At 35.8% G+C, this 1,153,433-nt stretch overlaps 5 protein-coding genes across 9 annotated transcripts; 4 read left to right on the top strand and 1 right to left on the bottom strand.

The window, feature by feature from the left end:
* Positions 1 to 54,588: 54,588 nt before the first annotated feature.
* LOC145687649 (uncharacterized) lies at positions 54,589 to 169,795 on the bottom strand. The gene is made up of 3 exons (XM_081761111.1): positions 169,657 to 169,795; positions 86,625 to 86,769; positions 54,589 to 56,151 (listed from the first exon to the last, which is right to left on the bottom strand). Exon 3 carries the CDS (start codon positions 56,148 to 56,150, stop codon positions 55,362 to 55,364), a length of 789 nt encoding a protein of 262 aa, XP_081617237.1. The 5' UTR covers position 56,151; positions 86,625 to 86,769; positions 169,657 to 169,795; the 3' UTR covers positions 54,589 to 55,361.
* Positions 169,796 to 370,009: 200,214 nt separating this feature from the next.
* On the top strand, positions 370,010 to 930,159 carry LOC145687895 (solute carrier family 4 member 11-like). The gene is made up of 14 exons (XM_081761438.1): positions 370,010 to 371,825; positions 729,508 to 729,592; positions 775,995 to 776,118; positions 806,746 to 806,955; positions 817,545 to 817,752; positions 850,753 to 850,866; positions 869,984 to 870,190; positions 875,309 to 875,501; positions 886,078 to 886,184; positions 889,619 to 889,784; positions 904,207 to 904,380; positions 911,792 to 911,987; positions 915,213 to 915,382; positions 921,873 to 930,159. Exons 1-14 carry the CDS (start codon positions 370,370 to 370,372, stop codon positions 921,937 to 921,939), a joined length of 3,477 nt encoding a protein of 1,158 aa, XP_081617564.1. The 5' UTR covers positions 370,010 to 370,369; the 3' UTR covers positions 921,940 to 930,159.
* Positions 930,160 to 1,015,554: 85,395 nt separating this feature from the next.
* On the top strand, positions 1,015,555 to 1,118,794 carry Sur-8 (leucine-rich repeat protein shoc-2). Of its 5 annotated transcripts, none has more exons than XM_081761432.1 (12): positions 1,015,555 to 1,015,603; positions 1,062,560 to 1,062,831; positions 1,071,626 to 1,071,757; positions 1,074,812 to 1,074,880; positions 1,076,421 to 1,076,636; positions 1,082,602 to 1,082,697; positions 1,088,326 to 1,088,555; positions 1,093,493 to 1,093,806; positions 1,100,620 to 1,100,744; positions 1,101,366 to 1,101,523; positions 1,110,532 to 1,110,769; positions 1,117,378 to 1,118,794. In XM_081761432.1, the coding sequence occupies exons 1-12, from the start codon at positions 1,015,570 to 1,015,572 to the stop codon at positions 1,117,411 to 1,117,413; spliced, it is 1,920 nt and encodes a 639-aa protein (XP_081617558.1). In that variant the 5' UTR covers positions 1,015,555 to 1,015,569; the 3' UTR covers positions 1,117,414 to 1,118,794. The 5 variants fall into 5 exon arrangements, with proteins under 5 accessions (XP_081617558.1, XP_081617561.1, XP_081617562.1 ...); XM_081761435.1 differs by lacking the exon at positions 1,015,555 to 1,015,603 and adding an exon at positions 1,035,054 to 1,035,211; XM_081761436.1 differs by lacking the exon at positions 1,015,555 to 1,015,603 and adding an exon at positions 1,035,108 to 1,035,288.
* Positions 1,118,795 to 1,140,211: 21,417 nt separating this feature from the next.
* On the top strand, positions 1,140,212 to 1,141,165 carry LOC145687143 (E3 SUMO-protein ligase KIAA1586-like). The gene has a single exon (XM_081760604.1). The coding sequence runs from the start codon at positions 1,140,212 to 1,140,214 to the stop codon at positions 1,141,163 to 1,141,165; it is 954 nt and encodes a 317-aa protein (XP_081616730.1).
* A 140-nt stretch (positions 1,141,166 to 1,141,305) lies between these two features.
* LOC145687142 (E3 SUMO-protein ligase KIAA1586-like) lies at positions 1,141,306 to 1,142,259 on the top strand. Its single transcript, XM_081760602.1, has one exon. It carries the CDS (start codon positions 1,141,306 to 1,141,308, stop codon positions 1,142,257 to 1,142,259), a length of 954 nt encoding a protein of 317 aa, XP_081616728.1.
* Positions 1,142,260 to 1,153,433: the final 11,174 nt, after the last annotated feature.

The raw sequence follows: 1,153,433 nt of genomic DNA, 5'->3' as shown, positions 1-1,153,433 counted from the left end.
TTTTGATAGTATTATCAGAAATTGAACTAAACATTTTACGCTCCAGAGGTTACAATCAAACACTAAATAATTTTAAGTTTATCGTCATACGATTATGCATGTTAAGATAACTTGTATTAGAACACTTTGTGGTGACTTTCCCTTTTAAGATGAATGAAACGATGGAATGAGAATGTAGGAGGAAACGGTAGAACCATGAGAAAATTTTATATGTATGATGTTTGTCCATTACAAACATACATGGTCCAGAATTGAACCAAGAATATTGACGATATTAACTACGAAGTGTGTTCACTATAAGTAAGAATAGAAGGTATACCATTGTTTGAAGCGAATTTAATGGGAAATTGTTGAGGGGTAAAAGTTATTCACTTTATGTGATAGATAGTGTTGCAGAACTATTTATATATTATGTGGACTTACAATGAATACAGTACCGGGACTATTGATTTAGGCGAAGATTATAGTTGATGCCTTTTATAGGGAGTTTTTTTTTTTAGTTTAAGCTTGCTGAGGACTGTATTATTATACTTTGAAGGAAATGTACTACGGATATTTAATCTTGTACTTACAAGTGGGCTTGATTCACAAGCCTTCTGGTTAACACTTGGACGTGGTAGCTGATTATTTATTTTCTATGCTGCACATCAATATTTTAATGTATATGGTTTCATTTGACTCATTTTATGCACATTTAAATCACTGACAGAATTATTATAGGTAAAAATTGCTTTTGTCTCGAAATTTTATGTTGTGTTTCGGTTGCTTACCGTAAAAATATTTTATGGAGTATATGTGAATTTTACTAGAACTTGCAATGGTTTTAAGCTGTTTTGTTTGCATGAAATTAATATTAGCGGTTTGATTTACATTGGAGTTATTTGAATTATGCTTTGAGATTAGATTTTTTTCTTTATAATGGGAAACTTTATAGTTGAATTTACTTAGAAATCCTGTTGCAGCGTTTGAATTATATCTAAGACTAGAATATATTGTTATTGACATAGTATTTGACATAGGTTTAATTGAAGTTGGGAATCCGAGATTCACAAATTGACATGTGACGCATATATGGCACATTGATATTTAGTATAGTGTAGATATATTTAAATTTACAATGCATGATAATATTAGAATTTGACATAGCTTGTATTGTGGTAAAGGATTACCCTATAGAATCATCATATGAAGATTTGATTGATTACACTTTATATTTTGCTGAACTAGGTCCTTTACGAGATTAGTTTTGTATAGAGATACAGATTAACTACACGCTATTACTGTATGACGGTGAAAATGATTGATACTTTATTGTTCGGATATTAGATATACAGGTTATTGGTTTTTAGAAAAGAATTCACGGAAACTTGTGTCCATTAAGATTTTGGAATTTTAGATTGCAAGATAGAACTTTGTTGATGTTATTTGGTTTATTTATGGATGTTGATTTAAATTTGTTGAATTATAATTACACTATTCAAACTTGAAACCTGTTTAATATATTATATTTATGTGACATTACCAGAAATAACTACAAATTAGTTTGTTATATCACATTAGGCCATATTAGAAACTATTTATCACAATTGGTAACTATATTTGAAATAAGATTGAAGACAAAGAACTATGCTTGAATTTAACGATGAATAATATTTATTTATTATACTGATTAGAACTTTAATTATGTGTTATGGTACCACCACTAATTTACTACTTTACTGTTTACATATTACATACATTTTAGGATAAATTAGTTTTTTATGACTATTTGTAGATATTACAGTAAGATTAGAATTTATTTTATATTGAAATATGACACAATATTAAGTATGAACTATTGATAACTAATACTAATTACGGCTTACTAGGAACACAAGTTCACACTATACTTTGTAGGTTTGAAATTACTAGTCTTTTAAGAAATAGATGGTTACTATGTTTTAAGAGCAAGAACAATTGATTTGTACAATAGTGACAGCTATTATACTGGATTGGAGATACTCTATTTATATAACTTTAATTTATTAGTATTGCAATTAGCAGATAGAAGTACATTATTTACAAATATTGATGATACCGACTCTTTTAATAATTTATAAATGGTATGTTTATTAATGTCATTTGGATTTGTTTAACTGGAATCAACTAAAGTAACAGTCTTAACTATGACTAATATTATGATCCACTGGAGAATGTTTTTTGAGTTGATATCAGTGAAAATGTACGGTAGAGACTTATTATATCCTTGGAATTATAGTTTTTACTAAGAAATGCTACGATTATGAATTATTATGATCTTGAGAGATATATTGATATGTATTGCTTTAATAATAAGAATTAATTGATTTAGAATATTAGGATTGACAGATGATTCCTGAAATATTGTTATTTATTTATTTATTTTAGATACAAACCACCACAGCTAGTGACAAGCATTATCCTCTTGAACTACTAAGCACATAATTGACAGATTGCCACATAGTACTTTATAACATAAATGCATAGCAATTACATGTAATGCTAACTGAAGAGGGCACTATCGACATTTAATTAATAGATAGCCAGGCCACCATAAATACTGACAACTATTGTTTTGTTTAAAGATATTTAAATATAATTGACAGATGGGTATGTTTTGCTTTTATAATAAGACATATTTGGTTTACATTTATGGAGACACTTTTGTTTTCGGCATTAGTCACTTATTTTAGATATGAGACAGCGCAACTAACGACAGTTATTATTTTATTTGAAGTATTAAATACGTGAATGCTAGCGTGATTTGTTTTTGTCATAAGATGTATTTGCTTTACATTAAAGTTGGATATTTTTATTATTACAATACTGAAATCTATATATGTTAGATAGAGGACAATACAACTAGTGACATCTATTAATTTATTTGAATTATTAGAATGTGTGAATGCCAGTTTGATTTGTTTTCTTTTCATTATAAGATATATTAGGTTTACATTTAAGGATTGATATTTGATTAGTATGATACCAAGACTATTCATGTTAGATAGATGGTAGCACAACTAGCGACATCTGTTGACTTATTTGAGTTATTAACTGCATGAATGTCAGATTGAATTGTTTTACTTCAAATATTCATTTATTAAACCATAAATATTTTAAAATGATTGCATAGTAACAAGGTATATTGATGCTAAATACGACTCAGTATACGCCATTACCATGTACTACTTCGTATTTAAATTATTAGATTTTGAATGATACACTAGGACGTTTTGCTGTTATACTAAAAGACTAATTATTTTGAATATTTATTCATTCAATCAATAAATACTAATGGATATGCATTATATTTTCTTTTACATAACTTTATATTTCAATCATTTTGCTGCTTATATTAACTTGTTATTGTAGACAGTTTCTTTTGTTAAAGAAATTTGATAAGATAAATATAATTGTATAAACACAGTTAAATTGAAATTATATATTTATAGCCTACATATTGAATAAGTACTGGTTTGATTTACGAGTTGATGATGAAGAGTTGAACAAACACACTGTGAATTTTATACTTGTATATCGGTAAGCATAACATTAAGGATAACTTTCTACGAATATGGAATAATTTTCTTGTACTGAAGAACACTGTATCCTTATTGAACAGAAATTTTTCATATACATGAAGTTTAAAGAATCATAAGAAATATCTACAAGTAATTGGTAAAAACTAAAATGATGAGACCTGACTTTATGATGTGGAGATATATCAGGATAATATGATGGATAAGAAAATAGCAATGTTTACTTATGAAGACTCTTTATGTAATTTTTTGTTTAATAGTGACATCAAGTATTTTTATTTCAGATTGATTACAGATAAAAATTATATACTATTTTCACTACTGATGAATTACATGATAATTTAATTGAATTATAGAATATGACATTTACAGTATTAAGTGCTTTGAAAGTTTGAAATCCTCCCAAGACAATGTTTGTGAATAGATGAATGTTATGTCCATTTATAAATGCTATAATCAGGGGCTCATCACATTGTAGGATTTGTTCATAGTTTCAGCACATACAAAGAATAATTTAATTATTAGTAACTATAAGCGATTGTTTATTTTAGGTGACAGTTTGACACTGTATTGACTTTAACAATTGCATAGAATTGTTTTCATTATAATGATCCCTTTATTTTCTGCAAGATATGTTTTATGTTACGTTTATTGATTTTATCTCTTCAGTATAGTGACAAATGTTTTAACTGTATTGTGATATTTGAATGAAAATGATAAAATGATAATAACCAATTTGTTTATTATTAGAGGTTCATTTTGCCGAAAAGTATGAAAGATATGAGGGTGTAATGAAGGAGAAGATGGATTGATTGTGTCGACTGGATGTCTATAGAAATATGTGCGAGTGAGTGGTGTGAAGATGTCTTGAAGGAAATCAGCAAAAGCATCAGCTTTGGAGTAGTCTCTCTATATAGGTAAGGCATCATTTGATAGTTGATATGCTGTTTTACTATGTTTTTTCGCAAAGAGCATTGAAATGTTTTCAATACTTGTTAGGACGAGTGACGTTAGAGAGTATTACAGATTTTAATTCAACACCGTAGCTTGTAACCACAGATGTAATTTTGACCATTTTTTGAAGTTGTTGATGATGACGGAGTGATTTTGGATTTTTCTTTTTGTACGTTGATAGTTACGCTAAAATTGTTGAGAGCGAGTGATAAATGTGAGATATTTAGTTGGCAATGTTGGTCAATAAGGCGTTGATGTAGTTACTGGTATGTAAAGTGAATTAGCCTCTTGGATTGAAGATATGTAGGTATGAATGTTATGATACAGTGCGTCCATTGATGTACGGTTGTAATGGGTCTACTGCTGCCGATAAATGTGTTTTGTATTGTTTACAGTTGAATTTGTTAATGGATGCTAGTTCTTTGAAATTCTGTAGATTGAGTTGTATGATGAGTACTAAGTTGTAATTTGATTGGAAGAGGCTCACTTCCTATTGGATCGAGATCATTAATTTGGATCTGTGAAATGTGATTAACAGAAGTAATGACAATATCCGGTATGCTTTGTGATACAGGCCTTGTGGGTTTGGAAGACTTTGATTGATACCAGGTATGTAAGTTATGACAAAGGTTTGAAAGGTAGATTTGTCTCTTTCTGATCTGCTGTACATTTTGAACTTTTTTCATAATTATGAATTTATTATAATTATCGGAAATGTGTTGCACGATTACAGTAGGTAGCGGTTTTACAGGTCTGATATAAACTGTAGCAACGATTATAGTTATATTACGGAAGTATAAAGTAATGATGGGATATTCAGGAAGATCTGGCAGCCTACAAAATGTTGCCGTGATGGAATACGTGGAGAAAATTCCACAACTGTTTATCCATTTGTGCGTCTCCTATGAAGGTGCTACCCTGTAGAATTATTGTATATTCAGAAAATGACAAATGATGGACGGAGTGAGAAAGGTTTCGTTAAGTATAAACACTACAGCTCTTTTTTACCACCAACAGCGCTTTGAATAAAACTTTATTTTGATGAATGGATCTAATATTGATAAATATAAAGACTATATCCATGACCAGTAGGTTAGACACTAGTTTCCAAAGATAGTGTATAAAAATAGATATTTTGACCAGAATAAGTAGTATGAAATGTAACATGGAATATTTCTTTTGCTGCATGTGTGATTTGTTTTAAGTCGTGTGAACGATGAATTGGTTGAATGTTTTGAAGAGTAAGCGTTAGAAAGGCAACAATATATTGCGTACTGTTATAGAAGACTCAACTGATTGTAGAACGTTTGCAGAATAATTGTATATACGTACTGGTACCACATACTCAGGGTGAACTTTGGTATGAATGGATTTGCCTTTACACTTGTAACTATATGTTGGGTGTTGTTCATGGCAAGTATAACAATTTTGGCGGATTGTAGATTGGGGATATGAATGACCGGACCGATCACCAGATCAATAGCTGCAGACAGACGTATTTGGACATATTGCGGTAGAGTGTTGATTATATGTATAGCATTTTTCGCATTGAAGTGTTAGGGGAAAATGAAATCTTTGAGTTTTACGTCCCACGGTTATGCTGGTTAGGCTAAAGGAGACGGTGATGATGAATAATGGCTGAAATGGTGGAATGAAGAAAGTCGGAGGAAACGGGAGAATCCTGAGAATAACCACGCACACGTTGTTTGTTTACCACAAAGTTCACTTGACGGGGAGCTGGGATCGAACCTGGGACCCCCAAGCACCAGAGGTGAACGCTCTGCCACCGAGCCACCGTGCCCCCTGAAGTGTTAGGGGTGCTGGTGATCGTGAAAGTTTAACTTTTTTTTGTTATAAATGTATACCTCCAATAGTTAGAAGAGAATCATTAGTGGTTTGAGAAGGTGTTAGTACTTGAACAATGTACGTGGGATATGTAACATTTATAATTTGCATAACCTTCAGGAGTGTGTGTCCTTCGTAGCTAAGTTCCCCCCCCTGAATTTCTTTATTGGTATAAGGATCAACACACCGATTCATCATGGAAAGGAGAGGAGGACGGCGAGGTGGGGGCATTTGCTTGCCTTGAGATGTATTATGGTTAGTAAGTTTAGCATTTTGTCGAAGGTTTCTATATGTACTTTTTTTTTATAATGCTGACCAAGTTTGCATTTTTTCTGTTTGAAAATAAAACCGTTCCTAGTTTGCTAATTTCTTTTGTCCACCACCACAAAGTTCTTACGGATTTGATTAATACAGAAGAACTTTGTGGTGGACAATCACCGTGTGCGTGGGTTTTCTCGGGGTTCTCCCGTTTCCTCCCACATTCTTCATTCCACTTTTTTCATTCGTTACTCATCATTACCGTCTTCTTTAGCCTAACCGGCATAACCGTGGGACGTAAAACTCAAAGATTTCGTTTCATTTTTTCATTAATCCAAAAAATTCATAAACTATATCTTATTTTACAAGCTAAATTAGCAACTATCATGTGTGGTTGTCATATTTCAAATAATATACTTATTGATACTAGGTACTCTATGGTGTATCTATTGCATATGAATAACACTAATATACCAATCAAATATTGTTCTGTAATATTATAAATCAAATAGTTCTTATCAGAAAACAAAACATATTAACGTGTCAATTAAACTCTACATATTTCATAACATATCAATGTTTATTGTTCATTATAATATGTTGCATCTATCGATAATAAAAAATTCTCTACCATACCTTTCTTGATGCCAACTCCCAAGTATAAACTGCCAAAATGTATCAAAGTATCAAACGTAACCTTACTCGCTAGCAATAATTAGCGTAAACTTTCTGGTTGCTCCACTAAAGTGGAAGAAATGCATGTGCAGTCACAAACTATATCTGATAATACCACAAGCTCTGTTATGTCTATGGCTTCCCGTTCTTCAATCATACCAACTTATTCTAACCGCTTGCAATTCTCACCAGCTGCAAAGAAAGCACACGTTACACCAAATATAGTGGACAATACTATGGAAATGTAAACAAATTCTACTATAGCTCCAACTTTACCTCAAACTTTATCTCAATCAATGTACTCGTTTCTGTTAACCCTTTTCAAATCATGTTTCTCAACTGTGAAACAAGTTAAATTGTTCTACAACTGTACAAGTACTTTCCTCGTGCGTCACTCAAAGAAATTAGCAAACTAGGAACGGCTTTATTTTCAAACAGAAAAAATGCAAACTTGGTCAGCATTATAAAAAAAAAGTACATATAGAAACCTTCGACAAAATGCTAAACTTACTAACCATAATACATCTCAAGGCAAGCAAATGCCCCCACCTCGCCGTCCTCCTCTCCTTTCCATGATGAATCGGTGTGTTGATCCTTATACCAATAAAGAAATTCAGGGGGGGGGGAACTTAGCTACGAAGGACACACACTCCTGAAGGTTATGCAAATTATAAATGTTACATATCCCACGTACATTGTTCAAGTACTAACACCTTCTCAAACCACTAATGATTCTCTTCTAACTATTGGAGGTATACATTTATAACAAAAAAAAGTTAAACTTTCACGATCACCAGCACCCCTAACACTTCAGGGGGCACGGTGGCTCGGTGGCAGAGCGTTCACCTCTGGTGCTTGGGGGTCCCAGGTTCGATCCCAGCTCCCCGTCAAGTGAACTTTGTGGTAAACAAACAACGTGTGCGTGGTTATTCTCAGGATTCTCCCGTTTCCTCCGACTTTCTTCATTCCACCATTTCAGCCATTATTCATCATCACCGTCTCCTTTAGCCTAACCAGCATAACCGTGGGACGTAAAACTCAAAGATTTCATTTTCCCCTAACACTTCAATGCGAAAAATGCTATACATATAATCAACACTCTACCGCAATATGTCCAAATACGTCTGTCTGCAGCTATTGATCTGGTGATCGGTCCGGTCATTCATATCCCCAATCTACAATCCGCCAAAATTGTTATACTTGCCATGAACAACACCCAACATATAGTTACAAGTGTAAAGGCAAATCCATTCATACCAAAGTTCACCCTGAGTATGTGGTACCAGTACGTATATACAATTATTCTGCAAACGTTCTACAATCAGTTGAGTCTTCTATAACAGTACGCAATATATTGTTGCCTTTCTAACGCTTACTCTTCAAAACATTCAACCAATTCATCGTTCACACGACTTAAAACAAATCACACATGCAGCAAAAGAAATATTCCATGTTACATTTCATACTACTTATTCTGGTCAAAATATCTATTTTTATACACTATCTTTGGAAACTAGTGTCTAACCTACTGGTCATGGATATAGTCTTTATATTTATCAATATTAGATCCATTCATCAAAATAAAGTTTTATTCAAAGCGCTGTTGGTGGTAAAAAAGAGCTGTAGTGTTTATACTTAACGAAACCTTTCTCACTCCGTCCATCATTTGTCATTTTCTGAATATACAATAATTCTACAGGGTAGCACCTTCATAGGAGACGCACAAATGGATAAACAGTTGTGGAATTTTCTCCACGTATTCCATCACGGCAACATTTTGTAGGCTGCCAGATCTTCCTGAATATCCCATCATTACTTTATACTTCCGTAATATAACTATAATCGTTGCTACAGTTTATATCAGACCTGTAAAACCGCTACCTACTGTAATCGTGCAACACATTTCCGATAATTATAATAAATTCATAATTATGAAAAAGTTCAAAATGTACAGCAGATCAGAAAGAGACAAATCTACCTTTCAAACCTTTGTCATAACTTACATACCTGGTATCAATCAAAGTCTTCCAAACCCACAAGGCCTGTATCACAAAGCATACCGGATATTGTCATTACTTCTGTTAATCACATTTCACAGATCCAAATTAATGATCTCGATCCAATAGGAAGTGAGCCTCTTCCAATCAAATTACAACTTAGTACTCATCATACAACTCAATCTACAGAATTTCAAAGAACTAGCATCCATTAACAAATTCAACTGTAAACAATACAAAACACATTTATCGGCAGCAGTAGACCCATTACAACCGTACATCAATGGACGCACTGTATCATAACATTCATACCTACATATCTTCAATCCAAGAGGCTAATTCACTTTACATACCAGTAACTACATCAACGCCTTATTGACCAACATTGCCAACTAAATATCTCACATTTATCACTCGCTCTCAACAATTTTAGCGTAACTATCAACGTACAAAAAGAAAAATCCAAAATCACTCCGTCATCACCAACAACTTCAAAAAATGGTCAAAATTACATCTGTGGTTACAAGCTACGGTGTTGAATTAAAATCTGTAATACTCTCTAACGTCACTCGTCCTAACAAGTATTGAAAACATTTCAATGCTCTTTGCGAAAAAACATAGTAAAACAGCATATCAACTATCAAATGATGCCTTACCTATATAGAGAGACTACTCCAAAGCTGATGCTTTTGCTGATTTCCTTCAAGACATCTTCACACCACTCACTCGCACATATTTCTATAGACATCCAGTCGACACAATCAATCCATCTTCTCCTTCATTACACCCTCATATCTTTCATACTTTTCGGCAAAATGAACCTCTAATAATAAACAAATTGGTTATTATCATTTTATCATTTTCATTCAAATATCACAATACAGTTAAAACATTTGTCACTATACTGAAGAGATAAAATCAATAAACGTAACATAAAACATATCTTGCAGAAAATAAAGGGATCATTATAATGAAAACAATTCTATGCAATTGTTAAAGTCAATATAGTGTCAAACTGTCACCTAAAATAAACAATCGCTTATAGTTACTAATAATTAAATTATTCTTTGTATGTGCTGAAACTATGAACAAATCCTACAATGTGATGAGCCCCTGATTATAGCATTTATAAATGGACATAACATTCATCTATTCACAAACATTGTCTTGGGAGGATTTCAAACTTTCAAAGCACTTAATACTGTAAATGTCATATTCTATAATTCAATTAAATTATCATGTAATTCATCAGTAGTGAAAATAGTATATAATTTTTATCTGTAATCAATCTGAAATAAAAATACTTGATGTCACTATTAAACAAAAAATTACATAAAGAGTCTTCATAAGTAAACATTGCTATTTTCTTATCCATCATATTATCCTGATATATCTCCACATCATAAAGTCAGGTCTCATCATTTTAGTTTTTACCAATTACTTGTAGATATTTCTTATGATTCTTTAAACTTCATGTATTTGAAAAATTTCTGTTCAATAAGGATACAGTGTTCTTCAGTACAAGAAAATTATTCCATATTCGTAGAAAGTTATCCTTAATGTTATGCTTACCGATATACAAATATAAAATTCACAGTGTGTTTGTTCAACTCTTCATCATCAACTCGTAAATCAAACCAGTACTTATTCAATATGTAGGTTATAAATATATAATTTCAATTTAACTGTGTTTATACAATTATATTTATCTTATCAAATTTCTTTAACAAAAGAAACTGTCTACAATAACAAGTTAATATAAGCAGCAAAATGATTGAAATATAAAGTTATGTAAAAGAAAATATAATGCATATCCATTAGTATTTATTGATTGAATGAATAAATATTCAAAATAATTAGTCTTTTAGTATAACAGCAAAACGTCCTAGTGTATCATTCAAAATCTAATAATTTAAATACGAAGTAGTACATGGTAATGGCGTATACTGAGTCGTATTTAGCATCAATATACCTTGTTACTATGCAATCATTTTAAAATATTTATGGTTTAATAAATGAATATTTGAAGTAAAACAATTCAATCTGACATTCATGCAGTTAATAACTCAAATAAGTCAACAGATGTCGCTAGTTGTGCTACCTTCTATCTAACATGAATAGTCTTGGTATCATACTAATCAAATATCAATCCTTAAATGTAAACCTAATATATCTTATAATGAAAAGAAAACAAATCAAACTGGCATTCACACATTCTAATAATTCAAATAAATTAATAGATGTCACTAGTTGTATTGTCCTCTATCTAACATATATAGATTTCAGTATTGTAATAATAAAAATATCCAACTTTAATGTAAAGCAAATACATCTTATGACAAAAACAAATCACGCTAGCATTCACGTATTTAATACTTCAAATAAAATAATAACTGTCGTTAGTTGCGCTGTCTCATATCTAAAATAAGTGACTAATGCCGAAAACAAAAGTGTCTCCATAAATGTAAACCAAATATGTCTTATTATAAAAGCAAAACATACCCATCTGTCAATTATATTTAAATATCTTTAAACAAAACAATAGTTGTCAGTATTTATGGTGGCCTGGCTATCTATTAATTAAATGTCGATAGTGCCCTCTTCAGTTAGCATTACATGTAATTGCTATGCATTTATGTTATAAAGTACTATGTGGCAATCTGTCAATTATGTGCTTAGTAGTTCAAGAGGATAATGCTTGTCACTAGCTGTGGTGGTTTGTATCTAAAATAAATAAATAAATAACAATATTTCAGGAATCATCTGTCAATCCTAATATTCTAAATCAATTAATTCTTATTATTAAAGCAATACATATCAATATATCTCTCAAGATCATAATAATTCATAATCGTAGCATTTCTTAGTAAAAACTATAATTCCAAGGATATAATAAGTCTCTACCGTACATTTTCACTGATATCAACTCAAAAAACATTCTCCAGTGGATCATAATATTAGTCATAGTTAAGACTGTTACTTTAGTTGATTCCAGTTAAACAAATCTAAATGACATTAATAAACATACCATTTATAAATTATTAAAAGAGTCGGTATCATCAATATTTGTAAATAATGTACTTCTATCTGCTAATTGCAATACTAATAAATTAAAGTTATATAAATAGAGTATCTCCAATCCAGTATAATAGCTGTCACTATTGTACAAATCAATTGTTCTTGCTCTTAAAACATAGTAACCATCTATTTCTTAAAAGACTAGTAATTTCAAACCTACAAAGTATAGTGTGAACTTGTGTTCCTAGTAAGCCGTAATTAGTATTAGTTATCAATAGTTCATACTTAATATTGTGTCATATTTCAATATAAAATAAATTCTAATCTTACTGTAATATCTACAAATAGTCATAAAAAACTAATTTATCCTAAAATGTATGTAATATGTAAACAGTAAAGTAGTAAATTAGTGGTGGTACCATAACACATAATTAAAGTTCTAATCAGTATAATAAATAAATATTATTCATCGTTAAATTCAAGCATAGTTCTTTGTCTTCAATCTTATTTCAAACATAGTTACCAATTGTGATAAATAGTTTCTAATATGGCCTAATGTGATATAACAAACTAATTTGTAGTTATTTCTGGTAATGTCACATAAATATAATATATTAAACAGGTTTCAAGTTTGAATAGTGTAATTATAATTCAACAAATTTAAATCAACATCCATAAATAAACCAAATAACATCAACAAAGTTCTATCTTGCAATCTAAAATTCCAAAATCTTAATGGACACAAGTTTCCGTGAATTCTTTTCTAAAAACCAATAACCTGTATATCTAATATCCGAACAATAAAGTATCAATCATTTTCACCGTCATACAGTAATAGCGTGTAGTTAATCTGTATCTCTATACAAAACTAATCTCGTAAAGGACCTAGTTCAGCAAAATATAAAGTGTAATCAATCAAATCTTCATATGATGATTCTATAGGGTAATCCTTTACCACAATACAAGCTATGTCAAATTCTAATATTATCATGCATTGTAAATTTAAATATATCTACACTATACTAAATATCAATGTGCCATATATGCGTCACATGTCAATTTGTGAATCTCGGATTCCCAACTTCAATTAAACCTATGTCAAATACTATGTCAATAACAATATATTCTAGTCTTAGATATAATTCAAACGCTGCAACAGGATTTCTAAGTAAATTCAACTATAAAGTTTCCCATTATAAAGAAAAAAATCTAATCTCAAAGCATAATTCAAATAACTCCAATGTAAATCAAACCGCTAATATTAATTTCATGCAAACAAAACAGCTTAAAACCATTGCAAGTTCTAGTAAAATTCACATATACTCCATAAAATATTTTTACGGTAAGCAACCGAAACACAACATAAAATTTCGAGACAAAAGCAATTTTTACCTATAATAATTCTGTCAGTGACTTAAATGTGCATAAAATGAGTCAAATAAAACCATATACATTAAAATATTGATGTGCAGCATAGAAAATAAATAATCAGCTACCACATCCAAGTGTTAACCAGAAGGCTTGTGAATCAAGCCCACTTGTAAGTACAAGATTAAATATCCGTAGTACATTTCCTTCAAAGTATAATAATACAGTCCTCAGCAAGCTTAAACTAAAAAAAAAACTCCCTATAAAAGGCATCAACTATAATCTTCGCCTAAATCAATAGTCCCGGTACTGTATTCATTGTAAGTCCACATAATATATAAATAGTTCTGCAACACTATCTATCACATAAAGTGAATAACTTTTACCCCTCAACAATTTCCCATTAAATTCGCTTCAAACAATGGTATACCTTCTATTCTTACTTATAGTGAACACACTTCGTAGTTAATATCGTCAATATTCTTGGTTCAATTCTGGACCATGTATGTTTGTAATGGACAAACATCATACATATAAAATTTTCTCATGGTTCTACCGTTTCCTCCTACATTCTCATTCCATCGTTTCATTCATCTTAAAAGGGAAAGTCACCACAAAGTGTTCTAATACAAGTTATCTTAACATGCATAATCGTATGACGATAAACTTAAAATTATTTAGTGTTTGATTGTAACCTCTGGAGCGTAAAATGTTTAGTTCAATTTCTGATAATACTATCAAAATCAAATATTTCTGTAATCATATCTTCATTCAGTAAACAAATATGCATTTCACCTACAAAAACAATAACTATCATGCTATAAACGTATATACCATTCAAACGCTGCAACAGGATTTCTAAGTAAATTCAACTATAAAGTTTCCCATTATAAAGAAAAAAATCTAATCTCAAAGCATAATTCAAATAACTCCAATGTAAATCAAACCGCTAATATTAATTTCATGCAAACAAAACAGCTTAAAACCATTGCAAGTTCTAGTAAAATTACTGCCATACGTAGTAAGTATAGTTTAATTAGTAAATTCACGCTTGACTTGACAATCCATAATCTCACCATTATTTTGAATACAAGCTGTATTAAATTAGTAATAAAATTATTAAATTCGGGTCTTATATCTTGAATGTCTATGCATTAATATTGTAAATAAAAATGCAGCACCCTAAATAAAAGAATAAGTTTCTAACAAAACAAAAAAAAAATGGTTATCCTTAAAATCCACCCTCCAAAATATCTAAAATACAATTTCAGTTTCAACCTATGTATGGAATGTCTATTCTTATGCATATGTAATATAAATCTAAACAGCACAAAATTAGGTTGGTAAACAAGACTTCTACGCATTTTCAAATTGTTTGTTCGATCTTACCGAATACATAACTGATAGGATACACACACTAAACATTAAAATTTGAATATCACAATCCAAAAGTAAACTAAAATCATATGGCCTCCGCAATTAGTAACAAAATAATAACTGTATTACACATATCAAATAATTATAACGTGCAATTTCATATTTAAATAATAGGGGCATACAATAAAACAATCGTATCTACATGTTATGTACTGTTATTTCTATATCCAATTTCATATACTAAAACGTAATCACATGCTTATAATAATTTCCTGCAACATACAAAACTAACTTTCTTCCAGTCATATATATCCTAACATAACGGAATATTAATTCAGAACCCAAGTGACAATTCTATTTACGTAAGATAATACTTATTTTCATACTTCAAATAATAATAATAATAATAATAATAATAATAATAATAATAATAATAAATAGTAATAACCAAAAAAAAAATCCAATTGAAACTGTATTATCAATCCAAATGTGTAAAAGAACATAGTTCTGACTTGCAAGGTACAACAAATATCCTACAATCAAATGCTATACCTGCAATCAGTGTCATATAAGCCATGCTTCCGGAAAAAAGCAACATAAAAGTACCAACATACAACGTTAGCTTGTAAACATAGCTAGTTTCGGATAGTGTACGTGTAAGCGCCATAAAAATATCGCCACTCCAATAATGTATAGTTTCTCGTACTTTTTTAAAAATTCTTCAATACATAAGTGCACAATAATTATGTTTTTCATAAAATTACAATATCAAATTTATATATTCAGCCAATTAATTATTATTTTATTAAATTCAAAAATAGCCTGAATCAAATAGTCAACCGAGGTTATAAATATACCTAAAACCGAAAATACAATGGCGGTATCGCAATATTTGTTTGCTTTCGGTTCGCGCAACAAGTTCTTCTACGTCATAAGGAAAATGGTCAACATCAATGAACCACCAACCGCAACCAGGAAATAAACAGCGGAATAGCGGGCGTGTCATCAAAGGTAAGTAAACTTTCTCTTCTTACTTAAGTTACAATATTAAATAAACATACAAAGTGTGCCGGAAAATACCATTAGCGTCCACGGCTACCGAGCGGCATATATACAAAGCGGGCGGGGCTGAAAACTCGCGACGGTAATGGCGCCAGCGGAAAGCTAACGTTCAATACAGTGCGGCAGTCGGTAATATGCAAAGTGGACGGGCGGAAAAAGTATAAAGGGAAGTCAAAACATAACCAGACAGTACGGGCGCCAACGGAACCATCTTACACGCGTCATAAGGTAAATAAAAAACAAACAGTGCTTCTGAGCACTGTTAAAAAATGAACAGGGCTTTCTGCGGACTGATAAAAAATGAACAGGGCTTTTGTGGGCTGATAAAAAATGAATAGGGATTTCTAATGCCTAATAAAAAATGAGCAGGGCTTTCTGTGGAATAATAAAAAATGAATAGGGGTTTCTGTGGACTAATAAAAAATGAATAGGGGTTTTTGTAGAGTAATAAAAAATGAATTGTGTTTATTTAATGGAAAATCAGGTGAATTATGGGTAAAATTACGTCATTATCGGTCCACAAACAGGTAAAAAGTCCCTCTAACCATATAAAAAACTATCGTAAGCCCGTATATACCTATATACCTGTTTCAGGTGTAAGGTCAGATTTTACTGCAATACTACTAGCGAGAGGTCTTTTCCTTATAAACTCGGTGTCTTTCTGTTCTGCCTAAGGACCCTCTAGCACTTTGTAAAAAATATTATAAATATTCTTATCTTTAGGCAGAACGGGAATTCCCGTTCTACTTAATCTTTGAAGGTGCGAATTCTGTACAGGGAGAGATTTCTCCTAGGAATGTTTTTTTTTCTTAATTGTAAGAGATTCTGTAAGAAGAATAACTATTTTTTCAGGTTTCATCATAAATTTTAAATGTTATTCTACCTGTTCTTCTCGGAAAAATGAGTAGATACAGTTTTGCTATTAGCAGTATTATTCATATCTATTTTAGTAAAAATGAATGTGATTTATTTAAATATCTGCAGAGAAATGGAAAAATTGATTGACTCAGTTGCAAGAAAGTCGTTTGACATTGCAACTGAAACAAACATAAATCAAACTTAATTCGGTCTAATATAAAGTCATTTCAAAACAAAATATTTCTCAGATTTCCAGTAATTCATGCCCAACATGCTATTAGCAGTAAATAAAAGGTATCACATTTCACATCCCCAAGATATGTTTGGCCATACATTAAACAAATAATCCAAGAGGGTGCATAAGACGGCCCTTATCCCCGATTATCTGACCTTTTGATTTGGTTGGAACTCTATAAAAACATACAAGTATTTGAAAGTATTATGTTGATATTTTGAATTGGTGCTATTTACAAGCTTGTACATTGACAATATAAATATGAGAACAGAAGTGTTATTGCATATAGTATAGATTTATGTATAGAAGACAAATAAGCTGATAAGGTGATGCCGAAAAAGAAGTTGTGATGTACAGGAGCAAGACTCTTTCTGAAGGTACTCCTTATGCGTTCTCTTGCATTGCTTACTTAATATGTGGCCAAACATCTCTTGAGGATGTGAACTGTGACACATTTTGCGTACTGAGAGCCCTAGCACGTTGGAAATGAACTTCTGGAAAATTGAATAAAATTTTGATGTGAAATGACTTGATATTAGGCCGCATTAGGTATGTTTGATGTTCGTTTAAGTCACAATTACAGACGGCTTTCCTGCAACTGGATCAATCGATTTTCCACTTCCCTGCAGGTGTTAAAAAATTACATTCATTTGTACTAAAGTGATGTGAATAACACTGCTAATAACAGAACTGTATCCTAGTCATTTTTCCGAAAAGAACAAGTAGAATAACATCTAAAATTTATGATGAAACTTGAAGATATGGTTATTCTTCTTACAGACTTCGTTAGAATTACTAAACAGATGATTATGAATGCAAGACAAAATCCAAGAGGATAAGACCTTGAAAATTCTTACAAAATGAACTAAAACCAAGGGACAGAATCATAGGCGCAGCCTAATAGAAGGATGATTATTCTTTTCTACAACTGTCACGCACCTTTGACAGAGGGAGGGGCGAAGAAGACTACAATTGATGGACGATATCAAAACATAAAAATCGTACGTGAAGAGAAAGAGGTTAGCAGAAGACCGTGGAGCATGGAAGCTTCTCAGTTGTAGCAACTGACCTGCCAATAATGGCAGAACACCTATGATGATAATGATGTCATGCACCTAAAATGTTATCTGTAATTCTTCACTTAATAAGTAACCTGTTCAAAATACTGAAAACTCAATAAAACACGTACGACAGTTGTACAGACGTGTTCAAATTATTAGATTCACTCTCGAAAAATGCGAAATTGATGTTGCAGTCCTAATTTCGGAGTTCTTGAACATGTAATTTAATTGTTTAAACCACCAATATAGGATTCTTTATTTGTTTATTGTAGACTTGAAGTTGTGATATCACCGTTGAACAGCAGATGGCATTAGTAGAGGGGAGAGAGTTTTGAAAGTGGTATTTCAGCTTAGACAGCTGTTGTGATTTCGAACAACAAGTTAGAATCTGAAGTATTGTGTCGTAAGCGGTTACGACATTCAAAGCGTTCAACAGTTCGTATGGGTCAGTTCGAAGTGATCTTGACGTGTTTTGTGTATTAATCTTTTATTCTATGAAGTCCTGCAATCGCGGCATAATTTGAAAAGCCAGAGACCTTTCTTCCCGTAAAGTGGAAGTTGTCAAAACACTTCTGGTGAAAGGAAGATATACACGACAAATTGCTATTAGAGTTGGGGTAGGGCAAAAATCTGTGAGTAAAATCTCCGTTGCGATGAGCAAGGAGCAAATGTGTCAGCAAAATAGGCTTTGGAAGTGTTGGTGAGATCCAAAGCTATCGCTAAGAGGTATCAAAAAACTTAAAAAGATTGGCTCTGGGAAACAGAAACGCAACTTCTAGAGACTTAAGCATAAAAATGGCTGAGTATGGTGTAGACATTTTGCCTGAAAATGTTCGAAGGGTTCTTTGTATTAAGGGAATAAAAGCACTCAGGCCAAGAAAGAAAGCAAAAATTACTCCAATCATTGAAAAGAAGCGCCTCGAATAGGCACGAGGCAAAGAACATTGCACTGCTGATGATTGGAGAATAGGAGTTTTAGTGATGAATCATGTATCTTCGTGTCTGATGAGTGTTCACAATATGTGCGACTAGTGTTGCAAAGGTCTAGAAAAAAAAACGGAAATTTTGGGTTTAAAAAAAACAGTTTTTTACCGTTTTTCCCGAACCTGAAAAACACGAAAAGATTGGGGAAAATTGAAATTTTCGAATGTTTCACATATTATGCCTTTAAAATGAAAACTATTTTATATTTACTACTTTACAGTTAAAATCATTGAGTAGTTATGTTTCTTGCATTAGAATAGGGAAATTTTATGGTAATAAATATATTTACACCATTCCTTTAAAGTTAGCACCGTGATAGAATGGAGTTATGGCTACAAAAAATACTGAAATATAATCGAAGTTAGATTAAATAATATAGACGCATTTAAATTATCTTAAGTAATCTTATAAAGTTACCGTTTTATGGCAGGGAAGTGTTAAAATAACAGGGCCAGAATCATTTTAGTTAATACCAGTATGTTAAAATCGAGTATTTATTTTATGGGGACACGTATCTTCCTTGTCCTGTGTAAATTTTTGTAAATTTTGAACCCATTAGAAAAAATCTTTTGTTCGGAAATATTGGCAAAACCCGGATAATGTAATTTAAAAACTATATATTCGCCTGATGCTAATCTTATTTCCTGTAACGTGTCTGCAGCATCTATACATACAACGTATTTCGCTAGCAGGAAAAATAGTTAAAGCAACATCTTTTAATTTTACTTTTTAGATTGCTGATATAAATACCTCTTTATTATTTGTATATTTTTCGAAGAACTCAAAAAGAGAGAGGATTTTCCTTAAATATACACACATACACCGAATAAGTGCTTAAATTTGAGCAGCGACAAATATATTAAAGAATTTAACATGTGAAACTTCCGTTAGTTATTCTTAAAGACTAGCAGAATACCCGTTCTTCACACGAGGAGAATAGTTTCATTTTCGGTATAAGGAGCATCAAAACTGTCACCAGTGAACTTAGAGACCCCAAAACTATAAGTTTGACACTAGTATTAGTCATTTTCACTTACTATTACATGTCATCCTCTCCCTTTAGGAGTAATAATGGGGGCTGAATTTGGATTTAAACGGCATCAGAAGTGTCACTGTTCACGTCAGCAACCTCAAAAACTATGGATTCACACTAATATCAATTATTTTGCATCATTTTTATGTACCTCCCTCAATTTGCGGGAGTAAATTTGAATTTAAACGGCATCGAAAGTGTAAATGTTTACCTCAGCGACCGCAAAAACTATGGATTCGACACTTATAGCAGTCATTTTCGATCATTTTATACATCTTCCTCTCCTTCCCAAGTTGCAGTGCTGAATTAGAATTTAAGCTTCATCGGAAATGTCAGTGTTCATCTCAGCAACCCCGAAAACTATGGGTTCGGCACTAAGATCGATAATTTTTAATATGTATCCGCACTTCCTTCCTCCAAGTTGCACCTTCAAAGTGAAATGATAAAACCTTTTCAGGCCCGAACCTCATTTGTGTTGAAAGTTTTTGTCGAGATCAGTCTGGTGGTTTAAGTGTTGTTAAGTTACAAATATAGTTACTTTCATATATATATATATATATATATATATATATATATATATATAGTGGCGGATCCAGGATATGATCAAGGGAGGGACTAAGCCATAGTTTGCCCGTTTTATCCAGTGTAAAGCAGGATTGAAGTCCATTTTATCCAGTGTAAACCTGAGCGTCAAAGGGGGGGGGGGGCTATAGCCCCTTAGCCCCCTTGGATCCGCCCTTCTATATATATATATATATATATATATATATATATATATATATATATATATATATATATATATATATATAGTTACATTCTTTCATTTCTAGTATAGTTAGTTACATTCTAGTATACTTTCATTTATATAAAAAACTCAACTATTTCTTCTGCACTATTTCAATGGTTCGTTCTTTAATACATCCCTTCCTCAACAATGGTTGCGGAATTGATTACACGTAATGTTCTTGTATTAAATAAATTTATTTAAAATATATCTTTATCATTAATTTCAATTAAGTTCCTCTAAAATTTCAGTGACGCACTATGGGCTATAAGCCATTAACTTCTATGGCCACCCTGCTACAAACTACAGACTTAAATATTCGATAAAGCATTTCAGTAGTAAGTAGTTGCGCAATACCAATATGAACGTATTTAATTCCAACGGTAACAACTATGTTAGTAACACTAAAATTATTATTAATAATGATAACGAATAGGGAGTAGTTAATTACGAGTATGACAATTATTTGCTACGGAAAGACTTTTGTACAAGAAATATATGTGTAAAAATAATTTACTTCAAAACAACGCAAGGAAAGCAAAATTTATGACGTACATAACTAAAACACAATATTATGTTACTAATATGAGGTCAATGGTGTGGAAATAGAGAAAAACAGACATTATGAAAGATCTGGGAATTACATTTGGTAGGAAGTTAAAATTTTGTCAACATAGAAATATATCATGGAAAGAGCAAGAAAGGACAATAGGCTTCATTTATTTATTTATTATTTCAGAACGATATAATATGTATTTATACAAATATCTTTTAAGAACTAAGGTTCTGTAATTTGAAACAGTATATCTAAAACTTTGACTAACAGATTGACAGTACTCTTCTTACGGACGCGATGGTAGCGCCACAAGAGATTTTTAGGACTTCTGCCTTTTAGGACTTCTGTCTTTTAGGACTTCTGCCGTTAGGATTTCTGCCGTTTAGGACTTCTGCCTTTTAGGACTTCTGCCATTTAGGACTTGTGCCGCGAAATAATTTTTAGGACTTGTGCATTTTAGGTCTAATGCCGTTTATGTCTTGTGCCTTTTAGGACTTCTGCCGCGTCCCCGTAAAAATTAATCGGTTTCATTACCTTTCTAACAAATCTCTACTATTATACAGAGTGTTTCAAAACAAGACTGACAACGTTTGGGAGGCGATTCCTGACACCAAGATAGAACAAAATGTATAGATCAACCTGGGTGCACAGATGATTCTTTTCGGAGTTATAGGCTGCCGAAAACATAAAAAAATTAACTTTAAAGGTTCATAGCTCCAATACTCTGGGAGCTACCTTAATCAGGTCAAGACTTCAATGAGGAATTAATATGTGCCCTATCCAGATATCTAAGTTTCAGAATCCTACGGTACTCACACAATATTTTTTTATATATAGAAAATAGTTAGTGAATACTTCAAATTATATGCCCGAAGCCAAACTCGCTCTACAAAAAAATGTTGTGTGAGTACCTTAGGATTCTGAAACATGTATTTTTGGATAGCGCACATGTTAGTTTCTAAGTGAAGTCTTGACTCGAAATGAAAGCTTACAGTTTAATGTCTCACGATTATGTTCTTTAGGCTAAGTGATACGATGATTAAAGCAAGTGAATGATGGCGAAAGAGATGATGGAATGAGAAAGTAGGAGGAAACGGTAGTATCCCGAAGAAACCCACGGACACGATATTGTTCACCACAAACTTACTTGGCTTGGGATAGAAGCAAGAACGCCATGCATCAGCGGCAAGCACTCTACCACTAAACCACCGTGCCCCCATCGAAACGAAATTTAATTTAATTTAAATTTCGCATATAAATCCTTTAGGTTAAGACGATTTTTTGATCCTGTAATAGAAAAGTGGTACAACTAAAACATGACTTTATTAAGAGGCCTCATCCCGGTGAAATTAAAATACCGCTAATTTTACAGTAATTATGTGATATCTTTAAATAGATAAAAATATAATCGAAATGTGTAACAAGAGCGCCCTAGACAATATCATTTTACATGAGAAACCGTTATCACGACTCACTTATCTGCTTTCGATTTCGAGCCATTTTGAAAATCGGTATTTATTTTCGCGTTTCAAAACGGCTGAAAACGGAAAGCCACTAGGTGACTTGTGATAACGGTACCTCACTCAAAATAATATTGTCTAGGGCGCTCTTGTTACACATTTCAATTGTCTTTTGTCGTGAAGATATCACATAAGTACTGTAAAATTAGCGGTATTTTAATTTCGCCGGGGTGAGGCCTCGTAAGATATGATGTTGAAAGTGATTCTAAAGACTTAAGACTTAAGACTTAAAGAGTTTTGTGTGAAAACAATGCAGATGGAGGTACACATTCTCGCCCAGAGAGCAATTGCATTATTTGTTCGCCCCTGTTAGCTATATAAGTTCAAATGTTTAAACCATTCTCTTGAAAAGTTGATTATTTTGAGTTCTATTAGTTTTCTATGTATTAAAGAAGCGAAATGGTAAATGATGTAAGATAATGAAGGAATAGCTTGTTCTGTGAAGAGTGTGGGATGTTACAGGAGACTTCTGGAAAACAGTCACAGTCTCTGTGTGTGATTGTGACTGTACTGTACAAACTTATTTGGACGGGCCTCGTACTAATGACCCCACGCACCAGAGGTAAGAGCCACCGTACCCCTGAAAAGTAATCTGTACCGTGAAAAATTTTCTTTCCACTTCACTTGACGTCACATGTTCATGTGGAAAGCAACAGAGTTCTTCGTTGAATTCCTCTTCAATATTTGTTTCTTCGCTGGAAAGTTTTCCAGAAATTTTGCGCAGTGTTTTGTAACTAGGATTTTTTTAGTAATCTTGACTAAGCTTGACAAATGCAATTTTAGCAATAGCAAAGAGAAAGTGAATGTTGTGAGGAATTATTTCGTGCTTTTAACTGTTTTATAAAATCGGATAGGTTGGAGAAAAGTGGTTATGGATATAACGCGGGAAATACGAAATTAGTTATAATAACAACAGTGCATAGGAGTGTAATCTGCATTTTTAATGCAATATTTTTTGGGTGAACTATGCAATTTTAATTGCAAATCGTAAAATAAGTAAGCAAAATATTTTTTTAAACAGAATAAGCATTTCCAAGCGCTATCAACCATAGTTAAAATTGCTTTTCAGGATGTATATTACGAAGTAGAACATTTCTTCATATGTTGAGAAGTGTAAAAAGAAAAATGAAAATTAAATGAATTTTTTGAGTTTAACGTCCTACGATTATGTCCTTGAGGCTAAGGGAGACGGATGATTAAAGCAAGTGAATGATAAGGAAAGAATTGGTGGAGTGAGGATGTGGGGGAAAAAAGGGAGTATCCCGAGCAAATCCTCGGATACGATGTTGTCCACCACAACCTTACTTGGCCGAGGGTCGAATCAGGGACCCCATGCACAAGAAATAAGCGCTTTACCACTGAGCCGCGGTGTTCAGTTTGAGATACGAAAGAACGGAAGCAAAGGGCTGAAATATGAGGTGCGAGGCCGTAGACCGAGAAAATGGTGAAATCTGGTTGCAAAGTTCCCAACTAACCGAAAGTTCGTTTACCAATAACTGTACTCAGAATCCATTGGGAGGTTTTTGCATAAATATAGTATGTCAGTGGGGGTGAACTTGGACATTGAATTCGGAACCATCAAATTAAAAATTGGATATGTGTTCAGTTCATTATTTCATGGTATATGCCATTCTCGTATCGTTATTTGTAGGGGACAAGGTAGCTCCGTGATAAAGATTTCAACTCTCTTCTCTGCGGTTCGTGGTTCGATTTAACGGCATGTCTGTTTGATGTCATCCACATCGTTGAGCTGAGTTAGAGTTAAGCGTCCTTTTCAGCAGCGAGGCTGCAAGAGACCTGAACTTACAGCTTAACGTAGAATCCGAATCATATGAACTCCTGTTGGGAATCAAACTCTGTTCTACCATGCAAGAAACGTGTACGTGATCTACATCATGGACGAGAGTTTTCTCGCGAGGGTCTTATTATTTATATACCTCCTTTAGACCACAGGACATAACCGACAGATATTAAACTTTATTTCTGTCTCTGTAGTACCTAGTATAAAAGTGTTATTGTTTTTATTAAGCATTAAAAAAGAAAAATAATCAGGTGCTTTATGCATTTTGTCATGTTTTGACTGTTTCAAAATAGAATTAAATAAAAAATGGTTTATCATCCCGCGGTTATGCTCCTTAGGTTAAAGATGGCAGATGATTATTGTTGAGAGAATTATCATGGAAATATTGACGAAATGAGAATGTGTCAGAAATCGGGGAAACCTCAAGAACCTTCAGACACAATATTACCCAGGACCGCCGTGGCTCAGTTGTAGAGCGTTCTCCTCTGGTGCATGGAGTCCTTGGTTCGATCCCAACTCGCGCCAAGTCAACTATGTGCTAGACAAACACTGTGTGCGTGGGTTTCCTCGGGGATCTCCCGTTTCCTTCCACTTTTTCATTTCACCATTTCATTAATTTCTCATCATTATCATCTCATTTAGTATAGCCAGCATAACTGTGGGACGTAAAACTGAAAGATTTAATTTCATTTTTTTCAATATTATTCACCATAAACTCAAACGAGCTGTGATTAAACCAGAGATCACTCACTCCCTTGATTCCAATCAAATCACTGTTACTCCAATAATCAAGCTAGTGAGGCATGGGAGATAAAGACAATGAAAGTTACGTTTGATTGCATGATATCAGCCAAGGTATTTGAACCCATTCACGTGCATGTCTATTGCTATAAATTATAAAGTCCCTCAATATATATATTCATTCCTAGTTTATGCCATTGAACCATGTATTTTAAGAACAGCTGTCACGCGTTAGTCAAATTGTGGAAATGCACTCGGCAACGTGTCGACTGGTCTCGCGTGCGACGTCTTGTTAATATGGAAGAACAAAATGGCCTAGTTACTTCAATTGATTTTTCTTCTACTCCCAATGGATTCTTGGTCTGACTAACAAATCGTTTTCCATGTAAATGCATTGGGCGTGAACCTACTTGAATCCGGTTTCCTTTTTCTCATAATAGGAACGTCATAAGATCTTAGAACGTCAGAGAACATTACGTGATGTATTGTGTTTCTCTTTCTTGGTGAGCGTTCAGGAACTTGCATAAGGAGGACATCCGAACACTGCAGCAACACCAGAGCATGTTTTTTTCTTTATACACTTCATATATACGTATAATCTTGATCAAGAAAACTTGGACACCCATCTCTGTACTCCATTCACAAAAGAGTTTGCATCAAAGATTTAAACAAACAAACAAACAAACAAACAAAAAAAAAAAAGAATGATGCAAGAAAATTACCAGGACGAACTTAAGAATGGAGAGATGGAACCGGAAGGATAACTGTCATTGTTCCTAAATGTAAAAGTAAATATTTTTATCCGCACCTTCTTCTCTTTCTCGCAAAAAATAGCAAAATATCATCTCTCTATGACTCACAGTTCTCGAAATATGGCTACATAAATATCTAGTAATTCGAACTTTATTGGCCAATATCTGGGTAACCGTGGCCAGTTGGCCAGTAGAAAGTTAATCAATGGCTACCGGTTACGATTTGGTACCAAAATGTTCACCATACTCTTAGATATTGATCAACACCAGCATGATCTCTGTGGGAATTACGGTTCCCGAGATTTGGTTCATTAAATCTCCCGAAATCGGAACTATTTTTTGTCCAATATCACGGAAACAGTAAGCCATAGAGAGACGATATTGGTGTTAATCAACACCTAAGAAGATGATAAACATTTTGGTACCGATATTAATTGGTGGCCACTGGCCAACTGGACATTGCCCTAACAACACAAGATGTGCTAGGAATGTGCCATCTAGGTGTCCCAGCTACGTTCTAGGTGCATACACTTAGTACATATGGTATTCATATGGTATGTACTTCAGCTACCTAAAGTTTTAGGTGCTTGTTACACTTAATTGATATTTGCGACTATGTACCACAAATGTAGCATTTATATACCTGGCTGAGTTTTGCACTGTGATAGTCATTTGTTTTTATGTCGTCTATCGGATTCGATTAAAAAGAACTTCAAATAGAGACCACGTGGAATTCATTTATTGACTAAGCCAGAACTTCTGATAAGGATACAACTATGATTTTATACTATTATTATTATTATTATTATTATTATTATTATTATTATTATTATTATTATTATTATTATTATTTAAAGTACGAAGTTTAAAATGAGGCGATGCAGCATTTACGTAAACTAAATGATAATTTATTTGATAATATTCACTAGTCTACTATACATTTGCGAGAGTTTGCTTTGGGAGATGAAGTATATACAACATGGAATAGTAAAAATATGACAATAAAAATACATTGAAAATATTGATTAAGTAATTGGAGTTAAACATACCTTTCAAGTAAGGATTGTATATAGGGAGAATTTACTTTAACATGCAATCCACACGGATATTCGAGTTTTAATCCGACTAGAAGTCGATAACTTACACGATAATATTTACTTCATTACTTCTATAATTCTTTATTCTTTTATGTATTATAATTCTCCTCTAGTTATGATTTTGCAATTTCAAAACGTCTAACAGAAATGAATGTAATATTCTATTTGTTAAGAAAACCTTTGAAACAGCGATGATTTCAGGGTGTGACCTGAGGGAGAATTTGAGACCCAGTCAACCTAAAAATTTCCCCCCTTCAGGGCCATACCTTCGATCATGCTCAAAGTGGACTAATAGTGTTTAGCTGTCTGTAATGTGCCATTAGAGTTAAGGTAATGAAATTTTTGTTTGGAGGTATCCAATACTTTCCGAACACACCTCGTTCTGTAGATTCTTAATACATAATTTTCGGTCCATATAGTAAATTCAGTTCTTCTTTGCTCGAATCAAAATTAATGTGGGAGCTTCAGAATAATCTAATTGAAATTATATTTTGGGGAATAATGTATTTATTTATACATTATTTTTTTGTAAACTATGCATATGGGCATTTCAAACCTATGAGTATTGAAATTATACACTTTAATGCTATACGAAACCATTGGACAGAAATTCTTGAAATTATCCACCAATCTGATATTTGGCAGAATAATTTAGACCCCCTTCACCCTCTGAGATGCCCATATCCTCCCAAAATCCGGTTTCATCCAGTTTTTGCTATTTACCATTCGTTTTATATTTTCCGCCGCCAAAATTCTTTGCTCTGATTGGAACTATTTCTGACGCTCTAGTATTATGGCGCGTCTCTTGTCATTCTCTACCTGAGAAAAGCATCAAGCAAAACCACGCTAGTTTTACTCCGAATATGTATTCGGATTTTTCAACGAGAATGCAGTAGTATAAGGTAAAATCAGTTTCAATTAATAAATAAATCCGTTGGAAGCATACAGAGTCCCAAGAATATTGGATTTTCATTTTAAAACAGCAAGAAAATTAGTGAGACATTGACTTCAACTCAGCCGACACCATGTCGGTAAACGTTGCTAATGATAGACAGGATTCATCGTAGTTTGTGATCTTTGCAAAAACAGTTTTGAAGATTAGTGTTTCCCTGATAACTCCCGTTATACTTAAAATTTCCTGTTACGTTATGATAGCTTTTGTCTGTGTATGTAGTATATGTGATCTTTTTTTGATAACATAACAGTAGGTGTGGGTTTCTTCGTTTTTGAATTTATTACTATAATGTCAGTGTAAGTTAGCATAGGAACTCTCATTTACTCCTAAATTGACCAAAGCTCTAACGGAAATGGGTTGAATGACTTTTTGTGAGGGTTCTGTTCCCATCAGGAAAGGGACCTATCTTTCTTTCTCATTTATACTAATTGAAAACATGATTTAATTAATAGTAGGGCTCTGATTATTCCGTGTCCTTTTCACAGTGCATAGAGCCGGTTTAGGATGGTGAAGTTCAGCAATTTATTTGATTTACGTATAGTTGAGCTGTGTGATAAGATGATTTAACCCTTTGGGGATCCCATGGTACAATGTGTACCATACGGGTGTTTCATGGTACATTGCGTTATAACTCTCCTATTTGAGCTTTTTCGTCCGTTTTTTTTTTTTCAAGTCCAAAGGCATTGTAGAAGACCTTACGTATGGTTTCACACCTTCCTGCGTCGAGACATAGGAGGTGATGACGTCATAAGTCTAACATTTATATTTTCGTGTAATACTTTTTTGGGGGGGTTTATGTAAAGTATTTTTGGCGGGCTTAGTTTTGCACGTAGAAGATTGAAATTTTGCCCAAACATGCAGTCCAGCGAGTAGTATTTACCAGATTTTTTTTCAGATTTCTGCGTTAAAACAGGGGGGATCCAGGGGGTCAAAAATTTGAAAAAAGGGAAATTTTTACCCAAAAATCCCGTTTTTCCTTATTTTCCCGCCTTAGATACATGATGGAGACAAGTGAATGGTACCGCCTGAAAGGCAGTTCTATTCTGAAGAGAATGATGTGCGACACATGGCCCTAGGGTAATTAGGGAAGTATCAGGGAATTTTTACCAAAATATACTTCTGTATAGGGGAATTTTGGACATTTTCGGTATTATTTTTTGCGGGCTTATTTTTGCATGTAGAAGATTGAAATTGTGCACAAACATTCAGTCCACCGAGTAGTATCTATCAGATTTTTTTCAGATTTCTGCGTTAAAACAGAGGGTACAGAGGGGCTAAAAATTGAAAAAGGGAAATTTTTACCAAAAAATACCTTTCACGGGATTTTACCACCTTACATACATGATGGGGACAAGTGAATGGTACTGCCTGAAAGGCAGTTCTATTCTGAAGTGAATGATGGGCGAAACATGACCCTAGGGTAATTAGGGATGTCTCGGGGACTGTTTAAAAATTTCCCTCTGTATACGGGAATATGGGACATTGTCGGTATATTTTTTTTGGGGGCGGGATTACTTTTGCACCTGGAAAATTGGAAATGAAATGAAATCTTTGAGTTTTACGTCCCACGGTTATGCCGGTTAGGCTAAAGGAGACGGTGATTATGAGAGATGAGTGAAATGGTGGAATGAAGAAAGTGGGAGGAAACGGGAGAACCCCGAGAAAACCCACGAGCACGGTGTTTGTCCACCACAAAGTTCACTTGGCGGGGGCTGGGATCGAACCCGGGACCCCAAGCACCAGAGGTGAACGCTCTACCACTGAGCCACCGCGCCCCCCCTGGAAAATTGGAATTGTGCATAAACATTCAGCCCACCGAGTAGTATTTACCAGATTTTTTCAGATCTCTGCGTTAAAACAGGGGGGTCCAGGGGGAGCTAAAATTTGAAAAAAGGATATTTAGATCCAAAAAATCCTGTTTTTCCTCATTTTCCCGCCTTAGATACATGATGGAGACACGTGAGTCATACCGCCTGAAAGGCAGTTCTAAGGTGAAGAGGATGATGGGCGAAACATGACCCTAGGGTAATTAGAGATATCTCAGGATTTTTTTTACCTGAGATCATGGTGTTTTACGGTAATTTGGGGCATGGTGGGAATTCCTGATAAAATTTCTCCCGCCCTTGGTATTCAAGATAGAAAATTGAAATTTGACACACACATTCAGTATACCAAGTACTATTTATCCGATTTTTTTATATGTCTACGTTCAGACAGAGCCGCTCCAGAGGGGCCAAAGTGCGAGAAAAAAATTTTCCTCCGAAATTTTCCCTTTGACATCATTTTTCCCGCTCCTGGTATATGGTATGAGCATGCAGGTGGTATCATTTGAAAGCCAGCTTTATTCTGAAGAGAAAGAGGTATGAACCATGATCCTAGGATAAATAGTAACGATGCAGTAGCTGCTTGACTGAACGTCTAAAAAATAGCCCAAAAAACCAGGTGCCGGAAAGGGTTAACAGGTGTAGTGATATGTATTAATATTTGTTTCCTTGGTGTATGTGGGATGTAGCATGTGTGTGTGTGTGTGTGTGTAATTTAGTCCTTTGACAGTAGAAGTAATGTGTGAGTGAAAGTATGATTCATTTATTTACGGACAGTGTATTGTTTAACTAGTCATTTTTGTTGTCAGTTTATACGGATAAATTAATTCGCAACGCAAATTCATAGTAATCCTGTACTATAATTACATAGTAGATTGCTTATAGTTGACGATGACAGAGTGCAAAGTTTATTTAATAGTGCAAAGTTTGATTTCGTACTATCAATGCCATCTCGTGTCGGGTTGAGAACTATTCGCCGCTAGTTTTTTGTTACTCGGAAACCTAATGATTTAGTCAACACAAAAAGTACCCTTCTTTTATAATTTTTGATGAGTAAATATTAGTTCTTGTCCATATGAATAAATATGTAGACAAGTTACATTATAATTCGGTATCTGTGAAAAGCATAATTATTTATATAGTCCAGTAATCGAATTATCAATAATAGTAGACTTTGCATTTTCCCTTAAACTGAAGCTTGTCTATATGGCATTTTCTGTTGTCAGGCTGCAGTTTCAAATTTTCTCTTCGTTATGTTCGGTGAACGATCGCATTGTTGACATTTTCCGAAAATATAATTGCATGTAGTTAAGAGGATAGTTAATGATATTCAATTTTCATTGCATACAAAATAATTCGAAGCCGCAAAAAGTGAAATATACTGTAGTCTGTATTGAAAGAATCTAGTATAGAGAGCGTGAATAAATAATAGGACACCCATGCATAAATTGCCCAGTTGTAAATTTTGCTACAAGGTATTAATTGTGTTTATGTAATATAAATATTTAGTACACTAACCATTACTCCGAAATTTTGTGTGAGGGTAGTGTGTCGTGTAAAATTGATGGATTGTATTTTCACTTCGTCGCTTGACATTTAATAGTAATCGGACATACTAACTGATCATCCAGCCTGACGATACAAATGGTAGTCATGTAGCAAATGATTCCGGATATTTTTCCAGTTAATCACAGAACAGAATAACTATATTCAGAATTATTATAATTTAAATATACGCGTTCAGCTTACGTTTGCGTCACTACTCTGCAACTTTGTTTTTTCCATGTCACATGATTAAGCCAAGTTCATTATAGTTCGCAGAGACTACGAAGTGGATAAGATCGATTAACCTAGTAGATTTATTACAGTAGTTTCTCGTATTACCGTACCAGAGAGTCCAAAACCTCGATGTCTATGAATTTTCGTTTCTTTTATTTCTAGTATATACTGTTTGAAATTAGTTGACCCCTCAAGGTTAGCGCCCTTGCTTACTGTTAGTGACTAAGAAGATTTGGCAGACAACTTAATAGCACAAAATTCTCTTTTATATATTTTTTATTTCATCAAATCCCTGTTAGAATCTCTTCTGTTTTATTGACTTTAGTCTAGTTTTCCATACTTCACTCGTAACTCTTCTCAGTTTCTGAGGGGTCGGATTTTTTTTTATAAATTCTAAATTAAGAGACTACACCAACCTTCCTGCTGGACCGGCCGTAATTTTAGTGAATTGGTACCGGAAACAGTTAATAGTCAATCATTCCACAGGGCTTATTCCTTGTGAGATGGTTGCCTAGAAGGCACGGACTCGTACTTAGGCACTCAGAGACCACGTTGGGCCACGCATTTTAGTAGGGCACCGTTTTCGGCATTTGAAAGTATATTTGGCTGTGGATTGTTTTATGTCGAAATTCGGCCACTTATCTTTGTAGTCCTAGCTTATTCTTTTGTCTTTCGCGCGCTGCTCTTTTATTTCTCGTCTCAATCTATCGCCCTATTCTCTTCTTCGATTTTTTAATTTTTCAACCTTCCCCAGTTTTGAACTTGACATATATCAACCATTTAACATATATCTTTTGAACCTGAATTACCAACTGAGATGTCGCGAGACACGATTCATGGAGGTATTCGTTGATGTTGAATAGCAAGTTACGGTTTACCATCATATTTTGACCCATTGCATTAGTGAGCGATGGTTCAGTATACCATTAAATTTTACGAATATTATCATTATCCGTTCAGAATTCTCCGTTAGACTGTCATTTCTACTTTTGTTTCCATTGGTAACCATAAATGTGAATGTTGTCATAGTTGTTTGGGACCAAAGTAGTATTAACATTTTAGAGTCATATATTTATATATTTATACATATTCTGTTTTTACGTGCTTGCCTAACATATTAAATACCCACTATTTTAAACGGAATGCTTGAGAATATTAATTTTATCATTATGTGCGGTAGATTAGTTAAAATTGTGATATAGTCGAATTTTCTTATGTGAAGTGTTGCAACCTAAAAAAAAATATTTGTCGGGGTTATTGATTTGAAGATTAAACGATGATTTAGTATATTTGTATGTTGAGATATAAATGGGAATTGAATACAAATATGATATTAAAGTAAAATGTATAATGGTTAATTGAGTAGATAAATATGTGTAAAGAATCTTGGTACCTACCCCGAACGATCATGGTTGGTTGTCATGATTCAGAAATATCCAACGAACGTAAAATGTGAATTTTAGAAAATACCGCAGCATGATAGATATTCTCTTTAATCTTTGTAATATTACTAAGTAACATGTGTAACTGTTAACATCGTCTGTATTACACTAACTGCATGTAGCATGAAATTAAAGCAGGTCGTAGTAACTCTAATGTATTATTAAATATACTCTGAAGTTAGTGAACTGAAATCCCTCTGTAAAATCACATCTCAATTCCGTCCCTCATATACGAATCTCCAAACCTGAGCAGTGTTTCCACCTCAGTAATCGTGCTCTCGATACAGAAGAAAAATCCTTTTGAACTTGGAAAATTATCATTTCTTTATACGTTGTGTGAATCTCACAGCAAATGTGTGCACCTGGAGACACCAGATGATAGCAATTTAAAGATAGTGAATGGAATATTAAATGGAATGACAGGATAAGTGACGTAGTCACCGTGATATTAGTGAAAAAACTTTGTTATCTTAACCGTGAAAATGGGAGAAATATATCGATAAATACTTCTACAGACCGAATATGTGTTGGTTACGATTAATAAACATGATCTCATGTGTACATTAAAATAAACCTATCAAAGCACCCTTTCTGCATGGACACCAGAAAGGGTGCTTTGATAATACATGTAATATTATAGCTTGTCTAGAAGTATGAGAGAGGACTCGTGTAATTACTTAAACTTTTTCATATATGGGATACAGACTCATCCTAACCCTCATCTAAGTTTTTTCTTTATATATATATATATACTAGGGCCGGCCCTGAACGTGTATACAGGGTGTTTCAAAACAGCACCGACAACGCTTGGGAGGTGATTCCTGACACCAAGATAAGACAAAAAGTATAGACCAACCTGGGTGCACAAACGCTTCCTTTCGGAGTTATAGGCTGCCGAAAACACGAGCAAATGAACTTTAAAGCTCCATAGCTCCAAAACTGGAACTTACCGTAGTCGGATCGAGACTTCACTTAGGAACTAGCATGTACCCTATCCAAATATCCAAGTTTGAGAATTCTGTGATACTTCCACAACAATTTTTATAGGGGTAATTGGTGAGTACTTCAAATTATATGCCCGTAGCCAAACTTCCTTTCTAAAAAATTGTTACAGAAGTACCGCGGGATTCTGAATCATGTATTTTTGTGTCGCTTCTCATATTAGTTCCTAAGTGAAGTCTTGACCAGATTACATTAAGTCCCATAGTTTTGTAGCTATGGAGCTTTAAAGTTAATTTTTTTCACGTTTTCGGCAGCCTATAACTCCGAAACGAAGCATTTGTGCACCCAGGTTGGTCTATACTTTTTGTCTTATCTTGGTGTCAGGAATCACCTCCCAGACGTTGTCGGTGTTGTTTTGAAACACCCTGTATAAGAATAAATACTTTAGGCAAGGTTTCTTCCCTTAACTTGTAGCAATAAAAAAATTCTAACGTAACTTCCTTCAAGAGACGCCTTCACATGATGTAATAGCATTGTCAAACTTCTTTAGGTATCGTCATAGGTATTCTGGCACTATTGACAGTCCACTTGTTGGTAACTGAGAAGCTTCATGGTGTTCAGCTAACCTTTTCATCTTCACGTACGCATTTCCTGATTTAATACCGTCTATCAATAATAGTCTCCTTCGTCCCCTTCCTTTTTCCGTTGCCACTGGACCTTCTATCTCATCTCCTGTGACATAATTCCTTTCCAGCTAATGTCCCAACCAGTTTCCCTTCCTCTCTTCAGTAAAATTTAAACTGTTGTTTTCTCCCTACTATTTCTAGTACTTTCTCATTCATTTTTCCTTTGACTCAGATAATTCAATCCAGTCTTCTCCATACCTATATTTCAAAAAAGGACAGTTTTTTTCGTTCCTTTTGCATAATGCCAATGTTTCTGCCCCATACAATACAATATGAAACATAAAACACGTTATATATCTTATAATTAACTCTTTTATCAAGGAGGCACAAAATAGACTTGTATATTCCTTCTTAATGCTTCCAGTGGCGGATCTAGCCCGAGGCCGGGGGGCCTAGGCCAACTCAGATTTTTCACTGACAATAAATAATTGAAGCTATTATTTACATATTTTTGAAAGTTTGTAGTAAATTCATGATATGCCTTTCATAGTCTGGATTCTGGCTACACCCTCCCCAGTTATACCATCTACAGCCGCCACTGACTGCTTCTTTCTCAATTACTATATTTACTTTCACTTCACGTTCACTCTTCATGTCCTCATTATTAATAATAACCGAGCGAAGTAGCTGAAGCGGTAGAGCGTTGGCTTCGCATTTGGGAGGTCGCGGGTTCGATTCCCGCTGCCTGATTGGGGTTTTCCAGGGTTTCCTTCAATCCTACCAGGCAAATGCCGGGATGGTACCTACTAAAACAGGCCCTGGACGATACCTTCCCAAATCCTTTCCATTGTTGTTTTTATCCAGTATAAAATGAATGGCCTCAGAGCTGTATCTGGTAATTGTTAAATAAAATAAATTAATAATACTATCGAGGTATTAAAAAGTAATCATCCCTTCTTCTTTATCCCCTCATTTTTGGCATCGACCGCAAGAAATAAATAAATTTATTTAAAGAAAGAAGAAGTACTGTTAAATATATTTGAAGCCCCATTCAAATCTGGGAAAAGGTGAGAGGTTAGTATTTGCAATTTGTAATGTCAAAAATTGTATCGTGTAGGAGTACAAATGTTTTGATTTACTGAAGAAAATTCTGAATTTCGAGAATTGTAAAATATAGTCTTGTTTTTATTTTTTATTAAAAAAATCTCTTTTCTCTCATTTATTTGAAAAGTTCCCTCTTACTAGTCGTTGATGGAACTGAATCAACCAAAGGGTACCTTCTGTTCCCAATTCTGTGAAACCAAAGGTTTGAAATCTTTCCGTACTTAATGCAAGAATATAATCATTTACAGAAATGTGAATGGCCAAGTTTCCTTGAAACAATGCTCTTCACTTGATATGTATACTGAGAAAAACAACGTCAAACAAAAGTTGTTTTGAGGAAAGTAAGATTCTGTCATGGTAATTCCAATATGGTTTGGGGGGCGCGGTGGCTCAGTGGTAGAGCGTTCACCTCCGGTGCTTGGGGTCCCTGGTTCGATCCCAGCTCGCGCCGTGTGGACTTTGTGGTGGACAAACACCGTGCTCGTGGGTTTTCTCGGGGTTCTCCCGTTTCCTCCCACGTTCTTCATTCCACCATTTCATTCATTTCTCATTATCACCGTCTCCTTTAGCCTAACCGGCATAACCGTGGGACGTTAAACTTAAAGATTTCATTTTTTCCAATATTGTTCTTCAGATGTACTGGTTTTAGACCTTTTTTTAAAAAAAATATGATATTAATGTAAGTAACAATTAATATATTCATCCAAATTGATATAAACACAATAAAGTATAAGGAATAAAAAGATTAGATAACATTAAGTATCTCAGAATTATAAAATTTGTAACTTTATTTTTTTATTTTTTTATTTTTTTTTTTTTTTACACTCTTCAATTGTATTGAGGCTCTCTTCCAATGAATGATCCGCTGTATCAACATAATGACTAAAAGTTAATATTCATATCTAAAATTGTTCAAGCAATGATAACCAAATGTTTATACAAATACGGGATACAAAGAGGCGACACTCACTTAATTCTACATATACAGGGTGTTTCAAAACAACACAGATAATTTCTGGCAGGTGATTCCTGACACTAAGATAAGACAAAACGTGTAGACCAACCTGGGTGCAGAAATTCGTCATTTCGGAGTTATAGGCTGCAAATAACACAGAAGAAAAAGTTATTTAAAAGGTAAATAGCTCCAACACTTTGGTGCCTACCGCAATAGGATCAAGACTTCATTGAGGAACTAATATGTGCGCTATCCAAAGATACACGTTTCAGAATCCCAAGGTACTTATTTTTATAGAGGAAGTTTGCTTACGGGTATTTATTTTCTTAAAAAATGAAAGGAAATATTTGAGCTTTACGTGGCACGGTTACGCCGGCTAGGCTAAAGGAGACGGCGATGATGGGAAATGAATGAATGGTGGAATGAAGAAAGTGGGAGGAAACCGGAGAACCCCGAGGAAACCCACGCACACTGCGTTTGTCTATCACAAAGTTCACTTGGCGCGAAGCGGGATCGAACTAGGGACCCCATGAACCAGAGGTGAACGCTCTGCCATTGAGCCACCGCGAACCGCATTTAATTTGAAGTACTCACCAAATGCCTCTATAAAAATTGTGTGAAAGTAACGCAGGATTCTGAAACATGGATATTTGAATAGGGCACATACTATTTCCTAAGTGAAGTCTTGACCCGACTACGATCGATCCCATAATTTTGGAGCTATGGACCTTTAAAGTTGATTTTTTAATGTTTTCGACAGCTTATAACTCCGAAAGGAATCATTTCTGCACACAGGTTGATCTATATTTTTTTTCATCTTATCTTGGTGTCAGGAATCACCTCCCAAACGTTGTCGGTTTTCCTTTTGAAACACTCTGTATATTACGTAATGGGTCTGTGGCTCGTGTCTGTCTGTCTTCTCTAGCAGACATATTGAAGTCCCTTGTAATTATATGGTAGCGTACACACCCTTATTCGAAGGCTCGTATTGGTTTCCTGGTGGGAACCCGTGTGGTTCGGATCCCACGCTAAGCTGTAGATGCACCTCTCATATAGCATCTGTGCTGAAAGGGACTTCATACTCCAACAACCCAACTCTTTCTGACATATTCTTGCCTCTAATAGTACTGGAATATAATTTATAGTGTAAATATTCAAGTACTGTTAGGTGATTTGCTTGTAAGTAACTGAACTCAATAGCAAAAGTGCTTTTGTACTTGATATGCACGTCAATGTGATACATTCGATAATGTGGATATTTTCAAATATCTTATTATCAATATTAACGGACGAAAACCATATTCACGAAGAAATTAAATGTCGACTAAAAACAAGGAAGTCGCGTTATTATTCAGTTCAAAATCTTTTGTTGTCACGAATTCTGTCGAGGAATTTGGAGCTTAAAATATATAAAACGATAAACATTCCTGTTGTTCTGTATGGCTGCGAAACATGTTCGCTTACTTTGAGGGAAGAACAACGCAGACTGACAGTAGTTGAGCATAAAATCCTGAGACGAATATTCAAACTCAGGAGGAACGGGATTGGGGAATGGCGGAAACTTCATAACGAGGAGGTGCATAATTTATATAGTTTACCAAACATTGTTAGGGTCTTTAAACCTAAGAGGCTCAGGTGGGCAGGTCAAGTAGCCAGAATGGAAGAAAGTAGGAACGGTTTAAAAGTTTTAACGGGAAATGCAATCGGGTGACGACCATTAGGAACACATAGGCGCAGATCGGAGAACAATATTAACATGGGTTTTGCAGAAATAGGATTACAAAGTAGAAACTAGATCCAGTGTTGTCTAAGGATAGAACTCAATGGAGAGATTTTGTGAACGCAGCATTGAACCTCCAGGTTCCATGGGCCATAGAGTGAGTTCGTTAGTAAGACGTAAATGTGAAGATTCTAGTGAAAAAAAATGCGGATTGCTGACTCAGGGAATATGTGATTCTGGTGATGCTACTGATATGGTGAAAAAAAAATGAAATCTTTGAGTTTTACGTCCCACGGTTATGCCGGTTAGGCTAAAGGAGACGGTGATGATGAGAGATGAGTGAAATGAAGAAAATGGGAGAACCCCGAGAAAACCCACGAGCACGGTGTTTGTCCACCACAAAGTTCACTTGGCGGGGGCTAGGATCGAACCCGGAACCCTAAGCACCAGAGGTGAACGCTCTACCACTGAGACACCGCGCCCCCACTGATATTGTGGAGTTGCATAGATTATTGTTGGTGCAAATACTATGGAAACTGTTAAAGTTTCAATCTTCTTTATCCCATACGGCTTGATTTTTTAAATATCAAGGTTTCTTCTGAACAGTACCAGACTATTCATGCACGCTGGAACTAAATTCAAATATTTAGTTCGATTGGTATCTATATAAAATACTTTTCTGTGCATTTGAAACGGAACTGTTTACGTTTAAATATGGCTAAGGGAGAGATGTGTTTTAGGAACTACTACATCCTATCTCTTCGTCGGATCTGCCCATCTTCCGACAAATATATATATTAGTTCTTAAGTTTACTATTTTTAAATATAATTTATAATGATTAAGATTTCCTTAAATATTATTCTTGTCTGCCTTAGTGCAATTAATTGTCCTACTATAACCGTGGTTCCCAAACTATTTTGACTGACGACACACTCACACGATCGCGATACACTAGTTTATTTTTTATTATTAATAATATAAATTATAATAATGTAATTCTACAAGCTTCTACACCGAGGAAAAAATCGTATGTAGCGTACGTTAAGTCGTAGGTTACATATGCAAATCCTGTAGTTTTTACATTTAACGTACAGCAAACCTATAACTGAAAACGTATATTTTAAACGTACTTTCCGTATAAGTGTTCCGATTAAACATACTTTCCGTACGAACGAAAGAATTGCATATAAGCGGTCAAAATCCCACATATAGATGGACGTATGTAACATATCGCTGACGTATGTAATATACGTATTCGTATGTAATATATAAGACTGTTAGATGTCATACATATTGCATCGGCACGATGTAACATCTAAGCGAGAAAAGTATGTAGCATATGGATAACGTATGCACCGAACTGATTTCCATAGTAAACATAAGTATTCCGTATATTTATACAACATACTTCTGTCGGATAATGGATTTTTTCTCAGTGTATAAAGTAGCTAGTGACTCTATGTTTTATTGAGCATTGTTGATGCATTTGGAGGCATTGACTAGTACAGTATGTATCAAAAATACTTTTAACTGAATATTGAATGATTCTTGATTTTAAATTCTAAACTTTCGCGACACATCGTATGTGACTGTGTGACACAGTGGTATGTCGCGACATACTTGTTGTATCTATTATTATTATTATTATTATTATTATTATTATTATTATTATTATTATTATTATTATTATTATTATTATTATTATTATTATTATTATTATTCCCTTTCTAAGGTCTGAGACTATAGAGGTTTTTTTTTTTAAGGATTGGACCTAGAAATGTTTCTTCCACTTTCCTCGATCTTTATCTTCCTCTTTTAACTCCCAATCTTTTCTTCTATTTTTCGAATCATCGATCAGTTGTGTTCTTCCTATTCCTCTCATTTCCCCATCTTTCCTTCTATAGCGGTATGAAGAAGACAATTTCTACGCAAGATATGTCCAATACAATTTTCCTTCCTACGAAGGATGCTGGCTATAAGTGTCCTCTTCTCTCCTATCCGTTTCTAAACGTCTTCGTTTGTTATTCTCTCTGTCCATTCTATCTTCTCCATCTACCTCCAACACCACATTTGGAAGCTCTTTAAAATGTAAATATTTCTTCTCTAACTTCCGTAATGTCCAAGTCTCTGAACCAGAGTCAAATACTCCATATATAGCACTTGACCAACTTCTTCTTTACCTCAATTTTAAGCCTGTTGGTTAGGAGTGATCTTTTCTTGTTGAATGCTTGTTTGGCTATGACAATTCTCGACCTGATCTCTTTGGTGCAGTAAGGATCTTTCGTCAAAATATTTCCCAGATACTTGAAATCATCGACCTTTTCAAGTTCTCTTTGTTCTACCCTGACCTGTTCTACAGATTTAAAAAATGTAGAATTCGATTTGAAAATCTTTTGAGTTTTACGTCCCACGCTTATGCCGGTGAGGCTAAAGGAGACGGTGATGATGAGTAATGAATGAAATGGTGGAATGAAGGAAGTGGGAGGAAACGGGAGAACCCCGAGTAAACCCACGCACACGGTGTTTGTCCACCACAAAGTTCACTTGGCAAGGGCAGGGATCGAACCCGGGACCCCAAGCACCAGAGGTGAACGCTCTACCCCTGAGCCACCGCGGCCCCAGAATTCGATTTGATTTTCCTTAAATGGAGTTCTAGCATCGCTTTCTAGGAGCGAGGCTATGTACGAAATTTGGACCTGCTGTTGAAAGTGAGATAGGAATCGAGTTGTCCTACACCAAACATGAGAATACCACAAAGGAGCTCTAATTAGTAACAACAGTTAATTTTATTAACATGAAGTTCTCAGTAGTAACGTCTGTTAGTCAGGGGTAAAAGTGGATCTGAAAAGGTAGGGGGACGGTAGATAGCGGCATGACGTCACACCGTCCTCCTGCCTATCTTTGCCCATTATAGCTTTTTAGGAACTGGGGGGACGTCGTACACATTTCTTTTGGAAGTGGGAGGACGACGTCCTTCCGCGTTCCCCTTAACTTTTCCCCTGCTGTGAGTGACAAATTTGTAGGTTCGATTTTTTTACCCCTTTCCATCACCAAATGTATGTAGATAGCTTCATAATATCCGGAAACTTGAATAAAGATTCAAGTATACAAAAAAAAAAAAAAAAAAAAACTTATTATGCATTTTCCCCGAAGAGACGTTCTGTTCCTCTGACCGACTTGGATATTGCTTGTGGAGATAACTCATGGTATGCTTTGACTCTTAACTGTTGACTGTTGAGAGAGTAAGTTATAAACAGTAATTATACGTTTTAAGCTTTCGGTTTCGGTGTCATTGAGCCATTGTAATGGTATATCGATGTTGTAAAATCGCTCCCAATATCTAATTTCTATTACATCGTAAATACCACTTAGTTGCATCAATAAGCTCTTACTATTATGTAATAACGGAATTCTTTCCTATTGTTTGCATCATTGATTACGGAAATGATGCAAACGTTATTACTCTTCTTTAAAGAAAGAAAGAAAAAAAAACGTGGAAGATGAGAAGAATGTGTTATAAGTGTACGACTCCCGAATATGTGTTTTATAGAGTGGAACGGTCATTTTTGTTGTTCTTTTTTATATACAAGATATTTTCTTTGTAAGTTAGTTGTTGCGTTGCTTCTGAATAAGTGAGCCATAACAACATGATAAAAGAGCTTGTTTTTGTGTCGTGGATGTTAAATGGAAGCAGTCAACAATAAGAAATCGTTTTAAGTTAAAGGAAGATTGACTATTTGTGTGTTCGAATATTAGGATACATCTCACTTTGTAATTACAGAGAGTACAATAAATTATTCCTACAAGATGGGTTCCCTTGTAAGACACTTGTTAGTATGTCTTACATTGGCTAATTGGTGCGATCAATGTGCCAGGGAATCAAGTCCACCTTTTGGCTATTTTGATTTTTTTTTTATCTTCAATATCTCTATCTAAAGATTATTCCGGAGCTTAAGATATTCATGTTGAAGTGTTGCAAATAACTCTTTGTAACGCTAAAAACAGTGTTAACTTTTAAAATATACTAAAGTCTACTGTACAAATTTTATTGGCCATATTCAGAAGCGATTTTGCATGTGTTTAACGTTGTACTAAGGATCTGACTAACGTGTGATTATATTTTCCATGAAATGAAAAATGAAATTAAATCTTTCATTTTAACGACTCCCACGTTATGCCTTTTAGGTTAAGAGAGACGATAATTAAGGCAATTGAATAATGATGGAAGAATTGATGGAATGGGAAAGTGGGAGAAAACGGGAGTACCCCGAGAAAACACACGGACACGATGTTGTTCAAAACAAACTTACTTGGGCGGGTATAGATCGAATGACCCCATGCACCAGAGGTAAGCACTCTACCACTGAGCAACACTGCTTCCTTTTTTTTTTGAGGAACATTCTGATTATGTTATCCACGGCTGATGACTATACCAATAGAGGCAGGACACATTTCCGCAGGACTATCCAAACACGTTAGCATCAACAAAGTAATAGATAATATTAAATGTCTGTCTCTCTTACCTTTTTTTCTCATAATGTATTCAGACAACTCTCGTGGCTTACATTCAAGGATGTTATAAAATATAGGATCTGCTCATACGTATCTTCATCATATTAATTCAATGAAGCCAAAAAAAAAAAAAAAAAAAAAAAAGAGCATCGTCTAAACCGGCACGTCTGATTGGTTGCTCTCGCTTCCGCCATGATTGTTGGCTTGAAACATTGCAATCTTAGTGGCGCGGAGTGGGCAGAGTAGGTGTGACGAAGCTGTGACGTATGGCTTCACAATCTTGTTGTATGGGCTGATCCTCTATTTTATAACATCCTTGCTTACATTCGACAAAACTAACTAACTCTATGGCGTATGGAACCCGGAAGTTTAATGCCGTGTTCACAAAAGTTCTCCACTGACTTCTATCCTTAGCTAACTGGATCCACTGTCTACTTTGTATTATTATTTCTGAGACATCCATTTTAATATTGTCCTGCCATCTGCATCTAGGTCTTCCTAATGGTCGTTTTCCAATTGGTCTTCCAGTTAAAACTTTGAAAGTGTTCCTACTTTCTTTCTTTTTGGCTACATGACCTGATCTTCTAGACGAATGGTTCTCAAACTTTCGATAACGCGGACTCCCTGTTCATTCGGAAAGTGAACTGCGCCCCCCCCCCCCTTGCATGCTATCTGAAATTTCACATGGTATTACAAAAATATACTAATTTGAATTACCACTGAGAAGAAAAAGATAAAGAAAAATAACGCAATAAGTAATTTATTCTAAAGATACATGATTGTTTCGTAGTAAATGAAATTTCAATTGAAAATACAGTAACTTTAAAAACTGAAAAATATTTTTTAAAAAATGAAAGAAATCCACTTGATAAACAATGTTCTAAAATGTTTTCTAATCGTTTATTTATTTTTTTTTTAAATTCAGAATTGGGGGAGGCTTGATGTTCATAAGCATAGAAATTGCTAACATTTACTTTTAAAAAAAATCTTGAGGGTAGTGGTGGGTGCTTTCCGCCACTTAAAGGCGAAATACATGCAATTCCGAGGCGTCGTGCAGTTAAAATGCTTCTGCTTTTGGAAAAGTGTCTTAAGGAAGAAGGAATTTCTCTCACTAGAAGTAGTCCTATATAATGGTTGACTGGCTTCAGAGCAGAAGTTTATTAAAGCAGGATAGCATTGAAATTTACAAACATACGTATAATTTCTAATTGCTTTATTTTTAGTAACTGAAAAAATACTTCTTGCATAACAGCTATGAGTTCCATTTTATTACAACACGTTTCAATTTTTAGGCGTCACGGACCCCCTAGTTAAGTCCCACGGACCCTCAGGGGTCCGTGGACTCTACTTTGAGAAATACTGTTCTAGACTTCATGCCCCTAACGATGTTCGGTAAACAGTACAAATTACGCATGAAATTTGCGCCATTTCTTTTCTTTTTTTTTTTTTTTTTCGTTTCTCTTGAGTCGGAATATTCATGTCAGAATTTCATTCTCAAGTAGGGCCTACTTTTAGTCTGCGTTCTTCCCTCAGAGTAACCGAGAATGTTTCGCAACCAATCAGCACAGGAGATATTATTATTGTTTTTTTATATTTTAAGCTTCAAATTCCTCGACAGAATTCGCGACGACAAAAGATTTTGAATTGAATATTAGCGCGGATCCCTTGCATTGAGTAGACATTTAATTTCTTCTCGGATAGGGTTTTGATCTGTTAATATTGATCCTAGATATTTGAAAGTATCTACTTTGTCGGAACTATTATTTGATATTTTAACGAATCCATATTTTGCAGTATTGCAATCCGGTCAAACTTCCATGTATTAAGTTTTCTCAGAATTTACTTTTAAACACATGTCCCTGCAAGCGTTTAGTAAGACCTCTGCATTTCTTTCTATTGTTCTCCTATCACCACGTATTAAATTTACATCATGAGCATATGCCATATCCTGATGAAGATATCGTGCTTGCTCTTTGATTTTCCTTAAAGCGTACACAGTAAAAAATGGTTGTGTTAATTCAACTCAATTTTAACACAGGGAAGTGGTTCCAGCGTGACTACCACTATGCGGTGTTAGTTCACACATACAACGCGGTGTTGGCGTTTAACACAAGAGGTGTGTTACGTCTTTAACACACAAACGGTGTTGAGCCGTGCCGTAAGCGTTAATGAACCACACAATTACTGACCCAAAATATGTTAAATCGCCTATATGCTTAATGTGTTCACATTATGCTGAATCTAAAAAAAAAACACTTTAAAAAACTAAAAAAATGTACTCCAGTGAACTGGGAGGCACGAACCAACAGCCTTTCAATTACTAGCCGCGTGCTCTTTCGACTTGGCCAAGGAGGCGATTAAGAAAACGTCGCTTGTAGAGGGATAAATTGTTGAGGTTATTAGAATTTGGATAATCAGAGTGTTCCTTTAAGCCGCGTATATTCGACGATAACCGTTCGGAATAAGATAAAATCTGCTCGCCATGTAGACTTAATTTTATAACAAAATGACGACTGTCTATTTACTTTATTTTATAGTTCTTCCACATTCACTTTCAAATGATCGGCGCCAGTTGCCATCTAATAAAGTTGATGCGTTTGTTGCTTCTAGTGCATAATCGCTTAGAAAAAGAAGCAATAAATGCATCAAATGTGGGAGATGAATTTAGAACACCTAAATGGCACATGCTTAGCACATCTTGTGCTGTTAGGGTTTCTTCAGAAACATTATGTAAAACAATTGAAAACACATCGCTCGGTTTGAATTTTGAAATTTTGCGTATACCTGGATTTGTTTAAGTATTTCTTTCTACTGTGTTTATCTGTAGCTTTAATTCATAAGCCTTTATAATTAGATGCCCAACATATTTGGCAATCACACAGAAAACAATACCGAAGATTCTACACTTGTGTTAATTTAACACACAGGCTGTATGTCATTTCAACTACCGGCATTTGACACACACCTCCAAATGGAGAGTGAGTTGTTCTAACCACCTGTTTGTGTTATATTTTAACACATTCGTGTTAACACATAGGCATGTTGTTGAAATAACACAACGATTTTTTACAGTGTAGTCCAGTACAAAGCTAAATAATGATGGCGACAACGTATCTCTTTATTCGAGGCTATTCTTACCATGAAAGCTCGTGAACAATATTTTTCCTACTCGGACAATATTTTTTCTACTCGGCCAACAAATGTCAAATTATATGCATACTAGATTCCATGTCTACTAATGACGGTGAATCTACACAAGATGCCTTATTATAAATAGGTGATTCATACCTACCTACAATTTCTGACAGTCCATCCAATTTATCCGAGAAGTCATCATGTAGTCCTACTCTGAAAAATATACCTGGTACTCCATCAACAGCTGAAGGTGAACGTCACATTGTCTCTAACCAAGAATTTTCCCCGCTTCCACCTACATCCGTATTAAACCCAAAATGATTGGTTCGTGAGCAAAGAAGCACAACAAGTCTAACATGTAGTCCATTTGTCAAGAAACAGAAAGACAAAATAGAAGAAGAGGAGGCTATTGAAAGACGCCAGTTTTTACGAGTGTGCAAAAAACAAATGCTACAAGAGCCCTCAGACACTAAAAGCGTGAGTGACGTAGATGTTGATGACAATGAAAGTAATTGTGCCTGAATTTTTGGAACGATTTGTACTCTAATTCAAAACCTGAGGAGCAGTGGGTTCAATGTGAATTGTGTGGATACTGGGTTCATACGGAATGTGCAGGTGTCAGCAAGCCCGAAGCACATTTCAAACGTGATATTTGTCTCGTGTTACTTTCTTGAGTGTACATTGTTGCTGTATAAGCCTCTTACTTCAGGTAGTTTATGTATGTCATTTTACCACAGTTCAATATGCCATTTTAACCTTATGTTTTCCTTCCTTATAAAATGTGGCACTAAATTTATTCATTTACTGTCATTAAATCTTAACACTTAGATCCTATGGGCCATATGCATAGTCGTTCTGACACGTGATTAGTGCCATACTAAAGAGTACGACTTTCATATGTCTCCTGTAGTAGTGAGGCCTTTAGAATGACGCTAATCATTCGTCAAAACGACTCAGCATAAGGCGGTATGTAGCTAACTAGGATTTCATGTTGCAGGTTCTACTATTGTACTGAACAAACTTTGGAGCTCTGAGTTGTTTATTAATAAAGTTATATTCATTTTAGAAAAAGTGTCATTTTTACCGAGTCCCCCCTAAATGACTTGATTCCCTTGTGTTCTGAACGCCCCAATTGTCGACATAGTTTGAAATTGGCCTACCAAAAATTTTCTATCACTTATTCGACTGTTTCAACCTCACCCTCCTAATCGCGATTTTAATAGTTTCGTAGGATATTATTGGCTATTGGAAAATGCTCATCATAGAGATCAGCTGCAACGCAGGGCTAACGTTAGCCGTTGGTTAGTTTAACGTTTCCCACTGTGTTGGTCCTCTTGTATGCTGCTAGGGGTCGGTGCTCCAGACGCATGAGGTCTTATGCAGAGTTGTTTTGACATATGATTAGCGTCATACTAAAGCCTGACTACTGTAGGGAACACATGTTGCCGAACGCTTTAGTATGGTATTAACAAAGCGTCAGAAAGACTCTGCATAAGGTCCATTATGTCCAGGAAACCTCATTCCGTAGTAGTTCGCGTCAATGCAACGCAACGTTGCATTTTAGTTCACGATAGTCGGTATAGTAGTTATAATTACGTGTTGCATCGTTCGCATTACGCTTGGCTGCGATTCTCAAAGTTTGCGAACATCGTTACGGAATGAGTCCCGAGTAATGGATTTATCCTATTAAAACTGTTTTTTTTTTTTCATTCATGATCTTCTTCAATCCATGGCAACTACTGAGCTTCGATTGTTAACATCGAATAATCTCGCATCTAGTAGCGGAGTAGAATAGATCCTTCTTACTCCACAGGATATTGGTTGTAAGTGAAATGAAACGAAATTTCGAGTTTTATATTCCACAATTATCTACATTAGGATAAAGAACATGCATTATTAATAATAGCAACCAGGGCCTAGAGTTGAACGGTATTCACCAGGTTATGGCATATGCTGATGATGTAAATTTAAGAGGGGATAATAGGGGAACAATAGAAAGAAATGCAGAGATCTTATTAAACGCTTGCAGGGACATGGGTTTAGAAGTAAATGCAGAGAAAACTAAATACATGGAAGTGCGTCGGGACCGTAATACAGCAAATTATGGATGCGTTAAAATATTAAATAATGCTTGTGATGAAGTGGATAGTTTCAAATATCTAGGATCAATATTAACAGAGAAAAATCATACTCACGAAGAAATTAAATGTCGACTAAAAGTAGGGAGTTCGTGTTACTATTCGGTTCAAAATTTCTTGTCGTCGCGAATTCTGTCGAGGAATTTGAAGCTTAAAATATACAAAACGATAATTATGCCTGTTGTTCTGTATGGCTGTGAAACATGGCCACTTACTCTGAGGGAAGAACATAGATTGAAAGTATTTGAGAACAAGATCCTGAGACGAATATTCGGACCCAAGAGGAACGGGAATGGGGAATGGCAGAAGCTTCATAACGAGGAACTACATAATCTATGCGGTTTACCCAACATTGTTAGGGTCGTCAAGTCTAGAAGGCTTAGGTGGGCGGGTCATGTAGCTAGAATGGAAGAAAGTAGAAACGCTTTCAAAGTCTTGACTGGAAGACCAATCGGAAAACGACCATTAGGAAGACCTAGGCGCAGATGGGAGGACAATGTTAAGATGGATCTCACAGAGATAGGAATACAAAGTAGGAACTGGATCCAATTAGCTAAAGATAGAAGTCAGTGGAGAGCTTTTGTGAACGCGGCATTGAACCTCCGGGTTCCATAGGCCATAGAGTTAGTTAGTTAGTTAGTTATTATTAATAATGGACAATAAAACGATTAGTGGAGTGAGAAAGTGGAAGAAAAGCAGGAGGGTACTTGCAAACCCATAGGTACAATGTTGTCCACCAAAAACTGACTTGGTCTCTGAGAGCGAACCAGGGACCTCTAGCACCAGAGGTGAGCGCTGAGTTACTATTCCTCCTGTTGGCTTTAAAAATATAATTTTCAGACAAAAAGTCAAAGTTAGCTTTCATTTCTGATTCTACAAGCCTCAGCAAATTAAGAGGTTGCAGTACAGGCTCCTGTTTTGCGAAAGAGAATAATTGTTTTTACTATAGTAACTTATACAACTGTCTTATTCTAGAAATACATGCTTGCTGCTGGTATAGTTCTTTAACCCATAGTTTCAGGGCTCACATTGTCTCAGGAGCTCTAATTATATAAATTTTGACTATTATGTTAATGTGCGTACGCTATAGTTGAACTATTTCGTATTTTCTCTTAATTTAAAAACTACAAGAATCAACTCTAGAATAAATAACGACAATTCGTATGTTTAAATATACGTTTTATGTGGAATTACTTTTTCCTTTAACAATGATAGATTCGTGAAATTTACAACATCCAAAAACCTATCGTGAAGAGAACAAAATTCCCACATCGCGACGTTCATAAATACACTTGGACCTCACCAGACGGAAAAACAAGTAATCAAATTGATTACGTTTTAGTAGATAGAAGAAGGCAATCTAGCATAATTGATGTCCGGTCGTTTAGAGGGGCTGATTGTGACACTGATCATTACCAAGTAGCAGCGATAATAAGAGAGAAATTATCGTTGAATAAAGGAAATATTCAATGTTCGAAAACGGAGATATTTAATTTACAGAAATTAGAAGAGAGCTAGGTAAGAGAGTAATACCAGATTGAAGTTTCGAATAGATTCTCGGCTTTAGAAAATTCGGAGTGCACTAGCGTTGAGGATACTTGGATTGAAATGAGAGATAGCATCAAAATATCAGAAAAAAAAATGGGACACGAGGAAATACGTAGGAACAAACTATGGTTCGAACAGGAATGCATTAAACTAGCAGAGAAGAGAAAACAGTCAAAATTACGTTGGCTACAAAATCCGAATGAAATAACTACACAAAATTTCGCAAACATCCGGCGGGAAACTTCCAAAACTTGCAGTACAAAGAAACACGATTTTTTTGAAAGCTAAAATTAAGAAACTTATAGATAATAGTAAAAATAAAAACATTCGGGACATGTATAAGGGGATCAACGAATTTAAGAAAGGCTATCAACCTCGTTCATATATATTAAAGGAAGCTGACGGAACAGTTCTCACTGATACGGATAGCATCTTAAATAGATGGAAAGATTTCTTTGACGATTTACTGAACACGCAACCGAAAACTAGGGTGCGTGGAGAAAAGGAGATACACACCACAGAACCGTATATTCCAGAACCCAACCGAATAGAAGTAGAAACCGCTATAAAGAAATTAAAGAAACACAAATCTCCGGGTGTAGATGAAATTATGGCTGAGTTAATTTTAGCTGGAGACGAAAAATTGTGGAACAAGATACATAAACTCATTCTACTATCTGGAAAAAGGGAGAATTGCCACAAGAGTGGAAAGAATCAATCATTGTTTCAATTCACAAGAAAGGCGACAAAACTGACTGTAATAATTATCGAGGCATTTCTCTTCTGTCAACATCCTATAAAATCCTTTCAAATATTCTATTAGCAAGATTGACCTCATACGCAGATGAAATTATTGGAGATTATCAGTGTGGATTTATACGAAATCGATCAACTATCGACCAAATATTTACCATTCGCCAAATATTCGAAAAAAAGTGGGAATACAATACCCCCGGTACATCAACTATTTATTGATTTTAGAAAGGCGTACGACTCGGTTAGAAGAGAATCGTTATACAACGTTCTTACAGAACTTGAAATACCGAGAAAGCTAACTAGATTAATTAAGATATGTTTAAATGAATTCCAAAGTAAAGTCCGGGTAGGAACATTTTTATCCACGAGCTTTCACGTCGAAAATGGCCTGAAACAAGGAGATGCGTTGTCGCCATTATTATTTAGCTTTGCTCTGGAATACGCTAAAAGGAAAATCAAAGATAGCAACCAGGGCCTACAGTTGAACGGTATTCACCAGGTTACGGCATATGCTGATGTAAATTTAATAGTGGATGATAGGAGAACAATAGAAAGAAATGCAGAGATCTTATTAAACGCTTGCAGGGATATGGGTTTAGAAGTAAATGCAGAGAAAACTAAATACATGAAAGTTCGTCGGGACCGTAATATGGCAAGTCATGGATGCATTAAAATATTAAACAATACTTTTGATAAAGTGGATAGTTTCAAATATCTAAGATCAATATTAACAGACGAAAATCATATTCACGAAGAAATTAAATGTCGACTAAAAGTAGGGAATTCGTGTTACTATTCGGTTCAAAATCTCCTGTCGTCGCGAATTCTGTCGAGGAATTTGAAGCTTAAAATATATAAAACGATAATCATTCCTGTTGTTCTGTATGGCTGCAAAACATGGTCACTTACTCTGAGGTAGACTGAAAGTATTTGAGAACAAGATCCTAAGACGAATATTCGGACCCAAGAGGAACGGGAATGGGGAATGGCGGAAACTTCAGAACGAGGAACTACATAATTTATACGGTTATACCCAATATTGTTAGGGTCGTCAAGTCTAGGAGGCTTAGGTGGGCAGGTCAAGTAGCTAGAATAGAAGAAAGTAGAAACGCTTTTAAAGTCTTGACTGAAGAACAGTCGGAAAACGACCATTAGGAAGACCTAGGCGCAGATGGGAGGACAATATTAAGATGGATCTCGCAGAGTTAGGAATACAAAGTAGAAACTGGATCCAATTAGCTAAGGATAGAAGTCAGTGGAGAGCTTTTGTGAACACGGCATTGAACCCCTGGGTTCCATAGGCCATAGAGTTAGTTAGTTAGTTAGATCTGATAGGTTCGAGTCTCTCTGAAGACCATCGTCGTTTTCAACTATTCTATAAGTTCCTGTATTTGTGTTCCTAACGTGCTGAATTAAGTACGATTTTTTAAAAAAGTGACACTTTTAGGATTATCACTTTGTGAGGTATATTTTAGACTTTCACTCAAACAGCTACTGCTTCCTTAGTGTTAATCTTAGGATCATGGCTTAGACCTCGTTTCTTTCATGATAGAGCATACTTCCCAACGGTACCACTCGTTTGTCCGCATTATACACCAGAAACGGGAGAATCGAAAAAACGGGAGATTTTTCGAAAAGAATTTTTTTCAAGATTTTTCCGTCTCTGGACCGGGCCTGGGTTCACGTATTGATATGATTTTTTTTAAAAAAAAAAAACGTTGTTATGTTCATAATATGTGTGCAAAATTTCAATCTCGCATCTTGAAAACTAAGGTCGGGAGAAATTTTTGAATGTCTGAAGGTGACCAATTTTTTTATATGTATAGTGTATATATACATATATATATAATGTCCGATCCAAGTTGGGGTTATAGGGGCTATAGTCCCCCCCCCTTGTCGCTCAGGTATAGACTGGAAAAAATTTGCTTCAATCCTGCTTTACACTGGATAAAACGGCAAAAATATGGTTTAGCCGCTTCCTTGGTCATATCCTGGATCCGCCCATATATATATATATATATATATATATATATATATATATATATATATACTTCAAAAATGTACTGTGTCATTTCTATTTGACCTAGAATCATGGCTCAAATGCCATTTTCTTCAGTATGCAAAGTTTCAATCTGATATCTAGGAAACGAAAGGTGTGGAAAATTTTTGAAACTTACCTTAACAAAAATAAAGTCACGTCTCTCCGCCCCCACTTGGCGCTGCCAAGTTGACCATCCGGTTCCAAAACGCATCTGGGGTGTTCTTTGGTCTTAACCAATAAAAAAAGCGGCTTAAATACCTGTTATAGTACCTAAATAAGCGGACAAAGTCAATACTACGCCATGGTAACAAAAGTTACTAAAAATTATAAAAGGATTAATTAGATAACTGTGAAGAGAAGTGTCATGGTTGGGACAAATTTTTAAAAAAGCGGTCAAGCGTTTACCTTTTGTGCAAGAGGTTCCTGATTAGATCACAAATTTCGTGAGTTTATGGGTGGCAAGATCGTGTCAATGACTTTTCTCTGATTCTCTCTCCCACATTCTCATTCCATTAACTCTTGCATTGTCATTCATTTCGCGAATGATCTTATCTTCTGTTCTAGGATTTGCTGTAACATGGCGTATATTCTTTCTGAAAACTTTCCGTCATCTCCACTCCTTCAAATTGAATAAGGAGCTAATTAACCTTCCACGTGTCATAAAAATACATTTCCTAAACATTTTGCTTAAGAGTCTTCATCCCGGCGAAATTAAAATACCGCTAATTTTACCCTAAATTATGTGATATCTTCAAATAGATAAAAGATAATTGAAATGGGGAACAAGAGCGCCCTAGACAATATCATTTTACATGAGAAACCGTTACCACGACTCACTTATCTGCTTTCGATTTCGAGCCATTTTGAAAATCGGCATTTATTTTCGCGTTTCTAAACAGCTGAAAACGGAAAGCCACTAGGTGACTTGTGATAACGGTACCTCACGCAAAATAATATTGTTTAGGGCGCTCTTGTTCCATATTTCAATTATCTTTTATCTATTTGAAGATATCACATAATTACTGTAAAATTAGCGGTATTTTAATTTCGCCGGGATGAAGACTCTTAAGAAAAAATAACAAGAATTTTGGGATTTCCGTATTAATTTGAGATTAGAGACCTACTTTTATTCTTTGTATTAGAAGTACTGAGACGAAAGACGTTGAGTTTAGATTTATCCCGCTTATAAACTAGTGTTAACCATAACTTTTCTTTTTAAAAAAATCGATTTTAATGAAACATCGCGTACACTTTGTTTCAAGCTTCCTAATGGGCATATTGCTTTTTATTGATATCGCTCAAGGACAAAAGCACCTAAACATCAGAATTCAATGGATTTATATCCAACGATAATATAACACTTGTACAGTAACAAATAACCTTAATTACCTTCACTGGCGTCTCTGGTATATAAAATTTGGAGGGGACATCAAAGAAAGTGATTTAAATGGTAACCTAACCCAACCCGTGTATTATCTATTATATAGTATTATATAGTATTCGAAATAAACATAATTATTATTATTTATATGTTATTCTGTCTTTAATATATAAATTAAATTAGAATAAAAATATTCAATATTTTGTCCTTCAAAATATTGGGGGGACGCGTCCCCCTCGTCCCCCTCGCCAGAGACGCCCGTGATTCCCTTCACCCTTCTGGAGAAGAATCTCCAAAGTTTTCGGAAGGAAATAGTTCATTCGTATTGCATGCATAAAGAACATTTATTTACCAAAATTCTTACCTCTACTTTTAGTGGTTCAATAGAAATTTGTAATGATAATAATAGCAATAAATCATTGTAAATTGAACTCCCAACTCAATTTTTTTTTCTTTTTTCTTCTTTTCTTTTCTTTTCTTTCTTTTTTGTAAAGCTGTCTTAAACGCAGAGTAAGATTTAATTGAAACGTTTGTGCAAAATATTACGTTGCTAGGCTCAAGACTTTTGGAGATCTGGTAGTTATTCAGTCAATGAATTATTCTTTTATATATAGAAACTACAAAACTTACCTTTTGGAGCACTGACACTTAACAGTGCTACTAATAAATTTCTAAATACATTTTCTCCACACATAGTATGTATTAAGAGGTATTTTATTTGTAAAATAAATTATTAATAAATATATGTACACATTTAACAATGAATAAATTACACGGATTATGATCCACGTTTTGTCTTCCATTGTTTGATAAGTTTACGCACATTTCTGTGTCCATAAAGACATATACTTGAACAACTCAATTGTTCACACAAAGGGAATATTTATATTTTACACTTGCTATATCAGTCACTTTTAAATTATATTTAGTTGTTCTGATAGCAACAATATAAACTAGAAAATCCACTGCTTCAACAATTCTTCTTTTGCATACACTGAATCGATTTGTGAAGCAATTGCAAATAGTAATCTAAATCTTCCGCTTTAAAATTTCGGGTCATATCCCTTCGTCGCCGGTGCAAATATGTGTACATGAAACCAATTGCTGGAATGCTTATTCCAAGAAGAACCAACGGCACAAGAAGAGCGTACAATGGATTCGAATGACTTACTCCTGTTTCGTCTGGAGGCATCACATCCTGTTTACTGATCGGAGAACGATAATCTAAGAAATCAAGGCTATCCAGGAATGACGGGGTGGAAGCAGGAGGTCGTGTTGTTTGGTAACGGGCTGGGTACAGGTTATTTCGATGATAAGCGGGCGCAACATTTCGGCGATAAGTAGGCATTTGGTAAAACGTAGATTGGTAACTCGGGGACACTGTGCCATAATATGTAGAAGGAAGAAATGGTGCCCCATTACTTTGTTGAGGATATGTATTTCCTGCTGCTGCTGCTGATTGATATAATGTTCCAACTGGGTTATATTGAGGTAACGCAGCAGCATATTTGTTCCAGTCTGTATAGCGGTGAACCGTTTGTTGGCTGTTATCCAAGGAATTGTCCACCGTTTGATAGGCTGTATTCGCTGCAGCTACTTGATAGGATGTGCTGAGCGTGTCATACGAAGAACTTTGCGGAGCCGACAGCATGGAGTATTGCACAGGGATTGAAAACGACAAATTCTGGTCTTTGTTGTTCGCAGCAACCACTAGAAGAAGACTTGCGATCGTCACCAACCTTCCAGTTATCCAATCCATCCTGGAAAGAAAGAAATGGACATATTTTAATTTAGTTTTGTATAAGGAAGAAAATAAATCAAATTTTCAAAGTAAAAAAAAGTACACACAGTGACGGCGATTGGACGTTAATAGTGGGGGGAGGGGGAATACATTATTTGAATATTTGTATATCAATGTTAGTTTTCCTGGTTGTTTCTAACACTTCGTTTGACGAAAGGTTGTATAAGTAATATGATACTATCTTTTTCAGTTAAAATATTGTATATCGTATTTCATATTTTATTAAGTAAATTGACAAAAGCAACGCAAGTAGGTACTAGCCCTTTGTACTCTTAAACAATGAAAGAGTAAGAAGAGATTTGATTCCTTGCTCGTCACCAACTTAAAATTCTTTCTGGAAAATTGTATGATCAGAGTATTTAATAACAAATCTGCAAAACGAATAAATAGAAAGGATAATATCAATCATAGTAATGAACAACGAGACTTGTTTTGTAGAAGTTATATTGAAACTAGAGATTAATGAACAACTTATATTTATAATTCCACATATGTCATTAAATTTATGTTATTATTACTCTTAGAAATTGAAAGACAATAAATACTACAAGCATATGCTACGGCATTTAAAGAAATACAGTATTTGTTGCTTTCAATTGCAATTAAAACGTAATTCCGGTAGCTTTCTTAACTCCACAGTAAGACAAATAACCAATATGTACTCACGCAACGGCAAATATTATATGGCACCGTTTTTCTATGAACCAGTAATACATACAAAAACTTTACATTTCCAAACGAAACTATGTACACTCATGTCCAAAATGATTGTCGCATGTCTATAACTGTCTTCTTGTAAGAATATAATTTGATAATGATTTCGAAGGGTACTTTTAATACGGATACTATGTGTATAATCGGGAAATGTATATTTGTGGTAAATTTCATAGGAAAAGAATTATAAATATAAAAATTAGAATGAGTAAAACAAAATGTTGCTAAATGAACAAGAAAGTTTTATTTTCGTTTTATTGTTCTTATTTACTACTCTTTTGACATGAAATTTGCCACATACATGTCTTTGCCGATTATACACATACTAACATTATAAGAAATACCGGGCGAATTCTTTATCAAATTATATTCCTACAACAACATATTTATAGACATGCGACAATAATTTTGGACATGAGTGTACATTAAGGGGTCACTTCAAAAAAGTGGGGGACAACTGCCCCTGTTGTCCCCAATCGCTGTCCAAAGAAGCATTGTAAATCGTAGTATTTCAACAATTAGAACTATATTAGTTTTTCGGGGCACAGTAGCATAGTGGTAGATTGCTTGATTATTTCTGGTGTGTGTGGCCCCTAGTTCGATCCCCGGTGCAAGTGACACTTTTGGATCACTTGCTGGTTTTTATGTTTAAATAATGCTTTTAATTTATATATTGTTTTATATCAGTATGTTGGTATTGATTTATATATTTTAAGTTATTATTATTATTAGGTTAAGAAATCCAGATCTGGTCATTGGCGACTAATTATTGTTATTATTAATTGTATGTAAATGTAATTGTTGTATTTACTATGTATATTTATATTATTTCTATTTTCAGCTATTACAAAAAATACCTCTAGTAAAAAGAATAGTTAGATAGCAACTCTGTTTCAGGGAATAACAGTCAGTTTCAAAGCATTCAGAGAACTCTTCTTTTTGGTAGGAGGACACCCTCCTCCCCACCATTCGTTTTTTCTACATAGCTTTGATACGATAGCTTTCCTATATAAACGGAAGATTTTTACAGGGAAGGGATCAGTTGACCGTCAGTCTTGGAGAAGACTTCGAACAGTCTCCAAAATGTAGTCTATAGGACGGACTCGGCTCTGTGAGCCGAGTGGGAACTTTTTTCTCCCCGTAAGAGAATATTAGTTCTTCAAGTAAATGAAGGGGGAGTATTACGGTGGTCTTGCTTAGACTCGTCAGGTTCTCCGAGTCTTAAATAGGGCAGAAGGCATGAGCTATATTAGGTTCTACCTTCTAGTAGGTTTTTATTTGTAAGGGACTTTCTTTCTTGGACTAAAATGAGGTCCTGTAAGAAGAAGGGATATAGAAATACAATTCTTATATTAATTCAAGAAACAGATTTTTGCTAGGGAATTAGGCCCTGTTGAATAGGGACAGGATTTGATCCTTGAAATGCTACATTCCATATTTAGGTGGATATGGCATTTAGATTAACAATTCCCAGATACTAGAATTTTTGAGTACGTGTTCAAAACTGAAGCTGTATACGGCTTTGGTCGGTTATAAGGTAATTTGTTCCTCTTGCAGGACGCAATAGGTTTTTACGAATACTCTGAACACAGATTCCTGGGTTCGATTCCTCGAAGTAGACTCGTAAGAGGCTACTGATAGAGTTCTTAGATTTTTTTTTTTGAATCACATCTCCTAATTCAGGGAGTATGGTTCTTAACTAACCTTTACCTGCCAGATCTATTTAAGGATCTTTCGCTACTTTAAGGCGAACTCATTCTCCTTACCTACCTATCCCTATAATAAGTTTTTAGATAGATATCCTTCTAGTGCATCTCCTATTTAAGGGAGTACACGAAATAGGGTCGTAGGCCAGGGCTTTTGATGTAGTGAGTCAATGCCCTTTATAAGTTAAGGTTGACAGAGGACGCTTTTAGTGAGGGCTAACCCTTCTGTCTGCCACAGGCACATAATTAGAGAAACCTTAGCTTTATTAAGTTTACTAAAACTAGAGAATAATTAAAGAATTAGAGAAGAGAATACCCAACAGTATTTCTCATGCAATTTTAAAGAAAGATATTTCATAGAATTATCAACTTTTTCTGAATAAACTTTTAATAGAGGTAACTCATGTGTTATGATTTCATATGTAGATAAGATCCTGAGTTATAAATCTGTTAATTAAGTTAATTACCCTAGACATTACATATTTTATTTTAAGATACGAGTCAGAATATAATTTATTATATTCTGATTTATTTTTTAAAGTTTGTCGAAAATTTTGTGATAGAGACACGAATAGCTATAGCTCACAGTCTGACGGATTTCAGTGTTACATATAAAAGTAACATAACCATTTAATTTTTTTTTTCGACAAACACCGGCTAAGTAAGTTTGTGATGGACAACATTGTGTTCTTAGGTTTTCTCGGTGTACTCCTATTTCCTCCCATAATATAATCCCACCAATTCTGCTATTGTCATTCACTTGCCTTAGTCATCGTCTTCCTTAGCCTAACAAGTATAATCGTGGGACATTAAAGTGAAAGAAGAATATTAATTGTTTTTGTTTTATGTCCTTATGTAATATCTCGATTATAAAGAGTGGGGCCTACTATTGACGTATGCTTCTAAATATAACCTGGGATTGAATTAAGATGATGGATGCACAGATCATCATGCATGATCAACATTTACATTACAAGCCGTTCCTCATCCCCTGTCTAGCCTACAGCAGAGTTGGATCACAGAACCACGCCACCGATTCCAGCTAGAATTATTTTAGGAAATCTCACTAATTCGTAGTAGTAAGGTTGGTTGACCCATCCTTGAGGATTGAGCGGGATTTGGTCAAAACGGTGGGTGATGGTCGGTGCGAGCCTATAGCGGAAAAACTTACGTCGGCCCAACGTTGGTTAAATGTATGACTGGCCAACCAACTATTCTCCCGACCTTCACGCAACGATACTAGAATTGACTATTTTCACAACCAAGAAATACGTTACTTTAGCGTTGGCTAAATGTCGGGAACCGCTCTTTTGGTTAGGAAATGGGTGGGAAATAGATGGGCCAACGTCGGTATGTCGCATCGTCACCATTTTCTCAACGTTGTGCCAACCGATTTTGCTACTAGGGATGAGATCCATATTTGTTCACACAACTGAAGCTACATAAATGATAATAATGATCATAATGACGTCAACATGTTTTGAAATAACAAGTTATTTTTCTTGAAATAATTGCTGAGTGGGTGCAAGGTAGTATTTTGCATTCTTGTATCACAATTAAGAGGTTCTATTTTCAACTCCAATAACTGGTCATAGAGTTTTTTTTCTACTCTTTATCAGTTCCACTAGGCAAATGCCGGGATAGTGACTCTGAATATATATCCTGGACGACTTTTTTCTATTATTGTTGTTGATGTGAGTGATTCTAGGTAGTGCAAAATGGTCTAGCAAGCTGTGTGTAGAAGTTTTTAAATATATAAATACACATTTAGGTATGAAGACAACATCACAGCGCAATTGTAACTTATTTAGGTGTAGAATATTTTCATCTCAAAGAAATTTGAGCTATAAAACAACTTTTCTATTAGGGAATAGAGTAATAGGACAAGTAACAACTATTTTGACAATGAGCTTCAGACTTTAACTATTTCATAGAACTGTCACCCAAGTGAAGCTATAGTATTATACAAACTGTAGATGAACGACCGCTGAGGTGAACCATTTGAGGGCTATGGATTGTAAAATGTATTTATCATTGAAAACTTACATTGTTCCAATCTTTTTGAAGAGCGTAATATCTGAAGTTATAATAGCTATTCAGAATCATACTCTTCAAGACCTGTATCAGAAATTCCAGTTTACGATACAAAGAAAACAAGAATAACAAGTTAGTGAACAAGGAAATTTCAATTGATTCATTTTGAGAAGAAATAACATATTACCGTCAAAATGGGCGACATGTCATTACTCATTACTACCAATAGGTAATTTACGCAAATGTATCTGTACAGCAATTCTATTAAATATTTATATTTTGTCTAAAGTTGTTAATCTAGGATTATTTGTGATATTACTCAATATAATCAATTATTTTCTCAAGCGTTTTATGTATTGTGATAAACTACCAATGGACGTATTAGGAAATAAATAACTCGTCATCAGCATTGGGTTCAATATGTCACCAAGGTCAAGTGTGATATAATGCAACTTCCAACACACTTCCTACTCTCGTCCAAGGAATGGAAAAACCTGTCACTCCCAAGAATGCTTTCCGAACTGGTTTTTCGTCATTATCTGTGACACATTTGTGCTACTTCCTGGTACCGTAATTCTTTATGATAGGTAGTGTATTAGTAATCAAACTGACGTCAATTCTTACCACCTGCTTATTTTGTATTTGCTTTCAGCTTCTCCATTAACATAAAGGGTTATTCAATGTGAAACACTGCGCCGTTTTCCTTCTTCCAGGAAATAATTAAAACAAAAAGCAATTGTAATTTGGACAATACAGGGAGTATTTTGAAATACTACTACTACTACTACTACTACTACTACTACTACTACTACTACTACTACTACTACTACTACTACTACTACTACTAATAATAATAATAATAATAATAATAATAATAATAATAATAATACCATATTTCGCAGGCACTACTATTGTCAGATAACCTCTTGCTATTAACGTAGCAATTATGGACCATACTCTTGAGTCGTTCTTACGTATGATTAGCATCGTACTAAGCGTTTGAGTAAAGCGAGCCATACTCCCTGTGATGTAGACAACCCACAAGTTTTGACAGTGTTTATAGGTTGCATAGCTATCGAAGCGTCGAATTATTTTTCATTAACCATATGTTTCTGCGCGAAAAGCGGGCATGTCGTCTGGCCCAAGAGTCGATAGGGCTAATGCAAGGCATTGCTAGTAAAAATAAGCGGAAACGTGTCTTAATGTTTTCCAAAATTCCACATTTCAAGGGAAGTAGCTAAACCTGCGTTCTCTACACAACGCATCCTTCACATACGAGCATAAAATCTCCTTGTCATTCCTCACAACATCTGTATATGTCTCTTTAGAGACACAAGTGAAAGACGTCTTGATAATAATCGGCTGGGGTACCATAAAGGGGAGATTTTTTCGATTGATTTTATCATATCTCGCACCGTTTGCAAGATTGATCCTTTTTCCGGTTGGAGTTTCTAATTCATGTATGATCAGTATTTTCTGTCTTCTTGCATGCAATATGTAATAAGCAAATACATTACACACACAATTAATTACAATGTCAGTGATATATGGTGTTCATTGGACAAAACACTCCAAACAAGAAAGATTCATCTTAGACAGGAGAAATTGCTATCCTTCGTTTTTCATTTGGCCAAGAAACAAACGCCTGAGAGATATACAGCCCCTGCATAAAAATATGTTGTGTTGGAATGTATAACTCATAGGATATGATGCTTTACATTTTTGAAAAATTTCAACACTTCCAGTGTACCCCTAAAAATGTAATACAGAAATAGCGGCCACATTTTTTTTTAAATATTCAATTAGAACTGGACAATCTACACAAAATTTGGAATCGACCAGCGAAAACGGCAGGTTTTCGAAGTGTTGTCGAAAGAAATGGAGAAAAACGCATAAATAGCATTTTAATACATAGGTGATTTTTTTTATTGTATTAAAAGCAACCTTATATGTTGTTTGGGATCATATCACTGAAAGAGAGCTTAATAATTTGAAATAAATTTTGGATCATAGTTACTAACCACCTTATGCTGGGATTTTATCATGTTACTTCGGTTAACGAGCGTATTCTAAGGGGGTAACGGGAGTTAAAATTTTATGATAACAATAAGTCATCTTGTACGATTTAATAATTACAATTTCACTCAAATGCGTATCGGAAGTGAATTGATTCCAAAATTATCCTCGTGCGAGAAACGAGTATATCAGCAAGTTCGAAATAAAAATAGAAAAGAAAGATAAATCTGTCTTTAAAATGAAATATTTTAGTTTAACGTCCCACGATTATTAAGCTAAGGGAGACGGATCATTAAAGCACATGAATGATGATGGAAGAGTCTGTGAAATGAGAATGTGGGAGGAAATGGGAGAACCCCGAGAAAATCCATGATGTTGTCCGACACAAACTTACTTCGAACCACCTACTGAGCTATCATGCCCGCCCTAAAATCTGACTTTAGATATCTTACCAAACATTACTCACGTGTAGAGATGCGCGACGAGACAAGATTTGTGCCTGTCTCGTCTCGAAAATGTGCTGTAAAAGTGATGTCTCGGCTCGAATTTTGTCAGGAAAATCCTGTCTCGACTCGTCTCGTGCGCATCCCTATTCACGTGCTTTAACAATATCCTTTCAAAATATGCTTAATTATTGATGAACTAATTAAAAGTTGGTGAAACTAAATAAGTAACCCATATAATGGTAAGTAATAATAGGAGAAAGTAAATCGATCAATTCGCTTAACGATACGTTAAAAAAATCAAGATTATCTTAATTTTGATCTTAAAATTTTGATACAATCTGACTGTAAACGACAAAAGTAATTTATCATGGTCTAGAGCCTTATTCCATATCAGCCTTTTAACACAACGCAAAACATGCAAAGAAAAAAAGTAATGATTCAAAAAATAGATAAAAAGATTTTGATCTTGGCCAGTAGTTAGTTTTTTGGATCAGGGGCCATAAAATTATTTTCTACGGAGTAAGCACATCATATTCAGTTAAGTAAAGGGTTTGGTAGCAATATATGTAGTTTTCCAGATATAAGGTGTACAAGGAAATTTTTGATAGAAATATATTGGATCTTGGATCAGGGTCTATACAATTTTTGAACGGCCTCTAAATCGAGTTTTCGTATTTTATACGGAATAAGCACATTATTCTGACAAGGAACGAACATGCACATGTTATCTGGACATCCGAATCAAACCTAGTCTATTCGACAAACATAACAAAGATATGTTCATGTACAAAAAAATTAAGTGCCATGTACGACGGAGTAAGTCCCTGGGGTCCATTATCCCTGTTAGTATAAAGAAAATCAAAGACTCGCAGTGAGATAGCTATTGCATCAACACTATTCATTGGAAAGTCATGGTTTATAATTCATTCTCTTCAGCATGAAACAAACTTTTCAGAGGTGTTATGTATTGGGGCCCATAATGTATTTGAACAGTGAAAATTGGGAGAATGTTGGGAAAATTCCCTCTAAAAATCCCTACCATCAACTTTGGACCCCTCTGGAGTGATCCGGGTAAAAGCACACAATCCAAATGTGTCTCTAAACTTACTATAGGGGTTAGGAAATGAATGTACCAAGTTTTGTATTCATAGACGGAATAGATATGATGAAAAAATATGTTTTTGTTATACAAGCTTTTCTCTCGCCTCAGCGATTTCCTGTTTCCTTTTTCGTTCCACCATTTTGTTCATTAGAATTATTACCATCTCTTTAGCTTCAAGGGTATAGTCGTGGAGATATAAAATTAAAAGATTTTATTTAATTTTTGAAGACCATAGACTTTATGAACTACAGGAGTGTAGAATAAAGTAATGGTGGGCACCAAAAAAAACTGTTTTTCGGTTTTTAGAAAAACCTAAACCGGTTTTTGAAAATTCCCAAAAAGCGGCTTCAGTTTTCTCCAAAACCGGTTCGGTTTTACACCGAAACCGGTTTTGGTTTTCTTCAAAACCGGTTCGGTTTTCCAGCGGATCCGGTTTCGGTTTTCTTCAAAACCGGTTCCGGTTTTTTCCAAAATTTGTTTTATTTTTGACCAGAATAGTGTTTCATTGTTCTCCGGAAACCGAATCCGTTTCCACAGAAACAGTTTTATGTGTTTTCCAAAGGTTTTCACAGAAAGCAGTTTCGGTGAAAACCGAACCGGTTTTGAAGAAAATCGAAATCGGTTTCGGTGAAAAACCTGTTTTTGGATAAAACCGAAACCGGTTTTGGTGAAAAACCGAACCGGTTTTGGAGAAAACCGAAATGTCGGTTTTTCTGTTTTTCTAGAAACCGGTTTTGCCCATCCCTAGAATAAACACAATGTTGATAGTTTTCTTTAGAACTCTTGCTCTTCTCAATTGATTATTTAATTCATTTTATCATCATAGACTTGTAGCCAACTTTCGTTTGGCACAACTCATAGCACTTTAAATTAAATAATTAACCACATGACTAAATATTCCATTTCAACACAAATGTGTTACTTTATTTATTTCATTTGTTAATTTATGCACCAAAGAGAGAAGAAAGCCAAGAAACTACTAAAACAAGGAACTAGCGTGCCTGCAAGGTATCCGCAATATATATATATACGTTTTGTCGTTTCTGTAGCGTCACTATGGGAATGACAATCTTTCCAACTCATTTACACATGGATTTTTCTTTAACTGTGTAATTATCTTGCTCATATTAGCGTTGACCGGATATGGAATGGATGTTTTTTTCTTTCCTATATTTCTAAGTCTATACAGAAGTTTCTTTAACTACACACCTTTGAAAAAAAAGAAAAGAAAAAAGAAAGAAAGAAAGAAAGAAAAAAAGACATTGTACCGGTCAATTTGCAATGAAACTAGGCTTGAAAGGTGTATATTAAACGAAATAAGATCGAATAATTTAAGATGGTTACGACACTTCAGCCAGAGGCGACTCCAGTCAAGTCAAGACTCGGTTTTGAGTTATTTCTGCAGATTTTTACAGGTCTTACAGAGAGAAAAATATGTGCTTACTTAACCCTTAATTGGTGACGTGAGGTCCCACGGACACCGAACACCTTTTTTTCTTCTCAATCTAGCAGACGATTGACCTTGAATACGTGCCACTCCCAGTACCTTTCTCGCTCGCAATTGGTTATAAGTAGCTGTTGAGTTCGGATGTCTAAGCGTCACTGTTACGTTTCCTTGCAGTTAGTGGAATCCCAGGGACCACACGTCACTAATTGTGTTACTATTTTGTTTGAGGGCAGTGTTCATGAATTGAGTTGAATTCTTTTACGTCCCCTTGAGCAGCGAGGCTATATGAGACGGGACCTACTGATCAACGTGGAGCCCGAACCATATGAGTTCCTGTCGGGAATCGAACCCAGGTCCCTGACGCCAAAAACGCGTACGCTAACCGCTTAGCCACGAAGGGGCTCGGCATTGTTCACATTGTATACATTTTGAAAAAAAAAAATTCACTTTTTCTCGTACAATATGGTTCACAAACCCGGCCCATCTAGTGTGAATGTATATAATTCTGAATTTACAGAAAAAGGTTAATTACATGTTACATGTTTCATGTCAGAAAGTGACAGTGATGCAGTGAGAAGTAAGGTAGAACAAACCTTTGCAGAATTGGCGAAACTAATATATAGTTAAAAAAAATCACAAATTTGTAAATGCCTTGCCTTCCATTGACAATAGTTTTGAGGAGTTCGTTTATTATAATTTCCCTACCAGTGTCAGTGTCGCCATATATAAAGATATCTTTATTTACATTAGAAAACTTATACCAGACTGGTTTGAGTATGTTATATCCATGCATATTGCTATATTTCTTTATTATATTTATAGTGCGTTATGCCCTATAGCTACAATGTATAATTAAAACGAGCTTGTCTTTCAAAAGTAATTGTGCTCCTTTTAATATTTATAATTAATAAGGTGTCCCAGGGATCTCACGTCACTAACTATGCACTAAAAATTCATTACACCAGTTGAGGGTTAATACTCCAAACGGAAAGCAAAACTATAGCTCAATAGTTACATATGAACAACTCGAGAAACAATTGTGTGTCACATTTTCCAACTTTCGAGAAGCCTGGAAAAATAGATCCAGGATTCCCATGTAGTTCAACGCAATGACACACACCAAACAAGCTACCCCTGTCATCTGTAGGTACATTTCGGAAATGAAATTACCTACATATTGTTCTGTGGCTTGATTCCAACCCATTTCATCTCAACTCAATTTCACTGGAGGTGAAGTTTCCCATTATGTTCAATCACACATTTAAATTACACAACTGATCGGTGTATCAATATAATTCACCAAGTGATATATTTTAATATACGGTACAAAACGGGGTTGTATATACCTACATACACTGAGAGAAATCCGTTATCAGGACGTCGGTATATTGTACAAATATACGGAAATCGTAAGTTTACTACGGAAATCTGTACGAAGCATACATTATCCACATGCTACATACGTACTGCCTATTTCCTGCTTAGATGTTACAGCATTCAGCTACATGATGTCTGACATTTAACAGTCTTCCGTATATTACATGTGTATACGTATGCTACGTCATACGTATGCTACGTATGCTACGTCATACGTATGCTACGTATGCATACGTCAGCTATATGTTACATACGTCCATCTGTATATGACATCCTTACCGCCTATATACAGCCATATAGAAAGAACGTATAGATGGAACACTTATACGGACAATATTATAAAACATACGTTTTTGGTTATACGTTTGCTGAAGAACGTTAAATCTAGTCGTACTTTAAGTCCAAGAACTACAGAATTTACGCATGTAACGTACGTTTTTACGTATGCTACATACGTTTTTCTCTGTGTATATGTATCATAGTATAAGCTCCAGTTTTAATTCAGATTAAAATAATGCAATCTTAGCTTTTACATTAAAATTTGTATCTTTTATTTTAGTGTGAAATAATAGCATACATCTAATCGTAAGTATAATTTCAAACATTCTTAGAGAGGGGGAGAAGAGTAAGTATTTGCAATACTGGAACAAGTGATTACTTACGTCTATAATTATATTATTATTATTATTGCTGTATATCGGTTTGAACCGGTTTCAGCTTCGTAATCTGACGGCCGTCTCTGGCAAGAGCAGATTATTTGAATTCCTCTTCTCCAAAGAACTTTCTGACCATATGACATGTGTCTAGTATTACTGATTTTTGTAGATTTGTTCGGAGATGTTTTGCGTTTATCTGTTCAAGTTTTGTCGCAGTACTTTTAGTGACAATTGCCTGTGGATGAAATAATGATTGGTCTTACTGTAACTTTCTGACATTTCCATAACTTATTCTTCCTGTTACAGTTACGTTGGCTGAACGTTCATTTTCGAAAGTAAAACTTTTAAAGAATTAACTACAAAATGATATGACTAGTATTGAATGCGATGTTTCAGTATTGATTGGGAAAGAGCTAAACCTATTTATATTAATGAAACAATCAGTGCCTTTGCGTACCTACAAAGCATGCCACATGGTTCAGCTTTATTAGAGGTCCATGTGAGTACTGTTTTATAAATATTTAAAACTAGCTGAAATACCCATTCTTCGCATGGGTCAGATAAAATATCTGCGCAAACCAAACTGAGAAATGAAAGAAGAAAATATCGGTCATTTTCTACTACTTTTACATATCCTGGTATAATCCCCCTGAGACACCCTTGTTTAAATTTTGAAAAGAAAACGCCTCTGGTGCTCAGCCCATGGGGGACGTATTTAGAAGTCAACGTCTGTGACAGTATCACCATTCATCTCAGCGACCACACAAACTATGGATTTGACACTAATATAGGTCATTTTGGATTATTTTTACATGTCTCGGTACCCCCCTCCCCGCAGGTGACCCCCGGCCCGCATACAATGGTAGCTGAATTTGAAAGTCATTGCCAATGGAAGTGTTATAATTGATCTCAGCGACCGCGAAAACTATCGGTCATTTTCTACTACTTCTACATGTCTCGATATCCCCCCGGTGACCACCGGCCCACAGCCGAATGGGGTAAATTTGGAAGTTAATGCGATCGTAGTTTCACCATTAATCTCAGCGATCGCGAAAACTATGAATTAGACACTTATATCGGTCATTTTCTACTAGTTTTACGTCCCGGTAATCCCCCCCCCTTCCTGAGACACCCCTGGCTCGAATTAAAAAAAAAACAAACTCTTCGTCTTGTTCTGGGGACTGGACCAAGGTACCTGTGACAAAACTTGGGCAACTCTCGGTCCACACGTCTGGTCCCCAGGCTGCACAGGAATACGCGACAAAACGTACTAGCGACAAAACGTACCACTTACCCTGAGGGATGCTTGTGAAGGGTTTTCTAAAAACACTTTAAATAATGACAAGCGACAAAACGTACCACTTGACTGGAGGGCTACTTGCGAAGAGTCTTCCAATCAGCCATCAAATAATGACAGGCGACAAAACGTACCACTTGATAGGACAGCATATAAGTATATATATATCGGCCAAAATAAGGTTAAAAGTTGAACAGATTGGTGGTGGGAAAAGTACCGATGCAAGACCAAGACTACGACTAAGGCTAAGACTAAGACCATGCCTGCAAGATTCATGCAACACCAAGACCATACCTGCAAGATTCTCGCCAGATCAAGACCAGCAAGAATCTTGTATATGCAATATTTAAATATTTGCTGATTTCCATCACACTTTATCTAGGCATTGGACCAGGAACGGATAGGTATTATTAGAGGGGCGCGGGCGCTTTCTCCCACAAGGGTCACCAGCATCTCAATGTCACAAATCAAGTTGCACAGTTTTCTTTCTACAGTAAGTCAATAGTATTAACAATTGGCAATTAAAACCTGATATTCTTCATCAGTATATTATTCTGAATTGTTCAAAATATTATATGAAGTTCAAGGAGAACCTATACTATATTACAAAATTAGCAGATGTTTTAGTGTACTAGTTTTTGATGCTACTGTATCTATCACTTTTGCATTCGAAATATTTTTTAATAAATCTTTTTCAATAGACATCAACATAAATGTTTTCAAATGTTCCTGAGACATGGTACTCGTTAGCCTATTTTTAATGTATTTCAGTTTATTTCAGTTTTGAAAAAAAATCTTTTACATGTTACCTGAGTTACGGGAAAGTCAACAAAAATTTGTATGCTGGAAACCTGGATAAGTATTACTGCAAAATTTACAATTCTGCAAATTTAAAAAGCAGCACATTGGACAATTTTGCAACATGTTTTGCATTCGCTTTCCTTGTAAACAAATGTATTTTCTCCTAATTCTGAATCACTTGCACCATCAGGACAGTCATTTTTTCTCGGTTGTGCTCGTCATCAAGACTGACTTTCAAGGATATCCACGTCCTTCAAAAGTCCAAGAGAATACCTTTGTAGTATCCTTGGAAACTTCTTAACTGAAGTTTTTCAGAAAATATGTAAGTTTATCGAAATGCACGTCTGGAAGTTCTGTTACTTGGTTGAAGTGTCTAGGGTCCAAATAATCCATAAAGTACATTGCTTCTTGAATCTTGAAGAAATACTCGAAACTACCATGTCCAATATTGTGTTGAATGCTTCGATGCAGTACCTGGTCATTGGGTAGAAGCAGCTTCATCTTCATATTCACAGGAAAATCTTTGTCCATCTCTGAAGGCGAATTGTCGACAGGTCAATAGAAGAATAAAAAAAAGAAATCACGTTCTAAGTCTTCAAATTTGTTATTGGCCCATTTTGCAAAGCTTAATGCTGCATTCTTAACGGATTCAAAATAATATCTCTACTCTTTCACTTGAAACAGAGCAGTCTGCACCATCCGATAGGACTACACTAGCAGCACCATCTATTTGGAGATAGTTTGACAGAGAGGTCATCACTTGAAATATCTTAAGGAACATTTGTGCTGTCCGAGTTGTTTTGAACTTGAGAAGATCTTTTATATATCCTTTCGCTTTACACCTAGCTTTTGGTTTGATATTTTCTGTAGAAGCAATTTTCTTAATTACTATGGTCAACTCTATATACAAAGCACTTTCTGGGTTCGAAAAATGACCAAACTTTTTCTGAAAAACAGTGTGTTTTCTACCATCTTATTTCCGCAATAACTGTAAGACGCCTTTGTTAACATTTGATCTTCCAAATGTCCATTCGCTGATAAGACTCACGCATAAATATCGCACAGTCATTCAGCAGAACAATGACACAGAATCAATGCAATTTTTTGTCAGATCACATATGACATGATTGAGTATATGAGCGTAACACCACACGTGTAACTGAGTTTCTTAGTGGTTAAGCGGTTAGCGTATGTGCCTTTGTCGTGGGAGACCTGGGTTCGATTCCTGGCTGGAGCTCATGTGCTTCAGATTTCCCGTAAATCAGTATGTCCCGTCTCATATAGCCTCGCTGCTAAAAGGGCCGTTAAAATCAAAATCAACTGAATCACACGTGTAACTGATCATAGATGAATTGAATAAATCCGAATATTGTCCTTGCATGTTACTTGAGCCATCGGTTGAATTTCCAATCCACTTTTTAATATCAAGATTCAACTTCTGCAGAATTTCCAGCAGTAAACCGCAAGGACACTGGCCTGTGGTAGATATGCATTTTACAATGACAACAATACTTTGTTTAACAACCATTTTAACAACATACCGTAAAACAACAGAGCACTGGCCTGAAACTACTATATCTTGAGTAGTGTCTAATAGAACAGAAAATATTGAAGCTTGAGAGACTTCTTTCAAAATATCTTCTCTCATAAGTGTGTTGATAGCATTCAAAACAAAATTCACCGTGTTTAGTAAAAGTTATGCGACCACTATCCTGCTTACTTCCTCGTATATGACTCTTCTCGGTGACCTTATCTAAATTACTTTTAAGCGGAAAATCAAATTTGCTTAAGAAAGGAATAATATCCAAAACGTTTCCATGACCTATAGCTGTGTCTTTCAGTTTATAGGCTGCTACATTTCCTCTGTAAATGAGCCCTCTGTTACCAATGAGTTTCTGCACTTTGACAACTCGATACATTACCTGTCTGTTCTTCTCAACCTTATACTGCCGTTGTTTTACCTGTTCATGAGGAAGTAGTTTCTTAACATTATGTTCTCTTTTGTTAGATATGTAAGCACCCACATTGGTCTAATGTGTTTTGGAAGACTCGTGTTCTCTTACTCGCTGATAAACGTGTTTAATGTTACGTTTGTCACGTACAGAATCTTTAAGAGAAGTTTGTTTGATCTGGAGAATAATCTGTGAACACGCTGTAAAAAAAAAATACTTGAAGTGGTACGTTTTGTCGCGGATTAAATATCCGAAATGTTTTAATTAGTCCAAGACAGGTTGTAATTTATATAAGTGGTACGTTTTGTCGTGGAATAAATATCAGAAATGCTTTAATTAATCCATGACAGGTTGTCATTTATGACAGGTCGTCAAAAGTGGTACGTTTTGTCGCGAAAATTCAAGTGGTACGTTTTGTCGCTGGTACGTTTTGTCGGGACACCGGCTGCACAGACACACAGACAGACAGACAAACAAACAAACAAACTCTTTATTTTATTTATATCAGATATACATGACAGATAAATATATATGGTGAACGAAAATTGAATTTCTGTCATGACCGTAAAAAAAAAAAAAATTTATCTGCTAAATAATTGAAAGAGTGCCACGGATAATTGTCTAGAATCTAGTAGCGATAATCAGTGTATTAAATTTCATGTGGTCTGCTGCAATATGCCATAACTAATTGTAATTCATTTAGTTCCTGTAAGGCTTATTACATTTTAGTAAACTCAAAGCTTACTTTTGCAGGTGGAAATTTGTTATCATTACGCCATTGCGTCACTTCAAAATGTATTTATCCGATTTAAGAATTTTCGAATTGTCTTTGTCAAAGATGTGGAAATACGGACAATGAGAAAGTAAGTATTACGGAAGGGAAATAATACGAAACATTATTATTTCCAGCTGGTCATGAACCAGAACATTATATGCGTTCGTCAAGATAGAGAATGGTTTATATTATACTTTACTAGTATATCAGTGTATGAAGATGTTCGGCCAACGGTAAAGGTCTAGGTCACACATTTTTTTTTCACTTTTACAATTGAGTAAAAAATTGTTGCAGTAGTGGTTTAGTATAGTGATTTTCTAACAGTTTACGATGGAGAGTACACTTGTATTTTAACCCTGACGAATAAAATAATAATAATAATAATAAAGGTCAAAGAAACGGCATATTTGTGGGGAATAAATTTTCGTAAAACCAGTGCATTCGTGTAAGAAATTTAGAGCGATGCCTCGTGAAATATACGAGGTGTGATCAAAAAGTACGGTGAATAATTTTATTACAAACAAAGCAATAAGCTTACATGAAATTTGATTTAATCTCCTTCAAAACATTGTCCTTGGCAAGCAATGCACTTATCTCAATGTTGAATTCATGACTGGAAGCATTTCTAGAAGGCTTCTTTTGGAAGGGCGTTCAGTTACTCTATCGTGTCCCTCTCAATGTGTCAGGAATGGTGTCCAAACGTTTTCCTTTAGCCGCGGTTTTAATTTTTGGGAAGAACCAGAAGTCGGATGGTGCTATATCTGGAGAGTACAGTGAATGTGGACAGACAGGAATATTTTTTGGCCCGCCCAAAACTCACGGATCAAAGGCAAGGTGTGAAATGACGCGTTTTCGTGGTAAAGAAGGAAGCTATTTGTCCATTTAATCTGCGGTTAAAATACTTTTCACCTACCCATACGAGATGTATAGTTCTTCGGAAAACTCCGGAATACTCATTTGCCTGTTTAAGCAAATCATTGTGGCACTTTTTGCACGTTTTCATCTGTTTTGTGACGTCGAAGGACGCCTCGACCGTTGCTCGTTTTCAACCGACTCAATTCCGCTTTCAAATCGCTCATACTACTTGCAAACAATATTTAATGCCACCGCTTCATCGCCATACGATGATTCTGACATTTTGGGAGTTTCTTTGGCATTTGTTTACAGCTTAGAACAAAACTTAAATTTGGCGCGCGACAGACACTCTTAATACGTCCTCACTCTTCTGCCTCTGGAAGCCAACTAACATGTCACAACTCGTTCAAACTCGACACTGACTGTACCAAAGGTTTAGGCTACCGGTCTTACTAGTTGAAATTGATACAGTATTTGTAGATGGCACTCTGCAACGACATTCACCGTACTAAACACTAAAAAAAGAACAAATGTAGCACTGTAGAGAGAATCATGTTAAGGTACCAATCAACAAAGCTATGTTTCTTTTGACATTTATACTTCGAGACTTACGTTCGACTACTGATGGGTAAACAAGCAGTTCAAATCATTGCCTATATTTAACAATAGGCCAACGTATAATTTAGTCTCGGTGCTGAAATTGACAAACAAGCAAAAATGCAACCACTTCTACTCCCTCTAGATGTGCTAAGGGTTTTTATCTTCACTGAGGGAGTGAAATTGGATTTCAATGCCATTGAAACTGGCACCAATCAGCTCATGGATCCCGGAAACTGGATTCGACACTAACCTAAGTCTGGAGAAGGAATTAAACAATATACTGAACTTCCTAAAGAATATATTTGGATGGATAATGTTGGAAAATTAATAGATAGGTTATTAATAAATGAAGAAGATAAAGCTGGTGATAATAGTTTTCACAATGAGAAAGTAGGTATAGTAAGTATGATTAATAATAAGCTTTCACAATTTATTCCTAATGATTCAAAAGGTATAGGTTATTTAATTAAGATATTAAACACACTACCACCAAGATTTTGGAATGATGAGAAACTTAGTAAAAGGCTAATAGATGACTTGATTAATAAAATTCCATTTGATTTGATTTGATTTGATTTTAACGTCCCGTTCAGCAGCGAGGCTATATGAGACGTGGACCTACTGATTAACGTGGAATCCGAACCACATGAGCTCCCACCGGGAATCGAACCCGGGTCTCCCACGCCAAAGGCGCGTACGCTAACCGAAATTCCATTTGAGTTACATTTTACAGGATTTTCGTACTGCGGTCAACTTTGGGTAATATAGGTCACTTTCAATGACTTTATATGTCTCCTGTCCCCTCCTTCCTAAGAGTACTAGAATGTCTTACCCCGACAGTGCTTGTTTTCCCAAACTGTTTTAAATATGTATTCCAAGTTTGGTTAAAATTTCTCCAAGCATTCCATACTTATGCTGGAACATACACACATACATCCATTTTTATATGTATAATGATTTTAACCTGTCGCTGTTTTTTTTTTTTTTTTTTTTTTTTCTTGTCAAGTGGGACTCGATATTTAATTTTGTCCATCGAGTCACGCTCGACATGCTTTTTGCAGTTGATTCTGTTCAGTGTCGAGCTGCATGATGTTTTTGTTACTACATCTAGTGGGCAATCTTTAAACTATGATGTTCACTCCTGTTTTAATAGATGGGGTTAATGTAATAGATTTTAACTTTGAAAACCTACCATTATATACAAAACACTGTAATTTGGCATTAATTGAAACCAGTTGAGATAAACTTGGGAAATATAAAAGAACTACAATGGGTTAAGGTTTCTAGTAAACGGTATCCGTTAAGAAAAATGAAGAAAGAAAGAAAAGTTTTTAAACGAATCTACAGTTAAACGTTTATTAAGAAAGCTATAATTGCTAGGCTTTATGTATTCCGGTACATTTTAGACAACATGCGAAAAATGAATTTTAAAAAATTACGAGAGTTATCATTTATTGTTTTTTATTCTTCGAACGATTAATTCAGTCATCTTTATTAATAATAGCCCTCTGCTGGTCTAGTGGTTAGCGAGTATGCTTTGGTGCCCATTGCACCGGGTTCAATTCCCAATGGAGGAGCATAAAAATGCGATTTCACAATTAATCATCCGTCTCCTCTTGCTTAAAACTAACGTGAAACAACAACAACAACAAAAAAAAAAAAACATTATTATTAGACTAATATTGGCGATTAATTATGCACTATACACAGGGTAAGCCAGAAAGACCTGACATTTTCGAAAATAAAATATTACTTCATGAAAAGGGCAAATATTTATCCTCACAACATATTCTTCTTATCATGGAGAATTAAATTGTACCGTTATTGGTTGAAAATACAAGAAAAAAAGACGATAATGCGCTTGAAGGAAATAGCACATTATACTGTTTCTTTTGCGCTTTGCATAGGACGCTACGTCAATTGACATGAGTTGTTTACGGTCCAGAAACGACACTTCTGATTCATCGTAGTGCTGAGCCAGTGGAAAGGGGCCTCATCTGACATCAGTAACTTGTCCACATTGTCATGTTCAATTTGAAGAAGCTCCAAGAAGTCATTGCAAAATTGAAGTTGCTTCGTCTTGTCCCGTCTGCACAAATATTTTCAATATCGTCCTTAAAAGAAATTAAACTACCGCTAATTTTAGAGTTTTTCTGTAATATCTACAAAACAAATAAAAATATTCGAAAAGCTAAAACGTAGTGAACTAGACAATACGATTTTGCATGTGATACCGTTATCACAACTCATCTATCTGCTTTCGATTTGCAACTGTACATAGATTTAGCATTTTTTGCGGATTCTGTATATTGCGGCATACCAAAAGCAGATAGGTGAATTGTGATAAAGGTATCACATACAAAATCGTATTGTCTAGTTCACTACGTTTCTGCTTTTCGAATATTTTTATTTGTTTTGAAGATATTACAGAAAAAACAAAACAAAATTAGCGGTAGTTTAATTTCGCTGTAGTGAAGACTCTTAACAGGAAGGGTACCATCCAAATATTGCAATGACATCAACCTTGACGATTTTGTTCTTATGTGACAGAAAAATGGTGCAAAATATAAAAGACTGAAATAATAATAATAATAATAATAATAATAATAATAATAATAATAATAATAATAATAATAATAATAATAATAATAATAATAATAAAAATCAACTCCAATGCGATTCATGGAAAACGCACAGGAATGTTAGATTGATAAAAAAACAATCATACTTATGTACTGATACTTCCTCAACGATTTTTCAATCAATCTCTCGACAAATTTATAAAAAATCTATCGACATTTAAATGAGTTAAGAAACGACCATAATTCGCAGAATGTCTTCTAGATATTTCGTTCAACATTCTTCCCCGTTGTTTTTGTTGTTTTTTTCCCTATTTCCAGAACAGTTTTGAGCTAATGTTGTATCTTGATGATATTTTATAAGATGGCTTTCTTTTTCTTCTCCACCTGAAGGCTAATATGCTTGTAACGCTTCTTGTACCAGTGCAGACTTTTTTTTATTAGAAAAAGCAAGGTCAACCATGTTTAAAAATTCTGAATGTATACATGGAAATCAAGTAATGCTGACTATGATCAAAATATGTTAATCGTTTATAACGGACTATTAATACAGGTTGCGCGTGGCAAAAGTAACCAAACACGAATGTTTCATTAGCTGTGAGCTGGGTGTGTTTGTTGAACAATTTGCATTCTTTAAAATACACTCTTACATAGAACTCTATGATCTTCAAATATTGATTTGTTACATTATTTGATATTTTGAGTAGCTACATTCAAAAATGATATACAATGAAGAAAAAATGTTTTTATTGCTACTACTGTAGAAATAAGAGATAAAATTAATTCCTTTGAACGTTCAGTTTTTTGCTTGTAACTTGGTAGTGGTGCCTAGTTATGCGAAATCAAGTTGAACAAGTTTACAACCAATTCTCGCGCCATCTGTAAAGTCCAGTTAGTTTATCCTAAGTTCATTGGAAGAATCACTGACTACTAGGGCCTTCTCATCAAGAACCCCGTTGATGCTTAGAATTGCCAGATTTCTGAAGCTCCGAACTAGGAAATTGTTGATGTCAATATTTTATATATATAAAAAAATCTCTTTCGATAAATTCTCAACTTAACAAGACACATGCACAATGAATATTCCTAGTGCATGTCTTTAAAAATTCTAATATAAGATCTATTCTTACACACCACTCAGAATTCAAATAAGTTTAAACTACACAAATATTAGTATGCACAACAAAAACAGTATTTTGATTTGTAGCACCAAATAATAATAATAATAATAATAATAATAATAATAATAATAATAATAATAATAATAATAATAATAATACTTATGTCAAGTCATACTACAAATACCAGCCAAGTCCAGTACTTGAAAATGATAAATGCTAAGTCTACTGGAATCCAGAAATCAGAACAGTTGTAACAGTACCTGCAAACAGACCTGACGTTACTATTATCAGTAATAAGGACCAAGAAGTAAGCCTCATAGATGTAGCAGTACTGTTGACTCATAACATACGTACAACATTCAGTACGAAAAAAAGCAAATATAAAGACCTGGCTGACGAAATGGAAATGTTATGGAAATGTCAGAAAGTTACAGTAAGACTAATCATTATCTCAATTACAGCAATATTGTCCCTAAAGGTGCTGTGACACAACTTGAACGAATAAACGCTAAACGTCTCCTAAGAGAGAATAATAATGCAGAAGTCAGTCTGGGCATTGTAGTCTCAAAATTTGCTGTTCGGTAGGTCAAATTTGATGTTCTAATTTCTCAAGCAGTTCAATTTCTTTGAAGACTTGTTTTTACTGAAATCTATCTCTCTATAAACCAGACCCTCAAAACCGGGATTGTTCCGGTCAAACCAGGACGTCTGGCAAGCCAATTGACCCTTCATATCTCGATTTAGCTAAAAGATACGGACTTCCACACAAAACTTTCTAGCTTCAATTTCTTAAACTAAATCATGTTATGGTTGTTAACAGTGAAAAATTTATTTATGAAATACAAATAAAATTCGGAGAACTTCCTTCGTAGAAAATTTCGCTTAATGGATTCTTTCTAACTGCAGTATTTTTCCAACTCCAGCACCAACTCCATATTACGCTGTTACGCACTATCTACATAGAAATAGTTACGACAATTATCGTAACAGGGTATATATACTGCTATTGCGTTGTTCTTACTCGACACTTCTCGTCTTTCCTCTATTAAAATATGGAACTCAAAAGAAAAAGTTTTTTTTTTATCTACCTTATATGTATTCTATAATTAACCAATTCATGTGGATTTATATTGACTCGAGTACAACTAAATATAGCCGTTTCACATGGCCTCAAACGGCGTGTCTATCTAAATGTATTTTTGCAGTTAAGAAGAAAATCCCGTCAATGGCCACACCTAGTAGGTACACTTAATTAGGAATTTTCTCCATGGTACTTTTGAAATGAAATTAAATGAAATATTTGGTTTAACGTCCCATAATTCTCTACTGTAAACCAAAGAAAGAGATTTGAGCAACTCTTACTTGACTGAGAATCGAACCAAAAGCCCTACACAATAAGAATTATAGTGTTCTCCTATTTGAGTAAGCGCGCCCTCTATGGTCATTCTTTGGATTCCATGCATGCAGTTACACGTAAATGGAGATGATTTTCGCAAATTTTACTTCAAACGAGGAAGTGAAATATAATTTACTTTCCCATAAGCTGCTGAAATCTATGTAAAAAAAAGAAGAACACAAAAAAAAACTAATGACCATCCATAAAATATAATCCTCAGAAAACAATAGCAGAAAATTTGAATACCGTTACGCGATTGGGTATTGCGGTAGGTAGCGTTCAAGTTACTTCAATTCCGGGAACGTGACGATCAAACCACAAATCTTGCACTTCAAGCCAAATGATTAAGCATTTCCTGGCCACAACGCGTAGAATGTAGCTTGCAAGAAGCATTTTTTTTATGCTATTCGGTGTACTATAATTAATGTTCCATTAGCTTTTATCATTGGTTACAATTTTATCCATATTTTACAGCTAAGTTCAGAGTTGAGTTCATGGGATAGAAACTAAAACCTTCTGAATTTCCTTATTCTCACATATTCATTACATTGGTTAACGGTTGATAGGTATGTAATTTGGTTATGCTTATAAAAAATTAATTTACTTTATGCTTACATGTAACTACAATGAACTATGAAACAATGAACAATGAGCTTTTACAATGAACTATGAAACGAGTTGTGATTTTAGGGGTGGCCCGGGGGAAAATATCCACGGGGTAACGAAGTTTCCTATTTTACTCAAACTGGATTTCCAATATTATCACAGTAATAACTTTCGTCCCCAGCATATTGAAATAACATTTCCCCTTCCCAGCAAAGGTTCCGAAATCATCGCTCTATGAAACATCTTTGATTAAGCAATACTACCAGGGTCGACTCTAGGCAATTTGCCTCCCCGTGCAACTGCATCATTTGCCACTCCCTTTCTGCAGAAAAAAATCTTAAAAGCCACGGCTTTAAGTATGCTATCCCATCATGAACAACAGAGAAGAGGGAAAGGCACTGACACGCAGAAAGGCATAAACTGTACAAATGTAATCTCACCGTGTCTGTTTTTTTTAAAGATAATAATGTATTATGTTAGTGAAAGATAAAGCAAACACAAATGCAGAGGAAAGATGCATTAATATAAAATTTAACCTTTATATAAAATATAATATATATAACCTTTATATATATATAAAGGTTATATAACCTTTATATATAACCTTTATATATAATCCTTTATATAAAATTTAACTATTCTATCAGGCCTTGTTTCCATTTTGTACTAATATACAATAACACACTGAGCAAGGCTATGTGATAATATGTAAAAAACAGTATCACGTAACAGTTTCAACACAATAACTGTGTCTTCATCAGACTTCCACTCCTTCTCATAAAATTTAATATATATTTATATAAAATATATATAATTAATATATATATAATATATAATATATATATATATATATATATATATATATATATATATATATATATATATATATATATATATATATATATATATATATATATATAATTTAATATCCAGCCTCTATCTCAATATATCAGTTTGCAATTCCAGTGCAACTAGCTCTTTTATCTTTATTCTTGATTTTACTTCTACATCTATTAATTTAAAAAAAACTTGTTTCCACCTTCAATGATAAGGAACTGGTTTGTGACAAAAACAGGACTAGTTTTCATATCAAAACTGTGATAACTAAATGGAACAGGTGTTCGCTACTGTTCGAGAATTGAGTTCTTGTGTTTGACAACAATCAAGCAATTCATGCTGGGATTTGTTTGACAAATTTGCTTTATCACTGTCCATAGGATCTTAAAGTAGTGCGACCTAAAAATGATTTATGAATAGAGTATTCAAATAGGCCAACTTAGTAAATTTAACTATCATCGTCATGAAGTATGTCTCCAACTAGAAATATTTATTTCAAATAATATAGTTATGAGAGATTTTGCTGCCCCTCGAAACTTGGCATCCCGTGCAAATATACGTAGGTGTTGCACATATGGTAGAGCCGACCCTGGTCACATAATCTAAAACAGAAGACACAAATCCAGTTTTTAAATTCGCTGTACAGTTCTTTCTTGAGTATAGTTTCAAACTAAATACACTGTTCATTACAATTGACCTAGAGAGAAATTTCATTAGCTAGTTACACAGTGTGTTCTCTTCGTAATTTTACTTATATTAAAATTGTTATCCTAATCGAGCTATTATTGAGAATATAATTTCGATCAGGATTCCATTCCATAGATTGTGAAGTATCATGTGTATTCCTGCTCGGGCTCAATATCATATATCCGTCAGGAATTGAGAAATAAACTAGATTGAAATAACCAAAATGTCAAATGTATGCGTAGGGTCCAGTTAAGAGAACTTTGCCAAATAGAATTCAGAACTTCAATGTCTTCGCTCTAATAAGTTTGAAGCTGGACTACTCTGACTCTCAAACGGTTCATATGACCCTTTTGTTTTAAGCTTCAGGCACACGGACCTGACGTAAGCGGTAAAGCAGTGAATGTGATAAAGTTACAAAAAATGCAGATAATTCTTTTTATTTGCTCATTTTGCCTCTAAACTATTCAAATTTACATGTTTAATAAAGTACAGTTGTCAGCCTCGTCCTTACTCGTATATTTTCAAGGTGAATATTATATATTTTTGTAAGTTAATGGTCCAACGAATGAGACAAAAAATAATACACTGCGCACCGTTGTTTTCGTTTCCTTTCTACCATCATAGAACCTTATAGAATTATACTCGAATATGTAAGTATTTGGGTCTGGCAACGCTGCATCTAAGTAGCTTGATCTTGTGTCTTTTTTCTTTTGTTACGAAACTTAAGTAAACGTGCTTTGGAAAGAACAAATCAAATTTACAATGAGTGGCCCTTATCGCTTTTTCTACATGGAGATTTTTTCTGCATTACAACCAATCTCTTCTGTTTGTTATTGGTATTATTATTATTATTATTATTCACAGTTAATTGGGAATTGGAATCACTAACTTGAAGAGCGGTTTTCGTTCTTTGATTAGGTCAGATATGATATTCTGCTAAGATGGAGTTGGCTCAATTCAATATGGATTCTAAATAATTACTGACTTTTTGTAATCACTTAGTAATAATTATCAGAGCATAATAATATAATAATAGTATAATAATTTATTCCTTTATGTGGAATAAATTATAATATTATTAGTTTATAACAAAAAATATATATAAAAACTCAATTATTGTTCAAAGATGAGACACATCAATAGATACTTGTCATCCAGCTCAACACAATGATACATGAGTGCAGGCTCGTAGCTGGGGGCAGACACGCACCCAGAAATTTTTGTTGGGAGGGGTTCAAGGGGCGTATTTAATTCTACAAGGCACTACGTCTATGTGGTATTGAAAGGCTATTGTTCTGATCCGGAAAGACGGTAAATGATTGTAAAATACTTCTACCCATATTTTCAGAAAAAAAAATGATATAGCTCCTAACTAGATCGTTTTATAAGACAAAGAGTATTCTATAGATGAAGTTTAAGATCAAATTTTCATGTTTTATCAATCATTTCCCCGTGAAACAAGTAGAGTTTTATTGAGAAAATGTGCAAATGTGTTGAGTTAGGAAGTTTTTGGAGGATCCAGACCAGGTGGAATTCCCCATCTAAGAGGTGATGGGGGCGAGGGGCTAAGTTTCCCCTGGAACTTCTTTTAGCCACCCAGAAACTTGTTGGTGTTAATGGAAGAAAATAAATGTTTAAAAAAATGATTGAAAACTATCAAAAATATTTTATAATAATACATGAATCGAACGTATTACATTATTATAATTTATCATTTGTATAGCCTATTTCCGAGATTCTCAATTATAATTTATGATAAATGATTCGCATGAATTTTGTTCTACATTTTTACTAATGCTCAATTTAAGAGGATCAGAAGGGCAAATCTTGAGGACCATAGTTTGACAAACGCTAGTTTATGGTGAAGATGCATCTTATACATAGTAATGTTCTTAAGCAGTTGAATAATGGGTAAAACATTAAGGGCAGAAGATTGATTAAAAAAAAAAACTTATTGAATGACGTAATAGGGTAGATGGATTATTTTAAGTAAGTTTTTGAGTAGGGGTAGATATAAAGTGTAGGGAAACCATAAATCGAAACAGGTTGTTGGTAGGTAATTGTTATGAAGCATTTGTTTTACAGTTAACTGTGTTCGTAATGCATTGGAGAGTAAAACAAAAACTTTAAAAAAATAAGAAAAGAAAAAGGAAGCTTGTACTTTGTGTCCGGGATGAGGTCGAAGGTAATGGACTTATTTACAGCTTCAGTAAAAACTGCAACAGTTAAGAAAGATACAATTAAACGAAAGAGAAGAAATTGAGCAATGATATATGCTCTATTAAAGAAGACTAGCTGTTGTCCCTGAGCCTTCGGTCCGCTGTACACCATAGGTTAAGATTGAGCTTAATTAAAAACTATAACTGATCACATGTAACAATTATTTTTTCAGTTTGCACACCAACTACCGTAAACTCCATACCATATTCATTTATGCAATTATTCAAGGATTTAGTTACTCAGTCAAGCTATAGCACAGGTACCGACATCAACTGCGCGACTGTTTTTTATTATTAGGATTAGCGGGACGCACAAACTGTGAAGTTCGCGGTTTATTATAAGGAATTATCACTGTGTTCCCTATCTTTCTCATTACAAAGCTCTACAAGGTTGTACAACATTGCAGGATAGCGTGACGCATAGACCGACATGTTTTCTTTTATAATTAGACTAGCTGAAATACCCATTCTTCGCATGAGGGCTGTACTTGGAATGAACGCATGTGAGAGTATCACCATTCATCTCAGCGACCGCGAAAACTATGGATTTGGCACTAATATCGGTTATTTTGGATTATTTTTTCATGTCTCGGTACTCCACCTCGCAGGTGATCCCCCGGCCCGCATACAATGGTAACTGAATTTGAAAGTTATCGCTAATGGAAATGTTATCATTGATCTCAGCAACAGCGAAAACTATGAATTCGACACTAATATCGGTCATTTTCTACTACTTTTACATGTCCCGGTAAACGCCTCCCTGAGACCCTCCTGGTTCGAATAATAATAATAATAATAATAATAATAATAATAATAATAATAATAATAATAATAATAATAATAATAATAATAATAATAAAAAAACGCTTCGAATTGGTCTGGGGCCTGGACCAAGGTACTCGTGACCAAAATTTGGTAACTCTCGGTCCACTTGTCTGGTCCCCAAGCCGCACAGACAAACATACATACAAACAATCTCTTTACTTTATTTATATTAGATTACATACGCTATGCTACTTATAATACAAAAACGTGTCGTTTTGTGAACAGTGCTAATTCCTAATAGTACACACTCAAGCTAATAGGTGGCTCTACCCTCGGTACCTTCGTGCCTGCTGCCAATAGATGCCACTAGCGTTCACGCAATTTGCAGATTTAAAGCTATAGTTACGATTTAATTATACATAAAAACTGCATTATTTCAATTTAATTACTTCAGAATAGGACAAAAGTCAACCACATTTAGATTTGACCATTAATAATTGTGTATTTCTACGGTGTGAAGATTTAATTGCAACTTCAACTGTTATTTTTTTCAATATAATTAATGATCATACTGAACATGAACACACTTTGCTGTTTATTAGTGAGACAAGTAAATAATTACAACTTTTAGCTAAGGACGATTTTAACTTACAGAGGGCCTTAGTATAACAACTACTAAGGTTTTAAGAGAAAGGATTAGTAATAGGAAATGTGCTGGCATGATACTGCTGTTAAATTACAGTAAAGCGTAATATAATAAATATGATTGATTAACTGATGTTAAAAATAACAAGCATTATTATATGTAGTTCATTAATTTATTTCAAGTTCACAGTCCTCAATAAGGCTTATGCAAGACTAGAAATCTTTTGTTCGTACGGGTTTTTGGCACGGGAGATCCGGGTTCGATTCATGGCGGGAGCTCATGTGGTTCGGATCTCATGTTAAACTGTAGGTTTAAGTCTCATGTAGTTTTACTGATAAAAGGGACGCTAGATTTTAATTCAACCAAATCAAGATAGACTTGATTTGCATTCATTTCGGTTTCCTATACTTAGTGCGGCACGTGTGTGCTTGATATTACTTACTAACTAAGAACTTGGGCTTGCTATCTTTGTTAGTACTTTTGACTCTATTGAGCTCGTGTTCACTAATCACATCAAATCTCAAGGTACAGGAAATTAGCCCCATCAGGATCCTGCCGCCTACAGTCGGACAATTTGTCCATGCCGACCAGATGCCGCAGTCGGATTGCCGGCGCCGAACACCGACCGCGACGAATAGTTGCCTTGCCGAGCAGTCAGCAGACAGCCGGAAATGAGCATTAAATGCGTCGGCGCCGCCGTCGAAAAGAGGCCGGCATAATGAGTCGACAGAGGGTCGGAAAGAAGCCTTTCCGATTGTTTTACCGACTCTGACGGTCGGCAACAGTCGGCAAAGGGCATTTTATTTTACGATTTTCGACTGCTTGCCACCTCGGCAAAAGGTCGGCAACTTTGAACAAGTAGATCGTCGTGCCTCCGCGGAAGGGTGTCGGCTGCCTCTTTCCAACCGCGACTTCCTGATGTGGAGGACTTGCGAGCTCGGGAGCTCTGCTGCTACTTACAACACGAAGTAGAGGGAGTGTGAATCTTTATTAATGCCTCACTGTCCTTAAACTCTCACTGCCCTGTCACTTTTTTTTATATACGTAATAGAGGACAACAATTACCTAGGGCCTACATAGACATGTTTTGGAATTATTTTGCTCATCTTTCAACCCTCCTTGATACTCAGGGCCAAAAGGTTTCATTGATACAGACAACATTAACTTTCTGCATTTTAACAATGCAGCATTTACTGTCCGTCATATTACGTTTTCCGTGCCGCCGTTACACCGCATATCACTACTGAGATTATGTCAAATCTATAGATACTTCATTCGTATAATTCTACCAAACCGATGAGGCTCTATGCGGAACTATAATCATTTCCAAATGTAAACACAATCTATACTTAGATGTGAAACAATAGAGGATTACTGCAGTCCTCACTAACCAACTTAAGTGTCTACCTGACAGATCAAATTCTGCTAACAGCTTCAAAACAAGTGATCTAACAAGTGATCAAAACAAGTGTACTATAAATTACAAAGAAGTGCGTCAAATGAAACTATCAAATTAATGTGTATACTCCAATATTATGACAAGACTCAGAAGAAACTTTCAACAAATTTTTTGTCAATAATAATAATAATAATAATAATAATAATAATAATAATAATAATAATAATAATAATAATAATAATAATAATAATAATAATAATAATAATAATAATAATAAAGTACAACTAAAAGAATTCGTGTATTATCAGTTTTGAACATGAGAGTGTAGAAAGTTTAGACCTCAACATAAATATTCGGTTGGACATTTCAAAATGTTTTAAATGTAAATATTGGCCTTACCTGAACAATATTTCGTACTGTAAGTACCACTTTTGCTGTGTTGCTCTGTGTTTCTATTTCAGAGCTGTTGATTTAATCTAAATGCTTTCTTCAAAAACAGTTGTGCATGGGCAGTACAAATGAATCGATGGCCATGCATGGCGACCTATAAAAAATAAATTAGGTAAGTTAATATGAACTTAGACTGGTATTAAAATAATAATTTTCACTTTATGAAAGACACGATCAGTTTTTCTAGTACTGTAGACTGTATATTGAGGTAAAAAGTCATAAATATAATTGCTTTTTCGATAAAAAAAATCCAATATATTTCAGTCAAAAATGTTATTTCACGCCTTATACCTGGAGAACTACATATTGTGTAGCCAAACCCAAACTGTCACTTAACTCAGTATGATGTGCTTTTTTCGTAAATAATACAAAAACGGGATTTAGGGGCCGTTCAAAAATTTTGTGAACCCTGTTTCAGAAACTGTAATATATTTCAATCACAAATTTTCTTGTAGACCTTATATCTTGGGAACTACATATAGTGAAGCCAAACCCAAACTATCACTTAACTCAGTATGTTGTGCTTATTCCGCTAAAAAAAAAAAAAAAAAAAAAAAAAAAAAAAAAGATTTAGGTTCCGTTCAAAAATGTTGTGCCCTGATCCGAAAACTAATTATTGGTCAAGATGGCAATTTTTTGATCGATTTTTTTGGGGTCATTCCTAAAATTCTTGTTTAAATACCAAAGAAAAAATTTATGCAATGGAAAGATGTCGTAAAGCAGGACTAACTTTGGTACAATTTTTATATACTTAAAAAACTACGAAAAAAGTAAGTAAATTTGTTCCGAAAATGTCTAAGCACAATAGGACCAATCTTATACTTTATAAATATAAGCAAAATTTTACTATCCAGACACTATGTACTGAAATATCTCTCCTTATTTCTGTTCTAATGTTACCCCATGAACTGAGGTAACTTTGGAATAAATGTTTTCAAGGAAGTACGCAATAAACAATCGATAGGTACCAATGTTAGGCTTCTAAAAGGAATATTTATTACCAATTATATGCTCAATAATCTTGTTCAGCAGGTTTATATATTTGTTTAAAAATAATTATTTAGAAAAAACGTTTGAGCATATTTCTTTGAGAAACCCAGCAACAAGAATAAATTAACAATAATTTAAACTCAGACAGTACAATGAAGTAAAAATGAACAAAAAATTATGGTGTACAAATACAACAATTGAAGGAAAGCGTGTCCAATTTGCACACAAAATAGGCTAAACAAGAAAATATTTGTTACACAAAACCTTTTGTTCACACTGAAGATTATTTGGCGGCCTCTTTTTGCGCGTGTTTTATCTCATCTTGCATGTAATTTAAGACGTCTTCATTGTTCGATCATTTTCAATAATTACATATTGGATTTTTGTATGGTGTTAGAATTTAAATTAGAATTTTGAACATTTAAATTTCCTGAACAGAAACGATTAAATCATTTATTATCTGTTGCTTTGATAATGCATATTGTCCATAAACAACATAAATTTCTCCATTGACCTGTGCAGAATTTGCGTCTTTATCGAAATAAATTGAGCAACCTATCACAATTTTGAGGAAAATTCCGTCATTTTTACGGCGCAATACCTTACGTCTCATCATAATAATTAATCCACTTTTAGTACGTCTACTAAGTTCAACTGTCTGCTGCCAAACGACGTTAAGCCTAATCCACTACAACGCATATACCTTAGAATTTGGGACACCAACGCCATCTAGTGTTTAAAAGGCTCAATATTTTAAAATCAAAAGATCCAATATATTTCAATCAAAAATTTTCTTTTATGCCTTATATTTGTAGAACTACCTATGGTGTAGCCAAACTCAAACTATCACTTAACTCAGTATGACGTGCTTATTCCGTAGAAAATATGCAAACCCGATTTAGGGGATGTACGCGACTTTGGCGTGGGAGACCCGGGTTTGATTCCCTGCGGGAGCTCATGTGGCTCGGACTCCACGTTAATCAGTAGGTCCACGTCTCATATAGCCTTGCTGCTGAAAGGGATGCTAAACTAAAATCAACTCAACTCAACTCGATTTAGGGTCTGCTCAAAGATTTTGTGGCCCCTGATCCAAAATCCAATTATTGGCCAAAATTACAATCTTTTGATGCTTTTTTTTATCATTACTAAAATTCTTGGCCAAGATCGCAATCTTTAGATCCAGTTTTTAGTAAAATTATTGTTTTGTAGCTAAACTAAACTCGCTTTGCTGCTCACTATCTAAACAAAAACAGTTTGTTACTTTACAATTTACTCCGCCTTCACCTTCATAGGGCTAAAAAAACTGACTGCCTTTGTGTACAATTGGAAAGAAACATTTGTGCTACTTTTATCATATCCACTTTATCTAACATTGTTTTGTGAATGTAGCAAACTGCTACATGGTTGTGCCCCTTTCGGGTAACAGTTGACCTAAGATACTGGGAATATTGGGCGGGGGACGAAAACGGTTTCACAAATATTGGGGAAGACACGTCCCCGGTGGGATTGACGCCCGTGCTAGTAAGCGAATTTTTGAATTCTGTTTCTTGCTACATATAGCTAAAGCGATTACCTCAACGGAGTTTGTTGATGGAGTCAACCCCGTGTCATATTAATGAATAAGAGCGTATCTCTTCACGAGAATTCTGTTTCGTCTTGTCTCGTGGTTAACCCTAGTTTTAGAAGAAGAACTCAAGGATTCTCCAGTAAGACGAGGATTGCAATATTGAAGAATAGTAACATGTACACTCATGTCCAAAATTATTGTCGCATGTCTATAAATATGTTGTTCTAGGAATATAATTTGATAACGAATTCGTCCGGTAATTCTTATGTTAGTATATGGATAATCATCAAAGACATGTATGTGGCAAATTTAATGTCAAAAGAGCAGTAAATAAGAACAATAAAACGAAAATAAAACTTTCTTGTCCATTTAGAAACATTTTGTTTTACACATTCTAATTTTCGTATTTATAATTGTTTTCCTATGAAATTTACCACAAATATACTTTTCCCAATTATACACACAGTATCAGTACTAAAAGTACCCTGCGAAATCGTCATCAAATTATATTCTTACAAGAAGACAATTATATATATGCGACAATCATTTTGGACATGAGTATACCTGAAAGTTACTACTTCAGGAAACGATACTAGTTTACTATAAAATAAACTTGAAAAATATACAAATTTGCTTAACTTAAGAATATCACTGTCTTATGATTCATAGAAATAAAGATTAACACAAACAGTGATTTCTGTGGTAATGCTTTGCTTATTGCCCGTTCGATAGTCTGATAAGTTAGAAAATATTACCTAACATTTTGTTCAGTATCTTCGATGACTTTTTCTCTTTTAAAAAAATCGTGCTGTGCTGGGTCGCCCCGAAAGCAAATGTCACGATCTTTTTCGAGATCAATGGGTATGAAGTCATGTGAAACATTCTTTCATTTCGTGTGGGAACCAATTGTAGTTAACGGTGAACGGTGTTAAGTGGCTTTGAGTAGCAGGAGAAGCCGATTAACATGTTGGACATGTTCCAATAATTTTGGTTCAACCTAGAAATATGAAATGAAATTGCATTGCAATTGATATTCCTGCCATACATTTCATTCTGAACAAAAGTGGCTAAAAAAATGCAGAAATATTTTTAGGTTACAAAATCTTATTATTTTGGTATTAAATATTATTGATTATGACCCTCTTCGGTGAAAATAGTGGTTGGCGCCTGTGCGTTTAGTCCACGAAATCCCATGTTCGATTCATAGTCTTGTCTCACAGATCTTGTCCTCTATTGCAGTGGTTACAAACCGGTGTATAGCACATTCTAATAGGAATATCGAGAAATTTTAGAATTTAAAAATCATGAATGCTTTAATACTTGGTCAAAAATCATTTTTAAACATACTGTAGCAGTAAATCCTTCCAGTGACAGCAACAACATTCTGTACTACTTAGAATCACTACCTTACTCGTATAGCAACTTAGAGTGCTGCACCTGTGGGGTATGCAGAATCTTATTAAGGCGCGTTCAAATATTCAATCTTATATTCTTGCAGAACCAGGCCCGGCTCTACAATATGTGCAACACATGCATTTGCACGGGAGGACAACTTTCGAGGGCTGGCAAAATCTGTCATAACTATATTATTTAAAATAAATATTTCTTGTCGGAAACAGACTTCATGATGATAGTAGTTAAATTTACTAAGCCGACCTTGTATTTGAATACTACGTTCGTAAATCATGTTTAGTCGCATTAGTTTAAGGTCACATGGACAGTGCTAAAGCAAATAGCCAAACAAATCCCAGCATAAATTGCTTGACTGTTGTCAAATACAAGAACTCAATTCTCGAACAGTAGCGAACACCTGTTCCATTTAGTTAGTTATCACAATTTTGATGAAAACTAGTCTTGCCTTTGCCACAAACAAGTTCATTATCATTGAAGATGGAAACAAGTTCTTTTTATTAATTTTTTAACAGATGTAGAAGAAAAAAATCAAGAAATAGAGATAAAAGAGCTAGTTGCACTGGAATTCCAAATTAATATTTAATGTTGTTATTGAGATTTAATGTTATTATTGAATTCTATAAAAAGAATTACCGCCTTTCTTCTGCAGGTGTGTTTGCATTATCTTTCACTTACATAATAGATTATTATTTAAAGAAAAAATAAAACAGACACAATGAGGTTGTATTTGTAGTGTTTAGGCCTTTTTGAGTGCGAGTACTTTTCCCTCTCCTTCGTTGTTCATGATAAAATCATGGCTTTTAATTTTTTTTAAAGTTGACGTGGTAAATGGTGCCATTTCAGGGGCGACAAATTTCCTAGGGCCGGCTCTGTTGAGGACAAACGTGGTTTTTGTATATCTTAGTATAGTAAATGTTTACATTTCCATAATATTTTTTTTCAACTAGGGTTAAACACCGAATTCGCCCTAAGTACATCGCTGGCTTGAATTATTATAATTTATGTTATTATTAATTAAAAATCAAACAAGTGTATCATGATGTTGTGGATGTAAGACAATGTAATAGTCATACACGCTCATACGTAATTGCTTACGTCAAATATCCAAGTATACTAACATTATGAGATTCTATACGAGGCTACTATGTGAAGAGTAGAACCAATGGCGATTGGGTGCAGGACCATATTTAACAATTCTGTCATCCCAGAGAAATAAAGTTTAGAACCCGTCAAAATTGATAAAAAAAAGAAACGATGTAGGAAACAAGGGATACGGAAGCAAATAATTATTACTTAAGTGGATATGTTTATACAATGAATAAAATAATAGATAAATGATAATATACCTTATAATTAGATATTTTCTGGGATAATACTTGGTGCGAGGTGATTTGCCGCCCGGACTATGGACCGCAGTGGCTCAGTGGTAGAGCGTTCTCCTCTGGTGCATGGAGTCCCTGGTTAGATCCCAGCTCATGGTAGATGAGCTTTCTGGTGGACAAACAACATGTGCGTGGGCTTTCTCCGGGTTCTCCCATTTCCTCCCACTTTCTTCATTCCACCATTTTATTCACTTCTCATCATCATCGTTTTCTTTAGCCTATCTGACATAAAAGAGAGATGTAAAACTTAAAGATTTCATTTCATTTCATGTGTACCACAGGCATTTAGTACGAAATCATTTCAACTCACTTTCATGATAGATATCACACTAGTTGCCTCATGTATGCTTTATACTTATATCTGGTGATAGAAAGCAATGCACCAGTTATTTTGAATAACTAAAAAGATTAAAAAAAACAAAACATGAAACCAGTTTCGGTTAAAAATCGAACCGCTTTTTGAAGAAAACCATAATGTCGGTTTTTATCTTTCACCTTTTCTATAAAACGGTTTCTTTTTTCTTTTTTAAAAAAACTGGTTTTGACCATCCCTAATTATAACCAATCCGTTTTTACATTTTGAGCCTAAGAATTTTTTTTCTCTAATTGCTAGATATAATAAAGGGAGAAATATTAGTGCCGCCAGAGGGGTAACTAGGAAGGGGGAGCGCACGGGGGATAATTTTGAATTCCTTCCTTTCTCTATTTAAGATCTTCAAGATGCCAAACCTAAGTATGTTGTGTCAAGTTAAACTTCAAGTTAAGCATAAAATATTAAGAGCAGGGGCGGATCTAGGAGGGACTTCTGGGGAGGCAGTGGGTTGTAATACGGCTACTTAGAGCTACTTTTAAGAGCTCCAAACTCTTGGATGGGTTTTATTTATGTATATAAAATAAAAAAGTTTCCTCCTTTGGGGGGTGGCGATCGGGGCGATTGTCCCCCTGGATTCGCTACTGATTAAGAGGTTCTGCTCTGATGGACCGACCAAAATATCTCGATGGGCAAATGTTTAGCACCCAAGCTTGAGTTGATCATCGTTGGCCCAGGGTATAGTCGGTGCAGCACAACTTTCCAGAAACATATTTTTTTTTTTGTTTATGTTTAGCGACGAGGTGTAACTGTTAAACGTTGTAGGGAACACCACGGTATGTCTGTGGTAAAGTACTCATCTCTTGTGCTAGAGATTCCTGGTTCGACCAATGCGCATTTGTCGTGGACAACATCGTGTTCGTAGGTTTTCTCTAGATTCTCCCATTTCCTCCTGCATCCTCATTCCAGCCATTCTTTCATAATTATACAAGAAAGAAACGTATCTGGCGTACGTGAAAACGTAGGTTACATGCGTAAATCATGTAATTTTTGGACTTAACGTACGACTACATGTAACATCTTGCAGCAAACATATAACTGAAAACGTATGTTTTATACGTACTTTCCGTATAACTGTTCCGAATACACATACTTTCCGTATGAAAGGAAGAACTGCATATAGGCGGTAGGGATGTCACATACAGATGGGCGTATATAACATACAGCTGACGTATGTAACAAACGTATGTGTATGTAATATAGGGAAGACTGTTAGATGTCAGACATCCTACAGTGGCAGTACGTATGTAGCATATGAATAACGTATACTCCGTACAGATTTCCGTAGTAAACATATGAATTCCGTATATTTGTACAATGTATCGTTGTCCGGATAACCGATTTTTTTGTGGATTAAAGAGCAAATCCCGTAGAGCCCAGAAATGTTCCACAAAAAAGCCTCCGGGAAGTTCCGTTTCTTAGACATAAGCGGACGTTTGAATGTTCACGGGAGAATTTCCACATGACGTCCAGGAACGTCCAGATATCAAATGACGCCTTTATTCTATGTAGGACTGGAAAAATTCCCAGGAAAAATTTGGGCACAATTTCTACTCTTCACTGGTTAACGAAGTTAAGAAGTTCGTTACTGAATTTTCTATTTCTGTGTGTCTGTTATTTGCGATTTTTTTCCATCTTGAGCCCTTCATTCAATTGAATATCAAAAACTATCTGGAAGAAATGATTGATTTTTTCGCGTCACTCTTACCGTTCCCGAGACATTGGCCAAAAAGTTCCGATTTCGGGAGATTTCTATTCCGAGAAGGAGCCATATCTCGGGAAGCGTAAGTCATAGAGAGATGATATTGATGTTGATCAATAGGGCCTACCAAAGAGGATGGTGAACATTTTGGTACCAAACAGTAAACTGTGGCCACTGGTTATATCTGCATTTTCAGTATATATACGGTGATAAAAAATGGCAGCTCAATATAACTAGTTCAATAGATCCCCTAGTACGCAGGTTCCAAGTATGTAAGTGTATTATCTATTGAATTTAATCAAATACATTTAATATACAATTTTAAATAAATCTGAAAACAATTAATTATTTTGAAGTTCGTTCTGGTACTGCTCTTCGAGTATTCTTAACCGATTTTAAGTTTGAGCTTTTTTGTCTTTCGATCTCATAATAAATGAAATCAAAATTAATTTATATTTGAATTCTCTACCAACATAATAAATACTATAAAAGTAAGTTTTGTATCCCACAGTTTAGTAGAATTCGTAGTCATGTTTTAAAAACATTTTATTGCCCATAAACCGTTGGAACAAACACTTATGATGTTTTCTATCCTACTTACGTTTTTGCTTTATATTTTAACATCCATTATTAAAGACAGAACACCCTTTTAAAAAAAATGCATTTAAAAACTAAGTGATTGACATACTGACATAAAAACTGGGAACTCTTCAAGTACTGTCCGATCTCAATATCCTGGGCGGTGCATCTAACACTGATTTAAAAACACACCTTCATCCGCTTGTAAATATCAGCTCCTGCGAGCGTGTTTCTAGTTTTGTTAATTACTTAATGACACCGTTGCATGAGGACTACCGCTTCCTGTAAATCAAAGGAATTTTCTGCTAGCATATTTAACAACAAAAGAAAATAATGTTGTTGTTTTTTTAAATACAAAATGAAACAAAACAAAGAAAACTGTACAATTTTGTTTCATAGAAGCTCATGATAGGTTACATCCCGTTTTAGATAACGGAAAGTAGTAACTGAAGATGTGATAATAAAATTTAGATTCACTTTTAAAATGTCTGACAAGTAAACTGTGTTCGTCGTGGGAAGTTTTCCCAATTTCGTTCGTGATAAAGATCCAGATTAATTATCCGGGGATGTATACTTTATACAATACAAAAGTAAAGAAAAGTAAATGCAAATCAGCAATAATTAACGGGGTTATTTTGATCCTTCTTAAAGTCTCATTAATGTAATAGCTCTTAGGAAAAATGAATGGTAAATCACAAAATGAAAGTTTTATTACACTAAAAGTGTCTTAGGGACGCGGAGACAGTGGCTCATGGAGTTCGTCGTGGACAACATCGTGTATGTGAGTTTTCTTGAGGTTTTCCCGTTTCCTCTCAAATGTTTGATTCAGCGATTCTTATATAATCATTCACTTTCATTAATCAAATTCTTTCTTAATCATTATTGTACTGCTTTAAGCTAAAGGGCATCAGCAAAAATGAAATTTTTGAGTTTAACATCTCTTGATTATGCCCTGTTAGACTAAGGGAGACGATGATTAAAGCAAGTGAATAATGATTGAAGAAGTGGTGAAATGAGAAAGTGGGAGGAAACGGGAGTACCCTGAGAAAACGCACGAGCACATTGTTGCGCACCACAAACTTACATGGTGGGGGATCGAACAAGGGACCCTACGCACCAGAGGGTAAGCGCTCTACCAGTGAACCACCGTGCCCCCTCCTAAAGAGTATAAGCGTAAGCGCGGGATCTTAAAAAGCAACCTTAAGGGACCTTAAAGGACCTTTACGAGGGACCTTAAGTTCTTGGTAGCAACTGGCAACAAATTTCCAAATTATTTATTGGAAATATGTTTCGCACGCACATTTTATGGTCGTGTTTATAGGTTTACAAGGAACTGAACAATGAAACAAAGATTATCATGTTTTGCACCTCAACGCCTTATCCCTGGAGTACACACAGGGGTGCTGTGGTACCCCATCAGCTCTTTGTTTGTCTACAGACGTTGCATCGAAGGTTCTGTCGTGATTTTCTTTCTTATATTCTTAGTTGAAGTCATAATGTAATACTGTGCTGACATATTTTTTGTAGAATACAAGTTTCAGTTGATTTTTTACGACTTATTCTTATTTTGGGGTTCTCTACCACCATATCCGTATATTTGTACAATATACCGCTGTCCTGATAAAGGATTTTTCTCTGTGCGTGGCCTGAGTTCGAACCAGTACTTCTCGTATCAGAGGAGAGCGTTTTAACACTGAGCCACGGTAATTGTCTAATTTCTAGATCATGATGATGTTGGGTGAGAAAAATGACACGTGGAATCTTCTTAATTTTTAGCAAATGATCTCTTAAGGATGAAATAATAGATATGATAACGTTCACTATATGTTATGATGAGTGATGTGATTAGACGTTAAATAGACATTATTTATTACGTCAAATTGTTTTTTTTTTTTTTTAAATACATGTCTGCATGATTGTCAGTCTTAATACAGGAGAGGAATCAACCATTTAAATTTCAGAAAAGTATGGCGTTAATTTCTGAGTTTTAAGAGACAACTTATTTTGATTTGTTATAAGTATTTTCATACCATGACACTATATATTGTTTAAACAAGTTTGAAAATCTTTTAAGGTATTTATGGAAATTGTCCACAAGGTCGCATTTTTTAAATTGAATATTCATGGCACGAAGGTGAACAGAAAAAAATGAAAATTGCACGGTATGAATTCCATTCATCTGTGGCTAGTTTGTGACGTTGAAAAAATATGAAACATGCTGTTATTTATTTATTGTTATTATAATTACCATCTACATTTTTAAGGAGATATTAAATATTTAATAAGATAAAAGCTCTATAAAACTCATAACTCAGTATCTTATAATTTAAAACCTTACTTAATTCTAACTAATTGAATATTGTTTAACTTATACAAAACCAAAAATTTATTTTTAGATTTATGAAATGTGAATGAAGAAATTTAAAATAACGTATTTTTTGATAAATATATTTTGATTACAACTAATTAACATGATTTACAGCTTAAGTGGAATATAGGTACTATTTATTTAAAGTTTTATATTTTTCTCACGAACCCGGTATATTTAATATTTACATACAATGCTTCGGCAGCAAGTTGGACCACCATTGTCCCTTGTGTTCAGAATATCGTATGCTGCAATGTTTTGTTGCATGCTTATACGTGAAAAAAAGTGAAATACACCGTGACAAAATAGCTACATCACAGCATGTGGTATTTCCAGCACGATAAACCGTGGAGCTGGCGGTTTCTAACTCTTCCGACTTCCCGCCGATGCATTCCGTGTCCACTGTTGTCAAAACTTACCTTTTGTTTACTTTGGACACGCCTTGGAATTAGAGTATATCTGAGAATTCTGTTGAGAGGACGGACGTCTGGGAATTCTATATTGTAGTGAATCCTTTGAACACATATTGCATATTGAAATATGCATTTTTGGATTGCGTATGTATGACTTCCATTACACTGATATAAATTGCCACTCCACATTTTTTTTCGAATTCAGAACATCGTGTTTTGAAATTGAGCATTTTCACGATTTTGGACAGCCCTAGCTCTGAAACTGTGTACTTTTCCTCACAGGTCCATATGAACTTTTTACCTCTTACAGTTTGTTGGTATAGTTGATTAACACCCTATATAATTGTCTAAGACGTGAGAAACTATTTTTCGTAGTGGAATCTTTACTGACTGATGTGATTTGAATTCTGAAACTTCTTCAATTATTCTTGTTTGCAGGAAACAGATCACTTGTTGTTCCTTTGAACGTATGTCAAAGAGAGGTGAAATAACGGAATAATCAAAGTCAACACTCTGTCCACCTTTTATCGTTTCCGTGGACGAGTTGTCCCGTTTATTCTTTTAACTTCCAAGCATTTACCTTGTTGTCGAAACAAGACTGGCAAGTAGGTTTTATCCTAAGAAATACAATATTTACGTTTCTCAATATTTGTTCAGGTAAAAGTACTTAATGCGTGCGCTGAAGGAAACCTCGAACTTGCAGCATGCATATATATATTATGTGCAACAAGTAGGACAAAAATGCATTTGTTGGCCTTCCTAGGTTTAAGTGTCAACAACCAAACCTCCTCTGTTGTTATAGCTCGCAAACTGTATTGTAAAGATCAAATAATATTTATAAATTATTGCAATTTAATTATTTTTTAAGTTCAGCAAAAGAGTCTTAAAAGTAACAACCTAACAATTTTACCTTTGTTCTAAATAGTTTAATCTATGTCTTGAAATAAATTCCGATAAGAAAATGTAAACCTACAGGATACTATTGGCTAATCAAAACAATATATATGGCACTTTGGTAATGGAAATGGGTATGACACTTTGGGCTAAACAATATTCCATATAAAAGTTTTGATTAAATAAAAATTAACATACAACTTTTTGGATAAGATGATAATTTACATGAAATTGTTGACGTAATAGAATTCTACAAAGCACGTCAGCTGAACGGACAGTTTTGTGAAACTCTCCTCTAAACAGAAATCTACATACCTACCACTCTCTTTAGATGGAAATCTAGATGAAAACTTCAAACTATAGTGAAATTTAGAAGAAACTTTTGGGTAAACGAAAAGTTTAAAAATTACATGATTGATCAAACAGATAAATTTGAGATTGTAATGTTGGATTAGTCAAAATTTATTCACAAGATTGGTCAAATGACATAATGATTACGATGACATTCAGAGCTAAACAATATTGCATAACAAAATGAAAACATAGATTATGTAATAAAATTTCAAATTACGATTTCACAAGTATCTAGTTCAAGAAAATCATTGTTTCCATGGGAAACAGAGTCAACGAATTTGATATGAACAAATAGAACCGTTTTTTATTGAAACGGTGTTTTCTTCAAAAAACCAACTCACAAGAATTATAACTTTTGGTAACTTTGAGTTTTTTCTCCCTTACCCACCCTAAAAGTAATTCAAATTCTCTTTCGACGGTGAGTCAAAGTGAGTGAAGCGACGGCGCAATGATTTCAGGATACCCAGCAGTTTCTGGGAAAAAATGGCGCAAGAAAATGTTTAAAGAAGGAACAGAAAATAAAAAGAAAACAAAACGAAGAATTCAATCTATAAAGAAGAGAGCCTGATAGATAGAAAGATACTCAAAATTCAGAATAAATACTTATTTTTGCACTTTTCTGGCAAGTAATCTTTACAGAAATTGAATACGGTAAAAGTTTATGTGGAGTTTTACGGAACGGAACAAAATGAATTTAGAAACACCCTAGGTAATATTCATTTCCTGCTTTGTGATAATTGATTTTCGCAGTAATAAATAGTGGCGGAGACTGGACATGATCTGAATATTTGTATATAAATGTTAGTTTCTTTGGTTGTTTCTAACACTTTGTTTGTCGAAAGCGTGCAGTTTTACTATACGGATCCATAATATAAGTAGTAGTAGAAGTAGGAGTAAGAGTAGGGGTAGCAGTAGAAGTAGGAATGGGTTAGAAACCCCGCAGGGGTTCGTTGGGTTCTGTTCTCGACATAAAATGGACAAATAAAAGACTTCCCAACATTTTTCCGTGCATTTTACAATCTATGGATCCGTATAGTAAAACTGCACCGTCGAAAGGTTGTATAACTATATTTTTCAGTTAAAATACCGTATATCATATTTTATTAAGTAAATTAACAAGAACAACGCAAGTAGGTACTAGCGTTTTGTACTCTTAAAAAATTAAAGTGTAAGAAGAGATTTGATTCCTTGCTCATGAACATCTTATTGTAAAGTTCTGTCTGGAAAAATGTGTGATCAGATTATTTAATAACAAATTTGCAAAACAAATTAATAAAAAGGATAGTATTATTCATAGTAATGAATAATGAGGCTTGTTTTGTAGAAGTTACTGTATATTGAAACTGGGGATTAATGAACAACTTATATTTTTAATTCCACATATGTCATTAAATGTATGTTATATTACCCTTAGAAAATGAAAAACAGTAAATACTACAAGCATATGTTACGACATTTAAAGCAATATGCAACTGCAATATTAATTGCTTTGAATTGCAATTAAAACGCAATTCCTGTAGCTTTCTTAACTCCACGGGAAGACAAATAACCAATACGTACTCACGCAACGGCAAATATTATATAGCACCATTTTTTTTTCTATGAACCAGAAATACATACAAAAAATTAAAATTTCCAAATGAAACTATATACATTAAGGGGTCATTTCAAAAAAGTAGGGGACAATCTTACCGCTCTAATCGCCGCCCCTGGTAATAGTTCTTTAAATATCAATAGATGTGACCTTCATGTCTGGTTATCGGTTTTAATAGCACCAACAAGCATGGGTAGAATACTTTCGCTGTGTTTAAGATAGTAATCTCTTTTAATGTTGCGTAAACATTCTTAAAATATACACCGGTTGTTTTTTTTTTTTAAACGGCGGTTTTTTTTACAGACATATCTATGACAAATCGTAATAAGAAAACAAATATATTAATTACTCAAATATGTACATTTATAGAATGGGAGAAATAATTTGGTGACTTATCTGTTATTCTAAACCACCTCGATTAAATCTTCTTGATTGGAAATGCTAATACAGAACCTGTAATTCATTCGAATTCATTTTCTGATCATTTTTTTACTCGCTATATATATATATATAAAAATAACTGGTTAAGGACAAATGATAAGCCTTGAGTTGACATTAAGTCAAGGTCAAGGTCACTTCTTTCGATCCATAACCGAAGTTGGACGGTCCTTTCCTTCTTTTCTAACGAAGACATCCTAACATGGTCAAATGTATCCGCTTTCAGTGCAATGTTTCCAGTGAAGGTTACCAAAGTGTAAACAAGTATTGCGTAACTTGAATGATTCTTGAAAGAACAAAAACCATTGCAGTCCCGTTAGCAGGTAGCGGCACTTGAAGACAACTTCTCAACGTCGTTGGTCACCAGAGATGAAAAATGATCTGGATTTAAAGCGAAAAGCATCCAATCACCTTCGGGCACCGAACTGTGGATGATTACCCAGTAACAAGAATGTATATAAGTGACCGCGTAACGTATCATCCTGTTTGCCAATTTTATCGAAATGAAGAATGTTTGATGATTATTAACCAAACTAAACAGAAGTTTCTTCTTCAGAGTTTTCAGAAAGTCCCTTTTCAGGGATTATATAGGGCAGTTGCAGTTACCAGCGGTATATACATATGGGTTATATCAAACAGAGTTACTAGTGACTTTCCCTATTGTGCAAAAGTCCGTATTTCATTGAATTTTGAAAGCAAAACTTTATTCTAAGTGCGCAGTAAACATGGCTACGTGAATTCAACACTATGACTCCGTGTTTCCTGAGGTGTTTAAATTTTGACACACGAGTGGAACTACTTCGACTAAATCGTTCTTATTTAAGTAAATTGTAAAAATGAGAAAATGAAATTTTTAAGTTGGTCACGGTTGGGTGAGTTCCATTGACCGCGTAAGGTATATATTATTTTTGGATCAAAGAATCCAGTATATTTCAATAAAAATTTTCTTGTACGCCTTATATCTGGAGAACTACATATAGTGCAGCCAAACACAAACTATCACTTAACTCAGTATGATGTGCTTATTCCGTAAAAAAAAAAAAAAAAAAAAAAAAAAAAAAAAAAATCGATTTAGGGGTAGAGATGCAAAAAAGCCGGCTTTTTTGAATCGATAGTTTTTTTCACATAAAAAGCCGGCTTTTTTGGGAAAAAACCGAGAATTTTGGAAATTTTGGCTTTTTTCATTTTCATGATTTTTCTATCCAAATAGCTTTCTTATAGTATATTCTATAGTTAGATACGATTTCCACGACCTGAATGCCATATTTAGCTCTGTAATTCACCATCAAGATGGATGGAGCACATATTTTACGAATTAAAGCTAACATGAAGAATGTAGTATTTGAGGGCAATTTTACAGGTTATTTAACTTTATTTTAACTTTTGAGTTATCGACATTTTTTTTCCTTCTCTAGATCATTTTAGTTTGTCATCCGTGTTTCATTTCTAAGAGCTTAGTACTCCAGCTTCTAGCACGAAAGTTAAACTTACGCTTTTCTATATATCCGTCAAAGCATACGTTTTTCAATATGTCCGTCAAACCGTGTTTCCACATTTCTGTTATACTGTAGTTGTGCAATGATTTAGCAATAATTTTCCAGATACAACCTTGAATACCAATTTATACAAATAATCAATAACGGATTTAGAAAAGTACTTTAGGAGGGGTTTCTCTGATTGTTTCGTTTTCTAAAAAGTCCTAATTTTATTTGGGAGCAGCTTGAAGTTTATGAGTACAGACATAACTAATATTTCGTTTCGTTTATATGTTTAGCAATAATCTTCCGGAAACAACCTTGAAGATCATTTTATACTGAGAATCAGTGGCGAATTTAAAAAAGTGTTTTGGGAGGGGTTTTCTTACTACTAATGTTTAGTTTTTCTAAACATTCGTAATTTTTATTTGACGGGAGCTTAAAGTTTATGAGTAAAGGCATAACTAATAGATATTTCGTTCGTTTTAGACATTCCACAACTTTGGAGAACAGGCTTCAGTCCGAAAGACCGATCCTCTAACCTTCGCAAAACCGTCACTGCTGGTAATTAGTAATAATAACGATTTAAAAACAATAAGAAAGGAAGTCGGCCAACTCCTACACTCCTAGTCGGCCAGTACATGCACTATTTCTACATTCTCAGATGGAATGAAGGAAGGCTTTGTCAGAATGGTCGAATGCTGGGTTGAATCCCGGACTTCCCGATAGAAGCGCAAAAGCCAACCACTCAGTCACGTTTGTTGTGCAGTTGTATTTAGCTTAACTTAAATATATTCCGTAGTCTTTTTTTTTCCGTAATGATATGTTGAATCCCTCTTGTTAAAAATTCAGAAAACTTGAGGACTGGGTAAACCGTGATGGTGGTCAAGGGCGCCCATGTTGTGGTTTCCAAGGAGGGGCAAGTATAAGCGACGTTTCAAAAATAGTTTCAAATTTTGCTGTAACTAATGTAAAAATCCTATTGGATTTTCAATATTCTAAAGTACATTTTCCTCTAGGGGGGACAAGCGCCCCCTTAACCCCCCTGATGGGCGCCCTTGATGGTGGTTATAAAAAACTTGACTGTAGAATTTCAAGAATATACAGAACCATGTGCAGCCTTTAATTGTATCATACAAATCTAAGTGTTTCTCTTATGTTTTATTTTAATTTTATTTTGTTTCAAAAAGAGGGTATGGAATATTTTGAAGTAAAAATACTACATACAATTCTGCTAGTTATTTGTGTATTTTTTGAAAGAAGTTTTTACTCTTAGGGTTGGCTCGTTTACACCAGCTGTTTTTTTTAAATAACTGGTTTAAACTAAAAAAATTAAAAGAACAAAAATGCGAATCGTGTGAACTTCATGGTGACGTTTCACATGTCAAACCATCTGCATTAGTCTTATTTCCTTTTCACCTTTTAATCAAGGTGTCCCATGTTCAATTCTCGGTCGAACCACAACCCTTCTTTCATGGGTAAACCAAGTACTCTTTCGGATGTCAGTTTAAGCGAAAGTCTTCTCCTTGATAACCTCGGTATTACGTAAGGATGTTAAGTCTAAACATACAAAACGAAACCAAATTATATATTTCTGCATGCCTGTTGTTTTATAAAGAAGCGAAGGTTGCTTAAATATATTGATTAAAATTGGTAAAATTTATCGATTGCCTACTTAGCTTCCAACATTAGCTTGGATTGGACTTTCAATGATACCTACATACTAAATTTGTAATTTAATACCTCAGTTTTAGAAAAATAAACACACTGCTGAACAAGACTGCACTTATTTAATATAAAAACACATTTACACGTGACGTTTCGATCTTCTATCCAAGATCCTCATCAGACGTACACCCACATCTGATGAGGATCTTGGATAGAAGATCGAAACGTCACGTGTAAATGTGTTTTTATATTAAATAAGTGCAGTCTTGTTCAGCAGTGTGTTTATTTTTTGATTTTATTCGTAAGACGTTGACTATGATTGTGTGTCACTCAGTTTTAGCGTACTGATTATAATACGTTGACCTTTAAATTTTACAGGATTTTCCCGTTATTGTTTTACATTTAAAAAAATGACGGGATTTTCCCGATGGCTAGGGCGGGAGTTTCTCAATTTAAGAAATTTACTGACCGGACTTCTTTAAGCTTATGGGACCTCTTCCAGCATAACCCCGTTGTTGAATAATAACACCAAGGCGAAACAAACTTATTTCTGTGAATATGTAATATAAATACATAAAGCAAAATATCTAAATCAAAAAACCTGGTTTAAACCCCAAAAAAGCCTGGTTTAAACTGCCACCCCAAAACGGGTTTTTGGCATTTTCAGAAACAACCATGGTTCTTGCCAGCTCTGCTTACTTTTGTATATAGGAGGTTAAAATGTGTTTATTATATACATTGGTTAATCCTTTGGAATTCTTAATGTAAAAATGTTGAAGTAAAATTGTTTAAAATATCTTTTCGAAATTCATGGTTTATTTTCGAGGTTTTATATTATTATCGGCATCAACCACTAATTAAATGACTTTCTGTGTTATAGAGAAGCGAAACAAAGTCTGCTTTATCGATTTAAAGCAGAATTTTGAAAAAAGCCCAAAATTTCCCAAGCAAAAAAGCAAAGCAGAAAAAACCGAGTTTTTTTCCAAAAAAGCCGGTTTTTTTCCGAGCCCTTGCATCTCTATTTAGGGGTAGGGATGCGCACGAGACAAGATTTTTGGCTGTCTCGTCTCGAAAATGTGCTGTAAAAGTGATGATTCGAAAAATGTATATGTCTCTATTGGTAGAGCCATGTCTCGACTTGAATTTTGTCAGGAAAATCATGTCTCGACTCGTCTCGTGAGCATTCCTATTTAGGGGCCGTTCAAAAATTGTGGCCCCTGATCCAAGGTAAAATATATTTCAGTCAAAAATTTTTTGTAGATCTTAAATCTGGAGAACTACATATAATGTAGCCAAACCCAAATTATCACTTAATTCAGTATGATGACCTTGTTCCGTAAAAATTATGAAAACTCGATTTACGGGCCGTTCAAAAATTTTGTGGCTTCTGATCCAAAAACTAATTATTGGCCAAGATCATTATCTTTTGATCCATTTTTTTGGATCATTCCTAAAATTCTTGTTCTAATTTACTTTTCAAGAAGAGTCAAACTGTACATTCCGTGCACAATGGAACCAAGTTCATTTCTGGTCATTTTGGTATATTTCGTCTTTAAGATTTCAATCTGAAGCTCCTTTCAGAACTTAAAAGATTCGTATTTGAATATTGTAAGTGACTTTTGTAATGTATAAAGTAGTTTTAACTTTTCCATGTATTTAAGTATACCGTACGAACTTTATGTCTGTTTTTCTCACAACCTTGGTGATTGGATTTGAATTCCTTGTGCTCTGAATGCCGGAAATGAAGAACGATAAAGTTACGTTATCGAACAAAAGACAAAGATGAAGAAGAACGTAAGAACATTGTGTTTGCCACAAGTAACTGACCGCCAAATTAAAATGTGTTGTGATCAGCGGCGTATTTAGGATTTTGTTTCGGGAGGCTATGCACAACGCGGGGAAGCGGGGGAGGAGGACAATTAACTGATTTCATTTTAGAAGAAAAATGGAAATATTCAGTTTTATGTGTGTACCTTTCTACCTGAAAGAAAATGTTGAGACAAGCTGAAACTGAAATATATTGATTGCAGTTTCAATGGCAAAAGTTGCAGACTGGTAAATTTTATGTGATATGATACACCTAAACATATAACTAAACGATGTGACTATTCCTTTGCTATAATACCCTACGTTATGTTGATATCCGTGCAAGTTGGTGTGGGACACCAGTTTCGCTTATCAGCTCCTCTTAGTTTTGGTGTTACTGTTGATGGTCGAAAGTATGATAGGAGAAACGAAAGAAACAACTAAGAAAAAGAAACAGAAGAATAGAATGGGCAAAAGAAAGGAAAAAGAGAACGCAACTCTTACATGGAATGAAATTTGACAAATACATTATTCTGAACAAAGAGCATAAGAAAATGGATATTTATGAAATTCTCAGAAATGGTAAGAAGGATTATTCTTATACGAGGAATGCGAAAAACTAACAAATTTATTTCGGGGGGAGGGGTTGAATACGATAACTCCCCCCTAAATACACCACTGGTAGCTATTATATAATATCTTCGAATTATAAGCGCATTTATAATAAAGTTCATTACTTTCTTGTTAGATTGTATTTGACTTCTTCAATATTACGTTCTCCTGTTGTAAGTTTTATATGTTCTCCTATAATTTATATGTTCCCTTGTTATATTTATATGTTCCCAATATTATGTTCCTCTACAATTTGTAAGATTTAGTTCTTTTTTTTTTTTTTTTTTTTTTTTTGCTTTCGAGTGACGAAAGGAGAAAAAGAAAGTATCGTGGAAAAAATCGAATTCAAGATTTCAACAGACTTTCAAGTTTAATAACCGCTACATACCGAAAAAAAGTGGTTTTTCAATGTTTGCCCGCCTATTTGTCCGTTCGTCACTATGTTAATGTGTTCGCTCACCTTGAGGCCATACTGTTCAACTTATCCGCACCAAATTTTAAACTTAAGATTTTTATAAGATTTGCTACTGTTTTTTTTTAATTTTCTTGATACCCCTAAAATTAAGGGCAGCTTACTGAAGAATTACAATTGAAAATTGCGATTTTCTGGAAAATGGCTCTAACGATTTTGTATAAATTTCATATATTAATATTTTATTAACAACCCAATACTGTGGTAAAAGTCATTCTTTCTTATAAAAACTCCAGAAGAGATAGTTTACTTTTAGAGGTGTTTTTGTTTTTTTTAGAACGATTTTCTCAAAAATACCTCCAGTGATTTTGTTCATACTTTATGAATAAATATTTCATTAAAAACCTGTTAATTTGTTATAATTTATTTTTCCTTAAAATATTCAGAGAAGTTGTTTACTTTTGGGGGTGTATTTTTTTTCTCGGACCATATTCTCAAAAAAAGACTGAGTCGATTTTGTTCTAGCTCAAGTGGTAGAGCGTTGGCTTTGCATTCGGGAGGTCGCGGGTTCGACTCCCGCTGCCGACCATCCTGACCGAGGTTTTCCAGGATCTTCCTCAGTCCTACCATTCAAATGTCGGGATGGTACCTACTAACCAGGCCCTGGTCGATACCTTCCCAAATCCTTTCCAATGTTGTTGTTAAAGATACAGTATAAAATGGCCTCTGAGCTGTATCTGGTGATTGTTAAATAAATAAATATTTCACTACTACCCTGATAATGCGGCATAAACCATCTATTGTAAAAAAAAAAAAAAATACAAAGGTAGTTTACTCTTGGGGTGATTTTTTCCTGACATTTTTTTCCACAAATGAATGAGGCAATTTTGTTCGTAATAAAGAAATATACACTGCTCCACAAAACTTAAGCAACCCGAGAGAACGTAGTATAAGCGACGTGTGGGGCCCACTCAACACTGGTTAGTGGCATGCACATACACAGAGACGCGTCAGAGACACACAGGCAAGGCGAACACACGTTCTATTGCATAAGCAACACCGTTTCAAGCGCGGTGAACAAATTATGCCATGAGGCGTACACCACAGCCTAGTAGTGTCCGAGGCTCCAAGCATTGTGTTAGTGGTTCTTGTGTGGGGTACACACCTTGCAATGACTGATAGACGACATTTGAGTGACTTTGACCGCGAGCGAATAATTGGGCGGTTGGAATTGGGTCGATCGCAAGTGGAAGTGGCGCAGGAATTCAACGTGAACAAAAGCGTTGTGTCAAGGCTGTGGAGTCGCTTCCAAAATGGAGATGAAGTCAGTAGACGTCATGGAGGAGGCCGTCCGAAGAAGACGTCGGCCGTCGATGACGCATTTCTCACAATTTCTGCCAAACGTAACCGGCAAGAGTCACGCTCTCAACTGGCCAATGAGTTGTTTCAGGCTACATAACAACGCGTGAGTCGTGAAACTGTTCGTCGTCGGCTCAACAGAGCAGGACTCTATGCAGGAAGGCCTGTGCTGTGTGCGCCATTGAAAGTGGAGCACAAACGTGCGCGTTACACATGGTGTCAGGTACATGTTGCATGGGGGAACACCAGTGGGCGCGTGTCATGTTCTCCGATGAGTCGAGATTCAGTTTGTCGTATGATTCTGGTCGGACTTTAGTGTGGAGAGAGCCAGGAACACGCTATCATTCAAACTTCATTGCTGAACGGCCTTCCTATGGCGGTGGTTCCATTATGGTGTGGGGTGGAATTATGCTGAATGGGAAAATGGACCTCCATATTGTGCAACATGGCACTTTAACAGCACAACGGTACCGGGATGAAATTCTGAATGCACATGTGCGCAATTTCCGCGGAGCATTTGGCCCAGACTTCCTGTTCATGGATGACAATGCCCGCCCACACCGTGCACATCTTGTTTCCGACTATTTGGAGAGCGAAGACATTACGCGTATTGCATAGCCTGCATATTCGCTGGACTTGAATCCCATCAAGCATGTGTTGGATGCTCTTGGACGGCGAATAGTGCAGTACAGTTCATCACCAGGCACTCTCCCTCACCTGGGAGCAGCTCTCCTGGAGGAGTGGCAACATCTGCCACAAGACTTGATCAACACTCTGATTTGCAGCATGGAGGCCAGATGTCGTGCCTATAGCTGTTCGTGGTGGTCACATAGAGCATGGAGGCCATATTGACTGAATATGCCCTCGCACAATCCAGCTTCACATGTTGAGGTATTGTTGTGCTGATCTTTTTGGTTACTCTGTACATCCTAACTGTATTGTTCGTCTTCACTTGTGTTGCATTGTGCATCTAGACCGTCGGTTTCTTCATTATACTTGGTGCAGTGATGGTGTCGTTTTATTTTCTGCCACTTTCTTCGAGTTGCTTAAGTTTTGTGGAGCAGTGTATATTTCATTACTAACCTAACAATAAGACATAAATCGTTTCTCGTGAATTTTTTTCGGGGGATTTTCTTAAAAGCGACTCAGGGAATTTTATTCATATTTCATAAATTAGTATTTCATTAGTAACATGACTACTGATTTCTCTTTTAAAAATTCACAAGGGGTAGTTTACTCTTCACACTGAGAAAAATCCGTTCTCCGGGCAGCGGTATATTGTACAAATATACGGAATCCTCTTGCTTACTACATAAATCAGTACGAAGCATACATTATCCTATGCTATATAGGCACTGGCCTTAGATGTTTCATCGTGCCCTTTCAGGATGCCCATTCTAACAGTCTTCCTTATGTCAGCACTTCTTAAAAAAAATGTTTCATTATAAACTTTACAATACACCATGTCATTTCTTATGAAGAAATCAACAAGGAGTAAAGTATGTCCAAGGTAACTCACGTTAGGTAATGACATATATTTTGAAGGATACTAACCAGGATAAACTTAAAAGCTCCGTTTTTTTTAAAAAAAAAGGAAAGCTGTCATATTTATACAGATAATTACCAAATATCGTCATTTTATATGATACAGCAAACCTAGGAGAAAAGAAAATATTATAGTAACTCACGTTACAAATTTTTTCCCTACATTCAGAACCTGTGATTTTTTAGTACATTTTCTTTTGTCCTGGCATAACTATGTGCATGAAATTACTATGTAAGATAGGGACACATATAATTTAATTATGACAAAAATATTAAATGTTTATTTACATTTTATGACTACTTATTTTAGTGGAATATGCACAGAGTCGGGTAACTCACGTTACATTTGTCAACGGTCTTTTATTATTAAGTATAAGCAACATACATTTATAATAATTTGAATTAAGCACAGTTTAATTAAGTTGAACATTGAACTTTACTTTAAGAAAAGGTTTCATCAGTTATATAAAATTTTATTTGGGATACAGACAGAAAAAAGTAAGACCTATGTAATAATAAATAAGGCTTTTATAATATAATCAACATTAAAACTTAGTGCATGAAAGGTAACCTACGTGAAAAATAAGAAAATAGTAATTCTCTGAAAAAAATTTAATGATGCTAGCTACATACAACTATATATATATATATATATATATATATATATATATATATATATATATATATATATATATATATTTTTATCAAAAGAACAACTTGACTAAAAATTATAACTATACTTCTTTCATGAATTTTTGTCTCTATTTCCGTGGACATACCCAGTAGTTTAGTATTGGAAGTGAGTTCCTTTCCAGACGATTCTTTTCTTTTCCTTTTTTATCAAAAACGACTCAGACAATTTCCATAAATAAATATTTCATTGATAACTTATATGCTGTGTAAATTATTTCTTATGAACATATCTGCAAGGAATATTTTATTCTTCGGGATGAGTTTTCCTCAGTTGAAGTATCCTGACGCGAATTAGTTTAAGAGATTGGAACAAAAAAGTTTAGTGTAGTGGCCCGTACCTTTTATTTCTAATATGTACTTTTTTTTTAACTACTGACATTCTTGTACCAATCACATTATGGCATTACCTTGTTCCATTGTACGTTTCACACTTATGTCGCAAAAAAAAAAAAAAAGTCTGTTGTAATTGGAACAAGGAATAAGAACTTTGTAACAGGCAGTAAATACATATACAAATAGCGGAACCTAACTTTATTTTTTTAACAAGATATTTGAAATACTTGAACAATTTAAATACATTTATATATATATATACATATACAAAAATTGAAAGAATGTTGTCAAGAAACACTTCAAGAGTTAGTATCGTCAATTTGACGTTACCGATGAAAGGAAATGTTATTTCCCACTATAAAAGAACTATATATTATTGCACTATCATTTATTATTATTATTATTATTATTATTTGCACATTATTATTTTTTTACTTCCTATGAGAAACATGTTTGCACGTGTTGAGTTTCACTGCTAGTAAGACAACTACTGCTATTTTATCAGACATTCCCGTTGTGTAAGTCATAATGTAAATGGAAAACATACAAGACATTCGTAGAATTATTAGCTAACAGTTAAGATACGATTAAGCATTCCTCTTCAGCAATTTTCCTGCATTCAAGGTCAAGAAGCAAGACTGCGTTTTATTCATTTTTGTGAAACAATAAATAAACAAGGCAATATTCTTTTTAATTCCTGTCGATGTTCAGTAATTCTGAGGGGAATGAATAAAAATCAGGGAAAAGGTAACTCTGGGTTAATATTAGGATTAAATGAAATGAAATCTATCACTTTAACGTCCCACAAATATGTCCTTTAGGCTAAGAGAGACGGTCATATTACGAGTAGAATGCAAGACTTCGTTAGTATAATAAATTATTATATATACGTATGTCAATTACCCCCTAAGTAAAATGGGCTTAAAAGTTTCAATGTATACTCGTATATCGTGTTCAAGAGAGAATGGTGGGGTTCCTTGGGTCTCGTGTTCAGAAGTGATGGCACTTCAGTGATTGAATGACACACTGTTTTGTTTGGCATTTCAAATAGTTTATTTAGTGGAAAAACAAAATGCAATGTTTCCAGAAGCCACTATATTGTAAATAAATAAACAAATAAAAAATGCGTTTTCATGTAAGTATGTTTGTTGTGGGGTCTTTTCTTGCGAGGTTTTACCAAAGACGTTGTATATACTATGTTAAAATCGATCCAAACATGCTCGACAGGTGCAGGTGTAAAATTGATTATCAGCTGGACAGGTGTCGTGCTGTGAATGGTGCGCACATATAAATATACTGACATCAGGGTCAGCCCTAAGCAATTTGCTGCCCCGTGCAATAGCATCGTTTGCGCCCTCCCTTCTCTGGAAGGAACATATCTTAAAAGCCAAGATTTTAAGTATGCTAGCCCAACATGAACAACGAAGAGTAGGGAAAGTGCACTCGCACTCAGACAGGCCTAAACACTACAAATACAATCTTGTTATGCCTGTTTTTCTTTAAATAGTAATATCTATTATATTAGTGAAAGATAAAGCAAACACACCTGCAGAGGAAAGATCGTAATCCTTTTTATAGAATCCAATATTGAGATTCAATCTCAATATATCAGTTTGCAATTCCAGTGCAACTAGCTCTTTTATCTTTATTTTTTATTTCCCTTTTGCATCTATTAAACTATTAAAGAAAAAAAATGTTTCCAACTTCATTGATAAGGAAATTGTTTGTGAAAAAGATAAGGCTAGTTTTCAGATCAAAACTGTGATAACTAGCTAACTAAATGGAACAGGTTTTCGCTACTGTTCTTGTATTTGACAACAATCAAGCAATTCATGCTGGGATTCATTTGACCATTTGCTTTAACAATGTCCATGTGACCTTAAACTAATGCAACCTAAACATGATTTATGAATGTAGTATTCAAATAGAAGGTCAGCTTAGTAAATTTAACTACCATCATCGTGAAGTCTGTTCCGAACAAGAAATATTTATTTTAAATAATATAGTTATCACAGATTTTGCTTTCCCCTCGAAACTTGCTGCCTCGTATAAATGCACTACCTGGAGTACACTACCCGTAGATCTAACAAGAAATGTAGTTGGCCTATATTGTTAGAACGTAAGACGCTTTATATTTATGTACAGGTTTTAAACAATCTTTAGAGTTTTAGACTTAAAAAAATATCCTAATTAACTAAATTACTAACACGTAAAAGAAGTCATAAATAAATAAATAAATAAATAAATAAATAAATAAATAAATAAATAAATAAATAAATAAATAAATAAATAAATATTTTACTGTACTTTTATAAAGAAAAACACAATATAAGTATGTGAAGCAGACAAACAATTCTTTTTTCCACAACTGTTGCCGACCAACAGTCATTTATCAATGTAGTTTTTCTCCAAGTACCGTATTGAAAAGTTGTTATTCATTTGTCACAAGATAGTACTTTTGTGGTAAGCACAGTTGAAGCTGGTTATCATAGAGACAGGTAAATCAAACGGTAATTACTCTTAACAAATTCGGTTAATGTACCTAGCTAGAGAAAGAACAGCTCTGTAGATAGCAAGAAAAGATCAGTACTAGAAAAAAAAAGACTTCCTTATGTGGCGACGTAACCTTGAACGTGATAACGATTTCGGGGGATATGAGTTTTCAGGCTTTTATAGACAAAAGAGAATGATGCTTTCAATCTTGATATATATAAATGACACTCTCATTTTAACAGTAATCAGTACTCAAAATTTTAACAATTTATGGACGGCTATCAGTCTATGTTCAGGGATGCAATAAATAAATAAATAAATAAAAATGGACGCTCTATGATTAGGTACTGAATAACTTATTTGATAAATTAAATGCAAATGAGGTTTATAAACCACACCTGTCCTCTCCATCCAGATGTTGAATGCAATGTGGCTCAGTGGTAGCGCGCTTACCTTTGGTGCGTGGTGTCCCTCGTTCGATTCCCGGCCAAGTAAGTTTGTGGTGGACAATATCGTTTCTGTGGGTTTTCTTGGGGTATTCCCATTTCGTCCCAAACTTTTCATTCTATCAATTTTTCGTCATCATTCAGTTGCCTTAATCATCGTCTCCCTTACCCTAAAGGGTTATAATCCGGGTACGTTAAATTGAAAGATTTCATTTCTATCCAAATGTTGTTTATATACCACACTTGTTTCCAGCGAAACGATGGACTGTGTTTATGTCCCACACCTGCCTCTAAAGGTTTTAAGGACGGCTATCAGTCTATTTTCAGAGATGCAAAATAATAATAATAATAATAATATTATTATTAATATTATTAATAATAATAATAATAATAATAATAATAATAATAATAATAATAATAATAATAATAATAATAAAATGGACAACCTAAATATTGTCTAAACCTATCATTTAGCATTCAATGACTTATTTGAGAAATTAAACGTAAAAGGGGCTTATCAATTATACTCATGCTCTCCATCCAGATGTAGTGTTAATATACCATACATGTCTCCAATGAAACGATCGACTGGGTGTTCATATGCCACGCTCGTCTCTAAAATGTTAAAAAAAATGAAACAAATGGACGCCTTGAAAGCCGTCCAAGCCTATGATTGGATTCTGAATGACTTATTTGACAAATTAAACGCAAACGAGTCTTATAAACCACATTCGTCCCCTCCGTCTAGATGTTGTGTTTATATACCACACGATCGTCTATGCGTCCATATGATACGCCCGCCTCTAAACCGTTAAAAATCTGTGCATCCACACATGGACGGGAGGAGAAAATGTTAGTATTTATCTCTTGGTAATAATAGTTTGTTCTCAATCTCTATTCCAAAAGTACTTCTTAAAGCAACTCGGTTACTAGCAACCGAATTTCATTTTTCTTTAATTCTACAATTTCTCTCACAATGTACATTTTCGAAGTATCCCCGCGGGATTCGTGTATAATTGACTGAAATGCAAAGTTCTTCGCGGCCCAATGCGTATTGTACTAATCTTAGCGGACCATACCGGTAATTTGCATATTTATCTACCTTCATATATCCGGAATTCAATCATACACTACTATAAAGCTGGGACACATAACGTCGATAGCGTCACAAAGTGTCGTATCTCAAAAAAATCGAAAATTGAGATATTTTACTATGTGGTTGCATACGCTGACTTCTACAATTTCTCAAAACGACACATCTGTAATGTGCGTCGTTTTGACGATGGTGATGACGTCACTATGTCGTATCTTAAGATGAAGCATATAAACCATTTTCACAAACAGTCGTATCATGAGTTACGACAGTTTGTGAGCATCAGATCTTTCGCAACTGGACAGATACGCCTATATTCAAAGCAATTTGTTTATATATACAAAGTGGCCTAAAAGTAGGTATACAGTCCCGTACTGATAAACTCATTGCTTTTTATATCATTTCTTATTGTTATCCATCAGGTAGACTTAGGCCTACCGCTCACTGGCGACAAAACAGTTGCGCAACTATCTCGTCGCTGTCGCCTGCAGTCAGCAACTTTACGGAGACAAAACAGTTTTGTTGCCATACCCTCGCTCACTGGCGACGGCAACAGAAAAGTTGCCGAGCATTTGATATCACAATTTACATAATCGGCAACCGGAACAGTTCATATATCGCTGGTTTCGGGCATTTAAAAAACTATAGCCCATTCCAATTGTTAAATAAATAAAATAAGACCTGCTTGGATAAATTTCACAGTCCTTTTCTATTAATTTCAAGACGCTCAATCCACTGGAACTATTTTCTTAAGATGTCCCTCTCTGGGGTCTCGAGAAAAATAATCTCAAAATTGGGTGGATTGAGCGTCCTCAAATTAGTACGAAAGGTCAATTAGACATGTACCCTATCGTGGGCACCTTTACCATTTGCTTTTTTTTTTTTTTTTTTTTTTTTTTTTTTTTTTTACCAATTCACACACGGAGTTAGCGTGCACAGGTTTTCGAGCGTGTTAAAGGTCTATAAGTTGAAAAAAAGTCATGAGTGGAACTAACAATGCGGAACTAAATAATTTGAAAAGATTAACAATGAGGACGGAGGATGGACTCAGACGACATATATAGCATTATTATAACAAGATCTTCTAAAATGTTCTTGCAATTTTTAGAAGTAAGGGGCCATGGCTCCCCAGCAAATTATCCTAATTACACCAATGCTATCAAATTTTGGAAGGTAGCGTCAACAGGGGCGTCATTTCAAACTTTGCTTGAGGGGGGCAAGAGCACTACCGACATAAGATTTTCACGTTTTGTAGTAGTATATTAATAGACAATATATTAGAGTATTTATATATATATTTCTCAAACTCTTGGAGGCAATTGCCCCCCTAAATGACGTCCCTGAGCGTCAATGAGTGACAAAAATAACAGCATTATGTAAGCTAATACGAACGGGGACAATTATTCGAATCAAAAGACAACAATAATAACGAACATATAAAACGACTGGAAATAACTAACAGAACGAAACTAACAAAAGCGGCAATCCGACAACACTGTGCCGTAACTATACTCTCAGATGTTCTATTTTATAGTTATAAAATAAAAATTGGCTTTCTTCGTTTTTCCTGCATATTCTTCACGTTTTAAAATCCGTTACTTTTATACTGTACGTTTTTTTTTTTATTTGAAATGAAAAGAAAATTGATAATGATAATTTTATCTCTAGTTTTCTAGTTGTGGGAAATTAATGAAAGTAGTAGTGTGTAGTACGACAGCGATATGTCATTATCGATTAATGTACGCTCATGTCCAAAATGATTGTGGCATATCTATAACTGTCTTCTTGTAAGAATATAATTTGATATTGATTTTGCGGGTACTTTTAATACTGATAATATGTGTATAATCGGGAAATGTATATTTGTGGAAAATTTCATACGAAAAGAATTATAAATACGAAAATTAGAATGAGTAAAACAAAATGTTGCTAAATGGACAATAAAGTTTTATTTTCGTTTTATTGTTCTTACTCTTTTGACATGAAATTTTCCACATACATGTTTTTGCTGATTATACACATACTAACATTATGAGAAATACCGGGCGAATTCGTTATCAAATTATATTCTTACAAAAAAACATTTTTACAGACAATAATTTTGGACATGATTGTACCTATCTGTGTTGTTTTTTCTTGGATGGAAAGCTCATTCTAGTTTCTTACAACAGCAAAACACACTTCCTTCAATATTCTTTTCTTTATATATATTTCTTCTTTAACGTTGGGCGTTTCTCTATTTCCTCAATTATTTTTTCATAGTCTTTATCACTAATTAAAGACATGCTAGTCACTAATCAAAGAATGTGTTAGTTTCCATTGCGAACACTTCTTTTCATACTCTACACACGGAGCGAACTGTTATGTGAAAAAACTTGTAAAAAACATCCATATTTTTTCTCTCTCTGCTTGGAGGTACCTCGGCAACTTTTCTGTCGCCGTCGCCTCAGTGAGCGGACTCCCATAAGACTCAATGCATTTTTAGATGTTGCGCAACTGTTCCGTCGCCGAGCAGTTGCCCTGCTGTCGCCCTGCTTGGCGACACCTCGGCAACATTTCTGTCGCCGTCGCCTCAGTGAGCGGACTCCCATAAGACTCAATGCATTTAGCCAGAGCAACAAGATAGTTGCCCGACAAAATGTTGCCAGTGAGCGGTAGGCCTTAGTTTCTTTATCATTTGTTACAAATGCATTTTTACTTATATCTTAAGCTCGGAAGAGCCGAAGCAAATAAACTTATAAGCTAGAATGTTATACTTGATCAATGCGGGGCTGTATACATATATATTTATATGGCATGGGGCGTCCTCAGGTTGCGGATCGACATGACATGACATTTTTGAGTTTTACGTCCCACGGTTATGCCGGTTAGGCTAAAGGAGACGGTGATTATGAGAAATGAATGAAATAATGGAATTAAGAAAGTGGGAGGAAACGGGAGAACCTCGAGGAAACCCACGCACACGCTGTTTGTCCACCACAAAGTTCACTTGGCGGGAGCAGGGTTGGAACCCGCGACCCCATGAACCAGAGGTGAACGCTCTACCTCTGAGCCACCGCGGCCCCAGGTTGCGGATCGAGGAGAAGGCCTTTAGATATAGAGCTTAGCTGCGAAGATACTGAATAAGCAGTCGCGGGCAGACAACGAGTGGCCCTCTAGCTTGGGGGTTTGGGTGAGCCTAACAAACTCATCCTGTAATAGAAAAAAAGGGACACTTTTTCAGAAACAATCACAGAAGCCTCGGACCAAGACTGATAACTTGGCACGACATCAGCAAAAGAAAGTGGACATGAGATTTGGAACATGGAATATTAGAATTCTTTATAGGGAGGCGCGTTAAAATCCGTAACGAATGAGTTAGAGAAATAAAGGATGGACCTAGTAGGAGTTCAGGTTGGTTGCTATGATGGGGTATGCGGTGCAAACACGTGAGAACATCAGAGAAATTTCTCTCCGATTCTTTGAATCTAGGCATGGACAAAATGAGGGAGATTCAGTCCACAGTGTATATAAGCACATCTATTAAGCACTGTGGCAGCAATTTTGTACCCTCGCAACTTGAACCGATTGTTAAACTGGCAAGGAAAAAGTACCCATATACCGTTCATTGTGTTGACAGAAGCGATGTATGAGACTAGATCTCTGTCCCAATGTCGTTGTATTCTGTCAGTTAGACGTGACGAAAATGGAGATCCAATCAAGTGGACGGAAATGCGCGAAGTGAAAGTGAACAAAGACTATCCAAACTGCATTCAGTTTAAGACAAGTCATTTTGAGGAGACTTACATAACTATTTCCTTGAAAAGAACGCAGATTGAATCCACCAGATAGAAGTTCCTACTTTGCAGACTTGTCAAAAATTATCGCTCCAGAGAAGTACGAGGACTCGTTTTGATTGATTGATTGATTGATTTTTAACGTCCCTTTCAGCAGAGAGGCTATATGAGACGTGGACCTACTGATTGACGTGGAATCCGAACCACATGAGCCCCTGCCGGGAATCGAACCCGGGTCTCCCACGCCTACGAGGACTCGTTATCATTGTGTCCGGGCCCAACTCCAATCATTCGAAACCCTGAACATGTTCAATTTTACAGAAACTTACCACATTAGCCATCCTTCTCAAGGGCAATATCAAAGCATGCAATTTGAAATTACTTTGCAAGATTTTATATTCTGACAATGACAACTTGATAGCATTATTTTATGTTATGGTTAGTATGCTCTTAATATTGTGTTTCTTGTGTGTTTTCAGGAATTTCGTTTTACTCTCAAGAATCTCAGGAAGCATTTGTTAAATTATTTTGTGTAATAAACACGAAGTTTTTCAATAAAAGTGCAATATATTCCGATTATCCATCCATTAATGTAGTTCCCAGTATAAAAAATATGCGTCGTATCTTTCATACAAGAGAGGATTACCATCGTCACAAACTGTCGTATCTTTTTCCCACCAAATTTTCCACAAGCTTTTACAGGCAAATTCCATAAAACTTTCTACACTGATTTCTTATGATTTAAGTTATAATTTGGTAAATTTTCTCTCCTTTCGGTAAAATAGATTTTGAGTTATGGCTGTTCAAAGTTGTGTGAAAACCTAAAAATCACTCTCCTGAAAAGTTTAGAAAACTGAGATACGACAGTTTGTGACGCTGTCGACGAGTAACTGGATATGAAGAGGTGGGCATACGCAAAATAAATAGGATCAAGTACTGCCCTCCCGACACATGTTACCCAGCCGCTATCTTGAATCTGCCATATTGGATTGAACTTTTGTTTTTTTCAAATGGGAATAGATGCAAGTGATACATCAAATTCATATATAATTTTCTCCGAAATTCTTCGGTGTAGTGAGTTTTATCGTAGCTTGTATCATTTGTAAGGTATTGAATGCTAAATGTCAGGGACTTCACAAATATTGAACCAAATAGAAAGTTGTGCAGGGCTCAGTGTGTATATGCAATCTTTTACATGATTTATCGTTGACAAAATATACTCTGAACCTACATACATACAGACACACAGACGTCAATACAAAAATGGTAGGTCTTTACCCAAATCTGGTCCTATCTGGATTTACATTACGCATTTTGACCGCAATACAATACTTTCTCGTTATAGTATCACATGAAAGTAATAACAATCACTCACAGAAACGTAATAAGATTATGATACCAATGTTGTAAATAATTTATTTATACCTACAGCATTTTTCCAGTTAGAATTTATTTTCATTGTCAACATCAAAAACGTAAACGTAACTGATATTACTCTACAATGTCTATTCGTGAAGTGCCTGGAGGGATTTAACATGCGATATCTTCCAAAAGGTACAAGGTACTCGAAAATTCCCTACACCAGAGAATTTCTGAGAAGATTGTACATGAATTTGATGTATTACTTGCACCTATTTCCATTTGAAAACCGAAAGTTGCATTCAATATGGCGGATCCACGATGGCGGCCGAGGTGGGTAACATATGTCAGAGAAGCAGTACTTCGTGCAATTTATTTTGCATATGCCCACACTCATATCCAGTTACATGTAACGAAACTAAAAGCAATTTTGTGTCCGAGCGTTATAGTGTATGATTGAATTCTGGAGATATGAAGGCCCATAAGTATGCAAATTACCACTAAGGGCCGCTAAAATTAGTACAATACACATTGGGTTGCGGAGAACTTTGCTAATGAATCAATTTTACACGAATTCCGAGGGGACACTTCGCGAAAGTGTTTTGTAAGTGTAACCTTGCTACTGACAAAGGCCTAAATACAAAAATAATAATAGCAAATGCAAGAATGACATACGTCATTTCCTACTAGACTGAAATTAGTTATAGAGTCAGTAACTTACTTACACTTTCTAGCATTCCAATATTCCAATTATCTCAACTAAAACTTCCGTTCATATATGGAATGCTTGAAATTTGCTGAAGAGTAACTAACATTTATGGAACAATTAATTAATAAACCCACGAATCACATTTTTTTGTTTCTCACTTCCAATTATACTTAGTAAGGTGGATCATCCGTTATACAATTGTTGCAAAACTTGTTTTAATTGTTTCCATAATTTAGTTATTTTGAAGTTATTGATTACTGAAAAATGTAAAATTATATTTTATTATTTTTGGGGTGGATATCACTATTAAGAAACTGCAGAAATTCAGATATAGATAATGATAGGTTATTTGGGGTAACATTTCTTTTTCAGAACATCATTGTTCCAATTCACAAGAAATGCGGCAAAATTGACTGTAATAATTATCGAGCCATTGCTCTTCTGTCAACATCCTATAAAATCCTTTCAAATATTCTATTAGCAAGATTGACCCCATACACAGATGAAATTATTGGAGATTATCAGTGCATATTTAGGCAAAATTGATCAACTATCGACCAAATATTTACCATTCGACAAATACTCGAAAAGAAGTGGGAATACAATACTCCGGTACATCAACTATTTACTGATTTTAGAAAGGATTATGACTCAGTTAGGAGATAAACATTGTATATACAACATTCTTACACAATTTGGAATACCGAAAAAGCGAATTAGATTAATTAAGGTATGTTTGAATGAATCCCAAAGTAAAATCCGGGTAGGAAAATACTTGTTCACAGGCTTTCACATTAAGAATGGCCTGAAACAAGGAGATGCGTTGTCGCCATTATTATTCTACTTTGTACTGGAATACGCTATAAGGAAAATCAAAGATAACAACCAGGGCTTGGAGTTGAATGGGGTTCACCAGGTTACGGCATATGCTGATGATGTAAATTTAATAGGGAATACTAGGAGAACAATAGAAAGAAATGTAGAGGTCCTATTAAACGCTTGCAGGGACATGGGTTTAGAAGTAAATGCAGAGGAAACTAAATACATGGAAGTTCGTAGGGATCGTAATACGGCAAATAATGAATGCCTTAAAATAGCAAATAATACTTTTGATAAAATGAATACTTTCAAATACCTAGAATCAATATTAACAGACGGAAACCATATTTACAATGAAATTAAATGTCGACTAAAAGCAGGGAATTCTTGTCATTATCCATTTCAAATTCTGCTGTCGTCGCGAATTTTGTCGAGGAATTTCGAGCTTAAAATATATAAAATGATAATCATGACTGTTGTGCTGTATAGTTGCGAAATATGGTGACTTACTTTGAGGGGAGAACATAGACTGAAAGTATTTGAGAACAAGATCCTGAGACGAATATTCGGACCCAAGAAGAAGGGGAATGAGGAATGGCGGAAACTTCATAACGAGGTACTACATATTTTATATGGTTTGCCAAAGATTGTTAGGGTCGTCAAGTCTAGGAGGCTGAGGTGGGGAGGTCATGTACTGTAGCTAAGATAGAAGAAAGTAGGAATGCTTTCAAAGTTTTAACTAGAAGTCCAATCGGAAAACGATCATTAGGAAGACCCGGCGCAGATGGGAGGATAATATTAAGATGGATCTCGCATAAATAGGAATACAAAGTAGAAACTGAATCCAGGTGTGGCTAAGGATAGAAGTCAAAGTAGAGCTTTTGAGAATGCGGCATTGAACCTCCGGGTTTCCATAGGCCATAGAATTAGGTAGTTTTAAGTGTGTGGAAGGAAACGAGAGGACCCCAAGAAAATCTGCAGACAGAAAGATTTCCACCACATGGACTGGGATCCAATCTGAAACTGCTAACACTAAATGCTACTGCTGTCCCACAAGCCACTACGCTTCCTTCCAGATTCGAAAAGATGGTTTATGAAGTTATAGTTCGAACTTCAAAGACGAATAGTCCTCAACGAAATTCGAACTCAGGACCATGCCCACAGAAAAGTACGCATATTATCGAGTGACAATGAAGACCTCGTATGCTATATTCATAAGTGAAACCTGTTACAGACATTTGTGAGGAAAGTTGAAACGAAACAAAAGCAATACTTTTCTTATTCCCCAGTATTTAATTTCATATACAGTACTAAAGTTAAAATGTCTCTAAGAATGAAATACACTTGCTTCTCTGTAATAAATTCCTATTAATTAGTAAGTGTTTTAACTGCTATCCATAGGACCGGCTCTATTATATGTGCAACACATGCATTTGCACGGAACGGCAAGTTTCGAAGAGCGGTAAAATCTGTTATTATTATATTATTTAAAATAGATATTTCTTGTTGGAAACACACTCCATGCTGATGGTAGTTAAATTTACTAAGTTGGCCTATTTGAATACTACATTCATAAATCATGTTTAAGGTCGCACTACTTTAAGGTCACATGGACAGTGTTAAAGCAAAGGTTCAAACATATTCCAGCATGAATTGCTTGATTGTTGTCAAATACAAGAACTCAATTCTCGAATAGTAACGAACACCTGTTGGATTTAGTAAGTTATTACAGTTTTCATATGAAAACTAGCCTCGTCTTCGTTACAAACATGTTCCTTATCATTGGTGGAAACATTTCTTTTTTAAAAACTTTTTGTAACAGATGTAGAAGGAAAATCAAGAAATAAAGACAAAAGAGCTAGTTGCACTGGAATTGCAAACTGATATATTGAGATTGAAGCTCGATATTGAATTCTATAAAAAGGATTAAAATCTTCCCTCTGCGGGTGTATTTGCTTTATCTCTCACTAACATAATACAGTAGATTATTATTTAAAGAAAGAAAAAAAACACAACGAGATTTGTCGTGTTTAGGCCTTTCTGAGTGCGAGTGTCTCTCCATTCCCTTCGTTGTTCATGATGGGGTAGCATACTTAAAATTGTGGGTTATAAGGTTTTTTTCTGGGGAAAGAAGGGGGCGGCAATTGCCTAGGACCAACACTGGCTGTCCATTGCTATTCCCGTTATATTAATAAATAACTATGCTAACGAATAGTAATTAGACATTTTGTAGAATTATAAAGCGCAAGGCTAATTACAGTATTCAATAAATTAATTAAACGGCCACTCACGATGCTAGTTCACGAACAAACCATTAGAATGTAGCACTGACTGGTAAAGACATTCTTAAAGTCAACGTCTCGCTAGTAACACATTATCTATATATATAAAAGAGAACGTACAAATCCTTTGTCCGCTCATCACGCTAATACGGCTGAACCAATTTCTTTTATTTTTGGGGGGTTATTAGGATTTGGACCCTAGATGGTTTTTATCATATCACTTTAATTTTCAATTACCAGTGTCTTGAGATAATTGACCATTCAGGTGTCCATTACGTACAAATCCTTTGTTAGTTCATCATAGGTATAAAAATAAACGTATTTATATGCAACCCGCATGACCGTGTCACTCGGCGGGTTAACATACATGACAGGCGTTATAATGGTTTTTATCATATCACTTGAAAGCGAAAAAGTAAAAATTATCTAAGTAACAAAGTTTATTGCGTTCGGGGGTGACCGCAGCGAAGCGGGGCGGGTTAACATAAATGACAGGCGATATAATGTTAACATTTACTGCAATCTTCTATGGTTTTTATCATATCACTTGAAAGCGAAAAAGTAAAAATTATCTAAGTAACAAAGTTTATTGCGTTCCGGGGTGACCGCAGCGAAGCGGGGTGAACGCTGCTAGTACCTCATACAAAAATATTACAGTTCACATATTTGGTACGTTTCATGTGTGTCTCTTAATTTGTTAATTCATATTTCCTTCTCGGGCACTAACATTTTGGCAACGAATTTTCGTGCTTCTACTTGACACGCAATTGCGTACCGATGTTACGCAGTTCATATTTCAGTATTCTTATTATCCTCTGGTGCCACGTACCTAAACCAGAAGTACTGTTATTGACAAGATGTATACATTTTGTATTTAAAGTTGCCGATTTCAAATTAATACGTTAAATATACTTGAAGGATAAGAACGAAGAAATCACAGATAATAATATATTATTTCTTTGCGTGATAGCCCATTCTCGTGCTGTCTGAGCGTGCTGTCTAAGGTTCTTTTAAATATTTTATGTTTATAGGATCTGAGTTTTAAGAGTCTATTATTATTATTATTATTATTATTATTATTATTATTATTATTATTATTATTATTATTATTATTATTATTATTATTATTATTATTATTATTATATCCAGAGCACGTCGTACGTCATTAAGCACAAACAGGGCAAGTCAAAATGATGGACCTGATTTCAGAAATGTGTTCTATGACATCTAATAAACATATGTTATTGTGGGACATGTGCTTCGAAAGGTTGTCAAACACCTATGTAATTTTAGGGTAAAGGGTTATAATTAGGAATTAGATTTCTGAACTTTCGGTATCTATGGCCATGTTAGCCTGTTACTAGGATTAGGATTAGGAATTAGATTTCTGGGCTTTCGGCATCTATTCCCATGTTAACCCGTCACTAAGATTAGGATTAGGATGTAGATTTCTGGGCTTTCGGCATCTATTCCCATGTTAACCCGTCACTAGGGTTAGGATTAGGATGTAGATTTCTGGGCTTTCCGCATCTATTCCCATGTTAGCCCGTCACTAGGATTAGGATTACGAATTAGATTTCAGGGCTTTCGGCATCTATGGCCATGTTAGCCCGTCACTAGGATTAGGATTAGGAATTAGATTTCTGGGCTTTCAGCATGTATGGCCATGTTAGCCCGTCACTAGGATTAGGATTAGGAATTAGATTTCTGAACTTTCGGTATCTATGGCCATGTTAGCCCGTCACTCTTATACGAGGGATGACGTTCATCTTTGATCACACTGCCCGGGCAATTGGAGAGGAAGAAAGGAATGGAGAAGGAAAGAAGCGGCCTAGGACAATTATGTTAGGTACCATGCCAGCATTTGCCTAATGTAAATGAGGAAATCCCAGGAAAAATCGCACTCGGGATTACTGGTCTGAAAAAAGCAGTTACATCATTCCGACCGAGTGTTTCCACCGGGAATCGAACTCGGGATCTCTCGCTTCTAAGGGCATAGAAAACATATGACAAAGAAAACTGAACGATTATGAAAGAAGTGGTGGAATGAGAATGTGAGAGGAAATGGGAGAACCCCGAGTAAACCCATGGATACGAGGGGCGTCCAATAAGTTATCTACCTAGATAGGATGGGAGGGGCGGAGCATAATGAAGCCTGACACGCACACCAAAGCCACTGTGGGGAACCCCGCTGCGCAATTTGAGATCAGTCGGAGCAAGGAAGTAGCCGTGAGTAGAGTGACTGTGTTACGCCACGTAGCGAATGTGTGTGTAACGGTTCAGGCTGTAATTGCTGACTGTGGTTTCCGAGTGTTGAATCATCCTTCCTGCAGTCCAGACATGGCTCCTAGTGATTATTTCCTCTTCCGAGACATGAAGAAACACCTACAGGGACACCGTTTTTCGTTGGACGACGAGGTCCAACAGGCTGTTTTCCAGTGGTTTGCAGACCATAACAAAGACTATTTTTTTTCTCTGGAATTTCTTCGCTGCCCACAAAGTAGCTACGGTGTATACACCTCCGTGGGAACTACATCTAAAAACAGTGATAACTGGATGAACCTATCTGCATTTCTTCCTGTCTATGTAGATAAGTTATTGGACGCCCCTCGTACCATGTTGTCCACAACAAATTCATTCTGAGATCGAACAGGGCCCTTCCGCATTAGGTACGAGTAGTGTTGTAAATAGAAAAAAAACCGTTCGTATTTTTTCAGAAATGTACGTTTTTTTTAGAAAAAAAACATTGCCTCTCGTTTTTTTTCTAAATTTCGTTTTTTTTCAAACAGTCATTTCTAATGCATTTTACGTATATTTAAGTATTAAAAATTTTTATATAGTGATAATCACCGTAAAATGCAACATAAATTAAACGCTAGATACTGATACGCTACAAATATTTTACAATTTACATGAATGCCATACCTATTAACAATTCGGGTTTCAGCAGTTTTCATCAATATCAACTAAGAAATAAAAGTAGAAATGAAATTTTGTTTTTTCGTGAAAGCAGGCCTTTAATAAGTACGAAAATAATGTCACGAACAGTATAAAATTCCAATAAGTTGTCTAAAGGTAAAAACTAATACTAATTTGCCTAATAGTATTTTTCTAAATGTCATATATAAATAATTTGTCGCCTAGATATATATGATATGCAGGCTCTACCATATATGCAACACGTGCATTTGCGTGGAGCGGCAAGTTTGGATGGTCCGGCAAAATCTGTCATAAGTATATTATTTAAATTAAATATTTCTTGTTGGAAACAGACTTCATGATGGTAGTTACATTTACTAAGTTGACCTTCTATTTGAATACTACATTCATAAATTATGTTTAGGTTGCATTAGTTTAAGGCCACATGGACAATGCTAAAGCAAATGGTCGAATAAATCCGAGCACAAATTGCTTGATTGTTGCCAAATGCAAGAATTCAGTTCTCGAATAGTAGTGAATATCTGTTCCATTTAGTAAGTTATCACAGTTTTGATATGACAACTAGTCTTGTTTTTGTCAGAAACAAGTTCCTTATCATTGAAGATAGAAACAAGCTTTTTAAAAAATATTAACAGATATAGAAGGGAAATAAAGAAATAAAGAAAAAAGAGCTAGTTGCACTGGAATTGCAAACTGATACATTGAGATTGAAGCTCGATAGTGAATTCTATAAAAAGGATTACCATTTTTCCTCTGCAGGTGTGTTTGCTTTATCTTTCACTAACGTAATAGATTAATATATTTTTTTTTAAAAAAAAAGACACAACGGGATTGCATTTTTAGTAAGTATTTAAGCCTTTCTGAGTTCAACTGCACTTACCCTCACCTTTGTTGTTCATGCTGGAGTAGCATACTTAAAATCGTGACTTTTAAGATTTCTTTTTTCTAGAGAAAGGGGGAGGCGGCAAATTATGCCATTGCATGGAGCGACAAATTGACTAGGACCGGCCCTGATGACATGTATATAAAAGACATGAATATAGGATGACACAATTTGAAGTAATGCAGGGTGTTTCAAAATTAATATTTGGGTTTTGAAACTTTGTAGTATCTATTACAATTAACTTACAATTATAAATATTATATCAAATGAAAGAGCAACTTAAACAATTTTGTACGCAGGCATGTACATGCATTGTTTCTTCTGTCTGCCGTTAGAAAGAGCAAGCAGCAAAGATGTAGACTAGAGAGCAGAAAGTTTTTTGTGTTTTAATAAAGACTGAATCTGTACAGTGCAACGGTCTGTGTGAAGAATTTAAGGAGACGCTTGCAACTTCGTCCTTATCGTTTGCAGTTGCTACAGGTCTAAAGCCTACAGACTACTCCCCTAAATTGAATGTGTTTTGTGCCATATGGCGGAAAGTTTATGGGCCTTTCTTGCCTATCGACTAGATGTGTGCCGTGTGACAAATGAATCTCACATTGAACACTTGTAGCAAAGACTGTTTGAGGTGCTCTTTTACTTGATGCATTGCTTATAATTGTACGTAAAATGTAATAAGTACTACGAAGACTTAAAACCCCAAAATTCATTTTGAAACACTCTGCATTTCTCACCAACAGTGTTGGAACTAAGATGTAAAAAGGAGAGAAAATTTTCCTTATAAAGTTATTGTTTACAACAACGATATTATTATTAGTCGAGACTATAACTACAACAACAACACGAGTTAGTAGTCAAAAAATGTAATCAAATGTATACTGGGTGGCCCAGGTAGCCAAAGTGGCACACACGGGTGTCATTTGTTTAATCCGCTCCTATGTGGACACTAATTAAGATATCGGGATATTATTCTTGCAAAATATGGTTGGACCATAGTTTATCATATTAATTTATTTTCCTTCTGGTGTCGAATTTCCTTTTCAAATTTCACCCCAGTCAAAAATTCGAGAATTTTCTAATTTCGAATTTCCTTTACTTCTTTTTTCCCTGTAGCTTCCTTCGTTGTAGAAAGACCTCCTTATACTTGCCAGGTAGATACCTCAGATGGATACCTAACTGTTGACATCAATTGGACAGGCCTGCGCGCAGTGTTGCCAATTAGGGAAATTAAAATTTTCCTAAATTTGGGGAAAAAATAGAAATTTTTGTTTATAAATCCGTACCTATACATTCGAGTGCAAGTCAACTTACGCCAATCGAACATTTGTCCTTACTTAACAAACGCAAGTACAGATCGTTACAATGGGGTAATTAGGGAACGCACGAAAAATTCGTATTTAGGTTCTAACCCTTGATTTTTCTAGTTTTTTCCCTACTTTTCTGTTTACAGTGATATATTTTTGGTAATTAGAAGTTTTGTTCCTTAAATATCGTCGTGTACCAATGTTTAATTTAAGATAGTTTGCGTCTGTCTGGTACCAGCTACAGAAAATTTTAATTCCAGATTTTAGGGGGAAATTTTGGAAAATTATCTGTTTTGTCTCTATTATTTCCCTCTTGTTGGCTATATCGAACCAAACGTACCAGTATCTGGAAGTCTCGTCTTTGCTCTACACAACGCATTATAGAAAGTTTCAATAGGATAATTAGGGGAAGTACAGTAGACCTTGTTCTCTAATTGGGAAGATAACTGTGATTTTTTTTAAAGGTAGAATGAGATATTATTTATTGACATGCTTACTTTATTAGATATCGTCACAATACTTTTAGGATATATTAGAGGGATACCAAAGCTTATTTTAAGATAGTTTGTGTGTGTCTGATAGTAGTGTTGCCAGCTACAGAAAATTTTAATTCCAGATTTTAGGGCAAATTTTAGAAAAAAAATCCCTTTTTTATTTCTATTACTTCCGTCTTGTTGGCTATATTCGAACAAACTTACCAGTGTCTAACAACCTCATTCTTAGCCTACACAGCGCACCATAAAAAGTTTCACTAGAATAATTAGGGAAAGTACAGTTGAGGTTTATAATAAACCATGTTTTGTAAGTGGTAAGAAAATGGTGAATTTCTGAGGTAGAATGAGATTTTTTTTAAAATTTCATGCTTACTTTGTTATATATCGCCATGATACTTGTAGAATATATTCTTGGAGTACTAAGGGCTATTTTCAGGTAGCTTTTGTCTGCCTGATGGCAGTGTTTCTAGCTAAAAGAATTAATTCCCGCTTTTAGGTGAAAAATTCGGAAAATTTCCCTTTTCCCCTCTATTATTATCCTCTTACTGGCTACATTGAAACAAACGTACCACTACCTGAAAGCTTCCTCTTTGCCCTACAGAACGCACCATAAAAAGTTTCAATAGGATAATTAGAGAAGCTATTTGATTTTTGCTTGTGAGGCGTAAAAAAGTGTCAAAATTTCACGTGTATGACAATTTTTTCTTTCCCTCTTTGAATGGAAGCAAGCGACTTCAGGATTTCACTGTACCTTGTAAACACACCAAAGATTTTTTTAGGTTACTTGAATCCATATAGCAGCAGTGGTACTAGATACAAAAAAAAAAAAAATGAAATTCGGTTAGGGAATTTTTTGTAAATTTTCACCCCTACATTTCCCTCAATAATTTCCCGCCCATTGGCAACACTGCAATGCAACTTACACCAAAAGATAGCCACATTCATTTTCTAAAAAACAAGGCCTTAATCATATCAATCAAATGAATGGTTTTTGAGCAATAAGTCACTAACTGGAAATGTAGGAAAACGCCTTAAATGACCTGGGGACGAAAGGAATAATCTCACAATTTTGCTAGTGTATAGGTACAAAGAAACAAAAGATTTGTAAGTTACGAGGGCTTCAACTCAAGTTCTGTTGATTATTTCAATAATCTGCGACGTAAATCAATAAATAATAGTTGCCAGAAAAAAAACAGATATTTCAAAAAAAACATGAAAAAGAACGATGTTTTTTATTGAAAAAAAACTTCACAGAAAAAAAAACCGTTTTTTTACAACACTAGGTACGAGCACTCTACCATTGAACTACCGTATCTACAGAAAACAGATTGGAAAATAAAGAAATATGCACGTATTGGAGAGAGAGAAAATGACCATAATTAAAGTAAAGTTAACGATAGTGCAGTCAATATATGTCGTTCTAAGTTCCCAAGGAAATAATGTTTTAATAATTATTATTTAGAATGTTGTTCAGGCTCTAGTGCACCATAACATTCTTTCCAAAACTATCATTATGCTCCATTACGAAGGTTAATTATTGCAACATCACAAGACAAAAAGAAAACAAAACAGTTTGGTAAACAGTAAGATTTTTTCCCGTCACGGGAACTGCAGAGGAAATTTTCTTCAGCATCTTCGCTTCGAGCTTTTTTGTCTTTGCCCCCTGCAGAATGAACTTCAGGACAAAAGCAAAATCATGAAACAATGTCCGTTTCTGAACAAGAATAGGCATTTACTATAACTAACGGAAATATGAATTTATGCCGTACTAAATGAATTGAATTAATAAGTGCGTGTTCCACGTTTTTGTCCTGTACGTTGCTTGATATTTCCGTGAAATCATAACAAAATAGAGCCGCATTCCTTTCCTTGTTCTTTAAATTAGAACGGAAAATAACATTATTCCATCTTGGAGGTTATAGCCATGTTCGAAATACAACAAGGAGAGCATGTTACAATTTCGATTCCAAATTGATATGTTCTGCTTTTTTTTTTTTTTTTTTTTTTCACAGCAAGGAATTTCTAACCTAATTCCCCTTCTGAATAATCTTATTATAAAAGCCAAATGTCTCACAAATAAAGGGTCCAAATGGATAAATCGAGTTGCGGGATGAGACATGGTGCGCTTGATAGAGGATGTGAAAATGTGTATATGCGCAACGTTACAGCGGCTGACCGCCATAGGAAACGGAAGGGGAGGGGCTCAAAGTTGGTGGGAGAAGGGCTATGCTACATTATAGAAATACATCAAATAAACTGTTGAATCATGGAAATAGTGAAAGATATACAACACAAACGGTGGTAGTTGCACATATTGGCAAAAGAAGAATGGGCAAAGTAGATCACGAACCTACGCCGCCATCTTTAAATCCACCATTTTGAAATCTGTGATATTTTTTGAAATGGAAAAGTAGTCATGTGATATACCAATTAGGGCCAGTTTGTTCTCAGAAAGTGAATTATGAACTTTAGCGATCGATGTCTGTAATTATTTGGAAGATTTAGGATCATCTTTATAGTTATTTACGAGAATCTAGGAGGCTGACACTCTTATGTTGAAATTTTGGATTATCACTAAAACACATGTAAGTTAAACATATCTACAAGCCAAGAATACTAACAAAGAAATTTAACATCCAACATTAAATTTGGTCATAATAATGTAATAATATACAACTTGGATAACAAATTTCACTATTAGTTTTCTTGGCTTGTAGATATGTTTAACTTACATGTGTTTTCATGATAATCCAAACTGTCAATATACAAGTATCAGTCTCATAGATTTTTGTAAATAACTAAAAGGTGATCCTAAATCTTCTAAATAAGTACAGATAACGATAATCAGTGGCGTATTTAGGAGGACATCAATCGGGATCAAGCCCCCTTTTGAAATAAATTCGTTATATGCAGACCTTCATTAAAATTTGTCGGCACCTAAATGGAAAAATATATGTGCTTATTCACGTGTTGTGCATAGACACCCTCGAAACAAAATCCTAAATATGACACTGACGATTACTAAAGTTCATAATTGACTTTTTGAGAAATGCTGGCCATAATTGGTACATCACATATCTTTCCATTAAAAAAAAAAAAAAAATCACAGATTTCAAAATGGTGGATTTCAAGGTGGCGGCGGAGGTTCGTGATCTACTCTGTCCATTTTTCATTTGCTGATATGTGAAACTGCTACCGTTTGCGTTGTCTATCTTTCACTATTTTCACGATCCAACAGTTTATTTGATGTATTTCTATAACATAGCATAGTCCTTCTCCAACAACTTTTCTCCTTCTCCCTCCGTTTCTTATGGCGCTCAGCCGCTATAACTTTGCACATATAAATATTTTCACACCCTCTATCAAGTGCACTATGTCTCATCCCGCAACTCGATTCATCCATTTGGACCCTTTACTTGTTAGTGTTCACGCTAATTCATAATAGTAAACAACCACGCTAATAGATGACAATACCGGCGATATCGCTTTGCTGCCTGACGCTTATAGATGTTGCTACCTTCAACATCGCTTGCCTGCCTGACTAATAGATGTTGCTACCTGCAATATTACATGCCTGCATGACTCTAATAGATGTTGCTACTTGCAATATTACATGCCTGTCTGTCTCTAATAGATGTTGCCACCTGCAATATTACATGCCTGCATGACTAATAGATGTTGCTACTTGCAATATCGCTTGCCTGCCTAACGCTAATAGATGTTGCTACTTGCAATATCGCTTGCCTGCCTGACGCTTATAGATGTTGCTACCTTCAACATCGCTTGCCTGCCTGACTCTATATAGTATATGTTGCTACCTGCAATATTACATGCCTGCCTGACTCTAATAGATGTTGCTACCTGCAATATTACATGCCTGCATGACTCTAATAGATGTTGCTACTTGCAATATCGCTTGCCTGCCTGACGCTAATAGAAGTTGCTACTTGCAATATCGATTGCCTGCCTAACACTAATAGATTTTGCTACTTGCAATATCGCTTGCCTGCCTGACGCTTATAGATGTTGCTACCTCCAACATCGCTTGCCTGCCTGACTCTATATATGTTGCTACCTGCAATATCGCTTGCCTGCCTGACGCTAATAGAAGTTGCTACTTGCAATATTGCTCGCCTGCATGATGCTAATAGAAGTTGCTACTTGCAATATCGATTACCTGCCTAACGCTAATAGATGTTGCTACTTGCAATATCACTTGGATGCCTGATGCTAATGGATGTTACTTGATTTCGGTCAATTTGCTAATTTAAAACTCTGTTACGGTTTAATTGCAAATTAAGCTGCATTGTTTCGACTGAGTTTTTTCAAAGTGGATGATGCAGCTGAACACAAACGTGCTTTGCGTTTATGGTTACGATAACGCAACAACCATGTTCACATTTGAGCAATGGTGTTTGTGTAACAGCATATTTATTGGTAAATTTATTTAAAAATGTTAAATGTAAACAATTAAGCACGATTTTAAGCTACAAATTACGGCTGGCCAAAGGCTCGGGCACAACAATTACTTCGTAAGGAATATACTTTCTCGTGAATCATATTCTTTGAGATCATTACTCGTAGTTTTGATCTTAAGTTAAAAATGCATTAAAAAGAAGCTGAATCCACTGTAGATGACTCATAAATTGTTGGATGAGAATTTCACGTATGAACGGATAAGCTTCTATTGTCAGAGTTTTTAAGAGAGGAGAAAGTAAGAGTACATGCATGTATTGACGTGCAAAATTCACATGGTTGCAAATGGCAGTGAATTGCGTTTGCTGAATCTGGTAAGACAAACTCGTAACTTCCTTTTAAAAAGGGTAATAAAAAAACTTAACTGCACGATTTAAAATAATACACTTTTATTCGCGAGAAAAATGTATGTAATTATCATATGTATGTATATACAAAAAAAAATAATTTAACAAATGAGGAATTCTTCGTAAGAAGGGTATGTTTATCTGTCATTTTAACCGATAATTACAACTTTGAAGTGAAGAAAACTATTTGCGAAATAAAGGTAATTAGAATGATATTTTATATTTAATAACAGTAACAGTGTCTGTCATTTCAATCTCCTCTGCAAATAACCAAGCGAGATAGTTTAGTGATAATGAGTTCTTTCCCTAATTAATGAATTGAAATTAAAGTTAATTACACCAACGATGTTGACTTCGCGCGATTCTGAAATGGTTGATTAGAATATATTGTTATTTTACTTTTCATTCCATAAATACACAAGACAGAGCTTTTTTCTTTTAGAGGCAAGAATGTGTGGTGGGAAAGGGTATATTCTAGTGAGGCGATCTTTCGTCATGACATATGAATGCACCCATTAACTGCAGCGAATTCAAGTTTCGGTGGGGAGCCAGGATGGTTCTGTGGTAGAACGCTTATCTCTAGTGCGTGCGGTCTCTGGTTCGAACTCCGGCCATGTAAGTTTCTGGTGGAAAACGTCGTGTCCATGGGTTTACTTGGAAACCCGTTTCCTCTCATTATGAAAATTCTTCTCTCACCATTCACTTGCTTTAATAATTGTCTCCATTGACCTTAAAGAGTATAATTATGAGAGGTTAATGTGAAAGATTTCATTTCATCTTCAAGTTTCGATGTGGCTCGGAGCCAACATAAACAGTAGATACCGTCCTTGACAATCTCGTTGTTGCATAACGGAGTAAGCTAAAAAAAAAAAAAAACTAGTCTATCTTTGAAAACCTGAATAAATATAAAATAAGTTACTATATCGCTGAGGGTGCTCAAAAATAAATTCTGTTAATATATATATATATATATATATATATATATATATATATATATATATATACGAGGGTTGGGGCAAAAGTCATGGCAACTATTTTTTGTCTTGAAGATACCAATCCGGTTGGAAAATCTGACATATACATACGAAAAGACAAGGTGTTAACTACATGTGTGGACAATGAATACCACTAAAATATCGTAACACACTAATTTATTACGGTAGTATACAGGGCTATATGGCCTTCTCGGTGCAAAAGAATGATGACACAGTACGCATACAGTTGACATGACAAACCTGAGCATAGAAACCCTCAAAGTAGTCCCCTGCTACTTGCACCACGCGCTGCCAACGATGTGGGAGGCGTTGAATACCATCCGCCTCAGCATTTGCCACACCATGTGTGAATCGGGTCACCTGTTCGCGCACAGCATTAGCAATGTCCTCGCGTGTTGTAAACCACCTACCACATAGTGGTTCCTTAATCTTTCGAATGAGATCAAAGTCACCGGACGATATGTCAGGAGAGTACGGTGGGTGGATGACGACACGTGCCACGTCAGTCCGCACACTGACAGGTCGTCCCGAACATTGCTCATCACTGATTGACACAAGTCCTTGCTGAAACTTTCCTACCCACTGCGCTACTGTCCGGTATGGTAGGGCATTATTACCAAGCGCTTCCACTAATTCACTGTGACATTCCATCTCATTTCACCCTCGGAGAACGGCTATTTTGACGGAAGTGCAATGTTCAACACGGGTTACTTCCATCTTGCACGACACTCACCAACTGACTGATTTCACAGGCCTCGCTGTGCTACTACCAGCTATCACAGAGCCATCTGTTGTTCTGCATACACACTATGCTTGCAGAACTTCCACACGACACATAGAAGTTTGTGATCCGCTCACGTATCTGCAAGAAAAAAAATAGTTGCCATGACTTTTGCCCCAACCCTCGTATATATATATATATATATATATATATATATATATATATATATATATATATATATATATATATATTGGGATGAAGTTGCAGAAAAAGAGAACAGGGATTGTTATACAGTATAACGTTAATAATACTGTTAACAATCAAGTAGCTTTGCTAGATGTGCACGCCTGAAGGAGTTTGATTTCTAAGGCGTGATATTTCCTGAATTAATATTGAAAGTAAGTAAATAAGGTAAACTAAGTAACTGGAAAAATAAAGTACTGGTATATTTATATCACTTCAGGTTTTAGTAGAACGGTTAAGATGTAGATGGAATATATTCTAGGAACACTTAATTGACTTGGAACGCTTCTTGTTATCTATTACCATTTTCGTTCTATGGCGATCAATGATTGATTTCTCCCACTTGAAGTTTGAATGCTGGTTAAAAGAGGAGATTATACTTAATCCTAGAACACCAAAAATGGAGAAAAAAAACTCTTTATGCTCTCTTATAGCTTTTGCTCTATGTAAATCAATATTGAAACCGGAAATTGTATTAAATTTCTAACTCTTCCGGTTTTAGTAGGGAGTTAACGATGGAGAGGAAATGTAGTGTTTGGACACTTAATCATTTGCAGAAAAGCGCTTATGTCTACCTATTATTGTATTTTTGCTCTATGCTAATGAACGTAAAATCCGGAAATGGTTGATTTATACCACTTCCGGTTTCAATAGCACATACAAAATCAAACTTGATTCCTATTTTCTTGACTTTCTACATCCTGATCAAATTTAGCGTCGGTCCATTAAGTAGTTCTTGAGACTTTTTTTATTCTCCGGACATTTGGATAGTAAATATTCAAAGGATCTTTGGTAAATCAAACTCCCTCAAAATACTTGCACTTGTATTGCAGTACTTATTTCTCAAGAAGTAACTGAGCCACTTCGTTCAAATCTCTAAACTGTAATTGCGTAATAAAATGCGTGAAATATTTGTCTATACTTACATATAAAATAAAGTGTTTGTATGTGTGTCATCACGTTTTCGCAGAGAAAAGAGTGATCTAGTGGGACCAAACTTGTTACACAAATAGATTTCCACGAGATCTAATTCTGTACGAAGCTTGTTTTCAATTTTCGGTTTTAAGGGTCGGGTTTGAGGGGTGAAAATGTATGCACGTTTCTAACAGTTTCTCAGAATGCCTTGTGTATATGCAACTCCCATCACACCATGTTGTGCGGGCTTACATAAGAGCAGTAGATAAACACGGAGGAATAGAGTAAAAACATTTTTTCCTCTCTTTTGATTGATTTTCAGTTTAGCGTCCCTTTCAGCAGCGCGACTACATGAGACGTGCACCTACAACTTGCCAGGAATCGAAGCCGGGTCTCCCATGTCAAAGACATGTAAATTAACCACTCAGCCACAAAGAAGCTGTTATCCTCTCTTTTAATCGATGTTCTGGATTAAGAGTCGGCAACAATGGGTGCCAGTCCTTTTATCCAGGTTCTGAATTCGGACTCTGACAGCGATGGGTGTTTATAGCTAGTGCATAGTAAAGTGTCTAGAAATTACTTTAAAGTCATTTAAACACTACGCTCAAATGTTTCGCTTTTGTATGTAACTAAGAGTTGGTCTGAAATCAGTGTCTATGCTTAAAGCTTCTCACACGAGTAACCATAAATGAATCATAATATGATACGAATGTGTTAGAACTTATACTTTCATTATCATAGCTGAAATGAGGCATAAGTTACACTTTAACGTGGGACCTACAGTGTCTAATCCAGGACCCAATGTACAGAAAGCATGTGAAAGAACCATTTGGCTATACGAGATTTCATAACGCAAGAGACGAGTTCAGATGTTGAATCTAAGAAAGTGCACTAGAAAACTTACGATTTTCTGCATTAGGGATGGCCTAGTAAGGATATAAGAATATACGCTTGCTAGACGTCTGCACATACAGGAAATGATATCCTTAGCACAATGCTTCTTATATATTAAAAAAAAAGTGTTAATTTCCTGCATAGTGTCCATTGCAAGTAATATTGTATATTATCAACATTTTGACGAATAGAAAATAATACACGCAGATAATATATGAGAAAGAGAGAGAGAGAGAGAGAGAGAGATCATATTAAAGATCTTAAATCAAGTGATGTCGAAGACTTTTATACAAAAAGTTACAGATTTATGTAAATAAAAGTGAAAGTGACTATGTCTGTGACTTAACTCTTGAACCACCCGACCGATCTCAATTAAATTTTCCACATATATGAGGTTCGGGACTGGGATGCGTTTTTATGATTTCACTTTGACGGTGCAACGTAGGGTAGGGGTAAAGGAAGATATATATATAAAAGTGATCGAAAATAACTGACATTAGTGTCGAATCCATTTTCGGGGTCGCTAAGATGAACAGTGACACTTCCGATGCCGTTTGAATCCAAATTTAGCCCTGCAACTTGGAGGTGGAGGCGATATATAACAATGATCGAAAATGACCGATATCAGAGAGTGATGCTTCAGTAATAGTAAAAAGTGACTGACTAACGGAACACATTCTAGTTTGTCTTGCTTTAACCGAGCGAAGCGGGTAATTAACGCTAGTAATATCTATAAACAAGCAGTACAAATATCAAGCAGTTTTAATGTACGAAGACGATTAGAATAAAGAAAGGTGTACGACACAGTGAAACCATTTCTGCAAAGCTTTTTACTAAATACTTCAGTATGTGCTTCGATTTTTCAATTGGAAGAATAAAGGAATACATTGTAAATGGGAATACCTTGCAAATCTTACTTTTGCTAATTGCATCGTTCACTTCGCAAACAACAACACATATCTCAGTGGTGCCCCCCCCCTTATGTCCACGACGCCCCCCAATTGTCTATGCATAGGTGTTCTTCCATGAAAAAAAAATCTTTTCGATTAATTTTTACATCTCCTCAAGCATATTTATATAGATTTTTACCCCTCCCAAATATTTCAATGACGCAGTTTGCGTCATAGGCCCCTTTTCTGGGCACCCCTGCATATCTGCAAGACATGATAGAAGGATTTAATATCAAGAGTAAGAACATCGGATTGATAATAGACTTGGAAAAGACTAAGGTGATTTTCAACTACTTCACACTGAGAAAAATCTGTTTTCCGGACAGCGGTATATCGTACAAATATACGGAATCTTCTTGTTTACTATGGAAATCAGTATGGAGTATATGTTATCCATATGCTACATACACACTGCCCTTAGATGTTACATCATGCCGTTGCAGAATGTCTGATATCTAACAGTTTTCTGTATATCATATGCAAAAAACTTATGTTATATTCCTCAGCTATATGTTACATACGTCCATTTGTATGTGAGATCCTGAACGCCTATATTGCTTCATACGGTAAGTACGTATAGGTGGAAAACTTATATAGAAAGTATTATAAAACATGCGTTTTCAGTTACACGTCAGCTGTACGTTAAGTTCAAAAACTTCAGGAATTAAGCATGTAACCTGTCTTTTTAAGTACGCAACCTACATTTTTTTTTCTCAGTGCACAAGGAAGTCAAAGATAGAAGTTGAAAATATAGTAGAAGATGTAAATGTCTATATTTATCTGGGACAAAATATTTCCTTTGATGGCTTCATTAAAGAAGAAATGAACCGACGTACTAAGTTAAGCTGGAGTGTATTCGTCCAGAACAGTGTTTCACATTGAGGAGCCAAAGGCCAATATGTCTATAGCGTAACATTTTCAATGAATGTATTCTACCTGTTTTGACATATGGGTCGGAAACATGGACACTAACAAAATCAGACGTCACCGCAAACTACACAATGAAGTATGAAGAGAAGTATGTTATGAATTACCTGCTAAATAATAATAATAATAAAAAAATGTGGATCAGAGAGATGACAGGAGTGACGGATATTATCATGGAAACAAAGACACTGAATTGACAGTGGGATAGACATATTGCAAGAAGAAATGATGAACGACTGGTGCGGGCAATTCTTCACCCGATACCAAAAGACAAGAAACGACCTAGGATATGTCCCAATAGAAGGTGGTGTGGCAAAATCAAGAAGTACAGAGGAGTAATATGGAAAATAATTGCCCAAAATAGGTGGTATAGAGAAGAGTTAGAGGGATCCTCATCCAGTAGTGGATTGACGATGGTTGACTATGATTATGTATTTTGTTTGAAGACATGCATTCTTTGTTTTTTTATTATTATTTTACATCCCACAGTTATGGCTTGTAGGCAAAGGAGACAGTAATGATGAGAATAAACAAAACCGTGGAATGGATAAAGTGGGAGGAAACGGGAGAACCCCGAGAAAGCTCATGAACCGATGTTTGTTCACCGCAGAGCCCGCTTGAAGATAACATATCCACACTACAGTAAATTGATTATTATTATCAAGAAAACATTAAATGTATGCAACTAAGTAATCTTAACAAGGCATCACATTTGTTTAGTGCATAGGAAAATAATAATATATACATATATTCAGGTCAGAAAATATTACCTGGAATGTGAACTCACCCTAATGAGGCAGACAAACTATTCCTGAAACTTAACAACTTTTGGTAAACAATGTATAGAGGATGGAGTCAAACAGATACATATGTGTAAAGCATCAATTGAAGGGCGAGGCAATTCTATTCGGTGTGTTGACAAAGTATATTAGCGGAGAACTTGACTCAATATTCTTATTCAAGTCTTCCTTGTTTTGAGCAAAATGGTTTTTATACTTTTACTGAGCAACAGAATTTCCAAGAACATGACTTTCCTATGATTACCAAAAACTGAAGCACCGGGTAACATTCAATTGCACGACTAGATTTAGGTTACCGGAAAAACCCACGTAGTTCCACTGTTTTTGTATGCAGGTAAACACATACGTTCATCACACACGCGCAAAGGAAGGAAAACATAAGAGAATGGCTCGACGTCATCAGAGTGTATGTGGACACCTTTTACATCACAGCTTGAAACCACTTTTTGAGGCAGCTAAAGATGTTTGCTCCGAAGATTGGTATGGAGGTCAAGTTTACGGTACTTGTCTTGAAATCAGGACGTAAGCTAGCTGATCACGTTGCATATGGTTTGCGCAATATCGTAAATACTAGACAATTGCCAAAGTTAATTGCTTTTGAGTTATTCGATACTTGAAGAAAGTCAAAGAACTGAAATTACAATGACAATCTTAGGTATCAGCTGAATTACTTTTTCTTTTCTCATTGGATGGTAAGTTCATACAAGTTTAAGATCAACTTGGGATGTTCGGAGACTGGTGAAAAATACGTGAAATTACTTACAATATGGGCAGGAACATTAAGTGAAATTATAAGTTAGAAAGAGTATTAAAAAACGAAAGTAAAGGTTTTAAAAACACTTGAAGAAGACAATATTAAAGAAGATTCTCTGTACTGTTGCAACTAGTGGCGTACGCAAGGGATTTTCAGGGTTTGAATACTCTCCCTTGAGCAAGATATTATGATAAGATAAAATGTTACCATCTCAAATTAAAAAAAATCACATGTAGGGCCGATTTTTGGGAAAAGATATATAGAACTGAAGTAAATTCGAACTCGTGTCTACGATCCTTCTCCAGAAGCAAAAAAAAAAAAAAGTTTTAGGTGTTCGAAATATTTTCCGTTGAAGAACACGCACTTAAGCTAGTTAACAATAATTGTCGCTTAATTCTTTTAAAAATGAAATGAACTACTTAATTTAACATTGCACGTTTGTACCATTTAGGCTAAATAAGATAAATGATAATGAAAGTGAATTTTATAGATAATTGGCGGAACAAGGATGTTGGAGGAAAACGGAAGAGCCCACAAACATAGCGTCGTCTACAACAAAATCTCATGACGTGGGATCGGATCAATTATATACCAGACCAGACATGAACACTCTTTTACACATTTCTCTTAAATTCATCCCAACAAGGACACTATTCTGCGTGGTCATGTAATGAATCATTTTCAAATATTTTACTACTAGCAGGAAACTTGAAAACTTGTATGCTCTTCAGTAGGTTGCGGCTCGTGATCTAGAGCCAAACACCAGAGACTACTCGGCTATTCTCATTGAAATACCGTGCTCCCGTACAAAACACCAAACTTACAGCATGGTTTTGACCACTATTAAATTCATTTTTTAAAAAGTCAATAATGAAATGCCTACCACTAGACGGGGAATTGAAAGTTGCGGTATGCTGTAGAGATGAAAGATTATCAAAAAGAATGTTAATTGCTAACCAACGAAAACTGAACTTTGACCTACAGAGAATTAAGAGAAAAATGCTGGCCTTCAACACTGTGTCCTGGCAGAACAAGGAGCTAGTTTAGACAAATTGAAGTTCAGATTCGTCTTCACTTCCTTAAGGTCAAGTTCACTCAAGAATTAGACATTTTTTTTTTTCAACGTAAAAGAAGGTAAACTATGCCTTCCGAGGTTTGATTTGGTTTGAATCCAGCTACTATATTATAGATATAACAAGGAAACCCAAACACACAGAATACAAAAATGGCGAACTCTTCTTCCTTTTTTTAAAAAAAAAGAATAGATTCCTTAAGTATAAAAATCGGTCTGCTGAAATAATGAGAGACGAAAATAAATCCACCAATCTGAAGAAAAAAGTTGAACATATAATTAAACCATTGGAAATAGGAAACATTACCGATTCTACCATCACGGAAGTGCGAGGTAGACTCACACAATAATTAGTTATATATGCAGGAAAGCTCCACAGATACAAGAAAACGACTGTTCGAAAAAAAAAAAAAAAAAAAAAAAAAAACAGAATAATTTTCAACAAAACCCTAAACAACTCTACGGGAAACTCAGAAACAACAAACCGATCAAATAGATCTACCAACGACTAATGAAATCATAAGTTACTGGTCTCAGATCTGCGAACGAGCCTGAACACATGACACACAAAACTGGTACCCTTAAAGAAGAAGCAATTAGATCTCAACCAATTCAAGATATGAAACTACTTTATGTAAGAAAAACAGACGTCAAACAAACAACTAGAAAATCAGCAAATTGGAACTTTCCAGGTCTTGATGATATTCAATATTTCTGGGAAAAATAGTTCACAACGCAACACAACAACATCGCTATGTATTATAACCACATTCTTAAGAACATAGGGAACATTTTAGCTTTCAAACAACCATAAAGATATTTATTCTATCAGAAAAGACTCTAAGAACCCTACAAATTACAGCCCGATCACATACTTTCTTGCAATGCAAAAACACATGCTGAAGTACTAACTTTAAATATATATATATATATATATATATATATATATATATATATATATATATATATATATATATATATATATATATATATATATATATATATATATATATATATATATATATATACTCTCACCTACAAAAATCAGGACTATGGCAGAAGGAGAAAAAAGATGGTACAGAGAAAGTGAGGGATGCAAGGACCAGATAATAGTTGATACAATGCTTACTTCACGAGCTAAACTGCAGAAAATACGGTGTAAATCTAAGTTTAGAATTTATAGACTACCAGAAAGTCTTCGATTTAATCCCACATTCACATCTAATAGACGTACTACAAATGTATAAAATACATTCTGCATTTATCGAATTTTATGAAGCAACCATGAAACAATAATTCACAAATCTTTCTGTCTCCAGTAAACAGAACATGTTAGTATCTTGAAAAATAAAGATAAATAGGCTTAATTCAAGGTGATTCTCTCAGTGCTCTATGGTTCTGCATAGCTCTTAATTCTCTCAATAGATCATTAGCGAATACATCATTAGTATTAATTAATTACTATATGTGCATGACCTAAAGCTCTACGCCAACTTTCCAAGTCAACTACAGGGTTACTGATAAAAGTAACATTTTTTTGACGTTACATTTGTATACCAATAAACAAATGCAAGTCAGTACATCTGCAAAGAAGGAAAGTAACAGACACCGCAGGATTTTCAATTGATGAACACCACAAAGAAGAAAAATTGAAAGAAAGAAAGCACTCAAATACTCAGGAATAATACAGCTTCTAGGCATTGAACAGAATACAATGAAACATACATTGCAGAAACATTTCCAGTCAAGAATTAAAGCGATACTCAGAAATCAGTTTACTAATGCTAACGAAGTTAAAGTCATCAACACTTTGTAGTACCCCTCATTGCATATTAATTTTGTTTAATTTATTTAGATATTTTTATTACATTTACCTATTATACACTTAACACAATGATCCAAATTTTAATGACAGAATTCAGAATGAAACACTAAAAAGTTGCAATAGAGCGTGTGAGACAGAAAAAGACACTGGAATCGCAGATATACCCAAACTCCACCAAAAACAGGTTGAAGACCTTCGCCAATATTTGGAACATTTCACTAACAGAAAAGAAACAAATCATTTATTTCACGTAATATACGATGTAGACAAAAACTACACTACTCCATCTAGCCATGACAGAATTCACCACAAACTATGAATCAGATTAACAAAACCATAGCAAATGGAGAGCAAAAGAATGCCACGGAACTTTTAAGAATCACCTAGAAGACAGTAATACAGATAAAGATAATCAAAGAAACTGGAATCTTTGACAAAACAGTAGGTTACATGGCCAGGAAAAAAGTGATATCAACTCGAACTATTGTAAATAGATATTAAAGCAATAAATATTAGATGAAAAATGCGGATACACATGAGAAACAATTGAACACATCACAGATTCATGTTGCATAATGGCCCTCACAGACTATTTGAAAAGACACAACTAACTAAACTAACTATATGAGTTATGGAACCCGGAGATAAAATGCGGCGTCCACAAAAGCTCTCCATTGGCTTCTATTCTTAGCCAACTGGATCCAGTTTCTACTTTCTATTCCTATTTCTGCGAGATCCATCTTAATATTGTCCCTCCATCTGCACCTAAGTCTCCTTAATGGTCATTTTCCGATTGGGCTTCCAGTTAAAACTTTGAAAGCGTTCCTACTTTTTCCATTCTGCATACATGACCTGCTCACCTAAGCCTCCTAGATTTGATGACCAAAACAATGTTTGTTGAACGGTATAGATTATGTAGTTCCATGTTATGAAGTTTCCGTCATTCCCCATTCCCGTTCCTCTTGGGTCCGAATATTCGTCTCAGGATCTTGTTCTCAAATACTTTCAGTCTACGTCCTGCCCTCAGAGTAAGTAATCACTGATATCAAACCATACTACAAATATCAACCAAACCCAGTACTTGAAAACAATAAACACCAACTTTACTGGGACAAAGAAATCAGAACGGAGGGAATCTGCAAACAGTACCTGCAAACAGACCCAACATCAGCATTATCAATAAAATGGACCAAGAAGCAACTGTCAAAGATGTAGCACTTCCATTGACACACAACGTGTCTACAACATTTAGTACCAAAATGAGCAAATATAAAGACCTATCAAGTGAAATCTAAAAGAAATGGAAATGTCGGAAAATTACAGTAAGGACAGATAGAACGAGAGACCCCACGCACCAGAGCTAAGCACTCTACCACTGAGCAACGTACCCCCAAATCCACATTATTATTATTATTATTATTATTATTATTATTATTATTATTATTATTATTATTATTATTATTATTATTATTATTATTATTATTTAACATCTTTAGTTTTTTCTTTTTTAATATTTCTCAGCAAGCATCTACAAGAACAATAATTGTGCCAAATTCTATTTCACTGGTCCAACAAGTTCTAAGGAAGTAGTAATAAGTCAGTTAATTAGCCAGTGGTATTGTATACAGTTTATACCTTCTGTTGGCTTTGAATTTACTGAATGGATATCATACAAACTCACTGCCATTTCTTGGAATCGTCACTTGATCTTTTACCTAATCATTCTGCTCTGAATTTTTTTCTATACGTAACTCTTACTCAAACAGTTGCGGATGCTGGGAGGATAGCAATGCCATCGAGACCTAGAAATCCTTTTAGGTAGGAGAGAGGTGACGCTGCAATTTCTAGAACACGTGAGTGGTAAAAGAATATTCTTTCTTTCTTTCCTTCTTGAAATCTAAACAGAATGAACTGATACGTACAGTTTTCAGCAAAAGTTCAGTTCTCCTAAGTTCTTGTCAATAATTGTAGTTTCCAGTGAAATGATATTTGTTTCTGTTTCAAATAAAATCTATCAAATACTATCATTTTCAAGATAATCAGATGAGCATATGCACTTGAGAAGTATTATTTTTTTCTGGCAGTTGTACTGATATTATATCATTAAAAAATATTAACAACCACTCGCACCTAGAGGCAGCGGTGTTTCAGTGGTACGGCGCTCACGTCTAGTGTGAAAGGTCCCTGGTTCTCCACTTTCTTCCAACCTTCTTCATTCCGCCATTTCATTCATTATCGTCCCTCTGTCATTGTGCATAGTCGTGAGCCTTAAACAAGAAATTTCATGGTGGGTACGATGGATCAGTGGTACAGCGCTTACCTTTGGTGTGTGGGGTCTCTGGTTCGATCCTCGGTCAAGTAAGTTAGTGGTGGACAACATCGTGTCCGTGGGTTTTCTCGAGGTACTCCCATTTCTTTCCACTTTCTAATTGTAACAATTCTTCCATCATCATTCACTTGCTCTAGTCATTGTTTCCATTAGCCTAAAGGGAAAATGAAATGAAATCTTTCAGTTTTACGTCCCACGGTTATGCCAGTTAGGCTAAAGGAGACGACGATGATGAATAATGTTTGAAATGGTGGAATGAAGAAAGTGGGATGAAACGGGAGAACCCGGAGAAAACCTACGCACACGGTGTTTTTCCACCACAAAGTTCACTTCGCAGGGGCTGGAATCAAACTCGGAAGCACCAGAGGTGAACTCTTTACCACTGAGCCTCCGCGACACTAGCCTAAAGGGCATAATCGTGAGATGTTAAACTTAAAATTTAGAAATTTTATTTAATTTTACCCATTAGTAGTTGACAATGATCTAGATTATTGACGCTATAGGAAGTAAGGATGTCATGTATCGGAAGAAGTCCTTCTCTTTGATCTAGAGCAATCGTATTGGTCTGCGGTTTAGATTTACGAACGTGATGCAAAACCCATTGGAGTTCGAGTTCCTCTCAAGAGCATGGACATTTCTTTTAACTCTCCTCGAAGTTCCTAGGTTTGTGTCCCTTTCCTACTCAATTAAGTTTAAAATTGATTAAATAGAATATCATGGAGACAAATGTTCCGGTTGGGGAGAATTAAATAAATAAGGAACACTGACTAGAGCGTGCGACTTGGATGTAAGTCATTTCAGATTGGATTCCCGATGAAAGAGCATTCAACTCCAACCTGAACATTGTCTTTTTGTTTTTTCTTTATAGAATCTCCTTTATTTATTATACAGACATCCCTGATAACAAATTAAATATTATACAGGGGTGTTTCAAAACAACACTGACAACATTCGGAAGGTGATTCCCGACACCAAGGTAAGGCAAAAAATATAGACCAACCTGGGTGCACAAATGCTTCATTTTGGAGTTATAGGCTGCCGAAAATACGAAAAAAATAACTTTAAATGTCCATAGCTCCAAAACTATGGGACCTACCGTATAGTGCTTGGGGTCTAGAAGCCTTGATTTTATAAGAGAGGTATCCAGACACATTTCTATTGCTTCTGAAGGCGTTCTTTCAACATTTTTCTTAATTCAACGCATAGCTATTGCGATCCAACGTGGCGATGTGTCGTCAATTCTTGGCACCTCACCACATGGATAGGAACTAGATGAGGTGTTTCTTTTCTAATATAAAGGACAATAAAGGACAACACTGAACATCTAACAATTGAACGACATACAGTACAAATAAGGTCAATAAATGAAGGAAACCGAAGAACAGTTGAGGAACTCTTGAGAGGTGGAAGCAGTGGCGTAACTAAGGGCTTGGGGGCCTCTCCGCAAACAGCGTGGAATGGGGCCCCCTTCTCTACGTCGCACTTCATGATTTGGAGACCCATAATTGCTTGGGGTTCCCCCGCAATTTGGGGTCTGCGGGGGCCTTATTTACGCCCCTGGGTGGAAGACTGCTTGACTAATTTAATGTAAGTGCAGGATGAAATCCATTTCATTCTTAAAACATTAATTTGAAGTTTATTAGAAACATCGTTAGTAACGTATGTCTTTTGCTAGCCTATCTTAATGAAATAATTGTTGTGTTTTACCTTTCTATGTCTTCATGTTTGTTTCCTCACCATTTGTCACATCACATATGAAAATATTATTTACGATAGTAACAAGTCATTTATTGAAACAAACGTTACGTTATGTTGGTCGTGGAAGATAAATTTTACTGTGTTGTTTCAATGTGGAAAAATATTTTATAATAATATTGATTGTAAAATTTGTAATCATTTTCCTGTAATATTTTTTTTTCAAAAAACTAAAATTTATTTTAAGCAATGATTAAATTATATTTTCTTTATTATTGCTTAATAGTAAGTATGATGATTTTTTCAAGTGCTCTCAACATTTTTTCCCCTTACATAACCGCTTGCGGCATATTTTGAATGTTATCATATTGCGATAACCTTCACTGCATTATACATCAATCAATATTACTATGCATGCCTCTAAGTTAGTTAACACGATACAAAACCAATTTACAAGCAGCTTCATATAACTGATAACTGTTTCTGTTATCTTTCAAAAGTTTGATCATGCTTGAAATGGGTTTGAACAGAGGAAGTCTTTGTTGCGTAGCAAAAAAAGTTAAGAGTCTTCATCCCGGCGAAATTAAAATACCGCTAATTTTACATTAATTATGTGATATCTTCAAATAGATAAAAGGTAATCGAAATATGGAACAAGTGCTCCCTAGACAATATCATTTTATATGAGGAACCGTTATCACGACTCACTTATCTGCTTTCGATTTCGAGCCAATTTGTAAAATCAGCATTTATTTTCGCGTTTCTAAACAGCTGAAAACATAAAGCCACTAGGTGACTTATGATAACGGTACCTCACGCAAAATAATATTGTCTAGGGCGCACTTGTTCCATATTTCAATTACCTTTTACCTACTTGAAGATATCACATAATTACTGTAAAATTAGCGGTATTTTAATTTCGCCGGGATGAAGACTCTTAAGTCACTCATCTCCCCTGTATAGTGGCAAGAACGTGCACATTTGGTCCGAGGTTAGATTCCCGGGGCAGGAACATTAAATACATTCCGGTCGTTTGGATTCAAGTTACATATAGCCTCAAACACCGGAAGGAAACATTAATTGCAGAACAGCTAGACACATAGGCCTCAGTAGTAGTTGGGTTATTGGAATTTTATCGCGATCTTTTCCCGTAAATTTTCTCTTAGCGTTCTATAGAATTGGAATTTCAGTATCCATGTAAACCTATACTATTATACAAAAGAGTAAAAACGGGTGAATCCTCATCGCACTGGCCATATCATTATAGGTGAAAACGTAAAACTTTTTTACTTTGACTAAGACATAAAATTTACTTTGTTACGAAAGCAATGGATAAGGAAAGATTTTTGGAAATGAATACCCTAAGAAGATAAACTGAGGTTCATTTTATTGCCAAGAAGTGTATCTTACGAAACTCATTAAGTTAGTAAGATGGAGCTCGGCGTATTACCATCATCATAGGTACTCTGCCATTATTGGCAGAAGCCATTATTGCAGCGACTGAGAAGCTTCCACGTTCCACGGTATTCTGCTAACCTCTTCGCCTTCACGTACGATTTTTACTGTTTTGATATGGTACATTAATTGTAATTTTCTTCGCCCCTCCTTCTCTTTCCTGTCACTATACCCTCTACCACGTACCTCGTGATAGGATTCCTTCTTAGCCAGTGTCCCAAACAGTTTCTCTTTCTCTTATTTAACCATATCTAAAATTGTTCTTTCTCCCCACCATTTTAAAATCCTCTTATTTGTTTTCCATTCGACCTAGCTAATTCTCTTCATTCTTCTCCACACCAACATTTCGAACGATTCCAGTCGTTTTTCAACATTTTTGCGTAATGATCATATTTCTGCTCCACACATTACAATAGTCCACACGAAACATTAAAAATAACTGAACACGTGTTTTGGAGTCTTTGAAAATTCTGCACCTAGCAAGGTAAGGGAAGAAATTTATACAATATTCGAAGAGCCTTACTATTCTTCAGCAAATGGACAATGTAAGGAGTCACTTGAGTTTAGGATGTGCAATTTGGCATTTTAACTCTTTACCTAAAAAAAAAAAAAGACAATAGGTTTTCAGCGATTTCGAAGATTTCCCTCGAAAGAAGAGAAAAGATGCAATTTCTAATGTGTTAAACTTCTTTCATTATTTATTCAGAAAATGACCAATATGTCGTTGTCTTTAAATTGGAGATCTAAAATTCGGTATTTAAACTATTAATTAAAGAGAGTTTTAAAGTAGAGAAATACACGCCGCAGCGTTTCCAGAAATTCATACTCTCGAAGAGGAAGGGGTTCAACTTCTATAGCAATAAAATTTGCGGGTTTATATTAATTAAATCTCCTTCTATCTGTTCAAGGAATGCACTTTTGGTAATGGTGCTATAATGGTGTTGGTAAAAATGAAATATCATTGACTAAGAGCACAATTGGTAACTGTATATAGGGTGTTCCAAAAGTAGGTATAAACCTCTGCATTGGCCAAGTATATCATTCTAGTTCATGGGTTTATTTGCTTCGACTCTTCCGAGCCCAAGATGTAAGTAAAACACATTAACAACAAATAATAAAGAAACTAAGTCTACCTGATGGATAATAATAAGAAATTATATAAAATGCAATGAGCTGAACATTGCGGTATTGTGTATAAGACAGAAAAATCATTTCACATGATAAATCTAAACTTATTAAAGTATACAGGGTGTTCGAAACAACACCGACAACGTTTGGGAGATGATTCTTGACACCAAGATAAGACGAAAAGTATAGACGAACCTGGGTGCACAAATGCTTCCTTTCGGAGTTTTAGGCTGTCGAAAACATGAAAAAATGAACTTTAAATGTTCATAGCTCCAGAACTATGGGACCTACCGCAGTCTGGTCAAGACTTCACTTAGGAACTAGCATGTGACTTATCCAAATATACAAGTTTCAGAATCCTGCGGTACTTCCGCAACAATTTTTATAAAGATAGTTGCTGAGTGCTTCAAACTATATGCCCGTAGCCAAACTCCCTCTATAAAAATTGTTGCGTGAGTACCTTAGAATTCTGAAACATGTATTTTTGGATAGTGTACATATTAGTTCTTAAGTGAAGTCTTGACTCGACTACGGTAGGTCCCATAGTTTTGGAACTATAGACCTATAAAGTTCAGTTTTTCATGTTTCCGGCAGCCTATAACTCCGAAAGGAAGCATTTGTGCACCCAGATTGCTCTATACTTTTTGTGTGACCTTGGTGTCAGGAATCACCTCCCAAAGTTGTTGGTGTTGTTTCGAAACACCCTGTATAATTTATTAGACACTTGCTATTCTTCCTATTTTCATTTTAAACACACACTAACCGAAATAAAATAGTATTAATAGGTTTATGCAGTTTCATAAAACACTACTCTTATTATTTTTAAATTGCTCATTTCTTGATAGTCTCAGCATCTGCAATCTACACAATACTTCAAAGAGCATTATATCCAACGATCGTATGGAATATAGAAAACATATGCTATAGTGTTAATAATACGTTTCAATTTACATTATATAAATATGTATAGATAGTTTAGTGAATGGATTTCTCCGAAAAAAAAAAGAACGGGATATAAAACTGAAGTATGCCTAATCAATAAACACATTTTACTACATATAATCTAGGACCTCGTAACAGATGAAGTTTATTCATGGTGAAGAATGGTGTTTCTGAATGTTGTAACCTAAATAATAAACTATGTTTAAGACTCTGTGCTTGAGAACTACTTTATAATTAAGTCTTCTTTTGTTTATTTTATATGTACATTTCTTTACCTTTTGAGTCTTTTTTCATTACAATACTGTTTCATAATATACAATGTTTTCGTGTTATATCATAAAACAGTAGCAGAGAAAAGTAGCACACTTTCTTCTTATGATTTCTTAGATTAGAAGAAAAATGGATTCCTTGATGCTTAGTTAAACGATTACGAATTGTTATAATTAAGTTCCTTTATGAAAGATTTTTGTATATTATCGATAGTTTCAAGCAAACTTATCGCTACAAGTATTCTGTCTGCCATCGTTGGCAGGTATGGCACTTGTGAATAGTTCATAAACTCTCTATGAGTTGTTAAAGCACAAGCGGTTTAAAATGCAATTACCAAAGTTTGTGAGAAAAAGAGACGTACAGTTTGCACGCTCCGTTTACATGCATGAAAAAGACAACATTTTTATTTTTATTTTTATACAAGAGCTATATGAAATATCTTTTAAGCACTGAAATTAATTTCAGGTAGAGATCTTAAATATGAAGTATGTCCAAAATCAGCAAAAGTTGACGAATCCTTTAGGATTATGATTTAGATTTTTGAGCTTTCGGCATCTAAGCCCATCTAGCCCGTCACGTTTGAGGGATGACGTCCCTCGGCGAGCGTACTATCCAGGGAAAGGGAAGGGAGAAAGGATTGAGGAAGGAAGGAAGCGGCCTGGGACCTATAAGTTAGGTACCACCCCGGCATTTGCCTGGTATGAATGAGGAAAACCCAGCAAAACCTCATTCACGATGGCTGGCCAGAAAAAAAAAACATTTTACACTTTTTCGTCCGGGTGCCTCCACCGGGAATCGAATCCAGGACCACTCGCACCGAAGGCAAGAGCGTTAGCAACTACGCTACGCGGGGCCATGAATTAAATCCTTCATGCACCAAGTACCTCATATGTAGTGTTGCGCACACGAGATCAAACATTTTCGTGATGTTATAAAACATGGGAGAGAGCTCTTGCAGTAGAAATATACGAGGCACAACTTTAAAAAAAAAAAAGCTTATAATTTTTTATCACGCAGAGTTGGCAGCACTGATGAAATTGAGTATGCACAGAGATCGAATTGTCTGAGTGAACTTGCGTATGCACGAGTAGCAGTAAGCTGAAATGGCGCGAGTAGCAGTAAGATTTTTCTTTTCTCTTTAGTGTACAATATTCCAATACTCTCTACTGTATGAATTGGTATTGCCAAAAGCCTCTTGATGTTTTCAAAACGCAATAAACTCTTTATAAAGTAGAGTATAACAAATCATTATGCATATCAGTAAAACATTTACGTATCAGTAAAATCCAACATCGTATCTAATAGGCTACATAACATAATAAAAATGTTTCAGGTTTGACCACACACCAAGGAATTTTTCCCTTTTACCTGTATCTTACCCGTGATAAGTTACTATCGTAATACTAGCGTCAATTACCTGATTCGCTGGGTTAAAATAAGAAAAAAAATATTAATAGACGCGCATTAATAGACTTATAATAAGGATTAAATATAGAGAAATATTTTTGTCTAGATATTTATGCTACCTGCAACGCTGAAATGTTTTGAGGGTTGTGTATTAAGCGTTATGTGAAACGTATATTTATGAATGAATAGTGTATAGATATCACCGTTAACGTCACCGTTATCCGTGAAAATGTGAACGGATACACTTCATTAACAAACTTCGCCGAGATAATCACTCTAGCTATCTGTTAAAATAGAATAAGAAAAAAATATTTTAAAATTTGCATTTGCTCAAGATTTTTGTGTGGAATAACGAACAGACGGACTTGTTCATGTTGTAATTTTATTAGGCCCACTACCTTGATCCTAATAAAAAATATTTTAAACCAAATTATGTTATTAGTAGATATATAACTGTATCTAGTAGAATGTATTAGTTGCACAAATTATACGTAAATAGAGGAACACATACTATATATTGGGTGTTCTTAAAATAGCGGCCACGAACAACAGACAGCTATGCTTCAAGTCAAAATGAAACGAAAGTCCTATATAATGTAATACCCTCCAGGGCCTCTATCAGCCGCTATAGGAAAACAGAATTTCACTTTGTGGCAATGTCGGAGATTAACTTGCAATCATTAGCACTTCTCTACACATCCATCAAGCAGTTGCATCGATTATTATGCTAATAGGTGGTGCTAGTGTCATCGACTTTAGCTGTCATCTGGAAAGAATCGATGTAACTATTTGATAGATTGGTAGATCTCTGTGGTCCTTTACCTGCGACGTTGCTACACAGTATAATTCGCGTCTGCAGACAAGGACCCGAAAGGTATAAAATTATATATACTTTTCGCTTTAATTTGACATGTGGAATAGTGCTCTTTAGTTCGTGGGAACCATTTTTAGAACATCCGATATATACATGTATGTGTAAAGAACCTAAAATTGAAGCCTATTTTATCCAGTGTATACCTGAGCGTCAAAGGAAGGCTATAGCCAATATAGCCCTTCCATTGATAAGCGCCTATTGTAAAGCCGTGAACAAGATGTACACTCATGTCCAAAATTATTGCCGCAAGTCTATAAATATGCTGTTGTAGGAATATATTTTGGTAACGAATTTGCCCGGTATTTCTTATAATGTTAGTATGTGTATAATCGGCAAAGACATGTATGTGACAATTTCATGTCAAAAGAGCAGTAAATAAGAACAATAAAACGAAAATGAAACTTTCGTGTCCATTTAGCAAAATTTTGTTTTACTCACTCCAATTTTCATATTTATAATTCTTTTCCTATGAAATTTACCACAAATATACATTCCCCGATTATACACATATTATCAGTATTAAAATTATCCTGCAAAATCATTATAAAATTATATTCTTATTAGAAGACAATTATAGATGTGACAATCATTTTGGACATGAGTGTACATATAATAAGGTGTATATAACATTTTTTGGTGAATAAATTTTAAGAGAATGGATAAATTTGTCTGATGTAGAGAGAATAAATCCTGTTAAGTCACCGTAGCACACACGTGAATTGGTAAGTAATTTTAAATTTCATAAACATTGTAAAGTGAGTAAATGATTTTAATGATTAGGCCTACTAAATAGGGTGACCAGACATACTCTTTTTAAGAGTATTATACTCTTTTCGAGATTCATATACTCTATACTCTTTTTTCTTCCCAAAAATATCGAATTATACTCTTTTGTGGTATTTTCAATTTCATTTAACGTTTAATGCATTTTCCCATTGAAAATCGCATTTTTTTTCCTGTAAAAACTTGGACGTTGATAACACTGTTTAGTACTTCGTAGTAGCAGACCCGCTGCGCTGTGCTGCGTTTCTCGTCCTCGTTGCATTGTAAGGTTGCCAGATTTTCTTTTTGCAAAAGAAAAAAAATAATATAACTAAACTGTTTTTATTAGTTAGTACTAAAACTATAGTAAAGACGGCAAAATTAAAGTGATAGATTTATCCAAACTTTCAACGTTTTAATTATTAAATTGTTAATTAAATTAATTGAGTACCTGGAATGATTTATATTTTTGTAATTTATATCTGGTACCGGTATTCCTACAGTTCATGGCACGGGGTTTTGTTTTCCCTTCAAAGTGAATCAGTTCTTGGTAGTGGGAATCGCACAGTGATTATTATTCTAATTAACGTGCGTACGTACACTCAATCAATTATATTATTCGAAGATTGGAAGGATTTATTTTATTAACAATGTCGCGAGGAAAATGTCAGTATAATCAAGCGTTTGAAATAAGCTATCCTTGCATTAAAAGGGCCCGCAGTAACTATGTTTACAAAGCATGGTGCACGGTATGTAAGAAGGAGTTCTCTATAAAAAAAATAAAGGGAAATATGATATAGAACAACATATAAAATCTAAGTCGCACACTGAATGCTCATCAACTTCCGAAGCAGGTAAGTTGGATAGTTTTTTCACCACAGAATCTTCAGAAGAGCTAGATTTAATTCGACTAGAACTTGTGTGGTCATACCATAATCTTAAACATAACCACTCTTTTAGAAGCATGGACTGTACTAGCAAACTTTTGAAATCAACAGTGAATAAAAAAATTGCATGTGCGAGAACGAAAACGAAGGCTTTGTTAACAAATGTAGTGGGAGTGTGGTCAGAAAATATTTTAAGTAATAGTGTTAAAAAGGCTCATTTCGTTGTTGTTGCTTGTGATGCTTCCAATCGTAAAGTAACCAAACTCATGCCTGTTTTAGTGCGGTACTGTGAAGTAGATACTGATATTAATATAAAAACATGTCTTCTAAAAATTCATAGCATATGAAACCTCGGAAACTGTGTCGAACGTATTAATGGGTATATTACGTCAGTTTTGTTTGGAAAATAAGGTCATCGGTTTTGTAGCTGATAATGCACCAGTAAATTTTGGAAGCATAAAAAATAAAACAACAGGGAACGTGCATAGCGAACTAGAGTGCAGGTTGAAGAAAAATGTTTTGCTTATCGGGTGTGGGGCTCATATCCTTCACAATGGAATTTCTGTGGCGTGTTCGAGAGTAATACCGCTCAATGTTGAGAATTTGGTTCTTAAAATATACAACTATTTCAGTATTTTTACTGTAAGGATAGAAAATTTGATAAACTTTTGTGAGTTCATTGGCGGGGTCTTTTGTATCACTCAAAGACGAGATTCTTGTCTCTGCTTCCGTGTGTAGAAAAAATTATACGTCAGTATGAACCACTTATGGGGTACTTTTTGAGTGATGAAAATACTCCAATAGCTATAGTCAATTTCTTTCGAGACGAAACAAGTGAGTTGTGGCTGTATTTCCTGCGTGCTCAGCTAATCTTGTTCATTGAAACAATTACAAAACTTGAAAGGGAGGATATAACAGCGACTGATGTTTCTATGGAATATTTTGAACTTCTGAGGAAATACAAAGATAGAATTGAACAAAACTTTTTTTCCGTTTTCTGCTAGAAATTTACTAATGAAGCTTATAAAAGAAGGGAATATAAAAGAGGAATATGCCTACACAGTGTCAAGAAGGTTTTACTTTCAAGTGATAACATACTTAGAGATGTGGTCACAATGTTTTTTCGAAAAAGTAAAGAAGATGAAACATTTACTACTTGACACATCAGTTACCTATGAAGAATTTCAGAAGTCGTTTGCATATTTCTATGAGCAGGTAAAACATGTAGACAGTTCATTGGAATTCAGTGATAATGATATTTTTGACATTTACTGTGCAATATCCAGATGTGTTAAAGAACACCTTGAAAAATGGGGAGAGAAAAGAGAGGCAATGATGTGCAAATGGAAAATAGTGTACAAAGATTTAGTGCGGGCTGAGTCAAATTTAAAAGTGATTGTGCCACTCGTGCAATTCTTGTTTACTTTACCGGGCACTAATATTGATTGTGAGAGGCTCTTCAGTGTTATTAACACTTACTGGAGCGAGTAAAAAAGTCAACTCACAGTGTCGACACTGGAACAAGTGATGAAAGTGAAGTTCAATGTAAGCATGACCTGTGAAGGGTTCAGACTGGCAATAAAGGATGACATTAACTTACTCAAGAAAGCAAGATCGTCGCAAAAGTATGAATGATGGTGAGTAAAACTGTTTTAAGTATTTAACTCATTTGGATGTGCATTGGATAAAATACTGTAATTCATCTTGTCTTCATACATAGTCAATTTTTTTGGATATACTCTTTTGGATTTAAAAAAATCTGGTCACCCTACTACTAAATGGATAGTCACTTAGAGTCATGAACAATTTCCTTGTATAAAACCTAGAGGGAATTTAGATCAATTCCTAGTTCAGTGATTTATGGGTGGAAACGTTACGATTGACATTGCTGTCTCTGTATGACAGTCACTTCTTCAGAAACATGTGACGAGAATCTTAACATATGTATGCCTACACATTTCCTAACGTTCAACTGTTTCTGCATACGAAAAAACACACACATACACAAACATAGCCAGACACACGTTCCTCAAAGGCCAGGTCACATAGCAAAGGAGTTAGGTAAGAGCACAGGAGGTCACTAGTGGAAGCGAGGAAGAAAAAGTTAAATTAAAAAAAAAAACTGGTTTCTGAATTTAGTGTTCTAAGCATTACTGTTGGTTTCAACCGGCTTGGCTAACGTCCCATGCAAACTATACCAATATTAATAAAAGTAACTTTTGCTTAGAGACCAGTGGGTAATGAACTTGAGTCAAAGATTCCGTTACAGCTTGTCTTTTCTCATGCCGAAAACTTTAGATGGAAGACATTACAACCAGAAACTGCATTCCAATAAACACACATAATTCCCCTCTCTTTCTCTCTCTCTCTTACACACATGGACATGTAATGAATTGAAAATCAAGACAGCTTATGTAATGATTCATTATCATTGTTGTTATAATAGTTTATTAATGTTTTCGAACAGTAATGGCCAAATGGTGGCCCGCGGGCCGGATCTGACCCACGAGTTTGTATCATACAGCCCGCGACAAAAAATGTATGGTTTGTTCCTTTTTTTTTTTTGACTTCGTGTGTAACGGAAAGTGTGTGCAGGTGGTCCCCATAATATCCCTCAATCGAGTAAAATTTTTACTGTGACTATATTTTCTTAAAAACTGTTGGTTATGAAGCACATTTAGCGTGTTTTTTGGTGTTTGCAAAGATAAAGGAAGTTAGTTTTTTTTTTTTAAGTAGAAATGATTATTTATACTTGATCGTTCCTTTTTTTTTAGCCTGGGTACTACAAATGGTTTTCAAAATAAGAGCAACTCTTGAAAAAAGTGAAATGGCGTTGGACCACTTTTCGCCCTATGAATAACTCTGATGCAACGTGGAATACAGTCATAGATGTCAAGAGTGGTAGCAAGTAGAGTATGATAGAATTCCACGCGCAGTGAAATACCCTGTTGCGTTACACAGTGTGGAGGCGGATTCGTGTCTTCAAAACGGACCACAGATTTTCAATAATGTTGAGACCTAGGAATTGTATTGGTTAAGGGTTGTTTGAAACTTCATATCGATGTTCCTCATACCACACAAAAACAGTTCCAGCTGTGTAAATGAATGTATTATCAAACTAGTATATCGCAACATTGCCCGGAAACAATATCTGGATCATAGGATGCACATGTCTTCTAAAGTGGAGACATAATGACGGACAGTGACACGATCGGTAAGCGTCAGCACAAAACACACTGAACCAGGATATTGCTGCCGACAGCATCCCAGAACCGCTGTCATGTTTCGTGTTTGGACGGAGATGCTGCGATTCATACTTCTCTTTGGGCGTTTGCCACATATAAACATGCCCGTTGTTTGAAATAAGGCGAAGGATAGCCCATTAAAACATATCACGTAGTTCCACTCATCAGCAGGCCACGTTGCATGTTTGCTGTGCTATTGGTGCAGTGCTAAATACCACTATGGTTCCTCATGAACGGTTTCTCCCGTGCAATCCGACTCTGTATGTTTTATCGAGTAACTCGCGATGTACTATGATTGTTGACGCAGACTGTGGGAAGTGCTGCGAGAGTTCCTCCGTCACTTGCATTGCAGTCCCACGACGCACGTTGCTGAATGTCAATTCGCATTAATGGTTGCCGTGCCTTGTTACTGAAGGGTTGTTCCAACCACTGTTCCTCTTTGCGGATGTGGTTTTGCTGTTTGTTTTGTATACCGTCATCACGTAGTAGCTTCCTTTGCGACACACACAACACATTTGCCACTTTTTTCAGGCTTGCATTACGTAACCAAGCGCCAACAATTTTTCTTCTTTGGATATCTAAGGAACTCCCATTTTACACCATCACTATCTTCTCAGTTCTGTCGTTCTACTGCTTTTCATGCAGTACGGAGTTTGTGCTAACATGCCATTACCAAGAACCCAGCACTGGTGTCGCAACCTGATCATTAACAACTCAGGCATCTGAATTGTTTCAAACTCCAGATGTTTCTCTTATTTTGATAACCATCTGTTTAAGAGACAGCTTAAAATTAGAACCATACTACATGTATTCTTATTGAGAATCGAAGCCGGTCCCCTTACTCCAAAGCCCAAAGTCACAACTATTTAGTAAAAAGTCCGTTAAGGAGAATTGAGTATATACTTCCTATAATATGAAAAAGGTATTGAAAAAATAATGATCTTAAAATTCTGTAGAAAATAATGCATTTTGTTGAAATAGCCCACTGAATTAATTTATAAACATTTTTACATACAAGAAATAGGCAAAAAATAAAGTTCGTTTAGTGGATTTTTTTTTACAAAAAAAAAATGTATTTTAATTACAAAACACGTGTAGATATAATTTAAACCAATTGAGAATGCTCCAAGAGCATTGCCAGAACGAACTTAAAAAAATGGAGAGATGGAGCGGGAAGGATAAATGTGATTGTTCTTACATGCAGACTACAAGTAAATCTTTTTATACGCACCTTCTTCTGTTTCTCGCAAAAATTCGCAAAATATCATTTCTCTATGACTTAAAGTTCTGGAGTTATGGCTCCTTAAATCTCCCGAAATTCGAATTTTTTTGGCCAATATCTGGGGAATGTTGGCTAGTTGGCCAGTAGCCAGTTGATCACTGGCCATCAGTTACTATTTAGTACCAAAATGTTCACCATCCTCTTAAGCACTGACCAACAGCAATATAATCTCTCTATAACTTATGGTTCCCGAGATATGGCTCCTTAAATATATGAAAATCCGCAATTTTTGGTCAATCTCACGAGAACGGTAAGTCATAGAGAGAAGATATTGGTGTTAATCAATACCTAAGAGGATGGCAAACATTCTGGTACCGATATTTATTGGTGGCCACTGGCCAAACCAGTGGCCAGTTGAACAGTGGCCATCGGTTAATATTTGCTACCAAAATATTTACCATCGTATTCAGTATTGATCAACACCAATATCATCTCTCTATGATTTACGGTTCCCAAGATATCTCTTCTTAAATTTCTGGAAATCGGCCGTTTTTTGGCCAATATCTCGGGAACGGTAAGAGTGACGCGAAAAATTTAATCACGTTCTTATATAGTTGTTGATGCTCTATCAAATGCAAAGATCAAAATTAAAAAAAAAATCACAAATAACAAGCAGACGGATAGACAGACACACAGACACACAGATATAGAGAATTGAGTAACGAACTTTTTAAGTTCATTGAAAAAATGAATACACTAAGTGTGATATTTGCATTTTAGTTTGTGCCAATACATCTGCCTTATCATGCAAATATTTTGCAGCAAACATGTGATTTATACACAAAGAATAGACTTTTGAACAAACGGATGAGTTATTCGCACAATTATTATAATTTTGCCCAAGGTCAAAGTTGGACATTAAAGTGAACAAGTGTGGTGAGTACTATATTGAGAATAATGGGGTATTATACGAACCTATTACACTGAAAAACTAAAAGGAAAAAGAAGAAACTTCGAAAGATTCATAAAAATAAAGTATAATTCGAGGGTAGTTCAACACTAAGGTAACGCCAACATGTAATTTTCATCCTATTGTCTTTTGTTTCTAAAAAATGTGATTTCTCCACAATTACGGCACATATCTGAGTAAAACGATCTCGAAGATGAACAGTTGAATTAAGTACACGCGAGTTTTACATTTACCATACACCAGCTTCAGAAAAGAAATTGGTGCTGGTATGTCCAAACAAGTAATTGGATAGCATTCTTCATTTTATCATCCCATGCCCAATCAATTGCTGGAATACCTTGCTCTAGCCAAGTTTTCTCCTGATGGTACACCTTCAATATTGTTGTCTGCTGGCACTTGCTCTCATGGGTAAAACTGAAGGATGAGTGACTGGTGTAAAATAAGTTTTATGGATATGAAATATATACAGAAAGCCAGTGCGTTACCACCATGCGATGCCTAAAACTGTAATTAGAAATATTATCCCACTTTTACTAGTTCTTCAGGAGTCGTAGTAAATTTGTTGAATATACTCACAACCTGTTGCTTTCAACTGTCTATCTCCCGAGTAATTTCTAAGTACATATCCTACATACATACCAAGTATGTATTCTTCTCTTTCTGGAACAGAGACAAAGTCGTGACACTTCCTGAATGTAAAAACAGTATCATATCATTCATGTTTCCTCCTGTATTTTCATGTATTTAAACATTTTGACTGGTTGATGAAATCTGTATTCTTTATGAAAGATTCATAAAATCAGAAAAATACGCTTGAAAGGAACAGATAAAAGATTAAGCGACATAAGCCTACTTTATCATTTGTAACTTTATATCTATATAACCTACAGAGATGCATTATATATGAAACGAAAGAATATTTTATTTACAAAATATTTTGTTGTAAGTTCCAAGACCGTAGAATTGAACCTGAGGTAAGAGCTCAAAGAAAACATGATTCTTTTATAGACGGCGGCCGCCAAACTAGGTATGGCAGCTACATCGGATGAAGCTTAAGGTATCGGTAGATATCTGGGCATTTTTAGGATATGCCTATACTTGATGGAAAGAAGCAGTCCTGCAAGTTTCATCAAGTTACTGTTTTTTTCCTGGTTCTGGCCCCTACATACTGAACTAGAAGGTTTGCACTTAATTAAAAATTAACATTTCTAATGTCGATGCTCAACGTCAAGGTTATACTATCTATTCATACCGCAATTGTGATTCTATTGATTCTTGGTGCTTTGTTTAATTTTATTTTGATTTATGTAAACTCTCGTAGAATTCATGTTACTTCATTTTATGTTTTCCGTAATACATGTCAAAGATATAATATCTTGTCATATACTGTAATTGTGCTTGTACTGTTTTAATTAGGGATGGCCAGAACCAGTTCCTGATGGAACCGATTTTCGGGTCTGAACGGATTCGGTTCTAGAAGATCAGGTTCCTGAAACGGTTTTCCGGATCCAGGTATGGAACCGGTTCCTAAGATCCGGTTCTGGAACCGAGTTTTCGGATCCAGGTCTGGAACCGGTTCCTAAGATCGGGTTCTGGAGCCGTGTTTTCGGATCCAGGTATGGAACCGGTTCCTAAGATCCGGTTCTGGAACTGGGTTTTCGGATCCAGGTACAGAACCGGGTTTTCGGATCCAGGTCCAGAACCGGTTCTGAAAACAGGATCTCCGAGAACCGGTTCCTCTCGGAACCGGAACTTTGTGGCCATCCCTAGTTTTAATATGTGCTTTATATATATATATGTATACATTTGGAAACTACAAATTTTTGAGTCATTTCTTGCCAGTACTACCAACATAATTTTACATTAGGCAAATCTTGAATTCAAGATTCGCCTACACTTTCTCTTGAGTTAACATCTGTAAATTCCATTGCCTGAGGTTACTAGGCGAATCTCGAATAGGCGAAAGTTGAAGTCACCATTTGTGCAGCAAGAAATGATTTTTTTACCCTCATTAACTTAAGAATAAAATAATTCAAGAAATTCCTAACCTATGAACAGCGAAAAACCGGGCCTACAGAGAGAAAGACAGTGACTTTTGATTGTAATTATCATCTAAATTCTCTAGTTACTTGTTAAGGAGTCTTAGAAAGTTTCAGATTAATATATATATATATATATATATATATATATATATATATATATATATATATATATATATATATATATATATATATATCATTGCACTGGAATTTCTTTTGGACACCTTATACACAACTGAAATTTTACGAGCTCAGTATGACAGTTTCAATTGGAAAGTTTACAACTATCTATGTGTATAACTGTGCTATACTCCCACGAATATTGTTTCGCTCTCTGAAAATCATAGCCCTAGCTTTCTCATGGGAACTTGAGAGGATATGGAAAACGGTGGATTAGCTGATTGGTTTCGGACGTTCGGCTCCGGATCACGAGTTGCACTTCATCAAGGGTTCGAGTCATCCGAAAGAGTATAGACATCTTTAACTGTCCTCGATGCTTCTGTGTTCGTGTCTCTATCGAATCTGGTGATCATGAAAACTGCAAGAAAGTTAGGAGTAGGTAAAAAGGGTTTAAAAAGTGGTAGAGTTTTAATTTGTGACGGGTCTTTGGTTTGATCCCAGTTATGTGAGTTTGTAGTGAGTAACTCTGTTTCCGTGTGTTTTTTTTCCGGGGTTGCCTGCCATATTTTTAATTCAAATTATATCATAATAATTTACTTTCATTAACGGGGCCTGCCCTAGGCAATTTGTCGTTCCATGCAATGGCATCATTTACCGCCCCCTTTGTCTAGAAGGCACAAATCTTAAAAGCCACGATTTTAAGTACGCTATGTTACCCTATCATGAACAACAAAGAGGATGGAAAGTGCACTCGCACTCAGAAAGGCCTAAACACTACAAATACAATCTCGTTGTGTCTGTTTTCTCTTTACATAATAATTTATTATATTAGTGAAAGATTAAACAAATGTACCTGCAGAGAAATATTACAATCATTTATATAGAATTCAACATCGAGCTTCAATCTCAATATCTCAGTTTGTAATTTCAATGCAACTAGCACTTTTATCTTTATTTCTTGATTTTCCTTCTACATCTGTCAAAAATTTAAAAAAAAGCTTTTTTCCATCTTCAATAATAAGGAACTTTTTGTGACAAAGACAAGACTAGTTTTCATATCAAAACTGTGATAAGCTGTTAATCAGCTGATAAATGGAACAGGTGTTCGATACTGTTCGAGAATTTTGTTCTAGCATTTGACAACCATCAAGCCAGTCATGTTGGGATTTGTTTGACCATTTGCTTTAGCATTGTTCATGTGATCTTAAACTAATGCGACTTAAACACTGTCTATGAATGTAGTATTCAAATAGGTCAGCTTAGTAAATTTAACTACCATCATTATAAAGCCTGTTTCCAACAAGAAGTATTTATTTTAAATAATATAGTTATGACAGATTTTAGCGCCTCGTGCAAATGCACGTGTTGCACATATGGTAGAGCCGGCTCTGCTCCCTTCCACCCACATTTTAAATCCACCAACTGTGTCATAACAATTTACTTACATTAATTAATTGTATTTTTATCTCACAGGGCACAAGCATGAAGCATTAAAGATCTCACTTTCTGCTCACTCATATTGCTGAGACTACAGCCGTTTTCGAAACATTTTTCTTCGTGATGCCCACATTTCTACTATGTATAAGTGTACAACAACAATCTACACGACATATTTCATGAATAATTGTTATATAATTAACAATTATATATATATATATATATAAACAACATCAAAGTCTCGTTATGCTGAATATTATAAGTTGTCATTATGATGAGTAATACTATAAATTAATTTTATCAGATGTTAATGAATACAATGACTTATTTTTTTACACTTCATAAAAGTAGGAAAGCTGAACCACAGAAATCAACACAAAAGCCATGAATAACGCAACATTTAGACCAACCGCAATTTACTTGTGTTGCAACCATACTTGTATACTGTTACAAAACAAACAAACAAAAAATGGCCTCCAGTTTGCCTGCTATGCTAAAGAGTTTTCCATCAATAGGAGGTTTTATTTTCTCATTCTTTATCACAATTTTGGTGTTACGCTTGAATTCTGAAATCTTGTTGAACAACTTTTTTTTTTCTTCACCTCAAGTGCAATGTTCTGCATGAATGACTACCAAGAAGTTTTATAGATTAAAATTGGTACAAAACAAATGTATGCAATGTTACAAATGTCATCGTTTTTCATTTTTTGGTAAGAACACAGGTTAAGCTGAAATTGGTACGCAGTGGCGTATTTACGATTTTGTTTCGGGAGGGGGAGGGGCTTCGTTAACTTTAGTCCTGGAAATTGAAAATTCTGCAAGATATTTCATTTACTTTAATATAGTAAATAAAATTTCGGGGGGTAAGCCCGTAAGCCTCCCCTTAAATACACCCCTGTTGGTACGTATTTAAATCCAATATATAACACTGGTTACCTACGTATGTAGATATTTTGTTTGAATCAGGAAACAAACAAGAAACGTAGTGGTGTGATTCTGGATTCGTAAATGAAATTCAAGCCAAATATCCTCATTGGAGTTTTCCTCAGTCCTACGTGGCGGAACCTTTTAATATATCGGTTCAGGTTGAATTGCTTTCAGCTATTTATTTTCACTTTGTTAATGTGTTAATTGTCCATTGTAAATTATTCCAAAGCAAAATAACATTTAGATTGGTTATTTTAAGTAATGTAATATTCAGAAGATCTAAAAGTTACTCTATAACTACTCTTAATGGACCACAAAGGACGTTCTAAATGAGGACAGACAGAATTTTTACTCCACACCTGTCCAATTTGTTATTCTGCATATACTCGCCAAAAAAGTGAGGTGCTTATATTTGAGTAAATACGACGTATATGTTGATATAGTAAATATTTATTATTTTTCATAACTTCTTGTTTAAGGGGAGTTTAAACCCTGAATTTCTTTTATGTACCCCGCTGCCAACAAAGACATTACAGTTTTTCCAAGGTTACTCCCATGTGACTCTTCTAGGTTTCCACACTTCACTTAGATCACCGTTCTTGCACCTGAAAACGATAGATCTACACCAGTTCGTTATGATAACAGTTTACAACCGAAGAACCCAAGTAATGAAAATATATAACAGCATAAGAGCATGTGATTTAGTTATTTATAAAATTATGCTGATTTTGACGTTATTGATTCGGAAAAGGAAGGAAATCTAAAGAACTAAAAAAAAGTATTGGCCTTATGCAGAGTCGTTCTGAAGCACGATTAGTGCAATACTAAAGAGTTCGACTAACATAAGTCTCCTGCAGTAGTCAGTGCTTTAGTATGATGTTAATCATACGTCGAAACGATTCTGCATAAGGCGGTATGTGTTCAGAAACATTTAAGATTAAGTTGTCACTTGATTCTTTTTCCTTCTCTTTTCTTGGAAAAAAATAAACAGTCCTTGTAGTTGGGTGCTTGTAGGAAATGCTAAAGTGTCTTTGCTTTATATGAGGTCACTAGATTATAATAATACCGTTTGACCTTAAATGTATGCATGTATAAACACAATCACTTAACTGTCATCGTGGTTTGTTTTGCAATTACTGTGGTTCTAGGTTTAAAGGAAAACTGTAAGTGCGAATTAAAGGAATTGATTTACGAAATTAGCTGACGTTCATATGTCATTTTCTTTTCCACAGTTATACGGTTTATTACAGTGGTTTTCAACCTTTTTTTTTTTTTTTTTTGACTGAGGACCTGCGACATCGCGACACGCTTGTTGGATATATTAAAATTATATTAAAATGATATATTAAAATTAAAATTTGTGTCAGTGTAATTACGCAAAGTTTCATTAAGCGGATGTCAAACATTCAATCTGATTCCCTTTCAGGACATATATATGATAAATGTTTCTTTTACAATATCTTGCGCAAGCGGTTTAAAATCCCGGAACCCTCCTTGTGATATACAACAGTGCTATTCAACCGAGGTACGCGTTCCCCTGGGGGGGACGTCCGCGGTGGCTCAGTGGTAGAGCGTTCACCTCTGGTGCTAGGGGTCTCGGGTTCAAACCCTGCTCCCGCCAAGTGAAATTTGTCGTGGACAAACACCGTGTGTGTGGGTTTTCTCGGGGTTCTCCCGTTTCCTCCCACTTACTTCATTCCACCATTTCCTTCATCTCTCATCATCACCGTCTACTTTAGCCTAACCGGCGTAAGCGTGGGACGTAAAACTCAACAATTTCATTTCATTTTTTCCCCTGGGGGTATGCAAAGATGTTTCTGGAGTACGTAATTCTACAATAAGCATATTTCCGATATTTCTTGAATGATCATAATTGAAGAAAATTTTGAAGTTTCCCATGCTAATTTTTTTCGGATGAGCAATTTATCCCCCTATAAATAGTTTTTTTGATTGACACACTGTTCGTCTTTTATTGGGTCTCTATTTGTCCCCCTTTTTAATCAACAGAACATATGTACTAAGTTTAATAAGTTCATTTCGATTTAATTTCTTTGAAAGCTTAAGGGTACACAATTAATTGGCGAACTGTTTCTAGGAGTACGCGAGAAAAAAAAAGTTTGAATAGCACTGATATACACCATTGATATTAGTGTAAAACTATAGGTTTCTAAAAAGTAGTGACTCCATATAGTACTGAGAATTTTACTACCGTTGAAGACGCTGACTGTTACAGTTTGCCTATAAATTGATTCTAACTAATTGGCTCGGGACTGCGCGAAACATCAATGTGTCACGACACAACGGTTGAGAACCACTTGTTTAGTCAATAGAATGGTAATATAGATGATATACTGAGTATTAACAACTATTTTCCATTCTTGTATGTATTTAGATTACAGTAAACAAACAGGCATGAGCTTGAGTTTATCCAACATCTGTAGTGACTTCAGTATATAATTGAGTGGTTTGGACGAACATAATGATAAACGCCAACGGGAATCGAACCCGGGACCATGTGAACCAAAAGCACATGTGCTAGCCACTACACCATTACGGGAAGGCACTTCGTTTAAATTTATTACGCACTAGAAACGCACAGGATGTAAAGCAGGTAAGACTCCGAAGTATTTTTTTTTTCTAATTGAGAGGTATACATGAGTGTTTTTAACGTTCGAAATTATCGGTTTAATCCCAGGAGAGAAACATATATGCTTCCTTGTCCACAGTAAAGTGTGAGACCGTGTATCGTATAGCTTTGATGCTAAAGGTGGACTTTGAACTGAAATCAAAACACATGGTATGGGGGCAAAATGGTTGAGCGCTTACCTTTGCTGCGTGGGGTTCCTGTTTCGACCCTCGTGCAAGTAAGTTTGTGGCGGACAACATCGTGCTCGTAGGTTTTCCCGTTTCCTTCCATCTTATCATTCCACCAATTCTTCCCATCATCATTCACTTGCTTTAATTATCGTCTCGATTAGCCTAAAGAGCTTAATCATGGGACGTTGAACTCAAAGATTTAATTTTCATTTTGCAATCAAACACACGTAAAAAAAAAAAAACGAATCAAAATTTGTTGTTGTGTGACAGATGAATGTTTCTTTTGGCTCCAGTACACGTTGAAATAAATATAATCAAAGGAATATGCAGAGAAATATTTCAATATGCAGAGTACATTAGTAGTAACTAATCAAACAATGAGCTCCTTGTAAACTAAATATTGTCTTATGTCTTATGAATAAATATGCAATATTGCATTTATGTTAAAATGCGGGTGGTTTAGTTAAAACAGATTTTATGTTTAGTCGGTGCATTTTTATCTTTCTTAAAAGTCTGTATAGATCAACCCAACACAAAACAACAATCAAATATAATTTTCTGTAAATTTTTGATTATTAGAAATAATGAATAAACTGTATTTTTTTTCAATTAATGGAAATAAAGGATATTCAGGAGAATAATGTTTCCCAGGAAGCAATATACTTGGTATTAATAGTGTAGTTAAGAAAAAAAGATATCCTTCAATGTCATCCGAATTAGATTTTTTACTTCGTCACATGTAAGGAAGAATGTTCCCTACATTACGATACTGACACTCAAGAAGAATAAAAAAAAGAAATCGTGAACTTTTCTTTTGCATACTTCGACGTCACTGATAAAATAAAAATTATGTAATTCCTGCTAAAATCACAAGTAAACACATTTCATCATCATCATCACACACACACACACATATCGTAAATAAATATTTAGCGTTTTACACTTATAGAAAGTAATAACATCCGATTCACCTGACTTGGTTTCTTGCAAGAGACAGCGGTTGTCGGAATCTTCCGGAACTAACACAGTTGCGTCAAAGGTAGCAAGTGGCTTCCAAAAGATCACGGAAGATGATCGCACCGCATGATTCAGTGACCAACTGGACTGCTACGGCTCACTCTACCTTGGTTTGCCTTGAACTTGGCCGACGGGGATCATGTCACGTGATTTGGAAGGATCAGAAAAACGGAGGGAAGGCGAGGTTACTTAACGTGCGTGACCTAGACAAGAGAAACCAACATAAAAAAAAAAAAGAATCTTCAGTATCTGCCGTAAGCGATGCACTTCCAAGAGGATCTTGGCACATACACATACATCCAAGGCGGAGAGAGAAGACGTATTATTTCAGGAAACCTTATTGGCACAAAATTGTTACAAAGAGTGTAATTATTACTAACATCCATATAATTTTGTAAATACACCTACATTTTTTTTTCACTTACATTTCCAAACCAAGTCAGAAAAAGTGTTTATGTTTCATCAGTGGCGTACGCAGAATTTGGTCAGAAGGGTATGGTTCGCAACGATGAGTTTACCTATTCCGGGACAAATATTTGACGATAAGCTTGTAAATACTAATTTGTCTCGAGTAATTTACGAGGAGAGGAACATACCTGTTAACAGACACATTTGTAATTAAATAAATAAATAAAAATATAAAAAGGAAATAAAATAAAACTTTATACTACAACTTCAACATCGATAATAGTTATATTTCTAAACATTACATGATTATATATATAGTGGCGGATGCAAGGGGGCTATAGCCCCCCTTGACGCTCAGGTATACACTGGATAAAACGGGCTGCAATCCTGCTTTACATTGGATAAAACGCCAAAATATGCTTTAGCCCCTCTCTTGATCATATCCTGGGTCCACCACTATATATATATATATATATATATATATATATATATATATATCTATATATATATTACAACATCCAAGCTCGTGATATCCATTTTCAGAGCATATAATTGATTGAGATGCATACTGTTATGAAAAATTAAATTTCCTATTTCTGAAAAGTTCACTGAGAAAAATCCGTTATCTGGACAGATCTGTACGGAGCATACCTTATCCATATGCTACATACATACTGTCTTTTTTTCCTTTTAGAAGTTACATCATGATGTTGCAGGATGTATGACATCTAACAGTCTTCCGTATATTACATACGTATAGGGGAAGGTCGTCTGATATCGGACAGCAGGCGGTATCGGACAAAAGTAGTTTTCGTTATTTCCCGCTTAGGACTGCACCTGATAAGCTTATAGTGAGTTGATCGGAATGAATTAACCAAGCCCACAATATAGTGGATTTGTTGTCACAACATTTATTAAAATGTATATATTATAATGTAGGCGTATAGTTGCATTCGTGTTGTTACAATTTGGTAGGTAGCCATTCATACGTTCCAAGTCGTTCGGCTGGTATTGGACAAAGTGGAATCGGGTGGTATCGGACATTGCATTGGTAAATAAACATGACGTTTCTGGCTTTTTCAGGAAACCATTGGGAAAATACATGGCAATTGGGATGAAGAAAATATAAGGTTGGTCATGAATAAAGTTATTTCCGAATAAATTACACTACTTGGAACCGGTGTTAGATATAGTTTTCATTAGGAGATTGTGTCAAAAAATAAAAATCTGTTGAAAGGGAAAGAAGTAATAGTCTTGCTTCTCGAATAAGAAAGGCACGTTTAGTAGAACGTTTGATCGCGACCAAGAGGAAATACTATATAATCATGTAAAGGCTTTGAATAGTCAATTAATGCCACTAAGCAAACCAGAATTATTAAAACTAACTTACAAACTTGCTGAAAACTAAACATCATAATCTGAGAGGAGTCTTTTGATGAAGATTGGATATAGTGTAACATATATAAAGACTGAGTCCATGAACAATATGCCAATGTTGATGACAAACTGTTTTATCATTGTGATTTGTGTCACAATAAAAAGTAAGTGGAGATGAGACTAAGAAGTTTAAAATCTGTTTTACTTTTATTTTAGGTTGCATTTCAAAGCCTAATAAAACTGTATTTTGTGTGTAAGAAATCCTCAAAGTAAACAGCTAGCAATTGTAAGTTGTTTTGTTATTAAATTACGTCAAAAGATCGATTATCTATAGTTTTATGTTTGTCCGATACCACCCTCCACTTTTTAAGGACGCTAATTTCTATTATCTTTGATTTTTCAAAAAATAAATATTATTTGTTTTTACCTATCAAATCACCTTTAACATGTTGTGTATAAGATACCAACATATCATTTTGTACATTAAGTAATTGGATATAGGTATTCTTCAGCCTGACAGGCTAAAAAAAGCTAAGGTGTCCGATACCAGACGACCTTCCCCTACATACGTATGTTATGAAATGAAATCTTTAAGTTTTACATCCCACGATTATGCTGCATAGGCTAAAGGAGACGACGATGATGAGAAATGAATGAAATGATGTAATGAATAAAGTGGTAGGAGACGGGAAAACCCCGAGAAAAGCCACTCACACGGTATTTATCTACCACACAAAGCTCACTTGGCGTGAGCTGTTATCGAAGCAAGAACCCCATCCACCAGATGTGAATGCTCTATGACTGAGCCACCACGACCCTTATAGGTATGTTACATATGTCAGTTATATGTTATATACGTCCATTTGTACGTGAGACCCTGACTGCCTACGTGCATTCCTTTGTTACATATGGAAAGTGCCTATAGATGGAACACTTATACGAAAAGTATTATAAAATATACGTTTTCAGTTATACATTTACTACAGTCATACATTTACTCTAGTTGTATGTTAAGTCCAAGGACTACAGGCTTTACGTATGTAACCTACGTTCTTACGTACTAAGCATACGTTTATTTCTTTGTGTAGACTATCATTGTCATCACCACAAAAAATGCTTTTAGTTATGGTATATCCCAGTAAAAGGGGGAAAAAAAGAAATTAACAATCAGTATTTACTAGGATAGAAAAAGATTAATATTTTGGTCCTACTGACAAGTGAGAAAAAACATGAAACCAAGTCAATATCGTTTAGAATGACTTATTTTTATAGAATTTTCAGTGCAGAGAAGAAGGGAAACTCCACAAGCATACACGGAATAGACAGGCAAACCAATTGTTTTTCTTACTTATAACCACTGCTGCTGAAAAAAGATAAGAAACAGTTTCGTCACCTGAAATTTTTAAATCGGAATTTTTTTTCGTTAGATTGCAATAAACATTGCGATTGTAATATATGCTAATTTGAATTTCAATTAAAATATTTATTTGTAACTATCGTATCCTGTATCAAGTGCTACTATATTAAGCATAGGACTATATGGTTCATAGACTTGGACATTACGGAAGTTCGAGAAGAAACATTTAGAGCGCTTCGAAATATGGTATTGAAGGAAGATGGAGAAGATCAAATGAACAGAGAGAGAGAGTAACAAACGAAGATGTTTTGAAACGGATAGGAGAGAAGAAGACGCTTTTGACGAGCATCCTTCGTAGGAAGGCCAATTGGATTGGACTCATCTTGCGAAGAAATTGTCTTCTTCAAACTGCCATAGAAGGAAAGATGGAAGGAAAGCGAAGAATGGGAAGAAGAAGAACACAACTGATCGATGATTTGAAAAATCGAAGAAAATATTGGGAGCTAAAAGAGGAAGTTGAAAATCGAGAAATATGGAATAAACATTTCCAGGTCCAAACCTAATTTTTTTAAAAAAGAGAGAATAGTCCCAGGACCTCTCAAAAGTCAGAATACTTAATAATAATAATAATAATAATAATAATAATAATAATAATAATAATAATAATAATAATAATAATAATAATAATAATAATAATAATAATAATAATAATATTCGTATCATACATTAATTATTCAAGAAACGGAAGATTGGATTCTGTGATTTTAACCATCCCAGTAAAAAAAAATCCTTTGGGACAGACAGAGAGAATTCCTGGCTAATCCCATCTAAACTGGAACAATTTGGAACTCTACAGCTGAAGGCGGGAGGAATTCAAGCTCCCAAGTTCAATAAGAATAAAAGTTAAAATAGCGAAGTGATGTGTACACAGCAAACAAAATTGGCTACACATTGAAATCATTTCAGGTGTTTGTGTACATGTCTTAATTCTATTAAATGTTTAATGTTGCATAATATCTTGCTCAAAGCGGTGGAAGGTTAAGATCCAGATCCCCCCTTGCCACTGTATTTAATGTAAAATAGTGCTCTTAATTTGTTCAATTAGCATACATTACTCATGAGTGAGTTTTAAATTCCTTAATATTTATGGACTTCATCCATATTGTAAAGGCCTGGATTAACGCTTAAACCGCATAGGCTGGAGCCTAGGTGGTGTGTTCATCCATATTGTAAAGGCCTGGATTAAAGCTTAGACCGCATAGGCTGGAGCCTAGGTGATGTGTTCATCCATATTGTAAAGGTCTGGATTAACGCTTAGACCGCATAGGCTGGAGCCTAGGTGGTGTGTTCATCCATATTGTAAAGGCCTGGGTTAACGCTTAGACCGCATAGGCTGGAGCCTAGGTGGCATGTTCATCCATATTGTAAAGGCCAGATTTAATGCCTAGACTATGTAGACTGGAAGCCTGCCTAGATTAATGCTAGACTGAATAAACTGGGGCCTACGATGGCGTGCAGCTTAGTGGCAGCATATTTGGATTCCTCTCCCCTACCTTCTATACAACTAGGGGTGCGCACGAGTCGAGACACGTCTCGAATCTGGACTTGACTCGACTCGAATTCGAGTCGAGACACACATTGCAAAATTCGAGACGAGTCGAGACAAACGTATTTTCCGAGACGAGACACGAGTCGAGTGGAGACTACTCGTAAAAATCTCGACTCGACTCGAATGTCTTGAATTTTTCTATAACTTTTAATATTATTTTGAAGAAAGTATTTACTTAGAAACAGTCTTGAAACCAATTCCAGCATTTATTACTTTAGAAAGGTACAGAACGCATAAAATTAATAGTTAATCTTTCGAGATCAAGATTTAATTTTCAGCCTTATTCAGTTAATCAAAACTAATAATTAATGTCGTGATATTTGATTGTACTTCAAATATAATAATGATAATATTTGATTATCTAGTTTGTATAAAAGTAGGCCTATTATCTGTTGCCTATATCTAGTTTGTATAAAACTATTGCGATACAGTGAACTTCATAAATTCTCTGAATGAGCAATTGTCTATAGTAATTTAGGATAGTTATAATTATTGTGTTTTCGTTCCCATGAACGCAATAGGGCTACATAACTTCTGGATTATTTGCTTTCCCAACTATTTTGAGGCTTTAATGTGTTGCAGCATATCACGAGTTACAAATAATATATAATGTAACATTTGTTGTACATCACATATTATTTTTCGACAAGATAATGCATTTTTCGACAAGATAATGCATTTTTCGATATTTTTCGACAAGATAATGCACCATGTCACAAGGCCAGGAGTGTGATGGAATGGTTCGAGGAACACAGAGGCGAGTTCCAAGTGATGTGCCGGTCCCCCAACTCGCCGGATCTGAACCCAATAGAACACATCTGGAATGTGATTGAACGTGACGCAGAGCGCATCAGTCCCCTCCCCGGAATTTACGGGAATTAGGTGACTTGTGTGTGCACATCTGGTGCCAACTCTCTACAGTAACCTACTAAAGATCATTGGGTCCATGCCAAGACGCGTCGCCGTTGTTATCCGTGCCAAAGGTGGACATACTGACAATTAGGTAGGTAGTGATAATGTTCGGGTTGATGTCTGCGTATATTTTAACTCGTATATTTTGTGTAGACTCGAATTTCGAGACGTTTCGTCTCGAATTCGAGTCGAGTCAAGACAGAAACATATTTTCGAGTCGAGACACGAGTCGAGACAACATTTTCTCAAGACGACTCGAGACAGGCTTAAATCTCGACTCCATTCGATTTGTGCGCATTCCTATATACAAGACAATATTTTTTTTTCGTAGTAGACCTTTTCCACGTGTTAGTTTCAGCATTACATATTATAATTTGTTTTTCCATCTTTGAGTGATCCTGCATACACACGTTAATTGAAGAAGATGAGCCTTTGTGTAGCCGCGACTGAATCCATTGCGACAACATTTGGTCCTTACAACTTACCACAAATTCCAAAACTTGATCTAAATATGAAATTTTCCTAATCCATTAATGCAGAATGGCCAAGAGCAGCAATTGCCCCTTCAATTCGGTAAGTAGACCTATATATATATATATATATATATATATATATATATATATATATATATATATATATATATATATATATATATATATAAAGATGCTGGGAGAAGGAGTTCAGTAATCATAGCCTAGAGCAGAAGAGTGTGTTTTTTAATCCGGCTATAATATTATGTTCTCTTTGGATACAATGAGTAGCTTAATACACTCAATTAGAGAATAAATCGAACTTTTTATTCTTATTATCCTATTATTTCAAAGTCTTTCCTAAATTCCGGGGATGGGGTCGATGCGCTCTGACGTCACGTCCAATCACATTCCAGATGTGTTCAATTGGGTTTAGATCCGGCGAGTTGGGGGACCAGCACATCACTTGGAACTCAGGTCAGAAAGTTTTAGCGGGTTTGAATGTGAGCGTAATTATGTTACGAAAAAAAATGTTATTGGGTACAAAGCAATAGTTTACTATAACAGAAACCAGTTTTGTGTTTCAAAAGTTAAAACATATCCATATGAAGCGTTCATTTCACATAGGAATCAAGTCCATTTTTGGGTAATTTTAGAGAATGGTCTCTCTTTAAGATGCCTTTCAGAGATTAAAATGTTTGTGTACAAATATTCTAAATACTCTTAAAATGTAAAAAAAAATAATCAAATAAAAAGTAAATAAAAAACAGTAAAAGAAAATAAAATAATAAAATAAAACATTGATAACTTTTTCATATAGAAATACTTAGGCGCACCGAACGAAACTTTGTATCTTTTTTGATTACAATTTCGGTTATTGGACTTAATCCTCTCGTGCTTTGAGCCCCTCACATGATCCCCCTCCATATTATAATCTATTGCTGAAAATCCGTAGCAGACTTCAAAGAACACGATAAGCATTTATGTTCCTTGTTTTATAGAGTTCTTGTGTTATTTACGTAATGGAAATTTTATTGAATATATATATATATATATATATATATATATATATATATATATATATATATATATATATATTATTTATAAGAGTATGTTAGAAGTCAAATCTTCAAACTTCTCTTCGGGGAACGAAAAGAAAATGAAATAACAGAGTGGAAATGGATTTGGGTAAGCGAAAGAAAAAAAAGGAGCAATGAAAGTAGAATTTGTACATGACAGTAATGGTAAAGCCAGGGGTAAAATGAGGAGGGGGGGTCGCGGGCGGACGTCGTTATTCCACTTCCAAAAAATATCTATAGTGCCCCCAGCACTTTCTAAAATAATACAATGGGCAAAGATAGGCACGGGGTACAGAGTGACGTCAAGCGCAAGGGCGGATCCAGGACCGACTTCTGGGGGGGCGGTGGGTTGTCATACTGCTACTTTTAAGGGCTCCAAACTTTTAGATGGGTTATATATATATATATAATAAGAAAGTTTCCTCTTCTGGGGCGAGGGGCGATTGCCCCCCTGGATCCGCTCCTGGTCAAGCGTCCCCCTACCTTTTCAGATTCACTTTTATACCTGGGTAAAATTAAAGGAAGAGAAGAATGATCTACTGTCTATAGCCATAAAAACAAAAATAGAAGATATTTATGAGAAAACAAACGAAAACAAGAGGAAAGCAATACACACGAAATTGTAATGGATGATTTACATTTATCATAGTCATTATTTCATGACTGAACTGCACGATAAAGTTTTAAAAAGTTCTGTAAGCTAGTGCCTTTCTATTTCAACTGTGCCCCCTGCTGGTGCTGCTGTCGATATGTGTTTTCCCGTACCTCCCTCGAAAGAGGAGGGACAAGTTTCTGCGGCCGATTTTTCAATTGTTGGATGCGGAAGCGTTGTCACAATGAATTATATCACGGATTTCACAGCGCTGTGTCTTGTTGTTTATTCTAAGTAGCCTATGATCTTCGCTCATCAAGAACAAACAAGTGAATAACAAATTGGCAACAGAGCTGAGGTCATTCTCATCTTTTCCCTAAGTAAAGAGAGAGTTTCCTCCCTGAGAGGGTGCCGGGGGGACCGAGGTATGTTTTGCATATTTTCTGTGGGCATACCTGAAACAGACAGGATCTATTAAAGATATACCACATTGACTTGATACCTAGTCTTCCCTTCCGAGCGCTGCTATCGGCTGAAGGAATTCCACTCCCTTTCGTCATCCGCTCTCTCACTTAGCAACAACGGGACCCTTATTGGCTCAACGCGTGAGTGTGAGCTTTAGTTCGCATTTTTGCCACGGCTTAAGACATTTTGGCAGCACTATAGTATTCTTCTTTTGTAATCTGGATGTTGCGTGTTTGAATAACTATTTAACCATACTGACTTATTTCATCCAAACCTGCCTCTTTTGCTCTATCAGTTGAATGCTGGGACAATACCTTAAACATTGGGTCCCTGAAGGTCTTCCTTCTCAAAATTCTTTTTCATTCTTTGAGGGGAAAATCCATCTACAAGAACATTATTCAAGGAAGAGTAGATCAGTTTTTCATATGCTTCTTGGTGAAAATTGCAATTGGTTAACTCTTTATACTCCGGTGCCAACGCTCAACGCACTGACAATCTGCAAGTGCTCGTTAAATCCTGTTTGATGAGTTTATTACCGATAAGAAACACTGGCTTAGTATTTAATTTCATAATACATTTTTAAGGCCAACCTGTCGACGTCAGAACTCCTCCCTAACACCGAAGATGTCTGTCGTTTCCTTCCCGTTGGCGAAAGTACCGTGCAATTTGGTGGAATAGTTTTCAGTATGGTGCATGCAAATATGTTGCATAAATTAAGTACCAGTATCGCAAATGTCTGATACATGACATTCTACATATACTTATGGAAATATTTTTAGGCTACTGTTTCATTCACGTTTGGCTATTTTCTAAAAAAAAAAGCACAAACCAGGTAATTTAGAAATGCATCAGTCGAGACTTAAAAAAAGTAACAAAAATGTGCTGTATTATCATTAAAGAACGGAAAGATGTAATTATCACAAAACATGGATATAACAATTAGTCTTCAAAATCGTGCGTCATAAAATAGCGTCTTCGTTTCTGAATCAATGCCAGAACTCTTTACAGCATACTTTGAAGTGCGTGTGCATCCTTAGGCGCCATTTTCTTTCTGCATTTTAACAACAACAATGATGTATCTGGTTAGTTTGTAAATACAGTATATGGAGAACATTAATAACTTCTAAACTGTGCAAGATAGAAAAAAAAAACAAAAACAAATTACACCACTAAATTCCTGAGCTCAAGCTAGTGTTATTTGATTTCTCATACACCCCCTTCCCATTTACAAAAAATGACTTGAATCCAAAATGGCGGATTTCAAGATGGCGGCCATGAATAACATACACTCCAAAAGTTGCGGCCCCTCATCAAACCTCTGTTCCCATCATCACTTTTTACTTTTCCCGTCGATTTTGAAACTTATGCAGGCGTTCAAGGACTTTTGACTCACCCTGGGCTATGAAAAAGTGCTTGACTTTTATATCATTTCTTGTCAAACAAAGTTTCGTAAACATGGTACGGTTAACTTTTTTCTCTCTTTACGGGGGCCACGATGAATCAGTGGTAAAGTGCATACCTCTGGTGCATGCTGTCCAGTGCACTATAAATAAAATTTCGTTCACTATAAATAGGAAACAATCATGTATTTATAGAATAGATTACCTATTGCATTATTTTTTTGATCTTTTTCTTGTCAGTGGTAATTTTAATTAGTATATTTTTAAATACTATGTTAAATTTCAGATAGCATTGCAAGGGGATCCGCAGGATTACTTTCGGAATGAACAGGGGTGTCCGCGTTATCGGAAAGTTTAAAACCACTGCTATAGGCAGTGCCACCAATTTACTTAAGGAAACCGAAAACTATAGATTCGATAGTAATATCGGTCGCCTTTGATTATTATTTTTTCATCATGACACCATTCCCACATGGGGTTGCTAACGGGGGCTGAACTTATAATCAAAAGGCATCGGGTGGCCGCTATTCATCTCAGTGATCCCGAAAACTATGGAATCGATACTAATATCGATTGTTTTCTATCATTTTATATGTTAAACCGTTCCACTTTCTCTTGGTGTTCTGGAGATGTTATCCCTACTGGAGGCTAAACTTGAACTTAAAGGTAATCGAAACTGGCGCCAATCAACTTAGGGATCCCGAAAACTATGGATTAGACACTAATATCCGTTATTTTCAATTACTTTTACGTATGTCACCAACCCCCTTCAGGAATACTAATGGGGGCTGAATTTGTATTTGAGCGGAATCAGAATTATCATTGTTCGTCTCGGCGATTCCGAAAACTTTGGAATCGACACTAATATGATATTTTGTCGATTATTCTGATATGCATTCCTCTCCCCTTCCTCCTAGGTTTGCAAGTAGGTCTTACCTTCATTGGGTGGCTGAACTTGAGTTTTCAGGGCATCGAAACTGTCATTAATCAGCTCATGGATTCCGAAAACTATGGATTTGCAACTAATATCGGTTGTTTACGATCGTTTTTATATGTCTGTGCGAGGTGGTCTTGCCCTCACTGAGGAAGTCAACTTGGACTTATAGGATATTGAAACTGTCACCAATCAACTTATGGACACCGAAAACTATGCATTTGACACCGGTCATTTTCTATCATTTTAATATGTTTCTCCATTCACCCCTTCCCCCCGTAGGTGTGCTACGGGTGATCTTACCCCAACAGTACTCTTTTCCAGATTGCAAATATTATATGTATCAAGTTTGGTTAAAATTGCTTCAGGCATTCAAAGTCATTGTGGAACACACACACACACACACACACACACATATATATATATATATATATATATATATATATATATATATATATATATATATATATATATATATATATATATATATATAAAGAAAAGCTGTACGCGTATATGTATATTGCATAGCACAATAAATGAATTGTTGATTCGGACAATTGCTGAAACATATAATTATCTAAAGAAATAACTTCACTAAAACTGAAGTGGTTGAAAGGGGGACTTAAGCCCTCTCTTACCACCCCCTATTTAAGGGTCTGTACCACAGCCGCAAAATCAAAGTATAAATGAGTGGTCAATTTAACTAGTTTCGTCGTAAATTACCTTGTTGTTCTTTCTTTCGTTGTGTTAAATAAATAAATAAATTCCCTTCAGCAAACGTAATAACTCAATTTGACCACAAGGCTAAACATCAAGAAGCAACTACTCTACTTCCCTGCCATTCATTCTTGATTGGAAAATAGGTTGGCATTACTCGTACAACTTCCATTTACTCTGCGCGAGTGCTGACTGAAGAGCCATCCAGTGAGAAAAATATCAACTACTGATATCCCGATGATGCCTCTAGTTCACTCATCTGCCGCATAGATGGACACAGTTGCTTGTATTCGCGTCACTGCGATGTACTCCTCTAGCGACAATTAATGAAACTATGTTATGAAGTTAAGAGAATTTTAGGAGAAGTTTCTTAACTATCTGATCTATGATTAATTAACGAAATGTCTTCTTGACACATATCCCTGGAGTTACACTTGTCCGCAGTACAAATGATCACAAGTGTTTTTCTCACAAACGAACACGAAAATACTTGCTCAGTGAAGAATTTAAAGAAAAACAAAATAGTTCCCAAGCTGAAAGTCATAGCAGACATAATTAACATTAAATTGCAAACTTAATTCTACCCAAGAGCTTATAAGATTGTTTGTTTAGCATTGTAGTTAGATTATATCTGTAGAGTATCTTACTGAAATTACAACGGAATGTTTGTATTACTTTTAATATTTTCCCATAATAGCAACACACATCAGAAGCAAGCGGCCACGTTTCTCAGCTACACTAACGCAAATTTCTGGGACTATCATTTAGAACCATCGGTACATTATTCTGTATTTTTACAATGTAACGAAAGAAAATACTTTATTATTATTATTATTATTATTATTATTATTATTATTATTATTATTATTATTATTATTATTATTATTATTATTATTATTCAAATAACATGCAGAGTGTTTTCAAAACAACACCGACAACCTTTGGGAGGTGATTCCTGACACAAAGATAAGATAAAAAGCATAGACCAACTTGGGTGTATAAATGCTTCCTTTTGGAGTTATATGCTGCCGAAAACATGAGAAAATGAACTTTGAAGGTTCATAGCTTCAAAACTATGGAAAACCTACCGCAGTTGGGTTAACATTTTATTTAGGAACTAGTATATACCCTATCTAAATATTTATGTTTCAGAATCCTGCGGTACTTCCACAACAATTTTTATAGTGGTTCTTGGTAAGTACTTCCAATCATATGTCTGTAGGCAAACTGCCTGTATAAAAATTGTTGCGTGAGTACCTTAGGATTCTGAAACATATATTTTTGGATAGCGAACATATTAGTTCTTAAGTGAAGTCTTGACCCGACTACGGCAGGTCCCATGGTTTTGGAGCTATGGTCATTTAAACGCCATTTTTAAAATGTTTTCGTTAGCCTATAACTCCGAAAGCAAGCATTTGTGCATCTAGGTTGGTCTATAGTTTTCGTCTTATCTTGGTGTGAGGAATCATCTCTCAAATGTTGTCGGCGTTGTTTTGAAACACTCTGTATAATGCGTTCAAAAACTTACTCCGCAGATGATTATGACAAATAGCTTCATAGAAACAGTTTACTAAAGTAAATGCTGAAAACAGTTCATCTTAACTTATTCTTGCTACACATTTTTGCGAACACTTGAAATAAAGATTGGTGATCGACACCCTTGATTTGATTTGCTTTTTTGTTTAGCGTCCGTTGCAGCAACGATGCTATATGAGACGTGGACGTACAGTTTAACGCGGAATTCGAACCACATGAGCTTCCGTTCGGAATCGAAGCTATGCCGGGTCTTCCACGCCAAAGGCACGTACGCTAACAGCTTAACCACAAAGGAGCTCGTGATCGATAAATTGTTTATCCTCTTTTGTGTGACAGTGTTCTTAAGAGGCCTTATCACTGCGAAATTAAAATACCGCTAATTTTACAGTAATTATGTGATATCATCAAATATATAAAAGATAATCAAAATATGGAACAAGATCTCCCTAGACAATATTATTTTGCATGAGGTACCGTTATCACGAGTCACCTAGTAGCTTTCTGTTTGCAGCCATTTAGAAACGCGAAAATAAATGCCGATTTTCTAAATGGCTGGAAATTGAAAGCAGATAAGTGGATCATGATAACGGTATCTCACGTAAAATAATATTGTCTAGGGAGGTCTTGTTCCACTTTTCCATTATCTTTTTATCTATTTGAAGATATCACATAATTACTGTAAAATTAGCGGTATTTTAATTTCGCCGTGATAGGGCCTCTTAAGTATTTTAATAGTTTTAAGGTCAATCCTTATACTCTTCAACGAAGATTGTTGAACAAATTTCCTACGAATAGTGTTTCACATGTTGTCTGTAGTTGCCATTCGCACGAAATACGTGTTCAACCGTTGTTACTCTATTGTTAACATCGTAACATACAGCTGTGATACTCGATAATTAACAGAATTCTAACCGATGTTTGAGCACAACAACTGGTTACAATGTAAACTTAAACCGTCTTTATTGTACAGTAAGGGACACTTCTGGATGGTAAGTACAGTATACGTGTTTGTTGTGTTTAGTTTCGTTCGGACATTTGCGTAACGTAATATACACGTACACAAGGAGAAAAGTGAATGTTTCAATTCTCTTTTCACAATAACAAATACCTATATCCACTGTAGAGCGACTTTTTGAAAGCACTGTATATGAAGTTAAGATGAAGGTCAAACTTTGGTGCTATAGTGGAATTGGCCAATTAAATTATCATTACAATGATTTCTACTGCTTATGAATTGAACAAGAAACCTTGTACACCAAACGTAGCCAAGTCAGTCATACTTAAAATAATATATATTATGTGTTAACATTAATAATGGTATAACCTAAACAACTACTTTTACAGAAGTTCAATAATTGCTTTAAAATAATCTTTTCGACTTTTTTGTTTTTCTTTTGGATTTATGATCCAAATGAAATTGATTTGGTGTGTAATCTCAAATCCTAAAAACACCACGTTCTTTATGTGTAAGGGTATTTCTTTGCTTGCCTATTTTTTTCCCTCTTTGTTCTAGTCAATTGTAGAGTCAATAAATAGCACAAGTACCTTCTCCTTGGCTGCTATAAATCCATTAGGTTGTGTTCAGCACTTTTGCTGCTATTACAAACGCCTGGACAGATGCAACTCAATTTAGACCTAACACTCAAACAAGTAGAGGATAGTTGATAAGCCAGTGGGGCACTGAAACAGACTTTTTCTTTGGAATTGACACACGAAAAGAAAAAAATCCCATTTAACATTAATCTCTGTTGTTTGGAGTATGATGTCCAATGTGAATGCTACCTATCAACGAGATTATAATTCGTTGTGTATATAAGGTATTGTTTCACTACATTTTATATCTGAGAAGAAAGAAAAAATACTGATCATACATGAGTTAGAAAATTGTTAAAATTAACTGAAAACATCAAATCTTGAGCGATTGAAGGAATTAAACTTTGTAAATCTTTGTCTCTATTCATAGACCTACTCCAATTTCCCACCATTCTTGTCGTTCGAATGTGGTTTTCGTTCGTTTGAACTTTTAAGATCTTTCATGCATCGTATGTAAATTTTCCAGCTCTGTTTCCTGCTATTCTCACAATGATTTGCTTTATATTTTGATATGTTTTTTCTTTGCAGTAGCTATGCCGATCAAACCTCAAGTTGAAATAATCTTTGAAGTGTTTCCAATGACAATGGTAAGTAATGATAATACAGTGAAACCTCTCTAAAGCGGACAGCCATGGGGAATCAATTATTGTCCGCTATAGAGGAGAGGTGTCCGCCTTAGAGAGGTTTTGATATTTTCTTACGTAAAGTAGTAAAGAAGGTAATATGCAATCAGTAACAATATTTTTGGATGAATCATGTATTTACGAATATTACCAAAATGTTACTGTACCTGTGTTGTCTTCTGCTGTCCAATACTCTATGTTCGAGGCACAAGATGGAAATAAGATGTTATAGTTCTCTCCACTTTACACTTACGTTTTCAGCATGTCGCTTTAATTGGTGGGTTAATTGCAGTCCAGTAGTGTCTTTTTTGTGACAATATGTGTACCCGCGGGCAAAAACTACCGAACTTGTCTTCTGCTTGGTTAGAGACTCCAGCAGGACAGTAGAATAACGTGTTATTCCAAACGGCGGGCAACTGTCAATCACTTTCGTGTCTAAAACAGCTTGGGTGGGAGTGGAATGCAAGCGAAGGACATGAGAGTGTTGTTAAACAGAGACTCTTCATCTGAATTGCTGAGTAGACAGTTCAGGAGACAAAATATCACAATGCTTTCTTGACACATGTATGAATTACTAAAAATGTATTTTTACAATATTTTTCAACTTATTTATAGAGAAAGTGTCCGTAATACGGAGGTAAATAATACCTAAAAAGGACATAAAAGACTGTCCGTGTCCGTACTAGAGAGTGTCCGCTTTAGAGAGGTTTGCCAATATGTTTTATCCTATTACAGTATTTGGGAATTACAAAATATGTCCGTTACGGGAGGTGTCCGCTTTATAGAGGTGTCCGTTAGTAGAGGTTTCACTGTATCAGTATACTCATCTTTAAAGAACGAGCATAGTTTCAATGCAGAAAGCGCATCTGAGAGATATTCAGCAACACCGGAAGAACAATGTGCTTCTTTTGCAGGAAATTAATTCACTTATATGAAGATGAAATTTCAGAAGTTTCTCCCCGGTATCTCCTTAGGACAGCATTGGTTTCCCTGTTGTTCCTGTGAAATCTAACTTGCAATGAGGACATTATAAATGCAGGGCCGGCTCTACCACATGTGCAACACATGCATTTTGAACGGGGCGGTAAGTTTCAAGGGGCGGGAAAATTTGTCATAATTATATTATTTAAAATAAATATTTCTTGTTGGAAGCAAACTTCATGATGATGGTAGTTAAAATTGCTAAACTGACCTTCTATTTGAATAATACATTCATGAATCATATTTAGATTGTATTAGTTTAAGGTCACATGATCACTGCTAATGCAAATGTCAAACAAATCCCAGCAGGATTGCTTGATTGTTGTCAAACACTGGAACTCAATTCTCGAACAGTAGCGACCACCTGTTCTATTTAGTAAGTTATCACAATTTTCATATGAAAATTAGTCTTGTCTTTGTCACAAACAAGTTCTTTGTCATTGAAGGTGGACATTTGTTTCTTCTTTTCTTAAAAAAAATAACATATGTATAAGGAAAATCAAAAGATAGAAGAGCTAGTTGCACTGGAATTGCAAACTGATGTATTAATATTGAAGTTCGATATTGAATTCTATAAAAAGGGTTACCATCTTTCCTCTGCAGGTGTGTTTGCTTTATCTTTCACTATATAATTGATTACTATTAAAAAAAAAAAAAAAAAAAAAAAAACAGACACAACGAGATTATATTTGTAGTTTAGGCCTTTCTGGGTGCGATTATGCTTTCCGTTCCCTTCGTTGTCCATGATGTTAACTAACTAACTAACTAACTCTATGGCCTATGGAACCCGGAGGTTCAATGCCGCTTTCACAAAAGCTCTCCACTGACATCTATCCTTAGCTAACTTCATCCAGTTTCTACTTTGCAATCCAATCTCTGCGAGATCCATCTTAATATTGTCCTCCCATCTGCGCCTAGGTCTTCCTAATGGTCGTTTTCCGATTGGTCTTCCTGTGGTTGCTCAAAATCGTGTCTTTGAAGATTTGTTCTTTCTGGAGAAAAGAGAGTGGCAAATGATACCATTGCACGTGGCGACAAATTGCGCAGAATGATGTTTCTGCATGGATTTTACTATTGACGATAGCCGATGCAGTTTGAAATCTATTGTCGTCGACTACGATAGATCAATTATCGAGAACAGAGTTAATTTACCGTTATAGTCGGCTATCTTTTATACTAAATCTTTAGTTGTTTGTCTTGTTTTTCTGCACGTAGGTAGCGGTAGTTCCAGGGTCTGACTTGTGTGTGGTATTCTTCTAGTATGCGTTGAAATCTCGAATTCGATTTTTTTTCAAGATCACCACACTTTCTTCTTTGCTTTCGACAGTTGAAAGTCACGTGGGTAAACCTTCAGATACACTAATAACTTCCTCGAATTCCGAGAAAATCCTCTGCAAATGCAACGCTTGAACTTGGTATGATCAACTTTTGAGTTGTAATTGCAAAAGAAGGACACACTTTTCAGGTACATTACTAACTTCCTCAAATTCTGAGAAACACCTCTGCAAATGCAACGCTTGAACATAATATCCTAGAAGCTGTTCAACAAAACAAACATGTGAGTATAACAGGTTGCATTTGCTTCAGGCGTCAGGAATTTAATTAGCATATGCAATATTCAAATATCTATAATATCAATCCAGACAAAACAATGTGGAGCTTATTGTGTCTAAGCTGTGAATAATTCTTTGAAAGGCTCATCAAAGGAAGTGCTTAATTAAGAAAACGGGTATCGTCACACTTTTGCCTATAATGCAGAAGTTATTCATAATAAGAATAATTACATATGGAAGTTACGATATTATGAACATAACTATTATACAATTGGAAAGTTTTTCTATTGTGGAAAAGGATCGCGTTTTAATGATTTTTTTAAAGCATATGTTAATTTAAAGTACACAGTGCATTAACAATATAGATAATGGACTGTTACACTATTTGCATTGTTATGCCTCAACTTAAAGTTCAACCGCTTGACTACCACTACGTACCTGGTTTCAACGGCTGGAGAGTAAATAATAATAATAATAATAATAATAATAATAATAATAATAATAATAATAATAATAATATTTACATGGAAAGAAAAGTAGTGAGTTTGTGCTTCAGTTGAAAATAGTGTGGTATTTAAGTTTTTTCATGCGTACTGAATAATTTTGGCCCATGCACACATCTATGCCAGAAATTTTGTTAAACAAATCAAATACTGTACCTATAGAAGGGTGGAAGGCAAAAGAGGGTGAGACAGAAGGGATTAACTTTTCCGATAGGAACTTCAAGCACAAAAGCTTGCAGTTAAAATGACCTTCGTGTTACTTTATGCATCTCGTTGTCGGGTATAAAAGTTGGTCAGACTTCAGTGGCTTATGCCGAACAGATTGTTTCGATGTTTCTTTTAAACTACCCTTCATGGAATCTCCGTGGTGCTAACTTTACTACTGCTTGGGCCGACGTAGGTTGGGTTATATTTGCTCTGATGCCTCGGAGGGTTGCTTGGTTCTTCTTCACATCCACATCTTTGTATCTCTTGGTATCACTTGATGGTCATCGTCCTAGCACCTCTGAATGGTCCTTCAAGTTTTCCCTTCTATCGGACTCTCGAGTTTCACATGCACTTCCTCAGTATCCTTCCAGAATCATCCTCTCCTGTGGTTTCCCTTTATCCGGAAGTATAACGCTGACGTAAGGATCTGGCTACTGTGTTATGAAGAAGAGACGACACACTTATGTGTGTCAGGAATGGGAAATAATGAGCTTGTTTGTTCTTTAATTCCATTAGTTACAGAATTATTAAGAAATGAAATGAAATGAAATCTTTGAGTTTTACGTCCCACGGTTATGCCGGTTAGGCTAAATGAGACGGTGATGATGAGAGATGAGTGAAATGGTGGAATGAAGAAAGTGGGAGGAAACGGGAGATCCCCGAGAAAACCCACGAGCACGGTGTTTGTCCACCACAAAGTTCACTTGGCGGGGGCTGGGATCGAACCTGGGACCCCAAGCACCAGAGGTGAAGCCACCGCGCCCCCCCCTATTAAGAAATGAATTTACAAAGTTCATCGAGTTTTCTTGTCTTCACGTTGATGATGACGAAGTGTTTGCAGTGACGACATTACAGATAGCTTCTTTCACAGTTGGTAAGTGTGTAGGGCAGGGACGTACGCAAGGGGTGGGTCCTGGGGGTCCGGATCCCTCGAAATGTTGACTTTTGTGTAAATTTAACCTAATTTTAGAGGCAACTTTAGGAATTTTAATATAAACCACCCTCATATTGAGTTTGGACTCTCCCCGAAATAAATTTGTGCGTACGCTACTGGTATAGGGCGTTTCAAATAGATGTGGGTGGCCATGCATTTTTCTTTAATGAAGTGAAATCTTTCAATTAACGTCCTACGATTATGCCGGTTAGGCTAAAGGAGACGGATAATTAATGTCAAGTGAATACTGATGAAAAAATTGGTGGAATAAAAAGGAGAGGAAACGGAACTAATCCGATAAAACCCACAAAGACAATGATTTCCATCACAGACTTACTTGGATGAAAATATAACCAGGGACTTCATGCACCCGAGTATCGCTGAGCCACCGTATGTTTTTTTTTGAACAAGACTGTACTTTTCTACAACATTCCGAAATAATTTTGCTTGGGGTTGAAATTCGTTTCAAATAAGATGCTAAAGCGATTAAAATCTACTTCCTATCGCAAGTTTGCGCATTAACATGCAAAGAAATTTGAGTATGAACCACGTAAAAACATATTCAATTAAGGGAAACAATATATTGTGTATTTATAAAGAGTACCTTGGTTATCCATCCCCTTTCCTTGTTATAAAATCGATCATAAATAAGCGGATAATGAAAATAAACTGCTTCAAACTCTGAAGTTCCTTATTTAAATAATATGATTTGAAGACGAATATTTTCCTCGATAACTTTTACCAAATTTATTGGATTTTAATGTAGTATGGCATATACATATATATTTGGCAGTTCCAAATAATCCCGCTGTTTTGTGTTAAAACCTATATATATCAGCGTTTCCGTTTTTCTACAATTTACATTTTGTGTAGCAAATTTCGATACATATTGAAATTTGTATTGCAATTTGTAAATTTTGTATTGTATTTTCTGTACTATAATTAGGAACTATAGATTCACATTTGGAATTCCAATAGATACGAAAGAAGTCCAATAAATACGAAAGTACTTCACAATTCAATTGAATATGAATGGAATTGTCAATTACTATAGTATTTATTGAATTTCTTTTATGAATTATTATTATTATTACTATTATTATTATTATTATTATTATTATTATTATGATTTTGGTTGGGATGTTTTTTGATTTGGGTTCGTGCCGTCTCGCAAGGAGAAATCTTGCAAATACTGTATGTGGGCTTTCACAAGAGGCGTAATGAGCATCCGGTATACCGGTTGGTATATAAGTACTTCAAAAGAAACGTAAAAAAGAAAAGAGAAAGACGAGTGTATTTTTATATATTTTTCGCTGAAGAATGCCGTTACTATTTCAGTGATCTAGTGTACGCATTTCTGTGTTTTACTAACCATATCGAAGCCCCATTCATGCTACACCATATAGGTCCAATATAGTTTGAACTTGTTATCTCTGCTGCCAATGCATCTTTTCTTCAAGGGACATTTTTTTTATTACACACTCAGAAAAACGGATAGGATGACCCGAAACCTGAGAATGTCTGGAGGATGACCCAGTAGTAACAAACTGACGAAGAACAGGGAAGACAGAGTGGAAAACTGCTTTGTAACTCAAAGTCTATTGATTTTTTCTTCCAGCAACAGACCCTTCAAAGAAAAAGTTTTTTTTTTTTTTTTTTTTTTTTTAATAATGTAATACTTTTTTCTAGAATCAGTCGAGAATGAGGAGATATACATGTTTTCAATTAACGCCGCTCTTTAGTAATTTAGTCCATAACAGCTTTCGTAAAAAAATAATAAAATTATCTCATATAAATAAAATAAAAAGTTTGTGTGTTTGTTTGTCTGTCTGTCTCTGTGTGGCCTGGGGACCAGACGAGTGGACTGAGAGTCAAAGGCGCAAATCTGTCTTCAACATTGGGGGGGACGGGTAAGATGGTCCCGTATATATATATATATATATATATATATATATATATATATATATATATATATATATAAGCGATGTTCAAAATATTTATGAAGTTGAAAAACAATGCTGTGAAGGATCAGGGGAGCAGAATTGTCTTCAGTGACGAATTTAGGAGGCTATCGGGCTCATTCTCCCCTCGAAATAATTTGTTAGTTTTACGCATTCCACGTACAACAATAATCCTTCTTACCATTTCTAAGAATGTCATTGACTTTCCATTTTCTTATGCTTTTTGTTTAGAAATAATACTGTATTTGTCAAATTTCATTCCATGTAAGAACCGCGTCCTTAATTGTTCTTTCTGTCATCCTTTCTATTTTTCTGTTTCTTTTTCTTGACGTTACTACTTTCATTTCGCCTATCATACTTTATCGACCGTTGTCAGTTGTGATTCAAGTTGGCCGTCATCAGTAACACCAAAACTAAGAGGAGTTGATAAGCGAAACTAGTGTTCCACACCAACATGCGCGGATATCAACATGACAGGACTTTAGTTATTATAACAAAGGAACAATTATATCGTTTAGTTATTTTTAAAAGAAGGAAATGTTTGAATTAAAGAAAATCAAAACGGGGGAATAATTAGCCCGGGAAATTAGGACGGCCAAGAGGATGCTTTCTTTTTCTTGTATGAATAGAATAAAGGGTTAGATTCACTTTTAAATTTTTGTGTCATATCATATAGGATTTATCGATCTGTAATTCTTGTCATTATAACTTCAATTTATGCATAAATTAAAATATATTTAATTCTCAAACTCAGGTGGGCAATTGCCCACTTCCTTCCTTGTATTGGGCATAGCCCTCAAAAGAAAATCCTAAATACGCCATTGGTTGTCTTCAACATTGGAAGGTGGGCAGATTTGAGGCTTATTCTAGATAAGGGAGATGAAACTCATATTACGGTAGATGAATCTGATCAACTGTTGTAGAGTATATTATATATTAGGTGATGTAGATGAAGTAGTAGTACATATCAGTATTACAAATCACTGCCGTGAAAACATTCTGAAATCTGAATACATGCATATTTATAATTGGTATGTTTCTAATTAGGCATCCACAAAGATCCACGTTAAAATTGTTTTATAGTAATATAATAATATAAATGACGACTTCCCCAAAACTATGAAGAAAGAATATCAATTATGTGTGACGCAACAATACTCTTTGAGCAAAATGATTATAATCTCAATAACATTACAGGAAGCGTTTCAGAAATCTGACGCAGAAATCTTTACTTAACAGATGTAACCTTAAGATTAGAGAGAAAAATATTCCAGCAATTGAATTCTTTTCTTTGCTTACGAAACATCCTCTCTCAAAAGAAAAATTGGGACACGCGGAAATAATACGTAGGAACAAACCATGGTTCGAACTAGCAGAGAAGAGAAAACAGGCAAAATTACGTTGGCTACAAAATCCGAATGAAGTAACTACACAAAATTTCGTAGACATCAGGCGAGGAACTTCCAAAACTTTTAGAACAAAAAAAACGCGATATTTTGAAAGCTAAAAGTTAGGAACTTGAAGATAGTAAAAATAAAAACATTCGGGACATGTATAAAGGGGTCAACGAATTTAAGAAAGGCTATCAACCTCGTTCTTATATATGAAAGAAAGCTGATGGAACAGTTCTCACTGATACAGATAGCATTTTAAATAGATGGAAAGATTTCTTTGACGATTTGCTTAACACGCAGCCAAAAACTAATGTGCGTGGAGAAAGAAAGATACACACGGCAGAATCATATATTCCAGAACCCAATCGAATAGAAGTAAAACTCGCTATAAAGAAATTAAAGAAACACAAATCTCGGGTGCAAACGAAATTCCGGCTGAGTTAATTTTAGCTGGAGGCAAAAAATTGTGGAACAAGATACACAAACTCATTCTCCTTATCTACAACAAGGAAGAATTGCCACAAGAGTGGGAAGAATCAATCATTGTTCCAATTCACAAGAAAGGCGACAAAACTGACTGTAATAATTATCGAGGCATCTCTCTTCTGTTAACATCCTATAAAATCCTTTCAAACATTCTATTAGCAAGAATGAGCCCATACGCAGATGAAATGTTTGGAGATTATCAGTGTGGATTTAGACGAAATCGATCAACTATCGACCAAATATTTACCATTCGCCAAATACTCGAAAATAAGCGGGAATACAGTAGACCGGTACATCAACTATTTATTGATTTTAGAAAGGCTTATAACTCGGTTAGGAGAGAAACATTGTACAACGTTCTTACAGAATTTGGAATACCGAAAAAGCTAATTAGATTAATTAATATATGTTTAAATGAATCCCAAAGTAAAGTCCGGGTAGGAAAAGTTTTGGCCACGAGCTTTCACAATAAGAATGGCCTGAAACAAGAAGATGCGTTGTCGTCATTATTATTCAACTTTGTCCTGGAATACGCTATAAGGAAGATGAAGGATAGCAACCAGGGCCTAGAGCTGAACGGTGTTCACCAGGTTATGCGTACGCTGATTACGTAAGTTTAGTAGGGGTTGATATGAGAAAAATAGAAAGAAATGCAGAGGTCTTATTAGACACGCTTGCATGGACATGAGTTTAGAAGTAAATGCAGAGAAAACTAAATACATGGAAGTGCGTCGGGACCGTAATACGGCAAATTATGTATGTGTTAAAATATTAAATAATACTTTTGATAAAGTGGATACTTTCAAACATCTAGGATCAATATTAACAGACGAAAATCATATTCACGAAGAAATTAAATGTCGACTAAAAACAGGGAATTCTTGTTATTATTCAGTTCAAAACCTCTTGTCGTCGCGAATTCTGTCGAGGGATTTGAAGTTTAAAATGTATAAAACGATAATCATACGCTTACTGAGTACAGAGCATAGACTGAAAATATTTGAGAACAAGATCCCGAGAGAAATATTCGGACCAAGAGGAACGGGAATGGGGAATGATGGAAACTTCATAACGATGAACTACGTAAATTATATGGCTTACCAAACATTGTTAAGGTCATCAAGTCTAGGAGGCTTAGGTGGGCAGGACATGTAGCCAGGATGGAAGAAAGTAGGAACGCTTTCAAAGTGTTAGCGGTAAGACCAATCGGAAAACGACTATTAAGAAGACCTAGGCGCAGATGGGAAGACAATATTAAGATGAATCTCGCAGAGATAGGAATACAAAGTAGAAACTGGATCCAGTTGGCTAAGAATAGAAGTCAGTGGAGAGCTTTTGTGAACGCGGCATTGAACCTCCGAGTTCCATAGGCTATAGAGTTTGTTAGCTTACGAAGCATGAGTAGATGCCTAGGCTGATACTACAAATAGATTAAATGCGCATTTACTGAAAAGATGGGTTCTACTGACATTGGATAGTCTATATACTCTTCGTGTGCTAGGGCCTAGGGGAGAGGAGGAGATAAGATTTCATATGAGGTTACGTCACGCACAGTCGCACGCCTTCATTTTCATTATAAATGGAAAAGCCAAGAGAAACAAATTTCATCTAACTTTCCTTTGTGACAGTCGGACACAACTCATCACAGTTATCTGCAAAATGCACTTTTCAAATCGGATTATTGGGAGAGCCTCTAGTTCCAATGTTGGGGGGACATGTCTCCCCATTTCTCCGGAATTTGTGCCCGTACCTACAGCTGAGACAACTTTCCAGCATGAGGAGAGGGGCATATCCTCCTCTGGCATTTATTGCAATTTGTGCCCAAATAGCGGAAGTGGAATTAATACATATTGATGAGACTACTAAACTCACTACAGCACGAAGTTCAGTTTGAAATACTACAGAATACGATTCTTTTTTTAAAAAAATGGAAAAGCCAAGAGAAATCAATTTCATCTTACATTCTTTGGGGCAGTCGGACACAAATCCGAAAAAGCGCTTTTTAAATCAGATTATTGGGGGGGACAGTCCCCCCCAGGTCCAACATTGGGGGGGACATGTCCCCCTCGTCCCCCCGGGATTTGCGCCAGTGCTGAGAGTTACCAAAATTTGGTCAGGAGTACCTTGGTTCAGGCCCCAGACCAAGACGAAGCGTTTTTTTAAATTTTAAAGATCAATGGTGACTTCTATTAGCGATGACTTGCAAATTCAGCTACCATTGTATGCGGGCCGGGGGTCAGCGAGGGGGGCATACCGAGACATGTAAAAATAGCCCAAAATGACCGATATTAGTATCAAATCTATGGTTTTCGCGATTGCTGAAATGAATGGTGATACTCCCACAGACATTGACTTTCAAATACAGCCCTAATGCAAAGAATGCGTACATTCAGTTAGTATAAAATAGAATAACCCAGTTTTAATAGAATATGGAACTTCTTCACAATCCTTACCGGTTGTAGTTTGAAATCAGTTGTGAAATTACACCTTCAATTAATAAACGAGTTCCTTGAAAATTTTGTAAGAAAAAAAAAGGAAAAAAATATTTTTATGAAACATAATGAAATTGATAAAGAATAAGGCAATAAAGATATCCAATTATAAATAAAATATAATAATAACAACTCTCTCACTCCTCAACACATCATCATCAGCAGTAAATCGCATTATTTTTAGTGATACTGTTTGTTGCTTGTGGTGATTATAAAGAAACCTATGTTTCAACTTTGACCTTTCACTTTTTTTTCTTCCAGTGTTGAAACAACGAGTTCCGAGTCACATGGCATGGACGTCTTTAGCGGAGAAACAATTTGTGCGTTATCTTGAAGATATTGAAGTTGATAATAGCAGAAAATGGAAGAAAGTCTTTCGACAATTTTCAACAAAACTAAGGGAAGAGATCGAGCATTCTCGATAGCCTTGCAGGAAAAGGTTCGATGTCACTTCAAGCAATATAGAACATTAAGGTATGCGATTATATCTTAGTTGTTTTTCGTCGACTTACTGACATATAGGTCTACGAGGTGCAGAACGTTATTCAAATCAAACATAATAACTCAGAATTATATACTTGTTTTTGGGGAAAACGAATTTGTGTCCATCTTGTATATACACCAACAGTTGCCTGCGACTGCACTAGTTTACATCTCAGGACAAAGTCGGCTCTATTATACATGCAACAATTGCATCTCTATGGAGCGGCAAAAGCTGTTATAACCAGGGCCCGGATCTTGTTGACCTAAAATGTTCTAAAATGTGATCTATAAAATGACACTAAAATTCCTGTAAAATGACCCTAAAATTCACAAAAATTGACCTTAAAACTTGCGTTTTCTTAAACGTTTATTTCGTTAAACATTGACATTTTTTTAAAAATATTCATTGGTTTTTAATTAACATTTCTCAATCATATTCAGAAAGTTTTGTTTCAGTTAGTTGCAGTCCATTGATCGTTTATGTCTGCTGATCAGTGCATTGTACGGCATTTTAGGTACTGAAAGCGTCAATTCATTCCCAAGTTGAAACTAGGAAGCACTCTTAAACAATAAAAGTTCGCTAGTGTCGACTTCATGAGAATAATAGATAAAAACCCTGTTTGAAATCTGTTTACGCCTTCTAATCCATTTTTAGTTATTAACGTGATAACATCCTTTGTGATCAACATCCCAAAACTATCTGTTTGGCCACCTACCAACACCCACTTTTCGTCAACCAGTTACAGCTTAGTTTTCATTAGTTTGTTAAGAATGCAGTTTTTCCACCCTAATAGTCAGGAAGCATGAAAATAGATTATTTAGCTTTCTCTTTTTCACCGTAAACAGTGTTCATTTTAAGATTTCCTTATGTAGAAGAAAAACAATAAAAAGACCCTAAGTGACCTAAAAGTTACCTTAAAATATTAAAAAATGACCTGGAACTTCAAAACGGCAAAAAGTGACCAAAAGTTGACCCTAATAAAATATATTTTTAGAACCTAGAGTTGATGGATAACGTTTTTGTTTGAACTTGCCTTGTCCTATGCGTAACAGAAAAAAATTGACTTGTCAACAAGATCCGGGCCTTGGTTATAACTATATTATTTAAAATATATATATTTCTTGTTGGAAACACACTTCATGATGATGGTAGTTAAATTTACTAATTTGACCTTCTATTTGAACACAACATTCATAAATCATTGTATTAGTTTAAGGTCACATGTCGAGTTTTGTCAAACAAGTCCGAGCATGAATCGCTTTATTGCCGTCAAATAAAAGAACTCAAGTATCGAACAGTAGCCTGTTCCATTTAGGCCTAGTTAATTATCACAGTATTGATATGAAAGCTAGTCTTTGTCACAAACAAGTTCCTTATCATTGAAAGTAGAAACAAGTTATTTATTTTTTTTAAATTGACAGATGTTGAAAGAAAATCAAGAAATAAGGATAAGAATCTAGTTGCACTGGAATTGCAAACTGACATTTTGAGATTGAAACGCTATAGAAACGATTACCATCTTTCCTCTGCAGCTGTTTGCTTTATCTTTCACTAAGATAATAGATTATTATTTAGCGAAAAAATAGAACTTCGAAATTGTATTAATAGTGGTTAGGTCTTTCTGAATGCGAGTACACTTTCCCTCCCTTACGTTGTTCATGATCGGGTAGCATATTTAAAATCGCGGTTTTAATGATTTGTTCTTTTTGAGATGCCCTTGCACAGGGCGACAAATTGCCTAGAGCCGGCCCTGCTTCGGGAATTGGCACAGATAATCCCTCTTCAATATATCGTTAATGTGTTTAATGTTTACTTTTCTCTGATATTTTAAATGAAAGAGTTTACTTGTTGGCTTGTTTGACTATTTTATTGTAACAATGGAAAATCCATCCTTTCCTTCCAGTCTTTTACCCTCTTCTAAGGAAAACACAAAGAAACGCTGAACCACCTTTTCCATTATTTCAAATAGAAGGTCTAAATAGCAAATTTCATGTCTCTAAGCTTAAAAGATTTCGAAATACGCTAATCCTTTCACAATTTTAACTTTATCGTTTTTCTTTCCGCCTTCGCACCTCTCTTTTAGGGGAAATATCAAAAAGCGGTTAAATGCATGCGTAATTATTTTAACTGGGAAGTTCATGAACAAATTTCATTCATCTACCTTTCTGAGATTCGGAGATATGGAGATTTGACTATAAAAATTGTCATATTCTCTTCGTTTCTTTTCCGTCGAATTTCCAAGTCTTCTCTTAATGATATTTTAGGTCACAATCCTATGCACTATGAAAGTTTCAAGTTTCTAGCTTAAGCGATTTGACATTGGCATTGGTCAGTCAGTCAGGATTAGGGTGGCCCTTACTTTTCGATTTCCGCTCTTTTTTTTTTTTTTTTTTTTTGATTCCCACTCACTAAAATGGTTCGATATCAGACCAAGATAATCCATGAGAAAAATTAGTTCAATTGAATAATATTAAATGGTACCCCAACCGACTTCAAATTTTGAATGCGTTTATAATGTACAGTGAGCAGCATAAGTAGCTCTCCCTGAGTGTTCTAATTGCATTACATGGTGTCCAGATAATTTGCTGTTTGTAAAACGCCTAAACAAATGCAACCAAACTTACACGAAACATTTCCTCACAAGGACAGCAGTTGCTAGCACTAACAAGGAGACTTACAGAAGTGTAACTCACCGATTTGAATGAAACTTTGCATATTTACCTTCTTTCTCACCTTAACCAAAGGTTGGTGGGTAATATGGAAATTTTAAAACTTTTCTCTCCCTTGGGAGAGTTGTTTTATACGTTCCTAATGTCTCTTCTTCGTAACTGCATCTAAATATTATATCCTTGGTCTTCCTCTTCCTGGTTTTCCTTCTGCCTTTCCCTCTATCAGCACAGTGATTCAATTGGAGTGCCTAACAAGATGGCCTGGCATGTTGTTTCTTCTTTTTCTATTATCTTCATGATCTGTCATCCTTCATTAGCTTCCTTTATTCCTTTTCCTTTCGGTCCATCATACGCGCAGCATTCGGTGCCACTTCAAATGCTTCCAGATTGAATATTTTAGCTTTTCTCAATGTCCACGTCTCTGATCCGTAAAGAGCCACGCTCCATACCAGGGTATTAGTTTTCGAACGTCCAAAGACACATTTCATGATGTTAGCAGTCTTCTTTTCCTAGTAAATGCTTGTTTAGTCTGCACTATTATTGAACTTACATCTTTTTCGAACAGTGAGAGATGCAGAGACTCACTTTAATCAAGCATCCGGTTAAAATGACCACAGAAAGAGGTTTTAAATCGGTCTACAACCTTCTTGCGGTAACCCCTTCCAACTATAATTGCTCTTGGCTAACTTCAGAGCATTTCAAACATGAAGACTGTTCGTAGTTGTAATCACCATGTTGGATCTGTCATTTTGAATTTTGTAATTTTGACGTCAGATTCAGACTTAGCTTTTCTAAACCCCCATGGCAGTATGCTTTATTCTACATTAAATAACTGTTTTCTGTCTATGCTTGGACACCACACATAACATTCAAAAAGTGGTTGCTGCCTTTAAGCCTGCACGATTGCCGAAATAAATAAATAAAATGTACGAGTCTATCGTTTTTCAATGTTCTACAAGTATACAAAGTTTTATTCAAATCGGTGAGTTACATTTCCGTATAAGTCTCCTTGTAAGTCTAGCCTTTAGCCAACTAAAATTGAGAGTAGATGGCGCATCAAACAGTTCTTTACTCTGAAATATAAACTCGACCGAGATAATCGATCTAATCTAGTTTTCTATTGCGAAAAACAGAATTTAAAAAAAAAACACTTCCGTTCAAGAGTTATCGTGTGGACTAACGGACGGACGGCGGATGCACTAATATTACTTTTTTTTTTATAAGGTCCACTAGTGAGATCCTAATAATTATTGTTAAGTACGTAAAAATAATTTAATGTAATGGCTAATAAAACTGATTTATTTATTTTTTTCTACTATTCCTTGATATTATCAAGTTCACAGGAATTATACAGAATGGCCCAAAAGTAGTTATACATTATGCATCAATCAAGCATGATATTTTAATTTACTAAGATAATGAATTTATTTGCTTTGGTTTGTTCCGAGATTAAGGTGTAAGTGAAAATAAATTAAGAATAGATCAGGAAGAAACAAAGTAAATATCTGTATGGACAACAATAAGTAAATGATATAAAATCATGGCCGATCAGTATAGGAATGTATACCTACTTTTGGGCCACCCTGTATTTTAATACTAGCTGAAATTCCCATTCTTCGCATGGGTCAGATAAAATATTTTAAACAGTCCCTGGATCCCAGTCGATGAGGACTGTATTTGGAAGTCAACTTCGGTGGAAGTATCACCATTCATCTCAGCGACCGCGAAAACTATGGATTTGACACTAATATCGGTCATTTTCTACTACTTTTACATCTCCCATAAACGCCCCCTGATGCCCCTTGTTTGGATTTAAAACACCGCTACGTCTTGGTCTGGGGCCTGGAAAAAAGTACCCGTGAACAAAATTTGGTAACTCTCAGTCCACTCGTCTGGTCCCCAGGCCGCACAAAGACACTCAGATTGGCAGGCAGACACACACACAAATTCTTTATTTTATTTATATTAGATAATGTCATGACAAGGTCAACAAGGTGGTGTAACCACTGACCATCAAAGAATTCTTAGAATTTGCGAGGAATACATAAAACATCTGTATGATCAGAAGAACCGCCCCAAAGATATTGCGATCGAAGCAGAAAAAGAGGTGATGAAAAAGGAACCTGTATATTGAAAAGTAAAATAATACGAGCAATCAAAGACATGCGAAGGAGAAAGGCCACTGGAGAAGACGACATATCAGTCGATTTGCTCAAGGGATTAGGAGACAACACAATGAAAGTACTGACTTCACTTATTAACAAGGTCTACTAGAGTGGAAAATGGCCAAAGGATTTTCTTGATGTTACAATGATTGCATTGCCCAAGAAAAAGCAAGCAAAGAAGTGCGACGATCACAGAACCATTAGCCTGATTTCCCACACTGGAAATATCATTGCACGCATACTGAACAGGCGGTTGGAAAGGAAGATAGATGAGAGGTTAGAAGAAGATCAATTTGGATTCCGGAAAGGAAAAGGCACCAGAGATGCTATTGGATTGATGAGAATTATATGATAAAGAATTCTTGATGTAAAGGAAGAGTTGCGTTTGTGCTTCATCGATTGGCAAAAAGCTTTCGACCGAGTCAATTGGACCAAACTTCTGAAAATACTTAAAGAAATCGGAGTCAACTGGAGAGGTCGATGACTCATTCAAAACATGTACACAGGACAACGAGTGAAGTTGCGCTTGAATGAAGGAAAAACCAATAGTGTGGAGATTGGAAGAGGAGTCAAACAAGGATGTAATCTGTCGTCCCAATTATTCAACATTTACAGTGAATGCTTAATGAAGGAAGCATTAATGGGAATTGGAGATTTCAAGATTGGAGGACAAATCATTAACAAGATCAGGTATGCAGATGATACGGTTATAATAGCTAATACCGAAAGAGGACTACAGGAGATGATTGACAAAATAGTTGACACTGGAAAACTAATGAAATTAACATCGAAAAATCGAAAGTCATGAGAACATCCCGTAGAAATACGCCCTTATGGATCAGAGTAGAATCAAAAGAACTTGAAGAGGTCGATAATTTCAAGTATCTGGGAAGTATTTTGACGAGAGACGCTTACTGCACCAAAGAGATCAGGTCAAGAATTGCCACAGCTAAAGAAGCATTCAACAAGAAAAGATGACTCTTAACTAGCAGGCTCAATATTGGACTTAAGAAGAAGTTGGTCAAGTGCTATATATGGAGCATTGGACTGTATGGTTCAGGGAGTTGGACATTGCGGAAGTTAGAGAAGAAATATTTAGAGAGCTTCGAAATGTGGTGTTGGAGAAGGATGTAGAAGATAAAATAGACAGAGAAAGCAATAAACGAAGATGTTTTAAAACGAATAGGAGAGAAGAGGACATTTCTAGCCAGCATCCTTCGTAGGAAGGCCAATTGGATTGGACACATCTTGAGAAGAAAATGTCTTCTTCACACCGCCATAGAAGGAAAGATGGAAGGGAATCGAGGAATAGGAAGAAGAAGAACACAGCTGATCGATGATTTGAAAAATAGAAAATATTGGGAGTTAAAAGAGGAATCTGGTGATTGACAAAAGTGGAAAAAAAAAACATTTCCAGGCCCAAATCTAAAATTGAAAAAAAAATCATCATTAGTCCCAGGACCTGCCGAAAGGGAGAATACTTAATAATAATATAGTAATAATGTCATTCGATGTACGTTTATGGTTATAGAAGATTATACTTGTAAATATGGAAATTATATTTTCAATTTGGTCTCGAAATAAAAAAAAATGATAATGATAGTCTATCACACGCGGTCACACACACATACAAATATGCATATCACGCATAAGTGTGTTCCCACATGGGATAAATCTCTGCATTATCACAAAGCTTAGGTTAACTACCTTTAATCTTCCTGACTATGCATAATCTTTCAGAGAGCCTATTCATATCGATTAACAACTTATCTTCAAACTCATACCGTTCTCTTCATTTTCCATTACATTCATAATGCGTTTAGGTTTCACTGTCTATCCCCCCCTTCTCCGCATCCCCTTCCTTTCGTAGTAATTGTTAGCGAAATTCATCAACTGGTATTAATGCCTATCAAAATGAAGAGTAAAAAAAAAAAAATGAATCCATTTTCATACTAAAAGATTTTGACAGTGCCACTGTTATAATTTATCATTTTTAACTAGCGATGCTTGTCAGGCAGTTCAAATGGAAACAAACTGCTCTGTAAAGGTGTCAAGTTGCAAATGTTGGGTTAAGCAACGTTTTATGAGTCGATAACTTCTTTTATGGAGGTGACGACGCTTTAATCAGTAACACACGGAATAAATATTACAAATTATATGCAATGCTCCTCATCACATATTACGTTGATTGTACAGTAAACTTCATCCAGAACTTGTACTGCAATAGCTTAATGATTAGGCGAAACAAAATACAAATATTAGAATCTACCAGTATTTATTTTTCAAAACCCAAAATAGGAAATCATAATAATAGTAATAATAATAATAATAATAATTAAATTTAATGACATATTTAAAGTGCTAAGAACAGCGTTAGCCAAGTATAGCACTGTACAAGGTAATTGAATGTTTTGTACATAATACAATTGAAGATTCAGAATTCAATGTAAGTACCATAGAAGAGTACAACTGTAACATTCCGCAGTTTAAAACTAAGTAATATAAAGTAAAACATAACAAAGTAAAACCACTAAAATAGACCCAACCTTAATGATTAGATTATCTATTAAAATATAAATATACATATCTATATATAAAAAATGCTAGGTTTATATGTTTGTCTCCAAACAAAAGTTTATATGTTTGTCTGCAATCTTTTCGACAATGAGATCTCGAAAACCACAAGTGATAGAAACGTGTAATTTTCACTGGTCGATTCCAAATTTTGTGTAGATTGTCCACTTCTAACTGGATATAAAAAAAGACAAGGCCGTTATTTCTTTATCACATTTTTTAGGGGTACACTGGAAGTGTTGAAATTTTAAGAAAAAGTCAACCAACATACCCTACGAGTTATACATTCCAACACCACACATTTGTATACATGGGTTATATAACTTCCAGTCGTTTGTTCCGTGGCCAAACGATAATGAAAAACGAAGGATAACCATTTATCCAATCTAAGATGATTTTTTATTGTTTGGAGTATTTTGCCCAATGAACACCACAGTCAGTATGTCAGTGTTTTGCCGTATATCACTGGCATTATAATTAATTGTGTATGTAATGTATTTGCTTATTACATATTGCATGCAAGAAGAAAGAAAACAATGACGATACATGAATTAGAAACTCCAACCGGAAGTAGGGTCAAATCTTGCGAGATATTGAACAGTGCGAGATATTGAACAAATAAACGAAAAAAAAATCTCCCCTTTATGGCACCCCTTGTCTATTTTTATCAAAACCTCTTCCACTTTTGTCCGTAAAGGTACATATACACTCATGTCCAAAATGATTGTCGCATATCTATAACTGTTTTCTTCTAAGAATATAATTTGATAATGATTTTGCAGGGTACTTTCAATACTGATACTATGTGTGTAATCGGGAAATGTATATTTGAGGTAAATTTCTTAGGAAAAGAATTATATATACGAAAATTAGAGTGAGTAAAACAAAATATTGCCAAATGGACAAGGAAGTTTTATTTTCGTTTTATTGTTCTTATTTACTGCTCTTTTGACATGAAATTTGCCACATGCATGTCTTTGCCGATTATACACATAGTAACATTATAAGAAATACCGGGCGAATTCGTTATCTAATTATATTCCTACAACAACATATTTATAGACATGCGACAATAATTTTGGACATGAGTGTACGTTGTGAGGAATAACAAGGAGATTCATGCTGATATATTAATGCTGCGCTGTGTAGAGAGAGCAGGTTCAGTTAGTTTATAAAATAAATTCATGTATGAATTGTTATTATACCAGGATAAAAATATTATAAAAGTACCAAAACCTCAATACAACCCTAATCTCTAAGAGTCCTGTCTTCTTTTCTTAAACATAGTAAGTAAGATTCTTAATACAAAGTTCTTTGTACCGTTCTAACACAATGTGTTTATTTTCAACACTTAGTGAGTTGGTACTCTGTATGAGATATTATTTACAAAGTACTCACTGCATATTTTCTAGAATGGACTCTAAAACTCTTAACGTTGTAGTTCACTTCTTTGCGATGAAAGACCTAAATTTAAAAGCTTCTAATAACCTCTCGTAGTCACAATAGTATTGGTACAAATGTAAATGAAAATATACATATTTTAATAACCTTTTTGGTCACTTTGTGTTTTATCCTTATTTTTTGCTAATATTTGGCCAATAATAATAATAATAATAATAACTAGCTTAACCTGCGCTCTCTACACAGCGCATTTTTCGCATATGAGTGCTTTCTCCTTGTAATTAATCACAACATCTGTACATGTCCCTTTACAGACACAAGTGAAAGACGTCTTGATAAAAATCGGCAAGGGGTACCATAAAGACTTTTTCGATTATTTTTTCAATATCTCGCATCGTTTTCAAGATTAAGAATGCTACCGGTTGGAATTTTTAATTTATGTATCATCAGCGTTTTCTTTCTTCTTATGCAGTAGGTAATAAGCAAATACATTACATAAGAAGCTATAATACAACTGATATATGATGTTCATTGGGCAAAACACTACAAAGAATAGAGATTCATCTTAGACTGGAGAAATAGTTATCCTTCGTTTTTTTTTATAATTTGGCCATGGAAGAAACGCCTGAGAGATATACAACCCTATACACAAATGTGTTGTGTTGGAATGTATAACTTGTAGGATGTGATGCTTTGTTAAAATTTCAATACTTTAGTGTACCCCTAAAAATGTAATAAAGAAATAACGGCCATGTTTTTTTTTTAAATATTCAATTAGAACTGGACAATCTACACAAAATTTGGTATCGGCCAGTGAAAACGACACGTTTCTAGCACTTGTGGTTTTCGAGATCTCACTGTCGAAAGGATTGGGAACAAACATATAAATCTAAAATATTAATATGTAGACAAGCTGAACCTGCGCTCTCTACACAGCGCATCATTCGCATATGAGCATAAATGTCCTTCTCATTCCTCACAACATCTGTACGTGTCCCTTTACAGACACAAGTGAAAGAAGTCTTGAAAAAAGTCGGCAAGGCGTATCATAGGGGAGATTTTCTCAATATCTCACATTGTTTGCAAGATTTTAGCCTACTTTTGGTTGGTGTTTCTAATTCATGTATGACCAGTGTTTTCTTTCATCTTTCATGCAGTATATAATAAACAAATACGTTACATACACAATTAATTATAATGGCATTTATATATCGTGTTAATTGGGCAAAACACTCCAAAAATAAAGATTCATCTTAGACTGGAGAAATTGTTATCCTTCCTTTTTCATTATTTGGCCATGAAACAAACAGCTGAAACATATGCAACCCCATGTACAACAGTGTGGTGTTGGAATGCATAATGCGTAGGATATGATGCTTTAGTTTTTTTAATTTCAACGTTTCCAGTGTATCCTAAAAAATGTAATAAAGAAATAATGGCCATGTTTTTTTTTAATATTCAGTTAGAGCTGGACAATCTACGCAAAATGTCCAATCGATGAGTGAAAACGTTATCTTTCTAGAGCCTGTAGTTTCCGAGATCTCATTGTCGAAAGTATTGACAACAAATATATAAACGTCCACAACACATAGGTTAAAATAACTTGGAAGATGGAAGCACAATTCAGGTGCATTGATTTTAGAGAAGGCTTATTAAAATACAAAAGGTTTTGAACAATAATTTTATATCATAAACATTATGAAAAAGATATAGTTAACTAATTTATTTGAAGTACACATACTTAAAATGTTTGTCTCTGTGAAACGTGAAATCACACATAACCGTAAATGAAAGATTTGAATGCCAAAGTTATAGGTTGGAGTTCAGGCGCTTTTAACATATTTTTTCAGAGGTTTTGCCTCTGAAGCGCCACCTACGTAGAACGGTGAAGATTTTTGAAAAACCTTCCTACTCCTGATCCTGGACTTTTCTCTGCGTTTTTTACAGGAGCTGTTCATCAGACTTATCTCAGCTAAGGGTCTACAGTGTCACTGCATTAATAGGGGAACTGTCTTACCTGGGCTACTATCCAAACGGGTAGTCCTACCTTGCTATAAGATCATTACATTTCATCACATCACATCACATCACATACACGGCATCTACCCACCGCATAGACTTCATTATGGCGGATCATGGCACGAAACCTGGTAAACGAACTAGCGGTCGACATACAAATCTACCTACTGTTGTCGATGGACCATCTGTTTGTCCTACGAAGGTGGGGCCACGGAAGGGACCATCAAAGACACAACCGAATGTTTCTGGCTCTCGCCAATGGAAAGACTATCAGACCTCTTTGCACATTTGTCGAATCTTCTACATCAGTCAGATCCAGGTCGCCTCAATCAAAGGCTAGCTATGCTGCCCGAGTTCAAGACTCACCGCCGAAGAAAAAGCACCATACTGAATTCTCTATCAATGACGCCATGGATATAGGACCACCAGCAGATTCTACTCCTCCACCTGTTCAATCATCTTTTTCCACCCTCCTACGCAATTACGATACCAAGTTCTAAAATGAGAAATTTGTTGCACTTTAGCTAAGGAAGTATCTTCCACGTGCTGCCATCAAGGAAATTGTGCGCACAAGAAATGGTTATATCTTTAAAACGTCTGACCCTGATCTATACGTGACGATTCGAAATAAAGTGCCTATTGATACTATTCGAGCAAAGGCCGAAATCACCAATCTTACTAATTCGACACGCAAGCAACCCCCTCCACCACGGAGACCCTTGCTTCTTTCTATAGTCATCCGCGGTGTCGACCCGTCTTACACAGACGAGGAGGTTCATGATGAACTAAGACTCGAAGGCTACACCATTACTAAGGTACTTAGAATTCGCAATGATCGTGGGCCCACCTTCATGGTTCGCATCCTCACACTCCATCAAGAGACAATCGACGATTTGCTTGCTCATGGAGCTTTCATATACAATCGCAAACATCGAGTCGAACCATCGCGTTCAATGGCACCATTACCAGTTCGATGCGAACGCTGCCAAGAATATAATACGCATAATACAGCTAATTGTAAGAATGACTTCAAATGCGGTTACTGTGCAGGACCACACTCAACTCGTTTATGCTCTAATTTGCACCAACCAGCAAAATGCTCTACATGTCCGGACAGCCACCCTACTTATAGCTACAAATGTAAAGCAAAACCGGACCCAACGCCGCAACATCCAGAACTGGTTGTACCCTTGCGTACTACATCTCTTGTTACCACCCCTCCGCCTACAGTAGATACCCCAGTCACAATAAATCAACTCCTTACTTTTCTTACTCTTGCACTGCAAAATATCCATCCTTTCATCCCGCCACACATCTTACAGCAAATCACCCTTGCAGCCAAAGCAACATTTCACATTCACTTCACAGCAACGTATTCTGGAACTTCAGTGCATTTTCATGCATCTCCAGCAACTCAAACCGGTTGAATTTCATTTCATCATGGCTCTAAACTTTCTTTATCTGAACATCAGATCCTTTACTAAAAACACACTTTTGTTTCAAACCCTGCTACTCGAGGAACATATAACAGTCTTTCTCTTAAACGAAATATTCTTAACCAAAGCAACTCCATGTCGCCTACCGGGATATACCATTTTACGTGCAGACAATCTACAGCCCGCACAGCGAGCTAATGGGGGCGTAGCGGTTGGTTTCTCTCCTTACTTGCCTTATCGCCAGTCCTATTGTGCTAATACACCATTACCCGAATATATCATTACCACTGTCTATTTCAAATCTATTATCATTACCATAGCAACAATCTACGTCCGGCTTGGCCATCCCCTCCCAATACAATTTGTACAACATATTTCAAACACCTATCGCCACTATATCATCATGGCAGATTTTAATATGCACAGTCGCTCAGATCACGATCGTACCGATTTCGCAGCATTTCACCACACACACCGCTGGAACCATTCATCAGTTACCAAAACCCACTCGGCCAGTCTCTGACACAACACCGGACATCGTTATTACGTCTAGCAATCTAATAACTCATAGCACTATTTCAATACTTGATACCCTGGGAAGTGACCTTGCTCCTGTTAAACTCACAATAAACCTTCACTCTTCTGCTTCCCTTTGTCCTCAATTGCCTTCACGCATCTGTTTTCGGTTTGATAAAGCTAACTGGATCTGCTATCGCTCTTATCTTACTAAACGCACTCAACACCTTTCATCACCACTTCAGAAGACGACCTCTACAGCACTGTTGATACACTCAGTTCTACTATACAGGAAGCTAGCACTCTATACATTCCCACCACCAAAAATATTCCATATCAACCTCGACTGTCACCACATTACCTGACTATGATCACACGTTCTCGCCAACTTTATCGAGATTACATTCGCACCCGAAATCCTGATGCCTTACATCATCATCAACAATTGCAGAGAACTGTGCACAACTACATCCGGGCCTATAAACTTCGGTGTTGGGTAAAGACCTGTACTAATCTGTCTACCACCAGTCATCCTACCAAATTTTGGAAAAAGTTCCACGCTTTATGCGGCAAGTTCACAAAAACTCCCTACCCCATTCTGATCGGCAACTCCGCAGCTCACACAGATACGGAGAAAGCAAATGCCTTTGCAGATCATTTTCAGAACATTTTTACGCCGCCACCACCTGGAACTACACCCCATGTTGCAGACAAAGCCGACACTTCTCCATTCTTGAACCCAATACCATGCATGAACTCAGTGTCGATCAACATGTTACTGCACCCATCACTGTCCAAGAGGTCACAGATACCATCAAATGTAAACGAAACACAGCGCCAGGATTCGATAATATCACCTATCGTCAGATCAGGGAGTGTCCACCTACACTACTCATCCTCATCGCCAATCTCTTCACCTTTATACTTCGTACAGGCTACTTTCCTATGTCTTGGAAAACATCTAAAACACTTATGTTTCCAAAACCACATAAGCCTCCTCATGAGATCTCTTCTTACAGACCAATACAACTCACAACCACATTCAGTAAAATCTTTGAACGCATTCTCGTCAAACGCCTTCATATCTACCTCAACACAAGAAATATCATTCCTCTCACTCAAGCAGGTTTCCGTCCTTCTTTCTCTATAAACGATCAACTCTTATGACTCACAAGCCTTATCACCACACACTATAATAGAGTGAAACCATCACGTCTTCCTATTCTATTTCGAGAAAGCGTTCGATAAAGTGTGGCATCTCGGACTTATTCATAAACTAATCAGGCTCCAGATTCCTACAACATACATCCGGCTTATCTTTAACTTTTTCTCAGGTCGTACAACTTATGTTGCCATCAACGAACATCTATCTCATCCCGTATTCTTACTATCCGGAGTTCCACAGGGTTCTGCCCTCTCCCGGCTGTTATACATTCTGCTTGTTGCTGACATGCCACGTCTCCCAGAACAAGTCTATTCTTTCCAGTACGCAGATGATACTGCCTTTCTCGGTCTAGGAACATCCATCCAGCACATAAATAATACCCCCAAACAGCTATCACAGATTTCAGCTTTTGGTGCCAGAACTGGAAACTCACCATCAACGCTACAAAAACACAGGCCGCCAAAGAAAACAACTAAGGTTCGCCGCAATCGCCGTTACCTATCTCTTCACGTGGACCAGGTTCCACTACGGGCTACTAAGGCAGTCACCTACCTAGGCATCACATTCGACACACACCTTACCTGGATGCAACATCTTAAAACAGTTGTGACCAAAGCGCATAATCGTCTCAACTTACTTAAACGTCTCGTGGGAACGACATGGGGTCTCAAACCACACAGTCTTACACACCTATAAAGTCTTCCTCCGTCCTAGTCTCACCTATGGTTTCACAGCTTGGATTGCAGCATCAGACAAATTCTACAACAAACTTCTTATTTTCGAAAGTCATGCCCTCCGCATTGCATTTCGCATAAAATTACCTAGCCTCACACAAGACTTGTACGAACGCATTACTCTTCCTACCTTGCAGTACCATCTTGAATCCCTTCGACTCTCCTACATACGACGCCAATTTCAAACCCAACATCCACTACTTTTCGATACAATGCACTACATAGTCCTACATCCCACTCCCACACGGTGTCTTCACACGTCATTATCTCTTCTACTTACATTATACCATTACACGCCTCCCCCTGATCATCCCTCACTCTTGCTTCTGAACGATTACGTCACTCATGTTCATTTACCTCTCATTTTTCCATCATTTCATGCACAGTAATTTTCTCATACTAACTTGGGTGCATCATGTGTTTCATCATAGCCTAGGGTCCCCCTAGGCAAGAAGATAAGTGCATTCGTCCACTAATATGGTACTATGTGTTGTCCTGTGATTGCTCCTCATCTCAAAATTCATCCTCATTAATTATTATTATAGTAATTGTATTATTCTCCTACTACGTTATTATCACCTAGTTTCTATTCTCCTGATTATGTTTATTGGATATGTTACATCAATAGTGTTTCTCATTTATTGTACTGTTGATCTTTGTTCCTATTCACCTTTCATAACTGCTATGTGTGTATGTTTATGTTGTCTATATGTATTTGTCTATTTTCTCCACCTAATGTTAAGGAACGCAAAGTTCCTTAAGTCCATTACTGCTATGAATGAAATTCAATAAAGCACTTAGACAAACCAGAGATCTCACAACTCTCAATCCCTTCACATCACTTCTCTAAAAGAGGGCGTAACCCTCTCAAAGGTATCTAGCCTCAGCTAGCAATGTAAGAAAAGCACGTTTAATTGTCATTGTAGCATTTTAATAGATAGACTAGATTAACATGTACAGAGTGCATTATTCACGCATGAACATGCATCTCCTTGTCATTCCTAACAACATATGTACTTGCCCCTTTACAGACACAAGTGAAAAAGGGCTTGATAAAAATCTGTAAGGGGTTCCATAAAGGGGGAGATTTTTTAGATTATTTTTTCGATATCTCGCACCATTTGCAAGATTTAAGCCTATTTCTAATTCATGTATTATCAGTGTTTTCTTTCTTCTTGCATGCAGTATGTAATAAGCAAACACATCACACACACACAATTAATTATATTGAGCGGTCCCGGGTTCGATTCCCGATGGGGGCATTCTGTCGAAAAAGTATAAAAAAGCTTTTTCAGGCCAGCCATTCTGAATGAGGTTTTCCTGGATTTTCCTCATTCACACCAGACGAATGCCGGGGTGGTACCTAACTTAGAGGTCCCAGGAAGCTTCCTTCCCTCCCCAATCCTTTCTTCCTTCCCTTTCCTCGGATAGTGTGCTCGTCGAGGGACGTCATCCCTCAAACGTGACGGGCTAAATGGCCATAGATGCTGAAAGCCCAGAAATCTAAATCCTAAAATCCTAAACAATTAATTATAATGACAGTGTTATATGGTGTTCATTGAAAAAAAAACCCTCCAAACAATAAAGATTCATCTTAGACTGGAGAAATGGTTATGCTTCGTTTTTCATCATCATTTGGGCATGAAACAAACGCCTGAGAGATATGCTACTCCCGTACACAATTATGTGGTCTTGTAATCTATAACTCAAAGGATATGATGCTTTATTTTTTAAAAAATTTCAACACTTCCTGTGTACCCGTAAAAATGCAAGAAGAAATAACGGCCATGCTTTTTAAAAATTCAATTAGAACTGAACAATTGACACAAAATTTGGAACCGATCAGTGAAAACGGCATGATTCTAGCACTTGTGGTTTTCGAGATCTCATTGTCGAAAGGATTGGAGACAAACTTATAAATTTTCTTTGAAGACAAATATATAAACCTGCATTTTATACATAGATAATAATAATAATAATAATAATAATAATAATAATAATAATAATAATAATAATAATAATAATAATAATATTTTGAAATATTTATAAAATATGAACAAAATTATGTGTCTTTTTTGACAAAATCGCCTGGAAAAAACTCACTTCCAAAAGTAAACTACCTCCTGTGAACATTTTCACGACAAATTAGTTATGCCATATTGTCAGGTTACTAACGGAATGTTCATTTATGAAATATGAACGAAACAGCTTGAGTTGTTTCTTGAGAAAATCGTTCAAAAAGAACTCATTCTTAAGAGTAATGTAACCCTTCTGAACTTTTTTCCCAGAGAAATAACTTATACCAAAGTAACATTTTGATAATGAAATATTGTTGTATACAGATGTGGGGCAAAAAGATGTTAACATTAAATGGAGATTTACTCACGTGAAATTACAAGGCTAGGATTTGGTTACAGAGTTTCAATTTGGCACCCATCCCGCTCAATGCACTCACGGAGTCTGTCTTTATTGTTGATTTTGTGATCGTGAACCTCCTGTGGGTGTTCGGTAGTCCAGACAACACATTTGTGTTTGTTCACACGGCCGCTGATGTGGATTGATACTTCGTCAGAAAACATGAACACAATGTCCGGCACCATGCGCACCATTTCTAAGATAATTTGTGAAGCATTCACAGGTGCTTGCTTGTCCTTGTTTTTACGATTCTGCACAATATGCAAGTGGCATGGTTTCATTCCTAAATCACGGTGTAAAATTCTAACCAGTGACCTTCGAGAAACGTTAGTCTCTGGAGAAAATCTGCTTGAAGACTTATTTGGGTTGACTATCGTCGCTCCCTGGACGAGGATGATATTCTCTTTAGTTCGTAAAGATCTCTTTCTACCACTGTTTCCCTTGCAATCGTCTTGAACGGACCCCGTCCTTACAAACTTCTCGTAGATCCTACGAATTGTCAGACGCGAAGGTTCATCCCGTCTGATCTAGGCCATGAATTTTTATTGTACGATGCTCGGGGACTGAAAAACCTTCATCCAGGCAGCTATTTTCTTTCGTTGCTCACTGGAATATCGGCACGCCATGGTATAGTCTGCAAAACAAAAACAACAACAACAACAAAAAAAGAACACTCATTTACTGTTAACATATTTTTGCCTCACCCTGTATAATTTAATAAAATCTTGTCTTGCTTAGTACGCTTGTGAGATATTGTTCTGTGTAGAACTTTGATTTAAAGTTATTAGACATGAAACTTGGGGTAAAATCTCTCACCCCTGAAATTTACTAGTTGCTGCTTTGAATGAGAATTAAAGAGTAACTGCATGGAACAACAGAGGATGGTCTAGAAGGTAAGAACTAGTTGCAACTAGAACCCAGACTATGCTAGGTATATCATGATTTTACTATAAACTTTCAAAAAAATATAAATAATAGCTTAAATTATTTATGTCACTCAAATCAGTGGGGCCTACGCCCCTGCCCGCTCTGGGCTAGATACGCCACTGTGGAACAACGTCAAATAAATGTGCTTAGAATAAAAATGGCTAAAATTAATAAACTGATATTTCGTTTCGAAATAGGCAGATACATTATTAATTTCTTTTGTAATAAGACAAACACATTTTTTTCTTTTTAACATAGTTAGGTCTGAATATATATTTTTAAACGAAGGAAACTGCCCAGTTTATTTTTCGACAACATTGTACAATGTTGCAGTTTACATCAAACGTAGAACTGCGATTGTATTGCACCTATTAAAGTACTTTTTATGTTCGGTAGATGAATAGAATGTGGAAAAATAAGTTCGAACACAATAATATACATTCCCAAGTACAACACATAATCATGGCAGTACCATGGGTATCTCACTATTCTACAACGTCTACCAACGTTTATGAGTAGAATTTTTTTTTCAACGATTTAACATACAGGGCACGCTAATTACACCCTGTACCAGTTAAAGCTAATGAACGTGGGTGGAAGGCTCAAACATGGTTTTCACTGGAAAACGAGGCGCCGACTCTTGCACGTAATAATTATTAATTACTAGGTATCACCTTTTGGGTTTGTCGATGTCGGTTTACGACTGTATATTTTGTTTTGTTTATTTTATTTGTTTCGCTGCTGTTGTTTCGTTACTAATATTTTTAATTTTTCTTGGTTGTAAATGTGAGTTCAGTAAAATCAATAGCATGCATGTATTTGTACGTGTTTTATAACTCCGAAGTCCCCTGAGTTAAATATTAAAAAAAAAATGTTTCTAGTACCTTTTACCACATTTACAAAAACTGCCGTCTCCATGGATACGTGTTTTCAATTTCGTTCTTAGTCGTATGTGAATGAAATATTTTCTTCCCCACTTTTTCTGTTCTTAAAAATATGCCTTTCAAAAATCACAGAAGCATATAATTAGTAATGTGTCTATTATACGAGGAGTTTCAAGGTTTTTATGAACTTTTGACTAACATACTGTACTCCCTCAACTTTTTTCAGTAACTGCCAATATATATATATATATATATATATATATATATATATATATATATATATATATATATACAAACTCTTAAGAAAAATCAAGCAAACTACTCAATAACAAGAATTTATTTCACTTTTCAAAATATTGAACATTTTAATTCTGGTTTCTTACTCACTTGGAATAGGCCTATCATCTTAATGATTCCAAGCTAATTTTGATCAAGTTTGTCAGGTTTATACTAGACATGAAATAAGTAAAAAACGCGTTTCTTAATTTTTTTCTCAAAAAAAGAAAAAGAAAAAGAAAAAGATCTATTATTGGAAACAAAAGTCCCTGCCCCAAAAGTTGAAATTTGAGACCAAGAGCGCAAGAAGAAGTAGGCTGAAGCGAATTAAATTGAGCACGGATACAACACATGCAAAGTAAAGGAGTATACCCTATGTTTTCTGTATATTCCTTGACAAAACGGTTTGGAGGAGCAGAGGCCTCTTCAAACTTATGGCCACGAAATGTCAAAAGTACCTAAAGTACAGACAAGATTGAGACGAAATCGCGTACGGAGACAGTACACATAAAATCGGCGAATACGTGATTTTATTTTCTACGGAAGACTGTTCTTGGTTCCATGAGCCCTCGCCGGAGAAACATGTCAGCGAGCGTCAAAAACGAGAACAGAGAAAAAATAACCAATGAAATGTGTATCGAGGGATAAGAGGGAAAATATGTAAAGACGTGGCTTGTAGTGCAGCATACACACCTAACCAGAGACCGTTTTAATTACTGTACTATATGAGAAATTCATATGTCATTATTGGTTCGGATTCTCCACTTTTCCTATGTACATTAACCCCTGCAGTCAGAGGGCCTACATTGAACATTCATTTAAGCTTCTTGCAGTCCGTTGGGAGATCCCTTGCCCAAGACTAAGATCCTTAACCCGTCACGTATATCAGCGATGACGTTCCTCGGCAAGCACACTATCCGGGGAAAGGGAAGGAAGAAAGCGGCCTGGTACCTGTAAGTTAGGTACCACCCCAGCATTTGCCTGGTGTGAATGAGGAAAACCCAGGAAAACCTCGTTCAGGGTGGCTGGCCTGAAAAAGCGTTTTTGCAGTCTTTCGACCAAGTGCCCCCACCGGGAATCGAACCCGGGAAAGAGTTTTCAGCAGATAATAATAATAATAATAACTTGTTCGCTTATTTTATGCGTACACTCTCAGTACGCAGTTTTCTTACAATTCTTTATACTCCATAGGCACTTCTGAACTACTCTCATTACCAATTTTGACATTTCGTGGCCTTAAGTTTGAAGGGGTCTCTGACTCATCCAACCTTTTACCAAGGAAAATACGAAACACGTACTCCCTTATTTTACGCCTGCTGTATCTGTGGGTAATGCCATTTGCTTCCGACTACTTTTCCCTGCACTCTCATAGTAGAAAATAATGTATTGTTAGGATTTCTAATCAGTAAGCTAATGTAATTTAAATTCTTTTGAATTTACCAGCTGAACCTGTGCTATTTACACGGCGCACAGTTATAATATGAGCGTGAATCTCCTTCCCACTTTTCACTATATCTGTGCAAATCCCTTTACGATCACAAGTAAAGGACACGAAGACTTTCAAAGGGAGTGAATTGCTATAGACAAACATATAAACGTAGTATTTTAATATATAGAATGTTGGATAAGTTTGTGACAAACTTGGATAAGTAATAGATGATACCAAATGCAAATATTTTTTCCCTTATGATTCCATATCCGAGTTACGCTTCGTTGTGGGTCCACAAGCCTTCGAAGTTGCCAGCTTCCAATAGGTTTTGTCACTCAGGCTAAAACAAAGCGCCTGAAATGTCCGTCAACCTACTGTACGTAGCTCCTGTACCGGTTACCTTTCAAAAAGTTATCAACCTAGTAGCAATATTAAACTAATAGGGTCAAAACGACGCCTAAAATGTGGAATTGAAAAATAAGACAAGCTTTTTTTTTAAAAAAAAAAATCAATGAGAACTGGACAATCTATACAAAATTTAGAATCGATCAGTGAAAACGGTACGTTTCTAGCGCTTGTCGTGTTCGAGGTCTCATTGTCGAAAGGATATTAGACAAACATATAACCCTAGCATTTTAATAAATAGCCTGAATCTGCGCTGTCTACTCAGCGCATTGTTCTGTTATGAGCATGAATCTCCTACCAACTATGCATATCTCCTTACTCACTCAAGTAAAGGATAGGAGACTCACAAAGGAAGTGAATTGCTATGTATACATGTTGGACCGAGTTTGTAGCAAATTTGTAGAAGTAACACGATATCGACGTCTGGCAAGATAGCCCCCGATTTTAGAAAATTGAAACAAGACTAGGTCATTCGTTTGTACTACGTTTGTACCGTTTGTACCGAAAATATTTCCGTTTGTACCATTTTCCTTATAGGGTTACTTGAGAGGTCAGTACGGGGGGCTATCTTGGCGCCAAGATAGCCCCCCTGTTTCACAGCACAAAAAATTGAAATACACCATTCGAAAGCAAATCATTTGTACCGTTTGTACCGAAGAAGGTTTTGTTTGTACCCTGATGGTTTTCGAGAAACAGGGGATGACACTTTTTTTGGAGGGGGGGCTATCTTGGCGCCCATTAATAAGTATTATGTGTCTATTCATGTGAATTTATGTGTATTTAGAATTCTGGTTGTTCATATCCAAATAAATAAATAAAACTTTTCGGAAATAACTCAACGTTAGAATTGAATTGGCGAGTGGGAAAACAGCGTGAGTCCAAAGTAAGTCATTACCTCAAAATGGCTTATTTTGGACTCACACTGTTTTCCCACTCGCCAATTCAATTTTAACGTTGAGTTATTTCCGAAAGGCTTTTTTTTTTTTTAAATTTGGATATGAACAACCAGAATTCCAAATACACATAAATTCAAATGAAAAAAAAAAAAACACATAATACTTATTAATGGGCATGGAAAAAATACATATTACGAGTCCTATCTTGCGTACAAGATAGTCCTCCAAATGTCATCCCCTCTTTCTTGAAAACTATCAGGGTACGAACAAAACTTTTTCGGTACAAACGGTACAAAGGATTTGCTTTCTAATGCTGTATTCTCGAAAAGTATCAGGGTACAAACAAAACTTTTCTCGGTACAAACGGTACCAACGATTTGCTTTCGGATGGTGTATTTCAATTTTTTGTGCTGTGATACGGGGGGCTATCTTGACGCCAAGATAGCCCTCCCAATGTCATCCCCTCTTTCTAGGAAACTACCAGGGTACAAACAAAACTTTTTCGGTACAAACGGTACAAACGATTTGCTTTCGAATGGTTTATTTCAATCTTTTGTGCTGTGATACGGGGGGCTTATATTGGCGCCAAGATAGCCCTCCCCCAGTTGACCTCTCAAGTAACCCTATAAGAAAAATGGTACAAATGAAAATATTTTCGGTACAAACGGTACAAACATAGTACAAACGAATGACCTAGTCATTGTTTCAATTTTCTAAAGTGTGTGTGTGGGGGGGGGGGTATCTTGCCATACGTCGATATCAAGTGGAAATATTTTTTTCTAATAAATCCATATCCGTCAGGTACGCTTAATTGCGTCCCTAGAGGTCTTTCAAGTTACCAGCATGCAATAGGTTTTTCCGTTAAGATTTAAGAAAAGCGCCTGCAATGTCAGTCAATCCGCCATATGTAACTTCTCTACTGGTTGCCTAACACCGTAGTTTCGATCTGCAACAATGTTAATCTTATGGGCTCAAAACGGCCCCTAAAATGTGAATAGAAAAATAACGACACGGTTTTTGAAAATTTGAATGAGAACTGGACATTCTACACCAAATGTGTAATCTACCAGCAAAAACGGCATGTTTCTAGCATTTGTGGTTTTCGAGATATCATTGTCGAAAAGATAGGAGACAAATATATAACCCTAGCATTTTAATAAATAGACTAGCTGAACCTGCGCTCTCTACATAGTGCATCACTCACATATGAGCATGAATCTCCTTCTCATTCGTCACAACATCTGTACATGTTCCTTTACAGACACAAGTGAAAGACGTGATAAAGAAATAACGGCCATGTATTTTAAATATTCAATTAGAACTGGACAATCTGCACACAATTTGGAATCGACCAGCGTAAACGGCACGTTTCTAGCATTTGTGGTTTTCGAAATCTGATTGCCGAAAGAATTGAAGACAAATATATAAGCGTTTCTTTGGAGACAAATATATAAACCTACCATTTTAATAAATAGACTAGCTGGACCTACGCTCTCTACGCAGTGCATCACTCACATACTAGCATGAATCTCGTTTTCATTCCTCAAAATATCTGTGTATGTCCCTTTATAGACACAAGTGAAAGAAAGACGTCTTGGTAAAAATCGACAAGGGGTACCATACAGGGGAGATTTTTTTTGATTATTTGTTCAATATCTCGCAGCGTTTGCAAGATTGAACCTTCGTCGGATCGGGGTTTCTAATTTATATATGATCAGTGTTTTCTTTCTTCTTACATGCAGTATGTAATAAGCAAATACATTACATATACTGTCAGTGATATATATGGTGTTCATTGGTCAAAACACTCCAACCAATAAAGATTCATCTTAGCCTGGAGAAACGGTTATCCTTCTTTTTTCATTATCATTTATCATTTATCTTCGTTACCTGAGAGATATGCAACCCCTATATACAGCTATGTTGCATTGAGGCGTATAACTCATAGGATATGACCCTTTTTTTAAAAATAAATTTCAACACTTCCTGTGTACCCCGAAAAATGTAATAAAGATATAACAGCAAGGTTTTTTAAAAATATTCGATTAGAACTGGACAATCTACTAAAATTTGGAATCGACCAGCAAAAACGGCACGTTTCTAGCACTTGTCGTTTTCGAGATCTCATTGTAGAAAGGATTGGAGACAAACATATAAAGTTTTCTTTGGAGACAAACATATAAAGCAAGCCTTTTAATGTATAGATTCATAATGATTGCTAAACTTTTTATAAAATTGTAAAACCCCGTTAAGCTAAACAAATATCCACTGGGAATCAGCAACTATAGAGGATGTGGGAACGGTCAATTTCCTTTATGTTGAGTCTAAATTATAATTGTAATACATCTTTGGTCAAACCTGTGCTAAATAAGCATTTTTTTGCAGGTCCTAAATTATTTTCGGAAACGACGTTCTGGGATAAAGATCTTTTGCAAGTATTAATATCCACAACCGGCAATATTGAGGTTTTGTGAACCAGCAGTTACTATTGGCAATAAGCGTGAAATTTGTACGTGATTCTGTGTAGAGTAGCAAAAGCAAATATAGGGGTGATTTTGTAACTTAACAATACCAATGCCATGTAGCTGTTAACCAACGCAATCTGATTCGCTTCTGTTGTAGAAGTTCATTGATTTTCGGTAGCAGAAATGTCAAAGAGATAACCTCACTGTTGACTGTTTTGTACAGGGGACAGAGGGGTGTATGGTGTTTTGTTTTATTTTCGATGAAAACCACAGCTTGTACAAGGAAACGAATCAAGCGAACGGAATGAATCAGGACATTCTCCCGATCGATGGTTCACGCTCTAGTCCCGAGACCACATTTATACATTGGGAGCTGTTTCCACAGATCTAAGTGAAAGTTTTCGAGTTTCATCAGTTTCTTGTACGTAATGGACACCTCAGGAGTGTAGTCAGGAAGTTGTTGTAGGGGAAGGGGTATGACTTTCAGGGGGAATTGGCTTTTTATATACTAATAGAGAACCAAAAGTTTTCGCTCAAATTATTAAAATTATTTATACCACTCACCATACTCACCATACATACAACATATTAAACATACTATAAACATATTATTATTATTATTATTTGAATTTAACGTCCCACGATTATGTTCCTAGGCTAAGGGAGAGGTGATGATGATACTGAATGAAATGCAGGAAACGGGAGGGCACCGAAATAAACACCCACACACAATATTTTCTTCTTCTTCTTCTTCTTCTTCTTCTTCTTATTATTATTATTATTATTATTATTATTATTATTATTATTATTATTATTATTATTATATTTTCAGTGTACTATCTTATTGTAGGATAATAAACAATTTATAAGGAAACAAATATTTTTATATGGAATTGCATTTCTTTGACTTTGAATTTAAATGGGTTTAAATGATTATATACTATTAGTGCTGCCATATACCACGTATCTTCCCAATCGTTCATTCTTACAAACCCACTCCTCCTCCTCACTATCTTTCGTTTATCAAACATTCCCGGACACATTAATAGAGACTTGACTGGCACTGGTAGCCTCGAGTCTCTTCGCCTCCACTGCCAGTAAAAACGTACTGTCGGTAATTACCTTGTTGCTTATAGGGTATAAACGCTGTCACTGGATCGCTATCTGCAATGATCTTTCCACCACTACTCATCCCACTTTCACCAACTAACTAGCCAATCATCTTGCATAATTTATCATCTGTTAGATGAAGACAAACCTCTTGCTGATGATACTGATAAACCAAACACCTTTGCTTATTATCTTCAAGGAATCTTCACTCCTCTTTCACCTGATCTGTCTCTACGTCGTCATTCAGCAGATAATTTCCATCTCTCCCTCCACCAGATCCTGAATCCAGTCAGAATCACCGTTTACCTGCAAACAATCTTCTCGCTGCTCCTATTACGGTTGACGATATTCACAGCACAGTCACCAGCAAACTCGGGTTCATCCAACGTTGTGAGGACAGTTGGGAAGCTATTTGAAAGAAAGACTAGCGAACTCCAGTGTAGGAAGCCAGCATTAACGACGAAGCGAATCGATGTGCTGATCACACATCCTGTCAAAGACATAAGTGTCACAAGTCGGTTGGTGGGCCCTGAAGCTCCAAAAGATGTTACGCCAGGAATTTAGTTTACTTCTTTAGGTTAGTACTTTCGTTAAATAGTGTTTTTATAATTTCTTTTTCATTGATATACTTATCAGAACGCGGAAAAGGGGTTTCGAATGTACCTTTCCAATATTTTTCATAAATCATATTCTTTCCGTGCGAAAGACAGCTACCTTAGCTAGTTTTAGCTAACCACTAAGAATTGCAAACGCATTGGAAATTCAGAGATATTTTTAGAAGAAAATGAGATAGAAAGAACTTTAAAACAGCTTCAACAGTTCATGATGCACAATACCATTCCAATCCCACTGATTACACAACATAACCTTCCTAGGCGTCAGTATGAGCTATGTGGCATACATTATTTTGGAGCGTCTTCTCGCTTCGTCCACAATTTCTTCAGCATATTGTTGTCGTTGGTTATGCAATGTTCATTATTTGTGATCAACTGCTTCAAGAATAGCTCGAGTTCGTTACGTTTCAGTAGAGATTTGCATATATCTGTATAAATTCGATCGAGTAAATGATTTGGAGTCAGAACATGTGGCACAAAAACGTCCAACTTCCTTTCGTAACCAGCTTTCTCCACTGTTTGGTGATGGATGATCAGGTCATTGGAAATGTCATTAATTCTGACATGATGGTTTTGCTAGACTGTTTCCAGAATATCAGCTATTTTAGCTGTGATTGGTCGACCAGCAAGAGAAGCATCTTTAACATCAAAATTTCCAGAACGAAAGCGACTGAACCATTTTTAGTCTATTGCTCTTTATAACCCATCTTACTCACAAACAATATAAATATCATAATCTCCAACTTTTAAAGAGTTGCGGATAGTTCACTCATTTTCACGGCGCAATAGTTTAAATGTATTTCGTGGGTCGCGGTGATTCAATGGTAGAGCGTTCTCTCTGGTCCGTGGGGTCCGTGGTTCTATCCCTGCTCGCGCCAAGTGGCCCTTGTGTGGTGGACAAACATCGTGTACATTACACATGTAAACCACCATGCTTCATCTGTTGTGCTCTATCGACATTCCAGATGTCTTTCCAGAGCATTTGAGTACAAATTCGCTACACTTAATACTCAGAACGTCACTGTTGGCCAGCATCCGTACCTGGCGATTATGCAACCACACACAACGGTAATGAAGTTGTCCGCCATTTTGTATTTGTTCAAGATATCGACTTAATACAAACGTATTATTGTTATCTGGTAGAAAACCTATCAATTCATATCCATTTAAACCGTTTTTCATTTGGCAGATTATCCGGAACTCCCTACTTTTCTTTGGGGAATCCCTTTCTCGTGCATGGTAGGATTGTGAAACATGCATAATTCAATACAGCAGGTATGAGGTCTTCAGTGAATTTTTTACCCGCCCCCTTTACGTTGGATAGTTTCCGAACTATTGGCGTCCGAAAGTGATTTTCCCACGCTTTTGGCACCTTGTAAGTCCGAAACTGTGTCGTATAGTGGAAAGTTCAAGAGGACTTTTTTCTTGTGTCAGTGGCAGGCGTCACCTCCCAAGAGCTGTAACAGTTATTTTGCAATACTCCAGATATATACGAGGGGTATCCAAAGTTTTAATTATCATAGTAAAAAGTCAGGATACAGGGACTGTTGTAATTTGTAGTTATTAACCCCTCTGTATGTAGTCACACCCAGATTTACACATGTCTCCCAGCGTTCCTTCAGTTTAAGAATACCGCTATTGTACAAATCTGCACATTGTGTTTTAAGCCCCTCTTCCATCTCATATGAATGACGTCATCTGTGTTGTCAAAATGGCGACCACGCAACGGATTCTTCATTTAGAGAAACAAGAAAAAGTCACTGGGTGCGAGGCCGGGAGAATAAGGCGGATGCTGCCATTACCTTGAAGCCACACGCCCTTGCTTGGTCAACAGCAACTTGAGATGAATAAGCTGGTGGTTCTGAAAAGGTATCAGCAAACAAGGATACCAGTGTACAGTTACCTTAGACATATAAAGTTCGTCATGGATAATTTTCCACACGCTGCCATAACTACGACCAGTCTCATTTATAATTGTTTGGATGGTTACAAGTCTGTCTTCCAGGATTAAACACTTCATTTTCTTCACTATGGCAAGATCATCCTTGGTTGAGGGTCTCCCTGCTCGTGACTCTCGGGTTGCAGCGAAATTCTTGTTGGCACCACTCAGCGACTCAACGACTGGATTTCACAACGAAAGAATGTACGATGAAGTGGAAGATGCAGAGAGAGTTGGTAACCGCTGGGACAGACGTCAGGGAAATACGATGGATGAGCAAGTGTTTCGACCTCGATTCGTGGGGAGTTTTAATCGTCCCTTGGCCGATATGTGGATGTATACTGTCGTGCAAAATAAGCACACTAAGTGTGTTTATCATTGTTAGGTGTTTGCGAACAAGTCTGCGACGCATTTCATGAAATTCAGTATTTTAACAATCTGTAGTGAAAGTAGCACCTTAGGGAAGAAAGATATTATGAATCACTCCGTAATATAACATCATAGCAGAAATGAAACCTTCTGCGGGGTGGAGTAGAAACAATTAAGATGATTGTATCAAGATCCATTTTTCATCAGAAGTGAAAATCAAATTCGGGGATACCTTCACTTTTATTCTGTACCCTTACTGATCTGCATAGATTCAAAAGGTACTTATTTCTGGCCGGTGTCAACTCATTAATGTAACTTTTTCACCTTGACTGCTGCACTTATCCGCCGAACGACAGTGACATTCCATTTTGTATGCCGAACTTGACTGCAATTGCATGAACACTTTTGAGTGGGGCAACGTCCATTATGTGGCTGGGGAACTCATCAAAATATGCTGTTGGTCGGTAGTGACGGATTTTATTTGTCAAAATTGTGTCCTCTACATGTTATAACTAACGTTCATGCCTCTCTCTCTCTCGCTCTCCACCTATGGCCTATGGAATTCGGAGGTTCAGGGGATCCACAATATATCCCTATTTGATTTCTGTCCTTAGAGAATTGGATCCACTTTCTACTTCATATTCCTATTTCTGCTAGATTCATACCTGATGTCCATTTTGCTTTGTTGAAGTCGTGCCAAGTTATCAGTCCTGATGCAAGGCTACTGTGAATATTTCTAAGTGTTTTTTTTTTCTCTTAAAGGATAAGGTTGTTAGCCTCACACCGAAACGCCCAAGCTGTAAAACCATCCCTTGTCGTCTATTCGTGATTGCTCACTCAATATATTTACAGCTAACCTCTATATCTAGAGGTCTTCTCCCCGATCCACAACCTGAGGACGTGCCATACCATGGTAACAAAATCCCACATAGCAAAAAACAGCCCGCGCTTCAACAAGTTTCTAATTTAAGAGTGCTGAATCCATTGGAAATATTTTAAAACATATCCGTCCGGGGGATGACTGGAAAAGTGATGTGAAATTTGAGATGCAAATAAATATAGCTGCCGCAACTTTGAGGATAATTTTCTCGTGAATCCATGGATAGGTATTTGTAAATATAGTTCTGTTGTATTCAGGATCCTTAAATTATCAGAAAAAGCACGATTAAAATGTATCAAAGTTTGAAAAGTTTTACTATTGGCACCAGAGATACCTGTTCAGCTCAGAAACCTGTTTCGGCCCTACACCGTTTCAGTTCTATGCCGTTTCCCCTATATATATCATCAAGAAAATGATTGTTACTTCATGTTGTATGATTATAAGATATAGTTGTTTATTATTATGATTATTTCGATCGTATGCAGGTAACTGCTTTCGATCCTATGCAGTTTCGGTCCTGTGCCGTTTCGAATCTACGATGTGTCGGTCCTACACATGTAACCCCTCACTTCCTCCTGGCTCACTGTTCCTTCCAGCCTGCTTACTGAATATGTACGAAGTTTGTGATGTCGTACATTGATTTCGGTCCATCCATTGGTTGCTTTACAGAACATGGCTTCCTACTAGACGTAAAATTGGACATTGCAATCACAACAGCCCAATGGAAGACTATCTTTTTGGCGTGTGAAAGTGAATGTCTGTATACTGAAGTAATACGAATCACAATCAACTACAGTAGAGTCCCTAAAACTCAGCACTCGATAACCCGGCCACACCTTGGGAAGGCGAAAAAAGAAAACAAGTGGTAAAACCCGTTCAAGGTCATTGCCTGCGCCCCTATTACATTACACTTTCTTAAGAAAAAAGGAGCTAGTTTTTGCAAAGTTGGCTAGTTAATTTTCACGATAGACAGCTTTATGCCTTCATGAAGTATTTTTCTGAGGTATGTCTTATCAGGTAAATTACTGTACAGTGCGTATTTATTAACTTTCATTTTCATATCTAGTAAAGAATCATAAGTACGTACTTTCCCTTTGTATAAAGGTTTTTGGGCAGTTTATTCTCTGTTGTATTCTCAAGCAATCAATACATACATGTTCAGTACTATATTTTCTGAGGAAACACCCGTATTTATTCTTTTTAAACTCCATTCCGGATAACAAACTCAGCCACCGTCCGGTCCACATTACGCCGTGTTTTCGAGACTTTACTGTATATCCAGATGTAGCACACGCCCGATTCTTTTCAAAATTTGTAGGATGAATACTATCAACATTTTACATATGAAAGCTTGAAAAAATTGTATTCATGAAATACGTAAGCTACTAAATAAACACAATTGAGTTTGTTTAGATCACTATCTTTCTGATCATTAAGTGCTTTTACATGCTGAAACGAAAATTGCTGAAAGTGGTTTATTTCTCTTAGGAGCTGGTAACGATATATATCTTGATTTCTTGGAGAATAAAAAAAAAAAATAAATAAATAAAAAAATAAGAGTCATCTTTTGAGTAAACATATATACACCACGTATATATATATATATATATATATATATATATATATATATATATATATATATATATATATATATATATATATATATATATATATATATATATATATAATGCTCCTTCAGAAAACGCAAACCAACTGGATGGTACTACAAAAAGCTGGCATAGAATCAAGCTGCCAACGATCTTTTTAGAAAGGATTTATAGAAAGAAGAAACTATTTTTTGTTCTTGCTGCTGTTATTGTTGGTGTTAAGAATTCGCTAAACCACACAAAAAACAAAAGATTTTTTTTTCTGAAGAATAGGGTGTTTGCTTTTCTTTATTAAAATTGTAGCTGTAATAAAAGTTACCGCTACATAAACAGCATTCATGTAAAGAAATATTTAATTAACAAAGATATTGAAGGTTTGATGGTTACAGTGCTTACTCCGTTAAAGCGTAAAGAATGCTTTGGTCGTTTATACAGTTTGTAGGAGCCTAAAGTTATTTATGTTCAATATTTTAAAGGTAGTTAGACTGTACTATGTTTAGGAGTACTCATGAGACAATTGAATTGAATTGATTTTGACTTTAACGTCCCGTTAAGCAACGAGGCTATATGAGACGTGGACCTGCTGATTAACGTGGAATCCGAACCACATGAGCTCCCGCCGGGAATCGAACCCGGGCCTCCCACGCCAAAGCCGTGTACGCTAACCGCTTAGCCACGGAGGAGCTCTACTCATGAGACAAAAGTTGAAGCAGTCTCTTATCGGAAAATATATATTTTTTTTTAAATTGGAAAACCTCTATCCTTTCTCGTATCTGATCACGAATGTTGTAAAATTGTATCTTTCTAGGATAGAACAAAGAGTGACACACGGGAATTTTTGGACTTTCCAAACCACCTTTCATTATAAAAAAAAATACTTTTTATGTACAGTAGTAAGAATAATTACAGTTCAAATGCAAGTTTTTCTTGGATATTTAGTGGTTTGTTGGTGAGTTTGTAGGAACCCAGAGACCATGCGTCCTAGGATGACAGGATCCAAGGCACTTTCTGGCTCAGGAGTGTGCATCTCAGAGACCTGTGTCTCAGAGATCAGGTGTCCTAGAGAGGGGGATAAAACTCAGAAACCAGATGTCCTAGAGAGGTGGATAAAACTCAGAGACCATATGTCCTAGAGATGGGGATAAAACTCAGAGACCATATGTCCTAGAGAGGATAATAAAACTCAGAAACCAGATGCCCTAGAGAGGGGGATTAAACTCAGAGACCAGATGTCCTAGAGAGGGGGATAAAACTCAGAAACCAGTTGTCCTAACTCAGAGACCAGGCATTCTAGTAGACGAGATTGAATATTGTAAGGTTCTACTCATGTTCCCAAGATAACGTCCAACAAAAGGCACTCTTAGAGACCAGGGTCCTAGAGAGTGGTGGTGATGATCAATTGGTGGATATTGATACCTTCTGTGGTGTATTGGCTTCTTTTATCCTGAAACATCAGATGACTTCGTTAATCTTCGTTATTTGGCGATTTTTGACGATGATTGACGACGTCTTCTTCGTGATTGTCGTCTGAAGCTGTTTACAGCCAGCACATGGTGTTGGGAGAACATAAAGAAACTTTCAATATTCAATTTCGTTTCATCTCGTAGGCATCATAAGTAATTGAGAAGGTGGCTGGAGGGGGGAGGAGCATACAGAGCGATATATCCTCTTTTGATAAAATGCTTCGAATGATTGGCAATAAGGTTAAATTTCATTTTGATAATATGATCTTTTCACACCCAGTACATGATTTACTGAAGCTAGCACGCTTATTACGAGTTTAGAACTGATATTAATACCTTGTGTCCTGTACGTTAGTTCCATGTTTGGACTGCAGACATTAACTAATTTACCTACTTGTACATGCTCTTTCATGAGCAGATAAAATATATATTCTCCAAATGACATTTTTATATTAAAGAAAAAATCTTTTCTTTATATATTTGAAACGTTTGAAGGTTTCAAGAGGAGAAAATATTACTGGCAAATATATTTTCAATCTGAATACCGCTCATTCTAACTTTGGAATTGATTGCCTTAAGTAAAATTAAAATCTGAAAATAAATAAATAAATAAATAAATATTTTTGTCAGATATTCAGCGTCTCAGGGACAAGCTTTGTTTCAACCTATATCTATCTCTCAAACCGGAGATAGTAAAAAATTACTATTTCCAGTTACAAAACTGAATGCATAATGGGTAAAACGGAATTAGATATTTAAAAGTTCTTTGTTTTTAACATTGATTCAGTGTCGCAAGAATGTGTTTCACCTCTGTTTATTTGCCTACTGCAACCGGAAGTGATAAATATCAATTAGAACTTCCGAAGGTTAGATTAAATGAATTGTACGTATTTAAATGATTACCTAAGTAAACTCCGCGTAGGAAAATTCTTGTCTACGGGCTTTCACGTCCAGAATGGCCTGAAACAAGGAGATGTGTTGTCGCCATTATTATTAAACTGTGTCCTGGAATATGCTATAAGGAAAATCAAAGACAGCAACCAGGGCCTAGATTTGAATGGTATTCACCAGGTTATAGCATATGCTGATGATGTAAATTTAATAGGGCATGATAGGAGAACAATAGAAAGAAATGCAGAGGTCTTGTTAAATGCTTGCAGGGACATGGGTTTGGAAGTAAATGCAGAGAAAACTAACAACATGGGAGTTCGTCGGGATCGTAATAGGCCCTACTGCAAATTATAATAATTATTAATGCGTCAAAATATCAAATAATACTTTCGACAAATTAGATGCTTTCAAATATCTAGGATGAATATTAACAGACCGAAACCATATCCACGGTGTGCTATTATTCAGTTCAAAATGTTTTTTTCGTCGCGAACTCTGTCGAGGAACTTTAAGCTTAAAATATATAAAATGATAATAATGCGTGTTGTTCTGTATGGTTGCAAAATATGGTCGCTTATTCCAGTGGCGGCGTAAGGGCGGGGCGAGCGGTGCCCTCGCCCCGGGCCCCACTTTCTGGGGGCCCCCGGCGGTAGGTAAAAAATAATTACTAAGGAACTGTGTTAGCATGAGCCGTACAAGGGTTGTCAAGGTTTATAATCCACACCTTCCCTAAAAGGAAACGCAATTAATTGTCAATCAATATTACACCAAATGACGGATGAAACAACAGAAATATCTGTCTAATAAAGCTAATCAGTGCCAGATTTCCGTATAAGCTATACAAGCTATAAGCTTCGGGCCTCACTCTCTTGGAGACGCGAAAGAAATTTAAAGAAAAAAAAAAAAAACTGAATGTAGATTAAAAATAAATAAAATAAAAGTTTCATTATCTTGGAGGCTCCCAAAGAAATTTAAAGGAGAAAGCTCTGAATATAGGTGAAAAATAAACGTTTCACTTTCTTGGAACCCCCAAGAAAATCAAAGAAAAAAGTTGAATGTAGGTGAAAAATAAATAAAATAAAAGTTTCATTATCTTGGGGCCCCAAAGAAATTTAAAGGAAAAAATGTATGTGGATTAAAATATGAATAAAATAAGTTTCCCTTTGTTCAATAACCTCGGAGAAATTTAAAGGAAAAAGCTGTGTAGATTAAAATATAATAAAAGAAAAAGTCAAAGTATATTGTGTTGTTTAAATTCTAAGGTCTTATGATGCAAGTAATGGGGCCCTATCTGCTAGCCTGCTTCCTAAAACATCACTGTTTATTTATTTATTTATTTATTCACATATCAGTTCAGAAAGAAGGGATGAACGTAACGCTTTATTAGGGTACTAGCATTCTGCTGGTAACTGAAAGCTCTTTGATGCAGACGCTATAGTCGCAGATTCACTTGTTCTGTCTTTTTCTTTTGTCCTTTACAAGTCGAATTTTCAGCGAGCGAAACCCTTTTCCTTAGCTGGATTCCCCATTTCTGCTCTTGTTTTTTGGCTACATTTCAGCCCACAAATTTAGAGTGAAGAAACTGTTCAATAAGAAAACAAGTGTTCAAATATTCAAAATACTGCAGCATTATATTTAATTCAACTCCTGATTGTTCTTATGTGGAACAGTTGTCACAAATCATTCGATTTGTTGACATACAACGTGATTCTGTTCAAGTTCGGGAAGCGTTTATTGATTTATCTCCGTCAAAGGAAAGACTGTTGAGAGTATTTCTGCTGAAATACTGAAGTAACTACAACGTGATAGACTTGATATTAAGATAGCAGAGGCCAACCTTGTGATAAAATCAGCCTACAATGACCGGGCAATATTCTGGAGTTCAAACTTTGATACAGAGTATAAGTCCTTTGGCTATTTTCATTCCTTGTAACAATAATTCATTGAACCTTGCGGCTTACATGCTGCGCCCGTTAACGTTCTGGCGAACATTTTGTTTGGAGCAATGGAACGTTTTTTGTATTATTCTCTAGATCTACTCACCGATGGAATATGCTGCAAAATCACGTAAAGATTGGTCTGAAATGTAATACTAACGCTAGATGGAGTTCAAAAGCAGAACATAACTGTGGATACACGCAGAAGAAAGAAATGCATGTCTGGAGAAGCAAAGAATGAACCCCCGAGTTCACAGGCCAAAGTGAAGGGCTCTATCAATGAAATTCTAGATGAGATGGGACAACAAATGATCATTTTACTCAGATGCATGACCTGAACGTCAGATTTGGATTCCTGTGTTCTATTGCCAACTTTGTACAGCAGCTAGATGATGAGAGCGAGGAAAGGCTAAAAGCAGGTTGGTCTGATTTGGCTTTGTTCTACCCGAATGACCTGGATGGTTTAGAATTATTTCAGGATTGTAAGGATATAATCCGTTCACTAAGGTGTGCTCAGAAAGCTAAAGAACAGCTTGACTTTTCACCACAAGGCACCCTGGAAATATGTATCTTTAATGGAGCTTGAAATTTACTACAGTTCGCCAACCGCTCTTCAGATTTTGATAACACTGCACGTATCTATCGCATCGTGTGAAAAGTCTTTCAGCAAAATGAAATTGATAAAATCATACTTGCGTTCCACAATGAGTCAAGAAAGATGCACGAATCTGGACATTCTTTCTATCAAAAATGAACGAGCATCCACTTTGGATTTTGATAATATAGTTGAGACTTTCGCTGCTACAACAGAAAGGAAGGTATCATTCTGAATGTTGGTGGAACACAAGCTAATATGATAGTGGAACTACTTTCGAAAGTAGTTTTAGGTTTCAAGTAAAGGCAATAAAAATACAAAAGTACCAAAAGAGCAATAAAAAGCCGTTAAGATGTGTCAATTGACTGGTGATAGCTGGTAATGAAAAGTAGGATGATGTAACCCGTAGTAGAATTCTGTGCTTACATATTTAATTTATAATATATCCCCAATTATTCAATACATTCAGGATTTTTTGTTATATTCTAATACTATGTTAGTAAGAGGTAGAGACCTGCACGGGCCAGGCCTGGCCCGAGGCCCGAAGCCCGGCCCGGCCCGCGGGCCGGGCTTGGGCGGGCCGACTCTGTTATTTCTTTGGGCCGGGCCGGGCTTGGGCGGGCCGACACTGTTATTTCTTTGGGCCGGGCCGGGCTTGGGCTGGCCGACACTGATTTCTCTTCAGGTCGGGCCGGGCTGGGGCCGATCAATTGCAATTCTTTAATAATTATTGACTCTCGTTAAACGATAATTGGAATAAAACCAAACGTTGAAGAAGTGTGTCCGTGAAAAATGTTACAAAGAATGCAATAGCTATTTACAGTTTGTGTTGCTCCACTTTCACTATAGAGGATTGCAGGCATTATGCGGTAAATTGAGCTCTGACCTTGACCTTCACTGAACTCAAAATATAACAAGAAGGGGTGGGAATGTTTTGCCTGTCGCTAAACAATATTGCCATCTTCACTATATGCTAAAAATCAATTAAGTTAGATTTTTGTTACAGGGAGTGGAGTTTTTGTTCTCTCGATGACAGGCAAAGTTCTAGGAGGCAATGATACCAGGTTGCAAGCGTCAGGTTGTAAACCAGAGTTTAGTAAATGTTTCTGAGGTTAGGTCAAATTTAGTACTAAATTTTGAGAAAGATTGGGGCTCGAGCTAATATTTTTTTAAAAAAATATCGGGCCGGGGTCGGGCCAAAAACTTTTAAAATTTATCGGGCCCGGGCCGGGCTTGGGCCAAGAATTTTAAAATACTTATCGGGCCTGGCCGGGCTCGGGCCGAAAATCTCCAAAACTTTTCGGGCCCGGGCTGGGTCGGGCCTAGGTACGTTCGGGCTGGATTGGGCTCGGGCCGAAAAATTCGGCCCGTGCAGGTCTCTAGTAAGAGGTAATGGAAATAGTCATAATATAAACATGACTGAATTATTGAATACAAAATAATATAATCATAAAACAAGTGTGAAATCTGGAAACAATAGTAAAATAGACAAGCAGGAGAGAAATATTCTAGTGCTTAACTATTCCTTGATACTTCAACAAAAGTAGTGGAACTAAGTAGATCGTACATTATCACTGGAGAGAAACCTAGTGAAAGATAAATGAAGAAGACACGCAGCAGATAAATCTATTCTAGCCACTATTTACTGATAGTTCGGTTTTTTAAAAAAAGTGTTTAAGTATTGTGTGTGATCACTGGAGGAACCTAATGTTGAAGTGAGTGGGGCTAATTGTAGAAGAAAAATCTAATCAAATAAAACCCACCAAATAAATACCTTTTTGTAGGTAAATTTGTCGCTAAATGTATCATTAGGAGCATTACTTCCACCATTCCGTCTAATTACAGTACGCGTTGATACTAGGATAGTATAGGTGTAGCATAAATTCTGGATTCTTGATAAGTTTTTAAGATTATGTTATTTCTGTCGTGAGTTGTAGTTTCCGTTACACTTGTATGCCTAATCCTTTTTCTATCGTTTCCTTTGTTTAAAAATGAATAAAAAAAGAAAACATATGCAATGATAGCCCTGGTCCAGTTTTATTTTTAGATACCAGCCTGAAGGCGATTCTAAGTATTAAAAAAATAGACAGGGATGCTGAATGTCACTCCATTTGTTTATTATATATATATATATATATATATATATATATATATATATATATATATATATATATATATATATATATATGATTAAAATTATCTAAACACACACACCAACGGGAAAGGGGGAGGAGTAAACAGAAAAGATGATTATGTTAATGAATGTCAAAAATAGAAGTGTATAAATCACGATTGTTCCAAAAGGGGGGCCCCGATCTACTTCACTGGCCCCGGGCCCCAGTTTGCCTTGCGCCGCCACTGGCTTATTCTGAGGGAATTACGCAGACTGAAAGTATTTGAGAATACAATCCTGAGGCAAATATTCGGACCCAAGAGAAACGCGAATGGGGTATGGCGGAAGCTTCATATCGAGGAACTACATAATTTATACCGTTTATCAAACATTTTTAAGATCATAAAGTCTAGGAGGCTCAGGTGGGCAGGTCAGGTAGCCAGAATGGAAAAAAAAGTAGGAACCCCTTTCAAAGTTCTGGAAATCCAATCTCTAAAAGCCTATTAGGAAGACCCAGACAGATGACTGGACAATATTAAGAATATCTCGCAAGAAATAGGAATACAAAATAGAAACTAGGTCCAGTTGGCTAAGGATAGAAGTCAGTGGAGAGCTTTCGTGTACGCGGGATTGAACCTTCGGGTTCCATAGGCCATGGAGTTAGTTAATTAGAACAAAAAGTGTAACTAAAGCGAGCAATGGCTTTTTGATGTGGGTTTAGCGTCCGAGGAACAGTTTTTTTTTTTAATCTTATTCCTCTACTGCAACCAGTAGTTATGGATATACTATTTCAAATTTCAGTATTGGGCTCCCTCGTGGCTATGCGGTTAGCGTACACGCCTTTGGCGTAGAAGACCCGGGTTTGATTCAAGGTGAGAGTTCATGTGGCTCGGATCCTACGTTAAGCTACAGGTTCACGTCTGATATAGCCTCGTTGTTGGAAGGAATACTAAAACGAAAATTAAATCAAATCAAAAATAAAAAAAAATCAGTACTGAATTCGGATAGATTTAAATCTACCTTAGTTTCACACACGAAAAGAAAATTCACTTGTTAGAATTCGGTTTCTTTTCTCGTATTATCGATTTTATTTTTTATGAGCTGGCCACTTTGACTTGCGACAGACGTCCATTATGGTATGTTTTCGCAATTAACAAGATTTAAAGCTTGACTTGATTATTTCAATACACGAGTAAATTGTAATTCCGAATGTACAGTCAGAGACAAAAGTTCTTTTCGTTTGATGAAATTAGTTTCGTCAATAATTTCAGAATGGAAGGACAATTTGAGTACAGTTTTCAGTAAATTAAAAATAATGTAATTATCTGTACGTTCCAATGATACTACCTTTATTTATTTATTTATTTCGACTTGTTTGACATGTCGAGGTTAAGGCTATAAGAAGCCTTAACTACTACCTAAACATGATACAAAATTCAAAATTCAGAGAATATAGTTTCCAATAACAAAAAAAAAAAAAAAAGTTAGAAAATAAGAAAAATATACAAGAAACAGACGCTCACTTACACACACATAGACACATATCACACACAAGTTTTATAGTGCTACACTATAGTGTTACAATATATAATACATGTTAAATTTTATTTCCTTATGACGTGCTTCTCTATTGGCTCTTCTGTCTCTGTGTCCATTCAACACTGCTTCGATAACAATCAATTGTAAACTACTCTTCTGAAAGATGCTAAGGAGTTTGACTCACGTACCGAGGTTTGCAAACCATCCCAAAATAAATTTTACCAAACGGAAAGAACATTTTGTCTCTGACTGTACAAGTGAAGAAAGAAGCAGAAAAAATGCCATTTCTATAGAATGTCATTAGGGATTAACGCAAAATGTGTTTCGTTGCTTTTTTTCATTCTTTATTATTATTATTATTATTATTATTATTATTATTATTATTATTATTATTATTATTATTATTATTATTATTATTATTATTATTATTATTTCTCTTTGCTATCAAATGAGGTCTGTGTGCTACCAAAAAATAAATGCGTTAAACAGAAACGAAATATAAGATTGTTCTTAATTGTTATTAGGTTAATTGACTTCCGTAAGATCAATTGATAGAACTTAATCAAATGTAACTAAGGTGTGTCGGGCGACCGTTTACCATAGAAACCATTTGGTAATAAATTTCATTTACTTCTAAGAATTCTGCTATTGAGTTCCAATTCTGGGAATGAAAAAAAAAGTTTCTGTTGTCGATTTTGCATAGAAAATGCAACTTTACTGTACTGTCTTGTTGAGTTTCTCAGAATTCGCAAGATGTAATTTTAAATTGTTCACGTGTTTGGAGAACAATTTGGTGCTGAGATACAACATAATATGTGGATTGTTATTATTTTTGAAACGCAAAATGTTTTAAAAATTCGACATTGAACTTTTTAAAAAATATATCTTCTTCTACCTTCTCATACTACTGTAGGTCAATAATATTAACCTTCAACCCATAATAAGCGTAGAGCGTTTACCTCTGGTGCCTGGGGTCCCTGGTTCGATTCTTGCTCGCGCCAAGTGAACTTTGTGGTGGACAAACACCGTGTACGTGGGTTTTCTCAGGGTTCTCTCGTTTCCTCCCACTTTCTTCATTCCACTATTTCATTCATTTCTCATCATTACCGTCTCCTATTACATAGCCGGCATAATCGTGTGACGTAAAACTCAAAGATTTCAAAACATAATACGCGTTTTACTACATAACCTGTAATCACTGGTCTGACAGACTGGTTGACGTTTTATGCGTTATATTTAATCATCGGTCTGAAATACCGGTATAATTTCCTTGTCATGGGTGTTCTAAAATAGCATAACGTATTTAGATGTACCAGAATTTGCGTGAACCTCTTTTTATTGTATTTTCGTTTTATCTAACAATTTTAATGTTGTGCAAATAGATGACAATTGATAAACGATAATCTAATATCTAATAACTCACACATAATACTGTAAATGTATAGCAACTATGATTATACTTCATTGTCGCTCTTTTTTAATTTATATATATATATCCTACAGGGTGACCACAAAGTCCCGTTACCTATGAAAATAAGTAACAAACCTCTAAAGTACGTAAATAACTACACGGAAAGAACTACATGACATGAACAACAATGCTTTCGAGAAGTTTTACTGAGATAGAAAACATTAAATGTCCAAAGGATCAGTTTGTCGACCGCCATTCTCATGACAAAGGATAATACGCCGCCGGGTTCTGTGCGACATTTTATGGAGCATTGCAGATGTAACTTGAGTGAAAGCTTGTTTCACAGCTTCTGTCAGCTCGAGAGTGGTATCGTAACGGTTTTGTACAACGATGCCCTTTATGAACTCCCATAGCGCATTATCACAGGTGGTGGGGTCTGGGCTTCGTGGTGGCCAGGTATGTAGTGCGGGCAGAGCCGGACTACCACGACCAATGGAAGTATCAGCCGTCGTTCACAATGGTAAACCTTACATTAGCGTTTATAAAGGGGTAACGAGAAAACTTATATTTGCATTTATCAAGGGGTAACGGGAAAACTTACATTAGCATTTATCAAGGGGTAACGGGAAAACTTACATTAGCATTTATCAAGGGGTAACGGGAAAACTTACATTAGCATTTATCAAGGGGTAACGGGAAAACTTACATTAGCATTTATCAAGGGGTAACGGGAAAACTTACATTAGCATTTATCAAGGGGTAACGGGAAAACTTACATTAGCATTATCAAGCGGTAACGGAACTTTGTGACCACCCTGTACATATTATATTACTTTATTAAATTATGCTATTATACATTTGGACATCACAAAGATAATTCACTTTCATGCTTCTTTGTTGCGCCTTATAATGTAGTCCGCAGGGATAATACCAAGTTATGATTTGAAACGTCAACTTGGAGTAAAATTTAGCTGCACTGAAATAGTTCTTTCTGACTATTTCCTTTGGAGCACATCAAGTACATATTGATAAGTACTCGTATTATAAAATGCAGCATCCGTGAAAAGTACAAATGTAAATATTTATTTAAAAAAGCAAAGCATAATAAACACTACAAAACATTTCATGTAAAATTACACATTCGTACATGCTTATTCTCATGCTATGTCTGTAGTCGATACTTCATAGACGTAGTGTCTTGTAGCATTGGATTTCCTGAACTTTGAGCCCCTACCAACAAAAAATTCTGGGGGCGCGCCTCCACTGAAGACCGAATCCGTGAACACACTCGTATAAAGCAAGAGCGTTCCCCACTTAAATATGAAGGAATACGTGATTTACAACAATTCCCCAGCCAATAATGAAGTGGGAAAAAGGTGCAAAGAACACGCTGCAAGATGATCTTACTTTCACATTTTTAATTTTCATACAATCTATTTCGAGGTGAGATTGAGACTCGGATCTCGAAACCGACAACGAGATCGAGACAAGCATATATGTTAATCAAGACGGTGATTTTCAACTCGAGACGAGACAGCTATTTGTCAATCGAGACGAGACCTTACTGGAATAATATCGTCTTGATACCATCCCTAACAAGCAAGGGGCGCCATATCGAGAATCGAATTGCGCAATAATAGTTACATATGCTGAAAGAGCATCAGGTAGTTAGTAAGTTACCAAATTATTAGCTGCAGTCCGCCAGTAGGGAAAAAGTTATGGGACTGTAAAGTTCAGAGCCTGGCGTACGAAAACCACACCAAACTTAGAAATTGGCTTGTTCCTCTTTGTATTGACAAGAGATAATGAACTCTAACGTATTCCCATCACAGAACATGATGTTTGACATAAAAAAATCTGTATGAGAAGAATTGTCAGTGTTGCCATCCATAGAAATTACAGTGTTGCTCGAATAAAAATACCGCGGAAAGCTTGGTTTGCAGCGAATGAAAGAGTGAACACAACGGTGTTTTGTGATGTCATGTTATCGTGGTTCGCACGGAACTACGTTTTACATAATACGTTATTTAGTTTGTAAGAATCAAAGTAGTTATAATATACTTGTATTAACATTACAGAATATTATTTAAACAGAAGTGCAGAAGCTACCAAGAGAACACTAGTATGGAGCTGCTTCGCAAAGTAGGCCTCACGATAAACTTGTGAAAATGTCATTCGGGTTCGAATCGGTTTGTTCGTTGGGCATTTATCGTGAGGCATACCGACAGACAGACAACACAAATGCCGAGCATAGCGAATCGTAAAACTCGGTTCGTGTTGTCAGTGGTATATCATCCAACGCCGTTGAATTCATTCTTGTAGTCCGTGCCTTAACGAAGAGTGTAGAGTATTCTAGCAACACTGTAATGTCTATAGATGACACCAATGGCAATTCTCCCAGAGCGCTGTTTTGACTCCCTTACCATTGACTCTGACTCCCATACAGATTTTTTTATGTCAAACATCATGTTCTGTGATGGGAATACGTTAGAGTTCATTATCTCTTGTCAATACAAAGAGGAACAAGCCAATTTCTAAGTTTGGTGTGGTTTTCGTACGCCAGGCTCTGAACTTTACAGTCCCATAACTTTTTCCCTACTGGCGGACTGCAGCTAATAATTTGGTAACTTACTAACTACCTGATGCTCTTTCAGCATATGTAACTATTATTGCGCAATTCGATTCTCGATATGGCGCCCCTTGCTTGTTAGGGATGGTATCAAGACGATATTATTCCAGTAAGGTCTCGTCTCGATTGACAAATAGCTGTCTCGTCTCGAGTTGAAAATCACCGTCTTGATTAACATATATGCTTGTCTCGATCTCGTTGTCGGTTTCGAGATCCGAGTCTCAATCTCACCTCGAAATAGATTGTATGAAAATTAAAAATGTGAAAGTAAGATCATCTTGCAGCGTGTTCTTTGCACCTTTTTCCCACTTCATTATTGGCTGGGGAATTGTTGTAAATCACGTATTCCTTCATATTTAAGTGGGGAACGCTCTTGCTTTATACGAGTGTGTTCACGGATTCGGTCTTCAGTGGAGGCGCGCCCCCAGAATTTTTTGTTGGTAGGGGTTCAAAGTTCAGGAAATCCAATGCTACAAGACACTACGTCTATGAAGTATCGAACCGGTGTTATTCTACACTCCAAAAGACAATAAGTAACTGTTAAGTAATAATTGGTAAGTACCGCCACGTATATTCTCAGAATATAATGATAGAACTACGTTATTTTTAATAGAAAAGAGTACAAATGAAGTGCAAAATCAAATTTTTAGGCTATAGCAATCCTTTCTGCACTAAGCAATTTTTGGTTTCTGTGCTCTCTGCGCTAGTCTCATAAAATCTCAGTATTGGTTACACAATTAAATTCTAACTAGCTGAACCTGCGCTCTCTACACAACACATCATTCAGCATGGCTCTCATTGTCATTCCTCACAACATCTGTTCATGTCACTTTACAGACACAAGTAAAATACGTCTTGATAAAAATTGGCAAGTGGTACCATAAATGGGAGATTTTTTCAATTTTTTTTCAATATCTCGCATCGTTTGCAAGATTGAGCCTACTTCCGGGTGAAGTTTCTAATTCATGTATGACCAGTGTTTTCTTTCTTCTTGCATGCAATATGTAACAAGGAAATATATTACATACGCTATTAACTGTGTCACTGATGTATAGTGTTCATTGAGCAAAACGCTTCAAACAATAAAGATTCATCTTAGCCTGGAGAAATGGTTATCCTTCGTTTTACAATACATTATCATTATATCCATGAAGCAAAGGGCTGTGCGAAATACAATCCCTATATACAACTACGTTGTGTTAGAATGTATAACTCGTAGGATATGATGCTTTACTTTTTTAAAATTTCAACACTTCCAATGTACTCCTTCAAAAATATAATAATGAAATAAAGGTCACGTTTTTTTTTCAAAAATATTTAATTAAAACTAAACAATCTACACAAAATTTGGAATCGACCAGTAAAAACGGAACGTTTCTACCAGTTGTGGTTTTCGAAATGTTGTCGAAAGGATTGGAGACAAACATATAAACCGAACATTTTAATATATAGATTACTCAAGAGCATAAACGTAGTCTGTAAAACTTAAAGATTTCATTGATATTTCCGTTGATATGTGGTTTCCCGACTGATGCTTCAGGGCCTTCTTTGCACGAGGCACCTAGGTCACTCCTGCTGAGAGCCACAAACGTGTAACACCAGTAAAAGAAATATGTCAAATTAGAAGAACTACCGATTTCAACATAGACGTATTACACATAATTTATTATGATACATTGATGATCATCTTCGCCTTTGTTTCAGTAACGCATTTGCTATTCTACATTCAAAGGTCCAAACTTAGCTGGTTACCTGCAAGATATTGCGTATTGCAGAAACGAACGATATTAGTTGTTTTAATATTTATTATTTTTTTTTTAACAATGAGATAGGGAATCTGTAATATGCCACGGAAATGTTCACGATCCAGTGAATTATTTAGTTTTCAATTTCTTATCTATTTCATAATGTTTCAGTTTAGTTAACCCTTTTCGTAACAGTGACATGCATGTGGTTGTCATAAAATACTCCTTTACCAAATACCGGTGACATCCATGTGAATGTCATGAAAACGTATCCCTTATTAAGGATCGTATTAATCATGGCGATGATGAAATTTTTTAGTGGATGCAAGGCACGAGCTAGTTCTACTATTTCTCCCTAGGTGGCAAGAAACGAAAACAAAAAAAAATGAAATAAATAACGTTTTGTCTCAGTAGATGGCAGCCTTAAAGGAGCATTCGAGTACGACACATTTATATATATTCAAACATTAATTCAAACTCGACCCGGCTCAAAACAGACATCATTGAACTCGACTCGAGAACTCGGCTCGAAAAAAGAACTTGACTAGAATTTCGAGTCGAGTCGAGCCAAAACGTGCCAAATCGAGCCAAATAGTGTGCAATTCCAACTACTTTCTTTCAGTATCTTACATAGACATAATTATTACCAATGATACAACTATTACAACTTCTTCTTCATCTTCTTCTTCGTTTACTTCTTCTTCTTATTATTATTATTGTAGAAACACCGTGTATAAAACCGAGTAAAAACATCGTAGTTAAAAGTTAAAGGGCGCCAGCCAAACATGTTCAAGTCTGTGTTTAGAGTTGTCAACGGCTCAAGCGGCTCGGCTCACAGCTCATTCACTATCGAGTCGAGCCAACAGCTCACTCAACCGAGCCGGATCGAGGCGAAACGAACCGAGCTGATGGCTCACTCCAACGGAGCCGGCTCGAGCCAATGGCTCACCTGAGATGAGTCGGTGTCTCATCCCAACCGAGCCGGCTCGAGCTGTTCGCTCAGTTGAACCGAGCGGAGTCGCTTGACATCACTACCCAGTTTGGACTTCTGCTTGGTCTCAAAACTTTCCTAGTAGCAGAGACAACTTGCAAACCGCTTGTTGCAAGCTTGAATTGCAAGTCAGCCAGACTTGCATCCAGCTTGGTTGGAAAACGTGCAAGCATGCCGCAAGCTGGATTCCAGTAATGAAGTTACATGGGGCAACCTTGCATTTAGTATTTCATTCAAGCTTGACTCAAGTATTTTACAAGTCAAGTCAAGTCACTAGCCAATGAACGGGCAGTGATGCTATGACGCTCTAAGACACCGCTTGCAAGTACAACGAAAGAAAGATGGTATGAAAACATGCGTTTCAAGTGCAAGCGTAAAAATTCAAAAGCTAACACGCTTCAACTGGCCGAGAGCTTTCTTACTTCTAGAGCTCTACCTTGCAGGTCTCAGCCTTGATGATAAAAACTACAGTATATACTTATATCGGTGCTCACGATATTTGATGCTGTTTCGTTACAAAAATCCATTGTCGTCTCGTCAATCGAGACGAGACGAGATGCGGGCAGTATCCCATGTCGTGAGGAACACTAAAAATATTCCACATTGCTGCTTACATTTCTTATGACTTACGCTTCCCAGTCTAATCAGGCAATAATTTCATAACGAGTTAAAACGAACTGAACGAGCGAATCATTTATCAAACTCGACTCGACTCGGAACTCGACTTCAAAACAGTGACTCGGCTCGGAGCTCGACTCGAGAAAATTACCTTTGACTCGACCCAAAACTCGACAGGAATTCTCTTCGAGTTTCGAGTCGAGTCGAGTTTTTAGCTCGACTCGTGTCCAACATTATTCAGAACATCAAAATTTCTCTTTTTCAGTCAAAATGTTCTACAATGCTAATATTTAAAAAAAAAACAAAAAAAAAAAAAAACAGTATCAGTAATATTAATGCTTTCCACAGCGCGTGCACAATAACTATGCCCTTTATAACGACCTAGACAGTCTTTTAGCAGTAAATGAAAAACTGGTATTACAGCACGCACATAAGAAAACCACACTTAGAATGCAAGAGGTTAACATTTATTAGTATTTAATGTTGTTTGGAACTTTGTGATGTCAACTGCTGATACGTACCGAAGATATTAAAATGTTAAAAAATGATACTGAAAAGAAGGAAAACTATTTAAAGGGTCTTTCCTAGTAAGATAATGAAATCCGCCTTTGGTCCAAATTGGGTCGCTATTGACCCAAAAGGTTACCCTTGACCTAAAACTACCCCCCGAAAATTTTTGATCCCCTCCCCGCTCCCCTTACCGAATTATCGTATCATACATGCTCAAAATTGAATATTTTTTTTAAATTTTGGTGGGGGTGGTCGAAAAATTTTGAAAGTTTCACAGATTGTAGATACTATCTAGATGTAAATGTTCAATTTTTTTTTTCAAAACCATCGATGCGTCTTTTCTTTATTTTTTTGCGTGTTGAAAATTTTAAGAAATGTAGAAAAAAAATTGGGGTAAGACATCGCTGATTTTTTGGTTAAAAAATTTGTTATATCTTTCGGTACAACATATATTTTTTTTGGGGGGGGGTCTGAAAGTGATTGCTACATTGTCAAAAAGAAATAAAACTGAAAACAAACGTGTTTTTTTGCACAGTTTTCGCACCATTTTAGAGCCCTCAAGGTGAGTGCCCCTTAGGGTAAATTACTTAGTCTTCTAGAAACATATCTCAGTAATAGAACACAACGAGTTTCACTTTCAGGTTACTTTTCTGACTTTATTCCCGTAACTTCTGGAGTTTCGCAAGGCAGTGTTCTGGGTCCACTTCTATTTTTATTATACATGGACGATCTGCCTTCTTTGTTCACAAATAGCTCTACCAATGTTCTTCTATTTGCTGATGATTGCAAACCCTACAGACAAGTTAGATCAGAGTACGATGCTCTTGCTCTTCAGCATGATGTTTCAATTCTTCTCAACTGGTCTAACTCTTGGAAACTTAGGTTAAAATCGAAAAATGCGCTTCTCTTACGATTTCTCTAAAAAAAGGAACCTATAAACCACATCTACAAAATTGGTCATCAGAACATAAATCCTGTCACCTCTTTCAGACATTTTGCTGCTATTGGCAGTAAGCTTACGTTTGTGGATCATATAAGCACAATATCTTGTACTGCTATGAGAAAACTAGGGCTCCTTTATCGCTTCACTGACATAAAAAAATCCTAATTCCTTAAGCTTGTTCTATAAGTCATATGTTTCTCCCAGTATTGAGTACTGCCCTACTCATCTGAAAAAAATAAATTCTGTAATTAATTTCTTTTTAGCCATTGTGTCCTACTGAGTACCTCACCTCCGAACACTTCCAAAAAATGATGTTTTAACATTTCTCAATCTCAAACTTCCCCTAGTGAGAAACAAAATTTCCGACCTAATATTTTTGCATAAAATTGTAAATGTCCATATATCATGTGAACAGTTATTAAGTCAGATCAATTTTCGCATACCCGTTAGAACAACACGGTCTAGTGATCTCTTACACTCGAGCTGCGAGAGTTAATATTGTCCAAAGGTCCCTTCTAAACCGAATTGTTAGCACGTATATTCAGTTACCAGAAACTGTATACGTTTTTTTTTTTTTCAAATGAGCGTACCTTCAGATCATCTACAAATAAACTATCTTCGTAATGTTGCTATTGTACTGTACCACCTTGATTTCAAATTGTTATTCTATTGTTATGTTACATAATTGTTAAAACGTTTCAGTGTAAAATGGCCTACTGCTGTGTCTGAAACCTATTATAAATAAAATAAATAAATAAATAAATAATCCTTTGCCAAAGTTTGCAATTTTCATTTCTCTTGCGTCCCTTCCGCTTCTATCGTTCTTTTACTGCTTCGATTGTGTCCATTTCGGAGTAGAAACACCAAATATATCACCGTAACAGTGGTTCCACTTCAACCGACTCTTGCACAACAAAATTACACAGCTCGCGGTAGAGAGCGCCACTGTGTGAGGCCAGTGAAGCAAACACTGATAGATACGAGGAACCGACGCTAGGTATGTGTAACTTCGTTGTGCAAGAGTCGGTTGCAGTGGAAACACTGTTAAGGAGGTTTGGTGTTTCTGTTCCGAAACGGACACAATCGAAGCAGCCGAAGAACGATAGAAGTGGAAGGGACACAAGATAAATGAAAATTGTGAACTTTGTCAAAGGTTTGTTTGAAGGGGCACTCACCTTGAGGGCCCTAAAATGGTGGGAAAACTGTGCGAAAAACACGTTTGTTTTCTGTTTTATTTCTTTTGTCAATGTTGCCATCACTTTCAGCCCCCCCCCCCCAAATTATGTTGTACCTAAGAGTATAACAATTTTTTAACCAAAAAATAAGCGACGTGTCCCCACAAAATTTTTTGCTACATGTTTTTTTGAAATTTTCAACACGCAAAAAATAAAGAAAAGACGCATCCATTGTTTTTTAAAAAAAATGCACATTTACATCTAGATAGTATCTACTATCTGTGAAACTTTCAAAATTTTTCGAACACCCCCACCAAAATTTTTAAAAAAAATATTCAATTTTGAGCATGTATGATACGATAATTCGATAATCTGGACGGGGGAGGGGATCATTTTTTTTTGGAGGTAGTTTTAGGTCAAGGGTAACATTTTGGGTCAATAGCGACCCAATTTGGATCAAGGGCCGATTTCACTATCTTACTAGGCAAGACCCTTTAAAGAAAAAAAAGGAAAAAGAAATAAAATAGAAAAAAACTCGCCATTTTGTTGTTAATTAGGAGACATCGTTTAAAGTTTATGTTATGTGAAAGTATTCTAGGAGAACAAATAATATTGTTGAAATCCAAAAATTGTCTCCGAAGAATTTCTAAGATTACACTTATGTAGTACATTAATAACAAAGGTTTCATTAATAAGTAAATAAGATAATATCGAATAATACTGTCAAGCTAATTTTATACAGGGTGTTTCAAAACAACACCGACAACGTGTGGGAGGTGATTTCTGACACCAAGACAAAAAAGTATAAACCAATATGTATGCACAACTACTTCCTTTCGGAGTCATAGGCTGCCGAAAACATAAAAATGAATTTTAAAGACGCATAGCTCCAAAACTATGATACGTTGCGTAGGCGGGTCAAGACTTCAGTTAGGAACTAATTATGTGCGCTATCCAAAAACGCATGTTTCAGAATCCTAAGGTATTCACGAAACATTTTATTTTATAGAGGTAGTTTGGCTACGGGCATATAATTTTGAAGTGCTCACCAACTACTTCCATAAAAATTGTTGCGGAAGTACCGCAGGATTCTGACACGTGGATATTTCAAAAGTGCACATACTAGTTCATAAGTGAAGTCTTGGCCTGACTATGAGAGGTTCCAAAATTTTGGAACTATGAACCTTTAAAGTTTTCGGCAGCCTATAACTCCAAAAGGAAGCATTTGTGCCCCCAAATTCTTCTATACTTTTTGTGTTATCTTGGTGTCAGGAATCACCTCCCAAGGGTTGTCGATGTTGTTTTGAATCACCCTGTATTTCGTTATACGTAAGATTACTTTGGTTTTTGAAGGAAATATGGTTTTAAAAAATATGCGTAGCTAATTGGCTGTAAGCAGGGAAGATTCCTCCTTCTCTGTAAGCCACCGCCGTTCCGCTGAAGTGTAATAATAAGCAATAACAGGGCCAATTACATCTAAATTCTTGTAATTATCTCAATTTTCGAAATGAGAGTCTTAGGTTGAATTATGTATTTAATAATTCTCCTTGACGGCTACTAAATATCAGAATTTAAATAAAGTAACAAAAGCTGAAACACTTAATTGGACGATAACATATATTAATATTTTGAAGCTGTGGTAAATAACTTTAGTATTGAATATCTCGTAATCCTGTTATTTGATTTAAAATAATTACAGATAATTATTTAATCACATTTTAAGAAATAGGTGATACCATATCGCCTGAAGGAATGATTTTATGCAAATAGAAGTTTCATAGAAGATAAAAATATTATATACAATAAAAAACATGCATAGTGATACGGTATGTTCGATTATTGGCATTACATAGTCGATAAATTGTTACTATGAGTGTTTTACGAGAAATAAGATGATTCAAATACGTTGCACTTTACTAGCTAAAAGAAATACAAAAGCTCAATTTATTACTATTGCTATCAATAATTAGTGTATTGTGTACACGTTCACTTCGAGATTCATAAATACGAAGGCCGTTTGGAAAGTAAGTTCCGATTGATTAAAAAAGAAACACAAAGTAAATAGGAAGAATTTATTACATACATTCTAAAAACTATAATTATGGTTGAATGGAACTATACAGTATTGTTAATATAGCGCCAACAAGAATTATGACTCGAAGTACAATATTATGTTGTTAAAAATCTCTAGCTTGGTCAACAAAAATTATGGTTGTGCTATACATATTTATAATATTAACAACTATGCCAATTATTGTACTTGCAACTATACAGCTGCTATATAGTTGGAAATACCATATGGAATGGTTGTCGAGACCATCACAAGATTTATTATGGCTGTCCCAACAATATAAGACATGTTGCTTTAACCATACTTAAAATGTCAAAATGGCTGCTGTAACGTATCCACTTGCTGTGGAACTTGCTATGGTAATAATCCATTTGTTGCTGCGATTACCACGAGCTTCGAACTCAAAAAGTATCCTGAGGCTGGTATTGTCTCTTTATGAGCAAGCAAAAAAGATTGTGCTACAACACTTCTAAGGTTATCATTATTTATAAATTTGCAATACTCCTTGTATTCATACCAGAAATATCTCATAAGTAACAGTGATAATCTAAGTTGGTCGTACCTTTTTGTTATAAGCAAAACTTTATGAGATTTTATAAAATATACAATGGAAGATAAAACGTGTTATATTTCTTGTAATCATTTTGAAAGAAACGTTATGAAGTGAACTTTTGAGCAGCATTTACAAGAGTAGCAATGCTGTCATCTAATGTGCTTATTTCTACTAGAAACATGGGTCGTTATATTACAGTCATTTACATGCCAGAAAATGCACAAACTTCCGTAAATAAACTTTCCTTCACATTTCTCTATTAGTTCATGTAGAGTCTGTGTTCTATAACGAGATTTTCGTTATATTTTATATTACTCAGTTCGAGGATTAAAATAAATAACACACCACCATTAGCAAATTTAGTTTTTATATATATTTTTGCAAGAACCATCTATTATCATACTTTAAAATTATACACAGCACAACTTACTTTTATTCTCAAATTTCCATGAAAAACTTTCTGTTGTCATAGCAACACGAAACTGTTACTATCATTATATAAAAATCTATCTATCTCAACATATATTCTACATGTTTTTCTTCTTCTTCACAACAGATTGTGCACTATTAAGCACCGTTGCCCAAAATAGCTACAATTAAAATGGAAGTAATTCACAGATATCAGATATACAATATCGTTATATATATATATGACTCCTGACTAGGACTTCTTAAATTGTTTACAATTGAAGAAAGAATCCTGGACCGTTACATATCTTACATACGTGGTCACCTTACTTTCCGAATAGCCCTCACATATATAAATTATAACACATATATATTAATTTCATTTTGTCTCAATAATATACTTACAGTCATTTAATAATATATTCCATTTTAATTCTATAAAATTATCGACGAAGAGGACTTATCCAAAATGCGACCCTTTTGCTAATTATTTAGGTTCTAAAATAAATTCTTTTAATTCAATGCCATTTATACTCGTTAACAATAAAGTTGGTATAAGCTGAAATACAACACAACCTATTCCAATTATTCGGGCATAGTTAGCATAACTTTGATAGATAATAGTTGCATCGATGCATAGATGTAATTACATTGAATTCAGAAGAAGTATGAATTACAAAGTAATTATAACAATATTCAAAGTGAAACAAACCAATAACTAATTGAAAATATTTTATCGGACGCCATAACTTTAGCTCAAGTTACATGACAAAAGGATTCAATTAGTTTGCATTGAACCGCACAGTCTTGAATACAGTCCTGTATATTATGAATTCCTCCAGTTCTTTCGTTTCTATTTTGAGAATTTCTGCCACCTATGAAATTACTACGAAATCCAGTTCGAGAAAAATTAGATATACTGTTTGCCTGATTTCTAAATGTTGTATGATTATTATTTCTGTTTCTTCTGAAATTGGGTTCGGTTCTATCACCGGTATAATTGAATCTATCATTACTTTTTACGTCAGGACTACACTCTTCCCCCACATTGATATTTCGGATCGGAATATGATTGGGTTGGTTTCGGTTATCATTAATTTGGTTTCAATTAATATTACTTTGCACCATTGATTGATTTTCGAAATTTTCACTATCATAATTAGATGATTGAAGTTAATACATTGTGCAGAAATCACTATTTGCTGCAACCTAAAAGGTAACAATATCCGGATCGACACTATAATTCGGGATTCCTGTTGGTATGGATTAATTAATTTCAACTCATTATAGACGGAAATCACAAAATCAGTAACATTCTTATCAATTTTTGGACCATAACGTCTGTTTAGAACCAAAGCGTCTCGGTTTGCCAACGTAAAATAATTTTCAAAATTTGAAAGCAGAGCATTCTTGAAATCTAAATAATTACGTAAACTCCCCCTGATCGCTTTGAAACAAACAGAGCAAGGTGGTAGTAAAACGTGTGGCAAAAATTTAAGAAATTTTGATTTACCTACAATTAAGTCGCATTCTTCTTCGAATTTTTTCAAAAATATCCTTGCTGGTATGTGTTCCAACCTTCCACTAAATTTGGTTAACGATTTTATTTCGCTAAATCGGAAATGATAATTATTATTAGACTGTTTCAAATGTTTAGACTTTACATATTCGGTTTTCCTGCCATATGATGAATGTAGTCTTCTCTCTTCTTTCCCGACACTAGAGGCGCTGTCACCCCTCTCAGAATAGCTTTCAGGTATATCACTTTCTTCTATAGTTAGTCTGGGTTCAATTGGCATACGGTCTCTCTTGATGATCGGATCAGGATAACCATTTACGGTGATAATCTTTTCCTTGATAGTATTTATTTCTTCCTGTAATTCTCTAATCTGATTGCAATGTTCGTTAAGTTGAGTTTCAACCGCGTCCACCGAAATTTGTACAATCGTAAATCTGTGCAAAATTTGTTCCATCCTACAGTCTGTTCGTTCTAGTTTAGAGTTTATTTGCTGTGTTATTTACTCGAATTTATTATTCGTTTGCTGTGTCATAGACTGTGTAATTTGTTCTAACTTTTGCTCAAATTTAGTATCCATTTGCTGTGTTTGCTGTGTCAATTGCTCTTTACTATTCATTTGCTGACCTAGCTGTTTTATAAGGTCAGCCACATTCGTTGATGTATCTGATTCTGGTGTTTTTCTACATCACCAACTTCAACACTTTCAATTCTGTGTATATCCATTTTAAGGTTACAATAAATTTTCCTTTTCCTTCTTAATAAAGTGTACTCCGTGTTGACGGTTATTTATGAGATTTATTACTTTGCTTCAACCAAATCTCAAGGTATCTCCTCGGCGGAAAACACCATTTATTATATAACGAGATTTTCGTTATATTTCATATTACCCAGTTCGAAGATTAAAATAAATAACACACCATCATTAGCACATTTAGTTTTTATATATAAATTTGCAAGAAACATCTATTATCACACATTAAAATTATACACAACACAACTTACTTTTATTCTCAAATCTCCATGAAAAAACTTTCTGTTGTCATATCAACACGAAACTGTAACTATCATTATATAAAAATCTATCTATCTCAACATACGTATATTCTACATGTTTTTCTTCTTCTTCTTCACAGCAGATTGTGCACTTTTAAACACCGTTGCCCAAAATAGCTACAATTAAAAGTGGAAGTAATTCACAGATATCAGATATACAATATCGTTGTAGTTCTTATTATATGCTTGTTATTCCTTTGGACATATACATAATTGGTAAGACTCTTCGTTCTTGAAATTGCAAATGGCGTCTTTGTTCGTGTTTCGCTTTGGTCAGCGCATGCGCGCCACGGAATGACACATACAACCATGTATATTGTTCACACAATTATGTGTATTATGCGTGCAACTATAAACGCAACAACAATATGGTATGTTTTATGCACCACAAAAGAATTTCCTCACATGATTCTGGTAACATAGGAGGTAATGTTAATATTGTTTTTGTAACAAGAAATATTTTTCCAAATGCCATACCATGTTTAACTATATTTTTATGGTTCTCATAACCAGGGTTGAAAAAAAACATGTTTTTTTTTTAAATCATAAAAAACGTTTTTTTATGTTTAAAACATGTTTTTTTTTGTTTAAAACGTTTTTAACGTTTAAAACAAAGTACTTTGTTTTAAACAAGAAAAAAACATGTTTAAAACGTTTATTTTGTTTAAAACAATAATCTACATAAGCATATATATTACATTTTTACACTCTTAGGTACTGCTTGCCATCTATATTCAACCGCTATATCAAATTTCGGGAACTTCCCTAATCTCGATCCGCCCAAATGTTCAATTCCGGAGAAAAAATCGGGATTTTCCCGATCTCCGTTCACAGAATATGTAGTTTAGTTTCTTTGTGTTACGTTCTACTGGTCGTCTGCATTCTTCATCTTTAAACTCCCATTGACGCAACTGCTGTGTCAGGGCTTTAAACCTCAATGGCTCAGTCTTAAACCTCAAATTAAGGCTGGAAGATGGTTTTGGTACTAATTTATTCCTCAAAGATGCAACTTTCCTGGTGTGTATTTTATGTATGTGGGAGGAGGGTAAATATCGTGTTTTTTTTTTTTTTGTTTTCAACAGTTTTTTTGGGGCCGTTCCCCCTCTTGGGGGATAGATTCATAAAAATTGTTACATGAAGCAATGAAGTAGGTTACTACATGGTAATATCGTGTTTTTGTACCAGGGTTGGCTGGTTTAAACCAAAAAACGAAAAATGTTCCTAAAAGTGTAAGTATTTGTAAAATCTTGATGAACACACGTTTGTGGGTTATCACGTTTCACTCCCGTATATTATTCGTATTATATTCAGACATAAATTCCCCATTCATTACTCAAAAAGATTATATAAGTTTATAAATGTTTGTTTTGTGATTTTTTTGTAGTTGTTATTATTGTTTTTATTTAATTGCAATCAAAGAAAAATTCTAAATATTGTTTCGTTTTAATGTTTACTATTGATAAAATACATCGAAATGCCGTACTTTTTGTGTGGGGGGAGGGGGGTCAGACCCCACGAGAGACATTTAGTGAAATGAGAAGTCTCTTTGGTATTTATTTATGTATAAATGAGTCTGAGCCAAAGTGGACTCAAATAATTCGTATCTTTATTCACTTTTCTTACTAATATGCAAATTAAGTCGTTGTATTTCTTTAATTTGGACCAATAAAAGTTGCTGTTAACTAACTCGAACTAAATTAGTTCTTCTGTACTCCGTAGTACTTTGAAATTGTCCATATGTAATTCTGTATAATGCTTTCACTTGTGCAACTGTTTATCTTTTTGTCCTTCTGAAATGACTCTTGACAGTTATATTAAGAAGCATGTAAAGATCAGTACAACGTATTTTTATCAGGATTCCTTCGTGAGTGAGTCGGCAGACGTATCGCATTTGTGGCCAATTAGTCCTGGTTCCGAGTTCAAATGGAGGACAATTTCTCTCGGATGTAACTCGAGAAACGATTTTTATTCCGCTTTAAGCTTATGTGATCCCTTCCAGCATAACCCGGTAGTTGCATAATAACATCAAGGCGAAACAAACTTATTTCTGTCCATATATGATATGAATATATAGAGCAAATTATTTAAACCAAAAGAACCTGGTTTAAACCAAAAAAACGTTTTCTTTTTGTTTTTTCAATAAAAACCATGGTTTTTGCCAACCCTGATTTGTATTTCTTGCTTATTATGGGGAGCAGGGAGGGGACAAAGTTAGCCAATTTTTGGAGTTTCAGTTTTTTGACGTAAATTACATTTATTTTTACAACAAACATCAATAGCTCAGTCCTTAATTAAGCTAGAAAGGTGATTTGGTACCAAAGTATTTTTGAGAGATAAAGCTTTCCGTCACTTGCATTTTATGTATATACGGGGTACGTATGTACGGCCGAGAGAGGGAGGATGAATTTTTTTTCATCAATTTTTTTTCATCAGGTTTTGGCGGGTATTCTTCCCCTCTGTGTGGTACATCCATAAAAATTGGTATGTGAAGCAATGAAGTAGTCCCCTACATGATAGTAACCTGTATGTGTACTTGTTGTTTATAGAGGAAGAGGGGGTCAAATTTGGTTAATTTACATTTATTTTCGGGACGGTCCCGTATAACACAAGATATATTTCACTGAAGTGGTCTAGAAGCATAATTCTTGTTCGTATACATGATGTGTGCAGCAAAAATGATTTGCATATGGACGTGGTACTATAGTGGGGGAGGGGAGAGAATGTCTAATTCAATGAATGTTTTTCTGCGCATATTTTTTAAAAAAAATATTTCCTACATAAAACGAATTCATTACGCAATGGCAGCAATGGCTACCATTTCTTATATTATTGTCACAAGTATGTGGCCTACACATTAGCATCATTTTGTCAGCGCAGGTAACTGCAAGGGTTGCCAGGGCCCCACAAAGTCAATATTTTCATATTTTTAATGATTTTTTATGTCTGTTCTTTTTCTACGAATACGGCGGGAATTTGACGCATATTATCTCGTTGGAAGTTGTGGTCTATAAGCTTTTCAATGGTGTATATCTCATGAAATGTTCAAATACTTCACTTGAACTTCTGTTGGTTTAGTTATAAGCACACTGATGTGCAGAATTTCGTTCAGTAATTGCTGTTATAATAAGAATATAACTCTGCTTGTAATTTACTCCATGCACAAACCCTGCGGAGGATGGGTTGTTTGTTAGAAAATTAAATTAGCTTCTTCAATCTGATATTTTAGTTGTTTTAAACATGTCCAACCAGCATCGAAAAAAAACACGTTTAAAACAATTTGTTTAAAACGTTTAAAACAAACTGAATAAAACAACAGCCCTCGTTTTAAACATGTTTTAAACACTTGTTTTAAACATTTTGTTTTAAACATATCAACCCTGCTCATAACCCTACTCGTTTTTAGAGTGCACATCTGAAAACTGCTTCTTTGCTTTATTTTTCAACATAGTCTTCATAAACATTCAAACACTCAGAAGCGTATATAGAATTATTACAGCAGTTTTGAAAAAAAAAAAAAAAAGAAATATTTACTTCCCACGGTTATGCCGGCTAGGCTAAAGGAGACGATGATGATGAGAAATAAATGAAATGGTGGAATGAAAAAAGTGGGAGGAAACGGGAAAACTCCGAAGAAACCCACGCACACGGTATTTATTAAAAAAAAAATCATTTGGCACGAGCTGGGATCGAACCAAGGACCCCACGTACCAGAGGTGAATGCTCTACCACTGATCCTCAGCGATACTGAAATAAAGACAAGAGTACAAGGCTATTTAAGGAGAGGTAAGCGATTAGAACTTTTGAAACAGGTCTGTATTGCTAACGTTAAGTAATTGTGTGTGTTTTACGCTCATTGATTACAGGCCTGGTAATGTTTGCAAAACGTTACTATCTAACAAATGTGAAACTGAATGATTCTCGAGTAAAATATAGATCATACCTTCATTTACAACATATATAGACATAATTTAATTTTTCATTCTAAATTGTAGAAATAATGCCTCTAAAAGTGTATTACAAAAAACAAAAAAAAAAAATGAAGTAAGAGTTATACTAGCTAATCAATTTTCATGTGAGAAGGAGAAATAATTAGGTTCTAAACTTGAAACAAGTTAGTTTTGTTTCAGTCTGTAAATTACGATAGACTTCTAAACTATGCAAGTTCAATACTCAAACTTGAAGTTCATCTATAGCTCGTGGTTACAATAGAGGAATAAGATCAAAGATATATCCTTTTCCTCGGTCGCAGAACCTATATCAAAAACACATTACTCACTATATCTTACATTTTTGTTCTATGAACGTTAATATTAAAACCGGAAGTGATAATACGTCACTTCCGGTTGCTATAAAGAAATAAAATCAAAGATGAAACGTATTCCTGGTATTGAATCCATATACAGGGCGTTTCAAAACAACATTGACAACGTTTGAGAGGTGATTCCTCCTGACGCTAAGATAAGACGAAAAGTATAGACCAACATGGTGCACAAATGCTTCTTTTCGGAGTTATAGGCTGCCGAAAACATGAAAAAAAATGAACTTTAAAGGTCCACAGCTCCAAAACCATGGGAACTACCGTAGTCGGATCAAGACTTCACTTAGGAACTAGTACGTGTCCTAGCCAAATATCCAAGTTTCAGAATCCTGCGATATTTCCGCAACAATTTTTATAGAGGTAATTAGTGAGTACTTCAAATTATATGCCCGTATCCAAACTGCCTCTATAAAAAATATTGTGTGAGTACCCTTGTATTCTGAAACCTTTATTTTTGGATAGCACATATATAGTTCTTAAATAAAGTTTTGACTCGACTGCGGTAGGTCCCACAGTTTTGGAGCTATGCACCTTTCAACTTGACTTTTTCATGTTCTCGGCAGCATATAACTCCAAAAGGAAGCTTTTGTACATGCAGGTTAGTCTATACTTTTCGTTTTATCTTTGTTTCAGGTATCACCTCCCGAACGTTGTCGGTGTTGTTTTGAAACACCCTGTATAAAAGCTGCTTGTCATTAACTACATTTTCCGTTGCATCCATTATGTGATCAGTGGTGTAACTAAGAAATCGTAGATTTTCACCACTCCCGGACGCTGAATCTGCCTCAAAAAGAGTTTTTTTGATATCCCTGAACGTTTTTGGTCTGTGGAAATGAGTGTAGGAACCATACGTATTGGCAAATTCCAACCAATTTCGATTTTGGTAGAGTTAGGCGAGTGGTGATGATTATGTTCTGTTGTAAAACGTTGAATCAATTGTTGAAAACCATTTGTCGTTTTCTATATGGTTCCTCAAATTTATAACCAAAAGCTTTCGGTTTCTACCAATTTCAGTGTCGACAAGGATTAACAGAGGAGATGAAACCTATCTGAGGGACGCCGAATCCAGTGCAAACAAATAAATAAAACTCATCGTTACTTGCTACTTTTTTTTTTTTTTTTTTTGCTCTATGAGAAATCAATATTGAAACTACAAGTCCCAGTAAATTTCAATGACTTTCGATTTCCACAGAGTATTGCAGATGATGATGGTAGTCTGTTCTCCTTAAAATGCTGAATCAATTCAAAATAAATAAATAAATAAAAAATGTTTGTCGCTATCTATTACTACTTCTGAACGTTGAAATGGAAAACGGTTAATTTCTACCACTTCCTATTTGAATACAGTGTTAACGGAGTAAATGGAACACAGTCTTTGGATGTCAGATCGATTGCTTAAATGAAACAAACTTTTCGATATCGTTTACCGTTTCTGCTGTACGGAAATCAATATTGAAACCGGAAGTACTTGTAAATTTTAACCACTTTCCGTATTGGCAGAGTATTACGGATGGAGGCGATATGTTACCTTAAAAAGCTGACTATAGAAAAGAAACTTGCTTCTAGATATTACCGTTTTTGCTTTACGGCGTAAACTTTGAAATCGGCTAATTTCAACAGCTTCCGGTTTGAATATTGGATTAACGATAATGATAAAACCTATTCTTGGGACGCTGAATTGATTGCAAATATTTGCTTCTCGATATAACGTATCACTTTTGCTCTGATACAGTCGACAGTCGGACAGACAGACAAAGTCGTTCTATAAGACTTTTGACACTTATGCATAGTACAGTTTGGAAGTCTAATAATTAAGCCTTCCGTAAATGAATAGGCTTGTATACATCTTTAATTGCAAGAAAAAAAAATCTTATTTTCTTTCAGTATGTTTATTTGTGTGTGTATGTTGAAGGTGGAAGGGACTGGTGAGTGAGTGAATGCAGTTCCTGCCAGCAATAAGTTGTAAATTCACAACTGTATTTATTTACTTATTTATTAACACAACAGATAGATTCCCAATTAGAAATTTGAAATATCACAATATATTTTTACAATAGTTTTTTTTAAAGTCTTCATCCCGGCGAAATTAAAATACCGCTAATTTTACAGTAATTATCAGATATCTTCAAATAGATAAAAGATAATCAAAATGTGGAACAAGAGCGCCCTAGACAATATTATTTTACATGAGAAACCGTTATCACGACTCACTTATCTGCTTTCGATTTCGAGCCATTTAGTAAATCAGCATTTATTTTCGCGTTTCTAAACAGCTGAAAACGGAAAGCCACTAGGTGACTTGTGATAACGGTACCTCACGCAAAATAATATTGTCTAGGGCGCTCTTGTTCCATATTTCAATTATCTTTTATCTATTTGAAGATATCACATAATTACTATAAAATTAGCGGTATTTTAATTTCGATGGGATGAAGACTCTTAAGTATCTTACAGGACATTGTGAATATATCAATTGTATCATGTTTCTGTCATAATTTGTTGCAGACAGAACATGTTCTCCTGATTGGTGACTTCAGCATTATATTCGTGCAAGCCTTTTAGCAATTGAAGAGACCTGTATTATTAGTTCTGTTTCTAACTGAAGGAATATGGAAGTTTAATTATGAGATAAAGTTTAAGCAATCGAATTAATTTTGAACTAGTTTTTGGAGGAATACCAGATCGACAATATTACGCTTTTGCTCTAATGAATGCACATTAAAATTGTTTACCAGTCTACTATGGTTTTCAAGTGAGGGATAAATTCCAGTTACTTTGTATCTCAAATAACAAAAAAAAAAAAAAAAAAAAAAAGATTGAACTTTTTCAATTTGTTGACGATACTATTGTGATTTGTTGACGTAGGAGTATGCACCAGAAACAGGATATTATATAAAACTAGTTACTTAAACTTAGTTTAGTAACAAGTATGCAACACACTACTGCCAAAATAAATACTTAATAGAATTGTTCATGATTGTTTTTTTCTCCGTTTTTCCTAGGCTTGGTAGAAATGGTAAACAACAGTTTTGTCATTTGAAAAATTTTCATTTTCTTCCACCCCTTTACAACACTAGATAGGCATCACCCCTATAGAATTCCCTTTCCAATTGCACTCTCCTTTCGATCCCAGCTCGCGCTTTGTGAACTTTGTGGTGGACAAACACCGTGCTCGTGAGTTTTCTCGGGGTTCTCCCGTTTCCTGCTACATTCTTCATTCCACCATTTCATTCATTTTCTCATAATCACCGTCTTCTTTAGCCTAACCAGCATAACCGTGGGACGTAAAACCCAAAGATTTCATTTCATTTTTGCACTCTCCTTTGCACTCCATCCCCTATTCTAACTCCTGCTTGATAGGGGAAAATATTAAAATAAATAAAACAAATTAACTAAAAAGTATATGGTTTTATATAACAGATTTTAGATTTGATTTGTTTTTGTGCAAGGCTTCAAAATATGGCTTGAATTTAAATAAATTACTGTAAAAATTGTGGCTTGAAAATTACTTTGGAAAAAATATTGCACGCGGCATTACTGCTAGTTATTGACAATTTAGCACTCTGCATGTTCGCTTGAAATTGTCAATTTACGCAATTATTAACAAAGTTTTAGGTTCATTTTCATAAAGCATTATATGTTGGAAACATCCTTAATGGGAACTGGGGAATAAGTAAGCGAAAATATTTTATATATATTTAAATGTACATACATGTACAACTGAGGACAAAATCCTGTAAAATGGAGTGAAAAGTGGTGGACCGCAATGAGCTCAGGACCTTCGGATGATGAAAATTAACACTTAGAACTCAGAGAGGCACCTTTTAGTATAATAATTAATTCTAAACCCAGAAGATTTTATTGCTCTAGGTGAAATTCAATAGAAGTGGGCACTCAACAGTGATGTTATAAATTAAGAGCATAAGGTAACAATAAGTATGTGAAAAATATGACCCAGATTTCAAATAGGTCTGGTACGCTAAACTTGTGAATAAAGTTAAGAGCCGCCAATTACAAGGAACGGTCAGTTAAGGTGCTGAAGTTACAATAGGCTATGTGTATATTATTTGAAAATGAGCATAGAGCACGGAAAGCGTGCGTACCAAGTGGCAAGTGCCTCAAATGGGAAGGAATCATGTACATTGAAGCAGTGTGGAGAAGAGCTCAGGCAAAGCCTCTATTACACAAAGTTCCAGCTGGGCTTCTGGATCAATACTGGAAGCAGACACCCCGTTTTGATCATTCCACCGCAATGGAAAAACCTTAAGAGATGAAACACTTTCACTCCGAGGAATATTACATCCACACACTTGGTGCTTCATCCGCACTGTCTTTTGCGTTTAAACATGCCTTTATGTATCTATTATGCAGCAACGGTTTATATATGTGTCAACGTAGGCCCCGGACCTGCCGACCTTGAATCCGCTGAATGAGAAAAGGGGGACGTTTCCATGGTAACTCATCTGTGTTCGACGGCTGCAAAGGGTGCAGGGCGGGGGAGCCGAAGCTGGCCCGGACAGAGCTGCCAAGGGGCGACCAAACACGCTTGCAGATGTCGAGAGCACATCCGAACAGGAATGAATGTGCCATTTCTTTGAGCGGTGCACTCAAATTCAGCAATGAAATACAACGATTTTTCTTTTTCTTTTCTTTTCTTTTTTTCAAAAAATAAAAATCTCATTTGCTCAGTGCCCACTCCTCTCTTGATCCTATATGCGAAATCTTTTACATTTTTGTTAAGTATCTTCTCAGACGTTTCGTCGCTATTACCTACCTGATTCTCTCAGTTTTCTCTTACCGCAATTCGAAAGCAAGATTCCGATTAAAAAAAAAAAAAAAATCAAAGTACATCGCTCTTGAGTATTCAAAAATATATGGGCAGGCAGATGTCTCATATTCACCTGACCGATACATGGTCAGCACAACTTCCCATCCTTTTTTGTTTGTAATTTTTAGGCTGAAGTTTGCTTTTCCTTGGCTGATGCATCTCACCAAATTTCGACGCGATTGTAGGATCAACTCGAAGATTCTCCGGTAATCAATCCCAGTGATACTTACATCAAAGGTGATGCCAATTGATTATTCACTGAACACTATCCCATTTACTGTTATTATTATAATTATTATTATGCTTTTCGGCAGGCTCCGGGACTAATGATTTTTTTTTAAATTTTAGATTTAAACGTGGAAATGTTTTTTCCACGTTTTACGATTTTCAGCTTCTTCTTTCAACTCCCAATATTTTCTTCTGTTTCTCAGATCATCGATCAATTGTGTTCTTCTTCTTCCTATTTCTCGCTTTCCTTCCACCTTTCCTGCTATAGCGGTATGAAGAAGAATTTTTTTTTTTTTTTGCAAAATGTGTCCAATCCAATTGGCCTTCCTACAAAGGCTAGAAATATCCTCTTCTCTCCTATCCGTTTCAAAACATCTTCGTTTGTTGCTCTCCATGTACATTTTATCTTCTCCATCTTCCTAAAATATCACATTTCGATGCTCCTTTACTGCTATATTAAAAATAATATTTAAAGGAAATTTTGTAACGTGCATGCACTGCAGGTCAATAGGAAATCGTTTTGTTCCCAGTGTAGAAGGGTTTTGGTTCGGTCCAAAACTCTGCAAGTCATATAAAAAAAAATATAATGTCCACGAGATTTGTGTTCCTACTTTCATGCATATTTTCTCATAAAAGAAGGATTTTAATCCAGATTCACAGTCATTTATTACTGTAATTTTAATTTAGAAATTATGACTACAGAAAGTTACAGTAAGATTGCATTGAAATTTTAACAATTTATTGAAGTTATTTCTTGGTTAAATACGATATAATCATTCAATATATATATATATATATCACTAGAATATATAGTATTAATGAATAAATATAGAAGTGAAATGAAATGAAATCTTTGAATTTTACGTAACACGATTATGCTTGCTAGATTAAAGGAGACAGCGATGATAAGAAATGAATGAATGGATGAAATGGTGGAATGAACAAAGTGTGTGGAAGCGGGAGAACCCCGTGGAAACCCATGCACACGGTGTTTGTCCACCACAAAAATTAACTTGGCGCGAGCTGGGATCGAAAGAGAGACCCCATGCACCAGAGGTGAACGCTCTACCACTGAGCCACCGCGAATGAACGAATAATTCGCAATATAAACTAAGGACTTCTCATTTGGCACACCACGGGTTCAAATTTCGACTATAAAAGTGTAAGCGAAATAAGTTTGTTAGTAACTTTGTGGCAAGAGAGAAATTTCCTAAGTTATTTTTTGTAAGATGCGCTATTTCTGCAATAAGCAAAGAAAAACATTAATTAATTAATTAAGGCAAAATAGCAAAAAGTAAATAAATAGTAAAACTAATAGAGGATGATAGGAGAACAATAGAAAGAAATGCAGAGGTCTTACTAAACGCTTGCAGAGATATGGGTTTGGAAGTAAATGCAGAGAAAAGTAAATAAATGGAAGTTCGTCGGGATCATAATACTGCATATTATAGATGCGTTAAAATATCAATAGTTTTGATAAAGTGGATACTTTAACATATCTGGGATCAATATTAGCAGACGAAAACCATATTCACTAAGAAGTTTAATGTCGACTAATCGCAGGGAATTCGTGTTACTATTCGGTTCAAAATCTCTTGTTGCGAAGTCTGTCGAGGAATTTGAAGCTTAAAATATATAAAACGATAATCATGCCTGTTGTTCTGTATGGTTGCGAAACATGTTCACTTGCTCTGAGGGAAGAACATAGACTGAAAATATTTGAGAACAAGATCTTGACACGAATATTCGGACCCAAGAGGAACGGGAATGGGGAATGGCGGAAACTTCATAACGAGGAACTACATAATTTATATGGTTTACCCAACATTGTTAGGGTCGTGAAGTCTAGGAGGCTTAGGTGGGCAGGTCATGTAGCTAGAATGGAAGAAAGTAGAAACGCTTTCAAAGTCTTGACTGGAAGACCAATCGGAAAACGACCATTAGGATACCTAGGCGCAGATGGGAGGACAATATTAAGATGGATCTCGTAGAAATAGGAATACAAAGTAGAAACTGAATCCAGTTGGTTAGGGATAGAAGTCAGTGGAGAGCTTTTGTGAACGCGGCATTGAACCTCTGGGTTCCGTATTCCATAGAGTTAGTTAGTTAGTCAATTAAAATTAATATTTAAAGGGAATTTTGTAACGAAGGCATGCACTGCAGCTAAATAGAAAATCGCTTTGTTTCCAGTGTAGAAGGACTTCGTTTCGATCCAAAACTCTACAAGCCATATATAAAAATAAATAAATAAATAAAATGCCGAAGAGATTTTCTACTTGCATTTTGCTCCTTGCTACTTTCATGCAAATTTTCTCATTAAGGTTAGTTTAAAGGGACAAGTTTTGCCAATAGATGTCACTACAGTCTTCGTATCTCTCTCATGTATTCTTTACCTTTCACGAAAATTCACGATTTCTCTTACAAATTTCAACCTAGAGATTCCAAATTTTTAGAGAAGAAACTTCATAACCTATCGAAGGCAACAATTCGTGCCGATTTTTTATTTAGAATTTTCTTCATGGTTGAAATGGCTTGTTTGTTGAAAGGGATATCCAAACCTTTAACAATATAACTGTTTCAACAATGAAGAAAATTCTAAATAAGAAATCGGCACGGATTGTTCCCTTCGATAGGTTATGAAGTTCCTTCTCCAAAAATTTGAAGTCTGTACGTTAAAATTTGTAAGAGAAATCGTGAATATTCGTGAAAACTAAAAAATGCATGAGAGAGATACGAAGACTGTTGTGACATCTATTGGCAAAACTTGTCCCTTTACACTAACCTTAAAGAATGATTTTAATCCAGATCCACAGTCATTCATAACTGTAGTTTTAAATTAAATATTATGACTACGGAAAGTTAAAGTAAGATTTCATTGAAGTTATAACAATTTATTGAAGTTATTACTTGACTAAGTGCAGTCTAATCATTCAATGTTCTTTTGTTTTATTTTAGTAGAGAATATAGTGTCAATGAATGAACGAATAATTCGCAATATAAAATAAGGACTTTTCCTTTGGTACATCTCGGGTTCAAGTTTGAACAACAAAAATGTAAATGGAATAATTTTGTTAATAATGTTATCGCAAGAGAGAAATTTTGTCCATTATTTTATTCTAAGATGCGTTATTTCCATAATAAGCAAAGAAAGGTATTAATTAATTAATCAATTAAGGCAAAAAAAAAAAATCTTTCAAGTTTTTGGACACAATTTTTAAATTGGAACTCTCCAATATATTGAAATAATTTAACATGGTTTATTTTTGATATTATTGATTAATACATTATCTATTTGAAAAGTTGAAATGATTTATTTGTAATATTGAGAGAAAGTAAAATTATTGACAATATTTTCTCAATGTTCTTTCTTCTTATTTATAGTTAACGATTAGCAATAACAAACAGTGAAGATTATATTTTTTCCTCATCACTGTTGAACAATAAATATTTTGCTAGACTATTATTTTTATTTCATCTTCATGGTTCAATACAGAATGGCCTCAAATTGGCTCTATTTTTTTTAATGAAGTTATTTTTTTTGGATCAAAAGATCCAATATATTTGAGGCAAGAACTTTCTTGTACTCCTTATATCTGGAGAACTACGTATAGTGTAGCCAAAACCAAGCTATCACTTAACTCAGTATGATGTACTTATTCCGAAAAAAAAAAAAACAAACAAACAAACGAAAACTCGATTTCGGAGCCGTTCAAAATTCTTGTGACCCCTGATCCAAAAATGTATCAAAAGAGCCAAAATATTTCAATCACAAATTTTCTTGTACGCCCTATATCTGGAGAACTATTACATATAATGTAGAAAAACCCTATCACTTAACTCAGTATGATGTGCTTATTCCATTAAAAAAAAAAATGAAAATTTGATTTAGAGACCGTTCAAAATTCTTGTGGCTCGTGATCCAAAAATACATCAAAAGATCCAATGTATTCCAATTACAAATTTTCTTGTACGCCTTATATCTGGAGAATTACATATAGTGTAGCCAAAACCAATCTATCACTTAATTGAGTATGATGCCTTATTCCGAAAAAAAAAAAAAAACGAACATTCGATTTCGGGGCCGTTCAAAAATTTCTATGACCCCTGATCCGAAAACTAATTATTGGCCAAGGTCACAATATCTTGATGCATTTTTTAAAATCATTCCTAATATTCTTGTTTTATGTTTAACTTCTCACGATGACACTCTTTAGGTTAAAGGATATTATCGTTAATGGAAACGAATGATAGTGAAAGTAAATGTTTGTGCTCTCCGACCAGGAATCGAATCCGGGAGCACGTGTACCAGAGGTGTACGTACTAGCCACTAGACAAGCGGTCTGACTCGAACAATCTCTAGTATATTGTTCAATAATGAGACAAATAAAATCAGTTTCCTAGCACGAATATTCCTGTTATAAATTAATTTGTCTACAGACTATTGGAAAATCGCTCACTGATAATTGGAAACACAACTTTTTTTTTTTTCATTATTATTATTAAGTATTCTGCCTTTTTGGCAGGTCCTGGAACTAATGAAGTAAATTTTCTTAATTTTAGGTTTGGATCTGGAAATGTTAGATATATTGAAAGGAAATAATATATTAAAAGGCTCTTGTTAAATGATCGAGGAGAAACAGAAGTATTTAAAATTGAAAGAGATAAAATTGTACCATATATACAAGATGAAGAAACGGAAGTTGAACGAGTAACTCTTTTGGTCAACGCAAAACAAAATTTGAGATTTAGTTTGCGATAATCGGCGTAACAATTATAGTGGTATTTTGCATTCTTTACGTTGTGTTCCTGCACGAAAATTTTGCTAAGACCGGTACGGAATGACCTCCTCAAGTTTTGATAGCAACGTACCACTGATAAATCCAGAGATGGCCGGAGGTAAATCTACTTCTTTACAACCAAAACTACTCATGTAATACTATGTTACACTTACATTGTTAGATGTTACGTTCCTAGAGGCTGAATTTTTACGGAATGCACACTACATCAAAGAAAATCAGCATTTTCCCACCTTCTGTAGGACTAAGCTTACACAGTGGTATATTTGGAGGTTATTGATAGGTTTGTGTCCAATTATAGTGCAAATAAATCTCCTGATTCTCTATAAAAAATCAAATCTTTCCACAAACCGAAATTTCTATACTGTATGCACACACAATGGGCTCCACTATTTTTCAGGCTGTTTCTGTAATACATTTACATACTTCGTGATTTGTAAAAATACTTCTTTTCCAATTATCCTGATCTTTCTCTCTCTTCTAGCTACATTTGAACTTTGAAAAATGATTTTCTAAAATATTACATTAACACAAGTAACACCACCCTAGGTTACTACGAAAAACGCAAACAAGAACGGCATAAATATCAAGCTTTACAGCAAAAATGAAACACGTAGAAATGTTGACGATGCATTGACCTGTTACAGTGCTTTTGGATGGTATAAATAATTCCAGAATTTTAGGCTTATAACGGTAACGGTAACGAATTGTAATGGTAACAAACACACACGGTGCAACGCTTAAGTAACATCAAAGAACAAATCGAAATAAACACGCCAATATTTGCAGGTTTCTGCCATGTGTCTGTCAGTTTAATCGAAGATCTTAGTGGATAATCCGAAAATCATTATTAATCGTATTTTAGAACAAGATCTAGGTAAATGAATGTTTTGTACACAATTTGTTCTACATGCTTCTACAAGTGACCGCAAAATCAAAGGATTCATTATTCCCGAGATCTGATCTGACAAAACCTGATTCCAATTTCTTGAAAACTATCATCAGCTGTGTAAACACGTGGTCTTTCGGTATAAGTTCCTACCATAGCGCCAGTGTTCAGTGTGGAAGAGTTTCTCTGCAAAAGTCCTGCACAAACACGTTCTTCAACTAGATGGGCAGAATTCCTAGAAAATCGGTTTCCAATAGACAGACGGGAACAGGAAAGTTTTACCATGTAGTTTGCAAGCGTCTATGGGTATAATTTTGACGGCTATGCACAGGGCCGGATTCAGGAGTTTCTGGGGGGGGGCACCAAATAACAGAAAATACACTCGAATTAAATTTGAGTTTTTAAAAATGCTTTTAGGCATCTGTAATGTGAATGAGGAATTGCCCTGAAAATCCTAAGTATCTGCTCTCGATGAATCCTTTTCCTTCAACCTTCAGAAAATTGACTGAAACTATTGATTTTGCAAAACTCACTGCTAGCTTCTCACTTTAGGTAGTGTATATTTATAACGAAGGGGGGGGGGGTGCATGTGCACCTTTGCACTCCCTAGATCCAACCCTGACTATGCACAGATACCGAGAGCAGTTCTTCCTTTGAGTTGAGTTGATTTTGAGTTTAACGTCTCTTTCAGCAGCGAGGCTATATGAGACGGGACCTACTCATTAGCGTAGAATCCAAACCACATGAGCTCCCGCCAGGAATCGAACCCGGGTCTCCTACGCTAAAGGCACGTACGCTATCCGCTTAGCCACGAAGGAGCTCCAGTGCTCCTTTTGATTCAGAATTATTCAATAGGGTGGGCCGGAAAACAGTGCAAAATTGTTTTTTCAAGTCGTAATACCGCGCTAAATTGCGAATAGGGAAGACTAGAAAGGAGTAAAATATTAAAAAAATAAAAAAAAATCGGTTTACTTCTTCCAGTCGCGCATGTGTTCTAAAGTTTGACAAATTTGAAAAAAAAAAACACACACATTTCTACGATACCTTTTATCTTAATGTAGTATCTCTAGTCAAATCTTAAAACCGATAATGATTTAGAAAGAAAGGTTCAAATCAGCCACGGCATTCCGCTAGAGCAACAGTTGTCAATTCTAAGAAATCTGGACGCTCGTTGTAAGAATTGACAGCCATTGCGCGAGCGGAGTATATTGACAGATTTGAACAATTGTTTTTTTTTTTTAAATTATTATTGGTTTCTTAAATACATTAAAACATTCTTAAATCATACTCTATATCACGCATAAAAAATCTGTTAAGTTGAATACGAAATATTTCTAGAACCGAAGTAAAAGAAAGCAAGCAAGGTGTGGGCAATGTGGAATACTAATGGCGGGTACTGTTTAATAGTATTGCGTTTTATCCACCAATAAAATAGGGATATTTTTGCTTAGGAAATAGAATGTTCTTCTTTATGAATGTGGCGAAACTGTTAAAATCACTAAATTTCCATTACACACTATGATTGAAGTTAACATTGCTTAAGAATCTGCTCTATCGCGAAATGAAACTACGACAAATTTTAGGATTTTTTTTTTTTTGGGTAAACATCTTACAAATCAAATCAATTAACCAAATGCAATTATAGAGAAATGTAGACAATGTTGTTCTGCATCAAATGACACTCGCATCACTTAGTCTAGAAGCTTTTGTTTTGCAGCCATTTGAAAGAGAAACGCTATTTTCCTAATGGGCGCAAAATGAAATTGTGTATAAAGATCGTTCACAATTCACATCCACATCCGAAGGTCAACGAAGAAACTTCTGGCTATGCAAGCAACCAGATTCAAATCGCAAGATGGTCCACATGGATGTACGTCTACCACATTTATATCGCCTTAAGATATAATTCAATTTCCAACTTTCAAAAAAAAAAAAAAAAAAAAAAAAAAAAAAGTGTCTCCGCCACAAATCGTCAGAAAGGTTCACTACCGTCATAACTTCTCATTCATGCAAAGCTAACTTTAGCTTTCGAATGATTCTCAGAAGAAATGTACATTTTTAAAGCAGTTGCTGTACAAAGAGAAACGACGCTATCCTCAGAAACAGAATGTGGATCATCAAAAGAATGAAACAGCTGAAGATTCCAGTGAAGATGCAGAATATGCTTATTATCGTGGAACATATAGTGAAGACAGCGGTGGCAAAGTTTGGGCTTGATGTGAGAGCTGCAGTGATTGGAGTCATGCAGAGTGCATTGGTGTAGAAGCGATTTGTGAAAAGTTTGTGTGCGATTTTTTGTAAAGAATAAACGAATACTTGAAAACGAAATGAAATCTTTAAGTTTTACGTCCCACAGTTATGCCAGTTAGGCTATAGGAGACGGTGATGACGAGAGATGAGTGAATGGTGGAATGAAGAAGGTGGGAGGAAACGGGAGAACCCCGAGGGTTAAAGAGATACTATATTTCCACTACAAAATAAATACAACATATAAATAAAAAATGATTTGTAAGAAAATAAATAACAAAATCATTTATTGAGTTTCATTGGCAATGCGCGTTAGCAGTAGGGAATTATTTTAAATTACGTTTCAGACAGTTAATAGTGGATATTGATGAGGACTGTTTGATAGATATGTACGTGATTAATACTTCATCTCTTGTAATAGTATTCAACAAACGAAATCGATTATATCAAGCATTTTGTGAAAGTCGACAGAACAAGCTGAAAACTAAGTGCAGAGTCACCAAACAGTGGTTGAGTAATTGCAGCTAATGATGTTAACTGCAATTTTACCCTCTGCCGAGAAAGAGCTCATGAAATAGAGAATCAACTACGAAGTGGGAACGCGGCCAGGAAATCCGTCCTCACTGTCATTAGCGGTACCTCGCCACGAACGCCGAAGTATCTGGATCGTGGTTCCACTTACATGCGCTTTTACATGGATGGAAAATTATAATACTGTTAAGTTTGCAGCTTTCAAGTCAAAAAGAGAATTCAAGAACATTTCTTTTTCTAACACACTTTGTTCTTTTTAAAAAAATGATTAAGATATATGTTTTTCTCTCTGTCATCTTTTTCTTGTAGTTTAACGTTCCATGATAATGCTTCAAGGCTAAGAAAAGCAGTGATGATGATGGTAACAAATGAAATGATTCATTGAAGAAATGGGATAACCCCCTACACAATGCATGCAGTATTGAAGCCGTCTTTGTTTCTAATACTGAATAATTAATCTAACACAATAAATTTTTGTTTAAATCGCAGATTTGAAATGTCGAATAATCTGACTTAATGCTATTAGCAAATAAACTTTGTGTTGGGATGTCACCACTGTTAATTTAGTGGTATTTCAGAGTAGGTCAAACAATGTCTCCCTACCGATATTTGCATTCTGAAATATTTCTCTATCTTCTATGTATTAGTAAAAATTACAATGATGTTTCAAGATAATTGGTTCACCTTGTATAGGCCTACCTATATATCACATGAGTTTCATAAAACTGCGAGGGCGAATCAGAAACTAAGGTTGCAAGGTCGATGTTTCTGGAGTTTCGTCTGTTATAGGTGAATGAGGAGTCTGTGGTAATTTTACTACATGGAGTTGGCAACTGTGCAGAGTTTTACCCACCTGCCGCCTACGGCGCTAGTTTCGGTAAACACAAATGGCGTCTCATTTGGAAAACTGGTCTTGCGAATAAGTTCGCTCAGTTATTCGATTTCTGTGGGCGAAATATGTAACTGCGGCTGAAATTCACCGGCAGCTGGTAGAGGTTTACGGAAAGGGCTTCTCACCGAGAGTGTTATCTTCCTTCACGACAACACGCGTCCGCATACAGCATACGGATCACACACGCTAGTTGAAGCAGTTTCGCTGTGATACCATTGGCCACCCTTCCTACAGCCCGGACCTCTCTCCAAGCGATTTTCACTTGTTTCAGCACTTGAAGGAGCACCTAGGACTCATTCCGCGATGCGATACGTACCTCAACCCACGTGGAAACTATGTCCAAAAGTAATCCAATGTATGGGGCCGCGGTGGCTCAATGATAGAGCGTTCATCAATGGTGCATGGAGTCCTTGGTTCGATCCCAGCTTGCGCTACGTGAGCTTTGTCATCGACAAATATCGCGTGCGTGGGTTTTCTCGGGGTTCAACCGTTTCCTACAACTTTCATCATTCCACCATTTCATTCATTTCTCATCACCGTCTCCTTTACCCTAGCCGGCATAAACGTGGGACGTAAAACTTAAAGATTTAAAGATTTTAACCCAATATGTGTGCCATCTATTGGCTGACTTGGTTGTATGAAATAATATGTACAAGTTTCACTGCAGCGTTTGTAACTTTACTTTCTGGTTACTCCTCGTAATTATGTTTATCACCTTCTATTGCACTGCTGTGAAACAGTAGATGACTACTTTCATTTCCAAGACCAATTATCAAATTCTAGACATTCATTTTCCTCTTACAACCTGACACACTTAGCAGGGTAATCACAAAATGTTATCACATTTTATAATAATGTAATATATACTTATGTTTACCTATTGGTATTTTGAGACACAAGTTTCAGGAAAGAATTACAACATAGGGTTTCAAATTTTATCAACTAAAACCAGTGTGGCTGGTAATGTGTTTTAATGAGCTGTATAATTTCAGTGTTTCCTTTGATTTATAGAACGCAAACGCAAAATAGAGACACTATTATTAAAGATAAAAAAAAAAAAAAATAAATCATAATCATTCTGAAATTTATTTAGTCATGTATCACGTAATTCAAACAGTAAATGACATTTTTTGACAAGGAAATAAAAGGAAACGTACATATCAGGCCAAAGCCACATTCCAAACAACGTGAATCATTTCTATATAGAAATATGCATTAACAGTCATTTCAATAAGAATACCTAAATAAACATGTCATAAACTCAAAGGAGTTAGCTATACCGGAAAGAAACGCAACCTGAGAAACCTCAAAGGGGTTTGAAACGTGTTAGAACGAAGATACTTGAAGAAGGTCAAGCACATAAAATAAGTGAATTTTACTTACTTACAAGTAACACTTCCCAAGTGTAACAGTCTGATTTTGATATAATTTGGCAGGTAGATACTACACATAAAATAAACAAATACGTCATTTTTTTATTTTCTGCAAAAAAATAAACGGTTTCAGGGCACAAAAGCCCCCACCCAAAATTTCGAAAGTTGACGCCCGAAAGGGAAAAATAAGTGGACCCAAGTGAACGAACTTGTACACAGATATTTCAGACTTAAAATGAGGGAATACGTGCTTCGTATTTTCCTGAAAAAAAAAAAATTAGGTGGGGCACGGACCCCTCCAAACCTTTGATCACGAAATATCAGAAGTGCTAACAACACTAGGTCAGAAGTGCCTAAACGGCATGAATAATTGGAACAAAACTTTGTGTAGGGACAATAAGCAAAAAATAAACGAATAAGTTTTTTTTATTTTTTGCGAAAAAACGGTTTTAAGGGGCAAAAGCCCTACGCAAAATTTTGAAAGATGACGCCCAAAAGGCAAGAAGAAGTGAACCGAAGTGAATGAAATTGTGCACATATATTCTAGACGTAAAATGAGGGAATACGGGCTTCGTGTTTTCCTAAAAAAAATAAATAAAAATAAAAAATAAAAAAATGTTGGGTGGGGCACGGACCCCTCCAAACCTTTGATCATGAAATTTAAAAAGTGATAGTAACAGTATGTCAGAAGTGCCTAAAAGACATAACTTGCAACAAAACTTTGTATAGTGACAATATGTAAAAAAAGAAAAAAAAACTAACATGCTTTTTTATTTTCTGCGGAAAAACTGTTTTAGGAGCAAAAGTCCCGGCCCAAAATTTTTAAAGTTGTCGTCCGAAAACCGAGAAGAAGTGGAGCGAAGTGAATGAAATTGTGCACAAATATGTAGAAGTAAGATGAGGGAATACGTGCTTCGTATTTTCCTGAAAAAAAAAAAAAAAAAAAAAAAAATGGGTGGACCGAAGCGCTGGGTGGCAGAAGCAGTGGATCGAAGCGAATGAAATTGAGTGTAGATATTGGATATGTAAAATAAGGCCTTTCGTATTTCATATGTGTTTCCATTCGATTTCTTCAAATTAGGCAGATCAACAGTAAGCACAGACAGTATAGCGTATTTTATAGTATTTCAGGAGAAGCCTTTAACACCTAACATTTTCTCTGCATAGACAAAAACACGTGTCGATTTATTTCCTGTTTACTGTTGATGTATCAAATTTGAAACAAAACGGATAGGGACACTTGAGAAACACGGAAGGCCTTATTTTACATATACGATATTTACAAACAATTTCATTTGCTTCGGTCCACCCCTTCCTGCGCTATTACGGTAGCATTTACTTATTTCGGAGGGGGTCTAGGACCCAACACGGTTTTTCCTCACAAATAAAAACACGTTTCGATTATTGTTTTGCAAATTGTTCCTATACGAAGTTTCGTTGCAATTTTCCATATTCTTTAGGAAATTCTGTATTTGCATTTTTGATATTTCGTAATCAACGGTTCAGAAAATCCGTGCCTCACACAACCGTTTTTTTTCCATTTACGTCTACAATATCTGTGCACAATGTCATTCACTTCGGTGCACTTCTTCTTGCCTTTCGGACGCCAAATTTAAAAATTTGGGGTGGAGGCTTTTCCCCCAAAAAAGTTTTCCCGCAGAACATTAAAAAAGTATTAGTTTACTGTATTTTTTGCGTATTATCATTACACAAAGTTTCGTTCCAGTTCTTCATGTCCTGTTATTAGTACTTTTGATATTTCATGATCAAAGATTTTTAGGAGTCCATACCCCTTCCAACCGTTGTTTCCAGGAAAATACGAAACCCGTGTTCCCTCATTTTACGTCTACAATATCTGTGCACAGTTTCATTCACTTCGGTCTACTTCTTCTTGCCATTCGGGCTTCAATTTTCAAAATTTTGGGTGGGACTTTTGTCCCCTAAAACCGTTTTTCCGCAGAAAAATAGAAAACCTGTATTCGTTTTTTTTTTTTTTTTTTTTTTTTTTGCACGTTATACCTATACAAAATATCGTTCCAATTCTTCACGTCCTTTAAGCACTTCTGACATACTGTTATTAGCACTTTTGGTATTTCATGTTGAAAGTTTTGGAAGGGTCTGTGCCCCATCCAAACGTCACTTTTTTTTCAGAAAAATACGGAACCCGTATTCCCTCATTTTATGTCTACAATACCTGTGCACAATTTCATTGACTTCGCTCTACTTCTTCTAGGTTTTCGAACGACAACTTTCAAAATTTTCGTGGTCCTTTTGCCCCCTAAAACAGTTTTTCCGCAGAAAAAAAAAACTTATTCGTTTTTTATGCTTATTTTCCCTACATAAAGTTTTGTTCCAATTTTTCATGTCATTTAGGTACTCCTGACATACTGTTATTAACACTTCTGATATTTCGTGATCAAAGGTTTGGAGGGGTCCGTGCCCCACCCAACAGTTTTTTTTTTTTTTTTAGAAAAATCCGAAACATTTATTCCCTCATTTTTCGTGTACAGTATTTGTGCACAATTTCGTTAAATTCGGTCCACTTGTTTTATCCTTTCGTGCGTCAAATTCCAAAATATTTTGGGGGGCTTTTGCCACTTAAAACCGATTCTCCGCAGACAATAAAAAAATCACGTATTTTTTTATTTCATGTGTAGTAACTACCTGCCAAATTTTATCAAAATCGGAGTGTTGCACTTGGGAAGTGTTACTCGTTAGCAGGGGTTAAAAAGTTATTATCTTGCGTTATCTTTACTTATACTGAAGAAGGGTGAAAAAGGGAGTACCTTGCATTATCTTTGTTTACTTAGAAAGGATAGAATGTTAGTATCTTATATTATCTTTACGTACTTAGGAAGGGTGAAAATGGGAATACTTTTCATTAGTTTTGCATACATAGGAAAATGAAAAAAATGGCCAAGTCCGTACAACAATAATAGACCAAAGCATTGTAGTCGACTGAATATAATATAGGCAGTATAGAATGGTGTTTGTATGATTTTAAAAACACCAAAAGCATTTTTCTCCATAAATTTCTATTGGGTAATTTTGACGTTTTCTTTGCTCAGTTATAGTTTAAATTTCAGTTTAGCTGCTCACACTACCTCGTTGCAGGTTGATTTTAATAAAACAAAAATCAGATTAAAATGTACTATCCACAGCTGTGAACGAACTTAATCTGAAAGACATGCTACTATTATAATAAATAATGACAGTGTCAATTTCAACCATTCTTAATAATATGATTGAGAGATAATAAAAAATAAATAATACATGAGAAATCCGTAAACATAAAAATGAAAGTCAATGTATTTGTGACTTCATATTGCTTGAACCTCCCGACTGATCTCGATCAAATATTGATTATAGATGAGGTTCGGGCCTGGGATAGATTTAATCATTTCACATTGATGGTGCGACTTAGGAAAAAAGAAGAGGGATATTTTAAAACAAATGATAGAAAATGGCCCATATTATTGTCGAATCCATAGTTTTCGGGGTCACTTAGATGAACAATGACACTTCTGAAGCCATTTAAATCCAAATTCAGCCCCGCAACTTGGGGAAGGGTGAGGAAAGCTATATATATTTAAAAATGATAAAAATGACCGATATTGGTGTTGAATCCATAGTTTTCGAGGTCCCTGAGACGAACAGTGACACTTCCGATGCCGTTTAAATCCAAATTTAGTGCTTTATGTCCATAACGAAACGTATTCTTCCCGTGCGAGGAACGGGTATTCTGCTAGTATCGGATAAAGTTATCACGAAAGTTACATATTAAATACGGATAAGAGTTAAATTATAATAAGGAATCGATCTCAAAACCTTCTAGCTACATTTACTATTCTTTACGTCGGTGTAGACACTCTCAGGGTGTTAAGTGTTAATGAATACCGCTGTTAATATATGTACTAGAGTCGGAAGTGTGAATGAAAATCCATTAAAATCCTAACAGCTCTTCTGAAGCCGCACTGGCACGAGAATCACTTAAAATGCAAAACTTGACACATTATAAAGACTAATGCCTTCCACGATATCTATCGGTAAGTTTTCTTAACATGTTGCGCTTCTTAATTGCCGGAGGCAAAATATTGACGTTCTCTCGTGGATCAGTGGAGGCAAATTGAATGAAACCTTCGTTAGATGCTTGTCTTAACGAGCTCCGTGGACTTCTCGAAGAATCATCTCAAACTGCGGTGCCAACTAACAGATATCTATCTATCTTTTAATTACGATGTCTTACGTGAGAATGAGGCACCGACTTGCTGGCTATAGTTTCATCAATATTCTTGCAAGAGCGTCTGGGAATTCACTAATTACTTTCACATTGTTACCAAGAAATAAATAATGAATCCCAACTTTTTTGTTTCTTATGTTTTTTTTTAATATATCATTAATTCTGTCTTTCCAAACATGTTCAGAAATTATCTTAGATCATTTACATTATAATTTTTCCACACACAACGCAATTTAATGAATATTTAACTCTGATTTCAGAAGTCACATATGCTGGTAAAAATGTGAGGATGAGTAAATTTTAAGTAATTTATAAATGTAAGTATGATCGTAGTTCAAATGAACAGTAGTGGGGAAAATCTTACACACAATCTTTAGAAACCTTATTTCCAAAACTATGATTTGGTAGTTACAGCTAATACAATATTGTCAACCCTTTTTTTTGTGTTTTAATAGCAATAGCGTAGCTTTATAATGAGGGAGATTGTTTTTTGAACATTTTAAAAAATGTTTAGGATACATTTAGTAAATTTGTTTTAAGGGAAACAAATATAATGCCAAGTTTTATTTTTGAAAATTTGTATTTTTATTAAAGTGATTGTTATTGACGTGTAAGTGTATGGTGTGTATGGGATAGGCAAAACATTACTAGATTACAACTTACAAAGCCTGATTATTTTTTTTATTTGATAACGATGATTAGATAGCAAACACATACCTTTTAAATGGAAGTTAAGTTTTTTTTTTTTGAATAAGGTGTAGTTTAGTAAAAAAATTTAAGACTTGTATATTCAAAACTATTGAGAGTTAAAACTTTAAAACAATCGAAAACTTAATAATTGAAAATAGTTTAATATGATTTGTAAGAACTTGTTGTTTAGCTTTTTTTTGATTCGAACTGACTTTTTTTACTAATTGCTTGCTTTGATTAATTTTATTTTTATTTTTGGTTGAGTATTTATTTTCACAACGTTAATTTTTAAATTGCTATTTTGATTCACGTTACTACACGTGTTTGCTTATTTCATTGCCGAAATTTACATTTCTGCAATGATCATTAAATAGATAAAATTTTTAGATGTTTATTTTCGTAATTTGACAATTTTGTTATATTTTAAAAATTGTGTTGATGTTAACAAACAAATTTTACAATAACTTTTATAATAATTTTTACATTGCAATTTGCTTATTTGTTTTTTTTATTATAACATTACAAATCATAACATTACAAATTTACATGTTTGTGTTTACAATTTACAAAACAAAAATAATAACTTAGATAACATTACGATTTTATTACAATTTTAAAATTACTTATTAATGTTTTTTTTACCTAATTTTAATTTTTTAGTGTTTTGTTTTTAATTTTGTAATATCTTTTTGTTTTTATTTTCAATTAATTTTAATAAATTTTTGGAATTATAACTTTATTTAAACCTAACTCCTCATCAATATTAAGATAGAATAAAATTGATTTTACATTTTTATAACACATCAAATTTTGCAGTGTAAAAAAAAAAAAAGAATTAAATTCCGGAACAAACATACTTTTTAGAGTATTTTTGAAAATAAAGATGAAATGAAGTTTCTAGTTTAACACAAGCCCGGCCCTAGACAATTTGCCGCCCCGTGGAATGGCATCATTTGACACTTCTTCCTTTTTTTCCAGAAAAAACAAATTTTAAAAGCCATGATTTTAAGTATGCTTCCGTATCCTGAACAACGAAAGAGAGGGAAATAGAACTCGCACTCAGAAAGGACAAAACACTGCAAATAAAATCTCGTTGTCTGTTTTTTTTAAATAATAATAATTTATTACGTTAGTGAAAGATAAAGCAGATGCACCTCCAGTGGAAATATGGTAATCATTTTTATAGAACTCAATATCTATCTTCAATCTCAATACATCAGTTTGCAATTTCAGTTTAACTAACTATTTTATCTTTATTTTTTTTTTATTTTCTTACTACATCTGTTAAAAATATAACATTGTTTCCACCTTCAGTGATAAGGAACTTATTTGCAACAAAGACAAGACTAGTTTTCATATCAAAACTATGATAACTAACTAAACGGAACAGATGTTCGCTATTGTTCGAGAATTGAGTTCTTGATTTGACAGTAGTCAAGAAATTCTTGCTGGGATTTGTTTGATTTAGCATTCTCAATGTGACTTTAAACTAATGCGACCTAAACATGATTTATGAATGTAGTATTCAAGCATAAGGTCAGCTTAGTAAATTTAACTACCCATTATCATGAAATCTATTCCCAACAATAAATATTTACTTTAAATAGTATAGTTAAGACAGCTTTTGTCGCCCCTCGAAATTTAGCTCTCCGTGCAAATACACGTGTTGCACATATGGTAAAGCCGGCCGTGGTTTAACGTTACACGATTATGTCCTTCACGTTAAAAGAAATTAGTGATTAATAAAGGTAAATGATAACAAAAGACTTGTTGAAATGAAAATGTAGAGGAAAACGGGAGAACCTCAATAAAATCCGCCACACAATGTTGTCTACCAAAGTGTTTGCGAGGCAAATATGTAATTTTATCAATGTTCTTGTCAATCTAGTAATGTTTGCATCAATATCAGCTGAAAAAAATGTTTAAAATGTTTTTCGTATTCAAAGAAGATAATACAAATATATGCATATGATTTTAACGAAGACATAACTAAATTTTCCTAATTTCTAATGTGAAAGTTCTATAAATTTATTAAACTAAACCTATTAACTGGAATTATAGCTTAGGAAAGGCTCTGCTTTTCAGACTAATTTTATTTCAGTGATGTGAAGTCTGTGTATATAGACCCAAAGTTAATTCAAGTTTCTCTACATTGGTTTGACGACACCGTATCATTGAAAATATCTGATCTCTTCCGGAAATCGAAGCTCGAACTATACTCTTACAATGCAATCATTTGTTAATATGCTACTAGTATATTTTCCATTAATTAAATTTTGAGATCAATTAGGCCTGAATGTCAATTAACAATATTATAATCTACCTTGTATATATAGAAATGAAAATGATTATGTTTGTGACTTAATAACTCTTGAACCACTGATCTTGATCAAATTTTCAACGTACATGAGGATCGGGCCTGGACGTGTTTTTATTATTTCACTTTGAGGGTGCAGCTTAGGAGAGGGGTATAGGGGAGATATACATAAAAATGATCGAACATGACCGAGATTAGTGCCGAATTCATAGTTTTTCGGGTCGCTGAGATGGACAGTGACACTTCCAATGCCGTTTAAATCTAAATTCAGCCCCGCAACCTCGGGGAGGGGAGGGAAGAAATATAAAAATGATCGAAACTGACCGGTATCAGGGAGCGCTTTTATAATAGTAAAACGTGACTGACTAACGAAACATATTACTCATTTTTCTTATTTTAACAATAGTACTAATATATAACAGAATAAAGGGGTGGCTCATCATCGCCCAGGACATGCTAATGCTGATATTAACGTACAATTTGGAAACAACACTTCTTTTTTCACGTAAGTAAGGATCAAGAAAGAATTTTTGGAAATTCCTCTTTCTGAGAGGGGTAAAGGGCATTAATATTTCTACCAATAATAGTGTATCTAACGAATTTATGAAGTTAGAGAGATGAAACTCGGCGTACGAGATCTTCAGTAAAAATAGAAGAACACGTCCTTTAGCGTTTTCCACAATTCCGCTCTAAAGAAAGTAAAAATGGGACATTTGTAAAATAGTCAAATTTCTCTTTGTTTAATCTAAAAGTGCCGAATGTGAGTTTTCGCTTAAGTTGCAGTTTTTTTTTTTTTAATTCCATATATAGACCTTCAATTAAAGAAAAAAGGAAACACGTATTTCAACGTTTCTAAAATTTTCGCTTCAAGGGAAAAGTAGGACAAATTCAATCATATCGAAATTTCCAATTACTTATTCACAAAGTGCCGAATGTAAGGATTCACTTAAGTTGTTGTTAAATTTAGTGTGCAACCTCTTAAACAAAAATAACGGAATATGTTTTCTTTTAGCATTTTCCAAAATTCCGCTTCTAAGTGGAAAAATTGTGTCATATTTATAATATCCAAATTTCCCTTCCTTTATTGAGATAATGAGGATTCACTTAAGTTGATGATGTAAAATTAGATATATCATATAAAATCTTAAAAAATAAACTAATAGAATATGTGCTTGCTTTTTCAAAAATTTTGCTTCTAATGGATGAAAGGGGGCTTATTTCTTCAATATTGAAATTTCTCTTTATTTTGTCGGAAGGTACCAATTGTGGTGATTTACTTAAGTTGAAGATGTGAAATTCGGTACATAAACTCATATAAAAAAATAAGAAAAATATATTTGTGAGTTTGCCAAAGCTAAAGCTGGTAAAGCGGACACTTTCTTAAGAGGTATAACTGGTGGTCAATTTTATAACAGTCCAATTTTCCCATTATTTATTAAAAAAGTGTCCGATGTGATGATTTGATTAAGTTGCAGGTGTGAAATTTAATTTATAAAGTCCTAAGTAAAAAAAGAAATAATAGAACACATGTTTCAGCAGTTTTGAAAATTCTGTTCCTAAGGAAGAAAGAGAAGATGTTTCTATAGAGTGTTCCAAAACAAATATAACCGAAATTTTGATGAAGTTAACTTTTTGAAGTAAGAATGGCAGAGTCATGATTTTTGTGACAAAAGTTAAGTATTTTGAGAATAAAACCAATGAGACAAATCGTAACGTTGTAGTTTAGTAATTGTTTAAATGACCAGAAGTGTAATTTAAAAAAATGAAAATTGCTTATAATAATCAAATGCGAGGAACAGAAGAAAAAAAAAATTAATCTCGGTAATTCTTAATATAAATGTTTAGCACGCATCAATATTTATCGGATGGGACAACAACTGCATGTTGTTTTGCACCTATGACAGTTATAAAGGCTGTTCTTTTTTTTACATATTTAAAAAAAAAAATAAAATACGGCATTCTGGCAACAACATTCCAGAAAAAATGCTACCACAGTGTAACTTATCCTCACACATGTTGAGCAATGTGATTTATAATTTTTTTGGCAAAAGATACGCTAAAAATTATTACTCACCTGCACCTGCATATGATCTTGAATTTTCTTTTTAATTATTCACAAAGTACCATATGTATTAATTTGTTTAAGTTAGAGACGTAAAATTTGGTATATAACTTGTTAAATACATATCATAGGACACATATTTCAGCATTTTAGAAAATTCCTCTCCTTAGGGAATAGAGGGTGCATGTTACTATATTAAAATTTCTCTTTCTTTATTGAAAAAATACCCATTGTGAGAATTTGCTAAAGTTGGAGATGTGAAAGTAAGTGTATAAACTCTTAACCACACAAGACGGTTTGACGTACACGTGAACGAACCCACATAGTGCTTCAAGAGGCGCTTCGACGTACACGTATACGTCCCGTGTAGTAGTGACGAAATGATATATGTTCTGCCATCCGTTGTTTTCCCACATGAATAAAAACGCGTATCATTCAAAAGTAGATTGCAATGTACTGCCAACTGTTGTTTTTCCTTCTTATTACATGAAATTGTGTTCAATTTTCTGACATTATACGAAAATTGTTGTTTTGGTGTTTTAAAATTTCTGCCTCGCGTAACGACTTATGGGTATTTAAGTCCCGGCTGGAGGGGTTAATAAAAATAGTTAAACATGAACTACAGTGTCAGCGAAAATTTCACTTCTGAAAAAGGTAAAGGTGACAATTTCTATTATAGTAAGATTTCCCATTATTTATTCAGGAAATACTTAATGTAAGGATTTACTTACGTTGTAGATGTGAAATTCGATATATACAGTCTTAGTTAAAAATAAGGGAAATATGTATTTCAACGTTTTCGAAACTGTCACTCTTGGAAGGGAACCGGGGAGGTTGGGGCTCAATATATACGATTATACGCGAAAGTGATTCACAAAAAATTCAGGCGAAACTGATATAACTAGAACCCGTGAGATTTGAACAAAAAAAAGAACAAAAAAACTTGTTGTTGCGAGAGCAATAAATAGTATATTTTAATACGCCTGCTAAGGAGATAAAGACGATTTAAGTGTTGTACCAGAATAAAGTACCAAATAAATCCCTGAAGCTAGGTAAATGTAATTCGGCATGTAAACTCCCGGACACTAAAATAAGCGGACATGTGTCCGAGCATTTTTAAATATTTTCCTCTTAAAAGGAAAGGGACATTTTCTATTTTTTTTTCTCCGCATTGAAAATTATATATGTTGTTTATGGACGGATTTTAAACCAATTTTATTACATATACTTAGTATCTGTCTCGAGCTAGGCTTAAGTCACCATTTCGATTAATGGGAATCTCCTAAAAGAGTATGCGGTTCACAATGAATAAGTAAATTAGGGTATCTCATAAAGACTACGAGGTTAGGAAGATTAAAATGTGTATATAAACTCCTCATTACATTTAAGCGTACATGTGACCCAGTATTTTCCAAAATTCCAGTTTTAAAGGAAGAAAGGTGCATTATCTATTTTTTTGGAGGAGAGGAATTAGAATAAACGGTTTTTGTTGTTTGTAATCAGATCACGGAAAACGGCTCAGCAATTTTAAATGAGTCTTGGAACATAGTTCATAGTTGAAGGTTTTCAACGTGTCGTATTAATTAAAGGGTGTATCCTAAGGGGTAGGAAAGTTCAAAATTTACGCCAAAAAAGAGTATTTTATGGGTTTTTAAAATTACACTTTCATTAAAAAGCCTATCATAAGAGGTGCGGAGGTTAAAATAAACCTATTCTCTCCGTGCAAAGAACGGACACTTCATCTTGTGTTCTACTTAAATATCTCACCTTGACTCTTTTCTACCTAGTTTCATTCTGAAGGGATTATCGAACTTCCAGAAGTCGAAGAATGAGTTTTGTATGAAACGTTAATGATGATTGAAATCAGTATATAAATGATTCAAAAGTTGTGATTCTACCTTTCTCTCCTTGGCAGATGAAACCCATTAGCTTTCGCCGTTGTTAATTTCAGGCCCATTTTGCTGTGCTCTAAAACCTGTCAGTCGTATTCCTTCCTCTTAATCGCTATTGGATTGATTCACAAAAGTTTATAGCCTGGAAGGTGTTTTAGTGTTGTTTTATATGTTACGGTTATTTAAGATGTGATATCATGTCAAATTCATCATACAGTTGTGAGGAACTTTTTTTTTTTTTTGATTCTCTTTTGTGATGTGACACAAAACAATTAAATCAACAAAGCAGCTTTGAAAAATATTCATAAAGGGCTCTTGCTCAGCAATAATGCAGTGAATTGAAACGTGTGTGAATGAAAAGAGTCACATTTGGAAATTTCATAAACAGGGAACTTAAACATCAAACATAATATTTTCTGATGTTTTATTATGTGAATCCCCCATTATGAATAATACAATCCCTTAACTCTTTAACACAAACTACGTAAGCAATCCAAACTAGACACAAATTAATCCTGTTGTTACTGACTAATAGTTGAAAGTATATAACGATAAAATGACGTTTATATTTTATTTCATTATATATGCCCACAGTCCGAATTGCAATATAAGTCAACACGGCTAAACACCTTAATTTTATTCACCTGTACTTGTAAAAACTACTGATTGCATGTATTGAGAATTAGACACATCAAATGCAGAACACTATTAACTTTTTATTCTCAAAACCTATATGAAAATTATTATTATGTTGTCATAGCAACCAATCAAAATAGCTATCTTCTTTTTACAGCTCACATTACCTGATTATCAATATAAAGTCAACATATATTCTACATTTCTTCTTCTTCTTCTTCTTATCAACAAATTGTGCACTTTTAAGCACCGTTGTCCAAAATAACTACAACAAAATGGAAGTAATTTATCGCATAGATATACAATATCGTTGTAAGTATCTACGGTCAAATCTCATATACAGTGAATATTTTCTCCCCTGATTTTCGTTTCAGTCTTACAAGATGTACCTACCCTACGTTACACTCAAAAATATAATTATTTCTGTATCTATGCAGGTGTTTTTAAGTGCCTATATCTTCGTTTTTACACTCAACAATGAAAGTAAGCTGCAGTATGTGCAAGGCTTTGTCTAAAATGTATCAGACGTTCTTTCTTCTCGGGAAAGCTAGATTACGCAGATTGGCCACACAGACCATAGTAGAAGGGAGCAGTGATGCCAACCCGTGGGAAAAATCCCATATTGTTGGATTTCTTAACAATGATTTCTCGAAGTAGGATAAAGGGAATTTTCGTAAAAATTGGCAGGATTTATGGGATTTTTCATATATCTGTTCCATTGACGCCAACAAACTTGTCTATGGGCGAGGTCTAGACAAATTAGGCTTCAATAAACTTCAAAGTAATGCTAATTGTTAAATTTTGTTACTACAAAATGCGTGTTAGTGTTAAATATGTTTATATACACTTGACAATCTCAAAAATCAAGGGCCTAAGAACGTTAATTGTACTTTGATATTTAAAAAGAAAGAAAAACGAAAGAAAGAACAGAATTAACAGGAGAAGATAAAACGAGAAACATCAACTTTCAAAACATTCCGTACGAAATGATTGAAGGATGAAATTTATCTAGTTGTATTACGTTCAGTGGAAGACCTAGGCACAAAAAGGTGATGGAAATACTAAACTCAACAGAAATATACTTGTTCTCATCAGCATTTGCAAATGTCTCTTTCAGTTAAGGAAAATGCATGTTCATAAGTTGTTTGATAAAGGTAGACGATCGAAATTTTTGAATCATTCACTTATATATTCAAGAAAATGACTCATATATACTGTTTTCACTCTTGATAGCGTGGGCTGGGAAGTTCAAGACCAAAATGGGAATTTTTCCCTCAAGAAATGAGATTTTACAACTTTTCAGGTTGGCATCACTGGAAGCGAATGACTTTATGATGTATTTAGCCTGCAGATGGCACCACTTTAGCTTGCGTCTGCTATCATGGAGGAGTGGTTATGCCAAGTGCTGTTGCGTAATGTAGGCACGGGTTTAAAATAATGAGCATATAGATGTAAGAGTACAACCCGAAAATAAAGGCACAAGCAACTTAGTGGAAACATGCCACTTTGCCAAGGCCAGTGAAGACCCAGAAAAGCTTGCCAGATTCGTATCAAAATCAATGTCACGTTAATTGTGACCTTCGACTGTTGTAGCAGTTTTTATCATGAGTACGTAAGGGAAGGATGCATAGTAGTAAATGACTACTCTTCAGACGTTTCTCTTTGTCTATGTGACGCTTTCAGTCGAAGATGACTACACTGAAGAACTTAAAGTCCAGACAAATGCACCAGAATATTGCCCTGGTTCATATGACTCATGTGCATGGGCGGCGATTAGGGGGAGCAAAGGGGGGCAGGTGCCCCCCACTTTTCTGAAATGGCCTATTAACGTATATAGTTTCAACCAGGGAAATTTGTATATTAACATTGATATGCAGATATTCAGATCATGTCTTGCCCCCCAACTTTTAACGTCCAGTCGCCGCCACTGCTCATGTGATTGTCTTTCTCGGCACAGCACAACATTCCGATGGTTCATGAATCCCCATAATCCTTTGAACGACTATTCACTGTTCCGTAAAATCAAATGGCGCCTGAAATAACCGTGTTTATACACCTGAGAAAACATGTAGTAAAATGCGACGGTTGATCTAACAACACTTTCCAAGGAGGGGCTCTAGGTCTCTCCGTGTTAGAACAAGCAGTGACTAGGCCACTGAACTCGGTATGCGGAAATAGTTTCAGAAACTAGCACTAGTTTGAACTAGTTTGAAGGGGACTAGGACGACGAAAACACCCGGTGAGTATGTTACTTTTCTGGGTCTATGGTCAAATACTTCTGGGTCTATGGTCAAAACAGACCTTGCAAGTCGGCTTATTTTGAGTTCTGAGTTATGCCTGGAAACTTAAGAAAGTAGGGTAATTCATTGGCATTGAGTTATTCAATGAAGACGAGCTGCCAAAAGACGAGACCAAATATATATTTGAACATGGAGGCCATGTTGCAGATTAAGTACAGAGAGTATGATTACAATATATGCGTGTATAGGCCTATATACATACATAATCCATCATAAAAATGTATACACGCTTGAACATTGGATGACTCTATATCCTGTGTTAGTGCTAAACTTGCTTATACATCTTAGTTACACTTTTAACTTAACTGTGCTTTATATAAATTGCAATGAAGCAGAATACAAACTTTTTACACCTGTACAGCTAATGATGTTGCTCAAAATGGTTGGGTTAGCAACCATACGCGTATCACAACAGTTGTTTCAGTAGTTTTGTGCGTTGAGTTGAGTTTAGCATACCTTTCAGCAGCGAGGCTACATGAGACGGGATCTACTGATTAACGTGGAATCCTAACCCTATGAGCTCTCACGACAAAGGCGCGTACGCTAACCGCTTAGGCACGAAGGAGCTCAGTAGTTTTGGGCGATACGCGACTTCCTTCAAAGTCCCTAAAAGGAAAATTGGAGATTTGTTAAGTCTAACGCACATGCTAGGAGGCGGGTAACAAATTCTCTTTCAAACGTTGAAGTTTACAACCATTTTGAAACTTGAAATATGTAAAATCCTCTATTTCAAAATGGGCTTACGTTCCTTAAGTATCAATCGTACACCAGCCATTTTGTTTCACTCTCATACGCCATACATCACGTGTTAAAACCACGAATGTATCGACATCTGTTGAGAAAACTTCATATTACCTATTCTACTGATAATTCAGTTTAACTGCAAACAATACGTAGATATTACCTATAACATTGTGTAGCCATCTAAACACTTATTTGACCGTTTGTGTATATATGCTTTTTCTTCTTCGTTACATAAATAAATAAATAGACCCTTAAATAAACATAGCAAAATTTTAACATATTACTAATTGAACCTGCGTTCTCTACACACAGCGCATCATTCACATATGTAAATGAATCTCCTTGTCATTCCTCACAACATTTGTATGATACATGTCCCTTTACAGACACAACTGAAAGACGCCTTGATAAAAATCGACAAGGGGTACCATAAAGGGGAGATTTGTTCAATTATTTATTCAATATCTCGCACCGTTTGCAAGATTGAGCCTACTTCCGGTAGTTGGAGTTGATAATTCATGTATAATCAGTGTTCTCTTTCTTCTTGCATACGGTATGTAATAAGCAAATACATTACACACACAATTAATTATAATGTCAGTGATAGATGGTGTTCATTGGTGAAAACACTCCAAAGAACGAAGATTCAATTTGCTGGAGTGGACAAACGTCGTGCTCGTAGGTTTTCTCGGGGTTCTCCCGTTTCCTCCCCCTTTCTTCATTCCACCATTTCACTCATTTCTCATTATCACCGTCTCCTTTAGCCTAACCGGCATAAACGTGGGACGTTAAACTTAAAGATTTCATTTCATTCTTGAATTGGCGAAATGGTTATCCTTCGTTTTTCATTATCATTTAGCCAGGAAGAAAACTCCTGAGAAATATACAACCCCTGTATACAACTATGTTGTGTTGGAATGTATAACTCATCGGATATGCTGTTTTACTTTTTTTTTTTTTTTTTTAAGAATTTCAACGCTTCCAGTGTACCCCTGAAAATGTAATAAATAAATAACGGCCACGTTTCTTTTAAATATTCAATTAGAACTGGACAAGCTACACAAAATTTGGAACCGACCTGCGTAAACAGGACGTTTCTAGCATGTGTGATTTTCGAGATCACATTGTCGAAAGGATTGCGGACAAACATATAAACTTAGCATTTTAATATATAGATTAGTTGTCATTATTTAATTTAAAAATATAATAATGTGCGTATCTGTCTGTGGACAGGAATCTGCTTAGAAAGTAGCAGCCAGTAAACTTGGTAAAGGTAAAGTTCTTCACTAGATCTAATTGCGTACGAAGCCCTCTTTTCGATTTTCGCCTCGGGAAAACTTTCAGAGAGATAAACATGTATTCACACACTTTTATACTGTTCTCTAAGAACGCCTGATCTGTACGCAAATAGCAATATGTTTTGGTGTTACTGGATTACGTAACAGGAAGGTATAAAAATCCTAATAATGGAATGATTGTGGACACATTCTTCTTACTCCCATTTTTCCAGGTTCTGAGTTAAGACATTGAAACGACAGCTATAATGATGAGTCGTGAAGCTTGACCTAGGTTTATCGATTTCACCACCCTATAGAATGCGAGGATGTGTCCCAGTCGTGAATTCCCTCCAATCAATTTTTGTCAGTTTCACTTGAGAACATCCCGTAAGGTGCAGTATTGTCGGATTGCAGTTAAATTTTGTTTTGTTGTTATTGTTGTCGTTAACTTATATTTTTTGTATTATTATTGTGACCATTTAAATCGAATAATCTTTAGTGTTCGTGTTATAGCTCTTTACGTTTTTTTTTTTTTTTTAAACTCTCGTTGGCCATATCTTATAAGTTTTGACATTATTGGTGCACTTCTGCTCTTTCACCTTTTTCTCAAGTATACGTTCGCGACTCAGTTCCATAAATCGTACCGAATTCTTCCGATGCGTCACACTTTACGGAAACTAGTTTTATGAATCGTGTACATCCCAGGCTTCATGACTAGTCGTGGTCACTATAGTATATATATTATTGACTGTTAGAATTAGCATTGACTAATGCAGTGTATGCGTTTTCTCTCGTTATGTTCAAAACATTTCAGGCATTTGAAACATACAACCAAGAGAAAAACGTTTTGAAAGTACATGCAAATAATGACGCGTGCTGGATATTTTGGATTAACCTGGTTTAATGGATAAACTGGATACGTGTGTAGGTGCAACGTGTTAACGTGAGTGGTTACCTGTGTCCTGGTTGATGACACCACTGGAGTGACCAAAACCCTTTAAAACAACCAAATAGTGTCAAGCAATGACAATAAAGCTCAAATAAACTTTGCATTACAGTATCAGAGAAGAGTTTATCTACATTACTTTTTTTTGAAAATTTACTTAGCAGATTGAAAGGTTTGTAAATTTATGATACTTTTTTTCTGTTTGATAAAAAAGTGAATGCTAGCTCAAAATATGTTTTCCTTCCATTGTCAAACAAAATGTTAAGTATATCAGATCTTTAGGTTGAAAATTCAGCAATGCTATTACGCTAAAGCGAAAAAAAAGGCCCAAAGATGAACAGTACAGCAAAGAACTCATTGAGATAAAGAAACTGACAATTGAGAGAGTTTTTAAAAATTAAAAAGATATTTTTTGTAAACTTAAAATTGATGTTTATTTAGTTTAAGCTCTCATGACTATGCATAGGGTTAGGGGAGACATTTGAATAAAATGGTGGAATGAACAAGTGGAAGAAACCCGAGAAAACCCATGCACATGGTATTCATCCACCACAAGGACCACTTGGCTCGAGCTGGGATTGAACCAGAAAATCTATAGACACCAGAGGTGAACGCTCTACTACGAAGCCACCGCGGTGAAGAAATAGCTTTGAAATGAAAAAAAATACAAATAAATATTTCAGTTTTACGTCCCACGATTATGCAGGTTAGGCTAAAGGAGACGGTGATGATGAGAGATGAATGAAATGATGGAATGTAGAAAGTGGGCGGAAACAGGAGAACACCGAGAAAACCCACGCACACGGTGTTTGTCCACCAAAATACACTTGACGCGAGCTAAGGTTGAACCAGGGACCCCATGTACTAGAGGTGAACGCTCTATCACTTAGCTACCGCGGGCCCGCAAATATTTTTGAGTAACAGTATATGTTAAGGGGGAAGATTGGAAATTACTAGTAGATAATTATTTTTCTGTTTAATTACTATTCGTATATTCTTTAAAAAAAACGCATTATGATATTCAGAGTATTACTTCTAACAAAGAATCTATCATGAACAGCAACTAGGTTGCTATTATTTAATTCAAAATGAACAAACAAAATTGTTTTTGAAAATATGAAGTGACATAAATAGGAACTGATACTGAATTCATAGTGCCTTGTTGTATAAAGTCACGTTTCATGGAAAATGTTTCCCTTTATCCTTTAACAAGGAAATCTTTCATTTCAAGGGAACCAGGAGACTCCTACTGTGTGTGTGTATGTGTGTGTGTGTGTGTGTGTGTGGCGATGAAACATCACCGGCCTCGAGAAGTTGATGAAGTTTTTCAGAGAAAGCTTTAGTATTATCCCTTGGTTCTCCATGCACAACTTTCGTCCGGAAACTTTCTACTTCAAAATTGGTTCGTTTCCTCCGAATATCTAGGCCTACGGCTTTCAAACGAGAAAACTTTCGACTTCCACTCGAAAATCAATAAGTACACGACGTTGATAATCAAACCAAGCTGTTTGCACAAAATTTCAGCCAAAAGAAACAACTATTGTTTTTCTTCTTTTTTTTTCTACGCTGACACTTGTATAAACGACTTCGTAAATATTTAATGCGTGCATTTTTTAACATTACATTCAACTAACTTAAAAATGTTTTTTTTTTTACTGAATTCCTTACTTATATCCGTGTGTGGTTGTTTGTTTGTATGTGTATATGTGTCTGTTATTTGCGATTTTTCAATTTTGAGCCCCCCATTCTATGGACCATCAAAAACCATCTGAGAAAGTGATGGAGTGTTTTGCGTCACTCTTACTGTTCCCGGGATATTGGCCAAAAATAGTCGATTTCCGAGGGTTTAAGGAACCATTATCCCCGGAACCGTAAGTTATAGAGATATTGTATTGGCATTGATCAATACTTAAAAGGATGGTGAACATTTTGGTAGCAAAAAGTAACCGGCGGCCACTGCCCAACTGGCCACTGGTTTGGCCAGTGGCTACCAGTTAATATCAGTACCAAAACCGACAATCTTCTGTAACTGGAGTTTTATACAATGTTGAGGGTACAAATAAATAAATAAAGTGTTTACCATCCTTTTAGGTGTTGATTAACACCAATATCATCTATCTATGACATACATTCCAGAAATATTGGCCAAAAATAGTTCCGATTTCGGGAGATTTAAGGAGGCATATCTCAGGAACCGTAGGTCATAGAGATGTGGTAACTTGCGATTTTTTTGCGAGAAGCAGAAGAAAGTGCGGATAAAAAGATACACTTTTACATGTAGGAAAAATCACAGTTATCCTTCTTGCTCCATCTCTCCATTCTTTCTAAGTTCTGGCAATGCTTTTCGAGCATTCTCAACTGGTTTTATGACTGCAGCGTGATGTTGTACAGTGCATTCAAAATATTTCCGATTCCATTCTGTCTATAGTTTTACGTGAGTTTTCTGGTCTCAGATAATTCGAGCCAATTTATTAGTTTATTAACACGATACGACTAAGTCACTAAAGAATGGTCGACTAATAATCTATACAAAAACTAAGCAAATATGACTTCATGACGTGTCTATCTCTCTACATAAAAGAAGTTCTGAGAGATTGACGGAATGACTGATCAACGCCTGGACTAAACGACTTAACTCGTTCGCTACCACTTGACGCCATATGGCGTCATTCATACCTATTGCTGCGTGCCATTGACGCTATTTGGCGTCAAGAGGCAGTTCGCATTCTAGACATTCTCTGTAAAATGACACGCAGGTATTAGAGGTCTGTACGGGCTAAGTACGAGCGCGCGGGCCGGACTCGGGCCTACAAAGCATATATCACTTTTGGCCAGGGCCGGGCTCGGGCAGTAAATCTTTAAATATGCAACCGTATTTCTCGGTCATAACTTTGTAAACATACTGTACAAAGATAATTATTCGGCCGTTCTTTCTGGAGAACTTTTAAAGCACAACTGCAAATTTAAATTTGTAATTGCTGTAAATAAAAAATGCAATTTTGCGTTAATGATTAAGTTTCTGTAATTCGGGCTTATTTTGGGCTCATTTGATTATCACACGAGCTCAGGCCGGGCTCGCGTCTAAATGGTAAAACATGTTTCGGACTTGGGTCGGGCCTCACATTATAAATTTACGGGCCGGCCGGGGTCGGGCTAAAAATTCCGGACCGTGCAGACCTCTAGCAGGTATAGAGCTTTCATACTCTGGTGGCACATAGTGTTTGCCTGGTCATTTTCTGTACTGTGCTTGGTTCTCGCTAGATGTAGCTAGTTTGTTGCAAAAGGCTAAATATTGCAACAGTGTAGGTGGCATATTGGATTGGGATACTGAAATCAAAGTGGCAGCGAAAGAGTTTAGCTAGAAACTTGAAAGTTGGACAGCCGATTCAAGTTATGACGAAAGATACCACTAAGAAATTATAATTTCGAAATTCGACGAGGAAGCGGGAAACAGGAATCTTTGAAGATTGGAAACATAAAATTTGCTATATGGACTTACCTTTTAAAATAATTAGACACGTCTTTATGTGTTTTTGACGTTTGAAGTGGAAGGGAAGAAAGTATATGGGAAGATAAAAAGGGTGGTGATTACAATTAGTATAATAAGATTTGTTACAAACATGAAGTTCTGTATTTAAACTAATTTAGCGTGTGTTTCAGCGTTTTTATATATTTTTCTTACGAGGGGATAAAGGATGTGGTAAAAAAAGAGGCCTGAAGTTGTAATTATTATTATTATTATTATTATTATTATTATTATTATTATTATTATTATTATTATTATTATTATTATTATTATTATTATTATTATTATTATTTATTACAATATAATGCCCACATTTCGGAATACCTTAAGGTTAGGGGAATTAAATTTGATGTTAGACCTAGAATGAAAGAAACAGGGTTGGAGGATGCTTCCATAAGATGCTTATACAACATGCTTGAATTTTGTGCAAGATTTTTTGAGTTCAGACAAAGACTATATGCAAAATACAGAAATAAGACTGCAATATATTGTTCACAGCAACAAATGGGTGCATTTGCTAGTATACATATATGTGCCCCTATCCATTTGGCCGAGCTTCGGCCTTGTAGATATGTATGAAACACATTAGTAGTGAATATATTTATTTAATACTTTGATTCTATAAAAGAAACTTGCTATTTAAAAAAATATCTTATGCAACAAGAAAATTATTGATTATATGAAGTACAGTATATTGAATTTTGTAATTCAGGGGCAACACAATTTTTTAACGGTCCCTAAATCAAGTTTTCATATATATATATATATATATATATATATATATATATATATATATATATATATATATATATATATATTACGGAATAAGCACATCATACTGAGTAAATTGTTAGTTTTGGTTTGGCTACACTATTTGTAGTTCTCAAAATATGGGGCGTGCAAGAAAATGTTCGATTGTATGAAATATATTGAATTTTGTGGATCAGAGGCCACAAAATTTTCAAACGATACCTAAATTAAGTTTTCGTATTTTTTTTTTACGGAATAAGCACATCATACTGAGTAAATTTTTAGTTTTGGTTTGGCTACGCTATATGTAGTTCTCGAGATATAAGACCTACAAGAAAATTTTTGCCTAAAATATATTGGATCTTTTGATACAAAAATGAAATTGACATTTTTGTGACCGATTGATTTTTTTTTGGGGGGGAGGGTTATAGTTATCACCTATCTCGAACTGGGATTTATCACCCTACTTTAATTAAAATGCACATAATAAGAGGATCAGGAGGTTTTTATTTATGCGAAAAGTTGAGCTTCTCACGAATTTATCAACCTAGGAATATGAATCTCGATATCTAAGAGCCGTTTCACGATTAGGGTCGGAATTGATGTCCCTTATAAAATTTCCTTTTTAAAATAGAACTACAATTTGGTTTTTGTTTACAAAAGTAGCTAATGTCACACTAATTTACGGTACATACTTAAATATGAATTATTCATTTTTATTCTTTTAAAATAATATATCCTTTTATTCCTAAATGTCACTACCATAACATGTCCCCAGCAACAATTACGTAACATTCATTGTATTTTATTGTACTTACAAGTGCGAATTTTGTCTTGTTTCTTTACGTGTTTAGAGAAAATAAGCCTATTTATACAAATGCATAAATGTTCCTTTCTTTTCTCTTTATTTAAGAGGACTTTTTTGTTACGAAAGTGGTGTCCCTAGCTTTTTACTGTCACTACCGTTGCTAGTTACTCTTTCGTTCTTAAATGTTTTCGGTTTCGTAATATTGCACCCGAAACAAATTTTCAGCATGTCTTGTATCCTTTGCATGTGTTGTAGGCACAGGAGATCAGACGAACAGGGTTCTGAAGAATTTTATAACTACTTTGGTCTACAGGTGAGTTGAGTTATGTTTTCTCATAGTCACTACTGTCACACAGATTTCTGCTATAAAAATAATGCATAACTGAAATATTTATCTTCTGTTTTGTAACCCTTTTAGATTAGGTTCTTCCTTCATTCGTTTCGACTTGTCACATATCCAATATTTTCTAGAAATTTTTGTAATACGAAGAAGTCTCACTACCATAATGGTCATTACCGTTACGTGAAATTTCGTTACGTTTCTTAACGTTACGCTTAAACAGACACACAAACATAACTAAATTTTTTGTCATGTCACTTTCGTGATGTCAATACTTTTTGGCCTAATACAACTGCATACTGCTGATCTGTTTCGGCAGCAAAACTAGATAATTATAATAATAATAATAATAATAATATTATTATTATTATTATTAATAATAATAATAATAATAATAATAATAATAATAATAATAATAATAATAATAATAATTATTATTATTATTATTATTATTATTATTATTATTATTATTATGTTATTCACCACAGAATACAGTGATACATATTTATAATATAGTATTCTTATATCAGGGGGTTGGTGCAGAAATGGTGTAATTCATAAATAAGATCAGGAGCTACTTCAGTATTTGTTCCCTTCATAATAGTACTTATAATTCCAAACATTTTGTACGCTTCTCAGGTACCAGATAAGAATACAAACATGTCTGGGTATAAGAATACTATAATGAAATGACAAAAATACAAAAAAATAGTAGGAAATTTTATTTGTGTGTTACACCATTTCTGCACCAAGCCCTATTCTGTCAAAAATATTCCTATAATTGTCATCCTTTGTGTCATTAGTCATTATCGTTGCATTTACAGAGCTCCTTCGTGGCTAAGCGGTTAGCGTACGCGCCTTTGGCGTGGGAGATCCGGGTGCTCATGTGGTTCGGATTCACGTTAATCAGTAGGTCCACGTCTCATATAGCCTCGCTGCTGAACGGGACGTTAAACTCAAAATCAGCTCAGCTCGTTGCATTTACGTCAGTACCGTTACGATAATGTATTTTTTGCTAAAATAACCTACCAACAAATACTAATACTTTTATATTTTTGTTGCAAAATACTTTACATGCAGGTTTGTCAATTTGTAACATAATATGCCTTTAAACAGAGAAAAATAAACAATGAAACTAAAATTTGAAAAGCGTTACGGTAATGACAAATAAATCTAATGGGTTTAGGAACTTTGTCGCTTATTTCAGAAAATATAAACGTTCCTACGCTCCCCTGCATAAGGTATATTTGCCATATAGTATGAGACATACTTGCGGAAAAAAAATCATTCAAAATATTATTTTCAGATTTTGCATCTTCAAGTTCGACCTTAACCTTGAAACGGCCCATAAGTGGACATGGTCACAACTTTTCTTTTATATTTTTGATGTAAGGAGCTGCGGCCATATATGTATTAAAGAATCGATGTGTATATATGTGTGCATGTTCTAGCATACCTTTGGAACGCTTGAAGTAACTTCACGAGCTTGGTACACATGTGACTTACAATACGGAAAGACACCCCTAGCATCTCCATCACCCCTAAAAATGTAGAAGGGGTGACATGTAAAGATAATAAAAAAATCACGGATATTATTGTCGAATCAATGGATTTTGGGATCGCTGAGATGAATTGTAACACTCTCGATGCCATTTAAGTACAAGCTCAGCACCCATTGAGGTAAATAACCCTAGCACTCCTAGGAGGTAGGTAGGAGGGGTAAGATTGTTGAAAACAATATGTAGTGGCGAAACCATAGTTTTCGGGGCTGCTAAAGGTAAACAGTGACACTCAGAAATCCGTTTACATATAGCCACCAGTGACGTTAAACATTCCTACGGGACGGGAAGAAAGTGACATATAATTAAAATTTTCATCGACTAATATTAGTGTCGAATTCATTATTTTTGAGGCCACTGAGATGAATAATGACATTCTGAATGCCGTTGAAGTTCAAGTTGAGAAGGGATTCAAATGTCCAAAATGACTTAGATTAGTGTCAAATTCATAGTTTCTAGGGTCTGGAAAACGACTGTCCCTTTTGAAACAACTTTTGGAATAGAGTTAGTACCCATCTCAAGCTGTGATTTTATCACGTAACTTTGATTAAAAGGCGTATATTTTGGGTTGAAAGGGAGGGTGTCTGAAACGTCGCGTCATTTCCCTTACTACCTATCACCGACAATAAATTTTAAAAGCTGATTTATTTTTCGGCCCATCTGAAGATACAAGCATACAAGGTAAAAATAAAAATAGTTAAAAGTTTTAAAAATGTGAATGTGTTCTTGTTAAACAATGCAAATTTATACATGACATGTAACCTAATTAACTATGTACTGTGGATAAGAAAGAAAAAGAAAATGGTTAATGAGGCGTAATTCTAATCAAGAAACTTTGAGTTGAACTCCGAAAACAATTAATGTTTCATTATTATTATTTCCTCATAATAAGACATTCTTACCTACTTTCCAGATTAGACTTAGCGAGAGTCATTTTCCGTCTCATGAATCAAATAATATCCAGGTTTCAGAATCCTGTGCTACTTCCGCAAGAATTTTTATAGAGGTAGTTAGTGAATACTTCAAATTATATGCCCGTAGCCAAAGTCCCTCTATAAAAATTGTTGCATAAATACCACCTTAGGAATCTGAAACATGCACTGAGAAAAATCCATTATCCGGACAGCGGTATATTGTACAAATACAAGGATTCGTTATGTTTACTAAGGAAATCTGTACGGAGCGTACTTTATCCATATACTACATAGGTACTGCCTTTTACCCGCTTAGATATTACATCATGTCTCTGCAGGATGTCTGATATCTAACAATCTTCTGTATTTTACATACGTATACGTATGTTAAATACTTCAGCTATACGTTATATACGTCCATCTGTGTGTAAGATCCAGACCGCCTATAGACACTCTTTCTTTCGCCATGGCTGACGTCATTGAACTACCGTCTTTTGCTTGCGAAACGAGGTTGTTTACAAACGGAACAGAAGAGAGGAAGGAAACCTGGGAAGCCTGGGTAAGTACAATAGTTAACTATTACTTTAGTTAAATATTCCCATTAATTATATATTCTTTTAGTGTAACTTGCTTTAATATAGTACTAAGTAAGTAATGTAGTTTATGACTACAATTCTTACTATTGTAACTCGTAAATGATTGAGGAGAATGGAATGGGTGAATCTGAATTTTGAAAAAACTTTGAATATTAATGTTTTGAAACATATTATGTTTCAAGGTAGCAAAATGAATGTTATGTGTTTATTCATTCCATTTTATATGTGACGATTTATTACTTGGTGCAGATTTACTACAGGACTGCTTAACATAATTGCTAATAAACCGTTTTCAGCGCGGAAATTTCCTTGTGTAGTGAAGATTTAGGATTTAGATTTCTGGGCTTTCGGCATCAATGGCCTTGTTACCCCATATGAGGGATGACTTTCCTCGGCGAGTACACTATCCGGGGAAAGGAAGGGAAGAAAGGATTGGGGAAGGAAGAAAACGGCCTGGGACCTATATGTTAGGTACCACTCCGGCATTTGCCTGCTGTGAATGAGGAAAACCCAAGGAAACCTCATTCAGGATGGCTGGACTTAAAATCTTTTGATACTTTTTCGACCGAGTTCTCCCCCGGGATCGAACCCGGAACCGTTCGCACCGAAGGCGAGAGCGCTAGCGACTACCCTACGCGGGGCCACTTGTGTAGTCTAGAAAACTCATTTTTACTAGGATATTTGCAAAATTTTTTTTTTTTTTTTTTTTTTTTTGCTTTTAGTTTAACGCCCCATGATTGTACATCAATGTAAGAGAGAAGGTGACAATGAGATACATGATAATGGTGGAATCAAGAAAATGTAAGGAAACTGGAAAGTCTTAAGAATAACCACACCTACAGTGTTCACCAAAAGGCTATTTGTCGGGAGCAGGAATCGAACCAGGGACCTAACGCGTCAGAGGTAAGCGCTCTACTACAAAGCTTTCTTTTGTTTAAAGAACTTGTTTACATTGAAATATATATATTTTACGAAGATACTAACATATTTTACAGCCTCACTGAAATTAAAAAAAAAAAAAAAAGTAGTCAGGGAGAGTTTACTTGTCAGATTTTTATTTTTTAATTTAATTTATTTTTATTTTTATTTATTTTTGCTTTGTTATGTTCCCTAGTTAATTAATGTTTGGGTTACTGAAAATTAAAACCTTTTTAGTATTATTGTTATGTCATCACTTTGGAACCAAAAAAGTTAGATTTTTTTTCTTGTGTTTTCATATAGGAAGTTGGTAAGTTTGTGCCTTAGCATTGGTTTGGTTTCTAGAACGTAATTGAAGGTCATGTTGAGTTGAGTCTTGGCGGGTTTAGAGTTCGTGAAGTGTCAGGCACTGCTTGTGCCCCTGTCTTCTGTCTGTGATGTTTCCTGGCTTTGGGCTGTGAGGTATTTATGTTGAGGAGTACCAACGCAGGCCGCGTGATATACAGGTAGCTTCAACAGCTACGAGTGCCAGATGTTCATCTTTCGTTACGGCGTGACTAATGCAGTATAGTACTAGGTTCAAATTCTATGGGTGGTAAAAATGGTCGTGGTGTGGTAAGAAATACAACGTAATTGTTATTAGTTTATTAGTGTTTCTTCATAGTATAGTTTCACTATTTCTAGAAGGAATTAAGTATTAACGAAGTAATAAATAAGCAAAGGCACACTTTGATTGGCGTTAACTATTTCTCATACTCCATTGAGAATGTTTTGATCCTCAGTTGCGCAAACATCCAGTGTGCGTTTTTTTGTTTGCTTACACTGCCTTATAGATGAGCTCCCTCGTGGCTAAGTGGTTAGTGAACACGCCTTTGGCGTGGGACACCCGGGTTCGATTCCCGGCCGGGGGCCGCGGTGGCTCAGTGGTAGAAGGTTCACCTCTGGTGCTTGGGGTCCCGGGTTCGATCCCAGCCCCGCCAAGTGAACCTTGTGGTGGACAAACACCGTGTGCGTGGGTTTTCTCGGGGTTCTCCCGTTTCCTCCCACTTTCTTCATTCCACTATTTAATTCATTACTCATCACCGTCTCCATTAGCCTAACCATCATAACCGTAGGACATAAAACTCAAAGATTTCATTTCATTTTTTCGATTCCCGGCCGGAGCTTATGTGGTTCGGATTCCACGTTAATCTGTAGGTCCACGTCTCATACAGCCTTGCTGCTGAAAGGAACGTTAAAATCAAATCAGCACTGTTTTACAGATGCAATTGTTCGATTCCGAGTTCGAATGAAGCTTTTTACGGGCAGGGGGCGACTTTTATATATACAATCCAAGGATTTTAGTTATTAGTCAGTGATGCAATATATAGACCTATATATATTACAAAATTGAAAGTGACTATGTTTGTGACTCTTAATCTCTTAAGAGCTGCGGTGGCTCAGTGGTAGAGCGTTCACCTCCGGTACTTGGGGTCCCGGGTTCGATCCCAGCCCCCGTCAAATGAACTTTGTGATGGACAAACACCTTGTGCGTGGGTTTCCTCGGGGTTCTCCCGTTTCCTTCCACTTTCTTCATTCCACCTTTCATTCATTGCTTATCATCAGCGTCTCCTTTAGCCTAACCGGCATAACTGTGGGACGTAAAACTCAAAGGTTTCATTTCATTTTTTCTTAATCTCTTTGGAATCTTGTACTTAGGTTCACAGCGGAAGCGACGAAATAACTCGACTCATCCATTGTAGCTCTCTTCGCAACCAGTTTCCAAAATGTTGGCAATAAGTTTGCGAAACGGGATATGACGACTCCAATTTTGGGTGAAAAGTCGCTATAAAAAATAATAGAGAAATTCATTGTCTATAAGCATTGTTTTAAAGTTGTAGATGTAAACTAAACAATATGTTCTACTCACTGGCGCAAATCCGTGGGGGGGGGGATGACGGATACATGTCCCCTCCAATCTTGGAACTGAGGGGGACTTCTCCCCAATAATCCGATTTGAAATGTGTTTTTTGGGAGAAATTTGATTATTTTTGTCCGATTGCTACAAAGGAACGTGAGATAAAATAGATGTCCCCCAGATAAGCCTCAAATCTGCAGCCTCCCAACGCTGAAAACAACTCTGATCCTCCACAACATTGTTTTTCAACTTCATAAGTATTTTGGACATCGTCAAAAAAAAGTATGGTAACGGTCTTACCCCCCCCCCCTCCCAATGTTGAAGACAGATTTGCGCCGCTGGTTCTACTCACATCTTTGTAAATAGGGCGCAACCAATCCTTTAATTCAGGGATCATTTTTTTGTAAAAGAAAAAGTGCAGAATAATTAAAAGACCCCAAAGGACAAATATAACAAACATCTTCTTCGCCTTTATTCACGCAATCTATAGCTAATCTTGTTGCTATCGGTAATGATGTATTACGTGTGTTTCTCAACGGAAACTCTGCGAACTAAAGGACATCAAGTTTGTAGTTGTTCTTCGTTAGAGGGCAAGGGTAACATAACAATGCAGGATTGTGGGGCAGTGAGTATGCTGTATTTCCAAAGTCTTCATCAGTTGCGCTGATTAAAACAAACAAACAGAAAAAAAGAACGTAAAAACTGTTTTGAACTAATAATGCTTCTCTACAGATGAACATTTTGTTTGGAGCAGAAAGTCGCTAAATGTGTAAGTAGGTAAATCGTCATTTAAAAATCACCCAAAAAAGTCTCCAATCGGAAAAAAATATTTTTTGTCGCTATCGTAGGGCGACCATGCGTCCCGTTTTGACCGGGACAGTCCCGTTTTAGTGGCGTGTCCCGGCCGTCCCGTCAGTAGATGGAAAAAGTAGTATTCGTCCCGTTCTATGTAAATGAAAGAAGTAAATAACAAACCCAGTATCTTTACTCCTTTTAAAAGTGTTAATAATTAATAATAACAAAGAGGCAAAAATTGAACTGAAATTCCCTATATTATACATACTCTATAGTTCGCAGTACTGCTCGAAAGGCAGCAGAGGTTTTAGCAGTTGGTTGTGTGTTGAACAAATTTCAACGTGTCTTTCCTTTTTCATAAGTACCCGTTCTGTAACAAAGAGAGAGAGGAGGAAATCTGATATCAAGGCACTGATAAGAACAAAGGTAGATCTAAAAGTCTAGGGTTGCAAGAACCTGTCCCGTTTTTAACTGAAAATTTTATGGTCAACCTACGCTATCGTTGAGGTCGAATTCCCCTTATTTAGCGACTTTACCCAAAATTGGCAACATTGACCCCCACCGAACAACCAGGGTTGAATTCAGGGGGTAGCCCGGGGGGAATCTCCCCCCGAAGAAAATTCATTCCCCCCCGGAGAAACTCCCAAAATTTCAGTCACAAAATGTAGAAATTACTTCACCCAATTATTTGCTTTTCTGTCCGTGTACGTGCAGACGAAATCCGATCTCTCAATATACATATAAATGACGCAGACCCATTCTATATAAATGTTAACATGTAACATCTAAGATAGAATACCAAATAGTGAATAAAACTTGTATTTCTTAACGCTATGACTGAGTTTGGCAGAACATGAAATTGTTAACTGTTGAAGAAAGGTTTGTATTTTAGTAGGTACTATACTCTCGCCCTATATTATATATTAGTAGGTAGCACTAGCACAGGTTGAGATACGAAAGGAAAGATAGGGAAGATCTTTCGATCATTCCATATAATCTCTCATGTCAGCAGACTTCAGTTCTTGAAAATATACAGTTCCTACATTATTTGAAATAGGGCGCCTAAATCCCATTTCTCGCATCGGAAGTAACAGACGTAAATGTGTTTTACGATTGTTAAAGTAAACACATCTTTCTTTAATTAAAAATAATTCAGTTAAAGGGTGAGATTCAGTGGGCGTCATTTAGAGGGATCAGGGAGGAACAGTTATCCCTCCTTGATTAGAGACTTATATAGAATTTATCAATATGATAATAGTATATAAGTGAAAGATTGCTATTGAAGGTGGCCAAGATCCTGCTCAGTGCCGTTCCATGGGGGAGGGGCAAGCGGGGCGACGGCCCCGGGCGCCGAAGTAAGGGGTGAAAAATTCGGGAGGGAAAAAGAAAAAAGAAGGAAAGAAAAACAGAGGAATGAAATACATGTGGACATATATAAAATGAAAGGAAAAAAGTAATGAAAAGTGCTCAAAATCAAGGAAAAGCAGGGTTTACTTTTTAAAATTTTCCCACCTTTGGCGGCTGGTCTGTCGACCTCACTCATATATACGGGGATGCCGTCGTATACTCTCGCGCCAAGCGCTGATTTTCCACGACACGGCACTAATCCTACTGAAGATTTCGTCAACTAAACTATTGATGTATATGCAGTGAAGAAACCAAGGCTAATATGTTTGATTTAGAATCAGAAGTGTGAGAAAGAATGATAACTTTTTATTAAGATATTCCTAAGTATGTTTGTTTTAGGAGAAAAAATATTTCAGTTAATTTAAATCTTTTTAAAAATTTTTACATTAGTAACAAACAGTAATTACTGAATATAGGAAATAATAAAAATAGTTACTGTAAATAGCAGTTAAAGTTTAGTCTAAACTATTTTTGCCAGTCTTTATTTAATGTTTTAGATGAAATCAAACGATTGTTTTCTTAAAATTATAATCTCATTGAATATTTATCAGCAATTAGTCTCAATATTAGGTAAGATGTGTATGTGAATTGAATTGTTAAATATGCTGCTTTCTTGAAAAAAATACAGAAAAATAACCCTCCCCCGAGCAGTTGACATTCCCCCCCGGGTGTAAATGTCTGAATTCAACACTGCGAACAACACCCCGTTATCTTTAGCCTAGCCAGCATAATAGTGGGACGTAAAACTTAAAGATTTCATTTCGAACAACACTCCCAGAAACCTATTGTTATACCATTCCCAAAACACCCTTTTGGACAGTTCTCCCTATTCGAAAAAAAAATTGTAAATAGCAGTGTTCATATATAAATATGGAACTCAATTTCCCTGAATTTTCCAGGTTTTCCAGGCATTAATTTTTCAATTTCCAGGTCTAGTGGAAGAAACTAATAGTACGAGAACACATAAATTTTAAGAATACTATATTTATATATTTGAGAATGGCCACCCTTCTCCCCAATGAACGATTGCAATTAAATATTGAGTCACAAGAAAATAATTAAAATAAATAAAATTTAAGTTGAAAAATATGAAGTTGAGAAACCTACTAAGGGAATTATATAATACTTTTGTTCCATACTTGAATACATTCAAAATATACAAAAATATTGGCTTGGGGAAGAAAAAAGGGCCCGCGAGATTTTAACTGATTCTTATAGTACTCGACAACAGAAATAAATTACTGAAAGAATTTTCAAAATCGGCGCAGGTAAACATGCAGAAAATTGCATTTTCATGTACCGGTTCAAAATGGGGAAGAAAAGACGACCGCGAGATTTTAATTGATTCTTGTAGTACTCGTCGAGAGAAATCGATTAGTGAAGGAATTTTCAAAATCGGCGCAGGCAAACATAGAGAAAATCTCATTTTCATTTTCCGGTTCAAAGTGGGGAAGAAAAAAGGGCCGCAAGATTTTAACTGATTCTTGTAATACTCGACGAGAGAAATCGATTAGTGAAGGAATTTTCAAAATCGGCGCAGGCAAACATGGAGAAAATGGCATTTTCATGTACCCGTTCAAAATGGGGAAGGAAAAAGGTTCCGCGAGATTTTAACTGATTCTTGTAGTACTCGTCGAGAGAAATCGATTAGTGAAGGAATTTTCAAAATCGGCGCAGGCAAACATAGAGAAAATCTCATTTTCATTTTCCGGTTCAAAGTGGGGAAGAAAAAAGGGCCGCAAGATTTTAACTGATTCTTGTAATACTCGACGAGAGAAATCGACTAGTGAAGGAATTGTCAAAATCGGCGCAGGCAAGCATGAAGAAAATGGCATTTTCATGTATCAGTTCAAAATGGGGAAGAAAAAAGGGCCCGCGAGATTTTAACTGTTTCTTGTAGTACTCGACGAGAGAAATCGATTAGTGAAGGAATTTTCAAAATCGGCGCAGGCAAACATGGAGAAAATGGCATTTTCATGTACCGGTTCAAAATGGGGAAGGAAAAAGGTTCCGCGAGTTTGAACCGCTACGATGTATGTTCACGAATGTCCCCGTCTTCTCAAATTTAGTTAATTACTGTGACACTGAAACATGTGACACAGAGTCACATTGTGGATGACTGCAATCGGCAACCACTGCACATATACTCCTCCCGCCCCACAGTTTGATTATTTCGATCCATTCCTCACGTGCTAACGGCATGGTTCAACATCTGCAAGAAAGAGGTAAATGTAACGTTCAATTGGCAATAGCTTTTCACCAAATTAAGCTGCATGAAATCTGATTGCATATTTGACATACTGAGAAAATTCTAGTCCGTGGCCATATGTATCACATATCCCATCAATTCATAAAAATTTTGAACACAAAATTACGGTCGTCCGTGTGACGTACTCCCAAAAGGCCTAATGTGTATCACCCACCTCACATTCAATGAAACCACATCCGTGTAGAATTTAGAAAGGAACTTCTTATGATGTATACAGGATGTCTCAAACGTTCCCTGACATAGGATAACTCTGTTATTATCAGAGTTACAACAAAATGTAAGAGGAAAAACATCTCGAAATATGACGTTTTCAATCTAAAGTGAACACTTTTTAAAAAAAATCGGACGAGATGTTTGTGCTGTATACTCTTTATGCACCCAATTTTAAATGAAAATGCAACGTTGTCATTTACCTGGACCCACAACATAAGTGAATGAAGTTACTGTTTGAAACGGGGGCTGGCCATCGACATGTTAGCGTAAAAGACAGTAACTTCACTCACTTACGTTGTGGGTCCAGGTAAATGGCAATGTTGCATTTTCATTTCACATTGGACGCATAGCGAGTGTTCAGCGCAAACGGGTCATCCGATTTTAAAAATTCCTTCACTTTAGAATGAAAACATTATATTTGGAGACGCTTTCCAAAGTAGTATAATTTAGTTTGTTTAAATTTACAATTTAATACAAGTAGATTCGGATTTATATGCGTAGGATTTTGTATGCATCTAACTAATGAATTCTTTATTTTCATGCTTAACTTAGTGACTTGGCTTTGGACTGCAACTGATTATTGTAACCCATTATTGCTTGAGAAGAAACAAGATATCCGAATCTTCATTTGGAGAAATCAAACGTCTATTGGAAAGCTGGGGATTACAATCATTAATTTCTACATTTCAAGGTGCGTAAATTATATATTCTGTGTTTGTTGTTAAATTACTATTACTATTATTGGGTTTAGAATCAATCAAGCACTTCATGATATTTTATGGGGATCAAGATGGGTGCCGGATAGATAAGTATTTGAGCGTCAGGCTCTTATTTCTTTTCAATTTAATATTTAATCAATGATTATTTTTCTCCCTCATTATTCCACCAAATCATATTCCAAGATCATATATCCATTTTTGATCGATATATCCATATTTTTGATCTCTTTCATATTTCTATATTTTCGATTTTTGATATTGTTTATATTTCGATATTGCTGTATTTTTCGATATTTCGAACAAGTTTCGATAGTTTGTCAATATCGATTATCTATATCTAAATTCGGATATCCCAAAGCCCTATCGAACCCCCTCCGAAATGAAGTTTTTGGCTATGGACCTGATTAGGGATGCGCACGAGACAAGACGAGACAGAATTTTTGTTACGAAATTCGAGACGAGATAGAGCTCTTCCAATAGAAACGGATCCAGTTTTCGAGACGAGACATAACTTTCGCGGCACCTTTTCGAGAGGAGACAATCTCAAATCTTTTCTCTTGCGCATCCCTACACTTGATCATGAGGTATCAAAAAAAAAAAAAAAAAAGTTAATGAGAAATACCGGTAACATGTAAATACAATATAGGTAGCTAAAACATTTTTGTTTTCATTCTTCAGTAATGCATTATTATTAATCTCAGGGGGGCGCGGTGGCTCAGTGGTAGAGTGTTAACCTCCGGTGTTTGGGGTCCCTGGTTCGATCCCAACTCGCGCCGTGTGGACTTTGTAGTGGACAAACACCGTGCTCGTGGGTTTTCTCGGGGTTCTCCCGTTTCCTCCCACTTTCTTCATTCCACCATTTCACTCATTTCTCATTATCTCCGTCTCCTGTAGCCTAACCGGCATAATCGTGGGACGTTAAACTTAAAGATTTCATTTTTTATTAATCTCTGTATTTTATAGTGTATTCTCAAGCTTAAGGTGATGTATAATTAAATTTTGAATTCAGTTAACTTATTTTGTTTCTCAGATTGTTTTTAAAATGTATGTACAAACGTTTATTTTCATTCTTGAGAATTTAAAGTGACGTATAGTTATTAAACATAGTATTTAATATTGTACTCTTAACGTGGAAGTGATATACAGTTAACTTTTGAATTCAGTTAACATTTTTCTCTCTGAAATTGCTTTAAAAAGTATGTAAAAACGTTTTTATTTTATTTCTTGAGTGCTAAAAGTGATGCAAAGTTATTAAGCTTACTACTTTATATTGTATTCTTAACCCTAAACTGATACACAGTGCGTTTTTGAATAAATTATGTCAAGTTATTTGAGTGACGAACACTGGTAGAAAATCCTGACTACTACTGGAACATTTTGATTTTAAGGTGACGACTACTGGTGCAAGGATTTTAAAATATTGTTTTTCCTCCAACGGCTACTCCTTTTTTAATTCTAACTACATGGTCATTATAGGAAGGATCAGTGAGTCTTTCCAACTATGGTACAGCTCCGACAGATTCACGATGCTCAGAGAAGAGACAAAATAGTATGTTTTCAACCTTAAAGTGAGAACCACTGGCGTTTTTACCCTGCTATGCAAAAGTAAGTGAGTACTCCAATGGAGTTCCAATGCGGTACTTAATTTCTGCGTTTTAGATATATGGAAATACATGTCTCTAAAATGTAAAGAACTGATTTTTTTTTTTTTTTTTACTGAAAACTGCAACTCGGTAAGCCTTATGGATACCGAGGTATGGGAAAATAAACTATAGGTATGTGGGGCTTGCATACTTGACGCTACAATTCGGAAATTGAATTAAAATATGACTAACGGCTATCAAGATGTTGTCAAATAAAGGGAGGACCAACACAGTTAAGGGGTTTTCGTGTTAGATGCTAAAATTTCCGAAATCGGTCATGGAAAGTTAATAAACACCAGTAGCAATTTCATCTTAAAGTAATTAGATATCTTCATGGGGTGTTAGAACATCATGGAGTCTACCAAAATTAAATTTTAAAAGCTTTTGAAAATATAATCTGACATTTGTAAACAGTATTTGAAATATGTATTTACCCAAAACTTCCAGCTAGTACATCTAACATCTGGAGAAACACTGTGAAATAAAAGCTTGAAATTTCGGAAACAATTATTGGTCGCAACAAAATTAAATAAGATGGTACTTCTATGGGTTAAATCAGTACCTCAGTACAATTTCGATCGAAAGATTAGTTCAGTCCTAGGTTTTCTTCAGGCAATTCCAAGGGTTCATCGAGCTGTGCAAAAGAATGAAAATTCGCTGTCAATATCTAAGATAGTAAATAAGATATAAGGAATTATATATTTTATGACGTGAAAATAGAGATCTTTATGGATTTGTACTTTTGGGTCTTTCCTAAAAGAAAAAAAATTCAGAAAACTACTGTATATACCTTAATAGACAATTCAGTGGGCGGGGACACAGTAGCTTAGTGGTAGGGTATTTAACTAATCTTTTTTTTTTTTTTGCAGAAACTATTGGAGTATTCACTTAACCCATAGAAATACGATCATACTTAACTCCCTATTTAATTTTAAAATTAAATAAAAGGAAATATTTCAGTGTAGCGACCCACGATTATGCATTTTAGTCTCAGGGAGATTATGATTAAAGCAAGTGAATGTTGTTGACAGAATTGATGGAATGCAAAGGTGGGAGGAGAGTACCCCGAGAAAACCCACGAATACGATGTCCACTACAAACTGACTTGGCCGTGGATCGAACCAAGAACCCAATACACCAGAGGTAAGCACTCTACCACTAAGCCACTGTGCCCCCGCCCATTTAATTGTCTATTAAGGTATATACGGTTGTTTTCTGAAATTTCTTCTTCTTACAGCAAATACTCAAAAGTACAAATCCATGTGGGTCTCTATTTTTACGACGTCATAAAATACATAATTCCTTATATCTCGCTTGCTATATTAGATATTGACAAAAAATGTTCACTTTATTTCAGAGCCCGATGAACGCTTGGAATTGTCCAAAGAAAATTTAGAGCTGAATTAATCTTTCGATCGAAATTGTACTGACGAGTCTGAGGTTCTCACTTAACCCATATAAGTACCATCTTATTTAACTTTTGTTAGGATCAATAATTGTTTTCTGAAATTTCAAGATCTAATACGCTTTTATTGTATGGTGTCTCTCTAGCTGCTAGATGTACTAGCTGGAACTTTTAGGTAAATACATATTTCTAATACTCTTTACAAATGTCAAAATATATTTTACAAAACTTTTAAAATTTAATCTTGGTAGACCCCATGATGTTCTTAAACTCCATGGAAATACCTAATTATTTTAAGATGAAATTGCTACTGATGCTTATTAACTTTACATGACCGGTTTCGGAAATTTTACCACCTAACACGAAAACCCCATAACTATATGGATCCTCCCTTTATTTGACAATATCTTGATAGTCATATTTTAATTAATTTTCTAAATTGTACTGTCTAATATGCAAGCTCCACGTACCTATGGTGTCGCTTTTTATTTCACCATATTTCGGTAACTGTTAGGCGTACCGACTTGCGGTTTCGGTAAACACACACCTCTAACGTTCTTTAAAACGTTATTAAGACATATTTTAGAATATTTAGAAATGAGAGTTCTGGGAATATCATGGTACCCGAAAACCCCCATCAGGGCGTGTGTGTAGTGTATTTAATTGAAACTACTTTTGAGGTTGTTGTAAGCCCTCGTAATTACGTTTCCGAAACTGCACCATCTAGTACGCAAACTCCACAGTTCTGTAGTGTCGCTCTTTATTTTCCCATATCTCGATATCCATAAGGCTTACCGAGTTGAGGTTTTCGGTAAACAGATGTCAGTTCCTTACATTTTAGAGACATATATTTTCATATATCTAAAAAATACAGACATTAGGTACCCCATGGTAGCCCGAACACCATTGAGGTACCCACTTACTTTTGAATGGTAATACATTTTGAGTTGTTGTTCAGCATCAATAAACACTTCATAGTTTTTCTACGTGCAACCCAAAAGTCCATACCTGACCTAACAGATTTTGTCCATTTAATCTCAAAAATGTTAAGATACTTTGTATTGTTAAGTACAACCAAATTAAGCACACTGAATATAACATTTTAAATATTTTCTGATTTTTGTTGCAGGTATTTCGTGCATCAAACCAGGATTCTGCTTGAAAGACAGTCAAAAGAAGCAGTGTAGGTTGTGGCTAAAAGTACGCCCTTTCTGAAGACAGACTCAGTTGTACTTACATTATTTTGTACGAATATATAACCCTAATAAAGATACTGTACTACAAATTATTTCTTTCTTCCATAAATTATAATAAAATATTATCTCTGTTTAAAGAAAATGATTGTTAATGTTAAGTCATTTTAATTCTTTTTCTCTGTAATAAGAACATTATCCCTAGCAATATTTTTTATCTTTGTGCTATTGCGATTGGATGAAGTAAAATTCTATACGAAGCACTATTATTTCAGACATGCATTAATAACTAATGTATTGTTCTGTATGTAAGACAATGTGTATACTGAACATGTCTAGCGAAGGTGTTGTTTTAATACAGAATCTATAACTCAGCTTTTCAGTAGTCAACTTTATTGGGAATCCGAAGAAAGAAGTTAAAAAAAAAAAATGTTGGACTTACCAGCGTGTGTGTGTTCGAATTCTGGACTAATCCAAATTATCCAGAGAAATCATTATATATTTCTTTGTTGCTATTTCAGATGTATCCTTTATCCAAGTCGGAGACTTCATACATCGCTATACTTTGTATGAACTATGTTCCGTATTTACTTAATCACTTTGTAACTTTCTCTAGTGTTGACAAGGCCGCAGGTGTCAATCGAATAGTTTAGTGTTTCACTCATGTCACCTTGTGACTAAGGTACGTCCTGTCGGTATATATATGGTACTGGGTTCAATTAGCGATAAAATACATTTTTAGCGTTAAACAAATGCAAAAATCTATACGAAATGAGATACCGTGATCTCTGACTTACGGATAACACCAAGCAACTAATGGTACTGAGTGTGATTGAGTTTACTAATTACTATTTGGCTAAAATCAGTGTTCCTTTATCTATAGTTCTTTTCGTGCTTTGAATTGCAAAGTTTGAAATAACCGTTTTAAATTATTGTGTATATATATCTTCCGAGTAATTCTGAGAATCATTGCTCTTTCTTTAAGCAATGTATGAGACTGTTAAATTGCTCTTTCCTTAAAATGTTGCACTAAGAAGGATGCATCCAGGAAAGTCCAAATTTGCAGAATGTCTATAGCAGGGAAGAATAAATATGTTTAGTCGATGGCTGCACAACGCCTCCGCTGTCACCACGTTGTCACACAGCGAATACAGCGAACGTTTAAGAGTATTCTGCACTTACTATTAGGTATCGGCCTGGGAACTTTGGCGCATCTACCCAGTCTCCTTCTTGGTGTTTCATTTTTAATGGCGAGTACTGAGTAGGAATAATATTGTAAGCGAATGCGTTTCCGGCTGACACCACACTTTTAATTATTGCGACATTTAAAAAAAAAAAAAAAAAAACCTGTTAATTAAAATGTACAGAGAAGTTATTTCTGGAAAATTCTATTCAGGCCTCTTGTGGTAACAACTGCACTTTAGTAGAAGATACTATTAAGGAAAAGAATGAGGTAAAATAATCTTTATATCGTACAAGCAATGGATGATAACAGCTTAATAAATGATTGTACGTAAATCTTGTTTGAGTTTGAATATAGGATTGTATAAGGCTGTGCATTTTGCATTATTATTGAGGTGCTGCAACTAACTAACTGCAAACCATATGATAAATTCTTACAGTAATATATCACATATTGATTTACTCTGTATGGAAACGAAAATAGTTTAATATATGGTTAACCTCCTTTGTGCCAGGGGCGGATCCAGAGGGGGGCGATCGGGGCGATCGCCCCCCCCCCACAAGAGGAAACTTTCTTATTTTATATATAAATAAACCCATCCATAACAAGTTTGGAGCTCTTAAAAGTAGCAGTATTACCGCCGACCGCCCCCCCCCAGAAGTCCGTCCTGGATCCGCCCCTGCTTTGTGCCCATAATTTTAAAATTAACGCTTGTGTCACTTTTCAACACTTGACTTTGCAGTAGCTTTCCAACGAATTAGCAGGAAGCCCAAACTTATAGGACACCCTGCAGGTAAATACATTTCTTTGGACAGTTTCACTGCTCCAAACTAAGATTTGAAAAGTGTAGTATTGTTAATTTTATTATTATTGGCACAAAGGAGATCAACCATATTTTAAGCTATTTTTGTTTTCATACAGAGTAAAACAATATTTGACAACATTACAGTAAGAATGTATCATGCACTTTGCAGTATGTTGCAGCACTTTAATAATGGTGCACTATACGTACACTCTAGATCCTGCATATGTCCGATCCATACATTACAAGAAGGCAATACGTATTCGATACAGGTAAAATCCGTATATTTCATATGGACAACCTATTAGCTATATACATCCAATCTATACATTACATATGGCCAACCTGTACGCGACATACGTATAATCTATATGCTGCATGCAGACAGTCTGTAAGCTACATATATGCACTCTGTATGGTGCATACGGATATTCTGTATGCTGTATCTGGACAAGCTGTGTACGACATAAGGAAAATCTGTATAATACATACGTACAATACGTATACTGTATCTAGTCGTACGTATGGGGCACAAGTACAATATAGATGCTGTCTCGGGGTTGAACGCAAGAAACATACGTACAGAACGTATATTGCATACTTCTTGAAATCATGCTCCGTCCTGATAGTCAGTGTATGTCGTCATTATTAACCCACATGCTACATACGACCCTGACGTCACAAAGCTAGATATTACCTCCGTATATACTTGTTACTGCAGATAACGTCACACGAATGACGTCATTGCACTTGTGCAGACAGTACGTATAATACATACTTTTTCAGCTATACGTTTGCTGCAGGATGTTATATACGGTTGTACGTTAAGTCCAGAAACTACAGGAATTACGAATGTAACCTACGTTTTTAAGTATGCCACCTACATTTTTTTTTCTCAGTGTGGATATTTGGATAGGGCACACACTAGTTTCTGAGCGAAGTCTTGAACCAACTATGGAAGGTCCGATAGTTTTGAAGCTATGGACCTTTAAAGTTCATTTTTTCATGTTTTCGGCAGCCTATAGGTCCGAAAGGAAGCATTTGCGCACACAGGTTGGTCTATACTTTTTGTCTTATCTTGGTGTCAGGAATCACCTCCGAAACGTTATCGGTGTTGTTTTGAAACACCCTGTATATAGATTAAGATATGCCTTTAAGATCACAACTTACTCAAATTTAGTGTTTTCCATAATACTATGTAAATAAAAAGAAATAATGGAAATTGAATTTGACACTAAATAGACCTACATTATTTTTCGGACTAGAAATACTGAGTACTTAAACTATTATTCAACACAAAAGTGCAAATATTTTAAATAATAAAAAAAAACTTTGGAAATAACAACGTTCTAATATTTACGCTCAACACTGTTAGAGAATCTTTCTAGGAAATGTAGTAAACAATAACGTGTTTATAAAGCGCGATAGGTAACGAAGAAGATTTTAGGTATTTATTCTTTTGTGTTAGCAATAAATGCAAGTAAAAGATTCCAATCGCGTGTTTCTGCATTAATTGAAAGAAGCCCAAGTTTGTTTTTAATGAAAACAAAGTTATATCGATTTTGCACATACATCGTTTATATTGCGTACAAGAGAAATGAAAAAAAATATTAAATGCAATGGAAAATGTGCAGGGCAAAACTAATTGGAGCTCAGATTTCCGTCGGTGAATGTACTGCACATACAGTATATCCTTATAATAACGCAATGTTTCAATTTCTGGTCGTGTCAAATTTTGTTTATATCTTAGCCTGCACTGAAAGTTTTACACATGTCATGTTAAATATGTTGAGATAAGTGTGCTAGGTTGTCGCAGAAACAAACAACACATATGGGAAAATTATATATATATATATATATATATATATATATATATATATAAAAGGAAACAATTTGTAAACAGCAAGGCAAACTTTTGAGAGGAGCAAATATCCTTGCTACTTACACAGATAAAAAAACGGTATAAAAATGTAGTTTACATGCATAAATCCTCTAGTTTTGAGATTTAACGTACGACTGTATGTAAATGTGTAACTGAAAACGTATTGTTTTATAATACTTTCGGTATAGGTTTTCCATCTATACGTATTTTCCGTATGGAACAAAGAAATGCATATAAGCAGTCAGGATCTCACATACAGATGAACGTATATAACATACAGCTGACTTATGTAACATACGTATATATATATACGTAATATACAAAAAATTGTTAGATGTCAAACAACCTGCAGCGGCATAATGTAACATCTAAGCGGCAAGAAGGCAGTACGTATGTAGCACATCGATAACGTATGCTCCGTAGAAATTTCCGTAGTAAACATAAGTATTCTGAATATTTGTACAATATACCGCAGTCCGGAAAATGGATTTTTTCTGAGTGTACATCTCTATTAAACAACCAATAATGTATGAATCAATACGTGGGAATCAGAATTGGCCACAAGGGATGTGCGATTTGAATCCCTTCAAAGTCTTTCTATGAAGATCTATTAACTCTCGCGCCATATGTACAGGATGTTAACGAACTAAGTGTTATAAATTTAAGAGGTGATTCCCTATCTAAAATGGAAGAAAAAAATGAAAATCATCTTCTTTTAGAGTTAGAAACCATTGAAAATGCGAAACATCACATTTTAAAATATATTGGCTTGAAAAAATTGAGATCTACCGGAAGCAGTTCAAATTGTTACAAAGGAACCATTATGCGCTCTATCTAAATATTCATGTTTCACAATCCTCTGGTACCCAAGCAACGAGTGTTCAATTAGTATTTAAAAATGTGCCTCAGTACCTCAAATAACTTTATAGAATTCCTTTCCCCTGTACCGGTGTTTTCGGGAATGTCAAGGTATGGGGAGTGTCAAAATTCACCTAAGAGATCTAAAAAAACTTTTGATTAGACACTGATATTTTGCTTTTGATCATTTTTATAAGTCCTCCCCTTCCACTTCCCCTTGGGTTTCCTAAAGATCTTTTAGCTCACTCGTGGGTAAACGGTTAGCATACAAACTTGATGTGAACACCTTCATAACATACACTGATCAGCAGTTGAATTAGAGACACCTATTACCGTGTAACACCAATTTTAACTCCAATAACGACGACTACTCGCCATGGCATGGACTCCAGGAGGCGCCTGAAGTGTTGTTGTTGCATCCCAATCCATATATGCTGAAAAGTCACCCACAGAGCCCGGAGGTTGGTCGGAAGAGGGTCCACAGCCCGAAGGTGTCATTCCATGGCGCCCCAGATGTGTTCGATAGAATTGAGCTCCTGTGACCGTGATGGCCAGGGAAGTGTTGCTAGATCAGAAGATTGCTCATGAAAGCAGTCCGCTGCCATCCTAGAGAGGTGGACCGTGTATTGTAACGCTGAAAGATGAGGTCACAATCTGGATATTGCAGCCGAGCAAATGAAAAGACATGGACACCCAAAAGATCGCGGTAGCACTCACCTGTGAGGGACCGTGCCACACGTGTTTAGGGGACCCATTTCAGTCCACGTAAACATGCCACAGATTCGAATACCAACATCAGCCTGCACAGTTCCCTGCTCACACGATGGATTCTTTTGCCTCATGCGGTTGGCGACACTCCCACATCCGTCCATCGGCATGTACCACTGTGAAACTTAGCTGTCTAGACAACCTTTTCCCACATTTCCCCCGGCTCAGTGGCAGTGTTCCTTTGTCCATGCTGGACGTTGTTTCCTGTGTTGTACGGTTAGAAGAAGTACTCGCGTGGGTCGATGGCTTCTATACCCCATGGCGAGTAGGTCGTTGTGGATTGTGGGGCTGCTAACATAGTGTTGTTGTCCTGCATCGAATCTCTCCACGATTTGACGCACTCTGGAACGTCTATCGGTTGTTACGATGCCGGACAGTCGGCGCCTACCCCTGTCGTCGAACGGGAGTTTGCCCGTGTGGATGCAGTTTTACCGGAATCCAGGTTCTCACGATACAGCATTGACACAGTTGCCTTTGAAAATCCGAGTGCCGCAGCCGCTTCTGAAATCGAGCCACCCTGTCGTCTGGCCCCTACGATTTGACCATGGTCAAATGCACTCAGGTCCTTCGTCTTGCCTATCATACACTGCACTGACACGGATACCGAGAGAGGAAGTACACACCAGCAGTACACGTGCGATGCGTTTCATTCACATGCACTGGTGGAACCTCTGCAGGGCGGTTCCTGCAACTGTCCTGCTGTTTTTAATTCAACTGGTGATCAGCGTATAATAATATTCTTTCCCTTGCCAGGGAACCGCTGTACTGACCGCTGTACGACTATAAGTTTTTACAGTTGTGTCATCTGCTTTGTTACTGTGTGTGGGGGGATTATAACTTACAGGTAAATTGGGTTTAATCGAAGTAGAATATAGTGGGTTTAATAGAAGTGGCGGATCCAGGATATGATCAAGGGAGGTGCTAAACCATAATTTGCCGTTTTATCCAGTGTAAAGCAGAATTTGAGTCCATTTTATGCAGTGTAAACCTGAGCGTCAAGGGGGGGGCTATAGCCCCGTAGCTCCCCTTGGATCCACCCTTATATATATATATATATATATATATATATATATATATATATATATATATATATATATATATGTGTGTGTGTGTGTGTGTGTGTGCATATTTAACAGACGAAGAAAAGCGAGCATAGGTATATAGCAATATAGCAACACAAAACTTACTAAAAATAGAAGGAAACGCCACATACAAGTCAATTTTGTATGTATTGACTAAACGCCTACAAACGCCACATTTGTCAATTAAATAAACAAAGGTTACAATGATTAATGATGCAGTATCTCCTTGAAAGTACATTTAAGGACTCAAGTGTGCACTCCTTTCCAGAAAGTTCCAGTGATGTACCGGACGGTCAGGAGAGGGATATTCATAAAGACGTAGCTACCATGGAGAAACGGTACGAAGGAAAATTGATGCCCACAATTGAGTTGAGTTGATTCTGAGTTTAACGTTCTGTTCAGCAGCGAGGCTACATGAGACATGGATCATCTGATTAACGTGGAATCCGAACCACATGAGCTCCCGCCGGGAATCAGAGGCCCACAATTTTAACAATGTTAACATATTATTCGGGACAAGAAGGACGCACAATATGAAAGGGTGAAATAAGATATTCCCCTAGTAGCAAGAAAGCTTTCGGCCAATTGGATTGGTGCTTGGCTTTTGGCTTTTTACGCTTGCACTTGAAACGTATTTTTTCATACAACCTGCCTTTTGCTGTGCTTGCAAGCGATGCTTTAGACCCTTAGCAGAGCGTCATAGCATCACTGGTCTTTCGTTGGCTATTGACTTGACTTGACTTAAGAAATGCTTGCGTTAAGCTTGAATGGAACACTAAATGCAAGGTTGCCCCCATGTAGCTTCATTACTGGAATCCAGCTTGCGGCATGCTTGCATGTTTTCCAATCAAGCTGGATTCAAACTTCGCTGACTTGCAATTCAAGCTTGCAGCAAGCGGTTTGCAAGTTGTCTCTGCTACTGGAGTCTGTTCCAATTTTGTATATTCTTTATAAGTATTCCTTAGATTAACTGCTACAAATTGACCACCTCGTAAAAAAGTAAAATGAAATGAAGTCTTTCAGTTTAACGTCCAACGATTACGCTAAGGAAGATGGATGATTAAAGCAAGTGAATCATGATGGAATGAAAATGGGGGAGGAAATGGGAGGACCCTGAGAAAACCTATGGAGACGACGTGGTCCACCATAAGCTTACTTGGCCAGAGATCGAAGCAGGGCCCCAATGCACCAAAGGCAAGCGCTCCATACTAAGCACCTCGTATGTGAACACTATGTCAAATATTACCTTCTGCTACTCCCTTGATATCATTGGCTTTTCCTTGTATTTCATTAAGTATATCTATCACTATATGAAGACAATGTCTAGAATTATCTGAAAATATTCAAATAAATTAAAAACCTGATTACTCTTAAAGTATATGTGACATAAAAAAAATAACCATATACCTAGGTACAGTATTTGAATTAAATGGCTATAAGAATCACAGCTTGTTTTCTCCAGATATAGATTGTTTTTGTATCACAATGTTATCTGTGATACAAGTTTCAATAAATAGGGCTTTCTTACGGTGGATTAGTAGTAGTGCTCTCACATCTGTTGCCAGGAGTCTCTGGTTCGTTCCCAGACCATGTGAGTTTGATCGTAAAATTATTGAATTTTGAGAGAATTCTCTGAGTCTTCCTCACAATCTCCAATGACTGTGGTTGATATTATTCAAGAATGGGGGCTGAATTATTCCGAATCTTCAAGATTTCAGATTAACTTACGAAAACATTGATTATGGTGGAATATATCGTATATTTTTTCTAAGGACTTCCAATCGATTTCACTTTTGAAGCTGAAATAGGTCAAAACAAGGAGACAATAAATGTATCATTACGCATTAAAACAAACAAGTTTTGCCAAAAATGTATCTATTTCTTTACATGGACTAAAAAAATATAAATTCGGAGATTTAAATGGTAGGTAAAGTACATGTGATTTTAATGAAGGAACACGAAACAAATTACGCTGTACATTTTGTGAAGTACGTTTTAAACACAATGTAAGTAACATCTTACACTGAAAAGTGTTGGGATAAGAATATGGTAAATAACGGCACTTCTGTGGGTAAGGGTAGAAAGAGATTTCGATTAAGAAATTAGCTGTTGTTTGATATTTGATGCTTGTCTCCTATAGCAATTTGTAGTGTTGAGTACATATTTGTAGAGGTTTCGGAAAAGAATACAAGAAAAAAAGAAACAAATCCATGGAAGAGGAATATGTCCCTTTCTAAGTAAATGACATGTATTAGAAAGTATATTTGTCTCCGTTGTAAGCTTTGTATGCTGGAGACATAAGATGAATAAAAATAGTAATAGGTTTGTTATTACAGTTCTGGGGATGGCACGCTAATGATGCAACCTATGATAATATAGTTGTGTGGTCACACTATATATATATATATATATATATATATATATATATATATAATATGGAGATTTACAAAATCCTACAGATATATTATATTCATCTGTAAGTGGAGAATAAGTAGGTATGCTACCTTGATCAAAAAGTTCCCGGAATCACCACCGTGATGCGCTCTCAGTCACCTGACTTGATTTTTTCTGTTTTTATGGGTTGCCACACATGTCAGCGATATGCTCTCCCAATTTGAACATCCTAGTTTGCCATTTGTGAAAGTGACACAGTGTTGAGTACATCTGTTTGGGTACATGTTTCAATATTTTGTAATGGAGTTAATTTTGCAATACGATTGTGTGTTAATTTCCGCGTTAAGAACGGATTCAATAATGATAAGACTTTGGAAATGTTGGAAAAGTGTTTCTTCAATGACGCTCTAATAAAAAAAAAAAAAAAAAAAGTTGAGAATGCTCCATGAGCACAGCCAGAACGAACTTAAAAAGAATGGAGAGATGGAGCAGGAAGGATGGCTGTCATTGTTCCTAGATGTAAAAGTAAGTCTTTTTATCCGCACCTTGTTCTCTTTCTCGCAAAAATTAGCAAAATATCCTCTCTATGACTTACAGTTCTCGAGATATGGCTGCTTAAATATCTAGAAATTTGAACTTTTTGGGCCAATATCTGGAGAACGGTGGCCAGTTGGCCAGTAGACAGTTAATCAGTGGGCATTGGTTACTATTTGATATTAAAATGTTTACCATCCTCTTAGGTATTGATCAACACCAATATGATCTCTCTACAACTTTTGGTTCCCAAACTATGGCTCGTTAAATATCTAGAAATTGGCCATTTTTGGCCAATATCACGGGAACGGTAAGTCATAGAGAGATTATATTGGTGTTAATCAATACCTAAGAGGATAATAAAAATTTTGGCGCTTGTCAAGTTCACATTGTTTGACACGAGAAATCTATTTTTACTTTCATTAGCAGAAAACTGTGTTGTTGTATTTACTAGTTGCAGTTCCTGGAAACCTGTTTCTCACCGATTGAAATTCGAGTTCCGCTGTTTGGATCGGCTCCTCCCTGGGGTAGTGAAGGGGGAGTACTTCTGTGCACACTGACATCTTCGTCCAGACCTGACTCAGGCTCTTCGGCGGCAGAAGGATTGTTTGGCACGTTGGAAATATTTTAATTGCTATTTGTCATTTCCTGTAGTGAAAACTTCTTCCCATCGATGCACGCATGACGGAATTGCAAATAAGCATAACTCCCTCTTTGTCTAGCTTCGTTAACATACGTTTTAAGGGCTTTGCGTTCTTGTCTAACTTTATAAGAGAAATCCTAACTAATATAAATTTTGGTGCCCCTCAATTTATTCCTAGATTTAAGTATTGCTTCCTTCGTTTTATCTCGAAAGAACTTGCACACTATAGGACGACTTTGCCCACTGGCTTTTCTTCCTACACGGTGACTTCTTTGAATGTCATAATCCGCCAAATCAATTTCTAATCTATATTTAATCACACTTCGCACTTTGCTTTCAGTTTTGTCCCACGATTTACTTGTACTTTCCTCGACACCATAGAACACTAAGTTCACTCTTCGAGGTCTATTTTCCAAATCTTCGATTCTTTCTTCCAAATGACTTGAGTAGGCCTGCAATTGATTTATCTCACTCGACAATTTGTCAATGTTGTTCTCGAACCTTTCAAACCTTTCAATCACTTTAGAAACAGATTCTTTCACTTCACGTATTTCTTTCTCAAGTGATTTATGAGAATCTTGCAAGCCATGCAAAATTTCTTTAATCTCCACAATATCGTTTTTCTGAGATCTGGGGTCGGGACCTGGATTTCTTTCGACACGTTCTGCGGAAGAAGGATCTTATCCGCAGTGTCTGTTATTGAACAGACCGATGGAGGCCCGCCAGAAACTTAGCGAGACACCCATTTCACGCTTCAGTACACACAGGAGCTGCTTGCACGTACGTCTTCACTCAACGAACGGCTCTTGAAATTATGTAGCATTGCGAATATATTGAAAACGAATTGTCCAAGATAGATGGTTGTTAAAAGGTATTGGAAAGACCTTCATCCAGCAATAGCTCTGTAATTGACGATAAAGGTAAATACGTGTTTCAAATATAAATAACCTTCACCACATCACTCATATAACTCTACTTCCCATTCTTGATATGTTAAGAAAAAAAACGCTTATACCTTGTTCTGAGAGATCATATGTTCAACTCTAGAGCTATAAGAATTTCTAAAAGCAAAGAAAATTTACCGTTCCCTCAGCCCGCCATTAATCTTATGGTATGAACAGAGCAAAGCAACGTTCTTTAAATAGGTCAATTGTGTTTGGCTGCGAAAAATTTGTATTCAACAAGCACTCCTTTCTAGCTGCCTGCATGAGTAGGTGTGTTTATGATTCAGTATAACAAGTGGTTCTGCAAACTCAAAATATTTTAACAACCGGTTCTAGCGAACCGATGCGAACCACCAGCTGAATAGCACCACTGATTGTAGCCTTCCGGGACTAACCCATAGGAAAATTGCCAAAACTGAACATTTTGAATTCTTAAGGGTCTAAAAGGGGGATGAAGAAGTTCCTACGTTATTTGCATGGGTACCGTAAAACGGGGCTACTTTGACAGGTTTTGGACTAGTTTAGATGTGTACACGGGACACTTTCTGCAACCAATGAATGATACTATTCTCATCATAACAATAGGTATCTAGGCTATCACATGCACTACTAAACCTAAGCCTCTACAAGTAAGTTTAGGCGGGAATAAATTAAGAAATACCGGTCAAAGTAGCCCCGGGGGTGGGGCTACTTTGACATCTTATGTATTTGCTGCATAAGGTCAAAGTTACTCAACGTATGGAGTTATTTTGACATGGAATTTATGTAAAGTGTATAAAACACGGTTTTGGTCATGTGTAAGGTACGGTTTGCTGTATACTTGATAAGCACGAAATCTTTATTTTGTTGTGGTACATCATTATACACCACTATACAAGTTTTTCTAAAGCTTTACTTTTAACATCTTTTACTTTGAACATCGCGGTGCTTTACCTTGCATTCTTACTTTATTTTTTACTCTACTTTACTTTTAACATAATTACATATGTACCGGTATGTTATCTTTACATGCAACAATGGAAAGAAAAACCTTAGTCGTCAACATCACAGTCGTAACAAGCATATTGAGGATTTTTTGATCCACCATTACAAAACCCATACACCCATTTTTTGCACAGGACACATTGAATCCACTCTCTATATCGTCAGAGTGCGAATTAGATTATTCATTTTTGGGGGGAATAAACAGTGGCGGATCTAGAAGTCCTTATATTACATATTGGGGGACAGGAACGATATTGAGAGGGGGTAGAAATACAATGGGAGAAATCCCTCATCCCCTCCGGCAATTCGCACCATGGACACCATATCAGCCTTTATCTATGAAAGTATATGCAACAATTCACACAAGAAGCACGAATTGCTCATCTGTCAAAGTAGCCCCGCTCTATGTCAAAGTAACCCTAAATGTCAAAGTAGCCCCGTTTTACGGTATTTTCTTGGGATAAAAAAATATATTTTAGATAGATGAAATACGAAAATAAATTTGAAATTTGGTAGAATTGTGAGTTTAAAAGGTGCGAGGCTCTAGGCTGAGTAAATGCGGGGGTCTTGGAGCGGAGAATCCAGCTAACCAAAGGCTAGTCGTATTCTAGAAACTGTCGAAAACTCGTTTCAGTTCTTCACAAAATTAACTTAATGTAATTTTTAGTTTACTCTGTAGGTTTATGCTTATTTGTGACATAGATACCGCTCTTCAATTTGGTATACTACATTTTATGGTCAAATAAATTAAACCTTCTTCTCACTAAATGATTCCGTTCCTGAGCTAGAAGTACAGGTTTCGTATGAGTGAAACGTGAATTGGTATGACGTATCAAAATGCTATCGCCTTTACCTTGTTCATCTAACTTAATTAATATCATGTACCGTAGGACGGGGTTATTTTGCATATAAGGGGTAACTTTGCACAAAATATGAGAAGAGTTGCCCAGTCCTCTGTCGGTAAAACCATGAACTGCAAAGAGAAAGTTTCAACTGCCACAGTATGATAGAACATCTAACTGTATTTTGGCTATAATATTGCGGTTAACTGAAGTTCTAATTACCCGGAGGGTTTGTTGTTGTGGAGGTATGGAAAGCAGTCACTATAGACTCCGGCAAAATTTGAAAGGTATCACCTACAAATTTCCGTCAAGGTTAAGTCAGTTTGGTAGAATGCTACTGTGTATAATGGGAGATTGAAGCAGTAGTTGAAATTGAACTGTGATAGTCAGAAAAGAAATAAAACTGGAAGAAGGCGGTTTCAGCCTCTAATCGGGATTACTTTGTATCCATCCAAAGTAACCCCTTAGATAGGAAATTACTACTGCTGGTACCTTCTGCCTTCTAATTTTAGGTAAATTTCCTATTAAGGTAGATGCCGGAATGGATCTTGTTGGAAAATAAATTACGAACAGTGGCGCATCCAGAAAATTAGTTTGGGAAGGTCTTCACTCAGAAAAGCTTAGTTTCTTTTTAGAAATCACTAGACATTTTTTGGTGGGGGGGGGACCTTGAAGCTTATACTCATAGGAATGACTAACATTAGATTAAAAACGTAAGTCATGCAATTTTGGTGAGCTTCAGCCTGAAAGCCCCCAAACCCTGTAAATATTCCACTGATTACGTTTGTGATGATATTCTTGGACATAAAGAGTAACCAAGGCAAATCAGTTCACTGTTTTTTTTTTTCTGTTCCTGAGTTGGCATTTTTGTGGGGCACATGCTAAACTATCAGAATGTGGTTTCTGTGCCTTTCCCAGAAAATACATAATTTTCTTTACAAATCGATAATTCATACTAAGTACTAATACCAGTACCATCATTCTAATATCAATATTTTTGCACTGCATGCAGTTTTGTGCAGGAAGTGGAATGTACAAATACTGAAGGACAAAGATTGCACAGAAACATTATGTTCGTATGTTGAACATACTCTTTTGTATATTGTGCAAAGTAACCGCACTTATGGAGTTACTTTGCACCAAAGTTTATATTTCAATAACTATGGTCATACTGAATGTTTACTAATGAACTTGTACTAATGCTTTCCTTGTATATTTAGCTATTAGGCTATATGTTTAAAATGCAGTGTTCTAAATCATTACATTTGTAAGTTACATGCGATTTTCTTTAACATTCCTTAATTCTGATGCAAAGTAACTCCGTCTTACGGTATAGCTGCGTTAAAGGTTTTTTTAATATTTTTTTAATACCTGAAATTACCCTGCTTTTCACAGACTGTCCACGTTCTACATTCCACATGATTTCTTTCCTAATTTTGTTCTTTAGATGTCTTGTGGTAGTCTCGCCCAAAGAGATCAAATTATTTTACTTCCAGAATATGTTATCACACAATGATGAATACAACACACTTTGCTTCTTGTTTCTTGAAATCTTTCTCTTAGCGGAACGGAAGAGTCAATCCTACTCTTAAATCTGAACAAAAAATTGCATTTCCTGTGGTCAGAAGGTCCGTTGAACGTACAGTACCTGGAAGAACCACCGACTGGGATAATGAGATTCACATACTTTTCCCATATCCAACACCTCTGAGAAATACCTGCAGGAGAGTATATTTTCATCATTCATCGCATATCACAAATATAGTAAATATTTAATTAACAACTTTCGTGATACAGCATAATTAATTTCTTCGAAAAAAAAATCTGGGATAGTATTTTTTTTTTTTTTTTTTTGGTTTAGGTGAGTTATTCTTTTACTTTCCGAAAACTTGAATGTTGTTAATATTTCACAAATATTTTATTATTGGCTGAAACATCCGTTCTTCACACTTGGGAAATAGTTGAATACTCTTCCCCTTTAGGATACGAATTTCAATGAAAGAATAACGATGCTAATCCGTAAGATATTCTACTTTTGGCATAAATTTTGAAATACTCTACCCCATAGAATATAAACTTCAATAAAAGCGACATGAAAAAAAAATACTTTGACGTATGGACTATGTTCCAAAAGCTTTTTGAAATGGGCCAGCCGTTTTCCCCCCACCCCGAATGCTAAAAAGGAACGGACATGAACGTATCATCCGAACATCCCAATCAAACCTGGTCCTTTCGATAAACACAACAAAGATATGTTCATGCACAAAAAAAAAAAAAAAAAAAAAAATAGGTGCCAAGGACAATGGAGTAAGTCCCTAGGGCCTATTATCCTGTTAGTATAAAGAAAATCGTAGACTCGCAGTGAAATAACTATTGCATCAGCACTGTTCATTAAAAAATCACTGTTTATGGTTCGTTCTCTTCAGCATGAAACAAACTTTCCAGGGGTATTGGGGCCCATAACGTACTTGAACAGGATAAATTGGGAGAAGGTAGGGGAAATTCCCTGCAAAAATCCCTGTAATTAACTTTGTCCTCCCTCTGGAGTGGCTCCGTGTAAACGCACATAATGCAAATGTTTCTCGAAAAATATTATAGGAATTAGGAAATGGGTGTAAAAAGTTTCTTTTGATATGCGGAATAGGTATGAGGGGAAAGGATGTATACCAATGCTCTCTGTACATACGATACCGAACCTATTACCTGATCTATAAAGAGAACATAATATAAAAATATAAACGCAGTACTATTCATCCTGATATCAAGATTTGTACCATACTCTCTATATAATAAAGCAAGCATTTTAAACACCAACTGTGCCACAGTGTATTGGGCTAAACCCACGTTACCCACCAACACATTCACCCATGCCGTTTTACTCTATATTCTGTTCTTACGGCGTCATATTATATCTTCTCCCTTGTTTTAAGGATATACCTTCTATCCGTATATCTTCTAGTATTTTTCAAGGTACATTTTAATTGCGTATTCCTACCAGTGTGCGACTTACCAGGGTAGATGAGGGGAAATCCCCCTCTGAAAAATTTGATGTATCCCATAATTTTTGAACTTCATGTTAAATTTCTCAAATGTGCACTTTATGACCAACTGGAAAATGCCCTTTAATTCACACACGGACTCCTACTGTCTCCGGTGACGCTTAAGAGAATGCACAACTTCACAATAGAGCTATTTTGGAAGACATTTTTGTACTTATTCCCAACTTTCCTCTCCACATATCACGGAACAATATGCGTGATAACTATTCAAACGTTTGATAAAGTTCTTCTCGGGCAATCAGCCAGGTGAAAACTGGTGGATAGGCCAACGTTTCGAGAGCTGTCATCATTCTCATCATCAGGGCAATTATGTAGATTGGCTGAGGGTTATCTGGATCAGTACCACGGACTACGGAACATAGCCAGCCAATCACAGCTCCAGTTTTCAGATTGAATCAGCCAATCAGGAACCAGCATTTTCGCCAGTCCAGAGTATATATTACTTATATCCGCTGAACTCTACATAATTGCCCTGATGATGAGAACGATGACAGCTCTCGAAACGTTGGCCTATCCACCAGTTTTCACCTGGCTGATTGCCCGAGAAGAACTTTATCATATACGCCGCCAGGAAAGCTTCAAATTTTATTCAAACGTTTGCTTCATTCTACAGAGAATGTGGTACGATTTATAATATTAGGATAAATAAAACTTGGCACACCTATTTCTTATCCACCATAGTATTTTTCGAGATGCACTTGGATTGTGTGCTTTTACCCAGGACCACTCCAGAGGTTTTCAAAGTTGATGGCAGGGATTTTTGGAGGGAATTTTACCCATATTCTCCCGATTTTCATTGTTCAAGTACGTTATGGGCCCCAAAACATAGCACCTCTGGAAGGTTTGTTTTGTGCTAAAGAGAATGAACTATAAACCATGACTTTCTAAAGATCAGTGTTGATGCAATAGCTATTTCACTGCGGGTCTACGATTTTCTTTGTACTAACAACGTTAATTTGCCCCAGAACTTACTCCGTTGTCCATGGCACCTAATTTTGTTGTGCATGTACATATCTTTGTTTTGTTTATCGAATGGACTAGGCTTGGTTCGGATGTCCGGATGACACGTTCATGTCCGTTCCTTCGGTCATTTTGGATATTCAATTTTCACTCTTTTTTATTTACCATGCTGATGAGAGCTGAATGTGGACCTTAACAGCATCAAAGGTGACAGTATTTATCTTAGCGATCCCGAAAACTACGGATTTGACATTAAAATATGTCGTTTTTGAATACTTTTACATATCAGCCCATTCCGACTTCCCCTTGGTTGCTAGTGATGTCTTGATATTTCATTACTTAGACCTAAGAGTGTCAACAGTGTCAGTGTTCATACCAGCGGCCCTGAAAATTATTTATTCGTCATTAATAGATCCCATTTTTGACAATTTTTACGTTACTTCTATGTGTGTCCATTTCTAGTAAAGCTAAGAATGCCTTACTCCATAACAATATTTTTCAGGTTGTAAATCATACCCCAAGGTTGATTAAAATAATTCCATGCGTTTCAGAATTATATATATATATATATATATATATATATATATATATATATATATATATATATATATATATATATATATACACATCGATGCAGGAGCAACGCCTTGGTCTTTGGATTTGTCAGAGAATATAGAACTGAGTAGAACAAGTAACAAAATGCAACGCCTTTGGCGTTGCATGTATCATAAAGTGAAGGACAAAGTAGAATAAATAACGACAGGCAACTCCTTCGACGTTGCTCCTGTAAATTTCTAAGCTAGCTGGCATGCCCGTTCTTACCTACCTTTGGGCTTAAATTAAATCGAGATTGGCACCCAACTGCTAACAACTCCGAAAACACAATAAATGACGATGGGCACCGATTAATTCAAAAGTAATTTCAGTCATATCAGACATTTTATTCTTCACTTCTTTTGGCCGCATATCAATGGGTATTGAATTTTGACTTTAATGATACTTGAAGTGTAACTATTCATCCCAGCGACAAGGAAAGCTATAGATTTGACACGAATATCAGTTGTTTTCCATCATTTTTGCATATCACTCTCCCATAAGGGTACTAATGGGACTGAAAGTTAACTTAAATGACATCGAAACTGTCACAATTCATCTCAGCGATCCCGAAAGTTAAGGATGAAACACTAATATAGATCTTTTTTATTATCATATTTACACGCTTCCCCTTTCCACAGCCCTTCCGGGCACTAAATGGCCTTACCCACATTGGGAGCTAAACTTGAACTTAAACGGTGTTGGGACTATCATTAATTAACTTAGTGATCCCGAAAACCGTTGACTCAACACTATTATCAGCCTTTTTCTATTAGTTTACGAATTACCTTTCCCTCTCCCCTAGCGTGCAGATGGAGGTTGAACCTCCACATTGGAAGTCCCACATTTCACTTCAGCGACTCTGAAAATTATGGATTCGACATTAATATTGATAATTTTTAATTATTGTTAAAATCACCCCTCCCACTCACTCCTAGGTGCGCTAGGGATCTTTCTTCCAGTGGGAGCAAAATTTGTACTTGAAAGGCACCGAAACTGTCACCAATCAAATTAAGCACCCCATAAACTGTTGATGCGACACTGATATCATTTGTATTCGATTATTTTATATGGCACCATTCTCCCCGCAAGGTGCTAATACAGTAGCGTTTCCCAACCGGTGTGCCGCGAATCGGCCGCTGGTATGCTGCGAGGAGATCAAAACAAAATTATTAATTCTATAGCAATCAAATTGTAAGACATTGGAAAAAATGTATATTTGTATTTCACATTACTATGAACTACTATAAATCTACAATTTTAAATTTCATGCTGTGTTACTTTTCTGTACATTTTTAATGTGGAAAAAAGTATTTGTTATCATTGCTATGACCATTATCGCTTTTTTTATTATTGCAGACTATTTCGTACCTTAAAATTTTAAAATATCATTCAATCCTTTTTCAAACCAAACATGCATACAAACTACCTACATTTGTGTTTTAAAAGTAAAAGAGATTTGTTTGTTCGTTCCTTATTTAGTGATCTTTGTTCTTAGTGAAAGGTTGGATACAGTTTTCGAAAAAGAAAGTGTATTTTTTAAAAACCTGAGTCTTTTTATTTCATTGCAATTGTTTTCTATTTTTAAATTAGAAAGAAAAATAAGCATAATGATTTACCACGGGGGTAAAAAGAGTGATAGAGCTTTCTTCTCTGTGAAAAGGATATCAGTAATCACAGAAAAAAATACCACTGTATTTTATATTTAATAATAATAATAATAATAATAATAATAATAATAATAATAATAATAATAATAATAATAATAATAATAATAATAATATATATGAGTGTGCCGCGAGAATTCAAGTTACACCTGCAGTGTGCCGCAAGTCGAGAAAGGTTGGGAAATGCTGTAATAGAGACTGGTTTTGGACTTAAACAGAATCTGAACATCACTATTTATCTTAGCGGTCCCAAAAATTATGGATTTGACACTAATATCGGTCATTTTCCATCATTTTATATGTCTTCCCCTCCCCTCCCTCTAGGGATGGTAAAAAGTATTACCCCAGCTGCGAACTGGCCTTGGATCTAAAGGGCGTCGAACATCGCCAATCTACTTAGGGATCCCAAAAATTATGGATTCGACACTCATATCAGTCGTTTTAGATCATATTTATATATCTCCTCTTTCCCTGTCACCTAGTTATGCTAGGGGATCTTACCATCATTGGAGGCTGAAACTGGACTTAAATGGAATCGGAACTGTCACCAATCAGCTCATGCATCCCGAAGGCTATGTATTCGATGCTAATTTTGATTATTTTCGATCATTTCATATGTCTTTCTTTCCGCTCCCTCTATGTGTGCTAGAGGGTTTTATCCCAATAGTGTTCTTTTACGGACTGCACATAATATGTGTATTAAGTTTAGTTGAATTTGCTACAGGCGTTCCAGACTTATGGTGGAATATATACAAACAAACATCCATTTATACATGTACTAGCAGCGTTCACCCCGCTTCGCTGCGGTCACCCCGGAACGCAATAAACTTTGTTACTTAGATAATTTTTACTTTTTCGCTTTCAAGTGATATGATAAAAACCATAGAAGATTGCAGTAAATGTTAACATTATATCGCCTGTCATTTATGTTAACCCGCCCCGCTTCGCTGCGGTCACCCCGGAACGCAATAAACTTTGTTACTTAGATAATTTTTACTTTTTCGCTTTCAAATTGCAGTAAATGTTAAAATTATAGCGCCTGTCATTTATGTTAACCCGCCGAGTCACATGGTCATGCGGGTTGCATATAAATACGTTTATTTTTACCTATGATGAACTAATAACAAAGGATTTGTACGTATGGACACTTGAATGGTCAATTATCTCAAGACACTGGTAATTAAAAATTAAAGTGATATGATAAAAACCATCTAGGGTCCAAATCCTAATAACCCCCCAAAAATGAAAGAAATTGGTTCAGCCGTATTAGCGTGATGAGTTCACAAAGGATTTGTGCGTTCTCTTTTATATATATAGATATAAAAGGAAGTTGCATTTCAGTTGGGAAGCCACGGCTGATGTGAGTGGTTGCACAAACAACTACGCAAAGACAAACAACGACAAAGTGAGTAACTGCGATTAAAAATCACCTTGACAAGGACTCATATCGTAAAGTAATCCTGTTTGATGGGAAGAAACGTGTGCTTGCTTCAGGATGCATCAATGACATGCCTGGTAGTGGACGTAAGAAGATGTAAAAGAAATATGTGCTCCAGTCTCTCGGTCAGTTGTGACATCTTCAACTAAACTGCTTCGCAAATCAACACATCAACTGAATACATCGCGTTGAGGGGCGTGATTTTCTTAATGAAAAATTTCCAGGCGGACGTGATTCTCCAACATACTGTGTCCATCCGCATTGAAATGTTCCCCAAAAAAGCTCTGGCCTTACAATAGCAAAAAACTCATTGTGGGGAATAATCAAGTCTCTTTTTTCTCATCACTTATCATTACTAAAGAACATATGAAGAATTGCGCAAAAATGTGGTTGAAGCCTTTCGAACGATAACTCATCAGACACTCCACAACATATCAAGGAAAACATGACGCATGCATCTGTGTGTACAGTTTAGATGAAGCACAAGTCTACTCGATACTTAATTCATATATGTAAGTACTCAGATATAGTATGCAGTGAATAAATTAATAAATATTACACTAACACTTTTCTCTGTGATCAAACCTAGGGGTACGGTGACTTCTCGGACAACTTGTACAGTATTGTATGATTCATGAGTGGTTCCTTTTTATAAAGTGAGATTATATTCAATGTATGCACATTGCTACTCGTAAAATCTGCAATACTAAGAAGGAATGACGAGTATTCATCCGAGCTTACAGTACCTGTAAGGCTAGTAAAGTATAGAAATAAACAGAATTTCAGTGAAATTGTATACGTCTGACCATACCATCTCCCTTGGTTAATTCATCGCAGAAGTACTGCAAGAGGACAGTTAACCCAGCACTCAGTTAATGGAGGATACACAAGGGAACTGGAAACACATGGGGAAGCATCACCACGCCTCGATGCCAAAGGAAACAATATAAAAACGTCTGCGTTCGAATGGGACCTATAGGAAGACTAGTTTTCGTACAGTAAAATTAGTGCATGTTTAGGGCGCGCTGCCACGACAACGATGTCTGTGTGGAAGCAATGAGCAGAAGGAAACATTATGAAGTGATGATCGCAGCGTAAACTGACCACAGCATAGAAAGAAATGCATATTTTCATCATGGCTGTGACAACATTTTCTGCAAGTCGCTGGAAAACAAAATCGAGTTTTAATTTATCCGCATTGACTGTTCAATGATATATGCAGAATGTTGAGATGGTGGTACGCATACCCTTACGTCGGTTTTCATTGACAAAAAGACAAAATGACTCAGGGTAAAATGTTGTGCTGAATGCTGGACGGTCATGTTTCGGAAGAGTTTTGCCTAAACCTGTTTTAACGTGAAGGCAGGATGCGGGTTAGATACAACCATGGTGTGTGCATTGTCAAGAGTCACGCAACAGGTGCAGGAGTGTGAGGCACTGCTTCATACAACACGAGATTTCAGTTGCTGACGCACTAAAGGCAGTTGCTACGTTAAGAAAATTCCGGAGACCAAGGTTAATACTCTTCATTTAGATAACTCCAAACGACATATTTAGTAGACACAAACATTTATGAATATGCAAACCTTTTTGAAGCTACGACGGGTACCAGAGTTTTTTCTGGCCTGCACTGTTGTTTGACATATTGTGGCCCATCTAACTAGTGTGCAATAGTTGGTCAAGCAGGTCTATAGGAACAAATCCAATGCCTGTTAAATTCAATGGCACGACATATAGAGACTCTGCAGCACATGGATATTTCACCCAATACTAACTTATCAATATTAAATGTGTTTTACAGTTCTAAAACAGTAACAATTTTTGTATAATAATGAAACAAATCTGTGAAATGTAAATTTCACTCTACTTACACGTGTCTTTCTTGGTGTGCCAACTTTCAGATGAAGCAATGCATACGTTTATAAGATCAAATTTATCTACACTAGTTGATCTAAATTTGGTTGTTTTCTTTAGATACGGTTAACCAATTCCAACTGGAAGATAAAGTTAGTGCAGGAGAATTTGTAGCTTTCATTGCGTTTCTAATTTCATCAGATTTATCTTCGTAAGAAACAGGAGAAAGTAAGATGATTGTGGTATAACTTGAAGACGATCTGTTGATTTTTTTTCCTGAACTAAATGGTAATTAAATGAAAAATCTCGTTCTATTTGGGCATGTGCCAAAGCACTTTCTTCTGGAACCGAATAATATTCTCAAGAAGAACAAGTCTTTTAACAGCCAACTTGGAATGAGGATTTTAAACACTCAGTTGACATGATTTATTAGTGTAAAGTTCTACACTTTTGTGGATAATTAGAATACAGTGTTTTTTACAACCAATCTAATATTATTTTAGCACATCATTTGTTTGTCTATAGAAAAATATTTTAAAGTTGTTTTTCACACTACTCTTCATGATTGAAGTGCACGAAAGTGAGGTTCTATCACATGGAAAACACAGTTTTCTTGATACAGGTTTACATTAAAGAAATGCCAACCTCCAAATGTAAGGAATGCTGGAATGTCGAAAGTGCTAGATTTTGGATGATTATATGCGCTGTCAACATAAAATGATTACCAGTACAGTCCTTTAAAGAAAGGATATTCAGAAAATAAATGATAAAATGGAAAGGAATGAGTACGAATGGCCGTTAGCAAGTGCAAGCAGGAAACTTATTATCAACTACAGAGCCATATAAATATAAACGGCACTTGCAGGAAACAATACCACGCAAACGCGGGAAACTTGAAAATATGCCGCGAAATCCATGCCCTAAATCAGAAGGAAGCAGATTACCAATGGTCAGATTTTTTAATGTTACTTTTTTCTATATACTTACGACATTTGTGATATTTGCTCTATCCCATTTCTGGTGTGCTTACAGGGAGAGAAGAAACCTTTGGCATGCCACACAGAACAAATTGCACGGGCTTGGTGAGATTAAGATGAGAATCCAAGCAGTAGTCATCTTAGCTTTTAGCCATCCTTAATTCCACGCCCGATACATCTCTGTGATACACAATGGTTCAAAAATGTAATGATCTATATGTGAAAATGAGAAGGAGAGCTCCGTTCTGTATCAGTTAGAAGTCATCGATGTGTTCACTAGGTTGGGCAGATTACTTTACTCTTTCAATGAGGTATCCCTACGATTTCTTCCGATAAGTTGTCTTACCTCATCTACTTATTCTTTACATACATACCTTATTTCCAGGAACTACACATACTACCTCCGAATTAAATTGTCTGACAGCGAATCGTTTCTGTACTAAGTGTAGAAGTTCCCTTGGACACTGGCAACTCAGCAACTTTAAGGAAACTTTGAAAATACCTGGTTTGCTGTAATCTTGGAAAACTTGTTTGTTAACAATCAAATCCACAACTACTGTACACAGCTTAAAAAATCCTCTATCAATATACGTGGATATACACGTGACATTTGTACACCTTTTTCTTTTTCTATCTCCCTCTCTCTATATATATAAATGGAAGTGACTATGTTTGTGACTTTGTACCTCTTGAACCACTCGACCGATCTCGGTCAAATTTTGAACATGGATTAGGTTCGGGCCTGGGATGGTTTTTATCATTTTACTTCCTGTTACAATGGGTTATTATCAACCTGAACCCACACAAGTTATTTATGTATCAATGAATATCAAATCAACAGAATACTTTCAATAAAACTGCTTTAGATGTTTCAATTTTGTTTTTGACATGTTCACGTGGTACACTTAACTTTATATTCTTATTTTAGATACCACCTGTATGAGCATAACATCAAAATAAGTTCTCTCACTTCCGAATTTGATCATGTTGTACTTACTCTTTCGTCACCTGCTGCTCAATTTTGTAGTTTTTGAAGTTACTATCAGATGCAAAAGTGGTTGGGCATCAACCTTGATCCGTGTACCTGGGGATGGCAACTTTAAAGATGACATTATGTACCAGTAATGGGAAGATTGCAAGTTGATTCCAATTGGATTATATTCTAAATTTTCTTTAACTATATATATGCACTTACTATACCACAATATACTGTATATAAACTTATGGTTCCATATGCTCTTGCAAACGTTGAGGGCTTTACTGCTCGCAAGGATGTACATTTAGCTTGACAGAAAACTTCTGTTGTAACAAACTGCAAGACGAAGTTCTTGAAGACAGTTGACACTGGCTGAAGAGAGACAATGACGCAAAATATTTGAAATAATTGATTTTTATTTTGTAAAACGATACGTCAGAAAAAAAAACAACTTTTGAGAAAAATGAGAAAAAAACTATACTGGACAGTATAGTTTGTCAAAAAAACTATTTATTTATAATATACAAAGCGTAGGCAACAGCTTGACAGCTGCAGATATCTCACCAAATTTCCGTATATACGCTAGCAAACACGATATTTTCGTTAATTTCGTGTCTGACTAAGATACGCGCCTAATACCACTAATATGAAAGCGGTTGGAGATAAATGGACAGAACAAAAAGTGAAGCAGGAAAATTACATAAAGCACGTCGAATGATGTCGTGGTGACTCCCAGGACCGCCTTTGATGGGATCCCAGGGCCTAACTTCAAAATTGTCAATGGAAAAAAACATAGGTCAAGTGATATCTCGTTCGATAGATCTTTAAAAACTAAAAGGTGTTATGGCAAGAAATTTTTCATATCGATCACCGTATTCAAAAAGGCCGACAAGACATGGAGCCTGTATCAGATAAAACTTCCAGCACCACTAACAGGAAAAAGGTTGGAGATAAATGAACAGGGTAAAACTCATAGGAAATCACAGAGGGTATTTATCATTCCACGCCTCGAGAATAATAAAATGGAGAAAAATATTATTAAAGTATAAGTGACATAATGTTAAAGAGGAAATCTAATGCTTAGAAAATTATCTATCCGATCCCCCTCCATAAGTGGGTGAAGCATAAATGAATGGTAAAATCTCAAATGAAAACCACACTTTTACCTGCAATAGGTATGGTTTGTCTGAAACACTTGGGTGTACAAGTGACTGGTACTGTAATGAACCAATATTGTGCAGACGACTTTTGAGGAATACCAACGTTTCTACACGTTATTCTAAAATTGCATTGTTCGACAAATTGGTTTCGCATTTCAGTTGATTAATTTTTGCACAAATCATTCACCCACTTACGGAGGACGTTGGAACGATGATTTTCTAGAAACTAGATTTCCTCCTTTGCATTATGGCACTTTTACTCGAGTCATCTTCTCCTCTGATGCAATATTTTCGAGCCCTGGAATGATAAATACCCTCTGTGATTTTCTATAGGAGTTTTATTCTGTTCATCCGTTAATATCTTCAACTGCTTTCATATTAATGGTACTGGACATCTTATCTGATACAGGCACCATGTCTTGGCAGCCATTTTGAAAACGGTGACCGGTATGAACAATATTTTGCCACAACGCTGTTTAGTGTATGAAAATCTATCGAACAAGGTATATCACTTGTTCGATCACTTATATCACTTGACTCATATTTTCGTTTAAAATTTTAAAGTTGGGCTCCGGGTCCCCTTGAAGAGCGGCTCTGGGGAGCACCGCGAAAACATCACTCGATTTGCCCTATGGCTTTCCTATTTGAGTTTTTGTTTGGTTCATTTATGTTCAACCATTTCATATTAGTGCTACTAGACGTTTATCTGATACATGTAACATATCTTGGCGACCATTTTGAATACGGTGACCGACATGAAAAATCTTTTGTCACATCGCTTTTTACATTTAAAGATCTATCAAACGAGGTGTCACTCCTCCATGTTTCCATTTAAAATTTTAAAGTTGGGCCCCGGGCCCCCTTGAAAAGCAGTCCTGGGGGCACCGCTATATCACCATTCGATTTGCCCTATGATATTTCCTATTTTGGTTTTTGTTTTTGTTTATTTCAGTTATGTTTAACCGTTTTCGAGATATTTCCGTGGAAAGATTAAAATGGACCACCCTACATATATATATATATATATATATATATATATATATATATATATATATATATATATATATACTATTTCATGTAATTAAGCATATCCTACGGCATTTATATATCTTTCTGTGACAACTTTAGCAATTGGAGGGGTCGCCGTGGCTCAGTGGTTGAGTGTTCACCTCCGGTACATGAGATCCTTGGTTCTACCCCAGTTTGTGCTAAATGAACTTTGGGTGGACAAAGATCGTATTTGTCGTTTTTCTAGGGATTCTCCCGATTCCTTCCACTTTCTTCGTTGCACCATTTCATTCATTTCACATCATCATCGTCTCCTTTAGCCTAGCCGACATAATCATAAACTTAAATATTTCGTTTCATTTCATTTTAGTAACTGGACTTGAATCCCTTGTGGTCTGAACGCCCCAAATGTTTCTCGAATATCGTATGGAAATTTTCGGCTTTACACCTACTCGGTTTTAGTTGGTAAAAATGCACGAGTCGACAAATACAGTCCTGAACTAACATCCCATGCTAGTAAACGGAACACCATACACAAATGTGTTCCGGTATGTTAAATAGATGTCAGGCCATTCTTCCGTTTCATGTTTTCCTACGAATTCGTACGAGTTACCTCGTGGTTAAATGGTTAGCGTAAGCGTTTTGGCGTGAAAGACACAGGTTCGAATCTCGGTGGAAGCTCATGTGCTTTGAATTCCACAATAAGTTGTAGGTTTAAGTGTCACATAACCTCGCTGCTGAAAGGAATACTAAACACTAATCAACCAACGGAACAATCAACGGTTTTTAATCAAGTCTACACTATTTGCACTAGTTTTTTTTTTTTAATTACTCATGCCAATGACGATTGTTTGAATTCATTCTTGAATATAATTGACCCTTAATCCTCTTGCTTACTGCAGAAATCAGTACGGAGCATACGTTATCCGTATGCTACATAGGCACTGCCCTTAGATGTTACATCATGCCGTTACAGTACCTCTAATATCGAACAGTCTTCCTTATATTACATACACATAGGCATGTTACCTTCGTCAGCTATATGTTACATACGTCCATTTGTATGTGAGATCTTGACCTCCTATATTGTTTCATACGGAAAATGGGAACAGATAGAACACTTATATCCTACAGAAAGTATTATAAAAAATGCGTTTTCAGTTATACGTTTGCTGTACGTTAAGTCCAAAAACTACAGGATTTACAAATGTAAGAAGATTTTACGCACCCCATATATTATTTCTCAGTGCGCAAGGCTTCAACCATGCGAAATTTTAATTAGGCGTTTTTGTGTCTACGAAGTTTTAACCAAGGGAGACTTTTATACACACGTTGATGTGTTCTGAAACGTTTTGATCGAGCAAAATTTTGGGTGCCAAGGTTTCGCCTTTGTATCCTAGGAAACATGTGTCCTCCTCGTACTTTATCTGCGACTATAGATAAATCTTTGATCACATTTTCCTTATTTTGTTTAGCAATTAAACGAAATTATAACTGATTTTCCAGGTTATGGAAAGTTCTCAAAATAACATTGCGTTAAGATTTTTTGAATCAGAAACTATGACAGTCATAACTGTATACACATCTGATGAAACCTTTCCATCACGTTACACAACCTTTTTTACTCCATAGTACAGAGAACGGTCCGAAGTAACTTGTTAGCCGCGTCTAATGGATTCCTGGATATTGATGCAACTTCCCCAATGAACCTCGAGTAAAGGTAGTCCTGTTGCTAACAAATGCGACAAATAGTTATTGTTGACTTGGATTTTCTCTCTGTAAGAAGACCAAGCGAGCGGAGGCGGGCGGTCAATACCAGTCGGTAGCTGAAAATCTGGAATGGAGGCTCCAGCTGGAGGCACAGTTAGCTAATGAGAGCTTCGACACTGTAAATAGAGCATGACAAATCCATTTCTCTTCTCTCAGCTGTTTGTCAAAGGTTACATAGCTTGTGTTTTTCAGACTCTCTTTTATATTGTCGCTTCTCATTGGTTTAGAATACAGAATATTATATTTGTTTAGTTCTTTTAATTAACGTTATAATAGAGCTCATGTATTCTAAGGGCGGTGTCTACAAATTCAAATTATTTTCCATTCATTTATCTTCTACCTCTCTACAGTTCTCGAGAAAATAAATAGCTCTATTTCTCTGAATCAACAAGAAGAAAAAAGAAACCTATCGCTAAGAAAATCGTTTTATAGAGAATTCTAAATACTTTTTGGTAATTTCTGTCCACAATGATATGCTCAACCTGTTAGCAAATAGCTATGAGGTAAATTTAACACGGACCGACTTTTATGGAAAAACGAAATGAAATCTTTGAATTTAACGTCCCACGGTTATGCCGGTTAGGCTAAAGGAGACGGTGATGATGAGAAATGAATGAAATGGTGGAATGAAGAAAGAAGGGAGGAAACGGGAAAACCCCGAGGAAACCCATGCACACGGTTTTTGTCCACCACATGGTTCACTTAGCGGGGGCTGGAATCGAACCAGGGACTCCAAACACCAGAGGTGAACGCTCTACCACTGAGCCACCGCGGCCCCTCAGGGCAGCTATAATGGAGAACAGATCGTATACTGGGAAAGAATGCGCCCTATGTTAATTAGTCTTATATAATGATCTATGTGTCACAAACTGCAGCGGACTCAAGTACCTTCTCGTTCACAGTACATAGAAATAATGAGGTGTGACCTTCATAACTTAGGTGATGCACACGAAGGAGAAATAAAATCAAAGGACCGTTCCTGAACCTTTAAACCCCAATTGAGGCAACTGCTGCATCGAGGTTTTAAACCTAAATAACTCATCCTTTAATAAAGCTGAAAATATGATTTTGCTATCAATATATTTATGAATAACGAAGCTTTCTGCCAATATACATTTTATGTATGTGGGTGGCACCACGGCGGAGTTTTTTCTTGGATCAGGCTATTTTGGGGGGCCATTCTCCCTTGGGGGCACACTCTTAAAAATTGATACGTTAGGAAATGAAATAGTCCACTAGATGACAATAAACTCTATGTGTATTTGTTGCTTATATGGGGAGAAGCGGGGTAAAGTTGACCAAAGACCAAGTTTTTAAGGTAAATTACATTTTTTTGTTTCTTCTTCTACAAATAGAGCGGAAATTGCATAAACGTACCTCGTTGGAATCTAAGTTTTGTAAGCTTTCCAACGATGTATTAATTATGACACTGTGATAATTAGGGCCCCCAATGTGAGAGTCTAGAATTTCGTTCAAGTTCCTAGTGGGCGTAGAAATGTTAAAACAGGTACACAGACTAAGTAAATACGACGGTGTCAAATCAACAAAATGACTATATGTTTCCCGAGTTGTCTTAAGTTTTGACGTAAGGCATACATTAGTTCAATTCTATCGCACTTTGGAGTAAATTGTTAAAAGTTATTGGTTTAAATTTACAATCTGACGTTGTTATCTAGAGTACGGAGTGATTTTAGTAACATCATTGGTATTGTTCTGTGTACAGTTGCCAAACAGCTACGTTTACACAAAACATATCCCTTCTTTAATAAGAACAAAAACTTTCAGCCCACATCCAGAATGGAACCCGGACCTCCAAGTTAGTAGCCACATCTATTACTGACTACGCTACTACATTCCTTTCAAGACGTAAGTTGTGTGGTTTCTTAGAAAATAACTTATTATTGTTCGTGGGAATGGTAGTTGATGAACTGTAAGCCAAAGATAGTTTAAAAAATTTTTACTAAAATCTCTGTACTGAAGCCACGGTCAAGCCTCGATTTTCACCCCTCCACAAAGAAAAAAAAATCTTGGATAGGAAGTTTAGAGAGTTCAACGTTTTACGTAAGACTGAAACTAAGATTCAGGCACTAATAAATGTTTAGAACGTTTCTCAGATTCATCCAATGCTTTCTTGCTATTCTCACAATATTTGGCTTTGGATTTTGGTGTGTTGTTTCACGCAGCAGCAGTATGTCTCTCAACCTGTGATCTAAAAAACCGTCAAGTTAAAATTATCTGTAAAGTGTTTCTGATGAGAATGGTAAGTAATAGTAGTATCAGCACCTTATTTTTAAACATTGCATACAGCTTCAACACAAAAAGCATATATCAAAGATAGTTTATTGTATCGGACGTTCAGTGTGCCTCTTTTAGAGAGAATTCATTAATACAAAGTACCAGAAGTTCCTCTCTGACCTCTTCAAAGGAGAGGGTTGCTTTTTCTGTTGGTCCTGTGGAATGTTACTTGCTACAAGCACTTTACGAATGTGTGCAGAAATAAGACTTATATCAGGCAGCATTGTCCTGAACACAATAACATATGAAGGTAAATGTGCATAGTATTCGAGAAAATTGGTAAAAACTAATTTTTGAGGCCTTAAAAGAGCATATCTGTTATTGTCATTTAATAATTGAAGGGCTCGTGGGAAAACATTGTAACCGAAAGTAGTTTTGAGTTATAAGTAGAACTGTATACTTCAGCATAACTAGAGTCAATCGGTGGAGAAAATTCGTCACTTCACCAATATATGGCAGAGCAATATGCGTTGAAACGTATGGTATCTACAAGCTCTTGTAAGTAAAACGTGGTAACTAGCAAAGATGGCAGCAAGACGGGAGCTGGTATTTCCGAGCACGTCAGAAAAAAGTGAAAATAATAAGAGTAGTAGCAACGTAGGCAGTTTTTCAGAAGATGATTCCGATATGATTCCGATAAGGATCCAGAATATATACCAGAGCAGAGCAAGTTTCAAAATAAAGGAGATTCTGATTTTGAGGTGAGTACAAATAGGTGCCAAAAAAGCTTACTTTCATGTACATAGAATGTGGTATCTACTGTAGATACGATTGTTTACGTGCAGCAGTGTGCACAATAATAGTTGAGAGCGAAACGCTATTGTTGTAAGTAGGTAGCAGTCGTTATTGGAAAGGGGAGGAAATATTTCCGATCTTATTGCCACAAATCAGTGTAAATAATGTTAATTTGTTTTAGTTAATTTCGTTACACGCTAAAATGAACGTTTGTAGATAACACTTTTTTACGTGCAGATATTAATTTTATTGGACAGATATTCCATCATGTCGATCCTAAGGCCACGTCAGAAGAGGAAAACCTTCCATGTGTACCACATACAAACATGACTTTTTTTAGAAATTAGCATGATGCTTGAAGATATTAACATTAGTGCCCTCTTAGAAACTTCAAGAGCTAAATTTGGAATAAGATCTACAGTACAAATGAAGTTGTCGAGAGAAAACTTGTATGCATTGGGTGTCTCTTCTTCCTACAATGGAATAATGGAAACTGTATCGTTGAGGAATAAAGGACGATCAGCTTCGTTCCTGCAAAAGTTCAACAGGAAGCTACCAGTAAAATGCAGCGAATTTCGTCCAGTTAATGCTTCGAAAATTCGTGATGTACTGTCGTGCCTTGAGTGGATACTTTCTGTGTACCGTAACTTCTATAACAGCCTGCGAGATCATTATGTCATGTAGATTTCTTTCAGTTACGAACTCAGGGTCACCAATTTTGCATAGCACATTACACTGTTTAATAGCACAGCTTCACACACAAAAATCGAAAGTACGCTTCCATCAAGTTTCTGGTGTTGCTGAATCCGAATCTGATGTCTATTTTACCTCATCACGTCAGTTTTAAAAAAAATGGGCCCTCGAAATTTCGGGCTCGGGTCCTCTTTTTCACCTTTTAAACATGGAGTTGTCTGTTGGACATGGATGGTGGCTTTGGAAATGTGTCAGGGATCATTTCTAAGGCTACCAACAGTAGCCAATAACTTCATATTTACAAGGGAAAGGAAGGACCCGAACTCGATATTTCGAGGTCCCAGTTCTGGAGCCTCTGGGTCGGGGTCCAATTTTTTACATTACTACTGTGCGAAGGGATCCACGACATTAATTTTTCAAACCCAGTACTCGTGTCTAACAACTTTATGTTTAAAAGGCGGAAAAGAAGGCACGGACCCGAGATTTCAGAGCTCCATTATATATATATATATATATATATATATATATATATATATATATATATATATATATATATATATATATATATATATATATATAAACTGACGTCATGGGGCTAAATGAACCTCGGATTCGAATTCAATGACTATTATAGTAAAGTTGTTCTCGTTGCGGAGAAAGTCGCTCTCGTACTTTCGATGAGTTATGTAATATTCACAATTGCATATAAAACATGGTAAGTAAAAAAAAAAAAAGAAAGAAACACAATTTGCACATTATCTTTTAATGTGTTATGTAGCATTGAAAAAAAAAATACCTAGATTAAACATTTGTGTCACTGTAGTTTGAAAAGGTTAGGAGAAAATTATTTCATACACCTTATGTGTCATTTTGTATTACCTACTTTGCAGGATTTTTTTTTGAAAATATACAATCTCCTTATCTCGAAGCATATTTTTTTTTCAGTTACCATTGTCCCCCCCCAAGCACTTCAATTGGCAGCTTTCATCTTGCTGGAATTGATTGTTCATGTGTGTACTCTATAGGCCCTATTTTTTAAAAAAAAAATGCGCTGTTAACTAGAATATCCTATGTATTGTTGATTATTCTTTTATCGGTGACACATAAAATCCTAACAATGACACAGATATTCCTAACCACAACACATCCATACACATTACTTGGAATCATAAAAGATCGGGCAATAAGAGAGATTGAGGTCAAAATTATTAAAATTGACTTCCTTTAGCCGTTATTGACGTTTTCTGGTGGTTAGCTTACCGAACTTCCATGCGTTAGACTAGAGTTTGAATCTTATGTACACCAATATTTTTTTTTTTTTACCTTTTTGCTACTCGGAAACACTATTGAAGAACAGTACGCATGCATGATATCGTGAAATGCTAATATCAGACAAGTATTGCTAAACTAAAGTAATAACTTTGATATGTTGTTACGTAAGTAAAGGTATAATGTATATAGACCCCTACACTTATGTTTTGAATAAGTTACACAAAACAATATATTCCAACAGTAGGAACTACACCTGACAGGTAGTGTGTCAACTGTCAGGTGTAGTTGATGTAAACCAAGGTAACAACTTAATTTTTCGTTTATACATTTTATACATTTTTTCCTGCAACATAGTAGGTAATGCGCTTCAATACATTGATATCTCATTAAAACGAATATTCTAGTAGCTGTATGGTGGGAGTGGAAATCTCTGAGAGTTATAGTTTTGGTTTCTTGAAGACTTTTAGTGAAATACGTTCCCTAATCTCCTTATTCGATGGTCTAGTCTTTATTCTATAGCCATGAATCAAAAAGAAGGAGATACTATTGTGTTTCCATTTACACAGGAATTCGTGAAATCCTGTGCCACTTACAAACTTAGGGACAACTCAGAGTCTAACGTCATTGGTATAAAAATTTAGGACTTGGAAAATGAAATCTTTAAGGTTTACGTTCCACGCTTATGCCGGCTAGACTTAGGCAGACGGTGATAATGAGGAATGAATGAAATAGTGGAATGAAGAAAGTGAGAGGAAACGGGAGAACCCCGAGGAAACCCACGCACACGATATTTGTCCACCACAAAGCTCACTTGGCGCGAGCTAAGATCGAATCAGGGACCCCATGCACCAGAGGTGAACGCTCTACTTCTCACTTGGAATTTTTAGTTGCAATTCATAGTCTAAGGACTAACTAACTAACTAACTAACTCTATGGCCTATGGAACCCGGAGGTTCAATGCCGCGTTCACAAAAGCTCTCCACTGACTTCTATCCTTAGCTAATTGCATCCAGTTTCTACTTTGTATTCCTATCTCTGCGAGATCCATCCTAATATTGTCCTCCCATCTGCGCCTAGGTCTTCCTAATGGTCGTTTTCCGATTGGTCTTCCAGTCAAGACTTTGAAAGCGTTTCTACTTTCTTCCATTCTAGCTACATGACCCGCCCACCTAAGCCTCCTAGACTTGACGACCCTAACAATGTTGGGTAAACCGTATAAACTATGTAGTTCCTCGTTATGAAGCTTCCGCCATTCCCCATTCTCGTTCCTCTTGGGTCCGAATATTCTTCTCAGGATCCTGTTCTCAAATACTTTCAGTCTATGTTCTTCCCTCAGAGTAAGCGACCATGTTTCACAACCATACAGAACAACAGGCATGATTATCGTTTTATATATTTTAAGCTTCAAATTCCTCGACAGAATTCGCGACGACAAGAGATTTTGAACCGAATAGTAACACGAATTCCCTGCTTTTAGTCGACATTTAATTTCTTCGTGAATATGATTTTCGTCTGTTAAAATTGATCCTAAATATTTGAAAGTATCCACTTTATCAAAAGCATTATTCAATATTTTAACGCCTTCACAATTTGCCGTATTACGGTCCCGACGCACTTCCATGTATTTAGTTTTCTCTGCATTTACTTCTAAACCCATGTCCCTGCAAGCGTTTAATAATATCTCTGCATTTATTTCTACTGTTCTCCTATCATCCCCTATTAAATTTACATCATCAGCATATGCCATAACCTGGTGAATGCCGTTCAACTCTAGGCCCTGGTTGCTATCTTTGATTTTCCTTATGGCGTATTCCAGCACAAAGTTAAATAATAATGGCGACAACGCATCTCCTTGTTTCAGGCCATTTTCGACGTGGAAGCTCGTGGACAAAAATTTTCCTACCCGGACTTTACTTTGGGATTCACTTAAACATATCTTAATTAATCTAATTAGCTTTCTCGGTATTCCAAGTTCTCTAAGAACGTTGTATAATGTTTCTCTCCTAACCGAGTCGTAAGCCTTTCTAAAATCAATAAATAGTTGATGTACCGGGGTATTGTATTCCCACTTCTTTTCGAGTATTTGGCGAATGGTAAATATTTGGTCGATAGTTGATCGATTTCGTCTAAATCCGCACTGATAATCTCCAATAATTTCATCTGCGTATGGGGTCAATCTTGCTAACAGAATATTTGAAAGGATTTTATAGGATGTTGACAGAAGAGAAATGCCTCGATAATTATTACAGTCAGTTTTGTCGCCTTTCTTGTGAATTGGAACAATGATTGATTCTTTCCACTCTTGTGGCAATTCTTCCTTGTTCCAGATAAGGAGAATGAGTTTGTGTATCTTGTTCCACAATTTTTCGCCTCCAGCTAAAATTAACTCAGCCGGAATTTCATCTACACCCGGAGATTTGTGTTTCTTCAATTTCTTTATAGCGGCTTCCACTTCTATTCGATTGGGTTCTGGAATATACGGTTCTGCGGTGTGTATCTCCTTTTCTCCACGCACATTAGTTTTTGGCTGCGTGTTCAGCAAATCGTCAAAGAAATCTTTCCATCTATTTAAGAGGCTATCCGTGTCGGTGAGAACTGTTCCGTCAGATTTCTTTAATATATAAGCACGAGGTTGATAGCCTTTCTTAAATTCGCTGATCCCCTTATACATGTCCCGAATATTTTTATTTTTACTATTATCTTCAAGTTCCTTAATTTTAGCTTTCAAAAAATCCCGTTTCTTTGTTCTAAAAGTTTTGGAAGTTTCCCGCCTGATATCTGCGAAATTTTGTGTAGTTGTTTCATTCGGATTTTGTAGCCACCGTAATTTTGCCTGTTTTCTCTTCTCTGCTAGTTTAATGCATTCTTGGTCGAACCATGGTTTGTTCCTACGTATTTCCGCGTGTCCCAATTTTTCTATTGCTGAACTTTTAATGCTATCTCTAATTTCAATCCAAGTATCCTCAACACTAGTGCACTCCGAGTCTTCTAAAACCGCGAATCTATTCGAAACTTCAGTCTGGTATTCCTCTCTTACCTGGCTCTCTTCTAATTTCTTTAAATTAAATCTCTCCGTTTTCGGACATTGAATATTACCTTTATTCAACGATAATCTTTCCCGTATTATCGCTACTACCAGGTAGTGATCAGTGTCACAATCAGCCCCTCTAAACGACCGGACGTCAATTATGCTAGATTGTCTTCTTCTATCTACTAAAACGTGATCAATTTGATTATGTGTTTTTCCGTCTGGTGATGTCCAAGTGTATTTATGAACGTCGCGATGTGGGAATTTTGTACTCTTCACGATTAGGTTTTTGGATGTTGCAAAGTTCACGAGTCTAACACCGTTGTCATTACTTTCCTTATGCAAACTTTCGTTCCCTATAATCGGTTTGAAAATATCCTCTCGTCCTACCTTCGCATTGAAATCCCCTAATAGAATCTTCATATGGTATCGCGGGAGTTGGTCAAATATCCGTTCCACTTCTTCGTAAAAACTATCTTTTATATCGTCACCCTTATCTTCAGTTGGAGCATGTACATTTAAAACAATAATATCACACCACCGTCCCTTAAGAGTAATAAAAGAAAGTCTGTCAGTAACAAATTCAACCCGTTTAATTGCTGGTAATATTCGTGTGTGAACGAAAAACCCTGTTCCTAACTGGTGGTTTTTATTTCCTTCCCCGTAAAAGAACGTAAAATTTCCGGAATTCTCAGATCCATTTCCTTCCCACCTAACTTCCTGAACTCCTACTAAGTCCATCCTGTATTTCTCTAACTCACTCGTTACAGATTTTAACGCGCCTGCCCTATAAAGACTTCTAATATTCCATGTTCCAAATCTCATGTCCATTTTCTTTTGCTGATGTCGTGCCAAGTTATCAGTCCTTGTCCGAGGCTTTTGTGAATGTTTCTGAACAAGTACCTTTTTTTACAGGATGAGGGTGTTAGCCTTACCCAAACCCCCAAGCTGGAGGACCACTCCTAGTCGTCTGTCCGCGACTGCTTATTCAGTATATTCGCAGCTAACCTCTATATCTAGAGGCCTTCTCCTCGATCCGCAACCTGAGGACGCGCCATGCCGTGGTGACAGGAACCCACGTTACACGGATAGTCTAAGGACATTGTTGGAAATTAATTCTTTATCTAATCTGATTGGCTGATTACTTTCAAACTATTATTTTTTTTTCTTTTCAAAAGTTTTTGAAGTTTTTTAAGTTTTAATTTTCTTCAATTGTTTTAAATTCTAGTTCCATACTTTTTGAACCCTAGTATTATAGTTACGTCTTATAGTCTGCTGTTTGTGTAAAGTTATTCTTGGTACAATCTGATTGGATATTCACTTTCAAATTTTTTGTTTAAAATGTTTAAAATATATCAAAATTTTGGCTTACCATTGTTCGACAACTGTTAAAATTTTAGTTCGAATTTTTTGAACCTCAGGGTTGTAAGTCTCCGGTCATTAGTGAAAAATTAGGACTTGAATCCTGATAGGTAATTATTAATACCTTTTGATGAGAACAATTTCACATTTCACAATGTGACAACAGTTTCACATTTTAAACTTAGTCATATATCATAGTCTAAGGCTACGGTTGATGGTCATAAGTCATAGTCTCATTAACGTTAAGCAAAAGAATATTAGCATCTCTTTTCATATACTTCTACAATGAATATATATTTCGCAGATTAAAGTTCTTATTTTTATTGAAAAACAATGCTTCATCCATGTACAGTATTATCTATATCATTCTTTTGGAACATTTTACTCAATAACGTAATTACCTTCCAAGGTACATTTTGACTTCTACGGTGAACCGTATCTTTGCCTACTTTGTGTCTACACACATTACAGTGATAATACTTTTGCATGATTGTACTAACATGTGTAACGGAAACATTGTAAGCTGAACGAGTAGAAGTTTCGTTATGTTTTCAACTCGAAAACAGCGACATTATTTCTTTTTTTTTTCGTTGTGAGCCAGAAGGGTTGAATGTAAAAGGAAATGCAAATGTCTAAGACCAGTTTGCTTTACACTAAAGCAAGAAGAGAAAATGTTAGCTTCGTCTTTTTATGGGACTTTATTACATCAGTTTCTAAGCGATGGATTTGTGAGGAGAACAAAAGGAAAATTATATCCTTCTTAGTTTCAAATCAACACGGCTAATAATAGTGCTAGCAGTAGTCTGTTTATTTCGTAAATGAAGTACAGATTTTTGTACGTTCAAAATACTATGATATTATTCGTATTTAACGAGAAAGTGTTCCAAGATTAGCCATATAGCAATCGATATGTTTGATTGACATGGATAAAATGATATGGGTGAGTATAGTATATCTACATGTGTAGTTTTCGACAAAACAGTGCAAGATTTTGGCTCAAGTATTGAAAGTCACTGAATGGTATGCAACCAATCTGGCGAATACTAAAGAAGGGTTGCATACTACCTGAGGACAACTTATCTACTATGGGAATACATAGAGTGAGGGACATCAATTGGGTGAATCACCTTCATCAGCGAACACGTTTCCTACCTTTTGGCCTTCTATGTACACTCATGTCCAAAATTATTGTCGCATGTCTATAAATATATTGTTGTAGGAATATAATTTGATAACGAATTCGCCCGGTAATTTCTTATAATGCTAGTATGTGTATAATCGGCAAAGACATGTATGTGCCAAATTTCATGTCAACAGAGCTGTAAATAAGAACAATTAAACGAAAATAAAACTTGCTTGTATATTTAGCAACATTTTGTTTTACTCATTCTAATTTTCGTGTATGAAATTTACCACAAATGTACATTTCGCGATTATACACATAGTATCAGTATTAAAGGTACTCTGCAAAATGATTATCAAATTATATTCTTACAAGAAGACAGTTATAGATATGCGACAATCATTTTGGACATGAGTGTACATCATGACCAAAATTGATGGTCATCCATAAACTAGTTCTTGAAGTTGTTTTGTCTCCCGGTCGACAAAAGTCCTTTGCGATAACCACGCCACCTATTAAGTACACTAATATATGTCGTATGTACTCATGAAGCTTTCCATTAGGACACTAATAAGACAACAATATACACTGTGGTTAATGCAATGTACGCGAAAATTATGTTTAAATCTTAAAATTATTATTTTTATTTAACTGTAATAGTGTCGAAGCATGACCATCTCGTACCAGGTCGTTGGATGGCATTGACTTGAATCAAATTAGATGCTAACTAACTAACTAACTAACTAACTAACTAACTAACTAACTAACTCTGTGACCTACGGAAATTGGGGGTTGAGCGCCGCGCTCACGAAAGCTCTTCATTGGCTTCTGCCCTTAGCCAACTGGATCAAATTTCTACTTTGTTTCCTATTTCTGAGAGATCCATCATAATATTGTCCTCGCATTTGCACTGAGGTCTTCCTAATGGTCGTTTTCCGATTGGATTTCCAGTAAAAACTTTGGAGAGGTTCCTACTTTCTTCCATTTTGCTACAAGACTCCTAGACTTGATGACCCTAACAATGTTTGGTAAACAGTATAAATTATGTAGTTCCTCGTTATGAAGTTCCCGCGATTCAACATTCCCGTTCAACTCGGGTACGAATATTCGTTCTAGGATCTTGTTCTCGAATACTTTCAATCTACGTTCTTCCCTAAGAGTAAGCGACCATGTTCAACAACCATACAGAACAACAGGCATGATTATCGTTTTATATATTTTAAAGCTTCGAATTCCTCGACAATATTTGCGACGACAAGAGATTTTGAACTGAATAATAACACGAATTTCTTGCTTTCAGTCGACATCTAAATTCTTCATGGATATGAAATGCTACAGATTATATTTTTTTTTTAATGAAAATGAACCAAAACAAATGTTTATGGCCGTAAAAGATATATTGCTTTCGTTGCAAATGATAATTGATAACTTCTGTTTTGCTGGATCATATTGTTTATTGGAATCACTTAAGTGGGACTTAAACGATGGCGTTGTTAGTACGTACGTTACTCCATACGTTAACTCTTGAACAAATTGAAGCTTTTTTATATCATATAGCTAGTTCAATTACGCTCGAGTTTATTAATGGAGTCTATCAGCTAACATCTTAGTGGGTAACGGTGACTTTAAACTAGTCCGTTACTCCACAAGTTAAATCTTGATCTAAGCAATTATTTTTGATTCCTCTTCTTCACTAGGAATATAGAGTGATCATCTCGGCCAAGTTTGTTAAAAGAGTCACTCCGATAACATTTTAAACGGGTAACGGTCACTTTAACAGTAGTTATTTATGTTCCATTTTCTACTATTGAAACAACGGTAGTAGAAGTTCCACATTTCACCGTTAGATGACAGCACATGTCATCCATCGGTTGACATCTACTGGATAAAATTGAAATTTCTAGTAAGTGATCGTTTCTAATCTCTTCCAGACTTTATTAGGAACACGCAGCCAAAGATACAGATTGTGCTGTTTGTCCGTCTATCCCTCCATCCAATATTTCACATGACCTCTCTTGAACGAATGCATTCTCCTGAACGAACTTTTAAAATTCTGTTTCTTGTAAAGGATAATTAGAGCAATTATCTTGGTAATGTTCATTAATAGAGTCAATTCATTAAAGAATTAATTCATAACGTCTATTTTAGAAATGGCTGTCTATAGCTAAGTTCTCGTAGATGTAACCAAATTTTCTCGAACTATTTCTGAAGTGCTTGATCACGAGCGATAAAAAAATGCATAACCTACGATACCAATGTGCGAAAAGACCACGATCCAAGCGAGGAGATTCTTAGCAGTCTGTGGTAAAGCCCACACTGAAGCCTAGAAGGCTTATGCTGTGCGTTTAGTGAGATTGGATGGGCATCGTGCATTACAAGCTACTGCCGCCGGCCAGAATGTTAGGCTCGGACCTGAGCTGTTGACTATTAACGCTAGAGCACCTAGCAAATCAAGAGGAAGTGCTGGGAGTGGTCAACAGAAAAAAGTATCGTATACTACGTTGACAACGTCAGATCGCATACACCTTCAACGATCCACCAGAATTTGAAAGAATTAGACTGGGAGGCTATAAAGCTCCGTTAGATTGTAATTTGTTTTGGTATTTGCAGAACTCTCTGATCAAATGTGGCCCATGTAAACCATGTTCCCACCAGAAACCGCATACGTTCTATAACGACGGGGTTGTTGTTTTGCTCGAGAAATGGCAGGTCATCGAACAAAATGGCGGATATGTGATTCCATAATGTTGCTTTCAAATTGCAATAAATCTCTTCTCAAGTTTGTCCTCCAAAGGTTCAAAACCTTTTAGATAATTTGGTATAGAAGAAAGTTTACACAGGGTCGAATCAGTTTTCTAGGAATTGAATTACTGATGCTGATGAATAAAAAATCGTTCGAAAACATTTAAGACAAGTGAAACGCGTATGGCCGTAAAGAGTCGTCCTTTGTTTGATTTACATATACAGGGTGGAACAAAAAGTTACAGCAAAATTTCAGAGGTGGATTTCTTACGGGTAGACAAGCAAAAAAGCTCCTATGACCATATGTCGGGAAATACATAGTTACAGATTTACGGCCATTGAACCGCCTGACGTAAAATAGTCACATTCTGATCCCTCCTTAATGTGACTCAATTTAAACCTCAATAACTCAGTTCCTAATTAAGCCAGGAATATAGTTTTTGTATCTATGTGTTCCTGAAGAACAATGCTTTTCGTCTATATATATATATATATATATATATGTTATATATGTGGGAGATACCACGGCGGACTGGGAAGGTAATTAAGTGTTTTTTTTTTTGCATCAGGATTTTAAGGATGACATTCCTCCCCCCTTGGGGGACAGTCATAAAATGCATATCGACGGAAAGCTTCGTCCTTCAGAAAAACATTGCTACCAAAACTATCTTTCTAGCTTAATTAGGGGCTTAGTTATTTAGTTTTAAATTGAGTTACATTGAGGGGCGACCAGAATGTGACTATTTCACACCGTCAGGCGGCTCAATGGATGTAACTCTGTAACAATGCATTTCCCGATATATGGCCATATGAACTGTTTTGCTTGTCTACCCATAACGAATCCACCCCTTTAATTTTGCCTTACCTTTTGTTACGACATATATATACATTACGAACAAGGACTGCCCTTTAATATGAAATTTAACATCATTTGTTACGTTTATATTAAATCCTATCCATCTAAACTTTGATTGCTCATAGTTTAGGCACAAACCGTGCACAGTATAATCTTTAACATGTTATATAACAGATAAAGATCTACAAAACATGTCAAGTTTCACCTTGATCAAAATAGTTCGGTGTATGAGGTTTTTGTTTTGTTTTGAAAACTCTGACACAAAATTTGATAGTCCGTAACTTGTGAACGAAAAGCCGATACAACATAATGTTAGATGCGCTTACATAGGAGGCCAAGATCGTTTGATTCTGCTCAGATGATTTCGTTGTTCTCCTGCGATGCTTAATTGATTGTAGAAAACCACTTGAGGCTTATATATTACTGTTTTTATTCTACAGAGATCAACGTATAAACCGGAAGTGATTATTTTTGCAACTTTCGATTTGAATAAATGGTTAAGAGCAATCATGGTATATATATTCTTGGATATTTACTGAGAAAAGAAGAAAAAGAAAAGGAAAGATACTTCCGGCTATCTATTATTGCTTTTGTTCTTTCTAGCTCAATATTGAAACCGGAAGTTGTAGTAGATTCCTATAACTTCCGGTTTCAGTAGAGATTTAAGGATGGGAAGGATGTGTATTCTTGAGATACTTAATCAATTGCAGGAATACGCTTAAAGCTATCTGTTACAGTTTTTGCTGAACAGTGGTCAACTTGAAAAACGGAAATGGTTGATTTCTACCACATCCGGTGTATGAATAATCTCCATCTACGAGCTCCATACATAACTTTTGACCTTCTAAAATATAGCCAAAATTGATAATGATAAATCTAGTAAATTCTTGAGATATTTTTGTCTCACTGACAGACACACGGACAGAGAAACCAAAGGTGGATCGAAAAGTAATACCTCCTCACTATAACTTTTTTTTTTCTATTACAGCTACTGATCAATCTATGCATGATATTATAGTTAATTTTGCTCTACTAATGTAGTCTCTTCTTTTTCAGGTCGAATGATTAGAACCAAGGATCTGAAGCTAAAAGAAAGAGTCGTCATCGGGTTTCTGGTAAAGGAAGGTTGTCTATCTAAGGAAATCGATATCACTTGAAATATGCTTATGAGAACGTTGTAATGGAATTCAACAATGCGCAGCTCTAGGTTATGAAGTTTAGAAACTGATAAGCAAAAATTGCAGATAAACGGAGAAGCGACCGGCCGACATCAGTGACATATGTAAATCGAGAACGTGTTGAAGTATTGATTAGAGGAGACAGGTGCATTATAGTTCAGAGTGTTGCTGATACTCTGCCCAAGGAATAATTGCTGACTTGGAATATCACAAAGTCACAGATTCAATGACTTGGACAAAGTTAAAAGAGCTTTAAAATCATGGCTCAAGAAGCAAATCCCTGAATTATTTCAAAATGGTTTTGTTACTTGGGCTCGGTGATGGTGCAAATGTGTTAAAAATCATGGAGAAAACTATGTTGAATGGTAGTTTTCTGTAGAGGACAGTTCAGGATATGATCTGTAATACCTTTGGCTGTTATACGTTCATTAATACATTATTTATGCCACAGGAAGTATTACTTTTTCATCTACCCTCGTACATAAAGTAAGCCAAATTCCTTAAATACTAAATTTTTAAATTTCGAAGCAATGCACAAGAAGTATGCTAACAGTTTAATATGACTTTTTAATGTAGGAAACTATCAGACGTGTTTCCAATGAAGAAAAGAGCAAATTCAACTGAAATCTTTCAGTTTTACTTTTATGGCTTGTAGGGTAAAAAAAAAAAAAAAAAACTTTGAGTTTAATCCCAAGATTATGCCCTGTATTGTAAAGGAAACGGATGATTAAGGTAGGGATGGGCAAAACCGGTTTTTATAAAAACCGAAACCCGAAAAACCGACATTTCGGTTCTCTCCAAAACCGGTTCGGTTTTCTCCAAAACCGGTTTGGTTTTCTCCAAAACCGGTTCGGTTTTCACCGAAACTGGTTTCGGTGAAAACTTTTCGAAAACACACAAAACTATTTCTGTGGAAATGGATTCGGTTTCCGGAGAACAACGAAACACCATTCTGGTCAGAAATAGAACACATTTTGAAAAAAAAACGGAATCGGTTTTGAAGAAAACCGAAACCGGACCAGGTAAAAAACCGAACCGGTTTTGGAGAAAAGCAATAACCGGTTTCGGTGAAAAACAGAAACGGGTTTTGAAGAAAACCGAAACAGTTTTTTGAAATTTTTTTGAAAACCGGTTTTTGTGCCCAGCACCAGATTAAGGCAAGTGCATGATGAAGGGAAAATTAGTGGAACGAGAATGTGGGAGATAATGGGAAAAGCTGAGAAAACTCACTGACACGACGTTGTCCAACACAAATTTGATTGGTCGGGGATCAAATCCATGACTCACGCGCCAATGGCATAGGCTGAAAGAGATGAAACGTAAATGATTGTGAAAATATAGTGGAATGAGAGTGTGGGAACAAACGACAGAACATCGAGAAAGCTCTCGGACACGATGTTGTTCACCACAAACTCACATGGCTTGAAATCAAAAGAGAGATACCTCGCACTAGTACTGAGTGGCCTACGTCTGAGACACGGTGAACGCTCTACCACATATAATTACGTGAGGAATTCTCTCCGTTTATCCACCAGCTTGACCAAAGATTTAAGCGGTTACAAGCAACAAACCTAGCGGCACTATTGCAGTACGGACTTTGTTACGTCATGGAGAGCTCTGTCCAACTGGAAAGCTTCACAAAGTTTTCAGCTACAGACTTATATCTCAATATGTACTAGAATTTCATTTTCATTTATTTTGTTGCCCAATATGCAACAAAGATAAAAGTCGAATCTCGTAGTGTAGTGTAAGTTTCCACTTTCACTGTCATTTCTGAGAATTACATATCCTTGAAATTGTCTCTAATTATCTGGAAAACAAATTTACTTTTCATACCTTTGGTTAAAATTAGAAGTGCTGAGGCATGTTGTCTGTAAGTTATTACACTTGTTTCTAAAATAAGTTTCCCACTAAAATGTTTCAAGTTGTTCATCTTTTCCTAACTCGAGAAATTATAAGACATCCATTTCTCTGTTAAGTGTATTGACTAATTAGAAGAGTTGTAAACTACGTGTATGAAAACGAAGATGAGACGTTCCGTTCTTTGAAGCTAGTCTTACTTAGAGTGTAATTGTAGTCATAATAAGAGTTTCCGTGTAGGGAAGTGCTATTTTTGGATAAAAAGAGCTTATATCTGGAGAACAAAATATAGCGTCGTCAAACCCAAACTACTACTTAGCTCAGTATGATGTGCTTCTTCCGTAAAGAAAGAAAAAAAAACGAAAACCCGTTCAAAAATTGTGTGGCCTCTGATTGATCCTAAAACTAATTATTGGTCAAAATCGCAATCTTTTGATGCATTTTTTATAATTCCTAAAATTCTTGTTAGAGTAGTGATTCTGATGTTGGTTTGCAGTGGAGGGACAGCATTTTTCATGTTCACTCAGCACCATAAGAAAATTGAGGTAGAACTTGAACTAAAACGGAAACTAAAAAAATCTTTAAAATGAAATCTTATCATCTCACAGTTATTCCTGTTAGAATAAGGGAGACGACAATTAAAGCAAGTGAATTATGATGGAATAATTGGTGGAATGAAAAAGTAGCAGGAAGCGGGAGTACCCCGAGAAGACCCGCGGACACGATGTTGTCCACCACATATTTATTTGACTGGGGATAGAACCAGGGACCCCAAGTACCAGAGGAAAACGTTCTAACACTGAGCCACCGTGCCTCCCCCGTAAAAGGCAGGAAAGTCCGGATAGAAAGTCAATTAGAAATAATGAATTATGTTCCTGTGCATTTGGCACCTATAGCCACTTATGTTATGTGCATTCATGAAAATGGAATGAGAAAGAAATCCTTGTAACCCTTGTACTGCATACGCATTCCAAGACACATATTTATTAATTTAAATTCTCCATATATTCAGCTAGCATAACAATATTTGTGAGGACCGTCTTACCCCACATGGCTTATTCACAGACAAGGCCGCCTTACCCCAACACCTATAATGCAGCGAAAACATCGAAGGACACGCTTGTACGTTGTTGCATTGAAACCAAGAAGCAGTGTTGTACGTTCGACACCTCATCTAATACTTCTATATACCTGACTTTTATGTAACTACATATTCGCTTGTTTATCTCGAGTTTTTCATTAAGCAGAGAGTTATATCAACCATTTTGATAGTGGTCTTCTTATCACTTACATTTGTATTTACGAATATGCAGCTGAGTGCTTCCTTTTACCAACACGGCGCTAGTGTCAATCTATTTCAGAAAGCCACACTGCGTGTTGGAAGAGGAACCGTTAGCTCCAAGTTTCACCACGCGAGGCGCTGCGAAACATAACTTTCAGGTAGACCGTCTTTAACAAGTGGCCGTCTTTGAACAAATGACCCTAATACGTTTCCGGCCAAGTGTCCCTACCGGGAATCGAAACCTGGATCACTGGCTTGAAAAGCGAGAATTGCCTCGACAGCCATTGAGACATTTCACAATTAAGAGCTGCCAATTGATCATAGACCCAAGGTGTTTAATAAAAATAAACTATAAAACATACTAACCAAACTCTTATCCGGAATGGGTTTATTATGTTAAATTGATAAGCTCAGATATATATGCGAAGATTTTCTTCTAAATAACAAGAGTGTACTCTAGTATTTTAGAGAAAGCAATGAAAATTCGTTGTAACCTCTCTTAACAATTTGTGTTTGAACCTGTACGATAACATCAACTTTCTTATCCGTTCTGTTGGCTGTGAATTATTGCTTAGTGAGTTTTGTTTTCTGTTGTGCTAAGCAGTTTGAAAGTGGAACTTTTCTTACCACAACGCAATGATTTTAAAGATTTCCTGAAGCTTATGGGGAAGTACAAGTGTGCAAGTGAGAGCACAGTGGGTTAATGGTAGAGTGCTTACCTCTGAATGCATAGGGTTCCTCTTCGATCCCCGGCTTCGCCCTATTTCTAATGCTGAAAATTATATTTCCCATTGTTTACAATGAGAATTCATGTGTCAAATGATTTCCCAAGCTTAAGTCTATGGATGCACCGTTTTTCGGTGATTATTGCTCATTGGTATGTCCAATAGAAGTATGCGTCCCCTAACGCTTTCAAATAACCGTATCAAATTTGGTTACAAAGGGTTCAAGAATCTCAGAGGAGTATCATGACAAGCGAACGCCTAAATCGAGTAAAGAGACGCTTCGTTCCAAAGAACACCTCTTCACTGATCATAACAGCTGGTATAATGTCACGGTTCTCAATGATGCATTTTATGCGACGTTCAATGGCATTTTTCTTTGATGTGTTGCAACAATTGGATCTTATATTAGTTCGATTGTATTTTATTTTCAGTTTAGCATCCCTTTCAGCAGCAAGGCTCCATGTGACGTGGACCTACAGCTTAAAGGCAAATCCGAACCACGTGTCCTCCCGCCAGGAATCGAAACCGGGTCTCCCACACCAAAGGTGTGCACGATAATTGCTTGGCCACGAGAGAGCTCGATTTTATACAGGGCTGTTATAAAGCCCGTGCTATAAAACAAATGCTTATAACTTTTAAAAATTAATAATATTTCAGTGAAATAAGTGATAAGATCTTTATTGATATTTACGTCTTGTATCACCATCCATAGAAATACCGCCGCAATCATTACCACACCTCCAGCTGGGCTCCGTTGACATCCATATATTCCTGCAACCTCCGGTGAAATCCGTGAATGCTATTCCGTCAGAAATGTCATGGATCACTTCACTAATCTTAGCTTACAGATCCAACGGGTCCTTTGTATTTTCCGCATATATCTGTGTCTTAAACCCCATGTCCAAAACATCACAGGCTATCAAATCGAGGCACCTGGATGCCAAGAGGTGGGGCTTCTGCGCCCAATACACCTGCCAGGTAGCTGACGGTTAAGGTAGTCCCTGACAACTTGTGCAAAATGTGGGGGTGGGGTGCTCCGTTTTGCTGGTTTTGGATGCGATCCTTAATTCCCAACTTAAAGAATTTGAGCATCAGGTAATTTGTAATCATTTTAAAGTATGTCTCCGTTGTCACAGTGTTTTTGTCGAAGAAAAGCGGACCTATGATGTGGTCCACTGATACGGCACAACACACATTCACTGTCGGGCTGTCTCTTTCATGCGTTTCATGTTCACGAGAGTTTTCAGATCCCCAAATAAGACGGTTTTGTCTGTTTACCCTTCCTAAAACATGGAAATTTGCTTCATCTGAGAACATGAGTAACTGCAGAAGTTTACTGTCATCATCCAGTGGTTTCAACATCAGTTCACAGAACTACAGTCTCGTGTCTTGATTTTCTTCTGCCAATTCATGCACAAATTTAATCTTGTACGGTTTGGATTTCAAATGCTTAAGTATTATTTCGCACGTTGTTGATAGAGAGATTCCTAACTCCAGCGACAGCCGCGGAATCAATGTTCTTGGACTTCTCTTCAGGGTTTCGACAAGCCTTCGCACTGTGTTTGGCCTCACTGGCGGTCGATCATTTCTTTGCATATCACAAACACTCCCGGTTGCCAGAAACTTGCTGTGCCAACTCTTTATACTACTGACATCAGGAGATATTCGTCTAAAGTTTCGCTGCACCAACACACCTGATTTCAGTTCTTCATGTCAACACACACACTGTGCTTTTCCATGTACCGGCGCCATTTTCACGATCTTTGCTTCTGCCAGTATTGACAATCTCATTATTGTGATAGTGTTGCAAACCAAAATTTTACAGATCATTGCACAATTTAAAATGTATTTCATTGCAATATCATTTTAAAAATATATATAGTTATAAGCATTTGTTTTATAGCAAGGACTTTATAAAATACCTTGTATTAGTGCGTTTCGGTTTTAGTTTAACTGGATGGGCCACATTTTACCATATATTTCAATCTTCAATAAGAGAGCAAAAAGTCTTCCCTGTAGTCATCCAACCGAGAAATGTCTGGAAGTAATCAGATAAGGAATTTTGCAGGTGTCCTCTCAGCCGTGCCCTGCAGACCAAAAAAAGAAAGATGATTATAAAAGAATAAGTAAAGTGATCATGTGGAAGGAAACGGAAGAATCCTGAGAAAACTCAAGGACATGTGTTGTCCACCACAAATTCACATGGCATGCAATCAAACCAGAGATCCCTTGCATTAGACGTGGGCGCTCTACCACTGAGCCACCATACTCACACAACAGCTTCAAGGAAGAATACTGGTAACATAAGTTGTCCATAGTATAACTATTTCTAGTATCTAATTCTGAGATATGAACAATTTTGCTTATTAAAAAGATTAATGAGAATAAAGAAAATACATAAAAATATAATTTTTTTTTTCATTTTAAGTTCGTGATTTATAGAAAGGCTATGCTAAAATAATATCTTACAAGCTATTTTTGAAAGACTGTTTTCTTTTTCTTCTAACTGCATAAAGTTAAGAATAAGCAGAAATTTTTTCTTGAATTATTTTCCACGGATCTGGATAATAAGGAGAGATTGAAAGACCGACGTCGAAGTTTTTTTTCTGTTTAAGTTGAAAAAAATGCTCCACGAGACGCGAGTCAAAAAAATGAAGCACTCATTCTCGGACGTCTGCACTTCTCCATATTTGCCTGAATGCTCCTGACCCATCGCCAATCGTCCATAGTACGCTCGTCACATTTTCTACTTCGCTGAGACACTTTTATTATTATTATTATTACAATGGACTGGGGGTACATTTTTTGAATATTTTGTGACTGAATATTTTTTTTCCTTCTCTTAGTGTACTTGTCAGAGCAAAACTTAGTTTTAGCTCTCGTAAGTCTGGAAGTTGAAAAAGAAAAAAGAAAGTTAAAAATGAAAGTTAGATAGCTAGAGTGGATTATTTGCACGTGTAATTGAAGCTGAGATAACATTGTATTAGTACTGTGTCTTGACAATATCCATCAACTGTAAAAGTAGGCCTATTATCCTGACTTGCTCAAAAAATGAAAATACTTTTTAATTATGAATAACGCAAATGGATTGACGAAAACGTCTCATTTTTGGTAGTGTTATTGTGTAATGTTCTGTTATTACATTGCAATTAGTGATAAATATATTATATTAAATTTTGTGTTCAAAATGTTGGCTATTAACATCCATACTTTGGCGATGCTGTCGAACTGCTGCACAAAGTACCGAATGCTACGGGACAAGTTTCATGGCTGCTCGTAGGTCATGTATATTTTCATTGAGAAACAACGCCAAAGTGATGGTTGTCGGGTGAGGCACCATCTTGTTGGAGACAAAACCTTTCGTCTCCATAGAGTTCTCTGATGGGAGACAACTCAATGTCTCTTTCATCTGCAGGTTCTCCTCACCGGTAACTGTGCCGGGAAAGAAGAACAACCCAATCAAATCACGATAAGACAACCCACTCCGTACATTCATTCACGGCTTTGTCCACGTGGGTTTTTTGGATTTAAAGTGGATAAGTAGGCATAATTGTCCCCGTTTACTGTGAAATTGAGTTTGAATTTACACTCATCTGGCACATGATCATTTCTGCAAATGTTTTGTCGTTGTCCACCTGTTACGAATGCAACTGCAATATTCCAATCTACAACTTGGTCGTCCTCGCTCATTGCGTGCAGCAATCTTAGAATGTAGGCCTTCTAGCTTGCAACCCTCAAAATGCGACGAACACCTGCGTAACTTATACCGGCACACTGTTTCACAGATTTCTGTGTGAGCAAGTGAAGTGTTCTAACACAGTGCAGGGGTTATCAGGACTTTTTGCTTTGACAGGTCGTCCAGAATGCTTTACGTGCACATTTGCAACACAACCATTGACATTTATCACGAATTCAGGCAATTGTTAAACGTGTCGGTGATTGTGCTCGAAATTTCTTCCTCCATTGTCTTTGCCCCATACTAATGTTTTCTTACCTCATGTTCTGCCTCAAGACCGCCTTCGTTTCATCAAATATCACCATTGCAGCCATGTTGTTTCATTCACGACATCTAGACAAAAGATGTAAGCTAAACAATTATCAACATGACGTAGTATTACTATTTGGAAATAAATAAGTCTGTAGCGAATTGGCAACATTGCAACATTGCATTACTCGGATAGTTGAGGGGGCGCGGTGGCTCAGTGGTAGAGCGTTCACCTCCGGTGCTTGGGGTCACTGGTTCGATCCCAGCTCGCCCCGTGTGGACTTTGTGGTGGACAAACACCGTGCTCGTGGGTTTTCTCGGGGTTCTCCCGTTTCCTCCCACTTTCTTCATTCCACCATTTCACTCATTTCTCATTATCACCGTCTCCTTTAGCCTAACCGACAGAACCCTGGGACGTTAAACTTAAAGATTTCATTTTTTTTCGGATAGTTGATATTGCTTGTTGATTGATTGGTTGAAGGGAAGATGGATATTGCCTTTCCCAGTAAAAAACAAAAATGCTTATTTTTCGAGGTATAGTATCGTTTTCCCCTTACTATGAGAATGAAACCGCTGCGCATACTTTTCTACCACCTCGCGATTTAATGAATTGTTTTAAAGGTCTTAAAGGCCTAGTACCTAACTAAATAGATACACGTACTATCTTTCTCTTTGCAGTGCATACAAGACACTAAACAAATATTATAAAACTTAATAAAAAGAATAAAATAAAACTACTTTCTTTCACAACTTGAAACTTACGGCTATTAGTCATATACTGTACTATTTACAGAGTACACGAGCTCTGCTTATATGTTGTTCCGTGGCTCATTGGATCCGATGTTTCATTATTCGTTGCACCTTGCTTTTGTTTTCTCATTGATTAGATAGGACAACAAAAAGAAGTGCAATATGATTGCAATTTTATGTGTGATTCAACTTTCTGCAGTTTTTTTTATTTATTTTTTTTTGTCAAGCGAAGAACATGAAGTAGGATTATACAAACATAAAGACCGTTCTAGTTTTTTTTTCTATTAATAAAACTAGGAGTATATTTACAACTAAAAACTATACCGACAGCACCAATACTATTAATCTATACCTACATTATACAAATGTAAAAGACGTTGTTTATGATAACAAGAAACAATTGAACTGTTTGAAATGATTTTTAAGATAGCTAATACGTACAGTCATGTCCAAAATGATTGTCGCATATCTATAACTGTCTTCCTGTAAGAATATAATTTGGTAATGATTTTGCAGGATACTTTTAATAGTGATATTAGTGTATAATCAGGAAATGTAGACTTGTAAATTTCATAGGAAAAAAATTATAAATACGAAAACTAGAATGAATAAAATAAAATGTTGCTAAATAGACAAGAAAGTTTTATTTTCGTTTTATTGTTCTTATTTACTGCTCTTCTGACATGAAATTTGCCACATACATGTCTTTGCCAATTATACACATACTAACATTATAAGAAATACCGGGTGAATTCGTTATCAAATTATGTTTCTACAACAACATATTTATAGACATGCGACAATAATTTTGGACATGAGTGTACCTCAAACTGGGTTCAGTGGCAAATTTAACCCAGGGCCAAGAGCCCTAGACCCCTCAGTTTTTTGAAGCACAAAAATAATTTAAGCTATTGTTTTTTTAAATGTATTTTTGAAAGTTTATATTAAACTCATGATATACTAAATCATCGTTTGTGTTCTGGCTACCCCCCAGTTTTTACCATCTAAATCCGCCACTGACTGGGTTGTGGTCACGTCATTTTTTTTTTTGTTAAAATGTGTATCCTAAGGAAGGAGAGGGGGTTCAAAACCCACTCCAAAATAGAGTGTATCACGTTAGGGAGATGAAACTTTGTATATAAATTCTTCATTAAAAATTGGTGGGCATATGTCCAAGTATTTTTTAGAAAGTTCGCTTTTTAGAGGGAAGAAGGGCAGTTTCTACAACTGTTTCTCAGTATTTAACAATCACATTGAGGTTGTCTCTTCACTACAGCTAAACGTTCTTAATTTAAATAATTTATTTGAGATAGTGTATTTAGCATTTGGCCCCAGTTTGTTTTTATTAAGTTACATTCCTTAACATAATAAGGGGAAGAAAGGTTTAAAAGATATGCCAAAAATAGCGTATCTCACGACCCCTCGTGCTAGAGAGGTAAAACTTGATATGTAAAAACCTTATTGCTTTAAAAAAAAAAGTGAACACATAGTCCATCATCTTCAAAAATTCCGCTTTTAAGAGGAAAAGGGAGTAAGTTCCAAATATTTGGTCAATGTATAATAGTGACATCGAGGTTGCTTGTCACGTGATCATCACGGAAAGATGGCTGCAACTTTTGCAATGAATTTTTGAACATATTTAGTACTTAGTATGAAATGATCAGCAAGCGCCCACTGGGAATCTGATATAACTTGGACACAATTTAAAGGCTGGTCAACTAAGCCTAAATATAATTTCGGGTGGAAGTGCAAACGCGGAGAGAAATGATGAAGGTTTTAAATTCAGTATTGGAAATCAATCAGAAGTATAACTCGATTTACTTGCTAGTCTAAAAAGAAAAAAAAACTTAACTTGTTACAGGACTTGAACATATGAACACCTAATTAACAGATTATTCACCCAAACTGTTCATCATTGAACGATTAAAGCTGCATCAAAATCTGTTCTCATTTATTTGCATGTGCCGACTAACATCTTTTCGAGTTCACATGAAACGAATACTGGAAAATCTCTGCATTGTTATACCTACGTAGTTATTAACCTTATTTTTTCTTCCAATTAAGCAATGTCCATTAGGTTTAGGAATTATATTTGTGGGTTTTCGGCAGCTATAGCTCTTTTAGCCCGTGACGTATGAGCGATGACGTCTCTTGGCGATTATACTACCCAAGAAAGTGAATAAGTAAGGAAGTTTCCTGAGATCTTTATGTTAGACCCTTCCCGCTTTTTGTCTGGTGTTTGCCGGTAATGAGGAAAACCCTGGAAAAATCTTACTTAGGATGTCTGGCCCGAAAATGAAATGAATATTTCAGTTTTACCTCCCTCGATTATGACGCATAGACTAAAGGAGCCGGTGATGATAAGAAATGAATGTAATTGTGGAATGAGTAAGTGGAAGGAAACGGGAGATCTGCGAGAAAATCCACGCAGAGGCTGTTTGTCCACCAGAAATTTACCTGGAGCGAGCTAGAACCAAACAAGTGACTCCACGTACCAAAAGTGAATGTTCTACCACTGAGCCACCGTTTTTCCCTTGTCTGGAAAGACCTTTATATATTTCCGATCGAGCGTTCCATCTGGAATCGAACCCGGGACCGTTCATTCGTATCAAAGAGAAGAACGTTAGCGACTACACTATGCGAGACCATTCAAGTAATGTCCAGTCCTACCACTTAAAACAAGACAAGTTAGGCCATTTTGACTTGACTCTCCGTTAGCGTGGTTGACTTTCTTACGCGAAGTACCGAGATCGATTCCTGATTCAAACACAGATATTTCACTTGATTTGGTCGAGTTTTTAGTCCCTTTCGAACAGTGATGCTATGTGAGAAGTGGACCTACATTTTCAGTCATAATCCGAACAACGTAATCTATATATATAAAAGAGAACGCACAAATCCTTTGTAAACTCATCACGCTAATACGGCTGAACCAATTTCTTTCATTTTTGGGGGGTTATTAGGATTTGGACCCTAGATGGTTTTTATCATATCACTTTAATTTTTAATTACCAGTGTCTTGAGATAATTGACCATTCAAGTGTCCATACGTACAAATCCTTTGTTATTAGTTCATCATAGGTAAAAATAAACGTATTTATATGCAACCCGCATGACCATGTGACTCGGCGGGTTAACATAAATGACAGGCGATATAATGTTAACATTTACTGGAATCTACTATGGTTTTTATCATATCACTTGAAAGCGAAAAAGTAAAAATTATCTAATTAACAAGGTTTATTGCGTTCCGGGGTGACCGCAGCGAAGCGGGGTGAACGCTGCTAGTGCCAAATAACTTGAAATTTCAAGGCCCTTCCACTAAAACTAAAACTAAAAGGGATGACGGCCATAATTGACCTTCTCACTGGTCTAGTGGCTAGCGCGCACCTTTGATGCATGTGTCTCCCGATTCACTCCTGGTGATGGTGATTCGGATTCTACCTTATAGGTTCACGTTTAATATAGTCTGAGTATTGAAAAGGGACGCAATAAATAACCAAACGTCCATAGTGGTATGAGGCTGTCTGGATTCATATATTTTTAAGGGGTTTTCAGTGTTAGAATAGAGTAATTCGGAGGGAAGTAACCATAGGGGTGAAGTGAATAGAATTAAGGTTAATGATATGTGGCAACAAAGCATGATCGGCGATGACCTTGGAAAGCCCCTGTATGTTCAGTCTTGAGTCTGGGCTGACGAAGAAGGTAATTTACAGAGGAAAGAAGTGAACTAGCTGTGAATACAGCGAGCATGAACAGCAGGGAAGGTGAGTAGATTTGTAGCCTTTTTTGTTGCTATTGTAATATGGAATAGTAAGAAACTAGGGCAATTCTTTACTGAAGTAATCGCGTTGTATGTAACACTTCCAGAGTAGCATGAGACGGTTATAAGGTACGCATGTATATAGATATACCTTAATATATTGCGAACATAAATATACAAAATATGTTTTGAAAAAAAGAAAAAAAAAAGACGACGAGGTGGGGTGAAGTGATTAACCTATTTTGGGATGATGTGAATAGTCCTGTTAACCATTCCATGTATCATTAATCATTCCATGTATACAATATGGACCAAATAAAATATTTACATCTATTTCGTATCTGTCCTTCAAACCACAGTCTCGTATAGGAGAAACCTGGGTTCAAGACTTATTGGAAACTCAAATACTGTGCCCTTTCTTGTAAGGTCTAACAACTCAATACTCCCAGACGGTTCTTTGGACACGATCTCGGGTTGGTATGTCTATTTGCGTCTTAAGCATTTCTACAACAATAGGTTATGTACCTGTACATCATGTAGGTGTTCTTCGTGAACTGTATACTCACTATTTAGCAGTTTATATCTTGTTGTTTATATTAAGTCAAGGACACTTCTCACCACTTCACCCCATATGTATATTCACTTCACCGCCAGGTACGGGGTGAAGTGAATAATTTACTTTGTATGATTCATTTGTTTCTGTGCACGTTACTTCAGACATTATATGAACCATACTTTATTTTCAGAATATAGAAGGTCTGTCCTATTCATATATAATTGTCAATCAGCTGTGCTACCATTTCTGTGTAAGATTCTTTTTCCCTTTCATGTTCACTTCCCCCCGAATTACTCTATATGAATTTAGTAAATAATGGACACTAAAGGGTTAAATTAGCAACAATAAGACATCAGAACATAATTTATTCCCTTATTAGCTTGTTGTCTTTGCTAAAAGATAATTCCAATATGCTCATGTTATTTTTTAGTTTAACGTTCCACGTTTATGAACCAACGCTAAAGGAGACATTGACGATGAGATTAGTGATATTTGTGGAATGACGAAAATGGGAGGAAACAGGGGAACCCCGAGAAAACATAAACACAGGGTGTCTATCTATAAAAAAAACACACACACTTGGAGGGAGCTGAGATCGAATGAGGGACCCCACGCGCAAGAGATAAGCGCTCTACCCGCGGCTCTGTATCGAATTTATTTGTGTTGGTTCCCGGCGTAAGCATACATGTACTTATAGTTTTACTCCAAGTGTACGTGTTTGTGTATGTTTGTATGTGTGTGCGTGTGGCACATAATTTTTGGTAGTTACTGACCGGATCAGAACCAAATTTGGTGGCCAAATAGCCCATAGCCAAATAAAATAAAAAAAAATAGTATATTTGGTGGTCGGGCTCGGCTAGGAGCATAGAAGATGCTCCCCCTTGTCAACCTTTGAAACAGAATTTTTTTTAAAAAAAAGCACTTGCACACTTGGATTATTATTTTAAATGAAGAATGCATGTACCAAGTTTTACATTCCTCAGTTGAGAGGATCCTGATGTACTTAATTTTCACATAAATTTTGAACCCCTCTCTTAATCAAAACAACACGATAAATATACGAGATAAGCTGTGGCCCAGTCATTTACCAAAAAATGTCAAAATCCTCCCAAAATTTCTTCATCCCCCTTTAGGCCCCTTGAATACTCAAAATGTTCAGTTTTGTGAATTATCCTCTGGGCTAGTCCCAGAAGGCTACAATCATGCTAAATCCTGACAGAGGTGCCTAAACATTTTGGGGTGTAGAAGATAACTCATAAAAATAACATGGGAAAGATTTTTCAGTTTTGGGTATAAAAGGTGTCCTATATAAATAGCATGGAGATTTTTCAGTTCCCCATAAAGCAACTCTAAAGTTGAAAATCTTTATTTTTAGTGATTTATATTGGTAACGGTAACGAAAACGTACAAGCATACCGAATTTCAGGTTTTTATTCCAGTTCCAAGTGCAAAAACATGAGATTATATTCTCTTTCCAGCCTTAGAAAAAAGTAGATGTAAACAAACCCACCTGACTACCAGTTTGTCGAAGAGCAATGATTGGTAGTGGGTCTCAGTGCACTAGCATCCTACCGCAATATAATCCCTACTAAAATAATTTGAAATAAAAATATCTGAATTTATCCTACATTTTGTGATAATAAGCGCAATACATATAATATTTAACAACAGATGTAGCTTTATTTCAACCTCCCCGCATCTGGACATATAGTATTTACTGAGCATGCGTATGCATTCACGCGCCTTCCCCACTCATTTAAAATTATTGTAGAATGCAGAGTTTCATGGCGACGATGTGTGGCAATAACCCATTTTCGTCTTGTGTTATACAACACAAAAGAAAACAGGAATAGAAACAATCTCGTTTATATGAGGATTTAAGAAAATATATATTTCCAACATACCAGTGGTCAGTGTCAGTCCGTTAATTATTTACCAACAAACTGTAGCCTTATAGTCTGGAAATTATGCAACGACAGTAAGTAAGCAGACGATCTTGCTGTTCACGTCTCTCACTGCCGAAGCACGTGTGAGCCGCGGAGTAATTCATTTCGCTTTGTTTGCGCCTACTTTGTTCTAAGGCTGGAAAGACTTTAGGTCAAAAAGGCCCAGATGAGAATGTGGGAAGAAACGAGAGTACCCAGAGAAAGCCCACGGACACGATGTTGTCCGCCACAGACTTACATGGGCGCGGATCGAACTAGGGACGTCACGCATTAGAGATAAGTGATTTACCAGTAAGCCACCGCGCCCCCACTTAATGTAACATGACAAAAACAGCAGTTGGACTATGACCCAGTCATGCACTAAAAACAATCAAAATTGCTTCAAAATGACAGCGGTGATGAGACGTGAATGAACTTGTGTGATGAAGAAAATGGAAGAAAATAGGATAATAACGAAGAGAACCTACGAACACAGTGTTTTTTTTTCACCACATAGTCTACTTGGCGCAAACTGGGATTGAACCAGGGACCCCATGCAAATTATTATATTTGATGGCCAGGTTTGGCTAGGGACAGTCTCGCTTCGGCTCGGTTCCTATTGTATGTGGTACTTTATTTCTAGATACTTTTGGCCGGATCTCAACGAAATTTGGTGGACAAATAGCCATTTGACAAGGTAATGAAAGTTTGTATCTGGTGACCAGGGAAAGGCTCGTCTCGACAACAGAGTTCGTGCTCTACAGTTTTGCATGCCGGAAGCTTCTGACTTTGGTTCACCTCTGCTTGTTATATAAATAGATAGATGTAACGCGACTTGACAGATAGCACAACTGATAATTATTCATTTCAGTAAGGTGTAGTTAATTCGAACTCAGGTGGAGATGGATCATTTTGGATCTCATCTCTACATTGTTTTAATTTTAGTCATCCTCTTTGTAAGAGGTTATATGGCACAGGGTATTAATTTTGAGTTCGAATCATACGTTTATTGAAGTTTAGCGTCCTGTTTGAGAACCGAGGCTAAAAGAGACGTGAACCTATAATTTATGGTGGAAACTTAAATATGGTAATGCGTTCTACCGAATCAAATTTTAATGCTATCCCACCAGGAATTCAGTTGAGTTGAGTTGATTTTAATTTAGCGTTCCTTTCAGCAACGAGGCTATATGAGACGTGGACCTACTGATTAACGTGGAATCCGGACAACATGTGCTCCCGCCGGGCCACCAGGGATTGAATCCGGGACGACGTGCACCAAAGAAACACGTGATAACCATTAGAACAACGAGAACGGGACATTCCTAGTAGAGATCAAATTCGTTAACACAGACACAAAAAGTACGAATGGCCGTTATCTTAACGTCCCACGATTATGCTCCGAGCTACAAGAGACGGTGTTAATGATAACGAACAAAACAGTGAAACGAAGAAACGGACAGGGAGCGGAAACACTAAGATTGAACCAGGTATCCTATGCACCAGAGGTGAGCGCTTTACCACTGAGCCACTAGGCACTACTTTGGCACTAGGCAAGAATGCTACACAATCTTCCAATCATGAATTGCATTTCTGATTCTTTACGCTTAGGGTGCTAGATGTAAAATTGAAATTTACTAATTATGCATTCATAGTTTAATTACTCCTTAAAAGAATAAAAGTTGAGAGCATTTTAAAATCTGTAAATATCCGTCTCGTTCAAATTTGTGCCAAATAATTTCAAAACGAAATCTTTAAGTTTTACGGCCCACAGTTATGCCAACTAGGCTAAAGGAGACGGTAATGATGAGAAATGAATGAAATGGTAGAATGAAGAAAGTGGGAAGAAACGGGAGAACCCTGAGAAATCCCACTACACGGTGATTGTCCACCACAAAGTTCACTTAGCGCTAGCTGGGATCGAACCAGGAACCCCATGCACCAGAGATGAACGCTCTACCATTGAGCCACCCAAATAATTTCAGTAAAATGTGAATGCTTCCAAGGATAAAAGAATATATTTTATATACTGAAGAAGCACGATTAGTACTTGTGTTGTTCAAACACTAACTGTTTTTTGTCCGTTCAAATAGTATCAACAACAATTAAAATGCGTTACATTATAGTATTTCTTCACGAATTTAGATTGTTGTGTATTATTAGTACATTGCTCTTTTTAATTGCATTATTTTTTTTAATTGTTTTCGAATAAAAACAAGTAACAATGAAAATCGGAATACTTTATTATATATATTTGTTTTACTGCAGTTGCACCTTCAGACTTTCTTTTTTTAATTGCCGTAGGAAAATCAGCGAAAGGAAAAAAAAAGAGGAATTGTAGTTATAAAAATCAGTGTTTTTATTTACAACTATGTGATGTTTAATACTTCATTCTTAAGCGACTGCGTCTATGAAATATCTTGAAGCATGCGTAGAATTTTTGAGAGCATTTGAAGTTGAGATATTTATTGAGCTAAAGTTGTCAAGCAAAGTCTGTGTCCTGGCCGAATCGAGCGAGCTAGGTTTAGCTGAGCTGAGAGCGCAGGAGCACTCCGGCTCGTTGTGATCCCACAGTCTCCTGCAAGCGCGCTCTGGAGACGGATCGCTCAGTTGACAAACAAACTTCCACGCGTCACGACCTGCAGTAGTCCGCTTCCTTTGACCGTCCGTGATGTGATTACAAGCAGTGTGCTTTTTTCCGCGTGCACAGCTGTGATTTCGTTTCTTTTCTCATGTTTTCGTTTCATTGTTCTAGCGAAAAGAAAGGTTATGTTTTGTGGAGATATGGTGCTGTGGAAGTTCCCTGGATATAATTTACAAGCTTCTGGTGAACGGTTCATTATTATCTAGCTCGTTTGTTAGCATTCTTATTCAACTATGGAGTCTCATCAACAGCAACAAAAGCAGCTACAACAACAACAGCAGCAACAACAACAACAGCAGCAACAACTACAACAAAAACAAGTTCTGCAGCAACAAGTTCAACAACAACAACAACAGCAGCAACAACAACAACAAAAACAAGTATTGCAGCAACAAGTTCAACAGCAACAATTACAAATTCAACAACAATTACATCAGCAGCAACAACAACTCCAACAACTGCAACAACAGCAACAACAACAACAACAACGCTCTCCGGCCAGAAAAGAAGCCGGCGAGTCAAGCGTAAAGAAGACACCCCCGAAAACTTTGGATGTGAAGCCGGCGGCGCGGGTGGACACAGAACAGAAGTGCTGTGATGTTAATATACAGGAGAAAAAGCCGTCCCCGAGTGTTTCCGGTGAGGCGACCGAATCGCATTATTCGGTAGCTGAGACGGGGTCTTTGGCCTCCTTGAAACGACCAGGGAAGGCCTCTTATGTAGGGTCCTCTTCCTCGTTACCCCTTCCCGTTTCACCCCAACGAGAAGCCGAAACGCCAACGTCGAAACCGTTTGTGCAACACGGGCAAATGAAGCCCCTCTCTCCGGTTCGGAGCAAAGCTTTTGATAAATCCAAAGGACCACCGGTGGATCCAGTGCTAGAGGAAGAAGGCTCTGAGTCCGATACAACGGGAAGCCAAACACTTAGACGGCAACAGCAGACCAGAACCTCTTTGCACCATTTTCATGAGCGGCGGCGTCTTTCTCGACGCTCGTCTTTCCACACGGACATGACCACAACTACTGCTTGTCAGTCGTGCCCTTTGCATCATGTTGCACCAGTAAAGCCAGAACCTGTACCGCCCCCCAATGTACCCCAAACCAGAAGATGTTCCCTAACTCTACCCTACCCTAATCTCTATGGCTCTTGGCAAACTGCTGTGGCGCCTATTGTTAAGAGTAGTAGCAACGAAATACCATTAAACACATGTCCGCCACCACTTCTTAAAAGAAGAAGTATGGTGCATCTTGATTTATCGCGGGTCAATTCAGGATCAAGTACTAGCACTGCCCAGCCGGTTTCCTCTGAACCCGTTGTGACAACAAGTAGCACGACTACAACTAATTCCCAAAAGCCTGCCGCCAACATTGCTCCAATTACTCCCTCGCCTGTGACACCATCTTATCCTGCCGACCACCCTTTACTTCCCTGTAAAACCCAAAGTTCCGCGGTCGAAGTGGACTTAATTTATTGCTCGTTACAAAAAGTTCCCATGAAAGATTTTTGCTCGGAAGTGCGAGCAAGCATGGACGTTGCTCATTTCATGAATCAAGCTGTTCTTCTTCTTGACGTGACTGAAACCTCTTTAGAAGGAGTCGTGGAACTGATGCTGCACAAAATGCTTGACGCTGAGGAACCTCACTGTTCAGTAGAGGAGGCAAAATCTGTTCTTTTTACCAACGATTCAGGTAAGTTGGTTTTTCATTGATAAAGTGCAATTTTAGCAGAGTGAAGTGTGTTTTTTTTTCTATTTACTTAGAGCAAAGTAAACCTTACGTTAAACGAGAAACCCATCATCAAAATTATGATCTTTCGGAGAAAACTGTGCCGCATGATTTAATTTCAACATATTTCTTAGTTAAAATGCATACCAAACAAAATTATTTTTTTTTGCCTCATACACACATGCATTAATTAACTTTTCTTAATAGTATAGCAACGACCAATTGAAGTACTACCCGACACAAATTATGATGTAATACGTGACCACTACTGCGCCATCAGCCGGTTACGAACGAAAACAATAACACCGCAGTGTCGCTATACTAAAACTCCCTATTGTGTCCTTAAAATATGGCGATTTGTAATACAACAGCAAGGAAACCGAAAATGGAGCTCTCCCAATTGAGAAATGCCATAGTATGTGTGTCAAACTACGAACTAATCGTTTTAAATGCATAAGGAACAAATGTTCTACATACAGGGTGATTTACTTCTTGGTTGGGAAAAAAATAACTTATTCATTTTTTACAATAAAATATTTGCATAAAGATATAATTAAAATATAGAAAGCTCGCAGTATATTTTTTTTAATTCGATAAATTGTTTACGAAACAAAGAGTTATCGTTGAAATTAAAAGTTTATGTGAAATAATTTTTTTAAGAACTTTATTTTAAACTAACATTTTTAGCTGTAATGTTTTATTCATTCAACTTTAGTTTACTTGAAGAAAATGAACACATGCTGCTTTTTAAGCTTCCGTAAAAAAAAATGTTAATTATGTTACAGGTTTTAGTGTACACATTTTGATCTTTATAATCAATTAATATAAACATTGTGACATAGTATTTATTAGAAATTTTTTCTAGTACTATCTTGATGCAACTGTATTCATTCAATTTGTACTAAATTAAAAAAAAAATGTCCAATTTTAAGTCACAAGTCAAATAAAAACCAATAAGCTATTCATTTTGGTAACAAAATATCGAATATGGAATAGCTCTTTTTAGTTTGTTTTATTAAGTTGTTCTAAATTTAGTGCTGAAAGTATAGTATCTTGTCTGTTATGTTTAAATGAAATGTAAATTAAATCTTTGAATTTTACGTTCCACGGTTATGCCTTGTAGGATAAAGGAGACGATGATGATGGGAAACGAATGAAATGGTGAAATGAAGGAAAGTGGAAGGAAAAGGGATGACCCCGAAAAAAACACGCACACGGTGTTTGTCTACCACAAAGCCCAATTGGCGCGAGCTGGGATCGAACCAGGGACCCCGTGCACAAGAAGTGAACGCTTCTCTGTTAAGTTTAGTAGGTATCTGTGTTATTAATATTCTTTTTTTAAGAAATAATATTGTTTCGTACAATCACTGTAAAAAATATTATATTTACAAATATTAATTATTAATAGTTCGATCACCGAAAAGGAAATAGAGAAACTACCCAAGATATCCAACCGTCTTATTAATATTATTCTTCGGTTAGCATAGTGCATTCTTTAAAGTAGCAATTTGATCTTGATCGCTATAAAACGTATATGCAGTAAGCTTTAAAAAAATAAATAAAACTTAAACCTTATACTTCGTTGCATTGGAGTTTAGCATCCCGTTCAGCATGGATACTATATGAGACGTGGACCTTAAGCTTAACGTGAGATTCGAATCACACGAGCTGCGCCGGGAATCGAACCCGGGTCGTCCGCGCTGAAGACGTGCTAAGCACAAAAGCACGAAGGAGCTCTCGAACCTTGTACTTAGAACTTTTTGCACTTCCAAATAAAGTAGTTAAAATAGTATATGTAATGGACATATTTTCTCCTGGCAATTAAGTTTAGAGCAAACGAATGCATAGGCCTATGACATTTTTTTTTTCTTTTTTGATAATATTAGTACATAAAGTAACAATTTCTTTACGTCAAAGGAGACTATAGTAACATTGATCCCACTTGTTAGAAACTTACAATATACTTTATATCGGGTTGTACATCCTTTTGCTTATGACTGTACGCTCATTTTTGAATAACGCTTAGTACATTCAGCTACCGTTTATAAGTTTCTTTTTTATACTATGGGAATTGTGGTGTGCATTCTGATACATAGGTTTTCGAGAGAGGGAGAAAAAACATATTTTCCCATACTGCAAGAATGTTAATTGGAATCACAACCAATTATTAACATGAAGCGAGATGAAATTACTAGGGGCCGCGGTGGCTCAGTGGTAGAGCGTTCATCTTTGGTGCGTGGATTATTTTGTCCGATCCCAGCTCGAGCCAAGCGGACTTTGTGAGGGCAAACAACATGTGCGTGGGCTTTCTCGGGATTCTCCCATTTTCTACCACTTTATTCATCCCATCAGTCCATTCATTTCTCATTATCAACGTCTCCTTTAGCCTAGCCGGCATAATCGTGGGACGTAAAACTTCAAGTTTCCATTTCATGCAATTTTTAATTTTACGCCTCATGGTTACCCCTTTGTTAGGCTGAAGGGGGCGAATGACTAATGACTGAATGACCATGAAGTACCGTAAGTGGTGAAATGAGAATATAGGAGAAAACGGGAGAACCTCGAGAAAAGCCACGGGCACGATGTTGTAAACCACAAACTCGCGTAGCCGGTGTTTGAACCAGAGACCCTTCCCACAAGAGGTGAGCGCTCTACCACTGAGGCATTCGCTGCAACAACACATTACGAGCAAATAATCTTCTATGATTATCTAGTAATTAAAATCAATTTATAGATTTTTTAATGACATGAAATGAAATCTTTGAGTTTAACGTACCACGTTTATGCCCTTGAAGCTAAGGGAGAAGACGGATGATTAAGGCAATTGAATGATGATGGAAGAATTTGTGGAATGAAAAAGTGGGAGGAAACGGGAGTACCTCGAGAAAACTCACAGACACGATGTTGTTCACCATAAATTTACTTGGTCGAGAATCGAACCAGGTACCACACACACACACACACACACCGGACGTAAGCGCTCTACCACTGAGCCACCGTGTCCTCCAATTGTTATTTATGAAGTTCAAACTAGTGGTGAGCACAGAAACCGGTTTTTCGGTTTTTAGAAAAACCGAAACCGTTTTTTTGAAAATTTTCAAAAAAAACGATATCGGTTTTCCCCAAACACCGGTTCGATTTTTTTGTACCGAAACCGGTTTCCTTTTTTTTGAAAAGCGGTTTCGGTTTTCTTCAAAACCGGTTTCGGTTTTCTCCAAAACAGGTTCGGTTTTTCACCGGATCCGGTTTCGGTTTTCTTCAAAACCGGTTCTGTGTTTTTAAATTTGTTTTATTTCTGACCAGAAGAGTGTTTCATTGTTCGGAAACCGAATCCGTTTCCACAGAAATAGTTTTATGTATTTTCCAAAGGTTTTCACCGAAACCAGTTTCGGTGAAAACCGAACCGGTTTTGATGAAAACCGAAATGTCGGTTTTTCTGCTTTCGGTTTTTCTAGAAACCGGTTTACGTTTTTTATAAAAAACGGTTTTGCCCATCCCTAGTTCAAACCAATACATCTCCAGCTATGGTTGATTATATTGCAGTAATTTGATAAATAATTCAGCAATTTTACTTTTAAAAAAATGTAATTATCTGCATTTGCAGACAATACAGAGTGCAATTTGTAGACAAGAAATAGTGCAATTCAATTTATGAACAAGATTTTAAAAAAATACGCTATACGATTTGTAAAGTTATTTTTTAAAACTATTTCACATACTAAAAAGATGTGTGATCGAACATAGATGCGATTATACAGCTATTAATGAAATTTATGATAATATTTCTAAATCCTCCAACACAACAAATAAAACCAAAAAAATACAACTTACATCAATAATAATTAGGATCTTTCCATAGTCAGATAATGTACAACATTTACATTCCACATAGTTTGCACGGAGATGTTTGCAATTCAATAAATAAAGCTTTTTATATTCCGAATGTGTTTTATATTATTTTCCCTAACACTTAAAAGACATTTGACGAATTTTATCATCATAATGCATTAATAGTACAACTGTGATAATTAAGAGTCTTCATCCCGGCGAAATTAAAATACCGCTAATTTTACAGTAATTATGTTATATCTTCAAATAGATAAAATATAATTGAAATATGGAACAAGAGTGCCCTAGACAATATTATTTTGCATGAGGTACCGTTACCACAAGCCATTTAGTAGCTTTCCGTTTTCAGCCGTTTAGAAACGCGAAAATAAATGCCGATTTTCAAAATGGCTCGAAATCGAAAGCAGATAAGTGAGTCGTGATAACGGTTTCTCATGTAAAATAATATTGCCTAGGGCGCTCTTGTTCCACATTTCGATTATATTTTATCTATTTGAAGATGCCACATAATTACTGTAAAATTAGCGGTATTTTAATTTTGCCGGGATGAAGACTCTTAACGCAGCCAGATGCTTCTGAAACGTTCTAATAAAATAAATCACGTATGAAATACACACTTAGTTGACGAAACACTTTGGTTTTGAGTAGTAATCATCTATCCTGAATGATTGGCCAACAATTCCGTGGCGTTTCGCATAATATCGAGCAAAGTGTCCATGTCCCTATAGATACATAAACTGTAAGATTTCTCCGTAAAACTAAAACAAATATCTAAAATAAATAAATAAATAAATGTGATCCCACAGCATGGTTGGTTAATGAAGCGTATCATAACAGATGTTGTTGATTGATACCAATATAAAAAAAAACAATTGTTTGGTATTATTAGTTTAATATTAACTGTTCTTCTCCAATTACGTAATGTAACAATTATTTTATTTAACCATGTTTGATCGTGGATGTTTGTAATATTGCGGAGAAATTTCACGGTGCATAAACATAAATTTGTCTGTTATGTTTACTTAAATTCGATTCAAGCTTAGATTTATACAGTTCTTGTAAATAGTGAATTCTAAATTAATAACTAGTCCGAAAATAGTAACAAATATGTGTATACAATTAAATAAAGAAATTGTAAAAACACGAATATCGGAACTCGCACCTTTAACCTGAGAACCTACATACAGAGGTTTATGCATAAATTTAATACATTTTTTTCTTTGCGTGTCTGTCCACACTGTTCGTACGAATTTACCTTTTTTATTGTTTTCGATGTTTCTTTTTTTTCTTCTACTGCTAACAATCATCTGTGGCAGTCAGATGAATGTGTAATGTGTGTAATGTCTTCGAACAAAAGAGGAATGCTCCAGGAAGCTCAAAAGGAAATATTTATTTTAGGGTTTTATACGAGCTGGAAATTAACAATATATCTTTTGTTTGTTCTTTGATTTATTAGTTTTAATCCTATCTAATTATTTTCTTTCCAAATTGCGATTCGTGTAAAATATGAAATATTTCAGTTTAACGTCCCACGATTAAGTCCGTTAACCTAAAACATGGTTAAAACAAGTGAATGATAATGGAAAAATCGGTAGAATGGTAATGTGGGAGAAAAGGGTAGTACGCGTAAAAACCCATGATCACGATGCTTTGCACAACAAAACTACTTATCTGGATATCAAACCAGGAACCTTACACAGCAGAAGTAAGCGCTCTATCACTAAGCCAGCGTGACCTCACGTTTCTTCTATGTCACGGTAGAATTTCTGCTAATGTAGGATCCTATTTACATCGGACATTAACTCGTTAATGGAACGTTCTGTTCTAGGTGTCTATCCGATCAAGAGTCACAAAGTAACTACAATTTGAAATAAATGAAATTGACAAAATTTCATTAAGGTGTTCACGATTTAGAAGGAATTTAACATTTTCAAATTAATTTATTCCTATTTTATATAAAATTAGCATTAAACCACGATTCTTTTTCTGTTTGATCGATTTGCAAGATTTCAAGCAAAGACAACGAGTGTATTTAAGAAACAGGACTAAACCAGGACATTCCATCACGAACTGGATCCCTCATGTGTACGTGAAATACTATTCAGTGACAAGGCCTGTGTCTGTTTGAATTGGAAAGTCAATCGGCATAATTGTCAGAAGCTAGTGTGATAGTAATCGAATTGGATTGACCCGAGTAAGGAACATAGTCCTGTTAATGACAGGATGTGGCCTGAGGCACCAGCACCAGTAACCTAGTTTTTGTTGTCACTACCTGAGCGGTATCACAGTATCTGGCTCTCATGCAGAAGCATTCATGTCATTCTATTCTGAACCCAGACGACAACTTTTTCTTTTTTTTTTTTACAACATGATGAGGCCTTTTCGCACTATAGATTTTGTGTGCGTCAACTCCGAGAAAACTGGATTTCGGCGTAGAGTGGCCGTCTAGGTTACCTCATCTCACGCTCCTTGATTTCCATATATAAGGAAATCGGAAGATCAGGTATAGTGAGATGTCACGTATGGCAAGATAGCCCCCCCACTTTAGAAAATTGAAACAATGACTAGGTCATTCGTTTGTACTACGTTTGTACCGTTTGTACCGAAAATATTTTCGTTTGTACCATTTTCCTTATAGGGTTACTTGAGAGGTCGACTGGGGGGCTATCTTGGCGCCAAGATAGCCCCCCCGTATCACAGCACAAAAAATTGGAATACACCATTCGAAAGCAAATCGTTTGTACCGTTTGTACCGAAAAAAGTTTTGTTTGTACCCTGATAGTTTTCGAGAAACAGGGCATGACATTTGGGGGGGCTATCTTGGCGCCAAGATAGCCCCCCCGTATCACAGCACAAAAAATTGGAATACACCATTCGAAAGCAAATCGTTTGTACCGTTTGTACCGAAAAAAGTTTTGTTTGTACCCTGATAGTTTTCGAGAAACAGGGCATGACATTTGGGGGGGCTATCTTGGCGCCAAGATAGCCCCCCGTATCACAGCATAAAAAATTGGAATACACCATTCGAAAGCAAATCGATTGTACCGTTTGTACCGAAAAAAGTTTTGTTTGTACCCTGATAGTTTTCGAGAAACAGGGGATGAGATTTGGGGGCTATCTTGTACGCAAGATAGGCCCCCTAATGTGTACTTTTTCCATGTCCATTAATAATTATTATTTGTTTATCCATGTGAATTGATGTGTATTTAGAATACTGGTTGTGCATATCAAAATAAAAAAAATGATTTTCTCAGTAATAATTCAACGTTAGAATTGAATCGGCGAGTGGGAAAACAGTGTGATTCCAAAATAAACCATTTTGAAGTAAAGGCAAAAATAACACTAAAGATGTAGAACTACAAGTTGTAATGAAGAGCAGTGCAATTTGCAAGACCTTGCACGTTATAACAGAATGCTATAATGTCGACTGTACATTTGTGGCATTAACAAACGAAAGTTATTTTTTCAAATATCTCAAAATGCGTTTTGTGGACTAGTAGTGGTTTTCCACTCACCGATTCAATTAAATTTTCTCTATTTCTGCCCTTTTCCTTAAGTAAATACGTATTATTCAGCAATGGCCTATTTGCTTACGTCTATTGTCTATGAAAGCGGCCAGCTAATTTTTTCAGTTGGCGTAAAGCTGAAACGTGGAAGGACGCAGTTTAGGTTAGCAAACATTTCATCTTTTAGTTTTCTTTGTTTAAGATTATTTCTGTAAATCCAGTTTCTTTCTGAATTTGTACACACTTCGTTATTCTTTTTATGGTATTTATTTACGGAAAAGGGTACAAAGAGAAAAATTAATTGAATCGTTCAGCGGAAAAACACTACTAGTGCACAAAACGCATTTTGAGATATTTGAAGAAAGAACTTTTGTTTGTTAATGCCACAAATGTACAGTCGACATTATAGCATTCTGTTATAACGTGCGAGGTCTTCCAAATTGTACTGCTCTTCATTACAACTTGTAGTTCTATATCTTTAGTGTTATTTTCGCCTTTAACTCAAAATGGCTTATTTTGAACTCACACTATTTTCCCACTCGCCAATTCAATTTTAACGTTGCTTTATTCCCAACAAGTCCTTTTTTTATTTGGATATGTACAACAAGAGTTCTAAATACACATAAATTAACATGAATACACACATAATACTTATTAATGGGCATGGAAAAAGTACATATTAGGGGGCCTATCTTCCGTACAAGATAGCCCACCAAACGCCATCCACTCTTTCTTGAAAATTATCAGGGTACAAACAAAACATTTTTCGGTACAAACGGTACAAACGATAAGCTTTCGAATGGTGTATTCCAATTTTTTGTGCAGTGATACGGGGGGCACATCATACGCCAAGATAGCCTCCCGCCCCAAAATATCATCCCCTGTTTCTCGAAAACTATCAGGGTACAAACAAAACTTTTTTCGGTACAAACGGTACAAACGATTTGCTTTCGAATGGTGTATTCCAATTTTTTGTGATGTGATACGGGGGGGCTATCTTGGCGCCAAGATAGCCCCCCGCCCAAAATATCATGCCCTGTTTCTCGAAAACTATCAGGGTACAAACAAAACTTTTTTTGGTACAAACGGTACAAACGATTTGCTTTCGAATGGTGTATTCCAATTTTTTGTGATGTGATACGGGGGGGCTATCTTGGCGCCAAGATAGCCCCCCGCCCAAAATATCATGCCCTGTTTCTCGAAAACTATCAGGGTACAAACAAAACTCTTTTCGGTACAAACGGTACAAACGATTTGCTTTCGAATGGTGTATTCCAATTTTTTGTGCTGTGATACGGGGGGGGGCTATCTTGGCGCCAAGATAGCCCCCCGCCCAAAATATCATGCCCTGTTTCTCGAAAACTATCAGGGTACAAATAAAACTTTTTTCGGTACAAACGGTACAAACGATTTGCTTTCGAATGGTGTATTCCAATTTTTTGTGATGTGATACGGGGGGGCTATCTTGGCGCCAAGATAGCCCCCCGCCCAAAATATCATGCCGTGTTTCTCGAAAACTATCAGGGTACAAACAAAACTTTTTTCGGTACAAACGGTACAAACGATTTGCTTTCGAATGGTGTATTCCAATTTTTTGTGATGTGATACGGGGGGGCTATCTTGGCGCCAAGATAGCCCCCCGCCCAAAATATCATGCCCTGTTTCTCGAAAACTATCAGGGTACAAACAAAACTTTTTTCGGTACAAACGGTACAAACGATTTGCTTTCGAATGGTGTATTCCAATTTTTTGTGCTGTGATACGGGGGGGCTATCTTGGCGCCAAGATAGCCCCCCCAAATTTCATCCCCTGTTTCTCGAAAACTATCAGGGTACAAACAAAACTCTTTTCGGTACAAACGGTACAAACGATTTGCTTTCGAATGGTGTATTCCAATTTTTTGTGCTGTGATACGGGGGGGCTATCTTGGCGCCAAGATAGCCCCCCCCAAATGTCATGCCCTGTTTCTCGAAAACTATCAGGGTACAAACAAAACTTTTTTCGGTACAAACGGTACAAACGATTTGCTTTCGAATGGTGTATTCCAATTTTTTGAGCTGTGATACGGGGGGGCTATCTTGGCGCCAAGATAGCCCCCCCAAATGTCATGCCCTGTTTCTCGAAAACTATCAGGGTACAAACAAAACTTTTTTCGGTACAAACGGTACAAACGATTTGCTTTCGAATGGTGTATTCCAATTTTTTGTGCTGTGATACGGGGGGGCTATCTTGGCGCCAAGATAGCCCCCCGCCCAAAATATCATCCCCTGTTTCTCGAAAACTATCAGGGTACAAACAAAACTTTTTTCGGTACAAACGGTACAAACGATTTGCTTTCGAATGGTGTATTCCATTTTTTTGTGCTGTGATATGGGGGGGGGGCTATCTTGGCGCCAAGATAGCCCCACCAGTCGACCTCTCAAGTAACCTTATAAGGAAAATGGTACAAACGAAAATATTTTCGGTACAAACGGTACAAACGTAGTACAAACGAATGACCTAGTCATTGTTTCAATTTTCTAATGTGGGGGGGCTATCTTGCCATACGTGAGATGTCCCGTGATATAAAGAGCCTACAGAAATGCATTCAGTACGAGTATGGCCACATTTCACAGGATTTTCTCCTGCCCGTGCAGTCAGAATGTCCATTTACATGTGATCGCATGCTATCCTTCTATTGAATGTCATCTAGAAGAAGGGAATTGACGGTATGATTGTGTTTTCTGTTAGACATAAATAAATATAAAAGATAATGGTCCAGAAGTAAAACTTCATTAAAATTTCATATTAGATGTCCTGTTAAAGTCATATACCTATTATGTAATGCGTACGTCTTTGAAGCACATGATCTCTGGTTCAATTCCCTGTGGAAGAGCAATAAATATTCCATCTTAAATTTCAAGTTCAACGTCCTATATAGAAGCGCTACTGGAAAGGAACGCTGAAATTCAAAGAATTGAATACAAATATTGGATTGAGTTAAGGCAAGATTGAAATTTGTCCTTCCTGTGACACCATAGTGTACCATGTCGTTCTTAACACAATCTACCCAGTTCTTTGACCGGCCTCGTGATCATTTCCCATTGTCTTCTATAGTAGCCGTTCAGTGAGATAACGTATTCCAAAGGTCTACTTTCTTGACAATCTGAGTCTACTTTCTTGACAATCTGAGTCTACTTTCTTGAAAATCTGAGTTTACTTTCTTGATAACCTGAGTCTACTTTCTTCACAATCTGAGTCTACTTTCTTCACAATCTGAGTTTACTTTCTTGACAACCTGAGTTTACTTTCTTGACGATCTGAGTTTACTTTCTTGACAATCTGAGTCTACTTTCTTGACAACCTGAGTCTACTTTCTTGACAATCTGAGCCTACTTTCTTGACAATCTGAGCCTACTTTCTTGCAGTTTTCTACTGCTTGTATCATCTTTATTTCATTTTTAATTATGTTGTACCGCGTCATTCCACACATCCAGCACAGCATCTTAATCTCTGCCACATGCAACTTCTGCTTCTCTCTCCTCTCCGTCGTCCAACATTCTGCTCCGTATAATCCGATATCTCTTACCATTTTTGTTCTATGGAAGTTAGTATAGAAACCGGAAGTAGCATTAAATTTCAACCATTTGCGGTTTTGGTAGAGCGTTTCGCATTATGATGGCATGTTTCTTTGCCACTACAAGTCGATTGCAGAAAACTGTTTATCGCTGTCTATATATTACCATTTTTGATCTATGGCGATTAATGTTAAAAGCGGAAATGGTTAATTTGAATCGCTTCTGGATTTAACAAAGGATAAATGGAAGAGAAGGAACCTATACCTGAGAAGCTGAGTCGATTCCAAGAAATCACATCTCGACATCTTCTACTGTTTTTTTTTCTGTGGAAATAAATATTGTAACCGGAAATAATATCAATTTTTAACAATTTCCGGTTATGGTAGAGTGTTGCAGATAAGTAATCACATGTTGTATTGAGACGATAAATCATTTGCAAGATACCGCTTTTACGCTATATGTTACTTTTTTTTTCATTTTGTGGCAGATAAACCGAAAATGGCTAATTTGAATTCCTTCCGGTTTTAATAAAGGGTTAACAGAGAAGGTGGAATCTATTCTTGGCACGCTGAATCGATTATAATAACCGCTTATCGATATCTCCTGCAGGCTTTGTTCTGATATCTGTCGACAGACGGACGGACGAACAGAGAAAGCCTTTCTATAAGACTTCAGACAATTATCAACAGCACAGTTTGGAAGTCGAAAATGTGATGTGCAAAGAGCAGTCACATAGAAAATCCTAAAGAAAAAGTTAATCTAAAAATTGCTGTTGCATAATAATTACGCCACTAATTGAGATGAAATTGATAATGGAGTATGCCGTCATTAAGCCTTTCATTATAACATTAGCAAGATGATGAAATATAATATTGTTAATGAGATGTAGTAAAAAAAGATATGATTAATTCTCGAAGGATGAGGCTCATTTCTAATAGGCCATGCCTCCAGCAGATAACCCAATGAAATATATACGTATTAAAGTACTACGTAAGTTAATATAACAACCATATTAGTTTGTACAAAGTTAAAACAGAAGTGCGAAAATTCAATTTGAAATTAACATTATCGTCCACGATAAAAGTAAAAAAAAAAGAAAAAAGAAAGAGAGTATATATATATATATATATATATATATATATATATATATATATATATATATATAAATCACAATGTTTGCGTCTTAATTATATATTTCAATAGTACTTGATAAGATTTTTAAAATGAGTTCATACTCGCCTTGGAGAAATGTACACTCATGTCCAAAATGATTGTCGCGTATCTATAACTGTCTTCTTCCGTGCTCGTGGGTTTTCTCGAGGTTCTCCCGTTTCCTCCCACTTTCTTCATTCCACCATTTCATTAATTTTTCATAATCACCGTCTCTTTTAGCCTAACCGGCATAACCGTGGGACGTAAAACTCAAAGATTTCATTTTCATTTCATAACTGTCTTCTTGTAAGAATATAATTTGATAATCATTTTGCAGGGTACTTTTATTAATGATACTATGTGTATAATCGGGAAATGTATATTTGTGGTAACTTTCATAGGGAAAAAAATTATAAATACGAAAATTAGAATGAGTAAAACAAAATGTTGCTAAATGGACAAGAAAGTTTTATTTTCGTTTTATTTGTTCTTATTTACTGTTCTTTTGACATGAAATTTGCCACACACATGTCTTTGCCGATTATACACTTACTAACATTATAAGAACTACCGAGTGAATTCGTTATCAAATTATATTCCTACAACAATATATTTATAGACATGCGACAACAATTTTCAACATGAGTGTGGTCAATCAAATTTACAGGAAATTGAATTTTAACCATGAAAACCCAGTAACTTGCCACTTATTACATGAAACAGATGGTCAAGTGGTTAGACAAGTTGGACTGCATGCCAACGCTCTTAAACTTTTGCTTGTAAATGAGTTATTTTTATACAAATTACTACGTTCTTTTGTTTGTATAAGAGACCACAGTTTAATGTCATATAGAAAATAATTGAAGTTCAACCCTTATGTTTTGATTTAACATACTTAGCCAAAGGTATATTTTTCCAAAGCAAGTGTAGACTCATTTTAAAGATGTTACTATTACTTATTTTTTTTTTAGGGTAAAAGGTCAGGGAGTTGTAGGTTGTACTTTATTCATCAATTTTCATTTTTATTTTCAAAATTAGATGGTTTTGTGTATGACTCCTGGCCCTAGCCATTAGAGGGTTACGCCCTCTCTTTGGCACAGAATTGTAGACACTGTAGTTTTAAATTATGTATGATGGTCTAAACTGAAATAATTAATAAAAATATACACATTGTGTGTGTGTGTGTGTGTGTGTGTGTGTGTTTAGAGGATTTATACCTATTTTTTTGCTTTCCCTATAGACAATAATGTTAATTCCAAATTGAATTTTCGCATCTCTGATTGACCTTTAGCCAAAATAATATGGCTTTACGTATTAATTCACGTAGTACTTTAACGTATGTAAGTAGCAGTGCTGCCAACCTGTCGAAAACAATCCCATTTCGTGGCATTTTTTTAACGCTAACTTTTCAAAGAGGGATAAAGGGTAACGCATATGGGAATTTTCAGATATGCACATATACATGAAATTGACGTAAAGAAAATTCTCTACAGGCTGAAATTATTCATAATGAGTCACCAATAATGTTGATTCTCAAATTTGAAGTCTTTGCTTTGCTACCGGCAAAGTACATGCTTAGTGTGGAAGTAGTTTGTGAAGTGAGTTAATCGCATACCATGATCAAAATCCAAGCGCCAAGGAACATAATTTGAGCTCGGACATCACCAACTACAACTCATGTATTTAAGAAGTGAAAAAAAAAATAAAGGAAAAGTAAAATACCAAACGAGATCCAATCAACTTTCAAGACATTTCTCACAAATGTGCAGAAAGATTTTTTTTTGTAGGGTTACGCTCAGGACAAGATGATGGCACAAAATCGTGATGTAACACAGCATTTCTAACAACAAATATATCTGTTTCCGATTATCGAAAAATTTATTCATACACTATTTAAAAAAAATCAATATTTATGAATATTTCATTATGATATTGTAAAAAGTATCACACAAAAGTTTTTTTTTCATATTGCAGTTGATTCGCGATTATCCGAGGTAATTGGGTTCGAGTCTACCCTGGATACGCAGAAAGCTGGATAATACGGAGATCAGCTATAGATACAGTAATACTACTATAAATGACAAAATATTTTTAAATACAGGAACTGATTGTTACAATTCACTAAAACTTACAAAAAGCTCAACACACAAAACTTACTTTTTTAAAAAATGTTAGTTATTGTTTCCTGAGACATCTTTGATGCAGCCATGTTATACAAGATGACAGACTGCTGACTCCGAAGATTTGGAGCTTAAGGGTTTGTCAACAGTCAATATGCGTGCCATCTCTTTTACCAACTCTAATCTGAATTTTTCAAGGACCTCGTTTAATCCAGAGACTCGTTTAACAGAGACTCGGGTAATCGCAAGTCTACCATAATCATTTTTGTAACCAGTATACAACTTGGGAAATTCAAAGGTAAAATGGGGCTTTTTTTTTTTTTTTTTTTGTCTCTCTAGATGAAATTTTGTAGTGCTTCAGGATGTGATCATTGGTTTCATTGTATATGGCCTATGGGAAATGAGTCTCATCCTTTGTTCTTCGCCTAACTCTAATGTTGCATAAAAGAAAAATAAACATGTAGGAATCGATTAGACGATATACAGTACAACAAAATTATGGGTAAATTGCTCCAAGGTAAATTATCATAAATAATTTTGGACAGAATAAAATAAAACGAATATTTTTCATGTTAAAAAAGCACATCATTTTTGTCAATCTGATGCAGTTAAAAGTCTTATTCTTTTTTCTGCTACAGTAGTTTATTCTGTTATTTATGTAGTAGAACAAAAGCCATGGTGATTGGAACGAGGCAGTTGGTGTCAAAGACAGGAAAGGAGAAAATAGAATAAGTGACTAGTTTTCGATACCCGGGTAGTATTATTAGTGATGATATGAAGTATGAACGTGAAATGAAAGCAAGTATAGGGATGGCGAAAGAAGTCTTTAGGATGAAGAAAATACTATTTTGTGGGACCTTGAATAAATAGTTGAGAAAAAGACTCATAAAATACTTCGTGTGGAGTATTGTGCTGTATGAGGCAGAAACATGAGCATTATGCAAAAAACGATAAAAAAGACTGAAGCTGAAGACTTGTTATGGGCTATATTTCGCATGGATAAAATAATTCGAACCAGACATTATTTGACCAAGACCAAGAAATAATAAAAACAAAATACATCTACCTCAAGTTAACGAGACATTCTGATTGAAAAGACGCGGGAACACGTGTGTGAAGGACTTCGTTTAGTTCAGAAATCTATTATAACATATTCTATTTTAGCTTAACTCGAATTACAAAAGACAGCTGTACGTAATGAAAAATTATATTTTTATTATTATTGCATCCGAACAACTGCATTATGGCTGTAGCTATCAAGTTTTTTTCTTTTAGCTATTTTTATTGTTACTCCACTAGCAGATGTGTGCGCTGCTTTATTATGTATTTCATTTTGAAAAAAAGGAAAAAAAAAAACATTGATAATGTCATTTTAAACTCGCCATAAAATTTAGTTGTTGATTCGTATTTACGTCACCTATCAGCTGCGATGAAATTTAAGACGATGCACGCAGTTTGAAGTGTGGTCTAAACCATTGTAATGTGTTTGATATTCTTTAACTGAGAATCAACCCGAGATCTCAAGCTCTCCCACTACCCACAACACCAGCAAAGTTAGCAAAAATGAGCTGTTCCAAGAATGCCCACTTTTCCCGTTTGTGTTGCTCGCATACAATTTGGTGTGAGAAGAGGTCGTGGCTTAAGAGCTTCACATATAAACAATGGTGACCATAGGTCAGTGGGAATATGACCACAAATGGGTCAATAACACAATGGAAAATGCCCATAAGGCGTGCATTTGTTTGATTTTTTTTTCGTATGTCGCCCAAAAGAGGAAACACGCTCCATTGAGGTTTGATGGAAGTGAGACTACATATTGAGCTCTACAAGTGCTGTGAATTTCATCGTTCTCGAGTCTGCGGAACAGGAAAATAAATCAGGTCAAAGTCAGGTTACATACAATCTCCGATGCTCAGACTGGCTTGATATGAGGCTAACCTGTCGGAAGAAAATACCGCAACCGTGTGTCGTATTTCCGCTGAGTGGCATTGCTATAGATGAAATAAATGAAATTCAATTGTCTTTAGGATTTCGCACATTGTGTATTATATCTAGAAAGAAAGAAAGAAAGAAAGAAAGAAAGAAAGAAAGAAAAAGAAAAAAGGATGTTCCCAGAAAGAAACTGATCATTGCACTAGTGTAGGCCTAACACGTGGTATTGAAAGGAACAAAATGATTGATGTGTTACCTGAGCTGAACAACAAGGTTTCCCTTACTCTCAGTACCGCTCAGACAGTTGAGATGATTATTATGTGCGATACAATGTGTTATACATAAGTACGCAATAGAGTTCAATTGTCGATTTCCTCATTCTCTGATAGGAGCGCTTCATCGTTATCGCCCAACAGCCTAGATTCGTCTCCTCGTGAGTAAAATAAATCATCCAGGAATGCAGATGTCTTCGGACGTAGTGCAATTGCTTTGCCCATTCCTAAGTACCAAATAATGAGCATAACATGGGCACAACATCCAACTGTCCGTGCTCCATTTGCACAATGACAAAAATATCCTGTAATGCAATCGTCCCCTTCCCGAGCAAGATCGTGTAAAAGAAAATTGCAGTACTTTACTCTGCGCGTTGAGTGGATATGTGCACGAACAAGGTAAGGTCTTGACCTCTATCAAGCCAGTCTGAGCATCGGAGATGGTACGTCCCCTGATTTTGACCCAATTTATTTGCCTGTTCCTCAGGCTCGAGTACGATGAAACTCATAGTGCTTGTAGAGCTCAATATGTAGTCTCACTTTAATCAAACCTCAACGGAGTGTGCTCCCTCTTTTGGGCGATGTACGAAAATTGTGTCAAAAACATGCGTGCCGTATGAGCATTTCCATTGTATTGTTGACCCATTTTTGGCCATACTTCCACTGAGCTATGGCCACCATTGTTTATATGTGAAGGTCTTAGGTCGCAACCTCTTCTCACACCAAATTGTATGTGCGCAACACAAACGGGAAAATTGGTCATTTTTGGAACAACTCCCTTGTTGTATTAAGAGGCTTAATCATTATGAAATTAAAATACCGCTAATTTTACAGTAATTATGTGATATCTTCGAACAGATAAAATATAATCAAAATGTGAAACAGGAGCGTGCTAGACAATATTTTGCACGAGGTACCGTTTATCACGAGTCACCTAGTAGCTTTCCGTTTGCAGCCATTTATAAACGCGAAAATAAATGCCGAATTTCTAAATGACTGGAAATCGAAAGCAGATAAGTGAGTCGTGATAACGGTATCTCATGTAAAGTAATATTGTCTAGAGAGGTCTTGTTTCACTTTTCGATTACCTTTTATGTATTTGAAGATATCAAATAATTACTGTAAAATTAGCAGTATTTTAATTTCGCAGTGATGGGGCCCTCTTAAACACTTAGAGACGTCATACAAATATAAGCAAAACCATATCGAATCATATTAATAAGATACAGTAGGTCTACGCAATTTCACCTAGCTAAACTTTGAAACCTCACTGTAAAATTGTGTATATGCACATGGTGAACATAATGGTTGCATTACAAAACTTGATATTACTGGTGTGTTTAATTGGAATGTTTATTTCATAGTCTAACAAACGGGGGCGCACTTACGGAAGGGGGGGTCCACTGGGTCCGTCCCTCAAAACTTCCTAACTCAACATGCATTTGAACGTTTTCTCAATAAAATGATACTTGTTTAACATTAATGATTAATGTTGAATGAAATTTTGATCTTTCACTTCGTCAGTATTCTTTCTCTTATAAAAGCAGTCCAGTTCTATCATTTTTTTTCTGAAAATATAAGTGGAAGTATCTTACAATTACTTATCGTGTTTTCGAGTGCAGAATAATACCTGTTCAATATTACATAGACGTAGTGATTTGTGGTATTTCTCCCCCCTTTCCAAAGTTTTGATACCTACCAACAAATGCCCTTCAAATGAGAGAACCAAAAACCTTGGAAGTGGTGAAGTTGGCAGACAGGGAATAAGCAATTTTGTCAATCCACTCCACTTCAATAATAGCGGAAGAGAATAATGTTTGCTGTAAAATTATTTTATAGTTTACACAGTGTATGCATGTAAATTTAATAGTTTTCACACAATATAATAAATAAATTTATATGAATAATTATTTCTTCATCATATTTTAATCAATATAAACGTATCTATTATTGCATTAATAAGTATGCTATTTCTTGCGTTATTCTTGACTCTCCAGAATGAGAATATTATGCCTTTGCTATTGCAATGACCTCTGAGGTGAAATGAAATCTTTCAGTTTAACGTCCCACGATTATGTCCCTAGGTTAAAGGAAACGATGATGATGAGTCATGAATGCAATGGTGAAATAAAGAAAGTAGGAGGAAACGGGAGAACCTCGCGAAAACCCGCGAACACGGTGTTTGTCCACCACAAAGCCCACTTGGCGCGAGCTGGGATCAAACTAGGGACACACCATGTACGAGATATGAACGCTCTACCACAGAGTCACCGTGTCCCAAATACTAAACCAGCGTTTCCCAACCGGTGTGCCGCGGCACACTGGTGTGCAGCGAACGGGCCGCTGGTATGCCGCGAGGAGATGGAAACAAAATTATTAATTCTATAGCAATCAAATTGCAAGACTTTGGAAAAATGTATATTTTTATTTCACATTACTATAAACCTCTACTATAAATCTACAATTTTAAGTTTCATGCTGTGTTACTTTTCTGTACATTTTTAATGTTGAATAAAGTATTTGCTATCATTGTTATGACCATTATCGCTTTTTTATTGTTGCAGACTATTTCGTAACTTGAAATTTTAAAATATAATTCAATCCTTTTGCAAAACAAACATGCATACAAATTACCTACATTTGAGTTTTAAAAGTAAAAGAGATTTGTTTGTTCGTTCCTTATTTAGTGATCTTCGTTCTTAGTGAAAGGTTAGATACAGTTTTCGAAAAAGAAAGTGTACTTTTAAAAACTGAGTGCTATATTTCATTGCAATTGTTTTCTATTTTTAAATTAGAAAGAAAAATGAGCATAATGATTTACCACGGGAGAAAATCAGTGATCGAGCTTTCTTCTCTGTGAAAAGGATATCAGTTATCACAGAAAAAAATACCACTGTATTTTATATTTACAAATAATAATAATAATAATAATAATAATAATAATAATAATAATAATAATAATAATAATAATAATAATAATAATAATAATAATAATAATATCTATATGTGTGTGCCGCGAGAATTCAAGCAACACCTGCAGTGTGCCGCAAGTTGAGAAAGGTTGGGAAATGCTGTGCTAAACAATGAAATGGAGCTCTCAAATAGCTTGAGTCAAATGGAGTGTCCAGGAGGGAAAAAAAATAAAATATAAATTACTGAAACGGAGACAATTTTTAAAGTTGAAAACCATATCAAAACCCGTACTATTTGTGTTTTTCTAATTTGATTGTTCTAGTTTAGCGTACCTTTCAGCAGCGAGGTTATATGAGACGTGGACCTACAGTTTTAATGTGGAATCCGAACCACATGAGCTCCCGCTGGGAATCGAACCCGGGTCTCCCACGCCAAAGGCGCGTACGCTAATCGCTTAACCACGAAGGAGCTTTTGTGTATCTCTGTTGTGCATGGAAAATATACAAACCATGAAGTTTTTCTCTTGCTATTATATAAACATTGATTTAAATACCGGTTCAAAATGTTCAAAAATCTGTTATCCCAGTTGTCTTTGTTGAAACACCTGAAAATATTTCGCACAATTGCCTCTGGACTTTGGACTCTTCAAACCAACAACAACAACAAAAATAACAAACCACATAATAAAAACATCACAGTTTAAAGTTTCGCTATCGTATTTTCACCATGGCGAAATTGCATACAGCATCTTACGCCACTACAATCAGGTGAAAACACTCGCATCAAATGCGAGTCAATTTAATTGTTTACAGTAATATGTGCTGAAGGATAGATGTTGACCGTGCTTTAGTTACCTTACAGACAAACTTAGACGCGACTAGTAAACGAATTTCCAACTCACAATATTAGATCAACGTCATGCATAAGCAAAGAATGATTACTCTTTATTTAGCTTAGTTCCTTCCCCTGGTCAAGTGCTTCAATGTAGTTAACAGGCGCTGAAGAACGAAATAATGATGCCGTTTGACTTTTGCAATAGAGGTGGGGAACGAAATTATGCATACCTATCTTATTTATTCTTGAGTATGCACTAGAGTATTTACTACGAGGTAATATATGAGATCATAATTAACGGACCTAAATTACTGCGTATTATTAAAATGTTTGAAAATAAGTGTTAGTATACTTAAATGCATTTTTTAAGGATGGAATTACGCATTTTCCAAAATCTTATTCGTTACTATAGTGGTATTTGATTTATTTATTTAGTTATTCCATAAGTACAACAGAATAGGTTTAATGCCCAGTTATACTGCCGTGTACCTAATTATCTAACATATACTATTATACATGCATAAACATACGTCGTTTAATTATGCAGAAGCTGACAATTGTTTTGAGCTTGTTTTCGGACATACTAAAAACATCTACTACATTAAATCTAATAATTTCGTTATATGAAGCACACATTCTCCACAGAAGAGACTTATGTAATATGTTAGTTTTTACTTTTCGACAATAGAATGTCCTAGTATTTGCTGTTCTAGTCTTACCTGTTGGGACACCTAATAATACTTCTGAAACTAATTCTGGACAATCAATTTTACCGTTTAATAATGTATGTACGAACAACAAATCAAAAACCTATCTCCTTTTTTCTAATGTTTGGAAACTAAAATTCGTTAATAAATCTTCATAAGGGACATATTTTGTGTAGAAATCGGTTTTCTTCTATGCAAGGATTAACAAATAATAATAATAATAATAATAATAATAATAATAATAATAATAATAATAATAATAATAATAATAATAAACCAAAAATAAATAAACTGTATATTTTCTATTGCGTCAGAGTATTTAGTGACATTTGTTGTCCGAGCAGTACAACAGAGTTCTGACCTCACACACAAAAAAGTGTGATCTTACAAATGTTGATTCTTTGTGGAAATCCTGCCCAGGAAATTGAGAAAGAGAGATGGAAATCGCAACAAGAATACTAAAAATACGAACATTTTTAATTCCGTATATTCGCTGCTCGAAAGTAAACTTCATCCATTTTTTTAAGTGAATTTATACCGCCTTGTTTTGTAACGTTCCACATGCTATAGTATGTTAGATACGGTAAACAACTGAATTAAACAACTGAACGTTGTATCCCTTGACAGCAGAATAATGTTCGGTTACTCTGCCTTCTTTCGGTAAACAACAAAATCCAAGTGCCGCAATTACTTGAACTTCTGAAATTTAAAGTTCCCAACATCAGAAGACGTCCAAAAGCTGACTTATTTCACAGTAGAACTTTCAAAACCAATATAATGAGAAACTCACCTATTTGGAGCATGTGTGACCTCTACAACAAACTTTGTGTGCTTGATACATGGATTAGTATATATTTAGAATGTCCTACACTATTTTTTTTAAAGCAGTATTTTTTTTAAGTGCCAGAATCCATAATTAACCAGTCATTAAAATTATCATTTGTATATTTATCCTTCTGTTACATGTTTATTTGTTGTTTTGAGTACTGTAAATGAGTATCATTAGCTGCAGTATTCTCTACAAATAAATAAATAAATTAATATTTTGATTCTGAATTTCATTACCTTGCACGTTGATTTTTTGTAATGAAAAGGAAAAAGAAAACAAAATAATCGTTCCTCAGTAACACATTACGTCACAAATTTGCAGTGACCACATTTGAAGTTTCTAACTCAAACACTTTGCCCTATACGCTGATCAGCTACTCAGCCAGGACTTTTTCTATCGTGTATAGAGATTATCTATCGAACTATATGTTGAATTCTATAAAATCCAAATATGTTTACGTTTATTGGTATACTCCATTATACTCTATCCTTAACGAAATCAATCCTATTTTGCTAATCCAACTCGCATGCTTTTTTTATTATTTCATGCGCATTTTTTTTTTGCCGATTTGCACCTCTGACCAATTAGAGCAATATGTGTCGACTTGTTTGCAATTGATATAATGCACACGCTTTCGTCGTTAAGTGTAAAATCTTGTCTGTTGTGACGCATTTGTCTTCTGCATGATTAACTGTGTATCTAGGTTGTCAGAGGGAAGATCACTTATCGTAGCTCTCATTCTATCTTGCATTAGTAATATAGTAATTATGTAGTATTAAGTTAATGCTTTGAAGCTAACCTCTCTCCGGATGTATTTACTGATTGTTTTTCCAATGCGTGAATAATATGTGAGTGAGTGAATCAAGGTGATATTTATGTTGACAGAAGTTTCGTTTTGTATTGTATTTAAAAAACATGGTTACCAAATCTCAAATCTCACCATTAGTTTCTTTTTAGGAGTTTAATTTACCAAGACGTATTTATTTATCTGCTCTGTCTGTCTGCCAGGAAGACAAGATATAAATCTTAAGAGTCTTCATCCCGGCGAAATTAAAATACCGCTAATTTTACATTAATTGTGTGATATCTTCAAATAGATAAAAGATATTTGTAATATGAAAAAAGAGCGCCCTAGACAATATCATTTTACATGAGAAACCGTTATCACGACTCGTTTATCTGCTTTCGATTTCGAGCCATTTTGAAAATCGGCATTTATTTTCGCGTTTCTAAACAGCTGAAGACGGAAAGCTACTAGGTGACTTGTGATAACGCCACCTCACGCAAAATAATATTGTCTAGGGCGCTCTTGTTCCATATTACAATTATCTTTTATCTATTTGAAGATATCACACAATTACTGTAAAATTAGCGGTATTTTAATTTCGCCGGGATGAAGACTCTTAAGAACTACTTGATTGGATCACCGTAAATTTTGGCCAGAATGTAGAGGCAGGCGCGCGCACAGATTTTTTTTTCTTGGGAACGGTCCAAGCTTTGAGTGAAATCCAATACTACCATCCACTATGTCTATGAAGTAATTGAACAGGTATTATTCTGTCCCCGAAATGATGATGAGAAACTGGAAAATGCTTTCACTTATATTTTCAGAAAAAAATATATGATAGAACTAGATTGTTTTTGTAAGAGAAAGAATAAAGATGAAGTGCAAAGATCAAATTTTCATGCTACATCAATTATTTCCCTGTTAGATAAGTATAGTTTTATTGTGAAAGTGTACAAATGTATGTTGAATTAGAAATTTTTTTGGGGGTGTAATTAGGACCCGGTGGATCCTCCCGTGGTGACCCCCTGTGTAGAGTTCAAACGTCAGGAATAATGTTCGTAGATGAAGATGACATACAAGCTTTAAATGAAAAGAAATCAACTATTTCCGGGTGTATGTTGATCACTGAACATCGAAAACGGTGATAGATAGCAAGAAGAGATTTTCTGCAATCAATTAAGAGTCCGAGGAATGTATTCAATCTCCACTCGAGCATCTGTACTAAAATTGGAGGTAGTAGAAATATACTGCTACTCTCAGTTTCAATATTGGGCGTCAGGGTGGATCAGTGGTAGAGCGATTATCTCTAATACGTGGGGTCCCTTGTTCGATTTCGGAACGATAAGTGTTGGTGGACAACACGGTATTCGTGGGTTTTCACGGAGTATTCCCATTTCCTTAATGGGGCAACGGTGGCTCAGTGGCAAAGAGTTCGCCTCTGGTGCGTGGGGTCCCTGGTTCGATCCCAGCTCGCGCCAAGTGAAGTTTGTGGTGGACAAATGCCGTGTGCATGGGTTTCTTCGGGTTCTCCCGTTTCCTCTCACTCTCTTCATTCCACCATTTCATTCATTTCTCATCATCACCGTCTTCTTTAGCCTAGCCAGCATAATCGTGGGACGTTAAACTCAAAGACTTCATTTCCATTTCAATTTCCTTCCACTTTCTCATTTCACCAATTCCTCCGTCATCATTCACTTGCCTTAATTATCGTCTCTCTTAGCCCAATGGTGGGACGTTAATCTAAAATATTTCATTTCATTATATTTCAGTTTCAACATTAAGTCAGAAAATATCATGCCCTGCAAAACAACCTCCTTCATGTGGTTTGTGGTAAACGTCACACTATCACTTATTACTAGAAAGTTTACTAGTGTAACATATAAGTTAAAATTATTTTATTTTCAACCAGAGTGAATTACCCACTTCGTTGGGTAAAAATTGGAAATATTAGTAATATATTCCGTTAGTCACTCATTTTTCCTACTACTGAAGCGCTCTCTGATATCCGTCATTTTCGATCTTATATATCCCCCTTCCCAAGTTGTGTGGCCGAATTTGGATTTAAACGTCATCGGAAGTGTCACTGTTCATCTCAGAGACCCCGCAAACTGTGGATTCGGTACTAATATCGATCATTTATATATATATATATATATATATATATATATATATATATATATATATATATATATATATATATATATATATATATATATATATATATATATATATATATATATATCCCCTCTCTCCCTCCCTAAGTTGCACCGTAGAAGTAAAATGATAAGAAAAAACATTCCAGGCTCAAACCTAAACTATATTGAAAATTTGATCGAGATCGGTCGGACGGCTCAAGAATTATTAAGTCACAAACATAGTCATTTTCATTTTCAACGGAGCTCCTCCGTAGCTAAGCGGTTAGCGTACGCGCCTTTGGCGTGGGAGACCGGGGTTCGATTCCCGGCGGGAGCTTATGTGGTTCGGATTCCACGTTAATCAGTAGGTCCACGTCTCATATAGCCTCGCTGCTGAACGGGACGTTAAACTCAAAATCAAATCAATTCATTTTCAACGAACTTATAAAGTGTGTTACTAAATTCTCTATGTCTGTTTCTGTGTGTGTGTGTCTATTATTTGAGATTGTTTTCAACTTTGAACCCTCCATTCGATAGAACATCAAAAACAATCTGAGAAAGTGATGGAAATTTTCGCGTCACTCTTACCGTTCCCGAGATATTGGCCAAAAAATGGTCAATTTCCGGAGATTTAAGGAGCCATATATCGGGGACAATAAGTCATAGAGAGATAACATTGGTGTTGATCAATACCTAAGAGGATGGTGAATATTTTGGTACCAAATAGTAACCGGTGACCACTGGCCAACGGTCCCCATTAATAATCAGTACCAAAATGTTTACCATTCTCTTAGGTATTGATTAACACCAATATCATCTCTCTATGACTTATAGTTCCCCAGATAATGGCCAAAAAAGTTCGAATTTCGGGAGATTTAAGGAGTCATATTTCGGGAACCGTAAGTCATGGAGAGATGACATTTTGTGAATTTTTGCGAGAAAGAGGAGAATGTGCAGATAAAAATATTTACTTTAACATGTAGGAATAATAAGTTATCGTTCCCTCTCCATTCTTTTTAAGTTCTTTCTGGCAATGCTCTTGGAGCATTCTCAACTGGTTACTTATATAGATTCATTCCTCAGTACGTGCTGATGACGTGGACTTAATCTAGCTCTGTTGGAGGCGAGTTAGTTAGGTGGGAAACGGTATGTACTGTAAGGATTGATAATAGTTTGTGTATCCATAACCTTCATCAGATTGAAGTCTCGGTTCATGGGTCGCAGCCAGTGTTAATAGTAGTTCTCGTTCGGTGTAGCATGAGAACACGAAACACACAGACTCGATATCAATTTGTGAATATCATTTTTAAACAATGCTTTCTCAGTCAGGATTTTAAATGAACACCACAAAGGGGAAACACTAGGAATGTCACTAAAAACTGGGGCTCACAAACAAAAAGGAACTGATAACACTTATTTAGAGATCAATACTTTTTTCGTTTTTTGTTTAACGCCAAGTGATTATGCTCCAAGGTTAAATAAGGCGGGAATGTTGATAAAGAACGAAATTGTGGCATAAACAAAGTGGGAACAAACGGGAGATTTAAAAAAATGCATTACATATGCACCACACAGTACGTTTGGCTTGAACTGGTATGAAACCAGCGTCTCAATTCACCAGAGTTGAATTCTCTATCACTGAGTTAACAAATACTCTACTAGTTTTCACATCTTTATATCATAACGAACTAGAAAAGGTCAACACAAGATTTCAAAATTATCTGCTTCTTTTTCGTAATTGAATCGATTGTTGTTAAAAGGTGATATTTGTAAAATATATCAAATGGAACATATCCTCTTTTCAAATTAACCGATTGAATTGTGTGGTAGATTTCATTTTTCATTCTGGTCTTCGTTTAATAGTTAATAGCTGAGGGTTCTTCTTCTGAATGATAAGACTGGAACCATTGATTTAATTCTGACTGAAACATGTATTTCTCTATAGCACACATATTAGTTTCTGAGTGAAGTCTTGGCCCGAGTACGGCAGGTACCATAGTTTTAGAGTTATGGACCTTTAAACTTCAAGGTTTCATGTTTTCGGTAGCCTATAACTCCGAAAGAAAGCATTTGTTCACCCATGTTGGTCTATGCTTTTTGTCTTATTTTGGTGTCAGGAATCACCTTGCAAACGTTGTCGGTGTTGTTTTAAAACACAATGTACTATTTATAATAGTAAAACATATCAGTTAATAAATAAAACTAATTCCTAATAGTAAACAGTTAAGCTAATAGATGTCGCTACTTGGGCTGCCTTTCCTGATACCAGTATATGCCGCTAGTATGGAGGCAATTTGCACGTTTAGACGCAACAACTATCATATCCAAAATGCCATTCCCTTATTACCAGACCTCCTATACCAGTTATGATTTCAGGGGTGGCCCAGGGAGAAATTCCACCTCCTGGGAATATATTCGGTCGTGCTAATTGCAGGTTACCAGTATTCTTGCAGTACTACTTTTACCTTCCGTATATATAGTATCCCCTACCCGATGGAAATCGAAATCATCACTTTACAAAACTATTAAGACATATAACCTTGATATTTTGTATAGATGACTTATTGCCTTTGCACCGTAAACTACAGACAAAATGGGATTTTTCGAAATGAGACCTCTAAGGGAGGAAAATTGGCTTCCATTTTTTCCTTCCCCATATCTCTGAAACTATTATATGTATATTCTTTGAAGTTTTGTATAAGCAATCTTCAGATAGCTTTGACTGTATATAAGGTGAGAGTTTGGTAAATGCGACATATAAGAGAGAAAAGGTGGTTGAAAGTTTTTGTTTTATTTTTATTTATTTATTTATTTATTTATTTATTTATTTGCCGTTCTTCAGAACTCTGAAGTTATTAAGTGAAGCTACAATCTTGAGATGATGTATAAATATTCCATGCACCCCTAGCGAACGGAAGTGTGACTTATAAATTTGTTTATATAGGCCTATGTGATTTTGCATACATATTTATCGGGTGTTCTAAACATGGCGTCCACGCACTACAGCAAGGATGTTATAAAACAGAGGATCTGCCCATACAACAAAATTTGAAGCCATACGCCACAGTTCCGCCACACCTACTCTGCCCGCTCCGTGCCACTAAGATCGCAATGTTTCGAGCCAACAAACACGGCGGAAACGAGAGTAGACAATCAGACGTACCAGCTCAGACGATGCTCAGTTGTGTTTCGGCTTCACTGAGTTCATAGGATGAAGATACGTATTGGCAGATCTTCTATTCTATAACATCCTTGCACTACAGACTATACGTCAAAATATAGCAAAAAACATGTATAATTTTATACCTTTTGGGTTCTCGTCTGGAGACGAAAATTGCACTATGTAACGAAGTCGTAGATAAAGAACTATAGAGTAGACCTACCAATCCATCAAATCGTTACCTCGATTCGTTCCAGGTGGCAGTTAAAGTCGATTGACGGTGAGTGACCACCACTTATTAACGTAACAATCGATGTATCCCCTTGATGAATTCATAGAGCAATGCTAATAATTCCAGGTTAATCTACCAAGAAATTTCTTGCACTGTAGGGATTGCAGAAAAATCGGGATTTTGCGAAGTGCGAGCAATGGAGAAGAAATGGGGGTTTGAAAATTATTGCGCTATTTCCCAGATCTCTCCAAATATTAGACGTAGAATGTTGATATTTTGTATAAATATTCCTCAAGTACCTTAGACTAACGATAAGATGAGGTTTTACGAAATATGATCACTTAGGAAGAAATGAGGGTGAGGTTTCACGTAACTCCACTAACATGCATCAACAAGTACTTTGAAACAAGAAGAAATGTTTCCATAAAACTTATTCTCTCAGTGCAAAGAATGGGCATTATTTTAATTTATATAGGCCATTTATAAAGATCACTTACAACGTTTCGAAGATTGTTTTACTCATAGAAACAAGCAAAAATCCCGTAAACATTTCCAGTAACAGCTTTGTTTCACAGGTACAGGCTACCGAAAGTGTGGGAGAATAAAGTCTGAAACTAAATATCTCCAAAACTACTTGCCGTACAACTGTGGCAACGTGTTTTTGTGTTAAATTGGATAGGATTGAATTAAATTTAGCGTTCCTTTTTAGCAGCGAGGCTATATGAGACGTGGACCTATAGCTTGACGTGGGATCCAAACCACATGAGCCAGCACCAGGAATCAAACCCGGGTTTCCCACGCCAATGGCGCGTACGCGATCCACATAGCTACAAGACACCTCGTTAATGTTTTGAAATTGTAATATGCTGTACTTTTAACAAAAATACTTAATATAGGACCCTTAATTGGCGGTGCAAAGGGTTCTTTAAAGGAAGTGAGAGATTCCTGGATCCTTTAAGGAACGGCAGGTCCTGTTGATGACATGGGCAGCTATGATTCAGCAATTAACATATATTCGTAGCCGGACGTCATCACAAACAGAATTAAAATAGAGTCGAATATTTTGTTTGTTGTTAGTGATTACGTAACTACAATAGTGAATGAGTGTAACGAACAAAATGAAAGTAAATTAAAACTTTAGTTTAATGTAATACGATTTTTCCTCTGTGGGCTGAAGGAAACGAGTGGCTAATGAAAGTGAGTTATTATAAGTATGAAATAATTGATGGAAAAAAATGTGGAAGGAAACTGGAATCCCCTCAAAATAATCATGGACACGATGTTGTCCAACATTCACTCATTTGGCTTGGGATCAAAGGTGAAACTCATGGCACGAGGACAGAAGTGACATAAAGTTTCGCCTCTTCAATACACCCCTGATAACCTCTGGCAATGGAATTTACATACGGAAGTTTCCGTTGTAACATCAACACATAGTGATTGTGTTATTCTTTGATGTACATCATATATATAAACATAAACAAAAAGAGAAATAATTAAAGTATATTTACCATAATTAACTTTAGCACTCTGTTGCAAAAGAACAATTATGTGACAATTTTACAGGATTTTTAAGGTACAGGCACATACATAGGAAATTTGGTCATTTTGTATAGGTAAAGCGTACGTTGTTACGTATAGTTCTGAGTAAAATTGCAGGTGAGAGAAAATTAATTGGAAGAGCCTGGTCATATGCTTAATGCCTTAAGACAAATTTAAAATTTCTTTTTTGAACGCAGAAACTACAAAAGACGTGAGATTCACACCACATGTATTATTTTGGGAATCAAAGCTGCGCCTCCCGTACAAATCATAATAATTCTATTTAGGCTTAAAGGTGGTTTGGAATGTTTATCTCCTACTTTCAGGCGTTTCCACAACTTAGCTCATGACTAGAATGTGAAATAAATAATAATAATAATAATAATAATAAAACTTACAAATTAAAAATTAAAACTCCACACAATTATTTAAATTAATTTTAACACTTCAGTATGAAAACTTTGTGTTAATGAAATAGTTCTGGAAGGTATTTTATCATGATAAATAATGAAATACTTTTTATCTCCTTTTATTTTACGTATTCCAAGATACATTCCATGCTGTTTCTGCTTTGAAAGTTGAATGCAGGTGTTTTAAAGTATTGCTGTGAGTGAAATGCTTGACCCGAATCTAAAGTTTCTTTTGCGAAAGTGTTAGTAGTAGCAATGTTGAAGCGAAAAGGGTCGAACCTGTCTTCTCAATCGCCTTTTCTCGATTCCCTTTGCAGCTCCTTTGAGTAGAAGGTGCAACCATAAAATATGCAGAAACTGCATCCTCCACGTGAATTGCTGTTATGCCCAGAGATAGAAAGACACCCGTTGAGACTAACAGCGTTTGTTTACCAACGAGAGGTAGAACTCTCGACTGCCTGTGACATGTGTTTTGCACTGTGATGAACTACAAAGACACGTATTTGGAGGGAGATGGGCTGTAGTTTCAAATGAATATTTAGAAGCCAGCAAAATAACATACACAGAGTTCCATTGTACCAAGTGAATTCGCACATAATGTGCTCAGCAGATGCAAAAATTGATGATGTTAATTGAATAAAATGAACAACAAGGTTAAGAATTTTATTCCATATTGCTATTATGTTCAACTAGCGTCAATTACGCGCTTTGCTGGGTTAAAATAAAAAGAAATAGCAATATGTTCCGTTAGACAGTCTTTTTTTAATATTACTGAAGCGCTCTATGATAGACTATGTTTTTGTCTTGCATTCTACAACCAGAACATATAAATTTTCGGGATTTATAACTCGAGACATTGCCACATAAAGTTGACCGTGTGAGAGGCAAGGGATTATATCCCCATCTCCAAAGTTGCGGGGCTGAATTTGGATTTAAGCGGCATCGGAGGTGTCACTATTCATCACAGCGACCCCGTAAACTATGGATTCGACTCTAATATCGGTTATTTTCGATCATTTTTATTTATATCCACCTCCCCTAAATTGCGGAGCTGAATCTTGACTTAAGCTACATCTGAATTGCCACTGTTTTCATCTCAGCGACTTCGGCAAATATGGATTCGGCACTAATATCGGTCACTTTTGACTGTTTTAAAATATCTCTCCACTCCTCCCCCTAAGCTGCACGGTTAAAATAAAATAACAAAAACCATCCAAGGCTCAAACCTCATCTATGTTGAAAATTTGATCGAGATCGATCGGGTGGTTCAAAAATTATTTAGTCACAAACATACTTACTTTCATTTATATATATATATATATATATATATATATATATATATATATATATATATATATATATATATATATATATATATATATATATATAAAACAAATTTTTGTTATGTGAAATAGGGAGGCAAAATATCACTTTTCCAATAATTGGAAGTTGTAGCTACGTAGTCTGGATAAAATAGTTTACTGGAACTGTTTTTTCCAATACCAGCTGAACCTGCGCTTTCCACACAGCGCGTCATTCACATATGAGCATGAACGTCCTTATCATTCCTGACAGCATCTCTCCATGTCCCTTTATAGGCGCCGCGCAAGTGGAAGACGTCTTGATAAAAATCGGCAAGGGGTACCATCTATGGGAAAGTTTTTAAATTATTTTTTCAATATCTCGCACCGTTTGCAAGATTTGAGCCTACTTCCGGTTGGAGTTTCTAATTCATGTATGATCAGTGTTTTTTTTTTCCTTCTTGCATGCAGTATGTAATAAACAAATATATTACACACACAATTAATTATCATGTCAGTGATATATGGTGTTCATTTTGCAAAACTCTCCAAACAATAAAGATTCATCTTACAATGTACATGAAAAATTTATTCAAATGCAAAGTTCTTCACGGTCCAATGTGTATTATACTAATTTTAGCGGCCAATACCGGTAATTTGCATATTTATGGGCCTTCATATATCTGGAATTTAATCATACACTACTATAATGTCCCAATATAAAATTGCTTTTAGTTTCTCTAGATGTAACTGGACATGAATGTGGGCATACGCAAAACAAATTGGATCAAGTAGTGCTTCTCTGACACATATTACTCATCCAGTCGCCATCTTGGATCCGCCATATTGAATTAAACTTTTGGTTTTTCAAATGGGAATATATGCATGTGATACATGAAATTCATGTACAATTTTCTCGGAAGTTCATTTGTGTAGTGAGTTTTATAGTTGTTCATGCAGTTTGAAAGGTATTGCATGTTAAGTGTCAGAATACATGTTAAGCGAAATCGAACCAGGGATCTCACACACCAGAGGTAAATCTATTATTGAGTTGCATGAATTAAATATAGATATATAGGGACATGGTGGCTCTGTCTTCAAGCGCTTAAATCTGGCGCATTGGGTTCCTGGTTCGAACCCCGGCCAAGTAAATTTGTGGTGTACAACGTCTAATATGTGGATTTTCTCAGGGTACTCCCGTTTCCTCCCAGTTTCTGATTCCACCAATTCTTCCATCATCAGTCACTTGCCTTAATCATCGTCTCCCTTAGCTTAAAGGTCGTAACCGTGGGATGTTACTCTGATATACTTCATTATGTTTATTTATTTTTTCAATATCTATAACGAAAATAATGTGGACGCAAGGGAAATGCCCTCAAAACACTGACTGCCGCGGAAATCGCAGATGAGATGGGTAGTGGTTTTATAAAGGAGTATATACGAGGTAATAATAAAATAACAAAGTAGGCGGAAATGGTACTAGCCTCAGGAAACCTATGCGTGCGATGTTTAACTTACTCATGTAAACTTATGATATACATGTCATAGTCTGAGTTCTGGCTGTCTTCCCAGTTTTTGACTTCTAGATACGCCACAGGACTCAAATCTTATAAGTCACGGTGCTGAAAAGGATTAGATTTAGGAATTAGATTTATGGACTCTCGGGGCCTTATGCAGAGTCATTTTGACGCGTGCTTAGTGTCATACTGAAGAGTTCGACTAACATATGTTTCGTGCAGTAGTCAGACGTTTAGTATGACGTTAATCATACGTGAAAACGACTCTGCATAAGGCGGTCGTTATCTTTGGCCATTCTAGCCCGCCATGTACGAGGGTTGACATCCCTTGGCGATCACACTATTCGAGCAAAGGAAAAGAAGCGGCCTGGAACTTATATGCTAAGTACCATCCCGGTATTTGCCTGATGCGAATGAAGAGTACCTCACTCAGGATGACTGGTATGAAAAAGCGTTTACACCTTTTCGATCGAGTGTCCCCAGTGGGAATCGAACCCGTGACAGCTCGCACCAAAGACAAGAGCGTTAATGACTACGCTACGAGGGATCACCTGCTGGAAAAGGACACCGACTAATGAACAAACATAATGTTTGGTGAGAGATAAGTGCGTTTCTACCGTTCTAGGAGCAATGGACAACTCATATTTTGTTAGAATGCCATTTTACTGTACACTCATGTCCAAAATGATTGTCGCATATCTATAACTGTCTTCTTGTAAGAATATAATTTGATAATGGTTTTTCAGGGTACTTTTAATACTGATACTATTTGTATAATCGGAAAATGTATATTTGTGGTAAATTTCATAGGAAAAAGAATTATAAATACGAAAATTAGAATGAGTAAAACAAAATGTTGCTAAATGGACAAGAAAGTTTTATTTTCGTTTTATTGTTCTTATTTACTGCTCTTTTGACATGAAATTTGCCACATACGTGTCTCTTCCGATTATACACATACTAACATTGTAAGAAATACCGGGCGAATTCGTTATCAAATTATATTCCTACAACAACATATTTATAGACATGCGACAATAATTTTGGACATGAGTGTACATTAACAATTCAGTTGCGAAGAAACTACGGTTGCTCTTTATCAATATTTGTTTCCGCGTTATTAAATTAGAATTCAAATCTTAACATAGATAAAGTTGTGAAATTGTAACACAAGTTATTGTGTGCTCTGCTTAGATTTTATTATTATTTAAGTTATATGTAGTCCCAAAGCTACAATAAGCAGAACTCTTTTTTGTGTATGTGTGTTTTACTTTGAATTTAGAATTCTTCAATTACAAGACAAAAGTAACGCATGCCATTTTCGTGATATTCCCTCAGAATACCCCGAATGAGAAAGCAAGTGAAAAATGAGTTGCTCTGGAAGTGTGTAGTGCAAAGGCACTTTGTTCTCTGCAGGAGGCAGTGACTATAGCCTTTATCCCGAGAACGACCATCTCTGAGCTCACAGTCACGTTTGTCAAACAAATCGAATGAAGCTTGGGGGGCAATTTGCTCATGCAGGCACATTCGTCTCTAATCCTGTTTTTCTCGGCAACTTTCCTCTAAGAAAATACACCACCAAAGTTCTTTATTAAAAATGTTTTTTTTTTCTTTTTTTTATTTGTTACGGGAATGAATCGAGTAAATAGCGAGTTCTGTTCACAACAAAGTTAATTTACTTTGTTGGCATGTTTAATTCAATTAGATTATTGATACACGTAATTTTCCCTACGAATGTAATTTCATACATAATGAAAGAAAGCTAACTCTGAATATACTAACCTGTAGCTTAGGGTTTAAGAAATGAAAATCGTTTATATATATATATATATATATATATATATATATATATATATATATATATATATATATATACAGGGTGTTTATGAACTATACCGACAAACTGTAAGAGGTGATTCCTCACATCAAAATAAGATAAAAAGTTCATATGGACCTATGGCGAAAAGTGCATAGTTTCAGACCTAGGGCTGCCCAAATTCGCGAAAAAGCTAAATTTCAACAGGGCCTATTTCGAATGCCAGAAACTGTGGATGGTGGTCCGATTCACCGTAATGGAAGCCACGCGTGCACAATTCAAGAGCGCATGTTTCATCAACTTTCAATAGGTGTACAGGGTATTCCTTACAGGGTGTAATTCTCAGATATGCTCTCAATAAAGTTTCAGATATACCCTGATTTCAAGGGGGTCCAAAGTAGGCAGGATGTAAGCCTTGACAACAATGGACATCCAGCGCTTCGGAGGGAAGTCGGAAGTGTTAGGAACAGGCAGCTCCATGTTTTTTTTTTTTTTGTGTGTGTGTGTGTGTGTTCAGAATAAAGTATGAAACGATGTATTTCGTCACGGTATATATATATATATATATATATATATATATATATATATATATATATATATATATATATATCACGTTTTCTTCAGTTATAAGCGTGAAAGAAAACATCGCAGCATGCGTTTTTCCGAATACGAGAGACAGTGCTGCTGACGATCCTTAACACTTCCGACATCGCGCCAAAGAATTCCGTGTTCATTGCCGTCACAGCTTATTGTTTGCCTACTTTGGACCAATCATAAAGTCAGAGCATATCTCAAAATTCGGTTGATGGCACGTCTAGGAATCTCACCTTACAGGAAATACTTTGTACACCCATTGAACATTAATGAAATGTGAAGTTTTAGAACGCGTATGCACGACTTCCTTTACGCTGATAAGGACTACCATCCATAGTTTCTCGAATTCGAAATAGGGCTTCTTGAAATTTGGCTTTTTCGCGATTTTGGACAGCCCTAGCTTTGAAACTATGCACTTTTCTCCGCAGGTTCATATGAACTTATTCTCTTGTTTTGATGTAAGGAATCACCTCTTAAAGTTTGTCGGTTTAGTTCATTAACACCCTGCTTATATATATTCTGGTGCAACTATAAACAACAGCAAATAAAATGGGAATGCAAATTTTCTCATTTTATGTGAAAACTATGGATAAATTGTCATTGGGAATACTAGTCCATATCCCGTATTTTTTAAATATCATCGATTATGTAAAAAAATATTAACTTGTAAACAAACCAAAACAACGAAGTGGAAGTCGGATAAAATAACGTGCAAATTGCAATGCTTTCTTGATGTCTTGCGTAAAATTAATCATTAACGCTTAAAATAGAAACTTATCTTAAACTTACAATAATTAGATCCAAGTAGCTGCACTAAAACATTTTAAACTGACGGCGGTTGAAGTTCGGTAACCAGCATAATTTGGCAATATATTTGACGAATCTTGTAATGGCTATGAGTTGTATTGCTTCCTAATCTGGCCAGTTATAATTTAATTTTGATACTTTTTTTTCTGGCCAACAAGTATGTTTTACCATATTTTAACTATTTATTTAATACTGTCTGGGATGAATAAGTTGGAAGGATAATATTTCTCAACGATTTCAAGTCAAAATAAATATTTAAAAATTAGTTGTTGTAGAATATATCCCTTTCTCTACACAACGACACACACACACAATATATATATATATATATATATATATATATATATATATATATATATATATATATATATATACAGAGAGAGAGAGAGAGAGAGGGTGGTCCTTATTTCTCGATTTAGGATATCTTTTGCAGTCTCACAAAATGGTTCTAAATTAGGTCATAGTAACCGATGACAAAAGTTAAACGGCGTGACAAACATCTTGGCATTTGAAGGCGGCGCTCCAAGTTCCCTTTAAATGCTGCTAGCAAATGAGAAGCCAGGGGTATTGCCAAGTTTGTTTTGTACACATCTACGTCTATCCCCTGCCACCTGATCGCGCTGTAGTTCGTCTGGTTAGCAAATAGCCACACCCCTTAGCACTCGACAACGTCGAGTCAGATCTTGCGTTTTATTCGTTTAGCTGAAATGCCAAGATGTTTGTCACAGGCTTTAGTTCAATTGAATAATATTGTTGTTGTTGTTGTTGTTTTATATTATTTGCTATTATTATTGTTACCATTTAGCTCCAATAATTCTTAGCGTTCGTGTTATAGTTTTTAATTCTTTTTTTGGTCGCTTGTTTGCCATGTCTTCTAAGTTCGACAACATTCTTAGTGCACCTCTGTTGTTTCTCGTTTTCTTACGTGTGCGTTCGGAAGGCAGCTCCACGAATCGTATCGAATTCTTCCGATGCATCACGCGTGAAGGAATGGAGTTCTGTGATTGATGTTGAGCCCAAGCTTCACGAGTTCTCGCGATCACTATAATCATTGATTAAAGTGTCTTGTTAGTTGAATTTCAATTAACATATATACACACTGAGAAAATATGTATATGGCATACGTAAAATCGTATGTTACATTTGTAAATCCTGTAGTTTTTGGACTTAACGTACAGTAAACGTATAGCTGAAAACTTATGTTTAATAATAATTTCTGTATAAGTGTTTAGTCTGCACGTACTTTCGGTATGAAACAATATAGACGGTCAGGATCTTACGTACAAATGGAGGTATATAACATATAGCTGACGAAGGTAACATACATATATGTATGTAATATGAGGAAGACTGTTAGATATAAGACATTTTCCAACGGCATGGTGTAACATCTAAGAGCAGTGCCTATGTAGCATACAGATAATATATGATTTGTACTGATTTCTGTAGTAAGCAAGAGGATTCCGTATATTCGTACAATATACGCTGTCTGGTGAACATATTTTTCTCAGTGTAAATTAAAAGGCATTTGAGAGAGCAAAGTTTATCATTGTAACTGGAAAGATGAAACTGATAGTAGGAAAGTTATAGTGATCGTATATATCATAAATATATAATTAATTATCAATTGTTACTTTATGTACTTATGCAACATAGATGTATGAATGACGCGAGTAATTGTTTACTGAGCTACGAACCACCGATCCACGACGGGACTGCTGCATTCTCGGTTGTACAACTTATCATGGAGGATCATATTCCGCAGAGAATGAAGTTTCCCACCGTGTCATCTCGCCTGCAAATAAAGTAATTTACTGAACAATCTTACGGGATAAATATTTACTTCCACACTTTATATGGACGTACACAGTACAGAATCACTTTGGAAGTAACGTAAAATAAACCTCTAAAATTCTTAATTATTAAGCCTTCTATCTTGAGTAATGTTTGCTCATATTTGTTTAAACAGGCAGCACAAAACGATCATAGTGAATATGAAATATTTCTTTTTAATTTTGATGGCAAACAAACTGCAATGTTGACGTGATATCCTATGTAACATGTAATACGTTCATGGTGTCACACGCGCGTGTATAATCCTATTTGACAGAGTATTAATTTCATGCTCATGTCCTATAGAATGTGTTTTTGTTCAAATATTGTATCATCCCATTTAACAAAACAAAGATATATTTCTCTGCCACATAGATTCTAAAAATGCAACACGTTTGAAAATATAAATTGTACTACATGTTACTAACATAGAAAAATTACTACATGTAGTCTGGAAATTAATGGGCATAAGCAAAACACGTGGACTTCTCGCTTTTGCAATACGTGACATTAATTTGTTACAAAATATATTATATAGGGTAACTGTCCCAATAATTGACAGTATAAGAACAGTGTTTGACAAATTGCAAGTTTCTTCACCCTTTAAATGAGCCTTGCTTACTAATCTCTCGTAGAAGTACGAAGGCATCCTTCCTTCATCTATATAGACCATCATAAAAATAATAAGACTAATAATTATTATTTACAATATGTATACGAAAAGTTGATCATTGTACCAGTAATTGACACCAAGATTTGTGAGTTTCACCAGTAATTGACACCTTGTGACCCGGTAATTGACATCTCCTAATATCTTATTCTAATGAACCATATAATTTTCTACCAACTTATCAAGCTGATTTATAAGTTTCCACCTGGATAAACATGTTTATTTCTTTCGCTAATATAGCTATTATAGTACTATTTTGTACTGTCCATCGATTTTCTGTTTTCTTTGGAGAACTACTACTTACAAGGGAACCTTCCGAAAATGATAGTTGCAGTAAAAGATTTGACCTATGCTAAGTGAGAGAGCTGTAACAGAGATGTTCATTCCCAAAAAATTAGCTGCCCATAGCAATAGGTTCAAGAAATATAAGGGGTGGAAGTTCGGGAAACAGCAAGGTTGGACAAGGGGGAAAAAGTGCAAATTCCGCAAAAAAGGGGCACGGCAAAATACAATGCTGACAAGTGATGCATAGAAAGAGACTTGCCACAATAGGAAACATATGAAGGCCACAGTGGGGTTAACAGTGTTGCCAATTGCAATGAAAAGTACATGTTTTGCAAAGAGCACTATATGAAGTGAGTGCAATATTCAGTGTCAACCTGTCATATAGAACATAAGATATGGCGTGTATAGTCAGTGGTACAATCTAACAAAAGAGAACACAATAAACAGAAGTACGAAAAATACGGAAAAGGCGAAGTTGGCCATAATGCGCCACATTCGATCACGAGCTGTGCATATTAGAATGAACAAAACAAGAAAGCACCAACTATGCAGGAAACCGACGTACCTAGAGTCGAAAAGAAAAACGAGTTCCAAAGTTGGCAACACTGGCCATGAACATCCAGACAAGTCTAATATAGTTAGGCCACTCGCTTCACAAAAAGAAAATTCCGGCAACAGGCATTAGCCTTTGCATCATTTGTACATGCTCGTCTACATTGTACATACAATTGTTCGATGAGACAATGGTCCAACAGAAGATACATTTGCAGTGAGCACAGCGGAATACTGCCAATCCGTCACACATGGTACAATGATCGTCTGTGAATGTCTCGAAACAGTACTCTAGAGGTGTCGGAACCTTTGGTGGTCTTTCTATCACATATCCACACATGTAGAAAGCAAACATAATCAAAGGCTTGATCTGCTGTGTGTTGCTGTCTGCAGTACTATCACCGCCTATATGATATATCCAGAGTGTCCCACCTAACTCTGCGACTGAAATAGTTTCAAAGCGAAAAAAAATGTGACACATCCAGTTGTGCAGGAATGTACTCATGTCAGCGGGCGTCAAACTTCTGTGAGACGCAAGTGCCTCCAAGTCCCCCATCATAGGGTCCCAGGGGCAAACTTCAAAAATTCAAATAGCACGATCGGTCGAGTTATATTTCTTTCGATAAATCTTGGAATATGCAACAACGCATATCAGAAATATTTACTATATGGGATTTCAAAATGGCCGCCAAAAATATCTGCTCGGTGACAAGAACAACGTGCATTTTTGGCGGCCATTTTGAAACACGTGCTTCATATAGCAAATGTTTTTTATAGGCGGTGTTGTATCTATCCAGAGAAATATCATCCGCTCTTGTTCCCATTTGAAATGTTGCGGTTGACCCCTCGAGCCTTATGATGGGGGCCCTGGGGGACTTGCTTCTTACAAAGTTTTCTTGGCCCTCGACATGAGTACATTCCTGTGCAATTGGATTTGCAACATCTCTTTTCGCTTCGCAGCAATTTGAGATCACAATGTTCGATGCCATGTTAAGACATAACACATATTTGTGGCGGCCATTTTGAAAAACACGCTTCATATAGCAAATGTTTCCTATAGGTGTAGTTGCACATTCCATGATCTATCGAGAGAGGTACCACTCGGTCCCTGTTGCCATTTGAAATTTTGAAGTTGGCTCCTGGGGCCCTATGATGGGGATCCTGGGTGCACTTGCTTCTCACAGACTTTTATCACCCCCTGACATTGGTACATTCCTGCACAACTGGATCCGTCACATTTTTGTTCGTTTCGCAAATCTTTCAGATCACAAAGTTTAGTGGGACACCCTGTATATTCCCACATACGACCCAACCATAACATAATGTTCACTACTTCTATTATCGGTTGTTGGCTCAACCCAACCATTTCATGTTCCCCGGCTTGACATTGATGCATTCCCCGGCTCAATCACTCTAGCATTGATGCATTCCGAGTGATGCCTGTTGCCGGAATTTTCTTTTTGTGAAGCGAGTGGCCTAACTATATTAGACTTGTCTGGATGTTCATGGCCAGTGTTGCCAACTTTGGAACTCGTTTTTCTCTTCGACTCTAGGTACGTCGGTTTCCTGCATAGTTGGTGCTTTCTTGTTTTGTTCATTCTAATATGCACAGCTCGTGATCGAATGTGGCGCATTATGGCCAACTTCGCCTTTTCCGTATTTTTCGTACTTCTGTTTATTGTGTTCTCTTTTGTTAGATTGTACCACTGACTATATACGCCATATCTTATGTTCTATATGACAGGTTGACACTGAATATTGCACTCACTTCATATAGTGCTCTTTGCAAAACATGTACTTTGCATTGCAATTGGCAACACTGTTAACCCCACTGTGGCCTTCATATGTTTCCTATTGTGGCAAGTCTCTTTCTATGCATCACTTGTCAGCATTGTATTTTGCCGTGCCCCTTTTTTGCGGAATTTGCACTTTCCCCCCCTTGTCCAACCTTGCTGTTTCCCGAACTTCCACCCCTTATATTTCTTGAACCTATTGCTATGGGCAGCTAATTTTTTGGGAATGAACATCTCTGTTACAGCTCTTTCAATTGGCATAGATCACATCTTTTACTGCAACTATCATTTTCGGAAGGTTCCCTTGTTAGAGGCAAATATTAACAATGGTGTGGGATTAACAACACCGCAAAGGAAGAAAAGGTGGCAGCATTTGCTTGTACCTAGTCCCTCAGTCTTGTTGCGTCGGAAAAAAGACGACAGTGTCAATTGCTGGTACACTGTCAATTATTGGGACAGTTACCCTCCATCTATATGCAAGGTATATGATAACAACAAAAAAAAAACTGATTTTCGATTGACTGATTGATTTGTGTCAACAACAAGGCTATAAAGGATCAGACTTATAGTCTAAAGAGAGATCTCAACCACTTGGAATGCGTTCCATGCACTTTCACCAGAAATCAAACCACGTTGTACCTTTCAATCTATGCACCAAAGTCACATGCTGTAAAAAGTATTATCTTTGTAGTTATTATTATTATTATTATTATTATTTTGTAAAACTATTGATAAGTGTAAATCGAGTGATTATACTTTGTTTTGTTTCATACAATACATGCTTGAGTCCCGTTTAAGGTAACCATGGATTGAATATAAATCAAGTGTTAACACTTGACACATTTTGTGTATTTAAAAATCCCATATTTATCAATAAAAGTTTCTTGACTTTGTTTATCTTAGAATAAATAAAACCTTAGAAAGTTTCTTCTACTTAGACCACTGGGAAATCATAAATTGTGTATATTCCATTCTTTCTTTATTTGATTGTGAATGATGAATTGCTAGGAATGTCTTCATAATTATGTATCTGTTTCTAGTTGCATTGATGTTAAGATTATTTCCAGGTCAATCAAGCATAAAAGTCTCATTGTATTGAGATAATTTCTTGAACTTTAATATATGAAAAAAGAAACGAAAATACCTACCCTGCTACTCATGCACCGAGTACAAGCTTCTAGTAACCTTAATACTAATTGGTCGATTTTAATGAAAAAAAAAGTACATAGAACGTAAAATGATTAAAGTTTACTACAGTTTTGAAATTTCACACACACACTCACACACACACACACACACACACACATACACACAAGTAATACAATTCTACAAAGGCATCAACATTATCCATCACTTTTTTTTTGTAGATTTTACAGTCGCCTCCTACTGGGTGTCGAGGGACGGCAGCGTCTGCGACTATCTGCCACATATCCTGTTGTTATGAATTTGAAATGGTTGTTTTCGATAGTCATGGCATCAACTGAAGCACGAGATCTGTGGAACACTGCTCCACTATGTTTGCACATACTTAAAAGAATGTCATATTTTGTAACGGCATGGGATCTGAACATGATTACACACTGTCTGGTGCTGGGGCATTTTGGGCTGATGTTATTACTCCAGCAAAACGTAACAATACAATTCTATCACTTTAAGCATCGTAATATTTTCTTTTTCTCATGCCAATTTTATGTAAAAAAAATATTAACATATTTTAATAGGGAATTAATTTTCACCCTCACTGTACATATAGTACAAAATTATATCCCAACAGGATAATGGGATAATACGGTAAGTAAAATTGTAAGACTATTTTCTATCGTTCAATTGAGAATCATAGAGATTCTCACACTTTGGAGACAAAATGTTATGTCAAATGAGTTTTCCTAGTCATTATCGACTTTTAGATGCCCAGATCTAAGTGAAGAGATGATCCAATGCTTAAGAATCGATAGCCTACCATGTTTTCAATAAAATGTCTAAACCACTCTCAACAGGATCTGATGAACATGCACTGAATTTACTGACTGCACTAAAAATAGTGTTTTGTAGACATCAAGCCAGCCCTGAAAGTTATTTATTTATTTATTTATTTATTTAATTGTCGTCAACATAAAAAGCATAAGTCTAGTTATAATATTGGTGTATTGCAAAATAAATTTACAATAGATTTCTTAAACATATAGTTCATGTTACAGATGCCAATTTCTTTGTACCCGACACATATTTTGTTATAGGAAGAGCATATTCTACAAATTCGCGAGTTCAATAATACGTTGATCCTTACTTGTTTGCAATACAACAGGCCTTAGTTGTCAGCACGAGTTTTAAGTATCGGGGCATGAAAATTTAGTGTCAATATCAGAACTGTACAATTAAACTCGTTTTGCACTATTTTATGGCGAACAATCAGACCATATCACGTTTCACCTTTCTTCAAGTGTAGAGATACAGAAGTTTTGTGTTAACCCTTTTCTTGGCAAGGAGACTTGTGTTGCTCAGAAAAAAATACTGTTGCGACTTCCGTGTCATAAAATAATACATAATTGCACATTTTAGTTACATGTTTTATTTAGACAAGGCTGTGACGTAATGTATCCCATAGGATACATTGCCAAGAATAGGTAGTCAAAGAAGGAAAAAAAGTTCAAAAACATTATGTATCTCAAAGGATACAGTGTCAAGAAGAGGGTTAATGTTAAATAGTTTTCATATGATGGATGGATTACAGTTCTTTTGTATGCCAAGTAGTATTTGGTAAATTTAAATGGGAATTTCTTAATTAGTGTCGGTATTGCTGTTGCGGTGGTTTCCAGATCACAGAAGCATATTCCAGTTTTGATCGGGCATAGGAATAACACGTTTTTGTTAGTGTAATAATATTGTTAAACTCCTTTCAAGTTCTATGAACCCTAACATATTGAGAGATTCAGTAACTATGTTCGCTGTATTGTAATTAAGCCGGATTGAATTAACTGATTTTAACACATATATACATAAACTAATATTGTTTCACATGTACCAACTGTATAGAGATAAAACAGCCATTTTACATAGCACCGGCGTCCATTGGAGTTATGTGCTTCCCGGTGCTCTAGTTTAAGGAAATTTAATTTACACAAAATACTGACAGATGGATCGCTACGAGGTAAAACATCTTAATTTAATGTGAAAATTAACTTAAATCTTAAGAAAAATAACAAAGATAAAAAACACACAATTTTGTTGACAAATATTAGAGACTAGTAAAAATCAAAGAATTTTACTTTAACAAAAAAAATGTAAGTTTATGGTCAGGAAGTCTTGTTTTTTTTACCATATTCTTTCCAATTTTACGCAAGTGAGTGCGAAAACTCTTAAGCTCCAAAAGGATGGAGTTAGATATGCCCTATTAATCAACAATCTACGGTTCCCCAGACGCTCATATACTAAAGCTGGAAGACCAGATGAGAAGAAGGTTTGCAGAGTGGTCCACTATCAACAGTTCCTTTCGTTTAATAATAAGTGTATTCTACGAATTAAAAGTGACGCTGGTCCCAGAAGTGTGATACATTCCCAAACCAGTTGAGTTCATAAACTTTCTCAAAGAAAGACGCTTTTATTTTAATTAGATGAAATAATGGATGTATCCTTCATAGTCATCGAGATTTTTCTTACTTTTCAAAATCTAAAGTGCTATTTACATCAGTATAACATGTTATTTTCTTCAAAAACTATAGGGAAACTTGTATGCCGTAGGTGCTCTTTAATTCGGGACTATATGGTTTGGCATATTTTGTTAAGTGCCTGTATACTTAATAAAAAGCATTTTCTGTACACAAATAGTGTATAGAATTGGATTTTTTTTCTATTTCAAAAGAGATCAGCTAACCATAATTGAAAAAGGCCTACCTGCAGTGTTGTATACGACTGTTTGACCCACAAGAAAAGGCCAGATACAACAATATATTAACGTGTTACGGGAATTTCTTATTTTCATCACGGACTCTGGACGCTACTTATGGTCTTAGTCACTTTAAAATTCTTGTGAGTAGCTGGGATACGTCTAGGATCAAAAAAAAAAAAAAAATGTTCGTTTATTTTAAGTTAAGATCTTTCCCTATCATGTTCAGTTATAATGTGTCTGATTGTGTTTAGCAATATGCTCAGTGTCACATCTAAATGAGTATTTTCCCAAAGTGACAGTAACTGTAAATTCTGTGATTCAAAAATAACAGTCTTTTAAAATTAGATCTTAAATATAAATATTTCATGATGATAATTTAACGAAGTACATATATTTTATTTAGCTTCATTTAGTCCTTTGATAATAATTCAATTATGATTTTACAATGGTACCGGTTAATCTGTAAGATTACTTGTTCTCCTAACAATATGTGGTCAACGAACGGAAAAAAGTTGCTGAACGAGTTCTCTCTGTGTGTGTATGTGCGTGTCTTAGTTGCGTTTTTTTTTTTTTTTTTTAATTGAGCACTCTATTCGATATAGCATCCAGAACTAACTGAAAGAAGTGATGGAATTTTTTGTGTCACTCTTACTGTTCCCGAGATATTGGCCAAGAAAGTTCCGATTTCCAGAGATTTAAAGATCTATATTGTTGGAACCGTAAGCCATAGAGAGATGATATTTTGGTGTTGATAAATACTAATATTGAAAAAAAAAATGAAATGAAATCTTTGAGTTTTACGTCCCACGGTTATGCCGGTTAGGCTAAAGAAGACGGTGATGATGAGTAATGAAAGGATTGGTGGAATGGAGAAAGTGGAAGGAAACGGGAGAACCCGGAGAAAACCCACGCACACGGTGTTTGTCCACCACAAAGTTCACTTGGCGGGGACTGGGAAATACTAATATTGATTCAATAATTATTGCGTCATTAATTATTGATTCAAAACTAATTCTTTTTAAGTTCGTTCTGGCAATGCTCTTCGTGCATTTTCAAGTGTTTTTCATTTATGTTTGCTCTCTCATTGTTTTCATGCAACAAACATTAGAAACGCATTATAGTTTATACATTGTATTTTATCAGGATGTTTGCATTAATTAGCTCACAACATTGTTGAATTGTGTTGCTTAACATCACGCGGCATGATGATATTTATGATATTGACACTCACTCACCTTCAGGTGGGGATGGTACAACATTGTATCATTGAGAGAGAATAATACGTACAGGATTGGCACAGGAAATACAGCAACAATTGATTTTTTTTCTGTGAATTCCCTCATCCATAGTTACGAGGGTAGTTCTAAAAGTTTCTGGTCTGACACTGAAATACCGAGTTACTGATAGTAAGCCGCTTACGACACACAGCGCCATCTATGAAAGGAACATTGTATCAATTTGAACTGTCTAGGTGCGTCAGTTCCTTGAAGGGAGCTATTTGAATCATCCACCATGAGTTGAGTTCGCATAAAGCATGACAATGCTCCATTTCACACGGCTGCCGTTGTCAAGGCCGCATTGCTAAATTTGGATTGCAGGGTGTGTGTTGAATTTCCTCGAAGCCACTGTCTCTCACCGCAGCCTTTGCAACTACAGCTGTGCGGACTGGAAAATGTCATGCTGTATACAAGATCAATGCACAGCAGCTGATTCAAATTAGTCCCTTCAACGCACTGGCATATCTAGACTGTTGAAATTGATACATTATTTCTTCCATAGATGTCACTATACGCCACGAACGGCTTATTACCAGTGGCCAAATATTTCAGTGTCAAGCTGAAATTTTTTGGAAAGACCCTCGTATTTAATTAACATGTCTATCATTTCTTAATAACGATTGAAAACAATACTTCTTAGGGAACAGAACAAGGGCAACTAAGCACATAACCAGGATAGTCTATGGTTTGGGTATGTTGAAAGATATGGCCTATACAAAAGTGTGCGTACATAGCAACGCATGAGTGGGTAGATGAACAGATAGGCGGACATCAATTTTTTTCGGTATATAGAGGATATGAAATGTGACATATTTTCGGTACGTAGAGGATATGAAGTATGACATATTTTCCGTATATAGAGAATATGAAATGTGGCATTTTTCGTCCTTTCTTACTTCCCTTTCCTCAGATAGTGTGGTCGTCGAGGGTCATCATCTCTCACACGTGAAGGACTAACATAGCCATAGATGATGGAAGCCCAGAGGAATCTAATTCCTAATTCTAATTATGAAACCTTATATGCACCATTTGATTCCATGACCTGCCAGTTTTACAGCAACCTGTAATTCCGTTGCTATATAACTTCCGTGGTTTGCGGGCAAAAGATTGTGAAACCTGGTTTTTACAGGCCTCTTTTCAAACTAGCATAACACCATACAATCTTCAATCCAATCGAAACCGCATCGATAGGGTAAAACAATAAACGGCCTACATAGACGTAAATTAATAATACTAAAGTGTCCAAAGAAAATTCGCACATGTTTAGCTTAAACTATGGACATGAATGGGCAAACTTTTGAAACGAAGGTTAGACACAATTTTGTTTTACAACAATATATTTTATAAAGTATATAGAAAATTTTCATGCATCACATTGACATCTGTAAGATCCGGCGGTGGAGCACTGCATTTTGTTCGCGATAAAAACAAAAGAAAGCAAATATGTCTGTACCAGTGTATTTCATAACGAAATCAACTAACAGAACTACTATAATAATCGTGACCGATATAAGCCAGTTATACTTCCGTGATACTTCCGGTTAAGATATCGGTATCCAATAAGTACAATATCGACAGTAATCAGGGGCGTCCATCAGAAGGGGCAAGGTGGGCGCTTGCCCCCTAGAGGAAATTGTACTTCGGAATATCGAAAACCCAATATAATTTTTAGAATAGTTACAGCAAAATTTGAAAATATATTTGAATTGTCGCTTTTGCTTTCCCCCCTTGGAAACCACAATATGGGCGCCGTTGACAATACTCGGTATTTTTTTCTCAAAATAATGAATTTGCAAACATAATTCCATTCTTCTTTTCACTAGATTTATAATGCAAAAAAACAAATTTAAACATATTTTTTTCAAGAATTTGGTTTCAAGATCTGTTTTAATTGGTTCGTTTATCAAGAATTTATTGGCAAATTGTCATATGTGTGCTGGGTATACATTTTTGCCAGATAGTGTACAAAAACAGAGGAGAAGAGTTCAACATACTAATAAGGCTTGCCAACTATACGATAATTTCTCGTGATATATGATAATTTAAGCCTTACTACTATATACGATAATGCCCTGGCGATAATATGCGAACATACGATAATTTTAGAACGTACACTTTGTTTTTGTCACTTTTTGACTGTGCAAATAAATTGAAGGTGTGCATTAAATAATTATAAAACACACAAACACTGAAGTTTTAAAGTCATTGCCAATTTGAGAATTGGCAAATGACAACACTACATCCATTCTTTAAATTCAATTACGTTTAGGACGGGATGGAAATATTGCTGTTGTCAGGGTAATGTTAATAAGGATTTTTTTTTTTAATGGCGAGGACAGTGGCGCCGATTTGCAGTTCAAAACTGAAAATTACTTGATAAGTTTATTATACCTAGGTATATTATTCCTATTATTATTACTTGTATTATATTTGTATTATACTTGTTTCTACACGATAATATATATATATATATATATATATATATATATATATATATATATATATATATATATATATATATATATATATATATATATATATTGTAATATACGATAATTTTAAAGACGAAAATCGATAATTTTGTTCTCTGAGGTTGGCACTTCTGATACACATAGGCAACTAGAGAACCCTTTCTCTACCCTCATCATAGCAAGTGACCCACCACTCAATCTGTAAGTTCTCAGAGCCTCGTCTGTCAATCAGAGAGTAGCATTACCACAATTACTAATTCATAAAGGCTATACGTTTGCTAACAGTTACTGCGGCACAGTAAAATCATTGAATGATAGTTATTATCACGTCTGCTCTTAATGTGTATGCTCCTGGGTTCAATTCTGATAGACTTTCAGTCAGCCTTAGTGTTGGCTTTTGAGAAAAGTCAAATCGGCAGAAATGTACATCGTACCGCTACAAGCTAAGAGAAAAATACTTGGTACAGCTTCAGGAAGCTGTATGCAATAACTTATAAGTTTTTCCCCCTTAGCTACTAGCAATATGTTTTTTCTATCGATGTCGCTTCTCTCAAGAAACACCACCAGTCAGCATTAACATAAACAATATTATGATATTTGATATCAGAAATTGAGCTAATTGCAATATTATTTTTTCTTATCTGTAGAGCTGTTGATTTTGGGTGTAGCAAATAGCCAGTGTACTCTGTGTGCAATGTTTAAATATAATTAATAGCACCGTGAAGTCGTAAGAAATAGTATTTTTGCCAGCACCTGACTGCATATGCAATCCAAAAATACACTTACGTATTGTGTGGTTGCATATCGCAATATACCCTCACACTCGTAAACAACATGTACTTCTCCACAAAGATCATCAAGCAGCCGACAAAAGCCACCTACAAAAATATAAAGAAGTACAAAAATAGACACAGATAATCACAAAAATAACTCCAAAAGCACCTCCACAGACTTTCGGTCCAAAGAATGGCTAAAAGAGAGCACGCCAAAGACCAAAAAATCATCAGTTCCAGCGGATCATTTTTACCTTTCTCTTTGCGCTGCTCTGGACAGGAGAGACTCCTTTAGCTTACTTCTGTGCTGCTAGGGCAAGAGATTCTCAACGTATCTCCGCGCTGCACTGGTCAGGAGGTTCCTTTTTTCTAAGCGCTGCACTGAAAAGGAAACAATAATCCCCTCCACGCTGCTTCGGGCAAGAGGTTCCTCTCGTCTCCGCGCTGCACTGGGCAGGAAACACCAACACACCTCCGCGCTACTTCGTCCAGTAGGTCCAACTTCTTATTAAACAAACTATTGTGTAAAAAATATACTTTATAGCATATTACTTATATAAAACTTTTGTAATAAAAAAGTGAAGGGCAAGAAACAAACCGTATACCGTCTCTACCATTACATTACAATATACATGAGAGAAACAATTCAAATTTCACTGTCAGGTGATGTGATGTGATTTGAGTTTAGCGCCCATTTCAGTAGTGAGGCTATATGGGACAATAGTTAATGTGAAATTAGAACCACATGAGATCCCTCTGGGATTCGAACCAGGGTCTACCGTGCTAAAGGCAAGCACTCTATCTACATAATCACAAGGAAGCTTCAAATTTCACTGTTATAGAAAGATTCGTTGGCTACATTTACTAAAGAACAAGGTTAATGGGAGATTTGATGCAAGTGATCCCGGGTTCGATTCCCGCTGGGAGAACATTGAAGGCATTAAGGTGGTTCGGATTCCATCTTACAAGGGAAGGTCACGAACTGCTGATATCCGAACGAGACCATTGTGTTTGCATTTGATAAGTTATAACTAAACGAATCCCAAAGTTTTACGTGCCACCGGGCGGGATATCGTGAATTAGAAAATAGTTTGTAATGTAAAAAATATTAGCTGATAGCAGGGGCGGATCCAGGACGGACTTCTGGGGGGGGCGCTCGGTAGTAATACTGCTACTTAGAGCTACTTTTAAGAGCTCCAAACTTTTTTATGGATGGGTTTATTTATATATAAAATCAGAAAGTTTCATCTTCTGGGGGGGCGATCGCCCCGATCTCCCCCCCCCTGGATCCGCCCCTGGCTGATAGAATAGTTTGAACCCGGTCATTTGTTTGGAAACGGTTGGGTAAATGGAAAACTCGACGAACACGTACCCCATCATTTTAAGGGGCATATTTTTTGGGATAAAAATGTATGTCCCAGGGTCTCCCACAAGGTCCCACACGGGGTCCAACTCAAACGTTTTATATGGCAAGGAAGGTTAAGTAGCACATCACTTGAAAACTGTTCTGAAATGAAAGAAAATGGAGTAAGTTTCGACTCTCTACGGCAATCCTATGCAAAATGGCGCCGTTTCAAGATGTAAACAAAAAACTTAATTAAAAAGAGCGTTTCCACCCGTATAAATCAGAAATGGTGATACAAATGTAAAACCAAGGAAGCAGGTGTGGAATTATTTTCAAAGTACATCGATTTAAACTAAAAGCGTATTGTCGCAGGGCCCTCGCACGGTCCCAGGTGGGATCCAATTGAAAAGTTTCGAAGTCAAGTAGTGCATCGTTTGAAAGATGTTGTGAAATGAAACAAGATGAATTCACAGTAATGGACTAATTTATATGCGATACAAACAGGATAGAAAATGAAATTGAGAATAACAAAGAAATAAGAAAGAATCGAAATTGTAAATAAATAAGTAAAACAATAGTAGTCTCCATTCTATGATGCTTCCAATCGTCTGCTGCTGCGGTTAGAGCTGCCGCCTGTTGGCAACAACTTCTGTACTTCGTTCGGGTCACTCGCAGATCTGTTTATTTCAACGGGTCGAATGAATGAAGACGGAATATAACTGTGATTGTCAGATGCAACATAATTGTCAGCATTTATATGCAAAGTCATTTTCAAGATGGCAGCCATATTGGATTACAGATGATACGTCTTTGACTCCTTGTGGATATCTACTATCGACAATAAACGTAATACCACATTTCGTCTTTCCAGCTCCAGTGGTTTGAGCTCGACATCCGTGTGATATATAGTGTGGCATTTTGAGCTCAAGATGTCACGTTTTTGAACATTTCGTATCTTTTCTTCATCTGCGCTTACTGATCAACATTCACTCCAAATTTGGTTTTCCTAGTTTCAGCAGTTTGGAGTGCATATACTTTCGACATAGGTTTTAAGCGGCCATCTTGGATTCAAGGTAGCCATAATTGGACTTTTCAATTAAGTTTGTGTTTACATTTGATCCTCTGTCATTTTGCACAGGGTTGTCGTAAAGTCGAGATTCGTTCTATCTTCTTTCCTTTAACAACAGCTTTCCGACTATGTGCTACTTAATTCCCTTGCCATTTGAAAACTGAGTTGGACCCCACCTGGGACCATACGGGGGCCCTGGGACAAGACTTTCTACTTTAAATCGTTTTACTTTGAAAATAATCCCACACGTGCTTTCATGTTTTCACACTTGTCTTGCCATTTCCGATTTATTGGAGTGGTCATGGTCTTTTTAATTAAGTTTTTGTTTACATTTTAACCTACCGCCATGTTGCATAGGGTTGTCGTAGAGAGTCGAGATTTGTTCCATCTTCCTTCATTACACAAGAGCTTTCAGGTTATACTTAACCCCTTTACCATTTAAAACTTTTGATTTGGACCCCGTCTGGGACCCTGTGGTGGGCCCTAGGACAAACATTTTAACCCCAAAAAGTGTGGCCTTAAAATGATGGAATACGTGCTCGTCGAGTTTTCCATCTACCCAAACGTTTCCGAACAAATGACTCGGTTCAAACTATTCTGCCAGCTAATATTCTTAACATGACTAAATAATGTATGTTCTAACTTACGATATCCCTCTCATTGGACGTATAACTTTGGGATTCGTCTAGTTATAACATATCAGATGCAAACACAATTGTTTCAGTCGGATCTCAGCAGAGCCAGTTCGTCATCTTCCCTTGTTAGTCTGGAGATTCGCGTTTTATGTAGTTTCGGTGGTGAAACGGGACGCTGAACTTGAAGAAACAGACACCTGCATCCATAAGATTTCCCAAGATATCTCTTTAGTAGAGGCTGGCTGTTGGACAAGGGTAGGACGAGACCATGAATCCTACCCTCAGTAGGGGTCAGAATCGAAGTCGCGCCGTCTGGTCAGTAGGTTAATGATTTGCCGACTAAGCCACTTTGGCTTTGAATCCTGTCATCTATATGTCCATTATCATTCAAACTGAATGCATAAAAGGCTATCTTCGCTCACTCAATTATCAATCGAAATAAATAATGAAGGGAGTTCATTAAAATTTCTAAATACATTGGCAGTTATTCCCAAAGAGTTGCATCTCTATTCTTTTTTTTTTCCTTTTTAAGAGATATCGGTTACTCAAGGGCTAAACATATGTACTACGCAACGTTAGTTAAATACTCTTTTAGAATTTCAAATTATGCTATACCAATAATGAAAAATATTACACAATGTTCTGCCTGGCCATCGATCGATAGGTATGAGAAAACAAAAAGCCAGTCACAAATTGGTTCTTGATGCGTATTTAGTATTACCGAGAATGCATTGCATCCTCACTTTTTCCATTTCTGGTTTTAGTATAAAAGTTTCACAGAACAATAATAGTCAGAAAAAATGAAATGAAATATTTAAGTTTTACGTCCCACGATTACGCCGGCTAGGCTAAAGGAGACAGTGATGATGAAAAAGGAACGAAATAGTGTAATAAAGAAAATGGGAGGAAACGGGGGAACTCCGAGAAAATCCATATACATGATGTTTATCCACCACAAATTTCATTTGGCGCGACCTGGAACTGAATCAAAAACCCCATGCACAAGAGGTAAACGCCCTACCATTGAACTACCGCGGTCCTAACAATAATGGTAAGAAATACCGCTCCTTTAGCTTAAATTGAGCGTCCTAAAGATAAGTTCCGTTTTGTCTGTTATTCATAACTCTCTCTCCTGGTGCGGGTACCCGTCTTCGATCCCAGTAGGAACCGATGTGCTTCGGATCCCACTTTGCAGTGTAGGTCCGCATTCATTCAGCCTCGATGCTGAACGGGACACTCAATTCCAAATCAACCAACTAACCGTTCCTCCGTTATCCGTATATTGGAATCAAAAGCAGTAAATCTATTTGATTCCTATTGGCTGCATTTTTGTCTTTTGTAATTTCACAATGTCAAACAACACTCAAGGTGAAATGGTGGCTCAGTGGTGGAGCGCTCACCTCTATTGCTTAGGGTCCCTGATTCACTGCCCGGTCTAGTATGTTTGTGGTGGACAACATCGTGTCCGTGAGTTTTCTCGGGGTACTCTCATTATCTCCCCCTTTCTCATTTCACCAATTCTTTCATCCTTATTGACTTGCCTTAATTATCCATCTTCCTTAGCCTAAGGGTCATCATTGTAGGACGTTAAACAGAAATATTTCATTTCATTTAAAAAAAAAAAGAAAAAGACTCACTGTTTTAAATAATGGGACATGCTTTTGTATAGTTTCAAGTTAATTATCTTAAATGCAGAGCCAAAAATATCCTTGCATCGCGGTTCTTACTTATAAACTATTCAGAAGTCACTTCAAAATCTCCACCGTAGTTTCATTTGTTTTCGTACATTTATTTATTTACTTTAAGCTAAAATCAACTATTCAAATCTTGGACAAGTCAGCTTTCTCTATATAGGCATCCACAGCCTACGTCCCACATATTCACCAATGTTAAACCGCATTTATTCTTTATTTAGTCCACAGGTGCGTATATTATCCGTCTCACTTAGCTTATCACTCATAATCGTGGGACGTTAAACTAAAATATTTTTGCATCCCATGTCTCATATAGCTTTGGTGCTACTCGAACGAATAGTCAATTTCAAACAGAGTAACAAAATTTACTTTAAAGAAAATAACATAACTGAAAATAAATTCACATAACCAGAAAAAAAATATAGATTTCACTTCCATTAAATTAATTTCCCACATATGTTCATATACCTTAAAAATAAGCTATTTTATATTCGAAAGAATATTCTATAATATGAAGTAGTTCTATTCTATAATATGAACAAGAGTTAAACAATGTTGAGGTCTCTAAAACAAATCATTTTAATTTCTGTTGATTGCATTCTATAAATTAAACTGTCGGTTCTGAGCCAATTTCTGTTAGCACACATTAAAAAAAAATAGAAAACATTAAAGAATAGACAGTATCTTGTAACAACTACCTTCCGCTATCTTCATGATATTTCTCGGAATCACCTTCCCACAAACGTATTAGTTTCTTCGTGCTTTTACAACAGGACGTGTCTGTCATAAACTCGATGTTATGGGTTGCACTTTGTCTTCTGGCAACTTGGTGTGATACATTGTCTGTGAGATTATGAGGCTTCTGAAAGCAACTTTTCCATATTAAATGGAGGCGCCATTGTTTACAGATGCTTGTATTCTTATCTTGATTTTGATACCTTCCATTTCGTAGCAGAAAGTGCTCTTAAATCTCATAATAAGCTTTCACAATGATGCATGGGTACTTAAAAGACGCATCTATATCAATTTTTTAATCAACATGTTACTTATATTCGTCCAAATTTAAAGACTTTTTCTCCAAGTAATATTTGCGACAGTGTTACAAGAAGAAAAACGATACACGCAATTTACTAGTTAACACGTGTTTATATAAGTGTGTGTACGTGTATAATATGTGTGTACATGTTATCAAATATTCGTATATAAAGGAGTGATCTAGAGTAACAACTTGGATACATTAATATATTTTCACCGTATCTCATTCTGTACGAAGCCCTCTTTTTCGATTTTTGGTTCAGGGGGTTGGATTTGGATAATGGGTGCAAATGTATGCAAAAACTTATGCACCTTTCTAGCAGTTTATCAGAATGCCTTTCGTGTACGCAACCCTCAATATCTTATGATCGTGCGGGTTACATAGGAAGACGGAGACTAAACACAGGGGAATGGAGTAAAAACATTTTTTCCCTCTTTTTTAGTCGATGTTCTGAATTAATATCCTACAAGGACGCCTGCTTGGATCTACTAAATAAGTAAGTGATTATTATTTCAAGCACAATTGAAACTAGAAATTACGTATTGGCAACGAAATCCATGGTTATTAACGCTAGAAAGAATATAATTTTGCTTGATTTTTTTAAAACGAAAAACCTTAGAGTTTCATTTCAGTTTGAAACTACGGTAAACTTTTAAACTAAGGGAATTCAATACTCAAACTTGAAGTAGTACAGCTATAGCTACTGGTTGCAATAGATTAATAAGGTAAAAAATAGAATCTGCCCCACGGACTCTGAATCCATACCTGAAAGCCATCACTCGCTATGCCGTACTACTTTTGTTCTATAGCAATAAAGATTAAAACCGGAAATCGTTAATTTGAATTTCTTCCGATTTTGAGTAGATGCTTAACAGAGACGATAGAACGCACTTTGGAAAACTGAATCCCTATATCTCTCCCATTTGTGTTCTATGGAAATCACTGAAATCGGAAGTAGTAGTAAATTTCAATCACTTCCGATTTTGGTACACTTTTCCTGGTTTTGATGGTACGTTGTCCTGGCATCATAAATTCTTTGCATAATACTCTTCTGCCTATCTAATAGTCATTATGTTCTATGACAATAAATTTTGAAACCGAATGTGGTTAATTTTATTCACGTCCAGTTTGAATAAAATGTTGACAGAGGAGAATAAAAACTATACCTGTGACGCTGAATTAATTGCATAAAACTGCATCGCGATCTTCCAGTTTCTGCTTTATGAAAACTAGTATTGAAGCCGGTAGTAATAGTAAATTTCAATCATTTTCGGTTTCGGCAGAGTGTGCGGAATTGTCGTGGTACGTTACTTCGAGAAACTGAACCGTTGAAAAAAAAAAGATTCCCGATAACCGTTACCGTTTTTGCTCTATGGTGGTAAACATTGAAACAGGAAGTGGAAAATTTTGAACCATTTCCGGTTTTGACAGAGATTTCGAGATATTTATAGTGAGTTTTTTTTCAGTCGCTAAACTGTTCACAAAAAGACACTTCTTCTTATATATTACCGTTTTTCTTTTATGGCAATAAACGTTGGAAACAGAAATATCAAATTTGAACCGCTTCCGGTTTGAATAGAAGGTTAATGAGAAGATAGGATCTATTCTTGGGAAGCTGAATCGATTGGATAAAACCGCATCTCGATATCTTTTACTGCGTTTGCTTTTATACATGTTGACAGACGGACGGCCGTTCTATGGGCTTTAGTAATAATAATAATAATAATAATAATAATAATAATAATAATAATAATAATATCAATGAAAGCTTACCCTGAGTCATGTCATTTAGTTTAGTTCAATGTGGTTAATTAACACTTTCAGCCCCAACCCTGTTTGAGTAAATATCATCCCGGGACCAGACTACAGTTTGCTATGAACACTGTCAGCCAATGTGTATCTATTTGATACACGTGGTCCATCAGTAAACCCTCACTGTGTATCAAAAAGATACACATGGGGCTGAAAGTGTTAATAAATACATGTCTCTGCCTTGGGCTTAGGAGACCCGCTTTCGATTCCCGGTGGCAGCTAATGTGGTTCGGATTCCACGTTAGTCAGTAGGTCCCGTCTCATATAGCCTCGCTGCTGAAAGGGACGTTAAAATCAACTCATTAATACATGTCTAATCTTTCGACAGCATTATACTTAAAGAAAATAATGATAATTTCCAGCTATATTGTGCGCTGTCAGATTCTTAGTGTCAGAGTGAAATGCTTGAGAGTATACATCAGTAAACGTTTTATCTTCACAGATGGCGTGCTTGTCGTACAACATCAAATTGTGGGTTAACGAAGATTCATGCGTATGATTTTGTTGAGATCAATTAACTTATATCGATTTGTAAATGTCTCAATCCTTGGACATTATTTTATCGTTATACACTAACAATGTTGCACAATTCCAGTCTTCAGTGTTTGATACACCAACTCTAAAAATCGTTAAAATGTAACTTTACAGAACCGGAAAGTTAAACCGGAGAATGGAGTAAATACGGACTTGCAAATGAACTTAAAGTTTGTTTCTTTCTTTTGTTTTTTTTTACAATAAAATAAAATAAAATAAAAATAAAACGCTTTGACGTCGCTTATCAAATAAACAACTCGTAAATTAATTATAGGCAGGGATTTATTCTCTTATTTTTTCCTCGTTCCAATACTGCTCAAAGATTCACTCAGTTAATAAATGGGCACTTGGGAAAAAGTTTGGTTAAAGATGGCAAAAGCATGGTGCTAAGCCCATAATCTCTTCTATGTGTCAAGACCATAGACACACTTCACATGTTTCATGTTATGCGAAAAATGTATATATAAAACTAACTAACTATATTTAATATTAACCTATAAATATTTTTGTATGATCTCAGAATTATGTATGTATATGAACTCTAGTTTGGAATTGATTGGCATACACTATGATTCGTCCCTGAGGCGTTTAGCCTGTGTAGACTTATTGAATTAACAGAGATAATTAATTAGGTGCTTTAATTTGAAATTATTATAACAAAAACTGCAATACTAAGTAAAGAACTATCAATGTTACAAATATTTTTGGGTTTTGGGGAAATTTATGATTTTGTTTCCAGACGATTATATCTAAAAAAAAAAAAAAATAATAAAAACTATATTTATTTCGGATTTCAGAAACTTGATTTAAAAAATAGTGAAAATTAAAAGTAGGCTCAAATAAGTGTTACAATTTTCCCCTTCTGCTGAACTTCAATACATTTGTATCTAAATAAATGATTATCTTGCTTGTTCACACCTATAAGTTTTAAGTAGCCTGGAAGGTCTATCCAGTGAACGAGATATCACGTGACTCTTCCGTACTATCACGTGATCACCTGTAACCTTTCACGTTACTAGATTACTTGAGATGCGTTTCCGTATTTCCAAGTTCTCTTTCTTTCCATTGGTGAACTAGCTCCCGGATTTATAAAACTGATTGTCTCTGTTGTTTATTTAGACAGTTTACTAATGAATGAGGGTGATTCAAAAAGTTAAATAAAAAGAGATCGTATGGGCGGACTTTATTCCATAGGAGGATACGAGGGTATTTTCAAAAGTTTCCGCCCAACCCTGAAATATAGCGCCACTGGTAAAAAGCCGTTTATGTCATACAGTGCCATCTATGGAAGAAATAATGTACGAGTTTCAACTGTCCAGCTGCGTCAGTTCGTAAGAGCGGGTCACTTGAACCAGTCGCTTGCTGTGCATTGAGCTCGGTAACTGCATGACAATGATCCAGTCCACCCAGCAGTTGACGCAAAGCCTACAATGCTAAATGTGAGATCTAGGGTGAGTGCTGAATTTTCTCGAAGCTCCCGTCTTTCACTGCAGCCTGACTTGTTCCAAATGTACTGTCTTTTTTTCAATGAGTTCTACAAAAAGCATTTCAGGTGGGGATAATGTGTTTTCACGCTTTGGCAACCCTTTGTTGCCCTTTTTGCATAATTGATCTCAGTGTTTCAAACCCATGCCTAACAGGATATTAGTGAGATACACGTCAAAAAATTGTCAATAAATTTCTCTTCGTGAGATTCCCTTCAAATGCGAAAGATCTGATTATACTACACATTTTCACGTGCGGCTATGTATTCGTGAGCATAATCATCTTACAACTGATGTTGCAATTGTATGGCATAACATATAAATCATCGAGCAACTTGTGAGAGATCAGTGGTCACCTCCTTCCGTCTGGTGGAAAAATCGAACAAAAGGACGAACATAACACCCATGAAAAGTTTTCTTACCTTACTTTTTGAATCGTCTTCGTATACATTTACGATAACTCCCGTGTTCTCTCCCCTGGTTATAGATGAATACAAAAGTGTATATTGTATTCAAATGACGAGTATAACCTAAGAGTTACGGTAGGTCTGATTTCGCAATCTTACAATGTGAACTAAAAAAAAAAAAAAAAAAAGCTAAGTTAGCGGAAAGCTCTACCCTCGGTTCTGAAGATCGATGTAGGACTGCGATAGGGAACCAGTTCTACGCTTTACTGAAACGGGCTTATCTATTAGGTCCGTGCACATGAAACGTTCGACTTCAGAAATAAATAATTTACATCATTTCAAACACTGCCAGATAGTGTCAGTGCATTGGAAATTGAGCAGTACACATTATTGCATATAGGAAATAAATTAGCTGAGTATTAGTGTACTTTGTTATGTTTAAACTCCTAAAAAAATGAAGACGTATTTGTCTTATGCCCACTTTGTTTATACGATCACAAAGAGCATTTCTGGAGAGGCAACAAGAAGAACATTTCCACCTGACACACAATCAATACAACGATGGTACAAAAATGTTCGACAGACACGCTTCAATAGTCATTAGTAACGATGAACTGTAATCGCTAGTAAATATGAGCCTCACCTAACTGTAGTATTATGGTTGTGATATTGAGTATACACAATCTCAGTGTCCTGGCATTTGCAAAAACTTTGAATAAATCAAGAGGTTTGATAAGTAGATTCTTCATGATCACAATGAACATCGTATGACCCCTCACCTGGAAGTATGCCCTTCCTTGATTTTTTCGGAACCGAAACTTCGTCTCTTGCACAGAACAACGACATGTGACGAAACGTGAATATTATACGATGATCGTCGTCTCTCCACACAATGGTTAGATCGTAATAGGGCTCCAAATTATAGGCAAAGAAATCTGAGAAAGATGATGGCGACTATTTGGTAGTATTATTTACTATTCGTTCCTGAAATGCTGGATGTTCAAAAGTATTGCACCCAGCTTGATAAGATTAGTTAATAATGCGACTGTCAAACAAACCTTCCCGGAATTTATTCAGTCCAGAACACCGAACTTCTATGAAAGTGGCAACACTACAAATATATCTTTTCATAAGAGTTCACTAATAATACATATCTTTTGTGTAGAATGGGAAAGGTCGGTGATATATTAGAGTTTGATAGCTATCAGATTATGATGGTCGGACATCTGGGAACAAGCATCTCAAAAATTGCGTGACTTATCGGTGTTTGCAAGCTGACGTGGTTAGTGTCTTCCCGAGGTAAGAAAGGGACGGTGAAATCTGCACCTAACGACAAGGCGTAGAATCACCATACCTCATTAAAGACGTCGGAAGGTGTAGACTGTCAAAGTTCGTGAAACAGTTAGGGTGCAAACTATATCATAATCAACAGCAGATTTTAACAGTGGATTTTAGCAGAAAGATCTTCTCTCAGTTCTGAAGATCTATGTAAGATTGTGATAGGAAACCAGTTCTACGCGTTATGCTCGCTTTAGAGAGTAGCACAAGTCTTTTGGTTTTGTAAATTTCACTAACATCTGTACATACAGAAATTTTATATAAAAAATAATCATAAAAAATGTATCTTTCAATAACATGTACGATATTATGCATAATTCTTGTGGAAATTCTCGCATAAGCGGTAACAAATGTTTATAAATATTAATGAACAAATACAGGATTATATTAATATCTGTTCTATGATTCTGTAGGCACGTTTATGGAAATATTGTTCTGTTTTTCAATATAATTTAAAACATGCGCATTCAGAACGCCTAGATCTTTAAGCTCCACTTTCAAAATATGTTTCATAAAAATGATTGGCATTTTCTGTTACATGATTTTCTGAGTGGTTTTAAAATCGTAATATTCCTTTACTACTTTTTATTTTGTTAAAAATACCGCGCATTATATAAGTATTGTGAACGGTCTGACAGAAGTGGTTAATGACCAATTGAAAGGCCACAATTTAAAACAGAAACAGAAAAGAAAATTTTATGAAGCAAACACTATGATTTCTGACCTGCTATGATTTTGGAGAGCTTCCAGTCGCTTTTCTCTTCTTATTCGTTAAAAGTCACATTTCAATTATTTCCCAAGCAAAATAATTTTCTTTTAAATCTGTAGTCTAAGCAGACGTGTAGCCTATATTGGTTTCTGCCTCTTGTAAGTACAGATTTGGCTTCTATTCTGAAGTGAAATCGTGCCTGGGGACTTGGTTCAAACACCGGCTAAGTAAGTTTGTTGTGGATAACATCGTGTCCGTGGGTTTTCTCGGCGTACTCCCGTTTCCTCCCACTTTCTCATTCAGGCCCGGGTTCGATTCCCGGCGGGAGCTCATGTGGTTCGGATTCCACGTTAATCAGTAGGTCCACGTCTCATATAGCCTCGCTGCTGAACGGGACGGTAAACTCAAAATCAACTCAACCACTTTCTCTTTCTACCAATTCTTCCATCATCATTCACTTACCTTTAATCATTCATCTCCCTTAGCCTAATGGGCATGATCATTGGAACTTAAATTGATGGAAAAGATTTGTAAAGTGAAATATCGGTATTTTAGTGTGTTGATGCATGTTCGTGAGAGAAGTGAGAAAAGCTACTTCAATTACTTGAACCTTAGATTACAAAGCCTAAACGGCTATGAGAACAGTCGTATTAACTACGTATCACTCAAAACCACCTGACCGACACAGCTATTCTTGGGAAGAATATCAGAGAGTTTAGCTTTGTGTATAATGTGGGAACCGTGTAACGTGGGTTCTTGTCACTACGGCATGGCGCGTCCTCAGGTTGCGGATCGAAGAGAAGGCCTCTAGATATAGATGTTAGCTGTAAAAATACTGAATAAACAGTCGCGGACAGACGACTAGGATTGATCCTCCAGATTGGGGGTTTGGGTAAGGCTAACAACCTCATCCTGTAAAAAAGCACTTGTTCAGAAATATTCACAAAAGCCTCGGACAAGGACTAATAAGTTGGCACTACCTCAGCAAAAGAAAATGGACATGAGATTTGGAACATGGAATATTAGAAATCTTTATAGAGAAGGCGCGTTAAAATCCGTAACGAGTGAGTTAGAGAAATACAGGATGGACCTAGTAGGAGTTCAGAAACTTAGGTAGGAAGGACATGGATCTGTGAGTTCCGGGAATTTTACGTTCTTTTACGGGGAAGGAAATAAAAATCACCAGTTAGGAACAGCGTTTTGCGTTCACAAACGAATATTACCAGCAATTAAACGGGTTGAATTTGTTACTGACAGACTTCTTTTTATTACTCTTAAGGGACGATGGTGTGATATTATTGTTTTAAATGTATATACATGCCCCAACTGAAGATAAGGATGACGATATAAAAGACAGATTTTACGAAGAAGTGGAACGGATATTTGACCAACTCCCGCGATACCATTGAAAATTCTATTAGGGAATTTCAATGTGAAGGTAGGTCGGGAGAGTACTTTCAAACGGATTATAGGGAACGAAAGTCTGCATAAGGAAAGTAATGACAATTTTGTTAGAATCGTGAACTTTGCAACATCCATAAATCTAATCGTGAAGAGTACAAAATTCCCACATCGCGACGTTCATAAATACACTTGCACATCACCAGACGAAAAAAACACATAATCAAATTGATCACATTTTAGTAGAAGAAGGCAACCAAGCATAATTGATGTCCGGTCGTTTAGAGGGGCTGATTGTGACACTGGTCACTACCTGGTAGCAGCGATAATACTAGACAGATTATCGTTGAATAAAGGTAATATTCATTGTCCGAAAACGAGGAGATTTAATTTCAAGAAATTAAAAGAGAGCCAGGTAAGAGAAGAAAACCAGATTGAAGTTTGGAATGGATTCTCGGTTTTAGAAGATTCTGAGTGTATTAGTGTTGAGAATACTTGGATTGAAATTAGATATAACATTAAAATTTCAGCAAAAGAAAAATTCGGACACGCGGAAATACGTAGGAATAAACCATGGTTCGACCAGGAATGCATTCAACTAGCAGAGAAGAGAAAACAGGCAAAATTACGCTAGCTACAATATCCGAGAGAAATAACTACACAAAATTTCGCATATACCAGACGGGAAACTTCCAAAACTTTTAGAACAAAGAAACGCGATTTTTTTGAAAGGTAAAATTAAGGAACTTAAGATAATTGTAAAAATAAAAACATTCGGGACATGTATAAGGGCATCAACGAATTTAAGAAAGGCTATCAACCTCGTGCTTATATATTAAAGAAAGCTGACGGTACAGTTGTCACTGATACGGATAGCATCTTAAGTAGATGAAAAGATTTCTTTGACGAATTGCTGAACACGCAGCGAAAAACTAATATCCGTGGAGAAAAAGAGATACACACCGCAGAACCGTATGTTCCAGAGCCCAACGGAATAGAAATAGAAACCGCTATAAAGAAATTAAAGAAACACAAATCTCCGGGTGTAGATGAAATTCCGACTGAGTTAATTTTAGCTGGTGGCGAAAAATTATGGAACAAGATACACAAACTCATTCACTTATCTGGAACAAGGAAGAATTGTCACAAGAGTGGAAAGAATCAATCGTTCTTCCAATTCACAAGAAAGGCGTCAAAACTCACTGTAATAATTATCGAGACATTTCTCTTCTGTCAACATCCTATAAAATCCTTTCAAATATTCTATTAGCAAGATTGACCATATACGCAGATGAAATTATGGGAGATTATCAGTGCGGATTTAGAAGAAATCGATCAACTATCGACCAAATATTTGCCATTAGCCAAATACCCAAAAAAAGTGGGAATACAATACCCCGGTACATAAACTATTTATTGATTTTAGAAAGGCGTACGACTCGATTAGGAGAGAAACATTATAACACGTTCTTACAGAACTTGGAATACCGAGTAAGCTAATTAGATTAATTAAGATATGTTTAAATGAATCCCAAAGTAAAGTCCGGGTAGGAAAATTTTTGTCCACGAGCTTTCACGTCGAAAATGGCCTAAAACAAGGAGATGCGTTGTCGCCATTATTATTTAACTTCGTTCTGGAATACGCTATATGGAAAATCAAAGATAGCAACCAGGGCCTACAGTTGAACGGCATTCACCAGGTTATGGCAATGCTGATGATGTAAATTTAATAGGGGATGGTAGGGGAACAATAGAAAGAAATGCAGAGATCTTATTAAACGCTTGCAGGGACATGGGTTTAGAAGTAAATGTAGAGAAAACTAAATACATGGAAGTTCGTCGGGACCGTAATATGGCAAATTATGGATGCATTAAAATATTAAATAATAGTTTTGATAAAGTGAATACTTTGAAATATCTAGGATCAATATTAACAGACAAAAATCAAATTCATGAAGAAATTGAATGTCGACTAAAAGCAGGGAATTCGTGTTACTAATCGTTTCAAAATCTCTTGTCGTCGCGAATTCTGTCGAGGAATTTGAAGCTTAAAAAATATATAAAACGAATCATACCTGTTGTTCTGTATGGGTGCGAAACTTGGTCGCTTACTCTGAGGGAAGAACATAGACTGAAAGGGTTTGAGAACAAGATCCTGAGACGAATATTCGGACCTAAGAGGAACGGGAATGGGGAATGGCTAAAACTTCATAACGAGGAACTACATAATTTATATGATTTACCCAACATTGTTAGGGTCGTCAAGTCTAGGAGGTTTAGGAGGGCAGGTCATTTAGCTAGAATGGAAGAAAGTAGAAACGCTTTCAAAGTCTTGACTGGAAGACCAATCGGAAAACGACCATTAGAAAGTCCTAGGCGCAGATGGGAGGACAATAATAAGATGGATCTCGCAGAGGTAGGAATACAAAATAGAAACTCGATCCAATTGGCTAAGGATAGAAGTCAGTGGAGAGCTTTTGTGAACGCGGCATTGAACCTCCAGGTTCCATAAGCCATAGAGTTAGTTAGTTAGTATAGTGTGGGAAGACGTTTTGTACCCGCAAACTTTAAATTCCTTAATGAACATACATCTCTCTCTTTATATATATATAAAAAAACCTGACAAACAGTCTAATCAACGTCTAGGCCAAGCTAAAAACGTGAAATTTGCTGCCCCATGCAATGACATCATTTGCCGACCTCCGGTTTCTCCAGGAGGAACAAATCTTGAATGCGCGATTTTAAGTATGGTATTCCATCATGAACAACGAAGGGGGAGGAAAGAGCATTTCCACTCAGAAAGACCTAAACACTACAAATACAATCTCGTTATTTTCTTTTTCTTTAAATAATAATCTATTATGTTAGTGAAAGATAAACCAAACACACCTGCAGATGAAATATGGCAGTCCTTTTTATAGAATTCAATATCGAGCTTCAATCTCAATATACCAGGTTGCAATCCCAATGCAACTAGCTCTTTTATCTTTATTTCTTCAGTTTCCTTCTGCATCTATTAAACTATTAAAGAAAAAAAAACTTGTTTCCAACTTCAATAATAAGGAACTTGTTTGTGACAAAGACAAAATTAGTTTTCATACCAAAACTCTGATAACTAAGTAAATGAAGCAGGTGTTCGCTACTCTTCGAGAATTGCGTTTTTGTATTTGACAACAATCAAGCAATTCATGCTGGGATTTGAGTATTTGCTTTAGCACTGTCAATGTGGCCTTAAACTAATGCGACCTAAGCACGATTTATGTATGTAGTATTCAAATAGAAGGCCAGCTTAGTAAATTTAACTACTTATCATGAAGTCTGTTTCCAACGAGAAATATTTATGTTAAATAATATAGTTATGACAGACTTCGCCGGTCCTCGAAACTTGCCACCACGTGGAAATGTACGTGTTGCACATATGGTGGAGCCAGCCCTGGATATATCACTAGAGAAAGATTTCTGGAAAATCGACGTGGAAAGGGAAAAATGAATGTTGCATTTGGTATAATAAGATGTTCAAATTTGAGAATCACACAAAGTTAGAGAAATAGCATTTGATATTTATGTTTTTCGTTTAAAAAAATGAAACAAATGTTTTGAGTTTCTTTTTTGGCATTTGACGTAAAAGGGCAGAAAAAAATTGTATGTAGCAAAGCTTTGAGTTCACACAAATTCTATATTAAAAATGCAGAAGGAAGAACATCCCCCCCAAAAAAATAGTGCCTACAGTAACACATAGGGGCATTTAGTACTATATTCTATGTTAATATAATTGCAAATATTTTGAATACACTACTTTTACTTTTTCCATTTAATAAAATTCAAAAGTAGTTGTATGCGTACGAAAAGAAAACACTTGTTAATTTTCATCTGCTAAACTAATGTGAATAGAATAAAAATCAACATAATTAGTTTGTGATGAAACGTACAAAAAGAAATGCATCAATGAGCTTATTGTGAGTTTCTCAATTCTAAATCCGACAACTGTTCCAATTGAGGTTGAAATCAGTCTGTTTCTTCCTTAGGGTGTTCTGTAGCTGAGTTGTCAGATGAAACAAGCCATAATTTATCACACATGCTCCAAATGGAGAATGGCGCCACTGAAAACCCCTTTTCGGCGCTCCAACCAGTCGCCTCCTTCTAAACCCAGCCCGGAGCACAAACCAATAATTCCGCGCCAGCGCTTCTATCCGATACTCTTCCACCAGCCTGCAAGCTGTTTTCACCTGCTCTGATGCGAGGCCACTTTGTTCTTCCCAGAAGCTCTTCCAGCTGCACAATGAGTCATATTTTTTTTTCTAATAACTAAAATGAGAGGATGTTTGGTGCTGAAGATGGAGTTGAATTACACTGGACAACAAATTTTAACTTTTTTCATGCTTCGGAAAAGAAAAGTACATTTGCTTATGCAAATGAGGATGCTGAACACGAAAATAAAAATAAAAACGATGAATTGGTTCGAGTTTAAGTGTAATCAATGAAATGTGTGTTATGTAGTGTTGACACTTAGATTCTTGAATTTTCTATTTGGTCTTTCACTTAAGTAGCTATTCCTTCAATTGTTCATCCGATTATCTTGGTTCATATGTCATTCACTTCAGAATAAACCAAACTTGCAAATTTAAGGTAAAATTGGGAAATTCCCGTCCAAAAATCCTTTTTTTTTTAAATGCAAGACCCCTGGTACGGCCCCGACTAAAGGCACCCAAATATAATATACCTTTAAAACTACTGTAGTTTATAAGTAATTCATGTGCCAAGTTTCATTGTAATATCTACAATAGTTGTAACGGAAAAATATTTCTCAGTTCTGCTGGACAATACCAAACTTCATATAGGAAAAAGTGAGATAACTATAAAATCAAATGAATCCGAACAGTATTATTTATTTGAGTATCATGACTTATACGTCATTCTCTTCAGAATAAAACAGGCTTTCAAATGGTATCATGATAATATGTGTGTTTGTGTGTGTGTCTCCGTGTGTGTGTGTGTGTTGTACGAGAAAAGGGGAAATTAGGAATTTTCCGTCCAACAACAATCGGCAAGAGCAGAGTTGTTCCAGTAGCCCTGATATCGTTTCTCCATCGTAGATATAACTTGGTAGAAATGTTTCCCATGTTCATCAATGACTGTTCCGCAATTTTCTGGGAAGAAATCTATGTGGGAGTGCAGCATATGCATTTTTAGTGATACATTACACCCTATTGCTTGGTAGAAGGTATTAGGTGCACCTCTACTTCCTTATAGTTCTGAGACCGCTCGTTTCTTAAAACATTCGTCACCACTTTTCGGAAAGAATCATGCAATCCTCTTCTCATTTTCTAATACTGCATCAAATTCAGGATCATTGAGGAGTTAGTGAATTTGAGTGCCAACAAGAGTTCTTACCTGATTTTAGTTTCAGAAATTTGTGGAAGTTTATGCAAAATACATTTGAAGAATAGTTTTGATGCGTCTATGAATAGCCACCATTCATCGAGATTATCGTCTATGTTAAGTTTACTCATAAGAGCAGTTAGGTTTACTTTGTTACAACGTAATATGTCACTTTCCACTGAAAATACTGTTTAGGGATTCTGACGTGTTCAAAACACGAACACTTTTAGATCTTCAGAATAAGCTCCCCACTTCTTGAGTTTGGATGCCAGCAGTTTTGCGACACTTTTGACAACCCCAGGTAATTTAATTCAGGTTGAGTATCACATGGTGAATAGATAATGATATTTTGGTTTTGTGAAGTTAGGATCGGTGGAGGACGATGAATCTGCAGCAGAATTTGACAATGTGGGTCGACGTTGTTCGTCTTGTGCTCTTCATCGGGTGAAACACTGGAGTAAGGTACGGGAAGTTGTGGAACCTTTAGTTCTTCAGAGTGTGGCCAATGACGAACATTTCAAGGAATATTTGAATAAGTAGCAGTCCACTTTTTTTCTTTTTTGGATAGGCCTTTAATTGGAAGAACTACGTAAAAATAGCAGTTTGAAGTATGATCTGTCGGTTCTCTCCATATCAGTGGAACTGCAAATGGCACGCATGGCCTTTTTCCGTATAGCCAGTCCCGCAAATTTGTAGAACAAGTATTACAACATATATGTGGTGCTCACTTCTTGTCCACATCTCCCACCTTACAGCCAAGGTACAAGTGATAGGCTTTCTTTATGATAGGAGCGAAATTCCACTTTTCGCTTCACTTCGTTAAAAATAACAATTTGCTCTGCACTGCAAACACATTTACGCAACATGTTTCTGCTTAGTATAGTCATATAACGATAAATAATAATAATAATAATAATAATAATAATAATAATAATAATAATAATAATAATAATAATAATAATAATATAATAATAATAATAATAATAATAATAATAATAATAATAATAACAGCACCCACCTACCCACCCAGTATCTCACCACGACTACGTCCGAGATGGCAAATTGTAACTACAAAAGAACGTTACACAATATGTTTTCTCTGGCAAACTTTTCAATACAAACTAAACCGTGAAGTGGTTGATATTTCTTTGTTAGCGATGAAGTGCGAGCAAAATGCATAGCCAAGACTACGCAGGAATTTATTCCGGGAGGGGTGCTAAGCTTTTCGGGGGTCCAAATACAATTTGAAGCTAAATTATATTAAAATTTGTAAAATTGCACCTGAAATTAGACTAAATTTACAAACAAGTCGGGGTGTCAAGACCCGCAGGACCCACACATGCGTATGTCCCTAAGGATAGCAATGAAACTAACCGTCAAACAATGGAAGTTTGTTGAAATAAGTAGACAGCTCCTGTTGCAACGAACCCTTAATTTGCTCAGCAGAGCACATCGGGTGATAACGTATTTCTTCGAAATCCGTGATAACATGTAGCCATATAGATAACGTGATACCATCGATTCCGGTTGGGTGTGCAACTTACATGAAAGAAACATATGATAACAATTGTTATTGCGATTGAACTATGACAAGTTTAAATGGCAGACTTCCATTGAGTTGAAAGTCATAGACATATTACTTGGGTTACAACAGGGATACACAAAATTATGTTGTTAACTGTGCCTGTAGAATAGCCGCGCCAAAACACTTCCTATAAAAAGAAAGATAGGCCTAAGCGTCAACCACTTGAACCAAAACCTTATAATGTTATACACGAAGTACTTATCGAATCCATCAACATAATTCTCCTTGCTCTTCATGTAAAATTGGGCCTAATGAAAAACTTCGTTAAGGCCATGGACAAAAATGGGAAAGCATTTCTCTATTTGTCCGAGAAATTTCCATCTCAGCGAGGCAAAAATAAAATAGGGGATTTTTGCGGCTGCCCAGATACGCAAACTGTACAAAGATGAGAATTTCAACACCATCCTGACAGGCGATGAAAAGTTAGCTTGGGATGCCTTTGTTCAAGTGTCAACAAACATTTTAGGAAATAAGAGGATAGAAAACTATAAGGATCTTGTGGCTTATCTTCTGCATTGTTATGATTGACTGGATGCAACATGTCCTTAAAATTACGTTTCTTGGATTCGCACTTAGACTTATTTCCTGACAACTGTGGTGCTGCAAGCGATGAACACGGGAAACGCTTCCACCAGCAAATTTCGGGCATGGAAATGAGATACCAGGGAAAGTGGAATGCATCAATGTTAGCCGATTACTGCTGGACACTAATCAGGGTATCACCAGCTGAAAATTACAAACGTCAAACAAAGCGGTTGCGTCTTCAGTGACCTTCCTGCGAGGGATAACAACAAGGTAAATACATGCATAAGCTTATATAGGCAATAACGTAAATTAACTTCAAAACGAGAGCTAATCTTGCATTTTCATTAACGTTTTTGTTACCAGCACACCCGAAAACGTAAAGACTAGCTGTTGTCATGCCAGTTACAGAAAAAAGTAAAATTTTGTTGGCTAGTTTAATTCACGTTTCTGACTTAAGTGAATCCTCACATTCAACATTATGTGCTTATATGATCTGAAGTTAGAGCAGTATAGGAATTACCGTTTCTTACTTCATGAGCGAAGTATTTGCATCCTGGATTTCACACCTCCATCTCAGGCCTCCAACAATAACTTAAAACAGAGGAGGTTAAGATAATTTTGGGTGGCTAACTCAAAATGAAAATCTTTCATTATTACTTCACGTCGCACGATTTTGCCGTGTAAGCTAAAAAAAAAAAAAAAAAAAAAAAAAACAGTGACGTTGAGAATGAATGAAATGGTGGAATGAAGTAAGTGGGAGCAAACTAGAGACCCACGAGAAAGTCCACACACACGGTGTTTTTGTGTCATAAAGCCCACTTGGCACCAAATGGGATCGAATCAGAGTCCTCATACACCAAGGGTGAAAGCTGTGCAACTGAGTCACAGCGGCCCCGGAGCTACGTCGAGTCCACTTTACGTTCATAGTTTCGTAGTACATAAATGTTACGATTATGAAACCTTCGAAATGCATTGAACAATTAGCTCGATTTGATTGTGAACTTATATTAATGGTTTCTGTAAATTTAAAACTGATTACAGAATGAATCCGTAATTTTATTAGGTGAGTATAAAATATACTCCCAGCACAAAACAAAACTATTTGGAATTGTCATAAAAAAAGAAAGAAAGAAAAAAGGAAATAGCACTGCAATCAGAAGAGTAAAGTAGGGAGTGTATTTATCTTACAGTGAACTGCTTTGATGACAAGTGGTCTAACTCAAAAGTTAAACTTTCCAGGAGTGAAAGTTGAAGTTCAATATCTCATGAACAATCCATATTTTTAAATTATTCATTGTAGCTTCGGGAAATTCAAGATTACTAATAAAACTCCAACTGACCAAAGCAGTATATAATTAACTAACTAACTCTATGGCCTATGGAACCCGGAGGTTCAATGCCGCGTTCACAAAAGCTCTCCACTGACTTCTATCCTTAGCTAACTGCATCCAGTTTCTACTCTGTATTCCACACTCTGCGAGATCTATCTTAATATTGTCCTCCCATCTGCGCCTAGATCTTCCTAATGGTCGTTTTCCGATTGGTCTTCCAGTCAAGACTTTGAAAGCGTTTCTACTTTCTTCCATCCTAGCTACATGACCCGCCCATCTAAGCCTCCTAGACTTGACGACTGTTGGGTAAATCATATAAATTATGTAATTCCTCGTTATGAAGTTTCTGCCATTCTCCATTCCCGTTCCTCTTCGGTCCGAATATTCGTCTCAGAATCTTGTTGTGAAATACTTTCAGTCTACGTTCTTCCCTCAGAGAAAGTGGCCATGTTTCGCAACCGTACAGAACAACAGGCATGATTATCGTTTTGTATATTTTAAGCTTCAAGTGCCTCGACAGAATTCGCGACGGCAAGAGATTTTGAACCGAATAGTAACACGAATTCCCTGTTTTGAGTCGACATTTAATTTCTCCGTGAATATGATTTTCCTCTGTTAATATTGATACTAGATATTTGAAACTATACACTTTATCAAAGGTATTATTTAATATTTTAACGCATGCATAATTTGCCGTATTACGGTCCCGACTCACTTCCATGTATTTAGTTTTCTCTGCATTTAAAAGCAGTATATATAATCTTAAAATATATATACTACTTTGGTCAGTGAGAGTTTTATTAGTTATCCATATTTCTTTTATGTTGGGAACCAAAACCATAACTACTGTATGTAGTTTATTGTTTTATTAAGTGTTTACAAAACTCCTTAAAAATACTTATATATAGAAGTGAAAGGTACCTGTACTGATTCTTGCCATCCAAGCAGTCCACTTATTGTAATATACTATGTAAAATAGTCTTGTATCGTAATAATGTCATGTACAACAAAGGTTACATTATATATTATCCGTAACACGTGCTGCAATACATTAAAACCTCAAAATAGTTGGGGAAGCGAATAATCCAGAAGTTATGTAGCCCTATTGCGTTCATGGAAATGAAAACACAATAGTTATAACTATGCTAAATTACTATAGACTGCCAATTGGCCATTCAGAGAACTTATTATGTTCACTTTATTGCAATGGTTTTATACAAACTAGATAATCAAATATTATTATTATTATTATTATTATTATTATTATTATTATTATTATTATTATTATTATTATTATTATTATTATTATTATTATTATTATTATTATATTTGAAGTACAATCAAATATCACAACATTAATTATTAGTTTTAATTAACTGAATTGAGCTGAAAATTAAATTTTGAACTCGAAAGATTAACTAGTAAGTTTATGCGTTCTGTGCCTTTCTAAAGCAATAAATGCTGGAACTGGTTTCAAGGCTGTTCCTGAGTGAATACTTTCTTCAAAATAATATTAAAAATTATAGAAAAAAAAATCCAGACATTCGAGTCGAGTCGAGATTTTTACGTGCACTCTCGACTCGACTCGTGTCTCGACTCGAAAATTCGAGTCGAGAAATACTTTTGTTCGACTCGTCTCGAATTTTACAAAGTGTGCCTCGACTCGAATTCGAGTCGAATCGAGTCGAGATTCGAGACATGTCTCGACTCGTGCGCATCCCTAATCCGATCAATGTCATTGAGAAGTCTCAAAGATAGCACATGCCGTCTTGGATGAAAATAGGATGATTTTAAATTAAAGAAAAGACGATAATCATGTTTTATTTTCTTTTGGAGGTATGGCTTATTTGAATACCAAACAATAGAATCTTAAATTTTCAACAGAACACACTCTACACTTGAAAAACATAAACATAAAGTTGTATACAAAATTTATCTTTACAATTGGGATTTGAAGTCAGCCTGCCATTCTTGAGCGATTCGAATTCATAAACAGCCAGAACGATTGAATTTGTGTCTTGCACTGACTGGTGTTAACAATAAGCAGTATACTTCATTGGAAAGCCTCGAAGGGAACTCAAGCTGTGATGAATTCAACCCTTGCTTTTAATTTCAAACTTCAATATATGTCTCACACATACGTTGCAAATTCTAAACTACAAGAAAAACATTTGCTATTTACTAAACTTTTTTTTTTTTCTAAGAAGTGAAATGAAATGAAGTCTTTCAGTTTAACATCCTATGTTTAGGTCCTTTAGGGTAAGGGAAACGGATGATTAAGAGAATTCAATGATGATGGAATAATTTGTGGAATGCTAATGTGGGAGGAAAAGTGATTACCCTGAGAAAGCCCACAGGCGCGATGTTGTTTAACAAAAACTTAGTTGGCCGGGGATAGAAACTGAAACCCCATGCACTGTAAACGTTCTACCACTGAACTACCATGACCCCAGTTTTTCTCAGAGCCAATGAAAGAACTAAAAGAAATATTTATAAATTTTCACTTAAAACAAATAGGAAAAGATTAATCCAGCTCCACAGAAACCTTGTGTTCTTGCTAGAGAAATCCAATTTTGTTAGATCTTAACTGAATATGCTTCTGACAAAACTCCGCTGTCCAAATAGGAACGAAAACTTCTGCATAACAATATGACAAACTTTAAGTCCTTAGATCGGGAAGTGATAACATTTATATCTGTAGTAGTATTTCTATTTCTATGGGCACGAAACTTTACAGATCTCATTATAATGTTTTCATTACACTACGACTCTGTTTCAAATTTCTTAGAATTTCACAAGTTTCATGCTATAATTTTATTGAAGTTTGTTAGGTTTACGGTTTCCAAATAACATGTATTTAATATATATATTATCGCCGTAGATGTAACTGCCTCACCACACCATAATTAGTTTCTCGCAATACATTTTTGTTGTCATGGCAGCACTTCCAAGTTGCCTGACAAAATATTCCCAATTACCCAAAAACACCTCAAGACTTCATGAACACAAACTCTAAACAACTAGTTCAGTTCAACAACCAGAAATTTACATTATCGTATAATTACCATTACCTGTTCTTTCTTCAGGAAAAACATTTAATCAATGTACTCCTTTCTACTTATATCCGAGCTCCCTCATGGCTAAGTGGTTAGCGAACGCACATTTCGCGTGCTGACCCGGGTTCGATTCCGGGCGAGAGCTCATGTGGTTAGCAACCCACGTTAAGTTGTTATTCAACGTCTCGTATAGCCTCGGTGCCGAAAGGGACGCTAAACTGAAATTCAAATCAAATCAGAGATCTACTTATTATTCCACAACACAAAGTTCATTAGTAGAAGACAAACCTCTACTAGCAACGCCTACTTACGGCCATAACTTGCGGGTGGGGGCAGGGGCAACTATTCCCAAGGAAGCTCCTCGCCGTTTGAGGGGAAGACAAAATTTTCTTACTCTATAGACCAGCGTTTCCCAACCGGTGTGTCCTCAATGGGTCTCTGGTGTACCGCGAGTAAATCGATACAAAATTATAATTTTATAGCAATTAAATTGCAGGACATAGGGGAAAATGTATATTTGCATTTCACATTACTATAAACATCTAATATGAATCTACAATTTAAAGTTTCATCCCGCGTTACTTTTCTGTACATTTTTAATATTGAAAAAGGTATTTGTTATCATTGTTATGACGTTATGACCATTATTGCTTCTTTATTGTTGCAGACTATTTCGTAACTTCAAATTTTAAAATATTCAATCATTTCGACAAAACAAACATGCATACAAATTACCTACATCTGTGTTTTAAAAGTAAAAGAGATTTGTTTGCTCGTTCGTTATTTAGTGATTTTGCTTGTTAGTGAAAGTTTGGATGCAGTTTTCGAAGCCTATTTTTAAAAACCTAAGTCCAATATTTCATTGCAATTGTTTTCTATTTTTAAATTAGAATGAAAAATAAGCATAATGATTTACTATGGTGGAAAACCAGTGATCGAGCTTTCTTCTCTGTGAGGAGATCAGTAATCACAGAAAAAGATACCATGGTATTTTATATTTAAATATAATAAAATCTATGAGTGTGCCGCGAGAATTCAAGTTACACCCATAGTGCGCCTCAAGTTGAAAAAGGTTGGGAAACGCTGCTATAGACGATACGAACATGAAATTATAAATGAACCATCAAACAGGTTCACTACATTTGCACATAAGCAAAACAGTATACAAAAGGTAAATGAAATAAAAATATGTCATGGGCCCATTTCAGTAAAAAATATCTACTATTAGGAGCACTATAAATAATATTTATTCGTATGGCTTTGAGATTTGTCAATATTGTTCCCTTAATTTCTCATGTATGAAAATGGCCCAGGGGCATGCGGGAGGCCCCACAGGCTCTGGGGGACCACAAAGAGAAACAGAAAGATGGAAAGAAGGGAGCTATTTTCGAATTTTGCGGGATGGCCCAAAACAACCTTTTCTAGTGGGCCCAAATATTAATGCTTGTACCACAGAAAAAATCTAAATTAAGGCGCTGGGACTACTACTGTGCATTATTACCACATACTCCAACAAATCACAGCTTGCACTATTGTCACATAGTCTCAAGGAAAATACAACTTCAATTTCATAAAAATCTTCTTTTTACGCAATTTATCATCAAACATCCTTTTTTAATTAAAAATGATTAATTTGCTCACCATTTTTGGCGAATTTCATGTCTAGGGAGTGCGAATAGCTTGTAAAGCTGAAAGAAACTGTGAAATGTATTTCGTCAAATTTGAAAATTTTCTTATACGAAATTTTTAATGAAAACATGCTAATTTCTAAGAAAAAGAACATATTTAGTATCTTATTTAACAATGAGGCAGATTTATCCCTTTCTTCTGTGTAATTGTAACCCTTAACAATAGGATTAAATCTTAGGTCTTCAAGAAAGAACCCAGTACATTCAAAGAAAAATATCAGGTTTTCCATTCCTTTATTTTATTTTATTTTATTTTATTTTATCTTTTTTACAATACTTGCCATAAATTATGTCTAATTAAAAAATGACTTATTCCATCCCCGCTATCTTACCAATTAGAATACCAAACACTGCAGATGATTTGCAAAGTTAAGGTCAGTCAAATTTTCCATTGTATTTTTGAAAGCAAAAACACATACACTGAACTCATCCCATTGGAATCAGACTCTACAGGCTTTTAGAACTTGATTTATAATAAAAACGTATACACTATTTTCCTGTACACCCAGCCGCAAAAGTATCTTCCCCCTAAGTGCTCTAATTCCATTACTTGGGGTCCAGGTCTTTTGCAGTTATGAGAACGCCTAGAAAGATGCAACCCAACTTACACGTAACTTTTCTCGGGACTAACAGCAGTTGGTAGCACTGAGTCAAGTCTGTATGACAGTAAAATTGTGAGTAGATGACGCATGAAACATTTCTTCATTCTGAAATCAATCTCTCTGGTTCAGAGCGTGTTGTCCAATGAACACAATATATTAATCTCAATATTACTGTGTAAGTAACGTATTTTATCATTATATGCTGTATATTCAAACAAATAAAAACACTGATCACATATGAATCAGAAAATGCTTGAAAGTAGCTAAATTATCAAATGTAGAACAACTGCTGGAAATAACTTTGTAAATGATTGCCTCCATTGAGAGACCTTCTCCAATTCGCCTCATTCCAACATCTTTTCCTTTATGGAGGAAAGAAGATCTTGCTTGTCACACTGTGTATGCATTGAAATTGTAATTGAAACAGAAACACTTGAAAGAGTTTCAGCTTGGCCGGGATTTGAACCCGGGTCCACCAAATAGAAGTTCAATGCGCTGACCACACACCTACCGCGCCATTTGAACTTCTACCCAAACTAATATCTAGTTAAAGTCGTTTTATGGAAAAGTATAAACAAGATACTGAAATATAACAAAAACAAACAAATATAAACAAAATATAAATAAAATATAAACAAGAAAATATAAGCAACTTGTGTGAGTCTCTTAATGACTTATTCTAGATTTATTTGTTTAACTCAAAAACAATTTATATAGACGTTCCTTAATGAGGAAAATATCATGAAACGTTCAAGTTGAGGCTACGCTATCGGCAGAACCAGAACTTGTGGGGGGCAGGGGCCAACTGCCCCCCAGAGAAGCTCCCCGCCGTTCGAGGGGGCCCATTTTCAGACAGAATTTTCTTACTCCAAATACGAAAGGAACATGACATTAGAAATGAAGCATCAAATGGGGTCGCTATATTACATAAACAAAACAGCACACAAAAAGTAAATAGAACAAAAATGAGTCGTGGACCCATTTCAACAAAAATGTCTACTATTAGGGGCTCTTGAAATAATATTTATTCGTATGGCTTTGAGATTTATCAATATTGTCCGCTTAATAATTTTGTCATGTATGGAATGGGCCCAGGGAGTGACTAACGCAACCGCAGACCTTCCCGTGCGGGAGGGCCCACAGGCTGTCGGGGGCCCATAAAGATTAAGAGAAAGTTGGAAAGAGGGTCCCAAGAACTAGAAGAACTTTTTCTAGGGGGAATACGTCGAAAGGATATGAGGTGCCAGTAGCGAACTATACTCCGGTTGGGGCGTTTTGTTTAAAAAAATGTGAAAGCAATAAACTCCAATTGCTGCTATCTGGGTTCAAATCACGTCGTGGCAATTATTAATTTTTCTGAATGGGAAGATAATGTTTATGTAATTGGTGTTGTAATTATGCCATTTCTTTATTATTATTATTATTATTATTATTATTATTATTATTATTATTATTATTATTATTATCACAGAAGGAAAGAAAAAGTAACATAGTCGAATGTATTCGTAGAAACAGAAAAAAATATACAGTGTGTAAGATGTTTCTTAGGTTTTCTCATGAACGCAACAATATTATTACGATTATGAATTTACAGATAGAATTATCATTTTATGACAACAAGAAATAGAATATAAATATTTGTTACCTGATAACAGCAATGCATTTTGTTTCGATCTTCTTCTAGGTAGAAAGGTGAGGTGACATCTTAAATAGGATCATTCCTGTGACTAGCGTTGTAAGTTCGATCACTATTTGCAATTTCTGCGCAACTACGAACAATATCCTTGGAACTCATTTTTGGCCCATACTACAGCAGTAAGGACGTGTTTAGCCCTTATGTATTCATCTATTCTTGCCCAAACACGTTACTTTTCAGACAGTTACGAACTAAGTTGATACGAATGACGTAATTTTGTGTTGTCGGCATTTCAACTGTGAAGGAGGTCGTCTCTACTCTTAGACCCAGATAAAGTGAATAGCTTTCATGTTAGTATACATCAGAAGTATCAGTTTTTTAGATTATAAACATTTAGTGAATTGCCACACCCGGAATCGAACTCGCGTCCCCAACATTACTAAACTAACGCTTAAGCACTTCTCTAAGACATCACTGTTCTGCGAGAAGGGAAAAATGAAGCTGCAGTAAATTTAGTAATTACACACTTTTACGATTCCAGTGTAATAATGATAAACTTTCTGATTTCAGTCATGATAAAATAGTAAAGTATTATGCAGAAAGAATAGTCGAGAGAATTCAACTTTAAATTGACAACTCATATGTACAGAGGCGCTGCCATATGCTCTCGCCTCGGGCCCTGATTTTTCACGGCGCGGCATTGGACAAATACTTATATTGATTTTAATCTGGTTTTTCAGGGTACTGGATTATTTTTTTAAAGTTAACTAATTTAATGAACCTTCGTCAGTACATTGTTTCCTATTTTTACGCGTTTTACTTACTTTTACAGTTTTCCCACTATCTCTTTAAGAACAGGGACAAAAACACAGAAACGATGAGGGCAGTAAAAATCACAAACACTATTCGCGCGTTCTTCAATTGCCTGAAGTAAGCAATAAAATATGGTGAACATGCAATTTTTGGTCTTCCATCTTCTATGTGGTGTCAAATTCAGAGTTTGAGTGGGTCAGTGAGTCAAATGGATCGAGTTTTCTGAGTGAGTGAGTGAATCGTGGGTAAACAGCATTTGACCCACTGCGACCCACCACTGACTATGACCCACTACGACCCACCGACTCACTCTGCTCACTGCATTGTAGACAGCATCTTCTGAGCAGCATATTTTTTCACCCTCGACCCTAGCTATAGAAACTAAAAACACGTTTCTGATTGGTTGCAGGTTGCGATTGTCCAAGCATTCTTGTGTCTGTATTGTGTATTATAGTAATAACATTGTCACTTTGTTGGAATTGAAGACGAAAATTGAAGAAGTCAAGTTTTAACAAAACGAGCCCTGTGGGGCTTCTAACCCGATCCTCTTCCTTCTCCTCCTCCTCCTACTACTACCACTTACACTGTATATTCGTATAGCAAAACTGCACACATAACGTAATCATTTTTTGAGTATCATTTTCATCTTATTTTAATGAAAAAATGTTTTGAAAATTGTAAAAAAATACCCACACGAAAATCAAGTATAATTACTAGCACATTGCGCTAATACTTTCGGCCACGAAGACCGCCAGTAACAGACACATCATTTCTGCTGTATTTGTGGTACGTGGCGAGAAACAGATAAATCCAAGTTACAAGAACCGCGTATTTAGCTCCTATGAGTGGGGTCGAGTGTGATTTAAAAATATGCTTCTGAACACTAGTCAATTTGTGTATGTTTTACTTTCAAGGCTTCCATTTCCCTTTTTTATTTCCTCATTCATGAGTATCTCTAAGTGAAGAAAGAACTTGATGCATTTTTGGTTATTGATATTTGTAAAAAATGAAAATGAAATGAAATTTTGAGTTTTACGTCCCACGGTTATGCCGGTTAGGCTAAAAGAGACGGTGATAATGAGTAATGAATGAAATGGTGGAATGAAGAAAGTGGGAGGAAACGGGAGAACCCCGAGAAAACCCACGCACACGGTGTTTGTCCACCACAAAGTTTACTTCGCGGGAGCAGGGTTTGAACCCGAGACCCCTAGCACCAGAGGTGAACGCTCTACCACTGAGCCACCGCGGCCCCTTATTGATGTTTGTAATTGTAGTAATAGCAATAGGACGTATACTACTACTTGGCTTTCGGGACACAGCCTGCGAGCTTTAGAGTTGCTAACTACTGGAAACAATACATTTTTGAATCACTGTAATATATAAATTGTTATATAAAAAAATTGAATGTAACTATGTGTGCCTAATCATCACGGCCAAATTGTATTCTGTTTATTGAAAATGAACAGAATGTCTCCTAGCATTTTTTAACATTCTCCTTTATGGGGAGGGGTGCACTTTCTACATATGGTAAATAGATAGTGGGTTAGTTTGTAAAAATAATCGAAAACGGTTGGCCGAGTTCGATTCCCGGCGGAAACTCATATGGTTCGGATTCACGTTAATCCGTACTTCATGCCGTAAGCGTTGGTGGACCACCGATGGGCAACTAGCGACATCTAGCCAAAAAATGGCAGCTGCGTTTCTACGATCCGCGGTGGCCCCTCTTCTGTTTAGAAAATTATACCACCAGTGGCAGAGACGAGACAAAACGCCAATGAACCACAAAATTACTCTCCCAAAATATATTAAATCGCCTATATGTGTAATTTTTACATTAAGGTGAGTCTAAAAGACACTAAAAAGTACCAAAAAATTACCCCGGAGAAGGCACGAACTACCAACCTTATGATTACTGGGTGCTTGTTCTTCCGACTTCGCCACGGAGGCGGTGAATGAAACGTCGCTTGTAAAGGAACAAATCGTTGAGATCTTTTTAATTTGGTCAATCAGAGTGCTCCTTTATCCGTGTATATGAGACGATAACTGTTTGCGATAAGATAAAATGCGTTCGCCATGTAATTTTATAACAAAATGGCGCGTGTCTATATACTTTATTTCATAGTTCTCCCATACTCACTTTCTAATGGTCGACGACAGTTGCCATCTAAATTCATACAATTATCGCATTTATCTCAAGATTTTTCACTTCATGATGTTGAGGCAGAGGTTATTCTTGACCCCCGGAGCTAACTTTAGGAATAATTCGTCGGGAAAAAATAATATATCATAATAAACGCATGCACATGACTGGCGATAGTTCGTGTTGGTCCCTTTGCGATTCTCCGCGACGAATCGAAGGAGCACTGACGAAAACGAAGTCATCGCTGCTACGCAGTGGTAACTTCAACACCCTGACTCGAGATATCTATTTCGACTCGACAAAATCCTGCTGCCAGGGAAACACTAGCGGCAATCCTTCGACTCGTCGCTATATTGACGATCGACGTTTACCCGCAAGTGGGCTACTAGGTGTTGGCGACTTTTACGGCTTGGGGTAGGTCCACCTTTCATATAGCCTTGCTGCTGAAAAGGACGGTAAACTCAAAATCAACTCAACAAAAAATACAGTGCTTCGCATATATATCCATACATACTTACTATGCGCTTTATAAGAATTGTTGAAGCTTGTTTATTATATAGAGCGCTTCGAGCACAGGACAATCAAGGATAATATTTCCCTCCCCCAAGCCCCCTAAAGTGGAGTGTGTTGATTATTAAACAAAATGACTTGAAATCCAATCAGAAAATTCATAAAATATAAAATATGCAGCCAAGTCTCGACTTTGCAATAATAATAATAATAATAATAATAATAATAATAATAATAATAATAATAATAATAATAATAATAATAATAATAATAATAATAATAATAAATGAATAACAGAATTACAAAATCAATTACGCAAACGATACCTTCCATTTAAAAACAAATGATTGCCATGAACCAGGGCCGTAACTTGAAACCGGCACTGCCCCCAGGGAAGCTCCACGCCGTTCGAGGGGGGACATTTGTCTTACTCCATATACGATAAGAACATGAAATTATAAGTGAAGCATCAAACAAGTTCACTACATTACATAAACAGAACAGCGGACAAAAGGTAAATAAGAATGAGTCGTGGGCCCATTTCAGTAAAAAAAATGTCTATTATTAGGGACCCTAGAAATAATATATATTTGTATAGTATTGTCAGATTTGTCAATATTGTCCCATAATTAATTTGTCGTGTATGGAACGGGTCTAGAGGCATAACTAACGACCGCGCAGACCTCCGGGAACCATAAAGGGTAAGAGAAGGGTGGAAAGAGGAGGCCCAATAATTAATAAAACGACTTTTTCTAGGGGGCGGAAATACGTGTATTAATGCTTGCCTCCTCCCCAGAAAAAAATCTAAGTTACGGCTTTGCCACGACGGAATTCGAACCCGTGTCTCCGCCATACGAGTTTCATAATTTGCCAATCTACCACAAATTCCTCACACAAAGATAAAACAATAAACTAGTAGTTATGGAAGATAAAAATATAACTTTATTTTTCTACACGTGTTGATGCAATTTGAAGAATGCGAAAATAATGTCTGCCGCAGGCACGTAGCCAAGGGGTGGATCAGGGGGTCCGTGCTCCCTCTTCGAGACCAGAAATGAAAAAAAAACATTAAGGAAAGATGAAACAAAAAGAAACGAGAAAAATAAGAACCAGTGTTAAAAATATATAGCTACAGCAAGCGTTTGGTTACTCTTTCTTATGAGGTGCTTTGTGTGGGGGAAACGGGGAGGGGGTCAAGTTAAAAATGGATATTATTGTAACGGAGCATTCTGAATTGCATCTAGCTCTATGCTAATCCTATGGACTACAAATGACGATCACATACAGTCTCAGGTAGAACTTAAGAAATACCAATAATCCCCAATAATATGAGCCTGCCAACATAGGTTCCAGTGACAGTTGTTAAATAAATTTTCAATTTCGCGGCAACACTAATCCATTTCGCGACAGGATGTTTTCACTGCCGAAATAGATCTCGTTGCTATCCATAACGGCATTAAACGAAGACAAGAAAAAGAAGAAAAGGCAAGAAGAACCGAGTTCGAAAGACCTCGGAAGATTATATCTTTTTCATTTTTTTATATATCCTTTTACTCGAGATTTCTTCATAGTTTGTTACTAAAATACTTACTAACATATCCTCATTTTATTGTCCTAACAAACCAATATGGGTACGTTGTCAGTAAAATAGTTTAGATTGATCGAGGTTTTTGTGGGTAACCACAATATTTCATGTCACGCCCCCTCATTACAAAATCCTGGCTACAGGAACCAAAATATTTTACCAGTAAAATAGTTTAGAATGACCCAGCCCGTGGTGTGATAACCTCAATATTTCATCACGGATTCCTGCTATTACGAAATCCTGGCTACGTGCCTGTCTGCCGGCTTGCATTTTTGCGAATTCCAAGAATTCCAGATATCCTCTTATCTTGTTGGGCGATACAGATAAGACATCAAGAGTCATGACCTACATATAGCGGAAATTATGGCTAACTGCTGTCAGCCTTCGTGGCCGAGCGTAGTAGGACAACACTCTTATAATGAAAATAGTTATGTGTGGGTTCAAACCCTGCCCAAGATTTTTTTTTAAATTTTCGTAACACTTTTTCCATTAAAAAAAGCTTGCAGTTTTACTATACGGATCCATAGCAATAATAATAATAATAATAATAATAATAATAATAATAATAATAATAATAATAATAATAATAATAATAATAATAATAGCAGAACTGGTTAGAATCCCCGCATTGGTTGGTTAAATTTTGTTCTCTTGCTCAAATTTTTCTGTACATTTTATATGACCAACTTCAAAAAGCTGGCTAGGGTAGCGCTCGAATACTGAAACTCTTGTGATCGGCGTAAATGCTCACGGCTCTTCTTCTTTGGAAATTAGAAGTTACGATGAGGAGGAACAGTAGTAATGTAAATCAGGAGAAGTTAAAAGCGATGACATTGTCTCAACTTGAAGAACGTTTCGTGATATTTTCCTCATTGACGAAGGTCTATATAACTTGTTTTTGAGTTAAAGAAGAAAATCGCGAGTAAGTCATTGTGACATTCATAAGGAACGTCTTCTTATTATAGTATTTGTATAGTCTTACATGCAACGATTGTAACTAGCTAAATGTTTAGTTAAAAGGTGAAGTAGTGTGGTGGGTAAGTGGTTAGAGTATTGAACTTCTGTTCGGCGGACCCAGGTTCGAATCCCGGCTAGGCTGATACTTTTTCAAATGTTTCTATTTAAATTTCAATACATACTCAATGTGACAAGAAATATCTTCTCTTCTCCAGAAAGAAAATGATGTTGGAATGAGGAGAATTGGAGAAGGTCTTTCAATGGAGGCTATCATTTAGAAACTTATTTCCAACAGTTGCTCTAGAGTTGATATTTTTAGCTACTTTCAAGCATTTCCTGATAAATGAATGGTCAGTATTTATATTTCTGTAAACATGCAGTATATAAAGAAATAACATTACATACACAGCAATATTGAGATTAGTATATGATGTTCTTTGTAAAACACGATCCGAACCATACAGATTCATCTTAGAATGGAGAACTGATTCGTTAGTCACCTACTTTACAATTTTACCTGAATAAATACCTGGATCAGGTCTACCAACTGCTGTCAGTGCCGCGAACAGTTACGTGTAAGTTGGGTTGCATCTTTCTAGGCGTTCTCACAACTGCAAATTACCTGGACCCCAAGTAATGGAATTAGAGCGCTACGGGGGGGGATACTTTTGTGGCTGAGTGTACAAGCTTACAGTTTCCAAGTTAAGGGTGGTCAAATTCATACTTTCGAAAGATAAAAAAGATATATATATATATATATATATATATATATATATATATATATATATATGTAAATCATCCGATCAGAATGAAATTTGGCATGGTAAAAGACCTATACCTGCTATATTATCGAAGTGTGTTAAATATTATGTCCTGCAGGCTTTCAGTTCTCGGCTTTCTCACACTTGAATTTCTAAGCCATTGAGCCTGATAAAAACACACTAAATACGGTTTAAATATCAATTAACAGTCAGAAATGGAAAGACAATTATATATATATATATATATATATATATATATATATATATATATATATATATATATATATATATAGATAGATAGATAGATAGATAGATAGATAGATAGATAGATAGATATAGATATAGATATATATTTAATTCTACAAATATTCGTATTTCACTTGTGACAATGACCGACTGAATAATTGAGTAATTAACACATTTCTTCAATATTCTTCAATATCCATGTTTTGTCGATCTCGCCAAATGTTTTATATTGCGTTACTCAGTGTATGTTTTGTCATTTGCATTATTGTGTGTAGCAGTTTTTATAATACCATAACCAACTCTAAAAAACACCGAACATTCAAATTTATTTTGTAAACTTTCGTGAAAGATTGGAACAAACAATTTATTGATTCAACATTAACAATTAAAATTCAAACATGAGATAATTGATACTTTGTATAATCTCCTAGTTGAAGGCAATTTTTCTTTGTTACGTTAACAACTTTATAAATTTTAGCTTCACATATTTTTTACTAATTCTAATAAAGAACATTATTTTTAGAATATAATATTATTGTGTTAAACTCATCTAAAGAGGTAAAAAATATCTGCCAAGGTTGGTCAGTACGAAAATACAGATTAGTAAAACATTATGGCATAACTCTATCAAAAACACTAACAGTCAAAGAATTCGAATATCCAGTATAAATACATGTTTACGACATAAGCATCTATCTATATTTTTTTTTTAAATCAAAAGATCCAATATATTTCAGTGAAAAATTTTCTTGTAAGCCTTATATCTGGAGAACTACATATACCGTAGCCAAACCCAAACTATCACTTAACTCAGTATGGTGTGCTTATTCCGTAAAAAATACGAAAACTCGATTTAGGAGCCGTTCAAAAATTTTGTGACCCTTGATCCGCAAACTAATTATTGGCCAAGATCGCAATATTTGATACATTTTTTGGTCCATTCCTAAAATTCTTAGCCAAGATCTCAATCTTTTGATTCATTTTTTGGTCCATTCCTAAAATTTTTGTTAAACAGTCAAAGATTTTTCACTACCATTCTTTAAAGTACTTAGTCCTATATCTATAATTGTATATACAATGCAATAATCTATTGAATAATTCTAACACCAATTATTTATTCATTTGAATCTTGTTTTGTTTAATTATTATTCTCAGAAGCAGGTACGTTATTCCGTATTCGATCCTCAATAGATTCATTATGTCTGCAATAAAAGTCAACTAGTCTTTGAGATCTTACTAGTGGTCGGCGCAAAAAGCGGTTTTTCGGTTTTCGGTTTTTAGGAAAACCGTTTTTCGAAAATAAAAAACGATTTTAAACAGAAGCCGTTTTTCGCCGAAACCGGTTTCGGTTTTCTCAAAACCCGGTTTGTTTTTCAGCGAAACCTGTTATCGATTTTCTTCTAAACCGGTACGGTTTTTCAACGGATGCGGTTTCGGTTTTCTTCAAAACCCGTTCCTTTTTTTTTTAAATTGTTTCTATTTCATACGAGAATAGTGTTTCATTGTTCTCCGGAAACCGATTCCGTTTCCACAGAAATAGTTTTACGTGTTTTTCAAAAAAGGGAATCGGTTTTGGAGAAAACCGAAACCGGTTTTCGAATTAAACCGAAACCGATTTCGGAGAAAACCAGTTTCGAAGTCAACCGAAATGTCGGTTTTCGGATTTCGTTTTTTTAGAAATCGGTTTCCGGTTTTTTTTAAAAAAAATCGGTTTTGCCCATCCCTAGATCTTACTTTATCCAATACGTAGTATTTATGTATTCCTTTGTAGCAACAAGAGATGTAAACAAAGAGCCTAATTTAGTTCCTTTACCCTGTCGCCCAGAAAGATCTATAGAGAATTTAAATTAGATGAAGATGTAAACAGAGAATTAGGAATACCATATGTACACAAGAGCAAAGGTCGCATTAGTCAGGCATTCACGTCCATACGAGGGTATTTCCAAAAGTTTCTGACCTGACACTGAAATATCACGCCTCTGGCAATAATCTGTTCGCAGCATATAGTGCCATCTATGAGAGAAGTAATGTATTAGTTTCAACTGCCCACCTGCCTCAGTTCATTGAAAGTAGTCATTTGAATCAGTCACGATGAGTTAACACTGAAATATCGTGCCACTGATAATAAGCCGTTCATGGCATGTAGTGCCATCTATGGATGAAATAATGTCTTAAGTGTCTATCAGCGCCAGTTCATTGGAGGCATTGATTTGAATCAATCAGTAAAAGACTAACTTTGAGAAGATTCATCGCCCACCCTACAGCCCAGATTTAGTGCTGGAGCCGGGCAATAAAGCAATATGTACTGGAGCATTGTCATGCTGAATGCGAGCTCAAACGTACAGCGATTAATTCCAATGACGACATCCAACGAACTGACGCAGATAAACAGTTGAAACTGATTAACCATTTCTTCACTATGTGCCACGAACAGTTATTAGCAGTGACACGATATTTCAGTGTCACACGGAAAACTTTTGGAAACACCCTCGTACATAAATCAATATTCTTCCGATATTAAACGACTTGGCTTTCTATAGTGTCCAGAGAGCAGATAATTTGCAAGTGCCCATTTAGATGTTCTTTCTTTACGAACTAATGAAAGAAATGAGAATCATTGTGAACAATGAGAAACAATGCGAAAACAATCATTGTGAAAAAAGTGAAACAATACAAACCTATGATATATTTTCAAACTGTGCGATTTAATAATAAAACCGAAAGTTTCGTAGATTTACCACTTCCGGTTTCAATGGAGGCATAAGGACTGGGATGGAGCTGATTTTTGTGATGCTGAATCCATATCAGAAAACAAGTTCTCGCTTCTTCTGAGCGTTTTTTTTTTTCGATGAAAGGATAAAGGCGGACCTCAAATCTCTTCCTGGAACACTGAAGCTGAATATTAAATCAAATCTTGGTAGCTCTGACCTATTTTCCTATATGGAAAGCGGATTTTAAAACCGAAAGTGGTACATTTTATCAGTTCTCACTTAAATGGAGTAAAATAACATTGAAGATGGAATCTCTTTTTGGAGACACTGAATTCACACATACATGCTACCGTAGACACGTAGTTTCATGGACACAGCCCATGTTTATCAATAGGGAAATATAATCCAAAATCAATCCTGGTTTCCTGTTGCGTGATTGGACATCTGATTCCTTCTGAATACAATATATGTAAAACTGCCCGTTGTGAATGTTTTCAACACAAAATGACAAGGTGACTATAGACCCCTTGAAATATTTAAAGAGAACCCTGTTCTGAGCGGATTTTATAAAATTAATTCAAGAATTGTCTTTATAAAAGAAAGAAAAAAAATAATTCCCCGTACTGCGATATATTTGAGTTGATATTTTACTCATAATTTGGGAGAAAAATAATCACTTGTATGCAATAAACAAATGATTGTTCAACAGAACCTGCTTTAAGATCTCTTCATCCAGTATTACGCAGTTTATTATGTTAAAATTGTGGAAGAGTTTATGTACTTTTTTGCACCTGTTATGCAACAATAACAATATATTTCTCTCGTGAAAAACTGGGAGGTTAAGCACAACGGTTGGAGTCGTGACGAATCATTTAGTCAGCGGATTAGTCTAGATGGTTCATTAGTTTTATTCCTTTTTCAGCTACAAGCTGACAATTCTGATGTATGTACTATGCTTTACGAGGAATTTACATCTGTAATTGGAATCAAATCCTTGGTTACTCTTTGATATGAGATAAAGCTTTCTTCACGTCGTGAACTAAAAGTTTCGTCAATGCGTTTGAAAAGTTCGTAAGAATGAAACATCCCCACCATTAAGTTTTTTTTTTCAAAGAACTTAAAAAGTTTGTTACCGAGTTCAATATGTCTATCTGTGTGTGTGTGTGTGTGTGTGTGTGTGTGTGTGTCTGTCTGTCTGTCTGTCTGTTATTTGTGATTTTGTTTTCAATTTTGAGCCCTTCATTCGATAGAGTATCAAAAATTATCTGAGAAACTGATCGAAGTTTTCGAGTAACTCTTACCGTTCCCGAGATATTGACAAAAAATGGCCGATTTCCATAGATTTAAGGAGGCCTATCACGGGAACCGTAAGTTATAGAAAGACGATATTGGAGATGATCAACATCTAAGAGGATGGGGAATATTTTGGTATCAAATAGTAATCGGTGACCACTGATTAGCTGGCCACCGTTCCCCAGATATTGGTAGAAAAAAAAAAGTTCGAATTTCAGGAGATTTAAGGAGTCATACCTCGGGAACTGTAAGTCATAGAGAGATGATATTTTGCGAGAAACAGAAGAAGTTGCGGATAAAAAGATTTACTTTTACATCTAGAAACAATCACAGTTATCCTTCCCCCTCTATTTCTACATTCTTTTAAACTTCGTTCTGGCAATGTTGTTGAAGCATTCTCAACTGGTTATGTTTGTAATATCTAAGATATGAGGTGCTGAATTTTCTTAGTTATCATCCACATTTTGATTAGTAGCTACAGATAACCACAGAAAATATTGATATTTATTAGATGTAAAAAGAGTATTAAGATTTGCAGAATGAGTTTGTAAATTTCATGGTGACTATAAATGAAATGATATCTTTCAGTTTAACGTCCCACGCTTATTCCCTTTACACTAAATGGAAATGGTAATTAAGGCAAGTGAATGATGATGGAAGAATTTCTGAAATGAGAAAATGGAAGGAAATGGGAGTATTCTGATAAAACCCACGATATTGTTCACCACAAATTTACTTGATCGGGGATCGAACCAGGGACTCAACGCACATGAGGTACCCGTTCTACCACTGAACTACCGTGCCCCCGTCCCACGTGTTGAACAAAATTGTTCACCATCATCATTGATTTATTGATTTATGGACATATAACACAACAGGCACAGGCCTAATTACAGTGTTACATCGTATACACGTTATATAGATTATATAGGTTAATGAAACTATTGGTAATAATTACATTCGGCTTACAGAATTAATAGACTTCTTAAAACTACTTACATCCATTGCCAGTACATCAAGGTTGGAATTTTCTTTAACTAACCTGTTGTAGGTTGCACTAACTCTTCATATAGGAATCTGCTTAAGACGTTTGTTTTCGCTGTCATATAAAAAAAATGTATTTTTCGAAGCAGTGCGCAATTTAGTGGATGGTACTTGGATACATATTTGTTCGCTAAGATGAGGACAGTCTATTTTGCTATGAAAGAGTTTGTGTAAAAATAATAAACCAAAATTTATTCTCCTGAGTTCTAATGTTTCAAATTTAAAATTTTGGTTAATGTAGCTTTCACATTTTGGGTAGAATTTTGTTTTCTTAAGTGTAAGAAGCTTTAAAAACTTATTTTGAGTACTCTCAATCAAGAATGAGTATTTCTGTATATTAGGGTTCCATATATTACTATAATATTCTAATTTAGACCTGACGTATGCATAATACAGTACAATTAAAGTTTGGTCATTTTGGAAATCTTTACTGACTCGAAAAATATATCCAAGATTTTTGTAGGCTTCTTTGCAAATAGTTTCAATATGTTGAATAAAGGGTAATTTTGAATCACAAATAACTCCCAAATCCCTTATAAAATCAAGCGTTTTCAGTTTCCCCCTAATATTGAATAATTACATTGAATATATTTTTCTTTTCTAGTGAATGTTAAATAGCTGCATTTACGAACATTTAACTTAAATTTAATGTTTTTACACCAAATTTCAAGATTTTGTAAGTCATTCTGAAGTTCTAAACAGCCCTGAATTGTTTTAATTCTGTTGAATATTTTATGGTCATCAGCAAAGAGTAGATTTCTAGAAAATTGAAAGCACTCAGGAAGATCATTTACCAGAAAAATGAAAAGTAGAGGTCCCAGATTCGAGCCTTGAGGGACTCCACATATTGCATGAAAGATTTGAGATTTATAATTACGATACAGTAGTTTGTTTACGATTTTGAAGGTAGGAAGCAAAGTATTGCAGAGTTGATTTCGAGAAGTTAAAGGATATGATACCGAGCGATTTATTTCTTTGGATTTTTGTGGTCTCGCATATAGTATGAAGAAGAAGTAGTGTTTTGTTCGGATTTATTAGTGGGTTACTCCCAAAGTTCTGGAACTGCCCCTAAAGATTTTGAACATATAAGTATATCGTGTATGGGTGACAAAATGGTGCCTCCCTAGAACTTTAGATTCCCCCTCCAAAATCAAGGAGACGAGATAAAGAACTAAAGAAGATGCAATAACCTACTTAGACGGAAAATTAAATTCGGAAAAATTAAGCTGCCATTATGCAGAAACGGATTTTTTTTTAAACTGATCGACAGTTGTTCTGGTGAAACTACAGTAGAATTATGATTTTATAATATGTAATTTAGATGAGCGTACTTTATACTTATAATAAAAGATAACCAAGCAGTTTTGGAACACTTTATCGGTGTTATTTAAAACTAGATGAAATTACCCGTTCTTTGCCTGAAAAGTATGGAACAATGGAATAGCAATTGGGTTGCCTACCGTAAAGGCAGTATAGTGCACTGTGTATATACTGTATATATACTGTATATATACTGTATATATTTTGCAGACCCATGTTATCCCTTAATCCCCACTCGAATTGATTTTTTTTAAAAATGGCTTCGTACGAAATTAGATCTAGTAAAATGTTATCTATGTACAAAATTTGGTGGCACTAAATGATTCATTTTCTGCGCAAATCTGATGACACACACACGCACACACATTCGTTGATATATTAGTTAAGATGAAATCTTACACTCTTATTGGAACAGTTTCTTGCTCTCGGGAAAGGGGTAGTTCCTATGATATGTAAATTAATACGCACGTAGACACAATGTACTAACTACCTAGGTACAATGAAAAGAGATGTAATCAGTGTTACCAAATACAAAAATAGACTAAAAGAAAAAGAGAAAAGAAAAAATAAAGCTTACAAAATTCCTCTATTTCTTATTATAGAATGTGAAACACACACAAAAAAGACCCAACAAAAGAAAATTCCCAGTAAAGTTTCCTTCGAATAGCATCACCTGATGCTCGCTTTTCAGAAACATGAAGTTCGTTAAATTTAATTTGCTTGTTACGCATCCGTTTTCATTCATTTGCGGATTTTTTTTTGCTTTTTTCTTTGTCATTTATGAAGATATTTGCTGTTTTTTTACCTTTTTTTTCTTTACTAGCTTCTCACATATATGCGCAAGTATCTGAAAGAAAACGCATTTTTTTAACATATGAAAGAGAAATAAATAATCTGTCTCGAAATGAAACAATCTTTTATGAGTTGGAAGAGAATTTGTTTCCAAGAATTAAACCGAAACATTTGCTTTCTTTTGTTTCGCGTCTTATTTTCATCTTCTTATACAATATAACAGCCTATGTAAAAAAAAGAAAAGAAAAAAAGAAAAAAAGAAAAAGAAAAAATAAAGAAGTATGACAATGAATGACATTCTTTGTTAATAAAAGTCATGATTGCAATGCAATTTTGGTCACTTTATGAGGGGCATGGTGACTCACTTGCAGAATGATTACTTCTAGTTCTAGGGTTAGCAGATTCAATCCTAGGTCTTGTGAGTTAGTGGTGAACAACTTTATTTCCATCGGTTATTTTGAGGGGAGAAACACCTCAAACCTGTTTCCCCGCCCACATTTTTATTGCACTGATTGTACTATAATCACTTTTACTTTTATTTTATAGTCTATTTTAATTTTACAACAATGTAGCACACTTACGGCAATTTATTATAATTTGACAAGAAACCTTTACTATGTGCTGTTAAAACTTCTCACACAAGGTGTGATCAAAAGGTACGGTGAATGTAGTTATACAGCGCCATCTGTGGCTATTGTACCCATTTGAACTAGTGAGCGCAATAGCCTAAACCATGGGTACAGTCAGTGTTGAGTTTCAACAAGTTGTGACATGTTAGTTGGTTTCCAGAGGCAGAAGAGTGAGGACGTGTTAACATTGTATGCTTCGCACCAACATTAAGTTTTGTTCTAAGCTGAAACAAAAGTGGCAAAGAAGCTCAGAATGTGTTAATTATGGTGGTGAAGCAGTGTCATTGAAGACTGTTTACAAGTGGTATGAGCGATTCGAAAGTGGAAAGGAGTCGGTTGAAAACGCGTAACGATCGAGACGTCCTTTGACGTCAACAACAGATGGAAACGCTCAAAAAGTGGCACAAATGATTTGTTCAAACAGGTGAATGAGTATTTGAGAGTTTTCCGAAGAACTGAACGTCTCGTATGGGTCCATATAGAGCATTTTAACTGTCGATTAAATGGGCGAATGGCTTTCTTGTTCACCACGAAAACACGCCGTGCCACACCTTGCATTTGATCCGCCAGATTTTAGCCAAAAAGAATATTCCTGTCTGTCCGCATTCACTCTGTTCTCCAGATATAGCACCATGTGACTTTGGCTCTTCCCACAAATTAAAAACGTGCTTAAAGAAAAACGTTCTGACACCATTCCTGACATTGATAGGACCACGACAGAGCAGCTGAACGACCTTCCGGAAATACTTTCAGCCATGAATTTAACGTTGGGATAAGTGCATAGCTAGACCAAGACACTACTTTGAAGGAGATTAATTAAATTCCTTATAAGATTATTACTTTGCTTCTAATAAAATTATTCACCATATTTTTTGATCCTACATCGTAAATGGCGATAGTCAATTTTCAATGTAAGTATCAATAAATCATTTATTTTGAAGAAATGGCACGATTGAGATGGCGCATTGTAGTTCTTCGTCATATTCTGTAGTTACGTAATATATATAAGGAAGAAACACCTAATGGATAATGCAAAATATATTTCCCATATCATGAGATTTTTCGTTTATTTTTCTTCATAACAAAATGCAACCCAGTCGTAGTTGTAGTTAGCCAAAATTTTCAATTACTTTTTTTTAAAGTAAAAATGATACATTGTTTATTTTAATCAGTAACTTGCTTGTATAATGTATTCACCATTTTGTTTCACTGCATCCTCTCGTCTGTCAGGCAGTTTCCTAATTCTAATCTTCCCGTAAGTTTTGATCCTTTATCAGTAAAGAGCTGTTTAGCTTGCCGTTTTCCTCTTCTCGCTGCATCATTTTTATTTTTGTCATTAACATTTTGTATATTAAAAAAAAACTAAAATAAATGTAAATCTAATGGTTTGACATACAAATAACTAACTAACTAACTCTATGGCCTATGGAACCCGGAGGTTCAATGCCGCGTTCACAAAAGCTCTCCACTGACTTCTATCCTTAGCTAACTGCATCCAGTTTCTACTCTGTATTCCAATCTCTGCGAGATCCATCTTAATATTGTCCTCCCATCTGCGCCTAGGTCTTCCTAATGGTCGTTTTCCGATTGGTCTTCCAATCAAAACTTTGAAAGCGTCTCTACTTTCTTCCATTCTAGCTACATGACCCGCCCATCTAAGCCTCCTAGACTTGACGACCCTAACAATGTTGGGTAAACCATATAAATTATGTAGTTCCTCGTTATGAAGTTTCCGCCATTCCCCATTCCCGTTCCTCTTGGGTCCGAATATTTGTCTCAAAATCTTGTTCTCAAATACTTTCAGTCTATGTTCTTCCCTCAGAGTAAGTGACCATGTTTCGCAGCCATACAGAACAACAGGCATGATTATCGTTTTGTATATTTTAAGTTTCAAATTCCTCGACAGAATTCGCGACGACAAGAGATTTTGAACCGAATAGTGACACGAATTCCCTGCTTTTAGTCGACATTTAATTTCTCCGTGAATATGATTTTCCTCTGTTAATATTGATCCTAGATATTTGAAAGTATCCACTTTATCAAAAGTATTATTTAGTATTTTAACGCATCCATAATTTGCTGTATTCCGGTCCCGACGCACTTCCATGTATTTAGTTTTCTCTGCATTTACTTCTAATACTGAAGTTAAATCAGTTCTTCCCAGCCGAACAAAAATAATTTCTGTCTGGTCATGAAATAAATATGTGGCTTTGTGTTGTTTTAGTAGAAGACTATGTGCGTTCTGTAAACTAAAAGAATAATAACAGACTCATTACGTCAAATGCTGTTTATAGGTGGTCCAACCGGGAAGTAGTTCTGTCGACTTATTCGTTTGATAGTTTCGGAAGGAACTAAAATGGAGGAGACAGTTTAATTTCATCACGGCGGCGTTTGGTGTGGCTGTTTGCGGTTCATTTCACTTGACCCGAGATCACTTGTGTTGCATTTAATTGTACGCTGAGCACAATGATTCGATCCCCGGACAAGCAAGTTTGTGGTGGACAACATTGTATATGTGGATTTTTCTCTGGGCACTCCTGTTTTCTCCCTAAATATCATTCCACGAATTCTTCCATCATCATCATTCACTTGCCTTTGATCACCCGTTTCCCATAGCCTACAGGCCGTAATTGTAGGACGTTATGCTCAAAGATTTAATTCCACTTTCAAGCCAGCTGAGCAAAGTGGAAGTTTACATTTAACTACGTCGTTTATTCTTTGCCCGGTAACACATAAAATAAACGGGAAACATATGAAACATGCATATTCACCCTGCTTCTGGTCCAGGAAATTGCTTAACACAAGCTCAACTAAATTGACGTTTCGACTCTTTTTCCGCAAGCCTTTATGTTTTTTTTTTTTTTAAAGCCAATACCTAAGTTAACATAAAAACTACAACGTCACCAGTTTTAACCAAATTACTAGACAAAGTATATGATTTAATAATTAATTTTATTCATATTGTTGCACCTGTTACGGTATCAGTCAGTTCCCTGCAATCTAAGTATAGATATTGATTGGTTAACTTTGTACATCCTTTCTGATATTCCAGTGAAACATATTGCTGAAGGATTCACTAACTCTGGCCCTAACATTCAAACTTTATCACAGTTTAGTGTTTTATAGAATAGTATAGTCCAGTTACATCCAACAGGATGCTGTGTGATGTAGAATAATACTTCTACCGTAGGGAAAAAAGGACAATATCGGTATAGAGGAGGGGAGGAGAATGCGGAATGGAATACACTACTTTCACTTTTGGGAGTGTACGGGCATAGTCATGAATTAGCAAGCTGTATACGCGTAAAATCATTTATGTTGTTGTTTGCCTGTGACCACTGCTATTATTAACTGGAAAACTTTAGTTTTGCTCCTTGTTCTCTCTATGTGGTTCACTAAGAATATGAGCATTAAACTGTGACGTTACAGAGCATCTAGTAGAAAATGAGTGGCATAGACTAACAGCAACAAATACCTACAATAGAATCGTGTAACTAAATGAAGTTTACCTTTCAACGAAATTTAGACTTCAAAAATATTGGTTTCAGTAACAATGCTAATACGATATTAAATTCAGACTCACTAGAAATGAAATAGAAATGTTTAATATTAAATTAGCAGAGGATATCACTACTTCAAACATGTGGTGTTGTTTTCCGTTGTACGTGATAATAGTTATTTGGACAGAAATATGCTTAAGGGTGAGGAAACCAATAGTTGCCCTGAGTATATTTGGTATTGTCAGACCATTACGACTTGTGTAGTTCAGTGGAAGTTGTAAGTTGAGCGAGTACATGCATCGAAAGCGTGTTTAACAATTTCGTTAATAGCTGAATAACTTAAGTGTCTATTGAAAAAAAAAAAAAAAACATGAAATAAAATCTTTCAATATTTTGTCAAGGAAAACTTTTGATCTTCAACAAATCCCTATTTTGAACTAATAAAGTCTTTTAATGAACGAACACGATTATAATTTTTTCATCAGTTGTATTTGTCTTAGAACAAAGTATTGGATTTTCCGATAGTAAAAAAAAAAAAAAAAAAAATCTGAGTGTTTACATCTGTTAAACACGTTTTCCATCAGCTAGTGAAGAAATGTGTGCAGATGAAAGTTTAAAAAAAAGTTAACTACGAAATTGGTTAGAGCGTAAACATGTGAAAATCGCTTACTTTTTATTAGGATGGTCAAGTGCTATATATGAAGTACATTAGACTGTATGGTTCAGAGACTTGGACATTATGGAAGATAGAGAAGAAATATTTAGAGAGCTTCGAAATGTGGTGTTGGAGGAAGATGGAGAAGATAAAATGGACAGAAAGAGTAACAAACCGAGATGTTTTAAAAATGATAAGAGAGAAGAGGACACTTTTACCAGCATCCTTCGTAGGAAGACTAATTGGATTGGACCTATTTTGCAAATAAATTGTCTTCTTCATACCGCCATAGAGGGGAAGATGGTGGTAAAGCGAAGAGTAGTAGAACACAAATGCTCGATGATTTTAAAAAGAGAAGAATATTGGGAATTAAAAGAGGAATATGAAGATGAAGAAACATGGAAGAAAACTTTCAAGGCCCAAACTTAAAAAAAAATCATTAGACCCAGGACATGCCAAAAGGAAGACTTTACTACTACTACTACTACTACTACTACTACTACTACTATTACTACTACTACTACTACTAATAATAATAATAATAATAATAATAATAGTAATAATAATAATAATAATAATAATAATCACCATCATCATCATCATCAAAATACAATTTAACGAGCCTCTAAAAACTGTATTATATACTTAACAGTTACCACTGAGTCGAAAGAGTTTTTAGTAAATTTCTTGTACAGTATGCGTTCAAAAATCACTGCCTTATTTCCAGTATGGAGGGACTAATATACTTGAAATAGTCAAAACGTGGTACTTTGATTACGAAATGTCGCACCGAAAGTCAAACTCGATCGATCAGTACTCGATCTCCGCTAGTGGACACTATTAACTCAGTGTAAAATTCTGAAGTAAAACTGTGGAGATGGTATATTTCGGCTGATTCTGTATTATCAGATCTGTCCAGGTCAGTCCGGGTCAGTCCGGTTCACCAGGTCAGATCGGGTCTGGGGAGCGAGAACTATACCTGGATGACTCGGACAAAAGTTGCGACCCTGAAACCCTCTGTCAGTTCTAACCGTAACGAACTCTATCAGTGCTAGTAGCTATTTAAGCTAGTCTTTCGTGCATGAGCCCGCTGGTTCGATTCCCGATAAGATAGCATTGAACTTAGTACAGTGTTTGAATCCCACTTTAAACTGTAAGTGTCGTCTTATACATATAGCCTCGCGTTTGACAAAGGACATAAACAGAAATCAAGCGAGTAAGTATTGATGTTTGTGAAAATTTCTTTCGATAGAAATTGACTGTATATTTCAAACTTAAAATTTCTAAAACGATACAAGCCTGCTGCACTGCATGGTTGCGAAACATGGTCGCTTACTCTGGGGGAAGAATGCAGACTGAAAGTATTTGAGTAAATTCTTAGACGAATATTTGGACCCGAAAGGATCAGGAATGGAGAATAGCGGAAACTTCATAACAAGGAACTGCATAATTTGTAATGTTTATCAAACGTTGTTAGGGACATTAATTTCGTAGGATCAGTTGGGCAGGGTATGTAGTTTTCAAAGTTTTCACTCGAAATTCAATCGGCAAGATGCCATTAGAAAGACCTAGATGCAGATGGGCGGACAATATACATGGATCTCTTAGAAATAGTAATACAAAGTAGAAACTGGATCCAATTGGCTAATGGTAGAAGTCAATGGAGAGCTTTTGTGAACGTAGCATTGAACCATTGGGTTCCATAATCCATAGAGTTAGTTAGTTAGTTAGTTAGTGTATATTTGAGGGTTCAAAGGCTCGTAGGTAAAAGTTGAAATTTCCTGTAAAAATGTTGTGCTTCAGACTAAAATATTGTGATACCCAATGGAAGTATTTGCCTATACCCTTGTGTGTGGTAATGGAATTAAAAAGACGTATATGCGTTACTGTTAGGTAGATCGGTGTTTGTAATGTTCTATAAACAATTAAAAATACATAATGTATTAAACCCCTTTCATTTTTATACGAATTTCAAATACTGCCACTTATTACTTTTATAATGTTTTACAGTATAAATCTAAACGTATCAAAACGAAATTCGCTTTCACTTTATACAGTAATTGATAGATATAACCTTACATTTGGTTATATCGAAATGTTATAAAAAAAGAAAGATATTAATTTGGATTAACAAAGCAACGGAAATATTTATGAAGCTTTAATAACTCTTTTGATGACGAAAAAAAATGCAATGAAGGCAAATAACATACTCAGTTCCTATCACCATAAAATAATCATGTTGTATCCTATATCCACATGTGATTGTGAACTCAATTTAGGCACAAAATTGGTTTTAAACTCACTTCATCAAGGAAGAACACCGTTTCATTAAAGTATTTGAATTTGCTATAGAGGTTGTTAATGTCATCTATATTGAAAGCTCATATGAACATTTTTCTTCCGTTGTTCATTCAAGCACAGGTTAACCATTATTTTCTGTTTATCACAATATTTTACTACAATGCTAATTCAACGAAAATACAAGTGTCAGATTTAGCAACTCAATTCAAGAAAATAGTATTTATTGGAGTAACGAAGATTGTCTGAACAATACAAAATGCACATAAAAATTAACTGTCACAATAGGCATCTCCAGCCATAAGTACAATTAAAATAATACTTCTGTCTTGATGCTGTGGTGTCAATTATAGGAAAACTATATATCGAGAAAGATTTCTTATAGATGTATTAAATTACACTAATAAGTTATTTAATTAAGTAGAATATTCTTTTATATGTGAGTTAAAATCCTTCTTTAACGGATATATATATATATATATATATATATATATATATATATATATATATATATATATATATAAGAGGATCTCTGTTTGACCTGCATGTATGTTTGTTTGTAGGGTTGTTAGACAATTATACCGTGAACTTTGACATATTTCGATGCAGTTTTCACTAACTGCATAATCTATTCCTCAAAAATGTTCTTACGTATAAAATATTTGAAACAAAATAATAATTATTTCTTTTTAAAAATACTCAAGTAATTCCTGCAACGTCTGAGAAAAAAAAAATAACCTTATTCTAAAACATGGAACTAAAAGTTCAACGTAATAAGGTGGGTTGCATATGACCAAGGGGTTAAGAAAGTTTTTTTTTTTTTTTTTGTAGCCAGTTTTCACTAAATGGTTTAACACTGTTTGTTTATGGTTATTTACATAGTAAGGAATGTCGTGACTGTTTACATACCGGTCTTACTCAAACTTTTACCAGAATATCATCTACTTTTTCTATGATTGGCCGCCTACTGTGAGGAGCATCTCGGACATCAAAATTTCCAGACCAAAAGCCAATGAACTAACTTTTGTCTGTTGCTTGTGACATGCTCATAAACAATACAAAAATCTTTATTGGTCTGTGCAACATTTGCGTCTTTATCGAGATAAAATTGTAAAATGTAGGACAGTTTCGCGAAAAGTTCACTCATATTTACAACACAATACCTTACGTCTAATTGTGAGAATTCCTACACGTTTTATACATCTATCAACCTCCAATTATCAGCTGTAAAACAATGTTAGATTCGTCACTCTGCGACTGACGTACTGTGCTATTTGGGATACTAACACCATATCTTGGGTAAAAGAGTAATAATAATAATAATAATAACAATTATTTTAATAATGTTGGTTGTTAATTAGTACGCATTTCTTCACACATGTTTCTTAGGGATACCCATTTATAGGAAATTAGCGTCTCATCTTAGTTTAAGTATCCAACTAAACTACGGGACAATTAAAAAATAAAAATAAAATTTTAAAGAAACATATTATGACTTCAAAAATTCACTAAAAGCAGAAAATAAGCACTTATAATAATTATCGATTTCAAATTTCACACACACACAAAAAAAAAATTTGAAAATATGAATCTACTTCAAAAAGGCACTAAGATCTGAAAATAACAAAAGCGGTAAGCAACAGAGAATAATAGTAATAAATTTCTTAAAAGCGGAAAATAATGTATTTGTATTATGTATATTTTTTCTTGAAGTCGTCCCAAGCGAAACATCTTATATTAGGTATTAATTTGTTCCGCTTGTCATGACTTCAAATATATATTTTATACTTTTAGATGCTTGATATTATTATTGTCCGCTTCCTACCTCTTTTATTTCTTACTGCTTTCTAGTGCCTTTTCTGAAGTCGGCTTATATATATATATATATATATATATATATATATATATATATATATATATATATATATATAAGAAAAACAGTTTTTATGTAATACTTTATATTTTTATGTGTTCATGTATCACAACATAATATATGCACATGGTTCAGTGTTTGGAGACGGAAGGAGAGCATTCACCTAAGGTGCTTGGGGTCACTGGTTCGATCGCAGCTGGCGCCGTGTGGACTTTGTGGTGGACAAACACCATGCTCGTGGGTTTTTTCTGGGTTCTCCCGTTTCCTCCCACTTTCTTCATTCCACCATTTCATTCATATCCTAACCGGCATAACTGTAGGACGTAAAACTTCAAGATTTCATTTCATTTCAGTGTTTGGAGACGGCTACAGAGCCTTAACTTTGTCACGTAAAAGAAATCGTAAATAAATAAATAAATAAATAAATAAATAAATATGAAAATTCGAAGTGCCATGTTCTCATTGAGTGGAGTCCGCGATTTTTTGTTCTCATAAAAATGGACATGACCCACTCTGGCTCTCAACTTTTCAACTGCAACTCCTTATATGATCAAGATTACTATAGTATTGTCTCTCCCTGTATAAGATTCATACGTTCAAGAACGTTTCCTGCTAATATGTCATGATATGACTATTTCAGGCGAAATGAAGTCTATAAATAAAAGTGAACAGTCTCCTAAATGCTGAATAAGTTTACGTAAAGATCTAAATAAGAAGAATGAATGAATGAATGAATGAATAATAATAATAATAATAATAATAATAATAATAATAATAATAATAATAATAATAATAATAATAATAATAATAATAATAATAGTGACATTGAAAGATATGTATTTAATTTTGGTATGGTATCAAATTGAATACAACATCAATTCTAATTGTGTGTCAGTAGTACGTGCATATATAATAATCAATGCTTTTCTGACCAGGTTACATAGACCCTACTTATTTATTGAAATTAAAAAGACGTAACAGTTAACTTAACGTTATTTTCATCAGACGTTACTTGGAAGAGATATCTTTATAACACTATTATTGTTTTATAATTCTAATTGGAATATGTAGTATTACGTATAAAACCCGCAACAATTAGAATTATAAATAATAATTATTTTATTTTATTGTTATAAATATATCTTTTCCAAGTAGCGTCTGGTGAAGATAAACTTAAGTTTTTGAAACTGTTACTCCTAATTTTAGTTCCAATAAATAAATATATACTTTGGTCAGAAAATTATTAATTATTGATGTAGCAATTCCAGAGTCGAGGAATGGATGGAGTTACATGTGCATATGTTCTTGAAAATTTAATTTGTACAATGTACACTTATGTCCAAAATTGCTGTCACATATCTATAAATATTGTTGTAGGAATATAATTTGATAATTGATTCGCCCGGGATTTCTTACAATGTTAGTAAATTTATAATAGGCAAAGACATACATGTGGCGAATTTTATGTCAAAAGAGCAGTAAATACGAACAATAAAACGAAAATAAAACTTTCTGTCCATTTCCCGATTATGCACAGTATCAGTATTAAAAGTACCCTGCGAAATCATTGTCAAATTATATTCTTACAGGAAGACAGTTACACATATGCGACAATCATTTTGGACACGAGTGTACACTTCGCCTCTAACGTTGTCCTTGAGTTGTTTACTCTCAGTACGTATGTTATAATTTGGTCGAAATTAATATGTTTAATCAATATATGCTTATGTTTTCAAAATGTAAAAATAAAAGTGTTTTAAACACAAAAAGGATTACTGTACTGAATACATGCTACCATTCATAAAAATGCTTATTGGTATTATTTAAACCTCTAAAGATGTTCGTAACGAGAAATCTGAACCTTAGAAGAAATAAAATGGATTGAAATCACAATATGAACCAGGGAATTCCGGTTGACGTAGAAAGTTGGCCATTAAAAATCTTGTAGCTGATTTGATGTAATGAGCAAAGGCTTTATAATATATCATATATATATATTGTCATAATGTAGAAAAGTACAGTAATTCAGCCGATTATTTACATTTACAGTTGCCTATAGGAAAGAGCAATCATAACTAAATAAAAAAATCTACATGCACTGACATAAAATAAAGGGGTACTTCCGGTTGACATGGAAAGTTGAAATTTGGGATGATCGTAGCTTTTTGGGACTAACGAACAGGAAAATTGCCAAAAGTGAATATTTTTTAGTTTTTTTAGGGAATCTAAAGGGGTAATGAAGAAATTCCCTAAAATGCTAGATTTATATGTTTGTCCCCAATCCTTTCGACAATGAGATCTCGAAAACCACGTGCCGTTTTCACTGATCGATTCCAAATTTTTAGCAGATTGTCCAGTTCTCATTCAAATTTTCAAAAACAGTGTTGTTATTGTTCTATTCAACATTTTAGGGGCCGTTTTGAGCCCATACGATTAACATTGTTAAAGGCCGAAACCACGGTGTTATTCAACCAGTAGAGAAGTTAAGTATGGCGGGTTGACGGACTTAAGGCCCTTTGCTTACAAGGGACATCACCCAATTGTCCTGCTCCGATTTCAATGAAATTTTTCTAGCAGATAGAGTACATATATGTATTATTTTTAATGACAGAAATTTTTGCCATGGTGCATGTTTTCTATTTTTTAAATAATTTTTAAAAGTTGTGATGTGGTTATTAGAGATTACTGCAGAAGTCCCTTACTAACCTTTGTAAACGGAGCGTTAATGAAAGAACAACCATGGAGATACATATAAGGTCTAGGGGAAAGTTGTATGATAGTTATGACCTTGACGGCAGCTATCTTGAAATCCGCAATTTTGAATTAAGGTCAAGTTTTTTAAATGGGAATAGGGTAATGTGATACATAATTGCGGGCTAGAATTTAATCAGGAAGACAATGGTGAAGCTAGTTTTGAGATGCATCCATTTGGGGAAAAGTTACTGGCATTTGATTGTTCACTTACTGCGTGCAAAAGTCCCTTACCTCCGCTTCTAACCCGCGTATTAATGATAATAAGTGGATAAAAGCTTCTGTAATACATAAGGCCTCGAGGGAAGTGATAGGGTAAGGGTAACCTTGACGGATGCCATCTTGAAATCCGCCATTTGGAATTAAAGTGAAGTTTGAAAAATAAAAACCACAGCATGTGACACCCCATTTTAATAGCAAATTTTCCCAAACAGCCAATGATATGCTTATTTCTGTTCTATTGAATTTCGATCCATTATTCGATCCTTCAAATTGGCAACCAGTAACGTCCATTATTCGATCCTTCAAATTGGCAAATAATCCCAATTTTCACCGCACGTTTTAAGATTCCAACTGGCACTTTTCAATTGTTGTCATGGCTCATGTTTTCTAAATTTATTACATTTTTTAAGAGTTGCGATTTGTCAGTTCTTGAATAATGTTGGAATAAGCATCCAGCAATCTTTTTGAATTTTGAAGACTTGCCATGTAATTATTTATTTCCAATACCTGCCCTTCAAAAACTCGTTTTCTGACATGAATCATCGCACAACGAAAGAACTCCAACTTTTTTCAGGTAATGCCGAAAACGTAGCTTGTATCGTAGATGAGACGAAAAATCAAATGAAAATTCACTTCAAAAATGAAAACGAAATATGATTGTTGTGTAAATCAAGGGTCTTGTGTTGTGTTTTATATTTATTTCTTTATTGTATATTTATTTATTTTATGTATATTTATTTATTTTATGTATATTTATTTATTTATTTTCTATGGAATTTTCTGCAGCTACTAAGACCAAAAAAAGTCATTCGTTTTCTAGTGATTGTTGTCGATGATTCATGTTTGTAAGATTTATAATCAGTATTGATCTGGAACTCAATTAAGTTACACTTCTTTATATACAAGTTACCAGTTTTCATATTATGGTCATGATACAAGCAATGTTTTGGGAACAGTCATATTATGCCTCTTTGATATTTTCTATCATTGCTACTATTCCTTTAAAGTTGTATTTATTAAAAATATTTTATTGTTTGTCGTTTGCGCAACCTGTATGCTACATTTCCTGATAATTTTCTGTTCGTATAACAGCAATTTGTTATAATTTCATTTGTATTTCTTTTCGTCACATGGGTCCATAGGTTCTTCATGTATTTTCGTTTAAAATAAATAATTACATTGCAAGTCTTCAAAATTCATAAAGATTGCTGGATGCTTTTCCTAACATTATTCAAGAACTGACAAATCGCAACTCTTAAAAACTGTAATAAATTTAGAAAACATGAGCCACGGCAACAATTGCAAAGTGCAGTTGGAATCTTAAAACATGCGGTGAAAATTAGGAGTGTTGCCAATTTGAAGGATCGAATAATGGACGTTTGGTGCACATTAGAAGCAGTCCTAAATTAATACTGGTTAACTATAGAACCGAAATAAGCATACCATTGGCTGTTTGGGAAAATTTGCTATTAAAATGAGGTGTCACATGCTATGGTTTTCATTTTTCAAACTTCACTTTAATTCAAAATGGCGGATTTCAAGATGGCATCCGTCAAGGTTACCCTTACCCTATCACTTCCCTCGAGGCATAACATGTATTACAGAAGGTTTTATCCACTTATTATCATTAATACGCGGGTTAGATGCGGAGGTAAGGGACTTTCGCACGTAGTAAGTGAACAATCAAATGCCAGTAACTTTTCCCCAAATGGATGTATCTCAAAACTAGCTTCACCATTGTCTTCCTGATTAAATTCTAGCCCGAAATTATGTATCATTATACCCTATTCTCATTTAAAAAACGATCTTAATTCAAAATGGCGGATTTCAAGATGGCTGCCATCGAGATCATACCTAACATACAACTTCCCCCTAGGCCTTACATGTATCTATATGGTTGTTGTTTCATTAATGTTTCGTTTACAAAGGTTAGTAAGGGACTTCTGCAGTAAACTCTAATAACCACATCACAACTTTTAAAAAGTTTAAAAAAAATAGAAAACATGCACCATGGCAAAAATTTCTGTCATCACAAATAATACATATATGTTCTCTATCAGCTAGAAACATTTCATTGAAATCGGAGCCGGACAATTGGGTGATGTCCCTTGTTAACTCTGAATAGCAAAACCTATTGCATGCTGGCAACTTCAAAAGCCTCAAGAGACGCAATGAGGCGTACTCGGACGGATATGCATTTATTAGAAAATATTCCACTTGATATCTGGGGTCTGGAGGCGGAGCCCTTAGCTATCCGAAGGCTAGTCTTTCTTATATAACTTTCAATATTTACAAAATTTTAACTTGGATTGGACATGGGCGAACGCCAACGATTTTAACTATTTAGGTATTGACAAACGTATCTCCTAATTATTTATAATTAAATATCACCCTGAAATATATACAATGCAATATAACGTCAATATATTGTTCAGTCCATCATGCTGCAAATAAAAATTAACTAGATTATTCAGCATACCAGAGACCAAAAAAAAAAAAAAAAAATTGAAAAGTACGTTACTAGATTTTTCACCTGGATAATACTTTGATTATCTATGAATTAAAAAAAAATACATAATTAAATGTCAAAGGCCTGAAAGGGCGAAATCTATATAATGTAGGTTTTACCTCTGTTAATTGGAAGGTGCAAATGTGTAATTTCTATGCATCAGTACACACATTCACCTGACAGTGCAGCAATTAGTAATAATTGCTTTTCCAAAGTCCTTTATGGATAATGAATTCAGGAGAAGCCATTTACATTCCAGATGCAAACTCCAGCACTTGGGATCTCTTTAGAAGAGAAACGTCTCCTGTTGATTGCTTCTCATTTTGTACGCCTGTCCGCAGGTTGAATTCAGAATTTTCAAGAACAATCACGGAGACTGTTATTTCACTTAATGCATGTATTTTACTTGTATTTTTTGCATCATGATTGAACTATGCTATTTCTCTACTTTACAAGGGAGGATAAGAACAACATTAATAACCTTAAAGCTTATTTGTTTGTTTGTTTGTTTATTGAGATTTAGCATTCCGTTTCAACACCAAGATATCATGAGACGTGACTTTAAAGTTTAAGGGTAGAATCCGAATCACTGTAATGCGTTCAAATTTTATGCTTTTGTCCACTGAGAATCGAATTCTGCTACTAGACCAGCGGGAAGGGCTACCTAGGATCTTGTTCCGATGTTTCATTATATATAAGTATAGTGATATGTACGTACATATATGAGATTTTATTCATATATAAATAGTTTGTTTGTCTATCAGTCTGTGTGCGGCCTGGGGACCAGACGAGTGGACCGAGAGTTACCAAATTTTGGTGACGGGTACCTTAGTCCAGGCTCCAGACCAAAACGAAGCGTTTTTTTAATTTAAATTCGAACCAGGAGGGTCTCAGGAGGGCGTTTACCTAGACAAGAAAAAGTGGTAGAAAATGACCGGTATTAGTGTCAAATTCATAGTTTTCGCGACCGCTGAGATCAATCACTGTAACGTCGAAATTCACCCCATTCAGCTGAGAGCCTGAGGTCACTAGGTGGGGAGTTATCGAGACATGTAAAAATAATCCAAAATGACCAATATTAGTGTCAAAACCATAATTTTCCCGATCTTTAAAATGAATGGTGATACTCCTAGAGACTTTGACTTGCAAATACAGTTCCCATTGTATTCAAGCCGGGCGTCTCCTGCTGGGGTACCGAGACTTCTAAAAGTAGTAGTAAATAACCGATATTTTCTCTTTCGTGGTTCAATTTGTTTACATAGATATTTTATCTGACCATCCAGTTCGGACTTGGCCGACATGATTCTGTTCCGGATTGAAAAATTATTCAAGTTTAGGTATTAAACTTTAGATGAACGGGTTTTGCACTGAGAAAAAAATTCGCCTGGACGACCTTGGACCGTAACAACGCCAGAAAATTTGGTGCGTGTGACAGTGTCCATCCAGCAATCTCCAAAGCTGTAACATATACGAAGGGATGCGAAGTGCCCAGTAAGTAGTTATCACAGAACCACCATCACGAATATACTCCTCCACAACAAACGCACGATCGTCACCGCGCCACGCCATTTCGATTATTTAAAACTGGTACGTATACCGCTATCGATCGATGTCCAGTATCCCCAAAACAACTCACACAGCCGCCTCTCAAAATGCACGAGGTCTTTTTGCCGGACCCTGTATATATATACATAAGGTGTATAAAAAGTCCAGGGCCAAATACTAACTTTGATATGAGTAAATATATGAAAAATGGAAAGAGAGGATAGTTGTTCGAAGTAGGCAGTTTCCAATCTAAAATGGTGGAAATTTCCAGTTACACCAGCTATTTGGGCTCCATACCTTCAACCAAGTATGTTAAATGAAAAAGTACCTTTGTCGGTTCAGGAGGCCGTTCCCTTGGGCCTTTAAGGTAACAGTAACACACTAGTGTTGAAACGTGGGTCAAATTGTTCTAGATTATCTCACACAACAATGTGCACTTTCTTCGTGCAATTTTTGCGTGTCCTTATGTTCCATTCGAACAGCCTGCTCAACTGGAAATATTGTTTGTTTCTTTTTTTTTTTAATTTAAAATAGTGCGCCTTATCACTGTGGAGTCACACGGCTGGTGTGATTTAATAAATTCCACCATTTTAGACTAAAAATTATCAATTTACAACTTTCCTCTTTTTCTTTGTTGTTTCGTATATTTACTCACAATGGAGTTTACCAGTGGTCTTGGACTTTTGACACATCCGGTACACACCATAAAACATCCTTTATTTGATGCACTACATGAAAAGTAGCTTTCTGAGTTAACTAGAACTTGTGTGACTAAAACTTAGTCTTGCAATCCTCATAGAAAATGTTATTTCAGTTAATATTACGTAAAAAAGTAAAATAAAGTAATTGTGGTTTTGAAATGCTTTATGTTTTATCATATGTTTTCTCTTCTATTATTTAACCTTAATTTCCAGTAATTATATCTTAACATCTTTATTTTAGTCAAAATTTTGAAAGAATATACACTTGGGTCCAAAACTTAAGAGAGTGTGTGGATATCAGTAAGAATGTAAGCAATTGATGCAAAAATGTTTTTGCTCGCTCAGAAACATGGAACAGACACCTGTGTACAAACCAAACGCTTCCAGTAGCACACGAACACTAATGCATCTGATTGATTACATTAAATTAGTGTTAACCCCTCTCTATTCGACTCTCGTGGTAGCCCCGACAACTAAGATATCAGATGTTATCGATATCTAAAAAGTATTAAGTTATTGAAAATAAAATTCCGAAATCTCACATGCAACATTTTGTTTGATGGATTTCTGTCATTTTTTCGGAGCAAAATCATAACCCGTCAATAGAGAACTTCCCTTCTTTCTGGTCAAAAAACTTTGTGGCACGTTATTTCTGCAGGCCTCTTTAGAAACTAACTCAAGACCATTTAGAAAGTTCTGCAGAGACCAAAACGAATAATAGTGTGATGATGACAGATCCGGGCTATACGTTGCATGTATTAAAATGTCCTCTATTTCTGACGAGTACTTCAAGATGTGTGTCAGAGTGGTATACGACACCTCTTTTGTTGACCAGTTCCGGTCATTTTTTTTTTTAATTGCTAGATATACTCGCGCTAGTTTTTGATAGTACAAGTCTGATTTTATCACTTTCCAGTCAGAAGCAGATCGCGATAAATGATGTTCTTTCAATCTACCAAACGCCCACCATAACCTTCCTGTAGTCAGTATGGACTTTGCCGCAGACTGCGGAGCACATCCTCACTTCGACAATAATCTTTCTCGCACATTGTTGATGTAAGTTATCCACTTTTCATCAGTCGTGATCAACCGATTCAGAAATAACTCAAGTTCGGTACGTTTCAGGAGATTCTCAGATAGATCTTTTTCTTTCCATTTTTTTTTTTTAGTCAGGACATGTGACACCCAAACGTAGAGATTCGTTTTTAAACAGCTTTCTCCAAATGTCTTCACACTGTTTTATTATCGATGTTTAGGTCGTTGGCGATATCATGACACCTTACATGCCAGTATTGCTTGACTTTTGCCACGCTATCAACCGTTTATGTTGTATTTGGGCCCCCACTGCGAAGAACATCTTATACATCGAAATTTCCAGAACGAAAGTGAGTTAACTATTTTTTGGCTGTTGCTTTTGATAGCATACCTCACCCATAAACAGTACAAATTTATTCACTGACCTGCACAGCACATGTACTTTTTTATATATAAAATTATAAAATATAGGACAGTTTTACAGATAGGTCACCCATCTTCACTGCTCAACATCTTACATCTGACTCTTAGAATTCCGACATTCTTTGCACATCTATTAGCCTCAAATGTAAGCTGTCAAATAACTTTACGATGAACCCGCTGTGACTGATTTATCCTGCTATTTGGGACACTAATCTTGTGGGAAAACGGTTGTACTACGCAATATTTTGATGCGGTTTTCACTAATGTAATCGTATTACCAAGAAAGCTTCGTACCTACATAACAACAAAAACAACAACAACAACAATAATAAATAATAATAATAATGATGATAATAATAATAATAATAATAATAATAATAATAATAATAATAATAATAATAATAATAATAATAACCATATCTCAATAATTCTGGTAATTCGTTATTATTACACATTTCTTCACGCATGTGCCGTACGAAGACCTATTTTATAGGTAGCTAGTGTCTTACCTTTAGTTTAAGCACATAACTAAACTAGCGGGGTAATGAAAAAATGAAAAAAATAAAATAAAACTTAAAACAAGAATAAGTGACTTCGAAAACGCACTACAAAGCAGAATTTTTTGAAGAGAAATGTACCTGACTTCAAAACGCAACAAAAGACAAAAATAGATAAATAAAATACAATAAAAAACTTTTAGAGAAAATAGAAACCGACTTCAATAAAGAGCACTAAAAAGCAGAAATTAATAAAATATTTAAAAACAGAGAATAATTCATTACTATTATATATATATATATATATATATATATATATATATATATATATATATATATATATATTTCAAATTCATGCCAAGCCTAACAGTAATAATGCTTAATACAATTACTACCGAAATAATGTTATATTAGGTATTAACTTGTCTATCTCTTGTCACGTCTTGTCTACCTCATTAAAGCAGCGAACGAGATATATCTGCCAACTGCTCATTTGTTCCCACTGTAGTGTCTCTGCTTAGCCACATCAGTTTACCAAAGTTGCATTACAGACTTCGTTTCATTTGCTTACCCTCACGCCATCGAAGGTGTCCAACAATTTAGCCCTGTATGACCTGAATTATGATCTTCAGTGGCAACAGAACAAAATTTTGCACCTCGCGCCAAGCCTCTATACTTCGAACAAAGTCCACTAGAGGCGCTCCAAATCACAAAGGCTGTTTGATAACTTCGAGTAACAACAGGCCGTTATGACTTGCGTTATGCTATGGTGAATGAGGGGGATGATGTAGTACGTTGCTTCAGGTTAACAATATGTCATACAGGGTTAAGTTAAATTTTCGTGTCTATCTGAACTGCAGAACTTAACAGCTTTGCATCATTGAAGGATTGTAATCTTCAGATAGTTCGTAGTTAGCAATACTTGCAGTTAATATGACGATAGGTCGTCGTGAGGTGCCAGGAAAACATCCTTTTAGGTACGTAATTACTGATAGGAGTTGCTGGATGTGACCACAAATTAAAAGTTGAGTGCCGTAAGGTTCAAGGGACTTTCCCATAGCTTCATAGAAATCGTTACAATGATACGTGGTTAGTGGGCGGTTGTGCCTTCTCCACGAGAGATCAGATTCGCTTTGCGGTGGGGTCACATATGGTTTGCACTGCTCGTTAAGCTATAGGTGCACGTCTCACATAGTTCTGATGCTGAAAAGAGGCACTAAACAAACAAACAAACAAACAAACAAACAAAAGATATGAAAAATGTAAAATGTGCAAGTGAATGATAATTCGTATTCGATGAAAGAGAAAGCTGTTAGATTTCAGATTTTAGTACCGCAATATCAGGGAGTAAAAATCTATATTCTATTAGTTTAAATAAGCATCCTTTTCCGCTTGTGCTCTCTGCGTTAACACATAAGAAATGCATGTGAATCAACAACAGATTCGTATTATTTTTTTTCTATTTTATGTTTTATTTTAAACAAAGAAAAGCAGCTCTCTGATATCAAATTTGGTGCCGTTCCAAGTAGATCTAGAGGTTCAACGATTGCTTTTGGTAAATTAAAATAAGTTTTTCCGCTTTCTGAATTATCACCTATACCCAATTTGTGCAGGTGAATGACAGTTGTATTCTCTGAAACATAATTTTCATTTACAAACTTTCGTAGTGTTGTGTTCGGTTTAATGTTATGTTCGGAGTTTTTTTTTTCTTTCTTTTTTTGAAAAATATACTTTATTAGCGAGTACTTATGAGTTAAAACCAACAACTCTTTCACGTGGGAGTCAATACCTTGTACAGCGGTGGACACTTCTAAATGGTACACCTTAGCCGTAAATCTCCATATGGCTGTACCATTTAGAAGTGTCCACCGCTGTACCACCATCTTCGTATGTGCTAACTTCGGACCAGTTTCGTAATTCCAATGAGATGTTCTTAAGTGCATAAATTTTCATAAATTAAATTCTCATAAATTTTGTTGCGCTGCAGTTATTAATAACATTTTATTCTGAAATTCAAAGAAAATTACGACGCGTTTTCGGAAAATTTTAAATAAATAAAAATTAGCCCCAAAACTAAACTACCCCTTGTACAATCCGCGGCAAAAAACCTGCAACATGAGGATGTAAGTTTATTGTGAAACTACGCCTAAATGCACAGGGAATGAACATAACGTCTAAGTGGAACGAATCACGCCAGGATAAACCTCGGCCTCCTCCCGTACACACTTATTTTGGAGCAAAAGACTTCGTCATTTCACAATAAACTTATATGCTCATGTTGCAGGTTTTTTGCCGCGGAATGTACAATGTTACATAACAAATAAGTTACGCTGTAGGGTTAGTATGTTAGGGTTAGTAATGAAATATTTGTTTATAAAATATTAACTAATTAATATGAGTCGTTTTTCACAAATCTGTCAAAAAAAAAAAAAGAAAAGAAAATTTACCCCAATAGTAAATTACCCATTATGGATATTTTCATGAAAGTCATTTACGGAATATTATCGGAATATAAATAAAATATTTATTCATGAGATATGAACAAAATCCCCTGAGTCATTTTTGAGAAAATTGTCCGAAAAAAGAAAATTACCCCAAGATTAAAATACCCCTTCTCGTTTTTCCCAGATAAACTATTTATGGTATAGTATTGGGTTGTTATTAAAAGATTCATTTATGAAATGTATATGAACTCTTTTGAGCCGTTTTTGAAGAAATTTCATTTATTTGTTTTCACTTTTCAATAAAATATCCTTATTTTTTAAAAAAAGGATAGGAAGATCATTCGAAACTTTTCCTGGAAAATCAAATAAGAACCTCAAATTTAAAATTTGTAATTAACTATCTTTAAGCAAGTGTACATCAAGGTGAATGGACGTAATGAACGAAATTATGAATAGACGGATACGGAGAAAAAAACATTTTTCGGTTTCTATGGGTCATGAAACGTGTAAATCCGTTGAAATCTCGAATTCAATTATTTTCACAATCACAATACCTCTTCTTTCGTCGCTCGAAAGTAAAAAATGAATGATTACATTTTATGTGACAAGATTTTGATATTTCTGGTTGAAAATTCTGTAATTGTCTAGGGTTTTTCATACTTATACTAAATTAAAATTATTGGCTCCTGAATTTGAATTAAGAGCCTGGCTCTTACAAAATGATCATCTTACAGCTATTAACTATTAATGATTTAAGTTATGTATAACCACTGAAGAAGTTGTGGACTGATTAAACAATTTATCACGCTCATTATTCCATGTATTTAGTTCACAGCTCCATGAGGTATTATAAGTATACCAGAGGGACCTTCTCTGCGGTACCTGCATTTGATCCCACAGGCTTTCCAGAGGGTACGGCGTTGAATTACCCAACCACACAGTAGAAATGATGAGTCAGATATCAAGAGAATTGTTAATTACTGCAGTATACACAATTCATTGCACAGCACTGCATAAATATTCTGAACACTTTTCTCTTCCAGCCATGTTCAAGAAAGTTTAAATATGGGAAAGTATAATATCAATTCATTAAAATACGGTCATATGCGTAGTTTTCTGTACTTTTGAAGCCTTTTATCCAATGCTATGTTTTCAAATGTATTACGTGTAGTAGTCCGTGAGGAATTTTTAAATAGAAAATGTGTTGAAGTTATTCCAGTCGCTAGTGAAATTTATATTTTAGATAATTTTTTGAATAAATAAACTAATCTAAGTAGTACTTAGTTGTAACTTAGATGAAAACTACCCTCTTTTAAGTTACAGAAATATTTACTCAAATCGTTTTACACTCTTTTCTAGTTCTTAATTGTATAGCGGTATTGAATATTGTTTTCAATTATTCAGTGTGAGTTAGCATTGCAAATTAACAGTATAATTGTATTATTTTTATACTTATTCGAAGTGTTTATTATAAAAAGTAAATTTCAGGGGAGCGCTGTCTTTATCCTTAGTAACTAATAAAGTCTACGACTTGCAGAGCTCGGAGGTCCAGTGCCGCAGAAACAAAATAGTCCCATTGCAACTTCTCCTAGGCCAAACCAATCCAGACGAGACTGGTACACCTTACTTCAAACAGATCTTGATTCATGTGCATTTGACCATGAGATCATAGCTATTATTATTATTATTTTAATTTAGAAATCCAACAATCCAAATCCGGAGGATCAATGTCGCATTCACAAAAGCAAAGCTCTCCGTTGACATCTGTCCTTAGCCAACTGGATCCAGCTTCTACTTTGTATTCCGATTTCTGCAAGATTCGTCTTATTATTGTCCTCCCATCTCTGCCTAGGTCTTTCTAATGGTCGTTTTCCGATTGAGTTTCCAGTAATAATTTGAAAGCTTTCCTACTTTCTTCCATTCTGGCTACATGACCTGCCCACCTGAGCCTATATTTGATGACCCCTAACAATGTATGTTATATCGTATAAATTATGTAGTTCCCCATTATGAAGTTTCCGCCATTCCCTGTTTTCGTTCCTCTTGATCTGAATATTCCCCTTACGATTTTATTTTCAAATACTTTCAGTCTGCGTTCTTTCCTTAAAATAAACGACTATATTTCGCAACCGTACGGTACATGATTCATGAAGACTAACAATTTAGGACTAAATAATAACACGAATACCTGGTTTCAGTCGACCATTCGTGGATATGGTTTGGGAATGTTAATGTTGTTCCTAGACATTTGAAAGTATCCACTTTGTCGAAAGGTTTATTTTATATTTTAATGCCTCCATAATTTGCAGCATTACGGTCACAGTGAACTTCCATGTATTTAGTTTTCTCTTATTTACTTGTAAACCAATATCTCCACAGCCATTTATTACGATCTATGCTTTTCTTTCTAGTGTCTTCACATTATTCCCTAGCAGATTTACATAATCAACATAAGCCGTAATATGATGTATGCCGTGGTTCTATCTTTGATTTCCCTTATAATGTATTCTAGAATAAAGTTTAATAATAATGGAAACAATCCATTTCCTTATTTCACGCCAGTTTCGGCGTTAAAGTTCGTGGAAAAAGTATTTTACTACTCGGACTTTAATTTGGAATTTATTTAACCACATCTTAATTAATCTAACTAGCTTTTCCAACGCATGTTCGAGATCCAACGCAAAACTCTCAATCCGGTATTGTGATAAATCCATTTCAATATATTGTAAAGTAAAGATTCATATTAGAACTCAACTAAAATTTTAGTTTTATTACTAGCTGAACCTGCGCTCTCTACATAGCGCATCATTCACATATGAGCATGAGTCTCCTTGTCGTTCCTCACAACATCTGCACATGTCTCTTTACAGGCACAAGTGAAGGACGTCTTGATAAAAATCGGCAAGCAGTATCATAAAGGGGAGGAAATAATCGATTATTTTTTCAATATCTCGCACCGTTTGCAAGATTGAGCCTACTTCCGGTTGTAGTTCTAATTCATGTATGATCGGTGATATCTTTTTCTTACATGCAGTATGCAATAAGCAAATATACATTATATACATACAATGAAGTACAATGGCAATGATATATGTCATAAATTGGCAAAACACTCCAAACAATAATGATTCACCTTAGCTTGGAGAACTTGTTATCCTTCGTCTTTCATTATCATTTGCCTCAAAACAAACACCTGAGAGATATGCAACCCCTATATACAACAATATCGTGTTGGAATGTATAACTCATAGGATATGATGCTTTACTTTAAAAAAAAAATCAACACTTCTAGTGTACCCTAAAAAATGTAATAAAGAAATAACGGCCATGTGTTTTAAATATTCCATTAGAACTGAACAATCTACACAAAATTTGAAACCGACCTGCGAAAACGTCACGTTCTAGCACTTGTACTTTTCGGGATGTTATTGTCGAAAGGATTGTAGACAAACATATAAACTTTTCTTTGGAGACAAACATATGAACCTAGCATTTTAATATATATATATATATGTTTTTTGAAGCTTTTCTTTAATTTTCCCGATTTTAGAATAAGTTGAGGTTTTCTGCTAATTAGTAGATGTATAATATCGAAATAGAATTACAACTTACATCCCTCCTGAAAGTAAACTAAATATAAAAGTATATCTTTGAGATACGTCATATCTGAGTATTCTAACGTAAATAAAGTTTTAGCCCACCTACACTATCGTACTAAGCCACTAAGCTTGTACGACGAAGTTGGTGTAGTAATTTCAGTTTCAATGATATATAAAGATTGGGAAAAAGTATAATTTATAATTTAATAATTAGGAATAGGTCTATCTCAAATTCCAGAACATTTCTTCCACTTGATTTGTTGTAGTCTCAGAAAGCCAGATCTTTCACTGACGATTCGAGACCTGAGGAAGCATGTAAATTTTGTACCGTATGTTTTGCGAACCCGACAACTTGTATTCTTTCAAAGTTGTTTGTTTCAAAGTTTCAGCAAGAAATAAGTATCACTTGTTTCTCGTTTAAACTGTCAGTAATTTCATACTTTCACTTACTTAAGTTACCAAGATCTATGTTTAGTAATGCATTTTTACGTCCTTTTGAAAATCTTAGCTAGAACCTCTAAAATATAAGCAGCATTCAAATTATGAATAACAGAAATTATGAGAGTTTAAATAAGCATTTTGTGGTTTTTAAAATATTTTTTTATACTTTCCTGTTCCTGTTTTCGAATAATACGTATACAGGGTGTTAACTAATTATACCGACAAATTTTAAGAGGAAATGCCTCTCATCCGAAAAGAAAAAAAATATTCATGTGAGGACGTCTGGGAATTATATCCTGTAGGGAACCCATCTGCCGTGTCACAACAAAACGCTGTAGCTTGAGTTACATTGTTTTGTCGCTATAAGCATTTTTGAATTTCCCGCCACCGATATTTGTGTTCACCAGGCCCAGTATTGAGCTGGGTCAAATACTTTCGAAAATACAGCAAAGAAAATTTCGATGTAAGTAGGAAATTAGCCTGTCTGTAGCGACAAAACGATGCAAATCGAGTTACATTGTTTTGTCGCTACTGAACGACTGCGTAACTGAAATTACATTGTTCTGTCAATGTTATTGTAAGTAGTAAATGTGCATTTTGTAGCGACAAAACGAGGTAACCGTTGTATAAACCAATCAATGGTTCAATCTGAATCAAAGTGGCGTGACCAACGCCCCGAATCATGGGAACAAACCGGCCAAATAGGCTCGAGATGATGAACCCGCTGGTATCACATTACAATTTAGAGCATGCTCCAAACAGGAGATATCTCCCCTGCGGCTACACTGCGTCGAAAGCGTACGAAGAGTACCTCGAAGATTGCAAGGAAAAAGAAAGAAGGAAATGCAGCTGGCCAATTTTCTACGAGGTGATGAAATATCTCCACTTCAAGACCCACCCAGGATGCCTGTTCCAGATGCGAGGAACATCGTTTGGCCGTTCACAACGACAACGACGGGCCGCAGCAGGAGCACTCCTGCGAAGCCTGTGGGTGCGCGTTGTGCAAACAACAGATCTCCCACCTGAAGAACCGTGATCTGGCCCGGGGGCACATGCACGACTTTCAAAGCAATGAAGAAGCTCGTGTGTCAGTCTATACTGTCGATATGCAGAAAGTGCTCTCGATGCCAAAACTGTCTATCAAAGACAGCTTCTTCTTGCGAAAACTTGTACTGTTCAATGAGACGTTTGCTCAGGTTGGCCAAGGCGCGGAGGCAGTTTGCGTGCTGTGGCACGAAGCGGAAGGCGGGGGAAGGGCAAGCAACATTGCGTCTGCCTACGTGGCTTTCATTCAAGGTCATGCCAGGGATTTGGAAAACATCTACCTGTTTGCAGACAACTGCGGCGCCCAAAATAAGAACCGAATCCTCTTCGGGGCGCTGTTACGAGTCGTCAACGATTGCACTGTTCCAGGATCCGACTGGAATATCTGGAGCCAGGTCACACCTACATGAGTGCCGACAGCGTGCATGCGTGCATCAGCACCAAAATTCGACTAAAAGACCTGTACGACATGGATGACTTTGTGTCGACGATACAGGCCAGTCGAAAGAACCTCAAGACGGTAACGCTGTCCCACAAAGAGATGATATTGTTCCGGGATGAAACGAAAGCCAAACTCCCGAAAGGGTGGTCCTTCAGCAACATGAAGATTGTGGAATTTCGGAGAGGTAGTTTGGCAGTCTACGTGAAAAAGGACTACGATGCAGAAGATTTTCGCGAGATTTCAATTCTTAAGCAAGCCACGAAGAGAGTCCTTGCTAAGGAGTTGGGGAAACAGAGCCCAGATCTGCTGTCAGCACTGCCGAGGCAGGAATCCCCAAGAGGCATCAGTGCGGAGAAAAAGGAGGATCTCCTCAAGCTCTGTCAGTATGCCTCAAACCAGACGAGGGTTTTTTCAGAAGCTTCCTGTCACGAGCGGAGTTTTCAATCTCGACAGGGTCGTTGACGTCGATTTTTGAAGTGACATTTGACGTTGATACATCAAAGAACTGTCTAGTGTGTAAATTCTGGTAAATAAGTTTTTCAAAGCACAGACTAATTTGTGACAGTAATTTGGTCACTTGTATGTCATTTTCCCTTTTTTTCGCTATTATGTGAAGGAATAGTTTGTGATCGACAAGTACGTTTTTCAAAGAACAGCTTCGGTTTTCGTTTTATATTCTTCTTAAGGTTCTTCACCACATCGAAATTTAACTGCAGCTAATTTCAGAGTTTTTTGTAATACTGTATCTTCAAAACAAATAACAGTACAAAAAGTGCATCCGCAGTTTGCTAGACAATCTCATTTTGCGTGACTTACTTCTCTCTGCTTCCGTTTTGTAGCTACTCATAGATTTGTCATTTATTTGCGATTTTTCTAGCTGCACAGCGAAAGCAGACAGGTGAGCCGCGACAACGATATGACATGTAAAATAATATTGTCTAGTAAGCTGCGGATCCATTATCCTATACTGCTATTTATTTTGAAGACATTACAAAAAAAGGTGAAATTAGCGGCAGTTAAATTTCGATGTAGCAAAGAGCCTTAAATGTTTTATTTAATAATGTTAAAGGAATGTAACGAAAATATGTTCATACCGAGCGAAATATTAAAAAGGGGTACAAAACTAAATCAACATGCATGGTCGTTCAAATTACGTATTAGCAAATATAGCATACTCAATTCTTCAGCTCTGGTGCTAGGGGTCTCGGGTTCAAACCCTGCTCCCGCCAAGTGAAGTTTGTGGTGGACAAACACCGTGTGCGTGGGTTTTCTCGGGGTTCTCCCGTTTCCTCCCACTTTCTTCATTCCACCATTTCATTCATTACTCATCATCACCGTCTCCTTTAGCCTAACCGGCATAACCGTGGGACGTAAAACTCAAAATTTCATTTCATTTTTTCAATTCTTCAGCAATTTTATTTTGTGTATCTATTTATGGGCTTTCTTTGGTTATTTGCAGTTTTCCCCACAATTTTGCAATAAACATTCAGTTACCATTTAACAGTGAATTTTGTGTATGCCATGAGCTGCCAATACGAACGAAGGAAAACATATGTGATATTCATGGGTATCTTAAGTTGTGTATAGAAAGCCGACTTGGTTATACTTGGTGAATGGAACATGACCAACACATTGAACACAAAATATGTTGTATATATCATAGGCAAATTCGATTAGGCCTATTACAATAAACGAAACAAAGAATCTGTGCGAGCTCGCTATTATTTAACATAGGAATTGCCTCTATACCGTACGACTTTCCCGGTGTGGAAAAGTGGGGTTCTTAACAAGTCCCTATGCCTAAATTACAATTACGTACTCCTAACGCCTGGGTATTTAAGTTCTTTCATTTATTAAATAGGTACTATTTGCTATTAAAATGAATTCAATTTCAAATAATGCTGCTAAATCGTGTACACTGTAGCCACAAAATGATGTAACTGTAGATACATAGTAGATGCTGTAGCCACAGATTGATGTAAGTCTAAATACAAGCTCAGCGCTATAGCGACAAAACGATGTAACTAGGCAATAATAGTCAACCAATCAATTTTCACCAAATTTAATCACACAACATGTATTTACATAACATTACATGCAACCACGTGTTTCCAAAGTCAAGATACACCGGCCCTACACGATACAAATCAAATTTTCGGATGAAAACTTTACGGCTCTTTTTCTCAAAACTGCTCCGCCAAAGTTACAGCGTTTTGTCACGACACGGCAGCCATTGCATTGCATATGCATTTTTGGATGGCGAATGCTTGGCTTCCATTGCGTAGGTATGAACTGCTACTCCATGGTTCCTAATAGCGCGTGTTGCAATTATTTTCACACTCTTGTACAGTCAGCAACAAATGTTCTTTCCGTTTGATGAAGTTAGTTTCGTAAATAACTACAAAATGGAAGGACAATTTGAATACAGAGTTCAGTGAATTAAAAATAATATAATTTTCTGTACGTTCCATCCATACCAGCGTTATACATTCCAGCTACACCACTGTTATTACCAAACTAAATTTTACCAAACGGAAAGAGCTTCTGTCCCTGACTGTACAACCCTAGATCGAAAACTATGCAGTTTTCCACAAGGGTCAAACGAACTTTTCTTATTTTGATAGGATCATCTCTTACAGTTTGTCAGTACAGTTTATTGATATTATATACAGGGTGTTTCAAATAAATGTCAAATTACTCATAAATCATATACGGTTGAAAATTAAACGATTAAACAACAAATCCGGTAGGGAAATGTCATAGGGCACATTGGATTGAATATGATATTTGCTCCACAGAGCTCCCTATCATGGGGCACTTGGGTTCACTCAAAAATTTAAGTGGGAAGGTATGTCATTTGATATATCGTTAAAAAGATCATTAAAAAAACTTAGTAGGATTTTCTTTGTATGGCGTACCGTTTCACGACTTGGCCACTAGTTAATTGAGTTCATGTAGTGAGATAAAACGTCCAATGCGTCCAGTAAATCAGAAACGGCTAGAGGTAAGAAAATAAAACAAGAACTGAGATAGAGAAATGTCATAGGGTACATTGAATGCAGTGTGTTGCTTTTTTCAACAGACCTCCTATCATGAGGCACTGGGGTGTCACTCAAATATTTTAAATGGGAAATTATGTGGTCGGATGTGTCATTAAAAATAATCACAATTGAGGTAACAAAAGTTTCTTACTATTTCATCTTCGTACCTTCAGCTGTTTGTGATTTATAAGCATTGGAGGTTTTATCTGACTGTGCAAAAACTCACTTAAATGGTGACTATTTCGTAAACGGCGCTAAACACGAAAAATATTCTACAAAAGTTGTTTGCTTTTTTTAACGATCTTTTCTAGTGATACATCAAATGACATACATTCCCATTTAAAATTATCGAGTGATCTTTCAGTGTCCCATGATAAGGTAACTTGTGCGAAAAACATCACGTCCCATTCATTGCACCCTATAACTTTTCTCTATCTCAATTTTTCGTTTCATCGCTTTATCTTCATATATAAATTAGTGTGGCGGCATATAATCAAGGGCGCCGATTTCTTTGTACATTTCGAGTGCATTAGATGTGTGTTTGGTTACAGGCAAGAGTCTAAGAAGGCATATATGAGGATTTTAAGACATATTGAATTCAATTTATGCCAATATATTCATAAAAATACATTTAACAATGCATATAACAATAGAGTATACATATAAAAAGTACATATTCATATAAATACATGGGGCCCAAATGAGCATTGGAGGAGCTCAGGGCCCCCGCTCCCCAGGATCGACGACCTTGCGCATAGTGGTATGTCATATTTTCTAACTTTTAGCAACCAGGGAAAGAGATTTTTAACATTTTCACGTCATTAAATACAATGACACATACTAAACAAGCTTTTCCTGTCTTTTGCAGGTACCTTTCGAAATTAAACTACTACATACTGTTTTGTGCTTCGATCCCAACCTATTTTACAACTCAATTTCAATGGAAGTGGCTTACCATTATGTTCTACCAAGCCGCTCATATATATATATATATATATATATATATATATATATATATATATATATATATATAATATCCCAGACATGGACAAATTGTTAGCATAATTAACTTTTTCAAAATAAGATAGAATATTGGCTCCATTATAAACATGACTATAGCATCTATTGCGTTTCGTTTATACTTCATGACCTTCCTCAGGTTTGTTTTCAATTCTATGAATCAAGCTAATTTTTGAACACTTATGCTTTTGGTACTATGTAATAAGTACATCCTTTAAATTAATTTGCTTTACTTCAAACTAGGAGTTACGTTAATTTGTACTTGCATGTTTAGTCTCCTAGTAGACTAGAGTCATTGTAAATAATAGGGTCATTGTAAATAACACTGATCACCTGGAAACAGTCTCCCAGATCACAGTCGCTTAAAGGAGGATTGGGTAGACTGTTATAAAAGGGGTGAGGTTAAATTTACATTGAAGTTGGACTACTCGGTCGTGATGTAATGTTACGTGGTATTAGTCCACTTTGCACACACAACTTTATTGATAAAAACAGTGGTTTACTTACGCTACGAAACATAGCTGAGCGAGCGTCAGCGAGCGAAGGGGTTTAGAAGCCCCACAGAACTTGTTTCATTTCACCTTTATTACAATTCACAGGAAAACAGCTTTTTCTACACAGTCCTCATGCCGCCATGATAATGTTACGTGACATTACGTCACGATCGGGCGGTGCGAATCAAAGTAAATTTAACCTCATCCGTTATCAAAGTTAGGAGTTGCAAAGGTATGGAAACAGATAGCAGTGACTTCCACCATTGGACAGGACAAAATCTTGTAAAAATAGGTAACGCAACTTCTTCGAAACGGGCAGATGTTACTCACGTCTACAAATAATATACAGATTGAATTATAGTCAACATTTTGGAGATAGTGTGTAAGGATTGAAAGAACCAAAGAATCTATAAGCTCGGCGGAAGAGAAAACGTGGTCTAAAGCAAGTTACAATAGAAGTTCCTGATCGACTTTTGTTAAGGAAAGCACTTGAGAACAAGGAATTCAGCTTAAACAAAAGAAGAAGAAGAAGAAGAAGTGCTGTGAATGAGCATGACGCCAAAATTTCATCAAAGAATGTGAGGAGGATATTTGAAAGAGGCTTGAAGGCATGGCGGTCCCCTCACGGACAAAAAAAAAAAAAAAAAATCTCAGCAATGAGGAAGAAATGGCTTCACGAGCTACGTTATACAGAGACTAACAAATATACTACATTAACTTTGAAATTATTATAACAAAATTTATATAATAATAATAATAATAATAATAATAATAATAATAATAATAATAATAATAATAATAATAATAATAATAATAGGAAACAATTCATTGAAATGCGTATTTCACATAACTCTTTCTTATTTTTTTTAAATTTAACAAATATACAAAGCAAATATCACTTATCGTTTCTTTGGTGCTGTTACGGGATAGAACTATAATTTATGCAGAGGGAAAAGACCAGAATATACAGGGTCTTTTAAAATAACACCGACAACGTTTCGGAGGTGATTTCTGACACCAAGATAAGACAAAAAGTAGAGACCAATCTGGGTGCACAAACGTTTCCTTTCGGAGTTATAGGCTGTCGAAAACGCAAAAATGAACTTCAAAGATCCATAGTTCCAAAACTATTTGATCTACCGTAGTCTGTCAAGACTTCACTTAGGAACTAATATGTGCACTATCCAAAAATACATGTTTCAGAACCCTAAAGTACTCATGCAACAATTTTTATAGAGAGAGTTTAGACACGGGCGTATAATTTGAAGTACTCACCAACTACTTCTATAAAAAATGTTGCGAATGTACCGCAAGATTGTCTAACTTGGATATTTATATAGGGCATATACTAGTTCCTAAGTGAAGTCTTGACCCGACTACGGTAGGTCCCGTAGGTTTGGAGCTATGGATCTTGAAGGTTCATTTTTTTCATGTTGTTGGCAGCCTATAACTCCAAAAGGAAGCATTTGTGCATCCAGATTGGTCCATACTTTTTGTCTTATCTTGGTATAGGGAATCACATCCCAGACGTTGTCAGTGTTGTTTCGAAACACCCTGTATAAGGCGAACTCCTGCAGAAACTTTGGAAACAGCATACATCTCTAAAATATTCTATTAAAATGGAGATTTGGATTGCTATTTGGGAGTTTGAACGAAGGAAAGTCCATGTTGTGTTTGAAATGTGAACATTGATAAATATAAGGAGTCATCTGTGCCAAGAAATAAATGAACGGTTTCATTGTGGTAATCAATAGTATTTACACAAGGTGGCATACCATCTCAGACGAACACTCAGATCATTTTGTTGGGAGGAGTCCAAAATTTGGAGGGGGATCCAATATCACAAAACCACTACGTCTATGGAGTATTGAACGGGTATTAGTCTGCACCCAAAAAGACGATAAGTAATTGTAAAATACTTCCACCTGTTTTCAGAATAAGAAATGACAGAACTAGAAAGTTTTTATAGGCCTAAGCGAAAGAGTACAGATGAAGTATAAGGTCAAATTTTCGCGCCCCTACACCTTTTCATATATTACAAACGGTGAATTCAGAACTCGTGCCGAGACGCAGCCAACAACAGGACAGCATTCCATACATGAACACTAACGGTCCGGAAACAGTCTAAAACCTACTAAGTTATTGTGGCACGTACTGATACCAAAATCAAAGTTATATTATTTACAAAAAGAAAAAAAAATATTTGGTAGCTCAGATCCTTATCATTCAGAGAAGGGGGACGTTGAATTTTCAGACATGCGCAAAACACTGACTGAAATAGCGTCAAAAAGATGTCTTAGTTGCACACAAAGCATGGGCTGTACCAAGTACTGATGTATAATATGATATCAATAACTAGTTCCATACGTACTTAGATCTAGACAAATACGTTTGTTTTCGAAAATACATTGAAATTATTCACTTTGCTAATAATTTGTCCTTGTCTGTGACGTTGCTTTGCTGTCAAATGTCCTGAAGAGACATTTAGATGATATCTGGACACATAACTTGAAATAAGATGCCTTCCGCATTGGTATAGTACTATCAACCGCACCTTTGATACACGAGGTCCTGGGTTTGATTTCCAGTGGGAGAGTACTGGACGTATTACTCTGGGTTTGCGTTATACTTTGAACTCTAAGTTAACGTTTCATATGGCCTCAATACTGAAATAGAACGCTATATTTCACCAAACCAACAAAAAATGTAATATAAAGTGTATTACAAGTATATCTTGTATGTGCATAAAGCCAGAGTGAAGTTTTTTTTTTTTATGAAAAAGAAAACCTTTAAAATTATCTCAATGGAAAAAAAATTAGATGAACGTTCACTGGAATAAATAGGGCTATATTAATAGGGCTATATGAACGTTCACTATATATTTTCAGTTCAAATTATATGCTTTATTATATGGTTAATGATCTGTATGGGTCAGAAGGATGAACATTACCCAAAAGTGATGGAAAAGCAACTGGAAGCTTTCAAAATGTGAGTGTGGAGAAGAATGGGGATAATTAGCTGGATCGAGCGAAAAACAAATGAGAGGGCGTTAGAAATAATGGGAGGAAAAGAACAATTTTAGATATTATTATGTAAAAATGGGAAGAGAAACTGGTTGGGACATTGGCTAAAAAGGAACTGTATCATGAGGGACGTGCTAGAGGGTAATTTGGCAGGAAAGAGAGGGAGAGGGCGAAGAAGACTGTAACTAATGGACAATATCAAAACAGAAAAATCGTCCGTGAAGACGAAGAGCTTAGCGAAAGACCGTGGAGCATGGAAGCTTCTCAGTTGCAGCAAATGATCTGCCAATAATTGCTGAAAATATCTATGATAACGTGACATGAATGGTTTAGTAAAGCACTATATTAGTCATACGCACAAGTATATTCTCAAAATATTTCTTCGTATGTTATTATAAAATCAATTTTAAAACTCAGTATGTGTTATCTAACCATTTATCAGAAATCAAAAATAATTACTTCATGTTATTCGTTCCTCTTGAACTTTATCATTCCATGTTTGCGGCTGGACACCATTGGTTTCAGCCATAACAAACTGATTGCACATGATAAATCGCCGTTCCCTTGAGATAATCTTTATTTGATACCCGTCTGTTGAATAATTCACTGAAGATCGGAATCTCTGGCAGTATATGATGGAGGGGAAGCGCCGCACACTTGCTTCCCAGGAGAATCAATATGAAACTGCAAAACGACAATGCAGCTTCGCTCAGTTGTGGTGGTGTACTGGAAAATATAGGGTCACCCATTCATAATCACTTCAATTCCATATCTTTGACTGAGTTATTACATGCGAACGGTTTGTTTCAATTGTCACAAATAACGGCTGGATTGGCAAAGAGCCCAAACCAACATAATCGCTGTTCATTTCTTTTCTAATATTATATATATATATCCTACTGGATCTACATAACTTATCTGATTTTGACGAATGCTGAGGTTTATACTTACAAGTAAAATTTTCGCAAACAATATTTAACTAATTAGTATTTTGAACAAGAAGTCAGATCAAATTAGCACCTAGGCTCAGTAGGCTAGAGCCTGGGGCGACAAGCAGTATACAGATGAAATATTTGTCCCTCGTTATATACTGTATAAGAGATAGTGTTACCAATTAGATGAGAAATTTCTCGACTCCTCTCGTTTCTCTTCTCGAAAACGAGACAAGAAGTATCTTTTTAAATTCGAAAAAATGAAAAAAAAAAAAAAACAAGACCAGGTATTTCAAGAGTATTGTGGCAACAATACCTCTCCAGAGTCTTTGATCTCGACGATAACTAAAACTTGAAATTCACTAAAGCTTATAGATTCAAATATTGGACTACAGAAACAAAATACATAGGGAGAAACAGTTTTTTGTTTTACTCGATTTAGCGTTCTAAGAAGAGATGTCATCTTCTATCTTAACAATATATTCAAACCTGAAGGGGAAGGGGGAGCAAATCAATCAGTTCTGATTTGAACTTGACGTCATAGAACAAGAACCGTAATAGATAGCAAAGAAACAGCTTTGTATAACCAATTAAGTGTTCCAGGAATATATTACATCTCCACTATAAACAATGTTTAAAAGGGGAGGTTGCAGAAACCAACCACTTCCGGTTTTAACGTTGATCGTTCTAGAGTGAAAACGTTAGTATATAGCGGGAAGTGGTTTTCTTCAATCAATTAAGCCTCTCAAGATATATTTCAGCTCCACTGTTATCATTGTATTAAAACCAGAAATGATATAAATCAAACACTTCCAGTTTTAACGTAGATCGTCATAGAATAAAAACGGTAACAGCTAACGAAAAGCGGTTTTCTGAAATGCATTAAGCTTCATACGAATATTATTTCATGTCCACTCCAATATTTTTATTAAAACTGGAAGTGACAAAAATAGGCTACTTCCGGTTTCAATGTTGATCATTCGAAGTAAAAACAGTACAGACAGCTAGAAGCGTTTTTCTGCAATCAATTAAAAGTCCCAAGAATATATTTAAGTTCTACTCTAGTATATCTACTAAAACCGTAAGTAGTATACAACCACTTCCTGTGTCAATAATGATGAAAAATATCACGCCATGAAAGACCAAACTCCTTCCCGTGGTGTACACGTGCACTGCTACATCTTTAGTTACAAAAATGATAAATTTTTGCTAGTGTCAATATTTTTTTATGAGGATCTGACTACAGTCTTTGGAGTTAGAGCCTGATACTCTTAAACAGATAATAGTGTTAATAACGTGATTATGTTCACATATAATCCTGTCACACCTAGACCGATTAAGATATACTGTATATTTCACAGTCATGTTTCGGGAGCTGACCCATTTTAAAGGAAGCTACTGCCTTTTTAGCTAAGGTATCTAACTAAACTACTGGAGTACATTGTCACTCATTTTAGGACACCGCCTTCCCAGAAAAGTGAGTCATCTCCCTCTGTAATTCATTTTGGGCGGATACGACGGATATCCCGAGCTGATACGTTTCGGAATACTTTCCTCCAACTCACATAAAATTACATTCCATATGACGAATAGCGTTAACGTAGTCAATGGGGCATCTTCTCACCAGGTGGGAAATCCAGGTTAGATCCCAATAGGTGGGTTTTATTTCCCGTTGCATCATTCTTCCGAAGTGTCCCAAAGGTTCACCCAATTTTTAGTATGGGTAACTTGAGGAAACCTAATAAATAAAGAAATCTTAGAATGTAATTTTGAATTTTTGTGTCCCACGTGTATGCCGGCTACGCTAAAGGAGATAGCGATGATGAGAAATGAAGGCAATGATGAAATGAATAAAGTGAGAGGAAACGGGAGAACCCCGAGAAAACCCACGCAGACGGTGTTTGTCCAGCACAAAGTCCACGTGGCACGAGCTGGAATCGATCCAGGGACTACGCACACCAGATGTGAACGATCTACCACCTTAATACATAAAGAAGACCGGTTCATGATGTTGAGTATCTTACCTCTAGTACGTGCTTCCATATCGACCGTGTGTTAACCAGACTTGTATCGATGAAAAACACTTTTTTCTCCTCTTTTGCATTATATATAAAGTACCCCTATTTAAATTGAATTAGAAGCTCCTTTGTGGATAAGTGGTTAGTGTACGAGGCTTTGCCATGGGAGACCCGGATTCGATTCCCGGCGGGAGCTTATGTGGCTCGTTTTCCACGTTAATCAGTAGGTCCCGTCTCATATTGCATCGCTGCTGAAAGGGACGTTAAACTCAAAATCAACTCAAATTAATTTAGAAAATGTTTTGACTTGTTTATAATTTGACGTTCTTTTTCAGTATTAAGACAGTATGAAACATAGGTATACAGTTTGGTACCAGATCCCAAACATATGCACTTCCACTGGGAATTGAACTCAAGAGTCCAGAACTGAAAATAAAAACGATAACCATTGAGTAAAGAGAGATGTGATGTCTGAAATTGCGTAAGGGTTTTGTTTCTGCTCAATCGAAACTTTTAGTTTAATATTTGTGTAAGTACAACTACGAAATGTTGAGCAATATAGCACGGGCCAGAGAGAGCATAAATGTTTTCAGTATTGGAACAGAACGTTACCTTGACGAGGCCCGGTATGCGCTGAGTCAAGTCGTCTCCTACGACGTGAGCGATCGATCAGCTACATTCATCCTCCATATCCCGGCCAAAGCGGGGGACTTGGTTGCCGAAAGAGAAGCAGCCTAGTTCTTTCATCCTGTAAATGGTCCAGAGAGAGAGAGAGAGAGAGACAGAGAGAGAGAGAGAGAAAGAGAGAGAGAGAGATTCAAAGGAGGCTGTTTCTCACACATAAAACGTTCGATGACAAGAGACGAGGTGTGAACGAAGTCAATCATTTGTCTTCACTATCTAATTATTTTGTGAAGTTTGCAACATTGTTCTATTTACATAAACAGAACTAATTTACTCCTTGATTTAATTATTCATAGCGCATCGCAGAAGATCGAAAAATAAGCTCAACAGGTCACTTTCCTTTCCTGTTTGACATCGGGAAAGACTCGAAGAACAAGATTTGATAAATCCTGAATATTGCCATTAACATTATGGACAGTAGCTAAGAATGAAGCTGATTTTGAGTTTAACGTCCCTTTCAGCGGCGAGGTTATATGAGACGGGATCTACTGATTAACATGTAATCGGAACAACATGAGCTCCCGCCTGGAATCAAACCCAGGTCTCCCACGAAGGGTAGCGGATTATGAGCTTAATTTATAGTTATGTTAATTCAGAGTTAGAAAGTTAACTAGAAAAAAGTAAGAATAATATTACAGTGAGAAGAATCCGTTATCCAAATAGAGGTGTCGTACTAATATACGGAATCCATAATTTCACTACGAAAATCTGTTCGGAACTTACAGATTTCCATATGCTACATACTTGCTGCCTTTTCTCGCTTAGATGCTACATTATGCCCATGCAGGATGTCTGACATCTAACAGTCTTCCATATATTACATACGTAAGCTATATGTTACATACGTCCATCTGTATGTTGAGAACTTTACCGCCTATATGCAGGTCTTTGTTTCATACGGAAAGTACGTATAGATGGAAAACTTATACGGATAATATTATAAAACGCACATTTTCAGTTATAAATTTGCTGCAATGTGTTATATATAGTCGTACGTTAAGAGTCTTCATCCCGGCAAAATTAAAATACCGCTAATTTTACAGTAATTATGTGATATCTTCAAATAGATAAAAGATAATCGAAATGTGGAACAAGAGCGCCCTACACAATATCATTTTACATGAGAAACCGTTATCACGACTCACTTATCTGCTTTCGATTTCGAGCCATTTGGAAAATCGGCATTTATTTTCGCGTTTCTAAACAGCTGAAAACGGAAAGCCACTAGATGACTTGTGATAACGGTATCTCACGCAAAATAATATTGTCTAGGGCGCTCTTGTTCCACATTTCAATTATCTTTTATCTATTTGAAGATATCACATAATTACTGTAAAATTAGCGGTATTTTAATTTCGCCGGGATGAAGACTCTTAAGTTCAGAAGCAACAGAAACTACGTTGTTTACTTACGTTACATACGTTTCTTTTGTGTGTGTGCGTGTGTAATTTCGAAGGCATTTAGATCCACTGTAAAATTAGAGAAGGGAAAGAATAATATCCAGTGGTTTTAGTGAACCAATCGTAGAATACGTTCTGATGTTATTATTATTATTATTATTATTATTATTATTATTATTATTATTATTATTATTATTATTATTATTATTATTTCAGATATTTACTTAATCCTTCCAGGCAAATGCAGAAATGATGAATAATTGTAAAAGAAATAAATTTCATTTTAAAATTCCCTCCAACATTTTTGTCTTTGCTTCCAGTACAAAATGGCTGTAAAATATATTTTTTCTACATTTCTGAAAATAAATTTTTAAAAAGTGAGTTTCGTTTCACAATGTAAAACTATAGTAAAATTTCGATCTATTGAGGATTCCCTGGAAATGGTAGAATTACTACTTTTGGCTTTAGCAACGAGATAAGAGTAAAAACAGAAGTTATTTTTGGGACGCTCAATCCCTATCAAAGGCTGTTTCTCGCTGACCATTATTGTGTTTGCTCTAAAGGTCGCCACACACGTTCCAGAAATCCGGAGAAGAATAACCCTACAGTTATTCGTTTCAGGATTTCTGAATTCAATCGAAAAAAAAAAAAAAATATTGTCCACACATAATCAGGAAATCCGTAGAAAAATATCTGTACAGTGGGAACCCTGTAACACGCAATGTTCTATTTTATTGAATACAGGACAACCAAATTTAGAGTTCAATAATCTATAAATTCTTATCTAGTACGCATGACTTTTCTAACACACTTTCACATTGTTAGAAATTTAAATTTGATATGCATGACAATTTGCTTTTAACGTAGTCTATATTAACTTTGATAATGAAAATCTTTAAGTTTAATGTCCCACACTTAAAGGAGTTGAGTTGAGTTGAGTTTGAGTTTAACGCCCCTTTCAGCAGCAAGGCTATATGAGACGTGAACCTACTGATTAACGTGGAATCCGAACCACATGAGCTCCCGCCGGGAATCGAACCCGGGTCTCCCACGCCAAAGGCGCGTATGCTAACCGCTTAGGCTAAAGGAGACGATGATGATGAGATATGAATGAAATGGTGGAATGCAGAAGGTAAGAGCAAACGGGAGAGCCCGAGAAAGCCCGCCTACATGGTGTTCGTCCACTACAAGCTCATTTGGCACGAGCTGGAATCAAGCCAGGGACCTTATGCACCAGAGGTGAACGCTCTACCATTGAGCCACCGCAGTGTCTTTATGTTAACTTAGAGTACGTTACGTGATTTTTAACAGTATGATGATTCATCATCTCTAAACATTTGTATTTACAAGAATGAATCAGAAAGAGTGAATTGTTACTTTTCTTAAACAACTATTTCTTCCTATAGCGTCGGACCCATATAGTTCAGGGTTTGGGACAAATGCTCCCTTTGGTGCACCACGGGACAGCTCTGTCTAGTCAAATTACACTTTTTTAGGACCTGTAAAACACTATCAACAGATGAAATTAGTTCTGGTACCAGCTTTTCCAAAAGAGATCCTTCAAGAACCGCAAACGATTTTGTTTGCTGACGACCTAGAAATCAATTAGGTTCATTTTTAGTATATTAGATATCTCTGCAGTCTTAAAAGAGTACCAATAATACGGAGGTCTTTGGCAAGATTTTACCACTGATCAAAATCAGGACATAAGTCTATCTAGTGCATGGTATGAGTTTTATGAGTTTAAATTTAAAAAAAAAATAAGAGAACAGTAGTTACAATCAATAAATTCTTTGTGTCACAAATATTAATTATAAGTGTATAAGTATATCATTGAATAATTCGCAGTGTCTATTGAAATTTGTCAGGAAATAGCGACACAAAGTTCACGAACAACTGATTTAAACTGAACCACTGCAGCAGCAGTGACAGTAGGACTGAAACGTGAAAAAGAACGAGAGAAATATGAAAAACTTACTGGAAGATCAACTGTTTTATATAACGTCCGAGTATTTAAAAAGGAAGGAGAATCAGTGTCGAATTAAATTTTTTTCCTAGGGAGAATGAATTCACACATACACACCTAGCCATCACATTTATATATATATCATCACAAACCACCCCTTCGTGACGTACACCTGTAACTACTATTTTGTAATGTATGGTTGTACTGAATTCGATTGGCAAACACTCACTTCTTTGAGTTGAGTTGAGTTGATTTTAGTTTAGCGTCCCTTTCAGCAGCGAGGCTATATGAGACGTGGACCTACTGATTAACGTGGAATCCGAACCACATGAGCTCCCACCAGGAATCGGACCCGGATCTCCCACGCCAAAGGCGCGTACGCTAACCGCTTAGTACGGAGAAGCTCCTCACTTATTTGATCTATATATATATATATATATATATATATATATATAGTGAAACGTGTACACCACGTGAAGAAGTTGTTTATTTGGCGCGATATTTTCTCAATTAATATTCTAACCGGAAGTGGTAGTTGATTTCTACGATTTCCGGTTGTAATAGAGAGATTATAAAGGAGATAGACTACATTCTTGGGACTCTAAATTGATTACAAAAAAAAATCTTGCTATCTGTGACCTCTTTTATTTTATAGCGATCACCGTTAAAATTGGAACTGGTAGATTTTCTGCCACAATTATTTGTCAGGGGGAAATCCCAAGCATCCTCCCGTCAATAGGCACACTGGGAAGAATAAACGCTCTTATTAGTAAAAACTTATCAGCATCTATGTACTGCATAAGAAAAGAAAAATACTGCTCAGATTATTCATTTCCTTGGTGTTTGGGTAATTATCGGATACAAACGCAAATCAATGGCGACTTTCTAAAGCATGACTTCCCCTGAAAAAAGAACAAAATGAATCAAACTGTAAACTATGAACAGCCATTTTAAAAAATAATAATAGCCAGTGGGTTTCGAACCAAGTTCCAAAGTTTGGAATTCCAAAAGAAAGAAAGAATTAAGCACGCATAAGTACCGAAACACACAATAAAAGCTCCTTCAGTTGTATTGAAAGTGAGGAAATTCTTTAAGTCCTCGTTGTTTTATTTTACAATTTTCTGTATGATAAAAAGCGTGTGCGTTTTCTGCAATAAAACAGAGTTTTATTCATTTGTCAAGTACTATTTTGTTCTGTAACTAACATTGCGTTAAGTAATGAAATAAGACGTAAAAATGTCAAACAGAAACAGCAAGGTGTGTTGGGAAGGCTTCACTACTCTTTTTCTTCTTACGACTTTCCCTTCTATTACTTCGAGTGCGTTGTTATCAAACTTACAATTTTAAAGGAATTAAAAGAATTCAGGTATATTTTGGAGAAGTGTACATAGTGACATATTGTAAGTTAACCTTTTGTCACTCGCGCTGTTGGAAAAAAGCAAACAGGTGAATAAAAACTAATGATTTTTATGAACGGTCGCATTAGAGAAACCACCCTCACTGCTATTCCTCAAGTGGTTCCTCCCCCTCTTCCTACCAAAAGCTCGGTGACGTGCTCTAATTGTAGTAGCTTCCAGTACAGGTTGAGAAAATAGTTTCGTCTGTGTTTGCTTTTTTCAAACGCGCGAGTAGTTCCGTGATTACAGTAGCAACCGTATATTTTTATGGAGTTTGAAATTTTCCAACGCGCGATCGTTAATGTGATAATTACTGTTTATGAGTGAAGTTTTGTTTTTCTAAGCAATCTCGCTTCTTGAGTACAAGGAGATACAGAAGTGGCTTCAGACCCGTATCCACGGGGGGAGGGGGTCGCCCCCCTAAACCTCGGCTGGCCCCCATAAAATTTCACGGTAGGCTTGCAAATTAACTATAATATGGTGATGAAGTATAATATGATTGGGTCGGCCCCCTAACTTCTACCGCCCCCCCCCCCCTAAATTTTTGGGCTGGCTACGGGCCTGAGTGGCTTGACAATATTAATGCAAACGATATGGATGTGAATTACAGTTACAATGAAAATAGTGAAGATTTTTTCATTGGGAAAGACAGAAAAACAAAATGGAAGAAGTGACTGGCAGCACCGGCAAAGACAAAGTGTAAAAATATTGTGAAAAATATGCTAGGACCGAAACTTAGTCATGTCTCTCTCGTTCAGCAACAGCAGAACCATTATTGGCTCAACGCGTGGATGTGTCAATGGTTTGAGTTTTAGTTCGCATTTTTGCCACGGATCAAGACGTTTTGACAGCACTATAGCAACAACACGAAATGTTCTAAGTAATTTACTCAACAATTGCATGCATTACTTCCAATAAATGTTACTAAATATATTAGTGTACCTCAAAATGTCAATGTTGGAAAAAAGCAAACGCGCGAGTAGTTATGTTACTAAATTTGGCGCGAGTGACAAAAGGTTAAATAATTGAACATATTCAAACGGTGCCTGCACCAAGATTAAAGGTAACTTATTTTTTGTGTAAGTGCTTGTTAAGTAAAAAAAAAATGTAGTGAACATTTACTTCTGAACATTTAGAAATATACCTGGTGGTGAGATATTGTAAAATAAATAATGAAATATACAGGTGTTTCAAAACAACACCGACAACGTTCGGGATGTGATTCTTGATATCAAGGTAAGACAAAAAGTATAGACCAATCTGGGTGCACAAATGCTTCCTTCCGGAGTTATAGATTGCCGAAAACATGAAAAAAATGAATGTTAAAAGTCCATAGCTCTCAAACTATAGGACCTACCGTAGTCGGGTCAAGACTTCACTTAGGTACTAATATGTTCCCTATTTAAAAATTATGTTTCAGAATTCCAAGATGCTTCCACAACAATTTTTATAGAGTGAGTTTGGCTACGAGCATATAATTTGAAGTAGTCACAAACTACCTCTATAAAAGTTGTTGCGGAAATACAGCAGGATTTTGAAACATGCATTTTTGGATAAGGTACACTCATGTCAAAAATTATTGTCCCATGTCTATAAATATGCTGTTGTAGGAATATAATTTGATAACGAGTTCGCCCAGTATTTCTTATAAAGTTAGTATGTGTGTAATCGGAAAAGACATGTATGTGGCAAATTTAATGTCAAAAGAGCAGTAAATAACAACAAGAAAACGAAAATAAAACTTTCTTGTCAATGTAGCAACATTTTGTTCTACCCATTCTAGTTTTTGTATTTATAATTATTTTCCTATGAAATTTACCACAAATATGCATTTCCCGATTATTCACATAGTATCAGTATTAAAAGTATCCTGCAAAATCATTATCAAATTATATTCTTACAAGAAGACAGTTATAGATATGCGACAGTCATTTTGGACATGAGTGTACATATTGGTTCCTAAGTAAAGTTTTGACTCAACTACGGTAGGCCCCATAGTTTTGAGAGCTATGGACCTTTAAATTTCATTTTCTCATGTTTTCGGCAGCTTATATCTCCAAAAGAAAGCATTTGTGCACGCAGGTTGTTCTATACTTTTTGTCTTATCTTGAAGTCAAGAATCACCCCCAAAAGTTGTCGGTATTGTTTTGAAACACCCTGTATATTGAAACTGTGGTTAATATCTGAATGTAATTACGTTGCAGAAGACAAAGAATACTTAATAATATAATGAACTACATTCTAATATTGCAACTTGAATTCAGTCTTTTTAAAAGAGACATGTTCCTTTGTGACGAAAGAAATTTACAAGAAAATAAAATTTGACGTTAAAACTAAATATTTATAAGCTTCTTTCGCTGAGTAATAGTGAGCAAACCCCACTAGTAAGTGGGGGATAGTGTCTTAGTGAAGAATGCTACTAAGACACTATTTTTCTTTCTCTCACATCCCTTTCATTAAAACTACTGAGTTTTTAACTAATTTAAGTTACCTTTTATCTGATAAGATTTTGCAAGTAATGCTCAAGGGCTACTCCATTCTGTGGTAGTGGCTCCAGACTTTCTTTTTCTTTCTTTTCTTTTTCTTTTTCTTTTTTTTTCTTTTTTCTTTTTTCTTTTTTTTTGTCTAGAAACAAAATTTGATTCCATTTACCTGATCGGGTTTTCATGTCATCAATCGATTCTTGCTTGAAATTTACGCTACTCCTGCATTTTCCCACTTTTGCTATTTTTACCTCGAAACATTAGGATAGATTAAAGCAACTTTCAGATTTGCCCGTCATATGGGGCGATTCTTCCGAAAAGTTCTAATATTTAGTGATTTCCCAATTTACCTGATATTATTGGATGCAATAACATGACGACTAAATTAATTGGACAGTTATATGTCTAAATGTAGTATCTAAATCAACCAGGTATTTGCCACCTTTTATGTTCAAGTTTATTTCTATTTAGAACTATTGTTTGCAAATTACAAGTTTCAAATTGTAAAATGTAAACTGTTCACTTCCGTATTTTGTGAATATTTCAACATGAAGCTATGAAGCAGTCACTTCCAACTGCATGCTTCACGATTTCACACTTTACTTTTTGGCTTCTGGCAGGGGCGGACTGGCAACTATAGGGCCCACCCTGCTAAACTGAAATGAGGGCCCACTGTATAAAAATGTAAAAAATGTACTTGGCATTCCACTTACTTCAGTCGGGAGTCTGCTCGTGAATGTGCCGCAATCTCTCTCTGTACCTGTCTTTTTGGCAAGAAGAAAATGTTGTAACCCACATACACAAACTCGTCTAAATATTGCTGCATAATCTCGAGGAAGTACGCCCCGCTCTTAGCAGACAACTCCCCCCCCCCAAGCGTGTCAGGTGAGACAACAGACATGGCGTCAGTATTGGAAACTTGAACAAGCTGTAACTTTGTGGCCTCAATGAAACACAAAGAATGCGATTGCAGGTAAAATTGCGACAGATTTCGAAACGCAAGATTTTCCTTGACATAAGTAAGTCATAATATCATATCTTCATGTCGCAGAAAGATTAGATATCGTCTATCGTCTAGTGTAGTCCGTCCATTCCTCGGCTGGCCCCAACTTCTCTTTTCATATGAATACCTACTTTGCACATCACAAATAAATTTTACATTTTACTACACTTTTATTTTAAATTAACTTTAAATAACTAAAGGGAAGTTAACATTTACACGATATACACACTGATTTGATTGACAGCATAAGTGTTCAGCACTTGTAGAAGTTACACCAACGCTTACTGAGCCCAGTGCCGGCAGCTAGTGATCTCAAATGGGTCAGGTCAGGCTTCATCGGGTCAGGGCTCGAGTCGAACCTCCTTGGGTCACAGGTCGGATCAGGGCTGCTCTAGCCACGGGTCGGCTCGGGTCAACTTTCTTATGCGTCGTTTCGGCTAAAACCTATTCGGGTCATGAGTCGGGCCGAGTCGACGTTCAACTCGACCCGACCCTCTCGACCCGAGAAGGATTTAGCCGAAACGGTGCATAAGAAAGTTGACCCGAGCCGACCCGTGGCTAGAGCAGCCCTGACCCTAGCGTAGGTGACCTGACCCGACCCGTGTCTCAAGCAGGCTTGACTCGACCCCTGACCCATGAAAGCCTGATCTGACCCGTTTGAAAGCACTACGCGGCAGCAAACAGTTCAATTAATTTCGTGTTCGCCTGTTAAAGTTGTGTAATTTCAAGTAAAAATAGCCATAAAAGATAAGCTACAATTGACTGAAATCATCCAAAGACGTGGTGTATATCATCCAAAGACGTCATTATAATTTATAAACACCTTAGACAGAAAAACAAAAAAATACCTGGCAACTGTCCTGCAGTACTCGAATGAGTCACATCACGCTTATTTGTTTCTTGGGGCTTCACAGATTCAAATAGCCTACGTTATTTTGGGTCAGATGCAGCTTTTTGTATATCATATCTTCGTTTGTGTTCTCGCTTTTTAGCACCACTTTTATATTTTTTCTTTACAGTAATGTTACAATCACTCCTACCATCCATACTGACACAACCACATCTATCTTCGACGACAAACGACACGTAACTGGTGTTCCAATAATTGAATTGCTGCTATCGGATTTGCTCTTCAATGTAATATACAAATAAAACACGAGCCGAGGGCAGCAACTTCATAGTAATTGTTTGAGGTTTGTATAAAATAATCGTTGATAGTGGCGACTAACTTCTTTCCGCTTTACCACACTGAAAAAAAAACAAAAAACAAAAGAAAAAAAACGAAGCCTGATCCGATTTCTTTCTTCGAAGCTTGATCTGAGAACAATGCAGTTCAAAAGCGTTCCGGCTCCACCTCCACTTTCCACAATAACAATATCTACAAAACTATCGTTTCTTTAAAACATCGCCACTCGCCGGCTTGTAAAAGGACCGGAGTAGGCAATGGTATCCAAATCCAATAACAGCCTGAAATCTACTGTGTTTCTTATATTTAAAAAAGCAGTAGTTAACGTGCTCGTTTTTAACTGCTGCTGTATCACAAACCCCGCAATGTTTTAGGGCCTGATTGTCTCATAGACGGAACATTTTCAAGTCGATAAACGTGAAGAAGAATAAGGTCTGTTCATGAAAGTTTAACTTTACGTCTTTTTTTTTTATGCAAAACACAAGTTTACCAGAGTTACCCTGCCATATTTTTGATGCTGGTAGGTTTAATTGAGCACATATTTTTAAAATTGGTGGAGGGGGCCCACCTGTTTGGGGGGCCCACCCTGCATTTGCAGGGTAGCAGGGTGGGCCAGTCCGCCCCTGCTGGCAAGGAAGGAACATGAACGGTCGTCCGGACGTCCCAATCAAACCTAGTCCATTCGATAAACATAACGAAGATATGTTCATGCACAAAAACTTAGATGCCATAGACAACGGAGTAAGTCCCTGGAGCCCATTAACCCTGATAGTATAAAGAAAGTCGTAGACTCGCAGTGAAATAACTATTGTCTTAATAGTGTCCATTGGAAAGTAATGGTTTATAGTTCATTCTCTTCAGTATGAAACGAGCTATCCAGAGGTGGTATGTATTGTCGCTCGTAGCGTAACTGAAGAGGGAAAATTGGGATAATGTCTAGAAAATTCCCTGCAAAAATCCATCCCATCAACTTTGTCCTCTCTCTGGAGTAAGTCCGGGTAAAACCACACAATCCAAATCTATCTCTAAAAAATACTACGAGTATATAAACTAGGAAATGAGTGTACCAAGTTTCGTTTTGGTAGACGGAATAGATATGAAGGGGATGGTTGTATACCAATATTCTCTGTACATACAAAACCGAAGCTTTAACTTGACCTATAAAGATAACATAATACAAAAGATATATACGCAGTACTAAATGTCATGATATCAAGAATTCTACTACATTTTCTGTAGAATGAAGCAAGCGTTTCAATAGTTATCACGCATATTGTTCCTTGACATGTGTACAGCGAAACTGGGAATAAGTCGCAAATATGTCTTCCAAAATAGCTCTGACAACACAACATAGCTGCACGTCTTGCAAATAAGAACATGAATAAAACACTGAATTGCGGAACAAGACTGTACTATTCATAAAAAAATAAACACTTTACATGTTTCGTTTCGATTTTCTAAGCAAGATCCTCAACAGACGTACACTTACTAAATAACTCTATTGTGAAGTTGTGTCCCCTGAAGCGACACTGGAGCCGGTAGGAGTCAGTGTGCGAATTAAAGGACATTTTAAGGGGGGAAGTGTATATTAAGACAGGGAAGTTCAAAACCTATAGGAGGCACAGAGGGAGATTTCCTCCTCATCCATCCTGGTAAGTCTCACACTGGTAGGAGTACACAATTAAAATATACCTTGAAAAATATCAGGAGGTATATGGATAGAAGGTATATCCTTAAAACAAGGGATAAGATATAGTATGACACTGTAAGAAGGAATAGAGAACAAAAGGACATGGGTGGGGTGTTGGTGGATAACGTGGATTTATCCCCATACAATTGTAGCACAGTTGCTGTCTAGAACGTTGCTTCATTCTACAGAGAATGTGGTAGAAATCTTGATATCAGGATAAATAGTACTGCGTTTATATTTTTATATTATGTTTATACTTTTATTTCTCTTTATAGGTCAGGCCATAGGTTCATTTTTTTATGTAGAGAGCGTATTGGTATACAACCTTCCCCCACATACCCATCGCGTTTTATCAAAAACATCCATTTCCTAACCCTATAGTATTTTTCAAACTACATTTTGATCATGTGCTTTTGCCCTGAGACACTCCAGAGAGAAGCCAAAGTTCATGGGAAGGATTTTTCGAGGGAATTTTCCTTAAATTATCTCGATTTTCCCTGTTCAGGTACGTCATCGGTCCCAATATATAGCACCTCTGGAAAGCTTGTTCATGTTGAAGATAATGAACTATAAACCATAACTTTCTAAAGAGCAGTGTTGATGCAGTGGCTATTTCGCTGCGAATCCACGATTTTCTTAACACACTAACAGATTAATGGGCCCCAGGGACTTACTCCGTTGTCCATGGCACCTAATGTTTTGTGCATGAGCATACCTTTGTGATGTTTATCGAACGGACTAGGTTTGATTAGGAAGTCCCGTTGACAAGTTAATGTCCCTTCCTTATCAGTAAGAAAGATAGGAGCTGGCTGGTAATCTGTCGTTGTCAAAAGATAGTGGTGATAAATGAACAAAAACATCGATTGAATAGACGATGGTTTTGCAGAGATACTACTATTGAACTCATGACTGTGCGTACTTCCAATATTTGTTCTCCTACATCACCATCTCCCCTTCTCTCATCATTGTGTTTATCTCTCCTTTCCCCAGATTGTTTAACAACTCTCCTACTTCATCTCATACCTTTTGTTCCTGGTTTTGTTTATCTCTCCTTTTCTCAGATTGTTTAACCACTCTCCTACCTCATCCCATGCCTTTCGATCATAATTGTGCTTATCTCGCCTTTTCTCAGATTTGTTAATAACTTTCCTACTTCATCCCATATCTTTTGTTCCTCATTGTGTTTATCTCTCCTTTTCTCAGATTGTTTAACCATTCTCCTACCTTATCCCCTACCTTTATTTTCCTCATTCTGTTTATCTCTTCTTTTCTCAGAATGTTTAATCACTCTCCTACATCATTCCCTAGTTTTTTCCCCTCATTGTGTTTATCCGTTTCTCAGATTGTAAAATCTAGTTCCTACGACACACATTGGCGAGATGAAAATTATTGTTGTCGAGTAATATTTGGTCGGAGATGTAAAAAAAGAATAAGAAATTTGTTACAGAAGTATGTTGATTGGATAGCAGCTCAACATTCTATTTACCATGAAGGTTATGCAAGACGTGGACCTACAACATAACCAGGAATTCAAAATACCACTAATATACCGTGTCTCCCAACTATTATGCATCCCATGTTCCCAATGTCCCCCATTGTGAACACTATTGCGCATAGTAAAAAAAAAAGTTTACGAGTAGACCACTATGGCGTCATCAACTAAGCCTAAGTGTTTATGAACTATCTAATCTTCTAATATTCTACATAAATAAAATAAAGAGTTTGTTTGTTTGTTTGTCTATCTGTCTTTGTGCGGCCTGGGGACCAGACAAGTGGACCGAAAGTTACCAAATTTTGGTCGCTGGTACTTTGGTCCAGGACCCAGACCAAGACAAAGCGTTTTCTTTTAAATTCGAACCAGGAGATTTCAGGGAGGGGCGTTTACCGGGATATGAAAAGTAGTAGAAAATGATTGATATTAGTGTTGAATTCATAGTTTTCGAGGTCGCTGAGATCAATGGTGAAATTCCGATCGCGTTTACTCCCAAATTCACCCCATTCGGCTGCAAACTGCGGGCCACTGGGGGATACCGAATCATGTAAAAATAATCCAAAATGACCGATATTAGTGTGAAATCTATAGTTTTCGCGGTCATTGAGATGAATGTAATACTCCAACAGGCATTGACTTCCAAATACAGCCCCATCAGCTGGAGCCCAGAGGCTTTTTTTAAAATCAAACCAGTGGGTCTCAGCGGGCGTTCACCGAGATATGTAAAAGTGGCAGAAAATGAAAGATATTTTTTTATTTTCATTGTTCAGTTTGTTTACACAGATATTTTATATGACCCATGCAAAGAATGGGTATTTCAGCTAGTATATAAATAAAGGCTTGGAACTATTTGTTAGTTTTTCTAGTTGCACCGTAATGACAGTTTTATATGCTATGCGACTTATTTTCTAAATTGTCCATATTCATCATTGTTTTTAGTATTCTAGAAAATTTAAAATTGCGTGGAAACCGTGTGCACATATAAACCCTCAACAAAAATCGAACCGGGATCTTTTGGATAAAAGGCAAGAATATCAGTCATTTAATCAACAAAATCAGAAATGCTATTGATATGCTTAGAAGTATTCTCTGCTATCATTTTTTATCGTCTTCTTTCACTTAAAGGGTCGACCTGTGTGATGTGAAACTCGTAAATAAAATAATAAATTTAAGGTATAAATATTTTCAAATCAAGAAGAATATTGCATTTCTTGGTTGCTTTTTGGTTTAATGGTGTTGATGTTCTGTTTTCAACAACTAAATTGTATTCAAAAGGGGCCAAGTGTTTAAAATGTGATCCAAACCAGTATTTGGGTGTGTTTCACTGGATATCTAGTTCGGAATCCTTATATCAAACATTTACATTAGCCACCTGGTCATATCAAACTTCGAAAAAAAACATACAGATGGTTCACTATTTTTCCTAACACAAGAGATTGATGAACCTTATCTTCGGACGTAATGTCTACATTTGTCATATTGAACTAAGGATACATATCATGATTATCATGTCATATTGGCAACATCCTGGCATGACGTTACTGCCCAATAACTACGGTGTTCACAGATTTTAAACCGTGAGATAAACTTGATGGCGTTTGAAGATGGCGTGCTCCGAGTTCCCTTTAAACAATGTTAGCAAATGAGAAGGCTGCGGAATTGCCAAATTTGTATGCATTCACGTCAATCTATATACCGTTGGGCACCTGCTCTCACTGTAGTCTGTCTGCTTAGACACTTCCCTTTGCCACATGGCAACATCGCGTCACAGCTTTCATTTTATTGGCTAAGACTACACACCACTAAATATGTCCCACGCTTTGATTGGGTGAGGCATGATCAGAACATCTGCAATCAGTGCTCTTAATTCTGATTTATTTTTACTTTCTAATTTGTGATGCCAATATTTTTCAACTACCTCTCGATGATAAACCAAAATTTAAGAAAATATATATTGTGTTATCACCTTGGACTGGAACTTAGGACCATCCGAGAGAATCTGCCGACTACACGTGGCACTACATTCTCTAAAAATAGAAAGCAAAATTCATTTGATTGCTAGTTGAGACCTTAACGCTTGTAATACATGTTGAAAAAATCTGGAATTGAGATTCGTGCGGAAACCACGTTCTCTGATTTGCATGGGAGTCGAAACCAAGTAATTCCATCATTATTTAATTAAAGTCTAATTCTCTCTAAAACTACATCTCAAGAATCTAAAGTGTTGCTGCTACTTTTCCCATCACATCAAGTTCTCAAGGACTTGAACTCTGGTCGTAACCAGCTTTCTAAATAAGAACAAGGTTTACTGAAACCAAAGCAAAATAGTCGATCAATTCCTGGCCGCTTGCTTTGCATAAGAAAAAACTGTGATTGGGTATAGTGGCGCCGGAGTAGGAAGAAGAAGAATTGGGAGATATCACTGTATCTCACTTATTAAGTAGACATTATCACGACACATTTTTAATTAATCAAAATCACATAACGTGTGCTATGGCAAGAAAAGTATTCTCTCACTTTTATATTTTCTTCTGTCAATAACTTCAGATCAGAGCCAGACATACGAATCCATACATGTTAACGTACATAAAATTACGTTCTCTCTACGTAGGAAAAAAAATTAACATGATTCTACAGTGGCAGAAATATTGACTAAATAACATATGAAAGATTTTTATTTTTGACTGTACAATTATGTAATTACACAATACAATTAATTCTCGCCGCAGATACGCTTAGTAAGAAATATTAACGGCATCTACTGAAGATGAGAAACTACAAATTATAAACTAACTAACTAACTCTATGGCCTATGGAACCCGCAGGTTCAGTGCCGCGTTCACAAAAGCTCTCCACTGACTTCTATCCTTAGCTAATTGCATCCAGTTTCTACTTTGTATTCCTATCTCTGCGAGATCCATCTTAATATTATCCTCCCATCTGCGCCTAGGTCTTCCTAATGGTCGTTTTCCTATGGGTCTTCCAGTCAAGGCTTTGAAAGCGTTTCTACTTTCTTCCATTCTAGCTACATGACCTGCCCACCTAAGCCTCCTAGACTTGACGACCCTAACAATGTTGGGTAAACCGTATAAACTATGTAGTTCCTCGTTATGAAGTTTCCGCCATTCCCCATTCTCGTTCCTCTTGGGTCCGAATATTCTTCTCAGGATCCTGTTCTCAAATACTTTCAGTCTATGTTCTTCCCTCAGAGTAAGTGACCATGTTTCGCAACCATACAGAACAACAGGCATGATTATCGTTTTATATATTTTAAGCTTCAAATTTTTCGACAGAATTCGCGACGACAAGAGATTTTACAAATGATACCGGTGTTAAAAATATGCATGGTACCTTAAAAGCAAATAACTGTATCTAATGAGCGTAGAATGTGAAACCCCTCGTCCAAAACTATTATATTCCAGTTTAACGTCCTACGATTATGCCCATTAGCCTAATGAAGACAATGATTAAAGCAAGCGAATAATGATGGAAGAATTGGTAGCATGAAAATGTGAAAGGAAACAGAAGTACCCTGAAAAAAGTCACGGGCACTATATTGTCCATTACAAACTTACTTGGGCGGGTATAGAATCAGGAACTCCACACACCAGAGATACGTGCTCTACCACTGAGCTACCACGTCCCCCTTCAAAACAATTATCTGCCTAAAAGGACGGAAAAATTGAGTTTAAAGTTAGATAGTTTGAAAATTATAATACTTATCACAAATGGTGTAGGAATTAATTATACAGATTCAGCCTAAGTCAATGTTCGGAATTCTCCGCACCAGTGCTACAAATTTTATAAATTATATCCAATTGGTTCGTTGGAGCTGAGCGTCCTTTTTCAGAATCTAAGCCATATGAGATGTGAATCTACAGTTTAAGGTGGTACCGGAACCAACATGATGCGTTCAAATTACAAGACTCTCCCACCGAGAATCGAACCCGGGGCCTTGTGCACCAAAAACGTGCGTGAAAATGAATATGCCAACGCCTAAGGAAGTGCGTTTAACAGAGAATTAATTAGGCATACATTATAAGTTTGTGCCAGGTAGTACTTAAAGGTCATTTCACTGTGAGTGATCACAAGTGAAAAATAATTACTTTAGCTTGTGTGTAAAAATAAAAATGGATTTGTGGGTTATGCAACCACGCGCAACTACAGTGCTGCCAAAATATCTTGGTCTGCGGCAAAATGCGAACTAAAGCTCACACCCACGCGTTGAGCCAATAATGTTCAGCTGCTGCTAAGCGAGATAGCGGATGACGAAAGGGAGTGGAATTCCTTCAGCCGATAGCAGAGCTTGGCACGGAAGATTAGGTGTCAGTCAATGTGGTATATCTATAATTTCCTCCGCAAGGAAACAACTATAATTGTTTAATATAAAACGAAAGATTGTACGCAAAGAAAAAGTTGAAAGTACTGTATTTTTTTACAAGAAGAAACATCTTATCGTTGGATTCACAACAAACTAAGTTCTGATCTTTCTGTTGACGATGGTTGCTCGATCACTGTGTTACAAATTACACATATAAGCATTCGTAAGAAACCCAGGGAGAAGAAACTTTCCTTAGGCCCAGTTCCTTTCTAATTATTCTTTCTACTGTTGCCATTGTTAGCTCCAGTATATCACAAATATCCTGGACGATGACACGCCTATAATCCATGGTGAAATGTTCAATATGGGCCAGTGGCGTAACTAAAGGCTTAGGGGCCCTCCCGCAGACAGCGTGGAGTGGGGCCCCTACCCTACTTCCCACTTCACGATTTGGGGGCTCTTGATGGCTTGAGGCCCCCCCCACAATGCCGGGTCTGCGGGGCCCTTATTTACGCCCCTGATGCGGGCAATGTTCGCGTCAGTTGATGCTGTTTTTGGACGTTCAGACCTCTGCTCATCTTTCACACTCGTTCGCCCTGCTTTGAACTCAGGCACCAACTTCCTAACAGTGTGTTCTGCAAGAACACTATTCCCACACACACACACCTCAAAGTTGGCAAAGAACTTTGGCTGCATGAGGTCCAGCAGCAGTGGGAAATTTCACAATTATTCGTTGTTCTTCAACCGATAATTCTACGTTCCCGAGCAGTCTCAGAAACACGTCTTACTTGTTCAGGGAGTGCGATTCAAAAAATAAAAAATCTTGCACTGCTTGGAGATGAAGGATGGACTCTCCGATGCCGCAGTTGCTTTCCCGAAATGACATGCTGATGGACCATTTATCTTGATACATATATCAGCAGACAATCAAATAACAAATCTGTAAATTTTGCTTTCTTGCTCATTATTTGTATTGAATATATATAGCAGTGGGAACAATATACTACATGACACATTGAAAAAATGAAATGAAATCTTTGAGTTTTACGTCCTACGATTATGCCGGTTAGGCTAAAGATGACGGTGAAGATGAGAAATGAATGAAATGGTGGAATGAAGAAAGTGGGAGGAAACGGGAGAACCCCGAGAAAACCCACACACACGGTGTTTACATGACACATTGAGAAATCTTTATTTCAAGTATATTCTTTGTTAGTAAGTGAGTCTCGACGTAGTATTGTATTTGATATTTTTAGAATTGAATGCGTGTCTAGTGCGTAAACTATTTTTCCTAGTATTAAAGTACAACTGTCATAACTAAAACATCATTAAATGAGTTTTTTTTATTAACTTGCGGTAAATTGTGTGAAAACAAAAACAACAACAATAATAAATTTCGTTTTGTACTTATGTAACAATAGCTAGAGAACAGTGATAGGATAGTATATAAAAATCTGAACGCTCGACTGGTGGGAACTCATACTATGTTCTCGCGTTTGCTGGGCAGTTATTTGTTCGTATTGCACGTTTAAAAAAAATAAAAGAAAATTTATTACTCCGTATGCACCACAGGATGGTTGGTTACCTGTACAAAATAACCTCCAGTAGGTGTCTGTTGCCGGCATTTACAACTTAATTATATTTAGAAGAAACATGTTCTTAAAATTAATTGAAGGTTTTCTCTAATTAACTCTAATTAACCCGGAGATTCAATGCTGCATTCACAAAAGCTCTCCATTGACTTCTGTCCTTATCCAACTAGACACAGTTTCTACTTTGTATTTCCATTTCTGCGAGATCCATCTTAATATTGTCCTCCCATCTGCTCCTAGATCTTTCCAATGGTCGTTTTCCACTTGGACTTTCAGTTAAAACTTTGAAAGCGTTCCTACTTTCTTCCATTCTAGCTACATGACCTGCCCACCTAAACCTCCTAGACTTGACGACCCTAACAATGTTTGGCAAACCGTATAAAATATGTAGTTCCTCGCTATGAAGTTTCCGCCATTCCCCATTTCCGTTCCTCCAAGGTCTGATCGTTCTTCTCAGGAAGATTCTCCCTACAATAATATTACTGCGATCATGCCACTGGTTTTATGGACTGAGGGATTGAAACCAGTGATGATGTCAGAGGAAGGGAAACGGGGCTAGCGCTCTTTTCGTTCGCTTCCTCACATAATAATTTGCAGCAACAGTGCAAAATACTATATGACCCGAGACATGCTGTCTTGTATAGTAGGTCAAATAATATAAAAAGTATTTTTTTTTTCGGTATGCAAAGAAATAGCTGACTTCTGAAAGTTGTTGTCGCTTTGCACTTACTCCTCCTCTTAAGGAATTAAGTATGGGGTAGCCACTTGCAGAAAGCACTATGTTTTCACCAAATTGGCACTTACAGTTCGTCAGAACAATGAGGTACACAAATGAAATTATCGATAATGGAGGTCTATCAAAAAGAAAAGAAAATATTTGGTTTCTTGAAAGGAAAATACTACTCTTGTGTTGACTTGTTTTTGCCCTCTTTATGAGCAGCGATGGTATATGAAAGAATACCTATTATGTAGTTTAAAGTGAAATCTATTGAAAATTACTAGACCAGCAAAGAGGGGCATTCTGTTTTTGTAGTTTCAACATTTGAGAAAATATGTATTGTGTTTAATAAAACAAATCTTGCCGATTTTTATAATAAATAATACAATATTTATGATACAGCTTCCTTTCATATCATCTGCACAGGACACCAGAAGCTAATAATCGTGTCCTCAAGATGGCACAATGAAAGCATGTTTATCAACGTTGTCGCTTTCAACTTCTTCCTGCAACACGTCTCACAAACGAATCTTTATATTTATGTGCTTAGAAGCACAATCTTATCTCCACTGGTATTGACTTGTACGGTTGCTTTCAACGACAAAATCTTATCTCCCAACGAACGCTGTGTTTCGTATTTTGCATGAATAGACGTTCCTTTATTCTTTATTTTGCTTCATAAAGAGAAAATTTAAGAGATTGTGAAAAAAGAACCGTGAGTGTGAAACGTGCAGTGAGGCCTTAAGTAATGAAAGGCAAGATTTAATTTAACTTGCACTTGCAGTTCAAGGTCTCAAATATGATCAATGGTTCACGTCCTTATTTTAACCCCTTTCGTACCAGTGACATCCATGTGGATGCCATGATAACGTATTCCTTATTAATGGTCGTATTGATCCTGGAGTTGATGAAATTTGTTAGTGGATGCAAGACAAGACTTAGTTCTACTATTTATCCTTAGATGGCAGCACCTTACTGAGAGAAACAAACAAAAAGAATTGTTATCTTAGTAGATGACAGGCCTAAGGGAGCATTATAGCAGACATGCCTTTGTTTTAACGACAAACAATAAACAACTTTGAGATCTATTTCGAGACTGGAAAAGGAAATCATTTGTCTTTGATCTCCAGTCAGTGTTGCTACCTGAAGCAGCATAAAATCCCTTCAGAACATCAAAATTTTCCTTTTCCAGTCCAAATGTTCCACAGTGCAAATATATATATATTGTTTTATCAGTAATGCGAATGCTCTCCTCAAGTGCGCACAAGAACTATGTCCTATATTATGGTCTAGACAGTATTTTAACAATACATGAAACCAGTATTGCAGCACGCACATACGAAAATGACACCTGGAACGTAAGGGACTAAAGGGTGCTAATGATGGAAATGGGACAGTAAAGGCTTCATATCATGCTTGTTTAGGCATATTGTAACGAAGATCTAAGAAACTAATTATAAAGTAGTTTCCTGTTTGAAACAAGATGGCTGCTAATTTTTTTTTTTTTTTTTTTTTTTTTTTTTTTTTTTTTTAGGGAGTTCATGTTTTAATGAGAAATATTTACTCTGTCTGGTCATGTGTGTCCAACTGTCTGGGAGACAAAAAATAACAAAAACTACTCAAAGGATCACCATCAATCTATAACAGATTATGGAGGCTACATTAACACCGGAAGTTGTATAAATGAACCAATATCCGGTTATGTTAATGCTCATCAATATAGAGCAAAAACGGTAATAGTTAACGAGAGGTGATTTCCTGTAATCGATTAGGCAACCCAAGGACACATTTCATCTATCCTTAACTCTGTTCTAAAACAGGAAGTGATAGGAATATACTATAACTTCCGGTTTCAATATTGATCTCCATAGAGCAAAAAAGGTTATTACAGGTAACAAGAAGTTTTTTTTTCGTATGAATTTAGCGTTCTAAGAATAGGTACCATATTCTCTCTTGAAACCGGAAGCGGCAGAAGTCAACTGTTTCCAATGTCAACGATCTTCATTGTAGAGTTACAACGGTACTAAATACTGGGAATCGGTTTTCTGCAAACAATTAAGGAATCCAGGAATATATTTCATCTCCGCTCTAACCTATCTATTAAAACCAGAAGTTTGAGGAATCTACTATCACTTCGAGTTTCAATACTGAAAAAAGTATCACGCCATACAAACAAAAACAGTTCACCTGGTGTACATGTGACACTGTTACTTGTTACTACTATGCTTTATTTAACTTGGAAAATACTTATAGGTCGAAATTTTGTAATCAATTGTTCATCTGCCTGTCACTGCCAATTAACTCGGAATTTTGTGTATGTTTAATGACAGATATATAAAGAAATGAAGTAAATTATTATAAGTAAATAAATTAAAGAGTCAACTGTCAAAAAAAAAAAATTGCCGTAGTATACATTTTGTCTTGAAAATGAAATGAAATATTTCAGTTGTACGTCAAACGATAATGTCAGCTAGGCTAAGGAGACGGTAGTGATGAAAAATGGATGAAAGAAGTGGGAGGAAACGGGAGAACCCGAAAGAAACCAAACACATAGTGTTTGTCCGCCACAAGTCTCATTTGGTGCGCGCTGAGATCGAGCCAAGGAACCCATGCACCAAAGGTCAATACTCTACCACTGACCCACCGCGACCCCCACTTGAAACCGAGTCTAAGGAGACAAAATAGAGTGAGTTCAGATTGTTTTCTGGTGAAAAAAAAACTTCTCATCATGTTTCTATTTAAGGGAATTTCAATTTTAGAGCGCTCTTGAGAAAATAAATCTCATTCAGTGATGAAGTACAAAAATACTAATTCAATAAAAGGTATGACATATTGTATTAAAATTTGTCGATTACCATTTACTATATTAAATCATGACTTATGAATAGCAACATGGTTGCTTCGGTTACTTGGGGGAAAAAACCGACGAACTCTAGCCCCCAAATTTTTCATGTCAAAATACTTATGTTATATTTTAGGTTTCCTAATGAATTATTTATTTCCCAAATACAAACAAAATTGCATAATCGTTTTTGGGAAAATTATATATATATATATATATATATATATATATATATATATATATATATATATATATATATATATATATATATATATATATATATATATATAAAGCTTACAGCAAAGACTAAACTTCATAGCCATTCTATAAGGTTACGCATAGGTTAGTTTTGAATTCCTGAAAAATAAGGAACAAAAAATTGGCTTTTGAATTGGACTCCAAAGTTTTTAATTTTGACAAAATAGTTAGATATCGAGTTTGAAAAAGTGATTTCGAAGCTTCTATTGAAAAGAGCCTAGAACTCCAATAAACTCCTAATTTTCGTGTACGAGTTAATAGGGTAAGCAACTTCAGAGAGTTGCACAGTCACTGACAAAAGTAACTAACATATTCTATATGCAATATGTGTACCAAACATCCAAGTTCATTTTTGCGACGATTGCATATATTTCAAATATTTGTTATTAACGAAGATATGTCGCAATTATTTATTCATGTGTTTTACAAAAAACAAAAAAATGATTGTCCACTTCGTTTTCGAGAGCCCTCTGTTTTCAGTAAGTTTCACTTTAATGGGAATTTTCGTTAGACAATTTTAGAGCACCTTCGTGGCTAAGCGGTTAGCGTACGCGCTTTTGGCGTCGGAGACCCCGGTTTGATTCCCGGCGGGAGTTCATGTAGTTCGGATTCCACGTTAATCAGTAGGTCCACGTCTCATATAGCCTCGCTGCTGAAAGGAATGTTGAACTCAAAATCAATTCAATTCCTCAGCCAATTGATGTTTCTTTCAGCACCAAGGCTATAGAAGACGTGGATCTACAGTTTTGGATGCAATCCAAACTATCGCAATGTTTTTAAATATCAAGGCTCTTTCGTCGGGAAACGAACCCAGGGTCCCGTTCAGCAATGGCGCTTCCGTGAGTCACTAGATCAGCGAGGTAGCAAATACAGCCTTTTAAAGAGAATTCGGTGGTTGGTTCAGTTATTTTGTAGAAGGCACATACCGTTTTTATTTATTTATTTATTTATTTATTTTTGTAAATTTCCTTTAGCTTGTACGATAACATTGCTGAATATTTTAAGCAGTCTATCTCTTTTCCATGCTACAATCTTATTTTTATAAGTCGAACAATATCAACGTTGAGAGCAAACACTTCATATATATATATACGAGGAGCAGTCAAAAATTTCCAGGAATGTTGTTCTAGTTTTGGCGTTGTTCTAGTGGCGGAAAACAACACCGATACCCGTTTCGTCACGTAGAAGACATCAAAACCAACGCTGCGGCTGAACTTCGAAAGATACCAGGATGGGACATCACTCGGTGTTTTCAGCAATTGCAGGAAGGGAGGAGGAGGTATGCATGTTCCGAAAGTGCCTACTTTGAAGATGATTAAATAAATGTGTACTTTATTGCGGTAATAAAGAGCCACAATAAAATCCCGAGAACTTTTTTGACACACATGTATATGTATGTTTGTGTGTGTGTGTGTGTTTTGAATTAATTCTACTTCAACAAATACCTTTAATTAAGTGAGACTAGACTAGATATTCTTAATTGATAATATTCTTTTTTTGTAAGTAGGAATATTAAAACATTTCCCAAGAAAGGTGTTCCAATTCAGAAAATCACAGATATAGGATAACTTAAGTGTTCACATCTCGTCACTGTTTGCCATGCCATATCCATATAGCTCGTATTTTGTGTGTAACTTGCAAACTGTTAACAAACTCCCAAAGGAAATATCTCAGTGAGAAGAACAGACGATCAGTAGTCAACCTGTTAGCACAGACAATATACAAATTTTGTACCCTGTTTTAATAAGTCATCATTAAACAGCTGGTCAAATAAAGTATGAATTTATGTTTGTTATTAAGTTTATAGGTAAAGAAATAAACAATTTATTAGCTTGAGCCTTCTAGTGTAAATTGTGCTGTCGCTGTGTTTTGATGTGGTTTGTTTGTGCATTCCCTTCTCAGAAAAAAAAAAGTATTAATGGAAACTCAGTGTGTAACGTGGAATGTGGGCCACTCCCACTGAGAATCAAAGTAGGTAGAAATGAGAAAAGCAGTTGTAAAATTAAGGTTATCTGTATACACTTGAGCCTAAACGGAGAACAGAAACTAGGTTAAACTAATGTTTTATTCGCCATTATGTATCTGTAAATACGAATTTACAGTATACCTTGATTGTTATGAGAAAGTATTAGTGAAGCAAGATTTTAAAATTGAAGATTTCTGCTTACCGTATACAGTGACATATTGCAACCTGAACTTAATATGTCCCATAATCCAGTTCGATTTCCAAGATATTTTTGCTTTTAAAATTATAGAAACTGGATTGACCCATTTCTGGGCCCGACAAATTCAAATTTTCAAAATGATTTTAATAGTAAATTGACTGTTTTTTAAGGAAAAATATTAACCAATAATAATAATAATAATAATAATAATAATAATAATAATAATAATAATAATAATAATAATAATAATAATAATAATAATAATAATAATAATAATAATAATGAAATTAAACTGTAAATTAGTGCAATTAGAAATATAAAAGTAGGGGTAAAAATCACACAAGATGATTTCACTACACCTTCCTACAACGTGCTAAACGACAAAGCATATGGGTAGCCCGACCGATAGGGAGAGCTCCTTTTATGGCTGAGCGGTTAACGTACGGGTCTTTGGCGTGGGAGACCCGGATTTGATTCCCGGTAGGAGCTCATGTGGTTCGGATTCCAAGTTATTCCGTAGGTGTACATCTCTATAACTTCGCTCCTGAAAAAGACGCTAAACTCAACTCGACCGCTGGGAAGAGGCACGCGCAAAGAATACTTCTCCTTATGTTTGTTTAACGTCCCACAATTATGTTCCAAGTCTAAAGGAGACGACTGTGATAATGATTAAATATGAGCTTAGCGTCCCACTCAGCAGCGAGGCTATATGAGCCGTGGACCCACAGATGAACGAGGATCTTTCGCCGGGAATGGAACCCGGTTCTACTTTGCCCAATAAAGTGATTATGATCATGAATGAAATAGTGGAATGAAGAAGGTGGGAGAAAACGGAAGAGCCTAGAGAAAACCCAACTCACACACACGGTGTTTTTCCACAACAAAACCCAATCTGGCGCTTCCTGAGATCGAACCAGGGACCTCACGCAGTAAAGATAAGCGTTCTACTACTGAGACACTGCAGTCCTACAAACACACATGTGCAACATATTTGGTGTTCGGACTCTAAAGGGGATCGAATTTTTCATTCAGATTCCAAGTTTTTCGAATTCTGAGGCATTCGGATTACGGAGACAATAATTTATTCCGTAGTTGTTATTTATTTTTGGTGAGCAATAGATTGACGGATTGCTTGTAATTATCCTACAGAATTAAAGTGAAAGCATAAATATGTAATCACATCATGATTTTACTATATATTTAGGTTACATAATTTAATTAAAGTATTTTTGTTCATTTGCAATATCATCATTATTTGCACGTCTTCTCTCTGCTATTTTACTACTAGGACAAGCACGAATACAACACATGATCACCAAATCACATCAAAACACGTGGCTTACCGAGAAACATAAAATAGTACAATATGAGCTATCTGTTAATGGCAATTCGTATTACATGAGGGGATGTGTCGGAGAGGCTCCGAGAGAGAAGCGGGAAAACATAAGAAAAAGTGTGTCGGACGCCTCCCGACATCGAAGTTGAATTGATATATCACGTTGTTGAAAGAGGCCTAGCGCGAGATGGAAAGAGTCTAATATTCTTGGATATTCAGTTAAGCAAACGTTCAATGTTGTTTGAAATATCAAGTCAGCACAGTTACTTTTGTCTAGAAAAAATGTGGAAAACAATATACTAAATTTGACAATCTACTTCTAAATTTGACTCAAATTTATGGATGTGTAACAGTGATCTGATTAAACCCGTCTACTTGTAGTAATTGTTCAAATTTGAGTCAACTTTCTCCATCCAGTGGTTAGAAGATTTAACTATTTGTTAAAATAGCTTTACCGGTGTGGTATCTTAAGTATGGTACTTAGAACTAGCAATTTGGTTAGAGTTTCAAATTTGATTTCTAGTTGTTTAACAATGTTTATGATTAGTCTCTAGATCGTAACGATAGTGTGTGTACCTAAATTTACAAACTGAGTAAGAATTTAGAAGTCAAAGTGCACAAACAACTGTATTCTAAATCATATTGCTTTTGATTTTTGTTTTTTGTTTCAGCGGCATTCGAAAAAAAATAGCCTCTGGTTTAGGAATGTTTTGGCTGAATTACTTCTTTCAATATCGGAATACAAACACCTTGAGTTACTTCCCATTATTTTGTCTCGATAGAAGTGCACACGATATTTAAAGTACTTGAAAAAAAAGATGAAATCTTTCAGTTTAACGATTATGTCCATTAGGCTAAGGGAGATTGATGATTAAGGCAAGGAAATGATGACGCAATGGTTGGTGGAATAAGAATATGGGAGAAAACGGGAGTATCCTTATTCTCTTCAGAACTTATCTCACTTTGTACACATTAATAATGGCCAATTCCGGAATTTTTACTTCCGGATTCCGGAAAGTAAAATCGAAAAAAATCCGGATTTCGGAAAAGTTCCGATGTCGGAATTAAGAAATTCCAATTTCGGAATTTTTCCGACCATCGGAATTTTTCCAAAATTCGGAAAGTGAAATTTCCGATTCCGGAAAATATTTTTTTCCGAAATTCGGATTTCGTAATATTTTGGCCATCCGTAATACACATCAAAGACCACATCACTATATGAATTTCCTGCAGACAGAATGCTCTCTAGGCTATGATTTTGTTATCCCTAGAGACTACTTTTGAGAATTTCAGCTGTTTTTTATTACTAAGAGTATATATGATAATATATTTTATTATTCGTAGATATTAGTTACTTTTGAAAGGTAAATCGATTGACAACGATAGGTAGGTAATTGTAAACCAAGTTACAGAAATGTTCCAGTAGGCAATATACGAACTCCCAAAACATTGCTGTATATATAGTTTAACACTAGTACATTTTTATTTTAAAAATTAATTCAATACTGGAAAGCATTGTATATATGACAGTATTTTCAGCTATCATTATCCCGCCCTAAATGGCCATCCTTAAGACTTCTTGGCATTTTATTTTCTTTTTGATCCTGTATTGATTCTTTTCGCATATCCCAAATCTCACTCTACCATGAGAACTTTTGAGTAATACATAAACGTTAACCTTTTCTGCACAATTAATCCATTCTTTAAATGCACAAATATGATCCATAAATTACGAGCCAGCAATTAAAAATATAGATAAAATAGAATCATAATTGCTGCGTGAATAGTGTTCAACTAGGTTCACTTGATGAGTGCGGTTTGCTTGAAAATTGTTGAAAATAAAACAGCCATTTCGCACAAGTGATCGCGTTATATAATTGGTCATTTTGGCTTAGATATTCTAGCACGCACCATTTATAACTTTTATGGCGGTGCAGGTGGAGATGCGGATTTAAACACAAATATGGCCCGCAATCCATCCAAATAAATGAATATACTTTTTTTAAATGTGGTAAAGTAGTAGGCAAACTTAGCAAACCATTCCTGGCCCACAAAATGTTCATCTTTTATTACAAGTACAACATGTATCGGTGTCAAGTACATTCTTTTGTTTTCTCAAATGTGTTTTGTTTCTTAAGTGGCAACATAGCATTTTTAACCCAGTAGAGGAAATGCGAACTCCTTCTCTGGAATATCTTTTTTGTGTTAATTATTTTATATGATTATTTTTTTTAAGTGTTTTAGTTTAGAATTTAATATTTTATTATTTGAGCCCCGTAATTTATATGTTAGGAACCATTTACTCTTGACCATTTGCAAGCATTACATGAAGGTGTTGATATAGCTATCCTCTTCACTGATCTTCTGTCCGTTTTTAAATCAACCTTATTAATTAATTAATTTAACTTATCCATTGATTCTCACTTGATTTGCTTACATTTTTCTTAAAATTTTGATCCTAAAATAGATTCTTTAATAGTTGCTAAAAGATGAAAGCTAATGTAAGGTTTGAAAAAAAATAACATTAACGAGAAATTGTGCATATTCTACTAAGAGTAATGCATACTTTAATTTCTTTTCTTATTTTTAACTTTTATTTTATTTATTCAGTTGGTACACTTCATGTAAATAATACTCAGTCCATAAAGAACACTTCTTTCTACAGAAATCCGTCTAATTTCCAGTTACACATTTTGAATCACACTTTTGACTTTAATGCATTCTCTTCGTATTCACTTTTTTCTCTTATCGTCAGTTTTACCAGCAGTCCAAATATGTCACATTAATTCAAGCAAAGGTTCCTGAATGTTTGATTTCATAAGAATAACCTACCAGGACTCAGGATGAATAAGAAAAGAACAAAAAAAGTTGATTCGGGTCAATTAATTCTTGCGCGTTGTTCAAACACTGTAACCATGTGAAACAGAGAAATATACATTACTGGTGTTAGCGAAAATTTAATGGAACACTTAGTAGACAAAAGGACCACAGTAGGATATTTGACGATTCACGCCAAGTGTCTTTCTGTTCTGCGTATTATCTTTAACACGCTGTAATGACTAATAAAAATGAACTTATTTCGAGGAAGAAGAAGATATATTTTTTAATTAATTAGAGCAGTGTTTCCCAACCAATTTACCACAACATACTTGTGTGCCACGGATTTTCATAGGGTGTTTCGCGAAATTGTAGGATTTAGAAATCCCAACATATTTAATAATTAATTAAAGTCAATTTGAAGACAGACTGTACCAGTCAAAGCCCTCAGCGACAGCAAAAGAGTTACTACTTCATAGAAACTTACTGTGTTACACTCTCATAATATAGGTTATTATTAACAAAAATTCAAACAAATGTGTACCAGTGTCATGGACACTCAGTAAAGTGTGCCGCTAGTCAAAAACGGTTGGAACCCACGGTATTGGAGCATCAAATTCGTGTTAATGTCACGACTATACACATGCATGTACTGTGCGTCCAGCAGAACCTTGTCATTTACAGACTATCTTAAAACCTTCAGGAAAGTGAAAAGTACAGAAGACTCCGATCTACTTCAAAGTGACACAGATAATTTTTCCTCTTGGTGTAAAACATGGCTTTTGAAAGTGAATCCCGATAAGAGGAGATCCATAACATTTTCCCTAAAGAAATATATTGTACATACCTCATATAACATAAATGGTTTGCCCATCACGAGAGTCAATAAGTCATAAAAATCTCGGAGTTACTTTTGACACAAAACTTCTTTACAGAACATATAAACACTATCACTAAGCAATCGATGTGTTTTCTAGGACTTCTGTGCAGGTTAACAGAAATACGGAACCTCTCTTCCTTAGCTATGTTTTACAAGACAATTATTTCTGCTAAAATGAAATATTGTTCACCTATCTGGACAATGCCAGCTCCTACAAACCTATCCAGGCTAAACTCAGTTATAAACGTCTTTCTGGCAATAGTAGGTTTCAGAGTACTTCGAACACGTGCGACGACAGAAAATACGAATTGTTACGAACACTAAATATCCAACTATAAAATCAGTGATCTCAAATATCTGTACGAACTCACGCATGGCCAACTCAGGTCCGAAATGCTACTCTCAGAATTGTATTTCCGAATTCTATTCTGACAAACACTCATCTTTTTCATATAGTACGACCTAGGCTTTCAATAGTTCAGCGTTCTCTGTTCTAAAGTATCTCCAAGTTATACAATGAAATATTGTATACAACTGTAGATTTATTTAATTCTGAAGCTGCATGTAACTCTCCACTACGACGTCACTTTAATGGATAAATTCTAGTCAGTTATTATCAAGCTCTCTTGTTACTACTTAGATTTTATTATTATTATTATTATTATTATTATTATTATTATTATTATTATTATTATTATTATTATTATTATTATTATTATTATTATTATTATTATTATTATTATTGTTACATTATCATCTCTTACTGTAGATGTGTTACATATTCCAGTGTAAATTGGTGTTCAGCTGTATCTGCAATTACGTTTGTAAATAAAAAGTCTCGTATTGACATTTCTCAATTGAGCCCTTAGTAGTCCTAAAAGCAACCTATTATGATCAATACGTTGTTGAGAAGGAGAAAATCATGGGGAACTAACAATAGCGCCATATTATTACCTTCAATACATCCCTCAAGAATAGGTAATAGTCCATTTAGTCCACACTATGTTACCTAAATACTAAACGTTGACCGAAGCATCACATTGTTGACTGTACTATTGTGAAAAGTACTAAAATTTATTTTCAGGTTCTTTCATTTTTTTGAATCCTATTTTCGTTTGTTTCATTAGTTGTTTCACAAAGTTACAAAACGCAGATGTCTTAGATAAAGAAGAACAGCGCTTAATATGGATAGAAACAAAAATGAGAATTTTCTGACAGTAAATCACCCTGTATGTCATTTCGAAATAATACACATCTTAACTACAAAGAAAAAAGTCTTGGTATATACGTCCCTGAAGATCTATCGAGAGGAGAAAGCAATGCGTTAAAGCGTGATAAATCCTAAAGCAGACTCGGTATGCCATATTGGGTTCGAGGGTGTTATTGACAAGTAAGACATACAAAATGTGAAATTGAACATATGATACCCATAAATAATGAATAAACATTTTGGATATAATGCACCCATAAGTGTATTTAATTCACTTCAACATTTTAATAACATGTACAATTTTGTTCAGAAAATCTTGGTAATCCACCATACTCTGATGCATTCTAGTCTGTAACCTAAAGCAAACATTGGAAATTTTGTTTGATTGTTCAAGATTTCAACCTCGCCTAAGCTTGATTGTGAGAGTATGTTCTGTAAAAAAGACACGAGGCCACATCTTTGAACAAAATTATACATATGGATCTAGATTAAAACTAGATTAGCATATCTAAATTCTCTAAAACCACTGTACTAGTAATTGATCAATTAGTTTGACTAAAGAGATGTATTGTTTAATACGAACAACACCATTTTTTCAGAGATATATTTGTCAAGATTGTGTTTGGAGATAAGCCACTGTTGAAAACTACAGTATGCATAACTTGCATTATTATCTTTTGGGTCCCGTATAAATATACAAAGCGTAACAATTCATACAAGCAAGTTTGGTATGTGTTTATTATCCGTTTTGATATGAACGAATTATATATATTCTGTTTTCCGATTATATATCAATTATGTTTCACAATACTTGAATTTTATTAAAATAACGTGTCCATTATATGCTAAGCTGTAGTGGTGTTAAGCAATTCTTGTAAAATAGACAAGGACACTCCTCAAATGCCAATTTTGCTTTTAAAAATATCTTTATGGTAATTATTTGTGTTGTGATAGAAGGTAAGTGAATTTTAGTGTTTCCTGACATGAAAAAAAATATCAATTTCAAGATGGATAAAGTTACTCCTAAGGCAAAGCACGGTCTTTCTAGGGATTCCTAAACTATTGATACACGTTAAAGGTACGAATAAAATATTTTCAATTACCTAACATGGTTATAAGCTCTTGAATGATGATTGCAAGGACTTCATGATCCCACCTAAGCCAATTCTACTATATTATCACTACTTCATAGTTTCTACTGATATTTGATCCTGCAATCACTAACTGGGTAGTAAGTAGGGTTGTCAACTGGCCAGTATTTCACCGACCTGGCTTGAAATATTGCTGTTATTTTGATTAAGACCAGTGGCCGGTAGAAACTTCTTATCAGCCCCTTTATGACTGATATTTTGAAACCTGTAATACAGAATAAAACATCGACAATCGAAAATCGAAATTTTTCAACAGTGCCTTTACAAATACAAATTTCAGTTGTATTATACGTTAAACGACATTTTTTCAACTCTGTGGCAGTTTTTTTTCATTTATTTAACATAAGAAATTTGATAGCAATTGTATTTTATTATGAAACATTATTTTCAACAACAGAGGTAGAAGTGTATAATTTGTCATAATTGTGCGGCATAAATACATCGATAAATTTAAAAAGTTCATCAATTGTTGGCAAATTACTCTTAGGTATTTCGTTACTACAACACTAGTTGCATTGTTTAGTTTCACATCCCTAGCTGCTGCATATGATAACTTTGCTTAAACTTCCAACTTCTTTCCTTAGGACTTCTCAAAGCTATTTTCTGTACTTGAAGTACAAATTTAAAGAGTAAATTTCATTTTGTAAATCCAGAATTGTCACGTAAACATTAATATATTTTTGTTCATCTTTTTCGATAATTTTAAAGAAGTTACAGTTACTGGTAGATACAATAAAATGATCAATACTGACTTCAGTTTTTCAGTTTTAACACAATGTAACTATTAAGCTTATTAGTGAATGTGCTAAGGATATACGAAATACAGGTGCTAATGCATTTTTGTCCACGATAGTACGTTTCTTTTCCATGGATGAGTACGAACAGAGATACTTCACATTTAGGCCTATATAAAAGGGTATTTTGAGGGGGCGTCGGAAATTTTATTTTTCAGAGTTGGCAACCCTATTGGTAAGATATTGTTTGATACAGGATTGGAATCCTACCGGGCTACCAAGTGAGTGAAAAAAAAATACTGAGTGGTTTGGATTGGGCGATTACGACATTTCAACTTACAAATCATACTATCAGGATCCAAAGTAAATTTCTGTCGTGCAAACTGGATGTCATTCGTGAAAACCTGTACACGCATTGACATCCTGATGTGGAAACGTCAACACTTACAAAAAAGTGAAACTTATTACCTGTATATATATTTGAATCTTTCGGAAGAAATAAAAAAGAAACGCTCCTCTTTTCTCCATTCTTACGTGAATAAACTTTTGTTTTTGCTTCATAAACACTTTTCACAGTTTTGGAAGTAGGAGTAGTAGTAAGCAATCCACTGACGAACTAGCGATTCCTCCACTGAGTGAAATCTTTCGAAATGTGTAGATACCAATGTTAATTCCGTATATCTAGGTATAAATGAAGAATGTTTGTAAACAAAACGTTGGAGAAAATATCCGAGATGAATAAACGTAAAATGAAACGTCTATTACTCGCCCATGTGAAATACTGTGTTTGGTCAGCTTTAACCACGTGTAACATGTCCAGGTTATACCCTTTATGTTTGGAGATAACTAACGTGACCCAGCCTCGAGAAAATGCCTATGTCCACAGAACAAATCGTACAAGTTTTCCCTCTTTCCTATCAAAAATTGTATTTCATTATTAGCATCGGTTACAAATGATTCAATGCTTTATTTTTACAATCTTTCAAACTTTATGGAAGGAAGGACTTTCTGCTGAATATAATTCCAAAGAGTAATTCCGCATCTGAATGAAAGTATGTTTTACGTCCATGATCCTATAATTGTACAAAATTTGGTCTATGGCTCTATGAAAGATAGGAGTTTTCTGTGATTTATTCCTCCGTGGCGCTTGCTATTCACAATCAAGTCACGCTGTGTCCTCGACTAAAATTTGGGCAGGATTGATTGGTGAGTGCAAATGTGGTGTCGGCACAACCAATTTCCATGAGTTGGGCAAGAATACAGCTACGATTGCTGATGCTATCTTTGTTCAAATAAAAGTTATTCTATAAAACAACACTTTTCATGGAGCAAAAGGCTTAGATGTGGAAAAAGAACGTGTTTTCTTTTCACTACTGTACTGTACATTTCTCCATATTGAATTTTATCCAAGAAGTTACGAGTTGTTAACACCTATCTAGTGGTTCTCACTGAGGCAATTTCTTCTTTCATTTGCTCTTTTTGTTTCCTTCCCAGTTCATTCGTGGAAATTTCCATTCACCTGGATATATGGTTGTGAGTAGACTCCCAGTCTGTTTGCCAAGGTTACTGCTCACCTGGAGGCTCCACGACTAGAAATAAATAAGATCTTTTCAAATTCTTGTAGGATGAAGAAAATAACAATTTGCTGTCATTCAAAACTTAAAAATTGTTTCGTTTAGAAAACATTGTGAGTCAAATTCAATCATTCGTTCACATTTCTTGATTGATATTTTGAAGATTGGTTTGAACATATACGAAGAAAATTTTAATATATGTTTGAAAGTTTAGGTTAATTGGAAAAAAAATACCAATTGAAGAAAGTTGAAATGAAACTTACATGTACAACTAAAATTTCTTAGAAACAAAAGTATTTCTTTATTAGCTTCCGGCATTTGCATACGGGAGCTTATAGTTTCACTCCCGGTAAATATGTATTTTTGTGTGGTACTTTATTTCTCGGTAACTACTAACCGGATTTGAACCAAATTTGGTGTGTGTGAATAGCTCATGACCAAATAAATAAACAAAATGATATATTCGGTGGCTGGTCTCCGCCAGAAACAAGCTCAGTTCTTCCCGACTCGCCTTGCATGTGGGTACTTTACTTCTTGATAACTACTGGCCGAATCTAAACGAAATTCCGTTTATAATTAGCCTATTGTCTAGGATATAAAGATCGCTATAATTCGTTTCCTGGCTCGACCTGGGATAGGCTCAGTTTGGCATGACTCGGATCGCATTGTATCCGCTACTTTATTTCCCAGATTACTGACCAGATTTGAACCAAATATGGTGAGCAAATAGCCCATGGCCAAGTTTATAAAACATACTATATTTTGTGGTCAGAGACAGGCCTGGATCGATTCGCCTCGCATGTGGTACCATATTTCTCGATAACTACTGGTCAAATCTGAACGAAATTCGGTTAATAGCTACCCTATCGTGTAAGGAATAGAGATTACTATATTTGGTAGCCAAGCTTGTCCAGGTACATGTTAGGCTAGTCAACAGAATCTGTGTTCCAAAGATTTGCACGCCGGGAGCTTCTGATCTCAGTTCACTTCGGCTTCTTACTCTTTTATTGCAGTTCTTTCACCTTCATATACGTAGTATATAATAACATAGAAAGAAGTTTACTTTTGTAAAAGTAGAAAAATAAAGAAAGCTAAACGTTATGTGTCAAAAGATAATTTGTAACTCTGTAAATAAGTTTTGAACTTTTCAATTTTATGTTACCGAAAGGCTACAAAACTCAAGAGGAACACAGGATTTTAATGTAGGTCTCCAATGCTGAGAAACAAATATGTCCTAGTACAAATCGTGCATGCGATTTGGAACAAATGTAATAAAACTGGCACCAATTGAAACTTAAGTCCAAAAAGTTTTGTTGCAATACGTTAGAAATGTTCCGTATGAAACATCTTCGTAATTCTGAAATACAACCAAGCTGTAATGGAGTTTAGACTTGATACGTTCTGCCATTCCACAAGTAATTGCCAGGATATATATATATATATATATATATATATATATATATATATATATATATATATATATATATATATATATATATATATAGACAGAGAGAGAGAGAGAGGGAGAGGTCTATAGTTCAATGTCTCACATTTAGCCTAAAAAAGACGATGATGATGGCATTAATGATACGGTAACGGTGGAATGAAATGATTGAAAAGGAATGGAAAAACTCCTAGAAACCCACGTACACGGTCTTTGTCGACCACAAAGTTCACTTGACGCGGGATAGGATTGAACAAGATGCCTCACGAGCTAGAGGTGAACGCTCTACCACTGAGCCACCACGGCTCCCAGAATGATTTATGTAGCACAATGTAACACAATAAAATATTTTCTTCTAAGAATATCACTGAATAATATATCATTAAGGCGGGTCCGCTGCATAATTGTCACATAACAACGTTGTTGTGGAGACTTGGAGTACACCGAAAAGATCTTAATATCTGAGAAACTAGGACGACAGTGAACAAATTCGCTTTTGCCACAAATCAACACAGATTTCTCAATTAGTGCTCGCCAGTTGATTAGCACATTTACTTCCGCTATAGATGGCGTTAATCCACTTCAGGAAACAAATTCCAACTATGCATAAAGCTAGATAGTATAACCTAAGTAACATATCATAGAGAAAGAGATCCGTTTCATGAAGACTTTAGGGAAAATATATAAAGGAAAACTTGAGTACCATCATAGTTGGTGGCATCTGTTGAACATTAAATCTCAGTACAACTAACATCTTTTCAAAATTAAACAAAGAACTTCGCTACGGAGCTAAACAAGTAAGATATAGCACTTAGAAAAGATTGGCAGGAACTCCAGTATTACAAGATCAGAGCAAGAAACCTAACTTAATGGTAGGGCAACAAGGACTCTGTGCCGGTGTAGATTCTTTTAGATACTTCTCTCATGGATCCGTAACTATCAACATTTCTTTACGTCTTTATTTTCCTCAGTCCTCCTCTTTCACTCCGTCTGCAGCAAAGAAACGTCGCTCAACAACTTCCTCAAAGATATTGGAATAAAGCAGGATGATTTTTTTTTCTTGAGTATGGTCACCAGTGACGAAAGCTGGTTTCATCGTTGTGAACCAGGAACAAAGTGGTAGAGAACGAACTGCACTGAGAAAAATCCGTTTTCCGGACAGCGGTATATTGTACAAATATACGGAATCCTCTTGCTTACTACAAAAATCAGTATGGAGCGTACGCTATCCATATGCTACATACCCCCTGACCTTATATGTTACACCATGTCGTTGAAGGATGTCTGACATCTAACAGTTTTCCGTATATCACATGCATATACTTATGTTACATACGTTGCTATAAGTTATATACGTCCATTTGTATGTGAGATCCTGACTGCCTCATACGGGAAGTACATATAGATGGAACACTTATCCGGAAAATATTTTAAAACATGCGTTTTCAATTATAGTCTGATGTACGTTAAGTCCAAAACTACAAGAATTATGCATGTAACCTACATTTTTTAAGTACGCCACCTACAATTGTTTTCTCAATGTGGGACCATTCTACTTCACCGGCTGAAAACAAAGCAAAAATATTGCTGTCTGCTAACAAAGTTATGGGCTTCATTTTCTGGAGTAAATATGGTTCAATTCTGGTTATTTCTCTTGAACCTGTAGAAATCATAAATTTTCGCCGTTATGTCCAAACACTCCCTATTCTCGATCGTCTATTGCGGGATAAATACTGAAAAAAAATAAAACTTCTTCAACAGGATAATACATGGCCCGCATTAGGCACAGATTATAAAGTAGAAAATTGGGAAAATGAGATCGGAAATTCTGCTTCACCCTACCTACAACCCCGATATTGCGCCATCTGACTATAATCTGTGGTCTGAAAGTTAAAAAGTGATATACGAGTAAGATTCTTTTAAAGTAGAAAGTTTACGCACAGAAATATGTACTGTGCGTAATTATTAAGGATATTATCTTCGTTATATGTTCGAAGTCGTTTTCAAGACACGTGGCCGAAGCTCTCCCCTGGTCTTCAATAGCGCAACAGCCAGATTATAGTGAAATTTTATTGATCGCCACTGATACAAATATATGTGTTTTTTGTTGTTAATTGCAAACATTGTATTGTCTGAAAATTCCTCGAGAGCTACTACACGCACGGATTCCCTAATCGCACACCTTGAACACGTAATTCCATCCCCACCCATTTAGCTACTATCATTTTGAACCTCCAGGAGTGTCGGTGAGAGAACTCGTCCACTTTTATTCTGCCGACGACGCCATTGCAAAGCGAAGCACGTACCTCTCGGCACTTTATTTAACCTCAGGAGAAGCAAAGAAATGGCATTATCTCAACGAGAAATTGGATTACCTGACACGGACAAGATGATTGTGTTATTGCGTTCGCCATCACGAAGGACAGAGGGACTTTCACTCACTTTTAAAGCTAAAGTGCAGATTATGAACACGAAAGAAAGAAAAAAATAAGTAAAAGTGAAATGTTTTAATTTCATGCTTCTCAACATACTTAAATATGTATATATAGAGAGAGTTCTTCAGAAACAATAACAATAAATATTTCCATAAATGTAATTCAGGAAATTGCCGAAGAAAAATTGTTCATATCCTAATAATCTATATTAATATATTAATATATATATTGATAACTTATCAAACTGTTAGGACACTAGGTGACAAAGAATTTTAATTTTAGGAAGTGCCACTAGAGGCATTAGTAGTAATAGACTGAGCAAGAGTCCTAATTCCAAACATACACACACACACACACACATATATATATATAATATATATATATATATATATATATATATATATATATATATATATATATATATTCGCAGTTAGGTAATGATTAAAACTACTATCCATTTCATAAAGATAGGTCCCTGACTTCGCGGTGCTGCCCTGACGTTCACTCAAAACTTACATTGCACTGCCATACCTTGTTAGAATTGTTGGGATGTTGTCTTTGCAATACTTCAGACATAAAAATTTTCTTTGTACTGTGTAGGAGAAACAAATAGGAATTAATGTAAATGTGCGTATTTTATCATACTTTTTTGGTTGACTAATGTTTATAGGACTATTTCTCGGACTGGAAATCACGTGAAATAATTTCCTGTGCACGATATGTAGGTGTATCTATTACCTGTAAGTTCTGAAAATTTTATTACTCAATACGTAGTAATTTTCTTGTTGTTTAGTAGAAACTGAGACACCATTATCTCTGAATTGCTGCGGTGTATTATCAAGATCTTAAAATACCTTTTTCAACCAAACTGTTTCGATTTGTTTTAAAAGATAAACAATAACAAATATGACATTATGGTTCTCTCTGCTCTGCGCCTTTCGCTATCGCAGGTTATTCGGAGTACCACGTTGCCACATTTTCCTGACGCGTATACACTCTCAGTCCGACGGGTATTTAAACTTGTCACTCACACTGTCCAGCACTTTGCAGAAGTATTTTTAAAATTTCGTATCGCCAAAGATTTCAAACTAATTTCTGAGAAATTAATAGGGTATACAGTAAACATACCTATTGCTTAAAATTAGAGAAACGAACTATCTACCTTGTTTAGATTTGCATGTGATGGTCCTCGAAAATTTGTTGTTTTTTGTCGTTTTTTTCACTTGCAGTACAAAATACATTTGCACCGAAAAAAAAAATACACTCACGAAGTTTATGGTACGATATATGATCTTAGTTGATACATAATATTGAGTTTACACTTCACAGAAAATCTATTTTCAGACCTAGGAGTCCCAGTATTTCTCTTTAATGTTGTACATTTCGAAGCACTTCCGCACACAAAGTTAAGCTTCATATATCAGACAATAAACGCTAATATTTTATTAAAAACCTCTTTCACCGTGCGGATGCTACGCACTTTGTATCTTCTTTGTCCTACTCCATTAGGATTTGCGGATATTAGGAGAACTTCTTTATGGGTAATGGCCCCTTGCTACCAGTCTTCCATGGGTGAAGACTGGGATAGTCCTTGCAGTTCAGTGCCTGCTAAGTGCAGCAGTTTTTCTGCTACGTTCACATAGAAAGTTCAAAGTGCGATTTGTTTTCCTGCTTTCTTCCTGTACAGTATGTGAGCACTGACAGTGATAAGTCAAACAGCAGAAAAAACATCTTCCATCATTTGATAGACATACTAATAGCTCTTACGTGGTTGATTTGTAGAAATCGCGTAAAGTTGACTAAAAAGCACATGTGAATAACCAATGTAGAAGATTTCTTGTTTTCAATTGAAGTAACATGCTTTTACTTAGAAAACAAAGATTTTTGTTTCAGTATTTTTTTCTTTTTCTCAATCTGCTGTTTTGCGTATTTATTCATTTATTTTTCTACTATTCCCGGCAGGAGTTAATGTGGGTTGGATTGCACGTTTATCAGTAGGTCCACGTCGCATATCGCCTCGACTGAACGGGACGTTAAACTCAAAATCAACTCTACTTTTTTACTATAAAACTTCATCAGTGAAAATAGCTGAAACACTTTATATGGGGAATACTCTGTAGATAGCCTAGCATTTTGATTAATTCCCGTGACACCACTAAACAGGGGTTTTGCATTTACTTGAGTTTTATCGCTTCAAACTACATCAGAATCTGCCTTCAAATAGGAACGACGCGATTCCTTTTCTACTTTCGGTGCGCAACTTCAGGTTCACTTGAAACAGAGTTACTATCTTGTTCACTTCCGGATATGCCACCACTGAGCACAGAATAATCAAAGCCATTACTATTTAACTCATAACAATCTGTGTCGGAGTCATTCATCAGTTCTGCAATTTCATTATCGCTCAAAATTTTGCCACTTCCTTCTGTAATGCCGCCACTCGTAGAAGGAATATTCATAGTTTTTTTTTTTTAATAAGAAAGCACGAGAAATACTTAAGAAAAATCTAAATGCACGTTCGCCCGTCTCACTCCAATGAGCACATATAATGTGTGTGTGTGTAAGTTTTTGACGTCTACGAACTGAAGGGAAGTGTTGAAAACGTAATCAGTGCGACGTAATTAGACGCAAAAACAGTCCTCGTCAACTACATATTGCATAGTTTCCTTTCGTTGAAATAAAACAAAGGACCCATGTTTCTCTATTACATTCAGCAGGGGAATTGATCACAGAACAACTTGGGTAAACATGTGATTGCCAAGGCTACATTTCTTTTTTCCCTTTAACATGTTCGTAAGCTGATAAGTGTGTATACTGATAGATCTTGAGGTAGAAATGGAGCCATGGTTAATAAGTGTCCAGGAAGATAGCAGGAGCTATGATAAGTCAACAAGTGACGAAAGTGAATGAGATAAGTAGATTAAGAGATTAGTTTTTGGATGTGTTACTTCAACGTTTTATTTCGATTACATTGAGATACGTACATGCATTGTTATTATTATTAAGATGTTGTGAAAGGTTATGAGATCTTAAATATTTTTTCCTATTACAGTCTTATGAAGTAGGCTTCGCGCTGCAAGCTTTCTGAACGCGACAACACAGCACAACACCGTTGCCACACTTCCAGTTACTGTATGCTGTTTCTTCATATAAGCACGGGAAATTTAAAGGCTAGACTGCAACATGGCTCTCCGCTTAACGCATAGAATATGTTCGAATAAACACTTTTATTTAAAAAAATACTCTACCAACTAAACCCTTTTTCGTTAAAAGTTTCAAATAGCCTATTTGGAATACTAGAGTTCCAAATTTTCGAACTGTGTTTTGTACGTTTCTCTACCTACCACGGAAAAGGAGATCATAGCGTCATACATTTATTTTAATTACACAAAAAGTATCAAGTGATGAAAATTGAACTTTTCACAACTCACAGTTAATAGACTCATCTACATATCGTACACAGAAAATTATTTTAAGTGATCTCGTTTTCGAGATATAGTCCTATGAACATTGATTTATCAAAAAAGTACTATAAAATACACACTTTTTTATTAATTTATATTTTTTCTTATTACACAGTACAAAGAAATGTTTTTGTCTTAAGTATTGAAAAAATAGCATTCCAACAATTCTAAGGAGGTACGACAATGCAATATAAGTCTCGAGTGAACGTCAGGGCAGCACCGCGAAGTCAGGGGCCTATCTTTATGAAGTGGATAGTAGGTTTACAATTTATTTCCGTTTATGTGTCGATTACGTTATAACTTAATCTTAACTTTCATTTTTAGATTACTTTAATTTTCGTTTCAGTGGTACAAGTTTACAAAACATCAAAAACTACGGTACTGAATGCATTTACAAATTATTGTATGTAAGGGAATTTGTAACACGTTGTAAATAATTGTTATACAATCACACAGTAGACTCCCGAGTATTCGGCCTAATGGCGAATGGACAGGCTGGATAACAAAAAAAAGCCAGATAGGCCGGAGTTCTATGAACTCATTTCTTTATCCCACCAATACCAGAAGACAAAGTTTTTTTTTTTTTAATACCAACACTCACTTAGTACGTATTATCTCATTTCTTATTTGCCTCTGTGCTGGTAGTTTATAAATGTTTATGTACTGCACTGCATGTTTCAAGAATTAATTAGAGACAAAGTAAGTTAAAGAATACGTACAGTACAATGAACAAGGAGCAGAACGCTGCTCTTTTCCTGTCACAACTTGTATTTTCACAAGATACGTAGGAGGATCGTAGCAGACGCCCGCTTCCAATGCATTGGCAATGTTGCCAATGCAACGCCTTGCTTTCCTCATTTAATTACGATGAAAAAAAAACTAGGCCAGATAGTACGAAGGCCAAATACTTACGAGCCGAATACTCGGGAGTCCAGTGTATGTGAATTCGTCTGATGTGTTGACAATGCCTTTGCTTACATAATAAGTGTTTTTATTATAGACGACTGGCACAGACATATTTCTTTCTTATTTCCTAAATCCTGAAAATCGTTCTGGAACTTCTGGAACCAGGATTCGAAATAGTTGTCTTTCTTTCTTCACGTGGCTTTACGTCATCAACTTAAGATATTTTAAGGATAAATGACCAGTATAATTTAGTGGCCTGACGATGCTTTTAATATGAGGGTTGTGACAAAAATTCTAAGCATATCTATGAACGGAGCAGAAGAGAGTTTATGGATGGTGTTACTTTTTAACATAGTCACCTCACAAGTCAACATATTTTCGCCAATCGATGTTAAAGTGCGTTAAATCGCTGGTAAAAAAAAAAAAAAAATGATTTGTCTACAGGACGTAAAATTTCATCTACGGCATGCATGACGTTATAATCAGTGTCAGAATGAACACCTTCCATCTTCTTTTTAAGTTTTGGAAAGCGACGAAGGTCAGAAGGCGCCAAGTCAGGCGAATGAGGTGAGTGGGGGACCGATCCGTAGACGCAAACGTGAATTACTGCCATTACCATGTTTGACTTGTGGATAGGGTAATTGTCTTGATGGAAAAGTATACCAGCTGTCAGTTTCCCACTACGCTTCTGCCGAATATTATCACGCAGTTGTTTAGAATACCTGCATAGTACTCCTCAGTTACTGTTTGCCCTTTGGGAAGACAATCCACCATCACTATCCTGTCCGAACCCCAGAAAAATGTAGTCATCACTTGTGTCTGGTGAACTTTCGATCAGGTGTCAAAAGTTTTGGCACCCAGCTCGCGGAAACCTTGTTCATTCCCATATGCTGGGTGATAGTTCGACCAACGCTTGCAGTAGATAAGCCTACTGTCTCAGCAATCTGTCTGATAGTCGTTCGCTGATCATTCGTGATGATTTCATGCACTTTGTCTATGTTCTCCTGAGTTAGTGCTTCCACTTGCCTTCCTCATCGAGTGTCATCTTCAACGGAAGTTCTCCCCTTCTTAAATTCTGTTGCCCATCTCTTCACTGTGGCATGCGAAAGGACACTATTGCCTATAGTAGTAACGATATCGACGTGGATTTCCTGCGAATTTAAAACTTTCTTCTGCAGATATTCAATTACAACTTAACTAAAATGTTAACCTGTTGCCTGGGAACGGAGTAAGCATTATCGATAACTTTCAGGTATGCAAATGATAAATCTTTTTTGCATTTAAAATATCACTCAGTGAATAAAACAAATTCACAGACATACACACTAACACATTCATTCAACTTTCAATTCTATTAGAGATTTCTCCAGATCAAACAATGCGACTTTCTATACGTACCTCTCGCAAGCATTCCGAAAGTAAAACGTAAATGTATAATAATTTCCGTGGAGCACGATTGCTCAGCGGTAGAGCGCTTACCTCTGGTGCGTAAGGTACTTGGTTTGATCCCCGGACAAATAAGTTTATGGTAGAAAACATCGTGTCCGTGGATTTTCCCGGGTATGCCCATTTTCTCCTACATTCTCATTCTACTAATTCTTCCATCATCATTCACTTCCTTTAATCATCGTCTACCTTATCCTAAAGGGCATACTCATGAGACGTTAAACTGAAAATATATATATGATATAAGACAACAATGAAAGTTCTGCCGCTTTTTGTGGAGGTCTGTGTTTCATTGGTCCCACACCTTGAGTTGAGTGCGAATGGAAATAAGGCGAAGGTCAGTTGTTGGCGTGGGTATATCCAACATGCTACCTGGTTGTGGCAATTCAGTTACACCGTGAACTTGCGTAAGGACAGAGTGAACATGGGACCTCCAAAGAGCGTCATAAGAGCGTGTATGCTGTACGAGTTCAAACTGGAGTCAAACGCCGCAACAGCAGGGCGAAAGATATGCCAGGCCTTTGGTGATAGTGTCGTGATTACGTGGACAGCGCAGTGGTGGTTTAACAAGTTTAAGTACGGTGACGAAACACTCGAAGACGCACCACGTGTCACAAGACCAACACATGTACAAAATGAAGATCTTCAGCCAGCAATTGAGGCGAACAGTGACCAGACATGTGGGGAACTGGGACTACAATCCAGTGTGAGTGGAGAAACCATTCGGTAGCACCTCCATCAACTTGGGAAGCACTACAAGTTGGGTCGATGGGTCCCGCATGATTTGACTCCGGGCCAGAAGGCAACGCGAGCAGAACCCTGTATTTCTTTGCTGTCTCGTCTGCGGAGGGAGCCATTTCTGGACAGGGTGTTGACATGTAAGGAGAAGGGGGTCCTATACGAAGCTCCACGTTGCTGTCATCATTCGTTAACATCCCATGAACAGGTTCCAAAACAGGCGAAATCAGCACTGCATCACAAGAAGGTCCTTCAGTGTGTTTGGTGGACTGCTCGCGGCATCGTGCATTGGGAACTGCTACCAGTTGGTCAAAGCATCAATACAACTGTGTACTGTCAGCAGTTGAGCTGTGTTCAAGAAAAACTCAAAACTCTGGATCCAGCATTTGTGAATCGGAAAGGGGTTCTTCTGTTACAGGACAACGCTAAGCTCCAAGTGGCTAGGATGACTCGGGGCACCATCCTAGCCAAGGGCGGGAAACTCTATTGCATACGCCATACTCCCCACACGTCTTGGAGGACTCTAATTCAAATCCCTAGTAGAGGTGTAAGATGCACTTGATACTTTCTTCGCTTCACGGCCCACCAAGTTCTAGCGCGATGGAATCCATGGCATTCCAGAACGTTGGTAGAAGTTCGTCAATGCTGATGGAGACTATTTTTCATCTGTCAGGTACGTCTTAGGTGACATATCGATGTTCGAAGGTGGTGGCTGATAAAGCGACAGAACTTTCTTGGTTACCTTTATAGTATATTTTGATATACATTTCCAAAAACTGAAAAACTTTCGAAAATTTAGAGGAGGCAGCTGGTTCCTTGCTCGCTCTGCAGACAGCCATACTTCTTCGCAAAATAGATTCGAGTTCTTACAATCCTCGACAAGATTTTATCTATTAAACTAATCACTTTGAACATACATTTTTTATTTCGAACTGAAATGAAGTAAATATATGTAGGGGAAAGCGGGGCGGAACGGGGTAATTAACAAAAATGGCTATGCAAAGTTTATAAAAATGGCAAGATAATACTGAAATAACGTTAATATATTATTTGAAGTTTTAGGTTACGAAAAGCACCTTTAGTTGGTTAATATGTGTCTAAACCTAAGGACGCGCATGTGTTTATCGAAAGTAATGTTTTTTCGCATTCACGTGAGCTCACCGGGCACAATAAGGTACACTGAATTTCGGCTAGCAGTACTTACAAACGTAAACGTCTTCGTCGTCGTCACTATCTACACCTGCACACACATTATGTGACCGCAGTTTTCACAGCATACACGCAATCCATCCCTCATTAGATTGGGAATACAACCGAGCAAAATAAAGGCATGCAGCGTCTTCTGATGATCTACCACTCAATTTCTTCTTTCTTGTTACTGCTCTCAGCTCTTCTGCATACTCAAGTGCGTAATCTGTCCTCTTCGCCAGGTTCTCTTTTCCCTGCTGCTTCGTTTTCTTTCTTCCACCTTTTGCTTCCTCTTCCTTGGCTCTTGTTTCTAATGCTGCTTTATACGGCGATGATGTCAATATTGCTGTTTTTTCCTCGTATTTGGTCAGTCTTGTGCCACCAGTCTAAACTCTGAGGAAAGGTAAATTATCCTTCCTCGACACGTGTAAAAATGTGATCACGTCCGGAATGTCTGTTCTTGTGTTTGGCGTCGAAGGTCCTGGAATCGGTTCGTCAGAAGGTCTACTTCCTGAAACCGTGGTCACATCTGGGAGATATGGTTCTGCGGATGACGATGACGGTTCTGGCTTCGATGCTGCAAGAGAACAATTTTCTGAAATATTTTGTAGACATTTCTCACTGGTCTGGCTTTCTTCTGTTGGTTGTAATGTGAGACATGGAGAAATCACGCTATTACCTATAGACAGAATGGCAGGATGAAAATATCCCTAAAGAAGGGACGTGATTGAAATATACATACCAAGTATTGCAAGATGTAGAGAAGAAAAAGTTCAGAAAAATGAAAACTCCGACTCAGAATAGGAATAAATGGTAATCACCATCAAACTAATTAAGATATCTCTGATCCAGGAATATGTTTTCTATCAATATTTGAAGTATGTTCTAACAAAACGCGCATAAAGATGAAAATTCGTATCAAGATGATTTTACGCAATTCACATAATTAGATTAACTAGCTGAATCTACGCTCTCTACACAGCACATCATTCACATATGAGCATGAATCTCCTAGTCATTCCTCACAACATCTGTACATGTCCTTTTACAGACAGAAGTGAAAGACGTCTTGATAAAAAAAAAGTCGGTAAGGGACACCATAAACGGGACACTTTTTTTGCGATTATTTTTTTAAATGTCTCACCATTTGCAAGATTTAAGCCTACTTCCGGCTGGAGTTTCTACTTCATGTATGACCGGTGTTTCCTTTCTTCTTGCATGTAGTTTGTAATAAGCAAATACATTACACACACAATTAATTATAATGTCAGTGATGTTTGGTGTTCATTTGGCAAATACTTCAAACAATAAAGATTCATCTTATACTGCAGAAATGGTTATCCTTCGTTTTTCATTATTGTTTGACCATGAAACAAACGCCTGAGATATGAAACCCCTATATACAACTATGCTGTGTTAAAATGTATAACTCGTAGGATACGATTTTTTTTAATTTCAACACTTCTAGTGTAACCCTAAAAAGTGTAATAAAGAAATAACGGTCATGTTTTTTTAATATTCAATTAGAACTGGACAATCTACACAAAATTTGGAATCGACCTGTAATAACGGCACGTTTCTAGCACTTGTGGTTTTTGAGATCTCAATGTCGAAATGAATGGAGACAAACATAGAGATTTTTCTTTGGAGACAAACTTATAAACCTAGCATTTTAATATATAGATGATGGGGATACAATTAGATAGCACTTCATCCTATATGTCATATTGTTTCCTTACAACGTAATTCCTTCTAAACATGAAACGATATATTTTTTTCTTAATGCCAAGTAAGTTTTGTCACATAAAGCATGAGATAAATATCACATCAAAAGTTTTCTCAATCCATTCAGAAATAACAAGGTTAAAATTGGTTCGAATCAAAATAACGAATTGATGAACCACATACGATATGACGCAATTCAGATCTTGTCTTACCTCGAAGCAGAATTATAGTGTATAAGTTCAATAGAAGCCATAATGAGATGATTACTTCAATTTTCCTTACCTTTCAGCTACCAGGTATTCTTTTCGCAATTAGATTCGACATTATTTATTGACAAATGAATAATATTTAGAATAATAAGCCTCCAATTTGCTTATTAGTCATGATTCAGTATTTGTTTATGCGTCTACGTGCTTGAGATGAAAGATCGTATGAATAAGGAACAAGAAAACAAAGATCTAAAAAAATAGAATAAATTAAACACCATTCAATCATTTCTTTCAACATTTCGTTCTCGTCCTTGCTTTTAAAAAGCAAACAGCAAATTGATAATTATCAACTTATAGTTGCAGTCACAATAATACAAATTCAAATCATGCATGATTAAATCAGAATAATGCAAGCACTACTGACTCGGGAAAGAAATTCACAATTTACATGTTTTAGTAAATACAATTCTTAAAAATAACTTTGCTTAGGTGTTACTGTAGCGAAATTGAAGGTAACCGCAAATTGAAAACACTTAGGTTTAGTGATGATATTCCAACACCGAACATCATGTTCGAAACAAACAACATATTTGGGGTTAACAAAGTTCCAGAGACAGCACCTGTGAGTTTCTTTAAACATTGACAATGGAATCAGAAGGAAAGTTTGGAAGGTGTATAGTGCTAATATACAATCTAGGGATGCATTACCACAGGAACTGCTGGGTGGCGTCATCCACAATATACAAACGCGCTGTGAAATTTGTTTAGCTGCTTAGGGTGATCACATCTTATACTGAACATTTCTGGAGATGTCAACTGACATCATTATACAATCGACGGGCGAAACAATAAGAGATAGATGCTCTATAGTCGCCATTTGTTTTTTTATCACTTGTTCTTTAGTATGGTCTCTGAGTATTTCTTCCACACGTCGAATCTTCAGATCCAACGTCAACCCCTAACTTTATTCGTGCATCACTTTCCCATGTTGTCCCTTAACTTCTAGACACGAGTGTAGTTGAAGAAGCAAGAAGCGTATGGTATGCTTATATTATATCTATACGTAAAAACCGATTGTCTTCCGCGTAAACAAAGTTGATTTTTTTTAAAAAGAATCCGCTCATTCTAGCTGCTTCTCAGATGTAATTTGGTCTCAGTAGCTAAGCAGCACGACCATATAAACAACTACAGTAGACAAAGGTTGTAGACGAACTTCAGTTGTCTATTGCCAACACTTGAAAGTTTTAACATAAACCTAGGAATACCAACAGGTGTTTGTCTAGTGGAAATGTTCATTCTTAACGGTTAGAACAAAATTTAATGAATGTAAAACCAGAAATTTGAATATCATGAAAACTACCTCTATTTCTCTCTCTAGAAAAAGAGTTTTCAAACACTCGTAATTCTTGCTCACTAACTTCTAATGAAGAGTTTGGATACCAAATTTTATACTTCAATATCCTAATTCCTCCAACGATTTTTTAAACTTTGAAAAACGTGTTTAATTATTTACAAAAAGGAGTTTATGTGCAGAGTTTTATTCTCTACCTTCGCGGATTCGTAAGATAGTCTATTCTTTCCAAAAAAGTCGAAATACCTTAGTCATGTAGCCAGAATGGAAGAAACTAGAAACGCTTTCAAAGTTTTAACTGGGAATACATACGGAAAACGACCATTAGGAAGACGTAAGCAAAAATGGGAAGATAATATTAAGATGAATTTCGCAAAAATGGGAATACAAAGTAGAAACTGGGACCAGTTGGCTTAGGACAGAAGTTTATGGAGAGCTTTTGTGAATCCGGCATCGAACCTTCGGGTTCCATAGGCCATAGAGTTAGTTAATATTTGTTTTTCAGTTGAACCTCTCTTTCTCTTAGCTATTTTGTATTAATCCTGTATTCCAGAACCCTAATTTACACATAAACGAATGAAAACTTGCGCCAGTGTCATTAAATAGTGCTGTCGTACTCTTTTAGGAAGAAAGACGAATTCCTTTACTGGAACATCGATTCACTTAACCGCGTCAAATTGTTTCTCTTCACACAAAACGCGTCGAAGTTTCCAGGCTGGTAGCTGGTAGAGGACACGCAAGTAGTTTGTTTCGATTGGCTGGTAACACAAACACACACACACAAATACACACACGTACACACACACACACGCATCCTTTCCTCTTATCTGTTTTGTTTCAATTCAACCTGTTTCGGTTTTTGTCCACTAACAATAGTAAATTCTACGTGCTTTAATTTTGTTCGCAATGTTATGATTAACTCAGTGAATACAACAATGGGTTTCATTAAATAGAGGAACAGTCCTTTTTTTGAACATTCCATTCTGCCAAGTTCCATTCAGGGAATTTTAGGTACTTGGACGTTACTGAATCACTTTAAGCAGAACAATGAATAAGGCAATATGTTTTAATTAGTATTAATATAGTAAACAAGATGTTTAAAAAATATGAATCCTATTACAGAGTTCGTCATATAAGAGACGCAGAAATGTATGCTTCAATACACGTAGGTGCTGAAGGCGTAAACAAGAATATTAATGTCTGTTAAATAGTAAAGCGAGGTTTCGTGAGATATTACAATCAGTTTCTTACTGGGGTATCTAGGCGTCCTTCTTCACCTGAACATGCTCTCTTTTTGTGGCTCTAAAAATGATTTGAGCAAGTTCTTAGGAAAATAAGAAAATGTAATCTTTTTTTGGGTACTGACAATTGCTTCAGGTTCAAGATAAAACATTTCAGTTTAACGTCCCACGATTATGCCATTTAGACTAAGGGAGACAGATGAGTAAAGCAAGAGAAAGATGGTGGAAAAACTGGCAAAATGAGTATGTGAAAGGAAATGGGAGTACTCCGAGAAAAAGACAAGAACACGATGTTGTCCACCAAGAAATTACTTGGCTGGGTTCGAACCAGAGACCCCACGCACCACAAGTAAACGCTTTACTATTTGTTTTAAAGTTAACTGACTCACTGAAAGTGTCTCAGTAACTAACTTGAACTACTTATTACTAGTTTTACTTGCTTTACTCGTTTACTGGCTTTTCCAATCTCCTCGAACTACAGGGACACAAACACAGAAACATCGAGAAAGTTAAAATCCCAAAGGCTCTCCCATCGGGAATCGAACCCAGGACCCTGTGCACCAAAGGTATAGTGCTAGCCATTAGACCAGAGAGGAGGGCAACCCCTGAACCACCGTTTCCCCGTCAGGTTCAAGATAGTTGTTAATATCAACTGTTGTAGTGTTCAGTTTCCAAGGAAATATCACACAACATCTTCAGATGTAAGCTCGAAGAAAAGTGTCAGGGGACGTTTATGAGGGTTTCGTTAGTGGCTTGTTTGTCGATGCAACCTGGTTAACCCTCGCAGGACCGAGGGGGAGGGGGTTACAAAGTGCCACTGTTTCGAAATTAGACATTTTAATCGTGAATATGTGTGACCTCATACTCAATAATTTTATTTTGTGTCAACAAGTTTATAAAATATTTATTTCCACGGGACAAAACTTTCTCTTCTGTTTCCTTGGTGGACAATAACAGTTCAAAAATGGTATCTCAGAATGTGCTGAGGGCTTGGTCCTGCGACGGTTAAATATTAGGCATTTAATGATTACTGTGAAGTTTGTTATACACATGCAAATGTTGATCGCTGTATCATATGCAATATGTTTGATAGATGTATGGATCTTGTACGACTTTGGAGGAAATAAGAGAAAATTTAGAGTAAGAAGCACTGCGTAAAGGTATTATAGTACCATAGTTAAATAGTATCAGAGTAGAGGTCCATATTTGTGGGTATTTGACAAGGGCTGAGTTTGAAGGTATAAGAACAGACATTATGTTATTCAATTAGAGTCTACTCACGTATAAAGTTGCAAAAGTAAAGTAATGCATACCTAATAGAAAGCATCAACAGAAAGGAACTTAGTATTTCCGTAGTAGTTATTTTAAAATGTATGTTTTAATATATTCTTTTATGCTAATATAACACAATATGTTAAGTGAATTATGTTGTTCGCTGTGTCATTAGGAAATTTGTTGAGTTATAGACCTATACGTGAAATCTAAACACGTCTGTCATGTGATAACTACATTCCTTTCTTTCTAATCACTACCACCATCAGATATTCTTGTCGATTTTTTCCCCGAGAGTTTTCTATACACTTACTAAACAAATGTCCAAATAGTACAAAACTGCTTTTTAAAAAATCCACTGCTTTCATTGCTACTGCTTAAAGCAAGTCACAACCTGTGAAGCTTTGACAATGACATTTTTTTTTTTCAAAAACGATTCGAATATGGTGTTTGATCTGTGAGCATCATTATTAAATCCAATTTGTTGTTCCTTCTAAATCTATACGCTAATTCCCAACCAAAGTTGTTTACGAACTATATTTACGAGGTGTGATCAAAAAATGCTGGGAATAATTTTATTACAAGCAACGTAATAAGCTTACATGGAATTTGATTTAATCTCCTTCAAAGTACTGTCCTTGGCTAGTATAATGCACTTATTCCAACGTTGAAATCAGGACTGGAATCACTTCTGTGTGGACAATGAATAATGCATAGGACAAACAGGAATATTGTTTTTTCGGCAAAAAAAGAAAACCTCACGGATTAAAAGCAACGTGTAGCACAGCGCGTTTTTGTGGTGAACAAGGAAGCCATTTGGCCATTTTATCGTCGGTTAAAATGTTTTTCACGGACTCATAGGAGATGTTAGTTCTTCGAAAAGCTCTCGAATAGTCATTCGTCTGTATGAAAAAATCATTTCTTCTACTTTTTGCACCTTATATCTGTTTTTGTCGTCGAAGGACGTCTCGATCGTTGCTCGCTTTCAACCGACTCCTTGCTGCTTTTGTATCGCTCATAGCCTATCATTTGTAAACAGTCTTCAATGCCACCGTTTCATCGCCATACGCTGATTTTGATATTTCGTCAGCTTCTTTCGTACTTTTTTGTAGCTTAGAACAAAACTTAATGTTGGCGCGCAACACTCTTTAACACATCTTCACTCTTTTACCTGTGGAAGCCAACTAACATGTCACAACTCGTTCAAACTCGACACCGACTATACCAAAGGCTTAGGCTACTGGACTTACTAATTGAAACGGATATAACACCAAAAGATGGCACTGTACAACTACATTCACCGTGCGTTTTCATCACACCTTGAATTAAAACTCCTAATTTGTGTATCTCTAAGTTTGCAGTTTAATTATTCGTGTTTAGTCTTTGATTTTTCTAAAGAAAAAGTCAATCACAAGAATAGAATGTATGACACACAATCCACGAAACTCGTCTGATGTTGATGAAACTTAGCGCAGTGGTAGACATTAAAGAACTTAGTAAGTTGGGTTTAGACTTAGTTAAATTTTAGTAAAAAGAGTGGACCATCAAATTTGGGGTTGGACTTAGTCAAGTTTTAGTAAAAAACAAAAAAGAATGCAACAACAAAGTTGGGGTTGAACTAAGTCAAGTTTTCGTAAAAAGGATGGACTATGAAAATTGGGGATGGACTTTGAAAATTGGGTCAAGTTTTAGTAAAAAGAATGGATAATCAAAGTTGGGTTTAGATTTAATCAAGTTTTAGTAAAACGAATGGACCATCGAAGTTGGGTTTGGATTTAGTCAAGGCTTACTAAAAAAGAATGGACCATCAAAGTTTGGTTTGGACTTAGTCAAGCAGTAATAAAAAGAGTGGACCATCAAAGTTTGGTTTGGACTGAGTCAATTTTAGCTAAAAGAATGGACTGTCACTGTTGGGTTTGGACTTTGCCAAGTTTTAGTAAAAAGAATGGATCATCAAAGTTGGGTTTGGACTTAGTCAAATTTTAGTAAAAAGAAAATCTATAACTATTATTTACAACAATAAGAGATTGCACAAATCTGTTAATTTGAGACAAAAGAAAATATGAAACCGTTGGTAATCATACTGTCAATTAATTTTGCAATTGTGTTGCTTTAAAAAAAATAAAGAAGTATAATTTTGTCTACAATAAGAAAGCTCACAAGTTATTTTGGCATGTATACATTTCAAATGTCGTATTGTTATAACTTCAACTATGAATGAGGCGATAATCATACATATGTAACTAGCTTATAAAAATGTTTTCAAAATGAATGAAAGGTTGTAAGAAAAGATTGAATGGTGTTTAATTTATTCCAATTTCTTTTTCAATCTCTGTTTTTTTATATTTCCATATTTATTCAATCTTTTTTTCCCAAGCACGTAATCACATAAATAAATACTGTTATGATGTAACAAACAAATTAAAGATTTATTCATCAAAACATGATTCTTTTGTCGGAAGATAATGTCAAATGTAATTGCGGGAAAGTTATTCCTAGTTGAAAGATAAGGAAAATGAAGTAATCATCTCATTATGGCCTCTATTGAATTTGAAAAATATAATTCTTTCAGTAACTACGTTTCAGGGTAAGACACGATCTAATTTGCATCACATCCTATTGCGATTTGGTCTATATTTTAATGTGGTTAGGTGATTTGGATAATTTGGAGATTTTGTGAGACGTTTGTGGAGTTCTATTGAATTTGGTGAGTATCTACAAACAAGCACAAATAAAACTTACATTGTGATATGCAAAAAGTTTATCTTTAGGGGGAAAAGTAATCCTTCATTTACTTTTAGCAAATTTCGATTACAAATACACATGACCCTTATTTCTCTTAACAAGCTTGTTAAGTCCGAATCGAAAATTTGACGGTCATTACCTCGAGAATAAACACTTTCTACTACACTAAATTTGACATGACTATAGACTTGAACAAGATAAATACGCAATCGGCATATCGTGGTTTGTAGATCTCTGATTCTCGAGTTATTGACCATTAAACTTCTAGTTTGTACTCAAATCAGTCAAACCACAACGTTAGTGGCAAATATCTCCAGATCCAAAGATCTAAACACCACAATATTTAATTTGAGAAAGGTTTCTAGATATAGGCCAAATTTGGTCAAGGGCGGATGAGTAGCATTGATCGAGTCTATATATGCTCCATACAAATTTCCTAGTAAACACAAGCATTCCATATACTTGTATATACAACATACTGCTGTCCGGATAACGCATTTTTCTAAGTGTAGTGAATATTTTTCTTTTTTAAAATATTTGGGTACGTTCGAATCTCAAATTTGATGCCCAATAACAGAAGGGCAAAAGTTCTCTACTTGAATATATATAAAATAATGGTAGACTTCGATTAGCTGAGTAGTTATAGACATTCTTACTTTGAGCAGGCTTTTGGTTTGGGATTTATTGGCCATCTGAGGTGAGGTTAAGCAAGGAAACGTTTCCCAAGCTTTTAGATGTTGAATTTCATGAAAACCCATTTTACTTGTAATCTAAATGAAAAGAAGATATTTAAGACGGCAAAGGCCCAAGCCATTCTTCCCCTTAGGAAGCAAAATTCATAAAAATTCACGCGATCCTCAACCTAGAGTTTTATCAGAACATTTACAAGTATATATAATTTGAAATTTCTATAACAATTTCGAGGACCTGGTGAACAATAAAACAAAATGTATTTCCTTGTTGGTTGTATTTCCTGAAACCCGTCATATCGACAGCCCAGGATTCAAGGAAAGCATTTGTACTAAATTTGAAGTTCCTAAGTCGAACGGTTTTGGTGATAAATAATTTGCAACTAAAGCTCTTTAATATTATCCGGTATATGTTTGGTTTCAATGATGAGAACTGTGGTACCAATTTGTTCAGCGCCTAAAATGGTTCTGCTTTGGAGGTAGAATAGAATTTAACGTTTCAATACGAAATTGAAGTACAGTATTTACTGACATCATTTTCATCCAATAGTATTTTTCAAATTCCTTGTTGAACCTTGTTTTTGCTCATGTACTGATACTTTAATTAATTGCGAGCAAATACATCTTAGATAATTATTCTAAATTGTAACAAGATTCTAATTTACCAACATCCCATAAGTATTGAAGTTTGCGTTTATAAGGGATTATTATTCTTCTTTTTATAAAAAGGGTGAAATTAATTACAAGAAAACGTTTCTACACAGCTGGCATCCTTGCGTAGTAGGCAACTCATCATTACTGTAAAATGGGTTGCATAAGAGAAAGGCGTTATCCACCGATAAATAGTACTCTTTATAATGCTTTAGATCAGCGTTTTCCAACCGGTGTGCCGTGAATGGGCCGCTGGTGTGCCGCGAGGAAATCGAAACAAAATTACTAATTCTATAGCAATCAAATTGCAAAACATAGGGAAAAATGTATATTTGTATTTCCCATTACTAGGAACCTCCACTATGAATCTACAATTTTAAGTTTCATACCGTGTTACTTTTCTGTACATTTTTTAATGTTGAAAAAGTATTTATCATTGTTATGACCATTATTGCTTCATTGTTGCAGACTATTTCGTAACTTCAAATGTTAAAATATCATTCAATCTTGTGGACAAAGCAAACATGCATACAAATTATTTATATTTGTGTTTTAAAAGTAAAAGATTTGTTTGTTCGTTCGTTATTTAGTGATCTTCCATCTTAGTGAAAGGTTGGATACAGTTTTTAAAAAAGAAAGCGTATTTTTAAACACCCGAGCCCAAGATTTCATTGCTATTGTTTTCTATTTTTAAATGAGTGTGCCGCGAGAATTCAAGTTACACCCGTAGTGTGCCGCAAGTTGAAACTGGTTGGGAAACGCTGCTTTAGATATTGACAATAAGTCTTTGAAAAATAAATGAAGAAAATCTTTAGAATAACGTACCATATGCACATCTTGTAGATCTAAGGAGGTGGATGATAAACTAAAGATAAGGTGATTAAATAAATATACTTGAACAATTTGGATAAACTCCAAGAAAATTGCGGATATACTGTTGTTTATAACGATATGTCACTGTCTTGAGTTGAACTTGCAGTGGTATATTTGTCTGACAGAATATATATAAGAAGAAAGAAGAATGTTTGAAATGATATATTTATATTATTCACCTTTCTATTCAAGGCACAGTATCGTCTAATTATTGACCAAGAATCAACATGTAAAGTTTCTCTAGCACATTCAGGACTAATGGCGGGCTCTGCCCCTTGTGTAACTAATGTTCAGTAAGACGTACAATGGGCATAGACTTTGCTTTGTTTTGCTTTGCTTTATATTTTTTGCACAACAGTTTTTCAACATGTCTAAAATAAAATCAAATAAACCGAGACTTTTCTACGATTAAAAAAAGGCTTGTGGCTGCTCAAAAAGGAAAAATGTTCGCTCACAAGAGCTAGAAGAGATTTTGTTGAATGAAATTATACTGTAACGATTAATAATACCGAAATTCAGAAATTACAATACAAAACTATTGACAAAGCATTGTAGAAATGGCAGCAAAAGTGAAAACTGAATTTCGAACAATGGTCATTCTTAATAATAATCGACTATGCACGATAGCTCAGTGGTAGCGTGCTTACCTCTTGCGCACAGGGTCCCCGGTTTGATCTCAGCTCACCTTTTTGTGATGTGGGTTCTGTTGATGTTCTTCCGTTTCCTTCATTCCAATCATCATCACAATCATCTTCCTTAGCTTCAGTGCATGATCGTAGGACGTTAAACTAAAAAAAAAGTTAACCATAATCACTAATTAACTTGGAGAAATGAGTAAAAGTAAATAGAATTTATTCTTGGAAAACATCTTAAGAATACATAAGACGCATGTTTGTCTGGTTCAAGATTATAAAGAAGTAAGAATCTATAGAAAAAATGTTTGTTAGTAGGCTGATATGTTGATGAAACACAGTGAGATGTAGAAGAATGACTTCCAATGCATCGCCACCGTTCGATCCCATATACTTCAAGCGTGATTTTGTTTCATTCTCAAGAAGCGATAAAAGACAAGAAGTGTGGAGATCGTTACAAAAATCTTGAGTTTCAGATTTCAACGAATTTACCATTTTTCTTTTCTTTTCTTTTTTCTTTTCTATTTCTTTCTTTTTTTGAACATTTTCAAGTACGATTCTGGCGATATTGTTCATTAAACAACATTATGATGTGGTGGCAGTGATTTTTCATTAAAAACACAGAAATGATCGTTTACTTTTGGAAGTCAGGTTTCTTCGGACGATATTTTCTAAGAACACACAATTTTATTAATTTCTTTGAAAAAACGTTTCAGTATTAGCAGAAGCATGACATATTTTAAGAGATAAGAGAGAGAAAGTATAGTGCAATAGTCCTTTTATTTACATAACTGCATTTGATTCAAGAAAAGACATTGAAATTCGTTTAAGTCAAATACCTGACATTGTGTTTCAAGACCTAAAGTTCGTATTGAATTAAGGTTGGCAAATACAGGCTCTATGTCGAAGTGTTATTATATTAATTTGTATGATACGTTCACTGAACAAGGAAGACAAGCCCAGTTTTGATCATTTTGGACGTGTTTAATCTTTAAAATTTCTATCTATTCCTCCTTTCGGAGCTTAAAAGGTTTATATCGATTATAATTTAAAAAACACAACTTTTTCCACGTATTCAAGTGTACTGTACAAATTGTATGTCTCTTTTTCCACGTACTCAAACGTACCATACAAACTTTATATCTCGTTTGCCATGTATACTTAAGCGTAGAGTACAAACTTTAAGTCTCTTTTTCCATGTACTTAAGCGTACCGTACAAAATTTTTCTCTTTTTCCATGCACTTAAGCGTACCGTACAAAATTTATATTTCTTTTTCCATGCAGTTAAGTGTACCATACAAAATTTATATCTATTTTTCCATGCACTTAAGCATACCGTACAAAATTTATCTCTTTTTCCATGCACTTAAGCGTACCGTACAAAATTTATCCCTCTTTTCCATACACTTAAGCGTACCGTACAAAATTTATATCTCTTTTTCCATACACTTAAGCGTACCGTGCAAAATTTATATCTCTTTTTTTCCATACACTTAAGCGTACCGTACAAAATTTATCTTTTTTTCCATGCACTTAAGCGTACCGTACAAACTTTATGTCTCTTTTTCTCACAACTTTGGTAATTGGACTTGATTGCCTTGTGCTCTGAAAGCACTATTTGAGGCACTACTTTCCTTTTAACACTGAAATGGCTGCACACTTTTAACATTCACATCTTATACATTTATTCTACATAGTTACGTGAGCGTCTCTTCTTTAGTAAAAGTGAAGCAATCTATAAAAACGAAAAAGTCGCTAGCTAATTCATTCATCAATGTCTCTTCATAATCCTTCGCTTTAGAGACATATAATTAGTAGACTTGTTATTCAAAAGTCATGAGTACTTCCTAAGAAAGGAATTAAAGTGCCTCAGTTCTTAAGGGGTCTCAAAAGAAGTTTGAATCCGAGACGCATATCCTTTTAATTTATCTGATGCTTTTCGTTTCAGAGAGTACTTATTTTATCAATTTAATCGAACTCAATATAGATTACACAAGGGGTGAAAATAAAGCACAAATATAGACCACAATGAAACGTGGCTGATTTGCCAAATTAAGAGTGTCGCTTTTCGACTGAGCGCAACAGTGTAGTGTTTCCTATATCCAAAGGGCACAGTGGATCACTGGCAGAGCGCTAACCTCCTGTGCGTGGGATTCCTGGTTCGGTTCCCGGTCAAGTAATTTTCCGGTGGACAACGTTGTGTCTGTGGGTATTCTCAGGGTACTCCTGTTTCCTCCAACATTCTCATTCTATAAATTCTTCCATCATCATTCCCTTGTCTTAATCATCCGTCTCTCTTAGCCTAAAGGGAATAACGTGGGACTTTAAACTGAAAGATTGCATTTCATCTCATTTCACTGTAGCTAGAGGATGGATGCGGAGGGACAGGAGATAAGGACGACTCGCTATTTTCTGTACATAACTGACCTCCAAAGCTGCTGCTTAGATGTTGTAAGAAGCTTGATTTCATTTTGCTTATTAAAGAACATCAAAAGTTATTGTAACGTCATTCACCGTAGCACTCCTGTTCAACTCACTGATATATGACGTAGGAGTACGCATTAACAATCAGAGCCAGGGAAGAGAGAAAAGGTTGAGCAAGCAAGGAGGAGAAATGAGATGTGTGGAATGGAATAAAAGAGGGTTGGATCAGCCATGAATCCACAAGCAGTGTATCTTCAAAATCATTTAGCATATATTCTTTGCCTATTATCACCGTGTTATATCAAAGCTAGGTTTTGCTGCCTTCTCTTTGCTCTCTATGAGTGTCTCACTGAGGACACAACCAGGTAACTGTAACGTCATAGAGCACACAGTTTAAAATATTGAAAAAGAGCGTTTTTACAGTGAAGAGGAAGTATTGTGAGCAGCAATATACGAATTGAAATAACTAATGTAAGACATATATAATAGGGTAATAGTGTCTCTCAAAATAGCGCAATCAACAATTCTCTACGCTTTTACGGTGTCGTTAAGAACTGTGAAAGAAGGACAACTTATAAATCACTGAAATGACAATTGTCAGTGATTATTAGACGAATTTGAAGTGGATAATTTAGGAAATTGTCCCTTGTTCTTTTTTTTTTAAAAAAAAACAAATATTAAAAATTAAATTATGGGTTGTAATATGTTGCTTGAAACTTGAAGAACACTAAAGCTATCATAATTGTTATTCTAGGTTAATTTCTACCAAATAACATCTCTATTTTATTATTTTCAAGTTCAGCCAGAAGAATTTTGACATATTCACCACCAAACTTGTTGGCGTTTTTTTTTTCATAAAATACATAGAAAAGTCTAGCATTATATGATTTTATTTCAAATATATGTACAAAAACTATTGCTACAAAAAGTTAAAGCAAAGCAAAGTCTATGCCTGATGTTTGTTGCACAAGAAGCAGAGCCCGCCACTCGTCTTGTGTGTGCTAGAGAAACTTAACACGTTGATTCTTGCACAGTAATAAGATGATGATACTGTGCCTTGGATCGAAGAGATCAATAATCTAGATATATCATCTCAAAAACTGTTATATACATTCTGTCTGACGAATATTTCACTGCAGGTTCTGGTCAAGGTAGTGACAACGTTGTAAACAACAGCATATCCACAATTTTCTTGGAGTTTAACTTAATCGTTCCAGCATATCCGTTTAATCAGTTTATCTTTAGTTTATCATCCACCTCCTTAGGTCTTCAAAGAATGCATACGGTACATTATTCATAATAATTATCTGCATTTAACTTTCAAAAACAAATTTTCATTAGCTAAAACATGGATAAAAGTATTTCATCATTGGATAACGCCTGTCTCATGTGCAACCCATTTTACAGTAAGGAAGGGTTGCCGAGGATGCAAGGATGTCAGCTCCGAAGAAAGGGTTTCTTGTAATTAATTTCAATCTTTAAGCTTTACGTCCCACGAATATGCCGGTTAGGCTATAGGAGACGGTGATTATGAGAAATGGATGAAATGGTGGAATGAGGAAAGTGGGAGGAAACGGGAGAGCCCCGGGAAAACCCACGAGCACGATGTTTGTCCACCACAAAGTTTACACGGTGCGAGCTGGGATCGAACGAGGGACCCCAAGCACCGGAGGTGAACGCTCTACCACTGAGACACCGCGCCCCCCTTTATAATTAATTCCACAAATTTTATAATAAGGAGAATAATAATCCGTCCTAAAAGCAAACTTCAATACTTATGTGGTGTTGGTAAATTAGAAGCTTGTTATAATTTAGAATAATTATCTAAGACTATTTGTACTCAATTGGTTAAGCTGTCAGTACATGAGCAAAAACAAGGTTGAACAAGTAAATTGATAAAGGTTACTGGGTAAAAATGATGTCAGTAAATACTTCAATTTCGTGTTTAAATCAACATAGTTCCATTGCTTGCAAATATTTATTATAATTGTTAAGCTAAGTAACTGTTTTAAGGAAGGATAATAGTCCCTTTGAGTTTGAGGTGTATTTATGTTTTAATAAATAATATTCTAATGAAACACGTGAAAATTCTTCTATCGGAGTCTTTCCCTTCTCTTCCAAAGCAAAACCTGAAACGAGATGCTGAACTGCAGATTGGTGCTACGGTTCTCATCATTGAAGCCAAACATATAACGCGTAATATTAACTCTTGTTGTAAATGATTTATCCCTGAAACCGTTTGGTTTCGAAACTTCAAATTTTATACAAATATTTTCTTTGAATCCTGGACTGTCGATATGACGAGGTTTCGTAAAACACGACCCACAAGGAAATATACTGTATATTTTTTGTTCTGTTCACCAGATCTTCGACACTGTTAGTCATACAAATTTAAAATTATGTATACGTGTAAATGTTCTGATTGAACCCTAGGTTGAGGATCAGGTGAATGTTTATGAAGTGTTACTCCCTAAGGGGAAAAAAACATGGCTTGGGCTTTCCTCGCCATTACAAAACTTCTCCTTATTTAGATTACAAGTAAGACGAGGTTTTGTGAAATTCAACAACTAAAATCGTGGGAAAAGTTTTCCCGATCTGGTAAATTAAGATTTTGTAGAGACCGTTTGGTTGGAAATTCACGTACGTTTTACGCATCAATGTTATATAAGACTGATAAGAGTAGATCCCAAGCTACTATTTGTGTTTGCATCATCTGGGACATGCACTACCACCACGAATCGAACCCAGCACCACGCGTCCAGAAAGTACTCGCAAAGTAGCACAAATTGCACACAAATGTCATGTATGCTCTTCATGCTATGGGTAGGAGAAGTTTTAGGTAGTTCTAGTACATAAGGTGGGTAATAATATTAAGGGTTTATTCTTCATATTATAGCATGAGCATTTGCGACATTGGGCACAGAGCCAGAAAATTTGTATTAATGCTTTTTAGTATGCAAAATATCGTCAAGTCGTTCAAAAAGTCAAATTGGCTAAGATTTGAAACTGGGAAAGATGTTGGGAGTTAGTTTTGGAAAATTCATAAATGATAATAGGAATTTCTTATAATAATTTCCATGAAATGGGAAGAATCTTCGGAAAGAAGGAAGTAATTTATCTTGTTCTCAGCTTTGACCAAGCAGATTTGAAATGAAATCTTTCAGTTTTACGTCCCACGCATATGCGGGCTAGGTTAAAGGAGACGGTAATGATGAGAAATGTATGCAATGGCGGAATGAAGAAAGTGGGGGCGCTTTTCGTAAAAATGGTTTTCAGGGTAATTAGGATAGACTAAATGTCTTTTCTATTGATTACTGTATTGTGTCTTAAAAAAGATTTGATTCATCCCTGACCTTGCAAAATATTGTTTAAGAATATTTACGTAAGCAAAATCGAGCTTGCATCTGAATGTATTCTAAAAGCAGGAAAAGTTTGTTTATTTATCCCTGAAATGTTTTTCATAAACGTTATTTCTTCCGTGTGAAGGACGATCACTTCCGGTAGTTTATCAATAATACGCAACAACAACAAAATGAAATAAATAAATAAAAAATAAAAGGGAACCAACTTGGAAATTCAGAATGCCAACAATGAAATACCTTCGTTGTACGTGTATTATCACGATGCACAGAAGAAAGAATAATTGAATTAATAACGAAAGTAGATAAATAAATCCAATGTGGTGTCTTTATTATAAAGTTAACTAATGTAATAAACAAAGCCAGATTGAATAGATAATTCTACATTTATCTGGGCTCTAAAAGAGAAACGATTCATACGATTTTTTGTCTGTACAATAAATTATAACTTCTGGGCACAATGAAAGGTTTAAACTTCTTAATATTTTACCTCGTAATGACAGAAGAGATCATTGATTAACTCTTGTTCTATTATGTAGAGAATTTTATCTGTCTGGAGAGGATATGTGGACAACGAAAACGTGTGTGAATATGTTGCCCATATCTTGCATCCTGTGTCGGACTGCTTCGTGCGATAAAATTCTCAGATGACATGTAGCATACTTCTCGGCAAGGAAAAATAATCAAAAGTAGAGTCTCTGGGAGAGGAAGAGGAGTGATACAAATTCAAATTATTAGTTCGAGGGAGAATCAGAAACCAAAATTACAAGGCCGATGTTTTCTGAGTTTCATTTGTTACAGAGCGATGAGAAGTGTGCGGTAATTTTAATACATCGAGATATTAGCTGTGCAGAGTTTCAGCCACTCGCCACCTACAGCTAGTTATAGGTAAACACAAATGGCGACTCGTTTGGAAAACTGGTCTCCGGAGGAAGTCCGTTCAGTTATTCGATTTCTGCGAAACAAGTATCCGCAGCTGAAATTCACTGGCAACTGGTAGAGGTCTACGGAGACTATAATGTCTCGTCAGCATCCATGATCATATCTCATGTCGCCCGCGTACACTCTAGAAGACACCCGCGCGGTTGAAGCAGTTTTGCTGGGACATCATCGACCACCCTCCTTATAGCGCAGACCTTGCTCCAAACGACTTTCATGTGTTCCCGTACTTGATGTAGCACCTAGGAGGCTGTCGCTTTCCTCCAGACGAGAGATGAAACACTTCGTGACAACGTGGCTAGGAACACGCAAGGACAGGATTTTTATCAGGAGGAGATCTTCAAACTCATGTCACGATGCAACAAGTGCCCCAAACGAAATGGAGGCTACGTCGCAAAATAACCTAATGATCTCTGTATGAAATAATATATACACATTTCACTGCAGGTTTTGTAACCTTACTTTTTGATCATTCCTCGTATATATATATATATATATATATATATATATAGATGTAGATGAAGTTCATATATAGATGTAGTTCAACAAATTCACAAAAACAGTATTTACCGTATATCTTGCTTTTATCCTAATTTACAAATAATTGACTGGTACACTTTTTATTTTCGTCTGGTGGCAGACATTATTTGAAACATACGCAACCTCGTTTCTTCTAGCATTAAGGATATGCCTGAAGAGAAATATTCCGGAAGTCACTCTTGAATGACTTTTCTCCGAATTAGGTAAATTGGTTATAAGTTTTGTGTATCAAAAATTGTATATGTATTAGGAGAAAGCGTTGTGCTATGGAAATAATTAACCCTCTTTTTACCAAACTGGGTAACTCAATTACCCCACGTCTCGTTTTCTGAAAATTTGTAATGAAAATATTTTTTTGAAGAAAATGGGTCTCCTATATTTGTTTATTATATCGATAAAGATAATGGACCAGCATAGTATTATTATTATTAATATAATAGCTTTTGCACTAGTTATTGCTCAGTTTAGATCAAGATATATGGTATGCGATAACTCAGTTACCTCTGTTGGTATATTATGGTTTATGATTGGATAATTACGGAATATTATTGTTGGTGCATTACATATTATACACACAAAGTTGTGAAAAAAGCGTAGGATGTGTAACTTGCAAAATAACTAAAACGTGTTACAAAACTAAGAAAAATTATAAGAAGAATAGTGTTTTATGACAGGTTATGATAATTTAAAATCTTATTTTGATTTTTTTTAAATTTAGTTTTCAACGGTTTCTGAATCTTGTATGCAACCGGAAACGTTTTGGGTAGAAATCGCAATGTAAAGTTAGACAACATCCACCTAGTTCATCCACTTCGGTATTTTTCATTTAAAAGGGAACAGAATTAATCGGTTTTCGTATGTATACTCATGTCCAAAATGATTGTCTCATATCTATAACTGTTTTCTTGTAAAAGTATAATTTGATAATGATTTTGCAGGGTACTTTTAATATTGATACTATGTGTATAATCGGGAAATGTATATTTGTGGCTATTTTCATAGTAAAAGAATTATAAATACGAAAATTAGAATGAGTGAAACAAAATGTTGCTAAATGGACAAGAAAGTTTTATTTTCGTTTTATTGTTCTTATTTGCTGCTCTTTTGACATGAAATTTGATACATACATGTCTTTGCCGATTATACACATACTAACATTGTAACAAATACCAGGCGAATTCGTTTTCAAATTATATTCCTACAACAACATATTTATAGACATTCGACGATAATTTTGGACATCAGTGTACATTAAGGATTTTTTCTTCAAAACGCCACATTTTCAGAAATGCTTTAAAGTCAAACTTCTCCCCCTTTCTACTGTAAAATTATTTATTGTGCAAATATTCCTTTTTTTTTTTTTTTAATAAACTTCTCAGTTATGATTAGGTTGAAAGTGTTCAAAGTTTTCATTTTAATAAAAGTGAAACTAAAAGTTGTCCACTTCATCACTTGTGCACTGCTGTAATGACTTTCTATTTACTATTAATTGAACACAGTACCAAGAAACCAAACACATTTTAACAGAATGTTACATTTATGAAATTATGTCTTCCGAAAACAAAATGCCTGTTAGGTAACTAAGTTACTTTCCACTCCCTAGGTAGAAAGTTTTACATTTTATTCTTTGGTAAAGTCTTAAATGAAAGTAAAATCTGAATATACGGACAGACACAGGTCAGACAATGTGTCTGACTAAGTCCATGACACATTACCAAAGCTGTAGCAGTGTTATTTATTAAAAGTGCTTCGGTCAGATTTCACTTTAAAACAACACAGTTTCAAAGCTAGAATGACCCGCGTTTGATAAAGGAATGGCTAAACGATTAAACGTGAATTATTATGTGTTTTTTCACAGCCTTACCGCATTGTTTGCAATATCTTCCAGTTGACTTGAAATTAAATGTGATAAAATATGCGTCCTAACCACTCTGAGGTTCCAATGAAAATATTGGAAAAGGTTTCATAAACTTCCACTTGTTTTTATATTATATAAATGCATATACTCAGCACGTAGTACGTATAACACATGTAAAAAAAATTGATTTATTGATTTGCGCTGCGTCCTTTCTGTCAGCAGCAAGGAATTTGGGCCACTGTAATATGTCCGAGTCACTTCCACCGGGAATTGAACCCTGAGTCAAAGATCACACTCGCTAAGAACAAGACTAATGAGTAGGGCTATTACACCTAAGAATATTATACATTGGCATAGATATGTAGAAAATTTGATTTAAATGAGAAGATGATACATTAAGATTAGGATTAGAATTTAGATTCCTGGGCCTTCGGCATCTATGGCTATGCTAGCCAGTCACATATGAGGGGGGGGGGCGTACCTCGGCTATCACACTCTCCGTGAAATGGAATGAAAAGGCGTTAGGGAAGGAAGAAAGCGGTCTGGGACCTATACGCTAGGTACCATCCTGGCATTTACCTGGTGCGAATGAGGAAGACCCAGTTAAACCTCAGTGAGGATGGCTGGCCTGAGAAAACTTTAAAGCTTTTACACCTTTTCGACCTAGTGTCCCACCGCGAATCAAACCTGGTACCGCTCCCACCAAAGATGAGCGGTAGCGACTACGCTACGCAGGCCCACACATGGTACATCAGTAAAAGAACATACATCTCTGAGCGTTTGTTTGTTCCCAGGAGGCACTCGTGGCTTAAAATTTGAATAACATCGATTATTCTATATCTTCGAGCTTTTCTATTTTGTTATTTACTTGCTGCTACTACCTTTCTATAATCAAGTAATGCTAAATATTTACATCTATATATTAAATTATTATTATTACTAGCTGTATCGACAGAGTAGCGGTGGCTTAGTGGTTGTGAAGTCACATTTACTGCGCCGAATCCCTGCTGACGTCCCAGCTCGCGTCAACTAAGGTTTTACAATGAACACACACCATTTTTCTCGGGGTTCTTCCATTCCTTTTCCCTCATTTGATTCCATCATTTAATTCATTATCATCCTCATCGTTTTCCTTACTTTCGGTGCATAACTTTGGAACGTTAAACTAAAACCAAATAGTGTGGTCAGCACTGTACGACAGAGTGCAAGATATTGAAGTTGGAGGTTTTAAACACTTTAAATTTAACACACTAACCAATAAGGTAGTTCTTAAGCCCGCCAAGAAAACTCACACTATTCGCATTTCAATCAGCTTATTTACTTATATATTTATTTATTTTCTTGTTGTTGTTTACTTCTGAAAAGTTGCACTGAAACAGGTTCTTAAAGGTGGAGTTAGGTCTGGACTCTTCTTCCCAGATTGATGTCAAACAAGCATCACACTATATTATGAAGCCTCAAACTATACGCTATGTTTTATATAGATCTGAAAATCTCTAGGAAAGATATATTAAAACATGTTCTTTTCTCAAAGTGCAGTGAATGCATCCCTTTTTCCTATTTCATTCTAACTTCAAACGATATGTCATATATACAGGGAGGTAGGTAACTCCACCGACAAACTTTGGGAGGTGATTCCTTATATGAAATGAAGGAAAAAAGTTCTTATAAACATAGGTCGAGAAACGTCTCATTTCAGAGTTATGAACCGCCGAAAATTCGAAAAATCATGTTTCGAAACGCTCTGCCTTAGAAACTACAGGACCGATCCCAAGCGGTTTAAGGAATTACAAAGGAACTAGTATGCGAACCATCTAAATATCCATATTTTACCATCCTCTGTCATCGGCGAAACGAGCTGTAAAATAAAATTGAGGTATAGGGATACTCCTTTAAGTACTAATAACGCGTTCGTTTCGTTATTATGCTTGCTTATAATCATATTTTTTTTCGGTATAGTCAAGTCAGTCCTCTCACTAATTTCAGCCACAAATAAAAGAGGAATTAATTCTGCAAAACAAAACTACATGTAATAAAACAATGGATAACTGCTATACAAATTTAATCGTAGAACATACAATCTCGTAATTTATTTTAAAAATGGAGTTGAATTTGCAATGTACTCTTACCGATTTCAATCATAAACACACAGTTATTAACCCCATTTGTCTTGACTTATGTCTACACCAAGCAATCAGGTTTCATTTGGAATCGAACACTAAGCTTCATAAAAAAGAAACTAATAGTTTCTAGGAAAGGTATAGTTTAAAATGGATTTTGAAGATGGCGTGAATTTCCTCCTTACTTCTGAATTATTTCAATCCCAAATAACAGATTAAGTTTGTGAAATTCCAAACAAAATTTATGCCAAAATTTCACAGAATTTAGAAAAGACGTAATAAATTTATTATGCAATATATATTTTTATCGGAATATCTAACTTTCGAGTAAACTGGGAAACAAGGATAACCATTCCCATGCAACTGTAAACTAATACCACTTGAGACAAACATAAAAGGGGTTTCAAATAAAGTCATCATATTGAAGCACGTCACCATTATTGATTTCAAAATTGGCAACACTGTTTTTTCTGATTAAAATTGTAGGACAGAGTTACTTTAACCCTATTTTGGGGGATGATTTGCCAGAACAATTACATGCTAAAATTGATTTGGAAACCAACGATTACTGCTGTGCAAACACTTCTAAGACATGAAGAGATCCTTTTGCCTGACCATTTTCCAGATTTATACTTGAGCTCAACACTCCCTTGGACTGTGATTGCAATTGTTTTAATCATTATCTTACTGCTAACCGGAATTGGCATTTGTCTGTGTTATTTACATATTTACATAAACATCTTATGAACAATAGTTACTAAAACAGTAAGAGGGACAGTAAATAGTGGTTTTACCTTTTGCAGTACAGGGTGGTCCGGAAGAGGGGCGTATCCCCCCCGTTAGTTTCAACAGTATAGTGTTAGTTATGGTAGAATGTCTGTACACAGTTGCCTTGAAGTCTCAAGATTCTTAAGAGTCATAAACATCGGTATGATCACCATCCATGTCGTAACACAGCTGAATTCTGCGTCAAGTTCTCGCAGGTGTTTTGCTGAGTTACTCCGGAGTCACTAGGGTGAAGGCGTCTTCCACAGCTGCTCGTAATTCCTGCGTTGTGTGATATCCAGTGTTTCTTACTTGTTGCTTTATAAAACCCCAGGGAGCATTGTCTGGTGTCATCAGATCAGAAATTCTTGAAGGCCAGGCAAGGAGAGCTGATGAAGATGCACAACCTCTTCCAATCCAACGGCCATGGGTACGCCCACTTCCGGACAACGTTGTATGTATAAACTGATCATATTAATTGCTTTGGCGATCCTGATAGTTATTCTATTTTTTTGTTTGTTTATTTGTTTGTTTTTGTACATAATGTATCATCCACCCTGTAACGTGCCCGTTACAAGTCACAGGAAAAAAAAAAAGAAGAAATTATAAAAATAAAAAATGTAAAATCTTCGATAAGAAAAATGGTAAAATTACTATTATTGTATTTAATGTTATGTGTTACAGCAGGAGACATAAGCTTATATAAAAGAAATATCATCTTCGAAATTTTTTTAAAATTAAGAGAGAAAGAATTAAATGTAAATATAACGTTTGTGAGAAGATTTCCTTTGCCTTTCGTAACCGAGAAATAACAAGGTCTTGGCTTATGCGCTGGTCGTTGACTGCGCATGGTCACGGCTTTGCGGCCGTAAGTAGCTGGCCTCGGCTAGCTGACTTGGGCTGTGTTGTATGAACGGGTAACATCTGGAGGGATTAAGCTGTTCGAATGGATTATGAATCTAAATGGACGTTTCGTGTTGGTTCACGTTTCTTGTATTGAAGTTCGTTTGTAGAAGAGTGTGTTATAGAAGGAAATAAGAATATCCATTACAAGTGAGGATTATGATTATAGTGATATTTCATTTTCTGCAATATTTAGTGTATTTGCGTATTTTTGAAAAATTAATGAAAATAGTGTTGCTTGGAAATTCGATAAAAGTGTTGGAAGGGAGGCTTGGTTTAGTTCTCTCTGCTTCTATTAGCAAGCAAATTGCAGAAAGGTGCATGAGTAATAATCAGAATCACGTAATTATAATTGTGTATATATTTTTTTCTCGATTTCGTGAATGTGGGAAATTGTGGATCTACGTCCCATTTTCTCAATTGAGTTTCTAATTGAATTGGGATCATTTAAAGTTAATCCTGAGCATAACCTCACGTTAAAGTCGAATATTCTTGTTTTGATAAGAGAGTCCGAGGCAATTGAGGGCAGAGAAACTACTGAAAGTTGAGGTAAAAACTTGGATTTTCAGAGGTGGGTTAATTTTCAATTTTTCTATTAGATTGTCTGTCTACGTCTTTTATATGTATTCTGTGGGTTGTCTTGTTGGCTCCATTTGGTTAGGTTTTCAGCGGAATAATTATCGCGAATAAGCTCGGCAAATCCAGGGGAACAAAGGTGGAGGGATTTGTACCCAAAACCTATGAAATATGCTATTTATCCTATGTTCGTTACAGGTCTAAATTACATGTATTTGAATTCGAAGAATAAAATCCGAAAGGCTTATTAATGCTGTTTTTGAATGCTGGAGAATTGATAGTAAATTTTGATTTTTTTTTTTAAAAAAAAAAAAGAAAACTTCGTTTGACTTGTTCGTGCTGTTTGAAGTATGTTTGATCGGTTTGTGTTTCAGATGTTTCGATGTTGGAACGCATTCAATTGAGTATAGCAAAGTTGTTTGCGGTTGTTTTTCGTCGGGAATTTTCTTTTTTCAAACTAAATTGCGACAAATTAATGAAAAAAAAAATAATTTCTTTTTATGATAAGAATTTATGAAACTTTTTCTTCGGTTTGAGAGAAAGGGAAATCTTCACTCGATTAAAGGTACAAATTTATTTCTTATTTTTAAAGAAAGGAATATATTAGTACTAGACTAGAGAGAGAGAGAGGTCCTAGACTGGCCTTGAGTGTTCACATTACAGTTAAGTGTGAGAGGTCCTTGACTGGCCTCGAATATTTGCGTCAAACTTCAGAGGTTCCTGACTTGACTGGAGATTTTGCTTTATTATTCAATTTTTGAAGATTTACAATTCTGCGAACAATTCTTTGAATTACATTAAATATTTTTTTCTTTTCTCAAACTGAGAAATAAAATATTTATTGAATCCAGATTTTGACTTGGCAGCGAGAAGACAGATTAATTATTGTAATTTATTTGTAATAAACATTTATTCCTGAATTGGTTGTGTTGTTATTTGTTTATATATATATATTTACTGTTAATTTATGAACTATCACTCCTCTGGATTTCCGAATTGAAACAACAGCCTGAGCTATCCGGATGCTTGCTCGTGTAAAGCCCCTTCTGAGGCCAGGCTGGATTGGTTTTTCCCACCTTGTCTGCTAGGCTACGGATGGGGGCGTTACAAATTTGAACACAGCCCAAGTCCTTTTCTAAAATTTTTGGGTTTGTATTGTTAGCCAAGTCCTTTTCTAAAATTTTTGGGTTTGTATTGTAAGTCCGTCCTTTTCTAAAATTTTTTGGGTTTGTATTGTAAGTATTTCATGTCCGTTATTAATTTTGTTGTTGTAAGTATTTCAAGTCCGTTGGTTATTACTTTTGATATACTTATTAAACTCATAATTATTTTTGGAATTTCGCATTTGCTTTTGCATTTCAGAATTAAATTCGATTGCTAATTGAAACTTATTGTTCATTTATAAATTACTAGTATCTTTGATAAATTAAATTAAGGTGAAGCAAGGTATTATTAGGATTATTTCCATTTGGTCAAAAAAAAAAAAGTCTGGGTCGCAGTAGTGTTCGTAGTTAGTATTGTATTTTGTATGTATTATAATTATATTATTTATGTTCTATTTATACTTGTATTGTTCTATAATAATACTTATGTGTAATCCGATGGAGTATGTCAGTATTGATATTCCGGAGCAATATTCCGAATTGATAACGGTAGATAGAACCGGCAATCTTGAAACAGATAATAGATCTGATTTTGGACAGTTGAATATGTCACTGACTCCGCCAACTCAAGGGAGTTTTCATATTAGACAACCATCTATGAGAGCTAATAATTTGGAATGTGGGGGTAGTTCGCAGTCACCTGCGGATGAATACAATTTTAGTAGATTTGTTAATATTGGGAGTTTGAACGAATCGTTTCGAGATCAGAGGCAAGTCACTTTTAATGAGCCTTTAATGAGTTCTGGTTCAAATAATGATAGGAATTCGATAAATTTTGGAAAGTCAGGTCCTGATAAGAATGAGGTTCCTTCTAGGTATTTGAATCTTAGAGATTATTACCGAAGGGTTTCTCAAATTAGGAATTCCACTCCCAAGACTTCGTTACATCCGCGGTATGGTGCTACACCTAGGAGAACTCAGATGGGTGAAAATGTATTAACAGGGTTGCCAACTTTGCATAGTATTAATGAATCTTCAAATGTTGAGCATAATCTCCTGATGAAGTATACATTTAAAAGAACTAGTGATTTTCTAGAGTTAAAATTTAAGGAATTGAAAACAACTGATGGCAGTAATAGTTTGCTAGTTTTTGTGATATTAGCCAAAATTGAGGAAACTTTAATGGATACAAGCTACTCTTTGAGTATGATTCTTTCAGTTCTTGTCGGGAAATGTGAAGGTTCATTATTAAAAGAAATTTTGTTAGCATTAAATCATCAAATAGCTTGGAATGAATTAAAATCTAGGCTTGTTAACAATTTTATTACGCCTGTTGCATTGCATTCCCTTATTTCTGATAGAATTTATAGACGTCAACGCTTGTCTGAATCAGTTACTCAGTATGTAAGATCTATAGTAATTGCCATGAATGTATTAAATTTTACGGATAATGAGTCAGACATGGTAAATATCATTGTATGTGGCATGAATCCAAACCATAGATATAAAATGCTGAATTATTACATCCCAGCTACCCGATCCGAGTTAATGGATATTGCTGATAAGCATGAATTAAACTTTCGAAATCAATTGGAATATAATAAGGAAATGGGTTTTTCTCGGAAAAAGACTAATTTAGTAATGTTAAATCCTGATCAAGGTTTTAAAAATAGAAAATTTCCAGTGGGTGATAAAAATTTTTTTTTGAATAAAGGATTAAATAATTCTTACCCTACTAATGTAAAGAATCGTTTGAAAGTAGAATCTCAGGTTCATGGAAAAATCAAGATTCCGAATGAACGGTCTGATCAATTCAAAGCACCTAATGCTTCAGTTAACACAATTCCTAGTGAATTGGATAATACCGTCGCTTCATTTGTGGTTGGTAAATTACATAATTATTTAACAGACATTTGTGTGGATGGAGGTTCAAGCTTTAACATCGTTCGACTGGACTTAGTGCGGTTTTGTGGATTGGAGAAATTTATTAGATTGACTCCTGAAAAGGTGGTGAATGCTCCGTCCGGGTTAAATTTTTCAACAAACCGGGAGATAATATTGACTTTGAATCTCTCCGGTCATTTTGAGAGAATATCATTTAAGATAGTGGAACAGTTGCCTTGCATGTGTCTTCTGGGAACGCCTTTCTTACGATCGACAAACTCAGTTATAGATTATGCTAGAAACTGTTTGATTCTACGCGGTGGAAAGAAACGGGTTAGGTTAAATTATAAGAAGGTGATTCAACATAACAAACATCTTAGCGGATTTAAATCTGGTGATGAGTCTGGCCAAAGGGATGTAATGATAACTGATCATCACTCTACTAAACATGATGTTTCTTCTGTTTCGAACTTTATGGTATCGATTTTTATTTGTGAAGATGGATTTAATTTTCGGAAAAAAGATGCGTGTATTCAGTGTGATTTGGATTATTTAGATTTTGAATCCAAATTATTAGAAATTCCAGCACCTAGTGCTATCCAGCTGAATCATCTGAGATCTATGATTGATTCAGAAGTTGGAGACGTTCGAAAAATCGAAGATTCCATTGAATCCATGTGGAAGGATGAAAGTCGTACGAATTTTGGGAAAACACTGGGTGGTGCGATTGAAAGGTCCGAAGTTATAAATCCAGTTGGGACTCAGTATAATAATTCATCTTCAGAGGGCAGTTGTGTCTCAGTTATTGATAATTTTCATGGAAATCAGAGTGGTGAAAATGAAATATCCGAAATTAACTTGGAGAATTCGGGACAGTGCATTGCGAATTCTCGGTTAATGGACAAATTAGGAAATAGTAGTTCAATAGAAAATTCGGGTCAACCTTTAGTTGTCGATTTAACATCTGCAGTTCTTAATGTTGAACTTGGTCAGAGTGAACATTCGGCGAGCAATGCTAGGTTGCCAGATAAGGATCAAGATAGTGTTGTGAAACCCGATGCAAATACTAGTGGAAAGAAAAGCAAGCGTAGGAATCGTAGGAAGAAAGGATTAAAGAATAAATCTTTAGTGGTAACTCCGGATACTAACTTAGCTGAAAAGAAAGTGGAGCTTAGTCATAGCAGTGGTCCAGTGAATAAAGTGGATAAACTGAATTCTTTAGATGGTAGCAGCGGCTCTGAAGTTTCAGATATTGATATAGATCAAGCTGAAAACTTTCACAAGTTGATTCAGAGAAATAAAAAGTTTATTTCGGACGAGCCTCGTACATCCGATAGTTTACATGATCAGACTACCATGCAGGTGAAAAATCCGGAATGCACACAGTTAATAAACCAAAATGATAATCGGGATTCTTGGAGATTCAATGAACCAGAGGTGATCTCTTTCATTGATTCTATAAAGGCAAAATATAAAGACGTGATATCAGATAGAGTAGGGTGTATAAAAAACTTTATTGGTAGATTGTTATATATGTTGTTTATATATGTTTGTTTAAAATTTGTGTCTTATAATCTTTTTGTATTCCGTAGCTTGCCAAGAAGAAGACGTCGAAAAATTCTTGATTTGAGAATTTTTCTTTTCCAGGGCGGCGAGTTTGTAACGTGCCCGTTACAAGTCACAGGAAAAAAAAAAAAAGAAGAAATTATAAAAATAAAAAATGTAAAATCTTCGATAAGAAAAATGGTAAAATTACTATTATTGTATTTAATGTTATGTGTTACAGCAGGAGACATAAGCTTATATAAAAGAAATATCATCTTCGAAATTTTTTTAAAATTAAGAGAGAAAGAATTAAATGTAAATATAACGTTTGTGAGAAGATTTCCTTTGCCTTTCGTAACCGAGAAATAACAAGGTCTTGGCTTATGCGCTGGTCGTTGACTGCGCATGGTCACGGCTTTGCGGCCGTAAGTAGCTGGCCTCGGCTAGCTGACTTGGGCTGTGTTGTATGAACGGGTAACATCTGGAGGGATTAAGCTGTTCGAATGGATTATGAATCTAAATGGACGTTTCGTGTTGGTTCACGTTTCTTGTATTGAAGTTCGTTTGTAGAAGAGTGTGTTATAGAAGGAAATAAGAATATCCATTACAAGTGAGGATTATGATTATAGTGATATTTCATTTTCTGCAATATTTAGTGTATTTGCGTAATTTTGAAAAATTAATGAAAATAGTGTTGCTTGGAAATTCGATAAAAGTGTTGGAAGGGAGGCTTGGTTTAGTTCTCTCTGCTTCTATTAGCAAGCAAATTGCAGAAAGGTGCATGAGTAATAATCAGAATCACGTAATTATAATTGTGTATATATTTTTTTCTCGATTTCGTGAATGTGGGAAATTGTGGATCTACGTCCCATTTTCTCAATTGAGTTTCTAATTGAATTGGGATCATTTAAAGTTAATCCTGAGCATAACCTCACGTTAAAGTGGAATATTCTTGTTTTGATAAGAGAGTCCGAGGCAATTGAGGGCAGAGAAACTACTGAAAGTTGAGGTAAAAACTTGGATTTTCAGAGGTGGGTTAATTTTCAATTTTTCTATTAGATTGTCTGTCTACGTCTTTTATATGTATTCTGTGGGTTGTCTTGTTGGCTCCATTTGGTTAGGTTTTCAGCGGAATAATTATCGCGAATAAGCTCGGCAAATCCAGGGGAACAAAGGTGGAGGGATTTGTACCCAAAACCTATGAAATATGCTATTTATCCTATGTTCGTTACAGGTCTAAATTACATGTATTTGAATTCGAAGAATAAAATCCGAAAGGCTTATTAATGCTGTTTTTGAATGCTGGAGAATTGATAGTAAATTTTGATTTTTTTTTTAAAAAAAAAAAGAAAACTTCGTTTGACTTGTTCGTGCTGTTTGAAGTATGTTTGATCGGTTTGTGTTTCAGATGTTTCGATGTTGGAACGCATTCAATTGAGTATAGCAAAGTTGTTTGCGGTTGTTTTTCGTCGGGAATTTTCTTTTTTCAAACTAAATTGCGACAAATTAATGAAAAAAAAAAATAATTTCTTTTTATGATAAGAATTTATGAAACTTTTTCTTCGGTTTGAGAGAAAGGGAAATCTTCACTCGATTAAAGGTACAAATTTATTTCTTATTTTTAAAGAAAGGAATATATTAGTACTAGACTAGAGAGAGAGAGAGGTCCTAGACTGGCCTTGAGTGTTCACATTACAGTTAAGTGTGAGAGGTCCTTGACTGGCCTCGAATATTTGCGTCAAACTTCAGAGGTTCCTGACTTGACTGGAGATTTTGCTTTATTATTCAATTTTTGAAGATTTACAATTCTGCGAACAATTCTTTGAATTACATTAAATATTTTTTTCTTTTCTCAAACTGAGAAATAAAATATTTATTGAATCCAGATTTTGACTTGGCAGCGAGAAGACAGATTAATTATTGTAATTTATTTGTAATAAACATTTATTCCTGAATTGGTTGTGTTGTTATTTGTTTATATATATATATTTACTGTTAATTTATGAACTATCACTCCTCTGGATTTCCGAATTGAAACAACAGCCTGAGCTATCCGGATGCTTGCTCGTGTAAAGCCCCTTCTGAGGCCAGGCTGGATTGGTTTTTCCCACCTTGTCTGCTAGGCTACGGATGGGGGCGTTACAACCCCCCTCATGATCCACAAATCAATGTCTCAAATTTGATATATCTAAACCATTCCAACTGGAACTGAGTCACTCGAATACCTCTACAGAATTGCAAACTTTACCTCCTTTAGCTTCATCCGTCATCCTCAGTGATTTGGTAAATAAATATTAATTCTACACGCCGAAGCTTTTGCTTTCTCTCCCTTGAGGAAGATGATGTAGCAATATTGATCCTGCCTTGGACAGAGAAAAAGCTATCAGAAACTCACTTTAATTTCACTTGATCTCCACATCTCTTACAATTATTTAAAGCCATGGTGTATGTTTCCAGTGTTGTAAGGCTATAGAGGTTAGTGTTTTTTTTAATGCTTTTTCATGAATCATATTGCTCCACTCTAGTACAAATTAAAAAAAAAACACCTCAGGCTTATTTTTACACCCACCAGGGGTGTATAATATCGTCTGTATGTGACGACACTCCACGTGCTCATTCACAACAATAACACCCAACAAACGACGAACATCATCGCCAAGGACGATCTATGAGGACTCATGAGGAACGGATATAAAGGACGCAGCAGCGTCTTGAAAATACAGTTTTGTCTTCAACTGACGGTCTGAGTCATCTGTATCGATCACTGTTAATGTTTTCTGATTCCTTCTGGCGAGCTAGTGAACAAATACGTACACCGCCACTGGGTTCCCAATAGCAGCCCTCAAACTTACAAAGGTTGACCACCCTTGGTTGAAGAGCAACCATATCCAACTGGATGTTGGTTCCCGTCAGAGAGAAATATGTGGTTGTCCCGTATTGGAAAGGAGTCGTGAATGTAATGTCTTTGATCGCAAAGTGTAGAAAACCCTAGAGTATGCCTTTACGCTCGGAGTAACAGCAGAGAGAAACAGATAGAGCCAATCGCGGTCAGAGAAAGGCAGTGATAAGCGATAGCAGTTTACGAGTAGCCATGGATCCACAAGTGTTATATCTGCAAAAGCATTAACTTCAATAATTACGTTCTTGCATACCTGTCACCACTAGTTTTATTTATGGCCTATTGCTCAATCTATTCCCTATGTATGTACTACTGGATTACTGAGAATGTTAGAAGTACATTGTGATGCCACAGAACATTGAGTTCACACTTAGAAAGTGCTGCCATCTTTGATCGTAATATCTTTTAGGTACGCATAATAGTACTTGTTCTCCCCAAGCATTTAATTCGTCTGCAAATTACTTGGATGATAGCGACATCTTTGACAGTGCAGTTAGCGACAATCATTAACCTGACGGTCAATTATTATGAGCGTGACTGACAGGCTGAGACGTATTGCCTTTATTTTAAGGATTATCATCATCATAGATATGTTGGCACTATTGGCAGGTCACTTCCTTTAACTGAGAAGCTTCCATCCTCCACAGTATTCCGCTAACCTCTTCATGCTCCCGTACAATTTTCTGTTTTGATACTGTCAATCAATTGTAGCCTTCTTCGCCCTCTCCCTGTCTTTCCTGTCATCATACCCTCTAGTATGTCCCTCATAATACAGTTCCTTCTTATACAATGTTCCAACCAATTTCTCTTCCTCTTCTTAATAATATCTAAAAAGTTATTTTCTCCTCCACCATTTCTAATACCTCCTCATTCGTTTTCCGCTAGACCCACCTAATTCTTTTCAATTCTTCCCACACCCACATTTCAAAAGCTTCCAGTCGTTTTTAATCGCTTTTGCGTAATGCCCATGGTAGTGACCCACACAGCACAATATTCACACTAAGCATTTTATGAATCTTTTCCTCAGCTCTTTATTCAAAGTTCCACAAAATAGTATTTTCTTCCCCCCTAAAGGCTTCTTTCGCCATTCCTATCCTTGCTTTTATTTAAAGTTCATACTTCATATCATCACTAATAATCAGGGCCCGGATCTTGTTGACCTAAAATTTTCTAAAAAGTGACCTATAAAATGACACTAAAATTCCTGTAAAATGACCCTAAAATTCACAAAAATTGACCTTAAAATTTGTTTTTTAAACGTTTATTTCGTTAAACATTATCAGTTTTGAAAATCTATTAGATTTTAATTACCATTTCTTACTCATTCTCAAAAGTTTTATTTCGTTTAGTTGCACTCTATTGATCAGTCCATTGTACGGCATTGTACGTACTGAAAGCGTCAATTCACTCCCGGATTGAAACTAAGAGGACACTTAAAGAATAGAAGTTCGCAAGTGTAGGCTGAATACATGAGAATAATAGATAAAAAAAACTGTTTAAAAACTCTGTAAGTCTTCTAATCCACTGTTAGTTATTATCGTGATCACATCCTTTGTGGTCAATAATCCAAAGCCATCTGCTTAGACACCTACCAATCCTTACCCTAATCAACCAGCTACAGCTTAGTGTTCAATAGCTTTTCAGAAATGCAGTTTTCCACCCCAATAGTCAGGAAGCAGGAAAGATATAACTTCGTATTTTTCAAATCCGTAAACAGTGTTCATTTTAAGAGTTTCTTATGTAGAAGAAGAAAGATTAAAAAGACCATAAGTGACCTGAAAGTTACCTTAAAATATTAAAAAATGACCTGAAAGTTCAAAAAGGCAAAAAGTGACCAAAAGTTGACCCTAAAACAATACACTTTTAGAACCTTGAGTTGACGGATAATGTTTTTATTTGAAGTTGCCTTGTCCTACGCGTAACAGAAAAAAGTTGACTTGTCAACAAGATCCGGGCCCTGCTAATAATACTATCCAGGTATCGAGAAACTAGGATACACAGTGCCAAATCTATGCATTTTTTTTTAGAAACACAAGAGATATAATTACTTGGCCACAATAAAACAAAAAAGCAAGGTTTTGATCTGAAATGCAACCGGTATTATTAGGGGATTTCTCATTTTCTAATTAAAACAAAGGAGGTCAGTTATCATGAATATTTGAAATTCTAATAAATAGAATGTACATGTTTTTAAACATAGTTTCTAGAAGATTAATGATAACCAGTGGCGTATTTACAATTTTGTTTCGGGGGGAGTGCTTTGCTAATTTTATTCCTAGAAATGTGGAAATTCTGCAAGATATTACTTTAATATAGTAACTAAAATTTCGGGTGGTTAAGCCCGGAAGCCCCCTAAATACTTCACTGATGATAAAAACAATAATATAGGTATATTATGTGTTTTGAAGAAGTATTAAGATAAAAGTCAGGCATCGCAGCCTTACTGACTTCTACGAGATAGCGAATTACAGTACATACGCCTTTTCTGTTACCCGGCTTGTCCTTCCGCCACATTAGATCAGAAAGGACCAAGGTGTCTCAGTGGTACAGTGTTCACCTCTTGTATGTGGGGTCCCGGGATCGATCCCCGTTCTCGACTGGTGAGGTTTGTGGTGGGCAAATACCGTGTACGTAGGGTTTCTCTGAGTTCCCCCGTTTCCTAACGCTTTCCTCATTCCATCAATTCATCCATTTCTCGTCACCGTCGTCACCTTTAGCCTGCACGGAATAAGCGTGGAACGTAAAACCGAAAGATTCTCGGATAATCGCGAGTCTGCTATGATTTATTTATGAGCGACTATCAGCCGGATCTGACCAAGATTTTGTGGAAAAGTTGCCCATATTATAAGGAACAAAGATAACTATATTTGGATGCTCCGAACTCGAAGAGGGACAGGCTGGGCTAGGTAACACAGACTCTATTCCACTGCTGTGAGTTTCTGAGTTCGGTTACCGACTTCATTCCACTTGTTTTAGAATTTACTATATTGGGATTGCAGTGAACTTTTCAAAATAAATTGCATTCTTCAACTTTTGCAAATTTATCCTAATTTTTATCGAGCAAAATTGTGAGTAACAACACACATTTTTCTATTTATCAATAACTATTTACCCTATAAACAAACAAAAAAATACTTCCTCTGAAAAAGATTTAGGTGTAATATTAATTTATTAAATTAAAAACGTGATTTCTATTAAATCTGAAAATATGAACTTAAATCTTTCAATTCCACGTCCCATGATGACGCCTTTTAGGCTAAGGGAGACGATAATTAAAACAAGTGAGTGATAATGGAATAATGGGTGGAATGAGAAACTGAGAAAAAACAGAGGTACCTCGAAAACGGAGACGATGTTGTCCACCAGAAGCTTACTTAGTTGGGAATAGAATCAGGGGCCCCACGCACCAGAGGTAAGCGCTCTACCACTGAGCCAACCTGCCTTTGTTATATCTGGAATTGCACACCAAATACATTTGCATTAACCCATTTAAGTTGTTTCTTCTACCTTTCTATTATAACCAATATCTACCACCAAATGTTATTAATGTCTATCAGGAATAATTCCTGTAGTCACAATTTTGTTACTTTTTTGCTTGTTTTTTTCCCTTCCTTTTTTCCTAGTAGCCTTCATATATGCTACTTGATAATATAAAAATATGATATATATTCAACAAAGTTAGAAAGTTCGTTACTGAATTCTCTATGTCTGTGTGTCTGTCTGTCCATCTGTCTGTTATTTGCAATGTTTTTTTTTGTTTTTTTTTTAATTTTGAACACTCCATTCGATAGAGCATCAAAACCTATCTGAGAAAGTGATGGATTTTTTTTTTTTTTTTTTTGCTTCACTCTTACCGTTCTCGAGATATTGGCCAAAAATGGCTCATTTCTGGAGATTTAAGGTGCCATATATCGGGGACCGTAAGCCATAGAGATGATGTTGATCAATACCTAAGAGGATGGTGAACATTTTGGTACCAAATAGTAACCGGTGGTCACTGGCCACACCGTTCCCCAAATATTTTCCAAAAAAGTTCGAATTTTGGGAGATTTAAGGAGCCATATCTCGGGAAACTTAGGTCATAAAGAGATTATATTTTACGATTTTTTTAAAGAGAAACAGAAGAAAGTGCGGATAAAAAGATTTACTTTTACATGTAGGAACAATCACAGTTATCCTTTCCGCTCCATCTTTCCAATCTTTTTAAGTTCGTTCTGGCAATGTTCTTGGAGCATTCTCAACTCTTTTAGTATATGAATAGTATAATCATTTGCGAAGTCAGATAAACGTTTTTCCGGAAAACAACAACCTCTATTTAACAGCTGAGTGCATCTAAATTCGCAACAAGCTCGGTTAAATGAAGAGATATTTTAACTCGAGTGCTAGTAAATTGTTGTTTATAACTTTTTATTTTGTGAATATGGCATTTTATTATGTTGCTAGCGGTGAAGTACATATTAGATATATACGTTTGTATCTCTCCAATTTGTAGCAAACAGTAAACTGCAGCTTTGATACTTTTTTCCTTTAAAAAAAGCTCAGGATTTTAATGTAACCAATTTATTCTTTTTCTCAAATTTTTAACACGAAGAAATGTTGAACGATGCATGATTGAGTTAGATTCAATAAACGTGAAGGTTAAAAACGAGTGGCGGCATTTGCTTTGAGAAGTGTTAGAGGAAGAAAGGGTTCTTCATGTGTGTGTGGGAGAAACCTCGATGTATCCTAACATCTCCATGGTAACCTCATCCGTAGTGACATATTGAGGTGCATTTTCTCGATAGCGTTTTACATGCAAACAGTATCCATTTTACTGATATCCGGTGAAATATGATGCCGGATACCAATGGTGATAGTGAGAAATAATAGGATAACTTCACAAAGATTCTATGGCAGATTATATTTCAGATATATTTTTTTACATTTTCATCACACATGATGACTACATAGAGAGATAGGTATTGATGTATTGATAGACAGATACGAATGTATAAGTTCTTATTTATGACCAAGGGAGTAACGCGCAAATTTTCAATTCGTGAATTCTAGGGTTCAACTTTTTGTGAGGTCAATGTTGTTTACAGGAGGTGGCTTGCGTTGTATATTCTACTCCGGAGCTTTAAAAATCACCCCAGCTCAATATATCCGTTCGTGATCAAAGTGAGTTATCTGTATTCGAATGGTATCATTTTTTTTTTTTTACTTCTCGTGTATTGAAAATCTCCCCCTCCTCAACATTCTGCTTAAATCTGAAGTAGGGGTGCACCCACATGTCCACCGGCTCTTGTCCCCCCTAAAACTTCCTACCTCATCATACATTTGCACACTGCCTCAATAAAACTACGATTTATGTAGCATGGAATTTGGTCTTTACACTTTATCTGTACTCTGGGAAACCCGGGTTCGATTCCCGGCGGGAGCTCATGTGGTTCGGATTTCACGTTTATCAGTAGGTCCAGGTCCCATACAGCCTCGCTCCTGAAAAGAGATGTTAAACTCAAAATCAACTCAACTTTATCTGTATTATCTTTCATATTAAAAATACAATCTAGTTCACCCATTATTTAAAATATATTTGGGAGTATTTTACCATTATTTATCATGTTTTCAGGTGCAAAATAATTCTTGTTTAATACTACATAGACGTAGTAGCTTGTAGTATCGGCCCCCTCCTTTAACAAAGTTTCTGAGTGCGCGCCCGATCTGAAGTCACCATCATGTGGGTAAGATTTCCTCCGAGATAAGAATTGTAGATGTCTCGGACCGAAAGTATGTCATGAAGTTGTAATCTCGTCTCGAAAATACAATGAAAGAATCCTGTTTCGCCTCATGGACATCCTTATGTGTGTTGTGCTCTTATTCACGAATATTCGAGTAGAGGTTCAAATTTTAGATTTAGCTATAATTTCTATCACTTTCGTTTTATATATCTTATCCACGTATCTAATTCTCAACATTTTCCACATTACCAAAGGTTTATTTCTCCGTTTCTCCATCTACACAACGCTATACTTCATACGTGTGCCTTTGTGAGGCTTCTATTCAGCCCTACTTTGAAATTTTACGCCACGAGCTTTTATTTTCTTTTATCAAACGCCTCCCTCATCCAGCGCCGGCCCTAGGCAATTTATCGCCCCATGCAATGGCATAATTTGCCGCCCCCTTTCTCCAGAAAGAATAAATATTATAAGCCATGATTGTAAGTATGCTACGCCATCTTGAAGAACGAAGGGGAGGGAAAGGGCACTCAGAAAGGTCTAAACGCTACTTATACAATCTCGTTGTGTTTTTCCCCCTTTAAATGACAATCTATTATGCCAGTGAAAATTAAAGGAAACACACCTGCAGAGGAAAGATGATAATCATTTTTATACAATTCTATATCGAGCTTCAATCTTAATATATCACTACGCAATTCTAGTGCAACTAGTTCTTTAACCTTTATTTCTTGATTTTCCTTCTACATCTGTTAAAAAAAATAAAACTTGTTTCCACCTTCAATGATAAGGAACTTGTTTGTGACAAAGACAAGACTAGTTTTCATATCAAAACTGTGATAACTAACTAAATGGAATAGGTGTTTGCTACTGTTCGAGAATCGAGTTCTTGTATTTGACAACAATTAAGCAAATTCATAGTGGGAATTGTTTGACCATTTGCTTTAGCACTGTCCATGTGGCCTTAAGCTAATGCATCTTAATCATGATTTATGAATTTAGTATTCAAATAGAAGGTCAGATTAGTAAATTTAACTACCATCATTATGAAGTATGTTTCTAACATGAAATATTTATTTTAATTAATATATTTATGACAAATTTTGTCGCCCCTCGAAACTTACGTCGTGTGTAAATGCACGTGTTGCACGTATGGTAGAGCCGGCCCTATTTTCACCTGAGTTAATCTGGATTTTATAATTTGATTGTTTCCATTACCGCTCGTTAATTTACTCCGTAAGTAACCCAATTAGTGTACCTCTTCTATCAGGTGAACTAATGTGTTCTACACTAGTGTAGTTGTTTCCCCATGCCGTAAACGTCGCCAATACCTAGTGGCCCACTTGCCGGTAAATGTCGATCGTCAATATGGTGAAACGTCAAAGGATTGCCACCGCGGATCGTTCCTGCGGGGCCACCAATTTTTGGCGAGATGTCGCTAGTTGCCCATCGGTGGTCCACTGACGTTTACGGCATGGAGTCTCTTCTTGCACATCTCACAACCTTTGTTTTCCTCTTTTAAAACTTTCACGTTTCTTTCCGTATGCATGTGTGCATAGATAATGCGCATGAATACACATTTAATGTTTCTGTCGGGGCTTGTACGTTGCCAGACAAATGGAAGAAAGTTTAATTTGCCCAATATCAAATCTGGAAACAGGAAAGAAATACAGAACTTCAGACTAACAGCTATTCTGTCGCTCTTTGAAAAATGTTCTTGAAATGATATTAATGTATATGCGGGTACTTATATTGACATGTTCTATTGATTATCAACACAGTTTCCTACGTAATAGATCTAATTACCTGAAGTACCCGTTTCTCGCACGGGGGAAATGTGTTTATGGAAAATATTCCTCGCGATGAGATCACAAACAACAGGAAACGCTGGTTTTGGACAATGTTTATTTTTCACTTCTTCTGAACTCCATGCTGATTGTTGCTGAACTTGGATTTAAACGGCATCTAGATCCGCGATCCCGTAAAATATCGATTGGATACTAATATTGATCGTTGTCAAGTACAAGGTAACCAAAAACGTTATTGCCGTTTATGACATTCGCCCACAGAAACAAATCGGAATTACGCACGTGTTTGCTAACTAGGAAAGTACATGAAGTGGTACGCGGGGATCTGCATGTGTTATATATCGTTGGAAAGGTCACACCAAGTATACCTTACATGTAAAATATCTCGCTTGAATAGGGCCTATAGGGGTCGTGGCGACCATATGAAAATCAGAAAAATTCACGCTCCGATACACCAGAAAACATGAACAAACTAGGAAGTTATGATTTAATTGTTTTGAGACGTGGTATATATAGGTTTGAAAGATAGCTGAATACGAATCTGACATCAAATGTTTACAAATCAAAATGGCGAATCCAACATGGCGGACACAAATTACAAAAAAAAAAATAAGCTATGGATCTGAAATTGGATATATAAAGACACTGTATGTCGCTATGTATGAATAGGATACCAAAATGTAAAATTCAAAATGGCAGATCCAATATGGCGGACAAAATGCAAAACACTGTTGGAACTGAAAGCAGGTTGGTAGAGGTTTTCGTGGTCGCGGTGTATGAATTCAATGTCAAAAGTGCAAAATGCAATATGACGCATCCAATATGGTGGACAAAATATAAAAAAGTATAGAATGGACGTACGCTTATCAAGATGAGCCTGGGCTCCGTTTCGATCTCGTCTCTATTTGGAAAAGCACATTAGAGACGAGACCGAGACAAGATCGAAACTACTCTCGGTGTCAGTACCATCACTACTACGAAGAGTAGACATTTGTCATATATATTGCTCACAAGTGTATACGACATAGTGTGAAACTGGAAAGACAGTTATGCAAGCATAACGACGTTTTAAACGCGCACTTTTCACTGTTATTGTTCGGATCTTCAGATAGTATCTGCAAATAATCGCAACGTACCCTACAGATGCCATTCAAGCGAGATGCTACAGATGTAAAGTATAGTCGATGCAGCTTTTCAGCGATATATGACATATGCCTATCCCCGTGTATCTCTTCTGATGCGGGGCAGGGAGTTGATAGCAAAATAATTATGGTCGATGATTCCAATCTGTTCGTATCTTAAAACTTTCATGTGCGCTACAAAACCTGTCCTGCATTGTATGCCTCAATTTTGGCATAATTGTATAGCAAAACACGTTCCCTGTTTACTGTAAAACATCACCTACCCCTATTTGCCCCCTTATTCACTATAGGTATTTTTCTACTACATGCGTAAGAAAAAATGAAAGAAAAACGGTTATGCCGGTTGGGTTAAAGGAGACGGTGATGATGAGTAATGAATGAAATGATGGAATTGAGAAAGTGGGAGGAAACGGGAGAACCCCGTTAAAACCCACGCACTCGGTGTTTGTCCACCATAAAGTACATGCGTAAGAATAACATATCCCCGTTCCTTACATATTTTTCTTATTTTTCGTCCGTCACATTGGATCCATCATATTACGTTTTGTACTTTTAACATTGAATTCGTATTCAGCGAAAACGAAGGCCTCTACCTACACGCTTTCAGTTCCATAGCAGTGTTTTGCATTTTGTCTGCCATATTGGATACGCCATTTTGAATTTAACACTTTTGGCATCCGATTCATACATAGCGACGTCGAATAGCTCTATATACCTAATTTCAGATCCGCAGCATGTTTCTTTGCAATTTGTGTCCGCCATACTGGATGCGCCATTTTGTAAACATGTGATGCCAAATTCGTATTCAGCTACCTTTCAAACCTATATATACCACGTATCAAAACAATTACGTCATAGCTTCTTATTTTGGCCAAGTTTTCTGATGTTTCGGAGCTTGCCTTGTTCTGATCTACAAATGGTCGCCACGCCCCCTACAGCTTTCATTCAAGCGAGATATTTCACATGTGAGGTACACTCGATGTGATCTTTCCAGCGATATGTAACACATGCAGATCCACGAGTACCATTTCTAGTACTTCCCTAGTAAGCGATTGGGAGTTAATCTGACCATTGATCTTCAGTACTACAGGCATATTGTGCACGTATACCAGTCATAGTTCGTCCAGTGTCGATAAGAAATGGAGATATCGAAGCAGTTTTTCGTGTGTGTTTGTTGTGTGGTTTTAAAGTGACCCTGTCAGCTGCCGATTCAAGTCGTGGCATACCAGAGATTTGAAGAGAAAACAGTGAACGAACGCACCGCCAAGCATTGGTTCCAGAAATTCCGTTCGGAAGATGTGAGTATTTTGGATGAACCTCACAGAGTACGACCACATGTGTTCGATAAGAGACGTAGTCTGATAGCGCCGAAACTGAGCAGATTCTGGGAGAGGTTCATTGGTGCTCTTTCAGACGCTAAGTTTACGACGTCGTTAGAAATGTGTAAAGTGCGTAATTTCCATGTAGAATATGCCACTGTCAATTGTATTATACGGAAATATGTGACACAGAGTCTTGGGCCCACCATACCAACGCGACCAACTAGAAACAGCCTTCCGTGAAGAAAGCCCCGTTGCTACTACGCGTGGTTCGGCGTATGGTGACCTCCGAAAATCCTTCCACACAGTGTGCAATGGCCAGTAAATACCATACATTGCAGGTGACAATCAAACGCCCCATTCACAGGGATTTGCTCCTCACGGTCGTTCGCAAGAGCAGTGTGCACGCTCTGAAACCATGTCTGTGGCTGAGCAAAAAAAAATGAACTGCAGGAAGCTGTATGAATATTATCTCGCGAGTGATTTCTGTTAGTTTGTTGTTACACTTGATACGGCGTAAATTTATCTCACAGACCATGGTAAAGTCCGTGCCATTACGTAGAGAGTGTTTCCCATAAGGCTTCATGATAGTGGCCGGTTTCCCGCACAGGAGCACTTGTTTATTCTCTCCGAAAGGTGGAGCAATATATCAAAATCGTACACGTACAATGCTGCGTACCACCAGACTGATGTCCTGGCTGAAATGTGCCAGCATGAAATCCCAGTATTGTACTATCAAGACGTGAACCATGTTGAGCTGCACCAAGACAAGACAACCAGCGACACGGCGAAAACATCACCGGAATTATTTCGCCGTACGGAACAGTAAAAAGTAATTGTGGTAGTTTCCTTCTCTGACACCACTGTCAAGAATCCTGATGACAGTCTAATGCTTTGGGACTTCTCAAGCGGCGACTGTTCCATCGTCGTGTCGGCATCGCCTCTGGCCTGTGGAAAGCCTGTAAAGAGGGGGGATTAAATACCCATAGTTCAGCTGGAAGACAGTCTTTTGCGATGGAAACTTTGATGCCGTTCAATAGTCAGTAGAAGGGGCTTGTAGATCAAACACAACTGGTGGTGGAAACACAGCATTTACTAGGTAAGAGATAAATTCAAATACGGATCAATATAACTAACTCAACCACTCTATCCCAAAATAAATTCTACTACTGACCATAACGATAACAACATCTAAAGAGAGATCAAGTATGGTGTAGTAATAGCAAGAAATGCGTTCAAATATAAATCTGTTTCGTTGACAAGGAAAGAAAATCCTATTAATTTTATCTACACAGTAAATAAAACTGCTTATCGAAATCAAACAGTATCAACGACCTAGGATTTATTTTTCACAGCAAATTAACCTTCACTCAGAATTATTAGCTAAAATAATGAATAGCGCATATAGAACCCTTTGATTTATTTACAGGGCACGACAAGACTTCTGAAAAGGATCAATATTTATAAAACTATATTCCAGTACAATAATATTCCAATTTTGACCTCACATGTGTACAATATTTATGAAACTATATTGTACATATGTGAGGTCAAAATTGGAATATTGTTGTACTGTTTGAACACAAAATGTCACTAAACACTTCGAAACAATAGAAGAGATCCCATTTAAATTCTTAAAAATGCTTGCATATAAGAAAACTAGTTTCTACCCAAAATGTCTTAGACTTAGTAACCAATACAATTTTCAAACATTAAAAAAAAGGGGGATGAGTATTTTATATGATGTTTTTACATAAATTATTAAACGTCAAAATTGACTATCCAGAATTAGTTTCAGATTTGTTTTTGTTATATTCTAACAGGAAAAACTAGACTAGCAAACGCTGGGATGCTTTATAATAAGAAAACAAATGTCGACATGTTATATACTAAATGTTTCGTGTATAGGACGTGTGCTTCATGTAACGAAGTTATTAAATTTAATGTATTAGATATATTCAGTATGTCAAAAAAACATGTTCAAAACAAATGTCAAAGAAGAATTTCTTCACACTTAAAGGAACATTCTACATATGCTTGTAGTTATGTATACGATACTATAACTGGTCATTATGCATGTTCTGTTGTCTTTATGAAGTAAATAAGTAAATTAATATGGCCGTTGTACTATGGATGTAAATGTTGGGTGTTATTTCACAGTAATAGTCATGGGTTAATGATTTTCAGAGACAAAGTCTTAAGGATGACAAATAGTTAATGGACTTTTGATTGAAGTTGAACTCCTCAGTTCAGAAACTATGTACAATCAGCGACAAAAGTTTTTTTTCCCGTTTGATAAAATTTATTTTGGAAATAACGGTGGTATGGATGGAACGTACAGAAAATTACGTTCTTTTTAATTTACTGAAAACTGTACTCAAATCGTCCTTCTTTTCTGAAGTTATTTACGAAGCTAATTTCATCAAACGATGAAAACTTTTTGTTGCTGACTGTACCTACGTATAGGGTATATTAAACCTAATAAGATACGGTATTAAATGCTATTTTTTTTAAATCTAGAATGAAAAGAGTTTTAGCATCAGAAGAATTGTATTAAGCTCCAAGATACTCCTTGCACTAAAAGCAAACTATTATTTACGTTCTTTCCTTTGGTTCTTCTGACGACCATAAATCCGTAAATGTGATTTATCTTTCACTTTTCTTTATTCAATAAAGGGTAATATCATTGCATAAAAATAACCATTTTCCGTAGCAACGTGGTAAAACGTGTGGTTAATGACAGACTACAAAACAGAATTTATTATCAGCATAAAATATTTTGTGTTACCTTCCGACGGAAGTTTATTTATTATTTTTTTTCAGCATCTTCAGAGATATTGAGTTAATGCATTACTGTGGATTCAACTTTATTTCTTTTCTACTGTGTCAAAGAAGAAAATTACTAGAACTTTTCCTCGTACCATAATGCCTCTTCAAAAACCTGTAGTAGTTTGAAGGAAAAAGGGTGTCATATTTCCTCCAGAACAAAATCATTTTATGAGGAGAATCAAACATTAGCAAATCGCTTAGAGATCTGTGCAGCCTCTTTCACACAGTATCCACGGAGAAATCAATACGATCAGAGAGAGCGAGAGAGAGAAAGCGATAGAGTGAGAGAGACGAAAGAAAAACAAGATGCGCAGCCCGTAGAACTAGGACCTTTGACTCCCTGTTCTGACCGCTATTCCCTGGGATTTGAACTCGCACGAGAATTCCTGTCAAAACCATCGCCAAAAGCAACGCCGGGAAACAACCTCGAATATCTACTCTTCCTATTGTTACTTTAAAGCTAAACAATGAAATGAAACACAGTAGTTGAAGTCAACTAATTCTAATAGAAAAAAAAGCCCGTGCAAACGCTCTAGAATTTGTTGGTTTTGAGTATTGTTATTTTAAAACTGGAATCTGCATTACTTTGTATGCTTTCACCATCTTAGTCTTTGATTACACTCACTAATATCAGACAGCGTTTTCCTTGGTTTCTTTAAAGGAAAATATATTGATTGATTTGATTTTAACGTCCCTTTCTGCAGCGAGGCTATGTGAGACGTGGTCCTAGAGCTTAACGTGTTATCCGAACCACATGAGCTCCCGCCAGGAATCGAACCCGGGTCTCCCACAACAAAGCCGCCTACTCTAATCGCTTAGCCACGACGGAGCCCAGAAGAAAATAAAATAAAATGAAATCTTTAAGATTTACATCCTACGGTTATGCCGGCTAGGCTAAAGGGCACGATGGTGAGGAATGAATGAAATGGTGAAATGAGGAAAGTAGGAGGAAACGGTAGAACCCCGAGAAAACCCACGAACACGGTGTTTGTCCACCACACACCTCACTTGACGCGAGCTGGGAACGAACCAAAGACCCTATGCACCAGAGGTGAACGCTCTAGCACTCAGCCACGGTGGCTCCGGGCTGACGCAATGCATCGAATAAGTCTACTGTGCATTACGTTGACCAAACATTCTACGGAGTTTGCGAACAGTTTTTTTTTTTTTTATATACAACGACATTCGCCACATTTGTAATTACTTTTCAATATGATAACACGCCGTTCCGTCGAGATGCGCTCCATTCCTACCCGTACAGAAAACAAACGACAATCATGTGTTGTTCGGGGCTCCGTGACTACTACCACAAAGACAACAGATGAAAATCGTTACTAAAAAGTAAAGTACCCATACAACTCGAACTGAGCTGAGCCAAGCCTGTCCCTGGTCGAGCCCGGGCAACAAATATAACAATTTTTTTTCTTATACCATAAACTATTTGCCTACCAGATGTGTGTGTTTGCGTGCGTAGTAAAATCTATTTTATTAAGCCTGTCATATCGTAACCGTACATTAGAACAGCAAGGGAGATCTATAAGCAAGTTTCGTGCCTATACTTAAGGAATAGGCATGTGTGATTCTGCTTGAATTTTGAAATTAATTTTGCACTTGTGTTTTAGTCGTGATATATTGTGTGGTAGAAGTATTGATTCTCAAATTCGCTCCTTTCAAATGACCCGCTAAACGCATCACTAAACAAATTTCACCCCAACATTTCGTATTGTTGCTTTGAAATTAATATTTTAAAGAAATCAATACAGATACAGAGCATTCAAAATACAGTGAAACCTCTCTAAAGCGGACAACTGTGGGGAATCAAAAATTGTCCGCTATAGAGAGGTGTCCGCCTTACAGAGGTTTCAATATTTTCTTACGTAAATTAATAAATAAGGTAATATGCAACTAGAAAAAAAATATTTTTGCATGAATCACGTATTTATGAATATTATCAAAATGTTACTGTATCTGCATTATCTTGCGTCATCCAATTCCCTGTGTTCGAGGCACAACATGAGAATAAGATGTTGTAGATCTTTGCAATTTACATTTATCGCTACTTACTACGTATTAGGTGTGTTGCTTTAATTTGTGAGTTAATTGCAGTCCAGTAATGACTTTTTTAAAGACAATATGCGTACCCGTGGTCAAAAATACCAAACTTGTCTTCTGTTTGGTTAGAGATTCCAGCGGAACAGTAGAATGATGTGTCATCCCAAACAGTGGCCATCTGTCAATCACTTTTGTTTCTGAAGCAGGTTGGGTGGGAGTGGAATGCAAGCAAATGATATAAGGGTGTTGTGAAACAGAGACCATTCCTCAGGGTTGCTGAACGGACAGTTGAGGAGGCAAAATGTTGCCACACTCTCATGTTCTTTCTTGGTGACATAGTATGAATTACTAAAAGTGTATTTATACTGTACTTTTCAACTTGTTTTTAGAGAAAATGTCCGTAATAGGAGGTAAATAATACCTATAATAGACAAGAAAGACTGTCCGTGTCCGTACTAGAGAGTGTCCGATTTAGAGAGGTTTGCCAATATGTTTTTCCTATTACGGTATTTGGGGATTAAAAATATGTCCGTTACGGGAGGTGTCCGCTTTATAGAGGTGTCCGTTAGTAGAGGTTTCACTGTATTTACCTTAGTCGTTAACTTAAGAGCATTAGGTGTGTCTATTTTGCACAACACTGAAATTACATGCATATTATTTTATTAAACATATTTCTGTGTGCAAATCATAAATAAATAAACAAAAATCCGTAAACGCAGGTTATTGAAGCTTAAATGCACCGAATAAATTTATGCTGACTGGATGAGAGCTGTGCGACCAACACAAATAAAACTTTCACTGGAATGCTTGGATCCGGGCTGTACTGCAACCTGGAGGCCCAAAAGAAGGATATTTTCTAGGAGGACTACTCACATGTAAGTACTGCCTCCTCTCCTGACAATATAAGGATGTCCGGGAATGTCACTCGGATCAAGTATGTTGAAAAGTCTTAAAATGAGACTTTAAACATTTTCGGGCAGTAATTTCTCTCCTGACACTGACTGATCTGACGTAATCTCATATTCTTCTCTTGCAACTGTACAATCATCTGCACAAGCACTATTCCTTTACAAAATTATGATACTGGCAGTACGCACAACTCAAAGCAAATGTATAGTATTGTATTATACTTATTTCGCACAAGCCAAAACCATGGACATACAAATGACTTATTTCATACTGAACGACACAGTTGTTAGGAAAACTCATACATAGGTAGGTCATTTTAAAGTAAGCTATGAATGAATAAATTTTATTTATTTCCTTTAAGCATTGTTTGCTAAACAGAAAGAAAGCTGACTAAATTTGCATTTGCACAAGGACCCTTATTATACCCTTAACACTCGTTTTAAAATACATTGTTTAAGAAAGCTACTTATCTGCAATATAGTGATTGCTCCTGTGATTTTCCTCTAAAAATATAAATATTTTCTTTTTTAAAAAAAGAAAAAAAAAACAGTAGAGTTTTCACTTTTTGTTCCCGGACCCTGTGGTCAAGAGGTCCCCAAAAGTTTTCAAATTTATTGAAAATATTTTCGCCATAAAAGTAGAAAAAGCCGAGATGAGTCACTCCTATATAATTCATGGATCATTTTGAATATGTTGAGAGAGAACCCATCATAAATTTTTTGATAGAACCCTCTTCTATTTTTCCACTCCAGGGCCCCCAATGGTTTTAATCCAGTCCTGTATATTTTCCATACGGAAAACAACAGTGATGTAAAATGTAAATTACTATTTAGTTTCAAGTTATGGCATCATTTGAGATTTCAATTTAGCGGAATACTTCAATATTAGCAAAATTGTAGAGTGGGAAATTAGGAATCTTTCAAGGGTTGAATTACGAAAACTGTGAAAGGCTGTTTTCGCAACATCATGAACTGGCAACGATGGTGTGAGATTAGCTGACTGTATTGCCGGTACTCGACGTGTTATCATCCTCCGTTCACTTACTCCCATATGCGAATAGTGCGTGACATGTCCCTATTTGTACAAGTACCGCTACTTACGGTACAAGGCGAAGGGCCCACTAAAAAATACGTCCTGGGCCAACCGGGAAATTTCCCATCTAGCCAGCACGGTCCTGGCTTGGATTACTTTCTATCAGTAATAAACTTTTAACAAGATATGTTTCGTTTTAATGACGTCATCGTTTTTTACTATTTGGGACATGTTTTAAACCGAGAAAACTTTGCGGATGAAGAAAGCAAAAAATTTAAACAAATCTCCTTTGAAAAGGTATTTCCATATTTACTTAAATTGCTCTATATGTTAAACAGAGTATACTGTATTTGGAAAATATATTCAGAACGTTCTCTGATAGAAAACATATTTAACCAACGGTATAATTATTTCAGGTACGAGTAAGGCCCGTGGACTGTCAATTCAAACATTCTGGTATAAATAGAAATAATGTTTCCATTAAACGCAAAGCTCAGCCTAAAAGTGTTGCGCTCTTCGTCAGTTAAATGAATGTAAATGTGATGATTGGACATTCTCCGGTTTCAATGAAGATATTGAAATAATCATTCAAATTGATTTTGTAAGCTTAGATTTCCAACTTGTTGTGGATAATAACTGTGGGATCTCTTATTGAACAACTATACTTGTCCGTCCGATCTTTTGTGCGTCTTCGGACACGGATTAGAGTGAATGGTAGTAAGACGCCGACAAAAAATGTTTTCTTAATAAGCAGCCAGCGTAGCAACAGTAGGTTCCACCTCCCCAATCTCTCTATTACAACAGATTATGTGAAATCTAGTGTCATTCCCAGTTTAAAAGTGGCAGTGTCACGAGTACACTACGGGGGTGTGGGGTGTGGCACGGTGTCTCAATGGTAGAGCGCTAATCTGTAATACTTGGGGTTCCTGGTTCGATCCAAGTAATTTTGAGGTAAACAGCATTGTGTACGTAGGATTTCTCGGAGTACTCCCATTTCCTCAAAAATTATTATTCCACTAAATCTTCCATCATCAGTTACTTGACTTAATCATTTCCCTTAGTGTAAAGAGCATAATAGTGTGACGTTAAACTGAAAGATGTTACGAATACACCACTAAAGAAGTCTGTTTTCTATGATAGTAGATATCTACTACTCGGTGATGGCCTCAATTTCAACAAACACATGCTATACATGAAAGTTTAATAACTATCATATTAATAGTAAGTTGGTGACTCATTCGATATTCTGCGTTCAACGACCCAACGTCTCTCTATCTGCGAAATATAATACCGGTATATTGTACGTACAATCCGAACTCTTTTTAATCGTTTTATTTTTTCTTTTTTGTTAGTTTGGAAACTATTTTGATTTCAACAATGGACGCTATGGATCGAAACAAATTTGCTACTAATCTGAAATTTTATGTATATAAAGTACATATAATGAATAACATGATAATTTAAGTACTCAGTAAAACGTAATATAAAAAAATAGGATGTAGGTACTCTTTCATCCGGAGGCCACGATGCGTTGTACAGCTTAGATCGCCGATTGTTAAGCCTCTGGTTGGAGGTAATCAGTTTTATTTGTACTCTAACCCGATGTCAATCCTGCAGAAAGTATACAAATTATCTACTTTGTCACGAACGGCTTCGAAGGTGAAAATGTGCATGCCAATGAATGTATTATATGTGGATGTTAAGGCCCAAGTCTTGAATGGATATGAAGTTGTTGTTTGATTGTAGTTAATACCCATTTATTACAAGCTATATGAAACGTGGGCCATGAGACGTGGGCCTACAGCTTAACATGGGATCCCAACCAAATGCATTCTAGTAGGAATCAAACTTCGAGCTCCCATCTAGAGGTTAACCATATAACCACGAAGGATCTTAGTTTTTGGTAAAGCTGTGATTGAATTTCATTGAAACGAGATGGAAAAGATGGTTTCTCAGGCAGTAAATATACAAATTTCGAAAATAATTAAGGGGATGTGTATAGATATACATTGATCAACCAGAACATTCTGATCAACTAATTTGATTTTAAGTTTAGCGTCCCTTTCAGCAGCGAGGCTACATGAGACGTGGATCTACAGTTTAACGTGGGTCCGAATCACATGAGCTTTCGTCGGGAATCGAACTCGAGTCTTCCACGCTAATGACATTTTATGATCACCTACTTAATATCTGGATGGACGACTTTTGTCTCGCAGAACAGCAGCAATGCCATTTGGCATGGAAGCAATGAGGTCTTGGTAGGTGGCTGGAGACATGGCACACCATATCTGCAGACAAAAGTCATTAATCCCTATAAATTCCACGGAGGGGGTCAATTATCTTGAATCTGATGTTCAATGGTATTTCAAATCTTATCAAATGATTTAAGATTGAATGCTATTGTAGCAATTAAAATTCACTACCATAGTCCTCAAAACACTACAGAACAATATTGGCCTTGCGACTTTGAGCATTGTTTTGCTGAGAGATAACATTTCCAGCCGGAAATATGGCAGAGATGAATGAGTGTACATGATCAGTAATGCCGATAGTTAGAAGCCGCCATGCTGCCCTCCACACGCAGTGCTGGGCCCATGGATGACCATGTGAAGGTTCCCCCAAAATCACAACGGAGCCATCATCGGCCTCTTGTCGTCCTACTGTGTACGCTTCGGGCAGCTATTCGCCTGAAAGATAACGTTAACCTAGCGATCTATGTGATGAAAGCAATATCGTGATTCATCGAACTATGACGATGGGCACATGTCTATTTCAGTCATAATAAGCGAAGTCGTGCGATTACCATTGGTACACAAGTGGGATGCCGGCTGTGGTCTGATATATAACCACGTACAATGAACTGTGCGCTCAGACACTCGTACTTTATCCACTGTTAAAGCCTGTTGTTAATTTCGCCATAATTTTCACCCTATTATACTATTGTACTAATCTTAACAATCAACGCCGTCTTATATTTATAATGAGGTGTAGCTTTCCCACTTCTTGTAGTTTGGTGCTAATTTTACCGTCGTTTCCCTACGCTTAGAAGACACTTACAAGGTAGCTCGCGAACACAGGACAAGTTGCGCTGTTTTCGAGATGTTTGTTCCCAGCCATCTGGCCATTACAATCTGGCCGTTATCAAACAATGTACAGACTTCCCCATTCTAGGCATAAACATTATACTCATTGGTCGGGTGAGATCTCTGTCTTTGTCTAGCGAACGGTTCTGCTGGCACCGTACCTCTTACGTATAGCAAACGACTTCGTTCCAAAATTGGTCATAATATTTTGGCTGGTGAGTGTATATATTGTTTGCAATTCTTGTTGGTTAATTGAATAGTTTATATTTAAATACCGAAGCGACTTTTACTGTTGACCATTCTATACTGCCATTCTTAAAGCTAGTTGACGTTGAGAATCCATTGAGAAATATGTGGTTTCTCTTGAGCTTCCCTCAAACCAATTTATGAGAAGACACCTAGCATATGAACAAGCAGAACGATCGACGCTTTTCAACGTTCAGTACAAAAGAATAGGATTTAAGGATCAATTCAAACGCCAATAAAATTTCGTGTGACAGGTGTTCGTAGGCTAATTAGCTTAATAAAAGTCTACCTGTGATTTATGATGATTTTAGTCAAATCACCTTCTCTCTCAACTTCTTCCGCTTTTAACTCACACACTGATGTCTGCATCTGCCTTTCTACAGAATATCACTTCCATTTATTCCCTGCAATAAAATTCCTTTATTTTTCATTGTATATAGTGCGTTAAAGGTGCAACATTCTTAACATTGTATTTTAAATTACAGTTTTATATGTAACATAAATTACATTTTAAAACAAAATACGAACTCAAACGTGTGTCATGGTTTGAGAACATTTAAGATTTGGCTTCCGTTAATTTTCTCCTGTTGAAAATCTACTTCCATGTATTGACATGGGTTGGTAATGATCTTAAAAGCCATGTATTTTGTACGTACAGGGTCGGATTTATGACTATGATAGGTCAGATAAGTGGTGCAACCAGAAGGAAACACTCATTCGTTTACAAGCAGGGATATTCTCATTAACAGGGCTATGGTACAGATATTGGGAGAGTGCCATACCAGTTTGTAGAAGAAGAGAGTATTATGCCATGTTTAGATATAGTTGCTATAGACATACAATGATTTGTCTATTACAGCGTATGAATTTATTTATAACGTAAGAAATAATTTTGAAATAAAAAAAAATGTTTCAAGCAAAAACTGCCGTTTTACTTTGTTGTTTAATTGTAGAAGACAGCCGCAGTACCCCGGTAGTACAGCTATAACTTTAGGATAGCCAATCTTAAAAAGTTATTACCAACAAAAAGTCACAAAATACGCGAACAATTTTGTGTGTCATTCCAGAGAAAGTATGTGAATATTTCACGGAAATTTAATAATTTCATTTTCGTCATTGAATAGACTTTGGGAGATGGGGCGCTATAAAGAAGAGGGCGCAAAAGACGTTTGCCCGGTTGCCGGCGAGCTAATCCATCCAGTTCCCATCAAACGACTTTTACCCAGGAATGTGATGAGGCATATACCCAGTTATATATATTTTTACATATAAATAGACTAACGCATACTCACCTTAAGTTTGCGAAAGAGCTAGTGTATATGGGGCTCGGTATTCGCTACATTTTCTTGAAAACGGTCAAGCGAATACCTTCCAAAATTTCTATCGCTACCTACTGCTTTTATCCAACCATTATAATTTCCATTGTGAGACTTTTCGAAAAGAAAAACTTTTGGTTCTACCGTTCAATTATGCCTATTTTGATACTAGTTTTTAGTTTGAAATTATAATTCATTTTTTACAATATTCGCAATAAAAATGGCTGAATGTGTTCGCACACACTAAACGTTCTACCACTAAGCCACCGCGACCTCCTTTTACAATTTTTGAAAGCATTCTCTCCGGGAATCTAACCCAGGACCAGGCGAACAGAAACTACGAACATTAGGCAACTGCTACGCTAAGATACAAATGAGTTTCGTATTTACTGAGGGAGTAAATGGAATAGAGCTAATAGTGATTGGGTTTCTAGTACAGTAGAAGCTAAAATTGTATTATTTATTTAGATTAGAGCGAAACAAACAAGTATTACTTATAATTTGTACATTTTTTTTCATTTTCTGTTCTTATAATGGTCATTATAAGTTGGAAGGATAAAGGGATCATGTTTTATGTCATTGAAAGTTATGCTTGTTTAACTCTTGCAATTTTCCAAATAAAATTTGTAATTACTGTATTATTTTCTCCAAGAAATTCTATCAGAAAAGTATTAAATTATGTGATTTTTTTTTCACCGAATATATATTCATACATCATTTCGTTCTATTTGATGATTTTTGTTCTTTTTTTAAAATAAAATATTATTGTATTGTATTTGAGTGATATTCTCTGTGTGTCTTATATAGCCTCGCTGTTGAAAGGAACACTACACTATAATCAATCAACAACAAATCTCTATAAAATTGTTTTCGTTGTGTTGCAATCTGCAAATTTTGTGAAGGTTGATACGGAATGAGGTCTTTTGTTGTTTAACCGTACGAAGCCACAGTTATTGTCCTGCCTTTTAGGCTTACAAACAAATATTCTGTAATCACTCTACTTTATAGCAAAAATGCTCACATTTTTTAAAGTAGCATTTTATTTTCTGCTAGATGGCACTCAACATCGCTCAGCAGAGCAAATGGAATTTGTATGAGTAACGATGACCCATTCTCCAGTCGATTTCCAGATATTACCTAAATGATTTTTATGTCATTACTCATATATCTTCCATTCATTCTGTCGATCATTCGACTTCCGAAAAGAATGAAGAAATATTATTTGATTCTTGATTCACACTCAAGGATTCCGATAAACTCAGAGGCAACTAGATCTGCATGCCAGCAGTAGTAAGGGGGTTACTTCAGGAAACTTTTTGGCCCCTGGGTCCCTGCCTCAGGACCCATGGTCCCTGGCCGGGGTCAATGACCTAGGGGTACATAGGACCACCCCCTCTAAATTTTGGCAGGGGTACCATGGCCCACCCCCTAAATTTTGGCAGGGGTACATAGGACCACCCCTCTTAAATTTTGGAAATTGCCAAATCTAAAAATTTGGTGTGGTAGCGTAGGACCATAGTATGTACCTCTATCAGTATTGGGTGTCTATGTCGTTCCCTTTCATGGGTAAAAAATTGCCAAAAATTCAAATTTCGGGGGGTTTTGACCTAATTTATCCCCTTGGATGAGGTGTTATTACCCTATATAGTTATATGGGCGTATACAGGGGTCCATTCCCTTTCATAAGACATGGGTATATTAATGCACCCCTTGAAAAATTTGGGAGGGGTACCTTGGCCCACCCCTTAAATTTTGGAAATTGACCAAATTAAACATTGGGTATTATAGTACAGGACCCTAATATGTATCATGATAAATTTGGGTGGTCCACCTCGTTCCCTTTTAGGGGTACAAAATTGCCAAAATATAAACGTAAGCAATACGTTATACCACGTGTTTGGTTTTTGGTCGATTTTATCCCCTTTGATGAGGTGTTATTATCCTATATAGTTATATGGTCATGTATAGGGGTCCATTACCTTTCATAAGATATGGGTATATTTGTGCACCCCGGGAGGGGTACTTTGGCCCACCCCTTAAATTTTGGAAATTGCTCATTTTATATATTTGGTATTATAGTATTGGACCCAGGTCCCTGGCCGGGGTCAATGACCTAGGGGTACATAGAACTACCCCCTCTGAATTTTGGCAGGGGTACCATGGCCCACCCCCTAAATTTTGGCAGGGGTACATAGGACCACCCCCCTTAAATTTTGGAAATTGCCAAATCTAAAAATTTGGTATGGTAGCCTAGGACCACAGTATGTACCTCTATCAGTATTGGGTGTCTATGTCGTTCCCTTTCATGGGTAAAAAATTGCCAAAAAGTCAAATTTCGGGGGTTTTTGACCTAATTTATCCCCTTGGATGAGGTGTTATTACCCTATATGGTTATATGGGCGTATACAGGGGTCCATTCCCTTTCATAAGACATGGGTATATTAATGCACCTCGGGAGGGGTACCTTGGCCCACCCCTTAAATTTTGGAAATTGCTCATTTTATATATTTGGTATTATAGTATTGGACCCTAACATGTATTATAATAAATTTGGGTGGTCCACCTCGTTCACTTCTAGGGCTACAAAATTGCCAAAATATAAACGTAAGCAATACGTTGTACCACGTGTTTGTTCTTTTGGCCCAATTTATCCTCTTGGATGAGGTTCTATTACCTTATATGGTTATGTATAGGGGTCTATTCCCTATCATAAGACATAGGTACATTTGTGCACTCCGGGAGGGGTACTTTGGCCCACCCCTTAAATTTTAGAAATTGCTCATTTTTATATATGTGGTATTATAGTACTGGACCCTAACATGTATTATGATAAATTTGGGTGGTCCACCTCGTTCCCTTTTAGGAGTACAAAATTGCCAAAATATAAACGTAAGCAATACGTTGTACCAGTGTTTGGTTTTGACCTCCATTCCCTATTATAAGACATGGGTATATTGATGCACCCTTTAAAAATTTTGGGAGGGGTACCTTGGCCCACCTCTTTATTTTGGAAATTGCCCAATTTAAACATTTGGTATAATAGTATAAGACCCTAATATATATATATATATTACTATAAATTTGGGTGGTCCATCTAGTTCCCTTTTATGGGTACGAAATTGCCAAATTTTAGTACAACCACGTGTTTCGTTTTTCACCTAATTTATTCACTTGGATGAGGTCCTATTACCTAATATGATTATATGGTCATGTATAGGGGTCCATTTTCTATCATAAGACATAGGTACATTGATGCACCCCGGGAGGGGTACCATAGCCAATCCCTTAAATTTTGGAAAATTTTTCAATTTAAGCATTCGCTATCATAGTACATGACCTCAATATGTATCATGATAAATTTGGGTGGTCCACCTTGTTCCCTTTCATGAGTAAAAAAAAAATGCCAAAATATAAACATAAGCAATATGTTGTATCACGTGTTTGGCTTTTGGCCCAATTTATCCCGTTTGATGCGGTCTTATTACCGTATATGGTCATATGGTCATGTATATAGGTTCATTCCCTATCATAAGACATGAGTACATTGATGCACCCTTTAAAAATTTGGGAGGGGTATCTTGACTCATCCACTCAGTTTTAGAAATTGTTTAATATAAGCATTTGGTATCATAGTACAAGACTTCAATATGTACCACTATAAATTTGGATGGTCCACATCGTTCCCTTTCATGGGTAAAGAACTACCAAAAATCAAATTTCGGAGGTTATTGACCCTTTGATAAGTATTTAGCACGTTATATGGTTTATTACCTTTATATGTTTTTGTTCTCTTTTAAATTTGGGAATTATAAAATAACATAATTTGGTAAACGTTTTCTAGAACCCATTGTAGATGTTGGTGTTCCTCTTATGGCCAAATATTCAAAATTTAAAGGTTATTGACTGGCTTTATTATTGAATAACTACAGGATTTATTACTTTTTCATAAGACACAGGTGTATTTGTGTACCAATCTTAAATTTTGGGAGGGGTACATTTCTTATTGTCATATCAATAATTGGTAATTGGATAGTATCTCATTCATTGGGTAAATCATTATGATCACGTGATCAGTTATTGACCTATGATGGGATTAGGAGTCCTTGAAACTTTGTAGGATAATTTGAGAATGCGTCATTGGTATTGATTATTACAGCCAAATATAAACGTAAGCAATACGATGTACCACGTGATTGACCTTGATGAGGTAGTGTACAGGGATACATAGCTAACCTTATTGAATCTTATGACTCATAGTCTTAAGGGAATACATGCTACAACACTGGCAAAGTTATTGTTGATGCAATTTGATTGGTTGATCACTATCTTTCGTGCAATCTGATTGGCTGATCACTATCTTTCGTGCAATCTGATTGGTTGATGAGTTTCAAATCTTTGCTGCATTCAGTTTTGTTTTAACATTTAAAAAGTTTGAAACTTTGGTTTGACATTTTTTCGTTTGATATTTTTAGTTTAAAAATTTTTGTTTCGAAATTTTTTGTTCGAAAATTTTGTTTCAAAATTTTGTTTGAAACTTTTCGTTTGAAATTTTTGTTTGAAAAATTTTTGTTTGAAAATTTTGTTTGAAAATTTTTTGTTTGTAATTTTTTTTGTTTAAAATTTTTTCGTTTGAAATTTTTCGTTTCCAAAATTTTTTTTCTGTTTAAAAATTTTTGTTTGAACAGTTTTGTTTGGAAAATTTTGTTTCAATTTTTTTTGTTTGAAAATTTTTGTTTGAAAATTTTTTGTTTGAAATTTTTGTTTGACATTTTTAAAAGTTTGTGCACTCATTAGTAATGAACCGGAACTGTTTAGAACTAAAACCTCTGGCAACATTGTGGTGCAATAGTACACGTCAGAACATGGGGTTGTACTTGAAATGAAAAAAACACAATTCATTGAAATGGATCATTTTATTACACTCCACATACATCCATACCAGATAGTGGTTCTGGATATTGTCGATACAATGTATTTTGAACTTCTTGCACTAGTTTTTCTTTAGCATATAATTTTAATTCCAATTCAAGTCTTTTAAGGTCTAATGCATTATCAATTGGTGGAAACTCAATGTCCATTTGATCACAAATAAACTGTTTATCAATACAGGTATGCACCCAAGAACGATGTTGACAACCATCACAATATCTAGATACATGTTGTACAATATGCATAACACATTTTTCAAAATAGTACTTTTTCAGGAATATACTTGTTTTGTTGCACACTTCCACTGCATGTTTCACACACTGAAATACGCTGATGAATTTGTTCCATTCCGTTTGTGTTAGATACACCATGTTGCGAGGGACATGAAATGTACTCTTTTTACGTAACAGCACCATCTTCTCTTCGAGGACTGTACGCAGCACCACTTCATGATTTGAGCCTAATGATTTGACTATGGTCACATTTAGCTCATCATGAAAATAATCGTTCATTTGGTCGATTCGTGAACATAATATTTGCCATTCTTCACAAGTCAGTTGTACACCAAATTGTTCTGCTTTGCCCAATCGAATCACAGGTTCAAATGTTCTAGCACTGATACCAATCATCACATGTTTTGTTTGAAATATATTTATTGGATAATAGCTTGCGAAGATGAACTCTTTATCGTTAGAAGTACACATCTTTCCTCCTGAAAAGCACTTGCTCAAATGATTTCGTGGGATGACAGTGTATTGGTTGATTTATAGTTATTACTGACGTCATAGGAAAGGAATGTGCTGACATTTGAATTCATGATTTCATCACAGTTACTGACGTCATGCTGACCAACCAAATTCATACAACTATGTCTGATGTGCTGACGTTTGAATTCATGATTTCATCACAGTTGCTGACGAATCTGGCTGTGTACTAAATTCAAATTGATGACTTCGACCCAAGAATCCTTTGTAACATAAAGATACAGATCCAGTATTTAAGAAACGCAGCAGTTCTTCTTGTTTTGATGCTTCCATGGGTAAATATCTTGCTGGTAAAATTATATTCTTATCATTTTCAAGCTTCACTACGATTCTTAATCCAAACTTTGTAGGGATTTTTTGGCTAGCTAAGATTCTATAAGGTACATTCTGTTGTAAATCAGTAATCTTGGTAAATGATTTCATCACATCACGTGTGTTTAGAAACTGCAGACAAGTAGCCATGATGACGTTATCATGAATACTAACTCGAACGATACTTATATATGATGCAAAACTGATGACGTTGCATTATGATGTTCTGACGTGTACTATTGCACCACAATGTTGCCAGAGTTTTTTTTCTAAACAGTTCCGGTTCTTTACTAATGAGTGCACAAACTTTTAAAAATGTCAAACCAAACTTTGAAACAAAATTTTTGAAACGAAAAAATTTTGAAACAAAAAATTTCAAACAAAAAATTTGGAAACGAAAAATTTCAAACAAAAAATTTTAAACAAAATTTTCGAACAAAAATTTTCAAACAAAAAATTTCAAACGAAAAAATTTTCAAACAAAAATTTCAAACGAAAAAAATCTCAAACAAAATTTTGAAAATTTTCAAACAAAAAATTTTAAACAAAAAATTTGGAAACGAAAAAATGTCAAACCAAAGTTTCAAACAAAAAAAAATTCAAAAACTTTTTAAATGTTAAAAGAAAACTGAATGCAGAAAAAGATTTAAAACTCATCAACCTATCAGATTGCACGAAAGATAGTGATCAACCAATCAGATTGCAGGAAAGATAGTGATCATCCAATCAAATTGCATTAACAATAACTTTGCTAGTGTCAGATTACATCACCTTATGATTAAATTTTAAACTGTTGTAGCATGTATTGTCTTTCGTCTATGAGTCATAAGATTCAATAAGGTTAGCTATCAGATTTCTAAAGCTCAAGGTCAAATCAATGACCACCAATGATCTTAGACTATGAGCTGTGACTAAAGTTCAATGTATTGTTTCAAATTTCGCACCTTATGTTAAAATTCTGTTTATCACCATTCCCAAATTTAAAGAATACTTCTCTTGATATACCTAAGTCTTAGAGTTAATCATATCATTATATGTTCAATAAGGTCAATAATGTCCGTTAATTGTTTACCTGAGTAGAACCAACTGTTTTCTAGAAGTGTGTGTGTGTACTCAAACTTAAGAAGTACCACAACAAAGGAAATGAATCCCTGTACACTACCTCATCAAGGACAATCACGTGGTACAACGTCTTGCTTACGTTTATATTTGGCGGGAATAATCAAAACCAATGACGCATTCTCAAATTATCCTACAAAGTTTCAATGTACCAATGTTCTGGACTCCTAATCCCATCATAGGTTAATAACTGATCACGTGATCACAATGATTTACCCAAAGAACAATTACCAATTATTGATATGACAATAAGAAATGTACCTCCTCCCAAAATTTAAGATTGGTACACAAATACACCTGTGTCTTATGAAAAAGTAATAAATCCTGTACTTATTCAATAATAAAGCCGGTCAATAACCTTTAAATTTTGAATATTTGGTCATAAGAGGAACACCAATGGGTCCTAGAAAACGTTTACCGAATTTTGTTATTTGATAATTCCCAAATTTAAAAGGGAACATAAACATATAAAGGTAATAAACCTCTGTACATACCCATATAACGTGCTAAATAGGTGTCAATAACCTCCGAAATTTGATTTTTTGGTAGTTCTTTACCCATGAAAGGGAACGATGTGGACCATCCAAATTTATAGTGGTACATATTGAAGTCTTGTACTATGATACCAAATGCTTATATTAAACAATTTCTAAAACTGAGTGGATGAGTCAAGATACCCCTCCCAAATTTTTAAAGGGTGCATCAATGTACTCATGTCTTATGATAGGGAATGAACCTATATACATGACCATATGACCATATACGGTAATAAGACCGCATCAAACGGGATAAATTGGGCCAAAAGCCAAACACGTGATACAACATATTGCTTATGTTTATATTTTGGCATTTTTTTTTACTCATGAAAGGGAACAAGGTGGACCACCCAAATTTATCATGATACATATTGAGGTCATGTACTATGATAGCGAATGCTTAAATTGAAAAAATTTTCCAAAATTTAAGGGATTGGCTATGGTACCCCTCCCGGGGTGCATCAATGTACCTATGTCTTATGATAGAAAATGGACCCCTATACATGACCATATAATCATATTAGGTAATAGGACCTCATCCAAGTGAATAAATTAGGTGAAAAACGAAACACGTGGTTGTACTAAAATTTGGCAATTTCGTACCCATGAAAGGGAACTAGATGGACCACCCAAATTTATAGTAATATATATTAGGGTCTTATACTATTATACCAAATGTTTAAATTGGGCAATTTCCAAAATAAAGAGGTGGGCCAAGGTACCCCTCCCAAAATTTTTAAAGGGTGCATCAATATACCCATGTCTTATAATAGGGAATGGAGGTCAAAACCAAACACTGGTACAACGTATTGCTTACGTTTATATTTTGGCAATTTTGTACTCCTAAAAGGGAACGAGGTGGACCACCCAAATTTATCATAATACATGTTAGGGTCCAGTACTATAATACCACATATATAAAAATGAGCAATTTCTAAAATTTAAGGGGTGGGCCAAAGTACCCCTCCCGGAGTGCACAAATGTACCTATGTCTTATGATAGAGAATAGACCCCTATACATAACCATATAAGGTAATAGAACCTCATCCAAGAGGATAAATTGGGCCAAAAGAACAAACACGTGGTACAACGTATTGCTTACGTTTATATTTTGGCAATTTTGTAGCCCTAGAAGTGAACGAGGTGGACCACCCAAATTTATTATAATACATGTTAGGGTCCAATACTATAATACCAAATATATAAAATGAGCAATTTCCAAAATTTAAGGGGTGGGCCAAGGTACCCCTCCCGAGGTGCATTAATATACCCATGTCTTATGAAAGGGAATGGACCCCTGTATACGCCCATATAACCATATAGGGTAATAACACCTCATCCAAGGGGATAAATTAGGTCAAAAACCTCCGAAATTTGACTTTTTGGCAATTTTTTACCCATGAAAGGGAACGACATAGACACCCAATACTGATAGAGGTACATACTGTGGTCCTAGGCTACCATACCAAATTTTTAGATTTGGCAATTTCCAAAATTTAAGGGGGATGGTCCTATGTACCCCTGCCAAAATTTAGGGGGTGGGCCATGGTACCCCTGCCAAAATTTAGAGGGGGTAGTCCTATGTACCCCTAGGTCATTGACCCCGGCCAGGGACCTGGGTCCAATACTATAATACCAAATATATAAAATGAGCAATTTCCAAAATTTAAGGGGTGGGCCAAAGTACCCCTCCCGGGGTGCACAAATATACCCATATCTTATGAAAGGTAATGGACCCCTATACATGACCATATAACTATATAGGATAATAACACCTCATCAAAGGGGATAAAATCGACCAAAAACCAAACACGTGGTATAACGTATTGCTTACGTTTATATTTTGGCAATTTTGTACCCCTAAAAGGGAACGAGGTGGACCACCCAAATTTATCATGATACATATTAGGGTCCTGTACTATAATACCCAATGTTTAATTTGGTCAATTTCCAAAATTTAAGGGGTGGGCCAAGGTACCCCTCCCAAATTTTTCAAGGGGTGCATTAATATACCCATGTCTTATGAAAGGGAATGGACCCCTGTATACGCCCATATAACTATATAGGGTAATAACACCTCATCCAAGGGGATAAATTAGGTCAAAAACCCCCGAAATTTGAATTTTTGGCAATTTTTTACCCATGAAAGGGAACGACATAGACACCCAATACTGATAGAGGTACATACTATGGTCCTACGCTACCACACCAAATTTTTAGATTTGGCAATTTCCAAAATTTAAGAGGGGTGGTCCTATGTACCCCTGCCAAAATTTAGGGGGTGGGCCATGGTACCCCTGCCAAAATTTAGAGGGGGTGGTCCTAGGTACCCCTAGGTCATTGACCCTGGGCCAAGGTCATTGACCTTTGACCTATGACGTCACAAAGGTCGGGGTCAAAGTCCAAAGTGTCCTATAGTGGGGCCAATACTACTCCAGCCCGTTTGTGAACTGTTACGGCGGACCAGATGAATATACACAAGCGATAAATACTTGCTGTGGATACTCATCAGAGGTTTATGCAATGTTGCAAGGTAATGAATCTCGTGTGAAAGCAAGACGGACTGCACATAGGACTGAAACGGCTGTACCTTAGTACGTACTCGTGTTTCCAAATGATTAGACGAACTTGTACCACTCAAGGAATATAATAAATTATTTATTGAGGTAAATTCGTTTATTGTGTTACATTGACTTTCTTTTTGTAATGTTGTAGGGCTACTACAGGTTTTCCCGCTGGGCTACAATATACGCCACTGATTGTAGGAATTTTATTTGGATTTTATACAGAACTTTTCTTGTATATTATTATAAAGCAGTATAATTTAAGAAACAATATATACTTGTGTTCAGAAAGTACAATGTTTAATTTGTTATTTATTTATGTTAATATTGTTGTACTCTGCATTTGATGTGATTGAAAGTTTTACTTTCTTATTTCTTCTGAAAATAATGAAGCTGAAAAGCTTTTGTCAACATGACTCAGTGAAATTATCATTAACCTTGAAAGTTACAACCGGTTTTTGTTTTGAGATAATAAACATTTCCTCGAAAACTAGTTTTTATCGTAATGTTTCCTTTATAAGGCGTGCTTTCGAAGGGAACATGGTGGACTGTAATTTACATGTTGTGTTGTTTTGGATACGGAATGAAATGTGTGTAATTTAATGACTTTCTGAGAAGAACGAAGCTGCTCATTCACGATGGTACACATCCGTCAGTGTGTTCTCAGTGAAGTTAAACTGAAACAATTCACAAAGATGCTGTTCAATGAATATTGTGGATTTGTGATTCAAAACAGTGGATAGATCTATTAAAGCTACTTTATGTTTACATAGGATTGGTATTCAAATACTATCTAGTTGCTATGGCTTCCTGATGTTGTCATATTCTTTGGCACAACAGCGGATTTTATAATAGCACAAAAGAAAACAACAATACCTTTAATAACGCCGAATCATCCACTGGATTTGTGGACTTCAGTGTGTAGCATGATTGTTCGCTTACAAAAGCAACAATGCCCAACAAAACAAGGATAATACCTGTACCGAGATAGATTTTCTATTTGTGATAAACATAACTGAGTTCTGAATCAGAGAACATTTCGGCTGAAGAATAGCAAACGCCTCAGCGGAAAATCCACACGTGAATGAGCTGCTTAAAGTGTAACGCACGGAGACAGCTTGCAGTAAACTTTTTTGTAGAGAGGTAGAAATTAACATGCAAACACTGTGTAAGTTTCCTGCAAGTATAGTTCATACATACTGAAAGAAATTCATTGGAAGTTATGGATTGCTATCTTCATGACAAGCTTGCTACAAGAATGCAACCATGCAAGCTATCTTTGTAGTCTTTAGTGAGTGTTCAAGATAGTTTGCTACCACGCGCCAAGAACTTGCATCAAGCTTGCCAAATTGCAAAACTCATCTTGCTGCAAGCTTGCATTGACACGGGAGATGAACATCAACAAGTTTGGTCCTTCATGTGAGAAAGGAAACACCCATCATTTTTAGTTTAGTTTGTGCTTTTGTATGATCTTTGAAAGAGTTGAGCCGTTTTTTGATTGATTTGCTTCCTTCTTTATTTACCCTCAGCTTATTCGTCAACGGGGCTAGTGGGAGGTGAGCAACAGCTGAATGGGGCATCCGAAGGAGAACTAATACTACGGCCGAACACGCTAGAGCAGGGTCAAAGATCAGGGCCAGAGCAGACGCTCCCATCGTCCGCCCAAACAAGACAAAGAAAATTCAGTGCGTAGAAACTTTTATTCATCTTAGGGAGTGTTCCAATAGTAACCCTGGCTGTCGTAGTAACTCTGTACCTTACATATCCCTACTACACTCCAAGATCTCAGTCCTGTTGTTTAAGCACTTTTACACACTCACCTCTTCTTGGTTGTTTAGTACCAATATATTACTCTCGTTATTTCATTTTATTTTATTATTTTTCTTACATTTTTCATTTTATGATACTTCTTTTTTGTTTGCTAACAGTAATTTGTTTTAATTGGACAAAGAATACACATAGCAATCCTATGAGTGTGCAGATAAAAGGACATTCTGTCGCATTCAGTTCCCGTTTTTTTTTAATGTTGGTTTTCGATTTACTAATGAACTTTATTGCAGCTTGACGGATATTTGATGTAATCACAAAACCATAATCATATTAGTATCCATGTAGATGAATAGAAATCTATGCAATTATTATCATGCTATATACTACGTAACGGATTTACACACATGACTGTTTAAAATTTTCTTTCAGGTACAAAGTTACAAAACTAATTACCAAAAATTTGCAACAAGAAAGGAAGATTCGTGATTGTTGGCAAAGTATTACTCCATAATTAGAATTTTTCATTATGAGAAACACAGTACAAAACTTAGATCAAGAATTTTGCATAGGAAACCTTTGAAGCACTATGTACAGCGTGCTCCGGAACTGAACGTACCCCTAATTGGTGTTTCCTGACGGTTTTAGGTTTCATCCACATTTATTTTGTAACATTGCTTCGCATTGTCTGACAACATTGCTACCCATGTTCATTTGTGTTCGCGATTCACTTGCGCAGTTACCTGAATCAGACGTTTCCTGGTCGCTTTATTGGAAGAGGTTGTGTATCTTCACCAGTTCCGTTTGTCTGGCCTCCAAAAAGTCCCGATTTGACAACACCAGACAATGTTCTCTGGGGTTTCATAAATCAACAAGTAAGAAACACTCGATATCACACAGCGCAGGAATTACGAGCAGCTGTGGAACACGCCTTCACCCTCGTGACTCCGGAGTATCTCCGCAAAACATCTGCAGGAAGTTGGTACAGAATTCAGCTGTGTTGCGACATGGATGGTGATCATACCGATGCTTATGACTCTTAAGAATCTTAAGACTTCAAGGTAACTGTGTACAGACATTCTACCATAACTAACACTATACTGTTGGAACTAAAGGTGGGGTACGCCCACTTCCGGATCACCCTGCATATTATAAATGAGCGTGCGGATGGTAAACTTAGAAGTGATTGGCGTTGTTTATTTTTATCTCAGTAGAAATATAACTAACTTAATTGTGCATACCGTGCTATCGGCGAAGTTATTTTGAGCTGCAGAACAATTTATTCCTTATAGGAAGAAAGTCTTCATTAGTAGATATAGAAATTAAATCAAAATGTTCTTCTCGCGGTAACTCGAATTTACACAGACCTCAAGACACTTCTGCTTTACAAAACTCAAGTGTACAGATCTTCAAGGTGACATTTCTGGACATTCAAGGTTGAGTACCACTTCAGTTTAATTCTAAGTGTACACATTAATTCAAAGTTGATAACTTGCAGTACAACTTGTAAGGCGTTTAACGTTTCTTAAACCGAGCAAAAGTTTCACATTAGTAAATTATCTTAATTAAAGGAACGAGCAATATCTATATACTTAAGGATAACAAATTGGCTAAATTCAATGATACTAGTAAACTTTGAGATTATTTGTATGTTGTTATTTTACTATTATTTTGTAAAGAGCTTCGATCGATCAGATAACGCTGCACATCTTTGTTCAAACAATCAATATTTTTATGTATCCAATAAACACTAACTAACTAACCAACTATATGGCATATGGAACCGGAAGGTTCAATGCCATGTTCATGAAAGCTCTCCATTGACTTCTGTCCTTAGCCAACTAGATCCAGTTTCTATCCAATAAATACTTCGACCACTAATTGATAAACTTCAGTAAAATTGCACGTAATGCATTTCATTCGAGTAATCCCTAAGGGAAATCCCATAAAACCTTAACATTTAGTCTCTATACGTTGAATGACATATCTACTAGGTTTCTATACGTCCGATGGATATACGAACAGAGAAATATGAACAGGTAAACGGTCGAAAGAAAAGGACATCCATTGACTTTTTCGACCCATATAAAATCACGAATTGTCTAGACCCGTTCCAGTCTCGAATTTTATGATTTTCACCATTGCAATACTTTCATAATTTCTATCGCCTCTTGAAAGTGAAAATGCATTACTATTTTTAATTTAATTTTCAGCGGTTACGCAGAGGCTTAGCAGTTCCATCGAAACAAATTACAGTTGTTGCTTTCCTAAGGTGGTCGTGATAGTGGTCACTACTATGGATTATTTGAACGACTTCGCATTTTCCACTGCAGCAGACTTCGTTCCAACTGTGCGACGTATATTATCCCACTCCTGTTCGAAGGCTTTCCAGAGGCTATTTACAGTATGAATCCATTTGAGGAGTCCAAATCACAGTACATTGAAAGCCCAGTACAGTTTAATGGGAATTACCTTCGAACGGAATAGCATGGATACTATTTCCAAGTGCCGTGCGTCGGTAGGAGGCCAGTGATCTTTTGACAGTGTGACTTGAAGTTGTGCTCTGATGGAATTTCGTACGATGGATGTCATTCACACACAATGCTGGAATTTTGCCTATGTAAACTAGGAATAGGACATGTTCTTAGTAATAAACAGCATTTATTGAATCAGTCTGTCTACTTTTCGAATCTTAACCTTCCCTCTGTAGCAAAATCTTTCGAGAATTTTTAAAGGCAAAAGTTGCATCTGTCATTTTCATGGCCATCATTGTAGGTGAAGGTCCGAGCTTGTCCACAGTCGCTGAGATAGATCCATACCTTGTCTACGTTCACAACAAATTTCCAGCGGTTACCAGTTAAATGTCGTTCGTACAGCCTTCAGTCATTACTCTTTTGCTTCGTGATATGCAGTGATGTCAAATCATACATGCGGGCCTTAGGGATTTGGTATTTTGTGATCGATTATACGATTCATTGTTGATTGGGCTATTTGACTATAACACGCTATGGTAATGGATGCTCACAGCATACTATATCCCGGATCTTTTCTAGCACAGGTATTGTCGGTTTAGTATTTCGATAGTAATGTGGGCCGTGGAAGTGTCTGTTGTTCAAAATGTTTGGTTATGGCACTAACAGTAGCCCGTCCTACCACAAAGCCATTCCGAACGCTATGGAGGAAGTGCTAAAGTTTGCATGGGAGAGAGCCATAATGTACCCTTCTAAAAAGTGTTTCTTCCACTGCATTTCCCTACTACATTATCAGCAATTTTGACATAACCTTCTTACATTGGTCATACTGATTTCTGTCCTCGTGTATTGTATTGTTATGCTGTTGTGGTCATGCTAGAGAGTTTGATCATAATTCCTCCGTTTGTCTTCCTTTTGTTGCAGATAGATCATGGCCGCTCCATGAGAAACCAAAGAGGAATAACAAGCAGTGATCCGGATTTTGTGGTTGGAAGTTGTATCAGGGTCCGCAATCCATCAAATACTTTCGGCACAGTAGTCAATAGTCACTCGTCTGTCTAACAGAACCATCGTCACGTGCACGGTCAATGCTGTCATCATTTGTGGCCATAGATGGTTGTCTGGCTCCTTCCTCGTGCGCAACACTTGTGTGATCATTTTTGAATTTTTCGATCCACTCGTACATATTTCACTGTGGCAAGACAGTGTTCTCGTATTGTGCCGAAAGTCTTTGATGAACTGCGACCCCCAATGCACCACCCGACCACAAAAAACAAATCACTGCTCAGTGTTTCTCTTTGGTGCGAACTTCTAATGGAGCGGCCATGATATATCTGCAACAAAAGAAAGACAAATGGAGGAATTAGGATCAAACTTTCATATCATAACCACAACAGCATGGCAATAGAATACATTTGTTTTAAAAAAGTGTGAGCATGTTTGTTGGAGAAACAAGTGCACAGAATAAGATAACTCCTATTGTAATAATAGAAACTAACACGAGAGGGTCCCACAAGTTTTCGCTAAAATTTGATTGCCACATAGCACATCTGATAGAGCATCATGAGAAATGAACATGAACGAAATTTAAGGTGCTATGGAACAGAAGGGTAGGAGCTACTGGGCTTCAAAATTTGAATATGCAAAAAATTATATCATGGAATTATGTACGTTTAAAGTATATATCTTCAAAACCGTTAAAGCAATCAAAACAAAAGTTGCACAATATAATGAGAACAAAATGCGTTATCCAAAAACCATAAACAATGTTGCCATAGGTGAAGCAGTGTTGCCAACTCAGCATAAAATATTTTGTTTGAAATCTCACCATATACAAGTGTGCACAGATTTAAAATGCACTATTATCACTAAACATAACAGTGAAGTGTAGTGGTACAGTATTGCTCACAATTGGAGCTACATATGCTGAAAATGTACAATGAAGAAGTCTGATATGTAGCAACAGATGATAACAAAGGAATCTGGGTTTCATACTATGAATTTAGTTCAAATGCATAATACAAGTAGTATAACATAGCAAAATGTCAGCAGTGTCACAAAATATTGATGTATTTGAAAAACGAAATTAAGTGATGTCATTTTTATGTCCTGTGTCAGCTCCGAATCTATATGGGAGTGTAAAGTGGGATCCGAATCACTATGAAAGAGAAAGATTACAATAAAGTGTAAGGTGAAAAGTACAACAAAAACATGTCCGAGGCGAGATTGTAACCCGCGATGGCTAATATGACGGTTGCCTAGCCTTTTAGACCACACAGCTATCCTGGCCGACTAAAAACGAAATGAGGTAGTAATAAAATAATTATATTTCCAATGTGAATATGGTAATATTACAGTGTACAAACATAATCATATTGTGTGTAGGAGAAGAAGTAAAAGAATATGTCACTTAAAATGAAAGACAGAAACCAAGAAAGTACTCTTCCAAATGTTGGTAAGATAACCAAGAACCAGTTTTCAGAATTACAAAACACGTGTTTATTTCCTCGGGTGTATCATTTTGTTTTCGCGAGTTGTCTGCTTATTAATCGGAGCTACAGAAGTATAATTGAAAATCCTCACTTGTTTCTAGTGCATTACTTTATTACCCTTTGTTACCACATATCAGAGTTCTCTATTGTACATTTTCAGCACATGTAGCTCCAATAGTGTGCAACACTATGCCACTACACTTCACTGTTATGTTTAGTGATAATAGTGCATTATAAATCTGTGCACATTTATATATTGTGCTATTTCAAACAAAATATTTATGCTGAGTTGGCAACACTGCTTCACCTATGACAACATTGTTTATGGTTTTCGATAGCGCATTTTGTTCTCATTATATTGTGCAACTTTTGTTTTGATTGCTTTAACGGTTTTTCAGATATTTACTTTAAACGTACATAATTCCATGATATAATTTTTTGGATATCCAAATTTTGAAACCCCGTAGCTCCTATCCTTCTGGTCTATAACACCTTAAATTTCGTTCATGTTCATTTCTCATGATGCTCTATCAAATGTGCTATGCGGCAATCAGATTTTAGCGACAACTTGTGGGACCCTCCCGTGTAAGAAAGTAAAAATATAAAAAGAAAGCTCGCAAGTAAAAGGAAAAGAAAGCCATGGTGTACAAATGCAGCAATTGAAACGAAGAGAAACGTGTGCAAACTGCCCACAAAGGAAAGTAACCAGTAAATATTTGTTATACAAAACTAGCTTGTTCACACTGAACATTCTTCGGATTCTTCTTATGTGGTAACATATTACTGAAAAAGCTATCCGATCATTTCCACTAATTATTGAATTTTTGAATAGTATTGAGAATAATAATAATAATAATTTGGCTAATTTGTCCGGGATACAGCCCATCTTTATACAAAGATGAACTGGTTCTCACACAAATGAGACATGGCTTTGTTAGGATTGGCTGAAATTACAGAGAAAACCATGGAATCAATGTAGTGTTCTTGAGAGCTCAGAAGGAACTGTCATCATACTTTGCATAAGGAAGTGCTGAGGATGATAATGGACTTCCAATATCTCTGGTTTCCGCCTCAGTATTTTGTCTTTATATCTCCCTTTCTCTCAGAAGAAGCTCACCGTGCAGCAGATGCGCAGTGTACCAATAATTATGCATTTTACCAGTGCTGGAGGATTCGCTTCTCACATATCCTCAGTGGATAGCATGAATTTTCTCAGAATAGATGCTTCGTCCAGCGGAAACATTCGTTCACGTGTTTCGTTGAGGTTAAGTCATCGCTGTTCTTTTCTAAGAGAGATGTTTCGAGAAGGTTTCTTCTGCCATAGTCAGCTTATCTTGCCATCACGGACGATGGCCTCTCTAGAACTACATGACAAGTGTCACAAACTTCCCCCGCCAATGTTTCCATTTAGTAAAGTTTACCACCACAATACTATTTTTCGATTGAGGTATTCAATATTAATTTTAGGTACCAGTTTTCATACTAGCATCTCTATTCTCTGCACACGCGATAAAATGTGCCAAAACTAGTTCCTTCTATATTTAGCAACCACATGCTGAAGACTGCTGTGCTACCAACAAGGCGCTTTCCAGTGGTTTCGAACCGTTAGAGAGCAGCGCATACTTACCTTTCTGGCAGGACCATGGAATTCCGCTTCCAACTGATAACGGGTGCAGAAAAGTTACACCACACCATACAAAAGTGTGGGTCCCATAATTACTCCCGGAGTTTGAAAGTAACCCTGTTTTCCGGTATTTTGCTGCGAGTTCAAATCTCTACATGTATATGTTTGGCTCAACAACGAAAGTATATGTAAAGCAAAAATAAATACTTTCACATGCTATCTTTTAAGTCTCGTTTCCGGTGTTCTTCAATGTAAATTGACTTGTGATTATTTTCGTAATGCGCGTTAAATTGTGCACTTACTAATTCTGCTAGGGTGATGAATTTTCGGTAATTTAATAATAAAATAATAACTTATCAAATATTCTGTACGTCTCAAAACTGAAGAAACACGGCATTGAGACTGTCTTCAGAAGTTAAACAACAGTGCCAATTATATTTTCAATGAATGGTTCAGACAACTGATGATTTTCGTGTGAAAATTCGATTGCAGTTCGTCTCTTATTAGGAACTAGCAGAATACCCGTTCTTTACACGGCGAAAGTACGTTACATTTTGGACAAAAAAAAGGAATTAATTTGAACTTAAATGGCATAGGAAGTTTCACTGTTCGTCACGGAAACTATAGATTCGACATTAATAGAGGTCATTTTCGATCATTTTTAAATATCTCCCCCTCCCTCCCTTAAGTTGCATCATCAGAGAGAAATGATAAAAGACATCCCAGATCCGAATCTCATCTGTGTGGAAAATTTGATTGTGATCGGTCGGGTGGTTTAAGTGTTAATGTAATCACTAACATAGTGATTTTCATTTAAAGGGCACTAGGAAAATTTTGCAATAGAACAAAACGGATCATCACAGGTGTTTGAAACTTACCACGTGTTTAGACATGTCCAAATCTGCACTGCAGAAGCTCTAGTCATTGTCTCAGTGTCAGCTGATTTTCAGTCATGTTAGTGAAAAGAGGTGGAAATGTTGTCGTGGTCAAAAACTAAATACCAGGTAATTTTGCGCTATAATTTTGCACTTTGTTTAAGTCTTGGTAAGTATTGAGAGGAAATGAGTCCTGTGCTTAGAGAGGATTGTCATCATCGTACAACGATATTTAGGTGGTACCTAGAGTTTAAAAAGTAAATTTAGCCTTGAAGACGCTCCAAGGTCATGTCGACCATATTCGCCTGTGACTGATCAAAACATTGCTGCAGTAAGGAAAATGCTTGAGAAGGATAGACGGGTTACATACAATCAAATAGAGGTATACTTGGGCACTAATGGAATAGCAGTTCGTACGATTTTCCGCGACAACCTTCAAGTTAAAAAGTTTTGTACCCTTTGGGTAAAACATGGCTTGACCGACTAACAGATGCACAACGTGTTTCATGATACCGTGAAACGTTCAAGGATGAGGACAATCCTCTCCAAGCACAAGAGAGGAAATTATTCCTGTGCTTGGAGAGGATTGTCCTCATCGTACGACGATATTTAGGTGGTACCGAGAGTTTCAAAAAGGAAATTTCAGCCTTGAGGACGCTCCAAGGTCAGGTCGGCCACCTTCGCCTGTGACTGAACAAAACATTGCTGCAGTAAGGAAAATGCTTGAGACAAGTTAAAAAGTTTTTTTTCCCTTTGGGTGCCACATGACTTGACCGACAAACAGATGCACACCGTGTTTCATGGTGCCGTGAAATGTTGAAAAAACTTAAAAGTGGAAAAGTTTCCTCTGTGAACAGTGTTGTGACAGGTGAAGAATCTTGGCTCTATTACTATGGCGTCGCGACCAAGGCTCAAAACAAAGTGAGGGTTTTCGAAGATAAGTCCCCGTGGCTGTTCGAAAGTCCACATCAGTGAAGAAGAGAATGGTGGCGGTATTTTTAGTGTGTGAGCAACTGTCGAGCGAGTTGTCTCAGAAGCACAGAAGACAGTCACAGGGAAGTGGTATACCGAGGAATGTCTGCCGAAAGTTCTTATAACTCTCAAACAGTTGGCCCAAATTCAAGGATGGACACATGATTTCTTCACCACAATAACGCTGCAGCGCACCGTTCAAAAGTTTGCACAGAATATTTGACCAGTACTGGACTAAAACTGTTAGAGAAGCCTCCGTACAGTCCATATTTTGCTCCCTGTGACTTCGCGCTGTTTCCCCTATGTGAAGACCAGACTGAAAGGAAGGCGTCTTACAAGCGATGACGCCCTACTAAAGACTTGAGACGATGAGTGTGCCCAGATCTCTGCCGAAAGATGGCACAGTTTCTTCGACGACTGGTTTCGAAGAATGAAAAAATATGTAATTAGTGGTGGAAATTACTTTGAGAAAGTATAAGAAATAATTTTGTATTGCAAAACTTTCCTAGTGCCTAAGACTTATCAATTGAACTAATCCAATAATCAGGGAACTAAACTGTAATCGCTTTATTTATATGGCAAGCAGTTCCCTGATGTTTTAATTTTACTAAACTTAAATCACTCTAGGGACCGAGATGACTCAATGCTAGTCACGTCTCTTTCACGTGGAATCACCTGGTTAGATCTCATCTTCAGTCAAGTGGACTCTGTGACGGACAAACACCGTGTACATGGGTTTTCTTGGAGTTTTCTCTTTTCTTCATACTTTCTTCATCTACGATTATTATTCATTTTCATTAACGTCGGTGCATAACCCTGTTAAACTAAAAATAATAAGTCTAGTTTTATGGGCATCATATTCGTCCCATTCACTATGATCACACCAGCAAACCATTTCGTCCTCATTACAAACAAGTGGAATATAATGCTTACTAAATATTGATGAACACAGAGCTATGTAACGATCCTGTTACTATTATGTACACAAACCAAATAGTAACTGTTTATTGCTAATTATCAAAGCAATTACCTACAGATGTATTAAAGCTATGTATAATCGTACTTGGTGTGAACTTTATCTCTAACGTTTATTGAAATTGCAGGACAAACAAAGATCGTGTTTTGCATTATGTTTTGCTCGTAATAAAGCAACAAGGCAAAGTATTAGAACAACCACTTGAAGTTTTTTGGTCATCTTTCGTGCACAACCGTTGGAAGATTTATCACATAAGCACTTGCACAAAACTTTATAAGATTTACTTTTATCTTTAATGTTTATTCCGTGCGATATGACATAAAATATGTTTTAATTTTAAAATAATGTGTGTATAATATTTAAGTTGTTCATATCCCAAAATAAATTCAGTATAATTCTGAAAAAAAGTTTTAAATGTTTGTCGCTAATACACGTAAACATGAAATAAGTTTTTGGTACATTGTTAATAAGTTTAATTCTTCTTTTTCCGCCACTCTACATCTCTCCAAGGCTTGAGAACTGTTTCCGGAACTTAAATATAGAGAGCAGCATTTAGGAATATTCTTCTGTCACTAACATACTTGCTAGTAATGTATTACGCTCATTCAGTGGCTATACAAACATACCACAAGGTCACTCCAAGTAATTAGTGTAATCACAACTTAAAAACTAAATTCAATGAAGCTATATTATTACATTTGACAACACGAATTACCCTTTAACATTCATAATTTCTGCACAAACTAACTAATTCTTTATATTTCTTTTCCCACTACAAAGAACTACTTAACACTTTAAACATTCCGCCATAATGAAAATCTCTCCCATACACAAATCACCCGCTACATGCTTACGTAAGAGCAGCAAAAGGTAAACAAGCAACATGGCGACTTGCCGTCAAATTTTATTACACAAGATCTCTAGTAATATTTAAATGAAATTTATGGTTACTTATAGGTAAGTCATAGATCTCATAACGAGGATAGTAAATCCACAATGTCTGTTAATGAAAGTAAAAAAAAAGAGTGCATCAGTAATGTTTGTACCATCGGTAAATAACACAATGGGTACGTAAAATATTAGTCAATGTTCTCCTGCCGGGAATCGAACCTGGAAACTAGTTCAACAGTGGTGAGAGCGCTAGCCACTAGATCAGACGGAAGGGAATATGAGATTATAATGAAGATAAAATACAAACTGTTATCAAAGTTACTGATTGTGTACAGTATCAAGGCATTCGTTCTTAACTGATCTATTAACACATACATAACATGTGAGCGCTTTTGAAGTGGTGGTATTGTTACGGAAAAAGAACAACACGAATATTGTTGAGATTTTCCTATTAAACTTTGTCAATAACATTGTCAGTTGCTGAGGAAGATGTTCCTGATCGAGATATTTTCACTCAGATAAACTTGTGAACTTGAATACCTTATCATTCGTAGAATTAAGTAATTCAAAAAAGTTGACTTTTGGACGGTTCTCACAATGCATTTTGTGTAATTGATTTCAGAACTAGTTTCAGGTTTCATTTGAACAACTAGTTCATACTCTCAAAGTTTCCCAACATTGCTCCTGACATTCTTACTTACGAAAAAAAAAAAAAAAAACGTCACTGTTTATATATGTTCGACAGGACAAACAATTTTATGTTATCATGTGCTCTGTATAAAACTTTACACAATAACATGAAAGTTGTTCTTCTTAATTACTTTAGTTCTTGCGCTGTATGCTATGTACACTCATGTCCAAAATTATTATCGCATGTCTACAAATATGTTGTTGTAGGAATATAATTTGATAACGAATTCGCTCGGTACTTCTTATAATGTTAGTACGTGTATAATCAGAAAAGACATGAATGTGGTAAATTTCATGTCAAAAGAGCAGTAAATAATAACAATAAAACGAAAATAAAATTTTCTTGTCTATTTGGCAACATTTTGTTTTACTCATTCTAATTTTCGTATTTATAATTCTGTTCCTATGAACTTTACCACAAATATACGTTTCCTGGTTATACACATAGGTTTCCTGTTACGAAGCACATTATTTTCATAAGCTATTCGCTATTCTTAACAAATATTCAGTTTATTTGGACAGGGAAACCTTTTATGAAAGGAAAAAGTCGGAGATTACACGTGTTAAAAATGAAAATAAATTGAAATGAAATTTTATTCTGTGTCAACAATTGTTAACCTCCCATTTCCCTCTGTAAGACCTCGAAAAGTCGTAATTTTGTTGGTTTCGTTAGTTTATTTTTATTATAAGAAACTGAGACAAAAATAAATTTAAATAACTGATTGTGAGAATGAGTTATATACTACTATATTCTTCTATATTCGATTGCAAAAGTTTATTCGTTGATTCTGTTTAAAGTGTTACGTTACTGGAAATTAGTCAATAACAGTTGTCAAACACTTCACGTTCAAAATCTTTTGAACGCCTGGAGACCATAATTTATCCGCTCTGCTGCTGCCGCTTTCCCTCTGTACTACATACAGAGTAGCTCATCACGTTTGTAACTTTTGTGAACATAACGTGATGCTGAAACGCATATATGCAAAGGGAAGAATCTATTTAAATGTTAAAGAATATTTCTGATGATTGTAATGCCACAGGAAAGATTTTCTTTAAAGAAAGAACACGGTAATATAATACACTAAATATTATTTAATAAGACACAATAAACAATGTACAATATTTGGTTGTTCACGTGCCATTGTGAACTGCATAAAGCGACGCAACTGGTACAAACGATGAACCTAAGATAGTTAACTAAAGTTCAACAGTTCCTTCGGTGAACGTTTCCAATTATTCTCTTACAACCTAGGGTTTTAACAGAGATAAACGCACTTTTCTTTCTGTTAGAAAAAAAGACAAACTCGTCACAACAACGAAATGCCTTCAAAATGTAACGCACACACACACTACACTGTATATATACACACACTAAATACACTAGCCTTTGGCTAGGTGGGGGCTTAGCCTCCAGACCCCCGCGTTTGCTAGCCTTATGGACTCAGAACCTTCTGAAACCCACAAATCTACCGAATTTCAACTTTATTTTCCTGTTTGCAATATCTAGGAGACAAGATTCTGTAACCCAAGAAAATACCCATTTAAATAACATGGAATTTTCTTCATCCCTCTTCAGACTCCTTAAAATCAAAAAAAAAAAAAAAAAAAAATCACTTTTGGCAATTTTTCCTGTGGGTCAGTACCGGAAAGCTACAATCATGCCGAATGTCAACATTGTAATCCATTATAACTAACATGGGAAAGATTTCCCAGGTCCCCATAAAACCAGTCTATAGTTGGAAATTTTCATTTTTGGTGATTTACTTAGATGACGCTAACGAAAACGAATTACAAGTTTTTGTTCTAATTCCAAGTACTTAAAACATGATATTATAGGTCTAAAAAAGACCCATTTAAATAACATGGGGATTTTCTTCATCCCCCTTTAGACTCCCTAAAAATTAAGAATATTCACTTTTGACAATTTTCCTGTCGATTAGTCTCGGAAAGCTACTACAAACATGCCAAATTTCAACTTTCCATGTCAATCGGAAGTCCCCCTTTAATTTATGTCAGTTCATGTAGTTTTATATATAGTTAGGATATAGTGTATATTCACATTGGTACTATTACGTAAAATGTGAACATATTATAATCTAGTAAAATAGATAAAATCCAATGTAATTTTCTTTAAGTTATACAATCAGATTTTAACTTTGTCGGTAAGCTTATGTTCGAAGGATGGGCTACAGTACACCTTTGGTTCGCCCCGTGTTAGTAGCAACGCTTATTAACTACGCGGTTGACCCGGGTTTGATTCCCAATGGGAGCTCATTTGGTTCAGATATCACATTAAGCTCTAGATTTACGTATCACACAGCCTCAGTACTGGAAAGGAACATTAAACTCCAAAAGAACAGGTCTTATTGCCCTATACATACGTATTTGTTCTGTCTTGTTGTTTGCATACCGAGAGCATTTTTTTACGATATTCCCTTCACATATATATTCGTCCGTGGTGAGAAAGAAGATGGATACTTCACACTAAGCAGAAGAGAAGTCATTCTGTATTTTGAGGATATGTGCAACGAGTAGAAAATAAACCAATATTGGTTTCCGTGATGCTCTCTTACTTAGCGAAACGCTCATAAAAAGAGGAAAGCTGGTCAAATGTGTAAGAGTGATAGAGATATAGAGAGAAAGATAAAGAGAAAGAGAGAGAGAGAGAGAGAAAAGTCGAAGATGTCTCGTGGGAGTTCTAGCTGTGAAGATATGTAAATTTGTTTATATCAGTGTGCAGGCAAGATTTTATTTGGGACTTGGATGTAGCAAATCGGGTGTTCTGAGATTGGGAACTTCGATCACAACTTAAGCAGTCTCCATTCGTTGTCGTGTTCAACGTGTTAAATCCATCCTTTTCCCCTCTCTTCCCCTCCCCAAGAAAAGGAACTGTATTCTGCTCCTCTCTTCCTGCACTTGAGATTTCAGTACTTGGAGTTTTAGTGTTTGTATTCTATGTTCTTTCAAGAAAGAAAACAAACTGCACTAAAGCAACTCGATAGTTAAAATAGTCTTCTGTACTACACTCAAGATACTGACATGCTTTCCTTATGATGCTAAGCAATGTTAACGTGTCATCATTTTGAAGCTCCAACAACGTATGTGATGTTGCTCAATTCATATGTATTCTTATATTCCAGTGATTGCCAAACTGTCAATCGCGAGGTACTAGTAGCTCGCGGGGACATTTTCGGTAGATCACGTTAACCCTCCGGTTGACTAACCTTGATTCTTCCACTGAGCTGACGCTAATGACAGGGGGCGCTGACGACAGAAAGGTTGGTAGTTGTTTCAGTTGTTAGCTCACAGTAGGATTTAAAAGCGGTACGGTATCCCAGAATCTTCATAAATTTGTCGATCACTGCTGTTCGGCATTACACGGTACTATTTTTAGCTCCCGTCTTAAGCATACGAACACTCTGGGTGTATGTGTGACTGTGTATACATCTGGTACTTTACTTTTCGGCAACGACTGACCGAATCTGAACCGAATTTTGTGGGCTAGTAGCCCACCGTTTAAGACAGTGATGACCAAACCGTCGATCGCGAGCTACTAGTAGCTCTCGGGGATATGTTCAGTAGATCACGTTAACTCTCCGGTTGGCTAACCTTGATTCCTCTACTGAGCTGACGCTGATGACAAGTGCTTGTTTCTCACGCGCAACTGCCTTGTGAGAATCATCTCAAAGTTGATTGTATACGCGTGAGGTAATGCACGTTATATTTTTCGTGTATATTAGACACTTGCTAACTTGGATAGTTTGATGTCACATTTACTAGAAATGCAAGTTTAAAGACAATAAACGAATGTAAGATTTTAAAAAAATAAATGGTAGTTCTTTCGATTGGTAGTTCACAGTAGGATTTAAAATCGGTACGGTAGCTCAGACGTTTATCACAAAGATATTCTTTTAAGTTATTGTCGTAGAAGTTATCTTTTTACTGGTTGCTGCTTGTCATCGTTAAACCTTTTCCAATATTTTTAACTTCAGAATCATAATGTAGATTCATAAACTTCTCCATTATTATAAACTGAATGCAATGGTAATTTGACAATTTGCTCGGTTCTCGTACACATTTAAAAGGTCAAAAGCAGTTGTCGAAGTGAGACGGTATGCGGTGGTATGCCATACCGTCTCTGGCTTTTCAGTGATCAAGACATACCGTCACTGGAGAGTGGATAATAATTACCTCTAATAAATCCGTTTTTATACACAATAATTGATGAAGAGCTTTGCACGTAAAAAGATTTTATTTCATATGTAGTCGACAACACCGACATTTTGTTATCTTTTTCCTATCTTTTGTTTTTAAAATGAGGTGTCTTCAAAGAAGTTCATCTAGTTTATATCTTGATGTGTCATATTGAATTCATATTGAATTGTTTTTTTCCCATATGTGTGTGTGTGTGTTCTTGCCTTAATGCATATGAATGTTGTGTTTTGAGCATGGGTGGATTTAGGGGTTGTCAGCCATGGGGGGCGGATATTCCAGGGATTTGGAATATTCCTCAGTCAAGCGGGGGTCCTGGAGTTTTCCCACAATAAATTATTAATACTAAAACTCAGTTTTTGACCATTTTCGTGTATAATTTTCTATAATACAACATAAGGATATATTTTTTTCCAGAAAGTTGTAGGCAGGGGATCAAAGTTTCTCCATACCCCCTCCCCCCACGTAACTAAAGAGAAGCTCTCCAATGGTTTTCAGTCATTATGTGAACATAAGTACAATCTTTTAGACAACATACCCTTACTGTATTTCAACATTTAGATAGCCGGTATGTCAAGTCAAAATCGTAATAAAACATACCACATCTCCCTTTTTCTCCACTTTGAACATTGGCTCCAAAGAACTTGAAAATTAGTCTGGTACGATTTGTAAGAATAATTTCACTGCAGACTTGCAGAAAATAACTTGCTATAACTTTAAAATGAAGAAGCAATTCTGTTCGCAGCATTGGTTTTAATCATTAAACTACGAGAAGAAACAGTTACTCGGTAACCACAAATTGCATGATCGTATTCTGATTCTCAACCGCTGTAGAACAAACTTTCCTATGTTTTCGTGATTCGTGGTTTTCAGCTCCACGAACAAGACTCCTACTCAAATTAGTGTGTGGATCATAAAGGCAGCCTTAATGTGTTAGCACTTCATCTTTGCTCCGTATATATAGATAAAGCATATTTTAGTATGTTATGTTTTTACTTAATAGCTTCTACAATTTGAAACAGATGCAATATTTGCATTTAGCTTTCTCTGAAATAGGACGAAAATCTCCAGCAAGTTGCAACATAAATGGTCTCCACCAGAGGTATTTCTCATAATCAGAATACTTTTCTTTTTTATTATTTTAATGTATCGAATAATTCTAACATTTTTCAGCACCATTTTCTCGTGGCAATGCGGTTAACGTACGTTTCTTGCTGCTAAATGGGCCGCGAAACTCAAATCCATTACACTACCAGTGTAGCCAGATTAGGGAATTTTTAAGAGTCCTCGCTACCAAAATTTTAAATTGAGCGACAAGCTACTTTTTGGGCTACCTTTAATTATTTGCAGGCTATAACGCTTAAGGGTACGCTACTTTCTTATTTTCATTTATGACAACTTATTTGTTTTTATATAATGCAATGAAACCTTTATTTGTTAAGTATTCTGTTCACAATGAAGAATAGTTTTTTTTTTTTTTTTTGTAAAAGTAACATTTTAAATACTAGTTCAATTCTTGTTTTAGTACTTTATAATACCTAGATCTGACAACATCAGACTTTTGTTGAGTATGCGCTCTATCAGTATCACTAACTGTCTCAGTTAATGGACATACCTCATAGAGCGGAGCTGTGTATAGGTGAAAATTGCAAATTTAATTGTGTTACTGTATTATTGATATTAACGTAATGAATAAGTGCAGTTACAACAAAAACTTCAAAAATTTACAACTTTTAGATAAAAATATAGCAAATTCATTGTGAGGAGTAACTGTGAAAAAATGAAATGAAATTTTTGAGTTTTAAGTCCCACGGTCATGCCGGTTAGGCTAAAGGAGACGGTGATGATGAGAAATGAATGAAATGATGGAATGAAGAAAGTGGGAGAAAACGGGAGAACCCCGAGGAAACCCATGCACACGGTGTTCGTCCACCCAAAACTCACTTGCTGCGAGCTGTGATCGAACCACGGACCCCATGCACTATAGATGAACGATCTACCACTAAGGCACGGCGGCCCCCAACTGTGAAAAACATACTATAAACGTCCAAAAATATATTTTAGACCCCACAAAACTGACTTAAGCAAACATGTCTCCTTTCAAACCAGAATGGTCGCCCACTTTATGCTATCACAATCTGCCCAGTTCATTGCACACTCCAGTTCTAAAAATGTATAGCTGCAAAATAAATCATTTTTATGTTTCGGCTACAAGTAGTTCAAATCCGCTATTTTTGGACATCAACCTCGCTACTTTTTAATCTGGCAACACTGTCCACTACAATTTTAGATAAACATATTTTCTTCATATTTTCATTTTACACAACGTTATTCAGCACCACTTGTTGACCTATCTGATTCAGCTTTGTCATCAAGTTTTCACCCAATTGATTTCTATTATTTTGTGTTCTGGACTATTTCTATCTCAAGCCCAAGATCTATACATTATTTACTTGAAAAATATTTAAAAGAAATGGAATACAATCCCGAAATTAGAACGTCTTTATGAATTATTGTTACAGAAATAGTACTTATCCCTTGCAAGAAATGTGGTTTTAATAGTTCTTATATGGCTAACAAACTAAGCTCTACTTTTGAATTTTGAAAAAAAAAAAAATGAAAATGTCTTTTATAAAATTCATTTTTTTGATAAGAAAGATGACAAATAAAAATGGATGCAAAAATATTAACATGTGAAATGGATAAGGACGTAGGAGTTGTCCTTCTTTATGTAGCAACCCCGAACTAGATTCATCTTTGTCTCATCCCTCTTTTACCTTCTATAATATATGGTAATCGTTTGTCTTTTATTTTCATGGACTTAAAAAGTTCGTTACTGAATTCTCTACGTGTGTGTGTGTGTGTGTGTTTATTTTGCAATTTTTCTTTTTCAATTTTGAGCCCTCCATTCGATAAAGCATCAAAGACTATCTGAGAAAGTGATGGAATTTTTCGCTTTACTCTTACTGTTCCCGATATATTGGCTAAAAAAGTTCGAATTTCGGGATATTTAAGGAGACATAGCTCAAGAACTCTAAGTCATAGAAATATGATATGCGATTTTTTTATTTTTTTATTTTTTATTTTATTTTATTTTATTTTATTTTATTTTATTTTATTTTAAGTTTTTTTAGAGAAAGATAAGAAGTGTGGATAAAAAGATTTACTGTTACAAGCAGGAACAATCACAGTTATCCTTCCTGCTCCATTCTCTTTAAATTCGTTCCGGCAATGCCCTTGTAGCATTCTCAACTGGTTTCTAAATATATTTTACACATACAATGCAAACACTAAATGTGTAATATGCGTTACATTTCAGGAATTCAATGTAACTTGTGTAACTTACAATTTATAGTTCTATTTTACTTCTTTATCCTAACGGAGGCAAATAGCCTCGCTGTTGACGTTTCCATCAAACTTTAACCAACCAGGGGGCAGCGGTGGCTCAGTGGTGTAATATGTGAGATGCAAAGAAAACCTAAAGAGAATTTAACACGTTGAAAATAAAATATATGTTTCATTTATAAAGCATCTGATAAAACAGTATAAATTTAAATTCAAACCAGAACAGGGCAGGTTAAATCCGTTAGTCGTTTTCTGAATGATGCATTGCTCAGGGAAATAACAGGATTTGTAACAAGCGAGATAGTGGCGTGCTTGTTTGCCTAGTTTTAATCAAAGTATGCGGGGACAATTGTATAGTTGTTATTGAACGCATTTATTATGTAACATTGAAACAGCTTCTACGGTTATGTTCGCTAAGTTGTGCGACAAAAATAAAATATGTATGTTCCACAGTACCTCAGCAATAACATTCATGAAAATTATCGTAAATTTGGTGAACAAGATAATCCGATAAATTCAAGCACCACTAAAACAACCTTCAATTTATTCTTGTAATGTGCATTGCATCGCCACTACATACAAACCAGAGGCGTATTTATGGAGGATATCAGGATCAAGCCCCCCTTCCCGAAATAAATTTGTTACTTTTTCGCATTCCACGTACAACAATAATCCTTCTTACCATTTCTAAGAATTTCATTGACTTTCCATTTTCTTATGCTCTTTGTTCAGAAATAATACTGTATTTATCAAATTTCATTACATGTAAGAACTGAGATCTTTTTTCTTTCTTTCGTCCATTCTACTCTTCTGTTTGTTTTTCTTAGTTGTTACTTTCTTTCGTTTCTCCTATCATATTTTGGATCGTTGTTAGTTGTGATTCAAGTCGGCTGTCGTCAGTAACACCAAAACTAAGAGGAGATGATAAGCGAAAGTGGTGTTTCACACCAACTTGTACGGATATCAACATAACGGGACTTTAGTTATTATAGCAAAGGAATATTTACATTGTTTAGTCATAAAGAAAGATAAATGTTTGAATTAAAGAAAATCAATAGGGGCGAATAAGTAGCCCGGAAAATTGGGTAGATTAGGAGGATGCTTCCTGTTTGATTCAGTGCTAAATTTTTGTGTGTATCATATCACATAGCATTCATCAGTCTGCAGTGCTTGCCATTAAAACTGCAATCAGTATATTTCAGCTCAACTTGCCTCAACATTTTCTTTCAGGTGAAAACGTACGCAGATAAAACTGAACATTTTCATTTTTTCCTTAAATAAAATCAGTTAATTTGAAATGATACTACAAATATTCAACGTGTGTTTGCAAAAGCGTCTTTTCAGATTTGCCTTGGGTGGCGGGTAAGATCCGCCATCGACGTACGAGTTTCACGTTTTTTTCTTAGTTTATTAGTAGACAATCGATTAAAATATATTTAATTCTCAAACTCAGGTAGGCAATTGCCCCATCCAACTTCCCTTTGTTGTGAATGACTCCCCGAAACAAAAATTCTACATACACCACTGATACAAACCAATTCAAAATGAATGGTATATACAAGGAGAAATGTTACATGTAACGACTGTAATAAATTAATTGTGAAAATACCGGTGTAACATAAAACGTAAACTGTCCAAATTTTCTTCTTCTTAACGGAAATTCACACTTAACCACATACATTCACATATATTGATATGGGCTCCCTTTGTTACGCAGCAAATTTCTTAAACAACAATGAAGTTGTTCTCGCGCGCACAATAATACGGCATTATCAATGGTTTGGATTGTTTCATATATTCACCGCTGTAACTGTCTTAAGTCTATGGAAGTGAAGCACCAAATTCTTTTCTAGACATGCCTTTATACAACGTTTACCTATAAAACTCTAGTGTATTCGAGCACACAGTAAGCTTTTCAGTCGCTAATGTCGCCATTTCGCAAACCAACGCTACTAATGGGCAATTTCGGAAATGACGAGTTCCTCAGTACTACGAAATGGAACTTAGAGGGTTTATCTTTCATGAGGGTTCGATATTTTAAGAATACATTTATTACACCAGTCACAAGTAAGATTTCTATCTGTGTTGTCACTTTGACTTGCTCTCAATATCACTTGGACACTTCATTAATAAATGAAACTAATTTTATCAAAGTGAAACAAAATAAAAAAAGAAAGAAATGATGCAGAATGTCGAAAAGAAATTCTGTAATATTTACTTGATGCACTTTCAAGATTTGTAATTACTGATGAGCGCACAGGTCGTTTGAGAAAAAAAATAACCGTAAATGTATTTTCTTTTATGAAAAAATAGGGCAATTTTAAAATTTTAATTTTGTATGACAATTACATTTTTGTCGTAACTCTTTATTGACGCACATTCAATGTTGAAGTTGCATTAGCGTAGTAGAATTCTAGGATAATAATAGTGACAATATTCTCACAACTAAAGCGTCACTTGTATTGAAGAAGCATCGAAGCTGAGCAAGTGTCCATGTAACATATGAATTATATATAAGGGATGGGAGAGTTTGGTGGTCAGACCCTGCTACACGTAATGGCACTTCATACGAATACTAAACCTCGGATACAAACTCATATTTCAGCGCTTCCCAAGATGTATGACGATGCTTTCCTTTATGTCATATGTATTTTCTCTCGCCGGATACAACCATAATCCATTTCCATAAGCACGTGTTGGTGCGTTGTTTACTTTAGAAGTCGACCCAATATCCTGCAGACACAGTTCCAGCAAGATATATTCGTCCTATTGACAGCTTTCGTCCAACTGAACTTTGATGAAAATAAGTACAAATTTTGATTCAATTTTAAAAGTTTTACATTACTTTTACGTCTGCAATTGTATTATAATTATTCCTGAAGGAAAAAAAACGAGTAAATATCTCAGTCTGTGCTACGCGCTAACTTAAACAATAAAGAGTCACGCTACTAGATCCTTCCATCTTGGCCCACCCATTAAATTTAAGAATTGCCAAAAAAATTGATAAATGTTTTATAGAACCCAAATATATACCGCTGTATGTTTGGATGGTCCTGTTTATTCCCTTTTGTGGGTTAAAAAATTGACAAATATGTATATCCTTAAATTTTAGGACAGGTGTATTAGCCCAACTTATATTTAGGAATTGAACACTTTGGAGCAAAAAATCGTCAAGTCTAAAAGTGAAAGTGAAAAGGAGATAGCTTCACAAGAGTTTCTCTTTATCCGAGTTTCTTCAAACTTGCCACATATGTACTAGACCGAAAATAAATCGACACGTCTTTTTTTGTTTCTTTTGGAAAATAGGTTAAGGGGGACAAAGGGCCCCTTTTCAAAAAAAAGTCCCCTTGCTTGAAAGGGCCACTTTAAAGAAACGAAACTCTGCCGATGCAAAGATGACTTCAAAGTAGGAAATACGGGTTTTGTCGTTTTTGCGAGAAAAGCGTTGCAGAGGCAATGCCCCCTTCGAAATGACAAAGGATCCCGCACAATCCTTACGGAAATTGGATTGCGGTGGAATTGCTTGAAACCTTGATATGTTATAGATATTGCGTTCCTGATAAAAAGTCTCATGTGCACAACTACAAATCACTGACCGTTTTGCCACTACAGGGCCACATTTTTGAAAGCAGCCGAAGATAGTGATATACTGGATTTCGATGAAAATGACTGAAACTGTGATATGTTGCAGAGGTCGTGATTCTGAGAAAAAGTCTCAATAAGCACAATCACCAATCACTGACCGTTTGACCAATACAGGGTCACATTTTTGAAATAAGCAGAAGGTAACGTTATTCTGGATTTCGGTGGAATTGCTTGGAACCGTGATATGTTGAAGATATTCTGATCCTGAGAAAAGGTCTCAATAGGTACAACCACCCATCACTTATCATTTGGCCACTACACAGCCACTTTTTAAAGAGAGCTGAAGGTAACGGTATTCTGGATTTCGGTAGAATTGCTTGAAACCTGATATGTTGTCGATATTGTGATCCGGAGAAAAGGTCTCAATAGGCACAACCACCCATCACTTATCATTTGGCCACTACAGGGCCACTTTTTTAAAAACAGCAGAAGGTAAGGATACTCTGGAAGGTAAGGATACTTTTGGTATAATTATTTGAAACCTTGAAAGTCCTATCCCACAACCCGGAAAATGGATGGGGAGAGTATTGACCAACATCATTTAAGCATAGAAAACATTCAGATGTTTATCTTGCAGGACAAAGGAAAACCGTGGAAAGCCCTAGACAATTTTTCTCAGGATCACGACATGTACAACATATCACAGTTTCATTCATTTACACCGAAATAAAAAATACCGTTATACCCGGCTGTTTTTAAAAATCTGGACCTGTAATGGTCAAACAGCCATAATTCGATGGTTGTGTCCATTAAGGCTTTTTCTCATGATGAGAAGAACTGCAACTTATCTTAGTTTTACTCGAGCTTACCAAAATCCAGAACATCGTTATACTCGGCTGTTTTCAAGAATGCAGCCCTATAGAGACCAAACGATTAGTGATTTGTGGTTGTGTCCGTTGAGACCTTTTCTCAGGATGACAATATCTACAACATACCAAGATTTCTGTGTTTTTGAACGAAATCCAAAATATCCTTACCTCCGACTCGACTGCTTTCAAAAAAGTGACCTCGTAGTTGCCAAATGGTCAGTGATTAGCGGTTGCGCCATTAAGACCTTTTCTCTGGATAACAATATCTACAACATATCTCAGTTTCAGTCATTTTCACCGAAATCCAGAATATCACTATCTTCGGCTGCTTTCAAAAAAGTGGCCCTGTAGTGGCAAAACGATCAGTGATTGGTGGTTATGCCTATTAAGACTGTTTATCAGGATCACAATATCTACAACATATCACGGGTTTAGTCATTTGTTAACGAAATCCCATTTATATATCCAACAACGAAATCCGATATATATCCCCTCCCCTAAGTTGTATCCACAAAATTCATTCCAGGCCCGAACCGCATCTATGTTGAAACTTTGATCGAGATCGGTCGGGTGGTTCAAGAGTTATTAAGTCACAAACATAGTTAACTTCATTTATATATAGATTACGAATTCGAAAATTTGAGGAAAAATCAAAACAATAATGAAGGAAAAACTTTAGAAGTGTAGATATAAAAAATAACTTTCTATATTGTATTATTCTATTGACAAGTGCTCTAAGAAGTTAAAAAAAGATAATTTATGTTTGATGTTCCATAAATCAATGATCATATTTGACTAAAACAAAAATCGAGGGATCCCTTAAAATAATAGTTTAATACAGGTAAATCCGTAATTTTTTGTCCCTTGTCGCGATTTTTTTAATTTTCTTTTTTTTTTTTATCACGAAAAGCATTACGTAACATGCCTTTTTTCTACTTTATAATGGAGACTTCTAAAACAAGTCTAAGTTTCAAAATTATTTAAATATTTTATTTTTATATCAACGAAGTTTAACAATAGTGTAATGAGAGAAAAGTCTAAGTAATATTTATTCAATTGAACTATACGATTTATATTTAAGGTTAGCCATTTGAGGACAAATATACTTTACATTTGCGCGTCAATTTCACTTAATCCTCTCTAACTTAATCTTTCTTCTAGGTTTATAACAACGACTAAACTAAAAGCTTCGTCGTCTCTTGATGCACACTTTGTATACACTAACGGTAATTTAGCCCTTATCCACGACCAGTTTCCTAATATAACCATTGAGTAGCTCAACCATTTCATTATACCACAAACGGAAGACGCTCACAAAGCGATCCTCCATATTCCAACATGCGTAGGGCGTCTTTGATAATCCCTGCAAAGGCACGTTTCTAAAAGCCAATACGGTGTTGTTGTAGCATCTGCGCTCTTGCTAGTTGTCAATAATGACTTTGTAACACGGTAGAATCAAAATCTCCCGAATGCAGATTTATTCTTTTACCCACAACGACAACATATAGAGAGTTCCTTCAGTTCTAGAAAAGCGTCCGAGAAGATAAACTTTTCTTTTATTTTTGTATAGCTATCTAAAAGGTGCTGCAAGTTTCAAACCCGTGACTCAAAGACTACGAAAATACCTGAAAATCTTATCTGGGGAGCTTTCAGAAAAAAAATCTTCTTCTGACCATAGGCATTAGATTTTCGAATTTCCCTGCAAATAGAGGCATTATGCAATAGATAATATAGGCTATTTATTACCACTACTATTACTACTACTAATATTATTATTATCCAATTATGAGACTTTGCAAAAATGCTTGAAGAATATTTGTATCTAGAACTGATAATTGCAAAACTGCACCGTTTGTTCATAGCACAAAACATCTCTTTTTTCGTAACATTTTCATGGGTATTGTTTTCTTCCACTCATTTTGATAGTCACGGGGGTACGGTGACTTAAGAGTTAGAACGTTTACCTCTGGAACGTGGGGTCTCCGGTTCGATGCACGGCCAAGTAAACTTGCGGTGAACAACATCGTGTCCGTGGGTTTTCTCGGGGGTACTCCCGTTTCTTCCCACTTCCTTCATTCCACCATTTCATTCATTTCTCATCATCAGCGTCATTTTTAGCGTAGCTGGCATAACCGTGGGACGTAAAACTTAAAAAAGATTTTTCATCTCTGATTTTCCCTCGGACAGGTAAAAACAGAAAAAAATGAATAGTTTGTCACTCAATAGAATAAAAATAAATGATAATGCACTTGTAATATTGACGTGTTCTATGAACTTCGTATTAACCTAAATTCCAATTTTCAGCACGAGAGCTTTAGAAATGGAAACAAAACGTTAAATGAATACGGCAAGTAATTTTCTTCTATAAATTATGAAGAATTGTGTTCATTTAATGTTCTGCTTTCATTTTTATGACTCTTGAATGAATTGTGTGATGTGAAAAAGAGGGCAACGCTTACTGTTTAGTAGTCCGATGTTGAACTCGGACAACACCGATAAAGCTACGAGGGGTCGTAACAATGAGTGGCATAGCTGTAGTTAACTGACAGACAGGGCTCCTATCTTTACGGCCTTTCATGTAGAGACTCCAAGCCATTAATGGAGCAGGGATGCCCATAACTTCAACTGTTACAACATTCAACAAGGAGCTGTATATACAAATCTCGATGTAATTTACTTGCATATACGCTGTTGGAAGTTATTATACCAATGATTCGTCTTGTCTACAAATAAGCTTTTGTATGGATTCTTATATGAGTTTTTGCTATAAGAGCTATCAAGATAAAGTACAATTGTTTCCTAAGATAAACAGGAACATTCTCTTATCTGATGATGCAATATTATTTTTATCAGCATATTTCTTTTGTAGCTTGATACTTTTGTCAATAAAAAAAGTATGACATAGCTGTAGTTAACTAAAAAAACCCCTTAAAACCTAGTAAATATGAGAGCAAAAACTGCAATTAATTTCGATAAAACAATACATTTAACTAGATTTGAGGTATATATCAAAATCGTCGCTCATTTCAAATGACTCAATGTAAGTCAATGACTTGAATAACAGAGAAGGCGAATACACTCTACAAGAACAATGAATATAGCCGTTCTCGAGCAGTCAGCCAGGTGAATTACACTCGTCCAACGTTTCGAGAACTGGCAATATTGTTCTCGTCTTCAGGGTAAAGTATGAGAGACCAAACAACAAAAACAACATAATTTAATTTTAATCTGCGTTAAGGAGAGAAGGACCTCTACCATATGTTTGGTATTTTGTTCGGGACATGAAGTTTTTATAGAATGTTGTAGTGGAACGAAGTTAGTTTGGTTGTGCATTTCTTCTTTGTGCGAAGCCGATGTTCTCTGGCCCTACTGTGCTGTGGAGTGCGTGTGGTCCATCACTGTTAGTGGTCTCTTCTGGTCTTGAGGACATTCATTGTTCTTTTGTGTTGTGTTATCCGTGAATAATAGTGTTCCAGCCAAGAAATCATGACATTTAACTCGAAAAGTCTTATTGAGTGGTATGTTTACTTGCAGTGTGTGTAAGTGTTCTTTTGCGTGGTGTTCTTCCTTGTAGTGAGCTTGTGGTGGAAGTGTGTGTCTCCTGTGGTAGTTCTGACCGCTCTAAGGTGGGATTGGAACACAATTCTTGATGCTTTTTCTATGGCTTCAGAGAGGGTTCTCTGGTGTTGTAGCTATGTTATTATGTTAAGTATAGATGCAACCCAAGTCATGATTTTCCGTTTTTCTTCTCCTATTGCTGAGTTTATTGTGTGGTCTATTGTTCCGTTTGTTCAGCGTGCATGCTTCTCTTCTTCTTTCTCTGTGGTTTTTGGCTCCGGGGAAAGGAGTTGGTGATTTGGATCTTGAAAGGGCAGGTGATTCCAGAGCTGGTCGTTGATCTCTTCACTATGATATTGGGCATCTTTCGGGACTGCTCCCTTGGTCTCTCGGGGCAGCTACTGCTTCCAGTGCGGTGTCCTTGCAGCTTGCATGTAGCGCAGAAGAAACGGTCGATGGGCTTGTTGCAATGGTTGGTGTGGCTTCCTCCGCATCTGTAGCACACTCTAAGGGCGGTGCACTGGAATTTGGTGTGTCTGTAAGAGTAACAGTACGAGCAGTGTTGAGGCCGGGAACTATTGTGGGAGGCTTCGACTCGATGTCTTCTTCCTTGTATATATACTTCTCATTGTATGATGTCGCTGATGGTAGTGAGTTCCTTGGAGAAGAGCCGAATCGGAGGGAGCGGCCATTCGTTGGACTGTATGAGAGTGATGTTTGTGTGAGGGACGTTTTGTGTTCTGAGGTCGGTGCGAATGTCGTTTAGATTTGTTCGAGTGTTCACTCCTTTGATGACACAGGTGTATAACAGCTGGCTTTTGTTGCGTGGGGTTGCTGTCTCTTCTGGTTGTGGTGTTACTTTCTTCTTTTTGTGCTCCTGTACGTTTTTTTCTGTGTCTTGCTGTACTGCTTCGTTGTCTCTGCGGTGGATTTCTGTTCTTCCGGGACCGAGGTACTGCGCTGGTTGTATCGTCTGCTGCTGCGTGTTGTCTTCTTCCTGGATGGGAGTGCTGCTCCTCTGAGGATATTGCTCTGTGTTGATGGGGTTCATTGAATGGAACGCTTCCGGACCGAAGTCTTCCGCGTTCCATACGTGGAAGTGGGTGCGTTCTACTTCTGTGTGGAAGAATATATTCACACTGTTTGGGTGTCCGATCTTCTTCAGCTTGATGGACACTGCATGCTCTATTCTTGTGTTGAGTAGGGTGGCGAACACTCGGATATCGACATTTTCTTCTATGTTGTGTACGTAGACCCTAGTAGCATGAAATCTTTCGGCCAGTTGGCGCGTGCTTGGCTTTGGCTTTCTACGCTTGCACTCGAAACACATGCTTTCATACAATCTGCCTTTTGTTGTACTTGCAAACGATATTTTAGACCCTTTGCAGAGCGCCATAGCATCACTCGATGTGAATTGGTTATTGACTTGACTTGACTTGCAAAACGCTTACGTCAAGCTTGAATGTGACACTTAATGCAAGGTTGCCCCCATCTAACTTCGCTGCTGGAATCCAACTTGCGGCATGATTGCATATTTTTCAATCAAGTTGGATGCAAGCTTGGCCGACTTGCAAATTCAAGCTCACAGCAAGTGGTTTCCAAGTTGTCTCTGCTATTAGAGGATAGATTTGAATTATGTGGTGAGCGGAGGGGGCCACTTCTCGCCGTGGGAGTTTCTTCTTGGTGTTTTTCTTCTTCAGCATGTTCTCGTCTCGAGAGATGGCTCTGAAAAGTTTGCTCTTCTTGCTTTTGGTTTGTGTAATGAGGTTGGCAGGGTTATACTTCACTAACTTTAGTGTATATTGCCGCTCTAATGTTATCCCAAGGAGATAGTATTGCGTTCCCATCAGCCGACTGTAGCCGAAGATTGTAGAACCTATATTGCCAGAGCGAATCTTGATTCACAATAGGGGGTCCAACCGATGGAAAACAATGACTATTTCTTCAGGAAGCGATGTGTGTAGTGTTGTGACAGAAATCTTTATTCCGTAGAATACTATCTCTTTTGCAAAGGAGAATCAATCCTCCGTTCTTCATGGTTATTCATTGCTAACACCGAGAGGTCCTTCCGGAATGCCTATCTTCTTACTTGACACTACAAGATCTTTCTGCACTTGAAGTTCGAATCCGTTGCTCTCCTGCACATTAACTCTTCTGTCTGTGATATGACGTTGAATGATGTTGATGAAATGGATGCGAATGGTGGGAGACTAGAAGCAGAAGCCTTTATTATATAGATTTTCTCAAGAAGGATTCGGAGTTTGATTGGACAATGGCAACTTTCAATCAGCGTCAGTCTGTGTCATTCATATTCATTACGGCACCAGGAAAGTTTCAGTTCTTATTCCAAGAACAAAGCGAATTCGTGTTATCTTTCTAAATTATGACCAGAAAGTTTAATGTTTATAAATGTATAGTCATGGTTTATGAAATGTATAACGAACTGAAATATATTTATTTATTTAACAAAGATAACAGCATAATTTTCCCATTTTATACAGGGAAATATCAACAACAATAACAACAACAGTGCAAAGAGTGTGAATAAAGAGTGCAAAAGTAATATTATTTGGTCAACATGCGTTTAATTACTGTCAAACACCAGATAGCTCGTAAAACAATATCCACATTAGTTATTAGATGATTATAATAGGTCGGTAATCTGTGAAAAAGAGATCTCTGTATAATTGACAACCTAGAGTGGGCACGATGGGATAGGTAGGTGTTCAAGATTATGCGGGAAGAGACATTTAAAGGTAGTTCCTGAAGTATTTGAAGAGAAAAGTTAAACAAAAAGTTAAAATGGCTTCTTAAGTAAACGTTGTATGATAAAGATCATCCGTAAGTGATGCATGTAACACACAATCTTACGTTGTGGTATTAGCTTTGAATTTATAACGGATAATTGACTAACGTGTTCAATTTTGTTTTCTTTGGGAGTTTATTATAATTCACTCTTTGTCAGAAACCTGAACAAAATGGATAACTATAGAAAAAGCTAATGATACTTCACTTTGCACTCTTCGTGTGACACGTTCAAGTATTTACCCCTTAATGTCACGATAAAAATATCATTTTTATTAACATCTGATTCGTTGAAGCATCTATTGAACTACAATACAAAGTGTGCGTAACGCTTCAACTGGGATCAAATACATGGTTTGTCAACTGCCGTAGTGTTCGATGTTTACCGCTCCAGTATTATTGCCTAAAGATGATCACCTGCCACCATAGGTCTGCATTTATGAAAACTATTTGTAAATCAAATCTGGTTCTAGAAATTGTATGACGATACATTAAAACATGTGTATCAGTTATCTCTTTCCCATTCTTACTTTGGTGCAAGGAAAGAAGGAAATACGGTGATCGTAAAAAAAATCGAATTCGAGATTGCAACGAATTTATAGGTCTACGTTTTGTAGCCCATACATACCAAAAAGTGATTTTTCTAGATGTCCTTCCCTTCGTCCGTTCTGCCAGTTTGGACTAAGGCACATTCGCCTACTAGAGGCCAGTAGTAGTGGTCCCGTTATGGCCGATTTGACCTTGATGACGTCATAGGTCAAAGGTCAATGACCTTGGCCCGGGGTCAATGACCTAGGGGTACCTAGGACCACCCCCTCTAAATTTTGGCAGGGGTACCTTGGCCCACCCCCTAAATTTTGGCAGGGGTACATAGGACCACCCCGCTTAAATTTTGGAAATTGCCAAATCTAAAAATTGGGTATGGAATTTCTAAAAATGAAGGGGTGGGCCAAGGTACCCCTCCCAAATTTTTCAAGGGCCACCAAAGTGCATGCCGTAGTTAATTTATTCGTTGATCTGGAGACAATTTAGTGCCCATTAATAAACTAAATATTATACAATGGAGTAAAATTACAGAAATGATATCGTATTATACAGTAATTTCGCCGTGCAAGTTCAATAGTATAATAATAATAATAATAATAATAATAATAATAATAATAATAATAATAATAATAATAATAAAACATTTTCATCGGTCGTGCGCGGAAAGTGAGAATTAAATCAATCACATGTGAAGTCAATGTAAGAAGAAAAGCCTAAACTGAATAAGACATTGAAGCGGGTCACAAGCTGGGAATAAGAATTGTGCATGGTGTTAATAAAGGACGACACCGACAGAGAAATCCAGAAACAATAGGTAAACGAAGAAAAAAAAGAGTAGAAATTGTTGAAGTGGAAACAAAATACAAATACGAATAGGGATGAGCAGGAGTCGAGCCAAAATTCGACTCGACTCGAGTTCAATCCGAGTCGAGTCAAATGTATTTTTCTTGTAGTACTTAAAATTATACTGTAGTTCTTAAAATTAAGGCTGAGACCTGCACGGTCGAATTCTTGAGCCCAAGCAGAAGACCAACTCGGGTAGTGATATCAACCGGCTCGGCTCGTATCAACTGAGCGAAGTTGTTGTATTACTATACATCTGCTTCCGCCCCTGTCAAATCTGGTCGATCTCGTTGACGCGACATATTTGCTTTGCGAATTTTTTGCGACAAAACGGTTGACCACAGAAGCGATACAAAATGTTTTTCGGAAAGCGGGTAACTAGGTCTTACCAACCGTGAAAACAGAATTTTAAAATTCGAACCGGAAGTGCTCGAAAAAAATTCGCAAACTTCGACTTTTCAGATAAATTGACGTTCATTTGTTAATTTATGTACAAAAAGATACGCATGCGCAATCTTTCATCATTATCCACTAGGCTTAATTATCTGTCTCCCTTAGCCTAATAGGCATAATCGTGGGACGTTAAACTGAAAGAACTCCAATGAAACAAGGGCGCGCTCCCTGGATCGCAACAATGAAATGTTTCTCTCGTGATTCGTATAATAATTGCTATTATGATGTTTAGTAAGAATGCTACCCAGGAAATGATCAGATTTTGGACGTAGTACGAAGGAGAACTAATAAGATACATTAGTAAGTTGCCCATATTTGATTGGAGCGAAAACTTATTTATTTCAATCAGTGGCGTACGCACGAGCAGGAGATTCCGTCTTTTAACAATCTTCTTGAATAGGGATGCGCACGAGTCAATGACCTAGGGGTACCTAGGACCACCCCCTCTAAATTTTGGCAGGGGTACCTTGGCCCACCCCCTAAATTTTGGGAGGGGTACATAGGACCACCCCCCTTAAATTTTGGAAATTGCCAAATCTAAAAATTTGGTATGGTAGCCTAGGACCATAGTATGTACCTCTATCAGTATTGGGTGTCTATGTCGTTCCCTTTCATGGGTAAAAAATTGCCAAAAATTGAATTTTCGGAGGTTTTTGACCTAATTTATCCCCTTGGATGAGGTGTTATTACCTTATATAGTTATATGGGCGTATACAGGGGTCCATTCCCTTTCATAAGACATAGGTATATTAATGCACCCCTTGAAAAATTTGGGAGGGGTACCTTGGCCCACCCCTTAAATTTTGGAAATTGCCAAATCTAAAAATTGGGTGTGGTAGCCTAGGACCATAGTATGTACCTCTATCAGTATTGGGGGTCTATGTCGTTCCCTTTCATGGGTAAAAAATTGCCAAAAATTCAAATTTCGGGGGGTTTTGACCTAATTTATCCCCTTTGATGAAGTGTTATTACCCTATATGGTTATATGTGCGTATACAGGGGTTCATTAGCTTTCATAACATATGGGTATATTAATGCACCCCTTGAAAAATTTGGGAGGGGTACCTTGGCCCACCCCTTAAGTTTTGGAAATTGCCCAATTTAAACATTGGGTATTATAGTACAGGACCCTAATATGTATCATGATAAATTTGGGTGGTCCACCTTGTTCCCTTCTAGGGGTACAAAATTGCCAAAATATAAACGTAAGCAATACGTTGTACCACGTGTTTGGTTTTTGGTCGATTTTATCTCCTTGGATGAGGTCCTATTACCTTATATGGTTATATGGTCATGTATAGGGGTCCATTACCTTTCATAAGATATGGGTATATTAATGCACCCCTTGAAAAATTTGGGAGGGGTACCTTGGCCCACCCCTTAAGTTTTGGAAATTGCCCAATTTAAACATTGGGTATTATAGTACAGGACCCTAATATGTATCATGATAAATTTGGGTGGTCCACTTCGTTCCCTTTTAGGGGTACAAAATTGCCAAAATATAAACGTAAGCAATACGTTGTACCACGTGTTTGGTTTCGACCCAAGTTATCCCCTTGGATGAGGTCCTATTACCTTATATGGTTATATGGTCATGTATAGGGGTCCATTCCCTTTCATAACATATGGGTATGTTTGTGCACCCCCGGGAGGGGTACATTGGCCCACCCCTTAAATTTTAGAAATTGACCATTTTACATATTTGGTATAATAGTATAGGACCCTAATATATATATATATATATATATATATATATATATATATATATATATATATATATTACTATAAATTTGGGTGGTCCACCTCGTTCCCTTTCATGGGTACGAAATTGCCAAATTGTTAGTACAACCACGTGTTTCGTTTTTGACCTAATTTATTCCCTTGGATGAGGTCCTATTACCTTATATGGTTATATGGTCATGTATAGGGGTCTATTACCTATCATAAGACATAGGTACATTTGTGCACCCCTTTAAATTTTTGGGAGGGGTACTTTGGCCCACCCCTTTAATTTTGGAAATTGCCCATTTAATATATTTGGTATTATAATATAGGACCCTAATAGAGATTACTATAAATTTGGGTGGTCCACCTCGTTCCCTTCTAGGGGTACAAAATTGCCAAAATATAAACGTAAGCAATACGTTATACCACGTGTTTGGTTTTTGGTCGATTTTATCCCCTTTGATGAGGTGTTATTACCCTATATAGTTATATGGGCGTATACAGGGGTCCATTACCTTTCATAAGACATGGGTATATTAATGCACCCCTTGAAAAATTTGGGAGGGGTACTTTGGCCCACCCCTTAAATTTTGGAAATTGCCCAATTTAAACATTTGGTATTATAGTACTGGACCCTAACATGTATTATGATAAATTTGTGTGGTCCACCTCGTTCCCTTCTAGGGGTACAAAATTGCCAAAATATAAACGTAAGCATTACGTTGTACCACGTGTTTGGTTTTTGACCTAATTTATTCCTTTGGATGAGGTCCTATTACCTTATATGGTAATGTATAGGTGTTCATTCCCTATCATAAGACATAGGTACATTGATGCACCCCGGGAGGGGATTCGGTATCATAGTACAGGCCTCAACATGTATTATGATAAATTTGGGTGGTCCACATCGTTCTCTTTTAGGGGTACAAAATTGCTAAAATATAAACATAAGCAATATGTTGTACCATGTGTTTGGTTTTTGGCCCAATTTCTTCCCTTTGATGAGGTTCTATTACCTTATATGGTTATATGGTCATGTATATAGGTTCATTTCCTATCATAAGATATGGGTACGTTGATGCATCCTTTAAAAATTTGGGAGGTGTATCTTGACACATCCACTCGGTTTTAGAAATTGTTTAATATAAGCATTTGGTATCATAGTACAGGTCTTCAATATGTACCACTATAAATTTGGATGGTCCACATCGTTCCCTTTTCATAGGTAAAGAACTACCAAAAATCAAATTTCGGAGGTTATTGACCCCTATTTAGCACGTTATATGGTTTATTACCTTTATATGTTTATGTTCCCTTTTAAATTTGGGAATTATCGAATAACAAAATTCGGTAAACGTTTTCTAGGACCCGTTGGTATTCCTCTTATGGCCAAATATTCAAAATTTAAAGGTTATTGACCGGCTTTATTATTGAATAAGTACAGGATTTATTACTTTTTTCATAAGACACAGGTGTATTTGTGTACCAATCTTAAATTTTGGGAGGGGGTACATTTCTTATTGTCATATCAATAATTGGTAAATGTTCTTTGGGTAAATCATTGTGATCACGTGATCAGTTATTGACCTATGATGGGATTAGGAGTCCAGGACATTGGTACATTGAAACTTTGTAGGATAATTTGAGAATGCGTCATTGGTATTGATTATTACAGCCAAATATAAACGGAAGCAAGACGTTGTACCACGTGATTGACCTTGATGAGGTAGTGTACAGGGATACATAGCTAACCTTATTGAAACTTATGACTCATAGTCTTAAGGGAATACATGCTACAACACTGGCAAAGTTATTGTTGATGCAATTTGATTGGCTGATCACTATCTTTCGTGCAATCTGATTGGTTGATCACTATCTTTCGTGCAATCTGATTGGTTGATGAGTTTTAAATCTTTGCTGTATTCAGTTTTTAAGTTTTGTTTTACATTTAAAAATCTTGTTTTTGTTCAACATTTTGCACTCAATGATAAATATGATCAAAACCGTTTATTTGTTAATCGAATAGTTAAAAACCGGATAAAGTTTGACGGTTAACCGTGAAACGTAAAATTTTTTTAGTTTGAAATTTTTTTTGCTTGAAACATTTTGTTTGAAAATTCTTGCTTTCAAATTTTTTGTTTGAAATTTTGTTTGAGAATTTTGTTTGAAATTTTTTTTGACAACTTTTGTTTCAAAATTTTTTGTTTAAAATTTTTTTGTTTGAAATTTTTTTCGTTTCAAAATTTTGTTTAAAATTTTTGTTTGAAATTTTTTCGTTTCCAAATTTTTTGTTTGAAAAAATTTTTGTTTGAAATTTTTTTGTTTCAAAATTTTGTTTCAAAATTTTGTTTGAATTTTTTCGTTTGAAATTTTTTGTTTAAAAATTTTTCGTTTGAAATTTTTTCGTTTCAAAATTTTGTTTAAAATTTTTTTCGTTTCAAAATTTTGTTTGGAAAATTTTGTTTGAATTTTTTTCGTTTGAATTTTTTTTTCGTTTCAAAATTTTGTTTCAAAGATTTTTGTTTGAAATTTTTGTTTCAAAGTTTGAGTTGACATTTTTAAAAGTTTGTGCACCTATTAGTAAAGAACCGGAACTGTTTAGAACAAAAACCTTTGACAACATTGTGGTGCAATAGTACACGTCAGAACCTGGGGTTGTACTTGAAATGAAAAAACACAATTCATTGAAATGGATCATTTTATTACACTCCACATACATCCATACCAGATAGTGGTTCTGGATATTGTCGATACAATGTATTTTGAACTTCTTGCACTAGTTTGTCTTTAGCATATAATTTTAATTCCAATTGAAGTCTTTTAAGGTCTAATGCAATATCAATTGGTGGAAACTCAATGTCCATTTGATCACAAATAAACTGTTTATCAATACAGGTATGCACCCACGAACGCTGTTGACAACCATCACAATATCTAGATACATGTTGTACAATATGCATAACACATTTTTCAAAATAGTACTTTTTCAGGAATATACTAGTTTTGTTGCACACTTCCACTGCATGTTTCACACACTGAAATACGCTGATGAATTTGTTCCATTCAGTTTGTGTTAGATACACCATGTTACGAGGGACATGGAATGTACTCTTTTTACGTAACAACACCATCTTCTCTTCGAGGACCACTTCATGATTTGAGCCTAATGATTTGACTATGGTCACATTTAGCTCATCGTTCATTTGGTCGATTCGTGCCATTCTTCACAGGTCAGTTGTACACCAAATTGTTCTGCTTTGCCCAATCGAATCACTGGTTCAAATGTTCTAGCACTGATACCAATCATCACATGTTTTGTTTATTGGATAATAGCTTGCGAAGATGAACTCTTTATCGTTAGAAGTACACATCTTTCCTCCTGAAAAGCACTTGCTCAAATGATTTCGTGGGATGACACTGTATTTGCTGGTTTATAGTTATTGCTGATGTCGAATGTGCTAATTCATGATTTCATCACAGTTACAGACGTCATGCCGACCAACCAAATTCATACAACTATGTCTAATGTGCTGACGTTTGAATCACAATTGCTGACGAATCCGGCTGTGTACTGATGACTTCGACCCAAGAATCCTTTGTAACATAAAGATACAGATCCAGTATTTAAGAAACGCAGCAGTTCTTCTTGTTTTGATGCCTCCATGGGTAAATATCTTGCTGGTAAAATTATATTCTTATCATTTTCAAGCTTCACTACGATTCTTACTCCAAACTTTGTAGGGATCATTTGGCTAGCTAAGATTCTATAAGGTACATTTTGTTGTAAATCAGTAATCTTGGTAAATGATTTCATCACATCACGTGTGTTTAGAAACTGCAGACAAGTAGCCATGATGACGTTATCATGAATACTAACTCGAATGATGATGCAAAACTGATGACGTTGCATTATCATGTTCTGACGTGCACCACAACGTTGCCAGATGTTTTTGTTCTAAACAGTTCCGGCTAGTGCATACCTGTATTGATAAACAGTTTATTTGTGATCAAATGGACATTGAGTTTCCACCAATTGATATTGCATTAGACCTTAAAAGACTTCAATTGGAATTAAAATTATATGCTAAAGACAAACTAGTGCAAGAAGTTCAAAATACATTGTATCGACAATATCCAGAACCACTATCTGGTATGGATGTATGTGGAGTGTAATAAAATGATCCATTTCAATGAATTGTGTTTTTTCATTTCAAGTACAACCCCAGGTTCTGACGTGTACTATTGCACCACAATGTTGTCAAAGGTTTTTGTTCTAAACAGTTCCGGTTCTTTACTAATAGGTGCACAAACTTTTAAAAATGTCAACTCAAACTTTGAAACAAAAATTTCAAACAAAAATCTTTGAAACAAAATTTTGAAACGAAAAAAAAATTCAAACAAAAAAAATTCAAACAAAATTTTACAAACAAAATTTTGAAACGAAAAAAATTTTAAACAAAATTTTGAAACGAAAAAATTTCAAACGAAAAATTTTTAAACAAAAAATTTCAAACGAAAAAATTCAAACAAAATTTTGAAACAAAATTTTGAAACAAAAAAATTTCAAACAAAAATTTTTTCAAACAAAAAATTTGGAAACGAAAAAATTTCAAACAAAAATTTTAAACAAAATTTTGAAACGAAAAAAATTTCAAACAAAAAAATTTTAAACAAAAAATTTTGAAACAAAAGTTGTCAAAAAAAATTTCAAACAAAATTCTCAAACAAAATTTCAAACAAAAAATTTGAAAGCAAGAATTTTCAAACAAAATGTTTCAAGCAAAAAAAATTTCAAACTAAAAAATTTTTACGTTTCACGGTTAACCGTCAAACTTTATCCGGTTTTTAACTATTCGATTAACAAATAAACGGTTTTGATCATATTTATCATTGAGTGCAAAATGTTGAACAAAAACAAGATTTTTAAATGTAAAACAAAACTTAAAAACTGAATACAGCAAAGATTTAAAACTCATCAACCAATCAGATTGCACGAAAGATAGTGATCAACCAATCAGATTGCACGAAAGATAGTGATCAGCCAATCAAATTGCATCAACAATAACTTTGCCAGTGTTGTAGCATGTATTCCCTTAAGACTATGAGTCATAAGTTTCAATAAGGTTAGCTATGTATCCCTGTACACTACCTCATCAAGGTCAATCACGTGGTACAACGTCTTGCTTCCGTTTATATTTGGCTGTAATAATCAATACCAATGACGCATTCTCAAATTATCCTACAAAGTTTCAATGTACCAATGTCCTGGACTCCTAATCCCATCATAGGTCAATAACTGATCACGTGATCACAATGATTTACCCAAAGAACATTTACCAATTATTGATATGACAATAAGAAATGTACCCCCTCCCAAAATTTAAGATTGGTACACAAATACACCTGTGTCTTATGAAAAAAGTAATAAATCCTGTACTTATTCAATAATAAAGCCGGTCAATAACCTTTAAATTTTGAATATTTGGCCATAAGAGGAATACCAACGGGTCCTAGAAAACGTTTACCGAATTTTGTTATTCGATAATTCCCAAATTTAAAAGGGAACATAAACATATAAAGGTAATAAACCATATAACGTGCTAAATAGGGGTCAATAACCTCCGAAATTTGATTTTTGGTAGTTCTTTACCTATGAAAAGGGAACGATGTGGACCATCCAAATTTATAGTGGTACATATTGAAGACCTGTACTATGATACCAAATGCTTATATTAAACAATTTCTAAAACCGAGTGGATGTGTCAAGATACCCCTCCCAAATTTTTAAAGGATGCATCAACGTACCCATATCTTATGATAGGAAATGAACCTATATACATGACCATATAACCATATAAGGTAATAGAACCTCATCAAAGGGAAGAAATTGGGCCAAAAACCAAACACATGGTACAACATATTGCTTATGTTTATATTTTAGCAATTTTGTACCCCTAAAAGAGAACGATGTGGACCACCCAAATTTATCATAATACATGTTGAGGCCTGTACTATGATACCGAATCCCCTCCCGGGGTGCATCAATGTACCTATGTCTTATGATAGGGAATGAACACCTATTCATTACCATATAAGGTAATAGGACCTCATCCAAAGGAATAAATTAGGTCAAAAACCAAACACGTGGTACAACGTAATGCTTACGTTTATATTTTGGCAATTTTGTACCCCTAGAAGGGAACGAGGTGGACCACACAAATTTATCATAATACATGTTAGGGTCCAGTACTATAATACCAAATGTTTAAATTGGGCAATTTCCAAAATTTAAGGGGTGGGCCAAAGTACCCCTCCCAAATTTTTAAAGGAGTGCACAAACATACCCATATCTTATGAAATGTAATGGACCCCTATACATGACCATATAACTATATAGGATAATAACACCTCATCAAAGGAAATAAAATCGACAAAAAAAAACCAAACACGTGGTACTACGTATTGCTTACGTTTATATTTTGACAATTTTGTACCCCTAGAAGGGAACGAGGTGGACCACACAAATTTATCATAATACATGTTAGGGTCCAGTACTATAATACCAAATGTTTAAATTGGGCAATTTCCAAAATTTAAGGGGTGGGCCAAAGTACCCCTCCCAAATTTTTAAAGGAGTGCACAAACATACCCATATCTTATGAAATGTAATGGACCCCTATACATGACCATATAACTATATAGGATAATAACACCTCATCAAAGGAAATAAAATCGACAAAAAAAAAAACCAAACACGTGGTACTACGTATTGCTTACGTTTATATTTTGACAATTTTGTACCCCTAGAAGGGAACGAGGTGGACCACCCAAATTTATCATAATACATGTTAGGGTCCAGTACTATAATACCAAATGTTTAAATTGGACAATTTCCAAAATTTAAGGGGTGGGCCAAGGTACCCCTCCCAAATTTTTCAAGGGGTGCATTAATATACCCATGTCTTATGAAAGGTAATGGACCCCTGTATACGCCCATATAACTATATAGGATAATAACACCTCATCAAAGGGGATAAAATCGACCAAAAACCAAACACGTGGTATAACGTATTGCTTACGTTTATATTTTGGCAATTTTGTACCCCTAGAAGGGAACGAGGTGGACCACCCAAATTTATAGTAATCTCTATTAGGGTCCTATACTATAATACCAAATATATTAAATGGGCAATTTCCAAAATTAAAGGGGTGGGCCAAAGTACCCCTCCCAAAAATTTAAAGGGGTGCACAAATGTACCTATGTCTTATGATAGGTAATAGACCCCTATACACGACCATATAACCATATAAGGTAATAGGACCTCATCCAAGGGAATAAATTAGGTCAAAAACGAAACACGTGGTTGTACTAACAATTTGGCAATTTCGTACCCATGAAAGGGAACGAGGTGGACCACCCAAATTTATAGTAATATATATATATATATATATTAGGGTCCTATACTATTATACCAAATATGTAAAATGGTCAATTTCTAAAATTTAAGGGGTGGGCCAATGTACCCCTCCCGGGGGTGCACAAACATGCCCATATGTTATGAAAGGGAATGGACCCCTATACATGACCATATAACCATATAAGGTAATAGGACCTCATCCAAGGGGATAACTTGGGTCGAAACCAAACACGTGGTACAACGTATTGCTTACGTTTATATTTTGGCAATTTTGTACCCCTAAAAGGGAACGAAGTGGACCACCCAAATTTATTATAATACATGTTAGGGTCCAGTACTATAATACCAAATATATAAAATGAGCAATTTCCAAAATTTAAGGGGTGGGCCAAAGTACCCCTCCCAAATTTTTAAAGGAGTGCACAAATATACCCATATCTTATGAAAGGTAATGGACCCCTATACATGACCATATAACCATATAAGGTAATAGGACCTCATCCAAGGAGATAAAATCGACCAAAAACCAAACACGTGGTACAACGTATTGCTTACGTTTATATTTTGGCAATTTTGTACCCCTAGAAGGGAACAAGGTGGACCACCCAAATTTATCATGATACATATTAGGGTCCTGTACTATAATACCCAATGTTTAAATTGGGCAATTTCCAAAACTTAAGGGGTGGGCCAAGGTACCCCTCCCAAATTTTTCAAGGGGTGCATTAATATACCCATATGTTATGAAAGCTAATGAACCCCTGTATACGCACATATAACCATATAGGGTAATAACACTTCATCAAAGGGGATAAATTAGGTCAAAAACCCCCGAAATTTGAATTTTTGGCAATTTTTTTACACATGAAAGGGAACGACATAGACCCCCAATACTGATAGAGGTACATACTATGGTCCTAGGCTACCACACCCAATTTTTAGATTTGGCAATTTCCAAAATTTAAGGGGTGGGCCAAGGTACCCCTCCCAAATTTTTCAAGGGGTGCATTAATATACCTATGTCTTATGAAAGGGAATGGACCCCTGTATACGCCCATATAACTATATAAGGTAATAACACCTCATCCAAGGGGATAAATTAGGTCAAAAACCTCCGAAAATTCAATTTTTGGCAATTTTTTACCCATGAAAGGGAACGACATAGACACCCAATACTGATAGAGGTACATACTATGGTCCTAGGCTACCATACCAAATTTTTAGATTTGGCAATTTCCAAAATTTAAGGGGGGTGGTCCTATGTACCCCTGCCAAAATTTAGGGGGTGGGCCAAGGTACCCCTGCCAAAATTTAGAGGGGGTGGTCCTAGGTACCCCTAGGTCATTGACCCCGGGCCAAGGTCATTGACCTTTGACCTATGACGTCATCAAGGTCAAATCGGCCATAACGGGACCACTACTACTAGGCCACACCATTCAACGAATCGAGATCAAATTTTAAACTTAAGTTTCTTATGTGATTCCTCAAGAGAATTTGTCGAATTTTCTTCCTACCACTAAAAACTAGGATAGGTTACCGAAGGGTGAAAATCAAAATTTGCAGTTTTCTCAAAAAATGGCTCTAACGATTTTGTTACTTTTCATAAATTTATTTTTCACTAAGAACCCCATACTGAGGTCAAGTTATTTCTCTAGAAAAATGTCAAGAAACGGTAGCTTACTCCTATTTGGCTCATAGTTCATAAATAAATATTTAATTAATAACCGGAGAATATAGCATACCTTATTTCTCTTGGATAGTGTACGTGGGGTAGTTTATTCTTGGGGTGAGCTTTTCCAAACGATTTCCTCAAGAACAAATCATGTTTCAAAAATAAATGTGTCATTAATACCCTGACAATATACCATAACTCGTATGTCCTGAAAAAAATATGTTAGAGGCAGTTTATTTTCGGGGATATGTTTTTTTTTTGGGGGGGGAGGATGATTTTCTCAAAGACGACTCAGGTAGTATTTTTCATTTTTCCAAATAAATATTTCATGAATAACTCGCCAATACAGGTTAATTCATTTGTCCTGTAAAATGTACGAGGGGTAGTTTATTTTTGGGGCGAGTTTTTCTCAGCCAATTTTCTAGAAAATAACTCAGGCGATTTTCTTCATATTTCATAAATAAATATCTTATTAATATTCTTATAATATTAATTAAACAACTGCTATGCAAATATTCACGTATTTTACTCTTGTGGTGACATTTTTGCTAGTTCTGTGAAATGTGATTTCTTCGATGATGTTATTTGATATACAAGCATTTCATTAATAACTCTAACATATGGCATAAGTCATTTTGTTATGGAAAAATAGACAAGAGGTAGCTTACTCTTAGGTTTCTTTTTTTTTTCTTTGGACAAAATTTCCCGAACATGTCTTGTGATTTTGTTCGCATTTCACAAGTAAATATTTCATTAATAAATGATACGGCCATTCTTGATTGCTCTCTTTGGCGTAGTGAGCGTCTCTTGTCAAAATATTTCCCAGATATTTGAAATGATCGACCTCTTCAAGTTCTCTTTGTTCTACGTTTACTCGCAAGGGAGCGTTTCCACGGGATATTTGGATGAGTTTCGATTTGCCGACGTTCTTTTTTTTTAATTTCCTTTCCATATTATTTCCCAGAGCCAATTATTTTATTCATCATCTCCTGTAGTTCTTCTTCGGCTTTAGCTATAATAACCGTGTCATTCGCACACCTGACCTTCTTAATGATCTGCCCTACAATCTTAAAATCTCCAATTCCCATTAATGCTTATTCACTATTTTATGCCTAGAGTTTTTCAATAACATTTTCCTCTAATACATAAACTAGAACAAATTGTAAATTTTATTGGTTTTGTTTTTTACGATTTTCCACTTTTCTGCAAGTAGTATGTGCGTTATTGTTAGGAGAATACAAAAATACAACAGATGCGTCTGTTATTTAAGAGTGTATTTTATGTAATTAATTAAACAATCTGTTTCAGCAAAATAAAAGCTACCAATTATTGTTGGCAGCAAATGACATAATATTAACGCCATAAATATTCGCTTTTCATAATTTTCTCGAAGTATAATTTTCTCAAGGAGTATAACATTGTTTCCGTTGATGTCATCCATGGATTTATATAACGGTATCTCATCTTTCGACAATATTACAGATAAAAATCATAAAAATAAAAGTCATAATTATTAGATAATAAAAATCAAAATCATATGTCTCAGTATTAATAGTTGATACAAGTATTATTCAGTATCAATTTAATCTTAATTGGTTTGTATACATCAAATTTTAGGTTTACACAAAAATACTTATCTCGACTTTTTTTTTTCGAAAGCTACATATGAGGATATTGTAACCATCCATATACCCTCACACTGCAAGCTGCAAGTTTTCATTACAAACACGGCTTTTACAATCATAAACAAACAGTGGCAGACGATATAAGGAGAGACCACGCAACAAAGAAGATACGAAGAAGACTCGAGAACCTACGAAGACGACCGACTATCCCTCTCTAGGTCCTCCCTCCAAGAAGATGCCTATAAAAGAAGGTGACGAGACGAAGAAGTTATCAGTTCAATGCTGATCGCTCAACTACCAAAACCTTCTCGCGAGGCAGCCATGGGCTACGGAGATTCCTTCTAATACCAACTCTTGGGGATGCAATGAACTATGGAGTTCTCCTTTAAAACCTATCTCCTGGGCTGCTATGAGCGAAAGAGATACCTTCTAACACCTACTCTTGGGGCTACTATCAGCTACGGAGTAATACTGATCCCCGTCTGAGGCCGCTATGGGCTAGGAGAATTATTCTATTCCAAGGCCATGTTGGGTGTCCAGGAATATCAAACATATTGTACACTGAAAACATTTTAGAGAAAAGACTTACAGGAACTTTGTAAAATGTTTTATAAGACAATTCTTTTCATAATCCAAGGTGAAGAGTTAAAACTCAGTTTTCATTATTTTAGACACTCTATTAAGCACAACATTGCAATATACACATATCTATATAATTTTGCTCAGCTACGATTTTTTAATACCAAAATGCATGTAATATTTTACTTGGAAAGTAAAGAATGAAATACTCTTTCTACCGAAGTTGCGAAAAATCATGTGAGTACGTGACATTCCCTTGTAAGAGTTAAAAAATACATTCTGGACAAGGAGCAAATGTTGATACATCTAGATTAAGTAGAAAATGGAGTGACCACTAGCAGCGTCGTTTCTCTGTCCGCATAAAGGCTTGTTCTCTCTCTTTTCACGTTTCTTTGAAGTGGCTTTCACAGACGTACACGCTACGTTTACAAATTGCTCGAAAGCACATATTTGGAAGAGAGCGTGTGCGAAAAGAGCACTTTTCTTCAGACTGACCTCTTACGCACACATATTATCGTGTTCCTAAAAATACCCTTATGCATGTACATTATGAGGAAATACTTACATACGCACATTAACCTGGACATTAAAGGTATAATTCTCTTCCATAGTGGGTACTTATTAAGTCTCATCTAATCATTCTTTTTTTAAGATTTTACCTAGTTTTTTTTTTCTTTTCTGATACAGGGTAGCCCACGATAAAGTAGACCAAGAGTGGAAAAAACTGTATGACTACTATCACTACAATAAAAAGAAATTGGTAACGTACTCATGTGCCAGAAAAAGTGCGGTTCATTTTAATACCCTTCTGGGCACGTTGTAGTATGTTGATCAATCTTGTCTTAGTTTTTCTACGTTGGTGCTCAGAATAGTGTTCGGTTTCTCCGTTTCTTGGCATTGCTAAGAAAGCCGTTTTCAAGTAATTTCTTTATCAGGCTCTTATCTTATCATACTCTTATCAGACTGTTTTTTTTTAATTCATGGTATACATAAATCGATGTGAAAACCTTTTGAGTTTCCTCGATCGATAACATGGGGCTTGATCAGAATAACGTAAACGTGCCAGGAACAAGTAAAAACAATACAAGATATGGTATAGAACCGCATAATGCATCCAAAATAGCCTGGATTCAACAATGAATGGACGAATATAGGTCCTGTGTCGTAGATTTTCGGATGTTCCGCCGTTGTTTCGGCAAAACACGACCCAGTTCCTTCAGAGACGTTAATGAACGGAAACGAAACCACACACGCGATTTCTTAAAACAGACCAGAATGACTCGATCATATTAGGATTTTGCGATTGAGGAATCCAATGAAAATGTGAAAATTTCTGATAATGCTCCGTAAACCATACTGTAACTGTTCTATCCGTGCGACAGAGAGACAAATCATCTTGAAAGATGTCATACCCAGGAATAAACAGTATTTGTGCAATGGCGTTGGACGTGGTTCCCAAAAATTTGTTCATTAGATCAAGCAGTCATCTTACTATAGAAGGGAACAATGACCCCATCGCTTCCGGTATAAATGAGTTATTAGGTGTAACTGATTTGGATCAGACCACAGACCAGTACGTCGTAAGTTTAATTCCGAACTGTACCTGAAGGTAGCAGGGAAATCTTGTTTGTTATGTGTCATTGCATTGCATTACATGGAAATGTTGAACTTTCTTTAAGAGCTAGCAAACATAATCACACCGATAGACAACTTGCCATCAAAATTGGACAAAGTGGACAATTTGACCCGTTTCTACAAAGATGGACAATTCACTACAAATATATTATGGGTTTAACATCAATTACTGCAGTATCAGTTGCTTACAAATTTTGAACTCTGCAAATTAAGACTTCGGGAATAACAGTGCTTAAAAGGACACTCAATATACATTCCATACTCAGTGTTGTTTGCTGCTTCAATGCGTTTGTGAAAATGAAATGAAATCTTTGAGTTTTACGTCCCACGGTTATGCCGGTTAGGCTAAAGGAGACGGTGATGATGAGTAATGAATGAAATGGTGGAATGAAAAAGTAGGGGGAAACGGGAGAACCCCGAGGAAACCCACGCACACGGTGTTTGTCCACCACAAAGTTCACTTGGCGGGGGCTGGGATCGAACCCTGGACTCCAAGCACCAGAGTTGAACGCTCTACCACTGAGCCACCGTGGCCCCTTCAATGCGTTTGTGTCTAGTGGTATGATCTCTCAGGAAAGTAAATGTACACCTATTTTTCGAGTCTGGCATTCCTGCGCTCCATCCGTGGAGAGTATGAGAATTAAATCAATCAAATGTTTACTGAGGGGCAAAAAGAAAAGCTTAATCTGAATAAGACATTGCAGAGGGGCACAAGCTGTGAATACGAATAGTGCATTGTGTAAATAAAGGACGACACCGAAACAGAAAGCCAGAAACAGCTGTTAAACTTACAAAAAAAGAGTAAAAATTGTCGAAGTGGGAACATAAAACACAAATACAACAAATACGCCGACTACTAAACGATCACCATGCCATGATCTTGGTGTAGTGGTTAAGGTGCTGGCTTACAAATGCAAAGGTCGCCAGTTCGAATCTTAAGTGAGGACATTTTAAAAATTTTTGTTAATAATACATACAACTCATGAGAGATGGTAAAAGAGGTCGTATTTAGTTTTTCGTAGCAATTATTATTGGTAATGTTTAGTACTGATAATACTTTTTGTCCTTGCGTATTGCTTTTATTCTTTTCTTCATTTCCAAAGAGAAGAATATCCGAACAAATGCCACCAAAATTCCTCATATTTTGAATGTAAACGCCATTTGCAATTAGTGAAGAATAAAAATTGAACGTTCCGATGTAGCTGCAAAAAGTAAAAGGAAAAACATGGAAGTCGACCATACCCATGGTTATTAAAAATACAATTTCTACATGCCTTACACCTCCCGACCACGTTTCTACGTTAGCAAGTAAGAGGTTTGTGTTTAGGTTAGGTTGGTCAATACGTTTTGCAAAGGGGCCCGATTTAGCTCTGACGCACCACAGGTGCGAGAAGGGAGAAAAACACTTTTTCTCTCTCCCTCTGTGTGTCTACTTATCTATCTATTTGTATATATATAACGCTATTTGTGAATGCCATAACCACCCTAATTTTCAGCGGATTGAGACGAAACTTGGCACAAACATTAATTGTTGCAATATCTTGATGAGTTCGTTAACCAGAATAATCATATGAAAATGTTCAAAATGGTGGCCCTTCAAACTCTAAAAAAGTACCAAGGGAACCAAATTTCGCCCATAAATAGGTATTCAGAAAGTTTGAATAAATTTTCCTCTTTTACTGAAATATTTGTGTGCAGAAACTTATTGAAATATTGGACCCGATTAATCGCCTAAAGAAGGTTCACGCCCTTTCGCTACGGTCAGTTTTTTTTTTTTTTTTTTTTTTTTGCAGGAGGGGGTTATTTTTCTATCGAAGCAAGATGATTGTTAGTGATGATATGAAATTACACATTGAAAGTGAAGTAACTTGTGACACGTGTTATTTGAAAGAGTAATATAATAAATGTGCATTCCTCTAACACAGAGAACTGTAAATCATGTATTTCGAGTTCGAGAGCCTGAATGGCGAGGAGTGTTATTTGATTTGCTTTTTATTAACACATTGCATTGCAAATAAAGGTAGGCAACATTAGTAGTAAGTAAAACAATAATAATAATAATAATAATAATAATAATAATAATAATAATAATAATAATAATAATAATAATAATAATAATAATAAGTGTTGTTTTTGGCAAGGCAATATCTTCCTCAGTTCTTCTTCAAACGTAATGATTGTAACGCCATATCTCCCTTACAAACAAAATATTAGCAATTTATATCGAGAGAACGAGAAACTGTAGAGCGATGGGAGCAACGTTGGACAGTATGCACTCATAGTACTCAGAAAAGTAAGCGATTTCAATGCAAAAGGAACGAAGAGTCATTGTCATGGGTACTCATGGGGCCACGGCAGAGCCCTCTTTAGGCAAAGTGTCAATAACTTATATCGAGAGGTGATACTGGGATGGGACCAACTTTGGACACCGTGGACCCATAAAGCGCATCGAAAAAAATAGCGGGGGGGGGGGGGCGCCAGCCAGCCTTACTTATTTCCACATAATAATATAAAATTATGTTGTCGAAATACACACATAGTTAGCTACTAATATTTCATATTATTATTATTATTATTATTATCGACAGCGTCTTTTCATTACGTGTGCGTGTTTGACATGAAGCCAAAGAGAAGATCCATCATTCGTAGAAAGAATAATAGTCAGTTACTTTAACTGTGAACGACAGCGAAAAATACGAAAAGAGTGGACTACCTGTAGCATAAAGAAACAATATTTTCTCTCAAATGGATAAAAAATCAAGCCGAGATTGATTCGAACTCGCATGGACGGCGCGAAAAGCCAGTGCTTTGTCCACTATTTTTTTAACTGACTCACCGAACGCGTTTCAGTAACTTACTTATTGCTAATTTTACTTGCTTCACTCGTTTAACTTGCTTTTTCTAATAACTTATAACGACAGGGACACGAACACAGAAACATTGAGAACAGTTAAAAATGATAGATACTCTCCCGCCGAGAATCGAACCCGAGACTCCATACACCCAAGGCTCACGTGCTAGCCTCTAGACCAGCGGCGATGGCAACGCTCACTTCCTGTGTCGTTAGGGATTACGACCACTGTATTGCCAGCTATCACTTCTGTGGGTTGTATACTATGATCACATGTTTCTTCTTTGCTGGAAGAGTAAAACCTACATTATATGTAATACATGAGGTATTTAGACCTACATGCTCTTCATATAATGTAATAAAAGGGTCATGCTGGGAATAAGAAAAAGAACATTCCTTGGACAAAACGGAAACTATTGGCATCAGAAATATTTATCTATGAGGCATGCGCAGTAGTATATTTCAGAATAGTTACTGTTTTGTTCAGTAAACGAAGAAAGGGGTATAAAAAAGCAAATATGTCGCATCAACGAGATCGACCAGATTTGACAGGGGCGGAAGCAGATGTATAGTAATACAACAACTTCGCTCAGTTGATACGAGCCGAGCCGGTTGATATCACTACCCGAGTTGGTCTTCTGCTTGGGCTCAAGAATTCGACCGTGCAGGTCTCAGCCTTAATTTTAAGAACTACAGTATATACTTATATTGGTGATTACGACATTTGAGGCTGTCTCGTAATAATAATAAAAGAACTCTTGTCTTCTCGTTATCTAGACGAGACGAGATACACTAAAATTGCCCCACGAGATGCACCAAAATTACGAGAGGAGACGCACCCTTGCCGTGAGCAACACTAAAAGTATCCCACATTACTGCCTACATTTCTCATGGCTTTCGGTTTCCAGTCTAATCAGGCCATTATTTCAAAACGAGTTAAAACGAGCTGAACGAGCGAGAGAGCCATTATAAAACTCGACTCAACTCGAAACTCGACCTCGAAAACAGCGCCTTGGCTTGGAACTCAACTCAAGAAAAATATCTTTGACTCGACTGGGATTGAACTCGAGTCGAGTCGAATTTTGGCTCGACTCCTGCTCATCCCTATTCGTATTTGTATTTTGTTTCCACTTCAACAATTTCTACTCTTTTTTTCTTCGTTTACCTATTGTTTCTGGATTTCTCTGTCGGTGTCGTCCTTTATTAACACCATGCACTATTCTTATTCCCAGCTTGTGACCCGCTTCAATGTCTTATTCAGTTTAGGCTTTTCTCCTTACATTGACTTGACATGTGATTGATTTGATTCTCACTTTCCGCGCACGACCGATGAAAATGTTTTATTATTATTATTATTATTATTAATAATATATAATTCCGCTCCCGCCTCCCCTTATGGGTCCACGGTGTCCAACGTTGGTCCCATCCCAGTATCACCTCCTGTTTTCTCGATATAAGCTATCGACATTTTGCCTAAAGAGGGCTCTGCCGTGGCCCCATGAGTACCCATGACAATGACTCTTCGTTCATTTTGCATTGAAATCGCTTACTTTTCTGAGTACTATGAGTGCATACTGTCCAACGTTGGTCCCATCGCTCTACAGTTTCCCGTTCTCTCGATATAAATTGCTAATATTTTGTTTGTAAGGGAGATATGGCGTTACAATCATTACGTTTGAAGAAGAACTGAGGAAGATATTGCCTTGCCACAAACAACACCTATTATTATTATTATTATTATTATTATTATTATTATTATTATTATTATTATTATTATTATTATTATTATTATTATTATTATTATTATTATTATTGTTTTACTTACCACTAATGTTGCCTACCTTTATTTGCAATGCAATGTGTTACTAAAAAGCAAATCAAATAACACTCCTCGCCATTCAGGCTCCCGAACTCGAAATACATGATTTACAGTTTTCTGTGTTAGAGGAATGCACATTTATTATATTATTCTTTCAAATAACACGTTACACAAGTTACTTCACTTTCAATGTGTAATTTCATATCATCACTAACAATCATCTTGTTCCAATAGAAAAATAACCCCCTCCTGCAAAAAAAAAAAAAAAAAAAAAAAAACCTGACCGTAGCGAAAGGGCGTGAACCTTCTTTAGGCGATTAATCGGGTCCAATATTTCAATAAGTTTCTGCACACAAATATTTCAGTAAAAGAGGAAAATTTATTCAAACTTTCTGAATACCTATTTATGGGCGAAATTTGGTTCCCTTGGAACTTTTTAAGAGTTTGAAGGGCCACCATTTTGAACATTTTCATATGATTATTCTGGTTAACGAACTCATCAAGATATTGCAACAATTAATGTTTGTGCCAAGTTTCGTCTCAATCCGCTGCAAATTAGGGTGGTTATGGCATTCACAAATAGCGTTATATATATATACAAATAGATAGATAAATAGACACACAGAGGGAGAGAAACAAAGTTTTTTTCTCCCTTCTCGCACCTGTCGTGCGTCAGAGCTAAACCGGGCCCCTTTGCAAAACGTATTGACCAACCTAACCTAAACACAAGCCTCTTACTTGCTAACGTAGAAACGTGGTCGGGAGGTGTAAGGCATGTAGAAATTGTATTTTTAGTAATCATGAGTATGGTCGACTTCCATGTTTTTCCTTTTACTTTTTGCAGCTACTTCGGAACGTTCAATTTTTATTCTTCACTAATTGCAAATGGCGTTTACATTCAAAATATGAGGAATTTTGGTGGCATTTGTTCGGATATTCTTCTCTTTGGAAATGAAGAAAAGAATAAAAGCAATACGCAAGGACAAAAAGTATTATCAGTACTAAACATTACCAATAATAATTGCTACGAAAAACTAAATACGACCTCTTTTACCATCTCTCATGAGTTGTATGTATTATTAACAAAAATTTTTTAAAATGTACTCACATAAGATTCGAACTGGCGACCTTTGCATTTGTAAGCCAGCACCTTAACTACTACACCACGATCATGGCATGGTGACCGTTTAGTTGTCGGCGTATTTGTTGTATTTGTGTTTTATGTTCCCACTTCGACAATTTTTACTCTTTTTTTGTAAGTTTAACAGCTGTTTCTGGCTTTCTGTTTCGGTGTCGTCCTTTATTTACACAATGCACTATTCGTATTCACAGCTTGTGGCCCTCTGCAATGTCTTATTCAGATTAAGCTTTTCTTTTTGCCCCTCAGTAAACATTTGATTGATTTAATTCTCATACTCTCCACGGATGGAGCGCAGGAATGCCAGACTCGAAAAATAGGTGTACATTTACTTTCCTGACAGGTCATACCGTGCTCGTACTCTGTACTCTTTCTTCGCAGTTCACATTTCGGAGGTATAAAAAACCTCACAATAAACTTATCAACAAATTAACTGCAAATTCACCACAATTTCCAGTCGTCCTTTAACATATACTACACATTCCATAAAACATTATACATTGCATACACAACACAACCACATAGGATTCTATAATAATAATCAGCTCATCCTTTGACATATCATATTTCACACATTTCACAACACATGAGGTTCAATAATAAGAAAGCCACTTGAACATCAAGAAGTCAATCGTTCTATGTCTCTTATTGTGCGCATTACACCCCAAAATTACAGCCTTATGTAATGACCAATTCCCCTCGGACAATGGACGAGCGTGGTGTTCCCTCGAGAATAGTTTATCACTAAGTTGAAGAAGCAACTTTGAAGGCTAGCCGTCTTCCTTTCTAACCTCTTGTCCGGTAATTCGACTCGTGGCCTTCGTTCGACTGCAGTTGAAACTAGTGGTGAGCACAAAACCTTTTTTTCGGTTTTCTCCTAAAACCGGTTCGGCTTTCATCGAAGCCGGTTATTGGTTTTATCCAAAACCGGTTCGGTTTTTCACCGGATTCAGTTTCGTTTTTTTTCAAAACCGGTTCCGTTTTTTTTTAATTTGTCGTATTTCTGAACATAATAGTGTTTCGTTGTTCTCCGGAAACCGAATCCGTTTCCACAGAAATAGTTTTAAGTGTTTTTCAAAAAGTTTTTACCGAAACCAGTTTCGGTGAGAACCGAACCGGTTTTGAAAAAAACAGAAACCGGTTTTGCAGAAAACCGAACCGGTTTTGGAGAAAACAGAAATATCGGTTTTTCGGGTTTCGGTTTTTCTAGAAACCGGTTTCCGGTTTTTATAAAACCGGTTTTGCCCATCCCTAGTTGAAACTATGGTTTCATCTTTTTGAAGTAAAAACAAAGTCTACTGGGAAGAATGTCCATGTCTAACACTGTTATGAAATTTCAAGTTCTATGCTTCCGTGAAGTTGTTGGTTCGTGCCTCACCCTGTACTGTTGCATCATAAATAAACAACATTTTGGGGGAAACAAAGGGTTGAGCGACGAAATCGAATTATAATATTACCAAAAGATAAAAGTTGCACACGTTACATACTTTCCAATACTAATTTTGGTCAAAATAAGTTATACTGTAAATTCTTTAATTTCTTCTGGTACAATTTAAATAATTCATCCCTTCTGTCACTATGTCAAGGGGGAATAGCAAGTCCGTCCACCATTCTACGCAAGTGTCGGGGTTCTTCATTCTCTCTGTCGGAATACGACTATTCTATAGTGACCGCAACGACTCGTGAAGCCTGTGCGATACACGAATGATAGAGCTGCTTCCAGCCACGTGCGATGCATCGGAAGAATTCGGTACGATTCGCGGAGCTGCCTTCCGAACGCACACTTGAGAAAAAGTGAAACAGAAGTGCACGGACAACATTGCTAAACTTAGAAGACATGGCAAACGAGCCACAAAAACAGCACTTAAAGAACTATAGCACGAACACTGACAATTATTCAAGGTAAACTGTAAAAATAATAATAGCAAAATATAAAACAGCAAAACAAAACGAAACTTATAGGCAATTCGACAACTCTGCACTCTCAATAGATGTTCTCCGTACAGCGCGCGAAACAATACTGGCACAATTTCATGGGTAGGGTTGACGACCGGGACACACCCTCGCGTTCTGTTGGGTAATGAAATTGGTAGATCTAAGTCAAGCTTTACGACTCGTTGCGACCAATCTAGTTCTTGTGTCTTCCTTCATGAACTTCGCATTAGATGGAAGAAACAACTCCATTAGTCGATATGAGCACCCAGTAGAGAAGAAAAGGTGTTCAAGGAAGACTTCTGACACAACAGATTGTGGATCAGGAAATATATATCGATCTCATCAGAATGATTCAAAAACTGAATGAAATCTTTCAGTTTAACGCTCCACGTTTATCCCCTTTAGTAGCGTAATGATCACGTAGGATCAGGAAAACACACCCTGGAAGAATTAAAAAAATATATAAAAACTTTACTTCTAATATTAAACAAAATAAACCTGTGTTTTCCTACAAGTCAAAAAGAAACCATTGGAAAAGTTTCCGTGGCTGCATTAAGACACGGAACACAAGCTAAAAATTGACTTCCTAAGTAAAATTTAGTTACAGAAAGTAGTTCGTGACCTGAAAAACCCAGAACAGTAAGCAGTATTTAAACTTCGGGTTTTGAGGTCACGAGGGTCGTTCTCGGAGGGTAGGCCAAGGTGCTGCACGTTTGCCGAAGAGTTCTTGATTAACAGGCTGCCTCGATTTCGGAAGAGAGAGGCCCAGAGTTCAACCCAGTTATATCCAGCTTCATAAGCCACGCAAAGAGGTTTGCTGTGGGCTACCACTGATGCTATCCTTAGAGGTCCAAAGTTCGATCCCGACTCCGTAGCCACACCAAGAGGTTTGCTGTGGGCTTGCATTCTGATCGCTCTTCTGGGCTTGGAAGAGGAAGACGTGATGCATCCAGTGAACTACAGTGCCTATACTTAGTGCGTGATTAAACTCATTATCGTGTGGTATGAATATGAGACCAGAAGCTGACTTGCAAGACGAGGCCGAAACATGTAAGTAGCCAGTAATTGAATTCAATGCATAAATGACAGATTCACTCTTAAGACAGTTCTAAGCAATATAGCCCGAGGCTTAACTTATGCCTGGCGTATTACTTCAAATCACTTTGCTAATATGATGATCTTTGTAAGTCAGACATAATCTAAATGATTAAATTAAACTCTGTTAAACTAACTTTTATAACATACAGATATAGCAGATAAGCAGTAGTGACCAACAGATTCCCTTTTGTTGTATGTATAGCTTTTGTAAATAAACAATCATCGTCATTATATGTTTTCCCTCTTATTCCATTTTGCAATTCTTAAATAAGGTTAACGAAAGGTTGTAAGAACTAGTAGCATTATATTAGCGAATGTTCACCAAATAGTTTATAAAATAATTACGTCGTTATTTATGATGGAGTTGCAAGGGCTTATCGCCCAGCCTCGTTAGGAAGAAGAAGCATATTCCGTTTATTGCATTGCAGATAGCATACCCTACAGGGGAATCGAATCATAGGGCACACACATTCTATCACTGTACTGCCACACCGACACTAATAAGAATAGCAGTATTCTAAGACAAGAACCATTGTCTTGTTCTAGTAGGATAGTCTATATGGATGATTAAGGCAATTGAATGATGAAGGAAGAATTGGTGGGAGATCGCGGGAGGAAACGGGGATACCCCGAGAAATCCCACGGACAATATGTTGTCCAACATAAATTTCCTTGGTTGAGGATCGAACGAGAGACCCTACGCACCAGAGGTATGAGCTCCACCACCAATTTCCTCCCTATCACATCGATTCAAAACTGCCATTAAAAACTCATAAATTGCTTGTGTCTTGTCAGTTAATAAACTACTATATAAACACACGTTACAGCAAATTGCACAAGAGATACACGCATTACAAACAACTGTATGAAAAGTGGAGGGCTCATTGCAAAGTTCAAGCCAATATACCAGACTTCACTTTGGACAATATATGTGGTTGAAACTGAAAAAAAAAAGTCGTATATTAAGAAACTTGATGGAACATTACCTACAGCTTATCTCTACCTTTCAGAAATATCATACAAATTATTCAAGTTAACAACGTTAAACACGTTGAAAAATGCATTAATAAATAAATCGGTGAGAAACGTAGTGTAAACGGTCATGCACATGTAATATAAACAACCTGTATGCATTTTCAAAATACAATATAGTGGTGGAAAATGGTTCATCTTCGTGAAAACTAGCAAATTACTCGGTGTTACATTGTCCTACACCCATAAAATTACTACGAAATTGATGTATTACAATCTGCATTTCAAATAAAAACAATTTTATACAGATCCAAGATGACGTCACTTAAGACGACCGCCAAGATCATCATCTGCCGTGTTAGGTTTATCTGCTTCTTCAATTATATTACTTTGAAAGATTTCAGTTTTATTTAGAGTGTTTTGCTATTCCAATTTTGGACTCCTTGCATTTAAGGATGGAATAACTTACTGAGTTCTGTATTGTCATATATATGGCGTATACTAATTTTAAAGTTGATTGGCTGGTGAGAAGTAAGTGAAAAATTGATTCGAAATCTGACCAAGACTGACATATAAATGTTTTAAGAAGTTTTACATATAAAAATAACGTTCGTTCAGACAAAATCATTGAAGATAAAACCAGTGCGACACATTTCTTTAATTACGTACAGGCATTCCCCGTTCGGGTGAAAAATAAAGTTCAATGACAGAAATACGAGGTGTGTTTAAAAAGTATCAAACCTTTGGTTGGTAATAATACACTTATAGATTTGAAAATCCGAAACACTAATCCCCTTCAAAGTAGTCTCCTTTGTAATGCACACACTTTTCCCGGCGTTCCAGCCATTGTTGAAAATACTTCTGGAATGCAGCATCTGGAACGATGGGCAACCTTGTCGCATTCCGCATGATGACTTCTCTTGACTCAAATCAGGTCCCTCTTAGTGGCATTTTCAGCTTGCGAAATAACCAAAAGTCACACGGAGCCATGTCGGGTGAGTAGGGAGTCTGACGTCACATAGGAACGTTGTGTTTGATGAAACCCTGAATCAAATTTCGCGAACACTCTCCGCATGCCCAAATTCACGTTCAAATTTGAATGTACGATCCGGTTGAATGGTTTCTGCTTGGGTATCGCCAAGCTTTTGAAAGACGTGTTACAATATTACTGCTAAAGTTTTTCTGTAATTTTACAAAAAACTGAAATCCGTAGACCGCTCACTACACGTCTTCACTTGTTGGCCAACTGCCAGAGACTAACACTCTCAGCGGACGGGGAAAAATTCACGACTGCGCATGAGTGTCTCCTCTACATCTGTACTGAAGAAAGTCTCTCGCAATTCATTGGTTTGCGCGGGAAAAATATAAGGTTCGATACTTTTTGAACACACCTCGTATATTGGAAATAGTTTCTCTCTCTCCCTCTTTCTTTCTTTCTTTCTTTCTTTCTCTTTTTTAACCCAAGTAAGAGTTTCGTTTTAATATTATATTCAACTCATAATTTCCGATCGAAGAAACGTGCAAATGAGACGTCATCCTCTCTTCTGCAGCTAGCCGGAAGCCAGAATTTTTGTCTCACAAGCTAAAAAAGATTGATATGATGAGGATAGCGCACATCAGCCATACTGTTTATCTCTCTCTATCTCCTGCCTTTGCAGAATGGAGTGACAGGAGACAGGTCTCTCGTTGGGAATCCACAACGCGTAAACGACACGAAACCCAGCATTTAACCTTTCCAGAGAAGTTGATGTTTGGTTCTTTTTTCTTTGTCTTCTTCTTTGTAAAATTTTAATGTTCTCTGTTTTTTTCTTCTCATAGCTTCTTTATCAGTGTCACGTTGAAACTAGAAAGTTTCCAGAGAGTTTATTTCATAATATGTCTAACAAATCTTCAGATAATTGCAGTGTACTAATTATGATTAATTCAATTCCACTACACAACAAAATTGAATTATAATGATTGGTACGACAACTTGGACATTTAGTCCCAGGCGTAGACAGAGTGACTTTAACGGCAGGGATACTGCGGGGTCGAAGGAAACGGGATACCGCCACTCTATTTCCCCTAGTTTGCTGGCAGCAAAAAGAGAACATATGTACAATGATCTTTCGGAAGTCAAAATATAGTTCGGAGGTAAAATATTCCCCCATTCGGATCTCCGGGAGGGGGATAGCTTGGGAAGGGCTATTGGACGAAAAAGTAATAAGGGGGAAGAGAGACAGAGTAAAAAGACAGGGAAGAGCAAAAGGTTTAGGATGGGGACATGGAACGTACGTACTATGTTACAAGGAGGAAAATCAGAAAATCTTAAAGAAGAAATTAAACAAAATAACCTAGATTTGGCAGGAGTTTCTGAAGTTAGACGGGGAGGTATTGGGATGTTGAACAGCGAAGGGCATAAAATGTTTTACTCAGGTAATGAAAAGGGCGGTCATAATGGCGTAGGAATAATCCTTGGAAAGCGTTTAAAAGAGAAGGTAGTGAAAGTACAATTTATTGAAGGTAGAGTTATGATATTAAGACTTAAGGGGAAAACGAAGGATCTAGTGGTGATACAGGCATATGCACCGACGACTTCGCATGCAACTAAAGAAGTAGACGAAAATTTTGAGAAAATAGAAGAAATTATAGATAGGGAGAAGAGGGGTGCATGCGTAATTGTAATGGGAGATTTCAATGCGGTTTTGGGAGAAAAATAGGAAAGTAGTATCGTAGGCAAATATAGTTTAGGCGAAAGAAATGAAAGGGGAGAGGGACCAATGAATTTCTGTAGACAGTATTCACTAGTAATTGGGAACACTTGGTTCAGTCAGCACAACAGAAGAAGGTATACATGGAAATCACCAATAGACGGTGGAAGATATCAAATAGACTATCTTATGATTCAGGACAGGTACTGAAATAGCTTAAAGAACGCGAAGACCCTTCCCGGGGCCGATATTTTCTCTGATTATAATCTTGTGCTGGCCGAAGTAGATATTCAACTGAAAAATGTAGACAGAAGAAAAGTAGGTAACAAAGTGTTGAATACTGAAAAGTTGAAAAACGAGGAAATAAGAAGACTTTTCGTTGAAAAATTTGAAGAAAAATATTCAAACCAGAAAAGAATACACGCAGATAGTAACGCACAGTGGGAATACATTAAACTTTGCTTACAGCAGGCTGCAGAAGAAGCAGTAGGTTACCGCGAACACAAAACATCTAAGAAACCATGGGTTACAGAGCAGATGTTGCAGAAAATGAGGGAATGGAAAGACGTGGAAACAGGTTGATACAGAAGAGGATGGAAAGATGTACAGAAAGTTGAATAATGAGTTAAGGAGAGAAACAGACAGAGCGAGGGAAGAGTTTTACAAAAGAAAATGCGAGGACATAGAAGAATTAGAAAGAGTTGGGAAATATGAGGAAATGTATAAGGAGGTGAAATCTGTGGAATTTCGGAGGAAACAAGAGGGTATTATGATGGCAGTAGAAAATAAGAATGGGAAGGTAGTCAGCGAGAGAAATGAGGTCATAGGAATGTGGAAAGAATACGTTGAAGACTTATATGAGAGTAGGGAGAGGCGGTGTAACATAAATGTTGAAGTAGGAAATGAAGTAGGCGAGTATGATAAAGGATTTAGTATTCTTCGGGATGAGTTTGAAAAGGCTACATCTGAGATTGGGAATGGAAAGGCAACCGGGTTAGACAATATACCAATCGAATTAATTAAAACTATAGGAGACAAGGGAAAGAAAGAATTGTTCCGACTATGCAATGAAATACATGAGACAGGGGAGTGGCCAAAAGACTTCCTGAAGATGATCATGATACCGATGGCTAAGAAATCGAACCCAAAGAGATGTGAGGATTATAGAACTATTAGTCTCATATCTCATGCAGCTAAAATTTTGTTCCGAATACTGAACAGAAGGTTATATGGAAGAACAAATGAAGAAGTTGAGGAGGAACAGTTCGGGTTCAGAAGAGGAAAGGGCAGAAGAGATGCTATTGGATTATTAAGAGCGATCGGTGAAAGATTTATAGAAAAAGGGAAAGAGGTGTATATTGTATTTATCGATCTAGAAAAGGCTTTTGACCGCGTGAATTGGGAATTGTTGTTGGGAATTCTAAAGAAGATAGGGTTGGAATGGAAAGATCGAAGACTCATTAGAAACTTATACATGAACCAACAACTAAGTGTTAGGATAGGGGAAGAACTGACGGAAGAGAGTGCAATTGGAGAGGGAGTTCGACAAGGATGCTGCCTCTCGTCAACACTATTTAATGTCCATCTAGAAGAAAGAGTGAAAAAGAGTTTACATGATGATGACGGCATTTCGGTAGGAGGTAGAATGATTAGATGCATAAAATTTGCAGACTATATGGCGCTTGTTGCAGAATCTGAAAAGGAAATGAATAAAATGTTAGAAAACCTGAGGATGGACTCTGAAGAATATAGGATGAAAATAAATGTTAGAAAGACAAAAAACATGGTGATTGGAACGAAGAGGTCTGTGTCAAATATAAAAGTGGGAGGGGAGCAAATAGAACAAAAATAGTTTTCGATATCTGGGTTGTATTCTTAGTAATGACATGAAGTGAAACGTGAAATAAAATCAAGGATAGTAATGGCGAAAGAAGCCTTTAGGAGGAAGAAAAGTCTGTTTTGTGGGACATTGAATAGAGAGTTGAGAAAAAGACTCATAAAATGCTTCGTGTGGAGTGTTGTACTGTATCGGGCGGAAACGTGGATATTACGTAAAAGTGATGAAAAACGACAGGAAGCATTCAATATGTGGGTGTGGAGAAGGATGGAAAGAATTTAGTGGGTCGAGCGGAAAACGAATGAGTGGGTGTTAGAAATGGTGGGGGAGAAAAGAATACTTGTAGATATTGTTAAGAAGAGGAAGAGAAAGTGGTTGGGACATTGCCTAAGAAGAAATTGTATCATGAGGGTCGTCATAGAGGGTATGGTGGCGGGAAAGAGAGGCAGAGGGCGAAGGAGACTACAATTAATGGATGATATAAAAACAGAAAGATCATATGGGAAGACGAAGAGGTTAGCGGAGGACCATGGAGCATGGAAGCTTCTCAGCTGCTGCAAGTGATCTGCCAGTAAGGGCATAATACAGATGATGACACAACAAAATTGAATAAGCTTAGGTTGGAATCGAATTTCGATTATATCAAGTTCGTAGTTGAAAATTCGAATGGACTGAGTGGCAGTATTGGCAGTGAAATTGACAAATTAAACTTGTTAGTAACGGAAAAATTAATAATAAAAATGTAAACATTCTAACTATATATAAAACTACATCAACTGACATAAAATGAAAGGGTACTTCCGGTTGACGTGAAAAGTTTAAAGTTGGTATGATTGTAGTTTTTTTGGGACAAACCCACAGGAAAAATGCCAAAAGTGAATATTTTATTTATTTTATTTATTTATTTATTTATTTTTAATTTTTAGGGGATCTAAAGGAGGAATGAAGAAAGTTCCCATGTTATTTAAATGGGCGTTTTTTGGACCTATAATCTCATATTTTAGGTACGTGGAATTCGAATAAAACTTGAAATTACGTATTCTTGTACGTTTTTGTTATCATTACCTAAGTAGATCACTGACAATAATAAATTCCAACTTAAGAGTGGTTTTATGGACGACTGAAAAACTAATCTTTCCCATGTTATTTATGTGGGACATCTACGTTCCAAAATTATTGGGCACTTCCTATAGCGGTACAATGATGAAATTTAGCATGATTGTAGCTTTTCGGGACTAACCCACATGAAAATTGCCAAAAGTGACTTTAAAAAAAAAATATTTAGTCTAAAGGAGGGTGAAGAATTTCTCATGTTATTTAAATGGGCCTTTTTTTAGACCTATAGCCTCATGTTTTACGAACTTGGAATTGGAACAAAAATTTGAAATTCGGTATACGTGTACGTTTTTGTTAGCGTTACTCAAGTAAACCACCAAAATAAAAATTTCCAACTTTAGAGTGGTCTTATGAGGAACTGAAAAATCTTTCTCATGTTATTTATAGGGGACATCTTCTACACCCCAAATTGTTTCCGACAGGATTAGAATGATAGAATTTGGTATGATTGTAGCATACCAGGACTCACCTACAGGAAAATATCCAAAAGTGTACATTTTTAGTTTCTAAGGAGTCTAGAGGGGGATGAAGAAATTCTCATGTTATTTAAATGGGTGTTTTCTTGGAATACAAAATATTACCTTTTAGATAGTTGAAATAGGAAAAGAAACTTGAAATTCCGTACAATTATAGATTTAAGAGGTAGCCACTAGGTAGCTAGGTTGAGCAAACACGGGGGTCTGGGGGCGGAGCCTCCAGCTGGCTAAAGACTAGTTAATCAGACAAAACTTGAAGGCAGTCTCGTAAACTTGTCTAACCAACTTCATAATTTTACTAGCTAAATGATTGTTAGTTTTTTCAAGTAGCACATTCCAATTATCTCACCTATGAGTATATTTCCAGAATGTGTGCTGAATTTTCTTAATTATGCACATCTGAAACATTATCAGTAACTTACATAAATTTAACCTATGATTTGCACATCTATCATTTCCACAACTGAAAAGAGGAGAATATATCTCTTAATTGTATATACATTGCTACAGGATTAACAATTATTTACACATAGTTAATGTCTTTTTTTCTTTTCTCTTTTTTAACAAATTGTTGTAGAAATATTTATAGCCGTTTAACTACTTACAACCAAGGGTTCACCCACGAGGGGTCTATGGGACCGGACCCCAAAAAATCTTCGTAAATCGACTAAATTTGTACACTTTCTTAACATAAATAAACCTCTTTAGCGGATAATGATTTATGTAGCCTAAAAGTTTGATTCTAGACTTCATAGGTATCCTTTTCCTTATAAAAAATATTCTATTTCTATCAGATTATCTGAGAAAATAGGTGACAATAATTAACAATTTACTTATCATCTTTTAGGATTCAGAATAACATGTTTAATACTGCATAGACGTATTGGACCCCCGACATCAGAAAAAAAGCCTTGGACTTCTCCCAACCAAAAATTTTGGGTCCATGCCTATTCACAACCATGCAATATTATGGTTAAAGCACTTGCTGTAAATCTCAAGCAAAAAGAAACAATTTCCTTATATTTCTCAGAAGTCGAGCTGACAAATTTTGGGTCCTCTCCCCCAAAAAGAAATGTTAGAATTAAAAAAAGACGTCTGTTTTCAGCTCCGAGACTATGTGAATCGTATATGAACAGCTTAACGTGGGGTATGGGGACCGACTCTACGCTTCTTTCAGAAAAGACTAATGCTTACTATTTTATCTATAAAGCAGTTCAAGCATAGAAATTGATGCCGGAAATATGATAACCAGGGCCCGGATTTTGTTGACCAAAAATTTTCTAAAATGTGACCTATAAAATGACACCAAAATCCCTGTAAAATTACCCCAAAATTCACAAAAATTGACCTTAAAACTTGCGTTTTTTAAACGTTTATTTCGTTAAGCATTGACATTTTTAAAACATCGATTGGATTTTAATTACTATTTCTCATTCATTTTCAAAAGTTTTGTTTCAGTTAGTTGCAGTCCATTGATCATTTGTGTCCATTCTACGACATGGTACGTACTGAAAGCGCCAATTCACTCCCGGGTTGAAACTAATTGGGAATCACACTCAAATAAAAGTTCGCAAGTGTAGACTGTATACATGAGAATAATAGATAAAAAATCCTGTTCAAAATCTTTGTACCATTTTTAATCTATTTTTAGTTACTCACGTAATCATATTATTTGTGCTCAACTACCCAAAATTATCTGTTTGGCCACCTACCAACCCCCGCCCCTCGTGTTCAGGTTTGTGTTCACCTATCAACCCCAGCTACAGCTTAGTGTTCATTAACTTGTTAGGAATGCAGTTTTTCACCCTAATAGTCAGGAACAGGAAAATATGTAATTTAACTTCGTGTTTTCCAAATTCGTAAACAGTGTTCCTTTTAAAATTTCCTTATGTAGAAGAAAAAGAATAAAAAGACCATAAGTGACCTAAAAGTTACCTTAAGATATTTTAAAACATGACCTGAAACTTTAAAATAGCAAAAAGTGACCAAAAATTGGCCCTAATAATATATATTTTTAGAACCTAGAGTTGATGGATAAGATTTTTATTTGAACTTACCCTGTCCTATGCGTAACAGAAAAAAAAGTTGACTTGTCAACAAGATCCGGCCCTGATGATAACTAACAAAAGCTTTTTCACGCTGTCGCAAGAAACAAAACTCCAATTCGGATATAGTGTTTCTACAGTACAAACCATTGAAGTCTTCACTGTTCCAAAAAGAAATAAAACACGAGATGTGTCTTCAGGCATTTAGTGAAAGAGATCAAGTAGTCAATCTACATGAGTTAATGAAAATAATATTAAGTAGGAAGAAAGATTAATACTTCTAAAGCTATAATAAGATTTAGAAGATGGTTATTCAATATCTTCCAGCAGTTTTCACAAATTTAGTATCTTCTCCTTTTCTTTCAGATAAGGCTAGAAGTGAGAACTGTTTAATGATAGGTATTATAATGTAATGCTTAAGCGATGCCTGCCATCTATAGATCAACGAAACGAATGCAACACATCTTTGAATATAAATTGAAATGTTATTAATAATTTTTGCGCCTCTGGTGCGAGTAGTCCTGATCATAATAGCGAGTTTCTAATAACTGAAAACAAAGTTATAAGAGATTGAAAATTTGATTTTATCGAAATGTTTTATTTCGAAGCTAATTACTTGTGTGGTTTGCAATGGACGCATAAACAATTTTGCCGATTAGAACACTCTGATATCCGAAACCACTCCGTAGATATGGTAAGTACAGTACTGCTTAAGTTAGCAACAATGCTTAAAATTATGTAATTGCAAGAACTTTTAATCACAGGTACTAACAGCTATTGTTGCGGATTCGATTCCCGGTTGGAACACTCAGTTGGAAACGTATAAAATCATTTTTCGGGTCAACTATCCTGAGACAGTTTCTTCTTTTGTTCTTCATTCATACTGTGCAAATACCGGGATGGTATCTAACTAAAGACCTTCAAATGGCGTACTTTTGGACAATATTTAAAGTGATTGAAGTTTTTCTTTGCTTTTATATAAAGGTACCCAAGAAAGTTCTGTTGTTTTTCTGGAGGTCTGTGTTCAACTTGAACCCCACACACCTTCCTCGCACTAATGTATGTTGCTACTTGTGCTATTGCTTTCCTTCCTCACACTAATAGATGTCGCTACTTGTGATATTACTTTCCCTCTTCACACTAATAGATGTCGCTACTTGTGATATTACTTTCCCTCTTCACACTAATAGATGTCGCTACTTGTGATATTACTTTCCTTTCTCACACTAATAGTTGTCGCTACATGTGATATTGCTTTCCTTCCTCACACTAATAGATGTCGCTAATTGTGATATTACTTACCCTCTTCACACTAATAGATGTCGCTACTTGTGATATTACTTTCCTTTCTCACACTAATAGATGTCGCTACTTGTGATATTACTTTCCTTTCTCACACTAATAGATGTCGCTACTTGTGATATTACTTTCCTTTCTCACACTAATAGTTGTCCCTACTTGTGATATTGCTTTCCTTCCTCACACTAATAGATGTCGCTACTTGTGATATTACTTTCCCTCTTCACACTAATAGATGTCGCTACTTGTGATATTACTTTCCTTTCTCACACTAATAGATGTCGCTACTTGTGATATTACTTTCCTTTCTCACACTAATAGATGTCGCTACTTGTGATATTGCTTTCCTTCCTCACACTAATAGGTGTCGCCACTTGTGATATTGCTTTCCTTCCTCACATTAGTAGATGTCGCTACTTGTGCAATTACTTTCCTTCCTCACACTAGAGCTGTCGCTACTTGTGATATTACTTTCCTTCCTTGCACTAATAGATATCGCTACTTGTGATATTACTTTCCTTTCTCACACTAATAGATGTCGCTACTTGTGATATTACTTTCCTTTCTCACACTAGTAGATGTCGCTACTTGTGCTATTGCTTTCCTGCCTCACACTAGTAGATGTCGCCACTTGTAATATTACTTTCTTTCCTCACATTAATAGATGTCGCTACTTGTGATATTACATTCCTTCCTCGCACTAATAGATGTCGCTACTTGTGATATTGCTTTCCTTCCTCACACTAATAGATGTCGCTACTTGTGATATTGCTTTCCTTCCACACACTAATAGGTGTCGCTACTTGTGCTATTGCTTTCCTTCCTCACATTAGTAGATGTCGCTACTTGTGCAATTACTTTCCTTCCTCGCACTAAAGCTGTCGCTACTTGTGATATTACTTTCCTTCCTTGCACTAATAGATGTCGCTAATTGTGCTATTACTTTCCTTCCTCACACTAATAGATATCTACTTGCGATATTAGTTTCCTTCCTCACACTAATAGATGTCGCTACTTGTGCTATTACTTTCCTTCCTTGCACTAATAGATGTCGCTTCTTGTGCTATTGCTTTCCTTTCCCAGAGCTCGTTCGTGGCTAAGCGGTTAGAGTACGCGCTATTGGCGTAAGAGACCCGGGTCCAATTCCCATCGGGAGCTAATGTGGTTCGGATTCCACGTTAATCAGTAGGTCCTGACACATATAGCCTTACTGCTGAAAGGGACGTAATACTCAAAGTCAACTCAACTCAACCTTAATCACATAGTAACTTAATTTTATAGAAATGATGTATTTTTTTTTTTTTTTTGTTTCATTAAGTTGATTTACTGAATCATTGAATTCCACTAATCGCTCGTCTCTTTTAGCCACAGTACGTAACTGTAAGACGTAAAAAGTAATAAATAAATAAATAAATAAAAATGAGTAGTAATTTTAACATTAATAGAAGTTTCTATAATTCGACTCGGAATGTATTCATATATCTTCTTTTACATTCCATGATAACTATCGTAAAATACACGAGATTTTGATGAGTCTTAAAACATAAGCATGTTTTCCTTAAGGCTTTTTAAATTCACTATTTACTTGTGGTTCAAATCAGGCACGATGAAGGAACAGAAAGATGTAAATTCAGCTTTAATTTTTGAGTTTACGGATATAGATACCTTGATAAGAATACAATTTTCAACAGCAATTTAACGTAAAAAGTTCCTGAGCGATGGAATGACACATATTTAATCCTTAAGGTTTCTCATTCATCGTAAGCCTCGGTGGACCACTGATCAGCAACTAGCGACATCTCGCCAGAAATTGGAGGTCCCGCAGCGACGATCCGCGGTGGGCCACTTCTGTTTTGAAAATTATACAGCAGTGGCAGAGACGCGGCGAAACACCAATGAACAACAAAATTACTCTCCTAAAATACATTAAAACGCCTATATGGGTAATTTGTTAACATTAAGATGAGTCTAAAAACACGTAAAACAAAAAAGTAAGAAGAAAGTACCTCGGGGTGGACGCGAACCATCAACTTTAGGATTACTATGGACGTGTGAACTTGGCCAGGGGGGTGATAAAGAAAGTGCCTCTTGTAGAGGGATAAATCGTTGAGGTCTTTTTAATTTGACTAATCAGAGTGCTCCTTTAACCGTATATATTTGACGATGACCGTTTGGGATCAGGAAAATGTGTTCGTCATGTATTTTGTAATAAAATGACGCGCGTCTATTTACTTTCTTTCATAGTTCTCTCATATTCACTTTCAAATGATCGGTGACGGTTACCATTAAATTCATACACTTATACACCGTACGCACACATCTTAAGATTTTTCACTTCATGATGTTGAGGCTGGAGTTACTCTTGACCCCTGGAGCTCACTTTAGGAAGAATTCGTCAGGAAAAAATAGTATATAATAATAACCGCATACACATGACTGGCGATAGTTTTTGTTGCTCCCTTCGCAATTCTCTGCAACGAATCAAAGGAGCGTGGACCAAAATGAAGTCCTCGCTGCTACGCGGTGGTAACTTCAACACCCCGACACTAGATATCTCTTCCGAGTCGACGAAACCCTGCCGCCAATGGCACACTAGCAGCAGTTTTTCGACGCGTCGCTATATCGAAGATTGACATTTACTGGCAAGTGGGCCACTAGGTGTTGGCGACGTTTACGGCATGGGAATCCTTATTGTTTGCAATTGAAGTCGATTAAGAATAGAGGACCAAATCTACCCCTATTACAATTATATTATTATTATTATTATTATTATTATTATTATTATTATTATTATTATTATTATTATTATTATTATTAAGTATTCTACCTTTTTGCAGGTCCTGAGACTAATGAATTTTAATTTAGGTTTGGACCAGGAAAAGTTTCTTCGGTGTTTCTCGATCTACAGCTTCCTCTTTTAACTCCCAATATTTTCTTCATTTTTTTTTTCAAATAATCAATCAGCTCTGTTCTTCTTCTTCCTATTCCTCGCTTTCCTTCCATATTTTCTTCTATAGCGGTATGAAGAAGACAATTTCTTTCGTAAGAGTATCCAATCTAATTGGCCTACCTACGAAAGATGCTGGCTGCAAGCGTCCCCTTCTCTCCATCCTTTCTAAAACATCTTCGTTTCTCGCGCTTTCTGTCCACTTTATAATCTCCATCTTCCTCCAACACCACATTTCGAAGCATTTAAGATATTTCTTCCCTGACTTCGGTAGTGCCCAAGTCTCTAAACTATGCAGTTCAAACTCCGTATATAGAGAGCTCTTGACCAATTTCTTCCTTAGTGACCTATATATTTTAATTATATGTTTTCTGTTTCCAATAAATGTGTCATTTGTTTGCTCCAAGAAGAAACGAATATCCTCATTGGTTTACGTTGAAATGTATCGGAGGCAAGAACATAAATTAACGCTTTCTTTAAATAATATCATGTATATAAAAGTAGGTTTATCTTTCCTTTAAAAAAAAACACTACTATGAAATATGCTGTGAGCTCTCTTTGAAGCCATCCTTTGGAACTTTTTGTTGAAATTAGACTCTGGCAAGGAGATGAAACTTGACACAGGATAAAAGGAGAATCATGTAACTTAAAAAAAAAAAAAATGTTTTTCAGTCGACTACCTCTGTGCATGTCCTTACTAGTCAACGAACTTATAAAGTTCATTACTGAATTATCTATGTTTGTGTGTGTGTCTGTAATTTGCTATTTTTTTCAATTTTGAGTCCTCCATTGGATAGAGCTTCAAAAACTATCTGGAAAAAAGTGATGGAATTTTTCGCGTCACTCTTACCTTTACCTAGATTTTGGCCAAAAAGTTCGGATCTCGGGAGATTTAAGAAGCCTTATCTCGGGAACCGTAAGTCATAGAGACATGATATTTTGTGAATTTTTCAATTTTGAGCCCTCCGTGTCTTCGGCAAACAACATATCGTAGAAGGTTTTAACGGAACTCTTAAACAAAACATGAAAAAAATTAGTACTCAAGAAAATTATAAACGGATAGATATATTACAAAAAATGTTTAATGAGTATAATAACAAAGTACATAGAACAATTGGTATAAAGCCTATGGAAGTTAATAAGAAAAACAAATATTAAAGTTCGTTTTGGCAATACTCTTGAAGCATTCTCAACTGGTTCTTATTTTTACATTAACCCTTATCCGGGCAAGACGTTTTTGTAGCGTAAACGGGCAACCGGGGCCTGTGAGGCCCAGTATATATTTTAAGTGCAGAATACACAAAATCAATGCCTATTGTCACTTACTGTTTAGACTAGTCTAGAATGTACCGGTATATATTTTTGTCAAGTAGCGAAACTTCGTGTCACGCTTTTGTAAGCCAAGCAGAATAGCAAATCCGTTCCAGACATTTTTGTAACGTAAACGAGCAACCGGGGCCTGTCAGGCCCAGTATATATTTTAAGTGCAGAACACTCAAAATTCAATGTCTGTTGCCGCATACTGTTCCGACTAAAGGTTACAATAGTCACGTGTTCAATATATAATTATGTGACAATTTGATCTAATATTTGACAGGAATTTCACTAAAGTTATACGGGGCCTCCTAGGCCCCGGTTGCCCGGTTACGTCAGGAAAAGATTTTCAAATTAAAAAAAAAAAAAAAACATTAGCTTTACCAACTCGATATGTTCATGATTTTAACTTCGACGAAAGATAGAAGAATTCAATATTTTATGTCTTCGAAATATGTATGGTTGAGAAATTTTAAAAAAAAAATGAAGCTACTGGGCCTGGGAGGTCCCGGTTGCCCGGATAAGGGTTAAAACAATTTCATGTGCTTCCACTTTTACAACCATTTCCGTCAGTACATTTGTATGCTAATGCTAGCAAATCGTACAGTGAATACACCTTTGTAGAAAAAGTATTTGCAACATTAATCATTAAGATTTTTCCTTTCCTGTTTCCGTCAGACATATTTGTCCTTCTCTACTTAACAATGATAATTTCCTGTTTGCTGAAAAAAAGAAGAAGAAGAAGAAAGTAACACGTCGTAATCCTTCGCCTATCGCTTAGAAGGCATCGAACGGAATAATAATGAGACGGTTTCTAGATAATCTTGTTTTGCAAGTTAACGTTCGTGCATTGCGTTGCATATAACAATAGCAAACTTTGAAAGTTCCAAATGTATGAATAATTATTTCGGAAAGGCAATTAGTATGCAATTAACTCACTTGTTAATTGGATAGTTTACTAAATTCAATCCAAGATGGTATTATAGTCTAAAGTTACGGAGAATTCATACTGAAAACTGGTTTCAAGAAGGTAATGTGTTATCGTTAGTCGGATGATGCTAGTTCAAAACAGTATGTTTTAATGCTTCCTCGTTATCCGGAGCGTTTTGTTGAAATGTTTGCCAGAAAAAAGAGCATCAAAACAGATTTCCATGCCATATCATTAACTTTATCATCATAAGTAATGTCATATCTGGCAGGTTACGTATCTTTAACTATAGAGGCAACCAGAATTGGCAGATTTATTAGGTTCGCTTTGAATATCCAGATAAGAAGGGAGTTGAAATATGAATATCTATGTCTTGTATGTACAGTAGAACCCCTCTCGTCCGGTCTCGGCTGGTTCACCACTCCGGTTGACCCCATCGTGATCGAGCCGAACTTGTCCCCACTCATCGGTGATTCACGAGACCCATATATCCGCTTTAGTGTTCCTGCATCTCTTGAATCATTTCTTTCACTGCGCTTTTTTCTGTACTGTACTGTGCAGGTTTAGTGCTTACTGTTCGTTTGATTTTACTGTAGAGAACAATGCAGTCATTTTTTAGTTCAGAGATTATTTATGTTACTGTAAATCCATATTTTTCTGTATTTTCTGATAATCCGAACTCTTTTGCGTTCCGACCATACCCCCAGTCCCAAAGGTAACAGATTAAAGGGGTTCTACTGTATATAACGCAATAGGAGCTACTAAGAGGAGCTACTTTTAGAACAACCGATATACATACATAAATACATCTGGACTTCCGGTTTCAATTTTAATATACATAGAAGAAAAACGATTAAACGTTCTAAGAGCAGGTACCATTTTCTCCCTTAACCCTTTATTCAAACCGGAAATGGCACAAATCAACCACTTCTGTTTTTAAAATTGATCATCATGGAACAAAAACAGTAAGAGACAACAAGAGGTATTTTACTGTAATCAGCTAAGCGTCCCAAGAATGTATTCCATCTCTAATATGTGTACTAAAACCGGAAGTGGCAGAAATAAGCTACTTCCGGTTTTAAAGTTGATTTTTGTAAAATTGTAAACAGTATGGATAGCGAGAATCGGTCTTCTGGAATCGATCAAGCGTTCCAACCGGAAGTGTTATAAATATACTACTACTTCCAGTTTCAATAATACTTGAGAGAATATCACATCATAAAAATCGAACTCCTTTACGTGGTATTATGCATTGCATTACTACTTCTCTTTATTTCTATTCATATATTGGTTATCGTTCATAAGAACTATTTGCTTACAAGCAACGTACAGAACGAGGCAGGATCAGATCCGACTCAAACTTCGCCCAGAGGACACATAATAAAAAAGAAGAAAAAATGCCAAATTTTAGCTCCCCATATTCAGAAACACCGGAGATATGTTCCACAACATAACGCACCACGCGACAATATAAGGTAAACGTCGCAAGATACCCATTTATGTCGAAAACGAAAAGGACGGGCAGCACCAAAATGATATCAAGATATTTCATATGCTATAACACTGACTTGGCAGCCATCTTGAAAACCGCGATCTTGGATATAGCGTAAGGTATTGAAATGAGAAGCGGGATGTGTGATATATCAATGTAAGGTAAAATGCAAAAGGAAAACCAATGATGTAACCGCTAAAAACATATGTATAATGTTGTGGACGGGACGAAGTGTGGAAGATTCGGGCAAAACAAACGTGTTATCGAAGGACATAATAATAGGGCAAGAGCCCCACGACAATGATACGCTACAAGTAACTGCAACAGTGTCTGTGCATGAAAGTGCATCCGCCTTGACAGATTATGTTTTTCGAGGATATTCGGATTCCGTTTGGGACTTAGCTCTAGAACGTCTCGAGCAATTTCAATCAAACTTGGCTATGATTCCCACACATATGACTTACAAGCTGGAAAACTACCTTCAGGGTAGGACATACCTATCACTTCTACGGAATTGGGAAGGGGGCATATGTAAAAATAATCAAGAACGACTTATAGTCGAATTTATAGTTTCCGAGATCGTTAAGATGAATAATAACATCCCCAATGCCAAAATCGACCAAGTTCAGCCTTTAGTGTGGGTAATATACCACTAGCACTCCTAGAATTGGGGATAAGGAGGTAGATTGTAAAAATAATCGAAAACGACGAATATTAGTGTCGAATCCATATTTTCGGGGTCACTTCTGATGCTGTATAAGTTCGAGTTAAGACCCCATCGGTATGGGTGAGAGGCAGTGAAAAATAAAATGTTGAAAATGACTAAGATTACTGTCGGGTTCATGATTTCTGGAGTCGAGAAAACTGTTGACCTGTTTGAAATGATTTTTGAAGCATAGTATATACTCAGTTAGAGGTGAGTTTTTACCGTGCTACTGTAATGAACGGGCATATTCTAAGGGGATAGGATGTTTCAAAACAGTGCCAAATTTAAGAATCCTATAATGTTTTATCTATTAGATTTTTATCGTTAGATTTTTATCATTAATTTTTAACCAAAGAAAAAGGGATTCATTTTTTTCATTAACCTCCTATCCCCTTGCAAAGAACGCACATGTCAGCTAGTATATGTATATGGACGGATGTAAACCAAAGTGATGTAAATTACTTTGCCAAGAAATGACTGGAAATGACTTAGATACAAAAATAGAACTAGATAAATCAATATGTTAACAGAACGCAAGAGATTCATTCTGAAAGGTTTCAGTTTTTAACAGATGACTCTTGAAGTTCTAGTGATAAAGAAAATAGCTGTTTTATCTAGCTCTAGATAAGTCAATATGTTAACAGAAAACGTGAAGTTAATCAGAGCTTCATTCTGAAATGTTTCAATTTTCAACAGGTGACTGCTAAAGTTCAAGTGATAAAGGAAACAGGTGTTTTGTTTACCAGAAAAGTGGTGTTATATAGACAAGAAAATATGACTTAGACACAAAAAACAGATCTAGATAAGTCAATAGATTAATAGGAAATGTGAAGTAAGTCAAAGATTCTTTCTGAACGATTACAGTTTTCAGCAGATGGCTGTTAAAGTTTCAGAGATAAAGGAAACAGCGGTTATAAGAAAAGTGGTGTTAGTCAGACAAAATATGACTTAGACATTAAAATAAGATTTAGATAAGTCAATCTATTAATAGAGTATGTAAAGTAAGTCTGAAGTTCATTCTGAAAAACTGTAGATTTTAACAGATGGCTGTGAAAGTTCTAGTGATAACGGAAACAACTGTTTTGTTTGTCACAAAAAATGTTGTTAGACAATAAAATATGAGCTACAACACTGAAACTTTCATCCGTCCATATATAGGTACAAGTGCCCATATATATATACGTATATATCAACAATTTCTCTCACTCTGTTATCAATTTTGCTCTAATAAACGAGTATTAAAATCTAAAGCGACATATTTCTACAACTTAAGGTTTCAGTAGAGAATTTATAGCCAAGGTTGAGCATATTCTTAAGATACAAAATTCATATCAGAGAAGCCATTTCTGAAGACAAGTATTGAAACCGGAAGTTGCATTGGATTTAACCACTTCCGATTACAGTAGAGCGATAAGGACAGGTAATAAGTTTTTTCTTCAGATTCTGTCCATGAAGATCAGACGGACGTCGGACGATTGTTCTATAAACTAATTAACAAACTAACTAACTCTATTGCTATGGAACCCGGAGGTTCAACGCCGCGTTCACAAAAGTTCTCCACTGACTTCTATTCTTAGCTAACTGGGTCCAGTTTCTACTTTGTATTCCTATCTCTGCGAGATCCATTTTAATATTGTCCTCCCATCTGCACCTAGGTCTTCCTAATGGTCATTTTCCGATTGGTCTTCCAGTCAAGACTTTGAAAGCGTTTCTACTTTCTTCTATTCTAGCTACATGACCTGCCCACCTAAGTTTCCTAGACTTGACGACCCTAGGTTGGGTAAACCGTATAAATTATGTAGTTCCTCGTTATGAAGTTCCCACCATTCTCCATTCCCGTTCCTCTTGGGTCCGAATATTCGTCTCATGATTTTGTTCTCAAAACTTCCGATAATTTTACACAAAATATTTTGGAAGTCTACACGAAATGTAAATGAAGAATTAATTGCGGAATTTGATTGTAAGTCGAATAAATTGGAGAAAAAGAATTTTTTTTTACTACTTGAAAAAAGTAATATCATAATTTATTATTTTTCTAAACGAAGTTGTTGGACTATAGTGTCAATAGTATCAATATTTGGCCCAGAATCATTCTACGAAAAAGTCATTTGTTACTATACAATAGCATCTGCATATAGAAAATACCTAGTACAAAATAATATACACAATACATTGCGTAACAAAATGTTCTTTCTATAAATTGCTTATTCACCATTCCAGTCTACTTTTCTGGAAATTGTTTCTTCCCGCCTGGAAGAGAAAAAGTTCTCGGGGAAGCGTGAAGTAAACAAAGTGTTCACTGAGGATCATTTTCTCCTGGAAGAAAGCTCTCTTCGTTCATTTCACAGGGACTAATCAATTCTCGTATGAAAAGGCAACGAGAATACAAAAGGGTACGGTTCCACTCATTGTTCGCAGTTTAATTTGAACACTTACAAATTCTTGTTTGAGAGATTGTTTTTTCTCTTTTTTTTCTTCCTTTCTTTTTTTCCCCATTTCAGAGTGACTGTATTCAACTTATAGACAATACTTTGAATTTCAACACTATCCTAAAATATTGGCATCAATATCATAAAATATGAAACATGAATTCCATTGAATTTGATCGTATAACATACTAGCAGAATTCTCATTCTTTGCACGAGAGAAATAAGATTTAATAATAAAAAAAATCTAAAAAGTGTGTATGAACCATTTTTTTCGGGGGGTGGGCGGTTTCGAAGGTAGTATTCTGGCTTCATGGAACTTTGATTTCACTCGAGTTGCACAAACCCTAACACAATTGTGTCCTTTAAAAAATGAAAAAAAAAAAAAACTTTTATGACAAGGCCAAATCAAATCGTTTTCTCACGCACGAAAACTATGGATTTACCCAATTCAGGCGAGATATTTATAATTACAAATTTGTTCAGAATACTACAAAAAAATATATATATTTTTCTATAGAAAATGAACTTATCTAAAGCTTTGAAACATGTGGTTAGTTATTCTTAATTAAGAATCTATTTGACGAGTTTCATCTCCCTATCTTAAACGAGTCGTGAGATAGGATACTCAATTTTTGGCAAACAACTTAAACCTCCGACTCCTTTAGAAATGAAAACGAAACGAAATTTGTCAGTTTAACGTCCCACGATTATGCTCTTTAGGCTAAGGAAGATGGATGACTAAGGCAAGTGGATGATGATGGAAGAATGTGGGAGGAGATGGGAGTACCCCGAGAAATCTCACGGACATTATGTTGTCCATCACAAACTTACTTGGCCGCAGATCGAACAAGGGACTTCACGCACAGAGATAGAGATCTGCACGGGTCGGAATTTTTAGCCCGGGCCCGGCCCGGCCCGTGAATTTACAACATGAGGCCCGACCCGAATCCAAAATATGTTTTAGCGTTTAGGCCCGAGCCCGGCTCGAGCTCGTGTGATAATCAAATGAGCCCGAAATAAGCCCGGATTACAGAAACTTAATAATTAACGCAAAATTATATTTTTTATTTACAGTAATTAGAGGGTTAATTTTGCAGTTGTACTTTAAAAGTTCTCCAGAAAGAACGGTGCAATATATGTCGTTGTACAGTATTTACAAAGTTAGACCCGAAAAGGCCCGAAAAATGTGGTTGTATATTTAAAAATTGACGGCCCGAGCCCGGCCCGGGCTTGAAGTGATATATGCTTTACAGACCCGAGGCCAGCCCGCGGGCTAAGCCCGAGCCCGTGCAGACCTCTAACCAGATGTAATAGTTCTACCACTGAGTCACGGTGACAATAAATATATGAAAGTAACGAAGTAATACGTTAAAGGAGAAATATCTGATATGTAGGCAAGTGACGCATATCACATATGAGGTATGAAAAAGTGCCGGAACCGATGCAGGAACCGGCTGTTGCACATGGATGCTCTAAATGGCATATTACTTGATTTCTATATTAACTAGTTTTATGTATAGGTTGGGTTCAGCTCTCACGCAAATTTGGTTGGGTTCAGCTTATAGTTTTCGTATGGTTGCAAAAATGATGCAGACGGAAGAAATCTCACATAGAAGTAGCATCTATGAGAACATTCCCATATGACACATTTTGAAAATAGCAAAATTAGTTCTCAAAGTTGAAACTTGAACAAATATATCTGTGAAAATGACAGCTTTATTTTTTTACTACTTGGGTCAAACAAAAAGGCAGATATATTTTCGAGGGGGCAGCTGCTTTTGTATGCTGAAAATATTATTATCGGTATATATTATATTACTTGAATATATTACAATACAATATGCCTGGGCGGCACTCAGGGAAAGACAATGTTACTACGTGAGCACCCGCTCGTTTACCCCTCTGTAGTAGACGCGCAATATTTTCTTTATACCACCTTTAGCTATGATAAAAGTAAGGCTCTTGAATATATATTTTAATTCCAATCGAAGCGTGGAAGAACAATACAGTTTATTTCTTTTTTTTCTCATTCACAACCTAAATGTGTTACCTTTCTACACTTAATAAGTAGTGTATTTGATATAACTAACTCTATGGCCTATGGAACCCGGAGGTTTAATATTGTTCACATTAGTTCTCCATTGACTTCTCTCCTTAGCCAACTGGATCCAGTTTCTACTTTGTACTCCTATTTCTGCGAGATCTATCTTAATATTGTCCTTCCATCTACACCTAGGTCTTCCTAGTGATCGTTTGCCGATTGGTCTTGCAGTCAAAACTTTGAAAGCGTTCCTACTTTCTTTCATTCTGGCTACATGACCTGCCCACCTGAACCTCCTAGACTTGATGACAGTAACAATGTTTCGAATACCGTATAAAATGTGCAGTTCCTCGTTATGAAATTTGCGATATTCCCCATTCCCCTTCCTCTTAGGTCCTAATATTCGTCTCAGAATCGCGTTGTCAAATACTTTCAGTCTACGTTCTTCCTTCAGATTGGTCGACCATGTTTCGTAACCATACAGCACAACAGTCTTGATTATATCCTTTCATGTATTTTACGCTTCAAATTTCTCGACAGAATTCGTAACGAAAAAAAAAAAAAAGAATTGAACTGAGTAATAACATGAATTCCTTGCTTTTAGTCGACATTTAATTTCATCGTAGACCTGATTTTGGTTTGTTAATATTGATCCTAGAAATTTGAAAGTACAGTGAAACCTCCCTTAACGGACACCTCTCAATAACGGACACCTCTATAATACGGACAGATTTTTTTGTCCCGGCAAAAATATATGTTCTCTTACGGAACAAAACCCTTCCTTTTACGGACACTCTCAGATACGGACGCGGACAGTCCTTTTTCCCCAAAAACGTTTCGATAACCTCTTCATAACGGACAGGAATTATTCTCGGTTCTGCGATATATTACAGTAGACAGAAAAGAATTTTCCCCACAGGTGTATCTATCATGAGTCTAGACCGGTGAACCATCAAACAGAACAGCTTCAAGCTGAACTTGAAATTATTTTTTTCTGCCCTCAATAAACTACTTTCTGGTGGAAATAATAGAAAACCTTCAATAAGTAATAACACTCATGTAGGGTCAGTCGTGTGGCCAAGAATTCTATACGAAAGATCTTCCCTTCCCTAACAAATTTAGTCCTTTTTTCTCTGGGCCTTGAATTTTTCCCGACAATTTCATAGATAACAAAACAAACGCTGTTTGTTTTACAATAACATTTTCAGCGAACAATATTTCCTCTTACTTTTTTTGGAAAAGTAACATTTTTCTTTTACTTATGATACTGGAACAAGTCTGGGTTGGAGTTTTCCAGGCATCCTTTTTCACTTTTTCTAAGAAGATATTCTTTGTGATTGGGGCTGAGTCAATAAACATATGTAATCACAATAACTTGCTTTTTCATCCATTCCTCCAGTACACAAACATACATACATATACACACATATTTTTTTCCGCAACTGTACTGAGAATTTTCAGAGGACACTTGCTAATGAGTTTAACCGGGTAGTTGATTCCTAACGCATCGTTTGAGAAGGTCCTGAGAATTCAAAATACATTAAAAAAACGCTTTCCCTCCCACTTTCCCCTCCTATGTAGGAATAAAATTATTACCATACACGCATTATCTTTTGCAATATACGAATATGTTAACACATCCCCAGCAATAATACTATTTAACAGAAATCAATTTCTTCTTAATCCCTCCCAGTAATTCAAATACATACTGAATAGAATATTTTCATATTGAATTTTACGTAGTTATGCTCATACATAATGTATGTACTGTATATTACTGCATACAGTTACCGTTGCGAGAAATTAAATTACTGTAACTTCTCTGTAACGGACAACTCTCAGTAACGGACAAAAATTAATGTCCCATTGGTGTCCGTTATTGAGAGGTTTCACTGTATTCACTTTGTCGAAAGTATTATTTGATATTTTGACTCATATGTAATTTGTTCATTTTTGATCCCGTGAACTTCCATGTATTTAGTTTTCTCTGCATGGAAACATTATTATATTAAGCTCGATCATCGCTTGGAATATTAGGTCTGAAAACAGTTATTTTACGTTATCAGTCTTTCGGTTTTGAATGTCACTTTTCTGTGGCAGACCTGATTCAGATAGAACGAAGAAAATAACGAAGGAATTAAAAAAAAAACTGTCCTTTTTAAACAATCAGTTAAACATTTCTAGGCATGATGTTATTCCACAAATATAATATTAGTTAGTTTCATTTTCCTTATGATAGAGAAAATATGTCAGTGTTATGAATTTCTCGTTTCAGTGTTTTCGAATTATAAAAGACATATCATAATTTTTGGGTTCTTGAAACTGCTCAAACCGATAAAAAGTCAGTGCGGCAGCATAAATGCAACGACGATAAAATTATTAGTGACACGAAAGAGGGTTTTCTCTGATATTCGATCTGGTTTGGCAGACTGCCAGAGTCCACTCCCGTATTTCTCTCCAAGGATTAAAGTCTGGCTTTGGTGGAATATTGTGACAAATTTTACCCACACTAGCAAAAGTGATCATAAAGGCTGACAGTGTAGTCACAGTAATCAAAATCTACTTTTGAGTTCTTTATGAAGTGTTTGAAGTTAAAATTAATTAGTCGTTGCTTGTATTTCTGACTTTACTTTCACCTTAACTAAGAGAAGTAACCAGAGTTAATGACAACAAGCTTTAACGAACGGAAAATAACTAACTAACTCTATGGCCTATGGAACCTGGAGGTTCAATGCCGCGTTCACTCTCTATTGACTGGATCATTAGACAAACTGGATCTAGTTTCTATTATTTATTCCTATTTCTTGAGATCCATCTTAGTATTGTCCTCCCATCTGCTCCTAGATCTTCCTAATGGTCGTTTTCCGATTGGACTTCCAATTAAAATCTACTTTTTTTTTTCATTCTGGCTACACGACCAACCCACACTGTAAAAAATAAAACACAATTAAACACCTTTAGTGCAGATATTGGGAAGAAATTGATGAAATAGTGTTTATAAATTGTGCTTCCCGTGTCCAAAAGCGTTAATTCTCAGAGAAATAGTATCTAGTATGTCATATTCAAAACACTTCTCGACAAACAGTTCGAAAACAAAGCTATGACACATTTTGCAAATACATCTGGGACATACTTGGAAAACACAGTGTCTAAAAGGGGTGAATATGTGCAATCTGGAAGTGTTCCAAGAGTGTCGATCATGTGTAAAGTGTCCTACTGTGTCTAAAAGTAGTTTCTTTATTTTTTGCAGTGCACCTAAGCCTCTTACATTTGATGACCCTAAATTATGTAGTTCCTCGTTATGAAGTTTCCACCATTCCCCAATCCCGTTCCTCTTGAGTCCGAATATTCGTCTCTGAATCTTGTTCTCAAATACTTTCAGTCTATATTCTTTCCTCAGAGTAAGCGACCATGTTTGCAGTCATACAGAACAACAGGCATGATTATCGTTTTATATATTTTAAGCTTCGAATTCCTCGACCAAATCGCGACAGCAAAAGAATTTGAACTGAATAACAACACAAATTCCATGTTTTTAGCCGACATTCAATTTCTTCGTGAATATGATTTTGGTCTGTTAATAGGGATCGTAGATTTTTGAAAGTATGCACTTTGTCGAAAGTATTATTTGATATTTTAACGCATCTATGATTTTCAATATTATGGTCCCGACGAACTTCCATACATTTAGTTTTCTTAACGATGGAATAATAAGCCATTTAATTGCATTTAATTCGATTCCAGAAAGTATTACGTATCATGAATGTTACACCTAATACCTACGATATCACATCACTAATGTAACTATTACTAATTCTCAGGGTAACCAAGCATAACAGTAGCAGCGTAAACAATACATATACCATGGTTCGCTGTTACAGATTAACAGAACCAAAGACTAACTTTTAATAAAGATATAGCCTTTTCTTCATAAATATAATTGAAATGTCGATTCTTCCCACGGGGAAAAATATGTTTATGGAAAATCACTTTTCACCAATTCCAACCAAATCTAACTTATACTCAAAAAAAAAGTATGTGGTAGGGATGGCCAAAATTGATTGGAACGCGGATTCCGGAGTTCGCAAAAATTCTCCTTCGTCTTCATGTCCGATTTTTTTTTTTTTTGATATCTTCCATTAATTGTAGTCTTCTTCGCCTCTCCCTCCCTTTCCTGTCACCATACATTCTAGCATGTCCGTCATCTTAAAGTTCCTCTTTAGCCAATATCGCAAACAATCTCTCTTCCTCTTCTTAATAATATTGTTCTTTTCTTTCCCTCCCCCATTTCTAACATTTTCTCATTCATTTTCCGTTCGACCCAGCTATTTTTTTCCATTCCTCCTCACACCCACATTTCTAAAGCTTCCAGTCACCTTTCATCGGTTTTGCGAATGTTTCAGCGCCATAGAGTATAGTACTCCACAAAAAGCACCTCATGAGGCTTTTTCTCAATTCTTTATTCAAGGTCCCACAAAATAGACTTTTCTTCCTCCTAAAGTCTTCTTTCTCCATTCCTATCCTTGCTTTTATTTCACGTTCGCGCTTCAAATCATCACTAATATTATCACCCAGATATTAGACACTAGTCATGTGTTCTATTTTCTCCTTTCCTGCTTGTATATTTGACACAAATCGCTTCGTTCTAGTCACCATGTTTTTTTTTTTTTTTTTGTATTTATGAGAAGTATCAATTATATATATATATATATATATATATATATATATATATATATATATCATTTATCTGTAAATCTTCTTTTGTATGTAATTTTAAGGTATTGAGTACTTGAATGCATATACAAATCCAGAGAAACTCACTTTTAATTTCAAAATATGAAGTCGAATACTTTTACAAGCTTGAGTATTAATTTACCTTCAGTACCGGAAAATGGTACTCACAATGGGTTGATTTCAGCTTCAACGATCAAAGGAAGTGTATTAATGAGAAATGAAATTCTATTAGAAAAATAAAAGTGATAACTAGAAACAAAATTTAAAAAGTTAAAAATATTGCTCTCTTGTTTCATTCATTCGTTGGGTATCAAATGTTGCACTCCAAAAACAAACTCACCAAAACACCACATCTTGTGAATCGAATCTATTCTGTCACGGGTTCGATTACCGGTGGGGACACTCGGTCGAAGAATTGTAAAAGCTTATACAGGCCAGTCATGCTGAGTGAGGCTTTCTTAGATTTTCCTTATTCACATGAGGCAAATACCGGGATGGTAACTAACATATAGGTCCCACACGCTTCCTTCCCTTTCTTCGGATAGTGTGATCGCCAAAGGACGCCCTCCCTCATACGTGACGAGCTAACATGCCGAAAGCCCAGAAATCTAATTCTTAATTCCTTTCCTTTTGTGGAGCTGAAAGAGAATTCAAAACCTATATGTGGAAAATCGTATTAGGCTTGGGTACACTGAACTCTAGGCGAGTCTCTCTCTTTTTAAGTTTTACGTCGCACGGTTATGCCGGCTAGGCTAAAGGAGACGGTGGTGATGAGAAATGAATGGAAATGGTGGAATGAAGAAAGTGGAAGGAAGCGGCATAACCCCGAGAAAACCCACGTACACGGTATTTGTACACCACAAAGCTCACTTGGCGCGAGCTGGGATCGAACCAAGGACCCTATGTGTCAGATGTGAACGCTCTACCACTGAGCCACCGTGGCTCCTCTAGGCTAGTGTTGGGGGTATGAGGGCTCAGTAGTAGAGCGCTTACCTATGGTGCGTGGGGTCGCTGGTTCAATCTCTGACCAATTAGTTGTACTGGACAACATCGTGTCCCTGGGTTTTCTCGGGGTACCCCCGTTTCCTCTCGCATTTCCATTGTACCAATTATTTCCTTATCATTTTCACTTGTCTTAATCGTCCGTCTCCTTAGCCTAGCTGGCATAATCGTGGGACGTTAGACTGAACTATTTCGTTTCATTTTCAGTTTCAAGGCGAATGTACCTACTGTAGGTACCTAAATAGTGACGGACAAACAGACACAGATACAGGCACCCACGAATCACTTTCTTGATATATAGATGCTATGAAACATAAATACGTTGCAACCTCGAATTGACTTTCTTTTGAAAAATAAAGATCGCCATACTTTATTCTTTCCTATCGTCTCTGGAAAGAATAAAACTTACAAATTTAGGACTCTAGCTTACTGTTGAAATTACTAAATGCATATGACGTCATTTAAGAATAACATTTGTAAAATGGCATTGAATTTAAAGGCAAATAAACATGCAGTATACATTCATCATTAAACACATATAGTTTTGTCAGTCAACGCAACTCACAATACCGTAAGAAGAGGATTACGTTGCACAAGATATAAGGAATTTTTAAAAAATCGCATGTAACTTACAAATGTAATGATTTAGAACACTGCATTTTAAACATATAATAGCTAGATATATAAGGAAAACATTCGTGCAAGTGCGTTAGTAAACATTCAGTATGACCATAGTTATTGAAATATAAACTTTGGTGCAAAGTAACCCCAAAGTAAGTATAGGTGGGGTTACTTTGCACACCATACATAAAAGTATGTTCAACATACGAACATAAAGTTTCTGTGGAATGTTTTCCCTTCAGTATTTATACATTTCACTTCCTACACAAAACTGCATGCAGTCTACAATTATTCACATTAGAATGATGGTACCAGTATCAATACTTAGTATCTATTATCAATATTTCTAAAGAAACTTATGTTATTTTCTGCTACCGGCACAGGAACAACATTCAGATACTATAACATATGCCCCACAGATATGCCAACTCAGGAACAGAAAAAAAATCCCCGTGAACTGATTTGCCGTGGTTACTCTTTATGTCCAAGAATATCACCCCAAATATAAAATCAGTATAATACTTACGGGGTTTGGGGCCTTCAGGCTGAAGTCCACCGAAATTGTATGATTCCTTTTCTTAAAAAAAAAGTATAATGTTAGTCATTCCTATGCTTCAACCCCCCCCCCCCAAAAAAAAAGTCTAGTGATTTTTATTTTAAAAAAACTAAGCTTCTTCTGAGTGAAGCCCCCATCAAATTATCTTCTATATTCGCCACTGTTCGTAATTTACTTTCCAACGAGAAATCCATTCCGGCATCTACCTCGATAGGAAATTTAGCTAAACTAGAAGACAGAAGATACGAGCAATAGTAATTTCTTATCTAAGGGGTTACTTTGAACCGGTGCAAAGTAACCCCGATTAGAGGCTGAAACCGCCTTCTCCCAGTTTTAATTTTTTTTTATGACTAAAATGTTTCACACGTCAATTTCAATTATTGATTCAAAGCCCCATTATACACAGCAGTATTCTACGAAACTGACTTTACTTTGACGGAAATTCTTGTACGTGATATCTTTCAAATTTTGTCGACCTTTACACTGACTGCTGTCCATGCCTTAACAACAACAAACCCTCCGGGTAATTATAACTTATGTTAACCGCAAAAATTATAGCCAAAATATAGCTAGATGTTCTACCTTACGGTGGCAGTTGAAACTTTGTCTTTACAGTTCATGGTTTTACCGACAGAGGACTCTGCAACTATTTTCATATTTTGTGCAAAGTTAGCCCTGATGTGCACAGTAACCCCGTCTTACGGTATGCACGTATTACAGATTATAGTCGCAGTACTTTCTTCTTCTTCTTTTTTTTGTTATTTTTGGTTTGCGGAAATATAATAGTGTTCAATTATAAAATGGGTATTTACTTGAATTCTTTATTGTTTAACATAAACCAGAACAAGAACAAACGATCAATAAATTTTCCATTGGCTTCCATATCTTGTTTCCTATTCCAGTGATTCATGCATGATTTATCTGTGAAATCGTTCCAGCCGAAATTTCCAAAGGGACATATTTTAATATTACCATTATTGGATATTACCTGGATTGCGGCAGTTTATTTAACGCCTTTCTCTCATCGACAGAAGTTAATTGAGTGTGAAAGATAATTCAGCGAAATGGCGCATAATAAACACAGAACACAGTATACTTTCATATTTATACACATTTTGGATCAACTAAAATTTCCATTGTTTTATTTGCATACGATTTATTGGAATGCATCAGAAGTTAGTATTGCAAGCGGTTTTCTATGTGATTCTGCGCTTTAAGAACGAACTGTGTGCAGTTTTGTCAGAGATTTTCTTTCTTAAAGGCTGCTTTCTGAGTACCAAAGAGTTCTTACCGGTTTATAATTCTCAGTGTAATACAATGTTCTATAAGGACTCCATGTTTCTGTATTAAAAATACATGGATTCTGCTTCCCCAACAAGAGAACGAGTTGTGGGAAAGCTAATAGGTTACAGTTCATCAAATAGTATACAAAAATAATTTAACTCACAAAGTATTAGAAATACAAGGTATAATCAAAAAGTACGCTGAAAGTAGTTCACAGTGCCATCTATCGATGTTGTAGACATTTCAACTAGTAAGCTCGGTAGCTCAAACCTTTAGTACAGTCAGTGTCGAGTTTGAACGAGTTATGACATATTATTTGGATTCTAGAGGCAAAAGAGTGAGGACGTGTTAAGAGTGTTTGTCGTGTGCCAACATTAAGTTTTGATCTAATCTGCAAAAAAAGTGAAAAAGAAGCTCACAAAATGTCAAACTCAGTGTATGGCGATGAAGCGGTTGCATTAAAGATTGTTTACAAGCAGGACCGGCCTTAAGCCGATTGGACCGATTGCTCCCAATCGGGCCCCGCGCTAGTACCGTCTACTCAACTCTCCAGTGCCATTTTAATAGCATATTAGGCTCTAGAGCAAACAAGTGTGTTGTGGTCCCTATGACTAAATTTTGTTCCTATTACACGTAATTAATACATTCCATTTCACTCGTGGTGTTCCCATTACTTGCGGGGCCTTCGGCCAAATGGCTGTAATACCGCTAAGTACACACAACATATTGCACTCGCGGTTATCAAGTACACACAACATATCGCAATAAAGGTACATCCATGGACTCCACAAGGAAGGGTATGGCCTCTCCCTAAGAAGTAAAGGAATAGTTTGTATTAAGTTTCTCGGCATAAGCAAATACTTTCTGAATTTAATGCTGCAGTAGTTTCTTTATTTTCGGATCAAAAGATCCAATATATTTCAGAAAAAAAAAATCGTGTGGGCCTTATACCTGGAGAACTACATACTGTATATAATGTAGCGACATCCAACTATCACTTAACTCAGTATGATGTGTTTATTCACAAGGAAACTCGATTTAGGGGCCGTTTAAAAATTTTGTGGCCCTAGATCCAAAAACTAATTATTGGCCGAGCTCTTGTGATGCATTTTTTTGGATCACGCCTAAAATTTTTGGCCAAGATCGCAATCTTCTGATCCTTTTTTTTTTATCATTCCTAAAATTCTTCTTTTACGTTTATAACTTCTGTTGTAAAAATATATATTATGTCCAAGAAGTATTCTGCACATTCCAACACCCGTAACACTCCCCCAAATTTCCTTACACTCACCCTTGAGTGTAAAAATATTGTTTTCTTTGAGTTTGTGTAAAAATGTAAATCATTGTTCTGGGTGAACACCATTTTTTTTTTTAATTTTGAATACCCTACTAAGTAAAAGTACCTGTCGTTCTTACTGATTATGTCATGTAATACTACTGTGAATACCGAAATGGTATCAAATAAATCAGCCTCAGTGCGACTTCTTTGCATATTCTTTCTCTTATTATAGCTATATTAAAAATACAAAACCAGAGGATAAACTTTGCCCTCTCCTGCGAAAAATCCCGCGGATGCATTTTTTAAAAAATAAAACTGAAGTAAAGAAAACCGAATGTATACTAGTGTATACTGAATAAATGGCTGCTTAAGAAGGTTTGTGTCTTTTAACTCGAATTACCCAATTTGGAATATCCATCTTCCATCAATTCCTTAAAATGTGTGATCGTCTCATCACCATTTCATTTTGTCTGCAGTCGATAACAATTTCAAGCTGATTATACCTTTCATTAGTAGCTACTTACGATGTTCTCACTAGCGTACATTAAGTTTTCCTGACTTGAATCATTTTCAAAAACATACAGCTGTTAGGAACTCTTTGTACCAATGTATTCATATGAATGTGCATTTCATTATGTCTTTACGGAAACGTAGACTTCACCATTGTATTTCTCGTAAAATTTAACCCAATTTTATATATTACATGATCATCTTCCTATTTAAAACAGTCGAGCGAGATACAAGATGGTCGACTTCAAGATTGCGACCATGATAAACATACTCTCAAATAAATGTATACTTCTTCCTAATGTAGGTTAATGTGTTATTATTTTTCATCCCTTTACCCGTTTTACAAATAAAATTAAATTTTGAAACTTGAAACACATTATGGCTTATTCTGATCAATGTGGTTTTTGGTCAGTGCGGCCGTCTTTGCTTACGCTCGTTTCTTGATATTCCACACTTCTCTGCAAAGTTTGGTCAAGGCACTAGATTTTGGCGTCGATAGGTTTACTTGTAATAGAAGAAAGCTACGAAATTCTGGTACAGAACCTTATTAAAAAGTTGCGATTCACAAAAGTGAAATATGCATTCTAAAATTCGTTCATTGTCTGCATTTCCATTTGAATTATATCTATATAAAAAATGTTATAAGCAATAAACTGAGAGAGCGTTTTCACCGAAACATTTTGCAGACGGAAAAACGTTATAAAAGGAAATTGGACCCATCCATGATGAGAGATTACTGTTAGTTCCCACAACATAGAAACGGGAAAACGTTTCGCAACTATCATTTTTCTTAATCATTTTTCCTAATCAAACTTATTATAAATAGTAAACATGCAGTTTGTTCCGGGGGTAAACTGACAAATTTGTATGTGTTCAGGATCCCAATACACCAAAAATGTTTCTCTGTGACTTTTGTCGGAAACGCTTAATTGTGGAGAGAGAGGGAGCTAATTAAAGCGATTTCTGGAATTGGTCATTTCTCTTACCCTTTTATTATCCTCATCTCCGTACTTAAGCGTTTTCGATCAAAGTTGCAGATATTTTTTCTTGTACTGAGGTTCTGAACACATATACCTATGCGAAGTTTGTCGGCTTTTCGTATATAAAATAAGGTTATTTATGTGTATAAAATAACGATATACACATAAGTTTGTGAATGATGTATTTACAATGTTTAGTATCACGTACATGTATTTCTTTCATTAAAACTTAGAATTTGTCTTCATAAACACATTTTATTTTATATCTCAAATTACATTTACTCCTGTCAGCAGTTAATCACCATCATTATCATGGCAGAAAATCTGAGGGTGGTACGAAAAAACTGACTGCATTTTCGTTTTCAGAACTATGATTTAGAACAATTGCATTGTTTTATCTCTGCACATTTTTAAAAGTTGAAATTTGCAGTTCTGTGTTATCAGCGCTACGAAGTTTATTACTGAAACTATATGTAAAAATAAATAAGTAAATAAATATATAAATAAATGTAATCCGTGTCAGTTATTATTTATGTTATCGTTAGTTTTAAATCAAGGTGCAATAGATTTCGCCCTTCACCAAACTTTCTAACCAACAAAAATAATCGAAAGAGGGCGCTAGTGTAACCTATGTGCGAGAGAGTACTGAAGTGCACTCTTCGCGTCGACATATTTATGTTTATTTTTTCACACAAAAAAGAGGGTGTGACTCGTCTGCGTTTTTGTGCTGTCAACACAGTTGATTGGAATTTACACAGTTGATTAGTATATCATTGAAATATAATTAAGGTAAGTTTCAGTGATCAATATATAAACAATGTATCTCAAATACGAAGTCATTGATTTTTGAAAGAATAGCATCAAGAGCAATAGGAAAGTCAATAAGACATCAGGTAAAAGATTGTCGTATATTATTGAGTGTGACTAAAACAATCATGTTATTGTATGTGGCTCATTCACCTCTGGTGCATAGAGTCCTTGTTTCGATCCCAGCTCGCGCCAAGTGAACCTTGTGGTGCACAATCACCGCGTGCGTGGGTTTTTTCACGTTTCCTCCCACTTTCTTCATTCCACCATTTCATTCATTTCTCATCATCACCGTCTCCTTTAGCCTAGCCGGCATAACCGTGGGACGTAAAACACAAAGATTTCATTTCTTGTTCAAAAAATCTGACTAACCTACCCTCCCCCCCGTGAATAAAGCCGTGTACTTTTACACACCGGTGGAAATAGAACAAATGACGGTGTACTTTCTTTGCACAATTCAAACTTTCATTTAGAACCAAAGTATTAGTATTTTCTACATGTGGATGTTAGTATAAGGTCTCCTGAAGCAAGATGGAAGGCAAACTTTGTTTGAACAAGACTGTACATAACTATCAAACAATATTGGTCAAAGCCAACATCCTTAAACTTTTCTTTTTCAACTTAATCTTCTTCTTCTATTTGTTCTTTTATTCTTACGCTTATTACTTAATTTGTACTATGAGTTTTTAACAGGGATGGAAAAAGAACCGGTTCTGACCCGCCTTTAAACTAGTTCAGACACCAAGAACCCATGTTAAAGATAAGAAGCTGTTCGGAACCTTTTCACAAGAACCGGTTCGTTTACCCTCTCTGGGTTTAAGTTTCGTATTAACCCTTAACGCACCAAGCCTAAATCGTCAACGTTGTTTACCAACCTGGGGTCTTCTGGGACCCCAAGTATTATTTTAATTTCTCAACTTATTTTTTGTACTTTTTAACGAACGCATCATTGAACTAATTATGAAATGGATATGCCAAACGGATGCAGGACACATATAAAAATGGAGAATAAATTGGCTCTTATAGTTGCAACAGTTTCACCAAATATTATCCTCTGTGGTCCCTAGAGTAGTGTTATTCAAGCTTTTTCTTTCCCGCGTACCCCTAGACACAGCTCGCCATCCAACTGTGTACCCCTGAAGCTGTTTAAACGAAATTAAATCGAAATGAACTTATTAAACTTAATACACATGTTCTGTTAATTAAAAAGGGGGCAAATAGAGACCAAACAGAGAATCAGTGTGCCAACCAAAAGACTATTTACAAGGGATAAAGTACACATCAGAAAAAAATAACATGGGAACTTTCAAAACATATGGGAGACATCGAGTTTTACTGAGGGGGATTCCCTCCCCATCCTCCCTGATAATTCTCTCACTGAAGACAATGTTAAAATTCTAAAACTAAAAGTAACTAAAAGAACTAACCTTTTAATGAGATGACTGATACTGTTTCCGGGACGACAACTACTCGATTCTTGGTCGAATCTTTGAGAGTGCGAGAATCAGAGCTGATTCTGGATTCAAGCAATTTCTGTGCTTCATTTATATTGATTGTAACGCAGAGAAACCATTAGAAAGAAAAAAAATAATAAGCATATTTCCAATATTTATTGAGCTACCTCCAACTCTGATAATAAATATTGATCATATGCTTATTTTAGGATTATGTGCACTTCCAAAACATCTTCTCGTACCCCCAGGGGTACACGTACCCCCGGTTGAATAGCACTACCCTACAGGACCCCGCTTGCTATGTTAAGGGTTAAGTTTCTTATGAGTCTTCTATGCTCTATGGGTTCATTCCAACCGCACCGTCTTTAGTCCTTCCATCAGAATCGTTCGTTCAGTCTTCCAAAGACGAAATAAATTAATCTACTGATCAAGAAATTCGAAGAAAGTTATTTTCTTATCTTGCTGGATAATAATAACAACATGAAACACATCGGTATGTAATAATCTATACGAATATACTTATTTCCGCCTTTTCAAATCGAAATGAAATTTGCTAATTTATTTTTTTTTTTATCAAAAGATCCTCAATCATTTTTTTTTATCTGCTTTATATCTGGAGAGCTACATACAGTGTAGCCAAACCCAAAGTATCACTTACCTTAGTATAATGTGTTTATTCCGTTAAAAAAAACTTGATTTAGGTGCAGTTCAAAAATTTTGTGGCCCCTGATTCAAAAACTAACTATTAGCCATGATCTTTTGATGCATTTTTTTTTTTTTTTTTTTTTTGTATCATTCCTAAAATTATTGTTTTCTTTCTTCAGTTAAATGAGTGATTCAACGTGGCCGTTAACGTCCCTCGAGGGCGTTTTCGTCTCCAAATGGGCGCTGCAACAAAAAGGGGCGATGGAGGGGAGATAGACTGTTTAGAATACGTTGAGATTTTATGACCTAATAGGCTTTTACTTGTTATTGGACGAAAGGCATTAAGCATTTTACAAATTATTAAAAGTTCAAACATTTTTTTTCTGCAAATAATAATGCAGATTCTTGCTGGTTGATTTTACGAATTGAAGCAATTTGATTGCTTCGCCCAAGTCAATACATTCAACTTTGTGCATGTATAGATTAGATGAAGACGACGAGTGGCTTTCAGGACAATAACATTGACCCAAGCACGCGCTAGGCTCAAAATGGTTGATAACCTCTGAGATAGGTTGTTATATTCAATATGAACACTAGAACAAAAATTTACGATATTTTCACTAGATAATTATTATTTCGTTCTATCTCATTTTATTTCTCCTCGTATATTGTTACATGAATAATGATAAAAGAAGAAAAAAATACACTGTTTAAAAGTAAGAGATCTACAAAACTTAATTTCCATTATATTAAGTTTATTTTTTTAAAAAAAAATCTGATGTGATCGTATTTCTCTCTTAATGTAACATATGGAGATTTTATTTGTTTTCTCTTCCTCTTTCTCTCTCTGTGTGTATTTTAAATCGACTGTTCATTTCTTGTGGTCATTATGAAGAATGTTTTCTCTGTCCATTAACTCTTAGGCTTAAATACATTTTGCTTCTAGACGAGTACGCAAGAGCTCCAATTTCATGGTTGGAGATCCCTCTACAAACTTCAGCTTGCGCGAAGCTTTCGTTATTGATTGAATGTTGAAGCTTCAAATCCGGATTGCTCTCTCTCTCTCATACACTAACTAATACATGTTCACCTTGCGCTTGATAAACTGCAGAGTGCTCTTCATCCAACTTGAGACACACACACTTTGATATATATATATATATATATATATATATATATATATATATATATATATATATATATATATATATATATATATATATATATATACAGGGTTCAGAAAAGTTCCGGAACTGTCCAATATCTCGCGAAATATACAGATCAGCAAAACAAACAAAGACATGTTAAATAGTTCTAAAAATGCTATCCAGTTACCAAACGCAATTCCCTATTTCCACCCTCTTTGGGGGGTAAAGGGTAACTTTAAAATTTTAAATGGAGCTCTCATTTCTTATTGCACATTTGAATTCTCCAGAAAAGTGCACAGTGATTTGACCAGAATTGAAAACATTGCCTTCACAGATGACACTTAAATCGACACACCAAAAGAGGCTATCAGAACGTTATGAAAATGCTATTTGTCAGTCCCGTACTCTATGGTCATTTGGTTAATGTAGTGGACTGCGGGGAAAGAGGTCCTGAGTTCGATTCTCACTCAAGCCAACTTTTTTTCCTTATATGACTTCCCAAATAATAAGTCCATATATTTTAAGTTCAATTAGTACTTTATTTAAGTTTGATACAGTACAAATTCTGATAATTGTTCTGTAAACTAGCTTTATAAAGTGGTTCTTAGTGATAAGGATATTAGGGTCAGTGTTCATAGGGTTATTTACGACAAAAACAAACTATTTGTGTCCAAATTCGTATTTTCTTGCAAATTAATAAATTATGGACAAATAAATTGCTTTATCGAAGTTAAAATGCTTGAATTCGTTATTTGGATACAAAAAAATCCACATAAAAATGTTATTTTATCGTATGGCCACAAAGTACGGGACCGACAATTTGCATTTTCATAATGTTTTCGTACCACCCTTTTGTGTGTGTGTGTCGATTCAAACACAATCCGTGAAGGCACTGTTTTCAATTTTGGGTGAAATCAGTGTCATTTTCTTTTCTTTTCTGGAGAATCCAAATGTGCAATAGGTAACAGGGGCTTCCATTTAAAATTTTAAAGATACCCACAAGTACCCTTTGGGACCTGGGGATAGGAGTTTGCGTTTGATATCGTTGGATAGCTTCTTAAAAAACTATTTAACATGTGTTTTTGTTTGTTTTACCGATTTATATATTTCGCGAGATATTAGACCATTGCGGGACTTTTCCTCACCCTATATATATTTAGGGTTCTAAAAATGGTGCCCACGAAAATGCTATATAATATTATGCCCTGCAGGATCTACTTCAGCCGGTATAGGGAATCAAAAATAAAATGTTTTATGGTCAATCGGTACTTTCTAGCAACTGCGTTTAAATTTAATCAATTTCAAGTTGCAAATGCATCTGTTTCTTACTGAAGATGTTTGTGCTCTCCTCGTCTGTTTTCTCCATACTTAATCCATGGAAGTGAAACACATATTCATATTATGTACATCAGCGAGAGTAAAATGTCGCGCCTTTATTCATAGGCATTCAAATCAAATAAATTTAAGTGATAATAGTAACATTTTTCACCGCTACATAACTTCGAGATGAAATTCCACAAATATAGATAAAACCAGTTGATAATGCTCCAAGAGCAATGCCAGAACGAAATTTAAAAGAATGGAGAGATGGAGCGGGAAGGGTAACTGTGATTGTTCCTACATGTAAAAGTTTTTTTTTTTTTTTTTATCCGCACCTTCTTCTCTTTCTCGCAAAAATTCGCAAAATATCTTCTCTCTATGACTTACGGTTCCCTAGATATGATTCCTGAAATCTCCCAAAATCGGAAATATTTTTTGGTCAATATCTCGGGAAGGTAAGTCATAGAGAGATGATATTGGTGTTGATCAATACCTAAGAGGATGGTAAACATTTTTATACCGATATTAACTGGTGGCCACAGGCCAAACGAGTGGCCAGTTGGATAGTGGCCATCGGTTACTATTTTGTACCAAACTGTTATCATCTACTTAGGTATTGATCAACACCAATATCATCTCTCTATAACTTACAGTTCCAGAGATTTAGCTCCTTAAGTCCTCCGAAATCGGCCATTTTTGGGGTATCTCTGGAACCGTGTTAAGAGGGACGCTAAAAATTCCATCACTTTCTCCGACAGTTTTTGATGTTCTATCGAATGGATGGTTTAGAAATGAAAAATTCGCAAATAACACACACACACACACACACACAAACACACACACACAGACGTAGAGAATTTTGTGATGAACTTTTAAAGTTCGTTGAATATGTCGCACGTTATGACATTATATCCTATAAAAATATATTCTAATAGTAACATCATGCGTGATGACAGAGTTTTGTTTTAATTTGAACATCCCAAAATCTAATTTTCGTATTATGCAGTTTAATAAGGCTAAAGTACAGAAAAGCACGGAAGATTGTAATGGGAAGCAAGAGAAGTTAATAAATGTGTGTGTGTGATAGGAATGCATTGTCGATAGTGTAAAAAAGTTGCAAGTAAGTTACATCACGAAGGGAAGATGGATTCTTGTGAAAACAAAACAACAAACTAGTACGAAGTTACATAATATAAGGATTGTGTTTATGACGACCTTTCAAGGGGAAAAAAGTGGTCTGATTCATAACATTCGAGTCGTGTTTGATACCATCATCCAAAGGGGGCTTTGTTGATTACATGAAGCCTTCATTAGTCCGATAACCCTCTGTGCTGATGAGCAAGATAATTATTTTGTGCATTTCTTGTAAACAAACAAGTTTCATCCAAACAACATCTACATCAGCTGTTTTCCTCTTTGCTTTCCGAGTTCCTGAACATCAGTAAGCTTGTGTATATTCATGGGTTACACAGGGAGGAGCAATGTAAAACGGTTATAAAATACCTGCCCCATCTTCTGCTTTATATGTATGTTTCTTGCTGCAAACTATCATAAGTAAAAATTCACTTCTCAAAGCCTAGTACATAGACAACTCATCTCCATGATTGATTTTAAAGTGAATCACCCTAAATTTATATGTTGCACCAAAAGGAATAAGATTTATAGTAAATATTTGGAATGCACCATATAAACTTCAAGTTCCCGGACACTCGTTGAGGCAAACTCAAATTCATCCAAGACCTCCAAACCACTCACAAAATTCTCTCTAAATGTCTGTCAAATCTGATGTAAACTAGATGTCAAATCGTTTACTTGCTTCAGAAAATAATACATTCACATGTCATTCTATAGGAGTTGTTGGATTCTGCCACCCGGAATTACTTTATTTCGAATGTGATCTTAAACAACTCTCACTAATGTGAAAGCCTGGCTAAATCGTCTTCGCGAACCTGTAAGCGGAAGATACTTTCAATTTCCTCACAATTATATATATATATATATATATATATATATATATATATATATATATATATATATATATATATATATATATATATATATATACTAGCCCTTGGCTAGCTGGGAGCTCCGCCCCCAGATTCCCCGGGTCTGTTCGGCCTACGGCCTCGCATTTCTTATCTATCAGCCTTTGCATCAACAGTGAATTTCGTGAACTTGCTTTTTATATTTCCTGAACTTGCTCTTTATATTTTCTGAATCTGCCCATCCGGGGGCTTCGCCCCTCTTGAGCCCACAATTCTATCGTGTCTTTTTTTCCTATTTCAACTATCTAAAAGTTAAGATTTTGTATCCTAAGAAAGCGACAATGCATTTAAATAGCATGGGAATTTCTTCATCTCCGTTTAGTCACTTTTGGCAATTTTTCTGTCAGTTAGCCTGGAAGGCTACAATCATGCCAAATTTCATCATTCTAATACTGCTGGAAGTGTCTAAACATTTTTGGTTGTAGAAGACATGAGAAACATTATTCAATTCCCTATAAAACAACTCTAAAGTTGGAATATTTTATTTTTACTGATTTACTTAGGTAGTTCTAACGAAAGCGTACAAGCATACCGAATTTCAAGTTTTTATTCCAATTTTAAGTACCTAAAACATGAGATTGTAAGTTTAAAAAAGGCCCATTTAAATAGCATAGGAAAATTCTTCATATTTGTAATTGTCCTCTGAAATAAAATATGTTACTAAAACTTGAACTTTAAATTCACAAATAAGTGTGATACCCGTGGTTAAAATGCATAAATGAAAGAAGTAGTTGAACTGAGCTTGCGAAGGACTTCGTGATTTTTTTTTTCTTTTTATTATCACTAAATGTGACATATTAGAGGTGTTCCGGAAAATAATTTTAAACAGAGATTATTTAGTCAAACGCATTCTTAAGAAATAGAAAAGATCTCTTATATCTACTATTCAAGTGTACATGTTGCAGTTTTTGTCGTCGAATCTACGAGTTATTTCAATATTTTCTTACAAAGGAACACTTTCTGTATCAATTACTTTGTGCTAACTTGCGACGAAATTATCAACTTTGTTCATCATGATACTGCCCAAGGCCGCGGTGACTCAGTAGTAGAGCCTTCACCTCTAACGCGTGGAGTCCTTGGTTCCATATCAGCTTGTGTTAAGTGGTATTTGTTGTTGTACAAACACCGAATGCGTGGGTTTTCTCCTGGTTCTCTCATTTTCATCATTCCACAATTTCATTCTTTCTCATCATCGCCGTCTCGTTTAGTCTACACGGAACATACGTGGGACGGAAAACTAAAATATTTTATTTTCGTGACACTATGAGTTATTTCATAATCTTTCCACTAGAGAACACTATTTGCATCAGTTGCTTTGCGTTACCTTGCGATGAAATTATCAACTTTATGCTTTGTCAAGGTTGGCACCTTTGATAAAGATTCCTGAATGCGCTGATTGTGCATTAATGTTTATTTTCAGATAGAGTGAACAGTACTGTGATAACCCATGTTGTTTAAATTTTGAATGTATGTATAACGGTACATTCAAACAGATCAAGTGCCCCCAAACGTCGGACTTCCGAATATGCCGTCAATTGCCCAGAAGACATGAAGAGAGATTTGTGCGCCCCACAGCGCATAAACTCAAACATCTTCATGTCGGAAAACCTATGAACTCTATTCATTTTCTTATTGCACGGTGGGATATTAACGTCCAATCTTGTTCTTGAGAAAATGTGGGTGGTGAGTGATCCCTTCGGGCGCTATGTGCATTTATGGATAGCTCACTCAGCTTAATTTTGTGTTTGAAATGGTGCTATTGTGACTTGTACAGCTCACAGATGACGAGAAGAACCCTAAAACAGGGGCAGCGGGGAAAGGTCAACGACACGGTCAAGTCAATTTTCGGTTTTTGAGGTGTGGTCTATACTTAGATGTCATCTGCTACTCCGGGCAGTTATCTGTGTGCTATTCCGTGCTGTCATTTGAAACCCCCGTGCGAAAAGTGGGCGAGCCCATACCTACCTCACACTACTTCTGATAGGGTTCTTCTTGTCATCTGTGAGCTGACACTTTCTGCATTTTGATAAATGTTAGCACTGTAATGAAAAACCAATTGCTGAATTAGTTTTTAAACGTTTTAACTATAATTTATGCCCAAATAATGGAAAATAAGCTTTCTTAAGATAGAAGGGATATTGTACTTAGTAAGTCATCTGCGAGAGCCATAACGGATGATTTAGGAACCAGGCGGAAGAGAGAGGTTAGGTGAAAACTGCCCTGCGGAGACTATACGGTTTCAACGGAATCGTAACCGACCAACCAAGCATACATTTTTAATGGCTGTTGTTAAAAAATGCAAAAGAAGACATGAGCCCTCGGAAGTGACCGTGTTCTGACGTTTATCATAACCACAACTTCCACTGAATGAAAAAAGCATCACTAAAAGCACATAACACTCGAGCTTGGAAGATTCTGTTGTTTCTTGAAAGCAGCAGAACTTTCTCAGAATATAAATTCTGTACTGTTATAACTAATGGAAGTGCTAGCTTTAATTAAATATAACATTGCTAATGATACATTAAATTGATAAGTACGACAAGCATAATGAATATTTTTAATGTTGTTCATGGATCTAACCAATGTTTTTCACTGCTTCGAAATATAAAATTGTTTGGATTAACACTGTACATGCAGCACTGAACTACCAGGGAAGTCAAAAAGTTTCTGGAATTTTGTTGCAGCTCTTTATTGTCACAATATAAATACACATTTATTTAATCGTCTTTAAAGTAGGCATCTTCGGAACACATACACTTGCTCAACTGCTCATGTCATTGCTTGAAATACAGACGAAATTCTCTTTTAATATCTTCCGCAGTTCAGCCGTCGTGTTGGTTTTGATCGTCTTCTACGGTAGCTAAGCGTCTGACTTTGAAGCCAATTTTTCCTTAAACCATTGTCACAGTGTAGTCTGTTTTTAAGGCTATCGAAGTCTCTGAAGCTGACTTTTTCCAATTTGCAGACGAACTTGATGTTTGCGTGTTGCTAAACCTTCGACATTGCGCCAACTAATCACCGCAGCTACACTACTCGTACACTTCCTGTTATGACATGTTCACACTTGTCAAATTCAAAATTAGACAATCTAAGGAGTTTACTGTACAAAATTCATTGTGATTGCATCAAAAATGCCAAATCGAACGACATATCGGGAACTTTTTGACTTCCTTGGTATATCGTGTTTAGATGTTCTGCTCAAAGGCAGGTTTTAGACCATTTATCAAAAATACGAGCCATAAAAGCAGTAAACATGGTATGTTACTTTTTGAACCTCTGAGTTGTAGGTGCTTTAAAAAGTTAATATGGAAAACAAACAAACAAAAAAAAGGACCTGGAGTGCAGACTTAGACTGATAAGTAAGTTTAAAGACACAAGAACTAACTAATAATTTTTGTATTGCAAATACATTCAATATATTCAATACACGCGTTAAGAATCCTTTCCGAGCAAAATTAACATTTTTTTGAAAACTAGAAAGATGTAATTACTATTATTTTTCGTCCGAAATAAGCTATTTCTTATTGTATGGCTATAATTATACTTTAAAGGAAAATAACTCATATAAAATACTATAAAACCATATATTACTATAACCCACTTTACAAGAGTTTCGTTTCTTTGTTACTCCATTATTCAGTTAACTTTTACGGCCTGCTCTTTACTAGCTATTTCCTGGTGTTGCATTATCGTGGGCGTATAACTATAGATACATTAGGTTAGTGTGAGAAAAATGTTTGACTCTGGTGGGAAACTGACCTGAGCAATACAACGCAGTAATTAACTAATGTTACGCGTCTAACGTCTCAAACCCAGTACACGTTTAGCAAATAGACTGGAGCACACAGGCAGTAGTGCACTGAACATTCCACAACTCTCTTGTACTACTTCTGTGTTAGGTGGCAGCAAGCAGTGCCTGATACGTTTTTGTACAGATTCGTTGTGTGCAACACGACAAATGTTGGTGGAGCAAAATAAGAAACATTTCCGATTTTTAAAGAGGGAAAACTGTCTGTGTGAGATTATTTATGGCAAGTATATCTGAGACTATCAGTATGTTAGTCAAAACATCATTAGAGAAAGGGAAAAGTGGACATAAGTCAAAATAAGACGAAAGACATTGGCAAACATTGAAAGTATTGTCACAAAGATCCGTATAGCTAATGAGGCACAAATAACTGAGAAACTCAATCAGCACCTGGAATGATATACAGTGTATTTCTACAATCACAACCCAACGAGAGTTGAATGACTTCAACATCAACGGTCGAGCTACTGTTTCAAAAATCTCTTATCATTGCCATTAGCGTTGACCACCAGGTGGGACGAGACGAACAATAAGGTTTTCTCGTCTGTCCTCATGAATTTTGTAGAAGTCTCTCCTCCTCTTGATCCCCGAAAAACGTTATTCGTCTCATCTCGTTTTAGAAATGTATGTACAAAATTTATGCTTGATTTTTTTTCTTAATTTTATCTATGCTCTATCGAATGGAGAACCTCATAATTGAAAAAGTCGGAAATAGCAGACAGACGGACAGACAGATAGACACACAGACATAGAGAATTCAGTAAGGAACTTTTTAAGTTCATTGAAAAACTTTTTAAGTCGTATATGATGGTTTTATGACAAAGCACTAGCACCAAGGTTTATTTTGCCTATAAATGTTTAATTGAACGTTAGATCCTATTTTTGCCTATTTTGCGGAAAGTAAACATGTAAAAATTTTCGGAAGGTTAAACACGAGAAAACCACCAAAAAATTTAGTGGTGGATGCTTATAGCGCTACTGGTGCCAAAGAGTTGATGAATGATTCTTCTATTCCTACTGATTTGTCATATGTCCGACCCCACTACACATTTCTTGTTCGGATTATTGCAGAATTAGAAGGCTTGGGAATACCACTTTCTAAGAATATTGAGCTTACTCAGGAAGTGAAGCAAAATATCGTGAAAGTGCCCGGTGAAGTTGGAGAGAAAGTAGAGGTAAAACTTGAAAAAAATTGGGACTCAAGAGTTTGTGTGCAGCGGTAGATATTTTGGCTGGGAAACAAAGTGAATACAAATGCGAGATACCAATCGAACATGTACCCAAGTTAAAATTTGCCCCCATTACGTCAGTTGATGTGGAACGTCCATTATCTGTGTATAAGCTCATCCTCACCGGCAAACGCCACCGTTTCACCGTGGAAAACATGGAAAAAGTGCTTGCCATTTGCTGTGAGTCAAATTACGGTTTATGTGGTGCAGAAACGTGAAGGTGTTGTGTTTTGTACTGAAGTTTTATCTACAAATATATAGGTTTATTAAAAATTCTTAATTTCAGCAATATTTCAATATTAAGCAGGTTAAAATGTAAGGTAGCATGACCGTGTATGCGTGCATTTCTGTATCTTAAAGTTTGTATTCAGATCGTAATGCATTATTCCATTCAAAAATTAATATTTTTTATAAGAACAGATTATTTTTTACATTTTTAATGCCTACTTTAGTATTTTTGGCACATATTTTAGAACCTAAAAAATCCGATGTCTGATGGAAAATGCTCTTCATTGTGTTTGTACAATCACTTTATCAATTTTTTGTTTTACCTAGGTATAGTAGTAAGGTAAGTATACATCAGGTAACCCTAAAAGAGTGTTTGAGATCTAACACTTGAATTAACTAGTGTTGCCCACAAGGCTTATAAAATTTCTCGTCCCGAATTTTAAAAGGGGCTTCTCATCTCTCGAAAACTAGATGAGACGAGAAATGTCTCGTCTCGTGAGGGAACACAACTTGGAAGAGAGTAATATTATCTAATGTACCAACAATAGGCCAGGTTTATGTATGGTGGACACCCTATAAGGCGGATGCTCTGAACTCCCTACGTCATTTTGTTACGCAAGATTGTGGACCGCAATTTCTCTTGTATTTCGTTAGTTCATGATATTCCGTTAGGCCATGGTGTTCTTAAAGTACGAATTATTTTCAATGATTAAGTAGGCATTCCCGCATAGAATTAGATCCAGAACAACTGGAAGCAGCTTCTTCATCAATTGACTTCTCACACTGCCTGAAATATGCCACAATCATAAAGTTTAAAGAAATTCCATAATTCTACCGTATAGGCAAAGTAGCAAAAGCTGGAGTCCTTCTCCACCTTATTCGGGGAATAAGTTAACGGTTTTAATGATGATCTGATTGTGATCTTCTAGATCTTAAGGTACAGGTGTTCCTTAACAAGGATCAAATTGTCCAAGATGACAATGTACCAATATTTACCACATATCTAATTCTGACACAACCAAAACTTATTCAGGCGTTATTTGGGAAACTTCAGGTCATCCTCTGAATCGTCCGAACGTTATTAAGGTTGGTTTAAAGGGACAAGTTTTGCCGATAGATGGCACTACAGTCCTCCTATGTATTTATTTGCCCCATGTATTTATTTGCCTTTCACAAAAATTCACGATTCATTTTACAAATTTCAACATAGAGACTTCAAATTTTTAGAAAAGGAAATTCATAACCTATTAAAGGGAACAATCCGTGTCGATTTTTTTTATTTAGAATTTTCTTCATTGTTGAAATGGCTTTGTTGTTGAAATGGATATCCAAACCTTTAACAATGGAACTGTTGCAACAACGAAGACAATTCTAAATAAAAATCGGCAAGGATTGTTCCCTTTAATTGGTTATGAAGTCCCTTCTCTAAAAATTTGAAGTCTCTAGGTTGAAATTTGTAAGAGAAATTGTAAATTTTCGTGAAAGGTAAAAAATACATGGGAGAGATACGAAGACTGTAGTGACACCTATCGTCAAAACTTGTCCCTCTACACTAGCCTTAATCACCTATGATGAGTCAGAGAGCAGCAAATCAGATGAAGATTTCTACTATACCATCGTTTATGCATTATAGTGCTTTATTTCATAAAGCATGATCCAGTACGCAACTGGAAATTAATCATGAATTATATTCCTGCATTTCGCGTCAAACTACACTATAGACAAGTGCTCGAGAAAATTATTAAGCTTCTGAGGTCCGTACAATTTTTAAATCCTACTGTGAGCAGTTGCGCGGGGAAAACAAGCAGTTATTGACATCAGCGCCCCTGTCGTTAGCATCAGCTCAGTGGAGAAATCAAGGTTAATCAACGGGAGCGTTAACGCGATCCACCGAAAATGTCCTCCCGAGCTACTAGTAGCTCGCGATGGACGGTTTGGGGATTAATGCTATAGACTAAAGTTGTCCAATGCCGTATTAGTCAGGTATGTTTCTATTATATTGATAACTATAAAGGTAATCAAGAAAGTTTTGTCGCCTTTTCACCCACCAACTTCAAATATCAATATGTCACCTAAGAAACATCTAGAAATCAAAAGTAGTTCTCATCAGCATCGACGACCTTCTGCCGGTGTCCAGGAAGGCCATGTATTCCATCGCGCTAGAACTTGATGGGACTTAAATCGAAGAAGGTATCAAGTACAAACTGCGAGAAACTGGAGTCCCCATTTTGCACCTCTACTAGGGATTTTAACTGGCGTCCTCTAAGGTGATGATTATCCAAGGAATGGAACAAGTGGTAATCGAACGGTGCAATGTCCGGGGACTACGGCTGATGCAATAGTGTTTCCCATCCAAGGCGTAGAATGGCGTCCCAGGTCATCCTAGCCACGTGGAGCTTGGCGTTGTCCTGTAACAGGAGGACCCCTTTGCGATTCAGAAGTGCTGGATGCAGAGTCTTGAGTTTTTCTTGAACATGGCTCAACTGCTGGCAGTAAGCAGTTGCATTGATACTCTGACCAGCTGGTAAGAGTTTTCGATGCACGATGCCGCGAGCAGGCCACCAAACACACCGGAGGACCTTCTTCTGGTACAGTGCTGGTTTGGGCTGTTTTGGATCCTGTTCATGGGATGCTAACCAATGATGCCGTGTGTAAAGGAATCAATGTGTCTTTGCTTCAATTCACAAAGACTGTTATTAATAATGCATTAAGTTATGCAAACAATAATGTTGGTGACAGGTTTCTATTAATTTTATTTGTGTTTTGTAAAATTTCTGTATAAAGTGCTTGCGTTCTAAACTGTCAACAGCCAACTGGTTGTTGTTTTGCTACATCAGCAATTTATAAATATTATATATTTATTGTAATAAAGTTACGAAAAACACCTTCCTAACTTCTCCCAACACCTACAACCACACCTCCTATGACGTCTGGGACTCGCTTTCAATATCAACCAAAATAATCACCAAGCCTGGGGGCCCTCCTTAAATAGCCCCAGTTACTTCCGTCTCGAGGAGTAGCAATATAAATTTGAAGCCGGAAGTAACAGTGCAAAATAAAAGCTAATCTCAAACTTCTCCTACAAACTGGCAAATGCCCGCAATATCCCGCCAATAGTCCAGGACCAGATCCATAACAAAATACCAAAAAACCAAAAAAAACCAACGCACGCCCGGACATCATAAAAATACACCTACCCTAACCAATAATCCTAACCCTAGCCCTGTCTCTCTTCTTTCATAAAATTTCTTCATTATTAACTCTAATATCCCAATAATCTTTTACTTTAAAAAACAGCCATCCAAATCCAATACCTATAAACTAAGCTAAATTCCCCACTTTAATTCTTCTAACAGCTTGTATATAAATAAAGTTTCCTTTCGTTTTTCCTCCCCCACACACCCTTTAAATGGCTCCTTCCTCAGACAAGATAGCAAAGAAACACAGGTGTCTGCTCAAGTTGCCTTCTGGCACTGAGTCAAATCATGTGGGACCCATCGACCCAACTTGTAGTGCTTCCCAAGTTGATGGAGGTGCTGCCTAATGGTTTCTCCACTCACACTGAATTGTGGTCGCAATTCCTCGCATGTCTGACCACGGTTCGCCTCAATTGCTGCCTGAAGGTCTTCATTTTGTACACGTGTTGGTCTTCCGGCACGTAGTGCATCTTCGGCTGTTTCATCATCGTCCTTAAACTTGTTAAATCACCGCTGCACTGTCCGTGTAGTCACGACACCCTCACCAAAGGCCTGGCATATCTTCCGACCCGCTGCAGCGGACTTTGACCCCAGTTTGTACTCGCAAAGCATACAGCCCTTATGACGCTTTGTGGAGGCCCCATGTTCACTCTGTCCTTACGCAAGTTCACAATGTAACTAAACTGCCACAACCAGGTAGCATTATGTTGGATATACCCAGACCAACAACTAACCTTCGTCTCCATTCGCATTCAACTCACAGTGTGAGGGCCAATTGAACACAGTCCTCCACAAAAAGCGACATAACTTTCTTGGTTGTCATTATACGATATTGTGGTTAAAAGTAACATGTCGTGTGTTTAAATTAAATTTTTAAATATGTTAATTGCTATGCTATTAATTATAAAATGGAGTAAGTTATATCTAATTAAGCATTTCAAATCTCTTAATCATTTTATGAAAGTTCGATAAGCTTTGAATGGTTAATTTGAACTAGCACAGGAGTTCCTGTAAATGGACGTCGAAGTATCACAAATTATTAGTGTAAATTTATTAAACACAATGTATGCCTTTGTTTCTATATTGAAATAAATATTCGATACCCCCTGTTCAGCACCAAGGCTATATGAGACGTGGGACCTACAGTTTTATGGTGGAATCCGACCCACCCTAGTACGTTTAAATTCCAATGCTCTTCCCCTGGGTATCGAACCCGGAACCACATGCACCAAACACTTGTGTTAGCTATTGGTCTAACAGAGAGGGCTGAGTAAGTAAAGAAAAAAGATCATTACTCAATATTTAAAATCAATTTCTCTATTTCACCAGGTAAAATTTGTCTTGATAAGATTTCATACTCATCAGTCCACTAACTGATATTACAGAGAGAGAGAGAGAGAGAGAGAGAGAGAGAGAGAGAGAGAGAGAGAGAGATTTCATTATTTCTTTTCAAAATAATTACTGCCTAATGATCGATAAGGGAACAAGATATTTTACAGCGAGAACTTTCAAATTAATTAATCTCTAAGTTCATTACCTAAAATCAGTTCACTTTCATCATTTTAATTGGAGGTTTCATTACAGCCGCGTACCACAGACAATCAGTAGCTGCTTCCCTTCTGTTTACAGAGTGCTGTAAATTTGTAGGTGTACTTCAGCTACAGTGTGAGCGAAGGAGTGAAACATGTTCCTTCCATTAACAATACAATTACTAGAAGCATAACCTGCATTCTCACTTTACAAACTTAAGTTTACACACAACAGTAGGATTTTATTTCGAACACAGGGTGTTTCAAAATGTTACGACTAAGTTGAGAAATGAACACTACAGTTATGTTATTTATGCTCGACGCTATAATAATGTATAACCTAACGAAACACAATTGCTTAATATTTGTTTCTTTTACGGGTTATATTTTGTACCGTGTTACTTTTAAGTAACAGCATGAAAAGACAGTTGACTCAAAATGTAGACCTAATTCTAAGTGAATGTTGTAACACATTCTTTCAACTTTCTTGTGTACAGCATGTTTATCTAAAGATAGATAAACTAAACATTTAGAGACTTTTTTTAGAACAAAAAGTAAGAGCTGTGATCTGTGCTGCAAGAGAATCCCAGCGGAGATTCATATAGTCCGAATCACACTTGAAACCGTAGTTCTGTGTCTCTATCCGATCTTATAAGGAACAGAATGCTCCTAGTGGAACCAAACCTTTAAGGAGCAAACAATTAAGTTTATTAAACGCAGACTCCATATATGATTTTTAGGCTCTTAATCAACCATCGACCAAATTGACCCTATTTACCATTCGCCAAATACTCGAAAAGAAGTGGGAATACAATACGCCGGTACATCAACTAATCATTGATTTTAGAAAGGCATACGACTCGGTTAGGATAGAAACATTGTACACCATCCTTGCAGAATTTGGAATATCAAAAAAGCTAATTAGATTAATTAAGGTATGTTTAAATGAATCCCAAAGTAAAGTCCGGGTAGAAAAATTTTTGTCCACCAGCTTTTAAGTCGAAAATGGCCTGAAACAGGGAGTTGCGTTGTCGCCATTATTATTCAACTTTGTCCTGGAATAGGCTATAAGTAAATTGAAAGAGAGCAACTAGGGCCTAGAGTTGAACGGTGTTCACCAGGTTATGGTGTATGCTGATGATGTAAATTTAATAGGGGATGATAGAAGAATAATAGAAAGAAATGCAGAGGTCCTATTAAACGCTTGTAGTGACTTGGGTTTAGAAGTAAATGCAGAGAAAACTAAATAGCTACATGGAAGTGCGTCAGGACAGTAAATTATGGATACGTAAAAATATTAAATAATACTTTTGATGAAGTGGATAGTTTCAAATATCTAGAATCAATATTAATAGACGAAAATCATATTCACGAAGAAATTAAATGTCGATAAAAGCAGGGAATTCTTGTTATTATTCAGTTCAGCATCTGTCGTAGTGAATTCTGTCGAGGAATTTGAAGTTTAAAATATATAAAACGATAATCATGCCTGTTGTTCTGTGTGGTTGCGAAACATGGTCGCTTACTCTGAGGGAAGAACACAGACTGAAAGTATTTGAGAACAAGATCCTGAGACGAATATTCGGACCCAAGAGGAACGGGAATGGGGAATGGCGGAAACTTCATAACGAGGAACTACATAATTTATACGGTTTACCAAAAATTGTTAGGGTCATCAAGTCTACGAGGCTTAGGTGGGCAGGCCATGTAGCTGGAATGGAAGAAAGCAGAAACGCTTTCAGAGTCTTAACTGGAAGACCAATCTGAAAACGACTATTCGGAAGACCTAGGCACAAATAGTAGGAGAATATTAAGATAGATCTCGCAGAGATAGAAATACAAAGTAGAAACTAGACCCAGTTAGCTAAAAACAGAAGTCAGTGGAGAGCTTTTGTGAACGCGGCATTGAACCTCCGGGTTCCAAAGGCCTTAGAAAAATGAAATGAAATCTTTAAGTTTTACATCCCATGGTTATGTCGGTTAGACTAAAGAAGATGGTGATGATGAGAGACGAGTGAAATGGTGGAATGAAGAAAGTAGGAGGAAACAGGAGAACTCCGAGAAAACCTACGAGCACGGTGTTTGTCCACCACACGGCGCGAGCTGGGATCGAACCGGGGACCCCAAGCACCGGAGGTGAACGCTCCATCACTGAGTCACTCCATAGGGTTAGTTACATTTACATGGGAAAATATTTATTGTATTTCGTTTGAAATATACCTATGTAAAGAGATTATATTCCTACGATTTTCTTTCCTTCTTAAATATAACTACTTGACCATGTTCGGTCACATTTTCTTTCTAAAGCGTTTATTTTACCATACTTGCAAACACTACAACATACCTGTTTGTCTAGTGTCTAGCGCGCACGCCTTTGGTGCACATGGTCATGGGTTCGATCCCAGTTTGGAAAGACTTAAAATTTGAACACATTTCGATGATTCGAATTCTACCTTAAACTGCACAGTCGATCCACGTCTTCAATAGCCCCAGTTTTGAAAAAAGACGCTAAACTTAAAAAAAAAGCTTATAAAATCTACGCAACACGCGTAATCTATCTATACACATAAAAATGAAAGTCATTATGTTTGTAACTTTATAACTATTGAATCGCCCGACTGATCTCGATCAGATTTTCAATATACTAGGTAGATGAGATTCGGGTCTGGGATGATTTTTATTATTTCACTTCGAAGGTGAAACTTAGGGGAGAGGAAGACACAAAACAATCATCGAAAATGACTGATATTAGTGTCGAATCCATAGTTTTTAGGGTCGCTGAGATGATCAGTGACACTTCCGATGCCGTTTAAATCCGAATTCAGCGTAGTGGTGGGTCAGCGATAGGGGATTTACCTCTGATGCATGAGATTCTTGGTTCTATCCCTGGCGAAGTACGTTTGTGGTGGAAAATGTCGGGTCCGTGGGTTATATCCGGGGTACCCAAGTTTACTTCCACTTTCCCATTCGACCAATTCTTCCATCATCATTCATTTGCTTTAATCATCGTCCCCATTAACCTAAAGGACCATTTCTGTGGGATATTAAAATGAAAGAAAAAAAGCACTAACTTTGAAAAATTCTTTGGTGCAATTCACCATGAACTACTATGTCTATCAACATTTTATAAAATAAGGATTTGAAAGTTCGAAAAAGTAATAAAGAAAATCATGATATTTTTGAAAGTTCAATTTCTATTTACACTTAGCTAAACAAATTAGTTAGAAATATAATTCTGATCTACTTATGAACTAACCTTTTGAGTATGAAGCATAGAAAAAAAAATATGAAAATTTTGAAATCGATAATCAAAAATGGCGTTAACAATGTACGATCTTACCACAAAATTATAGTAAGCTACAATTCTTAGATATCCATAACACCTGCCAATTAGCATTCTTCTGGTGTTATATGTTCTGACTTTAGTATTAAGAAGCCACAGTCTTGACAGAGGAAACTTAGAAGCTGAAATTCTGAAATATCAATTTTGCGAACTATTTTCTTATAGTTGAGAATGAAATTCAGATTTTTTTTTTCATTTCTAAACTAGAAATTTATTCATAACTACATTTTGTAAATTAGTTATTCATCAGAAATGTGTTATATGGTGGATTTTGCTATTATTATTAGTTCACTATTATATTCTTTTGTGTTCTCACTACATACAAGAGAAACCAATATTTGCAGATGCTGGCAAGCTCGAAGAAACCGTTGTGGGGATGAAACAAAACAAAACATTGGAGTTCTCAATAGAAAAGAGTATTTGGTAATTTCTTCTGGTTGCCTGTATCTGACGCTCGTTCCAGGAAAAAAAATGATGATTAATTAGCTGTAGAGAGAGTCATAAAACTGACGACGTTAATTTATTTTCATTATATTAATCTTGGGGGAAGACGTATTATTAGCCTGTTCGCTATCAACTCGGCCGCGTATCTTCTCCACACCACTCCAATCGATACTAGGAGTCCCGGTAGAGAAGCTCGCTACAGGACGAAATGACAATAATAATAAAAAAGTAGACAATGGGGTTTAAGAAAAGAAAAAAAAGATGTACATTTTGTGCTATACTTTCTAGATACTAACTAACAATCTTCTAATATTAATTAATTTGTTGTCATATATTTTAAAAAATATATAACAAAGAAGTTTATTAACCCTTTGCGTTCCAGGTATCATTTTGCTATATGCGTACTGTAATACCAAATTTTCATTTACTGTTGAAAGACGGTCTAGACCGTTATGTAGGGCATAGTTATTGTGCAAGCACGAGGACGGCATTCATATTATTGATTTATACCCCAAAAAGGAAAAAAAATGCATTATGGAACATTTGGGCTGAAAAGGGAAATTTTGATGTTCTGAAGGGATTTTATGCTGCTTCAGGTTGGGAGCACTGACCAGATATCAGAGACAAAGTCTTTTTTTTTTTCGATCTTGAAATATGGCATTGAAGTTGCCAATTGTTTGTCGTCAAAACAAACACATGTGTCGTAATTGAACACATGTGTTGTCAATTGTTTATGGTAAAAACAAAAACATAGGCCTGCCATCTACTGAGAGAACACTTCTTTGTCTTTTCTGTCAGTAAGGTGCTGTCACCTAAGGAGAAATAGTAGAACTAACTCGTGCCTTGCATTCACTAACAAATTTCATCATCTCCAGGATTAACACGACCCATAATAAAGGATACGTTTTCATGGTATTTTGCAACGAAGTTATATATATAACATTCACATGGATGTTACTGGAACCCAAGGGGTTAAAGGAAAGGAATACAATAAGCTACACATTGGACCTCTAACAGTACTAAATTACTAAATGTCTCGTAATGGCGAAACACGGGTGGTGTAAATAGAACACAACACACAAGTGAAGTATACATAGTCATTAAAAAATCCCTCCTTGATTTAATTTTTCTTCCCAAGACCAATCTTTAATTGCTATTTAAACAGTACTTATTACGTTTTTATTAAGCTTAATCTAGGTCTCTTAACTAGCAGCTTTAGTATTGGACTAAGGAAGAAATTAGTCAAGTGCTATACATGGAGTATTAGAGTGAATGGTTCAGAGATTTAGACACTACGGAAGTTAGAGAAGAAATCTTTAGAGAGCTTCGAAGTGTGGTTTTTGAGGAAGTAATAAGCGATGATGATTTTGAACGGATAGGAGAGAAGAGGACGCTTTTACCCAGCAAACTTCGTAGAAAGGCCAATTGAAGTGGACACATCTTGCAAAGAAATTGTCTTCTTCATACCGCCATAGAAGGAAAGATGGAAGGCATGCGAGGAATAAAAAGAAGAATACAGCTAATCGATGATTTGAAAAATAGAAGAAAAATATTGGGAATTAAAAGAGGAAATTGAAGATCAAGATACGTGAAGGAAACATTTGCAGGCCCAATCCTAAAATTAAAAAAAAAATGTTATTAGTTCCAGAACCTGGCAACAGGCAGAATACTTTATAATAATAATAATAATAATAATAATAATAATAATAATAATAATAATAATAATAATAATAATAATAATAATAATAATAATAATAATAATAATAATAGTTCTACTGATTTACAGCTTTGTACGTAACTTAGGAATCAAGAGTCTGCACAACATAATATGCATACGCTTATAAAGCAGATCAAGTCCAAGTAAACGAAAATATGACTCAAACTTTGACCGCCTCTAACTCGAGAAACGAAAGCCTGTACAACATTTTATTGCACATTCAATCAATTGAACTTCGAACCAGGGACCCCACACACCAGACGTGAACGCTCTACCACTGCGGCCCAACAGAGACCTTCGGGTATCTTCGTCAAAGTTTATTTTATTTGTGTATTTTCTTATTATTTATTTATTTATTTTAAATATTTTTCTTTCTGGCTAAATACAAAATATTTCATTGTGCCAATGCAAATGAAAACTTTCTTTTTACACTGCAACGTAAGAAATTATTCTCACAATGAGAAAGTACTAGAAAATGAATACACAATATTCATCACAAAATCAGTATGGTGCGTGATCGAACTTATTATTTCTCTTACCATGATGAATACTCTACCACTGAACCACGGTGGCATTATAATTATATTTACCATTAGAGCTCCTTCGTGGTTAAGCGGTTAGCGTACGCGTCTTTGGCGTGGGAGAGCCGGGATCGATTGCCGGCGGGTACTCATGTGGTTAAGATTCCACGTTAGTCAGTAGGTCCCGTCTGATATAGCCTCGCTGCTGAAAGGGACCTTAAACTCAACTCAAATAAAATCTATTTACCATTAGACTCTTGTCGGCTGACATTGTCAAGTAATCTATGGCACTATACTTCCACTAGCAACAGTCGTCTATTCGAATCCCGTTCAAGGTATTATTATGAATTGTCATTTTAACGTGATTCAATTCTTATCCTCTCATTTAGCCTAAAGAATAGAACCGAAAACGCGAAAATTTTTTAATGAGAAAATTAATTTTTAAAAATTAAAACACCTTATGTCCTAGAGAGTAAGGACATCACCTCGAAACAACAATGAAATGTTCTCATTTCATTTTAATACCTAATATCTATTAGATATTACCTCCCATTAAAATAATATGTCCATAATCATAAAACTTACCTCTTAACTTATAGCAGGTAACAGTAATTAACTTTTTCCAATTTCACCTGCTCTGAATTTTGTGTCTCTCTCATCGACCCATCTGGTTAAGTTTTCAGTTCTGCCCATTCTGATAGTTTTGTCACGTTTGACAACATATTCCTGTCGTTTTCACTACTGTTTTCTTCCATTCGTAACGTAAATTGAGTTTAGAGCAAGGCACATCTTATCTCGATGGAGAATCAAATTTTCTTGGAGAACATGAAACGATGGGGGTTGGTTGTAAACGCTCTTTGCTATCCACCCTAAATTCTACAGAGACAAACGTTCAAAAGCTATACAGTCTCAAGATTTCTTTTAAATTTTATTTCTGATTTTATTCTCAGGAATGTATTTGAATGTTAGAAAACATGTATTATTTGAATGTTAGGACTCAAGGAATACAACAAACAGGTATTTCATGTCGAAATTCATGACAATGGGAATGACTTCAGATCCGCTGACTTACAGAAAGAAAATAATACGTCTATACACTCATCTTGGAGTTTTATTCTCGCAACGAAACATTTAACGAATATATCAGAAACTGCTTTATTCGACTCAAGTTTATCTGAGATGATCAGTTGCTTAGTTTGAATTTAACGTTCTTTCCCAAAGTTAAACATAACGTTACAGCGTAAAGTGAACGTGAATATATGTATCGATATTTCTGCTAGGGATGGGCAAAACCGTTTTTATATAAAAACCGGAAACCGGTTTCTAGAAAAACCGAAACCCAAAAAAAAACGGTGTATTCCCACTTGCGACAGTCCTATTAGCGACAGAAACTGTTAACTGTCCTATGAGCGACCGATTCGATCTGTTAACTGCCCTATGAGTCACCGATTCGTTCATACTAAGATAATGGAAGAAGATAAGGTTCTCTCTTCTTTAACTTGTTTTATGCTTATGTGATTTAGAACCTAACAAAATGTACTATGAAAAATTTCGCTCTACCTGAATTTAATACGGGAGAATGCTCTCATTACATTAACAATCTTTTATACGTTTTCCTAATATTATATTTTTGAATTAATTTCTATGAATACATTGACTCTATCAAGGCGAAAACTAACTAAATATTTAGAGCAGCTCCGCCTTTGTCTATGTTTCTAATATAATTAAAAAAAATATATGTTAAAATGATACGGAGCATAAGTTTAGATTGAATATGTTTATGGCATAAGAAAGAAATCAGAAAGAGGAAGGGGCGACCGAAGAAAATTTTCTAGGGAGGGGCCTCTCCATGGTTGCTGTATCACGTCTAGTATATCTGTTATTTAATATACGTGGTTTACATGGTGTTACATTTTGTTAGCCAGTGGGGTGACCCCTGCCTTCCCCTCGGGCGCCCATGGAAAAAAGTTGTTCACCATTTGAGGATATCAAAGAAATCTAAAAAACACGGTATATTCGAAAAAAAATATTACACAAGTTACAAATCTCTCGCAGGACTTAACAGTTCGTCTAGTTATAATCTAAGGAATTATTTCAGATTGCTACACAATAAGCTTTTATGTATAAGTCAAAACAAGGAAGGAAGACAAATTCAGCAATTAGTTTACGTTTTAGTAGCTTACAATAGAGGGGAAGGTAGTTTAAAGAGTTTGTTTACCTTTTGGATTGTGTAGAATGAACTGCATTGTAATTGGTGGGATTAGTTGAGAATAGCCAATCAGATGTAAGGGATCTCAAGAGCTGTCTTTTATCATTGACATTTTTTTATTTTATTCAAAGAGTCTTAGGAAGTCTAAAAAGTAGATAGTTGGCGAAACTGTTACACGTTTAAGTTTTTCAAAATAAAATATATTACTGTGCTTAGTGAGTAACTAGATTTGAATCAAGTACAGAAAACAGAGCTTTTGAAGAAAGGGGATATTACAACTGGATTTTCAATAATTACATAGGAATATACTTTTAATGGAAATATCCCTGTTGTCTCGTTAAGTTATTTGTTATGTTTTATGTCAAATCTAACTCAAAATTAAAATGTTTTATTTGCACTCACAGTAGAGGAAAAATATATTTGACGAACAGTATCACTGGCACGTACATGTTTCATACCAAGGTTGTTCGGGCGCTAATAACGCCAGAGGCAAACATATTTTACGAGATGGAATCATATCATCTTCCATCATCTCAATGTAAATGAATCGGTCGCTCATAGGGCAGATAACAGTTCCTGTCGCTAATAGGACTGTCGCTTCTGGGACTAATTCAAAAAAACGACATTTCGATTTTCTCCAAAAACCGGTTCGGTTTTTCGCCAAAACCGGTTTAGATTTTCTTCTAAATCGGTTCGGTTCTCTTCAAAACCCGTTCGGTCTTCACCGAAACTGGTTTCGGCGAAAAATTTTGGAAAACACAAAACTATTTATGTGGAAACGGAATCGGTTTCCGGAGAACAACGAAACACTATTCTGGTCAGAAATAGATCAAATTTTGAAAAAAAAAAACGAAACCGGTTTTGAAAAACCGAAACCGGTTTCGGTGAAAAACCGAATCGTTTTTTTGAAAGAGCCGAAACCGTTTTTTTTGAAAATTTTCAAAACCGGTTTCGTTTTTTTCTAAAAACCGAAAAACAGTTTTTGTGCCCACCAATAATTTCTACTGGGAATCTACTGGTCTACAACACAAGGGTGCAGTTGTTGATGGTAAGCACCATGGCTCCGTGATAGAGCTCTTACCGCTGGTGCGAGGGGTTCCTTGGTTTTGATGCCCGGTCAAGTAAGTTTGTAGTGGAAAACATCGTGTCCACGGGTTTTCTCAGGGTACTCCCATTTTCTCTCACGTTTTCATTCTACCAGTTCTTAAATTATCACTCACTTCCCTTAATCATCGTCTCCATTAGCCTAAAGGGCATAATCGTGAAACGTTAAACTGAAAGATTTCATTTCATTTTATTTTATTTACATTTATTGGTAACCGTACAGATATTTGTGGGGCTGAGTATAAGTCATAAAATATTAATTTCACAGGAGAAGTGAAAAAGTGTTCCAGTTGTCCACATCTCAAAACGTTCCTAGTGTCCCTCGTACTAATGTAAGTAACGAAAAATACGATAATTTTGGCCAAAAAGTAACTTGGCATAGTTTACCTCTCAGCCCCAGATTTAGAAAATGTTTTAAATTAGAATAAATAAAGGTACAAAAGAGAAATAGCAGTAAAAATTTTTGTTGTTTGTGATTCCTTTGACAATAACTTTTAATGTATCATATGATATATTTGTTTCTTACTTAAATTTGAAATTGTTTTATGTATTTATATTAATAATGTTTTCTCTTGTATTTTCAGTTCATTTACTGGCACGAACTATGCAGGGAACGTGCAGTAGAGAGGGTGGCAATTTTGATTACGATCAGTCTTGGATATGTGCTTTGTAAGTACTAAATATTTCTTTATTTTTAATCATTTCACACGAGCAAAACATCCATTTTGTATTCAAAGAATTCTAGTTCTATATCTGTTCCAATATACAGGGCTGAAGTCTTCCCTTTCCCTATAATTGAGATAGAGTGCACATATTAACCCTTAAATCGCGCGCGCTTGAAAACCCTGTGTCTCGTAAATTACGAAGCCATTTAAAGCGATTTCGTAAGTTTGAAGAAAGAAACGAACTTTTAATCTTTAGTTTAGCTGGAGTCAAGTATTTAGGTCTCTTTGTTCTTCCTATTCTTCAAAGGTGATATCAGAAGCCATTCGAGCTCTTTACGTGTGATAATAAACAGGATTGAAAGTGGTACAAAATTTATTGTGGTCGTATTTCGAAAATGAAATATCCGTAGTTGGATCTCTGCATTAAGAAAAGGAAATGTTCGTGATTTAACGGTTAAACATTCCGACTACTACAAGTGAACCAAGAATGAAAACGCTTGTTTCCTGAAAATGCACATTGGACAGTCAAAATACTCAGCCATTTATTTTGAAACTTGTTTTCTAAGAGAAATAATAACGATTTCCAGAAACAATGCATGTTTACAAAAGAACTGTCTGCCACAGAGTAGTTTGGTATTAACTATTCGAACAGCTCAAATGCAATTTTAGAGCGTTCAGATTCCACAACTGAGTTCACCTTACTACCCGGAATGTTTCATACGTGTATGCATATGTGCTTATATATAATCCTATATAATAATAATATAAACTTTAGCGTGAGGTTCGGAGTCATCCGCTGTGCCTTTCTCCTTAAAATAAATTCTGCTTATGCAACTTAGATTTGATTTGATTTGATTTTTACTTTAGCGTTCCTTTCAGCAGCGAGGCTATATGAGACGTGGACCTACAAAAATGAGCTCCCGCCGGGTATCGAACTCAAAAGCCCGTACACTAACCGCTTAGCTACAAGCGAGCTCTTATGTCACTTAGAATATGCATGTAATACACTCTTCAGAATATTAAGAATATGACTCCATGTATCATGTTTTACAAACAAATATGGAAGAAAAATAATTATGCTGATATTGTTACACTACCTTTTTAGTTTCGTGTTGTAGCTAAATTTTGAGAAACAAGAACCAAAACGAAAACTGCAATTAAATATTTAAAAGTTCTGGTTGTTTAAAAAGAAAACAAATAAAGATTCTCATTGTATTATAACTAGCTGAAATACTCATTTTTCCCATGGCTCAGATAAAATGTCTATGTAAACAAACTGAACAACGAAAGGAAGAAATATCGGTCATTTTCTACTACTTGTACATATCCCGGTAAACGCCCCCTAAGACCCAATGCTTCGAAAGTGCCTCTGGCCCCCAGCTGATGCGGGCTATATTTAGAAATCTACGCCTGTGGTAGTATCACCATTCATCTCAACGATCGTGAAAACTATGGATTTGGCACTAATATTGCCCATTTTTGATTATTTTTACATGTCTCGGTAATCCCCAACGCATGTGCCCCCGACCCGCATACAGTGGTAGCTGAATTTGAAAGCCATTGTCAATGGGAGTGTCAGCATTGATCTCAGCGACCGCGAAAACTATGGATTTGACACTAATATCGATCATTTTTGATTATTATTTTTACATGTCTCTGTATCCGCCTGTGAACCCCCGCGGCCCGCAGCCAAATGGAGAGAATTTGGAAGTTAATGCGATCGGAGTTTCACCATTGATATCAGCGACCGCGAAAATTATGAATTCGCCATTACTATCGGTCATTTTCTATTACTTTTACATGTCCCGGTAAACGCCCCCCCGCGGAGACCTCTTTGGTTCGAATTTTTTAAAAAAAAAGAAAGAAAAGAAACTCTTCGTCGTGTCTGGGGCGTGCACTAAGGTACCCGTGACCAAAATTTGGTAACTGTCGGTCCACTCGTCTGGTCCTCAAGCCGCACACAGACAGACACACAAACTATTTTATTCATATTAAATTTACAGCACGTGTTTATGAATTTTACTGATATATTATTCTCAAAGCCTTCCCTTTTGGTGGCTCAGTGGTAGAGTGTTCAGCTCTGATGCGTAGGGTTTCTAGTTTGATCACTTTTTACCATTACTAAAGCGCTTTTTGATATTAGTCATTTTCGATTATCTTTATATATATCCCCCTTCCTTCCCCATGTTGCGGGGCACGACATCTGAAGTGTCATTGTTCATCTCAGCGACCCCGAAAATTATGAATTTGACACTGATATTGGACATTTCGATCATTTTTATATGTATATTTCCCCCTCCCCCAAGTTGCGGGTCTGAATTTGGATTTAAATGGCATCAGAAGTGTCACTGTCCGTCTTAGCGACCCCGAAAACTACGGATTCGACACGAATATCGGTCATTTTTAAATGTCCCCCATCTTTAACTTACACCGTGAAAGTGATATGACTAAAACCATCTCAAGTTTAAAGTTCATCTAGGTTGTAAGTTTGATCGAGATCGGTCCGACCGTTCAAGAGTTCTTAAGTTTTATTTATTTTTTATGCATATCTCCTCCACCTATCCCCCATCCCTAAATTCTACCGTCAAAGTGCAATGATAAAAAGAAGAAAAAAGATATCTCAGGCCCGAACCTCACCTATGTTGAAAGTTTGATCGAGATCAGTCGAGTGGTTCAAGAGATTAAGAATCATAAACATAGTCACTTTCAATTTTATAATATAACTAGCAGCGTTCACCCTGCTTCGCTGCGGTCACCCCGGAACGCAATAAACTTTGTTACTTAGATAATTTTTACTTTTTCGCTTTCAAGTGATATGATAAAAACCATAGAAGATTGCAGTAAATGTTAACATTATATCGCCTGTCATTTATGTTAACCCGCCCCGCTTCGCTGCGGTCACCCCCGAACGCAATAAACTTTGTTACTTAGATAATTTTTACTTTTTCGCTTTCAATTGATATGATAAAAACCATAGAAGATTGCAGTAAATGTTAACATTATATCGCCTGTCATTTATGTTAACCCGCCCCGCTTCGCTGCGGTCACCCCCGAACGCAATAAACTTTGTTACTTAGATAATTTTTACTTTTTCGCTTTCAATTGATATGATAAAAACCATAGAAGATTGCAGTAAATGTTAACATTATATCGCCTGTCATTTATGTTAACCCGCCCCGCTTCGCTGCGGTCACCCCCGAACGCAATAAACTTTGTTACTTAGATAATTTTTACTTTTTCGCTTTCAATTGATATGATAAAAACCATAGAAGATTGCAGTAAATGTTAACATTATATCGCCTGTCATTTATGTTAACCCGCCCCGCTTCGCTGCGGTCACCCCCGAACGCAATAAACTTTGTTACTTAGATAATTTTTACTTTTTCGCTTTCAAGTGATATGATAAAAACCATTATAACGCCTGTCATGTATGTTAACCCGCCGAGTGACACGGTCATGCGGGTTGCATATAAATACGTTTATTTTTATACCTATGATGAACTAACAAAGGATTTGTACGTAATGGACACCTGAATGGTCAATTATCTCAAGACACTGGTAATTGAAAATTAAAGTGATATGATAAAAACCATCTAGGGTCCAAATCCTAATAACCCCCCAAAAATAAAAGAAATTGGTTCAGCCGTATTAGCGTGATGAGCGGACAAAGGATTTGTACGTTCTCTTTTATATATATAGATTATATAATTAATGTACGTACCAAACTCCTACGATGGAATTCTAAGCAACAGGCTCCCTTATCTTCTCAAGATGACCTAGTTCTGTTCTGTGCTCTCTTCAAGCAATCGAGTTTCGCACTTTCTATCTCACACTTCCACTGCCCTTGAGTTCATTTCTCCAGGTTTATAAGGAAAAGGTATTTTGTTGTTTACGGAAACAAAATGGAAAAGGATCACGTTATAGACGTGATCGGAAAGATACACAAATGTAAACAAGGATAAGTGCGAGTTGTAGCGATTCATTAAATAATCGTTTCTTTGAGGAAAATCGTGGCATTTAACCGCTTTAAAAGGATGCCACAAGAAATGTTCCTTATAAGAACGCTCTTTACAAGAACAGGTGAACAAGTAATCTCATAACAGAGTGTCGGAGACTATTAACTAACTCTATGGCCTATGGAACCCGGAGGTTCAATGCCGCGTTCACAAAACCTCTCCATTGACTTCTATCCTTAGCCAATTGGATCCAGTTTCTACTTTGTATTCCTATCTCTGCGAGATCCATCTTAATATTATCCTCCCATCTGCGCCTAGGTCTTCCTAATGGTCGTTTTCCGATTGGTCTTCCAGTCAAGACTTTGAAAGCGTTTCTACGTTCTTCCATTCTAGCTACATGACCTGCCCACCTAAGCCTCCTAGACTTGACGGCCCTAACAATGTTGGGTAAACCGTATAAATTATGTAGTTCCTCGTTATCAAGTTTCCACCATTCCCCATTCCCGTTCTTCTTGGGTCCGAATATTCGTCTCAGGATCTTGTTCTCAAATACTTTCAGTCTATGTTCTTCCCTCAGCGTAAGCGACCATGTTTCGCAACCATGCAGGACAACAGGCATGATTATCGTTATGTATATTGTTGAGGAACTAGAGTTAAATGAATTTATATTTTAAAGATCTATAATAATTGGCTCAAATAAAGACAAATAGATGTAACAAAATTGAAGACAAAATTAAAGATAAAATTAAAGACAAGAAATTGCAAAATGCAAAATTAAGTAAAAGAAAATACATTTCAAAATTATGATGAGATTGTACTGTTGTCAAAGTTATTGTTTTGTTTTATGTAAGATGTAAATACAGACATGTGAATGTGTAATGTTTTGATGACGAAGGACAACAAATGAGTAATGCAGAGTAAGAACTATTGTGAGGGTCATTGTAAAATTTATTTGTTATTTGTTATTTGTTAACATCAACACAATTTTAGGATGTGACAAAAATGTTAGATTACGGAGATAGACGTCTGGAGATTTTGTCTATTTGATGATCATTGCAGAAATGTGAATTTCGGCAATGAAATAAGCAAACGACGTAAAGTGAAATGACGTAGAGTCAAGGTGGCAGTTTGGAAATTGACATGTTCGAAATAAATACCCTACCAAGATTGGAAGGAGATCATTCGAAGAACAGCATTCTAAGACGTTCATTCGAAGAAGAGTATTCCAAGAAGTTCATTCGACGGAGAGCATTCTAAGTCAGAGAGAGTTAGTAGTTTAAGCTTCAAATTTCTCGACAGAATTCGCGACGACATGAGATTTTGAACCGAATAGTAACACAAATTTCCTGATTTTAGTCGAAATTTAATTTCTTCGTGAATATGATTTTTGTCTGTTAATATTGATCCTAGATATTTGAAAGTATCCACTTTATCAAAAGTATTGTTTAATATTTTAACGCATCTAATATTTGCCGTATTACAGTCCCGACGCACTTCCATGTATTTAGTTTTCTCTGCAATTTACTTCTAAACCCAAGTCCCTGCAAGCGTTTAATAAGATCTCTGCATTTCTATCTATTGTTCTCCTATCATCCCCTATTAAATTTACATCATCAGCATATGCCATAACCTGGTGAATACCGTTCAACTGTAGGCCCTGGTTGCTATCTTTGGTTTTCCTTATAGCGTATTCCAGAACAAAGTTAAATAATAATGGCGACAACGCATCTCCTTGTTTTAGGCCATTTTCGACGTGAAAGCTCGTGGACAAAAATTTCCTACCCGGACTTTACTTTGGGATTCATTGAAACATATCTTAATTAATCTAATTAGCTTTCTCGGTATTCCAAGTTCTGTAAGAACGTTGTATAATGTTTCTCTCCTAACTGAGTCGTACGCCTTTCTAAAATCAATAAATAGTTTATGTACCGGGGTGTTGTATTCCCACTTTTTTTCGTGTATCTGGCGAACGGTAAATATTTGGTCGATAGTTGATCGATTTCGTCTAAATCAGCACTGATAATCTCCAATAATTTCATCTGCGTAGGGGGTCAATCTTGCTAATAGAATATTTGAAAGGATTTTATAGGATGTTGACAGAAGAGAAATGCCTCGATAATTATTACAGTCAGTTTTGTCGCCTTTCTTGTGAATTGGAACAATGATTGACTCTTTCCACTCTTGTGGCAATTCTTCCTTGTTCCAGATAAGGAGAATGAGTTTGTGTATCTTGTTCCACAATTTTTCGCCACCAGCTAAAATTAACTCACCCGGAATTTCATCTACACCCAGAGATTTGTGTTTCTTTAATTTCTTTATAGCGGTTTCTACTTCTATTCGCTAGGGTTCTGGAATATACGGTTCTGCGGTGTGTATCTCTTTTTCTCCACGCACATTAGGTTTTGTCTGCGTATTCAGCAAGTCGTCAAAGAAATCTTTCCATCTATTTAAGATGCTATCCGTATCAGTGAGAACTGTACCGTCAGCTTTCTTTAATATATAAGGACGAGGTTGATAGCCTTTCTTAAATTCGTAGATGCCCTTATACATGTCCCGAATGTTCTTATTTTTACTATTATATTCAAGTTCCTTAATTTTAGCTTTCAAAAAAGTCGCGTTTCTTTGTTCTAAAAGCTTTGGAGGTTTCCGCCTGATATCTGCGAAATTTTGTGTAGTAATTTCATTCGGATTTTGTAGCCAGCGTAATTTGCCTGTTTTCTCTTCTCTGCTAGTTTAATGCATTCCTGATCGAGCCATGGTTTGTTCCTACTTATTTCCGCATGTCCCAATTTTTCTATTGCTGAAATTTTAATGCTATCTCTAATTTCAATCCAAGTATCCTGAACACTAGTGCACTCCGAATCTTCTAAAGCCGAGAATCTATTCAAAACTTCAATCTGGTATTTCTCTCTTACCTTGCTCTTTTCTAATTTCTTTAAATTGAATCTTTCCGTTATCGGACAATGAATATTACTTTATTCAACGATAACCTCTCTCTATTATCGCTACTACCAGGTAGTGGTCAGTGTCACAATCAGCACCTCTAAACGACCGGACATCAATTATATTAGATTGCCTTCTTCTATCTACTAAAACGTGATCAATTTGATTATGTGTTTTCCAGTCTGGTGAAGTATTTATGAATGTCGCGATATGGGAATTTTGTACTCTTCACTATTAGGTTTTTGGATGTTGCAAGGTTCACGAGTCTAACACCATTGTCATTACTTTCCTTATCCAGAATTTCGTTACCTATAATCAGTTTGAAAATATTCTCTCGTCTTACCTTCGCATTGAAATCCCCGAGTAGAATTTTCATATGGTAACGCAGGATTTGGTCAAATATTCGTTCCAATTCTTCATAAAAACTGTCTTTTATATCGTCATCCTTATCTTCTGTTGGGGCATGTACATTTAAAACAATAATATCACACCACCGTCCCTTAAGAGTAATAAAAGAAAGTCTGTCAGTAACAAATTCAATCCGTTTAATTGCTGGTAATATTCGTTTATGAACGAAAAATCATGTTCCTAACTGGCGATTTTTATTTCCTTCCCCGTAAAAGAACATAAAATTTCGAGAATTCACAGTTCCATTTCCTTCCCACCTAATTTCTTGAACTCCTACTAGGTCCATCCTGTATTTCTCTAACTCACTGGTTACGGATTTTAACGCTCCTGCCCTATAAACACTTCTAATATTCCATGTTCCACATCTCATGTCCATTTTCTTTTGCTGAGGTCGTGCCAAGCTATCGGTCCTTGTCCGAGGCTCTTGTGAATATTTCTGAACAAGTGCTTTTTATTTACAGGATGAGGTTGTTAGCCTTACCCAAACACCCAAGCTGGAAAACCAATCCTAGTCATCTATCCGCGACAGATTATTCAGTATATTCGCAGCTAACCTCTATATCTAGAGGCCTTCTCCTCGATCCGCAACCTGAGGACGCGCCATGCCGTGTTTGTCTGTTATTTGTGAATTTTTCCATTTTCAGCCCTCCAGGCCTAAATCCAGGCCTAGATATTCCAGGCCTAAATCTCATCAATGTTGAAAATTTGATCGAGATCGGTCGTGTGATTCAAGAGGTAGAAAGTCACAAACATAGTGATTATCATATAAATATAATAATCTTGTCCCCTCCCTCTAAATATAATCATCTAAACGTAATAATCTTAGTTACCTTGCTCCTTCCCTCTATACTGTGTTCGTATATATTGGCATAAAAAGAAACAATTCATTCTGTAAATAATGCACTTTAGTAACGTTAAACTAAGATTATACACAGAATGCCTGTTAATGGTTTTAATTTTTGTAACTCGAACTTTGATTTAATTACGAGCTTGAGATTCTAATAAAATATGTCAAGCTCATAATAAATTATTTCACGAATGGAGAACGAGATGTGGGTAAAATCTATACCAAAATAAATATGGCTTTGTATCTGTTTCTTTGTTTACCATATTTTTCTTGTCTGCCAGCTTGAAGTAAGTTGATCCGCTCAACACACATGAGAAGATGTATAACTTCCAGGAACTTGATAAGGTGCTTAGGCAACCAACACGACTCTTCTGATATGTTGCGTTGTATATCTCACATTTGCTGGCCACCTATTAAATATCAGTTCGAAAATCAATAAAGATAGCTAGCACCGGACAGAACATAGAACTCATAAATATGAGAGTTGTAAAAGCATTTTTTTTAGAAAAATGAAAAAAAAAACTACTACAGGAAAACAAAGATGACATTTCAACAAGAACATAAAAGAACCTAAAATTCCACTTTCCCCAACCCCAGAAAAAGTCGGCTTCTTTGCATTTCTACTTATATATATTATATCAACATACGTTTTTTTAACTTCATTTCTTTTAACCTAAAGATTAGAACCAAGGAACATAAAACTCAAAAATACAATGCAAAAATTCCACTGTGAGAATATTGATGAAACTAATTGCGAATATCGACTGATATGATTTTTAATGCGAGGAAAAAGTATGTGGTTCGCATATCCTGCGCATACATGGGAGTATAAATGTAGCAAATTGATAGCAACAAATGTTATAATGTTTCGCATAATTGGGTTGTTGTGAGGTAATTGAGTCTTGACAGATGTCATCGTTAGTTTTGCAACTGTTGTCCATACTTATAAATTTTGACCAGTGAATTGTTAGCCTCCTCACGGAAGTAAAATTGATCGGAATTGGACCAGATCGTTCGATTTTCTTTTGATCGTGTTTGATCTCCAAGAATTAGCGTTTGATCGCTACATGTATAACGTAATACGCATAAATTTGCCTCCCCTCTTGCCCCCCTACTATTACGAGTCTATGGCCGCTACTGAACTAACACTTTTACCCGTTAGCGCCCCCATAGAAGCAAAATTTATCAAGATTAGGCTAGATTGTTTGATCGTCGTTTCATCGGGCGTTTGATGGCCAACAAGCAGCGTTTGATCCCCGCCCGTAGTGACGTAATACACATATTTTTTTAGGGGAGAGCTAACTTGTTCGCCCTTATGAAAAGAAAAATATATCGGAATTGAGTCAGGTTGTTTGACCGCGTTGGATCGCCATTTGTTTAACCAAAACTAATCATGGAACATGATATTTAATTCAGTGAAGCGTTTACCCGCACTTCATAAAGAGGATTAAGTTCCCCATTAGGGACGAGACAAGATTTGTGGCTATTTCATCTCGAAAATATGCTGTAAAAGTGATGTCTCGACTCGAAAAATGTATATGGTGCCTTCCATTTCAACTCAGGCAAAAAAATATAAAATTGTACCATCACCATCTCAGATATTGTTGAAACTTTTTCTATAGCAACTAGACATATTTTTAAGAGACCCATATTTTTTTGTTTTGTCGAAAAAAATTTTCCCGCCAAGTAATGGGCCATCAAAGACGGGGAGTACAATTTATGAATTGTAGAAGACATGGAAAATGGTCAATTTCGGAGCCTCACCATTCGGCTATGGAGACAGGTAGAGTTATAATTCTTGTTGTGGTATGTACATAGGGATATAAATAAACTATATTTTATTATAGTTTGGTTTGCGCATGCGTATCTTTTTGTACATAAATTAACAAATGAACGTCAATTTATCTGAAAAGTCGAAGTTTGCGAATTTTTTTCGAGCACTTCCGGTTCGAATTTTAAAATTCTGTTTTCACGGTTGGTAAGACCTGGTTACCCGCTTTCCGAAACAAATTTTGTATCGCTTCTGTGGTCAACCGTTTTGTCGCAAAAAATTCGAGAAATTGTAAAATTTTCAAAAATCGCCATTTTTGGGCGCCATTTTCTCGAAAACACCATTTTTTAAAATTCTGAAATTTTGTCAGATGGTTCAACTTTACCTGAATAATAAACACACCAAATACCATTCTCGACCAATGCTTCATGGATTAACTGCAGCCTTTTAAAGTTAGCGAAGTTTCGCTAATTTTGATGTCACAGTTAGCAACACTGGGAACAATGAAAGTGCAATGATTTGATGATGTTTGTGGTTCACATTCATTAAATGGTTTTCTTGGCTGTTTTTTTTTTATTATTTTGATTAAAAAGGCTCTCTGAAATAGTAAAATGAGCCTCCATTTACTCCTCCGTTTTCTTAAACTGAAGTAATTGGAGGTGGAAATTACGATTACGAAACACACAAATTTCAAGTTCACTTACTTAAAATGGTCTTCGGAAACAAAATTTCACTGATTTTTTTTTTTTTTTTTTTTTTTTTTTTTACATGGACCAATCATTTGCTTGGTGGTTGTCTTCTTTGCTAATAGCATATAACCGTGCAGATGCTCCGATAGATGTTGGTTCACTCATAACTCATCCAGGAGTGGATCTAGGGGGACGATTGCCGCCCCCCCCAGAAGAAGAAACTTTCTTATTTACATATAAATAAAACCCATCCCAGAGTTTGGAGCTCTAAGTAGCAGTATTACAATCCCCCCCCCCAGAAGTCTGTCCTGGATCCGCCCCTGCGTAGCACATTGTCGATAGTCACAAAACACTTATTTTCACTTCTCTTATGCTCTTCTGGAAACCTGTACCCTGCTGAAGGTTCATGTGGAAGCATAAACAGCACTTAAACTTCACGTAATTCATGATTTATTCATAATATTTCTGCTACGCACCACTGGTTATCATACATATATGTATATAACAAAAGTTCCTTTCTGCAGATTTCTTAAATCTACACTTTGAATTGCAAAAGTTCGATTTTGGGGGAAGTATGAAGTTAGTTCATGGTGACCCGTTACTGCCATAAAAACTTCGCAATTTTCCGAAAGCCAAAGATAACTTCGTTGAATACCAGTTACCGGTCGCATACTTTCCCTTTTTTCTTCCGGAAGTCGTCGAATTCAGTTCCAGGTAACAAAACGAGAGTAATACCCGGAGTTTGTACTTGCACTATACTCACGAATTCTCCTGCGGTTTTAGTGGGGACGCGGTGGCTCAGTGGTAGAGCGTTCACTTCCGGTGCTTGGGGTCCGTGGTTCAATCCCAGCTCGTGCTGTTCTGCATTCCACCATTTCATTCATTTGTCATAATCATCGTCTCCTTTAGCGTAACCGGCATAACCGTGGAACGTAAAACTTAAAGATTTCATTTTTTTTCTTCTGCGGTTTTAATACTTTGTATCTGTTTTAGCCTAAGGCTATGGCGCGTTGCCACATTCTTTGCTCCCCCCCCCCACTTCCCCACTACCGTCGCAGAGACCCTTGCATGGCCGGTTTCACTGCAAAAACACTGCTTTATCGGACCTGTCTGTATCTCGAACATCTGAAAGCGATTTTTAAAGTGGGATGCAGCACCATCAGAAATCACTGACACGGTTTGGGAAATTGTAGACACCTATTTTCACGTATTCAAACCTTTTTCTTTAAAATATATTTTCGCTTTTCTTCGAGTATGTTTAGAATCTTGTCTATGACTATGAGTACATGAGCCGAATCGTGTGTTTTATCGTCGTTTATTACAACAAAACTGTCAATTGTTTCATATTTCGGTGATAACTCTGAATTTCACTTTGCAGAATAACAGTTCAGTTTTCAACGAAGTCCACATGAAGTAAAATAGAATTTGTATCTTGAAATCTTATACGGTGGTTTTCGGTAGCAATTGATTCTCTTTGGATTTTCTTGATGTAGTCATGAATTACAATTCTTACAGTTAAACCGGCAATGTACGATACGAAAACAGAAAGTGGCTTTTTTCTTTTTTCTTTTTCTTTTCTTTTTTTTTTGTAACGAGATCATTATTCTCCCATATGGCATACGTAACCACTTTCATTTTCATCAGGATCAATAATTAAAGACACCACACTTATTTCTTCTACTCCAGGACATTCACCACATTCTTGAAGAAGACAGCTGTCATTTTCTACGGATCATACTACTAAAGGAAATTGGTCACTCATGACAGCTTCAATACAGGTTGCACCTTTGATTTCTAGCAACGCAGTAGCAGCTAACTTAAAATTTGCACAATACACACACACACACACACACTTCCCTCTCAGGTTGCGGACTAACACACTTTAGTCGAATACTATAAAATTTCGAGTGACTCATTTTTATGCTGGGAATGTTCTGTTTAAAAATTCAGTAAATTTCTTTGGAACGCGTAAGAAAACGTTTCGATTTTTTTTTAACTTTTTGTCATTTTTCGATCACTGTAAAGACATCGCACTTAATTGAGAATTTGTCTGCAGCATTCCAAATCATACTGAGGTAATAGTTTAGGCCTTTTATAGATCATCAGAATTCATTGGATGGCCATTTCAAGTAAACTTAAAATTTGTGTGTTTCGTAATCGTAATTTCCACCTCCAATTACTTCAGTTTAAGAAAACGGAGGAGTAAATGGAGGCTCATTTTACTATTTCAGAGAGCCTTTTTAATCAAAATAATAAAAAAAAACAGCCAAGAAAACCATTTAATGAATGTGAACCACAAACATCATCAAATCATTGCACTTTCATTGTTCCCAGTGTTGCTAACTGTGACATCAAAATTAGCGAAACTTCGCTAACTTTAAAAGGCTGCAGTTAATCCATGAAGCATTGGTCGAGAATGGTATTTGGTGTGTTTATTATTCAGGTAAAGTTGAACCATCTGACAAAATTTCAGAATTTTAAAAAATGGTGTTTTCGAGAAAATGGCGCCCAAAAATGGCGATTTTTGAAAATTTTACAATTTCTCGAATTTTTTGCGACAAAACGGTTGACCACAGAAGCGATACAAAATTTGTTTCGGAAAGCGGGTAACCAGGTCTTACCAACCGTGAAAACAGAATTTTAAAATTCGAACCGGAAGTGCTCGAAAAAAATTCGCAAACTTCGACTTTTCAGATAAATTGACGTTCATTTGTTAATTTATGTACAAAAAGATACGCATGCGCAAACCAAACTATAATAAAATATAGTTTATTTATATCCCTATGTACATACCACAACAAGAATTATAACTCTACCTGTCTCCATAGCCGAATGGTGAGGCTCCGAAATTGACCATTTTCCATGTCTTCTACAATTCATAAATTGTACTCCCCGTCTTTGATGGCCCATTACTTGGCGGGAAAATTTTTTTCGACAAAACAAAAAAATATGGGTCTCTTAAAAACATGTCTAGTTGCTATAAAAAAAGTTTCAACAATATCTAAGATGGTGATGGTACATGCTCTGCCTGAATTGAAATGGAAGGCACCATATTTCTCTATTGGAAGAGGCATGTCTCGACTCGAATTTTGTCAGGAAAATCCTGTCTCGACTTGTCTCGTGCGCATCCCTATTCCCCATTCATTCTTTGTTGATTTTAGTCGCTGATTGTTGGTGAACAAACGCGATCAAATGATAATCAAACGACCTTGCCCAATTCCGGACAAATTGCTTTCATGGGGACTAACAGATTAACATGTAGGTCTCCTATAAAATTGTCCATATTACGTCACTACACTTGCGATCAAACTAAATCAAATGACGATTAAGCGATCTGATCTAATATCGATCAATTTTGCTTCCATGAGGGAGCAAACAGGTAAACGTTTTAGTCTCATCTACAAAATTATGCGTACTACGTCATACAGCGCTCGAAAATTACTGAGCTGCCAGTGTTGAGAGTATAATTGTCCAAAAGGCGAAACATATTGCTAAAACCTTAGAAATAGGTTTGTAATCTACCTTAAACGTGACCGGTTTTGTGACGTAAAAGGCAGTTAGAAACTTCTGGAGGAATGTAGAACGGAGACCTCTTGTCTGGGTCGCGAACCCCAAACAATTCTCATACATGAAAACTACTGGATGTCCTTAACATCCACCCAGTTCCTCCAAGAAGTAATTTAAATTAATGCAAGTCTTGGGGGCGTAGATAGCGTAGCTCAAAATTAATTAGAAACATGGGAGTTGAATTTCAAAGATAAAATTCGATAATACAGAAATAATTTAGAATAAGAATTTAATGAACTGATCTTGAATAACTGAATAACTACAGAGCATGATGTGGGCTGGTATGACTTAAATACTAGAGAAGACAATGCATAATCACTTACTTTGGTAACGATGACGAGCAGAACTTCTGATGGACAGAATGACGGAGTGACAAAACTAATTATGAATAATCTGACTCGCAGAGTTTCGACGTCAAAATAGAACTTCTCATATCCGGAAGAGAATCCGGTAGTATTTATATGATTTTCCCGTCATGTCAACATTCTTGCACATTATTTCTGAGTCTTCCTAGTTCTAGAAGTCATAGCATTGTAGAAGTCAAGGTACTCTAAATTTTTCATTGGATTATGAATCCTAAAGAATATTCAAACTGCCTCCACTTCATACATTGCCTGTTTTATACATATTTTAAAATTCAATTAAATATTTTGTTTCATTACATTGTGGTACACAATATTCCCTGTGCTTTAATTATTGGAAATTATTTTGTATTGGTACACTTATTCTTAATCTGCACGGAAGCAATATCTGGTTACAAATAAATGTATAAAGTTTCGTGAATTGAAATAATCATTTTTGATTCTAGAGTATGTAATTAATTAAAAGCTTAAAGGCACGTTGTGTTTAACCTTTTTAGGATTTTTGGTAACATTTGTTACTATGACCTAGTATCGTCTTTGACCGCTTATTCTGGTTCTATAACAGGTATTTAAGCCGGGATTTCTTATTAGTCAAGTCAAGCATGGATCAAAGATAACTCCAAATGCATTTTGGAACCGGATGGTCAACTTGGCGGCGCCAAGTGTGAGCGAAGGGGCATGACTTTGCTTATTTTTTTCTTAAGGCAAATTTAAAAAAAAAAAACATTTTCCCGCCTTTAGTTTCCACGATATCAGATTGGAACTTTGCATGTGGATTGTTTGTATCTTTGGATATTTATCAATTTCTTCTGAGATCCATACGTATAACCGGGGACGGGCAAGTGTTCCGAGGGGGTGCTTTTTCAGAAAAAAAAATCCGGTTTTGTTTCAATTTTTCCGGTTCGAGTATATGATACGGACATGTGACTGATACCGTTAGAAATGGCTTGTTATACTGAAGAAAATTGAGTTTAAACCATGACACTAGGTCAAATAGGAATGAAGCAATACACTTTTGAAGTATATACCTATATATATGTATTGTATATACATATATGAAAAAAAAAAATGGGTTACCTTCAGGCTTTCAAAAATTTCTCAAGACCTCAGTTTTCAAGATATAGGAGTGAAATTTTGCACACATATTATGAACATGACATCGTATTTCCTATATAAAAAAGATCCCTATGTAAACCCAGGCTTAGGTCAGAGGGGCGCAAAAGTTCATTAAAAAAAAAAACTTTTTTTTTCGATTTTCCAGTTTTTGGTGTACAATACGGACAAGCTAGGATACCGTTAGAAAGTACGACCTATTTTAAAAAAACGAGATATGAACCATGATCCTACGATAAATAGTAAAGAAGCAGTAGCTGTTTGAGTGAAAGTCTAAAATGTATTTCAAAAAGTGGAAATTCTAAAAGGGTTAATACACAACTTTCTGTAGTTTATACACTGTGTTCATTTTACTTAGTTATTAAATTATATTCTGCTTGAAATAGAATAAGTGCTTATAGATTTTACACTCTTCACTCTTCGCGGGTTACACTCTTCTTGCAGCCCTCATTAGTTACCTTGCCCCCTCCTTCTATCTTTGCTTAGTTTCCTTTCTCAATGATTTACAGTTTGGTATTTATGCAAATCACTACAATTCTAGTACGACATGAACATACAAATACTGGGTTGTCGTATTCGTATGTTCATACTCGTATTTCCACAAATCCTACATAAATCAATTGACCGCAATAACGATTATGTAGAAAAATAGCTAAATGCATAGTCTTGAAAATAATGTAAACATTATGGAAAATAGCCGTTTCTTTGTATTTCTAAAAAAAAAAAAAAAAACATAGGAAACCTTACTTTCGGGATCACCCTCGTATTTAATTTCGCTCTCTTTACTCATAAATATCATACATTGAAAGGATTAACTGAATAGTTGTTAATAGCGGTAGTTAACGGGCTTTGGAAGAATGTAATTTAATAATTATTTTTTTTTAATCATTAAAACTAAATTAGCAAGAGGAATACAAATTTTCTAGTCATATGAAATGTACAGATAAGTCTATTAATATCACAAATTTATCTTATATACTTCATTAATTCTGTAAGGTTCAAATGTTGAACACTTAAAAAAAAAATAATAACATATAAGTCTTCGAGATCTGCTGCTTTTAAATGTATCCATACAAGTTTGTTAGTAATCTTTATATCGGTTTCTCTCTACAAATACCCTGTGATATCGTACTGCAAATCTTTGTTTTAACAAGATAAAGCTTGGAAAGGTCCTCTCGGCACTTGTAATTGTCGCAAGAATGGTCGGAAAAGCCTTGAAAATTTCCTTTAATGTTTAGTAAACAGTGGCTGTTGAAGCGTCGTTAAGGCACGATGCTAGTTAATGTATATTTGGAATCTCCTTGAAAGATAAATCTTCCCTTATGAGGGAGGAGTCTCCAATGATGTCATGCGCTTCGATACCACACACACATACAGACGCTACTTTCTTGATATTGTTTTCGAGGATGTCGGACGTATCAACAATTCTTGGAATGCTTGTAATACACAGACAACCTTCGGAGAAAATCTATTCCAGAGTCCACTCAAAATCTTGTCAAGGACCGCGTGAAATGCTATACGTTTCTCCCTCTTCATCAAATTCACATATCTGGTTTTGGGATGACCATCCACGTGAAAATTATCATGACGTATTTTCTTAAAAAGAATTTAGTGGAAATAGGACACTTGGCACTTAACCATTTACGACTTTTTTTTTTTATAATTGAGAAGTACATCCTGAGTGCAATTGAATTATTTGGTAAACGCACGACGTACACACTAGTTACTATATACCTAGTCTATACGTCCAGTCCAGTTTCAACCATGGATGACATAGGCAAGCAACTAAGACTTTAAGATTTTAGTAGGGGGCCTCGAAAGCTATAATATTCATGTATATTATGGACAAGAAATTAAAACAAATAATAAGACAAAAAGGCGAAACTAGCACATACCCCTTCCTTTCCTACAATGTGCCGTGTTCGGTATTGATCGCCGAAGGTGCTGAGGCAGGTGCTATAAACTTCTATATTCTGATAAATAGCCACTCCTGTGGCAAGATTCGCTCCCGTAAACTTAAAGAGTGCTACAAAAATAAAGAGGACTCATAAGACATGATACAATGAAAACAGACTCGTAGCCAGGGAAAGGCTAGGCGCTTATAAAACATTTTTTCTTGTAATAATAACTACTACATAGAAAAGGTAATAGTTGATAAATATAATGGTAATAGTAACTTCCATTTCATCCTGTCAATGTTTGAAGAAAGATCCTAAGTTTTATTTCCGACTACAGGATCATATTTCAAACAAGCCTACGTGAACCGAACTTAAAAGCTCCCGGCGTGTAAAATTGTGGAACATATGTTCTGATATTCAATCGAGCCTGTTCTTGGCCCAGCTCGACCACAAAATATAACGATCTTTATTCATTAGACGATGAGGTACTTTCCCACCGAATTTCGTTGAGATACGGTCAGTAGTTACTGAGAAATAAAGTAGCACATAAGAGGCGAGCCAAGGCTGTTTCTAGAAGAACCCAACAACCATGCATAGAAATTTGTATTCTCTAGCTCATGAACTACTCGCTCATTAAATTTAATATAGGTTCGTTTAGTAGTTACCGAAAAATAAAATACCACATATAATTCTAGACGAGCCGAACCCAACCCAAACAAGCCGAGCAAAAATGTATCGAGCTTTACTTAAATTTTGCTCACATCCGGCCACATGCATCTCCTCCCTCATCCACATATACCTGGATTGAAACTATAAGCTGCGTAGAGAGCTACGAAAGGAACCCACAGAAATAAATGAACACTCAGACTGGTGCTCTTTATAAAAATTATTGCTTAAAAGGTGACAAAGTTGTATTCTAAATATTTGTTCCTATTTCTTAACTGGAAGTAAGGAACACAAGAACGGTACATATTCCATCTGCTGAGATTCGACTGTATTTCAATGAAGCGAATCTTTACCAGTACACTCATAACGCGCTGATTTAAATTTCTGAGCATAATGACAAGGAAATGGGGCACAATCTTGAGAAAACCAGAAAATAAACATTTTACTACTAAATTTCTGGATGCAGTGAGTTGCTGCGCTTTGGTTCACTTTCCCATGACAAATTATTTTGGTTGCTGCCGCAGCGTTATGCTTGAGTTCGAACTCACACAGTAACAGTTCACGTGTCAGACATTGTTGAGCACTCATCGTTGCTGCCACTAAAAATTGAATGAAGATACTGAAGGAGTAATGGCTTCCGTGTAAAATAGTTCGAACTCATGTAGTAACAGTTCACGCATCAGACATTGTTAAGCACTCATCGTTACTGCCACTAAAACTGAATGAAGATACTGACGGAGTGGCGGTCTCCGTGTTAAATAATCCGCTTACCACACTACTTATTAGATACGTTTGACCTTGTACTTTCGATGGATCACGGCGCATACACGCGTCTGCTGTTTGAGTGATGGAAATATTGCATGATTTATGACTCAACCTTGTACTTAACGCCATGCATTATGCCCAAACAACTAAGTTTGAGTATTTCTGAAAAATTGCCCCTGATTCAATAGGTTCTATGCCTTCCCCTAGTGGAGCCGCCAGTGACTTAAAATCATCAAGAATGATATACAGCTAGATATAGAGTCAATCCATTCTGTGATCAAGCATGTGCCGCTCGACCATCTAAAAAAAAAAAAAAAATATCATGAATGTTTACCCTATATCAGGGTACTTCAAAACCACAATTAATTATTTTTTACAACATCTCATGGCGACACAGGGGCTGACACCATTTTTTGCTTTTTTTCTCGATTTTAGGCGTTTACGTTGTTTAGAATATCTCAGCATGCATTTGTCCTACCAAATTGAAAATTGCTGGACGTCTCCAGCTTGTGCAATGCTAAAACTTTGATCTCTTAACATTTTTGCATAAAACCACTTGAAGGGGGTGAAATCAGGGTCTGCAATAGCAACATTTTTGGACGTTGAAAACATGTTTGGGAAGAGGAAACAACTGACGTAGAGGTCTGAATTTGTGTGTGCATGTAGTCTGGAGACATAAGTTAATACACAAAAATTTACAGACCTGTAGCTGCTCCCAAGGGACTGAAAAAATCGTAAAGTTGGGGAATTATGCCAATTTAGCATATTTCACTGTCCAATATCTCCAATGGGCCTGGATAGAAAAATCTGAAATTTTGGGAATAGTTAGTCCTTTAGTATACCATAACACACAACAAAGCGCGTTTTGTGTTTTTGAGCAGAAGGGGGTCAAAGTACTAAGTAATGACGTTATATTCTAGGAGGTGTTTTGTTCATAAAATCTACTGGAAATTTGACAGTGTTTACAGCGAGTAAGTGTTCACTGATTTGAGAATGTAGATCAAAATAAAGGACAACAGTCTCCTGCATGAGTTTACAGTTAAAACAAGAATAAACATGATTGAGTATCATTGATATAGCAAGCAGCAAGAGCAAGGAATACTTATGGACTTTTTCGTCAAGGGTGCATTTTGGCTTTCCTTGCCTTCTGCTGATAGCGGCATTCTTCACCAGTGCTGCTGTGAGTCTGATAAGACAGTGTTACAACTAGAGGAAATAAACGAGCTTGAGAGCCTTGATTGGACTAACCACTCATCCTACTTTATTTTACTTCACAACAACAAATTTACAGTAGATTTTATGGAAAAAACACCTCCTAGAGTATGACATTACTTAATACTTTGAAATCCTTCTGCTAAAAAACATAAAACGCGCTTTGTTGTGTGTTATGGTATAGCCTACTAAAGGACTAACTACTCCCAAAATATCAGATATTTTTATTCAGACCCATTGAAGATATTGGCCAGGGAAATATGCTAAATTGTCATAATTTATATGGGGAATATGGGAGATTTAAGAAGCCATATCTCGGGAACCATAAGTTAAAGAGAGATTATATTGGCGTTAATCAATAGCTAAGAGGACGGTGAACATTTTGGTAATAAACAGTACCAGGTGACTACTGTCCAACTGGCCACTGGTGTGTCCAGTGGCCACCATTTAATATTGGTACCAAAAAGTTTAGCACCTTCTTACGTATTGATCAACACCAATATAATCTCTCTATGGTTTTACCATTCCCGAGATATCGGACAAAAAATAGTTCCAGTTTCGGGAGATTTAGGAAGTCATATTTGGGAACCGTAAGCTATAGAGAACTGATATTTTGCGAAAGGTGCGGATAAAAGGATTTACTTTCACAAGTACGAAAAATAACAATTATCCTTCCCACTCTATCTCTCCATTCTTTTTAAGTTCGTTCTGACAATGCTCTTGGAACATTCTCAACTGGTTTATTCTTAGATAATAGCAGATTATATATATGGGTAGATGGATGAATTAATCTATGTATAGACAAGCATCATTCTGGAACGCTTGAATAAATTTCAACTAAACTTGTCACACGTATGACTTACAGTTTGGAAACAAACACTGCGGGAGCAAGACATTCCTAGCACTCCTAAGTAACGTACGCAGGAATTTATTTCGGGAGGGGGGGTCCAAACTCAATATGTGGGTATTTTATATTAAAATTCCTAAAATTGCCCCTAAAATTATGCTAAATTTACACAAATGTCGAAATTTCGGGAGGGATCCAGACTTCCAGGACCCATCCTCCGCGTACGTCCCTGCCTAAGGGTGTGAGTGGGAAGAGGTGGCATGTAAAAATAATTTAAAACGGCATATATTAGTTTCGAGTCCATAGTTTTCAGTGCTTCTGAGACGAAAACTAACAGCGCCAATGCCTCTTAAGTACAAGTTAATCCCTCATCTGCATGAAGTGTAAGAAAGAGTGAAAATAACTTGTCCGAAATTGTCAAGGTTAGTGTCGAAGAGTTTTGGAGATTGGGAAATCGGGTGATCCGTTTGAAACTACTTTTGGACAGGGTTGATATCTTTAAAACAAAATGTTTAAAACAAGTGTTAAAAACATGTTTAAAACGAGGGCTGTTGTTTTATTCAGTTTGTTTTAAACGTTTTAAACAAATTGTTTTAAACGTGTTTTTTTTATGGTGGTTGAACTTGTTTAACACAACTAAAATATCAGATTGAGTAAGTTAATTTAATTTTCTAACAAACAACCCATCCTCCGCAGGATTTGCGCATGGAGTAAATTACAAGCAGAGTTATATTCTTATTATAACAGCAATTACTGAATGAAATTCTGCACATCAGTGTGCGTATAACTAAACCAACAGAAATTCAAGTGAAGTATTTGAACATTTCTTAATTTCCAAGAATAACGGAGGTTAAACACACTATACACTATTCTAAGATCCAAATTCACTAATTCAAAACTTGGGTATTTTTTGATCACTATCATTTCCATAATAATGAACAGTTCTCACATCATAAGCTAGAAGAAATGCTCTGACAAATACAATACAACTCAGAAAAGAGCAGTGACTAGCGTACAAGGAGCAAATGACATACTCGTATTTTAACTAAACAGTTTTCAAGATACATCTCTATCTGCAACATGGGTAGCTAATAATGACAAATGTTTACGGCATAACAACACAATTAACTCGAGACGCCCGCCAGGGATTTTAACAAAATGGTAGACTCTCACGTTCGGGGCTCTGGTGACCCCCTAATTATCACAGAATCATGAGTTATACACCATTGGGAAGTTTATAGACCACAAATTCCAATGAGGTAACATTCGTAAAATTTCCGCCGTATTCGTAGAAAAAGAACAGACATAAAAAATCATTAAAAAAATGAAAATATTGACTTTGCGGGGCCCTGGCAACCCTTGCAGCCACCCTACGCTGACAAAACGATGAATATGTAGGCCACATACTTGTGACAATAATGTAAAAAACGGTTGCCATTGCGTAATGAATTCGTTTTATGTAGGAAATATTTTCAAAAAAATATATGCACAGAAAACATTCATTGAATTAGATATTCTCTCTCCCCCCCCCCCCACTAGTACCACGTCCATATGCAAATCATTTTTCTTCACACATGTATACGAACAAGAATTATGCTTCTAGACCACTTCAGTGAAATATATCTTGTGTTATATGGGACCGTCCCGAAAATAAATGTAAAATAACCAAATTTGACCCCCTCTTCCTCTATAAACAACAAGTACACATACAGGTTACTATGATGTAGTGGACTACCTCATTGCTTCACATACCAATTTTTATGGATGCATCTCACAGAGGGGGAGGAACACCCGCCAAAACTGAAAAAAAATTGATGAAAAATTAAAAAAACGAACATCATCCTCCCTTTCATTTTATGTATACGTACCCCCTATATACATAAAATGCAACTGACGGAAAGCTTCATCCCTCAAAAATACTTTGGTACCAAATCATCTTTCTACCTTAATTAAAAACTGAGCTATTGATGTTTGTTGTAAACATAAATGTAATTTACGTAAAAAAAAACTCCAAAAATTGGCTAACTTTGCTCCCTCCTTTCTCCCCCATATAAGCAAGAAGTACAAATACACGATATTACCTTGTAGTGGCCTACTTCATTGCTTCACGTAACAATTTTTATGAATCTATCCCTCAAGCGGTGGAATAGCCCCCCAAAAATCTGTTGAAAAAAAAAACACGATATTTACCCTCCTCACATATACATAAAATGCATACCAGCAAAGCTGCATCTTTCAGGAATAAATTGATACCAAAACCATCTTCCAGCCTTAATTTGAGGTTTAAGACTGAGCCATTGAGGTTTAAAGCCCTGACACGCAGTTGCGTCAATGGGCGTTTAAAGATTAAGAATGTAGACGACCAGTAGAACGTAACAAAGAAACTAAACTACATATTCCGTGAACGGAGATCGGGAAAATCCCGATTTCTTTCTCCGGAATTGAACATTTGAGCGGATCGAGATTAGGGAAGTTCCCGAAATTTAATCTAGCACTTGAATATAGATGGCAAGCAATACCTAAGAGAGTAAAAATGTAATATATATGCCTATTTAGATTATTGTTTTAAACAAAATAAACATGTTAAACATTTTAAACATTTTTTTTGTTTAAAACAAAGTACTTTGTTTTAAATGTTTAAAACGTTTTAAACAAAAAATGTTTTAAACATAAAAAACGTTCTTTTTTTTTAAAAAAAAAACATGTTTTTTTCAACCCTGCTTTTGGAACATAGTAATTACCAACCTGAAGCTGGGTGTTCATAATGCAACTTTTATTAAAGGGCGTGCATTCTAGAGGAAAAGGGTGTTTTAGAATTTATGCCAAAAGTAATTATCGTATGAATTTTCATCATCACATTTTCATTGAAATGTGTTTCCTAAGGAAAAACGGGTCTCAAATATCTTCCACAAACCTAAACCAGGAAGAACGGGCATTTCAGCTCGTATTAATAACGTCAACTGACTCCCTGTGATCCATCTATACTTTAGCAAAATTAATTTTTGCTTGAAATTTGTTTTTGTTTGTTACAATATAAGGCAAATTTTATCAGTAACACAGATTTTCAGTATAAAGCCAAATACTACACACGTGTAACGGAAAAATTGACTCACGACCTTGTAAAAAAACAAACATATAAGTGATCATTTAATTATAAAATGTAACCAACTTGTAACCAATACGAAAATATTGAACATATTTTCATGTATATGTTTCCTATTGTAATTCTCTCCAGGTTTTAAAAGGCTATTAAGATAGCTAATATATAACAAAGACAATGCCAATTTTCAGATCCCCTTCGGCTGCAGTACCTTCCTCCTTTTGGACACAAATGTCCATAGATTAACGAAATTGGTTGGTGAACCACACAGGTGTTCTCTACAGAATGAATTGATTTTTAAGGTTTTTAGAAAAAAAAACATAACTGGAGAGTTTTAATATTGAAACTTTCTTCTTTTTTTCATCTGAACACACGAATGTTGCAGTTTGTTTTGTACTAGAGAACTCCATAGGAATGATGAAGTTTTGAAATTACATTGAACAAAAAATAAGTGGATGTCTTTATAAGCTTCTGTCTCTCTTTTCTTTGATTCTTTTCCGGATGAATACGAAGAAACAAAATCAATGACTGGATGACAGAATGTCCCAATTATTAGAAAGGAAGGAAGCATTCCAAGACACATTGTGACACAAATACACAGAATACAATTAAACATATTGAAACATATTTTTATGGTATAGCAAAAACAGGGAGATTATTGGTTAGCTGTTTTAAATTTTTGCGTTCCTACCTCAGCAATGGTTCTATATGCAGGGATGGTTCTACTATGTGCGCAAAACGGGGCGGTAAGTTTCGAGGGGCGGCAAAGTCTATCATAACTATACCTTTTTAAAACATATAAGCATTTCTGGTTGGAAACAGACTTCATGATAATTAATGGTAGTTAAATTTACTAAGCTGGCCTTCTATTTGAATACTTCATTCATAAATCATGTTTAATTCGCATTAGTTTAAGATCACACATGGACAGTGCTAAAACAAATGGTTAAACAATTCCCAGCATGAATTGCTTGATTGATCTTAAATACAAGAACTCAATTTTCGAACAGTAGTGAACACCTGTTCCATTTAGTTAGTTACCACAGTTTTGATATGAAAACTAGTCTTGTGTTTGTCACAAACAAGTTCCTTATCATTGAAGGCCGAAGCAAGTCTTTAAAGAAAATGAAAGATGTAGAAATAAAATCAAGAAATAAAGATAAAAGAGCTAGTTGCGCTGGGACTGGAAACTAATATATTGAGGTTGAAGCTCGATATTGAATTCTATAAAAATGATTACCATATTTCCTTTACAGGTTTGTTTGTTTTATTTTTCACTAACATAATAGATTGTTATTTAAAGAAAAAAAGACACAACGAGACTGTATTTGTAGTGTTTAGGCCTTTCAAAGTTCGAGTGCACTTTCATTCCTCTTTGTTATTCATGATGGGGAAGCATACTTAGAATTGTAGCTTTTAAGATTTGTACTTTCTGAGAAAGGGGGCAGCAAATGATGGCATTGTACAGGGCAGCAAATTGCCTAGGGCCGCCCCTGGCTATGTGTAATGTAGACCTACAATTTAACGTGAAATACGAAGCACATGAGAGTTCATCTCCGATGCAAAGAGTTCCGGGTTTCAACCCAGGTAATGTGAGGTAGTAATGGTGGGCAACAATCTCACTATTAGTTTATCGGAGCTTTTCGAATTGCATCATTTTTTTCGTGTTCATTTAGCCTACAAGGCATAGGTATGGGTCACAAACCTAATACTTTTTCTTAAACTTAGTAGCAAATTAGTTTTTTCTGCAATAATAATAGAGCTTACCCAAAGTTTTATTAGTATTATTATTATTGGGCTAGCTACTGTTACCGTAGTTAATAGTACGCATTAAAAGAGACTGTTAGCTTGGATGCAAATCAAAACTCTGCGTTCGAACTCTATGGTAGTCGAGGATACGTGCGTGATAATATCGATCAGGGTTCAAGGAGAGCAAATGCGGCCAAATCTCCTCTGGATGAATGAGCTCTTTTTCAACTATTTGATCATTCATGCAACATCGTGGATGACACAAAAGTACAAATTAGGAAATATTCTCAGATGTTTATTATTATTATTATTATTATTATTATTGATTTTGTTGAGATGAAAGATTTACTCTGCATCATACCATCTACACATTTTCAAGTTTTTTTTAAAATTTATTTTATATTTATTTTGTGTTGCATTGCTTGTTGTCTATTAAGATTACGTTGTTACGCATGCACTGAATTTGGCCAATTCGTCAATACTAGTAATCTCTTTTAAATTCCGTGTCATTATTAGCTCATCGGCTCCTTTGCCGTCTTTCTATTCTTTTTCTTAAAATATAATTATTCATTATCATTACCCAGGGCCGGTTATACTATATATGCAACACATGCATTTGCAAGGAGCGGTAAGTTGCGAGGGGCCGCAAAATCTGTCACAACTATATAATTTAAAATAAATATTTCTTGTTGGAAACACACTTCATGATGATGGTATTTAAATTCACTAGGCTGACCTTCTATTTGAATATTACATTCATAAATCATGGTTAGGATGCATTAGTTTAAGGCCACATGGACAGCGCTAAAGCAAATGGTCAAACAAATCCCAGCACGAATTGCTTGATTGTTGTCAAATACAAGAACTCAATTCTCGAGCAGTAGCGAACATCTGTTCCATTTAGTTATTTATCACAGTTTTGATATGAAAACTAGTCTTATCTTTGTCACAGACAAGTTCCTTATCATTGAAGGTGGAAACAGATGTAGAAGGAAAACCAAGAAATAAACATAAAAGAGCTAGTTACACTGGAATTACAAACTGATATATTAAGATTGAGAGCTCGATATAGAATTCTGTAAAAAGGATTATCATATTTCCTCTACAAGTTTGTTTGATTTATCTTTCACTAACATCATAGATTATTATTTAAAGATAAAAGACATAACGAGACTCTATCTGTAGTGTTTAGGCCTTCCTGAGTGCGAGTGCACTTTCCATTCTCTTCGTTGTTCATGATAGGGTATCATACTTAAAATCATGGCCTGTTTAAGATTTGTTCTTTCTGGAGAAAGAAATGAGGCAGAAAATGATGACATTGCACGGGGCGACAAAATTTCGTAGGGTCGGCCCTGTCATTAGTATAAGGATTCTACCATTATTGGCAGGTTACTTGGCCGAAATTTCCATTTGCCATGGTTCTAAGTTCACTTTTTCCTCTTTTCTTGCTTTTTGTTGATGTTTATCGTCTCTTTTCAGCATGAAGGCTGTATAATACGTAGACCTAGAGTTTAAAGTAGAGTTCAAATCGTCGCAATGGGTTCAATGCTCTCTCACCTGGAATCAGTACCAGGGACCATTGCATCAACGCCACACACACACTGGCCACTAAACTAGTGGGGAGAACAACTTCTTCCTCTTGATATTACTAATTTTCTGTTTCAATTCCGTCCAATAATGGTAGTCTGTTTTCCCTCCCTCTTTTTCCTTCCATTATCCCATTACTGAACTGAACTAACGATATTATAGTGTGATTCATTTGAGATAAATTGCCCCAAACGTACAGAGATAAATTGCCCAAACATGGGAACAGCAAAATGTTTGATGCGACTATGTCCACATATGAAAAAATGAAATGAAATCTTTCAGTTTCACGTTCCACGTTTATGCCGGTGATGATGAGAAATGAATGAAATGGCGGAATGAAGAAAGTGAGAGAACCCGAGAAAACCCACGAGCACAGTGTTCGTCCACCACAAAGTCCACACGGCGCAAGCTGGGATCGAACCAGGGACCCCAAGCACCGGAGGTGAACACTCAACCACTGAGACAGCGCGCCGACTACCTAAATAAGATGCTATTTAAGAATCTAGCAGACGATAAAAAATCATGAACCTACAGCGTCCTGCATAGACACACTAATACGCGATCTAGAATGACACAAGAAAATTAAATATTCTTACAATAATAATAATAATAATAATAATAATAATAATAATAATAATAATAATAATAATAATTTTTCTCATATATTGTACGAAATATAATTTCCGTTTCTTAAATACTAAACGTTACATCTTGCTGATATCTATAAGCTGATATTGAGGGCAGATATGGGACGGACTAAAATACGGGACATTTTCCTGTCCCGACTAAATTGGCTGGGACACGGAACACTCGGGTTCAAAATCGGGACTGTCCTGTATTTTACGGGACGTATGGCAGGCTTAAGAGTAGAAGTTCCGCAACAATCCAGCTGTAGAAACATAGGTCAACATCTTCGAATCGTTCATTGTGAGTGAATGATTGTTGTTGTTTCTGTAGTGAGTACTTGTGAGTGTAGTTGCTTCTGTCAATCACACAGCTGTTTAAAATTACAACGAAAGCGACTTCGAATCTCATGGAAAGAAATATATAGATTCATTTTTGAATAGCTGAGCACTGTTTTTCAGACAGCTTTTTTTTTTCCTTCCTTTTCAAAGGGAAAATATAATTTTATTTCAATCTGTTTTATCAGAGATAATTCGTTTACAGAGACAACCAAACACCAAGTAACTTGTTCTTGAAGCAAAAACAACGAAAAGGCCAAAACAAAGGCAAAATCTCTAAGACATTCGGCACTCTCCTTTTAAAGACTGTTCCACTTGAAGTGTCTCCGCTCTGGCAATATTCTTCGTTTCCTCAAGATGCTTTTTTTTTTCGTCCGTCGTCACACAATTTCCTGAGTTCCATTCAATCATTTCTAACTACATTGCTCTTTCCCGCCTTTGTTTCCTCTTCATCTGCCCACCATTCCCAGAGATGCTCATCCTCTTGCATTTCAAATGATCTTTAACACATTTCCACTTTATTTCCAGGTAAATTATTTTTATTCCAAGATGATTCAACTATGCTGATGAAATAAAGTGAATGAAAAACCCCTGTATCCCATCTTATTTTGACACTTTCTCTATCGTGAAAAACTACAAAACGCATTTTTATGAGTATATATAGTGCCGTGGTTCCCAGTCGGTGTGTCGCGCAGTCCTGTAAGATGTGTCGTGAAATTTTAGAATTTAAATATCTTGAAGGTTTTAATAATTAGTTAAAACTAATTTTAAGACTTGCTATAACATTCAGCACCTCCGGCGACAGTATCAATGCTTCGTTGAAAATAGAATCACTACTCGATAGAAATTTATAGTTTTTACACTATTATAATTTAAATTATTATTAATAGAAATATCAAATAACTGTGCCCTTAGTCAAAAGTAGTTGGAAATGTTGATCTAGTACATAGGCATTGGAATATTATTATAGCTCATTCGTAATGAATAATACATTTTAGACCTTAAAGTCCGGCTCAAAGCTCTTGACATCTGCTGATAGCCAGTGATGTGCAGGTGCGATGTTGTCAGATTTCGTTTCCTTTCGTGCACAAGCATAGCGTGAAACATTAACGCGAGGATTTAAGATAATGTAAAACAAATTCTTTCTTACAAATTTATTAACGCTATAGTGACATACCGTATATCATAAGGATATACCTTTGTAATTACTTCCTTCTAATTCAGGAACAAATCTATTAGACAACGTCGCCCACCTTTGCATTGGATATTGTTAAAAGGACACACTTTAAACGTCAGGAGGTTTGAGCCGGATTGTAAATGTAAGTACTATTCAGCATTTTCTACTGTCATATATTCGAAGAATGTGTGTGTTTTCTCCTCATTATATGACCTTGGAACTAATACCTGATTTATCAACTCAGTCAGTAACAGCCAACTAGAGGCTTTGTGTCCCAGTGTTGCAAAATGTGATACTTTCTGGGTCCCAGTTTCTATTTCATATCATTATAACAATTTGTACGGAATCTAAGCTACTACTTTAGACTCAATGAAATGTTCACTTTCAGTAGCCTTATTTCTAATTTCAATATTACGTCCACACAATATCACAAATCTAGAGATCTAAATATTTTATTGTTAATGAGTATATCAGAGTTGCCAACCTCAGAGAAAGAAGTTATCGATTTTCACCTTTAAAAATTATCGTATATACAAATTATTATCGTATATTCTTTACACTCGTGATAATTGTAGAAACAAGTATAATACTACTAATCATAACAATAATTTATAACAAACTTATCTAGTAATCTTCAGTTCCGAACTCCAAATCGGCGTCACTGTCCTCATCATTAAAAAAAATATATATATATTAACACTATTCTGATCAACAACAATATTTCCACCCTCAGCGTAATTGGATTGAAAGAACGAATTCAGTGTTGCCATTTGCCAATTCTTAAATTGTCATTGATTTATTTTAGCAGAAATGAATATTAAAAACCTCGGTGTGTGTGTTTTATCATTATTTAATGTATATCTACATTTTTTTTGCAAACTGAAATATAATGTGCGTTCTAAAATTATTGAATATTCGCCTATTATCGCAAGACCATTATCAAATATAGCATTAAGGCTTAAATTATCGTATATCAGGATAAATTACCGTATGGTTGGCAATTCTGGAATATATTAACCTCTTGAAAGAATAATGTTATTGTCTTTGGAAGCATTTTTAAAATAGCGTGTAAGGATTTAATATTCAACATAACACCCAACATTATGGCTGTTACGGTATAGGAGACTGGTGATCAATAAAAGTGTACAATTACGAAACAATTAGTGGAATGAAAACATGAGAGGAAACGGGATTACTATGCAAAATCCCACGAACATCATGTTGTCCATCACAAACTTAATCCGTCTTTCGATACCAGAAGTGAGTGCTCAACCACTGAGACACCGTGTTCTCTTGATGTGCATTTATATTGAAAACTCTTCATCACAACTTCGTTGTGACTCGATGTTTTCAGCCATAAAAGAAATTAAAGCAAGCATCCTTGAATGCTCTTTCTTACAGGGCTTTTATAAAGTCCTTGCTGTAAAACAAATGCTTATATTTAAAAAAAATAATGATATTGCAGTGAAATAAATGTTAAGATCTTTACTGAGGCTTACATTCTGTATCATCATCCATAGATACACCGCCGCTATCATCCCTACACCTCCAGCTGGGCTCCGTTGACATCCATACATTCCTGCAACCTCCGCCAAAATCCTTGAATGCTATTCCGTCTGGCGTCATCAGAAATGTCATGGATCACTTCACTAATCTTAGCTTTCAGGTCCTGCAAATCCATTGGTTTATCCACTTACGCATGTGTCGTAGCGTGACTCCATAACCAAGAATCACAGGTTTAAAATCGGAGGACCTGGGAGGCCAAGGTATGGGACCTCTGCGCCCAATTCACCTGTCAGATAGCTCACGGTCAAGGTAATCCCTGACGACTTGTGCAAAATGCGAGGTGTGGGCGGTTTATCTTGCTGGTAGTGGATGAGATCCTTGATTCCCAACCTAACCAATTCGGGTATCAGGAAATTTGTAAAAATTTGAAGAAGATATGTCTCACCTGTCACACTGTTTTCGGCGAAGAAAAGCGGGTCTACGAGGTGGTCCGTTAATACGGCACACCCCACATTCACTTTCGGACTGTCTCTTTCGTGGGTTTCATATTCATGATTGTTTTCAGTTCCCCAAACAACACAACTGTGCCTGTTTACTTTCCTTGAAACATGGAAAATTGCCTCATCTGAGAACATGAGTAACTGCAGAAGTTTCCTGTCATCATCCAGTCCTTTCAGCACCAGTTCACAGAACTTCAGTCTTGTGTCTTGATTTTCTTCTGTCAGTTCATGCACAAATTAATCTTGTACGGTTTGGCTTTCAAATGTTTACGCACTATCTTGCGCGTTTTGACTGAGGGATTCCCAACTGCGGCGACTGCCAGTAAACCGATTTTCTTGGACTTCTCTCCAGGCTGTTGGCAACCCTTCGCACCGTGTTAGGCCTCTGGTGGCCAACTAGTCCTTTGCATATCATAAACACTCCCGGTTGCCAGAAACTTGCTGTGTCAACTCTTTATACTCCTGGCATTAGGAGATACTCGTCTGAAGTTTCACTGCACCAACACACCTGATTTCAGTTCTTCATACCAACACACATACTGTGCATTCTCTTGTACCGTCGCCATTCTCATGACCTTTGATGTCACAAGTGTTGTCAAGTTCATCATTGTGATAGCTAGTGTTGCCAACCAAACATTTACAGATCATCGTGCAATTTAAAATGTATTTTACTGCAATAACATTAATTTAAAAAATGTCATAAGCATTTGTTTTATCGCAAGGACTTTACAACAGCTCTGTATTTTACATTTTTATTTCAAAGCAGCATTTTTTAAACTATTAATAGTATAAGTAATTTTAAACAACGCTGAATAATGAATGTATTTTAGCAGAAGCTTTTGGTCGTAGGTAAAGTCGTGAGTTGTTAACTTCACTCAAGAAAAGAAAAAAGAAGTTTGCTTTACCGAAGTACTCTGCTATTTAGATAAAACATTCAGTTTAATAAAGAGTGGTTTCTTTGTACATGTCTGAAAGTATGGATTAACTATGGTGTGGAATAAAATCCATCACGCTTCTTTCGTGTGTAAGGGACACTTCTGGATGGTACACCCATATGGAAATTTACGGCAAAGGTGTACCATCCAGAAGTGTCCCATAATGTACTATTCTCGACACCGACAGGTCTGGAGCCTACCTTCGTGTAAAAAAAGAAAAGTGGTTTCTCTCCTGCTATAAAGCGTCTAGAACGAAGAAAAATTTTTTTTTCACTTGAATAGAGTATTAGTTACAATTACTTTTATCAATTTTCCTGGAACAGACTAATACCCGTTCAACACTACATAGATTAAGTGGCTAGTAGCATTGAATCCCACCCCTCAACACTTGGACTCCTCCTAACAAAAATTTCTCGGTGCGCGCCTGCTATAGCATGATGCTTTTATCCCAAGGGAAGTCAAGAAGTCTACGTAACCAATGGGAAGGGATTATAGAAGCTAGCTCTTCCCCCTATAGACATTTTTCGTGCATATCGCAGAAAATTTGCGAGAAAAACGCGAACCATTATGGTGTTGCGCTTGTAATTAGACTTGAGTCGTATATGCATTTATTTAAATTAAATAACAAAGACTACCTTCAAAAATTGCTGACATCTATACAATTGATTATTTTTATCACTGTTTGCATAGCTCAAACCAAAGTATGCACACTGAGAAAAAAATGTAGGTGGCGTACTTAAAAAGGTAGGTTATATGCGTAATGCCTGTAGTTTTTGGACTTAACGTACAGCAGACGAATACCTGAAAACGCATGTTTCATAATAATTTCCGTATAAGCATTCCATCTATATGTACTTTCCGTATTATACAATATAGGCGGTCAGAATTCCACATACAAATGGACGTACATAACATATAGCTCAGGAATGTAACATAAGTATATGCATGTGATATACGGAAAACTGTTAGATGTCAGACATCCTGCAAGGACATGATGTAACATCTAAGGGCAGTGCGTATGTAGCATATTTCTGTAGTAAGCAAGAGGATTCTGCAAATTAGTACAATGTACCGATGCCCGGAGAACAGATTTTTCTCAGTGCAAGCTATGACATCAGATGATGTCTTCACAAAAATAGCTTTGACAATCTCCGCAAGAATGTAACATAAAACAGAGCATATAAACTGTTATTTTTCAATCCCATACACTGAGCGAAATCCTTTATCCGGACAGTGATATATTGTACAAATATACGGAACCTTTATGTTTACTACAGAAATCAGTACAGAGCGCACGTCATCCATATGCTAGTACGCACTGCCCTTAGATCTTACATTTTGCCGTTGCAATATGTCTGACATCTAAAATTCTTTAGTATGTTACATGTCTATACGTATGTTATATGTCAGCTGTATGTTTCATACGTTCATGTGTATGTGAGATCCTGACAACCTATAAACAATTCTTTCGTTCGTATGGAAAGTACGTTTATTCGGAAAGTATGTATAAGAGCTGAGCTCAGCTTGGGTTTTTTCAGTTATACGTTTGCTGTACGTTAAGTCCAAAAACTGCAGGATTTGCACATGTAACCTACGTTTTTACATACGCCACATACGTTTTTTTTTCTGACTGTATATATGGACACAATTAATTAAGATGTATTAAAATGCTAAAATTGAAAAGCCCAAGCTGAGCTGAAACATGTCTTTCATGTAACATTATCTACTAGCTCAGTATACCCATTCTTCGCATGGGGGCTGTATTTGGAAGTCAACGTCTGTGAGAGTATCATCATTCATTTCAGCGACCGCGAAAACTATGGATTTGACACTAATATCGGTCATTTTGAGCTATTTTTATATTTCTCGGTATCCTCCTCTCGCTGATCCCCGGCCCGCATACAATGGTAGCTAAATTTGCAAGTCATCGCTAATGAAAGTGTCACCATTGATCTCAGCGACCGCGGAAATTATGGATTTGACACTAATATCGGTCATTTTGGATTATTTTTACATATTTCGTCACCCTCCGCTTCCCCCTTATACCCGGCTCAGAGCCGAATAGGATGAATTTGGAAGTTAATGCGATTGGAGTTTCACTATTGATCTCGGCGACCGCGAAAACTATGAATTTGACACTAATATCGGTCATTTTTTACCACATTTACATGTCCCGGTAAACGCCTCGCAGAGACCCCCTGGTTCGAATTTTGACAAAAAAAGCTTCTTCTTAGTCTGTCGCCTGGACCAAGGTATCCGTGAACACAAGTTGGTTACTCTCGGTCAACTTGTCTGGTCCCCAGGCAGGTCCCGTTAAACGTCCCCCTGAGACCCCTTGGTTCGAAATTTGAAAGAAGTGCTTCGTCTTGATCTGGACCTGGACAAGGTACCCGTGACCAAATTTTGGTAACTCTCGGTCCACTCATCTGGTCCCCAGGCCACACACAGACAGACAGACAAACACACAAACAAACTCTATATTTTATTTATATTAGATTAGAAAAGTGTCACTTCTAAATCCAAGCCAACTTTTTTACAGAAAATAAATACGCTTTTGTTTGCATTAATTTCACTAGTGCTTAAACATACACTATTTTAGTAATTACTTTTGTCGCCTAGCGAGAGCGAGAAAATATTTCTCTCCTTTTTTCTGCACAGTATGTCATATATATAAATATCTTTTATTTAATCACTCTGGCCCTGAACATTTCTTCGAATTCGTTTTGCTGCATTGCTGTATACCGAATTCGTTGTGCTGAACTTCTTTTCCGCGTAAATGGCAATCAAATAGAAAAATGTTATATTTACTAATGTATTAATATAACATTTCAAATGACATAGCTAGTTACCTCCACTTTTAAATGAATGGAAAAATTGAACTGTACCTCCATAGAGTGAATATTTAACTAAATGCTTTCATATTTTAGTAGTGCAGTCCTGGATTCGATTCCCGGGGTGGACATTCGGTTGGAAATGGGTAAAACCTTTTTTAGGCCCTCATCCATACTAGACAAATGCTGGAGATGGTACTAACATAAAAGTCCCAGGCCGTTGTCTTTCTTAGTTATTCCGCTGCTTTAGCCTAAAGAGCAATTGTGTGACGTATAGTTAAAAGATTCCTTATGTGCGTTTTAAATTTAAATTAATTCCCATCAACTCCTTCATTTGTTCTTCCATACAACTTTCATTTCATTATTCAAAGCATAATCGTTCCTGCAGTTGACATGTTCCTTATTAAACCAGTTGAGAATGCTCCAAGAACATTGCCAGAACGAACCTAAAAAGAATGGAGAGATGGAGGGGGAAGGATAACTGACATTGTTCTTAGATGTAATTTTTTTTTTTTAATCCGAACCTTCTTCTCTTTCTCGCAAACTATCATCTCTCTATGACTTACGGTTCCCGAGATATGGATCCTTAAATCTCCCGAAATTCGAACTTTTTTTGTCCAATATCTGAAGAGAGGTGGCCTCTTGACCAGTGGCCACCGCTTACTATTTGGTAGCAAAATGTTTACCATTCTGTTACATATTGATTACCACCAATATGATCTCTCTATGATTTACAGTTTCGGAGATATGACTTCTTAAATCTCCGGAAATTGGCCTTTTTTTTTTATCAATGCCTCGGGAACTCTAAGAGTGACGCGAAAAATTCCATCACTTTCTCAGTTTTTGATGCTCTATCCAATGGGAGGCTCAAAATTGAAAATATCGCAAATAACAGATAGATAGACAGACACACACACACACACACACACACACACACACAAACACACACACAAACAGAGAGAGAGAGAGAATTCAGTAGCGAACGTTTTTAAAGTTCGTTGAACAGAAAGAGTCGTGTGATTGCATATGATCATCTGTTATTCCAAGAGTAGGTCTCAACACAAGAATTCGGGAAGAAAGAAACATAAAAATCCACAGAATATGAAGACGAGATCTCACAATAATTTATTGATACATAGTTAACTTCTGAACCACAGTTGTCATAATTATTAAAACACAAAAGCTTCCTTCAAAATTCAACCAAATATAAACAAATATATATATACATCTGAATAAAAGCACGAAGTGAAGGTGAATTATGAACTTCGCAGTTTCCATCATTTGTCTCTGTTTGTGTAGACGGATGAAGCAGCCATAAAGATTTTTACCGCCACTTCTTATGTCCCAAAAGCCATAACAAAGATGCACTCAAAATATGAAGAGCGTTTCTAAGTTAGAGCACATAACCTCTGCTTTTATATTTGTGTTAAGACCAGAGGAAAACTGTTGCATGTTTCTTGATTATTTCTTCTCGTCATTTCAATTTTTATCTCGATGATGAATCGCAATTTCGGAAGAATCATGGCAACGATCGTTGTATAAGTGTGTATGACGGAAGTATACACAATAAATGACTTTAAAATACATTCTTCATGGTTATAGATATTTATATTTGTTTCAGCTTCTCCCCTGCGACCATTATTCTCAATTGTTATACAGTAATCTTACATTTTAGCATGGGAACTTCTTACATGCCCTAAAATAACATGTATATTCTACTTGCAAATAAAAAACGAACAACTCAATACAGCACATCAATGGAAAAGTCCACCAACCAGGAACTTAAGAGGCCTCATCACTGCGAAATTAAAATACCGCTAATTTTACAGTAATTATGTGATATCTTGAAATAGATAAAATATAATCGAAAAGTGGAACAAGACCTTCCTAGACAGTATTATTTTGCGTGAGATACCGTTATCATGACTCATTTATCTACTTTCGATTTCCATCCATTTAGAAAATCGGCATTTATTTTCGCGTTTCTAAATAACAGTAAACGAAAACCTACTAAGTGACTCGTGATAATGTTACCTCATGCAAAATAATATCGTCTAGGGAGGCCATGGATCAAGACGTTTTGACAGCACTATAGCAGCAATACGAAATGTTCTAAGTAATTTACTCAACAATTGCATGCATTACTTCAAAAAAATGTTACTAAATATATTATTGTACCTCAAAATGTCAATGTTGGAAAAAAGCAAACGCGCGAGTAGTTTTGTTACTAAATTTGGCGCGAGTGACAAAAGGTTAACCTTCTTCTTCAAGTATATCCTTTTCTCGTCAAATATGACCTTCTCCGCTTCTATGTCCATTTTCTATCGAGTGGAGTGGAGTGGATTTTGAGTTTAACGTCCCTTTCATCAGCGAGGCTATATGAGACGGGACCTACTGATTAATGTGGAATCCGAACCACATGAGCTCCCGGCGGGAATCGAACCCGGGTCTCCACGCCAAAGGCACGTACGCTAACCACTTAGCCACGAATGAGTTCACCATTTTCTATCGAATATGTGCTTCTTCAAGTAGATCATTTTCACTATTTTCTTTTTCTGCTAATGTATATACTTCTTTCGTCGAGTATGTCTTTCTGCTGTCACTATATCATTTTTGTTTCGAGTATGTCATTCGTTTTCAAGCAAGTTCTTCTTTTTACTATATTCTTCTTCCGTCAAACTGTATCCTTCTTCTGTCAAGTATATCCCCCGCCTTCAAGTATGTCTTTCTTGTCACTATATCCTTCTTCTGTCAAGTATATTATTCTTTAGTTAAGCATGTCTTTCTTGTATCATTACGATTTTCTCCTTTTGTTATGTGCTTCTTCAGTAGATCCTTCTTTTCACTTTATCCCTCTTCTATCAAGCATATCGTTTTCTCATCAAATATGTCCTTGCCTCTATGTTCTTCTTCTATTGAGTATGTGCTTCTTCAAGTAGATCATTTTTTTACTATTTTCTTCTTCTGCTAATATGATTCATTCCCGTTCTGCCTAAAGGCCCTCCAGCAATTTGTAGAAAATATTTTAAATTGTCTTATCTTTAGGCAGAACGGGAATTCCTTTTCTGCCTAGTCTTCGGAGACAGGGAATTTTATGAACGGAGAATTTTTTAAGGAAAATTCTGCACCGTAATGCTTGTCTCCTAGCATGTTTTTGTGCTGATCGGAACTCATGTAGGTAAAAAAATGGCTGTAGTAACGAGGGCGGGGTCATGATCCAAGCGGTCAAAATCCAAGAAAATTCTGTCGAAGTGCACAAAATCCAACGGACAGAATCATAGGAGTATATATTTGATGTACCAGTACACACACTATATGATTATTTTTTCCTTCAATTGTCATATATTCTAAAATGTTATCTGTACTTTTTTTCAAATTGCTGATATATTTTTTTTTCTTTCTTTTAAAATACGGAAAACCCAATAAAACTTTAAAACTTTAAAAGGATTGGTTTTAATTACTTTTACACACACCTATATGAAAAACGCTGGATAATCCTATTTGTTATACATTTAATACATTTGAAATATGTTCAGCATGTTACTACAAGACCATTCATTTTAATTACGAAAAGCAACTGTGATGTTATTTGATTTTTTTAAAAATGTTCATCCTTATGAGGTAGCATATAGCAGTCTTTTATTTTGAGTGTTGTATAAATATTTATTTATTTTAATTCTGAAATGCTGATCAAGATTTTTTTAGTAAAGATCAAAATGTGAAACATACGCTTACTATAACACTCTTACACATTTTATTATGTTTTCAAAATGAAGACTTACAGATAACATTTTAGATGCACAACAGTGAAGAAAAAAATAATCACTATTTTATTAGGTTGTATCTATGATTCTGTCTCTTGATTTTAGTTCATTTTTTTTCAGAAATTTCCTTGGGTTTTCCCCTCTTGGATTTTGTCCTGCATTCGTAATGATCTGCTTAGTCTTCAAGAAGAATATATCTTCAAGTTTCATCATAAATTTTTGATATTGTTCTACTTTTCTTTTCGGAAAAATGACTATGATACAATTCTATTATTAACAGTGTTATTCACATCTACTTTAGTAAAGATGAATGCAATTTTTTTTAGTACCTGCAGGGAAATGGAAAATTGATTCAGTTACAGGAAAGCCGTTTAGCATTGTAACTGAAACGAACATAAAACAAACTTAATTCGGTGTAATATCAAGTTATTTTACATCAAAATTTTATTCAGATTTCTAGTAATCTTCAATATGCCAAGGCTCGCAGTATGTAAAAGGTGTCACAGTTCACATACTCAAGATATATTTGGCCATATATTAAGTAAACAAAGCAAGAGGATGCATTAGGCGGACCTTAAGAACGAGTCTTAGTCTTGTACATCACAACTCCTTTTTCCGCATCAGCTAATTTGTCTTCTATACGTAATTCTATACTATATGCAATGGTATCATATATACTTTATTTTTCATATTTATACTATCAATGTAAATAGCAGCAATATAAAATATCAAAATCAAATATTAAAATACTTGTATGTTTTTGTAGAGTTTCAATAAAATCAAAAGGTCAGATGATTATAATCAGAGATAAGAGCCACCTTATGCATCCTCTTGCATTGTTTGTTTAATGTGTGGCCAAATATGTCTTGAGGATGTCAACTGTGGCACCTCTTACGTATTGCAAGGCATAGCATGTTGGAGATGAACTACGGGAAAACTAAATAAAATGTTGTTGTGAAACGACAAATTAAGTTTGTTTTATGTTTGTTTCAGTTACATTATAAAACAGCTTTCTTGCAACTGAGTCAATCAACTTTCCATTTCTCTGCAGGTATTTAAAAAAATACATTCATTTTTACTAAAGTAGATGTAAATAACACTGCTAATAACAGAACTGTATTATAGTCATTTTTCCGAGAACAACAAGTAGGATAACATCTAAAATTTATGATAAAACTTGAAGAAATAGTTATTCTTCTCATAGAATCTGTTACAATTACTAAAGAAAATGTTCCTTGAAGAAATCCTTCCTTGCACAGAATTTCCCGTCTCCAAAGATTAAGTAGAACCGGAATTAGTCAGAACGGGAATTCCCATTCTGTCTAAAGATAAGGGTCATTTAAAATATTTTATACAAAGTACTGGAGGGCCTTTAGGCAGAACGGGAATTAGGCAGAACGGGAAGATACCGCTAATATATATACTTCTTTCGTCGAGTAATATCTTTCTCCTCTCACTATATTATTCTTGTTTCATGTATGTAATTCGTTTTCAAGCAGGTCATTCTTTTCACTATATCTTTCTTCCGTCAAACTGTATCCTTCTTCTGTCGAGTATATTCTTCTTTACCCAAGTGTGTCCTTATATCACTAATGTTTCTTCTTTCGAGTATGTTTCTTCAAATAGATTTTTCTTTCCACTATATATTTAATCTGTCAAGTATATTGTTATTTTGTCAAGTATGTCATTCTGCTGTCACTATGTCTTTATTTTGTCAAATATATCATTGTTCTCTTTATAGCATGAATGCCCTTCTCCCAGCACTTAAACATCATCTTGCACAAGCACAGTCAGTCCACTAAAGTATATTTTATCAAGGCTAAAAGGAATCACTAGAACATGTGCTAGTGTAGACTACATTGAACTATAAATACAAATAAGATTGATAACAATAAAGAAATCAAATAATAATGATCATCTTAACATGAACAATATTCATTATCTTTGTACGACTTAAATATAACAATAAAGATGCTGCAGTAAATACGGATGATTGCTGTTGTTCTACTGAAAAATCTACACCATAGAAGACAGAATCAGTTAGAACGAATTTCTATCAAGTTTAAACGTTTGTTCCATATTAATAATGAGTGTTACGTTTTAACAATTCATCAAAAAACGTTGTTATGTTCAAATGAATAATTCACAGGATATAACATTAAACATTCAGACTTGTTCATACTGAACAGAGACAGAGGGAGACATAGGGGGACAAGAAAGATAAATCATTAGCGACTGTTTTGTATAGCTTTTAATATGACGTCCTGTGACGCGTTTAATGAATTTCTCTTTAATGGTCAATTTTTAAATCGCAGTTTAATTGGTGATACACGCTTTAATGATTAGCGGATCACTTCCGGACAAAATGTAATGCTTTTAATAACACAAAAAATATGTATAAAAATACAGATTTACAAGAAAGCAATTCAAGAATCAAAAAATATTTAATTTTTCATTTATTATATTTTATTTTGTTTCATCTATTTCCTTCGCTTGGTCCAATCTTAACTTATTCACTAGTATGATACTACTGTCTATCAATCTCATACATACAAATCACAATTTTAACAAAAAATATAAATGTCTATAACCATCCTGTTTATAATTAATATGTCCCATACCAGCCTCGAATGTATTACAATTCGAGTATTTGAATAAATATATTCGAAAAAAAATGTTAATTAAAATAATGGAATATTTATTTAAATAAACGAGTAAGTTTATGCGATAATTTAATATCCATAAAACAATTTATTCAATTATCCATAATTGGTTAAATATCGATGCTTGACGGGTATTTTCATTTAGTTTTTAGTTTTTTGTCAATCATTTAATTTCCTAACTATATATAAAACTACGTCAACTGATATAAAATAAAGGGGTGCTTCCGGTTTATGTAGAAAGTTGAAATTTCGCATGATTGTAGCTTTGGAAAATTGCCAAAACGTGAATATTTTTAATTTTTAGGATGTCTAAAGAGGGAAGAAGAAATTCCCCATTTAAAAGGACCTGTTTATATACCTATAATCTCATATTTTAGGTACTTGGAAATGGAATAAAAAATTGAAATTCAGTATGCTTGTGCGTTTTCGTTAGTGTTACCCAAGTAAATCGCCAAAAATAAAAATTTTCAACTTTGGAATGGCCTTGTGGGGAACTGAAAAATCTTTACCATGTTATTTATATGTGACGTAATCTACACCCCAAATTGTATAAGCACTTCCGGCAGGATTAGAATGATGAAATTTGGTATTAGAAGAACTAATCTACAGGAAAATTTCCAAAAGTGAATATTTTTAGTTTTTAAGGGGTCTGAGTGGGGGTGAAGAAATTGCCATGTTATTTAAATGGGCGTTTTCTTGGGATACAAAATCTTACCTTGTAGATAGTTGAAATAGGAAAAGAAACTTGAAATTCCGTAGAATTGTGAGCTTAAGAGGCACAAGGCCGTAAGCCGAGCAAACGTGGAAGTCTGGGGGCAGAGCTCCAGCTAGCCAAAGGCTAGTTTCTTTATAAAAGTCAATCACAAGCCTATATGTAATGTACGAACAACTAGAGAACTCAAATACTTTTGACCAAAGTTTGCATAGAGATTGATATTTTGATTTTAAGCACACTTGAAGAATATTTTTGTGTGTATAATTTTTATTCCCGCGTTATGCACTATCAAAGATAGAGTTTTGGTTGTCAAATTTCCGAAAATAAAAAAAAAACATTATTTGCTATTTTTAACAAGAATGAAGGAAAAAGAGCAAGTCGCTTAATGGTTAATTTGAGATTAAAAGTTTGGTAAATGCAATGTAAACTTATCACAAAGACTTAATCAACTCGATGAAGAACTTTTTTTTTTTTTTTTGGCAATGGGGGTTGTATAATGTTAGTTTTCCTAATTTAAGATAATGGGATGGAAAGCTGACCAACATAACGTCCCAATGGAGGAACAGAATGTGATTTTCGTAGATGGAAACAAAGACAAACCGTGGTCAACCTACACTGAGAAATATCCGTTCTCCGGACAGCGGTATATTGTACAAATATTCGGAATCCTTTTGCTTACTACAGAAAACAGTATGGAGCATACGTTATCCATATGCTATATACATACTGCCCTTAGGTGTTACATCATGCCGTTGCAGGATATCTGACATCTAACAGTTTTCCCTGTATCACATGCATGTGCTTATGTCACATTCCTCAGCCCTATGTTATAGTAGTTGAATATACCCATTCTTCGCATGGGTCAGATAAAATATCTATAAACAAACTGAAAAACGAAAAAAATATCGGTCATTTTCTACTACTTTTACATATCCCAGTAAACGCCCCCCTGAGACCCCCTGGTCCGAATTTAAAAAAACACTCCTCTGGCATTCAGCCGATGGGGGCTGTATGTGGAAGTCAATGCCTGTGGGGGTATCACCATTCATCTCAGAGGCAGCGAAAACTATGGATTTGACACTAATATAGGTCATTTTGGATTATTTTTACGTGTCTCGATGGCTCCTCTATTATGGCCACAATTCTTTAGCTGATAGGGGCTAAATTTCAAAGTAAACGCGATCTTGAGTTTCACCATTGACCTCAGCGACCCCGAAAACTATGGATTTGACACTAATAATGATCATTTTGGATTATTTTTACATGTCTCGGTAACCCCCACCCGCAAATGAGCCCTGGCCCGCATACAATGGTAGGTAAAGTTGCAAGTTATCGCTAATGGAAGTGTCAGCAATGATCTCAGCGACCGCAAAAGCTATGGATTTGACATAAATATCGGTCATATTGGATTGTTTTTACATGTCTCGGTATCAGAGCCGGTGATCCCTGGTCGGAAGCCGAATGGGGTGAATGCGATCGAAATTTCACCATTGATTTCAGCGACCACGAAAACTATGAATTCGACAATAACATAAGCCATTTTCTACTACTTTTACATGACCCGGTAAACGCCCCCCCCCCTGAGACCCTCCTGGTTCGAATTTTGTAAAATACGCTTCGTCTTGGTCTGGAGCCTAGACCAAGGAACCAGTGACCAAAATTTGATAATTCTCGGGTCACTCTTCTGGTCCCCAGGTCGCACGCAGAGAAACAGATAGACAAACACACAAACAAACTCTTTATTTTATTTATATTAGATACGTCCATTTGTTTGTGAGATCCTGACCGCCTACATTATTTCATACGGAAAGTACGTATAGATGGATCACTTATGCGTAAAATATTATAAAACATACGTTTTCAGTTATACGTCTGCTGTACGTTAAGTCCAAAAACTACAGGAATTACGCATGCAATCTACCTTTCTAAGTACGCTACCTACAACGTTTTTCTCAGTGTAGCCAAGCGATTATATGTAATACTGTATCTATTTTATCCATATGTCTGAACCGTCACTGAGTTCAGGTTGACTTTTCAACTTTGTGAAGATAGACACACCGTGCATTACTTAAAAGTTAAAAAACCGAAACAATGTCCAGACAAAACACCACCTATAAGTTGGCGGAATTTTTGCGGACCATACAGTATTAGTTCCAAATACTTTGAAAGCTTTCAAATTAATTTGTGAGATGTCTTCTGCAGTATGAAAAACTCAATCAATGTCATTCTAAAAAAAAAAAATCATGTCAAAGTCGAACAGAAAAATAGTCCAACAAGTGAAGAATTATTTCTCTAGAATACTCTTAATTGAAGACAGAAAGTTTATACCCCAACACTGATGGTCTGCCTTACGTACGCAACAAGATATAAGCATGATTTGATTGATTTGAAATATCAAATGTTTTGAAATCAAGAATACTAAACATAGAATAGCCTCCTATCCGTGTTGCATGAATGAGTACTTAAAATTAAGTCTTGGAAGTAAATAGTAAGAGTTTCATTTTCTATTTATTGTTTTATATAGAAACTAGCAGATAGCCCATTTTTCGCACGGGGAGAATATGTTTCATTTTTTACTTAACGGCAATGGGGGCTGAATTTGGATTTAAACGGCATTGGAAGTGTCATTGTTCATCTCAGAGACCCCGAAAACTATGGTTTCGACACTAATATCAGTAATTTTTGATCATTTATATATAACTTTCCCTCCCCAAATTGTGGGACTGAATTTGGATTTAAACGGCATTGGAAATGCCACTATTCATTTGAGTGACCCCGACAACTATGGATTTGACACTAACATCGGTTACTTTCGATCATTTTTAAAAATTTTCACTCCTCCTCGCTTAAGTTGCACCATCAAAGTGAAACGATAAAAGCCATCCCAGTTCCAAATTTCATCTATGTTGAAAATTTCATCGAGATCGGTTGGGTGGTTCAAGAGTTATTAAGTTTTATTTATTTTTATATATCTTCCCTCTTCCCCTCTCCTCTGGGTTCTACCGCCAAAGTGAAATGATAAAAACTATTGCAGGCCCCAACTTCATCTATGCTGAAAATTTAATCGACGTAAGTCAGGTGGTTCTAGAGTTAAAAGGTCACAAACATAGTCATTTTCAATTTTGCATATTACCGCCAAATCCATTTTTTAAAAAACCGAAATTGAGTTATAAATCGCTTGTTATATGTTTGATCTAAAGGAATTCCATGGAAACAAAATTTTGTTTAAAAGTTTAATATTTCATCCTAAAAAACTGGTTCAAATATGAGACTTTGTACGAGTGTATATGGAGCTTCATTGTACGTTTTACGAGATTATTCGAAACTAAACGAAATGCATGTGGGTGATTTTGATACGAGGCGCCTCAAATATCAGTTTTTTGCGTTGATTTCTGAGTTGATTGAATAGATCTTTAGTTTAACGTCCCTTTCAACAGCGAGGCTATATGAGACGGAATCCCACTGGTTAATGTGGAATCCAAACCACATGAGCTCCCGCCGGGAATCGAACCCGGGTCTCCACAGCCCAAGGCGCATACGCTAACCACTTAGCCACGAAAGAGCTCTGCGTTGATTTCTGTATAGTACTATATTAAGTGTTCTCACGATAGTTTCTTTACCTGACCTACGCAGCTAAGCAAATTTGTGACAAACAATAGATAAAATGAATTTGGGAACAGTGTCTAGCTTGGAAAGATGTGTAGAACAGCCATATGCCAAATAGACAAACAGTATTTCACTATAGGAGAAGCCAAAGCCTTGTAAATAAGTGGCTAGGGATGTTTTTCTGTTCTTGTAAAACTGCACATTCCTCACATTGTGACGTTCCATGAAGAAATGTCAGGTATTAGTAACATTTTCTCTTCTTTTCAGGTGTAATCTACCTACGTTGCAGCGTAGACACGTTGCAATTGCGAGACTGAAGCACCCTGCGAATTTTGGTAGCACAAGTCACGAAGTTAAGCTCTTTGTTCTAGTTCTTTGTCCAAGTAAAGAAGTAAGTTTACGTTTTCAAATTCTCTGAAGTAGTTGACCATTCAAAGTTTAGAAATGATATTGTTAGATTAAGTTATAGTAATTGGGTTTCGGTCTAATACGATTTTAGTTTTCGTTATATATATATATATACTTTTCAGATTATTTTTTCTCCTTTAATATCACATTCATGTCTCTTGTGTATAAACGAAACAATTTCAAATTTGGTACGAACACATCGTCGCATGAGAACCAGATAAACGTAACTCCATTTTCGTAGGTTTACAGGCGAGAGGACAAAAATATTATTTTCTTAGAAAGATGTGCTTTTAGTAAGATGGTAATTGAACTACATTACAACAGATGATCGACAAGGAGAAGAGATGACGTTACGTTTCATTTACAGCAAGTGGGGCTTTCAAAATTATGTCCAAACATGAAGAAAATAAAAACTGCATTTTTGGAGTTACGTTCCTCTGGTTCTCATGCGAAGACATAATCTTGTAATTTCTATGTAGCTAGGGATATTTCCAAAAGTTCCCGGTCTTACGCTTTTAGGGTTGCCAGCTCTGGAAAATAAAAAAACGGTACCCCTTCAAAATCCGCTGTGATATAGGTCTAAGTGTGAAGTATCTCTGTTCAGATCCATTCATGGGAAGAAAATGTACTATCGTGAACAAAAGTGCATTAGCACCTGTGATCTGCATATCCTTAGTACATTCACTAATAAGCTTAATAGATGCATTGTTCTATAAATGAGAAACTGAAATCGGCATTGATAATTTTATTGCATTTACCAGTAACTGCCACTTCTTTAAAATTATCGAAACAGATGAAGAAAAGTATATTAATCCTTACGTAACAATTTTCGATTTGGAAAACGAAATTTGTTCTTTAAACTTGTACTTCATCTACAGGAAATTGCTTTAAGACCTTTTTCACAATCAATAAATATGTAGAATTCCTTATATGATAATTTCAAATTCAACCTGATACAGTCCCTGTCCTCTCTTTAAAATTATCTAGACAGATGATGGTGAAAGAAGATAGTTTGGATTTACACAATAAAAGTTACTTCTTAAATCTATGCTTCGAAGTAGATGGAATTTCTTCGAACTAGATACAAATTTGAAAAAAACGATTATAAAGGGACTGGTAAGAAGTTTGTCCGGTCACCGGATTTAATCAAAATAATAGCAAAATTTTCTGGCCAGGCCGGTCAAGAACCGGCCAGTTGGTAACCCTAGCATACAGTGAGATGTATGGAAGATATAATGTGTCAGTTGCAACTGTTTAGCTGCGTCAATTAGTTGGAGGTAGTCATTTGACTCAGTTCCTCTGCGTTGAGTATACATGCTACATAACAATGTTTCAATCCACGTTTGTTGCTGCCAAGGCTGCCATAGTAAATCTCGGCTGTAGGGTGAGTACAGTTTCTCGATCCCACGGTCTTTCACTATGGCTTCGGCAACTACAGTCCGTGTGAACTGGTAGCATTGTCATGCAGTATGCGAACTCAACGCACAACTGATTAAAATGACTGCCTCAAACGAACTGGCGCAGCTAGGTAGTTGCAACTGATACATTATTTTTTCCATAGATGGCACTATATACCATGGACAGCTTATTATCAGTGGCACGATATTTGAGTGTCAGGCGGGGGACTTTTGTGAACAGTCTCGTACCTATTATTCAAACGGTTAATAAGAGTAGTCATTAGTTTCGATTTCATGTTGTGCACAGAATTTTCATTGTTGACCGGGTATTGTAAAGTTATTGAGGAGATACTTGAATAAAAAACCAAGGGACAATTTGCAGAGTGCTGTGGGGGGAAATTTGTTCACCAAGGAATCAAATTCTTCCCTAAGTAAATTTTCAACAGTTCAATTAGAACAGTCATTTCTCATTGGCTGATATATCCCGTACGAGAACGTATTTAGGGTCAGAGAAACGACAGGAAGAACGGTTAAATCAAAGAAAGCAAGGTGGACAAAGTAGGGGAATGGAATGAAACAAGTGTTGGCAGTGTTCGATTAGTCAAGCATCCACGAGTAGGGTATCTACAAAACCATCGACTACGCCACTTTTTTTTTAATTGCTACTCGATTTATCAACGCCGGTTTGTATCTGCTCCTTGTTCTCTCGTGTGGTTTACTCAGAATAGGATTACCAATATATTGCCATCACAGTGTACCCAGTTGAAAATTATTAACTAGGGAAGGTCGCGAGGTATTACTCTGACTTCATATTGATACTATGCTCAATCGACTCGTTTTTTTTTACATATGGAACAATTAGGCAAACGGAGAACTCCTCGATCGGAAGCGTCTTTGAATTACGAGCGTTAAAAGTTCAAAATTGAATAGTTTTTGCAAAAACTTGGAAGTAATCATTTCTTGAGATAGGCGCTTCGTTTTTGGTATCGAGGGATTTTCTTAAATGCCCAGCACAGTGATGAAGTCAAAACATCCTCAGTTTGCAAGCACTTATTGAGGAGAAAGTGAAGGGTAATAGTGTCTTATAACTTGCAAATTGACTTTTGTTTAGCACACCGAGTCGATAAGCTAATAAAATGTATTTGCTACCCCTATTCTACTGTAGTGTCACTCAAATATCAGTTTCCTGTGTGACCATGTTCAAATTGAACAATACCATTTATTCCCGAAACGCTTTGCCAGGCGTGCGAAATTCAATTAAGAACGTCATATTATTCATAATTAATCTTGTGATAACCTATATTGTGATGTTCTTGCATTCTGTAGGTAGAATTTTGGCTAATATTTTCTAAAAAGGCTCTGTCACTAATGTGTTGTTTTGCCGGATCAGCTGTCTATCAAGAATTTGGCACTTTGCACACTGCAACATAGTATCATATGTGCAAAATAAAAATCAGTTTATTGTTAAAATGAAGATAAACCAAATAAATTATCCTCCACAGGCTGCACTGACAGTAAATATATCAGTTTACACCATCGAAATTTCATGTATAATCAATCGAGCGAAATTGGCGCTTCAAACAGATCGCAGAAATATCCTAAGCGGGTTTCCAAACTCTGTCGGCCTATGCTTATGCATTGCGGAAGACGGTGTTTCACTACACAATCGCTTGCCATGCTTTAAAAAAGAGAGAGAGAGAGAAGAAAAAGAAAAAGTTTTCAGCGAATTGACGTGCCGATTATGGGAGAATATTTGTCAAACTTCAGAGAATATTTAAAGATATCCAGCGACAAAACAGGCAGAAAACTTTTTTTTAAAAAAATGCTTAGCGGGAATGTGCGCTCAAGACTGCGAACAAAGTGTCTTTTATTCTGGACAAAACCGAAGTTTTTCATACGTCATCTCTAACCGATTCTTTTTTAGTCATATTTATCGATGAGTACCGTAAAATATTCCCTGAAATCTAGCCACTCTTTAAAAACAATTTCCACTAAAATCCGTTGATTTTTTAAAAAATTGCTAGCGATGAGATATTGAAACACCGTCTTCCACTCTTCCACAATGCATAAGCAGAGACAAACTGGGTTCGGAGTCCCGTTCACGTTGGTTCCTCGGCCAAGCGTTCCGGAGACAAATGCCATTGTTCAATTTGAAAGTGTCCACATAGGAAAGTGACATTTGAATGGCAATATAGTCGAATAGGGGTAGCAAATACGTTTTATTAGCTTATCGACCAGGTGTACCACACAGAAGTCAATTTGGAAGTTGTAAGACGCTATTACCCTTCCTCTCCTCCCTAATAAGTGTCCTATCTTGCGAAATGCGTACATTTTGACCTCACCACTCTGCTGGGTACTCAATCCCCCCCGTCGATACTAAAAATTTGTCGATACCAAAAGTATGTTTCAAAAAAATAGTTGCTTCAAATTTTTGCAAAATCTGTTCAATTTTAAACTTTTAACGCTCGTAATTCAAACACGCTTGTGATTGAGAATTTCTCCGTTTGCGTAATTGTTTCATATGTAAAACGGAGTCGATTAAACAAAGTGTCGATCTGAAGTCAGAGTGACACCCCACGACCTTCTAAACTATTTTAGTTTCACACCTGACAAACCTTCGCCCCCAGACCCTTCGTTTGCTCGGCCTATGGTCTCGTACCTCTTAAACGCATAATTCTATCAAATTTCAAGTCTCTTTTCTTATGTCAAGATTTTGTATTCCAAGAAAACGCCCATTTAAATAACATGAGAATTTCTTCATATGTCCTTTAGACCCCTTAAAAACTAAAAATATCCACTTTCAGCAATTTGCCTGTGGGTTAGAACTGTAAGGTTACAATCATGCTAAATTGCATCGTTCTGATCCTGCCGAAAGTGCCTAAACATTTTGGGCTGTAGATATTCCATATAACATGGGAAAGATTTTTCAGTTCCCCATAAAACCACTCCAAATTTAGAATTTTTTATCTTTGGTGATTTACATAGGTAACGCTAATGAAAATGTACATGTATACCGAATTTCAAGTTTTTATTCCAATTCCAAGTACATAAAATATGAAATTATAGGTAAAAAAAAAAAGGTCAATTTAAATAGCATGGGGAATTTCTTCATCCTTCTTTAGACCCTCTAAACATTAAAAGTATTCACTTTTTAGCAATTTTTCTGTCGGTTAGTTTTGAAAAGCTACAATCATGCCAAATATCAACTTTCCGCTTCAACCGGAAGTACCCCTTTATTTTATGTCAGTTCATGTAGTATTATATATAGTTCGGATATGCAATTTGAAATGCGATACCATTACACAATCAAATTCTTGGACACACCCACGACATCATGTGCCTTTGTTCACGTGAGAAACTAGAAATCTGAGACATGATTCAACACAAAATATAATTTGATCTATTGCACGCTTAACTGAGAGCGAATAGTGGTTTGGTAATGAAAGTAATTTCATAGTGCACCGGTAACTAGAAGATCATTAATTAATTAACTACTGTTTAAATTAATTATTTCACAAAATTTAAAATCTGTTCTCTGAATATGGTACTTTTTATGCGCAGAAAAAATGTTTAACTTCCCATTAGAACACTCAGAAAATCATATAAATACAGTACAAATGGAACTGTTGAGAAAGTATAGGTGAAGAAATGTCCAAATTCGCCATATGTATCACTAGCATACAAGTATTACAAATGCTTCTGTAGTCATTGAAGCCAATGCCTTTATGTAATTGTGACAAAATTATTGTAGAATTCTTATGTTGTAAGTGTTTAATTTAAATTTTTCCTAACTACTTCAAACAAATATTAACAGGTTGACTGCCATGAGCATAATATGTGGTGTTCACCTTATTTTCTGTGGGGCCATAAGCACCATACATGATGCCCATGTTTGATATCACAAATTACTAACCTATCCAGGTTCTTGAGCATCATATATGATGCTCATTGTCACACATTACTGACAGAGGCCATGAGCATCACATATGGTGCTCGGCTCCCATTGGTACATTTTCGGGAGAAACAAAATATCGCGACAAAAATGTGATATAACTATCCATAATCGTGCCAAAAGTAAGAAGAAATAGTATTGGCCTCGTGGGACAAGTAACCTCAAACCACTTTGGTATTACGTTGATCATACAGTATTTTCAGAATTCATGGTCATTTTCTCTGTCAGGTACACTCATGTTTAAAATTATTGTCGCATGTCTATAAATGTGTTGTTGTAGGAATATAATTTGATAATGAATTCGCCCGGTATTTCTTATAATGTTAGTGTGTGTGTATATAATCGGCAAAGACATGTTTGTGGCAAATTTCATGTCAAAAGAGCAGTAAATAAGAACAATAAAACGAAAATAAAACTTTTTTTCCATTTAGCAACATTTTGTTTTACTCGTTCTTATTTTTGTATTTATAATTCTTTTCCTATCAAATTCACCACAAATATACATTTCCCTATTATACACATAGTATCAGTATTAAAAATACCCTGCAAAATCATTATCTAATTATATTCTTGCAAGAAGATAGTTATAGATATGTGACAATCATTTTGGACATAGCTGAAAACGAAGCTGTAAAATTCACCTGAATGTTTATAGTATATGATAAAATACAATGAGAAAACTTGTTATTCAATGATTTGCATCTGGAATCAAACACAAGATTGCGCATACTGTGACATGTATGGTAATAGCCAACGAGGAAGACGGGGCCGCGGTGGCTCAGTGGTAGAGCGTTTACCTCTGGTGCATGGAGTCCCTGGTTCGATCTCAGCTCACGTCAAGTGAGCTTTGTGGCCGACAAACACCATCTTCATGTGTTTTCTCGGGGTTCTCCTGTTTCCTCCCACTTTCTTCATTCCATCATTTCATTAATTTCTCATAATCACCTTCTCCTTTCGCCTACACGGCATAACTGTGGGACGTAAAACTCAAAGATTTCATTTCATTTCAACGAGGAATACACAGTGATCATACGAACTAATAAAAATGTATGAGCCACAGCACTAAAACTTTTTCGCTCTAATTTCTTAAACTAAATTACGTTATACTATAGTTATATGAGGCGCCTAGTATCAACAGCCGCTGTCTTTTTTCTAAAACCAAAATTGAGTTATATATCACTTGTTATATGTTAGATCCAAAGGTATTCCATGGAAACTGAAATGTGTTTAAAAGCTTATTATTTCTTACTAAAAGTATAAAATATAAACTAGTTCAAATATGGGACTTTGTACGCGTTTATATGGAGCTTCACTGAACGTTTTACGAGATTACTCGAAACTAAGCAACATAGATATGGCGGATTTTGATACTAACTAACTAACTAACTAACTCTATGGCCTATGGAACCCGCAGGTTCAATGCCGCGTTCACAAAAGCTCTCCACTGACTTCTATCCTTAGCTAAATGCATCCAGTTTCTACATTGGATTCCAATCTCTGCGAGATCCATCTTAATATTGTCCTCCCATCTGCGCCTAGGTCTTCCTAATGGTCGTTTTCCGATTGGTCTTCCAGTCAAGACTTTGAAAGCGTTTCTACTTTCTTCCATTCTAGTTACATGACCCGCCCACCTAAGCCTCCTAGACTTGACCACCCTAACAATGTTGGGTAGACCATATAAATTATGTAGTTCCTCGTTATGAAGTTTGCGCCATTCCCCATTCCCGTTCCTCTTGGGTCCGAATATTCGTCTCAAGATCTTGTTCTCAAATACTTTTAGTCTATGTTCTTCCCTCAGAGTAAGTGACCATGTTTCGCAGCCATACAGAACAACAGGCATAATTATCGTTTTGGGATTTTGATACTAGGCGCCTCATATCTCTGAAACATTTATTAGTGAGATACAAACAAAATTATAGTCGTTTTGGTGGGAAGCTTCCACCAAAGGAAACTCATGCCCAAAAGTAAATTACCCCTTGGGATTATTTTAATATGAAATATTTTAAGTAGCATTATACGTTATTAATGAAGTATTTATTTATGAAATATAAATAAAACCCTTTGAGTCGTTCTTACAAAAACGTACGTAAAGGAACTCAGCCCCAAAAGAGTAGACTATCCTTGTTGATTGCTTCATGAGAAATGACATGTCGTCAATTGTGAAGATATTAATGAAACATGTATTTAAAAAAAAAATATGAACATAATTGACTGAGACGTTTTTCACAAAATCCACTGAAAAAAAAAGTACAAGAGTAAAGTACCTCTTGTGTATTTCTCAGGGTGAATGATTTATTCCATACTAGCATATATTACCCGCTTCGCTGGGTTGAAATGAAAATTTAAATGCACAACTCCGTATCTCACATTTGAATAAATGATGTTCTTTCTGGTCTTACAAGGAAGGGTCACGCAGTGGCTCCGCTGAGATCCGAACGAGACAATTGTGTTTGCATTTGAAATGTTATAACTAGATGAATCCCAAAGTTATACGTGCCACCGGGAGGAATATCGTGAGTTACAATATATTTTGTAATGTAAAAACTACAAAAAAATTACATGGCAGAATAGTTTGAACCGAGTCATTTGTTCGGAAACCGTTGGGTAAGTGGAAAACTCGACCAACACGTATCCCATCATTTTCAACGACAACCTTTTTGGGGTAAAAAACTTTGTCCCAGGGTCCCCCGCAGGGTCCCAGACGGGGTCCAACTCAAAATTTTCAAATGGCAAGAGGGGTTAAGTGGCACATCATTTGAAAGCTGTTGTAAAATGAAAGAAAATGCAGCAAGTCTCGACTCTCTACAACAACCCTGCGCAAAATGACGGAGGGTCAAAATGTAAACAAAAACTTAATTGAAAAGTCCATGGTCACCCCTATAAATCGGAAATGGTGAGACTTGAAAATAGGAAGGGAGTCTGGCATTATGTTCAAAGTACAACAATTTAAGTGAAAACGTCTTGTCCTAGGGTACCCACAGGGTCCCAGGTGGGGTCCAACTAAAAAGTTTCAAATGGCAAGAGAGGTTAAGAAGCTCATCGTTTGCAATATCCTGTTAAATGAAAGTAGATGGAGCAAGTCTTGACTTTCTACGACAACCCTGTCCAAAATTGTGGCGGGTCAAAATGTAAATAAAAGCTTAATTGAAAAATATGGCCATCTTGAATCCAAGGTGCTTAAAACCTGTCATTCATAACATTACAATTCTAAATCTCTATTTTTCTCTATTATGTATTTAGAAATACTAGGAAGATTAAACAACAATTGAATTTCGATTCACTTCAACTATTATTTCATTCGGTAACAACATATATATGGTTTCTTCTTAATGCACGTTCGTCACGGTTGTCTCGGCATTATTTACTTGAATATAACGAATATGCGATGAACACACAACTATGACTTCCTACTCATAGTTAAAAAAAAGGCTGAATACCTTCGGGTATTTTTCAAATTTTGTCATACGTAGTTCATACAGAAAGAACTTGCTGCACCAGTAAGTTGGGGGCTCTATTGTAACCTATTCGTGATGGTTACATTTGTATGTCATTCGTTGGTTTGATCTCAATACTTCAAACAATACCAAATAAAAAAAATCATTTGCAAGATTGGCAAGTAGTACCAAACATATTTAAGTCATTTCAGTACATCGAACTGCGTCAAACTTTGTTGGCTTGGTCACAGTATTCCAAGAAATAACATGTTTATATACAAACTCATTTTTCACGCTGGCAGCCATATTGGATTACAGATTATACTCTTTGATATTTTGTGGACTATTAACCATAAACGTTCACTTCTCCAACACCAGTGGTGTAAGCTGGATATGCGTTAGATACATAGTGCGGCATTTTGAACTCAAGATGTCGCGTTTTTGAACATTTTGCATATTTTAGTCACTTACTAATCAACATTAATGCCAAATTTGTTTTCCCAGCTTCAGCAGTTTGGTATGCTTATCCTTTCGACATAGGTTTTAAGCGGCCATCTTGGATTGTTTTCCAATTTGTTTACATTTTGACTCACCGCAATTTTGGACAGGGTTGTCGTAGAAAGTCGAGACGTGCTCCATCTTCTTTCACTTAACAAGAGCTTTCAAACGATGTCCTACCTCTCTTGCCATTTGAAATTTTTTAGTTGGACCCCACCTGGGACCATGTGGGAACCCTGGGACAAGACGTTTTCACTTAAATCGTTATACTTTGAAAATAATACCACACATCCTTTTCTGTTTTCACATTTGTCTCACCATTTCAGATTTATAGGGGTGACCATGGACTTTTCAATCAAGTTTTTGTTTACACTTTGGCCCGTCGCCATTTTGCACAGGGTTGTTGTAGAGAGTCGAGACCTGCTGCATTTTCTTTCATTTTACAACAGCTTTCAAATGATGTGCCACTTAACCCCCCTTGCCATTTGAAAATTTTGAGTTGGACCCCGTCTGGGACCCTGCGGGGGACCCTGGGACAAAGTTTTTTTACCCCAAAAAGGTTGTCGTTGAAAATGAATACGTGTTGGTTGAGTTTTCCACTTACCCAACCGTTTCCGAACAAATGACTCGGTTCAAACTATTCTGCCATGTAATTTTTTTTGTAGTTCTTACATTACAAAATATGTTGTAACTCACGATATTCCTCCCGGTGGCACGTATAACTTTGGGATTCATCTAGTTATAGCATTTCAAATGCAAACACAATTGTCTTGTTCGGATCTCAGCGGAGCCACTGCGTGACCCTTCCTTGTTAGTATTGAAACCGTAAACACTGCTTTAACTAAAGTAACAATCAGCACTGTGATTTTGTGGCTCGCTCCAGACCATCGGAACGATAAATCTGAAAGTCTATTATTCCCCGTTGACCACTGTCCTTGTCCTTCAACACACGTATAGCAAATATAGTGGAATGCCCAAGTTTTGTCTTGATGTCCTACTTGTACACCGAAATACGTGAGATACACTTGCAGCATGAACGTTGTTATCTGTCTTTTATCCCTTGTCAATATAAACTCAACACAAACACAACAAAAGGAATCTGCAAATATTTTACAGACTCTTGACGCCATGTCGAACACTATGTTTGCTACTCCGTCGACACACTCACGTTTGAATGTGGAGGATACGTATGAATGGGTTGAACCAGCACTTAAAGTTGCAGGGTACATCACGTTTAATGACGCAAGCGCTGTCATCTACCGGTTTATGCTACCAACGATTCGTTCTCATTGTAAATAAACAGATGGCAACATTTCCTGTCGCCTGATATCTGTCCGTACGTCTCCTATTTGTAATGTTTTTAGGCATATAACACATTGTGACATATTGCGATTTGCAAACAATTCTGACGTGATAGACACAAACTACGGTAATTTTTATATTAAGCGCACTAAGATACATAGAAATCCATCATCCCATGTTGAAAAGCATGACCCCGAAAACCATGAATTCGACACTAATATTGGCCATTTTCGATCATTTTATTATCCCCCCCTCTCCCAAGTTGCGGGACTGAATTTGGTTTTAAACGGGCTCGGAAGTGTCACCAGTCATCTCAGCGACCCCGGAAACTATGGATTCGACACTAATACGGGTTATTTATGATCAGTTTTATGTATTTCCCAAGTGGTGGGGCTGATTTTGGATTTTGACCGGATCGGAAATGTCACTGTTTATCTGAATGATTCCGGGAAGTATGGATTAGACACTAATATTAGTCATTTTCAATCATTATTATATATAGAGCTACTCCTCCCCATGCTGCGGCACACGGCATCAGAATTGTCGCTGTTAATCTCAGCTACTCCTAAAACTATGGATTCGACACTAATATTAGTCATTTCCGATCATTTAAATGTTTATCCCCTTCCCCTACGTTGTACCTTCCCCCTCCCCAACCATCGGGGCTGAACTTGGAATGAAATAGCATCAGAAGTGTCACTGTTTCTCTCATCGACCCTGAAAACTATGGATTCAACATTAATATCGGTCATTTTTGATAATTTTTAAATTTCTCTCCCCCCCCTCTCCTCCCCTACTTGCATCGTCAAAGTTAATATGCTAAAGTAATTCCTGCCCCTAAACTCATGTATATTGAAAATTTGATTGAGATCGGTCGGGTGATTCAAGAATAATGAAGTCATAAAGGCAGTAATTTTATTTTAATTTTTTACGTATATCTCTCCCTCCCCCTCCTCTACGTTGGCTCGTCAAAGTGAAACGATAAAAAAAAAACCAAGGCCCGACCCTTATATATGTTGAAAATGTGATCGAGATCGGTTGGGTGGTTCAAAAGTTATAAGGTTTTATTAGCTATTATTTATACGTCCCCCTCCCCTAGGATCTACCGTTAAAGTGAAATTACAAAAATGTTTCCAGATCCGAACCTTATGTATCTTGAAAATTTGATTGAGATATATCGGATAGTTCAAGAGTTATTAAGTTACAAAAATAGTCGCTTTCAGTCTTATATAAATTGATTTTCATATATCTCCCCCTCCTTCTCCTCCCCTACGTTGCTCCGTCAAATTTAAATCCTAAAAACGATCCCAGGCCTGAACCTCATCTATAGACCCCTATTGAAAATTTGATCAAGATTGGTCGACTGGTTCAGCAGTCATTAAGTTTTATTTACATTTTTATACCCCGTCCCCTCCCCCCTCAGTTCTACCATCAAAATGAATGACCTAAAACCAACCCAGCCTCGAACCTCACTCATGTGACAAATTTAATCGAGATCGGTCTGTCGGTTCAGGAGATTTAGAGTCACAAACATAGTGATTTTCAATTTTATATATATAGATTGTCCGGCTAGTAATGAAATACTCATTTATGAAATATGAACAAAATTACCTGAGTCTCTTTTGAGAAAATGACCCGGAAAGAAAAGTTACCCCCAAGAACAAGTATATCCCTTGTGAAAATTTTCAGAACAAATGAATAATGCCAAATTATCCGGTTACTAAGGAAATATTTATTTGTGAATTTTGAACAAAATCAATTGAGTTGTTTTTTCTTTTAAGAAAATCGTTCTAAAAGAACTTATCCCTGCGAGTAAACTATCCCTTCTGGATTTTTCCCAGAGAAATGAATTATACCATAATATAGGGTTGTTAATGAAATATTGACGTATGCAATTTATACAAAATCATTAGAGCCATTTTCGAGAAAATAGCAAATTTCCACCCTTAAGTAAACTACTGCTAATTTTGGGGCCAGGAAGATAATTTTTAAAAAATGCCGCTAGGGAATCTTATAAAACTCTAAGTTTAAAGTTTGGTGCAGATACATTGATCAGTTCGGGCTCTGAACACATTTGCATCGGGACGACCAGACGAACAGGTATCAAAGAATCATTTTTTCGGTATGTCGAGTTTATAGAACGTGCAAATCCATTGAAAACTCGATTATTATTATTATTATTATTATTATTATTATTATTATTATTATTATTATTATTATTATTATTATTATTATTATTATTATTGTTGTTGTTGTTATTATTATTATTAACACCTTACTTTCTTCTCATCTATCGTCGCTCGAAAGTAAGAAGGCAAAAACAGGTTTAAAAAAAATGGAAATTGAATCTATAATTTAGCCTATGCAGTACAGAAGGTGTTTCTAAAGATGCATGCACCTCTGATGCATGGGATCTCTGGTTCGATCCCAGCACGCGCCAACTGAACTTTGTAATGGACAAATACCGTGTGCTTGGGTTTCCTCGGGGTTCTCCCGTTTCCTCCCACTTTCTTCATTCCTCATCATCACCGTCTCATTTAGCCTAGCCGGCATAACCGCGGGACGTAAAACTCAAATATTTCATTTCATTTATTTTTCATTAGCAGGTCGTCGACATCTAGAACACAATGAAAATGGCAGACGGTGTTTGAGATATCTGGTATGTTGTGTGCGGTTGCATAACTATAGCCGTGAACCAGTGTAACGGACGAAAGCAAATTCAGCGAACTCTGTATTTTAACGTTCCACTTTAAACTCTATGGGTTAAAGAGACATGTTGTTAATGAAAGAGGTTGGTTATGGGAAAATGAGTGAAATGACAATGTGGAAGAAAATGAGAATATCTCATAAAACGGAGAAGATGTTGCCGAAAAACAAACATACCTTGTCTATCATCGAACCTGGGATCACTTACACCAGAGGTGAGCATTATACAGTTTAACCATTGTGCTCTTTTCTTGCCCGTAAATTAAACAAAAGATCGTCAGCAAAGCGTAGGGGTTATTACAAATGAAATCAAACAAAAACAACTATGTAACAACAATTCGGAAGCGACAGTGTTGAAGAGGTAGACAGCCTGGAAAGCATCGAACAATTTAATAATGCTAAGATTATTCAAAAACTGTATAAATATTACATTTGTACCAAACTTTAATACGCAGGCATTGTCTGGAAGCTACATTCAGAAATGGATATAACCGAATTAGAAATATTTCGGAAAATATTTTTGAGACATTAAACTTACAGGGAAATATTACTGTATCCAATAACATAAGAAAAAAGTCTTTACACTTGAACTTCGATATTAAAGTAAATGAACTTTCCTTGTGAGTTGTGGTAAAACGACAAAACTACAGAAGTGCGGTGGCAGAAGAAGGAACATAACATGAGGTTTTCACAGATGTAGAGATCGAAAGTGTAGAACGAGCTCACCCTGTGCCTCCGTGCCTACAGCCGCATGAACATTGTTCGCTAGTGGTCTACTATGCCACGCTTAGTTGCATGCATGGAGAGCATGCCCGCGACCGTTCGGTCTATTTAATGGACGGGTACCGCTAAAATGTGTCGCGCCCCGCCCGTAATTTCTCAATACGCTATATATTCTCGTGCATGAGGTGCACCGTCAGAATTTGTCCCCTAATTCTGACTCGCCGAAGCGATGTAACCCCCATTCTCTGCAGGCATGGCGCCCGAGCGTTTCAAGGCAAGTTCACCTCCTCCATACATTCACCGTTACCCAGATTCCTGGGATTAGCTCCCGCATGGTACCGAATCCCACGGTATTACCACAGTCCGGCAGAGTCCAACCCAAATCCGGGGCCCCAAATGCTCGGGGGGCTTGTTCAATCCCGGCCCTGCCTACCTCTATCGTTCAACTGGCAACCGCCTTGTCGTGTAGAGGTACCACGCACACGTCGAGATACTCCCGTATCTCATTCCGGACCCAATGGTACGTTTTAAGTCACCATTTGAGTTTGGTGCCGGCCCATATCCCACTAGTTCCCTCCCTTTAGCGGGATCAGAACCATTACCAAGATTCCTGGGGTTGGCCCCTCCCCCAACTCTGTTTGGTCCCTCCACAGGCTGGAATCCGACTGCCCCCCGGTAGGGTCGTCCAAGCAATACGGGACTTCCTCTAGTTAGGGTAAAGGTACACCGTACATTACCAGAGCCAATGACTGATGTAGACCGTTTGCTCAAGGCAAACATTGTCATTTGAGAGCCGTGTCTCCCCTGGTAGGCCCGCCCAAACAATACGGGGCTACCTATCTTTTACGTGTTTAGGTACCACGTACACGTTGTAGCAAAGCTGCTTGTCCGAAATCCAATGGTACGTGTAGGCTACCATTAGAAGGGACACCCACGACCCTTCCTCGGTAGGGTCGTTCAAGCAATACGGAACTACCTCTTATTACGGTAGAGGTACTCCGTACATTACCAGACCCAATGGCTGATGTAGACTGTCTACCTTTAAAGACAATGGCCATTTCCGAGCGGCGGCTCCCCTGGTAAGGTCGTGTGTCCCTGCACCCAGTGAATGTGTAAACCTGGGACGAAGGAGCGACCCACTTCCTCAGCACTCTTGAGGTACGAGTATGCGTTAGGATACTGAGTATCCCATCCCGGACCCAAGAGAACGCATAGCACTCTCTTTGAACGCATAGCTAGATCATCCTCCCGGTAGGATCCGCCCACACTCTTGGACACACCAGCTACCCGCTCTTTCATACGTGTTAGGGCACCACGTAGCCTTACTGCCGTGTCGTGACAAAACGCTGTAACTTTGGCGGAGAAGTTTTGCGAAAATGAGCCTTAAAGTTTTCATTCGAAAATGTGATCTTTATCGTGTAGAACCAGTGTATCTTGACTTTGGAAACACGTAGTTACATGTAATGTTACGTAAATGCATGTTGTGTGATTAAATTTGGTGAAAACTGATTGGTTGACCATTATTGCCTAGTTACACTGGTTCTACACGATACAGATCACATTTTCGAATGAAAACTTTACGGCTCATTTTCGCAAAACTTCTCCGCCAAAGTTACAGCGTTTTGTCACGACACGGCAGCTTATCTCCCGGACCCAAGGGCACGGCCTAGTTGGCCATTTCGGAGGATACCCAAGGCCTCACCTCCGCCGGTAGGTACGGCAGTCAAAGACCACCTACCTCACTGAGGAAGTGATGAGGTCACACGTACTCTCCCAGATCCAATGGCATGAGTTAGTCGCCTATTTCGGAGGATAACCGAAGCGTCACCTCCGCCGGTAGGTTGTTATCCTGATTTGCACCGACAACTAAATAATCGTTGCCAGCTTTTAGCACAGGATAGACAAGAGTGAAGCGTGTTTCCACGCTGCTCCCGAAACCCTATCTCCCCCAGTTGGTTACCGGGCCACCACAAGGCATGTGACCAGGCCATACACAGGGGGTCCCTCCCCCTTTATCAGCACGGGCTTGGGACCGGCCACGGCGGGTTTAGCCGAATGAACAGGACACCTTGGGAATCCTCTCTACTTAGCCCTTCTATGATATTGCAAAATTACTTGCCTGTACAAGAAAGGCGAAATGAGAAACGCCTCAGAACGATATTGAAACTATCCACCATTGGCCTCATTACACAGGTGACATCGCCAAAACTAAGGTTGCCTGATACTATGAACCCCTTTCTGCATGATTTTTTTCTTTTAATGAAAAAAATAATCAGTATTGAAAATCCTCATATGGGAACTTGAAAAATGAATTAAAACTTGAATTTTAGAGTTTTTACTTAAGTCCGACGAGAAATAAGTAAGTGTCATATATGACACACTTACAACTCACAAAGAAGATGCCAGATGACACCAAAATCTCTTATTCATACACATTAATATCTCACACAGCAGACAAAACAGTCATTTGATGCCTTTGATAAATCACAAAAAAATTAAAGTGAAAAAAGAGTATGTGCCATATATAGCTCGGCATGCGGTAAGGGGTTAAACATATCTGGAATTTCTGCGGTCACCGCACTAGCTGCAATGATACAGGTAAAGATCGTCCCCACTGTTGGAAGAGGGGTTTCGTACACTAAACATTTTATCTCATGGAACAGAAGTAAGTTCAACGCAGAGCATATTCACTGATTTCATTTTCTTGTTTCGGTGAATAGAAAGCTTTGCAAACGATCTTTAAAAACACCCTGTATATCAGGCAAGAACTGAAACTGCAAGAGAGTATTTTTTTCTTCAGATTAAACCTCTGATACCTATATATACACTATGTGTTCAAAAGTATCCTGACACCTGGCTGAAAATTACTTACAAATTCGTGGCGCCCTCCATCGGTACTGCTGGAATTCAATATGGTGTTAGCCCACCGTTAGCCTTGATGACAGCTTCCACTCTCGCAGGCATACTTCCAATCATTTGCTGGAAGGTTTGTTGGGGAATGGCCGCCCATTCTTCACGGAGTGCTGAACTGAGGGGAGGTATCAATGTAGGTCGATGAGGCCTGACACGAAGTCGGCGTTCTAAAACATCCAAAAGGTGCTCTATAGGATTTAAGTCAGGACTCTGTGCAGGCCAGTCCATTACAGGATTGTTATGGTCGTGTAACCACTCCGCCACAGGCCGTGCAGTATGAACAGGTGTCCGATCGTATTGAAAAATGCAATCGCCATCCCCGAATTGTTCTTCAACAGTGGGAAGCAAGAAGGTGCTTAAAACATCAATGTACGCCTGCGCTGTGAGAGTGCCACGGAAAACAAGGGCTGCAAGCCCCCTCCAAGAAAAACACGACAACACCATAACACCACCACCTTCGAATTTTAGTGTTGTCACTACACACGCTGACAGATGACGTTCACCGGGCATTCGCCATATCCACACCCTGCCATCGGATATCCAAATTGTGTACCGTGATTCATCACTCCACACAACGTTTTTCCACTGTTCAATTGTCCAATGTTTACGCTCCTTACACCAAGCGAGGCGTCGTTTGGCATTTACCTTCGTGATGTGTGGCTTATGAGCAGCCGCTCGACCATGAAATTCAAGTTTTCTCACCTCACGCCTAACTGTCATACTACTTGAAGTGTATCCTGATGCAGTTTGGAATTCCTGTGTGATGGTCTGGATAGATGTCTGCCTATTACACTTTACGACACTCGTCAACTGTCGGTGGTCTCTGTCAGTCAACAGAGTAGGTTGGCCTGTACGCTTTTGTGCTGTAGTGTCCCTTCACGTTTCCGCTTCACTATCACATCAGACACAGTGGACCTAGGGATGTTTAGGGGTGTGGAAATCTCGCGTACAGACTTCTGACACAAGTGACACCCAATCACGTGACCACGTTCGAAATCCGTGAGTTCCGTGGAGCGCCCCATTCTGCTTTCTCACAATGTCTAATGACTACTGAGGTCGCTAATAATGAGTACCTGGCAGTAGGTGGCAGCACAGTGCACCTAATATGAAAAACCCCAGTGTGCCTTTGGGGGTGCCCGAATACTTTTGATCACATAGTGTATGTGTATCATGTAAAACCATTTGTGCATGAAAGTATGAAATATTTTGTTTTAGCTGAGGTGTTAACATTATAAAAATTGAGATCTAATGTGAACTGCTAATGTGTAAACGCATATACGTAGATGTATCAATCTATTAATTAGTGAGCGAACATTAACATTTAACGACCGTGCAGAAAAGAACATTACTTAATTGATCATCACAAGTTCAAATCATAATAACTAATAAGATAAAATATTAAGTCGCGGTAACATCCAGTGCATATTTTCTTAATGTTCTTGCGTGGTTTTGCATGGCTCACTTAATAACGAGAAAGCCAAATATTCAATTCACAGGACGAGTTTCTTTCCCACTCTTCCGTAAAAAAAAATCGTCCTGTTAATTGAATATTTACCTTTATGGCAGTTTCATCGTGGCTATATTGTTGGTGTACTTGCCCTTGGTGCGAGAGACCTGGGTTAAATTCTCGATGGAAGCTCATGTGGTTTGGATAATATGTTAAGAGTCTTCATCCCGGCGAAATTAAAATACCGTTAATTTTACAGTAATTATGTGATATCTTCAAATAGATAAAAGATAATTGAAATATGGAACAAGAGCGCCTTAGACAATATTATTTTGCGTGAGGTACCGTTATCACAAGTCACCTAGTGGCTTTCCATTTTCAGCTGTTTAGAAACGCGAAAATAAATGCCGATTTTCAAAATGGCTCGAAATCAAAAAGCAGATAAGTGAGTCGTGATAACGGTTGTCCAGGGCGCTCTTGTTCCATATTTCAAATATCTTTTATCTATTTGAAGATATCACATAATTAATGTAAAATTAGCGGTATTTTAAATTCGCCGGTATGAAGACTCTTAAGCTTTCGGGCCTGTTCTTGTGTAGGGTAAGTCTCATACGCCCCGTGCTAAAGGTACGCAAAACTCTAATCCAACAAACCAAAATCAAAGAAAAACGTGTTTGGAAGTCACACAAGTCATTTTCCACTGAATAGTCCGTGACGTAATATCGTTTTGCTCGTTTTCTCTGAAAACCACACAGAAAGTAGAAGAAGCAAGAAATCATCTGGTGTTACGAAAACATAATGGTGACACGATACACTGTTCGGTGATCCATGACTACGCATGCGCTGTGAACACTTGTTTGTTTCATTTCACCTACCTCATGCTCCGGTTTCTTTTGTTTCCCTCTCTGCTTCTTCTCTGTAAAATTGTGTCCCTCCGCCATACAACAGAAAGATGTGAATGACTGTACTATGATAACCATGAGCAAGCAATGTATTAAAGTCACTCTACCTTCAATAATCTTGGAGAAATTAATATTACTGTAGAGGTAGTTTTCCTGTCACTATTCCTCAAAATCATAAACAACTACTTTTACTAAAAAGCTTGCAATGTATTATTCGTACTCCTAACATAAAATTGTGATCCCACGCAGATTAGTTGGCAACGCTCTCTCCTTTGGTGCGAGCGGTCCTGGTTTCGATTCCCGTTGGGGACATTAGGTCGAAAAAGTGTAAAAGATTTTTCAGGCCAGTCATCCTGAGTGAGGTTTCCCTCATTCTCACCAGGCAAATACCGAGTTGGTACTTAACATGCAGGTTCGAACCCGCTTCCCTCTCTCTCTTTCCTCGGATAGTGTGATCGTCTAGTGACGTTATCGCTCATACGTGAAGGGCTAATGTGGTCATATGTGCCGAAAGCCCAGAAATTTAAAAGTCCTAAAAATCTAACAAAACTTGATTTGAATCTATCTTTGATAATTTCTTTTCAACTACAATACTAAAGAGAAGTACAGTAGACTTCCGAGTATCCGATCTAATGTGCGGAGGGGAAGGCAGGATAACAAAAAAGTGGATAGGCCGGAGTTCTATGAATAGCCTCCTCCCCAAACAGCACAATTACATAGCATGCATATGCCTATCATGTTCCCTCAGGTACTTGGGAATGTGTCCAGTATGTGCCTTATGTAACTCTGAGAGAGAAATCACATGGATGGCAAGTGATAGTCACAGTCTATGTCCGCCCCTAGGCACATGCCTGACATGTACCAGGGGAATGTACCTAGTATGTTTCCCATGCCGTAAGCGTCAATGAACCACAAAATAACTCACCCAAAATATGTTATATCGTCTATATGCGTAATGTGCTTACGTTAAGGTGAGTCTTAAAAACACTTTAAACAAGTTTAAAAAAATGTATCCCAGCGTGAGCGCGAACCACCAACCATTGGATTGCTAGCCGCATACTCTTCCGACTTGACCACGGAGGCGATGAAAAGAACGTCGCTTGTAGAGGGATAACTTGTTGAGGTCTTTTGAATTTGGCTAATCAGACTGCGCGTATATTTGACGATAACCGTTTGGGATAAGATAAAATATGCTCGTCATGTAATTTTATAACAAAATTACGAGTGTCAATTTACTTTATTTAATGGTTCTTCCATATTCACTTTCAAATGATCGGCGTCAGTTGCCATCTAATAAAGTTGACGTATTTGTTGCTTTAGTACACAATCGCTTAGAAAAAGAAGCAACAAATGATTCAAATGTGGGAGATGAATTTAGAACACTTAAATGGCGAATGCCTAGCACATCTTGTGCTGTTATGGTATCTGAAACAGTATGTACTTAAAGGACGTACCTAGAACATGACAGATATATGTCCCAAGTGACGACTTAAAAACAAATGACGGTTATAGTGCGAAACTGAGCCAAGTATATAAATGCTACATGTGTGGTACATAGTTCCAAATATCAATTAGGTGTAACAAGTACCTAAAAGTGTAGGTAGCTGAAGTACATACTTAACACATGAATATCGTATGTGTCAAGTGTCGGGTACCTAAAAAGTAGCTGGGACACCTAAATGGAACATGCCTAGCACATCTTGTGTTGTTAGGGTCCATAGTCACTACAATCTTATTTTTCCTATCGCCCATATTTAAATCTTCACTGTAGTACACTTTTAAAAAATAAGCATACCCCAAGAAGAATTTACGAATACAGTACTTTACAGTTATAATCAGGAACAGCGGCAAGCGAACTATATTGGGTCCGTTACACACTGACGAAACAATGAACAAGGAGCAGGACGCTGCTCTATTCCTGTCATAACTTGTATTTTGCACACGGCACGTAGAAGGATCGTAGCAGACTCTCACCTTCAATGCCTTGGCAATGTTGCCAATGCAACGCCTTGCGATTTTAATTTAATTACGATAAAAGAATATTAGGCCGGATAGTCGTGAGTCGGGTCCTTGGAAGTCTACTCTAATTGCGAATCATAGATATGAATCTTTCACCTGTAGTGTTTCTCATGAGACTAGATTTTGGACTATCTCGTCTCAAAAAGATGCAAAGAAAGTACCATATCGTCTCAAAAACTATAGATACTTCTAATGGAAGAATTCAGTCTCGTCTCGTCTCAGGGGAAACACTGATTTGAATTAAATTCGAGATAATACGCGCCGAAATTACCTGTCACCCAGTGTTACTTCCAGGAACATTTCCGGGTAGGGCACCTTAACTACTTGGAATAGGCCAAACTCCTTTCCTTGCTCTCCAAGCCTAGAAATCACAAGCCACCCTTTTGCAGACCTAGTCCTTTAGCAAATAGCTTTCCAGTACAGTCCTCATGTTTTTTACGAGGGTAAGTCAAAAATTGTCCTCAATGTAGCTATACTTTCCTTACATTGTTTATACTTACCTCTGTCCTCGTTTATTTATTTATTTAATTTATTTTTTGTTATGCTGTTGTGGTCATGCTATGAAAGTTTGATCCAAATTCCTCGATTTATCTTCCTTTTGTTTCCGATAGAACATGGCTGTTCCATTAGAAGTTTGCATCAAAGAGGAACAACGAGCAGTGTGATACGGTTTTTGTGCTCGGAAGGTGTACTGGTGCCGCAATCTATCAAAGACTTTCGGCACAATACGGGAACAGTGTCTTGCCAAACGGAGTGTCTACGATTGGATTGAAAAATTCAAAAGTGATCGCACAAGTATTACACATGTGGAAGGAGCGGGAGGACTATCTACAGCCACAAATAATGACTACATTGAGCGTGCACTTGACATGGTTCTGATAAATAGACGAGTGACTATTGAGGTGGCAGAGCCGTGACTAATTTCTAGACAATGTGCTACTGCTCGTTGTTCCTCTTTGGTGCAAAAGTCTAATGGAGCGGCCATATTATATTGGAAACAAAAGGAAGACAAATGGAAGAATCAAACTTTCACAGCATTACCATAACAGCATAAAAATAAAATAATTGAGTTGATTTAGAGTTTAACGCCCTTTTCAGCAGCGAGGCTATATGAGACAGGACCTACTGATTAACGTGTAATCCGAACCAAATACGCTCCCGCCGGGAATCGAACCCTGGTCACCCACGCCAAAGACGTGTACGCTAACCGCTTAGCCACGGAGGAGCTCAACAATAAAGTAAACAAGGACAGATATCAGTATAAACAATATAAGAAAAGTTATAGCTACATTGAGGATATTTTTTGACTTACCCTCGTAATTCTCCCCCAACCCCTCCTCCAACTCTGGCATTTTCTTTTCTAGAAGAAAGTTTGGTTCAACTACTTAGCTGTTTGAGAGTCACTCACTTTATTTGTATTTAACTTATCTATGAATTCAAATAACAAAGCTTAGGAAGGAAAATGCAACACGTTGAAACTGTGGTAATATGGTGTAATATTAATTAAATTTTACAATTTGTAATCATAGCAAATGACTCAACATATATGTTCATTCATGAGAAACGATAAAGATGCATATCTGTCTAGCAGAAACGGACGAAATAACAACTAACACAATAAAACAGCATTCGAACAAAGAACGTCTATTGTTTTTTTTTTAATAAATATATAATTATTTTACTTTTTAAGTGTCGGCACAGTCACATCTTCTAATTAGCATAAGAAACATTCACTAACGTTAGATTTAATTGCAGGAAGTAATTAACCACACACTTTGATCAACTATCTCTAAACCTATACTCGGAATAGGCAGTTTTCCTTCTACATGTTGTAATGAAGTTAATTATCCACGCTACTAATTAGATAACTATTTCTGCAGGTATAATTTCTACGTATGTTTTTGTAAACCCAGTTTTTGTCCTGCTTTGTTTTTTTAAACATTGCCCTCATACAAGGTGCATCAAATCAGCAGAATTTCACTGATTGAGTTTTTCTAAGCCAATGGTATTTTGGAATCTGACTTGAATTCATTTGACCAAGAAGTTACCAAATGTTAGACTACTGATGGGACTTTTTATCAAGAATTCATCAATCATAATTGTTTCACTGTCAATCCATTAACAATAGTATATTACTTTGCGAAGTTTGCTTGACGTAATTCAAATCGTTTCAGAATAGTTTAATTGGAAGGAAAATGATAAAGTGCTAAGAAGAAAATATAGTTTTCCGATCACTATTCCTCCACTCCTTGACCTATCATAACCATGTAACTTTAGTAATAATTTACTCTATACTCTCTACTACACTGAAATGTGGTCTCAAGTTGGATCTTACTGTCTCGAACTAGCATTATAAGAAAATAACAGAAATATTTTCATCCTGTTAAGTACGAGGTTGTTCAAGAATTATTCTCCCTGATATAGAAGGAAATTTATTTTTCCACAAAGTCAGCCACTGCAGGAATATATTTCGTCATCTATGTACTAGAGCTGTGATGTCTTGTAAAAATAATGGTGGTTGGTCAGTAAGTCATTCTTCTCCAGCTTGCTGCAACGGAATTCACATGATTTTTTATAATTTGTAGAAGGCACAATCATCCAGCACAGTAACCACATCAGCGTGTATCTCTGTCGGTATTAAACTTTCCAGTTTGAAGTATTTATCACGGTACGCATTTAAAGTTTCTTCATTTTCACAACCCGGACGCACTTGCTGCTTTTAAAACACAGAAACCACAACCCTATTAACGACATTGCCCTGTACGTTGGAACACATAATCGTGCTTTAGAGTACAACATATTACAAGCATAATATTCTTGTTCAACTCCTTCTATATCAGATATCTGTTGAACAACCATTGTACCTAAGACAGTTTTGAAGACGATTGTCGTGAGTGGGAAATGTGTTCGCTGACTTATTTTTTTAAAAACTAAATCTTGTAATTATGATAATTTAGCCAAATATGAAATAAAAAAAAATGAATTTCGAAATTCTTGCTTCATATGTATGTTTTAGGATTAACTAATTCATATCGACTTCCGAAGATGAACATCAAAGCAATTTAATGACCGTGTCTATAGCAACAACTCCCACTCACGACCCCTCTTCAGTTTTATTAGAAAGAGGAAAAGAAAGAGTGAGAAAGAAGAGAAGAAGGTAGGGGAACTGTCTTCCTTCTACAACTTTTCCCAGTCAACTTTATCTTGGTTTTAGCTCCTATTTATCAAATAGAAAACAAAAAGTTGTCACTAATAACATATGTTCCAATACGAAACTTGTCCCATGTGGAGTCCCGCAGGACAGCGTCCTAGGACCTCTTCTGTTTTCCTTATACATCAACGATTTACCTGAGCACATCACCCATTGTAAATGTCACTTATATGCAGATGATATGCAATGCTATTTAACCACTAATCCCCTAAATTTAACCACCGCGATTGATCACTTAAACAGTGACATTGAAAGTATCTGCACATGGGCACGTAACAATGGACTGCAAGTGAACCCAACCAAATCAAAATTTATCATGCTTGGTTCTCGTAAACTACTGTCCACAATCAATATTACAAGCCTACCAAATGTTCTTGTAAACAACGTAGCCATTCCTGTAAGCGATAGCGTCAATAGCCTAGGACTCCAGATCGACAAATTCTTAAATTGGACAGATCATATTAATAGAATATGCAAGAAAGCTTGCGGCTCTCTTCATTCTCTTCAGCGTTTAAAAAACCTTCTTCCGGAATCCATTAAAGCGTCCCTGGTTCAATCATTGGTAAGCTCTCATTTAGATTATTGTGATAAAGAATATGTTGACTTAACCGAAGATCTGGCAAAACGTTTACAGTGCATTCGGAATGCCTGCATTCGCTTCATATTTAATAAAAAGCGCTTCGACCACATCTCCCATTCTTATCAGCAACTAGGATGGTGCAACCCAAGCAACCGCCGCCGCATTCATTCTCTAACACTTTTATATAAAATAATTAATTGTAAAAAACCTACTTATCTATCTCTAAATTTAAATTTCTCGGCGATACTCACCCACTAAATACCCGTTCTAAAGGAAATACAACACTCGCTGTTCAAACGCACAAATCTAATTTCTTTTCCAAATCTTTCACACTATTTGCCACCAAAGCTTGGAATGACAGCCGTGAAAGCATCAGAAACTCTGGTTCAGTGTTGGCTTTTAAACGTTGGCTTAAAGGATATCTTTCTAATGAAGGTCTTCAGTAAACAAACAAACAAAAAAAAAAAAAAAAGTTGTTACACACGAAACTATTCCTTGCGTTACCATGCAGTCGTTCGTTTTTACTTTTTTCTCTCTTTCTATTTCTTCTCATTTTGTTTTCTATTCCGTTCTGATACATGTGTATGAAGGTATATATTATACACAATCACTTAAGTATGTGCATCATTTTATCTATACATACTCAATCAAAGGAAGGTATTTTACATGTTATATATAATCAAGATTGATTTCTTTGTTTCTCTCTCATTGTATAATTTAACATGTCTTCAACATTGTCGCTTGTTTATTTTAGTGTTTAGTTTATATGTAATAAGTTTCATTTTCACTTTTCATGTTTTATTTTCTGTATTGTTCTGTATGTCTGTAACTCTTTAACGTGCCTAAGTGTATATCCTTTTTATTCTCGTTGTAAAAAAAAAAAAAAAAAAAAAAAAAAAAAACTATTATGAGATTCGACTGTAAAAGAAAAAATTTAAATGATTGAGTGGAAGAAAAGGTTATGCCTTAATTCCGCCATTTTAAATAAGAAATAACTAAATAAATAATATTAATAATAATAATAATAATAATAATAATAATAATAACGATGAAATATATGTATTTGGAATGCTTAATTGATTGTAGAAAAAAGCTTGTAGTTATCTGTACCACTTTTATTCTGTGATGATCAACGTTAAAACCGGACGTGGCTGATAGAAATAAAAATCATCCCTATAACAGTGCCATTACGGCATGTTGTCAGAATGGAAGTGACATATAATCTTGAGCCAATTAACTGATTCCAGATTCTGCTTCTTGCTATTACGGCTTTTATTACATAGCGATAGCAAAGAGAAGAAAGTATATATTCTTAGAACACTAAATTGATTCCAGAAATGCCCACTTTTCTATATCTCTGATTGTTTTCGTTCTATATACGAGAGCATCATTGTAACTCAAAATTGTAGGAAATTTCTACGATTTATGGTTTTAGTAAAGGGTTAAACACGGAGATTAAATGTAGGTCCTATTCTTGGTATACTGAATCCGTTGCAAAAAAAAAAAAAAAAAAAACGTATCTCTTAATGCTTTCGCTCTGATACGTGTCGATAAACAGAAAGACAAACATAGACTGAACATGCTCGTTCTATGACTTTTCTCATTTTCGTACATAGCACAGTTTCAACGTATAAAACGGATTTTTTTTTCAACTTTAGCTGTTAGAAGACTTCGAGTAAAAAGGTCAACTATGGTTTATGACTAAGTAAACTACCTTCATCTCTTAAAAAATCCCGATCATTTCATATATTAAGTGAATTAAGTCCCCAATGTTGTTAGACATTTTCCAAAAACCTTATTGGATCAAAATATCCAATATATTTCAGGCAAAAAAAAATCTTGTAGGCCTTATATCTGAAGAACTACATAAAATCCAAACTATCACTTAACTCAATATGATGTGCTAATTCTGTAAAAATATGAAAACTCGATTTAAGGGCTATTCAAAAATTTTGTGGGCCCTGATCCAAAAACTCCAATATATTTCAATCAAAAATTTTCTTGTAGGCCTTATATCTGAATAACTATAGGAAAGGTGCCGAATATCGGATACTGTTTCCAAAAAAGAAAAAGAAAAGAAAAAAAGAAATAAAAATTTTACCAACAGATATTTCATTGATATAGCCTCTTCTACATAAAGGCTGTAAATGTTCTGTTATCTTTGCAAATTATAATTTAAACGTTTCGAAGCAATAAGGAAATATTAAGGGACAGATACATACACTTTGGTACAAAGTGGCACTTTTCTTAGTTCGGAAAAAGGTTGCCTAATATCGTATAGTAAGGGGTCTAACATCAGACAGAAATTAAATAAGAAGGGTTTATGGAAAACCACAATTGGAGAAGGTGCATTATTTTAATTATATTACACCTAAAGTTACAAAACATGTAAATTTAACAAAACGTTGTTCTACAAAATAAACTACTTTCCAAATATATAAATTTATCTTAACTAAACATTGTTCTATCAAACAAACAACTTTCCAAATATGCAGATTTTCTGCTTCTTAAACATTGTTCAAGAAAAGAGGCTGCTTTCTAATAATGTTGATTTATTTGAATGTTGATAATGAACTAAACGTCGTTCTACTCATCTGTAGTAGGATCTACCAAGAAGTTAAATTACTGCCAAAAATCAGAAAGAAATTATTCCATGTCTTTGGATCAGTGCCTGCAAATAGCTCGTGTGCCCATTTAGGACATTGGATACACCGTATCCATTGTTCACCACCTTTGTCAAGCTTATACGGCTGTGAACAAAATATTGAAGATTTTGGATGCCTTGAGGAACCTCATTTTCTTTCCCTTGAAGGCAGCAACAGCCAGGAGCGTAGCCAAAGGATCCCACTTATTCCTTCGAGCGATTCCTATCATCTGTAATAATCGAAGAATGGCATCAGCAATACCGTTCCCTAATATCAGATATCCGATATTTGTAACCTCTGTACTATCCGATGTTTGGCAATGTAGGTCTTGTGTCAACTTTCAACTATATACACCATGTAAGCAGAAACGAACTACCAATACATCATGTAGTTTCAAACTACTCTTCTTAGCCTATATTATAATCATAGTATGAACATGATTAGGTTGCCTTTATAGACGACATAACGCAATCAACTGCAGTATTGGAAATATTTCATAAAGTCAAAATCAAAAAGCACTTCGCCACGCAAATAAACATTTTGCGAGAGATATAGTAACTCAGGTGTCTAATGGCCCACCGATTGATGTGCAGTTACGATAACGGCTGCTAGGCTGCACCATCTTAAATGGAATATTTCTCGGTATCCGTTTTCGATATTCGGCATCTTGACTGTACATATAGTGTAGAGAAACCCAAACTATCACTTAACTCAGTATGATCTGCTTATTCCGTAAAAAATACGAAAACTCGATTTAGGGACCGTTCAAAAATTTTGTGGCCCCTGATTCAAAAACTACAATATATTTCAATCAAAAATTTTCTTGTAGGCCTCATATCTGAAAAGCTACATATCGTGTAGGCAAATCCAAACTATCACTTAACTCAGTATGATGTGCTTATTCCGTAAAAAAAAAAAGTAAAAATAAAAAAAACGAAAACTTCATTTAGGGTCCGTTAAAAAAGTTTGTGATCCCTGAATCAAGAACTAATTATTGGACAAGATCTTAATCTTTCGATGCACTTTTTTTTTTGAATCATTCCTAAAATTCTTATCCAAGATCGCAATCTTTCGATCCATTTTTTGAATCATTCCTAAAATTCTTGTTTTACAATATCCTTCCATTTCTTACTTGGACAGTATATTTCTCAAAATCTTCCGAACTGTAATTCCATGTATCCTTAAGTATTTCCCACCTGAACGATCCACCCATCTAAAGGATATCAGTATTTATTATCCGTATGATATTAAGTTACGAGTGCATATTGTTAAGCTCTGTATTGTGTAACTTCCTCCATTACCTGCAACTTCCATTTAAATGACATCTTCCGCCCATTTGAAACGTTACAATCTTATGTCCGCACGATACTCAGTAATTAATGCATATTGTAAAGATCCCACTGTGTAACTTCCTCCATTCACCTTTATATTCCCTCCAAGGTAACGTCTCTCGCTCATTTTACACGTCTCGTTCTTATCCATATGGTACTTGGTGACGAGTACAGGGTGTACCAGAAGTAGTGACTCACCTTTTGAGTGATCAGTACATTTTTTATTATAAAGAAGAATGGCATGAAACAAAATTGTAGGAACAGATGAATGATATAAAAACCAAGTGCTCTACAGAATGTAATTCCTATTCTCCATTTGGACATCCACCTGATAACTATTGACATCGATGTATGTCTGCATCCAGAGACGCACATTTCTGCACGCTTCTGGGTACATCTGAACATGAATGTTGTTGAATTCCTCGTTGAATTCCAGGACGCTACAACACACAGTTGTGACGGCTCTCTGACCCTGACACATAGAACTTTGTCTCGTCGGTCCAGGCTATGTGGTTTCCGAAGTTGGGATTTTTTCACCCTCCGCAGATACCACTCAGCAAACTCGATACGGCAATCGGGATTATCCACATTGAGTGCGTGCAGCAGGCAAGGATGATATAGGCGCAGTTTCATATCCTTGAGAACCCTAGAAACCGATGACCTCGGGATATTCAGAGTGCCGGACAACCGTCGAATCAATTTTGACTTCTGCGGTGACCTTGCAAGTTCCACCTGTACCCACACCGCATTTGCAGATTGTTGACGGACCTATGCGTTCCCGGCCTCTTGGCGTCAATTCCACTACCAGTGGTATCGAGGACTTGTTATTGTCTTCCGCTGTTCCGCACGATCACCGTACAGCTCCTTCACTCGTCGCTGGACTTCCGTAACGTTGTGTGTCTCGGAAAATAGGGGAACGCATTCGATACGTTTCTCAAGCATCAGGCGATCTGTAATCCTGCAGTGTTGCCAACTGCAAAAATACAAAACAACATTACACCACAACACAAACAAAACAAGAAACAAATAAACAACAACATAACTCATACAGTCTAACCTACAGCACCTAACAAGTGAGTCTCTACTTCTGGGATACCCGGTATATTCTGAAATTCTACATTGTGTAGCTTCCTCCATTTACCTGCATCTTCAGTCTAAGTGACATCATCTTCCCATTTTAAACGTATCAATTTTATCCGTACGGTATTCGGTGATAAATGCGTATTCTAAAGTTCTGCGTTGGTTTTCTTTTTCTGTTTTATCAGTTTGTTTGTATTTTTAGGCACCAATTATTTGACTCAAACCTTTGCTACGAAAAGCTTTATTACTTTTATTTGAGTTATGAGGATGAAATAGAAATATTAGTCCATGAATCCACGACTCTTGCCCCTCTAATACATCTCTCTTTACTTTGTCGTTCATGTATTAGATCAGTAAGAACTGTTTGATTTATCGTTGCTCAATTTATGGCTCTACACGATAACAGAATCGATTTACGACACTTTCAACAACAATTTATTCTTTTATTTCGACTTCTTTTTTTCTTGCAGAAGGGAACGAAGAATGCCTTGGAGACCGGTCGCACATTTTGTACCATTCTGGCCGACATGGACTTTAGACAGCGCTTACTGGAAGTTCACACGGAGGAAGAGTTCAAGAAACTTGTTTACAAACAAACTCAAGAATTGGCTGAGGAAACGTGTGATATAGACAAGACCATTGTTGACAACCATGCAGTCTCGTCCTCCGAATATGAATACGTAAGTCTTGGGATTAATTCTAGACATTACATTACGTTTTCGAACGTACAGTAAGTAGATTGTTCGTAAAGATGTTATGGGTTTCTTAACGTAACATCCATATCCATAAGAGGTACGAAAGGAATATGTAATTACAGACAATTAGGTAAATGCACTAAATGCCCATGTAAGGTAGCCATAGTGTGACCCATTGGAATGCGTGTGAATGTAAGTGAAAACACAAATACTCGAAGTCTTAGAATATTTCTAATTTTTGTATTCTGAGGTGCCATTAACAATGTAGGAACGGGAATGAGGTCAAAATCGGGCAAAATTAACCTGGTTTCTATTTTAGCTGTGCAATATTGAAACTGTGCTACAGTACAAGGCAGTGTAATATATACTGGGAATCGCAGGGCGGCTCTAGGCATCTCTCCCTACGACAAATTTGGAAACATGGGAAAGCGGAACAGGGCCAATATTAGACAACATAAAGCTGGTGGTCTGTAATATATGCCTTTACTTATTGGGTTTTCCCTTTCTAACTCATACGGTCTCACTCACTAGAGATGATTTCATACCGGGACCAAGTATAATACCTGGGTAAAACTTATATATATCGTCTGAGAGCTCTTGCCATGGGAAGTACGAAACCGTTTTCAAATCACGGGCAAACCCGAAACCTGATCCTATAAGAGGCCCGTTTGTTGGTGTTTGTGACCCTACGTATGGCATATTCGACAGAAATAAAAATGAATGTTACGTTATTTGTATATCACGCGTAAGCGCCTGATCCCATCATGTTCTTTTTTGGCTCATTGCTAGAACAAGATTTGGGCAAGGGTTTGATAATATCACTTTCCACCCAGACGTACCATTTGGTCAGTGTTGCCAACGAATTGTAAATACAATGTGGCAGATGGTTTCTCTACCACTGGTTGTATATCCATGTAACGTGGCGTAATCATCATTCGCCTCTAGAAAAAATATACTGTGGATGTATTCCTCTCTCAAGGGCCCCAGTTTGTTAGTGTTGTCAACCAATTGTAAAAATGAGAAGATGTAAAACAGGTTCCATACGATAAGAAGTTTCTACACCGAGCTTGGCAGAAACATCACACAACACTATAGCAATAAGACGTTGAATGTGACAATCTCCCAACCATTCTAGGTTGTCAGTGTTGCCAACCAAGTGTAAACATCACAATGTTGCAATTGGCGTGCATGCCACTGAACGGAAATATAACCAATCTAACATAAGAAGCATTGGACAATGGAAAACGTAGTATGAGTGTCCCCGTCTCACAAGCACCCCAGTTGAGCAGTATTGCTAATCAATGCGAACATTCAAGATTTTTGCATGAAGTCTAGAGCATTGGTGGACATAATTACACTATAACCCGTGCTTGATTGGCAACACTGAGAACCTAGAATGGTTGGGAGATGGTCACACTCAACGTCTTTTTGCTACAGTGTTGTGTGATGTTTCTGCCAAGCTTGGTGTAGAAACGTCTCATCCTACGAACCTGTTTTACACCTTCTCATTTTGCAATTAGTTGGCAACACTGACAAACTGGGATCCTTTAGAGAGGAATACGTCCACAGTATATTTTCTCTAGTGACGAATGATGATTACGCCACGTTACATGGATATACATCCAGTGGTAGAGAAATCATCTGCCACATTGTATTTACAATTCATTGCAACACTGACCAAATGGGTAGGTCTGGGTACAAAGAGATATTGGGTGATATCAATAAAAATAAGTAACTACTCCTGAGAAGTCCTGCTCGTGAATCGGAGTAACTACACCTGGAGTAATTTCCTCCCTCAATTTCGTGTCAATAAAACAAGCCACTACTCAGGTCTAGGCTGCTCCAGATTTATGAACGTTCACTCGCGTTTCCTCTGCGCGTAGCAGTGAGTCGTATCAATAAAAGGAGTGATTACTCATTTCTCCCATCCGTCGCGCGGTCATTTCGTTGTTTTTAACCTATGGTGTAGTATCCTAAACGTCATGAAAGGGGTAAGTAGCAACGACAGTTTCAATCAAAGTGCATTTGTGGAAATTATAAAAGAGTTTCCAGTGGTACTTTCAAAGTCACAGTTACCAGAAAGTAAACGAAGGAAAACCGAAGCTTTGAAGGCAATTACAGTGAAATGCAACGAAATATCAAATACATCTACGACTGAGACACAAATCCAAAATAGAATCTTTAATATTCGAGCGAGAATAAAATAAAAAAGAAAAGAAAAGAAAAAAGGGAAACAATAAAGTAATACTGAAACCATGGGAACGAACCTATTGGAGCTGATGGATGGTGATTCGAATCCAGCAATATCAATATTAACACGACAAGCACATATCATGTTCTGTCCAAGGTCTTTGTAGATTGTTTGGCTTTAAGAACAAAATCATACACTTGGCCCATTTGTTTCCTTTTTTTAAAGAAAAAGGCGAGCCAGTCACATCATAAAGCACGTCCATCTGATTGCGTTTTCGACACCATACGTGCCCCCTTTCGCCTTGACATAAACAAAATACGTTCTCATGGTACACCCTTCCTATCAGCGTTGAGTTGAGTTGATTTTAACGTTCTTTTCAGTAGCGACGCTATATGAGACGGGATCCACTGATTAACGTGGAATCCGAACCACATCAGCTCCCGCCAGGAATCGAACGGGGCTCTCCCATGCCAAAGGCATGAACGCTAAACGCTTAGCCACGAAGGAGCTCTTCGTATAACGTATTCGTCTCCAAAATAGTTGGTTTCTTCATTGCCACGTGTGTATAGTCAAGTGATCCGATACCACCCGGAAATGTATATTGTTCTTACCACTCTGCCTTTGCTGTTTACATATCAGGCACACTTCCGGAAACAATCCATTTTCAGATTTCGCAATAATCGCATCCATTACACTTGTAGTAGTCATAGACACAGTACTTTGAGCCACACCAGAATCCTCAGACGTTCCGACCTGGAATCCCGGATCACTCACGTAACGCAAGAAAACCCGCATCTTTTCGTCATTACGTAGTGTATCATTCCGAATTTCGATTGATTCTCCTAAAAAAATATATTGTGCCTACCACTCTACATTTTCTTTCTTGAACCTACAGTGTTTTTTTTTTTTTTTTTTTTTTTTTGTAATCCCGATTTGCAAAATTTCTTTGCAGTTTATAAGTTTTTCTACGTAGCAAAACAATCATATACTCTGCCATATTTCGCACGGAGTCACCTATTGAGCTTGCTCTACAAATTTGGAGAAGTTACTAGCATCATAGAAGAGTCTCTTATTTTTATTGATATCAAACGCGGAGTACTTACTCGGCTCGAGAATAGAGGCGTGGTTACTCCAAAGGGGCAGACCTTCTCCGAGGTCAGCCGAGACGAGTAGTGCTCTGTTCTCTTTATGTTGATACCAATGCGAGTAACTACTACAAAATTGAGAATAATGAGCAACTTCTCCATTTTATTGATATCGCCCATTGTCAAGTCCTTACCCGAGTCACGTTCTAGCAATGAGCCAAAAAGGGACATGATGGTCTCAGGTGCTTACCCGTGATGTAATGTAACATTCATTTTTATTTCTGTCGAATATGCCATAAGTAGGGTCACAAACACCAACAAACTGGCCTCTTATAGGATCAGGATTCGGGTTTGCCCATGATTTGAAAACGGTTTCGTATTTCTCATGCCAAGAGGTTTCAAACAATATATAGGTTTTATCCAGGTACTTGGTCCCGGTGTGGAATTATCCCTAGTCAGTAGCAGTTCGAATCAACTCAATGCAACAAATTGCATTTTAATTTATTATAATCTCCATAGTAGTTATAGTTGCTTGTTGCATTTTTGAGTTGAGTTGCATTCCTAAAATTTTCTGAAGACTTATGGAATGTGGGCCATAATGTGTTCCAAGATAGTGACCATGAAATTTTAAGGTTGGTATTGTGTAGAAACAAGAGCTCTGTCTGGAGAGGCCAAACACACACACAAAAAAAATAATAATAACCATTGCATATCTCGAGAATGATATGGTCCTGAGATTCGATCTGATTACGTAGTGGCATTTCAATATGTGATTTAATCATAAATGTTATTGAGATCTTGTAATTTTAATAACATAAAGGTAACCAAGAAAGTTCTGTCGCTTTTTGTGGAGGTCTGTGTTCCGTTGGCCATCACACCGTGAGTTGAATGCAAATAGAGATAAGGCGAAAGTCAGTTGTTGTTGTGGGCATATACAACATACGTGGGCAGTTCAGTTACACCATGAACTTGCGAAAGGACAGAGAGAACATGGGATCTCAACAGAGCGTCAGAAGGGCGTATATACTATACGAGATCGAACTGGGGTTAAACGCCGCTGCAGTAGGATGGAAGATATGCCAGGCCATTGGTGAAGGTGTCGTGACTAAGCGGGAAGTGCAGCGGTGGTTTAACAAGTTTAAAGACGGTGACGAAACACTCGAGTCCATACGCACTACATACCGTAAGATCAACACGTGTACAAAATTAAGATCTGTAGTCATCAATTGAGGCGAACAGTACCCAGACTTGTAGTCCCCACTGGGACTACAACTTAGTGTGAGTGGAGAAACCATTCGGCAGCACCTTCATCAACTTGGGAAGCACTACAAGTTGGGTCGATGGGTCCCACATGATTTGACTCCAGGCCAGAAGGCAACGCGAGCAGATACTTGTGTTTCTTTGCTGTCTCGTCTGAGGAAGGAGACATTTGTGGACAATGTGTTGACATGTGGGACCTGTACGAACCTCCACGGGGATGTCATCATCAGTTAGCATCCTATGAAACGGTTCTAAAACAGCCGAAACCAGCATTGCACGAGGAAAAGGCCCTCCTGTGTGTTTGGCGGACTGTTCGCGGCATCGTATATCGCGAACTGCTACCAGCTTTTTAGAGCATCAATGCAACTGTGTACTGTCAACAATTCAGCTATGTTCAAGGAAAATTCAAAACTCTGGAGCCAGATGTTTTCAATCGCAAAGGGGTCCTCCTGTTACATGACAACGCTAAACCCACGTGGTTAGGATGACCCGGGACACCATTCTATGCCTCGGATGGGAAACACTAGTGCATCCGCCATACTCTCCGGACGTTGCACCGTACGATTATCACATGTTCTATTCCTTTTACAATCACCTTAGAGGACTCCGGTTCAAATCCTTAATAGAGGTGCAAAATGTATTTGATACCTTCTTTGCTTCAAAACCCACCACGTTCAACCGTGATTGAATCTACGGCTTTCCAGAACGTTGTCAGAAGGTCGCAGATGCTGATGGGTAATATTTTTGTTCTTTCAATTAGTCTTAGGTGATATATTGATGCTCGAAGATGGTGGGTGAAAAAGAGAGAGAACTTTCTTGGTTACCTGTATAAAATTAGACAGTTCATTTTGATTATGTTAGGGTTTATATATATATCGGGTGTTCTAAAATGGTGCCCACGTACCAAAGAGCATTATTCTACTAGTCAAAACAAAGCAGAAAATATATATCTGTATACGTTTCGAGTTCTCGCCTGGAGACACAAATTGCACTATGTGACAACATCGCAAATGAGACGTAGATTAGGTCTACCAACCTATCAAATAGTTATATCGATTCTATCCAGATGGCAGGTAAAGTCGATATTGATTGACACTAGCATCACTTATTAAAATAGTAATCGATTCAACTGCTTGTTGTATTCGCAGAGTAATGCTAATGGCTCCAAGTTAATCTGCGACGTTGCCACATTGTGAAATTTTGATTCCTCATAGCAGCTGAAGGAAGCCCCGGAGGGCATATCATCATATTACATTTTCGCTTCATTTTGGCCTGTGGAATAGTGCTCTGTTGCCCGTGAGCGCCAGTTTTAGAACACCCGATATATAATATGCGTCATGATTTTTGGTATCACGAAATATAGTTTTCTTATCTGGTTTTCTGAAACTTATTTTAACACATTGACAATTCACTGAATTTCTTTCTTGGAAATAATAGTTACGAGAACACAATTACTAAAAACACAACTCTCAGAAGTATAACACGTTTGAGTACTTTTGAGGACTTTTGACCGACTGTTTAGTTCTGCTTACAGTTTTCTGCAATACACATCTTACAGACATAAATTTACTGTGTTATTATGAAGAGGCAATGTCCTTGATTTACTTGAGGTTAGTTCATTCTTTTCCCCATGTGCTCTTGTTTGTTGCAGTATTCAGCCCAAACGATACGCTTTTCAACGAACTTAAAATACTCGTTACTGAATTGTCTATGTCTCTGTGTCTGTCTGTCTGTTATTTGCTTCTTCTTTTTTTCTTTTTTTTTAATTTTGAGACCTCCATTGGAAAGGGCATCAAAAACTACCTGAGGAAGTGACTGGATTTCTTCGCGTCACTCTGAAACTTCCCAAGATATTGGCCAAAAATGGCCGATTTCCAAAGATTTAAGGAGCCCTATCTCAAAAACCGTAAGAAATAGAGAGATGATATTAGTGTCGATCAATACCTAAGAGGATAGTGAACATTTTGGTACCAAATAGTAACAGGTGGTCACTGTCTAACTGGCCACTGGTTTGACCAGTGGCCACAAGTAAATATCAGTTCCAAAATATTTACCATACTCTTAGGTATTGATTAACATAATCTCTGTGTGACTTACCGTTCCCGAGATATTGGCCAAAAAAGTAGTTCAGATTTCGGGAGATTTAAGGAGCCATATCTCGGGGACTGTAAGTCATAGAGAGATGATATTTTGCTAGAAACAGAAGAAGGTGCGGATAAAAAGATTTACTTTTACATGTAGGAACAATGACAGTTATCCTTCCAGCTCCATCTCTCCATTCTTTTTAAGTTCGTTCTGGCAATGCTCTTGGAGCATTTTCAGCTGGTTTATTCTTTAAACTCCGAAAAGGGTGTCAATTTCCTATATATTATTCACACACATATTTGTGCGTATGGTTCTGATATTATATTGTTATGTTAATAAAGATATATATATACGCATTCAAGTGCTTCTGTCTCAGCTTACTGAATCCGACATAGAAAATTACATCGAATTGGTGTTACATCCATAAATTTGGGTTATTTTTTTTCGCCTTTTACCAAATTAATCATTTTCATATCATTCATACAGATCACGTGTGCCTATATCCTTCTCTACACAGTAGTAGAGATTTGTTAACCAGATTTGGCTACTGAAAAGTATATAAGTGCCAGTGGTAATAGTAATAATAGCACTAGTAGTAGTAGTAGTAGTGTAAACAAAACTGAGACAAATGCAATGAAAGAAAGTATTATTTAAATATATTTATTTATTGTATCTGGTTTTATAATTAGATTTTACGAACCTTTCGATAATTCTTTTTACTTTTAGAAATACGTCTTTGTTTAAATTGGAATAAAATTATGATTATACTTTATTTAAGGCATGAACTAACCAGTTAAATAAATTATTCAAAATATCTAGAATACTACATAAAGAGAAGGTGCATCAAAAGACATATTCAAAAGAATTAAACAAAAAGGATCCCTGAATTCGTTGAATATTGTTTGCTCTACCGTGAATGGAACATAATGGCTTTCGAATAGTGTTGTTATTCTCATAATTTTATCCTTCTCTTCTTCATTTTCAGCAACCGAAACACATTGCAGAGTCTCAGCATCCATCGTTGATCCCTTTATCGACTCGGCAGTTAAAAACTTTTTTTTTATATACACAGTGCAGGAGTTTATGGGCGCCGCCTGACTTTCCTTCAGCGCCATGTTTATTGCAGCTCTCCATGACTGCAGCTGTACAAAATACTGTCCCTCATGTTTCGGTTATAATGCACTGCACAATTTATTTTATAATAAAGAGTTTTTAAAACCTGATAGAAAGAAAATTGTGAAATAGATTAATATCACTAAAGACAATTCGTTGAGTTTATATATTTCTTATTTCACAAACAATTCAATACTAATTTTGAGCTCTCTTATGCCTATATGGTTAACGGGTGCGTTTTTGACGCGGAAGACCCGTGTTCAATTCCTGGTGGGAAATGTGTGGTTCGGATTGCACCTTAAGCTGTAGATTCATATCTCTAATAACCAGGGCAGGCCCTAGGAAATTTGCCGCCCCGTGAAATGACATGGTTTGTCGCCTCCTGGTTTCTCCAGAAAGAACAAGTCTTAAAAGCCATGATTTTATGTTTCCCTATGATGAACAACGAAGGGCAGGGAAAAATTACTCGCACTCACAAACGCCTAAACACTACAAATACAATCTCGTTGTGTATGTTTTCTTAAAAGTAATAATCTATTATGTTATTGAAAGATAAAGCAAATACACCTGTAGAGGAAGAAGGTGTATTCATCATCATCTTCTTTTTTATAAAATTCAATATCGAGCTTCAATCTCAACATATGAGTTTGTAATTTCAGTGCAACTAGCTCTTTTATCTTTATTTCTCGATTTTCCTTCTACATCTCTAAAAAAAATAAATAAAAACTTGTTTCCAGCTTCAATGATAAGGAACTTGTTTGTGACAAAGACAAGGCTAGTTTTCGTTTCAAAACTGTGATAACTAATTTATTGAAACAGGTGATCGCTACTGTTTGAGAATTGAGTTCTTACATTTGACAATAGTCAACCAATTCATGCTGGGATTTGTTTGACCATTTGCTTTAGCACTGTCCATGCGACCTTGAACTAATGAGACTTATTATTATTATTTATTAACGTAGTATTCAAATAGGTCAGTTTAGTAAATTTAACTACCATCATCCTGAAGTCAGTTTGCAACAAGAAATGTTTATTTTAAATAATATTGTTATGACAGATATTGCCGCTCCGTGCAAATGCACGTGTTGCACATTTAGTAGAGCCTGCCCTTCATATAACCTCACTACTGAAAGGGAAGCTAAGATCAAATCCAACTAATTGAGAACAACTTTGACCTTATCCTACATTGATGGGGTATGTCTGAATGCTTTCAGAATATCAAAATATATTCTTCTCTCACTATCTACGTGGATCGCAACTGGATATTTTATTTGATAGTATATACGATCAACTGCTTTTCCAACACGGCGATCTCGTGCATCATTAGTACTAAGTAAGAGACTGGATATGGAATTCTATCGTAATTGTAATTATAAAGAAGAAAATAAGTTTCCACGTTTTCTTCAGAATCTATCCAGCCTCAACTTTACATGCTGACTATGAAGGTTAGGTCATAAAAAAAGTACCCAGTGTAGAAAGAAAATTAACAATTGTTAATTATTGGAAATCATTGAGGTGTGAACGCAAATAATAACGCGAGAGCCTGATGAAATTAGTAACTGAACTATTGCTCCTGCAACCTCCACTAGTATGGTGGGAGGACATGTTCATGGTACTTGGTAAGTGATTCTTGATCAAGTGTCAAAATATTTTAATTTTGTATTTTTGTTTAATAAGAAACGAATTATCAATTTAACTGAAATGGTCCTTCTACTTCACTATTGGATTAATTGAAGAAAAAGTAGCGTGACTTATTTGTCACCCTGTAGTTACAATATGTAACATCACCGTGTTTTCCACAGTAAATACAAAAAAATAGAAAGGAACTTGTATAAATATTTCATTTCCCACTGTAAAACCCATTGACATGCGCTTCGTACATTTGGTATACAAATCATTTAAATAAGCAATCCTTAATTTAATGTTAATTGTGAAAACAATGGTTTGGGATAGACTGGGACAACGGCGTCTCGTGACATAATCTTTTGGTAGTTCACAGCCGTTAGAAAATTCTCGGGAAGAGTTCTAAACATCCCATTCTCTACCGTACGACCTCGGAAAGTCGTAGTTTTGTTTGTTCTATTAGTTTATTTTTACTGTAAGAAATTAAAACAAAAAGAAATCAGATAACTGATTTGAGAGAATATCTTATGTACTACTATATTCTTCTATTTTCAATTGCAAAATTTTATTCTTTGATTCTGTTTAAACGGTCATACTAATTGACGGAAATTAGTGAACAATGGCTAACACTGTGTGTTCAAATCTTTTTTGAACGTCGAGAGAGCGTAATTCCTCCGCTCAGCTGCCCCGCTTTCCCTTCTTTACTACACACAAAGAAGTTCATCACACTCACAGCACTCTTGTGAACGTGATGTGATGCTGGAATGCATATACTCAAGGGAGAAAGCAAGCAGAGAGTCCATTTAATATTTAAAGAAAATTTCTTATGTTTGCAATGTTACAGGAAAGAAAATAAACGAAAGAAACGACACGATAATATAATATTGTGAATATTAATAAATATATTAAGGAACAATGAACAATGCACAATATTCGGTGGTGCACGTGCTCTTGTGAACTGCATAAGGCGACGAAGCTGGACTGAGACTAAATTATTGATGTAAAATTTCTGAGTTATATTTTACCATAATGCAGCTTGAGAAACAGTAATATACTGAAACGAAATATACTACAACAACAATCAAAATTATCGGATCTCAACATAGTAACCGAACTTTTATTCAATATCTATTTTAAAACATCGTTTTAATGTCAATTCTGAAACTCATTACTAATACAATTTTTCACCTAATTCATGTTGTGTATTCCTCTTTCAGCAAGAACGATTCTGTCAGTTCGGGAGAGGCATCCGAGAAGACACAAAGCGTCGAATTCCACACTACTTGTCAGATTACAGGGATGGATTTACAGGTCCTCGAACTATCCACAAGGTTGTCTCTACCACTCTGTTCCTCTACTTTGCCTGCATCCTTCCAGCAATAGCATTTGGGGTACTCAATGATCACAACACGCGCGGAAAAATTGGTAAGTACGATATTGTTACAGGAACCAGATTAGTCAGTGCTAGATCTGATATTATTAGAGATTAACGAAATAAAAGATTATTTTGATTATATTATACAAGCGACATACGCATATTCTTCTCAAAGATGAGGGGTTCAAACAGCCAAGTTCATATCGATGATATTTTATTATTATTATTATTATTATTATTATTATTATTATTATTATTATTATTATTATTATTATTATTATTATTATTATTATTATTATTATTATTATTATTATTATTATTGATAATCTTCTCAATACTTCTAGAAGTTGGAACACGCTTCATTTTCCAGGACAACTTCTGTGTCATTATCTTAATAATATTGTACAAATATTTTCCTGAAGTAGTAGGTAGAGCAATTACCATACGAAATTTTGGACTTTTATACAACCTTTTATTACAAAAAATGTTATATAGAAATGTAATAATAATCACTATAATTGAGGTTTGAAGACTAATACAAAGTTTCCTATGTAGATTTTTGGTAGACGGGTGATTTTAACGCTTAGGAAACCAAATTAAAGATACTTTAGTACTTTAGCTAAGATAAGGAGTGCAGTTAGGAAACCACAGAACTCTAGGCAAGTTAAGTGGTTGTTTTTAAGATCTTTCGGCGCTCTAGGCAAGCAAAGATAGGAATTAGGTATTACAGAGATCCAGATAAGGTAAGTGATTGTTGTTAGGATTCCTTAGTGGTCTAGGCAAGCAAAGAGAGTGGCCAGGGTCCCACAGAGCTCCACGCAAGTTAGGTGGGCAAGGAACCACATAGCTCTAGGCAAGCTAAGTGGTTGTTATTAGGATTTCTTAGTGATCCAGGCAAATAAAGAGAGTGTTCTAGGCAAAATCCCATGTAGCTTCATTAAAACTAGGTGTGAAATGAATCGCGAAGTTTTACTCAAGCTAAGAGGCTTGAGTTACCTAAATTTTTAGAGCTCCAGGCAAGCTAAGAGAGGGTAATTGCTGCTGAAACTAAGATATAGCAAAATATATTTATTTGTACGTAATATCTTGCAGATGGGAGGTTAAAATTTGTTAAGCCCTTCAAGTACGCCACTGGCTGATTGATTGAATGATTGATGTATAATGGGAACGCCAGCATTGAAGTAATTTGTCCCAATCAACGTCACTGATTGAAACCATCATCTTTAGACCCACGATTACTGAACTTAATGTTAAGTAAAACAAATTTTTTATCCAAATTTAAACTATCTTTAATAAAAGTGTCTTCCTATTACGTGCAGAACATTTTTTTACTATTACACTTTGCTGCGATATTTAATAAATAATATTAAAGCATTATTTAAGTACAAATTCTATAAAATAAGTCACGCTGGGTTAATTGTGTGGCGTTCGGATCTAGTTAAAGGGTATCTTGGTTCAATCCAAGGTAACACATATTTATGTTGGAAAACATCAATCATTGGATGTTCTACGGATTCTCTCGTTTGTTCTCGGGTTTCTCATTCCACCAAATATTATCATTCCTTTATTATTCACATTCAGTAATCATATGTCTTCCTTGAAGGAGGATGACAATCATAAAGAGTAATGACTAGATTACGGATCGATTTGCACCGTAAAACGTCAAAATATGCACGCAACTATGCACTTAAAATTACGAAAATATACACTCAAATAAGCAGTAAAGAGATAGATATGCATTAAATTATGAAGCACAGAGGTAAATATCTAAGAATCCTATTCTACCTTTCATCGAGCAAGTTTATTGCATCTGCTACTGTTGATTGTTTGGAGTTGAGCGACTCTTTCGGCACCGAAATTACATGACTCGTGAACCTACACCGCTTAACGTGGAATTTGATCCGCAGGAGATTCCAGCGGAAATCAAACCCAGTCCTCTCACACTTAATGCTCGTACGCTAAGTATATAGACAAGAGGGAGCTCTATTTTCTAATATACGTAGAAATGAACAAGATGAGTGTGCTACAGTACATGAAACTAGTGTATCGTAGAAGAAACTAATGAAAGGACTGTGATCTTATCTAATATAAATAAAATAAAGAGTTTGTTTGTCTGCCTGTCTGTCTGTGTGCGACCTGGGAACCACACGAGTGGACCGAAAGTTACCAAATTTTGGTCACGGATAGCTTGGTCCAGGCCCCAGAATGAGACGAAGCGAACCAGGAGGGTTTTTACCGGGAGATGTAAAAGTAGTAGAAAATGACCGATATTAGTGTCGAATTCATAGTTTTCGTGGTTGCTGAGATCAGCGGTGAAACTCCGATCGTATTAATTTCCTAATTCACACCATTCGGCTGCGGGCCGGGGGTCAACAGGGGGATACCGAAAAATGTAAAAATAATCCAAAATGACCTATATTAGTGTCAAATCCATAGTTTTCGCGGGATATTTTATCTGACCCATGTAAAGAATGGGTATTTCAGCTAGCTTATAATAAAACAATGATTGTACTTCAAACTCACGTGCATATTTACTAAATTTTTAGCTGCAATAAACGACCATACAGTTTTCGACATTTGCTGGTATTTTCTCCCCCACGCGTAACATACTTTTATAGATACTAAATGTTCTGTCTGACAAGTTGTTAGAGGGCAATATTTCAATGATGAAAGGACACTTGCTAAGAGATTGGGAAATTAGTGGTTCATTGTATTTACACCTCATATATATTTTTTATAACTCGAATGTTATACAACAATTGATTCTTCCTTTCGCACAAATGCTTTCCAACTGTCCAAGAAGGAATTTTGTCATTACTGATCGGAACAGGTGCAATACATTGGTGCTTTGTAAGCCACATTATTTCAATTGTGTTACTTGTGAACAATACTTGAAGTTCTACAATGAAACGCATCCCTCTCAAAATTTTAGGTTCAAAGTGGTCCTAAAAAGCACTTTCTCTTAAATTTTGCAGGAGAATCTTGGCTCATGGGTGTGTCACAAATTTTCAGAAATAATCTTCGACCATCAAGAAATTTGCGAAAGTTGGTACATGATGATATTTGACTCTCAAGAATATGAGACATGCCCACCGGCAAGTTTTGTTTGAACTCAGCAAATGATTCATACACCATTTCCTCTTCACATAACAGAGGTATTTTAATTAATACAGTACTAATATAACTTCTAATCAAGGTCAGTAAGTAACTAAGAACTCCAAGTTCTTCTCTTGTAGAAACCAACTTTATTGAAAAAAAAGTTTCAAAAATGGGCGAACGCAATTCTGTGAATTATGTACTTATATACAGTGATGACACAAATAAGCATTAACCAACCGAACATGCATTATATGCAATACAAAGTTGGTTATTTCATTTGTAAATCAGCTGGAACGGATATATATCAAGACAGCATATTGATATAACGTTAGAAAAAATCCAAGTATGCAAATACTGGCGCAAAGTGTTGGGTATGGATGGAAAGTCACTGAAACATTTAAACAAGTTAAGAACTAAAAACAATTGAGTCATTAAAAGCAGTTGAAAATCTATAATTCAAAGAATGAAAGCAATTAGCAACTAAGACAAGTGAGTTTTCTTTACAAGTATGAACCTACGATACACTTCCAAATTATGTGAATTCAATGCTCAAACTTGAAGTACTACATCTATAGCTACTGGTTTCAATAGAGGAAAAAGATCAAAGACAGAACCTGTTGCTCGGACGCTGAATCCATACTAAGAACCTATTGCTCGGTCTCTTACTGTTTTTGTTCTATGACGATAAATTTTGAAACCGGAACTGCTAGTTCACGACTGTCACTTGCTGTTGTAATCTAATATAAAAAAATAAAGAATTTGTTTGTGTGTGTGTGTCTGTATACGGCCTGGGGACCAGACGAGTACACCGAGAGTTACCAAATTTGGATCACGGGTACCTTGGTCCAAGCCCCAGATCAAGGCGAAGCGTTTGTTTCAAAATTCGAACCAGGGTGGTCTCAGAGGGTGTTTACCTGGACATGTAAAAGTAGTAGAAAATTACCGATATTAGTGCCGAACTCATAGTTTTCGCGCTCGCTGAGATCAATGGTGAAACTCTGATCGCATTAACTGCCAAATTCACCCTATTCCGCTGCGGGCCGGGGATTACTTGGGGGTAGAGATGCAAGGGCTCGGAAAAAAACCGGCTTTTTTGGAAAAAAACTCGGTTTTTTCTGCTTCGCTTTTTTGCTTGGGAAATTTTGGGCTTTTTTCAAAATTCTGCTTTAAATTGATAAACCAGATTTTGTTTTGCTTCTCTATAACACAAAAAGTCATTTAATTAGTGGTTGATGACGATAATAATATAAAACCTCGAAAATAAACCATGAATTTCGAAAAGTTATTTCACACAGTTTTACTTCTCATCATATTTACATTATGAATTCCAAAGGATTAACCAATGTATATAATAAGATTTTTTTTTAACCTCTTACATGCAAAAGTAAGCAGGGTTGGCAAGAACCATGGTTGTTTTTGAAAATGCCAAAAAACACGTTTTTTGGGGGGGGGGTTAAACTAGGCTTTTTTGGTTTAAACCAGGTTTTTTTGAATTTAGATATTTTGCTTTATGTATTTATATTACATATTGACAGAAATAAGTTTGTTTCGCCTTGGTGTTATTATGCAACAACGGGATTATGCTGGAAGAGGTCACATAAGCTTAAAGAAGTCCGACCAGTAAATTTCTTAAATTGGGAAACTCCCGTCTTAGCCATCGGGAAAATCCCGTCATTATTCTAAATGTAAAACAATAAGGGAAAAATCCTGTTATTGCTTTGCATGTAAAATTTAAAGGTCAAATTCATAATCAGTACACTAAAACTGAGGTTTTAAATTACAAATTTAGTACGTACATATCATTGAAAGTCCAATCCAAGCTAATGTTGGAAGCTACGTAGGCAATCGATAAATTTTGCCAATTTCTATCAATATATTTAAGCAACCTTGGCTTCTTTATAAAACAACAGGCATTCAGGCATTCAGAAATATACAATTTGGTTTCGTTTTGTATGTTCAGGCTTAACATCATTACGTAATACCGAGGTTATCAAGGAGAAGACTTTCGCTTACATCCGAACAGCTACTTTGTTTACGTATGAAAGAAGGGTTGTGGTTCGACCGAGAATTGAACATGGGACACCTTGATTAAAAGGTGAAAAGGAAATAAAACTAATGCAGATGGTTTGATGTTGGGAAACGTCAGCATGAAGTTCACACGATTCGCATTTTTCGTTCTTTTTATTTATTTTTTGGTTTAAACCAGTTGTTTATTTAAAAAAAAGAAAAAAACAGCGGGTGTAAAACAGCCAACCCTAAAAGTAAATACTTCTTTTAAAAAATACGCAAATAACTAGCAAAATTCTATGTAGTATTTTTCAAAATATTCCATACCCTCTTTTTGGAACAAAATAAAATTAAAATAAAACATAAGAAAAATACTTAGATTTATATGATACACTTAAAGGCTGCACATCTAGAGCTTTTGGTTTTGTATATTCTTGAAATTCTAGAGTTTTATATAACCACCATCACGGTTTACTCAGTCCTCAAGGTTTCTGAATTTTTAACAAGAGGATTCAACATATGAAGGGTGTGAGGCAAGAACATGGTAACCCACAATTTTATTATTTTAAGAAATTAGAGATTTTCTGCTGCACAATCCATTTTGAAAATTGAAAAGCTGATTTTTCATATAAGACTATACATGAATAATTAAACTAAGTGGAATGCGTTGCTGTCTATCTGGCTGCATAACTCAGCAATTGAAAATTTGTTAATTACCATGTTCTTGGCTCATACCCTTCATATCATTATGGAACTCTCCCGACCCCACCAGCACAAAAAAAAAAAGACTATGGAATATATTTAAGTTAAGATAAATACAACTGCACAACAAACATGACCGAGTGGAGCTTTTGCGCTTCTATCGGGAAATCAGGGATTCAACTCAGCATTCGACCATTCTGACAAAGCTTTTCTTCATTCCATCTGTGAAGTAGAAATACTGCGTGTACTGTGAGTTGGTCGACTTCATTCTTTATTGTTTTTAAATCGTTATTACTAATTACCAGCAGTAACGGTTTTGCGAAGGTTAGGGGGGCAGTCTTTCGGACTGAAGCCTGTTCTCCAAAATTACGGAATGTCTAAAACAAACGAAATATCTATTAGTCATGCCTTTACTCATAAACTTTAAACTCCCGTCAAATAAAAATCACGAATGTTTAGAAAAACTAAACATTAGTAAGAAAAAAAAAGTCCCAAAATACTTTTCTAAATCCGTCACTGATTCTCAGTATAAAATGATCGTCAAGGTTGTATCCGGAAGATTATTGATAATATATAAACGAAACGAAATATTAGTTACGCTTGTACTCATAAACTTCAAGCTCCTCCCAAATAAAATTAGGACATTTTAGAAAACGAAACAATCAGAGAAACCCCTCCCAAATTACTTTTCTAAATCCGCTACTGATTATTTGTATAAATTAGTATTCAAGGTTGTATCCGGAAAATTATTGCTAAATCGTTGCACAGCTACAGTATAACAGAAATGTGGAAGTACGCTTTGACGGATATATAGAGAAACGTAAGTTTAACTTCTGCGCTAGAAGCTAGAGTACTAAGCTCTTAGAAATGAAACATGGATGACAAACTGAAATGATCCCGAGAAGAAAAAATGTCGATAACTCAAAAGTTAAAATAAAGTTAAATAGCCCCTAAAATTGCCCTCAAATACTACATTCTTCATGTTAGCTTTAATTTGTAAAACACGTGCTCCATCCATCTTGATGGTGAATTTTAGAGCGAAATATGGCATTCAGGTCATGAAATTCTTATCTACACTGAGAAAAAAAAATTGTAGGTGGCGTACTTAAAAAGATAGGTTACATGCGTAATTCCTGTAGTTTTTGGACTTAACGTACAACAGACGTATAACTGAAACCGCATGTTTTATAATACTTTCCGTATAAGTGTTCCATTTATACGTACTTTCCATATGAAACAATACAGGCGGTCAGGATCTCTCATACAAATGGATGTATATAACATATAGCTGGCGAAGGTAACATAAGTATAAGCATGTGATATACGGAAAACTGTTAGATGCCATACATCCTGCAACGGCATGATATAACATCTAAGGGCAGTGCCTATATTGCATACGGATAACGTATGCTCCGTGCTGATTTCTATAGTAAGCAAGAGGATACCGTATGTTCGTACAATATACCGCTGTCCGGAGAACGGATTTTTCTCTGTGTAACTATAGAATATACTATAAGAAAGCTATTTAGATAGAAAAATCATGAAAATGAAAAAAGCCAAAATTTCCAAAATTCTCGTTTTTTTTCCCTAAAAAGCCGGCTTTTTTGTGAAAAAAACCATCGATTCAAAAAAGCCGGCTTTTTTGCATCTCTACTTGGGGGATACCGGGACATGTAAAAGTAATCCAAAATGACCGATATTAGTGTCAAATCCATAGTTTTCGCGTCAACTGAAATGAACATTGATACTTCCACAGGCGTTGACTTCCAAATACAGCCCCCATGCGAAGAATGAGTATATTCAGCAAGTAAAGGAATAAAATCAGAGATGAAAAATCCTTGCGATATTGAAGGGTATCAAAAGTTACTTGTCGCTATCTGTTTCCATTTAGTACATTCTACAATCGCTGTTGTAACTGACAATCGCAAATTTCCACCACTCCTGGTTTGAAGAGATAAAAGTAGTAAAAAATAATTCTTGTCACGCTGAATCTGTGTCAAAAGAATTGCTTTTTGATATCTTTTAAACGTTTAATTGCTCTATGAAAATAAGTTGAAGCCAGATGTACTCATAAATTTCAACCAATTATGGTTCTGACAGGCTGTTGCGAGTACTAGCTACTGTATATGCTCTCTTGAGATGCTGAATCGATTGCAAAAAAACCGCTTCTTGTTATATATTACCGTCCTTATTCCATGGAGACCAATGTTGAAGCAGCAAAAGAGTTTATTTCTCTCACTTCCGGTTTGAATAGAAGGTTAGTGGACAAGATGGAAGCTATTCTTGAGATGTTGAATCGATTAAAAAAATATTTATCGATATTTCTGACCGTTTTTGCTCCACGGAAACCAGTATTGAAACCTGAAGTAAAAATAAATTTGAATCACTTTCGATTTTGTTAGTGTGTTGCGGATAGCCATAATACGTTGCATTGATACGATAAACCGTTTGCAAGAAACCGCTTCTCGTTATATGTTATCGCTTTTGTTCTATACCGACAAATATTGAAAGAAGAAATGGTTATTTTGAACCACTTCCGGTTTGAATAGGGGGTTAACGAAGGAGATGGAATATGTTCTTGGAATGCCAAATCCATTGCAAAATCTGCTTCTCGATATCTATTACCTCCTTTGCTCTGATATCTATCAACAGATGGACGGACGGTCATAGCCGTTCTGTAAGACTTCGGACACTTATGCATAGCATAGTTTGGAAGTGTAATAATCAGGAAATTAAAACCAATTAGCTGTTATAAGAATTCAAATACTTAAACCAGCTATCAATGAAAAAAAAAACTGGTATGTTAAAACAGTTTTAAGAGGCACTGAAACCAATTAACAAGCAAATATAATTCAGACATTAAAAGCAGTTAGCTAAATAAATAAATAAAGAAATAAATAAATAAATAAATAAATAAATAAATAAATAAATAAATAATAATAATAATAATAATAATAATAATAATAATAATAATAATAATAATAATAGGAACACTTAAAGCAGTAGCTACTAAAATGTTTAAAAACTGTATTATTACAAAAGAAACGCATGCTTTTATTTATTTATTTATTTATTTATTTATTTATTTATTAGACTTCTAAACTATGCTATGCTTAAGTGTCGAAAGTATTATAGAACGGCTTTGTCCGTCTGTCGGCAGGTATTAGAACAAAAACGGGTAATAGATATCGAGAAACATTTCTCTGTAATTAATTCGGTGTTCCAGAAATAGGTTTCAAATCCTTTGGTAAACCACTATTCAAACCAGAATTGGTTCAAAGTGACCAGCTTCCGGTTTCCAGCTACTCGCTATAGAACAGAAACGCCAACTGATAATAAAAATCAATTTCTTACAAATGTTTTAGCATCTGAAGGCAACATAGCATGAGTATCTGCAACACCTAACAAAACCGGAAGAGACTCAAATTTAGTATTACTTCCAGCTTCAATACTGATTTTTATAGAGTAAAAACAACAACAAAAAAGTCAAGAAGCGATTCAGAGGCAATTCAGAGTCCCAGAAGTAGGTTCTATCTCTTCAGTTAACTCTGTATTCAAACCGGAAGTGGTAGAAATCAACTCTTTTAGTATTTCAACGTTGGTCTTCATAGAACAAGACCTGTAATATAAAGGGAGTTTTTTATATTATTATTATTATTCAGCTTCTGAACGTAACACATCATGACTATCCACACAACACTCTACGAAAACTGGAATTGTAGGAAATTTAATTTAATATTACTTCCGGTTTCAATTCTTACTTTCATAGAGCAAAAGCTGTAAAAGACATCGGAAATATTTTCTTTTACATACATTCAGCGTCACAAGAATGATTTTTTTCTACTTTTATCTATGTGTTCAAACCAGAAATGGTGAAAATCTAAGATCTCGAGTTACAACACTGATCGTAACTTATAATGAATAAAACAGAAATATTTAGCAACAAGCATATATATGGATTCAGTACAAGTATATATATTTGACCTCTGGGTGTATGTCTCTATTACAACCGAAACTGATAAAAGTGGGATGCAACCCAGTGTCCTGCAATGGAAATATCGATGCCGAGCAATGGTCAGTAGGGAATGGCTGCAAATCGAACGCAACTGATGGTGAAAATACGGCACTTCCTAGGTAAGTGACACATTCCAATTCGACTCAATGTAAATGAATCAACCTCTGTACTTCAAGTTTCAATATTGTGTTCCCTTAATTCGTAAGTATACCTGAGAAACGAAAATGAAATGAAATATTTGAGTTTTAGGTCCCACGGTTATGCCGACAAGACTAAAGAAGACGGTGATGATGAAATAATGAGTGAAATGGTGGAATGAAGAAAGTGGGAGGAAACGGTAGAACCCCGAGAAAACCCACGCACATAGTGTTTGACCACTATAAATTTCACTTGGCGCGAGCTGGGATCGAACCAGGGACCCCAAGCCCAGAGGTGAACGCTCTACCACTTTTTTGAGTTTGTTTTAACTGACTCACCGAACGTGTCTCAGTAACTTACTTGAACTACTTATTACTAATTTTACTTGCTTTACTTGTTTAACTTGCTATTTCAATCACCTAGAACGGCAGGGATACGAACACAGAAATATCAAGGACAGTTAAAATCACAAAGGCTCTTCCACCGGGAATCGAACCCGGGACATCACTGAGCCACCGCGGCCCGCGAAAGGCTACCTTAGTTTCACACTGTGCAACGAAACTCATTTGTTTCTTTTTTTTAAATTTTAAACCACTTAATACTACTTGTTCATATATATTTATGTGCATTACCGGTATCTATGGCCTTAAGTCCCTCACGCAGGAGAGATGACTTTTCTCTGCAAGCACAATATCCGGGTAAGGGGGTAGCTGCCTGGGACCTATGTGTTAATCACCATCCCGAAAGTGTGACCACTGCTAGTACTTTCGTACTAGATCTTGTACCGTTTATAATATTTTAGTGTTTTAGTACATTCAGTAAGAAATCTAGTATCTTTCTCCTCCTCTTCTTTTCTTACAAATACATTTGGGAGAGAAAACGGAATCTCATGAAAATTTATTTATTTATTTATTTATTTATTTATTTAATATACAACACAACAGTCTTAATACCCAATTACAGTGTTGTGTACATACAGCAAATGTTACATATATAAATTTCTTAATTATTTCTACAGAAAATTTCTTGTTTCACATATGATCTGAACCTGTTTTCTGAAAGACTAAATACATCCACTTTATCAAGCTTATTTACAATATCATTGTATGATTTACACAGCCTCTACATAGGGGATTTATATAATATATTGCTCCTGGCTTTTGCACAATAAAATGTCCCTGTATTCTCTACTCTGGTTTTGCAAGTGGGAATCCGCAATGATATTTTCGAGACCAACTCCATACAATCAATCTTATTATTTAATAACTTGTATAAGAATAACAAGTCCAACATCCATCTTCTTTTTTTCTAGAGTTTGAAAATTAAAGTTGTTTACTAGATCATTGTAGGGAAAATATTTGGAATAATAATTAGTTTTTTTTGTATGTAAGCATTTTTAGGAATTTTGTTTGGATCTTTTCTATTTCTTGAGAGTATTTTTTATTATTGGGGGTCCATATAGTAGAACAATATTCTAATTTTGATCTAACATATGTAAAATAAAGTGTTGTAAACGTTGTCTCACTGAAGAAATCTTGCCCTATTCTGTAAATTAAATCTAAGTTTCTATATGCGCTGTTTGTTATTATATCTATGTATTGATTGAAATTTAGTTCAGGATCAACAATAACGCCTAAATCTTTGACAGTACTTGGTTTAGAATTTAGTTTTTTTTAGTGTATAGTCAAAGATGATATGATTTCTTTTTCTCGTAAAAGACAGAGATTTACACTTGGATACATTTATTACTAATTTGTTGTCATCGCACCATGTTTGAACTCGATTTGGCAATATACAAACATTTCACAGTTTCTGGTAATTATTTTCTCAACAGTGGTATTTACAAGAGCGGAAATAGTACATACAGTAGGTGCCGTCCGGTCGCCTCCTCCAACTAATAAATGACCACAGTAAACAATATTACATATTTGGTGATCCGTTTAAACAGTAGGCTATTAAGGAATTAAAACTCGATTTTCTCAATAAGCCCATTTTATGGTATTTCTCCCAACATCCTATATTTGTCATACTTGTGTTACTTTAGTGGTTCCACAGTGAGTTCTAATACGACAATTAAGCAGTGTTTCTGCCAGAAGTTTTGTTTTGAGGGTCTAAAGCAAAAATTGGGAGGTTGTGAGTGGTTTGCACGGTTTGTATCAAATTTTGTCTGAAAAAACTTTAAAGTTAGCGGTTCTCTCAAGAATATGAGAGATCACTTCCCCACCCACAGGGAAGGGGGATCTGCTGGAAACCTTCTATTAAGATATTAATATCGTAAAATGTCATAAATAGGGTGAAACGGGAGCAGATAAAAATTTTAGTATTTTTTTCCCCAGATCTTGTACTTTTTCTGCATAGGTTAGTCGAAATATTTTGCTCGTTGGTCACACTCCAGCCCGGCATTTGCCTAGTATGAAGAAAGCTTAGAAAAAGACCTCACCCAAGATGGCTGACCTGAAACTGCTGTTATACCTTTTCGACTGAATGAAGAAATCGATTTAATTAACGCTGTACACAAGAGAATGGGATATTAGAAGTCAGAAAAATGAAATTTAAAACTGAGTTCTTTCGTGGCTAAGCGGTTAGCGTGCGCGCCTTTGGCGTGGGAGATCTGGCTTCTATTCCAGGGGGAGCTCATGTTGTTCGGTTTCCACGTTAATCAGTAGGTTTCACCTCATATATCCCCGCTGCTGAAAAGGACGTTAAAACTCAAAATCAACTCGATATGTAAAACTGACACAGTTTTGGGGAGCCGACAAGTTAGTAGAGTTTATTAGGCTTTGTTATGGACCATTCAGTGATCAGGAGTTCTGTCTTCCACCTGCAGGGCATGGCAATGAAACGCCAAATAAAAGTTTTGTTTCATTTTCTAATTTCTCTCAATTTCAGTTTTTCCATCTAATGGCATTACAGTTTAAAAATTAAAGAAACCTTCCAAAGAATAATAGCTGTACATTTTTTAGTTTTTTTTTTATACGTCACGTTAATCAATGCGACGAAGAACAGGAGAGCCATTGAAACAGTTATAAGCTATTGATTCACTCGAGATTCTAGGACTTTCACCTGCCTTCTTTTCAAAACTTCCTCTTGAGGGTACCTGGAGAAAAATCTTCACTCAAGAATTTGGAAGCTATACAATAAGGATTATATATGTGTTACACTTAGTTCATTGTATAGTATAGAGTACATAGAGAAATAGACAGTTAAATTACCGTAGTATACATTGCAATAGATAATATTAGTACTTAAACTAGTTGTCCAAACATACACTTAGCAAAACTGTATGTGGCGTACGTAAAAACGTAGGTTACATGTGTAAATCCTGTAGATTTTGGACAACGTACAGCGAACGTATAACTGAAAAAGTATATTTTATGCGTACTTTCCGTACAATTGATACCTTTCTGAAGAAAGTCAGTTGGAATGTTGCCATTAACCTTAGGATTCTTGTCTAATATTCCTCCACTTTGCAAGTTGCACATCTGCTCCTTAGTCTAACCCCACAATAAAAAATCACAGGGATTTCGTCTTGGCTATTTGTGAGGTCCACACCGTCCAATCCAACGTTCAAAATGCCCGCTCAAAAAAAAAAAAAGATAAGTGTTCCGCCAATTTCGTTTACATTGCGCGTGCTGCTTCCAGTGGTCAATGATTGAAGTAAATGAAGCAGAAAATGTAAAATCTTAATAAACACCTTATTACGGGGCTTTTCCCAACATAAAATCAGTACTATTATGATGTTCTAAAATATTAAAAATAACTAATTACTTTACACCTCCCCAGTATTTGAAACAACTAAATCTGCTTTGTTAAAGTGGCCAGATTATTCACACGTGTTCATCTATTTCGAAATCCGATATGGCGAATATACTTGTATCGGTTTTACAAAAACTAGGTTAGAGCGCTTACGTCTACTGAGCGGGGTCCTTGGTTCGATCCCCGACCAAGTAAGTTTGTGGTGGACATGATCGTATCCGTGGGTTTCCTCGGGACACTCCCGTTTCCTCCCACTTTCTCATTCCACTAGTTCTTCCATCATCATTCACTTGCCTAAATCATCCGTATCTTTTAGCCCAACAGGCGTAATCATGGGACGTTAAACTGAAAGATGAGAAAAAACTACACTAGCAATTCAAATTAGCTAGCAAAAAACTAGCTAGCAATTCAATGTAAACAAAACAGAATCACCCATAAACACATACGCTCGTGGCACATTTATGTACCAACAATTGTGATATATAACTTACTGTTTTAATGCATCGTAAAAAGAATTGACTGTTTCTCGAAATCGTCTTTTACTTGTTGCAACAAAATCATACTTTACCTTAAAAAGTCTTGAACATGATATAGAACAGTTGGCTAAAACAATCGTTAAGTTATTTGTGGTGTTGGATGGAAAAGTGGCGTAACTCAGTTTTGAGACGTTGTGCGATGTTGATACTTTTATTAGAAACGATATAGAAACAGCGGACAAAGTCGGTTCTTTGTGCTGCCATCTTTTGGTCTATGGCCTTGTCTTTTAACTGTGAGATACGCAACTTTGCCATCCAATAGGTTATGGTTTCAAGTTCACGTAAATGACTTATTCTGATTTTTTTAAAAATGAGTTACACCACTTTCCCATCCAACGCCTCATTTAATGAATATTGGGACACCAAGCTAACACCTTTTAAAATAATAATAATAATAATAATAATAATAATAATAATAATAATAATAATAATAATAATAATAATAATAATAATAATAATAATAATAATAATAAAGACAGCAATGTGCGAAAAATCTCGAGTTCCACTTTTAGGAGTTCCAAGTCATCTAATTTCCTTCTTGTCCTATATTTAGAACTCAAATGAACCAAAACATTGAATCTTCTTTCAAACTGTGTTCAACACTGAATTGATATATCAAAATGAAAATATATAAATTATAAACAACAAAGATGATAAATCAAACTGAGTATAATACCTGTTGTGTTCTATTTCATTAAATAAATAAATAAATTTGAAACTTGCAATTCCGAAAGAGATTTTATCTATGTTCGAGAGAGTTGGTAAAATCATGTCGAAATTCTTGCAAATGTATCTATATTCTACACGTGATCTATATTTGTAAACAACACATGGTTCTTATTTGGAAACAAAACCACTTGTTCTCTTACTACAACTACTACAAGTAAGCAGATGACAGGAATCACTATCATCAAATCGTGTGATAGAAGAGGAACACTAGCACCGCCGCTGTCTAGAAAACGGTATAAAACACACTCTAAGACCTTCATCGGCATTGCTTTATGCTGGTCATCCCCTCTCTTAGCTTGTCTGGAGCTCAGATAAACCTAACCTTACCCAAGCCTTTTAGCTTACCTGGAGCGCTAAAATCTCCTGCCAATTTAGCTTGCCTGGAGCTATGTGGGAACTCAACCCCTCTCTTTGCTTACCTGGAGCACTGGAAGATCCTAACTGCAACCACCAAGCTTGCCTGGAGCTATGTGGTTTTCCTGCTTGCTTAGCTTGCCTGAAGGTCTGCGGAACCTCAAACTCTCTTTGCTTGCCTGGAGCTCTATGGTATTCTTCCCTTGGCTACTTGGACCTTGGGACGCGTATTTACTCAGACATACTAAATAGAGAACATTGTATTGGTCCTAGGACTACAAATATAGTGATTGTGTGTATTATACTTGTATATAACAAGAATTTTATAATAAGAAGCTTGTGGTAAATATCCCGTTTGCTAAATTGCTGTACCTACTACCTTTGCAAAATAATTTTTCAATATATAAATTCTCATCATCACTGATGAGAATCCTGAGTATAATACCTGATGTGTTCTATTTCAGTAAATAAGTAAAGAAATCTGTAACTTGCAATAGCGAAAGGCATTTCGTTATGTTTGAGAGTTGTTAAATTCATGTTAAATTTTTTTCAAACATATCGAGTTTGATTTTACTTGTCTTTGATAGCCTAAAAAGTGTTCTTTTTCTTGTCAGGAAAATTTGTAATCAAGACAATCCATCGATATTTTCAAATCTTTGCCGTTACTTGTTAAACAGTTCCTCGTTTAAGGCACTAACATACGGGAAATAATAGGAAATATTTTGAGTAAATAATATAGTGTTTTGTAAGTATCACTTCAAGAAATAACAAATAGAGATAAACGAAAATAAAAGAGGTATAATAGTTCCTTACCACTACAAGCAAAATGAATCATTTACACAGTAAACTTTTCGAATGAACTAAAAGAGCTGACGTTTGCTTGTGGGGCAGTAATCGGCAATAAGGTAAAACAAGCATTCTGCGGAGCTGGAAAATGTATACTAACTTCCACGGATATCTGAATTTAAAAAAAACGCTCAGCTTGATGACCTCTCTGAGATGTTATCATGGGTATTTGACGCTAGTAGAACAGAAGAATTCCCTGTTTTTCTTATGTTCAAATTCAAACTTCCTTGCCAATATGGTTGTAAATTCTTTTGTTTGTTTCTTACTTTTAACAGAACATAAATGTTTCATATAACAAGGTATCGCATATGTATGAAATTCCGACACCCTTCTGCTTCTGATAAATTGTTTCTTTGAAGAAAAGATTTTTTTTTGTGAACCGGAGGTACGTATATAAGACCTTTAGCTTCATTTGAAAATCGAACCCACACAAAAACATAGAAAGTCAACATTTAATCAAGTAACCCCATATTTATATTGCATGTTACAGGTGTGTGCAAGAAAACAATAGTCCACATAGTTATTGGTTGAAACCCTAATGGTCTTGCGCCTATACTACACACTCATTGAGTGCTCACTGATTTGCGACCACGTACCTAATATTTTGTTTGTCCACCTTTTGCTCAGAGGACAGCCTGGACACGGTGTGCTATATGGATTATAGTATTTGCCGATACGTTTCCACGGGGATCTGACACCATATATCCCTGATGACATCCCACAGTTAGCCCACAGATGTCAGTGCAGGAGTCATAGTGCGAAGAGTTCGTTCCACAACATCTCATAAATGTTCTATAGGATTAAGATCCGGTGAGTTAGGGAGTCAATTCATATGCTGAATCTCCGTGGAACGTTCCGTAAGTCAAGCAAGTGCAGTCCTGGCTTTGTGGTACCGTGCATTATCGTCCTGGAAATGCCGTCTTCGTGTGGGTAGAAGTGTTGCACTATAGGGTGTGCGCGATCCTTTAACACTTGTAGGTATACAACGGATGTATCACTGTGTTCCATGCACACCAACGGTACCAGTCCACACCAATACAAGCATCCCCAAACTATACAGCCACCCTCCGCCTGCCTGTACAGTACGCACCATGCACGAGGGGTCCAGAGTTTCATGCTGTTGGTCCCACACATGACGCGCCCGTCCGAGAGGAGTACCACAAACCGTGATTTATCGGACCAACACACCCTTTTCTAATCATCCGTGGTCCAACTAGCGTGTTCATGTGCCCATGCGCGACGAAGTCAGCGGTGACAAGTAGTGAGGAGTGGGTGACGAATGGGTCGTCTGTTGTAGAACTTCATGCATACCAGTGTACGCCATATAGTTGCTTGGGATATGGTTTTTGTGCATTCAGCATTGTATTGGTCACGTAATCCCCGGACACTGACCGTTCGTTTGGCTGTTACGAGCTGTTTGACGCGACACTCGCCCCACGTTTTGAACTACCGTACGCCCCTGCAGTACCGTCTCTTGGAGTACGGTATCCCATTTTCTTCCCACTCCTTGCACACTATCACTACACAGAAACGGGTGCATCCGACAAGTATCGCTGTCTGGGTTATTGACGCACCTATTGCTCGGGTATCCACAATCATGCCCTACTGGAATGCGGATAAATCCTGCCCAACTCCCATTATAATAGTGTGCTGTCTGCCAACATGTAGCGTCTAGTGTGTTCTTTCTCTGCACTACTACAAATCGGGGAGGTCATGTAACCAGCGCGGCTGCTGGCCACACTTTCCTTTTTGAGGGGTGGTTTCAATTTAGTGAGCACTCAGTGAAGATGAAAATGATATAGAAAGGGACACATTCGTTCAGAAACCATTGATATAAGATCAATTGTGATGAGGCCACTAAGCAATTTTAGTGTCTGTTCTTAGCATCAGGATTACATGAGGCATCGACTTACAGCTTAACACGGTGGTACCAAACCGGTGTGTCGCGACATACTAGTTTGCCACTCAATTCCATGGGGTATGTCGCGAAATAATTAAATTTTAAAATATTGAAGCATGTAATAACTTTGAGACAGAATATACCAGTCAGTGTTTCGAGCTGCAATGAGTCCCCACATTACAGAAACTTATAATCTTACAATATTATAATTGATAGTATTATTAATTAGGAAAATCAGACAAGTGTGTCGTGTCGCAATGCCGTGGGTGTTCCCTAAAGTGTGTCGTTACTCAAACAAAGGTTGAGAACCATTGGTTTAACGGGACATTGAGTCGCATGCACTTCTACACGAAATTAAGCTCGAGTTTTCCAAATGGAAGGCAACAATGTTATCCATTTAAATATGATGTAGCCCGTCACATGTGACTCGAATACCAGTAAAACTATAGAATGAAAAGAGATGTTCAGTTATAAATAGACAGAGAAAAAAAAACTGCCAACAGTTTATGAATCAACACGTTTTCAATTTATAGGTTTTATACTATGAATTATGTAATATTAAAACAGTGTTTCGAGTTCTAATACTTGTATGAACTACGGTTGTGTCGTCGAGACTCTCGAATTTCTCGTCTCTAAATTTCAACTAGAGAAATTTCTCGTCTCGTCTCAAATTGAACTTTAAAAATGTTCATCTCGTCCGTACTCTCGTCTCGTGGACAACACTAAATCCGGCACGAAGCTTTTCAGACAAGAAGTTCAGTTAAACTTTATGTGCTCTCCCTACATTATAATAAGACTTTAAGATCTAGCAAAATAATCCGCACATCACTGGTGTAACATGTAGAGAATTCCGTAACACGTCTTGTAACATCTGCATCTACAGTTGTATTGGAGTAACGATTACCTGTTTTGGGGTGATATTTAACTCATGCACTACTTATGGTGCCATCACTCCAATACACTTCGAGTCAGGAACAATACAAATACGGACATATTGCTTTTGAATCATTTATTTCGGGAGATTCTGGTATACTATTTGTCGTGCAAGAAGTTTAAGTACACAGATAAACATATATTTGTTTCTTAACGCATTAGATTTTAAAAAATGCTGGCTCACCTAACAAAAACGCCTTTTATTTTGTTCATCATACCTTTGACTATATTCCACATGTATTAATAGAACACACACTGGCTAAAACATTAAATAAGCATTTGTGTGACAGTTTCGGAAAAGTGCAGTATCATTGCCTTGTTTGATGAAGACGATGATGATACTTTCAGTGTGTCTTTTAGAAAAAGTGTTCCGGGGGGGGTACACTTAATATTGGAGAGACATACTGATGGTACCATTCTATTTATTTTCAGACGGTACTGTTATATTTATTATTGGGGCCGTGGTGGCTCAGTGGTAGAGAGTTCACATCTGGTGCATGGTGTTCCTGGTTCGATCCTAGTTTGTGCAAGGTGGGCTTTGTGGTGAACAAAGACCTTGTGCGTGGGATTTCTCAGATTCTCCCGTTTCCTCCTACTTTTTTCGTTCCACCATTTCCTTCTTTTCTCATCATCACCGTTTCCTTTAGCCTTCCAGCATAATCATGGGACGTAAAACTCAAAAATTGCATTTCATTTCCTTATATTTATTATTATATTAGAAACGTATTATTTTGGTCTCCTCCGGGGAGCACTCTCAGAGCTCCGGGTAGAGAGTGCCCCACAAAAGTGGGCAGTGCAGGTCCGAAAGGCACACTGAATACATTGCGGAAGCAGTTATACAAGTGTTTTAAATATATTTAAAGCATTCTCAACACAAGTACATTCAATCCAATAATAAACCATCCTCATTTTACAAAAATCTTTAAAATCTAATACGTAAGGGAAAAAAAAAAACAAAAGAAACATGACGAGATTACATACTTTTCATTTCTCAGCAATATTTAATCTTCCAAGTAATAGTTCAGCGTTCTCAACAAATTAAATAAATATGCATTTATAGTTTTCTGCTCTATCGTTACCAAAGTTATTATTACATTGTTTCATTCTATCTCTGTTCTTTCAATTTACACGAAATTGAATATCGGCAAAACTTACGAATTCATTTGCAAATTCAATGCCAACACAAATGATTGTCAAGTGTAGTACAACCACCGATTATAGAGTGAGTTTCTAAATCTGATTTATTACCACCGACTAATGCATAGCTGAATAAAAGCAAGAATAGAAATGGCGAAAGAAGCCTTTAAGAGGGAGAAAAGTCTGTTTTGTGGGACCTTGAATAAAGAGTTGAGAAAAAGACTCATAAAATGCTTCGTCTGGAGTATTGTAGTGTATGGGGCAGGGACATAGACATTACGTAAAAGTGATTAAAAATGAATGGAAGCATTCGAAACGTGGGTGTGGAGAAGAATGGAAAGAATAACTTGGGTTGAGCGGAAAACAAATGAGAGGGTGTTAGAAATGATGGAAGAGAAAAAAAAATAATTTTAGGTATTATTGAAAAATGGAAGAGAAACTGGTTGGGACATTGGATAAGAAGGAATTGTATTATGAGAGACGTGTTAGATGGTATTGGGGCAGGAAAGAGAAGGAGGGGGCGAAGGAGACTACAATTAATGGATGATATCAAAACAGAAAGATCATACGTGAAGACGAAGAGGTTAGTCAAAGAATGCAGAGCATGGTATTTTCTCAGCTGCGGCAAGTGACCTGCCAATAAGGGCAGAATACCTATGATGATGGTGAATGCATAGGTATTATAAGACGCCTAAAGAGGGTGAAGATGAAAACAGAATTTAAAACATTATATAGATATATATATATTAATTTAATGTCCTGTTCATTTGCTTTTTAAGCTAAAAAAAGACGGATTGCAAATCAAAGTGCGTATATATATAACTGGTGGAATGAGAATGCTAGAGGAAAGGAAATAGCCCGGTGAAAACCCACGAGCAAGATGATGTCCACTACATGCTCGTATGACATTGAATCGAACCATTGACCTCTCGCACAAGGACGTCTACCACTGAATCACGTAGATTCAGCGTTTATGTTAAAGTTTGTAATTCAATGGAATTGTTTGTCATTTTTTTTAAATGAATACAATGTTAATAATGCAGAAAATTTTCTGCAACCCTACAATTTATAAATCTAAAATATTTCAGTTTAACGTCTCACGATTATGCACTTTTTTATTCTAAAGGAAACGATGATTAAAGCAAGTGAATGATAGTAGATTTTGGTGGAATGGGAAAGTGGGAGGAAATGGAATTTCCCCAAGAAAACCCTCGGACACGATGTTGTCCACCACAAACTTACTTGGCCACGGATCGAACATGGACCCCAGGAACTAGAGGTAAATGCTATACCACCGAACAAACCGTGCCAACTCATTTAAGTCTACTTACGATCAGCCAAGACCAATTAAGAAAGATTTACACAATAGGGGTTCACAATTTTCGAGAAGAATACAAGGCGAATATAGGTTTGGAAAAATTTCTGGAACCATACGTGGAACGAATTAAACTCCGAAAGATCTTCAATGTTCTCCATACGTAATCTTATCTGCTTAATGTTTGGACTTGAAAACTGAACGAAACTGTGAACGTGTAAATACAGAGAAATTGAGTTGAGTTGAGTTGATTTTGATTTTAACGTTCCTTTCAACAGCTTGGCCATATAGAGACGGGCCCTATTGATTAACGTGGAATCCGAACCACATGAGCTCCTCCCGGGAATCGAACGCGAGTCTCCCACGCCAAAGGCGCGTACGCTAACCGCTTAGCCACGAAGGAGCTGACAGAGCAATTGAATCGATGAGCGGAAAAATATAATTCTACGAAACGTCTACGAAAATTCTACGAAAAAAAAATTCTACGAAAAAAACCGCCGGAAATGCCGTTATTTATACAAAAATATTTGTATGATGCCTTTACAGCATATGTTAAGATTATTCGTTTCCCAAAATACCGAAAACACAATGAGATTAGATATTTACTTATACACAAATCTGCTAGTGCGGAATGTTTTCGTTAATTTTTGGAATATTTTCATTTTCCTGCTCCCCGATTCAATTTAGCTCCGCTTTCCTTTTCTACAGCCCAACCATGGCCACTTGAACACAATCATTCGTCTTTCCTTTGGTATTCGCAGTCCGTGCACATGTGTTGTAAATGTTGCGAGAAATTCAGCTTGTGCTCTGTATTCTCAGTAGCTTTTCGCCTGGCTTTAATCGTCTTCTAATTTTCATTAATTATTCACACTATTACTTTTAGGAAACTTGAGTTTGCCGGCAGTTAACATTTACTTTGCACATGCTTTAGGGACTGTGAACAACTTCAGCTCTTGTACGAATGCTCACATTTTTTTTTTCTTTTTTTACTTTGGTCAAATAAGAAAAAACTAAGAGAGTATGGTGGCTCAATGGTAGATCGCTCACTTCTGGTACGTGAGTTTCTTGCTTCGATTCCCGGTCCGATTCCTGGTTTGGTTTCCTTTGTTTATTGATTTTCTGATTCCTTTGCTATACAGGGTTATTACAAATGACTGACCCGATTTCATAAATTCACTGTAGCTTCATTATTACATATGTCACAAAACTTTGCAGTCGTAATGAAAAACTATAAGTGCTCCCCACCTATTCTGCAAATATCAAGTTCTTCCCACACTCAGTGCAGCATATCTCTATCGATCCGCTGGAGAGCACTGTTGAAGCGAGCTCTTAGTTCTGTTAGTTTTGTTTGTAGAGGAGACATAAATACTATATCTTTCATATAACCCCACAAAAAATCTCGTGAGATTAGGTCCGGAGAACGTGGAGGCCATGACAAGAATTGCTGATCATCATCCCCACCACAACCGATCCATCGGTTTCTAATTCATCAGAAGCAATAAGCTGACTACTTGATTTCCCCTACAGAGGTATCCAAAAGCTGTTTACTGTCCATATCATCGCCGAATGGACTTAGCACTTGGTGGATCTTTACTGAACTCCGTTCGGAAGTGTCGCACTGTTAGGACAGACTGATGTGAATTAAACTTGAGAACAACATACCTTTCTCTGTGCCATCTTGAATAAATGCTTACTGTTATGCTCTTGTGGCAGAAATCTGTAGGCAACCTGCAACACACAAAAAGAAAACGTTTTGAGTTATTTTTTTAATACGTCTGTAACGTTATGTGACAATCTTGTTCAATAATAAAGGTACAGTGAATTTATGAAATCGGGTCAATCATTTGTAATAACCCGGATATCTATCTATCTATCTACCTATCTATATCTATCTATATCTATCTATCTATCTATCTATATATATATATATATATATATATATATATATATATATATATATATATATATATAGCCGGGTTTAAGGGGATGCAAAGGTGCACGTGCAGCCCCCCTTCGTTGTAAATATACACTACCTAAAGTGAGAAGCTAGCAGTGAAAATTTTCCGAAAATTTCTGCTGTCGTGTTTCCGTTTGGGCTTAAAACACTAAGGAGTTTTGCAAAATCATTAGTTTAAGTCAATTTTCTAAAAGTTGAAAGAAAAGGATTCACCGAGAACAGACACAGCATTTCCAGGGCATTTTCTCATTTACATCACAGATGCCTAAAGGCATTTAAAGAAAATCCCAATTCAATTCAAATGTACTGATAGTTATTGGTGCACCCCCCTTCAGAAAATCCTGGATCCGACCATATCTATATATATATATATATATATATATATATATTCCAAGGCCGCCCATCCTAGGGGTCGGGGACAAGGACCCTCCATGTATTTTATGAATATGCATTTTATATGTATATTTCAATGTTATATGTATTGCTATATGAATTTTTTTTTATGAATATACAATATTTGGTATAATTTGAATTCAATTTGTCTTAAAATCTTCATATGTATCTACTTAGATGTTTGTCTGTAACCAAACACACATCTGAATGCCCCCCCTCCCCCTCCCCAAATCGGCGTCCTAGACATATTCCGTAATTACAAGATGATTACGTACCTAGCTACAAAATATTATTGGTATAAGTTGTCATATTAAGTAATTGATAATTATATAATTATATTGTTACATTTACACATATTTTGTAGTGTTATCACTTATGGGCTCATTTCCTTCAGAACTTGTTGAAGATGGCTAAAAGATCTGTTTCGATATTCATGACCGTTACACGCTTAAGAATGAGAAAATTAGTCACAATTTAAAGTGAGATAAATATTCCGCTTTATTTGGCAACGCAGACGTATAACCTTGACATGGATACGTAATGACGTAATCGACCTCAGAGGCCATTAAGAAAGAGAACCTCTGCAACTTGTGCATCCTTCGTTCGAATTACAACCACAGAGTAGGAGCGCTTAAAGTCGCATTACAGATGATCAAAATTAATCGCAAAAGACTGTGACGAGAAAAAAAAGAGGGAGAGATTAGCCGATGCCTAGACACGCAGTTAGGATTAGGAGGGAGAGAAACACATCGGCCTAAACATTCTATTCCCTTTGGTTTCTCTTAGGAAAATGGGAAGACAAAGCCAACGTTACTTGAGTAATCCCTTCGGTCGCGGCTTCTTCCCCATTCCAGCTGAGCTCTCGTAGCAAGATCACTACGGCCCCGGATCGATAACGCAATGTCACTGCTCCTCGGAACACGACCCTGGAAATTTTGGGGGGCTATTGCATAGTCCACTGGTACACAACTGAAGTAAAATTGATCTCACCACCAAATGAAGGTAGAGCTACAATAAACCTGTGTTAAATTTCACTCACGTTTAGGAAAACATTTTTACATGTCTCTCAAATTTCGTTGCATTAAGTAAAGGAAAATGAAAACTCGTATGAATTAGTACATGTGTTTCATAGCTTTTTTTCATGTGAAGTTACTCAAACTATTAAGTTAGAACTGTATCTTGATCAGTTAAACTGTATCTTGATTATAATTATTATTTTGCACGAACAAATTACACTTTCTCGTCGCCAATTGTCAAATAAGAAAATAACGACAAAGAACTATTTTCTGTTCTTAGCTTTTTAACACGTTAAATTACGTATAATATCTATGTTATAATAATGGATAAGAATCGAAGTTAACTTGTTCCCAAGGTATCGACCAAGGACACACACACAGGGGTTCACCAGGTTCGGACCTCCCTCCCCCAGAACTTCGTAACTCAACATATTTTTACATTTCCTCAAAAATATTTGTTTGACAGGAAAATAATTGATGTAGCATGAAAACTAAGTCTTACTCTTCTGTACTCTTATAAAAACAAGCTAGTTCTACCATTTTTTTTCAGAAAATATAGGTGGAAATATTTTACAATTACTTTTCGTCTTTTGGGGGGGCAGAATAATACCCGTTCAATACTACATAGGCTTAGTAGCTTTCTTCAACCAACTTAAAAACTGCGTTACTGAATTCTCTGTCTCTCTCTGTCTGTCTGTTATTTGCATTTTTTTTTTCAATTTTGAACCCTGCATTCGACAGAGCATCAAAAACTATGTGAGAAAGTGATTAAATTTATCGCGTCAGTCTTACCGTTCCCAAAATGTATACCAAAAAATGGCCAATTTCCAGAGACTTAAGAAGCTGTTCCTCGGGAACCGTAAGTCATAGAGAGATGATATTGTTGTTGATCAATACCCAAGAAGATGGTGAACATTTTGGTGCCAAATTGTAACCAGTGGCCACTGATCAACTTGCTACTGGTCAACTGGCTACCGTTCCCCAGATATTGGTCAACAAATTTCGAATTTCGGGAGATTTAAGGAACCATATTTCGGGAACCGTAAGTCATACAGAGATGATATTTTGCGATTTTTGCGAGCAAGAGAATAAGGTACGGGTAAAACGATTTCCTTTTACACGTAGGAACAATGACAGTTATCCTTCCCGCTCCATCTCTCCATTCTTTTTAAGTTCGTTCTGACAATGCTCTTGGAGCATTCTCAATTGGTTTAGTATTGGAACCCCCCACCCAAAGTTTGAACCCGTTTCAACAAAAGTTTCTGCATGCACGTCTGATCCCTACATTCATATGGTGTCATTAACGAGACATTGGTAAGATCCAGTGAGAAAAAAACTGGGAATTTAACTTTGGCCCTTCCTTTTACAAGAAAAAAAAATCGCCTTCTTTCCTAATTTGCGTTTCGTGATACTCTTTAGATGTTAATAAACACTTGACGCCTTGTGTTTAACAGAATCTGGCATTCACATATTTAACATAAACTCAATATAATCATTATCGGGAGATTTTAATTTTTCGGGGGGAAAAGTGTCAATATCTTGACTGATTTTTTTATTGTTGTCCAGCTAGTGGTATTTAACATTTTTCGCATAAGTCTACGACATTTTTCCCATTCACAGCATATACCCACTGATTTAATATATCGGTAATTCAAATTGTAAGTAAATATCAAAAATAAATTATCAATATCTGTCTCTCTCTTTATATATATATATATATAATGTAAAAATCTTTTATGGTTAACTCCTCCTATACCATTGAACCGGTTTTGATTATTATTAGTACATAGATGGACCCTAGCCTACCTTAGGCTTTTATTCCATTAATTTTTCCGAACCCCTGTACCTTAAGGTGGTACAGGGATTCAAGAAATTACACCAAAAATACAGTATCTTACGAAACCCTCAAGTTAGAAGGACGAAATTTGGTATACGAACTTCTTATTTAAAATTAAGGGACAAATTTAACAGCGTTTTTAAAAATTTCCGTTTGAAGGAAGGCAGGATGTTATTTTCCATATACTTGTAAATAAAAGTGAATATAGCAATATTTGGTGGCCAACTTCTTCTAGATCGTTGAACCGAATTGAATGATTTTTAGGACATGACCTGGCTTAGTCTTTTATCGTATTATCGGCATACGGGTGGGAAATATAAGCGGAAACAACCGACATTAGTATCTGATCCATAGACTTAGGAGTAACTAAGACGAAAAGTGACACTCCAGATGCCACGTAAGTTCAAACTTATCCCCATTGGCATGGGGGCGGGGTAGGAGCGGGAAGGGGTGACATGTGGCAAAACTCAATAACGATCGATATTGGTGTTCAATCCATAGTTTTCGGGATCCTTAAGAGAATTGTGGCATGCCCGATTGCGCTTATGTCCAAGTTCAACCCCATTGGTATAGGAGGGTGAGAAGGGGTGGCATCCTATGGGCGGAGGGGTTCAAATTATTTTCATAAATCTATTCTCCCTATACGAAGAACGGGCATTTCGGTTTAGTTTAATTATTGTGTCGATGCATAACTTCGTGCGGTTCTTATATTTTATTCTGCTGTTCTGTTAATTCAAATACAAATACAACATAGACATAACATTAATATATTCCACGAGTAGAACAATGCATTGCATACATTTTACTGACACTCACATTAACTCACAATCACTCAGTGATGTATTCACCTCCACTATCTATGAGCTTCTGCCAACGTTCAGGTAGCAGTTCAATGCCTCGCCTGTAGAACTGTTTTGGTTTTGACTGCAAGAAATCTGTTAGCCATTGATCAAGAGAAGTTTTTCTGTGCTGTTCTTTCAGAAGGTGACGAATTCATGATGAAAACATCCAAATAAAAACGTTTTCCCTACTATTTCGTAAATATCTGAAAATCACACTTCGCAAAAGTACTGACATATATCTTCTCCATAGAGAGAGGAGTCCATGCCAAATGCTAGTGAAATAAAACAAAGAAAGACAATAGAAAACCATCGTGTTCATACTTAACTTTGCATCTGCGTTGGCGTGAATAGTGATTAACTTGAAGAACTTTCCATGTTTCTTGCATATTCAACGTTCCACTTATAGCTTATATACACTGAGAAAAAAAATGTAGGTGGCGTACTTAAAAAGGTAGGTTACATGCGTAATTCCTGTAGTTTTTGGGCTTAACGTACAGCAGACGTATAACTGAAAACGCATGTTTTATAATACTTTCTGTATAAGTGTTCCATCTATACGTACTTTCCGGATGAAACAATATAAGCGGTCAGGATCTCACATACAAATGGACGTATATAGCATATAGCTGAGGAATGTAACATAAGTATATGCATGTGATATACGGAAAACTGTTAGATGTCAGACATCCTGCAACGGCATGATGTAACATCTAAGGGCAGTGCCTATGTAGCATACGGATAACATATGCTTCGTACTGATTTCTGTAGTAAGCAAGAGGATACCGTATATTTGTACAATATACCGCTGTCCGGAGAACGGATTTTTCTCTGTGTTCACCATAAAATACAGATAACAAATTGAAATATGTTAGTTTGAAACTTAGGTACAGTATATATGCATTTAGAGATTTTTTTTTTAAGTTTTGTTATGATTGAATGTTCATATACGAGTATTGAGTTTCTTTTTAATTGGATTAGATTCACGTCCGTATAAACCTATCGGGTAGAACACGAAAAATGACTCAATACTGACGTAACTTTATTAGTTGCCTATAAACCTGTTTAAGCTATGTCCAGACACATTCAGCATTCATAGTTGATTTGGAAGGAAATTGAACTCACCATTTCTCTTCTTGACATCGCGCACCAAACGGCATTTTTTTAGTGGTGTAATGGCTCTTTATGAGTCAAATGAATATTTTCAGAAGACTAGTAGCTACATAATCCGACAGGTGGAATCAGACTTTATCGTCATAAAGTACAACAATGGGTCCGAAAGTTCTCCGGTAACTGAACCCTGTATAGTATCGTACGCGTTTAGCTTTGTCGAACTCCTTCAATTGCTGAACACATAATCCAGTACGGCTTCAAAATGTACAAATTAAACAAGTACTTTTTAAAATCAACTCTTGTGATATAAAACCCTCACCTCTCACCGTGCAACGATAATGAAGATTGTAACACGAGCACAACAATGAACAGGAAACAATTTGTCTGGGAGATCAACCATGAATGATCTATAAAACGTGATTAAGCTGAGATGGGTTATCTATACGTGGCACACTCTGTATAATATAAACTGTTACGTGTGGGTATTACATATGCAAACATGACTTTATTTAACTTAGTAGCTATTGAATTGATTTCAGTGAAAACTTCACAAATGTCTTCACTGGAATCTGAGCATAGTTATTACGTATATATTCATATCATAATATTGAAATTCAAAAGCTGTGACTTGTAACACACAAAGCGTAACAAGATGTATGAAAATCATGTATTGTTTTCACTATATTTACACTAAAATTGCACTGCAATTTTTTTTCGCAATTTTATTGCCGAATTCTGTCGAGGAATGTGAAACTTAAAATATATAAAACTATAATCATGCCTGTTGTACTGTATGGCTGCGAAACATGGTCGCATGGAGGGAATAACGTAGACTGGAAGCATTTGAGAACAAGATCCTAAGACGAATATTCAGACCAAGTGGAACGGGAATGGGAATGGCAGGAACTTTATAACGAGGAACTACATAATTTAGACAGTTTACCAAACATTGTTAGGGTCATCAAATCTAGGAGGCTCAGATGGGCAGGTCATGTAGCCAGGATGGAAGAGAGGAACGCTTTCAAAGTCTTAACTGTAAGACCAATCGGGAAACAACCAATAGAAAGACAGAGGCGCAGATGGGAGAACAATATTAAGATGGATCTCACAGAAATAGGAATACAAAGTAGAAACTGGATCTAGTTGGCTAAGAATAGAAGTCAAAGGAAAGCTTTTGTGAACGTGGCATTGAACCTCCGGGTTTCATAGGCCATAGAGTTAGTTAGTTAATTAGTAAATTAGGACTTTCGTCCACAAATTTTCTAATTAAGTTTGAGAATACCACAATGTTTTCCACATTTCTTATACGGTAAATGAGCCAATAATCGTTACGTTTCGATGACATGTCTACTTTTTCATCATCACTTCTAAACTATTGATATCAGATTTCTGATACTATACTAAATAAAAATTCAAAATATGCATTCCTGTCAGCAAACAAGAATAATGTAAAATTTCTTAATAGTATTGATTCTACAATTTAATGCCCCAAAACTGTGCCAAACACCAGTACTCGTCAGTGAAAACCCAGTGCTTATCGCTCATCAACCGTAGTCTTCGCATCACAAAAAAATAATAAAATAAAATAAAAATAAAAAATAAAACCCTAGGCTGCATTGTGGGATCCACAGATGCCATTGTCTTTAGGAAAGAGTATATTTAGTTTGTTTAGTTTTGTTTGCATTTTCCACATAAATAAAATTATATTTAAGAAGAAAATCTACTTCAACAGAAGAAAATATTGTTATAAATAATGTGAGCTAAAAATACATTAAAGTTGGTGTCTCTTTTAACAAATTTAAGTAATGCTTAATTTCTAGGTCCTGTAGGTCCGATCGTAACAGAAAATGGTCATAGTAAGACAATGAGAGATGACGTTTTCTCATTTTCACGTCAAATAAAATGCATCTTATTTATCACGTGTGTGGCTTGTATCAATATGGGAATCGTTGTCCTATACAGCAAAACAGATCCCCTTCAGAAACTTCATCGGAATCATAATCTTCTAAGATAAAAAAAAAATCCTAATGTTTACTTATTCAACTAATATGAATCACTTTTTTCTAACAATTTGAAACACAAGAGTGACTTTGATTTGGTGAAACTTTTCCACATATAGCGTGCATTTACTACAACAACAGTACGTCAAGTTCCATACAAGTTAATGTACTGTATCCTTAAAATCCAAGCATTCCGTAGCTTCTATGCAACCTGTACATCAGCAAAGTATTGTTGGTTGCCTATGACAGAATGATATGTAGCTTTTATTAATGCAAAAATTCTCTACTGTCTTTACCAGATTTTTTTTTTTTTTTTTTGTCTTATTTGTAAATTGAATCAGTCATTTGAGAAACACCTCATGTCCATTTTTGGCCAAAATTGAGTTAGACATATTAAATTGTTGGTTAAGGCTAGACAAATCCAATACGCATAGAACAACTCATCTCCACTTAGTAACCATGGTGATCGCGCATTAGAAAATATCCATTCCTTTGAGAAACACCTCATCTCCTGGAAATGTGTTGTTGTTTCTCAAATGACAAATGCTCCAGGGAAAAATGCTCCATGGAACGCTAAACCAGGTCATATCATAAAGGCTATTGACGAACACACAGCCTATTTTTTCCAGAAAGAAGCCCATTACACCAGCAGGTCTTACAAATACTTGAACGCTAACCTTAATGTAAGAATTATGTGGCCACTTTTCAAAGAAAAACATCCATACTTAAGTGTTGCTTACAAGTTTGATTTGAAAATATTTCATGAGCATTTTGTCCTAACCTTTGGGAGGCCTCAGATTGATTCTTGTTGTAAATGTGAGGAACTGTCTGTCAAAATAAAAAGTCCATCTTTAAATGATGTAGCTAAAAGAGTTTATGTTGCGGAACTCCTTGTGCACAAAAGGAGATCAAACAAGTTTTTCAAAGCCATTGAAAATATTAGAAAAAGTGTTTAACGGATGAAAAAGTAGGTGGGATCTGCATGGACTTTATGCAAAACCTTCAACTTCTTCAAATACCAGTTCAAGAAATATTTTACTTACGGCAGTTAACAGTGAATGCTTTTAATATTCATGATGTTGCAACCAATAAAGCCAAGTTTTATGTATATCATGAGGGCTTAGCTAAGAAAGGGCCGAATGAAATTTGTTCATTTTTAGTTGATTATATCAATGAAGTTCTTGATGCTGGTGTTAGGCATCTTCATGTTTTTTCCAATGGTGCACCTGCGCAAAACAAAAAAAAAGCACCGTGATTATGCAGTTTTTTCTTGCCCTAATAGAAACTGGCCGATTAGACAGTATTCATCACTATTTTGCTATTCGAGGTCATTTGTACCTTCCGTGTGACCGCGACTTTAGTGTAATCAAACAAAAAATTAAAACAACTGACAGGATTTACACAGCAAAACAGTATGCTGAACTTATGTTGCACTCTGCTGCTATTCAGGACAAGTTCCTGGTGGAAATAATAGAAAGAGAAAAAGTGAAGGATTTTAAATCATGGTGTGGTCAATTTTATTTTAAAAAAGAGTAATATCTACGGAGACTCAAGCAAGGAACATCCCAAGGGAAAACAAAATAAAATTCAACATTTCAACTTTTATGGAGTTTCATTACTCTAATAAACATGTAGGCCAAGTTAAAGTACAAAACTTTATTGGTGGACCCAATGAATAAATTTTGACTTGAAAAAACCGGGAATTGGTTTACCAGAGCTTCCAAAAATCAGTGCCGACCCGCAAAAATGTGTACCTATCAATATCAACAAAATCAATGACCTCAAGAAAGTCGAAGCCTATATACCTGCAGACATTGTTGGTAAATTTTATTCAAAAATTTATCACTGGCCAACTATCGATATGGATGACATTGAACTGTTTTAAGAAACAATGTTTGGAAAATGTGTATATATTATTTGAAAAATAAAATACTGATTTTTATTAATAATTTGAATTGTTTTACCTTTTATTTCATACCTGATAACATATCGTTTAGTCAGTCATTTGAGAAACAACACATCTCCAACAAAGTTTATAATTTTTTTTAATGTCAAAATAAAAATAATAACATTTTATTTTGGTAGAATTAGCTTATCAAACTCCTGTAGAAACATTTAAAAAAATCAAAAAATATGTGATGTTAAATTATGGAAATTTTTTTTCTTTTTTTTTTTTTAGATTTCCCGAAAGTTTACTTTTTTGGATATGAGGTGTTTCTCAAATGACCGATTCAATTATATCTTGTTTTTGTCTCCTGAACTAGGAAATCACTGAGAACTTTCAACTAATGCAATAAATAAGTGCAATGGATATTAGAAACAATTTAAGCTTGCAAAATACGTATAGGCCTATAAAACAAATTGTTCTTTATTTTTAACGCAACAAGAAAACGCTCATTTACAAATGTGTTTCTGTATTTGCTTTCAGACGTGAAGAAGGCGATAATTGGCCAGACGATAGGTGGTTTATTTTATGTTGTGTTCAGCGGTCAACCTCTGCTCATTCTTTTAACGACAGCTCCTCTTGCCCTGTACATCAAAAGTAAGTAGTTTTCAAGTATTTTGTTTTGGTTCATGGTAGATGTTTCTTATTACTTCGTTCGTTGATTTCCTACTAGTAAAATTAAAGTTAAAAAACATTAATAACTAATATATATTATGTATTTGGCAGAATGTCAATGCTGTTCATCAACTTATGCATACCTGTAATATGTATATGGATCAAAAAATAAGAACAAGATTCAATCAATATTGATCGTTGAGTTTTTTAAAATGAAAACTGCTTTCTAAAATTATTGCATGTATCAATGAATGTTTGACGACAAAATTGTTACACAATAACCATAGCATCTTCTGGTACACGAGTCATGCCTGGGTGGATCTTATGATGGACGCATAGGAAGGGAGTGGCAGTATTTTTCTTCATATAACTGAATGGAGTTCGCAATTAGAACCACCCACCAAGAATTTCTATTTTAGTGTATTCTACTTTTGTATTTTCCTGCTTTTATCTTCAAATCTAAATATATAAATTGGAAAGATTCAGAGATGCTCATTAAAAAAATCTTAAAAGACTCAATATTTCAGAAATAGTAGACCCAAAACGGGCTTTAAAAAAAGTTAACGATGCTAACGACTTTTTGTTATTCTGTGTGTGTTATAACATGAAATGTTTCATCTGCGCCATTTTCTATTCACCGGATAATTTACATTGCTGAATACGTCGTGTTACTGAAAACCATGTAGTACTCATTTTTTTACGTGCATATAAGGCCTCCATTCTAACATTTATTGTAGTGTAACGGACAGTTTATGTTTGTTTAACTTGTTCATTTTCTCGCATTTACCTAAAGTAGTTGTAATACTTAAGTGGTTATAATATTTTATACTTCCGCACATGTTAACGCTCTACTTCGTGTGTGCTTTTGATAGACCTTACATCGGGTTCGACTCTCGTTGGAGCACAGAATTTCTCGAATTGACAAGTCGTCATGATGCAATTATGGAGTTACTTCCCACATAGCACAAGTACGTCCACGGGATGTCCGAGACTGAGCCCGCAACGGACGACGGGACATCCCGGGATTATCCGAATGTGCTCCCGGGACATCCACAGGATTTCCGCGGGAGATCCAGATGTCCGCTAATATCCCGGGATACTGGATATTCAACAGGACCACGAAGGGATATATATTGGTTTTCCCTCGGACCTCCTGTCCCATCTGGGACGTCCCGTGGACATCCTACATGGGAATCCTTCAGGACGTCCCATGCCGGACGTCCATGGGATGTATTCTCATTGTCCCGATAATCCCGGGAACCGAATGGGATGATTGGGATCAAAATGGGACATCCCAGGGACGTAGTGTGCTATGTGGGTTGAATTAAGAAGTAGCTATGAACAGAAATTCAATATTAATTGCAATGGCAGCCAGTATGTTTACCAAACCTCGCGCAATTCAAAAGAGCCCTGTGTCCGCCTAGTTCTTCATGGACTCTAAAATAAGAAGTTCAACATTAGACTCCAATGCTTTGGTAGGGAATAACATTTGGTCGAGCTGCGGATTATTGTACAGCCATTCACGCTTTAGTTTCAATCTGAAATATCCGCTCCTGGTATAAATAATCTCAGCCGTATCCAAAGACATTTTAAAGTGTGGTTAGCGTCGTATTGACAGTGTGACTAACGCGCGATGCTAACTTTCGTATTTAGAAAACAAGATAAGCAATACCAATTCTCTCGTAATATGTGTGGACCACCCTGTGTAGAAGCCGTGGCTGGCCTTTTTCCATATAAATCGTGGATAACATAACCAATATTTTATTGAACACAGAGGTTAACATCACGCGTTAGTCGCACTTTAAGTACGGCGCTAATCACACGTGAAAACGTTTCTGAACACATCTGTATATGTTTTTTTTTCAAATGTTCTAGTTAGTGGCAGCTCTTGTCCGTAAAAGTGAAACTTTATCATTTCAAACAATGAAATGAAAATTTACTTACTGTTGTAATTCTTGTAAGTGTTTTAAACTTTAAATGTTTGCATCAATTTGGTGTTTGATTCAAACAAACTGTTGAACGAAGAATGAAGAAATTATTAATTGAACATAGTTGTCGTCGGACCATCATCCAGGTGAATTCCACGTTGTCCAATGTTTCGAAAACAATGTTGTCAGTTCTCGAAACGTTGCACGATGTGGAATTCACCTGGCTGATTTACCGAGAACAACTATATTCATTATGACATAATAAGAACGAATAACTATGTACAGTCTTGTTCAAAAGTGGGCAGCACCTATCTTTGAAAACCCTTGTACTCTAACCTATTGTTTGGGAGACCCGGGTTTGATTCCCGACGGTAGCTCATATAGTTCGGATCCCACGTTAAACTGTAGGCCCACGTCTCATATAGCCTCGCTGCTCGCCTCGCAAAATCTGACCTATTGTTGGAATTAATTCAAACAAATTCTGCTTTTCTTATGCCAATTGAGATCTTTGAACTAATATATTTTCATTTCCTAGGTGCGGTTGCCAGAATGCCCTTATAAAGCAAGATGAGTGGCTAAATCTCTTTGAACAAGACTGTACCAAGCATAGTAATTTAAATACACTTTTTTTTCAAAAGTTTCCTATCATAATTAAGTTACAACTAAATGAATATTTGGACTACGAAATGTGTAGCTTTGCATCCATTGAAACATTAAATTCCTTCGAGAATCAGGGAACTTTTCCCATTTCATATATTTCTAAGGGTAGTGATCGCTATTTGAGTATTACATAATACCTTCATTTGCAATGTGGTCGTCATTGTGTGAATGTTCTTATGTTTTCTCCCTACCTTCAATTGTTTTCATATATTACGAGTAATCGTTAGTTTTTGCTTCGTGTATTTTCGATTGTTTTCATGCCTCGAAAATCGTCGTTAGTTTTCCTTGATTTAGTGTAGCAAGCTCTGCTACTGAGCGTCCTAGTTCTTCGAATTCTACTGGATCCATCGGATACAACCTGACAAGTCTATCTAAAGGGAAGCATCCTCTCTGGTCGCTTCACAATGGTCGTTTCCATTGAAGATGCATTAACTGTTTGAACGTCAAGGAATTCGAGGATGTGAAGAAGAAGTGTGTTGGAGAGAATCTGTTTTTGTATGAGAGAGAAAAGAGAAAGAGAGAGTGAGAGAGAATAGAAGCTGATCGATGTGCTGTCGCATCAGAAGAGATTTTTCCCAATAGAACATAATAGTAACACTCTTTGCTCACAGATATGTGCACATTCTGATAGAAATCTTGTTTTCGTCAATGTCATAATTTCCTTCATCAATGGAGTATAACTTCAGTTTACCATCCAGAACCTAAATCCCACACTTTCATTTCTAAAAAAAAAAAAAAAAAAAAAAAAAAAAAAAAAACAACGATACGCATTCCTGTTCCTCAAGATAGATACTGGTTATTTTCGTCCTTCATTGCGTTTTTGCTGAAAAATCAAAGAGTATATATTTGTACCATTCATAATTTGTAAGCTAGTGCTAAAAAGTTGACGATTTTCTGCCGTACAACAGACTTTGATCTACGAGGTTCCAGGTTTGATTTCGGATGGGAGACCATCGAACAGTACAGTGGTTCAGATCGCAATTTAACTGTCGGACTACCAACGAGGTTACTTTGTGCCCAATACAGTATTTTTTTGTAATTACTCTTCTAATTTATTCTTTAAAGTTGTAAGAACATAGGTTATTGCTCAACATGTTTGGCTAAAGCGAATAACTTACGGTGGTTTAATTTCAACGTTAGTGTGTGTCCTAAAATTTGCTATTTTAAGTTAGTGGGTACAAACCCTCCCCCCCCCTTTGGTAGGAGATGTGACTGACATTTTGCGGTATCATTCCTAGATGGCAGTATAGTAAATAGATGTATCCCGCCTTTTCTGAATTTGGCGGTTAACCTCATCCCGTGTACTGTTCATTTAGAGAGTTTCACGTTATAGTGTGTCTCATAAATTTGATATTTTAAGTTGGTGGGCGCAAAGTAACCCCCCCTGTTGGTAGGAGATGTGACTGACGTTTAGAAGTGTCACTCCTAGATGGCAGCATAATGAGTTGAGTTGATTTTGAGTTTAACGTCCCGTCCAGCAACGTGGCTATATGAGAAGTGGATCTACTGGTTAACGTAGAATCCGAACCACATGAGTTCCCGCTGATAATAGAAACCCGGGTCTCCCGCGTCAAAGACGCTTACGCTAACCGCTTAGCCACGAAGGAGCTCGGAAGCATAATGAATAGCTGTCAGTCTTGTGCTGTGTACTGTTCACTTCAATCTGTAGATTTTTGTGAGAGTTTCTAATTAGTTTCTTTTGCGAGATATAATTAATCTTAACAAGTGGGCATAAATGATCCCCCCCCCTTGGTAGTCCGCGTTACAAAAAAAAATGTGTAGATAGTGCGAGGGTTAATCTATAATATCTCGTCGTTTGTAATCTCGCTTCTGACAAAGGACGTTAATGCAAATGAACTAATCAATGAATTTCTGATGATCGGTAATTTATACTGGAGCACAATGCATGAAATATTTCTAATTTGTAGGCGGGAGCGGTAGTGGGGTTCTATAATTCACCTCTCTTGGAGGTGAGATAGTGAAGTGTGGAACGGCTTTTACTGTGAGCGTTGACCATGCATCTATGTTGTGTGCATAGCAGATTCAAGTTCTAGTTATGGTGGTGGACCAAGTTAACAGTAGATCCGTCCTTTGTAACCTCTGTATTAGATAAGAACGCAGAACACAAAAACTTAAATTCTTCAGTGTGCGAAGGGACAGAATGTTAGACATTCAAATTAAATTAGAGAGCATGTGGGAAAGCCGTTCCTAACATTTAATGCCATCTATGGAAGAAATACTGTAGGAGTTGTAACTGTTTAGCTGCGTCAGTTTCTTGGAGACAGGTGTCTGAATCAGTCGCTGTGCGTTGAGCTTGCATACTGCATGACAATGCTCCAGCGCATATGGCTGTTGTTGGCAATCCTCAAGTGGTAAATCTGGCCTGTAAGGTGGATATATGGTATGTGCTGAATCTCCTCAAAGTCACCATTTTTCACTGCAGCCTTTTAAAACAATGGCCATGTAAAGTGGAGAATTATCATGCAGTATGCGAGCGTAATGCATACTGACTAATTCAAGCAACTGCCTCCAACGAATTGACGCAGTTAAAGAGTTACAACTAATACATTATTTCTTTCATAGATGGCACTGTATATCATCAACGTCTTAGTAGTAGTGTCGCGATCAGTGTCAGGCTAAAAACTTTGAAAAACACTTTCGTAAGAGCACAGATTGGTGTATCCTGAATGCATATCGAAAACCAATTTCTCACTAATAGTATATTTTTCAATGTTAAAACCGGAAATGATAGATTTCCAGCACTTCCGGTTTGATTACGGTAGAATTACTGTAGGAGATGGAATACATTCTTGAGACTCTGAACCCACATATAAAAAACGCTTCTCAATCTATCTTACCATTTTTGCTCTGATACGTGTCAACAGACAAACAGACATAGCCTTTGCCGTAGATAAGACAAGATTTCTCGTTGCTTAGCATAGTTTCGAAAGGGAATAAAGATTACGTACCATTGCACTAACCTTTCTCGCTCCCATTTCTTCTGTTAAATCAGGTTATGCTGCAGTTATTACTGAAACATATCCTTATTAACTACAGTAAATAAACTATAGCACTATAGTGCTTATACAGGTTGTATCAAAAAGGACTTTACAACTTTGGAAACTTATATTGATTTATTCATTTATATTGTAGACATGGTTTGGTGCCATTTTGTAACAAAATAGGCCTACATCAAGTTTTGACTCACGTAGTACACTAGTTCCGAAACAAGCCACCGCAAGCGCTAGTGGCAGTTGCAGCAAAGATGACTGCTTTTACCAGTCCCGGGCGTGAAAGCTGTGTGTTCTGATTTGAAGAATCCAAGTCTGCGACAACTGTCCAGCGCAAATTTTCGTACAAAGTATGGTACAGATCCTGCCAGTAGTCCTACTATTTGTCAGTAGGATAAGCGTTTTATTGAAACTGGATGTTTGGTAAGACACAATAAATCTTCAAGTCGTCCCTGTACGTCTGAAAACGTTGTAGAGCAAGTGTGACTTCACATGGGATGTGAGCAGCGTCACCAATGATAGCCACGTTGAACCTCTTTTGCTATAAGGTAAAAAAAAAAAAAAAAACTTGATGTATTTTGCTACAAAAGACGGCAAAACCATGTCTGTAAACTAGTTAAATAAATCAATATGAACTTACAAATTTGTAAAGTAATATTTGATACCTCCTGTATCAATATGCTAACAGTAAGCACTATAGTATCTGAGAGCAAACTAATATGTTTTGACATGTATTAAGAACTGAAACACTTCAAAAATCCAGGGGTCCAAGTAACCCGGACGGCCATATATGGGAATGATATGTATTTTAAGAAATGAGAACGATAAAGTTTACTGTGGTGGCCCGTAACCTTTCATTTAAGATTATATTATACCGTACAATTGATGCTGAGAATCGATCAATTAACACCAACGGTTTATGTAACTGGTGTCGTGAGTGTGTTTCCAAACTTTATAGTTCAGAGAAAGGGGAAAAAAATGCGACTGCTTTTAGAACTACAAATATTTTTTTTCTACTTGTTAATAAATTTGTATTTTCAATACTGCACATAACATAGCGGAAGTTTCCACTGGTCAAAAGATATAGACAGATTGAAATAAAGTTTTAAATGGCGAAAATATGCTCATCACTTGTTTTTAAATATTTTATATTTTACTTCATCCTTTACTTAGAAAAGTGGAGGTCATTGTTCTTCTCAAAATAGTGGAAAATCCCACTGCTCACCCTGTCTCTCATATTATTCCAGTACTCTTGTAAGCCATGGTATATCTAATAGCTTGTCCCGCTGTCACCATGTTTTCAATTTCCTTTCAATTAAGCATAAAATTGTAATATCATGAATGCAGCATATTGTATTCACCTTTTGTATTTGTTTGGATTTGCAGTTATGGATTGGTTTGCATTTGTGTATTAAATTTCCAACAAGGAATATTAATATAATTCCAGATTCAAAACAAAAAAAAACTGCATTTTTTTTTTCCTCAAGTATTTTCAATAATATGATATGCCTGTAATGATAATAATAAGAAGGAGAAAATAAATAGAAGAAAGAAGAAGAATGAGAAGAAGGAAAACTGAAATATCAGGTTTAATTCAATTAACCATTTGGATTGGAGAGAAATGTAATGACATATTTAATATAACGTAATTTTTATTGATATGCTTTAACCTATTACAAAGCCTCTTAAGCCTGAGAAATGGTGTATCTTCATAATACAGGGTGACTGATAATTCGATGCATTCCTTGCAAGGGGATATTTTACAAGTATTTTGGAACATTTTCACCCATATGAACCGGGGTTCGAAAGTCAATAGTTTCTGAGTAATTTGCACATGTATGATTTCCTTGAAAGGGTCTTTCCTCGTAAGATAGTGAAATCGGCCCTTGATCCAAATTGGGTCGCTATTTACCCAAAACGTTACCCTTGAACTAAAACCACCTCAAAAAAATTGATCCCCTACCCCCTCCCCTTACTAAATTATCGTATCATATATGCTCAAAATTGAATATTTTTTTAAAAAGTTTGGTGGGGGAGGTCCAAAAATTTCGAAAGTTTCACAGATTGTAGATACTATCTAGATGGAAATATGCATTTTTTTCAAAACCATAGATGCGTATTTTCTTTATTTTTTGTGTATTGAAAATTTCAAAAAAAAAATGTAGAAAAAATTGGGGGGTACACGTGGCTGATTTTTCGGTTTAAAAAATGGTTATGCCCTTAGGTACAACATATATTTTTTTCGGGGCCTGAAAGTGATGGTAACACTGTCGACAAGAACTAAAACTGAAAACAAACGTGTTTTTCGCGCAGTTTTCTCACTGAGGGCCCCTTCAAACAATCCTTTGCCAGAGTTCACAATTTTCCTTTCTCTTGCGTCCCTACCGATTCTGTCGTTCTTGGGCTGCTTCGATTGCGTCCGTTTCGGAATAGAAACGCCAAATATATCTCCGTAACAGTGCTTCTACTACAACCGACTCTTGCACAACGAAAGTTTCACACACCTCGCGTCGGCTCCTCGTATCTGTCAGTGCTTGCTTCACTGGCCATACACAGTGGCACTATCGATAGCGCTCTCTGCCCGGATAAGGGTTAAGTAAATCTAACGAGTATCTATAATCAAGATTACCAAAAATCAATGAAGGACTATTGTTTTTCGCAACCAAAAAGCTTACTACTGGATGTAAATATTACTTTCTATCTACATACTCCCTTCGAATCTGGAGTTAAATACGTAGCAGTCGTTGCGATAGGTTTTAATTTTAAATCACCAAAATAGCGATTTTCGTATAATGTCACAAAATTGAATATAGGTATATTAAAAACCATTTACTCAATTACAATGAAATTTGCTTATTATTTATTCCATAATAACAAAAATTATAATAAAAATAAAAAAAAATACATGTTGCACTTACAAACTATTCCTTCTGTCGTGTCTTCTTGTTCGTTTAGAAGTCCAATTTTGTGTGGTGCAGTCTGGAAAATCTACAGATGGCAGCACATTACTGTCTACTCTTGAGTGACATTTGTTTCCGTTTATGTGGGAAAACAATAGATTGCAGAATATGCATTATTTCGTCACCGCTAAACGGACGTATACGTGTATGTCGAACCGCCTCTAGAAACACTATAATGGTCCGTACATGGGTACGTCGAACAAGCTTGAAGAGTTAAAGACTGATATTCTAATTGCACTTTCGAAGTATGACAAAATCTAATGATATATTCAAGCAAGTTCACACTATACTAGCTCATCAACATTCAATTGACAAGAACTTGGTAGAAAGGGATCTCCAGAAATATTTTACACCTCTTTGGACGCCCATATCTGTATATATATCTGTAAAAATATATATCTGTAAAAATACGTGTTGCGGTTTACAAAATAAACACTCTACAAAAATGCAGATCTTCCTACAGAATGCTAACAGAACCTTCCTCCTACATGAATAATTTCAAAATTTTGTACCTCTTGAAGATTAACAGAATAGCAGTAGATAATTCCCACTTGTCATTCTTAATTACAGGTACTTCATGATACAGAAGTAATAACTACTTATCTAAACTTTTTTCTCGTTTTCATCATGTATGTTTTTTCTCCTTAACGGTGAAGTGAATTGCGTCTAGCTTGCGGAATTAATAAATTTCAAATAAAACTCTCTCTATCTTGAAAACTCAGCATACACAAATATGGCTATTTTCACAGACGGACTCCCTCGAGCAAAAAGCCATCTAGAACCCTCCCCCTTGCTTTGTTTGCCTTGTGTGAAATTATGTGTTACATTCATACATTTCTCTGGGTTAAAATTAACCGAATTGAGTAGCTTGTATAGTCTGCAACAGTGTAACTATGTCGTTTTTCAACATGAAAAATGTTATATAGATGAGGAGTGTAAAACAGAAAAAGTAGTATTACTGAAATATTATGATTATAATTATATTGATAATTTATTCATTTATGCTAATGACTTAACATTAAGCAGTTCTGCTTTTTAATATCAGTTTTAACGTCACAGATCTTACCAGGAAGTAAATTTAAAATTTCCAATATGACAAAAAATTCTAATCGAGAAGATACACCAATGATCTATCATCTTTCAGTGAAAATTTGTAACAAAGTTGTCATACATTTAGTTTTATTAACATACTGCCTTTATTTAAATATAATTCATATTTATTGTTGTAGTAACTTGAAAAAAATATTGAAATGATTTGTTTTCCAATTAGAACACAATCTATAATATTACTATTTGTAATCCATAAATATTGTATATACAATAATTTGATTGTGGCACGGAATTCAAGTTAGGAATTCGTATTGCGCAAGCTGGAAAATGATACAAAAGATTGATAGACGAGAAAAATATTGATCTGACCTCAAAGGAAAAAAAAATCACCTCCAAAGCAACAGACAGTGCAAACATCTTGATTTTCATGTAAGATCAAATTATACTGCTGTTGTTCTGACAACCTCAATTTCATTGAATGTAAATACCTATGAAAAAAAAAGATGTACTAAGGTCTAATAAATTGAATTTATCATTATTACAGATAGTTTGCCATTATAGTCCTCAACGGTCTTCAGCTAACCTATTCGCCTTCAAGTACGATTTTTCTGTTTTGATACCGTCCAACAATTGTATATACAAAATTAGAATTAGTTAAAACTTTACGAAAACAAAATGATTGTTCAAATTACGTAATTTTGAGAACAGGCCGAAGAATGATGTAAGTAGTTCTCCATAATAAATTCTAAAATTGACTACCTTGAAGATAAATTCATTTCTCTGAAGATTTTTCACCTGTAACATACTCTTCTTTCTGTCAAATTTTCTCCCCTTAAGCTTTATGGTGTTTTTTTTTTTCTCGAAACGCGATTATTCAATTAATACCATCTCTTTTAAGAGAACTTAAATTTTAGGTCTTCCTGCTTCTCTTTTTCTTCTTGCTTCCTTCCTTTGTCCTGTTCTTTCGATTTTCACTCATATTTCTTCAATTTCTAATGAATTTATTTCTATTCCAAGGAGGCAATCGTTTATTTATTTATTTATTTATTTCAAGGAAATCAGTAATGAGCTCTGTCAGATGTTCATTTTCTATTTTTCTATTTTTGTTCTTGAAACCGAGAACATGGCAGAAAATAATAAACCTTAAAAGCTAGTTATAGCGAGAAGACGATTAAGTGCACAGTGCAAACTAACTTTGTGGCTAAGATCAGTGGTTCTATTCAGCCGGTTCGCTGAAACCGCTTGTTAAAATATTTCCAGTTCGCAGAACCGTTTGTTATACTCAGACATAACAGTAAATTTTACCCAGTGATACCCAGGAACAGTAAATTTTAGTTTAACTGTCTTTGCTTTTTAGAAATTCTTACATCTACAGGGTTAAACATCTCTCTCAAAACAAGATATAAGCGTTTATTTCTTAATCTCAAATACTCGTATATCAAGAATGAGAACTAGGATCACATGAGTGTAGTGGTGACGGTTATTTATATTTAAACTTGAAACGCATGCATACCATTAACAACAATTATCGATCCATTGATGGATTAAGGTCTTTCCAATACTTTTGACAACCTTCTATCTTGGATAATTTCCAGGACATTCACAGTGATCCCTAATTTCGTGACAGCATCTTGTATTAGGATGTTGTGTCAGTCTCTACTTGTCACTTGTGGTATCCAGTAAAAATTTTGCTTTCTTCTACCTTGTGTGGTTTGTTTCCTAAGAGAGCTATATCCATCTACTCTCTCTCTCTCTCTCTATATATATATATATATATATATATATATAGAGAGAGAGAGAGAGAGAGAGAGAGAGAGAGAGAGCGAGAGAGAGAGAGAGAGATCAAGGTTTATCCCTACAGAAGCAAACCTTTGCTATTGAATTATTGTTACCCATCTCCCTAACATTCTACTACCGCCTTCTTGGCCTGACTAAAGTTCCCTTTCCACTAGGCTTACCGAAAAGGCTTTTGTGTAGCGGACGATCTGTGTATTTTATCTTACTGTTAGTCGTACTCTGGTCTCAAATAACTTATGCGTATATACATGATATACAGGGTGTTTCAAAACAACACCAACAACGTTTAGGAGGTGATTCCTGATACCAAGATAAGACAAAAAATATAGACCAACCTGTGTATAAAAATGCTTCCTTTCGGAGTTATAGGATGTCGAAAAGATGAAAAAATGAATTTTAAAAGTCCATAGCTACGAAACTATGGGACCTACCGTAGTCGGGTCAAGACTTCGCATAGGAACTAATATGTGCGCTATTCAAAAATACATGTTTCAGAATCCTAAGGTAATTTTTATAGAGAGAGTTTGGCTACGGGCATACAATCTGAAGTACCCACCAACTACCTCTACAAAAATTGTTACGGAAGTACCACAGGATTATGAAACATGTATTTTTGAAAAGTGCACATATTAGTACCTATACGAAGTCTTGACCCGACTACGGTAGGTCCCACAGTTTTGGAGCTATGGACCTTTAAAGTTCATTTTTTTTCATGTTTTCGACACCTTGTAACTCCGAAAAGGTAACATTTGTGCACCCAGGTTGGTATATATTTTATGTCCTATTTTGGTGTCAGGAATCACCTCTCAAACGTTGATCGTGTTGTTTTGAAACACCCTGTATAATGTGTCGCATTGCAGGCTCGTATCTAAAATGTTGAAAATCCGGATAACTGGATAATAGGATATCAAAAAAAGGTTTTATTATATAAAGCAGTTGGAGACGAACACAGTCTGAAACAATTCCATCTGTTGACTACCCAGACAATTAGTTAGATATGAGAAATGCAAAAATTGAACAGTTTCTATTACGTGTTGCTGGTGAAAAGATCTGTATGGTAAAAAAAACAAAAAAAACGCTGCCTCAACGTTTTCCCATAATAACTAACACGATCGGCAAATTTACAGTGTAAAATATATTTCTCAGATAGCAGACAGGCGTATTTATTTTTAGTTAAATTCAAATAATAAGAATAATAGTTTAAAATGTTTAAACTCATCCACCTTAATTGCATGTCCAGAAAGTTGACACTGACGCAAACTAAAAAAAAAGAAAAAGATACCTCTCCAATACTGAATTTCTACAACACTATTGCTGCGTGACAACGTTACAATTCCTCACCGAACTCGGTTGCTAACACCTTGGAAAGCAACTTGATTCTTGCTTGACTAGTTTGAACCGCTCAATTATCAAGAAGCATATCTAATCTTGCGGTGATTAGTGGAAAAACTTCCTTCCACTGACATTCTATAACTCATAATTACCTTCAGATGGGAAAAGGGAACTTTGAAAAACTTTAGCCAGTTATCTCTCAAGTTAAAATGAATTAGCTTTGCTCTTACCAGGTCGTGTGTTTACAAGGCCTTGGTCGTTGTCAAGGGAAGACACATCACCGTACTAACATGAGAATTTCTCTGTTCAATTCGCGTAACTTTTCCAAACTTGTGGTTTTAATTCTGCTTCGAGAAGGAGCAGAAACACACAATTCAAGAAGAAGCTGAAATAGGAAAGTTTCTATGCAAGGAATAATTGTTGTTGGAAAATTTCAGTTTCAAGGAAACTGTGTTTGTTAAAACTGTTTTCTTTTACAGTTGAGAAAAATGTGTTTCTTAAATAAATAATTGGTTTATTCCTTAATTAACAAAATCGTCGTGACATTATCAGGTTCCAGTTTTAAAGAGCGGAGCATATTTGACAAGTAGTAGGGGCACCTAGAAATAGGACACTTCCGCTGAACTTAGGTCAAGTTACAAGTAGATCTCCGCTGAACTATTCAAGAAACGAGTATAAACTTTATTATAAATATGTTTATCTATCAATCTTGCAATATCTTGCTCAGAACTGATGACCACTTATATGCGAGGGTGATTTAGAAAGTAATTCCTTCAAGGCGATACCTTTATTTGTGTTTGACAAGTAGCATCAATACAGGTATCAATGGAAAGCTTGCAACGTCAGCTACAAATGGTTGTATCATTTTTCGACATAGTCCCCATTACGGACAACACACTTGCTCTAACTCGAAACAGGGGCTTTCATGCCGTCGGCGAAGAATCGTGGTTGGTGCTGGCAACACCATTATCGAACTGCCTCTTCTACATCCGCGTCATAACTGTAACGTTGGCCCTTAAGGTGATCCCTAAGTTTGAAGAAGAGCTAAAAGTTGCAGGGCGCAAGATCCGGACTATAGGCACTATGAGATAGAATATCTGTAAACTTCAGACGTTGCAGTGCTGCCTGAGTTTTGTGGCTTGTATGCGGACAAGCACTGTCGTGCTGCAAATTATATGTTTATTTGCGAGTGCGTTGCAATCTGACCCGTAGTCGCTTTAGGATGTCACCGTATCAATCTGTGTTTATTGTCTGACCGTTTCCCAGAAATTCAGTATGCACGACACCATTCCAATCCTAGAAGAGAGTCAACAACACTTTACCAGCAGATGGGACAACTTTGAATTTTTTGGTGGAGTTGAGGATGTGTGACAGTACTCCATCGACTGACAGTGTTGACATCAACACAGGCATCCCAGTAAACTGGAGTCATACAGCAATGAATGGTCCTGGGCGCACAATCTTCCACAGTTAAAAATTCAATGACAACCTGCTGTTTCAACAGGACGTCAACACTGGATTACATGGACTGCTCCATTACTCTGGAACGAGAAGAGATAGGAAGGTGAAACAAGTGGCATTCTATAGCTTAGACATTGGTGCATTTATGATAAACAGTTCAGAATGTTTGCAATACTATTAGCCAAGTAGTGAGCTTGGAGACATTTCCTTCTGAATGCTCCTCGTATGTTTCCACCCACTATTACCTGAAGTACACAGAAATGTTTCTTTTATATTTCAGCTTTCACATTTGTTTAGAAGGCTACCTGTATATTTGTGAAGCTTAATCTATCTCACGCGTGAGGACCGATCTCTCATTTGGGGTTGTGGCTTAGACAAATAAAATCAATCCTATTCAAACACCAAGGACCCTGTAAAGATAACTAATTCTATGTTGAACTTAGTCATGCAAGATGATGCCCATAGATTGTTCTATATCTTAGCAATTTCTGTAAATTATGTATCTAGGGTCCCAATAGTGACTAACACAAGTCATCTTCTTCACCGTATTACAGCCCGGTTAGGTTCAATTTTATATGTTGCTATTCTCTAGTTAGAACAAGTGTGTAGTTTTGAAGAAATTCAGTAGAAATGTCTAGAAGTTACAATGACAGTACGTCCTCTCTGCCAAAACCAGTTAACTGTGAAAACTGATTTGTTTGGAGTTAACGTTCTATATTAGTACTGTGGATACGGGAGACAAGACCTTTTTTCTTCGAAAAGGAATCCAATCTATTTCTTGGGTTGGTATCCAAGGCAAACACGCGCGTTAGTCTCAGTACTCAAGAACTACATGCAGCTGGCATGCAATCAGAACTGAAATTTGGAGGACGAATCTTCTCTCAACTATCCCCATTTTGTTCTAGTAGTATCAAGATCTACAATATTTCATACTCAAAATTTCATACCCGTTATCATCGGATCTCGGAATCAAGGAAATATAAATCAACGCAAATTTGATCAATCTTATCTTAACTATATATAAAACTACATGAGCTGACATAAATTATTGAGCACTTCCTGTAGGGTTACAATGATTAAATTTGGCATGATTGTAGCTTTCGAGAACTAACCGACAGGAAAATTGCCAAAAGTAATTTTTATTTTTAGGGGGTCTAAAGAGGGGATGAAAAATTTCCCCATGTTATTTAAATGGACCCTTTTTTTTTACCTATAATCTCTGTTTTGGGTACTTAGAATTGGAATAAAATCTTGAAATTCGATCATTTCCTAAGTGAATTATCAGAAATAAAAATTTCCAACCGTAGAGTGGTTAAAGTATGAAAAATCTTTCCCATGTTATTTATATGGGACGTCTCCTACACTTCAAAATGTTTAGGCACTTCCGGCAAGATTAGAATGATGTAATTTGGCATGATTGTAGCCTTCCAGGATTAACCGACAGAAAAATTGCCAAAATTGAATATTTTTAATTTTTAGGGGTCTAAAGGGGGCTGAAAAAATTTCCATACTATTTAAATGGGCGTTTTCTTTGGATACAAAATCTTATCTTTTAGATAGTTGAAATAGGAAAAGAAACGATAGAATTGTGAGGTCAAGGGGTGCGAAGCCGTAGGCCGACCAAATACAGTGTGTGGGGGCGAAGCCCCCGAATGGGCAGATTCAGGAAATATGAAGAGCAAATTCACGAAATTCACTGTTGATTCAAAGGCCGATAAAGGAATGTAAGGCGTAGGTCGAGCAGACTCAGGGGTCTGGGGGCAGAGCCCCCCACATAGCCAAAGGCTAGTCTATATTATAAAATTGAAAGTGACTAAGTTTGTGACTCTTAATCTCTTGAAACGCCCGATCGATCCCAATAAAATTTTCAACATTCATGAGGTTCGGGCCTGGAAGCGTTTTTAACTATTCACTTTGATGGTGTAACTTAGGGGAGGAAGAGGAGGGGGAGATATAAAAAATGAATACAACTTAATAACTCTTGAACCAAATGACCTATATCGATCAAATTTTCGGCATAGATGAGGTTCGTGCCTGGGATGTTTTTCATTATTTCACTTCGACGGCAGAACTTCGGGGAGGGGAGGGAGGAGGGAAATATATAAAAATGAATAAAACTAAGTAAGTACCGACTAATCACGATCAAACTTTCCACATAGATAAGATTCAGACGTGGGTTGTTTTCGTTATTTCACTTTCACAGTCCAACATATATATAATGAAAAATGAAAGTGACTGTCTTTGTGACTTCATCACTCTTAAACCACTCGACCGATCTCGATCAAATTGTGAAAATAGATATGCTTCAGACCTTTCATGATTTTTATCATATTTCTTTGTAGGTGCAACTTAGGGGAGGGGAGGGGAAGATATTTAAAAATGATTAAAAAGAACCGATATTAGTCTCGAATCTATAGTCCTTGGGGTCACTGAGAAGAACAGTGACACTCTCGATGCTGTTTAAATTCAAATTCAGCCTCGAAACTTGGGGGAGGGGGAGAGAAAAATATATAAAAATGATCGACAATGACCAATATTGGTGTCGAATCCATAGATTTCGGGGTCGCGGGTTCGCAGAGATGAACAGTGACACTTTCAATGCCCTGCCCCGCAACCTGGGGAGGGGATATATATATATATATATATACAGGCGAGGATCCAAGGGGGCTATAGTTCCCCCTGACGCTTATGTTTACACTGGATGAAATGGGCTTCAATCCTACTTTCTTTACACTGGATAACAAAGCGGCAATCCTGAATTATTCAAATCCTGATATCCTAAATCATTGATATATATATATATATATATATATATATATATATATATATATATATATATATATATATATATATATATATATATATATATATATAAATCATTAAAAATGATGAATATTAGTGACGAATACGTAATTTTCGGGGTCGCTGTGATGAAAACGCTTTAGTAGTAGTAGTAAAAAAGTGACTGACTAACGGAACATATTACCTTTTTTAAAATTTAACCCAGAGAGGCGGGTAGTTGATGCTATAGTACTCGCGCCGAGTCGTAAAGCTTAGGCTCTAAACCAATCATTGCTTGAGCTTTGGTACATCGGAAAACTTCGGTACAATTCGTGGAGCCGCTTCCCGAGCGCACACTTGGGGAAACGTCAAACAACTGAAATTCGTCAACAATGTTGCCAAATTTTGAAGATAGTGTAAAAGAGTTTAAAAAGAATAACATTTAAAAATAACCAATAATAACACTGAACAACAATAACCACAGAAACAATTATTCTAAAACGGTAACAAAAACACGAATAGTAACAATGAGAATATAAGGCAACAACAACAACAAAAACAATTAAGAAAACGGAACTTCGCGCCAATCCGACAACACTGTACTCTCGGGACATGTTTTCTGTGTAGCGTGAGAGACGACACTGACAAAACGTGATGGGTGGGGGTTGACGACCGGAACACACCCTCGCGTTCTATTGGGTGGTGAAGTCGGTAGATCTAGGTCAAGCATCACGACTCTGCGCGAATACTATAGTATATACATAAAAATGATGGTGACTACGTTTGTCACTTCATACCTCTTGAACTACACGACCGATGCCGATCAAATTTTCAACATAGATAAGGTTTCGTCCTGGGATGTTTTTATTATTATTATTATTTCACTTTAACGGTGCAACTTAGGGGAGGGGAGAGATATATATAAACATAAATAAAAGTGAAAGTGACTACGTTTGTAAGTTAATAACTCTTCAACCACGAGACCGATCTACATCAAATTTTCAACATAGATCAGGTTCGGGCCTGGAATGTTTTCTGTCATTTCATTTTGACGGTACAACTTATGGAAGGGGGAGGACTAGATTTTTAAAAATGATCGAAAATGACCGAAATTAGTGTGGAAAATTTTCGGAGTCGCTGAGATGAGCAGTGACACTCTCGATGACGTTTAAATCCAAATTTACCCCCATAAATTGGGGAGGGGAGGGACATATATATATATATATATACAAATGATCGAAAATGACAGATATTACTGCCGAATCCATAGTTTTCAGCGTAGCAGAGATGAACAGTGATACCTCCGATCCAGTTTAAATCCAAAATCAGCCCTTTTTGTCCAAAGTGAAAAGTATTCTCCCCGTGTGAAAAAACGGGTATTTTGCTAGTTTGAACCAAATATAAGAGGGTTTATACATTTATTTTTATTTTCATTATAAATGGGTAGAGGAAAGTGTCTTCTCAATAGCTAGTGGTACTTAAGTTGGTTTAGGTTCTTTTACTTTGGATCACAGGAATGCAATACTATATGGATACAGATATATGATAATAATTGTTCTTTAACCCATTGGTATATGTTTTTTTCTTACTACCACATATAGATACTTCTATTGTGTACTTACTAAACAATTCAATCGATTGTTTCTTAACTTACAACACGCTCATACCAGTCATCTCTTAGCGAATAATGCAACGATTAAGAAATGTAATGTTCCAGCACATCTAATAGATGGTTGCATAAATCGAAAAATGAAAATGAAGTGAAATCTTTGAGTTTTACGTCCCACAGTTATGCCGGTTAGGCTAAAGGAGACGGTGAAGATGAGAAAAGAATGAAATTGTGCGAGGAAACGGGAGAACCCGAGAAAACCCACGAGCACGGTGTTTGTTTACCACCACAAAGTCCACGTGACTCGAGCTGGGATCGAACCAGGGACCCCAAGCACCGGAGGTGAACGCTCTACTACTGAGCTACCAAGCCCCTCTGCATAAATCGACTTCGTAAAGTTCGTCGCATGTTAAAAGATTATGCATGTCAATGGGTTACTTTATTTTAAATATATATGAACACCTTATACTGCTTATACTGACTCTATTTTCTTCTTTTAATATTTTTCAGTAATTTACAACATCTGTGAAGACTTCAAATTGGACTTTCATGCCATGTATTGTTGCGTTGGATTATGGAACAGTTTCTTTCTCATTCTCTACTCGTTATTTGATGTCTCCCGTCTCATGCGTTGGTCCACTCGCTCTACAGAAGAAATTTTCGCCCTTTTCATCTCCATAGCATTCTTCGTAGACGCTATAAGGGATATGATAAAAAGTAAGTGAATGTGGTAAAAATTAACTTAATATATCAGGTACCGGTATATTGTTCTTTTATTTTCATATGATAGTACTTCACACACTCAGAAAAGTAACTGCATTAGAGAATATTTCCTCTTGTAGCCTACTGGTTGAATGGTTACATTTAAATGGGTACCTCAGGAAGTACAACGTTGGTTTAACAACAGAGTGCAACGTTCTTTTAACAGCAGGAAGTACAACGTTGGTTTAACAACATAAAGTACAACTTTGGTTAAGCAGCAGAGACTACAACGTTGGTTTAACAGCAGGGGAAAACATTGGTTTAACAGCAAGAAGTACAGCAAGAAATCCTTTTACACTCAATATTACATTATATGATCAAATTATACAAAGGTTAATGAATATATTTGTTATTAATATTAAACTAGTAGTATTTTTTTTTTTTTTTGCTTTATTTCATAATGCGATTGGCACTACTGACTTCATTTTTGTCCTTTGGTGGAAGAAAAAAACGCTCAAACAATTTAGTCCAGTGAGTCCTGATAGCGGAATAAGCATTTCCTCAGTGGAGGAGTGTTTAGTGGTTTGTGTGTGGAATCGCAAGCAAAACACCGGAAGAAATAATGAAAAACTTTGTGATCATTTTGTAAAAGCTGGACCTTCACGACCAACGGTATTGGACTGGAAAAAGTAAGCATTTGAAACAGGAAGTTTTCTTGATGTTTGTCTAAGTGAGAGGCCGATTACTCGCCGCGAAACTTGGGCCGCTTCCATTGAATGATAGCCTATGAAATCGATGGTCATGAGTCAAAACGACTTCTGATTCCATTTCCTTTATCCAAAAGAAGCCCGGACATCGCCACACCTGGCAATGCATTCTAGGGTATTGTGAAAGAAGAGGTGTGAAAAACCCAGTACACAGATAACGACCAGCTGAAAGACACAGTTCGTTCAAGATTTCAAAAAGTCACCCCTGTGGATAAACAATTGCATATGGAGACACATAAGGCTATGATGCTACGAACATGGAAGAACCTTCACAGATTTTTTTTTTTTTTTTTTTTTTTTTTTTGGATCCATAGAAGGTAGAAAAACATATAATTACAAAGTGATTGTACAGGGAGTTCCCGGCGAGGCTGTACAACATTAGTTTAACAGCAGGAACTACAACGTTGGCTTAATAGCAGGAAGTACAAAATTCGCTTAACAGCAGAAAACGTTGGTTTAACAGCAATGAAGTACAACATTGGTTTAACAAATTTACGATCGCTTCATTGATTCCTCCAGGACGCACCACAGACAACGAAATACTCAAGGTGGCTATCAATGCTGAGTGGACCAACATTTGGGTCATTGGATGAAGCATTCGATTGCACTGCAGAAACCATTCATCGAAACCTTCGTCAACTGCAGAAACATTATTAAGTGGGACATGTTTCTCACACGAGCTGACTGTGGCTTAGAAAGAGGTATGAGCAAATGCCATTGTTTATTTGTTTTTGTCGTCAGAAGAAGGATCCATTCGTGAGCAGATTACCGATGTGTGATGAAAAGCTGATTATTATTTATGATATTCCATGGCGCCACATAAACTCACTCTGAAACAACCAAAATAACTACTGCATTGACAAAAAGTTATGGTGTGTCTTTGATGGACTGCCTGGGATATCATAAATCATGAACTGATGTTCCTTAACTAGATAATTAATACAACTTTGTTCCTGCGGCAAGTGGAATGTATGAACAAAAAGTTGAAAATTATGAAGCAAGTGCTTGTGGATCACAAAGTCGCTGTTCCGTTTTAGGCCAATACAAAGTCAGGTGTAGCTAAGATCACCTACTACGTCGCTTTGTAAGTTTCAATGTATCATTAAGATGAATTATTCACACAAAGGTAATGATAAATTACATTGGTGTCAAATTTCATTTTTAACTTTAAGTCCATTCCATAGCGCATGAACTAACTACTTAATGGACATCGTTTGGCACATTATGCCAAACAACTGAATTGTTAGCAGATAATTGTTTTGCCATCTAAAATGCTTGCTTTATGAGATATACCTAAACGGTCTCCTGTAACACCTACTGTTCGTAGATTATTACTGTCTCCCATGAAACTATCTAATCTGTTCGCTTTATGTGTCTTTATTACGTTCTTGTAGATTTAGGTATTTTAGGTACTTTTACGTCTAATTGTAAGTATCATTAATCTTAAAAAGTTAGGTACACTCATGTCCAAAATTATTGTCGCATGTCTATAAATATGTTGTTGTATGAATATTATTTGATAATGAATTCGCCCGGTATTTCTTATAATGTTAATATGCGTATAACTGACAAAGACATGTATATGGCAAATTTCATGTCAAAAGAGCAGTAAATAAGAAAAATGAAACGAAAATAAAACTTTCTTCTCCATTTAGCAATATTTTGTTCTATTCATTCTAATTTTCGTATTTATAATTCTTTTCCTATGAAATTTACTACAAATATACATTTCTCGATTATACACATAGTATCAGTATTAAAAGCAAACTGCAGAATCATTATCAAATTATATTCTTACAAGAAGATAGTTATAGATATGCGACTATAATTTTGGACATGAGTGTACATTCGGATACCTTACTTACTTCGGATTTCTTTTTTCGGATACCTTACTTAGATATTATGAGATTTATACCTAAGTTTTTTCTCGATGCAAGTCTTCTGTAATTAGAGACGGCATTTACTGTTAATAACAATTTAATAAATAAGCAAACAGACACTTACTTGTCATACAATAGATCGAAACAAGACGAGCAGCATATTTAGTTTCACTGGCATTTATCGAAGTCATTGAAAATCAATTTTATTTATAATCACTAACAATAAATTTTATGACTCCTGTCTGTACTAACTGCAATGTGTCTGCTTGCATTTATTTTTATCTTATTATTATTGTTATTATATTTATTTATTTGAGGAGCTTATTCTCAAAAGGGAACGTTCTCATATACATTACTTTGCAAAATTGACCTTTAATTGTTTCTCAATATTTGATATGAAATGCTGCACAATTGTTAATTTTTAAAGTAGAAGTGAATGAACAAGCTGTACATATTGCTTTTATATAGATACGACTAACTTTACATTGTAATTTTTACCAAAAACTTTTCTGTTTGGATAAATCATATTTCGTAATCCAACACAGTTCATCCCATAGATTCAAAAATGAACTAAAATCTTGCAGTTCAATGTCCCATTATTGTGCTCTTTAGGCTAAGTGAGATCCCCCCTTCCCTATAGATTCAGAAATCTTAAAGACCAATTTAGCAAAAAACTTGAGGTGGAAATATTCCCTTTTAAAAATAAGGGCCTCCATTTATATGTTACATTAATAGCTTACGCTTATTAATAGAAATTAAGGTGATAAAACAAATATATACGCAAAAGTTAGAAAGGGAAAAAACGTAAAGATTGATTGCTGTCAATACAGTTCTTATTGTTTTATTTTTTCTGCTACTTTGACACTTTACGCTTACGCTGTGTGCGCTAATAGAGTTCCTACCGAGAAACAAGCTGGAATCATTTATATCAAATGCAGTTGTTGTAACCTCCTACTCGGAAACTTGATTCTTTAACATAAATGAAGAGTAGAAAAATTGTCTCTAGCAAATGACAAATATTCCTGCACATAAGTTTATTATTAAAGTATGTAACATTAATGTAATTTGCTGCTATTACTGAGTATAAAGCGCACATTAACAGTTTGTGTGATCTTATGTTCCAGCATAAAGTTGGATAAAAATCTCGTAGTTAATTATTGTTCATATTGTTAAATAAGTCTGCTATATATCTATGTTTCAAAAATATAAATGCTGTAAATTAATCCGAATGATTTAAAGCAATACAATGTTTTACAACGTGACAAATATAGTTATCACTAAAAATTACAATAAATTACTTGTTAATGGAAGTATGACATTAGACAAATTTCCCAATGGCAACTAATAACAATATTACAGCATTGACACTTAAAATTGTGAAATAAAAATATACATGATATAAAATAAAACGAACGTAATTAGAATAGCTGATAAATATCGTGTATTGAACAAAACACAATTTTTCTTACTGAAGATTTTTTAAAGTGTCTGGAAAGTCAGGTAAATCACTTTAAGTGGTTTTTGAAAACAAACTGGTCGATTTTAATTGAAGATACAAGTGCTCGTTCCAAACAAATAAATAAATAAAATCGAAAAATGATGTAATATTTACATGTTGAGCAAACCCTTTATCATTTTTCAGCTGAAGTGCCTACTTACTGGCAGAAAAAGATAAATTGTATGTTTTAGTGTTTGAATGCTAATACAGTAAAAACCTTTCTTCAACGGACCCTTTATTAAACAGAAACTTGTGTTAAACGGAAATATTTCATGGTCCCATAAATTTACTGGCGAAAATCGTGTCAAGTCCCCTTCATTAAACGGAAACTGTATTAGTACGTGTACAACGGAAATCAAAACAAGCCTCTTAATGGGAAATTTCAAATTTCGGAGTGCAGCATTTAGAAAGTTTTTAGACATCCTACGGAAAGTGTGAAAGTAGAATAGGAGGTGGAGAAAAAAGAGAAATAAGGCATTGAGTTGGAAGAAGAGTGCAGGTTAAAGATTTTGTCAAAAGTTTAAAGGAATTGCAACTTTTGACTTATGTCGAAATGACACTGATATGCTTAGTGTGGTATCTCAGGCTGAAGTCTGTGTAGAAAGTTGAGCAGACAAACAGCGATATATACAGAAAACCCTTGTTGACTATTGGAAAAATTAAGCCAACTTATGTACAGTATCTTTTTTATGTTCATTGTAAATTTTGCGTGTATTAATTCATAGTAGAAATAAAACTGTAAATTGACTTATTATATCTCAGTATGTCCATTATATGTTTTTTTTCTTCTTTTTGCATAACCTTCGCTAACCGGAAACCTATCTTTAACGGAAATTTTTGCGAGTCCCGTTTGATTCCGCTAAAAACAAGTTTTACTGTATTATGTAATGAGTGTGATAAATAACAAATTTACTTTTCAATGAGTACTATGTATTATGAATTTTGTCACACATTGACCATTACATATTTTTTTTTCTTTGAATTTCAGACTTTGAAGAGAACTACAATACTGAAGCATGCAAAGGTTATTCTTCAGCGTCAGGAAACATTACGGATTTGAATATAAGCTGTGTTTCTACAGGACGGGTTGATGGTTGTAATCGTGAAAGCAGTGTTTTGTTCTTATTGCTCATGCTGGGGACTCTGTGGTTGGGTGTGTCTTTATATAATTTTAACAAAACGTAAGTGTACATAACAGAATCTGATAGTGTCTTTTCATATAGTCGGTGCAGTAATTAGTTAAATAGTGCAAAAATATTTATTTTCCATTATTTCACAAAAACTTGAGTGTGTTGACAATGTATGAAAAGAAAGAAGAACTTGGATAATGAGGAAAAGAATTAATTGTTAAAATAATATGATGCTAACTAAATTTACAACTTAAGAAGCCAGAACATTTATTGCTAAATAAAGGATCACTAGATCTTATCCCATATTAACACAATTCAATGAGGATTGTTGTCATCGACCTCAAGTAAGATTTATACTCCGTATATAATGTCAAATTGCTACCCATATTTGCTCCGAACATATTGTTTGTTAATCAGTTTGGAGAACGTAATATTCTGCAAGATATTGAAAATTGTACTCAAATAGGTTAAATATTTCCGAAGTTAACTCCTTGCGGAAGGATTTTAACGTATCGTTTTTTTTTTTTTTTTTTGTTTTTTTTTTCAGCAGATGGAAGATTTTTGTATTTATATATTGTTTTTTTAATTCATAGAAAACAATTCTTTTAAGTTCCCTTTATTTGAAAGGCATTTATGAAAACTATAAAGATTGTTCTTTCAAAATATGTATACGCCTCGTAACTTGTTATATTTAGAATAATTGTTCTAACATTTTCATTTTTTTAAAAATACTTCTTGGGAAGGAAAAAGAGATATGACATTGTATTAGATGTTAATGTACAGGTATTGGCAACAAATAAATTATCTATTTATTACCAAATTATGAGAACAGAAATCCTCGTGAAGAAGTTTCAAAATCTGATCAGCATCAAAATTGCATTATTCCATTCACAACAACATAAGCGTGAACACGACACGTGTTCAAGAAAGCTTACCTTGTGACGAATAAATGTATCCATGCTCTCTAGCAGCTCAAATTCGAATACAGTGGTGCCAGTAAATGTGGAAAGAAGACACGCTGCGATTATAGTTTGTAGTTCATTCGCAATAACAATGTAAAGTAAAGGGAATGCTATGCCCGTCGTTATTCCTACTGGACATTAGATACACGATTAGGTATACGCCGTCGCTCGTCCGAAAAGTGTTAATAGAAAAAAATGAAGGGTAGGTATGCAGCTTTACTGGTCATTGTATATATGAATATATGAATATATGAATATATGAATTAGACTGTCATTGTCAAACCAATGTGGTACGGTATTTGTTAAAACCGGTTCAAATTTCTCTATTGTTAAATTTTGATATCCTAGTATTCATATTGTTTAAAAAATCGGAATGCTATAACCCAGTTACATTTCTTGAATACTCAGTGGCAATGTATTTTCGTAATTACTGCATCATTAACATAATACACGATGCGCCATGAGAAACTAAACTGTCTCTTGTATACAATATCACACTCAAGAATACTAACCATTTGCTATTGTATGGCAATTTCTGAACGTAATAACTACAGCTCATTGGTATAAGATACTTCAAGCACTTACTTCGACGAGAGTATAATGGAATGCACGCTTATTATCTTTTAGAATTCAGTTATTTTTGTTTTCGTAAGCCACAAAGTACAATAATAAAATTTATATTGAAATTATTATGGAAATCTGCAAAACAAGTAAGGAGTTATTATATAGCGTCCTCCTTTTCTCTTTAACGTTGTTCAGCTAAATTCCGTAGTTCAGGTACCTCTCCACACTGGTAAGTTATCGGCAAAAGAAAGTGGCATGTTTCATACAAAAACTGTACCTGCAATATAATATTTTCTTTCCCACAGAGTGAGAAAAATTTCCTGAAGTTGAGTGAAGCATTTATTTATATAGTAGGCTCCCGAGTATCCGGCTCGCGACTATCCGGCTTTTTTGGTATCCGCCACATTAGGCCGGATATTTGGGAGTCTACTATATATATATCTAAACTCCTAATCTCTGTATCCTGGTCCTTTGACGTCCTCTTCCGAAGAAAATGGAAAGCTGTTTTACTGTTGATATTATAAAATCGATATCAAAGAAATTGATCTTACTACTGAATAGTGTCCTGTGTAGTAAGTAAATTTAGTTTAAAAGTAACGTCTTGTCATCACATTATATTTTTTATCTTTTCATTTTGTTTAGTGTTGCTTTTAAAAGCAGTGAACATTATTTTTGAGATTACATGTACAAAATTTCATCTTTTGTCTAGTCCCGTTATTTATCGCACTTATTCGAACCATTTATGCCGTCTATAAAATTTTAAGTACTAAATACAAAATTACATTGTTAACTAAGCATCAATTCGTTTCTGCAAAAATGGCTACATCATATTAACAACTGAGTATACTTATCATGGTTCAGTTCACTTCAGAGAAAGTAGTAGGAAGAAAGTACATAACAAGTTTGATAGTAATAGTAAAACACTAATTTTATCTACAATCCATATTTCATCGCCATTTGGAACTTCACAACATTCATTTACTTAGAGGTATTCTGAAAGAGAAGTGTGAAGCAGTGAGACCTTTTACTCCGATATTTCATGGGATACTGTGGTCTAGTTTCAGAAAAAAAGTTAAACATGCAAATTGTTTTCTGCCATTCCAGTGAGATGATTTTCATTATGTTATTAGCAGTGTATAATTAATTGTTTTCTGCATAGTGAGAATGAATAAATAAAAACTGAGTAAACTGTTACTAGATCAAAAGAAGATGATAACCCCTCGATTTACTGAAGTTGAATGTTATGGGAAATCGTCAGATATTTTTCATTTCTCAAAATCTACGATACTGCATTTCTACACAGATCCAATCTTCGTGCTCTGCAATAATACATGAAGTACGGCATATATTTATAGGTGGTGTATCTAGCCCGGGGCCGGGATCCTACGCCCCTCAGTTTTTTGAGTATCAAACATAATTTAAGGTATTATTTATATTTTTTCCAAAGTTTATAGTAAACTCATGATATACCTATCATAGTCTGAGTTCTGGCTGTCCCCCTCCCCAGTTTTTACCTTCTAGATCCGCTATGATATTTATGGAAACATTTCACCCAATCTATCAATAATATGTTACAGTTAGGTACAATATATTATAATATAAATGTACTGTTAGAAAAAAATTTTTCCTGTACCTTCGATACTTCTAAATTGGATACTTGTCGACGCTACCAGGTGTCCGCCTTAGAGGGATATTGCTGTACTTCTTTAGTAAACCATCGTTTTCTAGAGCAACTGTTGTTAATAATTCCTCAATAAAACCTATAATCTATGGAGAAGACATTAAGAACTTTTGATAGATGTTACTTGTAACCAAATAAACGTGGAGTATTATCTTTTAGCCCACGCTACTTTAAAACTAGTATCATTTTGATTTCTTTCAGATAATAAATGAACAGATTTTAAACAGTTAGTCTGTTCATTTGACTTTTCTTCTTAAAAAAAAAAAAAAAAAAAATGATACTGAATTTTCTTTCTAATGTATCAAATTATAAACACTATTTTTTGCCATCACACGTGTTTCCATTTTGAATATCACTCATTTGAATGCAGCAATGAAGCTGATTGAGTAATTGATTGGATCTTTATGTTCATTTTCTACATGGGATTAAGCAAGACAGGGCGTAAATCTGTAAGTAGAATCATTACTCGGGCTTTTACTAGAGGTTTACCAACTCTATAAGGGAATCAAACCTAAAACCATGACTATAAATCATAGATTTTAAATACTTAGCCACAAAAGGGCACCAGGAACGAAACTTATCATTTAAAAATAAAACAATAAGTGTATTTTCAATATACTTATTAAAAGTTTTTTTATTTATTTATTTATTTATTTATTTATTTTATCCTAGTTACGACAAATGGCAATTAATTTACCATTTTCAACTTAAATTAATAGCTAAAAACTTGAAAGAACTCGCAAAGGAAAAGTTAGACACTAGAAATTTCATCCATTTCTATGAGCATTTTCAGATGATGCATTCGTTTTAAACAACCATAAATGATAGGGGAGAAGAGAAGAATTTTAGATAATATTAAGAGGAGGAAGATAAACTGGTTGGGACATTGGATAAGAAGAAACTGTATAATGAGGGACGTGCTACAGGGCATGAAAGAGAGGGAGGGGCGAAGAAGACTACAATTAATGGACGATATCAAAACAAAAAAATGGTACGTGAAAACGAAGAGGCTAACGGAAGACAGTGGAGTATGGAAACTTCTCACTTGCAGCAAGTGATCTACCAATAATGGACAGAATATCTGTGATGATGATGATCATAATATTTAAAAAAAATGTTCTGAATATTATTAAAGTCTTATGAGTAATCAGTAACAGAGAAAAGAAAGTATTTATTTCCTGTGGCCAAGGACAATACATGAACATAAATAACATCACAAGGACACACAACATTCACCACATTAATTGAAAACTTTAAATATATATATTTATATTTATTTATATAAAAGAAAATCATTCTTAGAGTGCGGTCTCTGACACATGTGTGCCTTTTAATGACGAAATATTAACTTTATCCTAGTTGAATAGCGTAAATATCTTACCATATAAGCTATTTTTGGTATTTTTTTAAACATATTTATTTTTAGATTGTACGTTCCCTCATGTTCGTTATGGGTAAATCATACGTTTGCACGAACCTCTATTCTGTTATTTGCTTTCCTCGTACTGTTAATTTTAAGTTTGTGAACACGAAACTACCCTAAATAACCAAAGCCTGTATCTTATTTCTTCGAAAAAAAAAAAGCTTCTCTACAACCCAAAAACTCACGAATGTTTTAAAGAATGCAAACGTATTATATTGAATTCATTGCATATCAAATATCTAGATGTTTAATAGTTCTCAAATGCGGGAAGTGATAGGTGGATTAAGATTGAAAAGAATACCAAGCAGACAAAGAAATTTCTTTTTTATCCATCAACTGAAAAATTTTGGAGCCCACCTGTGCTCTAACACTGTACATTGTTTATGTAATGATTTTTTTTCTTTCTTAAAGTCATTTCGAATTGTTGATAATATTCGATGCAGTTCACATAAAATGTGCTTTTCGAATGAAGAAGGCTGACAATGTTTCAGTTAATACAATTTTTTTAAAAAATTCTTTTAACACAATATTGTTTCCAGGTGTAGACATAATTCAGAACTGTACGTCAAAATGTATTCGATGTTCAACGACTGAACAAGTAAGTAAAAGAGTTGCTATGTTCCGTAACATGAAACTTAACCCCACAGTGCATGATTTTTTGTATTTAAGTGAAAAAATATACAGGCATATGATAAGACACTTCTATTTAATATCCGAATAGAAAAATGTCCTAAAGTAATTTTTCGTGCTAAAATATAAAAATACTTTGTATCACTTATGATACATAATGCATTAACAGTTCATGTTCCTCTCTCGTACAAAATCTAATTATAGAATACATAAAAACAATTAGGAAACTTACTTCATGAACCTGGAATTTTTGCAACTTCGAAACTATTCTTTGTCCTTCAGAGTAGACGACCCATAATAAACTCTTCTATTTTCTCCTTCGCTAAGCACGCGTGCACGACTTCTTTCTCTCTGTACTGAAGCAACATTTTCCTGACTTCTACCGGATATATGGTGAATTGTGTGCTCAGGAGAAATATCAGATATGGTACAATATGTATTTGTGAAACAGATCAAGACCTGAACACTAATACTAGCCATAATTTATTTGTATCAAATATGATACAATATGCATTGTAGGGTTAAACACTGTTATTAACCACACATTCAAATATTATTATGATCATAAATAATATTCAAGCTAATTTGAGCTGATACATTATGTCTCAAGTAAAATAAACGAAAGTTGTGAAAGAAACTATTAATTTTTTCACAAAATTTATGGGAATAAAGAACTCTCTCTCTCTCTCACTCACACACACACACACACACACATATATATATATATATATATATATATATATATATATATATGAAAGTGACCATGTTTGTGACTTAATAACTCTTGAACTACCCGACTGATCTTCATCAGACCATAATAATGTCTTAGTAACATATAAAAACGGTTCTCATTTTCCATTCTTTTCATTACTTTCCTTCTGAAACATGACAACTACACTATTTATATTGAAATGGTGTCAGTATGTGCAAATAAGAGCAGAGGTTTCTTTCCATCCGAATTATCGCCCATGAAACAATCCACATAATACTCAGAGCGAGTGGTAAGCGACTGAAACATTGTGCGTGTGTTTTGTTTGTGTTAGCAAACCTGTTCACAAAAACTTCAAATTGTTAATGTAGAATTTGATCTTGTAAACTCCTCATAGTATCAAAAGAAGACATATTTTAAAACACTAAAATATTTATATGAAGTTTCTACGTTTATGTCCAGATTTTAAGTCCTTTAGGCTAAAGGAGATTGATAATAATTAACGAAGATGAATGATAATGAAAGAATTGGAGGTGGGAGGAAACGAGAGAACTCCGAGCCGATTTGTGTCCGAGAAGACGATGTTGTTCACCACAAACTCACTTGACATGAATCCAACCAGGGGAACCCAAACACCAGAGGTAGTCCATCAACCACTGAGTTACCACGTCCGTGTTAAAAACATTGGAGTTTAGCAAGTTAGCGTATTATTAGAACAATCTGTTTAAAACAATAAACAGCTTGGGTCTAGCTTATTTATTAGGAACAAAGAAGAAGATACATTGTTTTATACTTTGATTGTTTAGCATTTATAAAACGTTCAGGAGAAAAGTTTCTGAGATTATATAAAATTTGTTTTAAAATGCAAAGGCTTACGTAGTGAAACAAGGAAAGATTGCTATTCTAACGGTAGAAAGAAAAATGAGCCTACAGAGCCAAAGGCATGAAAGTTAGGAAAATAATTATGTAATACTTTGTTCTTTCGTATCGCTGATAAAGTACAAAATCAATTTAAATCGTTGTGTATCGATTTTACGTTAATATTTTATTTTAGGTAAGAGGGACAGCATTTTTATAATTACCCATCATCGTAATACGAACTCTGTCATTACTTGTATGTTACTTGCTATAACTTACAACTTTCCATGTAATACAATTCTCCACTAGTTTCTTCATTTTGACCTAATTGGCCTTTATAATATTAATAACCAATCGTCCTTTCAATATCTTCTTCTTCCTCTCCTTATTACCATTTACAATCACATCATTAACAAGACAATTACTTCTGAAATGATATCCTAGAAGCTTCTCTCTAGTTTATTAACAATTCATATTACCGGATTTAGGTTCCTCAACCGTCGTATACATTTCCTCATTGGTGTTCCGTTTCACTCAGTCATTTTTAATTCTTCTCCACACGTATACTGCGAATTAGATGAAATGAATGTTCTTCGCACGGGGAGGGTAAGGTTAACGCAAAAGATTTTCAAGTAATGAAATGAGTGAAATGAATAAGAAAGGTTAACAGTCAACATCGATCATATCCTTTTATATAGATGAGCCGCATAACAACCAGGTATTGCTGATATCATGCAAGCAAGACGTGTAGGGGAGAATTATGCAAAAAATACTCATTTTTTTTACATATCTTTTGAGCACCTCCCAGGCCGCCCCTAGGTCGAAAATTAAAATAAAATGGCTTCGTAAGCGATTAGATGTGGTGAAGAAATATCCATGTACAAAATTTGGAAGTTCTAGGCAACTCCTTTATATGCGCAAAGCCAATGATACACACACATATATTGTTTTATCATTATCAAAGATGCTTCCAATTGTTTCAAATACATAAAAGTACGACGGGACCGTAATACTGCAAATTATGGATGTGTTAAAATATTGACTAATACTTTTGATAAAGTGGATACTTCAAATATCTAGGATCAATATTAACAGACGAAAATCATATTCACGAAGAAATTAAATGTCGACTAAAAGCAGGGAATTTGTGTTACTATTTAGTTCAAAATCTCTTGTCATCGCGAATTCTGTTGAGGAATTTGAAGCTTAAAATATATAAAACGATAATAATGCCTGTTGTTCTGTATGGTTGCAAAACATGGTCGCTTACTCTGAGGGAAGAACATAGACTGAAAGTATTTGAGAACAAGATCCTAAGACGAATATTCGGACCCAAGATGAATGGGAATGGAGAATGGCGGAAACTTCATAACGAAGAACTACATAATTTTTACGATTTACTCAACATTGTTAGGGTCATCAAGTCTAGGAGGCTCAGGTGGGCAGGTCATGTAGCTAGGATGAAAGAAAGTAGAAACCCTTTCAAAGTTTTGACTGGAAGACCAATCGGAAAACGACCATTAGGAAGACCTAGGCGCAGATGGGAGGACAATATTAAAATGGATCTCGCAGAGATAGGAATACAAAGTAGAAACTGGATCCAATTGGCTAAGGATAGAAGTCAGTGGAGAGCTTTTGTGAACGCGGCATTGAACCTCCGGGTTCCATAGACCATAGAGTTAGTTAGTTAGTTCCAATCGTTTCCCATTAGTCCCTTGTAATAAATATGTTTCTGTCTCGTATATTAAATACTTGACGGATCTATTGCATTACCTTCCATTTATTTAATGCTTCTCTTCCTTCTGATAGTTTTATTCACTACTCTAATTCTTGCTTTTATATTCTGTTCACATTTTAGATCTTCACCGATAATGCTACCTAGATATTTATAACTATGGTAATCATCTGTTCTATTTTTTTCCTCTCCACTTTCCACGTCTGACACAAATTGTTTTGTTCAAATCACCATTGCTTCCTTTGATTTTCCTGTTTTAACATCTATTTTCATCCAATATTTGTTTTATCTTTCCTCTTGAATCATCTAACTTTCTATTAATTTTCGTTTCCGATTCCGCTGTAAGAGCCAAATCATCTGTAAAGCGAATATGCTTAACTCTCTCTCTACCTCCTATCAAAATCACAAATTGTTATGTAAAACTTTCTAATCTACTTACCTAATATGCTGAATCATGTTCGGGACAGGCGATACAATACCCTTATCGGGACTCTTTTTCAATTTCACTTTCTTCTGTAATTTGCTTTCCTACTCTAACTCTTATCAATTTGTTGAAAAGTATGTTTGGTATAATTTTTCGATTCTTCCAGTCAAACCCAACTTTTTAATTAAAAGAAAAATCTTTTATTTGTTTATTTTTATTTATGTATGTATTTATTAGCCAAAGCACCAATATATCGATGCTCACTCAGGCAAAACCTTTTTCTAAATTAGTAAATACTACATATACTTCCTTTCCTTCTTCGAGAAATTTTCCAACAATCACTCTAGATAAACCAGTGTACATTTTGTGTCCTTTTCTCCTTTTAGAAATGAAATGTTTCTTCTCGATCTCCTTACTTCTTCTGGCATATGGTCTCTTGTTCAATATTACAGTTCAGTATTTTAAGGATCGGGTCTGTCCTTAAAGAATGGAGGCAAGTGACCCCTTCAATTGATTTAACATTAGGAACACACAAAGAGCGAAAAGGTAACTGACTGGACCGAGATTCAAACCCGGGCATCGGCATACCGTGCTGATGAGTAAGACACAGGATTGTCCAATCACAGCAGGGGTCTGTGGTACAACCCACGTGATCCGAGGTGAGAGCACCGACCTCGAGAGTTAGAGAGTGAGTGGCTATTCTGGGAAACGAACTGGGTGGTGTACTGGTTAAACCATCGTCACGGTATGCGGGAGTCCCAGGTTCGAGTCTGGGTCCCGTCAGTCACCTTTTCGCTCTTTGTGTGTTCCTAATGTTAAATCGATTGAAGGGGTCACTTGCCTCCATTCTTTAAGGACAGATCCGATCCTTGAAATACTGAACTGTAATATTGAACGCATAGGCACGGTATGCCGGAGGTCCCAGGTTCGAGTTGCAATGCATTCAGTTACTCTTTCACTCTTTGTGTGTTATAGAATTCCCATCTATAGAGGATCTGGTATGTAAAAAGAAGTCGGTTCTTTCCTCCTTTCATTAATACATACGACATTAGGAAGTTGTGGTTTGTTTATTACATAAGCATCAGCAGCGTAGCCATGATGTGTGTTTGGGGGGGGGACAAGTGCTGTTATAGGTACATATAGAAAAATTACAAACAAAAAAATATATAAACATAAAAATATATAAAAAATTACAAACATCAAAGTACCAAAGTACATGGTCACCTCTTTGGTGGGGCGGCCCTCTTCCCCTCCCCTTCCCTACGCCACTGAAAGCATTACTGGTAAGCTAATACTATGTTTAACAATGAAGTTTTTGCAATCTAATTCATTGTTTTGCTGTTCGATATTTAGTGAGGACGCCAGTAGCGAGGCTACTTGTTTCTGTTACATTCTAATTAAAAGATTAGTATTACTAAGATAAGAGTTCCAATATTCGTTTTAAAAAAAGAAAAAAAAACTTTTAATACATACTCACAACTTTACATAGACGAAAACTTCAAATAAGAATCAATTTCAATTGTAAAGCAATACTTCTAAATTCGTTTATTTAAAATATGTTTATAATTCAACAAACGTACAAGGAAAAAAATTGTTTTTGCATATTAATTATAGTACTGTTAATGTTTTGTTTGTTCGCAGGCCATATCTTCAAGCAAGTAAGCGTGAAGCGTTGGCAGATTATTCTTTACCAGTTGCTGTGTTAGTGCTGAGCTTCATAGGATCATACTTTTTTGGTGATATTGAATGTAAGTACAACTTAGAAACTGTCTATTTAAATCAGACAGACCGTGTTAACCCACTAGGGTGAAAGTTATACACGGCGTTTTTTTTTATTAATTTAAGTGTTTTTTCAAGAGAAGACACGAGATGTTTAGTAATATTTTGTGTCTGAAAAGTTGAGACACAAGCTTGAAAGGTTGAGAAGTCTAATCACTGTGAAATTAAAATAACGCTAATTTTACAGTACTTATGTGATATCTTCAAATAGGTAAAATACAATCGAAGTGTGCAACAAGAGCGCGCTAAATAATATTATCTTGCAAGCGGCACCGTTTGCACGAGTCACCTAGTAGCTTTCCGTTTTAGGCATTTATAAACTCGAAAATAAATGCTGATTTTGTACATGGTTGGAAAACGAAAGCAGATAAGTGAGTCGTGATAACGGTATCTCATGTAAAATAATATTGTCTAGGGCACTCTTGTTCGACATTTCGATTATCTTTTATCTATTTGAAGATATCACATAATTACTGTAAAATTAGCGGTATTTTAATTTCGCCGTGATGGGGCCTCTTAATGTACAAGAGCCATCAAGATGAAAGAATTGATAGGCCGATAGATTTAATTATCATAGTCACATCTAAACGAAGAATGTTTATTGACAAACATAATTAAAACAACACAAAAATTTCACACTATAGTCATATTAAAAGATATGGAAGTATGACTATGGATATAAGGAAGATATATATTTATTCTTGTTATTGAATTTGTAATTCTCTTCATTTCCATATTTCAGTTTTCAGTCCATACCTTCTTCAAGTTGTTATCAAAACATAAAGCTCGTGAATTGTTCTCTTTATAATATTCTTACTTCTGTCACTATATGATTACATATTTTTTTTTATTTATTTATTTTCTAAAGTTGTGTATCACCAATATGTTGAAATTTTCACTATGTTTATGAATGCGGTATTTTCTCCTTTTAAAAGCCTGATACCATATTAGATTCCCGTCCTTCATTTGATTTTCCCTGAAAAATCAAGGAAATTATATATCGTACTTACAAAATGGCGTAAACAATTTATCATGAAAAATCCATAAGGGATAGTTTACTTTTAGTGAGTGAGTTCTTTCTAAACACTTTTCCCAAAAACTTCTCGGTTGATCTTGTTCATATTTCATAAATGAATATTTCTTTAACTACCCAGCAATATGGCATAAGTGATTTCTCCTGGAACCACATAGCGTAGTCGTAGCAAGCGGTCCTGGTATCGATTCCTGGTGAAGACACTCGGTCGAAAAAGTGTAAAACCTTCCTGAGTGATCCTGAGTGAGATTTTTCTCATTCACAGCAGGCAAATGATGGGCTGGTACCTATCATAATGGTCCCAGGCTTCTTCCTTCCTTCCCAGTTCATTTCTTCCTTTCCGATTCCCCAGGAAGTGTGATCACCGAGGGACGTCATTCCTCATACATGACGGGCTAACATGGCCATAGATTCCGAAAGTCCATAAATCTAATTCCTAATCCTAATAAGCGATTTCTTTAGCAAAAGTACACAAGAGGAAGAATGTTCTTGGGAGGTGAGTTGTTGTACCCGTACAAAGTTTTCCGAAAACGTCTATTACAATTTTCTTCATATTTTATAAATAAACTAACCTTTGGCTAGCTGGGGACTCCGCCCCCAGGCCCTAGTCTTTGCTCGGCCTACGGCCTCGCACCTCTTGAACCCATAATTCTATCGTTTCTTTTCCTATTTCAACTATCTAAAAGATAAGACTTTGTATCCCAAGAAAACGCCCATTTCTTCAGCCCCCTTTAGACCCCTAAAAATTTAAAAATATTCACTTTTGGCAATTTTTCTGTCGGTTAATCCCGGAAGGCTACAATCATGCCAAATTCCATCATTCTAATCCTGCCGGAAGTGCCTAAACATTTTGGGGTGTAGAAGACGTCCCATATAAATAACATGGGAAAGATTTTCCAGTTCCCTATAAAACCACTCTACGGTTGGAAATTTTTATTTCTAATGATTCACTTAGGTAAAACTAACGAAAACGTACAAGCATATCGAATTTCAAGTTTTTATTCCAATTCTAAGTACCTAAAACATGAGATTATAGGCCCCCAAAAACGCCTATTTAAATAATATGGGGAAATTCCTCATCCCCTCTTTAAACCCCCTAAAAATTAAAAATATTCACTTTTGGCAATTTTCCTAAGGGTTAGTTCCTGAAAGCTACAACCATGCCAAATTTAATCATTGTAGCCCTACATGAAGTGTTCAATAATTTATGTCAGCTCATGTAGTTTTATATATAGTTAAGATATTTCCATAATACCTACAGCATGGTATTTTCAATTTACGAAGTGAGAGCGCGAAAGTTTAGTGCTATGGCCCGTACCTTTTATTCTCTTATATCAAATTCTTTACTTATGTAAAATACAGGGTTAGCATAAATGATACATTCAATTTGAAAAGGCTATATTTTCAAAACTATTACAATTACACACACGAAACTCGAAAGATATATCAAAAGAACCACAAGCTCACCAAGTTCGTACTGTGTGACAGCACGAGTCTATTATCTTTCCGATTGGGTGTGGCAGGGTGAGGTTAGTACCTGTCGAAAATGGAGGAAAAGCAGGAAGAAAGTTTTTTTGTGTGCTTGAATATGCCAGATGTTCGTTTGTTATAGCTGTGTAATAATGCGCTTTCAGAAGAGAGTATGGAAAAGAACCGCGGTGGTATCGGCGGTATCGGCAAACATTTTGCGGTGGTATCGGCAATTCAAGGACACTGGTTGCTTGTGTAAAGGGAAAACCGCCTGGCCTGCCAGATCTCCTGATTTAATGCCCTGTGACTTTTTCCTGTGAAGGTACGTTAAGGACCTTGTTTACGTACTCCCACTACCACAATCCTTAGTGGAGTTAAATGAACGTATCAGCGCTGCAGTACAGACAATTGACAGGACTATGCTACAAAATGTATGAAATGATCTCGAGTATCGTCTGGACGTGTGTCGTGTCACCAAAGAGGCACGTATTGAACGTTTGTAGAGGGTGTATAAACTTGGTGAGTTTTATTTTTATATATATATCTTTCATGTGTGTACGTATGTGTATTACTTTTGAAAATATAGCCTTTTCAAAATGAATGAATCATTTATGCTAGCCCTGTATAACTTTAGCCGGAAATTAAGAAAAGTCGTTCATTAAAATATAACATTCCCTCATTTAGTTGTTCATAGGTAGAAAATATTGTGTGTGAACTTCACATTAATCAATGTGCTATCGGATTTAAGCATATTTTGAAATGAAGAATAAAACTTTACTGTCTGTTTATAATCTAATTCTTTGTTAAATTTCAATCCGTAAAAAGAACAGGGACAAAGTATAGGGCATTAGTATAAAACACACGAAATTCTTGTGAACATTCTCATTTTTCTTCTTTCAGTGGAGCATTTCAAGTACGACGACAAGGAAGTTTTTCATGTTCCTCCTCTACACGAACTTACTTTAGGTGCTGTTTTTGGTGCAATGGGCCTTGGTTTTTCTCTTTCATTATTATTTTTCATGGATCAGAATATTACCAGTGCCATGGTGAATAATCCATGTAACAAGTAAGTGAAGATAAATTGACACTTTCACAAATTTATTTTATGTCAACTTCTGTACCAGTATATAAGTAATTTCTGTTGTCTTTAGCTGTTATTTCATGAACCAACATAAAATTCAAAAGAAAGAAATAAAAAAATGTATAATTTTGGTATAGTTGTTGCAGTTGTAATTATTAAAATATCTCTATTACATTTTCTTGTAATTGAACTACTGAAAATTCAAGTTATCAAAATAGTTTGTATTGTTTAAACAATTCTTACTTAGATTTTCTAGAAAAATCTCAGGTCACAAATTTGAGTGTTGTGTAGCATTGTCACAACATCTTTATGTCGTAAATAACTAAGAAAATGGTTTAAAGCCAAGTATCTTGCCTTTATATTTAATTGTCTATCAACGAATTTTTAGCCTTTCAACAAAACTTGCTCAAAGGTTATGTTCGGTTAGGATGAAATAACATGTTGCTCTATATTATTCGTTGTTGTTGATACTATGTTTATATTAGTCAGTCATATAATGTTATATTGTTCACCTTATTGATTCTTCTGTTAAAAACTATCGTCGTCGAAGTTCATCACCAGACTATTAATTAGTTTATATTTAATATGAGTGAGATCAATCAACCATTATTTTAAAATTGACTATCAACTAATTATTCCAGAATATATTAAATATTTTTCTTATATGTAGAAAACATTCTGATATAAATTTTTTGTTGTTACAGTTCGCTCACTTCATAATTTTATTCCAGATAAAAGCATTGCTTCAGAAAGTGAGTATGGAAAAATTCAAGTTAATATCACACTAAAAGCAAATGTAAACTCACAGCACTTCAAGTATATTGATTAAGTTTCACTTAGGAAGCACAGAATATTCAGAAAATAGAAATGGTTGCTTTCAATTTCGTTTTACAAAATTATCTAGATATGAGTTTAATAATTTTTACCAGAACGTTATGAGTTTACTATTAAACTTTGCTTCGTTTTTACTTCGTGCAAACTCAACAAAGTTATTTTAGATGAAATTAATGATAGATAAAAAATAATTTTTAAGTCAGAATGCAATTTTAGTTGTGTTATTCTGACACAAAAGATGAAAAAAAAAATATCATTTTGTAATTGCGATGAAATACGAAAACATTTCTTAAAAATGTATCTTATAATAGATTCTTTCTTGTTGTTAGATATAACATGAAAACTTCCCATGCAAGCAGAACTGCTTAAGAGTTGGCCTTTTCAACTCTGGTAATGTTCGATATCTTCGACTTCATATTGTCATATTCTTTTTTTACTTTGACGGCTATTTTCAGAATCAGCAGTTTCGTTTTGTACTTGCTAAATCTGGCAATAATCACTATTGTTTGATGATAATTTGCACAATTCGTGCATGTAAAAAGACGCATGCACTGCATGACAATCAAATCTTTCATGGAAAACAAATTATCTACTATAAAGAATGAATCAAATTACGGTAATAAATCTTTATTTTTATTTCTTAAGAAGTGCTTGTTATTGCTTGATTTATAATCTTGAGGCTGGCTATACAATACAGATATGAAATTCAATTTAAATATGTATATTATTATACTACACATAGCAGCAATGCATGATTTTTCATGTATGGTAAAACTATTCATAAATCTTCAAATTAACGTGATTCGGGTGGCTTGATATTCGCGAACTCAATTGGCATGTTAATTACTTATGTACTAGCTTAAATAACAACAACTGTTAATTTGAATTTTGAAGGAATTGCTACTGTACAGTAATTAACAAAGATAGGTACACACATCTCTACATGTATTTTGGTCACTTACTGTAACTTACGAATGAATTGTTCAATTAGAGTATGATTTTCAGAATTGGACATGGAATTACTATCAGTCTACGTCAAAGAAAACTAAATAACATAGTTTCAAAGTTATTACAAATAAACATGTAGGGTGTGTATACCAATTTTTGACCCTGACTATACATTAAAATTGGACATTAGCATCAAATGTTCATATTTGCACCACTAAAATTCTATATGTATTACTTTTTGTTTATATGCTCCAAGTTAAGTCACTCAACTGGATAACAAAACACAGCTATTTCGTTATGTATATCAGATAGTTCATGCGAAATAATAATAATAATAATAATAATAATAATAATAATAATAATAATAATAATAATAATAATAATAATAATAATAATAATAAACTTTTAAATAGAATACTAACGTAAATCACTAGAAACAGAGCTATTAACTGTTTCGTAACTCGCATGTAACTTCTGTCTCCTCTCAGACTGTCATCTTTCACTAATTACGTGTACCTACTTAATAATAATAAATTGAAACTCTAATAATATAAATCCCTTGTACTCGAACGACAGCTCAACTTCTACTAAAGCTGGTCCTACATTCCATTTGCCGTTACTAAAGTTCTAGTGCAAAGTGTTTATAGTAGTAGAGAAAAGAAAAAGAAACCATTGAAAAGAAGAATTGTTCGAGTACAAGAGATTTACATTAGCAACAGTGTTAATCATTGTTCAATTAAGCACACACAATAAGTGCAAGATGATATTCTGAGAGGAGTCAGGCGTTATATGTGAATTACCCAGAATTACCGATAAAAGCGATGGTATATGCTGAAACAATGTGGTACAACTACGGACGAATTAGATGTAGTAAGCAATTATTTTTATAAATTGTACAAAAATGCGTCGAGTTTTATATTTCAGTAAATATATTGTTTCGTATTTAATAACGAATTTAACGTATTAATTTCACTGACGTGCATTATGTTTTAGTAAGTTCACAATAATTCTGTAGTGTTTTGTAATCAATAACATAGAAATCTCGTGTTCCAGGCGAGATGTAAATCTAGTACAGTAGAATGTGTCCAAATAAAATTTATATATTCTTCTTTAAAACACTGTATGCAATTGGTGACACGTGCTGTTAATTAAAATTATAATGGTAATTCTGTCGCACGCATAAAACTTGTACAGTTTTGTAGAATAAGACCTGGTCTACCAATGTAATCCAGGAATGAGTAAAAGAGATTATATAATCAAAAGGCGTTTCTGTTTAGTATGTTCGGTTGCTTTAAGGTTCAATTTCGTTTTCTGTGCTAGTATATGAGCTCGGAAGGAGAAAAATAAGTTTTAATAAATGAAATACCGTATGTCCGATTATCTTAGAATTTTCATAATTAATCTTGAAAGTAAAATGTGAAAGTCATGTTTACAACACAATTCTAATGTATCCATATCAGGTAGTTGACGTGTCGTGTACAGATATCGAAAAATCAGAATAATTTCGGTCTTATTGTTCATATATATTTATTCGTGAAAACAGTATAATCTAAGTGTACGCATATTTCTACCAATCTTACCATAAATACTGCCCCAAAGCTTTAAGTACATTGACACAGAATGATTAGAGATAATTTAATGTACTAATAACATGAGTTACATAGATGTATTATGAACCAAAATCACAAATAATTATTCAAAATGGCCACCATTAGCATGCACACAGTCCTTAAGTCTTTGTGGCCACTCACCATTTACATTACGCAACACATCAACTGGAAAATCAGCAGCTGCCTTTCGAAGAGACCGTTTTAAACACTTAATATTGGGATTTCTCTTCTTGCAAGCCATCTCCTGAAGCTTGGACCATAATTTGTAGTCAAAAGGGTTTAGATCCGGATTTGGAGAAGGCCAATCTGAAGTAGAAATAAAGTCCGGAACATCTGCCTCCAGTCACTGCTGGGTTGTCTGTAACTTGTATGCTGGGGCTGAGTCCTTCTGGAAGCTCAGTTCTGTCCATGGAAGAAGGTGTTGGTGAGATTCTTGACTAGCTTGTCAAGCACTGTCGCCTGGTACACTTTAGCTGACGTTTTGACCTCCTTTTCACAGAAATGGAGCTCCGTTGTGCCCTCGTAGCTCACACCCCACCACGCCATGACTGAGGCAGGATGCTGACCACTCTGGATTCTTGGAGCCTTTTCACCATCTTTTCTAGAGGATGTGGCATATATCCTGTCATTTTTGGTATTGAAGGTCTCCTCAACACTGAAAATCTTTTCATCAGTCAAAAGGATTCGACGATCGACGATGTTCATTAGCTCCGTAACGCTTAAGATTCACGTTTATGAATAATTTGTTGTGCACTGAGCTGTTCATAAGAAGGGGTTCTTTCCAACAAGTGTCAGGGGGCGGACCTTTGAGAAGCCCGTCAATAAATTATCTTTATTTAAGTTTTCTTCGTTCAATTGATTTATTCATGTTTGATTTGAGACGTAAGGTACCGCTACGGAAGGGTTTTTGGAACTTCGACGTGGAAGGGGGAAAATGATGGTTGCAATTATTATAATAATATTCTCATATCTCGGAATACTTAAGCCAAGGTGCTAAATCCTAAGAGGTTGCGGGGACTTCCCTCCACTTAATTTTTTTAATAACTGAAACTACTGCACTAATAACTTACTGAGGGTTAATGAAGTGATAGTATTATCAGAAGTTTGTATATGAATGACAGGAATTCATACACGATTAACATGTATTTTATTTTAATTAATGGGTGGAGTAGTAATTAGCATTATCTCTAATCTTACATACTTGAATATCGGTAAAATATTGACGTTAAAATGTGTGAACTCTCTATGCAGAAACATTAGAGTGTGAAGAGCTTTTTTTTTATTCATGTCTCCCCCCCCCCCAAATTTGACAGTTATCATCCTGTTTTTCATCCTGTCTTAAGGTTAGAAACATGAAGTTCGGTTTTTAAACTTTTTATTTAAAACTCGGAATTAATTAAATTCAGAGAAATGAAATTATATTTTTCGTTTAAGACTCGGAATTCCTTAGCTTTAGTTAAATGAAATTTAATACTAAAACTTTTCATTTAAAATAATTAAACACATGTTTCTGCGTTTCTTGATACCTGACATAGAAAGAGAGAGAAAGAGGTGGAGGGCAAGTCGAAGGCACAAATGTATTATTCATTAAATCTCATTCTCCCCGTACGAAGAACGGGTACTTCCACTATTTCAAATGTACCGTGTTATGCAAAAGTGAACTAAGCGCCAAATTTTGAAAATCCACGTAAATGCGACGATTGGTTCCTGATAAGCATTAGAACGTTTTGCACAATCGAAAAAAGAGGAAAACCAACACCTTTCCAGAAAAAGAAACATAATTTCACTTTTGATTACGGCTACATTAATGCTGGACATCAACCTTTAAACGTAATTTTCTTAAAAGTATGAAAGTGGCGCTTAGTTCGCTTTCGCAGGACACGGTACAAATATAATGTAACTTTCAATGTTTGCCTTTACTTTTAAAATTAATGTTATTAGCTTACCTTGTTCATGGAAGTTTACAATTCGTTATTGATTGGCATCACAAACTTTCTCATTACCGAAATATGAGTAGTGTTGCCAAATTGTTTTATTTTAAAGCCTCTCATATATTATAATGGACTAATTTTTAATAAAGGTATTAATTTGCATTTTTAACAACATCGAACTATTTACGTTTGGAGGTTATTCACTTATAACAGGACATTAACTTAGATAAGGAGAAATCGGACGATTTCAAAACACGAATTTATAAACAAAGATTTCATTGTTAGATGTGTTCAAACATCAACAATCAGCGTCAGTACAAAATTCTACAGTTGGTAGATCATTGTCTTTCTCTGAGAATAGTTTAGAGTAAAATCGGAATTATTATTTATTGTTGCCGGTATATTTCCCCATCTCTCAGATAGTATCCATTTCCGTTTAGTATGGTCAAAAGTAAAGTAGAAATAATTAAACACAGAGAAGGTAAGTGTAAGGAACTGCTTCACGTAACAATTCTTGTCATCTTACGAAGAAACATACAGTGATATATACAGTGAATATAGCAACATCCCATCCAACACAAGTACATGCTAGGCATGTGGAAAGAATGTTCTTCGAGGTACATTGGAATATACATGATAGGTACTTGAATAGAGAAATCATGTGAAATTCGTATGAAGGAAATAAAGTTACTTCCGCCCTTAAGTACGTGCCTAATACATATCGAGGAATGCACCTGCTATGTGCATATCACGTACTGAGTATGTACTTGACACATTTACTAGCATGTGCCAGGACTGTACTAGGCATATGTCAGCGACTTTACCAGCTGTTACAAAGGTTAGAGCGGAATCAAGCCGCAGGCTAATTATATTATAGACCATAACAATTATACATAATTTGATATATTTTTTTTTCTAGTGAACATCTACTGTAATATGCAAAAGTTTGAACGTGTAAATGGTATGGAGAAAACATGTGAAATGAAAACACGTCACATACATACATTAACAAATATATAAAACAATAGTCGTTGGACTTTCATACGTAACTTATTTCGAAAAAGAAGAAATTTTGTAGACGATGTTCCAAAAAGTATAGACCAATCTGGGTGCAAAAATGCTTTCTTTCGGAGTTATGGGCTGCCGAAAACATGAAAATATGAACCTTAAAGGTCCATAGCTCTAAAACTACGGGGCCTACCGTAGTCGGGTCAAGATTTCACTTAGAAACTGATATGTGCTCTATCCAAATATCCAAGTTTCAGAATCCTGAGGTACTTCTGCAACAATTTTTATAGAGGTAGTTGGTGAGTATTTCAAATGATATGCCCATAGCCAAACTCACTCTATAAAAATTGTTGCATGAGTACCTTAGGATTCTGAAACATGTATTTTTTATAGCGCACATACTAGTTTCTATATGAAGTCTTGACACGACTACGGTAGGTCTCATAGTTTTGGAGCTATGGATCTTTCAAGTTCTTTTTTTTTTTTTTTTTTCATATTTCTTGGAACTTATAACTCCGAAAGGGAGCATCTGTGCACCCAGGTTGGTCTATACTTTTTTTGGCTTATCTTGGTATCAGGAATCACCTCCCAAACATTGTTGGTGTTGTTTTGAGACACCTTGTATATTTTAAGATTGTAATTTAATATTGTCTGCATGCTGGATGAAAAAATGTATTCCTCCAGTACGCAATAAACATCCAACAAGTAGTGGTAGAAGTACGTATTTAGCATACGTATACCTTTAAGTACAAAACTTCTTGAACTGGCAAACTACAATTTTAAGAGTAGACAAATTTGAGGAGAAAACTAAATTAGCAACACTAAAAATGAGCAGGAATTAACAAAAAAAAAAAAAAAAAAAAAAAAATCACAAGAATTTCTCTAAGTTAAAAATGTTTCATGTCCCTAGTTTTGCAAATACGTTGTAGTCTCTACAGGTGAGTAGTACTGGAAACACCATGGATTACAGTCGCTGGCACTTTCGAATCAAATACCAAACTTGCTATAACTGTACTCGAGATTCTTATTCAGGTACTTAAAAAAGATAGGTACAACTGAATTAAAACTAATCATTAAGTTTGTTTTTTATCTTATAACAGAAACCCAACTGGATATTATATCAAATGTATCAATACAGTTGGAAACGTACTTGGTTCCATTTTATTCAATTTCAAAATATATTTACATTATGTACACTTCAGTGTTAAAGAGGGGAGCTCTTCGAGTTAGCATTTTAATTGGAAATTAAATGTAATAATTTCAGACATCTACTGATTAAATTCAATCATGAGAATATTACTCAATAAAATACTAGCTTTATGATTTAGTTATAGTAAAATTTATGAGTCACAGATACAGTTAGATATATCAATAAATAATAAACAAAATAGCAAGTTATTTTGCCAAAGTTAGTTTAGTAACAAATGAACTAATGTCATATTGTAGGAAAATGGCATCAATCAGTTCAGGTAATAGTTAAGTAGCCAGCCATTTTTATATATTACTATTTTCAAAAGTTTACTGCTTCTTACAAAACACACAGTATGAAAAAAAAAATTCATTGAGCTTAATTACAGATGTTACACTGAATCAAGCGATTATATTGTTAACATTAATCTATTTCTGGAATTACGCAACTTGTAAATAGTAACATTAATGATTATAAGGTAGTTTATTTGAAACAAATTTCTTCACTGCTTTCTAAGCTTTCTGCTTTCACTTACTGCTCACTTTTTAAATGCTATATTCTAAATAATGGAAATAATATTGTAATAATATTTACTGCTTACAAAAAAAGTATTCTCAAGCTATTGAATTGAATATTTTTTTCTCAAAGAAAGTAACATTATGTGCATGGATATATTTTTTTTTTAAATCAACCAACATTTACAATTGATACGTTTGTAGGTCTAGCTATCGCTCTTCTGCATTTAATCTCTCTTTCAATTGTAGGATTTGCATGGTTGATTATAAAAAAAATTATAAATTTATTCTTGTAAGTTTTAAATATATATTTCATAATTGCTTTAAGCGCATGTTGTTTTCTCTTTCAGGGAAACATACTCTCTCTATATATTCTTTTCTTTTCTGATGCTTGTTAAAACATGAATTTTTTAATATTTGGTGTAATTTAAATTTAATTACAGAAAATACATTTAAGTGTTGTATTTTGGTGTTACCATAATGGATCTTGTAAGAGAAAATAAGTTTTTCTTAATGGGGCAGACTACCGAAAATGATAGAAAAGCTAATCGTTCGCCCGTTTTTCGTAAGTGAAAAGAGATAATAAAATGTAACTGACCACAATAATAGATAAAGTTATTCTAAACCCAAAAATGCGAATCAAAAGAATTTTCAGTGTTGCCATCCATAGATATAACAATGTGGCCAGAATATGAATTACCCAAAAATCTAGGTTAAGGCAGCAACTAGAAAAATGAACTCAACGGTAATTGATGACTTATCATGTTGTCTTGGTTCCTTGTTAACTACTTTTTAAATAATATTTGTATTTATTTTGTACTGTTTATTACAAAATTATTTATTTTACACTGTTTATTACAGTAATCGATGACTAATCATGTTGTCTTGGCTTCTAGTTAATTATTTTTTAAATAATATTTGTATTCGTTTTGTAGTGTTCATTACAAAATTATTTATTTTATACTGTTTATCACAGTAATTGATGACTTATTATGTTGTCTTGGCTTCTTGTTAACTACTTTTTAAATAAAATTTGTATTTATTTTATAATAAACAGTAAAAAATAAATAATTTTGTAATAAACAATACAAAATAAATACAAATATTATTTAAAAACTAGTTACTAAGGAAACAATACAACATGACAAGTCATCAATTACCGTTGAGCTCATTTTTCTACTTGAGCTCATCCGTGGCCAAGCGGATAGCGGACGCGCCTTTATCGTGGGAGATCCGGGTTCGATTCCCGGCGGGAGCACGTGTGGTTCGGATTCCACGTTAATCAGTAGGTCCACGTCTCATATAGCCTCGCTGCTGAAAGGGACGTTAAACTCAAAATCAACTCAACTCATTTTTCTACTTGCTGCCTTAACCTAGATTTTTGGGTAATTCATATTCTGGCCACACTGTAATTTCTATGGATGGTAACACTGAAAATTCTTTTGATTCGCATTTTCGGGTTTAGAATAACTTTATCTATTATATTATCTATTATCTGTTGTAAGTTACATTTCATTATCTCTTTTCACTTGTGAAAAACGGGCAAAAGAAAAATGGTTACCTTTTGTATTATTTTTAGTAGTCTGCTCCCTTAAAGATCACTTTATGTAATTTTTCCTTAATATCAAGTGAGTTTGTTTCTTAACTGCTATTAAGAGTTATTAATGATTACATTCTTGTATATTCTAGTTTAAAGAAACGGGATTATTTTTAATTTGAGTACTTGGGTGGCTTTATGTTCATATCATATTATTTCACGGTAGCAATTTCAAGTACGAAGCATTGAAAAAGTTACTAATTAATTTAATTTTTTTTTTTTTTTTTTAAGTTTTGCATTTAATGAACATTTCTCGGTTTAAAATGAATATATATTGACTTCGGTATAAATATTCATAACCAAACAAGACTGAATATATTTTATATTCATATATATATATATATATATATATATATATATATATATATATATTTCCTTCTTCTAATTATCTTGTTTGTTATGTCACAACTGTTTGTAAAATCGAGTTCGAAAATTATTCATAGAAGAAGATACGATAAAATAAACTATAATAATTACACTAATATAAATTATGTTAGAGATTATCTCAATCAAATCCACAAATAATATTTCTGTATAAATAAAGAGTAAAATTGTTGTATAAAACATTGTAAGTCGATAAATTTATGTGAAAGGTGCCTTGTTCCAAAGTTCTTCTATCATCATTGGTATGTAATATTGTTCCGCTCTTTTTCAGTTTTACATACTGTACACAGCGTGACCACTCAACAATATATTGTCACGCAGTACGTTCGTAACCTAATAACGAAATTGAAAAAATTCTGAAAGGAATAGTAGAACCATTTTATTGATTATCCTTTTGTTTTATGTTACGAAAAAAAATGTAAAAACGAAACATCAGTTTGTTCACTCGAAACCAAACATTAATTATGTTAATCAGTGCAATTTTGTGATATAAACTCTCCTAAATTTTGACAAAAACATGTATATGCATCTGATAATGAAACATGATAAACAAAATAAAGGGCATTAAATTACTGTACATTCAGATTTATGATATCATGACTGTGGAAGAACAACGTTAGAATGTTAGTGTACGCTGTACAAGGAGAGAAATGATGCCTATACTCTACAAAAGTTCTATAGAAGCACAATCCTAAAGTAAAAGTATGATAAGCATCAGTATTATTTCATTTTCCGTTACTCATTTTATGCTTCGTAATTGCGTACCCACATGCTGTGTACATAGCAGTGGTAGTCGAAATGCCAATGTTGTAATGAATATCATTTGAGATGTTATTTCTCAAGAATATCTTTAGAGTTGACTTTTTGCACAAGCCTCGTTGTTACCAATGTCCACTATTAATGAGAATTTAGACAGCAAATCTTTTTTGGTTTACAATATCTAGTCGGTGAATGAAGCGCAAAGTAAACTTTCTTCCATAATTTTTAACCTTCTTCATTTACAAATTACATTCATTTGGTAATTTTTCAAAAATATCTTCCGGAGTTGTCACGTACTTTCGCGCTCAGCTCCCCTGAAATTAGCCTTGAGATAAAACCTGTCAAAAAGGCTGACCAATTTTACTAATCAGAAAAGATGAGGGTGATGTAAAACAACGAAAAACTATATATATATATATATATATATATATATGGAATGCTCTGGAACTTGTATTTTGCAATTCGTTACGTGTTTTGTTGGACGAACTGAAAGAAAATACTAAGAAATTATGCTCTCTCAGACCAAATTCAATACACATAGAATAGAATTAACCTAAGTTGGATAATCAGGGATTAATTAGAAATAAAAATTATATTTAAAATTGACTATTTAATGAGAGATTAATAGAATTATAAGTTACAAGATTTGTCTCTAACAAATCAGAAAGATTTTCAAAATTTTCCAATGAATCATAATTAACGAATTGTTTGAAAGAAACGATACTAAATAGAAAATCTTATCCAAACTCAGTTTTTGATCGATGTCACTAATTCACATGTTTCGCCTTTGGAAAAATTTGACACTAGAATGTAAAGTTCCAATCTCTAAATAACCTTTGAATTTACTGAACACATCCACTAAACAATGTAATGTGGGATGGAGGAATACGTATCATCAAAAATTTTAGTTCAATATTGAAACGCTAACTTTGAGTTGGTTAATTTTAGCACTCCCTGTACCAGAAGTACTACTAATACTGTGTTAAATCTAATTAGGGTACTTATCAAGTACCATTAATATAAGTTCCATTAGAAAAGTGAGAGATTCAACTCTGTTATCAATATTCTTCAGAATTCCGTATGTGAAATGTTCTATCCAATCAACTACTGAAATAACTATGATGCTATTTATTTCCAAATTTTAATTATCACTTTGTTTAGAACAAGAACTTTAAATTTTTATTTCATGTTGTTTATATTTCAATTTTAAGATTGCTTTAGAACGTATAAGCTTCTGTGTTTAAACTCAAGATACCAGATCCCTTCAAGACTTGGAAAACTAACTCTACTCAAATGTTATTTCAATAAGATAAATTTTACTGTCAAACAAGTAAGATATTGAATGAAATTATGAACAGAAATCTAATAATTACTTATCCGACCATTGTTCAATTAATAGAATTACTAAGTTTATTCTTTAACGCATCCTTCACAGATTTACTACTTTATTTTATTTGACAACTGATAATCATCGAAACGTTACTCAAACCAATATTCTGAATGCAACTTACGAATTTAGTGTAACTTTTGGCAATGATCCCAGACCAATTCCCAGATCAAAATTAATTTTTCAATGTTTTAGTCTTTTTACAATATTTATTTTTAATGGAAAAATATTTAAACCTTCACTAAGCAAAACACGTTATTTGAAACAAATTCACTAGAATATTCCACAAGCTCGGTTATAGATTTATTACACTAATTCTTTTGACTTTTAATACACTTTTTACGTAATCCACTATTTTTGTTTATAATTGTAATCATTTTTATAACAGAATTATGTATATATTCAACTATTTTTCACGTATTTAACTTAAATATATTATTTCAGATTAAACTGAGCACTGAAAAAAGAAAGAAGGAAAAAATAAACTGCTCCACATCTGCAATTCAACTCTTCGTGCAGATTGCAGATACGTATCAAAAAAAAAAAAAAAAAAGTGTTAAAGGTACCGCCAACAACTAAATGATGTTACCAGCTCAAACATTTTGTTTATTGTGAAAGTTCTCTTTACGTCGAACGTAAGACTGGTCTACAGCGCCATTCGTGAACAATACTTAAAGTTTGATTGAAACTTCAAGAAGATTCACGATTAGTGATCTCTTACATAACTCAACCTATCAAATAACTTACACATATAAATGGCATTTCTCTTTTCACAAAGAAAAACGAAAGGAAAGGACAAAATTAAAACAAAAATATAAACTCTACAGAACATAAACGACTTAAAATAAACTCTAATACGAATAAATAATCGTAACGGGATTATCGCATATTACAGAGTGAAGGCTAATTATAATTAACGAAGTGGAATTAAATATCTCGGACGATGATAATAGTTGTAATTTTTGTAAATTCATTTGAAATGAAATAAAACACTGACGTAAAAGTCCGAAACAATCTCAACTAATGTATTACGTAGTTTCAGCTTTATCAGTATGAATTTTCTTTATGTATAAAAGTAAAAGTCAAGCTATTTCTATAAACGTTCAGTGAGAATGGAAGAAACTAAAAGTTGTACGAACAAACTCTTTTATGCAATCATTTTCTCTGATGTTTGGTAACAAAGAGGCCTTCTGATTTTATCATAACATTTTTGTCCTTTTATTTCGGAGACATTTGCTCATTTAATGTCGAAACAATAACAGAATATAAAGATTGAAACGTTATCAGAAGTGGAAGAAAGGATATTCAGTCAATTTTTAGATTTTTATATTAAGGCTTTCTACTTACCATTTTTTAAACCATAGAGTATCCTTTATCTTAATACAGAGAAAAAGCGAGTTTTCCTTACTCGTAATATTTTAATTTGTAAATTATTAATTACAGCTTTGGAAAATTCAACATTGTTCATAAAACTCCAACTGACCAAAGCAGTATATATGTATTTTAAGATTACATATATATATATACTGCTTTGGTCAGTTGGAGTTTTATTAGCAATATTTTAATATATGAAAACCCTTCCGCAATAAATTTTAGTGATAGGTAATTTATCTCGTTGTAGAATACTTAATAAACTGTACAACTTAAAATTATTTATTTGATAAAATGAATTAATGCATTATGTAAATAGTTAGCCATACTATGAAACACTGTTTTTCTTTATTTGTTTTATTTTTATTAATTAAAATCTCTAATATACTTTTAATAATCACTCCCCACAACTTAAATATTGCTTCAACCTGCTAGAAATTTAAAATAAAGTAGACACAGGAACATTTAACACGATATAACATTTATATCTATCCGTATATTGATAATCTAAATTAAATTACTAGAAATGCAGTAAGTAGCAAAAGTTTCTTCTGTATCAAACAAAAAAAAAAATGCTTCCTTGTATTGCATAAATAACATATTACTTCAGGGATCTACCGGAAAACATCGTATTTTGTCAAGTTTTCATAGAAGTTATTGTAATATTTTGAAAATTAAACAAAACTTTTGTTTTCGATTGTACATAAAATAAACATTATCACACGTGTTTCATACGTAACTTCTTAACGATTCATGTAACTATTTCTCTTTCTAGATCTTTATTTTGATAACATTATATCCTTCATACACGAATGTCAAAATTTTCTGAACTTTGTGGAAGCATATATATATTCTTCATTGTTGTTTGTTTCAGATTGAAGAAAGGTCCTGCTTATCACCTGGATTTGTTTGTGGTAGCTCTCCTTAATGGGTTCCTATCAGTGTTTGGTTTGCCCTGGATGCATGCTACCTTGCCTCATTCCCCACTCCACGTAAGGGGTTTAGCTGACGTTGAGGAAAGAGTGGATCAAGGCCACGTTTATGAGATGTTAGTCATTATTTCATTCTCAAGTAGATAGAAATAAGGGCGAATAGTTTTAACCCCTAAGTAGCTAAATCAACAGTGTTCAGTCAGGTACATTTTATTTATACAGTACCTAGGTATAGGTATTCAACGTACCATATAAAAATATAAGCAGATATACAGCTGCAATAGACTTTTAAAAATGTGTTTAAGTGTAACTACAGGCAGTGGTGCTTCACCTGTATTTCTCAAGTTTGTTTTGCAACCATCGCTAGTCACATTGCTTATTTTTGTAATTTAAAATATTATTTATAATTCTCTTGTGTGAACTTTTTTCTCATTTATTTCCAAGTGAAACGAAGTATTTTCTGTTCAGGTTGCTTACAACAAATGCATTTAGAGTATAGAAATGTCAGAGGAAGATTATTAACGAGAAAATACGAAGTAAACTTTGCTTCCTGCCTATAGTAAGTTAGAAATCTCAACACAAACATATATATTACGTGATTTTGCCTGAAACCGTGAAGTAAGCTTCGCACCTGTTTGCAATAAGTTAGCAAACTCCGTTCAAATTATATACGCTATGTGATTTTGTTGAAAATTTCAACGTGAGTCAACATGTGCCATTATGTCTGTGGAACCATGTAGGCATTCCATTTACTAAATGCATTGGTCATTTGTATGTTGTTTATTATTTTAATTCGTTTTTTATTTATTTATTCTGTATGGAGCAAAGGGTATATTACTAACATTTTGTAGTTGGTTTTGTAAAGTTTAGCATGACTCGTTTCACCACCGAGTCTATAGAAAACGTGGAATCCTAGCCACAGTAATGCGTTTGAATTCCAATGCTCTTCCACTGGAAATGGAAGCCGAAATCCCGTGCACCAGAGGCACTCGTGCTAACAACTGGACGAATCAGTAGAGTTATAGTGAAATGGGTGCCATTGTATGGGTAAAATGAGCAGATATCAAATAAGGTTTCTCCGAATTTGTATCAACACTCCTCAATGATATTAATAAAATTCAATAACTATTCTATCAGGTCTTGTTTTCATATTGTTAAACTAAATACAACACAATGAGAAAGACTATGTGGTAATATATAAACAAAACACAATCACATAACAATTTCAACACAATAACTTTGTCTTCATCTGACTTCCAATTCTTCTGGCTACTTGGGAAGTGGTCATCTCTTATATACTTTCCGGAGATCAATTTTTAATTAGGCTCCACCCCTTCATTAAAAAGTAACACTTGTATTATTCGCTTTCACTTGTACAGTTGCGCACTTGTCCAATGAAAAATATAGTTTTTGCTGAATACATTCTGTCCTCTAATTATCCTTGTTATGTTCCCTTGTTAATTTGTTTGGTGAGAAAATGGAAAGAAGTCAGAGAAATTATGAAGACAGGAGACAAGGTGATGAATTAGAATGCCGGATTCGCGATAAACAAAGAATGGGAGAAGAGTCTACTTAAAGAAGAAGAAAGGAAAAGGAAGAAGAAAGAAAGAGAACAAATTAATAAGAGAACATAACACGGATAATTAGAGGACAAGGATGTATCAAGCAAAAACGTATCTTTAAAAATAAAACCTAGCAATAACTTTAATAACACAATATTAAAATGCTAGGTTTATGTCCCCAATCTTTTCGACAATGAGATCTCAAAAACCACAAGTGCTAGAGACGTGCCGCTTTCGCTGGTCAATTCCAAATTTTGTGTAGATTGTTCAATTCTAATTGAATATTTAAAAAACATGGCCATTACTTCTTTATTACATTTTTTAGGGATACACTGGAAGTGTTGAAATCTTTAAAAATAATAATATCCTATGATCTATACATTCCAACATAACACAGTTGTATATAGGGGTTGTATATCTCTTAGGCGTTTTCATCTCCAAATGATAATGAAAAACGAAGGATAACTGTTTCTCCAGGCTAAGATGAATCTTTATTGTTTCGAGTGTTTTGCCCAACGAACACCGTATATCACTGACATTATAATTAATTGTGTATGTAATGTATTTGCTTATTACATACTGCATGCAAGAAGAAAGAAACTACTGACCATACATAAATTAGAAACTCCAACCGAAAGTAGGCTCAATCTTGCAAACGGTGCGAGATATTGAAAAAAATCTCCTCTTTATGGTATCCCTTGCCGATTTTTATCAAGACGTTTTTCATTTGTGTCTGTAAAGGGACATGAACAGATGTTGTGAGGAGTGACAAGGAAATTCATGCTCACGTGTGAATGATGCGCTGTGTAGAGAGCGCACGTTCTGCTAGTATATATATATATATTTTTTTTAATTGGACAAGTGCAGATGAACAAGTGAAAGTGAAAAACATGAGTATTACTTTTTAATGAAGGGGCGGAGCCTAATTAAAAATTGATCTCCAGGAAGTGTATAAGAGACGACCACTTCCCAAGTAGCCAGAAGAAGTGGAAATCTGATGACGACAGAATTATTGTGTTGAAACTGTTATGTGATTGTATTTTCTTACATACGTATTGTCACATAACATTGCTCAGTGTGTTGTTGTATTTAGTTTAATAAAATTCAGTATCCTGATAGAATTTACGATGTCAAATAATGTGGTAACAGATATTCTTCTAAAAATAACAAGAACCAGAAGACGGAAAAACACACTTTTTTATACCGAAAAATATGTTTTCTTCATGATTTCACTACAAGGTACAGAGTTTAGCAGAACATTCTGTAAATAAATTAAATATACTTTCAAATAAGTTTACTAGTAATTTTTAAAACGTCTGATTCAAAAGAACAAGTTTGAATTGATGATTTTTCTTCGTTATTTACAAGTTTTGGTTATTTTCATTTGCCCTTCTTTTTTCTTTCTTGTTCATTTTCGCTTTCAGCCTAAGTAAATTTACATTTATTTACAAGATCACATCTACTTTTCTGCTATTCATGTCATTTTCATTGGAGGTATTCCAGTTGTACGTAACATATTTTTGACTTCAATGATAACGTAAGTCTACATGGAAATAAAACAAGCAAAGAAATTTTGTTAGATGGCGCATTGATTTCTTTTTCCTGTTTTTTTTTCCTTTTGTGTCTCTCTACAACTGACGTCTTCGACGTTTTCCAAAATTGTGAGTGAAGCGATTCCGATGATCAAAGGTAGTTCTAAATTATAGAAGTACAAACTTGAACAGTTGTACTAATCACTATAACAAGTAAAATAAAGTGCTTTATATTCACCGCAATAATTCCAAGAAGTGAAGAACAATTTTGAGGAACCATGTTCTCATCATAGCTTACTTAAATCTGAAACAGGTTTAAAAGGTAAATGCATGAGGGAAAGATAAAAATGACTCGAAGTAAATATATCACTTCACATTAGAAAATACTATGGTAAATACTAGCATATTATATTGATAAATGTAGAAAACAGTCGATTTTTGAGACACCAATTGAACCACTGATTGGAAAAAGGGAATAAGTACATTTTTTTGCGATTTTAACCTGAGATAGCAGATGTGTTCCTTTGAGATAGTTATATCGTTGAGTAGAAAATAGGAATGTTTGGGCAACTCTATATGACCAATGTAGAAGACAAAATATCTCGCTGATTAGAAAAAGGGAATAACTACGTTTCTTATTTCATTCTTCCAATCACTATAGAATACCACCACAACTGTGAGACTGTGTGTATGTAGACAACCATTAGAGCCCTCTGCTGACGTTACGATACTTCGCATTGTCTTCGCATTGCACAATCTATAGAGAAATATTTGGCCCAATCAGTTACAGATTTACGTGTTTTCAGTGAAACAAGTGGTGATCATACAATACCAAAACTGGAATCATACAATGACATTAATGCTTTTCAGTCTGATCGTGTCATAACGCTTTACCACTGTACAGCAATATTTGTCAATCAGAGGTCACAGTTTTTACCATGTGACCGAAATTTTGTTATAATCAAACGAGAACTCAAACGACACAATCGCATTTATTTACCAGCACAGTATAACCACATGATTACGAATGCAAGAAATACTGATACTCCATTTCAGGTTTACGAAGTTGTCAATGAAGAAATCTTAGATTTTAAACATTGGTGGTAACCGTTTCACAAGAAATCTTCAGGTAGCATTGTGGACAAAACAGTGAAATTCCAAGTAAGTAAATAGAGACACTGTTTATAAAGCAGAATCTCTAGGTTATGTGCAAGCTCATAAGTTTATCAATGAACTAAGAACTGATATTTTTCGATTACTCAAAAGTAATGTCACAAACGTTCCACTGCCAATGTCAAAGGCATACGATTAGCAAGTCCCGATCAATTAGAAAAAGATAAACGATTCTTCACAAATCATCAAATGCATACCTGACCAATACAAAAAGTTTTATAGGATGATTTGTTCATGGAACACCACTGACAAAGAAACTGCAGAAGACGAAGATGCAGACGGATAGGACCCTATGTAAAGTCATTCTATTTTGACAACGTATTTTGCTACGTATTTTTCCAGCTGTCTATTGTATTACTTTTCTTGCTGTACGAATAACATGTGCTTTACAAAAAAAAAAAAAAAAAAAAACGAATGTTGACAATAACAGTGTTAGAAGCCTAACATACGTGATAGTTTGGATACATATATCCAAGATTAACATACAACATTGTATTCAGCATGTATATTTTCATAGCTTTCTATCATAAACTGCACATTACATGCCCTACACACAATTACAATTGCGTCCAACTCTAATTGATTGGAAAAAGGGAATATTTTTTCCATTTTTAAGCTTATTTAACCAATTGCAGTGCTACAATACAAGATTCTCCTTCTTGTCTTAGTGTTTGTTAGTTCTTTTGCTACAAGTAATCAATTATACACTTTTTGCAACAAGTACAAACAACGCCTCGGGAAGGTTTTTTTTAGCGTTTTTGAAAACTTAGGTCTGATGCACTTATTCCCTTTTTCCAATGAGTGATTCAATTCCTCTGAAGGTGCAAATTCAATGGTACATAAAGAGTGGTAAAATGCACGACTGGGTTGAAACTCGAATCCGGAATCTTTGATGTGCCGTGCCGATGCGCTACCGAGTCCTCTTCCTGAACAGCTATATATCCGCTCATTCTTGAAGTTGGTGTTCTTTTACTCAGACCACATGCTTTGGACAGCAACTCTTGTTGTGCCTGGACAATCCAGTGTCCACATTCAGAACATCTCTGACGGATGTATCATACATTATATTGATAAATGGAGGGAAACATTGAACTCGTGTATCATTAAATTTGGACCTATAAAGGAAATCGTGTGTCGAAAATTGATAATATTGGAGTTCTTTACCCTTACTTACTTCTTACAATGATCACAAACACTGGTGCTATTCAGCCGGTCCTCACCGGTTTGCTAGAACTGGTAGTTAAAATATTTCGAGTTCGCAGAACCGTTTGTTATATCCAGATATAATAGTAAATTTTACCCAGTTATACCCAGGAACAGTAAATTTTAGTTTAATTATCTTTGTTTTTAGAAATTCTTACAGTTATAGGGTTAAACATACGATCTCTCAGAACAAAGTAACTTATAAGCATTTATAATAGCGGTGTCTGTGAACAAAAATCTTCAGATCCAAATTCAATGTGAGTATGTTTGTGACTCTAAATCTCTTGAACCACCAGACCGATCTCAATCAAATTTTTGACGTAGATGCAGTTCTGGCCTGGGAGTGTTTTTAGCTATTCACTTTGACGGTAGAACTTAGGGGAGGAGGGGAATTAAAAAAAATAAATAAAACTTAATACTCTTGAACCAACGACCAATCTCGATCAAATTTTCACCATAAATAAAGTTCAAACCTGGAAAGTTCTTTATTATTTCATTTTGATGCTAGAACTTTGGGGTAGGGGAGGGGAGGAGGGTAAATATATGAAAATTAATAAAACTTTATAACTCTTGAACCACTCAACCGATCTCGATCAAACTTTGAACATAGATACGATTCGGACCTCGGATGTTTTTATCGTTTCACTTTGATGACACAACGTAGGAGAGGGTAACGGGGGACATATATGTAAAAAAAAAAAAAAAAAAAAACAAAGAAAAAAGTGACTTCAGGTGCCACATGCATCAAATTTTCAGGAGCTAGTAGGTACCTCAATAGAAGAATATCGAAACCAAAATAAAATTTGTAGCTCACCCCTGAGCTGAGGTGAGGGGGTACCGACTTCAGAAATTTCAGGAGTGCAATGTTGCAAAATAAATAAATAAATAAATAAATAAAAAATAAATTTCTCTCATAAAAAAACATTGTAAATAAAATCGAATGTTGTGAAAAAATAAATAAAAACTATAAAATATAAAAAAAGATTTGCGGTTATAGGATGGAAACATGTTTAAATTTAAATATATATATATATATATATATATATATATATATTTTTTTTTAAAAAAATCGGTTGAGTACAATACTTTTTGATAAACGTTGGATAATCGTTTCCAAGACATTTGCAGTGGTATCTAATTTTGTCACACCACCTTGTGTTAGGATGTAGTGTAGGCTTCTGCGTTTCACTCGTATCCAGTAAAATATTTGCTTTTGTCTATCCTGTATGGTTTGTTCCCTAAGAGAGTTATATATATATTAGAATAACATAACACCATTGTTCACAGGTATAATCTTCCCTTATGGTTTTATTGGTGATAGCAAGTAAATGGTGAGAAACGTTATTACATATAATTCAGGAATATTATCTTCATATTTTATCATGTTTCTGCAGTACATTTCAAGAATTTTACTTTCAATACAATTAAAAAGCCTAGATATACATATTAAATATAACGTAGGAGGAAGAAAAAGAGACTGACTATGCAATACAAACATGTATGCTTTAACTTAATTTTCGGAAAGTATAAAGCTTCATTGTTTCATTGTTTCGAAGAAAGTGACATCAAACTCTGAGATGTCCCCAAATCATTTAACAACCGGTTGTATGATTAGTATTTAATAACCGGTTGTGTGATCAGAATAGCAAGTTGCATTAGTATCAATATTAGTAGTATATGATTATATTATTACTTATTTCAATGATACCGGTAATAATGACTGGGATTAAATCATATAGTATTTTATATTGATGTTTTGTATATTGAATTTTTTAAAATACTACTTGACAATTACTTTTTTTCGTAAGTACTGGATCTACTTTTAACAACCACTTCCTGGAATCTAAGAAATTATAAGTGGTTCGAGCGAACTGGCTGAATGACACCACTGATTAAACTTTATGTACTGTGTATATATAGTGTTCAAGATAGGAAGTTTTATATGAAAAAAGTAACCAGTGCGATTGCTCGTGATACATATGCTATAACGTGATTTTGTTTATTTATTGTTATTCATTCAATGTACTTTAAAGCATATTTTACATTTCTATTTGCAGTATTGTAAAAGTGAGGGAAACAAGACTGACGGGGATGTTATCTCACATTCTCATTGGTTTGTCAATCTTTCTCTTGCCCTACCCAATGGCTTATATACCAACTGCAGTTCTCGACGGGCTATTTCTTTATATGGCTGTCACCTCACTCAACGGAAATCAAATGTTTGAGCGAATAACACTTTTATTCATGGAACAGGTATGGCATCTGTTTCGTCATAATCTCATTTTCATATTACTATAGAAGATGTTTTACATTATTTTAATTTCTTATGTTATTTTGGATCAAATCAGTAATGTTCTCATAAGGCTCTCTTAATATTTATTAGCGTTTCACATTACTCACAAAACTGTTCCTACAGTTATGTTCTATTAATAGTCTGCATTTATAGATTTATTTACCTCTACATTTACAATTGACAAAATATTTCCTTGGATCTGTAGACTTGTTTGAACAAATTATAAAGGTAACCAAGAAAGTTTCTGTCGCTTTTTCACTCACCACCTTCAAACATCGATGTCTCAGCTAAAACGTAAATGGAAGATCAAAAATAGTCCCCATCAGCATCGACAACCTGCCAACGTTCTGGAAGGCTATGGATTCCACCGCAGTAAAACTTGGTGGGTCGTAAAGCGACGAAGGTATCAAGTGCATTTTCCACCTCTACTAGGGATTTGAACTGCCGTCCTCTAAAGTGATTGTCCAAGAAGTTCAACAGATTATACTCGGACGGTGCAATTTCCGGGTAGTATGGCTGATGCAATAGTGTTTCCCATCCAAGGGGTAGGATAGTGTCCCGGGTCATCCTAGCCACGTGGGGCTTAGCGTTGTCCTATAACAGAAGGACCCGTTTGCAGTTCAGAAGTGCTGGCTCCAGAGTTTTGAGTTTTTCTTGAACACGGCTCAACTGCTGACAGTACACAGTTGCATTGATGCTCTGGCCAGTTGGTAACAGTTCCAGATGCATGATGCCACGAGCAGACCACCAAACACACAGGAGGATCTTCTTCTGGTGGAGTACTGGTTTCGGCTGTTTTGGAACCGGTTCATGGAATGCTAACCATGATGACGGCGACGTGGAGCTTTGCACAGGACTCACGTCTCATCACATGTCAACATCTTGTCCAGAAATGGCTCCTTCCTCAGACGAGACAGCAAAGAAACACAGGTGTCTGCCCGCGTTACCTTCTGGCCCGGAGTCAAATCATATGGGACCCATCGACCTAACTTGTAGTTCTCCAAGTTGGTGGAGGTGCTGCCAAATGGTTTCCCCACTCACACTGAATTGTAGTTCCAGTTCCTCATATGTTTGACCACTGTTCGCCTTAATTGCTTCCTGAAGATCTTAATTTTGTACATGTGTCGGTCTTCCGGCACGTGGTGCGTCTTCGAGTATTTCGTCACCGTCTTTAAACTTGTTAAACCACCGCTGCACTGTCCGCGTAGTAACGATACCCTCACCAAAAGCCTGGCATATCTTCCGCCCCGCTGCAGCGGTGTTTGACCCCAGTTTCAACTCGTACAGCAGACACGCCCTTATGACGCTCTGTGGAGGCCCTGGCGCAAGTTCACGGTGTAACTTAACTGCCGCAACCAGGTAGTATGTTAGATATGCCCACACCAACAGCCAACCTTCGCCTTATCTCCATTTACATTCAACTCACGGTGTGAGGGCCAATTGAACACAGAACTCCACAGAAAGCGACAGAACTTTCTTGATTACCATTATACAATGTACAAAAATTTTCATTACATTAATTCGTAAACTACTTAAATATACAATAAACAGCAAACAGCAAGTTACTTATAGACACATACAGGCAAGTACACAAGAATTAAATACACAAACCATTTATAAATTTAAAAAAAAAAAATAGTGTAATTAAATAATTTGCAATTGTTTATTTTATTTAAAGCTATGTGAGACGTGAATTTGCACTTTGACATGGGTGTTAACTCACACAGTCAGAAATCTTCTGCGCTAAGTGTGGAAATATTAATTATTAACTACAAAGAAGTTTTATGTAGCAAAACTTCGATTTCTAAGCACCCGAAAGATAACATTTACGGGCCTCTCATTTTATATATAATTACTGCTTATGAACGAAATAAGAATAATGTAACATTAAGTAGACAAGGTCAAAAACGGTAAAAATGAAGATCATAAACCCTCCGAAAATGACCAGTAGTATTCCATAATTTCCAAGGTGTTTCATTCTTTTCTTTCTCAAAACACGCTCCTCCGAAAAGTAAATTCTTTTTTGAAAAACACAAAGAAGAAAGAAAAAAAAAGAGAAAACACGAATTATCCCAAAATGTAAGTCTACGTATCACGTTGAGTATGAAAATAACCTTCTGAGACCGAGGAAAATTCAACTTTATGAATTATGCGTATTTTTATGATAAATGTTGTATAATTTTAATGCTTACCGCCCTTTGATTAGTGAACGAAAATATTTGGGAAACATTTTTGCACGCATGCGCAGTAATACCATGTAGAGCTATCTCTACACTCGGAATCAACGATTAAAACTTAGAAGATAAATAGTTTAAAAATATTGGGCCTTATGCAGTCATTCTGGCGCGTGATTAGTGCCATACTAAAGAGTTCGACTAACTATGTTTCCTGCAGTAGTCAGGCCTTTAGTATGACTCTAATCATACGTCAAAACAACTCTGCATAAGGCCTATTATTTCTTGTTGTTACATTATCATGTGTTTACGAAAATAATCTTCTAAATTGCATAATTTTTACTTATCGTTGAGTAAACAAGCATGAAAATAATGTCATATTCTGTAGAGCCCTCTCTACGCCAGGCCTCAGGAGGATAAATAAAAGCATAAACAGAATAGCAATATAATAGAACTGACAACTCACCGCTTTAGTGATCTCGTAAAACCAATAGAAAGGAAGCCAATATTGTTTGGTATAGTGCTGTTAATTAAACAGTTTATTTCGTGTCTTGTGGTAATTATCGTAAATTCAAATTCTGAACCTGATTTACATAAATATTTCGTGATATGTTGATATTGAAGCTTGATGTTGAATTCTGTAAAAAAAAAAAAAAAAAAAAAAAAAAAAAAAAAAAAAAAAAAAAAAAAACTTTCCCTAACATAATAGATTATTATTTTAAGAAAAAAACAGACATAACGAGATTGAAGTGTTTAAGTATTTCTGAGTGCGAGTGTACTTTTCCTCCCCTTCGTTGTTCATGATGGAGTAGCATACTTAAAATCATGGGTTTTGAGTTTTGTTCTTTGTGGAGAAAAGGGAGGTGGCGGCAAATGGTGTCATTGCATGGGGCAGCAAATTGCCTAAGGCCGGTCCTGACTCACATTATAGCATACATAGAATTTTAGATAAAAGGAAGTATTCTATTTTCTCATACAACTGCATTTTAATTCTGCGTTTCATTTTTCTAGGCTGCTTATCCACCAAATCATTATATTCGACGAGTTCCACAGAGAAAAATACACGAGTTTACAGTGTGCCAAGTTATTCAGTTGGTTTTAATGTGTATATTTGGTTTTGCACCGTGGGCTTATATAAAGATGATATTTCCATTTATGATATTACTACTACTACCAATAAGGTAAGAATTATTTTAATTATCTATTAAAAATACAACCATAAGGTATATTGTAATGAATAAATTATCTTTTTTTTCCTATACTTGTAGATAACATGTAAACATTACTTGAGACATTATTTGTGATCCTCATGTATACCATTGGCAGTAATTTGGATATACCGGAAAGAAAGATCGATTTTTGTTGTGTTGTATTTATTTCTCATTCTTTATCATACAGATTGTTCACAGAGTGAACGTATGAATTGAACACGTTACAAATAACGTATATGAGGTGCCTAGTATCAAAATCCGCCACATCCACTACGCTTAGTTTCAAGTAATCTCGCAAAACGTGGAGTAAAGCTCCATATACACGCGTACAAAGTCCCATGTTTGAACTATTTTTTTTTAAAAAAAAATACGATATATTAAGCTTTTAAACAAAATACCGTTTGCATGAAATTCCTTTAGATCAAACATATAACAAACGATATATAACTTTTTTTTTGGTAAATATATATCAAGACACATGTCAAAAAATGACCGTTATCTTTTTATGCGGGTTGGCAACACTGATAAGGTTGAGCATGCGCAGGAACATGCTCTAGTATTCTGCGAATTTAACAGGGAGATAGAATCATCCGAGTAGAGTTGCGTCGTGCGAGTAGCAGTAAGATGAAATGGCTGCCGTAATACAAAATCCCGCCAAACGTGAAGTGAGATCTCACATATGACTTCTGAACGCCAAAGGACAAAATGCAGCTGGCATCCATCGCAGATTGTGTGCCATTTACGGACCGACCGTAATAAGTGAAGGGAAGATCACGTAAGAGTGCAGAGAGTTTCAGAAAGGCGTTCAAATATTCATGAGGATGAGCGTAGCGAAAGGCCTAGTGTTCACACGGACAATTTGGTGCAACGTGCTAAGAAAGTGCGATCCAATCGCCGATTCAGAATAACTGAATTTACCAAAGAACTTCCAGGAGTGCCTGCGAAACTAGTGCATCGAATTGTGACTTACAAGCTTGGTTATCACAAACTATGCTTGGGATTCGTGCCAAAAAGTGCTGATAGACGCTCACAAAGACCAAAAAATGACATTTGCACGTAATGTTCTGCTCAACTGCCGGGAGGATGAGAATGACATCTATTCTCACATAGTGATGAGGGATGAAACCTGGATATTGTACGCCACAGGGAAATAGAAGCTTCAGTCAATGCAATGGTGTCACTCTAGTTCTCCTAAAGCCAGGAAATCCAAACAAACTCTATCAGTTCACAAAATCATGGCAACCGTGTTTGGGGACCGAAATGGTGTGGTTCTTGTAGAATTCTTAGAACCAAGACAAACAATTATAGGATATATGTATTGCCAAATAGTGAATAATCTGCGATGACATCCAAAGCGGAATGCTATGCTCTGGAATAATTCTGATCCATGACAACGCTTGTCCACACACAGCTGCTCGTACTCTTGAGAGAATCCAAAGATTTCGATGAGAACTATTCAATCATTCTCCTTACAGCTCCGACCTTGCCCCCAGAGATTTTTTTCTTCACTTAAAAAAGTAGCTTGTACCGAAACGTTTCAACGGCAGTGAAATATTCATGACTTCATTTCTGGGCTTGCTGCATTCTCAGGTGGCAGATTATTACACAGAGAGTCTACAGAAGCTTATGCTATGCTACCAGAAATATTTAGAGGTTCATGGTGACTACTTCGAAAAATAGCCAAGGTATGTAATTGTATATCAATCACAATAAATTTCTTTTCTTACCTTTTTCTTCTTTTTTTTTTTTTTTTTTTACAAAATATCGGTCCTTATTTTATTTATTTATTTATTTATTTATTTTTATTTATTTATTTATTTATTTATTTATTTATTTATTGACATACACCTCGTACTTTGCCTAAAAAACAACTCGGTTTTTCACTCTGCCGATTTAAATAGGCATCTTCTGAATATTAACTTACGTACATTAATTTATAGACTACTAGCTGAATATACCCATTCTTCGCATGGAGGCTGTATTTGGAAGTCAACGCCTGTGGGAGTATCACCATTCATTTCAGCGACAGCAAAAACTATGGATTTGACACTAATATCGGTCATTTTGGGCTATTTTTACATGTCTCGTTATTCGCACCTCCCTCCCCTCCCCCAAACACTGACCCCAGGCCTGCATACAATGGTAGCTGAATTTGTAAGTCATCGCTAATGGAAGTGTCATCATTGATCACAGCGACCGCGAAAACTACGGATTTGACACTAATATCGGTAATTTTGGATTACTTTTACACGTCTCGGTATCACCCCCCCCCCCCCCCCCCGATGACTTCCGGCTCACAGCCGAATGAGGTAAATGCGATCGGAGTTCCACCATTGATCTCAGCGATTGCGAAAACTATGGATTCGACACTAATATCGGTCATTTTGGATTATTTTTACATGTTTCGGTATCCCCCCCGCTGACCCTGGCCCGCAGCCGAATGAAGTGAATTTGGAGTTTAATGCGATCAGAGTTTCGCCATTGATCTCAGCGACCGCGAAAACTATGAATTTGATATCGATCATTTTCCACTAAACGCCCCCTGAGACACCTTGATTCGAAATTTAAAAAAAAAAAAAAAAAAAAAAAAAAAAAAAAAAAAAAAAAAAAACGCTTCGTCTTGATCTGGAGCCTGGACCTTGGTACCGGTGACCAAAATTTGGTAACTCTCGGTCTACTCGTCCGGTTCTCAGGTCGCACACAGACACACAAACACACAAAGAAACTCTTTATTTTATTTATATTTGATTACAATATGGTTTTTAATCTTATGAATTACAATCATTTTTACGACATAATATAATATTAATTATGGACTTCAGAGATATTCATCTACCGACTAGAGACAGTGCTCAGGAAAAATCACTTAAATGCCATATGATAAAACGTTTTATTTTTTAAACAAGACAGGAAGTGTGTTATAAGCATTTGCTGCCATAGGAAATGTGTTATTCTTGTGCATTTTTAAATGTGAGATCTGGCTCTCGTCTTGTTTGTACAAATGAATATCGTAATTCAGCCTGAATTTGCTTGCATTTATCTCTATGCCTTTTCTTACAAACTTTATGAGTCCATACACATATAATCGAGTAAGATTGAAAAGTATTTAAATATAGGTTTACAAAAATTTCGAGGTTTATTTCCCGGACATAAGCCTTAAAGCTCTCTTCTGTAAAACGAATACGTAATTTAGTAATGCAGTATTTTTCCCAGAAAATAATACCGTATTTTAATTTCGAGTAAAAGAAAAAATCCAGAATAAGTTGTAAACAGAACTTGCTGACTGACATTATTCATTAAAAGCTTTAACATGTAACAGGTTTGAGCGAGCATAGTAGATCATTTTTTTGAATATTAGTTCACCAATCTAATGCATTTTATGCCCAAAGATAAAGAAATTTGGTAATAGAAATATAATTCAACGTTTTACCGTTTTAATTATTATGTTAGAGTATGTTCTTATTTTATTTTGTACCAAGTGGGAACACATACATGAAGACTTCATAGTGGTTAGCATTGGTTTAGTATTCAGCCAATCACTCACGGCAGACATGATAGAAACTACTGCATTACGTAGCTCATCGTAATTCCTCTCCCCCTCATCAATATAACGTTATCGCCAGGATACAAAACAATTTCGGCGGAGTTCCTGGCAAGTCTATTTATATTTATGTCATTTCTATTTATATTAAGAATAGAATACGACCCAATAAACAACCTTGAGGAACTCCAAATTTAAGTTTTTGGTTTTTGAAGAACACGTGCTTACTTCTTTTTCTGTGTTGCGAGTCTGACAACTAATTTCAACAGGTTTGACTCCGGTTGAAGATATAAGTTTTAAACTATTCATAATCATTTCCCCTCATTTCATAATTTTGTAATTTTTAAAGTAAAATTCCACGATCAATCTATCAAGTGTCTTACTAAAAACAAGGAGTGTGATGCTTGCATACTCCTTACTTTGTTTTTTTCTTAGTGAATTTAGAACAGAGTAGGGAAACGAACAAAGAGCATTTCCAGTAGACTTATTTTACCTAAAGCCCTTTCTAGCAGTAAAAATTAGGTTAAAATTTTCAGGAAGCTAACTAGTCCTTTAAGGATATGTTTTCCAAAATGTTTGTAGAAGGTGAACATAGACAATATTACTCTGTAGTTCGATGTACGGTCTTTCTTACCACTTACAACTTCTATCTTCAATGCCTCAGGAAAAAACGCCAGTACTAAACGAATTATTTGTTATTCAATGTATCCGCACTAAATTTTAATCCAAATTTGAAAAAAGGTTTTTATAACATTCCCTAGGGGTGATTTTCGAATTTTCTTTTTACCCTCAGAATTTAGGGCAGTTTACTGAAGAATGAAACTTGAAAATTTCGATTTTCTCAAAAACAGCTCTAACGATTTTGTTTAAATTTCATACATTAATATTTTATTAACAACCCAATACTGTAGTACAAATCCTTTTCTGGGAAAAAATCCAGATGGGATTGGTTTACTCTTAGGATGGGTTATTTTAGAACGATTTTCTCAAAAACGACTCAAGCGATTTTATTCATATTTCATAAATAAATACTTTGTTAGTAACCTAACTACATGGAATAATTCATTTGTCCTGAGCACATTTACGAGGGATAGTTTACTCTTCGGGTAAGTTTTTCTCCGGGCCATTTTCTCAAAAGAGACTCAAGCAATTTTGTTCATATTTCATAAATAAATATTTCATTACTAACCAGACAATATGCCAAAAATAATTTATTGTCAAGGGGTAGTTTACTCATTAGGTTTTTTTTTTCGGGTGAATTTCTCAAAAACGACTGAAGCAGTTTTGTTCACATTTCATAAATAAACATATTCTTACTAACCTGATACATAATTTATCCTGAAAAAATACACAAGCGGTAGTTTACTCTTGGGGTGGACTTCTCCGGGCGATTTTTTTTTTTTTTTTTTTTTTTAATGACAGCTGATTTTGTTTATACTAAATAAATATATATTTCATTACCAACCTACCAATATGGCATAAATCATTTATCCTGAAACAACACATAAGGGATACTTTATCCTTACGGATGGGGTTTTCTTTTTGAAGATTTTGTCAAAAGTGGCTCAGGGAATTTTGCTAATATTTCGTAAGTAGATATTTTATTAATAACCTCATAATGTGACATTATTCATTTCTCCTGAAAAGATTCAAAAGGGGTAGTTTACACTTGAGACTGAGTTTTTTCAGGTGATTTAAAAAACTCAGTTTTTTTATATATTTGATAAATTCAGATATTTTATTAGTAACCTATTATGTTGCTTAAATTATTTCTTATTAAAATATTCACAAGGTGTAATTTCCTTCTGGTATGAGTTTTCCTTGGTTGAAGTATCCCTCGAAAACGCCTATAATTTTCTTCCTATTTGGTAGACTCGTTAAATTGCATTTTAGCGTCTGATTCAGTACCGAGACTATGTGAGACGTGGATCTACAGTTTAATTCGGGATCCGAACAACATAAGCTCCTGCCGGGAATCGAACTCGGACCTTCCACGCCGTAGACGTGTACATTAAACCTATAGCCACGAGAAGCTCTCTATTTGCTAGAATTCTACATTAAACATTTCCTTGATACACAAAGCAAAGCTAATATTTTTGCATTCTTTATCTGCGTTTTGATATTAATATCTCAGAATCAGTATTATTATTAATATATCTTTTTCTTTTTTCTGGTAGGGAGAAGCCTGTGTTCATGTCGCTTATGTTCAACTTGTAGGACGTGGCCAGTGCATTGGCTTCCATGCAATTATTTGTAATAGTTCACTTAATTATAATTTAAGTACTTCATGGCTTGTTTCATGACACTGGCCCCATAAAGAAATCGGACATGGAACTACGCGCTAGCCACCTAACTTCATGCAAGAATTAAAACACTAAACTAAAACACACACACAGTCTTCTAGCACTACAGACAAACGGATACGATCGGCTGCACGGTTATTGTCTTAAAAGTAATATTATTACATGCAATATCTTCCCATACTTTTATTTCTTTTAAATTTAGATTGGTTATTATTTTTCATGTGAATTTATAAACAAGAATTTTAGGAATGATCAAAAAAAAAAAAAAAAAAAGGATCAAAGATTGAGATCTTGGCCAATAATTAGTTTCTGGATCAGGGGCTACAAAATTTTTGAACGGCCCCTAAATCGAGTTTTCGTATTTTCTACGGAATAAGCACATCATACTGAGTTAAATGATAACTTGGGTGGCTACACTATAGGTAGTTCTTCAGATATAAGGCTTACAAGAAAATTTTTGCCTGAAATATATTGGATCTTTTGATCCAAAAATAAATAGAAACTTAGTTAGTACTAAGATTACTGTTTCTAGTATTTAAACATTTAATAAGGAGAAACAAATAACCATATAAGAAATTACAAATGTTCATTTCTTTACTTTTTTTTCTTTTTGCAGACATCGTCTTGTTCCGTTAGTTATTGAAGATCGGTATTTAGAAGCCCTGGATGGTGAACATCAGTAGCTTAATTGCAATGTTAAAAAAGAAAGAAAAAGAGAAACGTATATATATTTGTTTTCAGTTGTGATCACATGTGGACATATTAAATGGCAAATAAACACTTTTTTTTTTTTTCAATCTGTATATAGGAAGCAATAATGTGTGAATCATAGAGTGCAAATGGTGTCATCCTTAAAGACTATTTAATTTTCTACGAAAATGGGTAAAAAGAGAGAAAAAAAACGGAGTAGTGGTTTTTCTAACATGTGAATTTATTTTTTTTTCTTCCCAAACTTGAATAGATAGACATCAAATAACCAGCCTAAATAAAAGTGTGCTTTTCTGGAAGTTGATTCATCGTTACCAGTTTTAGTGTTATTTAGAAGTGCACTTCAGAAGTGACAGGTATTTTTTTTCCTTGGAGTTTTTCTCCTGTTAGCATGAGTGAATCAGTGCTCTATATAGAACTTATTAAACAATGTAGTTATAAGTTAAAAAAAAAAAAAAACAGACAAAATTCTGAAACTCACTGAATTTATTGGAAACCAATAGTACATCTTTAAAAAAAAAAAATACACAAATTAATTAATAAATAAGTATACATATAGGATGTGTTAACAGTATGAAAACAGTTGTTAGTAGTTACTGTCCTGCTGTTGCTATTTGGTCAAAGATTGTGTAATATATAATCGTGTGAATTCTAGAAAGAGTAAAAATAGATGTACTTAGGGTTTGCCATAGTAGCTTCTTAAGAAATTAACCTAAGTGAGTTTTGGATGAGCTCTGATGTAAACACAAGACATTTTAATTTATTCATGATATTTTCTTTACTTCTTTTTCTTTTTTTTTTAAAAAAAAAAAGAAATACAAGAAACAAATGAAATGGAAGGCAAGCACGAGTGTTCAAGCTTACATGGTGAGATGTGATGTGAGTTTGTAAATAAATTGTTGATGGAGTTATAAGAATATGAAGTTGTTATTGGACAAGAGTAATGATTTTTATTTTAGGATACAACTCGTACTCGTCAACCCATGGGTAGACACAAATTTATTTGTAAACATAAAATACATCTAAAACGTATATATATATATATATACAAGGAAACAATTTGGATAATACCTGTAGACTTGTGTAGATATATAAATATATAAATATGTACATGTTTCTTGTTGAATCATACAAGAACTATTTTTGATGAATCTCCTTGTTCACATCTGTTGCTGAATGTAGTTTTGGAATGATGGTTACAAGCTTGCATTATATCATCCTCTTTGAGATTCGTGTTTATTTTGTATAGTTTTTGATCCAGTCCATGTTATTGTAAAAAATATTAACAGAACATATATTTTATTGTTTACCAAAGAAATATATTTAAAAAAATAAGCAATTTTTCTAAGTAATAATAGCTGAATTGATTGGTGGAGACAGTTGCATTTTTATGGGGGTATTTTGATGTGACTTTTACAGCATACACAGAGGTATAAAAACAAAAAAACAAAACGATAAGAAATGCTCAAGAAATGCATATTTTCAGAAGAGTCAATCAAAGGATGCAAGGTCTGATTTCTTTTCTTTGGCTTTTCAAGCGTTGAGAAATGATATATTATCAGCACTTTTGCATTGTTATTTAATACTGAGGGCTTTATTTCAACAATAGTCACTTTTTGAATGTTGCTCTGATGTGTTGTTAAACAATGAGTCAATTCCATACATTATCGTATATAGCGTGAACCAAAGTTTTACAATCTAACATTTTAATCTTCAAAGTTATTATGTGTTTATTACCTTAAAACCAGCAAAGAGGTGACATATTTACATATATATTGCACATGAAACTAAATTAATAGGACAATATGATGTATTGCTGCTTTTCCAAAGTGCAAATGTTAGCAGATTTGTATTGTGTTTTAAACAGTACTACATGCAATAACATTCTGCAATTAGCAGTAAAACATTCACACGCCTTAACTGAATTGTCTTACTAGCTTGAGCATAACTGGAGACCTAATAAGCAAGTTTCAAATTGCTTGTATCTATTACCACCAAGTTGAAGCAAAATGGTCTTTAATCATTATATCTAAATAAATAAACTGATTTTAAAAATCCCTACAATGGTATATCATTTGCTTGTTGTGTCTTGCATATTGGAACGAGTTGTTGAGATATGAAAGGTACATCTTCACTTCAAAGGCCATTTACCTCATGCATACATCTATTTGTGAATTGCGTTGTCTCCTTTTAGAAATTTGTACTATCATTTTGTACCTAATTTGAGTAATGATTGTTAAATATGTCAGCTCACTTTTCGCATTGAACACACAAAACTCCAATAATTGCTATATACTTTCATAGTTATTGCTTAGCTTCCACACCATCCAACTTCTCGTAAGATTTACTGTGATAAATGGAGGAACACGTGTTATTTTCTTACATCATGTCCTTTATAAGTGTAATTCAAAGAAATTCAAAGCATGTAAAAATAACTGGGCTGAAAGAATCAGATCTCCGCTTTACCTTGACAGCATTGACCTTGAGAGTGAAAATGTATCGCTGGACTGTGGAAGGACAGGGTAGGTAGTAATTACAACATTGATATAGCAGCAGACACGGATTGAATTTATGGTGAAGACGTACCTTCTCACTCTTTAAATTTGCACGTTCTACACTTACTTAAATTCTGAATTTTTCGATAAGAGTTGTCAAAGTCTCATATGTCTTTCAATTATTTAGAAGCATTCTTTACTAGAATAAAGAATCCCAATTTCAATTTCGAAATGTACGGACTAAATAAGGATGGGTATCCTGCCATCAACACCTTTACTGCAGAAACTTGAAAAAGAAACTCCACATGATTAATACTCATCATGCATTATAACATTCGTGTTTAACAGACTATCACTATCTTAAAAGTATGGTATTATTACTTTGATTTTTATTTGAATGTTTCACAAACCCTAAACTCATGCACCTATTCTTCCGTTATCTTTTAGCTTGCCTTGTAATCCTTGACAACAATGGACATTTCCTGACAAAATTTGAAGTTGAAATGTGTAACTTCTTACACGAAGTTGGAAGGTGTTACGTTTAAGCTGTAGTCATGATTGCTGCTCTTTTTTTATTTTATTTTATTTATTTATTTATTTTTTTTTTTTTTTTTTTAATTTTCGTTCTGACTGTGCATATTATTCAACATTTAATTACATAGGTACTGGGAATGATGTAAAACTAATATTACGAAATATTGGATGAATCGTCATGACAATAAATTGATCAGCACTATGTTAGGTACAACGTACTTTGTCAAAATGAACGTGTAATTGTAGTTGCGTTCTATTTGAAAGGGTACAATTACTTATAATATTATAAAATATCAGAAATTGTTATCAAATTTTAATAGTATGTTCTACTTATCAGCTAGAAAATACAGGGTGTCAATAAAGTCTGGGTACATGGGGAAAGCATGTTTTAGTCAATTTGATGTTAATGAATAATATTTTCAACATTATTTCTGTGCTGTTCAATGCATAATTTGATGCGCTTTGCAAGATTAAGGTCAACTCGATGGAATGGGTCTGAATTGCCGTCGATTTCAGCACACTGGTTGGTAATGAGCTCTGTCAGGTGGTTTAAATTTCTAATCTTCATCGAGTAAACTTTCACTTTCAACATACCACAAGAAAAGAAATCACCACACAGTCTTTAGTAAAGTTGATATTTTCATCCAATTTATCTGCAAACCATTCACACATCTGCATGCGTCTACCGAGGTCATCTTCATTTAAGTGATGCAATATTTGTAATTTGTACGGATAAAACTTCTCCTCTGCCAGAATTTTGTGGATGGTTGACCTTGGAACACCCAACTTCGTCAATATCCGACGAAGCGATTTCTTTGGGCTAGCATAATCCTTAGCCTTTCATGTGATTCATTATGTTTATCAGGTTTTGATTCTCCAATTATGAGTCATCAAATTTTGAGTCATATTTTTGGAAACAAAAACCATACACCGAATTCATCAGATTTGGATCAGATTTAGCATTTGTCGTAGACCTTGATCTCCTATACAAGTGTGTAAAATTTTGTGTTGTGCAGAACTTTGGTTCTTGAGTTATGAGACGTCAAATTTTGTGGCACATTTTTGAAAACAAAAAAACATCAACCGAACTCATCGGATCTAATAATAAAGATTTTTTTTAAAAAGTTAATGAAAGATGACTTTCTTCCGCAACTGGAAAATTTATAGTAGTATCTACTCTTAATGTTAAGAGCGCCTTTTCCTACCTATATAGGTTAAAAATATTTAGTTTTCAGTTGTCAAAACAGCTGAAATATATTAAAAACATTTCTTAAAGTTCTTGAATTTCATACAGGTGAAGAAAATGTGTGATTCATTTATTCTAGGATAGTATGAACTGGCGAAAGATTAAACTGAAAACGTGAATTACTAGCTAGTAATAACGGAACGGATTTCCTTGACTATAGTTGTGTGTGTGTGTGTGTTCGCATGACCGGTGAAAAGAATGGGAGAACCTCTTGTGTTTTTCTGGATGTTGAAATGTAGGTGCACTTGTCTGTGTGTATACATATAACAATATCTCTTTACGTATATATTTTACTGCTTACAGAATCGTTTCAGTTTGATTCACCACAAAAACTGAAACCTATAACAGACCTCCTGTAGTATTGTGCCTATTACGGGAATTCATTGCCCTAGGAAGTTTACATGAAATTAAGATAGTACCAAAAATCAAGTAATTCCTAAGACCATAACACTGCCGAAATATTTTAAATCCGCACATTAAATTAGTTTTCCAAAGGCAATCACATACAATATTATAATTTCTGTTTTGCACTTTCTAAACAAGGAATTAGCTAAATACCGTATTGTACAACAGAATCATGTGTTTCGCTTCATTGAGAGAACTGACCTGCCAGAACGATCTTCCATGTGCACACGAAATATCAGCTGTCATACTGCCATTGCATGTATAACATTGTAAATGAAAAGTGTTATATTCATCACATATTTTATATTGGAACGTTTAAAGAATTTGGACTTTCCACGAAAAAGATTATTAAATTCATATATCAGAAGAAAACTAGTTTTATATACCTTTGAAAGAACAATTTCCTAATGTATCTTAAAATTTCTGATTATTTTGTTCTTAGAATAATATTTAAATACTATATAATAAATAACCTGCACAAAGTATCTGTATTAAAAATGTTTCCTATCATTTCCGTTTAAGCCAGGTTTGTCTATTTTTTATAAAAAAAAATAGAGAGAGAGAGAGAGAGAGAGAGAGGGAGAGAAAGGAAAAAATAAACTAATTGAATGTATGACAGTAATTTATTTTATGATTTAAGCATCAGAAATTTGAAACGGATAAGAGATTTTGAAATTTTGGGAATCGTTTTTGTCGGTAAAATCAATCGCAACTTGTGCTTCACTAAGCGTTACAATATGGAAAAAAAAAAAATCAGAACGAACTTTTCAGTGGAGCAACATAAAATTAATTTGTAAGCAATTACTATAATTGTTTGACTCATCTTTCATATTTTAAAGGTTAGTTATTCACATTCCAGCTTCAATAAATTCGAAGCAATGTTCACTTCTTTACTTTTCCTATTACAAACTCTTTAATATTTTCAGATTTTGTGGAAAATAATTTGTTGAGAGTTCCAATATATAAATAATTCGGCGACTATGAAGTTAGCGTAACATAATGTATATAACGATAAAAAAAAAGAAAGAAAAAAAGAAAACAAGGAAATATTTTTAGGAAGTTTAATCTATTTTGGATATTGATACCTGATCTAGTTATGCCAATATATATTATATGTTTAGAAGATGTAATGTATTATTGAAAAACGTTAAAATTTAAAATATTATATAAAACATATATAATTATTTTCTTGAATAGATCATGTTGTTATTTATGTAATTGTATATATTTGAAAGTACTGAATAATATAGAAATTGAATGGTACTCACGAATAAGTATGTTACTATGTAATGAATAGTAATTAATGACAATTACAGCAAACTTATTCAAAATCTAATACGGTAAAACGTAGTTGACCAACTAATACTGTGATAGGAGTAGTTGCCACTCTTAACATACCCTTTTTGGTAACGCTGCTTTATCAAAGCGTGAACTCAACATCTTCAACATAGCCTTTTTCCTCTTTGTGCTTCATCAAATCTCTTACTTTCTTTTTTTCGTTATTTTCTTAATGTTAATAACATGTACTTAAATATTATGTTCACTATAAAGAACATATTGCTATATAGAAATATACTTTAATGGCAACACCGACATATATCTAAAGAACAACTCTTAACTAAACATTTCACTTGTAATACCTTGGATGCTCAAAGATTGTGTCCAATTTATAAGAAAAGAAATATTTTCATAAAAAGACTATACCATTAAAAACTACCCATGGGTAATAGGAGCTTAACTTAAAAGAGCTTAGTAAATGTATCCTAAAAGGTAGAGAAGCTATTTTTCTCCATATATTAGCTATATAACGAAGAAAAACCTAACATTTTAAAATTATTTCTAAAATAGTAATATTTTTAAAAATATTTATAACTATCATAATCACTTATAATTAAAAGTCGTTGAAGTATTTAAATAATAATAATATATAGGTTAATGAAAGAACGTATTGTAATTTTGGTGACTATTGTTGAAATTGATAAGCCCTCAATGTATTTCTTTATTTGTTATAAAGCATATATTTTCTAAGTGAAAAAAAAAAATACTCTAAATCAATGCTGCTGTAACCCATGGTATGAGACTTCTTTTTCTAAGATGGGTGAAATTATGAATTCTACCTAATTAGCATTGTGATTTCGTTTTATAATTACAATCTTCGTTTACCCATCCACTAACCTTGTAGACTAATCACATTAATTAGTTTACATTTTCTCTTAATTTCTGTATTGCTTTAGGTGAGTTTAAAAAAATGCAGAAAAAAATGTTGTGGTTGTTCTTCCAATGTCCCTAAACAATAGTTAAAATATATTTAAAAGTGTTATCCAATGCTCAATTTTAGTATTTAGCAGCCTCAATGTATAACAATTGTTACAAAGAGAAAAATGTATTATGCTTTGTTGTGTGTTACATAGTTCCTCATAAGAAGGTAAAGACGTAGATAGTTCTTCAATTAATCTCTCTTTGAAATGAGGGGGTGTTTATGATTCGTTAGAATTACACCAACAGAATGTGATATAAAAAAAGAACAGTACTGGAAAACATATATATATATATAAATGTCATCGTGAGAGTATTAAAAAAAAAAAAAAAAGATTCTGTGTTAAAAATTGACACTGATCCAATTAGTTCTTTATCATGTTACCTGTTTAAGTGTAGAACATACAATAAACATTCAGCATAGAGGAAATTTCATGAGATAATTACTGAAAAAAAAAATAATGTATGTCATTAAAATACATGTGACAAGGCGTTAATGTTGACCTTCATGTTAAGTAATTTGTGGTTAATACCAGCACTTATTAATAGTTTTATTTTTCTTTTTTTAAATAAAAAAAGAAGAAAATAAAGAAAACAGATAAGATTTGTGCACTTAACAGGTCACTAGATTCCCTTCTTTGTGATTGTTATTAAGAACTCTTGTTTTCTGTATGTATTAGTGAAGAGGTATACTAAAACACTATGTACAGTCACATCAGAAAAAAAGTACTTTTGTTATATATTCCTATATTCACTAGCTGTAAGATTTGATTTTTATAGTTGCTATTATTACACAAGAAAACAAAAGAACAACTTCTCTTACAAATTTATTATGTTCTGTGGAACTGTGCTGTCGAATTAGTAACAAATTAATTGTAAATATTAATAACAATAATAATAAAAGTTTACTGCGCGTTTATGGAGCTTTTTTAGGTATTACTTTTGTGGTTACAACAGCACAGTTGCACGTACACAACAATATTTTTCTTAGTTTTGTTCTTTCTTTCTATTATTCAATCCAAGAAGCTGAATGCTGTAGTTGACAAAGCTATTTAAAAGCTCTGTTACTGTACAAGAGTTTCAATATATAGCGTATAAAAATACAGAGTTCAGCAGAACTTTTCAAATAGCTATCTACTATTGAGATTGAAAATATGTACCTTTACATACTGGTTTATTTTGTGATGAATTTGTCATTATTGTTGTTAAGGAATGGAACGTTTGATTGTACGAAGTGTACAATAAACTTTTACATAAAACACTAAGAATATTTAATCTTATTTACTGAATAATAAAGACCTGTTTAACACTATATTACTATATATATATATATATATATATGTAGGATTTTAAATTATCTTCAAAGATTTTTTGAGTGATAGAACTTTAACATTTCTTTCCAACAATGGGATTAAACAAGACAAAAGCTACTGCTTGAGATAGGATCCGAGCACTACGTCGGATTTGTCCGAAATAAGTCCACCATATTACTGTACTGTGTTTTGTCCCATCCGGCAAACTAAATCACTCGTCTTCGCTCAGGGAACACCAGCTAGAATCTGCCCTTCGCCTCACCTTCTCAATAATTAGTCGTGCACTAAATTATCAAGAAAGTACGAAGAGGTCAATCATTCCAAGCGGGTCCTCACTCCGTGATTATATTTTAGGGACTAAACCCAACACAATAATGCCAGGATAAAGGACTTAACAATCGCAAGACGGTCTAGTGGCTAGCTAGAAGAGAACAGGCAACGCGATTATCTATTCTTATCCACACTCAAAACACTTACTACTACGATGCATAGTTGTTTCAGAAGCTATTACTTACTGAACATGATTCAAATTTAAAATACTGCTTTTTTCTACTTGTTTGTTGAATAATGAAATAAGCAGGGTGCGAATTACCGGGGGGGGATGAGGGGGATTTTCCCCCTCAATCACATTTTGTTCCCCCCCAAAGAAGTCAACTGAAGTATCCCCACCGGGGATGCTCGCTTTCCCCCTCAAACTATGCTTAGTATAACTCCAAATTTCACTGATTTTTGTTATTTCTTGTAAATTTAATCTTCTAGCTGTATTTCGAAATGATCGATGTAAACTGTTCAGTTTTGGTCATTTCTACTTACCACCTAATTACCCACTATTTTCAACGTTGTTTAATAGAACTATAATATTATGACTACGGTTGTTACTTGCAACTGTACCTTCGTACCCTTCAGTTCGTCATCGTTTGTGAATTTGAATGTACTAATTGCGTATAACAAAGCCACATATAGATTTATAAATGTTCTTAGCGGTTGGCCAAGAAGAAGTAAACAAATAGCTTCTTCTACCATACTTGGCGAAGTTCGGATATGTCATATTCATCCTCTATATTTGTATCGATTATCATCTTATTTTAATTTTTGTTATAACATGTTATTTCATTTTCCAGTGTACTCTTTGTTAGCACATGGTCTTCATTCCCTAGTAGGTTGTGTGTATGCAACTCAAAAGTTGCATTTAATTTGTGATAATTAGCATAGTAATCACTGCTTTTACAGTTTACGGAAATGAACTTTTGAAACTGTACTCAAAATCTGAGATATAGGTATTCTCTCGTAAGTATATGTTAACGTACACGCTGGGGGATACGCTCCTAGTAAGCAGACATGTTAATGAAGGTGATTTTTAGGTGAATAAGCGAATAATTCAAGATTTGTTTTGAGCATTTGTTAATACGGCTGGTTCTCCGTGTCATTGTCCGTGTCTGCATAAGTATTTCAACTGGAGCGGTTTTTATTTTTAAAGTTAACCCTTCATTTTTCCATCTTTTCGCTGTACAGTTTACTGTCCACGCAATTAATGTTGTCTGAAAAACTTCAGTGTAATGTTTTACTTTATTTGAATAACGTAGTCCATAGTGAATCAACTCATCTTCAACCTAACAGTAAAGTAATTTTTAAGTGTTGACTTTCTGTGCCCATCACGGAATCGATATTTGGAGAAAAAAAGTCGTGATGAGCACAGCTTTAGCGGGAAGTAGAAGCACAAGCTCGAAATTTGAATTGAGAGATTTTAAATATTTGCCCTTCGATTTGACCTTGATGTGAAAAATCGGGACCAGCAACAATCCATTTCTTATTTGATAGGCTAATATCCAAATTTTCTTTTTTTAAAAAAAAAAAAGAAAAAAAAGAAATGTCCGGTTTAACTGATAATTTTAGTGGTTTTCACAAGACTGAAGTAGGTTTCTTTTTGCAACCTGTATGTATTAATGCAAAGTGGAAGCTTTCAATATGAGTGGAAAAATTAACATATGCTTGTGATCATGGCTATCGCTCGAGCCGAATTATTAACTAAATAAACCTTAGAGAGCTACGGGGACAAGAGTGAGTACAACATTAAAACACGTTCAGAAAGGTTTAGTGGTGTGTGTGTATGTCAGACAATATATATATATATATATGCATAGTTATTGTCGGTAGATTTATTAAATTAATAAATCTCTTATTTATTACAGATGTCACACACACACATTATATATATATATAATGGGGGGTAAGGTATTTATTGTCTCATTTTGAAATTTGAACCTTCATACTATGTCCTTTGGCCTAATTTTATCCCCCCCAATATAGATTATTTAATTCGCACACTGGAAATAAGACAAATTTCTTTCTACATCCTAGATTTTGTACAAGCATAAGCGGAGCTAGAAATTTTCTGCTGTGTGTGTGTGTGTGTGGGGGGAGACAGTGGGGCAGACCTTTTTCTCGGTCTCGGATATCTTGGTAGGTGGCCATCTTATAGGTGTAATTTTTATTTTGCTTTTTCTGTGTCAAAAAGTTGGAGGGCAATGCCCTCCCATGCCCCCATAGCTTTGCCCATGTGTACAAGTTGTACATCACGATACGTCTAACAGCAGAAGCGGAGCTAGAGAAGATTCCTGCCCTCCTCGAAGTTCTTAATGTATATGGGGACGACAAAATGTTAATTCGATTCCAAAATATCAGATAAAAAAAAAATACTACTTGCTATTTATTTATATTTGGCCCTCTTCAGAGACAATCACAGAAGTTACTCTGCCTATTTATATATTTATTGGACATAAATTATAAACAATAAAAAACTAAAAAGTTAAAAGAAGAATTTAATAATAAAAAAAATGAATATCGATACTAGTTACGCAAGTTACAAAGTTACGTAATATCATGCATAGACAATCTATAACCTATATGTATTTATTCGTATCCAAGAAAATCTCACTTTAAACAGAAGATAAACAGAATACAAAAGAAAAAAAAATCTGTCATATTTTTCTACCATATTATTACATTTTACATAGATTTCAAGTAATGGTGAGACTTTATATCTGTGTATTTTGCATATCATACTGTATATTTATTGGGGGCCGCGGTGGCTCAGTGGTAGAGCGTTCACCTCTGGTGCTTGGGGTCCCGGGTTCGATCCCAGCCCCCGCCAAGTGAACCTTCTGGTGGACAACATCGTTTGCGTGGGTTTTCTCGGGGTTCTCCCGTTTCCTCCCACTTTCTTCATTCTACCATTTCATTCATTCTGCATCATCACCTCTCCTTTAGCCTAACCGGCATAAGCGTGGGACGTACAACTCAAAGATTTAATTTCATTTTTTGTATATTTATTTATTTACTTTACTATTATTATTATTATTATTATTATTATTATTATTATTATTATTATTATTATTATTATTATTATTATTATTATTATTATTATTATTATTATTATTATTATTTGATTACCACTGCTACCATTGAATCTTATTTGACTTATATTGTAGTGTGCAGAGTTGTTAATGTAATTTTTGTGAGCGCAAAAGTATCCTGCCTTGATGACTAATATGTCGATGATTGTCAAGATAGATAGTGTTCGGAATATGATTGTCAAGAATTTTAATTTTTTGACACTTTTGAGACAAGAATCCTACAGTCTCATTGCTGACGTCCTCATTAAAGACCCAGTAATCGAACAATTAAGAGCCAAATTAGGTAGATTTTAATTAGCTTTCACTGCATGGTTCATCAGAAGAATCTCTGTGCGAAATCTGTTTGGCTTGGTATTTTAATGAAAGTTGTCACTAACAATCCAATATTTACAGGAGCTCGGAGTTTGGACCAAATGCCAGTTTGATTTTACAAATAGAATGAAATATCGGTCAGTGTGATATCTACTTCTGTTACGTGTGATGGATGAACTCAAAAGTGCACCCATGTATTTTTGAACTGAAGGATTTTTATACAATAGTTCATTCAAACAAAGGGAAAGCCAGTATGCAAGTTTGAAGACCTAGATTTGCCTTTCTCAAGGATACATAATTTCATCTGAATAAACTTGAACCTTCAGTTAAAACATCAACTAGTGCATACTTCTATCAAACACATCAAAGCTTTTCGAATGAAACTGGAACTAATTAACAAAAAATTGGTTAGTTACAAATAAATCCTCCTGTGGGGAAACTAGATATTCTTCTATCCAAATAACAAGCTAGTTCCATCTTCTTCAGTAAGATAACAAGGATAAAAATAGATGAGAAAATTATGATGTGGAAAAATGGAATACATACCACCAAATAAATATAGCATGAGAAATGGATACTAAAAACAAGAGTGCAGCACAGTGAGTGAAAGAAAGAGCTGAGTTGAAGGAAGCGCAGTGTTTATGTTATATTACTACTGCCAGTTCTGAAATATACATAAAGGGTGTGAGGCAAGAACATGGCAACCTACAATGTTGATATTTTAAGAAATTAGACGTTTTCTGCTGCACAATTCATTTTCAAATTTGGAAAGCTGATTTTTCACATAAGACTATACATGAAGGATTAAAGTAACTGTATAAAATCAAAATAGCGAATTTCTAATTTTGAATGCTGCTGTGTGGGTTACCATGTTTTAACATTTAAACCATAATTGATACAAACATTATTTTCTGCAGCATGTGTATTTACTTTGAGTCATGTCTTACATTTTGTATTGAATTTGCATGTCAGGATACAATATTTGTTGACTCATTAATACAAAACAGGAGTATTACAGGAGTATTACATTTCTGTACCTAACTACATATAGAAAACTCGAACGAGTTTAGTTTTAATTCAGCTAATGCAAATACTACAAACTATGTGAAAAACCTTATTACCTAAAGAAATTGATTCTAAATTAAGAAGAAAATCTAATATAAAAACGAATTGTTTTCATAATACCCAAAACAGAAGTTTACATAAAAATCATTCTCGTAGGGCTGGTTGGGCTGGTTGGAATCATTCTGAGGCACTTGAAAATTATTGCTGCCATTACCATTCCTTTGCTGCCTTTGATTTCCTGAAAAATTACGTTTGCCATTATTACGCCTATTTCCATTATTTCCTTTACCATTATTATCAGAGATAGAAGAGATTTGCAGCGTTAGTTTCGAAAATTGTTGCTGCAATTCGAGCAAACGTCCATTGACATCACTATTCTGCTGCGCCTGCTCTCTTGCTGTGTCAACTGCTCTTGCAACTGTTTCCTGTTTACAGGCTGAGTCAGCAGTTGTTACATAATTTGGCTGTCTGCCGGCTTATTGCTGACCAAAGCCGATTGTAACAACACGGAATTCTTTTTAATAAACTGATCCAATTCCTTCCTTTTAGTCAGCAAACGTGCTTTTTCTTCCAGGATTAGCTCATCAACCAGCGCTGCAAGATTTTCGTATTCCTTTTTAATGACAGCGCGGAAATATTCAGGTTGAAGGCCCTCAATAATATACTGTATCTGAGCTTTCTAAGAGGCGTTAGGATCTGATCTCAAAATAAGATCCTGCTTAGAATAAACATAATCCGTAACTTTCGTCTGTGCCCTGTTCCCTAGCTCTTATCTGGGCCACGGTGAAATGTGGAAGAGCATTGTCGCTAAAAGTTCGACGAACCTGCTCTTTAAATTGATCATAAGACCACTGAGCAAACTCCGATTTCGATTCTACTGCCGAATACCAACTTTCGGCCCCACCTTTGAGTAGGGACCCTAGGATTAACTTTTTCCGTACACCAGTCCACCCATTCACTTCAGCAAGTTTCGTACTTCCTCATAAATCTATCTACATCTTCCCCAAAACGTGCATAAAATGGCTCGGGCCTAATGATCGAATTCATATATTGAACAGGACCTTCACCTTCTGCGTTATTACCTGCAGACGCCATGTCAAAAATCCTTGGGCTTGAACACGACGAGGAAGTACCAGAAAGCTCAGAGAAAGTGTCTCACAGACTTAACCGCTGACGCAAATTATACAAATACTGGCGTGTAACCTTCGCAGACTTTGGGGATGAACACGCGGCTGGTTAAAAAAACAGTATTACTATGATCTAAAATTTCCTCAGCAGGCACACCTAATTCCTCATATAAATAACGCAACATAGACACAAAACCTCCAAAAACTTGGGCAGACACTACACATCACATCAATACTAAAATTCTAATAATCTAATATATATATATATATATATATATATATATATATATATATATGCTTACAGGAATAGAGATATGGGAGCACTCGGGAAAACAAAGCTTCAAAAAAGATTGAAAAGAACATATAGCCATGACCCAAACATCGTGATCGAGAAACAAAGCATACAGGTGAGCTACTTTCCATTTGAGGACAACCTCTCGGACTCTAGCGATACATCACCCCTAAACGAGAAATCCGGATCGGTCAGAAATTCCATCTAACGGCAACGAACTCCGTGTGCGGACTCGAACAACAGGCCTCAACGCTAGAGTAGTACTTTTCATTCGATAAAAGATACATACCAAAGGAGCAATCACAATAGGGTGAAACCCTCCTCATACAGCACTACGCCCTTAGCTAGGTTCTGCTCGGGGTAACGTCCATACCTCCGCAATAAACCTTGCATAGACTCGGCAAAAAGATGTCTCGCTGCATAAGTAGTGAACTACTCATAGACGCAACAGAAAATAGGGAATCGGCCTTCACTCTGGTGAAACAATCCGTCTGTTGCAGAGATACGCCCAATAACTGGTCTCGATCTGGGTGCGTCTACTACACTCCCGCAAGAGATCCAGCCTAGCCTCGGCACCGAAATGCCTGCTCAAGACAACAGCTATTGGCCAACTCAGAAACAGAAAATCATGCACAAAGTAGAAGGTAGAAAAAACACTAGAAAACAACGACTAGAAATATGCATTAAGAGAACAAACAAAGCTAGAAAAGCAAATCTCCACCATGAAAAGGGTGAGTAGGAGGGAGGAAAAATTGGGAAGAACACCTCTTACACACAAGCCATCAGAAGAAAGAAATGAGGATTCTGGTTCAAGGCAGGTACTAAGATCGGACGGCTATCCTTTGAGGAGAAAGCATAATTATCAGGAATGAATTTAGCAAAAGGTTTTCTTTTTTTTTAAAAAAAAAAAAGAAAAAAAGAGACTGGGTGTGGGAAGGAAGTTAGGAAATTGAAAGGAATACCTTCATTTCGACGTCTGGGCTCAACAGCTGGTGTTCACAGGCTCGGCTCCTTGCTCTCTCGATGGCTCTGGTCTCGAGCCGTTGATGGAATTCCGTCTAGTGAATCAAACTCTCCTCCACTGGCCAGATGCAACAGCCATCTGCCAGTTCGCAATCCACCTTCGACAGCAACTCCAACTCCGATAGCAACTTCGACCGCAACCTCCTCTTCTTCGACCTCGACTTCCCAAAGCGGAAGTTTTCAGTCCTATTTAAGCTCGAGCCCAAGGCTGGGCGACTATTACAAGTGAGCCTAGAATCGAGTCCCACACGTCACGGGAGGTGTGTCATGAGGTAGAAGGTGAAGTCTCTCATACATTTATTGCTAAACACAAGACAATTACATAAAAACATATTACATTTGCAGAGTGCTGATTCAACATAACACTGAACAGTCGGTTACTAGTTCTTCAGAGAATCAGTCCACATGTCGCTCGTTTCTTACGATATAATAACAACACATAATAATATTGCAAAGGTCTCTGTCCTTTCCTGTAATACACTAAATCGCAATAAACACAAACAGCAGACAAAATTAGGCAACCCACATCATTGTTCGCTGAAAAATATGATATTTGCAAAATCAATCAATCGATAATAAATCAATCACTGTCAGTCTTTAAATGTGGGCGCCAGCACAAACACATAGATTCCTTTACACAGTGAATCTGCAATCAGCACTAATACTAAGAACATTATTCTTGGTCACTAATTATCTTCACAAACTTGTATGGTAAAATATTATTGCTTAAGTTAATATATATATATATATATATATATATATATATATATATATATATATATATATATATATATATATATATATATATAGAGAGAGAGAGAGAGAGAGAGAGAGAGAGAGAGAGAGAGAGAGAGAATGGCTCAGCATGTTTATATTTTGTGATATTGAGTGATGACAGAAAAATGCTAAAGAATATACGAATTTAGTTATCCGAAGTGAAGAAACTGTATTATTGTATTTGGTGCTATTCCAATACAGTGAATTGTCATTTTATGACATAGAAGATGTAGCAGAACTATTATAAATATGCTAAACTATTTATACCAGAAAATTGATCATTAACATTCAAGAAGATATCAACCAAAGGCAGAGAGACTAAAGAAAGAAGGATCTCTGATTATGCAAGGAAACTTCAAGTTTGTTGTCATGTATAATTACAGTGACCTAAAAATGAAATATCTTGTTTAAACGGTTTGGCGACAGTGAACATTCGAATTTGAGAGAAATCTCTATTATATTTTTTATTCTTTTTTTTACAAAGTTCATTTAAGGCATTTATCAAAGTTAATAAAAAAATATCTAACGAATATCTAACGAATATAAATTTGATGATAAATCCACATTTTTTATATTTAGATAATATCTGACCGCAAGTCAGAATTTCAAACAGCATTACTGTTCCTAACGGGGCAATGGGACGTTAAAACAGAACCCATGTTGCAGGAATGTAGATTCTAAATTTAATTGTAATTTTGGCTCTAACGACACGAAATTATTTTTTTTACTTTTTATTTTTATTTTGGCTAGTCTAAATTTTATTAATTATTTTCAACATTTACATATGACTTGCATATGTCTTACATTCCTGTAGTGAGAGGGTGAGATGGGTATTTGGAAGCACCTCCCACCTATCTCATGCTCTTCACACACCATAGTTTATATTCACAAATAATAATATCTATGAGTGTGCCGCGAGAATTCAAGTTACACCCGTAGTGTGCTGCAAGTTGTAAAAGGTTGGGAAACGCTGCCTTAGAGGATGTCAGTTCAAATCCCTAGTAGAGGTGCAAAATGCACTTGATACCTTTTTCGCTTCACGGCAAACCAAGTTCTACCGCGATGGAATCCGTGGTCTTTCAGAACGTTGGCAGAAGGTCGTCGATGCTAATGGAGACTATTTTTTATCTTCAAGGTACGTCTTAGGTGACATATCGGTGTTCGAAGATGGTGGGTGAAATAGCGACAGAACTTTCTTGGTTATCTTTGAATATATATAAGGGCCCACTGGCACACGAATGGTCCACTGGGTCCGGACCAACTCAAAACTTCCTAACTCAACATACATTTGTGCACTTTCTGAACCCGGGAACGGTCGAGTGTTGATTTGTAACAAGAGCGGTCGATAGGTGAGCGCGGCGCTCACTTACAATATAATCGTTTCTATAGCTGTTTATGGCTCTATATGGAATTTATTTTGAACACATTTCTGTATGTTAACAGTTTGTGATTTAGTATTATAATTAAAATAAAACTGCAAATAAAATTATAATGTATTTATATAAAACTATTTCTTATTATAAGTTATAGGTATATCTACTTCTATTATCAATGTTTTTTATGAAATCAATTTCTGTTATCCCAGAAACAATACAATTAGTTGATTATCATTGTCGTATAATATTACATTTTAATTATCATTGTCACATAAGAATTACATTTTCTAAAAAAATAATAATATTTACATAATTAGAGCGAGTTGTCGCTATTTATGTTCTTCATATGTTCATACAATTCATATTTTGAGTTGGAAATTTCCAATGAAATTAAAGATATAAATATCTTAGTGTAAACATTCTACTTATGTCTCTTGGTACATACAGTAGGTATTTCAATAAGACACGGTTCTACTCCATGTCTCATCACTGTCTTGATGTCACCCATCACATTTCCAGCAGATGCTGATAGTGTGTTTCCCACAGATACGCACTTCACAGGCAGCATATCGTACAGTTTTTTTTTTTTCGCAAGACGTAGCTGAATCTGTTCCTTGTTGTCCATGATCTCCGAAAAATCACTCACGCCATCGGTCGACAGGTGAGCGTGGCGCTCACAAATTGCGCATAGTCACATTTATAAGGCCACTCCAACTCCAACAAAATAGAAAGAAAAGGTTACACTTGACTCTCAAATACTAGAAACGTCAAGAGACAGCTAGAGGACGCCTCAAGTCTGTGACCCCATTAGGGCGGCTTTGAAACGAAAACATAAACCAGGGTAAGCGCTGCGCTCACCTGTCGACCGTTCCCCGGTTAAAACTATAGTTGTTTAACAGGGAAATGATTGATTTAAGAAAAAATTGATTTTATATCTCATCTGTACTCTTTATCTTATAAAAGTAATTTAGTTCTATCATTTTTTTTCTGAAAATATAGGTGGAAGTTTTTTACAATTACTTATCGCGTACAGAATAATACTTGGTCAATACTATACAGACGTAGTGGCTTGTATTACTGGACCCCCATCCAGATCGGACCTCCCCAACAAAAGTTGTTGGGTGCATGCCTGGACTGACATTGTCTTACATTATTATGATTGATTTAAAACTAAACTCGATTGGTAACTTACTTTGTTGTTTTCTATTCTGAGCAATATTTGTTACTAAAAAGCTTCAATATTAGAGTTACAAACCATATAATTTATTTTAAGTTGAGACATAAATTAAATTTAGAAGTTTCCTAATAAATATCTCATAGTATAAGATCGCGAAGTTGCAAGGTAATTAACAGGTTATTTCTTGGACTGTTGTGGATTAGTATTTAGCGTCCCTTTCACCACCAAAACTATACGAAACATGGACCTCTAGTTTAAAGTGAGACCCAAACCAGTGTTGCCAGATTGGGCTACAAGTATCGGTTGGGCGATGTTTTAAGTACCCTCGCTGCCAAAGTTTCAAACTAGGCGACACTCTACTTTTTTGGGCTACTTTTAATTATATACAGGCTATAATACTTAAGAATGCGCTACATTTTTTATTTTTATATATGAAACCACGAATTATTAGTTTTATATAATACAATAAAAAACTTTGTTTGTTGAGTAATCTATTCACAATGAACAATAGTTTTACTCAAACTAACATGTTCGAAACTAGTTCAATTTTTGTTTTAGTAGTTTTTTTTTTAATCTTCAGATCTGACAACACTAGAGCACTATTGCAGTATCACTGACCGTGTTGCTGTCTCAGTTAATTCCTGGACCTCATAGTTATGCAGAGTTGTATAAACATGAACATCACAAATTTAATTGTGTTACTGTATTGTCTATATTAACATAATGCGTAAGTGGAGTTATAATAAATATTCGAAAATTCATGGCTCTCAGATAACCCAGGGGCCGCGGTGGCTCAGTGGTAGAGCGTTCACCTCTGGTGCATGGGGTCTCGGGTTCAAACCCTGCTCCCGCCAAGTGAACTTTGTGGTGGACAAACACCGTGTGCGTGGGTTTTCTCGGGGTTCTCCCGTTTCCTCCCACTTTCTTCATTCCACCATTTCATTCATTTCTCATAATCACCGTCTCCTTAGCCTAACCGGCATAAGCGTGGGACGTAAAACTCAAAGATTTCATTTCATTTCATTTTCTCAGATAACCCAGACAACACGTACGTGTACGACACATGTGCACTATAGTAGAAAATGGATCGATCTGGGACATAAGAGAACAACTCATGAGCCCCTGAGAAATTGAGCACCTTACACCGTGAAACCATGGTCTTTTACGACCTCCATTTTAGGGGTGAATTTGTTCCCTTTTATGAGCACTTTTTAGGGGGTGTACTTGTTCTCTTTTATGAGCACATTTTAAGGGTGAACTCGTTTCCTTTTATGAGCACTTTTCCAACCCCTACGAACACATAGAAGAGCAAATAACACATAAGACTACGTAACACACAGCAGAGCAGATAACACATAACATAACAAGGGTGTACTCGTTCTCTTTTATGAGCACATTTTAAGGGTGAACTCGTTCCCTTTTATGAGCACTTTTCCAACCCCTATTTTAACATAGCAGATAACACATAAGATTACGAATACATAGAAGAGCAGGTAACACATAAGACTACGTAACACACAGCAGAGCAGATAACACATAAGAGTACGTAACATAACAAGGGTGTACTCGTTCTCTTTTATGAGCATATTTTTCAACCCCTATTTTAACATAGGAGATAACACATAAGATTACGAACACATAAGAGTACCTAACATAACAAGGGTGTATTCATTCCCTTTTATGAGCATATTCTTCAACCCTTATTTTAACATAGCAGAAATGACATAAGACTACGAACACATAGAAGAGCTAATACAAGAGTATGGCTTATTTTCCAACCCTTATTTTAACATAGCAGAAATTACACTGAGATTATGAATACATAGCAGAGCATAAGACTACGTAACACACAACAACATCCATTCTAGGGGTGTATTTATTCCTTTTTATGAGCATATTTTCCAACCCCTATTATAACATAGCACAGATTACATAGCAGATCTGATACGGCTTATTTTCTAACCCTTATTTTACCATAACAGAAACTACGAAACATAGCGGACATAGCACAGGGGGTGTATTCATTTTCTAATTGAACATAGCAGAAATTACACTGACACTACGAACACACAGCAGACCAGAGAATACATAAGATTCATTCCCTTTTATGAGTACATTTTAAGGGGTGTACTCTTTTATGATTACTTTTTCAACCCCTATTTTACCATAGCAGAAATTAAATAAGATTTTTTTCAACCCCTATTTTAAGACAATGAATACCTATGTAACATAGCGATTCGATACGCTCTTTGAACCGATTTGGATGAAACTCGGCATATGGGGGTTTTCGACCATGCTGAGTACGAATATCATACTTATTTTTACCTGGGTCCTATAGGCATACGCCCTTTGTATGACACTTAAAACCTAATCACTCGTAAACGAAGCAACATATTGAGGTGGTGTTTCCACATTTAGCAATAGGTCATCAGGTACTACATGTCCCAAAATTAGTGGTCATCGAGGTCAAAGGTCAAAATACTTAAAACCCAATAACTCGAAAACGAAGCAACGTATTGAGATGCTGTTTCCAAATCTAGTAACAGGTCATCAACTAGTACAAGTTCCAAAATAGTGACTATCGAGGTCAAAGGTCAAAATACTTAAAACCCAATAACTCGAAAACGAAGCAACGTATTGAGGTGCTGTTTCCAAATCTAGTAATAGGTCATCAACTAGTATATGTTCCAAAATAGTGACCATCGAGGTCAAAGGTCAAAATACTTAAAACCTAATAACTCGGAAACGAAGCCACATATTGAGGTGGTGTTTCCACATTTAGCAATTGGTCATCAACTAGTACAAGTTCCAAAATAATGACCATCGAGGTCAAAGGTCAAAATACTTAAAACCTAATAACTCGGAAACGGAGCCACATATTGAGCTGCTCTTTCCACATTAGTAATTGGTCATCAACTACTACATGTTCCAAAAATAATGACCATCGAGGTTAAAGGTCAAAATACTTTAAACCTAATAACTCGAAAACGGATCCACATATTGAGGTGCTGTTTCCAAGTCTAGTAATTTTTCATCAACTACTACAAGTTTCAAAAATAATGGTCATCGAGGTCAAAGGTCAATCTCGTAAACGAAGCCACATATTGAGATAACGTTTCCTCATTTAGTAAATTTGTGTGATCTATTCAATTTTGTACAAAGCAGAAAAAAAGTGAAGAAGGAATAAATTTGAGTGGCTTATTTACTTTTGTATTAACAAGAAAGAAAGCAAGTATATGCCATATTAACTAGCTGAGAATTGTATGTCATCTTGTATTATTTAAACTAAACGAAGGGCTAAATTTGAGAAAGCGAACATGGACCATTTTACTCAAATTTGGATGGAGTATTTATCTTTGTATGAACCAGAAAAAAATGAAGAAGGTTCAATATTTCTATACAATTTTGTACTACCCAAATAAACGAAATTTTATTTTTGTACCAATCAGAAGAAAAGCAAAGATATGCGATTTTAACTATTTAAACAAACGAAAAGATAAATTTGAATGACCTATTCAATTTTGTACCAACGAGAAATGCCATTTTGTACTAATCAAATAAACAAAAAAACGAAGAAGGATCATTTTAACTAACTCAGACTTTTATACCATTTTGTACTACTCCAATAAACGAAGGAATACCAACCAGAAAAAAAAGAAGTGAAGATTAGGTGGATTATTTTCTTTTGTACCAACTAGATAAGAGAAGAAGAGCTACTTTAACTAGCTCATTATGTACTGTTTAAACAAACGAAAATTGACCATAATGTAACTTTTGAACTACTGAAATGTTCTATTTTTGTAATAATCAGAAAAACCCGAAGAAGGATCATTTTAACAAGTTCATAATTTCGATGTTCTACTTTTTATACCAACGAGAAAAAAATGAACTAGCTGAATATACGAAATAATAAATTTAAGTGACCTATTCAATTTTGTACCAATGAGAAATGGCATTTTAACTGGCTCAGAAAAAGGCGAAGAAGGACTATTTTGTATAATTTTACTACTCAAATAAACAATGGAGTATTTAGTTTTGTACCACCGAGAAAAAAAGAAATTGCACCATTTTGGAGTATTCAAATAAACAAAGGACTTATAATTTGTGTCAACTCTAAAATCAATTAAACGAAGTAATGCATTTGAGTGAGCTATTTAATTTGAAAAACCGAAGTTGAGTATTTTATACCATTTTGTATTATTTCAACAAACAAAGGAATAAGCAAAAAAGATCATTTTATATCATTTTAAACTAGTCTAATAAACGAAGGTATAAATATGAGTGAGCTATTTAATTTTGTAGCTGAGTATTTTCACGAAAGAACAAAATTGTACTAATCAGAAAAAGCGAAGAAGACCCATTTTAACTAACTGAGAATTTCTGTACCTTTTTGTACTATTTAAACAAACGATGGGATAAATTTGAGTGACCTGTTTTTTGTACTAACCAGAAAAATCGAACAAGGTCCAATTTAGCTAACTCAGAATTTATATACCTTTATACTAGCCCAATGAACGAAAGAACAAATTTGGGTGTTCTACTTTTTTATATCAAACAAAGAAGAACCATTTTAACATCAGTATTTTATACCATTTTGTACTACTCAAATAAACTAAAGAATAAAATTGTACTAACCAGAAAAAGCGAAAAAAGACCTTTTTAACTAGCGCAGAATTTCTGTAACGCAAAAATTAATTTGGATGGAGTAACAAGAAAGAAAGCAAAGATATGCCATATTAACTATTTAAATAAACGAAGGGATAAATTTAAGTGATCTATTCCATTTTGTACCAAGGAGAAATGCCATTTTTATCTAGCTTAGAATTTCTAGTGCATGTTGTATTATTTAAACAAAATGAAGGGCTAAATTTGAGAAAGCGAACATGAACCATTTTACTCAAATTTGGATGGAGTATTTAGCTTTGTATGAACCAGAAAAAAAAGTGAAGAAGGACCATTTTAACTAACTCAGACTTTTATACCATTTTGTACTACTCCAATAAACGAAATTTTATTTTTGTACCAATCACAAGAAAATCAAAGAATGGTCATTTTAACTAGCCAAGCAGAAAAAAGGAAAGAATTAACACTTTGTACTAATCAAGTAAACGAAGGTATAAATTTGTACTAACCAGAAAAGGAGAAGAAGGATTAGCATTCTATACTTTTTGTGCCATTTATTGGGGTGTCCTATTTCCTTTTGTACCAACGAGAACCATTTTTAACTGGCTTAGAATTTTATGCCTTTTTGTAAAATTTGTATCAAACCGAAAAAAGCAAGGAAATACCATTTTAAATAGCTCAGCATGTTACAGCTTTTTGTGTTTTTGGTCTACCCAATTTCTTGACCATGTTGTACTATTTAAACAAACAAAGGAATAAATTTATGTGACCTATTCACTTTTGTAGCAAGTAGAAAAAATGAAAGAATAAATTTGAGTGGCTTAAGCAAAGAAGGTTAATTTATACCCTTTTGTGCTATTAAATTTGAGTGAACTATTGAAGAATGAATAAATTTTGTTTGCAATTAAAAAAGCGGAGAAGGTCTACTTTCTGTACCAACCAGAGAAAAACAAAATTTGTGTGACCTATTCACTTTTATAGCAAGCAGAAAAAGCCCCTTTTAGTTTTATAACAACCACGAAGGTCCATTATAACAAGCTCGGTATTTTTATCTTTGTGGTGCTACATTTTGTATAATTTTGTGTCATCCAGAGAACAATTTAAATTGCCTCTCCCATCACTAAGTAAGGCTCATAGTTATATGGTTAATAGACGTGCGTTAAGCGAATTAAGCCTTACATTTAGTATCGGTTGACAAAATACTAACGCCGACACTGAAGTCTAAAGTTTTCCGGTCATTAATTGCATATTTGAACATAAGATTTAACCAACTTAATTCTGTAGAACAGACTCCGTAACAATTAGCGTACTAACGAAAAATGATGAAGGACGACAAATCATGACAGCATGCATGGCCATTTTTTGATCACAGCAGAAGGAATCATATCAAAGTAAGAAAAGTTTTCAAAGGTCCATGTTGCACACCATCTATAAAGAGTGCTGCAGATATTTAAGCAACGTTACGAATGCGTTACCTAACATTTGTATTGCTACGGTACTGCCTATTGTTCAACGATTCAATTATATTTTTAAAACTTTCTTTCCTCGTCTAAGGTAAATTATATGAAACTTCAAATATATATTTTTGCATTTATGTAGTTTATTATAATGGAATATAAGTTTATGGATTATATTTAGAAAATAATAGAACATACATCATGATGTTTTGTATTGCTAGAAACACATCATTAAACACAGAGAATGCATAGAATGGTTTTATTTTAGATATATAAAATTATTTATTTGATTTGTTTTTGCTGAAGAGTAGAAAAATGACTAGCACGGAGATTGTTTATGTTTCACCTAAAGGAAAAGAAATTCAGCGTGAAAACGAAAAACCTATACTGTTAATTCACCCGTCTGACCCCGATTTGCCAGATGAATTATGTGATAAAGTGAGAATCATATATCCAACACAAGAAATAGAAGAAGTGTATTATTTTAGACGCTATAATAGATATAATGATGAAATACTCCCGGAAAGTGATGATGACAGTGTTTCAAATATTACCTGTTTTGAAGTGGAAGCTAATGAGTGCGGGTGTACTAGTGAAAGTATTAGTGATACATGTGTTATACAATTATTTAATGAGTATACACCAAATTCAGTATTATTATGTGAAGCATGTTCTGAACATAATGAAAATGAAAAAGATCACAACTGTTTGCTGCAGTACGATTACGAATTATTACAAAAGGTGTGGACGATCTTAATTAAACGTGAAATGAGAGAGAAAATCTATAAACTTTATTTAAAGAAGCATTTTAAAGGTTGTAATAGTAAGAACACTTATACTTTGGAGAAAAAATTTAATCTGGTATATGAATACACTACAGAGTGTGATTATTATATCAACAAAATAGTAGAAATGTTTTTAGAGAAATATAAACAATTATTTAATTCTGTAAATGAACACTGAGACATTGTAGCATATGCATTTGATTGTGTATGAATAGAAGAACATATTAGAGCTAAAGTTAACTATATTATTTTATAAATGGATCAATTTGTAGTATTGTAATATTACAAACATTGGACTCTGGCAACTGAATTGTCAGTAAGAGTAATGTATCGTTTTCTTTAAAAGAAATAAATAAACTGAACTGGATGACACAAAATTATACAAAATGTAGCACCACAAAGATAAAAATACCGAGCTTGTTATAATGGACCTTCGTGGTTGTTATAAAACTAAAAGGGGCTTTTTCTGCTTGCTATAAAAGTGAATAGGTCACACAAATTTTGTTTTTCTCTGGTTGGTACAGAAAGTAGACCTTCTCCGCTTTTTTAATTGCAAACAAAATTTATTCATTCTTCAATAGTTCACTCAAATTTAATAGCACAAAAGGGTATAAATTAACCTTCTTTGCTTAAGCCACTCAAATTTATTCTTTCATTTTTTCTACTTGCTACAGAAGTGAATATGTCACACAAATTTATTCCTTTGTTTGTTTAAATAGTACAACATGGTCAAGAAATTGGGTAGACCAAAAACACAAAAAGCTGTAACATGCTGAGCTATTTAAAATGGTATTTCCTTGCTTTTTTCGGTTTGATACAAATTTTACAAAAAGGCATAAAATTCTAAGCCAGTTAAAAATGGTTCTCGTTGGTACAAAAGGAAATAGGACACCCCAATAAATGGCACAAAAAGTATAGAATGCTAATCCTTCTTCTCCTTTTCTGGTTAGTACAAATTTATACCTTCGTTTACTTGATTAGTACAAAGTGTTAATTCTTTCCTTTTTTCTGCTTGGCTAGTTAAAATGACCATTCTTTGATTTTCTTGTGATTGGTACAAAAATAAAATTTCGTTTATTGGAGTAGTACAAAATGGTATAAAAGTCTGAGTTAGTTAAAATGGTCCTTCTTCACTTTTTTTTCTGGTTCATACAAAGCTAAATACTCCATCCAAATTTGAGTAAAATGGTTCATGTTCGCTTTCTCAAATTTAGCCCTTCATTTTGTTTAAATAATACAACATGCACTAGAAATTCTAAGCTAGATAAAAATGGCATTTCTCCTTGGTACAAAATGGAATAGATCACTTAAATTTATCCCTTCGTTTATTTAAATAGTTAATATGGCATATCTTTGCTTTCTTTCTTGTTACTCCATCCAAATTAATTTTTGCGTTACAGAAATTCTGCGCTAGTTAAAAAGGTCTTTTTTCGCTTTTTCTGGTTAGTACAATTTTATTCTTTAGTTTATTTGAGTAGTACAAAATGGTATAAAATACTGATGTTAAAATGGTTCTTTTTTGTTTGGTATAAAAAAGTAGAACACCCAAATTTGTTCTTTCGTTCATTGGGCTAGTATAAAGGTATATAAATTCTGAGTTAGCTAAATTGGACCTTGTTCGATTTTTCTGGTTAGTACAAAAAACAGGTCACTCAAATTTATCCCATCGTTTGTTTAAATAGTACAAAAAGGTACAGAAATTCTCAGTTAGTTAAAATAGGTCTTCTTCGCTTTTTCTGATTAGTACAATTTTGTTCTTTCGTGAAAATACTCAGCTACAAAATTAAATAGCTCACTCATATTTATACCTTCGTTTATTAGACTAGTTTAAAATGATATAAAATGATCTTTTTTTGCTTATTCCTTTGTTTGTTGAAATAATACAAAATGGTATAAAATACTCAACTTCGGTTTTTCAAATTAAATAGCTCACTCAAATGCATTACTTCGTTTAATTGATTTTAGAGTTGACACAAATTATAAGTCCTTTGTTTATTTGAATACTCCAAAATGGTGCAATTTCTTTTTTTCTCGGGGGTGCAAAACTAAATACTATATTGTTTATTTGAGTAGTAAAATTATATAAAATAGTCCCTCTTCGCCTTTTTCTGAGCCAGTTAAAATGCCATTTCTCATTGGTACAAAATTGAATAGGTCACTTAAATTTATTATTTCGTATATTCAGCTAGTTCATTTTTTTCTCGTTGGTATAAAAAGTAGAACATCGAAATTATGAACTTGTTAAAATGATCCTTCTTCGGGTTTTTCTGATTATTACAAAAATAGAACTTTTCAGTAGTTCAAAAGTTACATTATGGTCAATTTTCGTTTGTTTAAACAGTACATAATGAGCTAGTTAAAGTAGCTCTTCTTCTCTTATCTAGTTGGTACAAAAGAAAATAATCCACCTAATCTTCACTTCTTTTTTTTCTGGTTGGTATTCCTTCGTTTATTGGAGTAGTACAAAATGGTATAAAAGTCTGAGTTAGTTAAAATGATCCTTCTTCGTTTTTTTGTTTATTTGATTAGTACAAAATGGCATTTCTCGATGGTACAAAATTGAATAGGTCATTCAAATTTATCTTTTCGTTTGTTTAAATAGTTAAAATCGCATATCTGCTTTTCTTCTGATTGGTACAAAAATAAAATTTCGTTTATTTGGGTAGTACAAAATTGTATAGAAATATTGAAACTTCTTCATTTTTTTCTGGTTCATACAAAGATAAATACTCCATCCAAATTTGAGTAAAATGGTCCATGTTCGCTTTCTCAAATTTAGCCCTTCGTTTAGTTTAAATAATACAAGATGACATACAATTCTCAGCTAGTTAATATGGCATATATTTGCTTTCTTTCTTGTTAATACAAAAGTAAATAAGCCACTCAAATTTATTCCTTCTTCACTTTTTTTCTGCTTTGTACAAAATTGAATAGATCACACAAATTTACTAAATGAGGAAACGTTATCTTAATATGTGGATCCGTTTACGAGATTGACCTTTGACCTCGATGACCATTATTTTTGGAACATGTAGTAGTTGATGACCAATTACTAAATGTGGAAAGAGCAGCTCAATATGTGGCTCCGTTTCTGAGTTATTAGGTTTTAAGTATTTTGACCTTTGACCTCGATGGTCATTATTTTTTAACTTGTACTAGTTGATGACCAATTGCTAAATGTGGAAACACCACCTCAATATGTGGCTCCGTTTCCGAGTTATTAGGTTTTAAGTATTTTGACCTTTGACCTCGATGGTCACTATTTTGGAACTTGTACTAGTTGATGACCTATTACTAGATTTGGAAACACCACCTCAATATGTGGCTTCGTTTTCGAGTTATTGGGTTTTAAGTATTTTGACCTTTGACCTCGATGGTCACTATTTTGGAACTTGTACTAGTTGATGACCTATTACTAGATTTGGAAACAGCACCTCAATACGTTGCTTCGTTTTCGAGTTATTGGGTTTTAAGTATTTTGACCTTTGACCTCGATGACCACTAATTTTGGGACATGTAGTACCTGATGACCTATTGCTAAATGTGGAAACACCACCTCAATATGTTGCTTCGTTTACGAGTGATTAGGTTTTAAGTGTCATACAAAGGGCGTATGCCTATAGGACCCAGGTAAAAATAAGTATGATATTCGTATTCAGCATGGTCGAAAACCCCCATATGCCGAGTTTCATCCAAATCGGTTCAAAGAGCGTATCGAATCGCTATGTTACATAGGTATTCATTGTCTTAAAATAGGGGTTGAAAAAAAATCTTATTTAATTTCTGCTATGGTAAAATAGGGGTTGAAAAAGTAATCATAAAAGAGTACACCCCTTAAAATGTACTCATAAAAGGGAATGAATCTTATGTATTTTCTGGTCTGCTGTGTGTTCGTAGTGTCAGTGTAATTTCTGCTATGTTCAATTAGAAAATGAATACACCCCCTGTGCTATGTCCGCTATGTTTCGTAGTCTCTGTTATGGGAAAATAAGGGTTGGAAAATAAGCCGTATTAGATCTGCTATGTAATCTGTGCTATGTTATAATAGGGGTTGGAAATTATGCTCATAAAAGGGAATAAATACACCCCTAAAATGGAGATTGTTGTGTTTATTATTTGCTCTGCTATGTGCTCGTAACTGCTATGTTACATAGTCTTATGCTAAGGGGTTAAAAACGAATACATCTCTGCTATGTGTTCGTAGTCTTATGCTATGTTAAAATAAGGGTTGGAAAATATGCTCATAAAAGAGAACGAGTCCACCCCTAAAATGTAGGTTGTTGTGTGTTACGTAGTCTTATGCTCTGCTATGTATTCCTAGTCTCAGTGTAATTTCTGCTATGTTAAAATAAGGGTTGGAAAATAAGCCATACTCTTGTATTAGCTCTTCTATGTGTTCGTAGTCTTATGTCATTTCTGCTATGTTAAAATAAGGGTTGAAAAATATGCTCATAAAAGGGAATGAATACACCCTTGTTATGTTAGGTACTCTTATGTGTTATCTGCTCTGCTGTGTGTTACGTAGTCTTATGTGTTATCTGCTCTTCTATGTGTTCGTAATCTTATGTGTTATCTGCTATGTTAAAATAGGGGTTGGAAAAGTGCTCATAAAAGGAAACGAGTTCACCCTTAAAATGTGCTCATAAAAGGGAACAAGTATACCCTTGTTATGTTACGTACTCTTATGTGTTATCTGCTCTTCTATGTGTTCGTAATCTTATGTGTTATCTCCTATGTTAAAATAGGGGTTGGAAAAGTTCTCATAAAAGGAAACGAGTTCACCCTTAAAATGTGCTCATAAAAGAGAACGAGTACACCCCCTAAAAAGTGGTCATAAAAGGGAACAAATTCACCCCTAAAATGGAGGTCGTAAAAGTCCGTGGGTGTTCGATTGTAATCTTTGCTCATTGTCTGCTATTTCTGTTATGGTAAAATAAGGATTGTGATGAGTACACCCCTGCTATGTTATATAGTCTTATAAGGGTTGAAAATAAGCCATAGTCTTCTATTAGCTCTGCTATGTTACGTATTCTTATGTCATTTCTGTTATGTTAAAATAAGGGTTGAAAAAGTGCTTATAAAAGAGAACGAATACACCCTTGCCATGTTTCGTAGTCTTATGTGTTATCTCCTATGTGTTCGTAAGGGTTGAAAAATATGCTCATAAAAGGAAACGAGTACACCCTTGTTATGTTACGTTACCTGCTCTACTGTGTGATGTTCGTAGGGGTTGAAAAATATGCTCATAAAAGGGAACGAGTACACCCTCTAAAAAGTGTTCATAAAAGGGAACAAATTCACCCCTAAAATGGAGGTCGTAAAAGACCGTGGGTTCACGTAAGCCATAGGGGTGGAACGAGTCTTGTGTATCTGCTGTGTGTTCGTAATGTGCTCATAAAAGTAGTCTCTTCTATGTGTTCGTAGTCTCAGTGTAATTTCTGCTGTTAAAATAGGGGTTGGAAAATAAGCCATACTCTTGTATTAGCTCTGCTATGTTTAAATAGGGGTTGAAAAAGTAATTATAAAAGAGAACGAGTACACCCCGTAAAAAGTGCTCATAAAAGAGAGCGAGTACACCCCTGCTATGTTACGTAGTCTTATGTGTTATCTACTATGTTAAAATAAGGGTTGAAAAAAGTGCTCATAAAAAGGAATGAATGAATACACCCTCTAAAATGACTATCTATAGACCGTGGGTGTTCGATTGTAATCTTTGCTCATTGTCTGCTGCTTCTGTTATGTTAAAATAAGGGTTGTAATGAGTACACTCCTGCTATGTTATATAGTCTTATAAGGGTTGAAAATAAGGCATAGTCTTCTATTAGCTCTGCTATGTTACGTATTCTTATGTCATTTCTGTTATGTAAAAATAAGGGTTGAAAAAGTGCTTATAAAACAGAACGAATACACCCTTGCCATGTTTCGTAGTCTTATGTGTTATCTCCTATGTGTTCGTAAGGGTTGAAAAATATGCTCATAAAAGGAAACGAGTACACCCTTGTTATGTTACGTTACCTGCTCTACTGTGTGATGTTCGTAGGGGTTGAAAAATATGCTCATAAAAGGGAACGAGTACACCCCCTAAAAAGTGCTCATAAAAGGGAACAAATTCACCCCTAAAATGGAGGTCGTAAAAGACCGTGGGTTGGCGGTTCACGATGCTCAATTTCTCGTATCCCCCATATGTCCCCCGGCATAGTGTGTCAGGCGGCACTGGGAAATTCGTTGTCTGCTTCAGGCGGGACTGAGAAAGTGGGTAGAGGGTCAGTGGCGCAGAACCGCTATTTTTCTACTACTCACTATCCATGCATAAGCCGTACATTTGCACATGTGCATTTGTGTGGATGATGAACACATACATAACCCGTGTATAAGCCGTACACGTGAATTTGCGTGGATGAAGCACACATACATAACCCCTGTATGTGCACGTGTGCATTTACGTGGGTTATGCACAGGTACATAACCAGTGACTAAGTCGTGCATGTGAACATGTGCATTTGCATGGATAAAGTACACATTTACATAACCCGTGCCTAAGCCGTTACATACACATGTGCATTTGCGTGGATGAAGCACAAGTACAGAACCCGTGCTTAAAGCCGCTATGTGCACATGTGCATTTGCATGGATGAAGTACACATTTATATAACCCGTGCTGTAGCCGTTATATACACATGTGCATTTGTGTGGATGCAGCGCACGTACGAAACCCGTGCTTAAGCCGTTATGTACACATGTGCATTTGCATGGATGCAGCGCACGTACAGAACCCGTACTTAAGCCGTTATGTGCACATGTGCATTTGCATGGATGAAGCACACATTTATATAACCCGTGCTTAAGCCGTTATGTTTACATGTGCATTTGCATGGATACAGCGCACGTACGTAACCCGTGCTTAAGCCGTTATGTGCACATATGCATTTGCATGGATGAAGCACATATTTATATAACCCGTGCTTAAGCCGTTATATACGCATGTGCATTTGCATGGATGAAGCACACATTTATATAACCCGTGCTGTAGCCGTTATGTATACATGTGCTATTGCGTGGATGCAGCGCATGTACAAAAACCATGCTTGAGCCGTGCATGTGCACATGTGCATTTGCGTGGATGAAGCACATTTAAATTACCGGTGCTTAAGCCGTTGTGTGCACATGGGTATTTGCACGGCTACTGCACGTGTGTATGAGACGTCCATAATACCGTGCAAGTGTATACTTTTACTTTCATTCTTTTACTCTCATTCTCATCAACAGAAAGTAACCTCCATTTTTAGTAGGTGTCGTTTTTCCTCCAGGCGGTGTTATAGAGACTTTTCGACGAATAACAGCTAAATGATTGTAAAAACTCCATAACGTCCGTTGAGCTAGGATACAAGATAAACAGGTGGCAGCATTGTACTGATGTAACTACAGTCAGGCAGTTCATAGGTTTACAAAATTATTTTCATGACCGATTAAAGCAGAATATGTTGCGTTATTTGTTACTTGGCAAACATGTCAAAGATACTACCTAAAGCTTTGCTCGTTGCAAATAATAAACTCCAAACCTAAATTCTCACTGACAATTATTAGTTACTTGTTATATACTTTGAAGGTGATGTCTTTGCAGTTACCCAACGCCCGTCATTCCACATCCATAAAATTCCTATGGAACCCTTCCCTTAAAGAGGGTGTAGCCCTCTACAGGGTAGCTAGCCTGCGGGCTAGCATTAAAAAAAATTGCAGTTATAGATGGTGTCTTTGCACCAAATATATAAACTCTTTTTTTCGTTGCATCTCGAATTTGCTTTTACATCACCTCTTTACTACGAGGAAATCACCTGTGCACTACATGTAAATCATCTGGGTACTGCTTCAAATCACCTCTATCGTACATGTAAATCATCTGGGTACTGCGTGTAAATCACCTCTGTCCTACATGTAAATCACCTGTGTGTTACGTGTAAATCATCTCTGTCCTACATGTAAATCATCTGGGTACTGCGTGTAAATCACCTATGTGCTACGTGTAAATCACCTCTGTCCTATATTTAAATCACCTGGGTACTGCGTGTAAATCACCTGTGTGTTGCGTGTAAATCATATCTGTCCTACATGTAAATCACCTGGGTACTGCGTGTAAATCACCTGTGTGTTAACGTGTAAATCATCTCTGTCCTACATGTAAATCACCTGGTTACTACGTGTAAATCACCTGTGTGCTACATGTAAATCACCTGTGTACAACGTGTAAATCACCGCTGTCCTACATGTAAATCACCTGTGAACTACATGTAAATCGAATACGTGCTACTTGTAAATCACCTGCGCGATAGGTGTAAATCACTTGTGCATGACGTGTACGTGTGCATTGCACATGTTCTGTGCACGTGAAGATGTTGAATAGAACCTGGCATGTATATGTGCATCACATGTACAGGCGTGCATTTATACAGATGATGCACATGTTGCATCCGTGCAATTGTACATGTATTATACGGATATTGTACGTGCATTGTGCTGTCTGGGAAAGAATTTAGCAAATTAATTAAAGAAGTGAGGAATAACAATGAATAAACATACTGTACACATTGTAAGTGTGTATTTCAGAGCCCACAAAACTGACCTAAGCAGACATATCTCCATAAAAATCAGAGAAGTCGCTCAATTTATACTATTTCCGTCTGCCCAGTTTATTGAAAACTACAGTTCTATTGCAGATGACGCAGTATGGTGTTTGCCCTAACACACCACCGACAACAATCCAAAACTGCAGTCGCCGTCTGACCATTGCAACCCTGGCATCTGATTTTTTTTTAAATTTTTGGGCTACAAATAGTTCAAATTCGCTACTTTTGTAGCACAAGCTCGTTACTTTTTAATCTTCAGATCTGACAACACTGATCCGAACCACATGAGCTCCCGCTGGGAATCGAACTCGGGTCTTTCGCGCAGAAGACGGTAAGCTAGACATATATAGTCAAGAGAGAGGAAGACATTTCTTACGGTCAAAAAAAATATGGCTGTTACTGTTTCGAGAAAGAAGGAAATTATAATAAAGTGACACAGCGGCGGCGTAAGGGCGGGGCGATCGGTGACCCCGCCCCGGGCCCCACTTTGTGGGGGCCCTTAGACGGTAGGTAAAAATAATTACTAAAGAACATTGTTGGTATGAGCCGTACAAGGGCCGTCAAGGTTCTAATCCAAACCTTCCCTAAAAATATATGCAATTAATTGTCAATCAGTATTACACCAAATAACGAATGAGACAACATAAATATCTGTCTAATAAAACTAATCAGTGCCAGATTTCCGTATAAGCTAAACAAGTTATAACTTCCCAGACAGCACAATGCGCGTACAATACCCGTATAGTACATATACAATTGCACGGATGCAATATGTGCATCATCTGTATAAATACACGCCTGTACATGTGATGCACATATACGTCACAGGTCCTATTCAACATCTTCACGTGCGCAGGACATGTGCAATGCACACGTACACATCCTGCACAAGTGATTTACATGTAGTGCACAGGTGATTTACATGTAGGACAGCAGTGATTTACACGTAGCACACAGGTGATTTACACGTAGAACAGAGGTGATTTACATATAGCACACAGGTGATTTACACGCAGCACCCAGGTGATTTATATGAAGGACAGAGAGAATTAACACGTAGTACCCAGATGACTTACATGTATGACACACGTGATTTCCTCGTAGTGCAGAGGTGATGTAAAAGCATATTCGAGATGCAACGAAAAAAAAGGAGTTTATATATTTGGTGCCTTACGCAGTAACACCATCTATAACACCAAAGATTTTTTTGCTAGCCGCTCACGACTAGCCCAGCCCAAAGGGTCATGCTCTTTATTAGGGGATGGGGAATAAAGGAAATCTCTGGAGAGGAGAAAAATAGATGGGATAAGTTAGGTTTAATTTATTTATTATATCTTTATTTTTATTTCAAACTCATAACAAAATTAGGGGGGAAAGCATCAATTTTCAGCTCTGGTATTGACTGGAAGAGCTGCAGGACATCATGGCCTTTAACCATGATCATAATATCAGGAGATGATGAGATGAGGATGAAGTGCAGAAGACGTCACAACACAAGGTATTTGATTAGTTCGACAAATGCTGATTATCTTCTGATCCAGGGCTACTCTAGATCGTGATGAAGACAGTGGGAGGTCTGTTGAGACAGTAGGACTACTGTGCAGTACATGGGGAAATGTAAGGTGAATCGAGATGAGTGATGATATCGGCAACGAGAGGAAGATCAATGCTGTCAGGTGGCAATGAGTAATGATACAGTGAGAAAAGTAGAGACAACGGTGTATGGCGAAGAAGTTCTGGTTTCGGGAATGTGGCGTCGGCGTGCATGGTGTCAAAAAGTTGACAAATATAGCGTAGGCGGAGTATTTCATGATGGTATAGAATATGTGGAAACGGAGTACGGTCATACAGATCTCGGGTAGGGCTGGGAAGACGGATACCAAAAACCAAGCCGGAATGCGTGGCGTTCTAGAATTTGGAGGCGTTTATAGAAAGAAGAGGAAGCATCGATCCAAGCTGTAAAGCCGTAGATAAGGACTGGTCGGAGGAAAGATTTGTACAGCAGAAAGATCCCAGGTATTGCCTGTAAGGCGGCGAAGAAGGTTAAGGCGTGAGTAAGCCTTGGCACATATGTACTTGAGGTATGAAGTCCATTTAAGATGTTAGTCGAAAGTAATACCTAAATAAGTTACTGTTTTGCTGATGGTGACAGAAGTATGGGATATACGGAGATGGAGATTGGTAGGATTATGCTGAACACGGGAGCGCTTTCCAGGCGATAAGAAGATAATCGCTTGCGTTTTAGCGGTATTGATGGCAAGACGCCACTTCTGACACCAAGAAAGAAAGGAATCTATGGCAAGTTGAAGAGAATAATTAATGCGTTGAATCGTATTTCCTGTGGCTAAAAAGGCAGTGTCGTCGGCACATTGAAAGAGGGTAACGTTGGAGGGAAGTGTGGGAAAGTCTGCGACAGGAGGTGGAGCAGAGGAGATAGGGCTGGGGACTCCAGAATGAAGGAAGATAGGATAGGAAAGGTGATTATTAATTGATATATAGCTAAGTCTGCAGGAGAGAAATTGATAGATGAGGCGAATATAACAGTGGGGCAGGTGAAAGGAGAAAAGTTTATAAAGGAGGTCAAGATGCCAGACTTTATCGAAAGCTTTCTCGAGATCAAATAAGATGAGGCAGGAAGGTTTGGTTGGGTTAACCTGATTAGTGATGAAAGTAGTAAGACGGAGGAGTTGATCGGAGATGCTAAAGGAAGGACGAAACCTGCTTCATGGAAAGGTAGTATGTTACATGCTGAAAGATGTGTCTGAAGGCGAGTGACGAGGATACGTTAGAGAATCTTGCTAAATACAAGGGTGAGTTGGACAGGGCGGTATGAAGAGACAGATTGTAGGGGTTTGCCAGATATGAGAAACATTAAGGTAGTAGAAGATTTCCAAGGTAGAGGATATAAGCCAGTGCGAAGAATGAAAGTAAAAATGGTGGAGAGAAGGTAAAGCAATACATAGAGACCTTCCTTGATGTGGCGGTAGTTGATTTTGTCTATGCCAGGGGCAGTGTTTTTCTTTCGGAAGATGATATGCTGGATATCAGAAACAGTGATAGGAGCTGTAAGTGGATTGTGGAGAGGTAATGGATGATTGGGGTGAGGTTGAAGGTCGGGTGACGAAAGATCTAAAGTGTCAGTGGGATGTCGGCGAAATACTGGATCTGGTGCAGGAGGGAATATATCATGGAGGTATGTGGCAAAGGCAGTATCGTAGGGAAGAGGAAGTGCATCATCTAAAAGTGGATAGGTAGAACGTGTGGTTTTGCTGGTAAGTTGATGGAAACGCTTCCAGAACTTGGTGGGGTGGGAGTTGTCAGAGAGAGAATTGCAAGTTTTGATCCAATTTCGGCGTTTGTAAGCTACTAGATAATTATGGACAGTACGTTGGTATTGACGATGGAGCCTAAGGGACACAGCCTAAAGGAGTACGGGTGAAATCACGATAGAGTTGTCTAGAACGCCTGATCAAAGGAAGGTATTGATGCGGAAGGGGCTGCTTGTGTGGATGAAAGGTAGACTGAGGTATGTATTTCATAGGTGCAAGATGAATGGTGTCGGTGATAGTGTCAAGAGTTGTATAAAGTTCAGTTTCGGTAGTAGGGGGCGGAACAGGTTCAATAGCTGCATCGACGTAGAAGCGGTAACTAACCCAATCGGCCTTGTCGAAACGAGGGATGGTGCGAGCGGGAAGAGATTGATAATTGAAAGGAGAGCGTTACAGGAGCAGCGACAGTTTAATGGGAACACGATCGCATCCAAGCGGATCTAAGACCGAGATCGTGCAACGATGAGAGAGATTGGATGATGTTATCACCACATCAGGTGTGGTATTACTGACGGGGCGAGTTGGTTTCGGAAGAGTATGAATAAACTCAATAGTATGAGTAGTAATATAGGTTCGAAAATCCTGCCGTTGTTGGGCTGAGCGGGTATGAAAGCTGATATCGGCCATAATGATGAAAGAGCGGAAATTTACAGAAATGGGGGGCGCGGTGGCTCAGTGGTAGAGCGTTCACCTCCGGTGCTTGGGGTCCCTGGTTCGATCCCAGCTCGCGCCGTGTGGACTTTGTGGTGGACAAACACCGTGCTCGTGGGTTTTCTCGGGGTTCTCCCGTTTCCTCCTACTTTCTTCATTCCACCATTTCACTCATTTCTCATAATCTCCGTCTCCTTTAGCCTAACCGGCATAACCGTGGGACGTAAAACTCAAAGATTTCATTTCATTTCATTTACAGAAATGAAATGAAGAAAAATCGTGCGGAATAATATGGTCAGGGCGAACATATAGTGACAGTGACAGTTATATGTCTAAAATAGAGAGTGAGAATGAGATATTCAGGGAGATTGGGAACAGCAGAAATATGTTGTCGAAAAGGACTGCTGGGAGGAAAACCAATGGAAACCCCACCATTTGCACGGCGTGTTGGGAGTGCATTAACATGGCGATATATCTGATAGCCAGAGATGCGGGGATGGAGACGTGCAGTCAGATAAGTTTCGTTGGGGGGAAACGTACTAACATGTTCTTTTCTGAGCAGTTGCTCAAAGAGAGGTTGGTGTTGGTACACTCCGCATGAAAAAAATGCGACCGCTAACGCCGTGCTGCTAGGCGATCCAACATACACCTTCTTATCCCATAATAGTGTCTGGTAAAGAGACCCCCTCTCTACCCTTCTTTCTCCTCTCCCATACTAAAATTAGCTAACAACATGAACGCAATTATAATTTCAAACTAGACATGTATTAGTATCGATAAAATGAAGTAACAAAACCGAGACGAAACAAGATTCATAAGTTAATTTAGGGAGAAACTGAAACACATATATGAAAAATTGAAACCAATGTATGTCTATAACACAGAGGTTCAGAAATGAGGCAGAGAGAGAGAGATAGAGAGAAGAAAAAGAAAAGGGAGAACAGATAAAAATATGGAATTTTAAACTTAGTAAGAAAAGAACCTAACATTATAAAGTTCCGTTACCAGAAATCCAACAGTAATATAGAAATAACGTTTGTTTTTATATATTTTTTCAGATCTATTCGAATATATAGAGGATGCTTGAAACATCCATTAAGTCACTTTCAAAAAGGATAACATACTCAATTTCCGGTAGAACTGTTGATCACACAGACACATCTAAGATAATGTGAACAGTTTAACACATGCTTTGTTTCCGCGTGGTTCGGTTGTAAATTCGGTAGTGTTGCTTGAACGTACTGATGCAGACTACATTCTAATAAACCCAGTAGATAGCGTAGGTCATATCTTCCATTCCAGACTACTAATGCAAAGTGAACAAAACAAGAAGAAAGAGACGAAAGAAAAAGAAAGAAAGAAAGATAAAACTGAATGAGTGTATTTTACTGCTAAATTTTTATCAGAAATATGCTATATTAAAAGTCCAAACCGTATCATAATTAAAAGTTACAAATGTTCAAATGGAAAATTGAACGTTCCTTATAGAGGTAGCAGACGTTGTATGTTTCAAATTTCAACGTGAATAAATCACATTGAATTATAAGACGGAAACAATTTATGTCGAATTAGTATAAATAAAATTTTGTTTCCAAATAACCAAAGATGTTGCCATTTTCTAGTCTTTTCCGAAGATTTATCTGTTCGAAACAGCCAGCATCACTTTCATCTCTTGCGGATATAACGTTGTAATTTGCACAGATAGAATGAACACGCTAGAGCTCAAACGGATCATAGTGTCAATCGGATGATACTGGTTAGCTTATGAACCACCACTGGGTCGAGGATTCGAACCCGTAGTGACCCGGTAATTCGACTGAGACTCGGTAATCTAGATGATAAAAAAAGATATTGTGCTTATTCCCATGCGTTTAAACAGTATTTCTTTCAGAGATGACCAGGACTGGAAATGTTATCCCCAGAGCACGAAAAACTCGACGCTGAAGTTGTCAGTTAATTATATTTTCCAGACCAGGTCTATCAGTCCCTTGCTCCGTTTTAACTTTGTAACACGTACACGCACATGAAGTGCGTGTGTACGTGAGAGAGGGAGAGAAGTGAAAGATGCAACTACAGGATACGGAAACGTCAAGAGAGAGAGAGAGAGAAATAAAGAAAGAGAGAGAGAGGGACCAATATAAGTATGAAATATACTTATCATTACAGTGTATGATAAAGAACGCACACACTGTTTATTCGAATTCTCTCCAGTGATGCATTTTAAGTTCTCCAACAGAAGATAAATCTCTGTTTGCAGCCATTATTTTATGCGAAAGAGTTATACTACCTGTCGGGAAATCGAACCCAGATATTTCGCTTGGAAATCTGGAACTTTGCCACTGCACCACCGATTGCTTACCCAAACTTTGTCCCACAAATGCTGTAATATTTCTTTTTGAGAACGATAACACGAAAAGTGTTTACTGCAGATCAATGAAGTGTTTCGAATATCCTGGTAAATCCCTTGCCCTTTCCCAACCAAGATTCGTAAATCGTCAAAATCATGATAAAGGTGTTTGCTTCCACGTCCTTAAGCATTGCATGTCGAATATGAGAAATCGATTCTTCACTATCATTTTGTAAAGAAATGCAACTTTGGCGTGAACAGGATTCGATCCTATGCTGGACAGCTGTATTAGTCGTAACCCCATTACGTTACCGCTACACTATCGTGCCACCTGAAACTAGAAGCCAAATATTACTTACTTTAGCCTTGATCATTGGAACGATCAAGCTTCTTTCTGTAATGTTATTTACACCTAAGTGCACAACGAAATTCATTTATTCGACGACCTAGAGAGAAATTAGTGTCCACTAATAAAGGAAACCACATTCAATCCAGGAAAATATACAGAAATAAAAACATGATCAAAATAACCAATATCATTGTCGAATTCATAGTTTTCCGTGTGGCTGAGATGGTGACACTGAAGATGCCGTGCTCCGCAACATGGGAATGAGATGGGATATTTAATACTCATCGAAAGTGACCGATATCAAAGTGCGCTTTAGTAATAGTAAAAAGTGACTGAATAACAGAGCATATTATTATTTTCCCCATTTAGCCCAGCAAAGCGGCCGATTGATGCTAACAACAACAACAATAATAATAATAATAATAATAATAATAATAATAATAATAATTATTATTATTATTATTATTATTATTATTATTATTATTATTATTATTATTATTATTATTATTATTATTATTATTATTATTATTATTATTCGTGTACTTTTGAACTTGCTGGGCAAAATTAATTCATAATATGTTTTCATTTCTGTATTTTTTCCTGGATTGCATGTGGTTTCCTTTATTAGTAGACACTAATTTCTCTCTAGGTCGTCGAATAAAGGAATTTCGTTGTGCACTTAGGTGCAAATAACATTACAGGAAGAAGCTTGATCGTTCCAATGATCAAGGCTAAAGTAAGTGATATTTGGCTTCTAGTTTCAGGTGGCCTGATATTGTAGCGGTAGTCGTAATGGGGTTACGACTAATGCAGCTGTCCAGCATAGGATCGAATCCTGTTCACGCCGAAGTTGCATATTTTTTAAAAATGATAGTGAAGAATCGATTTCTCATATTCCACATGCAATGCTTAAGGACGTGGAAGCAAACACCTTTATCATGATTTTGACGATTTATGAATGTTGGTTGGGAAACGGCAAGGGATTTACCAGGATATTCGAAACACTTCATTGATCTGCAGTAAACACTTTTCGTGTTATCGTTCTCAAAAAGAAATATTACAGCAATTGTTGAAGAAAGTTTGAGTAACGCAATCGGTGGTGTAGTGGTAAACACCAGACTTCCAAACGGAAAGTCTGGGTTCGATTCCCCGTCAAGTAGTATAACTCTTTCGCATAAGATAATGGCTGCAAACAGAGATTTATCTTCTGTTGGAGAACTTAAAATGCATCACTGGAGAGAATTCGAATAAACAGTGTATGTTCTTTATCATACACTGTAATGATAAGTATATTTCACATTTATATTGGTCCCTCTCTCTCTCTTTCTTTATTTCTCTCTCTCTCTCTCTTGACGTTTCCGTATCCTGTAGTTGCATCTTTCACTTCTCCCCCTCTTTCACACATACACACGAACTTCATGTGCGGGTGCGTATTCCAAAGTTAAAACGGAGCAAGGGACTGATAGACCTGGTCTGGAAAATGTTTTTAACTGACAACTTCAGCGTCGAGTTTTTCGTGCTCTCGGGATAACATCTCCTGCCCTGGTCATCTCTGAAAGAAATACTGTTTAAACGCATGGGAATAAGCACAATATATTTTTTTATCATTTGGGTTATCGAGTCTCAGTCGAATTACCGGGTCACTACGGGTTTGAATCCTCAACCCAGTGGTGGTTCATAAGCCAACCAACTTCATCCGATTTATACTATGATCCGTTTGAGCTCTAGCGTGTTCATTCTATCTGTGCAAATTACAACGTTATATCCGCAAGAGATGAAAGTGATGCTGGATGTTCAGAACAGATAAATCTTCGGAAAAGACTAGAAAATGGCAACCTCTTTGGTTATTTGAAAACAAAATTTTATTTATACTAATTCGACATAAATTTGTTTCCATCCTATAATTCAATTTGATTTATTCAAATTGAAATTTCAAACATGCAAGGTTTGTTACATCTATGAGGAACATCCAATTTTCCATTTGAACATTTGTAACTTTTAATTATGATACGGTTTGGACTTTTAATATAGGATATTTCTGATAAAAATTTCTATTATTTCTATATTACTGTTGGATTTCTGGTAACGGAACTTTATAATATTAGGTTCGTTTCTTACTAAGTTTAAAATTCCACATTTTTTATCTGTTCTCCATCTTCTTTTTCTTTTTCTCTCACCTTCTCTTTCTCTCTCTCTCTCTCTCTCTCTCTCTCTCTCTCTCTCTCTCTCTCTCTCTGCCTCATTTCTGAACCTCTGTGTAATAGACATCCATCGGTTTCAATTTTACATTGTGTGTGTTTCTGTTTCTCCCCAAATCAACTTATGAATCTTGTTTCGTCTCGGTTTTGTTATTTCATTTTACTAATACTAATACATGTGTAGTTTGAAATTAGAATTGCGTACATGTTGTTAGCTAATTTCAGTATGGGAGAGAAGAAAGGAGGAGAAGGAGGGGGTCTCTTTACCAGACACGATTATTGGATAAGAAGGTGTATGTTGGGTGGCCTAGCTGCACGACGTTAGCTGTCGCAATTGTTTGATGCGGAGTGTACAAGGAACAAATATTCAAAAATATAAAGTTCAATTTCATGATAAAGGTAATGAAAAAAATGAGTTTCTGGTGGGGATACGTAAAATGGTTACATTGCTGTCTGGAGCACATCAGAGTGAAAATATACAGTTGGACCAGAATAGGTTGCTTGAAAGTCGATATTAAGGATGGCTTTGGCTGTTTGTTGAACCTGTTGTAAGAAGTGATGTCGAAGGAAAGGGTGGATATTCTGAAGAGTAACAGTAATGAAAGATAGGAATTGATTAATAGTTATCGGTTGATACGCAGATGATGGCGGAGGAACCGTAGTATCTTGAGTCCCGTGAGGGCGCAGAGAACAACGAGTTCTGGCTTGAAAGGTTCGGCTGTGGGTCTGGCTTTGCATTTGTAGCTGTATGTTGGATGTTCATGAGAACGACAGGTACTACATAGTGGAAGTTGCTGATGATTCGTGCAGGTTTTGGTAGTACGAGTTCCGGAGAAGAAACCACACTCGGGTGTGTTAGGGCAGTGAGAAGTATTTCGCATCTGACAGGGAAGGGTGCCGGAGATTTAGAAGGTTCAATCCTGTGTCGTTTTTGATAAATATAGGCTCCGTGCGAGAGAAGATTGTCAATAGTTGTTGAGGAGTTTGTAAGCACACGGACCATGTAGGTGTTTCCAGAAGAGTTTTTGATGCGGATGCACTTAAGAATAGAGTGCCCGTCGAGTTTGAGTTCCTCTGCAATCTCGTCATCTGTGTAGTCAGGTGGAACTCCTCTAATGACAACAGAGAGTTCTGGTGAACGTCGAGGTGGTGGTGGTTGTTTTGTGCGAGAGGGAGTCAGCTTAGAAAGATTTGCGTTTCTGCCAAAGACCTCATATGAGTGGGTGTTAAGAAGTGAAGAAGCCAGATTGGAATCAGGAGACTTAATGATGATACCCTTACGGGTCGAGATGATTTGGGTGATATGTGAACGAGGAACGTACTTGATGAAACGAAGGTAAAGCTTCTTGAGATCTTGATATTTTGGGTCGTAATTGGTAAGTAAGAATGAAGTAGTTGCTGGAGCCTGTAGATTACTGACTGAAGGTCGATTTTGCGAACTAGGTAGTAAAACACCAAAGATTTTTTTTAACGTTTACCCGCTTAAAGGGTTGCGCCCTTTCTTCGGGAAGAGGTCGAATGGTATAGGAGCATCAATTGTATCATGAGAGGGTCTAGGTGTTGTTTTAGTCATCTTTATTTAACATTTTATTTTATTTACTCAGAGGGATGGGCATCAATTAATTGAGAGCAATCTTCATGTGCCATGGATACTGAGGAAGATCGTCTGGCTGACATATAAGTCGTAGTCGTTCTTGAACTGCGGTGCCTGAAATGAAGTGAGAATGCCAAAACACATTGCGGTGATTCAGGTTCATCAGGAGCTATAAAACATAGGGCTCAAGCACAGGAATAGACGGCAGTCAAGACGGGAGGAGTGGTAGATGTCATGAGGGTGAAGTGCTATGACGCCACAACACATGGGTATTGTTGGTAAGACGAATGCTGTTAGCTTCTGTTCCTGGGGCGACTCAGGAACAAATGAAGACAATGGCAGCCCTGTTAGTGGGTGATTTACTGTGCATGAGATGGATATATGAGCGGTGAAACTGTGCCAGGATGATAAATGTCGAAAACTTCCGGATCGACGTTCTCGCGGCCGATATTCAAATGATACAGGGTCATCAGATGTTGTAAAGGTGTTGGATAACAAATAGCAGGGGTATCAAAGTCTCTATCATAGCGGAGAATGTTCAGGAATACTGGATGAGCAGTTTCAATGCGTTTCTTAATGTATTTTAAGCGGAGAGCCTCAAGATGCGATAAGAGCGGTGGAAAATGAATACGGTCGTAGAGGAGACGGGTTGGGTGGGGGAGCTGGATACGAAAGGCTAAACGAAATGCATGGCGTTCGAGTATTGCTAGATTTCGATAGTACTTAGGAGGAGCTGACAACCAAGCCGTGTGACCATAAGTTAAGACCGGGCGCATGAAAATTTTGTAAGTGTTTAGGAGGAGATTTGATTGTAGACCCCACGTGGTACCAACTAGTCGTTTCAGTAAGTTAAGTCTGTTTTTGGCTCTCTCGATGACAGTGAGAAGATGCGGAGTCCAAGTAAGCTTGGAATCGAACACAATGCCTAGATACTTAAGACTGTTATGGATGGTGACTGGTGAGTTATCAACATGAAGTCGTAATACATTAGGATTTCGGTGTACTCGAGATCGACGACCAGATGGTAAGAAGACTATAGCTTGCGTTTTAGTAGCATTGATTGCCAAACGCCAAACGTTGCACCAGTCAACAAAAGTGTCGATTGCCTGTTGAAGGCGTTGTTGGATACCAGTAATTGTCCGTCCGACAGCGAGAAATGCAGTATCGTCAGCGAATTGGAAAAGTTGTATACCAGGAGTGGTTGGTAAGTCGGAGACATAAAACAAATACAACAGGGGAGAGAGAGAAGATTCTTGAGGAACGCCAGAATTAAGGAATATTGGAAACGACAGCGCATCATTGATCGATATGTAAGCAAGCCGGGCTGTGAGAAAGAAGTGTATAGTTCGTATGTAAGAGAGAGGAAGTTGGAAAGAGTATAACTTGTATATAAGACCCTGGTGCCAAACTTTATCGAATGCCTTTTCTAGATCGAATGTAACCAGACATGATGGATGACCCTGGTTGAATTGATTGTATATAGAGGTGCTGAGACGTAACAGGGGGTCCAGAATGCTGAAATTGGGGCGAAATCCAGCTTGATGCAATGGTAGAAGAGCGTTAGTCTGTAAGTGATCGTGGAGACGACGCACTAACATTCGTTCAAATATTTTGCTGAACGTGGACGTCAGTTGTATAGGTCGATAAGAAGTAACGTCAGAGGGTGGTTTATTAGGTTTAGGAAAGAGTAATACTTTTGAGTACTTCCAAGTGATGGGGAAGAAACCAGTACGGAGTATAAATGTATAAATAAAGCTTAGGATGGTGAAGACAACAGGAGGAGCGTTTTTAATGAGAGAATAGGTAAGCCCATCAAAGCCTGACTATGATGTGGTTACAAATGTGTTAAGTTAGGATCAGATAACCGATCGATTTCTGTAAATAAACGTTGTGGAGTATGCCAGCCAGGTAAGGGAGTAAAGATATTTTGGAAGTGTGCGGCAAAGATATTGTCCTTGTCCTGATCAGAAGAGAGTACTTGCTGGTTTACAACTAGTGGGTATGGTGTCCTTTGAAATTTGCCAACGAGTTGATTGAACTGTTGCCAATATTTGGTAAGATGGGATGTTTCGTTGAGTTTATTACAAGTTCTGGTCCAGTGAAGGCGTTTGTATGCGATTATGTAGTTATGAGTGATGCGAAGATATTGTCTATGAAGGCGAAGTGCTTCTACATTACGGCTGCGGGTGTATTCTCTGTAGGCACGTCGAGCTGCAGTTATGAGAGAAAGGTATCGTGGAGGAAGTTTCGGTTTGTGCGGGGAAATATATGCGGTTGGAATGTGTTGATCAGCGGCCGTATGTAAGGTCTGAGTGAGATGCTGAACGGCAGTGTCTAGGTCATGTTGTAATGTTAGCTCTAAAGTATCAGAAAGTGCTGAGGCGATGGTTGCTTGGTACGCTGGCCAGTTGGCCTGATGATACACATAAACTTTTCTCTTCGGTATGGTATGGTGTGAAGAAGTGTTGGTAGCAAGAGACAGCTTGATAGGAATGTGATCGCTCCACAAAGAATCTAAAACGTCAATATGAGAGGTGAGTGTTGTAGAGGATATAACGACATCAGGTGTGGTATTGTTAGATGGTCGAGTTGGCCGAGGAAGTACATAGAAGTGGCCGGTCGTATTAAGCGTGAAGAAATTCAAAAATCGTTGTTTTTCGTGTTGAGGCCGGCTGTGAAAATTGATGTCTCCCATGATAATGAATTTACGATAGGTGTCACAAAGGTATTGAAAAAAATGATATGGTATATCCTGTCTCGGCCTCACATAGATGGTTGCAAAAGCTATAGTATGATTCCTGAGATATAAGAGAACAACATTGTATTCGGGCAACTGAAAAGCAGGAGGTAGAATAATAGACCGATGGGGAATGCGAGATTGCAAGCCAAGAGCTGTACCTCCATGGAGCCGAGCGCCGTTCGGTCCATCATGTCTGTGGAGAACGTATTTAGGAATATAGCAGGGTATATAGGGAGCCAGGAAAGTTTCGTTGAGAGCAAAAGCGGTGATGTTTTCCTCCAGAAGAAGTTGTTGAAACAGTACTTTATGCGTAAGAAGAGATCTTATGTTCAAAAACAAGAAATTGTAAGCCATAATAATGTGGACCAGAAGTATGGAAATAGCACTGATACTACAGAACATGTTCAAACAGCCGTTTCAATAGGTTGAATTTGGAAAAGAACGTTGGATCCACTGTATGTGGCGTGTAATGTGAGATTGTAAAGAAGTTTAGCGGAGTGAATGATTTGGTTGAGGACGTGCTGTCACTGAAATGGCAGGATGTTCTGTAAAGTGAGAGTTATGAATCGTAAGAGGTCTTCTACTGTGACAGGATGTGTCAGCGAGTTTGCAGGTGGGGTGCTGTCATCAGAAGTTTTGATGGGTGCTGCTAATTCTGGTTTATCAGGTGCAGGTGTGGGCTTGGCATAACAACGGTAACTGTATGTAGGGTGCTTTTCAGGGACACCAAAGACATCACCTTCAAAGTATATCAGAAGTAACTAATAATTGTCAGTGAGAATTTTACTTTCGGAGTTTTATTATTTGCAACGAGCAAAGCTTTAGGTAGAATTTTTAACAAATAACGCAACATGTTCTGCTGTAATCGGTCACGAAAATAATTTTTGTAAGCCTATGAACTGTTACGTCAGTACATTACTGCCACCTGTTGGTCTTGCATCCTAGCTCAGCGGACGTTATGGAGTTTTTACAATCATTCAGCTGTCATTCGTTGAAAAGTCTCTATAACACCGCTTGGAGGAAAAACGGCACCTACCAAAAATGGAGGTTACTTTATATTGTTGATGAGAATGATAGTAAAAGAATGAAAGTAAAAGTATACACTTACACGGTATTATGGACGTGTCATACACATGTGCAGTAGCTGTGCAAATACACATGTGCACACAGCGGCTTAACCACGGGTAATTTAAATGTGCTTCATCCACGCAAATGCATATGTTCACATGCACGGCTCAAGCACGAGTTATATAAATGTGTGCTTCATCCATGCAAATGCACATGTGCACATGACTTGAGCACTGGTTAAGTACGTGCGCTGCATCCATGCAAATGCACATGTGTACATAACGTCTTAAGCACGGGTTATATAAATGGGTACTTCATCCATGCAAATGCACATGTGCACGTAACGGTTTAAGCACGGGTTCTGTACGTGCACTGCATCCACGCAAATCCACATGTATACATAACGGTTTAAGCACGGGTTATGTACGTGTGCTTCATCCACGCAAATGCACATGTGCACGTAACGAGTTAGGCACGGGTTATATAAATGTGTGCTTCATCTATGCACATGCACGGCTTAGTCACGGGTTATGTACGTGTGCATAACCCACGCAAATGCACATGTGCACATACACGAGTTGTGCATGTGCGTTTCATCCACGCAAATTCACGTGCACGGCTTATGCACGGGTTATGTATGTGTTCATCATCCACACAAATGCACATGTGCACATGTACGGGTTATGCATGGATAGTGCACATGTGTCGTACACGTACGTGTTGTCTGGGTTAGAGCCTCACTCTCTTGTGGACTCGCAAAGAAATTTAAAAAAAAAAAAATAAATGTAGATTAATAATAAATAAAATAAAAGTGTCATTATCCTAGGGGCCACCAAAGAAATTTAAAAAAAACTGAATGTAGATTAAAAATAAATAAAATAAAAGTTTCATTATCTTGGAGGCCACCAAAGACATTTAAAGGAAAAAGCTGAATATAGGGGAAAATAGATAAAGTAAACGTTTCACACTCTTGGGGGCCCCCCCAAAAAAAACATTCTGTCAAAATTTGATCCAGTTATGAAGGCTCACATTGTTTCAATAAGCACTAATACGGAATGACAAAGACGATTATCTTACTTTTCACACGAGGTTCAGAACGAATTGATTAGCTTTATTGGAGAAAAAGTTCGACAGCACATACTTGAAACCGTGAGAAGAACAAAATACTTCAGCGTTGTATTTGACTCAATTCCTGATTGTTCTCATATGGAACAGTTGTCACAAACCATTCGACTTGTTGACATACAATGTGATTGTGTTCAAGTTTGGGAAGCATTTATTGATTTCATCTCTGTCGAAGGAAAGATCGCTGAGAGTATTTCTGCTGAAATACTGAAGGAACTTCAACATGATAGGTTTGATATTCAAGATTTGCAGAGGCCAGTTTTATTGAGCTGAGCGAAGCGAAGCTCTTATACTCGGATTAGCCGTTTGGTTGTCCGCGAACTCCTCCTAGACCCTTTGGCTGATCTCAACCAAACTTAGCACGCTGATAGAGTATGTCGTGCTGAGTGACAACATAGGTCGAAATCAAAAGTCCGATGTACCATCGAGGAATAATGACCGAAAAACGCTTCCTCCTAGACCGTTTGGCCGATCTCAACCAAACTTAGCACGCTGATAGAGTATGTCGTGCTGAGTGACAACATAGGTCGAAATCAAAAATCCGATGTACCATCGAGGAATAATGACCGAAAAACGCTTCCTCCTAGACCGTTTGGCCGATCTCAAGAAAACTTAGCACGCTGATAGAGTATGTCGTGCTGAGTGACAACATAGGTCGAAATCAAAAATCCGATGTACCATCGAGGAATAATCACCGAAAAACGCTTGGGGAAAAAGTTTTCACGCGATTTTTTTGTCAACAATTAAAAATGGCATTTATTATTGCATAATGGCCAGGAATGATTACGTAGTTTAAGCTCGCTCAGCTCATTTCATTGCAATCGGGTATATACATTGCATTCCTAGTGATAATCAGGCTACAATGGCCGCTCAATATTCTGGAGTTCAAATTTTGATAAGGAATATAAATCTTTTTGTCATTTTCGTTCCTTGTAACAATTATTCGTTGAACCTTATTGGTGTACACGGTGCGCACGTTAACGTTCTGGCGGTCACTTTCTTTGGAGTAATGTAACGTTTGTCTGTATTCTTCTAGATCTGCTCACCCATGGAATGTGCTGCAAAAGCACGTAAAGATTGGCCTGAAGCGTGAAAGTGACACTAGATGGAATTAAAAAAAAAAAAAAAAAAAAAAAGCTGTGAAGGCACTTTCTAGTCAACTGGATTAAATAATTGATACGTTGAAGAACCGCGTGACTCTTCAACTGAAACGCTTGACTCTAGAGGAGATTTTGGTCTTCTTCTTGCAAGCATCAAGTCATTTAACTGACTTACAATCAGTTTACTGTATTTCTGCTCTGAAGTTCTCCCATATATTGATCGGATCTACAAATGCCTTCAATCTCAGGATATGATTTTCAATCAGCCTCTTATTCAGTTACAGAGCCTGGTTGACACCATTGATACCTGGAGAATAGAGCTGGCCGAGAAAATCATCCGCAGCTGAAGGAAGTTGCAGAGAATGGAACATAACTGTGGATACACGCGGTAGGAGAAGGAGATACGTTCCTGGAGAAGAAGCAAAGGATGAACCTCTGACTGCACAGGCCGAAGTGAAGTGCTCTATCAAATGAAATTCTAGATGAGATGAGACAATAAATGAGTGACCGTTTTACTCAGATGCGTGATCTGAACGAGAGACTTGGATTTCTGTGTTCTATCGCCAACGTTGTGCCGCAGCTAGATGATGAAAACGAGGAAGTGCATGTTGCTCTGATTTGGCTTTGTTCTACCCGAATGACTTGGATGGCGCAGAATTATTTCAGAATTGTAAGGATATAATCCGTTCATTAAGGTGTGCTCAGAAAGCTAAAGAATAATTTACTTTTTTCCACAAGACACACTGAAATATGAATCTTCAACGGGGCTTGAAGTTTAAAAAAGTTTGGCAACCGCTCTTCAGATTTTGAGAATACTGCCGTATCTATCGCATCATATGAAAGGCCTTTCAGCAAAATGAAGCTGATAAAATTATACTTGTGCTACACAATGTGTCAAGAAAGACTCACGAATGTGGCCATTCTTTCTATCGAAAATAAAATAGCATCTATTTTGGATTTTGAGACTTTCGCAGATATCAAAGCAAGGAAGGTATCATTCTGAATGTTCGTGGAACACAGGCTAATAAGGTAGTGGAACTACCGTCAAAGTAATTTCATGTTTTAACGTAAGACAATAAAACTACAAAAGTACTATCAAAATAATAAAAAGCCGTCAAGATTTGTCAATTAACTGGTGATGGGTGCTAAGAAAAGTAGGATGGTTGGTACAACCCGTAGTGGAATTCTGTGCTCACATATGTAATCTATGATATATCCCCAATTATTCAATATATTCAGAATTCCTTATTATAACATATTCTAATACTAAGTGTGTTAGTAAGTGGAAATAGAAACAGTCATAAGTGTCAATAGAAACATGACTGAATTATTAAATACGAAATAATATAATCATAAAACAATTGTAAAATCTGAAAACAATAGTAAAAAAGATAAGCAGCAGAGAAACATTCTAGTGTTTTACTAACTAATCATTGATATTTCGGTGGGGGTGGCGCGGTGGCTCAGTGCTAGAGCGTTCACCTCCGGTGCTTGGGGTCCCTGGTTCGATCCCAGCATGCGTCGTGTGGACTTTTTGGTAAACATACACCGTGCTCGTGGGTTTTCTAGGGATTCTACCGTTTCCTCCCACTTTCTTCATTCCACCATTTCACTCATCTCTCATCATCACCGTCTTTAGCGTAACCGGCATAATCGTGGGACGTAAAACTTAAAGATTTCATTTCATTGATATTTCGGAAAAGCTGTAGGGCTAAATTGATCGTATATTATCGCTGGAGAGAAACCTAGTAAAAAGTAAGTGAAGAAGACACGGACACGTAGGAGAGAAATCTATTCTATCCATTATTTACTGGTAGTTCCGTAAAATAAATAAATAAATAAATAAATAAATAAATAAAAATAAAAGTGTACGATCTTATTTTACAATTTGTACCATAGCCTACGGGTGTTTTCTGGAGCTTTGCGTTATAACTCTCCTATTTGAGATTTTCGGCCTTTTTTTAAAAAAAGTATAGAGGCATTGTAGAACACGTTACGTATGGTTTCACGCCTTCCTGTATCGAAACACAGGACGTGATTGCGTCATAACTAAAATATATATATATATTTTCTTTTGTTAGGCCTATTTTCATTATTTTCTGACGAGCTTACTTTTGCACCTAGAAGATTGAAATTTTGCACAAACATTCAGTCCACCGAGTAGTATTTATCAGATTTTTTCTGATCTCTGCGTTACCACAGAGGGGTCGAGAGGGCAAAAAGGTAAGAAAAAGGATACTTTACCCAAAAAATCCCTTTTCCGCTATTTTTACGCCTCAGATACATGATGGAGACATGTGAATGATACCGTCTGAAAGGCAGTTCTGTTCCGAAGTTAATGGTGGTCGAACCATGATCCTAGAGTAATTTGGGATGTCTCAGGAAATTTTTACCCAAGATCCTTTTATAGGGGAATATGGGGTATTGTGGGTATATTTTTTGCGGGCTTTAGAAAATATAGGAGAGAATATATAGGGCTTTAGAAGAAATAGGCGGGCTTACTTTTGCACCTAGAAGATTGAAATTTTGCAAAAACATTCATTCCACTGAATAGTATTTATCATTTTTTTCAGATCTATGCGTTATAACAGGGGGTCCAGAGGGGCAAATGTTTTAAAAAGAGAAATTTTAACAAAAAAATCCCATTCTTCGCAATTTTTCCGCCTCAGATATATGATGGAGACATGTGAATTGTACCGTTTGAAAGGCAATTCTATTCTGAAGAGAATGATGGGCGAACTATGATTCTAGGATGAATATGGATGTCTCAGAAAATTTTTTACCTGACATCATGGTCTTTTACGGTAATCTGGTGCATTGTGGGGATTATTGATAAATATTTTGCCGCCCTTACTATTCAAGATAGAAGCTTGAAATTTGGTACACACATTCAGTCAACCGAGTAGTATTTATCATATTTTTTTCCGGTCTCTACGTTCACACAGGGCCGTTCCAGATGTGCACAAAGTGTGACAAAAAATTCTCCCGGAATTTTCCCTTTACTCTCACTTTTCCCTCTCCTGGTATATGGTATGGGAATGTAAGTGATACCATTTGAAAGCCTGCTCTATTCTGAAGAGAATGAGGTACGAACCGTGATCCTAGGATACGTAGTGACGATGCAGTAGCTGCTTGACTGAAAGTCTAAAAAATACTCCAAAAGCCCGAGATTTTAAAAGGGTTAAGCATAGGCCTAGTGTATGATCATCGGAGAGAAACTGAATGTTAAAGTGAATGGGGTAATTGTAGGTGGAAAATGTAGTCGTAAACTCAGACAGGTGAGAAGCAACCATGAATAAACTTAACTATATGAGAAATTGCACAAGAAAAACACCGTGTCCCTAACACTTTTTCTATCGTGTCCTTTGTTTAAAAATGAATGCAATGATAGCCCTGGTCCGTTTCTCTTTTCTTAAGATACCAGCCTGAAGCCGGTTCTGAGCATTTAAAACAATAGAGAGAAATTCTGAATGTATGAATAAATCACCCTCATTTATTTAATATATCTCAAATAAAGATCGTTTAAACACACACACCAACGGGAAAGGGGTAGGAGTAAAGAGAAAGAATGATTGTGCAAATGAATGTCAAAAATAGCAGTGTGTAAATCATGAATGTTCGAGAAGGGGCCCCGATCTACTTCACTGGCCCCGAGCCCCAGTTTGCCTTACGCCGCCACTTAAGTTACATTGGTGTTCATCTACGTACACTACCGGTATAAATATTTTTTTTTATTCAAATAAAGACTGCTTCCGTTCTAATTTCTTACGAATGTATATACATGACAAAAAGAAACGTGATATGTAAGAAGAACGAACTCTTCTCCCTTTTTCTGCTTTCAGCGAAGAAAAGAACTCACGCTTCAAAGTTCAAAACCTCTAAAGCCGCCTCATAGAAGTCATAAAATGTTGTTGAAAAGGGCCGCCCCTTAGCTGTAAACAATTTTCAGCGCTCTACCAAGCTAATCACCGCAACCTGCTACGATAGAGAAAAAGAGAATAATGTTTTGTCAACGCAATGTTGCAAACCTTCATATGTTAAAAAAGGGGGGGAAGGGATAACTTAATTAAAGGCTTATAGTAAAATTATAAGTTCGTAGGTCCAATTCATTATTATGGACCTGACTCCATACACATTTTTGTAACTATTTGTTCATTGCTTACTGAGAAACTGGCAAAACTAAAAGTTATAATATTAATAAATAGGGAAAAACTCAACTAAGCGAAAAGGTAGCAACCGCCTTCATTTTGAATGCGGTAGCCTCTTTATCTGTCCTGTCCTTCACAAGCTCTCACGATATTCTGTCATCAGTGTACATGTCTCATACTTCTCTCCCAGACGATCTTCAGAAACAAACAAGATATTATTTCAATATGTATGTTACTTCATATGGGTTATGATGTCATTTCCCGTCGTCGGCATGAGAGGCGGCCTACCGGAAACTAAACCAAAGGTAAGGCCGCCATTTGCGATCACGTCCTCAAAAGCCATCCAGAGAGTATCGGTTCTTTTGATGTCGATTTTTCGTTAAGAACGTCTGTAATCACAACCTACGGTGGAGAAATTACCCGTGTGTGTCCTCACTCCGAAGTTCACTTAAGAAATAAACATATGTCTAGCGTTAAAGCTAATAGAGATTAGTATTAAATGAATATATAATTTATAGCTGTAAACTATAAATTAGTCTAGTAAGTAATTTAATCCATTTAACAGAGATGTTTGATTAGTATACATTGAGAGAAAAAAACGTATTTGGCGTACGTAGAAACGTATGTTACAAGAGTAAATTCTGTAATTTTTGTACTTAACGTAAACCCTAATCCTATAAGTAACATCCTACAAGAAACACAACTCAAAACGTATGTTTAACACTTACTTTCCGTATAAATGTTCCGATCTTTTTGTACGGAACAAATAACTGTATATAGGCGGTTCAGAATCTCACATACAGATGAAAGTACATATCATATAACTGACACATGTAACACAGGTATGTAATGTACCGAAGACCGTTACATGCCAGACGTCCTGCAGCAGCATGACATAACACATTAGCAGGAAAAGGGCAGAATGTATGTAGCATATGGACACTTCGAACAGGTTTCCATAGTAAACATATGGATTCCATGTATTTGTACAAGATACCGCTATTCAGATAACGGATTTTCCTCAGTGTAATTTCCAAATATTCATTCCTGTAATACAACCTTGAATTATATGTGCATAATGAAATATTATAACATTTACTTTTTGTAGAAAGACGAAGAAAAATGCAGTGCCCATCATCAGAATAATTCATGTTCCAGAGACATATCGAAAAAAGATAAGTATTTCTCAAGATAAGTAAGATTGAAGGCAGAGATTTAGCTTCTAGAGTGTAGGTTAAGTTAGATGTAGAACGTAGACGTAGCAGTCATAGAACATAGTTCGTAAATCAGCTACTGTTATAGAATTAGCAATTAGCATTGAACTATTAGTGTCGATGATAACTTAGAATAGGTTTCATTAGGTTAAGTACATTCAAATAGTAAAAATATAGATAAAATTTCGCAATTCAGCAGAACATATACTAGGTTGTATGTAGATGGGTAAGTTTAAAAAATTATACATATTTGTGTTATGAAACGAAGCAAACAATGAATCATAGCTTAGAAGTCGATTTGGTAAATATTTATATCAATAAAAATCTCGCTTATGAATTAGATTAGGTTGCAAATGAGGGAAATGTAATTAGTTACCTTTGTACAGCAAGTATCAAAACATTACATATCAGATATAATTAGCTAATGTATAGGTAATTCGATTATCTGAAGTTTAGAACATTAGCTTTAATATATTTTCCCTTTTCTTTCCAGGTTTCTGACGCCAGAGTGTGCTGCTGCCGAATCCAAAAGTAAATTATTAATAAATATAACAAAATCGTCGTATTACTAACGAACAATTATGCAATCACAACAGCGCTTAACGTGTCAAATGGACATTCCAAGGTGACGAATATGGCACTCAGATAAGTGGAAGGCACCTTTCAGTTTGCTTTCTCACTATATTCGTTTATATCACTTTGATTTTTTTTTCGCAAACGGAAATAAACGTCTCTAATCATGGTATACTTTCCAAAATTACGCACTACTTAAAAGTATGTATACAGCGTGTTTCAAAACAACACCGACAACGTTTGGGTGGTGATTCCTGACACTAAGACGAAAAGTATAGACTAACCTGGGTGCACAAATGCTTCCTTTCGAAGTTATAGGCTGCCAAAAACATGAAAAAATAAAGTGTAAAGGTCCATAGCTCCAATACTATGAGGCCTACCGTAGTCAGATCAAGACTTCACTTAGGAACTAACATGTGTCCTATCCACATATCCATATTTCAGAATCCTGTGAACTTCCGCAACAATTTTCTAGATGTAGTTTGTGAGTACTTCAAATTATATGTCCGGAGCAAAACTCCCTCTATAAAAATTGTTGCGTGAGTACCTTAGAATTCTGAAACATGAATTTTTGGATAGGGCACATATTAGCTTCTAAGTGAGGTCTTGGCCCGACTACGGTAGATCCCATAGTTTTGGAGCTATGGACCTTTAAACTTTAATTTATCATGCTTTCGGCAGGCTATAACTCCGAAAGGAATCATTTCTGCACCCAGGTTGGTCTATACTTTTCGTCTTATCTTGGTGTCAGGAATCACTACACAAACGTTGTCGGTATTGTTTTGAAACCCCTGTATATAGAGGAGAGGGGAGACAGTGGTACGACTTTTACTTACCAGAGATTTTGGAACATATCGTCAGCTTGAGAAACATGATTTTTTCCTATTTAAACTGTGATTCTTTAGCTAGATTTACAATGTACAATATTGTTCCTACTAATGTCCTACCTGGAGTAAACTACATTTTACGAAAGGCCTGCTTCAGTACCAATCTTTCTCAGGGGGGCAGATTGGTTCTGGCTTGGGGCAGATTGGTACGAGCAAAGTAAAATATCACACAGACTTTCTGATAATAGAGATAACGTATTTTTTTTGTTTTTGTTTTCCATGAAATATTTTGAAATATAATATTCTATTAAACTTCTACAAAAACTCAAGTATTTTAACAATAGATATGAGGACCTACAGCAGCAAAAATGCAAAAAAAAAAAAAAAAAAAGTTTCATAAAAAGAACTTGAAGATTTGTCAGAATTTCTTAATAATTCAATAGATCTAGTTCAACCTGTTATATAAAAATTAAAAAAAAAATAAAATAAAAAGTCCAATGCTTGCTTGTGTTATCAAAATTTAAAAGTTCCGCAAGCTATTTACAAAGATAAGAACGTACTATAAATAAGATTATGTATCTATAAGGAAAAATAGAAGTAGATAATCCAAGGGCTACCTACAGTTTACAAAATTTTAAAATCTTTCATACCTCAACTACTAACTGGAACAGATAATTTTGGTTCGAGCGTCCCCTTGTCTCCAAAGAAGGCGGAGCTTTGTTATTATAAAGGTAACCAAGAAAGTTCCGTCGCTTTTTCACCCACAATACTTCGAACATCGATATGTCACCTAAGACGTACCTGCAAGATCAAAAATAGTCCCACCAGCATCGATGACCTTCTGCCAACGCTCTGGAAGGCCATGGATTCCATTGCGGTAGAACAGGTAGTAATCGGATGGTGCAATGTCCGCGGAGTATGGCGGATGCAGTAGTGTTTTCCATAAAAGGCATAGAATGGTGTCCCGGGTCATCCTAGCCACGTGGGGCTTAGCGTTGTCCTGTAACAGAAGGACCCCTTTGCGATTCAGATGTGCTGGCTCTAGAGTTTTGAGTTGTTCTTGAATACAAACCAACTGCTCACAGCACACAGTTGCATTGATGCTCTGACAAACTTGTAGAAGTTCCCGATGCACGATGCCACGAGCATTCCACCAAACAAACAGTAGAAACTTCTTTTGTTCAGAGCTGGTTTTGGCTGTTTTTGAACCGGTTCATGGGATGCTAATGATGACGGCGCCGTGGAGCTTCTTACAGGACCCACCTCTCATCATATGTGAACACCCTTACAAAAATTTCTCCTTCCTCGGACAAGAAAGCAAAGAAACACAGGTATCTGCTCGCGTTGCATTCTGGCTCGGATCCAATCATGTGGAAGCCATCGACCCAACTTGTAGTGCTTCCCAAGTTGATGAAGGTGCTGCCGAACGGTTTCTTCACTCACGCTGAATTGTAGTCCCAGTTCCTCACATGTCTGGCAACCGTTCGCCTTAATTGCTGCCTGAAGATATTCGTTTTGTACATGTGTTGGTCTTCTGGCACGTGGTTCTTCTTCCAGCAATTTGTCACCGTTTTTAAACTTGTCAAACCGCCGTTGCACTGTCTGCGTTGTCACGATATTCTCACAAAAGGCCTGGTATATCTTCTTCCTTGCTACAGCGGCGTTTGACCTCAGTTTGAACTCGTACACCATACTCGCCCTAAGGGTTCTCTGTGGAGGTCCCATGTTTACGCTGTCCTTACGCAAGTTCATTGTGTAACTGAACTGCCACAATCAGGTAGTATGTTGGGTATATCCACACCAACAACTGACCTTCGCTTTATCTCCATTCGCATTCAAGTCGAGGTGTGAGGGCCAATTGAACACAGCCCTCCACAAAAAGCAACAGAACTTTCTTGGTTACCTTTATAATTTTAAAGTTTCAAGAACTTCGCCGATTAACTTCCAAATAGGTTGCTGAAAGTCGAATAAATATGACGCTTACTACAGCTGGCTTTTAGTGTCCATGTACAAATACTTATTTGAGGTTGATTTTGTTAAACATGTGCCTATTCAAACCACTTGCATGGTTTGACCTGGGGGGAAAGAATCTTCAAATTTTTGCTATCAAGACTCCTAAATGGTTAAACAATTTTCCATTCGAAAGTTTGTGTAGCTATCGGCTATAGGACCTACCTATGTTCCGGAATGTCGAAAATATAATAATAGGAAAGTTTTCCGATTACGGAAATCAAGCGATCACGCATGAGCCTATAATATTAGTAACTTTTTCTACTTGATGTTAATCACAACGAAAACTGTGATACATGGGAAATGCACCAAGAGTAGTTTACTCTAATAATTACAAGTGGAAGGGGTAGATTGGTACAGAGCAGTGGGGGCACATTGGTCCGTACCAATCCTCCCACATGCATGTGTACTAATGTGCCCCAACCGAACTTCAGGATCATTAATTCCTATAACTGAAAAATTACTCCACGCAGGGCAATTGAACATAAATGAAATTATTTGTAAAGAATTACAGTTTCATGCAACATACATAAGTTTTTAGAAATCCAGTGCTTATTACAAATATAACCTTACAAAGACATAAGTGAAAACTTACTTTTGCTCTAAGAGATCAAGTTTTTTTCTGCACAGAGAAAAGAGCGCTGCATCTAACAATCAACTGGGGCTCAAGATGTTCGTTTGTCACTAATGTTGCCACCACCAAACTGTTGTCCATTTACCTCTTCATAGTGGAAAAAAATATCTACCTCCTACCTATGTGCCCCGTGTACCAGTCCCCGCTCTCCCCTACATCTATTTAAGAAATTGTGACTAGTGTGACTTCCGTGTGGCATGACTTCAGAAATTACCACAGGTCTCTGGAAGCTACTTCCTGTAGCAGCCCTCATTATACATATCTCGTACACTCATGTGCAAAATGATTGTCACATATCTATAACTGCTTTCTTGTAAGAATATAATTTGATAATGATTTTGCAGGGTACTTTTAATACTGATACTATATGTATAATCGCGAAATGTATATTTGTGGGAAATTTCATAGAAAAAGAATTATAAATACGAAAATTAGAATGAGTAAAACAAAATGTTGCTAAATGGATAAGAAAGTTTTATTTTCGTTTTATTGTTCTTATTTGCTGCTCTTTTGACATGAAATTTGCCACATACATGTCTTTGCCGATTATACACATACTAACATCATAAGAGATACCGGGCGAATTCGTTATCAAATTATATTCCTACAACATATTTATAGACACGCGACAATAATTTTGGACATGAGTGTACATCCCTCATCTGTGAGATCCATCCGAATGCTGTCCTTCCATTTGCACCTCAGTCTTCCTAACGGTCGTTTTCCGATTGGATTTGAAGTAAAAAATTTTGAAAGATTTCCCACTTTCTTCCATTCTGGCTACATAATCTGCCTACGTGAGCCTCCTAAACTTGATGACCCTAACAGTGTTGGTAAATGGTATAAATTATGCAGTTATTCGTTATGAAGTTTCCGCCATTTCCCATTCCCTGTCCATTACAATACTTTCAGTCCACATGCTTCAAAGAAGTACTACTACTGCTAATACTGCTAATAATAATAATAATAATAATAATAATAATAATAATAATAATAATAATAATAATAATAATAAAGAAATAATACAAAGTCAACTTACTATGTTAATTATAGAACCGATGATTTGAATAACACTACCCTTTGTTTTTTGTTTCGCTGCGTACACTAATATGGGTCGCTTGTTGTTTGTTGTGCAACAGCTCGTGCTTCTGAACATATGTAAATTTGTTTCCTGAATTGATTTTCTCGAAACATTTATTTGTGGTTTAAAATAGGAAAACCAAAAGCAGGAGGTTTGTAGACGTTTAGAAAAGAGTGGTTAAATGACCCAAATTTAGAAGTTCGTCAGTGACAACCATCAAGTGCATATCGTGTTCCCTTGGTCCTAGGGGGTCAAGAGGGTTTTGCTTTGCTTCACACACACGTACGCTACACCTACATGCATCTTCTTTGTATCCTCGTCGCCAAAAGTGCCTTTACATCGCCGTGACGGGTATGTGACCACGCAGTACTCTAAGGAAGGGATGGTTGCATAAGAAATTGTGAATTATTTTGAAGAGTTTTTATTTTGACTAGGGAAATAACGTAGGTATAGGGAGTAAGGGCATAGATTTAAAGCATCAGTGCACTGTCATCTCTGAAAAGATTTGTATTCTCTGTTTTTCAAATTATTGTCTTATATGTTAAGTTAAAAACTGCTAACAACTGTTACTAGCGCTTTTCACTCTTCTGGAATTTACTACGACATGTTCGGGCTTGAATTATTTCATTCGCCTCACTGTAATTATTTGAGAGTGGAAACTGATTACGCTGAACATGAATATATTTCGTTGCCGTAAAGCAAGGGCCGTAATAAATATAGATAAGGTACTTATTATTATATAAAACACATAAGTATTTATTCCGTGTATAGTATAATATAATACACTAACCAGGCAAAATCATAATCACTAACTACCGCAAGACCGATATAGAGTTTTTCGTTTTATTCCCTATATATATATTAAGTAAACTGTAATAACATTTATCGCTGATAGCGTATATCGTCTTTTGCCGCCGTAGCCTATTAGTCAGAGCATTCATCTCCAGATATGATGTCGAAAGAAAAAATAAATTGATATGAACAGTGATTAATTTTACTGCACCCTGGATCTATCTTCGATTTACTCACACTCCCCCAGGCCCCCTGCCCCAGGTATTTCAGCTGCTGCGTTATATATATATGGCTCCATGTCAGAAGGGCCCGACAAAAGGGCAAAGACCGAAAGACCAGAGTTAAAATGGCCCACGATAAAAGGACACGAGTAAAACGGCCCTGCTTCAAACGGACCGCTACAAAGGGGCCCGAGTCAAAATGGCCCATGTGAAAAGGACCCGGGTTGAAACGTCTCCGCAACAAAAGGGCCCGAGTCAAAAGGGATCACGCTACAAAAGAGCCAGACCTCAACGGCCCCGCAACAAAAGTGTTCGAGTCAAAAGTTTTCCGCAACAAAAGGGCAGGAGTCAAAAGGGTCCGAATCAAAACGATCCTCATCAAAAGGGCCCGGTCAAAAGGGTCCAATGACATAGGGGCCCGAGTAAAAAGGGACTTGCCTCAAACGAGCCCGGCTGAAAAAGAGCCCTGTTACAAAACAGCCTGAATCAAACGACCCGGCTAAAAGGCCTCCGTAAAAAAAGGGCCCGAGTCAAAAGGGGCCGAATCAAAACGACCCTCATAAAAAGAGCGCGGGTCAAAAAGGACCCACGACAAAATGACCTGAATCAAAAGGCCCCGGGGCTAAAAGGGTATCGCTGCAAAATGGCCCGAGTCAAACGGCCCGGCGTCAAAAGCGCCCGGTTCAAAATGTCTCCGTAAAAATGGGCACGAGTCAAAACGCCTTTCATCAAAAGGACCCGAGTCAAGAGGGTCCCACGGCAAAAGGGCTCGAGTCCGAAGGGACCTGCGTCAAACGGGCCAGGATCAAAATGGGTTCCGCTACAAAAGGACCTGAGTGAAATGACCCCACGTTAAAAGGTCTCCGCAATAGAAGGGCCCAAGTCAAAATGGGCCGAAACGAAACGTCCCTCATAAAAATGGCCAGAATCAAAAGAGTCCCGTTACAAAAGAGCCCGAGTCAAAATTTCCCACGTCAAATGGGCCCGGGTCAAAAGGTGTCCGCAACCAAAGGGCAGAAGTCAAAAGTGGCCCCTCTACAAAGGGCACGAGTCAAAACGGACCCTCGAAAAAAGGACATGGGTCAAACTTCTCCGCAAGAAAAGGGCAGGAGTCAAAATGGCCCGAATCAAAAGGGCCACGTCAAACGGGTCTCACGACAAAAGTGCCCGAGTCAAAAGAGACCTGCTTGAAACGAACCCGGTTCAAAAGGTGCCCCGCTACAAGAGGTCAAAACCTCTCCGCAAATAAAGGGTTTGAGTCAAAAAGACCCGAATCAAAACGCCTCTCATTTAAAGGGCCCGTGTCAAAAGGATCCCACGACAAAATGACCCGAGTCAGAATGCCCCGCGTGAAGCGGATCCGAATCAAAACACCCCTCAAAAAGGGCCCGGGTCAAAAGGTTCCCACTGCAAAGGGGCTCAAGTCGCAAGGGCTCTGCGTCAAACGGGCCTGAGTAAAAAGGGGCCCTTCTACAAAAAGACCCGAGTCAAATGGCCCTCTGTCAAAAGGGCCTGGGTCAAAAGGTCTACGCAACAAAAGGCCCCGAGTCAAAAGAGGCCGAATCAAAACGCTCCTCATGAAGAGGGCCTGGGTCAAAAGAGTCCCACGACAAAAGGTTCCGAGACAAAAGGGCCCTGCGTCACACGGAACCGAGTCAAAAGGGAACCCGCTACAAAATGCCCGAGTCAAAACAGCCCCGCGTCGAAAGGGCACAGGTAAAAGGTCTCTTCGACAAAATGGCCCTGCGTTGAAAGGGCCCGGATCAAAAGGGATCCGCGACAAAAGGAGCCGAGTCATAAGGACGCTGCGTCAAGAGGGCCAGGGTCCAAAGGGTTCTGCGACAAAAGGGCCAGAGTCAACAAGAGACTGCGACAAAAGGGCAAGTGTCAACAAGAAACATCGTCAAACGGGCCCTGATCAAAAGGGGCACCACTACAATAGGGCTCGGGTCAAAACGGCCAGGCGTCAACTGGGCCCGAGTCAAAAGGACCCTGCGTCAAAAAGGCACAAATCAGAAAGACCCCGCGTCAAAAGGGCCCGGTAAGTACGGTTCCACGGGTAAAAAGCAAGTTCCACGGGCACGAGATCAAAACAAGAGTGGAGATCAGGCATGCACAAGAGGATTGTGTCCCCTTAGTAAGTTGAAGTGTTTGTGCAAATGAAGGAAATATATCTGTGATTATTAGTAACAAATAGGAAATTTGAATGGTAATATTAGTTTTGTTTGCTTGTTGACTGTTTTGGAACAATCGCTATCGCTTAAGTCGTTCTCCATGAAAGTTTGCTTTCACTCTCGCCATAGGCGGACTGGGTGTATTAGGGCCTAGGCCGCGGTTACCATGGAGGGCCCTCTGACTATAACACCAATTTCTAAAATAACGTACAATCAGTGGCGGAACCAGCTATGAACTCGGGGCCCATGCCCTAACCGAAACAAACCTGGTCTATCTTATACAGCAGCGCTGCAGACAAATTTTGGTGAAATTTCAAAATAGATCAATGTATAAATTAATATTGAATTAAGTCAAAGCACTGTATGAAAGGAGAAATACCCAGTGAAAACTCCTACATTAATTTCTTAGAGTAATAAGTGTTAGTAAAGAGTGCGTCATTTTATGCAAAAAATAAAGATGTTCAAAATAATTATTATAGCGCAAATTTTAAAACTTGTAACCGTTAATAATAGGGAATTTGTGAATTGGAATTTTCATTTTAAGGTTTTTTAGCATGTTAATAATAAGGATAACTAAATTGCTTGTAATGAGGAGAATTCAAAATTTCAATTTTGTCCACAACAAATGGGGCAGCACGTCGTTTGCAGACTACTGTACTGGATATTCTTGTCCCCTCCCGAAATAAAATCCTGGTTGCGCCACTGCGTACAATGAATATCTGCGATGAGCCATCGCGTTATGCAGTTGTAAATTCGTTGTCACTTGATTGTTTTTGCAAGCTATAATTTATCATTGGTCATTGGAAATTTGATGTCACAGCAAGCACAGGATTTCCAGAAACAAAAACTTTCAAGAGGATATTTTATAATAATTATTGTATTGCCACACGGGGTGTCTAAAAAGTCCCCTGACATGGATAACTCTGTTATTATCAGAGTTACAACAAAATGTAAGAGGAGAAACCGCCTACAAATATAATGTTTTTAATAGGCAGTAACTTCATTCGTTTATGTTGTGGGTCCGGGTAAATGGTAACGTTGCATTTTCATGTAACATTGGACGCATATAGAGTGTACAGCCCAAACGGCTTGTCCGATTTGAAAAATTCTTTCACTTTAGATTGAAAACATCATATTTGGAGACGGTTTCCCCTCCTATATTTTGTTATAACTCTGATAATAAGAGAGTTACCGTATGTTGTGGGACTTTTGAGACACTCTGTATAATAGCTGAAACACTAAAAAAATAATCGCGAATAACTTTAACTATGGAATGAACAGGACAGCTTACTAAAAATTGTAACACTAAACAACTAATAATAACTTTTGACTGTGGAATGAACACGACAGTTTTACTGAAAATGATAAACACTGCTGAACCACTAAACAACTAATAATTTTTTAAAAAGTTAAGATTCTTTGCAGTTCAGCTTATGAATTGCGGAGTTCCTGAATAACTTCGTTCACAGACGCTAAATTTAACGTGTCTCTTTCCATATTCAATAACAAAAATGTTTCCAAAATGTATTCACACAAACTAGCTCTGAGATTTGTTTACTCTAACTTTAACTTTGAGAAGCACCTTCCACATGTCACTTGTGTGCATGGTAGAGACAACGCATGTTTGCATACAATGTATAAATTATTAAAGCAACTAGACTGACAGAAATTGTACAAAATTTTCCCTGCACATGACAAACAATTTTTATAAAAGGTGTTTGCAGCATCATTATCACTCTTACCGTGAATCCCGTCCAAAGATGTTCCATCTCCCATTGCATGCTCAGATGCATAATCATCATCATCTTCTGCGGATTCAGGGGCATCATTCTCTTCAGGATCATCAAAAACCAGAACGTTTTGTGACTGTGAAATACACGAGGGAGAACTGCTGGAGCCCTTTGTATATTTTCTCCTGTTTTATATTTAGTTTTTCTGCGCAAGAACTCTGAAAGCTCTTGCAGATACACCATTCTTCTTGATTTCAGAAAAGTGCTTAAGTTCCAGTATTTGGAGTTCTTTTGGTTGCTGAAATCTATCACTGACACATGTAACAGCTGTATTCAGAATTTTCGTTGATGTTTTTTATTCTGAATAAATCATTTTCACTTATATTTAAGTTCTTTTCCAGTTCATCTGCTCTTCTGGCATTTTCTTCTTTAAGAATCTTCTGTGCAGAAAGTCTTTTTCCATTGCTATCTCTACACCAGATTGCGCAAGCTGTTGATTTATTTTCACACAAAATATTTTTGTATTTTCGTAAAGCATTAAACAGACATCTTTTGCCTCTATTTTCTTCTGAAGCTGCTGCTGCAAATTTTCAGAAAAGTCTCCAGGTTACAAGATAGTCCAATCCGTGAGACTGCAGGTGTTTTGAAACAGGCTCCGTTTCCGTAAATAAGTCCTGAAACACAGAAGTCCTCATTACAGTGTTAAATTCTGTCCACTTATTCAGCAAATTTTAGCTTAAAATTTTGATTTAGCATTAAAACCCCTGTCCTGTACATCATCATTGAGGAACAATAAAAATTAAAGAAATCTTGATTATAGACAGTAGTCCTCGTCTTGGTTTCATGTTTCGTAGCGAAACTCGTTAGTTTCCACTGCTGCATTTAGTGCCTGGTTTCTGCTCCATTATCGTGTTTTACCAACTTGTTGAACTTTTCGTAGTCTGTCATGTCCCTCGTGGCTTGCATCAATCATTATCTTAGAAACATCCTTTCTTTTGTAGTATTCAGACAGAACACAGCGCTGGTTTCATATAAATTTGCAGCTTCAGGGGTCGACTCTGTCGAATTTGTCATAACCAAATTAAGAGCATAAGCCATGCATTGGGTGTAAATGATTTCAGGATTATTCTTCTTCAGTAATGCTTTAACTCCTTAATAGCACACACTGAAGTTAAGAGCTCCATCAAAAGAGCAACTTACTATATCAGACATCATAACATTTTTGTCACAAAGTACTCATTTGATTTCATTATAAGTTACTTGTCTTGTAGTGTCACTGTTTACCACTGGCGTCTCTGGCATATACAATTTGGGGAGGACATCAAAGAAAGTTATTTAAATGGCACTAACTAGCCCAACATGTTTATTATCTTTAATTCCATTTGTTACATTTCTGCTTACCTTCACGGACCCCGTGAGCCATATCAAGAACTCTGTCATAATTGTTACACAGCCTTAATATTATATGACAAATAAATATAATTATTATTATTTATATGTTATTCTGTCGTTAGTAAATAAATTAAATTAGAACAAAATATTGAATATTTTGTACTTCAAAATATTGCGGGGACGCGTCCCCCTCGTCCCCTCCGCCAGAGACGCCCAAGCTATTTACGACAACTGCTAACAGCCGCTCAAATACTTGACCGTTTATAACGTAGAGAATTACTATAGCCAGCTGATTAAGCCCTGAAACATCTTGGATAGAATCAACCATTATGTTGAAAATTCTTTCTTTGCGTCTTTCACTGTTTCCTCCTGTTATTTTGTAAACTTTTTGATAGAAAATTAATTTTTAAAAATGCGCTGTTTTTCCATTTTTGAATTATCAAATATAGACCTACAAGATGTATTAACATCCATAAAGAACCAATCAGCGTGTGGTTAAATATGAACCCAGCCACAAACCAGGCACCAGTCTTCAACCTTGAAGGGGCCGCAAGTACCCAACATTATGAAAAAAAGGTCCCAGGTCCCAACAGCTCAACATGATGAAAAACATGCCTAGGACCGCAACTGGTCAATGAAATGAAAGAAGAGCCCCAACTGCCCAATATAATGAATAAAGGGCCCAGGGCCCCAATTTCTCAATGTAATGAAAGAAGGCCCCAACAGTCCAATATATTGAAAGAAGGGCCCAAGGTCCCAGGTACAAACTAAATCACATAAAGATGGACCTAATAAAAGACCATAGTGAAAGATGGACCTAGCCACAAATCTAGTAAGAAAAGAACCCTATTGAAAAAGATAACTTACTGATTGATGGAAGGATGGAAGAGGGGTGTGTGTTGGTAGCATAATAACGCTGAACTACCGAATTATTTAGCTCTCTTTTGTTTTAGTTTTTCTTTTTCCTTATTCTTTCATCATTGTTTTCTTAGAGGGCCTAGGTCGCGATTGCGACCTAAGGACCCTGGCCAGTCCGCCCCTAACTACCGTCTTTCTGAGTTTGTATTCTCGTGACATAGCCCAATCAAACTTTATCTATTGCTGACTTTCTCCTTACTTCTAAAATTCCATTTCTACTCCTGGATCAAAGTATAAAAATTCATATTAAATAGTATGAAAGATATTATGTGGAAAACATTAGTTTAATTTTGCTGAGAAGACATATGTGGATCTGTATACAGGGTTACTGAAAAGTATTGAGACAGAACAATAATAACGACATGTCAATTGCATTGATTTGGAGTGTGGTCACCATGGAAGGCATCTTGAATTCCGCCATATTGCATATCACACAATATTGTTTTAAATGTATAATGTTATGATTTTACACTTCAACTTAGACTTGAACATTCCCACAAATGAAAATGTGAATTCATTTTTGACACTTCATATGTTTGAGACAGGGAGTGCTATGTTTTACATATGTATGAAATAGGGAAAGTATTATGACAGGGCTGTAACAAAAGACGCATAGACGGAGGAAAAGCAAATGTTACAGTTTGGCATTGGTGTATAAACTACGTTAAATGATTTAGTGCACATCATGGCAGCCATCTTGAATTCCGAATATTGTATATCACACAATATTTTTAAATAGAAGGAGGTATGTGTTGAGTTTTGATTTAGAGTTTAACGTCCCGTTCAGCAGCGATGTTATATGAAAAGATATATGTGTGTCACATAAATTCATGGTAGAATCTTCGTACAAACTACATTCATCGTCCGTTTCAAAAGCATCGGAGTCTACATTATTTATTATTTCCATAATTTCTTCGGACGAAAATACGCCACTATCATAAGAACAACGACTTGTCGCGGTAGTATTCATTAGGGATGGCCTTTTTCAAAAAATCTGTTTTTCGATTTTCGGAAATTTCATTTCTCGTTTTTTCGTTCGTTTTTCGAAAAAAATTTGTTTTTCGTTTTTCTGAAATTTTTCCGTCTTTCATTTTCGAAAAAAAAATTGTTTTCCTTTTTTTCGAAAGATTTTTCGTTTTTCGTTTTTTGAAAAAAAATCGTTTTTCGTTTTTTCGAAAAAAAATTCGTTTTCTCTTTTTCGATAATTTTTCGTTTATCGAAAAGTTTTCGGAATTCGTGAAATGATAATGTGGGAGGAAATGGGAATACCCCGGGAAAATACACGGACACGATGTTGTCTGCCACGAACTTATTTGGCCGAACTTATTTGAAGTGATATCAAGAAACTTCACTAAGTCGCATTTGATTAAACTCAAATGATTTTGAGAGCTCCCTCGTGGCTAAGCGGTTAGCGTACGCGCCTTTGGCGTGGGAGACCCGGGTTCGATTCCCGGCGGGAGCTCATGTGGTTCGGATTCCACGTTAATCAGTAGGTCCACGTCTCATATAGCCTCGCTGCTCAAAGGGACGCTAAACTAAAATCAACTCAACTCAAATGATTTTGACGAAAGTTGGTAGGACCATAAATATTGACAAGCTTTGTATGCATGGAAGCTCATATAAAATATTATGATGTACACACTTTTTGTTCCTGAGTTATTAGCTATCAATGTTAGGTTTGGAATCAGTGAAATCAAGAAATTTCATTAAAGCGCGAAAGATGGAACTCATCCAATTTTTACCAAACTTGGTAAGGTGGTAGATCTTGACGAGCTTAGTAACTATAAAGATAACCAAAAAAGATCTGTCGCTTTTTTCACCCAACACCTTCAAACATCGATATTTAACCTAAGACATACCTGGAAGATCAAAAATAGTCTCCTTCTGCCAACGTTTTGGAAGGCCATGTATTCCATCGCGGTAGAACTTGGTGGGCCCTGAATCGAAGAAGGTATCAAGTGCATTTTGCACCTCTACTAAGGATTTGAACTGGCGTCCTCTAAGCTGATTGTCCAAGGAATGAAACAGGTGGTAATCGGACGGTGCAATGTCCTGGGAGTATGGTGCATGCAATAGTGTTTCCCATCCAAAGTGTAGAATAATATCCCGGGTCATCCTAGGCACGTGGGACTTAGCGTTGTCCTGTAACAGGAGGACCCCTTTGCGATTCAGAAGTGCTGTCTCCAGAGTCTTGAGGTTTTTCTTGAACACGGCTCAACTGCTGACAGTACACAGTTGCATTGATGCTCTGACTAGCCTGTAGCAGTATTTTTCTCAAAATACTGTCCAGAAAATTTGGACTTGAACTTAATTAAATCAATAAATTTCATTAAAACGCGTTAATCTCATCCGATATTGGCCAAAGTTGATATGGTCATAGACTTTAACGAGTCTGGTACGCGTGCGAGCTCAGCATGAAATATTGTGATCCACAGACCCTTGGTTCTTGGTTCTTGAGGGATGTAAATTAGAAATAATAATTCACAAAGGTAAAGAGTGTAAAATTTATATTTTCACAATAGTAAAAAATAATTATTTACTTATAGTGATTATTAATGTGTTATCGACAATATGTAATTACTGCTGAATCGCCGGACCAATTTGAAAAACAAAAAATTGGAGCAAAATATACTGCATTATATTTGGTTGGATTACATTAATTTACGTTAGATTATGTTATTAGGTGCGCAGTTTTACTAACGGGTCCATGGTATAAGTAGGAGTAGGAGTAGCAGTAGGAGTAGTAAAAGGAGGAGGAGTAGGGGTAGTGATAGTAGTAGGAACGGGTTAAAAGCCCCACAGGGGCTTGTTGGTTTCTGTTCTCGACATGAAATGGGCAAATTAAAGATTTGCTCAAATTTATCTATACATTTTACAATCTATGGATCCGTATAATAAAACAAATGTACCTCTCCGCGAAAGAGTCCGTCCTCCTCCACATACAGTGCCGCTTACAACATCAAAAGCAACCAGCAAATACAATCAATATCTGAGCTTTTGCTATTCCCCTTACCTGACTTTCAATCACTCTTCCTCATAAACTTAAATAAATTCTCCAATTGACCAGGTAAATTTCCTAAAATTGGTCCGGCGATACAGCAATTAGCCCGATTGTATTTTATAATGTAAAAAAGAGTAACAAATTACCAAATAGAAGGATCCTGTATAAACTGATCGTGATAGTATCAGGCAACTCTGTAATAAATTGACTTTTAACAATTGATTTTAACAAAATATGAAACATGAAGTGATTATATGTATTGATACTAAAGACTTCTCACTAAGATCCCCCATTCATTTCTCTTATTTTCTAGAACTAATTAAATCAGAATCAAAAACAATTTGATTACTTTATAAAATAAGCAATTTAATACTAACAAAATACTATTGAATGGTTTATTTGTTCTAAAGATGTTTTATATACGGTAGGACAAAGAACTAAGTATATGACTATAATAATCTCATCAAACGAGAATTCAAATTTTAAATAGATGGGTCTTCGTTTTCGTATTAGTTTTTACTGCTACTAACTTTAGTAGAAGAATACTACTAAGATGAAATATTTTTATTTGGTTGTTTGTTGAAGTTCAGCGTCCCTTTTCAGTATCGAGCAAGACTATACAAGACGTGGACCTACATTTTAAAGTGGAATCCGAACTACCATAACACGTTCAATGTTTTCCCACTCGGGACCCTGTGCATCAAAGGGATACGCGCTAGCCACTAGACCAGTGGCAGGGCTTGAAATCTTTTCTTGGAATTATGAAATTATATATTTAAAAGAAACGTTTGTCGCTTCCTAGTACCTCTCTCGTTCTATGAGAAAAAGAGATTGTAACCAGAGATACAGTAAGTATCACTCTCGGTTGCATTAAACTTAGAGATGGAAACTACCATTAAGGCACAGAATCCATATCAAAAACTGCTTCCGGCTATCGTCTTTTCTTTACTATGAAATCGGAAATGGTAGTTTCTCACTATTTCCGGTTTACATAGAGGGATAGCGATCGATATGACAATCTTCGAATTATGGATTCATATATATAAAAACATATCTCATTATCTCTTATTATTTTTGCTCTATGGTGATCAATATTGAAATTTTATTGGGGGGGGGGAGATTCTCCGCCGACATAAGATTTTCACTTTTTTATTAGTGTATTACTATACATTTGATCAAACAATACGTATTTATAAAGCTCAAGGGAGGGGGAATTACACCCTCCTGTCTTGCCCAAATGATCCCCCGGAACATTTGCTTGCAATTACTGAAAACAAATTAAATGAATCATTGAATAACACTCATTTCTGTCAATAGATACTTTAGAGCTCTGTGCGTACATTACAGACTTTAGGAAGCACGAAACCTACTGCCGTTATTAACAATTTCCATAGATTTCTTACGGAGCATCTTACTAGCTTGAATTCTTTACAGAAGGAAAAGAATGAAACTAAAGGTCTTTATGAAGCTCTGGGAACATAGTGTGACTTTCTTAATTTAGGCTCTTAAAAATATTTCAGAACAAAACAATGGAAAAGACTGTTTTAAAGCTATAACGTTGTAAACTTGATTCCTGTTTCTTTTTCAGCTGAATGGAATGGAACACTACTACGTCACACTCACTGCTTTAGACAAGGAAAGGTGGAGGAGGGGGAGGAGTTGTATTGAATACTAGAAGCAACTAATCGATTCTGACATGTATTTCTGGATGCATAAGAAAACGGGGCAAAAGTTTATTAATTTGGACTTAGAATTTTTGTAACAATTTCTGTGCCGCGAATTGTACATAATTGATATACAAGGTTGCGTATGAATGATACAGTATATCCAGTTTTGCTATCCCACTTTAAACCGTGTAAATTTAATGTTAACCAATCAATTTGTTTTTCTAATGACAACCTAATGACAATAAATTATATTCTATTGGAGATTTTACCAAGTAATGGAAATTTACTGTATCATCGCACGCGCTTAGACAAAACCCACGAATAATAAATTCGTTATCAGACATTTTAAATCTTGAATATCAATAATATATTGATTTACCCATGGTGAAATTTCATTTGTGTGCTGAACAAGGAGTGGCACAATTTGTATACTTTTTAAAAGATCACAAGTTTTACGCATAAAGCATATAAATGGAATTTCACTATGTTCTTGTTCATAAAATACACTTCAAATAGTTCACTAAGAGTTTTATCAATAGATAACTAATTCGCTGCAAATGCTCCAGTATTATGAAGATGTGTACAATCGTGAATAATATTCAATTTGCATTCCACGCATTCAATCGGATTATTATTACGTAAGTATACTTTCTTTGTTTTAATACACAATTCACATTAAAATTTTCAGCAGTACATAACACATATGACACACTACCACTGTTTGAATACATTTTTTCAATCCGGAAGGTCCAATTTCCGTCTGTCTTCTCTTAATAAAACGTCAAGTAATTCCGCGTGATAGTCTGTATCATTTAATAATTCCAGATTTGTTTCATATTTTTTTCTCTTGTTAATATTCCAATGACTTGCTATAATACTATAAGCTTGGGTTTCCGACGACTTCGTGGTTACATTCATACAATCGTGATCATAATCGTAATATGATCCTTCTCTACAACCTTCGCATATTAATGTATCGTTGAAATCTCATTTTTCAATAGCATTCTTTATACATTCTCGGTCCACTTTTTGAGTATTTCAAGTACAATTTAAACTCCAAAATCTTGATGCTCCTGAAAATAAAGGTGGAGATGAGGGTGGGGTTTCGGAAACTGTTAGCGCTGGCGATTCTATTGTGACAATATCAAATTCTTCATCTCAAGATTATACGTATATTTCTGTTTCAGTACCAAATGATGATGATGCTTCAATATTACAATGATCCTTTTTCTCATACGACTCCATGATGTATCTTTATATATTTTTTCTCTGATAACGTGTATTTAAAGTATTTTCAATCCACAAGGTAATCACGTGTTCACTTTACGCGGTGCCCAAACTTGTTTTCTATTAGTTGTGGGGATTCTCTGATGTCTACCCACCGCGGCTCCAAAGTTGTTTGCTAATGCGTCGGAAGTATTCTGTGATATTACATAGCAGTAAGGTCAATACCCTACTTCAGCAACTTTCACTTCCGTCAATACATCCGGGTGCCAAAAGCGCGCAAAAACTTCAGTTAGTGTCCAGACATCACCAGCAAAAGACGTGCGAAGGCCAAGCTCTGTATGCAGTATAACCTATCATGTAGACGTATACGTACTTCGTAAAACGAGTAATATTTTCCATATTACGAATGAATAAAACCGAGTCCCACATGAATAAAGTTTATTCCCTCCCACTTTAATACGATCACAATCAAATTTTTAAAAACGGGGTTTTAACATAATTACAATCAAAGATTGTTCATCGAGTAAGTTACGAGAGAATAAAAGATATGATCCAATTTAAAATAAATAAATAAATAAAGGTTTCACACCTCACAAGTTCGCGACGTTTTTCAGACGGAGAATCCATAATATCCCTTCCGTAAGTGTGTCCTGTAATAATATTAACACGGGGTTGGGACCAATCTCTTCCTCTTCTTTTACAGGGGTACAGGGACCATAGGAATCATGTTTTAGCAACTAATTTTTAATTTTATTACATAACATTCAAAGATTGTTCAGTGACTAAATTACAAAAAAGGGCTGTGTTCCAGATTAATTTTATTTTTAGTGTAGTTGTTTTCATGAGCTTCATATTGAAGCGAACCAATTAAAAAATAATTAATACGATCATAGCATAGCTGCTGTATTTAAAAATTATTACTTACGTTGAGCTTCCTACGGAATTCTTTAACACAATGACAGCATATCTACTATATTTAAAAATTATTACATAACAATCAATTTTAATAACGTGTATACTATCCATATTTTAACAACGAGTATTTTAATTTTATTACTTCATAATGTTAAGAAAGAGTGTGCTATGCATAATTTAACAACGAATATTTTAATTTTATTAGGTCACAATCAGTGATTGTTCATCGAGTAAATTACGAGGGAATTAAAAAGATACGATAGAAATAAACATGACACGTGATACAGGTCATTCACCTTACATGAAAACCCTCACCTACTTTCCCATGTGGCATTTAATGTCACACACTTTCTCTAGCTTGTCAAATATATACAAACCATTAGAAACACATAACTTACAGTTAGAGCGTCATCTTTGCCGTGTACAAAGAGAAATCTTTCTACTGTGGTATGTTGTAAATATCGTGTACCCGAGAAAAAGTCTCAATGGACACAACCAAAAAACAGTGACCGTTTGGCCACTACAGGGCCACTAAAACAACCCAAGATAACGATATTCTGGATTTCGATAAAAATGACTGAAGCCGTGGAATGTTGTAGATATTTGGATCCTGAGAAAAAGTCTTAACGGACATAACCACTAATCACTGGCCGTTTTGCCCCTACAAGGCCACTTTTTTTGAAAGCAGTCGAAGATAGTGATGTTCTGGATTTCGATGAAAATGACTGTGATATGTTGTAGATGTTGTGATCCTGAGAAAAAGTCTCAATAGGCGCAGCCAACAATCACTGACTGCTTAGCCGCTACAGGGCCACATTTTTGAAATCAGCAGAAGATAACGGTTTTCTGGATTTCGGTCAAAATGAATGAAACCGTGATATGTTGTAGATACTGTGATCCTGAGAAAAAGATTCAATTTGAACAGCCATCCATCACTGACCGTTTGACCACTGCAGAGCCACTTTTTAAAAAAGAACAGAAGGTAACGGTATTCTGGATTTAGGTGGAATTGCTTAAAACTGCGATATATTGTAGATATTGTGATCCTGAGAAAACGTCTTAATGGACAAAAGCCCGAATAACTGACCGTTTGGCCACCACGAGGCCACTTTTTTGAAAACAGCCGAGCCGAAGATAGTTATACGCTGGATTTCGGTCAAAATAACAGAAACCGTGATATGTTGTAGATATTGTAATCCTGAGAAAAATCCTCAATGGACACAACCATAAGTCACTAATCGTTTGGTCAAGACAGGGTCTTGAAAACAGCCAAGTTTAAAAATGTTCTGAATTTGTGCAAGAGTGAGTAAATTTGTGATATGTTGTAGATCTCATCGTGAGAGAAAGTCTTAATGAGCACAACCATCAATTGTTGACCGTATGGTCACTACAGGTCCAGATTTTTGAACACAGCTGGGTATAACGATATTTTTGATTATGGTGTAAATGAATGGAACTGTGGTACGTTGTAGATGTCATGATCCTGAGAAAAATTGTCTTGGGCTTTCCAGGGTTTTCCTTTGTCCTTCAAGATGAACATAGGAATGTTGTCTATGCTTAAATGTTAGCCGATACTCTTCCCATCCCTTTTCCGGTTTCTGGGATAGGACTTTTCATGGCTTCATACAATTCCACCAAAATTCCAGAATATCCTTACCTTCTGCTGTTTTAAGAAATATGGTCCCGTAGTTGCCAAATAGTCAGTGATTGGTGGTTGTGTCCATTAAGACTTTTTCTCAGGATTGCAATTCTACAATATATATCACGGTTTCAACCAATTCCACCGAAACCCAGAATACCTACCTTCTGCTGTTGTCAAAAAATGTGGTTCTTGAGTGGTCAAACGGTCAGTGATGGGTAGTTGTCCCCATTGAGATTTTTTCTCAGGATACAATATTAACAACATATTACGGCTTCAAGCAATTCCACCGAAATTCAGAATACAGTTACCTTCTACTGTTTCAAAAAAGTGGCCTCGTATTGGCCAAAAGGTCATCAACATATCACACTTTCAAGCAATTACACCGAAATCCAGAATACCGTTACCTTCTCATTTAACCTTTACAGGACGAATGGCTTAAGGGTTGACTAGCAGTTTAAACGACCACCACTTCGTTCCTAATTAACCTAAAGAGATGATTTAGGTGTATATCTCTTTAGGAAGGATCAAACTTTCCAACGGTGTGCATTTTGTCTACATCGGGGATCCAGCAGTGGAAGGGTAGGGGTAGAAGTTAGAAGTTTTAGTACCCCTCCCCCTCAGCATTTCGGGGAGAGAGACTTTCCCTCCAAAGCAGCTACAAGCATAAAAAGTGGTATCAATAAAGATAAATAAACATCCTAACTAATTACACTTTGTGTATGGCCATTCTTGCACACGAAAAATAACAGTGTTGCCAACTTCGAGAAAATGTATTTTTATTTTTATTTTTATTTTATTTTTTTTTTTTTTGAATTTCTTCTTCCTCTTTTACGGGTTGGTCACAAGGGGCACAAAAGTTACATTGTTGGAATTTATGTCCCATAAGCTTTCCAACGAGGTATGGCTTGTATCTCTGTGACGATTATGGGCGCAAGGGTAGACGAAAATATTTCGAAAAATATATACAGGGTAGGACACACGTTTGGAAATTTTTCCACTTGGTATTGAACTTTCGCCCTTCACTTTTATACATGATTGTACACAATTTGTAGCGCACAAGTGAAAATATTTTTTCGTGTGTACAACAAGTAACCGTGTTGCCAACTTCTGACAAATTTCCAAAAACAAAAATCTCATTTTTTAAAAAAAATATTTCTTCTTCTTTTACGCGCTTGACACTAGGGGAACAAAAGTTAACTCGGAATTTGCGTTTTACAACCTTTAAAACGAGGTATAGGTCATGTCTCTGTGACAAATATAAAGGGTACTAGGGCTACCAACGTAAATACCTACTATTTTCTTGAAACCCCTATCCGTTCTGTACAAAAGTAGCCCTATAGTGGTCAAACGGTCAGTGATGGATGGTTGTACAAATTGAGACTTTTTCTCAGGATCACAATATCTACAACATATCACGTTTTCATTCATTTTGACTGAAATCCAGAATACTGTTACCTTCTGCTGATTTCAAAAATGTGGCCCTGTAGCGGCCAAACGGTCAGTGATTGGTTGCTGTGTCTATTGAGACTTTTTCTCAGGATCACAATGTCTATAACCTATCACAGTTTCAGCTATTTTCATCGAAATCGAGAATATCACTATCTTCGACTGCTTTCAAAAAAGTGGCCCAGTAGCGGCCAAACGGTCAGTGATATTTGGTTGTGCCAATTGAGACTTTTTTCAGATACACAATATCTCCAAGATATCACGATTTCAAGCAATTTCACCGAAATCTAATTTCCGTAAGGATTGTGCGGGGTCCTTTGTCATTTCGAAGGAAGACATTTACCCTTGAAACACTTTTCTCGCAAAAACAACAAAACCCGTATTTCTTACTTTGAAGTCATCTTTGCATCGGCAGAATTTCCTTTCTTTAATGTGGCCCTTTTAGTCAAGGGGCCCTTTTTTGAAAAAAGCCCTTTTCCCGCTTCAACCTATTTTCCGAAAGAAACAGATAAATACGTGTCGAATTATTTTCGGTCTAGTATATATGTGCAAAGTTTGAAGGAAATCTGATGACGAGAAACACTTGTGAAGCTATCTCCTTTACACTTTCACTTTTTGAACTTGACGGGTTTTTGCCCCAAAGTCTTCAATATATATTTTTGTTTGACTGTTTGAGTATGTCTCCTTTTAAAATCTGAGTACCTAACAAACAACCTACTGTTGAAATTCAGATACAAACCACTACTTGGGTTTGTATCCAAAACAAGTACCCATAATGGAAGTTGAATCCGGATACTCATTCAGAAAGCTCGCGAGTTAGCCCGTCTGCTATAAAGGGGCACTGAGCAAAAGTTTGTATTTTATATAAATCCGAAGTATTGACAAAAGTAAGAAGAGCAAACGAAGATTAAGGTAGAGGATCATCATCACAGATATTCTGCCATTATTGGCAGGTCACTTGCTGCAACTGAGAAGCTTCCATTCTCCACGGTCTTCCTCTAACCTCTTCGTCTTCATGTACGATTTCTTCGCTTTGATATCGTCCATTAGTTGTAGTCTTCTTAGTTTCCTCCCTCTCTTCCCTGCCAACATACACTCAAGCACGTCACTCATGATACATTCCTTCTTAGCTAATGTCCGAATCAGTTTCTCTTGCTCTTCTTAATGATATCTAAAATTGTTCTTTACTCTTCCACCATTTCTAACACCCTCTCATTCATTTTCCCCTCAACCTAGTTAATTCTTTCCATTGTTCTCCACACCCATATTTCAAAAGCTTCCAGTTTCTGCCCCATACACCACAATACTCTATACGAGGCATTTTATGAGTTTTTTCTCAACTCTTTATTCAAGATCCTACAAAACAGTATTTTCTTCCTACTAAAGACTTCTTTCGCAATTCCTATCCTTGCTTTTATTTCACGTTCACTCTTCACATCATGACTAATAATACTACCCAGGTGTCGAAAACTAGACACCTGCTCTGTTTCCTCCCCTCCTACTTCTATATTTGACACTGACCGCTTCGTTCCAATCAGCATGGCTTTTGTCTTTCTAATATTTATTTTCATCTCATATTCTTCACAGCCTTTCCTCTCAAGTTTTCTTCCTCTTCACTTAAAAGTAGTATGTACTCAAAATTCTTTGTCAGTGAGTGAACGCTATAGTTTTGAAATTGGTCGACAGTATACTTACCAAAAATACTAGAACTACATCATTGCAACAATGCAATAAACCTTGTTTCTGTTCGCACAAGCAACCAGAAACAAAGTGCTTTCTCTCTCCCCTTTCTCGTACGATTCTGTCTGCCTACACGAAATGTTTTTACACATAATTACAGTTTTATTGAAAAAGTATACTGTTCAGCGATTTCTCTCTGTTTTCCCTCACCATCTCACCTAAAAATAGACTGAGGAGTTGTTTTAGTAGAATACGACAATAACTGTAGTGCAACCAGTCTCTTAAAATCATTTTTCTTCTATTTTTTCCCCGCCAGTTTTGAAAGCAATTCAAGATTCCTTGATAGCACTTCGCACATTTATATACTTCTAGAAATACATTCCATTTCATGTTTTATGTTCTAGAATTAACAAGCATAGCGGTCAAACGATTGGGAAAAGAAAAGAGAGAAAACTTCCTCTTTATTCAATTACTGCCTCTTTACAGAACGATTGTTTTTAAATAAAAGCTTATTTTTAAATCTTATAGTCTGAGTTATATTGAAGTACGAAAATATTAAAGCAAACTGTTATTTTTAGAAGTGAGAAATATTTAAGTTTCGACGTTGCATGACGGTTGTCAGCCTTCTATTGTACTAAACTGACAGCTCCATTCACAGAAAATGCGAGAGATGGCTGCGTTCTAGATGTTCAGCAAACCCAAGCATGTAATTTGTGATGGATTTAGTCATGTTGCGGTTCTAAGCAATGTATGACTGAAGGCCCCTCACTTGCCATTATACCCACTCCATGATAAGCGATCTATTAGCGAAATCAGCCCGGCATTTATTATATTTTATTTTATTTTATTTCTAGGAAGAATATTTCTGAGCCTTCGGCAGACGTCCCTCGGCGATCATACTACCCGGGGAAGTGGGAAAGGAAGAAAGCGACCTGTGGCATGCATGTTATGTACCATCCCAGCATTTGCCTGGTGTGAATGAGGAAAGCACAGGAAAGTCCTGACTCAGGATGATTAGGCTGAAAAGCCTTTACACCTTTCCGACCGAGTGCTTCAACGGAAATCGAACCTACGAACGCTCACATCAAGGGCGTAGAATATCTTCGACAGTTACAGTACAGTACACTTACTTATGTATATTTGTGGGTTTAGATAGTTCGTTGACGTTATTATTATTATTATTATTATTATTATTATTATTATTATTATTATTATTATTATTATTATTATTAATTCAATCTTCAAAATAAAAGTTACAATAGAGCTTCCTAATGGCTATATGGGTAGCACACTCAACTTCAACGCGGGAGATCCCGGTTCGTTTTGCAACGTGAGCTCATGTGGCTCGGATCCTATGCCAAGCTGTAGGCTCACGTGTCATCTAACATCACTGCTGGAAAAGACACTAAAGTATAAGCAGAAACGTAGCTAGAGATTTCGGCTCCTGGGGCGAAGTAGAATTCGGCGCCTCCTACACTCACATTACCAAGTTTTTCCTTCCTGCTTTTATCTTTTGTTGTGAGCATGCTACGCTCAATTTTTATCAATCTGCTTGGACAAACCGTTGTAACTGTCAAAAGCGATCAACATGTATTGTTTTACAAATAAGAGCTGCTTTTAAGAGGTTTATTTTGGACTTCTTGTTAAACTTTACAGAACTATACTTGTTTGCATACAAATCCACTCGGAGTATAGTTATGGAAATTTACAGCTATTTACAACGTTTCATACTATCGATAAGAAATGAAATTTCAACACATTAGAAACTGTGTGCTTTTAAAATGTTTGAAATGTGTGACAGCATGAATTTGCAGTAAAAATTGTAAACCTTTGTAATTTTATTCTATATGTGTTCACACAAATAGCATTTTAATTTCGATTCTTTTACGGTAAAAAAATAAATATTTTGTGAAATGTAACAGAAATTCAGAAGGAGTCTTCTTTGCGAATTTCTCAATATCGATCAATGGAGGTGAAGAATATGTTTAATGTTTGTATTTAAAATCCAAAATATACATACGTTTGGTTACTACATTTGAAATAATAGTAATTACCTAATTTATTAATGAATGAAAGTTCTGAATTTAAGATTACTTATTATTAATTAACATATTAAAATACACACAATGCACACATATAAATAATGTGTGCATACGTTTTGTATGTATGTAGGTAGGTAAAACTATCACACAACTAGACATGTGTGTATTAAAAAAAAAAACATCCTGGCGATACAAGTAATTCCTGCAGAAATGATCCCAATAATTTCCTACAAATTGGAAGCATTTAATGTCAATGGAATAAAAGAACATCACAAGTAGTGATCAGCCTTTGAAAAAGACGAAATTTGTTGGGTTAAGCTCTTGTCCCCCAAGCCCATACAACTGCTTCAAGTTCGAAAATGTTATTATTTCCCTTGTTTACGTTAATTTTTTAATATCCCCGTGCAAACAACAGCTTGTGTGTATTTCTTCCCACCTCCCCTCTCATTTTCATACTTTCATTCGACCGTCGTGGTTAATCCGATTAGGTAGAAAAGCGGGATTAACTAACCAAACCTGTCATCTTGAAAACTCCGAAAACATATTTCAAACTTCGAACGTTTCTGATTTTGAAAAATTCTTGTGTACACTATAAGTCATTACACGGCACCTTGTATATCACATCGTCATTAAGAAATCATAGATTCTTTTTACCAAATCTATTTCTCTCCAAACCGACAATATTGATCTAATAGGACGCCAATACCTTTCTGGGACGAGGTGTAATTTACTCATTTTCAACACTTTTTCTTTCTTCTTGCTCGCTCAGAGTCCTCTTGCTATCAGCACCTGGGGCAACGACCCCGCTAGCCTCCCTAGCTACGGCTCCGAGTATAAGCCAATAATCAAAAAGTTACTAATATACAACTTCCATAGCAATATTAAAGTCCAGACCACATGCATATTTAGCGAACCGTCAAAAATTGAGAGAACTTGACTGGGATATTTTAATACATCCACTGTATAGCCCGGACTTGGCTCTTCGGGTTATCGTTTGCTTCAGACTCTGCAGAACTCTCTAAATGGCGTTAAGTATTTTTTTACCATAAACCATAGAAGTTATATAGTTACGGGATTATGGTGTTGTCGTCAAAATGGCAGATCTTCGAATAGAATGATGCATTATGTGGTTTAACAAGGTTATTTTCAAATGACAACAAATGTGTTCCTAATTCTACCTTCAAAGGCTGAATACTTTTTTTTAGATAACTTGATATTTAATCTTTAAGATATCTATTCATAGCTCCTTTCTCAGTTATGAGATTCAGGTGCAGATATTGTGAATAAATCTTATAATGCGAAAAATAACATTAATTTTTCCATGTGTTTAAGCGTATCGTACAAACTTTGTTGTCTCTTTTTTTTTCACAATTTGGTAATTAGAGCTGTTTCCTTTGAGCTGTGAGTGCTCCATTTATAGAACTAAATTGCAAGAGCTGTTGATTCTTTTCAGGTTTTTTTTTTTTTTTTTTGTATTTAATTTTAATTTTTTGAACATGGAGAAAAGTATGTAGACAACACATAATCATGTTGTTTTCTATATGGCGGTAGATATTTAAGAACCTACAGATAAATGAGAAAATCTGATAAAGCTTACTATTTGTTTGAGCATGAGTAGTGCGTCAAGTCCTGCTTCAAACTGAAAATTTCCTAATATTTGCAGAGTAATCAACATTAGAAACAGCGAATCCAATCATATTAAAGTCATATCAGAGGCTTTTTCTTCCGTCATCTGCGTCAGCGCATGTGATAGCTACATCAAAGAGAAATTGGAATCTAGAGGACATATGCCGACATTGCCAACAAAAAGTGACTTATAAAGTCCAAATAGAAAACCAGAAGAAAATCTTGACCTGCCCCTTAGCAAAAACATGTTTGCCAACATAATTTGGACTGGTTGGACCTCGTAGTCCAGCCACCTTCTCGTTGTGTTGTCTGGGTTATTTTCAAAGCATGATTGGTTATGAAAACTATCACACAACTAGACATGTGTGTATTAAAAAAAAAAAAAAAAACATCCTGGTGATACAAGTAATTGCTGCAGAAATGATCTCAATAATTTCCTACAAATTGGAAGCATTTAATGTCAATGGAATAAAAAAAAAAAAATTACAAGTAGTTATCAGCCTTTGAAAAAGACGATCCCTAAGCAAAGCGCTGGACAGTAATTGAGGAACTGTTAGCAATTAGAAAGCCAAATCTTTTATTTAGTCTTTTATATCGGAAAACTTTCGAACAAAATTCAAAGTCAAAACCAATTGGAAAACATCAATAGAAAAAAGGCTTTTTTAGCTTAAAATTGCCAATTCTTGACCAAAAGTATATGTAAACAGCATAGGAAACCACCCCTGATGCATACATTTAACGTACTTGTCATAGACAAAACAATAAATGACCATAATGCAGAAAAAATGGATAAAATAGCAAAATAATTATACTTTTGTGAAATTGTTGTGCATATTGCATACCCAAATCACTATAAAAACTTCAAGGTCGATGCGCGCCACTTAAACGACTTACAAAAAATCATTTTAAAAAAATCAGGCGTCTTTTCGGTCAGCAATGGCCACTTTTCCGCACCACCCACCTTAATATTTTTTAAAAAGTGTTTTTACACACCCTAATTGTGTATGCCATCTTTGGGTGTAATCGGGTTTATCACAGCTGCAGAAGCTGAAGCTCACGTTCTTCCTACCTAACTTATAAAAAAGAAGTGTTTGAAAATTGCTGCCAATGTAGGAGTATTGAATTATCATTTTGCATATCTCGCATTATTAATTAAACCTTTACGACCAATGTTGTGCAACGCAACATATTGTGTGGCACAATATAGTAGCACTGCTAGTACGAATACCAGAACTAAGTAAACCGTGTGCGTGGGTTTTCTCGGGGTTCTCCCGTTTCCTCCCACTTTCTTCATTCCACCATTTCATTCATTACTCATTATCACCGTCTCCTTTAGCCTAACCGGCATAACCGTGGGACGTAAAACTCAAAATTTCATTTCATTTCATTTCAGAACTAAGTAAGATTGTGACCAGGGACTTACGCAGGGGCCGGGTCCTGGGGGCCCAGACTCCCCCCGAAATTTCGACTTTTGTGTAAATTTGACCTAATTTTAGAGGCAATTTTAGGAATTTTAATATAAAAGACCTTCATATTGAGTTTGGAACCCAACGAAATCAATTCTTGCGTACGCTACTGATTGTGACTATTTTGATTTGGAAAACTAAAGTTACGACAAAAGTCACATTTGTGGACAACAATGTTTACAGACTGGATTGTCTGCTAAGATTCCTGTTTCTTTCAAACACTTGTGGAATGAGTTGGAAAAACACGTTAGAGTGACACGTACGCATGTGACACCTAAAATTTAACTTAGATATACACTGACCGGTCAAAACATTATGATCATCTCAAATTATACGAAACAATTCGTTGAGCTGATGCACAGTGATCCAGATAGTGAAAAAGACGGACAAAAATATTTTGATACAATTAACTAAAGAAATTACATCCTAACTATATAATTATAAAACTACATGAACTGACATAAAATAAATGGTTACTGCCGGTTGACGAGGAAAGTTGAAATTTGGCATGATTATAACTTTCCGGGATTAACGCACAGGAAAATTGTCAAAAGTTAATATTTTAATTTTAGGGGGTCTAAAGAAGGCATAAATAAATTCCCCATGTTATTTAAATGGGCCTTTCTTTGGACCTATAATCTCATATTTTAGACACTTGAAATTGGAATAAAATCTTGAAATTCGGTATGCTTATACGTTTTTATTAGCGTGAAGTAAGTTAATCGCCAAAAATAAAAATTTCCAACTGTAGAGTGGTTTTACGGGGAACTGAAAAATCTTTCAAATGTTATTTATATGGAACACCTTCTACACCCACCTCCCAGCTGTGCGAAATTCAGGAAATGTAATTAAAGAGCAAATGCACGAAATTCACTCTTGATGCAAATTGTAATACATAAGAGATGCGAGGCCGTAATCTGAGCAAACGAAGGGTTCTGGAGGCGGAGCCCCAGCTAGCCAAAGGCTAACAATAACTTGTAATTCACTAAAGTAGTAAAATATGTACTTACATTAAGTTTGAGGTCTCTAGGGCTGCCGTTTAACTCGCCTTCGATAGCAACCTTTACAAAGTTCTGATCATCTTTTTTTTCTTCACCTCTTTAGATATATACAGAAGACCAATCGCTTACAAAGGCTGTTTTCTATTTCCTTTTCTTTGCAAGCTCAACTAAGCTTGAAACTAGTGGGTCAGAACTTATCACTAAGCTGTGAAAAAAGTGTAAGATGATGTTAATCCTTGAATCTTTTCGTAGCCTTCTCTGTATTCTCTAACATCTTTATTTCGGGATTCGATGGCTTCTTCGGAAATCTCTCCAATTTGTAAAATGTCTGCTTGCACAACTATTGCTCGGTCGATAAGAATTTCGTGCACTGTTGGTGGCAAATATGATGATGCAATCTCACATATAACTCAACTGTTTCCACGTAATATGTTTGGAATACTATTATTATAAGTTTGTGCACACGCGAAACTGTTGTAAATATTGTTCCGAAACGAGAGCTCTTGATCTATTTCTGTCAATTTTAAATCTATTTCAGGTTTCTCGAGGAATCTTCGAACAGTATTATCATCATTTTAATACAATTACCAGACTTAGGCAAATCCACAACGACTCTCATTCTATTCTTAAAGAAGTCTTGGATAAGTTTCTTTCTTCTCTTGAACATTTCACGGATTTAGTGATGACACGACATATTTTGTTATCAACCATTAATAATGTCAAGGAATAATATAAATCCCATTCTTACTTTCTCTGCTTTTTCATATATTCTTTTTCTACTTGGACAACTATTTCCATAAATGCACTGGAAACAAATAGGCATTTAAAAAGTGGTTAATGATCGGCGTTCATTCTTCCACGCATAATCTTCCATTTTGTTATTATCCAATAGTAAAGAAACAACAAATATTTAGCCTAACTATATATAAAACTACATGAACTGACTTAAAATAAAAGGGTACTTCCGGTTGATGGGGAAGTTGAAATTTAGCATCGGTGTAGCTTTTAGGGACTAAACCACAGGAAATTTACCGAAAGTGAATATTTTTTTAATATTTAGGAGGACTAAAGGGGTGATGAAAAATTCTTCATGTTATTTAAATGGGCGTTTTCATTTTCTTTTTCTATTTTTGAACATATAATCTCACATTTTAGGTACTTGGAATTGGAATAAGAACTTGAAATTCGGCACGTTTGTACGTTTCCTACAGGATTATTTAACAAAATTACAAAAACCTAAAAATTTCGAACTTTAGATTGGTTTTATAGAGAACTAAAATAATCTTTCTCATTTTATTTGCATGGGGCATTTTATGCAGATCAAAATTATTAGGCATTTCCTGTACGGCTACAATGATTAAATTTGGCATGATTGTAGCCTCTTCCGACACTAATCTACAGGAAAATTGCCAAAAGTAAATATTTTTAATTTTTACGGAGTCTAAAGGCGGGATGAAAAAAATTCACATGTTATTTAAATGTGCGTTATTTTAGACCTATAATCTCATGTTTCAGATACTTGTGATTGAAATTAAAATTCGAAATTCGGTAAATAACCAAAAATGAAAAATTTGAACTTTAGAGTTTGTTTTATGGGGAACTGAAAAATCATTCCCATGTTATTTATATAGGACATCTTCTACACCCCAAAATGTCAGGCACTTCCGGCATAATTAGAGTGATGAAATTTGGCATTATTGTAGCCTTCCGGGACTAGCTCACAGGAAAATAGCCAAAAGTGAATATATTTAGTTTTTCAGGGATCTAAAGGCGGATGAACTAATTCCCATGTTCTTTAAATGGGCGTTTTCTTGGGGTACAAAATCTTACCTTTTAGATAGAAATAGGAAAGATTCGCATAGGATTCCTGTAGGATTCAAGATTTACGAGGCCGTAGGCCGAGGAGATGAGGGGGTCTGGGGGTAGAGCCCCAAGCTATCCAAAGACTAGTCTATATATAAAAACGAAAGTGACTATGTTTGTGACTTAATAACTCTTAAAACACCCGACCGATTTCAATCAAATTTTCATCTTTGATGAGGTTCGAGCCTGGAATGATTTTCGTTATTTTACTTCGACGGTATAACTTAGGGAATGGGAGAGACTTATTTTTAGAAAATGATCGATATTACTGTCGAATTTTGAGGTCGCTGAGATGAACAGTGACATTTCTGATGCCGTTTAAATCCAAATTCAGCCCCACAACTTGGGGAAGGGGGATCATTTTCGATCACTTATATATATATATGATCGAAAATGATTGATATCAGAGAACGCTTCAGAAATAGTAAAAAGTGACTGACTAACGAAACATATTACTAATATTTTTCTTATTTTAACCCAGTGAAGCGATGAGCCTGGTCATAAATAAACTTTCATCACTACTGCCACTTTGATTCTGTATCTTTCACACTTAAAAGGACCACAGCTATCATCCAAACCGTATTTGTAATGTAAAATGTTCCTGTTGGTAGTTGGTTGCTTGTTTTCCTATAGAAATTCTAAAACTCTGGTTACCATGTGATCTTCTTCTTCTTCTTCTTCTATTATTATTATTATTATTATTATTATTATTATTATTATTATTATTATTATTATTATTATTATTATAGACATGTATTTTTATATTATATTCACTGTCACTAACACTTCTTTTATTATAGGTTAATTGTTTTACTCTCATAGCAATAGTTATCTGGATAGTGGTCGTGATTTGTGTTTCATTAAGAGTTTTCTAATCGTCATGAACTAATATTTAGTTAAATTTGCAGACACAATCTAATATAAATAAAATAAAGAGTTTGTTTGTCTGTCTGTCTGTCTCTGTGTGTGCGGCCTGGGGGCGAGACGAGTGGACCGAGAGTTACCAAAGTTTGGTCAATGGTACCTTGGTCCAGGCCCCTGAGCAAGACGAAGTGTTTTTTTTTTTTTTTTTTAATTCGAACCAGCAGGGTCTCAGAGAAGGGGGCGTTTACCAGGACATGTAAAAGTAGTGGAAAATGACCGATATTAGAGTCAAATTCATAGTTTTCGTGGTCGTGTGAAAGTCCGATCGCATTAACTTCCAAATTCACCCTATTCGGCTGCGGGCTGGGGGTCACAGGGGGATACCCAGACATGTAAAAATAATCCAAAATGACAAATATTAGTGTCAAATCCATAGTTTTTGCAGTCACTGAGATGAATGGTGATACTTTTACAGGCGTTGACTTTCAAATACAGCCCCCATCGGCTGGAGGCGAGAGGCTTTTTTTTTCAAAATTCGAACCAGGTGGTCTCAGGGGGCGTTTACAGGGATATGTAAGAGTAGTTGAAGATGACCGATATTTTTTTTCCTTTCGTTGTTCAGTTTGTTTAGGTAGATACTTTATCTAACCCATGCGAAGAATGGAGATTTCAGCTAGTATGTAATAAAGTTTCTTGTTTTGATAATTTGCGGTTTATTTTTTTTTATTTCTTTTCTGTAACCATGTATCTCGAATGTTCTTATCTCTTGTAGGTGATATTGTCGTCACTTTTTACAATATTTGCTGCTGCTTTGTCACCTTGAACCCTCAAATTTAAGATGGCGTCATAACAAAGTTCAGCTGCACTTAATATTTTCCCCGCCAATTCTAAATTTCTCTCTTTTACGTTCATCATTAAATGCTTAAATTCTTTGACCAACACTCGTGACACGAATATATTGAGCAATATGTAAGAACGCATTTCGATTAAATCCGTCTGTAATGTACTGACAATGAGCATACGTTTTCTTCTTTCATACTATCAGCGCTGGAACAAGTATCATAGCTCTGAAGGTATGATTGTTTGTAAATACAAGGACGGATTAAAAAGTCCGTGACCTGACCTACAAAATTAGAAAATATTTGTATAAGTTATGTTTTTTTTTCTTAATCCCTATCAACCAAGAAAGATTTACACCACCTCTCCGGTAACGCTTCTATACCACTTTTTAAAAACTGATTCCTCGAGCACTACAAAATATCCCCGTACAGCACTTTTCACTTCTGCACCCAAAGAAAATCGCTGACACCTCAAAATTTTTTTTCCAGGTTTCTAAACGAGTGAAAGGGCAAGGGGATCAAATCAGGCAAATAGGCTGGTTGCTGCAACAACACAAACCCACGAGAATGAATTTCTACCATGAATACAAGGAACGTGTACTTAATGACAGTTCGATACTCTTATTTTCTCTATGCAACGAATTTCCGTCACTTCTGCTGACTTAGCGCATTATAAACTCTTTACCTGAAACAATACAGAAATAAAATTTTAGACAGTGACTACCAAAGGCTATAGCTACACAGCTAATGTATACAAATATACAATAATTGCTTCCTTCCTTGTCAGGCCACGGACTTTCCAATCTACTCTTGTAGTTGCAGGAAAATATGGACTTATCGCCCCTTCATTTGGGGAGGCTGCTCTCGAAAACGAGACTAGAATTGTCATATCTGTTGTCTCGTCTCAAATGTATAGAGATATTTCTCGACTCTTGGCAACATTAGAGACGGTTCTACAAATAGGGGGAGAATTGCACAAGAGACGAGCATTTCAATGCAACCACGAATTTTGATGACAGAGACTTCGGAGATCTATACAGAAGAATAGCATTTAAATTTTTTATCCCCACAAATAGTTTTATTTCTAGAATATTAACTGAAGTATCTAACATTTTTCTTGAGGGATTCGGATACGACAAAGCCTCCTTCGCTACCGCCATTGCTAAAGAAATTGCAGCATTGTCTCAGATTTTCCTTGTGAGCAAGACTCTTCGACATAAATAAATTTTAATGTTTATTTTTATTAGCATTATTAAACTGTTGAATAAAATTATATGCAGGGTGTAACAAAAAGGTGCGGCAAAATTTCAGGGGATGGATTCCTTATAGGTAGACAAGCAAGAAAGTTCATATCACCTTACGTCGGGAAATGCATCGTTAAAGAGTTACGGCCATTGAGCCACCTGACGGTGTGAAACAGTCATATTCTGGTCGCTCCTCAATTTAAATCTCAATAACAGGTGTTTCCGAGGGACGAAGCTTTTTGCCGATTTGCATTTTATGTTTGTGAGAGGTACAACGGCGGACGGGGGAGGGTAAAATACGTACTTTTTAGTTATTTCTTTTTTTTTTTTTTTTTTTTTTGCATCAGAACTTTGGGGATGGCATTCCTTCCCCGTTGGGAGTATACTCATAAAAATTGGTATGTGAAGCAATAAAGTAGTCCACTATAAGGTAATACCCTGTATGTGTACTTGTTTCGTAGAAGTCTAATATGAAGCCGTCTCGAAAATAAATGTAATTTTCAAACTGAGACTCAGAAAATTGGCCAACTTTGCCCTCCCCCATTTAAGCTACAAGTACACATACAGGGTATTACCATATAGTGGACTACTTCATTGCTTCATATACCAATTTTTGTGAGTGTACCCCCAAGGGGGAAGGAATGCCATTATCAAAATCCTGATTCAAAAAACGAACAACTAAATATTTGCTCTCCCCCGTCCATCGTGGTACTCCCCACATACATAAAATGCAAATCAGCAAAAAGCTTTGTCCTTCAGGAATACATTGTTACCAAAATTATCTTTCTAGCTTAATTAGGGGCTGAGTTATTGAGGTTTAAATTAGGCCACATTGATGGGCGACCAAAATATGACTATTTCACACAGTCAGGGGGCTCAATGGCCGTAACTCTGTAAGGATGCATTTCCCAGCATATGGTCATACGAACTTTTTTGCTTGTCTACCCATAAAGCATCTACCTTTGAAATTTTGCCGTACCTTTTTGTTACACCCTGGATATATATATATATAATCTTACTGAGGGGGGAGTAATGTCCCCGTTTGAAGGCTCAATTGAGGAAGCATACCATCATTGACAATACAATAATTTTGGAAGATACCAAGTCAAACCATCGTTAACTTCTTGTGTTGGAAAATAAGTAAACCGCTTACTGCAGAAGGCAAACACGTCGAGAAGAAAACTGTCTTTACGATATTTCATTTCTTCCTCGTTTTACCGTATAAATGACCATTACACTGAACATTTCTGTTGGAAAGAACACTTGCGCTTGGCATGATGGAAACACTTTATACACCGGACACCAAAAATGTGAAACAAGAACATTGACTTCACTCTACACCGACAAAGAAATTCAATACACTTCCCTTTACTTTCAAAGATATGTATAGTATACCCACTGGTCTGAATAAAACGCTTGATTTTAAAATTATGCCTCAGAAGACGGCAGACAGGATGATAAAGGCAGTTTAAGCACGGTTAACATGCAGCGACTGATAGTAGTATCGCCATTGTTGATTAAAATTCCAACAATGAGGCAGTTCTGCGCTGCCGATTGAAGTATAAAATAACTGGTAGTTACAGTCCGTCACCGGAAAGAAGACGTTCTTTTCTATTGAAAGTGATATTCAAGAAATTATTATCATAACATATCCCCCTCTGGAATATTTTTAATTTTTTTTTTCCTCTCTGGAAGCTAAACAACTCATAAGACGAAAGAATGGATATGATTTTCAAACTCCTTGTTGTTTGTTTAGTAAATTTAATTGGTTACAAAAATCTTCCGAAAAACTTCTGTTTTAGGTTAGAGATACTAATTCTTACAGGTTGACTTTTCAATCTGAAGAACGAAAACCGGAACAAACAGGCGTCCCGAAAGACTTTTTCGGGACAGTTAATTCTTTCATTGAAAACCGGGACTGTCCGGGAAAACCAGGACGTATAGCAAAACCCTAGACAAGAGTCATTTCGGTGATAAACGATTGATTGACCTTACAAACCATTATCGTCACAAGAAAGGAAATGTGTAAATGTTGGACATGTTTGCTTTCTGCAGTAAGCGGTTCAAATTCGAACCGGCTCAAGCGCAAAGGATGTAGCTACAATGATCTGTCGAAAGTACTGCAAAGAAAACTCGTCTTTGAAGGATGCTATTTATAAGTATATTGTTTCACTAGATCATATTCTCTAGCATTCTTCAGGCACTTATCAACTTCCTATCTAGATACTATTATCATCACCTGCAACGCGGAACGGAAACCGCAATAGAAGAAAAGAAAATAAGCTGAAAATTGTTATCACGAGCAACAAAACATTTTCTTTGATTTGTCTATTGAAGAAAATCATTGTAGCTTGTATATTATAAACATTACTGCCGTGGAGTATAACAGCAAAGATGCGACATCGTATTTCTTACATCATCACACGTCTTCAGTGACGCATTTGTAGATGGTTACCAGTAGTAGATCGACGACGGCGGCTTCAGAAGGCGAATGAAGTCAACATAAGCGTCGTCGTTGCCATTGAGGAAGAGGGCGTTGTGGAAGAAGCTGGTACGGCGCAACGGTCAAGATGGATCGCGTCAAGCATTTTGTTAAGGAGAAAGGTAAGTGTATTTTTAGCCTTTCTAAACGAACAAAAAAGAGAAAATGATAATTACAAGTAAGTTACGATAGTCGAACAACAAATAGTCGGCGTATCAATGTATTCGATTAAGTACCGACACTGGTTAAGTGACAGGTGGCTCTCTGACCCTTGATAGCAGTCAGTCATTCTTCCTAAAATATATTGCCATGGATTTTAGCTTCAGTGCTAGTGAAATTATGGGACTGTACTTTGAATAATAGCTATATTTTAAGTTTATATCCATTTACTCACTCGATGTGTGTGTATGTATTTGTGTATTTAACTGGAACTTGTTTTCACGTAGACCTAGTGAGCAACACGTGCATCTGCACGGGGCGGCAAAATCTGTCATAACTATCTATATATTAAAACGCTAGGTTTATATGTTTGCCTCCAAAAAACAAGTTTATATGTTTGTCTACAATCTTTTCGACAATGAGATCTCGAAAACCACAAGTGCTAGAAACGTGCCATTCTCACTGATCAGTTCCAAAGTGTGTGTAGATTGTCCAGTTCTAATTGAATATTAAAAAAAAAAAAACATGGCCGTTGTTTCTTTATTCTAGTTTTAGGGGTACACTGGAAGTGTTGAAATTTAAAAAAAACATCATATTCTACGGCTTATACATTCCAATACCACATAATTGTATACGGGAGTAGTATATCTCTCAGGCGTTTTTTTCCATAGTCAAATGATAATGAAAAACGAAAGATAACCATTTCTCCAGATTAATCTTTATTGTTTGGAGTGTTTTGCCCAATGAACACCATATATCACCGACATTATAATTAACTGTGTGTGTGTGTGTAATGTGCTTGCTTATTACATACTGTATACAAGAAGAAAGAAAACACTGATCATACATGAATTAGAAACTCCAACCGGAAGTAGGCTCAAATCTTGCAAACGGTGTGAGATATTGAAAAAAAATCTCCCCTTTATGGTACCCCTTGCCGATTTTTATCAAAACGTCTTTCACTTCTGTCTGTAAAGGGACATGTACATATGTCGTGAAGAATGACAAGGAGACCCATGCTCATATGTGAATGATGCGCTATGTAGAAAGCGCAGGTTCACCTAGTCTATATATTAAAATGCTTGGTTTGTATGTTTGTCCCCAATCCTCTCGACAATGAAATATCGAAAACCACAAGTGCTAGAAACGTGTCGTTTCCGCTGGTTGATTCCAAATTTTGTGTAGGTTGTCCAGTTCTCATTCAAATTTTCAAAAACTGTGTCGTTATTGCTCTATTCAACATTTTAGGGGCCGTTTTGAACCCATAAAATTAACATTATCGCGGGCAAAAACTACGGTGTTAGGCAATTAGTATATTAGTTACGGATGGCGGGTTGACGGACATTGCAGGCACTTTGCTTAAATCTGAATGGCAAAACCTATTGCATGCTGGCAACTTCAAAGGCCTCAAGAGACGTAATGAGGCGTACTAGGATGGATATGGATTTATTAGAAAAAAAAATGCTACAAACTCACTCCAACATCTATACATAGCAATTCACTTCCTTTGTGAGTCTCCTATCCTTTACTTGTGTGAGTAAGGAGACATGCACAGTTGGAAGGAGATTCATGGTCATAATAGAAGGATGCACTGAGTAGACATTGCAGGTTCAGCTAGTATTATTTAAAATAAATATTTATTGTTGGAAACAGACTTCATAATGATGGTAGTTAAATTTACTAAGCTGACCTTCTATTTGAATACTACATTTATACATCACGTTTAGGCCGCATTAGTTTAAGGTCATGTTGACAGTGCTAAAGCAAATGATCAAACAAACACCAACATGAATTGCTTGATTGTTGTCAAATACAAGAACTCAATTCTCTAACATTAGCGAACACTTGTTCCGTTTACTTACTTATATCACAGTTTTGATATGAAAACTAGACTTGTGTTTGTCACAAAGAAGTTCCTGATAATTTAACGTGGAAACATTTTTTTAAAAAAAGAAAGTTAACAGGTGTAAAAGAAAAATCAGGAAAAAAGATAAAAGAGCTATTGCACTGGAATTGCAAACTGATATATTGAGATTGAACCTCAATATTGGATTCTATAAAAAGGATTACGATCTTTCCTCTGCAGATGAATTTGCTTTATCTTTCATTAACATAATAGATTATTATTTTAAAAAACAGACACAACAAGGTTGTATTTGTAGTTGTTTAGGCCTTTCTGAGTGCGAGTGCACTTTCCCTCCGCTTCGTTGTTCACGATGGGCTAGCATACTTAAAATCGTGGCTTTTAAGATTTGTTCTTTCTAGAGAAAGGGGGCGCCAAATGATGCCATTGCACAGGGCGACAAATTGCCAAGGGCTGGTCCTACGTCGACCTACAGCTTAACGTGTTATCCGAACCACATGAGCTCCTGTTGAGAATCGAGCAATTAAGGTTAGTTTAAAGGGACAGGTTTCGCCGCTAGATGTTACTACAGTCTTCCTATCTCTCTCATGTATTTTTTACCTTTCACGAAAATTCACGATTTCTCTTATAAATTTCAACCTAGGGACTTCACATTTTTTAAAGAAGGAACTTCATAATCTATCCAAGGGAACAATCCGTGCCGATTTTTTATTTAGCATTTTCTTTATTGTTGAAATGGCTTGAATGTTAAAAGGGATATCCAAATCTTTAACAATGTAACTGTTTCAACAATGAAGAAAATTCTAAATAAAAAATCGGCACGGATTGTTCCCTTGGATAGATTATGAAGTTCCTTCTCTAAAGATTTGAAGTCTCTAGGTTGAAATTTATAAGAGAAATTGTAAATTTTCGTGAAAGGTAAAAAATACATGTAAGAGATACGAAGACTGTAGTGACATCTAGCGGTAATACTTGTCCCTTTACACCAACCTTAATGCGGAAAATGCATAAAAAATTAATCTTATTGTTATATGTAGGTTTAAGCCAGCTTTAACACAATAATATAAAGACTTTGTCTAGCAAGTGTAGATTTAGTAGAATATTACAATGTCAGCCTTTTTAAAAAGTATTGAGTCTTCGGAGATCAAAATTGAAAATACCTTTCTTGTGGTTTGAAAATAATCTCATGAAACCACATATATAGGGGAAACTGTTGTACCATGGAACACTTTTTGCGTTTTCCAAGATATAATCTTACCAACAGTTATTTCTGCAATTCTATTGCAGCGCATTTAAACTTGGATGTTTTCTGAATGAAATCGTGTCATTATTTAAGTTTTTATTTCCGTTCTTCGATATGTTTTTACGCTTTCAAAAATTCCAAAGAAAGTATTCCATGGTACAAATACTCATGTACCTTGGAACACAGCCTCGTGTACCTTGAAACATCCCTATTTCTAATATGGTAATTCACAGAAATAAAGTCACAAATAATTATTCTAAGATTTATTTTGTATATCCAGATTTGTTGTTCTTGATATACAGAAGCGCGTGAAAGATAAGAATGGAAATTTTAATACTTACTCTAATCAGGCTTTTACCTTCATATTGAACCTAATATTAATCGTTAACCTTAACCTAAGATTAACCTTATTTATTTATTGAAAAATTCGTAAGCTTAGCAATAACTAAAGTATGAAAAGGACACTATAACAATATTCTATGTGTTAGTCTATTCTTAAAATCCTTTAAAAAAAACAAAGAATAAAGGCTCTAAAACAGTTACAAAATTGATCATATGTTGAGCATACTATTTTCTAATTCTTTGCACGTAAAGGAGACAGGACTATCAGAAGATAACATATGGAATTACTAAATTATGAAATATTGATTTATTCGGGGAAACGGTCTCGGCCTGCGTGATCTATTACTTATGTACCTCAATGTTGCTCAATTATACGAACCAAATCCACTTGAAACCACAATTGTTCAGACATTCTACTGGAGCCTATTGGCCGAACGGGTGGTGGCAGTTCCACTATAATATCAGATGCATTCACTTCAGACTGTCCTGCCAACTCTTCATAAAATTTATTTGCAGTACCTTCAATATGATTAAATAACTTGATTTTAAATTCGTTGTGATTAGATTCAACTGAACAAATCTTTCCTGCATAAAATTCAATGCTTCGGTGCACCAACACATAGTCATCCGGATTGACATTATGACTTCAATGCTTTCGTCTAATTCAACTTCTGTGTTCATCAGTTCTGCAAGCATAACATCACTATCATAATTTTCATACAGGCTTATGTTCTCAGATTCTTCATCAGATGTTTCGAAACTAATTTTTCTATTGGATTTGTTCTTTCCTTTCCTTTGCTGTTCTTGCTTCTTATTTCCTTTCTGTATGGCTCTGTGCTCTTTCTTATCTTTCAATTCTTGCTTTGCAAGGTGTTTCTTACTACTCTACTTCTACCTGTGACAGTCTTTCTTCGACATTTTGTACTTTACGGAGTTTGTGCTTTCTGGTTTGAATGTATTTCCTCTTTAAAGACTGATGTAGAAGGCGAAACTTGCACGAGTTGCACAATTGTTTCGTTTTGTTCATGCAACAGAGTGTTGTCCTTTTCACATATATCATTTAGATGACAATCCGGCCGATGGTCTGTTAGTGATAAGTGACAGATAAGTGCGTTTCATGGTTATCGATGTGGCCATTGGCCACATTTGTTATATATGTAGTTAATCTCTCCCCTCCGTCCTCACATTTCACACTATACTCAAATGTTTCTTCCTCTGACTGTCTAAAATATTTCAGATGTCGGGATAAAATAGCTAAAGACACTTGGCAAACTTTGCAAACTTCACGAATGGAAATACGCTTCCCAGGCTCGGAAATGACTGCTTTAATTGTGTTCTTGATTGAATTTGGGTTAATGGCAAGCCTTTTCTTTTCTATCTTGCCTCTTGCCATTTCGATTCCTGCAACGATAATAAAAGAATGTTCAGAAAATACACTTGACAACGAGATCATGTACCTTGGAACATGTTCCAAGGTACAAGATGTTTTTCTGTTTCATGGTACAAGAGGCTGTAGACAATTACTAAAATGCCGCAATAATGATAACGCTACATTCAGCGTAGAAAAACAAGTTACAGAAATGCTCACCTAATCCACCTGAACTAATAGATTATTACAGATTAAACAAACAACAAACAGTAATGGCACTAAAAAACAATATTTCAATTTCTAAATAGTTCGTTTTATCCCTGAAAAAAAGTTTTTCGCTTTCATAAATCGCATATGCTTCTGAGCACAACGAAAGCCATGTTGGGACTGTCTGACAATGTCAAAGCATCATATAGTTCATTGAATCACCACAAGATAGTATAGCAACTCAGAAACATGCGAGTGTTCCAAGGTACACTATGCTCAATGTACAACGGTTTCCCCTATACTAACATTATTCGATGACTGTCTGACATTTTCACGGTAACAACATAATACTATCGTCACACAACTGTGGTCCCTAGTCAAATAAAAGGTACGGAACACCGCACTAAATTTTCTCGCTCGAATTTCTCGAGCTAAATCCAACGTTATACAGCAGTTATCGGTAAAACACTTATTAGTGAAACACAAACAAAATTTTAAGGCATTTCAGAAGGAAACTTGTAGCGAAGAAACGCTACCCCTAAAAGTAAACTACCCCTTGTGGATATTTTCATTAGGAATGCGCACGAGACAAGATTTGAGGCTGTCTCGTCTCGAAAATGTACTGTAAAATTAATGTCTCGACTCGAAAAAATGTATTCTTCTCTATTGGAAGAGCTGTGTCTCGACTCGAATTTTGTCAGGAAAAATTCTGTCTCGACTCGTCTCGTGTGCATCCCTAATTTTCATAATACAAATGTACTTAGTATTATAAGTTATTAGTGAAATGCTTATTTATGGAACATGAAGAAAATTGTCTGAGTCGTTTCAGAAAAAAATCACCCGAGAAACACCCTAAGATTAAACTACCTTTTATATTTTTTTTCCTTTTAGGAGAAACGACTTATGCCATAATGTCGAGTTCTTAATGAAATGTATATTTATGAAATACTAGCAGCGTTCACCCCGCTTCGCTGCGGTCACCCCGGAACGCAATAAACTTTGTTACTTAGATAATTTTTACTTTTTCGCTTTCAAGTGATATGATAAAAACCATAGAAGATTGCAGTAAATCTTAACATTATATCGCCTGTCATTTATGTTAACCCGCCCCGCTTCGCTGCGGTCATCCCGGAAGTTTTCGCTTTCAAGTGATATGATAAAAACCATAGTAGATTGCAGTAAATGTTAACATTATATCGCCTGTCATTTATGTTAACCCGCCGAGTGACACGGTCATGCGGGTTGCATATAAATACGTTTATTTTTACCTATGATGAACTAACAAAGGATTTGTACGTTATGGACACTTGAATGGTCAATTATCTCAAGACACTGGTAATTAAAAATTAAAGTGATATGATAAAAACCATCTAGGGTCCAAATCCTAATAACCCCCCAAAAATAAAAGAAATTGGTTCAGCCGTATTAGCGTGATGAGGGAACAAAGGATTTGTGCGTTCTCTTTTATATATATAGATGAGCAAAAATTTATGAGTTGATTTAGAGAAAATCCCATGAAAAAAAATCGCCAAGAGTAAACTACATCTTGTCTCTTGTCAGAATAAAGGAATTAATTCATATGATCAGGTTAGTAGTGACATATTTATTTATGAAGTATGAACAGAATTGCCTGTCATTTATTTTAGAAAATCGTCCAAGAAAAGCACCCCCAAAGTAAACTATCCTTGTGTATATTTTCAGGACAAATGAGTTATGCCATATTGTGAAGTTACCAATATTGTATACATAAAGGGGTGGGCCTTTTTCATGCGATTTTCTTGAGAACGAATCAAGCTATTTTGTTCATATTTTATAGATAAACATACCACTTCCACTTATTTATGACTGTCTCCAACGAACTGACACAGCTCGACAGTTGAAACTGACACATTATTTCTCCGGTAGATGGCAATATATGTCATGAATAGCTTATTTCCAATGGCACAATGTTTCTGACAATGGCAGAGGTAGAAATAACCCTTTTACTACCACTTTGGTTTCAATAGCGATCACTAAAGATCAGAAACGGTAATAGATAGCGAGAAGATTATTAAATAGTTTTTAGATATGAACTCAGCATTCCAGGAATGAGTTCTATTTATGTTGTTACTCCTCTATTAAAACCACTAACGGTAAAAATCCATTAAAACTTGAGGTCTCAGTAAATAAAATGAAATCTATAATTTTACGTCCCACGATTATGCCCTGTAAGCTAAAAGAAGTTAATGACTGGTGAAAATAAATGAATATGAAATAAATTGGTAATATAAGGATGTTAGAGGAAAGGGAAAACCCAAGAAAACCCGAGGATACGATGTTGTTTACCACAAACTGACATAGCCTGGGATAGAGCCAGGGACACTCTGCACCAGAAGTGAACACTCTGCCACCAAGCTCCTCTCCCCTTGTGGTTTCAGTATTTATCCGTGTAGAACAAAACAGTAATAGATAACGAGAAATGATTTTCTAATACGGATTCAGTGTTTCAAGAGCAAGTTCTCTCTCCGACCTACTGAAATCGAAAGGTAAAAATTTACAACTTCAATTCTCAAAATTAATTAACCACTCTTCGCTCTCTACCACTGTTTTTGCTCAATGCGAATTATATTGAAACGAGAAATTCTAAGTTTGCAGCACTCGTTTTGATTTTACTAGAGGGTTAAGGATGGACATGGAACCTATTTTTGGATCGCTGAATTGATGATAGGAACAGTTAGTGGTGTCACATGCACACCACGTGAAAAAGTTTGATTATATTGAAAATAACTCGATGGTATGCAGCCAACCATACATTTAGTTACAGTTGGGTTGCATAATACAGAAGGACAATAAATAAATAAATAAATAAATAAATAAATAAATAAATAAAAAATAGGACTTATGTATAAGAATGAATGTTTGTTTGTTTGTTTGTATGTATGTATGTATGGTATACAAACACACACCGCTAGCTTTGCGTACTTCGTACTAACTGTATCTAAAAGACCAAAGTCTGGAAGAGACCGTAGGTATTTGGATTTTTTTGATTAGTATCTTAAAGGGAGGAGGGGTTGAAAGGGAAGAAATGGTTAAAAAATTATGCCATAAAACACTATCTTACGAGCTCCTTATGTTCGGGAGATAAAGCTTTGTATGTATAATCATCCTTAAAAAAATAAGTTGAGGTATACATAAAACTTACAATCGAAAAAAAATACTGCAGGGGTAAGATACCCTCAACACCTCTACGGAGTTAAAAGAGGAACATGTCAAAATAATTGAAAATGGCCTATATTGGTGTCAAATCCATAGCTTTCGAAGTCGCTGAGATGAATAGTAGTACTCTCGATGTCGTTGAAGTCTGAGTTCATCCCATCAACATGAGGAGTGAGAAGTGCTGATAGATAAAAATGTCAAAAGTGGCTAAGTCGAATCCATAGTTTCCGGGGTTGCTGAGATCGTTGGTTACAGCCCAAATGACATTAAAACGCAAGTGTAGTCAAGAACGTGCATATCTGTTTTCCTGTGAATCGAGAGGAGCAACGACAAAAATGTTGCTTGTCTTCATTTATTAGATACCTTTCTCTAACATTCAATTTTGGGGTAAGGCCGTAAATCTTGCAACGTAAATTTAACTCATTTTCCAACGTCACAAAACAGTGAAAATTTTACACACCGACAGATGTTGGATGACAATATAATATTCTATTTTTACTTTCATATATAAAGGGTGTTAATGATATATACCGACAAACTGTAAAAGGTGATTCGTCACACCAAAATAAGAGAGAAGCTCATAAGGAATATGTGGGTAAAATGCATAGTTTCAGAGCTACAGCTGTTTAAAATCTTGGAAAAGCTTAATTTCAACACACGCTATTGCGAATTCGAGAAATCGTAGAGTGGCAGTCCGTATCAGCGTAAAGCAAGTCATATATGAATCGTCCAGTTCTTAAACGGTTCTTGTCCATTTATATGAAATCTTAGAAAACCGAGAAAAATTGTAGGATCGATGCATTTTGTAGAACTGGAAATATTTGAGGATGTTCGGGTTTTTCACATGAACACACCGAAGTATTCCCAGTTCTACGAAACATGCAGATCCTACATTTTATATAAAGTTTTCTGTGATTTTCTGGAAATGGACGACTCATATGCATAATCAAAAAAATGCATATTTCATCAACGTGCAATGGGCGAGTACGGTATTTCCTACAAGTTATACGGGAGGGTTCTGATAAAGATTGAGCCTTACCAAGAAAAAAAAAATGAGCTAGGAAGCTGAAATTAACAGAGTATAGAGGGCAGGATCTGTATAGACTATGTTGCAAAATGCAATGTTCTATGATATTAACATCCTTTTCTTTTTCATTTAAAGAAGTGAACATAGCTGCGCCTACAGCAAGCTTCAGTTGAGAGGAGAATAGTACCGCCTTGAAGTTTACCTTCTTCCAAGGGAAAATGTGACTCATACAAATGAAACAAACTTTGAGAGGACCGTGGGCCGTCATATACAACTCAATTTATTAAACGCTGGGTGGCAAACTTTAGAACTTGTCATTTTGATGTTGAAGTTGCGAAACCCAGTGGCCTGTTTTTGTGTCTGTTCCGGAAAATGTGCAAGCCATCCAAGACATGATAATGGAAGATCGTAGAGTATCATCCAAAATGATTGCTACATGTTTGGGCATATCAAGTAAAAGAGTTGGTACCATCATTCCTAATGATATAGATATGATGAAAGTTGCCGCAGAGTGGATTCCGAAACATCTGACGAAGGACCAAACGCTTGAAAGAGTGAGAACTTCGCGGACAGTTTTGGAACATTTCGCAAGAAGTTTTTTTTTTTTTTTTTATTTTTTTATTTTTTTTTTTTTTTTAGAAACTCGTAACTGGTGATGAGACGTGGATCTATTGTTATGATCCCGAGACAAAAGAACAGTCTAAGGAATGGAGGCACAGTAATTCTCCCCGGCCAAAGAAGTGCCGTGTGCAGAGGTCTGCACAGAAACAAATGACAACAATCTTTTGGGATAAGGACGGAGTTCTCCTGGTGGACTATCTTCCAGTGGGTGCAACGATTAATGCATCATATTACTGTGGTCTCTTGATGAAGTTGCACGAAAACATCAAGGACAAACGTCGTGCTAAGATCTCCAAAGGTGTTCTGGTTTCGCAAGACAATGCCTCTTCACACACGACATCTGAAACACAGGACACATTAGCCACCCTAGGCTTTCAACTGTGCTTCATTCCGATTATTCGCCTGACCTAACTCCATCTGATTATCATATATTCCCGAATCTCAAAAAAAAATAGAAAAAAGAAAAAGAAAAGAAAAGAAAAATCTCAAAAGCCGCCATTTTCAGAGCGTTCAAGTGGCAACTGATGCCACAGATGAGTGGTTACAGCAGCAGACAAAAGACTTCTATTTACAAGGACTTAAAAACTTGCAGGACAGATGACGCAAATGCATTGACCTACCAGGGGAATAAGTGGAGTGTGGGAGTCTCAGCTTTCTAGCTCATTTTTTTTCTTGGTAAGGCTTAATCTTTATCAGTCGCCCTCGTATTTCCCAGACATGCTCTAAACAGAATTTTCAGATATGCTTTGATATTAAAGCGGTTCTAAAGATGGTAAAATTTAAGCCTTTATAGCATTGAATACAGAAAGCTTCCGTGGGAAGTCGGAACTGATTACGGATGGGAACGGGCGAGTTTTCTTTGAAACTTTACTCGACTTGAAACATACATCTTTGAGCTCGACTCGAGAATTTGGCTCGAAAAATTTCCTTTAACTCGAATCGAATTCAGATGGACTTCCGAGTCGAGTCGAGCCAAAACGAGCTAAATTCTCTGTGTAGTTTCAAGTACTCTCTTCAAGTATCCTACATAGACAATGTAATCAACAATTATAATACTACTACTACAAGTTTATTATTATTATTATTATTATTATTATTATTATTAATAATAATAATAATAATAATAATAATAATAATAATAATAATAATAATAATAATAATAATAATATAACGCCGTGTATAACCATGAAAGATAGGCGGTTTGTATCTAAATACTAAATACTAGTTGCCTACCAATCTCGATCATCGAGAAGTCTTTATGAGGCAAAGACATCGTCGACGAGGTTCTGGTGTTTGAGTTCCGGAGGAGCAAGTATTCGGGCTCGAGCGAAAAATTGTTAAAAGTTATAGTGCGCCCAACAAACGTGTTCAAAACTGCTCGGCCCGGTTTTATGGTTGTCTGTGTAAGTTTCTCCACCAAAATCTATTTCCTTAAATATAGATTAAAATTGGAATGAAATGTGAAACAACATTCAAAAACAGTCAAACAATATCCTAATTTCATAATGAGATCCTTTCTTTAAAATACTTTGCACATAGAAGTAAACATTTTACAAAATTGAGGACAGGTTTAGCAAGATCTAGCAGCAAGCGCCATTTTGTGTTCTCATCACAAAACAAATCAAGTTTTCCTTTTATTTGTTACTTTGCCGATATCAGGATACATAAGCAAAGAAATCAGTATATTGTGTTGTAGCTCAAACATAACCCTATTAGGTCTAGTTCAAACTTAAAATTTCTCTGTTGGCAAATTTTATTGTTACACAAATATATATAGTGTAGTTTTGAAGTCATGATAAATATATGTTTGGCTTACGTTTTTCTGCATTGTAACAAAATGTATTATTTATTGCTGACAAATTTATTTAGTAATCCTTTGAAACAGTGTACGTAATCTTCACAATTTAGAAAACAAGAAGAAACAAAACAGTAAGAATGTAACAATTTTTTATGTTATATTATTTTAGTGAGTATCCATAGAATACTATCCTGATAGCTTCAGTATTTTAAAACAGTTACACCAATATCGTATGTAGATTTTTCTTTTTCGAAAATGTTGGCTAAAACCAAAACGACAATAAGCCTAGTTTTATTATAACGTTATGTATTACATATCGAATGGCCCCACATAGGGTAATTCCTAACGTTCTTGTGTTTGGTGCAAGTGATTCCGTGTTCGATTCCCAATGGAGACACCCTGACGGAAGGTGTAAATGCTTTCGCAGACCAGCCATCGCAAGTAAGATTTTCTTGGGTCTTCCTCATTCACACCAGGAAAATGCCGGGATGGTACCTAATATACAGGTCCTAGGCCGCTTCCTTCCTTCAATTTTCTCGAATAGTATGGTCATCGAGGGACGTCATCCCTCATGTGGGCTAAAATGGCCATAGATCCCGAATGCCAAAAAGTCTTAATACATTATCATAATCCTATTACACGTCGGATGGGGGTAACCAAGGAAATGGCAAACTCTACAGGCCTTCATAAATACACTTCTGAATAATTCCGATCATTCTCCCCACGCATCTGAAAATTTCCTCACCAGAAAAATTTTTCTGAAAGAAACCTCCCTTAGTATTGTTAATCGATATTAGAAAAATATATTAATTTTCAACAAACTTAAAAAGTTCGTTACTGAATTCTTTATATATATATATATATATATATATATATATATATATATATATATATATATATATATATATATATATATATATATATATATATATATATATATATATGTCGACTAAAAGCAGGGAATTCATGTTACTATTCGGTTCAAAATCTCTTGTCGTCGCGAATTCTGTCGAGGAATTTGAAGCTTAAAATATATAAAACGATAATCATGTCTGTTGTTTTGTATGGCTGCGAAACATGGTCACTTACTCTGAGGGAAGAACATAGACTGAAAGTATTTGAGAACAAGATCCTGAGACGAATATTCGGACCCAATAGGAATGGGAATGGGGAATGGCGGAAACTTCATAACGAGGAACTACATAATTTATACGGTTTACCCAACATTGTTAGGGTCGTCAAATCTAGGATGCTTAGGTGGGCGGGTCATTTAGCTAGAATGGAAGAAAGTAGAAAGGCTTTCAAAGACTTGACAGGAAGACCAATCGGAAAACGACCATTAGGAAGACCTAGACGCAGATGGGAGGACAATATTAAGATGGATCTCGCAGAGATTGGAATACAAAGTAGAAACTGGATGCAGTTAGCTAAGGATAGAAGTCAGTGGAGAGCTTTTGTGAACGCGGCATTGAACCTCCGGGTTCCATAGGCCATAGAGTTATATATATATATATATATATATATATATATATATATATATATATATATATATATATATGGGTGTATGTGTATGTGTGTCTGTATGTATGTTATTTGCGATTTTTTTTAAATTTTGAACCCTCCATTCCCTAGAGCATCAAGAACTACCTGAGAAAGTGATGGATTTCTTTCTCTTTTTTTTTCGTCACTTGCCGTTCCCAAGAGATTGGCCAAAAAGTGGCCGATTTTCGGAGATTTAAGAAGCCACATCTCGGGAACCGTAAATCATAGAAACATGGCGCCTTATGCAGAGTCGTTCTGATGATCGATTAGTGTCATACTAAAGTGTTCTACTAACATATGTTTCCTGCAGTAGTTATGCTTTTAGTATGACGCTAATCATACTTCAAAACGACTCTGCATAAGGCTGATGATATTTTGCGAATTTTTATGAGAAAGAGAAGTGATGTGGATAAAAAGATTTACTTTTACATGTAGGAAAAATCACAGTTATACTTCCCGCTTCATCTCTCCATTCTTTTTAAGTTCTTTCTGGGAATGCTCTGGGAGCATTTTCAATTGGTATCCATTACTATCATATCAACCCTCTGCGTTTCTTACTCTTTCTCTTCTACACTTCCAAATTACTTTATGCAGAAGTCTTATACAACGGCTTATAGAACGCTTTATCCATTCGTCTGTCTGTTTGTCTATTGACAGGTATCAGAACAAAAAACGATAAGAGATATCGAGATACGGTTTATTGCAATCGATTCGTTGTCCTAAGGACAGGTCCCACCTTCTCCGATAACTCTCTATTCAAACCGGAAGTGATTCAAATTAGTCATTTCCGGTTTCAACGTTTATCACCATAGATCATAACCGGTATCAAACAGCGAGAAGCGTTTTTTCGAACGATTCAGCGTCTCAACGCAACGTGCTATGATTATTTCGAACACTCTACCAAAACGGGAAGTGGTTCAAATTTAGTACTACTTCCGGTTTCAATGCTGGTTTCAACAGAACAGAAATAGTAAAATGTATCGAGATGCGGTTTTCTTCAATTGATTCAGCGTCCCAAGAATAGGTTCATGTTCTCCATTGACCTTCTATTAAAACAGGAAGTAGATCAAATGAGCCATTTCCGGTTTCAATGTTTATCGCCATAGGTGATAAACGGTAGTAAACAGCGAGAAGAGTTTTTGCAAACGATTCCGCGTCTCAAGCCAACGTACCATAACTATCCCAAATACTGTACCCAAAGTAGAAATTAAAATTTACTACTACTTCTAGTTTTAACACTGATTTTCATAGAACAAACATGGTAAGAGATATCGAGATGCGATATTTTGCAATTGACCAATTGATCCAGTGTCCCAAAATTAGATTCCGCCTCCTCTATTAACCCTCTTTTCAAACCGGAAGTGGTTAAAGAAATCTATTTCCGGTTTCAACATTTATCACCATAGAATAAAATTGTATTAGATAGCTAGAAGCGGTTTTTGTACAAGCGATTTAAGATGTCAAGAGACAATACCATTACACAGAAAATACTTTATCCAAGCCGGAAATTAAATACTACTTCCGGTCTCAATACTGCTTTCCACAGAGCAAGAACGGTCAAAGATATTGAGATGCGATTTTATGCAATTGATTTAGCGTCCCAAGAACATGCTTTGCCTTCTTTATCAACCTTCTATTCAAACCGGAAGTGGTTCGTATTACCCATTTTCGGTTTCAATACTTACAGTCATGAAAAAAATGGTAATATATAGCGACAAGCTGTTTTCTGCAATCAATTCAGAGTGTCAAGAGAACGTAACATTGCAACCCGCAACAGTCTACCAAAACCGGAAGTGTTTGAAAATTACTAGCACTTCTGGTTTCAATACTGCTAACCATAGAGCAAACACGTTAAAAGATATCGAGACGTAGTATTTTTGGGATTTATTCAGCTTCCTAAAGGTAGGTGCTATGTCCTCCCTTAACGCTGTGTTGAATCCAGAAGTAGTTCAAATCAACGATTTCCGGTTTCAACCTTTACCACCATAAAATATAAACAGCAAAGCATAGCAAGTAATGGTTTTGTGATATGGATTCAGTATCCGAGGTACAGGTTTTATCTTTGAGTTTATTCTTCTATTGCATCCAATAGTTATAGATACGTTACTTGAAGTTTCAGTACTGAATTCACATAGTTTGAAAGTCTACCGAAGTTTCACACTGTGAAACGAAACTCGCTTTTTTTTTTTTTTTTTTTTTTGTTACGATTATTTGACATAAGTTACTTTTGTCTAGGAACCGAAAACCAAAGATGTTACAAAATAGAGGATCTGCCTATACAACAAAATCATGAAGCCACATGTCAAAGTTTCGCCATTCCCACTCCGCAGGTTCCGCTCATTACAATCGCATTGTTTTGAGCCAATAATCATGGCGGGAACGAGAGTAGCCAATCAGACGTGCCGATGCTTGGTTGTTTTTTTGGTTTCATTGAGTTAATAGGAAGAAGACACATATGAGCAGATCCTCTATTTTATAACATCCTTGCTGAAAACGGTGTAAACAATAAATTTGAAAAGTCCATTATTTGCTAACGTCCTTTATAAACTCTTGGTTTTCAGATGGAAATGTTTTAAGTAGTCTGCAACCCGTCGCAGTATAAGGTTACACAGGTTGCCTATCGTGGCAGGATTTGAATGCTTTCTTGAACTTTACTAGAATAAAAACCGGGAACCTCTTTTTTAATCACTGTGGCAGACTTGTATTTCATTGGGCGTAATAAAGCTCTATGAACCAACAATTGGCACATATCCGTCTGTTTTCTTTTTTTTTTCCGTAGGTGTGTTATATGCCAATAAACCGGTTGCAATGCTCTGGATAGTTTTTAACTTGCATATACTATTTTCTCGTTCTCAGGATATTCTATATGAAGTTTTCACTTTTCATACTTCATTTTATTTATTTATTTTTAAAAAAAAAAAAATATATCACTAGGTCACTACACATTCTGCATGATCTATATAACTCATGCGACTTTAACCAAACGTGTCATGAAGGACACCTGACTTATTTAGTATACACATGTTATATATTGCTCTTGCAGGCCTTTGATTTTACGGAGTTTAACGGAGAAATTAAATGTCGACTCAAAACAGGAAATTCATGTTATTATTCAGTTCAAAATATTTTGTCGTCGCGATTTCTGTCGAAGAATTTGAGGCTTAAAATATAAAACGATAGTCATATCTGTTGTGCTGAATGGTTGCAAAACATGGTCGCTTACTCTGAGGGAAGAACGCAGACCGAGAGTAGTTGAGAATAAAATCCTTAGAGGAATATTCGGACCCAAGAGGAAGGGGAATGGCGGAAACTTCATAACGAGGAAGTGCATAATTTATATTGTTTACCAAACATTGTTAAGGTCATCAAGTCTAGGAGGCGTAGATGTGCAGGCCATATAGCCAGAATGGAAGGAAGTAGGAGTTTCCAAAGTTTTAACTGGAAATCAAATCGGAAAACGACCATTGGGAAGGCCTAGGTGCAGATGGGTGGACAATATTAAGATGGATCTGACAAAAATAGGAATACAAAGTAGAAACTGGACCCAATTGGCTATAAGGACAATGGAGAGCTTTTGTGAATGCGGCATTAAAGACCTCCGGATTCCATTGGAAAATGAGTAAGTTATGGACAACCGAATCTGAGGTTCGGGCTTACAAATTTTCGACTAATAATAATAATATACTAGTTGTTATCGTGTACCTATGATATTTCCTGAACTCAATGAAGCGGATTTCTTTTTTCCTCCGCAATCGAAAAGCAATTAGCTATTCCACTTTTACAGGTTTATTTCACTATTTAAATATTTACCTAGAGTCAGGTGTGCCCCCCAGAAATTTTTGTTGGGAGGAATCCAAGCTTTGGAGACGGGGCTCTAATACTACAAGCCACTACGTCTATGTAGTATTGAACGGGTATTATTCTGCACCCGAAAAGACGATAAGTACTTGTAAAATACTTCTCCCTACACTTTCTTTTAAAAATGATAGAACTAGGTTTGTTTTTTATAACAGAAAGAGTACAGATGAAGTGCAAGATCAAATTTTTATGCTACATCAATCATTTTCCTATTAAACAAGTATAGTTTTATTGAGAATCTGTACAAATATATGTTAAATTAGAAATTTTTGGGGGTGTCAGGATCTGGTGGGCCCCCTCATGGGTACGCCCCTGCTTAGAGTATATATATATAAGATGTTCTATAAACTTGAGAAATTTTTGATCATCGAAATCGACATGCTACAGTACTGTATGCAGGATTTTCTCAAGACGATGAGATTCAAGGTTATTATTTCAAGTGTTTGTGTATACATATCTTAATATAATAAATATTTATTTTTCCATGATGTCTTGCTCAAAGGGATTATTTTTCCATAATGTTTTGCTCAAGGGGGTTATTATTCAATAATGTCTTGCTCAAGGGGGTTATTTTTCCATGATGTCTTGCTCAAGGGGGTTATTTTTCCATGATGTCTTACTCAAGGGGGTTATTTTCCATGATATCTTACTCAAGGGGGATATTTTTCCATGATGTCTTGCTCAAGGGGGTAACTTTTCCATGTCTTACTCAAGGGGGTTATTTTCCATGATGTCTTACTCAAGGGTGATATTTTTCCATGATGTCTTGTTCAAGGGGGTTACTTTTCCATATTTTGCTCAAGAGGGTTATATTTCCATAATATCTTGCACAAGGGGGTCATTTTCCATGATGTCTTACTCAAGTGGGATATTTTTCCATGATGTCTTACTCAAGGGGGTATTTTTCCATAATGTTTTACTCAAGGGTTTTTTTCCATGATGTCTTGCACAAGGGGGTTATTTTTATGGTGTTTTTCTCAGGGGGTATTTTTCCAAAATGTCTTAGTCAAGGGAGATATTTTTCCATGATGTCTTGCTTAACGGGAGTATTTTTCCATGATGTCTTGCTCAAGGGGGTTATTTTTTTCATGGTGTCTTTTTCAGGGGGTATTTTCCAAAATGACTTAGTCAAGGGAGATATTTTTCCATGATGTCTTGCTCAAGAGGGTTATTTTTTCATGATGTCTTTCTCAGGAGGGTATTTTCCATAATGTCTTAGTCAATGGAGATATTTTTCCATGATGTCTTGCTTAACGGGGGTATTTTTCCATGATGTCTTGCTCAAGGGGGTTATTTTTGCAAGATGTCTTGCTCAAGGGAGGTTAAAGCCCGGAACCCTTCCCCCTTCTGTACGTCAACAACACATTCAGGTGGAATTCGTACTTGTAACTACTATCCGTACGAGGAATAATTTATAAATAACAAATAGAGTAAACTGACCGTTGGTAAATCAATCGTAATGTACACCTATTTACCTCGCAAAGCGGAGTTCGATATACCGGATAGTCATGTAATCACTTTGTAGCCGCTTTGACAATGGTTTTGCATGTCTATCGCGTGTTGTGCCTGCAGATTATTATTATTATTATTATTATTATTATTATTATTATTATTATTATTATTATTATTATTATTATTATTATTATTTGTTTGAAACTCAAACTGTATTCACTGTAACTCAAAAGCAAATACACACACACACACACACAAAAAAAAAAGAGCCGACAAATGGTCTCTGGGTTCGAAATTAGCAACTTTGAGCCGTTTGCAATATATAAGAAATAGCAGCATTTTATATTGAATGCCACGGTGACGAAACAACATAAGTTACAGTAACATTTTTACTACAAGCTATTCTTTTGTCTAAAACGATAGAAAAAAAGAAAAAATATAAATCTGTCTGTCAGTGGCGTCAGAAGAAAACATTTTTGGGGGACTTCGACTAGAAACCTATGTTAGGTATGGTCATCTTCTCGGGGTTATACGTAGGTAATATGAGTATGAGGGTCTGCCTGTCGCCGAACTAGCACCCTATGCGGACAAGTAATGAACACAGCAGTAGAAGTAAGTGTTCTCAGTTTTCTTTTTTAAAAAAGTCACAAAAAGTTATTTCCTTGTAAAGCTTACTTCTAGAGATGTCAATTATTTTTCCTGGAAAAAAATTGACCTTTTTTCTTTTTTGTTAGTTACGCACGATTACTATCCGGTGATAGATGTGGTTGGACGAACGCATTTCTTCCCTTACTTAGCAATGACTCTTCTTATACACTTGGATCCACCCTTCGAATGATGAACCTTGTCTCCTGATTCATCTGAACACAACTGCGATCATCTTCCTGACGTCACTTCGCCCGGGAATAGGAAGCCAGTACGCAACTTGAACTGCGCAGGTAGACATAGCTGAAGAAACTGAGAGAAGTGGTAAAGATAATGAGGATGGCGTGAAGCAAATAGTAAACAAAAATATAAATACACATATATTTTTTGTTGTGGGAAAATTCCGAGGTACATCTTTGTTCAATGTGTATACTATATAGTTGAGGTTTATTATGTGTCAGGTCGTAAATTGTGCTTCATTGTTTGTGAGTATAGTTTTCGTTTATTCTGGATGATCGTTTTAAGCCTAACAGAGGAGTACTTCATGAACTTTTCTCATTGAATTTACGTTAAGTAATCCATAAATAGTGTGTCTTATGTGCTGGGAGATTCGAGCGGACGTTATTGTGCCAGGAAAGAGCATTCGAGATGTGTTACTGAAAGTATTTAGTGTTGAACACATCTGATTAAGTTTCGATGATCGGATCATGGTGCAGGTTTTTTTTTTCTTTTTTTCTCTCTATCGTTTTAGTCAAAAGAATAGCTTTTAGTGAAGATGTTACTGTGACTTATGTTGTTTTGTCACCGTGGTATTCAACATAAAAAGCTGCTATTTCTTGTGCGTGAGAGGAATTTCCTACAGAGATTTTTTTTAAGAAAAAAGAAAAAAATGCGACAATGTAGGAGTGACTTACCAACTGTTTCGTAAATTATTTACTAATGTTTAACATACAGACATTTAGATTCCTTAAAATAGAAAAATATAGAGTACGTACCTAAAAGAAGTAACTTCTTTCGAGCATTGGTGTATATATAAAAATGACGTATTGGGGAGCTAATTCGATGTCGAAAATTTACAAGAGGTACCTAACAACGTCTATATACGTTAACTACGAAGCAAATTAATTTCATCTAGTCATTACATTATTATTATTATTATTATTATTATTATTATTATTATTATTATTATTATTATTATTATTATTTTGCAATTTGCGAAATATATATAAAAAAAAGTGTTCGCAAAATGGCTAAAAAGATAAATTCTGTTATTATAATCAATAGTTTTATTTGCCCGTATATTTATTTTTATAGATACAACACACTGGCCATTTTACACTGTAGCACGTAATAAAATATTAACATAAAATTACAAATATGCAGAGGCGTCGTTTAGGGAGAGCAGCAGAAGGCAATTGCCCCCCAAGAGTTTGAGGAACATATATACTTAATCGATTGTCTACCAAGGGCGCCCATCAGGGGGAAAAGGTGGGGCGATCGCCCCTCTAAGAGGAAATCGTACTTGGAAATATCGAAGCCCAGTAGAATTTTTACATTAGTTATAGCAAAATTTGAAACTATATTTGAAACCTCGTTTACATTGGCCCCCCTTGAAAACCACAACATGGGCGCCCTTGTTGTCTGCTAATATACTATTATAAAACAACAAAGTCTTATGTTGGTGGTGCTTTTGCTCCCACCCAAGCAAAGGCTGAAATGACGCCCCTGCAAATATGTATACATAATATTCACAACTTAATTTTGCACAATGCGGATCGGTAAATTCTGTCACGAGTGAAAAAAACCAGAGGTAGAATTCTATTGAGTGAGTGGGAAGCGTGTATATGAGCGAACCTTGGATTGGGCAAGGTTATATAAACATTTGCGCTTTGGAAAAGAATGTAGAAATATTTTAAAGTTGAAGACTTGTTTCTTTGATTGTGGGTTTGACATAAATAACGATCTTTTAGGCGAGAAAATAGGAGTTTGATAGGCTAGTGCTAAAAATCACAAATATCTATGCTGACAAAAAATCTGAAAACGCATTCTTCTTTCTCTTAATTTTCGTTTATCAATTAACTAATATTAAAATCATGAAAGAAGAATTACATATTTAAAAAAAAAAAAAAAAATAAAAATTACCTACTGCAGACACGTGATGTTAATTTTACGAACTTCTATCGTCTAGTACGGAGGTCCTGCATCTCTGTAGTGTCATTTTTTATTTCACCGTCTAACCGCTAGATGTAACGATTTCATTTTGGGGGGGAGGGGAGTATATAGATATCTGTAACGTTCTTTGGAATTGTGTTAAGACGTATTTTCAAAATAAATAAATAAATAAAAATGCAAATTTTAGGCACCCTATGCTAACCTCTAATTCAATGGGATACCCATTTATTTGTGTATAGTAATGTATTTGGAATTTATTGTTTTTCGAAAATATTTTTCTAGTCGAAACCCAAAAGCACATATCCGACAGAAATTACAATTTGTCTATACAAAAGACGCATTCTAAATATAGAAAAGGCTGATTGCTAATTTAGGATGATATGTCAATGATCGAAATTGTTATAAATGTGTCGATTATTTTGATTGAGTCGTACGCATTCAGTGCTTCATCAGAAATAAAATAAATAGATAAATGTAATACTGGAATAGAAAATGTTTTACGTTTCTCGTTTCTCTCGAAGAGATTTGATGAGAAATTGTAAGAATTAATTATTAGTTAATTGGTTCCTATTATTCCAAGAAGTAGTGAGTTAGTGGTGAAGGTTGTTTCCGAATAAAGGTCGTAAGTTCGACCTCTTGTGTGTATGTTTTTAAGAATTTCGAAAGCACTTCCTTTGGAATCCTTCGACTGACCATGAGTAAGTTAGCGGGATTGTACTTAAACAATAAGAAAGAATAATTATGTTTCTTCTCGCTAAACGTCAAAATAGGGATACACTAATTACATCGCGGCGCAAACACCGTATGCGTGGGTTTTCTCGGGGTTCTCCTGTTTCCTCCCACTTTCCACTTTCTTCATTCCACCATTTCATTCATTACTCATCATCACCGTCTCCTTTAGCCTAACCGGCATAATTGTGGGACGTAAAACTCCAAGATTTCATTTCACTTTTTTTTACATCGCGGCGCCAGCACTCTTAAAGGAGGAGCGCTGTTTATGTATGTCGCAGTGATGTTCTAATATTGCTTCTTCTTATTTTATCGTTGTATAGTCATTCGTACGTATCTTATCGTCGTTTCTGATACCCAATAATATGAACACATATAAAACATATTTCAGGGGGTGGTACGGGAAGAATTTACCCCGAGCTATGTCTTCAGTTGTTTTCAACCTACGTTTACCAGTGTCTTTACTGTACTACCACATATTAAGGAATTATCTGAGATACTTCTAATATAGTTCCTTAACCTATTGTATTACTTCCACCACACGTTTATTCAAAGTTGCCCTGGGATAATCTTTTCAAATCATCACTTCATAGAACTCTACTTGATCTAGCCATAACTTCAGGCTAGTACCCAGGAGACCTAGAACTATACATGTATTTCCTCATTAAAGAGTAGAAATTCTGTATACTGCAGCTAGAGAATCCTGAGTGAATTGTTAATAAAAATGGAACTTAGAAGAAGCATTTTTTTAAAAAGTTTTTTTTTTTTCTTTTTTCTCTAGTAGAATAATTCCTTTCATGCAGCGCAACACGTATTATAAACGTATATGTGTGCTGATACATTAATAGTCCGTTTTGCTTTTATTTGCATCTATATAAATTTCGAACGTACAAGGAGTCAACAAAAGTATATACCTCCCCCTTACATGGTATTTTGACAATGGCGCAACAAAGAGAGGACCAATTTTAGTGCAGGTTTTGATAGCGTACAAGATAATTACCGGCTGAGTGGTACTCGTACTGGCCTATGACTTGTCAAAGTTATCGAAGAAAAGTGGAAGATTGAAGTATATATCTATATTTTTACTGATGTACATTTCACTTTTATTATTGTAAAGACTATTTAGTGTGTACTAATGTTCTTATTTGTATTCTAGTCTCAAAAATACTCCCAATTCGGCCCTGCGTTGTCGCGTTAACGCGACTAAAAATATAAGTGTTCTTGCCACGAATCAATACTCATATCTTCTTTAAAACTCTTCCGTATTGTACACCAGTGATGTAACTAATGTGAATATTTCTGGTCAGCTGAGCAATTAAAGTGCTTATTTTTAGTGCAAACGATCCAAATGAAGCGTGCAGATTTGTCGTAGGCAGTTCACGAGGATATAAATTAAGAAATAATGACTTCCTGTCTACAAACACAGAAATAACGGGTCTTGGACTGATGATAACGTCACTGAACTTTACGTTGCGATGTGTTGGTGGCTAACATGCGTTGAAGTAAACTGTATCAGCAACTTCGTGTTCGCTTCTCAACTAGTTTTTCGTGGCAATGAAGCTAGTACTTCTTTTATACCGAGAAAATAATATTTCATTTTAGCTTCCACTGTAAAATAGTAATATTAACGGTAATGCAAATAAAAGTGCCATTTAATTGGTAGGAACAGTGCAGAACTTAATGCTGGGGAATTCTGAAAAATATTAACAAGAAGAGTGCATTATATGCAAACAATGGTTTTAAGCAAATTATTCCCGTAAAATTTAACACGTCCAAACTTGTAGAATACACGAACGATTGGCGGTTCATTAGAATTGATGAAATCTTCAATAAATCAGATTTAGTGTTTAGATTAAGTTTCTTTCTTTCTTTCTTTTTTTTTCTTTTTTTTTTTTTTTTTTTTTTTTGTTTTTGTTTTTGTTTTTCTTTGGACCTGAAAACTTACGATTACCAGATGAACTCTCTACCGCTTTGATAGTAAACTCTCGGGAAAAATCCAACGATTTAGTTGTTACTTACCAACATATTTGGAGTATTTCATATAAACTTACCAGCTGACTTGTGTAGTAAATACCATAATACATTGTGATATTCTTGCTTACAACTCATCCTGTTTTGTGCTTGCACCTATATTAACTGAATTTCAAATGGATTATTAATGTATAAGCCTACATACTATACCGAAACTAACTAATACGCTAATGTTGTAGAAGCGATATTTTCCTTTGGCATAACATAAACCGTGATAGTAAATAGCACTCTTACTATAAAGTTTGACTTTACGTATTTTTCTGCACCACTGCTACTATATGGTACATATATGCATACTCGTTTTAGTATGGAGCTCGAACATATATTTCTACCGGGTATGGGATCGTGAACCAAGTGCACAGAAAGCTTACATATTCTACTATTTAACTACTCGAAAATCAATAATATTATATAGTCTAGTGGTTCCCAACCTTTTTGACGGGCGACACACATTATTGGACATCCACGATAACACACTTGTTTGATTTTTATTACTAATAATAATAATGGTCTAAAACTATAGATTTCTATAAAGTAGTTACTCTATGTAGTGCTGAGCACTAATGCTGCCGTTAGAAACGTTGACTGGTACAGTCTGTATCAAAATTAATTTTAACTAACTATTAAATATGACATAATTTTTAAATTATAAAATTTCGCGACACACTTTAGAGGACTGCTTAACTGTCCAGTGTGTCGTGACACATCGGTTGGGAACCACGGGTATAATCAATAACTGTGAGTCAATTATTCACTAAAATAGTGAAAGGTCCTAAGATGGATCATCGCAGCAGTGTAGGTCTATCAGTTATATTCTGTCAAAACGGATACCTACAGAACGACATTTACCGATTTTTGATTGACGTTCAGAAAAAGAAGCGTAATTTCCATACAAAAGAATGAAAATTCTACTATAGTGCTGTGCAGCTAAGAAGGTATATGGCGGCAGCGTCGGTGGTAATGGGTAAAAAGTACCGGTACTTTTAGTTTAGTACATAATGCTGTGTTATCTAAGTTACGCGTTTCGCAGGTCATTATAACTTCATGGACATTACATATGACAAGAAACCGAATCTGTTATGTTCATCAGGGAATTCTCAAGGATAAATTTTTGTCACTTTATAAAAATGAATTGACCAAAAGAAATTTAGCTTTAAGGCCCATTCACAGTCGATCAACTTATTTGAAAAATAATTGGAAAAAGGTTTTAGCACAGTGAATCCACATCTCAATGCGAGTGTACAACCACGAAATATGATAATGTTGAGTTGACGGGCTCATGATCGGAAGTTGAATGCGAATATTAAGATTAGAGTCTGATCTGTTTACAAACTCGAAATGTACGAGTACTTCACCGGAATTTTAGATTCTCTCGCAATCTTCCACATATGGATCTTCAGTGTTACCTACTTCATAAAAGATAGCTGAGTGAGCTAAGAGACCTAGAAGCCTCACAGGGCTCGTTGTTTTCTACCTTTATCACAATTTAGACAGTAACAAGGCACTAGGTTCTGGAGTCATGAAATGACTTAGGGGAGATTCTAAGTGCTATCCGAGTTATAAATGTGATAATTTTGAAGCTACATCAACGTCTTTCATTTTCCTTTTTATGAGATTGTTATCCTTAGCACTTAACAAAGGTATGGTGAAATTATGCGTTTCAAGTAATTAATCATAAATAGTCCTTGGAATGTGTAAATTATTGTTATAGAATACTAACAGTTCTTTAGGTCAGCGAATATTAAATAATTATCTGCATACATTGGCACAGGATTTACTCACGTCTTTGCTTAATTTACACTACGGATAGTGATTACCGCCAGATTAAAGTTTCTTGTGTTGATCTAGTTTCTACAATATAAATATAGAATTTCTTCTACTATTAAGTTCTATGAAATAAACTCTTGGGAGGTAAATAATAAATAAAAATCCCCTGATCTTACAAAGTCAACCAATTCGATAAATACACATAGTGATTGTTTAATTTATGATCCATTAAAAGTTTAAGCTTGAGACAGATGATGATTTTTACTACTGTTATTTTGCTCTGAAAGAAACATAAGCAATATTTAATGAGAGTAAAATGTGAAGTGTCGTTTTCGATGGTCGTTAGTGAAAAGCCGGGTTCGATACACTATAGATGAAATACATGGTTGGGATCGTATTTTAATTTGTAGATCTACGTTCCATAGAGCCTGAGAGGGACATTCAACTTCAAATCTACCGTCCAACCGTTTTCGATGGTAGCATGTGGACAATGAAGTACGTTGTGAAACACGATTTATGTATGTAATGCAAAATGGTATGAATTGGTCTACTTCGGTATTGCTACTCCCCCAGCTTTCATTCTATGAAAAATATATATTATACAAGAATAAAATATTAATGGCTACAGATAAACTCTTTAGCCTGTAGCATGTTTGCTTTCCAGTTGCTTAATTTGTGTGGAAACATGGTGCAGTACACTGTATTGGGGCTTTGGTGTATATTTCATATAGAATACCAGCTTTAACCACTATAGTGTACTATTATCACCATATAACTTTCTTGAGTTTGAATCGCTTTTAGTTTTTCGGCAGCATATTTGTAGGTAATGTTTGTAGTATAATAAAGTGTGGTAACTTTCTTTGTTCTAGTTCTTTGTTTCACTGTTGTGAGTCGTGATATCAGTTATGTTTCGTAGTAGATGTTTGATGCTCAATGAAATAGCAAGGCTTGCATGAGATTTCGTTTACGGATATCTTCTGGCATGTTTAACCTTTTCTACTTCACCATTAATACTTTATACAGACATTTATACTCGCCTGATACACATATTTTTTATCACTAATTTTGGAATGAATGTGTGCCGTATTCGGTAATTTAGTTCAAAGCAAATCCTGCTAAAATTCTAGGGTTATTGACAAAGAATATGTACATAGAGTAGATATAAACTTTTGCTGATCTACTCTACATTGGCTAAAAGTCCGAGTCAGCTCTTTGTTCAAGGTATTATCCCTGTACGTGGTCTTTGAGACGAGAATGTTATCCTAAATGAGAAATATATAAATTGAACACGCGACTTTATTGTTCAGAAGAAAGCGTGCTGCAACTGCTTTATTTCATTCTTTTTCTTTTCTTTTGCATTAACGTCAACATTAGTACGTCAGAAGTATATCGTAGTATTTTAACAGCACTTTCTTTCGAAAATGATTGTTCTTATGACACATTGCATGAATTTATTGTGGTAACGTTTGTAATACTAGTTGTGCATCTAACAGTGTAATTTTTTGAAAGTAGAAATAATTGGTTCAGTTGCCAGGAAAATGGTATAGTTCCCCTTACAAGTCTTTCTACCAATAACTTTACAGCAATCATCAATTATACTACAGTTTTCCGTACTGTCCAGAAAATTACAGAAATTGTACAATGTTTGCGAAGTTATAGGAAAGATGTAGTTGCGAGAGAACATTTAGTGAGAAGGTATGCAGCTTTACTGGGAATGGCACACATATGCACATGCTAACTTGTACTTTTAATTTGCATCAGTAACAAAACCTGAGTTTCAGTGGAACTCAGAGCGGTGGAGAAGGAAATCAATTACACAAATAGTTAAAAGTAGTTTGATTTTAGAATAATAGAATGAAAAAAAAAAAAAAAAAAAGATACATTTGTAAGTCACTTTTGGTGAACTTTCCTGTCCAGAAAACACGTATCTCTTAAGACTTATATTGCCTAATGTATTATGTAATGTATTGCCTTTAAAAAATCATTTCAATGCTATATCAAATATAAATTGAACATTATGGAATCAACTATCAAATTCTGAATGTGAAGTCCTGTTTTCGATATTTCAATTTGTTTTTGAAACACTGAAATTAGAGACAGACAGATCAAGCATAGAAATTGACGGACAACAGGTCATTACATTAAACCTGAACAGGATATTAAGGGCACTCATTGCGAATCTAAGCCTTTTTTTTTTTTTTTTTTTTTTTTTAACTTACTCCGTGGTAGACAAACGGACAAACTAAATGCTTCTTTTTTTACCATATAAGATTAGAAATGACCGCTAAAATTTATACAAAATACACATCTTTAACGAAGAAACATCGACGTGATTAAGGTACGGATTCGTGACACATTTTCTCTTGTTAAGATTTTCTAAGTAAGCTTTTTGTCGGTGTAGTGTTGTATTACCTTGTGGAAAATTGCATTCAAATGGATTCACGGCTCAAATCAGTTATAACAATAAATTCATTTATATCAGTACACGTATGCAACCTGACGAAACTGCACCTGATGAAATAGAGGTATCGCAAGTATAAACTTGCTTGTAAGATTTTTATTCCTTTTCTTCACAAAGTTAAAATGAATAGAAAAAAACTTTCTTTTTCTTTCTTTTAAAACATGGAGACTCTTTCAAATGAAAATTACACGCTTGCTTTTTCTTTTTTTTTTTTAAGTTACATTAAACATATAAGGAGAATATTTCAGTTTTCGATTATTTATTTATTTATTTATTTATTTATACAAGTAACAATACAGAACATAGTGGACACACACACTGCACACACAACTAGTGTATCTATTTTTAGGCCGGAAATTCTCCGGTACTCCAGAGACTTATTATCAGGCCTATGTATTCAAAAAAACTTAGTTTACCTACCAGCCTATATGGCCGGATGGCCTCCGGAATTCCACGAGGCCAAAAAAAAAAAAAAAAAAAAAAAAAAAAAAAAAAAAAATTAAAACACATACTATGAAATACATAAAGACAGACAGACACATACATATATATATTGGTGGCAACACTTCTATTACACACACCACAACTATAAAATTATTTAATTTTTTTCTTTTACATATATTAGCACTACAACTGGTAACCTCCGGACCTCCTTGAGGTTCCAGTCCTTGGCAGGGTTTCTTTAGTATCAATCAGTATTATATTATAAATCATTTTTATAGCTGTTACTTTTTTTTACTACAATTTTAATTAACTATCATTTAATTTATTATTAATTTTACATTATCTTTCAACAAGAAGACACATACATAATACAACCTAATGACATAATATGATTATGATAGATGGCTCTTCACAGAAGCTTTCGCTTGTGAGTGAGAAACCATCTTCATAAAGTATATATAAGTGTAATTTTATCATTTTCTCCTCTTTTTTCTCTTTTTCTTTCTTCTCCATTATTTTTTCTTTTCCCTTCCCACTCTCTATTTTTTCCTTTTTTTAAAAGGATAATTAAAAAAATAAACCCCAGTAGTTGTAGATAAGCATATTTCAAGTGACTTTGTCGATTATTTACTAATTTAATACATTAACGCTCTTAAGTCATCATTCTTTATTTCCTTTAACCAATTAGTTATTAGTATTTTTAATCTATGCATTTTTCCTTCTTCCCTAATTTCTTTTGGAGTATTATTATAAAGTTTCGGAGCCAAATAATATGTTTGATTTTGTGATATACCCTTATTTACTTTTATTGTTTCAAGATCTTTTTGAGTTACTTTTCTTGTTCCATACCCATGAGAAATTTTATTCCATTCATTTTCATGTTTTTTTACATAGAGTAGGACTGCTTTTATATATAATTTTTCAACAGTTAAGACTGAAAATTCTCTATACAGGTTTTCTAGACTGTCTTCTTTGTTTTTATTTAAACATATTCTTATAATATTATTTTGCTGAACTTTTAAAGGTCTTATATGCGTCTCATAGGCAGATCCCCAACTTAAGATACCATACTGTAATATATTTTGTGTTAGTGCATAATATACCATACGTAAAACTTTTAATTCTAAATACCCTCTTAATTGTACAAATTTATACAGCAATTTTCTTAATGTCTTGGCTACATGTTGAATATGCGATGTCCACTTTAAATGTTTATCAATTTTCACTCCTAAATAATTTTGTTCAGTTACTTTATGGATGCCCTAAGTTAATTGGCCTCATCGGATATCGAATTTAAGTCCACTGTTCGGTTACACTAAAACACTGATCAAACTGCTTTAACGAATTACATCTTTCGTGGTTGGGAACACAGTACACAGGAACCAAAGGCGAACTCTCATCTCTTCCAAGGCGTTTCAGAGCTTCAATGTAAGACACGCTAAAAAACTAACTCTATGGCCTATGGAACTAACGGAGGTTCAATGCCGCGTTCACAAAAGCTCTCCACTGACTTCTATCCTTAGCTAACTGCATCCAGTTTCTACTTTGTATTCCAATCTCTGCGGGATCCATCTTAATATTGTCCTCCCATCTGCGCCTAGGTCTTCCTAGTGGTCGTTTTCCGATTGGTCTTCCAGTCAAGACTTTGAAAGCGTTTCTACTTTCTTCCATTCTAGCTAAATGACCCGCCCACCTAAGCCTCCTAAACTTGACGACCCTAACAATGTTGGGTAAACCGTATAAATTATGTAGTTCCTCGTTATGAAATTTCCGCCATTCCCCATTCCCGTTCCTCTTGGGTCCGAATATTCGTCTCAGGGTCTTGTTCTCAAATACTTTCAGTCTATGTTCTTCCCTCAGGATAAGTGACCATGTTTCGCAACCATACAGAACAACAGGCATGATTATCGCTTTGTAAGACACGCTGAAAGTAATAATATTTATAAAAGAATAAAATCACAGTTAAGGTAGCTGTGATTGTTTTCTTTGCTTATTAAATGATTACGTTAGTGTACATTATAAAATTGATAAAATAAAACGTGATACAATTAAGATACCGCTTTATTTGTGCGAAATTATAACAGACTTAGTTATAACGATGAGTGAAACGTGATGGACTTCCGGTATAACTTTCTTCCGATAGGTTCCAAAGAACTGTGCTATTGGTAGAATTTACAACGGTTGTGTTTTGCTTTGACCAATAAACATTATAATAAAGGAGATAATTCTATTTTTGGTCAAAAACAGCAAATTTTAAAGAATAAATAATGGAAGGTAAGGAAGGTAAGGTAAAATAAAGCAGAAATAGATCTAGATGACCCATGGAATATTATTTTGTCCTCATAAAGAACGTGTATGGAGAGATCGAAGCTGTGACCTTGGAGACCTCTTCTCCAATCAAAAATAAGTAAACAGTGTTCATTACAAAGATTAACAAATCATGTCACATGAAAGCAAGTTTCTTTCCGACCACAGCAGTTTGATCTTAAACTGTTCGCGCTCTTGTTTTCAAATATCATGTTAGCCGGTTTTCTTGACATTTACTCCTGTTTCCTGGTATTTTCGTCATCCTTCATTTATTTTTACCATTGTTGAAAATGAATTGTGATCAATTTCCGGAAATCATCACAATCACAGTTTTTACACTCACACTCACGTAACCAACGAACTAACTTGGTGTCTTAAAAAAAATGTATAGTGCTGCAGATACGAAAAAAAACAAAAAAAAAAAAAACAGTTCTTTCTATTCTGTTTGAACTCAGTCCGTTAGCATTGTTATTACTGATGTCGTAAGACGATGTGTTTTTTTAATCCTCCCAAGTTTTAGGTATACCAAGGGTTTCTTTCTTTCTTTCAACTAAACCAGAACTCCGATGTATGTCTTCATGCAAGAAAGTTAACCCCCTTTTCTTGGACTTCTCGATTTTATTGATCGCGATATATTTGCAGGTGTGTGCATATTGTAGAATTCTGAGGTATACTCTTGTTATAAATGTAGGGAAAGTAATCAGATCAAGTGATTAATTCAAACAAGGTGCTACTCAAAGTTTCCGAGAATATTCTCGTAAAAATCAGAAAACTTAACTTACATCCTAATTTCCACCATTACCTTCAAAGTAGTCACCTCGAGATTGTATGCAACGATTGCAGGGATTCTTCCAGTCATCGAAACACTGTTGGTAATCCGCTGGCTGTAGAGTGTTCAAGAACATTGATTGCTCCACACTTTGAACTGGAATTTCATATCAGGGAATAGATAGAAATCCGCAAGTAGTATGGGTGGAGGACAGTGGTCATGTTTCTTTTGTAGTGAAAGCAAAGATTTATGGAAAAAAAAAAAGAAAAAGAAAAAGAAATGGTCACTGTAAATGTAAATTAAAAAAAAAAAAAAAAGCTTTTTAGTAATCAAGTTAAATGAACTAAAGAACGTTGATAATATAATCTAAATGGACAGAAAATAAGCTGTCTTAAAGGACGATGGTCATGTGCAAGCTGATGACTAAAATCAAAATGGAAATTAAATGACGTGTTATGAACGTTAAAGGTGATGTGTAATAATGTAATGGATAATGGAATCCTTGGGATAACTTAGGTCTCTGATTAAAAATTAATGAGAAAATAATTTTGAAATAAAAAGGAGGAACCTGGAGTCTGTAGGGGAGGTTTTGGTCTTGGCGCGAACTGAGGAAATGGCCGAAACAGCAAAAAGACTATCTTGAGTCATGTGTAAGAAAGAAGTCTTGATATTTGGGTTGAGAGAGTCAAGTCTCGTGTTCATGTAAATTACCTTTCTTGATGTAAAAGTAGTTAAAACGGAGTCTGAGCTTGTTTCGGTCTCCTAGCGTTCTAATGTATAACTTAATAAAAGGTTACTTCATGTTAAGATCACTCTCTTGTGTAAGTCAGTTTTCTTTTAACAAATATTGTAACCTTAATAAACTGTAGTTGAACATTAGAAGGAAAAGGGTTCTCTTACTTAAATTCCTTGAAGAAAAGAGAGGAACCTACCTTTTATGCTTAAATATTCCTAATAGGTAGGAATACTAATTGCCCCTTAAGTTTACATTGTCTAGCAAAACAGAAGTTAAACAATTTTACCAAAATTCTTACCCTAAATTCAGAAGTTTTGAATAAATTTACAGATTTAATAATCATTTTGTTCTGAACTTGATGGTCTCGTTATGTAACGTTCAAAAGACAAAGAACAAACTTCTTTTCAATTCGTATCATGCTCACTTTATCCGCTAAAATGCATTGACAAGTCCCGTATGACAGTCCAGCTCTTATTACAAACATGATTGTTTCCTTTCCTTCTGTCATCAGGGATCATTTCGTGCACTTTCGACATTTTTCGAGAGTTGTGTATGATAACGTTTGACCCAAAATTTCGTCATTCTCCATAGACTCCCCGGTCATGTTTGAAACACGAAACACTTAAACGACTCATATGTTCTTGCTTGGCCTAAAGCTGCTTACAAAAGGCTCCTTCAGCATGTTTTAGCTGCAGTTTTCCTCAGTTTGGAACAAAATTTAATGCAGATCCTTTGTCCTTCTCGTCAGCCATTTTGAAATTCGTGGACACAGAACACAGTGTAACCAAATCAACAAAAACTACGGAACACATGCACTCACAACAATGCTACTTACCAGATTGTCAGTTGAACTGCATACCAGGAGGCAGCTAGCAGCGAGAGTTTTTGTACTGTTTTTGGTTTAGAGGGAATATTAAGATTGTTGGAAACTTGGGTAGCACGTCGTATTCATAATAATACTTAACCGAAATTCCTAGCAATTTTGTAGATACCATCACAAGTATCCTGGCATCACTGGCAGTGTTTCGATCATTTAAAATAAAATTTGACTGATTAAATTTTGGTTAACATGTTAAGATGTATGAAGACAAGGAAGGAACGTTTTAATGAATATATAATTAGACTATTGAAGAATTTAAATGCAAATTGTTATTATCGGTAGCATAGAGAAACAAATGAATTTAGATGCATTATTTAATGAGCACATACAAGGAAACTAATTCAATTTACATTATTCAGATTAACGACATATTGTAATAGCAATATGAAATTTAACATGAATTCATGTAATTTTCAAATTAGGAAATGAGAATACTATGCATTCTAAGAACCTCTTGTTTTAAGTTTCTAACATAATAGTAATAAACTGAGATAACACAATATTCTGGAAGATGATTCCAGATAAATGATCATCATCATGCTCGTTCCAAAACTTTATCCATTCTCGCCAAATGAGTGAAAACTGAATGATAGGTTGATTGTCTCAACAAAAAGTGTGACCCTTTGTTTACAGTTTAGGTACACATCAGTTCTGGTTTTCACCTGTATGTCTTTCTGTTTTCATATCATACTTTGATACTTTCATTCATGTTTGTTACCTTCTCTTTCTGGCTTTCTAGGAAACGAGCTTGGTTGTTTTTCTTTCCAGATGCAAAATGTTACATTTACAAAAAATAAATACATAAAAAATAAAAATAAATAAATAAAAATAAAAAATAATAATATACATCACTTTTTGATTTACATCAGCAGGCAATTTGGTGGGAACCGAGAAACATCCATACAGTGCGGTTCTCACGTACCATCATCTTTACCTGCTTTACTTATTACAACTGCAGTCTTCTTTTTCATCTACCTTTTTAATCCTCTATCATATCTAACAAGCAGTTTCTTCGCTTTCCTACCAAATTTCTTTTCTTCGACTTATCTACCGGTATCTCCAGCATTTTTCTTAATCCAATCTTTCCTAACACTTTTGCCCACCAAATTTGGTTCAAATTTGACCAGTAGTTACCGAGAAATAAAATACTATATACATATATTACACGTACACCTATGAAACTATAATCTCTCATATGGTTACCCCGGTAGCACTGGGCTGATATTTAAGATCTACATTGCTTCTCGAGATTTATTATTATTATTATTATTATTTTTTACACTTTCATCTTACTTCAAGTAAGATTTTTTTTTTTTTCTTTCGAAGAAATACTTAAGCTGCCGTATAGCAAGTGTGGTGATTATATTGCTAATGGTAACGTATGAGAGAGAGGCTTAGGTACGAAAATGTAATAAGTCACAAAATACTGTTGCCGAACTAGTTAATTAGGGACAAAAAATATATTATTAATTACACACAAAGAGTGAAGAAGTAAACGATTGGACCGGGACTCGAATCCAGGAGCACTTGCAGACTGGTCCGATGCGTTTACCACTATGCTACTTACTCCGGTTCACAGAACAATCACTCACTCTCTCACTCTAAAGGTCGGTGCTCTTATCTCGGCAGGGGTCTGTGGTATAAGCCACGTGGTCCGAGATGGGAGCACCGACCTCGAGATTGAGTGGCTGTTCTGGGAAGTGGACTGGGTGGCGTAGTGGTTAACGCATCGGCACGGTATACTGGTGGTCCCGAATTCGGGTCTGGGTCCAGTCGGTCACTTTTTCACTTTTTGTGTGTTACAGAATTCGCACCTATAGAGGATTCTGGTGTGGGAAAAAAATGTTGTTTCGTTCCTTTCTATACATGATTTTGTCTTGAGTAGTCCGCTCGATACATATTCTAGTTCATACCTTACGTAAGTAGATAGGGTCACTATTTTAGTAGAGTAAGTCACAGGTAAAGTGGCCTTCCTCTTTCTCTTTGTTTTAAAAATCTGTGGAAAACAACAAATTAGAAAGATAACCTGAAAAATTAGATTGACAATTAGAATATTGCGCATAAAATCTCAGTTATCATGTTTTCATTACAGAAGTATTATTCACTTGTGTATATACCAATTGACATTCCTTTGAAATAGAGGATTCTTATGCTATACGATCAAAAACAAAGTTTAGGATTAAGGATGCCGCGCATAAAAAAAATGGCTTCATTGTAGGCGTATTTGCTTATATATACTAATAGGAATTCCTTCAATACAGAGGACTTTGAGTTACAGTGCCAGGAATAAAAGCTAGGATTAGGGATACCACAGTAAAAGAACTGAGTTGTTCTAGCTTCATTACAGAGGTATTCACTTAGAATACATCAATTAATATTTCTTTGATGTAGGGGACTGAGATATGTTGTCAGGAATAAAGGTTTAGATTAGTGATACCATATATAAAAGAACTGAGTTATGATGGCTTCATTCCAGAGATCTGCACTTGTATATATCAACATTCCTTTGACACAAGAAACTAGTGTCAAGAAGACACATTCCCGAAGAAGGTAGATTAAAAAGTACAGTGAGTATGATAAAAATACCCTATTTTGTTCTTTGTTACTCTTTATTGATTTTTTAATTAAGTTCTTTACTACGGTAACATACATAAAATAACCCAGAGAGGAGTATGAAGATAGGGCCTTCGAACACAGTATAAGTATGTGTGTATCCTCATATATCGGATTTTTTTATACTGCGGTACATTTGATGTCAAAATTCTACATGACTATCGGTTTTCAGTTATTATCTAAGAAGCTCAGTACAAATACTGTAAACAATTCTTATAAACAGCTTTTGTTTCACTGTTAGCCATCCCAAGAGTCTTCGAAATTCTTATCCATTAAGTGACTAACGTCAAACTCTTTATCAACTCTGTGTGGAGTAATTTCTTGTACATCGAATTGCATCTGCTACTAGTGGCTTGCTAAATTAAGCTGTGATATGGACTTCGTTTTATTTATTTTTTTTTCTATTCAGTGTTACTTATATTTAGTGAATTCGAAGGAGTATATAGTTAAATGCATATTATTGTGACATCAATATCTTTGTACCCTGAAGCTACAAAGCCATCCAACAGCATCCATAAATTCCTGTTAGTCAAACGGTTATCACATGAAAGGAGGGCAACTGAGAACAAAGACTATCAAAGTAAAGGGTTAAAAGTCCATGTAGCATATTTCAGCCGGAACGGTTTCTTCTCTTGAATATGAAAGCATTGCTGCAGAGGGCGCCAGCTTTCGAGCAATCAAATACCATTATCATGATGTACAAGTATTAGAATTACAAGCATCGCATGGATTTTTAAGCCCCAGTGAAAGTCTTACCCTTCCCTTTTGCAAAGGGGCAGGACAAAAGCACCACTTCCTGGTGCAAAAATCTGATGCAACTGATTTTAGAGGGAATGAAGAAGGTAATATTGTGTATGGTTATGTAGAACTTCCACACTCCTTCCTGCCACATTTTGGTTAAATAAAAGCCAGAGCTCAGCTTAGCGTGCGACTCTTGTAAAAAATCTGATAGTTTAGTATGGTTATCCCTTCCATTGCTTTCTTCCTATCTTTTTTATAATTTACTGGGCATTCTTTTGTACTGTATGTCGCTAACTTCTAAATTCGTAACTATGTCATAAAAGACTGATTAGAAGTATCGACAACACATTTGTCGTGTGGTAACAAGATAAATGTTTTCACCGGTTGTGTTGTGACAGGTTTGCAATTTACAAAGCGTTTATCAATGTTACTTTAACCAGCCTGCAGTAATGACAGTTTTGAAACTTTTTCCAAATATCTCTACAAATCAAGGAATATCCATAAATTATCTTGCTAATTAAAAAAAAAAAAAAAAATATCTTGTAAAAGAGTCTGTGATTTCGAGAAGCTTTCCGTTTTTGTCCTAATTTGTCACCTAAGGCGTGACCTCATAACTGATTTGACGACGCATTTTTACGCAATGACGAAAATTAACTTTAATAAAACCCCTGTTCATTTCCGTTGTGAACAAATTTTCATTGAACAAAAGTCAAATTGATTTGATTTTCAACAGTACTACAGTATCGTAACTACGGAACAGAAATTCAAACGACTGGTATAGTGTTATTGTATATAATGTATACGAGTGCACTGTATGATAAATGGAAACAAACGAGTGTAACCTCATATTTTACAGCAACTGCTCGTTAATTAGTACCGTATTTCATTTAGATCTTTGGTAAGTGAAACTCTACAATCCTGTAAATTTGTGAATCCATATTTTAATAAGGTAACACTAACACAATGTTACAAAAACGAACATTACTGGGCAGAAAGATTTTACTAACCACTAGCTGAACCTGTGCTCTCTACACAGCGCATCATTCACGTATGAGCATGAATCTCCTTGTCATTCTTCACAACATTTGTACATGTTCCTTTACAGACACAAGTGAAATACATCTTGATAAAAATCGGCAAGGGGTATCATAAAGGGGAGATTTTTCTATTATTTTTTTTCAATATCTCGCACCGTTTGCGAGATTTGAGCCTACTTCTTTTTGGAGTTTCTAATTCATGTATGATCAGTATTTTCTTTCTTCTTGCATGCAGTATGTAATAAGGAAATACATTGCATGCACAATTAATTATGTGAGTGATACATGATGTTCATTGGGCAAAACACTCCAAACAATAAAGCTTCATCTTAAACTGGAAAAATGGTTACCCTTCGCTTTTCATTATTATTTGGCCATGAAAGAAACGCCCGAGAGATATGCAACCCATCTGTGCATCTATGTTGTGTTGGAATGTATAACTCATAGGGTATACTGCTTTACTTTTTTATTATTTCAACACTTTCATTGTACCCCTAAAAATGTAATAAAGAAATAACGGCCATTTTTAAAAAAAAATACTCAATTAGAACTGGAACCTACACAAAATTTGGAACTGACCAGCGAAAACGGCACGTTTCTAGTACTTGTGGTTTTCGAGATTTCATTGTCAAATGTATTGGGGACAAACATTTAAACCTAGCAAATTAATATATAGGTAATGGAAAAACAGTCATTCACAATAAGGAATTCTGAATTCTTTGCAAACACCAGAAAAGTAAGACATGATGTCCCGTTTATTCAAGTAATATTCATCAGGTAAAAATAAAAGTGAAAGCTTGATGTTTGTATGCTACATATTCCATATACGAAATATTCATACTTACTGGATTTGTTTGACTGCACAACTGCACTCATTCTTAATAGATAGGTTAAATATCTGCACAAGTTTTTCAATATATTACAGAAAAAGAAAAACAACTGTTAGTACTCTGAAGGATCGAAATAGTCGTAAATTTATTTCGAAACTTTTTTTTTTTTTTTTTTTTTTTTTTTTGTAAGGAAGAGACGAATGACACTCTATTACAGCGTTTTATTTAAGGGGTATTGCAGTTTGATACACAAAATCCTAGGTAGGTGATGCATCTGAGATCATAATTTATTATCAAGGTGAGTTATTTTTGTAACAGTAAACTATATATCATTGTATTTCCTTCCTAACAGAACGGTTCTCTTTCGATGTCACATACAGTTAAAGTTCACTGATGAAATGTACCTTCAAAAACCCGACGTTTTCTTTTGGGTGTCTGTTAAGTTTTTATGAACAAAATGTACTACGAATTGAAAACATTACTTAAGACTAGCCGTAGGACGGAGGAACATATCCAGTTCCGACACTTTTCCATTTATTAAAAACGCGGTCGAATGAGCTTTCAAAATGGAAATCCCGTGTTTACTTTTCATCTCTTATGCTCGTCTATCTTTCCAAAGTCGTTAAATATCATTGGCCCGGTAATATACGAGGGCCATATTTATTTCAGTCTCCGTCAAGTTACCAGAGAAGAACCACACGAAACGGGGATAAGACATATTCTTTCTTCATTGGACATCGCACAAATTATACAGACTCTGCCATTCAGTCATTATGAACTACAAGCGTGGAAACATATAGAATGCAATCAGAGCGCTCGGCAATAATAATAGTAATAATTTCTTCTTCACTTCCGAAAATGTGATTACAAAGGGGAAAAAAAAAACTTATAAATGGCTATGAATTTAAATTCGTATAGCAGATTGCTACACTAAAAGGAAAATCTTAATTGAAAGGCCTACAACTCGGCTAGGAGGGAATCATTGTACGACATTCTTACCAAATTTGGAATACCAGGAAAGCTAATGAGATTAATTAAGATATGTTTAAATGAATCCCTAAGTAAAGTCCTAGAAGGAAAATACTTGTGCAGGGGCTTTCACGTTAAGAATGGCCTGAGGCAAGGAAATGTGTTGTCGACATTATTATCCAACTTTTTCCTGGAATACGATATAAGGAAAATCAAAGATAGCAACCAGGGCCTACAGTTGAATGGTATTCACCAGGGTATAGCCTATGCAGATGATGTAAATTTAATAGGGGGTGATAGAAGAAAAATAGAAAGAAATCAAGAGATCTTATTAAACGCTTGCAGGGACGCGGGTTTAGAAGTAAATGCAGAGAAAACTAAATACATAGAAATTCGCCGGGATCGTAGTACTACACATTATGGATGCGTCAAAATATCAAATAATACTTTCGTCAAAGTGGGTACTTTCAAATATCTAAGATTAACATTAGCAGACCAAAACCTTATCTACGAAGAAATTAAATGTCAACTAAAAGCAGGGAATTCGTCTTATTATTCACTTCAAAATATTTTGTCGTCGCGAAATCTGTCGAGGAATGTAAAGCTTCAAATATAGAAAATGATAAGCACGTTTGTTGTACTGTATGGTCGGAAAACATGGTCCCTTACTCTGAGGGAAGAACGTAGACTGAAATTACCTGAGAATAAAATCCTGGGACGAATATTCAGACCTAAAAAAGGAATGGGAATGGCAGAAACTTTATAACGAGGAACTGCATAATTTATACCGTTTACAAAACAATGTTATCGTCATCAAATCTAGGAGACTCTGGTGGGCAGGTCATATAGCCAGAATAGAAGAAAGTAGGAACGCTATCAAAATTTAAACTGGAAGCCCGATCGGAAAACGACCATTAGGGAGACCTAGACGCAGATAGGAGGACAATATTAAGATAGATCTCACAGAAATAGGAATACAAAGTAGAAACTGGATCCAGTTGGCCAAGGATAGAAGTCAGTGGAGAGCTTCTGTGAACGCCGCATTGAACCTCCGGGTCCCATACGCCATAGCGTTAAATGAACGCTACTATACATTTAGACACGAGAACTGACTTGCACAGATTGGCTTGGTAGTACTCAGAACACCTCAAATGGATATGGATGATTATTACTCGAGTGTTCAGATTGCACTAGCCTTTTGTTGAGTTTGCCTTTAACATCAACAACGTGTCATATCTTTTTGATCCATTATTTTCCTTTGTTCTCAGTTCCAATGGTTTTCTGATGTCGTATTCGACTGATTTTCCTTAAACACTTGATCTATTATATTGTATTATCAAATAACACCAAGACAAGTGCACTATACGCACTTCCACTAAGCACGTCTTAAAACTAGAGAAAGAAATAAAAGTGGCCGAGAAGCCTTCACGTTGATTTCTATATAGCGTCCGTCTGAATGTTTCAGAGTTTTTTTCTGGTTTCCTTTCTACTCGTTCCTCTCCAGATCTTATGAAGCGTTTAGTCAAAGATCTCGTAATTACTTTTTCGTGCTGTGTGATAATGTTTTCACTATTTTATCATAAGTAATTCGTTTTATATGCGCGACTGGAATTAGGTAAAAGAAAAATTAGGGAGAGATATGAATGTGGCAAGTTTGTGGGAAAAAAAAGTATGAATGGTATGCGGTAAACTGGGGTTACTTGGAAAATCTGGGTCTACTTGGATAACTGGCATTTTTTGTGTTATATGGTATAATAATGAGAGAACTATGACAGATACGTCGTTTTCTTCCAGACCAATGAAAGGTAGACACCTAAAAGAAACAATATGGATGGCCATAAGTGCTATATCTTATTTATAGACTGGTCTAAAAATTCTCACATCAATTGACACTTTTTGTCTGTTTTTTTGAATTTTCTGTAAATTGTCCCTGTGTTTCCGTAATGAAAAGTGATTTTTACCTGGTTGTGCTAAATATAATTGCTTTCAGAAGTTTCTTAATGAGACGAATTAGTTTTACGTTTCTACTTCCTTTCTGGGACAATCTGTGGCCATTATTATTATTATTATTATTTCTGTTTTTCTACTAAAAATGATGATGATTAGGGGATAGACAACAATGACATTACTGAAGTTTTTCCATATGACTTTGCAGCAAAGAATTTTAGTATGTGAATTTTTGTCCTTATCGTACTGTGTTACATTATTATTATTATAACAGTACCATATTATATTTTTGCAAAGGGTTAACGTAAATGTACACTTGTAAAAATGGTACCAGGTAATTTTGCAAACCAATGTATGGAAGTTACTGATCTGATACATACATAAATTTCATAAAATTATGTAAGGCATGTTTTAATGTCTTAGAGAAGTCTCAAGAGCTTATGCGTGTATTGGTATTTGCCAAACTTTCCCTTGCATTGTTTCAAAAACTACCGTTTATAAAACATATTGCAAAAAAAAAAAAAAAAAAAAATTTTTTTTTTTTACTTGTACTGTAGGCCTTCAGGAAGACAAACTTACCACTGTAGTTAGTTTAGATTGGTTCAGCAGTTTATTGTGTTTAACTAAAAGGTTGTGCAAAGAAAAATTATTATTATTATTATTATTATTATTATTATTATTATTATTATTATTATTATTATTATTATTTAAAACAGCCTAGGAACACATTACTATGAAAGAAACATGGGCATGTTGCATTCAATCTTCTTAGGAAAGTATGATCTTGCAAGTGGTGCTTTCCAAATAGCCCAATCTCTCACACAGCTTCTTACTATTATGAAAAGACATAGATTTTCCAAGTAGCCCAAAAACGAGGCTACTTAGAAACAACACATTTTGGCTCCTGGGAGGTTTCAGTTTCAGTAAAATTTTGTTATGACTGCAGGAAAAGGTAACGTGGACTAAGCTCTAGAAACATCACAAGAAGAAGAAAAAATAATTGCAATAAATAAAGAGGGCTAGTATGAGAAAAAAAATATCCAAGTAACCCCAGTTTACGGTATTAATGTAATGCCATCAACTCAAATTGCAGAATTATTTCTGCTTCAAGGTAAAAGATAATTATGAACCACGAATTAACTTAAAAGCACAAACAAACTTGTGGTAGGTGGCCACTAAAAGGCACGAATGCTATGTAACTGAGTTAGTGCAGGAGCGGAACAGGAAGAAGAATGGGTGTGGTTTTTGTAGGGACCAGGCTCGTCAACGACGGTGGGCATACGCATAAACGAGGCTAGTGAAAAAAAGATTGTATGGCATAAAACACATGCCTTGTGTGTGACACAGCTTTGTGACACTTCTTTGAACACTTTGTACACTGCCTGCACATAGCACTTCACTTCATCGTGTCTTTTTTATGGATTACTATGTGGTGTCCATTTCGTATTTCTACTTTATTATACATGTAAGAGGGAAAATTTCGATACATTTTGATTATTGTATAATCCTATTGTGAAATCTAGTAACATACTTCTTTCGTGAATTTTACAAATTTATGCCCAGGTAAAATGGAATAGCACCCAAGATTTTGCCCCATTTCACCACATTCCGTTCGGATACAATTCTACTCTTATTAGTTTCCGCTCTACATTTCTGTTTTCTCTCCTAGGTTAGTTAATAACACAGTGTGTTTGAAACACTGCCATATTATACTCCATTTGCTTTTACCTAATATTGCATCAATACGCGAACATGTATACTCCAGAACTTAACTTCGGTTTTCTCCCTTATTAATCAACTTACACTGGTGACCTTTATTATCCTTTTTTGTTACTTTCATGCTGACATTTCGTCTGATTCTAATCACTTCTGCGTAAATTTTGTATTTCTGGGCCGGCATCAGCGGCAGTTAAACCATGTATGTATGTACTATATATGTTAAACGATTTATACGAGGGTGATTCAGAAAGTAATGTCTCCAAGGTGATATCTTTATTAGTGTTTGACAAATAGCACCGATACAGGTATCAGTGGAAAGCTTGCAATGCCAACTACAAATGGTGGCATTATTCTTCAACATAGACCCAGTTACGGGCAACATACTTGCGCCAACTCGAAACAAGGTTTATCATGCCGTTGGCGAAGAATTGTGATGGCTGCTGGTGACACCATTCTCGAACTGCTGTTTCCATATCCGCGTCACAACTATAGCGTTAGCCTTTAAGGTTAGTGTAAAGAGACAAGTTTTGCCGATAGATGTCACTACAGTCTTTGTATCTCTCCCATGTATTTTTTTACCTTTCACGAAAATTTACAATTTCTTTTACAAATTTCAACGTAGAGACTTCAAATTTTTAGAGAAGGAACTTCATAACCTATTAAAGGGAACAATCCGTGCCGATTTTTTATTTAGAATTTTCTTCACTGTTGAAACAGTTCCATTGTTAAATGTTTGGATATCCATTTCAACAATGAAGAAAATTCTAAATAAAAAATGGGCACGGATTATCCCCTTTGATACAGTATGAAGTTACTTTTCTAAAAATTTGAAGTCTGTAGGTTCAAATTTGTAACAGAAATCGTGAATTTTCGTGAAAGGTAAAAAATACATGGAAGAGATACGAAGATTGTACTGCCATCTATCGACAAAACTTGCCCCTTTAAACCAACCTTAAGGTGATCCTTAAGTTTGGAGAAGAGACAAAATTCGCAGGGCGCTCTAGACAGGATGAGGCAGAATGTGAACAACACTTTGTCTGCAGATGGGACAACTTTGAGTTTTTTGGCGGAGGAGAGAACGTGTGTCTGTACTCCATCAACTGACGCTTCATTTCCGCGTCTTATTGGTGTATGCACGACTCGTCGCCAGTGATGAATGTTCCTGGGCGCACAACCTTCCGCAGTCAGAAATTCAGTGACAGGCCGCTGTTTCAACCGGACGTCACCACTGAATGCCATAGATTGCTCTATTATTCTGAAACGAGAAGAGATAGGAAGACGAAACAAGTGACATTCTATAAATATCAATTTATTAACGATAAACAGCTCAGAATATTTGCAGTACTATTGGCCAAGTTGGGGACTTGGACGCATTACTTTCTGAATCATCCATAAAGTTAAGTAGCAACTTGTATTTATTCTTATTTGTGTTGCCCAAACGGTGATATACATATTTCTTACAATGATGCATACATTACTTGAATAATATAAGGAATACGCGTCAATATACATAATATGTCGTACAGCTTCATATTGCGAACTTGGTAAAAATATTTCCATTGTGAAGCTACCAGAAGAACATATTGCTTGTATTAGTTTTTTACTTGATTTTATCGTACCCTTATTAAGTCCAAGTTCTTATGTTTTATCTTAATAATATTTGACAAAGAAAATTCGACTATTTTATTTTAAGAAAATTAGATTTGGCTAAATCAGTCATTTTAGTACTCAGGATAAAAAAGCAGATTTGTTTGTCGTTTTATTTATTCAAGTGTGAATGAATTTTCTTTGATTCTTGCATCTTTCGAAAAGTTAGATGGAAAAGTGAGAATGGAACTAATGAAAAGAATGCAAAACTCGAATGCCACCTTGGGCGTTTTTGATTACCAATTAGTCAAGAGCACAGAGCTACTAATATATGTAAATATAAATTTAATGTTTAAGTAAATTAAGTATTTAGAAAATACATCATAAACAAAACCGAACGGATGTCAGCGAGCAAAGATTAAAAGTTACGTACCGGTAATAAGATTTATAACAGTGTAAAATTAACGATTTGAGTTTGCAGCATTTGTAAATGTACGACAGAAAATCAGTAAGTTAAAGAAAAAATGCGGACCGTCCCTTTCACTTCTATATCATCCGCGAAACGTTCAGCGCTAAAAGTGGAATTTTAAGAGACCAAACGTGTAAAAGTCACTAGGGTCTAAGTCTGGGCGGTACGGCGGCTGTTGAAGTTGCCACACATATTCGAATTCTGGAAGATCCTTCTGGATTGCTCGAGCCACATGGGACCTACAATTGTCGTAATATAACAACACATCTTGATTCAGTTCAGTTCAGCATTTTCGGCGAATAGCAGCACGAAGTTTTAACAAAACATCACAGTACGATGGAGCAGTCAGTCTCTCCTCGCCTCAGATAAAGACAAACATGATCTATGAATCTCAAAGCTCGATAAGCATAACTTTCAACGAAGAACATATCCTTTATTTATTTATTTATTTATTTTCGCTGGCGGAGAAGACTGGAGTATCCATTACATTGTTGCATGTTTCCTTTCAGGCTGTAACGATCCTGTTGAGCATGTCTTCTTTCCTCGGCGCGCTACAGAGTTGTTCAAAAGATAAGCTTATTCGATTGCTGTTGTGTTCCATCGGGCTATCTATTGTGCACATATTTTTCGAAAATTGAACTGCTTGCACGCCATGCTGTAAAATAATCCATATGAACATCTAGCTTCAGATAAAATTAGGTCAATCGTTCGCCTATCCTCACGAACCATATTTTCCAGCTACTGCGGTGTTTCTTTTGTGCGAATAGCCACTGGCGTCCAGTTTGTTGTTTCTCACTACATTTCACACGTCTTACGGTGATCTTCGCACTGCTTATCGCGACAAATACTTCTTCCCATATACGGGGAGCATTTCCTTATGGATATCCTTGGTAGGAAGGCTTCTCGTCCACAGAAAATGCACTACCGCCTGCTTCTTTAACGTACATTCTTGCAGCCTGCCTTACCATGCTTGCAGTGTGCAGAGATGTTGCTTGAAGTCTGAGTACAAAGCAGGATAGTACTGCTACCTGCTGATACTTTGAAAATGTTCACCTCTCCCCTTTTGTAGTTTCTACAGCACTTTAAAGCCACTTTATAATTCCTTTCCCTTGTACATTCAGGTAATACATTTTTCTTTAAAACCTGTAGTGAGAGTACGATTCGTATACATCACATGCATTTAACCCTTGAGTTACAACTCAAGTTCACAATAAAAAAAAAAAAAAAAAAAAAATGCACAAGGAACAAGCTTTGAGAAAAAGTGTCTTTCACCTGTTCCCGTGTATAAAAAATTGAATCTGTTTATTTCAGTGAAATACCAATTATTTATCACTTTTCCATCGTAACCACTAGCAAAGAATTCAAACCTATTACTGGTATTAGGATGGTTTATTCTGTATTTTCTCGCCGTAGCCTTTAATTAGCCCTAAATTCCGACAAAAACAAAATAAATCGATTGACTGTTGTCAAATAATTGTTTTTTCCACTGTGTGTGTGTATCAATAAATCTTATTTTCAGTGTATTAATTTCTGTTGTTTTGTTCTCAGGACCCTTCCAAATAGGGAACATATGGAGCTGTACCATGAAGAAGACGAACAAGTCCCGTGGTTTAGAGTGTAGTGCAGCTGCGGAACGACTAGCTGATTATAAGGGGGAAGGAAGCATCATCTTCGGACGGACTCTCGGTAGTCCAGGGTCCGCTTCACCTGAAAACGAAGGAGCCTCCATTGCATTAGAAATGCCGGAAGCTTCAGATCAAGCGTCTGGCTCTTCAGTCACTACCACGTCCTCCACCAAGGAAGGGAAGGAAAGTATTAAGGTAGCTACGATTATGTTTTACTCAGTTTCCATTCTGTCCTTGTTTTCTCGCTAGGCGTTAACATTTTATTGGCAATTCACTCGTACACATAGTGGCCAGTTCATTATTGTAAGGTTAAAGAAAGCTGGCGTTTTACGGACAGAACATGTAGTGTATTGAAGCATAGTCGTAGCCGAAACTTTACGGGTTTGCGCAGAAGTAGTTGAAACAAAACTTTACATATGAATGTGCACAAATGTAATTAAAGCTGAACTCTTCATGTGGATGTGCACAAAAGTAATTGAAGCAGAACTTTTCATATTGAATGTGCACAAAGCTAATTAAAGTAGAACTTTTCATATGGGTGTGCACAAAGATAATTAAAGCTGAACTTTTCATATGACTGTGCACAAAAGTAATTAAAGCAGAAGTTTTCATATGGGTGTGCACAAAGGTAACTAAAGCAGAACTTTTCATATGGTTGAGCATAAAGGTAACTAAAGCTGAGCTTTCCATATGGGTATGTACAAAGGTAATTAAAGCCCACCTACTCTCTCACATTCTCACTTGTTTATTTATTGGACTTAAAGTGTATTAAAAATAAGATACGAGTAAAATGTTATTTCAATAAACTGAAACAACAAAATGTTAGAATGAATGAAAATTGCAGAAAAAAATGAACCAAACCATTTTATTAATATGTACATAAGCACATCCCATAAGTACGCCTATGATCGGAAGCACTGGTTGCCAAAGGCTGTGCGACAATACAGGCAGCAGCTCTGACGACAAACTTACAACTATTAATTCTGTAATCGTAATAATATGACAGGATGACTTGCAGCGTATTATTTCCAAACTAATAAATTTCCTATAGCGGAAAAAAAAACTGTTAATTGATTTTTAGCAAATCTTGATTACAAATACGCACTGCACGTACTTCCCTTAATAGGTTTGTTATGTCGAAGCTCGAAAGTTGATGGCCAATAACTCGGGAACAAAAGTTCTCCACTTGACCAAATTTGAAATGTTAGTAGATCTATACAAGCTAACATGCATATTAAATATCGTGGTGTACAGGCATTCGAATATTTTAAATGTACAGTGAATATTTTATGCAAAATTTGAATATATCCAAAACCCATTTTTGATGGTCAATAACTCGCGAACCAAAGGACCTTACCTGACCATACAAGGAATGGTGGTAGACTTTGATAAGCTTAGTAGATATGTGCATTACTATGATGTTTTGGTTTTGGCTCTTGACTTACTGACGATTTTAGATTTGAACTTAGGTAAAATGTAATTCTAAATCCGTAATAAATGTGTATTAATTCATACAACGAAATCTATTAATATAGTCAACAGCAAAAATTGATGCATACCCTGCATGTCATTTTGTGGTTAACTTCCGAAAGAATTAAATGATTGAAATAGAGGTTTCAATACTGACACGTATATTCTGATTACATCAAATAAAAGTAAATTTAAATTAATCTAATCCTCCTTAAAAAAAATTGGTAAAAAAAAAATATAGGGTGTATATACCCATTTTTTGTTGTTAATGTATCATTTTACCGCACTTCGGAAGACAGCGAAGTTGGGAGTTCTAGATAATTCGAGAATTTGGTTTCGAAACAATAACAGAAACCATATTAGTCTTCAGCAGAAAAGGGGCACCACTTATATAATTTCTTTTACCAGTGTTTCCGAAGTGAGTATGACTTTTGGATTCCAAGTAGCTACACGGAATTTGCTGGCAACTGTTCAGTTTGCGACGTAGGTAAAACTTTTCGTCTCTTCTTAAAAATATAAGACCTGATAAGAGCACGACATTATGAAATAATAATAATGGTAATAAACATCGTAAAACATATAAATCATAACCGTTTAACTTTAAAAAAATCGAAGTCCTAATTTATGTATATATATATGTGTGTGTGTGTTTAAATGTTATAGTTAAATCATAGATTAAATGGTTTAAAAATAGTATAGGCTAAAACCTTAGCTTGTCTTTAAAATGACGTACTTCGACGAGTTATTTCTTTCAATGAAATTAAATTGATTATTAGAAGTGTTTGAGACATTTTAGTTTAGCTTATTCACAGTATGTTTTCTTAGTGTGTTTATATATGATGGTTTATTAGAAATAAGGTTTATTAGAAGGTCTAATAAATGAGGTTTGTTAGAAACAGAACTGATAATCATATGAGAAACCAGTTCAGAATGCTGGAAGAGCATTGTCAGAACGAACTTAAAAAGAATAGAGAGATGGAGCGGGAAGGCTAGCTGTGACCTATTTCTAGATGTAAAAGTAAATCTTTTTTGTCTGCACCTTGTTCTTTTTCTCGCAAAGTATCATCTCTCTATGACTTAAAGTTCCCGAGCTATGGCTCCTTAAATCTTCTGAAATACGAACTTTTTTGGCCAATATCCGGGGAACGGTGGCCACTTGACCAGTATCCAGTTGATCAGCGGCCACCGGTTACTATTTGGTACCAAAATATTTATCATCTCTTTAGGTATTGCTCAAGACCTATATGATCTCTATGGCTTACGGTTCCCGAGATATGGCTCTTTAAATCTCTGGAAATCGGTCATTTTTTGGTCAGTATTCCGGGAACGGTAAGAGTGACGTGAAAAATTTAATCACTCTCAATTAGTTTTTGATGCTCTATCGAATGCAGGGTTCAAAATTGAAAAAATCGCAAACAACAGACAGACAGACACACAGCCATAGAGAATTCACTAACGAACTTTCTAAGTTCGTTGGAAAGTAGGACAATCAAAGCAGCGACACTGATGCCAGAACCAAACAAATTAATATTATGTGAAAAATGAACAAAGTGCCTGGTTTATCCTTACACCACGACCTCTATAAGTTTGAGCACCGTCATCAAGAATGGAATCATGTGTCTGATCGGGGAGTGGAGTCAGTAGTATATTGGTAAACTCACCGGTACAGTAAGGCACAAAGCAGGGTTCCAATTCTCGCCCAATCGCACTTCTTTACTATGAAATTTCAAACACAAATTTTTCCGTCAATATTTTGGTCACCATGTGTCTTATATGACGTAGTTCTAAAATAAAATGTACGTATTTTACAAAAACAATGTACAATAAAATTCTTCCTACATTTCCTTCAAACTAGGTTTCTGTAGCAGCTACGTATTGTGCCAGTGTTAGTAATGATTCCTGAAAACCATATTTGGGGAAAAGCATAGTATTTAGTTGCTTCGTTTCGTTGGCGATTACTGGGCGGCTCAGTGGTGGAGTGTTGCACTCTGGTGCGTGTGATTCCTGGTTCCATCCTCGCTCACGTCATGTGAACTTTGTGGTGGACAAACACCGTGTGCGTTGGTTTTCTCGGGGTTCTCCCGTTCTGTCCCACTTTCTTCATTCCATAATTTCATTTGTTTCTCATCATCACCATCTCCTTTAGCCTACACTGCATATACGTGGGACGTAAAACTAAAAAAAGTAATCATTTCATTTCGTTCGCGATTACAATTTGATTCCACGGAGGTGCTTTTAGCACTTTTAAACTTTTTATATTTTCACTACTTGCCAAGTATAATTGCTTTCGGTTCTTTCTGCTTAATAACATAAGATAGGGTTCACAGTACCTTAAAAGTTAAGAAGGTCATGGAAAGTCAGGTAAAGTACGGAAAATGCTTCAAAACTATGTTGAGAGTCAAGGAGATTGCTATATTTCACAAAAAAAAGTAAGGAAAATCACGAAAATATCCAGTGTGTTTCTTTACTCAAGTAATGCTACTAATAAGCATTACAGCTGCTCACAAACGATATGAAAAAGATCTTAGAGAATAAATGCAAATTCAAAAAGGTGATTATGAAAAGACTGCAATAATTACCTTCATGAGTAAAAGCCTGAGAAGCACCAAAAAGTGTTAAAGCTTTGAAAGAAGAACAAATTAAATAAAAATTTAGATGCTATAGAAGAAGAAAATAGTATAGGTTTGTTGGTTGTAGTTAATCAAAGAAATAGGTCCCAACATGAGATATGTTTATGAGTATACAGAATGCCGAGATATTACGTTAGTGTATAATTATTGTTCGGTACTAGTGTTGTATTGTATTACAAATATAGGAACTTTGACTCACAATATGTATTTATAGTAAGATAGTTTATACTGTATTTAAAAAGTAGAAAGGAGAGCGTTGGGCGGATATTCAAATGGTGGAGGCCGATTAAAATGTGTATTTCCTAAACTTCACCATAAATGATAGTACCGCAAGTCCGGGAAAATTTACTTACTAAGTCATGGAAACTCAGGGAATCAGTATCAGAATTTCAGTGTGAACCATGCAGCATCAAGTTAGATGTATTGAGCAAGGGAAGCTAAGCTTCAAAATTAGCGTGTTAGTGTGGCCACCAAGTTGCCGTGATTTAATTCTGGCTTATAATAATGCCAAAACTGCAAAGTACATTTTGCGAAAATCGAGAGTGTTTGTTAGAAAATTAGTGATATCCGTGATCACAATATCAGCAGAAACTTATTGTTTTAATGTACACAGCATCCAAAGGAAAAATAGATAATAATAAATAATACATTCATAAATTAGACAGGTCGTGACGAGGATACAATATATTGAGACACATTGCAGTTGGATTAAACATGTAAAAAATGCCTGTAATTTCTGTTAAATTATTATAAATACGTTGCAGATCATAAGTAAATTGTTGCCAGTTTGCCAATGTAACTTTATTTTAGAGGAAAAGATAAATCTACAGTACTTTTACTTGAATGAATAACAGTTTTTATTTTTTATTTATTTATTTATTATTATTATTATTTTTTAAAGTTTCGCTGGGGACTGGCAATTTAATGTAATTCGTACATGGCATTGAATGACCCTCTAACTTTGCTGTCTGTACAAAAAGTGGAAATCAACCACAACAAAGTAAAGAAAAAAAGGGGAAAAAACGGAGTAGTAGGAGTAATACATTTTGATAATCTGAGTGTGTTTTCTTTTAAATTCCTGTATAATAATTCCCTAACATTCGCATAACCACAAAATCAAAGATCGTGCGAATGAATAGCAAGTATATACCAGTAATTAGGACAAGTTTTACACGTTGGAAAATTGAGGACATACTGTATGTACGAACTATTGGTAGAATAAATTTCTATTCCCACAAAATAACACTGGCCAACAAAGCTTTTGTCTCAGAGCTGAAATAGGCGTTCTTTTATATACTTGCTGGATCCGATTCCGTAATCGAAATCTGTTCATGTTCACAGTATTTCAGATTCAGTATATATATGTACTTCTGTAAGGGTGAATATATGGGTTAAACGAACTTCACTAGCTCCAGGGCAGAAAAAACGTAATGCATCTTCCTTTAGTTAATCCTACAAAAAATATTTGTACCTCTTCTACATATAAAACTCGGCCTTATTAAGAAATTCGTCAAAAGCATGGACAGAACTGGTAGAGATTTTCAATCTTAACCTTATATAAAACTACATGAACTGACATAAATTAAAAGGGTACTACCGGTTGACATGGAAAGTTGAAATTTGGCATGATTATAGCTTTCCGGGACTAACTGACCAAAAGTGAATATTTTTAATTTTTAGGGGGTCTAAAGGGGAGATGAACAAAATGTTATTTAATGTTCTCTATGTTATTTAAATGGGTCTTTTTTTACCTGTAATCTCATGTTTTAGGTACTTGGAATTAGAATAAAAACTTGGAATTCGGTATGCTTGTAATTTTTTCTTAATATTACATAAGTAAATCACTAAAAATAAAAATTTCCAATTGTAGAATAGTTTTATGGGGAACTGAAAAATCTTCATGATATTTATATGGGACACCTTTTACACCCCAAAATTATTGGGCACTTCCTGTAGGGCTACAATGATTAAATTTGACATGATTGTAGTTTTTCGGGACTAACCGACAGAAAAATTGCCAAAAGTGAATATTTTTAATTTTCAGAGGGTCTAAAGGGGAGATGAACAAAATGTTATTTAATGTTCTCTATGTTATTTAAATGGGTCTTTTTTTTACCTGTAATCTCATGTTTTAGGTACTTGGAATTAGAATAAAAACTTGGAATTCGGTATGCTCGTACGTTTTCGTTCACGTTACCTAAGTAAATCGCCAAAAATAAAAATTTCCATTTTAGAGCGGTTTTATGAGGAAGTGAAAAACCTTTCGTATGTTATTTATATGGGACGTCTTCTATATCCCAAAATGTTTAGAAACTTCCGGCAGGATTAGAACGATAACATTTTGCATGATTGTTGCCTTCCGGGACTAACCTACAGGAAAATTTCCAAAAGTGAATATTTTTAATTTCTAAGTGGTCTAAAGGGAGATGAAGAAATCCTCATGTTATTTAAATAGCCGTTTGCTTGAGATATAGAATGTTATCTTTTAGATAGTTGAAATAATAATAATAATAATAATAATAATAAAAAAACTTGAAAATCGGTAGAATTGGAGTTTAAGAGGTGCAAGGCCGTAGTCCGAGCAAAGGCGGGGGTGTGGGGGCGAAGTCTGCAGCTGGGCAAATTCAGGAAATATGAAGAGCAAATGCACGAAATTCACTGTTGATGCGGATACATAAGAGATGCGAGGCCGTAGGCCGAGCAAACTTGGGAGCCTGGGGGCTGAGATGCCAGCTAGCCAAAGGCTAGTCTACATTATAAAATTCAAAGTGACTATGTTTATGAGTCTTAATCTCTTGAATCACCAGACCGATTTTGATCAAATTTTCAACATTCATGAGGTTGCGGCCTGGGGGTGTTTATACCATGTCACTTTGGCGGTAGAACTTAGGGGAGGGAAAGGAAGGGGATTCGTACCAAAATAAATAAAACTTAATAACTCTTGAATCAAACAACCAATCTCGATCAAATTTTCAACATAGAGAAGGTTTGTACCAGGGATATTTTTTTCATTTTACTTTTATGGTGCAACGTAGGGGAGGGGGAGGGGGAAACATGTAAAACAAATTTAAAAAAAAATAAAAGTGGTTGTCTTTGTTACTTCATCGCGCTTAAACCACGAGACCGATCTTAATCAAAGTTTCAACATAGATGAGGTTCGGAACTGGGATAATTTTGATGGTGCAACGTACGAGAGGGGATATATATATATATATATATATATGAGGTTCAGGTCTGGGATGGTATTTATCTATTCACTTTGACGATAGAACTTTGGGCAGAAGGAATGAAGAGTTAAAAAATAAATAAAACTTAACTCTTGAACTAAAGAAGAAGTCTCGATCAAAAGTTTAACATAAATGAGGTTCGGGCTTGAAATGTTTATCATTTCACTTTGACGGTAGAGCTTAGTGGAAGGGGATGGGAGGGGGAGATACATAAAAATAAATAAAACTTAATAACTTTCGAACCACTGGATCAGTCGTGATCGAATTTCAACCTGGATGAAGTTCGAACCTGAGATTTTTTTTTTTTTTGTCATATCACTTTGATGATGTAACTTAAGGGATGGGAAGAGACATTTAAAAATGATCAAAAATGACTGATATTAGTGTTGAATCTATAGTTTATGAACAGTGACACTTTCAATGTTGTTTAAATCCAAATTCAGCTCCGCAACTTGAGAGACGGGAGGGGGATGTATACATATAAAATGATCTAAAATGACTGATATTAGTGCCGAATTTATAGATTTCCAGGTCTCTGAGATGGACAGTGACACTTCTGATACCGTTTAAATCCAAATTCAGCCCCGCAACTTGGGGAGAAGGAGGGGGAGATACGAAATGATCGAAATGACCAATATCAGTGTCGAATTCATAGATTTCGGGGTCGCTGAGATGAATAATGACACTTCCGATGCCGTGCTCCACAACATGGGGAGGGGAGGGGATATACAAAAATCATCGAAAATGACTGATATCAGAGAGGGCTTCAGTAATAGTAAAAAGTGACTGACTAACGAAACATATTATTATTTTTTTTTTCCTTCTTTAACCCAGCGAAGCGGGTAATTTATGCTAGTATCTGATAAATAAATTTCCCAGGAATAGTGATGCTATAATGAGAGATAGTATATATGTGGATCTTGAGATCAGAGAACTGTCTCGTGATGAGAAGTTCAATGACAAGTTGATGAGATCAAAAAAGAAAAGCGTGACTGGTACTCACAAGAATCTGCAAGGATTTAAGGGGGAAATCATAGGTCAGATAATTTTTGCGTGGTTGTGTCCAACCGGTTAACTGCGTATTATAAATTGGAGTGCAGCATGAGCCTTAAAATGCACTTCTTGAATTAACACATAGACTTCTTTATATATATATATATATATATATATATATATATATATATATATATATATATATATATATATAAAACTTGGCACTATGAGTGATGAACATGGTGGGCCTGCATTTCCTCAGAATATTGCAAAACTGGGGAAACGTTACCAGAGAAAATAGGTCCCTCCATGTTAGTTGATTTTCCTGATGAAAAATCCAGGCGAAAATCAGACACCAAAACATTTTAGAAGTAAGTTTGAAACATGTTTTTATTACAACAGGACCTTCTTGCATGGATAAGTTACATAAATCGTAGTACAGATTGTTTTATTGTCTCATCAAGACTGTAGATAAGAGGAAAAAAGCTACAAACAGATCTGAAATCTGCGCTGAAAACACTAGTAGATGCAACTATTGGAGTTGTTGAGACACAGAAAAAGTTCCTTTTTGTCCAGTGTAATAGAACACTATTGCTATTCTGACACAGTTGTATTCTATTGATATTTGTGGCACTTGACTTAAATGTGTGTTTTTATTCTTTGTTTTAGGAGAAGAAACTATCATCAGGATCCCTAGGTGGAGGAGATGGTGCCAAACCTAAAGTTGTAACTGTCAAACATCCTGAATCCAACAAGCCTAAACCAACTGTCAAGAAGAACAAGCCTATCCAAGCAGATTTGGTAAGAACCCACTTTAGATAGTCTTGGATAAGAACAAAAATTAGTATTGTATTCCTCCATCTGAGTTATGGACGATCACCCAATTCTAATACGGTGATGTGAAAGAAATTTAAGACCTCATAGTGGATAGATTGTCCACATTAAATATCTCTTACTATTTCTATGAAGTTCCCCAGAAGGTTTCAAGATAATTAATAGAAACGAACATTGCAACTCCTGCACGATTCTCTACAAATCCTGCATCTCAAGCAACGAATAGGACAATAGGCATTTTCTAATTTTGGCTCTCGCCACTTTGGATTAAAGTCATGTCGATCTGGGAGTGACACCAACATTTTCGAGTGGTGGTGAATACTTGCAGTGGATAAAGTTAGCTCTTTCAAATAATCGAATAAATGTTATGACGGTGTTGTGTCATGTTACTTTCTTCTCGTAGATTCTGGAGTGGACTCAGACTTTATGAACAAGGTCTCTCATTTTACACCAAAATATACTATATATATCACTCCTCTCCCTGTTATGTAAAATGTTTTGGGGCCCCGGGCTGGAGGATAATTTTTACCGGCTCATTATTTTAAGGTAATGAGAGCGTCATGGTTATTACTAATACTGTCAGGTTTTTTTTTTTTTTTTTTTTTTTTTTTTTTTTTTTTTTTTTTTTTTTTTTTTTTTTACAGAATTTTGAAATCATTTGGAGGTTTAGCAGTGGGTTCAGATTTCATTGAACCTGTGTAAGAACGTGATTTTCGAACTTTCTTGCTGTATTTCGTGTTCCAGTCACGAAAATATCACGTATCGTACTACCAGCAACCACACATTGGAAGTTAGTTCCTGTTAGTGGCCAAGTGCTTAACTTGCATGGTTTCAGTGACCTCTTCTGAGAGCACAAAAGTCTCGGATACAAACCCGAATAATAGCGGTTAGAGTGCACTTTGACAGGTTACTCTGAGAAACGTTAAATTCCAAAAAAATAGTCAAAAATTCAAAGTAATATAATTACATAAAACTGAAACTGTTTTATTACCGATACTGAGGTGATACGCTCATTTATAAAGTTATATGGAAAATTTTTCATTTCGACACTTAAATTGGATTTGATTGGCTCCCTTAGTGTCTTTTTGCGGCTTCTAAATTAATTAAAAAAAAAAAGAAAAAGGAAAACTCTCTGGCACTACAGCCCGCAACGGACCATGACTGGCAACATTAAGCATGTTTAATTGAGTAATTCTTTTATGATTCCCAACCGTTATTTGGCTTTCTTGAGTTTGCTACCTTGTGATTCAAGTAATTATTCAATAGCCTTACATTGCTAAGTCAGCATCGAAAAATATGACCCTACCTGGAATCGAACACAGAACTGCACGCTACCATGCTATAAAGGAACATTCCTTTCGATTTCACTAATGAAGAGTGTGGAGTAAATTAGATCTAATTAATTGATAATGTTCACAATTAAAATGACAAATGGAAATTTGAAAATAACTGACACATATGTGATGGAAAATGCCAATACTAGTAGAGGTTTCTCACTAGGTAACACCGTGTCTACGTAAGTATGCTATGTGCTTACCTTGCGTAACATCACGAGCAAACTCATGCAAACTACCAGCAGTGCTACAGATGCGCAATGCGGAGGCTGCAATTGAAGTGTCACTTGATAACTACATTCGAGCGGATGTTTGCTGTGGAGTTACAATGACTCATCTCAAACATCTGGACTACACATCGTGGTGCCAAGCAGTCGGTCGAATTGACGTGGGACAGTTGTAAATCTAAACAGCAAGGTGGTTGAGTATATCCCGACAGATAGTCTCCAGGATGTAGCACCAGTTCCAGAAGACAGGAACAATAATAATAAGACGAAGCACAACACACACGGATCACTGTTATTCAAGATTAACCATAGAGACACGAGTGCAGTCCAGATCGCTCAGAATCTCGGTGCTGCTACCGGTTCCTCGCCGCGGCAAATGGTGTATCGGTGCTTCAGTAAGACATAACTGGATGCAAAAAGGCCAGTGCTTTGTATCATTCCGTCTCCCCTTGTCACAGATAGTAATTATGCAGGTGGTGTAGAGATCATGCACAATGAACCCCAGAACATTGGGCAATTGTAGTGTTCAGTGTGTGCAGCAACCTCTTGACATGTGTAAGTGCATGTGGAGGTAGATTAGGACACGTTATCGTCGATCCAACACACGAATAATAGACCTCCACCAATGCAATACAATCATGATGTAAGCCGAAATCACAATCAGTGGACTGACTCTCCTGTGTGTACTGAGCATGGAGGATACATGGATAATAACACCTGTTCCTATCGTACACAAATGGTGGATGAATTCTTAACGGTGGAGAATATTCGACGGATTCCGTACCATGTATTGTCTCCGGACCTCAACCCTAGTGAGCATATGTGGAACACCGTAGGAAGGAGGGTAATCAAATCTACGAGACTCAGGTGGGTAGGTCATGTAGCCAGAATGGAAGAAAGTAGGAACGCTTTCAAAGTCTTAATTGAAAGACCAATCGAAAAACGACCATTAGGAAGACCTAGGCACGTGAGAAAAATACAATATTAAGATGAATCTCGCAGAAATAAGAATACAAAGTAGAAACTGGAGCCAGTTGGCTAAGTACAGAAGTCGATGGAGAGCTTTTGTGAACGGGGCATTGAACCACCGTGTTCCATAGGCCATAGAGTTTGTAAACTTATTGTCCTTGATTTTTTTGATCAAATTCAACACTTTGAACATAGATAAAGAATCAATACCAATATATTTGTTTTGAATTTCAAAACATTTTAATGATCCAGATTATTTCGAAAACATAATTTACCTAGAAAACTATATTATTTGACTTGATGAAGTGTTTAGAGAAAATGTTTTTGATGTACTAACTTGAAAATGTAGTAATAACGTGTGACTCATAGATGAACTCAATTTACATTTTGGCGCTTATTTAACTTAGTTTAGTTAGTTTAAGAAGTATTTGTATCATGGTATCGTATGAAGAGTAGTTACGTTATTACTATTCTTTGTTCTTTCCTCGTAGGATGTGTCCAAGGAATTTATAAGGTGTAAAGAGGCAGGATCCCAGAGGCTGGACCTCAGTAAATCTAGTGTAAGTATTCTTAGAAATCATGATTTTGCCAAATCTTGATCTCATCTAAATCCGAAAGGTCAATGAGGGTAATTATGAGACAGCTTTCACAACTTTTCAACGTTACTCAGCTTGCATTAGTTTTGAAAGCCATTAACCTAGGCAGCAGTTTCTGGTGCCAATGGAGTAACAATTTGCTGCCAAGAAATTTCGTATCATCTCATAAGTTGATGAATAAATGTCAAATTTGTGCTGTGTCGTAATTTCATTCCAAAAGGGTAATTGTGAGACACCGGTGGGTAACTGTGAGACACCTGTTGTCCCCAGCTTTCTGAATGTGATATTGAGGTATAAACGAGTCCAATGGTGAGACAAAGAAATCTTCGTTATTTTGTGTTTATTACATAAAGATATACAAATATTTGGTTGAGTTACAAGAAAATACCTTAGAAAGTAAGTGGAAATAGCTACTAATGTTATTCTAACATTTTTTGTGAGTTGACTATAATAGGTCTATAGGCTATATTGGATAGTTTCAGGTTACAAAACAGACTTATGAAACAAATTTAGACCAAGTTCTAGTGTGCTCACTAAAAACAACTTAGGTTACTTCTATTTCTTTATGTTTTAGTATATTGATATGCAGCCTGGGCTATTTTCAACAAAATAATGTGGGTCTACAACCTTGAAAGTTACTAAGAAACAAGATTATAGGACTACCTAAAATACAGGATACAGCTTTTTTTTGAAACTTAACATACTAGGATACAGAGACGAGTTCCAGCATGCGTCTTAATTACCCTCCAAGTAAGCAAAATGAGATAAAAAGAAAAAGTTGTAACTCAAAGAAAACCCAAGAGATAAATTCAACTTAACATGTAACTGCTGACCCATCAGGCTTCCACCAACACCCAGTAGTTTCAAACAGTAGATATAGATGTTAATGATAGGATTTCAGATTTTAAAACTATGTTTTTTAAATGAGTTTGTTAAAAAGCACATCCAGACGTTTGTAGACCGAAACTTAAAAAATGTAGACAGAGCATTGTGAAAGATATTACTAAATGCCTGCGCTTTTAATTTGTATTTACCTACAGTAGTTGAAGATCATGAGGGGTGTCTCATAATTACCCTCACTGACCCTACATAATCTTCAGCAGGTTAAATGCTAATAATTTATTTTTTTCAATATTTTAGAAAGATTTTTTTTCCTATTCTGTTCTATTTTCAGTTTTCACTGTTTTAACACTTTTATTAGCTTGGTATGTTTGTCCGAGTCAGATCTTGTAATTTGTTTGTTACTCATTTCCTATTGTTTATACGTAGTTCTACATTCAAAGTTAAAAATAACTTGAGAAAATAAGAAATTTTGTGTTCAAAAATGTACTATAAAACAGTATTTCGATCTTCCATGTATTGTTTATCATTTGTATAGCTTAATAGTTCATAGTATATGATCATTAAAGAGTAATTAATGATGTAGAAAATGACATTTTAATAAAAAAAATAACTGAATGTCGAATATTGTATTAACGCTAACGCCTTCCTTCTTTATTTTCAGATTTCTCATTTGCCTTCTTCGGTGCGAGAATTAACTCACATTGTAGAATTCTACCTCTATGGTAATAAGTTAGCAACGTTACCTCCGGAACTAGGGTCCTTGGTGAACCTACAAACCCTGGCGTTGAGTGAAAACTCCTTGACAAGTTTACCAGACACCCTTGATAATTTGAAGTCACTGAAAGTCCTTGATCTCAGGCACAATAAGTTAAATGAGGTAAGATACTTGTGTATTGCTTAGTGTGCTGATTCCTAATCTGTGTATCGCCTAGCCCCATAGGATGTGTCGCGAAATTTTAGAATTTAAAAACCGTGAACCACTTAATATTTAGTTAAAATTAATTTTGAGACGGATCCTGAAAACCTCTAGCAATTGCAACAGCACTAGACAATCACAACTTTTTAGAAACCTACAGGCTTACACTATTAACGTTTGCTACAAATTTCAAACTGGAAGAACTTAGTGTCTTTGAAACTTTTATGCTTCGGAGCAGAGCGTAGCTCATCAGAAATTTGTAACACCATGTATTAAGACAACTCAAGGATGAATTTAACGAATTTCTTAGGAGAAGAAATGAAATAATAGAAAACAATTTCTTTGGATATTTTCGACATCACACCACAATATAGCAGAGCTCGAAATGGTCTTAATTAAAAGAATCTACTAAATTGTAATGGTACAGAAACTTAACCATTATGAATATCCAACATCGTAAGCAGATGTAATACTCACTGGCTAATTCAGCTTTGATGATGTAACATTGTCTTTTCACTCTTAGCTTCCCGAGTTAACTCCTCGTACCAAACAGCACCATTCTCTTCCGGGATTCGGACGCTTCCTGGTTGTAACGGAGTGCTTAGCTTAGGCCTTTAAAAAAAAAAAAAAAAAAAAAAAAAAAAAAAAAAAATCCTTGTTCTGTTATTTCCTTAAAGGAAAACTTCCTATAACTGTGGTGTGATGTCTACGTTACCTGCTTTTATTTCCTTAAACAAATAGCTTGATTATTGCTTCCTTATTTTACAATAGCCAAAATAAATTTCCAAAATACATGTTTGAATTTTGGGAATTTCATACTATAATAATTTATATTATCGAATTGATTATAAATCAAACAAACGTGTCACGACGTCGTAGACGTTAAAGCAAAGTGTGTCGTCAGTCAAGAAAGGTTGGAAACTACTATCTTACTATGTAGATTTTTTTCTTTTTTGTTATTCTGAAACATACAATTCCTTGTAACTAATAAATAATAATACAGCATATTTGAGTTAGTGTTTGAATTTAAAAACTATAAATACATAAGTAGCAAGATATTTGGTATCTTCCGCTGCACCCAGATCAATTAAAATATAAAGAAAGGCATATTTTGGTTGGTGTGTTTAATGAGATGACTTGGTTACTTTTACTTTTGAATAACATTGGTACTCATTTTAATAGGCGAAACGTATACTGAGTACTTGCAAATGTCAGCCTTACTGCCGAAGTATTGTAACTAAATAAAGCTGTACTACTTAGAAATGAAATCTTCTGACCGTAAATATCATTACATAATCATTCTGTAGGGAATTAGAATTAGTTTCTGGAGAAACAGAGCGTAAAAGTCATATGTTGATCATGATTCAATATCGGATATCAATATTAAGGATTCAGCTATTGATGTCCCCATGCCATAAACGTCACCAACACCTATTGGTGCACTTGCCAGTAACAGTCGATCGTCGATATAGCGGCACATCAAAGGATTGTCGCTAATGTGCCAGTGGCGGCAGGGTTTCGTCGTGTGGAAACAGATAATTTAGAGTCAGCGTACCAGTGAGAACTTCATTTTAGTCCACATTTCTTCGATTCGTCGCGGAGAATCCTGAAAGGACCAACACGAACTATCGCCAGCCATGTGCATGCGGTTATTATTATATATTATTTTTTTCCTGACGAATTGTTCATAAGTGAGCTCCACGGGTCAAGAGTAACCCCTGCCTATATATCATGAAGTGCTGGAATAAAGTTAACATAATGTTGTTAGTTCTACCAACTAAGTTTCGACTTTCTCCTTATTTTCTTTTCTCTCTGTTCTTCGCTTCCGTGAACATTTACAGACTTAATATACTCCGTAAGAAATTCTAGTCTATTGTATGGCATTCGTTATGATCAAATCTGCCTCAAACTACACATTCAACATGGTATTTGCTACAATTATTAGTAGCATTTTATTTAATTTCTAGTAGCATATATTTTTCAAATCCGATTCCTCATTGTTGGTGTACTGTTACTTAGTTACTCTGCCAAATGTGAAATCGACAGTATATGGCTCTGTTACACTGAGTTGGTTTAATTTGCTGATAATTATCAAGAGAACTTCAATATAAGAAAGTACATGCTTGAGTCACTTTACTGGTAACTTGTAAATCATAAAATGTCGGTAATTTTTCACATCCATGTATATTTTAGTCCTGTTATTGGTTAACGTGTGAAACTACATACATATACAGTCACAGTTTGTAGAACAATAAGTTTCTTACAAGCACAATTAAGGCATCAAGTGTTAGCTGATCTTGGGAGAAAAAATCACAATATATTTCAGCTATTATAATAAAGAAATCACTGGAAAAAGAAAATGAAACCATCTTCAGGAATGAAGAATAAAATATTTGCTGTGTTTTCTTACACGGAACAAGATAATGATGTCGCTTCAAAAGCTTGTCAGCGGTTAACTTTTCTGTAACATTTGTTTTATTTACTTGTTCTCCATGTCTGATGAAGCGTTCTTGCGGATTATCGTTTACCGATTTTTGTATTACATATTATATTGTTTTCTTGTCATTTCGTTTTGCCCTTTTCGAGATTTTTTTGTTTTAACCATGTATATCAGCGTTTCATTTATTTTAACGTTTTCAGCAATTAACTGAAAGCTCCATCCGTTTGGTTTTCGCATCAGGTGACAGGGATTGACTGAGCTGTATTTTGCATGGATATGCTGACAGATCACTGCAGTGGATTTTTCTAGCAGTACTGTACAGCATAACCATCTGTTTTGAAAGTTTTCGCAAACGTTTTGACGGCAGTACTTCTCGAGGTTCTCCAGTCCTTTTTGAAGTTCTGATTGTTTTTCATCCACTTCTGCCTTTTCGATCACAAACACTGCCAGTAGTTTCGAACTTCTGCTTTATTCTTAACACTGTACTTTGGCATGGTCCATCCGCAGATTAAACTCTCTTTGATCTTAACAACAAAGTTTCCGTTACTGTAATAACGTTGTACAATGAAGACCCTCTACTCTGTATGGACAGTTTCACAACGAACCTCAATTCTTGGAAATCCACGGAACACTCATACGGCTCTGTACCTTGTCAACAGGCCATAAATCTAAAGAAACAATAGGTGGCCCTCGGTTAAAAAGAGGAAAAGAAGTTGCCAAGCTTCCCTTTTTCTCCAGATTTCTTTTATTTAATTTATCACAAGAAGTAATAACATTATGTCTTTATTTCTCACTTCTTTTGCTTTCTTTTTCCTTTTCTTGTTTCTTCTTCTACATAATGACATTGGGCATCTGGCAACAACCACCAACCACCGTCCTAACAAGGGTTGGGTGGCTCTTTTTGGTAGTGGTGTGAGACAAGGTTCTTATGTTTTGAAACGGACAATACTGTATTCTTCCATTTGTCGCTTATTAGAGAATCACGGTCTACATTCCACACAGCTAATCTGCAATTTAATGGAAAATATTAGTTCAGACTTGCTTTGGCCATACGTTTCTTCTTCTTCTTCTTTTCAATCAGTTTCAAGCTTCTAACCTCAATTAACAATTGAAACATTAGGAATTTCTGTTGCTGCTGCAAACAAGCATAGGTATAACCAAAGGGATTATGGTTCTGATTACTTTTCCCAATTTTCTTCTTCCTAAAAATACCAATGCAAAACAATAATACTGCATATTCTAATTTTTATGAATAAAACAAATGGCTCCACGCATTAAAAATTATCCTATACAGGGTGTTACAAAAATTTGTCAGAAAATTTTGGGAATATATTTCTCACATCAAAATAAGAGAAAAATTTACGTGAACCTGTGGTCGGAAGTGCATAGTTCAGTAGTTATATGGTACCGAAAACGTGAAAAAAAAAAAAAAATGAGCTTTAAAGGTTCATAGTTCCACTACTATAGAACTAATCGTAGCAGGGTCAAGATATCACTGAGGAACTGGTATGTGAACTATCCAAATATCCATCTTTCAGAACCTCCGGTACTTGCACAATCATTTTTACATAGGCTGTTTGGGACTACTTAATCGCTTTCCACCTATCTCTAAAAATTGATGTGAAAGTGCTAGAGTATTGTTAAACATGGATTTTTAGATAGCTCACATACCAGTTCCTCAGTGGTCATGACCCGACTACGAAAAGTCCCATAATAGTGGAACTACGGACCTTTATACTTCATTTTTCAGGTTTTCGGCACCCCTATAACTACGAAAGTGCACTTCCGACCACAGGTCCATATGAACTTTTCTTATTTTGATCTGAGAAATTTATTCCTAAAATATTGTAACACTGTTTAGTAACACCCTGTATATATATATATATATATATATAGGATGTTAACTCTGCTGACATACTGTAAGACGTGAATTTCACATCAGAATGAGGAAAAAAGTTTCCATTTTCATGTGTGCTTGTGCATAACTTCAGAGCTAAGGCCGTCTAAAATCACGGAGAATCTATATTGTAACACGCGTTATTTCAAACACGAGAAACAGTGGAGTGGCGGTCCAATTCAGCGTAAAACAAGTCACTCAAACGCCATTTAAAAATAATTTTTTCAACAATGTGCAATGAGTGCACAATGGATTCCCTACCGCGCATAATATCCAGATATGTTACCGACAGACTTCTTAAATATGCTCTGATTTAAAGATAGATCGCAAGTATTGAAAAGGTAAGTCTTGACAGCAGCGAATACGTATTGCTTCGGTGAGAAATCGAAAATGTTAGAGACCGCCAGCTCCATGATTCCTCGTGTTCTGAATAACGTGTAGTGCGATGTATTTTTCACGTTTCTCGCACATATAAGCATGAAACAATTTAAAGGAATTGCTTTTCTTCTTTTTCTGACTTTTCTTCGAAAGACGTGAAAAATATTTTATGGTCCCAGTCTTTGTTATAAGTGATGACTTTTCCTTTCTTCAAATGCTAAACCAGTTATCTTGTTATTATACACGAGGTGTGATCAAAAAGTACGGTGCATGTAATTGCACAATGCCATCTATCAAGGTTGTATCCATTTCAACTAGTAAGCCCGGTAGCCTAAACCTTTGGTACAGTCAGTGTAGAGTTTGAACGAGTTGTGACATGTTAGTTGGCTTCCAGGGGCACACGAGTGAGGACGTTAACAGTATTTGTCGCGCGCCAACGTTAAGTTTTGTTCTAAGCTGCAAAAAAGTACCAAAGAAGCTCACGAAATGTCAAAATCAGTGTCTGGCGATGAAGCGGTGGCATTGAAGTCTGTTTACAAGTGGTAAGAGCAATTCAAAAGCAGCAAGGAGTTGCTTGAAAACGAGCAACGATGGAGACGTCCTTCAACGTCAAAAACAGATTAAAACGTGCAAAAAGTGGCAAAAATGATTTGTTCAAACAGGCAAATAACTATTTGAGAGTTCTCCGAAGAACGAAACATCTCTTTTGGATCCGGGAAGAGCATTTTAATTGCCGATTAAATGGGCAAATGGCGTCCTTATTCACCACGGAAACGCGCCGTGCCACATCTTGCTTTGATCCGCGATTTTTTTGGCCAAAAAAAATATTCCTGCATATCCACATTCGCTGTGCTCTCCAGATATAGCACCATGCAACTTTTGGCTCTTCCCAAAAAATAAAACCGTGCTTAAAGGAAAATGTTTTTTTCACCATTCCTGACACATTGAGAGGGCCACGACAGAGCAGCTGAACGCCCTTCCAAGAGAAGCCTTCTAGAAATACTTCCACTCATAGATTTAAAGTTGGTATACGTGCATTGTTAGCCAAGGACAGTACTTTGGAGGAGATTAAATCAAAGTCTGCGCAAACTTATTACTTTGTTTCTAATAAAATTATTCACCGCATTTTTTGATCTCACCTCGTACAATATGTTCATCGTATCTCCTACAGCAATATGTCTTATTTATTACTTTTTCTTTCTTTTTTTCAGATTCCCCCTGTAGTGTATAGAATTACCTCCTTGGTCACTTTGTTCCTCAGATTCAACAGAATTAGAGAAGTCGGAGATGATATTAGATACTTAACTGTAAGTATGAATATAAACATAGTAAACCTTCCTAGTTGTTCGATAAAGAAAAAAGAGCTTGAAATAACATTTTTATCAACACTTATACATTTTCTGATATACAATTTTTAATTATAATTTATAATGTTTATTTTTATGGCTGACATTAACTCGTTAACTGTCATGATCCCCAAATTGGGGATTTTCCTTTTTTGCCTTGGGAAAAAGTGTTAAGTCTCATTTTCCATGATTTCCATTTGAGGACCAGAATGAATGCACAATTTATTCACAAGTTACTTATGTTTTACCTTTTATTATTTTTACTACTCTCTGCTATGTGCAGTTTTGTTCAAAACATCTTGGCCAGTCACTTTTATTTAGAAAGTTATATTCTGACAACTGTGCACAGGAAATTGTAATATTTTGCCACTAAATAAAGATCTAAACTAATAACTAATTAACTGACTCTATGGCCTATGGAACCCGGAGATGCCGCATTGACAAAAACTCTCCACTGACTTATATCCTTAGCCAACTGGATCCAGTTTCTACTTTGTATTCCTATTTTTACAAGATCCATCTTAATGTTGTCCTCCCATCTGCGCCTAGGTCTTCCTTATATTCGTTTTCCGATCATATTTCCAGTGAAAACTCTGAGAGCATTCCTACTTTTTTCCACTCTGGCTACACGACCTGCCCATCTGAACCTCCTAGACTTGATGAACTTAGCAACGTTTGCTAAACTGTATAAATTACGCACTTCCTCGTTACGAAGTTTCCTTCATTACCCATTACCGTTCCTCTTGCGGCCGAATATTCGTCTCAGGATCTTATTCTCAAATACTTTCAGTCTCCGTTCTTCCCTAAATAAACATCTCAATTGGCAAAAGAAAATCCACGTATGTTTGATTTAATTCCAACTATAGGTAAGAGTGCAGAAATTCTCAAAGAGAAGTGACCAGGGTTTCTTGAACAAGACTGTATAAGAAGAAACATGAACAACGTTAAATTGCCATTAAAAATTTGTCAGTTATCGGGTAAAGAAATATGGGAGTTCTTTTTCATGCCTAAAAAAAAAAGGAGAAATAATTGCTCAAGTCTACAGTATCTTGCATCCTTATTTTCCATTATTGGTTAAAGCACTACATTTACGAATTTATTCTCTTTATATTAACCATAGAATTGTGTTCATTACTTTATAGATCATGACTGTTAGGAAGTCGTAGAGTATACAGTTTTGCTGTCCCTACAAAGACAATAATTTGAATTTGTTAGAATACAAAGCACTGTGAACGAAAGTTGTGCAAAATATAGAAGTATTGCCATTGTGTTGGAAAAAGCACAAACAGTGGTAATTTTGTTAATGTGGCTCATAACCTTGAAGGAGGATTCTGTGAAGATTACGTAAACGTAAATTCCTTTAAACGATGTGTTATGCTTTTTAAGACACCCAGTATTGTTCCAGTTGTGATGTGTTTAATACGGTATAATATTTATTTTGAATTATCTAAAAGGGCGTGCCGATGCGTAAACCACTACAGTACGCCGAGAATCCCTGGATCGAGTCTCGGTCCAGCCATGCACTTTTCACTCTTTGTATGTTATTGAATTCGCACCTACAGAGGATTCGAGTGTAAAAATAAGTTTTAATCGGTTATTTCCTTCTTTCATTACTATAACGTTGCTTACTATATGTATTTACCCGTAGCCACTACAAAAATACTGTACAAATTCATGAATAAGATATTGTTTTCGATACAATCACTGAATTTGTATTTAGGTAATTTCATTAACAGATCTATTGCCTATACGACCAAAAAAATCAGAATATGTAACGAGCACTGGTTATAAAATGGTAGATATAACATTCTTTCCTTATAGTTGCCTCTGCAGATTTATCATAATAAATGCAGACAGCCATAAACCTATTCCTATCATCAACAGTATGAGAGTGTGTATAATATTCACGTAGAGTATTTCACTATCACCTGTATTTTTCCTTTCATTCATAACGCTACATTTTATCTTTGCTTTCCTAACGAACTAAATCTAGGTTTTTGGATCAAGAGATCCAATATATTTCAGGCAAAAATTTTCTTGTGAGCCTTATATCTCGAGAACTACATATAGTGTAGTCAAAACAAAACTAACTGTTTACTCAGTATGATGTGTTTATTCCGTAAAATATACGAAAGCTCGATTTAGGGACCGTCCAAAAGTTTTGTGGCTCCTCATCCACAAAATTTAATATATTTCATAGAATCAAACATTTTCTTGTACGCCTTATATCTGGAGAACTACAAATAGTGTAACCAAATCAAAACTAACAATTTACTCAGTATGATATGCTTATTCCATTAAAAAAAGTACGAAAACTCGATTTAGGGACCGTTCAAAAATGTTATGGCCCCTGAGCCATAAAATTCAATATATTTCGTACAATCAAACATTTCCTTGTACGCCCCATATTTTGAGAACTATCTAGGTACATATAGCGTAGCCAAACCAAAACTAACAATTTACTCAGTATGATGTGCTTATTCCGTAAAAAATATGAAAATTCGATTTAGGGGATTTTAAAAAATGATTTGTGGCCCCTGATCCAAAAAATTGAATATACTTCGTACAATATATTTACTTGTACGCCCCATATTTTGAGAACTACATACAGTGTAGCCAAATCAAAACTAACAATTTACTCAGTATGATACGCTTATTCCCTAAAAAAAGAAAAAAAATGAAAACTCGATTTAGGGACCTTTCAAAAATTTAGTGGTCCCATCCACAAAATTCAATATATTTCATACAATCAAACATTTTCTTGTACGCCCCATATTTTCAGAACTACATATAGCGTAGCCAAACCAAAAGTAACAATTTACTCAGTATGATATGTTTATTCCTTAAAAATATGAAAACTCGTTTAAGGACCGTTCAAAAATTTAGTGGCCCATCCAAAAAAATGCAATATATTTCATAGAATCAAACATTTTCTTGTACCATACCCCATATTTTGAGAACTACATAAAGTGTAACCAAACCGAAACTAACAATTTACCCAGTATGGTGTGCTTATTCCGTTTAAAAAAAAAAAATGAAAATTGGATTTACGGGCCGTTTAAGAATTTTGTGGGCCCTGATCCAAAAAATTCAATATTATTTCATTCAATCAAACATTTTATTTACGCCTTATATCTGGAGAACTACATATAGTGTAGGGAAACCCAAACTATCACGTAACTCAGTATGATGTGCTTATTCCGTAAAAAATACGAAAACCCGATTAGGAGCCGTTCCAAACTTTTGAGAGCCCTGATCCAAAAACTAATTATTGGACAAGATAGCTATTTTTTGATGCATTTTATTTGGATAATTCCTAAAATTCTTGTCACCTATATATATATATATATATATATATATATATATATATATATATATATATATATATATATATATTCATTTTTTTTCCTCACATGTACGCTTTCAACATTATTTCGGAGACATTTTGCAATACAAAGTTTTACAATATGTATATCTATGGTTAATAAGCTTCGAACATGTAGGGGTCGTGATGGCTCAGTGGTATAGCACTCATCTCCGGTGCATGGGGTCCCTGATTCGATCCCATCTCGCGCCAAATGGACTTTGTGCTGGACAAACGTTGTGTGTGGGGGGTGGTATTCTCAGGGTCCTCCCTTTTCCTTGTACTTTCTTCATTCCACCATTTCATTCATTGTCATAATCACCGTCTTGTTTAGTCTCGGTGCATAATTGTGGGAAATAGAACTAGAAATTTCAGTTCACTTCATTTTTCAAAACACAAACAATTAATGGAACTTATTGTTTAATAGAAAATACAAGTGCAGCGTATAGGTTAACCATAATTTTCTACAACAAAAAGTAGGACACCAAAGAAAGAAAAAAAGAAAAGAAAAGAAAGAAAGAAAGAAATATATACAGGGTGTTATAAAAAATGTGTCGCAATATTTTGGGAACAGGTTCCTCACATCAAAATAAGAAAAAAAGTTCATATGGACCTCTGCTCAAAACTGGATTGTTTCGGAGTTGTAGGATGCCGAAAACGTACAAAAAAAAATGAACTTTTAAAAGTTCATTGCTCCATTACTATGGGACCTATCGTAGTCGGATGAAGACATCACTAAGAAACTGGTATGTGAAGTATCCAAATATCCATGTTTAAGAATGCTCCAGTACTTCCACACACCAATTTTTAGAGAGAGAGAGGTCGAGAGTGATCAAGTACTCGTCAACAGCATCTCTAAAAATGATTGTGCAAGTACCGGAGGTTCTGAAAGATGGATATTTGGATAGTCCACATACTAGTTCCTCAGTGATGTCTTGACCCAACTACGATCGTTCCTATAGTAGTGGAGCTATGGACCTTTTAAAGTTCATTTTTTTTTCACGTTTTCGGCACCCTATAACTACGAAACTATACACTTCCAACCACAGGCTCACATAAATTTTTCTCTTATTTTGATGTGAGAAATATATTCCCAAAACATTGTGATTTTTTTTTTTTCACATTTTCACAATATATATTTTCACAACAAATATATATTGGAATAAATTAATAATTTGACAGTATTGACAGCAAACTACTTCGAAATGTAAATGTGAAACATCGTAGTGTTCATTTTGTAGCTGGAAGCATATTAGAGCAATGTTGCGTAATGAATTTACATTAGAAGAAAACTTAATTATGGTGTTAAGTAGTGACCATAATAATGACCATCTGTGCCAAAATATTGTCATTAATTCATTAATTACTGAAAGTGATTTACTTATACAGGGTGGCCCAAAAGTAGGTATACAGTTCCATACTGATCAGCTCATTGTATTCTAACAGGTAGACCTAATTTCTTTACGTCTTTTTGCTTCTTACTTAAGCCCGGAACAGTCGAAGCAAATAAATCCATAAACTAGAATGTTATACTTGATCAATGTAGGGAATACTTTTGGGTCACCTTGTATTGATTACTCCAATTTGCATTCATTAAGTCAGGTTTACTACTACGTCTATACTTCCTAAAATTGAAACAGGTGAGCAAATGCTCCAATAGTGAACCTATTGTTCTCATCTGTCTCTATGAGTGCTCTAGAGATAGTAGGCATGTGACATATCTAGATGATTGTCCTTTTAGATACTTCAGTATTTTGAGCTAAAAAGTTGTTTGCTCACCAGTTTAAATTAACCATTGTGCTTAAATAAATTATAAAGCTTATACATGTTGCAATAAAATATCAAGACAAAAGAAGTTATTGTTTAAAAGAAATGCGGCAATATTTTGTGTTTTGAAAACGGAATCATACCGATTTATCGGAACATACGCGTATGGTCACCCGAATTGCACTGGGAAACAGATGGTAGGATACATTTAGATGGAGTAGAAGCTTGCTAAGGTAGATACTAATCCTGACTGAGATTGGTAGGATGCGTGATGTGATTCAATATCATGCTTTTGTTTCTGTAGTGATAAACCTTCATCTTTCTTAAGCTATTTGAGATCGTTAACTATTTTGTAGACGTACATTATCATAATCTAAATAATAAAATATGTTTAATTTTACTTCAGTAATTAATATTACTTTTTATTTATTCCTTTTTTTTTTTTTTTTTTTTTCTAGAATTTAACAATGCTTAGTCTGCGAGAAAATAAAATACGGGCACTTCCTGCAGGCATAGGCCGATTAGTCCATTTAGTTACTTTTGATGTTTCGCACAACCATCTTGAACATCTTCCTGTGGATATTGGCAACTGCATTCAGCTCTCCACTTTGGATCTCCAACACAATGAACTTCTGGATATTCCTGAATCGATAGGAAATCTTAAAAATCTAACCAGAATAGGTTTGAGGTAAGTGGTTATTTTCGTAATATTTGAATCAGTGTAATAGTGTAGTTATCAAAATTGCACACTGCACCCTTATTTGTTCATCTATGAGGAAGTTTAGAACTGTTGGATCATGTAAATTAATATGGGTTGGTGTAGAAATGATGTGATTTTGTGCGTACCGTAAAGCAGATTCAAACTGATGAGTTGATTCCGCAGTTTAGGGAGAAGAAAATAGGAGGGTACTTTTGTTGTTCAGAGCTTGTGATATCCGGATCTAATAATCGATGTGTATAAAACACCACAGCTTAATCGAAATATCAATAAGAAAAAAAAGAAAAATCCAATATCGAAAATATTGTAATGTCTTTAGGTAGAGTCAATAATAGTCTGAGATTTGCCCTTCACCAATTGTATTTAAAAAAAATAATGTTCTCTATAGAATAACTTACAAAGTTTCTTTGTAAAGATACAAAACAACAACTTTCAATATCAGTCCTTAACACACCGAAAGTGGCTTTGGTTGATGAAGGTTGTAATTAAGTATGTACGGATCAGCCCCTTTGCCCATTTCTATAAAAGAATCTCCTTTGTCTGTACCGACTCGGCAAGACGGTTTATAAGGAACCTCCTTTACTCATGGCAGCCTTCAGAAGTATGGTTGTAATTAGGAATCCCCTTTTGGTTATGGCAGCCTCTAGGGATTAGGTAATGTGGAAACACCTTTGTCCAGGGCGACCTTAGTAGCATGTGTTGAAGGTTAGCTAATTAGTCTTGAACTAATAATTTGGTCTTCTCCTGGCTCTCCTTTATGGGTGACTTCTAGACATTCGGGTTCCACCGTGTCGGCTTCGTGTCTTCTTGTTATTTCTGTGTATCGTGTGCTTGCGTTGGTGTTTATAAATAATAGCATGTGTTTTACAGTAATAACATGTGTTCGAAGAAATAATACACACTGAAAGATGGGGATCCTTACAATATTGAATAGCAAAATGTTGGAAAATATCGAAATTTTGAAAACCCTATAATTCCGAATATCAAAATATCGAAAAAATAGCGAATATCAAAAAGTATCGAAATATCAAGAAAATCGATTTATCGGATGTCAAAATGTCAAACTATCGACCAGTAATGTTTGAAAGTATCGATCGAAATGTTGCATAACCTTTGTTGGCTATTGTGCATAATAACTCCCATAGAATAATGGATAATTGAAGGTGTTCAAAATCAAAATTTTGAGGAAAATTTATTAGTTAGGAACGGGTGAATGGTGAAGTATATAATACGGAGTTGCGTAATACCGAGTGTATTAAAAATCTGAGGCCATAGGCCAAGAAATGATACGAATAAAATGGAAAGTTGTTGCTAATAAATGGTTTGCCATCGTAATGTGGTGGAATTTTTTTCAATTGCATCCGCCATTTGGGCTCCACACTGGTAAGTCACCCTGTGTTAAATGAAAAAGCAATGCTGCCAGTTCAGGAAGCTGCTCGAACAGAAAGTGAGGACACAGAAAAGCACGGCGAACGTGCACAAGCTGTTATATAAGTAAACCTAGAACAGCTCGAATCAGTTTTTGAGTAACGTTGTGTTGTTGGTATGGGAGACCCCAGTGAACTGGCAACGTTGCTTTTTCATTTAACATACAGGACTCCTTACAAACTGCATAGAGCCCCAAACGGCTAGTGCGATTGGAAATATTACACCATTTTGTATTAAAAACCAGATATTTCGAACAATTTTCATTTGTTTTATAACGGAGTTAGCCTATGAGGATTTTGACACATCCTGTATACAGACGTTGTCGAATATTACTGGGAATATTGAGACTGGGATTATGTGAATGGGAAACGTCGATACCATTGGAAATTATTAGTTGAAATGCTATATAGAAATATACCTTTGGGTAAGTCCAAAAGAAAATAGGATATTAGGGAGGTGGGTAACAACAATTCTGGATTGGATTGGCAAAGAATAAAATACATTGTTGAAATATCGTTTTTACATTGACGAGTCATCAGGTTTGTGACATTATAGTGCTCTAAATTAGTATCTAATAACAATAATGCACCCGCTTATGGGCTTTTCGTTTCCTGCTGTGCTACCAGATTAGGGCACGTGACTATTGGAACAAAATTGATACGAATATGAACTGGTATGCAGCCAATGAATACAAAGTTTCACAAATGCAAATTAAGTCAACATGTCTCTATTTATGCTTCAAACTCTTGACAGCGCAAGAAGTACCAATGTAGGTGAATTATACATTTTTGTCAAGAAACGAAGAGGGGTAATTTCAGTTATTTTCGTTATTGGCAATAATTTTACCGTTATTCTCACACTTGCAAAATTCTACCATGTATGTTGGAAAGCTTTAGATGTATTTGAAGAACTCTTCCTTCGTGGCCACCGGTAACAAATACTACAATATTACTAACATTTAATGAAAATAGAACTGCCCAATGATAAGTTATATATCTGTGATATTGAGCTAATCAAAACGAGATGGTTAAAAGTACATTTCCATGCGTTATTTTCGAGAAAATCAAGTGAAATTAATTTTTGTGCCACAAAAATTACAGTCCATTTAATAAATAACCGGAAAAGTTGTATAAAAATACAAAGCTCCCACAGAGTTTGTGCTTCTTTGTTATTTTTTGGTGGTGTCCTAAAACTATTATCAGATAGGCCTGGCACGCCTGCTTCGCGAACGGGATTCTGGGAATCAGTGAAACAAGATGGTGGCACCCTTGCAGGTTTGTACCAACGTGGAGCAGCGAAGTGTCATTAGATTTATGTTAGCTTAAGGGTTGAAACCAATCGAAATTCACCGTCTGATGGCAGTACAATATGATGAAAGTTGTTTGAGTCGAACACATTGTCGACTGGTTATCTGAAGGAACGTAATGACCTCGGCCTTTAGAATATCCATGATGTAACGATAATTGGTGAAGTCATTCTCAGTGTAGGGACACCAAGATTGCTGTTGTACCCAGGGTTGGCAAAAACCATGGTTTTGAAAAAAAAAAAAAAAAAAAAAAAAAAAAACCGGTTTTTGGTTTAAACCCGTTTCTTTTTTGGGGGGGATTAAACCATGTTTTTTTTGGGGGGGGGGGAGGAATAATTTGCTCTATGTATTTATATCACATATGGATAGAAATAAATTTGTTTCGGCGTCGTGTTATTATGCAACAACTGGGTTATCTGGAAGGGGGTCACATAAGCTTAAAGTGGAATCCAAACCACTTCTCGGCTTACATCCGAGAGAAATTGTCCTCCATTTAAAGTCGAAACTGGGACTAATTGACCACAAATACGATACGTCTGCCGACTCAATCACGAAGGACTCCTGACAAAAATACGTTGTACTGATCTTTACACACTTGTTAATATAATTGTCAAGAGTCATTTCAGAAATACAAAAAGATAAACAGTTGCTCAAGTGAAACCATTATACAGAATTACATATGGACAATTTCAAAGTACTGCAGAGTACAAAAGAACTAATTTAGTACAAGTTAGTTCACTATGACTTTCATTGGTCCAAGTTAAAGAAATACAACGACTTACCTTGCATATCAGTAAGAAAAGTAAATGAAGATACGAATTATTTGAGTCCACTTTGGCTCTGACCCATTTATACATAAATATATATATCAAAGATACTTCTGATTTCAATAAATGCCTCTCGTGGGATTTGTATGACCCACCCCCTCTCAGAAAAGTACGGCATTTCGATATATTTTATCAATAGTAAACATTATTAAAACGAAACAATATTTAGTATTTTCCTTTGATTGCAATTGGATAACAATAATAACAAACTATAAAAAAGTCGCAAAAGAAACATTCATAAACTTCTAAAAAAAAAAAAAAAAAAAAAAAGTTGCTTTTGTAGAATAATCTCTTTGAGTAATGAATGGGGAATTTAGGTTCGAATTTAATACAAACATTACTGTATACGGGAGTGAAACGTGATAACCCACAAATGTGTGTTCATTACACTTTTACGAACGTTTTTCGTTTTTTAGTTTAAACCAGTTTTTTTGAAAAAGCCAGTTCTTGGTTTAAACCAGCCAACCCTGGTTGTACCCAATGATATCTCAGACCATCGCATCTGCCGTTCAGCCGCTATGACTCTTGGCAGTGCACGCGAGTAAATTGCGCTCACCACGAAGGCATCTAACGCTTATGTGATCATTGTATGCCGGGTCGAAATGGGAAGCTTCAGAAAACACGATCGCCAACACTCTAAATACAGTGTTCGTGCATTTATTATAGTCTGAGGTGTTTGTGGTCTTGGGTTGGTGGAAACCAATGCAAAGGCACGCGCGCCCCAGTTCGGCATTCATCAGACTCCGTCGGATCGTTGCGCAGACAACGTTGCCTTGCTTGAGCGTTGAGCTAACGCTGTGCATCATCCGTCACAATCATATGGGCAAGATGGCTATCGTTCCATTGTGGTCACATTGTACAGTTCACTCCTCGGTCATAATTGCATAATGTTCCCTTCTGTCTATTAAGGCGGGAGCTTATGTGGTTCGGATTCCACGTTAATCAGTAGATCCCGTCTCATATAGTCTCGTTGCTGAAGAGGACGTTAAATTCAAAATCAACTCAACTCTTGTGTGTATTACTTCCACACACACATATCACTGTCATGGCAGCATGATTCCGAGTTTATTGCTCCACTAAGCTACTCTAGCTACGTGAAGAGATTGAAATTAGGATTCAGATTTTCTACGTTCGTGGTGTTGATACTCACGTTCATTTAAAAATTATATTTTGTTTCGAATAAATGTTATTAGATAGTTAAGTTTCGTGGTAGCTCTCTGTTTGGAAAGTAATTGTATGCAGTATTTGCCCTGGTTTGTTTCAAGACTTGAAATATTAGAAATAAGTAACATATTCATACACTCAAAATATACAATAATTTTAAAAAAATTACATTTTTTTTTCAGGTACAATAGACTAAGTGCAATACCCAAGTCTTTGAGCAACTGTGTGAACATGGACGAGTTCAACGTGGAAGGGAATGCAATTTCGCACCTTCCGGATGGGCTGTTGGCCAGTCTGTGTAACTTGACTAGTATAACATTGTCAAGGAATGGATTCACATCGTATCCCTCAGGAGGACCTGCCCAGTTCACCAACGTGCACAACATAAACCTCGAGCATAATCAAATTGATAAAATCCCGTATGGGATCTTTTCACGGGCCAGAAACTTAACAAAGTTGAATATGAAAGAAAATCAACTTTCCTCGTTACCATTGGGTAAGTAGTTTGTAAACAGCGTAATCATAGCTCTAATTTAGCAATGGGTAGACATGCTAAAAGCTCTGTCTTATCTTCTACTAAACATAAATTGTTAGAGTTGGAATTATTGCTATCTAAAAGCCTCTCAACGATTCTTAAGGTGATAAATGATTGAAACTCTTTTTCCTCGTATTCCCTAACAATGTCCCTTGAAATATGTATGAATACCTAGAAGGAAGAATAAAATAAATAATGACTTTAAAGAATGCCATTGCGTTTAGTATAGTATTCTTGCTGACTCATTTCTCCAAATATTCATTTCTTAGCATACGTTATATAATAATAAAAGATTGTCATCTTATTGAAGGGTAATGATAAACGAAGGATAGTCATGCGTAGATGTTGAGGAAAAACCTCCAAAGAGGAAAAGTTACAAATGAGATACATACTTTAGAGTTAAAAGTGGGTATTCGAAAGTTGAATGTTACTTGATGTGTCACACCCGTTAATCAGGCTTGATGGGTTTGGGTGGAAACTAATGTCATTAAAATGACTTACAAGATGATCATCTTCACAAGCTCATAAACTAATTGTATCAGTATATGATAATGGGTTGCAATACTGAAACAATACCTTCTGGTGTTGCCATTCAACCTTTTGTTTCTGGACACCAACATGATAAGGATCCTTGTTACTTTGATCTCTTTATCTTGTAGACGTAAACCTTCCTGGATAAATTTATTAGTTGACTAGTTACAGTAGCATGATTCACAAAGAATCAGCTTAAACACAGGCGAGCATCTTCTTTAGTTTCGAGACATGTTCAAATGTTTCTCGTTTAAATGTAATGTCCCTTGTTCTCGTCTATTAAATAACTACCAATATATATATATATTTCATTAAGAGAATCATGTAGATGTTAAACTTCTAAATTGTGTAATGCGTAAGAATGAAATATTTTATAGAATAGCTAGCTTTGTACGTCTGGCAACAGGTATCAGAGCAAAAATTGTAAGAGATTGCGAGCAACGGTTTTCTCGTATAGATTCAGTGTCCCAACAATAGGTTTCACTCTATTCTTATATTTTTAAAACAAACCGGAAGTGGTAGAAATCACAATTTTCGGTTTCAGTTAATTGCAATCGAGCGGAAACGGTAAAATATAGCAAGAAACTTATATATATATATATATATATATATATGGATGAGCATCTCAAGATTAGATCCATTGCGTGCATTTATCACTATTAAAACCGGAAGTGGTTAAAATCGACTGCAATTTCCGGTTTCGATATGAATCTTTGTAGAACAAAAACGGTAATGGGTAGCGTGGAATGATTTCTTCATATGAATTTGGTGTTCCAAGAATAAGTTCGATACCGGGTCTAATGCCTGTACCTTATTATAATAGCGATACTTTGTCTCTGGGTAACCTAAATTCCAAATAGTTAACAATCTCCTTTCCGCTATGTTCACTAGGGCATTGCAGTATTTAACAAGCTATACCGCCAACTCACATGAAGCGTACTACCATTAACACTCACTATATGATACTCTAAGCTTATTGGAGTGAGGCTTCTCTTTAATCGACTTAGGCATTCATTTGTCTGGATACTTCTCCGAGATGTTTGAACCGTTCTTTACAAAAATTGACATCTCGTAAGGCAGCGTTTCCCAACCGGTGTGCCGCGAGGAAATCGAAACAAATTATTAATTCTATAGGAACCAAATTGCAAGACATAGAGGGAAAATGTATATTTGTATTTCACATTACAATGAACCTCTACTATAAATCTACAATTTTAAGTTTCATACTGTGTTACTTTTCTGTACATTTTTAATGTTGAAAAACGTATTTATTATTGTCATCACCATTATTGCTTCTTTATTGTTGCAGACTATTTCGTAACTTGAAATTTTAACATATCATTCAATAAATTCAACAGAGCAAACATGCATACAAATTACATACATTTGTGTTTTTTAAAAGTATAGGAGATTTGTTTATTTATTCGTTATTTAGTGATCTTCCCTTTTAGTTAAAGGTTAGATACACTTTTCGAAAGAGAAAGTGCATTTTTAAAAACCCGAGTCGTATATTTCATTGCAATTGTTTTCTATTTTAAAATTAGAATGAAAAATAAGCATAATGAATTAGCACGGGGAAAATCAGTGATCGAGCTTTCTTCTCTGTAAGAAGGAGATCAGTAATCACATCAAAACACCACGGTATTTTATATTTACAAATAGTAATATATATATATATATATATATATATATATATATATATATTACAAGTTGAAAAAGGTTGGGAAACTCTGTCGTAAGGGGTAGCATGTCCCGATCGGACTTTCCATTGAGGAATAATCCCCGAAAAATAGGATCCCCATAGACTTAACTTTGGAAAAACATTTGGTACGCGAATTATCATTGTAAACAATGAAAAATATAATTTTCAGCATTAGAAATAGAGCGAAGCCATTTTCATTTTGTTCTGCGAATACAATTTTTCAAAATCATTCTGCTTTTCGCTGATATGCCAAATTCAACTATTTGTATATGGTATTCGTTCACGGAAATAATTAAATGTACTAAACAAATCTATGAATAATCAATAAAAGTCGGTCGCTTCTCTTCAAATTTGCAATTATTGCATACTTAGTAAATACATATATTGTAAAATAAAAAATCCACAAGCATTTATTCCATGTCAAGCAGAATATAATTTAGTATAATAACTAAGCAACATGAACACAATATATCAACTACACACAATTCTTTATTCAGCACAGCTCGCTTTTAAGGTATTAATTGATCATATATTACGGAATCAAAAGTGATTATTTCAATACACGAAACGTTACATATTTATCTACAACTAAGTACCTGTACGGTGCAGAGTAAGAATATGCGTACCAATACAAAATACTTACACATGTCCCCCCTTTTGAACAAGATAAGACTCTTAATATCTTCAAAAATAATATTTTACAAGCGATGTTATATTTCTCCAAGAAAGCTAACTTTAGTAGGGCCTTGATCATTATAATTATAAATACAGCGTTTTCTGGGCTAACAATGTTCGACTCAAACTGCTTTAACATCAAACTAAGTTCATTTTTACTGTAAACTTTTCTCTGATAATGGCAGCGTCATATATATAAATGTACTTTGAAACAATATATATATAGTGAAACCTGTCTATGTTGGCGACCATCGGTTCCATTCAAAAGTGGCCAACTTACAGAAAATAAGTGTGATTGGTGTATCTTTAGAATAGGACCGTTGCGATTGGTGTATTTTTAGAATAGGATTCTAGTATTATTTGATTGTAAAATTTTAATAAGCATTGACACGACACTTACTTTTAAATACTGTATATAGAGTAATCATAACAATATACAGTACTAGAAAAATTACAGTATGTTTAATATATGTACATGTCTTTCTCTTTCTGAAAACTAGTCTGGTATATTGAATTATTCGGATTGAAAACACAATAGCACAAACAACCATAAAATAGAAATGTATGTACGCAGTTTATTGAAATTGATATTGTAACGCACTGTTATTAAGATTGAAAGCAAGGAAAGCAAAATTATAAATTGAACAATTTATATGACTTTTTTCAGTTATTACTATTCTTTTTCTATTGCAAGTTCCCTGGTTTTGTTTGCTTTATTTTCATATTGGATAAAATTCAATGTGCTTCAGTTTTGTTGTACAGACGAAACATATCATCTGTAAACTCATTCTAGACGCATTTCTTTTATTCTTTCTGGCTGGTTAATGAGCTACAAGTGTTTCCCTTGGAGCAAAAGATGTTTTAACCACCGCTACCTTTCAACAAGCCGTCATATGCCACTAGTTGACAATTGAGATGGTTAGATTTTATCCTTGAGAACTTTCCTGAATTACTAAAGCTTTCCACTGATGAAAGAAGCCGATATAGCTAATGGTTTTACTAAAACAGACAGGGTAAACAAATATGTACAACCATTTCCTGAATACCTGTATGTGCTTTTTCTTATTCACATTTTCCTTCACCACCCTTTAGTCAGGGTAGTGTTCTGGTCATTGACCTTTAAGAACAAATCGTGAGAATCCATGCTGTTTTGTTCCCAGTCACAAATACAGAACATTTGCCTCTCATATGGGAATACGAGAGAGTTAAGAAAAATAACAAAACGATATTTTGCGTGGCCAAGATACGCAGGTAAATTTACCATTATCATCAGAGGGTAAACATTGCTTCATTGTGACCAACTTCCAAGATAGACAGGTGGCCAACTTATAGAATAATAAGTAACGAATGCAGGTTCAGGACGAACCATACCAAGATGAGCAGGTGGCCAACTTAGAGAGGTAGCCAAGTTGACAAGTTTTACAATATATATACACCCATGGATTCAGGATATGATCAAAGGAGGGGCTGAACTATAGTTCGCCGCTTTATCCAGTGTAAAGAAAATAGGATTGAAGCCCATTTCATCCAGTGTATCTGAACGTGTAACCCATATAGCCCTCCCCTTGGATCTGCCCTATATATATATATAGGTTGGATGGATGAGTGTGTGTATATTTCAGCATAACTGTGGAACACCTCAAGCAATTTCAACCCAACTTGGTACACGTATGATCTACAATCTGAAAAAAATATGCAGATAGACACCACTGGTACCCACATTACGGAGTGGAAAGGGGTGACATATACAATTCTTTAGAAATAATCGAAAACGACCGATATCAGTTTTGAATCCATAGTTTTCGGCATCGCTGAGATAAATAGTGATAATTTCAATCCCGTTTAATTCAAGTTCAGCAGCCAACAGCATGAGGGGTGAAATATGTAAAGTGTTCAAGCTGACCAAGATTAGTGTAGAATCCATAATTTTCGGGATCGGGAAATCGGCTATTCCGTTTGAAATAACTTTTGGAACATAGTTATTGCCCACCTAAAGCTGGGCGTTTATCATACACGACTTGGATTAAAGAGCGTATTCTAGGGGTATAGGGTGATTCAAAATTTATAACAAAAGTTGAGTATCTTATGGATTTTTTTATCATTGCAATTTCATTGATTGCGTATCCTAGCGAGGAAAGGGACTCAAATATTTTCCATAGATCTATTCTCCCCGTGCAAAGAACGGGCATTTCAGCTCGTTGAATACAAGAAATTCGGCTTCAATATTAAATCCCTATAGAGTAAAAACTGTGATAGATATCGATATCGATAACAAGAGCAAATTTGGAATATTTTCTATTCTATCAAAGAGATATAAGACATTTTAAAAAAAAATACTCTTTCTTAATTCTATAGACCTTGGTGCAAGTTGCCAGGGAACCTGGGGCCGACCAAAACTGTTCCCAGTGTAGCTCCACACTTACTAAGGCCGGCCCTGGATCATATCATTACGTTTCAACACAAAGTTATTTAATGCATCAAAATATAGGCTGAAGTACTGCACGACAGCAAACGATTCATCTTATGATGGGTTAAGCTAGTTTAGATTGAAGTCCAGGAAGGTTAACTGTGAGATGCGTAAAACATTCACGTGTAAATTTCCTCGTATTTACTGGCTGATTTTCCACCTATGTAACAAATGTTCATTTTTGTACTTTTTTAAAAAGTATATATTATGCTCTATCAACTTTTTTTTTTTTTAATTTCGCGCAGTGGATACGATTTTTTTTTTTTTTTATTGCAGAAGGCATAATTTAGAAACAGAAAACTACGAAATCCTGACACAGTTCCGCATGGGGAGTGTTCTCGCAGTTAGTTTGAGACCTGGGTCGATCTCCCATTTGAAGTGCATGTGCTTCGTCTCCAACGTCAGTTGTAGGTCTACGTGTTACATAGTGTCAGCCCTGATATAAGACATTAATCTTTAAAGAAACAAACAAAACATTGTGTTGTAGCTGTTATTTAGTATCTTTTTACTGGGATTTTTAATTCACTAGCTTGTAAACAGTTACGAGGGTCAGTCAAAAAGTAACTTGCACTGGTTAAGAAAATAAAACACGATTGAAATTTTACAAAAACTTTATTTGTATCGTAAAGTTCCATTCACAGTCTACTTTTCAACGTAATTACCTCCGTTATTTAAGTAGTTGTCGAGGCGTGGTACAAGTATTTCTATGCCTTCTGCAAAGAAATCTCGTCCAGTGCCCGATAACCATTCTTGGGCTGCAGCTTTAATCTCGTCATCCCAATGGTATCGTCGCTTTGAAAGTTCCATCTTTCGTCTTCTTCGTCTGTTTGCAAGAATGCTTTCATTCACGTGAGCAGCGAATTAAGGATTTGTTGCAGTTGATGGTCTTCCCTCGCTCTCAGCATCGTCAATATCTGTACGTCCGTTCTCAAAATGTTGCATTACTTCGCGATAGCTTGATGTGACATTGCATTTTCACCATACACTTCATGCAACTACCGATAAATTTTGGTGCAGTTACACCTTTTCGGCCACAAAAACCAAATCACTGCACGCATTTCCAATTTGGACGCCACTTGGAGCTGTCGAGACTGTTTACAACTGATTATCAGAAAACCTCCACTTGCCTCGTGAAAGCCGCTACGTCACACGATACAGCTACATGTCTGCAGTGTTGCCACACAGTTTCATCAAAATAGCCTTTGACCGAAAATATTTACGAAGGAGTGCAACTGACTTTCTGACTAACCGACGTAGTTAAGAACTGATTATAACGAATAACAAATATTGGTGAATCCTGTTTGTGGTACAAGTGCTAGACAGTCTGCTGGTCTCACAGACTTGTGTTAGATATAATATGCAAGCAAAATGCGTACATGTGAGTTTCTTTTAATTTCAGATGTAGGAACATGGGTCAACATGGTTGAATTAAATCTTGGCACTAATCAACTCACTAAAATCCCAGATGATATTCAGAGTCTACATAGCTTAGAAGTTCTAATATTGTCCAATAATATGTTGAAGGTAAGTGACATTTCTCAGTATGTTGTCTCCGATTATCTATAAAAATAATGAAACTTTGCTTTATAAAGGATGTCAGATAATTGTGCACCTGTTTTCAAATGTTATTCTTTTGAATTTAAAACCCTTTTCAGTAAGATTGATGCGCTTAATATTTGGTATTTTGTGGATTGCGGTTCTTCCTGGTCTCTGAAAGGAGACGTCTGTTCGCTGATGACAGTTCCAATAGTTTTGTAGAACCAAAAGATAAGAAAATGGTGGTATACGACAGAATAGCATTGTTACTGTAGCCATATGTTACAAAACAAATGCTTATATATATATATATATGACTTGTAGAATAGTGCGCTGTAGTGCATGGACATATATATTTAAGGAAGCTGTATCTTAGGACTTTGATGATCATCAGTTTGTCAGTACATACTAGAATACAAGAGAAGGAGGGGAAATATAAAACATAATAGGTTGAGAGCAATCGTACAGTCTATAATATCTTCCGAAAAACGAGGTACAGGGTCATGTTCGATAATAAGTTTCAAGAAAGAAAAGTAAAGAGGCGGGCTTGTTGCAAAGATGAGTGTTTCGTTTGTGACTTACATTATTATTATTTTTTTTTTCTAACAGAGGATACCAGCAAGTATAGGAAACCTGAGGAAATTGAGGGTGCTAGATTTGGAAGAAAACAAGCTCGAGTCCCTTCCAAATGAAATCGGGTTTTTAAGAGATTTACAGAAGCTAGTTGTTCAGTCAAATCAGTTAACAAGTTTGCCTCGCGCTATAGGGTAAGTATTACTTTGTACAATGTCTAAAATGTTTATAGTTTTAAAAATATAGTTTAAAGTAAATTACATGGTATTAGTCATTCGACTCCTACTGACTGAAACTGCGTGATTCAGAGTCTGTAATAGTACTTTTATTTTTCGAAGACTTAATCTAAATTTTGTGCTGTATGGGTCAGAAACATGGACATTACGCAAAAGTGATGGAAAACGACTGGAAGCTTTTGAAATGTATGTGTGGAGAAGAATGGAGAGCATTAGCTGGATCGAGTGGGAAACGAATGAGAAGGTATTAAAAATGGCGAGGGAGAAAGGAATAATTTTAGATATTATTTAGAAGAGGAAGGGAAACTGTTTGGGACATTGGTTAAGAAGGAACTGTATCATGAGGGACGTCCTAGAGGGTATGGTGGAAGGAATGAGAGAGAGAGGGCGAAGTAGACTACAACTAATGGACGATATCAAAACAGAAAAATCGTACTTGAAGACGAAGAGGTTATCGGAAGATCGTGGAGAATGGAAGCTTCTCAGTTGCAGCACGTGACCTGCCAACAATGGCAGAATACCTATGATGATGATGATGATGATCTCAATTTGCAAAAGTCAATAATTAAAATACTAAATGTGTTGCATATTGTCATGTTCAAGGTAAAAAAATAAAATGAAATAAAAAATAAAAGCTTAAAATTTATATATTTTACTTTGTAGGCACACCTTACATTAATAAAATAATAATTATACAAATGGAAAGAAATAACCTTAACAATTTGTTAGTAAGCCAAAATAACATTTCACTTTGTCATTATTGATATACAGTGAAACCTGTCTATGTTGGTCACCGTCGGTTTCATTGAAAAGTGGTCAACTTACAGAAAATAAGTATGACTGGTGTATTTTTAGAATAGGATTTCTTGTATTACTTGATTTTAAAATTTTTATAAACAATGGAACGACAGCTACTTTCAAAACTGGACATGATTAAACAGTGACAAATATTTTCTGTAGATACCTTTCGAAAAATAGTGAATTAGTTATTAATAATAAATTTATTCACGTTGCTTCATTCTATACGTATTTCTTTCATACTTTTTGCATATATATACATTCTAATTTGTAGTTAACTGCCTCTTGTGCTTCCCTCGGAGCAAAAGATATTTTGAGAAAATTTTAAGGGAATTCACATCTCAAAACCTCCGCTACCTTTCGACAAGCCGTCAGGTGCCAATAGTTTACAATTGAGATGGTTGGTTAGCTTTAACCTTGAGAATTTTCTGAAATTACTAAAGCTCCCTACTGATGAAAGGAGCCGATATACCTAGTGTTTTTTTCCCGAAATAGGCAGGGTAAACAAATACGTACAACCATTTCCTGAATTTCTGTACGTGCTTTTTCTTATTCACATCTTCCTTCACCATCTTTTTATCAGGGTAATGTTCTGGCTATTGACCTTCGAGAACAAATCATAAGAATCCGTGCTTCTTTGTCTCCTGTCAAAAATACAGAACATCTGCCTCTCATATGCGAATATGAAAGAGTTAAGAAAAATAACAAAACGGTGTTTTGCCTGGCTAATGTGCGCAGGTAAATTTGTCATTACCATCATAGGGTAAACATTGCTTCAACGCGGCCAACTTCCAAGATAGACCGGTGGCCAACTTACACAGCAATAAGTAACGAATGCCTTATGGGAAAATGCAGGTTCAAGATGAACCAGGCCAAGATGAGCAGGTGGCCAAGTTGACAGGTTTTACTGTAGATTTATTTTCATGAATCAAGTATAAATTTTCGTAGTACAAATACAGAAAATTAAACTATCCTTGTTTTAAATTAGGAGCGTAGAATTTTTCTGTTAGCAGGGACTACATTAAATATACATCAGAGTGTTTAACTTACACATTTTTAATTTGTGAAAGCAGATTTTAATTATTATCTTTTGTTTTTTCGTCTTAATCGCAGTTGAGTTGTACTAAAGACGAGCATTGAAGTGTTTTAAGATGAATGGTGTAAGATTTTCTTTCACCCTCTTGAATTCAAAATTGTTTCATTAATTAAAGCTTTATATGTTGTTTGACTAGTGTACCAATATCTTGAGAGGTCTAATTTTAGTAGGTTTTTAGTTTTTGGTATTGAAGGTTGTTGATGTCCAGTAAATTGCTTTTAAAATTGTGGTTCTCCTACATTTTCCTTGGAAATGGTTATTTGGCTGTAATCACTTATTTTATAACTCATTTTATCATCAAAGTCGATTCACTAGTAGTGCCTTGGCCTGCAGTGATCATCAGGAAAACTTGAGTCAATCTGGTTAATTTGTATTTACAAAACAACTTATTTTTAAAGTGTTTTCCTTTTCCTTTTCTAATGGACTGAAATAGTGTGACGTCACATTCTTCTAATTGCCGCCATTTTATTTTCTAGTGATCGCCATTTTATTTTCTAAATAACAAGTAGCGTAAATACCTAAAGAACCTATATGCAAAGCGGAAACATAGTGATAAAATATGTCTGAATGCAAACATTAAAGTGAAAGAAATACGTTTCCTTTTAAATGTTTCTAATCACTGAAACTGAAAAGAAGATAGAAACATTAGTTAGGTAAAAAAAGAAAAAAGAAAAAAAAATGTTAGTTCCTAATACATGCATGACATTGAAATTGAAATCAACAAATTCACACGTCTAGTGAAATTTTCCCTCTGATATCGTATATTTTCAGAATGTCTACAGTTTCAGGTTAAATTAAACCTTAAAGTGTACTCACCTTGTTCGTAATCAGATACTAACTTTAAATAATTCTGGAAAATTTTTGATTCAATAATATCAGTCTGATATAGATATACCATTGCAAATATGAACGGAATTACTGTTTAACAGTTGTTAAATGTATGCTGAACTGTTCATGATTGGATGTGTAATTATTGTACTTTTTTTTCTTTCAAGTTCATAGAGAATATAAGAAAAGATTTTATTTATATTCACTGATGGTCTGGAATGAATATTCCTAAAGGCTAGCTTTTTCTTTCTTTTGTAATATTGTAGACATTAATTTTGTGCAGTCTCATTATGAAGAATGGGCATTAAAAGTGTAAATGTCCCAACAGAATTAACATTATTTTATAAGATTTTTTTTTTTTTTTTTTTAACATCGTATATTTTCACAACTTTCCTCGTGCGGACAGTTTGTCAATATACACGTTAGGGAGTTTATATTGTGTATAATTGCTTCTTATGGCTGATTACACGGTAATGGCTCTTACATTAATTATTCGATTTCTAACTTATTACTTAGAGATGTGGCGCTTTTAGAATTAAGTTCCTTAGATATTACTCTTTCTTTTTTTTTTTAATTTTCTAAATTTTACTTGTTAGTTTTATAAACGCAGGCTTCCATGTTCTAAATCTATACCGTTTCCCACCAACTTTGTTAGTCGTTACAACATTTTTATAATCAATATATAAAATAAAAGTAAGTGTGGTTTGTCCGTGCGTGCCACAAAGGCTCCGAAATCAAGACCCAGAGCCCGATAGGAGTTATATGGTATTGTAGCCCTGTATCTCCCATCCATGAAGAAGGTTTCGGTTTGGACCAGCAGGTGTCCTAGAGGAAGAAAACGCCCTAGCAACGGTGTTACTGTGCTTTTTTTTTTTTTTTTTTTTTTTAAAAAAAGGTTAAGTTTTAACGACAACGCGTGCATTTCTTTATTTTCAATTTCAATGTTGCTTTTCTTTCTACACAAATCATTATTGATCGAATATTCTAGAATGTTCTAGAATTATCAACAATCTTGGAAAATGTTACAGACTGTTGTAGGTTTCCCTAAGGTTCGAGAATGTTCTAGATTTTTCAGGATGCTCTAGAACCTTCTAGAATGATCCAGGATGTTCTAGAATGTTCCACAATGTTCGAAATTGTTGTAGAATGTGTCAGCATATTATATTATTTGCCTATAGGTTCGAAAATGTTCTAGAATGTGCACCAGTAAGAAGGTACACATTAAGAATACGGGGTATTTTTATTAAAGGTTACAGGTATCATTATCATTATGCTCAGGTTCTTCTCAACCTATTTAATATTTTGAAAGGAAAATGGTTTGGTTATGTCTAGATGATGGGAGCCAGACAACAGAACCTACTTTAACTAACCTAACCGAATCTGAGCTACTACTATTTGTACTACTAGTAGCACTATTAATAATACCAACCACTACTGTTTGTACTACTACTACTACTACTACTGTTTGTTCTACTATTACTACCAAGTGGCTAAGCTATTAGCGTACGCGCCTTTGGCGTGGGAGACCCGGGTTCGATTCCCGGCGGGAGGTCATGTAGTTCGGATTCGACGTTAATCAGTAGTTCCACGTCTCATATAGCCTCGCTGCTGAAATGGACGCTAAACTAAAATCAACTCAACTTACTATTACCACCAACTACTACTACTACTATTTGTACTATTACTACTACTTCTACTAAAGGCTGCCTCCCATATCTAAACACAATTATCTCTGTGGCGCCCCTGAAGTTTACCTATTCCAGGTTGAGTATCGCCATGCGCCAACACAAGAAGAGTCTATATAGAGTAGCGATCCTATTTCCACAAAGAAACGTGTTTCAGAGTTACGGTAAGAATTCAGAAGCATAATTAACTACAGAAAGTTAAATACATGTCAGTTTCATCTTCAAATTACTTAATGCTTTTTGGCACCAGTGTGCTCAAATAGCACCAAAGAAAATGAACAGGCAACGATGGACCGGAGTCTGAGCCATTACACTTATTTACAAGTTTGTTTAAAAGCAGAAGATAGAATGTCTATAGACATCATTGAAAATACAATGATGGTTTCAGAATTATCACAAAGTACCTAAAATGCCCGTTCTTCGCACAAGGAAATACGTTTATAGGAAATGAATTACTCTATAAATTGGAAATTAAATATATGTCACGGAAACTTTTAAAATATAAGATCGGATCGATACAACGATATTAATTTAAAAATTCAAAACAAGATTCCTGGCGAGGAACGAATATATAAATCAATTGATTCTGTGGTTGATGAAAATGAAAATGTTAGCTTTCCCACCGAATTCTTGAATTCAATGCAAGTGCCAGGAATGCCTTTACATTGTTTAAGATTAAAAATAGGATCTCCAATAATTTTGTTGAGAAATTTGTATTCACCAACGTTATGTAATGGAACAAGAATGACCGTGAAACAGTTATCAAACAATATAGTTTAAAGGAGCAGTTCGAGTTAAAAACAAGTTTGGTGCAATAGAAAGAGAAACAAAAAATAAGAGACCCGTATTTTTTTATATCTTGATATGCAGTCTCTTTCAGCTTCTACAGGCATTTGTTTTTTATGAATCGTAAATGGTGATGTCATGGGTGGGATACGCGAGAAACTCAATGTGAGTCAGCAACCACTCCTTTGTACGCAGCTGATAAACCTTTAATAGTGCATTGGATTTAATAGATTGTGTTTTGGATTTGTTAGCAGTTTTGGTCTGTGTTGAATTCTTGAGGGAAGTTTGTGTAGGTTGTTTTTCATATAGCATTAGTATAAAAAAGAGTAGAGAGAGAGAGAGCAGTAACTACGTTTGTTGTGCGAAAAAGTGTTTCTTCCAGACATGTTTTTAGGGTGGCACTGTCTCCCGGAGCTCTGAGAGATTCCCCCGGAGGAGACCAAAATAATACGTCTATAATATAATAAATATAATAGTACTGTGTAAAACTAATGTGCCTCTCCGAATACTAAGTGTCCCCCCCCCGGATTTTTTTTCTGAAAGAAACACTAGTGTGAAGTAGAAAACACGTGTTAGTACAGCGCGTGCTGTGTCTGTGAAGTGAAGTAGAAATCCCTAACACCTGCTGTGTTTTCGGTTGTAATTCTTGTACAATTGAAGCTGAGGACGTAAAGTATCTTTTCTTACGTTTTTATGTCGTTAGAAATCACCAGATCGATATAAATTATGGCCCAAGAAAATCAATGGGAAAAAATGTACCAAATAAAAACACTCGTGTTCCAAACATCTTGAAGAGCCTGCCTTCGAGAAGACAAGTTTACTGAAAGAAAAGTTAATGCCATTGGTGGATCTAGGCTGGGACCGGGGGCCTAGGCCTCCGAGTTTTTGAGTGACAAAATTGATTTAAGCTATTATTTAGATATTTTTGAAAGTTTTTAGTAAACATGATATATATATCATATAGTCTGGGTTCTGACTCCCCCTCCCCTGAGTTTTTACCGTCTAGATCCACTTCTGGCTAATGCCAGGATAATTATTTACATGCAAATTGAGAAAGAATACTGTTCCAAATATATTATTGAAAGGTTTAAAATCCGAGCCATTAAACAAGCACCGATCTATGTCCAGTTACCAACGTACACAAATATCGTACAAGACGCATTGACGATTGTGGTCAAAACGAGGCATTAAAGGGTAATAGAGACGATGTCACTCATGATTCTGAAGATACTGCTTTAGAAATACGCTATACAATGTGAATTAGGGAGTGAAATATACCGGCTTGTAGAAGGAATCAGTGACGATAACTGTTCCTCAAGACATTGATCCATCGTTTAATTTCTCTGTATATGTGACAATGATGATGAAACGGGTAATGAGAGTTGTTCCGCGGACAGCTATGAGAATAAAAGAAATTTAACCGGTGAAGTGTTTTTCGTATTCTGGCAAACTTTACAGATGTTATTTCATTTTTGCCTCATATGTTGCGCTCCTGTACATACCTTGAAGCACAAAATTATAGGGTCAGCGTTAAAAATTGCAACAAAACGTGAAAATGAACATATTTATGTTTGGAAATCGGAAGAATGATTAAAGAAAAGGTACTTAGGTGTTGCAGCAATCTCTTCCGCCATCTATTTACATATTGGTTTCGATTTTTTTTTTTTGAAACGCTGAACTCATTTTTTATAGGATACGTTTTATAATATTATAAAAACGTTTGTGCAGCCCACCATTAGATATTATTTTCTACATGCAGATGATATTTGTATGTCCTTGCAATCAGTTCTGGAAAAGGAAACCGCACTTAAAACGTACCACCGCACCTCTCACAAACGAAATGCTTGGCACTGTGTAGTATGTACGCCTGCTCTTGCTCCTTGCCCACCTATGACGTCATCACAAAATCTTTCTTCCTCTGTTACTCGCTAACGACTGAACGTATCGCGATTAAACAAACACCATTCCTTTTAGAATATTCAACTCTACAAATGGAAGTAAATTGTAAAAAATGCATTTCTAAGTCGAACTGCTCCTTTAAGCAAAAATAATGCCAGAAAAGAATAAAGGAAAAACAGTATTTATTCCAAGGATTCCGCTCATGTCTACCGAACTGCCGTTTCAATTCAAAAAACTGCAATTTCCAGTAAGATTAGCATTCAGCATCACTATAAATAAGGTACAAGGACAAACGTTAACATGTTGTAGTATTAACTTAAAAGAATCATGCTTCTCTCACGGTCAGTTATATGTAGCTTGCCCTAGAGTGGGAAACCCAAAGAATTTATATATCTACTCACCAAACAATAAGATAACAAATGTAGTTTATTAGCAAGTATTGTAATAAAACAACTTAGTTAAGTATGAAATAAAATGAAAATAACATTAAATAGAAACCAGACTTTTTTTCGCTACAATTTTCTTGATTTGTATTTAATAGCATTATTGTTGCTTTTCTTTTTAAATGAATTTCTGTTCGCCAAATTTTCCATTCTTGCATAACCGTGCACTTCATACATAAAAGTACGAAACTTATTAAATAGTCACAAATCAGTTTATAGCGAGTCACCGATCTCCTATAAACATATTTCCCCCGTGCGAAGAACGGGCATTTCAGCTAGTTATAAATAAATTTATAGCCATTGTCTTTGTACTAGACTTTAAGATACACCATTCACTTCACGTATTGTATAGAAAAAAAACATGGCGATCACCATGGTAACGGAAAGGAAATGACGACATCACTATCTCAGTCTATTAGTTTCAGTGGAATACGTTCTACTAGCTGTTTATAAAAATGGGAAAATGGTTTGGAATCATGGAAACTACAGACTGATTTTGTTCGTAACCCATAGCGGTATCAACTGTGCTTAAAATAACATGTTGTGTTTTAGTGCTAGAGAGGGTGTAAAAAGAAGCACGATATATAATTTAATCGTGTAATATTTAGATCTGATAATGCTACTGTTCCGCGTGGAATATTGCAAAGTGTGGCAAAATTTATCTTCAGGATTAAAAAAATGAAATCTTTGAGTTTTACGTCCCACGGTTATGCCGGTTAGGCTAAAGGAGACGGTGAAGATGAGAAATGAATGAAATGGTGGAATGAAGAAAGTGGGAGGAAACGGGAGAACTCCGAGAAAACCCACGCACACGGTGTTTGTCCACCACAAAGTTCACTTGGCGGGGGCTGGGATCGAACCCGGGACCCCAAGCACCAGAGGTGAACGCTCTACCACTGAGCCACCGCGACCCCATCTTCAGGATTAGTATCGGAAATAGCTGTACATTAATCCGTACTAACTGGATTGACAATAATATAACAAGAATTTTAGGAATGATAAAAGATTTTGACCAATAATTAGTTTTTGGATCAGGGGCCACAAAAGTTTTTAATGGCCCCTAAATCGAGTTTTCGTATTTTTTTTTTTTTTACGGAATAAGCACATCATACTGGGTTAAGTGATAGCTTGGGTTTGGCTACACTATATGTAGCTCTCCAGATACATCAGGCCTGCAAGAAGACTTTTGCCTGAAATATATTGGATCTTTTGGCCCAAAAAGAAGTATCTCAGTACGTATTGGCACTCTTCACCAATCAGTTGTACAGTCGTGACCTTTTTCTCACCATTACATCAGCTGATCACCACCATTACATCAGCTGATCACGTAAGAAATTTTAAATATATGTTCATATAGTTAAGCAGTAGAAAAAGAAATTTTGTTGTACACCTATTATGCGTACTGATTATTGCATTTCTTTTCTTTTTCAGGCATTTAACAAACCTGACGTTTCTCAGCGTAGGCGAAAATAACCTTACCTACCTCCCAGAAGAGATTGGAACGCTGGAAAATTTGGAATCATTGTATATCAATGACAATCCTGGATTACATAACATCCCATTTGAACTGGCGTTGTGTACGAGTCTACAAATCATGAGCATTGAAAATTGTCCGTTGACACAAATACCTCCTGAGATTGTTGCAGGAGGACCATCACTTGTTATCCAGGTAATGATTGTCAATATATATATACTATGCGTATAATTGAAATGTTCCGTATAGTCTATTGTATAAATAAGAACGTCCGTTGAAGAGAACATGACCACACAAAAACTACTCTGTTAATTAGAATGATTTCTAATATTTATTGCTTCTGGCAGGTCTTTATCATTACCAGCTTCTGAAATTTTAATCCGAAAGGGAAGGGTGTAAAACGAAACAACTTATCATTATTACCTTTTTGTTTGTTTGTTCCACTGAACGTATGTGAATTAGGCATAGGGGAGGGAAGTTGGATCAGATAATGCAAACATGTTGTTTGCTTGCTCTTCAATGTAGGTGAGGCGCGAGGATGAAGATATTGCAAGATATTGATAATCGCTGTGACATGGGCTTAGTTGCTAATTTAGTATACGTTTCTTAAGAAATCAATAAATACAAAAGCGAATAATAAGGATCTGTATATCACGTACCGTAATAAAAACTGCACTGTGAAAATGTTATCAGGCGCAATGCTGTGATGTGGAGGGGGAGCGGGGCGACGGCTCGGAGCGCCGAAGTAAGGAGGCACAAAATTCTGGAGGAAAAAAGAAAAGATATAGAAAAAAGTAATAAAAAGTGCTCAAAATCAAGGAAAAGCAGGGTTTATTTTTGAAAATTTTCTTACGCTTCGCGCCAGCGCTACCCAGGGTGGCGCTTCGCCGTTGATCTGTTGACCTCACTCATATGTATGGGGTCATCGTCGTAACTCTCGCCCCGGTTGCTTATTTTTCACGGCAAGGACACTGGTCAGGCGAGTAGCTTTTAATTGTTTTTAGATGTCATTTCGGGAAAGGTTCATCGTTTCATGTGTTGAAAATTATAGATTGGGAATATATAATAATAATAACCAAGAATCTTAGTTGAACTCACTTGTTTTATTGGGTATTCAAAAAAAAAAAAAAAAAAAACGTAGTAACGTTGTTTCGAAGTGAAAAAAAAAAGAGGGAGGTATAAGTGTGTATGGTTATTTTCTCTTATAGCCTGATATTTGTTGTCGCTACAGTAAAACGGGTACACGTGAGACATGAAAAATAGAAATACTGTATCCTTTACAAGTTTGAAATAAAACGGAAAGAAAATGCAGTGAAACTTACGGGATGTAATCTAGATACGTGGAAATGCGGATAATTGGGGAAATCCTTAAAATAGGTTTTGTTGTGAGATAAAAGACTCTAAAATCGCTTTTGATTATATATATAAATTTTAACGTTAGTTTAAATAGAATTTTCAAAGGAATATCTTTTTTTTTCTTTCTTTCTTTCTTTCTTGTGAACGAATACATACATTTCACATTTCAATAAGATTGTAAATGTAAATTTTAAGGAGATTGGTTTACCAAAATCCTTTACATATTTATCCTCTTTGTCCTTCCGCCCGGGAGTCAAAAATATCTCAAGAACCATTTGATCGATCACCATCAATTTTGGCCAGGATGTGTAGAGAGTTAAAAGTTAGTGAGTTCGTTGATGAAGATGATATTGAAATCTACCTTTTCGTCGGTTTTATTGTTGATCACTATAGAGTAAAAACTGCAACAGATAATAATAAGCGGTTCTCTGCAATCGGTTAGGCATCCCAAGAACATAACAACAGTGGCGATGCGTTAACCACTTATACCACCCACACCGCTTCCCAGAACAGCCAAACACTGTTTCACTCCTGTAATCGGTACTCTGTACTCTAGGCCACATGACTTGTACCACAGCTTGCTTGCTATGTTTGAACAGTCCAGTGTCTATATATTGAGAACACCTTTTGACGGTTGTGTGTTTGTTTCGATGCACGTACAGAGGATTTGGTGTGTAGAAATACGTTTAAATTGGTTATTTCCTCCTTTCATTAATATCCCCAGAACACGTCCATTTTCATCCATAATTCTCTACTGAAACCAAAAGTGATAGTAATCTAGTACAATTTCCGGATCTAATATCACTGGCGTCTCTGGCATGTAAAATTTGGGGGGGACATCAAAGAAAGTGATTGAAATGGTACTACCTAGCCCAACCTGTTTATTATCTTGGATTCCCTTTGTGGCCTTTCTGCTTACCTTCACGGACCCCCTAAGGTATATCAATAACTCTTGTTATAATAGTTTCACAGCCTGAATATTATATTCCAAATAATTATTATTATTTATACGATATTCTGTCGTTAGTAAATAAATGAAATTAGAATAAAATATTGAATATTTCGTACTTCAAAATATTGGGGGGACGCGTCCCCCTCATCCCCCTGCCAGAGACGCCCATGTTTAATATTGATCTACATAAAAGAAAAACGATGAGAGATAGTGGGAAGTTTTTTTGTTAAATCAATTTGGCGTTATAAAAATAAGTTTCTCTCTTAACCCTCTATTCACACCAGAAGTGGTGGAAATCGACTACTTCCAGTTTTAACATTTATCGGTATACAGAAAACTGGTAACAGATTGCGAGAAGCTGTCTCAGATTTCTCTCCTCAAACTGGAAGCCGTAGAAATCTACTACCACTTCGGGTTTTCAATAATAATTGATAAACTATTACGCCATACAAACCAAACTTTTTCACGTGATGTACACGTGACACCACTGCTTGTTTATTTTCTGATATCGATCCAGATATTTCGCGACCCGGACGACTGAAGTTGAGATAATTCGAGTTTTGCTGTATACCAGACAGTCGGTCATGGTGTGATAAAGGAGCGGTGGTGTAACCATTTTAGGAACAGCGATGAGTTCCACCAGAACGCACCGTGTGCGAGACATCTATCAGCCATAAACAACGAGACACTATGAGAGACGTTGGAAGAAACATTTAATTGCATTGCAGAAGTCATTCGCCAACATCTCTACCAGCTTAAGGAAGAGTTGGAACGATGAGTTTGGCATGACTTAATTGCAGCTTACAAAGCGACACGAGCAAATGTATGTGTTTCTTTGTTGCCAATGAGTACCCGCATCTGAACAGTTGGCGCGCAAAGAGAAGTGGATTCTTTACGATACTCCACGACACCATCGTCACTGGTTATCATGGTACGAACCCACTCCGTAACAGCCACAACCAGCACGGGACCAACAGAAGACTATGTTCCGTATTTGATGGAGTATCGGGTTTCGTGCTTCGCAAACTGCTTTCACCTAGCCAGGCAATCAACGTACACTCATGTCCAAAATTATTATCGCATGTCTATAAATATGGTTTTGTTGGAATATAATTTGATAACGAATTCGCCCTGCATTTCTTATAATGTTGGCATGTGTATAATTGGCAAGACATGTATGTGGAAAATTTCATGTCAAAAGAGCAGTAAATAAGAACAATAAAACGAAAATAAAACTTTCTTGTCCATTTAGCAACATTTTATTTTACTCATTCTAATTTCCGTATTTATCATTCTTTTTCTATGAAATTTACCACAAATATACATTTCCCGATTATACGCGTAGTATTAGTATTAAAAGTACCCTGCAAAATCATTATCATATTATATTCTTACAAGAAGACAGTTATAGATATGCGACACTCATTTTGGACATGAGTGTACCTGTATACTCGCACCAGTGTTTTAAAAACTAAAAACCGTCGGTCCAGTTCTTTTCAATCGCAGGAGAACAATTTCTGCTTCAGAAAGACGCGGAGCTACATATTGCAAAGGTTACCCCTGGGAGCATTATCTGACTGGTTAAAAATGGTAATACCTTCCTCATATTCCTTCGCTCTTGTATAGTTGGGTTACCATTTGATTCATTCGTTAGACAACCATCTACGGGGTGAAAGGATTTCGAAGTCTCGACGAGGCTTGGCAAACATTCAATTTCTTTCATTCACGTTCGGTTACTTCTAACACAGCGGGACCTATAGCATGCCTTAGCATTGGAGCAGATTATTGCTTCTAATAAGAGTTTTTGATTTTCCAGGTCATCTTACCTCATTCTGATGCTTGCGTTTTTGTACGATCGTAACTTAACAGAACTTTTTTGGGTATCAACCAACGTATCTTATGCTCAACGACTGATTACAGTCAACAGAGTTGTATTAAAGGATTGTGTCAAGTATTTCTGTCATGCTCCAAGTAGAGCTTTACAGTTTGGTACCTTGAACTAGCGCATCACGAAAGATACTGTTACACGATAACTGGGCCTTATGTTTAGGAGAAAAAATATAGTAAAAATATTAAAAGAGTAATTCGTCACAGTAAACTTTGTTTGGATAACTAAATGCACGCAAGTGTGTATATGCACATGGCTCAGTGAGAAAGTTACTTGGACTGGTTAAAAAAATAAAACAGGATTGAAATTTTACAATAACTTTATTTGTATCGTAAAGTTCCATTCACAGTCTACTTTTCAACGTAATTACCTCCTTTATTTAAGTATTTGTCGAGGCGTGGTACAAGTATTTCTATGCCTTCTGCAAAAAAATCCCGTCCAATGCCCGATAACCATTCTTGGGATGCAGCTTTCACCTCGTCATCCGAGTGGCATCGTCGCTTTGAAAGTTCATCTTTCGTCTTCTCCGTCTGTTTGCAAGAATGCATTCATTCACGCGAGCAGCGATTTCCGGATTTGTTGCAGTTTATGGTCTTCCCTCACTCTCAGCATCGTAAATATCTATACGTCCGTTCTCAAATATGTTGCATTACTTCGCGATAACTTGATGTGACATTGCATTTTCACCATACACTTCATGCAACTACCGATAAATTTTGGTGCAGTTTCAGCTTTTCGCCCACAAAAAAAACAAATCAGTGCACGCATTTCCAATTTGGACGCCACTTGGAGCTGTCGAGATATGTTTACGGCTGATTATCAGAACACGTCCACTTGCCTTATGAAAGCCGCTACGTCACACGATACAGCTACATGTCTGCGGTGTTGCCACACAGTTTCATCGAAATAACCTTTGACCGAAAATATTTACGAAGGAGTGCAACCAATTTTCTGACTGACACACATATATATCAACGAGTGGTCGTTATTTGAAAAAACAAAATCAACAAAGCAATTGTCAGCCAGCATGAAATTACAGTATGCCACCGTTGATAAAAATTCAATGCGAGATCGCAAATGATGCGAATGGAGAAACCAAGGTTTTTGGAACAAGTATGCATTTAGTTATTAGGAAGAGAAGTTGTAAAACATGGTACAGTTTGTTCATACAAGTAGATTTGAACAACGAAAGAAAGAAAACAAAGACATGTATTTTTAAAATTAAAGTATAGACAGCGAAATTTACAAAATTGTAAGTCGGTATTTGAGCAAGTTTATTTGGTAAGTTCCCATGCACAAAACAAGAATTGTGAAAAAATAAAACATGTTTATAAAATGAATTAAACAAATACACCAAGGGTGGATTGTTAAAACATTCGTTGAATCTCAAAACAAGAATTTTAAGTACAGGTATAAATACATTTTAATTACAGGAGATATACAAAAGTACTTATGTGTATGCACCACACCTTTAGTTAATAGAACCATATATGATAATTTTTGGTGTGGATCCAGAGGAGACGATTGGTGAGTTACTTCAATTAAGGGGTAGTGAATTCCGGTCTAGAAAGCAGTTAGACATTACAGGATTCACGCTGACCTTGAAAGTCAGGAAAGGTCACGGAAGTCAGGGAAATTAAAATGACTCAGAGAAATGCTTTAAAATATGCAGAAATGCTTCAAAATACGGTATGCCGAGAGTCAGGGAAATAACTATATTTCACAGAAGGATCAGGGAAATTATTATATTTCATAGATGAGTCAGGGAAAATACAATCAGATTCCAAGAAAGTATTCAGAGAATTCTTGTTACTCAAACAATGTTAACAAGATTACAGCTCCTTACAGTAAATATGAAGTACACCTCAAAAATATCAACGCAGATTCAAAAAGAAGAAAAAAAGGCTGTAAAAATATTTTTTTTTTTTTCAAACAAAGAAGCTTGGGGAGTAACAGAAGGTATTAAAGCTTCAAGCTTTGAAAGAAGAGGAAATTAAATTAAATTAAAAAAAAAAAAAAAATAGATGCTAAAGAAGAAGAAAATAAGAGTCTTGGTTGTAGATAATTTAGGCCAAATTATGATATATATGTTTAATTTGTTTATATATTTGAATGTATTTACAGTGTGGGAATAGTACGTTAATGTATAATTATTATGTGACACTAATATTTTATTGTATTCCAAACACAGGAAGTTTGATTCACAGGAAGAAGGTAGACTTATACTGTATTTAGAAAATAAAAAGGAAAGTTTTAAACGCCCATGAGAATGATGGAAACTAAAAAATGATTTTGTTTTTCAAACTTAACCATAAATGATAGTGCTCGCGGTGTCACGGATTAGGGAAAACGCACTGATTTAAGTCAGGGAAGTCAATATCAGAATTTCAGTGTGAACAATGCATTAAAAGTTGACGTGATCACTACGCATCAGCCCAGTTAAATGTACGCCATCTTGTCTGCCGTAGCTCTTCGAGCATTACAGCGCTAAGGAATTAGGTCTAAAGAAAAATACAAGACTATATGGTATTATTATTTCTTATTATTTCGGTGTGAACTAATTTTTATGAATGTATGTTGTCTTAAACAATCTGATTTTTCTTTCAGTTCTTGAAGATGCAAGGACCTTATCGCTCAATGTGAATCGTGCTGCAGGGATAATCTTTTTTTTTCATATATATATATATTTTTTTCATGGAATAGTTCCAGAATGTGGCTGAGAAGTGCAATTTTTGAAGTACTCGTCGGATGTATCAGTTGCTCCTTGCTAGGAGATTTGTGTGCATTGTATGCAATATTTTGGTACTGTAGGTGCAAGAAAGCATGTGAAGTACAACTCCCAGGTGTAAAGAGAGAGAGAAAGAGCGTATGTGTGTGTGTGTGTGATGAGAGAAAGAGAGAGAGACAAGGCCATTTCCCGCTGTGACCATTGTACAGAGGATTTCGAATGCGATGGTTGTGTTTATTAGTAATGATGGTTGTGTGTGTTGAGTGTATGTGTACATATTAAAAAGAAAAAAAAAGCAGATGTCAGTGAATAGCATTTGCGGTGTGATATCAAAAGAGAAAAAAAAGTATATATATATTGTGCTTGTTGACGTGTATAATAATAGCAGCATGAGTTGAAAAAGAACGAAATTAAAATTGGTCAGTTCTGAGTTCACATTGGAATCAACGGAGCGGTTTTTGTGTTTCCTAAGATTGGAGGGGAAATACTCCGTTTTCAACGCAGTGCCAAGGAATGTACATATATATACATATATATATATATATATAATTGGGACAAGTAATTAATTCTGTATATGATTACAATGCCAATTACCATGGGAAGTAATAATAAATGCATTTGTTTTATTTATGCTGCCATATATATATATATATACGCATACATATATATAATATTGGGAGCAAAAGAAAAAAATACTAGTTGATTGCTTGTTAATGAAAGGTAAACTATGTATTGTTACTATGTTCTCTTACTTCCCTGTTATGTGTTTCAAACAAGGGTTGTACACAACACCCGTTAACTAGTAAACTGGAAAAAAAAAATGCTTTTTGCATCAAATTATTAATGGAAGAAAAAATTATATAATTTAAGAGGGTGATTGTGTTTTACAAGCTTTATGTATGTTATGTCCATAGAAGTGTAAAAATTGAATTACTGTATGCTTACTAACATCTTGATCTCATTTTAATTATCTTTTAATCATTGGCACTAAATAATTTTATTATCTTCTCTCTGTTCTTGTGACGTCATTTGTATGCTAAAAACAATGTTAATTAATTTTAATTGAAAGTAAAAAAAAAAAAGAAAAAGAAAAAAAGAAATGCCATTGTGCTTGCTTTAAGCTTTGTTGTTGTCTTGCTAAACTTCTCTAATGATGTCATGACAGTGATTGTGAACGTGTGGATTTTTTTAAAACTCTTTTTTTGTTCAGTTTTCCTCAGCTACAAGCCTAACATGAAGCTACTGTATTATGTACCTGTTTCGATAGCAGCGAAGTAAAATATTAAGTGGATCAAATCTGCCGAAGTAATTTTTCCTTGTTTATATAATAATTTATTCTTATGATCAAGTAGAATCAAGAGCACAAAACAGCGATTCTGAACCTAATTCCTATAACGACCCCCATTTTATCACATCATCTTGCCAGCAACCCCTTATAATTTCTGGTTTGTAATAAGCTTTTTTTTTTTTTTTTTTTTTTTTTTTTTTTTTTTTTTTTTTTTAAATAATGTACCTATTACAGAGATCTCACGATATCCATCTATTTCTATAATACTAAAATCCATTTCTTGTATATAGTGGATACAGTAACTTCGCTAAAAGCGATTGGATTAAAACCAAATTTGTTCAGTTCATTCACATTATAAATATCAAATCCGATCCGTCATAATGTTTCAAAATGGAGACCGTTTGAAAATTTTAAAACTTCATAACTCCCTTAATTTCGGGTCATATGACAAAAAATAGTGATTTCTAATTTTGGTTAAAAAAAAAAAAAAAAAAACTTGGACGGTTTTTAGAAAGAAAGTTATTGAGTATTTTAAATGACTTGATAATGTGCATCACGAAGACTGAACTGCACATGGCCCCACTAGTGAAATCACACCATGCTCAAGGTATCTCATTAGCTTTCGATTTTAGTTGTATTTCAATATGCAGTTCTCATTAGTTTCATAATCGTACTTCTTTCATTTAAATTGATTTTTTAAACAACCCTGCACCTGTTGAAAATGTTTAGTTGACCTATTTTTTTTTCTTAACAGTATGTATAAAAATAAAAATATGCCTATTAGAACAAAATTCAAAATAATATTTTCCAATATTAGATTCTAATTATATTTATCTCTTCCACTTATCTTTGCGACCCCCCATAAAACCCTCTCGCGACCCCAGATTGAGAAACCCTGGCATAGAAAACTTGAACAGTTTTAAAATGGACTGAAGATAGGATGCAATCACCAATGGTTAAGAAGAACTTATTGCCAAACGGCGCGGTGGCTCAGTGGTAAAGCGTTCGCCTCCGGTGCTTGGGGTCCCTGGTTCGATCCCAGCTCGCGCCGTGTGAACTTTGTGGTGGACAAGCACCGTGCTCGTGGGTGTTCTCGGGGTTCTCCCGTTTCCTCCCATTTTCTTCATTCCACCATTTCACTCATCTCTCATCATCACCGTCTCCTTTAGCCTAACCGGCATAACCGTGGGAGGTAAAACTTTAAGATTTTTTTTTCGTATTGTTTCCAGAGAAAGACACACTTATGATCTATGCCTCTTTTCCTAACAGCTTCCATTATGTCCGTAGCAATAGTTTCAGATCTCTCATTAGGGACAGCTTTTAGTTCAATTACCTTAGTTTTAACACAACCAGATTTATAGTCAAAGTACAGGATCAAGATCGGAAATATCTTCACTGATTCATGATTGTTGCAACACCAAAACACTAAATTTCTCCTAACGTCTCAATTGACACATTAATACAATAAGGCGAAAGAACAGGATTAACTATGACATGTTAATTTGTGCGAATATTATGGTTCATAAAAGAACCCGAGGAAAAGAGGACATTCGACGATTTTCTACAAAATTCCCCTGAAGGCCGCCTTAGAGGCTGAAAAAGAGGATATGTCCGGGTAAAAGAGGACGTCTGGTCACCCTAACTTGAATCCATTTACAAATATTGATACATATATCTTTGTACACAATATCGATAAATAATGTGCGACTTGTATGATAGACGTATTGTTCCTTTTAACAGTGAATGAGGACTATTTTATGCAGTAATTGCCATCATTAGCAATTTTTAACGTTGGTAAAGTAGGTCTACTCCATCCACTACCAAACTCAGGCCAAGGTGTCACAGAACACTTGTACGTTACACAATTTTGGCAAAATTTCCAACAACTCATAAACACATAGTTCAGTAAATAAGCAAACTTAATAAGTTTGACAATTCTCTAGGTAGTAGTCTTTACGAGTCTTTTGACAGTGTAAATACAATGCATATTCCTATTCACCCAATGCTATTACAAGTTCACAACCACATTATATTATTGATTGTTACAAGGTAGAAGAAGGAAGAAAATGATTCACCTTTGACATATTATGAAATTCCAAAGAACGTCGTACAATTTTTCCTAGGAGCACAGACAATCAACAATAAAACAGACATAAATTATTATGGAGCATTAGGTGAAGAACACCTCTTTATCCTCTTCCAATATGGCGGATCGATTCGATATATGCGAATTCGATACTATCAAAGATCTCGCATCAGGGCATCTCTAGTTGTTTATATTATCTCTATGGTTCAGACTGCCTTATTAAGTGAAACTAGGTCAAACGCCTCGATTTCTAACTTTCCTATTGCTTGTTGTCAGAATAGTGATTCTCGCACTATATTCTTAACCTAATAACTTGATACTCGTTATTTACAACCTACAGATTCTAGTCTGTTCTTTACGAGTAGTAGTGTTCAGTGGCGCCGGAACTAGAAAGAAGGGGAGAGATTGGTGTATCTTGCTTTCTCTTACGTAGATAACAACACAGAATGCGTAATATGTAAAACAAAGTACATGTTGACAATTACGTTTGTTACAGAAAGTCAAATGGTCATCTTTTGCCATTAAAAAACTGAATTCAAGTGCACATTTGCTGGTTTCTTGATCCAGATATAACCAAGTGAAGCTAGTAGTGCGATTGATTATCATCATAGGTACCGGTAACTCACATCCCGCATCTTCTAAAACGCTGGGCGGAAACATATCTTCAGCGCATAAATTTCGTTTCTGCTATTAAATTTAAAAATGTATACGCATCCACGTTCTTGATTACACTTCTTATAATGTTAATCGTCAGTTTCATATACGAACTTATAATATGAATGGAAAGCTGTGCTGCTTGACGCATTGTCGTACTTACTGTCAACACAAGTACTAAAATGAGTTAATCTAGAAGTGCTAATACGTAACATACTAATACAGGAAGCATTTGAATTCATTAAAATACAGTATATTGCAGTGGACTGTGTATCCCTGCAAGCCAAAACTAAAACGAATGTCAGTTTCCCTAATAGGCAGTTGTGGTTTCTTTGTTTGTTTCGTCGGTGCGAACCCAATTTAATGATTTTTTTCTAAATATCTGACACGCACAAAAACATTTCTTTTGTAGAAAGAACTGTACGTATACCTGGTATATCAAAAGTTCGGGGCCAGAGGCCAAGTCCGTTATGAGTACGGACTCGAAAAAGTGAAGAGGAAAGTTGTTGTTGGAAATATGTTATGCTTAATCTAAATGGTGGAATTTTTCCAATCGCATCAGCGGTTTGGGCTCTACACTGGTAAGGCGCCCTATTGTAAATGAAAAAGCAACGTTGCCAGTTCAACAGGTTGCTCCCATGAGGTCTCAGCATACCAACAATACAACATTGTTGAGAAAGGAATTTCAGGTGCTCTAAGTTCCCCCATATAACAATGTGCACGTTGACCTTGTCATTCTTGCGTGGCCTTCCGTTTCGTTGGAATGTTCGGGTCTTCAGATGCGAGCGAACATTCTGGGGTTGGGGGGTAATAAGATCAGCAAGTGAGTCGTGAAGCTGCCATGGAGAGAGTGGAGCATCCGTAACCCTTTGACTACCAACTTTTTAATGTGAATATTCTTTGATATATACATGTGGGACTCCTTTAATGTTGGATATTCCTGACATCTGTACACAGTTTTGGAAACTAAATACAGTCTCCTAGTCACATCTGAACCGATGGAAGAACTTTTTTTTTTTTTTTTTTTTTTAAAGAAATCCCAACTACGTATATTCGAATTATTCGCATGGGACCCGTTGGTAGTTAAAGAGTTAAGGGGGTTGGCTGGAGCCCCTTCGACTAGTAGAGATCTCCAAAAGTCGAATAGGATCACTTCTCGGACTTGGGCCCATTGCTACTCTTAGACATCATCTTTTGGATCATCGACGACGAGGTCTTTGTCCGAAAGGGCTGAGGCGGAATGTTGACGCTGAGGCCCGGGATGGAGGCGATTGTAAAATTGGCGGCGGCGACTCACCAGTTGTATTGCAAGGCAATACACAATAATCGAATTCTTTCGATGAGAAATTCCTTATCTTCTGCAAGCTGATTAATATCATTGAAGGAAATATGAAGATGTCGTAGTTCAATGGCATCTCGGTATCCAACAGTAGGATCCGTAAGTCGAAAGCATAGATGGACCATAGCTGCGTCGACATCAAAGGTTGCATAGTGATTGCGAGCTGGAGTATTAGATTGTTGGACTAGTAATGGTTCTTTTTCATTTAACATAGACGACCACATTTTAGATTGAAAACGACGTATTTCCAACAATGTTTCTTTTTTTCTTCTTTCTTTTATCTTCATTCATAACAGAATTGGTTTATAGCTCTGGACTCCTAATATACCCCGTATATTTAATACGTTAAGCACCATGCTAGTGCCTTGAAATATATTTATTTTTAGTTCGCGTTTCCCTTCTTGGTGAGTTCTTGTATCAGAACGGAATAGTGAGGCCCTGCTAAATAATTAGATTCAAGTAATCTGGTCATTTTGAACTACCTCTATTTTCAAAATGAAATGACGGAAACTTACTACCTAACATATCTATTATGTGATGATCCATCTCCAATGTAAATATTTATAGAAGAGTCGTTATAAGAATAATCGGAAACATATGTATCAGCTTTCCTTTCTGCAGGTCTGTTCTTATTTCTGTTTCTTGCGCTATGGCGAATAGCTTCTCCCTTACCTCAGAAGAACAAATAAACAACAAACAAACCCAGATGTTTTGTTTTCATGGAACTGATATTTCGTAATAAAGTTCTTCGGTTGTGATGCAGTTATGTGAAGATGTATGTAAGTGTATTTACTTTAATTTGTGATAATTCTTTAATATTACATTGTTCTCACAATACACAGCAAAATTAAAGTATGGTGATATTTTTAATAATCGATTCCCACATGATACAAATATTTGGCCAAGTCCGTTACAAAATGTTACACAAGAAATTTCTACATACATGGAATTTGTTTTTCTCATTACAAAGAGGATGTACCGTAAAGTTCTCATTTTTTTAAGTTTTCGAGCACCTGTCTTAAGAAGTTATTTGGGCGAACACTGATTTTCGTTGTTTTTAGCTTTCTCAATTCAAGTAGCTCCACAGCTACTTCATATTGTCGTCAACATTAGAAGCTTCTATACGTCCAGCAGAATCGAACTCAAGATAGAATCAGAGTACAGTTATATTTACTGATGACAATATTATCTGTAATGTATATTATGCAAGACTGCTTTTACCGAGCTTGACATCATTCTAGTACTCGCTTGAAGGCAAACATAAAATCAGAAAGTTACATAACATTCAATTTTGTTATAGGGGTCAGGAGAAGGTGCCTACGTTGTCGCAATAATCATACCCTTCGTCAGACATATGAAGAGAATATAACATTTCTTTCTCCGTCGAACGTTGTTGTATCATTTTTTTGAACTCCCAACATTCGCAGACATAATGTGCTACATAATTTATTTATCTCGCAGACATAATGTGCTACATAATTTATTTATCATTGCAGTGTGTTCTATTTTTACGCGCAACTTGAAATGGAACTGAAAGCGCTATTAAACAACAATGACATATTTTACAAAATTACAGTAGCACAATAATAACACTATCCACGGCTTTGGATTGGATATTGTAACAAGAAACACTGACCAAAGCTTAAAAACACAGTTTCGGATATCTACCATATCCTTCATCAGACACTATATACGCACTATAGAACATAAATGAAGATACAGACATATATTTAGTCATCCTTATGAATAAGTCTAAATTCTATTGGCTGAAGTGAGAATTGTATTGGAGAGAAAACTTATTGAGGTCAGTAAAGAAGAAGAATAGAAAAGACACCAAAAAGGTTAATGAAGAGGAAGGAGTGGTGTGGGTATGGAAGGAGGGGAATGCGATATGTCATTTGTAGGAGGAGAGACGGGAAAGAAGATGAAAGAAAGGATAAAATAACATAAAGATGACAGGAGAAGAAAGAAAGATACCAATCCGATATACAAACATGTTAAGGAGACTAATCACGAAATTAACTGGGGTAAGACGAAAGTATTGGAGATAGAGAAGAAAATGATGATAAGGAAGGAAATAAGCAAGTTGGATAAAGAAGGTAGGAAGAGAGAACCTGATGAATTTTACAGGGGGCTTCCTATTAATGAATTATGGCAGAGAATTTCGGATAGCATAGACAGGAAGATCAAATTGAAAAAGGTCCTTACAGGGACTAAAATAGCGGCACGGGATTGGCCGAAGGCTTCAGCCAATAGAATTTAGACTTTTTTATAAGGATAACCATATATATATATATGTTTGTATCTTCATTTATTTTCTATAGTGTGTATATAGTGTCCGATGAAGGATATGGTAAATATCCGAAACTGTAATACACAATAGTTTTAAAATACAGTGTGTTCTTAAGTTTTGGTCAGTATTTCTTTTGTTACAGCACAATAGTGTAGCTTTTTTTTAATAGGGAACAGAAGCAAAAAAAAAAAAAAAAAGTAATGGACCTTTCAATTAGTTTTCATTTAGGTATATTCCTATTTCGCGGGGAAAATATGCTCCCCCCTCCCAATAAGAAATACCGATTTTTTTATGTATATGTATAAAAATTTACTTTTGAAAGTTAAAACAATAAAAAAATCTTCAAAAAGCTGCATTGCAATACCATTATATCGTTAGACTTCCTTTTAGCACACCCACTAGTTCACCTTGATCTCTGCATTCCAAAGAATTTCGCAGAAGAAACGGGGCACATTGATTTTTGTCGCTTCTACAGTCACATTTCGATATATCGCGGTAAAGTTAAAACGCGGGGGTAAAGCATATCAACCCAGCACCCGCGTTATATTTGGCTTCTACTGTAATTAGTAATAACGTTCTCGTTTCTCAGTGGTAGAGCGTTCACCTCTGGTGCTTGGGGTCCCGGGTTCGATCCCAGACCCCGCCAAGTGAACTTTGTGGTGGACAAACACCGTGTGCGTGGGTTTTCTCGGGGTTCTCCCGTTTCCTCCCACTTTCTTCATTCCACCATTTCATTCATCACTCATCATCACCGTCTCCTTTAGCCTAACTGGCATAACCGTGGGACGTAAAACTCAAAGATTTCATTTCATTTTTCATTTTCAACGTTCTCGTTTGCGAAGAATGATAAAAAAACTTTTTTAGTTTATTTTTTCGCAAAAATTTAAAATGAAAATGAAAATTTTCATAAAACTCGCGAAAATTTTACTAAGTCCAAATTCCACATGTAATGACCAATAACTCAAGAACCATAAGTTTGCACTGGAAAATAGTTCATGTGCTTAGGAAGGAAATCGAAGTTATCTCCTTACCAAAAGATCAATGAAGGAAGAAAATTGTAATCATGAAAGAGAAACTGACAGCATAGGGAAATGGAAACACCACCAACAAAGACGTTATATTTCATAATTCAGAAAGAGGAATTGTATTGTGCATGTGTATTTATTACTTTTAATTGCAAGGAACCGGTAACTACCTGAAAGAGCAAAACGCAAAATTTATATGGAGTTTAACGTGTTAAAAACAAACCTTAAATCAAATCGTAGGTATATTTTTTTTAAGTTTCTAATATATTTTAAAACAAAATCAGTGGCATAAAGTTTTATTATTATTATTATTATTAGTTTTATTTATTTTGTATACGAAGGGAGGGTGAAATGTTTTGGACCCGACCTTGATCATAATTTTACCATTGACACTATAATAAATGCTATTTCATTTGAATGTTGTGCCAATTTGCAAAAGCGTAGAACTATTGCCTTATTTCTTACCAGTCATTGGAAGAATCCCTGGAAAGTAATATGGAAACTACAAGCATTTAACGCCTGGAGATCATGAATTTGTTTTTGCCAGATAAATCTCCCATGGAAGTCCATAAGTGAATGTTGAAAATATTAGATAACCATAACTCCTGCTCTCCACATGAATGATGAAGGATATGTGTACGAACTTTCAGGGTCAAGATTTTTCGACTGGAGATGATACAAGATACGGGACTAAGCTCGTGCACTTGTTAATTGTGTTTATCATATGATTTTCGAAAATTGGTCAATTTCGCTCAAAACAATTCCTGAGAATCTATAAATACCCAAATTAGGTGTTCGAATTATACCTAGTCTAGCCATAAATGAAGGGTAAGGGGAAAAAACAAGGAATGTCCATGCATGTCCTTTACCGGGTGCTTTGTCCTATCTGTTGGTGACTCTTGGTACTATTTGATTGCATATGCCATGCACGCGTAGATGTAGAAATTTCCATGTAAAAAGGGACGAAAGATTTAATAACCCTATTCTTTGTACGTGATTTCCAATATTAAAATGCCGTTTTCTCAAAAATGTAATTTTGTGACATTCCTTCTTTTTTCCCCTTACCCTTCAAATACTGTTACAAAAAAGAAAAAAACTCAACATCAGCAATAAGAGAAAAGGAAATTTAATATTCATATAGTATGTGAAGCATACATGGTCTGACAACAAGTTTGCACCAATCATATTTCAAAATGTCTGCCGTTAGCACGCACAGAGGCTCGGAGTCTTTCGGGCCACTCGTCTCTGGTAGCACGCACTGTTTCCAGGGGAATTAACGCCGCTGTAGCCAGTAAAGACCACGTCAAACTGACAACTGTGGGATAACGCTTCTTGTAGGCAATATCCTCAGGAACTGTCCACAGTTTGTAATCCAGGGGATTAAGGTCAGGGCTGTTAGAGGGGCCAGTCCTCAGTTTATATGAAGTCAGGCACATTGTGCGCCAGCCACTCCTGGGTTGATTTTTCTTGGTTTCAGTATAGCTCACTCTCCACCTCATCATGACGGACGCGTGATGATGGGCTCTGCAGTTTCGGAGCTTTGTCCCTTGCTTCTTGAGCTGATGAAGCATACACCTGGTTACTTTTGCGATTGAATCACTCCTCGATAGGAACAGTTTTTCATCGATGAACAGAATCTGTCTGTGCCGATTTCGTGCGTACCACTGAAGCAGGCGTGTATTTTTACGCTTCCTTTGCTCCATCACACGCCGCGTTGGAAAGTGTTCCATTGACCGTCGGTAGGCTCGAATACCAAGATCATCCCTGATTAGCCTGGACATCGTTCGCTTGGAAATAACGGTCCATAAATGTTTGCTTCCATACGGGATTTTTCCTCCACTGCTTTTAACAGCTTCTGGAGCCATTGCCTTCGTTGTTGACTAGCTCTCGGGCGACCCTGAACAGATCCACTATTAAGGAACCGCTGGATGGTTCGGTGCGACTGATGTTAAGTTTTTGTAGTATGTTAAAATTTCACTCGCTGGTTTTCCAACTTTGCGTAGTGCTAACACTGCTACTCTATTTTTGTACTGGGTCGTGGTGGCTTAGTGCTAGACCGTTCACCTCTGGTGTATGGGATCCTTGGTTCGATCCCAGCTCGCGCCAAGTGAGCTGTGTGGTGGACAAACACCATATGCATGTTTCGTCAGGGTTCTCCTATTTCCTCCCACTTCTTCATTCCACCATATCATTCATTTCCCATCATCACCGCCTCCTTTAGCCTGGCCGGCATAACGATGGGATGTAAAACTTAAAGATTTCATTTTCGTACTCATTCCATGCCATCCTGCCTATACGGGTTACACGTGTCCTTTTCTACAGCAGCACTTTCAATGAATAATCGCATTTTCCACTGCCAGGTTCGTTCATTCTACTCAACAAACAGTGTTGCAGCCTCTGGTACTTTTGTAACAGTACCTTTATGGCTAGATTAGGTAGTTAGTGGTTAGTTTGATATCCACCAGAGATTACCTTGATGTTTGATTGTTGTCAGAAGCCGCAAGCGAAGTTGATTTTGCAGCATTTTGAAGAATTGACTAATAATGTTATGGAATGACTTTGGGCGTTTACTGAAAATGGATGCATCACAATGATCCAGAGACAAAACAGTAATCAATGGCTTTTTTTAATAGTGTACAAGTCAGCAGGAGAGATAGTGGCCTCAGTTTTGGGGGTAAGGATGTTACTTTATTGAACATTATTTTCATAAACAGCTAATCAACTCCGACAATTCGACTTTCGTTGTCAGATGTAAATAAACTATGAAAGAAAAACTGCGAGGAAATCTACAGAAGTATTCTGTTTTTGCATAACAGTACTCTGTCACACAAGCCAAGCAACACACTAGCTGTTTTGAAATATTCGGAATTTCATCGTAACAAACAGTGTTCGAAGTGGAAAAATAGCAGAGGCGGTATGTTTTATTTCGATTTTGACCCGACATACCGGGTATTTAATTGTTGAAATACAGTGAGGGTATGTTGCCTAAAAGATTGCATTTCTATTTACATAATGACTCAAAACCATTGGAGAGTTTCTCTGTAGTTACGGAATGAGGGACATGGAGAAACTTTGATCCTCCGCCAACAACTCTCTGAAACAATAAAAAAATATATCTCCTTATGTTGCATTACAGGTAATTATTTACGACAATACACCGAGATTTTATATTAACAAATTCCTGCGAAAAAACTACCGGACCCCCACTCGACTGAGGGGTATTCCAAACCCCCGGAAAATCCGCCCATGCTCAAAACATGACATTTATGTGCAGTGAGGGAAGAAGATACACACATAGGCCTACATAAGAAAGAAACAATTCAATATGGCACATCAGACATCAAACTATAAAGTAGATGAACTTCTTTGAAGACATCTCATTTTAAAAACAAAATGTAGGAGAAAGATAACAAAAAATGTCGGTGTTGTCAACTTAGAAATTATTTTTACCTAAGAAATATTTTTTTTACGTGCAAAGCTATTCGTTAATTACTGTGTATAAAATGGATTTATTTAAGGTATTTAGCAACTACTCTCCAGTGACGGTATGTCTTGATCAGTGAAAAACCAGAGGCGGTATGCCTTCATCACTGAAAGCCCATAGGTGGTATGGCATACCACCTCATACCGTCCCACTTCGACCACTGTGTACAACCCATCACCTTTCCCATAAAATTGTGCTTTGAATAGTACGTGTTCCTTAATCTCAAGAAGAACAAACATTTTTTAAGGTTCTACAGATAACAGGGATAATATCTCCAGATAACAAAGCAGTTTTCTGGAGATCAGACAAAAATTAAAATATAATAGTAATAAAATCTTGCAAAGATTAAATAAACCAGCTAGAACAAGACCTACAACACAAAAGCATGGGATATAAAACTAAAAAATTCATTTTATGTTCATTTGGAACAGTCATTATACTGTTCTCGTACTAGAAGTGAGTGAAACAAATATGAGAGAGCTTCCTTTACTTTTAATAACTTACCTAACCTTAGCACGAAATGGTTGTAGCATTTGCGTTCTTGAAAAATCTTCCAAAGCTCTTCTCCACTCTTCTAATTCATCTTCTGCAGGGCCGTCCCTAGGCAATTTGCCGCCCACTCTTTCTCCAGAAAGAACAAATCTTAAAAGCCATGATTTTAAGTATGCTACTTCATTATGAACAACGAAGAGAAGGGAAAGAGCACTCGCACACAGAAAGGCCTAAACACTACAAATACAATCTCGTTGTGACTGTTTTTTCTTTAAATAATAATTTGTTGTGTAAGTGAAAGATAAAGTAAACACACCTACAGATGAAACAGGTAATCCTTTTAAACAATTCAATATTGATCTTCAATCTCAATATATCAGTTTACAATTCCAGTGAAACTAGCTCTTTTATCTTTAGTTCTTGGTTTTTCTTCTACATTTGTTAAAAAAAAGTAAAGATAAAACCTTGTTTCCACCTTCAATGATAAAGACAAGATTAGTTGTCATATCAAAACTGTGATAACTAACTAAATGGAACAGATATTCGCTACTGTTCGAGAATTGAGTTCTTGTATTTGACAACAATCAAGCAATTCATGCTGGGATTTGTTTGACCATTTGCTTTAGCACTGTCCATGTGATCTTAAACTAATCCGACCTAAACATGATTTATGAGCTCAAATAGAAGGTGAGCTCACTAAATTTAACTATCATCATGAACTCTATTTCCAACAAGAAATATTTATTTTAAATATTATAGTTTTGACAGATTTTGCCGCCCCGTGGAAATCCACGTGTTGCACATATGGTAGAGGCGGCGCTGCTCTTCTAATAAGACAATGCCATCTGAAAATAGCATATACCAAAGCGATGAGTCTTTAATAGCTTCAGATAGGATATCCATAACTAATTTGTATATATGGGCTCAATCTTTCCTGTAATCGACCCTGACAGGTATCCAGCCAGTGTACTCTACGCTACTTTTGATCCTCGTACTAGCTTCTTTGTGCGTATTTTTGGCGAGGCGAACATACTTTTCTGGTACATACTTCTCATGCATTTTCAGATCTCTTGAAGCAGTACCCTGTCATAAGCTTTCCCCAGGTCGATAAACTCTACATTTTTAGTTTTCTTCTTTCCTTCGTATTTTTCTATAATTTCTCTTCAAGAATGTTATTTGTTGTTACCCGAGCTGATATGAATCTGAACTGTTCCTCTTCTATTAATGTTTCCTCAATGATTATTTCCCAAATCCTCATTGTATGGAATACTAGTTTAATCCCTCTATAATTATTACCATCTTGAATATCACCCTTCTTGGAAACTGGTATCACTACATTATTTGGATATTCTTTCTCGGGCAAATAATTCTTGCATTAAATTTGACAATAAATCTTTAAAATAGTGGGAGAATACCAATGTGGATTCTGTCCAAACAGGAGTATTACAGACCAAATATTCGTGATGACATAGATGACAGAAAAACACACAGAACATGACACGGATCTGTACATGCTATTTGTGGATTACAAGCAGGCATTTGACAGTATAGACAGAAAAATGTTACTCACAGCCATAGTCAGAATGTAAATACCAAAGAAATTAATCAAATTTGATCGAAATATGACTATGAGAAACTCAAAAGCGAAAGTTAAAATCGGTAACCAGCTTACAAAAGCTTTCCAATTAATACCTAGGTCAGGCAAGGAGATGCACTTTCAACGATCCTATTCATATTAGCATTACTCCACGCAGTAGCCAAAATAGACCAATGGGGCACAATATTTACAAACTCTAGTCAAATATGTGCATATACAGACGGCATAGTAATAGTGGCAAGATCAGAATGGAGATTAATAAAAGTGTTTGAACAGCTGGAAAAAGAAATACAAAAAAATAGGACTAATATTGAACCAAAACAAACCAAATTTTTGATATTGTCGGTATCTGAAACAAGAAGAAAAGTACGTAATTTGAAAATAGGACATAAGGAATTTGAAGGAGTAGATAAACTCACCTACTTAGGAAACGTTATAGACAACGGAAACAAAAAGATCACATGTATACAAGAGAGAATACAAGCGGGAAACAGGACATATTTTGCAAATCTCTAAATATTCAATAGTCGATCAATTTCCAGAAGTACAAAAGTACAGGTATACAGGACATTAGGAGACCAGTTATTACGTATGCATCACAAACATGGACACTCACCGCAGCAAGTGAGGAGGTTTTAAAGATAACGGAACGAAGAATACTGTGGAAAATTTATGGGCCGGTGATGGATGGAGATATATGGAAAAAGAGGTATAATGAAGAACTGGAAGCAATAATCCAAGGAGAGAACATCGTACGCTTCATCAAAAGTCAACGGATTAGATGGTTAGGTCACGTCGAGCGCATGGATGATGCTGCAATGCCAAAAAGAATGTTAAGTGGAATGCTATATTACAAACGGCGAGTAGGAAGACCAAAGAAGATATGGATAGACGACGTGGTGGAGGACCTAAAACGGATGAAAGTGAAGAGATGGAAACAACTGGCGTGCAACAAGAAAAGGTTGAGGCTGCTCGTACAGGAGGCCAAAACTCACCCCGAGCTGTAGCGCCGAGAAGTAAGTAAATAAGTAATTTCATATTACATTATAACTAAAATAAATTACAAAACTGATACATTTCTACATTTGAAATTACCGGGTAGAATACAAAATGACAAGGAAAAGGCAGCAGGATTCTAAACATATCCCTTCTTAACAGAGGCAATAGTTAGGGATTAAGATATTTAGCAATCTCTCCACTTGTAGAACACAAATGGTCTATCACTTTTTCTGGTTTGATTTTACTGGTGAGCTCTCTCTCGAAACTCATTAGTAACAGTGTTGCCAAATGGACCTGTCACAATAAACTTCTCAAATGTTTTTTTAATATTAATTTTAGTTTCGAAAACGCCCTTTCGCAACAAACCTGTTAACAGGAATGGTTAAAATGAATTCTACACTTTGAATAAAGTGTCAAGTTGTACATCAGTCTGTACAAGGACATGAAAACAACAATAAAACATTTGGTATATAATTTCTTCTTGTCACATGTTTGATCTTTTTGCATTTTCTCTTGTTCTGAATCTGGTACCCCAGAATCCATCTGAAAGAGACCATCAATCTCATCATGGTCATCATCATCTTAGAGTGCTTGATTCTCTTTATATGCGTATGTTACATCGTCCAACAGACTTTTACTTATGTGTTCCCTCTGGTTGGAAAACCTGAAGAGTTGCTCTCTTACTGTAGCGACATACGTTTGGCAAAGTTCAGTGACTTTGTACTGTACTCCGTCTGGTAATCCCTTGGAAAAGTCTTCAAAATTGGCTGAATCTAAACAGGACAAGTCAGCATAAAGTTCTTTGTGGCCGCGAAACGGGTCTCAATATTCGTACTGGAAGTATCCATGATTGTGTTGAAATTTGTAAGCGATCGGCCGCATTTCCAAGTTGTGTTGATTCGTCTCGTGCCTTTTCACTAGGTAAGAGTTTAGCCCTTGAAATTCGTTTCTTTGTAAACTCACTGTATACTTTCACATTGAAATTAACATATTTAAGCCCCCGCCCTTACGTATTTTGTTATTACTACAGCTAATATATTTGCCCCGGGTCGTTTTCGATCCAGTATCATAATTAGCCAATGGGAGATCAGCAAAAAGTAATGACACTAAATCCACCAAGAACAGATCGAAAACTATATATTTACCGAAATAAATCAAAATACAAAACAAAACAAAAAAAAATAATAAGGATATATATGGGTTAAGCCCCTCTAACCGATTGTTAACAGATTCAATAAAGTTGGCTGATGCACTAAGAACCTCTGTGAAGTCTCTACCTTCTTCTTTCAGTTTCTATGTGACAGAGTTAATCATATTCCAGACTTTGATTTAATGCAAATTCTGATTTTGCAATGAAATTGGCGCGTTTGACATAATGGAAAACACCCGCAGATAAATGAATGCTGTAACAACATTCTCGTAACTGACGAAATACTGCGAAATACTCACAGCACTAAATCTAGTAACGGGGTTGAAGCGTGATGAATGGCTGATGGTATCAAGAACCATTATTAAGTTCTACGAAGATATATTTTTTATTCAGATTGTTTTCGATCATTAACACCTACTTCATCAATCCATTCAGTGAAGTTTCCAAAGATTTTTGTTAGGGCTGCTTCTTTACTGAGAAACCTTGCATCGCCGATTGCAGTAGGGCGTATTAGTTTCGCGTTTCAGAACCGATTCTCCAAAGTAATTTTCCATTCATCGACTCTTATATGGATCACGGAAAAAAGAAACAGATTCCTGAATAAGGTAACTGCTGGTTGAACTGAAGTAACATCACAGACAAACATATTCAGTACATAAGAAATTCACTATACATGAATGATTCATATTTTCTTTCTTCAAGAAAGCTACAACACCCTTGTACCGTCCTTGTATGTAACTTGCCAGGATTGCTTGATAAGCCAGTTCGGGCCTGACTTATACCAAAAACGAAATGAGTGTTGCCAAAGCAGCTATCTGAAAAATACAATAACATCGAAAAGAAATCACACAGATCGTTTTCACGATTGTTCAAGTAAATTTTTTCTTTGGTTCACGATTTGTGAGCAATTCATACCAACAACGAAATGGGCGATAACAACTTCACGTATCTGGAAAATTTTCAGCAATCAAAAGTAAAGCATGTAGATCGTTTGTTCACGATTGTGCACATAAAATGTTTACGTTCATTTTTTGTAAACAATTTATACCAGAAACAAAATGAACGCTGCCAACTTCTCGTAGAAAATACTCGGAAATCGAAAATAAACAATACTAGTATGGATTGGCTATCGCCTGCTTCATCATTAAACATATTTGTCGTCCCTGGCCCACAGGCCATGTTTAGGGGAACAAATTTGTGTAATATTAAGATTTCCCGCTATTTGTTCAGAAAATCCTTAATGTAAGGATTTCTTTAAATTGGAAGTGTGAAATTCGTAACATATACTCTGGAATAAAAATAAAGGAAACACATATTTCAACGTTTCCGAAAATTCCACTCCTGGAAGCGGAAGAGTTGGCAATATGCACGATTTGTGTAAGTCAGAAAGTGACTCTCTGAAAATTCAGGCCATATCAATATATCTAGAAACGTGAGGTTTGGACAAAAAACAATTTTTATAACTAAAGCAACGAATGAGAAAGATTTCTTTTTTAATTGCTAAGGGAGATAAAGGGTATTCAACATTTTGAACCAATTATAGCTCCTTTTGTTGTAGGTATCTTGAAAAAGTTATCATTAGTCACACGTGTTTAGCTCCATCTTTACAAGGAGAGTATCTTTCTACTGAAAACCAACATTTAATATATACTTTCACAACAAATTCGGCAAGGGCCTGGAGGAATTCCGAAGGGTTTAAGGTAGCCACATAAAGTCGCAGGACATGATTTGCTGTGGTTTGCCATCGTGCATGAGACATAGCACCAGGGTGTAATTTGTGGAGAACACTAACCCTTTATCACTGCTTGGGAAATCAACCAAAGGTATTTCTGATCAGTATTAAGCTCTTCCACTCGCACTTCAAGAACGTCACTATCTATAGGAGTAAAAATAACAACAGGCAAGTTTTCGTATGTTTTCAATAATTTCCCAACGGTACCCCTGTACGAACTCGGCCCTGTAGTTGTGCCGTCTAAATGCTTTATCAGATGACGCAAAAGTAGTTTATTAGCATGTAAAAGACACACGCACTACTGTAGTGGCCTATTGAGAGCTGTTTCCAGTCGACGAAGTATCCCATTATTAACATCTGTATTGGTGTGTGTTCCATCGCAGCCTACAACACAGAGATCATCAATATGTAATAGTTTGTAGTTTGTTCAAGCTCCGAGAGTAAACTTTGGTCTATATGCTCTGCCCTACCAAAAAGGGGAGTGACATGGCAAATATAATCTCTCTCAGGCTGCCTTTCTATTGCTATGCGCTCCTCCATTGTTGTTTCGCTGTGCCAGCGACCTCTAGTCTCCTTTCTGCATAGAGTTCGGTCTTTACGATCATCAAAGTACAAGCCTATACGAACCTTTCATTTTGCCATTAGCACTCTTTTGTCGTAACTTTTCCTTTCTTGCCGGATTTTTGAGCGGTCTATCACCTGGCCAGCATTCTTTGCATCAATTACTCCAAAATAATGCAACGAAGCTTTTGCTATCGAAGCAGTTGCACGATCAGATGTTCCAAACCGGCCTGCCATCATAACGAGAGGTCTAAGGTTATGTCGTTGCTGCTTGTTTCTTTTTCTTCTCTAATATCCTGTTGTTTCGCAAAGCAATCGTCAACATTTGACTCATCGAAATCAAAAGATGTCTGGAGTTAATTAGAAGTACTCGTACGTGATATGTGAGAAGACTGTTAGCGGATGGTCTGTCGTGATTTCCTTTCAGCGCGTGCGATTAGTTTTAAAGTCTCCTCGTAGTTTACTCCCTCTACTCTGCCTACTGGTGTTCTCTTATCTTGCAGAAATATCCATTCCTTTGTAGGTAGTTTCTTTCTTAATTGACATGAGCACATGGAAAGTTCATGACATTTACAGGAACATATACCAAGCAACTTCGCGCAATCTTGTTTAAACATATCCATTTTTTTGGAAACTAGCACACGCTTTCATTTTCTTCTCAGATATAACAAACTTCTTGTATTTTCCCTGCAAGGCAAGTAGAAACAGAACTATACGTTTCAACTACACAGTAGGGATTAAAGACTTCCTCAAACAGATTTCACACACTGAGCTACGTCTTTTGCCACCTCCTTTACAGATGGATCATACCCTGTCTCACACTTTGCAAGCTCTACGAAATGAAAATAGTGCATCATTACCTTTGATTTTGTGGGCAAGTATATACCTGAAAGTTCAGCCGAATGTCCAAACACAGGGTAAGTCGTTCTTGATCTTGTTCTTCTCATTGGTATGATTAGAGTTTAAAGCTAATTAATATAAAATACATATCTCACACACATTACATAAAGTTTAATTTGCAGTATACAAACAAACTGTTTATACACTTACCAACTACGTACAACAACGAAGTAAACTCTGAAAAGCAATATTAACACCGCAAAATAACCTTGAAAAGATTGTCTTCCACCTCGACCAATGTTATTGAATACTAACGTTGTTTTTTTTTTTTAATACTGCTACTATCAATTGGACTAGTCCAAATTAAATTCTTACGAAGGAGAGGAAAGTAAGCTGTATAACGCAGTACGAGAATTTTTTGAAAGGGAAAAAAGTGCTGAAGGAAAAGTTATAATGAACAACGAACACATTTATCGGCGTATTACTTCAATGCTAGAACCTTATATGAAAATATAAGTACAGTATATGATTTACAATACTTTGGTTTGCTAAAATGGGCTATTTTATGGTTTCAAATCTGCCTAAATCATCTAGAAATTATTTCTTAAATTTTATACACTGCTTCAGTTAAGAAATATAGGTAATACTTTTGTTCGTTTACCGTAGAAACACAAATACAGGTGTGTACAGCGGGTTTGCATACCCCTTAAAGACACAAAATCATTTTTGTCGATTCACCGCCGGAAGACAGGGTGCGAATTGGCGGGGGGGATGCCAGGGATTTCCCCTCCTGACAAAAATCTTTCCCCCCTGGAGAAGAAAAATTTTATCCCTGGCAGGGATAACTTTTTCCCCCTCTGGAATATTTTTGAACGCACATGAAGATAGAAAAAGGGATATTCTTACTTTGTGTAGCTAACCTAAATATTGCTTGAGTGAAAATTTATGAAACATCTCACATCTCAAATGTTTTGTACTTGTTAATAAAATATTAAAAAAAACTATATTTCAAGTGTGTCCCTACTGGTGTTATGCCGATGTGTGTTTTCCCGTATCTCACTCGAAAGGGGCAGGGACAAGTTGCTGTGACCGAGATCCTTCAATAGTTGGATGCACACAGGTTGCCACATTGAATTATTTCGCGGGTTTCGCTGTGCACTTTAGCCATTCTAAGTAGCCTACGATCATCACTCGCCAAGAACAAATGACTGAATGACAAATTGGCAATACAGCCGAGGTCATTGACTTCTTTCCCCAAGGAAATGGAAGGTTTCCTCCGCAAGAGAACGGCGGGGGTGGGTCCGAAGTATGCAAGGAAATTCGAAGGGGGTGGAAAGGTCACCAAATGTTTGAGTCTGCAGTTACTGGAAAAGAACCTGTGTCACCAGATTTAGTCAAACGGATGATGATCTAGTTTCATCTGCAAACATATTTGTATTAAGAAATTTCAATATTGAGTACCGGTAGTTTTTAGTTAAGTTGTGTATGTGTTTCATTACATAGATTAAGACAATCCAATACGATTTCATTATAAGGATGATAAATCTAGCTTTAAGGGAAATTGTACTTACGGAAATAACTACCTTCACAGAAGCTTAATAAGTGTTTGTATCTAGATCCCCTTCCCCGTTCTAATGAATGTTAAGCTACTGATTCATAACCAGTGGCGAAGGGTGGTAAGAGGCCCTGAGGCCCGGCCTACCCATTTACTTTCAGAAATTATGATTTATAATTAATTCATTTTCCTTGCACAGAATGCATGATATTTTCTAATTTGAAAAAAAAAATGTTCGATAATGAAATCGTGGTTGGCACCACTGCTGTGAGGCTCACCTTGCAGTGTCTCATGCGGCAGTAGAACTACCGCCAAGCTACTCAGAAAATCCCGCAAGAGAACGTGTTGGAAATGACGTTTTCTTCACCAGCGTATAACCTGCGAAAGAGACCGGCCTCAGCGCTTATCGACCTTCGTTTCTACCTACTAGTTTCTCTCGAGACCTTCGATTTCGATTCGATATATCAAACAAATAAAGAGCAAGATAACGTGGGCTTCATTCCGTTCTAACTTTGCTTAATTTTGCGGACTCTAACGCAACGCAAAAACTGGAACAAGAAATTCTAAAGGCGCTACGCTTATTATCGCAAACTAATGCCCCTTTATTCCGTTGCGTTGGCGCAAACCTTTACGAAATCAGACTCGTTGAGTTCATTAGAAAGAGTGTGTGTTTTTGAGATATTGTGAGTACAATGTTAGTAAGTAGAGAATATGAATATACGTAATATAATTCGTGTTAAAGAACCTTCTATGTCAGTGGTCTTTTGAAAATTAGTGTTATATATATATATATATATATATATATATATATATATATATATATATATATATATATATATATATATATATATATATTTGTAGTTGTTGGAATAAAGAGCAGCGTATAAAAATATTTAAGTCTGATTCTGTTTTTAAAGGGGAATTAAGTAACACAAAAATATCTTGATTGAATGCTTGTTATGTGTTTTGTACAATATTATTAAAGACAAAATTTTACAAGCAGAGTTTGTTTCAGTACATGTAGGCTAAACAACATATGTTTCTTGTGAAGCGCAGATAATGTGATAGTCCATCTTCCCCACCCGACCACGCCAATTAAAACAATTAAATTGTATTATGGCGAATTAAAATCATCTATGAGTCACATACATCAATTTCATTATGAAAATTGAGTTCCGGATCGTGGGCTCAAGTGCTGTCGATGAACTACAATTGCATTAAATTTATGTGAATTCGTCTTTTTGTATTTCTGTAGTAAAATATTTATGTCTAATCTGTTTCATTTTATTATTATTATTATTATTATTATTATTATTATTATTATTATTATTAGTAGTAGTAGTAGTAGTAGTAGTAGTAGTAGTAGTAGTAATAATAATAATAATAATAATAATAATAATAATAACAACAATAATAATAATAATAATAATAATAATAATAATAATAATAATAATAATAGTAGTAGTAGTAGTAGTAAAACATTGGGCCTACCCTCTTGAAACTATCACGCTTCGCCACTGTTCATAACCATCTCGGATGAGCTTGCAAAGAAGTATTGTTGTCGGATTCGTAGGAGCATTAAGTGTTTCGAAGTCGTGGTGTCATTGCTCGAGAAATAATGAAGCGTCAAAAAACAATTTTAGATTGTTTCGGGAAAAGAAGCAAAATCGATTTTTCAAATAATCCAGAAAGTAGTAACCGGAAAACGGAAGCGAAAAGTGTGGCTGTACCGACCCAAGGTGATGAGTGTGCGATTAATTCAGAAAGTGTTAATTTAAGTGAAGATAAAAATGAAACTTGTACAGTTATTGGTGGTTGTGTTGAGAAGCAAAGATTTGAAAAATGGAAGCAAAGTCGACCCTGGTTGAGTGCAAAACATAGTGGGGAAGTGATTTGTTTGTATTGCAGTGATGTGCAAAAACTTGGAGTTCTCAAGAACAGCAATACGCGAGTGGAACTTGCATTTGTGAACGGGGTTGTTGCAAAAAACAGTAAAAAATTAAATTATAAAATATCAGACCATGCAAAATCTAACTATCACATAGATTGCGCGAGTGTTTTGGAAAAGAGACAAAGGGATACGCTAAAATCATCGTTGTCTAACAGTATGTCTTTGTGGGAGGAGCAAAATAAATCGAAGGTGGAAGTGACTTCACATAATTTCCGCACTGCCTATTTGTTGTGTAAGCGAAATGAACCTTTTAAGCTCTTTAAAGATGTGTGCACTTTACAACGCCTTAACGGGGCTAATATGGGACAAATGCTACATTCAGAACATTCTTGCGCAAATATAATTAATTTCACGGCTAAGAAAATGCAAGAAACTTTAATTAACCATATTGTACACTCAGGCAATATTTTTAGCATTTTAGTAGACGAAAGCACTACAATCTCAAACAAATCTTGCCTAATAATGTATGTTCGTACTCAGTTTGACGGACAAGCATGCAATTACTTCTTCGATATATTGGAACTATCCTCTCTTACAGGTAGTTCAATAGCAGATGCTATCATTTTGTGCTTAGGGCGACATGGACTTTCTGAAGAAATCTTAAAAAAAAAAAACAGTTAGTTGCTTTTGTTTCTGATGGTGCAGCAAATCTTCAGGGACACTATAAGGGCGCTGCATCAATTCTCAAGAACAGATTTAATTCTAATTTAATTGTAATACACTGCCTAAATCACAAATTAGAGCTCGCTATTCATGACGTAATGAACGAACAATCAACTTCTCTTCATTTTAAGTCCTTTATGGATTCATTATACACCCTTTTCTCAGCAAGTCCAAAGAATCAACGGCGTTTAGAAGTTGTTGCAGAGAAACTTCATTTTGAATTACAAAAAATTGGTCGTAGTTTTGATATCCGGTGGGTAGCCTCGTCCTGTTCTACAGTCACGGCTGTATTGAGAGATTATTCTGCTCTTATTCACTTTCTTAATGAATGTAGTACGGATGATACATATTCGTCAAAAACTCGAGCTAAGTTTCATGGAATGTATGAAGTAATGTCAAAATGGTCTTTTGTCATGCAGATTTGTTTGTTCAAAGACATCCTAGATACTATCAAACAATTATCATTATACTTACAAATGAGGTCATCAAACGCAATCACTGTAAATTCTGAAGTTCAGCGTACCATTCGTGCCCTAAGTGCAATGAAAGACTTACCTGGGTCATATCTTAAATCTGCCACACAGGAATACGAAGCAAAAATGACGTTTAAGGACTTGGAAATTAAGTCTCCCTCAGCCAGTGAAATACAGAATTTTGTATCGTTTCGGAAACAGTTATTGCAGGGACTTGTTGACAATATTGTTGCGCGATTCAGTGACTCCAACAACTTCATAAAAACTTGTGAAGTGTTGAACCAAAAGAAGTGGCCAAGCAATGAGAACGAATTAATCTTATTTGGTGATGAACAAATACAAACTCTATGTGATTTTGTGAAAATGGATCTATCTGATAGTAGCAATTCTTTGTGGTTAGTAATGAAGGACTTCAGGGAATACAAAGAAAACAAAAATATATTGTCGGTTGGTGCTTTATTGAAAGAGTTGATATCAAGAATTGATGTTGTGCCTGTATCGTCAGCAGAGTGTGAGCGTGGCTTTAGTCAGATGAACCTTATCTTAACGAAATTAAGGAACAGAATGTATATACCGTAGGAACTCTGTCGTCACTAATGTTCATCTCTATTAATGGCCCCGCTTTGGAAGATTTTCCGGCTACAAAGTATGCTGCCATGTGGATCAAAGAAGGACATCATTCCGCAAGTGACATACCTTCCCGTAGAGAAACGGATCAGTCTTCTACACATGCAAGTAAGCTGTTTATTTCGTAGGAGATAAGAAGCCAGTAAGAAAGGTAAGATTTCTTACTCTCCTATTTGTGAAATTATGTGTTGTTTAAGTAATATACTAAATTAAGGTTTAGAATATGTTTTATAAATACCTTAGATGAAAATTTAGAGTAGGCTATCTTTTTACAACGGCTTGTGTAATAATTTTTATCGTGTAGAGTTTGAAGTTACTTTTCTCAATTATATTTGATTTAAGTTTTACCCAATAATAGCATGTAGCTATTATTAAATATTTCTCCAACACTACTCTGAGTTAGTAGGTTTTTGAGTTTAGCGTCCCACAGATATGCCTGGATGACTAAAGGAGACGTGGACTTACTGATTATAGTGGGATCCAAACCACTTTTATCGTTCAACAGTACCCCCACCGGGAATCGAAGGCGGGGCAACGCGCACAGAAGGCAGGCGTGCTAGCCACTAGATCAAGCGGGTGTCCACTGCTCTGAGTGATTCACTATTATAGTATACACAAGAATGAGAACTAAGCTCGAATTTATGTAGAAAAACTATCTAATACTACATGTAGTTCTTTTCCGTTCTATTTCGTTTGTATTTTGCTAAATGGGAGTTATCTGCTTATATCTGCAAACTCTAAGCATAGATGCACTTTTCTTTCTTCAATTTTTATTACTAACTTTGCGTGGCACCAGCTTCATGCTGATAGAACTTAGTCAAATGATCCTTGCTGAATGCGTATGGACTTTGTGGTGGACAAACACCATGCTCGTGGGTTTTCTCGGGGTTCTCCCGTTTCCTCTCACTTTCTTTATTCCACCATTTCACTTATTTCTAATTATCACCGTCTCCTTTGGCATAACTTTGGGACGTTAAACTCAATTGATTGATTGATTTTTAGTTTAGCGTCCCTTTCAGTAGCGAGGCTATATGAGACGTGGACCTACTGATTAACGTGGAATCCGAACCACATGAGCTCCAGCCGAGAATCGAACCCGGGTCTCACGCGCCAAAGGCGCGTACGCTAACCGCTTAGCCACGACGGAGCTCAAACGTTAAACTTAAAGATTTCATTTAATTTTTTCCTTGCTGAACATATAGATAGAAGTAATCCTTACCGAAGAAATGATTGAGGAGGAGACGGCTTGGGTAAAACCATATAAGATAGCGTCTTAATATTCTACTGCTGACTGACAAGATTAAACATTTTCGATTGAATCTTTGCATCGAAGATCAAATTAGTTTTTTCAACTGAAATATTTTTTTTACTTATGTCCCATGGTCTTGCTCTGTAGGTGATTAGTAAAAGAAAATTGTCAAGTAAGAATTGGTGGAATGATAATGTGGGGGGAAACGAAAGAACGTCGAGAAAATCCGTGGATACGATGTTGTACATCACACTCATATATATCCTATGCTTTAATTAGGAGTTCTTGCTCCATTGTACCCCTAACATTCAGAGAAACAATAATGAGCATTCAGGTGTTGCATTTTCGTGAGTTTTAAAAGACGAGAAAGAATTGATAATAAGTGAACTATGAATAACTTTCCTCCAATCGCAAATTAAAATTTCCTATTTTTATTCCATCACTGTATATATATATATATATGTGTGTGTGTGTGTGTGTGAGGGGAGAACTGGGTGCGTATATGAGTGAAATTCATCCCCCCCATGGGAAAAATTTTCAATTCGCACACTGCCGGAAGATATTCGATTTCAGCGACGACATTTTTACAGCATGTTATCAATATCAATTGACAACTTCAATGCACTATTTCATTTTCGATATATAAATAAGCATTTTAGGAATGATCAAAAAATGGATCAAAAGATTGCGATTTTGGTCAAAAATTTTAGGAATGATCCAAAAATTGCATCAAAAGATTGCGATGTTGGCCAATAATTTGTTTTTGGATCAGGGGTCACAAAATTCCTGAACGGCACCTAAATCAATTTTTTTTTTTTTTTTTTTTTTTTTTTTTTGCGAAATAAGCACAACATACTGAGTAAATTGTTAGTTTTGGTTTGGCTACACTTTATGTTGTTCTCAAAATACGGGATGTACAAGAAAATGTTTGATTGTATGAAATATATTGAATTTTGTGGATGAGGATCCACAAAATTTTTAAAGGTCCCTGAATCGAGTTTTCTTTTTTTTGTTTTTTCTTTTCTTTTCTTTCTTTCTTTCTTCTTCTTTTTTTTCGGAATAAGCACATCATACTGAGTAAATTGTTAGTTTTGGTTTGGCTACACTATATGTAGTTCTCAAAATATGGAGCGTACGAAAGAAAAAGTTTGATTGTGTGAAATATATTGAATTTTGTGGAATAGGCCATAAAAGTTTTGAACGGTCCATAAATTGAGTTTTCGTACTTTTTACGGAATAAGCAGATCGTACTAAGTAAATTGTTAGTTTTGGTTTGGCTACACTATATGTAGTTCTCGAGATATAAGGCCTACAAGAAAATTTTTGCCTGAAATATATTGGACCTTTCGATCCAAAAAGTGATATATATATATTTGCAACATTTGAACAAGGGTTGTTTGTGATCGCGTAACCAAAGACAGTCTACCCATTTGAAATGTATCTTGGAATTCCTAAGGAGACAGAGGAATTCCAAATTTACTCCAAAAATATATCTTATCGGTTTTTCTAATTAGACTTTCATTGAAATGCGTATCAAAAGGGAGTTCAAATATTTTCCATAAACATATTCCTTCCGTGCGGGGAACGGCCATTTTACCTAGTAATATAACAGAGTAGAATTGACACATCATCGCCCAGGCCATACTACTAGAGGTAGAAATATGAAATTTGGACAGACTACTTCTTTTGTCGCAGAAGTAAGAAATAATGAAGGATTTCTGAAAATTTGTATCCTAATGAGGTAAAGGATGCTACGTTTTCTTTTTTCTTTTTCTTTTTGCTAAGAAAAGTACATCTCGCAAATCCCTGAAATTAGAAAGATGAATCTTGACTTATAAATTCTTCATTAATACTAAGAGAATGTGTGATTCTGCGTTTTTTTTGTTTTTTTTTTTAATAACGTCTCTCAAGATGGGATACGGTACTTTTGTACAATACTCAAATTTCCCTTTATTTAATCAGAAAGTGTTGCATGTAAAGATTCGCTGAAATTGGAGATCTGAAATTCGGTATGTGCTATTATACACCAATATAAGACATATACCAATTCATGGATCGCATTGAGCTGTAAAAAAATGCGTATAAAAGCTTAACTGTAGTCTTTGAGAAAAACAATTGATTTTTTTGTAATCCTAAAAAAACTGATGCTTTACGAGAACTTACTCTTCTAAGCCTTTTTTTCAGTTAACTGGCATCAGCTTTTTGGATCGTTGTCCTCTACCTGTTTCTGTCTTCTGTCATATCCGCTGTGACACCAAGCATATCATTCTTCCATTGTGACACCAAGCACACAATCTCCCCATTTTTGTTTGGCCGTCCTCGGGCTCGTTTCCTACTCACTTCTATGTATCATCTACACAGAGAAAAATCCGTTCTCCGGACCGTATATTGTACAAATATACGGTATCCTCTTGCTTACTATAGAAATCAGTACGGAGCATACGTTATCCGTATGCTACATAGGCACGGCCCTTAGATGTTACATCATGCCGTTGCAGAATGTCTGACATCTAACAGTTTTCCGTATATCACATGCATATACTTATGTTACCTTCGTCAGCTATATGTTATATACGTCCATTTGTATGTGAGATCCTGACCGCCTACATTGTTTCATACGGAAAGTACGTACAGATGGAACACTTATACAGAAAGTATTATAAAACATGCGTTTTCAGTTATACGTCTGCTGTACATTAAGTCCAAATACTACAGGAATTACGCATGTAACCTATCTTTTTAACCCACCTACATTTTTTTCTCAGTGTACTCGGTGAGGTACGTATTTCAAAGACCTTCTTCTTACATGTCCAAACTATCTCAGTTTACTTTCTTTCAGTTTTTCTACTACTGGTCTCATTTTTGCTGTTCCCGGATCACCTCATTCTTAATTTTGTTCTTCCGCATCACTCCATACATCCACCGCAGTATCTTCATATCCGCAACATATCATTTGTGTGCCTCTCTCTTCTTCGTCGTCCAACATTCCGCTCCGTATATGGCAAGTCTCACTATTGTTTTGTAAGCTTTTCATTTAAGGTGTATTGGTACCTTACGGTCACCCCGCTTCTCTTCATTTTGTCCAACAGCTGCTAATCCTGCTGTTTACATCTTCTTTTATTCCTGCATTTTCCTGCAGAATTGATCCCAAGTACTTGAATTTCTTCATCATTACTGCCTCTTTTTCGTCCAGTTGCATTCTTGTATTCTCAATTACATTTTTCCTGAAAGGCCAATGTAAATATTCTGTTTTAGTTCCACTTATTCTAATCCCTTTGTTCGCCAATGTTCCTCTCCAGGCATTTAATTTCTCTTGTAGAGCTGCCTTGGTCCCATTCACCAGCACGATGTCATATGCAAATAACATATTCCAGAACGTTGGATATCCTTTGTAAGTTGGTCCATCACAATTGCAAAAAGATATGGACTAAGACTAGATCCCTGATGAAGTCTCACTTTAACTACGAACTCTTTTGTTATTCCGTGCGTGCTCTTCACTCCTGTCCTACATCCAATATACCTATCTTGCATTATACAGATGTATGTGTTCGGAACACACTTCTTCTTCAGTGTTCACCAAATAAGATCCCGTGCCACTCTATCAAACGCTTCCTCTAAGTCGATGAAATCCATATGAAGATCCTTCTGGTATTCTCTGTACTTTTTCGTTAGCAATCTAAGTTCAAATTTTGCATCCGTTGCTGATCGTCCTGGCATAAAACCAAATTGGTTCTGTGTTATATCAGTCTCTTTCCTCAATCTTGCTTCTATCACTCTCTCCCAGAGGTTTACGGCATGGCTCGTAGATTTTACTACTCTGTAGTTGCTACATTCTTGCACATAATCCTTACAAGAACAAGGCGACGTATTGAAATGAAAGTCGTCATTAGTCTCTCCAATATGACACAAGGATAGTTAATGAGATATAGACCAAAATTACAATTAATTCGTCAACTTTAATTTTTGTTCAACTATAACATTGTTTACGACTCGGTTAGGAAGGAAACCTTGTACATTTCTACAGAATTTGAAATACAGAAAAAGCTAATTAGATTAATTAGTTTAAATGGATCCCAAAGTAAAGTCCAAATAGGAAAATACTTGTCCATGAATTTTCACGTCAAGAATGGCCTGAAACAAGGAGATTCATTGTTGCCATTATTATTCAACTTTGTTCTGGAGTACGCTATAACGAAAATCAAAGATAGCAACCAGGGCCTAGAACTCAATAGTATTTACCAAGTTATGGCGTATGCTAATGATGTAAATTTAATAGGGGATGATGTTCCTTTTACCAAACATTCTTACAGTCATGAAGTCTATGAGGTTGATGTGGGCAGCTCATCTAGCCAGAATGAAAGAAAGTAGAAACTGTTTTTTTTTAAGTTTAAACTGGAAATCCAATCGGGAAACGACCATTAGGAAGTCCTAGACGCAGATGGGAGGACAATATTAAGATGGATCTCGGAGAAATAGGAACACAAAGTACAAATTGGATTCAGTTGACTAAGGATAGAAGTTAATGGAGAACTTTTGTGAACCTCCGGGTTCCATAGGCCATAGAGTTAGCTAGTTAGATACATAGATAACACACGCATTATTGGATATATCATACGAAGCTGAATAAAGTGGCATACCTAATGGTGGATCCTCATGTGTAGTTTTCGAGAAAATCGAGCGAAATGAATGTTTATGGTGGTAAAAGGTATGTGGTTCGTTGAAAATGATATTGACTTTTCCTTTTCTCCTGAAGTTAAATGTACCTATCCTAACGATGATACACATACTCCTAAGAGTGAAACACATACCCCTCCTAATCGTCACATGCTCCTCATAGCATTTTTTTTAAAAAAAAAGTCCATACTATTTGTAAGTAAACACTTAATTTAGCGTTTCTGAAAATTTTCCTTCCAAAGGAAAAAAAAAATAGAGTCAATTTCAATAATGTTAAAATTTTGCTTCATTTATTCGGAAAGTGTCAAATGTAGGGTTTCGTTTAAAATCGAGATGTGAAATTCAGTATATAAACTCTTTGAATGAAAGTAAGAGACTAGGTGTATCAGTGTTTCCGAAAATCCCGTTCCTAACGGAAGAAATGGACCAATTTCTATAATATGAAAATTTCCTCATATTTATTCGCAAAGTGCCGAATCTAGCGATTTGCTTCAGTCGGAAGTTAGGAAAGTTGCTATATAAACTGTTAAATAACAATAATGAAACACATTTTTCAGCCTTTCTGAAAATTTTGCTCCCAGGGGAAAAATAAAGGGGATCAGTTCTATAATATTCAAATCTCTCTTTGTTTATTGAAATAGTGTCCAATTTGAGGATTTCTTTAAGACGGAGATGTGAAAATCTATACGTAAACCATTAAACAAAAAATAAAGTAGTAGTACTTCCGCGTCTGTTAAAATTTTGTTTCCAAAAGGTGAAAAAGGAAACCGTTTCTATAATACTAAGACTTTCTACTGTTTATTATGAAATTGCTTAATAAAGGATCTGCTCAAGTTGGTGGCGTAAAGTTCATTACATATTTTTTTTTAAAATCAAAATACAAAGAGATCCCTATTTTTGAGTTCTCGAAATGAAATGAAATGGAAATTTTACCTCCCACAATTATGCCGGCTAGGCTAAGGGAGACAGTGGTATTGAGAAATTAATACAATGGTGGAATGAATAAAGTAGGAGGAAAGGGGGAAAATAAAAGAAAACCCACGCGCACGCTGCTTGTTCACCACAAAGTCCACTTGGCGACGTCTGGGACCAAACCATGGACCCCACGCACCAGAAGTAAACACTCTACCACTGAATCACAGCAGCCCCTCTTTTGCGTTTTCTAAAATTTTGCTCCTGAAAGGGGAGTAATACATACAACTAGCAAATCCACAAGCGTAGGACACTATTGTTGTCTGAATGATTGAATATGATACAAAATTAAAAATATTTATGACTAGCAAAGTAGTTTTAATAACACGTTAATAATATATTTAATTAAGAATTTCTCGATAATTACTCGAATTTCAGACGTCCTCGAATCTAAGATGCACCCCGATTTCGCAGGGTTAAATTAAGGAAAAATAGTAGAGTTCCGTTTTTACTCTTACTAAAGCATTCTTTGATATTGGTCATTTTCGGTGATTTTTATATATCCCTCTCCCCTCCCCATGTTGCGGAGCACGGCATGATAAAATTATCCCAGGCCCGAATGTCATGTATGTTGTAAATTTGACAGAGATCGGTTAGGTGGTTCAAGAGTTAAGTTCTGTTTATTTTTATATATTAATTTCCCCTTCCCCTCCCCTATGTTCTACCGTGAAAGTTAAAATATTTAAAAAAAAAAAAAAAAAAACCTCCAGGTTCGAACGTCATCTACGTTGAAAATTTGATCGAGATTGGTCAGGTGGTTCAAGAGTTATTAAGTTTTATGTATTTTTATACAGGGTGGCCCAAAAGTAGGTATACAGTCCCGTACTGATGAACTCATTGCTTTTTATATCATTTCTTATTGTTATCCATCAGGTAGACTTAGTTTCTTTATTATTTGTTCTTAAAGCCTTTTTAGTTATATCCTAAGCTCGGAACAGCCGAAGCAAATAAACCCAGAAGCTAGAATGTTACACTTGATCAATGCAAGGCTGCATACCTACTTTTGAGCCATCCTGTATATCTCTCCCCTTCCCTCCTTCTGCCCTAAGTTCTACCGTCAAAGGCATATGATAAAAAACACCCCAGGTTCGAACCTCATCTATGTTCATAATTTGATTAAGAGTGGATCGGTGGTTTAAGCGTAATGAAGTCCCAAAGACAGTCATTTTATTATTATTTCTAAGTATATATGTCCCCCTTCCCCTTCCCTACATTGTGCCGTCAAAGTAAAATGATGAAAACATCCCAGGATCGAATCTTATCTATGTTGAAAGTTTGATCAAGATCGGTCTGATGGTTCAAGAGTTATTGTTTTACACCGTGTATTTTATTTTTTTATAATTTCTCCCCCCCCCCCTAAGTTCTATCGTCAAAGTGAATAGCTAAAAACACTCCCAGGCCAGAACTGCATCCACGTCAAAAATTTGATCGAGAGTTGTCATGTGGTTCAAGAGATTAAGAGTCACAATCATAGTCACTTTAAATCTGGATCTGAAGTGTTTTGTTCACAGACACCGCTTTCATATACAGTAGATGTTATGAAAGAGTGTCTCTTACTCATAGATGCCCAGGCCATATTAATATATACTAGCTGAACCTGCGCTCCCTACACAACGCAACATTCACAAATGAGCATGAATATCCTTGTCATTCCTCACCAGGACCGTGTCGTGGGGAGGGGGGAGCGGTGCGACGGCCCCGGGCGCCGAAGTAAGGGGGGCGAAAAATTCGGGAGAAAAAAGGAAAAGGATAGGAAAAATTGCTTGGAATATATGTATGGGGGCGCCGTCGTATACTCTCGTCCCGGGCGCTGATTTTCCACGGCACGGTCCTGTTCCTCACATCTATATATATAAAAGAGAACGTACAAATCCTTTGTTAGCTCATCACGCTAATACGGCTGAACCAATTTCTTTCATTTTTGGGGGGTTATTAAGATTTGGACCCTAGATGGTTTTTATCATATCACTTTAATTTTCAATTACCAGTGTCTTGAGATAATTGACCATTCAAGTGTCCATAACGTACAAATCCTTTGTTAGCTCATCATAGCTAAAACTAACCGTATTTATATGCAACCCACATGACCGTGTCACTCGGCGGGTTAACATAAATGACAGGCGATATAATGTTAACATTTACTCCAATCTTCTATGGTTTTTATCATATCACTTGAAAGCGAAAAAGTAAAAATTATCTAAGTAACAAAGTTTATTGCGTTCCAGGGTGACCCCAGCGAAGCGGGGTGAACGCTGCTAGTTATCTATATATATCTTCCTCTACAGACACAAGTGAAAGGCTTCTTGATAAATATTGACAAGGGGTACCATAAAGGGGAGATTTTTTCGATTATTTTTTTCAGTATCTCGCACCGTTTCCAAGATTGAACCTACTCCCGTTTGGAGTTTGTAATTCATGTATGATCAGTGTTTCCTTTCTTCTTGCATGCAGTATGTAATAAGCAAATACGTTACACACATAATTAATTATAATGTCAGTGACATATGGTGTTCATTCATTTTAGGCTGGAGAAATGGTTATCCTTCGTTTTTAATTATCATTTGGCCATGGAACTAACGCCTGAGGGATATACGACACTTGTATAAACCTATGTGGCGTTGGAATGTATAACTCGTAAGATATGATACTTTTTAAAATTTCAAAACTTCGACTGTACCCTATACATGTAATAAAGAAATAATGGCCATGTTTTTTTAGTATCCAATTAGAACTGGACAATCTACACAAAATTTGGAATCGACCAGAGAAAACGCCACGTTTCTAGCAGAGTTGGCGTGGGTCAATGAAAACTTGACCCACGACCCACTGACCCACCACCCACCGTGACCCACGACCCACTGACCCACGACCACCATGACCCACTCTGACCCACGACCCACCATGACCCACCACCCACCGTGACCCACTCTGACGCACCACCCACCATGACCCACTGTGACCCACCATGACCCACCACCCACAGTGACCCACTATGACCCATCACCCACCATGAACTACTCTCATCCACTTTGACCTACTCTGACTCACCAAAATCCATCGTCACCAACTCTGAACACGATCCACGGCCTCTTCTGTACTGACTAAAGAGTTTACACTTGTAATAAAACAAGAGTGCGAAATTATCACTAATCGGAGTTTGAATTTCTAGTCAATCGCTCAAGCACAACTCTGTTACAATAACGGTGGATCTGACCTTTACGATATAAAATGGTAAAGTGGTTTGTCAGTGAGGAAATCGAAGCAGTTCGAGGTGGGGGGAAATTAGTGTGTGCCTAAAATATACTTGTACTAACAGAGTATTCTTGCAAGTGTTAATTTCTCAACGCATTCCCCAAGAAACTTCTATTCGCAGGAAAATATCCCTGTACAATATGGAAAAGGTTATGGTTTCTCAGTTCACAGTATTTTTCTCACAAAAAACTTGAAAAATCAGTTTTTCATAGTGTATAAAGGTGGTCTGGTACCCTATGTGAGAGCATTTCCATAAAGTATGCTCATAATTGTAATTTGTGTAATCACTAAAACACCACGTTAAATATAAGTTACAAATATGCATAATTGCAATTATTATGAATATTTATTCAAAGTAGTTTACCTAAAGCAAAGAAGAGACTTACTAAAAATTAGGTACAAAGTTGAATAACATAAGTAATTAGCCATTAGTAATACAAGTATACATTTTCCGTAACTCGTAATTTTCCACCTTAAAACAAATCTGAAATCGGATTTATTTCCTGTTTGTAACTTTTTCGTGGTAAATCGTCCGCAGCGGAATGATATCCATCCTTCAGCCAAGAAATAACTAGCTCGTCTATTTCGAGCTTGTCTAGCGGTGGGTCATTAACATTGATGAGCAACAAGTTAGACAATGTTTGAGCACTTAGTCTATTTCTAATATGTCATCTGTAAATTCATAAGGAGAAATCCCAGTTTGCACTCTGTCGTGGAAATTGATAATACTTCTACCCGATTTCTGCAACTTCTCATCGACAATCTACTTGTTAGACTCAAGTCTGATAACAATTTTTCTTGGTCAGGTTTGAAATACTCAGCAAGAAGTATCATCTCTCCATCACCATACAACATCTTTTCCATATCGACCATGTCAGTTGGCAATGTCGACCCATGTAGAACAGAAACTTCATCTACCACACCTTTGATAGGGAATCTTGTGAATAAATTGTCAATTAAATCCTGATAAACTGATGAT

The sequence above is a fragment of the Thermobia domestica genome, chromosome 6 (genome assembly GCF_964235325.1).
Source record: "Thermobia domestica chromosome 6, izTheDome1.hap1.1, whole genome shotgun sequence".
Lineage (NCBI taxonomy): Eukaryota > Metazoa > Arthropoda > Insecta > Zygentoma > Lepismatidae > Thermobia > Thermobia domestica.
Note: the sequence above shows the minus strand (reverse complement) of the source record. Positions and strands in the feature narration are given on the sequence as shown.

What these genes read in the sequence shown, in the direction of transcription:
- LOC145687142 (XM_081760602.1), top strand. Translation starts at nt 1,141,306, where the DNA reads ATGAACGAACAATCAACTTCTCTTCATTTTAAGTCCTTTATGGATTCA.
- LOC145687143 (XM_081760604.1), top strand. Translation starts at nt 1,140,212, where the DNA reads ATGAAGCGTCAAAAAACAATTTTAGATTGTTTCGGGAAAAGAAGCAAA.
- LOC145687649 (XM_081761111.1), bottom strand. Translation starts at nt 56,150, where the DNA reads ATGGATTGGATAACTGGAAGGTTGGTGACGATCGCAAGTCTTCTTCTA.
- LOC145687895 (XM_081761438.1), top strand. Translation starts at nt 370,370, where the DNA reads ATGGAGTCTCATCAACAGCAACAAAAGCAGCTACAACAACAACAGCAG. An exon ending in CAGTCTTGGATATGTGCTTT is followed by an intron (nt 729,593 to 775,994) that starts GTAAGTACTAAA and finishes TCTTCTTTTCAG; the next exon opens with GTGTAATCTACCTACGTTGC. An exon ending in CAAGGCCACGTTTATGAGAT is followed by an intron (nt 904,381 to 911,791) that starts GTTAGTCATTAT and finishes TTCTATTTGCAG; the next exon opens with TATTGTAAAAGTGAGGGAAA.
- Sur-8 (XM_081761432.1), top strand. Translation starts at nt 1,015,570, where the DNA reads ATGGATCGCGTCAAGCATTTTGTTAAGGAGAAAG. An exon ending in GCATTTTGTTAAGGAGAAAG is followed by an intron (nt 1,015,604 to 1,062,559) that starts GTAAGTGTATTT and finishes TTTTGTTCTCAG; the next exon opens with GACCCTTCCAAATAGGGAAC. An exon ending in ATGATATTAGATACTTAACT is followed by an intron (nt 1,082,698 to 1,088,325) that starts GTAAGTATGAAT and finishes TTTTTTTTCTAG; the next exon opens with AATTTAACAATGCTTAGTCT.